At 42.5% G+C, this 886,604-nt stretch overlaps 9 protein-coding genes across 33 annotated transcripts; 5 read left to right on the forward strand and 4 right to left on the reverse strand.

Moving 5' to 3' along the window:
- Positions 1-46,937: 46,937 nt before the first annotated feature.
- Positions 46,938-93,850, reverse strand: PTEN (phosphatase and tensin homolog). Its single transcript, XM_082765255.1, has 9 exons — positions 93,166-93,850; positions 77,686-77,770; positions 74,284-74,328; positions 70,426-70,469; positions 67,327-67,565; positions 62,011-62,152; positions 59,445-59,611; positions 49,628-49,852; positions 46,938-48,618 (listed from the first exon to the last, which is right to left on the reverse strand). The coding sequence occupies exons 1-9, from the start codon at positions 93,242-93,244 to the stop codon at positions 48,433-48,435; spliced, it is 1,212 nt and encodes a 403-aa protein (XP_082621381.1). The 5' UTR covers positions 93,245-93,850; the 3' UTR covers positions 46,938-48,432.
- A 7,510-nt stretch (positions 93,851-101,360) lies between these two features.
- On the forward strand, positions 101,361-118,450 carry ATAD1 (ATPase family AAA domain containing 1). 3 transcript variants are annotated; one of them, XM_082764261.1, is made up of 10 exons: positions 101,361-101,460; positions 103,368-103,543; positions 105,217-105,315; positions 105,552-105,672; positions 107,326-107,526; positions 108,633-108,739; positions 111,368-111,457; positions 114,068-114,118; positions 116,840-116,976; positions 117,522-118,450. In XM_082764261.1, the coding sequence occupies exons 2-10, from the start codon at positions 103,382-103,384 to the stop codon at positions 117,640-117,642; spliced, it is 1,089 nt and encodes a 362-aa protein (XP_082620387.1). In that variant the 5' UTR covers positions 101,361-101,460; positions 103,368-103,381; the 3' UTR covers positions 117,643-118,450. The 3 variants fall into 3 exon arrangements, with proteins under 3 accessions (XP_082620387.1, XP_082620388.1, XP_082620386.1); XM_082764262.1 differs by lacking the exon at positions 101,361-101,460 and adding an exon at positions 101,602-101,619; XM_082764260.1 differs by lacking the exon at positions 101,361-101,460 and adding an exon at positions 101,692-101,836.
- Positions 118,451-119,132: 682 nt separating this feature from the next.
- PAPSS2 (3'-phosphoadenosine 5'-phosphosulfate synthase 2) lies at positions 119,133-151,672 on the reverse strand. 2 transcript variants are annotated; one of them, XM_082764257.1, is made up of 13 exons: positions 151,519-151,672; positions 137,792-137,897; positions 133,252-133,487; positions 132,448-132,586; positions 132,054-132,172; positions 131,822-131,935; positions 130,807-130,918; positions 129,263-129,283; positions 127,716-127,921; positions 126,276-126,411; positions 124,393-124,661; positions 123,210-123,439; positions 119,133-122,939 (listed from the first exon to the last, which is right to left on the reverse strand). In XM_082764257.1, the coding sequence occupies exons 1-13, from the start codon at positions 151,537-151,539 to the stop codon at positions 122,798-122,800; spliced, it is 1,851 nt and encodes a 616-aa protein (XP_082620383.1). In that variant the 5' UTR covers positions 151,540-151,672; the 3' UTR covers positions 119,133-122,797. The 2 variants fall into 2 exon arrangements, with proteins under 2 accessions (XP_082620383.1, XP_082620384.1); XM_082764258.1 differs by lacking the exon at positions 129,263-129,283.
- Positions 151,673-166,944: 15,272 nt separating this feature from the next.
- On the reverse strand, positions 166,945-190,289 carry MINPP1 (multiple inositol-polyphosphate phosphatase 1; the record flags this gene model as incomplete). Of its 2 annotated transcripts, XR_014317859.1 has the most annotated exons (6): positions 166,945-169,321; positions 170,195-171,274; positions 186,582-186,715; positions 188,554-188,651; positions 189,438-189,626; positions 189,752-190,289. XR_014317859.1 is itself a non-coding variant. In XM_082764259.1 (5 exons), the coding sequence occupies 5 exons, from the start codon at positions 190,287-190,289 to the stop codon at positions 170,875-170,877; spliced, it is 1,359 nt and encodes a 452-aa protein (XP_082620385.1). In that variant the 3' UTR covers positions 166,945-170,874. The 2 variants fall into 2 exon arrangements, 1 of the variants encoding a protein (XP_082620385.1); XM_082764259.1 differs by having other exon boundaries at positions 166,945-171,274.
- Positions 190,290-213,618: 23,329 nt separating this feature from the next.
- SGMS1 (sphingomyelin synthase 1) lies at positions 213,619-302,575 on the forward strand. 14 transcript variants are annotated; one of them, XM_082764964.1, is made up of 7 exons: positions 213,817-213,982; positions 236,315-236,433; positions 287,048-287,890; positions 292,986-293,103; positions 297,190-297,343; positions 298,072-298,238; positions 300,587-302,575. In XM_082764964.1, the coding sequence occupies exons 3-7, from the start codon at positions 287,268-287,270 to the stop codon at positions 300,764-300,766; spliced, it is 1,242 nt and encodes a 413-aa protein (XP_082621090.1). In that variant the 5' UTR covers positions 213,817-213,982; positions 236,315-236,433; positions 287,048-287,267; the 3' UTR covers positions 300,767-302,575. The 14 variants fall into 14 exon arrangements, with proteins under 14 accessions (XP_082621085.1, XP_082621090.1, XP_082621081.1 ...); XM_082764955.1 differs by lacking the exon at positions 236,315-236,433 and adding an exon at positions 250,908-250,974; XM_082764961.1 differs by lacking the exon at positions 213,817-213,982 and adding an exon at positions 235,835-236,235.
- Positions 302,576-311,351: 8,776 nt separating this feature from the next.
- On the forward strand, positions 311,352-334,040 carry LOC309880374 (putative neutral ceramidase C). Its single transcript, XM_082765277.1, has 21 exons — positions 311,352-311,488; positions 312,778-312,924; positions 314,865-314,974; positions 315,278-315,427; positions 315,978-316,154; positions 316,617-316,744; positions 317,335-317,412; positions 318,703-318,823; positions 320,267-320,392; positions 320,777-320,863; positions 322,472-322,576; positions 322,697-322,778; positions 323,225-323,340; positions 323,705-323,799; positions 324,489-324,528; positions 325,253-325,348; positions 326,215-326,310; positions 326,969-327,118; positions 327,981-328,040; positions 329,855-329,943; positions 333,215-334,040. The coding sequence occupies exons 2-21, from the start codon at positions 312,789-312,791 to the stop codon at positions 333,390-333,392; spliced, it is 2,220 nt and encodes a 739-aa protein (XP_082621403.1). The 5' UTR covers positions 311,352-311,488; positions 312,778-312,788; the 3' UTR covers positions 333,393-334,040.
- Positions 334,041-343,897: 9,857 nt separating this feature from the next.
- A1CF (APOBEC1 complementation factor) lies at positions 343,898-370,248 on the reverse strand. Of its 3 annotated transcripts, none has more exons than XM_082764533.1 (12): positions 370,150-370,248; positions 364,876-365,019; positions 361,824-361,958; positions 360,944-361,074; positions 359,167-359,405; positions 355,871-356,035; positions 352,675-352,772; positions 351,502-351,772; positions 350,003-350,187; positions 347,287-347,423; positions 346,500-346,633; positions 343,898-344,233 (listed from the first exon to the last, which is right to left on the reverse strand). In XM_082764533.1, the coding sequence occupies exons 2-12, from the start codon at positions 364,972-364,974 to the stop codon at positions 344,082-344,084; spliced, it is 1,746 nt and encodes a 581-aa protein (XP_082620659.1). In that variant the 5' UTR covers positions 364,975-365,019; positions 370,150-370,248; the 3' UTR covers positions 343,898-344,081. The 3 variants fall into 3 exon arrangements, with proteins under 3 accessions (XP_082620659.1, XP_082620657.1, XP_082620658.1); XM_082764531.1 differs by having other exon boundaries at positions 350,003-350,211; XM_082764532.1 differs by lacking the exon at positions 370,150-370,248 and adding an exon at positions 367,213-367,325 and having other exon boundaries at positions 350,003-350,211.
- Positions 370,249-402,158: 31,910 nt separating this feature from the next.
- On the forward strand, positions 402,159-869,409 carry PRKG1 (protein kinase cGMP-dependent 1). Of its 6 annotated transcripts, none has more exons than XM_082764357.1 (18): positions 402,159-402,432; positions 458,522-458,688; positions 563,337-563,450; positions 665,908-666,013; positions 705,281-705,344; positions 736,395-736,472; positions 741,213-741,307; positions 782,089-782,154; positions 791,923-791,997; positions 833,891-833,987; positions 847,380-847,519; positions 853,085-853,174; positions 855,651-855,792; positions 858,263-858,426; positions 859,578-859,700; positions 859,799-859,861; positions 860,897-860,963; positions 865,264-869,409. In XM_082764357.1, the coding sequence occupies exons 1-18, from the start codon at positions 402,167-402,169 to the stop codon at positions 865,360-865,362; spliced, it is 2,016 nt and encodes a 671-aa protein (XP_082620483.1). In that variant the 5' UTR covers positions 402,159-402,166; the 3' UTR covers positions 865,363-869,409. The 6 variants fall into 6 exon arrangements, with proteins under 6 accessions (XP_082620483.1, XP_082620482.1, XP_082620484.1 ...); XM_082764356.1 differs by lacking the exon at positions 402,159-402,432 and adding an exon at positions 430,434-430,746; XM_082764358.1 differs by lacking the exon at positions 402,159-402,432 and adding an exon at positions 435,920-436,001.
- Positions 869,410-870,434: 1,025 nt separating this feature from the next.
- DKK1 (dickkopf WNT signaling pathway inhibitor 1) lies at positions 870,435-871,911 on the forward strand. The gene is made up of 4 exons (XM_082765399.1): positions 870,435-870,730; positions 870,828-870,984; positions 871,080-871,190; positions 871,302-871,911. The coding sequence occupies exons 1-4, from the start codon at positions 870,545-870,547 to the stop codon at positions 871,550-871,552; spliced, it is 705 nt and encodes a 234-aa protein (XP_082621525.1). The 5' UTR covers positions 870,435-870,544; the 3' UTR covers positions 871,553-871,911.
- The last annotated feature ends 14,693 nt before the right edge of the window (positions 871,912-886,604 follow it).

An 886,604-nucleotide genomic window follows, 5' to 3' on the forward strand; every position in this document is an offset into this window, starting at 1 on the left:
AGGATTCGGTGATTTGGTGGGCAAACATTTTACTCCTTTAGGAAACTATCCATCTCCATGCAGGCTGCATAGTAGCTTTTTAATGACAGAGTTGTGGAAGGAAAAAGAACACATTCAGAGGCTTTAAAATTAATTGAATTTGGCTCTAAAATCTTTCCTTTCATAAGTGTTTTAGATATACAGACTCCCTGAGGGCTTTTTTGTTTTGTTTTGTTTTGTTTTGTTTTGTTTTTCTTCTCTCTTGTGTTAGAGTCTAGTTTCAGGAAAGGCAGCATGCTTCCACACATATATATGCAGTTCTAACAACAAATGTGCATTGAGCTTGTACTGAAAACACTCAAGATCATAAAAAAGTAGCACCACTTGGCTCTCTGTAGTTATCTCAGGACTGTAAAAGTCAGAGCTAGCTAAGTACATACGGAAAAGATGAAATAAAAGCACATTGAGGAATGCTTTTCTGTACAGTTAGAGCAAATTGAATGTAATGGTTTTCCACTGTTTTCTCCCACTGCAATGAGGACGACCTTAATGATGATGTTCCCTTGAGAGTAAGATCTCTTGGAGATGTGTTTCTAGTACTCTTGGGTTTGGCCAGAAACCAAACTCCTCTGCAGCAAAGCAATGAGAAGTTCCCAGCTGCAAGTGTTCACACCAGCCAGGCAGTTCAGGACAGGACCATCACTTTTTCCCATCTCCTACCAACAAATACATGTCCTTCTCATTTACCATACTTCTTCCTTAGGTAGAAAGTCAAGGTAGGGAGGGAAAAGCATCTGTAGACTCAAATGGGAATCATAAAATATCCTGAGTTGGAAGGGACCCACAAGGATCATCGAGTTCAACTTCTGGTTCCTCAAAGGACCACCCAAAAAAAAAAAAACAAAAAAAAATGGACCACATGTCTGAAAGCATTATCCAAATGCATCAGGGAGTTACACCTGTTAGAAGTTTGAGCAACACTGCCCTAGAGAAAATGCTTCCCTCTGGTTTGCTCTGCTGTGTCCCATTCAGGCCATGCCCCCAACACTCTGCATTAAGGTATTACGGAAAAATCTCTGTGGCTGCTGGCAAGGCTTGGGTAGTGACTAAAAGCACTGTATCATCAATAATTAAAGCCCACTTGCCTCTTCACAGTGAAGCACTGAGATTGTTTTATTGAGTCATTGTTCATATTAGCCATGAGCAAACAAATAAGTTTAAAGTAAGGACTAGTGCAAAACTGGAAGGAAACTTGAATCAAGCTGGAAAAAAAAATAGTGGCAAGGTCTCATTTTTAAGTCATCTGCTCAGAACGTCTGTGGGTTCAAAGGGGGCAAAGCTGCAACATGTTTCGTTATACAACTTCCGATTCGTTAGCATGGCTGTGAGTAATTCTGAAACCCTCACCCCTGAAGTGAAGCCAAATTGCAGCAAGTGAATCACCCAGAAGACTGAGACCCTTTTCTGCTGGCAAAACATGCTGTGAACACACTGCAAAATTGCATGCGTTTCTTTGCTTATACAGCATTTTGGTGCAAGTGACTTTTGTCTTGTCAGTATTGCTTACTGATTCAGTTCATAAATGATTGAATGTGAGATATCTTTTTTTTTTTTTTTTTCTTTACTGAGAAACCTAATAACATGAGTTTTCTGAAACGTAATGCTTCCTTATACTTCCACACAATTAATTTTTCCATCCTTCAGTCTTTGAACTCTGGGCTTCATCTTTAAATGTTTAGCTTGAATAAGGATGTAAAACAGAAATCATTCATGCACAATGCCTTGCTCATTACATCCGTCTTCACAAGGGAATGTCTCTTCGATTTCCTGTGTCAGAAGAACATGAAAATGGCTGTATTGGCTCAAATCCACTAAACCCAGGATACTGTCTTGAACTGTGGCCAAAAATATGGGGAAGAGCATAAGAATAAGAAAACCACACAGGGAATTTTCCCTGTGGAAGACCACAGGGTGCTCTCACAGCTTCTGGTACTTTGATATTCAGGGATTTTATGAAATAGGTCATCTGAAGAATGATCAGTATCATTCAGCAAATTCCTCATCCATGAACTTGTTCCTCCCAACCCCCCTCTTCTCCTCCCTCTCCCCCCCCCCCCCCCCCTCGAATTCACAAAAACTTATTTCATTCTCAAAACTGTGCATCAAGGAACCCTGCAGGGGAACCATGAGTCTGGAGAGGAAACCACTCCTCTTTTCTGGTCTGAACCTACCATCAGTTGAAGTCAGCATATATGACAAACAGAACTGGCATATGCAGTCACTCCTACAGAAACCATTCCACATCCTTCATCCTCCCTGAAGCTTTTCCAGTTCTGTTTTACCCCTTCTGAGATGGGGAAGACCAAAACCTTACCCAGCATCCAAACACATAGAGTATGGAGGAATTATGGTGCAGTGTCATATTATTTTTTCCTTTCCTGATGATTTCCTAAGCTTTGTTGGCTTTTCTGATGCTACTGGTGTTTTCACAGGACATCTATAAAAGCACTGGGATCTCATTCTGGAATGCCAATAATCTGCTAGACCCTGTCATCTCGTATGTGGCATTCAGGTTATTTTTCCTGTGTGCATCACTTTGCACCTCCTTATTGGATCTACAGTCCTTCACCTTTGTCCTACAGCATTGATATCATGCAAAACAGAGCATCAGCAGCAAACTTCTTCTCTTCCAGGTTGCTAATGACTGTGTTGAAAAGCCTAGATCCTAATAAAGAGTGATTTCTGTGTTGCAGCTTTTGCTGGTGCCTCCAGTGCTCTCGCTGTTCCCCTGGGAGCAGGATCTGGCCCCAGCATCTCCTAGACCCCTTTGAGCCAGGGACTTGTCCTTGTCCAAACCTTTTTTAATGAACATTTCTAACAATTATTCAACTGCAATGACAGTTGGAAACTTCTATCTGTTAGGTCATGCTGAGTTTGGACACTTCATGGTTCCTGGATTAAGGAGACCATGTGTTTGGTCTCCATTCCTGAGGGGGTGATAAACCTGTTAGAACTAAACTGAAGCAATATCAGCCCAGGGAGATTAGACCAGTATTTTATAGCTAGCATGTCCACCTCAATGTCCAGGTGGAGAGCAGTGACAAGTGATGTTACTCAGTGGCACAGCTGGCATGCTGGAGGGAAGGGAAGGGAAGGGAAGGGAAGGGAAGGGAAGGGAAGGGAAGGGAAGGGAAGGGAAGGGAAGGGAAGGGAAGGGAAGGGAAGGGAAGGGAAGGGAAGGGAAGGGAAGGGAAGGGAAGGGAAGGGAAGGGAAGGGAAGGGAAGGGAAGGGAAGGGAAGGGAAGGTGGAATTGGATGATCTTTATGGTCCCTTCCAATCCAAACTGTTCTGTGATTCTGTGAAGGTATGGACAGCATCAGCCTTTTGGTATGGACAGCATCAGCCTTTTGCTATGGACAGCATCAGCCTTTTGCTAATGACAAGGAGCTGCTAAATGTTTCCTTCTGTCTCCTCCTTCTGCTGGTGCCAACATTGAGGATTGTTTCTATGGGTCTGATGGGTTGGATGGAGACAAGATACAGGTTTAATAAAGTAATTCAGACACCTCAGGCCTGCTGGTGTGCTTCATGGACATGAATTCTGCACTCTCCTGTAGCAATGGAAGAACCTGCCCCGGAGCTGCTGGCTTCCCTGGGCATTTAGCCATGGGGATGTATTGGGAGGCTGACTCCAGGAGGGAAGGAGGCTTTGGGAAAGAGAGCTGCAAAGGAACCAATTGTTCTGCAAGCTGCACACTGGACTTCCTCCTCAGGACGCTTCGATTAGTATTATTTTTTCCAAATAATATTATTTATTACAATGCTTATGTTGTTTATAACTGAGTTTTATTTCAATGATGAGCACAGATTCCTACAGTGGTCACCACTATATAGAATTGTCGTGGTTTAACCCGGCCGGCAGCTAAACACCACGCAGCCGTTCGCTCACCCTTCCCCCTCCCTCTCTGGGACGGGGGAGAGAAATGGAAAGTGAAGCCCATGAGTTGAGATAAAGACAGTTTAATAAGACAGGAAAATAATAATAACAAAATAATAATAATAATAATAATAATAATAATAATAATAATAATAATAATAATAATAATAATAATAATAATAATAATAATAATAATAATACAATGGTGATAATAGGAAAATAATAATAATATGTACAAACAAGTGATGCACAATGCAATTGCTCACCACCCGCTGACCGATGCCCAGCCTAACCCTGAGCAGTCCGTCCCCCTCCCCCCGGCTAGCCACCCCTATATATTGTTTAGCATGACGTCAGATGGTATGGAATACCCCTTTGGCTAGTTTGGGTCACCTGTCCTGGGTCTGTCCCCTCCCAGCTCTTACTGCACCCCCAGCCTGCCTGTTGGCAGGACAGAGCGAAAGGCTGAGATGTCCTTGGCTTGGTATAAGCACTGCTCTGCAACAATTAAAACATCGGGGTGTTATCAGCACTCTTCTCATCCTAAGCCAAAACACAGCATTCCACCAGCTACTAGGAAGAAAATTAATTCTGTTCTAACTGAAACCAGGACAATGATTTAGAAAAAAAGTTTCTATAGAAGCACCTCCACTATGAGGAGAGGCTGGGAGATCTGGGACTGTTTAGCCTGGAGAAGACGAGGGGGATCTCATCAATGTCTATAAACACCTGAAAGGAGGGCACAAAGAGGACAGTCAGGCTCTTTTCAGTGATGCCCAGTGACATGACAAGAAGAAGAACAAGAGGTCTCTTGTGCATCAGGAAGCGCTTCTTTAACATAAAGGTTGCCCAGAGATGTTGTGGAAATCAACAAAAGTTGGAAATCTTCAAAAGTCTTCTGGATGTGGTCCTGGGCAAGCCGCTCTGCGTGGCCTTGCTTGAGCAAGGGTTGGGCCAGATGACCTCCAGAAGTCCCTTCTGACTTCAAACATTCTGTGATTCTGTAATTTGTCCAGGAAATTTCTCACCATGCTGCCTTATGTCAAATGAACTTTAATGGGAACAGCAGGATCTGAGAACCTGTAAGAAACTGATTTCTACAGAACTTTCCTGAGAACAACTGGGCTCCACCACAATTTTAAGACATGGTTTAGTGGGTGACATTTGTAGTAGGGTGGTGGTTCGACCAGATGATCTTGAAGGTCTCTTCCAACCTTAATGATTCTATGATTCTCCTTCAGACCAAGAGTTATCCTTTCACAGGAATCAGTGAATCACATGACATTTATCAATCTCACAAAAGCGAGATGAAAAAGACTGTGAGCATTGCCCAGTTGCCCAAAACTCCTCATTCTTGGATAGTCCAGCTGCTCACCAGTCATGAAGGTAAGGACACAGTAAAATCCAGTATCCACAGTAAAATCCAGTATCCAAGATAGTTACAGCCTGTTGCCTTCATCTTCAGACCCCTCCAAGCTTGCAGGCAAGTGAAATGAACATACAGCTGGTCAACAGCCAGTGACTCTGGTGGGCATATCTGATGCAGCTCTGTCACTATGAAAAGCAGACAAGAGATCTTTGACAGACATAGAGCCAGACAAAGTGGGGAGGAAAGGTCAGAGATGTTGCTTCCTTCTGTGGCATTACAGGAGATGTCAATTGTACATGGGTTGTCCAGAAAGTCAATTGAAGAACTGAGGATTTTTTCTACCCTTTATCCAAACAGACATGGAAGATGCTCCTTTTGCAGTAAGCAGATATCTACATCTCCTTGGGAAGTCCTTCAGACTTCATTCATGAGAACTCGCAATGGTGGGCAAAATCCTCTCTATCAAAGTTAGGCAACAAAAACAGGTGAAAAACCTTGAAGGCAATAAAACACTTCCCTCCCAATCTTTGGTGCCCCACCAAGGAGCCTCACCAACTGCAGGAGCACAGAGAGGGGAAGGTGATTGTCTTACTCCAACCCACTGGTGCAAACTGGGAGAGAAGTGCAGTGATAATCCTGGAGGAGGGTAGTAGAGCTGTCTCTATCATAACCCAAGCTCTCACACAGCAATCCTGTCCCAACACCTGCAGATGGTGCCACCTCCCCAGACTCCCTAGATCCTGCAGATACTGGCTTTACAGAACCCTTCAAAGCCATATGCAGCAAGTGAAGTTTTGAGATGATATTCTCCAAGGTACAGGCATGCCAGAAGTCACCAGAGAGGCTGAGGCAAAAGGCACAAGGGCACATGGTCATAATCAACTCCAGGGTAGGAGGAATCCTTCACCAGCTGCTTAAGTGTGAAAAGTCAAAAAATGAAGTGTCATGTTACATACAAAATTTGGAGAAAAGGCAGAAGTGGGACCGTCACCATCCATGAGAGCAGCACAAAGTCTTTAGGGAAGGCAGAAGAGACAGCTCAGCAGGGCAAGACCTTGCTAAACACAGAGACCAAGTGGTAGAGTATTCTGAATCATGAGAGGAGAAGACCTGCAACCATGGAGGAGAGGGGCTGACTGCAGCCATGACCCACAGAGTAAGGAAAAAGACTCCAGCCTCATGTGGCTGCACACTAGAACACCTTGGTGAGACTGGGCAAGGGACATCTCTTTGGCAAGTCTTCCCATTTAAGTGGGACAGACAGTGGCTGTTAAAATCTTTTGTAATTACAAAACCTAAACGACTTTTGAATCTTTATGCTTTTTAGTGGGGCTTTTACTCCACAACAAACTATAACAGGGCATAATACTTTACTGAGGCAAGAAAATGTAGAAAAGTTTCTGCTGCAGATGCTCAGCTGCTGTGCATTGACATCAAACTATTGGTGCTCACTGAGCAGTGCAGATTTACAAACAGCAGTGCTTATACATGCCTCCTACAATCAGCTGTTTGGTTTTCATACGTTCAACAAAATTCTTAGCACAAAATGAAAACAGAATTGGACCCACAACATTTGAATATCAATGGCAGGACTTCAGACACTACCTCCATGCAAATACACATCCTTTAATGCTTAACATCAAGAATCCCCCTGGCAAGTAGATGTTCTTTCCACTGCAGCCCAAAGAAAGTCACTCATGTAGAAATGAATATTTTTGCTTCTATCATGTGATTATTCCACCATTCTTGCATTTCATTGTCTATGGGCTCTGCATCATACCTTGGATTGCCTGCAGTGTTTTGCACATTGTGGTTTGTTTAGTTCCTGTACTAACAGGGCTGAAAAGAGCATAACCTCCTCTGTAGCTGCCTGTTTCTCTCTGTGAAAAGATTTTTTTTAACCAAACTGACAATCAAAATTGAGGTCATGACGTAGGTATGTTTGAGAACTATTTTGTATGATTAGCGGGTGAGCATAAGAAAAATCAGGGCTTGCTAGATCATCAAGCTGTGACCTTGCTTCTAAGGTCAGCAGGTCACAGAAAGAAGTAAGTTCTATCACACGATGTTGAAAAGCAGACTGCTTCATTTAGGCAAGAAAAATGACTATGTAGAACTAAAACAATGAGTAATGGAAACTAACTTTAAGCTTGTTGTATGTGTTCCCACACTTCATGCAATACACATGCAGGGTAACAGTTTGCAAGAACGAAGAAGTGCTTTCCATCACCTGCTATGTATTACAGAGGATTTGCAATACCAACTGTGGACACACATCTTAAAGTCAGCAGGTGCCTGCAGAGACTGGCTGAAGAGAGGAGAGGAGAGGAGAGGAGAGGAGAGGAGAGGAGAGGAGAGGAGAGGAGAGGAGAGGAGAGGAGAGGAGAGGAGAGGAGAGGAGAGGAGAGGAGAGGAGAGGAGAGGAGAGGAGAGGAGAGGAGAGGAGAGGAGAGGAGAGGAGAGGAGAGGAGAGGAGAGGAGAGGAGAGGAGAGGAGAGGAGAGGAGAGGAGAGGAGAGGAATCTGTTAAAAACAAACAAGCAAGCAAAAAAACATAACAAAACAAAGAAACCACAACCTTGTCCCTGGCACATTTCTATTTTGGCTAGACATAGTAAAATCCATTGCTTTCCTATAGCAGAGCATACTCAGCTCTAAAAACTGAAACCAAAAATGTCTCTAGGTGTAGATCCACCCCTCCAATAGATGTACTGCATTCAGCATCACCATATCTAGTCCGAGTGTTCCCAGAACATCTGAAGTAATCGTAAAAGCAAGATGAGCTCATGTGAAAGGGAACTGAGTGGCTCTGTAAGGAACATTAGCTCCCTGTATAAAGCGAGGTAAATGTGCCACTTCCCCATGTAACCCCTGCTCATGGGGCTCTCACCTTGGAGCTTTGCTTCCCATCTCAGCTTGTGGAGCTCCAACACATGGCCTTTTCTAGCCATGGAGACCACCTAAAAGCTGTTTGGACATCTCTGCTCCTCCTGTTGAAGTGGAATAGGGCACAGAAAAGATATGGGGGGGGGCTAAAAATGAGCCTGGCTCTGGCATCCAAAGATAAATGGATTCCCCAGAGAGATGTTGGTGTTCCAGGAAGGCTACTTGGGCTTTTTGTGGTCATGCATCTTTGAGGGAAAAGCACAAAAGGCTGCAGCTTTAACCAACACATGACTATGAGAGAATAGGCAACAAAGCCTATAGAAGCCTAATGGGCAACAAAGATGGTGAAGGGCCTAGAGGGGAAGACGTATGAGGAGTGGCTGAGGGCACTGGGCCTGTTCAGCCTGGAGAAGAGGAGGCTGAGGGGGGACCTCATAATGGTCTACAACTTCCTCGTGAGGGTGAGTGGAGAGGCAGGTGACTTATTCTCTGTAAACACCAGTGATAGGACCCGTGGGAATGGTATTAAGCTGAGGCAGGGGAAGTTTAGGCTGGACATTAGGAAGAGGTTTTCACCAAGAGGGTGGTTGCACACTGGAACAGGCTCCCCGGGGATGTAGTCACTGCACCAAGCCTGTCTGAATTTAAAAAGTAATTGGACTGTGCACTTAATCACATGGTCTAAACTTTTGGGTAGACCTGTGTGGTGCCAGTAGTTGGACTTGATGATCCTTATGGGTCCCTTCCAACTCAGGATATTCTATGATTCTGTGGTTCTATGAAAGCCAGCTCAAGGCCACTTATTGACACAAGAGTCATGCTGTTCTCTACCAAGCTAGAGGGAGACCAGAAGGAACAAATCACATCCATATCCACTAAGTTAGAGATCTTGATGTAAGTTCTTCAGAGCAGCTGTTTTCCCAGCCCATGCTGGGCATGGGGCAAAACTCTTCAATCCCACTTTTCCTGTGCCTCCCAAGACTCCACTAATTGACTTTTCTGCAAACCTGAGTGTGTTTCCATCCATCTGTCACTCTTTTCAATGACAAAGAGCTTCCCAGGAAGAAGCTGAAGAACAAAGAAATTGCTACAGCTCAAACCTGTGTATTATCACTCCTTCAGCATCTGCTGCTAACAGGTACTTACTACTAAAGAGCAGAGCAAGCCTTAAGCTATACATTTTCAGAAAATGCTGTTTCCAGCAATTTGGAGCTCAGGTCCATCACCAAATTAAAGGGGGTATCAGTATAATTTTCCATGCATACTTTTCTTCTGGGATGTATTCCCAGCAGGTCTATCTTCTGTGGTTGCATACCATCTCTCTTTGAGCCTGTGGAAACTGCTAGCACCTTTGGCATCCTGCAGCAGAGAGCACCACAGACCTACTCCAAGCACCAGCACGTCCTATATGGGTTCTGCTCACAGTATCCGGATATGACCTCCCTGGCATTGAATAGAGGAGATAACAAATTCCTCTGATCCACTCTCCAAACTGCTACCACTGCTCCCAGGATGTGATTTGCCTTTTTTGTGGTGAGAGTACAGATTGGACCACATTCAGTGCAGCACCCACTAGGTCCTTTCCAGGTCCTTTCCAGGATTTATTGTGAAATTTATTTATTGTAACCCCCAGGTCCTTTCCAGGATTGCTGCTCAGCCAGCTGAATTCCAGCCTAGACTGGTGCATAGGGTTTTCCTGCCCCCGCCCCCCTCATCCCGGGCAGGACTTTGCATATCTCACTGCTGAACTTCAGGAAGTTTCTGTTGGCCAACTCCCTGAGTTTCTTGAGGTGCCTCTGGAGTAACGCTCAGCTGTCCAGTACGTCAGCCACTCCCCTCAGTTCTGCATTGGCTGCAAAGTTGCTGAGGGTGCGTTCTGTCCAAGGGCATGCATGAGACGGACGGGGACGGGGACTGGGACAGGGATGGGGGGGGCTACGGGGAGGAAGGCACAGGGAACAAGGCAGGGCAAAGGGATATCCAACTGCAAAGTTCTATGGTAGAAAAGTGAGAAGTGCAGGCAGCATTCCCCAGAGTAGCTGAAAAGGAAGGCAGAAGCATCAGGCACTGCAAGCTGAGTAGAAAAAAAGCAGAATGATTTGCAGACAGGTCTGGAGCCCTGGAAAGACTTGTAATGAGGGCTTGGGAATCCCACTGGGCACCCTCACCAGTGGTGCACACAGGAAAGGATTCTAGCTCTGCCTGAACTCAGCAGACAGGACACATGCACAAACACAATCACCCTGGGGCAGAGGGCTGCACAACTGAATCATCTCTCCTGCTGTTTCTTAAGGGCTTCATGGGAGAAACTTTGATGCCAGTCTTTGGATCTCAGCAACTGACACCCCTGATTTTGCCAGGTGGCATGTAATGGTGCTATACTGGAGTGAAGTCTGCAGTACACTGTGTACAAGGCTGTCAGCAGCAATAATCAGACACAGTGTACTCAAGAAAAGCTTTTGAATATCATCCAAGCAGGATTTATTCCAAACTCCTTATGCACCACTTGTAATCCTTCAACATACGTTACTGTGAGGAAAAGTAACTCGCTCCTCCTGAACCAAAAATGGAAATAATTAATGCATTTTTATGCCACAAAGGAAACACAAGACCTTGGAATATGGGCAGTAGTCACCAGCTGCTTCTTGGGGGATTACATGGTACACCTTGCCCAGTTTCAAGAAGTTGTTGCAATTTAGTTTTTTTCTAGGGAACCCTATGCTAGCTGCAGACATTTTAATGGGAATCCAGGCACTCTATGAATTTCCCAAGCTCAGAGAGCTGCACAGCAATCCTACATCAGTGCTTGGTTAATGACTGCAGCAGCAGGAGAAGCAGCTCTCAAGAGAGAGTAGGCAGCTTTCTGGGTTAGCATTTTGTGAGAGAAAGGCAAAAAGGCCCTAAGAGACCAAAATACCAAGCCTGAGATATGCAGAAATGGGTTACGTTCAGGGGTACATCCCAGAACAGCTCTGAGCTTCCAGAAGGCTTTGGATCTTCACGTGAAAGAGTGTAAGTATCCTGTCAGAAAAGGTAACACTTGCGGTGTTTCTTGCTTGGGCTGGGCAGTCCACAGCTCTGAAACCCCAGGGCTGCAAGTCAACACAGCTCTCATTCAAAGCAGTGCAAGGTCCGAGTCTGTTGCCAGATGCAGCCAGATGCGGGCCGTCAGACTAAGGTGGCCCCTCTCCAAAGGGGGTTTAAAGGGCTCGTTTTCTTGCTTCTTGCTCACCTACTCCTTTCATGCCACTTTAGGACAGCAGCTCCCAAGCTGAGGCTGGGAGCCTGATCAACGTTCAGCTGCAGAAGTGACCTTTGCAGACAGAAGTGTGGTTTTGAGTCCAACAGCAAAACCAAGAATGGGGCTGGCAAGGAATATTTTCCCCTTTCCTTACCTTGCTCTCTGTCTCACAGCTTTTATTTGTTTGTTTGTTTGTTTTGTTTTAAGATCAGCTGTTTCAAAGCATAATACAGAAGAACTCTCTCCCTGTTTAGAAACCATCTATAGGCCCACCTCAACTGCAGAAAGTTAAAATTTGGCAGGAAAAGTGGGAGAAGTTTCTTGGAGTAGCTTTCTGTGAAAGATCTGGGACTTCAAAGTTACATACCAAGGATTTACAGCACATTTTGTACCTATTTGGTTTTAATATACCCATAACAAACTGCTCAGGAAGACTTCTCAGCACATATCCAGCCAAATTAACTGTGTGCTGAAGACCTAAGATGTGTGAATGCAGCACTGTTTGGGCAGAGAAAGTGGAGCTTGCCAAATCTCTTGGGAAAGCACTGTGGTTGTACACGAATCAAGGAAACTTACACCAATATTTAACGTCCCATGTTCTTAGTCATATCATCAGGAGCAGATAGAAATTGTAATTCTCAAAGCAGGAAATACTCAAAACAGAAGCTCTCGCCAATAGTCCTCAGATCATAATAGCTCAGGTGTGTTTTCAGCTATGAGGAAGAGAGGGTCTGGGGTCTTTTCTGCTGTAAGTCTGGGGTAGCTTTTCCTGTAGTTTTTGCTTGTCTGGAGATTTTGCGTCATCAAAAATAGAACTGTAAATTCATCAGCTGCTTTGTTCTGTGCAAATAATTCACTTGTCTCTATTCACAGCTCAACATCATCCTGCAGTTAAACTCACGTGCTTTGGTTTGTTATGCCAGCATAGTCCAACTCTACCGATCACAAAAATAATATTCCAAGTTTAATCACAAAAAAAGGATTACTGGGGATCAAATCCATTATTTCACAATAAATCCATTTTATGTCTCTTTTTTTTTTTCTTTTCTTTTTTTTTTTTTTCCATCAATGATCAAAGCAAGTGGATTTTGGTTCTAAAACACTGCTGCTATACAACAGAAGAGATCTTTGCCCTTGCACAGGGCTCAACATTTCCTTTATATGCATATATATATATATATATATTTGTAAGGAGACTTATTTTTTCCCTTTGCCAAAAATAGTCTGGTCCAGATTCTCTGCTGCAGCTGAGAACACTGGGAGAGAAAGTAGGTGCCATTCATTTTTGCAGTTTCTTAATCTTTAGGGCCATACCTAATGTTCTCAATCATCCATAGTCTGCCACCACTGTTTGTTTGAGAATCTGAACCAAAGCTCCAGTTTCAGCAAGGGGAGATTCAGAGAACACCAAAAGGTGTCCTCTAAACCTGAGGATAGATTCTGTTCAACTATTCCACATTTTTCCTTCACTGGTATTTCTGTAGCTCGCTTATGAAGCTAAGCACATGACACAAGAGACCATCACCTCTTCCTGCCCAGGGCTGGAGCATTGCCGATCTAATCCCTTGCATTTGTGGTTTCCATAGTGTTACTGCAGCATGGACAGAGACATGAGCCATGAGCAGTCCTAGACCTACTGGCCTTGCTGGAGGAAATGAATGGCTATGCTTACTTGGCCAAAGGCAGCAGAAGGCAGAAAGGTCTCAAACCATGGGAACTGGAGTGATCTTCAGCATAGAAACACCACCACTTGCTTCCCACATATTACAGCTTCTGGAAGACACAAAAGGAATCAAAACAGACACTGCCTTGACCATGTACTACATATAAATAGTACAAACCTACCTGGCTGAAACAGATTGTGCATCATCATTACTATGAAGTCAGGTTCTATATGGTTCCTCTGCTGACTGGACCATATTTTTGGTCCTAATCTCAATTTGTTTGAATTAGCTCTGCTAAAGTGAACAGAATGATACAGGTCAGATAAATCATTATGAAAAATTAAATTATGATAGTGCCATATGCATCACTATAAAAAGAATGCAGTTGTACGTATGGCTGACAAAAGCAACAGCAGTTAGTGACTCTCAAAAACAAGAGTCATATCCTGATGGAGGCTGCATGAAGCAACGAGAGGTTTTTATTTTTTTTTAGGAGGTGAAGTTGATCTTGTATGTTTCGTGACAATTTCCATAAAAAAAAAAAAAAAAAAAAAAAGTTGCCCAACATTTTTTAAAACAAAAGAGCTGGCTTGTGTTTCCCTGCAGAAGCTTGTGAGTACAAGGCTCTAATTCCTTATGCCTGAGTGGTCTCTTAATCATCAGCAACAGAGCACCTTGCATGGTCTTAGTCAAATGTGCAGGTTAAGCCAAATAGGCATCAGCATGTGCAGGGTTGGGACTTGAACACCTGTGCACGCAACCACAGAGAAACACTGCATGTGCTTGAGATGCATCCCTTTTCCCAGGACAGTGAGGAATTTCTCCTCATCTCAGAAGCAACACTGAAGCAAAGCCTGCTGAGTAAGCAGGTCTGGCAGGAACCAAGGAGATTCCAGGCTTCCCAGAAAAACTGACCAAATGAGGAAGGTCTTCTTGTGCCCTGGAAAAGAGCAGATCTGGCCAAGATAAAGCCACCAGCCTCCAGGCTCCCTTTGTATTGTGACCACCTAGAGCGGTGATCTCCTAAGTGTGGTACATGAGACTGGGGTGCAGGAAGAAATACTGGAACTTCAGAAGTGCATGTATGCAATAAATTCATAAATTTATAAATAAATAAACATGTATATATTGGGTGTGCACTCAAAACTTTTTCACTGATAAGGATATGTGATCAAAACAATTTGGAGCACACAGACAGCCAACATCCTCACACCCAGCAACAGTCCCAGCCCAAAAGTTTGGGAAAATCAGCTGCTTCGGCAGCACCCACAGTCATCCCTGCAAAGCCAAGGGAAGGGAAGGCAAGAGTGAGATTGACCGTCACCCATGCATGGGAGAAGAAGTGCAACTGGTCCTTATTGAAGCAGTGGAAGCAGCAATGCAGAGTGCTCTCCTGATTACAGAGGAAGCCAGACAGGGAAACAACCAACAACAAGAGAAAACACTTTTCTTCACAGTCTATTCTCTACAAATATGGTTTTGGTGCTAATCATAGCGCAAGGAGGCAAGCCTGAGAGAAATGCCATTTCCCAGGATGAAACAGGAAGGAAGCAGTGAGCACTATCATGTTAAGCATAAATCCTCTGAGATGTTCCCATCAGCCCAACACACAACACAAAACCCTCGGTGGATTCACTGGTGTTCAAAAATACATCCAAAGGGTGCTTTTCCACATAGAACAGCACTGGCACACTCCTGCACAGGCTTCCAGATGGTCCATTTTTTCAGCTCTTCCTTATGTAAAGTGGACAGCCTGAGGCACAGCAGGACCATATCACTGCTTTATTTTAGAGCAGAGAAAATAAAAGTTCTCCTAGCAAAAAGAAGTTATTTTCCTAAAAATAAAATTCAATTTTCTCAGATTTCCTTCTTATCATTCTTCCCCACACAAACTCACACTTTTTAGAGAGCACAGCTCAGCATAGATTTAAAGGAGACTCTTGATGACTGGTAGCCCTTGTACTGTAGTCACTAATGCACAGGTTCTTTTTTTTTTTAAGTCTAAATCATGCACTCCATGCTGGACAACTTCAAGTGCATCAGAATGGGATAGTCTTGGGGCCTGTACATTATAAATCTATTTCTTAAACAGTTTTCAAGGTTTTCAGAAAGGAACCTGTTAAAAAGATTTCACACTCCATTTCAGAAAATAAATAAATAAATAAATAAAATTTTGACCTGATTTGCCAGGGTCTGCTATGGAACAAATTAACTGCAGGAATAAAACCTTAAATCTTGGTAATTATATACTGCTTAAATCTGATACTAAAGCAGGTCTTAACATCAAGCCACGTATCACCACAGGTTTCAGGGCTGTGGACTGAACACACTGTTTTCCCAACTCCGTGTTCTGAATGATCAAAGAAGCACTTGCCATTTCTGCTTTCACCGTAGGAAAAAGGCCTTTGTCTCCACTGATAACACCATGCTTCTTCACAAGCTGATACAGAGAGGTAAAATCCAACATTACCACACTGGCATCACTGACTACCAGTGCAACACAACAAAGCAAGATCTATATATGAAATGTGCCCAGAAGTTGCACCTAATAAGGGTACAATAGTGCTGTCTCACCTGTACTCAACCTGAGACTGAATATTCAAGTGTGTTGTCCTTCCACTACGCAGAAAAAGAAGAATGGCATACACCTCACTTTGATAGCAGTTACTTCCAATGTGGTCTCTGGGACCTGCAGGAAATATGTGCGGGGAATAGGGGAAATGATAAAGAAGAGCATGCATGTGTGGTAGGAATCAAAATGCTTTTTACTATTTCTCTGTTTCTCTTTCAAAAAGTTTCTTCACCCACAGAAGCATCTGTAGAAGAGAGGGATGGATCTCCCAAAGATGGCCAGGATCCTCAGCCATACCCTCAGCCAGGCTCCAGATCATGGCCATGACCTCAGTGTGGTATGCTCATGTGCTGGGGCTCCAAGGTCCCATCTCCCACCAAAAATACATGGCTTAAGTAGGCACCATGCCTGTAGAAGCTGTTGGTTTAGGAACCCAGCAGCAGTCTCATTCACATCTGATCATCTCTTGTGCTTGGAATTCCTTGAGAGCTCACTGCTGGAAGACGCTAAGGGGAGCAATCTGAATCAACCTGAAATGCAACGCCACACAGGAAAAAAAAAAAAAAAAAAAAAACTACACTTGGATGTGAGTCAAACTTTTAGACTAAATTCTTCCTCAGGACATTGTCTCCAAGGGTGAAAGCTTGCCCCCACTGAGACCAACAGCAAAACTCATGCAGACCTCAGCAGGACCTGGATCCTACCCAAAGCAAACTTTTCAAGTCTCAGCCAAGCTCTTCAGCTGCAGACATTCATTTCTATTACTTTTGTAGCCTTTTTGTCTTACAAAAGGGATCCTTCCATAGTGGCCATCCAAGAGCCGTTGACAAGATGGAAGAAATATAATTTGCAATTGAAAAAAATAATCTCTAATTTTTTTCAATTAGAAACAGTAGAAGTATGTCTGTAACCTCCTCTTCAAGCATGTTGGTGTCAATCTGTTCATTGGAAGAGTTCCACATAGCTCAAACCCTTCAGGGACTGGGATTATGCTTTGTTCTATTTCTGCATAGAATCTAACCCTACAGGACCCTGCATTTGCAACAGGAGCTTTCCAGGGACCATGGTAAAAGCAATTATAAATACGCTCATTTTGATTTTAGCCTTGTTGATTTTCCTTCTGCCAGTATTGTTTGTCATTCCCAGTAGACCAAAGGCATTTTTCCTCATGGGGAAGAGCAATGTAACAATGATGTTGAAGTACTCTCCAGTTTTACATTTGGAACAACATTAATAAATAATGAACAGTCAGTTCTACAACACGTTTTGTAACTTCTGACAATTTGTTTTAAAGCCTCCGCTCCTGAAAACCAGTAGTTACATCAGTCTCAATTCTGCTTTCTGTCAGAATGAAATGTCTAGGTCATGGCTACAGGGTCTGGCTCGAAAAACCAACCCTGGCAAAACTGGTAAACAAACCGACCGTGTTTTTTGAGATCATCAGCGGACAAGCTGGGTCATCATATGCTGGCAGTGATGAACACACAGAATCACAGAATCACCATTCAGGTTGGACGAGACCTCCAAAATCACCTAGTCCAACCTCTGACCTAACACTAACAAGTCCTCCACTAAACCATATCACTAAGCTTACGTTGCATACCAGCTCCATGGCACACTGCATGAGCCCAACCACAAAAGCAGAAGTAACCACGGTTTCTGACAGAAGAAAGGTTAGAATAATTTCACCCAAGAAATTGGCTACATCAGTGCCTTTCTGGTCACAATTGGTGTCCATTCTCTTTGCTCCTTGTGGTAAAATGCCAACAAAATATGTCACAAGATTTACCCACTTGGCAGCCACAGGAATACAGTCTGGACCAGACCTGAGTTCAGATCTCAACTCTACCAATACGAAGAAATTTTCACCATATATTTGTAATCATTAAATCATTATCAGCAGCAAGAAACACAATACACTAACAAAATACACTTTAAAGGAAAGAAAATAAATGAGGCCTTCATTCTACCTTCATATACTCTCCACACTCTGCCATTTTTATGCAACTGGAACAGGAACATGCCCTTGTTTCTATACACCAATTTGGTTTGCTGCTACGATATTATAGCCCACAAATCTCTGCCTTCATCCAAGAAAGGAAGTCAGGCTGCAGCAAAAGCAAGCTGCATTGAACTTGCTCATACACGCACATTTCAAGCACTGTCTTCTCTCACAGCCCAAAGGACATTGCAACATCATCCAGATAGAGTCCTAGTGCAACATGACAAAGCAGTTGCTTACATTAAGGTTAGGTCCAAGCCACTAAAAGCAGATGTGAATTTTAATCCCAAGAAACATAGGGCTACTTCAGCCTCTGGGATCTCCTAAGCTTTTGCTCTAGGACACAGGGGAAACTTGACCTTTCATAACATTTTAATTCCCTGTATTTTTCAGATGAACACAGGGATTACCCATTGACAGTTTAGTACTGCTGACATCAGGTTAAAGTAATTCCACGAGTGTTGGCTGGAACTTGTGTCTCTTCTGCTGCAGCACCCATATGGGTACAACCATGTTTACGTGTATGGGCTGGTGACAAGTGGCAAAGGGTGAAAATTGTATTTGATACTAACTGTGCATCATTTTGCCATTTCTTGAATCCATCCACCCTTTCTAATTGCAGTATGGAATGAGAATGGGCAAGCTGCATCTCTGAAATGAGCTGGAAATAATACTAAGGACTATAAGAACACATAGCCATTTCTTCTGAAGCTCTTCTGGTTCTCCACAAGAGATACAGCCAACAGAGAACAGGGCAAGCTTGAAGGCAAAGATCCCATAGATCTAAACACATTCTTGTAGGAGCAGCTATAGGATGACCCAGATGCACCAGCTAAATTCTGGTTCTGGAAGTGTTTTCTCAGCAGTTCAGTGTGTTAGATTGCATGGTTGTTTGGTTGCATTCACACACCATTCCAGAAGTGTCTGGTTTGCTGGCTACAGAGGTCACCTTGTGCTGCTTTCAGGCATCACCCCTTACTTGGCTTTCACAAGTTTAGCAGAACTCCTAAGAATATTTCGCTGTAAAACTAGGCTTTGCCAGAGGGAGGCCAATGAGTTCTACTTTGCCATTGGCAAACCCATCCATAAAGCTATGTAAAATTTCTCGTTCCTCTATCTGTTCACCTCAGATCAACCCCTTGTAATAAGTTTTAAGTATTGTAGTCATCTGTGAGTCATTCGCAGCACCTACACCACACATGTAGCCACCTGAAGTGAGCACCACCAGAGCCAAGCTTCAGGCTGCAGGAAGAATGAGCTGTTCCCTCTGCTGCACATCTTATTCCATTGGCAGCTGCTATAAAGGTTGTTCTTTCTGCTATAGACACAAAAAGGATAGAAGATTTTAGATAGATATAGAGTTAATAGTTTATGGTTTGCATATATATAGTTAAAACCAAATAAATGTACCGAATAAATGAATTTTTGTAGAGGTGGTTATCTCAAAGCTGATTTTCCCTGGGATTGAAGTCCAACTTCTAACAACATCCAGCCACATCCATAACAAAGTCTGAAACTTCCTGTTCTTCACCTAAGAAGGAAAACAGGTAGCTCCCCCTGATTTCTAAGCAACATGCTATCTTTTTTAGCAGTTTAGGTCCTCCGTATTTAAAACACCTTTCTCAAGTTAGCGGTAGTTCAGAAGAAGTGGTGTTGCAAAATCCAGATGCCCTGACACACACTTGTAGTGTGTGTCATGGAATCATGAGAGTAGTTGAGAAATGATGACATTATGAAAAGGCTAGCTATCATCAGCAAGATCTGGGGTTTCTCCTCCTAAAACAAGTTAAAATATGAGAACTGTGAGACCACATGAGTTTTTTATGCAGCCCCCATGGTGAGGAGGACAAGAGCAGGCCATAAATCTCCACACTAACCAGGACACCAGCCTATATGTAGGAATAAGGGCTCAGAATACCTGAGCAGTCAGTACATGGCCATGGGTTAACAAACTCTCAACTAAACAAAGTCACTGAATGCTTGTAAGAAGTCCCACCATGCTGAAAATAATACATTTATATTTTCTTATAATATTTTCTAAAATTTTCTTAGCAAACCTATGATTTCAGCTACTTTTCAGGATTTTTCTCAACAAAATGTTTCTGGAAAAAACTTACATTTTTTTAAACTTCAGCTTTTCATAGAAACCTGTAAGAATCAGCAGCAGCCTGTGCTTAGAAACTGTATGGGAAAAGTACACAGAGACTTAAATTCTTGCTATAATTCAGCTTGTCCATAAGAATCTGGATTTTTCACCTTTGGTTGACTGCCTAATCTGAGATAAAACTCTCTCTTCTCTTTCCCAGCCTGAAGTTTCCTTTCTTGAGGCTTGTGGTTACATCTAGTTTATTGAGCTTGGAAGGTAACATTACCTGGTGGTTAAGACATTCCCTTTAAGAAATTTGAACATTGTGAGGGCTCTGACCACCACCACAGACCAGAGAGCAGAGGTTCCCAAACTCTTTTCACTGGTGACCCTACTTCCAGTTTCACTTCCAAGCTTGTGACCCCACTTCCACAATCCCTTGGGCTCCATTATCATTTGCAAAGTGACATTGGTCCTGTCAGGCTTACAATCCTTCTCCTGGGATTCCACAGTGAGAAGACCAAACTGTCTTCTCACTGACCATCTTGCCTTCAGAGTGCTTTTTTCACTGGGGATGGAGAAGCTTTACCTACCACCATCCTCACCTAACCCAGATGATAAATTGCAAAACACTGAGCGTCGCTTCATCCACTATGATGCGTATCTGATTCCACCTCTGAACCTTTGCATAGTTTTTCATTGTGGTATCTCTTCATCGTGCAGCAAATGTAGCATTGCAGCCTTAACGTTGCAAATCAAGGCCTGATGAGCTCTTGTTTCCACATTTTTGGCCATGGCACAAATTCTTTTTCAGAGGCTATTCTCTTTGCGGTTTCAGACAAGGTCTTCAGTATGCTACATATGAAAGCAATACTCAAGCTGCTCTCAAAGTAAAATACTCATATCAAACCATCTTTGAAATATTATCATAAATTAAGGAACACATTTTTTCATAGTTCAGTGAATAAGGATCATTCTAGAACCTCAAACACTTTTCTAAAGATGACAGCATGTGTGACTTTGTGGTAAATACAAGCCTGCTCGTTGCATTGTAGGATTTTGTTACAGCAGCTTTCCATATTGAAAAGGAAGACTCTTGGATGTCAGTTCATCTCTTCGAGGAAATATTTGTCTGTACAACTATTTAATACAAAAGCCAGTAAAGTCCATGTAGCTCTCTCATCAGTGCATGCTTCAGCACGTTGGTAGATGGCAATCTAACCCATCTCATATCTTTGTATATATCTATTCTTTTGAAATTACAATCAAATGAAAAGCAATGAAATGCATGCTCTAGATAGCAACTCAGATACATATGTTTAATCGGGAAAAATGTTGTTCTTACGTTGTGCAAGATCTGTAATTGCCTCAGATGAGTTAGGTCCACAGAATCATACAATAGCTCCAGTTGGAAGGGACCTCAGAGACCATCTGGTTCCAAGCCCCTGCCATAGGCAGGGACACAATCCACTAGATCAGGTTGCTCAGGGCCTCATCTAACCTGGCCTAAAAATCCTCCAGGGATGGGGCATCCACAACCTCTCCGGGCAACCTGTGGCAGTGCCTCACCACCCTCTGAGGGAAGAATTTCCTCCCAACCTCTAATCTAAATCTCCCCTCTTTTAGTTTAAAACCATTCCCCCTTGTCCTGTCATTATCTGCCCAAGCAAAAAGTTGCTCTCCACCTTTTTTATAAGCCTCCTTTAAGTATTGAAAAGCTGCAATGAGGTCACCCCGAAGCCTTCTGTTCTTCTGCCTGAACAGCCCCAGCTCTCTCAGCCTTTCTTTGTAGGAGAGCTGTTCCAGCCCTCTGATCATCTTTGTGGCCCTCCCTGGACCCATATCCTTCTTGTGCTGGGGGCCCCAGACCTGGACACAGCACTCCAGGTGGGGCATCATGAGGGCAGAGCAGAAGGGGACAATCACCTCCCTTATCTACTGGCCACTCCTCTATTGATGCAGCCCAGGATGCAGTTGGCCTTCTGGGCTGCAAGTGTGCACTGCTGGCTCACGTCAAGCTTTTCATACAGCAGAAGCCCCAAGTGCTTCCCTGCAGTGCTGGTCTCAATGAGTTATTCTCCTGTCTGTATTCGCATCTGGGATTGCCCCGGCCCAGGTGCAGCACTCTGCATTTAGACTTGTTGAACCTCATTATGTTCACATGTCCCCACTACTCCAGCCTGTCCAGGTCCCTTTGGATGACATCCCTTACTTCCATCTTATCAACCACACCACTCAGCTTGGTATCATCTGCAGATTTTCTGAGGGTGCACTCAAGCAGATAGACAGAAAATCTGCTCAGCTCCCTGGATTATAGAGGGCTCAGTAAGAAACCACACTGTCAGCCTTGTAGTAGATGTTGACAGCATCATTCGGGTAGTCTCTATATATGCTGCTCAAAATAATGCATCATTGAGCCTCTGTAAGAAAAACTGATGTGCTTCATGGTAGCTCTGATGCTGGAGCAGGGGTTGCTCTGCCTGGTAGCTCACTGTAGCACCCACAGTATGTTCATACTGGCCTAGACAACAGGGCATTTCTTCTTTCCCTACATCAACAGGCAAATTATACCTTCCCCTATTATTTACTAATCCCACTCTGACAGGTGGCAGCAAATTCCAGCCTGGGTACCCTGAGATGCACCTGGGCAACCTCCCCATCAGGAGGAGTTCTTGGCCCTGCCAAAGGACCAGGGCAGCTGTTGCATTTGCCAGCCAAGCAGTGAAGAGGGACAAAGACCACCTTTGCTCTTTGGATGGCCTGTCCCATGGCTGCATGGTCTGTGCCCACTGTTCCCCTTTCTCCACAGACAGCACAAGGTCTCCAGGTAAGCATCTGCTCATCAGGGTGCTGTGGTTCTCCAGCTGTTCTCCCTCTTCACCAAGAGGTGGAAGCAGAGCCCCTGTACCCTCCAGTGTACGAGGCTTGCACTTAAAAATCCTAATTTATTAGCTCAAAGTTAGGCTTTCCCCATCTATGTTCAACTGCAAGTAATGTTTGTCTTTAGTTTGAGGTTTCCCAAGTGATCCAGATGACTGTGCTAGCAGAGTGTGAATGCGTAACTTGACAATGTTGCAGAGCCTGGACTTGAGTTCTTGCAATGTGAGGAGCTGTGACAGCACAGAGCAATACTGGTACCAAGGAACGGGGGACTGAATCCGTGCTCCTGAGTGCAGGAGTTGCATATCAAAGCTCAAAACGAGCAATGCTTTTATAGGGTGCAATACACATTCCTTCTTTACGTGCACCCACCAAATGAAGAAAATCTTAATCTGAAATTTATGGGTAGATGACAAAATTATTTCATGAGTATTAATTAAAATATTCTGCTAATCCTTTTTTTTTCCTAATGGGACATGCAATAAATGATCTTGAGATGAACATTTATCTACGATATTTAGACGATGCCAAGCACTCAAACAAAACAAATGAATTCAAGAATCAAAACAGGAGAAGACCTGGCTCTTATCTGTGGCCTGGCTGCTTGTCATTGCTTCACATTTTTGCTCAGTATGCTTCATTTGCCCCATGCACACAGAAAACAGCCAATTTCCACGCTACATGCAGCTATTTTTCAGAGCTTTTATCACCTATCTGAGGAAGAGAGTGGGTCTGTTTTACTCAGCTAAGGAATTAACAGTATGCTATTACTATAGATCTGCATGTACCACGGAGACTGCAAAGCACAGTTTAGAAAAAAACAGAAGGTGAAGTTATCACTAAACATTCACGTTGCAAAAGTTTCAGTTATGCAAGTGCACATTTCCTGGGTGTGAACATCTGACACACAGCAAATAAGGTGGAGAAGGAAGTTAATAAATGAACACAACCAGCACAGTAAGGAAAGTAAGTGGATTTGAAACTTTCTAAATGAAATCAGTCATTCAAACTTGTGTGCTTTGAGTCAGTCTGCAGCATCTTGATTCTGCAGCTGTATACAAACGCTTGCAGTTACCTCTGGAAGATTATTTTTTTATTGGGTATATGAGTATAGATGTTCCCTGCATTTTGCTGAAGAGAAATGCATATTGCAACGAGGATTTCCTTATACCCATTTCAAAATACTGTGCCTGTTACCTTACAAAGAAAAACCACCATTTATGTTTTCCTTGAAAGAAAACACTAGGCTCCTTCCCACCCCTAGCTTCATGAGGCCCTGTGCTGGGCATGCTCCAGTTCACCTCTCTCCTACTGGGGGCCCCAAACTGACCCCTGGATTCAGATGTGACTTCCCCAGTGCTACATACAGAAGATTATCCCTACCCCAGACCTCTTGCTTTGGTTCTGGACGAGCTTACCAACTCCTCAGGACCCTGGGTCCCCTCTAGCATTACTTGCCTTTCTTCTGTTCCCTATCCCAGTTCTCCATTCGATATCACCCATACAGATCCCATTCCTCCCTGGCTATTCAGAGGGGTAAGATCATCACAGCATCTTTACCAAGTGGCACCAGTTTCACCTCTAAATACAAATTCTTTTTGGAAGCATTTCCAGTCAGACCCACTGGTCTCCTGAAGAGCAAGTCTAGCCTGCACTTTTGGTGGCACAGCCAAATAACAGGGCTGAGTCACTCTTGATTTTAGCAAGCAAGGAAATAATTCTGAAATCAGATCAGGATTCAGTATGAATTTTGTGCATTCTTTTCTGTATGCTTGCTGCTCTTCGTTCCTTCTTGTCCCCTATCACAACTACGTCTGGTAGGCAAGCTCCTACTTCCCCAAAATTCCTTCTATGAGAAAATTTTTCAGAAGTCTGTTGAATCAAGTAGCTAAGCACGCTGAGGTTTCAAGTGTCTCTATTTTGTCCCTGTTATCAAATCCAGGAAAGAAACCACAGATCTCCACTGTTAAAGTCACTCAAGAAAAAATGAAAACAAACCAAGTAATAGGAAATCAACTTCCAAAAATAACCATATGTCCATCATTAGTGGTTTGATTGCACTTAGGGAATCACAGTTCAACAAGGGCATAATTTATTGCTGTATGACAAGTATTTAATTTTTCAAAAAGTAGAACAGATTTAAGCAAGACTTCAAGACATAGACCACAAATTTAAATGTCGACGGTTGTGCTTACTGGTTTATTACCTGAGTGTGTTAAGTGTTGCGTGGGTCAGTGTGATATCCCTCGTGAGAGGGGTGTCCCTAGGAATGGTGGTGGATCTCCATCCTTGGGGACAGACCCAAGCAACTTAAGGAGCTGCAGCATTGTCCCTAGGACCTCTAAAGGTGTCTTCCTACCTAGGACTTCCCAGCATTAAACCTTATCCAGGCTCATGTCATGGTAGGCCCTGCATTTTCTCAGAATATATGCAGTCATGAACACTTTGCTCTACCCAGAACTGCCTGCTCGGTGTCCATTCGAAGTTGGTGCGACAGTGGGACTTTGCCCTAAAAAACTGCCTTTTGGAAGTTTTTTTGTTTGTTTGTTTGTTTGTTTTTGTTTTTGTTTGTTTGGTTGTTTTTTTTGTTTGTTTTGTTTGTTTGTTTGTTTGTTTGTTTTTGTTTTTGTTTGAATCACCCATCATCAGTGCTACAGAGCCAGAACCAACGACTCAGCACACTATGGCATTACTCTCCATTGCTCTCTCCGTTGGTGGCAGGATGCAGCCAGACACCACACTTTGTCGCTCAAAAAGTTTCTTAGAGGGCTTTTGGCAGCAAAGGGACTTCATTGTACCTGCACAGGAGAGCTGCGGCCCCCACTTCGGTCTGCACTGTACTGCAACATCAGCCTGAGGCACTGAGGCCAATAACAGATGTTGCATTCTGGCATGCCTACTTTTCATTCTTTTTACTTGAAGAATAGCATCTTGGCTTGCTCCCAAGGCTGTTACTCAGCTTCGCAGCCAGCCATGGTGGTGGCAGCAGACGAAACAGGCAGCTTCTGCAGGATTTACTCAAGTTCTGTGCTATTTGGCCTTTCTGAACTCTACCTTAATTTTATTAGTGTGAGACTGCTTATTTACAAGACAACTTCCATTGAGCATTTTTATCAGCCCTTCCAAAATAACCCTTTACTAGAGCAAGGTTAAAAAAGAAGTAATGACAATGCTATTGTTATTACAAGTATTATAGTGCAAGGACATATGAACGCACCACATGTTGGGACCAGGAGCCTGAGCAGCAGCCATGCTACAACATGGGGCTGAATGTAGCTCAGCAAGTACTGGCATTGCCACAAAATTGTATTTCTGCTGTGGGAGCATCGTCAACACCTGAAAAAGCTCGCAAGCACAGAAGATCATAAAAACATGAAAACAACAGTGACAATGAAGTGCAATGCAAATACGCACTGCCCGATACTGAAGTGCTTGAAGCTGGAAGGTGTTGGCTTGCTTCAGGATATGGTCTCATCTGATTTGGAGGCTAGATAAAGCATGACAGACACTCCAGTATCAGCAGGCCTCTTGGCCTCTTCCACCTGCAAACAGTTAGCATAGACTTTATGCTTCGTATGAGAATGTTGTTCTCCCACGTGCCTGGTGACAGGACGAGGGGGAATGGGTTTAAGTTGAGCCAGGGGAGTTTTAGGCTAGATGTTAGGAAGAACTTCTTCACTGAAAGGGTTGTGAGGCATTGGAACAGGCTGCCCAGGGAAGTGGTGGAGTCACCATCCTTGGAAGTCTTCAAAAGACGTTTAGATGTAGAGCTTAGGGATATGGTTTAGTGGAGGGCTGTTAGCGTTAGGTTGGAGGTTGGACTCGATGACCTTGAGGTCTCTTCCAACCTAGAAAATTCTGTGATTCTGTGATATTTGGATGCAAAGTAACACATGGCAAAGAATCAGTCCAGGCCAGACCCTCACTGTGGGAATCACACTCTACAATTATTTCCACTTACAGGATGTCCAGACTCACTAGACAGTTTTTAAACCTGTTAATACATTTTATGCACATTTTAGATGTTTCCCATTCAGACTGTCCTGCACGACCAAATACAATGCCTTGATAGGAATCAAATTTATTTAATCTGCACGAGATTCAATGTTTAAGTCTTGCCAGTCATGAGCAGGAAAGGCTGGACTATGGATTTTCCTGTGACTGCCCAATGAGCAGTATGAATTACGCAATCACCAGGGCTTGTTTGGGTCAACCTGCATGTTTGCAGCAGTTTGAGTTGTCTCCCTGCAGCTTCTCTGCGAGCTGCTACCACTACTATGGTGCATTTTAATAGCTCCCAGCAGCTCTCAGAGCTCCTCAGACTTCTCCAAAGCTCTCAGAAGTTGCTTATCCAAAAGCAAAAATCTTTCTTGAAGCTGTTTTTCATTTGGGCAGTGATGTAGGAGCGGGTTAGTGTCTGCCCACTCCCTCTCTCATATCAGCTCACTGGCACAAGGTCCCGAGGGAGATTTTTCTGATTTTAAGAACCTCTAACACCTTCCTGGTCAATTTATCCTGATGTAATTTACTTTCTAAGGTCTAATACCATTACTGGTCTTAAACTATTTAATCTCATTCTTCAAGAACCAGCTCTACCTACCTGAAGGCTCAGGTTTCCAGATGGTGACAAGGGAGAACTGGCAGCAGCAAAGGGGGACAGTAGTGTTTGTTCTCACTTTTTAATGCCACTGGCCAAAAATTTCTTCTCATTTCCTTTAACTTCCTTGTCAGTTTTGAACAACTTCTAATACTTAATTCACAGCCATGGTTCTCCATTTATTATTTCCATCTCTTGCAGACTGTTCTGAGGCCTGGTTTGGTTTTAAGTAGTTATCTTGCAATCTCTTCTATGTCAGTTTGGCTTTTTCGCTAGTGCAGCCTTCCTTACCAGGTTACAGGGTTCTGAGCATCTGGTAGAGTATCCTTGAGCATGATTTAATAAATTGGGACCAAGAAGCAGCTAATGCCTACTTTGATGAACAGTTTCAGTCTGTATCAAGCTGATTTTCATTAGATTTCATTTACAACAGGAAACTTTCCAAAAGTATAATTACTATCTACAACATTATGCAATTTCAAGAATATTTTATAATTCTGACAGGCTGCATCACCCTCAAGCTTGCCATGGTAAACATTTCCCTCTGTTGCAGATGGTAATTTAGGCAGTCATGGAGGTTTTGTTTGTTTTCTAGTGTGAGCCAAACACTATTATTCCCATTTTTCTCCTGGAAGGACATTAACCTGCAGAGATTCAAAGAACATTTTCTCCTCCCTCGCCCTATTTGCAGCAACTTGGTGACAGCTACCATTTGAAACAAGATGGATCGTGAAGGCCATGTGCCTTTCTAAGCAGATATTCAAGATCAGCTTCCTGATCTTGATTTCAGTAACATCATTTACAGGCAGAATCCAGCATTGTTGGTATTAGAAGTTAGCTGTTAGAAGTAGCATCCTCTCTTTCACTATACACTTCACCAGATTACTCCTTCATGCTTTCATATGCTTTGGTTTGGTTCCATATTATGATGCTATGTTAAATGGAGGTACAGCTTCTTTTAGTCATGTCCTTTGGAGATACTTTAATACAGCCACATCCTGTGTTAAACCAACCAAGTGTGTCCATTTATTTAGAGAGGAACTGATGTCCCACAAACCTATGCTCTCCCAGATACATCACTTCCTATAGGAATGGTTCGCTTCTTTGATGGGTTTGAATTCAAAGAGATGGAATGCATGGCCTCACCTATACGGTCTTCTTGTAGTGCTATGTCAGCACCTTGGTAGCATTGGCACCTAATCTCAGGGAACTATAAGCTGCTGATTGAGCTGCTGCATCCCTCCTATTCTGTCAGCCTTGCATTGGGCTCAGTCACAGATGGCAAGAAAAGCAACACTGACTGACAGCATCTCTGCTGCAGGGAGAGATAGGAGTTGACAGCTTCAAGCAGGACAAAGGGATAGACCTTGGCCAGGTGCCATGGACCTGCAGCCCTTGTGGGGAGCATGCCAGGATTCCCTGTTATCAGGACCAAGCTTTGCAGCACAAGGGCTGTCACAGAGGTAGAGACCATAACACCACATCCCACCCAGATGTTTACCCACTACAACTCCTGACAACCAGGGCAAGAGGTGGACGTGCTACAATGGAGTTGGACCACTGCACTGCAGCCTCAGCCAGTTTTGCATCACTGTTCTTCTTGGGGCTGGATAGAAAATTTAAGATAATCAGATAACCTCTAAACAAGGAACCTAAGCCAGAGAAGAGCTCATCCAGGATTGTCCAATAATTTTTCTGGAAATTGTCCCAAATACCAGAACTCGGCCAGATGGAGTGGGTATAGACTTAACAGTGAAAGGATTTGGCACTGGCTTTATGACATAGGAAATAGTTCACAGCCTGCTAATTTACAAAACATCTAAATACAATTGGTTTTCTAGAATTTTAAAGGGTCACAGATCTGGTGCATTGGATGAGAGTTTTTTGTTTGTTTGTTTGTTTAAGGGTATAAGAGATTATTTATATAAGAAAACAGTTATACTTTAACAACTTCCCTTTCTTTTCAAAAAGGCAAGTAAATATTTCATGAACTCTAAAACAGACATAAGTTTTCCACCGCAGGAGAAACAAGTGATGCTTCCTGCAAACTACAAATAGCACAATAAATAGAATTAATGCTTAGTAATAAGATTCAAAGATTACAGAAGCAGCAGTGGTAACTTTTATGAGGTGATCTACCACAAGGTATTTCATATATTTTGCCCCTTTTCCAACATACCTTGTACTGTCTTTGCTGGGACCTATTCACAGCACTTTGGCTCATGATAGGTTCCATCGACTCTTGCAAAAAAAGCACCGTTTTTCACTCCAAAATGAAGCATCAATTCTGAGAGTAGCCCTGTATTGAACAGCACACAAAGATATCACACTCCTCCCAAAAAGCTCACCTAATCATCTATTTGGTTTCTAACCAAATATATTGCTCACAAGCACTTCATCTGCAAAATGTAATTAACAGCAGCACCATGCCCTCAATTCAGTTTACTTTAAGTGCAGTATTTTTGGCCTTAGGAATAACTGAGGTCTTCATCCAGCAACCAGATGGGGAAAGCTTACAAGGGGCTTTGCAGGGCAATGAGTTGGTGTCAAGGGAGCAAATGTAGATGGTAAGAGATGTCTAGCACTACAGCTGCTGGAGTTAAACAGGAGGAATGTAAGGCAAATATGAGAACGTTGATTTAGGAGACAAAGAGTTGGCAGGGCAATAAAGTTTATACTCATGGGCTCAAAGGGTATCAGAAAAGCAATCACAACTTCAGAGTGAGCAGAAGAGCTCCTGAAACGTCTAAGAGGGCAATGAGCCTGTGTTATATATACACATCTGTGCACACACAGCCACACCACAGCTTCACAACGGCAGGCAGACTGCAATCCAATCTGGCATTCGCAAACTTTCAGGTTTGGGAAGGAAATTGCTGCTAATCAATGGCAGCAAAGGCATGGGACAGAGGCCAGGAGAGGAGTGTTGCTCTAATGGGCAAAGCAGATGTTGCCAAAGGCATTGCAGAAACCAGGCAGGCCTAGGACCACAGGTTAGCAGGAGCCGCATGGCCTAGTCTGCTGCTCAGGAGGCAGGGCCTCACAAGCAGGCACTGTGGGCCTTGGCCTCCAGCTCTGGTGCAGGACACCTTGAGGACAAACGGCTGGAGGCTGCTTGTCTTCCACAGGGCTGAATGCATATTTTGATCCTACTCTTCACAGATTTTGGAAAGCCAGACCCTCCTGCTGTTGTTAATTGGCCCAATTTGAGTCACTTCTGCAGAGTACCACATAATCACAGCCGTGGCCAACTATGTTTACAGCTTGACCCCAGACAGACTTTTTTTCCTAAAAGCTCACACAAAGTCAAAAGAGGAGGAGCAAAGGGCAATGAAAAAGCCCAGATATATCCCCCCTCAATGAGTGATTAAATGACTGATTTCTTTCAGTCCTATTGTGTGTGACCAATATAACCATTTTTTCCCCCCATTTTAGGCACAGTGATGCAGGTCGCAAGTACACAATTTGGACACACACGCACCTTTCATTTATTTTTTTACATCCATGTCTTTATTTTTCTAAAGACATAACTTGTCTCTCCACAGTCAGCAATGTATTTTTCTACAGCCAGGCATTGGCCTTGCTTAAGATCAACCCAACGCAGGCAGAATACGACCAACGGAAATGCAGGTGATGGCATTGCTTGAGCTTCAAGGCTGGAGCCTGCAAGTCTGAACTCCCACACCAGCACAAAATGCTACCTCTGAGCAATCACTGTTCTAGGAAAAGGTGCAGCCCTTTCCATTATATTTATGACAAAGCCTGTCACGCTGCCCAGAACAAGGCAGTCATAACAAGAAGCTGCACTGCAACTCAGAAGGGCTTACTCCGGCCCTAGCACCGTGTTATTCCTGCACCTTAAAACTTTCGGAGGGGAAGAAACATAATGGAGACGTGATACAATGCACATCAAACAGTATGTGTTTTCTCAATTTCTTCCTGGGTGACACAGAGATGGGCTTCAAGAACTAGGAATAGGACTTAGAGTAGGACATGATGTGTAGCATGCAGATTCTACAGCATCAGTCCTTCAATCAAAAAACTAACAAGCACAAAAATCAAGCTGCAAATAGTTTAAAAATAAGTCAACAGACAAGAAAGAAAAATAAAAGTTACAATGACAGTAAGAAAAAGCTTCAGTAGGTAGAAAAGTCTCCAAATTGTTTTCCATGACAAAGCACACTGCCCACATCCAACCATCAATTATCACAGTAAAACATGTGACTTTCTTTTTTTGTGTTTTTCTTTATGTTTTTCCTTTGAACAATGGGGTCAAATCTTTGCTTTTGGACTAAATAGATGTTCTCTACCAAGAAGAACATGCTACTCATGCCTCTTCACTGCCATGATTTCATTTAAAAATATCCAGGGAAGTCATTTAATTGCAAACAAACCATGGAAATGTTAGCCTGTTGGAGAACTTGAGTGAATGACAACTGAGAACAGAAATGAGAAATGGGGAAGTTTTAGAACAGGGCTGCAGCACCGTAGCATTCATTAAAAAAAAAAAAAAAAATCCAGAGAGGTTTGGTTAATTTATTTTCCCAAGTCCCCATGCAAGCGAGTTTGAACTCTGAGGAAAGAAAATAACCAGCCACAGCAGTGATACACAGAGACATTTTGGTAGAGGTAATACAGACTTTCATGAATATGCACTAAACCACGTTAGTTCTTACTGTTCAAGCTGCCTCTGAAGCAGCTGTTAAAACATGCTGTAAGATACCAAAGCAGCTCTAATTAACTTCCTGCTTTAGTACTACTTCAAAGTGTTTCAGGGAGATCTCAAACCAGAATTTTTGTAGAGCAGTTGCTAAAGGACAGTAGTTTCAGTCTCATTCATCTCAGACTCCAAACAGATTTAAGATTCCCCAGTAGATGTTTTTATTTCAAAAGGAGGCAAAAAAAGCTACATCCATTGTAACACTTGAAACATTTCAAGTGCATGGAGTCACCTATGACAGGAGAAGGAATGAGCAAAACGTAGAGTCATTCCAATCCTCCTGCAAACCATCACCTACAAGCAAATTAGCCAATTTGATCCTTCCTAGTAACATTATCTTTGGTATCTAACTACAGGTTTCCTGGAAAGCAGTATAAAAACACATGCAGTTTTGCATCTGCAATGTACTCACCCACCCCTAAATTTTTGACCAATCTGAACTAGTTCACACTAAAGGCAGGACATAGCCCTCTATCCAGGGCTAAAATGTGTCCGTTTTGACTCACCACTGGAGGTGCCACATCTGGGTGCTCCTTACATATATGGTCTCTAGTTCCAGAGGAATGCAAAGACCTTAGGCAAGGTCCTGTGGAGGCTGCCCAGTGGGTTAAGGCCTGGAGCAGCCAACCCATGAGGAGCTGGAATGGAACTGGGCTTGTTTGGCCCGGCCGTGGGCAGGCTGAGGGGGTGGCCTGAGATCAGCCCCTATCATGACACAGGCAGGGATGGGGGAGGAGGGTTGTCAAGCTCTTCTTGTAAGTGACAGGTGATGCAATGAGGGGCCACAGCCCCAGATCACAGGCCAGAGATTCAGTTTGGACATCAGAAAACATTTCTTCACCCAATGAACCTCACACATACAGCATGCACACAGGTAACCACAGCCAACCTGTAACTGTTGCTCTTTATGGAAGCTCACATCTTTCCACATCCCCAGAGGAGGTCACCTCTCCCATTGAAATGCCACAGGATGGGTGGGAAGGTGCAAGAAACCCCACTGCCAGCCAGGGTCTCCACCAGGAACTGGAGCCTTGAGCTGCTGGTTCAAAATGGCTTTTTGGAGGATATTTGCCATGTTGTAAGTTCTTTGCTCATCCAGGGCTTCCTGAAGCATCTCTCTCATTCTGGAGACATATGCTTCTATGTTTATTTATTCATTTATTTTGATCTTTTCTGGTCAGAGACATTTTCTCATATATCCAAGTCTGCCTCCACTCCAACACACCAGGGTCTCCAGATCATCCACTTTATGAGGCATTTTCTTAGCCTTAAATTGCAAGTGGAGCATTAACAGCTTCCTCATGTATCTGTCTGAAGCTTATTTGCTAAGTCTCACCCCATCCCCATCACACACTATGAAAACCTACACACATGAACCCTTGCCATGCTTTGTTTAATACTTTTTTTTTTTTTTTCCCCAGAAAAGTTGTCACAGCCAAAAATAGAACATTTTTCCATTCTGAAGAACAAGCAGCATTCCTGGGAATTCAGACAAATAGCATTGGTCAGAAAATTTCTAACAGATACCAGCACAGTCTGCAAGATCCCAAATCTGCTCTGATCTTCTCTGATGTGGGAAAGTGCTCAGCATCCACTATGCAGAATAAAATCAGAAGCAACACATCACTTTCTGTATCTTCCTCTGTGAGAAAGTATTGTTACTCTTTGGAGTGACTTTTTTTTTTTTTTTTTTAAGGGGAAATATCCCTCAAATAAATCTAATGCATAAGCCTTATCCTACTATCACTATACACAATAATCAACACTGATATTTTTAGCAAAGCTTACATTTTAGATTTCCTACTAGAAAGCATGCAGTATTTCATAGAATATCCTGAGTTGGCAGGGACTCACAAGGATCACTGAGCCCAACTCCTGGCTCCACCACACCATCACCCAAAACCCAAACCCTAGACCTGAGAGCATTGTCCAAACACTTGAACTCTAGCTGGCTCAGTGCCATGACCACTGCCCTGGGGATCCTGTTCCAGTGCACATTTTCTGTGACTGTATGTGATAAAGTTATATATATTAAAGAAACTATAATCACTATTATGTATAATAGCGAATAGAGTTACATACAATAGTGAAACCATGTACTACTGAAGAAAGATTTGGGAAAGTTCTGATTATTTAAAAATTTTCAGTAAGCCTAATACCTTACTAGTCACTAACTACTGCATATGAAATTCAATGGGAGATGGTCTTGGTTTAATTGAATATGTTTAGAAACATGGGTTTCGATTACATCTATGCAAACAGAGTTCCATTTTCAAAGACATCTGGAGTAATTGAGGAGCCCCCAGGCTCTTTTTCAAGAGTGAAGGGCAGGGCAAACCCCAAGTTTCTTCAACCGTCCTTCATCCATGCTCATATCCCTGATTGCCTTGAAGGAGACTTGGATGCTTAGAAATTTTACTGACAATTTCATTAAAGAAATACAGGTTACCAAACCTGAGCCAGCAGCAAATTGCACACTGACAACTAAGTGATTTGCATCTGAAGCTAAAAACTCGAGTCCTTTGACAGAGCATCATGAACAAATAACGTGTCTTTAAGAAAGCAAAAGCTTTCTTGAGACTTGCATGCAACATAACTCTCTAATCCAAGCCACACAGGGTCCATTTGAGATGTCCAGTTTTGGTCACTGTCACGTTCCCAGAGAGCAAGCAGTAATAGCAAAACAGCATCCTTTAACTCAATGCAATACCTCAAAATTGGTCAAGCAGACACGCCTGGATCAGCTCCCTTGTTGCTGCTATGTTCAACTTAACTCCAGGTTAATCTCCTACCACATCAGTTTCCAGTTCATTGGCAATGAAGAGCTTGCTCTACCTTGCACATCCTGGTCCTTGTACATGTGAACAGAGTTTGGTATTACTAGACTTCCACACAGCACGTTTTGGAAGTGAATGTGCCCTCTTAATCCAATCACACTTACGGGGGGAAAAGAATATTTTTCTATTCTATTAGACAGACTTCCAGCCAAATTTTATAGCACAGCCTGGAACCTCCTTGCTACTAAATTGACAGGTGAGAAGTCTTCGGAGCCCATGGTATTTTTGTTGTTTTTATTGGAAAACATCACCAATTTGGCAAAACTTTTCCATGGGAAAACATCCATTTGAATGGGTGATTTGCCATGCAAGCTGTGGGGCCCCCAACAGCACATGGCAGAGGAGACGAAGACACACAAGTTCCATGCTCACCCGGTGGGTTTGCATTTTGCCAGACTTCTGCACCTTTGGTGACTGTCAGGGACATGTTGGCAAAAAACATTCAGCTGTTGGATGAAGGGAAAAAAAAAAAAAAAAAAAAAAAACCCACAGTTCGGACTCCTTATTTAGTGTCTAACTTGATAAAATAATTATGTGGATTTCACATTTCAAGGGCATAGCTGGTCTATTATCTATCACACCCGAAACACCTTTCCTTCCAATTCACTTCCAAGCTTTGGTATGAATAAACAGTTGCTACATAAATGCAAAATAGAGCCCCAGATCAAAACAGTATGCTTAGCATTAAAAACACCAGCTTTGTTGTATGGAGAAAAGTTAGCACATACTTGTGAAAAAAAAAAAAAAAAAGAAAAAAAAAAAGAATCACAGCCTTCAGATTTGGACACATTACCAGGAATCCAGCTAGAAAACAGATGGATACAAGGAAAAGCTACAAGGAAGAAGATTAGAACATTGAGGGGAAACCACTGTCTGGGACCATGCAATGTACAAGGGGAGACAGGGCACCTTGCAGTACCAGCAGTTTGAAGGGGCTCCGGTATTTGACCTCTGCTGCCAAATCAACGTGGTAAATGAGTGTGTTCATGGAGGGAAGAACTGTCTGTTGGTATATACTATGAATTTACTGTTCATAATGGAAAAGTACACAGTTCACACCGACTGAGGTCCATGGGTGCTGTATACGGCCTCTTGCTTTGGTAGAGGATCCCATGATACAAGCCCATTAGATCAAAGCCAGATATCTGCCACCTCCAGGCTGGAAAGGTCCACTTACCAGCATATTTAGGACTGAAAATCCTTTAAAAGATGCTTTAGCTCAACCTGAGCTTACAGGCAGAAATTGCTCGAAATGAGGAAGCCTGAGGAGGTCAGACTAAAGGACTACAGCTAGTTTTTTGCAGCCCTAAAGAGGTAAGTCCCAATATAAAGAAAGCATGAGCAGCAGCTAAGTTAGCACATACACCACGCTGAGCACTCTACTTCTATTTATTTCTGCAAGGACAAAGGGAAAAGGGCTAAAGAAAAAGATTTTCTCAGATGGCAGCTCTGCTTCGCAGCTCTACATCCTGCACCGAGCACAGCAGGGCTACTGCACCTCACACCAGAAATCAAAGAAGGGACCACATCAGCTCGTGGTGAAAGACCACAGATAAGATAGAAATCATCTTTTGACAGCAAGTGGAACAAAAACCGAGCTGGAGCTGTGGCGAGACAGGATGCCTGCAAGAGAAGAGAGGCCATGAAACCCATGCCTTGGTTACTGAAGCCTGGCTGGGGGCAAGATCTCTGTGGGGGATTCACCCATCCCTGGGCAGGTTTCAGACCTTGGATGTCTGCACCATGCCGGAGCAGCATGCTGGTGGAAGGGCTGCAGAGCCTGATAGCCCCAAGCAGGGAATGGAGGCCTGGGTTATGTCGTGGATGTGGAGAAGAAACAGGTGAGCACCAACCGAAGCATGAGATAAAAAAGCATTACTAGGCATAAGCACTGCTAAACCACGCGATTATTCAAAATGATTATTCAAGAGCAACAGTCTCACTATTCAATGGGCTTCAAAAAAAAAAAAAAAAAGCAATCAGATGCTTGAGATAGAAACTGATGATTACACCCTTACTAGTTTAAATTCAACACGCAGTCCAAAGAAAAATAGCATTTATTTATTTTTACCAGTAACACTGCTTCCCCTGCATCGATTGGCAGCTTGGGCACAGGCCGTGGCCCACAGACCTGTGGCAGTTGCACATGCAGGATTTCTGACACATTAAGCCCCTGGGGAAAACCATCTGCACCTCACCAAGCTGTCATTATTGTGCTACTAACTACTTCCCTCCGGTCACAGAGAGGAAGACTGAAAATTAAACGATCTCTTGGGAAATGTACAGAACCAGTAGTCATAGCTGCATGTTAAATCCAAGGTGAAATGCAGTGACCACACAAATAGCTCCTAAAGGGATGCTTCTGGCATGACATTTATTTATTTTTTTCTTCATCTATTTGCCCTGGAAGTATGTTTTTTCCAAGCAAAGATCAGACTGGAAGTCTTCAGCCTGGAGATGTCTTTATCAAGAGCTACAACATCACAAGTGGTGTAGGAGGGATGAGGAGGGACTGGCCTTTCACTCTCTCTTCTAACACTAGGACTGGGAGTGATCAATTAAAACTCACAGGATGTACTTCTCTTCTTAGGACCTTTTGCACCCTTGCCCAAAGATGTAGCGGATGTGAAGAGTTTATATGTCAATTTGAGGGGAAACTGGACCTGTGCTTTGAAGATGAATGTATTAAAAGATTACTAAATAGACAAGCCACTGCAGGCTCAGAAAGTCCCAGGCCACCAACTGTTTCTGGTTACAGGCTGATTGCGTATGTGATCACCCTGTTCTTAATCATCTCTGAACAGCCACCTCCAGCCACAGAGGCACAACACCGGTTTCAGTAAGTCAGAAACCCAAACGGTTGTATGGTTACACAGACGTATGTCCAAAACAGTCATTCTTACATTTTAAGCCTTTACAGCAAGGTGCTGAGATTTAAAAAAAAAAAAAAAAAAAAAAAAAAAAAAAAAAAAAGTAAAGCAGTCAGCACTGAACTTTTTGATTCTTGTATTTTAAATTTGCACTCAGTTTTTAGGATATTTAGTATCCTTTATCTCCCTTGCTTCTCCTTGTCAACACATCTCACTTTGACTTACCACTCACCTTCCCACTCTCTGCAGCTACACTGAAGGACTCTACAGCTTTTCTCTGAAGGACTTCAACTTTTCAGAAGACAGAAATCAGAAAATATTAACCAAATATGGCTATGGCTCTCTATAAAAAGAGAGGAGTTGGATAGCACTTCACAAGCTTCGCTGTACATAAATACGCACAATTTTAAATAAATGACTGTAGCTCAACAAACAGATGTGCAAACAAGCTAAACACCAATGCCTTTGCCAAAAAGCAGTGACATGTAGCGGCAGGCCCACTCCTGCCACAAGTCACTCTTTGCTAACTTCATGGAGAGAAATTGCCCGAAGCTGCAGAGAACAGAGCATCAAAATGAAAGCACCAAAGAAGTAGCCGAGATGGTGCTTACCAATTTGTGGGTCTGAAACTATGCAAGACCAAACCAGCTCATACACAACTGCTGCAGGAAGCGGGCTGATTTATTAAAAGTTCAGCTACAGACATGCAACAGGTGAACTGGACACTGCATTTCATCTGCCAAAAGGTCATGAACCCAATTAGAAAAATGCACTCTTCAAAAGGTCAATGAGTATCAAGGCAAGAGTATGAGGTTGCTGCCACTGGTATGTCAAACACCACTTTGGGCATCTTACTGCTGACAGGTAATTTGATTTTGGCCTGCTCTGCCTGCTTCTTTACCCAGCTGGTGTGGCTGCTGTATTTCGTACCACTGCTTCAAGGATTACTGGTCAGCTCTTTTCTCTTAGTAATGACTTATGCTGCATTTTCTGTAATCACTCCTTGTTCTTCTGCTTGTCACATTGACACCTTTCAACAGATTATTCCTTCCTCCTTTTGCAGAATCTCTTACAGCCACCCCAGCACTTTCAACTACCTCCCCAAAGAGGTAGCACTTTCAACTACCTCCCCTACATAAATTAGTAATTACAAACCTTTTCCCAGCTTTCCTATCTTGCTTCCTCTTTCCATGTATAAAACAGAGCAGGCCTTTTTTTTTTTTTTTTTAAACTATTACTTACCTTGAAGACTGGGCTGGCTACATTACCATCCCTCATGGTGAAAAGAACAAAACTTTCTCTCCAGCCAAAAAGATGCAACTCATCTTAATTGAAAAACTTGATGATTAAACACTAAATTTAATGCCAGACAATTGTCAAGCTTTTCCCATTCACATGATTTTAGCTCTCAGGCAACTTCTTCCTCTCCTGATTGTGCTGTTGCACAGATTTTCTGCCCCAGCATCTAGATGAAAGTGCAATTACTGGTACAGGATACCAAACAGCCCTCATAATGATTTCTTATGCTTACTAGATCCCAAACTAATTTCCTTACCCAGGCACATTGCTTTACACTGCCCCTCTCTGGCAAACGGGAGCAGCTCTAGGGCACATCCATCTCCCTGTGCCACTTCCTCCAACTTCCTTGGCAAGACCCAGTGGTGAGTACTGAGCAAAATAAGCACTGTGGGGAACACGTCTGCACAAGACTGCATCCACCCATCCATCTCCTGTTGTTGCAAAATGCATCAAAGCCTTAAGAAAAGAGTCTCACCTCCTCAGAGAAGCCTGGAGTCATGCTCTTGCACTGCTCTGAACCTAAATAATCCAAATTTCTTACTCCAGAATTTATTAACAAAGGAAAGGATAAACATGTAACATAAGACCCTGACCATTGCGGCTTTTGCCTGGCCATGCTAAACCCTGGAGTTTTTTCTTTCTTTGCTCAAGAGCTTGGCTTTCTCAATCAAAGCTAAACCTACAACAGATGTAACAACCCAGAAGGGATTCCTCAATCCTTGAACCCAATTCCATTGCAGGTGTTTGTGAAAGACATCTGGTTTAGCAGGGAAGCCAAAACATAGACTTAATCTGATAGTAACTGCTACCCATTTCTCCATCCCAGTCACCTGCACTACAGTCAGCACACCATGGAAGGGACTAGGAACAACAGCACAGCTGTTGGACATCCAGCAGTAGGTGTTTGCTAGGTACAAGTGTCCCACGATCCTAGAAAGGGGTCAATCCTGTGCCCCTCCCAGGGGTCTATACCCATCTGACCAGAGAACTCTCCTCAGTGAAAGATCTACTCAGTATTTGGAACACAGTATTTGCTATGAGGGCAGGGGAGAAGAGAGGAAGATGAGGGGGAGGAAAAAATATCCTCAGAGGTTATCAGAACTCAGCAAAACCAAGCCTAATGCCCTGATCAAGTAAAAGGACTTTAGTCCCACTCCAAGCAGGAGGTTGAACTACAGAACACAGCAGAGCATAAGGATTTTTTCCATGTACTTTGAAAATAACATCTGCAGGATTGCTGCATTCTCCTGAGAGCACTGCACATCCCGCTTCTAGCTGTGGCCATCCTCAGTGTTTCACAAGGCAGAAAACCCTCTGAAGGCCAACAGCTTAACTAGAACCTCAACCTTGCCTCTGACAGTCAAGTTGTGCCATGCAATGCACACAACCTGAGTGAGCAGCCTCATGATCATAGGTTGGGGCTTTCAGCAAAGACACTAACTAGTGCAGGTCCTGACTGCTCGCTGTGCTACAGTCTTGCCATTGTCCACAGGAAATACAGAGGAGCCAGGCAAATTAACTGCAGAGAATCAGATCTCACTGACAGTGGCCAGCACCCCCAGGTTCAGTCCTTCCCAGCAAAGCAGCGAGGATCTGCTTCTCCTTGCTTGGCTGACACAGCGCCTTGGCACTGCAGGGCAATAGTAACAACAAACTGGCATGAAGTAGTCCATACTTCTACACCCAGCATCAAATTATCTTCCAGATATCAGTTAGGAGATACTCTGCCAAAGTAAAGATTTCTATAGGATTAAACCCTACTCACTTGATATGTTTGACAGGTCCTATATTATTGCCCTACAAGAAGACCTCCAGATCTCATCTTCCTGGATCAGAAGTTTGCCAGATGGAACTGCAGAGTTGAGAGCAAAGCTTGTTCCTTGCAGCATCTTCCTTCTTTGCTTAAACCCTCAAGGGAATTAAGGACATCTCCTGGAGTGTTGCTGCCCAGACCCAACAAGAAAAGGACTCGTGGACGTCATCCATGGGTGCCCCACATTTGCCTGCTTCAAGGAAGGAGGAGTCAGGAGTCAAGACGCTGACAACCACCGAACAGCCATCAAAGGGAACAGAGACCTCATATGGACTCAGTAGTCAGCTCACTAAATTAAAGGAAAGAAGGAGTCAGAGTGAGAGTTGAGAACACCTGGTTTCCTACAGTCTCAACATGCTGCCTCCAGCACAAGGAGCAACAGTGAAGGAGAAGCAGCAACAAGGATGGCAAAATCCCCCAATAAAACCGCTGCAGGGTGCATCATGCTCACAGGGGAGTGAGGGTGGGGAGCCAGCAGAGCCACCTTGGGGTCCAGGACCAGCACTGGTCAGGAGCTGTGCTGACTGCTAAGGACTGAATAACGAAGCAATAAAGCACTTGCACCAAACTTGCAGAAAGCAACCTGCATGGTGCCAGGTGAACAGGTACACACTACTTGCTTAATGGGAAAGGAGGGTATCATCCTGGAGAGACATTGTAAGAAGCAAATTTCCAGGTTCCTAAAGCATGGTACCAGCCATGATCTTGTTCTTGGACAAAACTTTTAATTCCTTCACACACAAGAGCAAAGCTGAGAGCCAGCAGAATGGACAACTCCCTGGAGTTTGCATAATCCCAGCCTGGCAGAACCTCCCTCCTCCCCTACTTCTTTGTATTACTGAGTATTTCTCGCTTCAGCATTTCCAATCTGTTTTCCACTCTTCCAGTGGAACTGCAGTTCATCCAGGGTGTCATTGGGCCCTCAGCCCTCTCCAGGTGTTGCAGCTCCGTTTACCCCAATTGCCCAACCATAAGTTGGATCTGAACAATAATGAACCTTCAGACAGTGAAAAATCATGGACCAGAGCTACTCTACTTGACCGGTGTATCAGGATTTATGGAAACCTTACGAAAAAGTCATGCCTATCCTAAGTGCTAATATTCAGAGAACACAAGTAATTCTCCCTTTTGCTTGTGAATGGATGCTACTAATCTATTTGCACTGCTTTGTGATCTTTACACCAGCTCTTCACTCTCCTCCCATGCAAATGACAAGGTTTACCAAAGCTGGTTGCAATCTTTCCAACAGTCTAAAGCTGCGAGCCATCCTGTTTCCACAGATCCAAGCACCTTTAGAGCAAATGACACCCAAGCCAGCCTCTCAAATTAATCTCCCTTTTAAACTCAACCCTCAGATGCCTCAGACATTTCTCATCATCTGTTTTATACCATCGTCACAAAAACTCAAATATTTCTAAATGTACCCCGTCACCCCTCTTCTTTCACAAGGTCTATGCCTCCACCCACAGGGTTTCTCTCTCCCATTAACAAATCCTGTCCTACATCAAAGACCACTTCCTTATCCTTAAAACTTGATTTCTATTGAAAACGTTCATTCATGCACGTATTTCTATTACAGAACCCTTCCCATTTTCTTCTGCCATTTTCCTTCTAATGCACAAAGGTAATGGAGGAAGGGGCACCCTGGATATCTGTCCAGATTTCCTGATCCAGTATTCCTCATGTGCTTTCATCACCTTTATCTTCCAAGCCCAACTTAATCCTGATACTATTTCCAGTTCATTGAAGGCCCCAAAAAAGCAGAGCCTATTTAAGCGAACTGAATTATACAAATGGTATTTTAAAGTACAAACTTAAGCCTCTACAGCTTCTATCAACTTAAACTATTACATGAACAGGCTCTGAAGATGGAAAAAGATTTCCTGTGAAGGCACAGTGTCACCTCTTTCAACCAGAATTAAGCTGTGCGATGCAAGACAAGTTATTAAACACAAGAAATGTCCTCAAAAAAATGAAGCGGTAAAAACCCTTTTCTACTCTGCCATAAATACAAGCCATGTGGAAACATCTGCAGCTGGAAAACATAGCCTAGCAGTTAATTAGTGATTGTGTGTGTGTGTGTGCGCAGGTTGCTTAAACCAACTCAAGTATATGTGTCCACCATTCACATTAGGTTACATAAACGCAAGTAGGTTCATATAGTGCATCAGTAGCTCACTTAGCCAAAACGTGTTTGCTGAACTTTCACAATCCTGACACTTTCGAGCTTTTTTTTTTTTTTTTAAAGGCAACCTAAAAGCATGCCTTCAGACTAAAGTTTCTTATACAAAAAATAATAGCAACAAAAAAGTAAAAAACAGGCTAAAAAGAATTAACTGTCCTATATTGCAAAGCTACCAGTAGCTAAAATTTGGATACACGGGGAAAAAAAAAAAGGCAGAAAACAAGATGACAGACATAAAAGAAAATGAAACGTAAAAAAGAGAGCAGTCAGGAAAAGTCTAAAAGGACAGGGCACAGGAGATACCAAGAAGGAGAAGAAAAAAAAGCTATGTTTTTTGTTTGTTTGTTTTTTAATAAAGGATGTTCTTGTCTGCCTAGCACCAGATACTTTCAACTGCACAAATCACAGAATCATAGAATCATCTATGTTGGAAAACAGAACCAGAGTTACCAAGAAAGGCAGAGGCGGAAAGAAGGGGTTCTCAGCAGCACCTCACCTTACAGAACCCACTTAGTTGAATACAGAAACATCATCACACTAGCATATATCATCGCCCATTTCATAACCAAAATGCAAATCAACTTAAAAAAAAAAAAAAAGTGAAAAAAGTGCTTTAAAAGAGCCTGCTACCAACGTAACTCATTCTTAAAAGTAGGCTGATTTATAACTCTGGCTATAGGTGTTTTTTGTTTTTTTGTTTTGTTTTTGTAAAAAAAAAAAAAGATCCAATTAATTATTAACAAACACTTCACAACTGTCTAAAAGATCTGCATACACTGCATTGCCATTTGCTGCTGTCACCAGAGGTAACAAAGGCTCACCAAAGCACCAGCTTTTAGCCATTGGTTAAGTATCAGCACACGCATCTTCTAGCATCAACAGGACAAGTATAAATTGAATGTTCTATCCACACCACAACAGTACTTTTTACCAGTCTTCATACTAGAATTCCTTTGCAAATACATCTATATATTTAAAGAAGCTACTGGACACATTGAACATTGTCCAGACTACTTCCTGAAAGCTTCCCATTCTTCCTTTCTATATCTTCCTACCCTATTTCCACTTTCTGGATGAAAAATAAGCTTACCCAATAAACAAATATGTATTAACATACTGGGTAACACTGCTTGCAGTTTTACTAAAACAGTGTGAAATCTTTCTGTCATTCACGGGAAAGGGCCAGATACAGCTGGCAATACCTCTACCCTGCATAAAGCACCAAAAATACTTTCCACTTCTCTCACCGCCAAAGAGCAGACAGCATCATGGCACCAAACATCTAATGGATATTTTTTGGGAGATGCTCAGCCAGGTTTAACACCGGGTGGACACTGAAACCAGCAGGAAGGAAGCAGGAATAACAAGAGATACCTAAGTTAACTCTGAGTCCTATTTCTCTCAATAGAGTCGTGCTAAACAATCCCAAGCACTTCCCAAGCGCTCACAAGGTGCTAAGCAGACTGGTTCCTCACGTTCCTCACCACCTCTCCATGACCACTGGAGACACAGAGGCTGGCCACCGAGCTATCGTTCTGCTCTTCCCAGAGGCTGACAGGGTAACCCTGACACCCATGGAAAAGGAACATGCATTTCTTAAATTTAGGGCTGAAAGCCTAGTTTGAAAATAGACGAGCAACAAGTAATATAAAAACACAAACGTACTTCATGTGCATAGAGCAGGGCTTTTCCACTATATAAAATGTATCTCATTGCCAACTTAAAGCTACTGCAGTTCTGAGATTGCCTAGGAAAACACTTACGACTTGACTCATTTCATTTTGCTGGGAACATACCAATTAACATTAAGAATAATGTAACACACATTTTATACCATTCTCTTGGAGACTAAAAATGATTTAGTTCCCCACAAAAGTTCCCTGCACCTCACCGTGACTACATGTACATCATGGTAAAGGAACAGTTTTGAGAGGTCAGTGCACGCAATCCACACTTCCAGTGTCTACACTTCTTTGAAGGTCCTGAATATAAAAGGGTTTTAAGCCACAGTTGACTTAAAACCCCTTTACACACAAGGAGCTCCTCTTAGAAGCAACCTTTTCTCTGACAATCATGCTGAAAATCATATCACTTACAAGCAAAATATTATCTGAACATTTCACACTCAAAATACTTCAATAAAACACCCACACGGTGACAAGAATGAGACTTTAATCAGTTTTAAGTGGAGTTTTAACACTAAGAGATAAAGGGTTGTTAAACACAATAACAAACGGACATCTGATTTGTATGAGGCATTATCCTGTACATGTCATACTTTGTTTTTGTGTATTCTCAGTGCATAGCATTACACACAGAGCCACTGTTGCACAGCACAATAGTATTTGAAGAGGCTGAATCAGAGTAAGGCTGCTTAACAGACTGATTTTTTTCTTTTAGTATCTATATATATATATATGCTATATGAAAACAGACTGAAAATTTGAACCGGCAGAGAAAGGCAGCTCTGCCAAACACTGCAGTTGGAGCCCCTTTTAGTGCACAGTTCCACCCCATCCATCTGCATGCATGACACTTTCTAACAGTATTTAAAAGGTAAACGAGGCACTTCGTGGCAACCACAGGCATCGTTAACATATTGCACACATTTACTATGACTAAACATGGAACTTGCACACTAGCATCCTATTTTTCTTTGAAAGCTGAAACATCTGATGCTGCATGTAAACTCCAGTTTATCATGGGTGCCACAAGAATGAATCCAGAAGCTATTCATACAACTGCCCTTTAATAGCTGTGGTAAATATTTTGAGTGGGGCTACCAATGACCAGGGACACTACAGGGCCTAACAGTAAGCTCTTACAGAAGTGATGCCTTCAAGTAGTTTCAGACATGTAAGCTGTTGCACATCCAAAAGTTTAAGCATACAGTCCAGAAACTCAAGGAGAGATTACCTACAGAATGCGTTTCAAGCTAATTATGAATACTGTCATAAATAAAGTTTTAATAAGGACTCAAAAACCTTTCAGTCATAGTAATTCTTGTCAACTTCTATGGGGGTGGTAACTGAAATAAAGTATAGGAGAGTATGTATAATATATATTTATATATATAATATATATATAATGCCATTTTTCCATTTCCAATGACTACACCATAAAATGTAAGCAAGGCTTCTCAAAACATTGAAACATTCAAAATCAAAACCCTCATTCCAACCTTCACATTCCAAAGGAAAAATAACAGTGCAAAAGCCCATCGTGTCATTATTTCCGATCCAGCCCTCAGTGTTACATATTGGAATCACACCAATCCAATTTTATTATCATGAGCTCAAGAGTGGGACAACAGAGCAGTGTCAATATCTGAGTACTTTTAAAGCATCAACAGGTCTGTTTATTAGCCAACGCAACTTTTTTCAACTGCTAAAAACAAAGTAAAACATGATTGAAAGGGTTATAATTAAGTGTCATGTCCCAAGGTAACCACCTCCTGCTCGTCAAAAACAATGAGAATAATGAGCACTGGAACCTGCAATTTTGATCCAGTAAGATACCATAGACTAATTAGACCTCTAAGTCAGAAGATACCGATCAGTTTTGTTAGAATCATGAATCTGATGAGCAAAGTTGACCAATGGATACCAAAAAAAGCACTTTATACCTTCCTTTACCCAAGAGTGAGTCCTGCCTTGTCACATTCAAAATTCTTACCATTAATGCTGCTGTACAGGGCCCTTATGGATTCCATACACAGTTGTTATCTAGGCAAGAACACAGCTAATGAACATCAGCGCAAGTAATCTAATTGAAAAGGTATAAATTTGGGGACAGCAATTCATGACATGCTTTAGAGTAAACGATTTTTGTCAGCTTCTTCACGTTTATATTACAACAGTAGTTGTACTGTTAAGTCATCTGCAGTCTGGGCATGTCAAATTTATACTGAAAGTAAATCTCAAGCCCTACTCCTGGCTACATCCCTATGAACAAATAATACAACACTGCCAGCTTAAAAATCTAATTTGTTTTGATTTGTGCTTTTTAACAGCAAACAATGTAGTTGACTTGTGGTTTTTTGTTGTTGTTGTTTTTTTTTTTTTTTTTTTTTTTTAATGACAATGTATCTGGGACAAGTTCTGCTTTTTAAAATACGTGTATTCATGTATGTGCAGTGTTGAGAATTCATGGCAACACTAGTCTCCTCTGTGATTTTTTTTTTTTTTTTTAAAAAAAACATCATAAGTACTGAGTATTCAAGTAAAATTCCCCAACAGTTCATGACATTTTTAGAAACGTGTGCAAAACTGCAAAACTCATTGTAATAGAATGTGTAAGGTCAAAGGGGTGGAACAGCTGACTGAGGTTTGATTTAATAAATGCATCATAAATCGTAAAAACAAACACTAACCTGAAGAATCTCCAATTGAAATTTCCTGTGCACCACTACAAAATATTTTATATTAATGAGAAAATAGCTTGCAAGGCAGCACATTAAGTATTCACAGCAGGAATATGATTGAAAAGCTAATAACGTAAGTGTAAGGTGTTGACTGACGTATGTACTAATAGCATCTGACTTTTAGCGCTGGCCTTGATTACACAGGAGATGGAGCAGCCATTACAATTCAGAAAAAGAACAATTAATAAATCATTGTCAAATTTTCAAACAATTTGTTTCAAGCCCATATTTTAGTTGATAGCCTCCACATTTGTATGGTTAAGTCATTGTTGCTGTGTTTCCTTTCTGTGACCCCAATAACTTTTCTCCCTTCATTTGTGGGTCTTTAGGATGTTGTAAAGGTTCATTCCTGTACCCCTATACAGAATCACTCCTTCTAGCTGCCTTTTCTAGCACCATTACACTTAAAAAATAAAATGCACAAACAACAAGCAGTGACAGCGGCGACTCTTCAATTTTCCAGGATGAATTATGGTAGCATGCTAAAGAAAGGTGCACGTAAATAGCCGGATATGGTACACAGGCCAAGCTCCAGCAGACTATATTCCTTTCTGAGCATTATTTTCCATCCCCCCATCCAAAATACATGCATTAGAATGTAGTAAAACCTTCCAGAAACATCTCTCAGCCAACTGCAGACTTTTCTGTTGCCACATAAGTGCAAAAAAAGGGGCAGGATGTGAACCTGTATAATCGTGTTTTTTCAAAACTTCGTTTGGTGACAGAACACAAAAGGAAAAATTCCTACGTATACACATTAAGTCTGTCTCCACTTTTATAAAACTGGAATAAAATGGGAAAGTGCCATCTTTATAGTTCCTAATTGAAGTTTTAATGTCCTTTTGACACAAAAAGGTATATACATATCAGAGCTACGTAACCTTTTTTATTCAACTGGACAAGTGTCAAACCCTGTAGATTTATAGGGCAAAACAAGATTGGTCAGGAAAGAATTGTTCCTATAATTGGTAATCTGACACTATGTCCTATTGCCATTTAAAAAGGTCCTTTTTTCAGTTTATTCAAGTTTGTCACTTTTTTTTTTTCTTTTTTATCTCCGATAAAAAAAATATTCAGACTTTTGTAATCTGCGTATGCTGATCTTCATCAAAAGGTTCATTCTCTGGATCAGAGTCAGTGGTGTCAGAGTATCTATAATGATCAGGTTCATTGTCACTAACATCTGGCGTTACAGAAGTTGAACTGCTAGCCTCTGGATTTGATGGCTCTTCTACTGTTTTTGTGAAAAATAGCTTCACCTGGGAAAGGAAAAAACAACAATTTAAAAAGGGAACCTGAACTTTAACAGAGCACAGGTAACAAGTGAAATTTGAAACAGCGTGGCTCGTTTCACTACACTGAATCATACAAGTGCTCCTCTCCCTAATCTGGAAACAAAGGAAGAACAATCTCTTAGAATGGTAGCCAGCCTCCCAGTACCACTCCTAACAAAATAAAGAATAACTGGCAATACAGCAGTTTTTTTTCAAGCCCAGCTGGAAGAGTTCTGCACCAACTATTTGTGTTCTTGAGTTATAGCAGCTGGCCATACTACTGCAGTGGGCCATGCCACACTAAGCTTTTTGACTGTCCTACCTTCTAGATCTTTGATAGCACAGAGATTTTAATGAGTGCACAGGAATGAATAAAATACTTTTTCAACACTATAACCAGTGACTTTTTTATGTTAAAGTCTAATCCATGCAGCATTCAGGTAACTATGATAATTACCTTCAATTAAGTACTACTTATATTTTATAAGCAAGCCAGACAACATCAGATTTCTTTAAAATGCTCTTCTCATTTTGCAACAGCATTGGTTTACATTCCTCAAAGCTGAACTCAGGTTAGGTCATAAAGTATTCTCATGAAGTGGGTGCCTCTGTAAATTGACTCAGGAATTACACATAGCTAATTGCAACGCAGCAGGTACAGGAAAGACTGCTGCCTGGGTCTCTGGGTTTCTTACTACTCATTTCTAAAAGGTTAAATAAATACTTAAAAAAAAAATAAGCATTTTCTCCCAGTTTCTCATCAGCTTTGCAAAAAAAAAAACAAAACAAACAAAAAAAAAACCTTACACCTTCTATTGACTTCCTTGGAAAGCAGATAAATTTTAATACCTAGAACTTTTGCAAAATAGTGGCAAACCCACACATTACATTTCTACAGACAACAGTTTAAAACGGTTCCTCCATAAAGCAAGACAAACAAATGAGACAACTTCATGCAGCTTTCCAGCTTTGTTTACATTAAATATATACTGACCTTGAAGTTTGGAGAGAAATATCTGTTGGCTTTGTCTTTATTTGCTTTGTCTAGATCATTTTTTGTTAATGTAAGGATTAAATATTCCTTATCATTATCTGAGCGCTCTGTACTGAAAATACCATCAAGTTCCTGATCTGCAACTAGACTTCCATTTTCTACTTTGTCTGAATTTTCATCCAGTCCTATGAAGAATGTATTTACCCAAAAGTGAAACATTTTGTCCTAGGGGAGGAAAAACAAAGAACAAGCTTGCTTTAATATTCTCCAGCAGCATATTAATTTGACTAACATCATGAACTGGTCAAAAACAAATCAGTAATATCAAATGAAACTTGTTTGAACAACAGCACATCATTGGTTACATTGCACGCAAAGACATTTTCACCAGTTCTTCTAGACAATATGCAAAACTCTGCTTTAAACTAAATTTTAACCATTTGTGCTTTTTGAAGTGACTCCTTATAAAAGGCAGTTTTAAAAACAATCATACCTACAAAAAAAAGCAGATGACAATTAAACAAGTGTTAAACCTCCAATCACAAGGCACAGAGACATTTTCTTCTCATACCTTGGCCAAGATATAGCCAAACTTAATAGTCAACCTGTGCAAACCAGCATAGGTTGACTATTCCACCACCAGCTCCCTTCATAACCATGTTTTTCTTTATTTTTATACTGAATAGTTAAGATTGAGCAAAGACACCCCACAATACAGAACTCCTACAGCGTATTCATTATTCTTTTATGGAGATGGTTTGTAACAGTCAGATGCTTGCAGCCCAGTGCTAAGAGCAGTAATACTCTGAAAGGGGCTGTTCTTTTACACAAAAGGAAATCTTTAACTAGAAGCAGAACTTGATAGATGACCATCAACAGTTATCTGGAAAGGCACGTTGTCAGATTATCCACTGTAACACTGCAACAGGTATCTATGTACATATGTACAAAGGCAAAATACAGATGTACCAGTGATTTTAAAAAGTCACTGGAGAACTAACTAGCTGATAGCAGCCAGTACATTACATCCATCGTTATGACCAGGAGGGCTGTTGTGCCTGTCTACGTATATACTACAGAACCTGCAGAAAGGAATGTTCTGCTCTGGGCTAGACAATCCCTGATAATACATCCAGGAACATCAACCTTTACACTCTCAGCTGTAGGATAGCTCTGAATGCTCTTGTGCTACTTTTGTCAGTCAAATGTAGATGTTTCCACAATCAGATACCATTAATAGGCTGGTTCTGACTAGCACACTAAGCACTTCTCTATGTGAAGCCCTGAGCTACGTTTAGTTCCTCTTTACAAATGGAACCTTCTATTTTACTCTGTTTTGAATTTTAAGGCAAAAGATCCAAAATGCAAATAGCTAGCCTTCCCACAATAGCCAAAATTTCTGCATTTCTGTTAAAGGTGGTGGGACATGAGAAGGGAAAGGAAAAAAAAGGAGATAACACATACCAGAATCTAAAATATTTTTGATGTTATACAGGAACAGAACAGGAAGCAAATCCTTCTAATCTACTTCACATGTTTAGTTTACTGGAGAGATCTAATTCTAATTTCTTATAGGAAAATTGAGGTCTTCCCTGCTAAACACCTTTGCTGGAAAGTGGATGGGCATCAGAGGTGATACAGAAGGGATTCTAGTGCACATCATATGAGCATGCTTCCCAGATGAAAGCAACTGGGCACCAGTAAATCATCACATCTTCCTGTGGCACTGGGAAGAGCTGCTGCTTTTCTTATGCTCTTCTTCCTCACAAACTAATAAAAACGTTTAAGCACGCAAACACTGGGAATTAAAAGGTGTCTGATGAAACAACTATCTGCATTCCCCACCGAAGTTCAGTAGCCCCATTTTCAGTACTCTAGGGTAAAATATACAAAAAAAAGTTGCCAGCTAGTGCTTCTAAGGCACCTATGAGGTACCCCATATCTTTAAGGAAGTGAAGGGGGAAAGGTAAAAGTTGAGTATGTCAGCCAGAAGCACTTCTTGTAGTTAAGCAATTATCCACTTTGACACACCAGTATCTAATTTATCAGACTAACATACTATGATTACAGTTGTCTTGGGAGGCTGATAGATGTTTGCCACTGACACCAAGTCCCCGGTCATGTCATCATCTATTAGGAAGTATTGTTGGAGCCCATCCATTCAATACAGCAATCAGCAGGTTCTTGACAGGCCCAGCCTGTTCAAACACTTAGCACCCTCTTCTTCACTAATGCTACCTCATATACAGTCTTAAAAACATCCACCCTGGGGTCTGGAAGTAGAAGATTAATGTCCTGGAAAAGAAGGTTTTACTCCTCATAATGCCTCATGAAGAAAAGTGGCAGTAGGCAAAATCCTCATTAAGTCTTCAGGATAACTCGGTCCATATTCCTCCTGGGTTCTGAAGATGAATCCCCCAGAAGATACATAGTCATCCAAGGAGATGACCACTCCTGCTCAAACCAAAATACCAGTTCAGGTCAAAACAGAAAGATCAAGGACATCAGCCCTCCAGCTACAGAACAGGAAGGACTGGAAGTCCAGGTTCTGTGATACAACGTAGGAGAAGGCAAGCCTGTGGCTGATGTTTCTAGCAGCTCAGTAAGCAATGGACATACCACCCGCAGCCTCATTTCTGATGGAGAGGTTGTAACTCCAGAGAAGATACAAAGAAAGTGCATTTCCATGCCCTGACCAGAGCTAAAGGAGATCCCACCTCTTGTAGGTGGGTGATGGTAGTACTGGCATCATTCTTCAAAACCACACTGCAAAAGCAGCAATGTACTTCAGTGCTGGTCCTCAGTACCACACCACCTCTCCAGCGAGGTCAGCAGAGGAGAGGATGAAGCTGATGACACTGCAACCAATGAATGGAAAAAATAGAAAATGGCTTATACCTACAGTGCTGAAGCAGCTTTGGAGGAAAACAGTGCCAAAGCAAACAAGGCCACTGGATGCAAACAAATGCTGCCAGAGGCAGAAGGAATGGTCTTGTCATGTCTTAGTTTTAAGCTTGATAAGGTGGAGCAGAACCAGAAAATAATATTTGGTATATAAAAGCCAGCCTGAACAAGCAACTGCAGGGACTCAGCCCTACTGATACAGCCTGGAGAAGACAAGACAAAAACTTCTCACCAGGTATCTTCTACTTTGTCTCCTTTGGGTAAATTTGCAGAGGTCTTCAGGTGCAGAAACGAAACAATATAACTTCCCTGAGCTGGTTATTTATCTTTTCATCTCCCTCCAGCTTTTTAAACCATCAAGTTATTCTCCTTCCGTCCCTGCTACACTAGCTAAACTAGCTTAATCAACTAAGTTCATGGGTACTAGAACATTGTATAGCCATTCAAATTGAGGGAAGACTTGATCAAGCTTTTGGGAATTACCTCTTATGGCTGATAACTTTCACTGTTTTCGCTGGAAAGCAAAACCCATTACTCAAAGTGAGGATTCTGTCAGCTTCAGCTAAAGTGGCAAGCTCCAAGATATTTAATACAAGACCATGAAAAAAATTGACATAGGATGGGCCAAAGAGAGGGATTTTAAAAAATTAAAACATGAACAGAACTTGGGCTTTATGTACCAAATGCGAGTATCAGAACAAGTGCTCACAGGAATACTAATTAAAAAAGAGGCTTCTGAAAAAGAGTATTAGCTAGGTTTTCGTTTGTTTTTTTGCATGTGTTGTATGGCTTTTTTTTTTTAATGTATTTTGCTTCACTTCTAGTTACATCACAGGAATTTGCCTTAAAAATCTCAGGTATATTTCTTCCCATAACTAAGTATGCATCATAAATTCTACAATGCAGTATCAGACACCTGGGTCAAAAGCTGATTTAATCACAATATTCTGACATACAATACTCTGACATGTAACACATATAACCCCTACCTTCCTTGGAGTTTCTTGAAGTTTCTCAGTTCTCAGGCTGAAAGAAAAATATGCCTCACTCTAGAGTTGATATTTGCCTCTAACTGCAGATTGAGATCCAAACCCCAGATCATTTAAGCCATCATCCAGGGGTTCCCATATCCTCATGGGAGTTTCATTTTGCAGAGACACCAACAGGCACTTAATCATTTTGCAGCAACAGATTAGGATGGAGATGCTATCCAGCAATCAGAAGATAAAGAACATGTTTCAAGCTGTTCCAGGCTAGCATTATGATGGAACTGATGAAACTCGTACCATTTTCGGATCAACTGTTGTCTTCTGACATTTTCAGAGAGTTCATTCTTCAGTGTTCCCTAGAAGCAATTGCCCCAAGTTTTCTTTAACCATAGAATCACAGAATGGTTTGCATTGGAAGGGACCATAAAGGTCATATAATTCCAAGCCCCTGCCATGCACAGGGACACCTCCCACCAGACCAGGCTGCCCCATCCAGCCTGGCCCTGAGCACTGCCAGGGAAGGGACAGCCGCAACTTCTCTAAGTCACCTGTTCCAGTGCATCACCACCCTCTGAGTAAAGATTTTACTAATCTAGTTATAATTAATCTAATCTAAGTCTACCCTCTTTTAGTTTAAACCCATGACCCCTTGGCCTGTCACTACACTCTGACAAAGAGTCCCTCCCCAGATTTTCTGTAGCCCCTTTTAGGTACTGGAAGGTCACTACCAGGTCTTCCCAGAGCCTTCTCTTCTCTAGGCTGAACAGCCCCAGCTCTTAGCCCGTCTTCACAATAAGGGGTGCTCCAGCTTCTTGATCATCTTCATAGCCCTCCTCTGGACTCAGTCCAACCGCTCAATCTCCTTCCTATGTTGGGGGCGAGAGCTGAATGCAGAGCTCCAGGTGGGGTCTCATGAGAGCAGAGCAGAGGGGGACAATCCCCTCCCTCACCCTGCCACCCACACTGCTGTTGGTGCAGCCCAGGGTACAGTTGGCTTTTTGGGCTGCAAGCACACATTGCTGGCCCTTGTTGAGCTTCTCATCCACCAACACCCCCAGGTCCTTCTCAGAGCTGCTCTCCATCCATTCTCTGCCCAGCCTGTGTTTGTGTTTGGGATTGCCCTGGCCCAGGTGCAGGACCTTGCACTTGGCGTTGTTGAACCTCATAAGGTTTGCACAGGCCCACTTCTTAAGCCTGTGCAAGTCCCTCTGGATAGCATCCCACCTTTCCCTCCAGCATGTCGACTGCACCACTCAGCTTGGTGCCACCAGCAAACTTGATGAGGGTGCACTCCATCCCAGTGTCCATGTCACAGACAAAGCGTCAGTCCCAATGCTCACCACTGAGGAACACCACTCGTCACTGGTCTCCACCTGGACATCAAGCTGTTAACTGCAAATCTTTCAGTGCGACCATCCAGCCAATTCCTCACCCACCGCGTGGTCTGTCCATCAGACCACAGCTCTCCAACGTAGAGACAAGGATATCACTGGGACAGTGTCAATGTTTTGCACAAGTCCAGGTAGATGATGTCAGGTGCTCTTCCCCTATTCACCAATTTTGTAACCCCACTGTAGAAGGCTACCTGATTTGCCAGGCACCATTTGCCTGTAGTGAAGCTGTCTGTCACCAGTCACCTCCTTATTTTCCATGTACCTTAGCAGAGTTTCCAGGAGGATCTGCTCCATGATCTTGCTAGGCACAGAGGTGAGACTGACTGGTCTGTAGTTCCACAGATTTTCCTTTGTTCCCTTTTTAAAAATTGAGGTTGTGTTTCCCCTCTTCCAGTCAGTGGGAACTTCAGCAGACCACCATGACTTCTCAAATGCGGACAGTGGTGTAACAACTACATCCACCAGTTCCCTCAAGAATCATGGATGCATCACATTGGTTCCATGGACCTGTGCACCTTCAGGTTCCTTAGATGGTCTCAAACCTTCTCCTACAATGGACAATTCATCATCGTTCTCCCAGTTCCTGCCTTTGCCTTCTGGGGCCTGGGCCATGTGGCTGGAGCTCTTGCCAGTGAAGACAGAGGCAAAAAAAGTCACTGAGTACCTCAGCCTCCTCTATTCCAGGTAACTAGATCTCCTGTTCTGTTCCAGAGAGGGCTCACAATTTTCCAATCATCCTTTTATCACTGATGTACCTATAGAAGCCTTTCTTGTTGTGCCTGATGTCCCTGGCCACATTTAATTCTAACAGGGCTTTGGCTTTCCTAACCTGATCCCTGGCTGCTTGTACAATGTCTCTGTATCCTTCCCAGGCTATGTCCTTGCTTCCACCTTCTGCAGGCCTCCTTTTCCTCTTTGAGTTTGGCCAGGAGCTCCTTGTTCATCCATGCAGGCCTCTCGGCATATTTGCCTGACTTCCTCTGTTGGGATGCATCACTCCTGAGCTTGGTGGAGGTGGCTCTCAAATATTAAGCAGCTTTTTTGGGCTCCTCTTCCTCCCAGGGTTTTTGTCAGGTGGCCTCTAGCAGACCCCCACTATAGTGTCCCCTGTCCTTGCCCTCCCTGTAATCCTGACCCATCAGCTCTGTCAGCTCCTCATCCATCCCCAGGCAGAGCCCAAGGCACTGCAACCACTCACACTGACAGAGGGTGATGTCCCCTCCTCGCCTCCCCTGCCTGTCTTTCCTAAAGAGTCTGTATCCTTCCATGCTAACATTCCAAGTATAGGGGCCATCCCACCACATCACCATAATGCCAGCAAAGTCACAGCCCTGCAGGCAGGGGAGGCATCTCTAACTCCTCTTGTTTATTCCCCATGCTATGTGCATTAGCATAGAGACATTTAAGTTTGGCTCCTGCATAAGTTTGGATCCTGACTTACTGGCTGGAATTCCTTTGTGCTGCTCTTCAGGTGTTCTCCTGCTGACCTATGATCCTTCTCCAAGCTCTGGGCATCTATCGCTGACTCCAGCATCAAACAGGGAGGAACAGGATGGATTGAAGTTTCCCTCCCCCAGCAACTCCAGTTTAAAGCCCTCTTCACCAACTTGGCAATCCTATGACCAAAAATGCTCTTTCCCTTCTCTGACAGGTAGACCCAGCAGACCAGGTTTCTCAAAGCAAGTCCCATGGTCTAGGCAGATGAACCCATATGTGGCACCAGTCCTGTAACCATCTGCTGATTTGCCAGATTCGACTGGCCCTTTCAATCCCCTCCCCTTTTTGATTAAAAAACTATCTGCGCTCCTGATTCCCTAACTGTGTTCCCAGGGCTCCATAATCCCTCTTGCTACTCCTCAGAGTGCTCCTGACTGCATCACCGGTGCCCACATGGAACAGCAGCAGCAGCAGATACTGTGATAACTTTCAACGTGTGCAAGAAAATTTGTTTAGCAACTACCTATAAATCTGCTAAGAAGAAACCTTGCAAGAAAAAGAACCAGTGATGGGCAGCAGACTTGTAATTACAGCTTCCATAAACATGTCTGAGTAAGCCAGAATCTTTGAAAGATACGATACTGTAATTCCTATTAAGCTACTCCTCGTAGCTTAGGTGATCACTCCAGAGGGTGGTAAGTCTGCAATAAATCCCCACACCAGAAGGCCTCCTCTTTTCGGGTTTTGAGTAAAAACAATACACAGTCAACTTATCTAGAAGAGAAAAAGGCTTCACTACCTCTCATACAGAGGGGATTTCACAGATGTGAAACATTTGTACAGAAACAAGTGTTCAAATTTGCACCAGGATAGGTTTTCAGCCACTAATATTCACCTTTGGCCTATTCTCATCTTAGTCACTTTACATAACAGTGTCAGAGGGACCATGTGGAAGGACTATCCCCGGTGCCAAAGCAAACATCAGAGATGGAATATTTCACTAATTCTCAACACCAAGAACTCAGCAGTGATTTCATAAAACAGACTAGGATGCTTACACCAGACAGATGTCCTGAATTTTTCTGCTCATTTACACTAGAGCTAGCAGAGGTGGCCTTATCAGAACTATTTAACACTGTACACCTACTTTATTTTGGCCTGAATTCTTATACAAGGTTGAGGATATTTAAACATTATGTTCAACACATTTTTGAAGCAGATTATCAAGGTGATTTCTTTACAAAAGACTTTTGTCTGGAGAAGAGACCATTCCTATCTCAGGAAAGCTTGCAGATGTAGAAAGAACAGCTTTCAAAATCTCAGCATTTCTTAGCTCCGTCTGTCCAAGAACACTGAGAAAAGGAGCACCATCACACTGTCTGTAGTCCACAGACCTAGAATAGTGAAATCACAGCTGACACAACATTCTGAAATGAAACTACAGTACAGTAACGTGCTCGCTACATTTCTGTAGACAATTCTATAAACTTTTCTACATATTCTTGAAGACTGAACTTATACTACAGAAGTCATATGTGACAATGAAGACATGTAGTTTATGCTGTCACTGGATCTCAGTGCTCTCTGTAGAGGTAAAACAAATGCAGGAATATGATCTGGGTGCTACATACCCAAGATCCAGCAGGACTATGAATTGGTGTTATGAAAGCTTACTTGGGGACTGGGAAATGCAGCACAATGCTTTTGATGAAGTCTGTTTGCAATCCACATATTACCAAAGACAGTAAAGAAACCACAATTCCCAGTTCAGATAGAACAGAGACCAGATAAGACAGGACCTTGACTCAGATGTTTGGGTTTCGTTTCATCTCCTCCTTGTATTCCTCATGTCTAGCCCACAGAACTAATCTGGGTGCTCCTTTCAAAACTTTCTCTTGTGCACTGAAGCTTTAAGCATCAATAATTTTAATGTCTAAAATGAGACATTACAATTTGCCAAATACTTTGTTTTACAGTTCTGTCTTGCACAGCTGCACTGAACAATTAAGACATCTGGTTAAACAAGCAGCAGAAGAAAATATTCCTATTAATAAACTGTTCAAACTTTTGCAGACAGCTGAAGAGGATATTTCTAGCTACTGAAAAATTATCATTATACTAGTTAACTGTACCTTGTAACTGAACAAACCCATGAACTAAATAGATGTGTAATACACATGCATGCTAATAGGTAGACCCTGCACGCACAGTTAGGAGGCTATCATCTTATCACTTATGTTTGTCTCCCAATCCACTGTAGTTTTTTCTTATTTTTTGTTTTGCCTGTACACAAGATTTGCTCAAAGAATTCTCTTAAGTTTTATAACTTAAACTGTAAACAACTATTCATAAAGATCAGATTTTTTTTTGTAGTAAATACAAAGTTAGTATTTAGATCAAGATTTCATTCCTACCCTTCTCTTAAGTAGATGCAAACTAGTTCCACAAGCACCAGAATCAATGAGACATTTATCTTTAAGAAGTCATCGATTTTGGTGCCATAGTAAGTTCAAGATTACTTTTTTCCCCACAACTGAGATACTGATAAAATTCTCTGTTCTGAGTGAATTCTCTAAATGTCTGATGTCAAGGCGTTGCAGCTGAACAAAACACTGCAGTATGAACTCAAAAGATGGCTGAATAGATTGCAGAGATTTTCACAAAGTGTGTAGGAACTCAATTATCTCGAAACTTCAACCAAATTTGACAGATGGATAGAAATCAGCCAACAGCACACAGACAAGATCTTCTGTGCCTGCTAAAACCTTAAGAAAATTTAGTGAAGAAAACAGCTGGAGTTAACTTGCTCAGTATGCAAGTCTATTTTTAGAACGAGAACGTTTCTTCCTCAATCAGATTGCTCACTACTACCCAAACTACTGCAAAACATATCCAGCATAACTTTTATCTAACCTTTGTACTTAATTTCACTGACTTAAAATATCCATCTTTCATTTTGTGGTAGATTCTCTACCTGGGAAAACTAGAAAAGAATTAAATACAGCAATTACACATCACTGAAAAATAGACAAAATCCTAGTCCTGCATCAGCATCGGTCCAACAACATTTTCCAGAAAAACAAGAAAACCAACCTTTTTCAACATCTTGTTCTGTTTGTGGAAAAACTCCACTTTGATATCACCGCATACCGGCAAAGGTTGAGGGAATTCAAAGTACATAAACTTGTCTTCACGTCTTGAGGGTCCTGAAGGGGAGGTGAATATCTTTACCTTTAGCTGGTACACCACAAACTGAGGATCTGCATGGCAAAAAAGAGTGTCACTTTGCAAGAAATGCCTTTAAGTGTAAAAACAACAACAACAAAACCAGGACCATAATAATAACCTACAGCACTTTGGAAGTTAAGTATTTGCAAGAGTCAGGGCAATAAAAAACCTTACTGGATACCACTGGAAATGACAGATTTCCATACTTTGTAGCAATATTCTCAGGCAACCATAGGATTCATGAAAAGTTGCTGTTTCTTTTTAATATATAATGACTACAGATAGTAACTACTACTTGATTTTTCCTTGCACATTCCTTCTCATCTCTATACTACATGGATATAACTGAGGGGTTTTGTTCTCTTTTGTCTCATCTTCACATTGTAGAGTGGGCAGTCATGTCAGATCAGATTTTTTTGTGTTAGATGTTTGTGTCAGAACAGATTTCTGTTCTTACACAAACAGAACTGTTACACAAACAAAAACAAGGACAAAATTTAACTTTAATACACAAACCAATCTGCACCAACAACAGACTATACAGATGCAGACCGTAAGTCTGTCCTGTAAATCACCACCACAAAACAGAGCCAGCTATAGCATAGCTTTCTCAAATAAGGTAACAGCTGAAATTGTGAGGGTTTTCTGGTGCAGCCTAAGCAAATGCAATTTGGAAGTTGCCAACGAAAACTAGTATGAAAGCCATAAATATTAAATGAAATTTATTCAACAAAATCCTTCTGCATTTACTCCTGATTTTCCATTAACAGCAGATGTAGCCTGCTCTCTAGACAACACGCACCAAACCATATCTGCCTCAGACTTCACGGCAATGCAGAAACCACCACAGTGGAGCTGTGGGAATCTCTACCAAGCATACCCACACTATCTTGCTGAACAGCCTATCCATAACACTTACTTATCTCTCTCAAATCCTCAGCACTGTGAAACCCTTTTTTTTTTTTTTTTTTTTTTTGCCCAAGAGACATGGCTCTGCTCAGTCTGAGACTTCAAAACAGAAGGAAGATGACAGAATTAAGATTGAAAGATACCATATATTGGTAAAATTAGTACTATCACAGTAGATACACCACTAAAGAGCACAACATCATTGCTTTCACATTCTGAAAAATCACTGAAATCTCCACAGAAACAAATTGTTGCAGTACACGAAGATGTTCAAGTTGGTAAGTACTGTCCACTTATATGCTTAGCAAATATTCGTCTCAGCATCCTACAGTGAAAACAGCATGCTAACAACCTGATACGGCCAAACAAGTTAATGCTCATGTAAACGATTCATACTTCATGTAACTTGATTTTACAAGTAATAGTTATCCAAAACACTGAATAAGGAGAAAATGCAGAAATCTGTGACCTCCACACCACTATTGCAGAGACAGAGGCTTTCTGGCACTGGCTCTTCCTTTCCTCCTCCTCTTCCTGTAAATACAGCTAGCCTGACAAGCTGCTAGATTGTTTCTTATGTGCATTGTGTTCAGGTACTGTCTTACAACAACATTAATAGTGCAATTTAAATCAGAGCCGCAAGAGGCACTGGAATTAATTACACATTAATCCCCATAGCAAAACCATTAGAAAAAACATTTCCACTGTAACAAAAAATGAACACGCAACGTCAGGTACTTCCTGCTCTGAAACACAACCCACAGGAAGACAGAAGTAAATATGTACTTACACTAGAAAGTTTCAAGGAATCTGCTGTTCCTTGCTAACATACTGCACACCAGCAACCCACATTATTCATTTACAGGTGTATATATAATATTTAGTAAGTCTTTAAATAAAGAAAAATTTATTTCACAGTTAATTAGATATGTACCCAGTGGAGCTGACTTTTTTTTTTGAAAACCATCATGGGAAGAATAACATCACTTGAAGCCAACTTGCCATTGAACAATGTTTTTCAGCAATTCATGTTTCCCAAGAGTTGCTATATTTTAAAAAATGGCTTTTTTAAAAAAGGAACAAATACCTAAACGTGTATATGTACGTATGTGTGTGTGTGTGTGTATATATATATACACACACACACGTACATATACACGTTTATATATATATATATATATATATATATATATATGGTATCACTATTTAGCTTTAAACAGTTACGTATTTCCCAATTTAAAAATTATAGTAAAATGGTCATACAACTCTGTCACAGACCTCAACTAACTATACCTTGGAGGATAAAAATGAATAGACCACACTAACAGCAGATTTTGGAAAGTTTGGTATTTAAATATGGTCTTGTCATCCTTTAAGATGTGCTGCCGTTCACATCACATATCAGAATGGTAACTTACAGCATAGCTGCTTGGCATCACACAAGTGACTTAAAGTCAAGTTCAAATGCTGCCTTGTTTTCTTACACGAGCTAATGGAGAATAATGTAGCACTGGGTACTTACTGCAAGTTCCACCGCTGAACATGGGAATTGTTTCAAACATCATCTTGTGAAACAGCAGTGCCACTGGTCTGTAATCCAGGTGATTCTTTAACAGGTAGCTATAATAGTACACGTAGCGTCTCTGACTGGGAATTGTTACTCCCTAAACAAAGGAAAAATATATGTCAAAAAGCATCCAGACCATTTGCTAGCAGTGACTAACAAGGCTCCTGCGTACTATCTTGGGATTTAACTAAAGATGAATAAACCACGAATGATAAGGTAAGCAAAAGTACACAGAATAAACCACCATTTTTTATGCTGAGCAAACCTTTGGCAGTTAGGCTGGAGACTAGCACAGAGTAAAATACCCTTGCTGGTAGTAACTCAAAAGCAGGGGAATGCTCCATCACAGAAACCCATCATTACAGCTTTTTAGTAGCTCCTAACAACCCACAGGGATTTCTTTCTTGCGACTAGAAAGTTAGTTGGAGCCTGGTCCAACTAACTGGCTTAAAAAACAGCAAAAACGTAACAGCCCGTGGGCACATCCCATTTTTCCCCAGTCATTTGTCCACATCTGTTTCACTTGACTGGTTCTCCAGCTACTTTTGACTGGTTCTCCAGCTACTTTTGTAGGTATCTCCTAGCATCCATCTCAAGCAGCAAGGTAAAGAATGCAACCTTTTCCAAATCTTGAACATAAAGCCCTCAAAGACTGTGTGTGACAGACTTCCAGCATCACTGTGAGGAGGCCCCTATAATTTTTAAGCACCAGTACATGGATTACTTTTCTACAGCAGTTTCAGAGGACTCTTCTTTGGTTTGCTAATATCACTGTACTCATGACTGACACTACCTTCTATTAAAGACATTTCAGAAATGCATTTTGAAAATCAAAAGTGGAAAGTTTCATTAATATGGGCCTGATGGTTCAAATTGTTAAATGAAGAACTTCTCAAATGAATTATACAACTCTGAAGCAAACCCTTACTTTGAGACCATATAACCAATAAATTTTTTTTTTAAATAAACTTTTATTACTATTTCTAAAATCTTAAACTTCAATAAATAGTTTCAAAGCTCTTATAGCTACTGTTTTCAAGAGGAAATGATAAAGATGAAAACAAATTGAATTTAGAAAACGCATAAAGTTTTGTAACAGGCCATACCATATACTTGCAACTGCGTCATTAAGTACACTTTCTTATTAAAACAATGTGAAATTGCAATAAACTGGAAATAACAGAAGGTTTCATATATGAATCTGTGAGCATTTTAGTCATGAAGTCCACAACACAGTGCATCTATAAACACTTAGTTCTAACATCTCCTTCACCTCACAACAACCATAAGGCTAAAGATAGCCAGAATACTTGGCTATCTTCCTGCCTTTATTTTTAAAATGTTGAGAGTTACACCACTTCAGCTGCTTAAAAATCACACAAAAGGCTTTTCCCGATAGGACTTGTACAACTGCCTTCTTAAGTAGCCTTCTACTTCTCGTTCAGATGTCACCTTGGTAGTTATCAGACCCGCTCCTTAAGGGAGCTTTCAAGTTTGCTTTATTGGAATCTGAGCTTCACGCTTGAGAAAATCCCAGTGTCAGAGCAAAGCATTAGTAATTTGTCGACACTGCCAACTAGAAGAAAGCCTTACAGCTGAAAAAAATGCCTCCCTTCTCTGCTCATAGCTTCTCCATGCCATAAAGGATGAGCCGTACTAAGAAAGCACAGCACACCTTACCAAGGCAACTAGGAATGGGTCCAGAATGATGGGAACAGAGCCACTTACATGGCTAAAGTGACAGGTGATCTCAAAGCAAAAACAGTTCTCAGCCAAGAAGGCAAATCTGAGATCTCTGCTCCCCAGAGACATAGCCTTTACCCTGAGATCCTCAGAATCAGCCACGGTGAAAGGGAACAGAAAATTACTCATTTTTCAAAGGTTTGCTTTCAAAAAGAATTCTTTCATAACAAGGTAATATTCTGAGAGGTATGATCAATCCCCACTTACATTTATCCAAGGAAGAATAAAGAACAGGGAAGCAGTTTAAGCACTTTCTCCTTGAGCTGCTTGTATTTCACACCAACCCCCATCAACTTTTTTTTTTTTCCTCATGGGCATCCAATAAGCTCCCCTAGTCCCTGAGACAGAGCTTCAAAGATAGTGCTGAGCTGTGTAGTTGTCACCAGAATTATAAGCTGCTGCCTCGTGGTTTTCCTCTCACTGTAGCATGGGCAGCATTATGAAGAAGAAACAGTTTTGGAAATAATATTCCCACGGTCACTTCAATAACGTGTCCTACTTCAAAAGCAATATTAAATCTGCAGCATCAGACTAAGCTTATGGCATCGGGTTTAGTAGAGCTTGTCACCTGAGCCTTCATAACTGATCAGCTATGACACATCAGACATTGGATACCTACCTGCTGAAAAAATCATTCTGAGACTTCCTCGCAGAAAGTAATTGTTTTTTATTTCCTGTTCAGTTACATTTAACTGCTGCTATCACCACTATTAGGAGTTTTTCCTCAAATACAACAATATGAAGGTCAAAGAATGCTCTTTAATGGATCATCTCCAGCCCAGGCATTTGATTAGTTGTTCCCAGCTGATAACTATTCATTAAGTAGACCATGCTTCCTTCTGAGACTATCCTCATCATAAAACCCTTCACAGAAGATGTGGGAATAAATAGAAAGTTCCAGCTGTAGGAACCTACAGTTGTCAGTCTTCATCATCACAGTAGTATTTCAGTATCCATCTTAAGGAAAAAAGAGGTGATAAGCTAACCAGTTCAAACTGTGGAAGCAGCAGCATTTTTTTAGAAGACTTATTTTGGGACTGACTTCTTCCTCAGTTCTGAAAACAGGCTGGACAACCATAATTATTTATCAAATTCCAGAGAACAGTATCTCCCTTAGTTTAAAGGGAAAGGAAACAGTGCTGTTCTACTACATTGGTGGTGACCAGACTATTTTTTTATCCAGTGCCTTGTAATCTTTCCCATTCTCTCCTTCTAAAAAAGGATCCCTCCCATGATGAGTTACAGAAGCTGAATGAGGCAGCTTATATGAAAAAAAATCACTTTTAGGTGAGAAAGAACCTTTTATACTCAAGCTCTGCCATGTCTTATTCCCCACTACCTTTCCCAGGACAAACAGTACATCAGCAGACTCTCTAGGAATTGTCAGCTTACAACTCTCACTGGATGTTGCAAATGCTTCCGCGAAGCTGCTTGTGCCATCACGCACTTGGGAAATGCTTGCTACAAAAGTACTCGGGGGTTGTCCTCTTGACCAATTAGTCATACTTCCTCTTGCAATTAGACTCACACTTCCTGCCAGCATGGACTAAACCCTCTTGAGACTCACTTTGCCATGCACATTAATGGCTACAGTGATTTTAGTTGTACTATTCTGAGTAGCTATACAAAAGGTGCATACCTTGTGCTTGCTTTAAAGAAAATATGGTACCTAATTAAAGCCAGTTTTCCTTTATCATGCATGTCTTGGCCCAGCAACAACAACAAAAAGTTTCTTGTCCCTGGGTGCAAGCAGCTCCTTTGATGTCTCAATTACTTTGAGTTCAGGAAGTCAAATATATAAAGGTGTGGTGAAGTGTCAAGTACTAGAGCAGCATTTGGCATGCAATACTGAAACACTGGCCGAAAGGGAAGACAAAGCTCCCAGAACCTACCCTAGAATACCTGCTTACACACGCTACTGTTACAATCATGAGAATCACATACTGCCCACAGTCCAAATAAAAATAACCAGGCTCAAGTGGAGCTGGGAAAAATCAACTCTTCCAGAAGAGACATTGAAACCAAAACAAAGTTCCTGGTTATAGACAGTATTTACAGGGAAGCTAAACAAGGCTCTCACTATTCCTGTTTACTAAACCCTCTGCTACCTCAAACACGCCAGAGGGACCGCTGAGGTACTAATGAACAGTTAACTGACCTTATCCTCCAAACAGTAACACACAGAAATACCACCCTCTTCATACAAAAAGGAAACTGAGGTACAGTACGCTTCACCATATATTTGTTGAGGTTTGTGATTTTCATGTCATTTTAGCTGGCTCTAGATAATTCTTATCAGTAAGAGCAGTCTACATTGTTTATTCATCACACAGCTTATTCCTATTCACTATAATGCCTTCTTACCAACTCCCATGAAGCTGTGATGGGAAACCTTTACGCTGTCTTCTTTCTAGTATCATACCACAATTATCTTCTAAAGCAGAACATGGAATAGCAGCTCCATCTCCTAAGAACAGCAAACTAGGAGTTCATTTGCTCCTTCTAATGAATCAACAGCCAAATCCTAAAATTCCTTATGTGATACTTCAGCTCTCAAGAGCCTTCAAACACAAAACTCCACTTAAAGGTCTACACACTGCAAAATTAATACTTTATGCAAATATTACAGGAACACAGAGAGCTCGGTACTTCAATAGGTTGAAATTGGCTTGCTGAGATGATTCTCCAGGTCCACTCTACCGAGATGTACAAGGAAATGATGGAAGATAAGCAGGGAAGCTTGTTGAAATGACCTTGCATCATACACGTTATTATATTTGGAGAAGGTTTCAGGAAGAAAAAAAGACTTAATTCACATTAATGAGGCATAACCAAGCCAAAAAGGTCCAACAAACAGTTACTGCTAAGTCAGTCTGCACCACTGACAAGGTCTTAACAGAAAGCTCTTGTAGCCACAAAAATCATTTCTCTGAAATGACAACCACCCACTCCTCAGAAGTAGAAGAAATTAAATGGCCGCCCCTGACAAAGCAGGTTCTGAGGCAGACAGTATCTATCCTTAACAATGCTTTTTAATGAAAAGGGAGCATCCATCAGCAGACTGGATATACTCTTCCAGTAGGGATATTCATCTGTAAAAAGCACTTTAATGTCTATGCATCTCAGAACACCACCACAGAAGTTGGGAGAACCTGAGGAACTGAATGGCTCATCCATTCAGGCAAAACAACCTAGAATAATCCTCTCATTTCAGCTGAAAATGCTAAACGAAAAGGTTCACTCATCAACCACCTATTTGATGCTACACACAGCAGAACGCTATTTAAAAGGCTATTTAAAATAAACTGTCCAGATCATCATGAACAGGAGATGGAAAAAACAGACTTTCAGTGTTGTGGCTAATTTCTTATGCTGCTTAAGAAAGCTTTTGTATTAAGAAGGACTATACCGATCCAATAACGTTAAAGACTTTAAACATTAAGCATGAAATCAGGTATTACAAGGCATTTCTTAAAGGGTTTGACTATTCAAATTGACCTCAACCAGGAAAAGTATAAAGTAACTTACCTTCTTATCTCTGGTCCTTACTTCCCCATAGAAATCTAGAGCTTCCTGAGCCTTTAAAAACTTGCCTCGATGCAACAAATATGCGCATATCATTACACCAGTTCGTCCCTTTCCAGCTTTACAGTGGATTGCTGCAACATGATTGTCATCTTCACTTAGCCATTGGTCAAGATCTTCACAAAAAGGTTTAATGAGCTCAAGTTGTGGTGGGTTATGGTCTTCAAAAGGGTACTGTGCAACTGTAACAAGAAAGAAAAACTTACCAAAATCTCAAAAGGAAACTACAGCAAGCTCGACTAGACGTGTCACCTTTGGACAAGCACACACAAAAATTAACATTCTAAATAAAAACTCTTATATAAGACTCTTATATGTATATATATAAAGCATATAGCTTTGTTTTCACTGTTGTGCAAACATATTATACACTAAACACATCACAGACATTTCTCTATTAATACATAAGCACGTATCTTAGACTATTTCACAGTGCTTCTGAAACAAGTGGCACAGACTCTATTTTACACTATTTTTCTGGAATTTAAGAGTGCACTGGCACAAAGAATAACCTTGTGAAAATCCATTGGTCAACAATTAGACTACCTGCTGAGAAAAAGCAGGGCCAAACCTCACTCACTGATCAGAGACAGGAATTTTGCAGCAAGAATTCTGAGTGGCTGGTTCTACATCATGAACAAACACTCAGAATTTGCTCCAAGCAGTTTAGAAACAAAACTAATTTCTATATTAAATAATTGTAATCAAAAAAGAAATCTCATGCAAGGCATCTGCAATACCTATGGGTTTTAAGATGGAAACCATCAAACGCAGTTGTCTTTTTTTTTTTTTTTTTTTATGTGGATGTGTGTGCATACGTATGTATTTCAAGCAAGCATGTAGGAAATAAAAAAACACTCTGAGCAAAAAATAAGCAACAGGCAGATAGTAGCACCCAAAACAAACCTATTCCTGACTCATCAAATCAGACAACAGATAATGCCACACTGGTTGGCATTACATTGAGATGTACTAGTTTGGTCAGAACAGCACTTCTCAAAGCACACCCGTTTCTTGAGCGACAGACTTGGGACCTTACAAGTCTGGTTCATTTATAAAATTTCTCAGCTAGAAACACCATTTCCTTTTCTGGTCTAAAAATGAACACATTTCATTTCTGGCATGTGTTTGTATTTGCTTCAGAAGTACTACTCTCTTGTCATACACACAAGGCTCCTTTTGATGAATCCCCAAGGACTTAAAGAGCAGAAGTGAGGTATGAAGTTATGGAACTGCTAAATCACTGTAGCACAAGTCTGAAGCCTTTTGGATGGATCTGCAAGGACAGTTTATTCTCTTGCAGTACAGATTGTCCACTTAATCTCCCAGGAGACCAAAAATGGAAGCCTGATAAAGTGAATAATCTCTCTTAAAGAAGCAGCAAAGCTTAATGAACATGAATGTACAATAAATAAATTCTTGCACTTTGAAGATGCAAAGACACCCAAAGTGACCATTGCATGCAAAGTTACACAGATGTTACTTTTTGCAGCAGATATAAGCGAAAGGAATTTATTTAGAAGCCCCTAAAATAGGAAAGTACTCAGAATCAAAGACTTGCAGCATCTCCTATGTTAACCACATCCAGTAAGGCTCCTGTGAAGGGGAGAGACAAAGAAGTCCCAAAATAACTGCCTGAAAAATCCCAAGTAGTAACAGATCATTGAAGATGCTCTCCAAGATTTGGGATCACAGGCAAACCCTGCAGGATTTTCTGCAAAGACTGAATGAGGAACTGGTGAAATGAGTGCACTGCAATGGTTCAGACAAGAAGTCAGAAAGCAACCTTAGGAAATATTAGGCTGTAGAGTCTCAAACTTTGAGGAAAGGGCAGGTACTCCATGGATAAGGTTACTAACTCTGGAAAGCACCACATGGAGAACAGCTCTGACTCCTTTCTCCAAGCTCCCAGACATTTCAAGAAAAACTCCACAGCACATAAGGGGAAAAACAAAAAAAACATGGCAAAGTAGAAGACAATTTCCAGCATGGAAGTACTTCAGAAACTACACAAGCCCTGGACAGAAAGCCAGCATCTGGCATTGAAGAGCTTTCAATGTTTGGTTTTGCATTTGATGCTAGAACATTCAAGCTGAAAACTGAATTACTATTGTTTTTCACATTTTCAGCGTAGAAAGGAGAACTTCCCTTTGAAATTAATTCACTTACAAAAATTTTAAAGGTTTTTTCTGCTGCTACTAATAAAAGTTAGTCCCGAGTCACCAATGTGGTCATCTAAGGTAACTAATTTGGCAATAACAAAAAAATAAAATATGTATCTCCCTAGAACAGCTTATGCAGAGGAGCTGTAAATGGTGCCGTCACAAACAACATTTTTGGATGGGATTTACAGTGAAGGGATCCAAGTACCTCCATAACAGAAAGCATAAACTAATGCAAGCACATGTTCTGGACATTATATTAGAAGCACATCCTTTTCAGTTATGCCTTTTCTCTTACCCAAAAAATTGCCCAAGCAGATCTTAAGATACTTTTTTTTCTGGCTTGTACATGCTTAGTAAGGTTTCAGAACACTGCTGTTCAACATAATTAGTACAAATGAGGAGAAAAGATGACTTACAAATGAAAACCTCAGTTCCTCTATATTCAGGCATTAAAGCAGCCAATTGCATTTTGGTCACGTTCTAAACACCCTCTTTAAAACTAGAAGGATGTTATAAAATAAATAATAAGAAAGTCAAGTCCTTGCTAAGGACCTAGTATTTATTACCTGGGGCATTCATACTGACAAAACAGGAACATCAGTTTCCAGTCTCCAAGAGCCTCATCAAAAGGAGCCCCTAGAAGTTTCCCCACAGGTTCTGGCAGTTCTGCAAAGTATCTAAGAACCAAATCATCTCAAAGAATCATCAAATGGGATTTTTTTTTATTATTATTATTATTTTTTAAGTTTCTTCAATAATTCAAATGCTATTTGACATCATTCCTCACTCCCAACTCTCCTAAATTATTATTCATCGATCTTCATCCATGAACTGTGAAATTTAAAGAGAATACACGTATGAGACAGTGAAAACATACCTCTGCAGTTAAATTTGGCGGTGTCATAATGTCTTTCAGCACACCTAAAAAGAAAAATAAGACAGGAGTTCAAGACAAGCTTCTGAAGCACTGTGTGTTTTAGTCAGTGTGACTCTCAGTTTAGTCAGTGTGACTCTCAATGGAGACACTCACCCAAGTAATGCAATACGCTATTGTTTTTAACACTGTAGCATTAACTATTCCAGCCACTCCAGCAGCTTTATTGCTCCCACATAAGCACATATGGACAAGATGGCTGTGACCTTTATGAACCAATTGACTGCTCTCAAACTATGTGTCAAGATACATCTGCAACAACATAGATGCCAAGGGTCATGGGACTCACAAGGACATTTTTAAGACCCTTAGCTAGTGCAACCCAAGCAAAGCATTCTTCTTTCAGTTACAGAACTGTGACACAAGCATCACAGGTAACAGAAAGCACCACTGAACATTACAATACAGATCACTTTTATCAAACAGATGGCAACACTGCTCTCCAACTTGGCATTTGTTCTTGAAATTAGGTCAACTGAAAAAAAAAGGCCAGTAAGCCAGTTTCCCCCCCCACAGACCCTGGAAACAAGCACATTTCTGAAGACTCTGGAGTTGCACCAAAGTCTATTTTACTACTCTCCACAGAAGATCCACTCTAGCTAGCTATCAATCAGCAAAGCAAACCACACAATGTTAGTCACGCAGAATGACTTGCCTAGGGATAAGCAGAACTGATCAGATATACAGAATCCAGCCAAAATGGATGGCATGTCATAAGGAAACAAGCTATATCAGGCGTTGGGGCTAAGAGGAAAGAAGATAAGAATAGGATGCCCTTCTGTAATCTTCCTTAGAGTTACTTGTTGTAGGAAAAGTGCTGTGCTCCTATGTCACACAAGAAAAATATAGTTCAGAAAGGAAAATGAGAACAACTCTTCCTCAAAACAACAGGACTCTAGGTTAAACATGATGCTGGGGATCATTTCAGTAGACAATACACATCTAGGTCTTCTGTTTTGGTTAAAACCTGGACTCCTCAGAGTGTTCAAATAACCCTGCCAGTTTCAGGATGGGTATGAACTTATCTTTCTTTCACAGGTATGCTATGACTGCCACCTTTGGAGCTGTATACGGCTTTTGACACCTTCAGACACACAGACTTTTAGGCTCTGACCTTTATGACTGTTCCACCTAACCAAAGCCTTGCAGACCCCGCATTGAGCTTTGTCCATGAGACTCATACACCAGGGACAGAAGTAAATCTGCTGGGGTTGCTGGTGCACTCAATGTTTTCATTTTTTTCTGAATTCTAGAGCTTTCCTGGCTCTACTCTTTGCTAGGGAAAAGTCTGGCAGTTTTCATGTTCACATATTCATATTTCACATTGCTGACACCTCTGGGCCAAGTGTCATGGAGTAGGTGAGTCTCAAAAGAACATTATCTGCACTTGAGCCTTCAAGAAGGTTAGACGCTGGAAGTATGCCCAAGATATAGTCACCACACCTAGAGCAGCCAACAGCCATGCTGGGCAAAGGACTGTTACAAGTTAGTCAGCATCTGAACTTTGGAAGTTGAGCCTGTTAGGAAGCAAAGTAGTTAATACAAAGCATCTTATCCAACTGCACTCTTCAAGAAAGTTTCCTTCTTCCTTCTAAAGAAACACCCAGTTCAAAGTGGTACTACGGGACAAAACTCTTCAAAACAAAAAAAAAAAAAAATCCACACATGGGCAAAAAAAAAGCTTTCAAATTGTTAAGTTTGAGATAGTAACAAGTAGAATACTATAAGGGATAGAAAATAGTCTTGTTGATACCAAGGATAGAAACTGAGCACAGAACATAGCCATGTCACTCTCTATACCCTCATATGGGAGCTGTACACAACACAGGGCAGATGCTGAACTCCAGACACAGCTGTACAAGACATCCTCCCACTCCCTTGCACGGAACACATGCGTATCAACATTAGAGATCCCACTGGCATACACTTTGGGGATGTTTCCATTGCTTAGCATTTTAAGAGCATTTGGTTTTTAGACACAGTTACACCTGTAATGCAGTCAAATCTCCTGATGAAACCTGAAGATTCTGGGGGGATTTTGGAAGGAGTCAATCATCAGGGTTTTGTAATCCTATGAGCAGAACTCTGACAGCACATTTAAAGCAACTCCAATGCAAAGTGCTGCCAAGATGGGCACCTTCCTGGTCACAGCCACGACCCTGTTGCTGACAGGACCACAGGCAACAGAAAAGACATGTCAATGGCCAACCCCACACGCACAGAGACATACAAAGTAAGCAGAGAAAATCCATGTTGCTCATTACAGTGCTTTCAAGTATCTACCTTTATTGAAGATACTTAATAGGGTGGAGAAGTGGAGATGACAATAGGCGCAAGAATAATTTGGTGGCATGTGAATATTGAAGGTGAAAGTGAACAAACATGTTAAAACAAGGAAGAACAAAGAATAAATAGCAAAGGGTTAAAGGCACAATCAAGGAAAAAAAAAAGAAACAAAATTAAATCTAATGCTCAAACATTCATTGGGAAGCTGAAAGCCATGATGTGAGCATAAGGCAAAACTCACATCATTTAAAGATCAGTTCAGAAAAATCCTTCTAAATCCTGTTAAAGGAAACTGCTCAATATACACATCACTATCATTTTCACATAACTGCTACCTTAAGGGAACTCAAATCCTGTGCCAGTACTTGCAATCCTTCTGGTTATAGCCATATAGCTCCCCTGAACTCCTACTTCCGTCTTATGAAGAGATACAACAGGCCAATTATTTACGAAGGATCAGATTAATCCAAGGAGATGCTGTTCTCTGAAATATCTGAAGGCTGTAATTTCTTCCTATTGCACAACCAAGCACTCCAGCAATTCACCCAATGGCATTTATTTAGTTAATATGTGTACAAATTTTGCACTCAAAGACATAGATAACCTGGCCTTTCTAGCCAGAAACAAAGTTTAAAAGCTATGCAGCAGGAACTTGAGTCTCCACTTCCAGATGATCCATTTTTTTCAGGATAAAGAAAACATCCTTTTAAAGTGTAATGCATTGCCTGGATACTGCTATTCTAAGCCAGTAAGACTTTGTGTTTTATTATTTTATTTTAAATCAATATGCTTCTAAGTATCTGCAAGTTTTCCACTAATAATTTCTCAACTCAGATTTTTGGAAAAAAAAAATGGGGGAGTAGGAAAACCAGGACCTTGTCAACATTTGTTGACAAGACAAAATCAATCATACAAATGAAATTAGGCTAAATTAGCATATAAAGATTATCAATAGACAAAAGAGAAAGCATTTCTGTTTTGTAACAAGAACAGCTTTTAGCATGACTGACTGTTCTGATGAAAACGTTACACTTCTAAAGCTGAGAAACCATCAGGCTACTGATTGCTGTGGTAGTTTAGTCAATATGATGAACAGGGACATTGAAGAATACATCCAGAACCTGGGTACCAATACAGTTAAGATACCTCCAAAAAATACAAACTATACAGGAAGAGTATTCATTTGGCAACTTCTTCACTGCAGACATTAATATATTAACAGAAAGCCTGCTGTGAATTACTTTTCACTTTTTAATCACACGGTACAAGCTCTAGATGGGCTGGATGCCAAGTCATTTAAAAGCATTCGAGTAATATGAATACACACCAGCATTTCATTTAACCTCACTCAGCTTCACTAAATGAAGTAACAGTGCTCTCAATCAAGCTTAATTGTTTTAAGAAATGTGCAAAACATCTCTAATTCTGCTTCAGTACAGCAGCAAGCCACTTTCACTCAGAAGCTATTTTTAGAACCCATTATTTCAGAAAATGTATCTATATGAGCATACTTACAGATTGTATATCTTGTAATGGTTTTTATGCTTTGAATCCAAAAACCTTAAATGGGGGGAGAAAAAGGCATGTATTAATATACATTTCAATAATTACGGTCTTAATTTACAGCATCATTAAAACAACATCCATCACATGCAGCTCTGCTTTCCACATTCCAGCTGGCCCTGTGGTATCTCCAAGCAGGGCAGGCAGCATGTTGCAAACCTCCCTTGTACAAACAAGCCATCAGTAGGAGTGAGGCTACTTGTGCAACTGAGGGACCAAGAGCTGACATGCAACTGAAACATTTACTGTATGCACCAATTTGCACTGACTTAGAAGATACTCACACATCAATAGATTAAAATGGGGAAGTGTTGTTCATTTAAAACAAAGTATCAACGACGTGAAGGATCTGTACACAGTTACTTCCAATACGATCATCTATGCAAAATATTTTGCTACAATGGTGTTTCCAATGAAAAAAAGCAGTCAAAGTAACTTCTGTAATCCCGTTCAAACAGCCAGAATCATTTATCTTTAAAACCTGTTTTTTTAAGATGGCCATCATTTGCCACTGAAATCTGCAGACCATGCCCAGTGACAGTCTGGGTTCAGAAAGGAGAAAGCCCATTCTAGTTTTTTTTTTTCACACTTGCGCTCACTTCATTTTCACGCTAACTTTGTAATGAAAACTTTCCCTACAAGCCTCAGAGAGCTAAACTGCAAATGTGATTCATCAAAATTGCCATAATTATATATGATGTGTCACCTGGCAATGTTCAAGAAGAAATAACATACAAATGTTTACACTTAACATCATCAACAGTGTGTATCTGCACATCAGCCAGAACGAATTTAATTAGCCATGACAGAACATGTTGTTCAAATTGAAAGAAACACTTGCTGCTAAAATCCTGGAAAGCTCAAGCAAAAACAAGCTCTGGTTATCAATCATAATATTCCAGAAGAACCTAGAAGAACTTTGTGGTTAAACTGATGCGTTAAAATGAGAACAGATGTGTATGCTCTTTGGGCAGCACTGAGTGTGGGACTCCAATTTCATCAGCACAAGTATTCAGTAACTACTGCTGGTGCCCCTGTTGGCAGACACGGGGAGATTCAGGAAGACCTGGACCGAACAGCTCATTCCAGAGGGCCCCACCGGTTTGGAACATGCTGGACAATGACAAGAGCGGACTCTGCTTCCTCCAGTTACATCCACAGGACTAAGCGTAAGCTTCCATGCAAGTGTCTAACTATTAAATTCCAGCCACAATACCTCAAAGTGTACCTCAAAGCCCGACTTCTCATACAGCATTATCATTAAATTTGTCAGGACACCAGCTGTCTAGAAAAAGCCCACTGGCATATCCCTCGTGGCTCAATACCAATTGCTCTGGAGCTCAAACACACTGAATTTCGACATAAAAACTTCTTGAAAAAAAATAATACTCCAAGCATAACACTACTTTAGCATCCAACTCCCTACAGCTACTTAATTTACATGTATCTCTCCACATCTTAATATGTTCCATCACACTTTTAGGCTGTCACTAGTCCAGTCCCTTTCATCAGAGTGTTTATGGATTAATAGTTGATAGTAACTTCCTTTCAAAAGCCTGACTTACACGTTTTATTTATACACTCAACCAATAAAATTTTCCTTTATGTAGGAACCACTGAAATCAATGCTGTGAACACAAGAGGACCTTCAAAGACTACTACCTATTGTTATTAATTTGGGTTAATGCCTATGCCATTTGTTCCTAACCCAGCTTTCGGCTCTATCCGAAACCTTCCAAAGGTGGAGCCCACAGGGGACCCCTTGTGTCACACAGCAGGTGCAGTACCCAGATCAGCTTAACAAAAAGGTGGCTCTGACAGCTAGTGAAAGAAGTTGGGTAGACAATGTGAGTTTGTGGGACTGCCCTCAACCATCCCAAAGGACAGAGAAAACTCGGTTTGCATGTAATGCGTCTGCACTAACTTGTACCTTGTATTAGACACCATGGCTTCACGCATCTCGACAATTCTAGTGGAGACGTAGGCTCTGCAGGAGTATTTACAAACTGGAACCTCACCGACATGACCCACTCTTTACTACTGCCTGACAAAATAAGGTCACTGCTGCAAGCATGGTCAAAGCCAGACTGACATTTTCAGTGCTACTCATGGATGGTGAGCTTTGCCATAACAGTTAAATATACAAAAATGAAACCCTCCCAAACTCGTCTGCGTCTAACTGCAGCCGCTCAACAAAGCTGCTGTCTCCAGATAACTTATTCTCAGCTGAGGGCCACAGTTCCTCCAAGTGTGAGAACCAAGGCACTTATTTCAGCACAAAGCTGGATGCAAACAACCACCAGTGAAATTCAAGCGTCACTAATTCTGCCTGGCAACTATCCTGAGAAACTTTGTGGCACCTCAAACCTGGACGCAGCACCTTCTTCCCCAGGTTTGGCTACTTCCAACTCCACTGCCCAACCATATTCCTTGCATCATCCCTTGTTCCCAAAATTCAAGCCTCTTGGAAAGCTACTTAAGTTACTGGCTCAAATGCCAATGTTCTCAAAAGCAGCAAGAGTGGCTTAAAAAAAAATAATCAGAATTCAGGATGCTGAGCAGACTAATATCTGGCTCTTTTGCACAGGTATTTAGCTTTTAAAGGCATTTCTAATGCTGCATTCTCCAGGTGGGATGTTAAGCAAGCACATTACTATGATGCTTCTAAATCACTAAGCACATCCTGGGGCTTTAGGCAACCTGGTCTAGAGCAAGGTTTCTCTACCCATGGCAGGGGGCTGGAACTAGATGGGCTTGAAGGTCCCTTTCAACCCAACCTGTTCTGTGCTTCTGTGATCCCCCACAGATGTATCCAGCAGCTAAGAACAGGTAATATGTTAAAAATAAAAACCTTTTTACAAAATGCACTATAAGCATCACCAGCAATCATGAATTTTAGCTAGTTTGTCTCCTCTTCTACGCAGCCACATTTAAAAAGCCTTTATCCAGAGCCACCTATAATTTACTGCTGTAAATCAAAATTTACTTATCAATCACCTCATTTATCACTTGGAGAAAGGCTATGGGCAAACACACCCTGAATTGACATCAGTTATTTGAGCAAACTCTCAGTACTGCAAACAGAGGCATGGATTCACATCTTTCTAAAATAAAATAACCTCCTTTTACATCAACACAATTTGCTGCGTTCAGCTTTTCACATGAAAAAGCAGATTTGAGATCAACCCAGAACAGCAGCCTGGACTAACATTATTGAAAAAGCTATTCTCAGCATTTATAACATTTATATGAGTCAGTTCACACATCTTTTCCTGAGCAGAACATATATGAGTGCAGAAAAGGATACTTAAGATTTACAAGAGTAACTTAAAAAGAAGAAAAATAGAACCTTACCTTACTACATCATCAATATTGTTCCGGTACACTCCTTCAAGCCTCTCTGCAGGAAAACCCATAGCAATTATGTTTGGATAAATATCTGAATATGTGAGTTAGGGAAACATTTATAAAATATGTACAATTTCTGCAATAATATTAAATGAACATCACTAAATATTTATATGCTCCTGTAACAAAATCAGAGCAATAGCTTAGACCAACTTCCATATGTGAATAATTCAACATTATATAGACAGCAATAATGGGTCTCTTTCAAAAAACAAAATTGAAAAATGGCCAGGAAAAAAAAAAAAAAAACAAACAGTATAGGAAGTTTCCTATTTTGTCCACATCCAATATAAGTCTCCTTACAATTCACATACATAACTGATTATAAGTCTTTACCATTGGATAGCTGCTGTTAACACTGAATAGAAAAGTAATCCATTAGAAAAGCAGAATCAAGTAATCGTCCTTTGTCATACATCATCTCACTAAAATTGTATACATGCTACGTACCCCTCTCTACAGTTTGAGTGGCATATTTAATCCAGTGGGAAACTATTTGAATAGTCATGTGACTAAATTGCAAGAAGTTCCAAATTAAATACTATGTTAAAGTCCCTAGTGATCTCAATAGGTATACCATTCAAAACAAACAAAAAATTGCATCTCATACACATACATGTAAACCCTGGCAACAGTACATTTTGTCACTTTCCACAATTTCTACATAATAGGCCACTTGCAGCAGCTGCTAAGGTGGCTCTGAATGCCTTAATGTGAGATACTGCAAGAGATGGGAATGTACCAAATCCCAGAAGGATTACAGATATTGTTTATTAAATAATAATAATAATTTTTAAAAAATACACTTCTGGCAAAAAAATGTAGTTTCTTATGCTGAACTACCTGTAACCCACATTCCAAAAGCAATACAACCCAAGATAAAGAGCTCAGGAAAAGTACCTTTTGGCAAGGAAAAAAAAAAACGCTATTAAATAAGGCCAAATTAAAAAAAAAGAAAAGTTTACATCCATAGCAAACATGGTAAAAAAAAAAAAAACTATATAATTTTCCAGAAAACAATTCGTATTTATTCTACTGGTGATGTAATGATATATGAATTGTTGTGTGTTCTTTTTTTAAACACAACTCAAGAAATGAAAATGCTCTTGAGTTTTAAACATCAGAAGAGATAATGCAGTGAGGAGCCTTCACTGAAAAGCAAAACAGAAATTAAACCAGCAGCTCAAAAACAGACCGTGCCCTACCACATTAACATACTCCTCCTCACACTAATTTTAGAAGGAATAAGAACAAAGAATGGTATGTTTTAAGTTGACCCTGCTTTAAACAAGGGGGTTGGAACAGGTGATTTCCAAAGGTTCATTTCAACTCGAATTATTCTACAACTGTAAAAATTATTTTTATGGTTAAAATACCAGCAATATTAACAAGCCTCCGAAGAGTAAGCAGCAGAACGGAAGACACCGTAGCTTCCACGATTATTCCAGCTACCTGTACACAAAGAAAAGCTTGAAATAGGATATAAACTGTTTTACTCTGTCCTTGCAGAACTCCCACAAGCCTTATAAAGCAGCACAGACTAAGATCTGCACAGCTTGTTAACTAGAAGACTTAATTTTGTACATGTTTTTTTGCAAGTATTTTAAGAATACACAGAAACAATGTTTTCTACTCTCAAAAAAGAATCTAGCATTTACTGTGTGGTAATCCAAGTATTAAGACATCTGTCTACTTGGACTACTCCAGATTACTTAATGCAGGCAATAATTAGAAAAAAAATCAAAGCTGCTGAGGAATCCAAATAAATATCTGTAGTAGTTTCAAATACAGACACTGAAAGGGTGTTATATGTGGTTTCCAATTTATTCTGTATTTCCCCAAACCTTAAAAAAAAAGCTTATCTTGAGGAAAAAAAAAAAAAACAAAACATTAAGTTGCTTAGCATTCAGAGCTTGTGATAACTTCAGATACTACCAAATCACATAAATCTTAAGCTTTGAACTTCACTCTGAACCTATTTTACTCTGCAAGCAGTCCACACCTCTTTGTTAAAGTAGCAAAAGGCGCTACATAATTAGCAATCTATTTGCTGTTTTATCAGTTACTACTTGCCATAAGCATAAGAAAATGGTTATAAATCATGTAAAACTGCTCCATGCCTACCCCTCAACAGCAAATTACCTGACTTTCAGCTAGCACACCCAATCACTCCCTCCTCATTCCTGATTTCAAGAGCACACATCTACCTACTGCCAACTCTGCCCTTTTTGCTCAAAAGCACCTCCATGTGCATCCTGCTCTGAGCAACAGGGGTACGTAACTTACCCTTAAAAAAAAAAAGTACTATATTAATCTGTTTTCTGCAGCACTTCCTCATAGCGGACATGCATTTATGATTGCAACAGGGTTAAAATACATTTTGACACACCCCATCAAAACCTAAAGTTCTGCATCCAAACGAAACTGTTTCAGCTATAGTATCACCCATGCCACAGGTGCCCAGGATGCCCAGAATCACCATGCAATTTGCTCAAATTCCTGTTTACAACTGTGAGTTTTACTACGTGGTTTCCTCATGCATTTCAGCCTGCGGTTTTCATTCAGTAGCTTTTCTTCTGCTGTGTGCTTTCACCTCTGAAAGACTAAGAAAGGAGATGCTTTCCAGGACTCCCAGCTGGTGCATGACAGGAAGAAGGCAGCCTGATGCCAGGCAAAAGGAACACAACATTTTTTCATCAGTACCTCCACTTCACAGGCCCCCAGGTGTCCTAGTAAAGTCTCAGACAGAGCAGAGAGAGATAAAAGCTTTTGAATAACCAGTGTGGTCTCACACTTTCAGAGCACAACCCTCTCATGGCTCTGGCATCTCACACGGCTCCTCAGGGTGCTACACACGCAGTACATGCACAGCACGTGCATGTTTCTTCTTTTAAACAGGAGTAAACCAACAGATTGAATGCTTAGGCTTAACCATGCCTCAGAACGGGGCGCATATATAAACCCAGATAGAGTATTGCAAAAGATGTTCCCAAAAATGCTAAGAGTAAAGCAAATGGAAAAAGACTTCAAAAGGAGAAGAAAAAACTGAGTTTAAATCAATTTACTGATGCCAATTCAGTAAACACGTTGTGCACTCTGAGGTTTTGGAACCTGACAACACAAAAACTGAAGTGTTATTGAAAAACAAACATACAACAGCAAGCCTGGTGGGGGTTCTGTTTTTAAGAAAACATGATTGTTTTTAAACAGGCAAGCCAATTTCTCCTCCACCTAAATATAAGCATCCTGAAGTACCTTACTTATTATCTCCAAGTATCAGACTAGAATGCAACTCACACGCCACTGCTGACTCACTCTGCTGTCTGCAGCAGATCTGACATTAAGGACAGTGGCCACAGCAAGCTAACACCATGTTTCCACGGCGCGCCTGACAGCCTGCAGGGTTCGTCTGCACTGAGCAGAAGCAAGCAGTACCTAACAAAGGCTTTCCTGACATTAGGGAAGATCCTTTCACGTCTTCTGAACGTGTGCCTTGCTTACAAGCATGCTGAAGAAGAGCACTGCTCCGAAAACCTTTTGCTGGTTCACGCAGCCAAAGAGTTGAAGTCCGCTTGGTGATGTAAGAACAGAGCGGAAGCACTGTTACTGTCTACATAGATGATCTAAGTCTATGAGCAGAAATAGCAGATTCATCACTTAATTAAAAAACTGCCATATAAACTAAGTTGTTCCACCCTTTCCTCTCCTGCAAAATCTGCACAGAGGAGATGATCCTTACTGCATCTGTACCAGCTCACTTTCTCCTGATGCTGTGCTCCTCCCCAGACACAGCCTGCAATTTACTGTCCATCAGCCAAACGTATAATGGGAGCACCACAGAGCATCATCTTCAGCCAGTTCTTCTATCGTTACCACGCTGAAAGGTTCAGGGTCACCGCTTTGCACACCCAAGAGATTTTAACACTGATCTCCAAAGCCGAAATTAAAACACTCGCTAACAAATGATATTTCTTGCAAGGGAGCTTGGAAGCTGGGCTTACATTCAAAGCAAGAATTCTGAGTCATCATGAAATCAGTAATGATACTGATAATTTTAGAAACCTGGAAGAACTGATGATTGAACACATGCAACAAGTTCATTATCAACTCCAGCCTCATTTTAAGAGACGAATGGAGATGGATAAAACCTCAGTCAGTTTTTGACACAGCTCTACAATGCTTCCAGCTAGCCTGCAAAAAACAAAGTTAACCTAACAAGATCACAAATTTGAAACAGGCTTACTATACACACACACACAAAAAATCCCTGCCATGTTTTGCCAAGGTAGCTCTTTCCTAAGAAATCCGTTCCCCAAAATAGAACCAATACATTTTAAAGCACTCATTCCTTTTGCAACCTTGCAATCCTGTAGGTTGGGATTTTAGCTAGTGATCATAATAAAAAAAAAATATGAGACAGACCACATGCAATGACACACAATACACATCAGCAAAACAATAAAATGCTGTCCCCTACTAAGTTCATACTTCTTACTAACTGCAAAACTTCAGCTTTACCCAAGGAAATGTAAAAATGGAAGCACCTAATAGCTTGCTAAGATATCAAATGCCACAAAGAAAAAGTGATGCTTTCTCAACACTTAAGACAAACCAAAGTAATCAATCTATATGCTGCTTCAAAAGCAACACAGCTACAACAGCGACACAGGGTTTGTTCTAAAGCTGTTAGCAGATTTAACAAAATACTGATCCTTAACTCCTGAAATTGTTCCCACATGCTAAAGATGACAGTCTTTCCAGTTGCTATGAGAAAAATCCTGTATCGTTATGCAAATCAGCAGTTATAATCGTTTTCAAAAATAGCTGTCTATATATTCACATTATGTGACGATCAAATTAAAGAATATGCAGTATACACTGAAAATTTCATTTTTTTTATACATATATAAGCAAATGACTTGTGTTGCTCTGTTAAGATAACTTAATTTTCTCAAATTCTTTTTTTTTCCTAATAATGGAAGCAGGCCAAAAAAAGCATACTGAAATATTTGCTAGTTCTTACACAGCCACAAGAAAAAAATTGCACAAATACAGAGCCATAGCCTTTCCTTTAATGACTAACGTTCTCGGTATCTAGAAATTTATTCATTAGCATTTCTAAGCAATTTTATGAATTCTTTTTTCAAACAAAGTAAGCATTTAAATCCTTGTCCTTGCTCTGCTCATGAAGGCAGCTCTAAGACAAAAACAGAAAGCAAATGACTTAATCTTCCCATTTTATAAGCATGCTAGAGCATGCAGTGCAGAATTTACATATAGTTTTACTTTCTAAAACAATGCTGACAGGTTTTACACCAAAGCCCCCAAAAAAAACAAAACAAAACTATTAGCCCTTTGCAATCAAAGGCTGCAGGAGGATCCACCAGTCATTAGACTTCATCTTTTGTTAAAAAGGAAATGTAAAACAAGCTGAATGTTCCTGAAGCTGTGAACGACGGGCACTGTTCAAATCTTGCTTTGGAACTAAAAACTTCTTACTGCAAAACCTGAACCTCCATATGTAAGGACAGATGGCCATTTTTGGTGACCTTCACATTTTCCACTTTCCAAGTATAAGCTTCATTTACCAAAGAACATATTTAAATTGCTGAATGAATTGCAGGCCTGAAAAAAGCTCCGCAACCTGTCAGGAATGAAAATTTTCACTTCTAGTTCAAGCAAGCAGAGCACGTACTGATGCTGACCCACTCTACATTTGCACCCCAGTTTTGCTCCACTACAACAACCTTCAGCTTCCTCCCTCAGCACCAGCCCCGTGTGCTGCAAGCCAGCCCCTACTCTCCCAGGCAGCAGCCAAGCTGTCAGCAGCTACATCCCATCGACAGCAAAACTGGTAAGTGGAGGCACAAAGGTACTTCCAAGTCTCCCAAAGTTGCTTTGTTGCCTCATTTATTTGCAGTTTTCAGGAACTTGGACTTCAGTAACGACACAGCGTGGTCCAGCGGAACATCTGTCCCTACCAGCTCTGCAAGATTAGCACACTGACCTCAACCCTTTTCACTCCAGCTTAAACAAGTCCACATAGAAACAGAGAAAAAAAAAAAAAACAAAAAAAAAAAAAAACAAAAAAAAACTGTTCTAGCTGTTCAACAGCTTGACAGCCTGAAGCTACAGAGGGAGTGTTGCAAGAAGTGTCCACACTCCATCCTCAAACAGATTTAAGTGTCCTGACAAATGGCCAAACCCTTATTAGTGCTATTTTCTTGACAGCATCCCTACCAAAAAAAAGACAGACATAGGAAAATATGCCCAACCAGATCTAAAAGTTTCCCAGTATATATGCCATTTAGCTTGTATATATACATACTTTTTTTTTTCCCCCTAAGTAGGCTGCATTTCCATTAGCCAGCATGAAACACAAAATAAGTTTACTGTTTTTCTACAAGTCTGGGTAATCAGGAAGTATAGAGGAAATGAACAGGAAGAAAGTTCTTCAGAGCAAAGGAGGATTCCTTGTAGCCAGCCAGCTGTACTTGCCAACTCTACCGTCTGTGCCTTAAAGCACAAGAAAAGAGACCAAATCAGATGTGGCTGAGAGAAACATTTTATGATTTAGAAGTGCATTTAACCCATTAATGCTCAAGATTTCAAGAGCAACCCTTTGTTTCTTTTTAACCCCCCTGCTTGTAATTTAAATGCAGCAAACTACACATGGAAGGAAAAAAAAAAAAAAAAAAAAAAAGTGGCCCCTTCATACCCAAATTCCCATAGTGGGAGGGAGTAAATCAGAAGATACTTGAAGATGGGATTGCCAGGTTGCCTCAGGACTCAGCTACATCCTAACCTCCATCCCACAGCAGGCTTTTGGACCCACATACACTCATGACACCACACTTTGGAAATTACTCCCACAGTAAGCGTCTCTCCTTTTAGCTTTGTAAGATGTATGAGATGTGTCCTGGAGCTCTCAGCCACATGGTAGCTTTCCTGAACATTTAACAGGGTCGAGAAGACTGAAAAAAAACATAGAATCTACATAATAACCAGGCACTTCCCCACCCTGACCCGTCTCAACCTCATAAAACTCACAGCGTAAATACAAAAAACAGTTAACAGAGAAGCATGTAGAAGTATGATGTTTACACTGCAGAAGAACTTGTTCTAACAAAGACCAAGTGCAGACACATTATACTTCCATTTCAACATGGTACAGAACCACAGATAAAGACAGTCATGCAGACAGTAAAGGAGTTAAGTTTGCCGTGAAGGGCTGCAAAACCCTCTAACAGAGCCGATGATATTACCAGACTGGAGCAGCTAGCCTTCCCTTTACAAAAAAGCCAACAGCAAGCAGCACTGTAAGAAACGATGCAACAGCACACCATATTGTTCACATCACATTTGCAAGAAAGAAGTCTTCAGCTGAGAAACCATGGACAGGGCCTCGACTCCTTTCTCAATGCCAGCTCCAGGTCTACAGCCCTGACAGGAGACATCCCCAGTGCCAGAGGTGGAAATCGTGTAGGGGCGCAGTTGGGAAGGTTTCCTGCTTCTGCTCACATTTTGGAAGAAGCCATGTAGAGGTTTTTTTTTTGTTTTTTTTTTTTGAAACAGCTCTACTTTTGTGTCTCAGTTTGAGATTTCCAATGTGACAAATGCACCCGGTTTTGCCTATGAACCCAAATTAGGATGAGCTCTTTGACAACAGAGCGTGGGACCTCCCCGGTGGCACTCTCAGAATGCTACGACACTTCGCAGGAGCTCCTCTGAAGAAGCACTGCTATGTACTTCAGCGGATTTTAACCTCAAACACCCACAGAAGAGTACAAGAATTTTATTCAGTAAAAGAACTCGGCACAGAGAGTCACTACGTTGATATTTACTGACAGGAAGTGAAAAATGGCTCAGACTCAACTTCTTGCAAGTCTGAAAGGACATCCAAAACTTTCAGAGACAAGGGAATTTAAAATAGCTATCAGGCTGGCGGACAAACATTGCACTAAAAAGCTTTATGAAACCTAAGCTATAAAAAATAGGATTTATATGAATTTTTCAGCATTAGAAGACTTAATTTCAGGGGGCAGTTACAAAAGAATACAAAGATAAGCAGCAAAACCAGGCATAACGCCAGCCTAATAAACCATTTCTCAATCAACCAGCCCTAAGTAGATAATATTCAGTTCTAACAAGATCCAGTGTTTTCCTCCTCTTAATGTTAGCACAAAAAATGTCTTGGAGAAGTAACACCCATTCACACAAGAAACCAAAGAAGAGAAAACACCCAACTGCTTCAATTCTAACCCAGTATATATCCATGCAAATCAAAGAATTCAGCACAGACCTCTAAAAAAATTAATCATGCAATTAAAACCTATTATACTACATCCCTACAAAGGAAGAATGAAGTTTATAAGCATTTCACTGCAAAGAACTGGATATTACACAGTTTTTATGCACTACTGCACATTGGAGCTGTGAAGCCGGGACTTCATCTTTAAAGGGAACAATGCCAGCTTTTGCAATAGTCTTCATCCCAAACGTACAGCAGTTGAGTTTAATTTTTAAGCTGCACAGCCAATTACCATTTGAATCACAGAGCCCCCTACTTTAGCTGTTTCCTAAAAATCGTTATTAAGATAACCTAGATTTATGCAGTGTGATACAGGGCCTAATTGCATGATTATTGTACTTCCATTCTACAAAGCTCTTTTATTCATGGCTCTGTACACAAGATGGTAAATGAGGCAGATGACTACAGGAGCAAAGGCGATGCTAGCCTGAATTTGGAACTGTAACAAGGATTTGTTTGCATCTGAAGTATCAGTCTGGATGAAGATACAACTAAGTGCAACCTCTGAGCACAATGCACAGTCAGCTACCCACAAAATGTCCACATTTCAGAAGAGCTCGTACTCCATGGGGCTTTGTACATACATTCCCACATTTTAAGATAAATTCCCTCCTTACAGTCAAGAAGTACCCATGCCAGTAACTCAAGGGAATCACTCGTGCAGCTGTAAGGCCCCAAACCACCGGAGAAGTACCAAAGTACAGGGACCCGTGACTACCCTAGGATTTGTGACGAGACATCAGACATATCCAGCAATCTCTGTTCAGAGCTCAACACCATAGCCAGTTTATCCCCTTGAAAAGCCATTCAGCAACAAAACAAAATCAATATCCACAGCAAATACAAATCACATACACCTTTGAGCTCCAGATTACTAGTTGGGTACTCGAGCTAGAAAGGAGGTGGGCTTTAAAATTAGGTTGGTTATGACTAATGACAGCAACTTAGGACTGCAAAGGGATTTGACAGCTCAATTGTCTCTATCCTCCTTTTTTTTTTTTTTTCTCGTTTCTTAGAACACAACTATTGTCCCTTAAATCGTTATACAAGAACAATTTTCTTGTTGAAACATGTTATAATGGAACACTCTAGGCTACAGTACCATACGTATAATTTGTCAGCTTATGTTGCATCAATATGGCTAAAATATTAGTTCATTTAAATAGATAACTTAAGAAACCATTCAGAAATTCATAACTGGCAAAAGCAACTTGGTAGACAGAAAACAAAAAAATTTGATTTCATACTTATTGCATTCCAAAGTTTAGTTTCAGTGCAGTCTTACTCTTTTTTAGCACAAGGCTTTTTAACAATGTGTTATTAAAACACATTATTGTGGTAAGATTATTACTGAATGAGTGATACCAATTGCGTCCATAACAACAAAGAGGCTTTAGGTGTCCAAATCATCCTGTAAGGAGGACAATAAAAGATACAATCACCTCTTTGGGAAAAAAAATAGAAAAATCAGTACTTCTCTGTGCAGTGTAGTAACACATCATTTAGTAAATACTAGCCTCCTCTACAGCATTTGCTGTACTTCGAAACCTTTTGGTAGTCAAAATGAGGTGTCTTACATGAGATGCAGCAAGCGATCACCAGCCTAGCAGCCATCCAGAGCCACCTTCCAGCACATATCAGACCATGGCAGTTGCTAGCCACACTCAAGGCTGTATTCTTTCCCTAAACACACCGTAAGCATTTTATGAAGTCAGTGGAAGTTACGCATAATTATCTGGAGGACAGAAGGGCCTTCCTGACTAGCACAATCTCCTAGAAAGATTCACTTTAAAAATTCATCAGCCTTCCTAGAGAGTGCAGTTTAGCCCAGCGCTGACAGGGGGCCAGCCAGTTGCCCCCAGAGCTGCACGGGGCGGGGGGGATCTTCAGCAGCACCCAACACTGGCCAAGCTGTCCTCACCAAAGCACCAAGCAGCATCGGAAAAGGCAATTTTGCAGCTGACAACTCAGTGGTGGGATGGGGACAGAAATGACAAAAATCAACTTGGATTTCTCCTTAAAATCATAATTCTCACAACCAGGAACAGCTCAAGGAAAGCTTGCACTTTATTTAGCGTTACCCTTTTAACAGTGTTTTAAGGGAAAGCCTCGGCTGTTCTGAAAATTACACACATTTAACTAAGCTTACAAACAGATTTCAATGAAAAATAACCTCAGTTGTGTTGTGTTTTTTTTCTTTTTTTTTTTTTCTTCCTTTAGAGGTCAGTTTGAGGAATTTTTACAAGGTGCTCACATTATCTGTACTCATTTATGTCCTTAACTTGAAAAGCAACATTTAGCCATCACTTAAACTGCAGAACTACATGAAGCAGAGACTTAGTTTGCAGCTTTTGTTGACTTAAAAGTGTACGCAAGCAGTTATTTTTTAACTTCTTGTTTAGCTTGTGCAAACAGTCTCCAGCAACGCTGCACACTGATTAAAAAATTTTGATGATGCAAGATCAAGTACTTCATTAGGAAGCCTGCACTCCATTTAAGTGCAAAGAGATGAGCTTTTATCTTGTCAAGCACCTTTAACTGCACCAGAAAATCTGGGCAGAAAGGGGTTGGGGCTTCTTTGCACTCATGCAGCAAGGGTTGCACAACTGAGCGCTCTGTGGAAGGGGTTTTTCTGTGCATAGGCTTCAGCTGTCAAACAACACTATCCACAAGTATGCACGTAGTACAACAAGATGTCAAAGGTTTTCTTGGTTGCGAGGAAAACTGACGGATAGACCAACAGGTACATTTTTAACCTCAGAAGAGAAAATGCATGAACTTGCACCAATCGACACCTTACTGTCTGTGGACAAGTCAAAAATCTTGACCCCTGGAAGTATATAAAGACTGATTTTCCCAGCATCAAACACATCCTACAGCAAGCAGGTAACTGAATCTAACTCTGAGGAAGCGGCTATTCAAACGAACTTTTAAGATAAATTCAAAAAAGAAAGCAAAATCAGCACTCATCTTGTCCAACACTCAAAATCATCCAGGCTCCATGCGCAAAATGAATCTGTCAGGTGCTTAACACAGCTAAGTGACCTGGTTTACTCATGAACAAAGAAATACTCTTCCCCCAGCAAAACCCTTTACCACTTCATTTCCAGTCTTCTAATCCCTTACCAGCCCGTACTGTGATTGATGGCAAGACAAACTCATTACAAATACCTAACAAACTTGAGTTTTAAAGTGAAAGCAAGTATTTTAAACAAATGGAATTTCCAGCTCTATTTTTAAACTCAGGATGTACCTTATGCCATTAGTTCATTTTTTTTCTTGGAAGCTGAGCCATTTTTACTCAAGTCACATAAATTTTTTTTATTAACAATGCAAAATGCTTTAGGACCACAAATAGCATGAGGCTGTATTATATTCTAAGCAGCTTCCACTCACAATTTTAGCATTCTCTGCCTTCCAGTACATGAGACAAACACAGGCAAGACTTGGAAATAAACTGCATCCAACAGCTGATCTTCACTGAATATTACAGCAGTTTATACAATATGTAGGTCATGAGAAACGCGTGCTGCAAATAAGCACAGGACAGGCATGCTCCATCCCATGCTAAGCCTAGTCTGCCATGCTCACGCGTAACAGAAGGCCTAGAAATACGAGGGCAGCTCAAACAATGCTATAATGCACACACAAAGCAGTTGCACTGATTTTTCACTTTGGCCTCACATGGTTAAGCCACTTTCTAAACTCAGTTATGCACAGACCTAAGACACGTGCAAGCAACGTAACGTGTAGGACTTGCATGCAACCCTTTGCAGGAAAATGCTCGACAACTGAGCCGCACAATTTCAGAAATCCCAAAGATCAGAGTGCCTCAGACAATGTAATGGTCCTTTCTTCATAAAAAAAATTGCATCCATCTTTGAAGAAATCTATCAATCCAAACTTTCCTTCTCACTCATTTGCAACAAAAGGTATCCAGCATTACAGAAAGGAGACAGAAGCCCAAATAAATCAGGAATACAGTATCTGAAATGAAGTATTAAGAAGACGATTTAGAGGCTCCAGTGTTAGAACCTTTTCCTCTTCCAATTTCAAAAATATTTTTTCACAAAATGTGCAGAAAAAGACTGTTCATGGACAAGCGTATTTGATCAGATGAAAAGTAATGTCAATATGTTTTTAAAGACACATTTCACAATTAGCATATAGGACTATTTTCATCTAGTATATGCAAATCTACTGATTTTGAGAAGTCATTATTTCCCTTTCTTAAAACCCTACTTTACCAACACATGAATCATTCTTAACCAAACCATGAGTCCCATGTACGACATACAATGTACATCCATCTGTGCTCATTTTAAAAGGATGCAATGCAGCCTGTAAGAAAAAAAGCCAGACATTCCAGCCCAGATCCATGAAGGGTACGTTAGCACTCCAGCACCTAACTCAAGCTGTGTTGTGGGGCTCAGGTGTCCCCCATGGTGCCTTGGAGAATCAGCTATGACTGAAATACACAGACGCAAATCCTTCATCCACCTGGGATACCAAGAGGTGAACCCCGCCTCAAGGATAGGCACACGAGGCAAGACAGACCTCCACATACAGTCTGCAGATCACACCTCACCTGGATTCAAGCTCCTGCCCTAGCAGGTTCACCTCAGGGCTTCATTCCGCACCTGCCCAGCCTAGGTAGCAGTGCCCAGTTGCTGGCCATTCTGGAAGCACCATTACCACCAAACTACTGTTTGAAAGAGGAATTCACGCTACGGTTTCCCTCATCCCAGCTAAATGCCCAAATCACTAGGCTTCACACCTCTCTTATGTCTTTTAGCTTGACAGAAACAGCTGCCCTGAAAAGAACCAGTACCCACAGGATGCTCCCACAGATATGGGAACGCAGGGAGGCAGAGTTCAGCAGCAGCAGAAGTGCAGATGGTCGCTTGTTTCAGTCTCAAAATTTTGTGTTCCGCCACAGGACGAGAAGTTCCTTTGAGATCTTAAATCCCAGTCCTCCTATCACACACCACACGCCTTCCCAAATACCTCATTTGAGTTTCAGGGGTGCTCATTTCTTCACTGGACATCGCACCCTCAGAGAACTGACTCCCAGTCTAGTCCTCTGTCTATGCACATAAGAAATAAGCAGGTTATTTTCCAAGTGCCAGATATGATGAGCAACAATTCCATCAAAACCCTGAAAAAAAAAAAAAAAGTCCAAGAAAACCTGCACAGTGATAAAAAAAAAAAAATAAACTTTCACTTCTGCAGCAACATCAGCCTTCAAGTGAAGTCATTATACTGTAGGCACAGCAGTCTTCGTTCATTAGTTATCCGTTCAAATGTGCAGCTACGAAAAGAGTGTAAGCTCCTTCCAAAGATGTCTTTGCAATGGTTAAAAAAAAAAAAAAAAAGTTAAAAAAAAAAAAAAGCTTTTTCCACTAATTCCATTAATTCCATTACAGAATTACAGCCAACTGCTGCTTTTGGAAAAAACCAGCCCAAATCCAGTCTTCAGTGGCCTACCTCTAATCCAAAATCTAAGAATATAGTGATACAATTAAGAAAAAAAAGCTAAAAACTACATTTGGCATATCCTTAGCAACCCTGAGTAAGAAAATCCAGGTTCAAAATTCAACAATTTTCTTGCCAAGAGCAGATTACTAGTTAAAAGGGTCTGTTTGCATCAAAAACTATGCCAACTAATGGTATATTTGGACAAAGATACCTGCAACACCAAATTCTACATCAATGAAGCCAAAAGCTAGCCATTTTGCCACCACTTAACTCTTTCCATAGTCCACAAGTTCCCAGCGAACGCATTACTCAGAGAATCAGAGATCTCACTCAGACTTTCTGTCTTTAAGTCAGCACCGTGTGCTGCTCTGGCCTGTGTCAGCTGGCCTACGATTAGGGCAAAAAAATGACCAAGCGCAAACATTGCAAAGGCAAGTCTAAAACTACGTTTTATCAACACCACAAACAGAATGAAAGAATTATGTAGCAGAGAGGGTGCTTCCTAACTAAAAGCTCGGCAGTAGCCTGCTGAAGTCAAGAACCTTTCAGGCCCCTTTTGAAGCCACCAACACGTTAGGCCAAGCATCAACATAACAGCTTGAGCTCTGTGCTAGTGACTGGTGCTGATCCTGCCCAGGAACCAGGCTGTATTTGTAGCATCTGCTGCGAGTTCTGAAAAACAGTAATTTTCACCCTGACCTTGCTGTCGAGCAGCAAGCTCGCTTTCTAGAGTGCTTGTCAGAATCACAGAAAGGCTAGAAGGAATCCACAAGGACTGCTGGGCCTAACTCCCAGCTCCACACACGGCCACCCAAAAATCAAACTCTAAGTCCAGGTCTGCATACTACTATAATTTTTCCCAGGATGGCTCTAACTTTTAAGCACAGTTCCTATTCTTACATCAAAACCTCTCAAATACAATAATGAACTGTCTACACCATGAAGACTGCTACAGCCACAGCATGGCCCCTACACACCATTAACTCTGCATGGCGTTTGGAGTTCAACATCTGCCTGCTGTTGCTACTGCACATCTGTTCCAAAAGCCACCAAGGCAATACACTAGCAAGGCTTCTCCACAGTTTGGCTCATTAGTCATAACTGCACACTAGGAACATGTTCCAGAATCACACTCCTTGCAATCCTCTTCAACAACTCAGTGCGTTCTCATTTAAAATACATCCTGGTGCTTACTGCAGCCGAGATCATGCCAAAGCACGGTTTACATGTCACGGTAGGAAAGTAAGTTTTTCTCTTTTTTTTTTTTTTTTTTTCTTTTTAACTTTAATTTAAGCCCATTGCTTGCGATTGAGACCTCTGCTGCATCTGACTGAGACCAAGGGCTCGCTCCGCCTGGCCGAGGGCGCAGCACCCGGGCTTCGCCCCTCCTGCCACACGGCCGGCAGCGACCCGAGCGGGGCCCAAGGCCCCCACCGCCCGGCGAGAAACGGCGCCGTGCCCCGGCGGGCCGCAGCTCCTGTGGGGCCGCCCGGCGCCGACAAAAGGCGGCCGAGGCGCAGCGGGTAGGGCGCATCGGCCGCGGGCAGCGCGTTAGGTAACCGCGGCGCGGGTCTGATGCAATAGCTCGCCGCGCACCGCTCGCTGCTCGTCGGGCTCCGGCGGCACCGGGAGGATACAGGTCAGGTCCAGGTCGAAGCCATCCTCCTGGTAGCGCCTTTTGTTCCTGCTGACGATCTCTTTGATGATGGCGGTCATGTCTGGCAGCCGGGGGCCGCTCCGGGACAGCGCGCAGAGGCCGAGCGGCGGCGGGGCGCGGGGCTGGGCGGCGGCGGAGGGCCGGCGGCCGCCGGGCAGCCCCGGGCGCGGGGCCTGTGGCTCAGCCCCGGCTGGGCCCGCCTCCCCCCGCGGCGGCGGCGGCGGCTCCCGGCAGCGGCGGCGGCTGCCCACCCCCCCTCCTTCTCCTCCTCCTTCTCCTCCTCCTCCTGCCGGGGCGGGAGCGGCGGCGGCGGCCGAGCAGGGAGGCTTCGGGGCCGGGCCGAGTCCCTGAGGGAGCCGCCGCCGCCGCCGCCGTCTTTGAGGCGAGCGCGGCGGAGGCGGAGAGAGCAGCTCTCCGGCGCTCCGGGCCCCAGCAATGGTGACAGCGGCGCGGAGCGCCCCCCCGGCCCGGCCCCGCTCCGCCCCGCTCCGCTCCCCGCCCGGGGCGGCGGCGGCAGCGGCGGCGGCGGGGGGCCCGGAGCCGCGCGGTGGGGCCGGGCGGGCGGGCGGGCGTTCGGCGGGGCGGCGGCGACTCCTCAGGGCGTGCGGGCCGGCGGCGCGGCCTGTCTCATCCCCCGCGCCCAGCAGCGCCGCGCCAGCGCTAGGCTCCCATCATGGCTGCAGCTTCCGAGAGGGGACGCGCCGCCGCCCCGCCTCCGCCCCCGCCCCCTCCGCCGCCGCAGCCGCCCGGGAAAAGTAGTCCCGCCGCCCCGCCGCCGCATCGCCGCCCAGCCGCCCGCGCCCAGTCCCAGCTGCACCGTGCCGCTCCCCCGCCCCCCTCCCCTCTCTCTCCGCCCTACCGCCGCCGCCGCCCCGCGGGGGGCGAACCCACGGCGGGCGGAGGAATACGGGCGGCGCGGAGTACTGCGATCCGTCACGTGGGCGGTCCGCTGCGCTCACCGCGGCCCCTCCCCCTCCCGCGGCCGGAAGTGGCCGGGCCGGGCCCGGGGCCGCTCCTCGCTGCTGTAGGGGCTCGGCCTGGGGCAGCCTCCGCGCTCCGCACGGGCTCTGCAGGGCGCTGCCCCCCTCCCCCGGCTCGGCCCGGCCATCCGGGCCTGCTCCGAGTCGCCCCCCGCTTGCCTCCTGCAGCCTTCCCGGGCCCGGGCCCGGGGCAGCGGGGGGCAGCTGGCACCGGTGTGCTGCCTGCGCTGGTCCTGTCCGCCTCCGGCTCCTGCAGCAGCAGCGAGCTCCAGAAGCTCGCTCCCCGTTGCGCAAAACTTCCACAAATAGACGGAATTATACAAAGCTCTTCGCCCTCCGATCTGAAAGCTGCTTTAAGTCTTTAGGAGTCGCCCGTGGTAATGACTTGCAGGAAAGGGGCCGTTAGGCAGCTAGTCGCAGCCTGAACTGTGTGTGAGACCTGGCTGGGGTCTCAGCTGGCAGTTCCTGACTTCATCATTCAGTGTGGTGTGTGTTTGGTTTTGTGTTTTTGGTGGTTTGTTCTTCTGTGTGTGCAGATAGGTGAAATACTAGCCTAGTAAAGTAATTCAAAACAAAACACTTTTAAGACAACTCGGAACGTATAGCTTCTGTAAAGCCTTGGGAATGGAATACGCTGGAAATCTGCATCTGTCCCAGCTACTGAGAGATCAGCAGAGAGCCTGCCAAACAGACCATCCATTTGAAGAAACAGAGTTTCTAGGCAGGTAAATTTGCTTTCCTTAAAAACTCTGTCTTTGCAGTGTTCTCATGTTGGACAGTAAGGGATATCCCGTGGAGGTCAAAGATAACACACCTCTGAAGGAAGTCTGTTCCTATTTAAAAGGAAGGTGAAGATAGTTCTTTTATTAAGGGATGATGAATACCTTCAACAATCTGCAAGGAACATAAATGAAAGGGGAGTGAAACCCTGTTGAGTGGGAAAAAAAAAAAACAACAACACATTTCCTATACAATTGTAAGAGAGACGTGATGGGAAGGAGCAGCCTGATGGTAGGAGGAAAACCTGAGCATCCCTTTCCCTTTTCTCTGTGAAAAGCAGATGATGTAAACCAGACAGGCAGGAATCACCCTAAAGAACAGATCCCAGTACTAATTGATACACTCACCTCAAATGTGTCTGAGGCTGGTGGGGAAATACACCTTGACTAAGAAACTTTGTGTTTTTCCTAGACCCGTCAGACCACAGGGAGGATGGTCCTCACAGGAACACCAGCAGGATGTCTCTGCCTGGTTTGCTTAATAGTTGCATTACCCGCAGAATGGCTCTTGCTTTTGTTTGAGCAGGACAGCTTGGTTAATGCTCGCTTGCATATTGGTTGGAGACTAGGGGAATTTTGTTGATAAGCAGTACTCTGGCAAGTAGGAAAGGTTAAATAAAATATAGTAGGTATAAAAATATAATGTCGATTTTTGTAATATATGTAAGGCAATCCTTTACAAAACTTTTCTAAGGAACAGCAAGAAGGAATTCAAAAGCATGAGATAAGATTGAACAAGACACTGAATTTAAAATGTGTCTTACGAGAGATGCTGAAGTCCACTTGCAGATGGTTGGAACAGGAAGAGGAATGGAAGAGTGAAATGCTATGTTTTGCCTTTAAGGACTCAAAATAAACTGGAACATAAGGTGGACGGATTTCCTGGGTTTCTGCAGCCTTCAGCCTTTGCAAATGCTGTATTATATAATTCTTTCATAAACGTATCAAGCTTCATCTTAAGATCTTTTGCCACCATTATTCCCGCTGGGAAGCTGTTCCCAGAACCTTCTTCTGATTTTCATGCTAAATATATTTGTAACTGGTTTATATCCGCTTGTTCTTGTGCCAGTGTTGGCCTTAAATAGCTCCTACGCCACAGTATTTACCCTTTCTACCCTTTGTGCATTTGCAGACATAGAAGTCGTCTCTCTTAGCCTTCATCTCACTAGTCTCCATAGTGACTTTCTGCTCCAGTTTCAGTAATACTTCTTTTCAATATACATGACCAGAATGGTGCATGGTGTTCTCAATAGTATCTTGCCAGAGCCAAGGACAATGGTATTAATCCCTTCCAAGCTCTGCTAGGAGCGTTGCTCCCAAGACTTCTTAGGGCCTTGTTTTCCCGATCGCATTGGCAGCTCGTAGTTATTTTGGGGTCAGCTAGTGTATGGAGTAAGATCATACTGTTCCTTTCCCAAACTTCAAATGTATTAAATGAAACCACAAAACCTACTTTTAGGTCCTGGACTTGGAGGTTATCTGTAGACAAATAGTGTTGTGGCTAGCAAATCAAAAACATCTTTAAAAACATTTCTGAAAGTCCTCTAAGTATAAAGACTGCCCCCTCTCTTCCTGATGTCCAGCTACATACATAGGACAGATTTTCATCAAACCATGCAGTGATGATCTTTGTAACAAAAAACACCACTGAAATCTCACGGTCCAACTTCACGACTATGCCAGGAATTAGTAGGATAGGGAAAGAGAATATAGCTATGCCACTGCTAATATCCATGTTATGCCTCCATCTTAAATTCTGTGTAGAGCTGAGGTCCAATCTTAAAAAGTTATGTGGAGGTTATCTTTAACTAAAATCTTCAGTTACTGAAAAAGTTTGACACGGTCTGTTTTCTTTGCCATTACTTCAGTATAATAATGTAGGGACTCCAGAAGAAACTAGCTGGAGACGGGTTCAAAACAACAAAGAGAAGTATTTAGTGTCACAGCATAGAATCATAGAACAACAGAATGGTTTGGGTTGGAAGAGACCTTAAATACCATCCAGTTCTGATGTCTCCCACCAGCCTTGGATGCCTCCAGCCCCACCCAACCTGGTTTTGAGCACTGCCAGGGATGGGGCATCCACAGCTTCTCTGAGCAGCCTGTTCAAGTGCCTCACTACTCACCGAGGAAATCTGAGCCTACTCTTCTAGTTTAAAGCCAATATCCCTTGTCCTATCGCAACACTGCCTGACAAAGAGTCCCTCCCCAGCTTTCTTGTAGGTACAGGAAGGCTGCAATGAGGTCTCCCTGGAGCCTTCTCTTCTCCAGGCTGAAAAACCCTAGCTCACTCAGCCTCTCTTCACAGGAGTGGTGCTCCAGCCGTCTGAACAGTTTCATCCACCCTCCTCTGGACCTGCTCTAACAGTTCCACTAAGTTAAATTGTGTGACTTTGCTACAAAATACCATAGATGCAAAACGATTACGTGGGTTTAAGGAGAAAGTGGCCAAAATCATGAAAGAATTGGCTACAAAATACAATACAACCTCTAACTTGGAAGTCTTTGATCTGCAAGTTGGCAAAACCCAGAAGAGTCCACTAAACCATATCAGTAAGCTCTACATCTAAACGCTTTTTAAAGACCTCCAGGGATGGTGACTCAACCACATTTCATAGCAAAGCACTCAATGGTCAAAATTGAACCAGCACGCTGTGTGGCCTTCATCTTAACTCCTGTAGTGTGTCTTCAAACTACGATAGGTCCCTGTGGAGACCTTCTAGTTCTGTATTCCAGCCAGGTCATCCATTCTTTGGATTTGAAATTTTACAATTTTGGGGGAAATTTGCAATCTCCTTTTTTTTTGATGTTAATAAAAAAAAAAAAAAAAAAAGTTATTTATATTTTCCCACAGCTGCAAAAGCCAAATTGAAAAAGTGTGCTGAAAGAGTTGCAACTTAGGTTGCCAATTTCTAGACGAGTCCTTGAGTTGGAAGCATGCTGTGTGATCTGAAGTAGCCAAGGGACGCCAAATGCTTGGGCAACTGCAGCTGCCACACTTTTTTTTTTTTTCCCCCAGTATAAACCCATGATTTCCAGTTCATTTTTCTTTCAGACATACTTTTACAGGAAGATATCAATTGAAAACTAAGGCCCAGCTCTCATTAACACTGGAAAGACACACAGTCAGCGGTAGGCTGATAGTGTCTCATGGCTCTGCACTAAGCAGCTCCACATCAGCTTGGTGCGTGGAAACGCCTCGCCAAGGTCAGATCTCTGCAAACAGGGAGAGCTCCAGTTACACTAAAGGTATGGGGGCATTAGTAGGATCAGGTTTGAGAGTAAGTCCTAATGTTGAGATGAAGGCTGAAAACATAAAGGTTTTGAAACTGTTTAGTAAAGCAGGATGAATTTGGTATTTCCCACCATTTTAAAGAAATACTTGTTCAAGGAATAATAGTCTCTCAGTATTGTGAGAAAAAAAACAGAGCCCAATGCAACATATGGATTCCACAGAGTATCAGTGAGACATCAACCTCACCTTCAACCTGACCCTGCTTGACTTCTGAAAAATTGTATCACTCATTAAAAATTTTTTACATGTAATTCATCAGAGGATTTCTTTCAAAGGTTCATGCTAGAGCTGTCAAATAGCAGTGAGAAAATGTAGGTTTTATTACTTTAGTGTGTGTTTGCATTTATCCTTAATTGCAACAAAACAGATGTCATTTTTTAAGAGTGGGAGAATAAACAGAAGGGTCCTAAATATTTTCCTACAATATCGGTGATTCAAACACAATAGTATTTGCCTAGTGCACGAAATGCTTGCAGTGAAATGATTGATTATCCTTTTCCTATTCAAGAGGGACAATTATAAGAACTAGTGTAAGCCTCAAATAAATAATAAAGCTGTCAGCATCACTGATTATATCTACTTCACTATTAAATCATCAAGGGGAAACTGTTCACCTGTTCTACACAGACTTAAAAAATAGATACTGTCTATAAGATAATCATCCATTAAAGGTTGGAGAAGCAGCAGAAAAAGGAAGTCCTTCTGTAAATCAATTTAGACATTGATACATTTATTTTCTGATAAAATACATTTCTTATTTGGGAGAGCTATAGCACACAGAACAATAAAAGAGAAACCTCCAGTACTGCTGAAGAAGCTAAAGTTGTTTCAAAACCTTTTTTGTTATTGTTGTTGTTAATGTAGGTTATATTGATCTAATAAGTAGAAACAAACTGAAATTTCTCATGCAACTACTCTGGTAAAATCACAATCATTTTGAGAACTTGAGTATTTTTTTCGTGTATTGATTTAATGATGAAAACACCACTGATGTAATGTCAGATGGTTTCGACGGGGCAGATCACATCCCACTTGGGTCACTGCAGAGAATGCCTGGGTATTCAGTACAGACAGATCAGCTGTGACATACTTTACCTGAGGTGACACTGCATGGAACAGGTGTGGTGAAGAAGAAATTAAAGACCAGAAGCAGCAGATCTGTTCCACAGGCTGTTATACCCAGTAGGCACACAGTTGACTTGTCTGTAGGTGAAGTAGTTCCTGCATTTGTGTACAAGGGATGACAGTTAAAAATGCTTCATAAGAAAATACTGTTGTATAAAAAGCTCTTGAAAAACAGAATTCCAAGTGAGCTAGCTGAATTTTGTTATCAAGTCCTTGAACAATGTATGAATTACAGGTAAGAATAAAACATAGTCATAAGGCTGTATCACACACACACAAAAAAAAAAAAAAAAAAAAAAAAGAGCAGAAGGGTAGAAGACAACAAAATACAATTTGCCAAAACATCTGAGTAATCACATTCACTAGAAAGATCTCCTTGTTTTAACCTGTTTCTCAACATTTTCCTGATACATTGTTTGAAGTTACTATTTTCATTTGCAATGCAAATTGGAATTTTTTGAAAGTCTTTTACCTCAGTACTTCTAAATAAACTGCTCATTAATTATTAAATGTAGATGATCTTAATTCTGATGTATCCCAGTAGCATCTGAAATCAGCCAACTGATGTTAACTTGCAAGCTTTGGGTTGTTCTGTTTGCATACACCTTCTAAGTGAAAGTATAGATATGGTTGAATTATACATTCCCTAATTTTACCCTGGACAAGGGACCTCCTGAGGTCCAATCCAAACAACATTTCTTCAAGACAAAGACACATCTTTGCTATGAAAGTTTTACAAGTTCAGTGATAAATAAATGGCTTCCTTTTAAAAACAGATGCTGCTCCGAGGGCTTGGGGTTATTCTGCTATTATGGGAGGAGCTTAAACTGATCCTTCAGAAAGCAAACCTGAAAGCAGCAGGAAGAAAAAGCAAGTACTGGAAAAAAACCTTAGGTTATAAACCAGGAAAAGTGAGAATAGCCAAATGCAACAGGATGTAGAATAACGTTTAAAGAAAAGTTAGAACAAAAAAACAGGCCACGTAATGGGAAAACAACAAAAAAGGATGTATAAAGTAATTAACATGGAATCGACATGAAAGACATCACTGGGAATATAAAGGAAGAATTACCACCATAGCTTCTTAATGGATGGAGGACATTTCAACCTCTGGAAGTACTGGGTTCCTCTGCAGGCACTTGGCTGGACTCCCATCCTGATGCAGGTTTTCTTGCATATCCGTCCCAGCTTGATTCCAGCTCCCTCAATTGGCTCAATCCTGCAGGAAAACACTGCCCTGGTGCTGGGAAGCTGCAGCACATACCTACTATTTAACCGACCAATCAATAGCTCTTCCTAATCAGTTTTATTTTAGGTAGATATTTTGTACTTCCTGGTTAGGCTGCTTATTTACTTCTTTACCGGTCAGTTCAGAACTGAGATAGTGTGGAATTTTTTATTTCTTGAATGATACCAAGATTACTATTTCCTACACATTTTTAAGATTTATTTTTTTTCTGTAAACGTGTGTATCTTGAAATTCAGGTGGCCCATCTACACTGATAGCTCTAGGAGTGAGGAGAGTTCAGAAACTGATCCATTTGTTAAACATACATTTTTTTTTTTGTCATTCTATATGTTTTTATATATCCGTATCTGTATATACTGGACAATTGTGCCATTTTATCATTGCACGATGGCCATGACCTCCTGTGCCGCACTGCCTTGGTTACTGGCCACCTGTGGTGTTCTGTGGCGTGGGACGTTGAATTGCGGCAAAAACTCGAAATGTGAGAGGACAGGGGCCTGGAAGGCGCGTGAAGAAAGCTGAATTTTCGTGAACTGTCCACGTTCAGCACGACCATGCGGTACCCAAGCGAGGAGCCGAGGGCCGCTCCCAGCCGGGGCCGCCGGCCGTTAGCGGCGCTGCCCGGCGGGCGGAACCTTTGTGCGGGGCGGCGGCAGCCGGCCGGAGCGGGGAACCTCGGGGCCGCGCCGCCACCTCCCCCTCCTCCTCCCCCCTCCCCCCTCCCCCCTCCCCCCTCCTCCTCCTCCTCCTCCTCCTCCTCCTCCTCCTCCTCCTCCGCCTCCGCCTGGACGGCCGCCGCCGCGCTGGGAGCCGCGCGTCGCAGACACCGGCCCGGAGGGGCGGGCAGGTGGGTGAGCGAGCGGGTCCGCGGCCGCCTCGGCGACACCCGCCCGGCGGCGGCAAGGTCGCGGCAGCCGGCCCGGCACGGCCCTCCCGCTGCCCTCGGCGCGTCCTCGGCGGGCCCGGGCCCGGGCCCGGTGCCGCGTTCCGGCCGAGAAGCTTCTCGGTGCGAGCACGGGGGGCGCGGGGGAGGAAGGAGGCGTTGTCCCCCGCTGAGGGTGGGGATGTGCCGGTAGCCGTGCGGGGCTGCAGAGAGCTGCCCGACCGCTGCCCTCGCCTTCCCCGTGCCGCAGCCGCCGCTGAGGAGAGGACACGCCGGGAAAGTTGAGGCGAGGGTTTTGAGCGTACCCTTTCCCTTAAAATGGCTGTTCGGCAAGGTTTGGGTGAGAGACGTGGTGTTGGTTGGGCTGTTTGCTGGCCTTATTGGTTGTTTTGGATGTTTTTAGGGGTGTTGGGGCCCAGTTTTCTTGTTCAGTGAATATATAGCCTTTTTGTTTTAATAAATCAAGCTTAATAGAATGTGTTGAATCTACTGGCTTCCATGACTTGCTTAGATGCTAAACAGGCGAATTTTATTTGATTTCCAAGTAGATACGTGCAGAAACGATCTTAATTTTTTTAATTCCTAGAATTTAGGGGGTGAAGGGTGTTAAAAAAAAAAAAAAAAAAAAAAACAACAAAAAAAACCAACTGAATTGTTTTGGTGGTCGCCGCTGGAATATAGCAGTGAGCTTTTGACTGACTTGGGTGAATGTGTCAGGATGCTTCTACTGATTCCAGCATTGGAATTTGTATTTGCAATTTTTTGCAAAGAAAGTCCATGGTATGGCACTGTTGTTGCCATTATTTTAATACAGGGTCAACATAATGTGACTACTAGCCAAGAGCAGGGGAATTCAAGGATATTTGGGTAGTCCAGCCTTCCCCTGGCTGACAGCTCTGTTTGGAGGTTAGCCAAGGAATGGATAAAGCTGCCAAAAGGAATTGCCCTTGCAGCAGGAAAATCAGGCAGTGAATGAGTAGGACTATAGGCATTCTTGTATGGAAACCCACAAATTCAGTGGAAAGTAGATTAAGGGAAGAGGACCCCAATTTTTAAGGCGTTTTTGTATGGTTTAGGAAGAATTTTCCTCTCTGCAGCACACTACTGTAATGTGAAGGTGTTATACTTTCTGGATGGTGCAGCAGCCAGCCTTGTCCCTTGATAACTCTGTGCCACATCCAGCTTTTTCAGTTTTCCAGGGTTATTATTAACACAGAATAATACATTCTGCTAGGTGCAGGCTCCAGCTCTTAACCTCATTATATCTGAATAGAAATTGTCAATCTTCATTGGATGTGACAATTCAGTGCCTTTCCTTAAAGCTTCCTCTTAGGGAAAAAAATAAAACACAACAGTTAGTTTAAGTAATGTATTTATCTTTGTCTCCATGACAAAGGAGGCCAATTTTCTTAGGCCAATATTCTTAGGCCAATAACAGTCAGATAACTTCAGTTTTAATGGGAATGCAAGCTTGACGCTGAAATAAAGTGATCTTTCTTAGCAAAGTATTATGGAGCTGAAAGGAATGCTGATTTCTTAACGGAAGACTGAGATGGAGACCATTTTGTATGTAATCAGTCAAGAAATTAGGCCTCAGATTGCTGTTGTCCTTTGCCCTCTGCTTCCTGGAAGTGGAAGTGAAACCATGTCATCGTTATACTTAGCGCTTCATGTTTTAACCTTACCCAGTTTTATGTATTGGCACTGTGCTGTTGTTCAGGTACTTCATGATAACTACGTGGTAAACTTCATGCTCTCTGTCTGCCTGGAAATATATTTAAACACCATTTTATGAAAACTAAGGTAGACATCTTCTCAGTTTTACTTTTTTTTTTTTCTTTCTCTCTCTCCATTGCTTTTTTTTCATTTAGTGTTAAAAGGCAAAATGGTACATGCTGAAACCTTCTCACGCCCCCTGAGCCGGAATGAAGTGGTCGGATTAATTTTTCGTTTAACGATATTTGGTGCTGTAACGTACTTTACCATTAAATGGATGGTTGATGCCATTGATCCAACCAGAAAGCAAAAAGTAGAAGCTCAGAAACAGGTAGGATTTTATTCGTAAGTACTTTTGTGAAATACTGTTTCATTTATTACTGCTCAGACAGAGAAATCTGCTAACTGTAAACTGGACTGGGAATAACCACTGAAGTAATCAACAAAACCAGATGTGTATTTTATTTTAGTAAATCTCAGGATCCAAGCTATTAGTGTTTTCAGTATTTACATTTTACAACAAGTTTAAGGGTTTAGCTTTTAGTTTTAGAAAAACTGCTGAACTGCAGTTTGATGTTGCCTCTCTAATTATGTGCAAGTGTGTGGTCTCAATACCTCTTCTGCTTCTGACAGCTTTGCTAAGCAGCAGTTGCATTAAATAATGCTCTCAGTTGCTTTTTAAAACCTTGACCAGAAATAACTTAATTACTCGTGACAATGAGGGACACTGCTGTACAAATGCCTTTTTAGGAATGGTTTGCACCTTTTCTCTCCACCCAGCAGCAGTCAAAATGCCTTGCAAATGGGAGAAGAAAAGTGACAAGCCTCATTCCTTATGCTGTACTTGAATGAGATGCTCATGGGAGTTAATGCTCTCAGAGAAGATTTAGGTGCATTTCTGAACCAAACGCCGAAGGTTTCCTTTGGAAAGTATTGAAGCAAATGTCGCTTCAACTTTTTTTGCTTCTGTCTGACACAAATTTCAAAAATCCAAACTGCAGTTTTGAGCAACTTAAGTGTTGTGGGTTTTTTTGTTTGTTTGTTTGTTTTTAATGAAGTCTTCAGTAAAAAAAAAAAGAAAAAGCCTCATTTTAAAAATCAGCTTTCACAATCTGTGCTACTGCCAGCTATTATATAAGGCTGCAATATCCCAAAATCATGTCAGACCTAACCACAAGTTTGAGTGTAAAGAGAAACTGAATTGCGAAAGTGTGTTGACACAATAAATGACTTTTCCTTTTAAATTGGGGGAAAAAAAAAAAAAAAACAACATTGAATACATAGAAAGAATGACTGGCCTCTGTACAGTATCTTTTTTTGTTTCCTTGAAAATACATCATTCTCTGTCAATGATACAGTGGTGTTGGGGACAGAAGGTTGGGTGTTTGCTTTTTACAATGACACAAATGATATTTTCCATTAAAGTGTATGTGTGTTATTTGTAGGGATATGAAGATAATATAAGCATGTGAAGGAACTATAGAGTTCTCTTTAATAACAAGTTTCAGGCAGTTTGTCTGAATCCTATACAAAGTTTCTAAAGAATTAAGGACTCCTTGGCTTTTTTTTTTTTTTTTTTTTTTTTTTTTTTAAGTGTAACATGTCTCTATCAGCTTTGGAAACTCACATATTATGGAAGTGTACTGAGGTTACCTGTGTGCTAGCCCTGTTCTGATCAGCAAAGTCAGTGTGTTAATGTTTGTTTTGGTAGCTTTTCAGGTTATAATAAATGACTTGTAGGTCTGGGGCAGTGGGAGGGTTGGTGTGACACTTACCTGATGGGAACTGAGACGTGATTTAGTTTTGCTCAGGTGACAGCAAGACATTTGGAAATAGCAGAGCTTTCCTCTTCACAAAGATCTAGTTTCTTGTCAAATGTGACTTACTGAGAAGCTTATAGTTCTTATTTCTAACCTTCAGACTCCAAGTAGCAGTTCTTTAAAAATATTTTTGAATTGTTATGTATTTGTTCCTCTGATTTTCTTGGTGTTTTATTTCCCTTAGGCTGAAAAGCTAATGAAGCAAATCGGAGTGAAAAATGTCAAGCTTACTGAATATGAAATGAGTATCGCTGCACATCTTGTAGACCCACTAAGCATGCACGTAAGAAATTGTTTTCCATTTTATTCCTATAAAAGCACTTTGGACATGGAAGATACTATTTTGTTGTTGTTGTTATTTGGATGATATTTGGCATATATACGTATCCATAAAAATACACAGAAAATATTTCTGTAGTTTGAAACTAAGGTAGCATCATGAAGAATAAAGCTTTCTTTCAACTTTCTTTTAATTTCTTATCCCCCTCAATAATTTCTAATACTGTGTTTCCATATCAGGTAACCTGGAATGATATAGCAGGCCTAGATGATGTTATTACAGATTTGAAAGACACTGTCATCTTGCCCATCAAGAAGAAATACTTGTTTGAGAATTCCAGGCTCTTACAACCACCAAAAGGTAGGAAGGAAATGTTATGAATTCATATGCTGGTATTTAAAAAATAATAATAATAAAAAGAGAAAGGTTAGAATTACCTAGAAAAGAAAGAGGAAGTGGGTTGACAGTTATCCAAATTGTAACAATTAGGTCTGAACCTAAGGGTTTTTCCTCTTCTACTGCCATGAATTCAAATTTTAGTGAATGTTTTATCTTAACTACGAAGTGATAATTGATTTTAGTTGCATTTTGATGAATTAATCTATGTAATCTGCATTTTTAATTGCCTAAATTGTGGATTATTTTTATACCTCATTTTGCCTTTTGACCAAGGTGAGCTATAACTCTACTGTACAACTTTGTACACTTATTAATATTTTTATGGTATCATGGAAATGTAAGTTATAAACACGAAAACTTGTTTTAAGCTAATGTTTTACAAAGCTCTCTAGTCTTTAAAATGTTGGTCTTTGTTCTAGTTATGGAAATTCCAGTCATTCAGAGACAGACATACCATTTTCATTTTGGAGATCCATTGATTTTTTTTTTTTGTTGGAGTTGAATTGGACAGTATTGAGGCAGTAAGGAAACTGTTGGGTGACAAATTAAATTTCCAACAGTAAAACGGAAATTGGACCATCTGCACTAGAAAGCTTCTGGCCATATTTGTTGCATGTTACAGAAAACAAAGAATTTAAATCTAAAATGTTGCACACAATAAGAAAGTTTATTTTTAACGTTCTGATCCCTGGAATTTTCTGAAAACAATTAATTACTGTCTGTATTAATTGCATATCTGTAACCGTCTCTTCCTTGTTTTGTGAACAAAAAGATGAAAAACGAAACAGTTCTATAACTAGTTTAGCTTTTTCCAGGCTCCTATCTGTTTAAGTCACAAACTGAAACTGTTTGGAAAATTATTTTAGTGTCATGATCTAATAAGTGAAAGGGAAATTTATTTTGTATTTATTTATATTTTAAAGCATACTTTCCATATAGGACAAGCTCTCCTGTTTTCATAGTCACTTGCATCATATGTTAATAGGAAATCATTTTTTCAGATTAGTTATTCTTGTGGTCATCAATTGCATAAGCAGAAAAAAAAGGTAATTTTTTTTTTTCAGAATTGACCTTTTTTTTTTTACATTGTTTTCTTTACAACTATGTTAGAAAAATATTACTGTGAATTCTTTCAATATGACAAGTTTCTTTCAATATGAAAAGTTTTAAAAATAACATGAGATGTCATGCTTTTATTGTGTGTGATTTGTTTAAAATGTTTGTGGGCTCTATTTTTGTTTAACCCCTTTGTGCTAAACTTTCTCAGCAAAATTGAAATGAACTGTAAATAAGGCTTATCAAATGCTTATAAAAAATGTTTTTAATATTACATTACATTTACAGTCCCTGTAATAAAACAGTCATCTCTCAGACAAGTTTCCTCTAAATTTCACCATATTCATCCACTTTTGGACAGTCTTAGCTTTAATCTTAAAATAAGGCTCTCTGAAATAACTAAAATGTCTGTGTTTGATTTGATGGAGCACTGTATAACTTGATGTCTTGTCTTTTAAAACTTGGACAAAATACAAGCCTGGACCCTCTCATGTCTGTTGTGCCAAAACATGTTTTCTGTACTGCAACCAGAGAACATTAACACTGTGACTTTTTCAGGAGTACTTCTCTATGGCCCTCCTGGTTGTGGCAAAACATTGATCGCCAAGGCTACAGCAAAGGAAGCAGGCTGTCGATTTATTAATCTCCAGCCTTCAACGCTGACTGACAAATGGTATGGAGAGTCTCAAAAACTGGCTGCTGCTGTCTTCTCCCTTGCTATAAAGCTCCAACCATCCATCATTTTTATTGATGAAATAGGTAAAAATCTGTGTTTTTTAAGTAACTGTAGCAGAGTGGCATTAGGCTGTAGGTTTGAGTTGATGGTTATATTGAGCCGTTGTCACCTGTTTCTTAAAAGACTGATAATGGAACAAAGTTTAGTAATAAAAGTAGTATTGAAAAGTAATGGTGACATAGTAGGAAAAACAATGTACTTCGTTTATTTCTCTTTTTTTTTTTTATTTGCTAGTGGAGGAAATTACAAGTAGAACAAGTTGCTGCTTATTTTTGGTTAGGCTAAGATTCGTGTGGAAAGCCTTTCTTTATAAAGGGAAAGCTATCACCAGATACATTTCAACACTGAATAACTTTTTTCCATGAGGGCACATAATGGGAAATAAAATATGGGATTAGAAGAGCTCAGGAATAATAATCTAATTAGACAGGCTACGGAAGTAGGAGGGGAACTTCGGCTAGGAAGGCAGCGAAGTTGCCAGTTGTTCAGTGCATTAGAGCTTGTCACATTAGTATTTAAGTTGCTGTAAGCAGTCTAGTTAAAATTGTTCATTTATTCATATCATTGGCATTTAACAGTGTGTTTTGCAGTTTGCGGAAAGGGAGCATCAAAGAGGCTACTTTCATAGGATGCTTTTTTTCCTTCCTATAGGTATGAAAAATGTGCTTTTCCATAGCTGCTGGAAATTCTTAAGGCAACCTGTAGCAAAGCTAGAGCTCTGCATAGCGAAGTATATAGCCTACTTCATATCAGTCCTGCAATTTGCTGTTCTTGTGTGCTTTGGTGATTTCTAACTTGCCAGACTCTGAATGCTTCCATCTCTGCATAAGAAATTGAGGTGAAAGTTAAGTTTCCATTCAGGAAAATGAAAATTTGGATCACAAGATTTGGGACAGTCCCATGTGATAGTTACATACGTATGTGATATAACTTAAAAGATGTGCTTAAAAATGTGGTAAAATTCCACTATCCTATTCGTTGTAATAAATACTTTCCCTTTCTTGACAGCATTCATTTTAAAAGTACTTGTAAGACAGAGAGTAGAATCAGTCTGCACATAAGAAACCAAACAGCATAGTTTCAGTGGCAGGATTGAAAGTCAGCTGTTTCACTGATTCCTTTAATACAGATTCCTTCTTACGAAGTCGTTCGAGTTCTGACCATGAAGCTACAGCTATGATGAAAGCTCAGTTCATGAGTCTGTGGGATGGACTGGACACTGATTATAACTGCCAGGTAAGTGAAGAGGATGGCAAGAAAAGCAGTGTGATTCTGTTATCTCATCTTTTGTGCGTTGAATCATTTGGGAAGAGTAGCAGATCATGTGTAGTAATTGCTGAAAGAGTTTCTTTACCTATTAGTGATTACCCATGAATTATGGGGATGAGATGGATTAATAGATTGTGTTTCTTCTTGAGAAGACTGTTTCTGTAAGTGTTTTGTTTTAAATTAAGAGCTGTTATTTTCTGAAGTGTCTTAAGTCTCAAAAATATAGCTGTAAAGTTTGAGCTGCCAAAATTGGGAATTTTAAACTGCTTTGAAAAACACCTTGTGAACAATAAAAGACAAAAAAAGAAAAAAAAAAAAAAAAAACTCCCACCCAGGAAACATGACTTGCATGCTGCATAGAAGAGAGCCTGCTCCATGTTTTTGAAGTGTTACCTGGAGCAATCTTTTTCAGGCCTTTAAAAAGGATGGTTATTCTCCAAATACTTAATTTTCAAGTTTTTAAATCTGTTCTGAGTTTTTAATCTGTGAATGAGTTCTGATCCTCTGAACCCCATCATTTTTTTCTTTATAAAAATTATTCTTCTTGCTCTCTCAAGCATATAGTAAAGACTGTTTTTCAGGGGATTTTTCTTTAAATGGTTAGAAGACACTGAATAGATGTGCATAGAAGCTTTAAAGCAGAGTGTTTGCTTACTGCTAGTGGGAGGCTAGTGGTATGAATATTTTAGTGGAAGCTAAGATGATCTTGCAAGCATACATTCCTTCCAATGTTTGAATGTCTCTTGAAATACCTCTTTTCCAATAAGTGACCACTTGGGTTCAGCATGCTGAGCTTGAACAAGTTATTGCTGTCCCTTACATGTATGCCTCTGCATGGTAGGAAGTTGCTGCAGTAAAATGCCGTGCAACAATTGAGTGAAGATGCTGTGGCTGACTGAGGTTTCTGGGGAGTTTTTCAGTGGGAGTGTTTTGTTTCAATACCATGTTTCAGGCTCCTCCCTTGGATGTCATTGCTATTCAGGAAGTGTTCTTTCAGCAGTGGTTTTGACATTTGTGCTGTCTGATTTCTGACAGCCAGCTCACTGGACTCTCGTGTTCATTACAAATGTTTACTTGGGAGATTTGGGTTGCCTGTCTGATTCTCACCAAACAGATTTCCTTTGAATAAGGACTAGATTTGGCTTTTGTTACTGTAACAAAAATTCCAACTGTTATGAGAAAATTGTAAAGTGCTATAATTAGCGTTACTTGTTCCTGTGTTGATTGCACCTGAAGAGTGTGTTAAGCTATGATGGGCTCAACCTGCTGAGGAAGTAGTCTTGAGTCCATATGGAACTTCAGGCACAGTGCCTGGAAAACAGGGTTGCACTGCTCGAGGCTGCACGCAGGGGAGCTCCGTACAGCTGTGTTCACACCTGGGGGAGCTCATGTTTGCAGACCCTGCAGGCACAGACCGTTCTGGGAAGGCTCCTCAGCTCTGTATGAGGGAAAAACACTTAAGGTGCAATACTGGGCACTAGCACAGGCCCTTGGGAAGCACAGCATGGGTACAGCAGTGCCTCTTTGCAAGAGACAGCTTGGGCTCAGGAAGTGCTCAACGTGCGTACATGACCACAGAACTTGCATGCATTACCCTTACTAGACAGCTGTGATTAAGACCGCTGGAGCCCCACCTAAAAATGAGCCTTTTGGCTTTTTCACTGTAGCGATTTGCCACCGTATAAATAAGCCTCTAGGTGGCAGGGTGACTCTGATGCAGAAAACACAAGCTGGTCTGGCCAGGAGCTGTTGGCTGCGGAAGAGTGACCCCAGACAAAGGAGCAGAAGGGTGTCAGGAAGCTGTTTTGATAAGAGATTTATTTCCCTGGCATTTTTCACTTTTGTGACTGAGTATTTACAGTGTACATAACTTAAAATAACAAATGAGAAAACAAGGTTGATGTGAATGGGAAGTAAATTTGTACTTAAACTAACAACTGGAATCCACTCAAATGAGGTAAATAACTCTCCTTGTATTGAACTTGGCTTATACAGGTCTAGTGTACTGCTCTTTCAGTATACCAGTGCATGTAGGTTCTTCTTGATTTCTAATGGTTTTTTTTGTTTGTTTGTTGTTTTGTTTCGTTTGTTTTTACATTTAAAAACAAACAAAAAACAACAACAACAATATTTTAGTGCTTGCAAAAGTTGCCAGCTTGGTCATTCTGGAGAACTGATTGCCCTTCTTTTTTTCAACATAACACAAGAATTAAACATTTTCTCATATCTTACCAAAATGTCTCTTTTCAAGTTCCTTCCAGACCACGAGGAACTAAATAAACATCCCCAGCAGCTGTAAGCAAAAGCTCTGGGTTACTGCTTAGTGTTTGAACTTCTAGATTGAGATCAGAAGGCTTCAGACTCATGTAAAAATGTCCTCTGAGATGGTACTGTGTGGTACCAATGCTTTCTTGAGCTGCATGTTTAAATCCAGTTACTGAAATCAGTACCAAGAAGCCTTATGTAACTTCTTTAAATGCTGATGTTCTTGATAAAGTGTGGAAGAGTCACATGTTTGATTTTGAAACTGTAACATGGTGATGTTTTTAAAATCAGGCTTCAGGCTAACTAGTCATCTTCTGTTGATGTATGCAGGTAATAGTGATGGGAGCTACCAACCGTCCTCAGGATCTTGACTCTGCTATCATGAGAAGAATGCCAACCCGGTTTCACATCAACCAACCTGTAAGTCATGTTATCTTTGCTTAAGCAGTGGGTCTGGTATCAGAGCAACAGGCAGGTATTTTATCAGCCACAAAATGGCTTTATCAGCACAAAATTCCATCTGGGATTTTTTTTTTTCCCCAGAGAAATAAAGATGGGGTATTATGTTGATCAGTTTTTAGTCTCATGGAAGTACACAGAACTTTGCTTTTCGAGGTGGGGTTTCCCATAGAAACTTGATTCCTTGATTCTTTTATCTGAAATAACTTTAAGTGTCCTGAGCACTTCCAACCCATTTTTCTGTCTACAAAAGTCAAGCGGCTTAGATGCCGCACTCTGAAACAGACATCAGTCCATCTTCCCTTGCTGAGAGATAAATAAGTATGAAATAAACTATTCTTGTAAGTTTTTGTGTAGCTAAAGGAAGTCCTTGGCATAGGACTAGGGTGTGTCCTTTGTCAGCACACAGCAGTTAGTACTCAATACTCTCTCTGGGTGCTAGCAGTACTATGTAGTTTTCCAGTGCAGCTTTGCTATTGAAGTTTTGTCTTTCAGAATGCACCAGATGTCTCCATTAGCTGTCTTCTTTGTAGTGCAAGGAAACCCAGGTAGCTGAATTCCATGAGGGAGTATTGGGCAGATACAGGAAGGGTACAAACCAAAAGGTGCATTGTCTGCTTAAGGAGCAATTCTGGAGAAGCATCTTAGAAAATAGCATATTAAACAGAGAACTTTAACATTTGTGGCACTGAGATGAAGGGCAGCTCACTTCATGGGCTGCGTGGCTATTTTAGTGCTTTGCAGTTCCCCTTCCCCACCAGTACAAGCTACTTGCCTCCAAGGTAGAGTGACAGCCAGGTCGGAGGGCGCCAAGAAACAGGTACATTTTGACTACTGTTTATAATTTCTGCGTATGAGATGCTTAGTTTTCAAGAAGAAGAGAAGCAAGCAGGAAATCTGCATACCAAAAGCTCCATTCTGCTTAAGCCTTTCCACAGCTGGATATAGCAAGCAATCTGGAAAACTCTTTTTATTCCCCTTACAATTTATGACAAATGGGCAGTAAGGCAGGCCTGTATCACTTATGCCAGCTGTCACAATCTTACCCTTACTATTTTTTGCTATTGCCATCATTTTCAAGGTATTGGAGTAGCCTTTGAACACGTAATGATACCACAAGACATTTTTGTATCAATACTGGAAAAAGATGGATTGTGGTTGTCAGTATACCCTTCTGGCTACAGAAATACCCTTAATTATTATTTTTTTGCAGAAACCTAGAGACTGTACTGAAGGATTTAAACTCTTATTGATTGTGCAAGAGAGTAGTCATGTTCCCAGACCTGTCTTGTTTGCACAGGCTTTCACTCCTTGTGGGTGGATACTTCTTGAAACAAAGCATTTGTAGCACACTAACTACCTTTATTGTGATGTCTGTTCATAGGGTTTCAGACACCTTACTCATCTTCAGCTTTTCCTTGAATTAGTAAGAGGCATGGATGTGCATTTTAGTATTTTGCCACATCTTTTTATCAAGAATCATTAGAAGGATGAATTTTCTGCAGGTAACTGTGCCTCAGAATATTACCTTGGAGGCCGGTTTCCTCTCCGAGGTCTAGAATTAAAGTCGGAAGCGTCGTTTAGGGCACAGGTATGGAACTTTCCTTACCCTGCTACAACCAGCTCATGCACTTACTGCTCACCTCTTGTTCTTGTCTGTGGTACTTTGTGATATGGCCAAGATTGGTTACAACTCTTTTATCAAGGACCAAGATAATTTATGTGCTGTGGATTGACAGTGTGCACAGGTAGTATTATTATGGAGTACCTAACACCTTATAGATAATATGTTGCAGTTTAACCAGGTTTGGGATGAAAATGCCCCAAATTGCCCATAAAGAATTATCTGCAAGGCAGAGGGAAATAGAAGAAATATTTTTGAGATGGAATGTCATCTGGTCAGATGCAGACTGTCTATGGAATTAGTTTATTGATTTTGTTTGTGTTTTAACAATGAAAGTGAATTTTGGACAAGTTTGTTTTTAGGAGATGCAAGAAAGTTTATTCGCTGCCTTTTGTTTTTGCTTGTTAGTAAGGCTATGCTTAGCCATTTCTTTCAAGATCATTATGGTATGTGATTTATATTGCTTAAACTTCCCAAGCATGATCTGTAGAATTAAATTTATTATTGTGTTTTTGCTTTTTTAAGTATAGGAGTTTATCCTCTTGATCTGATTTAGCAAAGTATGTATTGAAAGCATCCTCTAGATCTAGAGAGTCTGCCCTTTGTTAAAGATTATGGGAAATCCTCAGAGACAGATGCTTTTATTTAAGGCAAAATCAGACTAAATATATCACTGCGTTTTCTCTTTCCCTATAGTTACTGTAAATGTATATGCTCAAATGTTTAATTGTACGTGCTCCCAGAGTGAGAGTACCCTAGATCTGTTTTTGCCTCGTGGTGTGCCTAATTACTGTCACGTAGGTTTACTTAGTTGTATCGTGTCTCCCATTTGAAGGAATGGTTTTTGTCACGGAAATTTAACTGAAAGCACACTCGGAACAAATTTGGTATTGATCCTACTTATGTTTATTTTTGTTCTCTGGTAAGTTTTGTCTCTTTTGTTTAAGGCTCTGAAACAACGAGAAGCAATCTTGAAGCTAATTTTGAAAAATGAAAATGTAAGTAGACTTCTTTTAATGGTTAATTTGCTGAATTACTGTTCTCATGAGTGCAGGCTCTGGAGTTGTTTTATAATTGGCTGTTCTGTAGTAAGGTATAGATGACCTACGAGAGTATTTCTGATTATAACTTAAGAATCTTCTGTGGTTTAGGCGTGGTGTAAGATTAAAGCAATAGAGTTGTCTACTGGTTTAAGTATGAGCTTCATTCAGAGCAGTAGTCTCGGATTTCTTGGTGAATCACCATCTCTGAGGAAAATTATGTAATTTCTCTGTCTCCATTTTCTTGTCATATAACAAGATAATATATTCATCTCCCTGAAGGTGAATCATGTTCGAAAATTGCTTCGATCAATAAAAGGAATATCATGAAGTATTCACCCAGGAAGATACTGAATTTCTTGAGCTGTAGTCTGTTTGCTCTAATTAAGAAAGGAGGAGTTACTTTTTTTTTTTTTTTTTTTTTGAAGTGCTGCTTTTTCCACTTTGAGCCATGGCTCATACTTTCTTTAGAGGAAAACTACTATGGATGTTTTAACAAATAATATATGGTGTTCATATCACCATGTGGGTTACAAAATGAGGAGAACAGTAGCTGTGAGTGCATCGGAAGTGTCTGCTGGCAGGATACAGGACCTGTACTATCAGAGGTTCCTGCCACTGAAGTCTTACAGAATGTAGTCTGCAGCACTAATTCTCATTAGGTTAATTTTGAAAGGTGTCTGTTGATTGAGGTCTATCCTAATAGATACCATTCATTAGTAAATACCATTCATTAGTAAAAACAAGTGGTTGTTTTTTTTTTTTTTTTTTTTCAGAGGTTTAAAAATCATACCTCATCATTGTGAATGGCAGATACTGAGGATTTTTTTTTTTCAAGTGGTCATTTTGGATTGTTTATATAGCATTGGAATATTTGCTTCTTGCAAAATACTATACACATATGAAAACAGAACACATGCTGAATGCCAAAGAAGTTGTGGAGGAAAAGATGACGTATTTGCAGAAAGCTTCAAACAAATTAAAACTGCTATTGGAAATTGTGGTTCCAAATCGTTACTTGTTTTCAAGAGTTGTTAGGAAAGGTGTGCGAAATAACAGACCTTTATGTGGGTTCCTGAAATAACTGCAGCCAGCCATTGCATGTGAGTAAAGTGTGTTGTTCCGTTGCTTTGTCAATGAAACACCTTGGCCTTATGGCCATGAAGAGAAACCTAAATCATCTTCTGAACATGGGCTTGAAATAATGTAAAGTGTACCAGTCATCTGGCAGTGAATCACAGCTACACAAGTAACAGTTGCTGGGGCTGCATGGAATCAGACTTCAGTGGTTATCCCATAGGAAGGGGAATTAGGTCTCTCAAGCCCAGTTTATTTCCAGCCAGGGTAGCAAACTTCCTGGAAGCCCTTGAAAAAAGGGCTTGAAAAAAAACAGTGGGCATGGTGGGTGTAGTCATGCCCACTGTTTTTTCTGCCTGTCTTGAAGTCTTGTTTCTTCTCCATGAGTTGAAGGGAAATCCTTGTTAATGCCTGCCACACAATGTGCAGGTTTTCTGGTTGTTCTTAACCAGGTACACTGCTGCATCCCTTTCTTGATGGCTGTCAGCCCCAGGCTGGGCAGCTCTGTAGCTGACCATTGATGGCTTCTCAGTGTTTGTGTGCAGGATGATGCTTTAGAGCAAAGCACTGAGACAGCCAAGCTGTAGTGATTGTAGGAGGCACCTTGGTGTAAACCAGCTGCTGCTTCTGCCTTCATTTCCACATTTGGGGAGGCAGATGGCTGGCTCCAGACACAAACCTGAGTTGTAAGTCAGGGAGCAGGGACTTCAGTATGAGCTCGGGGTTGAGCAAGTAGGACAGAATCACTGTGATCTTTGTCCTTCAAGAAAAGCGGGAGGGATGGTGGGGTTTGGAAGAGCGCTTAGTGGGTGTCAGCACATTCTTGCATTATCCCGCAGAGCCCACAGGTTGGACTGGTAACGGGAAAATAACAATAGTTATGCCTGGGGCTTTGCCTTTATCACCAGTTAGCCAATTGCATGGAAGAGTTTCCCTCTTAGAAGTTGCGCCTTAATTTCAGCCTTTTGGTTAGACTGTGTTGGCTTTAACTTCTTGAAAAGGAAATGTGGGGCACTGAAAAATATGCTGGAAGGAGCTTGTGTAAACTGGATAAATAAGTAAAAGGTCCTGACTGTAACAAGTTCAGTCCAATGCAGTGCATGGAATTAGATGTGTTATTTTGCCTCAAGGTTCCATATTTCATGGTTGTATAAAACAGGAGCAGTTGTTCAGTAACACACACAGACACACACACAAAAAAAAAAAGCAGAGCTGTTGTAGGAAACTTGTGTGAGCATTTGGGAAACTGGGTCATTATCCCTGTCATCCTGTTTTGTCATCTAACAGGCTTCCAAAGCTGCGCGGGAACTTCATCAGTAATAGAATATACCAATGTGATGGTTTGCTTTCAATTACCTGTTCACTTTTATACGTTAGGGTTTTATTAGATGAAACATTAGTTTCATTTAATGATATGAACTACTTGGAGGATTCAAGGCATAACTTAATCAAATAAATTTCTTTTTAGTTCCCAAAAAGCAAGATTGGGGAAGAAAACCCTTAGGACAAGTAAAAATACTTAGAGGTGATTATATCTTGTGCTTGTAGAACGAAGTATATGACTTTGGAGTTTTCAAGCTGTTACCTTTTGATTTTGGACAGGTGGACAGGCATGTAGATCTCCTGGAAGTTGCTAAAGAGACTGATGGCTTCTCAGGAAGTGATCTGAAAGAAATGTGCCGGGATGCAGCACTCCTCTGTGTCAGGGAATACGTTAATTCTGCATGTGAAGAAGACAAGTATGTGCCTTTCTTCTCTAATACAATAGCTGAATAGCAATTGTGAAGACTTCTAGTGCTACACGCTGTTCAAATATTAGAATTTGTTTCCTAATTTGAATTGCAAATTTAGAGGGTTTTTTTAAACCTTGCAATGATTCACAGAAAGCACGAGGTACTCTCTTGACAAACTGCCACTGTACAACAGAAAGATCAACAAATAAGTTACCTTTATTCGCTTTGACTATGAAAATAAGACTATTTGTTCCAAGGGGTTAAGCTTGAGGTTGCATGAACCAACAAGAATTAATATCATTGCATTATATTACCAGCCTTAAATGATGATAACACTCTTGCATGCATGTTAACTTTACTTGCTGTGATCTTTCTTTGATTATCTCCCATACTTGCAGGTAGACTATATGCACAGATAGAAGCATGTTTCCAGTGTCATGTTGGATCTGTGTCAAATTACTATTTTCAAGAACTAAAGTTGTCATTGTAGGAATAGATGTCACACATCACCTAAACCGTTGTTTTGCTTTTTTTCTTTCATTCTTCTGAAGCCATGATGAAGACGAAATCCGGCCTGTGCAGCAGCAGGATCTCCATAGAGCGATAGAGAAGATGAGAAAATCAAAGGATGCCACACTTCAGAATGTTTTCATGCATGTTAGTTTAGATTAAGACTAAAGAGTGCGTTTGCAGTTTCTGATGTGATTTAGTTTATATTCTGTAATCAACAAAAAACAATGTAAGGGGGTGGGAGTGGGGTTGTTCCCTGAAAAAGGGAGTTCTCTTTCTGGAATTGTTTTTATACAACAAATTCTAAGTTATTGCAATGTTGTCATGCACAACTGAAAACGTAATAATAGATCATGAAGTGGAACAATTATAGCTCAGACCAAGAGCAGCTGCCTGTGTCTTGTCCCATAATCGATACACTGTGTAGCTTTAAAGCAGGTTCTGATATGGTGCATGGGTTCACTGGGTTACCTGTGTGGAGGGAAGATGATTTGTTACCAGTAGGTGTATATACGTATGAGTGTGTGTGTATGTATTAAATGTATATATCCACACATTTTTTTATATGTAGACATAACCTGTAGATAACGAGTATGGAAAATCTTTTCTACTTCCTGAGTCGAACCAAATCAGAAGATGTATAGATTAAAAATTCATCGATGCTCAATTCACATTTACTTCTTCCTTGTAGCAGCAAATAATGAAGGTAGAAATTTTGCTTCTAGGCAAAATTTGAAATGTTACTATTTTTTTCTCACGTTACCACTTGAAATCTGGTGCCATTTACTAAAGATGGTAAACTACTGTACAGATAGATGTTTGAATACTTGTAATTTGGTATGATCCTGCTTTTTGAGGCATTTTAATGCTCTTTTTATTTTTTTATTTTTCCCTCTGATGTGAGTAGAGTAGAATCTTCTTAACTGGTCTCTCATTAAGTCCCACATATTATAAACTTTATGAAATTGTGCTTTTTGGTTTGTTATTCATTGTAATGAGGGTTTGCTGCTATTTAATTTTCTCTGGAAGACCCACTGCTGCACGGTGGCATTGTACCATGAAGATTTGTACACATACTTTGACTAGGGAGAGGGGAGATGTTTTCTGATGTTTTGCTCTGTCAACGTATGTGCTCTGATGTGCAAAACTGAAGGCAATGAAGAATGGATTTCAGGTTTATAAATGTGATTTAGAAATGTTCTGCTGTACTTGCTGGTAACAGTTTAGTAAATTCATATAACATTATGTAGTGATAAAGGCAAAGCGTTAAAAAAGAAGTGGCAAAGTGTTTTGGTAAAGTTATTGTCAGTAGGTTTTAAATAATTTAATTTTCTCCTTATAATGTTGTGCTCAAATTTAATGCAAATATGTAATCATGATTGTTCAACCCAAGGGGAAGGTACACTGTGTCACAGCTCTGCTAGCTACAGAGGAAAGGTAAGCCCTGAAAGCAAGATAGTGATGTAAAATGAAACAATCTGCAAAGTAAAATAAAGACTTGGAGCCAGCTGGCATACGGTATCAGGTGCTGATGGCAGTTTCCATTAAGCTTAAAGCTGCAGCAGCCCTACCCAACTGAGTGCCTTTGCTTAACGTACTGGTTGTGTAATGCTCCAGATGCAGTAGGTTTCGTTTGACCTGATTTAATCTCCTTGTCTTTTTTTTTTTTTTAATGATTTACTTTGTTTTTTGATGTGGCAGGGGAAATACGGGAAATGCATAGTGGTGTAAAACAAGACATAGGAAATTAGGCACAGCAGAACATAGTGGAATATGGATATCAAAAAGTGGGGTATGGAATGCTGATCCCCCAAGTTGTTCTGGTTTCAGGGGTTCTGGTTTCAGGGCTGGAATGAGTGCTGTAAGCACCACGGCAGGTGCTAACCTGCACTTCTTCACCAGGGAAGGGGGGAGGTGGTTTATTCTGCAGGGAAACTGCTTTAAAAGTAGCAAGAACATGGAAGCTCCAAGAGGCCAAGAGCCACAATCAGCAAAGGCCACTTGCAGTGGGGAAGGGTGAAGGTGCAGCAGTACTTGTAGTCAGCTCCTTCCAGGACACATTTCCCCATTGCACTGGCTGTGAATGAGAGGAAATTGCTGCTGCTGCTCCTCTTGCCTCTGTATTAAATGATGCGCCTTAAGGCTACCTCTTCAGTGCTAGCTGGGGAACACTGAGTTCAAGGACTAGCTTTAAGCCAAACACCCAAGTAGTGCAGCTTAATGGAATTTGCTTTCTCAGCAGGTTTAAATTAGGCACTCACCAGATGTGGTGCTCTGCCTATAGTGCAGTTCAGCAGTGGCTGTTTTTCCTGTGCCCATTGTGACTTGCAGGTTGTTGCAGGCAGATGAGATAATGCAGCTCCTAAGCTGCCTCTCTGTCCTTTTTCAGGGTGATTGCTGCTTGGTACAGTACATCCTAGTATTTTTTAGATTAGTTGTAAAATGCAAGGTTAAATGTCAATTTAGTTTGCATGGGAAGAAGAAGAAAAGCATGTCTGCAGGTGGCAAGGGCATCTGGTACCCAGCTCAGCTCTGCTTTCCTTCTGTGTTTCTACAAGAATCTGCTTGTTTGCATGCCAGCTGCGGCTTGCTTTTACCTCCTGCCTATAATTGCTGCCTGCTTATGAGGCAGGGTGCAAGAGACACACAGGGCAATTTGCAGTGGGCCCTGAGGACAGCTGCAGCTGGAGTGTAGTTTTTTCACTTTTTGAAGGACTTCCATCCTTGCAACAGCCTTGTCAAACCAAGACCTTCCCAGCAGCTTGCTGGAAGAGTCTGAGGAAGCTGCAAGAGCTTAGCCACCACCTCCTTCAGCTTTGCATCTCCAACTGCCTCTGGTGCACCCAAACCCTGCACTTTGCAGCACAGGCTGGGGGGGACTGAACCAGCACCACACTCTGAGTTGGAACAGTTTGGTGTTCTTGCAGCTTCCTCAACACCAAACTGTTGGAACAGTTTGGTGTGAAGGGGGCCCTTCCTGGGGAGCAGCGGCTGGATCCTGTGGCTGGAAGCGGCACAGCCATTCCCAGCAGGCAAATCATTTATTTAGACCTGCTCAGTCACTGGTAGACAGGAAGTGCAGCACAGACAGTGTCCTCTGCCTGTAAAGAGGCTGATCTTGACAGTCCGACACTACTTAGAGAGTAAAGAGAAACCTTTGGAGCAGTCTTAAATATTTGGTAAATAAATGCACTCTTTGCACTTGGGTTTTGTTGCTCTGGTTCTGTAACCTTTGCGTGTACGTCTACATTTCAAGGCTGTAAATACAGCCTTTTTTATTTTTTTTTTTTTTTAAAAAAAAAAAAAAAAGTACCTGGTTTGGACATGGGAAACCTCTGGAAGCTGCTGTGGGGCTGCAGTACAGTGCTGCTCCAGCATGGCTCCAGGTGTGGGTGTAGCAGCAGATAGTGCATGCCTTATGTGTGTTAAATTTGCCTTGTTTGACACACTAAGCCAGACAGGAATAAAAAAATAAAAAAGATAAGGCTTATGAAAGAAAATAAGCTATGTGGTCAGCCTTGTGGCTGCTGGTGATGGTTCAGTGAGGCGCTGACTATGCAAAGGTGGTGTGTATGGTGCCCCCACACTGCTACGGACCTGTAACCAGCCATGGGTGAACCACGTGGTTGTGGTTTCCCCTCCCCCCTCAAAAAATAATTACAAGGCAAGCATTACTTACATGTATAAATATTTATTTGTACTAAAAGTGAGTGTTTCCTAGTAGAGTATGAAGTTCAGAATATATTAAATCATAAGATGCATCAGTTGAGGTACAAATTCCAGTCTCATGTCTTTAATAAATACACTATAAAAAAACTAGTCTGCATACTCTATTTTAATCAGAGGTAATCAGTATACTAAGCTATTTTAAAAGAATAATACAGCATTTGTGTTTTGCTATAACCATTTGGATTTACTGCATTTTTTTTTGGAACTGATTATTTTAGAATGTTTTAGAAGGAGGCAACAGCACTATTTCACTACTTAAAAAATGGCAAATATTGCAATTATAAATTGGAGTATTGCTTTTGTCTTCCAGGTCCCTGCCAGAGGGCCTGAGTAGAAAAGGCACTGGTGCTAGCATGCTGAAAGGCTACTAACATGGTTGGTGCAGCATTTTTCTGAGGTATAATATGGCTTTGTGTTCTTCCCTTTGAATACTTAAAAAAAAAAAAAAAATCCTCTTACAAAAACATTCCCAATTGCATATGTAGTCTTAGACACTGCATCATGGCCACAGCAAAACACGTTTGAGCTGGAGGTGCCACTTGCTATACTAAGTTACAAGCAGAAGCAGGATTGTTTTTACTGAGCATAGATACATTTGTAATTAAAACAAGCACAAGGAGAGGAGAACATTATTTCCATTTCATTTGAAACACACGCTGACTGGTGCTGGGACATCTACTGAAAAGTACAAAAGTCATGAAATCTGGTGGCTGTGATAACTAACAAGTGCAGTGGCCCCTGACTTGCACCTCCACACCATTCCCCTGTGTTCCAGAGCTTTCTCAAAGATCTCTTGCGCTCCACAACATCCCCCTAGGATAGCTTCCCCTGGCTGCCAGCCCACCAGACCCTGAGCCCAGGCAGCACCCTCTGCAGCCACGCTGGGGCTGGGCATGCTGCAGACTCATGGGACAGTGAGCTCAGAGCAGCAACAAAGACCAGTCCAGGTTTATTTGTTTTTTTCTGACTGAATGGGTCAAGCAGGAGGAAGAAAGGAAGAACAGCAAGCAAGTGACTTGTCTAGGCTATTTAAAAAGATCCAGTTAAAAAAGGCATTAAAAAAGTCCTTCTCTTAGCAAAAATTGTCTAAGGCTCAATCTGGATCCAAGCAACTGGATCCAAGCACCAAGTGCCAGCAGCAACCACTTCTCGCCCCAGCAGCTGCTCCTGCACTGGGCGAGGGGTAAAGGAAAAACACTTCATCATTCCTACTTCATCATTCCTGCTTCATGCAGGAGCACATTTTTATCCTGGTGCCAAGGTCCTGGCTCTGCAGCAGGGACCAGAGTGCAGTGCCAGCAGCACCGAGAGACCCAGCTGGTGTCGCACTGGGCTTCCCAGAGCTGCACTGTGCTGGGAGCAAAGGGCTGGCTGCCCGCTCCTTCCAGCTCCATCATCAGGGTGCTCCTGGCAGCTTCAAGGGGAGAAGGCCCCAACTCAAACTATTTCCGATTAGTAAAAAAACTGTCTGACCCAGGCAGGAAAGTCCTATGAATCAGAATATTGAAAATATCAAGTAGCTGATCGGTATCATAGGGAATCAATCAATCATTGCTCACTCTTAATACAAGTATTTTTAGAAGTAGTGTTAATTCTTTTTTTCTAGTGACCGGTAGTACTCGGTTAGGACTTTCCAAGCTTTGGGGGCCATGAAGCCATCTGGTGGGTTTTCACCTTCACGAGCAAGCTTTCTCATGCGTGTTCCTGAGATGAAGTCAAAATCGTCGTGCCTACAGCAAAACAGAGACAGAGGTGAGATCAGCACAACAGCTGAGTTGTCCCAGCGTTAATCTTCTGCTATGCCAAAGGCACAGTCAGAAAGTTCCCGGCACCATTTCCTCACCAACTGCAGGCACCAGCAACTTCCCACATGGAGTTTATGATTGGCAGCAATGGTGTTCTCTAAGGGAGCTCTTCCTAGAGGAGCTAGAGTCATAGGTAAAATGCTTCCCTAGCAGCTGTGTAGGCTAAAAAAAAAGAGACACTGGTGCCTGCATTACCTTTTGGGGTCATAAAAATCCATAGCCCTCTTCACTTTGTTGTAAGCAGCCACTCGGAAGGGGATGATTTCTACTGAGGTCAGGCCTGGTGCCATGCTGAGGACCTTCCCTCCTTGTGTAGGTTCGTAGAGGTCCTTCTTGGTCTCAGGGTGAGGCATGCCTGCAGGATCACGCCCTACAATGTAGAAGTTGGCCCCAGCAATCATGCGAGCCCGGCAGTGCCACTGTACCTGTGAAGGAGAGACATGAGGAGCTCTGAGCACTGAGCAGCAACTGCCCTGAACTGCGGAAAAGATCCTGGTGAGCTGGATCCCATACGTGGCAGAGAAGGAAGGATGGACACGTATCAGTAGCCTCTCTGCAGTTAATCACTGGCCATCAGGCTCATCTTCCCCTGCTTGGACCTGGTATATCACAGCTCTTCTAAGGAGAGGTGTTTCACAAGAAAAAAAACAGGGATGACAACTGATCTTGTTCCAGTGAATGAAGGAGGTGCTTTGCTGTTTGAATGTGCAAAACCCTTGAGTCAGCCCTTGAGCCCCACGTGGGCAGAGGCTGTCCATATATCCCACTGGTTCCACGAAAAGGCTTGCCTACAAGGTTTCTGCTTGCACCACTGCCTCTGCTCAGCTCGACTCCCCGCGTTTCTTTCCTGCTTGCTTTGTGGTGGGACAAAAGCAATGCTAGACTCTCCAAGGCACCGAACGCACAGCTACCTGCAACACCCACAGAGCCACTGCTGAAGTGTTCTGGCTGCACCTTGGCCCAGGAGCAGCTGATGCTGAATGGAGGCAATGCTTTGGTTCAGGTTTTGGTTGTTGGTGAAACCAATAGGTAACGGGTGTTTGGGCTGTTTGCAGGGTGGTTTGGTGTCTACTGCTTTCCTTCCACAGATTTAGGGACAGAAGAGAAACAACTGGGAAAAAACAAATGAGCACTGCTGCCCAGCACAGCTCAGCTCCGAGCTCTCAGCACAACTCGCAGAAGTGCAGCAGCCTGCACAGCCAAACACTGCTGCGAGGTGGCAGCTGCAGCAAGCAGAGAGTGAAGCAGGGAGGGAACTGACAGCAAAGCAACTGTGACTAACCTTTGCCCTGCGGCTTTCTGGATCTGCACTAGGAAGTCAGCAGCAAGTTTGCCCGCAGGCTAAACTTATACCATGGTTAGCGTGCAGCAACTATACCTCTGTGGGGCCAGCGTAGAGCATGGGAGAGGGGAAGATGGCAACGATGGTTGATTTTGGGTCTAGAACATGCTCCTCGAGCACTGCTGCATGCTGCTTCATTCGCCATTCCAGTGGGACATCGTCGTCTTTGGTCCATCCACCCAGGGGGTGCAGGAGAAGCACAGGGTTTTTGTAGCCCCTCTGCAAGAGCTGGCTCCGCGTATCCTGCATGAGCAGGGCATGCCCATTGTGCACGGGGTTGCGCAGCTGAAACGCAAAGACAGCATCTGAAATGGAAAGATTCAGAGCGTCACAGGCCTGCACTGAGCTTCAGACTCTGCACTGCTTCATTTATCCACTCTGTACATTTTGACACAGCCATAAGATATGCAAGGGTCTGCTGTCCTATCTTCACGTCAAAGAGACCTTAAATACCTTAGATGAGTATTTAACACAGGTACAGTGACCCTGCCAAGTTTATTTTCATTGCACATCCTTCCTTTGGGACCAATTTCAGTTTGATCAGCTCTCCTGTCATGTTTTGAGATGCCTCTGGGGAAAAATGTAAACCTCTGCTGAGTTCCCTGGCTTTGAAAGCTATTTGTCACCTCCCCAACCTCTATGGCACCTTCATGAAGGCCAGCACTATCTCCCTCTTTAAACACCAAAAGGAAATAAGTGTGCAAGGACTGGCATCTCCACTGCTGATGGTCACTGCTGCTGATGGTCCCCTCTGCTGCTGGGATGCTGTAGCACTGCACAGCATGGCAGGTAAGGGTTGGAAGGGTTACTTCACACTTACTGTGCAAAACTTAATTAGTCCTAATGTTTTGATCTTGCAGGAACACTACAAAGGCCTTGTCTCTGGTGGCAGAGGTGAGAAGTGAGCCAGGCAGAGATGCCAGGTGTAACAGGAGATTTATGGGGTCAAATTACATAGACTGACTTACAGACTGAGCTCTTCAGATTGGGCTGCTCCCTTTGAAACCTTGTTTTGCAGAAGTGCCCCTTAGCCCATACTAGGGCTGCTTCCACAGACACCTCTGGTGCACAGAAACAGGAGTTCATGAGAACACAATTGACTGATGGGTGTAAACTACTTATGGGTATAAACAACCTCTCATTCTGCTCCCTAAGGACTTGCCAAACAGACTGAAGGCAAGTCCTGCTTAGAAACCCTTCTCTGGAAATACTGAGACAATACAGCATCGGGTGGCCATCGAATGCCCCACAGACTGCCAAGACAGCCCCCGGGGTTGAGCACTACCTGCAAGTAACCAGAACTCTTTGTGCCTGAAGGCCAAGCACTCAGCACAGGACTTTACATGCTCTGGGTGTGGAAGAAGAGGGCCTGGCCTGCCAGGGAGGACAGAGGAGTCGTGAGCAGCACGCTCAACACTCTCCAGTCCTGTGTCTGGAAAAGCCCACTGGGGAAGCTGCCTGACACAAGTACTGCTCCTACCCTTGGAGTAACTCTGTGCAGTGTAAACCCTACACTGTTTTTGTGCTGTGGCCTGCTTTGCACTTACTGCTCTCCTCACTGTTCCATCCCAGTCTCAGAAGCATATGAAAGCAATCTGGCAGGTGCTGAAAGGCCAGAAGCGAGCAATCACAGACCACAAGCATCTCCTAGTGTCAGGAAAGATGGGGGGAGGGCACACACTTGAGAGGCTCATGAATTAGTGAGCCAGCTGGAAAGCTAGTAGGGCAAGCTCCCCGGTCCACCTGACAAGTCTGTAGTGTATCACAGGGATCTAATGATACAGCATGAATTAGCCAGTTACCTATTAACCAGTTAACCCATTAACCAATTAACCTCATGCAAAATAATGGCACTAATGATAAGATTTCTTGGTAAGAAGAGCAGAGTCATTGGTGCTAGCCCAAGACACTCAACTCACCAGCATTCATTTCTCTGAACTTCTGCTTGAGATCGAGTGGTGTCAGCCGGTACTGGTCCAGTCCGTCATTCCATTTGATTTTCTCCAGCACAAGGAGCTCTCCACCAACCAGCCAGTCTCCACTCTCCATCACCATCTGTGAATTACACACAGGTTACATCAGGACGGAAAAAAATCTCTCATTTCCCAGCCTCCTTTGAAAAGCACTAGGTATGATTCTGCTTGTGGAGTGATCTTTCTTTCTTTTCAACCTTTCAGGTTGAAAACATTACCAAAGTGGCAATGTGATCTGAATGTCATGAGCAGTGCAGTGACATAAACCAAGGCATCTGCTGCAAAGACCATACCACTGCACCCAGCTAGGTGCCAGACTTCTCTCTGCAGCCTGGAGGTCAAGAAGTTAGGGCACTAGACCTTCCTCCATCTGAGCTTTTGCTCTTGCAAAGTCTTTCCACAGAACAAACAGTGCTCTGGTGGTGGCAACACCACTGTGTTGCCCACCTTTTGTTCCCTCCTATGCTGGAAATGTTATTATCCTCCTGGGGCGCTGCCTGGGGAGTATGCAGCCCCACGATTTGTTGAATCCTCCTCTGGCTGTAATAATGAGGCTTCCAACCCCATTCAAAACAACCTAGTGCCATTAGCCTGCATTGACCAGCTCAGGATCTCAAGTCTTTATATGAAATCCCTACATTGGCATTACTGTACTGTCACAGCTGTTTTCTTCACTGTCAATGGTATCATTAAACTTTCATAACTAAGATTGCTCTGTCAAGAGAGCAACTGCTACTAAATAATTGAGAGAAGTATTTTAAGGTAAGGGAAAAGAATTAGTATGGCTTTGGCCTTTTTAGTTCAAGCTGCTTGGCATAGCTTGCAGCTCTCCCTTACTAAGAGATGATATTCTTTGTATGGCCAGCAAAGAGAAGGAAAAAGATAAGGCGTAAAAATACAACCCCTTTGTTGGCTGCCTGCATGAAAGCTACATTGAGGAGTAAAGCATAGCTAAAAAGGAGCATGAGCCAGGGATTTGCAGCGTCAATGTTTGGCAGAATCACTGACATCATCATGCCCTCAAGAGCAGGAAAACCTTTGGATCTAAGTTGCTGAGCATGTTAAAAACATTTGGATGTTGGTACACTCATGAAAATAAATGAATGAGAGGAGCAGTACGCTTGTTTTCCCTTTCTACCATTTGTTATCTGACCGATGCTCTTGCTAAGCAGCAAGTGCAGGGTTAACAGTTGCTTGTAAGCCTGAAAATTCAGCCCTCCTGCATGCTTGAGAAGTGATGGTTCTCAATGAGGAGTGGGGCTTGGAGAGCTGACAGGACACCCAACACCATGGAAACCTCAGAGGAGTTTGGTTCTCCAGCCCCCTGTGGCACATTGCTAATCCTGGCCACGTTTTTGACAATAGGAGGGACAGGGACAAACCTACTTTGACGTGTGGGTGCTTGGCACAGGTGGTGCCCCAGATGCGGGCACAGCGCTCCTCCTTCCTGTGCTCAAAGTACTCAGGGTTCTTCAGGATCGCCACCTTGCGCCCCTTGTAGCTGAGCGCCAGTGCTCCGCAGCCCTCCAGCCGCTGCTTGTCCTCCGTGGAAACTGGCAGCACAATGGGGATGGTCAGGTTGATAACGCCGTCTGGCAAGAGAAGGGTGGATGTTAGCATCCTCTGAAGACCTAGAGCACCAGCACTGCTCAAAGTGTCCCCACACTACTTCAGATGGACTATGGGAGGGTGATGGGAGAGGCTGGAGGGGGCACTGAGTAAACAGAGGTTTTCAGAGGCTGAAAGCAGGAGGCCAGGTTTTCCACGATTAGTTCACCATCATGTGAATTTATTCACTATCCAATTTTTGTTTTGTGCTCCTAATAAATACCAATGTTAGTGGACTAAAAAAGCTCCTTATCTTAGTGCTAGTGATGTCTCAAAGACACCTGGAATACTTATTTATTTTCTGGACTCTTTCCCAGGAAGATATTTCTTTTTCAATTGGCTTGTTTTGAAGTCTCTTTGAAAAATTTAAACATACATGATACATACAGTCTGGCTATAACCCGTCTCCTCTTCCAGGACAAAATCTCCATTAAGGCCACTCCAGCGTGGTTTTGCCTGGTGGCATCTCTCACAACCATGAAAAATCACTGCACTGCCCTATTTGCACGTCTCTTGAATCAACTCTTCCAACAGGGAAAACATCATGTTTTCTTTTTTTTTTTTTCCTTGTTGTCTCTGTACTGTTACCCCTCTTAGTTTATCTTTGCAGTCCATTTTTGATCTATTCTTTGTATATACAGTGAATCTATGTTTGCATGTGTGGTTTCTAATCTCTGTGTTATCTCTAAATGCCTTGAAGTTGATTTTATCCCCCCCCTCTTCTCACTTCCCCACTAAGGTCTTCCCACTCAGATATTAGTACATAAGAAGCAGTCTGTCCCATGGACTGCCATTCATAAACAAGAGCAAACAAATCACTGATTCACTTTGTTCTGATCTGACTAAAATCATTTTGGACCCTTGAGAGTCTTAATTTGAGGATTTTGCCTATGATGTAGATTTTGTTTAATCTTTATTAAAATTTTCCATTTAATTCATGACTTGGTATCATCTGCCAGACAGAAATTTTCAAGCAACTGCATGAACAATCAGATACCTGTAACCAGTCATATGTGAATCAATCAGTATCAACTTTATATATTTAAGAAATATTAACCAGTGATCAGTCAATAAAGTCAATGTGGAAAGTCAGCATGGCATTTTCAAACGCAAGACACTAATAAAAAATCACTCCAGTGAAAATTACTAGGATTTTTGTGCAGAGTGGTCAATAGGACATGGGGTATACATGCCATTTTGTAAACAGCGGAATCATAAATGGGATGTGGGTGTGTTAGTGTTAATAATTTAAATAGCAAAAAAATCAGAGCAAAAAATCTAATTGTAGTGATTTCCATATAACCTGAGGACAGTTAAATACATACCAGCTACAGAGTGATTCTTTCCTGGGAGAATACAAACACAATTAAGATAATTAACACTCACAGGCACCAGTTATGGTTTCCAGAATCAAAGCAGCTTGGTTGAAACCTCCAGCAAACACTGTGTGTCAGCGGGCAGGGCAGGGCGCTCCCTCACAAACATGGTCTTTGCCAGCCAGCCCAACAGTGGTCATCCAGCCGCACACACTCAAAGGGATGCGCAGCATCGGTGCTGTCTCTCAATCTATTTTTAACAGTGCTCTTGTTCTATCAGTATGCCAATGTGGGATTTACTCCTCAGTGCGTGAAAAATGCCTGGTTGTCAACCACAAGAGAGGAGGACAGACTCATGCTGATGCTGGGCCACTGAACCAGATCACAGATGTCCCGTGCACAGCTTGCTCCTGCTGGGCTGCCTAAAACATCACCTACACCCCCTGGGTAAGAAAAACCGGGCCACAAACTTTAGAAAGACCATCATGGAAGCTCTTGGGCAAGGCACGCCCAATCCCACCACCCACAGCCTCTGAGTAGCAGAGTTCTGGGGCAACACATTCATTTTGGGGCACCTCTGGGACCTTGTCAGGTGTGCAAGGGGCAGCTTGAAGACCACAGCTCCAGGTCTGACAATAAGGAAATGTACTTTTGAATGCTGTTTACACAGCGTTTAGGCTACTGCATGCCTGAAAGTTGAAGAACACTACAGACGCCCACATGCAGACCCTGCTCCAGTCCAACATGGCAGTCCTGAACTGTTTGCATTTGGGGTGCAGTGCCTGAATCCCAGTGCCAGCAGTAAATTACTGCCCTGCATGACCAAGGCAGGACCAGGGTCCTCTAGAAGGAGAACAAGACTCCCTACAATGAGTCCTTCACCAAGATCCCAAGCCCTGAGGCCAGAGAGCCATACTGGATCTACAGAACCCAACGCATGCACCCATTCACTGTGTGCATGGCAATGGCATCTCCATCTGAGACATGGGATGCACATATCAACTACCCCAAACTCTGTAATAGTCACTGCCTGAGCATTATTTGCCTCTTCCAGGGATGAAAAAACTCTTATTAAGCTGCTAATCAGTAGCTAAATCTGATTTATTTCAAGCTACAGTAATGGGGAAGGGGGAAAACAGGAAAAATGAAAGAGAAATCAGCCCCTGGCCCTGTTTCCAAGGATCAGCTACCCTCTCCTCTCATCTGAAATTCAGCCTGGCAGTCTTCCCTGGCAGAACCATGCAGGGTTAAGAGGTTTTATGTATATATATATATATAATGGCAGCCAAGACCTTTGAACAGCATGATGTCGGATTTCTAGCATGTGACACGGGGCCCTGGCTACAGCACTGTGAACTTTGTCACCTTTTGTACTCTTTGGCGCATTTCAGAGCACAGCTTCCCAGCTCCCGCACTCCTTTACGAGGGCTTGCATGTAGCACTTCAGAGGAAAGGGGGCTTAAAAGACAGCTGAGCATCAAGCTGTTCCACATGAGTGCCTGCTAAAGCACCACAGTGTGAGTGTCAGGTCTCCCAAAGCGTAGGATTCGTACCGTTCAGCAGGGTGCCGAAATGGATCACTTGCAGGTACTCTGCCTCGCGCATGAAGCCCTTCAGTGGCGTGGCCCAGCCTTCACTCAGCACTTGCACCCACTGCAGATCCAGCTGCAAAACAAACCCAGAGGGCACTCCCGTCACCAGCTCTCACTGCTCTTCCTTTCCTTCTGCTGCAAGAGCAGTCTCACCATTTAGTGTAAAATGGAGAACATTCATAAAGGGGAAAAAAGTGGTGTTGGGGGTCAGTGTGATGATTGTTTTGTTTTGTTTTTTAAAGCTAGATCTGTATTCTTCCATAGCACAACCATGTGTGGGGCTGTCCTAATACAGCCAATGAATTTGATGGCCCTGGCATGCTACAGGACAGAGCAGAGAGACACAACAGGATGAAGTGTCTGAGGATGAGAACTACACTTCATTTCGTCATAACACATAGCCATGAAAGGACACAGCAATCAAAGGAATCACAAAATCAACACAAAAGTGATTAGAGGACTGGAACTCATCTCCTGTGAAGACAGGCTGAGGGAGCTGGTGTTGTTCAGCCTGGAGAAGATAAGGCTCCGGGGTGACCATACAGCGGCCTTCTAGTACCTAGAGGAGGCTACAGGAAAGCAGGGAAGGACTCTTTGTCACGGGATGTGGTGATGGGACAAGAGGGAATGGCTTTAAGCTAAAAGAGGGTAGGTTTAAATTATATATAAGGAAGAAATTCTTCATTATGTAGGTGGTGAGACACTGGCACAGGCTGCCCAGAGAAGCTGTGGCTGCCCCATCCCTGGAGGTGTTCAAGACCAGGTTGGATGGGGCTTTGAGCAACCTGGTCTGGTGGGATGTGTCCCTGTGCATGACAGGGTGTTGGAACTGGATGGGCTTTAACGTCCCTTCCAACCCAAACCAGCCTGCAATTCTATGAACAGAGCACCATTTAGCCACATCCCTGTCTATGCTTCTGCCCTTCAAAAAACAAACCAATGACTGAGTCAGTGCAGCATTCAAATGAGATTTTACCTTCGTGATCTCTATGGATGGTAGCATGTCTGCTTCAGCTCGGACACTATCAAGTTTATTTTCAGGTACAAACAGCTCAAGAACATCCTTAATCGATGCGCGGGGCACAATGTTCTGAAAGAGAGAGAGAGACAGCACTCCTAACACTGCTTTTCAAATGCACACCAGTAAGTCAGTACATGAAGTCAGATTTATGAGCTGCCGGTGGTAGTGGTAAAAAAAAATGACCTACTTGTGTCTGCAGGAGCTCCACAACCTGCTGAATGCATTCAGACACTGATGCAACATTTGTTTTCAACACTAGTTCAGGAGATTCAGGCTTCTCATAGTCTGAGTCAATCCCTGTGAATCCTATGGACAATTAAACCCAAACCAAATTTATTTAATGTAATACTCCATGCTCTAGAGTTAACACCACTATACAAACAACTAGCAAGCATTCAAGCTGTACTGAGTACTAGAAGTGATGCTTGTTGTAGTAAGATTAGGAAAATACGATACCCCTGTGTACTACAAAGAGCCTTTACTAACCCACCTCCAGAGATCTTCTACATGCAAAGCTGCAAAGATAAGCTATCTGACACTTTGTTAAGCAAAAGGCAAATTAAGAGCTCATTCTTGCATACCTTTGATCTCTCCAGCTCTTGCCTTTTTGTACAGTCCCTTTACATCTCTGCTTTCACAAATATTAAGAGGAGCATCTACAAAGATTTCGAAGAAAGGAAGCCCAGCTGCCTCATGAATTTTCCGTGCATTTTGACGATCCTGTTTCAAGAAAGTTGGGAAACCGTATGTGTCTGCATTGCAACAAATACCTTCCTACTAAATGACATTCCCTGGAATTTTACACAGGTAAATTCATCTTTGGTACGGATTTATTAAATTTAAACCAATTCTAATTAAAGGTTTATATCTCTTTTCCCCCTTTTTCTTTAAAGATACGTTAGAAGACCTCTTCATTAAGTGGGATAGCAGAACCTGATGATGTGAATCAGTCCTGTGTTTTTAAAAAAAAAAAGGCAACTATTCAACAATTTAAATTAGCTTGATACTGGCAGATATTTGGCATTCTCAGGAAGGATAAAAACACAATCAAGCTTCTTCAAATAAAGTACTGATACCACTAAGACAGGCTATTTTTTATGCCTCTTTTCTGCCTCCTAACAAGTTAAGAGTAGGAGCTTTTATAATAAGATTTCAAACATCACTTAACTTTTAACCAATTCTGAAAGCAAAAATGATATGTCCAGCAGCACTCCAGAAACTTCTACTGATCATTTATAGCTCTGTATGCTGGTGGCATTGCACAAAAGACTGGACAAGAAGCTAAAGGAACATCTGATGGCATATACATAAACGTCTCTTTCCTAGGAACATTCATGAGATCAAGGCCATCCAGAAGAGAGCAGCATATGATGCAGAGAGTTTACCTTTGAAAAAGGAGAAATGAAACTCGTTATGCAGACGAGCCCAGCATCAGCAAACAACCTGGCCACCTCTGCAATGCGGCGGATGTTCTCCTCACGGTCTCCGGCTGAGAAACCCAGGTTTTTATTCAAGCCATGCCGAACATTATCACCATCCAGGGAATAGCAGGGGATGCCATGAGAGACCAAGTACTCTTCCAGAGCAAAGCCGATGGTTGTCTTACCAGCTCCAGAAAGGCCTGTTGGAGACAGAAAAGTGAGGTTCAAGTTTGAGTTCATAAGAATGAAAATGACTCCACAACCTAATTCTTCCTGAGATGCTGGCAACATCCTCCTGTCTGGACTTGCTTTAGCAAAAATGAGGTAGGGAGGTTGGAGTAACTTTTTCAGTGTATTGTTACTGCCACAGCACCCTGGTCAAACCTTCTTACTCCAGGGGTGGTATTAATGCTATGCAAAATGCTGTTAGACCCTCCCATCTGGACGGGTTCAGCCCAGCTGTGTTGCAGAAGTACATCCTGCTGGGCCATGGTGGAACAAGCAGGTGTCAGGAAGTGGAGGAAGCTTTAAAGGATGCTGTTGCCTCTATGTCTTTCAATATCTTCCTCCTCCTCTTCCCCCTCTGGACAGCCAACCGCTCTCCTGGAGTGGTCCAAGGAGAGATTCTTGCCGCAAGTGCATGCAGTGGGATGGGCTCCAACAGCAGCAACAGCCCCTGCGCATCCACAGACACCTCCACTTACACAAGAACAGAAGCCACAGATCTGTAACAGCAGAACAGGATGGCTCTGTGTCTCCTGGAGTCAGGTCAGCAACCAGAAAGTCACCAATCCTAAGTGAGGTGGCTGCTTCCCACCCCATCTCAATACACTCACACAGCAAGCACTTGCTACTGCCTGTGTAGCAGAGCAGCAAGAGGACCTGGGGCACCAAAACCGCTCCTTTCACTTGGGTGGAGATGCATGTGTTGAAAGCTCCTTGAGATGGAAGAGGATCTCAGCTTAGGAAAGAGAACACCTCCAAACACAATGCCTGCCTCAGGAAACCCTTCACCTTGGAAAATATCCTGAGAAGACAGCACCACCTGCCTGCCTGTTTATTTATATACCCCAAATGAGATCCAGGAGAGGTGGACTTTCAGTATGATGCAGAATGGTCATGCTTGTGCTAGAGAGGAAATGTGGCTGGGTGTGCTGCTGCCTGTGCCTTTGGTTTGTGTAGTACAACAGCCTGAGGGCCTTCCTCAGCAATGCAGGACACTCAGGTGTCCTTCTGTTTCATCTTCATAGTCCATGTAACATCCTTTCATATGGTCTCTTAAAAGTCAGTTGTTGGGAAGTTAGGAGGCCACTGCATATGTCATAGTCATAGAATGGCTCAGGTTGGAAGGGACCTCAAAGACCATCTGGTTCCAAGCCCCTGCCATATGCAGGGACGCCACCCACTAGATCAGGTTGCTCAAGGCCTCATCTAACCTGGCCTAAAACACCTCCAGGGATGGGGCATCCACAACCTCTCCGGGCAACCTGTGGCAGTGCCTCATCACCCTCTGAGGGAAGAATTTCCTCCCAACCTCTAATCTAAATCTCCCCTCTTTTAGTTTAAAACCATTCCCCCCTGTCCTGTCATTATCTGCCCAAGCAAAAAGTTGCTCTCCACCTTTTTTATAAGCCTCCTTTAAGTATTGAAAAGCTGCAATGAGGTCACCCCGAAGCCTTCTGATCTTTTGCCTGAACAGCCCCAGCTCTCTCAGCCTTTCTTTGTAGGAGAGCTGTTCCAGCCCTCTGATCATCTTCATGGCCCTCCTCTGGACCCACCTCCTTCTTGTGCTGGGGGCCCCAAATGTGAATGCAGGACTCCAGGTGGGGCATCATGAGGGCAGAGCAGAGGGGGACAATCACCTCCCTTATCTACTGGCCACTCCTCTGGTGTATGCTGGGATACAGCCCAGGATGCAGTTGGCCTTTGGGCCGCAAGCATGCACTGCTGGCTCATGTCAAGCTTTTTGTCCTCTAAAATTCCCAACTCTTCCTCTACAGGGCTGCTCTCAATTAGTTCTTCTCCCGGTCTGTCCTCCTGTCCAGGATTGCCCCGACCCAGGTGCAGCACCTTGCACTTGGACTTGTTGAACCTCATTCAGTTCACATGGGCCCACTTCTCAAGCTTGTTCAGGTCCCTTTGAATGGCATCCCTTCCTTCTTTTGTATCAACTGCACCACTCAGCTGGGTGTCATCTGCAAACTTGCTGAGGGTGCACTTGATTCCATCATCTATATCATTGATACAAATGTTAAACAGCACAGGACAGACCCCTGGGAGTCACCACTTGTCACAGGCCTCCACCTGGACACAGAGCCATTGACTACCACTCTCTGGGTGTGACCTTCAAGCCAACTCCTTATCCACTGAATGGTCCACCCATCATATCCATCTCTCTCCAATTTGGAGATCACGATGTCATGTGGGACCATGTCAAAAGCCTTACAGAAGGCCAGGTAGATGACATCAGTCGGTCTTCCCTTGTCAACTGATGCAGTCACTCCTGATGCAGGCACAATTTGCCCTTGGTGAAGCCATGCTGGCTGTCTTGGATCACCTCTTTGTCTTACATGTGCCTTGACATTGCTTCCAGGCAGATCTTTTCCATGATCTTCCCAGGCACAGAGGTGAGGATCACCAGTCTGTAGTTCCCTGGGTCTTCCTTTCTACGCTTTTTTAAAATGGGAGTGATGTTTCTCTTTTTTCATTTACCAGGGATTTCACCTGACTACCAGGATTTTCAAGCATGATGGAGAGAGGCTTGGCAGCTCCATCGGGCAATTCCTTCATGGCCTTGGGATGCATGGCATAAGGCCCCATAGACTGTTTGTACTTGTTTAGTTTCATCAGGTGGTCTTGAACTTGCTCTTCACTTACAGTGGGGTGGACTTTGCTCCCCCAGCTCCCATCTACAGGTTCAGGGAAATGAGAGACTTGGGAAGCCTGACTGACAGTGAAGACTGAGGTGAAGAAATTGCTGAGTACCTCAGCCTTCTCAGTGTCTGTCACTACCAATCCTCACTCTCCTTGGCCTTTCTCTTTTGAGCAATGTACCTACAGAATCCCTTCCTGTTAGTCTTTGCATCCCTTGCCAAGCTCAGTTCCATCTGTGCCTTGGCTTTCCTGATACCATCCCTGCACATCTGGGAGGCACCCCTGTACTATTCCCAGGCCACGTGTCCCTGCTTCCACTGCCTGTGTGTTTCCTTCTTCAGCTTCAATTTGACCAGCAGGTCCTTGCTCAGCCATCCTGGTTGTCTGCCCTCCCTGCCTGCTTTCTTACCTAGGAAGATGGCGAGTTCTTATGCTCAAAGAGTCTCCAGCTCTGTTCAGCTCCTTTGTCCCTGAGGACAGTGTTCCAGGGGATCTCATACCCCAGGTCTTTAAATAGCTTGAAGTTTGCTCTTTGGAAGTTCAGGGTCCTGACTTTGCTCTTCGTCAGGCCCATATTCCCTAAGATCACAAAAGAGTAGTCATCAGCCAAAGAAGTTCAAAGCTTTTGTATGCAGGAGCTTGGAGTGACACTTGAAAGAAGGAAATTGCCTTGGATAATTATTTTTGGCTTCAGAAATGTTAAAACAGATAAGATGCTGGCCTTCTTGAGATTAAAGAGGAAAACAAAATAGAGATGTGTTTTAATCCAACATCTAACACATAAATTGATAATGAAGGCAAATCAGAATGGCTTTACAAACCCTTCCACTCATGTCTTGCATCATTGTCTGGCAGCCAAAGAAAATGTAAGTATTTAACAAGCAAAGAAAAAAATGGAAAGTAGCAAAAAAAATTGTCATGTAATTATCAGCAGAGCACAATAAATGCTGTTGCCATTTTTAGCAGTCCCTAGTCCTCAAATACTGAGTTGGTTTTTCAAAGCAGAAGAGAAAGGCAACACACCAGAAGGTACACAGAATGAGAAATAACATGAAAACTGCGATGGCAGCACAAGAAATTACTTTCAGCACAACTCACTGTCTGGGTGTATTTCCTTTCCAGACAAGGAGACCACCTTGTTTTGCTGCTCACAAGGTCATTTTAAGCACAGTAAACCTGAGTGCCCCCACAAACTTCCCATTGACCCAGAATGGAAATCTGTGTGTGCCGTTCCGGACGATCCTGGGTGTGTTTCACTGCCAGGGGCTGCCTGGGTTTGAGCCAAGACTTCTTCAGCCACACGCTTTGGGACAACAAGTGTGACTCACAGGGCTTTTTATGTGTTCAATCAAGGGAGCCGGGAAATGGAGGCCCCAGTAACAGCTGTGAAATTTATAACAACGTTAGTTAGGGGCAGCAGCTGCCAGGGAGAACATCTTGCATTACAAACACCACACGGCAGTGTTTCCTTGCTTCCTACTCAAAATTGTTTTGCAACTCCCAGCTCACAAGGAACACTGGTGTTTCCCACAGATCCCAAAACCCCACCTCCAAGCTGTCCTCCTTATCCCCTTCATTCATGCAAGCAGCTGTCACATGAAGCGAGACATTCGCGCCCAGATGAAAATACCTGTTAGCCAAACCGTGCAGCCTCGGAATCCACCCCTGGTACCGACAACTTGTCCTCTCTTACTCCTGCTGACATGGTGCGCTTGGTAAACCACATTGGTTGATCCCTAATGGAAACAGAGCAGAACAGAGCTTTCGTTACCGTGCTGCACTCCGTATGTGAGAAAATTTCAGCCAGGACCCAAAAGAGATGCAAGTTCATTCAAAAATCTACACAAGCCATCGTGGCGAACACTGGCAATTTCATTGTACGGGAAAACACTACAACCAAAATAGGAAATCAGGAAGAAAACAAGGGAAACCAGTGAGCTTTTAAGCCACTGGCGTAAGTTATGTCTGTCCAAGTCCAGGTGTGGGCTGTGGCCAGGATGAGTGACATGGCAGGGCTGAACTGGGCGAGCCTGTCCCCTCCAGCAGGGCTTTGCTCCTCCTCACCGCTGCCACGGTGCGGTCGGGTCTCACAAAACCAAGCGCACTGCCTGCAGAGCCTCAGGCAGCCGTGATAATTGTGAAGGTTACGTTTCCAGCTGCGCCAGCAAAAGGGAAAGTCCCAGCAGAAGCTGGCATGGAAACATTCTCTCCTCAGCCGCAATCTGCATCTGAACTGCAGGTTCATCCCTTCCATACTGTCAGTGCAGCAAGGGACCCAGGCTTTCTCATAACGTACATCATCCCATGGAAATATTTCTATGTCTGAAGTCACAGCAGGGAAGCCATCACATCTTATATGCCTGAGATTTTCTTCAACAAGCAAAAAGGAATGGAGGAATGAGAGAGAAAAACTTCTACAATTGTCTGCAAAAGAGCCTTTTGTTTTCCTGTGTTTTCTGGGCCATTAATTAATATGATGCAGCAAAGGTGTGAGCGTTCATTGGAGGCTTGGTATTTTGTATGCACCAGAGGGCTGTGCCTGCACAGAAATCTGGGTGACAATTACTCTGTAACAAAAGAGAAAGAGCACCCTCCTTGCATCTTCTCTCTTCAGTATTATCCCTTTCAGAGAGGCCAGCATCCTAGCAGAGGTCAAGCTCCCACCACAGAGATGTATCATATATACTCAGAATGTCATGCTCAATTTCAATTCCAGTTTAGCTAAAAACTCCAAAAATAGCCTCTTTTTATGCCTGCAAACAAGAGGTGAAATTTTCCAGTTGCAATCGCTTGTGGGCATGCTGAACAGATACCCAGGTCCAAAACAGCTTAATATAACAGGTCCCCTTTTCATTGCTGCTCTCAGCAGAGTAGGTCCCTGATGCTGCTTCCCCCTCCCACGGCCATTTCAGTGGATAAAAATAAATTATTTGGGTGTTTCCTGAGTTGATCCTCTGCAGGTTGAAGTCCTACTCCTTTTTCCTTCTTTGCAAGCAGCTCATCCAAGCTCACGGGATGAAGGACACTGCTGGCATCTCCCTTGACAAGAACACCCGTGTGCTCCTGCAGTGACGTACCCATGCCAAATCATGTCCTGCTGCAACAAGCCTCCGTCCTCCACCAGCAGGGTGCTCTTACCAGCATCACCTCACCTCTTGCCATGCGAGTACAGGGCAAAGAAAGAGCCTGCTATGGACCTAGGCAGGTGAGATGCTGTCTGAAACACAGACGCCAGTGCACATCAGCAGCACCCTTCAAGTCTTGCAGCCCTTCTGCAAGCATCGCAACGTGCCACCCCTTCCTCAAAACCATACTGCTGTGCCAGCAACCCCAAACAAAACCTCTCTGGGTCCCACTGGGAAAGCATAACTGAGCTGAACACAGCCTCATGACTCCTAAAACAGAAGGCAAAGATAAATAGTTCGATGTTTGGTTTCAGGGTGTTGTTATTTTTTTTTTTGTTTGTTTGTTTGATTTGCAGGGGGGATGTCAAAAGTCTTTTTGAGCATGTGGAACTTGCAAATACGAGATGGCACCACTGTGGTTTCATTTTTTCTTGTTCCTAGGGGTTCAGACTTCTGAAGCAGGATTAAACGAGCACATGTGGAAGGCAACAGACACCAAAACAGCCCCTGGGCCCAAGACACCATGGTGCTTTCCTGCTGCTTTACCTTTGGCTAAGGCCTGGCACCGGTCTGGCGCTGTGTGTGGGTGCCCAAACTCACTCCTCTCAACAGTGCACCGTGACTCAGTGCTGCAGCGAAGCCATCCCAGACACAGCACGAAGCCTGAGTGGCAATCACACAGCCCTCCAGTGCCCCAGCACATGGAGCAGGTATTTTGCAGTTTGCAAACCCCAGCAGAAGAGGCAGATATTTCTGTGTGGAGAAATGAAACCTGCAAGTTCCAAAGCTCTTTCCTACACCCTTCTGCCCCCTGCATCAGCAGGAACTCCCACAGCATGCTTATTTCCTCACAAAGTGGCTTTGCAGAGCATTAATCTGCTGGGTCTACTCTGCATGACCAGGAATACGATAATGTCTGTGCCTCAGGAAGATGCAGGTGTTTACACATTCCTACATGGCTGACATAATGAGATTATTATGTTAAAAGTACACACTGCTGTAAATTTGCACAGTGCATGCATCTTGGAGCCGGTTTTTTTGTTCACACCAGCATCTTTTGGAGCTTGGCAAAGCATCATCGATTGCATTTTTGCAACCCAGCAGCACTTCCAGATCTCTCATACCTGCTGGTTCCAGATCCTTCCAGTTTTGCTCCTACACCCTTAGAAATCTCACTGCTAAAGAGGCAGATTTTCCCAGAGTCATGTGTCTGAACAGTGGGACTCACACTGACTCCGACCCTTGTTACCAGCTGCACAGAAAATAAGAGGAACAGGGCAGTGGGAGGCTTCGCTGGTGGCTGGGAAGCTTCGCTGGGGGCTGCTCAGCAAAACCCCCACATCGTCATCCAGCAGCTCAGGAAGTCAGATCTGAAAGCAAGCAGAGAGAAGCCACAGCAGCACCAGAAATAAGCATTGACAGGCTGAGAGCAAGTGTCAGAGAGATTTCATCTAGAAGGAACGTACATGGTAAGGCTGTTAGCAGGCAGAGATAAGGTTTCGTAAGACCAGGTTTGGTCTGCTAATTTTCTTCTCGTGTTATTAATCTCGTCATCGTAAATCAAACAGACCAAGCCTGTGTACAAAGACCTTAAAATACATCTAAAAGAGATCAGGGCTTCTGATCAGCCCTGCAGCACACCTGAACGCTGGGCCCCATGGGGGCAGGAACAATTCAGAGACACTGGCAAGCATTTCTTGCAGAAATTCTGAGTCTGGCCACGTCTACACTAGCTTAGTGCCCAGACCACCCACTCTGGCTCACCTCATCCAGGACAGGGGACAATTTAATATGTGATTCCAGACCTTCTGCCAAGGCTGCAGTGGGCTCTGCTTTTCACCTTCTGCCCTACTGAACCTTTCCATGAGGTTGACAAACTGGGAAGCACCAAGATTGCAGCATCATAGCATCACAGAATGGTTTGGGTTGGGAGTGACCTTAAAGACCATCCCATTCCAACCTTCCACTTCCAGGGACACCTCCTACCAGCCTAGGCTGTCCCAAACCCCATCTAGCCAGGGCTTGAGCACTTCCAGGGGTGGGGCATCCACAGCTTCTCTGGGCAGCCTGGGCCAGTGTAAGATCATAGGTATCTTTCAGATCAGATCTCTCTGATCACAGGAGTCTTTCAGATCATGTCTCTCCTGACCTGGCTTCCAAAAGAAATGAGGTTTCTTGGCCCTAGCAGGACATGATGCTCCCCTGGTTGGTGAAAGCAGGTTGTAGGTGGAACAACCTGCCTTGGTTCTCCTCTGAAATAAAGAGATGTGGCTCGAGACCAGAGAGCCCACCACAGCACAGACCTGACAGAAGTCAGGAGCCATCAGTGTCCCCTGCTCTGAGAGGTGCCACTTCTCAACTCGTAGCATCTAGAAAAGTCACCTCAGCTCTCCTCAAGTGTTGGCTGTGAAAGGGAGCAGTGGCACGTGCCCAGATAAACCAAAGGATGCATGTGACTGCCCACATGAGGTGTTATCAGGCAGCATCTTCTCTTACCCAACAGTGCTGTGCTGAATGCACCATATCTGGGGGCCTCTCCCAACCTTGTCTGACATCTGTTAGAAGCAGAAAAACTGCACGATTAATAGAAAATGTACTAGACGAACAATAAATGGGAACTACACAGACGATTTGCCATCCGTCTTTCATTAGCCATTCAAATAGGTACCAACTCTGGACCTTAGGACGCGCCTCTGGCCCCAGCTGCCCATTTCTTTGGCCAGCATCCCTGCAGCTGCTGGGGGGACTCCGGGGAGCAGCTCCCTCCAACATACCGCACACCAGCCCAAGGACCGCACTGATGGAGGAACAGCATCATGGACTGGCCTCACATGGAGGCGGGTGACGTCTGGCAGCACCTCCGGGGGCTCCCCCAGCATCATTTCTACTTACAGGACTCACATCATTAGGATGATGATTCACTTCTCCAGTTAAGTGTTTAATACATGCCCTATTTTGGTACTTCAGCCTGGAAAACTCTCCAAAAGGAAAAAAAAAACAAAAAACAAAAAACAACAAAAAACAGCAACAACAAGGATAGGCTTCCAAAAACATTTTGAGCCAATCATATTGAAAAATGATACAACTGACTTCTGAAGTGATAAAATGATCAAGCCAGCTTTCATGTTTGAAGTCAAATGCTTGTTTAAACCTACAGAGACTGATCTTGTTGTATAAAATTACTTCTCAAATCCTGCCACTGCATTAAAAAAAAAAATCTTTTTTTCTCATTAGTTGGTAAAAATTAAGTTATGGAACTTTTTCTTAAAAAAAAAATAAAAATAAAAATTCTTCTGTGAGGGCAATTCCTGCTGCTGCTCTTGCAAAAGGGCATCATTGAGGAGAGAAAGCATCCATCACCACCATCAGAGAAAAACCATCCATAACAGAGTGAGAACTGGGGGTTTTGCTTGGGGAAGGCTGGCTCATATACTCATAATCAAGCACAACGGAGAAACCTCGGGAGTCTCTGAAGTCATGATGTAGCTCTTGTAACACTACCTACAGACTTTTCCCAAACATCATCGTAGTTCACTGAAAAGGGCTAAGGTGGTAAGGGTTTCAAAATCAGCTCTCTCCTTTCCCAGGGAAAAACCCCAGAGGGCTGGAGTTACTATGGAAATTTCCGTCTGTTTCAGGCCACAGGATCCCATCACCACAGAGTGGAGCAGGGCCAGCAGGTGCAGGGAAGGAGGGCTGGAGCTTCTCAAGCACCCAACGCATCTCCATGCCACCCATCTTCCTGTCCCCCCACTGTCTCCCTCTTCCCTGCACATTTGGGCCACCTAACACAGCACCACCTGAAGAGCTAGGGGACATGTAGGATGGCTCACTCGCTTCAGGCAATGATAAAATAAAAATGTTAAAAATAGCGCATATATATATATATATATACACACATATATATACATATATATACATATATATATATATATAACTTTTTTTTTGAGATTTAGTTGAATAATGCAGCAAAGGGGTGCTAAATATCCCGCTGGGCTTGCCAGCATTTGTTCACACCAGGTAGGCTGCTGAGCTGGGCTCCCTTCTGCATTCAGCTCACTCATAAACCAAAGCAGACCACACGCGGTCCTCGGCACAGTCAGCTACTGCCGCTTGTTCCTTTTGGCACCACTACATCAGCCCATTTTCCCTGCCAGGAGCATAACACAGAAGGTCTTAAGGAGACTAGCAGACATCCTAGCTACCTGAAACAAGCAGGCTTTCAGCTTGCAGACAGAGGGTTTGAAACGCCAAATACTGCTAACACATTTGTCAAGGTGGCGTTAGCCAAAGTGCTTTCTCCTTAACCCACAGGAATTTTTGAGCTCTTAGCAAGACCCTGATTTTGAGTGCTGCTAAAATAGTTTTCGTTTGGTATAAATGTGAGTGTTTGGGGTTGCCACAATCAAGTTTTATACAACCCCGAGGGGAAAAAAATAAGGCTCAACATACAAGCTCACGTTCCTGTCACCTTGCAAATCAAATACTGATTTCAAGACATTCTGACTGGAAAGCAGCAGATTGGGCATTAAAAGTCATCTTTCCGAAGTCACCCAAATCAGGGGTTTACTTTCCTTTTTTTTTTATTATTATTATTTTTTTTATTATTATTATTATTTTTTTTTAATTATTTCTCGACAGATGATGTCACTACTCTAATTTCCTCAACCCAGAAAAATTACTGAATTGTCCTGTGCTCATATATTGCCAGGAAAAATTTGCAAGGCCAGGACAGATGTGATAAAAAAAAAAATCCTGTCTCCTTTCCAAAAATTACAAGGGACATCCAGACAGGAAGCAAATATTTGACAACAGAAGCATCTTGTCTGCTGCTGACAAAAGTAACAAGAAGAAATTCTCCTATGGTTCCTTCCTCCCCCCCCTCCACCACCCTTTTCTTTTTTTTTGTTAGTATTCAGAGCAGTTCTGCTAAATTACATCCCCTAAATGAACTCATTTCAACAGTTTGGCTCACACTGACTTTGCAAATACTAGGTTTTACATTGCAGAATGAGAAATGCTTTGCCTTCATGCCCAGGTGTGTTACAAGGCTGCTTTGTGCAATGTGAAGACAGGAACAGTCCTGTGGGATCACGGACAACAAAAAACGTGGTTCTCCAGCAGATCAAGGGAACCCAAATCATATTCTCACTGTAGTTTTCTGATTGGACGCCCACAAAGATCCATCAAGGCTGTCCATTCAATGGCTGAGAAAACTGTGGAGAATGGAATTATGCAGCCAGCAGGTAGGTGATGAGCTGTGAAGGTGCGGAGGGGGCAGCCAGCTGGGCTGCTCCACGTGCCCTGATGGCATCAGCGGGGAAATGATGCCCCAGCAGCACTGAGCAGCGGTGCCCGGCCAGGAAAAGTGACAGAGAGCAGGACAAGCTTCCGCGGCAGCTTCCACAGGAAAGTGGCAAATCATGGAAATGGGAGACGGGACAGCAGTCCCTCAAGGAAAGTACAATAATGGTACATATTTAGATTACACACTAAATTTGATATATAAAAATTTCCAGAGAATTATTATAAATTTTTCCCTCCCGAATATGAGATTCAGGAATTTAACAGGTTGTGGCTTTTTACAGTAAAGCCACTGCATACATCCTACCTCTTACCATGGCAAGGCAGCCACCCCTATCCCTAAAAACAAGCAAGATAGGCAGCTAGGATTCCTGCATCAAATACCACACAAAGCATAACCAGCAATACAGCCTCAGGAGATCAGCAGCTGACCTAACATTCTGCTACAAGACACACAATCAAAAATAGGAGCTCTGCTGTTCAGAACTGACACTGGTCACTGGCTCACTGAGCGAGCACTGTGAGTCAACGCGGCAGAGCAACACGTCGCTTCATCAAGCTCATTTCTCCTGAGAGCTCAAGACATTAGTTCGACAAATCCAGACCACCAGTACGTATGTTGGCTGTAAAAAAAGTCATCAGATGCGTTCATGGCAGGAATAAAGGACTATTAGGCCCATCAAGGACTGGTAGGTCCTTGAGCGAGCTGAATGCAACCAAGTATAGCACAGGTCTTAGTCACTGCACACCACTCAGCTGGCTGATGGACAGTCACACATCCTCCTTGGGGACCACTATCACCTGGCACCTCAGAAAACTTCTTGGAAACTCCCAGCATCTCTCTGATTCACAGTTTTACAGCAAAAGAACACACAAACAGTAGACGAAGCCTCAAGCTCCCACAATATAAAAATGGTACACATTTGAAGAGCAGCAGCCCTGGACTCCAGGCTGCACCTCCAAGAGCTCGATGTGTCTTCCACCCATCCCAGAGGCCTCAGACCAGCCTCAGGCGGAGGCAGATGCAGTCAGCTGCCCTGGCCATGGCTGATATGACTTGTCCAGCATCACACCCTAGGTTCCTGGTGTGCAACCCCATTCCCACCGCCACACTCACTTCCCTTAAATGAGGTTTGCATCTCTTCCAACCCCCTCGGGCTCACAAGATGATGATCTTCCCATCAAAAGGGCTGGGCAGGCCTGAAAAATGGCCTCCCACCCAAAACTCTTTTTTTGTGCCACAATGCAAAGATGAAAATTGTTTTGCTGTCGAATAAAACATTTTGTTATGCCAGAGACTCTGTGAAAATCTCGAGGTCAGAAAGTCTGGGAAATGTAAGCACAAATGGTCATTTTCCAAAGATGAACAGTCTAGCAAGTGTGTGGCAAAAAAATCTCAACTCCAAAGCACTGCATCTAAAAAAGAGCCACAAAAAACAAACAAACAAAAAACTACTCAAATTGTCTTCTTTGTCAAGCTCTGTTCTCCAACCAGGCCAACACATTTTGGCACCCACTCAGCAGATAAAACTCTTAACACGAACAGCTGTAACTCAGCCAAGCTGTAAGCAAACACACAAGGACCGCTCCATGAGGAGATGAGAGGCAGTGCTACCAGCCCTCCAAGCAAATCCTAATTTTCCAGCATCCTAATTTTGTGACACACATCTACACTGAATGCTTTGACCAGCCTTTTTTTTTTTTTTTTTGCATCCCTCCTTTTGTTAATGATACACTCCGAGTAAATTTTCATTTAGAAATGACTAAGCTGTGAGGCAATTAAGGAACTATTTCTCACTTCCCACAGCTGTGATTCAGAGCTAAATCTGAAGTAATCATTAGTCACCATACTCACAGTAACAGTAAAGTAACATAATGACCTGAATTACATGCCATTTCTCTTAAAGAACTTTAAAGTACCAAAGCACATGAGCACTGTGATCAAAGTACAAGTTCAAGGCAGAGCAAGAAGTATTAACATGGGCCCTAAACACTCCTTATCTTTTGTGGGCATGTACAGCTGCATGTTTATCCAAAATACCTAATTTCAGATAGAAAAGGTCTTTCCTTTTTGAAAAGCTATTTTAAAGACACCCTCCAGGATCAACATCAGCCCAGTAATAAATGCAAGTATGCCAGTACTTCTGAAAACCCTCAAGAAAAACAAAATCATTGTGGCCTAAATCTAACTTGCATCTGCAGTGCACATGTCTGGATAGCTTGGGGTCTTCAAAATCGTTCACTGTATTGCCTAAAATCCCTTGCAGGAGCTGCACAAGAAGCATACAGATGGAAATACGTGTGCAAGATAAAGGTTTTAGCAGGCAACCTCTCCGAGACTTAACCGGTGCCACCCGAGGAACAGAAAAGGCCAGATGCCATTGATCCACAGCAGGAGAGGAAACACTGTGCTGATTCACAGTGCTTTGACCATCTCTTTTCCAGCTAGGAGATGGATTTAGGTGCTGATCCTGGGGCTTAGCCACTGTCCCAGGTCACACCTGCAGCTCTGCTAACCCCACCAGCAAGCAATGCTCAGCTGCACTGATCCTAACACCCCCAGCCCCTGTGAGATGGACAGAAGTCCCAAAGAGCCTGAAGCCCCACTGGGAACACAAAAGACTGACTTCAGAGCATGCCAGCAGGGATCAGCTCTGGCCCCAGGGATGTAATGGCTGAACACACATGCCCTGGCCACTTGTCCCTGTGAGCTCCTGAAAAACATAGCCCACTGCTCCTGTGGCCATGGCACCATCAGGGACATAAGACAAGGCTTCCCAAAACCGAAGATCCCGGCACACAGCTCCTGGAGCTGGACCACACTGACTATTTTGTTCCCCATCCCCTGGGTGACTCAACCTCCCCAAACCACTGAAAGAAAGAGCTGTTCATACTTAGGAGACTGCAACTTTTTCTGTCCTTTCCTCCATGAAATTCCCCAAAACGAACAACCCTGCTTTCACAAGACCTAGTGCAGTTCATAAACAAGCAGCTGGTATGCTGGCAGCCCTGAAAAACAGCACAAGTTAATGAAACAGCAAGGCAAGGGGAACAGACCAGAAAGGTAACTTTTTAATAGCAAAGGACTTCAAAAGAAAGAGGGAGAAAAACAGTAAGAGCTACTGGAAACAACAGAAATTGATAAAGAGCATATTGAGACAGTTCATCTAATGACCTCTCCTTGATCTTCAAAGAAAAGAGAGAAAGAGATAAAGCAAAAAGTGACAGAAAATAATACAAGGAGTATCAGAAAAACTAAGCATGTGATGAGCAATTAGAGAACAATCACTGTTTACTATCACAGTGCAATGAGTAAGGGACTGTGTTTCAGAAAACACATCACACCTGTAAACCAAATCATCTGGTGAAACACTAGAAACACAGTCTTGACAGACACAACCAAGACTAAGCCATGTCAATTCACTAAAATCAGCATTTTGCTGCCTACTGCCTGTTCAAGCGCCACTGTGATGAGCAATCCAGCACTGTTTTGAACATCAGCATCCTTAAAGATGTTTCAAGATGTTTCAGTCTTTTTCTTTATATTCAAGGCAATAGTAAAAAAAAAAAAAAAAAAAAAAAAAGCATGCAAGCAGATGAATCTAGGATTTATTGTTTTTTTTATAAACTCCTCCTACTTTTTGTTTTACATTCGTTCACAATCAAAATGATAAGACTGTACAAACATTACAGCATGGCTTCCGATATCACACTTCATCTGAACTCTGCCCTGTGGCTGCAGGTTTTTCAACGTGACAATAGTTTCTAGGCAAAGAAACTAACCTTCATATTTCTTCATATTTCCTCAGTGGTGTCATTTCATATTTCTTCATATTTCCTCAGTGGTGTCACCTAATGGTGTTTTTTTTCCTTCTTTCTTTTTTTTTTAAATAATAAAAATCTTTTTATATGTTAATTTACCTTTAAATAAGGATCTGTAACTTGTGATCACGCACATGCAAGCCCTGCACGAGCAAAACCAAACCTCGGGAAGTTACAGCTTTGGGACCTACCCAAAGCTACTGAAAAGAGCATCCTCTGTGAAACAGAGGGATGCCACATGCTGCATTGCTCTGCTTCCTGGAGACAGCATCATGGATCCAACAGGTGACAAAGCTGCAACACTTACCCTAGGAAGGCAGTTTCACTACCAGGGTCCATTCTCCCCTAAGGTTCTGTGAGAACATCCAAGGAGAGAAACTCGCCACAGTCAGCAGGGAGGATGTCCGTCTTCCTCCCAGCTCTCCCACCTCCCGGACAAGCTGGAATGAGTTCAGCTGGGTCTCTCTCAAGCTAAACAAACACCTCAGTTTTGCGAGGTATTCTGAGTGGCATCTTCCACACACCCATGCTTTGTTACAGGAGCAAGGGCATAGATGCAAGCCGTGCAGCTGGTCACCCTGGCAAGGGGACAGTCCTTTAGGGACACTGCCAAGTCGACGGGCTTGGTCTGCCTCTCCATGGCACACTGCACTGTCTGTATCCTTCTGGTTGTTGTAAAAACACTGCTCGGTGCAGAGAGGCAGCAAATGGAAAAAATACCAGCAGCACCACAGGTGTACAGAGAACAAGCTGCTCTTTCGATGGGACTGAAAGAACTACTCAGCCATGAATGCTTCACTGTGCAACAGCCCTCATAATAAACAAGGGCAGTCCCACAGCTTCATGTTACTCACTGCAATTACTTTAAGGTGTACTTACTCCTGAGAGTAAGATTTCACCATACAGGCACACAGGAGGCTTATGTAAGGAGCATTAAAGTCATCATTAAAGACCATTCTTCTCCCAAAAAGTCAGTTCTGAAAGTGGTCAGAAGTAACTACTTTCTGCTGTCAATAAGGTCTTTGAACTGAAGGAGAACGCCAGGCACAGAGAGGACTTCATGCCTCTTGTAATGTCACAGGCAGAAACCAAGGGAGCATTTCAGTGTTTATCAGAACAGAAGATTCCCACATATAAACTCCCAGGTCTTAATCTGAATTAGGGGGCCTTGCTGATTTTTAAGGGCACCGCACACCGAGGTCAAAAATTTTAAGTTTCTTTGCACCTTTTCTTTGCACCTTACCGTAAGCTTGCATTAATAAATGAGCGTTAGGTGAAAATATCCTCAAACTATCCTCAAACTCCAGGCAGCACACAGGGTGAAGCTGGGTTTTAAATCTTAGGTTTATGAATACTCAGCGTGCAAAATCAGAAGTACAGCCAAATAACAGTTAGCTCACCTTGTAACAGCTAGTACTACTGCACCTTTTGAAAGTGGGCAACTAATCAGTGTCACCTACAAAATCAATTTTTGACATATTCTCAGGTAGTGAATAATGCTGGAAACATCCATTCTCCTCCACAAGTACATCTGAAAAGTCTCACAAAACGTTGCCTGCAGAAGGAAGATTACTGCATCACCCACACCATAAAGAAGTGGTAGAAACTAGGATTTTATTAGGAAAAAGGATTCATGTTGCTGGAGGAAAGAAAAAAAGGGGATTAAGGAAGGTGCAGAAAAAGGACCAGCTGCTGTACTGAAAGGGATCTTGGAAGAGTGAATTAGTGTTTGCTTCTCACCTTCCTTTTCCAATCAGACCTGTCTTGTCTGTCCTGCTTACAAAAGTTGTCATGAAAAATTCACTACTACGCTCAAACTCCTCTGAGCTACAATAGCGAGGCGACTAGCTGCAGGTGCACATAATGCTCTTGCCTGCTCTTTTTTTTTTAGGCAAAATCTCTAATAAACCACAGATGCCTGCTCTTTTTTTTAGGCAAAATCTCTGATAAACCACAGATGCGTCAACCTTCCTGCCCCATACCATGTAAATTTCACCGAGACTGAGTCCAAGATGCCTCATGCACATGCAAATAACCGCACGCTAGCACAGCTCTTTCCCTCGCTCTCACACGGACGACAGGAGCCTTATCAAAGGCAGTGCCTTGTCCTGTGCCTCCAAGTAACTTGAGATGGCTGAAAGCAAGGGGATGACAAGTCCACATGGGGAGCAAGATCTGCAGCCTTGCTTTGCACAGCACCACACTGTCCTGGCCACAGACCACGATCACTAATGGGATAATACCTTGGTTTCGTTGTAACAACTGAAAACTCTTATAATTAGCGAGATCTTACTCTGCTGCATAGCTTGGCAGACAAGCACATGAAAATACCCTTTCAGCTGTCAACAGCTAGCATCTGTTTTGACAGCTAGGGTACAAAGATCAGCCACAATCTTGCTTATAAAGGTCATTTTTCCACCCAGGGTGGAGGTAGTGCAGAGGGATTATTCTGGAAGTTCAGCAATACCTCTCTCCTGTCACAAGAACGAAAAAAAATCCTCCAGTGCAGAGCCCAGACGTCACACCTCCCCAGCGCAACCCCTACAGCACAGCTTTTCAGGATGCTACAGGGGTGCGCTTCGTGAAGCGCCGCTTGGGTTGCACGCCCGTGCGGACACGCTCTGAGCGCACTAAACCACCTGAAAACCTTGCAGCAAGGCAAAAAGAGATAATCCACCAAAAAAGCCCCAGGCTTGCGGCCGGGATGCCCGCACTGCTGCTAGCAGCCAGCGGGACCGGCACCTCGCGTCCCGAAACGGCGGGTGAGAGCGACGCTGCCCGCAATTCCCATTTCTGACTGAGCGCTGCCCTGCCTGTCAGAATTTGTAAACTTTTCTTCTTCTTTTTCTTCTTCTCACCCCCACCCCGTCCCCGGACAACTGACAGCGCCGAAAGCCGGCGGCTGCCTCAGTAGCTTCGGGAGGCCGGCGGCATCCGAAGCACCGGAGCGGGACGGCGGCCCTGCCTCCTCCTCCTCCTCCTTCTCCCCCCTCCCCCCCCTTCTTCTTCTTCTTGTTCTTCCTCTTCCTCCTCCTCCTCGCCTGGCCTCGCCGGGGCCCCGCCGCCTCCCTGGCCCGTCCTCCGCCCCGTCAGAGCGCGGCCCTACCGTCTGCTGGCTGCTCGACATGGTGGCGGGCGGGCGGGCAGGCAGAGCCGGCCCGGCGGCAGCGCGCTATAAGGGCTCCCGCGACACGTAGCACGGCCCCAGGCCGGCCCCTCTCCCCCTCAGACCTCCTCCGTCTCCTCCTCCTCCTCCTCCTCCCGCCGCAGCCACCGACGTGGCGGGGAGCGGAGGAGGAGCGGGCTCGGAAGGGCGCCGCGGCGCTACCTCCCGGCCGCCCGCCCCCGGGCACGGCCGCGGTGGAACGGGGAGCGGCTCCACGGCCCTTGGCTAGCCAATCCTGCATTCAGACGAGGGTCCCGCACACCATCGGGCTTCTCTCTGGCTTGTCACAGTGGCACAGTCAGGACAAAAAGGGCCCCGTCTCATTGAGGTCGCTGCTGCTGAAACAGGTGTGTGGCTCGGCTGTGCCTCTTGAGCGAAATTCATCTTTCCTCACCACCATCCCCATGATGGTGATGACGGCAATGTGTGCATTCAGGGAGAGGCAGGCCCAAAGGGAAGGAACGGGGCGCCAAGTGACACAAGCCTGCAGCCAAAACATCGCCTCAGAAGAGTAACAGTACTACCAAAAAAAAGAGCATCTCTGTGTTCAGAACCCTGACCCTTGGGCCAGGTTGCTCTGCAGATGCCAAGAAGGTTGGAAAGAAACACACAGGAGTGCACCAGCACATAAAATCAATCAGAAACCACTCCTGATAGCTTTTCAGGAAATACACAACAGACCCCTGGAACTTTCCACTGTTATAAAAGCCTAGATCTCAGGACTTTGCTGAACTGGGGGACAGACAACATCCCAGTGGAGTAAACCACACAGCATCCTTGGGATGACACACGAGGGAAGAAACACTCCCAGACAGTGTGTAATTTTGCCCATGGCTGGGCTTCTTTCATGTAGCCTAAGAATGCACAGCCCCATCCAGCATTGCACTTGTCCTCTCGCCACTCCCATTCCCCAATCCCTACCAATCCTCCAGGGCTGTGAGGACAGCAATGCAAACAGTCCTGTTTCTCCCCCAGGAGGAGATAATTCCTAATCCTGTCCAGAAGAACAAGCACTCTCTCTAGGTCAAACAAGGAACATTTGGGCATGGGAGTTGTGGGCATCTCCTGGTACCTATTCCTCATGCAACCACCAGCAGCCATTCACATCCTTCACCATAAAAATACTGCTGGTTCATTTCTGCTCTTTCCAGGAGAGTTTAAGATGCTGGTGCCATAAAAGAAGCGCCTAGAGGGAAAAGGATGGTGGGCTTTTGCAAAGCTCCTGAAATAAGTGGGAGGACACATAAAACAGAAAATGGGAAACTCCAAGGGAAGGATAAAAGGAAAGACAATGGAATAAAAGGAATTCCTCAAATGAAGAAGGAACGGGGCCCAGTGTGGGGACAGAGGAGCAAGGATGACCTGCAGGTGAAAGAATTGGACTGGAAAGATGGAAGGAGGGAAGTAGCACCTGTTAAACCAACTCCTGAAGCCATGTAGCTAATACAGTGCGATCAAATTAACTAATCCACATGTAACTCAAGTTAAACCCACATTACGTGTTGGACCAACTTGACTAAATAATACGCAGCTCACATTTTAGCCTCTCTCATTTCATGCCTTTTCTCAGACTGCTTTTTTTTTTTTTTTTTTTGATTGTCCAGCTGCAGATTAAGCTCCTGCCATAAAAACAATACAGCATGGTTGGAAGAACAAACAAGCATGAACATGTTATCCATTGGAAAAGCATATCCTGGTACAAGGGCACTGTTAAAGGAACCCTCCCGCAATCATTACCCAGTCAGGAAACAGGCTCTGCCCCATCCTGTGGAGGACATCTGGAAAAGGATGTGCTAAATGACACAGCCTGGGAGTGCACAGTGAATGGAAGGTGTTGGTAAGCTTTCTCTCAAGCATGGTGGCATCCAAACATTGACTAAAGCTGCTTGGTCTGTTTAGCTGATGCTCAGAAGCAACTTTATGCCATGCCCAAACTAGGGAACCCACAGCCAGCATCTCATCTTTTATTTACATGTGGATTCAAGTAAATTTGTTAACATGAGAGCTTCAGAAGTGATCAAATCAATTTTGACCTGGCAGGCAAGCATGTAAAATCTTGGGGAAAACACAGGTGATTACAGATTAACCACAGTTGTCATTGCATTTGTGGCTCTGCTCTACAAGAACACAGCAGAACACGTTATTAACTCTGGTGAGTTAATTACACATATTAATTTCCTATTATTTTTCAGTGATTTATTTTTTTGTTTAGTTGGATAAAAACATACAATATTCTCCTTCTAAACAGGATAAATTTTAAATTCACATCTTTACACACACACACACCCCACATTAACTTTCTTTTGTGCAGCGTCAGTAAAGAAAAACAGTTAGAAGTGCCTGACAGACCACCACAAGTGGGGAAATACATCTAATGAAGAAAGAGGAACAATAAGAAGGGGCCTGTAAAAGAAAAGACAGAAAGAGAGACTTCTGTACTGATAGACCACTATAAAAACTTTCTGGCCTGTTCAGGGCTGAGGCTGGCAGGGACCTCTGGGTCCATCTGGTCCAATCCTTGCTCAAGCTGGGCCACCTTGAGCCACCTGTCCAGGACCACAACTTCTCTGGGCAACCTGTGACAGTCCTCAGTCACTCACACAGTACAAAACAAAACAAAACAAAACAAAACAAAACAAAACAAAACAAAACAAAACAGTTTTCTGATGTTCAGATAAAACTTCCTGTGTTCCAGTTTGTGCTTGTTGCCTCTTGAGTGGGCATGACTGAAAAGTGCCTGGCTCCATCCTCTCTGTGCCCTCCCTTCAGGTGTTTATAGACATTGGTGAGATTCCCCCAAGAATACCCCATGATCCAGACTATTAATGAAGATGTCTCCAGAGGTACAGGACTGAAACCAGTACTGAACCCTGGGGTACACCACTAGCCATTGGCCACCTACTGGGCTTTGTGCCCCTGATTACTACCCTCCAGACCCAGCCTGAAGTACAGCTAGATGTAGTACAGACATATTTTGAAGGAAAAATAAGTTCTATCTCATTAAAAATGAACAATGGAAAGATAAGTGGAAAAGACAGAAAAGTCATACTTCTACATAACAGAAAAAATGACACTAAGTGCGCTTAACACCTCCATGTCTCTCACAGATATCTATCAGTGAGACAGGAAACAAATCAATGTTATCTGCATTTGTTGCATCATTCTTCATTTCATACTTTATCAAAGATATCTCCTTTCTAGGAATTAAATTGACTGTTCATAACTTGCCTGAGAATTTAGCAAGTAAGAAATATTTTGCATTAAAAAGATATTTTTTTCTTCCTCCATTTCCCCAGCATGACGCAGAAAATGGTGTGAACTCCTTTAAGATTAAACTTCAAATAATTAAAAGTATATGGCTATTGCCTCAAGATTTAACTTGTGTGAGCTTTTCAAATAATAGATTATATAGAATCAGAAATTAAGCAGGAAAAAAAAATCTAGTTGCTTACCTCAAGAGACATTTGAATTAGTGACACTCATTTAATTTTCATTACAGAACCTCTCAGGCTATTTAACGAGCTGTAGGAGCCCCAGCCTACCACAGTTGGTGAAAAAAGCAGCATCACAGCAAGGCAGATGGGGTTAAAAATCTCTCCAGACAGAAAATAAGGGCTCTTGAACCAGCCTCCCTACTCGGTAAAAAACAGCTTTGTGAACGACTGGGCAACTTTTGGGCCCTATTATATACCCTACAGCATTAAAGAGAATATTTTTATTTGTGGGTGTTCTCATTCTGCTTACAGGATCCGAGACTTTTGTTTCTCTCCTTACTGGGAGGGACAGAAGCAAGTTATTCACTGGGTATCTGCCCTAATGCACACAGAATGGGGATTATTCAGCACTCCCTTGGAAAGTTTATAATACCCTGACACTCTGATCTCAGAGAAGCAATAAATCTCTAGACAAACAGCTCTCTGAAGAGCCCATTGTGCAACCTACTGTTCCACTAACAGGACCCACAGAGAGGAAAATCTATATATAACTCCACCAAACAAGCCCTGCGAGCAACTGTCTGCAAAGTGTTTGCTACAGATAGCTTCCCACTCAATCAAAAATACCATCCTAGCATAACCCAAGAAATTACCCAAAAGTGTCAATACTCACTCGAATGCCTGTGTGCCCAGCATGACCACTGGTTTCCTCGACACCCACCTCATCACGCCTAGCATAACAGATTTAACAGCAACAAAGTATTTTGTCACTCAGTCCTTGCCCATCTGCAGGGTCACAGAGGTGGAAATTAAAACAGGTCACATCCTTGCTTGTAGGATGGTACCAACCTTAAAAGTACTGCAGCCTTCAGTCAAGTGTTGTGGAAGAAGGGTGTTCCCTGTAAGTACACTCCCACATGGAAGATATCAAGGGGGGTCACCACCCCTGATTTTGGATGACTATATAGCCTGACATCCTTGCACAACCTCCCTCACCTTGCTGATATCTAGCAGCAGAAGCTTTGCCCAAACTGACACTGCATCCTCAGGAGAACGAGTGCAAAGATCAGTCGCAGCATTACTAGTGATGCCATTCCTTCAGCTGCTACCCCCTGCTCTGTGCTGTACGTTTGGGAAAGCAGAAGCCAAAGGTAGAGGAAGCAGGAAGGATGGCCAGGCTCAAACTTGAGTGCCATGGAAGCCGAGCTCTCCTGCGTATCAGGCTATATGAGCCCTAAAATTCTCAAACTACTCCACTATCACACTCTGTTTTCTGTTTCATTTGCTTTCATAACATTAGGGAACCTGCAGACAAAGACTTCAACTTCAGTGGCTTGCTTCAACTTGAGCAGCTTGCTCAGTTTCACAGGTGATGAAGGCAAAGTTGTATGCCCCATTTCATGGCTTCTCCAGGTTTGGTCAGATGACAACCAGCCTGAGGCAGAGCAGTGTAAGAACAGCCTTGGCAGTGTGGTTTGGGGTTTGCTGCTCGTCTGCAAACAGTGAGGGAGAGGTTGCATGGAAGACAAACATTGTAAGGACAACTCTCAGGAGGGAGCCCACAGGGGAAATCAGTGCAGAAACACCTAAGAACAGCAGACCCGGGTTCACCAGCTTTTGATCCAAGAACAAATACAGACAACAGAGCCTCCAGGGAGGCTGTCACCCCAGCTACCGGAGTGTCGCTCAGCCACTGGGATTCTAACAAATTATGCTCATCAAAATTTTCAAAATTCAACCTTCCACAAATTAATTCTCATAATACCTTTGGCATCAGCCCCATGATCTGTCTTACCCACAAAGATACCAGTTCTGATACAGAACTGCCCCAACAAGCAGTTCCTGCTTATCTACCTCACCTTTCACGCATGATTTTTCATAAGCAATTTTTTTAAAATCCTGTGTATAACTCAAGACTGAATCTGCAGCACTAAAATGTCACTCATGAGATGTTAAATGAGAAACTATCAAAGCAAAGCACAGCACCGTGTGTTGGTAGCTTGACCATCCATGCAGACTGGAAGGGCACTGGCTGCTGGCATAAGCAATTAGGCCTTTTAATAAGAGCAGGAAATGTTTTTCCTCTTGTTCTATAATTCAAAAACAGGATCATCCCCAGCTTTTGGGAGAGAAACAAAAGATCCAGAAGTTATAACAAACCTGCCACAGAAACTTCCAGCCTTAGCAACACCCACTACTGTTGGGGATGGTTACAGATAGCCAGAAATCCTATGTTCAGAAGCAGTTTGCCAAAGATTTCACAATGGGAGTAAGGAGCCCAAACCAGAAAAAAGTTTTGCACCAGCACAGGACTTTGCATCTTTAGAACACCATAAAACAGTCAAAAAAAAAAAAAAAAAAAAAAAAAAAAAAGAAAGCAAAAAGTCAAGGCTCTCATTTTGAAGGAAGAAAGGAGAGAGTTGGAGGGGAAAAAAGTTTATCATAGCAATTGATGTCTTCCTATTATCCAGGCAGCAGATGTATTAAACTTTAGCTTAAGCTGTCAAACATCTTTGCATCCTTCTGTACCACACCACCACATCACAGAACAAGGGTGAAGAGAGCTTTTAACATGGGACCATCTTTACACCTCTCCTCCTCTAGTGAGAATTTCACAGCCACCTTGGTGCTCTGTGCAGCTCCCATTGACTGGCATGCATGCTGCCCCTTCTCCATCTACACACCTCTCATGGCGCTTCAGAACTCATGCAAAACAACCTGGATCTGTGATTTCCAGGACGTTTTTTTAGAAACTGCTCCTTGGTGCCACAACTGCTAATGCTCATCATCATGGTCTCATTTTCTTACATGCTCTCCAGTCTACAACTGACAGCTCTGAAGGTTCACAGTTGGTCCAGCCATTGGGATGATGTCCTCACACAATAAGCCAACATGCAACAAATCCCATAATCATTAGGGAAAGGGTGAACATTCTGCAATTACACATCAGCTTCTTCTGCCCTCCTTTTTTGAGCAAATACAAACATTAGTCACATCCTTCCAGCACCACTCAATGCCCAGTTCTCTAAACTACATTCTGACCGGGCTCCTTGATTTTTCTCACTGGCTTCTTTATTTCTACTTTTCTTTTTTTCCTTTGCCTGTCTTCAAAATCCAACAATGCTTTAGAGATTTCTCTACCAGCCCTGCAGAGGCAAGAGCAGCTCTCAGCTGCATTTTTCAGGCTGACCGCATGCTCTCTTTGCATTTGTATGGCATGGCTACATGGCTACAACAGCAATGTGTGAAGCAATCAAGAAAGCAGTTCAGATGGAAGATTTCGCTTCAAGGAGCTGGCAACTCAAAACACACTGAAAACCCAAAGCATCATCCGGCAGGGTGGGTGTGTGGGCCCAAACCACAGTCTGAACAGCTCCATATCTCAGTGTGGATGTCAGGCCATGTGTGCAGCATCACCTCATGAGATAGCATGGAGATGTCCAAGCAAAGGTGACTTGCACAGCAGGGGAGCCAGTGTTCATCACAGCCTGGGAGCCTGACACTCTAAAAAAGAAGGGGTATTTGTCAGCATAATGACATCAGGAATAGCCAGCAATTTCTGTCCCACCAATTTTCCACAGTTGGTTGGGGCAGTTTGTAGATCCAATCACTGAAGAATTCAGCTAAGGCAAATCTTTGACACTGCAGTTTGTTCTGCTTGTAAAAGTGCACTGTTTTCCTTGCACTCACCTTGAATAATGATATAGTAACAATTGACTTTACAAAACAAATTGACTTATCGAAGCGAAAGGTAAGGGTCTTTATCATTTTTGTGATATGTCATATTGCAGTAAAGATATTTATTTATTGTGTGTAATTTTCTGCTATAGACCCATCGCCTTTGCCCTGTGTGATTTCTTGTCCCTATCACAGACTTTGCCCATATCCCTATGTTGTTGCCTTTACAATACTGGAATAAAGATCTCAATTCCCAAAATGACACCAAAGGCCCATTTGCAAAGACTCCTTTTTCATACAGACTGCTGTAATCTGTGCACCCAGGTGAGGAGATTTAAATCCACAGATGTCTTCTTCCAAAAGCAGGTTAGCACAGAAAAAGGTGTAAGATAGCCAGCCTGGTATCTTCATGGATAAAACTGTCAATAATGCAGTCACAACAGAAGGAGAGTCAGACAGAGATTAAGGACAAGCCAAAGAAATGCAACCTTTGTAGGGCCAGGTAATGTTACACATGGACAAGCACGGGCAAGTAGCAAAGTCAACTCCTATCACAACATTTTGAGGTCTAAGTTCATCCTAATCCTCTTGCAGAGGAAGCAGCATTGCAAGATAGCAGCTCTGACCCATCACTCCTCTCCTTCTCCAAACTCTACTTAGGAAGACAAGCTCTACAGCTCCAAACACTTTTTCAAGCAGCCCAAGATAAATACACAGTGAGCAACCCCATGATCTTCGCTGGCTTCATTGTTCACCCATTTTTGTTCATCTTCACTCTTGTGTGGGGACAGATGGTTTAGGATTTGCAACGCACCACTGGATTTTAACTTTTCGTCATGCTTTTACTCCATTACATTTTCTAGTGTAGTTTGCCACAATGAGCACACCGTTGCCCATTAGCTCACCAGAGCAGTTCAGTGGTTCGCATCAGCACAATTCCCTAAAAAGTGTACTGGGTTGGTGGAAGGCTACTGTATTTGTCCTGTCCAGGATGGCACTACACTGAGCAAATACCTCCTCAAGGTGTGCTCCAGCGATCCACTCTCCTGTGCTCACAGATAGCAAGGCACTAAGCAAAAATGATGAGGCATGTTCTGCTTGCTGAAGAGACTGAGAGACAAGGCTTCAGCAGAGCACCTTGCCTGGAGTCACACTGCTGAAACAGCCACTCGTTCCCTATTGTCAGTATAAAGTAGGTAGATGGAGAAAGAAGAGAGCTTTGTGTATTTGTTTGCTCTGCTTTGTTGAGATAACATGACCTCTGCTGCATCCTGAATCTTTCCACCTTGATTTCAGCAGGCTCCTGCGCAGCCATTGGTTCAAGCCTCAGCCCTTCTCCATCCAAGGCAAAGGGAAGCAATGCAGACCAGTGGACACTTCCATTCTCCCCTGCACAAAGGTAGCTCAGCATTCATGAAGCACCTACACCCAAGTAACCACTCTACCACTGTGCTTCCCAGCCCTGAAGGAAAACTTTTACCTCAGGTCCTATGATGAAATCTGGTTTGAATGAGCAGATGCAACACCTTTGGGAAAAACAAAACAAAACAAAACAAAACAAAAACAAAACAACAAAAAGCAAGCAAACAAAAACAACAAAAATAGAAAAACAAAGAACCACAACCTAACACAGGGAGAAGGGACTTTAACTTACCTAGATTTACCACCTCTTCCCTGACTGACCAGGCACATGGGATCAGGACAGTCATGTTACACTGTTAGTTCATTACCGATATTCCATTCATTACCAATTTTCATTACTTCTTTTTTCTTTTTTTTTTTAACATTCACTACCAATTTTCCATGGAGAGGTTTCACAAGCAGAAAGCACACACACTAGCCAGAGATGGAGAAAGGGGAAAGTAGAGATCTGCTGCAGGGTGACATGTGAGCATCCATCTCACCTGACTTCAGCTCCAGGAACATGGCGAAGGGGGAAAGGGGACACCTGCTGATATTAGCTCTTTGGGAGCTAGATAATCCCTGGAGAGCTTCCAGGCTGGGGGATCCACATCATAGCCTGCTCTGGCTCCAGAGGAAAGACTTGTCACTCTGCACCACACCAAGACCTCCAAGGGCTGGAGAAGAGCCCTGTACTTCTGGGTTATGTGAAGAGAAATCTGAACCCCAAAGGCATTCTTGTGAAGCCAGTCCTCAGCAGGACTTTGCATATGCTTCATGCTTGAGAGGCCTGGAGGCACATGGCCCCAGGCACTGGGTTTTATACAGCAGCACTGGATCATCAGAGCAGTGGCTCTGCAGGTAGAGATGTTTCCAGGCACACAGAACATAGGCAGTAATTCTACATATTATAAACAAATCTGTTATACACAAACCCATGCACAAGAAGTGATCTGTCACACCTGTCAAGAGTGTTCTCCAGCACCAGATGGGAGCCAATGCACAAAACCTCTGCAGAAAACAGCCCTCAACTACACCAGTAAATAAAAAAAAAATCAATTGCATAATGATTAACCTTCCCAAGAGGGAAACGAAGGGAAATCACATTGCAAGACCTCATCTAGAAAACACAGTACAATTGTGATCATTCATGTTCTAAACAGCTGAGGTGAAACGAGAGCCTATACATAGAAGAAATAAGTCAGGTGAGAAGGAGAGTCAGGGGGAGATTAGGAGAGACATCTTAACAGATCTGGCAAAGCAAACACTGGAATGAGATGCAGGCACCGTCTCTAAAGATACCAAGCAGGTGTATGAGTATATGTTGGAAGACAGAATTAGGACACAAAAGCCACATATATAGTTAGGCTGGAAATCAAGAGAAAAGGAATTACAAATCTGTCTTTTGGCAGTTATACCAGGAAGCAACAGCCTAGGTATTTTTTGAAAATTATAGGTGGATAGGGTTGTGAAAGACATGCTGTAAAAATGGTAGCTGTGGAGGACACGTGTCAGCCTATGATATTTCCTCCTCTGCGCTGTCAGGGGAGTCGTGGGGTGTCCCTGAGAACAGCACACTATCCCCCTGACCTGAGCCACTACACATTTCTGTACGCTGAGCAGTAGTGCTTCATATGCATTAAATAAACCGCACCTAATTAAAAGCAGTACAATAAAAGAGCACAGCTGACTGGTTGGAGAGGATTAAGAACCAGTCATTTATCTGTGCTTCGGCCAAAGGTATCTAGCATTAGAGGAGACATGAATTACAGATACGGCTGCTGGACTTTAAATTGCCAGAAAAATATCAGAATAATCGATTAAACTCTTGGTAAGCATGATGGAGCCAACACTCAGATGAGTTAACAGCTTGCAGCTGCTGCCCAACACAAATCACAGTGCAAACAAACTGTACGGCAGAGATGAAACCTGTGGATGCAATATGATAAAGGCTAGAAAAGCCTTGTGATGCTCTCAGAAAGCATGGTGAGTGATGCCTACACCAAGGCAAAGAAACCATAGATACAGAACTTGTTGGAAAAGCAGACTTAGAGGGCAGTTCACTCTCTGACTGGAAAAAGGTATCCAACAGAGCCCTACCAGGGTCAGATCTGAGCCTAGTACGGCTCAGTCCCTTCCTCAGACACATAGAATCACAGAATTTCTAGGTTGGAAGAGACCTCAAGATCATCGAGTCCAACCTCTGACCTAACACTAGCAGTCCCCACTAAACCATATCCCTAAGCTCTACATCTAAACGTCTTTTAAAGACTTCCAGGGATGGTGACTCCACCACTTCCCTGGGCAGCCTGTTCCAATGCCTCACAACCCTTTCGGTAAAGAAGTTCTTCCTAACATCTAACCTAAAACTCCCCTGGCTCAACTTAAGCCCATTCCCCCTCATCCTGTCACCAGGCACGTGGGAGAACAGACCAACCCCCACCTCCCTACAGCCTCCCTTGAGGTACCTATAGAGAGCGATAAGGTCGCCCCTGAGCCTCCTCTTCTCCAGGCTGAACAAGCCCAGCTCCCTCAGCCGCTCCTCGTAGGACTTGTTCTCCAGGCCCCTCACCAGCTTCGTCGCCCTTCTCTGGACCCGCTCAAGCACCTCGATGTCCTTCTTGTAGCGAGGGGAAGTGCTTACTGCATTGGCAGCTGGCACTGCTTAACAGATGTGCTGAGGAGTCGATGAGAGTACCAAACGCCCTGGAGAAACTGTCAACAAGGTAGAAGATGCAATTCAAGAGGGCAGGGGGATGGAGGAGAGGACCTCTTAAAATGCCTTTCTGCCTTATTTTCCTATCATGATGTGCTTTGAAGCCATGGAACTGATTGTTTCAGAATATTCCCTCTGCCATTCACCTCTCATAAATTTACTCTAATAAACCGATTATTCATGAAAAAAATATCATGACTAAAAATACAGGTTAATGAAACTTCACAAATGTTAAATATGAAACTTTTTCATTTTTTACAGGTATTTTTACATAGCCAAAGAGTGAGCAGTAAATTGCCTCGAATAGCAGGAAGGAATACATTATACAGAGGATACTGTTTTCTTTGAGAAACAACCATAGAACATTGATTAACAATACTTTTAAACACTGTTAGGACTAACCCAGTAGGAAATACTTTTGACACTTTCAAAGGTGGAAAAAAAAAATCAGTTCAGCTCTTCCTGTTGGTTAAAGCCAAGCACAGGGTATTCCCTGGGTTAATGTCATTAAACCCTTTAAAACCTGAGCTGTTCCTTGCCATTTGGGCTTGATTGCTAGTGAATGGCCATCACACAGAGGGACTCACTCCTACCAAAAGGCACTGGAGGTATCAGTCCTCAGCTGTCCTACCCCAGTGTAAAGGGGAATACAAGGGCTTTTCCCTCTTCATGCATGGATGTGAGTGCCATGATCTGCTCAGACCCCCAGCATCATGCCAATTTCTCAACTGAGTCAGGAAGAATTTGCTTTCCTTCCATCAGGTTACTTTGAGAGAAGCTTGTCTTGTTTATTTAAAGCTATAGACTGAGAAAAAGTCAACAGGCATGTGGATCCAGCCAGTATGGACTACTGGCTTTCCAAAGGCTTTCAACAAGTTCCTTACTAAAGTCTGCCAGGGAAACTGAGTATCTACATGTTGGGATAGAAGGTTCTGGTGAGGCTGAATGATGAGTTAAGAGGGAGCAAGCAGAGGGCCGAAGTGGTTGGTTTGTGAAATGTAGTCCTGCGGGATCTAATTTGCAGGATTTCATGGTTGGACTTGATGATCTTGGAGGTCTTTTTCAACCTAAGTGATTATTTTCTGGGAACTACAGGCCAGTCAGTCTCATCTCTGTGCCTGGCAAGATCATGGAGCAGATCCTCCTGGAAACTCTGCTCATGGAAAATAAGGAGGTGACTGGTGACAGCTAGCATGGCTTCACTACAGGCAAATAGTGCCCAACAAATCTGGTGGCTTTCTACAGCGGGGTTACAGCATTGTCCCCCTGTGCTCTGCTCTCATGAGACCCCACCTGGGGCCCTGCACCCAGCCCTGGGGCCCCGAAGAAGGACATGGAAATACTAGAACAAATCCAGAGGAGGACCACAAAGATAATCAAGGAGCTGAAGCACCTCTCCTACAAAGACAGGCTGAAAGAGCTGGGGGTTGTTCAGCGTGGAGAAGATGGGGCTGGGGGCGGCCTTAGCTGGTGCTAAATGTAACCTATGCCTATGGCCGGGAATTGGAAGGAGATGGGCTTTAAGGTCCCTTCCAACCCAAACCATTGTATGATCCCTGCTGGGCCTTCTGGGTCCATAAACAGCCTAGAAAAAGGAAAATTGGACAAAACTTACTGATGATTCAAAGTCATTCCAGAAGAGAAGAAACTGCAAAAGCACCTAAAAAGACACATAGCAAGGAAGTATTGAAACTTAGAACAAGACTTGATTTGTTCCTGGGAACAGAAGACTGAAGTATGGCAGGTGGTGGAAACCACCATGAAACACTCTGAGCTGATAGTCACAACCCAGGAGTGACATGGAAGTAACAGGCAAGATCTCCACACACACTGACCCACTGCTGAAAGAAACAAAGCACTTTTGGCAGGGGGAAGCCTAGAAAGCTAACAGGAATCATTAGTTTGCTCCTCTTGAAGTCCATGGTGCACCTTCACCTTGAATGCTGACAGGAAGTCTGGTACAGTAAGCTTATGAAGGCACAGGATAAAAAGAAGCCAGAAGTACAAATAGCAATGAAAATGATGAGAAGAACAGAATGATTTCAGCACAAGGACCAACTAAGCATGATGAGCCTCTGCACTGTAAAAGCAGAAGTCTGAAGTATGCTATAGTAGCCTGTAGTCCATGGGCGGAACATGAAGAGATCAAGTGTTTTAACTTCTTTCCCAATACAGATGCTCCAAGGACTCTGACGAACTGCTGGTATTCAGGACAACACAATACTGAAACAAGATCTGTATCACACAGAACAATTTAACAACTGCAAGAATACATGCCAAGCACTGATGCTTGCATAATTTCTGACATACTCAATTAACATCGTTAACTTTGTTAATTGAGCATGTCTTCTGAGCCTTTACCTTTTTCAATCAAGGTTGCTGCAGACTGAATTTCCAGTTTAGCAAGTGCCATGTTCAAATGCAATGATAGGAGCTGGCCCTTCACAAAGCCACAGCACCCAACACTTCCCATTGCAAGGCCATCTAAGACTTTGGGTTCAGAAAGCAATAGGAGAACTTTGTAGAAGAAAAAATAATTAAAAGCTATAAAAAAGCTAATGCAAAAAATCCTAGCCCTTCAATAATAATCCCTTGCTTGAAGACCAATTACTTGATTTTATTAAATAGCCATATAGTAAGAGCTGTGCACAAACTGTTCAGCAGTATCTCAGAAAAATAACACTTGCTGCAAACCCTTTCTGAAAAGAACTTTGTTAAGAAAAAAATCCCCCACTGTAAAGACCACATGCCATCAGCTCAAACCTCCTTTTTCCCTCTGTCTCCCAGTACAAACCTCCTTACTGAACTAACTTGAAAAAAAAAAACTAAATGCAAGCTAATCTCTGTACAAATCTTCCTTTTCCAGTTACGGAAGCAAACAAGAGGGAAGGGGAGGGGGGGGAAGCCATACGCCTTTACAAACATCCGCTGCTATCAGATCTGGAAGCAGAACTCAGCTCTGACCTGGCAGGTATTCCAGACAATAAAAACGCCTCTTCAAAAACTATCAGAATATACACAAATCAGAAATCAATTTTTCTGCATACTAGACCACAAAGTCAGGCAGAACATGTGTGCTACCGGTGCATGGGGGGACCACATCTCCCTTTTTTTCTTGCTGCAGTACAAAGGGGTTCCAGTTCCCATTTGTCAAGGGAACATAAAAACCAGACAGGACTTTTACAGTGAAACCCACTTCTACAACATGCAAGAAAAGCGTGGCCTCACCAGCACATGGTGACACAGGTAACAAAAGCTTGGCTGGCCTCAATATGACAAATTCACAAGAAGAAGAAGGGTGGGAGGAAAAAAAATCTCCCTAAAATCATGAAGTTATGATCTCTCACTGGACAGTTACTGTCACCATACGCTTTACCAGTACACACTGTTTGCATTTGTACATGTATATAGTTCCTTTTTTTTTTGTCCATACCTGACTACCCTTTGCTGAGGCAAGAAGAAAAGAGAGACCCTCACTCCAGTCCACTAGGGTCAGGCTGGTCCCATTTCAAGACTGAGCATCAGGAGGCATAACCTGTAACTTCAAGCCCAAGAAAGCAAGTATTCAACAACTGGCAGGAAAACTATTCTTTCTGTCATACCAGGAACTACAAACTAGCAGTAGATTATACTAACTCTTTGAAAAGTTAGGCAATTAACAAAATGAATGTTTAGTGCATAATAAATCTTTTTTTTTTTTTTTTAATAAAAGACAGTCTGTAGGGGGGTGTTTCTGATTTTCTTTTCTGAAAAGCAAGTCAGACATGTTTAGAGTCACTTTATATCTGTTCCTATGACTATACAGGTATTTTAAACAAAACAGCGTCAATTGTTTTCTATTTCAAACTGTCTTACATGCTAATACTTCTGAGAAATGAAGAAAGAGTCCTTGGTCAAAGATTATGCCAGTCCAGTCACAGCACGTTTATGAAACCGTTGCATCCTCAGTACATGAGCACTGCAGGCAAAGCTTCATTTTTATGTACAGCTAATCAGAGAATTAACAAATTAAGTAACTAATGGATACTCAATAATAAGGATCTGTTGCTAAATACCTACAAGAAAGGACAGGCTAGAAAGTACCGCATGATGTATGTTTGCAATTCTTTATCAAATCAACAGCTTCGATTTCTTATCGAGTGGGTCATAATGTCTAGAAAAATAGTACTGCAGCAGATTCTGGACAGCACAAAAATGTGTGTAATGTTCACTGTACTTCAAAACACAAGACATTTCTACACATTTTGCACGGTACAGTAATATATATGAAAAGCTTGTCAGGAAGCTATCGCATTTTTTTTTTAAATCAGGACTCCAGGAAACGAGAGCTAGTTTTTACTCACCTCAAAATGAGGAAGTAAAAAGCCAATGAAGATATTTTAATAGTAATCACTCAACAATGTGAAGATTCAAAATAACCAGAGACACCAGTGCAAGTAATAGTGACTTACCAAATGTATTTGAAGCACAACACAGCCACGATGATACAGATTGCGTTATTATTATTGCTGATAAAACAGATGAAGAAAGTGTGCAGTTTTATTTCACATCACTAAAAATCCAAACCGAGTTCTCAAAACGCATCCAGTTAGTCCCACATTATCACAAATTCATGTCACGTACAGCGATTAGGCAGCTCCATGCTTTCCAGAATTACAGTAACGGTACTTTAAAAAAAGGAAAAATGAGTTTGCCAGAAACATTAGTAAAGCTTTAGACATAGCAAAATTAAATATATTTCAAATGTATTCAATGCCAGTGTCCAAGAGCACTGTCAGTATTTCTCATACATGAAAGGTTCCAGTTTGACTAAAGTTACAAACGGAGTCTTCACTGGAGGACTGAGATGAGGTGTTCTGTCAGAGATGCATGAGGGAAGAGAAAGCATCATTTTCCATGCAGGGCTTTTTCAGGATGTGGTCACTTGCAGTGCCATTGGATGTGGTAGCCTCTTCACACCCTGCTCACTGAACTAGTGCCAACTTTAGGGAAATACTTTGATCTGTTTTAGTTTTCCTTTTTAGGAGGAAATACACACGTATTTTTGGTTGTTTTACTGTGTGTGTGTGTGTTTTGCTTTTTTTTTTCTTTTCTTTAATAACAAGGTCATCCTGAAGTGAGAACATCCCTAGCAGTGAGAATTAGTCACATGGACAAGTGCCTAGCACATATACACAGGTCCAAACACTCCTGTTGCTACGATTGTGCCAAGTTTCCACATCCAGCCTCTAGTTATGCCAGATGAGTGAGTCAGTGCAGCCTGTAAATACAGACCCATACAAACCAAATGGCACATTTCTCCTCAATTAATTGGTGATAGCCACTGAAGATACATCATCAGCAAGAGATACAGTGGACCTGTACTCCTAGGCAAAATAGGGAACAGCCTCTGAAGAGCCATCCATGAAGTCCCTTTGCCCAATATTTATTTATCATACTATCAACTTTTATGCAGAAGCAAATGATGTTTCACTACAGAAGGGATTATTTGGTTCTTCCACCTTGTCTGGCACATGATAAAAAAAAAAAGACGGTAATGTATTCTTCCTCTGCAAAGAAGGCAGCCTTATCTTTTAACAAATACGATGGGTAAAATCAATCCAACACGAAACAGACAAAGGTAAATCTTCCATTCATCTCCAGCAGTCAGGCTTTCAACCCTTCTGTTCTTATCATGACTCATCATAGAATAGGATGACTCACCCACAAAAAATTGTTCAAAGGTGAATTTTCCCAATCTTGCATCTGCTATTTACCAAACTTTACTGCCTTTAAACAAGGTTTATTCTTTGTCACTTGCCTCAAACATTGTCTCACAATAAAGTTTAAAATTACTGTGGCAGATGCCTCTTATGATCAATTGACTCAGTCTCAAAGCAGGATCATGCTAAAAAGGAGACACATAAAGCTGATATAAAACAGCAGTAAAACCTTTATGCTGCTGCCGACAATTATCCTGACCTATATTCCTACTTGTGTTTAAGTACTGATTTCCTCCCTAGCCATTCACCTATTTCAGAAACAGATCCACAGAGCTAAAATACAAAAGTATTTTACCATTTATTTATGCTAAAGTATTCACCATTTTTTGTGAGTATCTTCAGTGAGCAGAACCACGGTCTCCATAGAAGTCAGTGCACTAATGAAACAGGTTTCTTTGTCACACTGTAAGGAGAGCCCCTAACTTATGACAGCAAAAACAGATGAAAAAAGTCATCACAATCATTTCACTGGTAAAAATGATACTCTAAAAAACAGGTTTTCAATTGTTCCATAACTTACAGATACGTAAACTCCGATTTTTTTTTTTTGTTTAATACAGCTACATAAAAAAGTGTCAGAAGCCTAGAAATTACAAACAAACAAACAAACAAACAAACAAACAAAAAAACACTGCAGACTTAGTTTAAATTCTAAATTGTGAACCACTCCAGGTTTCTTCCTCTCTCTCTCTCTTTCTCTTTTTTTTCTTTTTTTCAGCAGTTAAGTTTTCAGTTCTGCAGGTGAGGCTACCCTGAAGTAAATGAGGGTATAAATGTTTATATTGCATACAATACCCTGTTGTAACTGCTTATGCCACCCACCCCTTTACTCCCCTTCCCAGTGAACAAAGCAAACTACCCCTCACTTTACGGACTGAGCTCTGGAGCACTCGTTATAGGGTGCAAGTGGTCACTTCAGGAGCTGCCAGCACCATAAAACCACACCCTCATTTGTTTTGGGACAGCTTGTTCACCCAGCTGTTCCCTTAGAGACAATGAAGGGATTTTAACGACTTGCGTTTTTTATTTCAGGCATTTCTAGACAATTATCTTCATCATTCCTTTTTCTGCTGTACTGTAGTACTCTAAAATACCCTCAATTTTTCAGCAGCAAGTAAGCCTGCTTTAAGTGTAGACACTCTCAGAGATCACCAGTATCTTTATGCAATTAATTTCCTTAAAACCAGTTTTATTTCAAGAACAAGCTGGCATATCAAATATAGAAGGCCTACGTAAGTGATACCAGGTTCAGTGTTTTACTGCTAGCAGAAGTCAAGTTTCAGACAGATACCTTTCAAAGTCAGAAGCTTGCCCACATTTGGGGTTAACAATAATCCTGTTTCAAGCAGGATGGACTGGAGTCCTCCAGAGGTCCCTTCCAACCAGAGGCTCTAAGAAAACTGTCAGTATCTGAGGAGGACCGAGATGTTCAACCCCCTAACAGAGCCTACCCTGAATGCCCCAGCCCAAACATTTAACACAAGGAATTGATGGTGTCAAGTAAAAGGAAACAGAAGACAGCTGAGAGAACAACTGCTGCATATCCCAGAGCACTTCAAAGGAAAAGTGACTATTTCCCACTCCCTCTCTCTTCCCCAGCTCCTTCTTGTTGAGAACTTACTTACCCTGCTGGCTAACTTGCTATGCTGGATGGGTTGATGAGGACTTTAAGAACTGTAAATCATTCGCCTTTTTCAGGCAGATAATGCACACAGGAACACAGCAAGTCTTCCTGCTTTCAGTCCCCAAGTGAGATGTTCACGTGGTGCTGTCCAGGGAGAAGTTGGTCGGCTGTGGAGGAGTTAGTACCCTCTCCCTCCTAGAGGCTCAGGAAAGGGAACAAAAAAGCTCACAGATTTGGATTATTTCATGCCTGGCATAGGAGAACAATAGCAAGAAACAAAGCAATGCAAAGCAATACTGAATCAGTTCAAGCACTTTCAGCTCTGACAAAATAAAAAATTGTCTCAGCTCTTAAATCTATCTACAGCACATTCATAAGAGGAATGACCTAGGAAATTACTTATTCGTACACATAAACATACAGGTACGCTTCATCTTGCATCACATTTGTTACAAATACTCAGTGACATTCCTGTTACAGAATTTGCTTTTGTACTTTTGCTTATGTAATAAACAAACAGTGCATTCAGCTGACCAAGACAACCCAGGGAAGTAACAGCTATCAAATCTGCAAGCTTAGAAAGTCCACACAGCAGCAGCAAATCATAAAAAGTGCTTGTTCACAACCTCTGTTGAAGAGAACTGAGAGCGATTTCCAAAACATCCACTCCATTTCATTCCCTCAAAGTTCGTCAATGGCAGTAATATTAACCTTTGGCAACTCACACACTTCTTTGAAGTGACAGTTTTGAAGGATGTCCTTGTAATAGTCCTTGAAGTCTGCATAAGTAGAGATGGTTTCATTTGAGTGATGAAACAGCATCAGCTTTTCATTCAACAACATCTGCACTTGATACTCCTCTTTAGAGATTTTCACTTGATCACAATGGTAAAGCACAAACACCAGGTTGGCTGCATAAGGCACAATCTGGCCAGTGCGAAATTTCCGATGTGCTTGCCTGATGTAATTGTTTGCCCTGAGAGGCTCGTCATCTTTGAAGAAACCCATAAGAGCAAGCAGTGGTTGAAGGGTCTCTGCATGACCAACTTGTACAATCAAAGGTGAAGAAATGGGTTTTGAACTAATAAAAGAAAAAAACAAAAAGAGCAAAGGATCAGCAAGAGCCTGCGCTTCAAAACAAATACACCAACACCACAACTGTCAGCAGCAAAGGCTTAAAGAAGCAGACTTTGAACTTGTTTTACTCCAATGCACGATAAGAACCTGTTCGAGAATTTCAGTACACTACAGGCTTTTTAATAAAAAGTACCTGAGCTCTCTAACCTATGTTTTAACCCACATTAAGCTATTGGATCTTACACAGAATGTAGGAATTTGCAATAAATGCAATTAGGATATAGTTAGAGTGCAATACAAATATGGGAAACAAAAGCAAAAGCCAGATTAATGGTGTGCACTCATATACTCAGGATATTACTCTGAGTTCCTGTGTGAAACCAGTTACTTGTGCTCTTCTTGGGTGTGGAAAGATCCTTTGAGCACAATACAGCTGATAGACTGGTTTGTGATGAAATACGTTTTTCAATAGCACTGCCTCTTCCCACCAGGGATTTTAGAGAAGGGCAGTGAATCTGGAAGGCTTTGTTAACACGCAAAACAAACCTAGCCCTTCATCTGATGTGACTGGAATGTCTGTCTACTGTCAGCACATAGGAAGACTCGAAGACATCCCGTTACTCAAAATTTCCTTAGCACAGATCCATTATGAACACGTGTAACCATTCTCCCATCACAGGCTGCTTGCAAAAACTGCCTGAGATTTTACTTTATTTTAACCAAATACGCACAAGTTTAAAAGATTTGCTTTAATACAAATCCCTGACTAAAATCTGACATCTTTTCCTAGGATGCTGAGGTGTGTTTAATAGGAATAATTAGTCAATAGGGTTTTTTTGTTATTCCCTGGCAAACGAGATGTAAAAAGTAACCAAATGACAAAACATAATGAACTATGAAGACAGCTCATCCACAAAGACAAATGATTTATTATTGAAACACGGTATTTTTCTTTAACTGTTCTAAAGTGATTACATTTTTTTTTAAAGTCTTTTTAATAAGCTTCTTCCTAAATCAGTCCTAGTTGTGGTGAAGAGAAGCCCATGGATTATCATCATTTCAGACCTGGAAAGTTTCAAGGGTTTTAGAATTAATTTTGCTAGATTTGAGGAGTAAAAGCTTTTCCAATTGCTGTCATAAAGTGTAAGTGACAATTCAGTTTCAAGCTGAAAATTACACCTAAGCACAAACTTATCTGCAGATTAATTACAGTAAACCCCCACTTCCCTTTGACGTAACCACAACCTGCTGATTGCCTGCATGGCAAACAAATGCCTTAACACACAAACTGCTTTTCTCCCTGGTGCACCAACACTGGCACAGGACTTGAAACAGAGTTTTTCTTGCCTGTCTCGATGACCACCAATGCATATCGTGCTAAAACAAGAATCATGCTTTAACAACATGCTGCCAATTGTTTTTCCCTGTAATACAGTTCAACTCCTTGGAAGGTATCTCAGTTTACAGGTGGCTAGCATACTACCTGTTGGAAGGCAAAAAAAAATTCCCTCCACAATTTACTAGTGCCATTTATAAGCAAGTCTACTGCTATTGCTGATTCTTGGGAATACTTGCTCACCAAAAGGATTCCACTCCCTTAGGACAAAGGCCAGCAAGTTAAGGCGATGATTCAAACCACTAACACAGGCTAACAAAAAGGCAGTTTGTTAGACAAGATGTTCCACGTTGTTCAACTGCAGGACAGGTAAGAGCTGGCTTGCAGCACGAGGAAGCATCAGCCAAGATGAACATCTGCCCTGTGCTGCAGAGAAGGATGATGGCTTTTTGGAGCCATCTCCAAGCGGCCCTGGGAAGCCCAGGTCGCTGGCTCTAGCATGTATAAATACTCATTTAGCTTTTGTGAGACAAAAGGTGACATTTGGCAGCACTCCTGCTCACCAGCTGCCAGTGAAGTCCACCCACAGATGAGGCACATCTTGATTGGCCTGGAAAAGAGGTGTTTCCTCTGCTCCGAGCCAAAGCCTGAAGCAACTGAAAAATGTTTAACCGGGGGGGGGGGGGCTTACCTGCAGAGAAGAACTCTGACCACACTGGCAGGACTTCAGGATGGGCTCCGTGTGACCTGCTCAGTAGAGCCATAGTGTTTGTGCGGTGTGAAACACACTTTTGCACAACCCTGCTCCCTGGCCACCCTTCTGCCTATCCTCCTTAAGACATGCACATATGTCTATGCGCATACTCATCCCTTAGGCACAGCCTCTCAAAAAAAAAAAAAAAAAAAAAAAAAGGAAGAAAATACAGAAGCCTGCCTGTTTCCCATTCAAAAGAAGCGTTACAACCACAGAAGGTTTTTCACCCCATCTCTTTGCTACATGAAAAAGCATCCATTCACCAGAGCCCCTCTTCCAGCTCCTCCAGAACCAGAGGTCCTGCCTGCATTTTTCCCCTTTTTATTAATGACTCTCCCCTCTGACTACTTCATTTTCAACTTATAAAGCTTTTGTATCCTTCAATACCTTTCTTCTTCCTTCTTCCTCCTTTCTTTGTTCTCTCCTTTTGCTCATTTGACCAGTCCACTTATATCCCCCCACTTCACACACATCTCTAGGGAAGTCTTACTAGTTTTTAGGACGCATTCACATCCCTCCTGTCAGTCAGTGAATGAGAACAGCCACCAAAAATGCAGGTGTAGAGAAGACAGAAGGATATTTATCTGGCCTCCTACAATTTCCAGGTCAGAAGACTGGGCCAGATCTGCAATTTTCAAGTCCAGTGGGTCTGATAAGATCCTCCTACAATTCTCCCTAGTGAGAACAATTTGCCTTGTTTTTATCTTGAATAAATGTGCTGCATTTGCAATGCCACTTAACTTCTCACCTCTTTTTCCCAGTAATTTACAACATGCTGAGCGGCCCAGATATCCTTGCAGATATATCTCCACCAGTGACCTGCCGCTCCCAGTAAAATCAATCATCTATCCCTACCCTCCATTTCTTGCATTTTTATTCTTCTTTTGTACCCATGTAAAGACCTTCTCCCTTAGTTCCAGGCTGCTTGATTTCTTTAGGTAAGGGAACCACTGAAATATTTTTTGGAAATCTAGACTGTACCTCCCAGGTCACCCTGTTGGTATGCTTGCTGATCCTTCCCCAGAGCTCCAGAAGATGTTTTCTTTTCAAAGAACCATACTGACACTACTCCAGTACATCACAGTGCCTGTTCATGCTAGCCTCAGGTGTTATTTCCATTAGATTGGCCTATGATTCTGATTCTCTCCTGGAAATGCTTCTTCATTTACCCTTTATTTATTGGTTTTTAAATCATTACACCTACCAGTCCCCAGAAGCTTCTTGGTTGAAACCACTGCACACTGGCTGTCATTTCAGCCACTTTGTCCCACTTCTCTTAGCACTCTTGGGTGAATACCACACGGCTCTGGCAACTTGGTATGGCTGCATTGTGTCCCAGCAGCACACCCTTAGGCATGTGCCTGTTTCTAAGTGTGGTGGTTCCTATCTCAGAGTTTACTAAGCAGGGAAACTAATAATGTACATATGCTGATGAAGCCTCCAAAACAAGTGTTACTACTATGCAGGCATTGCTGACTCCACCAAGACTGGATTTCACACATACACATCCCCAAATATCAGACATGCTAAGAAAAATGCATTTCATGCTGTGGCCAGCCATGCTGGCTTTACAGCAAGATTTGGCTTTACTTTCCAGTTGACGCTGTCAGGAACTCTAGAATGAGAGTAAATCACAAAAACGTGGGTAGCTTCTTGTTTCATTTCATATTTTTTTTAAACCAAAACAGTAAAACATACACTTCCGAAACAGTAAAACAAGTTATAACATTCATACTTGCACATCGTTGCACACATCAGAGTGAAGTTTTAAAGAACAAGGAAAGAAAAACTCACGAAGACAAAACATGGAACAAACAAGGCAGTCATGCTCACTGTGACTCAAGATTTTATTTCAGCTCTTCACCTTCTGAAATCCTCATGCTAAAAGGTCACAGCACTTGGGAGGTGAAACAAACTTCTCCCATTGACAGCCATCCCAGCATACTATTTTTTTATAAGGATTGAAGCTATTTCCTTATATTATACAATCCTTATATTATACTATCCTGTGATTTCAAGAGCCTCTTCAACACAGCGTACTTGACAACCTCTTTGGTTTCTCACCAGCACTGGATATTTGATTTCTGTCTAAGACTACTCAAGCACTCCATGTTCAATCTCTGTGGTCGTGACTCCAGTTCAGACTGAGGTTTCGTACTATCTAATGATAACGATAAAAATCACCATCAAGGTTAAAACACAAACAGTAATATTTTTAATTACAGTGAAATCAATAAAGATTGACTCTTTGGAACATGTGCAAAGGTTGTTATTGCCCAGACATTTCTGATAAAGTCCAAACAGGAGCACACAACGCAATCAGTGCAACACTGATAAATTCAAACAGTAGCACAAGCTAATAAAATTCTGAACCGAAGGCCTGAGATCTCCACACTCAATATTCTTTATGAACAATTAATTACTCAATATTAACAGTGGCAGACAAAGTTCTTGACATCATACTCAAGTAACTGCTAATGATACTCCATGCCACTTTTTCCCCCCCTTACTGCAGTAGTCAATGACTTGGGAAAGCACACTGACCAGTAGAAAAAAAAATGTCCGAAGTTTCCAACTTTCAATTGGAAAGTTGTTTTTTTAACATAAAACTTTGCAATAAAATATTTAGAGGTTATCTCAAGGTAATTGCTGGAGATAGGTTTCATATTCATTTTACAAGGAACTTCCAGCAGAGCACAAGTAGCTCTCACTGGGCAGAACAGGAGCAGAGGTCATTCAAGAGATGTGGGGACTTCAGCTACTGAACTGTCCTTGCTGTAATCTTTGAAGTCTGACCACAGCTGAAAATGAAGCAGTTACTGAACGCTCATCAGTACGATCCTGAAAACTAAGTCTAGTCATGGAAAAAAAAAGAGCCCTGTAGAGAAGCATGGATATAGGATTTATCATTCAGGCAACTTCCAGTTCTGCTTCTTCATGGCAGACTTGGGTTTAACCCTGAATCTTCTGCCTCAGCACACCCATCCTCAACACTAGATTGTTCCTACTCCTCCAGGACTACTCAAGGACCTTAGATATGGAAGAAATGACCTTTCTTTTAAGCGAAGTTCCTTTCCTAAACACTTTTGGCTAAGTGACTTTTGGCTAGAGACAACCCAAACCCCAAGAGATAGTGGGATAAGAAGAAACATTTCCTGCAGCAACACTTACCTGGCCAACCTTCAAACCTCATGTAAAAATTCTCCCAGTAACTTCAAAGAAGAGTTTTAACAACCGTTAAAGAAGAAATCTTAGACCACATTCTGCCCTCACCTCCACCCCAACACAAAAGTGAGGATGAAGGACTCAAACCCCTGTATTTTCAGCTACGGGATGAATTCTCCACCCTTCCCACCTTCCTCAGTGATTTATTTCTGGAAAAAACAGCAGGAGGAACCCCAAATCTGCAAGTGAACAGAAGAGACCAGGGAATGCTGGGGCAGTGGTGAGACTCAGAAGCAGCAGAAATACTCAGAGGTGTTGCTCTTAGTGGTATTACCAGTTGGGAGAAGAAGAAAAATCTGTTAAATGGTATTACATCCTCCTATGTCAAAACTTCACCTTAAACAGTAGAACAGACTGCTGTGCTCCTTCATTTTCTGAATGAGTACCAACACAATAGGCCCTCACAAACACTGACATGATGAACATTTTCTTCTTGTCCAGCAAGAACATACATGAGCTCCTTCATAGCAAAGGCAAGCTTGAGAAGCTCACAAGAATACTCAAAACTCATTTAAAATCCTCATTAAATAGCAACAGCCCATATCTAGTTCCACAAGAGCTAATCACCCCAAACTACCTAAGCTTCACTGTGTTTAACATCACAGCTTCTGCAGTTTCAAATGCTCCTTTCCAAATGAACTCACCTCTCACCTTCTTAAGGACCCCTGAGATTAAATGCATTATGGTAGCAGCAGCATACCAATGCTAAATAGTTTTATGTTAGTTGCCAAGGAGGTGTTTTTTTTTTTTTTTTTCTTGTTTTTGAATTCCTTAGATAAAAGGCTATGACTATAAAAATGCTGAGCTATCTTTTTAGAGCAATTCTGAGTATGCAAATATTAGGCAATTAATCTGAGATTAGTATTTGAAAAGCATAAGCAATACTTTAGATACCTAGGTCCAGGCAGATGGATGAAGAGATGCTTTCCCAGGGGAAGTCCTCTGAACTACCCCAGGATCTGGGAGAAGTCAGCAACCACTCACATGCTTCAGAAATCCTGGCACAGGGATGCTGTAAGCACACTGCACGCACCTACAGAGACTTTCGCATCTCCACCTGCTTTCCTCAAAAGCACCCCTTAAGCATGTCATAAGTAATGCCTTTGAAAGACAAAGCAATAAAAAACAAACATGCAATATGGTATGAAGTGCCAATGCCAAGCTATTAGAGACATTCTTGTTTTATTAGTGAATGTTATCCCATTTCTTTGGTTTTCTGAAAATGAAAGACCTGAGTATTTTTCAGGTCCCCTAACGTAAGCTGTACAGTCTATCCACCTGCAGAGCTGCCATGCTGTTGTGTGAAGAGAACATTTTATTTGAGCAACGCAGTCACCCAGCACATACGCGTGTTCTCAAGTCAAGCAACTCTGTTTTAGTAAGGTACGTGTTCACTGACTCCTCTGAGCTGGCTCTGCAAGGGCCACCTTGCACCCGACAGCTGCCCCAGCTCATGCTGCAGGACATCCTGAACCTGCTGATGTAGCCAGAGAGCAGAGAGCCTGCACTGCAGAAATGCACAGCGCCAAACAAGAGTCTTACTGAAAGAAGTCACTGAACAATTTGGATCCAAGCAACGTTTGTTATTTTTGTTGTTGTTGTTGTTTTTTTAAATGCAGATATAGTTTCTACTGAATACATGGAAACTTTTTGTTCTGTTCCTCTTATTCATACTATAAAAAAAAAAAAACAGTTTTGAACAGATAATGGTTTTCAGATCACATACTGAATTGGTTTATACTCAATCATAATTCTGAAAGGAGCAATTAAGGCACAGTATTTACCACTAGATGACTACAGAAAAGTTATCATTTCTGTAGTGAACTGACCTCCAGAGAGGGAGGGAAATAACAGAGAATAATAAAAGCTATCAATAAATTGCTAAATTAATCTGTTTACATTATGGCTCAGCCTGGTATAACTACAAAGACCACCTTCAATTTTGAACTAAGTTCAAACAGATATATATATATATATATATACACACACACACACATACACACACATTTAAATACCTAGAAACTGGGTAGTCTTGGAGGAAACCACCAAATATTTTGCAATGTGTGCAAAAGGTTAGTATTTTGAAGCATTAGCCACATACTGTAAACACTGAGATGGCTCCAGAAAGTGTACCCCCCAGTTTAAAGAGACTTCTAGAAATCCATTTGGAGAGTACAGATAGTAACAGGTATTTTAGGTTCTCTTTTGGAGCAAGAAAGGCATACATTTAATATCTGAAGCTAGAAGAAAAAGTGTAAAACAGCTTTAGTGAACAGCTGATGATCTGGTAATAAAACTTAATAAAACCAGGAAACACAAATGACCTAGCTAATGCATTCTAATGCTGCTGCAAATGTTAGACTGTTGGTTACTTTACCCTTGAATGATTAAGTTAAGCTTTTCTTTGCGGAAGTGTGGTGAAAATGTACTTCATCTAACCTCTTAGTAGCTCTTCTATTATGTCTGCAGATCTCTGCCCAAAAAGGACTAGCTTTGTTAAATTATTTTTTTGGATGGATATGCCGTAACCCCCATATAACTAAACTAGAAATGAAAGTCTTTTCCTTTGTCCAACAGCTGTTTAGCCCTTAGCCTGAGACAGAGTACTAAGGAAGTCCAGTTATGGTAGCTGTTGCTATTACAGAAATTGTTCCTTAACTCCTGGTAACTACCCAGCAGCTACCTAGTTCTGGCCCAGGAGTGGTTACATTAGGTGCTAGTGAACCGCTGCTCTTGCTGTTCCTGTAGCCGGCTGGTGGATGCAGTGCCATGCCCTGGGTTATGGTGCAGCTTGGGAAAACACCACGTGCAGAGCTGTCAAAGAGGCATGTGAGCATGGCACAGCAGAACCCATTTAGAAGAGTGAGGAACTGCCAGAGCAGAATTGGTGAGCCTGTGGTTGTCTGTAGAAAATGAAGAAAGAAGTAGATGCCCAGCCTATCCCTGAGCTGGCGGTACCCCTCCCGTCCCCAGCCAGCCACCCCACATTAATTGTCCAGCATGGTATGGAATGCCCCTTTGGCCAGCAGGGGTCAGCTGTCCTGCTTCTGTCCCCTCCCAGCTCCTGCTGCACCCCCAGCCTCCTCGCTGGCAGGGCAGTGTGAGAAGCTGGAAAGTCCTTGACTCAGCGTAAGCACTGCTCTGCAACAATTAAAACAAGTAGGAGACATTTCTTCTCAGGAAGAGCAGTCAGGCATCGGAATGGGTTGCCCAGGGAAATGGTAGCATCACTGTCCCTGGGGAAGTTCAAGGAAAGGTTGGACCTCGTGCATAGGGACGTGGTTTAGTGGGTGACACTGGTAGCAGGGTGGTGGTTGGACCAGATGATCTTGAAGGTCTTTTCCAACCTTAATGATTCTATGTTACACTGATGAGACGCTAGAGCCTGAGCTGGAAAACATCATGTGGAATGTGTGGAACCAGGTAGATGAGGCTGCAATTTGCTCGGTCCTGCATTTTGGCCACCATCGCAGACAAGCCCCCTACTTGTTGCTCAGGCTCCATCGCAAGCATTAGCTTGGAGCCACCAAACACCACAGACATCCCACAGGCTTGCCTGCAAGATGTCCCGGCAATAAACAGCTCTTTCCGATTCTCAGGGGTTGTGTGAGTGCTTCATTCTTTTCAGGGGGGGGGGGGGGAGGGGGAGAGGGGGGAAGCGTGGTGGGGGGCAATGGGCTGAAGTTGCACCAGGGGAGGTTTAGGTTGGATGTTAGGAAGAACTTCTTTTCCGAAAGGTTTGCTAGGCATTAGAATGGGCTGCCCAGGGAAGTGGTTGAGTCACCATCCCTGGAGGTCTTGAAAAGACATTTAGATGTAGAGCTTAGGGATATGGTTTAGTGGAAGATTTGTTAGTGTTAGGTCAGAGGTTGGGCTAGGTGATCTTGGAGATCTCTTCCAACCTGGGTGATTCTTTGATATGCAAAGTATACCACAACCAACTTTTCAAACCCACCCTTGCTCAATTGTGTAACTATTGTGGTTGCTACATTTGTCTAAGATTAGCAGCTTCATATTGCAGCAAGTACCAAAACACTGATATCTCACCAACATGCACTGGTCCTATTGGCGGAGCAGTACTCACACCTTCACTGCTGTGAAGTACTCACACTTCACTACCGTGAAGCTTGGCTAACAGATTGAAAAGTTGCTGGGGCAATCAACAGGTATAGAAGAGATTCAGGGTACAGTTATTCCTAGCATCAGCACCATGCTAGGAGGGAAAATCTTAACAAGTTTTGGCCTTTAACTATCCAGAACTTGCAGAACTGATGCTGAAGTGAGAACGTATCAAACACTTAAGGAATGCTCCAAAGCAACAGCAACAAAATGCTTCTCTCCTAATTACTATTTTGACGTTCTGCACATATCCTAAAGGGTGTGGGTCTCCAGATGCTGCTCTTCACTGATTGGAGACATGCTGGGGCCCATAGATGTGCCACAAGGAACTCAAAGCTTCTTCCAAGGCAAAGAGCTACTCACTGATTGCTCTTCTTTATACCATTGACAAAGGCTGTCCCAGAACCAGATCTCTGGCAAACTGAACAAATAACTTCAAAAAAACACTGTCTGGTTTAGAGCAGCCTTGCACAGATTCTTACTCTGCAGCACAACAGCAAGTGGGCATGAACATATGCATTGCTACCTGGCAGTTTTGCAGGTACAACACCTTCTACTTATAATGAGGAGTAGGGACACTTTCAATAAGGCTCCAGAAGTGGGGAGAAAACAACAGGTTAGGGAAGAATATTATCCCATGGGCTTCTTTGCCACATAGTTGCGTAGCCTGATTTATTTTTTTTTTTTTTATCTGTAACAGGCAGGCTTGGGAAGAATTCAGCTATTCTCTCTTCACAAAAATGAAGTGCTTTATGGACTTGGACAACTGCTCAACTATGCCATTTCAGTACAACTCACCTGGTTTAAAGTTACAGTCAACTCCTATGATACTTTTTTCTTTTTTAATTAAGATGATTTTTAAGGAATAGAGCCCCTGACCTCACCCTAGAAACGTGACTACTACATTTCCTTACAGACAGGCAAAGAGGCATGGAGGAATGTCATCCTGGAAGACCCTATTACAATGTTGGTAAGGTCTCGAGGAAAACATGTTTTCTACCAAAGAATTAACCTTTATTGGATATTTACATTTTATTGCTACTGAGGATGCAGAAGAATAGGGTCCCTGCATGAGTGTGCTGACAGTAGGTGATCACTAGTACAACTATCAGTAAACACAGTGTCAGGCCCCAGCTCCTAAGCTCCAACAGGTGCTGCAGTATCTTTCCAGTGGCACGCCGGATGGGGACAGTTGACAAGAGTAAGTCTACAGTGAAAATCCCTTTCACAGCCTTCATAGCCACCTTGCTGCACAGCACGACCTACACAGTGGAGACTACTGGTGGTTTAAAACAACTATTCTCTTGGAATATATATGATATTAAAGATCCTCAAATGTCCAAAACTTTTTCACTGCAAATTGATGGTGGGACTTATTAACCACAGATATTTATTAGTACTGCAGATACCTTCACATAAAAAGTATCCCTAAAAGGCTGGCAAGTAGGATAAAAGTCAGATAACCCTATGCATCTGAAATGACACTAGACATTCAAGTCCAAGACACTGAAGTTGTAACTCAGGTGGCTCAGCAAATGCCAACCCTCTGATGGTCTTATAGTCAAAATCTTGAAAATTGGAGAGATTTTCATCATTTTCTTAAGGGTAGACTAATCACCAGCAGATGTTTTCTCCAGAAGAAAGAAGAGTGAGCTTTAACAATGTGACAAATTAGGCAAATAACTTGAAGGCTGGTGAACAATCAGATTGCAAGGTCAAGAAAAGCTTCACAGAAGAAACAGTGGAAACTCTTTAATTCAGCTGTAACTAGGAATGAAAACAGGACAAAACTACTAAAAATACATGTAAGTATTTGAAGTATGCAATAAAATGCGGAGCTGCCAGCACCATTCTCCACTGACAAAACTAGAGCAGACTGGCAAGTTCAGATGCTCTAACTTTTTGCTGGAACAGAAATGCTTCCCCTTCTGCTTCTGGATAGCCCAAATTAAACTTTTCAGAAAGACGGGAGAAGCTGGAGCAAAGACAAGGTTCTGGAAGTCAAATTATCCTTACAGTTGCAGAACAAAACAGAGCTAAAATCGGTGTTTGACACAGCTAAATGAGACAACATTTCATCACCACACAGGTTCTTTTTCTGAGTAATAAACTGCTGCAGATGTATTTAACCTGTTGTGCTGCACCGCTAAAAATAAAAAGCAACCAGCACAACCAAGTATTTTCTACTGTTAAAAATACAGGCATATTTTTCATTTGTGTTGTTTCTTGTTCTCAGCTGTACTCTCAAATTGCTGCAGGATCCTGGATAAGTCTCTTTCCTTAGGTGAAAAAGCATTAATTGCACCTCTACTCTTAGACCACGAGAGATACAAGCTGTTCTCCATTGGCCGTGGCAGAGAACATAATTATAATTTTAAGTGCACAGGCTATCCAATTCAGATCAAGTCTTCAGTGCTTTAAGACTGCCACCTAATGTCGTGGGATGGGGCTACACGCTCCTTCTGTATAAGGCACTGTGGAAGTTTTCAGTTACCACTTTGGAAGGGATGCAGTAAACAGACTGCTCACCAAGCTTTGGATTTTGCAAGATTTTTAGGGTTCCTATTCATTACACACATATGAACTCTCTACCTTCTTCCCTCTGGGGCAGAAACACAACAAAGAGACTGACATGCTGTAATGGAGCTTGTGCAGCCAAAGTTGAAAGGCAGGAGGAAACTATCTCTGTCCTTTAGTACGCTGCCTGCTCTTCCCCCAGGTTCTGCTCTTGTAACTTAGGGACTGCTAATCTACTGCTCAATAAATCACAAGTGCAGATTTGAATTTTGTCAACTACAACTTTTTTTTTAAATATTAATATTATTAACCTAACAGATATCACATACACAGTTAAAACGCACACGGCTACTTTCTAAATAGCCACTGTAATTTAAGGATTGAAGTCTGTCAGTGTTCAAGGAGTAAATACACTAAAAGCAAACAAAACTTATTGTTCTCCTCACATGAGTCAAGCTATGTTAAGAAGTTATTTTTCACTTTTCAGAAAGGCGGAAGGGTCTTGAGGGTTTTGCTTGTCTGCTTTTCTTTTAACCTGCACTTCATCTTCTTATTCCCAGTTCTTATTTTCTGTCTTCATAGAGGCATAGACACAGCATACAACAGAGGCAATCACAGCAGCGTGCCTGTCAATCTGTTCACAGTTGGATGCTAATGACCTGCGGCCTAATGCATTTTTTATTTATCTCCCTAGTAGGCTGAAAAAAGGATGCAGGGAAGGTTTATTTAAAGGGCAATCTAAAATAACCACGGCTTTGACTCTACCACTATCAAAACAAGAGGGATCACTGACTCTGACAGCCTTGGATTTCCAAATGCCAGCACAATCATTTGACAGCACAATGTCTTAAGCCAGCTTGGCTGCAGGGGGATTGCCATCCCCAGCCACTTCCTGCTGCCCACCTTTCCCCCACAGCAACTAGTCCCCAAAACCAACCTTATTTCATGCTTTCAACTGCCACATTTTAACCCGTTCATGGCAAAATGAACAGGGTTGTCTCCTTTGTGCTGGCTGGTGTGCAGCACAGCACTGATTCAGAAAGGTAGAGGGCTATGTGCTGCCCTCCTCAGCCCTCACTTCTAGCCGTGGACAGCCCCTTCCTGGTGCTCATTAGAGCAGGATCAAGGAACCAACATGGATGCTAGCACTGAAAACGCCTGCATGTAGATCTCAAAAGGCACATTTTTAATTCCCGCTTTACTAAGCTGATGCTCTGTTAAAAAGGACACCTCAGTCGGATTTTCCACCTGAATACCAGAAAGTAATTAAGATAGATAGTATCTGGTTTGTTTTTCTGAGAGAGAACTCCGCTTTAGATCAAAGAAACCATGCTGTGTATAAAGCATGACTTCCACATTCCTGCAACTCCACACTCTGGTGATGAACATAGTGCATCTCTCTGTATCCAGCATGGAAGCACAGCAAAAAAGCCAAGCATGAGTTTGAGAATTACACTTCAGCTGACTTAATACATGGTTCTTCTATCACTGCTTACATCTAACTTGGATCCTCAGTTGGCAAACATCTGAAGGAACACAACTTTGCAGTCCTCTCTGCTGTGAAATGATCAGCATCACAGAAAACCCAGAGCAGCTTGCCCAGGACTGTGCCACGGTGGCCTTTGAGGACCTCCAAGGAGGGAGAATCCATAACTGTATGGATCATTCCTCTACTCCAAAATGTCAATGCTACTTGTAATTTCAATCTGACAACTGAAAGGAAAGAAAGTGCTTTCTAAAGTGTTATCAAGCAAAAAAATACATACATTCATCCTCAAACATCAGTGACTCATGCTTTGCTTTCTGAAATATATATTAAAAAATAGTATTTTTCTCCTGGGTATTATGTAGATCTACTTTAATATACTAAATTTAGAAGTAAAGTCCCAAGGATGCTAGGAATGCAAGAACTTCTGCTGCGTATAACTAATATTTGCAATTCAAAGCTGAATTTGCTTATTTTAAGTTACAGTTACTCATACATTGATTCCTACAAACTATTTAAAGGTACAATATTTATACAATCTTGATATCATGTGCTCAATTTTACGTACCTTGGTAAACATTTCCACAGTTACCTACTGAGGTACTAATTCACGTGGTTGATCACTAAGCTATGAATTTGTAATTCCTTTGTTTGAATCACAAGCATTCACACAGGTTGTAAATTAATTCTCATATGAATGCACTGTATTTAAACCTAAAGCAGACCTCAAAAAATGTATTACTGGCATGTGAAAGCAAATACAGGTAATTCTGTGACATAAACATCTCAAACTGTAATTGAAGCCTTTCTTTTCTATGCTGTTTTCTCCATGCCACATCAGATCGCTACTGCTGACTGATACCAGCTGATAGGACTAAACAATATACAAAAACAGCACAGGCATCACATCTTTAATTCCTAAGGAAGCGTACAAGCAGTTACACCCATGGCACTAGAAAGGCTTTTTCGAGGGCTGCACAACTTAGAGGAAGGAGTACCACTGCTATTCATCCTCCACTGACACAGGATGACTGTTGCCAAATCATGTAACTACATGAATACAAACCACTTTGTCAGACCACCATCCTTTGAAGACACTTGTTTGTGGTATCTTTAAGGCATTTACAACAACTTCAGGACTGAAGAGTCCTTCTCCTGTTTCTACAAGGCACTGAGTATACCACCTGAAGTTTGCCCTTCTGTAGTTACAAAGAAGTAGGCATGACAAAGGCTGGTTTGCTGTTATAGATCAAGACTTGTGGATTCTGCAACCAGTGGTTCTGCTCTAGAGTCACCAAGTGTTTGGACTGCTTTGGTCTAATTATTTATTTTTAATCTGAACAGAAAGCTTTAATAGTGCAAGAGACTCAAATCAAACACACGTAGAAAGAAAGAAAGATTTTCACGCCAAAGAGCTTAAATAACAAGAAAACAGGATATATCATGGGGACTTTTTCCAACTCAGTGTCCTCCCATTTGCACCACAAATGGGTTTTAATGAAGATTTTTTGAACAGAAAGTTCATTGTTTTAACTCAATGGCCTCTCCTCAAACTGTGCACAACACAAAGAATATGTTGTCAGACACAGTAATTGGCTGTCCCTTGGAGGCCTGTTCAGATCAATAGGTTAAAATATTGAAATAAATCTGTTGTGCACAAGAACATCAGTGGAAGAAAAAATATATATACCCTTTACAGTAATACTGCTCTATTAAGCATTTTATTTCCTCTATTACAAATTCTCATAAACCAAACTCTCCTAACGTCATTACGTTTGGAAATGTTTTACTTCTATTTGCATTAAATTCAACTCAGGGTTGATCACAGAAAGCTTGCAGTTAACACAAAAGGCCTTTTATTTTTTTTAATTTACCTTCTGCTCTCTTCCACCGCTTTGTCCAACTGCTGGAAGATATCTTGGAATAAAATGCAGCTGGAGCGACTATTGATGTCATAGCCATATCCTCTCTTCCAGTATTGCTTCAGGTCATTCAAGTATTCCAGTACCTGAAGTTACACAGTTCACAAATTTTTACTATTGCACAAAGTAGAAAAAAACACAGCATAGAACAATGACGCTACTGCACACTACATGAAATAAACAATTCTTTGAAAAATAAAAAAAAAAATAAAAAACGAGGTTCCAGCTCAAAGTGTTTCTGCATGAAACCTGACACAAAGAGCCACCAGATTCAGCATCTTGTATACAACCCTACTCAGAATCATGGCTAGGGAAAATGGTACACACGTTTCCCCACACTGCAGTAATTTTTAGCCCAGGACTTTCTAGAAATTTAATAGACTTCAGTAGATTCTCCCCCACAGCAGCACAATTTCCCTTTTCAACATATCAAGTTTTAGCCTTAACAGTATCCTGCAGATTGGCTTCTAAATGTGGAAAAAAAAAAAAAAAAAAGTTTAATTGGAACCTTTGGAACCTCCTGCTACTAGCTTTGTTTGTTACCTTTTAGTTACTGTACATGACAAGACAATCCCTTTCCACCACTGTAGCATTTCTGATTTGCAGTTGAAAATTTTATGAAGGTCAAAGATCCTCAGCTTAGTTAATCATTCTTCAAATGGAAACAACTCCATTGCTTAAGTAGTTTGTGATATTCTGTCCTTTTTGAGATGTGGGAGACCAAAACCATATACATCTCAAGACAGAACTGCATCTTAGATTTACGTAAGAGCACATGAAGCTCTCCTTGTTTTTCTCTATTCCCTTTCTTATAAGCACTAAAATTCTTTTTAATTTTTATTCATTAACTCCATTGTAGCTGACCTACCATTTTCATGTATTTAGCAGATTTTCAGCACCAAAATTTCACTTCTAAGTGGCAAAAACTTAATCTGAGTACCTGCCACCTAAACAAAACTTTATCTTCTTATCCCATTCATCATTTTACACTGAACACCATCTGTCACTGTACTGCTGGGCAATTCAACCTTGCAGGGTCCATCTGCAAAGCTTTTCAAACACCCCATATTCTTAATAACCCAAGTAACTCTCTTTAATCAGCAAATTTTCCCACCTCTCTCCTAATTTACTTATAGAAATAGTGAATGGGACAGGTCTCAGCACAAGTCCATGCTAACACACCTCCTTTTTGAGAGGTGGCCACTTAATTCCTGACTCTGTTGCCCACCCTTACGTCTACCTCACATCTCTCTATGCAGAGGTCCTCCCTCTTCTCCAGGGCTGCTAAGCTTACTTTAGAGCCTCTGCAGGGACTTTACCACATGTTCTGGAGTGCTAAATAAACATCATCGCCCTTAATCCCCATCTCTCTTGACCCAAAGAACTCTAGAAAGTAACTGGATACTTTTTTTTCAAAAAGGGGAATCCAAAGCAATTCATATTTATCCAAGTTCTACAAGCTTTATTGACAGGCATTAGGTTTAGAGATCTGATGGTCACCAAAACCAACTAAAAAGAAGTCTTAGAGGATCTCTAAGACCTCATTTGCTGTCCTCTAGAATCGAGGCGTTTTATCATATGAAAGTATTATATGCAAAACACAGTTGTCCACAGCATTTCAGGTGTTACGGGAAAAAAGGCATTATATGAATTAAGTGCAATGGGAAAAACAAAACAAAACAAAACATTTTAATCAGGATGAATCAAAGCTGCACCAGTATTTAAGTCGGAATGAAGAAGGGTATTTCAGTCCTACTGTTAGATTGATCAAGAGTTCTTTGTAGACCAAAGAAGCTCTTCAATAGGTTGAAGAACAAGAGGCACAGAACTTACAACTTCTGACTTTGCAAAGGATCATATCTGAACATTAAGACATCTTTTGAAGGCTTCTCAAATCTTTCTCCCCTCTACATTCAGCACCTACCTTGGCATCCTCTTCACTGAAGAGCGAACACCATGGGGAGGTCACATTTTTTATGGCCAACTCATATGAGCAGGTGAGAAAAGCCACTTGAACAAGATCTGCAATAAATCCAAGAAACCCACAAAACATAAACCACCACTACAGAACTAGCAACTTCAAAGAACTAACAAATTCAAGCTGCAAGTCTTCATGTCACATTTGGCAGAAGGGGGGAACAAACAGAGCACATTCCAAACCTAGCGCTGCACGCCTGCCGATGTACATGCTATAGGTGTTGATTGCTGGTGTGTCCTTATCACCACAAAAAATGCAAGAGTGGGTGGAAAGTGTCTGCTTAATGCAGAGCAGTCTTTGGCTACCACTACTCAATGTTGGCATTAGTAGCTGAGTTTACATAGCAGAGTGCTGCAGAGCTTTGGGATTGAGTCTTTAGGGGGAAGTTGGAAAGGAGAGCAGTGTGCCTACTTCTGAGGGCTCCCCCAACATTTAACCTGAGGGAAACCTGGCACTTCTTTTCCAGACAAGCGAAGGTGCTATGTGGATGTACAGGTCCACCTGTCCCATGGGTTATTTGTGTGTTTGAATTGTAATATGTTTTACAAAAGAAGCTAAAAACATAGCATTATATCCCTTAAGACAAAGGTAAAGATGGTATCACCTGTACCATAGTAATACACATATTTTGAAAGGTGTTTTGACTGTTGGCTAACAAGCTTTCCCTGTTGCAAGACTGACATATATTTTGTACACCTCATGCATTTCATTCCTCATGACTGCATCTAGACTAGTTTAGCGCCTATTTAAAGTTACCTACTCTGCATAACTACAAAGCACGTTGGAATTTGGACTTAGCCTTGTATTTACATGAAACAGGCACTCGTTACCTGCGTTTAACTCCTCCACTGGCAAACACAAGGCACTTGCTACCTTTTCCAAAACCTTCCTCATCTCAGGCCCCTCTTTGAAGGCATTCACTTGGTGCATTGCCGTATCGTTCTCCTCCACCAAGGCGATGAACTTGTCGCAGTGATCGAAAAACCTCATCAAGGCATCGTTCACCTCGATCTCCGACTCTGAAAGCAAAAACCCGTGCTCAGTGCCGCGCTCCTTCCCCCGGCAAGCAACCAGGGAAGGGTAGGCCGCGCTGGAGCAGCGGGGGGCCGCTGCCCCCTCGGGGGCCGGGGTCCCCTCGGCTCACCGTCGCCGCCTAGGCTGAGGGACGGCCCGAGGCCGCGGCGGAAGGCGGCGCCGCTCTGCAGGCAGCGGTGCTTGGAGCTGCTGGCCAGCGCCAGGCGGCGGCGGGCGGCGAAGAGCGCGGGGAAGCGGGCGGCCAGACGGCGGGCCAGGTGCTCCATGTCGCGGCGGCCCTGCGGCGCTAGCCGCCCGTCGAGGCTCTCCTCGTACCACATCTGCCAGGCGGCCAGGGCGGCGGCGGCGGGGCAAGCGGCGGCCGGGCGGCGGCGGAGGCGGCCGTGCAGCTCGGCCAGGCGGCGGATCTGCCCGGCCGTCGGGTAGCGGGTGCCGTGGCGGAGCAGGGCGCGCAGCTGCAGCGGGGCGCAGGCGGCGGGCAGCCGCGCCCCGGCGGCGACGGGCCCCAGGGACAGCGGGTCCTCTGCCAGGTGCGGGTTCACCTCCTCGTAGCGGGACTTGGTGCCGAAGTAGCCGCCCAGCCCCGCGCTCGCCGCCGCGGCCACCAGCAGCGGCAGGAGGCAGGCGGCAGCGCGGCGCGGCGCCATGGCGGCGGCTGCAGGAAGAGGAGGAGCAGGCGGGCGGGCGGCTGCCGCCTCTCGCCTTCCCCTCGCCCTCCGGTCTTGAGATGGGCAAAAATATCTGAAGTCTCAGTCCAAGACAGAAAAGTATTGTTTTGGGCCCAGAGCATGGCCTGGGGAGACGTGTGCTTCATACACACAAAGCACTGTCTCTTTGCTTTTCCCTCCCTGCCTACACAGTCAGAATGTTGCTTATCACAGTTGAGAATTTTCACTGAATAAATTGATTTTCATGGGGCATTCATTCAGCTAGGGAATTTTCTTTGTCATCTGACCTGTCTCCCGCTACATCAATAACCAAAACAAAATGTTAGTGCAATCATATACAAAGACTCACACAGTGTAGGCAATGCCTTTATAGCTGATAGAGTGTAGGGGTAAGGTATTTTAAAGCTAGGTATATATATAGGAGTAGGTATTTTAAAGCTTTGGGGGCAAGTTACAGGCTATCTGTTAAACCAGCTCTGACAGCTGTTGCACAGTGATACTGTGCAGGGCTACTTAACAGGGTTCTGGGTGGCCTTGGGAAAAGAAACAGTATTGCGAAGTAAATGTGACACCCATCTACAAGAAGGGCCGGAGGGCAGACCCGGGAAACTACAGGCCTGTCAGTTTGACCTCAGTGCCAGGGAAGCTCATGGAGCAGATCCTCCTGAGAGTCATCACGCAGCACTTGCAGAGCAAGCAGGCGATCAGGCCCAGTCAGCATGGGTTTATGAAAGGCAGATCCTGCTTGACGAACCTGATCTCCTTCTATGACAAAGTGACGCGCTGGGTGGATGAGGGAAAGGCTGTGGATGTGGTCTACCTTGACTTCAGCAAGGCTTTTGACACCGTCTCCCACAGCATTCTCCTCAAGAAACTGGCTGCCCTAGGCTTGGACTGGCGCACGCTTCGTTGGGTTAGAAACTGGCTGGATAGCCGGGCCCAAAGAGTCATGGTGAATGGAGTCAAGTCCAGTTGGAGGCCAGTCACTAGTGGCGTTCCCCAGGGCTCGGTGCTGGGGCCGGTCCTCTTTAATATCTTCATCGATGATCTGGACGAGGGCATTGAGTGCACCCTCAGTAAGTTTGCAGATGACACCAAGTTAGGTGCGTGTGTCGATCTGCTTGAGGGTAGGAAAGCTCTGCAGGAGGATCTGGATAGGCTGCACCGATGGGCTGAGGTCAGCTGCATGAAGTTCAACAAGGCCAAGTGCCGGGTCCTGCACCTGGGGCGCAATAACCCCAAGCAGAGCTACAGGCTGGGAGAGAAATGGTTGGAGAGCTGCCAGGCAGAGAAGGACCTGGGAGTGATGGTGGATAGTCGGCTGAATATGAGCCAGCAGTGTGCTCAGGTGGCCAAGAAGGCCAACGACATCCTGGCTTGTATCAGAAACAGTGTGACCAGCAGGTCTAGGGAGGTGATCGTCCCCCTGCACTCGGCTCTGGTGAGGCCGCACCTCGAGTACTGTGTTCAGTTTTGGGCCCCTCCAGAAGGACATGGAGGTGCTTGAGCGGGTGCAGAGAAGGGCGACGAAGCTGGTGAGGGGCCTGGAGAACAAGTCCTACGAGGAGCGGCTGAGGGAGCTGGGCTTGTTCAGCCTGGAGAAGAGGAGGCTCAGAGGCGACCTTATTGCTCTCTATAGGTACCTCAAGGGAGGCTGTAGCGAGGTGGGGGTTGGTCTGTTCTCCCACGTGCCTGGTGACAGGACGAGGGGGAATGGGCTTAAGTTGCGCCAGGGGAGTTTTAGGTTAGATGTTAGGAAGAACTTCTTTACCAAAAGGGTTGTTAGGCATTGGAACAGGCTGCCCAGGGAAGTGGTGGAGTCACCATCCCTGGAAGTCTTCAAAAAGCGTTTAGATGTAGAGCTTAGGGATATGGTTTAGTGGGGACTGTTAGCGTTAGGTCAGAGGTTGGACTCGATGATCTTGAGGTCTCTTCCAACCTAGAAATTCTGTGATTCTGTGATTCTGTGAAATCATCTTGTTGAAGTCTTTGGCTTGAGCCTCCTGAGTGTGAAAGGTTACTTCTCGCCAAGCTGAAATGGAGACCTCTAGGGTATATAGTAAAAATTGTTGACAGCAAGGATTCTGTTCTGTGTGTTTCACAGAGACGTATCTAAAAAGGGATCAGTTTTGTGATCTCTAAAAACCTAGCAGCGAGCATGTCAACTGTCAGCAATTAATCTTACTTGAGAAGTAATGCACCCAGTTATTCTGGTTGGGCTTCTGTTTCAGCTGTGTCTCGGTCACAGTGCACAGCACTTGGCTGTTTCTGTTGCTGGTCATATTCTGTTCTTCCAAGCCTTGCACAGATTGACGCAGCTACTGGGATCCCTAGCCAGTTTTAGTAAAGTACCAAGTAAGCACAGTGCTGACAGGCAGCAAGGTTTGGCATTCGTGAGCCAAGTTAAATTTCTGTCTTCTTTTCAGAGATCAGGAATATTCAAAACAATGCCAACTTCAGAACAGAGGAGCTGAGTCTGATTATCAGAACACACAAGATAGTTTTGAACAAACGCTTACCAACCTAACAATATGTTTGCAGTTCCACACACAATATGGTCAGTTCCTAGAGTTTTATGTCATTTAAAAATATTCTCAGGAGTGTTTTCATGCCCAAAGTTAATTTACACCAGTGTTCTTCATACCGGTTTCTATCATTACGTATATCAGCAAGACGCTCCTGCTGTTTTGAAGCAACACTAAGGATACTAAAAAGGGCAAACAATCTCACAGTGATTCAGAAGATGATCTCCCCAGTAAGGTAGAACACCCGCTGTGCCCTGTTTTAATTGCTAGTACATTCAACAGATAAACAAACTTAATGATTTCACAGGCATTTCACTGGTCACAGAGATGTGTTGCAAAGGGCTCAGATTAAACATGGAAAATGTAACTTTGTGTGAGAAGGTGATGCTAATAACTAGTTATTAAAAAAATGCCTACTGTATAACACAGTGGTAATCAAAATCGGTGGGACAAATAAAAGTGTTTTGATGATTTGTCTAGTATAGCTCTTTTCATAGATTCATAAAATCACAGAATGGTTTGGGTTGGAAGGGACTTTAAAGATCATCTAATTCCAACCCCCTAGTATGGGCAGGGACACCTCCCACTAGATCAGGTTGCCCAAAGCCCCACTCAGCCTGGCCTTGAGCACTTCTAGGGGTGGGGGCATCCCTAGAAGCTTCTCTCAGCAACCTGTTCCAGTGAGGAACATCACTTATGTTTTTAGATCTCTTAGATGTTTGAAAATACAGAGTGTTAATTTCAAGTGTGATTAAATAAAAACTAATCTGTGGTGGTAGTTTCCATTCTGGAAAGGGAACTCTATGACTTAAATTCATAGTGAAGACAGTTACCCCTGACCATGATCTCTAACATGCTCCTATCACTCCTATTCCTCTGGAAATATCTACTTGAATTTATTGCTTGTGCATTTTGGATGTCTTTCAAAGGATTTTTTTTTTCTATGTGTCTGTTCGGGAAAATCTTATCAATACCATTTTGTTCTATGAGAAACCATGTCTAGCTATTTCCCCTTCTGAAAGGGTGCTGAAAATATTGCTTTTCTTCCTTCAAAGCTTTTTATCACATCTCTCCTGAAAACAGCTCCAGTTCATACCCCAAAACTCTGGATAAAGCATTTCCATAGCAGCCAAGTTACCATTTTCATCCTCCATAAGTATTGTGATATCCCTTTTTGATCCTTCTTTGTCTTTTGTATGTTTAAATAATAAGAAAAAATATATAATTATGCCTGCTCCAAATGCTTTTATGACTGTATCAAATTGTTATCTCCTTTATTCTTTATCTTTCTCACATTGTTTCTTTACAGGTTCAAGTATGATGATGCTGTGGGTGGTTAATTCATAAGTCACATTTCCATTCCCTGGCATTTTTTTGTTATTTTGTAGTGCAGTCAAGTCAGTTTCAAAGAACTGACCTGCATTATTTCCTTATTTCTGCTTTGGATTTTCCTTACAGGCACATCAGTTTCCAAACCAAGCTGTATTCAAAATGCAACTGGGTAAGTTAATGCATTAACCTTTTCTGAAAACACTTTGTTCCTTATAAAGCCTTGTTCCTCAGTGCTTTGATGGCCTGTAATTACCGTTAATGCCAATATATTTCTTAAGCAGCCAAAGACTGGGGAAAGCATATTTTAATACATCCCCATTTAACTGTATGTTATTAGCTGCTCTTTTTAGGAGCAAAGGAACTGTTCCCATTACCAGTCTGAACATTCAGATAATTCAAATACTACAGAATTCACTGCCAGTGACTGTAGAAGTGGGGGTTGGTTCTCCATTTCAGCTTTCTTTATAGCACTTTTAAAACTGATACTATTAATTACACAGTCCAGTGGGGAAAATATGTTGGCCTCTTATTTTTGTGTTCTTCTTTCTTTCTTGTACAACCTGTCCTTTCGTCTTCATTAATTTTGAGGGATTGATCTCAAAGAAAGAATCTCTTCCTGCTGGCTGCCAGCCATGGCTTTTAGGAGAAGAAGAAAAGCTGTTGTCAACTTTCAAGCTTCACAGTCCTGGAAGCGGTGCTGTTTGGGCACTCTGCCCTCACCATTGGGTGTCATCTTCAGAATAAGGTTTGCATAGGCTTCAGCAGAGATAGCTCAGAGCAGAAAGATACCCACTATTCATTTCTGTGTCTATTTGTTTATTCTCTGTAAGTAATGGAATCAATTCCACCTCTGAAGGCAGAAAGCAAATTCAACAAGATCGAAGCACACTGCATACTCCAAACAACCCAATTCTATCTTATTCAACCAGATGAACCCTGGGAATGTGCTGTGCTCTCGTTGACAGTGGAGGGGCTGCTGGCCAGGGCTAGGCTCAGATGCCAAGGCACAGGCAGTAGCCCAGGTATTTACGGGAGGTATGTTACCATTCTGGCTCTTGGTCAGAACAGGAGACGTGACCAGGGGTAGAGATGAGGGTAGAGATGAGATGAGATGAGATGAGATGAGATGAGATGAGATGAGATGAGATGAGATGAGATGAGATGAGATGAGATGAGATGAGATGAGATGAGATGAGATGAGATGAGATGAGATGAGATGAGATGAGGGTAGAGTAGAGATGAGATGACAGCGAGTTTGATCTGGCATAAAATGGGTCAGAAAGATGAGGTGATGGGGTGAAGACTCAGAGCAGGCAGGGTGCTGGCTTGGAGCAGCTCAGCCTGCATTTGGGTCATGGCTTCACACTCAGAGACGGGGCACTGACACATTACCTTTGTCAGCTTCTTGTGCACTCCATTAATGTCAGTGATAACTGAGATACTTTTATTTCTCCAGTGAGGTGGGTGACCCTCTTTCTTGTGATCTTTGCTGGCTCACATGCAGCTGCTTGTGTTTGTACTCAGCAAGCAAAGCTGAGTTTCTGCTGCTGCTGGGTGAGATGGCAGCATCTAGAAACCCAAGCTGCTGATCCTGTTAGGTGGATCATGTCCCTGCTCTAATGCAAAGTTGTGTCAGCAGAGTGGTGATCAATATGGACTCATGTGTTTGTATCCTAAGTGCAAAATCGCTTTAATCTGGTGGCGCCAACAGATCCTCTTTGCTTCTTTTGAGAGTGTGGGCTTTTCAGAGGCAATTTCTCTTCTCAGGGAGTCCTTTGTCTTCCATGCATGTGAAGACAAAGTACATATGGAAAGGGATGGGATATTCCCTCTGAATTGTGTGCCATTCTGGTGTGGGACTTGCAGCACCGCAACATGTCAGCAGTGGTCAGCAGGAGGTCTACAACCATGCTGCTTGTTCTGGAGATCATCTTCCCACTCCCTCACTCTCATTGTGAAGGACGGCTGCTTTAGAGCTGCTCACAGTATGATCTCCTTGAAGCTGGGATCAGAATCTTTTCCCAGAGCTCCCTGAGGCCTGCTTTTCCATCTGGCTGCTTCATTTAATGGCATATAATTAGGGTGGAGCCACAGTCTGCTTGCTGATGGGCAAGGACAGTTTTGACCTCAATTAACCTGAAGTCAGCCTACGTCTCTATCACTGTGCTTACATCTCTGTTCTCGTGGCCTTTTGCCACTTTGCTTTTTCAGTTATGCCCAGCAATCAGGATATCAGTCTGGTTTGGTCACATACAGGAGCACAGTGCTCTCTGAACCCCAGAGTGTTATGACATGCGTGGGATCATGGCTCAGGTCTCTTTCTTCTGGCATTACATTACTTAAAGAGCTTGATTGTACAGCTGTGTCGCGATGGGACTGTACATCACATGGCTTGTTCTCCCAGAAAATATAGAAACCTCTGGGATCATAAGTGGTTTGACCTTGTTTCAAGCAGACTTTCTGGTCTTGCAATGTGGCTTCACCCTCTGTGGGCAACTAGATCGGCATGGCAAACCCATAATTATGTGGCTTGTCCTCCGGGAGCATGTCAAGCTCTTCCAGTTCTTGATCAGTGTGATCCCATATAGCAAACACACTCAGGCCATGGAATGGCTCAGAGTTTGAAAAAGGCAGAGATAAATTCAGAAACACTTAAAACCCAGCCAAGTTGGGTTTTTCAAAAGAGTCAAAATAAAAGTTTCTTTTTACACATAAGCAAGAGGAGAAATTTCACAATGTAGATGTACACTTGATATAAAATGTATGAAAGATAAAAGGTATATTTCTGGGTTGTATTTTCACCAAGTAGAAGGCAGAAAAAAACATCAAAGATATTATTCACTTAAGGCAAGGGACTAGTTAGAATAGTGAATACTGGAAGAATTGGCAAGTGTAATAAGTAATCCAGTGGGAACATTTTTTAGTAATTTCTCAGACTGGATTTGGCCTTGGATGCCTGAGGAATCAGAAAAAGTATATTTCAAGCAAAAGTCAACACAGCTTTAGGGGATGAGATCTTCTGTCCTCTGTAGACTATTTTTCAATAAATGTTGAAGGAAAGAATAATTAAGATATATTCAAAATGGAGTAACATGAAAAAATATTTTATTGGCTTTATAGTTTTCGTATGGTATCATATAGGGTAGTTATTAAGGAAGAGAAAATGCAGATGGGTACAGGTGGCAGGCCAAGAGCATTACTGTTAAAACTATGCTACTAGCCCAAAGGAATGATACCAGTGGGCTTCTCAAAGACTGGTGTTAGCCCTGGTCACGTGTAATACTTCCAGTGATCCATCAGTTTCAAAACAGAAGATGACTGTAATAATGAAGTTTGCTAGCAGCACAAAGGTTGGCAGTGACCCATGTGCAGAGAACAACCAGCTGGAGGTGGGCTGAAGTTCAGCTGTGAAAGATTGCACTCTTGTAGCAAACAATGGGGATTTCTTCCATATGCTCATTAGCTCAAAATAAGAATTTTATTATTAAAATTATAATGTTTTATTATATTATTATATTTTTATCCATATTTATTATATTATATTATTATTAAAATTAAAAATAATAAGGGGGAGAAAAGCTTGAACAGACCAGCTGATCTCCAGGCAGCTGTGAACCATCCTTGCGGCGTGGCCACATAATGGCAAATGTGAGCTTGAGTTAGGTCAGAAGAAACGTTAGCAATAGAGATAGGGAAAGGTTAATGCTACCCACAGCAGGGACTGCTGTGATTGCATCTGGAAAACTGTATAGGAATGTTGGCCATCCACAGTCACATTGCTGCACATCTGGGATGTTGCCCATCTCAGGAGAGGCTGGGCTGGGGGATGTAAGCTGGACACAAGTAAAAGTGGGCTGAATGTTAGGAGGTTTCTCATTGGGAAGGGGCAAAGTTGCACAAGTAAATGTAAATGACCCGGCTGACCTCAGGATAAATTTAGCAAGCTTGGTGAGAGGAAGGAGGTACTTTGCCTTCCTTTTATGGCAGATACTGAGCAACCTGAGACAGGATGCTTTGGTCCTGTGCCCTGTTCTCCAGCTCCTAACCAGAGAAGGCAGGTAAGAAGCACACAGCACACTTTTACAACCAAGCTTCTTGGACAAGAGAGCAGGGGTGTTACAGTGAGTGCCGATAGCGTGACTTTCCCTACCCAGTGCCATTCATCCCTGCATGAAAAGAGGGACAGAAGAGCTTTGAAAGAGCTTTAGAATAGTTAGCATCAGGAATCAGTGCAAAACAAATCCAACTGTACTACACTGCGTTTGGAGCCACATCTTGTTAAAGCAGCCCGGATGAACAGGAGACAGGGGCAGTTTGCCAATGTATTCAGCAGATCTACAGTCATGGCTGGTCAGCAGCTTTCTAAAATTACAACAGTCATCTAAGACAGATTTTCTTCATGACCAAACCACCTTTTTAATAGGTTCAGTAAATAAAATGTACTCTGGTAGCATTTTTTCTCAATCATAAGGCAGTAAATTGCCCTTATGATACTATTTTTAAATTCCTTCTGCATTTTCCATTGCTTCTCCTAAATAGTATTATCTTCAAAAAAAGCAATGATCACCTACATTATCAAAAGGAAAAACTATGCCACTTTAACTTTTACCTGCCAGTGGATGTAAGGAGGCCATTATACAGATATTTCTCATGGCCTTCAAGAGGTTACAAGGTAATTTAAGTTCCATTCAAAATCTCTTTCCAGCCTGGACTAGTTAACTCAGCCTCTATTTTATTTTTTTTTCCTCCCCATGGGAAATAATAACTCACTGCTGGCTCACTGTTATTTTTACTGCCTTATTTTGTGAAGTTTAGCTTTCTTCTCATCTACATTTGAGAGATGATGAGGCTTTAGGAAACCCGAGGGATTATTATACTTGCCAATGCCCTCACACAAGAGGAGAAGCAAATTCATTCTTAGATCTCTTCAGAGCTAATACGAAGACAGATACTTGTTCTGTCCTCCCAAAGTCTGCAGCATAGTAAAAAGTACATCAGGATTACAGTAACAAGGGCAGTCTGTATCTGTATGACTGTTGATAAATCTGGTGGAGGGGCTGCAAGGAGAGGCTGTGGGAGCTGGGTGCACAGAGCTGCCATCCTTCAGAGTACAGGGCACCTCTCCAAAACACTTCAGGGGGGCCACTATGAATCAAGCTCACTGGGAAAGTGTGCAAATTTGGTGGGTCTCATATTTGAATCAAGAACTGAACTTTCCCTAAAATGAAGGCAAGATCCAAGCATGTTTTCCCAGCTCACACTCAAACTGCAAATCTGTTTTCCACATTCACAGTTTGTTTAGTTCTAGTACTTGTGTATTTAGCTGTTGTGATGTTTTCCAGGCAGCGTGGGTTGCAAATGAACCATATAATCCATGTGCATTTTTGGAAATGTTCTGCTCTATCCAAAACCAGGCTGAGGCTGATGGCAAATAGAGTTTTGCTGAGGAAAGACGCTGATTTGCTTTGCAGCTTTGCCCAGAGCTCAGCTGATGCTGACTGCATTTCAGAGTGTTGATTTCAATTATGTGAATGAGCTGGCACATTGGTCATAGGGGCCTTTCTTTTAGCACCATTAGCAGTTGCAACACAAAAGGAAAATGAACAGAAAGACACATTCAGCTGGGGTTAGCTGAGTCTTAGTCTTTTGTCTAGAAAATCCTTAACTTCCCCATTGAAGTCTATTGTAACAAATTAAAAACTTTTCTCTGTTTTTCCCTCAAAATCAGTTCATGTCAATAATGCTTTTAGCTTGGATAAAGGAGAAGGAAGTTGAAGGTTGGATTTACTATTCATTAAGGTAAATTCATATGCTGTTCTTTATGCAGTGTTGAAAAGTGCTGCACAATACAATAAAGGTGCTCAGGGCATGGGGCTAAAGAGAAGAAGGGTAGAGAAATAGTGCTAACGTATCAGGAGTGCCTTCTGAGTTGTGTGCTGAAAGCTAAAAGCAACAAAAGTCATCCTATTTTGTTTATACATTTATAAAGAATCCACTCAAATGCAAAAGGAAAAAAAAAAAAAAAAAAAAAAAAGAATTACTCAAGAACACCCTGGGGACATGTCACCTTTTTCAGGCTCCTGTTGCATTACAGAGGTCAGAGCCAAGCTCTTCTTGGCCATGACAGGTGATCGCAGCTTCAGGGGGCTCGGGCTGGATTTGGGGAAACCTTGTCCCAAAGTGGGGAGCAGCCCTGGGGCAGGTCCCCAGTGAGGTGGGGGAGCTTCATCTCTCTCTGCCTGCTCCTGGGACAAACAGTGCTGTTGGGCATTACCCCAGAGGCTAGTGAAACACCAGTGGCCTTAACAATTTATGCTTTTTCAAGATAAATATATATATAAAAAAGTGAAAAACAAAAAGGTATTTCCTTTGGTAATTACTCAGAATGCATACAAGGCAAAAATAATGTTCTGGGAAAGTTTTCCTTTGATGATACCGATATGGTCAAGGAAAGAAATCTCTGTGGATGCTCCTGTACATATACAATCTGTACATGGTGAAAAGATGCTTGATAACATAGTCAAAATCATTTTTCTTCTTGGTTTCTTTCAGGGATTGTGAACGTGATTGTGTTTTAGTTGAAGTCTGTCATCTTTGGCTGGTCGATTCAGTAGGCTACAGTGTCACAAACAGCAAGGTGTTGCTTTAAGTCATTGCTTTTATGACTGAGGAAATGATATTGTGCGGAACAGTAGTTCCTACTTCTTTTGCCTTTCTTCACGTTTATCCTGATTGAACATCTGTTTCCTTCACTCATGTCAGAGTAGAATCTATTCTTTATGGCAGATTTCCCTCACTGGAATTCATTTTCACATTTGATATGTCAACAGCTCATGGCTGCATATTGATTTTGTGAAAACTTTTATTTAAAACGCCAGGATAATGATTTACTTTGCTTAAATATTTGTTACTGGATCCCCTTTTACTAAGACACTGACTGCACATTTTCATACACAAACATGAAATAAGGCTATTGAAATGCAGCTAGATCTGATTCTTAGCATTAGTTATACAAAATATTAGTACTGAAAACCATAATTTGGCAAGTTTCAACATTTTTACTATATGATATGATGTCACACAGTTTCACTCCATTCACATTTACACCTTGAGACTGTTCTTCAATAGATCCACGACCTGTGGCTATAGAATAAATTAATTTGAAAACTGATTTAGTATTAAAAGGGAGTCTGATAATCATTTATAATAGTAAAAGCAATTCCTTAATCTATATGAAAAACAGCCACCTACAATTATTCTTCAGCAATTTAAAATGCTAGTTGAGGCCCTTTCTGACACAGAAAATATATGTCTATATGCATGGTGAAGATATTTAATGATCACATGTTGCATTAACTGGATAGGAAAAATAATTCCGTCCAATGTAAAAGTATGAGTTTCATTAGCTGAATCAAGATGAATGTGACATTCCTAGTGGGTGAGTCTATTTTGGGGAAATCATGAGGCTGGAATAAGATTAAAATAACAAATGTGGCAGTTGGATCGTGTTGCTAACTGTAAAATATTCCCCCTGAAAAGGTTGCAACTTGTTCCTTTTATAACAACTCTGTTTTAGCTCCCCTATAATTTTGGACTGAAAAATTCCAGCTCAACTTTGAGGTCAAAGGAGAATGTCTTACTACAGAGTTCTGTCTGTTTATGCAGAACAAATTTACTAAACAACCTTGTTGGAATGGTGACTTCTGCCTTCCTTACCTCACCTGAACTCCCAAATTATCTTTAAACTTTTCCTAATGTAAAATTCCATTGCAACATTGTGCTCGGGTTATATTTGAAAAATAAGTCAGCTGTACTCAGGCAAAGCATTTGGTTGTCTCATGGACAATTTAAAGTCAAGCTGCTCCCTCTGATGTAATTGTGCTTTCACTCTGATTAGTAAACACGGAAGAGAACACTTGCATACTGCATGAGTAAAGATCCTGTTGGGGCTTTTCTGGTCACACCAAAGCTGGCAGCCTCAGTATGCTTTTGTAGCTTCTGTAGCCATCACAAATCTTCCTGCTAATGCACAAGTATTTTCTTACTAGTTCATTTAATGTGGAGAAATTATTTTTGAATTTGAAACTATCACATTACTATAATAGTGATTTTAAGCCCCCACATATTCTGTGTAAGAAAAACACACTTTGCAAAAGCTTTGATTATGTCAGCTGGTGTAAAAGACTTCCTCTTGTATAGCTTTGCAGCGCTGATAGGCTTTATTTCCCAGATGAAAGCAGTCTGCCCTGCAGCATTTGACTCCTGTGTGGATACTGCCACTTGGCTCCTGAAGCTGCTGTGAGCAAGGCAGGTAGAGTCAAGGAGCCCATTAAGGTACGTGTGGTCTGAACAAGGGCTAATTCATTACCAAGAATAACTTTGAACTGACACGAAAAGTCAGCACTTCTTGGCATGGGAAAGCTGCTTAATTCTTCCAGGACCTTAGAGTGTGTTATTTTTAGATGAAAATAATCATGGGCTGTTAAGCACAAAGGGAACCTGAGACATAGAGAAGCCCTGTGGCACTGTGCGTGGTGCTGGGAAAGTCTCACTGCAGCAGTTTTACGCTGGCGTAGATGTATGAGACTTCACGTCTGGCGCTGTATGGCCATTCCTCCACAAACTAGACACACTTGTGTCACCCAGGAATGACAAATTGCCATTTCCAATTTCCAATTACCCGTTCTCAATTGATTTGGAAACAAAAATGTGAGCTATTTCTGGAGACAGAAAGGAGACATTAGGAGTAAGCAGAATTGCTTCAGTTTGTTCTTTGTTCTCCATGGAAATGACTGTCTTACCCATATACAGTTCTGTTTTCGAAGGGGAGGAGAAAGGGATCTGTCCTAAGCCATTTTCTAGAAATAGCTGTAGATCTCTGATGACAGAGCTGGTACTGAAGTCCTTGTACTTGGACTGAAGGCATCAGCAAAGCAGACCAACACTGAAAAATACTTTGTCATTGCCAGAAGTATTACAATTCTGAGCCACAGTTTCAGAGGAGACGAATTGGGTGAGTCAGCTGCAAGAGAGCACTGTGGCATGGCGACCTCACAGGAGTGCCAGGCCAGAACCCGCCAAACTTCCCAAAGGAGAACTTCAGGACAGATGACAGTTCAATACAGAGATTTATCTTGAGACCTCCTTGATCCCAATGGTAAGGAGTGGTGCTGGGGCACGCCATCGCAGTGGGAGCTGCATCCTCAGATGTGGATGAGCACTGGGTCTGAGGTCTGAGTGCCGGGCAGAAGAAGACCCAGAGACCAGCTCAGACAGTATCCAAGAAAGGCTTCCAAAGGCATCAAAAAAAAAACAACAAAACAACACATTGAGCTCCTACTGAGACTTCCTGTCCAGGGCAAGGAAAAGATGTGCTTTTATTGGTACATAGTTTGGAAGGAAATTTTTGCAACGGTGAACTTGGCTCTCTGAATTCCAGCACTTAGCTGTTCTCCGTCACACTTCTTGCAGGAACAGCCCTCAGGCATGGCGATAATAAAGCTGTTGATATCTCAGGATCAGTAGGTTTTAAAATAAGCCAGAGAAGTGCCTTTGTAAGGGAAAAAAAAACAAGTTCACCATATATAAGGGGAAAGTTGCAACATTTTCCAACAGAAATTGATGTGTCCTGGGCTTTGCTGATGCCAAGCAGGTCAGAACTGGAGCTAACTCTTGTGAGCAGGATGTGGAGTAGAGACCCCATGAGGTCCAGCACTTTGGTGACACTGTGATTCTGTAAAAGAGACTGTTCCATGCATGATCCTGGTCCAAATCTTAAATAATAATCTAGAATGAACTGTTTGATCCCCGGACATTTTGCAGAGATATAAGCAATACTGTCCAGACTGCAGCATGTGGCCTGTAGCAATGTATCTTTACAAAGGATAAACGTTAATGATGCTTTTTGCAAATGCGCCTATCAAAAATACTCTGTGGTAACTCCTCAAGCAGAACTTGTTGCAAATTTAAGCTTTTGACATTGTGGATTTGAAAGGAGGACGCTTGGAGGGACAGCACTGGTCTCAGTTTTACAGCCCTGTGCCTGCTCCATCCCTTGCCCTTGCAGCTGGTTGCTGCCCTGCTAGGTGTCACTATTTCTACAGCTCAGTAAGGAAGAAACATGTGAGATGCCCTGGGGACTAAGTGCATCCCTTTAAGAGCAGGGCCGAGCCTTTCTGTTTCTTGCACCTGGGGTTTTGTCACATTATCAGGAAGAGATGTGCATTTTCACCCACGGTTTTAGCCTCTGTCCTCCTAGCTCCAAAGGTAATGAAAAGGAGTTTAAATAATCATGGTTTTTTTCACTTTATATGTAATACAGCAAAGACTGAATTTGGGCTTACACCACAAGTGATATGTTCCTACGGAACACAGGTCTGTGCAGTGGGGATGCTCTGTGCTCTGCTCCTGCAAATGGTAGAGCCATATCTAAAAAACAAAACAAACAAACAAACAAACAAACAAACAAAAACCACAAAACAGAAAGCTGACTTTTTTAAAGCTTCTTATCTAGGTGCTTATTTCACTGCTGCAATGATTGCCAGTTCTCTTGCATGAGGTGTTTTTACACACATAAAAGCTTGGTCTTGCAAACTGACCCTCTGTGAAAGGATGCTTGCATGCTGCTACTGACAGGCCCAGGAAACCAAGTGAGTGCGAAGGGCAGCCTGTGTACTCCTCACTCTGCTGGACAGGGCCAGCCTGACAGAAAGCAAAAACACCTTTTCTCTCCTTTACTCAGCAAGGTGAAGGGTTCAACAAATCAGAGGCTAGGTTTGGCCCACTGGTGCTGTTGCATATAGGATTTAGAAACGCTTACATGGAGAAAAATGTTCTTTAATCAGCATCTTTTACTTTATTGCAATTAACTCTGATATGCTAATACTGTCTTACTGATTACAGATCATCAGCTTTGCTCTGATAGTCCTGAATTACCCTAGGATAATGAGATTTCCATTTCTAAACGTCCTGTGTGTTCCATCCAAATTACATCTGTATTCATGTACGTACCAAATATGAATTATTCTCACAAAATTTACATCAAACATCCTTCCTGTTTCAAAAATGCCATGTCACACTCAGTTAAAAACAGCTTTCCTGTGTTTTAGCACTCACCTAAAATACTGTTATTATTAGCCCTGTGTTATTATTGCTGTGTATTTAAGCCCAACCCAGCCACAAGCCCTGCCTTCACTTTTTGTGGATGTCTCTGGGGACAGACAGCAACCATGCCACCTGGCAGTCATCCATTGCCTTCACAAAGACCTGTTGAAGGAACAGGACAACCCCTCATGGCCTTTAAAAAGGAAAGAAACTTGTAGAAGGAATCCTCTTTCATGCACAGCGTGAATCTCCTGTATATCAAGAATAGCAGTGTCTATGCTGTAAGGTGAGAGCAGAAAACTTGATTTGGCATTTTACAGTGAAAGGGGGAGAGAAAGAGGGAGAGAGAGAGAAAGAAAAAAAAACTGTATTATGATTTGTAATGCCTTACACATCACTCTTGCACCAAGGAAGTACATTCAGTAGTGATATCATGGCAGGTGAAGCTCTGAAATCAAATTACTGATGCAGAAATACTCTTAGCCCATGACTGGAATGTGCCATGACAGCAGCATCGCACCAAAGCAAGTGCAGCAAAGAAAACAATTGCCAGGAGGTCTGACAGTGAAGTCGCTGCACTTGCAGTGGAGCTTGGTAAAGCCATGTGAAGTCCCCTGCTCCCCATCTGTTTCCCAGGCAGCAGTGTGGGACTGGCGCGCACAGCCCGAGCAACAAGAGGCATTGAAGCTACTCACAGCTTATTTTAGGATGGGGCTGATCTGTTGACCTTAGCTTTAGGTGACCTCTCATGATGCCATCTCTGTGATCTACATTTTTATCCGAAACCTCTTGCCTTGCTGGCTGACATGTTACCTGGTATCACAGTGCCTGTCAGGAGCAAGCCTGTGCTTTGACCAAATCAAGGGTCTTCAGATTTATTTTTTTCCCTCCGTCTAATTCTGAACAAAGAGGAAAAAAGTTTTGCTTGCATTATATCAAATGTTAAAAAAGAAGGTAGCCATTATTAATGAAACTAAAGCCTTTCCTAGCTGTAAGTTACCATAAAATCGTATCTGAGGTAATGTAATCTCAGGGAAATGTAATATGCTGCAACCTCAGATTCCAGCAAGAGGCCAGACATGATACATACCCCCTTTCATGGTCTTCACATTAGCCCAATTTGCAGAACAAACATATTCAACCTTCAGCCCTAGTGCTGTGACCCGTGAATAATGCTTTTAATAGGATTGACACATCTGACCAGCACTCTGGGACAAAACTCCCCTTGAATTCAGTGCAAACTGCTCTGGTTCCTGTGTTTTTCCAGCAAAACATCTGCCTACCAACTCCTCCGAGAAGGACTTGCTGCCCAAGTAAAGGAAGGTCAGAGCCACAATAATATTGGGATGACCTGTAGGACAAATGTGATTTGTAGCCCCCTTTTCTTTCTTTAGCAGAGACATTAACAACCTTTTTTTTTGCAGCGATAAATTTTCTAGGCACCTGGCAGAGGTTAGGCTCTCTCCCATGCTTGGCAATGGTGAGGGGGTTCTATGATTTTGACCTTTATATAGTTTACACAATGATTCTATTGAAGTAATGTATGTTAGATCCACTTGGATTTTGGTTGTAGATCTTTAAGTTACTAAAACTCACCATAAAAATGAGAACCTAGGCGTCAGCTTTTCCCCTTGCATGCTTGCTTCTCCCTTGCTGAAGGGAGATTAGATTATTGTATCTGGAGGCTGCTACAGTGCAAACTGTGTTAACACTGAACCCATAATAAAGTTTGATGCTCGTCCTCACTTGGAGAACCTGGTGCCCTGAAGATTTCTTTTATTTTATGTATTTATCAAGTTGGTAAAAGGACCTTAGGCTGTTTTATGAGAGAATTCCGCGTGTCCCCAAAAGGTACGGGGAGATCTGAGCAGAGGATTATTCTGTTAAAATGTGTCATTAATTTCCCAGGCAGTGCTGCCCACGGCACGACAGCAATGACAACAGTGGTGCTGGGAAGGGATCTTTGGAGGTCTCCAATCCAGACCAAGGCTATTGCCCATAATAGATCATGACAATAATATCTTTATTATTATTATATTTATTACTAGAGTAAAAGGAGGTTTGACTTAGAGACCTTGTTGTAATACAAGTAATACAGCTTATGTGACGACACAGGACACAAATCACTCCTCAGATTTAGGCAGCATGTTAAACATTAAAAAGAAAAGATAACTATTAAACCCACTTTGTTCAGGTTCGTGCTGAAATCGTTCTTGCTATTCAAGCTATTCAAGAAACAGGAGTTCATTTTTTTTTTTTAAATACGGATATTTTTCTTCCTTTAGACTCACTTGAAAAGCAAGTGCTGCCCCTACTGGGAAAATTGAGAAAACCCAGTTTGAGGAAGAAAATTGTGCTGTCCCTGGTTGCCAGCATCACAGTAGAACAAAATCCACAAAACATTTTGAAATGGAAATTCCAAAAATCACGTGAGGTGAAGAATAAATAGTTGGGTGCAATCACAGAAGCCTCCAGGATGAGATCCTGAAACTAAGCAGGAAGGAGAGCTTTGCTCCAGACAGGTATTTTGGTCTCCAGCTGAGGTGACTTGAAGATGACCTGGAGACATTATCCTCTTTTTCAGTGTGATTTGGGGTAGACAGCATGTTGAGGGATGGGAGCGTTCCCCTCTGCTTGGCACTTGGGTGATGACACCAAGATATTGGGGCTGGTTTGGGGCTCACAGGGATTGCCAGACAGGAATGAGCCCAGGGAGGCCTCGGAGAGGTGGAGGCCAGGGTGTGCAAGGCGAGGCTTCAGGAGGGGGGCTTGCTCAGCTGCAGGCAAGGAGGCACTGGGGAATTCCCTGCAGGTATTTCCCTCAGCCCAAAAGGGTCCCAGAGATGCTGGGACCAGATGCTGCTCCCAGGGGCACAGGCACAAGCTGCAGCATGGGACGGCCCCAAGGAAACAGCCCTTCTTGTGCAAGCGGGGCATTCCTGGAACTGAATCAGAATTTGTCTTCCTTTACTGTAACTGCTTTTGTGAGAAACACTCCGTAGCCAATAACTTAGGCTCAGGCGAGGATCTCAGTGAAGTAGTAATTTATTCGCGATTGCAATGGTGGGCGCCCCACAAGCAGGAGAGAGCACATCTACTAGTTCCAAAACACAGTTTATATACCTTTTGATGGCAGGACCCTCCCCTGTTTCCCCACTGAGTGGGTAATCCAGATTCACAATCTATCTGATGCTTCACAAACAATGCATGGCCTTCAGTCGCCGGCCTGTTAAATTTCAAATTTCTTTTGACATTTTTACTGCTTGAAGTGGTAATGTTTCTTCACTTATCTGACTTGACTTGACACCGTGATTTTCACCTAATTGTCCTAAGGAGTCTGATTGTCTGCATTTTACAAGGTCGCCTGCTAAACTTTCTTATCACTGTAAGCATATCTCAGTACCACATTCCCTCCTTCTAAACAATGTAACTCTGCAAAAACAACATTTCTATTCCCACACTTTGACCCAATAAATCTGCTTTTTTATGGCCTCTGCCACGTTGCAAAGTCAGCCCTGAGCACTGCAAAGCCACTTCTTCCTGCTCTCCCATGATTTTTTCACACAGCTCTGGGAACAAACCTGCTGGCAAGAAGCATAAGAAGAGCATTCTTTGTGTTATTTCCTCCACTGTTGAAAGCTGGGAGCTGACTGGGGAGAAATTGTGAAGCCTCCCCTCGTGGCTCCCTGAGTCACTGCAAAGCCATAGCTGTGTGACTTCTGCTGTGAAATCCCATCCGATCACTGCTGATTTTGTAGAGTACGGTTTTCTTCTTCTTCTTCCAGCTCCTGCCCACAGTCCAGCTGAGATAATTTAGTTTTAACCATTCTGTAATTAATGACTCTTAGGCTCCTTACAGAGCCCTGTGCTGCAGGACCTGCCCAAGCGTGCTGGCATGGTCTGCAGGGAGGAAGATGCGGCAGAATGCTGGTGGTGCCAGCTCCAGTTCAGACTCAGCTGATCTGTGCTAAGCTGTGTGTGTATGGAAAAATACAATTTACCTCTTTTGGGAAGCACAGGATTTTAGAAGGAAACAGAGGAGAATGTCTTAAACTGGGCTTGCCCTGAGCCACGCAACACAGCAGTGTTTGAAATCCACTTTTACATCTATTTTATTACAGTTAATGTTGCTGCTGTACATCTCCTGTACCTGCCGCTACCCTCCTACATGGAGACGGTCACAAAGTGCCCTCTGTCAGCCGCAGTCCTCCTTTTCAACTCCATGGCAGTGAGACACCATAAAGCACATGCCACCACTGGTGTTAAAATGCTCCCTCCAATTAGAAAGCACAGCTGAACAAATTTGCTCCATGAACTGGCATCAGGGGCTCAGCTCAGATGAGCTGCAGTGCTGTTCTGATGAGAAGTGGAGTATGGCATGGGAATGCATGGTGGGTTTCAACAAGCCTCACCATGAGCGCACACACTCTCCTTGAAAGATGAAGTAATGCAGAACATTGGAACTGAAGGACAGAAGAGGGTAAGGGACACAAAAAGTCTGGGAGCCTCTGTTCTCAGGAAACGTGCGCTGGGGAGAGCAGTGGCTGCAAGTCCTGAGCAGCTGGGACTCCCTGCTCAAACATGGGATGCTCTGGGCAAGTCAACTGCAGCCCCGCACAGTCTGCTGCTAGTCTCTTAAAACTCTGCACATCCTCATTGTTTGCCTGTTGTCCCCATCTGATTCTTTTTTTATTTCCTTCTTTTACTGTCTTTCATGTTCCTTTTTAAATTTTCCTTCTTCTTCTTTCTCTTTAAATGGGGAAATGGTTACTACTGTCCTCTTACTCATTTCTCATTTTATTTCAAAATTTGAAGCCTTTTCCCCTAAAGAAACATGCTGTTTTAATCAGCAGCAATCACCCATTAAAACCAGATTAATTAATTTAAGAAATTACATTATATATTTTTCTAATGATCTGAAACAAACAGGAGGAAAACTCTGCAGTCTCCGATTTGTAATGCTGTTTGCCTGCAACACATTGCTAATACCACTGCTGATCTGAGAAGATGACATCATTTCACCATTAATCTTTTGCTACAATAATAAAATAGCTGGATTGGAATTTACTATATCCTTTGGAAATAGGTATTTTGGTCTCTTTCATGCAGCGGTAAAAACCCACAACCTTATTCTACAGTTTCTTAAAACCATCGCATATGAATGCAGTATGTCCTTTGTTTGACTCTGTTATCAGTGTATTTATTTTTTTTTCTCTACTGCTAATATCTTTCCCATTAACACTGTTTGCCACCAACAGGGGAAAGGGATAAAGCCCATGACACTGTACGATGAACTCGGAGCAATGTCCACTCCTGCCAGGCTTTAAAAAATGTCTCAGTATGTGCAATCCCACCTAACTTCAGGGGTAGCTTAAAATTACTGAATAAATGAGGTGTTTTGATAGTAAAATGTAGGCACAGAGTTAATGTCTTTGAATGTTAAGCGATGTAATGGATAAAGCCACTAAACAAATGATGCAACCTAAGTAAATGACGCAGACTGATCCCAAGTGATGTTAGAAGTACCGTCAGTGAGTAAATGATGCCATATGGTAATGAAGTGTCATCATAAATGATGACAGGGTGAATGGTCGTTGTATTACCAAAAGATGTACCTGTGGTTAGTGTGGTGGGGTGAAGAAACTGCTGTCCTTGGGCCCTCTGTATGAGTGAAGCTTAGAAATTGGCAAATTGAAACTGTTGTTGATGGAACTGATGTTCTCCTGGAACAGCAGTGTCACCGAGGAGGTGGGAAATAACTGCAGCAAATATGTGAGCATGGTCCTCCCCCTGTGAACAATAGGTGTGTTCTGGGTTGCTTTCCATGCTGTGTGATAGCAAAAAGGGAGGGCAGTTTATTAGTCCCTAACTCAGGGCCTCTGTCCCAGGGTCCAATTGGTCTGGCTGCAAACTTTTGCTGGAAAACATTAGTTTGGGTTGTAAATGTAAATGGAGGCAGAAAGTAATCTGATTTCAGAATTAGCTTGAAGAAATAGCACTTGGATGCTATTATCATTATTTTAGTATTATAGAAACATTAATTTACTTTAGTATTATTTCATTAATAAAGTATTAATGCACTATTCCATATTAAAATATCTCTTAGAATTGAATTTCTTAGTAATTGATCAGTGATTCATTTATTAATGATAGTGATCTACTAGCATGTTAGTGTTGATTCATTAATATGTACATTGATTTCGATTAATTGGTTAAATTGCTATTCATGCTTATAAAGTTATAAACTTATTGCTACCATGCAGGGTGCTTCATCTAACTAAAAACATGATTTAGATTTTCATATGAATGAACTCCTTCGGGACTGGTAATCTCCTTAGCATCCTAAAGGTCTCTTCTTGAGGGATATGATAAACTCGGGTCACCACTAGAAAGAGCAAAAATTAAGAGAGAATGCCTCCAACATTTTATTATGATTTAAATAGCTTCAGTTCTTCGCTCTTATTGTTAAATGAGGCAACACCTATCTCGGCAGAACCGAAGGGGAAGTCAGAGCTATCACACATCATCCCATTCCCCTCTGGCGCTCAGGTAAGGAGAGACAGCCAGCCAGCGTGGCTTCCAAGTGCCTGGAGGAGAAATGCCGGCTAAGTGGAGCTGTCGGTCATCCCCTCCCACTCCTGAAAGGGCATCTCCTGTCCCCAGGGGTCCCCACAATGATGTCAATGATGTTATCTGGCATCCATGCAGTCTCTTGGCATCCCCCCACTCCTGGTACCTCAGGAGTGGCGATAGCATTGCAGGAGAGGTAGCTTTCAGGATCCCAAGTGGATCAGAAGGATTAAGCCCAGGCAGCAGCCTGGGACAGCTGTTTGTAAGCCTCTCGGACAGCCCTTTGTAGTTCCCAACAGGGAGGTCAGGCTTCCCAGGAATCAATTTGCACTGCCTCTGGGTTCATATTATTTGCCAGAAAATGACCATGCTGGGGGAACAACCCTGGAAAAGGGGAGTTTATTATGATTACCCTGGGGAAAGTGGCAGCTACAATGTTAATCCTATTATAGCATCAGTGGGATGGGGTTGCAAGAAGTGATTGTCAGTGAGAAAACAGCACCCTGCCAAAAAGCAGAAACTCCTGTTAGGAACATACCTGCCTTGATAGCATTGCAAAAGGGAAGCAAATAAAAAGATATAAAACATTCCCTAGCCTAGCATTGCTTCCAGCTACTCTATTCAGACTCCTTTTCCTATTCTGATGAAAAACATGGCTTTATATTTATCCCACGAGTGCTGAGCACAGATAACCAGTTAAAAGCAGGGTTGTAAATAATTTGCCTGAGAGGAAAGTCAAGTAAAATCTCATGCTGGACTTCCCCATTTTAAGAAACTGTAGTATTTGGTATTTCGTTATGGAGGAGCAGGACACCGAGTAGAGAGAAGCTGAAGGTGAGAAACAATTATCAAGACGAAAATAACAGAAACAAGTTGTTTCACCTTCCCCGGTGCATATATTACTATTTATCCAAGCTTACTGTTTATTTCGTTTGGGTAATGTCTGCAATCACTCACTGATTGCAATAAGTCATAAGGCTTTTATTGTTGTTATTATGTGCACATTTATGTGCTCAGATCAGCAAAAACTCTCTTATTGGATGCCAATATAACATGCCAGCACATCCAGTCCTCCCTTGTGTGTTTTCATTCACCCACTGCCTGGGCGAGGGGTAGCTGGATGCAGTGCTGCTCTGCTGTCTCTGTTACCTGCTGCCTAATTAATTGGACAGGTAACAAATGCCTGAAGTGCAGGAAAAGTTTCAGTCAGACCTCGCAGATCTTCCCACACCAAGGAACAAAATCCTCAGGAAGCTGGACTCAGCTCTCATGGCTAATGCACTCTAAAATGGCTTTGAGTTGCATTTTGGGTAGGAAAAATGTATTTTGCTGTTCTTTAACAAGAGGCAGATTTTGAACTGAAAGGTTTGAAATAGGATGTGTTACTAGCGTTCATGAAACTTAAGTTTAATCACCTACCTGTTTTGGACTAGACAACATACAGAGGCCCTCCCTTGCTGTGTTGTTCTGTGAATTTAAGTAAGATTGTTTAAAAACAGCTGACTTCTTCCAAGATCTTGGCGCTGGGACAACTCAGGTGAGCAGACGCCAAATAGACTGGGGAGTCAAAGGCAGACTCCAGAGGCTGCTCCAACACCAGGTGGTGCCAGGAGCAGGAAAGGTGTGCCATGCCGCGTTCACACCGGCCCTGGGGTGCCTTTCCCCTGCCAAAAGGTGCAGTTTCCCTGCAATTTCCCCTCCTCGCAGATGAAGGCGCAGGCAGCAGCCGGCTGGCCTCACGCGTCCCAGGATGGGGATTTCCTGCACGCTCAGCTGCTCGGAACAAGCCGCGTCGGGTACCTGACTTTTATTTTTACAGCTACACGTTCTCGGGAAGCTCTGAGGCGGCTTATTTTGAGAAAAGCAGCGATTTTCCGTGCTAAAGGCAGACACAGCCCCCAGCGGGACCGAGCAAGAGGCTCCCAGCCTCGGAGCTCCCCCCACCCCACCCCCGGCCCGCACAAGATGGCGGCGGGGAGGTGACAGGGCTCTTACGTGAGGCCCTGCCCCGCCCGCTCTGCCCACCGCCGCCGCCCGGGACACGGAGCCGCCGCCGCCGCCCAAAGGACCCGCCCGGCAGGCGGCCGAGCTGCGCCGAGCCGAGCCCAGCTGAGCCCAGCGCCGGAGGCACGGCGCCGTCCGGTGAGCAGCGAGCCGCGGGGCCGGGAGCAGGCCCGGGGGCGGCGGCGGCGGCGGCGGCGGCGGCGGCGGCGGCGGCGGCGGGGACGGGAGCGCGGCCGAGTGGCGCAGCGGGGCTGGGCCCTCAATCCGTAGGGAGCCGAGCCCCTCCCCCCCCCAGCCCCGTGAGGTGCTGGTGAAAAGCAGCTGCCCCCCCCTCCCCGGAAGGCTCAGAGGGCAGCCGGGGCTAGGTGTGGGGCTGAGGGGAGCCCGGTGTCCCTGCGCCCGGTGGTGTGAGGTGGCTGAGCGGGGTGGGGGCCCCAGGCAGCGAGCCCGAGGTGCGGGTAGTGCTGCCCGGGGGGCTTCGGCGAGGCAGAGCAGGAGAGGCCTCGCCTTCCTCCGTGCCTTGACAGGTGAACGCAGCATAGCTGGTTTGCTGGAGAAATTGCTCACCGATGTGGTTTTTTTGGCCTGTGATGTGTGTGGCTGTCTTTACGCGTTGCTGCTGCGTGCCTGCTGGAGGCCCGGTTGTGATCGGGGTTTCTAATTTGTGCTGTTTTGTGCGTAACCTCATTAAAGCAGGCCTTGTCGCCTTCAGGGTCTCTCGCTGTAAATACGCAAGGTGAGGGTGGGAGGGGAGAGAGAAGAGTGCTGTTTGTGCAGACGGAGCTCTGCCTTGCAGAAGAGAATGGTTTGTGCCAGCTTTCTTGCTGGTTTGTGAGCCGGTGTGAATGATGGCCTTGGCGGTTCGAGTCACTGGAAGGTCTGCTGTTGATGTCAGTGGGTTTGGGCTTGGCTGCGTTTGTTTGCTTTAGGAATGGGTTTTTGGATTGAAGTAATGCACGTTGCTGTTTCGTTTCAGATCATAGTTGGGTGGGGGTTGAAATTGCTTCAGCTTTGTGAAGGTGTTTAGAGTTTGGAAAGAGAATGCAGTTGGCCCTCATTGGTGGCAGATGAAAGATAAATGCTAGTTTTAAAATAATAAGAAAATCACTCTACATCCAGAGAGGTTGCCTTGATTTTTCTGGGTTTGTGTATGTAGAGCAGTATTAAATTTAGCTCAGAAGTCTTCAAACTGTGATTTGTGTAACTGTGATTCCCAAATCATTTGTCACGCTTCTTTTGGCTTCCGTGTATCAGCCTAGAGACAATATGTCTCCCTGGGTATAATTAGTTTTTAATGAGAGCTTGCGACAATTATCTGAGTGCTTCAGTTTATTAAATTTACAATTTTTAGGACTGGCAGGTATTTGTGAATACTGTTTGACTACTCGGTGTTAACGGTACCCTTAAAAGGTACAGACTTCTTAATAATACCTTCTATATGCCAGTTCTCCATGCGTGTCATTGCTTCTCTAAATGCTCCTCACACTTCAACAGGTGTTGCTTTTAATTACATAATTACTGAGTTCTCTTTAACTGGACATGGTGAGAAGGAATACATATCTAATCGCTGCCAGTGACTTAAAAGTTCTTACTCTGTTCTGGTCATTGCTGCTCTGTGTTGTTCAACACCGGGTGATTGGCATGTGCAATGTACGTGTGGTGTGGGACTTGCTTGGATTTGACAGCAATTTTAGTCTGGCTATAAGGAATAGTTGCCCCAACTACAAAGCCTTTAATTCAGCAACTGCATATCCTGTAAAATGCTCAGACAGAAGTGATCCAGAAGCTGCTTCTCCCATGTGTCAGGTGGAGCCTGTTTGGAGTAAGGGGAAAAAAAAATCCAAACACACAAAAACCAGCAAACAACAGTGGCCCACACTGGGCAGGGAGGATTTTTAAGGCTTCACACTGAGGTAAGTTCAAGCTGCTCTGCTTGAGATGGAGCAGAGCGCCTGAATGCTATTTCAGTTGTAATTCATGTGCAGCGTATCAGAACCAACCACAGGTAAGAAAAAGTGCTCTGAAGTAGAGGTGAGAACAAACGAGCTCAAAGCCCCGAGTTGTGAGGATTTTTTGAGACTCGACCTCATGACCTGAGCTCCCATGTACTGGCAGAGTTTTCCAAAGGATTTTGGTGTCCTTGGAAGTATTTTGCATCCAGGAAAGCAGAATGCGGATAGGGGCAGGCAGCCCTCCAAAGGCTGCTGTTCTGCATGGCTTCTGTGCTGTGGATTAGAGACTCTCTCTTTTAATACAGCTTTCATTCCCAAAGTGAGCAGGTTCATTAAACTTAATGATTAGAGTCTTTCCCCCTTACTCTCCCCCTGCCCTCCCCTGAAAGGCTGGGGGAGATGCAGAAAACACTGAGGAAAGCGTGAAATCTTCTGTTGTATGTTTTTTTTGTGATGCTTTCATCCTAGATATGTTTTTGAGAATAAGTGTTTAGCAGAGGCAATAATGGGTGCAATAATTATGCTTTATTTTTGTTGTTAAAAATAATACCCATCCTAATGAGCTACCAGGTGTAACTAGTTTCCCTGTGCTGCATATAGTTCATTATAACGTAAGTGAATAAATACCTGAAAAGCATCTTCACTAACCATAGGTTTTATTTGTGCAAATATCCATGGTTTTAAACAACAACAAAAATCATCCTCTTAACCATGCCTCCAAAGCTGTTCTCTTCTGTCTGCTTCATTCTGAGGCTCTCGGAAGGTAGCTTGCTTTGTTTACATAAAGTTCAACACAAAGCATGTTAAGCATGTTGCTGCTTGGGAAAAAAAAAAAAAAGGAATCCTGATGTCTTATGGCTTGCTGTTTTTCTTGTTTGTTTTTAAGAATGGCTGTGTGAAAACTAGCAGCTTTCTGCTCAACCTGGTGAGATGCAGGTGTGCTCCGGGAAAGCCAGTCAGCAGTGTTCCTTGGGAGCGCTCATCGGACTGGCTTCATCCGGCACAACGCACGGCGCTGCATCCTTGCTGTGCAGCCCTGAAACGTTGCATCCCGGGAGCATCGGTCTGCGGAACCAGCAGCAATGGCAGGAGAGGTTGCAATCCCCTCTGAAGAACTGAAGCAGCATTAACTTAGGTGTGCTGCAGCGACAGCCCAGCACGGCTTGGAAGGAGGTCTTGCTGAATAAAGCAGCTGCTTTTCCTTGTTGCTCTTGGGTCGTATGGAGATGATGCCGGGCAGTGCGTCTGGAGAGAAGAGCTTTGGCAGCCATGGTTTAAGAAGAATTTTTTAAGCTCTCTTCCTGCCTTACGCAGCCTACACCCCTAATTTCCTTGTGAGAAAAAGGAGCATCGTGTTTTGGAGTCGTACAGTTTTCCTTACTGGCCCATTAGTGTGTTAGCTTAGCTTTGCATGTGTTGAATGCCGTTAAATGTCACTTGCAAATTTAACGTTGGGAGTGCTGAGATTTGTGCTAATTGAATTGACAGCCTTATACTTGGATTTGTTAAAGTGGCAGGTTGAGGCAATTGAAATGCTTTAATGGGAAAGTATGTAAGTGTTTGCAAATCTGCTATTGTGAGTGAGTCTACCACGGCGTTTGGCTAGATCAAAGGGAGACCCTGAACAGACATCAGGTTTTGAGGGGGCTTTACTCTCATTCTCTCTTTTTTTAATGTTGATGTGGTGACAGCTGGCAAAATCCGGTATGATGAGTCTTCATGCTTGGTATCTTTTCAGGGTCACTGTTGTGACCTAAGTTAACCTTAAATACTTATGCAAAAATGTTAGCAAATATCAGGCCTTCTTCACTTAAAATTACGTTTCACCATCTCCTGCAGCCGTCGTTCTGGGTACTAATGGAGAATGGTTGTTATGAGGGCTGTTGGTCTTCACACTCTATTGTGCTTTTTAAAATTGTTTTATGGTATTTTTTTAATGCAGGAGCAGGTTTTCTCTCAGTGTTACATCTGAAGGCTTTTTTTTTTTTTTTTTTTTGTAGAGGGCAGTCTGCACAGAAGCTCTGGGCTTTAACTTTTTTTTTTTTTTTTTAATTCTTGACCTTAGCAAAATAACCAAGGATTAAATAGATGTAGAAAGAGCTCTCACTGCCTACAGAAGACTCTTCATTTTTTGTAAGGTAAGGTGTTAAAATTATTACCTTTGATTGAAAAGGAGTCATAAAAATTGTTTACTAGCTTTTCCTAGTAGCATAAATCTGTGCCTCCCTAGATAGCACAGTGCTTTTAAGAAGTTTGTCTTGGAACGATTCCATAAAATCTCTTGATACCATACTTTGACCTCCTGCCACTGAGCTGGCATTTCATATGGTCTGGCATGAGTTCTGCCACTTTCAAGTAAAAATTTACCATGCATTGAAAAGCTCGACTCTGCAGCCAAGCACTGTGCTAAGCTATAAAAACTCTGTTTGTATGCAGAATAGATTTTTGCTTGCTGGGAAGGCGTGGGTAACACTTCAGTAGCTGCACAGGAATGGCTTTGCATCTACATGCAAGTGCAGTAGCTCCATCCAAGCTGAGCTGTAGCTTCTCTTCTGCTCCGACGTCTGTGGTTTGTCTTCATTGTGTCACTGCTGCTTTGCATAGAGTTTTTTTGTAGTCAAATAATATTGCTCTGGAAGGAAAACTTTGTTAGGAAAGTTAATGAAAAGTATTTGAAAGATTTTAAATCCTTCCATTTGGACGATGAAAAAGACCTTGAGAGTGCATTGAGCATGATCGCTGCAAAGATACATGCATGGGTAAGTGAGTGGCGTGCAGCTCCCAGCACATGCCTGGCTGGTGGTGCTTCAAAGTGCCTGGGCTTTGGCTGGGCTCAGAGACTTAAAAAAATAAACAGGGTCCAGAGCACATTTATCACATGTAGATTATTTGCATTCTGATACTTAGTTCAGAATTTGGTTGGAAACGCTTGCAGGAGTGTCTGTGCTGAGAAGGCACAGACCTGTGTAGTCCCATGTCTTGTCTCCAAGCATATATCGTGTTCTTGAGAGGGGATGCCAGGGTGTAGCAGCACTGAAGTGTAAGTGGCTACGATGGTACGCAAGAAGAAGACAATGACTGGAGGGTTTAGGCTGGGGGGAGACTTCTGGGAGTCCCTCGGCTGACCTCCTGCTCAGAGCAAGATGATCTTCAGAGGTACATCAGGTTTTCAAGGCCCTTGTCCAGCTGGGTTTTGAAGTGTCCAAGGATGGAGATCCGTCAACATAAGAACCGAAGGTGGGACCTGGGGAGAGGGCAAGCTCCATGCCCCATGGAGACTGTTCACCCTGCTGGCCTCACTTGGTGTTTCTCAGCACCTACGTGGGGTGGGAGTGGAGGAGAGGGAAGGACCGAAGCTACGGCTGATGGTCAGGGTGCAGACGTGCCGGTTTTATGCAGCGGAAGCTGTGGTTGCCTGTTTTGCTCTCTGTGCCTGTTGGACTGAGCTGATGCTTTCAATGAGCTTCCTGTTACTCCTTAAGGATCTTCTGAGTGGTGCTGGTTAACTCCATTCATTGCACAAGCGAATCGACTGGCATCATTTTATAACTGCCTGTGAGGAGCTTCCTTTGCCATTTTGTTGAGTGGCTGCCAATCTTTAAAATCCTTCTGTGATTCTTCCCATTAGACCTTCTTCTTTGCTAATATCGCACAAAGTACTCACGATGTTAAATGTAGATTGGTTGTGTTAACTTTGTAATCCCTCGTACAGTAGTAATACTGCTTTATACTCTGCATTTGTAGCTGGACATGAACAAATGTTCAAAACACTTGTCTGCAGAACTGTCTATCAGCTTCCTAGTTTTGGATTTTATTTGTTAACAATCTGGGAATCTTGAGTCCATGTCCACAACCATTTTTCATCTTATCATGGTTATAGCCTGAAAGCAGAATATGTACTAAAAAAATTGTAAGAAATCGCTGTTTCTTCAAGCAATTCCACCGTAATAGCTACATGTTGGCATTCAGCCTGTAAAATGTGATGCCATGCTCCTAAATTCATTATCTCTGTTTATTTGCAGATTGGATAATAACCCAGTCAGTTTTAGGCCCTTCTGACAGGAACTGTGCAAAAACTGCGGCAGGGACAATGCTTTGCCTGCCTTCACTGAGCAGTGATCTCGGGGTGGCTGGGTATGTGGATGTGTGGTCCCACAAATACACCTTGCTCCTTTCTGAATGTCAGAAAAGGCAGCCATGTCTTGTAGTTCTGGTTACTGGTGTAGTTGGTGCACACGGTTCAGTCCCATCCTCTGCATGAGCTTGTGTGCAAATGTTATTGTTGAGACTTTGCCTAATTGTGTAGCATCTGTTGCGCACACCAGTGCTAATAAGAACTTTCAGAAGGATCCTAGTTCATTTACTGCAAATTCTCATTTAAGAATCCATGAAAATCTTTCTGGTGTTAGTGACATGTGAACCAACTACATATGCAGGCGAACTGCTTGAATTTCCTAGAGCCGCAAGCGCAAGGGAGGCTGTTTTTCACTCTGATCCTTATCAGTTTTCTGACCCTTGCCAGTGAACCTGCTTTTAGGTTTGGAGCCTGCAGATTCAACTCCCAGAAAGCAGCAGCTAGCGTATGTACATCTGTTCAAAGTGGGCTTTCTGTTACAATTTCCCTCATGGCTATAGTAGAGCCAATCCAATTTTCCTTCTATTCCTCTCCCCAGTTTATGATGTTAAAGGGTGTCCCAGGAGTTTTTGGAGAAAAGATGAGATCAGAGCCCCTCTGCCAGAGCTGCAGGAACCGTGAAGTCCCTGGGAAGGGGCCTGGTGCTGGGGTAGAAGCAGAGGAGCAGCGCACAGAGGGCAGAGCACAGAAGTGCTTCTGCAGGCAAAATGACGCTGGAAGTTTGTGGTCCTGGTTCTAGAACTGTGCAATTGAAATATTACCACCACTGCACTGGTGCCATAGCAGTCTTGGCTGGCCCAGCTTCTAGGAGTGGGGTTCAGCACCTGTAAAGCTTAGCAGTTTTGGTAAAGAGTGTGTCTGAATGTATGCTTGCTTGCCTTTGTGCATCCTCAACGCCCAGTTATGCAATCAGTCAATGATTTAGGGTCAGCGCTTGCAGGCACAAGGGGTTCAGGTGTGCAGCTGCCTATAATGCTTGCACCCCATTGTCTTTGTTCCTAATGTTAGTAATAGGAAAAGATGCAAAACAAACTACAGCTATAGTGAAGGAAAAGGCCAGTTATCTCCAAAGGCGCTACAGAGTGAAACAGTTCAAAGTGAGAAACTTGATATTTTATTTCTGTGATTTACATTTGCAGGGTGAAGGCAGCACTGTTTCTCCCATGGTAGTCTGAAGTGAGACGTCTACTTAGACAAGTGCTTAAGTTAACTCTGCAGGGAAAAGGAAAGCTGGTTCCTTAGCTGGAGACTGACTTGGGTGCTTGCAGGGCTGTGAACTTGATTTATTTTTTTCCAATTTAACTACTGATATGAAATATGCATGCAGTAATTCAGCATGTCTTTAAGCATGGCATTTAGTAGAATTATTTTCAGTGTGACGTTGTAAGTGTTCCCGTATTAAACCTGCTGGTTATGGTGCTGCTTGTTATCAAAGTCGGTGTTACTTGGTGCAAGCCTCCAAAATGAGGCTCAAGTGTAAGCTTCCTCACTGCTGGGGACCCAGTGTGTTATTTGGGGCTTCTGATCAGGTGAGAAGGGAAGGGGCAACGTATTTAAACAGCTGCCTTTGCTCTTTGATCAGCCTGCTGCCACCAGGTCTTTATGAATTGTGTACGTGCTCAGAATATAGGAATATTATTCTGGCAAGTGTTGTCAAACTTGGATTCTCTTTTCACAGTGATACGCAATTTATTTCCTAGAAATTTCAGTGGGAGCATTAAAATGTGTCTGTAGATTGTTTGTGCTAACTGGTAATATTTGCAGTTGATCTAAGTGTAAACTGGGGACTGGTTTTTGAATGCCTCAATGCAGAGGAGAAAGCCTGTCTTGGTAAGGTCAGTATCAGAAATGCAGGTTCTTTTTTCACGGTGTAATTTATATCCAGTTATGTTGAGAACAAGTCACTTTGTTTCTCATTTTCCCTAATTAAGCTGCGCTTGCAACGTGTCAATTCGTAACCATAGGTACAAAGATCCAGAGCTACATCTGATTAGAGCAGAATCTGCTCAGGCTTTTAGGACTTCTTGCAAGCAGCAGCACAGCAGCTAAGCCTATTACAGTAACCCCTTTGGTTGTGCCGTGCAAGTTGTTTCTCAGCCTTCTCCCTGTTGGGTTGCTCGGCAAACAGGTTAGGAGGGCCATGAGCACTTGATGGGGTTTTCTGGCTTCCAGGGGATGCAGGAGGATGTTCGTCTGCAGCTGCTGCACCTCTAGCAGGCAAAATACGTCAGCATGAAGAGCTACAAGCGAGAGAGGATCCTCTTCCTGCTTGGAAGAGCAGGAGAGCATCCTGTCCCTCCCAAGGAGGTGGTCCAGCAAGTGAGGAGCATTAGCAGTTCCTTGGCAGGCGTGCAGGCTTGCAGATGGTTTTCCAGAGGGGTGGAACACATTCCTGCTCCTGACCCTGAGGTGTCTAGTTTGGGGCCTGTAGCTAGGGGATGGTGAATCTGAAAACCATGCTTTTGCCAGATCCAAGATTGTTGCACAATCTGTGGTAAAGGTGGCTTCTGCAGAAAAGTTGTGTTACTACTGATATTTCTAAGGACCCAGTTCCTGCTGTCATGTGAATTTATTTCTTATGCTAGTGACTGAAGACGGACAACTCCAAAAACACATCCTGTAACATGGAGTGATGGGTTTAAATTCACTGGACTTCTAAACAGAAATGGGCAGAAACAGACATTTTCAAAGGTGTTATGATGTGGTTCTGATGTATAAAGTGCATGTGGTTCTGATGTATAAAGTGCACGTGAGCACTTTTTGGCATTAGGATACTGTTATCCCTTTTGAACAAGGTGTTGTGAAGAGACTTTGGGAGGGTCTCCAGTCCATGTGGGGGAAGGTCTTTTCTACTGGTGTGACCCCTTGCTCCAAATGATAAGGCTTCCCTGAGGTCCCAGCAGCGCTTGATCCCTTAGTGGGAGATGTAGCTTGAGTTTCCTGCTCTTTTGTTTACGTTTATAAGGGAATAAAAATATATGCTCTGCTCAAATTTGCAAATACATTGCTGGAGCTCTTTTTATTTATTTTTTTCCCCTGCCAATCTATCAATTTGCAACTTTCCTAAATCATTTTTGAAAATAATTCCTAAATCATTAAGACTGGAAGAGGCTGTTTGGTGTTAACGGAAAAGTTGAGCAATGGACGTATTACAGAATAGTGGTGTAAATGCCAAAGCAATGTTTTCACTGTTGACAAACTTGTTTGGAAAATATTAATTCCTCACCTCTGTGTTGAAGTAGCTTTTAGTCTCACAGCTCTTGGTATTTGTAACAGGAGCAGACCACAGCAGGTAATTCCCTCTTCTTCCTCAGCCTAGTGCTTCGGTTTCTGCAGGGAACTGTTACCTGTCACAAACCACAGCCTGGTAACTGGATGCAACATCAAACTTCACCATAGCAACTGTCAGAAGGAAAAAGGAACACAGGCTTCATTGAAATACTAAAAGCATGGTGAAACTCTCCAAAACAAAGTGCAAAACCATTGCGGTTGCAGAGGGGATAGCAGGGAATAACAGATGAGACACCAGGGAGAGGGAATTGCTCATGCAGTTCAAAGCTAGGCTGATCATACTTCTGGCTTTGTGGCCTGAGGCTTTTAAAATACCTCTCATGTTGGCTTGTTGGCTTCAGGTTTTGCATGGGGAAGACTTTCAGATCTCTTCTTTGGTCAAATTAAACCAGCACCTTAACCTCATATTTTGAAGTTATACCTTTTCTAGTAGGAATTTCTAAATGAATAAAGATTATTGTTTCTCTCCAGTCTGCAAGGTAACCACCTCTTACCATTGATTTAATTGCAAGAGGAGTGGTGAGCAAATCCTTTCCAATGCTAGAAGAAACAAGGCTAAAAAGCAATTGATGTAACCTGGTGGGGGTGTGGTACAGATTATTATTTTTTTTTTCCCCCAAGTTGATACCTTTTAGGTCAAGGCAGAGGATTGATAACTTCAGGTTACTGAAACAAGTTGGTGCTGCACACTATGAGAATCAGTGAAAGCAGATATAACTTTTCTGCCTAGAAGTCTTGAATCCTTTTATTTATTGCTTTGTTAGAGCTAAACTGTGCTTAGTTTGTTGCAGATGAATTTGAGTTGCCTGATTTGTGGAGAAGATGTTGTGCTACCCTCCAGAAGTGATAATCCCTACTATTCCTCCCACCCCCCAACAGTTCGCCTATCCCTTGTTAAAGCCCGTGTTAAGCCCGGTTAAGAAGCACTTTTACCGAGGTTTAGGTACCACTTGCATCAGACAATGGATGTATATTGATTTTAAACGCAGAATAATTGTTGCCCATCAGCCACCCATAAAGCTGCTCTGTGGACTAATTGAAGTATGAGTGTGCTCAGCACTAGGTCATTCTATCAAGCATCCTGTTGTAACTTTGCCTTTTGCTTGCAGTGAATCATTGACTGGGGATTTGCTGCCCTCAGTGCACAAGGTGCCTTCTGTCAGGAGGATTGCTGCTGCACTGCTGTGTTGTACAGGCGCAAGGGAATAACCCCCTCTCAGCACTCTGTACCCCAGCACCCACAGAACAGCACGGTTTGTGAAAGCTGGGAGCAGGCTGTGCCTCAGCCTGATTGCTGAGCCCCTGTGCAGGCCCCACTGAGGAACTCCTTGCACTCAGAGAAAAAGGATGTATTGAATTACTGTGTCATTACCTGCATCATGCTGCTCTGACGAACTAATCCATCTTCCATTTTCCTCCTACCTCCCATCAATACCTATGGCACCAAAATAATTAGCCAAAAGCAACATGAAAGACCATTTTAGTGTAATACCAGATATGCTGTCTCACTTCAGCTCCTTCAACACCACAGCTTTCAGTACGTAAGAGAGACTTGAGAAGTGCTTGGTAAGCTTTTTTTTTTTTTTTTTTCTTTTTTTTAAAGAGCCCTGTGAAAGAGGGGAGGAAGGGACTGCAGATGGCTCTGCATGTCCTGGGTCTGCAGCCCTTCTTCACCAGTTGTCTGAGCTGGAAGTTAGCTCTCTGTCAAGAGAAGCTGCTTCAGGAAAGCACGTGCTTGATACTGGCCAATTCTTTTTTCCTCAGCTTTACATTTCTTCCTTAGGCAGGCCTTGCTGTCCAAGTCTCACTGTATAGCTCTGGTGCTTTGATACATAGCTGGGGTGTACACTCGCAGTGACAGGTGAAGAAAGCCCCTTAGGTGTAGGGAGCATGGTGTGTAAGAGGAGACCAGGCCAGTCCTGGGGAGTGGCTTTGCCCACATGTCTATACACACACACTTAAAACAGAGGTTGGGGCTGTATTATGTGCTCCCCCCCTTTCTTTGACTCTTGGATTCTTCCCAGAGCTGTGTCTCGTTACTGACTGTGCAATTTCTAGTTATAAAAGGGCTTTGCTTACTTCCAAATTCTTATACCGTGGGCTTCCTTGCTCAGAAGTCACTTGCCCAAGCTCCCTCCCTTCTTTTCCATCCCCAGCCCAGCCTGTTTAATAATTACTGTGTTCAGCAAGAGGCAGAAAAGTAGCATTTGATCTAGTTTGTGAGGGTGGTGTCAGGCTCTTTTTAAGCACTGTGTGACTGCAAGGAAGCTATGTGTGAAAGTGACATCGATGTGACAGTATAAATCTTGTGGCTGTGACTCCAAAATTGCTGAATATGATTTGAAGGTGTAGCTAATGCAGCTACATGTGAAATGAAAGCATCTCATTGGGATTTTTGAATATGCTGTCAGCTGCTGTGCCTATGCCCATCCTTTCTTTACCTCCTGCTTCAGGTGTTATAACCTGAAAATAAAATGTGTTGTACAGAGGAGCGGGAAACAGGGTAGCAAGCCAGATTTCAGTGTCCGTACCCTCGTATCAGCATTTGCATGGTGCGGAGAGATTCCTTCTGGTCAGTGAAATGTGCTTGGTCAGAGTGGTGCAGACAGTTCATCACACTGCAGAGACTGAGCTCTTCCATGCTTTGCCCTATAATTAATTCAGATGCCAAATTTAAAACAAAAATAAAGGGGGGGGGGAGTGATTTGGAGAAAATGTAAGGTTCGCACAGTTTCTCTGAGGGGAGTATAACCTTTGTAAATCTCTGGAAATTAAGGGAATAAATTTATTTTCCATTCCTTATTCTGCAGCGATGTGAAAAGGTCTCTTGTGAGGTGCTGATGTACTCCTGTGCCACTGACTGAAATCCAGTCCTGACAGGTCCATGGCAACAGGAAGTTTGTCTGTTAGACAGGAGACTTCGTCAGACCAACCAGAGATACCTGTCTTCTGGTGGATACCATGCCATTTTACAGTCTTTGGAGGCTACGTGGAAAAATTTAAGTGGAAAGGGAAACTGACGGTTGCTTCTATGTTCCAGGTTCTTTGTTCACATTAATTCTGACATGCAAATCCAACAGTACGAGGTACCCTGTTGTGTTGCTCTTTATACTGACTCACAGTGAAGGCTGAAACCTCTGTTTTTACTTTGTCATGCTTAAGAGGGTTGCTGATGCACGGGCGGTTTGCATGTCTACCTAGATTTGTTTCAGCATTAGGCTTTCTCTCCCATTGGAGTGTAAAGTATGTCTCCGGAGAAAGAAAAAGCAGGGCTCTCTTATTTTTGAAGATTGCAGGGGTCTGGTGAACCCTGGAGGTGCTGTGTGGTCCTTTTGGTATGGGAGAGCCTGCCTGTCTAACCCTCCCAACCACTGTAGGTTGTAGGTGGAGTACAGATTTTGCACAATTTACTGATTTATTTATTTTTTGTGCACCTTGGGAAATACTGCAGATGTTTTTGCCTGTTGCACTTAAGCAAACCATCTGATTTGGTACTTAATATGCCTTGTCTTTAACCATTTTTTCCCCTGGTGTAAGAAAAAGACAGTGCAGTCTGCTTTTACTGTTATGTGGTGATTGTGATTGCTCTTGGTCTTGTGATGTGTTAAATCTGAAAGCAATAATGTATTCGGGCTTTTTACAGCAAGACTAAAATTACTCCTTAAGTTTTGACCGAAGCTGAGTTTTCATGTAAAAGCTGTGGTTATTTCTGCTTGTTAGGGCCAGGGGTCTCACCAGGGACCCACAATTGACTTGCAAGGTTTTGATTAAGCTCTCGAGCATAGTCTAGTATTCTCATACTTAAGTGTTGCAAAGGCCAGTCCTGAAAAAGTATCCTTTGTATTTGTTGGGCTGAAGTTAATCTTGTGGAGGGAAAGCACCAGCTGACCAAAGTTTATCGCAACCTTTTTTCTTGTTTGCTGCCTTTTTTTTTTTTTTTTTTTTTTTTGTATACTTCATTGTCTTGGTTTCACTTCTTGCACTTCCTAGTTGCCTGAGGTCTCTGACCACACGGGGCAAACCCTAGTTTTAAGGCGGTTTGAGCAAGGTCTTAGCTGTGAAGGTTAAGGCGTTATTTGGTAACCTGCAAGGAACTGGTGTACTAAACTGTATGGCTTGTTTTTCCGCACATTCATTTGTGGTAATGTCAATCTGCTGTTTTACTGTTGTAGTGCTGCATGGGATCTGCTAGCATTTTTTATCTTAATTATGTACAAGTCTGTAGTATAATCTTGCTGTAAACCTGAGTATGGTGAAGTTAGCAGAAGAGCAGAAACGTTTCAGTACCTGCCAGATCACTTTCTTAAGAGTTAACTTTTTTTTTTTTTCTGTTTATATATGGTGGATTCTACATTTGTAACATAGTTTAAGATAAGTCTGTTGATTAACGAGGCTGCTGAAGGAAGTGATGAACTGGTGCAGACCCAGCCTGTGGCTGGGAATTCCTTGGCAGAGGCAAACAGCAAAACCACAGCCCAAGTAAAGCTCAGTAATGATTTGATACAGAAGAATGCATGGGCCATCTGCCTGCTGCAGGGCCAGTGGGGTTGCTGCAGGTAAAACTTTGTCCTTTTTTTTTTCTTTCATTTTTTTCCTTTAAACTTGGTATCTTGGTCTTAGCATGAGGGTACAGCACATCTGACTTATCCTTTGCTCCTATCCTAAAACAGGGATTGAGAATCAAGTGTATGAAGGGCATCTCTTTAAGTGAGAAGAGCTTTGAGCTGAAAACAGATGTTTTCTTGCTGCTTTTGACCTATAATAGTTTTAATGTTCCTGTCTTCTGGTTTTGGAACCTGGGGATAATTAAATGGAGTCATGTGGTATTGTGTGTTGTGTTTGAAAGTCTGACCTGTCAACTGTCATGCTTTTGTCTCTGGTGATGGATGTGCTTAATTCCTCGTCTTAAATTACCACCCAAATAGGATGCTTGGGGAGAGTTTTATTTTTAAGGTTGGTATGAACACTGTCAGACTTCATTGCTGGTAGATGATCTGCTGGCTATCTAGATTTCACTGCTGCAAATTAAACTTGGGACCAAGCTGCGGGGAAACTCCTTATACTTTATACTTCATATTATTCTGGTTTTCCAGAGCCACTTACTGGCGAAGATGCCATAATTACTGGCTTAATCTGCAGTACCATAAAGGTTTTCCTTCTGATTGTTATGTTGATCTGCTCCAAACAAAGTGAGCAAGAGTGCAACGGCATCCTTGCTTTGACTTTTGCTTCTCTCTTCTTGGTGTAGCATTTTTTTTTTTCCATCCTCCTTTGTTATTAAGTGTTACACTTTGCTTTTGGTTTGTTGTAATTTTATTTTTGCAAAATAGATTTTCGCAGCTAGAAAGCCTCAAGGAAAAAAGTTCCTGGTAATATCTGTAGGAGTTGTATCTCTTTCCTGTGCAAATACTGAAATCTAAATCTCGCTTTAATATCTCTTGGAGCTAAAATATTTTTGGATAAACAAAGCATTTCACATACTGAATAAACCGCTTACAGGCAGCCTTTGCCCTCAGACTGGAATGCAGCCACCGTGAATGTTGCAGCACGAACAAGGGACTCTGGCATAGTTGCGGGCCAGGAGTGGGATGCAGTGTGAGATACAAATGTGAATTTTGATCAGAGTATCACAATCCAAGCCATTTTTATTTGAAAAACTACTGGCATCCATAACCAGATTCGTATTTTATGAAATGTTTCACATTTTTTCTTCCAAAATTGTTACTGAATATTGCTATGTATTAACTAGGAGCAGTTAGACTATGAAATGTGTTTATAAAGTGTATCTTAGGAGTGCTGTGCCTGCTCAGGTTCCACTATGGACAAAACAGGCCAGAAGCGATAGCAGACACGGTTGGTAAGTGGATCTGGTGTGTACAGTTCAGCACCAAACTGGAGATAGCAGCTGTGCATTCATGAAAATCAGTTCTGCCACTGCTAGCCCTTCAGAATCCTAGTACGGCATCTTAGGAATGGCAGAGGAGGCTGTTCAGATGAAGTCTGTTTCTGTTTAATTGTTCTTCTGGAGGAAGTTCACGTTCCTGCTCTCTGCTGTTTTGTGGGAAGAAAGGTTTTCTCAAACATCTCCTGTGTGTTGTTACAGAGGGGAAGAGTGTCCTCAACGTGTGGGTTGTAACCTGGTTTCTGCTTACCAGAGAACCCAGGGAGGTAAACTGACACCTTGTGACAACTTAAAGATTAGGTAGTGGTGTGAACTTACCTGCTTGTGTCTGTAAGTAGACAGGAAGCCAGAAATGGGGATTTCTTCCCACCCTATCCATGTGGGAGTTAGGAAGTGGCAGTAACTGGAGTCCTGGGCAGCGAGCGATGGCACGTAGGCTCCCCATCGATGCAGCGACAGATGTGTCAGAGCCCGTGCCAGGTAATGTTGTGGGCAGAGTTTAAATGGGATCAAGGGGAGGCTGAACAAATATTTGGATGAAACCCCTGAGGGTTGCTAAATGCAGGCTTGGGAAACTCCCGGAGCTGAAAATAGTCAAAGGCTCAGCCTTGTCTGAGACAGGGAGCGCTGTTTAGTTGCCTTGGTTGAACAGGTACAGCAGAACAGCTGTGAGGTTTTGTTGCACAGGGACATCATGAGAGTAAAAGCACTGAAGCTTGGGTGACTGGATTCAAGGGTAGTGATAGAGGAGGTAAATGCCAAACATGGTATTCTCCTGGAGAAGCTGGCAGCCTGTGGCTTGGATAGGTTTGCTGTTAAACGCTGGCTGGACAGCTGGGCCCAAAGAGTGGTGGTGGATGGAGTAAAATCCAGCTGGATGCCGGTCACCAGTGGTGTTCCCCAGGGGTCGGTGTCGGGGACCTTCCTCTTTAATATCTTTACTGATAACTTGGGTGAGGGAATTGAGTGCACTCTCAGTAAGTTTGCAGATGACACCAAGTTGGGGGGGATGTGTTGAGAGGGTAGGGAGGCCATGCAGGGGGACCTGGACAGGATGGGTCAATGGGCAGAGGCCAAGGGGATGACGTTCAACATGGCTAAATGCTGGGTCCTGCACTTTGGTCACAACAACCCCATGCAGTGCTACAGGCTTGGGGCAGGGTGGCTGGAAAGCTGTGCAGAGGAAAAGGACCTGGGGGTGTTGGTCGACGCTTGCCTGAACGTGTGCCAGCAATGTGCCCAGGTGACCAAGAAGGCCAACGGCATCCTGGCGTGTGTCAGGAATAGTGCAGCCAGCAGGACCAGGGAGGTGATTGTCCTCCTGTACTCTGCTCTGGTGAGGCCACACCTCGAGTACCGTGTTCAGCTTTGGGCCCCTCACTACAAGGACACTGAGGCCCTGGAGTGCGTCCAGAGAACTATGAAGCTGGTGAAGGGCCTGGCCCACAAGTCCTGTGAGGAGCGGCTGAGGGCACTGGGGGTGTTTGGTCTGGAGAAGAGGAGGCTCAGGGGAGACCTCATTGCTCTCTCCAGGTACCTGAAAGAGAGGTGTGGGGAGCTGTGGGTCGGCCTCTTCTCACAGGTAACTAGTGATAGGACTGGAGGGAATGGCCTCAAGTTGCACCAGGGGAGGTTCAGGTTGGGAATTACAAGACATTTCTTAGAGAGAGGCATTAGGCATTGGAATGGGTTGCCAAGGGAGGTGGTGGAGTCACCGTCCCTGGGGGTGTTTAAGGTTGGACCTGGTGCTTGGGGACATGGTTTAGTGGCTGACATCGGTGGTAGAGGGATGGTTGGACCAGATGATTTTGGAGGTCTTTTCCCACATTAATGATTCTATGATTTTATAAAATTCCTTGGTGCTTGATGCAGCATCAAAGGGAGTCTCTGCAGAAAGCAGTCCCAGAGGTCAGATACACAGGCTTCAGCCTGCAGGGGCTGTGAGAATGATACTTCGGTGATTTTTTCCAAGCTGGAGATCTCTCAGATGGGAACAACTCAGGAGGAAGAGTCCACTGATCTACCCCAGCTGTCCTGCTACATACCCCTATGTCTTTCTGCCTGGGAAAACCATTGGTACCCACTGATACTTCTGGAATTTACTGCGCTTTGCACAAGCGCACCGTGTCCTCAGAGGAGCAGCAAGCTCTGTGATGCCGAGCAGCTGACAAAGTGCACATTCAGTTATCAGCAGAGGATCATGTTCCAGAAAGCAAATCTGAACTAGCACTTTTAACCCTGCTGGAGCTGAAAACCCATGCAACAGATCTGTTTTTGTGCTACAGTTGTTTCCCTTAACCTCTCCAGGTTGCACAGTCTGTAACTGAGCTCATCTCTTTGCTCATGATCTGTGCGTAACCATAATGACAAAGTTTCCCCTTGTGTCCGTGCTGTCATTGCCACTACTCTGCAGGAACCACTTTGTCCAACTTCACTAAGTCTTACACTTGCAGTAATTGTTATCAGATTAAAACCTGAAAAATGTAGGTGTGAGAAACACAATTTCTCAGCTCTCCAGTGAGTGAATGGTGCAGCTCCTTTTGCCAAACCAGTTATTCTGATTTCTATCTTTATTAAAAACAGAATAAAACACCCCAAGTATTAAACAGTAGGTGTTGTCACAAAGTCCAAAGAAACATTGAGGTCTTCTGTTCTTTGGAGAGAAAACTGATGCCCTGTTTTTAATGCTCTCCATTTTTAAATACGCTAGCAAGGTTGACACCTGTTCACCTGTTGTTTCAAAGAACCTGTGAATTGAAGAGCTAAGTTTGAAGTGGCATGGTTTGTTTCTGAGTCAACAGATAACTTGATAGGAAGGCTTTTGGGTGTGAAGTTGTGTGTTTAGATACAGTGTAATTTCTGATGCATGAAGTTGCTTTCAGGTGGAGGTGAACCATTTGTCTCCATCCCCTTTGCAGAAGCATGTAAGCCATGCTTGTTGTGGGGTCTTCATCTTGCAACCCATTCTCCTCCAGCTCCTAGAATGGAAAGTGATCCAAATGAGATGCCAAACACTGGCTCAGTGGGTAAAAATAAGCAATATGATTCAAAGTAGTGGTCACCAGCGACAGAAGATGGGGAAGTTCCAGTCCTGTTATTGTCTCTTCCAAGAGCAGCAGCAAGGTCTGTAGCTCCGGTCATGCCCTGCGTGCCTTATTGCTGGAACGTTTGCCTGGTGACCTCTCAAGGTATGTTACACAACAGGTTGTGGAATGAAGTGAATGTTTGTGATTTCCTAGGAGTTGTGGGAGAAGAGGCATGTGACCTTTTTTTGAGTACGTTTACTGATCTCAAGTTGAGGGAACCCTTGAGGAATTTGCCAGTTTTCAAAGAGCATGAGTTTTGGAAGCTGATGTTGCAGCAGACAGTATGGCATTCAAAAAGCTGTTATAACAGCGTCCCTTACAATACTTATCAAAGGTGAGACTTTCAAGAAAATCCTTCTAATATATCTCTGTGTATATGAGTGTGTGCACGTGTATCTATACACATATGCATGAGTTAATAGTGGAAATGGTCTTCCAAATACTGATCCAGGAAATGCCGTCTAACTAAATAATTAGACCTTGGATTTTTATAACCTGAGGTCATTATCTAGACAGATCCAATCTGAATAAACCACTGACTATTCTGAAGGTTACCTGACTATGAGTTAGTTGCTTCTTTTTCTTAGTGTTTTTCAACTTAGTAATAACTTGCTGTATTAGCACTAATTTTAGTTTTGTCATTTCCAAGTATTTTCAGGTTAATCTAGGAAACTTGGAGCATCCCACCCTGGGGGGTCTGTTGAAAATGCCAGTATGTACCAAGGTGCTTCTCATTGTTTCCTGCTGGTGTGGAATTTCCATGTGTTCCTGGGGCTGCTAGTACCCTAAATGATGAAGAGGCTCCAGAAACGTCAGGGATTGATTTGTGGAGCAGTGTGTCCTGTAAGGTGCTGTTTGGAAGGTAGAGCAAGAAACTGGGGAGGTGGCCTGAGGGGGGAGTGTTGTTTCTGGGAACAGTGGAAGAGACCATGTCACCTGAACAGGGTAGATACTTGTTGCATATTCGTCATTTAGATCTTGTCTGATGTGACCTAAAAGTAAATCTAGCCAACAGGTAAGTGGGACTTTGGGTCTGGTTGTTTTTTGCTGGAGGTTGGCTTCCTCCCTTATGACAGCTACTGTGTCTGGTGTAGCTATTCAGGAAAGGACTTGAGCATTTTGACTTTGTAACTTGTGCTCATGCAGTCCTTTTGGACATTCTTAAAAATTGTGCTTTGCCTTTTTTGCAACATAAACTGGAAAGGAAGGCTTGGTGTGTTATGTTGGCTGGTTTTATTCAGGTTAGTGAGGTTGGTGCACAGCTGCATTAGATGTGAAGATGGGCACAGTTATGTACTTCCATAAAAGTACAGAATGATTTAATAGTGAAGGAAGCGCTTGCTGCAAGCAGTATCTTTCATGTTGTCAGTGAAGTCTTTTGAGCTTCCTCCCTTCAGTTTTGCTCACAGCAGTCTGCTAGGGGGCTCAGGCCCTGGAAGAACTAAAAGGTAATCCTGTGGCTAAATCATGCTGCTTTGCATAACTGTCACCCTTGGTCATAATACCAACAGTGTTCTTGGGGCTGTGGGACGCCAGGGCTGACTTCTTTCTGTGCATTGGCATGCTGTAGGGGATGTTTTGGGGGTTCCTCCCTTAATGCTTCACCAGTCACCAACCAACAATGCAGTGTGTGGCAGTGGGAAATTGCCTCTAAATCTTCTGAATGGAAATGAGAGCCAAAATATTTTGCCTTTTACAAACAGAGACAGAAGAGTAAAGTGGATGTTAGCCTAAAATACAGCAGCAAAAGCTGAAGGAGGGAGGAAAAAATCAGTGTTTGGACAAGGGTTCCTGCACTGCAGGTCTGTGTACTTCAACTGCTTTAAGATCACTTCTTATGTACCCTTTCACTGGGGAGTGAATGCTAGGTTAGGATTACCCATATGATTTTATTGTCCCTGCGGAAAGGGTGTAGAGGCGAACTACTGTAAGTTAAGAGCCCTTTGCAAAACAGTTCAATTATTAACATGCCTTCAGAGGTGTGTTATGTGAGCATCACAAATTTTATTGGCTTCCTGTGTTCAAAGAACTAACTGTGAGCAGGATTACAGTGATATCTTAGATGCTGGTTAAAACGTTCTCTCAAAACCCCTGACATTGTCTTCTAATCAATTTAACGTTTTAATCAACAAGCATACACAGTGGTGAACTTGGCACAAGTGACCTATTCAGGCAGGACTTCTCCCGGTGTATTTTAAGGAGTACTTCAGCATGTCTGAGAAATGAGAAGCAAACACACCAGGGAAATGTGGAAATAGGCCTGTACTCCTGTGCTAGGGTGTAAAAGGAAAATGCTGCTGTAATCACCAAGGTGCCTTTTCTGAGGAACAGTTGGTAGCCAGTTAATCCTGCTTTTGCAGCCATGCCTGATTCTTACTGTTTATGTCGGATAAGAAGGCAAGAGGACAGCCCACTCCTGCTCTCTTTGCAGCGCCTCTGCTTGCGTATGCATGTTAAGTGGGAGGGAGACAAGGAGAATCCCCACCTCCAAAACTTTGTGTGTGCTTTGAGAGAGACGTTTCTACTTCTTTGACTTGGAAAGTGGCCCTCGGTGCTTAGATTTGGACACACATTCACCAAAATCCTAGTGACAGTCAATGCCCTTACAGTTCTGCATGGGTGATTAAGATGGTAGCATTCATTTGAGAACACATTTGAGCATCAGTGAAAGAAATGACAGGCTCTTTCTGGAAATCCTGTGGGTTCTGCAAGCTGTAGTCTGTTTAAATGCATTTGTTACAGGTGCAGCTTCAACTCAGCCTGTCCTCAGCTTGGGGTGGGTGGATGTGCATGCATGCACATGCAGGTTATGATGGATTGGGTCAGAGGATTGGAAATGCTGCACGATACACCATGAATAAGCTAGAGCTGCTCTGCGGGGTGTTGCAGAGGGCTCTGGACAGGTACTTCTTGCCCATCCTGTGATGTGGAGAACACGACTGGCTGGCATCTTCAGGAACCGATAGCATCAAAACCATCAGAAATGCTTTTTAGCTGATGCTTCTGTGTCAAAGAAACGTTCAAGGTATTAAAAACAAGTGGTATCACAGAGTTGAATGCTGTCATCTTGTGTGCTAAAACAGAAGCGTGCTTCTCTTGTGCCATGATGCCTTGCTACTGCTGAACAGCTCCAGGAATGGAGCTCCTTGGTAGATCCTTTGGGCTCTGCCTTGCTGGGTGTGTTGGTGTCTGCGCACCAGCCTGCACCCCATTGCCTCTTGGATCTTGGTATGGAGTCCAGGAGCTTCCAGCAGGGACACAGGCAGTGTTGTGGCAGCTGATGGGCGGCTTTGGGGCATTGGCAGGGATGAGTGCCTGAGAGCACTCTGACGTGTTTGGGAGGGTGGCTGTTGTCAGGAGATAAGAGTGCGGTTACTCACCAGAACAGGGCCTTCCCCCTTTATCTCCCTTACTGGAGACTGGTGGGTGTTTGTGGGGTGGGTGGCAAGCATAAGCTGTGGCCTGAGCAGTCCTGCCTGCTGCTGCTGGCCCTAGCATGTGGCTGTGCACGAGGCTGGTGTCTGCAGAGCAGTTGGAGGGGATGGAGAGAAGCCTGTCACCATCGTGCCGCCCCTGGTGGATTTTGTTTAAGTGCATTTCAATTTTATGTTTTATCTTCGCTTCTGTGTGACTGCTTTCTCTATTGTAAAGCTATCTTGAAGACCCGGAGAAAAGGCTTTTGTCCCTCCCCCTGCATCAACTTGCTTGTTATCTCTTTTGATGCCTGGATCAGAGCCTGGGTGACTTTACCATCTCCTGCCAGAGAGAGTTTTGGGAAGGCTGCCGCGCACAGTAGCGGAGCTGCTCTCCGTGTGATGCCACAAAGTAGGAGCAGAAGCACTCCAGCCCCCCTCCAGATCCAACAAATGCTGCTATAGGCCTCGTATGGACACAGGGTTCATCTGTGTTTCTGTGACTTTTGGGAAACGCTGTCTTTGAAGTGCAGCTGCCTAGGTTAGCACAGTGCTTTACAACATATTCCAACTACTGGTAGATCTTGAGGCAATCTTCACGTTATAGTCACGGTAATGCTTTTAATAGGAGGCTATGTGATAGCACTGCTTTCTTAACACATAATAATAATTATATATATATTTTTTATAGTGACTCTTATGACTACGTGAGCAGCAGCCAGCAGCAGGTCTTCTGGGCTTTGACTCTCATAGTCACAGTGAGCTTCTAACCCAATGAACCAAGTTCTCTGGGTAGGAAGGCAATTTCAAGTAAGTAAGTGAATTTTGTGTTGTTAAGGACTTGTGTTTTGGAGCAGTGCGCTTCTTAATAAGTTATTTATTGTAAGCTGATGTTATATGCGACCTGAATTTGGATTAATTCTTGTTTTGGATTTGCACTGGCAGGTATCCATTTCTGCTTTGGTTTAATCATTTTTCGTGTGTGTGCCAACGGCAGCCTTCAGCACTGGCAGTCTGTGGTCCTCGCTTGTGTATTTGTAACGTCTGATTTAATGTCCTCCAGCTGCATGGCAGTGTTTCATTTGGCACCTGTGCTGCCTGGTTGCTTTAAGGGAGGCTTTCATTCAATGACATAGCTTACTAGCAAATATATAATGATTCACTACATTTTATGTTAGCTTAGACACTAAGTGCTAGCCTGGTGCTTTCTCTCCATTCAAGAAAACAGTCCAACTCCAGCACTAAACTGTACAATCTTAGAGAGTCAGCTGAAGGATGTGTTAGATTGGTTCTTTTTTCCTTCCAGTTCAGAATAACTGAGAACAAAACTTCAGAGGATACAGTTGTGTATAAATACTACAAAAAGACTACATATAAGGAAATTTTTGCCCTTCTGGCTGTTAAAGCCTGTGATATACAGGGTAGACGGCCAGACTGGTGGTTGGAATGCCTGGTTTCTGTTCCCAGTTTTGGCTTTGACGTAGATGAATGACCTGCAAAGGAAAAATAAATTGGGCGTGTGCCCTTTTTTTGTTGCTTGTAGTTGTGTTTTGTTTTGTTTTTCTTTCAGTAATCCTTTGAAGCTGTGCAAGGATTTGCTGAGAGGTATCATTTAAGATTCTTTCATGGTTTTGTTGGGTTTGATCTCTGTAGAAAGGCCCGTGACTAATGTAAGAGCTACAGAGGGAGGTATCGTAAGAACTGGAAAATAAAAGCAGGAACTATTGAGCATAGACATTTTTGAGGAAAAAAAAGATGTATTTTAAACAGTCATTTGTTTGTGTGCAACCCTAGTGACTAGCATATTGAATGAAACAAGTTTTTGGTGCCCTCAGCTCTTAGTTGGAAAAGCTGCTTCCTTTTTCTCTAGATGCTCTTGAAAATCGGTGAGACTAAACTGGCTGGTCCTGCATGGCCTCAGTGACAGAGCAGAAGAGCAACTCTTGTGGTTCTGCCTAATCCGGTTGTAATTCTTCCTGTGGGTGCCCCAAGCAAACTTGTTTTTAGAAAAATTGGTTTTAGCACCTTTCCTGCAGAGGTCCCAGTGCTGTGCACCTCTAAATCTCAAGTGTCGTGCACTAAAGTATTAAATAGTGCTTCCACAGATAGTGTAGGAAATAGTGTCAGTGAACAGAAATAATGAGAAAAATACTGTGACTAAAAATCAGCAATGCTAAAATTGAGAAACTTTATTTATTTTTTTGCTGCATGTAATACTAATTACTTTGGGCACAGGTTAGTTTTGGAGTTGCTGCTTTCTGAAAGCTGACATCTATTTGACAGTTGTTCTAGACCAGAAATTTGAGACCGTTTTCATCAGAGTCCTGAAACCTTTCCGTTTCCCCAAACGTATAAATACTGAGAGTGGAAGACACCTTTACCCCAGGCAGCAGAAGCTCCCCTCACTGTATTGATTCACCTTTTATTTCCTCTGGGTTCAATGCACAGATGCTATGAATAATGTAGTCATCTACTTCTTGAGTTAAATGCAGATTAAATAGGGGTTGAATATTATTACTGCACATACAGTGCAAGAGATGTGAGGTTGATTTGTTCCTGCTAAAAGAGAAAGGTTCAAACCAGGCACTGTTGGGCACGTGGCACAACTTTGTGATTTATGTTGAGAAATTACTCGCAGATGCATTGGTATCTTTGACTTCTGTGTGATTTGTGTACTTGTCTCAGTATATGACAGTGGATGCTCCAAACTCAGAGGGTCACAAAGTACCTGTTGCTGAAATCTAGGGGTCTAATATGGCAGAATAACAAGATTCTGCTGGCTCTTCAATGATGTTTATTTTGTGAATCGGTCATAAAAACAACCCTGTCCTCAACTGTTAGCTTTGCAGAACTTGAGCCTTAAAATAATCCAGGAAGCCTTTTGTTACATAAACATAACTCATCCTTCAGCTTGGTGCTATACTTGCTTGCTGCATATGCTTTAAAATTTAAACTGTGGCGTCTTGGAAGCAGAAACCCTCCCAAATTTTTATGTAGCACTTCATGTTCTGACCGTAGCAGCCCTCTCCACGTGGAGAGCAAAGCAAATGATTGCTGCATCATCAGTGTAACAGTGACTGTTGAAAGCAGATATTGTGCCGTGTAAAGCACTTTTGTGGCTGGAACTGAACTTCTCTTGATGATTCTTGTTTAAACTTACTGCTAACAGGTATGCTTATACCTACCGTATTTAATTCCACAGGAGTAGACCTTCCAGGTATGTGGTATCTTTCTGTAAATATTGCTTCTACCAAGCAACTTGGGCAAAAAAAGAAAAAAAAAAAAAAAAGGAAGTGTATGAATATGGCGAGGGATTGGAATAGTTAAAATTAAATTCCAGTGCAGACTACATGGTGGTTTAACAGCCATGGGATTTTCAGCCATTAGATTTCCCAATTAAATGAGCAACAGTTGGCTAGAACAGGTGCTCTAAAAGAAAAAAAAAAAAAAGTGAAATGTCAAATGCATGGGAGATAATCTCCATTAAAAGTGCTGTCTGTGGTTTCTGGGTGTTGTCTTGCACACGTAAGAGCACCTTGGGGAAAACTATTAATCACGTAACTGACTGCAAATTTAGGGGTTTTGTGGCATTGACTTCTTAAGTGATTACTTTGCTGCCAGGGATGACTGAGCTTGAAGCTGCCGATGAGTCTGGAGGTGATCCAAAATGAAAGGTTTAACTGAGCTTTGGAGCAGGTATTTTGTGCCCTTCACCTGGTTTGTTCGAGTTGATCCGATTTGACTCTGGTATCTTCCCTAGCCTTTGCTACTTATTTAATATGTCTGGTTCTCAGCAAGTGGGTACCACAAAGCAGGTTGCTGTCAATAGTTCGTGTTGTTTCCCCATTTGTTTTCCCTTAAACACAGAGCTTGGGAAAGGCAAAAGGTGCAACAGCAGGAAGTGACTGCTGCTTATGGAAACAGGCTGTACCTGCCCAGGGTACTCCTTAATCCAGAGAATGAATCGTCCTTCTTGAGATTGTTTGTCAACTGCGTTAGTTGTTTGACAACTGCGTTGTCAACTTTGTCCTGGGGCATTGCTCTGAGGTTGATTCACAGCTTATAGAAAAGAGAAAATGAGCTTTACGTTATGCTGTGGATCTTCTGCTGGTGCTCCTCCTGGCTTTGGCTGAACCATTGCTACTGATCAGTTCCCACGTATATACCTGAGCCTTTGGTTGGGCTTGGCCACTGCCTGGCTCCTTCCAAGTGCCTGAGCATCTACCTGGCACACCTGGGGGTGGGGCAGGACTCTAGGCAAGCACTGAAGCTCCTCATAGCCCCAGCCGTGCTCTGCTTGAGGAGCAAATGTCTGTACATGCAGGCTCTGTCTGAAGGGCATTTAGTGCAATGAAGTACAGCACAGCTTTTTTGCAACTTTTTTCACTTCCTTTGGAGGCTGAGCATACGCTCAGGGCTGCTCCCTGTGGCTCTTCCTCCATCTCTTAGCATGCAGATGAAATTCCAACTATTATGTTACTAACAGCCTAGTGCAAATGTTATTTTGTGCTGAAGCTGTTCTGGAAATGGTTCAAAATGTGTTGTTTACATCTTGCCGGTCTCTAATTGTGCTTTGCTCCCTGGCTGCGAGTTAGAAATGTAAAGACTAAGCACGTTTGGCTTGCAGTTTGGAGTGATACTCTGCATTTATATCTGGTCTCTTTGATTTCAGAAAACTTGCATTCAAAGCATTTGAAGCATAATCAGGCCATCCTTGTAGTCTGCAACCCAGGCAGACTACAGCCTGGTGATACTTGTAGGCTCTTTTGTCTTTTTGGAAGCTGTATTATTAATCTGTTGTTTTCCCCCAACTTCAATCATGTGAGGTATCCAGCACGCTGTATTCCCATGTTGAATTAGACCCTACTAAATAGCTTTCTTATCAGAGACTCTTATGGCCTCATTTTGCACATTATTTTAGCAATGGACATGGCTGTTCTAAACTAGTCTGTGGCTTTGCAGTTTTATTATTCCACAGATCATATGGTTATCAGGATTCTTACACAAGATGCTTTCTTTCAGTTCATTTAATTGTTTTTCTGTGTTCACATGGATCTGTGTTTGCAGGATGCCTTAAAACAAGAAGTTTTTTTTCTGTCCTTTGCTTCTTCCCCCTTCCTCTGCTGTCCCCATTTCCATTGAAGAGTTGAAAGACTGTTAACAGCTGTTTTGACAGGAGATTTGCATGTACTTCTTAGGAAGCTAATATGTTGTAGCTGATGTATTTTGCTCCATGGTGATAGATATGTAGAAAAGGATGGGTAGAGTATTGGGTTTTAAAACGTTGAAGGATTTTACAGTCCCTACTGAGGATGTCTGCTCTGTTACCAAAGTCCTCTGTGGCTGTCCTAGTTCAAATCGTGTGTGCATCCAAGCTACATTAAATTTTTGCTAGGCAAATCTAAATATCATCTTCTTTAGAGCACTCTCCTGCCTTGAGGCTACTCCCTGCCATTTTCTGGGTTGTGGAGCTCTTCATTTCAGCTGTCTCCTGACACCGATGAATTGTTAAATTCCCCAAGCTTTACTAATAGTTTCTTGGAATGCTCATGTAAATATAGCCCTGGGAGCACCCTTACCTGTACAGCACGTCATGAAGGGTGAGTGGCAGCAGAGGTGAGAAACACGCTTTGCACAAACGCTGTTTTTAGTGTTCGGATATGCTAACTCTGCTTGCAGAGTTGCTTTAGGTGTTTGGTAGAAGCTGTCAGCAACCCAAATTAGGCCAATGCCCTCCTCAGCCCAATGCAGCTACTTGCCTGCCCCCTGCCAAAGATTTGGATGGTCTGCATCTGCCAGCACAACCGCCCTTTCATTGTGCTGGTTTGTCCGACTCTGTCTGCTCCAAAAATAATAATCCTGCATGAGAAACATTTAAATGAAGCCAGCAGCAGATGTGAAATGGAGTACTGTAGACAAGGCAGAGGTAGGATAACAGGTCTGGGCATAGCAGGAACAGGGAAAGCATGTGTCTCAGCTGAAATCAATTACAACACCTAGCCTGCTCTTCCGCTTCATATATTTGTCTTCTGTGTTTCAGTCTTCTGTGAAGTTTCTGTGGGCAGGCAGCTGAAAAACAAGAATGTAGAGACACTGACTCTGATTTTTGCATTGCTGTACAGTTTTTGCTGATTCTCTTCCTGTCTTCAGACAGTTTATCTGGCAAACCTACTGCTAAATGGATGATCTAATTCCCAGTGAATTCTGTGATCTTAAATATTACCCTGCATCACAGAAATTATTTGAAAAGTGGTGTGTATTCTTCAAGCTGTCGGTTGTCTTTCAGCATCCTCTCGGTGTTCTTTCATCTGTTGCTCGTTCTGAAGCTGAGATGAACTTACCTGTCAGCAGTTACAAGGCCGTCTCTTCTTGTCTCCTGCTCCTTAATCACAGCTGTACCTCGCAGTTTAAATGTTGTTTACAGAGGAGATATGGCAAGTAGCTGTGTTGTAGCTGCTCCTTCTCTAAACGTTTTTTTTCATACTCCAGTAATATTCAGCACAAGGTTGTGTTTGTGCTCTGTAAGGATGTCAGCTTGCTTTTGGTTTGCAAAGCCAACACGTGGTCTCTCTTTGTCACTGCTAAGGACTAATTAATGCCATGGGCAAGTCTATCAAAACTAAAGGACATCTCTGTCCATAAGTCACTGCTAGCTTTGAAGTATCAGTTAGGTTTGGGGTTTGCTGGCAAGGTGGTAACAGCCTCGAGCCACATATGGGTTCTTCTAAGTGATCTGTTTTTAGAGCAATAGTCGTGATAGTTTAAGATACTTGATCACAAATATCATAACCACAAAATTGCAACTTGTGTACAAAAATACACCAATTTTTGCCAGATTTCATCAAAGAATTCTGTTGAGATACAGGTTGTGTAATGAATAGACAGCACCCTCATTGGATTTTAATGTTACCTGATATGCTATGAATGCCATGCTAAAATTATGAAATGCAGGAGCATACCACAAGGATAAAGAGCTTAACACTTTTGTGACTGTTACTTGGCCACATTCTGTAGGATTCAGACTTACAGACTGCATCAGGCCGTGCTTTAGCTCCTGTTTGCTGAGCTGAAGCAGCTGGTATGCAAGGGAGCTCATTCTGTGTGGAGGGGAAAGTACATTGGGTACTTGGCTTCATGGCTTGAATTCATCACTGCTCGCACACACAACCGCCTAGCAGAAAGGTGAGGGGGTAACAACAGATAAGATGTTTGCATTTCTTCACTGTCAAGAAGTGGCTTAGTTAGGAGGCTTTAGTTGGAGCCTTGAATGCAGCCTTGATACTTGCAGTCTTTAAATACATACAGCTCACTTTAAATCAGCATAGCTTGTGCATGGTGTATCGGTCTGGCATGTGGCATTCTTGTCCTAAAGCAACATTTGATGAGAAGTACCTCGTCCTCCCTCCCAGCACAGTGTGAAGTGCCACTTCTGGTCTGGCCAGAACTGTAAGGAGGGCTTAAGGTAAGGCAAGGGAAGGCAGCTGCTTTTTGGCAATTTCTGGCATAACAACATTCATCTTCATCTGTGTTTGATCAAAGATGGAAGGCACAGTAACCCTGTGTGTGCCCTGCTCGTGCTTTGCTTCTTGCTGTTCAGAGATGGGATTCTGGGGGCGGAGGGTTTAATTTAGCTGTTCATAAGGAGGGTGTGCAAGACAGCATACACTGAAACAAGAGACACTGATGTTAGCTGGAGTGCTTTCTGGTGGCTGTTGAATTGTTACAAACCCAAGAAGTAGCCAGAAAATCTCTTTTCACAGGCTTCTTCTCTTATGGAGTTCTGTGTCATCTGCTTTCCTTATCTTGATGGAGTGACTGGGAGGGAGAGGTGAGGCCAACTTCCTGCAAATTTCTCTCCCACTGTAGGGAACAACCAAGTGCAGAAGAACTGCTGGATTCTCAGTCATCTTTTTGAGTCTGCAGTGGCAGCAGGGAGGCACAGAGGCTGCGATGAAAATGGGAGTCGAGTTGTGAAGCTTGCACAGAAAGAGTACAGAGTAATTCAGGATACGGGAGAGTCTTGAGGAGGAGTGCAGAGCTTGGCAAACTATCTCATTGCTCCTTCCCTGTCCTTTACCCTTGCTTGAGCTGCTTGGACCCCAATGAAAAGGGCGCACTGGAAGCAGTCAGTATGGCTAGCCACTGAAAGCCATGCATCTGCCAAATAGGAATCTTGGTCCTGTCTCTCACAGTGATGTCCCCAAGTATTTTAGTTTTGTGTTTTCGAAGTCCCGCCATGCATCTCAACTCTGTTACATTCATTTGTAGATAAATTGTTTCATGTCTTCCACGTTTTTGGCTGTTGAGCTGTTCAGGAGTACATCCAGTGTCAGTAGCCGGCAGTCCCTGTACATTGTGAATGTGGGATGGAGAAGGGAAGGGAGCATCCAACAGCCAGATTGAGGGAGAGGAGGTAAGAGCTGGTGAGACTCTCCTGAGGGGTAGCCTTAGGCCAGGCAGTGCCTTTTCCAAGGCCTCATTCCCATAATTTTAATTTTACAAGGGAGGACTTGTGGAAACCTGAAATTCAAGACCAGGATGTGGAGTCCCAAGAGCAAGTTCCTGGACCTGTTGATGTAATCTCTCATTCTTTCCTAAAGTGAGGCATTTGATGCTCACTTATGAGTGAAAGTCTTGTTATCACTGCAACCAGATCAATCCTGTCTATTCCAAACACTGTCACAAACAGTGCAGCAGGAGTGCCAGACAGACTGGCCTAAGAAAGAGCTTTATTTTCACTCCACAGCCTTGCAAGGTATATGAGAAGCCTAAGAATTTTTTTCTTAAGTGAACTTGCATCAACACTCATGCAGATTGTTGTCTGCATCCTGCTACTGCTTGCTTGTGCAAGGTTCATTGTTGCTGCACAAGTCACACTACAGCTGAAGTTCTTCCTCTAGCCACTGCTTGTTGGAGAAATGTCCACTTAAGTTGTGTTTTTTTTTTTTTTTTTAACGTTTCTGTGCTGATTGCTGAGTTTTAGCAGGAAAATATTTCTATTCGGCCAGTGGTGATTTGGGGTTGACTGAAAATAAGTGCTTCAAAGCAGATCTGTACTGACACTTTGTGTTGGGAGGAATTTGCAGTTTCAGGTACTGAACCCTGGGGAAAAAAAAAATACTTCCTGGCAGGAATTTTGGGATACAGCCCTGCCCCTTGGCAAGCTGTGCCTAACATGGCACAAAATATAGTGGGTGTGCTGCTCCCACGTGAAGAGAGGAAGCAAGCATGTGTCCAGCCTAGAGGAGGTGAAGAATCTGGTATACGGTGAGAGGTTAGTGACGCTGCAAAGTAGCTAAGGGTAACTAAAAACAAACAAACAACAAGAACAACAACACAAAAAAACAAGAGGTTTTTCCTGTGCGCATCAATACAGGTCATTTTGCTGATACTATATCAGGAAATAATAAATACAAGGAGGGAGGAAGGCTTTAATTTTATTCTTATTTAATTTGGAGAGCTGCACAACAGCCAGAAAGGCAAAGAAGGTAATGAATGTTCTTGAGAACAAAACAACAAGCTACTGCTAAATATATATACATTTTAAATATATTTTATAAATGTATTTGTATATCCATGATTCCCTGCGTCCTCAATGCCAGCTGCTCTACCATCTCAAAAAAAAAAAAAAAAAAAAGGAAAGTGTGGCAAAGGATGATGAAGGTAATCAAAGGCACACAGCAGCTTTTGTATAAGAGGAGCTGTATAAACTTTGGCTCTACATCTTGGAGAAGAAATGGTTGTGAGTGGAGGAAGTGAGAAGAGGAATGTTATGAAAAGCATGAGTAGAGCATGACTCTGCTCAGGCCCTCACCATTCAAAAAAAAAGCAGCCTCAAATAAAATGAGGAAGCAACAAGCTTATAACAAGGGAAAGTTTTTTTTCTTTGAGTAATGCTTTGTTTTCAGTGGTGTGCAGTTAAGTGTGGGTATTCCCTGCTGCAGGTGCTGGAAGAGCAGAGGTTGAAAGGAGATAGGATAAAATCTAGCTGTGTCTATTAAAGATGGCATCTCCTGGCTCAGAGAGAGAGGCTACTGAAGCAATGTTTTAGAGGAAGGTAGTGTCTTCTTTGCTAAACTCGCTACAGAAGCATGAAATTTAATTTTATATGTATGTAATTAACTATGTTTTCAAATGCCGTGTCATATCTATTTGTGCTAACACTGGGGCTGCAAGTTGGAGGAGCAGATTAGATGTGGGAACTCTTGGCTTCTTCATGATTTGAATTTCTTGGAAGCTAATGAGAAACAGGCATGTAGAGGCAAATGATTCAGGTGATCAGAAGTTGGCATTTAGCTTCAGGTTATAGCTGAAGGGATTGCACTGCTGAAGTCACCTGGGCAGTGAGGAGGGGAAAGGTTTCCTGCACAGCACACTGCTTGGAACTACTGGGTATGTTTTACTCAGCTACTGTGTAAAACCACCAAATTTCTCAGATTCTGGGGCTTGGCAGTGTGTGGGTGTTGGAGGCTCTAGTAGAAGGAGAATAGAGATGGAAGAAAGTCCTTCGGAGGGGATTTGATGTGCTAGAAAGAAATTAGCAGCTATAAACTGTGAACCACTTACCATTTTGTGTAGAGAGGAAAGACTGAGGAGGAGATGTTTAAAAATTTATGCTGGACTGGCTGGGGTGAAAACCCAAGTGCGGGTAAGGATGGAGCTTACAGGCACACAAACAGCAGCTTTGCAGCGACATAGAGCTGAATAGCGATGCCCTGAAGCTGGAGAAGGCAGTGGCAGCATGCTGGATGAGTCTCAGTTCACAACAGGCTTCATCCTAAGGCATGGATTCAGTGACCTGCTTGGCAACCTCACGAGCAGATATGTAGTGATTTATCCCTCGTCTGATCCCTTCTCTGTCTCTGGTGCTCTCTGATTGCTCTTGTCTATTGCAATGAAGGGGCCTCAGCTGTCTTTTCGAGTGAGGTACAAAGCTGTTGACCTGCTTCGCTTCCTGTAAAAAGCAAGTGGTAGTTCTTAAGACAGTAAGAACAGGATTTCTGAATGTGCTTGGACTGAATTTGCTATGAGGAACTGAAAAAGTGTAAAAGGTGAGTGACAGGAAAGCGTGTATTTATTGCACAGTGACAGTAGATCCATAGCTTAATTTATAAATATTATTTATATATATAGCTATAAGCAGTTAGGAAATCGGATTTAAAAGCCTAAACTTTGCTATAATCTAAAGATCTTTCTACTTTTTTTTTTTTTTTTCTATCCCATCTGCTGAGTTCTTCACTCAGGGCTGAGACGTCACATGGCAGCAAGAGAGCCATGAGAAGTGACGCATCTTGGTATCCCATGGTAACTCTCTCTTCCTTCATTTTTAGCTCGTTTGCTTTGCTACCGAACAGAATAACCTGACTGTGGGATAAGATTTGCTTTGCTCAAAAAAGGTGAGGGTTAAGATGTGATGTTTTTACTTACCAAAATGATTTGCCTGTGGTAATCCCAACTGGCCTTTACAAAATAAAACAAACCCAGAAAACCCAGAAAACTAGGTGCTCACCAGCCTAATTTCTCAACCTGCACGAAGCTTTGGGGGGGGCTTTTGCTGTGCGTTTGCCATTCAGGATGTTGAAGCTTGTGTGAGAAACTTGCAAACCACAAGTATATCTCCTACAAGCATCTGTTGGGCTCAGAGGTAAAACATGCAGCAAAGCTATATTTGCAGTTTGAGTCTTACAGTTAGCAGGTTTTGCTGCTGGAAACTTGTTAGGTGATTTTTTTTCTTTTAAACTCCATCATCTTTTTAGCTGTTTTATATAGTTACTGACTTGATCTTTAATTAGCAACATTTAACATATCTTAGAAGAAAAGCTCTTGGTTTTGCATTCGGATGTGTTGATATTATTTAGGATTCTGCTTTTGTTTTTTAAAATGTATTGCTTACACCCGTTTTCTGTTCTACACCTAAATATTTACTGCTACCTATATTGTATCCAAAGAGCAGCAGTACCATCTGTCAGCCAATGCTGCAAAAGCAGTAGCTCCTCGCCTAATTGAAAAGTGTCTGGTGTTTGAAGTGCATGGGAGACTTTGAACCCATTGTGTGTCCTGCTTCCGAGCTCTGCTGGACTCTTTGTAACTGCTTCCTTAGTACAAGCCCCTCTAAAACCTAATAAACCTGGCCGAACTTTTCCCTGTAAAATCAAATTTTTTTGCTTTGGGGGATGGAATAGTTGTCAGAGCAAAGAATTAAGCAGGGCTCTGACAAAAGGGCTCTTGCTGCTAGGTGGCTTGCACAGACTGGAGGAGCTGTGGCAGAGCTTTGCTGCCTGGCAGGGATGTGTTTGCTGTGGCTGCAGTTAGGAGCAGGTTGATGTCGTTTCGGTTCCTGTGGCAGAGAGGCAAAGCAGAAGTTCTGGGAGCAAAGGCACCACCAGCGCATAGCAATGACTCATTTTGGGGCTCCTTTTCTTTGCTGCACTTGACAGGGCGAGTACAGCCAGGACAGTTCTGTGCAAGGAGGCTTGGAGAAGTAGCTTTGACCAAGTTTCGGCTTCCTGGATGTGGCGGGTGGTTGAACTGCGTGATGCTTGCTCTCAGCAGGCTGCTGAGCTGTCCTCTGGCACACAACATACATAGAGGCACACGCACAGCTGGAAGCATTACACAGCCCCTCTGGTCTGCATGGGCTCTTTGTAGCGGTGCCAGTGCAGGGGAGGGAGGCTCAGCCCAGGTATTTGGTGCTGGGTCGCATGCGCTGGCTTTGCAGCTCCGTGCGGCCTTGCGCTCGCTGGAGCTGGGCACTCGTAGCAGGAGTGCAATGTGCTTCCTTCCGAACGACGGGCGGCTTGTGGCACCCAAAAACAGCAGGGAAAGAATCACTCCTCTAACTGCAGGAGAAAAGCAAGTCTGTTTACAGCAGGAATCAGAGAGAGTTTATTAAATTGCACTTGACTTTTTCCCCTGCATTTTCTGCATAGAATATTAGAATATGATGATTGAACCATGAATTGCTTAGGCAGCCGAAGTGCTTGGCCTTTCTTTTAGCTGTTAATTGAAGTAGCTCTGACTTAGTGTAAAAAAAAAAAAAAAAAAAAAAAAAGGCAAAAGAAAAAAAACTATACCTTTCCAAGGGTGAAAGCATGTGCTTCTTATTTTGAGAGCAGATTTCTGCAAGTCTGTGAGCATGTTTACCAAGCTGACTCTTACATCTGCAAAAACATCTAGCAAAACAAAAGCATCTCATACATCTGCTTTTTTTTTGTTGTTGTTCCGTCACTTGGATTATAGCATTGAATTGCCAATACTCATTGGAAATTGAGAGAGCTCAGGAGTCCTTCCCAGACTGGCCTGTCCTTCCTGGCAGCAGGGGAGAAGGAAATGAACTAAAGAAAAAGAACTGAGTTTCCAGTGCAATGAAGTAATAAAGAGCAGTATAGCACAAGTATGATGTGGAAAGTGATGTAATGTGAATAATATTAAGAGTATGCAACCATTGACTGTGCTGGAAACAAAAGTAAGTGTCAGGAGAAAGACAGGGAGTTTAAAGTCCATGGCTAAAGATTTCTAACACAAACAATAGGAAGTTTGCTTCTCAGGACAGAAAATCATATGTATGTTCAAAGGCAAGAGGAATAACATCCTTTGAAGATGAGCAGTTTGTGTGGATATGGGTTCAGTGTCTGAGGACTGCTACCTTGTAATCAGAAGTTTATAATTTAAATGTTTAAGTAAATGTAGAATATTTAATAGGTAGAGAAGGTATCTTCATCTAGATAAGATTAAAAACTGTATCAGCTACCTTGCAGTCCAGTTTGTCATTCTTTTTCCCACCAAAAGCCTGTGCTTTCACCTCCAGTATTTCCTGCTGCTCACATATATCAGCCAGGCTTTGGAAGCTGCCTGCAGTGATTGCTTGTACCTGCTGAACTGCTGATGCTTGGTCTGTCTTGAAATGGTTAACAATATGCTGTTTACTCACTATCATCTGATGCAAAATACTACTATGCCACTGTTTGAGGAATGCAGCACTGAAATTAGCTTCCCACTTGAGGAAACTGGAGATTGCAGCTGCAGTTTGAGAAGTTGGAGCTGGAGGAAGGAGGACTGTGTGGTGTATAGCAAAGAGAATTGATATGGGGATCTTACATTTATGTGGGGAGCTGCATCTGAAATGGTGTGAGCAGGCTGCAATGTTTGTTGTTTTTTTTTCCAACAAACGTCTGTAACTTTTATCTGGTATTGTCTCATGGCCTAGGCTCCTTTAAATATTTTATTATTGCATTTCGTTGGTACTGCTGAGGTTTTGAGTTACTGTGTGGGAAAGTGCTGTTACACTGATGATATACTTAAATTTTTGCTGTGCTGTGAAGGTCCTTGTGGTAGCTTTTGCATTTTTATTTTTAGAGCTATGGTTATGTCGGTTTATGGCTTAAAAGAAACAAGCAGGGGTGAGGAGGAACCCTCCAAACAAGCCAAACTGTCAGCAGCAGCAAAGCTACAGTGCTTTGGCATAGTGGGAGGGCAAGACCTTGTAGCAGCACAGATAGGAAATGGCTAAGGAAATGAGGTCCCTAGCTGCTCTGCTTGGGCTGTGCTAATGTCCTCTCACCACGGAGAATTGCTGTGGTCTCCTCCCTCGCTTAGAAAATAGCATAACAGAGGGAAACCCTGGAGCAGAGGGGTCAGCTCTGGAGATGGCCAGGGAGGGAATGGTGCAGAACATCTGGGTCGGAAGGGCAGAGGCCTGCCCTGCACCTTGGGAGTAGTGAGATGACGAGAGAACTCTGTGGGACCCAGACAGGCAGAGAAGATTCCCCCTGGGATCATCGCCCTTTTGGGCTGTAGGTCAGGGGGAAGATGAGCCCCTGCACAGACATCACCTGCTGTTGCTTTGTCTCCATGCATATTCTGCAGATTTGTAACAGGGGAATTCAGCTTTTATATTGCAAGGAATGCCTGTTTGTGTAGCAGGTAGAACAAAACAAGGAGCAGCTATTGTAATAAGGTGAGTATCTGGCTCCTGTGAAGGGTTGACTACAGAAAGTACAGAGAGGTGTATTATCCGTCTTATGGGACTCCATCAGAATTGCTGGGGAAAGCCTTTTGGCAACAGCACAGTGCTGTCTGCAAGTGAGGCTTAGCCTTGCAGGCAGCTGGGTCACTGAGGGACAGGCCGGTTCTTCATCGGTGGTGGTTTTTTGTTTTACCATTGGCCTCAAAACACACCGTCACGTGTCTGAGTTGCACCTAGGGAATTACCTCTGTAGGAATTAAAATTAAGAACAAATCAGTTGTCCAGTAGATCTGCAGCTTTCTTTTCTTTGTGCTTCCAGCCAGAGATCCTGAACTTATTCTAGTCCACGAGAAGACTTCTTATACTGCTGTGATCAACATCTGCAGGTAATAACAGCTGCATGAAGAGGTGTAGCACTGGGAGGAATGTCCACAGGTAATGCCAGTGGTGCAGAAGGTCTGTCCTTGAGCTGATACCACTTAAGTTGGCTGGTCTGGTCTGCACAAGGGAGGACTTGAGCTGTTCCCTCTAACATTTTTATGGTCTGTCGCTGGAAACTGCGGAGCTGGGCAGGAAACTTGCTGAACCTTGACAGCGTAGCTGGCTTTGATGCGTGAAGATGAAAGGAGAAGGCTTGAGGAGAAGCTCAAAAGCATCCCAAAGGATGCTTCTGGAGAGTTTGGGTGGATGAAATGGCTCTGCAGGGACTGACAGAGCCCGTATGAGCCCAGATATAATTATTCGAAAAAGCCTATGGCAGAGTTGTACTGGAGTGGGGAACTCTACTGTATTTTGACATGGAAAGTCAAGGAAATGGGGTTTTTGTTCCCCACTATGTGTTATAATAGTGGTGGAGGATTTCTGTTGGAATCTCTTATTTCCTGTGGGAATCTGTGTCTCCTTCCTTTCTGCTGGGCTTGATTTCCTGCACAGTCTGGTCAACACTGTGGTGTAATTTACTGCTTCCAGTAACAAGAAGTTAAACAGTGATTTAAAATAAAAATAAAAGTCCCTGTAGCTCTGAATGACTTTCTGAAATAGTACAAGCAGGAGAGAATCCGTATGTGGATTATTTGGTCTCTGGGGTTTTAGACTTTATTTATTGGTCCTAAAAATGTCCAGAGGCTAAAATTAGAATGGCAGTCTGTAATAAACCTTTACCAGTGAACCTTGGCGGTCATCTGTCATTTAGCACTGAGAGCCCTGGAAGGCCGTGGACCATTTTTGGATGCTGAAGTGAAACTGTGAGCACAGCTGCTCAGCCTAGCATCAGGGAGTGAAAGAGATCTTGTTAACTTTTTGCTCTCTTTCCCTCCCCCCCCCCCCCCCCCCCCCACAACCTGTTTGTTTGAGATGCATAATGCCTGCAGAAACTCGAGGTTTTTTACTTAGTAGGGTAGCAAGTAGATTCTTCAGCTGCGTTAACAAATAGTCGTGCTTTTAGCAGCAAGAGACACTAAGCAGTGCAGTGACTTACAGAGGGTTTTGGTGAATATCTTGGTATTGCAAGCAATTCATAAATAATGTAAGTCTCTTCTGCTGAAGTCATCTTGAGCTTATAAAATCATTGATTGTGGATAGTCCTGTAGCCTTTCTTACCCAAGAGAAAGAGCTACCATGTCAGTCTTAGTCATGCCATTCTGTCGCAAGCTGTACTGAAGAAAGTAATGTGGTTATTTTTGTCATTAGGGTGAGATTCCTGTTGTGTGAGCCTGTAATGAAAAAGCTGCTGTTTCTGACCTTGATCCACTGAGAAAATACATGTAGGGGACAGGCTGCAGCTGCCTCGGCTGGAGCCCGGTTGTCAGAGATACCTGCTGCTTTGGGACAGGAGAGAGTCTCTCTTGTCTGATACGTATTTTTCCCTTGAGCTTTCTGATAACATATACCTGTATGTGTGTGTCTGTATGCATCTGGTCTTGCTTTTTTCTGTAGTACTTATGATACCCCGTGACTTAACCAAAATGCTGGTTATTCTGCTAGCAGCAACAGCACAAGCTGTCCTGAGTGGATCCAGCAAAACAATGACAGTGTCCCTGTGTGTTTTGTGGAGCAGTGGCTGTGTCTGAACATCTACTGGCATCTCATGGCTCAGATGCCCCTCTCACAGTGGAGCTGCTCTATTACTGGGGAAGGGCATTGGTTTTACAAGCAGGTTAGTGTGTATAAAACCACAAAACCTTTCTGGTCTGACACAAGTGTCTGCTTTAATCATTAAGTAGAGCTGAAAACCACTGCACAGGACTCCTAAGAAATAATATTAGCTACTGTTTACCTAGAGAGTGTCAAAAAGGTGAAACACGAATGCAGAGGCTCAGTGTTAACCAGCCTGCAGGCAGTAAAGTATGCTGCTGTTTGAAAGCAGCTCATGGCAGTATTACATATAAATAGTAGTTCCTCTCTGACACTTCTTCCCCTTGCCTGAACCTAAATTGGGCAGCTTCCTAGTGGTGGCGACTGCTAATGGTGACATTCAGCAGCGCATTAATTGACCAAGAGTACCTGAGAGCAGTTTGGTTGTGGAGGACAACCTGTGTTCAGATCTTTGCAGTAGAGCTGGAGCCAGTCAGGAGGTACAGGTAAGAGGCATCCAGCAGGCTGGTGCCTGAAGCTGCTCCCCTCGTCTCAAGGGTGCTATCAGGCCAGCTTCATGAGAACCCAACCCCCCGATTTAAACACCAGTGACAATGCACGTTATAGAGTCTTCATTGGTGATGCTCTTAGGGCAGTGAGGAGATGAGTTGGGCTGTAATTAATACCTTCTCTTTCTTCTTGAAAGTCTGGAGAGAATTCTGTAGTTGTCTTTGTGTTCAGTTGGTTCTGCTTTATTGGTTTTAATTCAGTATGAAATGGTGGCTTATACTGCCCAAGAGAAAAGTACCATGTAAATGGGGTTTCTTGTGTGCAGGGAGAGTGCTGCAATTGTAAAGAAACCAACTCCTTGGCCTCAGTAGGATGAATTGCTTTGATGTTTCAATATGCTGGTCTCATTTTCATGTTTACAGCTGTGGGATTTCTGAACACAGAACTTTGTGGTGAGCTGAGAATCTGAGCCCTTGTTAACACCTAGAAATCAGTGTAATGAATTTATATAGGTTCAGGGCTGTCTCTGTGTTCATCTGATGCATTATATTAAAATCTAGCTTGGCAGATACAAATGCATAGTCTCTAAAAAAACATTCCCTAGCTCCATTGTGAAATGTGGTATTGCTCACTGATAAACCCTACCACAAAATTTACCTTTCATCTGGTTTCAGAGCCAGCCTCAGCTCGGAGCAGGGGTTGGACTTGCCAGCACCCCTTCTACCCCCTTCCCAAGCCCCTTACAGCCTGGGCCTCTGTACATTTCAGGTTTGAAAATGTGGCAAGAAACCTGGACTGCGAATGGCCTTTAAATACCTGTGAACAAACATATACAGCCAGTGTAAAAATGTTGCTAAGGTTTGTTTTGTTTTGTTTTTCTGCTGGGAGGGAAAGACCAGAAGTGTCCTGGCTGCAAATATGCCAGCTGTCCTGGTAGAGCTCATTGCTCTCTCCTGCTCAGCCCCCAGCCTACTCTCTATTCGCAAAGAGAGGAAAAGGAGGAGGAGGTGTGCTAAACTGAGAACCAGTAAAGACAAACGCGCTAATGTTTGGGTAGTAACATGTTTTATCTTGAGCTTTTGTATAAAATTCTGAATTCCATGTTTCTGAGCTTCCCTTTAGGGTGAAATCTTAGTGGATAGGATCAGCTTTGTACTCCTCACTGATCTTTCTTTGGCAGATCACTTCCAGTTGTGAAAACAGGGAATATTGGGGATTTAAAGAAATTACATTTTTAATTTAACATTTGGCTTTAAAAACAAAATATTTAGCACTTCTGTTATGTTATACCAGCAGGAAGTAAATGTCTGTCAAGTCAATGAAGGTTTTAGCTAGTCAATCTAGAGGGTATCCGTGTCTGATTCTTCTTGCTTCCTCATGAAAGAAACGAATCATCTTTCATCTTGTAGAGGCAATGCAGAGCACTTGTAAGGTTGAGGGGTTTTTAAACCATGGGTGAGGAAGGGCATTCACCAAAAGGTGACGTTCAAAAAGAACAGAACCACAAAAAACCCACAGCCAACAATCCAAACCAAACACTACTACCACCCCAAAAACCAAACAAATGATAAACAACAAAGCCAGGCAAAGCTTGAGGGAGATGGAGGCTCTAAGAGAGAAAAGATGTGTTGAGAAAGCAGAGTTTGAGCCAAACAGTTCTAAAGGTGAGCCACTGCGAAAGCTGAATTTCAACCTCAAGGATGCAATGCAGCTTGTTTGTTTTCTCCTGTCTCTCCCTGAGTCTTCTGCAGGCTGAACAGTCCCAGCTTTCTCAGCCTCCCCCCATAGCAGAGAGAGCCCAGTCCTTTAGTCATCGTTACAGCCACTTGCTGGGCATGCTCTGGTAATTCTGTGCAGTCCATCGACCCCAGCATGTACTGGTGCATGGAGTTACCCTTCCCCAGGTGAAAGACATTTTCATTCATTTGAACTTCATTAGGTTCCTCCCTGTCCTTTGCTGCAGACTGTCAAGGTACATCCAAATAGCACTATCTGGTGTTTTGGCCACTCATCCCTGTTTTGTCATCTGCAAACTTGCTGGGGATAAAGTTTGCCCATCTTCCAGGTCATTGCTGAAGAGGTAAACAGTATTAGTTCTCGTGTCAATCTCGTGTCAATCCCTGGGTAGACCACTAGTGACTGGTATCCCCTGGGTACAAGTCCCACAAAGTACCCCCTAGGATACTTTGAAGCAGATTCCTGAAGATGCTGAAGTCTGTTCTCCTGAAAGCAAGCATGAGGTCCCACAGAGCACCTCTCCTTGTTGGCTCCCTGATCTACCTGTGTTAGGAATTTGTCACCAGTGCACACAGAAACCTCCTCAATTGCTTGTGCTCTGCTGTGTTGTTCCTCCAGTAGATACTGTGGTGGTGGAAGTCCCCTCAAGAGCTTGTCTTTCTCTTCCTAAACAACCTCTATGCATCCAGATGTTCATCCAGTCATGGTAACTACCCCACCATGTCTCCATGGTCTCAGAAATTGGATTTATGGAAGTGCTGGCTGACCTCCCCATGCTGTATGCAGTAGTGTTTGGGTGCTTCAGAGCAGTACCCAGGTGTGCTGAGCTTCCAGGAACAGTGTGAGAGCTCTCCCTGTAATGCCCTGCAGATGCTTCCTTATCTGCTCACACACCTTCAGGTGTCTCAGGTGAGGTTGGCTTTCCTGAAGTTTGATTTGGACATGCGAAAATGTTTGTAAACTACCAAGGTGGCAGTTTGTCCCAAGCAGCAATAGCACGTCTTCGTGCAACAGTCAGGAATATGACATGATTGGATAGATGCAATATTTATCTTGGAGCATTCAGCCTGGCTTGTGTTTAAGTCAGCACCGTGCATGTAGCTGTAGAAAAATAAGGACTTTCTGTCTTGTATTCTCCCCTCCTTACGTCCTTGCTAACATAACTGAACATCTACATGAGGGCTATATTTCTTCTCCTCTGGTGGGTATGTGCACGTGCACACGTTTATATATGCGCCCTGTGATGTTGCAGTGTTTTCTTTGGAAGAAATCTCTGCATCTGAGCCAAACCAAAACCAAACATGCAAGACAGTGTTCCTTTTTCTGCTCTTAACAAGAATGCAGCACCCGACAAGTGGCAAATTATCACCACCTTGGAAGGACAGTAAGCTTGTGAAGGTAAAGGGCCTTTTGCAGGTTAGCTAATCTGGTAACAAATGCCCTACAGAACCCTTAACTTCAATCATGTGTGCTTCTGTTTTTTTTTTGTTTTTTTTTTTTTGTTTTTTTTTGGGGGGTAGGCTATCATTAAACACGATCACGCTGTTTTAGAAAGGATCTGTGATTCAAAGTTGATTAAAGCCTTTTGGCTTGGGGACGGGGATGCTTTGACAATCCAGCAGAATTTGCTCATATCACGATTGGATGTAGTCGTCATTGCTCAGGGATTGCCTGTCCTATCTCCCGTATATGTGAGGGCTGCAGCAGCAAACTAAACTTGCTGTAATTTGTATGGGGGGCAGGGAGGAGGTTTTTTGTTTTCCCCCTCCAAAAAACATTAGGGAAGTGATTTCATTACTGTAAAACTGAATTTTAACTCCTTGTTGGTATTCTAGGCACTGCAGAACTTCCCAGGACTGTTCCATTTTTATGAAAACTCTCTATAGACTGAATAGTCTCTACTTCCGCTCCTAAGGATAGTTTGCAAAATCCCACAGCTTGCTTTTGGTTTAGGTGTGTGTTTACTGGTGTTTTAAATGGCGTTTGCTACCTTTTGGTACTTGTGAGCTGTAGAAGACAGTAATAGGGTATGGGGTTGGGTATGTCTAAGCATTGCAGTTTTGTGGAAAAGCAGACCACACAGCAACTGTACTACTGCTACACAAATAAACAAGACAAGAAAGTAAGCCCACCTCTTCAGAAAGCTCAGATATGTACCTTTACCCTTCTGAATTAGATATTTTCAACTCATTATAGAATTGCTTTTTGTGAGCTGTAGTTGTAGGGGTGAAACCTTTGACTGGGATTTTTATGAAACACAGTGTTTAACTGTCAGTAGAAGGTCTGCGGAAATATTGTTTTGGATTAGGCCTCTCTAGTGTGGATGGGGAAAAAATAATCTCCTTTTACTCTAGGAAATCATAGCATGCAGCATTGAAGTAGTGTCATCCTTTGGGAGGAGTTATGAACTTTAAAAATAAATGGGCATTTCCTGTAAATTGAGTTTCCAAGAGCATGGGAAGGGTGGTGGGGTTCAGTTTATTTACATCTACCTCACCCAGTTGGGCAGGATCAGCTTGATCCAATTATCCAGTTTTTTGGATTTCACTGGGAAATACTTGAGAGACCGCAGGGTGTCAAGAAGAATGATTCTCCTTGTCTCCATTTTGATCACACAGGGACTTGCAGGATTAATAGTGAGTTCAGAATGGCATGATGGTTTGTTGTGTGGCATAGAAGAGATCTGGTAAATGTTTGAAAAATGTGAGTGTGGTCTTTCCATTCTAATTGGTGTTAAAAAAAAAAAAAAAAAAGGCACAAATGCCATCCAGAATGTACTTCGTGCATGCAAGGGGAAAGGTATGTTAGCATGGCTTGATTTAGCATTAGCTACTCTGTGCATATAGCGTAGTATATTTATGGGTTTTGTGTGTTTTTTTTAAGATTGATAAAATGATAGTAGTTTGTCAAGTAAGGCTGTATACAGGCTGTAGAGCTATTCTTGGCCATTATAGCTAACAGTACTAATAGAAAGCAAGATGAAACAAAATCTGCTACATGCGAATCAAACCTATGCACATTCATCATGCTCAAATACCTAGCTCCCTGAGATTTAGAAATCGATGCTGCACTTAAGCAGAACTCAAAGTAGCAAGCAGCAGTCAAGGCTATAAAAGCAAGATATAGCAGGCCAGTGTGCAAGAATAGGAACTGGGAACACCTTTATCTCACTCTGGCCATTGGCAGAGATGTAAGTACAGCTGGGTTTTGAGTTATGCCAGAAACAGCCTGTGTTGTGCCTATGGCAGCACTGCTGAATTTGCCCTTTCTGGGGAGGAGCATAAAGGGCCAGAAACACACCTCTCTAATAAGCTCTTTCAACCTTCTGTGATTAATGAATCAGGCTTGCTGAGCATTGTATTTTCGTCTTCATTCATCTGCATTCATCTGATCATCCCTTGAACCCAGGTAAGCTTTTGGCACTTGCAGCATGCTGGGGAGAAGCTGTGTGAAGAGGCCATGCATAGGGTGATGGCATCACACAGCTTGCCCATCTGTGAAGCTCTGCTAATGGCTGCTCCACAACACAGAATACTGGGTATATAACAGTGTGCCATGTTACAGCTCCTTATGGCTTCTGTTGTGTTATTCCCTTTGCCCTTGGGATGGAGGAAGTGGATAACTGAAGTCCTGCTTTGCAGTATTAATCCACCTCATTTTTATTAATAAGTCATTGGATAGACGGGTATGTCTGAGTCAGTGCAGTTTAACTTGTGAATGTTTAGTTTTGGTTATGCTGGAGGAAAAAAAAAAAAGAGCTGGAGGCATCTGGCTATGTCATCTTCAGAGTCTTTAAGTGGGGTGTGTGGCCTCCACATTCTGCTGCCTGGGCATGAGAGAGAAGATGCTTGCTGCATGAACAGCAGGTCCAGGTTGTATGTTTGGGAGAGTTTAATCACCCCAGTGACGTGCCTCAGAAATACATCGCAGGGCAAGGAGTTGGATTTCTCTCTGGTTTGTGTCCAGTGCGGCTCTTAATGGTATGCAAACAATACTCGGGATGTGAGACTGAGCTGGTTTATCATTGACAGGAAAAAAACCCTTTCCACACCCAGAAGCCCTGTCATTGACCTCTGGCACAAAATGCAGTCACCCATTAACTCTTGCCTTTTTTGTTTTGTTTTAAGATGCAAATTTCACTGGTACGGGAAAGTCCATTTGGGTTTTCTAGGTTAATAAGAAACTCCTCTGAATGGCAAGAGATAGCATCTGCAGAGTGTGAAGTTGGTATTTGTGGAAGGGTGAAGTTCTGCTGCTGAAGAACAGAAGAAATGGGAAGAAATGAAATATTCCTCTCTCACTTCTCTGCTCCTTCTTTGTGTGGAGATCAGCATTAGTACTGTTTCAAATCTCACTGCTACAAAAAAAAAAAAGGGATTGCTGGGCGGCAGGCTGACAATCTGGCGGTTCTGTGCATTAATGAAATGTGCTTTCAGTATGAACTCCTTTATTTTCTGAAAGGAAAATCATTTGCCTTGCAACGCTCTGCATAAGCCCAAGTATGGACACATTGTCTCTGTTTATGCATAATAAATTAGTGACTTGCTATATTCAGCCAGCCTTGCTTTAGATCAGTGAGGGTGTTTTTCTGAAAGGCTCGTTATTTCTCCCTTGGATGGCAGCAGCAGCTGACATTCATTGTTATATGCCATGTTTCAAAGCAGGCAAGCAGTATATACTTGCTCTGTCCAAGGCTTTAAAGAAGTCAGAGCACAGGTCTGACTACATCTGTCAGACTACAGGTGTACAAAAGCAGCACTGTTGTAGCAAGATGTAGGGTAAATAACAAAAGAATGAACTCTTTGTGGAAAGATCTGTCCGTGTCCTGTAATGGTATTTGGTGAAGAAATGCTCTTTTGGTTTAGGCACACAAAATTTGGCGTGCCTATAAGCATAGGCCCTTGGGTTGAAATTTTGGTTTTAGAAGAACTACAACCAACTTAATGTTCTTAGGTGATGACTTCCTTAGCCAAAGGATTTGGACACACCTGGATAATGATACTTCTGAGAAGAAAAGAGTACGTGGATAGGGAAAAGGAGTGGCACTCCATAGGCAGGGAACACTGCAGCTGGATGTGGGACAGAGCCACGTGTGGAAAACTGCCTGCCACGTGAAAAATGCTGGTTGCAGTGGGGAGTTTGAAAAGAGCAGCTTGTCCTGTGTCACTTTACTGAAAGCTTCACTCTCCTGGGTTGCAACACAACAGCGTTGGTATTGAACGCTTGCGTTGAGCCAGGTGCCTCTTCATGCACCTCTGATGTGAAGGCGAATGGCAGGAACACGGTGTGCCACCTTGGCTTGCTTGGATCGCCTTCCAAAGCGGCTCTGGGAGTTGCACTCCACCACACCGTTCCAGTGCCTAATGGCAGAGCCACCTCAGAAAATAAAGGTGTTTCACTGACAGTCTAACATGTGACCGTGGTGTTTCACATGGGATGAACATGTCCGCAAAGATACTTCCAGTTAGATGAGGCTTGAGCGAGATCCAGGCTGTTTGCACAGCTGGGACGATGTACTGGCTTCATCTGCAGTGAAAAGTCTCATCTCCTGGAGGACCTCCTCTGGTATCATGCAGATCCTGTTGGTGTTTCTGCAAACCTTTTTACAGCTGGCAGGCACAGGGAGCACACAGGGTGCTGGGGCACTTGTGATTTCCCAGAGCTGTCGCAATTCATTGGAGTCCCGTGACTGTGTGCAGGGCTGGGTGCAGGGGGTGAGCCGGGAGCTGCCTGGAACAGATCGGCCAGCTGCAGCATCAGGAGGTTGCAAAACTGGCATAGGGTCAAAGTACAATCACGTGTTAAAATACAAAAGCGTGACAGATTTCCTAATGGACTTCTGAAAGAGGAGCAGCAGGGGAGGCTTTCAGCTGAGTTTTCAGATGACTCTGGTTTGCTGGCAGGCTGTGTGTAATCGTCGTTTTTGCTAGTGATTTTAAAATAAACCTTTGCTCTTCCACACGTATTCAAGGAGGCTGAAATTGGCTCCTTTGGAGGAAAGATTTCTTGTTTGGGTATCATGGTTTGGCCTAAAAACAGGTAGTGGCTTTTTTTAAAAATAAATAAATAATAAAAACCCCTAAACAGAAATGTGTTTTCGTCCGGACGTTGGTCTGTGAGTCACACGAATGACACAGTGTTCCTCTCTGGAAACTCAGTTGCTGGAGCTGATGAGGGTTTCACAGAATTCCAGGAACACCCTTGGTGTCTGATACGCCTAAATACTTAACCCAGCATTTCTGGAAGTTAGTTTAAAAGGTTGACTTAATAGAATTTTAAGTATTTATTAATGCTTCTAGTGTATATCAGAACCCCATTAAGGTAAATTTAATGAGATTTCTTCGGTTTCAAAAGCAAATGTCCACCCAGCTGCTTTGCACACAGAAGATGTAATGGCTGTTAATGCCTTAATACAGAAGAAATAGTCTTGGGTTTTCCTCTATATCATATTTACTACTGAGTTTAGTGTGTTTTTTTTTTTTTGTCCACTACACTTTTTTTTTTGCTACAGACCTGTTTAAGATCACATTATATCAAACAGAAATACACACATCCACTGGTTGAAAACCCTCAGAAGGGTGGAAAACTGATGGCCAGAACAGATTGCTTCTAGAGATGAGGATTTGACCTTATTAATAAAACATGCTTCATTTCTGGGTCATAAAGCAAATGTGCTGAAAGATCATCCGTTAAAGCTGTTAAAAACTTACCCACATCCTCAACTCTGTATTTTCTTTACAAAGGCATTTCAGTGTAGGAAAAGTGGTTTAAAAAACAGCTCGGAGCTAGAAGAAGTAATAAGGTTGAGGACACAAGACTTGTTGCATTCACAGCAATTCTGGAGAGATCTGTGTTATGGATTGCACAGTGAGTTTACTATAAACTAGGTCACTTCATTTGAAGGTGAAAGTGTTGAAGTGGAGTAGTAAACACCAATTTTAAAGTGGTGTAGGTTGTTCAGCATATCGTGATACTAAATGCTGAATGAAGGAGGGGATTTAGTTCTCATAGCAAACAGTAATTCAGTGCAGTAGTTGGTACTTCATTTCAAATAAGCACCTAGTCACACAGTAGTTAAAAGCAAAAAGGTTTGTCTTGAAGTGAATGGGCTTTATGTTCCAAATCATTAAAACAGTGCATTCAACAATAACGTGAGGACTCACTTTTAAGTGTTTTGAAGCAAACAGAGCTGTTTGGTTGGTTGTTTTCTTTTAATGGTCGTATGGCATGTTTTTGCTGATATGTTGCATCAGTGACCAGAATCGGATTACTCAAGGGGGGAAAGAGTGCTTAAAAGGTTTTTGGGATACTTTCTCTGTGGAGTATGTGTGGTGAATGTAGGGATTTATATTGTTTAAGTGTAGTGATCTGAATGTGACCTTTAGTAGGTGTTGATCCTAGAAATAAGGGATCAGGCTTTGAACTCACACCAGCTTTTGCATTGTGCTGGTATCAGCCATCGGCAGCCAGCAAGAAATGTGCCATCATGCTGGGCCATGTAAAACGCTTCCTGAAAAGGCAAGAGTGTAGCTCCTTCATTAAAGCTCTGCTTTGGAAGGAGTGCTGTTTAGCAATTTAAGGGGAGAGGAATGCTTTGCTTTAAAAACTGTTGCCTGTTCTATGACTTACCTTCCTTCAGAGGTGTGAGAAGGTAAAGCTACTTCATTTTTTTCAGTTGCTTTTTTTAGGTTTTGTTTTTGTTTCTCTTCTTATCTCTGGGTTAGGCTACTCAGTCTTCCTTTCCTGTTTTTGCACAAAAGCATTGTTACAGCTCTGCTTTTTGTTCCCTTCAGCTCAGCTGGAGGTAGCTCCGTGATGATGAATGTCACACCTCTGTAAGCTTGCAGATTCCTTGTATTTCAAGTGGTGTGGTGGTCATCAGCATGCTCATCCCACATCAATATAATCTTACTCTGACTTTTTGCTTTTAAGACTTGGGCAGATATAACCTTTTGGGCCAAGGAAGGGCTTTCCTTGTCAAAGCTTCTGAAAGGATGCTCTCTAGCCAGTGCACGTACTAATTGTATTATGAAGAAACATCAGTGCTGAAACTTGGTAGTAATTATTTCTTTGAAGTGTCAGCAATCAACCTCAAATCAAGTGTTCTGTAACACATGTTGCGTGCTGATTAGAAAAGAAGCAAGTAGCCCCATACTCTGTGGCTGTCTATCTTCAGGCATTTTTATAGTGATCATTGTCCTCGTCTTGAAGCACAGTGTGGGAAGGTAGAGGTAAAGCAGAGCAACAGCCGCTTTAACTGAAAACATTACTCACAGATGTGTAGTCCTATAGAAGGAAAATGGTGTAACCACTTCAGGCTGTCCTCTGTTTTAGTCCTTTGCCTAAATATGTCCTGGCCAAAGTATATAGGAGAGGGGAAAAGAAAATTTTTTTTTTTTAAAAAAAAAACAACACCCCCCACCTCCCTTTGCAAGTACTTTGGAAAAGTTCATTAAGTGTATTTCTTTTTATTTGTTTAGGGCTGCACATGGTATTAAGCTGTATCTGCCTGGACACATACACTATTTAAATGTGTAAGGATTAAACATGTATAAAAGGTGTTCCCAAAGCTCACTTTTAATTACTTGCAATACTTGCCAAACTGTCCTCTCTTTTCCCTCTGGCCCAACCTCATTCATGGGAAAACAGGGCTGGCTTTGCTATGTGCCCTCAGGTCTCTGAACCTGTACAGCTGTGGGCTGCCAGGAAAATTAAACATGCACAGATAGGATCTACAGGAGTAATAAAGAGCATTTTTGTCAAATATGAGCGCATTTTTTGTCAGAAGTGATTTATTACGTTGGCCTCTGTCCCATTAGGTGTGTGTTGGCCCAAGGTAGACGTGGGTGTCACTTAGACAACGTGGCCTGGACTGTGTCTTCTAATTAGTCCTTGGATTCGTCTCATGTATGCTCAGTGGGAGAAATTTACAGAACTGGTGCTGATAGGATTTAATCTAAGAAGCCTGCAGGTAATTCCACTCAGAATCCCTCTAAGGAAGTGGGATGAGGTTGGGCAGATGGATCTGTGGAGTGCTTTGGTACTAAATTACTAAAGGACTGCTGGAAGCAAGGCATCCTGACGCCTTTTTGAAAATGTAGGTTGATGTTCAGAGTCCTTCACCAGAACCTTCTCGCAGTCCCTTTCCTCACTGGAGTCTGAAGATTAGTGACAAACCTGTGGGCTGCTTTGGGCTTTATAGGAGCTGATGGTGAAGGCATTGTAGCATTTGTTAGGGAAAAGAACTGATGGGCTGTGGGTTTCTGGTTGCTTTGCTTTAACAAAGTAGTAGGAGCTTTTTTTTTTTTTTTTTTTTTTTTAAGGGTAGGGCTTAATATCTGGTATATATTGGGAAAGGAATCCTTCCTCCCAGCGCTGACTCCTTTGAGTTGGCAGAGGAATTTCTTGGGTCTTTAGCAAAATGACTTGGAGGCGAGGCGGTGCGGGGCTCCCCATGCCTGGCAGCCCAGATGCCTGTGGTGCTCCTGCTGCTGGGTAGCCGTGAGTGGAGCATGGTGGCAGCATGGAGGAGGGCAGGTTTCGTGCTACCTGTCAGCCAGCAGTCCATAAGCTGTGTCTTAAATGGATACCGAGCCTTTCTGCGGTGGATGATCCTATTCATGTTTTTGACACAACCGCCCCTTCTCATCTCAAACCTCTTTTGGATGGAGAGGTTTAATCGGTAAGCTTTCTAATAGGTTTATAGTGATGAATTGAACGTTTTTCTTTGAACTTGGCTTTTGAGAAAGAAACTAAAACACTGTGCCTGGAGTAGTTCGTCTGTGTGTGTATAAATGTGTTTACACACTGAACAGGTACTCCAGGCATTGATTTTTTTTTTTAGTGTGCATATATACACACACACACACACACACATACAGACATATACACTGTACCTTTAAACTAGGATGGAATAAGCAAGTTCTGAGGCACTCTTTTCTGGTAAAAACCTCAAGTGATGCTGTGCCTGCTTCATTTGTGGGGTTGATTTGGTTGTGCAGACTGAGGCAGGAAGGCAGGCGATGACAAAACATGGTCTTACCAAATACCAGCTTAAAGCACTGTCAAGTGAATCATTAACAAAAGGTCCCAGTAAATGCTGCTGAAGAGGTTTCTGATCCCTAAAATTCCCTTATTCCAGGAGGTAAGCGAAGTTATTTGCAGTTCTTTATTTAGCTTGTGGGTTGCTTGCTGGCACGTCTTCTGTACTGGTGCTGTGGAGTTAAGTATGGGAGAGAAACCTCCTCCCCTCTGCATGCAGAATCCAGCCCTTGCCTGTGGGAGCATCTCAAGCTGATACCAGGAGAGGGAGACGGGGTGGGGGGTGGAACCACAGCATTCCAGGCTTCTCAGCCAGATTAGTTCATCCATTGCAGTTGTGCTGTGAGAGCCATAGGTGGGCAATGCTTTTAAGGCCCCTGAGCAAGAAATTAGCGCTCTATAGGTTTGGGTGTAGAGAGAAGTCAGTGTTTCACTCCCTGTTTGTTGAAATAGCTTGAGGCCATGAAGAGTTTTGCAGCAAACGGTATCAAAGATGCGTGGTTATCCACAAACAGCCAAGTGCTCTGTGCCTGTTGCTGTTGTGGATAGTGGGGAACAGGTTCTTGAACCCACTGGCCTGGAAGTGGGCTGCTGTGCTCATGGCAGGGTTTCTCCCCTCTGGCAAGAGCAGCTCCACGGCAGCTGATGAATCCAATCAGCTTCTGCCGCAGTGGCATTACTCAGCTGCCCGTAAGTACTGTAACTCATTAATGAAGTTTAATTTTAAATGGGCTAATGGCTGATCAGCTGATTTGATGAGTGGCTTTGTTTCCTGGAAACCCGGTGGACTGTGATTTGAATGTATTACTTTGCGCTGTGAAGATGCTGTGCCTTGCCATGCTTAACTCCACACCAGAGTCTTGTCTGACTTCTGTTTTGCAGGCATTTAAGAAAGATTTCTTCAACGCATTTGTTACTACTTATCTATTATGTTTTGTCTGCATTTGCTTTAAATCCGGTTGATCACATTTCCAGTAAGCTTATTTTGATCAAATAACTTGAAGTATGGGCAGTATGTAACATATGAAAACACATTATGTGGAGGAGAGTAAAAGTAGCCTCCTTTGTGATGTTTGCAGCTGCTAGAACGAAAGAAAGAGGGTTTAGTTCAGGAAGGACTTAATCTGCTCTCGTTGCCTGCATTCAAAAGCAGGACTGCAAGCTCACAACTAAGCTCTGAAGCTCCCTGCATTGACATGGTAGTTTTTCCTCACACTCCCAAGCTGTGTCCCTTCCAGGTGTTGAACTCACAACCCAGCTTTCTCACGCCAAGGATCAGTCTGGTTGTACAAGGAGATTTCCACTTTTCTCCACCTGGCCCTAATAAGACTTCTCAAAGACCAGCTCAGAAACCTGGGCCTCACTTAAAAACAACCCAAAGCAAAAAGCCTGCTCCATGCTGTTCCACATGGCTAAAAGCTTTGCACAGCCTGTGCTCTGTATCCCGGCTTGCCTTCAGCTGCAAAGGTTCAAAACTGCTCTTGCTGCACAGGAAAGTGCCTTTTTGCTTGGCTAACTTTATGGGGTGGCTGCACGCTGTCCTTCTAAAGCAGGTCTTTTTAAAGCTGTCCCACCACATGAGGGGAGAATGCAGGGGTCACTGTTTGTGTGTGTTGGATGTAATACCAGCTGCTTGGAGGAGGAGATAAATTCAAACCTAGGGTTACCTCCTTGCTGGGACTGTGGCTGCCTTAGGAGCTGCTTCACAAAGGAGAAAAGTCCCTTGCTCTCCTCTTTGCCACGTGTTCACATGTCCCCCCGCCAAGCGAGTCTCCAGCACCTCTGAATTAATACACGCACCTTTCTCCTTTGACTTATAAGGACAAGAGGCGCCCATTGGGATTTCATCTGGTTTATGTGAGCTGCAGCAGGAGGCCAGGAGAGTGCTTCAATAAGTCCTTTGGATAAGCAGGTAGCCACACTCAATAACACTCAGTTACTCAGTGTTACTCAGTCACACTGTTACTGTGTTCAGTAACAGCTGTCTTGGACAGGGGACCTGGAAGACAGGGGAAGGGAAGAAAGCCCGGTTTCTGCTATCTTGAGCTGTGTGTTCTGAGGCAGCACTTGAGAGCATATCCACTGCCCCTTGTGTGCTTGCTGCAGGGCCATAGTAAAAGTTTGCCAGGAAAACTGGCCTGATGGAGTGCTCAGTTGTCTCCAGATGCTCTCTGCAGCTGCCTGCATGGCGGAGAGGCTTGGCGAAATGACTCCAGTTAAAAATAGAAAGGAAGGTTAGGAAACTTGAGCTATGGTTTCAACATATGTAATGCAGAGCCGAGCTGCTCCAACAACTCACTGCTGCCACCGAAAGGGCTTGCTTCTGCTTGTGTGACTGTGCAGTGAGCCTGCTGAGCTGCCTCGCCCAGCAGCAAACTGAGCCAGGAAAAAAGGAGTTTTCCACCATGCAATCACACAAGCACAACGTGGGGGGGGGGGAGATCTGGTTGCCTGCAAGAGGAGGATTGTTTAGCTCTGCTGGAACAGGTAACCTGAGTTCAGGTGAGCAGCTCGAATGCTTTGCATTGGTAAGGTCAGCTTGGTGTAAAATCAGAGCTACAGGGTGCATGCTGCTGCTTTGAGCTGGGGCCCAGCTCATTCAGAATAGTTGATGCAAGTTAAGAGCAAAGTCTTAAAGAGATTTACTTTGCTGTTTGAAGTCTTCGTGTTCCAATAGTTCACGGAGGGGGGGGTTGGTTTATCTGAGTAGCTTTTAAAACACATGAAAAGTGCTGGGGCTTTAATATCGTTTACTAAATGTGCTTTGCTTGGTATCATACTTTTAAGAGCCTTTATTTTGCATTAGTTATGTGAAGTGTTGGGTGGAAGCTAATCAGCAGACTATCCCATAGTAAGTATATTGTGTGTTGTAGATTGCATACTTCTTAAGCATTGCTTTTTAGGAAGCAGCCATTACGTCGGCAGCTCTTCACTCTTTGTTTATTACTCGTCCTTGCAGTTATCTCTGGTTCTCATAACTTTGTCTGGATATATTTTGCACTGCCTTCCCTGAACTGGGGGCAAAAGCCAGTCTAACAGTTTTCTTTGCTAGAAAGTTTGTTTTCTGATGCTTTCTTTTGGTGTGTGTTTTTGTTGTTGTTAGTTGCTTCTTTGTTTTAGTCTGTGTTGGTCTTGAGAATAGTGTGGTTTCTCAAGCTGCTCTTTGGTTCAGCAGAGTTCCTGCTGTTGTAGCACTCCCAGCCAGGTCTTAATAACCCATGAAATGCCCTGTGATGTGCCAAATTAAGGAGATATTCAGGGGCAATTCAGGTGCTTGGTTCAGCAAGTGTGCTGCATCAAGTGCTCCCTGCACGTGACATGGGCAGAAAACAGCATTTATTTCAACATAACTAGGTAATACTTAGCTATGTAATATTTAGACAAGAAAACCTGTAGCATAGCACTTTGCCTGGGCAAATGACTTGAAGAAAAATAGCACTTACTCTTTTCAGGAGGCCTTTTACATATGGCAGTAGACAAAAGCCTTTCTCTGGAGCATAATGAAATTCTGTATCGAGTCAAATTGCAGTTCTGTGTTCAAAAGTGAATTCTAAGAACTGAAGTTACTCTTTAAGCCTCTAGGTGAGTTCTAGAGACAAGTGTTTAGTTATCAGTTAAACTTCAAAATGATTAAGGATGCTTTTTCCCTTGATAGTGGGCAGCTTCTCATAACCAGCAGTAAAAATTACTTGGTTCTAGCAATACATACAATTTTTTTTTTCTTGTAAATTGGAAGGATCCCTTTAGCAGGCAAACAATTTTTTTTATCGGTAATGATGTTGATATTGTTATAGTTAGTTACTTTTTAAAAACTGGGAAGTTTAACTCAGTTAAACCCAGTTTATTTATAGCAAGAAAGCTTTGAGATTAGTGGTATTAAGCAGTCCAGATGAGGAGGATTTACTAGGAAGATCACACCAGCTACTTAGTTTTGGTGCCTCTTTGATTTCAATTTCTTAATCTTTTTTTTTTTTTTAATAATTTCTAACTCCTGTGTTTTCAATTGTGTTTTTTTTTCTTTTCTTTTCTTTTAATTCCAGACATGTGCTTTTCTTTGGGGACATTGGCTTGTCTGTTCAAAACTAGTCACACCCTGCCTAAATCCTTAGCAAAATCATGGCATTGTTCAGCCCTCTGCATGTGTTTGTACAGTATTTAGGTTAGAATAGCAAAGATCTGACTTGGGCAAGCCTCAAGAAACTTCTCCCTCTGCAACTGTTCTAACACAGGAACGGGGGGCTGCTTCAGATGATGCGGGTATCTCTGGTCCTGGTAAGCACTGAAGAGGAAATAATCTTGCAAATTCAAAACAAGAACTCAAAGCAACTTTCAGCTGCATTAGAGTTTCTTTGTTTTCATGGTTCTTCTTGCACAGCTTATGCTTTTTGAAGCTCCGACTGTTTGCAAGGGAATGGATTTTAGTTAAATGAAAAAGCTTTTCCAGGGAGGCTAGAGTAATTCCTCACAGCACAGGAGAACACTTTGCCCCTGTTCTGCTTTCTGAGCTACTAAGCTTACATAAACAACCCTCTCCCAAACCATAAATATATTTAATTGAAAAAAATATAGCTCCCTGTATAATAAAAGTCTGTCCCTTTAGCAAAGGGACTATTTGCAAACACTTTCTGGGTATGCAGTAGCCTGCTTTTTTTCTACTGGTGAGGGAAAGGTGGGAAAAGAACTGATCCAATAATTCCAGGTTACTTGAAACTAAATCCACTCAGAATTAGATTTATATGTGAAAAAAAGTAACGCAGGCTTAGACTTTTGTTGATGTTTAATGTTCTGTAACGGTCTTCGTGGGCATAATTAAACCATCAGTGCAGGAGTGATGTCAGAGGAGTTTATGCTGAGTGATTACAGAGCCTGCTGTGGCTTTCACTTCAATGCAGTCTGAGCTAATTGATGAACAGGGACATAATTTATTTACAGTGCTCAAGATGCTTTCAGGTTGGTTCTCCTTCTTTTGAAAACCCTTGAACGGTGGGAAGGAGGAGGTGGCTGGTGGTGTTGGCTGAGAATTGCGAGGCTGGGCTGTTTTTACTGTTGGTCACAAAGTTGTCTAAAATATTCTGCCTCTTCTCTTAGGTGATGGTTCTGCGTTGCCCTAGTTTTATCTTATTTCTCACAAGCCTATTGACCTTTAATCTGGAGCGTGGGCTGCTCACTTGGGGAGGTAATGACACCTAGATCTGAAACAAGCTGCAGAGGAAGGGGAAAGAAGGGAAGAATGAGTGGATGCTACTGTTGATTCAAAGAAAAATTAGGAAAAATCTACAGTGGGCATGAGCACACACTTTGTTTAGGGCTCAGTTTAGGATGGATACTGTCTTCCTGATTTTGTTAGATTCCACTGTAATGCAGTACAGTTTGCTCTTCTGATGAACCATGGGTCTGTACCAAAAAATCTGACTCTATGTAAAGCTTTGAAGCATGTTTTGAAATAGGAGGAGTTCCTGTTTAGAAGTCCCTTTCAAAGTAGGTAAGCAAAAGTTGGGGTTTTCTTTTTTTTCTTTTCTTTTTTTTTTTTTTTTGGCACTCCATATGAAAACACATACTCAGAAATCTCTTAGGGTATGAAGATGACTTTCAGTTCTGTTGAGCCTGTGAATAATGAGGGAGGAGACAGCCACAGGCTGATTGTGTGGCTTGGGGTTTTCCCCATGCTTTGGGCAGGCCTGCTATTTCTGGAGCTGCAGCAGGGCCCTGCTGTTCTTTATAGCCCTGTATGGAGGGAAAGAGTAGCATGGGGTCCCTTAAAGACTTGCACGCTGATGGCTTGGATCTTTGTACATTGTGTCCTGTCCCAGACAAGCTGCTCGTACAGCTTAGCATTGTCTTCGTCCTGAACTCCTTTGTCTGGCTGCCAGTTAAAAGCCACCTCAAAGTCTGCTTTGCAAATACGGAGTGGTAAAAAGAAGATCTGAAAACACTGTTAGCCCATGTTTTAACTTTGAAGGTGAAAGGCTGTTTCTAAGTAGAGATGCAGTTAGTTTTCATGAGAGATCTGGGAGATGCCAACCACCCGTAGTTTTAAAGCTGCTGTGCCTCTGAATAGTATCTGAAGCAGGGAGATTTCTGCAATTTCTTGTGTATCTCTTTCAGTGTGGATCATGAAGGTGAATCCAAATGCAACAGTTGTTAGTATAAAACTCCCTTACCTGCTAACTGACCCCGAGGTTTGTGCCCTCTGTTAGGGGACATAAGTCCCGTTGTCATCAATGATCTGCGCAGCATCTACAATAACAGTGCCTACTACTTATGTAAGTGTAGCCATTTATATTTTACATCTTTGCCTGCTCTTCATAACTTACTTAACTAAGAGCGCAAGGAAGTTGGTTACTTGGTAAAAACAGACTTTTATTGAAGCAGTGAAATACAAGTTTCCTGATCTTGTCCTGACACTGTGCTCTATTCGATGGTGCTCTCCTCCATGCTAGTCATGCCACATTTTCCCAGGATCTTCTGACGCTTTCTAAACATTATCCTTCCTCATTACTCATCCAGAAAACGAGGAGAGCCTTTAGTGCTGCTCTTCACAACCCATCTCCTGTACATCTCGTTGTGCCCTCTAGGCAGGGCAAGAAATCCATCTCAGACAGAGTGCTATATCCTCGTGGTCTGCTGTAGCTGCTGGCTTTCATGGCCAGGGATCAGTGATTGCCCTTAACTCTTGACTTGCATGGTGCTGTGCACGGCACATCTTACATGTGAGACAAGATCAGTTGCGTGCCCGTGCTGCGAATTAACTGGTGTGGTTCATGTGCCGTCTGTTATGTTTGCTGTTCGCCTGTACTCAGTGGAAGATGGTGTTTTATTCTTGGGCCATTGCTGTGAGCGACTGTGCACCGATGCGTTGAACGGTGAGCCCAGAGGTGCCATCTTGCTTTTGTTGGTGTTACCCTTTACTCTGACTCTGAGATGCTGCCAGGATTTTGTAATTTGGCTGCCAAGGAATGATTCAGATTGGCACTGTTTTTTCTCAGAATCAAATCAAGTACCTTCATTGTTTCACTGGTGATGTGAAATAAAACCTGTAATAAGACTTTTTTTTTCTTTTTTTTCAATGCTGTTGTGGTACAACTTGGGTTGGTATGCATATTTCATCAGGATTTATGCTGTGATACTTTCATCCTCTTGCCCACATTAAGTGTTTGTGAATGTAGGTATTTTTGGAGCCAGTGGAGGTTTTGGAGTGCCTAAGGATAGATAATATACTTGCTTTTAAAAGCAAATTTTGTATGCATTTATGTTCTGTGCAATCTTCGCAAGTGCAGCTCCACCCTCACCCCCATAAAAACCACCCAAACCAAAAAAAAAAACCACCACCAAGCCTTGAACAAACCCCAGATGCAAATTACTGTGACGGTTTAATATCTCTTGGTATGAAGACTTTACAGTACCTGATCTTATCACTTCCAAAGCAGTATATTTTTTTTTCATTAGTAGCCTGATCAGCTTTTGAAAGGTCTGTACAAGCCGTACATGAGAAGCACTGGCAGTGCCAGAGGACTGCTCGTGAATTTTCATCACCTTTCTGCATGGGAGATTATTTTTTTTAATGACCTCTTTTTAAAATGCCATTGGATGCTGTTGGACATCTCTACTGAGTGCATCCTCCGATTGTTCACCTGAGTGAGGGGCTTATTCCACTCAGCCTTTTGCATCTTGCTGCTGAAGAAGGAGTGTTGCTCTTTCCAACACGGCTAATGCTTTATCTCTTCTGCTATTGATCTTTGTTGCTGAGGCTGTTTCCAACTGTACCCCTCTTTACTTGTCATCTTCCTTCCTTTCCCACAAGTCAGTGGAGCTGCAGCTTTGCAGTAGGCACCGACCTGCCTGGGAATGGGGAGCATCCCCTCATTCTTCTGTTTTCGGGCTGCACCTTGCTGGTGTTACAGCCTTGCTTTCGTTAATACCTTTCTAATCTGAGCCTCATCTGTCTGCCTGCAGAAAGCTATGGCATCTGTGTGACTACAAATTCTTCCTCCTCTCCCTTCCTTTCGTCTCTTTCACTGTCAGGTATTTGGGTTCATCTTCCTGGGTTTCTGCTGTTCTTTTGCTGCTGTAGTTTTGCAGGTCTTGTTCTCCTTATGTGCTTCCTGCTAATTTGTAATAGAGGGTCTCTTCTGGGCTGTGAAATCCAGGCTTGTTTTTTGCAGGCAAGCACTGTTTCTGCAATGATCCTCTCAGAGTGACAGGCATCCCTTAATTGATTACATGGTTAATTCATGTCTACTTCCGCACAGCCAGCAAGGAATGCTGATTTTGTTCTTTTCAAGGGCGGATGCAGCTTTTCAGTTTCTAAACCAACTGAAATTGTCCAAGCGATTGGATTTGTTCACTGCAAGCAGTGCACAGGTGGAGAGCACTGGACAGCAAATCTCGGGGAGCTACAGCTGCCAGCTTGGTAAAGCATGTACGCTGTGATGTAGTCCGGAGGCACTTAGGTGGCAGCGGTTCATGAAAGTGACATTATGTCTAGTGCTGTGCTGTGAGATGTTAACTCTTCCCTCCGAATGCACAATTTAATGAAAGGAGGCAGGTTGTTGAGGCCTATTTTATCATAGGCCTGTTGAAGCCTATTTTATCATAGGCCTGTTGAAGCCTATTTTATCATAGGCTTGATAGCAAGCAGCTCAGTTTGCCTTCTTTTGGCTCAATTTAAAACATTTAGCCTAGTTAGCAAAATCCTTTAGTGGGTGCACCCTCATGCTAGTGGCTGATCACAGCAGTCTGGACCTGATCCCTCCATCCTTTCTGTGGCAGGAGGAAGGTATTGTATGACTGACCATCTCGAGAATGATCTGCCTTGGGTATTTTTAATCAGTTCTCTTTGTGAAGCGTGAACCAACTGTAGAAGAAGCTTGGCTCTCTGTTTCAAGCTGCTTTGGAGCAGTTTGGCTGCTGTTGGTGCTGATCTGTTTGGGTGGGGTGAGCAAGTCTGAGCTTAAATACTGCTCTCATTAAATGCTGTTTTGTAATGTATGATTCCCATGAAATTAATACCAGCTGCTAGTATTTAGCCACTACTCAGAGTATAGGTTCTCTTCCCTTGTCTGGCTGCAATTCCAGATGACTTTTAGAACTGATGTTACTGAAGCATTCAAAGCTTCCCAGGTCAGCGTGTGAATCTGCTAGGCAGCCATCACTGTAGAAGTGCAAAGCCCATCTCAATGTCTGGTGTGGCAGGGAGCAGAGTCGCTGCCTGCAGAAAGGTGCTGAGGACCACCCTGCCTGAGGCACTCCTTGGGGTCACAACTGTAATTGCTGGGTAGCTAATGGACATCTCTGTGAAGATATTAGGAAAACGTGATGCAGCCGTGTTTCCTATACCCCTAGTGTGGTGCTGCGACGGGGAAAGAGAGAGGTAATTCAGTGTCTGCAGGAGGAACTTACTTCTGAGGCTTTCAGTCTGTTGAAATATGATTTCCAGAACAGTTAGATAATAAGATGCAAATTTCTTATTTTTCTTCTCTCTGTGTTCCTTTTTGGTGACTGGAGTTGCTTGTAACTTTGACAATATGCTGAAAAGTTCATTTGAAAAAAATATGCGTGTTTTGTGGACCTTGAACCTCCTTCAGTACTTTCAAGCTGGTTGTCTTGGCAATTGTTTGACTGATACCTTGTAGCACACACGCATGCTGCCAGTGCTGATAAAAGTGTCTTTAAGCATTGTTTTGTGTTCTTAAAATATGTGACAATTAAAGTTGTTAGGAACGCTTAGCATTTTAGGGAGAAAGGTTGCATGTTTTGTTTTTTTGGGTTCGATGCTGAATTGTAAAGAAGACATAAGTAAGGTCATCCCAGTGCCCTGGTGTGGCAGGATAAGCTATCTGACTTACTGGGAGCAACTGATAATGGACAGTTGATGGCCTTAAGATCTGGAGCCCAGTGCAGAGAGAAGACCACTTGGCAGCGATGGGGGAGGAATATCTCTGGCTTGTGAAGTCTCAGGTATCTGTTGCATAGCACGTCACACTTGGTAGCAGCAGCAGTCCTGAAATACCAAACAAGAATCCTGCATTTAACTGCATTTTACTTAATAAAGACAGGGACGCTTAACTCAGGGAACACAGCTGGTGTGAGCTGCTCTCCCTTCCTGGCACTCCTCCTTGCTTTTGAGGGAAGAGAGGGTGCACGGCCCAGCTTGGGCGGGGAGAGGACGCATCTCTCCAGATGCACTGGAGTTTGCTGAATGAACATGAATGTGGTTTTGCCATCAAGCTGAATGCAGATAGTGGCTGATCAGGAGATTTGGCATTGATGTGACTGGCAGCAAAGACAGTAAGAAATGTGGCTGAAATTTGGCAAGTGAGCTATGAGATACTTTCCTTGCTTGTAGCATTAACTGCAAAAGGAAGATGCCAGGGCAGTTTTTCTGAATTTACAATAGGTCTGGCTCTAGCAAGACAAGTTCCCATCGTTAAGATTTGATTGCCATCAAGTTACTGGTATAAAAATGCCTCTTTTTTCCTAGCCTTTCCCAGGTTTCTGGTTGTTCTTGGCCAGCTGAGAAAGAACAGTCTTTCTCTCCTTCTGCCTACAGAGATGTCTTCCATATTTAAGCATCTGCTGTGGGTGCAACCCTGAACAGATTATTACTGGATAGAGAAGGAACATGTGTCCAAACATCAGGCTAGGAAATGCTAGAAATGATGTTGAATATATTTTTTTTTTCTTTCAGACTAGGGATTAATATGTGTTATCTGAAATTAAATTAATAAAGACAAGCCCAAGAATTGTTTTGCAAAGGTAACAGCATTGGAAATAAATTATGTTGATGGTGTACCTTTTGGGTGGGCTTGTGAATAGTAACAGCTGAAACACAGAGAACAGCACCTTGCATGAAGATGCACTATTTTTATTTTGGCTCTTGGGGCTTAGAGTCTTTTTGATCTGGTTTTGTTCTGCTGGACTTCAGAAGTATTATATTTAAAATAAAATATTTATATTTCTAATGGAATATGAAAACATTATTCTAGGCTTGGTTTCTAAGCACAGAAACTCAGTTTTCTTTGTGTTAGTGGCAAGTCAGGGGAAGGCAGTTTGGAGAAAGCAACTGTTGTGGTCTGGAATGCCATCTAGTACATGTCCAATAACAAACCCAAATGTTAATAGATATGACAGTTGATTTAAGCCTTCAGTGCACTGAGGCTATATTTTTGCTGTACTCTCTGCTGGTTTTCATTTTACAAAAGATGCTGTAGTATGCATTTTAGAGGCACGTTGTCATCAGTCACAAGACTGTTCTGAGTTTCCCTAGGCAAAACTTCCCTTTCTCCCTTTCTGATGTATGGTGTGCTTTTTTAAAATTTTATTTTTATTTTTATTTTATTTTCTTGCAACTACTTGAATTCCCAGAGGCTCACCACAACACTGGCTCTCTAACAATAAATTACTTTTAGGTATTCAAAGTAGGCAAAAAAAAAAAAAAAAAGCCAACCAAAACCACCTCAACTTGGTTAATCAAATCAAAATGCAGAACACATCACAAGTATTTTTTCTTCCTTCTTACCTTCTTATTTCCATCCTTCTGCCCTGTTCCATGCTCTGCTCATTTCTATACCTTGTGGGGAAATTATGCTTTTTCTGCCTTCTGTAAACAGTGTTTTATCTGTTTTCCCTCCAAGGTCTGCTGTTGCCCCTATATAAACAAAAAGGGGTTTGGATAATGGCAAGAGGAAGGCAAGTATCGTTTTGTGTGTTTTAGCAATGGAGTTAGCTCAGAGGTTGCATGAGGATATGGGGCTCTATTTCTAGCTCTGCCCTATCTCTGCCTGACCCAGATCCCACACTGTAACATGGATGTGTGCTTAGCTGCTATGGAGATGAGGGCCAGAGCCTGCTGCTGCCTCAGTGTGGATCCAGCAATACTTAGGGTTGCTTCTGTCCTGCACATATGCCAGGTTTGAGTCCAGTGCATGGCATGGGATCCGTCGGGGCTTTGCTCTTCTGTAGCATAGAAGTGACTGGTGTAGTACGTGACTTGAGTACTGCTATAGAAGGCTTTGCTGAAGAATTAAGGATCACAGTGTTTTTGTGATTTTGTGAAAGCTAGGCTTACTTACCTACGTGTGAGTGTCAGTGACAACCTGCTGGTATTTTCATGTACCCCTTTGCAGGTAGAGGGTTGAATAGTACAATACCACTTTTTCTCAAGAACAGAGTTGCAAAATTGAATTCTTAGATGTTGAATATAATTTGTTTTGTTTTTCCTGTGCAAAGTCACTATTTGGGGAGGCTGCTCTTTGCCTTTTCCTTGCATAGAACTACAAGCATGCAGGGTGGGGGGGTGTCGTGGTTCCGCTCGAGTGGGCAGCCGAGCTCCACCACAGCCGCTCTCTCACTCCCCCTCCTCAAAGAGGAATGGGGAGAAAATATGTGAAAAGGGCTCAAGGATTGAGATAAGGACGAGAAAATCACGCAGTAATTATTGTAACGGGCAAAACAGACTCGGCATGAGGAGATAGTAAGATTTATTGCCTACAACTAACAAGCGAGAGAAGTGAGAAAACAAAGGAAAAAAAAAACAAAAGCACCTTCCCCCCCCATCCACCCTTTTCCACCTCCTCCCCCCGAGCGGCGCAGGGGAACGGGGAATGGGGGTTATGGTCAGTCTACAGCACTTCTTCTCTGCCGCTCCTTCTCGGTCACTCTCGTCCCCTGTGCTGTGGGGTCCCACCCACGGGATGCAGTCCTTGATGAACTGATCCGGCATGGGCTTCCCACAGGCAGCAGCTCTTCCAGAACTGCTCCAGATATGGGTCCGTACCACGGGGTCCATCCCTCAGGAGAAAACTGCTCCAACCTGGCTCCCCTACGGGCAGCAGCTCCTGCCAGATCACCTGCTCCTGCGTGGTCTCCTCTCCACGGGCTACAGGTCCGGCTCGGAATCTGCTCCAGCAGGGGTCTTCCACAGGCGGCAGCCTCCGTCGGTGCAGGGCCACCTGCTCCACCGTGGTCTCCTCCACGGGCTGCAGCGTGGAACCCTGCTCCACCGTGGTACTCCATGGGCTGCAGGGGGACATCCTGCTTCACCATGGTCCTCACCACAGGCCGCAGGGGACTTCTGCTCCGGCGCCTGGAGCACCTCTCCCCCTCCTTCTACACTGACCTTGGTGCAAGGCTGTTCTCCCACTCCCTTGACTCTCCCGGCTGCTGTGTGGCGCAGCGTTTTTTCCCTGTCTTAAATATGCTCTCACAGAGGCGCAAAACAACATCGCTTATTGGCTCGGATCTGGAAAACAATGGGGCCCTTCCCAAACATGGGGCAGCTTCTAGATCTTTCTCACAGAAACCACCCCTATGGCTCCCTGCTACCAAAACCTTGCCACGTAAACCCACTACATTCCACCCCTCGCCTCTGTTAAAAGCATATTTAAGACTACTCACAACATACTCTTACTTTACAATTATCACAACAACCTTCACGAAATTCACTTAAATCAAAACGAAAAAGAATTCACCACACCAAAATAAACATAACATCATCACAGCACCGACAAGGTGGACATTTTACACACACACCACCCCTCGTCCCTTCACCACACTAACATATCACAGTTACTGCTTTCTTAATTCTTCACAACTTGTACATTCCTAACAATCATCCTGCACATATTTTTGCCCGTTACTTCTACTAACTATCATCTTATCTCAAATTCCTTGAGCCCCACGTTGGGCGCCAAAAAAGACTGTCGTGGTTCCGCTCGAGTGGGCAGCCGAGCTCCACCACAGCCGCTCTCTCACTCCCCCTCCTCAAAGAGGAATGGGGAGAAAATATGTGAAAAGGGCTCAAGGATTGAGATAAGGACGAGAAAATCACGCAGTAATTATTGTAACGGGCAAAACAGACTCGGCATGAGGAGATAGTAAGATTTATTGCCTACAACTAACAAGCGAGAGAAGTGAGAAAACAAAGGAAAAAAAAAAACAAAAGCACCTTCCCCCCCCATCCACCCTTTTCCACCTCCTCCCCCCGAGCGGCGCAGGGGAACGGGGAATGGGGGTTATGGTCAGTCTACAGCACTTCTTCTCTGCCGCTCCTTCTCGGTCACTCTCGTCCCCTGTGCTGTGGGGTCCCACCCACGGGATGCAGTCCTTGATGAACTGATCCGGCATGGGCTTCCCACAGGCAGCAGCTCTTCCAGAACTGCTCCAGATATGGGTCCGTACCACGGGGTCCATCCCTCAGGAGAAAACTGCTCCAACCTGGCTCCCCTACGGGCAGCAGCTCCTGCCAGATCACCTGCTCCTGCGTGGTCTCCTCTCCACGGGCTACAGGTCCGGCCCGGAATCTGCTCCAGCAGGGGTCTTCCACAGGCGGCAGCCTCCGTCGGTGCAGGGCCACCTGCTCCACCGTGGTCTCCTCCACGGGCTGCAGCGTGGAACCCTGCTCCACCGTGGTACTCCATGGGCTGCAGGGGGACATCCTGCTTCACCATGGTCCTCACCACAGGCCGCAGGGGACTTCTGCTCCGGCGCCTGGAGCACCTCTCCCCCTCCTTCTACACTGACCTTGGTGCAAGGCTGTTCTCCCACTCCCTTGACTCTCCCGGCTGCTGTGTGGCGCAGCGTTTTTTCCCTGTCTTAAATATGCTCTCACAGAGGCGCAAAACAACATCGCTTATTGGCTCGGATCTGGAAAACAATGGGGCCCTTCCCAAACATGGGGCAGCTTCTAGATCTTTCTCACAGAAACCACCCCTATGGCTCCCTGCTACCAAAACCTTGCCACGTAAACCCACTACAGGGGGCAGGGCTGGAAGGGAGTAGGTTTCCTTTTACAGCTGTTCAAAAAAAGTTAATACCACTTCTACTGTAGGTGTGGCTTTACTTCAGAATTCAGACATCAGGACTGTGGCATGTTAGCATGAAATGACAGCTACGTTTGAATCAGCTTGAAAGCCGCTAGCTCTTCCTGCAGGTACCAGCTGGCATTCTGGTCCTGTTGCCTGACTCATTTCTGTAAGGAGACTTTTTGGTCTGAAATAATTCTTCAAAACTTAAACCAAAGCCAGGACCTACCCCCTCCCCACCCCCCTCCTTTCCACCCCTGCATCACTCAAAACAGGATTTCCGTAGTACCAAAACAAAAGCCCTGCTTAGTAACTGCTCAGATAATGAAATCGCTGGTCAGGTGAAACCCTCTCGTGAGTGTTTGCTGGTTTCCATAACTACTTCACAGCAGAAGGAAGAAGAAGGAGGAGGAATAAAGTTGAGCGAGGAGATCTAGGGCTATGAAGAAGCACAGAGCAAGGCTTCCCTGTTCATCAGGTTTGGAGGAAAAAATGTCTCTGATGGAGCAGTGTGTGTGTATGTATGTTTGTATATTCCTATATATGGGCACCATATAGGTGATGTGTTTTTGTAAGACTTGAAGATGCTCACCAGCAGTGTTTCTTACCTGAAGATAAGTTGTTTGGTTATTGGGATTCAGCATCAATACTTTCGTTTTGAGATCCTTGCTGCTGAGCTTTGGGGTTAAGTTTGGAGCTGTTATGCTGAGATTCCTGCCTGTAAGTGAATTTTTATTGCTCTGCTTTTTTAAATTATGCTGGGAAATATATATGTAAGGTTTTTTGTTTGTTTGTTTTTTCTTCCTGTAGAGTAATTTAAGAAAAATGGGCTACTTGAGGATTTATGTAGTATGCAGGCAATTCCCTCTCTCTGAAGCTGTGTAAGTAGGTAGTCAGGGTATGTGGGAGTAGCTTCGTAGCTTGATCTCACCCTTCTTTTCATAATAGTAATTTGCTTGGTCTGGCGCTGTGTCCAGGGACAGTGTTTTCCATCTGGGACTGACCTTGGAAACCTCAGAGCTCTGTGAAGCTCATGTACCCTTCTGTGCCTTCATTTTATATTTACAGGTATCTTCTATCAGCAAATATTTGTATTTAAAGCACAAAGCCAATTTTATTGTAACATTCTAAAATGCCAAAAGTCTCTTGCTTGTCGGTATTGTAGCTTCATGCAGGGAGCACGCTCTGGTTTGGAGGCAAGGACATCTCAGAAAGAGGGAGACATTCAGCGCATTGTTTGAGAGCTCTTCTTAGTGATATCCAGCGCATAATTTGTGGCAGACATAAATTTTTCTTTGCAGATCGGCATTCAGAGGCACTTAGCAGGTACAGGACATCCAATTATGGAGGTGTGGGAGCGCTGTTGTCAGTGGTGACAAAATTCCTGTAGAGAGGTGACTGCAGACGTGACTCACATCCTACTGTTACGAACAGTTTGTGTTGTGCTGTGAAGCTGCAGGATGAGAGCTCCCAACTTTCATCTGGATTATTTGGTGTCTGTGTAACTTCTGCTTGCTGGTGTTTTTTTTGGAATTCACCTATGTATTGCTTTCTAAAGCATTAAAACTTCAGTCATTACAGCACTTTATTTTCTCCTGCTTGCTTGCGTGCATACATCATCAATGTGTATCTCAGTATTATTTTTCAACAGAGAACATTTCATTATTTTGTCTTCACATAGTGCTTGTTTATCCCCAGACATAGCTTGTTTTAACAATGTTTTTTTGCTAAAGGCTTTATCATTTCAACTTTTCAGAGATGCTTAGGGATGATATACAGTTTTGCAACTAAAATGCACCTACTGCATGTGAAATGATTTGAAAATCTTGGCTCCTTGGAGCTAGCTGCAGTTTCTGAAATGGCTTGTTATTTCACTGATTTCTATAGTGACTGTTGCCTTGGCAGCAAAGGTCCTCACTTAGAGAATAAAAGCACTGTGCAAACATGAGGAAGGCGTGATTTCATTTGGGAAGACTGATCTAGCTTCACCTTTTCCAACACCATCCATCCCTCCCTTCCTGTAAATACTGCTATTTCCTTTTCCCTACCTACTTTTACCCAGAGCTTTCTTCATTTGGGTTTCAGAGGACTTCAGAGAACAACTGTTGGTCTTTTTCTGCTGTTTTCATCTCATCAGTGTTAACGATGAGAAATATTTTTTTTTTTTTTTTGTGCTGCCAATTTAGAGGTAATAGAGAGCAAGCCAGCTTTGGGAAGGAGATGACTGCTCTCTGGACCGTGCAGCCATCCCCCACAAAGTCTGCCTTCCCAGGGATGTCCGTCACTCACTCAGCAGTCAACTGGCAGGCTTTGAAACTAAAATTGAAATTGTGACACCCAACGTGAGTGCTTAGTTATTCTCCAACCAGACCTAGAGGCAGAAAATTGCAGGTTCTTCTGCACCTTAGCCACCAGGTCAAGTATAGAGGTATAGTCAGCTGCTGATTCAGTTGCAGGAAGACCCTGTTCTTTAATCAAAGAGATGGGTGCTTACCAGTTCAACTGCAGAGGTGGGTGCTTACCAGTTGAACTTCCAGTTCAATTCTAATGCTCAACTGTATCTCCTAAAAACCATGCAAAAGATAAGGGATCTTATTCTGTGAGGTTTCCCAGGCCTCTCTCAAATACTTGTACAACCTGGCATAGCCACGGCTATGGTATTGCAACCTCTGTGTAGCCAGGTTGAAGTGGTGGGGGGAGATACTTCACTTGCAGTGCTGCCAGTTGTGAAATTGGAAAAGGATCTGAAGGTTTTGAGTTAGGACTTCAGTATTCACTGGGAATATGGAGAAAAAGTTGTGTAAACATGAGAAGGTGGGGACTAGAGACCTTGCTCAAGTTACTTCATCTTGCTCAGCCTTGTGATGAGTGTTTTGAGGAGACTGGTTTTGTTCCGTGTCATTATTATTACAATAATTTATTTATAATTTGCTATCAGGTACAGGCTCCTTATCGAAGCAGATCTGCTCCAGATGCAAGGAGCATTTTAGTTGCGTGGCCTGAGCTCACGGCCCATGTCAGAGCTGGGAAGGCGTGGGTGTGTGCCGGTCATCTTGCATGCCTGAGCCCTTTGACGTGGCCCTGCAGGGCCGATGCCCATCTGCACCTTCTGTGGACAGGAAAAACATTATGTGGAAGCAGTGGGGATAGCAAGGGCTGTTAGTCTCCTGAACTGCTTCTGCAAACATCATCTGATCGAGCTTTCAGAAATGCATGATTGAAATAGGGAGGTATTTTTGATGTGACAAGCTGGGAATTGTTGTTAAAGAAGCTTTTTTTCTTCCTCCTCCTCTGTTAGACAAGCTATGAAATGAAGGCTTGAATAATAAACATTGATTAGAACTTTTAGCTGTTCTTCCTTGTTTTAACTTTCAAAACAAGTCAGGGTCTGCGTCCTCAGCACAGTATTTTCTTTCCTCTCAGCCTTTCTCCCATGAGTATCAATTACTCCAACTTCACGGAAGGTGCTCAGTAGTGATTTACTCACCCATGATGTGACAGCAGCAGGCTGGGATCGCACCCAGTGGGTGCTGAACTTGTGCTCCCAGAACTGTCATCTGTGAGGTCTGATGATTTCTGCTCCTTCACTCCTTGTGCAGCCCGATGCTGTCAGTGTCTGTCTGCAGAGGGTGAGACCCGGATTTCTAACAGGGATGAAAGTGTATGTCTGTGTGTATATGAGATAGGATCCTTCATTTTTACAGCCAGTGAAGTCTCTTAGGAAAAATGCTTTTACACTCTATGACACAAATAAAGGATTTGAGCAATCTTTATTCTTCTGCATGGTATCTTAAAGGCTCACTGATGGTGAGCTTAAAGAATGAAGTATATACAGGTTTCTGAATTAATTGTATGGTGGTTTTTTTTTTTTGTTTTTTTTTTTTTGTTTTTTAAATAAAAAGAAAATATTGCAAAGTCCCATAGTTTTACTGCAAGGCTCACACATTTACACATTTTCCTATTTCTCATAAAGCTGCCAGGCCAGGTATCATAGGAGCATATTATGTTTTTTCTTCTAGTATCAGGGCAGCATTTGCAGCTGGCAACAGATTTTAATTTGTAGACTCCATGTAGAAATCATCTTAAAATCTACTGGTTCTGCCCAGGTGAGAAGAGATGAACGTATAATAAGTAATGAGATGTAATTTGAAGGTTGGCTGCATTTTCTTGAGCAATGATAAATACAGTTCTTTTGCATTGTAATCATCATGTGAGGGATCCTTTAGCAAGCAGGAGGCTTGCAATGTGTTGACAAGGGCTGGACAGAAAGGCCATGTGTAAGGATGATAATAGTTCAAGACGCTCTTTCCTTCTTTGCAGCTTTCTGAGTGTTTGGGAAACTAGATTGCAGTCCTGCCAGCTTTCAAAATTAATAAGCCTTAATAATTGCCCCACCTTGTGGTGTGTGCAGTGTGCTTCAACAACCCCAAATCCATGCTGAATTTGTAAAGCAAAACTTGCAGAGGCAGTTGATGTAGCTGTTCGGTGGCACAGGGAAATGACATCCTGCTGCAGAACAGAGTCAAAGTGTTATAACTGGATTCAAACACGAGTAACTTAGGCTCTTACTGCCATGTCAAGAGTGTCACATAAATGATGCACCCATCAAAAACAGCAAGCACCTGGACTGCTATAGAAAAGTGTGTCAGTATGAGCTGTGAGTTTGATGCTAAACATTTTCTGGTGCTGCATTCATGGATTTCAGCCAGGTTATCAGCCCCAGGACACATGTAAAAGCATACATGCATTTTATGAAAGTGACATGCTCTCTGTACAGACACAGATTTCCTGTGAATTACTGGTACATCACCTGAGACAGAAATATCATGGACATCAAAAAGGTAATAGTGGCAGGGAGTAAGGGTATGGGTTCATGCTTGAGCTTTGTGCTGCAGCTGATACTGGATCCAGGGTTTTGTGTGCCCCGCAATAATGTGAGTACATCGAGTACATCGCAGACTGGTGCAATGGAGAGCTGAGCTACTCCTTTGGTGAAAGCCTTGTCAGAGTTGGTAATGTGGGTTAACATGCATAGTTCAATCAATCCTGGTTTTCCATGTTCAGAGCTCTGTAACTAAACACCTATTTGCTAAACACAACTTGAATAATAAAGTGATCTGTGTCTAAAGGCCTTTCTCAGTACCATCCCACTGTAAAATGAAAGAAGGAAAATAGAGCTGTATCCTTTCTTCCTGTGTTTTAAAATAACATGGTATTCACAATGGAGAATATTTATCTTCATCCCTGTTTGCTTCATGTATTTCATGTGCATGCCTGGCATGAGCACTAAGTTAGAGGTGGTGTACCCAAAGTGTTATGAGCCCTTTGTCCAAAGCTTTTTCTTCTATTAATCACCAGACCTAGGTGATTCCACAGAGAAGGTTAAAAAATATATACATGTATGTTATGTTTCTTGCTCAATTTAGACGAGTAGGTCAAAAAAAATGTTTACATGCTGCATAGTCAAGTTTTGCAAAGGAACATAGGTCTGTATCTGTTTTGCACCTTTTATATTCAAATCTTGCCAGTATTATAGATTATTTTGTTTTCCCTGAGTGGAAGCACTGTTCCATGTGACAAAACACAAACATACTTCGGTAGTTTATAAGAAGCTAAAAATACTCTTCAAGCTGATAAAGGCATGATATGACTTCTGGAAACACAAAGCAGCTTTTTCCTGTGCCGTTACTTTCTTTAGGTCACTTGGTGTTTATGATACCATGGTCTTCTGCAGGAGAGACTCCGATAAAATGGGAGTAAAATCAAATAGTTGGGAAGGAAGCCTGGCAGGCTTGTCAGTGGGATGGCAAGCTGGTGATAGGAGTACTCAATGTTTTTTTCTCTGCTCTGGAGGGGACTGTGTTTTGTATAAGTATTTCACTTCTGGGTATTTGTTGTTGGTATACCCTGCTGCGTCATTGTTGCATCGTGCTGAAGATTTTGCTGCCCATGTCGTAGAAATGCAGTAAGAGATTCTAGCAAGTAACATCTATTTTACTGTAAATTTTGTAATTGAACAGCTTTTCCAAGCTTCTTCTAATTTTTCCTAATTAACTGGATGCAGAAGGTTTTTACAGTTCCTTTTTTTCTAACACCTCCTCCTCCCCCCCTCCTGCAGTTTCACTTTCATTTCTCATAGAGTCGTAGAGCTCGGGATGGGAGGAATCTCAGAGACCTCTGGTTCCAAGCCCCTGCCATAGACAGAAACACCACCAACTAGATCAGGTTGCTAAGGGCCTTGTTCAACCTGGCCTTAAACACCTCCAGGGATGGGGCATCCACAACCTCTCCGGGCAACCTGTGGCAATGCCTCACCACCCTCTGAGTGAAGAATTTCCTCCTAGCATCTAATCTAAATCTCCCCTCCCACAGGTGCCCCTCTGGGCTGCAAACATGCACTGCTGGCTAATGTCGAGCTTTTTGTCCACTAAATCTCCCAACTCTTTCTCTACAGGGCTGCTCTCAGTGAGTTCTTCTCCCAGTCTGTAGTCGTGTCAGGGATTGCCCCAACCCAGGTGCAGCACCCTGCACTTGTTGAACCTCATTCAGTTCACATGGGCCTACTTGTCAAGCTTTTCATCCACTTTTTTCTATTATTTAATTTGTAGCTTACTGCAGACATCTGACTTCTAGCAGTGTACCATGGAAACCATAACATTTACCTTGAAGAGCTGCTAAACATCTGCTCTGCAAACTTAAATGCTTCGGTTTATTTTCAGCACAGCCTGTTTGGGCATTGATTTTCCTTCTGATACTTTTTCAGACCATATAGCTTTGTTTTATATACATTATTTTTTGTTGCTGACTTGTAGTAAAGCATTTGGTGTGGTATGCTAGACTTTTTTTTTCCTTGCAGAACAGAAGCCAGGCATATCATTCAGTAACTAGGCGCAGTGTGTTTGATAAGATACCACTGGGTGGTGGGGGAAAAGAACATTTGTGACATGACCATTTGGTCTGTAAATCCTTAAATCTGTTAGTATTACAATTTTAAGAGAGGGTTGGGTACTGGTTATGGACCAGAACTGAACAGTAATAGAAAACTTCACAAATATGGAAAAAAAAGGAGTCCTTCCCACAGTGGCAAAGCAGTGTTTTTAATAAAAAATTGGTAATGCTCTTGAGTAGCCTGTAGCAAGCTCAGAAGGGACAGGGTGTATACAAGTGGTAGCACTCAATTTGATTAATCTTTTCCAGGCCTGAGTCTGGTTATTTTGCAGAAATTTTGTCTTTGAACATGAAATGCAAACTTTTGTCAAATACTCTCTTATTTGCATTTTTCCCCCTTCCTCCCCAGGAAGAAGAATGCCAACACGAATATGAAGTGAACCATTTCCTGCACTTTTCATGGTGCCTGGGTGCTCATATCAGATGGTTAGAGACAGAGACTTGTCTCTTGCCAAACTGCTTCCTCAGACACGATGAAGCCAAGGAAGAGCTTTCTGATGTACTGGAGTCACAGTGACTGCTGCCCAATTTAAAATCAATGTGAGACTGCGCTCCAGCTGCCTGACGAGATGAAAGAAGTGCTGTTGTGGTCGCCCGAAGAGGTGACAAATTGGCTAACAGAAAATGCTGTGCCGGAGTATTGTGAGCCGTTGAAGAGCTTCACTGGGCAGGATTTGATCAACCTGACAGAGGAGGATTTCAAGAAGACACCTCTCTCCCGGGTGTCTTCCGACAGTGGACAGCGGCTATTGCACATGATTGAGACCTTAAAAATGGCTCATCACATCGAGGCTCACAAAAATGGGCACATCAATGGGCACATCCATGTCAGCATGAGCAACACCACACATGAAAACGGCTTTAGTAGTAAAATGAAGCTGAACGGGGTGCCAAATGGGTATAAGAAGGAGATGATAAAGATCCCCATGCCAGAGCCAGAGCGCTCACAGTATCCCATGGAATGGGGGAAGACTTTCCTGGCTTTTATTTATGCACTTTTTTGTTTCATCTTTACCACAGTGACTATCTCAGTTGTTCATGAAAGAGTGCCTCCCAAGGAGGTGCAGCCTCCCTTACCAGATGCATTTTTTGATCGTTTTGATCGGGTGCAATGGGCCTTTTCTATTTGTGAAATTAACGGCATGATCCTTGTAGGACTGTGGTTTGTTCAGTGGCTACTGTTAAAATACAAGTAAGTAAAACCTTCAGAAACGAAGTGCTTGTGTACATACTCGTGACAGCTTTTGGAGGTCTGACACTGGTTTACATCCGAGTAAAATGAAGTTTTTTGTGATATTGCTGACTTTGGTATTCCAGACTGAAATAGATGCCATGCCTTGGGCTCTGCAGTTTGTATGGGCTTATTGTACTAAACTGGGGAGTTCAGTCCAACTGCCACATCAGAAACGAAGGAACAGCACTGGTCTTGCTTGCCTGCAGAGTTAACTTGAGCCCTTTTCACATGTGCGAAACCTTAAATTGTATATAATGATGTTCTTAACTCAGTTAACTGTTCTGCTTAAATAAGAATGAGGACAACTCATGCTGACATAACTCATCGGCTGTGAACTGATTGAGGATGGATTTAGTCTTACTGTAGTTTGCCTGATGTGAAGATCCTACCCTAAGTTTACAGTACTCTTGGACAAAAACAGCAGGCAGTGGTTTAATCTGTACGCCTAAGCAGTGTTGCGTAAAAAGTTTTGAAGTACATTTTCTGCTTGACATTAGGTGGGACAGGTAACATCAAGAACAGAGTATGCTGAAAGCTAATCATAAAGTACACAAAAGTGTAGATACACAATGAATTTACGAGGTTATCTGGGTGCATGCTCATACCTGGTCAGAATTGCAATGGTAAATTTGCCTGCCAATGCAAGGCACTTACCTTTTTATTCTCTACAGAGTGGATGTGCATGCTGCTGCTTAATTTGGTATTTTTAAAGTGCCGTAAATCCGCACCTTGGGCTGCCTTACCATGAGTGGTCTGGTATAAATCCTTGTGCTGCTATGACTGTGAAGTGTTCAAAGTCAAGTGGCTTGAAGCAGTATGAAGTGGCAAGCCACTTCTGCTTTCAAAAACAAGACACACGCATGCCCCAGTGCCTTAACCCAAAGGTCTCTTTTCTCCTCTGCTAATGCAGGATCTCTTTCTTTACCTGTTCCCTGACTGTTTAATGTGGCTCCTATATTTGAAAAAACAATAATTGAAAGGCATATAACTTGGGCATCACCATGTTCAGTACAAGATCCTTTGGTTTACAGGACTTTGTAATGACCGTAGAATTTTAGATTGCCCTTTTTCAAAAAAGTAAAGCCAGATGCTACTACTCACTCTTGTAATGGAGAAAAACTTTAAAACTTAAATGTGATCAGGTTGTTTACCAGCTTGCTAAGGTTACAGTCTGAAAGGAGAGAATTGCTAAGCTAGGGCAGATACCTTTATCCAATATAGTTGCAGGTTTCCATAGCTAAATGCTTAAGTAATCCATGAGACACTGTGAACTTCTCATTCTGGTGAGCTAATCCAGATACTGTTGAGACACAGCTTTTGCTTTGTGTCTTTTCACTGATGCACTGTGTATGAGCATTTCCTATCAAAAAAAAAAAAAAAGCCTTACTTTATGAAATACAAAGGTCATTAATATATGGAGCAAGCAATGGAAATATAAATTGTGTTTTTCTTTCCCTATCTGTTGCTTTATGCTAGTTAATGTATTTTCTCAGCTGAAATTTCAAAACTTTTTTTTTTTTTTTTTTTACAGATGTGGTATTCCTTAAAGGAAAGTTTCTAAAATGGTTATTTTAGTCCATTTATTTTTTATTATAGAAACTGTGAAAACTGTGAAACTGCTTTTTTTTTTTTTTTTTTTTTTTTTTTTTTTTTTTTTACATGCACACATTTATAGGAGGAAGACTCTACCCTGGTGTGTTCTCTTGTTCTGTTTATGGCTTTATCAGCTTCTGTATCAGATCCTACGTCAGTAGCTGCAGTGCTGAGCTCTCCTTCATGCTCTGGTCCAGTTGCCTGCGATGAAAAGGGGAGCCGTAGACTTGGCGTCCCTGAGCATAAAGTGTTCAAAACCAAGGGGAGTATCCAGAGAAGGCCGTGGGGAAGTGCTCTCAAAAATGGAGTGTCAGGTTAATCAGGCGGTACAAGGGATCAAACACACAATGATGAATTAAGAACAGCAGAATCCATAAGGTCCTTGGAGATTTCAAAGCAATGGGGGATGGGTTGACTTGATAACAAAGTATTATGGCATCATTGATAGGCATGGAGGGTTTTCCCTCCATTTGCTTTGATGTATTCACTCATTCTTCCTCTAGTGTAAAGGGAAGTTGGAGTCACAGAGCTTTCCATTTTCATTATCAGTCCTGGACTGTGCCAGTCAGTATGTCTTCTGGTCACACATTGCTTTGGGGGCCTTTCTTCTTGTAAAGGAGTGGAGCTATTCAGGTCTGCGATCTGTCAGTAAGCAGCAGAAGGAAAAAACAGGAGAGGTGCTCATGGGAACAGGACAGTGACACAGCTTTCTCCTGAGGACCTTGCTCTTGTGTCTTTGGTTGGCAAACCACAAAATGCTCTAAAAGAGCTGAATCACTTTTGTGGCGTGGGTTGTCACCTTCCCTTGGAACTTAATTCAAGAACAAAGGGAGGACATTAAGCCAGATGGACCTTCTTCGATTTTCTGGCCTCCAGTGGTGTCAGGGAGGGCGGTTGCCACAACCCGTTCGAGATCTGAAGATGAGATGTGAAGCCAGGTGGTTGCTCAGATGAGAGCACTACCATTTGCGGCCCTCTGTGAGGGAAAGTTCAGAATTGCTGATGAACCAGAAGCATTATTGTCCATGAGCTGAATTGCAGCCAGGGGCTGGGTTGGACCTTTAACCAAAGGAGGTGGTTTCCTTGTTGCAGGCTTTTCCTGAAACACTTGTCTTTGTCAAGCAGTGAAACTCCTATTGCTTGTCATATTGCACCCATATGTGATGCAAGGATCCATGCAGAGCACTGTCCATGGCCTTTATGGCAGGGGTATTTGGCTGGTTTCACCAGAAATCAGGAGCAGGCTGGATGCTTGGCTGGGGACCCCGGGCTGCCTGAGCCTTTTTCCATGGACACAGCAGGGAGCATGAGGAGCCCAGGCAAGTTGCCTGTCTGCAAGCACTGCCAAGGTCCTAACTTCTCTGGGAAGCATTCCCAGATAGTTCAGGAGAAGCACAGCGATGGTGTTTGGCAGTGTTTGACATCTGATTCATACTGCATGCTCACAGCATTGAAAAAGCTGCATACTCGCTACCCACATGAGGGAGGTGGAGTCTGGCCAGGAGGAACTTTATTACAACTATCCAGTAATAAGCCTAGAGAGTGCACTTGTTAGCTGGCCCACACACGAGCAAAATCGTGTTGAGAAGGAAAAACATGAGCTCTTTTAGATTTTATTTTATTTTTTTAAATTACAATACAAAGCACTTTGATGCAGACTTTCCTAAGCTAAAGTACATGATTCAACTTTAAACCAAGTACTTTCATGGGTAATGTTAATTAAAAGCATTAATTACTCAGTAAAACTCTGCTGCTTCTTTGGTCTCTTGAATGCAGTGCTGCTCAATCTTTACTCCCCAACCTCTCCTTTTGTCTTCATAGGGGGGTATAAAGAAAAGCAAGCTCCTGTATTGCTACAGAAGCCAGGCACCCATGTGAGGTCTTTAATAGATCACCCTTCCAAGAGAAAAACTGTGCACCTAAACCACAAGGGAAAACCACTGCCCCAGGGGCCATGGTGCCTTCAACTCAAGGTCTTTTCCAACGTAGATAATTCTGGGATTTTGTGATTCAGTCCATAGAGCTACACTAATAAAGTATAATTTTTAACTCCTAGTTTTGTCCCTGTTTGCACTGGGGGAGGAGGACACTTGAAATGTTCTGTCTCAATAGCAGTGAGCACTCAAGTGCAAAATGCACTTGTACTGTTATATCTGAAGCTTTTCTGATAAATTAAGGCTTTCATGTTGTTATTGATCTGGCACTGCAAAGTTGTACTCCTCTGAGAGTAGAGCACTACAGTTTAATAGCTCTGTCAAAAACTATTACAAATAAAAAACAGACAATTTCAGCTTTGAAAGAGCTCAGCTCAGTAAAAATGGTTTGTTTGTTTGTTTTTAATAGCAAAAGCTTTAAAATAGCAACAAATGAATGTCAGGACTTGCAGCTTGTATTACAAGCCTTGTAGTACCCAAATTATCCTAAGTATAAATAACAATGATTTAAAATCAACCCAGACAAAAAGGGCCTGTGCCAGCAGGACACAGCAGTGATTAAATTCATGAACTGCTGTAATTGGATATGCCCTCCGTTTCATAAAGGCTTTGGTGATTTCTCTTTGCTGACAGCTATGCAAGATACACAGTTTGCTTTCTGTCCTGATGGGTGTGCTGGAAGGGGTTTAGTTGCCATGGTTCTTTCCTGGTGACATTTTACTTGGTAGGTAGCAGTGAAACTCAGTAAGTGTGTTTTGGGGCTGGCAGTCACTTCCAAGTTGAACTTGCAGCCCTTTACAGTGGGTGCTCTCGCTGTTTTTGCAGAACTGCCCTACGGTACCCCAGAATTCAGCAACTTACTGGCAGCCATCCCTGAGTGAATCTCATGCAGCTACAGCTGCTTGCCTGGAGGGTGGTTTCTTATGGAAACACCCTATCCTGTGGCCAATGCAGCTCTAAATTTATATTTGGGATGTTTTATTGCTGATGTGAATTGCTTCCTCTCTTAATGCTGCTCAAGAAAGATATGTTCTCCTTCATTTGGGTCATACAAGCTAATTCTTCTAAAGTAATCCTTTGTAATTACTAAAGGGTATGTGTCAGCAGAAATTAACTTACAATATTTTCTTTATAAGATGAAAGGCAGTAACTTTATCCCCTGCTTTGAATAGAAAATTAGTGACCAATTTAAGTTAATGGAGGGGTGTGGGGCATTAAATCCCTTTTAATGTCTTCAGCACCAAATCTGAGCAGGCTTTTGTATTCTAATCCTTAAATTTCCTGTAATCAACTTCATGGGTAATGTTAGTTGAGTTGTTTGTGTACTTCTGACCTGTAAAGTGTGGGAATATTTGTAAAGGAATTCAGTATCCACAGGTGCAAGTTGGTATAGACGAGTAAGTCATGAGTTTCAAAAGCATGGAGAAGAGAAAAGTATCTAGCTTTTGTGTCTTATTTACCTTTTCATGTTGTATTTGCATTGAGTAACCTCCTTTTTCTTTTTCCTTTTTTTTTTTTTCTTCTAGGTCTATAATTAGCAGAAGATTTTTCTGTATAGTTGGCACACTATACTTGTATCGGTGTATTACAATGTATGTAACGACACTCCCAGTACCTGGCATGCATTTCAAGTGTTCTCCAAAGGTAAACTACTTCTTGCTACCTTTCTTTATTTTAATCTTCATGTTTTCCCCTTGTCCCACTATTACCAAAACTGTGAGCAGCTCTTTCGCAGTGATTGCTACTAATTTGAAGCACCGACTTGGCATCACAGGGGGACTTCTATCTGCAGATCATCAGGTTCCCTTGCTAAGGTGCTGACAATTTGCTTTTGGGCAGGGCAAGCGTTTTCATCCTTCAAAAAGAGCAAACCTATGTAATTTCTCTATCAGTTGGAACTGATTTGTATGTTCAGCATTTTTCTGTCTCCATTGAAGTGGTCAAAGGTTGCTACCTGGAGAAGTTCCATATGCGACACATTTCTAAACACTTCAGTGTGTCAAATCTGATTACAATTTGTACTTGAAATTGACCCAAAGAGACTTTTTAAGGACAGTTTCACATGAAAAACACTTCCCTTTGCTTCTGTTTGCATATTTTGCAATTATGCATATATTGTAATTGTGTTAGTGCAAACACTTGCCCCCCTCCTCCTTGAACTAGCTCTGTTTGTTGTCCCAAAAAATTAAACAGTCTTAAGAAAGCCATGACTGAAACCAAGTTATTGAGTTGGAGTTGTTTAGAAAGTCTCTCTTAGTCAGTGTTGAAGGGTAATTAATTCATGAAACAAGGAGTGTTGTTGTCTCCTCAGTAAATTTGCAGATGACACCAAGTTAGGTGGGACTGTTGATCTGCTTGAGGGTAGGAGGACTCTGCAGAGGAATCTGGATAGGCCAGACTGAGGACAACTGTACAAGGTTCAGCAAGGCCAAGTGCCGGCTCCTGCACTTCAGTCACAACAACCCCATGCAGCGCTACAGGCTTGGGGCAGGGTGGCTGGAAAGCTGTGCAGAGGAAAAGGACCTGGGGGTGTTGGTCGATGCTCACTTGAACGTGTGCCAGCAATGTGCCCGTGTGGCCAAGAAGGCCAACGGCATCCTGGCTTGTGTCAGGAATAGTGCAGCCAGCAGGACCAGGGAGGTGATTGTCCTCCTGTACTCTGCTCTGGTGAGGCCACACCTCGAGTACCGTGTTCAGCTTTGGGCCCCTCACTACAAGAATGACATCAAGGTGCTCGAGCATGCCCAGAGAAGAACTATGAAGCTGGTGAAGGGCCTGGTCCACAAGTCCTGTGAGGACTGGCTGAGGGAACTGGGGTTGTTTAGTTGGGAGAAGAGGAGGCTCGGGCGAGGAGACCTCATTGACCTTATTATAGTTGCTTTAAAGGAGGTTGTAGTGAGGTGGGGATCAGGCTCTTGTCCCAAGCAGCAAGTGATGAGATGAGGGAAAATGGCCTCCAATTGCGCCAGGGGCGGTTTAGTTTGGGTGTTAGGATTTTTTCAGTCTTTACTGGGAGAGTTGTGCGGCATTGGAACAGGCTGCCCAGGGAAGTGGCTGAGTCACTACCCTTGGAGGTCTTCAAGAAATATGTAGCTATAGAACTCAGTAGCATGGTTTAGTGGTGGACTTGTCGGTACCATGTTAAGGATTGGACTAGACGATCTTAGATGTCTTTTCCAACCTGAATGATTCCATGATCTATCTCTCCCACAAGCACAGGAAACAAGATTTGTGTATTAGACACGTGTTTTTTTGCCATAGCAGTTCGTTTCCTTGCCCCTTCTACTTAAGCTATAGCACAGACAGGAGAAAGGGGGGGGACGGGGACTAATTTCTGTGAAACATCTAAACATCTTCAGCATGCACAGTTCAGCAGGTTTGTGTGCACAACCATGAATTAGATGACAGGTAGCAAAGTCATAAATCAAGATTGTGATTTGGCTTGATACACGTGCTCTCACAACTTTGATGAAGATTGCTGGTACATACAAGCCTGTAGGACAAACAAAGCTGAAATACTTGGGTTCCTCAGGGAAGTTAAAGCCAACTTTACAAAATGCTGTATTGTTTGTTTGATGATTTGCCAAGCCACATGTGGCTTCTTGAGGGACCTAAGTATTTTGTAAAGAAAAGTGGAGGAGAGGAGTCAACATTGTATTTGATCAGTCAGCTATTGTGAAACTTAAAAAAAAAAAAACACACAGGGAGCAAAGTGAATAAATCTGCCATTTTTGTAAATTTACAGCATTGGCAAGTTGTTCTCATTACTCATGTAAAGACAAGCCAATGTTGTGCCCTTCTATTGCCCTGCTTGAAAAGATCAGCTGGGCTTTTTTGAAAGCTATAAATACATGGGTGGGAAAAAAACTTTTCAACACTTTACTGAGCTGCAGGGGATTGTGAAGAGCAGTTTTTGGGAGCATTTTTAAGATTTGTAAGGAACTGCAAGCAGGAAATACTTAAATGCTACAAAAGCTTTGTGTATACCTGTCCAAAATGTACAATTTTCCCATTCTTAAAGCAAGAAAGAGCTTTAAAACAAAGGAGGAAGATACCTGCAATGGTTAGTCGGGAGTTCTGTGTTTTCATCTGGCTGTTAAATGGTTACTGTGGATGATAAAATGAGGTAAGGATCCAGCATGCTGAGTGCAATGATCCATTTGGCTGCCTCCTTTGAGCTTAGTTGGTTCCTGCTTCCTTCTGGGTCCCAGAGGTGCTCAGCACATCCTGGTCGGGCCTTTCCCACAGCACATGTTTTTGTGGATTTGTTTAATAGTTGGTCTGGTGTTAGAGCTGGAGGCAGCAAAAGCAAGGTCTGGGGATGCTGCCTACTGCCTGTAGGGCACTTGGTAGGAAGGAAAGGGGCAAGAAGGTCTTGGTTTGGAGGTCGTTCAAAGCATATCCTTCAGGTGTGAGGAATGTCCCTGTTGCTTGTGTGGATTGTGTGAATGGAAGCCCTTGCAGAATTGGCACCGTCTGCTGACAAACACCATTACTGGTTCTTCTGCAATGTGAGGTGGGAAGAAAGGACTTCGAAGGCTTTTCAAGGCAGGGCAGGGGATGCCATAGATTTTGAAGTGAGATGCTCTATTTTGTGTGTTAAATGTGGCGTTAGGCAGCTGGATGTACAGGTTAGGGCAGTTCATTTTATTTTCTGTTGGATTATCATCTGTAGGGCTTGTGTTGTTATGAACAAGATCAGTTAAATAAAGTTTGATTTATTTGAAGTGCTTTGCCTCTTGAACAGAACGGAAAACAGATGTTTAAAGAACATGACAAATTTCTAACTATAGCTGGGAATACTTTTAACCCCCGTTCTCTTTGTGAAACAGAATTTTTGAGACTGCATTACAGAATTCCTAGGTTTTCCAATAGTCTTTATTTTGATACTGATAATCTTTATTTTTGATAATCTTCATTTTGATACTGCACATATGTGTCATCTCCCAAGAATATAATGAATGAAAAGTCTGAACCTATTACCTCTGCTTGAAGATTCCTGCTAAAATATTTTCCCACCCAGCCATGAATATTAGCAAAGGCTGCCGGCAAGACCTCAGGTAAAGATTATGCCATGGTAGCAGGAATAAGTATTTATGAATAACAGAAAACAATTTTTGCTCACCTGCCTGTTTTACCATAAGCATGGCACTCTTGAGTGTAGGCACTTACAGGAGTTTAATGCTTCTTGGACCGTTCTTCTGATTTGGTATTGTACTGAAAAATGCCATGTTTTTCATTGCAACCAAAAGTGACCAGGTAAAGGAATTTTTTTTTCACTTGTGCATACTTTCATAAATCTATATGCATAAATAATACTTCCTTCTTCATTCCATTCTGTGAGTGCAGGAGAAGACAGTAATCCTTCAGGTGATTATATTTATAGGGAATTGTAATAATTTCTTTGATTCCCTATCTTGGGAATACTTCTAATAAGATAATACTCAAAACAAATGAATGGAGGTGTGTGCAGCCTGTACTCACATTAAGACTTGCTATAATGCATGCAAAGGATCGTTAAAAAAAAAAAGTCTCATTTCCAGTCTTTTTTTCTTTTCCTCTAGAAATATATTGCTGGCTTTTGGGAAAGGTGGTAGGATTTACTGAATAAAAAGCAACACAAAAAGAGAGAATAAGAGAGAGACAAAGTTGCTGGCTAATGCCATGCTTTAAATTTAGGAAGTTACTGCTGATAGGTTACCACACGTTTGTGTTTCACTCTTTCACCAGCTTTTTGGAGACTGGGAATCTCATCTGCGAAGGATAATGAAACTGATTGCTGGTGGAGGATTGTCCATCACAGGATCCCACAACATGTGCGGCGACTATCTGTACAGCGGTCACACCGTCATATTAACTCTTACATACTTATTTATCAAAGAGTGTAAGTTTGTCACTGTTCCTGGTGAATTTCCTCTTGTATCAATTAGCTGTTTATTAACACATTATTGTGATTAGTAAATACAATTAAAGTAAAAATGCACTCCTTTCAATGAAAGAAAAGTAACACTACTGCAAGGACATAGGCCTTACTGAAAAAGAAAACTTTGGAGACAAAGTTAAACACTTTACTATGTAGATGACTGAATTACGCATTTTATTTCAAAACTATTTTCTTTAAAATATAGCTTATACTTTCACTGCATCCTGCCTGATGAATGGTACTTTAACTATGTATCTCCTTGTTTAGAGAGAGATAGGTGCCATACTAAGTGCAAGGTTGCTCATTTTGCAAGAATTGATGCATACATTTATCTCCTATGAAAGGCAGGAGGAATGGATTGTCAGCTATATAGAGTCAATATTGAAGTACAAGAAATTTGATGTTACAGACCAGAATACATTAGATTTTTATGCGTCAGGCCTCGTTCTCAAAGATTTCATAACCTTTCTATTTTCCAAGTATCTTATTAAATTGTACTCGTGGGTAGAGTCACACCCTAAAAGAATGAGACTTCTTTTGTGATCTCAGCATTCCTGCTCTTAATCTTAATGCTGGCATTACACTATCCATTCAGGATTGCAGGCTGTGTACTCTGCTAATTACAGCAGTAGTCCTGAGCACCGATAACATTACACTTTGAAATAATCATTGCTTGTGCTTCTTTACAGATTCCCCACGGCGACTCTGGTGGTATCACTGGCTTTGCTGGACACTCAGCATGGTTGGAATGTTCTGCATCCTCCTTGCTCATGACCACTACACTGTGGACGTGGTGGTGGCTTACTACATCACTACAAGACTTTTCTGGTGGTATCACACGATGGCCAACCAGCAAGTGAGTTTCTCACAGTCTCTGGATCCCCATGGCCCTGCTTGCTGTAGCGTGGCAGTGGGTGAATATCCATGCTTTGCCTTGAGCCTCTCTGCAGAAGTAGGAATGGACAAGCACTCATCTCTTGTGAAGCACCCTACTCTTCCCCCTTCACTTTGGGCTTGCAGGAAAGAAGAGGCGTCATTGGTTGGGTTCATCTTGTGCCTCGACCGCGAAAAATATCTGAAGGTGTGACTGCAGGCAGGCAAGCAGGCCTACCTCCTTTGGCTGTGTAACCTCATTTTTTTGAAGTCTCTCTGAATTTGGGCTGAAGAGCAGGTTTTGTTGTATTAGAACAAACAATTTAGAAGTTAAGCTACCTGGGTACCAGAATACCTTGTGTTGTGCTTGCCCTTTATTTGAGTGATAGGTCTCTTGAAGAACAGTATGAGGCTTCACAAAAAAAAGAACCAGTTTTTCATAGTGTTTCCAAGTGGGTAAGTTTGCTCCCCTAACCAAGTGAAATGTTTTCCTTTTGGAGAATGGCGGGTGAGAGCCCAGGCTGCTCCTGTCCTAAGGTCTGTGCCTGAGAAGACATGAAAAATGGGGTGATGGGGGAAATACTGAGAGCAAAGGAGCTGCTTAGGAGGAGATGTGTCACATGATGGGAGATAACAAAGTATGTTTTTTACAACACCGAAATACTTGATCAGAGAGCAGTGGTAGGTGGTACAAAGGTCTAAATGAGGTCTCGTGCCATTTTCTTTGTTCTTACTTTCCTGCCAGTGAACTGGATGAGCTAGTGAAAAGATGAGCTTACCATTGCCTAAGAATGTGAGCAAAAATGCATAATTATGTTATCTATGGAGAGGACACGTAGTGAGATAAGAGAAACTTAAGATAACTTCTGTTAGGTTTGTAAAAACAAATCAGTGTCCAAGTATTTTTTTTTCTATGCAACATGGAGAAGATATTTTGCTTGCCTATTGCATATGAGTCCAGTTTATTATGCTTGATAAAAGCCTTCTGTGATGGTAGGAAGTTAGTTAATATTATGGCAGTGCTGATTTTTAGTTCATACCAGGGTTGTCTAGCTACCATGTCATATATTATTCCTGTGGCTTTGCTTCTGCCTGAACCAGTACCCCACAGTCAAGCCTTGTTGTAGATTTCTCCCTCCAAATGCCTGATTGCAAAGAATGAAGCTTAATGTTCAGCCAGTTCAGGACCTGCTGCGTTTGACAGCAGTCTGTGTTTAAACTTTGTTGTCATACAGCACTGGACTGAGTTCCATGCCTCAGATCTGCTCCTGTGCTGTCAGAATGGCAGTGCTGAGTGGCCATGTTTCCAAGCTGGAAGCTACTGAAGCCAGTTACCCTGAGTGCTAATGAGGACTTGCTTCAGAAAAACTCTTGGCCTTCTTGTATAGAAACATACCTGTTTTGCTGCATGGTGTGACTCACAGAAGATGGCTCAGCATTGCTTCCCTAATCTGCTGCGATGTTGGGAAATGCCAATCCTTGGCTCCTTACCTGGGCGTGCCGTGCCTTTTTGTCCTAGTGCCTCTTCCTGGTGCTGCTCCACATGCAGAGTCCTGTGGCTTGTGACTGACCTTAAAATTGAAAGCACAAGTAACCCCAGCTTTAAAGAGTTTTTTTTTTGTTTTTTTTTTTTGTTTTTTTTTTTTTTTACATGTGACATTATAACATGGAGAGAAAGCTTGGTATACAAGTCCTGTGTTTACACTTTCCAGTGGGCTGATACAGCTCTTCCCTGTTCTGTCATAACAAATGTGCAGCAAGGTAGTTGCATGACTTCCTCACCTACTCCTTTTGTCTCAGCTGTGGCTTGCATTTACTAGGAGAAGGAAATGGATGGGTGGATGTGGTTTGAGAGCATATGGAGGCTGGGGCAGGGTTTGCTCCCTCCTCTGGATGGGTTGAGTGCACACAAGTGGGCTTGCAAAGGATTCTGGAGCTACAGATAATTTCAAATATAGTTATGGAAACAGCAGTGCTTTGGGGTGAGTCTTTTCCATTCCCAACAGAGAGGTGAGATTAACCTTTCTTGCCTATCACTTTTTTCCAATGGGGCTGTTGAGCAGCTAAGGACTTGGATATGATGGTGAGCCTCGCTTAGGAGCAACTGGTCATGTGTGCAGGAAGGCTGTGGAAAAGTATCTTCGCTCCTCTTGATCTTTGTCCATGTAGATTTGTTTGGCAGGTATCTACGCATACCAAGAGATTTTTGGAAACATCTGTAAGCAGAATGCTACTGATGTATGGTAGGAATCAACATGCAGTGAAGTCATGCAAGTGGTGTGCTTTCTTGTAATTCTTTTTTTTTTTTTTTTTTTAATTATCTTTCTACAGGTGCTAAAAGAAGCTTCCCAAACCAACCTCCTTGCAAGGGTCTGGTGGTACAAGCCCTTCCAGTACTTTGAAAAGAATGTCCAAGGAATTGTACCTCGCTCCTACCACTGGCCCTTCCCTTGGCCGGTGCTGTATCGAGGCAGGCAGGTGAAATACAGCCGACTGGTGAATGACACATAGCAGTGTGTTGATGGACAAAATGGGGAGGGAAAGGACCTGTCCCAAGTGCTAAGAACTCCATACAAGAAGATGCCATAAAAAAAAAAATCAACCCCTCCCTAACCCTTTCTCTTAACAGTTACCTTGACTTAATCTATTCAGTTACCTGGTAAGCACTGTGATCTTTTTTTTCTCTCCAAAGGATCTGCGTTGGACAACAATAAAGAAAATTTAACTTATCATGCACTGTTATACATTTCTTGTTAATAGATTTGGGATTTTCATTACCCATCACCATGTTCCTTTGTATATGATGCGAGAGCATAAACGAAATCTTTTCTATCATAAGTTCTGGTCTTTCCAGTCACATCTGGGAATAGTGCATATTATTTTCTTGGGAAAACATACTTTTCATATCTCTTGCCCCAAAGATTGGGCTGTAAGCCATTTTCTAGCAAATGAATATATGAAGGTTTCTGAATACCTGCCTTGGGGTAAAATCAAGAAATCTTTCTACCTGTTGCACCGTGATACAAATAAGATGATAGACACAGGGAGGTGTGGTAATCTTGATTTTGTAGAATCTGCAGTGACTGTGTCAAAAAGTGTGCAAAAAAAAAAAAAAAAGATTGTAAAGTGATTTTCTAAGTATTTCCTAACTTTATTTTTCAAAATGTGTATGAAAATTAAATTTAAAAAGATTTTTACATGTCAGAGAATAGAGGGTTAAAAATTAAAGAAAATGCTTCTTGGGAGAGAGAGATTTGTCTATGTTTCTAGTGCCTTTCTTGTCTTGATTGTATGGTTAGTAGGCAGTCTTAAATGTTTTTATTTAAAATAAAATATTCCATGAAAGCAGAATTATATATACTGTATAATTACTAATTTTTGCATTTATAGCTAAATTAAACTGGAAATTTGCTTATAATGTTGAAATTGCCATGTCTAGGGAAAAACCAAATAAAAAGGGTCAGATCTTGTTCACACATTGTGGGCAGATCATACTAAATATATCAGTTTATTGTCTACTTGGTAGCTGTATTTTAAAAAGAAAACAGCCATGAATTCCTGTTTTTTAAGAATTTTACAAATGATCACTGAGTGAACTAGGAGTGGTTTCTCCATCCCGTATTGAGATGTTGTTGAAAAACAACAAAGATATTCTATTTCTTTAAAATATTTGTGCAGAAACTGCATGTAATTATAAGTTTCACTCCTACCATACATACTGTATGTCTGGGGAAGTATTCTATCCTAATCTTGCCAATGTGCAGAACAAAATAGTTTTTTTTAAGAATGATGAAGAGAAAATATATATATAAATATATATATATCCATTCTGTATTTTACGTGAAGCAGAGTTATCTTCTGTAGGGTTTTTGTGTATTCACAAGGTGATATTTGTATTGTAAAACAACAATGGTGAAGGAAAATAAAAAGGCTTTTGAAAAATGTAGTTTCCTTTATCTTCTTAATATTAATTTTAAAGTTGGGCTTATTCTTCTTAACTCTGCCTTTAATTTTACATGTTATTGCACTGTAGGCCATCAAATTTGGACTGTATGGAAACTGCATTGATTTTGAATTGCTGTTCACCTTTGGCAAATCAGTGCCTTATCTGAAGTAAATGCTATGCAATAGATTCTGATCGTTTGGGAGCTGGGAGCAGATCTGAGAAGCCTTCCTTGGAACCATCACCAGGGCTTGAAAAATCTACCCTAAAACTGCTGGGATGGAGCAAATTGCAGGGTAAACACCCATAACCCCAGGAGCTACCAATCTTGTTGCTTAAACTAAAAAAAAAAAAAAAAAAAAAAAAAAAAAATCAAATTTCTGTGAGTACATTATGGTGAAATTGGTAAAAGTGTCATTTTTTTTTATTTTATCCTTTGATGATTTCTCTCTACTTCTCTGCCCTGTATCTCAGCCTCAGCCTAAGACTGCCGTGAAGAATCAATTCCATGTTCTGCTGCTTTGCCTTGCTGTTGCTTGGGATGTTAGACAAGACTAACCCATTTCTTACCACGTTGCCCTGGGAGGGATTTCCTCATGTCCCAGTTTTCTTTGCAAAACCCTTTGCAACAGTATTTGCAGAGCTGTCTGCGAATTTCAGGGATTAGCTCTGTATGCTTTGCCTTGAGTTGAGAGTTGTTATCTTTGCAACTATGTGGTTGAAAGCTGAGTTTAAAAAAGCCAACCCATCCAAAGATGATTGCTTGAGAGACTTCACGCTCCCAGACATAAAAGAATGAGTAGATTTTTCAAGACCTGGCGTCACGCACATCAAAACCATTGACATAAGTAAATGTATGGATATATGCACATGACATTAAATGGAATCTGCTGAATTCTGCATTGTAGTGTCTGACTTACTGCATGGATCCGGCTAAACATGGTTTCATTTTTTCACAGAAGAGCTGTGCTGTAAAAAAGCATGCTGTCTTGAGAATCACTGGGCAGGTGGTGACATTAAGCTCAGCGATACGGCATAGCTCTTGTCACTGCCAAGTCTGGAGGAGGGGACCGAGGGAATAGATAGAGGACAAAATTCTGCATCAGTGCTAACTGCAGGCTGCGGTGCTCGTGCTGCCTTGTTCCTCTCCTTCTTGTCAGTAGCAGTGAATATCTGCTTGGCAGCGCCAGCTGTTTAAGGTGGGCAATGGCTTGCTATGGTGCTAACATTGCGGGTGGTGGAGCGCAGCTGCTTGTTGTTCAGCATTTCAGTAATGGTAGGGGATCTCACATTTCCCACCGTCAGAATACCAGCTGTGTTTCCCCCATGTTACTCAGGTATGATGCTTGTACCCTGGTGCTGCTGCCTTCAGTCCCTGAAGGAGCGTAGCCAAGAGGTGCTGCTGCTGTTCTGGAGGCTTCTAACACCCTCTGGAGCAGGGTATTTCTGGGGTGAGCTTCTTGGGCAACTTCCAGGAGCAATCCTGTCCCCATTCTGAGGCTGAACCAGCACTTGCTCATCCCCTTGCTCTGGGGTGCCCCATCCCAGTTTAGTTTTCAGCCCTTTCAGGTGGGGAAAGTTTTGAGACCTGTAAAATACAGAGAGGGAAGGTTCTCGAGGAGCACAGGCCAAGCAAGGGAAACAACCACTCGTCCTTTTTGCAAAGAGCAATTATTGCCCATCAAACTCAGCCCTCCTGCTTTGACCTGGAGGTGGCTGCACCCCTTGCCCTTTGCTTGTCCTTGTTCTGGTGGCAGGGTATTGGAGTGCTCCCCAAGGATGAGCCACCACGAGTTACTGCTCCAGCAGCTTTCCTAGTTTGATCCAGCAGCTGTTGGAGCAAACATTCATGTATGTATTTACAAGAAGGATTTGTGGCTTCCTATTGACTGTTTCCTAGGGACTACTTCCAGGCCCCACCTACCAGCTGAGATGAACCCTCCATGTGGTGCAGCACGGTGTTCCCATGCGTCTCAAGAATACACGTTGCAAAAAATCAACACTGATTTTCTTACACGGGCCCAGCATTTGGAAGTCCAGCTAGTTTTGGCAGCAGGCAGGAATCCACCAACTTGGTTGCAGGTGGTTTTCAGCAGCAGCTCTGGACCTGGTAGTTCAGAGACCCTATCTTCTGCCCAATATTTTCACAGAGACAGCTGGAGTTAGCTTGGGAAGGATCTGTCCCATTCTGCCATGTCATTTTATCTGTCCCCAGGCTCGGGGAGCAAGAAGAGTTTCCCAGAAAGGCTTTCCCAATTTGGGGCTGCAGCTCTTTTGCTTTGCACGGCACATGCTGCTTGGCTTGTCCTCCGAGTGGCTCCTGCCTGGTGCTCTCCTGCATCCCAGGTAAGGGCCATGCCTGCGTGGCTGCTGCTCTGCAGCTTTGAGCAAAACAGCCCGGGGCAAGGGAACGACTGATAAATGCTGGTTTGGGTGCAAATGCAGATGTTTGTTGACTTTTGTTGTCACCAAAGTGTTTGTTTTCTAACAGATGCTTCCAAATGTGACCAGACACCATGTGAATTTGTTGCAGGTTGGTGAAGGGCTTGAGGGAAGTGGGGGCTAGGAGGGGGGAGAATGTGCTTTATCCATGAGAGCACAGGCTGAAGCCAAAATTAGCTGCTTCCTGGTTCATTCCAGTATCTCCTCCACTCCTAAGCACCAAGAAGGCTGCCAGCTCTCCTGGCTTCCTCCACCCAGGAGCTACCATGGGCTCCAATGAACCCCAGGCTGCTCCCAGCCCCATCAGCCTGATGGGGGCAGCTTCTGAAAGAGCTTTCCCACCGTCTGCCTTCACCCCTGTTAGAAACAAAGCCCTTTGTTCCAAGTTTTCCCCGTGTAATGATTCCATGCATCTGCCTCCCCAGACTTTGCAAAGCAGCTGCTGAGCTGAGGGGTCTCTCCCTTGGATCCAGTAGTGATACTCGTGACTTTTGGGAATTGCTTCTGCTCAGGCTTTGATACTGGTTCCTTGCAGCAGCAGTCACTGGTCACTGTGGCACAATCTTGTGGTTCATCACAGCGGCCTCAAAGCAGTAAATGGTTGTTCTGCAGTTTGTTAAAGGAATGAGAAATAGGTTTGGTGTCTTTAGCTCAGAGCATGCAGCACAAGGTAACCTCCACAAGCCCGCCAGATGGTGTTTCAAAGCTTTGTCTGCATTACCATAATTCCACATTTCCTTTTTCCCTGGAAGTAATACATGCTAGCAAACAAGTCACTTGAACAACAATTGGTTTTCGTTATTTTTAGCTCATCTTGGCTTCTTGTGTGTGGAACATGTCAAGCAGCTGTGAGTCTGAGTGCAGGAAAGAGATTAGCATGCACTTGCCCATGAAGTTGTAGTGGTGGTGGGTGGATGAGCCTCTGGTAGTGCTTATTTTTACTCTCCCACTTAATATTTTATAGTCTTAAAGGACAACAGAGGGGGGAAGGAGCTCAGTTAGCTGTTTCTCTGTCCTGATCTCTCCCCATTGGCTAGAAGATGCAGCTCCATATAGTCAAGAAGTGAGAAGTGCTGTGATTTTATTTTTCAGCCTTGCCACGTATTTCCATGCATTGCCTGCATTTTGGTGGAGCGATTGAAATGCACCTCCCGATTTCATTTTGCAACTAGATTAACTTTGAGGGTTGGGAGGCATTAAATCCAGGATTTCTGGTGAAACACATGAATTACTATGTTGGCCCCTGGAGGCAGAAGATGCTCCAGAAAGAAATCATTGCATGTCCAAGGCATTGGACAACCAGCCAGGGAGCTTGTGGAGGATCTCTTGCTAACACCTAGTGCTTTCTGCGTCAGTCCAGAGTTGCCTGCTACCATATGCCAGCCTGATGGGGGGGCTGTACTCAAGCATGGCCCTGATTTCCAAGACTTCACCCCAAACCTCAGCCCTTCACCCAATGGAGCTACCAGCTACTGCCCAGAGCAGGTGTGTGAATGTTTTCACTGGGAAAGACAGGAAGGAAAATCCACGTGGTGCTGCCTGAATCACAGAATTGAAGGGGTTGGAAAGGACCTCAAGAGATCATCAGGTTCAACCCCCCTGCCAAAGCAGATTCCTTAGAGCAGGCTGCCCAGGTAGGCGTCCAGATGGGCCTCAAATATCTCCAGAGAAGGAGACTCCACAGCCTCCCTGGGCAGCCTATCCCAGCGCTCCATCACCCTCACTGTGAAGAAGTTATTTCGCGTGTTGGTGCGGAACTTCCTGTGCTCTATCTTGTGGCTGTTGCCCCTTGTCCTGCCCCCACAAACCCCTGAAAAGAGGTTGGCCAAATCCCTCTGTCTCCCACACCTCAGGTATTTATACACATTGATGAGATCCCCTCTCAGTCTTCTCTTCTCCAGGCTGAACAGACCCAGGTCTCTCAGCCTTTCCTCATAGGGAAGATTCTCCAGGCCCCGTATCATCTTTGTGGCCCTCCGCTGGACTCTTTCCAGGAGATCCCTGTCTTTCTTGTATCGCAGAGCCCAGAACTGAACATAGTACTCCAGGTGAGGCCTAACCAGGGCAGAGTAGAGGGGGAGGATCACCTCCCTTGACCTGCTGGCCACGCTCCTTTTAATGCACGCCAGGATCCCGTTGTCCCTCTTGGCCACAAGGGCACAGTGCTGGCTCATGGTCAACCTGTCGTCCACCAGGACCCCCAGGTCCTTCTCCTCAGAGCTCCTCTCCAGCAGATTGTCCCCCAGCCTGTACTGATACGTGCGGTTGTTCCTTCCCATGTGCAGGACTCTGCACTTGCTCTTGTTAAACCTCATTTGGTTTCTTCCTGCCCATCTCTCCAGCTGGTCCAGGTCTCGCTGAATGGCAGCATAGCCTTCTGGCGTGTCAGCCACTCCTCCCAGCTTTGTGCCATTGGCGTACTTGCTGAGGGCAGACAAGGCAGACAAGCCCCGGCGTGTCCTTGTCAAAGCCCCGAACGCTTTTTGCTGATGTCTCTGTGCGGAAATGTTATCTCCTGCCATCTGGATCCTCCCACATCCTTATCAAAAGGACTTTGGCCATTCCTTATTAAGTAAACATAATCATGTAAAAGGCTTCATAATTGCTTTCCCCTCTTTGCAGCCAGGATCCCAGGCTGTGGTGAACATCTTGGGTCCATATGAATAGCACATCCAGTCTGGGAGCTGGTGCTCATTTCATTTCTCTGCTACAGAAACCTGCCAGGGTTTAGCAAACAGGCTTGAAGGGAAGTTTTCATTCTCCAAATGCCAAGGCGTATGATGTGCCCGGCCTTATTGGAGAATTGCCCACAACTGTGGGGTATCTTCTGTGGCTTCCCAGATACCAGGATTGGCCCCCAGAATAATGCAGTATTGAAGCAGCCAGATTCAGTGGCTGCAGAAACCCAGACAGGCTTTCTGGCTTCAGGGACAGTGGCACAAAATGTTCCAGCTTAATGAAGAAAAGCTTGGGCAACACAGCGCATTGTTTTGGAAAAAGAAAATGTCAGCCTATTCATTACCCATCCGCCCTTCTGATGGTGGCAGAGGCAAACAAAATTTCAGCCCCGTTCTGCAGCACATCTCTCCTCTTCCTGGTTGTGTGCATGTGGTGAGTTAGGCCAGCTTTTGTGTCTCTTCTGGGCTCTTTTTTTTTTTTTTTTTTTTTTTTTTTTTTTTTTTTTTTAATGTGTTAGTTAATAGAAAGGCAGCAAAGCCAGTGTAAAGCTCCAGGACAACCTTTTGAAGATGCTCAAAACCCCACACCTCATCCAGCAGGCGGGGAGTCACTAGGCAGCTGCATTTTACAGGCACAAAGCACCAGGTGCTTCACCCCAGGTGTGAGGCTAGAGCTTTTGGTACAAAATGAAGTTTTAATTGCAATGCAAATGAGCATGTGCTTTGGCTTTGGGCCATTCGTGCTGAGATGTCTCTGGTCTCTCAACAAAAACTCTGTCATGCATGCAGAAGTGGAGTGGCCAGGTTGCTGTCCTGGTGGTAATGAACTACCTCATAAAAGCAGAGGTCCTACAGATGGGTTTCTTTCTCCTTCCTTGGTGAAGGTGGGCATTGTTTTAATCCTCAGCACTATCCTCATGTTTAATCCTCACGTTAGCTTATAGTGAGAATTTTAACCTGGATTTCTAACAAACTGAGCTTTTTCAGCTTATTTGGCTTAGGAGTGACATGGCAAAGACAGCCCTATTTGTGGTGGGGACAAAGTGCATCCTGGCTGGCTGCCGGGCACCACACACCTATGGGTTAGCCAAAGTTGGCTTTGGTGAAGGGATTTGGAGGGATATCTATTGCATGCTGATGAGCTGAGTCTGGGCCTCTCAGAGGAGAGCAAGTGTTAAAGCTGTTCTCAACTGTGCCATACCACCACGTGGTGGTGTAAGAGGATGAGGGGGGAGGCAGGGAGAAACACACGGGAGCTAAGCAGATGTGCCAGACAGGTTTTGTTCCAATTTTCCTCCATCAGAATCCTGGCTCTTCAGCCTTCCACCTTTCACTGTAATTACGCCTGCCCAAAATGTACAGATAAAGCTTCTGACTGCAAAAATGCAGCTATCCCATATGTGTGGTCAGAAACTGCACAGTCACAAGGCAGTCCCATTGCATCATCCTGCATTTTTGGACTGGTTTTGGAGAAAAATGTCATGTTGGCATCTCTAAGGCATGCTGGCTCTTTTGTTTTTGCTCTGCTGTGGTTTTTAGGCCATTCCCTTGGAGAGAAGCAGGCAATAGTGAGGCACCAGAGATGGAGCTTTATGTCCTTCCCCCCCTCCCCCAAGGTCCATGGAAAAGCCTGTGATATAATTCAGGGTGAAAATGAGGATTAAAGAAAAAGGAAGGAAAGCAAAGGGGCAGAATGGACAAATAAGCACTCTAGTTAGTCTCTTTTTAAACCTGCTTGGATTGGAGTTTTCCATGGGAAGAGCATCTGGAAGGCTAAAGATGGGTGGGAAGTCCCTGGTGTCCTGAATCCTTCCCTCTGTCTCCCCTGTGATTTTATTTCTTCATCACCTTTCCTGCATGTGCCAACACTGGAAGATCAGGATGGAAGGATCCATTTTCAGATGGTTTGTGGAAAAGATTGCAGACTCCTATGAATTTATTTAAGGGAAGTGTTTGGTTTGATTTGGTACCAGCCCTTGATGACTTGCAGGAGACCAGGAAACACTGTTTCTATGCAACCTGGTTTCCAGCCACAGCTACCATTGCTTCTTAAGAAACACTTTCCTGGCTGTTGTCTTGCAAATCCACCTTTTCTGGAGGTGCTGGGTTGTTTTTTCACAGGCAGGAAGGAGCTCAGAGGGATTTAACCAAGCTCTTAGCACTTCAGCTGAGGGTTTTGCAGTCCAGACAGTCCCTTTTCTGTGCCAAAAAACTTGCTTTGTTCTGCACTTCTGATCCAGGGTGGGTGGGCATAGTCAGGCCATGTAGGGTAGATAGGGACCTGTGGGTCCCCATAGCCTCATTGAGCAGTCTTTTTAAAAGGAAAAAGTTTAAGATATTCCCCCAAACCTGTTTTGAGGTACTATCAAACTTCCTTTTCCTCCTTAATGTCCAACAACAACTGAGTTGCCCTTCCTGGAGCCACAGAGCCACAGTGAAGTCTTTTTCTTGACTCTTTGGCTTCCCTGAGGTGAGATGACAGGGCAAATCATCACTTTCCAAACCTTGAAAACTCAATTTCTTCACATTTCATGATGATCTAGCAAATACATCACCTTCAGGAAGAGTTCTTGTTCTTCCTGCTAATTCACAGCCTACTCCTGTGGTGTACCAGCTAGTTTCTGTCCTTGGACTTAATAAATGTGGCTCCCCCAGGGCTGGTGCACAGCTTGGAGCAACCTTGCAAAACCCTTGGGCACTGTGTTTGCAGAGCATCACAGCTGGGTATGCCGGAACACTGCACCAGGGTGGACTGGCCCAAGCTATGTAACAGCTGTGTGTCCAGAAGAAAGAACACAAATTAAGATAAAGGATCATTAAAGGAAGGAAAAACAGGATCATTAGCTCATGTGACTCATTTCCCACCCTGATTAGGTGCTTGGTGCACCTCTGCCTGAGGACACGGCTGTCAGGTCTGGAACTGCTCTGAGGTGGTGACAGTCAGGATTTGGGCACCATGCTTGGAGGCCAGGGGGCCGTGGGGTGGATTTAGTGGACCATGGTGTCTTGGTGGTGGCCCAGAGCAGAACCAGTGGGGTGTCTCTCTCCCAGGCACCCACATCCAGGACTTTGGCACGGAGCTCACCAGGAATATCTGTCAGCCTATACAGAGATGAAGCACGCTGTTTTCTGCCAACAGCAAGGGCAGAGTGTTCCTTTGGTATCGCAGTGAGGAGATAACATATCAGAAAATCTTTCTTCTCCCCACAAGCCAGTCCAAAAATTGCTGAATCAAAGGGAGATACTGAATGTGACCTTGAAGTGATTACTCAGGCTGCCTGTTCTCAGTACTAGCTGGAATATTAACCCCTGCAATTAGGAGGCATGGAAGAAATGGTGGCGGAAGAAGAAAACAACATCTCCTGCGATGTTTGCCTGCTGGAAGCTGAGTAGAATGGAAAATGTCACATGTGGTCCTATCCTTAAATTCCCTCAAAAACTCATGGGAGTTGGGGAAAGCAAAGGTGTATTTCTCAGGAGGATTTTAAATTCTCTGCAAGCAAGAGCAAGCTGCTACTATCTCAGGGATATGATGGCTCCTGAAGACACAACTCTTTGAAGAAAGCATGTTTTAGCAGCTGGTGGATTAATGCATGATGCAACCAAGCTGGGGCTCAGAAGGAAAACAGACAGAAAAAGCAAACATTTAAAAGCTGAGAGTATGTCCACATATTTAAGTTCTTCTTCTAGTGAAGTTGGGAAGCCCTTGAGACTGATATCCCATGAGAATTCAGATTCACAGCAGGATGTGGAGCAGCAACCATCCTGCAGCCTGGTTAAGCTGTGATGAAAAAACAAAGAGGGAAAATCCTTGTTCCCGTAATCCTCATGCACCACAGCTGATCTGTGTAATCTCGGAAAGGTTATTTTGAAGATACAGGCACTGTTAATAACTTATTAAAAAAAAAAAAAGGCATGGAAAAAAACCACCTGTTTTGCGATAAATGTTATTGATCTGTTCCTTATCTTACACAGAGCCTGACTCATGGGATTGTAACAGCAATACTTTTCAAGCTGGACCTTTCAACTTGAAGCAGATTTCAAGCAAGGAGATGTTTCTCTAACCCCTGGGACTGGCAAGGGACCTCAGGTACAAGCAGATTTGGATGTACTGAAGCCTCACGGCATCCAGAATATAGACAGAGAACCCCTAATAAGCTGCATAGCAAGGTAAGTTTGCATGAGATGTTGTTGTGATTTCATAGTACAAATGTTTACTTCTTTTGATATTCAGCTGTGTAATCACTTGGAAAAACAAACAGAATTTCGTATCATGTAGTCATGTTTTGGGATGGCGCTGCAACATCCATCATCTGGGCAGGTTGTGATGAGTTGCATCTAGCTGGCGATTCCAGTTTACAGAATAAAATGCAAAGTCAAAAAAGGGAGGAAGGAAACCTGTAATACTAGATTTCTTGCCACTAGAAGATTAGCTGGGTGAAATCCAGCAGTAAGCACAGCTGATTTATCTTACCATGGCAAAATAAGTTGATAGAAAGGTCACCTATTGCAAGTCTAGGTGACCAGTTGGCTTGCTGGTGGTGATATTTCTTGCTGCCGTGCTTCCAAGACCATAAATGCTCTTTTCAGTGGTTCTGCAGCAAGATGATCTACTAACACACCCAAGGATGCATGAAAATGAGCAAAACTATTTTAAAGGCTTAATTTAAGCTAATTTAAAGACTTTATTTTAAAAGCCTTGTATGGATGTTTCCAAGAATGGCAAAAGGCACATCTTTGGTACAACTGCCCGATGGAAGCTCTTGATGCAAATCTCAGATATCAGAACAGGGCAAACTGAAAGTCACCTTTTTACATAGGAGAAAATAGTACATTTTCCCATAACCGTATTTTGAATATTTTTTCTTGTTAATCTTTAAACTGAGGTGGGGTAAAAATATACACAAAGGAAATCCAAAGATCTCAGCTCTGGAAAGCTGTCACAACCACCACTTTTCATATCCTGGAGAAAACTGCCTTTGCCCATGCAATGGGGGTATTTGCTTTGCCCTGGGTTTCCTAAATTAACCATTATTATTATGAATATATTGTACACACTAAGCACGAGCAGCAAAAATGTGGTGAGGCTTCAGGCTGCAGCACCTCTCTTGGTGAATATAGGATCTGATGAAAGATTTAGGGTTTTATTTGAAAGAATTTTTCAAAAGAGCGAGCAAGGTGTCCCGGTAAATGCGGATGCGGTAATAGAGCAGCATGCCCTGTCCTACCGGGCCTCATGACAGGGAGCAATTGCTGCACATAGCAGATATGATTTTGCTGTCTTAAGCAGAATGGGTAAAAAAATAAAGATATCTGTCACCACTTCCCATCCTTATCACTGCCTGCTCTGCCCCACCTGGGGGACACACGGGGTGGGGGATGCAAACCATGGCCAGCTCGTGGATCACCTTGGGGCTGACCCCTCTGCCTCTCTCATGGGCTCCCCTCTGCTTTCGCAGGGCCCCCTGACATGTGTGGAAAGAGGCACAAGCACTCCTTCTCCCGCCTGGAGGTGGTCCTCATCGTTTTCCTGGTGCTGATGATAGCGGTGACCGTGGCACTCCTCGTTCTCCACTTTCTCACCCAAGAGAACAGCTCCAGCAATGGCAAGTTAAGCTACTTTGATACTGCCCACCACAGCTCTCTGCCATCCGGAGGGCTTGCTGGGATTGAGGGAGGATACAGGAGGAGGGAGAGGAGATGCAAAAGCGTCTGATTTCATCTTGTGGCAGCAGGGGTCAGGAACCTTTTTCAGGGCCGCTGGCCAGTGACAATCATCCCAAAATGAAACAATAGCATGGTGGTGTCTCATTCCTCATTCCCAAATCATTTGCAGACTCAAGTTGTTACAAATGTGCTTTCCCCCCCCCACCCCCCCCTTTTTTTTTTTTTTTTTTTTTTTTTTTTTTTTTGCAGAGGGCACCAATTTTTGCATAAACCTGGATATTATCCCGGTTTTTGCCTGCTCCCACAATGAGGCGATGTGCATGGCATGTCCCAGGGCCACATGTTCAGGTCAAATTAATCCATTCCCACCTGAAGCAGTTTGCTCTTTTTGGAAAGTTGAGAAATATGTTATTAAAAAAAAAAAAAAGTCAAAATGAGCTATGAAGCTTCTTTCTAAACCCAGAGAATGAGAAACTGAGGAGCTCGACAGCGCTTGCAGTCCCACCACAGCTGACTTATTCCCTCCAACCCTATCACCAGGCATGGGGCAGCTGGGTGGCATGAGCTGCCCCAAAAAACCCTCTTCTAATATACCCCACACTTGTTTTCTGGAGAGAGAAAATATCATGGGGGTACAAAACAAAAGCAAAAAAAAACAAAACACAGCAAACCAATCCAAATAAAAAGAAAAAAAAAAAACAACAACACCCAAGCATTTTCAAGCTTTAGGTGTTTCCATGTGGTAGGAGCCCTTTCCCAGAGCATTGCCTGATTAGTCAGCGATGAGGACTTCCACTTCCTTGATTTTGTTATTGAGTTACATGGAGTTCATGCTTTCCTCTAGTTTTTAGGTTGTAACGTGAGAATTTTGCACAAGTCCCTTTCCTCCACATTACATCTCTCTGAGAAGGAGGTGGAGCAGCAGTAATTTTAATGGGAACCTCCCCCCTTCATTCACGCTGCTTTGTCTCTCTGCTGCTCCTGTGCTTGGTCTGTGGCCGATGCGAGTGTTTTGTTTCTCCCCTGTTTTAAGTAACAGTCTAGGAAAGGCTGTGGTGGGAAGAGCAAGCGTCCCCTTTTCCCTCTGCCCAGCCTCTGGTTGCCCCATCTGGCCAGGGAAGACTTTGAGCACAGATTAACTGCACAAAAATATTTTTCCCACGGTGTTATCTCAGCCTCCAGTGATTTGTGGCTGTGGGATTTCCTGAGGCGCAGAGAATTTATTTATTTATTTAATAACCTTCAATGGCTTTTCTTCTGTGACTTTGTCCAGATGCTCTGTGCATCCCATGGAAGCCTTTTCGATGGCTGGGATGAGGCTCAGCCTCCTTTGAGGGGCCTTTTCCTTGTCGTTTGGTCCAGGGTCATTGCCCACAACTGCTTGCTCTGGCGCTGCTGTGCTCCCCCACCCCCCACTTTTTTTTTTGAGACCAGGACACCAGCATAGGACATGGACTTTGTTTTTGGTGAAAACACCCTTATACCCTGGCTTCTGTTTTCTGCATGACAATGGTGAATTTGGAGAGATGATTTGGAGTCAAGGAAGCTAAGCTTGTTTTCCCCCCTGCTGTGAATCACTGCACATTTTACACAGCTCAGTGACACCATGTTGTGAGCTCTGCAGTTCTTCACACCTGGCCTGTTATTTTCCACCCTTAATACATTAACAGCATCAGCAAATGCTGGCCATGTTGGCCAACAGCCGGAAACCCAAGCAGACAGTATCAGCCAGATCCCTTTGTTCACAAACTTCTAAGTCCTCCAGGGATGTGCAGCAGGTTCCAGGCATGCACACCCTTTGAAAAAGCTGTGTTGACTCTTCCTTCCCTAGTTCTGCTTGTTTGTGTGGCCCTTAATCTACTATTTATTCTTATTATAGATTATGATGACCCACTACCAACCCAGAAACCATCAAATGGTGTCTCAGGAGGCTACTTATTGGGTGCAGGTCGAGCAGATTGTACAGGGCCAGTAGCAGAAATTCCTCTGGTATGTATGGGGAATTGAGCATGGATTCAATGAAATACTGTTCTTTTTTCACCATCTCTGAGTATTATTTTTTTTTTTTTTCAGAACATTTGGCCTAGAGGCCTTGCCTTGACAAATGGTTGTCTTAAATCATTAAATGAGTGATAGCAGGGCAAGATAGTTGCAACTCTGAGTTTTTATCTTGAAAGATTTTTTTTTTTTGGGATCTTCTGGAAATTGACTTAGGAAAATACATGTACGTGCAAATGAATCCATCTCTCAGTATTTTGTCTGTGTGGGCCTGACAGAGCTCTTTCCTTCCAGATGGGTTACGCCAATCCTGACCAGGTGGGCAGTGGGCTCCTCACACGCCTCTACAGCCGAGCCTTCATCGTGGCAGAGCCCGACAGCTCCAAGCAAGTAGTGTTTGTCAGCATCGACATAGGGATGGTGTCTCAGAGACTGAGGCTGGAGGTACGTGGCTAGAAGTGAATTATCTGCACGGTGTGAGCTATCGCTGGTATTAATGCTAAGGTTGTAGTCATTGCCAGACAGTACAGAATGAAGCAGCACCTTGGCCATTTGCTTTGGGATTTCCTTGCAAAAGGACTTTGAGAAGTGTGGTGTCTCTGATGAAGAAGATTTCTCAGCAAATGATGCTGTACTAGGACCATGCTTTTTGTAGTGAAAAAGTTACCAAAAATACACATGGTGCTTGGTGCCTATGTATTGCACCACAGAGGAAGACGGGAGATCGTTGAGAATTAGGTGCTCCCTGGATGACATGGGGTGGGCTGCAAGTTGGCTACAGAGGTCTTCCTTTACAGGATTTTATTATTTTAAGGCCGTTGTCAAATCATCAGCTGTAGCCTACTTCATTTGGTCACTGGCTATAGAGTATCAGATGGAAAGAAAAGAGCTGAGAGGCAGGTGAGAGATGATTTTACTTTATTTTTTTTTTCAAGTTGATACAAATCTCCACAGGTATAAGAAAGGGTTTTTAGGACCACTTCTTTCCTCTTAGGTGCTCAAGGAACTGAAGAGCAAGTATGGTGAGCTGTACCGACAGGACAACGTCATCCTCAGCGGCACCCACACGCACTCGGGTCCTGGTGGCTACTTCCAGTACACACTTTTCTGGATGACTAGCAAAGGACTGATCAAACCATCCCTTGATGCTATTGTGAAGGGCATTGTAAAGGTAGGCATCAGCTGGACTGTTGACACATGGGCCTGTAAACACAGAAAAGTTAAGGGGAGGTACAGTTTATGCAATGTTTATGGTAGCACCTGAAAATGCTGCAACCTTAAAATACACTCAGAGGTGTTTTTATGCTTGTTGGTGAGATCAGGTCAGATAATAAAAGCCTTCAAGTTTTTATTTAGAAAGAGATGGTTTTGTCTGATTTTGAAATATTACTTTTCATTATCGTAACTTTCTAGAATTTTGGTCTATTAAACAAACAAACAAAAAACAACCAAACCAAACCAAACAAAAACAAACAAACAAAAACAAAACACAAAACAAACAAACAAACAAAAAACATGAAAAGCCTCTAGATTCCCAAGAAAGTGTTGGGGCCAGGCGGGGAGGGAGTTTTTCCAAATAAACTCATATGGCTTACATTCATGCACTAATATTCCCTGCCTTTTTGTTTTTCAGAGCATTGATATAGCACATCAGAACCTGAAAAGAGGAAGGCTTTTTATAAACAGAGGCACTGTAGAAAACAGTCAGATCAACCGAAGCCCGTACTCATATCTCCAGAATCCGGCATCTGAGCAAAGCAGGTAGAGGCTCCGAAAATGGGAGAGAAACAGATCCCTGAAGAGAACCCTTTGGTTGGAACCATGACCCAGAGGTCTTGCATACAGTGTTTCTGGTCATTTGTAGGACAGTTCAAATGTGGAACCAAGTCCATGGCAGAATGACAGTCACCATCATGGGTCCTTGGGTACCTGCTTCCCCCAAAATGAATTGTACAAGTGGACTTGGAAGCTGTTGATGCCCCCTCCAATGTGAGACATGCCCTCTCCTAATGTGAGACATTAGTTAAGGATGTGACCTCGTGTTTTGTTAACAGCAGTGAAAGAACGTCCTTAGTGGATGCTAGCATGTGAGTCAGATGGCATTAAAGTACATAAGGTATTGTGTTTAGAGGGATCTCTTCTTTCCACCACCCAGGCCTGAGGTCATCAATGACTGTGCCTCTTCCCTTAGGTTCACAACAGCATTAGGATGGTCCTGTAAGGTCACCATGTCCTAGCAAAAAATCTCCGATATCCTCCCCATTTTCTTTCTAAGCCCAGTGGAGTTTTAACAACACAGAATGTGACTGTTGCTCTGGTGATAACAGGATTTCCCTGCTCTGTTGTCCCAGGTATTCATCCAACACGGATAAAGAAATGGTGATGCTGAAGATGGTAGATGAGAATGGACATGACCTGGGCCTCATCAGGTACTGATTGTTGATGTTTTCTTCCAAATCCTCATAAAGAAAAGCTCCCCAGTGCTGTGGTTCTAGGCTTAGTTCTGTAGTTCCTTCCTGCACAAGCATGCTGACTTTCAGGTCTATGGCACTTTCTCATAGACCATTCTTCTCAGGTAGTCACCAGAGGGCCTCTGAGGCAAGAGTAAGTTATGCTGAGAGTCACTGAGTGCATAAACCAGGTCAGCGTCTCTCATCTGCTCTGGGACCTTCAGCAGCCTTAGCCCACCTCCAGCTCTCTGTGTTGGGCATGTCTCCTGCCACGACCCCTGTGCTGCTGCTTGCAGAGGAGGCTGGGGAAGATGACCATGGCTGGCCTTCTTGCAGAGGTGCAGGTGAAAACCCTATGCCATTGCAAATCAGTCTTTTAAGGCTTGTCTTGCACAACAGGGGAAGAAGGTTGCGCAGGTATACCAGGCTTTGTCTGGAAGAACCTCTTACAGGAGCTGCACTCCAGGCTGCATGGGACCATGTCCCAGAGAACTGGGGCCGCCCCCGAGGACAGAGACCCCCAGCTCACACAAGAAGGGCTGTTTCCTTGGGGCCGTGTCCCATGCTGCATCTTGTACTAGTGCCTCCTGTGCTTTCACTGTGCCTCTGGGAGCAGGGTCTGGCCCCAGAATCTCTGGGACCACTTTGGGATCCTGTTCTTTTGGTTATTTCCTTTAACACCACATTATTTCATGCAAAATGTGCCATTCCCAGTGCTGGGTGTCAGGTGCTGTGTTTATGACACCCATCTTATCACCACATCTTTGTGGCAGTGCTCGGCTGCTCGAAGGTCAGAGCTCAGGGCCGGGGAAATGAAGTAAGAGGTAGTCCTGAAACCAACAACATGACTTCTCCATTTAGAAATCACAAGTGAGAATCTGACTCTGAGTAAGAGGAACAGGAGGGTTTTCCTCTCAATTTTTTTCTCTCCTTGTGTCACAGATGATGGTGCAAGGAAAAACCAGGGATTTTCCTCTAAATCTTTCCACAAATATAACTCTTGGGAGTCAGAAGAGAGTCAGTCCAGGGCTGAACTAGCTCTTGGTGGCCCTGTTAATTACAGTGCCAAACTATTGTCACCTCAGGACCCGGGTCACCAAAGTTATGAGCCTTCCAGGTCATGATGGGTGAGGATGTGGGCACTGCCCGTCTTAATCCAGCCCTGGGCACTAATGATCTGGGGTTTTGCTTCCCCAGAGGAAATTTCTATAAGCCAATTGCAAATATTTATTTCAAATAATGCATTTCCTACACATATCGTCTCTCTAGCTGGTTTGCCGTGCACCCAGTCAGCATGAACAACACAAACCATCTTGTAAACAGTGACAACGTGGGATATGCGTCTCTCTTGTTTGAGCAGGAGAAGAACAAGGGCATGCTTCCTGGAGAGGTAAGAGAGCTTTCAGAATATTGAGAATAACGGGGAAGAAAGTTCAACACAGAGGGTATGGTCAATGCTTTTTATGGGCCATAGCAGGTTCCGTCAAACACTGAGATAGGACAGCAGGGTAAAAATATCAAAAGGAGGCCAAAGATGCACTTTCTGATTTATTTATTCTTTCTTCCTCTGGTGAAGAGAAATTACAAAGTGTAATTGTGACTTTTCAAGATAATAACTCCCGTTTTACTCCATTTACTCCCATTTTAAGAACAAATCAAATTTGTTATGATTCAACTATTGGACACACTGGAAATCACTAGAAAGGCAAGTGGGGGATATTAGATCCTGTACATTGCATCTGCAGTATGGGATCAAGCCTGTGGTTATCCTCACTTGTTTTCCGTGGCTTCCAGCCAGTTCTGTCTCATAGTCTTAATTTGTCCAAGAGATTTGCCATCCCCCAGGTCCAAACAGATCTCTTTATTCCCCTGAATTATTTCCCCTTAAATGTGAATATGGACAGGAACCAGTCTCACAGTCACTTTGAGTCATGCGTTGGTTATGACGGTGTCCTGTGTGCATCTTCAGCATGTACCTTGAAACATTGCTCAATTTATATTTTAATATTCTGGGCAGGGCAACATGTGCGGTTCATACCAAGGATAAAAACTGAAGAAATTTTAGACATGTTCTGCTTGCAAACATTTCTTTTTATAGTGGGTTATCTAAAAGCTTTTAAGAAGACTTGTCTCTAGTGCATAGTTATGGCTGCAAGTCAATGCAAGATGATATGAACACAGACTAAGTATGTGTGGAAGTGTTTGCAGGATCCAATATTCAGTTGTGCGTTTTGCCGGACACATTTTGTCTAGCAGTCTTACAAGAGAATGGCTGAAGAACTGAGAAGATATTAAAATAGCTGGTGTGGACATATGCTGCTTCTAGAAGGGGTAGAAATGAGAGGATCCATTGTGAGAGCTTTGTTCAGATGATGCTCAGTGCACACCCAGCCTTGCTTCTCAAGTACTGCTTGGCATGAACTCCTGCGGTCAGATCCACTGGCTCTCACTCCATAAATCTGTCATGTTGATAACCTGGCAGAGTTAAAATCCAGCTCAAGGTGTCACAATGAACCATTAGCATGTGATCAGGAATGCGAGAACAGGGGAGGTGGGGGAAGAGCTGCTGCTGAGATGGAAGGTGGCAGTTACATACCCCGTGACCTTTTCTCCTTTACTCTTCCTGTCCCTAGCTTGTGGCACACTCCTGAATCCCTATGCCAGTACTCCCAGTCACCTCAGAAACATTTACCAGCTTGCATGCCAATCAGCTGGCTTTAATACCTCTCTTGAGGTTGTGCTGCATGTTTGCAGCCCAAAGGGAAAGCCACAGAGGATGTCTGCAATCACTGCAAGTCACTGAAATCTGTCTGACCATGTCTCTATTTTGCAGGGATCTTTTGTTGCTGCCTTTGCATCTTCCAACCTGGGAGATGTGTCACCCAACACCAAAGGCCCATTCTGCGTAAACACAGGGGAATCGTGTGACAACCCACAGAGCACCTGTCCCATGGGGGGGGTACGTATGGATTACTCGATCTACAGTAAATTATGATGGAGGAGAAAAACTAAGGCTAGAGCTGCAAATACAGAGCCTTGTGATGGACCATTCTGCATGAAAAAGACCTCTTCTGGACTATTCTGGATGCCCTTTTCAGAAACCTACCATGTCTTATCTTCATACCATTTTCTGATCATTCAGCCTAAATCCATATTTGTCTCACTGCAAAGCTTAGTGTTGCAATCTGGTGCCCAAATTTTAGATGGCTAGCAAGAAGCTATTAGCTTCCACATGATGAAAACCACTCATGCACTCATCCACTTTGCAGTGCCACGGTTATCCATATGAACAGATCGCTAGTATTGAAACAGATCACTATTATTGAACCGAATTTCTTAACAGGCAGCGATGTGCATGGCCATGGGTCCTGGTACTGATATGTTCGACAGTACAAGAATTATAGGGCAAAATATCTACTCAAAAGCAAAGGTAAGTGATGTTTCATTTTACAAATGCATGTGAACACTGTTATTACAAAAACAACCACATATTCATTTGAGCAAATTTCTTGCACCTGTTTTTTATGAATGTTTGTAGGTTTAAATTACTTTAAAATTAATGTTTATACACTTAAGGAAAATTTCGTGATTATTCAGAAAACATACACTTTTTTTTAGATATGTGATTATAGGACTCAGAATTTGAAAACGTTGATTTTGAAGTTTTGATCTCTCTCTTCCTGACTGCTATGTAATCTGGATGTTGCTCCCTTATAATTGCCCATCCCCAAGAATGCACCTCATGATGGGTCATGATGGGAAAAAACACTGGTGGCGAAGCCTCTCAGGACAGCTCAGCAACACCATCACATTCCACTTATTAGCTGACTTGGCATTGCACTCACAAATTAATGCAAATGTGAATTAAAATCAGCTAGCTTAAAAACCCAGGAAAGATACTCATCTTGCCATGCTTGACTTTGCATTTACTCATTGTGGTCCACCCTCTTGGCTTCGTTATGTAGCCTATGTTCTTGGGCCCCAAATTCACTTAAATTAACTGTTTTCCATTCTATGGATTCGAGTAATTTGCGAGTTGTCAATGGGCAGATCTTTTTTGGCACCATTTCAGGGACAGCAGCTTGTAGGAACTGGAACAGGTCCAGTGAGAGCAGAAGGCTTGATGGTGGCTATTTCCTATTTAATTGCCATTTCGGATGCTTGCCCTGAAGTCACTCCAGGCTGATCGTGACTTGTAAGCGAAAGCTTGTCCCAGTCAAGGTGCCTGGCATAGGTATCAAGCGGAGAGGGAAAACATTGCTGTCACTTTTAACACTGCAGACTCAGGGTTGTGAAGGGCTGTGTCCTCTGCTCTTTCCTGCAGTTACAGGAGCAATGGTGTGTACCAGCTTGAGGCATGTGTGTCAGAAAAATCATCTGCTGAAGAGCTGAATGATGGAGATGTCACCCATATAATAAATGCGTAGTCAAGTCCATGAGTTTTGAAGAAATTAATGCATTCGACTGCATCTTTGTCATAGAAAACATTTGTTTTGGTTGGTCTTAGGCACGAAAACTGCAGATACTCTAACAGCTCCTGTAGTCAACAGTTGCTTTGCCTTCTCTTTGAGCTATGAGTAATATGGGTGAGGAGGAAGGAAGGAAGGAAAGAAAGAAGAAAGGAAGGAAGGGAGGGAGGAAGAGAGGGAGGGAGGGAAGAAGGGAGGGAGGGAGGGAGCCATTCAGGCGGAATAGTTGCTTGCTTTAACTGTGAAAATCAAGGTGCACACAGAACTGCTGACCAGTGTCCCCCCCATGTTGCTTGGGACAGGAAAGCTTGCAGGACTCGGGGGACGTGGGATTTAGACACAGGATGATAGAAACAACAGAGCTTTGGAAATATGCTCCTGCAAGAGGCCACTGCAAGACATCAACTGAGTGTAGAAATAATTCATATTGCTGAAGCTCAGAAGACTGGGGTGCCTGATTTCTTCTTCCTCAAGGATTTCCACACACTCTGGAGACTTTCTGCTTTGACAGGAGGCCTTCCCTTGTTTTTTTTGCCTTGGCTGCTGATTGCTGTCTGTGTGTCCCTTAGGAGCTGTATGCCAATGCTTCCCAGGAGATCACAGGACCTCTCAGCTCAGCTCACCAGTGGGTGAACATGAGTGACGTCCAGGTGGAGCTCAATGCCACGCACACGGTAAGAGTGGGAGGTACTGGGGTACAAGGAAGGAAAAACAGCTATGTTCTCATAGCAGGATCTGGCAAACTGGAGGAAACTGGTTTTAAAATCTCTCATTTTTTTCCCTTTTTGGTTAAGGTCAAAACATGCAAACCAGCCTTGGGATACAGCTTTGCTGCAGGGACTATTGATGGAGTGGGGGCTTTCAACTTCACACAAGGTAATTTGGAGAGTGGATGTCAACATGGCTTTGTGCAAATGAGAAGGACACAGGGCACACCCCAGGTGAATTCAAACCCTCAGACCTTTTCAGAGAATATCAACACGTGGTTAAATCTCCAAAGGGATGCTTTTAGGAAGGTGTGATCGAGTTTGTGTCCATTGCAAAGCTTCTGGAGGAAGGATATGCGGGGAGGAGAGTGGGGAGGAGAAAGAGCAGACTTCAGGGCAGTCTTTCCCATTTGTTCTCATTACCCTAATGCTGATGAAATGGGGCTCAGCTGGGCTAAAGCCTGGCAGAAACCACACCAGAAAAGGGAGATAGTTGGAATCCACTAAGAAATAGCCTATCTGACAAAAGGAGGGAGTGGGCAATATATGATATTTCTGCCTGATAGTTGCTGGGGAAGTTGAAGGAACAGTGTTTAAAAGATGTTTTCCTTCAAGGCTCGGTAGAAGGGGACCCATTTTGGGATCAAATCCGTGACCAGCTCCTGGGAAAGCCATCCAATGAAACAAAAGCTTGCCATGAACCCAAGCCGGTTCTCTTTAGCACTGGAGAGGTAAGGGCAGAGCTGGGTGTGCACTCTGGTAAGTGCTGGAGTGCCCTACTGAAACCCAGTCCCTATCAGCACTGTGCTAGCCTGCACGGTGAAGGACAAGGACTGAGAGAGAGCTGTGGGGATGCTGAGGGCATGGTGGAGTGGCACTGGGCTCAGGTGGGCACACCATGGGCTGGAGGCCTCTGCTCTGACCCTGCTTGTGGCAGGACCAATGCTCCTAGCTGGCCCAGGGCTGTCCCTGGGGATGGAGGCCACCTGCCACCAGTCCTGTGCCCCCAGGGACAACCCACTCCCCAGGAAAGGCTATTTCCTCAGGGCCCACAGAGATGGAGCCCCACCATGCTTTTTTTTTTTTTCATCTCAGATGACATGGCCTCATCCATGGCACCCTGATATTGTGGATGTTCAGATCGCTACCATCGGATCGTTGGCAATTGTTGCAGTTCCTGGAGAGTTTACGTATGTATTCTTTGGTCTTATTCTACATATTGCACCTGAGAGCATTTCATTCAAACTACCTGCAGTACTCCTGTGTGTGGGTACATAATCTAATGCATAAAAAGGGGGGACAGGACAAAAATTGTCCTCGATACAAGACAGCAGTGCGAACACTACATACATATGTCCACTGCACTTAGATTCTTGCATGTGTTCTTCTCTGGTTGCTTTGGAACTCTCATTTTCTTCTGTATTTCTACTAGCCATAGAAATGAATGAGATGCGATCAAGCTTCCAAGATAATTTTAGCTGTTCATAGCAAAATACAGCTTCACTGAAATGAAAGGAGTGTGTTAACTTTGTTTTTTCACACCATCAATGCTGGAACAACAAATTGCACTGATCGCTGATGGTACAATGGTGATAATCTGAATAGAACAGTGATTTATTTCTATCGTTTTTCTTCTATCTCACCCCACCGTGGGGTGCTTCCAACCTCAACTTGGCTGTGATGATATATGTGAAATGTTTTGAGGTGTTTTGATTGGGTTTCTTGAGAGGAGCCCTGAGGGTGCTTTAGCAAACCCCAGAGAACCACTGCATGTGCTGAATGAATTTCTGGTGGCCTCCCCTCTGTTCTGGTGTGCCGCATGTCAAGCAAGCGATCCCTGCATTTCTGGGTATTGATGCCATTCCCTTAATGTCCCTAGGACCATGTCTGGACGCAGATTACGGGAAGCTGTTAAACTTGTAAGTTGCTGAGGAGGAAGTTTCTTGAGAAGGCTGTGGATCTGGAACTTCACATTTCTTGACCCTTCTGTTTTTTCCCTTGTCCCCTTCCCAGCTGGGGTCCTAGGGCTCATTTCTTATGGAACGCTTCTTCTCACAGTTGCTTAACACTCATTTTGCATGTACTTACTGACATGCAACAGAAATTCATATCCTCCCCAAAAGAAGCAAATTGGTTGGGTTTCAATCCATTAAGTCAACAGAAGTTAATTCTGTATTAGAGTGGTATATCTCCTTAATCTCTACCAGAATTCTGCAGCATGAAAACTGTTGGAAAAAATGGCAAATGTATTTTTTCCATTTTCTTGATGGATATGTCTTATTCTTAGCTTTGGTCTGAATACTTAATCTTGCCTGCTGCCCCCAAAGCTCACTGAGACTTCCTCACATAGTTTTATTGCCAAGGTTTTTTTCCAAGAACACAGACATCAGACTTCAAAAAAAAAAAAAAAATCCTTAAATTTATTGCATTCACTGGAGCATGAGGTCATTTATCCTTTTTCACGTGGGAAGCAAAAACGAGATATTACTATATGCAAATAACACTGGTGGAGTTGCTTTCATGAACATCCAGCCCCCTACCCACTGTAACTTCCTATTCTGCCCTGGTAAATAACAATAATATAATAATACAATTGTGCATAAAGAGGTTGATACAAGGTGAGTGATTTATCTCCTTTTTTAGGAATTTGATTCTCATGGTACTGCAGGAATGGATGTCGTAATTGCAGGGCTGTGCAATGTCTACACCCATTACATTACCACCTATGAGGAATACCAGGTAGTTGAGTTCAATTTTTACTATATGGGATGATAATTCACGTGAAATTGTGCAATTTTTCCCTTGCCATGAAAAGCTGAAGAATCTGTGATACAAATCCTAAAATGGCCTTCTTTATTTTGGACTAGATGAAATGTTGCAAGTGCCAAAACAGTTTCCTGACCATAGCTGGAAAATACTTATGTGGCTTTAATGTGGAAATAGTCAGAGGTACTGAAGGAAGCTCCTCTGAGCTTGGTCTGTATTAGTTTTTCTCCTCATGACCTGGATGAAATTATCTTCACAGGCTGGTGAACTGCGATAAGAAAGTTTTGGAGCTGCAGGGTCATGATAAGAGCATGAACTGCAGAATCAGATTGCTGTGGAAAAGACTTACAAGAGAGCTTACAAGACCCTTGAAGCAGTTTTAAGGGTCCCTCCAAGGCAGGGTAGATGCCATGCTTTAAGGAAGATGTGGGTAGTTGGAAAGGTTTAGAAACACTTACCTGGGAGGAAAGGTGGGAAGAAGTGGGGTTGTCCAAGCTAAAAAGTGGGAGAAAAAAAGCCTTCAGAAGAGCAAAAGAGCCCTAAGAGATGGAAGAGTGACAACGGGGCCTCCCTGCCTGTGATGGATGGGAGAAGAATAACCTGAAGTTGCAGCAGAAATACCTAAGTGAGCTGAGTTTTGTTGTCCTGTAGCAGTAAGGGGATTGAGGTTCTTCTGGAAAACAACCCCTTAAATAAGGATAATAAATTAATTATTAATCATTAAATAAACCCTTGCAGGTACACTACAGTGCTAATCTTGTCCTAGTGCAGATGGATGAGCTGCATGATCTGCTCTAGAGCCCTTCAAACCCTCCTTTTCCAACTTTGTCCTTTCCTAGGTTCAGCGATATGAGGCAGCATCGACTATTTATGGGCCACATACCCTTTCTGCCTACCTTCAGCTGTACAGAGGACTTGCAAGGGCTATTGCTACGGTAATCAAAATTTTCTGTATGTCTTATGTTGTTAGAGGCATTTAAATCCTGTAAATGGTATTGGCTATATTTGTTTCACAGTGAGGTGGCTCGATTGCTACACTTCTTTCTCATAAGAAACCCATTTGAGAAATTCTTTTATGCTATAAAAATATTTCCTATAATGGGAGTCTCATACAACTTTAGAATTTCTAGGGTTTTTTTTTTTGGTTTTTTTTTTTTTGATTCAAAGTTTAAAAAAATACCTACCTCCTCCAACCTTTCTGTATGGTCTGAAGTTGCTGTTTTCCTACCACGGTATAAAAAACAGCTTTATTTTTACTGTATGTGACAATGTCACATTCCCTCTGAGGACCATGCGGATAGAGCAGAACCTGCAGGTGGGAGCTGCCTTTTGAGGGCATGGGATGGATATTCTGCCTGATGGGGTTGGGGAACATCAGCAACAGGGCAACAGGTGTCTTGTGGGTATTGGTCCTGCATGTGGAGCACAGACGAAGGGCCTCTTGCTTGCTTTTACATTCACTGTATTGTTTCTGCTGTTAAAATCTGCTTGAACCAACTTAATTAGATGAAGAGCCACAGCATGGGTGTGCCTCAGGGTGGAGGTCATGTTTATCTGTATTTGAGTATAATGTGCACCTCTTCCCTCCCACAGAACACAGTTCAGGATTTGCCAAGTGGCCCAGAGCCCCCATTTTTCAATATAACTAGCTTCACCTTGGTGCCTGCTGTCACTTCCGACAGGACACCGGTGAATAAGACATTTGGGGACGTGCTTCAAGAAGTGAGACAACACTATCGAGTGGTGAGAGCTTCATCTGCTAAAAACTTTTTAGAAAATCATCCTTAAATACTTACTTATCTTGCTAAAAAGTCTGAATTTTCTAGAGTGTTGTAGTGGATGTCAGAGAGCCTCTTGAATTTTAAAAACCATTTCAAAATGCTTCCCAGGTTACTTACCTTTTAGCAATGAAGCAAACTTAAGCCTTGAACATGAAGCTTGTAGGTGATCAAGTTTTATTTCTATGAAACAAACGCATTAGTGATTTTATGAAGCAGCAGTACTCTTCAGATCAAAGCAGCAGAAAGGAGGCAGTTTTCATGCCAATGTCATTGTACTGAATGTGGGGTTAAAATGTGTGAATGAAGGGAAAATAAGTCACCATAGTATTCAACATGAAGAATATTTCCCCTTCTGTTTCTACATAAAATATAATTCGATGATGAAATGGGCAAATGTTGTACAGTGATGTCTTTACAAGCAGAAATCAGGTAACCTCTGATGTCTCTGGTATGGCATGTAAATGAAATTAAAATAATGTTAGAAAGGATTCAGTTTTCAGTCTGTAAAATTTAGATAAGTTGTTCAGAGCAAGGACTTTCATCTCATTGCTGTCTCCAGCATTAAGGTAGGAAGAAGGCAGGAAACTATTCTTAAACATTTACTCATTTCCCTCCCTCTTTTGCATAGAAATTTTATGTGCTATGGTGTTCATCCAACAAGCAGGAACAGGGATTCACAATATAAATTGTCCATTGCTGCTGCAACAATCGAAATTATTTAAAGACAAAGAGCAAATAAAACACTTTTAAGGTGTCTTCAAAGGCTGTTTTTAATGTGCAATGTGCTGCTTAGCCTTTAATATAAATTTCAATTTCCTCCTCAGGGAGAAGTTGCTGAAGTAACTTTTGTAAGTGCCAACCCTAGGAATTCTGCAGAGAACATGGTAAATATAACAGAATCACAGAATTATCTAGGTTGGAAGAGACCTCAAGATCATCGAGTCCAACCTCTGACCTAACACTGGCAAGTCCTCACTAAACCATGTTGCTAAGTTCGACATCTAAACATCTTTTAAAGACCTCCAGGGATGGTGACTCCACCACTATCCTGGGCAGCCCATTCCAATGCCTCACAACCCTCTCAGTAAAGAAGTTCTTCCTAATATCCAACCTAAAACACCCCTGCTGCAACTTTAGCCCGTTCCCCTTCGTCCTGTCACCAGGCACGTGGGAGAATAGACCAACCCCCACCTCACTACAGCCTCCTTTAATGTACTTATAAAGAGCGATAAGGTCTGCCCTGAGCCTCCTTTTCTCCAGGCTGAACAAACTCAGCTCCCTCAGCTGCTCCTTGTAGGACTTGTTCTTCAGACCCCTCGCCAGCTTCATTGCCTCTTCTCTGGACTCTTTCGAGCACCTCGATGTCCTTCTTGTAGTGAGGGGCCCAAAACTGAACACAGTACTCGAGGTGCGGCCTCACCAGAGCTGAGTACAGGGGGACAATCACTTCCCTAGCCCTGCTGGCCACACTGCAAGCCAGGATGCTGTTGGCCTTCTTGGCCACCTGAGCACACTGCTGGCTCATATTCAGCCAACTATCAACCAATACTCCCAGGTCCTTCTCCGTCTGGCAGCTTTCCAACCACTCATCTCCCAGCCTGTAGCTCTTCTTGGGGTTATTGCGCCCTAGGTACAGGACCCACACTTGGCCTTGTTGAACTTCATACAGTTGACCTCAGCCCATCGGTCCAGCCTATCCAGATCCTCCTGCAGAGCCTTCCTACCCTCAAGCAGATCGACACACGCACCTAACATGGTGACATCTGTGAACTTACTGAGGGTGAACTCGATCCCCTCATCCAGATCATCGATAAAGATGTTAAAGAGGACTGGCCCCAGTACTGAGCCCTGGGGAACGCCACTAGTGACTGGCCTCCAGCTGGATTTGACTCCATTCACCACAATTCTTTGGGTCTGGCTATCCAGCCAGTTTTTAACCCAACGAAGTGTACGCCAGTCCAAGCCATGAGCAGACAGTGTCTTGAGGAGAATGATGCTGGAAAGGGTGATGTTAAGGATTAGTTAATATTTAGCTACTGCCTCTGCCTTATGCATTTTACTCTTCGATGTTCAGGTTTCAAAAGGAGTAATTTCATGTAATTTGGAGCTTTTTTTATAGCTGGGAGTTCATGTGCTTTTGGAACTCACACCACCAGAATACTTTTGCAGCAAAGTCCTTGTCTGGTTGTGAGAGACCATGTTGGTTTGTATTTGATATACAAAATGTGAAATCCACACTCACGGTCAGACCATCAGTCACCACAGACCATCCATGGTGTCTTCACATTATTGAGGTTAAAGGCACTCTAGTCCACATACTTTTCTCAGTATCTAATACCTTTTCAGTCTGAACAACGATGTTCTCTAGTCTCCATCTTACCAGCCCAGTGCATTGTTTTAATAAAACAAAGTAAAGTAGAAAATACATAGTTCATCCCATCACTCATCAATCCCATCATCTTAGATAGAAGCTGATTGCTAATTACTTGCCTGTTCATTCTTGTTTTAATGATCAATTTCTCTGCTTCATTTTTAAGTTTAAGTTTTGCCAGTGAAATATAAGCACTTTTGCTAGTAATTACTGGATTTGCCAGTAAAACACACAGAAGCATAGCCCTGTCTCCAGTTGAAATGACACAAAAGAGTAGGGACATGCCTGTTCATTCAGCATCTTGTTCATTCTCTTGTTTTTACACAGACCGAACACAACTTCCTGACGGTGGAGACATATGTCAATGGTTCAGGAAAATGGCAGGTGGTACGGAACGATGCCTCCTGGGACACCAGGTGAGTGACCCTAACAGATTTCACTGTTTCACAATCTCAAGAAAGTACTTTGAGTTTAATCCAACCTGCTCAATTTCAGAGCTCCCAGACCTAGGTTGGTCTTGTCCCTTCAGATGATGCTCTCTGACAATGGACAGGTCTACATTCATCTGGTTAACATGTCCAGAGCACAACACTTAGCCTTCCCCTTGATATAACTTCTACAGTGAAGGCTTGTAAGTTTGGAAAAGGTAGACTGAAGAGCAAGAATTAGAGAAGAATCACTCAATTTGTTCATAGCCTACATCCTTCCATCTCCTGTATGCTGCTGATGGCTAAGATACCAATGAGAGGTTCAGCCAGCAGTAGGGTTTTTATGGGAATAGGCTGGCTAGTTTTGCTAAACATCATAAAGTAGAAACAGTCAATAATTTAAAACGTTTATAAGAAAATAAAATCAAGGCTAGAGATATCAGTCATAAGGAAGAATATCCATTAAGCAGCAAAGATGATGGCATCTTTCAGAGCTACACCAGAAGCCCATATATGAAATAGGAATACCAAAGGAATCTTTTGCCAATTTTTTCATTCTGAAGTTGCTCTCTGAACCAAGAGGTGATGTACTGCTCCTGTGCTCTGTATGGATTCCTGGCCTACCTCAGTGTGGGAGATTTAATCTACCAGCAGCTGGAGCTTGGCATTTCTAAGTGTTTAGCCTCTATTTAACACTAACACTATGTTATGTTGTCCTTCTCATTTGTTTCCTCTTTCCATTCACCCTACTTACATAAAGGCAGCACAGGCATTTTATCACTGGTATGCACATGGCATAGATGATATGTAGCTCTGCCTAGAAAGACATCTGAAAAGATGTCTTCTCCTGCCCCTAAACCAACAAGGTTACTAAAATCTCAGCTGTGAACATGGGAAAAGGTTAATAAAATGTCTCTCAAAAGGATGAAAAACATAAAAAGGACAAAACTTTAAGAATGTGCTGCCATGATGCTGAAAAGAGAAATCTAGGCTTATTGTTTTAATTCCTGAGAAAGGTCAGACTTTGGATCTTGCTTGCTCTGAATTATGCTTAAATATTTCTGCTGATAAGGATGAGGAGTTGTTTGGCCTAAAGGAGCTGAACAGAAGGCAAAGCAATGCAGATAGTAATGTCTCCTTTCCTGGTGCCCCAGGAAAGTATAAAAGAACATGAGAAAGGGGAAATGGTTTTGTTAACAACAAAAACAAGGCAGTCTTTACAGTACCAGTACATTCAACTTGAAATGTCAGTAATCAAGGTGATAGGAACAGGAAACATCAAGCATTTTTACTAGATGTTAATGAAGTCAGACTTTTTTTCAGTACTGGGGAAATTAATGTACGATACTGTGGAACTCGATGGCATTGCAACAGGAAGGTAACACAAGGGAATGCATTATTATTCATTATCTCCGTGTTGCAAAGTGTTAAATAGTTTATAAATACATCTGTAAACCTTATGTAAATCTTATTTTCAGGTAACCAACAGATATGAAGTTTTATTTATAGGAGGAGCAGCTTTTGGTGAAGGAGATAGCTGTTATCTCCCCTTTGTTTTGCACTCCCCATTGCATCAGGGACAAACTCAATGCAGACTTGACTTTTGCTGGGTGCTATCTTGGTGTTTACAATAGAGAAGTGTTTGGCCAGATCCCACATCTGCAGCAGGGGCAGTGACCACTTTCATAGGGTAGTTCAGAGGATGGGCTGAGCTAGAGACAGCAATCTGCCTGGTCCTGCCTTTAACAAACAGTCAGCAGAGATACGATGTGGTTGAGCTCATCTGCCTGAAGCTCTTTGCAGGTGGGATCTGATATGAATTGTGGTCCTGGTTCAATGAGCCTGGAGGGTGGGATGGGGGGAGGAAGGGTGATGACACAGGTCAATCACAGTAGCATTTGTAGGTCCCATCATTACATACAGACAGGATCAGACTGGAAGAGGTGTGGAGGGTAGAGAGCAGAGACCTTGGAGTGGAGGTCTCTGCTCTGAGCCAGCTAATAATGGGGCCAATGTTGCTGCTACAGCAGGTTGCTCAGGGCCACGGCCAGAAAAGTCGGGGCAGACCCTGAGGATGAAGATCCACCACTGCTCAGGGCCTTGCTGTCATCTCCTAACACAACATTGCACTCTGCAGTGATAAAGCCAGTGCAATCCACAGCCAAAACCTCAGACAAAAGCAACCAGGTTGATACACAAACCACGTGTCAGCCTGCAGTCTCCACTCACAACTAATGAAGCCAAATTTTCCCCATTAATCACTGTTTTCCACAAAGTAATGTCTGTAAATACTTATTTCAATATTCTCACTAAGACTGCTGTAGTGAAACTCTGTTTCTCAACATTGACAAAGAATTAATGTATTTTGATCATCTGCTTCCTTTGGTTAAAGCCTTGAAATGGGGGTGTTATTGCAGTAGAACTTGAAAACTCTCATTAAGATTTCTCGGTCCGTTCCTTTTTATTTAGAAAGACTAAGAGCTAGTAAGAATGCTTTATAATGTTATTGTTTCCCATTTCCCACCATGAGGTGTGAACTTACTGAATCATTTCTGCTGTGAGCCAGAAATGTGTAAAGTTACAGAGCACCCACTGAATGTCTGGCCCAGGTACAACTTGGGGATACCCGATGCTGACAGTATCAGAAAAAGAGAGGGTTAAACTTATTCATCTCCCCAAGAGGTGCTGCATCATGGCTGGCTGAATAGTCCCCACCACCAGACATGGGGATCTTTTGTGTGGCTGTCTGTAGTATTAAGTTTTTGCACAACAAGTCTGCAAAGGAAAGGAGTTTGATATGGAAACAGATGTCGGAAGCCTTGAGCTCCACTTTGATGGATTTTACCTGTCACCTTCAGTAAATCCTCAGCCTCTTGGCTCACAGTTTCCCCAGTGCAGCAAAGACTGAACTTGTTTATATTGCTCATGAAGGTGGTGTTGTATGGGGTTATGGTATGGATTTGGAGATGTAGGAAAACTTTGGTAGAAATATTTTTTTTTTGTCTGCAGAAATGACCTTTGACTTGTGGCCATATTTCCAGACACTTTTCAGCCCTACTGGGTTTTGGATTGACTTGCTAGTTGCTGCTCTGGTGTAACCTCAACATATAAGCAAAGGTTAAAAGAAACTCTTAAAATATACTTTGCTGTAGTGCATTCATTTCCTTCTGCTTCGTTTAGCCAGTGTGAGCTCTTCCGATATTAAAACAAATGCAAAGTGTATTTTCTTGCTGACTGCAGCTTTTGGTTTGCCTGATAGGTTTTACTGGACCAAGGGATCATTTGGTCTGAGCAATGCGACGATTGAATGGCACATCCCTAATGGCACAGAGCCTGGCATCTACAGGATACGGTACTTTGGGCACTACAAGAAAATACTCATGCCCATTAATCCATTTGAAGGCATATCCTCAACGTTTGAAATCACAAGTCTGTAGGTGATCTTGTTCATTAAAGGAATTGTTTCCTTTGAACAGTAGATTTGATATCTGTGATGTTCCAATGCACACTGGGGAGTTTTCTTGTGGAATATGTGACTCTATACATCATTGCTGTCCCTCATGTGTTGTGCTGCTCGTTGTCCTTTGCTGTGCAAAGCTTAGCTTCTGCAAAATTTTGACTTTTACCTGTAACTCAACCTTACCAGTTCGATATATATTCATTCAAGCTTTTCCAGTCCTGGCTGGATCTCATTATAGTTGATTCTTATAATAAAAAGTTAACTGTTTTTCTTTAGTCATTGATCAGAAGCTTATTGATTATGAATAGGCTTTCAGAGGGAATTATTGCATGACAGGAGCTAATCCAGACCATAAAATAGTCCATAAAATTGAGCCCAGTCCATAAAGCTGGGAAGAGCTGCTGAATTCACAAGATATCAAAAGAAAAGCCTCCTCAATTGTGCTCAAAGTGATTGACAAAGCTGGCTTACTAGGACGGAAAGTGAAAAAATCGATAGATACTTATCAGAAGGGTTTGAATATTATTTCATTTAATCATTCTGTTTCAGGACATTTTGGTGATTCACTCTCTGATTTAAAAAACAACATATGGGGCAACAGAATGGTTTTCCACAAATCGGTTATCTTGGCTTCACAGGCTGTTTAGGGCCCTACCACAGCGTTCTGGTGTAAGGTTAGCCATGTTACAGAGGTCAGCCATTTGCAAAATAAAATATTGAAGCAGTCTGCAGATATTTCCTGCTAAACTGTGTTCTTCACTTTCACTAATGTTACTTTTGAACTGACTGTTGTGCCATGTGGACTCAGTGCTGTCCACCACACATTGGTTTATGCAAAGGCAAGTTTTTTTGGAAGATAAGTCCTCTGAATGTTCTCAAATAACTGCCAATGGCCCAAGCAACCACAGATGGGTTGGAGGTTAAGCCATTGGAAGAGTTATACATGTTTGCTGTGGTTGTGGTCCAGAATCAGGATGCTGAGTGAGACTGACCTCAGGGCTGACTGGCCTCTCCTGCATCCTTGTGTTATGCTCCCTCCAACCACAGTGAAGGGCAGCCAATGGCATTTTACCCCCATCATATATCAGCTTGGAACACCTCAAAAAGATAAAGACTAAGGATGCTTACATGTACCAAAGGTGATTTCAATGGGAGGGTGCTATGGGAGAACGCTGGGGCCATATGTCGGATGAAATTTTTGTGGAGGAGCTCTTGGTGAAGGGGATCCTGCAGGTGGTAGTGGGATGTGACTGATGTCCAGCCAGAGTGGGGCTGGATTTCATTGCAATAAGTTTATATTGCAGATGATTCAAATGGAAAACAGCAAGAACCAAACTTAAGAATTAAAGCTGTGGGTAAGGCAGCTCTGACTAGATCTCAGCCCATTTCATTTTATCACTTGGAAGGACTCTAGGTGGGCAAGCCCTGACTGGATGAAGGTCTGCCCAGGGCTTGTAGCTGAAGCCTGGAGAGGGCTGTGATCACCTACAGGTGGGCCACCAGAAGGGCTCGTAGTGCCCTCCAACATATTGGAAATAGAAACAGAGGGTTCATCAAACCAAAGAAAGAAAGTACTACTGAAAGAAGAGAAGAATCGTCCCAAAAGCCATCAGCTGTAACTTTTAAGACAGGAAGGTCTCCAGGAAGGCGGAGGACCTTCTCACCTACAGGTTTCAAGATCTGGTTGGATGAATCCATGACCACCTTGGCCCAGTGCTGGTGGTAGTTCCCCCTGAGGTCCCTCCCATCAGCGCTGCCATGAGGTGAAGTAAGCAGGAATCACACCCCTGTTCCTGAGTCCCTTCCAAATTCTGGAAATAATACATTTGGGGCCGTGAGAAGAAAAAAGTATCGTTTACAGATCCGGATTTAGGATTCTTGTAGTGTCTTATGGGTAAACGGTTGTAAATATTTAATAAGCTCCAACAATGTGTATTAATTATGTGATCTCTTTAATTCTTCAGAGAATCATCAGTCAGATAATTTTGCCTCTCTTTAAAATCAGTAGGAGAGAATGAATTATTCATTTTAAACCATCTGCAATCAGTCTCAGAGATTCCCATCCAGAGGAGCTCAAAGCAATTGCAATATTGAGCCAGGAAAGAGAGAGCTTTGGAAGAACAACACTGGGAATTAAATCCCCAAAGATGCTGTTAATGTCCTTTTCAAATAACTTGCCCAGCTGGTCCATCAGCCCTGCTCCTGTCTGCAAAATCCCTCTGCTGGCAATGTTAGCATCCCTGAGATGGGGGCAGTGACACAGGACCCTAATCCAGGGCTGTGCCATGCCACAGGGCACTCAGTGCTGTGATGCTCAAGTTGCAAAATGATCAGAATATTTCTTGCAAACCTTTTCCCCACTTCACTCTGCTCACATTTTCTTCCAGGATCACACACAGTAAAACGCATTGCAACACCTTAAAACAGGACAGGATCATGTAATCTTTTTTTTTTTTTTTTTTTTTTTTTTTCTTTTTCTTTTTTCCTTAGTCCAGGCAGCACTAAGATATTTTATTTGATTGTTTAAGATAAATTTGTTTGCACTATTGTATTACACTAACTGTTAAATTTTTTAGTAGTACTTCTACAAAGCATGTTTATCCAAGCAAAATTATATAGTGTGGTTAAAATTCTCACGGGTGAGGTTTACCCTCTAAAATTTCAGTATTTCACCTCAAAGAAAGTTTTTTGAAAGCCGGTGTTTCTCATGGGAAAAGTGTCAAGAGCCAGAAGTGGGGTATCTGGAGAGTCCCACTTGTGTCCCAGAGCAGGTGTTAACCCTTCCTTGTGGTAAATTTATTTATTTATATGCCACCAGAGGACACTTTTTTTTTTTTTTTTTTTTTTTTTCCCATAAACGTCAGCAGTGCTGAATACTGCAGTGTGAGAAATGCTGTCCTTTGCACTGTCCTTTGCATTGTTTGCTCTTTAACAGTTTCGTGGCTGTCATCTGCTGTTCACATACAGCAAAATTGGCCCTTCCCGACGATCTTCACACCGCTCAGGAGGGTGCTGTGATTGAATTCAGCAGCCGCTAGGTGCCAGTGCCGTTTTACATGAGAACTAGTTTTCCACTGAACACAGCCAAAGCATATAACATTTTTCAAGAATTTAGGCAGCTTGCCAGTTGTTAAATTTAGCATTACTCATCACAGTTGCTCTTCCCTCGATAGAGCTGTTCTCCTTCGATGTCTAGCCATTTGTGCCTTGTGTACGTGCTCAAAAGGCAAGCAAAGTCTCCACCTTTTTTATCATGGGATATAAATTAATATGAACTTCAGAAACCTATCCAGGAGATGCATGCATCTGCAGGCTGATCCTGGCTCTGCTGAGCTGCTTTGCAGGGCTGCATTGCAAAACTTGACCGTACTGCAACTGTCCTCCTGCACAGCATCTTGTCCCTCAAAAAATACTGACACTATTTGGTGCTGCAGAAGAGATACTAAATTAAGATCTGAATTAAGGCACTGAGAAGAAAGGGGAGAATCTCTCTGCTATTTCTGGGATTTCATGGAGGCTTTTGGACTGTCTGATCCTATGGTTGCCTGGTGTTTGCACGTTCCATGTAAGATTTCTGTCTGCAAGGAGCTGGGACAAGGCTCTGAGTGTGTAGAGGTGTTTAAGGAAGCAGAGTATCTCCAGGGGAACAGCAATATGCCCCAAACACCCCCAGAGGAGAGGGTCCATAGATGGGGGTTGTCTAAGCCCCCACAGGCAGTTCACAAGGGGCAGCTGAGAGCTGCCAAGGAATGATGGCAATAACAACTTCTACACCTTGAGGGAAAGGAATATCCCACAAGGCACCTTTGCTTTGCGCCACATGCAGCACCAGAGCCAAGCTGACTCCCTGACAGTTAGTCCCTGGCCTGACATCACTTCAGAGTGTTTTTCCCAAAAAGGGTAAATCCAGGTAGGTATGTGGAGCTCAGATGGGATGGTCTATGAGAGTTTTAGCAGGACTAGCGGGAAAAGGGAGTCATACAGACTCAAATACCCTTGAAAGTCCCTGGAGACTCTAACCCACAGGCTTCTGGAAGGGACGTGAGAGAGACCTTCCAGATGGGATGTTTCAGGGTCTATCGAGCTCCAATGGTGCAGTCATCTGATGCCCAGAGACATTCAGGTCTCACATTGCACCTCAGATCACAGAATCACAGAATCACCTAGGTTGGAAGAGACCTAGTCCAACCTCCGACCTCCACTAAACCATATCACTAAGCTCTACATCTAAACATCTTTTCAAGACCTCCAGAGATGGTGACTCAACCACTTCCCTGGGCAGCCCATTCTAATGCCTAACAACCCTTTTGGTAAAGAAGTTCTTCCTAACATCCAACCTAAACCTCTCCTGGTGCAACTTTAGCCCATTCCCCCCCCCCAAAAAAAAAGAAGCACTCACACAACCCCTGAGAATTGGCAAGAGCTGTTTATTGCTGTGACATCTTGCAGGCTGTAGTGGGTTTACGTGGCAAGGTTTTGGTAGCAGGGAGCCATAGGGGTGGTTTCTGTGAGAAAGATCTAGAAGCTGCCCCATGTTTGGGAAGGGCCCCATTGTTTTCCAGAGCTGAGCCAATAAGCGATGTTGTTTTGCGCCTCTGTGAGAGCATATTTAAGACAGGGAAAAAAACGCTGCGCCACACAGCAGCTGGGAGGGAGAGAGCAGTGAGGAACAGCCTTGCAGGTGCCAAGGTCAGTGTAGAAGGAGGGGGAGAGGTGCTCCAGGAGCCGGAGCAGAAGTCCCCTGCGGCCTGTGGTGAGGACCATGGTGAAGCAGGATGTCCCCCTGCAGCCCATGGAGTACCACGGTGGAGCAGGGTTCCACGCTGCAGCCTGTGGAGGAGGCCACGGTGGAGCAGGTGGCCCTGCACCGACGGAGGCTGCCGCCTGTGGAAGACCCCTGCCAGAGCAGATTCCGGGCAGGACCTGTAGCCTGTAGAGAGGAGACCACGCAGGAGCAGGTGACCTGGCAGGAGCTGCTGCCCGTAGGGGAGCCAGGATGGAGCAGTTTTCTCCTGAGGGATGGACCCCGTGGTACGGACCCATATCTGGAGCAGTTCTGGAAGAGCTGCTGGCTGTGGGAAGCCCACGCTGGATCAGTTCATCAAGGACTGCATCCCATGGGTGGGACACCACAGCACAGGGGACGAGAGTGACTGAGAAGGAGCGGCAGAGAAGAAGTGCTGTAGACTGACCATAACCCCCATTCCCCCATTCCCCTGCGCCGCTCGGGGGGAGGAGGTGGAAGAGGGTGGATGGGGGGGGGAAGGTGCTTTTGGTTTCTTTCCTTTGTTTCTCACTTCTCTAGCTTGTTAGTAATGAGCAATAAATCTTACTATCTTCTTATGCTGAGTCTGTTTTGCCCATTACAATAATTATTGCATGATTTTCTCGTCCTTATCTCAACCCTTGAGCCCTTTTCACGTATTTTCTCCCCATTCCTCTTTGAGGAGGGGGAGTGAGAGAGCGGCTGTGGTGGAGCTCAGCTGCCCACTCTAGCGGAACCACAACACAGGCAAGCCTGCGGGATGTCCGTGGTGTTTGGTGGCTCCAAGCTAATGCTTGCGATGGAGCCTGAGCAATAAGTAGGGGTCTCTCTGGGCACTCCTGCGATGCTGTTGGTGCTCTCAGATGGCAGAGCACAAAGACATGCCGCAGTAGTCCCAGGCCTGTCCTGGCAGAGGTGGATCCACTTCCATCCATTCCTCCGCACCTGGTGGATCCAGCTCCTTGGGCTCCACGGTGCTGGGCAGAAGGCTAAGCCAGTCCTTGCCCGGGACTGCCCAAATGGGATGCCTTCCATCCGGGATGTTCTCAGGCCAGGGTGCTGAACCAGGGGGTTGTCCAGTTCCATGCCAAGGCCCCATGCCACTGTCAGCTTGATTGTTACATGTGGGTCTGACACTGCCCTCTGGTTTACAGCCATTGCTGGGTCCTGCACTGTGCTCCGGGCTAGGGGTACACCTCTGCTCCCCACAGCTGTCTGCCTGATGCTCCCGCCTTCGCTCCACGTCACCGTTGCTCCTAGGGTAAGGCCCAGGCCCCCTGTCGCTGACTGTGTGAGGGGCTGACCTGTTCCCCGCATTGTTGCGGTGCCAATTGTACTGCCTGTGTGTGTCTGTGGGCTGGGCACCAGAGGTCCCTCGGGCACTGGTGTCTGTGCCACCGGCGCTCTCCCTCCGCCCACGACACATCTCCTTCTGCTCAGGTGCATTCCTTCTTGGTGCTTCACTGCACTGCATGGCTGTCCTCGCACACAAGGAGGCCTGCTCCTTGCCTTGCTCTTCTAGTCTCCTTCCTGCCACATGAGCTGGCAGTCAGAGGGCTGAGATGCTCAGCGAGTGCTGGGCCAGCTGCAGGGGGCCTGTTTTATAGGGCCCACAGCAAAGTGGTGGCCACGGTGGCCTCAGCAAGCCTCTGTGATGGAGTGGCCCATGTGTGGCCAAAGGCGGCTGTGCTGGGAGCGGCCTGGAAGATGCCCTCCCATGGACAAGGAGGAGGGTTGTGGGGCTGAGGGCCCCTTTTCTGGGGCTGGCTCCCCCACGCCATTTGGCTTGCCAGAGGGAAAGGCTGCCCCTCAGCCACAGGGACTGCCCTGCACCTCCCATCCTGTGCCCTGGGTTTATTTTTAACACTGCTTTTTAGGCAATTTCATTCTATTCTTTATGGAGAAGAACGGAAGCAAGGTGCATCTTCAGCCCTAGAGTTGTTGTCTCTATAGACAAATTTGCAATACACTGATGTCTGAGCTAATATCTGTAAGGGTTCTAGGTATAATACTATGTACATTTACTTCTCCATGTCTTCAAAATCAACCCAAACTTCAGAATCAGATTCATTTTTCCTCCACCATCAACTCTACCATGGTATATACTGTCTTTACAGAGCCTCCAGCACACACACTGATCTCCAATAACTTCCATTCCCTGACTATATATACGCCATATATACTGACTATATATACGCCATCTATACTTCCCTTTTTGCTGACTTATTTGCTAATAACTAGTCTTATTACATTTTCTTCCTTCTTATTGCCTTAAAAGCATGTGCCAAAACTTCCTATTTGCTGCCCTAAGTTTACTGACGCTCATCATTTGTTGGCTTCTTATGTCTAGCCAAAATGATATCAACAGACTGAGCTAAAATACTCACTTAACAAAATTACCTCCCACGTTCACATTTCCTTTATGCCACACCATACTAATTTCAGAAAATACAATGTAGAATCTATATAAAATAGTTCACTGGTATCTAGTTTAAAATAACAAATTTCTAGTTCAGATTTGACCCTGTATCTTCATTGTTGGCTTCAGATCATTGCTAAAGGACAAGTTCCTAAAGGTTCAGCTCACAGGTTGTTCAAGAGCAATTTATATTCACTCAAACGGGAGTGAAATGCAGCATAATCTGACATAAAGCAAAGTCAGATGAAACTTCTGCCAGAGCTTGGTTGGAACTGGATGATCAGCTTCATCTCACCTCCTGTGTGGTGGAGACTGCTGATGAAGTAAGAGAGCATTAAGGACCTGTGCCGTAGAGACTTCCAGGCCAAGGCTGCGTAGAAGAAGGGAAAAGGAACAGGCAGTTTTTATGTCTCCTGTCCTGAAAGAGGACTAATGTATGGCTATCTGCTGATTTCTCACCATTCTTTTCATTACTTATGGCTCAATCATGTCTTTGACTTATTTTTGGAGGACAGATACAGTTTTTTTTTTTTTTTGCTTTATTTTTATTTGTTTATTTATTTATTTATTTTTCTATCCACTCAGAACCTACATCTTTACAAATTTTTAACTTGGGTTGTGGATTTTTGATTTCTTGAAAATCATTCTTGCTCTCCAAAATTGATCAGCCAACTAAGGAGGAAAGAGGGACTCTCAGTTCTCCAAGAAGCAGGAGCAGAAATGTTAGAAACATAAAAGTGAATTCTGTCATTGCCCTGATTTCAAAGAAAATAAAAGCATGGCATCAGGGAAAATCTAATGAGGTGAAATAATAGAGCTGGAAGATCTGTAGTTCTTGCTAAGGCCCAGTTTATGGCCAACCTCTTGTAAGTCTGTAAAAAAAAGTCAGACTATTTTGAGGAAAACTTCTTTTGGCTTGGTAGGAATGTCTTTTTTCATGCCATGTGCTGTCAGTAGCAAGGTATCAGATTTTCACCCATCTCTTGGGATCAGGATCCTTATGGAGAAAGATCTCAAAGGTGCAAAAACAGAGCTGAGGGCTTACCCCCTTAGTATTTGGTGTGGATGCAGGATCCTTGATTTTTGATGTAAACATGCAGAAGCATAACCCTAATTTCTGCTGCATGCAAATGCCAAGTGTCATCAAAGTGCATGTTGAAAACACTCTCGGCATTGCCAAGCAGTATGTGACCTTGTCTGTATGACCTCAGATCGATTCTTACAGAGCAAAGTGTCCTCTTATTTACCATGAATGGAATGACCCTTTTAGATAAAACTTCGGGTAGGAAAGACTGAGGCATTCAGGTTGGTTTAAAAAAATTTAATGATATTTCAAAGTCCAGTTAAAGCCCTTTGATTATTCTAGAATTACAGACTCACTTCACAGAATTTAAATCAGGTTATAACTTAATTGCAATGGATGATTTAGATGCCATTTTCACTTTATTCTCTTTAAACATAAACGATTGTCCTCCAGTAAATGGATGGTGTGATTTTTGCTACACTTTATAGTGTTAAAACTCTATACAAATATTGTACTAAGTGTACAAAAATAAGTGCTTCATGCACATGCTTTTTAATACTGTTTCTTGCCCTTTTCTTTGACATCTTTCTGAACTTCATATAAATAGCTGAAAAAGAAGACTAAAGTTACTGAACATGGAAAGTGAGAAATGTCTTCTGCCAATGGTAGTAATGTTTTCTTAGAGAGACGTATTATTCATTGGCAGTTTTCTCAAACACAAAACACATAGACAGAAAAGAAAATACATGTAAAGCCACAATAACACTCTTGGTTATTTTGACCTCTGTGAATAGGGTTGTCATTTTCTGCAAATCAGAGTGTGCTGAACAGCAATCACAGAGGACCATAATACCTTTTGGATCACTCTAATGAACTACTTTATAAATAGAAATAGTCTAATAGTACCACAAACTATACAGCTTATATATGTTTGTTCCATTCCTAAGCAAAATCAAGTCAGCTGAAGTATGAGAATCCAAAACACTTGGCTCCTGCTTGTCAACACCTTGTCACAGACCATCGTAGTTGGTACAGCTATAGGGATACAGGAAAAAGTTCCACTTGAAACAGCAGAATGGCTCGCACAGTGCCACATTACATCATCTAGACCAGATGACAAATTTGGGGTCATATTTGTTGGAATTGATGGGCATCACCAACCCAGCCTGGATGAGTTCTGTACCCTGGTGGGGAGGTTGCTCCCCTGATTTCAAGGAAGAAGCTTGTTACAGGTTGTAAATTCTCCTGGTTAACCTCCAAAATGGGCTTTCGTGACCTAGGCTGAGCTGATTCAAGTCATCTTAGCCTGTGTAGTCTATAGGACTAAAACATACACTATAGTTATATAAGACCAGCTTTCTCCTGTATCTCTAGAGCATCGTTACTCCTTCCTCAGTCTGATGGCTAAAATAAAGGGATACTTCCCTCCTGCTGTAAACCAAGGGGCACTCTCAGCATCCTCAGAGCACATGCACACACTGGCCATCAGCAGCCGGTGCTCTCCAGAACGAGAGTTACGTGTACCATGTACTACTGATATACATGAATTACCCCAGCGAACGCTACTGATAAATTAACTTTCGCAAGAGTCATAGCAGCCAGCACCCTCACTTGCTGTGTAAAGCAGCATTATTAGCCAGGCAGGGCTCTTTCCATCCTGCTGAAAAGTTTACTTCTATATCATTTTGTTCCTGTAGAGGTGTCCATTGTTACTAGGTAATAACTGAACTCTTGTGGTCTAATTAAGAAAAGAATTGGCCTGAATATATAGGGCTTTTCTGATCAGCCTTAACAGTCCAAGAGGTTTTGGACTATTGCACCGAGTACGCCATTAGATGGGAGGTGTTAAAAAAGACATTGTTTGTGGTTTTGTGACTTGTAGGTATGGCTGAGAAGTAGCAAAGTGAGAGGCAAGACTTTGCTGAATACTAACGTCCTGCTTTAAAATACAATCAGCACTAAAAAGCATGTAGACTAGCTTAGTAGGTTGGGCAGACACATTTTTGATCAATAGCTTTTTTCATTGGCTGTTCTCTGCTTGTCTGGAGAAATTCTGGGGTCTGCCTGGCTAAAAACTTGGGGTGAATGGAAGAGAGCTCCTGCTGTTTTCAGCATGGGCTGTTGCTTGTAAACACAAACACAATGGTGTGTGTATGTATGTATGTATGTATACATATCTATATGTAAATATAGATAAATACATATACACACACCTTAGAACCACTCATTTTTGAGGATGAGATTTTGCTTTCTAGTGTGAAAATCTGATTTATTTTTTTCATTTCTCCTTTCTCCCTAATGTCCTGATATGAAACTAAAGAACTAAAAGAATGAAATGCCAACTAAAATCTAACTTTAGGCAACAGATTATTTTAAAATCATGAGGGTGTAAGAATTACCAGACAGATAATTTTTCTACCTGTGCTTGATTTAAGGAAACTATTTAATAAAGACAGAATTAGAATGCTCCATAACCATCACTGCGTGCAGCTACTGCAAAGGCAGGGTAGGCTTCATATGTGGCATATGTTGTCAAATCTTGTCCCATTGTCACCGCTTGTTTGAGGTGAGTGGCTGTGACTGTTGCAGCAGCGTTAGCAATGGTGTATCCTGCAGGGGAAAAGAGATAAGAGATGGAGATTAAAGGGAAGACGTTCAAAAGCTACCATTGCCTGACATTTTTTGATGGGAAGACTTCATTGTCAATGGCAATCATGTCGTTTGTCAATGGGAAGACTGGAACAATCTGATTAAATAAATCATTCCTGGCATGTTTTTCCTCCTCATTAAAGGTACAAACTTGACCACTGTGGCTGGAAAATTAATGCATTTTCTCACCTATTATTTGTTAAACACATTGCCTAAAAAAATCCCCTCTTTGTTGAATATTTTTCCTTAAGCTTCAAATATCTCTGAGATGAGACGCTGGTAACAGTGCTCTTTACATGGACTCCCACACATGACAAAGGAGGGAAAGAAAATGAAGTACTGCATAGAAAATCTGGGCATATTTTGTTTCATAGAGAAGACATTTGTACAGCTGGGAGAAAACATGGGTGTGACATCCTTTATGGTCAAAATGCATGCAACTCAGGACAAACATGTTAGAGAGGAGGGGAATTCCCTCTATGCAATATTGGGAAAAATATTTAGCAGACTGGATTTTTTTTCCCCATCAGATTCTAATGGGATATGTGGTTTCAACACTTCAAAATTTTCCATGGGAAAATGTTAGCTTTGCTGATTTAAAATGAATCACTGGGAAAACAAACATCATTTGGGGCTGGTTTGTCTGAAAGGAGAGTGTAGCATCTTGTCAAACAGACCATAGTATGCTGTTGTTATGAAAGGATCAAGAATTAAGACGAAGCCCAAATGTGGGAAGAGTAGACAAGATGCCCATCGGCTCTACTGAACCTGTTGCTGCTTCCAAACTACATCTCCCAGGATTCAAACTCTCCAACCAACCAGCTGGCAGTGGGATTGGCTCAAGGTCAGTCAGATCCAAATCCCATTGGGGCAGGGCCTGGAGATATTTCAGGTTGGAAGTTAGGAGAAATGCCTTCTCAGAAAAAGTGGTTGGTCAGGCATTGGAATGGATTGCCTAGGGAGGTGGTGGAGTCACTGTCCCTGGAGGTGTTCAAGGGAAGGTTGGACGTGCCTGGGGACATGGTTTAGTGGGTGACACTGGTGGTAGGGGGATGGTTGGAACAGATGACCTTGGAGGTCTTTTTCCACTTTAATGATTCTGTGATTCTATTATTCTATGATACTGGGCATCACCAAGACTATGTTTCCTCAGGGAAGGTGTTAGCTTGGGAGTAAACATGAGAAATTCATGGGAACATGAATGTTGTGGTCGCTGAAAGTGTCTTTCTTGCATCAGCAAAGCGAGGTGCAAGATTTCAATTAGGAATTGAGAAATTTGTCACTTAAACCATGTTCAGCATCATCATAAGAGAAATAAGCTGCTACCTGGGCATGGCCTGGGCTGTGCTGGACTTCAATGAGTGTGGACTGAGCACCGGTGTGTGCTGCTGGCAGAAATTTTAATGTATGTCTATTTGTTGCATTTCCAAGATAAATAAATAAGGGTGGATGAAAGAAAAAGGAGAGATTATAATTAAGCAGTAAGTGGAGACTGGATTCAATAAAGAGCCCATTTGGTTTCCACACTGCGGAAGCCTGCATAAACCCAGACAAATTGATTTTTCTGTGGCTTTTGCGGACTCCTGTGGCAGGAAGCCAGATAGATTTTTATTATTATCTTTTTTAATCCATCCTTGAGACACTCCAAACAATTCAGTAGTACTGACTAATGCATTCCTCATGTGCAGTTTGGCATAAGTTGCTCCCACTACATCAGAATCACCATCATGCACAGTAAATGTAATGCCTGCAAGCTGGATTCCAGCTCCTGGCTTATGTTTTCCATGATTTCCCAAGCTCTTTTGGTAGTTACAAGAGCTGTTGGGAATGAACTCAAGAACTGGAAACATTAGTCTTCCAGCAGGGGTGGGAGAGAGCTGGGATTGGATCCTGGCTGTCACATTCATATTATTCCTTTGGCAGATGAAATCCAAGGGGTTGGCTCAAGAGGAGGGATCCTTGCAGTAAGGAGGACCGAACCCATCCGGTGTGGCACTGGCCAGGGCGCAGCAGGAAGGGGACCCATTCCAGCTCTGGCTCTGGGGAGACCACATCTGGGTCTGGGTCCTACTGGGGGCTCCCAGTTGAAGGGAGGCATCCATGAACTGGAGCACAGTCAGGTCTATCCTCAGTGACCACGAACAGGTTAGTTCTGGACTAACCCATGAGGAAGCATGTTGGAAAAATAATACTGCAGGAGGCCTTTGCTGTACAGACCTTCACATACCTGGAAAAGCTGGCGCAGCAGGAGGCACCTCTGTTCCCTCGGTGGGAACCCCCAGTGTCTGCAGGGTGTATTCTGCTGCATAGGTTTTGGCTTCATCAATAAAGGCGCTGAGCTTGGGAGGTGTGAAGGGATGTCTGTGAACACAGCAACATAATAGCTTTTTGTTTTGTTTTGTTTTCCTCTCTAGGCCTTTCCTGCAAAACCTTCTAATCTAGCCATAGTTGGCATGATCCCATACATCAAATAGAAACATCATTTTACTGTGCTGATGCATCAACAGTAATACTTTTAGCTGTCTAGTTTCTTTGCTGAGATTATCGGCCCTGGGTCACATTTCAGTTACTACATGTTTTCAGAGCATGTTGTCCATTTTCAGTCCAAAAGAAAGCCTGCTTCAGTCTTTCTCATTAAAAAACACCACAAAAATATTTCAGATCAGAAGTGTTTAGGATCATATCTGGAGCCTAATTAGCAGCATGTTCCTACAAGCTGCTTTTCTTTTTCCTACATGAAATATTGTGTATTTTATTTTCTTACTAAAAAGCACCCCTTTGCCTACTTATTTCTGGCTTTCTGCAGTTTTTACACCACTGAACACAGAGTGCCAAGCACAGCAGACATCACTGTTGGTCTTTTTTTTTTTTTATAATTTATTTATGGATGATTTTCTCTCTAATGTCTCAACAACCTGTAAATAGAGACCTGTGTTGTATTTTGAAGAGAGATGCTAGACAAAATCCACTTAAAAAAAATCCTAAAACCCAGAGAAACTTGAATAGTTACATACATGGTGGGGTTCTGGCTGGCGAGGGCGGGGATGGTGATTTTGTATAGGAAGAGCTGTCTTTGGTCTTGGCCAATTGCAGAGTGGAGCTGGTAAACAGGCTGTCCCCAGTTGTTTTTCTGGCAGATTTCTTCTAAGATCTAGGAGGGAAGAAGGGATTTGCTCAGGTTAATTGTTGCATGTAGCTTTCTTCCCCAGCTCCAGCCCCTGCACTGCTCTGCTTCCTCCCCTCCAAAGAATTTTCAGAAGTGTAGTGGCAGCTTCCTCAAGCCTTCGTGAGAAAATAAATGGCAGACAGGGTAGTAAAGCTCACCTTGAAATATAAGATTCATCTAAATGTTATATACCTTAAAAGTGCATTTAATTCCTGAAACTAATTATCACCTCATTAAATGGGATGTCTTTGTTTTGCTGATTAGCTGTTTTATTTCATTATCGGCATGGCCTTCTCTGAATTCTCCACAGAAACTCTACCTGTGCGCATCTTTTTAACCCCCTTAAAGCATTATGGTTCCATTCATCTTCACAGCTCTGGTGCCTCCCTCCCTTGGTGGGATACAGTACATAAAAAGTCCAGTCTTAAAAAAAAAAAAAAAAAAAAAAAAAAAAAGAGGAAGGATAAAGGAAAAGAGGCTGTTTCTCTGTCCAATTAATTATTCAAGCTTCAATAGGCAATTTCTGCTCCTAGTTTGAAAGAGAAATACTGGACCACATTGCCCTTGGCCTTAGCACAGATTATTCCACAGTAATTGGGAATCACTGTCTGGAAATGCTCTTGCTTTTTCTTTTTCTTTCTTTTCTAAACCCAGGGGCTATCTGCTGTCCCAGATGGGTTTGATACAGTGTGTTGCTCCTGTGCATCCCCACCAGTAGTGCTTGGACCATTTATTTTTTCTAAATAACTCCATCAGGTTTGACGCTCAACTTAGAAATTGTTGGGGCTTGGGGTTTTTCCTATTGAGCAGCAGTTGCGGTCTCCCCAGGTATTTTTCAGTGCCATAACAATTTGCATTTCAGTGACACAGTAAGGCAATTTGGCATCCTGAAGCTGAATACAAGACAAAAATGTTCTGTTTGGAATGACCCCAACCGACTTACTGTAGGTGTGACATTGGTCTTGCCAGGTTGGAGCCGAGACCCCTGGGTACCCACAGTCTGAGGCTTTCTGCAGTACACCTTAAAATTATTTTATTTCACTGCTGCCTTTCATTTGATAACTACAGATCTAAAGTTTACTACTCCGTAGTGCTCACACCCTAGTTCATCAGATTTCTTGACCATGGTGACACCTGTCCCCTGCTGTTCCAAAGGCTGCATAAGGACGGTGCTTTTGAGATGTAACATCACCATTTAAATACTTGATGAGCAACATCTATTCATGAAAACCAAGTATCCCAGCTAGGCAGCAGGAAGGAAGTTAGGAGGGTCCATCCTTCACAGGTGCTATTGCAGTGTGCAGTGGGCAGAAGAGGCTGACTGATTTGGCAAAGGTATTAACGAGACCTTCCTGAAGCAAGCCTTGGCTGTGTAAGAAGCATTATTATGAGACAGCGGCAGTGAGGGAATTAGGCAACTCAGCTGAGGGGAAGATGTGCTCCAAAAATTATTGCTGCATGGCCTGCCACACATTGACCCTGCCATGGGGGTTCATCACAAAGATGTCAGGAGAGCAAAAACCCTGAACTGCACCTGCCCTAAGTCAGCCTGGACCACTTCACCCCTCTTGTGTGCTGGTAACATGGAGACAGAGAAACTTTGCAGGGGGAGAAAAAACACTCCGGGTTTCTGGGGAGAAAAGGATGCTTTGGGAGACATTTAGCAAATGGAATGCTGTGGCAATTTTTTTACTAGACAGAGGTGTGTTTCTGAAATCTGAGTGAAATTAACTTCTAACATTACTTTGGATGATTCAAGAGGAAAGGAGTTGCTGTAGGAGAATGACCTCTGAAACTCGAGGAATTTATTCTGCTCTGTCCCCAGCCAGCTGTCTGGATCCCAGTCCCGCATGCACAAGCACGTCAAAGCTTCCTTGTGCAACCAGAGCTGTTGCATTTGTCTGGGCTGTGCAGTCCATCAACTCCTCTTTTCCCATTCCATTTAGGTTGTACATCGGTGGTTCAGGATTTCGGTTCTCAGCATCACGCAAACCCTGATCTCCTGCCAGGACTGTGTCATATGTCAGCATCAGGGGAGACAGCACAAGCTGCCACACATGGGTCCACCCAGATAATGTGCTCCACATTGTTTTCCTTTTTTTACTGCATTGGAGCAATCACATCGAGGCAGCAAAGCTCTGTGCAATGCCATGACCCTTTTGCAACACAGACGATTCTTTTTCCTTTTTTTTTTTTTTTTTTTTTTCTGGCAAAGCTGCTGTTTTTCTATTTATGTGAAATAGTTCCTTGGGTGAAAATTTCTTAATTTCTTTACTCCTCAGTGCTTTTGTGGAGGGGTAGTCCTAGCTGGATTTCATCTTCCACTCATGGAAGTTTATGAAAATTCTCCCTTGAAGGAGAATGAGTGCTGTTCTCCAGCGAGGTGGACGGCACTGCAGGATGCAACTAACAAGTGTTTTCTTGTTTAAATGTATTCCAAGAGTTATGAATAGATGTAGCTATCAATCACCAGTTTAAATTCAAGCAAAGGCTGTTTTTCTGAAAGCATTTTGAGCAAAGGCAAACCCTGGCCAACACATTGACCATACTTCGCACACACCTACCTGAGGAGCAAGTTTGATCCCTTGGGGCTTTAGTGTGACGTGATTCATCGGTGTGAGCTCCATTCCTGGCAAGAGGTCGTAGAGTTTATCCTCTCCCCTCTTGTCTCCTTTGAGCTGGTATCCGCGCCCCAGGCCCGTGTACGCCAGGTAGCCGCGACCTCCCAGTCCTCTAACTCCCGCAGCCCCTACAGGTACATTCATGTAAATTTCTAGGAATGTAAGAAGGCATTAAACTGAATCAAATCACCGGAAAAATTACCCTGATTGTCCCTGAAATGGAAAAGTTAGCCCCACTGACTGAGTTTGGGAAGGAGGTAGGCAGGAGCCCCCCATAGCCTGTTGCTGGGCTTGCACACTTGGCGGTGCAAAGTTATAGGGGTACCCCTGCTTCTGTCTGACCCAGTTTCCATCTCCTCTGCTCTGTGCTGACAGGTGAGGTGTAACTTTCCATTGAGCTCATAGACAAGCCAGTTTTGATTTTATAACACCTTTCTAACCAGATTTGTAGTCAGAAGTTGGAGAAGGGACAGTTGATGTCACTTGCCACCCACCAGCATAATAACAGTTTCATGAGGAACTGTTTATATGTTTATACAGCCCCTCCCTTATATGAACCAAAGTGAAATTTTCGGCCTCTATTACATTTTCATTTTTGTTCAAGGAGCCCAATGAGCACATGCATTTATTTTTCTGGTAGTCCCCAAACTTACTTCTGCAGGTACCAAATGCTGTCTGCAATTATATTTAATTGGGGGGGGGGGGGTACCTGAATGCAGGGATTTGATTCAGTACCAGCTGCAGACACCTGGGGTCAAAGGCAGAACCTCAGCAACCATCAGAAATACTCTCTATTTTCATAGGTTACTTATTATTAGATTATCATTAAACAAAAACAAAAACAAAACAAACAAACAAACAAAAAAACAAACAAAAAAAAAAAACAACAAAAAACAACAACAACAACAACAAAAACAGACGAGTCCACCTCCCAAAGCACAAAATTAACGTCTTTCTTGGTTTCAGTTCTGGTTCCCCACTCGGCTTTAGCACAATGTGACCTCCCTGGGAAATGCTGTGCCTTTGGGTCAGAAGACATCAGAACTGGCAAAACTTTCCTTGTGGGTTTCAAAGGAAAGGGGAAAAACAGCACAGAGTTGTGCTGGTGGTTGTATGAGAGTTGGCTCTGGAGGGAGGTAGGGAGGGAACGAAAATGGTTTTATTTTGTTTTCCCTGCTGGGGCAAAACCAGGAGGATTCATGGTTTATTTACCCTGGAAGGAGGGTGATCTGGAAGCTGTCTAAAGCTTGCTCCAGGAAAATGGTTATTTTTTAGTACCCTGCTTAGCCTGCTGGAATATCACTGTGTCTTTGGGAAGGGCAGAGCCTAAAAACTGTTTTCTGTCCCTTCCTGAAAGGGACATCCTCAGCATGAGGATGCAGCCACCCAAGCATGGGAGGAATCATTTTGTTAGAGCAGAGAATTGGCATGACTGCAGTTACCTCGGACGGATGGGGGCCGGATGATGCTCCTGTTGCTGAGCCCCTTGGCAGCTGGAAAGTGGAGGTTGGGGATAGCAGCGTAGGCATGGGGTGCGTAGAAAACCGGGGCACCCAGGTAGGCGGTGGCAGGGTCGTACATGTGTCCAAAGGCGTAGGTGTACTCTCCCTGCAGCATCGTGCCTCTGCCACCTGTGCCTCGGGTATATCTGACGTAGCTGTCCTTGTCGACAGGCTTGGCTAACGTCACCTCTATGGGGGACCCATCCAGCACCTTCATACCGCAGGAAGAGTGCGGGAGAAGCACAAGTGTAAGGCAGTCTCTGAGATACATGGGGATTATCCTGTCTAAGAAGGCAGCTTCCCCGCATGGTTTACTAACAGACTGGGAAAACGGAGAAAACCACCCAAATCAGCCAAAATCTCCCTCTCACAGGTGGAAGGAGGCACTTGCTGGGTGAAGGTTCAACGTGTAGAGAGCATCCAGAGCTGACACCAGCCAGCAGAGGCTAATTAACTGAATTAGCAGAGTTGTGAAGCCCTTGAAAAGGCCTCACTTCCCTGCAAAGCAGCACCTAAGTCAGCCCGATTATAGGTACTCCTATGGAGAACAGCAGTAGCACTAAAAATAGGAACGGGGTTAACACCTCTTTGGGAAAAGCTCTTACATTACAGCAGTGTGAATTACATTGCAGCGCAAGAAGAACTAAATACAGCAACCTCCTTGCAAATCTGCTTCTGAATTTGGAGCAGATGTTCTGGGTTGACCTTGTTTGTCCCTGTTTACTATTTACATGCTTCCCTTCCAGTGTTTTTGTTGGCAGACATGAAACACTTATGTGAGTGCAAGCCAAGGGAACCCATAACCCCTCATTTTCTGGTCCTCATTTCAGTATTGCTCCAACTTTTTTCAGAGAGGTGAACTACAGTCTGATCTGGGCAAACATTTATTATGAATGCAAAAGGAAAGAAGCCAAAAAGAACAGTTTGTGAACATCAGGGTTAAAAAAAAAAAAAAAAAAAGAAGAATTCAGGAGCATAAAAGCAGCCTGAGAAGTGAAAAAAGGACTTGCACCCTCAGGGTGTCTTTGCAGCTAATAAGCCCGGCAGCTTTGTTTCAGCTGCATATAATATACTGCATGGAAGTCACAAAATAAACACTCAGAGCAGCTTTACCTTCCCATTCAAGGCTTTCATAGCTTCAACCGCATCTTCTCTTTTATTAAAGTGCACAAAGGCATAGTCTCTAATTTTCTTTACTCTTTCTACTGCACCTGTGGAAAACATTAGAATATTAGTTGGAAATAGGTATTAGCTAGAAAATATGTATCAGAATGAGCAATTGTGTTGGTTTGTGAGCCCTTCAAGAGCAAAAACTGGCCAAGGGTAGAGAGAAAGTCAATGGTGTCTTCTTACCTCTTAGGATGCATATACCATGAGAAACTAAAGAAAATGTCTGTGTTATTTCAAGCAAAACTAGAAATATTTGAAGGCAAGCACCTGTATGGTTCCCATTAAACTAGAGTGGTTTGCTCCTGTCCAAAATGCTCTGTCTGAGGTTGTCTTTGGTTTTGTGTTTCACTTCTGTGACAGATCTCCAGGAGCTGGATGGCTGAGCAGGACACTTGGTGTTCTCACACTCAGTGTTGTTCTCTTCTGTGTCTGTCCTCTACAGCCTTCCCGTTCCCTTGTCAGATGCTCTGCTGCTGGGAACTTTGCAGCACCCAAATATTCTGGCTCTGAAATAACCACACTGGCACCTGCTCCCTGCAGGCTCAAGCTTTAGGTATCTACCTTTTCTCCTCTAGTTGTTCGTGTTTGCCAGTCCTGTCAGTTATCAACCAGCCTAGCCAGTGAGGCTATAACACACCTAAAAGTATCCTTTGGAAATGTGGCTAATGGATGCAGGATGACTTTTCTGTTGTTTTCTTTCCTTTTAAAGCTGAACAGGTGTACAGGGAAATATCCAATTGCCGCAAAAACAAAAAACAACCAAACAACAACAACAACAACAACAACAACAAACACTTACTTAAATAACTGCAGAAGGAAAAATATTTCTTTGGAGTTTAAGGGGTGGCATTAGGAGCTTCAGTGGGTTATAAATAGCATGTTTCAGCCTATAACCCAAGCAGCCTGCATGTCTTCAAACTGACACTGAAATGGCAAGTGGCTGTTTGTGTCCTTCTGGGATTGGAGGACGATTTTCTAAGCCAAAAATTAAGGTCATTATATGCTGTTGTCTCGGTTATGAGTTGAGGCTTTAATGAACTCTCTGTGTTTTGAAAATCCCCCTTCTGCCTCCTGAAAATTGCTCTGTGTTATTGATCCTCACTCAAGCCAAAACCTTGCTCTTTCCTATTTATGGGACTAGGTGGCGTGCTCCCACCCTAGCAGGACGAGCAGCTGCGTGACACCGCAAGGAGAATATCATCCCAGTTAGCACCTTTGGAGAGCGTGGCCTTCCTGCTGCCAGGGCAGAGCGCCTTGCTGTGGGAAGGTACAGACCTGCCCCTCCTTGCTGCTCTATTTCAGCATCACCCCACTTCAGCTGCGAAGTCTGGAGCCCATTTAACCAAATGAAAACTTTGCCAGGGCTCAGGATATTTGCCAAGATCTCTAGGGAGTGAGGGCAGGGCTTCTTGTTGATGAAGTGATGCATATTTCTACAGAAGCCATCTGGCACTGAATTTGGCACAGATTTAAAAGGGGTGATACTTGTGTTGTGTTACAACTTGGGATGCATATGTAGCATTCCTGGTAGTGTCTGTGGAGCTCGTGGTGATGTGGTAATTGCTCTGTAATGGGGACCTCTGCCTCGTAATTCCTCTCATTTGGGTACTTTTTTATTGGATGGCTTGTTATTGTCAAAACAGCTTCTAAATTCTCCAGATCAAATGTACACTTCAGACAAGTGATATTGAAATGTGACCCAACAAACATAGCAGATAACCAAAGTGGGAGGTGAATCATTTCAGCTCCTTGCTGAGTTGCTTGATTGTAATCTCACTATGACTTAAACTGCATTTATTTTCCTCAAAACTCAGGTTTTGCTTTTTCTAGGCATGTTTTTTTTGAAAGTATGGCACCACTTTAAAAAGGGCATTCTTGGTTTCATTCACAATAATTAAGGCTTTCCTTAAAAAAATTAAAAATAAAAATTCCAGCATGAGAAGCAAAATGAGAAACTGTTGAAAAGACAAACTAAAGAAGATTCAAGTCTTCTGTTGTACTAGAAAACTTTCCTTAGGAGCAGAGCAGATGACTGTTACTGAAGTGTCAAATGGATATAAATGTGTTTCTGGGGAGTGTGAGCAGTTCAGTGATCAGGAACAAAACTGAATAAATAAAGGAGGAAACAGTTAAGAGAGTGGGATGATACATATTTAGCTTGGGGTTAAAATGGGATTTCTAACAGCTTGATGGTTACTTAAAGTATTAGCTGGTAACATTAGAAGGACAGAAAAGACTTGTTAAGAGATCTCTTGAAGATCTTTGCATTGCAGCCTATTAAAAAAAAAAAGGATGCAGCAGAAATGAAAAGTTGGTGAAGGAAAAATGAAGCTCTGTAGTGTATTTTTAAAAATTAGTAGAAGGAAGTTAATAGGAACGATATGAATGGCAATTTCACATTGCCAAGCATAAGTTACTAATGCCTAATGGAATATGCAGCTTGGAGAGCTGCACAAATGGGTTATTTTTACTCTGTTGTTTTTGGGTGGAATTTTCTAAAACTGGAGCAGCTCAGAAGTAAAATCTCATTTGAAAGCCAGCAGGATTTTTATTCCCCACAAACATATTTGCTTTTTTAAAATCTCACCCTAAGACCATGCAATATATGCCATGAAAATGCCATCATATCCCGCATAAAATGATAAGCACTGGTTATTCATAAATTTATGGAAGATCATTTTTTGGTATGAAAAAGAAAGAATTCAGCATTTAGATAGCTTAGATAAAAAGCAGTTGAATTAAACCACCCTATTTCTGTCATCATCCCTTTCTGTAGATGAAGAAAGCAGAAATCACCCAGCTGTTTTAACAACTCTCTTTTTCAAGAAGAGTCAAATGACTCAAAGTTGTTTTTATGATATAGGCATCCTCATGCAGTATTTTGGATCTCTTCCAGTTGCCAATCACCTTAAAAAGGTTAGTAGTGTTAGCTGTAAATTAATCAGCCTGTAGCAGAATGACATGTTATGCATGTTGGATGGGAGCCTTCAGCATAATAGCAATTTTGCGGCATTACACATGAAGATTTCACCATGGAAAAACTGCTACTTTGTGTCTTCCTTTGGCATTCTATGAATGAAGAAATACTTCCATTTGCAGTAGCGGCACTTACTTAAGGGCTGTGTCAGTGGGATCCTACCTTGTTTGATGCTGTTGAACTCCTTTTCTATAGTCTCTTCGGTGGTCGAGAGCATGAGGTTCCTCACATAGAGGATTTTTACCGATGACATAGTGTCTTCATCCACCTCCACTTCTGGTTCTGCCCAGTCAACAGCAATAGGGTGTCCCCACAACTGGATCCTTCCTATAAAGGGATTGGCATCATCAGTGTCAGAGAGGCTTAGGTTCCTCTCACTTCTGTTCAGAGTTTATTTCATATGCAGTATAAACAATAGAATAGGCCAATTATACAAAGAGGGCCAAAATAAGCCTTTTTTGCTCAAAGTGCCTTTTGCACCACAAAAAAGCCTTTTGTGCTGCCTTTTAGTGAACTCATTTCCAAAAGCAGATGGTCATGCTTTCACAGGTTCCCACTAGCATCTTAGATGCCTGCAGAAATGTAGCATCCAGAATTTAAAAAGCAAATTTGTGGCACTATTCACTAACATCTGCATTCCCTGGAATGCTCTCTGAAGGGAAATATTGTAATGGGTATACTTCTCTTATAAAGATCCCTGTTGGCTGCAAATATTTAATTCCCTAGGAAATTGGAAAGGGATCCAGAAGTCCCAGGGGATGAAATGAAATAGTAAAAATCAGGATGTCTCCATGTGCAAGTATTTGAAGCATGGTCCACACAGGGTGAAGATGCAACAGAAGCAGTAGAAAGAAGGGAAACAAAAAGTAATGAGGCATAAAATAGGGTATGGATAAGAAGCATATGGCTTCTGTATAGAGTGGATCAAGATGCCAAGGGGCAAAGAAAAAAAACAGCAAATAAAGAGGTAGTTAAAAGTTATGTTTTTTCCATGTGATCATGCTGAGCTCTGTAATCATTTGCATTGAGTTACTTAATCTATTAAGTAATTGATTAACCAATTCATGATACTTAATGTGTAACGAAAACTGATGGCCACAGCCTTGCCTCCGATCAGTGTGAATTGCTGTGATAAGTATTTCTCCCCAGTTCTTTCAGCACATCTTTCAGGAAGAAATCCTTCCCCCTTCTCTTCAAGAGTGGCTGGTATCTGGCCACTCACCAATATCCAGAGCCCTAAATTCCACGTGCTTGGTCTGTCACCCGTTTTTTCTCTGGCAATTTTAATCAGCCTAGCAGACAGTGCTTTGGATACACAATAGGGACCATTTTCTGGCTTAGCAGCATGGTTAGTGCTGGGTATTTCCTCCAAAATAATGAAATAAAATGTCTGCCTCTTCTGCAAGTTTCCCTCAAAATAGTCCTGTCTGTGCTATTCTTATTACTTCTCTGATCTTTATGATATGATCTTTATGATTCTCTAAGGCCAGGTGTATGCTAAAACCTGGAAGATACCTATGTTGGTAGAAGGAAAATGAGACAAAACACTCTGGGAGGCATCCCGTCTTGCATCTCCACTTGGATAATCTAAGATAGGATAGGAGGTCCAAAATAGAGGAAAATTAGAGGGAAGGGGTAGAAGTTGGAGACCTGTTTTTCTGTAACAGGAGTTAAAAGATGAAAAACAAACAAACAAACAAACAACACTAAAATGTAAAGGGGCTGCTCCCTGCTAGGAAGTCCTGTGAATGAGCAAGGAATTGTGGAGCTGGGACTGCAGTTGATGTTCAGCTTTCAGCCCTGACCAGTCTGATGAACAGAAATAGCAGCTAATGGCAGCCAGCTAAAATGAAAGGCCATGCTCTATTTTCTAAGTTGCCATGTTCGGTTCAATAGTGGAAATAACAACCTGGCTGATTCATAGCAAGGAGCTAAGTTTGGTTTCTGCTCTACCAGCTTGCTAAAACCCAGTCTTCCTCCACCTCTCTATTTAACCAGGAGACAAGACAAAGCTTTCATAAAAAGCATCTTAATTTTGAGCTTTTCTGCCTCTTCTACAAAGCTTCCTCAAAGAGCAGTGAGGTTCAGAGTCAAGGAAGCAACTTGATAATGATATTCAATTTCACATTCATCCAATGCATCAGCTGGAGACACATTCATTCCTGGCTTGAAACCTTTTTCAAGTTCCTCCCGTAATCTTGGAACATCAGAAGACTCTCACTCCTGCTCAGGTCTCTGAAATTCCCAAATTCCTAACCTGTTTACCAAGATGTCCCTAAATTGGAAATCACTAGCACATTGCACAAGGCTGTTCAAGACTATGTTCTCATTCCCATCTGTCTCACTGTCTTTGCTCAGGATTTCAAGTGCTTTGCTCTCTCAAGGCTGCCATCAGTGGTGGTGCCTGTGCCTGCTCCTTCCATCCTTCTCAATACAGAAACCATGAGAAAGTTATGCTGAAGCACAGACTAACAGAAAGTGCTTCTATAATTAGGGAGCTGCTGAACTGATGCAGAAAATACAGAATAAAAAGAAAAATAATCTGCGTGAGATACCCCACAATAGCAGGCATACTCAGGTATATATTACCTCTTGCAATCAAACTAATTTCTGACAGTAAGAGAAAAGGTTTTAAAATGACAAGATTTTTCATGGGCTATCATGTAGAAAGAAAGAAAATTGGTGGGCATGATGTGTGAGGATCAAGTGTCAGAACAGAAGGTTTATTGGAGTCTTTCATCAGCAAGTGCTCTGGCTTTGACAAAGCAGTGCAGGAGCTGCTGCTGGGCATATGAAAGCATGAGAAAAACAGTGAAATCACTGCAAAGGCAATTAATGTTGTGTCTTTTTTGCATATCACCTATCAATCTTCTCTTTGCTTCACTATGTTCCCCAGCTCTAAATTACATAGACTTATTCTCTATATAATTTTTAAATTCTAATGAAATTCCTCATCTGAGGTTTTCTTCCCACATGGAAAATAATTTTCAGGAACATCCTCAGTACAATGTCAAGTCTGAATATGGTCATATTTCCCTAAGTGATGCTCCACAGGAGGTCATAAATGAGGCCATATTTTACATACAACTCAAGATAACCATGGGATAATATATATCCCACAACAGAGCTGAATGGATAAAACAGCTAGATCCATCTAGCTATATTTTAATAACTTCAAGCTCTTAAATGAAGCACCTGGCTAATGAGAATGGTGGTAAATCAGACTTTTCAGTGAATCACCCACCCCACACCCCAGAGTCAGGGCATGTCTGGCAGCATGATGGGCATAATGGGGTCCCTCTTTGCTTGAAGTGAATCGTTGGCAGCCAAAATGAGAAAAATCAGAAGTGTTCCTTCCCTTGGGTATATGTTTCCTCTGGAGACTTCTGTGCTGTTATGCATACACAGGCATCTGCTAAATTGAAGCTGCCCCTACCACCCTCACCATCTGTACTAACCTGGGAGCAATTTTCGCCTGGCCATGGCTGCTGCCCGGTGGCTTTCATATTCCACAAAAGCAAAACCCCGGTTTTTGGTTTTATCAGCTGCACTTGGGTAGACAATGACATCCACAACTCCATCCGTGACTTTCTTCATCTCTGCTAAAATTTCCTCTCGCTTTTTTGTTTTGGGGATCCCCCCTACGAACAGGCGGCAGTTGTCCACGCTGGCACAGACTCCCAGGAGACGCCCATTCCTGCAGAAAAATGATATTGTTGGTTTGTCAGGACCCAAGATCACTTCTCAGAGAAAGGGGAAAAAAATCCCCCTTCTTGTCCCAAAACACAAGGCCAAATGCAAGGTCTCCCCCTTCTGTGGCACGTGTCGTTTGGGATGTTCCAGTGGTCTCACTCAACACAAGGGGCTAGTTCCAAAGGCTGATAATCTGCTAAATTTGACATCAAAGTAAAGCAGCATATTTGAAACAAGGTACTTGAGATCAAGAGAAACCAAAGCCAAATTTTGCTTTTGACTCTTGAGAGTCTCTCTTTTGCTATTTCCAAAAACGATTGCTACCAGGCAACTGTGCTGAGCAGCTGGGACACCACTGTGATTCTTGCATTGCGGTCAGCATAAGCCAGGTTTCATTGTGTTCACCAGTGGCTTGCAGCTTCCCGATCACCAGAGAGCCTCACAGTTGAGGTCTGGAGAAAGAAAATCCCTTGTTATGGGGAGACAACATTTCAGGCTTTATTGATGCCAATTGCTGTGCAGACCCCCAAAGCAAAAATGTCTTTACATTCACTTTACTCACACCTTTGTGGTCCAACTACCCCTTGCAGGTCTGGAGAAGTCATAAATTGCTTTAGAGGCATCTTTGGGACAAGACAAGTAGGCAGAGGAGGTGGAGGTAGCTGAAGTCTGACCTTTAAGATGCTCCAGCATCTGATATAAGTCATGTTTCCAAACCCTCCCCATGTGCCTTGTGACCTGCTCATCCCTAATGTTGCTAGTAAAGCAATTCACAATCAATATTTTTCTTTAAAATAATAAAAAATAAAAAAATAAAAAAGGAAGAAAGAAAAAGAAATAACAAAAAGAAAGCCTTAAAATTTCCAGAACGGTTGATCTCAAAATGCTTTTTTAGCAATTGCATCTATTCATCCCATTTTGAACAGGAAAAAAAAATTAAATGGGGTTGAAATCAAAACAAACCATATTGATGGACCCATATGTTGTTGATTTCTAGGTGTTTTGTTCCCAATTTTTAGTCACAAACATGAGGGATTTTTCTGTTCCTATTTATTAGGAAATGTCACTGTTTTGCCAATTAGTTTTCATCCCATTTCACCATTTTTGTAATTGTGTCTCCCAGAACATATCTGCAGTATAGCTCATGTGAGACACAGTGGATAGGAATACATCAACAAAAAGCAGCCCAGAAGGGAACATGAAATAAACAATGGTTAGACATCATTGGTTTCGATCAATGGTTTTGATCCAAAGCAAAATATTTTTTCCAATGTTCTCATAGAATTTTTTATTTTTATTATTATTATTTTTCTTTAAGGAAGACTTTCCTGCAAAAGATTTTGTCTCTGAGTGCTATGTACTGCCTTTGTGCTAGAGCATAAAGCAACAAATTCACAGGCAGAAAAGAAATGACTGCCTACTAAAGTTTAGGTATCTAAAGAAGCTTCCTCTGGGCTGTAGGGAAAAATATGCTGTCCACAACAATCCAGATTAATACATTATATGATTTAAAGTTGATGTGAAGGTGTATGCCATTCTCACCTAATTTCATAATTATTGAGTTGCTTTATTGCATTCTTTGCCTCCTGTTTATTTGAGAAGGTCACAAAGGCGTAGCCCCTATTGTTGCCATTGAAGTCCATCATCATTCTCATTTCATAGATTTTGCCAATCTGCAAATAGAAAGCAAAGTTATTCGTAAAGAACTGTTTGCCAGGTGAGGTGTTTAAACAAGACTGGGTGCTTTCATGTCAGAACTCTTCAGATATCTTCATCTACAGGATAATCATCCAGAGCCTGTTCTGCTTTCACACAACTTTCTGACCCATAATAGAAGTCATAAACACAGGCAGCAAGTGCTTAGGTGACAAGGGAGGAGGGCAAAGTTAGCTCTTCAGCAAGGTGAGCAAGATTTTGGCCACTGACCTCAGCAGCCCCAGGGTTGTGGTTCTCACCTGCTTATGAGGTTTATGTTCCAGTTTTGAGGCTAATGCATCACACAGTAGAGAAATCAAAAAAAAAAAAAAAAAAAAAAAAGACTAAAAAACAGGAGGGATGAGGTGCAGCAATGGAATTGCATGGCCATTGGTGTCGGAATGGTATCACTTGCTCAGGCTTGTACATGAGTGATTGGGTGGCTGTGCTCATTTCCTAGGTGGAGGACAGTGTGTTTTATATGACTGAAGTCTAATTTACGGAGGGAGGCATAGCTGGATGTTTCAGTACAACCTTCTACACTAAGCAGGGCCAGCTCCAGTGTTAGATCAGCCCTGGTCATGGTGAGAAAACACCACAGAAGGAGCTGGAGGGGCTGCCACCAAACAAAGGGTAATCTGGTCCAAATCACCTCCAGTTCAACACGGAAATGTAGAGCTGATCTTCTGTAATCTCTGCAAAATATCTACCTCTCATAAAGTCTTACTTTTTCACACAGTGGTATAAGTTCATCTTCAAAGAGGTCCCGTGGCAGTTTCCCAATGAAGATCTCGCAGCCTCTCTCTGGCGGAGGGCCATCCCAACCCGGGGGTGGGCCACCGTATTTCCTTTGCCCATTTTCCTGCCATGGAGGAAAATAAAACGATGATGTAGTGGATAAAATCAGTCCCTTTGTGAGGAATGACACTTTGGGCACACCCTGTTAGTGCAGTGCCAGAGGCAAACACCCTCCTTTCTTGTAAAGAGCATCTCTTTGCAGGCTCAAGGGAGAGGGGGCAGTGTGCGCTGGCTGCCCCACTGCTGTATTGGTACCGAAAGGCTTTAGCATCCGAGCTAGTATGCTGGTGATGTACTGCAGAAGGCTCTGGTTTACAGCTGGTTGAGTTCTGCTGAGGAACATGCATCAGCACGTTGAAGGGGAGGCCATTTCCACAGCTCAGCTGTCCAAGATTCAGACAGTCTTGGAAAACGTAGGGGAAAGATGACGCCCATCCCTCTACCACTTTCTTTCTTTCTCTCTCTCTTTCTTTTCTTTCTTTCTTTCTTTCTTTCTTTCTTTCTTTCTTTCTTTCTTTCTTTCTTTCTTTCTTTCTTTCTTTCTTTCTTTCTTTCTTTCTTTCTCTCTTTCTCTCTTTCTCTCTTTCTCTCTTTCTCTCTTTCTCTCTTTCTCTCTTTCTCTCTTTCTCTCTTTCTCTCTTTCTCTCTTTCTCTCTTTCTCTCTTTCTCTCTTTCTCTCTTTCTCTCTTTCTTTCTCTCTTTCTTTCTCTCTTTCTTTCTCTCTTTCTTTCTCTCTTTCTTTCTTTCTTTCTTTCTTTCTTTCTTTCTTTCTTTCTTTCTTTCTTTCTTTTTCTTTCTTTCTTTCTTTTCTTTCTTTCTTTCTTTCTTTCTTTCTTTCTTTCTTTCTTTCTTTCTTTCTTTCTTTCTTTCTTTCTTTCTTTCTTTCTTTCTTTCTTTCTTTCTTTCTTTCTTTCTTTCTTTCTTTTTCTTTCCCCTCCCTTCTTCCACCTTCTCTCTTTTGCTCCTTTCCTCTCCCTCTCCCTCTCCCTCTCCCTCTCCCTCTCCCTCTCCCTCTCCCTCTCCCTCTCCCTCTCCCTCTCCCTCTCCCTCTTCAGCTCTCCTTGTCCTGCAGTGATGCCCTGTGCCTGGAGGGGCTGGGACTCTGGTCATTTTTCTGTTTTTGCCTCCTGACATTTCTGTAGCCATTTCTCCCTCTGGGATTATTCTAGGCAATGGCTGATTTACAAAGAAGGCCTGAAGGACCTAAGCCTGCAGCAAACAGGGATCCTGGTAGGAATATAAGAGTATAGCACAAGCAATTTCAGTTTTCCTAAGCCTATAACCAGCCCTGAATTATCCATGCCCAATCCCGTTTTGAAAATGTTTTCAGCATAATGATGAAGCTGTTTGAATTTATGAATGCATTTTCACAGCAGATCTAATGAGAAGATCATGATGTTTCAGGCTGCTTTTCTGCCCCCAGTTTGGTTGAACTGAGCACATCTCTAGCATGGGATTTTTTATCTCTTGAGCCATTTGTTAGAGTGATGATTGTATGTTGTGTTGCTGTGGTCATCTGTGATCTTCACTGGCATGTCAGCTGGAAGAAGGCCTTGGTGACCTGCAGAAATGTTACTTTCATCAATAACGGTCTGCAAAAAGCCAGCAGATTTTTACCTTCCTACTTTAAGCCAAGTGAGAGACAATCAGATTTTTTTCTCATTTTGTCAACATATGTGGGAGTGTCTCCTAGTGTGCTAGGAGACATGGCAAAAAATAAAATCTACTCTCAGTCTACAGTGGCTTCATTTGTGCCCTGAAGGCTGAATCTCAATGAACTTATCTTGGCAATGTCTCTGTGGGGAAGGAGAGCTTCATTGTCCCCTTTGAGAAGATATGTGAGCCTGGCAGCTGTTGAAGAAGAAGGTGATGGTTAGGTTGGAAAAAAAAAAAAAAAAAGCCCAAAGAGAAAAGCCCAAAGAGATGTGGAAAAGAAAATAATGAGGGAAAAATAATAATAATAGTAAGAGAAAATGGTAAGGTTGAAGGAAAGGGAAAAATTAGGAATAAGAAGATTCTGGGTGGGCAGCAAAGCAGGAATCTGTGGTTTAGGAATGAACTATTGCCAGATGTGACAGTATGAAAAACTAAAGGTCAGGGTAAAGAAAGTCACAGCAAATAAAACACACAAAGAAGCTATTTATCTTCTCCTGGGTCAAGTACATCAGGAAGGCTCCTCAAGTGCAACAAACCCAATGTTGTTCTGGTCCTGGGGCACACACAACATTAAGGACCATAGGAAAATGCTTTTTCCCAGGAGTCCCCTTTTTGCTTTGGTCTGTTGTGCCCTCTAGTGCTACGCAAAGCAAGCCAAAGTTCACAGCAACCACCTGCCTGAAATTCAGTTTTCAGTTACTTTTTCCAGGATGCAAGGTAAGCCATATTTCTAGCAAACACTTTTGAAAAATTCATTTGTTTTGGTCATGCTAACTAGGGAAGACTTCCTGAGATATTTTTGAAGGACTTGTCTGTTCCCCACCTGCACTAACCTACCCTGCCCTTGGGCCTTGGAGACCAGACTGAGAGCAAACCTGTGGCTTTTGGTCAGGTAAGACACTTGTACTTTTTTTTGCACTCAAAGATCTTTAAAAAGAGTAAATCTGGTGGTCACTTATGGGACTTTCTATGGACAAATCTGTGCTCAAGCTCTTCTGAAACCTTGTTTAGTGGGTTTTCTTTGCTACAACAGCACTGCAGCCATGGCTTTCAGACAGCTATCCCAACTATTCCTGGAATATATCTGTGCTCAGGTTTTATTTCACCCTTCTCATATTGACAGGGGGAATACTCTGCCACCTCATAAAAGACAGCCCCTACTACACGAAGTTTTGTGCAGGATGCAAACTGAAGAGCAGCAGAGAGGGAGGAACAAACAACCAGCACTTGCCACGTGCAGATTTGCTGCACAAGCTCCTGGTGCAGCACTGCTTCAAGATGAAACCAGACACCGTGTGCAGAAGGACGTGACTGTGAGTTCCTACCTGGATCAAATTATATCCTGTTCGCTGAATTAATGCACGGAGGGCGGCTTCTTTCTGTGTGCCGGTCAATCCATCCCCGGATTTGTGATTTGATTCCATTGTGAGTGATTATCAGCAAAAAATCAGGTTAATTAGGGGTGCTCACTGCAATCAAATTTAAGATAAATTAAATAAATTAATACAGCTAGGAGGAGAAAGTCCACCCTCCTGAGAAAACTAACAGGATCATTCTTCCTAAATGAGTCATTCATTCTTCCTAAATCAGTTGTTTTGAGATAAAATAAATAAATAAATGATACCACAGACAAAAAAAAAAGCAAAAATATCCCCCTTTTCCCTGTTGAATGACAGCAAACCCACGATCAGATCTTGTCCAGTGCTCCAGCAACATGCAGGGGATATTGCAGCATACCTGTGCAGGTGTGTTAGGAGGGAATCGCATGCAAGGTGCCTAATCTGCCTTAAAGTAGGAGGCAACTTGTCCTTCGTGGCATGGCATCCCGTTGATACTGGGAAGGCAATCTGGCACTCTGCCCAGCACTCTGTAAGAGGCGTGAGACATAGCTCCATATGTGGCCTGTTTTTAAAACTCAGGAACATGGGAGAACTTCAGATCTGTATCTAGGTTCAGGGCTGCGACAACCTTGGGTTCAGATGTTTTGATTCAGTGCTGTAGTTTTAGGTTGTATTTAATTAAATATTATAATATTTTTTTTAAGTTTACTTTTTGGGTTGAAAACACCATAAAGCTGAAATCTGAATCTGAATTGGGCCACACATGCTGGCAAAGGACTATTTTTAAGACAGACTCCTCCCTGCCTATAATTTCAACCTGCCCATTATTTACCAAATGGGGAGCTTCAAGCCTATGCAAACATCATATGCATGGGCACGTGTAGAAATGGGTGTGCAAATGCAACGCTGAGCTTGAGGACTCACAATGTCATCACGGATGCTGTCATAGCAGGAGATTGCCAGTGAAGTCTTCTGAAGGGAAGACTTAAGCAGATAATTAAATTTAAATAGGTGGATTATCTTCAGTGCCAAAAATGGGGCGTGAGCCCATGTTTTTGCAGGGTCTGAGCCTTGTGTCACTTGGGCTCTGCCACACTGAGCTCTGCAGGCTTGGAAATAGAGACATTTGTGTAACAGCAGATTTTGGAGCTATTTATTGTGCAGGCTTGTGGGATGTTTTGGATGTCTTTTTGTTGTGTTCCCAGGCTCTCCTGTGTTTCAATTGCTGCCGATGTGCGGGGGCTGGGAGATGGACTGAGCCATGCAATAGCTCTCTCCCATCTCTAATTGCAAAATGAATGTTTTCCGCAGCAACTGGAGTCTGATTATTGTTTTGGTTTATATTTTATAGAATCAAGTCTATATTTAAGCATTTGTGTGTGTGTGTGTGTGTGTGTGTATCCTTCAGATCAGAGGGATTTCTTTAATGCCTGGAAAGCATGGAGTGAACTCAGGCTTTGCAGGGGAGGCGTGGAGGTTGGTGGGTACCCGATGCATGACCCAATCACGCCTTTGCCCCTGCCGAGGGCAGCAGCAAAGCCCCATTGATGCTCATGGTTTCTCCTGCAGAGCTGGGTTTTGGCATGGCACAGGGCAAAGTTTCCAGGCTGCTTAAGAAAGTAAAAAAAAGGTCTGACAGTGCATATTGTATGCACTTGTTCCATGATCGGTGGTCACTCAAAGCAAACAGTTAAAATCCACATTGGTTCTGCAGCCTCCCTTGCACAGGCAGAGGCATGCTCTATATGCCTTATGGAGGAAAGTGCTGGTGTATTGCTAATTTAGCCCCTTGTATTTCGCTGTGTCCTGATTTCACCAAGGGCTTGAGTGATCAAACTGCAGTACTGGGATCAGTGCGAATTTGCACCAAGTTTCACTGGTTGGGATTTCATCATGTGTAAGAGCCGCAGTAGGCCATGCAAAGGTGTGAACCACACCAGCGCTGAGAGGCTACATCTCATCCCCACCTCAAGGGCCACGCAAAAGGCTTTGTCCCTCTCCGTGGGACACATCAGTGCTGCAGAGGCAGGTGCAAGGGCTGCAGCAAACTGCTCAGTAACACTGAAGGTGGCGGGCTGCTGGTGCTGCAGCCACACAGGGAGCTGCCTGCACATCTCCATTCCTTGCCGGGATGTGAAGCAGCTGGACTGCAGCCAGCCGAGCCTGGTGGGTTTCCATAGCAGCTGAGGTTCCCAGTCCCATCCCCAGCGGCGACCTAGATAGACAGCAGTGCAAGAGCATTTCCCCCTCCCCCCCCCCGTCTCCTGACAAGCTGGCTGACTGCTTCAAACGTATTTGCATGGGGTGCCTTAGATGCCATACATCTCCATGCCTCTCATCTGAAGAGGAGTACCCCACACACATCCCAAACCCAGGCATAGCTTCCAGTAATGTTTCCATCCAGGCAGCAGCTTCTTTCTGAGCAGATAAAGTGAGCCATGGGGAGGGCGGAAGGACGGGAATAGCACATCTCTCAGCTGATGCATTTACAGCAGAAGCAATATCCCTCTTGGGCTTCCGCCTGAGTTGATAAGGCCAGACAAACTCTTCTCATAAGGCATCCTGCAAATTTTAGCCTCTTTTAGACCAGCATGTCTAGACAGTTGCTTATTCCAGCAGAGAGGATAAGTTAAGCAATCCTGATTTAAGGTTCGGGACCATGGCTGGACAGCACTGTGCCTGCAGGGCTTGTGCACCACCTGCATACTGTTGTGATAGTGCTGCTCTTAGAAATGAGGGCCCTCCCACTAATTAGTGCTCCAAATTCATTCATAGCTAATGTATCAGCCTTGTTAGAGAGCTTTCCTCCATCGGGTGGATTTCCCTGGGATGGAGACAGAAATGATACCTCTTTTCGTTACGAGGAAGAAATCCCTACAAAACAACTCCCAATACCCTAGCACAGTTAAGCAGCCTTTCCAGCCCCCAGTTTTCCAAGTACCTCCACTCTCCCTACTTCTCTTCCTCCTCCTGAGAACACCTAAAAATCTTTTTGCAGGGGGTACTTTCCCACCTCCACCACCCAAGAGTCTGTTCCCATTTCCAGCACACAGACCCCAAACCATGGTGTCACATTTAATTTCCTAAACCTGTGGGATTTCAGCCCTTTCCCTTATTCCAGGTGTCAGCGCCAGTAAGTGCAAAGGAGGAGAGCTGCTGTCATGGGACCAGGGAAACATGATTACTTTCTTTCTTTCTTTGTTCCCAGGGTGATCAATCAATTAGCAAATCTTCCCTGACAGGAGGAAAACTCCCATTTCAATGGCTGCTCTCAGGAATTGTGAATGCCTACAGCAAATTAAGGCAGTATTTTTAATATTATTTAACCAAAGAAAAAAAAAAGTTAATGGAAGTAATTGTTATGGAATTCAATCATTTTCAGGGGATTGACCCACAGATTTCTTGCTGCTAATAATGGCTATTATGTTAAATGGTATTACAAGGTGGGGGGGGGAGGGAGGGGAGGTTGCATTTTATTCAACAGGTGTATCTCCTATTTCTTGCTCATTTCTGGCCAAATTGTTAACAATACTGCCTTGTTATCATGGGCACAGAATCCAGAACCCCGGGTCAATAGGAAGAGAAGACAATAATTTAAAATCAGTATTGTTTCATTTGATTTTTCCCTCTCTGCAGCAAAAGCTATCGTTCATTTTAGGTTTCTCTTAAAACTCTAAAACGCCAAGACAATGAAAGGCACTTTTGACATAGCAAACCCTGTACCGATGAGAAATAAGCTTGTTACAGCACCGCTTAACCTCCCCATGACCACTTCTGTGCACCATTTTCTTGTCATTTTCTGAAGCATGCAGACCTTGCCAGCCTGCCCACTGGTCCCAGGGCTTGCCCCAAAGCAGAAGCAAGGTCAAATCCTGCTCTTCCCAACTGCTTTTGTGCCTGGAGCCTGCCAGCTTACAGCCCTTCGGAGAAACCTGGTTACCGTTTCCATGAATGAGATAACAAACCCCTGTTTATCCTGTGTGGATCAATGCACCTTCTTGTTTGAATGTATCAAGCCATGCAGGCACATCCAGTGCAGACTGTTCTGCACCCATGCAGCCACAACATGCAAAGAGTTACAGCTCCCATATATATCCATATAACATGACGTATTCTTTGTATTCTTCCTAAAATCAGGCTCTTTACGTTTCTTGAGCTGCTGTGAGACACACCAGCTCTTAGCCTGGGTGAGACACACTGCAGGACAGAGTCCAATTGAGCAATGAGGGTGTAATCCCTTAACTTTCCAGAGAGGAGTTTTTTTCCAGGTTGTCCCACAGAAAGTGGTTACTTTTAGGTATTTAAAAGCAAATGGTATAGCTTCCCTAGGTACAATGTGCCTTGGAGGTATGGAAAAGTGCTGCCCGCATGCAGCATTTGCAGCACGTGAGCCTTGAGAAAATACTTCACTTTTAATATTTCACTTTTCTTAGAAAGTGGCTGCTCTCCTGGAAACAGCTGCATTACCAAATGCATGCAGCCCTAGAAACTCCTTCCAAGGATGAGAGACACCTGATGCTGAACCCAGCCTCCTTCCTCACCCTGTTTTATTTGCAACATCATGATGTGTCAGATGCTTTGAAGCCAACCTTGCACTCACTCCTGCCTAAGCCTCCTGTTTCGCTGAGGGAATATAGCTTAAGGAAAGCATTAAAGGACTGGGCAGGAAACTATTAGGAAACAGATTAGGGAAATTTGAGATTTTTAGGAGCAGTAATTGCATTTGAAACAGACTGACCTTTTGCAAAGAAAAAAAAGTAGGAATATGAAGTCAGCTAGGCCAAGTGAAGTGGTCCCTAATGATTAGCCCTGGAAAGTTGCACTTTAACAAATCAAGACTGAATTATCGCAGGGAAAATCCCTCCTCCCCCCAGCCTTGTCTGTCTTCAGTTTTCAGCAACCGTGGGTGATCAGCATGGGGAAAGTGCTTAAAAAAACTCCCTGCTGCCGCTGCCCAGGCAGGGATGATGCCGAATGCCCTTGTCTGCTCACCTTGCTTATCAAAATGTCAAGGCGAGTCTTGCGGGGCCAAGCCATGGGGTGCTTGGGGCACCCCCCAGTTCCACCCCAGCATTTCTGGGCAGTGCCCGAGGCATGCATCTGATGGTGGGTCCTCGGCAGGGGAAGGCGTGTGGCTGAGCCTCCCCTTCCCCATGCCAACTGTGCAGAGCTGACCAAAAGCCCCACTTCACGGGGGGCCATCTGAGCCCCCCACACCCCAGGCCTCATGGTGGAACGAGCCCGAGGGCGGCAGCATACCTGAGCGATTTGGGAGATCACTGCACGGGAAGAGGTCTCCTTGATTATGGGGAGTTTGCGACGTGTCACTCCAGTTATTCCCCAATCGTCATATCAAACTCCAAAGGTTCAGCGGCCCCGGGCTGGTTTACAGTCCCTGCAGGTTAAACGTTAACCCGCCCTATCTCCTGGCTCCCTGCAGGCCTTTGACCAGATAGCTGGGTCACCGCTGCTCAGACAGCACCTACGCAGGCTGATATTTGCAAATAAATACACAGGGCCCGAGTCAGACCGCAGCTCAGAGGCAGGTGTGGAGGACAGCCCACTGCTACCATTTATTCGCTCCATGCTCTCCCAGCCAATCCGTCTCCATTGCTGTTGCTCCCAGCAGAAATCCTGGGAGAAGGGACACAGCCCTGACTGCCACGGGTGTTTTTGGCTTCTTGGAGGCAGTCCAATTGGCCTCACCATTGGCCTACACATAGAGACCCTGCAAACTGCAAATGGCATGGAGACTGTGGCCTCTTCTGCCAACCAGGAGACTCTGAGGCTCTCCGAAATGGGTACTTTCCAGGCGTCCAGATATTGCAGTCCCCAAACATTTGTCTCTGCTAAAACCCTTCTAGACCCTAACAGTAATGAAATGGGCACCGTGGAGTGCCTTTTTCTACGGACACTGAACTACACTTGAAATGGGCTCAGGCTGAATTCCGGGGCGTTTTAAATGAAGCGTTTACAACCAGGTGCTGCTGACACTTGGAAAAGTGCTGTGTTGCTGTTTGTCCAGCTTTAAAAGCATTAGGTCTTTCCACATGGTGAGGAGACAGCAGTGCCCTGCTCAACTCAATGGCATGTGTAACTTAACTGCTCTGTCATTGAGGCACTGGTGTGGTGACCCATTTCATGACCCCAAAATGAGGTTCCTCCCAAGCCAAGGCCTGCCCTCTGTTACCCACCTTTTTGCTGAATTCAGGGGTTCAAATGTAGATTTTGGAGCTTATTTTTAGAAGGAAAACAAACAAACAAACAACACCCAATCAGTTGTGACCACTACTACTAAGTACAGAATCCAGAGAGGGTTTAAGGGCTGCTGCTTCTTCTGGTATCCTGGGCAGAGCTTGGGAGTAATGAGCAGGTAAAGCATAATTTTTTCCCCTATTGAAAGGATTTGTGTCTCTTTGGTGTGCCATCCTACCTCACCTGCCACAAGAAACCTGTAAGATTTGACCACCGATGACATCAGATTTCAGGTGTGACACCAGCTTGCAGTCCAGTGTGCTACCAAGCATGTCAGGATCTACAGGGAAATGATTTGAAATTATTCAGTGAAAATGCCACAGCCCTAAGTTGTGATGGTGAGAGAAGCACCAAATCATCTCTGAAAAATAAATAAATAAATAAATGCCATGCATCTTCTTGTGACCATCAATAAAATGGTGTCATGAAAATGTCTCTGGGGGAGAGGCAGAGAGATAACAACAGAAGATGCTACCTGTGAGCAGCTGCGGGTGAGTCTGATGATACATGAACAAGACTGGAAAATGCAACATATGCAGTTGTGTCTGAAAGCATGGCAGAAGTCTGACGTCTAGCCAAGGCAAACAGACGTTTTACAGATTTGGGATTGCTGCTCTGGGAACAGTTTTGTCTCCGTGTGCTCTCCCAATGACTGGGTTGTCCAAGGCAAGAAATCTCATGCAGCCATATATAGCTGCAATGGCATTGCTGGGGAGGAAAAGCCATCTGCTCATTAGATGAAATGCAAACAACAAGTGGTGTTATATGTGTAAATAAATGGATGAATTTGGGATTAAAAGCTGGCCACTGAGTCCCATTTTCAGCTAAAAGGCATCTGTGCTTCCACTGGTTTGACCCACAGGGGTGGGGGAAATGTGATAACACACATATGGGTGCAGGGAGACCACACAAAGCCAGCCACTCAGATGAGAAAGGAGGTGGGATTTAAGCTTAATTTTCTTGAAGGCCCTCAGGTTGCTATGATGCTTTTCCCCTGTGTCTTCCTCTCCCTGGGGCAGACTTTGCTCAGAAGAGGAGACATGATCTGTGTTTATTCTTCCTGGAAAGCCTCTCGAGAGGCACAGTGGAGAAGCCCCAAGAGCAGTAAGATATAATTGCTTCCTTTTCCGTAATCATGCCAGCAGTGGGTTGCCTGTTTGAGGGTTTCTCTTAGCTTGCCAGGTGGAATATAAGTAAAATCACTTCCAGCTCAAGAAAAGCAACACTTGAGCAGACATTGCCCCTTTGTGTTAGTTACTTCCTGCCACAAAATTCCTAACGTGAACCCAGACCCCAGCTTCCCCTGGAAATGCTTCAAGATACCTCCTGGGCTGCCCAGCAAGGGATTAATAGCAAATCTTCAATTATCACTGTCCTGCTGGCTGTGATGGGGAACAGAAGCTGCCCATTAACATCATAATGAAGCCATCAAAAATATTTTTGATTTCAGGAAATGCAGGGTGCACTGCCCAGGACCTCTCGGGGATTCATTCCTCAGCCTCCACTTAATCAAGTTTTGAAGTAGGGAAGATATTAATTTATCATTGGGATTTCCTTGAGCACTCCTGGGGAGGCTCAGGGAAGAAGTGGGTAGGAATTCAGGAGAACATGGTTTTGGAAAGTAATGATGCCAAGATATTGTCCACATCCATCAGAACTGTAAGGCTTGACTTTCTCCAGAAGGCAGATGTTCCCAGGCTCCACAACAAGCACAGCCACATGGGTTTTGGTGGCTTACTTGCCTTGGCTCAGGAGGCTTACACATAGTGCAGAAAGAGGCTTTGCAAGAAGGATGGACACATTTTAAAAGTTATAAAGTAGAAGTTTAGATTTAATACATGTAGTTAGATGAGATTTGAAATAGAATAGAATAGCATAGAATATATAGAATAGAATGTCCTGAGTTGGAAGGGACCCATAAGGATCATCAAGCCCAACTCCTGCCACCGCACAGGTCTACCCAGAAGTTTAGACCATGTGACTAAGTGCACAGCCCAATCACTTCTTAAATTCGGAGAAGCTTGGTGCAGTGACTATGTCCCTGGGGAGCCTGTTCCAGTGTGCAATCACCCTCTTGGTGAAGAACCTTTTCCTGATGTCCAGCCTAAACTTCCCCTGCCTCAGTTTAACACTGTTTCTGTGGGTCCTATCACTGGTGTTTATGGAGAATATGTTGGCGCTTGCCTCTCCACTCCCCATCATGAAAAAGCTGTAGACTGTGATGACGTCCCCTCTTGGCCTCCTCTTCTCCAGGCTGAACAGGCCCAGTGCCCTCAGCCACTCCTCATATGTCTTCCTCTCTAGGCCTTTCACCATCTTCGTCACCCTCCTCTGGACATTCTCCAACAGTTTAATGTCCTTCTTGTACTGTGGTGCCCAGAACTGCACACAGTACTCAAGGTGAGGCCGCACCAGCGCAGAGTAGAGTGGGACAATCACCTCCCTTGACCAACTAGCAATGCCATGCTTGATGCACCCCAGGATACGGTTGGCCCTTCTGGCTGCCAGGGCACACTGCTGGCTCATATTCAACTTGCTGTCAACCACAACTCCCCTCCCTGCAGGGCTGCTCTCCAGCGTCTCGTTGCCCAGTCTGTATGTATAACCAGGGCTGCCCCATCCCAGGTGCAGGAACCGGCACTTGCTCTTGTTAAACTTCGTGTTGTTGGTGATTGCCCAGCTCTCCAATCTGTCCAGATCTCTCTGCAAGGCCTTTCTACCCTCATCCGAGTCCAGAACTCCTACAAGTTTGGAGTCATTAGCAAATTTGCTCAAAACACCTTCTAGTCCTACATCCAAATCATTTATAAAAACATTGAAGAGGACTGGTCCTAAAATGGAGCCTTGAGGGACCCCACTAGTGACCATCCACCAGCCAGATGTGGCACCATTTACCACAACCCTTTGAGCCCTGCCTGTCAGCCAATTGCTCACCCATCGTATGATGTTTTTGTCCAGTAGGATCCTATGGGAAACCATGTCAAAAGCCTTGCTGAAGTCCAAAAAGATCACATCAACTGGTTTCCCTTGATCGACTAGATGGGTGATCTTATCATAAAAGGAAATCAAATTTATAAGGCAGGACCTACCCCTCATGAACCCATGTTGGCTGAGACCAATGACTGCATTGTCCCCCCAGGTGCGCTTCAGCATTGAAGACAGAGGTGAAGGAGGCATTAAACGCCTCTGCTTTGCCTATATCATTGTCTGTGAAGAGACATTCCCCATCAAGTAGCTGACCTATGTTTTCTTTGGTTCTCCTTTTTCTGTTCACATATCTAAAAAACTTTTTTATTGTCTCCCACAGACATGGCCAGCTTCAACTCTAGTTGGGCTTTGGCCACATGAATTTTCTCCCTACAAACATGAACAGCATCCCTGTATTCCTTCCTCATCGCCTGACCCTCCTTCCAGCAACCATATACTTTCTTTTTTTGCCTAAGCTCCAGTAGAAGATCCCTGGTCAGCCAGGCTGGCCTGCTGCCCCCCCTGCCTGACTTACGATATTTTGGAATTGCCTGATCTTGTGCTTTTAGGAGGCAGTGCTTAAAGACTGACCAGCACTGATGGATGCCAATGCCTTCAAAAGCAGTTTCCCAGGGGACCTTGCTGACTAGTTCCCTGAGCAGCCTGAAGTCTGCTTTCCCCATATCCAGGGCTGAAGTTTTGGTGGCAGTTTTCCTTCTGTCACCATAAATTCTAAACTCAACCACTTCATGGTCACTATGACCTAGATGGCTGCCAATTGCTACATCTCCCACAAGACCCTCTCTGTTCTCCAGCAACAGATCTAGGAGGGCACCTTTCCTAATTGGCTCCCTTAGCACCTGCACCAAGAAGTTATCATCTAGGTGCTTTATGAACCTCCTGGACTTGCTTGTGTCAGCTGTGTAGTGATCTCAGTTGATGTCTGGCAAGTTGAAATCCCCTGTAAGGACAAGGGGAGTTGATCTTGAGGCATCTCTTAGTTCTGCAAAGAATAATTCATCAGCGTTGTCATCCAGGCCAGGTGGTCTGTAATAGACTCCCACAACGACATCCCCTTTATTTGTTCCTTAATCCTTACCCAGAGGCTCTCAACTTTACCATTTCCAACTTGAAGTTCCACACAGTCCATCCCATGCTTCACATATATCTCCACCCTGCCACCTCACCTACCCTGCCTGTCCCTCCTGAAGAGCCTGTAACCATGTATTGCAGCACACCAGCCACAGGACTCATCCCACCAGGTTTTGCTTATGCCAATGATGTTGTAGCTGTGGGACTGGACCAGGACTTCTAGCTCGTCCATTTTATTCCTCATACTCCGTGTGTTTGTGTAGAAGTACTTCAAATGAGCCTCCCTACACGCAGCACCTTGTGGACCAGAGCGGAGGACCTCACTAGCACACAGTCCCTCTGATTCTAGTGCACCATCCCTTAGCTCATCACCGGTGTGCCTGGTTTTATCCCCTCCCCCCTTTGACTCTAGTTTAAAGCCCTTGTTAATACATGTTAGCTGAGACTTGGAAGCTTCTTGGCTAAGTATTAAGGTGCTTAGCCCCCAGAAGACACCTGAGGATGATTTGCTGGCTGGTCATTGACCAGATGGGGAAGGTTCACCTCTATCCCTCCTGGGAGGGGGACCTCAGTGATGTTTCCAGTGCCTTGATTTTCCCTTAACTTTCCACAATGGGGTTTTTCCTCTGAATCCTTGAGCTGTGAGTGGGCACATCTCAACTGCATTCCCTCTTTCATCTTTAGCCCATGCAAAACATGTCAGTTTTCACAGGGGTTTGAACCAAGGCTATGCTGCTGGGCTGGATTGGTGGGTGGTGGGTGTGGCCTGTGGGTTAAAGAGCTCTGCCCTCTCAAGCCTCAGAGGCTGGTGCTGAAGGCTGCCACATAGCCACATGTACCCACAAAAGCAGTGTGCCCCTTGAAGTCCTGGAAGAGCTTAGAGGGCAATATATGTTGTATATTATGTACAAATTGCACGTACATATACATCATCATGTTATACAAATGGTGATGAGTATCATTGCTCAGCAATAATGTAGACAAGTCTGTGATAGCAGCACCCCTCCCTTGCTTGGCAATCCTGAAAACGCCTCCTGGGTCCTTGGTGTGGTCCCCTTGGTGGGCACAGCCTGGCTAGCCTGACCATGTGTAGTGGGTTTACGTGGCAAGGTTTTGGTAGCAGGGGGCCATAGGGGTGGTTTCTGTGAGAAGGATCTAGAAGCTGCCCCATGTTTGGGAAGGGCCCCATTGTTTTCCAGAGCTGAGCCAATAAGCAATGTTGTTTTGCGCCTCTGTGAGAGCATATTTAAGACAGGGAAAAAAACGCTGCGCCACACAGCAGCTGGGAGGGAGAGAGCAGTGAGGAACGGCCTTGCAGGTGCCAAGGTCAGTGTAGAAGGAGGGGGAGAGGTGCTCCAGGAGCCGGAGCAGAAGTCCCCTGCGGCCTGTGGTGAGGACCATGGTGAAGCAGGATGTCCCCCTGCAGCCCATGGAGTACCACGGTGGAGCAGGGTTCCACGCTGCAGCCCGTGGAGGAGGCCACGGTGGAGCAGGTGGCCCTGCACCGACGGAGGCTGCCGCCTGTGGAAGACCCCTGCCAGAGCAGATTCCGGGCAGGACCTGTAGCCTGTAGAGAGGAGACCACGCAGGAGCAGGTGACCTGGCAGGAGCTGCTGCCCGTAGGGGAGCCAGGTTGGAGCAGTTTTCTCCTGAGGGATGGACCCCGTGGTACGGACCCATATCTGGAGCAGTTCTGGAAGAGCTGCTGGCTGTGGGAAGCCCACGCTGGATCAGTTCATCAAGGACTGCATCCCATGGGTGGGACACCACAGCACAGGGGACGAGAGTGACTGAGAAGGAGCGGCAGAGAAGAAGTGCTGTAGACTGACCATAACCCCCATTCCCCCATTCCCCTGCGCCGCTCGGGGGGAGGAGGTGGAAGAGGGTGGATGGGGGGGGGAAGGTGCTTTTGGTTTCTTTCCTTTGTTTCTCACTTCTCTAGCTTGTTAGTAATGAGCAATAAATCTTACTATCTTCTTATGCTGAGTCTGTTTTGCCCGTTACAATAATTATTGCATGATTTTCTCGTCCTTATCTCAACCCTTGAGCCCTTTTCACGTATTTTCTCCCCATTCCTCTTTGAGGAGGGGGAGTGAGAGAGCGGCTGTGGTGGAGCTTGGCTGCCCACTTGAGCAGAACCACGACACCATGCTGGGCTCCAGGTGTGGGGACACCTGCACTCGGTGGTCCTATGGTCTGTGGCATGCCCACTGCCAGGAGATGGTCTGCTGGAAATGGAAGATGGAAGGAGTTGTGGCTACAAGGAGTTTGAATTTTCCCAAGTGGGATGCGGTAGGTTATTCCCTTGTATTAGGAAAGGTTGCATGCATTTGCCAAAGGCTGTGAGTTACAGGCTATGTTAAACACCATTACCACTCATTGAAGCTATACAAACATTGTTGTGCTCTTTTTCCCCAGCATGAATCTGTATAGTGTAATGCTACCACGGTCTGTAATTATGAACAGTTAAATTTAAGCCTAAATGATTTCAAAAACAGATCCTATATTTCATCAGCCTACAGCATACCCCACTGAAGTATTGTTCTAGGCTACCAAGGAGTTTGTATTGGATATACACGTGTTATACGTATAAAACACGTGGCTCCGGGGCTGGTGCCAACGCAGAAATCTTGGGTTTTTTGATCATGGGGCACTTTACTCAGCACCTGGCCTGATGGCCGCAGACGGGTCCCTATCTTTTAGGGGAAAAAGGATCCTGGGCCAGGAGCTGGCAGGGCTCATTGAGAGGGCTTTAAACTAGGTAGGAAGGGGGATGGGGCTGAAGCTAGGATTGTTGGGGCTGTGCCAGGGGGAACGATGGCAAGGCTGGAGGATAAGGCAATGGCACAGCTGAAGTGCATCTACACCAATGCACACAGCATGGGTAACAAACAGGAGGAGCTGGAAGCCATCGTGCGGCAGGCAGGCTACGACTTGGTTGCCATCACGGAGATGTGGTGGGACCAGTCTCATGACTGGAGTGCTGCAATGCCTGGCTATAAGCTCTTTAGAAGGGACAGGCAGCACAGAAGGGGTGGTGGTGTGGCTCTCTATATTAGAGAGTCTTTCGAGGTTGTAGAACTCGAGGCTGGGAATGACAAGGTCGAGTCTCTTTGGGTTAGGATCGGCAGGGACAACAAGGCTAGTGTCCTGGTCGGGGTCTGCTATAGACCGCTGAACCAGGATGAGGAGACGGATGAGGAACTCTACAGGCAGCTGACAGAAGTTGCAAAATCGTCAGCTCTTGTTCTCGTGGGGGACTTCAACTTCCCTGACATATCCTGGAAGCACAACACAGCCCTGAGAAAGCAGTCTAGGAGGTTTCTGGAGAGCGTGGAAGATAGCTTCCTGACGCAGCTGGTTAGTGAACCTACCAGGGGTGGTGCCCCGCTAGACCTTCTCTTCACAAACAGAGAAGGACTGGTGGAGGATGTGATTGATGGGAACTGTCTTGGGCAGAGTGACCACGAAATGGTGGAGTTCACTATTCTTGGCGAGGGCAGGAAGGGGACCAGTAAAACCGCTGTATTGGACTTTCGGAGGGCTGACTTTGAGCTGCTCAGGACACTAGTTGGTGGAGTCCCTTGGGAGGCGGTTCTGAAGGGCAGAGAGGTCCAGGAAGGCTGGGCGCTCTTCAAGAGGGAAATCTTAATGGCTCAGGAACGGTCTGTCCCCACGTGCCCAAAGACGAGCTGGCGGGGAAGAAGACCAGCCTGGCTCAACAGAGAATTGTGGCTTGATCTTAGGAGAAAAAAGAGGGTTTTTAATCTTTGGAAAAGTGGGCAGGCCACTAGGGAGGACTTTAAGAATGTAGCGAGGCTGTGCAGGGACAAAATTAGGAAGGCCAAAGCTCATCTGGAGCTCAATCTGGCTACTGCCGTTAAAGATAACAAAAAATGTTTCTATAAATACATCAACACAAAAAGGAGGACTAAGGAGAATCTCCATCCTTTACTGGATGCAGGGGGAAACTTAGTTACAAGAGATGAGGAAAAGGCGGAGGTGCTCAATGCCTTCTTTGCCTCAGTCTTTAGCGGCAATACCGGTTGTTCTCTAGATACTCAGTACCCTGAGCTGGTGGAAGGGGATGGGGAGCAGGATGTGGCCCTCACTATCCATGAAGAACTGGTTGGTGACCTGCTACGGCACTTGGATGTGCACAAGTTGATGGGGCCGGATGGGATCCACCCAAGGGTACTGAGAGAACTGGCAGAGGAGCTGGCCAAGCCACTGTCCATCATTTATCAGCAGTCCTGGCGATCAGGAGCAGATCCTCCTGAGAGTCATCACGCAGCACTTGCAGGGCAAGCAGGCGATCAGGCCCAGTCAGCATGGGTTTATGAAAGGCAGGTCCTGCTTGACGAACCTGATCTCCTTCTATGACAAAGTGACGTGCTGGGTGGCTGTGGATGTGGTCTACCTTGACTTCAGCAAGGCTTTTGACACCGTCTCCCACAGCATTCTCCTCAAGAAACTGGCTGCCCTAGGCTTGGACTGGCGCATGCTTCGTTGGGTTAGAAACTGGCTGGATATCCGGGCCCAAAGAGTCGTGGTGAATGGATCCAAGTCCAGTTGGAGGCCAGTCACTAGTGGCGTCCCCCAGGGCTCGGTGCTGGGGCCGGTCCTCTTTAATATCTTCATCGATGATCTGGACGAGGGCATTGAGTGCACCCTCAGTAAGTTTGCAGATGACACCAAGCTATGCGCATGTGTCGATCTGCTTGAGGGTAGGAAAGCTCTGCAGGAGGATCTGGATAGGCTGCACCGATGGGCTGAGGTCAACTGCATGAAGTTCAACAAGGCCAAGTGCCGGGTCCTGCACCTGGGGTGCAATAACCCCAAGCAGAGCTACAGGCTGGGAGAGGAATGGTTGGAGAGCTGCCAGGAAGAGAAGGACCTGGGAGTGATGGTGGATAGTCGGCTGAATATGAGCCAGCAGTGTGCTCAGGTGGCCAAGAAGGCCAACGGCATCCTGGCTTGTATCAGGAACAGTGTGACCAGCAGGGCTAGGGAGGTGATCGTCCCCCTGTACTCAGCTCTGGTGAAGCCGCACCTCGAGTACTGTGTTCAGTTTTGGGCCCCTCACTACAAGAAGGACGTCGAAGTGCTTGAGCGGGTGCAGAGAAGGGCAACGAAGCTGGTGAGGGGCCTGGAGAACAAGTCCTACGAGGAGCGGCTGAGGAGCTGGGCTTGTTCAGCCTGGAGAAGAGGAGGCTCAGGGGCGACCTTATCGCTCTCTATAGGTACCTCAAGGGAGGCTGTAGCGAGGTGGGGGTTGGTTTGTTCTCCCACGTGCCTGGTGGCAGGACGAGGGGGAATGGCCTTAAGTTGCGCCAGGGGAGTTTTAGGTTGGATGTTAGGAAGAACTTCTTTACCAAAAGGGTTGTGAGGCATTGGAACAGGCTGCCCAGGGAAGTGGTGGAGTCACCATCCCTGGAAGTCTTCAAAAGATGTTTAGATGTAGAGCTTAGGGATATGGTTTAGTGGGGACTGCTAGCGTTAGGTCAGAGGTTGGACTCGATGATCTTGAGGTCTCTTCCAACCTAGAAATTCTGTGATTCTGTGATTCTGTGAAAACTTGGCCTTAGCTCCAAAGCTGACATCAGGTGAAAACCAAACTCTTAAAAATTGGCTCTATTGGGTTACTGCACCCCCCCCCCCCTTCCTCTGGCTGGGGGATCTCCATTTTCTCATCCTGTTGCTTTCCCTTTGTCCTGCCTGAGATGTTTTGGGTTTGATTGTGCCACGGGGGTGCAGCAGTGATTTGCCAGCAGTGTGTGTGGTGCGTTGGATCATGCCGCTGCCAAAGAAAATAGAATAAATTATAAAAGTTGTGTGCAGCTGTGACTTCAAGATAAAGCTGTGGTCATGAGTACTCTTTTGGTTTATGATATTTTGATATGAACTGTGTTTGTGCAAGGCTAATATTTGGATATTGATTAAATATTGACACTATGCTGGTCCATAAATGTTCTACTATTCCTCTGCTCCCAAGTCCAATGTCTCATAATGCAGTGTGTGAGCCGGCTGCCATTACAACTTCTTCATTCCAGTGGGTGTTGTGTGAATGCTACTAATGGGATCACAAGACAAAAGCATTGATAATACTTTTGTAGTTACCTCCTTGTTCCATGGTGTAAAGACAGCGTGAATTATCATAAAGCAGTAGCAGAATCCTACCTGTGACTGCAGATGAAATACTGTTGAACAGATGAAATGCACTCATTCCTAATTTGCCTGCTCAATATTTGTTTCTTAACTCTGTGTCTAAAAGTAAATGCAAAAAAGAGAGATTTTTGAAACAGGAGCTGATGGCAACACTGGTTGTGAAGATGTTTTCATCTCTCTCTCTCCCTCTCTCTCCCTTTTTTTTTCTTAAAAAATAAATAATAATAAAAAAAAAAGAATATTTTCTTCTGCACCTGCTGTCATGTTTTTCCTTTTAGCAAACAATATCACTATATCAAAATTCTTGGAAATTTAATTGAAAGTTACTTTCAGCTATTTTTAGTTATACTAAAAATTTCCCAACTTGCTTTCTGACTCATTTTCCTTCCATTCCTGCAGTCTCTTGACACTATTAGGATGACCTCTGCTTGGTGTTGGAAAAAGATGTGTTTATCATATATGTAATATACCAAAGAAGTTATAAAAACTGACAATTTTTAAAATAAAACAAGGTCCTCCACCTATATAGGAAGATAAGGAAGCAAACCTTTAAAGGCTTATGTTTTATGGTTTATGCTATATTTGCAAAATTTAACAGAAAATTTGTCCTTCATACTAAAACAAAGAAGTTGTCTAGTTGATTTTTAAAGGTAATAAATCTCAGGAAAATGGAAGAAAATCTTTATTAGAGTAGAGAGCTCCTGAATACGTGTTTCACAGGCAAAGTAGAAGAGCTCAGAGAATGAAAATGAAGACCCGAGTGAATATTTCCATATCATGGGGGAGTAGGTACAATTCAAATCTGACTTACTTCTCAGTTATTTTTCCATATCCCCTCTGGAGTAAGGCGATGATAAAATTATTTGGTATGAAAATGTTTTTTTTTTTTTTTTTTTTTTTTTCTAACCTTTAATTTCCCAACCAGCTCTTCTTTCATCTTTAAGTTCAGTATGAAGTAATAAGATGTTCTAATAGTAAAAGTTTACATAAAACATAAATTAAAAGTAGTAAATGAATTTGCTGTACAGATCTCAATCAGTAAGTACTATGATGTTGTTAGGTCTTGTTTAAATATTCCATATGCCAAAATTATTAAGGTTAACTGTTTACATTTCAGTCTTTAGAATACATGTCTTAAGCTGAAACTGTAGATCATGAAAAAAATAATTAAACCCAAAGGCTAGACACAGCTATTTGGAGCACCTTTTTGTGGCTTATGTGTGTGCAGGAGAAAGGTTTCCTTTTCTGTTTCAGGACAAATTAGAACTGACATGAAAAGGACAGGATTTGCACTGTTTTTTGTCTATTTATTTTGGAAAGACACCCTGCAAAAGGCCTAAACTCCATTTGCCACAGCTACATGTGCACCTACAGTGTATAACTTATTTTTGGTAGAGGAGGGGGATTTTTTGCAGTTCTAGAGAGATCCTGAAACACGTTGGTTGAAATAAAGCTGTTCAATAGCACACAGACCTTAGTGCCTGGGCTCTAATACAGGTGCAACTTCAGCATCCTGGTCACTTCCTCAGGGTCTTGTGTTATGGCAAAGGTTCAGATGAGGGGAAACCACTCCTGTGGCACAACAGCTTGAAATGGCCACTGACAGATGTTACCAACCAGAGTGAAGAAATATGGCTTGTTGGGGTGTCACATGGAAGTTAATGGAAAGCGTGTGGCTATGAACCCTCCTAAGGAAAAACAAAAACAAAAACAAAACACACACAAAAAAAAAAAAAAAAAACAAAAAAAAAACAACCTACACTTCTAGGGACAAATAATATGCAGTTGAATGAAGGCTTGGCACTGCAACAGTGTCCTGCTTGTTGGAGCAGGAGACTTTTGTCACCAAATATTGGAGCTGTCTCCCAGTTCTTCTGTAAGTCTACATGATGGAATATGTCCCCTTCAGGTACAAAGCAGCAAGAATTACCTGGGCACTGAGAAACTGGCTGTATTAACATCCATCCTAAATCCCACCTGATGAGGAAAATCTGGTAGTGAAGGAATTTCCCATGTGGTTAGGTGCAGGTGGAAGGAAGATGGGGTCAATGACACTTATTTTTTGGAGAGAAGAAATGGTGAATTATGTAAGATTATATGTGAAACAAAGAGGAGGTAGGAAGTGGTATTGATCTTGGCATACAGGGACATTGATAAGAGAGATGCTGACATTTTGCATAAAATACTAGGCAAGTCTGAGTATGAAAAAATGGAAGAAATGAGGTTTGGTGGAATTTTAATATACATATATATTTATATATTGGAAAAAAAATATTTTTAGTCAGCAAAAAATAAAATAAAAATAAAAAATAAATTTATTTATTTATTTTTATTTTTATAAAATAAAAATAAAATAAAATATTTTTAGCAAGCAGGCAGTGTTCCAGAGGAGTAGTTTTCCTGGTGGCACCAGCAATATAGGGCAATAGTTTTCCTGGTGGCTGTTGTGATGGTGTTTTGGGGATGGGCTGACTGAAATTTTGCAAGAGCCCAACGTCATTCTTTCATTTTGTTTTTTCCTCTCTAGGACTACCTGAGAAGCTGCATCATGTGCCTTGTGCACAAGAAAAAACAGCTGGCAAACAGCTGGCAAAACTATCTATTTCTACTTCTTTGCTGACAAATCTGTTACTGGGTTCCTGAGGTGCACTTGTGATCTGTCTTAATGGGACAGACATTATTCCTTGCACAAGCATCCTGTTGCCACCTTTTCACTGCCCGTAACAAGCTTTCTTCATGGCAGGAAAAAATTAATTAAGGTTGAATTTGGCTGTTCTTGCTCAAGGAAAGGAGTCACAGGAGTAAACCAGGACTGAGTGGTCTGTCCCTTGCTGTACTTCAACAGCCAGTACTGAATCCCCTTGGGAACTAAGGAGGGAAAGGTTATGAAAAGAGCTGCAGAATGAAGTAAAAGGAAGTCCTGTGGCCTGAAGGGCAACTGACTTAAGTAAGGGCTGAGTGATACTGCCAGGAAAGCATAGAGCTGTGCAATGGGTGATTAACTTCTCAAGCTCTGTGTACAGGAAAAATTACTCTCATAAATCAGAGAGGTCCCCATTCCTCCTTCCAGAGGAGTTATAAGCAATATAACTTATAACTCCTCCTTCCAGAGGAGTTATAAGCAATATATTCCTCCTTCCAGGAAGAGTTATAAGCAACACTGTGACCCCATTGCCCCCCAATATACAGACATTTCAATGGTGGAGACTTAGATGTCTACACCTGGATTAGCAGCTTTTGAGTGCCAAGAGCCAGAATTAGTGCTGGCGTTTTTCCTTTAATATTTCTCAGCTTCGTTCTCCTTCAGTTTTTCTTTCTTTTCTTTCCCCCAGTGTTTTTTCAGGCTGTCTCTTGTCCAGTTGGTTGGCTTTGATGCTGTGTATTCTTGAGCCTGAAGGTTGGCTCATTGGGTATGAGACCTCATTTGAGCCCAGGTCGGAAGCAGGATGGTTTGTTTCTTCCCTGGGATGCTGCAAAAAGCAGGTCAGGTCCAAACTGAGAGGCTTGGACCTTCCACCTGGTCTAAATGTGAACTTCCCTGTGGACTGGGGTTTGGATCCAGCCAACAAAATCACTGCAGAGGTGGGCTGCACCCAAGCTCAGGTGGGTGGCTGGGCCAAATCCGCACACAGCAGGGTCTGTGTTGCAAGGTGGTGGTGTTTATTTTTGGATGTGTGACTACTAACCACTAACAGAGTAAATATTTAATATAATAGAATGGAAAAATAGAGTAATCTGTGGAGTTTAGGCAGAACTGTGTCACTTCAGCATAGGGGTAAGGTGTGTGATTTTTCCTTTGAAGCATTTATTATTTTTTTTTTTCTCTAAATGAATCTGAGGCCTTGTTAGCTTTAGGGGTGTCACAGTTTGCTTTGCTATTTAAAATGAACTCCACCAGCTGATAGTCTGCCAGCACCCTCCCTGAAGCTCTCCTGCTAGATGATGTATGGGAAACACATTCATTCTAAAGTGGTGTTTTTAAACAAACTCTTTTCAGCTGTGGCCAAGTTTAAATATTCAAATATTTCCTTGCCTAGAAAAATGGTTTTGCTTTTAAATAGATAAAAACTGGTAACACTGCTCCAGAATCTATTCCTATGACTTCCAAGCTGTGACCAGGAAATGGCAATTGAGGCTAGATGTGACTCTGGTTAGCTGTAAACATAAAACAACACTTTTACTGCTAACAGCTGCATTTGGCAAGCGGGGCAAAGCCCTAGGGATTTAAGCTGTTTTTGTTGTTGTTGTTTTTGTTGTTTTTTGTTTTTGTTTTTGGTTTGGTTTGGTTTGTTTGTTTTCTGTGTGGGTATCTGAGGTTGGTGAATTTGTTAAGGTCTAATAGGTGTATGTGAATCCATAGACCCAATGTACTTGTTAATCCGAGTCTTGACTACTCCCTAGCAGAAAGGGTTTCTTGAGCTCTGTTTTTCCTAAAACTCCTCTGGCCTTGATACCTCCTCCTGCCCACTGCAGCATCCAGCTGGTAAGAGGTTGAAGTGACAGGGTGCAAAGCAGCTACAGAAACACTTGCATAAAGCAGTGTTAGAGACCTATTCACCCCTTTGCACTGGTTTTGGGTGGCACATGTTGCTTTTTCCATGACAGCACTTGCCATCATTTCAGATTCCTGTTGTGGATGGCATTGTCAGGCACTCCAGGTCGACATGGTCTTGCTAGAAAATAAACATGCGTTTTTTAAAAAGATGCTCACATTACAAACTTTGCTGGCCAATTCACTTCTGTTGTGAGCAAAAACACTGTCTTGGTCCAGAAGAACATCTCCTCTGAAGTTGTGACATTACTTTTAGACAATTCCAGCTGTGGCAAGATGACATTTTCCCAATGGGGAGGCAGCTCCAGACTGGTTTTCCACTGGAGCTGTTATGAAAAACATCCCTTCTGTGTAGCTGAAGGACTGCAGTGATGCTCACAGATGAGTGGTGTCCTCCCGGGTTTGCAAGTCATGAAATTTCTTGTTTTCTACCTACTTCTGCCTATTGCAAGTGTAACCACTGTGGAGTAGAAGTTGAGTACACAGAAGGAGATGTTACTCTTTCTTGAATACACGGAAAGGAGATGGTACTCTTTAACCTTCATTTGCTCTCTGATTTCTGCTACCAAAATACCAACCTCGCTATTAACATTTATGTAATGTGCTGCTTTCTATTTTTGTCCTTTTGAAAGTGGACAAACTTGTCACAAAACTTTTCAAAGCTGGAAACTGCTGAAGTCTTTCCAGTGCTCAGTAACAAATTACAGTTTTGAGATAATACAAAGCCCTGGGTATTGCTGAGAAATGGCATGTTCTGGATATTTTAATTACTAATTTTTGTATCTGGGGAAAAAATGTTCAGATGCCATGCAACCAAGCAATGCATGTGTATTCTGAATCGTAAACAAATATTCTCCCTGGGACTATAATGTTTTGGCAGATTATATATAAATTAAAATAAATAAATAAATAAATAAGATTAAATGGGGATTCATTCAGCTGCTCTATATAGTGACCAAAATATCTTGGATGTCACAAGGGTGTGGATTTAGTCACTTGCTTTTCCCAGCAATATACTATTATTGCTACTACTTGTTTGGTACAGCCCCTTACTAAGCGAGGAGTAATGCAATGTTCTCCATGCATTCTGAAACCCTGTAAGTGGTCTGTTTTAGGCTTTTCTTTATTTTGGGGCAGCAGCAGAACATGATCAGAGCGGGAGTCAAAGACCAGTCAGGAAGGCTGGGCCAGTGGTGAGGCTGGGGTTGGATGGGGCACCACTGGCTTTCCACCCCAAACCAGGCAGACCTCTCCTCTTGCAGGAGGACAATGCACTTTTGGAGTTGAAAAGTGATAGCCTCCAAAGGGACCTCTGGAGGTGGCAGGAGCTGACTGCTGAAGCAGCTCAAGGTTTTCACCCATTCTTTGTCTGTATGAATCAATCCTGCAGCGAAACAATCACAAATGGATTAAAACCATGTTTTTGTAGGTGGCTTAGTTTCTTCTCTAGTCTTGCCAAAGATTTTCTACTGCTGAAACATCATGTCTTTGAACAGGGGTGACGTGCTAGGAAGGATGAAGTTGGTGGTTGGTACCATGTTAGCTATGGGATTGCATGAGTAACTCTTTGAACAGATTGTGGGTAGAAATTGAACACGCATGTGGTGATGCTCTGTTACAGCAGTATATTTTTTATCATAAAAACAGTAATTGTCATCTAGTCATACAGATGAACATTAGCTTGAAGGCTAGGTGCACGTGTTTGTAATAGCTGTTCCACAGAAGAAACCATTCTATGAAACTGAAGAAAAATAAAGACTGGGGGGACAAAAGGATTTCTTTCTAGAAGAAGAGGAAGGATAGACCGAGACTTCAAAGCAGTCACCGAAGAATGCCAAACAGGGTCTTGAGCACTTACATGCTATGGCCCCCTGCCATGATAAGTGAAATAACTTTATGTTTAAAGTGTGGTTGTGGCCAGATCTGCTGACTTCATCCCAAAGCGTGCTAGGCTTTGCCACTGCTCCAGGTGACGCACATACGTTTTTATAAGGTGCTAGTTCAGAGCCTAGACAGCCAGCAGCATGCTAGCCACTCTTCTGCTTTACTCATAATCAAAAGAATTCAGCTCAGTTCCACTTGCAAAGCCTTGCCCTCAGGGCAACGACTTGAAGATAGTCCTGTGGAAAGCTCTGTTTTTTGGTTTGCTGGTTTAACCAAAAAATATGTACTTTTGGTCAACTGGAATAATCATGTCTGTTAGGTTTGTTCTGCCCTTGTGGAATTGAAGAAACCTGAAATTCCTTTGGGCTGACTCAACTGTTGAGACTATTTGAAGACGAAACATTGCATTATTTTTGAAAATATTTTGAAAAAAGGCTGATCAATTTTAGTCAATACTGGTTGATTGTATTTTATTTCTCCCCCTTTTTCCCTCCTTCCCCTTTTTGGTTGTCAAGAAGGTCTACATGGCATGTTGTGTTGTCTGAACTTAATTTATTTAATGTGCATTTCCTGCACATCAAGCAGGAAACCCTGTTTCTGGTGTGTGGAGAAACCCTATTTTTTTGACAAGTGAATGGTGTACCTGCACTATAACCAATTCAGGAAGAACCTCAGCCTGGCCTCTGGTCTGGAAGCAGGCAATCAAGTCCAAGCTGAAAATGGCTGTGAAGTCAGAGCTGAAGTGCTGTGGTCTCATTTTAATCATGTTCTCAAGACTGAAATGTGATTTCTGTCCTCAGGCATTTGGTTTAAAAATGGAGTTATATATTGACCTTTGAGTTATGTTTTCATTGATTGGGTCTGACTTTTTTTTTTTTTTTTTTTTTTTTTTTTTTAACATCACTGTTACCTCTTACAGGTGAGAAATGTCACAAATTACACCTTAAAGGGGTAAATATCTTTGTTTGTTGTTTTTCTTGTAGTATGTTAGTGGCCTGACCTGGATTTCTGCTATGTTGTTAAATTCAGCTGCATTTTCCTATGAAATAACCTCTTGGCAGTAAGAGTGAGCTTGTCTGCATGTTATTGCTGGGTGCTGATAGGCAGGGATAGGCTGCACACTTTCCATCCCTACAAGAACTGAATATTTTCTCTGCTGATTTGCTACTCTACTCTGTTTTATCATTATTTTTTCACAGAACCACAGAATTTCTAGGTTGGAAGAGACCTCAAGATCATTGAGTCCAACCTCTGACCTAACGCTAACAGTCCCCACTAAACCAAAAACTTCTCTGTTTGTGAAGAGAAGGTCTAGCGGGGCACCACCCCTGGTAGGTTCACTAACCAGCTGCGTCAGGAAGCTATCTTCCACGCTCTCCAGAAACCTCCTAGACTGCTTTCTCAGGGCTGTGTTGTGCTTCCAGGATATGTCAGGGAAGTTGAAGTCCCCCACGAGAACAAGAGCTGACGATTTTGCAACTTCTGTCAGCTGCCTGTAGAGTTCCTCATCCGTCTCCTCATCCTGGTTCGGCGGTCTATAGCAGACCCCGACCAGGACACTAGCCTTGTTGTCCCTGCCGATCCTAACCCAAAGAGACTCGACCTTGTCATTCCCAGCCTCGAGTTCTACAACCTCGAAAGACTCTCTAATATAGAGAGCCACACCACCACCCCTTCTGTGCTGCCTGTCCCTTCTAAAGAGCTTATAGCCAGGCATTGCAGCACTCCAGTCATGAGACTGGTCCCACCACATCTCCGTGATGGCAACCAAGTCGTAGCCTGCCTGCCGCACGATGGCTTCCAGCTCCTCCTGTTTGTTACCCATGCTGTGTGCATTGGTGTAGATGCACTTCAGCTGTGCCATTGCCTTATCCTCCGGCCTTGCCATCGTTCCCCCTGGCACAGCCCCAACAATCCTAGCTTCAGCCCCATCCCCCTTCCTACCTAGTTTAAAGCCCTCTCAATGAGCCCTGCCAGCTCCTGGCCCAGGATCCTTTTTCCCCTAAAAGATAGGGACCCGTCTGCGGCCATCAGGCCAGGTGCTGAGTAAAGTGCCCCATGATCGAAAAAAACAAGATTTCTGCGTTGGCACCAGCCCCGGAGCCACGTGTTTAATAGGTGGGCTTTCCGTGTCCTCTCTGTACCCCTCCCTGCCACCGTAGGGATGGACGAAAACACCACCTGCACTCCCGCTCCATCCACTAACCGACCTAGCCCCCTAAAGTCTCTTTTGATAGCCTTCAGGCTTCTCTCTTCAATGTTGTCACTGCCCGCCAAGGTAGTGACAACAGTCACTAGTGACAACCAAGTCAAGGTAGACCACATCCACAGCCTTTCCCTCATCCACCCAGCGAATTTTGTTATAGGCTGTAAAGTAACATTATTTTAGAGGAAGATGCTGACATAAAAATTGTACTGAAATATTCAAAATTACTACTACTATAACATTATATTTAATGTTTACAGCTAGTTGGGGAAAAAAAATTGACCATTTAGGAAGCTAGTAATTTTAACAATCTTAGTCAAGGATAATATCTTCTTCACATCATGAGTGTCAAGTTTTGAAGATCTTTCCAGTTTCAAAGGAAGAGTAGCATGTATACTTATTGTGGTCTACTGGGATCTGTGGGTCCAAGTTCAGCTTTCAAATGGTACCAATGTCATAAGGATTTAGTGGGGTCCCTAAGACATGTCTCCTTGCAAGTCGTGAAAAACTTTGGTTATCCAGGGTGCTGTACAGACAAAGGTTAGATCTCCCCCCCACCACTCCCATACCTTACTTTCCTGCTTTGCAGAGCCAACATCCCTTGCAAAGCAAATATATTTCCCCTTGCGTCTGGCTCTTCATTCCTTTCACTCAACAAACTTTTCCTTTTTTATTACCTCTTCTGAAAGCAACAAGTAATTTAATTCTATAAATAACACTTTTTTTTTTCTTTTTTCTTTTCTTTTCTTTTCTTTTCTTTTCTTTTCTTTTCTTTTCTTTTCTTTTCTTTTCTTTTCTTTTCTTTTCTTTTCTTTTCTTTTCTTTTCTTTAATAAAGAAACAGGTTCTGATATAAACAGTTTATATCAGATGAAACTTTTTTATGCTGTTAACTATGTAGGGTTTGTATAAAACAGCACAAAAATCAATGTGTTTATCTTGAAATTGCAGAAGGTCCCTAGGGTTTCTAAAAGTGATCCTGCAGGAATGTCCCAAGTCATAAAACAGGAAAAATATTCAAGGTATTCAGTAACTTTACCTACTATTTATCAACACTTAAACTCTGTTTCAGTACTTATCCCTGACTGAACTGTTGGGCCATACTGCATTTAATACTGGGCTGGTCCTCTCAGGTCTTACAGTGATGAAACCAGACTTTAATCCTGAAAAAAATCACTATTTTGACTACAAAAATAGAAAAGACAGCAAAGTATCACCAATTATGAGGATAATACTGGGCTGTACTAGGTAAAACTACTTTCTATTAAAATGACCCACTTTTAGCTACCTGTACAGATGCCAGACTTAGGCTGGATATTTTCCACTTAGCCTTAGGCTGTTGTTTTCTTGAAGGATTTAACTTGAGAGTTGGGGGTGGAAATTTAGGGAGCAGCAATCTTGTCCACCATCAGCTGTGCACACTTCATCCAGGCACTGTGTATCATGTCCTGGCTTTGGAATGTCTGTACCACCAGATATCCTGGGATCCTGTGATTTGACTACCTTCTTGTCCAATATCCAGCAATTTATACATCATGCCTTCTTGTCCCTGAACTCCTCTCCCAAGTTCTTAAAGTATTGCTGGTGCAGAGGAATGAGAGACACCCAGTGGTGTACTACTGGGTGGCGATGAACAAGCTGGATTTCAGGTACCACTATAGAGAGTGGGAGAATATGGCTTGTCTGGAAAGAAAAACTTGGATGTTTCTTGTTTGCTGGGAAACTGGGAAGGCAGAAAAGCTTTTGAGCAATACACAGGGGAGATTTCTGAGTGAAGGAAATAGTTTGGAGGTCTTCTCAGCTTTAGTCATCAATCCAAGAAGAGATGGTGAGGAGATCATTGTTTAAATATGAAAGAAGCTTTGGAAATTTGACAATTTGAAGGACTCAGTGAGACTAGTTCAGCCTATTGTTTTCATCAAAACTTGCAATTCCATTTGTTGAGCAGATCTGGGAAAAAAATACCCCTGGTAACTTGCAGAGGCTGAGAAAAGCAGAGCAAAAGGGACTGGCGGCATGATGCAGAGGCATATTTGCAGGAGGCAGCACCAGTCACATCAGCTGGGGGAAAGCCTGGGTTGAAGCAGTGTCTCATTTCTGCTGGAGCTGCTGCGTTTGTAAGAAGCTAAATCCAAAGGGCACGTGTAGGATGTTGTATTCCTATAAAGAAGAAAAACCTATATATTTTTCTACTCCATGCAGAATATAGCCTGCCATGGAGACAATATTTAGCAACAGTTTCTATTGATATTTGCTCCAGGGCAGCCAGATGGATGATGAATTGTACCTCACTGCTTGGACATGGGATGCTGACGAGCAAGTTAATCTCAAATCAGGAGTCATGGTAGAGGGTTTAGAGACAGAGTCCATGGGTGCATGCAGCTGAGTGGGGCTTAAGTCATTCAGTGCAAGTCAGCCGTAGTACATCGCCCTGCAAAGATGCTGGTTTGCTTCCTGATATGCAGCACACCTGAGAACACGTTGGACAGTAAGTCTCACTAAAATGTGAGTGCGAAGGTGCTGGCAAGACTGATTGCATTAATTGTTCATCCCTATGTGAATGCCTTTTGATTTTTAACTAGAGCAAGAGGCTTTTACACTTCAGAAGAATTTTATGTTTGTGTAAGCTACTTCTGAAAAGCACAAGACATCGAAGCTGCAGTACTTCAGGTGACTTGGATCTGGAACTTCTAGAGAAAGATACTACAGGCATCAGCTCAAAAATCCTGACTGGGCTGAGGACTTCACAGACTTCTTTAGTACAAGTACCATGTAGTAACATATCCCTTCCCTGTCTGACCACAGTACAAACAGAATTAGTGTAGTGGACATCTTGCATGTAGGTGACAAGTCCCTTCTGCCAAACATTTATCTCTATGGCTAGTGGAAAACTTCAGTGGGAGAAGGAATTTCATAGTGTCTTTTTTAACTGCTACTCAGCATATGCATCTTCATGTGTAGGATCACCCAGATTATAGTGTCTTACACTTCAAACTGATATGTGATAAAATTTATGATGTAAATATATATATATATATTTAAGTGGGGAGAGTCCAGTCATAAATAGAGATATCTGGCAAAGAAGTGAAGTCAGTTTGGAGACAGCTCTGTCAGTCTGAGGTTGTGCTTAATAGGTGCTGATCTTGGTGAAGAGGGGGATGGAAAGGTTTCATCACCGTGGGTTCCACCACCTCAGTTTTTTAAAAAATATATGTGAAAACACATTGATCTAGATGGTAAACATTGACTCTGAATAGCAATTCTCCACTGTCCTTTTGCTTTGAAAAAACAACATTATCTCTTAGCTGATGAATAAGGTGATTCATAGGAGAAAAGTGTGCTTATCTAGCTGTTTTCAGGCTCTAGCATGGGAAGCTGGTGATGCATAAAATGCTCAAATGAAGAACAAATTTACCAAAGGAAAAATATTAATTTGTATTAAATGCATCTGGTTTTGTTGGTTTTGCTCACTGCACTGAGCTGGTCCTACAGATGCTCCTATGGTGCTAGGTGTTTCTTGCTGAATTCATGTTTACATTTTTAATAGAAAGTAAAAGAAAAAAGAGATTGTAAATACATCTTTGGGCTTGAGGTGAAAACTAAACTACATTGGTTTGTGACAACTACATCCTTGCAAGACACTTCTGTAGTGATCCATAGCATCAGTAATTGTCCTCATTTTTCATTGTAAATATCTGCTAGATTTACAAAAAATAAAAAATAAATAAATAAATTCCCCAACCGTAATGTACTCCTGATCTACTTCTACCTAATGAACTAAAACTTCATTAATTTGACCTGCTCTACCTAAAGTACTTTAGACTTTTGTTACTGAAGTCAGCATTGATGGAACTGGATTGTAAACTTCATAGCGCCTTTGCAAATGGTTTTGGTTTGTTTCAGATTATTCTCCCCCCTCACACACACACTTTATGAATATGTGCCGAGCAGTGAATGGTGTTATTTCTCAGTCAGAAAGTGTTTGATCATAAAAAAAGTCTGTTTCTAAAGAAGATTTGACGAAAACTTGTGTTAGAAAAGTTCGCAGGCATTAAGGATATTCTTCAAACTGTTTGATCAGTAGCTTCTAAAAGCAAGATGTATATATGTAAGCAAGCTGAACATACAGCTGTTTGGGGTTTTAAAAGCGAAACATTTAGACAGCCCAGAGCTTTTAAAGGCAAACATGTTAAGCTGCAGAAGGACAAAACTGAAGTGAAAAGGAGAATTGATATTCAGCGTACTAATTTCTCACAGGCTGAGATTGACATTGACAGCTCTGCTGGGAAGTTGCATTGTTATTAAAAATTATGTGGAAATCCAAACTGAGGATAGGAAATTATGGGATGCTCTCTGAGAGTACAAATTTTGCTGAATGAAAATAAACAGCTAATCTCAAACACCTAAATATCATATAAAGACATACAGGCTTTTTAAAATGCCATGTGACAGGGATGTCATGAGGCAGTAGCCAGTCTCGTAATGTCAAATATTATTGGCATGTTCTACAGAGCAGCTGAAATTCATATGATGTCATAGAAAAGCAGGTTGAGAGCTGAGTAATAAAAGAATAGAACTGATGACAAGATTGTCCAAAAGGTGGTCTGTGGTAGCAAAGTGAGGGATGGGGGCTGTTTCAGGATTCTGGAAATAATCTCACTGGTAGATGGGTCCCTTGGAAGAGCATCCCTAGGATGGGGGGGAGGTGGCCCGGAGTGGGATTGGGCTGGAGAGTCCTGCCCCAGGGGGCATCCAGCCAGGGCCTGGGGGATTGCTGGGTGACATGGGAGGTGCCAAACTGCCGTGACTGTGCCTGTTGCCACCTCAAAAGAGGAACTCATGATGTGTCTTTGGAGTCGGAATAATTCAAGGTAAGAGTCATTTTTGGGATGGTAACCTGGAGTGCAAAGCTGCATTCAGAAGTCCTTGCTGCCCATGCAGCCTTTGCCTTTGAGATCTCTGTGCAGCCCCATTTATTGGCATGGGACCAGTTTTTTGTTGGTGTTACTGCCACTGAACGTTCCCATTTTAGCAAAATAGGCAATGGTCATTTTCAAACAGCTCTGTCACCTTCCTAATTTAAAGAGCCATTTCTGACATCTTGAGTGAGTTTCTTTTTGCTCTTTATGCCTGAGTTGTCATCTCTAGTGCTAGTTCAAAGGCGACAGATTAGCAGGCCTCAGAAAGGGTAAGATGGATGACACCTCAAAGTAGATTTCCACAAATACTCCCAGCAATAACACAGACAGCTTTCAGAGCTGTTTGAATATAAACTCAGAGCAGTGCTCAGGAAGAGCAGCTCTTTCCAGTCAGGCCTGGTGTCACTTTCCTAAGATAACCGTCAGTTGTCACGCTAAGCACACTGGTTTTATTTTGGCACTCGAACATGGTTGTAAGGAGCAGAAAGCTTTTTAGATTTGTCACAGATGAGAGGCTGAGCATTTTACAGAAACATTTTGGTCTCCAAATAGATCTTCAGTGGCTTAATACATTTGTGGCTGGCCAGGTGGCTGTCAGCTGGAAGTTGCCATCAGAGCCCAGCATTACTGGGTGCCAGATGACATGCTGAGCAGAAAGGAGGAAGAAGCTTTGTTCTGAGATTGCCCATGATCTACAGCACGTTGGGAGATGCCAGACCTGGACTTGGCACTGTGGAAAATGAAGCTGTTCTCTTCGGGGCTGTGCTGTGCCTTGTCTGCACCCAGTGAGTATTTGGAGGAGATAACTTGGGAGCAGCATTCTGCTCGGAGTCCTGTGGGCTGGGGAAAACAAAGCATCTCTGGTTCTGCAGCCCTTAGCGTGGTCACTTCAGCTTGTGTGGCATGGAAAACCCTTGCTGTTTGTCAAACAGCAGCATCACCATTGCCATTTGGTAGTGGCAGATTTGGTCAGCTAAGGTCACGTCCTCTCCCATATTGCTAGCCCATGACCCCAGCCGAAGTTGTTCCTTGGGGGAAGTCAAGAGACCAGGACCTATCTGATGTGAGAGTAAATACAATTTCTATTTATTTATTTATTTTATTCTGTCCACCTCTCTTCCCTTCACAAAAAATGCTTGCAGAGTTTGTGGGCTCTGCATCCTTAGGGGTGGCCCTGACCCTCTAGGACATGGCCCTGTTGAAATACCACAGGTGTTGCTCCCATTGAGAACAGCCTTGGGTCCAAGCCTGGTGAGATTACATAGTTAGATAACTCTACCAGCTTCCCTGAAAAGACCCTAAAGCCTTCAGGGCGTCTATGTTTCTCACATGATATACTAGTGGGAGTGACAAAATGTTGGACCCTCAGGCAATCTTTGGTCATCTGCATGGTGGCAAGTGAGGAAGTATCTGACTGATGTCACAACCTGCTATTTCCTTGACTAGAGAGGTTTTGCTTTGAGGAGTCCCAAAAGTACTGAACTTGAATATAGTTCTAGTTTGTATTAACAGGGTTTCAGAAAGGAGCCAAAGATTAGTGAGAGTTAATGTTTTGATGCAAAGTGTTGGAAAATGAAGGGCTCTTTAATTCAAAGTAATTTCGAGTATTTTGATGGTCTTAAGAGCACCACATTGCAACAAAAAGAGAAGGAAATATGTAAGATCTCGAACTGCATTTTTGTGTGAAAGCTGTGAGGGAGGTTTGTGTTTGTAGCTGCTTGTTAGCTTATTATAAACCAATGTACCTGGTCCTTTTGTGAACCTGCCACTGCTCTGAAGCTCATGTCTAAGGTGGGAGTACCTCTCCTGTGGGAAGAGCCTTCCCTGGGAAGCAAAGAACCCTTCCCAGAAAACATTAATGTATGGGAAATGTCTCAGAGTGCTCATCTGGGAACCCCCTGGATAGTTGAAGAGAAATGAAGGACATTGTAAGTGCTCGATGTGGTAAAATATTACAGGAAGTCGGAAGAATCAGGTCGGTTGTGTCATTTCCCATCATGAACCTTGATGCTGTTGTTTTATCAAGAACTTAATTCTTCTTAATATGATTTTGTCTCTAAAGAAGGAGCCGTCGGGATTTTACTGCCTGACATCTGTAACTATTAGCAGTCTGAAACATTTTCTATGATTTTCCCCATGTCAGAACCCCACCTCACAGCAGTAGAGCCATTGGCAGGCCATGCTGGGCCTTTGGTAGGCTCATGCTGGGGAAATGTAACGTAACCCCATCAAGTACAGCAGCTCATTTTTGGCGAGGATCCTTCATTTCATCCTAAAAAAAAAAAATAATAATAAAAAATCACAATCTCATTCCTGTGTTTCTGCAAAAATGAGAAAGTGCTCTGAGGGGTCTCATGGTAGGAAAATGTGTGTTCTTGGGCTTGAAATCCTATAGACCTGACGTCGTTCCCCTTCACTCCACATGTGGTGACTCCCCCTGCATGTGCTGACTCTGGCTTCACCACGACGTGCCAGCAAGCAGCATTAGGGCTGTGCTCTTGTGCACATGTCCTGGACACTACTTCTCAGCAGGCTTTGCTCTTGTTACCGCAAATGCTTCCCTGAAATGTGCCAATCCAGTTTCTTCCTTCTGCCTTTGAAGAAACCAGGGGATGTTTCAGATGTATCTGCCACCAGGCCAGGTGAGGTTTGTAGAAGAGCTGAAATGCTCTGGAGGATGTTTCCTCAAAAGGCAAAGGGATTTTTATTATACAATTTATAATTATTCTTTTTTATTGTTATGCTCTTTAAAAAGTCTTTGTAGAAAAAGGTGCTGAGCTCAGAAAAGCTTGTGCCTAAATTTGTAGTAAGATCAAATGACTGAAGATCAAGGAAGTTATATGGCAATCTTTTGTTTAAAAAACAAAGGGAGAAATCCACTAGAAAGTGATTTAAATATATATATATATATATATATGTTAAATTCAGTTACAACCAAGCTCTTCATTCTTTTGCATATCCAAAATTTTGCAAAAGCTAGTGTGCAGCACAGGAGTGGTGACACAACCACAATTGTAGGGAGGTAAACTCATCTGGGTAGTACCAGACAAACAGCAGAAATTTGTGTGTAAGGGTTCAACATGTCTAAATTTGAATGATAGATTTCTGTAGCCCCAACAAGTTTTGCTTGTGTGGTTTAATATTTATTTTGTTTTACCTTCTCAATATTAAAAATAGAAGTGCTCTTTGCTGCTGCTGGGCATTTTGTTCTGTTCATCTCTGTGATGCTGTTGAACAAGCACAGCAAGAGTTTGGCGATACAAACGTGTAGCAGAAACGGTCATGCCGAGGTATTTGAATAGATGTTTTTGGCTTCCTATTTGTCCTAACATGGAAAATGACATCCTGCTCATCACATTCTGATGGGTGCTTTAGTTGATGTTCATACAAGAAGAAATTAAACCCATGGAGCCATAAACAACAGTGAGAAAACCTACCAAAAAGCAGGAGGAGTGGAATACAAGGAAATGTTTCCAGCTTATCCTGTCAGGAAAAATGTTTAATGAAGAAGCAGGACAACCCTGTAACTTCATGAGCTAATGAAACCTTAGATCCTAGATCTTGGATGCTGAAGAAATGAATAGCTTCCTCTAGCCTGTGGCTGCTTCCTTGCCTGCAACATCATTTTTCTGTAAATTTTTATAGGTTGGCTTTAGCAGGGGAGGAAAAATCAATCCAGCCCTGTGGAAATGTTTGGGTGGCATCAGTGGAGGCTTCATGGGAGCCACTCATGTTCTTGGGCAGCTGGGCAGCATACAAAGCAAACACCACAGCGCTTTGGAAGGTGTTGGGCAGCAAGATGGGCTGTGAGAAGTAGCAGCATCAAGTGCTGGGGAATTTTGGGAAGACAACTTTTTAATAAAAGCATATTTTTTGCATTTCTCCATGTGAAGGAAGCTGGATGCTTTTGGCTTCTCATTTGAGGAGTTACTGCATGGTGAAGAAACCTCACAGCTGGTAGTAAATTAGACACTGGGGAGGTGACACAATTTATTAGATTACCCAGAAAACTAGGGATGAAAACCACATTTGGTCTTTGATCTCTAGGCAGCAACAGAAATACCAAAGATTGAAACAGGAAAAAATTAATCCCTCCTTCTTTTAACCTTAAAACACCCTCCCGTAACAAGTTGTCTTGTATGTGATAAGGAAATGGTTATGAAGAAAAACCCAGGTGAAGGCAAGCAGTCTGGGCTGCATCCGAACTTAATTAACTCTTGATTTGGTACCATCCAGCTTTTGGCACAGCACCTGTTTCCAGGAGGTGGTTTACAAAATAAGGCTGGAAGATGAGGGGAGAGCAGGGCTGAGTGAGCAAAGCAGGGCAAAGAAATAGCTGCTGCCCTCTAAAATAAGAACTTATTTGGATCCTCTATCTCCTTTCTTTGTATATGTTTTCCCTCTATAAACATAAGTTGCTCTATGTGTCTGGAGGACATACTTTGTGTCATCTGAACAGTTGCATCCCTTAGGAAGTTGTTGCAAAGGTTTAGCTGATGTTAGGAGTGGAGGGAGAGGTAATATGTGTTTAAATAGATCATAAACAGCAATTTCTGTTGTTACATGTATTTTATTTTTGCATGGGGGAAATGCTTCAGTGCATGTTGCTGCAGGGCTCGTTGGTAGCAAAAGTGAATTTACCAGAGAGTGGAGGCAGTGCAGGGGGTGGAGGATGTGAAATAAAAGCCAGGCTATTGATCTTATAAAATCCTGCGTCACCTCTGATACCCTGTTAAAGTTGTGCTAAGGGGTTACTGGCACAGCCTGCAGTGGGGAAATTACAGCCGCAGTCTGATTAATGTCTGCGTGTTTCACTCTTGCAAAGTGATCTCCCTCTGTTAGAAGGAGTTTGAATGAAAAATGAAGGCGCTGCTCCTTCCTGGTTCAATACCTGGTGTATTTTGCATGCTTACTTTCTGTAAACCCTCTTCCACAGCATTGTGTAGCAGAAGCAGTGATGCTGGGAAGACCTGGGAGGGCCAAAGCTGATTTAGATGTCTGGCCATGCTCAGCGCTTCGTTTCCAGCTGCGGCTCAGACGCAGGGCCACGGACAAGGCATCCAAATCTGGGTGGGATATTAATACTGATCACATGCTGCGCCATTTGAACACTTGAAACTGAGGTCATGTGGGTGAGAAGGCAGGCTGGGACCTGCTTTTTCTGTCCTGCCCTCTGCTCCAGAGGGTTTCTTCCATCTAAACAAGACTCTATAAGGAGACACAGTCATAAGCAATGTCTGTATTCAGGTCTGGTAATATAGAGGTGAAGACCGGAGAGCCTGTCAAAGTGGGGTGGTGGTGACAAGATTCTCCTAATCCACAATAAATATCTAATTGCACTTAATTTATTGCATTCTTGACATTTTCTCTTTGCCCTGCTGGTTCCCAGGGCTGAAAAATAGCTTAAACCTCAAAGTGCTCTTACTGGGTTTGAAACAGAATTGCACAATTTCCAGTAAGAACCAGAGGGAAAGTTCTTCTGATGCATTAGGGTTGCTGTAGGGCAGAAATGCAAGATTGCTCTTGGGAGTGGCCTTCTTTGGTGGAGGTCTCTACATACCTACTTCTACCTCAAACTGAAAGTCTTAGGACTGTAGACAGCCGTGGTATGAAGCACCAGTGCTTTGTCTGGTTATCATTGGGTATCATTTTTATCATTGGGTGTCTTTGCTTGGTTATCATCTCTACATTGTGGTCGTTTCAGCATTTATCCAGGTTCCTGTTTCTGCGTGGAGACCAAGGCTTATAGGCTGTCCTTGAATGCGAATAACAAACAGTACATTAAAAACAACCCTGAAAAGCACTGATTGACAGTGGTGAGATCTGACTGCCTAATTACTGTGTGTTTTGGGGAAAGTATGCACTTTCTGGTTTCTTTCCCTAGTGACTTGCCAGAAAATGCTTTTGCCAAGCCTTAGAGGAGCGCAGGAACAGCGCTCCTATTTCTCTAAATGAAGGCTTTTTTTTTTTTTTAATATGAAACGGGATTTTAACGGGGAAATGTCTGGGGGGCGACGAGCGTGGGCGGGCTCCCCCCTACCCTTCTGTCCCCCCTTCTCTTCTGGAGCAGCAAGCGGAGAGTCCGGTCCGTCCGTGTGAAATCTTTTCCCTGCGTTGCGCGGTGGTTTCCTACACGAGATGGCGCTCTTTGCCTTCCAATAAAGCCACATGCAATTTATTTTTTTATAACTCCCCCCCCCCCCCCCCCCGTCCATTCCAGGGATGCTGCTGGGATGCGGACGGGACCTGGGAGCAGCTCTGCCTCTGGGGGGCTCCAGCCGCGTGCGAGAGGCAGCGGGAACGGGCCCAAGTGTGGTAAAACATCCCACTGCCTCCACCCCATTAAAAGAGAGGCGCTAATTGCTTTCCCCGTGCACCCAGGACTTTTCTGATACAACACCGTCCTCCGTGCACGGCTCAGATGCCCCCCGGGAGGGAAGGAGCGAGAGGCTCCTGCCCTCCCTCTGATTTGGAAGGGCAACGCGACGCAGGAGCCGCTGCTTCCCTTTGCCAGCCCGCATTAAAACATTAATGTCCGTGATGGGCTCTTCCAAATAAGTCCGGGAAGGGCGAATTCCGGCCTCCCCGGAGGCTGCTGCCGAGCTCCCAGGCCCGGCGCGGGGGCTGCGTGTGCTGGGACAGGGGGCACCCGGCCGGGGGGGAAGGGGGGCGGCTCTGGGTGCCCCTGGGGGTGTGTGGGGGGACGCAGGTGCCTGAGGGGGCTTGGGGCAGTAGGGAGGGACTGGATAGGCTGAGGGGAGCGGCGTGGGGTGAGCCGGGGAAAGGATGGGGGTACCCCACGGGGTGGGGTGAGCAGCAGGGGTCGGCGGTGGGATATGGAGGGACCTGGGGGTGGAATGGGGAGGACCAGGGGCGGATGCCGAGTGCCCGGGAGGGACGTGAGGGGGTGCCGGGGAGGCGGGGGCCAGGCGGGGCCGCGGCGGCTCCACGTGGCTCATTAGCGGGCGGCGATTCAATATTTATGAAGTGCTCTCGTTCGAGTCCCAAGTCTTCGGCTCCAGTTACAAGGAGCTGCGTCACCCTCCGATCACATGGTAATTGTTGCTATTTCCAGGCTCCCAGCCTCGCGGAGCAGCACGGAAGCTCTTTCCCCTTTCCTTGGCTTTTTTTTTTTTTTTTTTCTTCCCTTCCCCTCTCTCCCCCCTCCCTTTCCCCGCTTGGCGGCTCCATGCGAGCGGCCCGGCGCTAGCGCGGGGCAGCGCCGCTGCCCAGGATGAGCGAGCTGGAGGGGGATTTCGCCGCGCTGCTGCTGCTCAAGGAGGAGCGCATCAGGGAGCTGGAGCGGCGCCTGGGCGAGAAGGACGACGAGATCCAGGAGCTGCGCCGGCGGCTGCACAAGTGCCAGTCGGTGCTGCCCGCGCCCAGCCCGCACATCGGGCCCCGCACCACCCGGGCGCAGGGCATCTCGGCCGAGCCGCAGACCTACCGCTCCTTCCACGACCTCCGCCAGGCGTTCCGCAAGTTCACCAAGGCCGAGAGGTGGGCGCGGGGGCGCCGGGGTTGCTGGGGGGACGAATCGGCCGGGGCCGCGGTTGCCTTAACGAGACCAACTCTCGTTTAGACACACACGAGGGGCACTTTTGGCTTTCCTTTTTTTTTTCTTTTTTTTTTTTTTTTCCTTTTCCCTAACCACACGCTCAGCCTGTCTGTTCCCCCCTTCCTGGATCAGAGCATCCCTTTGCGCACCCAGCCCAAGGCAGAGCAGAAACCCTCTCTTTCCTTTTACTTTGCCAGTGCTTTTCCAAAGTCCCGACCCGCAGCCTTCCCAGGGGCCGTGAATGCCACATGCGTGCTTCAGTCTCTGCCCCCACCCTCTGGGCTCCCTCAGCTCCCCACGACCTCCCCGAGGTCCCTGTCTTCTCCCTGTCACCCAGAGCCACTGGAGAAAGCAGGTTGGGACCTCCCAGCACGTCCTATGACCCCCATGTGCCTGCAGGGCTGTGCTGACAGCACACGTCCCCCTGCTGCTCCCATGCCCCAGCATCCTGCTCAGTAACTCAGCTGGTTTGGGGGTGCTCCTGGTTTTCATTTAAGGTCCACTCAATTCCTCCCCATCTCATTACCATGACATGCTGCTGCACCCTGTACCCCTGAGCCTCATCACACCCCAACCCACCCGGTCCTCCTGCACCTCTCCCCCTAGGCTGATACCCGCCAGTGGGCTCGGTGTCAGTGCGGGCACCATCCCCTCCCCCTTCCATCGACCCTTTTCCAGGGGGCTGCAAGGCTGTCGTGGGCACAGGGCACTGCTGCAGTCCAGCCCTACCAAGGGAGCAGCGGTGCTTTCCAGTCCCCGATGCTGACCTGAAGAATAAATGGGCCGGCCTGGTGCCAGGGCTCTCTAATGGCTCTGTGGGCATCTCTGACTTAAAAACTGCTGATGGTATTTTGGCTACTGTAGGAAGGGGGGGGAACTTGCCCTCTGGACAGTCTCAAGCCTGTGTTTTAGCCGCAGCAGCTGGTAATGCTGTCTAACTGCTCAACCCGCGAGGTCCGTGAGAGGTTCGAGAGGCGTGCGATGCGCCTCTCTTCTAAAACCTGGAGACACCTTCCATAGCACCATCCCCTGATCCAATATTTAGACCAGTCTCCTTTCTCCTGCATATTGATTTCTAACCAGTACCCACAGAAACCTCTTCATCTGGGCCTGGGATCAGCCTTGAAATGCTTCTTAATCTCTGAACATAAATAAACATCGATCTGTGGTGTAATTGTTTCTATTTATGGCTAGATTGTATGTAATATACACTGATGTTTAAAACTTCCAAGAAGTTGAAAACAGGATGCTAGAAACTCCCAGAAGTAGTGAAATCCCAACTGGAAGGAAAAAATCGAGTGTCTCTATCTGGCAATATGCTTTGTGTCTCGTAACCCGTCTGTGATGTGTAGCAGGGCCAAAGTCAGAAAGACTTGCAAAGATCTGAAGAAAGGGCTGTGAAAATAGAAAGGTTCCAAAAGATAGATTTTGTCCGTAAGTATGTTTTTATGCTGTTTTTCCTCCCAAGAACACAATTGTATGGATTGTAATGGAAGAAAGGAAAGTGCTTCTGTGTGGATGATTGCGTGTACGGAGCTATTCTGATGTAAACCAGGGTTTATCAAAATATTTGGGACACTGCAACCATAAAGTGCTGATCATCTATGTTTTCTGGAATATACTTTTTCCCTGTAGTTTTCTTGATGTGTTACTACTGCTTGAAGAGATGTGTGGTGAGGAAAGAGACATATATATGAATGATTTACTAATGTATATTTGTTCAGTGATATTTATTATTATTATTATTCCTGTGTACCTAAGCACGCTAAGTGCTTTGTGTTGTTCCAGACTGTAATGATAGCTGATGCTGCACCTGGTAGATGCATGCAGAAGCCCGAGGAGGGTCAATGTGCCATTGTTTTTCCTGGTGCGGCAGCAGCTGGCCGCGGCATGATGAGCTGGTGCAGTGACCCAGGCACTTCGCTAATGCCTTGGAGAGTGCTTCCTGAGAAGTGGTGCCTAGTTGCTAAGCAAAGTCTTTGCCATGGTGCGAGGCACTGTAAATGGTAAACAATGCAAAAAGTAAATGACGAGGTGTACCTAAGGTGATTGGCTAGGTTGAGTGTCCACATAGGTATGTGGGGATGTTCAAAACCATCTGATTCCTGCAGCAAGGTGCTTTCTAAACCCGAAGGCGTTCTCATCTGCATTTTTTCAGCATCTGAAGATGTTTCGTGCTGTACAAATGATCAACATGAGCCATAATCCCTATATTTTGTGGAATTTACTGAGGGGATGACTTGAAATGCATTCTCAAATTCAGAGGTGCGATATCTAATTCCAGCTTAATCCTGCCTGTTGGAGTCAACAAGCCGTATTCGTACCAACGCAATGCTGCACTGCTTCAGAAACTGTTAAGTGTCTTGAAACAGCAAACAAATCTCTGTGTGCAGGTATGGGTGGGTGTGCCAGAGCCACAACCAAAACGAGGCAATGGCTATGTGAGCCCTGTACCCATCTGGGCAGCCCTGTCTGTCTGTTCTTCCACGCTGGTCTGCACCCAGAGCAGCAGTTTCAGGGCCAGCATTGCTTTAGGGATGGGATCCATTTCCCCACCCTCTTCCCAACAGCTCAGCTGGCCATGCTCACCACACCAGCAAACTTCGCTCTCAACTTTTTGACAGGTTCCCCCCTGTCGTAGCTGTTTTTGGGACGTGTTTGCCACAAGATGGCAGTGGGGGCCAACATTTCGCACGAGGTGCTGGGGCCTGTTGTGGTCTCAGCCAAGCAGCCCTCACCCTGCTGAGGTCTTTTCGGGATGGGATCCTGGCAGGAACCTTTCGTTTTCATCCCCTCTGCCTCTTCTGAGGCACTGGGGAATGCACTGCTGCAAGCGCGTGTTTATCCATGATGCTCGACCCCAGCATTAAGGGCTTTACCCTTTGGACAGAGGGTTAGAGCAGGTGCTTCTGGCTCTGTATGGCACCTAGCTGCCACCACCTGGGGTTTGGTGGTGGCTGTGGCAGGATCAGCCCATCTCATGGCTGGTAAAGCCAGGTTCGGTTAATTTAGATGTGATCTCATCGTCTGCCAAGGGAACATCAATCCTGCCTCAGCCCACGCCTGAAAGACAATGCGACTGGAGCCATGTCCCTCGGGACACATAGGGGGAGCGTGCTGCAGCTGGCAAAAACACAGGCCTGCTGTGTTACGGAGGTGCCCGAGGGTGGAGAGGGACGGTCTGGGATCCGCAGCTCATCCAATATCAGGTGGGCAGCTCTGGGTTAAACAGGCAGCTCTACTTCTGTGGAGCAGTGTCTCCAAAAATCCAAAATTCAGAGGTGGGGTGTCAGGGACAGCAGTGCTTTTGACATTAATTATTAATGCCCTTCGTTTGCCTCTGGTGGGGAGATCATGCTTGCGTGTACAAATCCATCTCTATCTCCTAAACCTGCTGAGACTGAGGCTGGCACAGACCTTAAAATGGGGAGGCAGGGGGAAAAATCCCTTGTACCTGTGCAGCAGCACCCCAGCAGAGATGAGGAGCCCACACATGTGCTTAGCCTTTAAATCACCCTAAGAAATGCCTCTTTTTCCCTCATTTATCCATCACCAATCAGCTCCCATCCAGCGTGTGCTGGGGCAGCGCGTTCTTCGGGTATTTCAGCCCTGGGTGGTTGACAGGAAAGGATTAATCTAATAAAATCTGATTGACCTGAAATAATTGTATTAGATTCAATGATATCAGTGTGTATAGTAAGTATTAACGGTTAAGGTGCTCCTGTTGCTTTCAGTGACCTTAATGCATCGCTGGCCCAAAGTGAGGAAAACAAGAAGGAGGAAAGTTTGTCTGAGGGTTATTTAATTTGCAAACAGCCAGAAAACACTGCAAAGAGAGCGCCTTGAGTCAGAGCCTGTTTTTTGACCAGCCTTCTCTCCAATGACCCAAGTGGAGCAGCTCAGTCTGTGCACAAAATGGTGAGATGTGCAGGAGAGTCGGGAGATGAGCAGGTTATCAGGTGCCACAAAGTGAGGTGTGGCATAGGTGACTTTAATTTTTAATGGGAGAAGTGGCTGGACAGGGCTGTGCCTCCTTTCCCCTGCAAAATTAGCGGGATCTTCTAACTAGAGTGTGCTTCGGGATGTTCTCTTGGTGCCATGAGCTGAGGAAAGCCCACGGAGCCTCGACACCAGGCTCTAGCACCCTCGCCGGTGGCTGCCGCATGTTCCTGTGGGCAGGATGTGGCCCGGAGGGGCAGGGAGGCTGCGGCTGCCCGTCCCCTGCTGACGCAGGGCTGCTCCCAGCGGCCCCCTCGCAATGCATTCTTCCCTCTGCCTATTTTTACTTGCCTCCAGCCACAGGCTGTTGGTGCTTCCTCAGAGACCAAGCTGCACTCGGGTGGATTTTCCTGCAGCTGAGGGGTGACTATCCGGCACACCTTCCCCTATGGAGTGTGTTCCTGATTTGATTACAAATCCCCCAAAATGTGGTTGCATGTGAGCTTTAAAACCATAGCTGTGCTCCCAGGCAAGGTTAGGGCAAGCTGCATCTCTCTCAGATCTCTGATGTGAACTCATTTTAAAGATATAGAAGGGAAAAGGGCTCTAGCAAATGTGCCATGTTGCTTCTGCGCGGTGGCTGGAGGGGACCCCAAAAGCGTGGAGGGGAAAAGGGTCCTGTGTTTCATTCACCTTCCTCAAAGCAGTGCCTAGATGTGGGCACAGGTGGTACCATAAACTACTTGGACACAGTAGCTCTTTATTTGGCTCCTTTTTAGTCACAACGTCAGTTTTTGTCAGTACTTTATGCCACATTACAGGGAAGGTAATTCTCCAGCAAAAATCCCACAGGTGGAGAAGTGCATCAAAGTGAAATGAGTTTGAAAAGCACTAAAATAACACTACATGTCCCTCTTTGCAGCTCTACTGATGAGAAGCTTGGGAAAAAAGCCTTCCCGAGATGTGCACTCAGTTGCCTGCGGAGCTGATGCAGTTCCTGGAAAATATCTAGCAGAGCTTGGCAAAGGGCTTCTTCGAGAGCTTTCCCCTGTGCCATGACCTCCCAGATGGAAAGGATGAAGACTGCTTCAGCCTTATCTTTTTTTTTTTTTTCCCTTTTTTTTTTTCCCCCTACATTTTGCTCATAGATATCCCTTGAGCATATTTGTTGCATTAGTAATACAGCCCTGTAGTTGCAAAGGAAGCGCGTGCATGTGGAGGAGACATTGAAATAGCTGGAGGAAGGGAGCTGAGCTCAGGACTGCATGTGGTGTAGCAGGAACTGGGGCACTGCAAGCCTGCCCAGTGGGACTTCCAAGCAGCAATGATTATATTCTGGCTCAAATTCACATGTTGGGCAAAGCCGAGGCTTTGTACAGAATTGCGCAAGGGAGGCTGGGGAATACCTGGGCACAGCCTCCTGGGACAGGCTGCAGGACCACTCCAGCAGGGCTGGGGCTGTTGTAGCACCGTGACCTCCTCCAGCTTCAGTCCCGATCACTGGTTAATAAGTGATTGCCTTAGTTATGGATTGGCTTCCTCGCTACCAAGGAAGAGGTGTGAAGAAATCACCAAAAAGTGGTGTCCAGGGAAAACGTTTCACCATAGTGCAAGCAAACTGATTTAAATAGAGTAGTGCTAAATAAAAATGTCCATCTGAATCCATGGCTTCTCTCCTGTTCAGCCTAGCTGCGTGGTAAAAATCATATTTGGGGGACTTTTTGCAATGCACTCTGATGTATTCGCTTCCAGTGTAATGGAGTAGGTATAACTCTGCAGTTGTTTTAAACATCAGAACAGGAAATGACATGTTACAGGGTAATATATGGTGAGCTTTATCAGAGGTATGCTATTGATTGCATATACTGGCAGAGCAGCAGGTGAACACAAAATCAAAGCATTCTTGACATGTAGTGATGTACAATTTGGGATAGAGAGGGTAGCAAAGTAGAAGCTGAAGATGTAAGTAAGCTTTATTGTATGTTTTTGACATATGGTTTGTGGTAATGAAGTACAAGGCTGTGACTGGTTCTAGCAAATGCAACCCGATGGCAATTTTGAGTTATTTTCCTTTGCATTTTGCTCTTTTTTGGAAATTCCTATAAAATTATCCAAGATAAAATCACTGCTGGTATTTTAAATGGCCAATAAATGTATAATTTTTGTTTACGAACAACAGCAAAGCAGATAGTTTTTTAATAAGGGATCTGGTTCTGAAGCTTGTAATTCTGTTTTCCATTTATGTGTCTGCCTGTAATATTGTCACTGTTTGATTTTTTCAAACTCCTTAATGTTTCACACGCAGAGAAGTGCCCCCAGATGAGTATTTGCTCATCCCTGCTCAGTATTATATATCCTGCAGTCTATGACATTGGGAATTGTAACTAGAGGTAATTTCTTGAGCAGGTAATGTGCTGAGATCCCAAAGAAATACAGCCAAACCCTCTAAATGACTTCATGTGTATGCTGAAGTTTGCGTGTGTGGTTGATGTCTTTGTAGCTGTAAGCCAAAATGCAGCTTCAGTAGCTGGAATCAGTGGGTGTAGCTGGAAGGTAAAATTTAAGAAACTTGAAAAAAGTCATCCTGAAGGGTGTTTTCCAACTGGGCTGTTTGTAGTACTTTGAAGGAGTTTTGGAGGTGACTGTGGTACAGAGAGAGATTTTGTGCTGCTTTTAGTAAGGCCAGGAGGGGAGTTTGTGGATTACCAAAGAATTTGCCTATCAAAAAAAAGCCAGAAGGAGTAAGTATGTCACTTCTTCCCTCTTGCTGAAGTCCACGGCTTTGGGAGATGCTTTGGGGCAGTTGTAGAAATGCACACTGATGTTTTTGAGGCGTACTGATCACTAGCACAGGCACTTCTGGAATCCTGAAGAAAATAAATCTGTTTGCTGGGGGGAATATTGTGGGAATATGGTGAGCGTGAGGTGCAGAAGGCTTACATCTGGTGCAGTTTGGAAAGGTGGTGCCAAGAAAAGGCATGAAGGAGCAAGCAGGGTGGCTAACTCTGTTTTACAAAGCAGCTCTGCAGCTATTAGATGGCAGCTTTGTCCCATGGCCCTGAAGTGCTGGTCATGCTCCCACAGATGCAATATGCAATCCCTTTATGGCTGGGGTGTAAAACACCCTCCCTTTTTTTTAGATTTTTCTCTCTCTTTTTTTTTTTTCTTTTTTTTCAGCTCTGTGGGAAGCAGATCCCAGCTGTGTGGGGGTTGTTTTTGCAGTCACAACCGGGATGCAGCACAGGCTGTGGCATGGGGGGAGGATCTTTGGTGAAGTAGCTGGGAAGCTGCTTTATTTTGGCAGACACAGGAAGTGTTGGCAGCAACAAGGCTGTGTCTCCAAGGGTACACCAAGGCTTTTTTGCTTTTCATCTCCTAGCACTTATCACTGGAGGGCAGTGGTGTCTGAGAAGATGACTGGAGGAAGAAAGCCACAGATAAATAATATGGCATAGCTCCTGGAAGATGAATGCAGCACATGCTCAAGGCACTGAGCATGGCATTGAGGATTAGAGCAAGGATTTTAAGATTTAAGGTGTTTTGTTGTCTTGCATTACATTAAAGCCATGTCTTGCCCTTCAGAGACAAGCCTGTGAATGCCTCCTTTCTGCTCGTGACATCCCTGTGGTGGGGGAAGAAAACAGAACGTGGAAATCCCTTTCTGCACAACCCTGGCCCATTTTCTGCTGCTGCCCCATGCAACGATTTGCCCCCTTCTTTCTGCAAATCCTTTTCAGTTCTGCTCACATGGAGGTGGTCCCTAAAGAGCAATGGGATGGTCACCGGGTGTTTAAATTAAGGGCAGCTCCACCAATGCCATAGAGAAGGACTGAGAGGGTGCATTCTGCACAGTATTCATGTGCTACTGCTTATTTTTAGCGAGCATCGGAGGGCAGCAAGAAGTGGCATCTCCACAGTCTACAGAAGCCTTTAAAATCTAATTCATCATCAGAATGCCTTCAGCGAGCATGCAGACTGGATGCACCATGTCACTAATGCCACGGGTGTCGATGATGATCATTGCCCTTGTGGCTTCCTGCTGCCGTTCAGTCCCCTGGCAATGGGAGTGATGTGCTCCTTCACCCACGGTGCCAGCTTCCTTTTTGTTTGGAGACCTTTGCAGTAAGAGAAACCAAACTGGGACCGAGGTGAGCGAGACAGCTGCACATGCTGAGCTCCGTATGCCTTATGCAGGTGTTTTGTGAGTGCTGTGTGCTGGCAGTCTTTCGGTCTCTGGTCAGAAAAGTAACGAACTAGCTCTGTGGATCAGAGCTGAAATTGGTCTCCTTTTTGGCTCTCGAGAGCCTCGCTCTGGTGATTCAAGTGAAATCCAGGGGAAGCTGGGAAACAACCAAATGACAGAGTATTTTATTCTGGCAGACACCTCCCCCCCTTTTCCTGTTTTCTTTTGTTAAGAAAGTAGCAGTCATCCTATAATTATTCAAAGACGATTCTTAATTTTTCCTTTAAAAGAGAATATTTTCCTATTCCTCAAATAACAGATCACCTTGGCAGGCCAAGAAAATATCTTATACTTTAAAAAAAAAAAAACAAACAAGCAAAAAACAAACAGTAGACTTCTATTCCCATGTAACAGGGCAAGGTTTAGCTAGAGAAGTGCATCTTGTAGGCACAGGCAGTTTTCTAGCACAGGTCCCAGCTCTAGTTCCTTTCAAGACCATGACATGGAGTTCAGTAATGGTATGAGAGCTTTACTTCACTAACGTGCATTGGTTTGTTTGCTGATTTGATCACTGATAGAATGGAAATAACACTGTTTAGAAGAGGACAATGGGATATTTATCTGCTCAAGATTACCATCTCGTTTCAAGTGTCTAATCTGGGTCTGAATATTTATCTGGTGGAAATGCATTCATGGCATTCACCTACCAGCAAGGAGCTGCAGCTGTGCTCGCAGCAGGACAGTGCTTCCGTGCAATGTGACATTTCATCCCACCTACCATAGCCTACAGCTGTGGGGTTTTATTCCCAGCTCTGTACTGGAGCTCCCAAGAAAGGCCAGCAGGAACCACCAGATTTCTGCTGTTTGACTTGCCTGCCTACCCAACCCTTACTCCAATATGTGTGGCTCTTGTGTTATGAAATTAATTTTTCCAGCACAGGGGGGTGGTTCTCCACACAGGCTGTGCATTTCCTGTGCAATTGAGGCGATGTGGTGGAAAAGGGGTTTTGTTGGTTTGCTTTTAAGGCTGTAAAACAGATTTAGTATTTTGACGTTCAATGTCGGAATCGGTGGCAATGAACGTTTTGTCCCATTGGAGACAAGGGGCAACCCTCGGGCACCTAAAGAGACACAAAGCCTGAGCACAGCAGACAGCAGCATGTCAGAATTTGTTTTGGTGTAGAAAAGAAGAAACAATGAATAATCAGGCTCAGTGAAAGTGGGGAAGAAAACACATTTTATGACTCTGAGGTACGTTATGTTTGCTTAACCATATCTGATTTATGTGAATGTTTCCACTGCGCTGAGTGGCAGGATGGGAGATGACCTGGAGAAATTGCCTGCAAAAGTAGCCACAGTTTCAGATTCCTTTTTGCTGCCTCTGCTTTCAGACCATTCAAGTTATCATTGCAAACAACGAAAACTCAGGTACCTGCAAGAGCCTTTTTGAAGAAAAAACACTGGGTCAGATAAAAAAAACAAAGGCATATTTGTGCTTTTGAGTTGATAGCTTTCTATGTGAGGCTTTTATTTTACTTAAATGCATATATGTGTTATTCCTAGCACTGATAAGTGTTTAGCTTGCATTGGCAGATCTAGCACTGCCATGCACGGGTTGTTCAAAAGAGGGAAAAAAAAAAAAAAAAAGAATGCATTGAGAATAGAGAGAATAGAGTTGTTTTTATTGTATAATAGACTGGACAGCAAAACTACTCTGCATTGGTTGTTTTTGTACAGTTACTCCCAAATACATATGTTGCTCATTTCCTTGGCATCTAAGGTTTGAAAAACATTTAGATCTCCACTTTGGGGCTCAAAATCAATCCCAAATGTGGCCACAGGTTTTCCTATGGGACCAAACCACTACCAGGTTGTGGTGGGGCTCCAGATCCACCAAAAGGAGCCACCAGCATGATGGGGTGAAGACAGCCGCAGAGCTCATTTGAAGGGAAAGTAGCATCAGTAATGGTATTCGCATGGGGCAGTGACTAGTGGAAGACATGTTCCTCTTAGGAAGTGGTAAAGTATTATTAAAAAAAAAAAAGAAAAAGAAAAAGTATCAGCAAAGGAGTTGAAAGGGTGAGGTGCAGATTATAAGGGCTAATGAAGGCTGTTTGTTGATGCAGCAAGACACAGTTTCTCTTTCAGATGAAATCTGCCATTTTACTTGCGGATATGAAGAGCTGGGAACGTGACACAGGATGCAAACTGGAGGCTGGTATGTGGCTGGGGACATGGTGAGGTTTAGGTTTGCCCTTTTCACGAAGTCCTTCTGACAGCTCTGGCAGCATTTTGCCCTCAATGAGGAAAAAATCCCAGGATCAGCTTTTATAGGAAAAATTTTTGTAGTCCCTTAGAGAAAAACACAACAGGCACTGCAGGATATTTTTAGCTGTAGGTTTGAAGGTGTTTTCCTTTGGAAGTGAGTCTCTTTGCACCCATTGTGCAGATGCAAAGATGAATCACTTGCTCATGATGGGTGTGTTGGTAGATGGTAGGGTCAAGAAGGAAGACCTAAGGTGTCTGATCCAAGCCTCATGCTCAGCCAGTTAATGGACACTGCTCCAAAATGGAGAGTTCTCTAAAGCCAAGGAAACTATATCTGCACTGTTTGTTTCCTTTTCTTACATTACCTTTGCCAGCTTCTCGTGGTGACAGTATAGAGTAGGATTGCAGGGTAACTTACAATTCATAATTGCCCCTTTTTGTTGTCCTGTTCTCCTTGTTTTTGGGCACCCACTTAAAACCTGCGAGGCTACCTCTATTCACATATGAGCCCAGAAGCAAGCCTCCAGCTTGCTCTTTGGGCTCTGCAGAGATGAGATGCAGAGTACACATTGGTGCCTGGCTGGCTGTAAATGTTTTGTGCTGGGCTGAGGACTGCGTGCATCTCTCTCTTTTATATTATCAATACTTAAAGGCTTTTGGCAAGGTAAAGTCAAGCTCTGCCACAGCTTGATCTCTGGCACAATAAGGAGTTGCTTCTTCAATGCACAAGGTGTGTGAATGCCCGGGTAGATGCTACACTATCCACCTTCTTGGTGGTATTGTGTCTGACTTCAGTCCTTCAGAAAAGGACTACTAAATACTAAAAAATTAATATCAAAGCAACATAAAAGGTTCCTTTCCTCCCCCCCCCCTCCCCCTGATTGATTTTTTTCATGCTCCATTAAGAAATCTGTCTCAAGGTAAAGGGCAAAGTCTGTACGTCCCCTTTCATTGCATAATGTGTTGCTGGGGCATTATCATTAGGGTTTTGGCAGTTGGGCTCTCCATGCCTTATTCTGATCTGCAGTTTTTATTATCAGATGCCCAGTTCTGGGAAAGATTAGGCTGCCTCTTGGAAATGTGGACCAGGGTAATTGGTCTCCCTTGCAGAAACCCTGATGTTTTGCATGTTCTGCCAGGCTTGCTTTTCTGTCTAGCAGCCTTGGTAAAACAGAGAGGGTTGAACTTTGCAATTTGTCCCTTCCCTCCACGGCATTAGAATAATTATTTTTAAAAAATATATGCCAAAGTGGATGTTTTGTCTTCTGGAGCGGGATTGACTGTGGCAGCTCCAGGCAGAAGCTCATTCCTCTGTCTTGCTGGAAAGGTGGCCCAAGCTGATGTGGGTATTATGGATATGAAATGAGGATTTCTGCTGGAGCAGCTTCTTGCTCCATAAAATTATGTGCTTGGGGGTAGAAGAGGAAAAATGTGTGGGAAAGGGAAGTGGAAATGGTGTTAGGGTCAACTGGAGGACAGTCTTACAGAAATTTTGGTGCCTGGTTAATCTCTTCTATGTGCGGTGAAATCTATCCCAGTGAATATAATCAGCTCACTGCAGAGACTATTTGCATCCAGGAGATGTTGAATCACTTGTGTGTTTGCTGCCCAGCTCCTTCTGCAGCTCATTATTAGCTCTTATACCTTATTAACTGGGTTTACCCATTATCTGCTATCGTTACTCCAGTACAATGGTGTTGGCAAAACTGATTTCTACCTTTAATGTTAGGTTGGTTGACTGCAGAACATCGGAGTCTTTTGGGGTAAATGTTTTTTCTCCTTCTCCTTCAGCCTGTTTCTAAATATAAATCTGATAAAAATCAACTCTTAAAAGATTTTAAATAGTCTAAATAAAATGTTAAAATAGGGGGAGAAAAATCACATGAATGTATTGGTTAGTTGTCTGCTTAAGTTATGTCACTAATCTCCCCAGCTAGTGTTTCTGCAATCATTTTTGCCCAGGCAAGCATGTGAAATGGTCCATTTGAGCTGTTTTTTCCCACCATGAATATTCTTCTGACCCCATCCTGGGCCTGTGATTCATTAGGAACTGGAAGCAGCAGTTATTTGCGTGGGTGTTGAATTTACTCATCATGCAATCATTTTCACATTGTGAGGCATAATACAGAGCTGATAAAGTCCATACATCTGTATTCTGTCTGGCTTTCCGGGCTGAGAAGTCTGCAGGATGCTGGACTGACAGCATTTGTAAATTCAGCGCGTAACCCTGATTTATAGAAAGAGGCTCTACTGTTACATTTATATTCACTTTTGAACCCTTTTACTGTGTGCCCAAGAGATGTTGAATGGCAGCAGAATGAATGAAAATTACCAGTTTTCACAAGTGGTTATGTTATAAGGTCAGTGAGGCTGGCTGTGATCATCTAGCCTGATTTGCAGTAGATGGGCCATTAGCCTTTTTGGAGGTTTTGTTCTGTCTAGTGCATTTTTGTCTTTTAAAAAAAATAATAATAATAACAAAAAAAAAATCCTCTGTATGTGGTTAAAAAGCTTGCTAGTGGCTGAGAAAGCACCATGATCCCTTGCAGCTTGTTGGAAAGATGAATTGCTCTAATTGCTCTGCCTTAAACATTTGTTCCATGTTTTAAGCCTCGATTTGTCTAACTTCATGGTGCTGCTGTTAAATCCTGACACTGCTGCTTGCTGGACAAGCTGCCTGTTCTCACGCTTGCTGGACGGTGGCTTATTGCTTTTAACTCTCCTCTGCTGGGATACAAGCCACTGGCAGCTAAGACATGCTCAAGAAGTTTGTGTTTGTAAGTCTGTTTACGTCTGTCTTAATTATGTTACATTGCTGTGAATGCTTTTTCAACCCAATTTGCAGGCAGTTTAACAAAACCCTCTAGTTGGCTTCATAAGATCTATTTTCCATACAGCCATATACATTATATCACTTTCATTTCTTCCTCAATTAAATGAAGAATCGCATATCCTGAAGGGTGTCCAGGATCAATGTCAAGCCGAAACAATTATCTGTGCTGTTCTATTTGTCTTCCAGAAATATTTGTGGAGTGCTTGCTTTCCTCCAGCCATCCCGAGTGTTTCTTGGTGTTTCAAAACTTGCTGAAGGTCATCAGTAGAGAAGACCTCAAGGTCTGCCTCCCTGCCCACCCGCCCACCCCCCCCAAAAAAAAATAAAATTGAAATCCCAGCATATTAAAACCTGATCCACTCCATTTTGCAGTAATCTGACTGTCCACAGACTATGTCCCACTCTGTGTTTTGTCTGTTAAAACACTGACCCGTAGGATCATTTTGTTTTCCAGGGATTTTCCAGGGACTTGCCAAATAACGGTATTTTGCCTTCTTAAGGAAGCCATGACCGCAGGGATTAACATCCTGACTTTTTCTGCCCCCCTTCAATTGTGGGAATTAAATGGAATTTATGCAATTCCAGTTTTACAACCAGGCTGTGCTTAGGTGGGCAGGAGACTGTTCTCTCTGGCCCATGGTGTCTTGGCAAAGCCACACTAACCTTTCAATTTTGTTCTGCAAAAGCTCTCCTCTCTCTCTCATTTTATTTTAACAATTTTCTTCCTTGTCTTAGGTGCCATAGGCAGAGGTGGTCTTCCATGTGGAGACCATCAGGATTGGCACAGCTCTCTTGCAGTAGGTGGACTTTTTGTTCTAGAGATGGGTCTACAGGCAGTACATATATATATATATATATATATATGCATATATATGTGTGTATATATATGTGTATATATATATATATATATATATATATTCTATATATGTCAGCACATAGATGTGTCTCTGGCCTATGCAGCTCTTTAGGTTATGCTGTTTGCAGTTGCCATGCTAAGAACACGAAGGCAGCTTTGGCCTTGTGGGATGTCTTCTGGTCCTCTCTTCTCCTGCGGTCACATTACAACCCTTCCTCTCTCTGCTTGCACTGGAAAAAGGCAGCTCTGAGCACTGGGTGTGGGGGAACAGTCAAGTCATGGTTTCAGCCTGTTTTGGCTGCTTAAGCGTCTGTTTGCCTCAGAAGCTGCCTGAGCCTAATATTCCACTAATGAAACCACAGAGGTAATGATTTCCCAGTGTGTAGGAAACATTTTCCGGACATTATCTTGGAGCAGCCTGCAGACCCACACAATGCTAATGGGATAATTATGACCCAATTTCACCTGCTTAGGCACTGCTTTCACTACAGTCAAGTGTTCCTGAAGAAGTGAAATGTCATCCTATTCTCAGCTGATCTTTAAAACCTTTAGGTGGTCTCTCATTTTTTGCCTGTACAGGTACAGCTTTCACTTGTATATGTTTAAAGATATATTCAGCAGATAGTAATTACTGTGTTCATCAGTTCATAAAGTAGGTCCTGGCACGCTGAAGTAAAGGATAGTTTATTGATCTTTAGCCAATATAGGAGGTTAAACACAGATTTTTCTTTCTCAGTATACTTCTCATTTAAGAGCACCACATGAAAATGCAGGCTGGAACTGATATGTGGTGCAGGTGGGTTTGGGACTCACATTGCCAGAACCTCCTAAATAAGACGAATCACTGGCAGAGGTTGTTCCACAGGCTCCAGTGGAGCTGGCTTTGTTTGAGCAGCAGGACAAGAAGGTGACAGCTGAGACCGAAAAAGAGCTGGGAGGTCATGGCAAAGAGGTTTAGATCTGTTGTAGCTGTGTTCAGCAGCTCTGAATTAAACAAGCTCTTTCTCCTTGCCAGTGCCAGCACATTGTGCTGACAGGTAGAAGTATCCCTGTTTTTGAGCAGGTAACTGGATGGCATGTGTTCACATGGACGTTGTTCATGGGCTGGGAGGTCTGCAGTTGATAGCCTCAAGAGACTGTAGATCCGAAAAAAAATAAAATAATAATAATCCCAGTGACCATAAGCAATGTGTGGCAAAGGGACAGTGTTTGGGACTTTGAAGCACTTCAAAGCATAAATCTAGTTCTAAGAATGCCATTGTCTGAGCTGAAAACAGTGGCTAAAGCAGGAACTTGTGCCTTCAAACAGCAGTGTGCCCTTGTTTAAGGACCTGGCTTTGCAGCCAAAGAAAAGCTGAAGGTTTCGCTCTGGCATTGCTCAGTGACAGCAGCCAGACAGATAGCATCTGACAGGGGCAGAGGGAAGAAAATGCCTACAGAGCATTTCTCTGTATTGATGCTTCCCTGGGGCTGTTGGAAGCACCTTGAAACAGGGGCTGAGCTCTGAAAACCCAAATCACTCCTGGCCCCACAGTGAAAGATCTGGAAAGCAGTGACAGTTTTGCCTTCTCATGCTGCCATTGGTCCTAAATTTCTATTGCTCAGATGAACTTGGTGGAGAAATTGGTAGCTCAGGGAAGAAAGGCTTGGTCCCATGGTGCGGGAGGACAGGGGGCAGGGCACCGAAGAAGCCAGGCGTGAGGCTGAGGATGGTGAGGATGAGCTCTGCCATCTCTTCTCCGTCCACAAGATGTTACAGGAAGGAATGGAGCTGTGGGAGAACAGGGCAGATGGAAGTGCAGGGACACGGTGATGTTCGCGTGCGTTCATAGGGGAGAAGTGGTGTTATCCACAATGTGCTGAGGATGAGCATCACGTACATTAGGGGCTGCCAGGTTGGGTTATGCTCTTGGTGCTGGCTGAATGCTGCTGAACAGGCCCAGTGAAGAGCCAGGGTCAGCTCTGGAATGCAGGCAGAGGTGGCTGAGCAGTCCTTCGCTCCCGGAGGTTAACCACAGGTGGATTGTTTTGGTGCCATCTGCCATATGATGCAGCCTGTGTTATGGTTAAGGCCATGACAGGCTCATGCCTGGACTTCAGGTTACCCCTCAAGGCAACCTCAGTACCCTCCAGGTCATCCCTCGGGGTCCTGGTGAAGGCGGTGCTGTGCAGAGGATGACTCTTAGCTTAATGCTGGGAAGTGGTTAAAAGTGATCAAAAATACAACACTTCTGTTGCCGGCAAGCAGAGGGAGGTCGTTGCTGAGGGAAAAGCTTGAGGGCTGCTCAGACCCCGAGCCTTCCTGGGAATAAGAAGTGCTTTCAGCCCTGCATCCCCATCCTCTGCTTTCATAAAAGGGCTCATAGACCAGAAACCTTTAAGCAGATGGTTTGAATAAGGTAAAGTACATAGCCAGCGTTGCCCTCAGGTACGTCTTGGTAACCACATCGACCTCCGAGGAGCTTCACAGATGCAAGCAGAGGTTGCACTGGCCCGGGGGGGCCAGGCAAGATTGAAAGGCTGCACTGTTCAGACACTGGTATTTTTATCAGTTAAACCCTGGGGAAGGATTCCTGGGCCAAAGCTGCCAACCCCCCAGGAGCAGCCGTAGGAATGTTTTCTGCGGTGGCGGGAGGAGCACGGCCATGAATGGAGGAGCCATGGGATGGCAGCAATGTTCCCTGTGCCAGCAAGACCCCAAGACAAGAGCGAGAGGGAAGATTCATGAGTTAATATGTTTGGGCAATAAAAAGATGGCTGGTTTGGGGCTTTTAAAACTTAAATCTGCTCAGCGGGGGGAGCGTGGGGCCTCTTTTATATTTGAATTTGCCTGTCTTTCAGTTCTGGACTTTTGGCCCTTGTAATGCCTTTACCTGGCACACCAAAAAATGCCCTTCAATGCTGACACTCCCTCCAAATTGTGGTGTCCCTGTGATGTAGTGCATTGCTTCACTGTGCCATGGTCCCTGCCCCAGCACTAGGAGGTGGAGAGGCAGCAGCAGGAGATGTGTTAAGGGATGCAGAGGCAAGACTTGGGTCCTGTAGCCCCTGTGGAGAGTCACAAGTCTGCACGTCGTCCCTGACTGCCCGACTGTACGTTTACACCAAAAAGTGGGGATAAAGCTGTGGGCATGCCCTGTTAACACAGCTCCCTTTCCTGGGTGCTCTGGAGACTGTTTCATGGCTGTGTGGTCTTCCCCCAGGGGAAGCACTTTGAGTGCCAGGTACTGCTTTCTGCAAGAGAAGGTGGTTACGTGTTAGGGGGGAGGTGATGTTTGCTGGTTTGCGACCTTGTCCCTTAAAATTAATTGTACTGACTAGATAAAAGAAGAAGAGAGGGGGGGGGGGGGGGGGGGGAAAGGCACTTGGCAGGGAGATGCAATTTTTCCAGTTCCTTTGAACTGCCTGGCATCACCTATAAATCAAGTGCTTGATGTAGGGAGATTTAATGCACAACCCTTTTTGGTGGCTAAGTGCAACCTTTCCACTTCCCTCCTGTAAGCCCTGGGCTGGGGCCGGGACAAGGCGGTGCTGCACTTGGCCCTGCTGCCTGGTGTGGGCTCCCAGCAGCTTCTTTGAAGGGGCTGTGAGGTATAAATAATTATAATTATTTATAAATTATTCATACTGGAAATACAGTACATGAATTTAGCAAGCTGACCAGGATAAGAATGAGTAATTATGTTAAATAACCCATAAAGTGTGCAGCTATCATGAGCTGCAATTTGTTCACGTTTTAGGCTGCTTTACATTTTTAGGAACAGAAATGAGCCACACTGCTATAAACTACAGTTACAGTTAAAAAAAAATAAATATGGGTTAAATGATGTGGTTTGAGTGATCAACAGACAAGGTGTACTCTAATGTTTGATAGGATTTGTGTTCACATGGTCAGCTGGCCATTTTTCCTTTGTGGGGTGGAAACAGGTACTTTCTCTTTTTAAGCTTTAATCACTGCTCTCTGCAAGAACTTGCAGCCATTTCCAAGTATTGGTAGCACAGTGCAAGAAATTGTCCACCAGATGCCCTGTCCCAACCTCTGCACACTTTACTGTTTTTTCCTATGCATCACTGAACAGGTAGACAGGTAGGGGGAAAAAAAAGTATTAATTAAAGCATTATTTTATATTAGGACTTATTTTATTTTATATTAGGACTTAGCATCATGGGCAAAATCCTAATAATGATGTACGAATTGAAGATTTAGTTTTGCAAGCACGTATAAGTTAACTGCATGCTGCTCAGTAGGCAGCAAAACCCAAATATACAGTAAGACTTTTCCAGTAAAGAGAAGACATCATTTAGTAGTTTAAAAGGGAACTGCATTAATGCAAAACTCTGGGTTCAACAAATTAGTGTTGAGATTTTAGAACTGGAAACAGTCAGGAATTGGAAGAATGCTGCAAAAATGGGCCAGTGAGAGAAAAATGGAAGAAATCCTTTCTGTTTCCCAAGACAAATTGGAAAGGCTTGGCACTTACTCTGCTCTGGGTTTTCCCTCTCGTCAAGGTGATGAGATCTCTACTGAGAACCTTAAAACCCGCTATAGCTCTAAAAGTGTTGGTGCAACTTTTCAATAAGATGCATCAGCATGCAGATATTATTAGCATATCTGGGGTAATTGCAAGTAATGCCTCTTAATAAAAGTAAGAGGAGAAGCAGCAGGTGAGGTGCAAAATGAGTTCTTCTCCATTCATGACTGCATTTGAGCTGAGTTGTGTTGTGAAGAGATGACTGGTGCAGTTTCTGCTCCCTCTTTGTATGTGGGTTCATGGAGATGCTGTGGAGATATTTCGAATCCAGCTCAGGGTATAGGAATTGAGGAGCAAAATCTGTTTGTGGTCTGACAACGGCTGTTTGTTTCTTTGAGAGAGCACAGGTTGCAGAATTGTGCTCGGTCATGGGCTGTGTGTCAGATGTAGGCTGCACATATCCAACTTCATCTCCTGGTAGAAGTCTTATGGCTTATTTTGTAAAGATATTTTGTAGCTTAGCCTCAATATCATGCCTCTTTTTTTCAGCATCATTAGCTGGACTAGTAAAATGTATTGCCTTGGTCTACAACCTGAGCTGGGACATGTTGTTACTTTTGGCTGTAATCTGGGCTGAACTCGCTTGGCCAACCAAAGAATTGGGTTCTGCACCATTCTGGCCTGAGGATAAATTTATTTCCCTGAATCTCCTAATCTGATTGGTTTTGATCTGCCTCTTAAAAATATTATTTACCCTGTATCCTGAGTGTCCCCTACAAAATAGATAAAAGCTTGAGGGGAAAAAACATCTGTTTAAATCTTCCATTCTAGTTGGGCTCCTGTATTGATTCTTTCCCCATAATTTAGTCCTCTCTGCTCAGCATTTGCTTTTCTGCTGCCCAGTCAATACCAATTCCGTCTGGAAATTACATTAATGTTTTTTTAAATAAGATTTCCTTGCAAAGTTTAACTTTCTCTTTACATCTGAGGAGTTTGGGAAGGAAGGTGGTTTGTTTCTTTTTTTGTTTGTTTGTTTTTGAGGTGATGGATTAATAGCAATTTCAGGGGTATGTGTGTATGTGTAGTGGTATTAGCATGAGGTGTTTTATTTTAGTTGAGTTTTCTGAATGTTTACTAGGAAATATAAAGGGAAAATGAAAAGATTCAAACTTCTGAAAAATGAATCATTAAAAAATCTTAAGAAATGAGGCTAGATACAAAATAGTGATATACATCAAAAAAGAAATGTCTTCCTTTTCCAAATCGGTCATGTTTTGCCGTTACATTCCTCTGCTAATGCTAAAAGATGGAGATGTTTAGGTTTATGCACACTGAATTTTCAGCACGTGCCCAGAGTTGTTGCATGTTATTTTAGTGGTGATATGTATCGGGTTTTGAGCTGACAGGCAGGAATTGGTGCAAATCGATGAGCTCCTAAAGGCTCACATAAAAGGCCTATTAGTGAATCAAATCATTGATCCAAACTTCCAACAAATCAATCTGCACCTCTTTAAGGGGAATGCATACTGGAGTGGTAAATCAAATCCACCTAAAATGTGAGGTATGGTTTGCAGGGCTCTCAGACAGCTCCCATGCCTCTGAAAGAGTTTTGGATTTGCCGTTCAGGTAAACTGAATATTCAGGTGAGAGAAGGCTAGGAGTTTGACTCCTGTAAGTGACATATAGAGAGACTGTGCTACAGTTCATGTTAGAGTCCTCTTTTATATAAATAAGCCCCTTAATATACCATATGGTCATTTATTTACAGTTGTAGTTGCAAACTAGTTAAAAACTTGTAGTGTGAATCCTATCTTCTTGCTGAGAAATGCAATGTATTAACATATCAATGGGAATTGAACGCTATGTTTGAACAACACTTCTGTGTCAGTCACCCTCCTCATTTTTAAAATCCAGGCATATTTTTGCTCCAACAGTATATTTGGTTGACTTTTTTTGTTTGGTGATGATTCCCCAGGTATCTGGTGTGAGCATAGCTGTACCCCTGGAGCCGGGAGTAGGGCAGCAGAGGGCGGCATTACTCCTTGTGTGCTGGGCTCTCTCGTCCTAAAAGAAATGAGATTTAAAAAGCGGGGGGTGGGGAGGGGTGGAGGGGTGGAAAGAGGAATATGGAGAATGCTGTGCCTAGCAGATCTGCAGGCCATGTAAGGGAACAGAGCAGGGCCAAACACCCACCGAGCAGGGCGAGGGCACACGGTGCTTCCCACTACGTCATGCCCAAATCATGAACTGAAAACTGCATTTTTACTAACAGTCCTGTCTTTTACGTGAGAAAGAGGGGGAAAAAAAAAAAAAAAAAAAGGAAAACAACAAAACAACACACACGTGTATATTTACCTGTAAAGGAGCAGGGGGATTTTCCAACTGTTTCTGAATTTGCACTCTCGTTGCAGAGAGCAGAAGCACGGGACATATAGGGGCTGGAAGCCCTGGGTTTGCCTAGCCCTGGGTTTGCCCAGAGCAAGTGCAGGAGCTGTGGTTTCTGCACGGTGGTGTCCAGGCAGTGACAGCAAGGCTGGAGCCCCGCACCTTGCCCAGGGCTTGAGGTGTGATCTGAAGCGGGCACTGCGCGGGTGAGAAGAAAAGCGCTGCCTTGTGATGCACAGTCAGTCGAGAGATGTTGGCAGTGCAGAGGAAATCAGGCGTTGGTGGCCTCTAATGCTCTGATGAGTAGAGCAATCAGTTTGAGCAGACTGTGACAAAGCTGTGAGCATAAACATTTTTACACACTCAGGGAGCCCAACCTGGTGAAGTTTTCCCAAGCATAAATAAGAAATAGCCATGGAAGTCAGTGGAGCGCTGTAAAACCTTTGTGAAACCCAATGTGATCCCTTCTTTGCAGATTCTGCCTGGATGATTCATGGGTGTTTCCTTCGTATGTTAATGAGATGGTCCTCTGTGGAATATGGCCATTGATTCGGAGCCTTAAATGACCAGGGTATCAACGTGGAGTACAAACCCTTTTTGGAAATGTATTCTGCAAGCTAAGAATTGTGGACAGAAACAGATATTTGAATAAAAGTGGTATTTCAGTAAAATATGCCCAGGATGAGCTGTTCTTAGAAAAAGACTTCAGAGTAAATTCTAGCATGAATCTGTTTCTAAACAAAATCAAGTTGCCTGCCTACCTTTAAGAAACACCAGTCTGTCCAGCTGCATAAAATGCAGATTTAAAATGTTTCTTGCTTATTGTTATAAATACCTGAAACATCCACATAATACTTTCTAATAAGCAGAGGAATTAATTTGATTGTATAGACAGTGCACTTGTTCACAATGCGTTCACCATAAGATAATGATAACAATGCACTGGTTATTTTCATACTGGCGGTAGAGTAATCCATGATTATTTATAATCCAATTTCAGATATAAATGAATTGTTTTGAAGGTAGGATAAATCAGCTCAAAGAACCAGAGCAATTATGGTAGGCAAGTGGCACATTATGGTGAAAAGAGATAAGAAATGCCCTGGGTCCAAATGGGCAATGAGAGGGAGCACCTGGATTGCCAGCGCCTGGGGCAGGCAAGGAGTTTGCCCCGGGAAGTTAAGAATAGTGTCAAGCAGCTTCAAAATCAGGCCATAGAAATGAGCTGCTGTAGTTTAATTTTTTTATTTTTTTTTTTTGGGGGGGGGGGGGAGGGGGAAGCAAGTGTCTTGCTGTTCATGCCTTTGCAAGTAAGTACTCTGCTCTTGTCCTCTTGCAGCCAGAGAACTGTGACAGAGAAGTCAGTGAGAAGGCAAAGGAGGTCTGTGGCAGTGGAAGATGTGGCTAGATACTGAAAGGTGATGCCTCTAGCTGAGTTTTTGCGGAGGGGTTTTACAAGTAAACCAGGCATTGCAGGCTGACTTACAAGACAAGTATCACTGCTGATCAACCCAGCACACCACTGAATGCCAGTTCAAAAATCCGACTCCCAAATGTGCCATGAGAAGCTGTTGTTGCCAGTCAGAGCCCAATACGGTCTATACGAAGAGAAAAAAAAAATATGATCTCGCACTGAAAAGGTCAGTAGGAGCAGAAGAATGAATGCAAGAAGACAGGATCTGACCCCAGATGTGTGATGCCCCACTGAGCAGCACCTGGTTGCTTGGATCAGTCAGATTTGTATTCTGCCTAAGTGCCCTTCTGAAGCAACTTAACGTGAAGGTGGCACGGGCCTTATGTTGTGCAGCTGTAGGGTTTCTGGCTGGGTCAGTGGCTCTGTAAAGGTCTTGCCTCTGAAAAGTGAAGCTTGAGAAACTTTTGGTAGCCTCCACATTGACTGTTTCATGACCGAGTGATGTGTAGGGCTTCAGGATGCTGTCCCTGCTGTGTGATCCAACAGAGTTATTTCTGTCCTTTGGTGGTGACCCCGCGCTGCTTGGTGCATGGGCTGGGTGAGGGATGAGTCACCGAGCACTCCTGCCCCTGTGCTGTGACAGCGAGATGGCACGTGGGGGAAAGGCAAAGATAGAATGGCCACTGAGCGTGGGCTGTCCCAAATCAGTGGCATCAGATCTGGTGCTCTGTTCCCACCTTCCTTCAAAGGCTGCAGCTTCCCCCGGTCTCACAGATGCGTGTGTGAAAACAGAATCAGTCTGTTTTTCCAACTATGTCAATTGAGTTGATGTTTTCTACATACTTCACCTCCTTTATATCATGTATATCGTGGCTCCAAGACTAGATCTGCTTCTTCACATTTAGTTTAATTGGTCCCTGGGTTCATTTGCTGGTAGCTTAAGGCTGCAAGCAAAAAAACCCTGCATTTCCATGACTCTCCTTGCCTAAATGCTCCTTTTGCTCTACATAGTCAGTGCACTGGGACTGCTGAGAAAAGCAGGGGCATAGTCAGTGTCTAATTGTGGTAACTGCAAAACAGCACTAAGTATTTACTTTGGCAGTTTTTGGAACAAGTTGCTGCTTAAGGCAAGCATGAAGAGACTTCTTAAGGCAGCTGAATCATTCTGAGGCTGCTCCTGGCTGGATCCAGCCCATGGGGCGTTGTGCTGGCTTCGCCAGGCTGTGCAGCCCTTCCTGGCGGGGGCGAAAAGCTGGCCTGAAGGGACCAGTGCTCCTCACCCACTACTGCTTGTGGCTCCTGCCTTGGGCACATGGAAAATGTCTGCTCTGTCCTGGAGAGAGCCCAGCCCCACAGGCTTCACATAAGACGGAGCCCCTGGTGGCCCTTGCTATCCTGCAAGGACTTGCAGGTGGCACCAAACACCCCCTGCCACCACTGTGGTCATCTGATGGGGCAGGCCATTGAAAATCCAGCTTTCTGTCCGTCGTGGCTCAGAAAGACACCTTACAGCCAAAGCATGTTGGATGTTTTCTGCAGGGCAGGGGGTCTGGGGTTCCTGCAGACACAGAGGCCGGCAGGTGTGGACAGGGGACTTAGCTGAGGGAAGGAAGCCAAAAGAACCTCTTGTGGTTGCTCCAATGGAAGGAAAAAGCAAGATTCTGGCATACATGTTTGCGTGCAAGGGGAGGAAGAGCTGAAACTGTGCTGTTATACACTCATCATGGCTCATCCTTTTGCCTTGCATGACACAAGCATTCATTTTTGTGTTATTAAGTATGTCCCTAATGTGATATAAAAAGCTAAACATATTACCAATTACAGTGCAGCGTGCTATTATTTTTTGTGTCTCTGCAGTGTGCACTTTTTGTGTCGTTAATAGACCTTTTTTTTTTCTGTTCTGCACTTTATCTGCTCCAAATGTTCTTTATACTGGGAGGACTTCCTAGAGAAGGCTGGAGTGGTTGCATGCTCTTCACAAGAGCTACTTCTCAGTGCTTCTTGCTGATAGTGGAAAAAATCTACATACTAAAAGAAAAACCTTGAGATAATCTGGTTGAGATGTTGATGCACTTCCAGCACTTAGTACACAATGGGGTTTAAGAGACAGTGCTCACTGCAAGAGTGCTGGCTCTGGGTTTCTCCATTGCTGCAGTGGAGAGGAACACAAGGGCTCCTTGTTTTTGGTGAGGCTGCTTTGAGGCAATAGGTCCAGCCTCATCCTCATTGTTCAGGGCTGAATTATTGTCCAGCCCTCCCTTGCAAACCTCCAGGGCACCACAGCCCCAGAAGGAGGTGCTGAAGACACTCTCTCTGGGGCAAAAGGCAAAAAGAATGGCCAACTGTGCCCTGGTGAGGAGGGAAGGCAAAAAAGAAGTGTGCTCACAAATGTGAGTGGCAAGGAGCCGTATCCAGAGCCCTTGGACACCCTTGGTCTTGCCATCTCTCTCCTCACCCTCCACTACAGACATGTGAGACAATATTTTGGGAAAGGAGTAAGGAATGGATTGGAGTGGATTAGGCAGGAGAAAACAAAAACGCTGTGAGGAGGAGGAAAATGTTTATGCACGTACTCAGTGATGCATCTCCAGCTTCTCCTTGCGTGCTGCCCAAGCTGGCAGCAGCAAGGTGACATTTGCCTGTCAGTGATCCCGCTCGGTACCTGAGCTTTGATTGGCGAGCCCTGGGAGGTGTTTGCAGAATTGAGAGCTTTCAAATATGTTTTTAGTTTGGAAGATGGCAGCTGAGTGGGTGCATTTGGTGACAGATGATCCTTGAAAGGTTTAGAAGCAAAGCTATTAAAACCTGTGAGCTGTGCAGAGAGGTAGTGTTGTGAGCACATCAGAGCCCATTTGAGGAGGGGCACAGAAGACGTGGCCATGTTTTGCACATTTTGCATGTGATTCCCACTGGCGGGCCTGGTGCGGTGTTTTAGGATGGGGAGAACACTGCCTGCAGATGCTGTTTTTTGGCTTCTTGCATTCATGTGCAAGGCGAGGCATGGCATTGCAACAGCCAGGTTAGGAGCAGGCTTTGGGATGGTGGTTGCCACAGGCTCCCTTAACAAACTGCAAGCAGCCTCACCCCATCCTCCCGAAACTGAGCCAGTTGGTGCATTCCTGCCATTCTTCTCCTCAGAGCCATTTCTTTCCATTCATGGGATCAAGAAGACAAAGCAGCTGCTTTGAGAGTCTGAGATTATTTTTTTTTTTTTTGGGGGGGGGAACATTAAATTGAGAGGAGCAGGATGGGAGGATTTATTTTTATTGGAGCAGGGCGGTAGCACTTACCTGATGGGTTCCCTGGGAGAGCAGCACGCAGCGGAAAGTAGGCAGCTGGGTGCTGCCTTCAGGTGGCACACCTCGGCTGGCAGCTTGCAAAACCCTTTGGGCTGCTTTGGCCTCATCTGTCAGCTGGGGAAGACTGGCCACAAATTTACGGCTGCTGGTTATAGTCACAGACCTAAAGTCAAGCCATATAATCTCTCCTGTAGGTCTTCTGAAAACCTACCTTCCACCTGTAAATAAATATTCCCTTTACATATACTTGATAAATTCCTTGCCAATTTTATTCCCCATAATTTCTCATGTTTTTCTCCAGATCTTTTCTTATCTCTGTAATGCTGTCTCAGTCACAGGCTGTGCACCTCTAATAGGAACTGAGTAATGTGGTTTTACTGCTTGTCATCGAGAAATTATGCACAAATTTCCCCCAGGGATGCTATTCTCTTGAATCTTGGTGGGCTTCAGCTAACTGTATTGCATCTCCCTCGTCCACCAGTCTGCATTGCTTCTGTAGGGAGGAAAACAATAAAAGCATGTTGGCTCAATGCTATATGTGTTTTTATCATTGATTTCTAGTTTGTAGGCAGCACATGTGCATCCATTTAACACCGTCCATCTTTGAAATGGAAATGTTCAGAAGGTATTTGGTATTTTTGCTCCCAGTGAATTATGGAAGGTTGAAATGGAAGAGCTACACACACACACGCAAAAACACGTTGTCTGAACTTAAAGCGTGGCGGCAACTCATGAAAACAATCAGGGAACCTTGCTTTTGTGTCTTGTGCATATATGGCAAGTAGAATGAGAGCTGAAGCATTTTACATAACCCTATTTTTTTCCACACACGCATCTTGAAAAATGCAGAAGGTATCAAGTACGTCAACGAACCTGCAGAGCCTCACACCAGATTTATGAGCAGAATCCAGGCCCTTTCAAACAGCAGTGTTGAACAGGTAGTAGTTGTAATTCCTTGTCCGTTCTTTTTTCTTTTTGTTTAATTCTATAAAGACCATCTGCAGGATGAGAGCTTGGCCTTTGGACTCAGCCAAGCACCAGCATGCAGCACCAAAATAAACCAACCCCATAAGCACTGTCTGGATCTCTCTTATTCCTCTCCCATGCCCTGCTGGGAGGCCTGGACACTGCCAGCAGCAGATACAAACATGTAGTAGGTAGCACCCACCTCAAAAACCCATCCACCGTTGCATCCCCCAGCTCTCCTCCCCAGCCCAAACTCCAGGAGGAGCTGAAGCAGCTGCAGGTGCTGCCCTGAAAACATCCATGCTGGTGGCTCAGTGCTCACACCTACCTGGGCTGGTTTTTTTTTTTTTTTTACCCCTGACTCTTCATGACCCTTCAGTCATTGCGGGAAACCCCAAACTGTCCATTTGCTTGCCCACAGCTTCCCCCTTCTAAGGTGCTATGGCACAGTTCTTTCTGTGCTTGGGGTGCGCAAGACAAGAGAAAACAGAGCCATTTGGCACGGAGGGTTTGGCCGATGTGGCTCGTTTATTTTATTTTGTTATTTTTGTGCCGCAGCCCCATGAACTGCATGGCAGAGGTAGAACCAGTGTGCAATGGTGCCTTGACAGGCAGAAAGCCCTCGTGCACCGGCTACCCCCACATGGGTTCGGTGTGGTAGCACCTGGATTTTGTGGGGCTGTGCAGAGAGCCCTGTTCCCATATTTTAACTGCGTGCATGTTTTTTGAAGTGCTCTGAGACCCCCATGCCTTGCCTCCGGGCTCTGACAGCGCGGCCCAACACCGGCGTGAAATTCCGGGCTTTCAGAGCTGGCCGAGCCCGAGGCCAGCTGGTGCTCCCCTCGGAGCAGCCACCGAAACCTGCCCGCTCCCTCACACCCCCAGCCCCACGAAGCGCCCGCAGCCGAGCCCGGCAGGCACCGGCAGACACGGGGCTGGGCCCGCCGGGAGCGGCCTCCCCTCGGCGGGGGCGTCCAGGAGGGGCCCCCCGCGGCCCCGGGCGCTGCCCCCGGCCCGGCAGGCGGCGGGAGCTCCGCGGCGGGCTCGGCCCCGGCCGCCCGCCCCCTCCTGCCCGCCGCGTGTGTGCGGGCGTGTGCGAGCCTCCCGCCCGTCCTCCTGCCTCGCCTGGCGCCGGTGGAGCGGGAGCGCCCCTCGCGCAGCCGGCTCCGGGGCCGCGGGGGCCGGCGGCGGCGGCGGCGGGGCCCCGGGGGCCGGAGCGGGGCCAGGGTGGGGTGGGGGGGAGCCGGGCCGGGGGCGGGGAGGCGGCGGGCGGCCCTGGGGGAAAGTTGCCGGGCGGCAGGCGAGGGGCGAGCGCGGCGGCGGCGGGAGCATGGGCACTTTGCGGGATTTACAGTACGCGCTGCAGGAGAAGATCGAGGAGCTGCGGCAGCGGGATGCGCTCATCGACGAGCTGGAGCTGGAGTTGGACCAGAAGGACGAACTGATCCAGAAGCTGCAAAACGAGCTGGACAAGTACCGCTCGGTGATCCGGCCCGCCACGCAGCAGGCGCAGCAGCAGAGCGCCGGCACCTTGCAGGGCGAGCAGCGGACCAAGCGGCAGGCGATCTCGGCCGAGCCCACCGCCTTCGACATCCAGGACCTGAGCCACGTCACCCTCCCCTTCTACCCCAAGAGCCCGCAGTAAGCACGGCTGAGCGGTCGCCTGCAGCTCCGGGAAAGTTGCGAGCTCCGGGCACCGGCGGAGTTTCCGCGCCCGGCCGCTGGGAGCGTGGCCGGCCGGGGGCTGTGGGCGGCGAGGGGGCGAAGCTTCCGCGGAAGGGGGGGAGCTGGTGACGGGGCTGCGGGCAGGGAGAGCGGCAGGGACGGGGATGGGGCGGGTGTCGCCGTCCTGCCTCGCTGCAGGCTGCGCGGACCGCGGCGGCTTCGTGGGGGGAGCGGAGCCCCCCGGTCCCTGAGCCGCGGCGCTCCCGAGGGGAGAGGAGGACGGGGGGCATCGGGGCTGCAGGCGCCCGGCCGGCGGCTGACATCTTCCCGCGGAACCGAGAGGGCACGGGAGCGCCGGGTCGCGGCCAGAACGTCCCCCTAGTTGTTTTTTTTCCATCATTATTATTTTTTTTTCTTTTCTTTCTCTCCTCCCCCCCCTCCCCCCCAGCTTCGGGACGCAGGTCGCCGCCGCACGTGGCCGCGGCGCTGACCCGGCTGGCAGCCGCATCCCTCCTGCAAAAAGGCAGCGGAGCCTTCCACCAAAATAATAATAATAATAATAATAATAATAATAATAATAATAATAATAAATAATTATTAATAATAATACGTATAAAACCCACCCAGAAAGCGCCCCGCACCCGCGCAGGTGCCGTGGGCGAGGCGCCCAGGTGCTCCCCATCGCCCTCGCCGAGGCTGCCGCTCGCTGCCCGCGGTGCAGAGCGAGAGCGGGGCCGGAGCCGGGCCGTCTGGGCCCTGCCCTGCCCTGCTCGCCGCCATGGCGGGGCCCCGCCGTCTCCCGGCAACCGCCCCAGGAGGCGGCTGCCATGGCCGGGACCCTCGGCCGGGCCCGGGCCCGAGGAGCCGCCGTGTGGCGGGGGCAGGCTCCCCCTTCCCCGCCCTCCATCCCTCCCCGCTGCCGGTTGTCCACAGATATTTTGCCCTTTTAAGGCAAACGGCTGCGGATCGGGATCCGTCCCAGCGGCGGGGCGATGCTGTGGTGGTCGCAGAAAGCGTCCCCCTGCCCCGGTGCCCGGCCGCCTGGCAGCCCGAGCTCTTAGCTAGCATAGCTAGCGTAAGGCAGCTGAGGAGCGGTGAGGGACCGAGGGCTGGTGCTCTCTGGCACCGCGAGCACACCTGTGGTACCTTCAGTTAGCATACAGCACACCCAAACAGCAAACAATGAGTCTGCCGTGAGGGACTGGGCTATAATTTCCACTGTACGCCAGCCTGTCGCTGACAGAAACACTTATTTTTCTCTCACGAGTGTATGCGTGCTCACCCCTTGATGTCCGAGCACAAAATGGTGGTGGGGAGCTGAGGGCAGTGGCGGGTCAAGGTTTCGCTCCCAGAGGGTTTGGTATGGAGAAACCCGCGCTGCTGCACATCAGATGTGGTGGTTCTTGCGTTTTAACTGATAGAGCTGTATGCTGAATCGCCCAGAGCTTGTGAAAGAGCTCCAACTTTAAGCAGAGCAAACCTTCAGTCTCTGAGCCATGCAGTGAAATACATAGGAAGCCTGTCAAAGCTTTGAATTAACATTTTCTGGTTTGAATTTTAGTTTCTCATTCCATAAATGCCTTCCTGTAGCCTCACTTGGAGCGTAGTGCATGCTACCTGCCTGAAGCTGTATTTAATATTGACCTTCCACGGTCAATACTCCGATGCCATTTAGGATACTCCAGGCTGAGTTACTGCTTCACACCTTAATTGCTGAGGTGGGAAAGATCACTGTTCACAGCTTCAGGACCATGCTCTGCTCTAGTATTCACAGTTCTGCCTGAACAGTCGTGTTTTGTGGTCAGCTCTCAAAGCCTTACAACAGAGGATTGATGCCTGCTGAGGCAATGCGGTGTCCTGGAGATTGGTGGTCATTTCAGGCACTTTCTAAATCCATAAGGTATGACACTGTTGAGCATTTTTAATTTGAACATTTCAGTGGAAAGGAAGATATCCCTATGTAAAAGAAAGCAGAAGCAAGAGCCGTGTGTTCTGCTTTGCCTGGAGTTCTTACCATTAAAATCCCGATAAGCTGTTCTCATCGTGGTGTCTATGTCTGGGAAACTGGGTGAGGAAGCACAACTACTTTAATTTATTGGTATCGTTAATACTTAAATTGTGATTTTTCTTACACTTTTCTACATGTGACTTGCACAGTCTGCTCACGTGTGGTTGAGAAGTCCTTGTCTTGATTAAACAAACAGAACACAATCTTTACGATACTTTGATGTTCAGAACAATGGTTTATGGTGGTACTGGAGGTTAGGGTAGAAAGGAGCTAGAAGCCAACCACAATTAAAACATAAAAGGCAGGGTTGACTTTTTTTCCCAATTGCTGAACTTGAAGAATTCTTGAGGTGATGGGATCCAGCCTTTGGTATCTGCCCGTTTTTCAGCATTATGCAAAGTAGGAGCGCCAAGAGGACAAAGGAAAGAATCCATTGTTTGCTTGCCTGTATTTGCAGCTTTTTTCCTTTTTTTTTTTTTTCCTTCCCTTTTCAGCTGAGTGGCGAAGTGGTGCTGGGTATGACCTCCTGATCTGGTGGAGCACCTAAGGCACCTGGATGTTATATGGGCCAGCAAAAGCCCATTGGAAATGATTGCTGATCATGAAAGCATGATAGCTTGTGTTACTTGTCTGTCTGTCTGTGGTAAAACATCTGTGGAAGCTGTTTTGATGCCACATGAAAGATTCTTGGTTATAAAATAATTAAACTCTGAATGTCTTTTAAGTGTGAAAATAAATTTAATTGCCTCTTAGGGAAAAATAGCATGAAAATTCCTGCAAGGCCTTACCTTGCATGCAGAAAAATCGCTGGTTAAGATACACATAGTTTTTTTTTTTTTTTAAATCTGTTTCAGAGCGTTCAGTTTCAGTCCCTGTTGCAATATTGTGCTTATTTTGGCTTTATTATTATTATTTTTTAATCCTACTAACGTGAAATGGGAGTTCATGTGAGGAGTATATAGCTAAAATATGCAGAGGGACACATCCTGCCAGTTTCTTCTCAGTTATGAGACCAATGAGATAAGTCATACATTTGCATCTTTATCAGTCTTTGTATTGAAGTTACTAGATTAAGGTTGTCTAAAGTGTTTTGTTTTGTTTTGTTTTTCTTCACCCCAAAGGTTTCAAGAAGTGACTGGAGTTTGTTGGTAAAGACTGTTGAGAATGCTGGATGCTTTTCCCTGGCTGCAAAATGCCATGACATATCCTTATCTCCTCTTCATCTCCTAGAATTGCTGCTCTGTTTGTTTTTCCACACCTTTGACCTCTTGCAGGATATATTCTGACTGCTAACAGCTTGTCAGCTTTAAAAGAGTACTGTGAGACCAAGTTTGTACCAACAGTTATTTCAATTAACATTTTACAAAGCTGCAGACTGAAGAACAAGCTTTTTCAGTTAGGAAGCTGTAGCATTTGTTTCTTTGCTTTCCTTATTTTGCACTTACAGTGGGAAAACACCCAGGACTCTTACTTTAAAATGATGTTTCCTTTTGTGATCGGCCCCTGCTGTATGGTTTCTTTTTGATGGAAGATTGTGTAATCAGCATATTTTGTTTTCCAGAAGGAAAAAAATTGTACGAGTGGAATGGAAACCAAAGCGGAGAGCTAATGAGCATGAAGGATTTATAGGGCCCGGTCTTCTCTTGTCAGAGGTGGCGTGTGCTCTGTCATTGCCTTCATTGAGATGAGGCAAAGTGCTGTGTCATTTATAGAAACTGTTGAGTAAGATGGAAAAAGACTTGTTTTTATGAGTTAACAAACTTAGGAATGCTTTGAATGTAAAATTGGGAAATCTGCCAAAATCTTATATTCATTTTGGAGGGGAGGAGCAGCCTGTGTGTGGTGTTAAAGAGTTCTGGGTCTTAAAAAAACAAAACCCATATTTGGTTGCATAGCCTTAGGGAAAGTACAACGTACATACAAGAGATTTAACAAAATCCCTTCAACAGCTAAAGCGATGCTTTGAAGGCAAATGTGCATATCTTGTATGGGCCAGGGGCATATTTTTAAGCGATCATAATAGTAATAACAAAGAAACAGAAATATTTGAAAAGCACTTCATATTTAGAGTGTTTGCATAAAGTTATCTGCTGATATTTATAAATGATGTCTATGCTGAAGTACCTAGGAGCCGTCCATTAATAACAACTCTTAAACTAGTTCCAAATATAACAACAGCCCCTTTTTTAAAAAAATGCACACATTCCTGTTTCTACAATAATTTAGAGGATGGTTGCAACATAATTTAACCACTCAAAACAGAGGTTAGTGAGGGGCCTGTGATCAGGAGCTGAGACAACCTTCCTGGAGTGATTGCTTCCTGAAAAGTAACGCAGGAGCTATGAAACCAGGCAAGGAGTGGTGGCCTCTACAGTCGTGCTGCGTTCAGGTTTTGGTGTCACACAGCACAGAATGTCAAAAGCAGTCAGCAGCAATGGATGTAAACAGGCAACAGTGATGCAACCTTATATTTTTTTTCCCTAGTATCAAAATATAATTCCATGTGATGGGACCAGTTGGAATTAATTTATGATCTGAGTGTAATTAACTGCTGGGGTTGCTATGTGACGTAACGTTGATTCAGTCTGAGTGTCAGTGTTGTCCTAAAGAAGAATTTACATGCCTGGAAATTCCTGCTAATTCCTGATTGAGCTCTGGCATCCACCGAAGTCAGTGGGTGTTTGTGATTCAGGGGACTTTGGGACCTTAGGGTTAGGACTTCACTGGTATGGGGGACTTAGAGGTTTTGAGGCAATGGGGCAACACCTCTCCACAGGTAGGAGATCTATGGAAGGGACGAGGTGCCCGCTGTTCCCCTACTTGTGTGGTCAGCCGAGGCAGCTTGCAGAGACTCCCAGGCACCCAGCGTGCTCACACAGCAGGTCCGAGAGCTCAGAAACCCGTATCTCTTGCTTTGCAGGGATGGGTTTCCATTGTGAAAGGTTATATGCTCCTTGACAGGAGCTTTGCGTGCAGCATGGCGAAGATAGTGGAGAATGCAAGTCAGTCAAATGTTATTTTGCTCTGTTTTGACAGGTCTGGTTTGGCAGTAGCAAAGTACTGTGGTGCTGGTGGATGGGGCTTTCCTCTGCACAGGAGCACGCACGTGACTCATGCTTCGAAGTCTGTGCCACTCAATGTGTTGTGAAGTGGCAGTTTGAGATTGCTGATAGGTTTGCTCTTCATATGATTCAGCCTTCTGAGACTCAGGTTACTAGCAGTGGTAAGGAATAACTGTATTGTATCTAATTATGCAGGGGACAAAGATTTTTCTATATCCAAGTAGTGTCTGGGTCATCTCTGAAGTACACTTGTTTACGCAGGTAATTTTTATGCCAACTGTAAACTGTAATGACCAGACATGTTTTTATTCAAAGGAAGGTCAAAAGTAATTTGTTGGACAAAGGTATTAAAACCATCTGTTTTGTCATTTTGTGTCTGATTCTTGCTTTGAGTAGTGGTGGCAAGAGTAAACTTCAGTGCAATTTCAATTATTTTTAGTTTTGCTTAGTAGCAGCAAGCAACACAAAGCTCTCTGAATCTCTGCAGCTTTTGGATATTTATTTTAGCAGCATAGTGTAAAACACAACGTTTTTAAGCAAAACAACTTTTGTTTAGAAACTATATTGATTTTTTTGGTGACTGCAAAACAAAGCTATTCAGCAAGTACAGTAGTTTTAAGCAAGCTAATAGCTCTTAACAAAGGGCTGTCATTAACATATTTTTAATTTCTAATAAGTCTCCATAAATTCACTTTCTAGAGATTTTTTTCCCCCTCTTTGTATTATTGGATGGATGCTGTTGATGGGTAGTTTTAAAGTACATCAGCAGAAACTAAGATCCCTGGCCTTGGGCATGAATGCCATCTCTTCAGACATGCTGTGAAAGTTGTCCTGAGCTTTTGCATCCTGTGTTGCTAAATACAATATGCATTCTACGTATCAGAAATGAGTCAGAAAACTCACCAGATCAGTGTGCTGATAGTGGGCAAAAATGTATGTGGGCAAGGCTTTAGGCTACTCGTCCTCCAGCAGCGACCTGTCCTGCAGACTTGCTGGAAGGGGAAAGGACTTCATGCCTGTACTGAACACCCTCTCACTGAGGACCTGATGCAGAGTGTGAGTCAAGGGGGAAGATGCTCCGCTGCAGAGTTTAAAAAACAAACACAAAACAAAACAAAAACAAAACAACAACAACAACAAAACAACAAATCCTACAGCAGCTTGATATGTAATGGTTTCATTGCTTATGCTGCTTGGAATAGATACTGTGGTATGCTAAAATTTCAGAAGTCAAAGAACGTGAACCTTCTCTTAAGGTAATGGTCCTGGGAGACTGCTTTGATTACTGTCTTAAATGACACCCCTAGCTGCCTGTGCTGCTGATATTTCTTGTCTTCTGGCTTTTTGTGGTGCCAAAATGCATTTGTAGCTGGCTAAAGGATAAATACCTCTGCAGATGTTTTTCAGTTGCTGTTTTGACATTTCCAGAGGGTATGTGCAGGCAGAGAAGTCCATGCCATTCACATTTTGTACAGCTTATTTTTGTTTCGAAGATCTAATAGAGCAGGAAAAAAAAAAGTATTTGTTACACTGGAGCCTAAAACAACTCCTTTATCGAATAATTCCTTTCTTGTTTTCTGTGTGTCTATAGAAAGTGTCTTGGTTGCATGTATTAGCATTGTTTCGGTATGTCCTGTGTACACTGACATCCGAAAGTCTGAAATTGTATAAAGGTCTCTTTGAAACACTGGTAGAGTACCTACCTGGGAGGGTTTGTGTCACGGAGATATCTACAGCGTACTTGTGGAACAGTGAGCACAGGACTTGCATTTTGCAATGTTCATGCAGTCCCTGGTTTCCTTGGAAACTAGTGCCTGAGCACATACAGCCAAACTTGAACACTGGTGTGTGGTTTTGAAGTAGAAAATGGGCTCCTAGACCCTGACGTTGCAAAGTGGAGTTAGGGTTATTTGGACTCTATTTAGTGCTTGTTTGTTGGTGGCAGTTTATATCACTGAAATAAAGCCATATCATGTTCTGTGAGGTGGTGGGTAGTTGGGATGAACAGGAGAAATCATAACGTAGCTGTCTGGCTCAGCTGGAAAGGAGCTGTACTCTTATACATGCCTGAGCGTTACTATCTTTGCTTCCAAGAAATGGACATAATGACAGTTGTGTGTGCATGTATATGCATACTGTATGTATAGGTGTAGTACATTAGCACAAGATGAACTTTTATTAGAATATAAAACCATTTAATCTTGATAATGGTGGTGTATATGGATTTTTTTACAAATATCACCAGTGCTTCGGAAATGTATTAGCGCTGTTGGCTTCTGCAGCGGAATGGCTATAGAGTGTAATTCAGACTCAGGAGCAAAAGAGTAAATATGTGGTGACATGGAGCCACGGCTTTAGATTTTCATCACATCCCTGCCCCCAGTGTAAGTTGGTCCCTGGGATCTGGATCTGTCAGTGCTTATTACTATTTAAACTGCCTACTGGATGCAAGTTTCTCAAAAGTCCACTGGGTGAGGGGAATTCATGTTCTTGTAATCCACAGGCAAACGAATCCAAATGAAGACAATAACTTCCCTGGTGTGTGATGTTTCTAATGAGTAGAAGAAATCAATCACTTTATGACTGAAACAGCACATTGAGGTGACAATAGGCAAGCAGATAATGAAGGTGTAGTTAAACCAAAAGTGATGCAAATAACGCCATGCAGCTGGAAGTTTGTACTTGTTCAAAACAATACCAGTTGTTTTAGTTGCTATTGATAGGCCTTGAAAATCATGTCTCTTAGAAGCCTGAGAAATTTCTTTAGTTAAAATGGGAGATTGTCCTTTCTGAGTTGGAAATACATGCATAAATGCATACAGATGTTTGCCTTGAAGTTTTGGTATGGTTTAAATTGGTAAAATCCTGCAATGGGTTATGAGCAAAGTTGGCAAAGTTAGCTGAATCTGATCACATACAGGAGACGTGCGTTTTTTGGCAACTACTATGTTTGTCGTTCGATTTTATTTTTATTTTTTTATTTTTTTAATGAATGTGTGAAGTAAATACTTCTGACACAGGATAAGTGACACATGATCTTGAGCAGTGCTGTTCAATGCAGCTGTCACAGAGACCGGTCCTGTGATGACGGCAGCTTGCCAGACAGTTTGATACCTGCCTGGGAGGCTGCAGAGGTGCGGGGTAGGCAGCAGCAAAGACTTGCTGAACAGGCAGACAAGGCAGTAGGGTTTCTTTTCTCTCTTCCTGCCATAAGAAGGGCGGATGGAGAAACTGGGCCTTCAGGAGTTGTAAAGGGGGCTGAGGAGGGTAAAGGAAACGGTACATCCTTCCAGTTTCCAGGAGTGACCTGTGGTGGGATTGCAAACTGCGGTCTGTGGGCTGAATTTGTTGCATGTGTTCCCTCCATCTCTGCTTCCAAGTTTCTGCTGAGGTTCCCGCATGCGCTGGATGTCCTCCCTGTCCCTTTCACAGCACATACTCTGGCTCTGTGCTCCTGAGCCCTCACAGGTCTGGCCTTCCTGCCTGCCGTGGCAGAGCAGACTGCTCCTCTCAGGAAAGGGTCTCCCTTCCCTTTTCTTCTTGGCCCTTAGTTACTTCCCTGGACTGTTTGTTCCTGTTCCTGCTCCTCCATTTCCCCAGGGTTTTTCTCTCTTCCTACAGATGGTTGCTCATCTTCTCCCTCAGCCACAAAGCTGTCCCATCTGTTACGGTCAAGACTTTACATCTCCCAAAGAAACCTCCCTCATTCCTTCTATACATCAGGAGGCAGCAAGCTTCCAGTGGCTGCAGCATGAGATGGTGCAGGAAGCTTGATTTTCCTGACAGTCCAGCTTTTCTAGCAGGCCAGTTTGTGCAGGATCCATTGACTTGTGACGGATCAAATGTGATGTCCCAAGGCCTCCCGTTAGGGGAAACAGCAGTTCTGTCAGGTGGGTTGCCTGGCCCTCGCTCGGCTCAGACGAAAGCCAGATAACGCTTCCCCTGGCCAAAGGAACTAACACTGAAAGGGACCCACAGCGAGAGCTGCACTTTGCTTCATGTCAGGGCTGTCAGTCAGCAGTAATGGCCTTGAGGTGCCATTGCCAAAACATCGCAGCACTGTGAGGCGGTAGCAGAATCATATGCTGGTCATCGATCCTGCAGTCATGCCCATGGGCTGAATCCTTGGCTCTCGCTGCTGGGGGGTGTACAGATGGCCTAGTTAGTGGCCAAATCTCAGCTGGGAGCGGGATGGGCCTGCCTTCATGCCATACCTACCTCAGGGCCCAGCGCCCTGATGGTGTGGCTAAAACATGCTGGGTGTTTGAGAACGTGCTGAGCTGGGGTGTGTGTGTGTACATGCGCTTTTTTCTTACACATCTTTGCACTTCTAGATCCTGTTAACAGAGCAATTGCACGAAGGGGAGGTAACATCTCCTGCTCATCAAATACATGATTGCTTTCTGTTTTTCTAGTAGAAGTGCAGATCTGCAAGGCACACAAGAGAAATGAAGGATGGAGAGATGATGGCTTTTCTCTATTAGCTGTATACCCAGACACAAATGTGCTCAGATACTATGATAATGAGGACATAGGGAGAGCTTAAATAATGCAGATACTCTATGCTTACTTGAAGATATCTTGCTTCAGAGCATTCCTTGCAGTTCTTGAAAGGAAGACCCAGCCTTTGAGTTGCCATTTGAAGTTAGACTTGTTGCTGCAGGAAGATAATTGAACTTTCAGAGCACTTCTGCTTGGAGAAGGGCACAGGTGGTGCAGCTCTCTTATTTTGTTGCTTAACTGACTCTGACAGGGTGTATCAGAGCTGCAGCTTGCGTTGGCAGGAAGAGCTCATGTGGCCTTTTTTTTGGCAGCAGCACAGTGATCTGTTGTGTGATGGATATTGTGTTGCGACCCAGCGGTCTTTCATTAGAGGGGTCCCAAGGGAACGCTAACTATCGGTCTTATTTCTCTCCATTTATTTGCTATGTTTATTAATGCACCTGCAGGAGGGCGTGCACTGTCAAGAAGTGTTTTCTGCAGATGCAGTGAGCCTGAATACCAGTGTGCCTTACCCAGTACCTTCGAACAAGGGATTGTTGTGTGCTGCTGCTGGTGGCTGGGTGTTAGGCACTGCTGAGAGTGATGCTGGGCTCTGTGTGCTTGCAGACGTGGCCTCTACTCCCATTGTGCCTGAAGCAGCTGCTCTGCCTTCTGCGTTGTGGGTGCTAGTTCCTCAGCCGCTGTGGTAGGTACTTCACCAGCATGTGTTGTCCATGACTAGGAACTAATTATCATTTCCCTCTTAAATCCCCAACTGATTTTCCTTCAGACATTGTACAACTGTTGCTGTTATTTAGGGAGGCAAAGCAAGCCCAAAAGGGACAGCATAAACAAACTGTAGCTTTTGGATTTCATGCCCTTAGTCCATTAGTTTTGCATAAACACAGCAGGTAATTGGTAATTTTTTTTTTTTTGAAAGCCAGAAGGAGCTCAGATAGGTCGCCAGTAGCCTAATGCTCAGAGCCTCACTCGGGATGCATAAACCTGTCTCGAGGCATAGTTGCGGTATGCGCAGGTACAAATGGAAAAGCTTCCACAGGGTGTGAGTCTGTCCCAACAACATAGTGAGGATGGACGCTTACAGGGCTTTTTTGAAATTGGGCAGGGTGAGGCACGTGAGCCCACATCACTCAAATTTCAGGTGGGGACCTAACCTCTGGAGCATGGTGGTTCTTTTCGCTGTCATTGGTTTTGAGCTACAGGGACTCCTTCTGATGCAGGTTTAAAGTGAAACTGTATCTGCTTTTTTCTTTTGCAGTGGATATTTTTTTTTTTTAAATCTTGATGCAGTCTGTGATGTGTATGTGTTATAATTGGGAATCCAATGATATGATTAAACTCACTGGACTTAGTGGCATGTGAGCCAAAATTCTGTCTGTAGGACCACACAGACGAGGGAAGCTATTTAACCATGAGCAGGTTTAATCATAAGCATCATGAACTGCTACTCTGTTTGTGTAGGGCCTGAAAGGGTAGGGCCTCCAGGTCCACCACAGGGAGATGGACAGCGTGGTCAGTCCTGCTCGCGCTGCTGGGCAAGCCTTCTTCTCTGCACTGACATCATCTGCTTGGTTAAAACCTTTCTCGTGCTTTGCACGTTTCTGGAAGACCTGAAAGTCTGTTTTTTATCTGCTCATGTTGGCGATCCTGGGATTGCTCAGACATGGCCATTGAATTCCCTGATACCATTTTCTCTAGATTGCTTTGTAGACTCAAGTGCACTTTTCTACAGTACATATACTGAGAATAAAGGACAGCTGTCTCAGCAAATTAGCGTGAAAGCATTGGAGAAAAATTGTAGATTTTTTTTTTTTTGAGTAAAAAGCTATCCTTTGTTGCCTATTGCCTATGCTTTACAAAAAGTACCCGCGAGTGTTTCTGAGAAGTGAAATCAGTTGTCTGTTTGTGCCTTTCGTACTCATCTAAAGAGATAAATCAGATGCTGCACTGGCAGAGATTTGTCCATACGATAAACCCTCAACAGGCAAGATTTAAGCGATTAGGGAAAAAAATCATTCTGTGTAGCCCTAGCCCTAATGTACAATAACTTTAATTGCAAAAAAGGTTTGCCTCCTCATACTGCAGGTGCGCAGGTATGTGATCCTATTAAAGAAAAATATCTGGAGGGCTATAATGCTTTTTAAACAAGCATCTCAAAACACTGAAACCTACTTTTGTTTACCATCTAAAAAGGCTTTTCTTAGAAGCAGTTTCTATTCTGAATGCAGCCTGTTGAAACCTGTCTTTTACTGGCACCCATATCTTGAATGAAATACCTAATCAATGTGTGGCTCATCTCGAATAGTAGGTTTGTGATGTGTCCATTTTGATTATTAGAGGCTTGGTTCACAGCCAGGTGTATCTGAGCAGAGCCCCTTCATGTAAGGCTGAGGTTAAGAGCCCATCCTACTGCTGGGGCTTCAGCTGAAAACTGACTTTTTATACCCAAGACTCAGGTGAGTGGTCATGGTTGCTTACAGCGGAGATTTGTTCTGGGGAACAAAAGTGAATTCCCCATCGGAGAATGTAATAAAATGGTGATGCTACAGCTGGTTCCTTACAGCCTCTAAATATAGACAAAATAGCATGTAGTTGAGAAAAAATGTTTGCTGAATTAACTGGGCTATATTTAGGTGCCAAATAAACAGATTTCTGCCTTTGACCCTCCCCCTCACACCCCCAAAACCGCTTTTTATACTGTCTGCAAATGTCTTGGCTGTTCATGGCTTCTGTTCGCTGCAAAAAGAGTAATTCTGAGTGGTACGGAGAGGACATCTGTTACAGCTGAAAATGAAAAAGGCAGGCTTTTGGGTGTACAGCCCCTGTGTCCAGGCTTGTGCTCTCTCTCATCCACAGGCTCTTCTAGTTACAGTACAGTTAATGTTTAAAAAAAAAAACCAACAACAACCAAGCCCCCAAAACTCTACTCTGTGACCAAAACCTTATTGATCCATAATAAGCAGCATATGGCTAAAGAAAAATAAATAAATTAATTAAGCATTTTCACTTATAGTTGATGTTTTTGATGCCACCTGTAACTTCTTCCCCTGCAGTGGGCTCTTCTTCTGGCACTGCTGTTCGTAGTGATTGTGTGCTTAGCCCTTTATTTCTCTATGGGTGTTACTTTATTCAAGGAAGCAAATATTGTAGTCTTCTTGCCAGAGCAGATGAGGAGAGGGAGTTTTCAGACTGTTGTTTCAGTATTAGAAGAGAAGGATTTCATATGCCTACAAGAAATGCTTCTTGCAACCTCAAAGGTGGCCTGACTACAGCATGAAGTTAGTTTATTACTTTATTTTTTGTTTTTCCTTCTCAGATGTACTTATTTTGTAGGCTTTGGTCTGTCTGGCTATCCTTGCTGATTAACCATCATTTGCAAAGTCTTATTTTTTTTATCACAGATAATGTTAACTCTGATTCCTTCATAAGCATGAACAATTGGTGATTAGCAGTTAGGTTTCATAGCTAATTAAATAGCAAACTACAAGGCAAAGTTTTTAGCAAAAATAGGTCACTTAAAATTCCGGTGCTCTCATTTAATAGGCATTTATTGTCACAGGAGGAGAAACTTTCCCCAAGTTTCCACCTAAATAACAAAACAATACAGATGTAGGTTAATGAGTGATTTATTTAGGGTTTTCTTTTGGCATTCACCTGAGAATACATTACACAGAAATCTGTAAAATACGGCTTATTGCTACTAGGAATATCCCAGGGATCTGAACACCTGGCAGGTCTGAGTAGTTAAAATTCAGGCTAGACTCTTTGGATTTTTTTTCCCCTAGTCTAAAAGCTATGTAGAGCCCAGCTTAATTCTTGGAAGGTACAGCTGCTCACTTGGGATTTCTGCTGCTTAACTTCCAGCTGGGTGTACTGGGCATACCTGTCCAAGCCATGAAATTAGAGTACCTGCAAGTCGTAATTCTGTCTGTCACTTCTCGTTCGCCTTGACCTCTCTTGGCTCTGTAGATTTCTCTGAACTGCTTGGGGGAGAAAGATGACAGCTGTAGAACTGAAACTTGTGGAGATATCTTCTTCCTCAGCTGCGTGTTTGGTTGCACTCGTGTTCTTCGATGTTGGTTTGATAGCATGGCACAGTCCTCAGCATTTGCTGGGCCTTGGAGGCCATGGTAGCAGAACATTAAAGACGAAATGTCATCAGAAATTCAAAAACCAGGGTCAGGTGAGGAATTTTATATGTTTTCTGGGTTCACAGCAAGTTTCAGCGTTTAGCTGTAAATGCTGTTATAGAGATTGGTTTAGATAGATAGGATTTCATTGTTTGATCATTCATTTGCTGCCTTTCTTGGAGTCCGGAAGGGCTGTTTGCAGTCCTTGCATATCCGTGGGTGCTATTAGCTATGCAATTAAAGTGGTCGTGTGTGCAGGCCTCTGCATTTTACTGCACCACAATCATCAACATGATTGTAAGTACTGTTTAATTTGAGATCTTGATTTAAGGATTAGAAAACCTTTGCTGCTTCTAACAAAGTTGAGGAAGATTTAAGGAAAATAGTGTTGGCTTTGTGTGTTGTTTAGTCATCGTATGACCTCCTCGACAATTTGTGTGAAAGTGTGGGCATCATTCCTTTCCTGGAGGATGGCTGAAGGCAACTATTTTGTTCTGGGTACCCAGATTAAGTGTATTAAGCACTGTTTAACCCCGTCCTTGCTCCCATCCGCTCCCCCCGCCCCCTTTGCCATCTGGGCAGTTTATTTTCTTGCCCACAAGGTAATGCAGAGCTTTTTCCTTGCTTGACAACTGAGCAGGATTTATAGCTGTGGCTTATTCAAACAACCTGTTAAAATGTTATAGAGTGTTTCAAAAATAACAGTTGTCGTAATTCAAATGAAGAACAAATAAACATTCATTGTCATGTACACAGTGTACACAAAATTGTATGCATACCTCAACTGAGATCGGAGGGACAAAAATATTATTGAGATTTGTTTTTGTCTCTGAAAGGGGCTGTCTAAATATTCTGTTTTAATAATACAGAGATATGAGAGCTCTGCAGACTGCATCCAGTTTACTTGACCTTTATAAATAGAACAGCATTGTGTCCCTATTGCAATAAAAGCCCAGAAAGTAGCATGCAGATTTATTATTCACCATATATAGGAATCGCTGGATTTTATTCCTTGACCTGAAAGGCAGATTGTCCAAATAGGATTTGGACGGAAAAGCACAGTATATATCATCTCTCTCAGATCACTGCCAAGAAACTGTGGAGGCATACACGTAAAAATGGCAGATGAAAACTGACTGTTGTGTTCCTAAGGTCTCTACCTTTGATTTTTAGTAAAAATATTGATGAGTTGCAGCACGGGAGGAAGGAAATGTCGTGATTTGAAATGTTACTGCCACAACTGCTAAAATCATGTGCTGTAGCGAAGGAAAAATGTGGTAAGCCAAGTCTTCAATGATGAGTTTAGCATCACCTTAGGAACATTACACCTAATGTTTTAGAGAGCTTTTGTTTTAAGGAACACCAGGATTAAAGATGAGTAAATAACTGGTAACTTTATTATTGTAATAGGGGGTGAAAATTGAGACAAGCAGGCAAAACTGATCGGTTACCTCAATTGCAAGAAGTGGATCTCTGTTCTCAGTGTTTCATAATGGAGAAATGCCAAGAGTTTTCATTTCTGGAGTGAATCTGCCTTGTAGAGACACAGGTAAAATTAAAGTGCATTTCCAAAGAGCTGTCTGTGTACCACAGCTAGTTAGAAAAAAATGGTTTTGTTAGATGACCAGAGCAATTTCGTTTAGAATAGGTGAATCTTGCATGACCAGTGGGTGACCTGCACAGTGTATGGTTTAGGGCAAATAAGCTGAAATCAATTAAAAACAACAACAACAACAACAACAACAACAACAACAAAAAAAAAAAAAAAACCAGTTTCAAACCTGCTGTAAAGGCAGGCCTAGAAGTGTGGGTCTCCAGGCAAGCAAACAATGAGGTGTGCAGAGACAGGCTGCTGTGCCTCGCTGGTGTCATGGAGCTGTCTTTCAGCTCTGGCTGCTGTTGCTGTTTGCTGGCAGAGAGGAGATAGTAGACTGAATTTAGATTGTAGAAAACAACAACAAAAACACCCAACAATTGAAAGTTCTGCTATTTGCTCACTCACTTCAAAGGTTTGGGTGCTTTTCTTCCATAAACTTGCTACAGGGGAGTGTTTTTTTTTTTTCCAAGAGTCTCAGTGTCAGTTACTTTCATGGCTCTTTGCTTTAACATACTCTTGGGCTCACCTTCCTAGCCCCGTTCTGCTCTTGAATTTGTGTTGTATTAACATGTATGCCAAGAGCTTGTATCTGCTTTTGACTTTGGGGCAAAGAACTGTCTGGATGTCTTTAAAATGCACTTAAATGTCATTTAATTAACATTCTTCAGGCCTGTCAGGGTTAAATGGGATTTTAAATTGTTTCAGCTCTCTGCAGTTCCTGTTTCCTACACCAAAATAACTCAGCTCTTTGGCATGCATATCTTCTCCATCTCGTTAGCTCTCTCTGTGTATCCCTTCATGTAAATATTTCCAAAACGCAGCCTGTGGACTGAAGAACACACTGAGAATGTGGGATAATTGTAGAGGTGCTTTTCAGAGCGAACAAAACTGCATCTTTAACCCTATCAGATATTTGGGACAGAGGAAACCGGCTGGTTCCCTAGAGAACCGCGCGTGAGGTGTAGGGAGGACTGCCGTTCCCATCTCAGTGACACACCGATTTACTCTCCCACATTTTTTGTGCATTTTCCACCTTTTCCCTCCAAATCTAATGCGAGTACCTCAGTTGCTTCCTCCATGATTTTCCAGGTGAAAGCCTTGGGGCCCCTGTCTCCATTCAGTTCTGTTTCCAGGCTGGCTGTGTCTTCCTTCAGACCTTTGCCTCCCGGCCTGAGGCTCAGCTGCCTGCTTGTCTCCTGTTGCAGTCTGCAGTTTCGTCAAATCTGAGTGGTAGGGGAAAATAGGAAAGGAAACCATGGTGTGATGCCCTAGGAATGTCAAGTAAGGTACTTAAAGGAAGAAGAAAGATGATCCGAAGCTGTCATGTTTGAAGCAGGCATTTCTGATTTTGAAGGTGGTGTGGGAAGGTGATAAGACATAAGGGTGGGAAAGTGGAAAGTAAATACAGGATAGTAACGCAAGGAAAAGAAAATAAACATGGAGTACGTTAGGTCTGTGAGCAAACTTACTTTGCTGTTCATACGCTGCAGATAAGTGTAACTTAGTTCTGTGCTCTGTTGTGGCTTATGTGCTTTCTGTCTGTTCTCAGCCTTCAGGGCTGTTTCTCCCCTTGAGGAGCCCTGTTTACAGCCTTCCAGGTAGCCATCTCTGAAGGACCTGGGCAGCAGTCTGGTGGCACCACTTCATCCCAGATTACGGGGAGCAGGGACGTTGATAACTGCCCACAGCTGTATCATATGCTGCAGTGGTGCTCTGAAGTTGGTACACAACAAACCCATCCATCTTCTGTATGCGACGTTACAAGCATTTTGGGAGAAACATACATGACTGAGTTACTACTAGCATTCTTGCAGCAGTGCTGAAGCGTGGGATGCCGATAGCCAAGTGATGTCTTCCTTTGGATTTCACCTGGTTTATCAAATCTCAGAGCCAGGGCATCATTTGTAGGGGTGGGTTGGTGTTTCAGGCCCTGTCACTTGGGAGTGCATAAGAGGACCATCCCAGAGGCTTGAAGATCAAAGATACAATCCTTCTTAAAGCTTTGAAACTCTTATTTTCCTCTCAGTGATGTTCAGGTAAACCCTTGGTATTTTCTCTAACACGATTGTTTGCACTTTCAAATCCTCGTTGCTGTATGCATTTATGGATTTACCTACCACCAGCTCAGTATCTGTTGTCTCTTCCGTTGCACTTGTATTGCCATCATCTCATCTCGTGTTTGCTCAGTCCTTTTGCAGTGCTTGACATGGAATTCCCCCATCCCCTGATGTGACAGCAATAAGCTGCAGTTGCGTGTCATGCACCCTGCCTTTGAGAACTGAGCCTTGTTTGCTGTCTGCAGAGCCCGTCCTGTGATGGCAAATATATATGTCTCCCATCACTCACATCTCAGCAGAATGAATCTTGAGCTTTCCTGCCTTATTAAAGGAATTGCTTTCTTGGCTTGCCAAAGGAGGTAGAATGGCAATGTGCTTAATGTATGCTGCAGTCTATACTCAACAAACAAGTGGTGCTCTCGTTTCTGGTTGAAATAACCCTGCTTGTAGAGAGCAGAGCTTTCTCTTGGGAATACCTCAGTGTTTCTTGTGCTGGGATTATGGCTTGCTTTACTGTTAGGCTGGAACACCAATAGGTTGCAAATGCTTGCAGGGGTAATCCCAAAACTTGCTCTGAGGGATGATTTCCCAGATGAGCATGCTGTTCCTCAGCTCTACCTTGGCAGTACGCATTTATGGTGCTGCATCCTCCTTTTATTTTTATAGAGGTCCATTCCTGTTAGTGTTCCCTGAAGGCAAGCGATGCCATAAAATGTGAGGATACTACTGCACTGCTTGTGCAAAAATATCGTCCTTTTTGCAAGAAATAGGATGTTTCTCCTGATGGTGTACTTTCAGACTGAAATTCCTGGAAACATTCAAAGCCCCTGGAGGGCAGTTATTTTGATCAAAGAAGGGCCATTTCCTAGAGTCTTTAAAATCGCTTAATCTTTTCCTTGCCTTCCGCTTGAACTCGGTATCCTTCCGATGTCATATTTCCCACTGTTACTCTTCAAAGCATTAATTTTAACTTTTCTGACTTGCGTTTACACTTGGCTGGATGGGGCAGAGTAGCTTGCAGGTATCTCTGGAGTTTGTCTTGATACAGTATACGTGGGAATTGGGCAATTTCTCTGAATTTCTGCCATGAGCCCCAGCCTCACTGGTTTTCCGTGGACACTGAGTTTCCTGCTGCTGTTCTTCCTCCATTTAAACGTTACAAAGTTGTTGACCGGGTTCCATGGAGTTCATGCTGTCTGCCAAAAGGTGCTTGCCCAGCTGTAATCGGGTTTCTTAGGAGGCTAGACGGAGCCTGCACGATAGTGCTTCCACAGCTCCCACGATTGCTGTATCCCCAGGTGACCTCTCTGGAAGCAGATCCATCGGCAGTGCTCGCCTGTTCGTCCCTGCAGCCTGCTCCTCGGCGCTCAACTGGGGCGAGAGTGCTGTGCAGATAATCCCATACATCTTCCAAATATTTACACCCCAAAGCACGGCTGCTAATGTCAGTCCTTTTGCTGACCCTTAAAGAGAGAAGAAGTGCTTCTCCCTAAAATCCCGGACATTATTTATTTAAGGACTGAGACTCCAAATGCTTGTCTGGGTTCTGCTGTTGAGCACCTATAGCATTTAAACCGTGGACTTTGCCAGGCAGCAGAAAAGCAGATGGGCTGAAGGAACTTTCCTAGTGACAGTAGCATCCATCAGAAGTGTTAGGTGAATCAGTGACTGACGTTAAATCTCCATCACTTTTTTCAATAAATCACATTCCCTGTGAAGCCCCTACTAAGCTTACATTGGAAGCAGCTATGTATTTACACTGTTGTGATAGCTTTCCCTGTTGTTCTTCTGCTGAGGAGGAGCAAAGTGCTTCTGCAGAGCACATTTAGAAAGGCTTGCAACATGTTTGTAGCCTCTAATCCAAGAGACGAGAATGAGCTGTCTCTGCTCAGAGGATCTCTAATTGGATTTCTGCATCTATTTAAATTAGGTTATCATCCACTTGGCAGGTTTCCTGCTTACTCCACCAGGGTGAAGTCCATCTCTGTAGCAGCTATCAGTGACTTTCTTCTCCAGGGCATCTAAATGCAGTTCTCTGTCTACATGTTCATCTATCACTATGAAGCCATGCAGACCTCCAAATATGCTAATAAACTTTGGGGAACTGTTTTAGTTGCCATTTAGCTAGACTCCTGATACCTGCCTCCAGCCAGAGCTCGCTGCTTGGAGGTGCCACCAGTGGAAGTGTACATGTGTAATTGCTTGATGGATGGAGAAACTCTTGCTCTAAAAGTAAGTAGGTGGTTCTTTTCAAGACACACTGTTGCAACCTTCAAGATGTGTTGTCTGGATCTCCACAGCTCAGTCTTGCCACCTGAAGCCTCCCGGAGGAGTTTGGGTTTTTGCTTCATCCCTTGGCATTGTGACATATGGCTACATATGTTTCCTCTACTATTTCTGTTGGTGTGAAAAGTCTCCGGCACAGTCATGCTGGATGTGAGCACCAAAAATGAGAGATGTGTGAGAATAACACCCCTCAAAAGACCACTATTTTCTGGCCAGGCATACGACCATCTGAGAGATGCCCTATTTCTCTTCACCATGCCCTTGCTACATGTTTCCATGTTTTTCCAGGCTAGCTGCCCACAGCTCACACCGTTCCCTTCACCTAAGGAAGTAGCCACTCAGTCCTGTTTGTAGGTACTGGTAATGGTTTCTCAAAGTGAAGCTCGTGTGGGAGTTTCTGAGAAGTGTCAGCCATTTCAGAAGTAGGCAAATTGTGGTTGGTGAGAGATGACTTTCCCTTACTGAGAGTGCCATTTTCCAGTATCTAAAGCTGTTCTTTTGTAGGATGCAAAATACTAGCCTAGAAAAGGGTGGTAAATTAAGATATGTGTGGTGAGATGTTAAAATACTGCAGTTAATCCCCCCCCAAAAAACCCAAACCATATCACTTGCCTACCATATTTTTATCCAAACAACACTTTTCAGTGTAGGTGAAAGGAGAGTTTCGCATTCTTTTCCTTAAATTATTTTGCTTCTTAAATATCAAATGCCAAAATAAGATATAATAAGCAACAGTGTACATGATCTGCATGTTTTACTGATATATTTAGAAATCCTAACTGGAGCTGTCTGATCGACACGTTCCTGACAGAGCTCCTCTATTCTGCAACTATAAGTCGTATTTAAATACAAGCACACTGTAAATGTGGGGTTTATTTTCCTTTTTTTAAAGATTTAGATCAGGGCACAGTTGCTTTCCCTGTTGCTAGTCTCTTTAATCAAAATGTCAGTTAATTTTTTTTTAGTGTATTCCTCTGAAGAACATATTTTTACATCCAACTGTGCAGTAGCGGTCTCAGCCGAAAATGTTTAAGATCCCGCTCAGAATTTTTTTCTTGCGACTTGAAGCCATGCTGGAGGCTGTATGTTGTGGGAAAGGCAAGTGCTATGAAAAAATCAGGAGTATAGTAAAACGTTTCCATGTTCTTCAGTCCTGGGCTTGAGTCCTACTCTATTTCCAGTTAGTTAGTCAAAAATAGCTCTCTGGAGTTATATTTAAATTTCCCTTTAAGAAACATTTAAAGTGGTCTTTATCCATAGCCAAAACAAATAGCTAATTTAGAGTTACTAGTTACTAATGGCATTACAGTACAAGCAAGACTGAGATTTTTACCAAAAGGTCTTTTCTGTAGTGCTCTTCTAATATGGAACGTGTGCGAGTCTTAAAAGAGGATCCATTTATTCATTTGCAGGCTTTATTGTTTAAAGACATTATCCAGTATTATGTACTCCAGAAAGCTGGTGTTTCTAGTGCCTTGGTGTCATGCAAAAAGTGTATGCTGCCTTATCCTACAAGTGTTTGTTACTGTGCTGCCAGGCTTTAATGCAAAATCTCCCAGGGCAGTTGCTGAGGGAGGCCTCTACCTTTCTGTAATTGACTTGTCAAAAGTAATTTTTATTACAACATAAATGCTTTTGTTTCAAAACTACCTTGCGGCAGAGTTGAAGTTGGTGGTTGAGGGATCAAATAATAATCTGAGTTCTACTTTCTGTCTCTTTCTTCTGCAGGAACTGAGGGGATACCTACAATAAATAACAGTGCAAGGAAGAGATTTTAATTGCTGTCTTTGTTGACAGTCATTTTGTTATCACTGAAGCCTTTATGATTTTTAGGCTGATATTTTTAGACCTCTGTTCGTATAACTGGCCACGTGACTGTATTCATAACCAGAAGCAAGGCGATAAAGATTCCAGATAAGTACGTGGCTGTGCAGGAAATACAGGCCGCTTGGTGGATTGAACGATCATATAGCAAGCAGCAGCAGTTTTATGGCAGGGCTTTTGTGTCTGTATATTACTGGTTTTTGGAAGGTATGGGCTTTTTTGTGCTGAAAGGAGCATCTCTGAAGAGAACTTTTAAAATATCTCATGCAAATGACTTAACTTGGCTGTTCTGAAGTTGCTGTCCTTGGGGATTAACCATACATCCTTCTGTCGGAGGTTGTGTTCTGTTGGTGGTTAAGGAGAGGATATTGAGGTCTTCTTCCAGAGCAGTGCATGAGCGTATGTGCTTTCCTTACATACACAAGGGCTTAGAATCAGTTAAATAAATGCACTGTGAATGTGGGCTTTGAGCAAAGAGCTTTCCGAAATCTGTGAGAAGTTTGTGGTCTTTGCTTCTCGTGTCAATTAGAATGGATCCCCCTGTATGGAATGGAGGTATGTCCAGGCATAAGCAGGAGAAAAATTCCTAAGAATTTTATTGAACACTTTTTGCTGTGTATTTGTATCCCACTGAATAGCTTCTGGAAAGCTGGAGCAGGCCTAATGCTTGCCTGTGTTTTCTCTTTTTGGAAAGAAGTGTTTTTTTTCCATAGCCACATTTTGTAGAAGTAAACACTTTCAAACATTTCATGGTGTGGATTTTAAACAGACGATTGTTGTAGGAATCGCTTGGGCTCTTGTGTTGCCTATTATATTCTGGTTGAGAGGCAGTCAGTGTTTTCCATGTTTCATACCTATTGAAATGAGCTGAACTCAGTGGGAAGGTATTGATAGGGAAGTTCCCAAAAGTAGAGACTGGGCATAAATACCTACAGATAGACTTAATATATTTTAATTGTTGGTTAGTTATAAACAATGTTCATCTGTTCTGTTTCTTTAGCACATGTTGTTACAGCAATGAAGGAACAGACCAAGAAAGATACTATTGATCCTAGTAGTGCTGAGCAAGCTTTACCCTATCAGTGTAAATACCAAGGCATCATCTTGTAGGGAGCTGCACTTCTGCTTTAACGTTCAGCCCTGCAGGTGAGCTGCCTCTGGTCAAATGCCTATAGTTGTTTCTCTCCTAAATATGGTGCTTTGGGTCATTTTTAGTAGTTTGCAGACTCTTGATGGGGGAGGCTCTACAAAAACAGTTATCCCCACATCAGTATCGCCATAAAAGTTCCTAACGAAAATTTTTCTTTAAAGTTCAGAGGGAGGAACAGCTAAGGAAAGCTTCTTAAAAGAAAAGCAAAACAAAACAAAGCAAAACAAACAAACAAACAAACAAAAACAAAAACAAAACTCTAGAGTGGTAAGTCAGTACAAAATGTAGGATTTGTTGGTTTTTTTTTTTTTTTTTCTTTTTTCTTTTTTCTTTGGAGACCTCTTCCAGCCTGTTTGCCTACTACATTGCTCTTCATTTTTCTTCTTTGCATCAGCCTGATGGTTTAAAATGGTTTTGGTCCATAGCTGTGCTGTTATGAACACAGTAACATTCAGATCTGCTTCCAGATCTTCTTTGTTAGTGTTGTTTAACTGAACTCTTGATTTCTTGTTTTTCTTGATGCTCCTCTGTTCTCCATTTGAGCCTGAGGTTCATCCTGACTCTGTTGCAGACTGATGCTGTCTGTATCCATGCAGTACATGTCAAAGAAGGCTTTGAATTTCTGTAAGCTTCCCTGGGTGTGTATTGCAGTAGCCTTCCCATCTGCCCTTAAATTCATCCTTTCCCTACACTCAGTGAGCAGTTTTTTCCAATGTTGAAATAAGACCTTTTGGGACAAAGTTTAACTTTTTGTTCTAATATTTATTTTACATGCTTGAAAGTACAAATCAAGCCTAGAGAATGTGTATTTTTGCTGTGTGTTAAGAGACTGAGATGACTATTAATTTTGCTCTTTGTAAAATGTAAATTACTGACAGAGTAACAAGGGGCTGTAATACAGGGTTTGGTGTATTGCTGTGTATGCTGCAAGTTACTGTAGCATTAACTTTGCTTCTTACCTAGGTCTGTGTAACATTTCAGATTTTGTTGCATCTGCTACAAAGCAAAGTTTTTATCTTCTGCCTGCATGTTAGCTTGTGTAGCTGACAGGTGAGCAGCAGGGTCTTGAGCAAAATGCTGGGCCAGATTCTGCATCTGACGGCCACTGCAATAAAGTCCCAGCCCATCTGCTCGGACAGAAACCGTGGATGCATGTTTTGCAGGCATTTTGCTGCTCCTGAGCTGCTAGTCTGCCTTGCTGGGGGAGCTGGTAGTGTTGCTGAGGTCAGGGGACTAGGGTAGTCTGGTAGGGGGACTGGTAGGGGCTGACAGCATGCAAATCGTGCAACTTTATGTGCTTTTCTTCTGAGGGGTGTTCCCAACCAGGCAGGCCACTTGGTGGCCTTAGTATGTTTTTAGCAAATTTCTTAAGGTGCTTTTTGTATGACTTCTGCAATTAGGATGCAATTAGCTTGTTCCTACTGTTGGCTTAAACTCATTTGGGAAAGGATGTGCCTCAGAGGATTGTGCCCTTTTATTTTATTTATTTTTTTAAACTGTTCATCTAGTTCCCGTTAGTTCAAAAGCTAGTTCTAGCTTTTGGTCATTATTTTTTCATAAAAATAGTAATTGTGTAGTGCCAGATTCCCACCTCTGGAGGGTAAAAGATGACAGCTACTACTGCCTGCTCTGAATGACCCTCTCTCTACATTAGGAGCCATTCAATTCAACACCAAGTGAATATTCATGAAAATGTCCCGTTCCTAAAGCAGGGTCACTTGGAAAATGTCTATTCCATTATAAATATTGTAGACTTTTTTGTTTGCTGCTTCTTTCTCTTAGAAATTTTAATCAGAAAATGCAGACTAAATGCTCTTCAAAAGGAAAGATAATGAAACCGCTGCATCTTATTTAAACCACTTACTTGAAGTAGTGTACTTTTGGCCATTTTTAATATCTTTTTGTGTACCAATAGGTAGTCTTGGGTATTAACACGTCTGTGATAGATGCAGTCTTCAAATACTATCAATTATGAATAAGGAATGATGCGGTTCAGAAAATTTTTAGTTACGGATCCATTGTGAACTGTAAGCTAATTTATATGCTTTTAGTTTCATTTCATATAAAAACAAAAATAAATCTATTTACCTGAAATTTCATTTGGAAATTACATTGAAAGAAAACTGTGTGATAAAATAATATGTAAGTTGCTGAAGGCCTGGCGTGTGCGAGTATGTGGAATGGTAATCTACATTGCATGAATAACTTTTTAAATTATTAGACTGACGAATATTCTCTTGCAGGGAACTATAGAGTAAATCTTATTGTAGCTATGACAATGTATTTTTAGTATCAACTAATTTTCAAATATGTCAAGCTAAGCTTTGCTTTTTTGGGGGGATGGATGGAATATTTGCAGATGAAAAGGTTTGTGACTTACAAACTACGAAACATAGTTTGGTTTGATGTGAATGCGCTGGAAAACCTGGAGTTTGGTTCATGAGGTGCCTGCTCCTTCAACAAGCACCTCCTGATGTGTTTTTCTCCCATATTAGGTTGCCTGTATTGGAAGCCTCATTTTAACTAATCATCCTTAAATAATAATACGTGTTTCGGTTGTACTCACGTGTGACTGAGTATGTATACAGTCTGCTCTATGGAGATATTGAATTCTAAGATGCTGAGGTATGGCAGGGATGAAACTGCTGCTAATGTGGCCGGTGTGTTTTTCCTTCTAATGCCTGTGTATTTTTGTTGTTAAGAGCATTTGAATGACTTGGTGGGCCTCTGAACTTTAATTTCTCCATTATTTCTCTGTTGAAGGGTAGAAGCTTTTGAAGCCATGTAGATGTTGGTTCAGATGTACCCCTAGGGTTTAATCAGAATATTGTTGGGCTCACAAAATCCCCAAGCTGGTTCATCTCATGTATGTTCCGCTGCTTCTCCCCAGAATGGACTTGCAGTCGATTTTCTTAGACTCTGTGGTGCTCCTTTGCTGTCATTTAGACCAAGTGTCCCAGATCCTTTCAAATCATTTGCAGTGCTCGATTCCTGTAAGAAAAACATCGCTTTCTTGCTGCAGGCCCCCAAACTACAGGGGTGGTCTGACACTCACCATGCCTCAATTCCTTATGGTCTCTCGTGGACATTCTCACAAACATTCCGCTTGAAAGGCTGGTTTTATTTTATCAGGCAGAAAGCCTCATTTTGAGCATTGGAATGAAAGAAATGGCTGAAATTGTAATGCTGGTTGATATGACTAATGTGAAAGCTTTTATTATGCTTTCTTCTTCAGCATGCTGTTTGAGTAATGCTAATAATTAGTGGCTTTGTTATGAGGGTTTCGGGGCCCTGTGGGGGTGGCTAAGACCAGAAGAGCAGTACTTAGTCAAGGCACAGCACAGAAAGCGTAGCCGTGCCATAGCACAGAAGGAGTGAGTGAGGAAAGCGGGTATCTGTCATCTAGGCAGCCTTACGGATTGCTGGCTTCTTTGTTGCTGAAAGCAAAAACAGCACAGACGTAGCTGTTCTTTTTGTGGTTTTGATTGGCCTGCACAAAGAATTAGAGTGATGCTGTGTGAAGTTAAACTAAATTTCTGGAGAGAGTCAGGTTTCTGCAGCAGTCTGAGCCTGTGCCTTCCTGCAGACAGTACTTGAAGGCCAGCCTGCTTCACATCCCGTGTGGCAGGGGGTCAGTGCTGGTGGCCTTTGATGCCTAGTTGTACCTTTTGTTGAAATAACTCCAAAGCTATTGAACGCATAGAAAACATTTTAAATGTTGAAGGATTAAACCTGTGCTCTATATAACCTTGAGGCTTACTTGAAAAGCACCATGACAGGGGCAGAATGTCTGCAAGGCCTACGGACTGGTTTGTGCTTCTGACAGCCCAGTACGGTTCTTTTCCAGGAAGCCGTGATCCACTAATGGATCCTGTCCTTGAAAGACTTGTATCATACTTGTAGTTCAAAACCACAAAACTCATCGTAATGCATAAGCTCTGCAGGCAGCTGGGCTATGTCTGTGTTAGCAAACAGTTCAGAAATGAAGCACTGAGGAGCCGGTGTCCACCCATAGGTGCTTTGAGAGGCTCTAGTTTTGTCTGGATGTAGGTTTAGCATCCTCACTTGCTCATTTGCACAAGCTGCTGTAGGGGCCTACAGCATACGAAATGCCATAGTGCGATAGTTACAGCCTGAAGGGAGGCTTGGAGGTTCCACTTGGGTGTGACTGATGGTGTGGCAAACAGTGTAGTTGTTGAGACTGAATCTCAGGAAAATCAGGGAAAACACTTCAGTGGTTTTGTTGCTCATTTCCTGTCATAGCATTACACTTACATTACGCTGCCCTTCAGCAGCCTCGGCTGGCGGGAGGTGTCCCTGCCCGTGGCAGGGCTGGAATTTAGTGATTGTTAAGGTCCCTTCTGACCCAAACCCTTCTGTGACTGAAGAGAATGTAGGTTCTACTATGTACGCATCTGGACAGTCTCCCACAGAGATTTAGATGATGAAATTTGTGTTTTCGTAAGAACCTGTGTCCGTATAAGTTTGTCATGGTTTAGAACTTTGGACTCTTAACCCCATTGCATGCCAAGTCAGAACTGCATGTATAGTTTTGGGCATGCTAATATAACTTTTAAATTTCCCAGTTAGTCTTCCAAGAAATGAATTGGTGATGTTATTCCTGTAATAGTGGTGCTTCCTCTGTTGCATGTGATTGTCTTTGTTATTTGATTAATACTTAGGGGATCACTGCAGTATCACACTCTTGTATTCTCCAGTTTGTGTCATTTAATAGAAATATAATAAACTACGTAATAAATCCTTGAACTTCTTGTTTGTACAGCCTTTCAGTTTTGTATATGGAAGATATTTCAAGTAGCTCTGTTATTCTTTGTGTTATTGATGTAGCTAAACTCAAAGCTAAAAGGGGATCTTGCAATTGCATGAGATCTATTTTCATTTCAAAACTATTTAAAATTATTTACAAAACTAGTTACAATATTTTTTTTAAACTTCTCTACAAATGGATTTCATCAGATTTCAAGGAAAAAGTTTGGATTTTTTTTCCAACAAAATGGTCATTAGGGCGGGATGTGGTTGTGCTAAACTTCATGTGGTATTATTGAGCTTAGTGGGTGGACAAATGGATAAATCTTGCCTTTTCTTTCTTTTTTTTTTTTTTTTTTCCTTGCAGGTCCAAGGAGCTAATCAAGGAAGCAATCCTTGACAATGACTTCATGAAGAATTTGGAACTGTCACAGATCCAGGAGATTGTGGATTGTATGTATCCTGTGGAGTATGGCAAAGACAGCTGCATCATCAAGGAGGGAGATGTGGGTTCCCTGGTGTATGTCATGGAAGGTATGGTTTAAAATGCTAACAGTTCTTTTCCTTTTATGCAACATATGCAGATGAAAGCTGTATTTCATGGGAAAAATCATTTGAAGAAAGAGGTTAAAAATGTTGTCCAAATATGGCTGTTGAAGAATTGTGTGGACTACTTTTGCCTGGAAAATTCCATACCAGAAATGTGTGCTTCCCTATATAAAGAAAGAGGGTTAAAGCTCTTAACCCAGCACTGAGATCTGTTGGAATAAGCCTCCATTAAATACAGTTCTTTGGCTTTGAGGCAATATCAGTTCTTTGCTGTATAAATTAGGGATGTAACAGAAATAATGGTGGTATGAAAATGGGGAATCATGGTAAAACAAGTAGAATCTGGTAATAGCTTGCTACCTTATAGGGTATTGAGAGAACGAGCTTTTAAATAGTGTCAAAGCATGTGGGATCTCTGCAGAAGCAATGTGTTTCATGATAGAAGTAGTATTTTTCTGCCTTGCGCACAAAATAAGTGTATCATCTGCAGTTTAGCATGTCTGATTTGTCACAGTACGTGTCGTGGCAGGGTTCTGTCTTCCTGGTGGAACATGAGAGCAGCAGTGGTGTTCTGTTGTTCCTGGGAGCCATCAGGTTTCTGAAAATCTTTTAGCTGGATGGGTATTGACAGCATTCTGCTTTTCCAAAACGTCAGCTATTAGCATTCTGTCTTATTCTTTCCAAGTTCTCTAAATTTGTATGCTGAATTGGGCATATTTTATGTATATTTTCACAGGAATTCTGTGTTCATCTTTAGGAGTTACTGAGCTTGATCAAGCCTCATGTCCATCTACTGTTGCATCCCTATTCTAGCATCTGATAGTGTTGTGAAGCAAACATTGCTGTTTTAATTCAACTAACACAACAAATAAGTTGTTGGTTTGATTTGGTACAATACGCATGAATAGATGCTTACAAAATCTCTTTGTGCTGCTGACACACTTGAAAGCACTTTGACCAGATAATACACAAGTGGAACAGAGGTTTCCTGCTTGCCTTTTGAGTGAATATGAGAAAACTCCAGATTATGTATAATTTGTGTGTTTATATATATTTCTACATGCACAAATAAATTACTTAAATTTTTCTTTTAAACAGAAATATTTTCAAGACAGTAAGCCATTCTTTTAACATGGTTTCCTGCCAACGACTTAATGTTGTATAGTTGCAAATGGTCTTTAGTAGTTTCAGAAAACAGCTTTAAGGTTCTGCCCTTTTAAGGTTAAATTCTTTCTCAGGGCACAGCTTTAATTTCATTAGCTTTTAATATTTATACATTCTGCACAGTCAAATGGTATTTTGCATTAGGAAATAGTTAGTGGGAGATTCCAGAGCAAACAATATGTTCCCACCCTAGCATTATATGAAAAGATGCAGGTTTTTCGGTCCTACTCCATTTGAATACAGAAACTATTTTGATGAAGTGCAAGATCTGTCCTCCCAGTAAGAACATACTGTTTTAAAACAATACCTGAATATTATTTTTTTTTCTATAGTGAAGTGTTTTTGTAGTGCAGTTTCTTATCAGACAGTTCTGTGTTTGTTTGCCAAAACGCCATCATGTCAGAGGCATGCTTATAGTGTTTCTGCTGCATGACTGCTTTTGGATGTTATGTTCAGCATTGTCCCTTGGATAAGCCCTATAACAACAGAGCGCCTTCACAATGAGCGCATACTCATCTTCTGTTGTGTCCTTGCATCCTTTGGAGAGTATTTTTGGGGCTTTGTGAGCAGACCTCTTTCCACCATGGCTTGGAGTGTTGAATATAGCTGGGTACTCGGATTACTGTTATTTGATGTATGTGATGGTGTGCTACTGCTTTGACTTCCCTGAATTTAAGAAATGTTTCTAACTGTTACTTCAAACTCTGTCCCCTGATTCTTGTCTTCTAAAACAACTGTATGTGGAAGACAACATCGTGTCATTTGGGCTCTTTAGCTTACCCTTGCTCGTCGGGCAGCTCCCTGTGTATGAGGGCATGACTTGGCTCTCCCCCAGTATTTGTTCAGTCTTGTAATTTAATTTAAGATTATTTAGATAGCTATGTAAATATGCATAATGCTTTACAAACAAAATTATGAAGAGTTTATAGTCTTTGGTTAGACATAATGCAATGAGTGATGATGAAGTAATGGAAATGGGAGATGATGTTGTCAAATGGGATGGGTTATGGTTATGACAGCAGGCTCATTTGCTCATTTTGGCTTATCACTCTATCTCTTCAATTATTAAACAGACAAAAAACTACAACCAACTACAACTTTATAGAGTTCTGCTGGAAAAACCTGTCTTTATGAAATTAGTGAGACATATTTTATTTTCTCAAAAATTGCATAAACACTGCGAATGTTTCTTCCATGTATTCCTCTTTCCTTCCTTGCTTGGGGTTATAAGTGTGATGAATATGAATTAAAATTACTCATGAAGATAATTTGATAACCAGTACTATTAGGCAAGATGCTAATTTATGATTTAACAGTTAGATACAGCCTCTTACCAGAAGTCTGAGATACATTGGTGATGTTTCCTTAGACTAATTCTAAATCATAATTTAAGTAAGACGGATTTGAAAACATCCATCACTTTCACTGTTACTTTCTGCATTCTCTTTTATTCTCTTGGTAAAGCAGCCATAGTCTCCATTTTACGTTTCTGCTTATCCTTGTAAGGCTTATTATGATCCTTGAGTGTTTTGGTTCTTTAACCTGGATGTTAGAATACTTACCTCTGTGACACTTGCTGAGCTCAGGGAATCTTAAAAGCCTGAATAATGATTAGTGTTAAAACCCAAACTCTTCTTTCTTTACTGCAGCTTGATTACGATTTCTGAAAGTAAGTCCAGACTTGCTATATTTTTTGGGTGGAAATGGCTGTAGTGCTGTACCTCAGCAAAGTGTCAGGAGAAGTCTTGACTCTACTTTCCCATGTTCTCTTTGGTTCTATCAGAAAGGTAATTCGCTGCTGTCTGATACCAGGTTTGCACGAACAGTCACTTTCAGTCATGCATTTGCCCAGCAGTACCCGTGATAGCAGGTTTGACTCCTTGTGTTCTTTGTCCTATTATTTTTACCTTGCGTCTGGTGTCCTGCCCTCCTGGTATTTCTTTTTATGATCAGGAGCCAGAGCAGCGCTGGTATGAACTGCTCAGACCCTACAAATGACGAGATGGCCAATACTGTGAAATTTGATAGGGGTTACTGAGGTGAAATACTATCAGAGGGAAAGCAGCATAAGGTTGAAAGGGAAAATGTGCTCTCCATCTCCAGCATGCTGTTGTCCAGTGTGAAGAGGGTAGGAGCATGGCTCTCGTGTGTATCATGCTTCAGCTGGATGACCTTTTATTCTTCAGGCCCAACAGGAGGGAAACATCCACCAGATTGAGGAGCTCTTAATCTAAACACCCTCAAGCCTAAATGTTCACTGATCAGGAGCTGGCTTTAGAGGGTGTTTGTATAGAATAGCTCTTCAGTTGGGCACGGCTAAGCTAGATGAGCAGTTAGTTACCATGTTGAGAGGATGAGACTAGTAATACTCTCAATCATGTCTGTAAAAGTAGGTCTAGTAGACTTCCCTCTTCTGGCTACGTGTCTGGACTTTTGGACTGTCTCTATGTTTCTTCATTCAGAAAAGTTTTTTGTAAAGGCTTTTGTTTGTTGTTGTTGTTGTTAAAAAAGTTATTGAAATACAGGCAGGATTTAAGTGGAAGATTACCTGGTTTTCTGGGGGACTTCTTCACTGGCTTTCATGAGGTACAGCCGTTAGAAGCTACCAAGCAAGAGCTGTGCTGTGCTTGTTGGAGAGCCCTCCTGGGTCACTCTCTAGGACAACCCTACTGCACAGTGCCACATGGCATCCTGAGCACGAAAGCCTGAGGATCACTGCTTCTCATGCAACAGCCAAAAACTTTTCTTATAACTGTGCTTTGAAGGTGAAAATTAGTTGTGGTATAAGTAAGTATTTATTATGGGCATAAACTGATGGAAAAAAAAATACCACGCATGCTCTGACCACCTACAGCAGAGGCATGCCTTCAGGGTGTTTGAAGCTGATATTGAAGAGACGAACGAGTGATGTTGTAGCTTATGCATCTGAACTAGTCTATGCTGGCACTCTGACTGCAAGTAAAGCAATTTTGAGGATAAAATAAGCTAACCAGAAATACTGCCTTTCTTGTTAGTAAGTATGCTGCTCATACATACTAGTATGAGCAGATGTTGAACAGACTTTTGTCTTATTATTTTTTTGGTCTGAAAGAAACCTCAATTTTATCTCTGCTGGTCAGTCATATTCTGTCTCTAGAACTGGCCATTATCTCCAGTTTTCTTTAAGGGGAAAAGGAAAAAGTGTTATCCAGGTTCATGTTTTGCAGGTTTGGATTGGTTGTCCTGAAGCCTTTTTTGGGTATTGCATTTCTGAAACTTTCTGAAAGCACTTAAAAATGTGAAAACCTGGAAAGGTCTCTTTCTGAGAGATGCATCTAGATCTGTACTGTGTTGACAGCCTTGAGTTATGTGTGGGTGTTACCTCACACTAATGAGGATAAATGTGATATCCCACATCTGAAACCAAATGTTTCCTCTTGCGCTACCTCTCTGTCTGAACCTGTCAACTGCAGGATGTCATGTTTGATGGCTGCATTATGAAAGGAAAATATATTGGCAGAGCTGTAGATGAACCAGGTGACAACGTAGAAGTTTTAGGCTCTCATGTGGATAACAGTCATGCCACTATAAACAGTTATAATTTTTTGTTCTGATTTTTTTTAGAAACTATATTAATAGGTTTACAGAGCCCTTCTTTCATGCTTGTTGCTATTCCGATGAAATATTGGAAGAAGTAACAGAGTGAGTTGCATGGAGAGGATTTAAATTACTTGAATGAACTGTTTTGTGGCTTATCCTTTTGTGTTGGCAGTGGAGGCTGTAACATCCTCCCTGACTGCTTGTCCTGCAAGTTGGTACTGAGGTTGCAGCCCTGCCAACACTCATTGGGCTCCTGGTGCTGTGGGGATGAGAAGGGAGGAAGCAGTTTTCTGAGAGACCATGCTGGGAAGCAGCCTATGCTTTCCCCATCCCATCTTTTAGAGTGACATTTGAGAGGAAAACCCACTAAATTTCATTTTACTTTAATCTTCAGTCAAGGAGATTCTCCTTCGGGAGACTTGGTTTTGCGCTTTGTTCTTCATAGCTTCTCCAAAGCAATGAAACATCTAATTGTGCTTTCGCATGGGGATGTGGGGTTTGGGGAGTGGGAGACATCGTGGGAAGGAGCACGTTCCTAGAAAGTGCAGGATTCTCAAGCAAGTCAAGCTCAGGGAACACAGAGGAAGATAAATACAGTCTCTGCAGCCATTTGACAACAGAGAGAAATGCAAAAGGCCCTAGAAGATCTGCCATCAGAGGCAGCAGAGCTGTCTGGTCTCAGATGAGATTCTTGGGATCTTAAAGCAACTCCTCAGTCTGTTGGAATTTTTGTTGCTGAATCAAAAACCAGAGTAGGCATGTAGATACTATCTGTCTTCCTCAAGACAACTTGCTGCCGCCTGCGGGTTATCACAGCTTTTGCCCAAGTTTTCTGGTACCATAAGGCTTACCATTAATCCGTTGGTCAGCATGCTTATCCTTGTTCTCATTTCTGAAGGTGTGCTGGATGGAGTACGTCACCCCTCTCTCCTGTTTGCTTTTGGCAATTATGCAGTTACGTGTTTTTTGTTTTGTTTTTAATGGGAGAGTGATCACTGCAGACTCTTGGCTACTAAATGTGATCATGCACAAATACTGAATTCAGTCTGTCTTCGTGTCACCTCTCTCTGACCCCTCTGTTGTCTCTTTTGGACTAGTCTCAATAAGAATCTGATTTAATAGGACATAATTGCTCTTCTAGCCCTAGGGTCTTCTGAGTCAGTTCCTTCTCAGAAAGCATTTGGTAGGGCTGTTTTTTTCTAAACCAGAGATGTAGAACAGAGGCCCATGCTGGATTTAAGTGGACTAAATGCCTTTGCTCCCAATTTTTTTTGGGCTGGGGCATCTCGTGCCAGTGCTGCGCGCCGCAGTGATGTGTGGAGAGGCTGAGCTGAGTCCGGGCAGGTGGGGACCTGCCTGGCTGCCGTGTGTACCCAGTGTCCTCACTAGACTTTCTCAGGGTTGGTGGCCCTTCATATCATTTGTGGAACCACGAAGTTGCAGCTTTTGTTGTTGGAGGACCCAGACAGTTTTCAGTGCTTTTTCCAGATGTACTCCTTGTAACATAGCTGGGTATTCCAACCTGCATTACCACCTTTCAGCATCTCCTGAAGATGCTTGGGAAGGTGATACTGGGTGCATCCACTCTAATCGGGGTTTTTCCTAACACAGTTGAGGCAGTTCTACTTTAAAAACTTACACTGCCTTTCAGTGTGAGTGTTTTGTGCTCTACCTGAGCCTCTAAACCTCTTTTCAAGAGGGTTGGATCTGCCTTCCCAAGCAAACATCAAAAAATAGCATCTCAAGGCACAGATGTTAGGTGGCTCTTGAGACTGGAGAGCATTTATTCAGTGTCCATAAGGGGCTCTGCGTAGGAAGGAGTCAATTAGACATTTGTGGCAAAATGGGGTTTTCTGCACAGCATGCCAACAAATCAGTAGCCTCTGAAGAAGCTGTCTTTCACTGTACTTCCCACTGGTTTTGTAAAAATATACTGTGGCATTAGTTTCTTCTTCACTCATCTGTTTAATGTCTTCTGTTATTTTTTTTTTCTTTTTCTTTTTTTCATCATGCTGGAGTTGGGCACATTTTTCCTGCAGTCTGAGATACCGTTCCTTACTGGAGGCCTGCAGCCTTCATGGGTTTCCCATTCATGTCTTTGTTTTTCCATGGAAGTAAGTGGTTTCATGGCTGTTTCCTCTGAAAATTTTCTTTCCATCGTTACTCATTCCTCCGTACATCCCCATGTCCAGCACTGAGACCACTAGATATCAGGGCAGGACCTTTTTGTAAGGCATACTGAGCTTAAGAGGTTCTCTAGGACTGATGCCTTTGCTCTTGAGGTTCCCTTATTGCAGAGCAAGCTTTGTTAGGACTTGTTGGAGGCAGAAATACCATGTGTCATTCTACCTGTGTAAGACATCTCAGTAGCTTCCAGTTGGAAACTGGCCTTTCGTGGTGCCAGCATGTTTATAAGAGTTGAAGACCATCCCTTGGGCAATGTAGATGTGCTAAAAGATTATTCCTAGAGCTCCCAACAATAGGACTTTACATAAGGGCCCAAGGAGCAAGGGAGGTTGCCAGCTGCGTTCCTCAAACTTGCTGTCATTCATTATGTGTGCTCACATCTGGTGCTGCAACCCCTCTAACTCAGAGTCCAGGAGAAGAGTCTGTAGGACATAGGAGTGAAGAGTGAGATCCTAAAATGCTTCTGGTTGCTTCACTTTCACCTTTTGGTGGGTATTTCACTTGAGGATTTCCATGGAGCTTATCCCACCTCTTTGGTGGTGAGTTTTTTTTTTTTTCCTACCAGTCATTTGATGCTTTTCAGACTGTTTTGTGGCCTGCCTGAGTACTTGCAAAAAACTTGGTAATGTTACGTTGAGCCCTGCTCAACAAGAACAATTTTGCTGTTTTTGGCACTCTCCAGTAGCTGTACTTGTATCACTTGCCATCACAATACCATCATGCCTCTGTCTGAGGCGTGAGGTCCCAAAAGACAGCTCGATGTGTGTGCTAGTGTCAGCTGTGTCCTGCTTGGGAGTACTCAGAGCATTTCGCTGTCATCTCTTCAGTGGCGTTAATACCCCACTAGAGTATTTAGGAACTTGCAGCTTTCGAATAATAAGAAGGTTGCCATGTGACTTTGCTTCCTTTTTGTGGATGCGGTGTGAAAACGTAGAGCACTCGAGAAGTCTCCATAAGGTATACATCGAATAGAAAAGTGCTTGCATGTTTGCCGCAGCAGTCTGCAACTCCAGCTAAATCTGCTTCAGCACTTCAGAGGGGGCTTCACGTGTCTTCATAGGTTCCTGTGAATTATAAGTGTCCATCAATGTGAAGGTGGAACAGAAACCTGTTTGTTATTTTTCCAGGATTTCTTAAACTATTGCTTTCAGAAATTGAGCATTGTTCCAACTGCTTCCATTTGGAGTTACTACAATTCAGGATAAAATTTGATCATTTTTTTTCCTTCCCCTCTACACCCCAAAGTAAAAACTGTGGTTATTTACTGGTTAAAAAATCCACAAGTAGGATTTCTCACCAAAGTCTTTTGCCATAAACAGACGAAGTGTGCACTTTGTGTGGCTGTTACATTGAGATGGCTTGGTTTTGCTCTCTTGAGGCCCAGCCTACAAGAGCACCATTACGGATGCTTGTTGCTCTATTTTTTCAAATCTATTTATCAACTTAAACCTTGTTTCTAGCAGTCTTCTGAGATAGGATATATGAATGTTCAGCTGCTGTGTTCATTTACTGTGTGGTGTTTGAGAGCCTTCTGTATTGCCTGTCTCTGAGAGAAATGGGGTGTTTGTGCTCTGTTGTTTTCATATGTAGTACAATATAAATGCAAGTGTTCCAGCTTTATCATCTCGTCACTTTAATTCTACAGTGTCTTAGTAATTAACTCACCTAAATGTAGCTATTTACTCATATTAGACAGGGAAAAGTAAATATTTCTTGCACTTATATCATGAAATGTTCATGAGATCAACTACGATATGAAATTGTGATTGTCACAGTGGCAGTGTTTTATAGGCGGTGATTGTGTTCATGATTAGATGTAGTTTGATATTTGTTGAGTATAAAGTAATTATATTTAAAGCTACAGAACTAACTCTTTGCACTTAAATGACTGCACAATAAGAACAATAGGGGTCTATAAACATAGTACTGGAATATTGCTCCAGTGGGTCACTGGAGATACTCTCATTTACCCTTTCTCCAGAAAAGAACTCCAACAAAACAGCAAATTGTTGTGTGTGTATGTATATTTGTGTGTGTGTGTGTATATATATATATATATATATTTTTATATATATATATATTTCAGGAACTCATATGAAACTAATAGACTGGCTGAATCAAAGAAAAACAGGGTTTATAGAAGGAAAGATTATAATGTGTTTGTTATTAGGGCAGTGGGAACATTCATTGTCACCTGAACCAGGATTTAGGAAAGAAGGTCTGAATAAATCTCACAGGTATTAGCATACGAGCTTGCAAAACAGAAATACAGTTTAGGGAGGAGTAGCACAGTGCTGTCTGTGACCACCGTCCTGCAGCACTGCTCAGCTAAGGCGCTTCATGAGGTGAGCAAATAAATCAACACAGACGAGCTACAGGTTATGTACTGACCTCTGTATAAAGAGCAAAGAAACAAACAAAACCCTAAACCCTATATAATGTATGTTAAGTAATTGCACAGTGTTGCACTTAAATTCTAAGGGTATTATTTGATTAAATAATTCCTTTTCAGTCATCAGAACCTAGCCTGTGGTTCATTTAAGCCAGTATTTGGTACCAGGGGAGGAGAAAATGCAATCAAAGCTGGGAGCTAGTGACTTCAGACCTATCAAATGCTTCCTTTGTAGCTATCTATGTGATAATATTAATAGTAAAACCACTTCAGGCTTCTCAAGGTATTGCAAAATTCTGATCAGTGGAAAAGAGGGAAGTGTACAGTAATTAAAGTCTTTATGTGAATGCTGTCAAGCACCTGAACAGCTAAATCTCAGATCTCTGTCCTCATTCAAGTCATGCTGTTGGTGTGAGCTTACCCGTTACATTCAGTGGAGAGAACTGCCTGGCAGGTTCTTAAGCAATACTTTAATAATTATAGTGTCAAGATGACCTGAAAATATTTTCATTTTAAAAATCAAAGTCCAGCTTTCTTTGGGATCCACTTGTATTCACATTTACGGCTCTTGTTCTCAGTCTCTTTGCGGTGTATTATTGAACAAGGCTGGAGCAAATTCAGCAGAAGCTGCAGTCTTCATTGCTAAGGAGGAGTATTTGGAGTTTATCAAATAGATATATTGTCCTGTAAATGCATTCAAACAGCCTGGTTTGTCTGTAGGCAATTAAACATTCATTTTCCCCATTTCAGGGAACAAAATGCATAGGTATAACCGCTTAAAAAATTTCTCTCAGTGTAGAGGAAACATAATTGAATGCATGTTCTCATGTAAGATCATAGTTGTTGATGGGCTATTTAGTTTTCTATTTCTCAGCAGTTATGCAAAGACTGCTTTTGTCCTGAAGGAGGGTTTTATTTACCAAATAAATTGGTTAGATAAAGTCTCATTCATTTTATTAATAGCAGCTGAAAAGGGAGGCACAAATGGCTTTGTCTCCCCCACTGTTCCATGATTCCCTTTTACTGAAACTACCACAACTGCAGTGTAAAACAAAAGGACTTTTCATCATAATAGTATACATGAAAGTGCTTGGATTTTGACCTGTGTTTCTGCCCATTAAAATCTATGGCTATACAATTTAGACTATGTATGCAGATAGAAAGACTCCAGTGTTAGCAATCCAAACTATTATTAAAGGAACATTAGAGGCAAAATGTTCTCTTTTGTTAGGCTTGATTTAGGCTTGATTTGTTTTGGATTGCTTGTTTGCTTTGAAAGCTGATCTACAAAAAACAAGAACTGGTAGAGCCCCCTGCCCTTTCCTAATGCTCTAGGTTCTACAAAGAAAGCTCAAAATAAACAATCTGGGGAAGAGAGAGAGGCTTCCTGCTTCTTGCTTAAACTGGAAATTCAGGTCATCTCTGTTGTAAGATTATTATTATTTTTTAAAGTAATCTGAAGTGGAAAATGAGAGAATAAAAACAGGACAATGGGGAAAGAAGGGGGTTTCTGGTCTGTAGAAATCCAGTGTCTCTCATACTTGAGTTATACAGCGTGCTGTTATGGATCGGTCGAAATGGAGGGGATGAAGGTGCTTGCACTATCCTGGTGGGTGAGGCCTGCGCCATGCGGGTTCTGGGTGTGATTCAAGTGGTAGCTTGGTTGTGGCTGTCCCATGCAGGGTGAAATGGGGAAACCCAGCAGCGGTCCTGAGTCACAGAGGCAAGATTTCAAAATGCATACGTGCTCCTTGAGTGCTTTGCCCTGGCTGAACACACAGGGGAAATGCAGGTGAAACTTCATCTCCCTCCTCTTCGCAGTGGGAACATCTCCCATGGCTCTGTTTAGCCAAGTTTCTCTGCAGACCAGAAGTCTGAGATGGCAACATCAGAGAAAGAGTGGAATAAATGGGAATAAGGTCAGGGAAGTGGGGAGATTTTGATGTCCTTCAGCAAAGTTTTCGTATTTTTCTTTCTGTTTAATACATTGGTCCTGGTCTCAAAATTCTGTGTAGCACTTGCATATGAGTCCTGGCGAAAATGGAGGATTTTGCTCATGGGAAACAGATCCGATGTCTCTGTATCTAAAAGATTTATGTTTGCAGTGTATTCTTCCAAAATAATGGAAATTACAATGTATCCCAGCAGCTGCTATTCATAGCACATCCAGGCTAATTAAATGCAATCTGAATACATAGGAATTTAAGATTGAAAAAATAATAAAAACAAGATGTTTTGCTATCCTTTTGCTGAATATTTTTATAACCTCTCAGTTTTGACTGAAAACAGCTATTTCGTGAAGCAACGAGAACATGAAATAACTCCGGGTAGGCTTTCTCATATTAAAAATAAAAGCAGAATGAGGTTTGAGATGATGTGGATCTTGAAAAGCAATAATCCTGTTGTAGTTATGCAGTCGCATCCTTTCTGTAGAGATTCACAAGGGACTGTTTATCACTGCTGAATTGATACAAACTCTTATCTTGAAGTGGGAGGAAACTTTAAGTTCTTTTCTGCTAATGATGTATAGCGTTACAGGTTTCTTCAAGGTAATCATACGTTGTGGTGCTTCTTGCTCTTTATCAGCCTTTGCCTCCTTTCTGGTTTTGTCATTGTCCTTGAGAGGATGGAGAGGGATAGGAGCTTCTGAGAGGACTTCGTGCACAGCTGGGTGAAACCTTATATAAATGAACCTTTGCAGGGTTTTGAGCTCAAAACATTGTGTTCTTGCCCAGGTCCTCTTGTGGCAGTTGCTGCCATTGGAAAAATAAAGCCAAATTCTAATACTGATAAAAGAGCTTCAGTGGGAAATAACAGCCCATGGCAAAACTCTGCTAACTTTGCTACTGCAAAGTGCTGTAAAACTTGTGAATTCTGGTGCAGACATCCCTGGAAAAATATTCTTATGGACCGTGGGCTGGTTTCTGTCCCTAAGCCTGGTGGTTTTCCAGTTTGTAGTAATCGATAGGGGAGACACAACCCAGAGGCTGTAAAACTCTTAGGTTTGAGCATAGACCTTTGTTACAGCTGGGTGGTCAATGTGCCCTAAAATGACAACAATTTCCAGAGATCTCCTTCTAAACACTGGTTTCCTGTGTTGAAATTTGGACTGAACTAAATCAGTGGAAGATCTTTTTTCACCAAGGAATGTGTTTATTCCCAGTCAGTACAAGATAAGAGAGGAAGGTGGTGTTCTTGGTAATGTTCATCTGGAGGGAACAACTGGACCTCAAGAGCTGCATGATGAATGAAAAGAGAGGAAGTTTATTTTCTGCTTTTCTTCAGCAGCTCCTGCTTGTTATCAGTTGTCAGCTATCTGCAGTACATTGTTTTCCTTCTTGGAAAAAACAAGCCTTTTTCAAGACCCTACTTAGTTGGAAATATTTAACACTGCAGGACTAACCTTGCTCATAACTGCTGCTCAGAGGGTAATTTATTTCTTAGTCTTGTGCTCTGTTATTGAACAGATCGTGACTGTTGGGGAATTCAAGCATTTTTGTTTCCTTATCTGCTTTTGGTGATGGCTGGGAAAGCTGGAGAGGGCCGAGATGTCCCAGCAGGTTCTCTTGCTGCTTTGTCTTTTGAATTTTATTGGTAACCTCAATTTTCCATCTTTCTTTTGCAAAATAAATGTCTTATTTAACTGTTTGAACAAGCAAGGCGGATGTTTCTTACTGTAAACCTGTTGGGAAGGAGGCCACGGAATCAAACAGCCAAATACAGAGTCCCAGCATAGTCCCAGAGTTGTTTTTTTTTTGTTTTTTTTTCCTCCTCACAATTCTGGAGAACTCAGGGCCTCAGAGTACACCTCAGCAGCCCCTATTCCTGCTATGGGGGAAAGCGTAGTGCCCCTATTCCTGGTCTGTGAGTCAGAGCCCCATGGATTGCAGCAGGATGGCCAGGACCATGACCTCCACCATAGCAGGAGACATGTTGTCCCGTTGGCTTGCTTTCTTCCACAGCTGGCCATCCTTGTCACCAGAGGGGTTTTTGCTAGATCTTGCAAGATACCTGCTCATTTTCTGAGCTGGAAGTTTGCCACCAATCTTGAACGTTTATGTCAAAGGACAAAAATAAAAAATAATGCTCACAGTAAGCAAAAGCTAATGGGAATAAATGTACAGTAGAACAGTGTGTTTATGTGGGGACATTCCAAGATGATTTTTTAAACACTAGTCAGGCTGAGTCGATAAGAGAAGGGAGGGCTTTACTAAGATAAACAGTGAGATAAATAGCCTAGGTGACAAACGTCTGAACAGTTAATGGGCTAAAAATTCTTGCTGGACTTTTATTAGACCTGAGGAAGTGACAAGGATGATGTGTCCTAAAAATATAGTTTCAATTTTCCAATACCTATGACTTAAAATCGGCATTCAAGAGGCCTTTTCCATAAATCTTGCATTGTATCGCATCATGTGGAAAAGAGATGTACTGAAGGCTTGTTTCACTGTCTTGAGATTTGTTATGTGCTGTATTCACAATATTATGCAGATCAGCTGTCAAACTGTGGAATATCTGTGTTAAGAATTGTTCTGATCTGAAAACAGAAATCAGTTAAGTATTCACTCTAATATTACAAATTAGTGATTTTGAAGAGCTCCATACTCCTTAGTAGAAAGAATCCTTGTATGTAAAAGTTTGCCACAGATGTCTGTATTCTGTTTCAGCAACGTGGTCGTTACAGCATCAGTGTTAGCTTTTCTTACAGTCCTGCCAGAGACTTGGTTAGGTCGGGCTCTGGTTGTTTAGGATGTTATTCCCCGTAACGTCATTTTACAGAGCTGTTAGTGAGAGGGAGCTCACTGCTGACCTTGCAAGCGTGCTTTTCAGTAAATGCAACATGCCTTAGCCTTGAGACTCTCCCATAAACCCTGCATATTTTCCTAAACCTGAAGAAATCTACCTTTAGGGTAAGTAGAAAAGTAAGCAGAGAAGAGCATCTTGTTTCCATCCCTGTGTGGGAGACTTCGGCTTGCTGACCTGTTTAGATGGCCCCTTGTGGAGTAACTGGGATTTTCAAAATGCCATAAGGAAGTGCAGGAAGTCTTTCCCAAGAATAACATCCTGAAGCTATTAATAAAGGTTGGGAGATGGTTATTCAGAAAGCAGAAAACTCTGAATGTGCCATTGTAAGTCCACCAAAACAATCTCATTAATACAAAAGGCTTTTAAGAAGAAGAAAAAAATACGCAGTATTTACATTTCTCATATGAAGTCACCTCTAGAAAAAAAAATGCAAATTCAATCTGGCAGCCTGAGAACAGAACTTTTCCAAGGTGCGCTGCAGTGAATTGGTTACTTGATTGGCAAACAACTATTTCTAAATTACCCGTCTTTCCCCCTCAGAAGCAGCAGCATCTACAGCGACAAATGTCAGCGTATGGAGAAGTGTTACTTTGTCTGAATGGCAGAGAAAGAATGAAGCCTGTTTGCTTGTGCCGCCTCCTTATTTCGTAGTTTCTTCTCAGATAAGCTTGTGGGGGGGTACTTGCGGTTGGGTTTCAGTTGTGGGGTCGCCATCCTTCTATTTTTGCTGTTACGGAGCGTTAAATGGAGCATATTCAGTTCTGCTGTCAATTAATGAGCAGCTTTGTAGATTAATATTAATGTTTTCTCAACAGAAACCCCTCACTTCTGCAAATAAAATCAAGAAGGAAAAAAAAAATCAGCTATTCAAAGCTATGGTAGTGATTTAAAAATGATCACAGGAGGAAAAATTTCATTACATAAACTAGGGCAGGCTAAAAAAGGCACAACTGTAGCTCGCTTGACACTTCTGAAATTCATAACTAATACATGCGAATGCTGAAAGTGTTGACTCCTGACATCCTGTGCTTGTGGAGGAGTTATGTGCTCTGGCTAATAGCAGTGAGCTCTGGGATAAAGCTTTACCTTACCTTTTTATAGGTCACCCACTTGCTTCATGGCCATGGGCCGGCTTGGCTTCTCTGATCCCTTAAGTGCTGTGAGCGGAGAGCAAGCTCTGCTCCACCCTGGCTTCTGCAGCCTCTGAGCCTCCTTTTTTATTTTTGTAAGAGCCCAGATTGAGTTTTGCTTAATTTGGCAGTTAAGAAAATAGTTTTGGGGTGTGTAAACTGAGCGCATTTACTAGATACGAGCTCTCAAGGCTAGACCTGGGAAGCCCACACTTCTTGGTACAACACTTGATGAGTGTTGAGGCTGAGGTAGAATGGGATGTTTGCTTTCCTGAGCACCCCTTTGTGTAAATTAGGTGTTTATACGTATGAGGAGTGTCATACACAGAGTGCATGGCATGATTGGGCGATGGAAATGGGGAAGCTTGATGCTGATGCAAAGAAACAGCTCTAATGGGTGCACATGGTGGCAGGATTTAAGTTGGCTGTTGCTTGGTCTAGCAAAAAAAAAAAAAAGGGGGGGGGGGGGCAAGTAGCATGTTTGGTTTAACTGAGAAAGGAGTTGAGAGTAAACCAGAAAGCATCGCTCTAGCATGGTGTAGGGTCTTAGTTTGTCCCCACATTAAGTACTCTTTTCAGTGCTGATTGTGTCTCAGGAGGGTACAGTAAAGGTTCAAAGTGTTGTGTAGAGGAAGGGAAATGTGTGTACTGGCTGCTGGGCAGGTTCAGGGAGAGATGTGCAAGCTTGCTGAGAAGCTTGACAGTTCTAGGGGGTTTGCACTTGAGAAAATCTCGGTCAGACTCCACACACAGATTTCACATAGGTTATGTCTTATGAAATGGAGAAACACTTTTCCATTTAGAATAGGCATGTGTTGTGGAAAATTGCTGTTTTATTAATGTGGCCTAATTATTTCCTTTTCTAATGTTTGTTTTACCATCTTTCCTATGTGCATGGTATTTAGAATATACTGCTGATGTCGTTTGAGTCCGGATTGCTGCTCATCTATGGATGTCCTTCCTGGGCTCTTGAAAATTTTCATGTGTAGCCTTCTGAAAAAGGCAATGTTACAGAGCCAGGAGTCTTAATTCATTTTACAATACCAAAAGGGTGATCTGCTCTTGGCATGGATTAATAGCTGTTATATTTCTTTTGAAAGAAGTGTTTTACCAACATTTTTCCCCCATTTTCCCCTTCATCACCCTTATTCAACCTAATGATTACAAAATAGACTTGACCAGAACAGGCTGGGAACAGGTACAAACTGAACTGTTCAATATCTAAGCTTAATAGCAGAGTGTGATGAGGAAAAAAAGTTATCAATCTGATAGCAGATGATTGCTAATGTGCTAAAATATTACTGCTGGCTGTCTCCATACTGCTTTGATTTCTGACATCATTCTGTCACACAGTGAGGGCTGAAAACTATGAAAACGCCCTGGTTTTCTTGGCAATGTTGAAGTTCTCTATGTCCTGAAGTCAAACAGACTAGAATGAGGACAAGAGGACTGAGCTGACTTTCTAAAATTGTTCCTTGCCAACGTGTGTTGCTTTCAGTAGTTTAATTGGCAGTTATCTCACCCTAGTGAAGGGAATGTTGCTTGCCAGAAGACCATGACTCTTATCTGCCTAACCGGTCAAGCAAAATTAAATTGCTGTTTTTTGAATGCCTGACACATGCCTGTGAGTTGGCACCCTTGGTCTTGTGCTTGGTGCTGCCTGCAGGAGTGGACAACCCAGCTGCCCTCCAGTACTTCCCATCATGAAAAGACTGTTTTCCCCTTTCTTCTTTACTGGTAGGGAGTAAGCAAGGCTTAAACTTACTGCCTTGTTAAGAATGTAAAAACGTTGATTCTTGGGTTGTTAACAAAAGAGCATAATTGTTTAAGTGACATACTTCAACTTTCTCATTGCTTGTTCTGCTGTGGAGAAGGACCTCCAGGAGGAGCACTTGTCTGTGAAAGCCTTAAGTCATCTGAACAGAGGAGGAAAGAGCTTTTTCCTCCAGTACATACTAGAGAAGGCTAAACCCTTTAGCATGGAGCCTGGAGACCTAATTCTACTGATAGTGTTCTCACATTGCATCAAGAGCATTTCCGCCCCTTGGTTGCCACGTCTCCATGGATGACTAATGATGCAATAAAACAAAAAGAGGAAAGAGCTGAGAAATGAGGGACCGTCCCTTTATAGAAATGCGTCAAAACACAGACTGCATCAAGCCAAGGGAGCACTTAGTGGCCGCTCGTGCCCTGAGCAAGGCTGGTCCTTGAAAGATAGCTCCCTTGCCATACGTTTGGGCTTTCTGTGTGCACACCAGAGATCTGGGAGGCGTCAGCTAAGTGTGGTATACTCCAGCTTGCTGTGCCTGTGGAGTGTGCACACCAACTGCACTCGCTCCTCCCTTGCCTCTCTGAGAGAAAAAAAGTGGATTGAGGCAAGCTGCAACCATCGGTTCTCCCCAGAGCACGCTGCTCAGGCTGGCTTTGCAGTTGGCCATGGGAAGTGATGAACCCCATGGATCATCCCATTGGCAATCCTACCACAGTTCCTACAGCACTTGTTTGTTTGAACAAATTCTAAGGAAGAGTATCAGGATTATTTTGAGAGCTAAAATGGTACTAGAAACACAAATCTCCCTGAGACAATGTTGGCGTCCTGACTTAAGAAACTCCCTGTGCAAGTGGTGGCTATTTCCAGACCAGTCACTTCAGTGGAATTGCTGTGCAATAGTGTGCCTTGTAGGTGCTGCACAATGGTGAGAGATCAGAAGAGATTTAGGAATGCTCTTCAGTGCAAACGGGAATCTAAAGGTTTATCTAAATAAATAAGTAGTATGGGATTTAGTTGGGATTGAAACTTTGCCTTTTCAAATTTAAGGGCCATGTTAAGGGCAGAAAGTGCTCACATATTGTCTTACACACCATCCCCAGGAAACAGATTTACTCTGAGAAGTTCAGCTGGAGGGACTCTCCAGATGACAGTCCTTCATAATGGAATCATTATGAAGGCCACACAAGTGCATGAGGATTTTCATTTGACTTGCACAGTACTTGTGAAGTGCGCCAACCTGCTGTTGCGAAGCCCCTTGCTGTCCTTGGGATGGAGAGGCATTGCTGTATGGATAGTAATGCTGTGCTGCTTTTTGGTGCGGTTAGATCAGTGCAGTTTAGAGCTTCCTTGCAATTCATCCATCTTTTCATCATAAAAAAAAAAGCCCAACTCCAGATTACTTCAGCCACGTTTGTTATGTTGGAGCAGTATCAACACTTTTTACTTTGCTACCTAGCCTCTGTCTTTGAGGATATCCCTATCTTTTTCCCTTTTTTTTGGCTTTCCTGCATGATTCCCTGACAATAGTTACCTGTAAGTTTGCCATGCAATCCTTACTGCATGATTTTTCTTGATTTCATGTTGGACTCCAACCATCCTGGTGTGATGGAAACTTTCAGTATGACATTGTAAAGGACTTTTGTTATACAGCAACCGAAGTATCGAATGTAGAATTTAACTTTTTGTTCTTTTTAGCTGATCTAATCGGTTATTTTGTGAAAGATGCTGATTTATGTACAGAGCAGTATCAGTGCTCAACTTGACCTTGGATTTGGTGCTTTCTTAGGATCCTTCATGTTAGTGCATTTGTTGATGGAGCCTCTTGGCTCCTGCTGCCAGTGCATGTGGTGGAGGCAGGGTACCCTGCTTATGAGTTTTACCTGCCGTGCTACTGATACAGTTGCTTAGTTTTCCTCACCCCAGAAGAGGTGGGTATTACTAGACCTTTGCAGTAAACTTTGGAGCACAGTTTTCAAATGTGAGTGCCAGAATTGAGATGCTTGAATATCTGCATATGTGTTGCAGGGTTCCTGGTGCACCTTTTCCACCCTTACCCCCCACCACTAGCTCTGCTCTCAGCGAGGATGCCTTGCATTGCCTTGTCTTGTAACCCTGGCAATACATCTCCTCTGTACCCAGAGCCTCAAAAAATTCAATGTCCTCAACTACTGTCATTTTGAATCCAGCTGGAGAGAGATGAAAAGGACTTGAGGATCCACGACACTGCACTGAAACAGCATCTTCCGCTGTCACGCCCTTCCCAGCTTTCCTGCCTTTGCCCAGTGGTATTTACCAAAGTAAAGCATAATTTGTACAGCAGAGAACAGCCAGATAACGTTGTTAACAAGTTTTAACAAAAAACTTATGGGTGATTTTTTTTTAACTTATTCCTATTTTCTGCCTTCTGTAATTGTAATGGTTCTTCCTTTAGCTGTTGTTGCTAAGCTGCATTAAGAATTTGCATTTCAAGGCAATCTGAAACTGTCTTAATTTAGAGAACAACCTCAGTAAAAGGAACCTGGTAACCTAAAACGGGAGCAGAGCTGAAACAATTGCAGGTATGCTCAGTGTATTAATCATGCCAGTGGATAACTATTTATACTGCTATGTGAACCAGAGGAATTCATTTTATAAGACGTGCAAAATTCTCCCATCAGCTCTCCAGCGCAGGTTAATAACCTCGAAAATGATTTTGATTCACAGCCAATATGGCTGAGGCTTAGAGGGAGAGGGGGGAAGATAATACGTGTTTCAGAAAAAGGTAGTGTAAGTTTGTCTTTCAAAACATATCATTTCATGCTCTGCAGGAGCCTGGAGAAAGGGTATAATCCTATGTGGGACACGTCCCCCAAATGAACGGGAAAAAACAAGATGCGTAAACAGGTAAAACAATTGGGAAAAATAGGGAAGACAGGCAGAAGGGTCTTATTGAATACTGTAACTGAATGACAGAATGGTTTTGGTAATAAAGTCGCTGTACCTGTTTTAGTCAAAAAAGTGGGCAAGGCTTGTAGGAAGAGAAATTTGTTGTTAGATTGGCTGATGTAGATTGAAGAAGGAGAGAACCTTGGGGAAGGGTGTTCTGTCTGGATCGTTCAGATGCCCAGTGTTAGCATCAGCTTCAGGATGAATAGGAAATTGAAAAACCATGCCCCAAAAGACGCAGGTGAGTACGCAGCAAGCATGATAAAGGAGTGGATCTCAGTGTCAGTGCCTTGGCAGAGGCGTCAGAACTGTGTGTCCAGGGCTGAGAACGAGGTGATGCAGTGGGATGGTGACGTGCTACGATCCCACGGCTTCATGTGTTCCAGCTCCAGGCCCTGACCTACGTGCCCAGAATGTACAGCACTTTTCTGGAGATCCCAGGGAACTGTATTTAATCATAAAAGGAACAAAACAAAACCCACTTATCTTGGTTGGGAAAAGGCATTTATTTATTTTTAGAAGCAAGCTGGCCTCATGCACACAGCTGAATTAATATGCTCAGGTTATAAGTATTCAAAGCATCAGTTCTGAGTGGTCTGCAGACTAGTCAATGGCATCCTTTGTGAAGAATCCGGAGCGAATGCGCAGTAGGCAATTTCAAAATTTTTCATCAGTAATGCAGGTGAAAATCATCCAATTTGTTTGGGTATGCATTATTAACCAAACCCTATGGAAGCACCAAGTGGCTGAATATTTTATTGTACTTTAACTTCCCTTTGCTCAGTGAGAAATAATATTTTCTCCTGTGGACTTGCACTCCATTATCCTGGCTTCCTTTTATGTGTGATAAACCTTGTGCCAAGCCTTGTTTGTAGTACATTTGGGTGCTGGTACACCCATCTGACAGCAGAGATCGGCTTTGCTCCAGCACAGGTGCTGCAGGGACTGACCACCCTGAAATAGCGAGGTCTGCCCACGGCAGGACTCATGTGGATGTCATGCAGAACACACCTCAGGCTCGCCATTCACTTCCAGTCATCTTGTTTCAGTACTTAGCCTCATTTGCTCTGGTTGCAGGGCTGCCATAGCACTCTTGGTGCTTGATTTGCAGGTGAATGGGGCCAAGGACTGGGCGGTGGGCAAGACCTGGTGGGACTGGGCAGCCTTTCTATGTCCCTTTGCAGGAAATCTCCTTCCCTTGCTGGCGGGCAGTTAGCCTGAGATGTGGGCAGGTGCTCCTTCCTCAGTGACCCTCTCATCCCTCCCGTGGCTGTGGTGGGCCACCTTGGGTTGAGGGGTCCTCGAGGGCACCTCCTGTGCCTCCGTAACTTGGAGACATGGGTCAAAGGTGGTAGGAAGCAGTGTACTCCCTTCATCAGTGTAAAGGACAGCGTGTACTTGTCTGCAAGCAGCCAAGGTGCCAGCCCTGTTTAACACACTTCTCCTCCTTCCCTCCTTCCCAATCAATTTGCTCCTGCCTCACAGAGCGTGGGTTTCCATCTGATGGGTCTCCACGGGGTGTAGCTGCCCGGGAGATGCAGATCCTCCTGGTCTATGGCAAGTGAGTAGCTGACTACATCTGTCTCATGTTTGGAATATATCTCCGTAGAATCATTAAGGTTGGAAATGGCCTCCAAGATCATCAGGTCCAACCATCCCCCAGCTGCCAATATTAATTATATGTGTACCTATATATTCTAATTGCCGTTTCAAGAAGTGAGGTGACCAAGCAGCCTGTTACTTCTGACCCAGTTTTCCATCCCCACATCAGATGAATGATGTCTGCCCCTTGGGTCCCTATTTCTTAGTCTGACAGCACTTTTCTTTCTGTCATTCACTATCCACTTCGTACTTCTGAATGTGTCAGGAAGCAACCACGTTAGAGAAAGGAGAGTCAGGTGCAGAAAGGCATCTGCCTCCAGCTATTTGAAAGTGATACAGGAGATCAACTTTCTTTAATCGGAAGGATTAAAAATGTCTCTGTCTTTCATGTGTGAGGAAAAAAACCTGTCTGACCTTTTCTGTAACTTCCGTTTACTCTTTTGGAGGGTCCTTAAAGAAAAAGCAACAAGGATTTAAGAGGAATTTTCTACTTAATGGGAAGATAAAGTAACTGATGAGGTGAGAATGTTGCTTTCTTGGCCAAAACTAAATCACACTTGCGCATGATCCTTGGACCTGAGAAGCTTTCAAAAGAAGCTACCAAAAAATACGTATTGGTGAGTGACTGTTCCCCAACATCTGATAACATCACCTAGTCATGACTGCATCTTTTCAACCACAACAGCAACGTCATGCTGTGATTCATCCCACATTCTCTAACGTTTCTGGCTAGCATTTGACTGTTTTTCTTCAGACATCAAGGTAATTTGTAGAGGTGTTTAATAGCTGATTCAGATTTGAGTTGGCAGCAATTTCATCATTTCAGAAGATGCTCAAAACTGCTCGGCTTGTGCCCTTTCAAGAAAACAATCTTGTGGCAAGGTGTAAACATAAGTTTATGAGTTCATGTTTTTAAGTGTTTTTTTTATACTGCATATGATCTAGCAGGAAATTTGTGCTTTGCTTGTGTGTGGTGGGGATAAAGTACACAGGCATTATTAGTCTGTTTATTATGTTTCTTTTTTGTCTTTTGAAGATGCTCACATCCTTTTTATTTTTTTTTCCCTCCGAAAATATGGGCTTTTGTCATGCATATTAACTGAAATATATTGGATTTTCCTGCAAGGAGGGAGGATGCTGAGCTGTCTGCAGCTCTGGGGCTTTGTGCTGGCGAATGGCTGTGTGGCGTTTTGGAGATCCCTTTCATTTGTGGTTTCCTAGGTAGAGATGGAGGAAACTGAGTGTATGTTTGCATAATGAAGTAGTTATCTTCTTTCTTCTGTGTCACTCTTAAATAGCCAAGGATTTCAAAACATTGTTTTTAACAGCAGAGGAGATATATTGGGTTGGTAGGTCAGTCAGCTAAAAAATGTTTGCTTCACCACGAGTAAAACTTAGGTTTGTGTGCAGGAGTGAAGCAAGGAGCTCTGCTGTCTCCTGGATTACACCACCTTGTATTTTAACCTTCCTGCAACTTCTCTGGGTTATCAGAGGTCTTGATGGAGGAAGGAAATACTTTGTCACCTGGAGTCATTCGGGGATGTTGGTGCCAAGTGTTTCTGACAAACTGAAGGACAAATGAGAATTTTGGACGACCTTCACAGTACTGTGTGTAACACCTCCTTCATGAAGTCATTTTATATCTCACACAATAGTTGTGAAACCTCCAAGTTTCCAAGCTTTTGAGGATGAAGCAGTCCAGGAGTCCTTCTTGCTTCCCATCTCCATGGCTCTCTCGGACACAAACGGGCACAGTCTCTTGAAGCAGCGAGCCACCGTCTCATGTTAGCATGCAAGTGCAGCAGCGGTGGCTGGAAATTGATGCCTTCTTCACTTCTCGGAGCACTCAAGACAAAGACCTCATCAGGCTCCAGGGGGATGAACGAGGCACTGTGAAGAGAGACAGAGCCGCTAGTCCAAAATTGCATGAAAACTATAAAGGAAGTCTGGCAATGGCAGTGATAACCCCTAAGCAGGGGAGAGCAGAAAACTGACCAGATGGAGAGCTCCTGCAATGCAGAGGCATTATTCTGATGTAAATCTCACCAATTCAGACTTATTTTGTTTGAGAAAAATGACATCTTGCCTCGCTAAATGTCTAAAGTGTTCCTGGTGAGAGAGTTTGTGTAGAGGTGCATGGAAGATCTCTGTAGAGGTGCACAGGCAGAGTTTTCTAACTTAGACAAGCTCCAGAGAGAGAGAGAGAGAGATTGCATGGCATGAGCTTCACCTCCATGCCACTCATCACCTCCACGCCAGGCATCTGATGAAGTTTTATTTTCAGTATTTAGTTCCCGATTATATTATAAAGCAAATGCAAGTTTCTGACATAATGTTCTGAGCCAGGTTGCCTAGTTATTTGTCTACTCTGACACCTCTGTTAAGCGTTTTTTGTTTTAATTCGGTGTCCATGTGTTGAATTTCATTGTCTTTGCGTGGAGCTGCTGCTATTTGCATTTGAATTGCTTTCCTAGTTCTGACCAAACTTTAATTTTCAGTTCTTTTGCAGTTAGAGATGGTCAAATGAATAAAAGATGAAAACTTGATGGCTGTTTTTGCCCATATGAATGCTGCATTTCTGAAAACTTTTAGAAGAGAAGGTTAGCTGCACTTGTGCACTTTCATTTGTACTCTTCAAATAACTTGAGAGTCCTGGAATGACAGTACAAGGCAGAAGGTAATGGCTAATCCTGAGGACAGCTGGGAGGACATAAGATAGATTACAAATTTCAGGGCAAAAATCACTTTTCTGTCTGCATATTTGCCTGCTGTGCTGACGCCAGGGTGCTGCGTTGTATAAAGGTCCGAGTCAAACAGCCTCTGTTCCTCCGGGATGTTTTAGAGGCTCTGAGTGACACAAACCTTTTTTTCCAATAATGATGTTATCGGACCTGGAGGAGGAGGGCAAAGGAAAGATTTTGTAGTGCTGAGCACAAGCATGCGTTATGGACCACTGCAGTCCTTCAGAGCTGTGGTCAGGAGGTGACAGTGTGCATTTATTTCAGAAACCTACCTGAGGTGTGTGCTTAACTAGGGAGGGCAAAGGAAAGATTTTGTAGTGCTGAGCACAAGCATGCGTTATGGACCACTGCAGTCCTTCAGAGCTGTGGTCAGGAGGTGACAGTGTGCATTTATTTCAGAAACCTACCTGAGGTGTGTGCTTAACTAGGGAGTGAGGTGCCGGGCATTGGTACTGTGAGAAACACTCCGTAGCCAATAACTTAGGCTCAGGCGAGGATCTCAGTGAAGTAGTAATTTATTCGCGATTGCAATGGCGGGCGCCCCACAAGCAGGAGAGAGCGCATCTACTAGTTCCAAAACACAGTTTATATACCTTTTGATGGCAGGACCCTCCCCTGTTTCCCCACTGAGTGGGTAATCCAGGTTCACAATCTATCTGATGCTTCACAAACAATGCATGGCCTTCAGTCGCCGGCCTGTTAAATTTCAAATTTCTTTTGACATTTTTACTGCTTGAAGTGGTAATGTTTCTTCACTTATCTGACTTGACTTGACACCGTGATTTTCACCTAATTGTCCTAAGGAGTCTGATTGTCTGCATTTTACAAGGTCGCCTGCTAAACTTTCTTATCACTGTAAGCATATCTCAGTACCACATTCCCTCCTTCTAAACAATGTAACTCTGCAAAAACAACATTTCTATTCCCACAGTACTGAACAATGAACAGGCCACAGGGACAAACCAGGCTCCTGTTGTTGCAAAAATGCCGTGCTTGTGCCCAGGCTTTGCCAGTTGTGTACTTCTGTGGATTTACAGGAAGGTAGTGCAGTGCTCCAGGAACAACTCGGTGCAGCAGCCGGCGGTTTGGGCTGGTCAAGTGGCAGTAATGTGGTCTCAAATGACCAGAGTAGCTTTATTGGTATGTCTCCTTAAATGCTCCCATTACTTCTTGGATTGTTTTCCCGTATTCAGAACAACTTGCTGGTCTTCGACATCCTTAAGTAGCTGCGGTTACTGATTAAATAACCTCCCAGGTGAGTCCATCTTCTGTGGAAGCTGGAGGATTTATTGATGTGTTATATCATCTTTTTTTTTTTAAGTTTAGGTCTTCAGAGGCTGTGTCTTCTTCCTCCCTTTGGTTCTGCTGAGGCAGCACTTAGTAGTAATGCACAGCAGCACCTGCTAATTACCAGGGCAGTGTGATTGTTTCTTTAAAATTAATTTCACATCAGAACTTTTTTTTTTGTTGTTGTTGCTTCCCAAAAGAAAGGATGAGCTTTTTACAGGCTCCGAACTATTTGAAAGGCACACTTGCATGCAGTGTGGATGGAGCATGTGCTGTCCCAGCTGTGTTCATCCAGTATCACCCTGGGACCCTGCTGGGACGAGGGACAACTTCCCAGCCTGCGTGGGGGCTGAGTGGAAGGACAGATTTCCCCCTGTTTTTCCCTCTGTATTCACCTCGTTGTTGAGAATTTAAGGGAACCTTGATCCACAACCAATGGCAGTTGCCTTCTTGTTCATCTTCAGGATATTTTTTCCCCCCAGGAGTGAAGTGAATGCCCTTTGCCCTGAGAACAGTTTTCTGTCTGAAATGAATGAACGTTTGTTTTCTGCGGGACCTAAAATCATTTCCCAGATCTTCTAATTAAGCACTGTTTGCACTTGAAATCAGGACTGTTTATACAAAATTTGTGTTTTCAAATGTGAAGAAAAAGTAAAGAGTTGGACGTAATCTCTGCAAACTAATGCAAAAGAATAAAGTGGAATGGTTTAAACCAGCTTTGTTTACACTCCAGAGTTACTTTGTATGCATATTCACTTTTTTAAATCTAATTGCTCTTTTTCTGCTGAAAAAGCTGATAATCTGATTTGCATGTGCAGTTTAAAGAAACAAAATATATTAAAAAAAAAAAAAAAGCTCACCCCAACCCTAACTGTTCCTTTACGTCCTTCCAACTTTTAGCTGGGGTCAGGAAACAACAGAGTGACGGTTGTGTTTGTAGTAAGTTTGCTGCAAACCTGCTGAGTGATAGTGGTACCATCTCTGTTTTAAGGAGAGATGAACTATTCCCACTTGTACTGAAATGCAGCCAACTCCATGTCTTTGGCCTGAGAGAAGCCAAAGAGCAATAGTTGTCCACAGGAGTTAATTTAAGGAGACCTTGCAAAAACCTGCGCTAAACTGCTTAATCTTTTTTTTTTTTTTTTTTTTTTTTTTTTTTTTTCCCTGGAACAGAAAGAGCTCCAGTTGGGACTCCTGGAGGAGAAAATCCAGAGACAGAGGGATCTCCTGCAGCTTGTTTTTGTTTGGCTGGGGTGGCACAGAGAGGGGGGTTCACAGCCTTCCAGTGTTTGCTGCATTCCTCTTCGCTCTCACTTCTGAGCTGAGAAAAGCCTTTCACAGATTGCCATCAGAATCTCATGCCCAAACCTGCAGAGAGGGGCTTGAGGTCCTTTGTTGGGGTGGGAAAGGCAGTCAGATGGATGGCTGTGTGATATCTGGGGTGAGATACTGAGGCTCGTGCTTACACTTGGATTGGTACCTTGGATTTATTTGTTAGCATGTGGCATGCTTTTCTCTTGGCAATAAGGGTGGGTACTCCTAGAGGAGTCAAGGACAATCAGTGTGCTGGTACATGAACTGCCTGAGAGATGCTGGTTGCACCAGGGTTTTCTTGCAGAGAGTTCATTTTTATGGCAGCCTTGCACCTGATGCTTTTATTGAAAGGAGCAGAGCAGCCAGTAGTGGAGGATATGGTTGCAGCGATAATATGAAGAGGATGAAGTTTGGGGGGAGTTGGCAGATGCTTCTGTTTTCTTTTTGAATTGAATAAAACAGAGGAGGCCCCTGCAAGATGTTGCAGGATCCCTAGCAGTTATTACAGTAACAGTGACCATGCGGGAGCCATAATGTTTTAGAACAATAAATTATTAACTATTCCAAATTAACTCAAATGTTCATTCATCAGAGCAACAAGGGAACGGAAACATTATCCAATAGCCCTGGAAGTAATTATTTTAGCATCCTCCTTGCATGGGTACTTTCTGTTTTTCCTTTTTTCCCTTTCCCTTTCCCTTTTTCAGTTTTCTTATGACCCTGTGGCTTCCTATGGTATTTTTGATCCATTTTTGTCTGTTGTTTGCCCCCACAGTTCTCTTGCCTCGTTCTTTTCTTGAGTGTTGGCCAAGGTAACATCCAGATGTAGTTTGTGTGGGTAGAAGCCTCAAATTGCAGGTGATCGAAAGAGAAGCTAAGAAGAAAGCAAACCTTTAGGCAGCCGCTTTCTTCAGCAGTTCTGCAAGACTGGTGATACGGACTGCAGCAAAGGAGCAAAAGGCAAGATGGGGTCAGGGGCAAAGAAGTCTTGAGAGAAGAATGTGCAGGAAAGACTGCTGTTAGCCATGAAGGAGATGGGGAGATGTCTTTCAAGCAGAAAGGCTGGGCAGGCAACGCCTGTCTCCTGGACCAAGCAGGCAAGGAGCCTGCCGTGCTGGTACTCATCAGTGCCCTGGGACCTGTCAGAGCAGGCAGGAAGGATTTGCTGTTGGATGCATCTGAGGAGGGGGGCACCTGGGGCCAGGCTTCTGTTCCCTCCAATAGTCCTTATAATAAACTGCTCACTGGTAAAATAATCATAGAAAAATGAGCTAGCCCTTCTATTAAAAGATCCTGGGGTTTGATCTACTTACTGCTTGAAAAAATCACTGGAGGAATTTGAAATACACTAAATAATTGTGGCATTTAAGGTTCTGATTGTAGCTGGACTGCTCCAAATGGAGGTTTCTATTTTATTTACTTTCCGCTTACCTCTGAGTATTAAATTGCATGAGAATTATGAGGTTTGCAGGTGGTGCTTTGCTTTGGAATTTCCTTCATATTTCTGGTGTCTTGGAGTTGTGTTAATCTTCTTCTGTGTGGGCAAAGCTTTGAATGCAAGGCCTGGAAATTGCGTGTGCTTTCTAACCCGGGAGCAAAGCAGCCGTACAGAAGAGGATGTCAGCATTGTATTGTGGTAGTGTTTTTTTTTTTTTTTCCTTGCGCAAGGAACATTATGTTTTGCTGCCAGAAAAATGATCACCTCTGTAGTTGGAAGAGTTGATTGCTTTTGGCTCATGCAGCATTTCTAGGAATAAATATTAAAATCCTGATTTTTTCCCTACTGCTGTACACTAGGAAATCCATGAAATGCATGTTTCTGAGTGTCATCTTCTAGAGTAAACTAAACTGTAGTCATGATATAATAAAAAGCTGCCAAGATGTTATTTTGGGGGGAAAAACAGATTCTGCCCCAGGCTTCAAGCTTACTTCTTCCTTTGTGACAGTGCTTTTTGCAGCTGCATATATTTGTAGCCTGTGTTAATATGAGTGATTACAAAAGGCACTTATGAGTCTATTTAATGTCTGTAATAATCTTGAAGAGAGCGTTACATTAAAAAAAAATAAGTTATTTTTTTCTGCTGTATAATAGGAGGCCAAGAAGAAGAAGGAATCATGGCATTTTTATTTGGTGCTGTGAGAAGACTTCTCCTGTTACAGAGCCGACCATCTCTTACAAACATGCCACTCACAGTGTCTCCAATATTACATAGGCCTCACAGTATTTCAGTTTTGTCCTGTGATGTGGCTGCAGTGCGGAAGGTAGTGGCTCCATGGTAAGAGCTGTGCCTTGCTCTGGGTGTCCAGAACACACCTTTGCATCAGCGATGGCAAATCTGGGCTCTTCTGGGTGAAAACGGTGCAGCTTGATGTCAGGTGGTGATGTTGTCAGGTTGGGGTGTTTTCAGCATGCCTCAGTGTCACTGGAGTGCTGCTTTCAAAAACTTGACTTTCAACTTGTATTGAAAAAAAGTCAGTGCTTTGATTTTTTTTTTAAATTATTATTTTTAAGTGATCCATTTCAGGAAGAACTTTGCAGCTGGGCTAAAATACCCAGCTGATCATTTTGTTTTGTTTTGTTTTTTTTAACAAAAATCTGGAGAACAAGTCCTAGGAGGAGTGGCTGAGGAAGCTGGGCTTGCTCAGCCTGGAGAAAAGGAGGCTCAGGGGTGACCTTATTGCTCTTTACAGGTACCTCAAAGGAGGCTGTAGCGAGGTGGGGGTTGGTCTGTTCTCCCACGTGCCTGGTGACAGGACGAGGGGGAATGGGCTTAAGTTGCACCAGGGGAGTTTTAGGTTGGATCTTAGGAAGAACTTCTTTACCGAAAGGGTTGTTAGACATTGGAACAGGCTGCCCAGGGAAGTGGTGGAGTCACCATCCCTGGAAGTCTTTAAAAGACGTTTAGATGTAGAGCTTAGGGATATGGTTTAGTGGGGACTGTTAGCGTTAGGTCAGAGGTTGGACTCGATGATCTTGAGGTCTCTTCCAACCTAGAAATTCTGTGATTCTGTGATTAACTGCAAAGAATTACCTTTAAATCCCAAAACTGATAAAGTGTATGACCTCTGCAAATTGAAAAGCTCTGGCACTTGCTTTCTCTACAAAATGTATACAAACCTGCTGCTTTGCAGCCCTCGTGTGAATGGTATATTCACAGTGTGTCTACTTTGGATCATCCCAGACTGTTTGAAGAATTTCAGAAAAACTTTTCTTAGTTGCGTGTTGCTGAACTTTGTGTTTTCAATGATAACAAACCGCTGTTAAAAACGATAACAGTAATAACGAAAAACTCTTAAACGTTATAGTGAAACCTAAGCAGAAGAAAGCTTAGGTCAGGACTAATGCATGCATCTTGGTGATGTTATCAGTTTTAGCATTAAGTGATGTTAAAAATGACTTTCTGAGCCCAGTGAAATTAGGAATAGTATTTAATAGAAGGTAAGAGCAGTGCTTATTAAACATGATGAGCTCTGGTGCTGTGATGCTGTACTGCACATAATGCTCAATTATAACAGGGTCAAAGAAAATTTCAAGACCAAAATTCTCATTTCTCTCCTCTTTTCTAAAGAAAATGTACTGTGAATACAATAAGCTGAAACACACAGCCAATTTTAATTGTGGTGTCCTTGTTTTGGTCTAATTTCCAGCTAAATATGTTTATCCAAAGACATTTAAGTATTCCCCAAGTGACTCTCGTCCTTAAAATACTCTTAAGTAAAGGTCAGCTTGGCCCCTCACTGCACCATTTTAAAGGATAACATGACCATGCATTTTTCAGCTTCTCTTCTAAAATAATTTTGGAAGCTTCTCCAAGCACATCATCGGCTTAACATGTGAAAATATGTCCCAGGGTTCCCTGAGGATTTTGACTAATGCATTTTCACTGAAATGGAGAGAAATTTTTGGCTAGAGCAACAGCTGATATAAATCAGCATAACTTCACTGGCTCCAGCCGAGCCTCTCAAATTTATACTAGTTGAGGATCCAGGCTGCATGGAGAAAATTATTTCACTGAATTGAATACTGTGTCAAAAAGATTAACCTGAAACGTTTCTACCATTTCAGAGTGAATTTATGTTCATGGCAATGAATAGGTTTTCATTCAGCAGGACATGATTAATGAGGTTTGGCAGCTTGTGACAAAAATCAATATATTTTTGCTGCAGATCTGATACAGTTTTAAGTTTTGCCGAGATATGCCGCACATGCTTTTGTAGTTGAAGACACTTGGAGTAACTAATTCCTTCAGTCGTACACTTCGTTTCTGCATTTGTGATCAGGGAGATTTAGCATGAGCATTTTTCTTTATAGCACTGCAGAGTAATGAAAACAAGGCCATATATTTAAAAAGAAGTGGACCTACAAAAATATGTGAGGAAGCACTGTGGATATGAGCAGCCCAGTGATGTTGCAGCAGTGTTTGCACAGGTACATAGAGCAGATGTAGTTGCCCTTTTAAAATGCTCTGTTTTAATTAAGTGACATGCCGAACACTAACACGAGTGCTGTTGTGCCGTCTCCCGGAAGATGCATCTCCCCGAGTCTGAAAGTCTTGGAACCAAAGGCACTGTTGGGATGTCCATGTAAAACAGTATATGAGAAGAGAAGACAATGTAAATATCACTGAAATAATAATAATAATAATAAAGTATGGTAAAAAATACATAATTAGAATTAAATGAGCAAATACCTCATCATTTTTCTTTCCACTCTTTCAGGACCAACCTTTCTCTGTGATGTTTAATGTTTGTGTGGTTTCCATTCAGTGGTGAGTTGGGGAAAAATGGATTTCACCTTTGTTTATGTGGCAGTGGTTGCTTGCTCATATGATAATTTCACTTTCTGGCTTAATATATGTGCTGATGGAGGTCAACACATAGAGTACTGGTTTAGGTGTATGAGAAAGCTTTTAAGAAGTCTCAGCTATGGGTCAGCTTATATAAAGGAGTCATTTGAATTTTACCTTGGACGTACAGTTTAGAGTTGTGTATTTTCTGTCTGTAATTGAACTCCTCTTGGTCTGTCTCCATGTACTAGCTGAAACAGAGCGTTTTTATTTCAGCTAACATGCGTCAGTCTGGGCTGGATGCTGTCTTTGTCAAAGCAGTAAGTGGGAGGGTAATGGAGACACAGTTTGTGAAATGTCACCCTCATGTAAACACATTGTTCTGATCCTTACGCAGAAGAACAGCAGACGTACGTGTTTTCTTCAGGCAGAGGGGAGGCTGTGCTACGCTTCTACTACTCCAAGCTATTTGAGGAGAGCAGTATTTTCAGTCCAGAGAAGTGCAACACGCGTGGCAGGGTTTTCTCTGAATTGTAAAGAGGTCTGCATCATCTTGAATGCTTGGCCACAAATTGTCCTGTGTGCGCTTACAAATGCGAAGCTGTTGACTTCTGACCCTTTGCTGAGTGCTTAATATGCAGTTGCTTCTTAGATCTTGACCCATTTTACTTCCTTCCTTACTTCTGGTTAAAACTTTTGAGATTTCTGGGCCACGTCTGTGCAGTTGCAGGCTCAGAGCACGCCCATGCATTCAACGAGTCTGCTCTAGTGTGTGTGTGAAGATAAGTTACAAAGGGAACAGCTTCTGGATATTTATTTCACCTGTGGGCAACAAAGCGCAGGTGAAATGCTGAGCAGTCTCAGCCCCTGCTGAGAGCTGTAAAACTTGCAGCATTTTACAAGCAAAGGCCATAACTGAGAAGTGGAGCTGAACTGGTTTCACTGCACAATGAAATTGGAAAACACGAGGAATGAGGCATCGGGAGTTTCAGATTCATGTTCCAAAAAGGACCCTAAACAAATGTCTCAAGTTTTGATTGTATGAGGGAATTGTCCCTGCTTTAGACATTTAATATTCCTCTCAATATCATGTTAATTAAACTGGTAAATTGCCTGTTTCAAGGCTACTTTTCTTCAGAAGGTCTAAACAAAAGTCACCATCTGCTACTAAATTATTGCAGAAAAACAAGCTTCTCTCTGCTCTTGATTTCTCTCTGAGCCTTGAGGTCATTCTGGTAATTGCTGACATTGCCTTAGCTCATGTGTAAATTTTACATGACCTTAATTTCAGCTAAAATTGTCCAAGCCTCCTTACCATTAGAAATTTGGGAAGGTGGTTGAGGGAACTGCTTGAGCTTCATCTTCCAGTGTACTTAGCAGTGGGGTCATAGAGTCCTTTTGTGTAATAAATTCGTCTTTAAAGCAGATGACTGCACTGCTAATTTGGGAACAGGATGTGGCAGGCAGCAGCATGGCTGGGACACTGCCTGCACCCAGGCATTAGGGATGGCATTCTGGTTTGAGTTCTGGTGATGTGAGTGAATCTGCTTCGCCTCTGCTGTGCTTGTGAGTACGGACAGTCCAGCACATTGAAGCTCATCTTGGCTTACTATTTACATTTTTTTTTTTTTTCTGGTGATTTGGTCAGGGCCACTTAGGATGAAAAGTCAATCATCTCCCTCTCTGCAATAAAATTAAATGGTTGTTTGCCTTAACTGGCATGAGCTCAGGGCTGGCACTAAAATACTGTCCCGACTCTCTTACCCTTTGTGTGAATACATGTATTATTTTTGCTGCTCCTGTGCTGGAAAGCAACTGTGTAGCTGTCATCTAGTTATACTCCTACGTGCTTATGTGAACTGCTGTGCCAGCTGCCAAACCCTGACAAGTAATTTTGATTCAGTACTATTTATTTGGCATTCAAATTGATACAGAAACAGGGCGACAACTGAAGTCTCAAAAGCATGGGAAAGCTTTCCAAGGAGAGCGTGTAGCAACCAGATGTGTGAAAGAAAAGCTGTGCCCAGTCTTCAGAAGGTAAAACAACAGGGTTTTCACCCAAAATATTTCTTAGAGTATATCTTTAAACTTTTTTATGGGCAAAGCCCAGTTCCTGTGTCCATAAGTATTCAGAGGTGCACATTTGTAGGTAACGCAGCAGAGCAGCTGATGGGAGAAGGCTTCTGTTTTCGGAGAGAATGAGAAGTAATTGCATATGAGACAGCCGTAACAACGTGCCTGATGCCGCTGTCTGCAGCAGTGAAGGATGAGTGCGGGAGGTGAGCGTGACGCACGGTTTGTTTGCTCTTTCAGCGTGAAGGAGGATGGATGGGTAGAGGCAATCCGCGCAAATCCCAGTGCTGCTGCTCCGCAGGGCATAGGAGTGGGGGTAAACAGTGGCTTTGGGTGGCAATAAAGGGCATGTAGAGCTTGGCTCACAAAAGTCCATACTAATACAGAGATTAAAAAATAAATAAATAAATTAGATCCTGCATCCATATTTCCTGGTACGAGTTTTCTTTTTTATGTCACTTGACAGAATTAAGAGCTGTGTGTAATACCTGGTGAGTTTAGACTGGTCTGAGCTGTAGATAGATGATGAGAACCAATGGATTTCTCCTGCATGCTTGCTAGGAAATGTCCGTTGTGCAAAACTGAGGTAGCCTCAGTGGAGGCTGGGACTTCTGACGCTGCCAGGGTCAGCGATCTGCCAATTCTGTACAGGAGAAAAAAAAAAAAAAGTTATTTCCCCCATCCATTGCTAGTGCTTATCCAGTCACTAAATTTTTGAGGATTAGCCAAGTAGGAGCGAAATAAGCTGCATAAGCTGCTGCACCTTGCTTCCAACCCCTGCTCCCTGGGCTCTTGCTGCAGGTATAGCTAAAGCGCTGGTTGCTGGGCCGGCTGCGGGCTCTCCGTCCTAGCAGCTCCCCAGGCTCAGAGCCGCAGCCTCTGTGGCTCTCCCTCCTCCTGAAGCAAGGCAGGAGCAGGCAGCAGGTGAGGTCCACCAGCACGGTACTGGCTGTGTGACTGGGCGTTGCTGTAGGGCCTTCAGAACCAGAGTCTTGTGGACTGTAAAAAGCCTTGCGGTGAGACTTCTTCCCTTTTTGAGTGTGTGGTCCATCAATAAACCCATGTTCCTATACTTTCTTTATAGCTTTTTGTCCTCAACAGCTTTAAAAATGATTATGTGTTATTTTGTATTTCTTCCCTGAAATTGAAGGAAACTATAGATTTGGCTGAGAGAGCTATCTTTTTTGGGTAATTCTTAGGAAATGGTCTTACAAAGAAATGGTCGCTACCAAATTATCCTGAGAGCTGCTCTTTATGTTTTTTCCCCAGGGACCCACCAACCAGCCATTGATTTTTTATTTTTTTTTTAGTGTCAGTTCAGATTCAGGATGTGGTTGGTGTTCCTCCTGCGCAGTGACGGCCTAGTGATCCCATTCCAGGCTGTCTTGGAATGGGAGGGACAGGGAAACGTCTGGCTTCCAAAAGCACTATTTTTATAGAACCAGCAGTACACTGAAGCTGTTCCCAAGAGAAGGAGATCTTCATCCTTGAGAAGAGCAAGCCCTTGTCAACCATCACCTCATGCAAAAGTTTTGGACAAGTGAACAGTTTTCCCCATGAGACAAACATGGAGGGAGGTGGGCAAAATCCCTGGGCTAGATCTACTGTCCTGGAAAAATTCTTGGCAGGTGAAGGTCTGCATTCTCTGCTTCCTGCCCCAGATATGCAGCTTGTAAAGCATCACTTGAAAAGCAACATGTTGGGGAGCAATATGGATACTGGGTAACAGGATGAAAAGTATATGTGGACGTTTTAGATTTCAAGTTTTCTTGGGAACGTGTTCATGTGATGCAGGAAAAAATTACTTTTAGCAGGGGTAAAGTTCTTTCCATGTCTCGTCTGGTGACATTTCTTGTGACGTTTGAGTACTGCTAGTATCGGCCGTTTCCTATGGGAAAAATCGAAACAAAACATGCCTATTACGTAAGAAAGAAAAATAAAGCACCCTTCAGAATGACATCCTTTATTTTTTACTTGCCATCCATGACAGTGATTAGTAAGGGAGTGCAAATCTCCAGAAAATTACATTCTGAAGCCTTGAAAATATAACTTACTGCAGAACAATATTCTAATTCAACACAGTAGTTTTCATGCCAGAAATCAAATATTCTCCAGGAGTTTTGTCCCTGGACTGGATTTACTGAGAACAATGCATTAAAAAGCTCCAGTCCAAGCATTATCTCAGCCTCAGAGAAAAAAGCCATCTATTCTGACTCCATGCCTCCAAGGACCCCTTACTTTAGTTCATTTTTAAGGTCACTGATACTATTTCATTTGCATTCACAGTCTGAAATGCCATAAACTATTTGATCAAGACTTTTTCTTCTTTTTCAGTCTTTGCACCCATTTTATATAATCTCAATTTGGTATTTTTGGAAAGCATGCCCTGTCTGCTGTGTTCTGCACTAAAATTGTCTTGCCTACAGTCTCAAAAACCTGCACAAACATGCATCCAGTGCCCCCCTGGGAAACGATTATTCTTTTGTATGGTATGTCCCCATTTACCCAAAGGTTACAAATTTTAGTGCTAATTTTTTGTTGGTCTTTGGGAAAAGTGTTTATGAACGTTTCTTGCTGATCTTCCTGTAAACATTCGTTTTACAGAAAAAAAAAGATGGTTTTGTGCAAACCTCTGAGAATAGGATTTAAAAAATAATAAATTCTTTTGCTGAATACTGCCAGAAATATTGAAAAAAACACAACACAAACAACAAGAATCTTCTTAAAGATGTGCAGTTAAACATAATTGCTAATAGAAAAGATCCCTTTTCTTCAAGTTTTGTAGCCAGAAAGCCTCATTCTGAGACAAAACCAATCATTGGAACTCCAGTCTAGAAAACAATAAAATGCAATTTTAGAGAAAGAAAAAAGCAGGAGAGCCACATGGCACAGCACTGCTGCCAAAAAAAAAAACAGAGAATAATGGAAATTCTGCAGCAAGAATTGATCCCGTCCTCTCCAGAAAGGTACCATGAGCAGCAATAGGTGCTGGACTTTGTGGTTTTCCTGCTTATGCAAAAAAAGTAAGGTGCTAGAGCAGGGTGGTGAACCCCATAGGCTGTGATGTATTCAGGTGCTTCTGGTGGTGGTTTTCTCCTTGTATATTTGAAAAGAACATCTTTCGCACTGTGATCAAAAAGCTGTTTAATTTTTTTTTTTTTATCATTAGTGACTTTTCGCTCCAGGGACTGAACGTGGGCATTACTTTTCCCCTGACATCTCTCCCCAGTTGTCGTATTTTCTATCTGTTGTTATTCCTGGTAGAGAAACATATATCTTAGTGGCCTTTGTACTGCTAATAAATGCATGTCTACATCTTCAGAAGTGATGGATGCAGAAAAGATCTGCTCCTAAAATTTGCACCCCATTTTAGTATAATTAAAGCGAACTAAAGCCAGCCTCAGGTGAAAGGAGTGCAGTGCTTAGAGCAGTGATCTCTGGAAGCACACAAACTTCTACATGCCGGACACGGGGCTTGTTTTACGGCTTGCAAGCAGACCTGGCTAACCGAGGCCGTCCTTCCACTGGCTGTTGTTGTAGCAAATACAGCTAATCTATATGTATTGCTAGAACTTAAATACCTTCATTTTCTAGGTTAAAGTCTAATGACAGCATTAATTAACACTAAGGACAGTGATCCTCAGGTATCCTTCCCTCTGTGGATTTTACATGGAGGCCTTTCCTGGCTTGTCCGGAGGAGAGCAGTCTGTCTGCAGAGTGAATCAAGAAGAGCTGTGGACGATGTCTCCATTTCAAACTCAGCTCTAGCTGGAGTATTTGAGCATAAAGCTATTTAAAGTGATAGAGTAGGTTGAATAAAACACCTTTGTATTGCCAGGCATAAGATTTCTGCACTTAAAAAAAATGCAGCTTCTGCAAGCAGTTTTTTAGACAATATTTTATTATTGATTTCACTTTGTTTTTCTGGTTTTTGGAAGAAAGGCTAGAATTTATTGCACTCATGCCTTTACATTTATCTTCTCAAATTCTTCTGTTCTTTTCATTTCGTAAAGCTGGTTGGTAGGATGTGTATTTCTGAATGTTGCCTTCTTTCTTCTATTACATATGGACAAAGTCTTGGTTTAGGAGGACTGTATATGGAATCTACTTACCGAAAAGAAAATAAACGCAAACTGAAAATCCTTGTATCCCATTTGGCTCCAGACCATACTTTTAAACCATGTTAGAATATTTTAAGGTCTGGATCCAAGTTAAACACAGCAGTTACTCTATGAAATGACTGCTATGCTGTGAATAATATACACACCCTGGGGTCACCTGGAGGACTAGCTGTTGGTCTGCTGCTACAGAGCAGTATTAATGATGGGCAGATGTTTCACCCAGAGTACTTTTATATCTGGTTCAAAAGTTAAATTTACGTTGTTGCTCCTACTTCCTTAAACCAACAGAAATATGTTTTATATCGATGCCAAAACTGGTTTCAAAGGCGCCAGTCAGCTCAACTCATGGAAATAAGATCACATATTGTTCATTGCCTTTGGCAATGACCTACAGCCTTGCAATAATATTTTTGATTATGATGAAAAGGTTTTCAATATTTTTGGTGTAATCCACTCATAAGCTCCCCTTTGTGGATGTATGAAGTGGTATTTTTTAAATAAATGTGCTCAGTGGTTTTTTTTTTGCTCTCCAGGCGCACAGATGACATTGTCAGGTTTTGTCTAACTTGATCAAGGGGTATGAAGAGGGAGAGTGTGGTTCAAGTCCCTATGTCTTACGCTGTAGAAACAAACACAAGAAATCATAGAATCATAGAATCATAGAATATCCTGAGTTGGAAGGGACCCTTAAGGATCATCAAGTCCAACTCTCGACACCGCACGGGTCTACCCAAAAGTTCAGACCATGTGCCTAAGTTCACAGTCCAATCTCTTCTTAAATTCAGACAGGCTCGGTGCAGTGACCACTTCCCTGGGGAGCCTGTTCCAGTGTGCAACCACCCTCTCTGTGAAGAACCCCCTCCTGACGTCCAGCCTAAATTTCCCCTGCCTCAGCTTAACCCCGTTCCCGCGGGTCCTGTCACTAGTGTTAATGGAGAAAAGGTCTCCTGCCTCTTGACAACCCCTTACGAGGAAGTTGTAGACTGCGATGAGGTCTCCCCTCAGCCTCCTCTTCTCCAGGCTGAACAGGCCCAGTGACCTCAGCCGTTCCTCGTACGTCTTCCCCTCAAGGCCTTTCACCATCTTCGTAGCCCTCCTCTGGACACTTTCCAACAGTTTCATGTCCTTTCTATACTGTGGTGCCCAGAACTGCACACAGTACTCGAGGTGAGGCCGCACCAGCGCAGAGTAGAGCGGGACAATCACCTCCCTTGACCTACTAGCGATGCCGTTCTTGATGCACCCCAGGATACGATTGGCCCTCCTGGCTGCCAGGGCACACTGCTGGCTCATATTCAACTTGCTGTCTATCACGACCCCCAGATCCCTCTCTTCTAGGCTGCTCTCCAGCGTCTCATCGCCCAGTCTGTACATGCAGCCAGGGTTTCCCCGTCCCAGGTGCAGGACCCGGCACTTGCTCTTATTGAACTTCATGCGGTTGGTGATCGCCCAGCTCTCCAACCTGTCCAGATCCCTCTGCAAGGCCTTTACGCCCTCATTTGAGTCCACAACTCCTCCAAGTTTGGTGTCATCAGCAAACTTGCTCAAAATACCCTCTATTCCTACATCCAGATCATTTATAAAAATATTGAAAAGTACCGGTCCTAAAATGGAGCCTTGAGGGACCCCACTGGTGACCGCCCGCCAGCCTGACGCAGCTCCATTTACCATAACCCTTTGGGCCCTGCCCGTTAGCCAATTGCTCACCCATCGTATGATGTTTTTATTTAGCTGTATGGTGGACATTTTGTCCAGTAGGATCCTATGGGAAACCGTGTCAAAAGCCTTGGTGAAGTCCAAAAAAAATCACATCAGCTGGTTTCCCTTGGTCCACCATACGGGTGATCTTATCATAAAAGGAAATCAGGTTAGTTAGGCAGGACCTACCCTTCACAAACCCATGCTGGCTGGGACCAATGACTGCTTTGTCCCCCAGGTGCGCCTCAATGAGTCCGAGAACCAACTTCTCCATGATTTTACCAGGCACTGACGTGAGACTGACAGGCCTGTAATTGCTAGGGTCTTCTTTCTGACCCTTCTTGAAAATTGGCACAACATTTGCCAGCTTCCAGTCTACAGGGACCTCTCCAAATTCCCAGGATCGTTGAAAAATAATTGATAGAGGTTCCGCGATGACATCCGCCAGCTCTTTCAGCACCCGGGGATGAATCCCATCCGGACCCATGGACTTGTAGGGATCCAGGTGGAGTAGCAAATCCCGCACACGTTCAGGGTCAGTTGGGAGTTTGTCATCCCCACCGTCCCGGTCCTCCAGCTCAGGGCACCCTGGGTCCCGAAGCCCATCATCGGCATTGAAGACAGAGGCAAAGAAGGCGTTAAGCGTCTCTGCTTTGCCTACGTCATCGTCTGTGAGGAGACCTTCCCTATCAAGGAGCGGCCCTATGTTTTCTTTAGTTCTCCTTTTTCCATTTACATATCTAAAAAAACCCTTTTTATTTTCTCTCACAGACACAGCCAGCTTCAACTCTAGCTGTGCTTTGGCCACTCGAACTTTCTCCCTACAAACACGAACAGCATCCCTGTATTCTTTCCATGACGCCTGGCCCTCCTTCCAGTAGCGAAACACTCTCTGTTTCCGCCTAATCTCCATTAGAATGTTCCTGGTCAGCCACGCCGGCCTCCTGCCCCGCCTGCCTGACTTGCGATATTTTGGAATTGCCTTATCTTGTGCTTCTAGGAGGCATCGCTTAAAGAGTGACCAGCACTGGTGGACATCGAGGCCTTCAAGAGCAGTTTCCCAGGGGACCTTACTGACTAGTTCCCTGAGCAGCCTGAAGTCCGCTTTCCCCATATCTAGGGATGAGGTTTTGGTGGCACTTTTCCTTCTGTCACCATAAATTTTGAACTCAACCACTTCATGGTCGCTATGACCGAGGCGGCCACCAATCACCACATCTCCCACCAGACCCTCTCTGTTTTCTAGCAACAGGTCTAGGAGGGCACCTTTCCTAGTTGGCTCCGTTAGCACCTGTACCAAGAAGTTATCATCTAGGTGCTTCATGAACCTCCTGGACTTGCTCGTGTCAGCCGTGTGGCACTCCCAGTTAACGTCCGGCAAGTTGAAGTCCCCCATAAGGACAAGGGGAGTTAATCTCGAGGCCTCTCTTAGTTCTGTAAAGAATAATTTATCGGCGCTATCATCCTGGCCAGGCGGTCTGTAATAGACTCCCACAACTACATCCCCTTTATTCGTTCGTCAATGCAGTGACTAATTGAAATTCAGCACCTAGGTAGCGATGGAAAGTCTTCCACCAGGAATTAACTTGTTGGGAAAGGGTACAAGAGGGATAAGCTAGCTGTTTTGTAATGATATTTTTGAGGCTGCAAATGCAATCTTAAAACTTCAGTGTAAAATTAATTATGAAAAAGAAACAGTCCCCAAGCAAGCAAAATATTGTTACTTTAAATCTGTTTCACTATATGTCAGTTGCCCAAAATCTGTCATTATTTAATTCCTGGTACCCTGTTTGGGTGAATATGGAGAAATCCAGGAAGATTCTTCCTGCTTAATCTCTCTTTTCCTGTTGACAAGCTGAAATTTTCTCAATTAAATCAAACACCATATTTACTGCTACAAACAAGTACATGTTTTTTTTCAATTGAGTACCATTGTATGTTACAGCATCTTGCCTCGTTTCGTTAAATAACCTAAGCGCCATCAGACCTTTATGCATCTTCCCCTACACTGTCAGCCAGACCACGATCTCATTTGCAAACACTACTGGATTTGGGGTTTTCATAAATGCCTATTGATTTTTTAGATGTCTGGAAAGGGAACTGGTTATCTAAGGTGCAGTAGCGATCCTTGATGTGGTCAAGAAGTCTCCTCTTGGGCATTTTCGTCGTGCTGGATGCCTGGGCTAGGTGCTGGCAGAAGCAGAGCCTCGCTAACCCAGGCTGGTGGGATAGCAGAGTGCCCACGGAGCTGAGCATTTGTTTCTGATGCTTGGTGGTTTCGAAGGGGCTTTTTTTACTCCAAATTCTAATACAATCACTCTCTTCTAGCTTACTCCTTCCAATTTCATGCCATACTGAAATGTCTTGTTGGTTTAATAAATTGCCTAGGCACAAAAGAAAGCCCTGTTTGGATATTTATGTTATCATTTCTCTCTGCTTGAGCAAACACTTGCTTCAGTCCGAAAATATGTGGTAATTGGCAAATATTTCAAGAAATGTTATAGAAAAACAGTGTGTGTTTATTTGTGATAGATGTGAATGTTTTCTGCAGCTTGCTGGTTCCTCATCATATGCTTATGTTGGTAGGAAATTATATCCTCTCATCACATTAAAATAATTAAATACAGTTTGCAAAAGGGACTGCTGAGTGAGTTTATACCTGTTGATGTTCTTAATGTCTGAAGATGTGAAGACATACCTTGATGGCTGTAAGAATGTTGCACTGAAAACAGGTAGAAATGTCATCTCTTCAGTCAATGTCTTTTGCATTACAAGCCAGTAATTTAAAGAGTTTGAAAACTGTTTTTCATTAGAACAAAAATAAATTCTGATTTATTGAATTGTTTTCATTTGCCAGTTATGAAATAGCTTATTTGTTCAATCAAATACCAAGAGGCATCTGCAGTTCTGATAACCCAAAATGTTAACTCTGCTCAGATATTATTTTTGCTTACAGCCAGGAGACTAGAAGTTTGACAGGGAAATAATGTGCTTTAATGAAGTATTCATCGCTTCTCCCCATTTTTCATCATTAAAACATCCATTTCAATTTAGAAATGGACCTGAAAAGCCGTGAAATCTACCATGCAGAACAGATGGTTTTCACTGCAGATGGAAAAAATTCAAGCTGCTCCTGAACAGCAGTCTATGTATTTTAAGCAATTAGCTGCTTTTCTGGACATTTAGTGGGTCAATTCCTTAATTTTGTAGATGGAAGAGGTTATTGTCCATAGTGATTAACTTCAAATTTTGTTTTTAAAGCAGCTAAATGAAATTCATATTTATGATACTGTGTTTGATTAAATACAAGGAAGGCATAGTTAAAGAAACTGTCTGATCATTTCTGTGGTTTTATCTGGGTACTTTCTGAATAAAGGACAGAAAGACCTGTGTGGTTCTTTTTTTTTTTTTTTTTCCTTCTCTTCTCCATTATTATTATTAGTTTTTAGAAGTTTTTTTTCTCGCAAGGCCAGCAGCTGGGTTTCTGTTGGATTAGCAGTCTGTAATGCTGCTGTCTGCCATCAGCTGTCTGTGTTGAGCTGTTGGCAAGGCAAACGCAGGATGGTTTCAGCCTGTGGTGAGGGTTTTCAGCCTTTCTCCACCTTTATTTGGATGTCATTTTGCTGTTTTTTTCTTTCCATGAGGCTTTCTCCAAATTACTCTGGATCCTCCTCTCTGACTGATGGTGCTACTGACAGCTGCCGAGTGGGTCTCGTGCTTTAAAAATTTGTGTGTTTGCAATGTCCCTGTTGGCACAGTGCTGGGAGCACGGGCCACCTGCTTGAAGTCCATTTTTTATTCAGTTGTAGCTTTTTGCTGAAAGCATAACTGGTGCCAGGTCTCTGCTTTGTAGTGGGTCAGGGATTTTGGACATGCAGGTTCCCCTATATGCTCATGTGCCTCCTGTAGTATGCAGGAGAGTGCATGGTGGGGAAGGACTTTGCTTTGCGATGTTATTCTCTAAGATACTTCTTTCTGTCTGCAGAGGAGTGTTTTCCACACTTTTCTGTGAGGCTTTAGAGCTTCCTAACAACCTTCCTGGGAGCAGTTGAGGAATTTCTGTTGCCCTGTATGTAGGTGAGAACTGGGGACGTACTCGTGTGCTGCAGCCATTTGGCACCTCAAGTTAGCCTGATGTGTCAGTGCTGATTTTCCTTAGCCTGCATTGCCACAATTGAGGCGGGATTTGGCCCAAGATGGTTTTATGCAAGAGAAAATCCTCTCTCTTTTGTGAGAGGTACAGATCAGCTTTTAGCTTAGAAAGATTTAAACAGTGGATGTTGTGGCCAGAGTGATTTAAAATGCTCCAACTCTGCTTATTTTTGAATTGAAAACCTACAGAGGCGCTTTATATTCCATGTTCATCAGCTCCCAGAAGATTAAATATGTTTTTGTAGTATTGCAGACACTGTGACCCCACTGGATTGTAAAATCCTGATGGGCTGCAATATTTAACACAGCGATGCCCTCGTTGCGGGCCAAGCACATTTTTCAGTTTATAAATACTGGTGTTTTGTTCTCCCTTCATTTCTGCAGTATCAGCCATGCTCCAGCCACGTTTAGGGAGCAGACGTGTAGCGGTAGCTAATAAAGAAAGTTGACTTGACATCTAACTCCTTCAATAGAGTTGATGCAGCTCTCTGTGAAATTTGGAGACGTGTTTCATTTGCATTGTTAGGCAAGGCTGGCATCTGTTTAACCTATTAAAGCCAACTTTTCGAACTGTTTATTAGGCTTCTCTTTTTTTTCCAGCAGCACTCCTGTCTGTCAGGGTCCAAATGCGAGACTTCAAAGGATTTTTGCACAGCCTCCTGCAGCATTGCCTGCGTGGCATGGCTTTGCTTGTGACAGCCCTTGGGCAGGGTGAGGAGCTCTGGCTTTGATGGGAGCCACCATGCGGCCTTTCTGGTTGCTTGAGACCCAAATCGCTTCCACTGCTGCTTGTAGGCTGCAGGTTGTAGGGGCAGAAGGGGGGGTTTGATAGTGTTGATTTGGAAGGGACATGCTGTGCTGAGTTGAAACAAAAGGCCTGTTTGATATGCGCCTTACACTTGACACCAATCTACACTTGGATTTAGGAAAGCACAGGTGGAGAAAAGGGAGATCGGGGCAGCCATACTCCAGGCAGGGTGAGCCAGTGCCTCCACTGTGGCCTTCTGCCCTCACCACATGTTTGCCGAGACAGGAGAAGTTAATCTGGTCTTGAAAGGCAAAGTGATTTTTTGTCAAGCATTGAGCTTTTTCCTTCAGAACATGACATTTAATACTAACAGAGATCCTGCTTAGTGTGGAAGAATAAGGAGTTTACTTTAATGGATTAGCAAGTCACCCTTGTCTAGACGAGCAGATGAGATGGGTTCTCGGGCCTGTTTCTGAGCTGTGTGTACTGAACTAAGGATAAAAACAGTAAGGTGCTCTAACCACAACAGAACCGGTATCCCATTCTCCAGTTTACCTGTTGTTTTGACTGTTTGGGGGGATTTGTTGGGAAAGAAACATTTGCTGGGAATATGTTTTGTTGTGAGCATTTTGCTATGTTTCTGGACTGCAAACTCCATTTTGTACAAGAAGCTGCCATCAGCCCTGACTTGAAAATACACCCCTCTCGCTTAGGGACAAAGAAATACCCTCCGTACGTACTGCTGGAAATCTTTGGGCCTTCTCTTTTTTCTCCTTCCCGTTTTCAGGAGGTCTGTGCCAGTGTGAATGTATATAGGCCATAAAGAGACAGGGATCTCACATCACTGCTAGACTTTTCCCATGGTGTACATAAGTCAGTGGCCCTCGTAACTGAAATTTTATAATGATATGTCAAATGTTTCATTTTCAAGCCAATGAAACAAAAGACATCTGCCCCTCTTGACAGTTGTAACCTTGCAAGTTTTCATGAGTAGATGTAAAGTGATTGCCAGCAAAGAAAGTGCAAGCACTAAACCTTATCATCTTACTGTATTTGCTCAAAATATATACTAGTTATATAACAGTATTTAAATAAGTGAACCATCTGGGCATATTTATTCTCCTTGCAGCTTCTTTGCAGTTGTTTGCAATATTTCTACCTGTAAACCTACAGTTTCCACATTTTTCTTAAAAACTTGGCCAAGCCAAACCAAGCCTACAAAAATAGCCAGGAATTTAAAAATCCCTGGACTTGCAAAAAACAGTTAAGCTTTGAGTAAGTGCATATTTTGAGTGTAGGGCCCCTATTTAACACAAAGGCATCGTGCCTTGCTTGAGGCAGAGCAGCTATCCATCTCTTCTCCCCAGGCTTCTGGGTTGTGGATGTTCTCCAGGGACTGCGTTTTGCAGTGCGTCTCTTTGCCCCAAGACCTCAGTCCCAAACATCATCATCCAGAGATTGGACACAGGAGTTAAATCCCAAGACATGAAAAAGCCCTCCTTTGTACAAAGGGAAATGCAGAACTGTTTATTTTGATGATTTGTCTCACTGATGGTGGTGGAGGACATGAATCCTCAGGTGGGAGAAGATCTGTCCTGTCTGGTTTTGTGGGCCCCACCGATGAGTTTTGTACGGGTTCTGTGTGCTCCTGGAGATTATTGCTGTAGCTCTCTGCTCATTTATAGTTAAACTATTTGCCTTTGCAAGAAGATTTCTAGGCTTATTGAACTGCTTCAAGTCTAAGGGAGTTTGGGACAACAGAAGCTTTCATCTGTGAGTAAGGAGATTTGCAATAAGAGCTTGAATTGTAGGGAGGTAGATAGCACTCTTATTAAATCACTGACTTTTTGAGGGAACGGGGTTCATACATCTCAATGAAATCACTTTTTCTCCTAAAAAATCCTTCAGAATTTGGGGTCTCCAGGTGATCTCTAAAATGCTCAATTCCCAAAGCTGTTTGTAACCCTTTTAATAGAGGGGCTTCCAGATGAAGCTGTTGGGGAAACACTTCCATTGATTCAGCTGTGCCATAATGCTGTGTGTTCCCTGAACAGCGACATACTTGTAGGCTTCTGCTGCAATTTGCAACAGCAGATAAACGAGGGCATCATTGATTTCGTAGGACCGAACATTCACAGAGAGACGGCTGCTTCGTGAGTGACATGGAGGCAAGCATTTTGGTTTGGAGGAAGTCATGACGAAGGCTGTAATTGTTTTCTCCTTGTGTTTCCTCGAATCATGCATTGCTAATTGTTTAACATGTTGAGTGAACTTTGCTGGGTGGCACCGCAGCAAAAGGCCCTTTACTTGAGATGTAAATGCCTTCCTAACCATACTGTAAATGCCTTCCTAACCAAGCAGGAACCGTAGCCCCGGGATGCCTAAAAGAAGGGCAGTGCTCTCTCTTTTTACTGCGGAAAAGCAGCAGGGACAAATATTTTCCTGGGAAACGTCAGAGAAGAGGTTTGGGTACCTAGTGCGCCTCTTGATGAGGGCTGGAGGACACCCAGTAGCCCCGCCAGCTGGGTCTGCTCCTGTATCCCATGCAGTAAGTATGGACGTGTGACTACAGGACATTTTTTAGAAAGAAAACCTATATATATCCGAAACCAGACTTTCTCTTTGTGTTGTCACAATGGACTCCTCCAGGATGCCACATAGCCTTGGAGAGTTGTTTTCTGTCAGCATTAGGTTTGTGTTTCCTCACTCGCGATATATCAGATGGCTACTGAGTCTTCTGAGTGCAAATGAAAGAGGAAAGCGGGTCCTGAGCCCCACACCTTCCATTGCCCTTGCTTGTTCAGGAAAAAAAAAAAAAAAAAGGGTGCTTGAGGCACCGGGGCTGTGCCTGAGCACATCAGTAAGGCGGTGCGCAAGTGCGGCTGGTGCCTGATGCCTCCAGCCATCCAGAGATGCTCATTGCTCATACGGAGCTCATCCTCCTGTCTGCAGAGATAACTAGATTGCCTTCTGTCACCCTTCTTCCCACATTAAAAAAAAACACTGCCAACAAAACCCCAGAACTACAGGTACAATATTGCAGGCAGTCCCACAACTCAAAACATATTTCTGGCCTTCTGGAAAGACCATAGATGGCATTAGTGAAACATGGCCTGGTGTTTGGATCCTCTTTCTTCCCTTTAACTATATTTCAGAGGCTTGGTGGCTGCAACAAGGAGAACTAGTGGGTCCTTTCGTGCTGTTGCTCGTTTGTGGGAGCGCTTCATTAAGGGAGTGCGCATTGGGATCGGGTAATAGGAGCCTGGCGGTGCTACTTGAGCTTCAAGGTGATCTTCAGAGATTTCTCTCATTTTCAGACTTTTTCTGCAAGGTACAGGAAAGGAGAGCAACACACAAAATCTTGGCTTTAACCAGCTCTGGCAGTGACGAAGCAGTGCAGGCTTCAGGTGAGCATCCATGTTTAAAGGACCTGAGGGTACATCAGGCTTGATGTGCAACATTTAATTACTGCTCCACTTCCATCCACAGATGTGTGCTTCTGCAAGAGCAGGGCCCTTTGCTTGGGCTGAGAAAATAACTGCGCTGTCAGATCCTGTATCGTGTGAGGCTAAATACTGTTCTTTGCCAGCTTCTTCTGAAAGATGGAGCATTCTAATGCAGTCAATAGCCACATTGTTTAATGCCCACAAAGTCACATTTTTAATAAGCCAATGCCTGTTTTTAACTCCCAAGATGCTCATGCAAGCCTTGGTCCCCCCGGGAGATTTTTCTCTGTACGGGGTATGTGCAAGCTGATCTCTTCATTGAATTGTTTCCTCTAAATTGTCCGTGTCTCTCATTCGCAGCTAAGCTGGAAGCAAAAACACTGAACTGCTGTGAAAAGGGAATAAGATATTTCTACCTTGGCAAAAATGTAGGAATACAGGAAATCTTGCAAGAGTGCTTTTTCTCCTGGGATTTCCAGTCTGTTTTGTAGATCAAAGAAGCCTTGATACATACTTGAACTCTTGGATGCTTATCTGTACAGAACTGAACCTCTAAACCTGTTGAGATTTTCCAAGCACTAGTTCACAGGAAATAGTTATTGTTATAAGGGGAAAAAAAATCCCCTAGAGTTTACGTGTAAGTGACTATCTTCCAAAAGAAATACTCCTCAGCTGAGAAAGCAGGGCATGAAAATGACTTTCACACTAATGCTTGACTTTCTGTTTTTCCCCATCTTATTTTTAACCCCGCAGAGACCTCATAAGCCAATTACATGCATATTTCCCTTCCTCTAAAAGCTTTGTTAAAACCCAGGATGAAAAAGAGCTGGGTAAGAGAATCTCACTCCAGAGCTGGCTTCAGATGGTGAAATTGTGGCCACTTTGTCTTCTTATCTTTAAAAATACAATGAGAGCAGCAAATACTAAGTTCACTCTTTGCCCTGCTTTATTCTTCTTAAGTACAAGATGGTCAAAGATACTACCATGTGCTGGCTGACATTACAGTTATGGGGCACCGCATCTTTCCCGTATTTCTATGCTTTAGTTTGTGGATGGATGCTCTTAGGAGCATCACAAACATAGGTGTTAATTGGAAGAGCAGAGCAGATGTAGCACGGCTTTCATCCCACACTGATGTCCTTTGCTCTTTGGTCCCAGAATAACCGTGGATTGATGACTCCAGTCTTGGGTTTTTTCTTTTTTGGTGTCCTGAACCAACATGTGCTGTTAAGTTGGGTTCATCTTGCGAGATATGAAAGCACTTGTTGGGTGAGCCTTGCTTTTGACAGGAGCAGGAGGTCTCCCCAAAATTTTGTCTGCAGAGCTTGGTGGGTTTTATGCTTGTTGGTTTTTGTTCTTTAAAAGCTGTGTCTGGTTACACCAAGCAGAGAACTAGTGTAGGTTTTTTAAGTTGAGTAATAGGATTTTTTACTGTTTGCTTGTATGGGTGCGTGTGTTGTTTCTTGAAGGAAGAAGCTTTAGATTGACCTTCACAGATCCATCACTGATTTGCTCCTGGAGGAAAACCAGAGAGGTTTTCACGTAAACATATAGAAGAAATATCCAAATGCTGCACGAAAGGTGCAAATGAAAACAGAGCAGGTAGCTGCTGAGAAAAAAGGAGCTTTTCTTGTCTGTCTTGTCTGTTTTGTTTGTTTGTTTGTTTATTTTTTTGGTGTGTGTGTGTGTCAGATTGCACAATGGCTTCCCATTTTGCCACATGCCAGCACTTCTGCAGCTCATTAAAGCAATTCTCTTAAGGCTTTGTGTCCACGCTTGCAAACCTTAGCACAAGGCCAGAGAGCGGCGTGGTGGTACTACTGGTGTCAACACCTGAGCAGGCATGGGGGCTTGCAGGCTTCCTCAAAACGTTCATTGGCTTTGGCTTCAGTGCTTTTTTAACAAATGCAGAGCTGAATGTGTACTGGCCACCAGTCCTTGGCAGAGCTGTCATGAAGCAGAGCATGTGTCTTCCTCTGGCGCGTGACTGCACAGGTTGATGGCATCATGCTGGCTATTTGCATCTGAAAAAGAGCAGTCTGTGTGGACAGAAGTTTCAGTTCGTTGCGTGTCGACGCGTTGTTTTCCAGTTTGAAACAGTGGGATGACCATTACTTTTGTAGCTGTTACACACGTCTGAAGACGCCAGGTCTCCAGCAGCACCAAGCATCAGGTTGGAACATGATGCCCACTGACTGGTGCCGCTGTTGGGTGGAGCACAATAAGCTCCTGCAGTACAACGCATACTATGCAGAGCAGACGACCACAGGAATAGTTAGTTGTGCCAACATTAGCATCTCTATGGGAATACAGAGCACACGTAGGCTCTGCATTGGCAATAGCAGCGAATCGTGGTCCATGTCTCTCAGAGCTGCTCGCATCCTCTGCAGGAAACAGTTTATTGCGATGCAGTTGCCTTTCAATTGATTCTCAGCCAAACTAATTTTAACAAAAGGGAATTTTGTTACTTGAACAGTCTCTGATACATGTCTGGCATGCATCAAGGTTCAGAACTTAAGAAGAACCTACCAAAACTGACACCAGATACTAGAAGCGGAGACCAGAGCTCCGTGGATAACATATGCACCTTCTAACCTACCATGCATTAAAAGTGCAAGTCCTGATGCCTTTCATTAAGGAGTTATTTATGTGCATTTGTGATGATTACCAGTAGTTGGACTACAATTAAATTAGTTTTCTGTTAAGATGTTTTAATTATTAAGAAACACTAATTGGTAAGCTTTTAATCATGTGCAAGAATGTGTAACAGCATCTCTTTTGGTATAAGGGCCTGTATTGTTAAGGATGCACGGTTTACAATATCTTATGTTGTTATAATTAGCATGTAATCCAGTTTTAAGATTTATTAAACTATTCATTTAGGGAAAAAAAAAAAAAGCAAAAACAACAACAAACAACACACAAACATTTATTGCAATTAAAACAATATTATTGCCAGAGATTGAGGCATTTGTGTCTGGTATTTCAGAAAAACAATTTATTAAAAAAATATCTGTGGCCTGCTTGACTGCTAGCAATTGTTTATTTTTACCCTGTATTTCCATCTCAGATAACCTATCAAGATGCTTTGCTTTTACTACAAGAAGTTGGAGTGTGCCAAAACCCATCCTTAAATCTCTGCTGCTGTTACGGGCAGGAATAAGCAAAGCCAAAAACACTTTGGCGGGTGAAACAAAGCATCTCTCTCTTGTTGCCAGCTGAGAAAAACAGGATAAGTCAAGATGTTATGCAGCCTTTCCTTAGGATGCATTTCCCTTGCCCAGGAGTGTTTGTGAAGATACCTTGACCCTGAGGCAGTGCAAAGAAGGGGGCTGCCAGACGTGAGCAGTATTGAGGGTAATGGCTGAAATAGAGCTAGTGTTTAGCAAAGTGAACTCCCTGGGCATGTTCCTCATATCACACCTGCTAAAGCTTATCTGCAGAGTGAGGCTCACTGTTTTTAGTGTTTTGAATGTTTCTTTGAGTGTGTTTTGGCTGCTGGCAAGACCATGCCTAATTCAGTGCATCTTGTGAGCGCTGCGGGACTGTTACAGAATCACAGAATCACAGAATCACAGAATTTCCTAGGTTGGAAGAGACCTCAAGGTCATCGAGTCCAACCTCCAACCTAACGCTAACAGCCCTCCACTAAACCATATCCCTAAGCTCTACATCTAAACGTCTTTTGAAGACTTCCAGGGATGGTGACTCCACCACTTCCCTGGGCAGCCTGTTCCAGTGCCTAACAACCCTTTCAGTGAAGAAGTTCTTCCTAACATCTAACCTAAAACTCCCCTGGCTCAACTTAAACCCATTCCCCCTCATCCTGTCACCAGGCACGTGGGAGAACAGGCCAACCCCCACCTCGCTACAGCCTCCCTTGAGGTACCTAAAAAGAGCGATAAGGTCACCCCTGAGCCTCCTCTTCTCCAGGCTGAACAAGCCCAGCTCCCTCAGCCGCTCCTCATAGGACTTGTTCTCCAGGCCCCTCACCAGCTTCGTCGCCCTTCTCTGGACTCGCTCAAGCACCTCGATGTCCTTCTTGTAGCGAGGGGCCCAAAACTGAACACAGTACTCGAGGTGCGGCCTCACCAGAGCTGAGTACAGGGGGACGATCACCTCCCTAGCCCTGCTGGTCACGCTGTTCCTAATACAAGCCAGGATGCCGTTGGCCTTCTTGGCCACCTGAGCACACTGCTGGCTCATATTCAGCCGACTATCAACCATCACTCCCAGGTCCTTCTCTGCCTGGCAGCTTTCCAACCATTCCTCTCCCAGTCTGTAGCTCTGCTTGGGGTTATTGCGCCCCAGGTGGAGGACCCGGCACTTGGCCTTGTTAAACTTCATGCAGTTGACCTCAGCCCATCGGTGCAGCCTATCCAGATCCTCCTGCAGAGCTTTCCTACCCTCAAGCAGATCGACACACGCACCTAACTTGGTGTCATCTGCGAACTTACTGAGGGTGCACTCGATGCCCTCGTCCAGATCATCGATGAAGATGATCATCAGGGAAGGCTGTTGCGCAGCCTTCCCTGAAATACTACTGGCCTTGCAAGCACAGGGCTGTGGAAGCTGTGTGTGAAAATGCCTGTGCATTGCAAAGCACAGATGTACAGGCTTGCACTGGGGTGCTGTCCTTGCTTCCATCAAACTGGTAGAATTTCACAGATGGGTCAGATACACCAATGCCGCAGCATGGTGGCATTTGAGAGCAACCCCAAGGTGCATTTTCAGGGATATATTGTCCTGCTCTTGTTCTTTCTCATCCTCTTTCTGCTCTTACTCTTTTTCCCTTCTAATTGGTATTCTTTTCTGTTATTCAGTACTGAATTCAGAGAGTTTGGCAGTGACTCGGCCAATTCTAAAGTTTTACTCTCTCAATGGGGCAGTTTGCTCTGTGTTTTTAGAGTAAAGGTGATTTTTGAAGCTATTAGGAGATTTAAGCATCCGACCACAAGGAATTTAAGAGAGGAGATACATGCAAAGTTCACCTGAACCTGCAGTTGTTTAGAAGTAGAAATGCAAACAGAAACACTCAAAGCTGAGCCTGTGCTGATAACTCTGGGGCTCTCCATGAGGGAAGCAGTGGCACCATTGTGACTTCTGAGATCATTAGAGCCATGGGTTTGGCAGGGCACGGCACTGCCATGGAATAACTCAGCTCGGTGGGGGAGACACCTCAGGAACCCTCAAGTCCAGAGACCGCTGCTCATGGCTGGGCTGACATCCACCGGAGTTCAGCTTGTGCCTGACCCTGTTGTGTTTCGAGCATCCCCAAGGCTTGGACTACCTGCGGTCTCTGGGGTCCAGTGTGCCCACAGGGGCCCTGCTTGACAGTGGTCATCAGTGATAGAAAGAAAGCTGAGGGGTGGGCAGGGGGCAAAGCTTGGTCCTGTTGAGTAATGAACATGGGATCCTTTGCAAAGAGCTCAGCCACTTAATTTGGTGTCATTCAGCACAAAATAACAAAAACGGGCAGACCTAACCATTGACCCACAATGGTAGGCTCTAAGTTAGCTTTTGCCCCAAAGCAAAGGAGTTCCGACATTCCTGCAGGTAACTTTGCAGATGACCTTCACTTCAGTGTGTTCTTTCCATTACATTGAAGCTGGAAAAGAGTGGGGCAGGAGGAGGCACCTCGCCAGCTGCTTCAGTGCCCGCCAAAGCCACAGAAATGTGATTTACAGCAGCTTTGCCCAAGCACCAGGGCTTTGAGTGCCAGGACAGGGAGCCTCGTGAGCACAATCGTGAGCATACATTCAGCATGTAAAGGGATGGCTTTTCTCAGGCACTGTGCTCTGGCTTCAGTCCTTCTGCATTTAATAAGAAGCAGCAAGATTTATACCTGATTAATGATGCTTTTGCAATGGATTTCTGCATTGGTTCTGTTTTGCTGAAACCTACTGTTTTATGTACCAGTGCCTTAATAACATTTTAAATGTGCAGAAGACTAATGCAAAACAAGTTGTTTTCTTAGGATCTCAGTGCATTGCATGAGTTTTATGTGCTATAGCAAAGCTGTACCCTATCACCCAAATCAGCAACTGTTTTGGAATTTCCTCTTTAAAAAACATATGCTTTGCATGACCTAAAGTGTCAGCGTGTCCTTTTTTCTCTGATGCTATAGCTCTGTAGGCTGCTGATTGTTCATATGCAAGCTCTAAAATGCATGTAGGATAGATGCAAGGGAGTGTGATTTGGTTTTGGTATTTTTTTGGACTTGAAATGCGTTGCTTGCAGTTTTGAGGCACAGGGCTTTGTAGCACAGGTTGTGCCTGCTGGTCTTCTGCACATATGGGAGGAGTTGGTGATGCTCAGCGCTTGGCCTTGGTTCCCAAGTTTGGTAATCAAGACAGTTGCTGCAACAGTTTCGTTCATTAAATTAAATCCATTTTGCTACTGCTGGCTCAGGTCCTGTATTTCCACAGGCTGCACTGCAGGAATCCAGCCCTGCACACATTAATTACTGGGGACAGTGGCGAGCACAGTCATCGTACAACTGCTCTAAGAAAACATCTGACTTGGCTACTCGCAGCTTAAAGGCTCCTTGCAGGCTCCTGTACCCTGCAGGCAAATACTGAATGTGGCTATTTAGAGCCAGGTGGACACTTAAAACTACAAACAAGGCAGCTTCTACTTTTGCAAATGTGTGCAAAACTTTCTTCTTTCAGAAGAAAGAAGTTTTGGCTACCATATAACACTGGTTCTGCTTTGCCTGCCCTGCCGCACAGGTATTAAAGCTGTAAGAAGTGCTTGCTAGTATTTAACATGCTCACAATGTTAAAAAAGAGGCAGAAGAAAAGACTCTTGTGATCTGTAGAGTTCTGTTCTTAGATACTGTTTCAAGTCATCGTATTGTATCTGAAAGAAGATACACGGTACAACAGTCATTAACATATTGCAGAGCTATGTAGAAGCCTTTTTACATTCAGGTAGTTTTTCTTTTTTTTTAATTTATTTAAAAAAAAAAGGATATTGCTAAGAAAATGTCAGGTTAATTGCCATACATAATTGCATTATAGTACGGAAAAGAATCGTAACAAGAATGAAAGCTAACCGTTTAGCAGGAGGAAGATCTGATTTCTATGATTTGTTGAATTAATTTAATTTAGTGGAAAATTTCATTCAGCTTGTAAGAGCACTCATATTCAGAAAACTTTCTTTGGTGGTGAATCTCAGAAAGACTGAGCTATTGCCAGCTTAAACAATGGAGACTGATTTGTGTGCTGTTCAAGGAGAGCAGCTCCACTGCTTTTTAGTTGCAGAAAAAGTAGATAAGATCCAGCTGGTACAGCTAATAATGTTTGTGGGATCTTTTGTTTAATTTTTCTTTTTTTTTTTTAAGGAAGTCAGCCCTGTCTCTGTCTCACTAATGATCTGTGCTGCTTAACTACAGTGAGGAAGTGAGAAAAAGGCCACAGATCTTCTTGGGATGCCCCTCAGGCATAACATAAGAGCCAAGCATACCCTCACAAAGCCAGAAGGTATGCCAAGATTTATGTCCTCCCCATGCTGCTGTTCCTGGCCATGCTGCCGTGGTGTGACTGATGCCTCCGATCCCTCCATCTCAGGGGGTTTCCTCAGGTACCAATGATGGATGAATTCTTGAAAGTCTTAGCTGTCGATGGAATCTGTTCATTTGGCACCCCAAATCTTTGCGTTCCTCATGGTCTCTTAAAGCCAAGTGGCTGGCAATGAAGTTGCAGTTGTGTTGACAATCCTCAGTCTTGTCCACCTTACATTTGGATGCCGTCATGTTTTGGAAACGTAGTGGCTGCTCCATCTCTTCGTGGTTTCCCCATCTCTCCGTGCTGCTGAGCTTTTAGATTTGGGGGACAGAGTGTGGCGGAGGAGGAGGGGAGCCGAGCCTCCTTGCCCTGCTGCAGAGGGGCTCAGCTCAGCTGATGAGCCCCTCTTCTCTCTCTGCAGCACTGTACCACCAGCCCAGCTGGAGCCATCACAGCTCTGCTGTCTGTTTGTGCCAGGGTGAGATTTATGCCCCATGCACACTTCTTCCGACCACGCTAAAACTAAACAGCAGTGAGGGGAATCAGCTCTGTTTCATACCAGCGATTGTGATGGAGTGGTGTTGTGTTGTGTGGAGATTTCATAAATACCTCTGCTTGAAATTGTTGCCCTCCTGTGCCTTATGCTTTTCCCCTCTCAAATAGATTTGGTGCGTTTGCATTTTATGTGCTCTTGAATATGTTAGAGTAATCCAAGCATCACTCACATCCCGATCTTCTTCATTCTGTGGCCCTGTGCAATGAAGAAGAAAATGTTTTATATTCCAAGTAATGTTTACTCCCTGTTGCTGAATTCATGGCAGTATCTTGAAAGGACCTGTCATTTTCACTCACTGCTTTTTCCTGTTTCAGTCCTTCCTGTGCATTACACCTTTCTCCCTTTTCTGATGTCCCACAAAAGAGTCATGTCTCTCCTCTAATTAATTACTGTCTTTGTTTAAAAGGCAACAAAATCTCCTTTCAGCTTTTTTTTTTCTTTCTTTTATTATTACTTCTCCTCTGCTTTTCTTTCTCATCTAATCTACACTCCTCCCTACTTCTTTCCCCTTTGTTCTCAACACTGTTTTTTTATTTCCATTCAGTCATCCTGTTTGTGCTTGAAGGTGGTCAGTAGCTCTTGGACTCCTAATGAAATATTTTGGGGCAGCAAACCAATGGCTCAGTGGTCAGGAAACTTGATTGTCCTCACCCTGCCAGAGCCGGGGTGTGCTTGTGTCAAGCTGCCTGGCTCCTCTGGGTCATAAAGCTGTAGTGCAACCTGCTGCCCCTTTGCTGCCTGTCCCCCACCCCACAGTGACACCTCTCACCTTGCTGAATGTGAGCGTGTGAATTAAACGGTAGTGTTCACCTCACTGATGTGACATGGAGAATTTCTCTGCCATTGGTTGGGAACCTCCCATGTAGTCTCACTTCCAAGTGTTTTTGGCTGCAAGTGTCTCAGCTACACATAAAGTCTCAGTGTCCTTGTCCTTCCTTACACTTCATTTCTAATGTGGAACATTTTGCTTTTAGGCACCGGCTTGGATGTTTGAAGGTCACCAAGCTGCGGTGACCTACATTTTTGTGCTGGAATACATGATGAGGATACTTTGACATCTGGGCAAATTACATTGGGATTTTGGTTCTGCAGTGCAGTTTATGCACTTAGTGATCAGTGTAGGCTATTTAATGTTTTTTTCATAATGAAAATAATGGAGCAGTTCTGCTAGTCTGGGACCAGAGCACGGGGGAGAAACTTAAGTCTATTGGTGTTTTGGCCTTGACTGTGGAGAAGTTTGGCCAAAGAACATTGCACTGTTGAAAATTATATCATACTCTTCTGGGCTTGAATGCTAATAAGGAAACAGTAAATGGCAGGATGATAAAAGATAATGTTACTGCCTAGTAACAGTAATTTGCTTCAGCGAAAGCGAAAAACAGTGGCATAGAAAATTGCACGCTTTCTTTCAGTGCTGAAGGTTGCATGTGTTGAGAATTTTTCATGCAATGTGCTTGACGCATGCTGAACACTTATTTTAGGGGTGTTACAGAATCACAGAATCACAGAATTTCTAGGTTGGAAGAGACCTCAAGATCATCGAGTCCAACCTCTGACCTAACGCTAACAGTCCCCACTAAACCATATCCCTAAGCTCTTTCGGTAAAGAAGTTCTTCCTAAGATCCAACCTAAATCTCCCCTGGCTCAACTTAAGCCCATTCCCCCTCGTCCTGTCACCAGGCACGTGGGAGAACAGGCCAACCCCCACCTCGCTACAGCCTCCTTTGAGGTACCTGCAGAGAGCAATAAGGTCACCCCTGAGCCTCCTTTTCTCCAGGCTGAACAAGCCCAGCTCCCTCAGCCGCTCCTCGTAGGACTTGTTCTCCAGGCCCCTCACCAGCTTCGTCGCCCTTCTCTGCACCCGCTCAAGCACCTCGATGTCCTTCTTGTAGCGAGGGGCCCAAAACTGAACACAGTACTCGAGGTGCGGCCTCACCAGAGCCGAGTACAGGGGGACGATCACCTCCCTAGCCCTGCTGGTCACACTGTTCCTGATACAAGCCAGGATGCCGTTGGCCTTCTTGGCCACCTGAGCACACTGCTGGCTCATATTCAGCCGACTATCCACCATCACTCCCAGGTCCTTCTGTGCCTGGCAGCTCTCCAACCACTCATCTCCCAGCCTGTAGCTCTGCTTGGGGTTATTGCACCCCAGGTGGAGGACCTGGCACTTGGCCTTATTAAACTTCATGCAGTTGACCTCAGCCCATCGGTGCAGCCAATCCAGATCCTCCTGCAGAGCTTTCCTACCCTCAAGCAGATCGACACATGCGCATAGCTTGGTGTCATCTGCAAACTTACTGAGGGTGCACTCAATGCCCTCGTCCAGATCATCGACGAAGATATTAAAGAGGACCGGCCCCAGCACCGAGCCCTGGGGGACGCCACTAGTGACTGGCCTCCAACTGGACTTGACTCCATTCACCACGACTCTTTGGGCCCAGCTATCCAGCCAGTTTCTAACCCAACGAAGCGTGCGCCAGTCCAAGCCAAGAGCAGCCAGTTTCTTGAGGAGAATGCTGTGGGAGACGGTGTCAAAAGCCTTGCTGAAGTCAAGGTAGACCACATCCACAGCCTTTCCCTCATCCACCCAGCGCGTCACTTTGTCATAGAAGGAGAAATGCCTTTAGCTTCAGTTACATGCCTTTAGCTTCAGTTCAGCTCTACCTACAAACCTGATTTTAGAAATAACCATTTAAGGGTATTTTTCCCTGTTGGTTTGTTTTTCAGAAGGACCTAACTACTTTCGTCATGTTAAGCAAAATAGTAACAATAGTAATCCTGAAACAAGATCATGCAGTGAAGGCCTAGCAGAAAACCACAGGGATGTGGAGCAGAACCAGTCCCTTTTTCCAGTGTTAATAGCCAGGTTTCCCCCATTAAGTGAGATTTTATAAATAGGGATACCTGTACCTTGGAGCACATCTTTTGGGTTTGCTTCATTGAAGGCTCAACAAATGAGTCAGAGTAAGATTTACCAGCATGGTGTTATGTTATCCCCTCCTCTGTCTTAGCTTTCATTGCCTAAAGGCCTGTGCGAGTCACGGTGTTGTGTTTTGTAGGAGACATTGCGGTTTTGTACTCTGCTTCATTGCGAACCAGAACGATATCAAAAATTTGCAAGGAAGTTTATTTTTTAGGGAAAAAAATGGAGTTCAGCAATTTTTGAGGCACTGTAGACTGTAAAATCGTGTACGTATTTTATGAAATTTTCCCAAACTGTTGAAAAGGGATTGGAGTGTTCTTTTCCAAAACAAGCTAAAATGAAATGCATTGGCCAGAGTTTTAAAATGCAAGATCTCCACCTTCCTGTAGAAACTCTGGGTTTGGATGAAATCCAGCAGAAAGACCTGCTGCACTGCTGCTTCTCACCATGGCCAATCGCTGTGCTTGTTATTTGGCAAGCCCAAGGAATTACCCCTAGAGGTGACGTGGGGTTCAGATGTGTATTTTTGGATGTGCTTTCTGGGAGCTAGTGGGTTTAAAGGGTTTAAATCCCCAAGATCAGTGTACTTCTGCAGTGTGATAAGAGCATGCTAGAAAAGAGCTCTTTTGCATCACTGAGCTGCTCTTTTTTGCCCTTCCACTTGCATTGTATTTGGTCTGGAGCCCTGCTGGGAGCTGTAGCACAGAGAGCTGCGACAGCGACAGATGAGCTTTACGGCACCTCGGCCACAAACCTTGCTGATGCTTACAGCCAGTTGTAGCATAAAGCTCATCTGACAGCTCAGCTTGAACAGAAGCACAGGGGTTAGCAAGGTCTGATCCTCATTCCTCCTCCAGCATTGGAGGAGATGGGTTGCAAAGCCAGGTGTGCTGCTCTCCCAGTGCATCGATGTACATGTATACACACACACATATATATACATGTGCCCGAAAGAAGTTCTTCAGTGCTCTTATTTGAGCAGAAACATTCTTTCTTCCTGCTTTGCTGGGGGAGTGGAAACAGCTCTCCTGTGTTGTCACAGAAAGTCTGTGTCTATCCAGTGACGGGGAGAAGGAAACCCTTGTCTAAAAGACTTGGTTTTTCTCTTGTCCATGAATTGTCTTATTAATTTTTGTGAGCCTGTGTGCGGGCTGATGCATGAGGAAGAAATATCCATTGGACAATAATTAGTGGCTGATACTTATAGAACATTTATTTTGACTTTTTGCTTTGCGTGGCCTCATCTTCAAAGAGGAGCAAGCTGTTATTCCTCCTCTTGTCCTGTTGTCATTGTGTGATGCTATTGCTTTCTCGCCCTTCCAGACAGTGCTGCTGCCCATCTGTGCTTCAGATGCTGCATGTAAGAGCTCAGGCACTTGAGCACTGGGAAGACTCACTTCTGGGAAGCCAGCAGTCAGGTGCGAGGTGCTAACACAGTAACTGCAAGCAGCAGAAAGGCTTTGCTTGTGCCCAGGAAGCACTGAGCGCCTTTTAGCTACCTGGTGGGACTGTCATTTGTCACCTTCTGGCACATCCCACCCACCCACCTGCCTCCACGCAGACAGGGTGGGGATGTCAGACCTCATTTCTAGTGCTTCTCTCACTTTTCCCAAAAATACACATTTCTTACTTTGGCCTCTGCATGGTGCAGAGATGCATCTTTGCTGGTGGCTGATTTATAGGCATACGCAAGCTGCACACCACAGTGTTGGTGTGCACAGGTACACTAATTCAGCTTAAAATCGTCAGTTCCTTTCTTGCTGAAACTCTCGTGTTGCTGATGTGTTTTGTTCACTGACAGAATTTGGTGTAGTGCTTTGGGCTGTGATATGTGGGAAGTGAGCATTCTCCCCCTCCCCCCAATCCTTAAATCCCGCTGAACCTAGGATTTCTGCAGAAAGTCCCATCTTTCTGGAGAACATACACTCTTTTCCAGTGTCATGTCACCATGTGAAAATTTGGGACGTTTCCAGGAAAACAAGGTTTCCAAGGCTTGGAAGTGAGGACAGAGCTACTTCAGTATGTGTTAGGAAGCTGAGGTTTGTGTGCATGCTCTCAGACACCTGGTCTTGGCAGAAACTTGATGGGGGCTCTCTGGAGAAACCCAGTGGCGATTCCTCAGCTCTTGCCAACCTTCTGCATCCCGGCGGTGCTGCCTCTCTCCAGCCCTGTGTGCTGGGAGCACCCGCTGGGCAGGCTCTGGTGTGCAGTGTGACACGGCATGCATTTTCATCAGCTGTGCCGCTGCGGAGCTGCTTCAAATGGCTTTAGGGAAACAAAGAAGCTGTGTAAAACATGCTCCATGTTCCAGGTAGCGCTGTCTGCTTGAAACGTTCCCACTTTGGGAGACTGCCTGCCTAATTTTGGGGTGAGCAAATGGGTTTTCTTTAAGTTTGTTTTTGCTCATGCTTTCCAATTGATTTTCCAGCAGAGCCCTCACCCCCACCCCTGTCCCCTTCTCCCAGAGGAAGTCTGTGGGCGAACAGCCCCCAGGCATGTGTATCCAGAGCTGGCAGATGAGCAGGAGGGCTTGATTTTAGGGATGTTTACTTCCACCTGCATTGAATACATTTGTTCACCAAGGAAATCAAATAAACCAAAGAAGCCATAGAACAGCATCTAAATATAGAGTGCATCCGCAGAGAGAAAGAAATCAAATCCCCTACCCGTACAGTAATCAAGTATTTGCACAGAAATATATCACAGCAATTCTGTTTGTCTGCACTGTGCCAAGCACCATCACAGTTCTGTATGTTTGAGGCAGATTAAAAAACAGAAAAATTAAGCTCCTTATATGAACTAGGTGAAGTGTTTATTCTTGGGAAATCCAGAGAAAGCCTTCAGAAATGTTGATCTTATTCTGCCACCAATTCTTTTGGCTTAGAGTAGAAACAATAGTTTTGTGGTTACTCAGAAATAAACAACCAAACAAAAAAACCTCCAGGAAAAGGTTGGTCTTTATAATAAGAACTAGTAATCATTTTTGCAGCTTGGCATACAGTGTCATGTGATGCTTTTAAAAGAAATTTTTTTAAAAAGGAGTATCTTCATGTCTTTGGTGGCCTTGCAAGCAAAGAGCCTTCTGTGCCTTATGAACAGTAAGTGGAGGTTGTGTTCACACCAGCTCTGTGTGGAAGGGCAGAGTTTGCCTTCCTTGTTACAGTATTCCTTTTGTCCATTTGAACAACTGACAAAATACTGTGAGAAACATGACTTTTTGAAAAGCAGGTGGAGATGGGAGCTTGCGAACTAGTTTTCTCAAGGTCTGGGTGCTCAGGGGTTTCTGGCCGTAGCTGGTGTCTTGTGCACATCTCAGAGGTCCTAGAAGCCTTCTTCCCACCAGGGTTTTTGAAACCATCTGGATTTCTAGTTCAGGATGGGTTTGCAGCTGAAGGCATCACAGCTCTTAGGGTGCCTAAGGAAGGGGAACCTACGAGGGACTAGACATGGAGGTCAAATATAAATCTGTATTAATTTTTCCCAGGTTATGAAGAAAGCCTGTTTTTCTTCCCTTTTCACCCTAGGGGAGAGCAGAAACCAAAGTACATCATGCAGGAGCAGGTTGCTTTTCTTGGTGGAAGGAGAAGGGTCTGGGTGAAGGGGGAGCGTTCTCTTTCCTCTGAGCTGTTGGGGTGAGGCTGTAGCAAGACCGCGCTCTCCTCCTGTCCAGGGCTCACCTGCTTTTCTTTTCTGTAGTATTTACTGTCTGCCCTCTGACTTCCCCCCTCCATTTGCCATCCCCTTCTGGACCTGCCTGCTCGTTCCTTTAAATCCAAGGGAATCCAGAGCAAGCATTGCTCTGTCCTCACTGACAAAAATAAAGGCTATTGCAGATGTTACCTCAAGATGTGTAATCTGCACAAATGTACCTATGTTTCTTTCATCTCTGCTTCAGTTTTAGTAGTATCTTAGTGCTGTTGTGCCTATGCTGAAGGAAGCTGCTGTCATCTCCGTGTGTCTGTCCTGCCTCTGTTGATAATGCTCCTGCCAGCCTGCGTGCAGGAGTTGTTTGCAGTCATTCTGGTCCTTGAACATAAGGCAATGAGACAGCTGAAACGACACACTTCATTAGCGGCTGGTATTTGTTGATTCCTCAGAAGCTGTTCTCTGAAGAGTTTTGCACTGTTTTATTTGTGTCAGCAAAAAAGCTTGTGGAGAAAAACTTTTTACTCTGCTGGTTTCCACTGGTTTGTCTCCATTTGGGTTAATTAGCTGGCTGAATGGGCAGGTTTTGGAAAATCACCTTTTAAGTAGAACACAGCTTGGTTTTGTCCACTGTGAACCCCTGAGAAAGTGTACCATCTCTCTGAGACGGGGTTTGCATCAGATCTGCAAGAGTCTTCCAGATGGTTTGGACATCCCCGTTACTTACGAGGATATCACATGTTCCTCATGCCTGGGGATATAACCTGGTGGCCGTAAACCTCTCTTTTGGCGCCTACCTTTTATGACATTTCCCTGTTCCCTAAGAAGTTGGTGTCATTTCAAAGGCTGGCCAGAATGTCCCATCTCCTTCCCTCCTGCCTTTCACCATCCCCTGTGGTTACAGGGATAGACCGAGGTTGCATGCTTTTGGGAACAGGAATTTAATATAAAACAAGCTATAAAAAATAAATTTCTGTTGTGTGTTGTGTAAAGCGCATTTTCTGTAACAAAAGTCACAGCTTTTACCCTGTCTTCCTTTTTCATGAGCATGTGGGTAGCAAGAGTGGCAGAAATCTGTCATTATGTCACTCTTTCTGACCTCCTAGATCCAGCACTGACAAATATTTTTTCCATTTCTGCTGCTTTGCTCCTGTTTTTAAGTATATTAAGCAGGAATATTACATCCTTAGCTTCTGTCTGAAGGTTAAGAAAAATAAACCCTAAGAGGAGCATGAGGAGAATTCACTTCTCCTGCTGCAAAATAGTTTTGTAGTTCTGCCATTGCCTTTCTGAAAACAGAAGAGGTGACATGTCTGGGGCCAGCAATGGCAATTCAGACCCAGCCTACGGCCGGAGCAGCAGGAAACATCACTTTTGTCCAGGGCACACAGAGCAGATGTCTGCTGAAGGTGTGCAAGATCAGTCATTTGCCACGGGCCCCTGAAATCCAAGGAATTGTCCTCATTCAATTGGGTGAGGATTGTGCTGATACCACTGCGACCTGCTTCTTGAGTGTTGCTTTTCTACTTGTCTAAGATTGATGTTTAGCAAAGCAAAGCAAATGGAGTGAAAAGCAGGAGAGCCGACCCCTCAAATGAAGTGGTTTTGATGTTAAGGTCTGTGGGCTCTTTTTCTTGCCGCCTCTATTCACGTTTCATTTGATAGATTATTTCTATTCTCAATGTTGAAATTTCTTTATTTAAAGTATGTTCTTGTAAACTTCAAATATATGTGCCAGACAGGCGTTGGAATGTATTTTTACAAGAAGTAGGCTAAAAATGAATTCAGATATGGTAGTCATAAAAAGAAATGACAGGTTGGATTACAAATGAATCAGGAATATATAATTTATTAACGGGCTGAATCAGCAGCGTCTGTGTGCAGTATATTCTTCAGCAGCATTTTGGCTATATACTTGTATAAAATCATATATACATCCATACTATAGCCACGTAAGTGCAGGTGCAGCTTTTTAAGTTAACTGCTATACAAAATTATTGTAGTTATTTATACATTAACTACCTAATACAACCATATAGTTATTTGATCCTCTTGACAAAGGAAAATGCTCTTTGTGTAATCATCTGGAGATGGTAGCATATGGCACTTTCTGTTCCTTTCAGATAAATGGATCATCCCCTTATTCCTGCAGGAGCTTTTGTCATAGGTGCTGTGTAGCCTGGAAAAAACAAACCCAGTCAGCTCAGATCCTTTTATTTTACAGAGCTGATTTCCTGAAGTGTCGGTGCAAAGATTTTTCTTCTTTTCATCTGTTCTCTTGAAAAACTATGGTAGCTAAACCTTTGTCTTATTTTCTTTTTGCCTGCAAATCAGTAATGCTTTTTTTTTTTTTTTTTTTTGCTTTTTTTTTTTTTTTTTTTGCTTTTTTTTTTTTTTTTAACTGTCTGGATTTCTTTCCTTGCACTTGTAGACAAAGAACCAAGAAGAAAACAGATCTTGGTAAGAATTCAATCCAAAATTTAGCTACAGTACATCAATTGTTGCAAGATAAATCCTCTCCATACCTATTAAAAACAACCAGCAAACAAAAAGATATGTTACTATAGGGTCCTTTTGTATCTTTAGGGATGTTCCCGGCAAGTTTTCTGATATAGAGAATTGTCTTTTATGTCATAGTTTCAAATTAGGAAATACATTTTACTTTTGTCTTAGCAAATTCAGTGTCAAAATGGTACAAAAATGTGAAGAGAACTGCACGTGATCGCAGCTTTGGATGCATTGTAGGTTTTAATTCAGGGTAGTGCATGCTTTTGATTCAACAGATACCCAATGAAAGCTGTAAAAAGCTTTTCTGGTAAATGTTTTGCAACAAATACTTGAAGATCAGAAATACCCATCTTACTTCTGTGTAATTGTAACCTTACTAGGCAAAGTTGAGAAATTTGATGCGTTTCCAATATTGTCTCTCTAATTAAATCAATGGAATGAACCGTCTTTCTTTTTCTTGTGAGTATAAGCTGGACAAAACAGTAACAGTTAATCAGAAGGCCAGAAATACTAATTAGATACTGTGGGGCAAGCTGATCCAACTCATGTCCAGAGCAAAGAAGACACCAACAGGGTCTGTGGGTGGTTATCAGTAGCTTCTTGTGGCCGTATTTCTCCTGCTGGCCTGATGTTTTGTATGCGCTCTCGTGGAGGCCACCGTGATGATTCAGTGACATGTTTGTATTGAAAAGCAGTGTCAGTTTACTACTTTTTGACAGGTTTGATCGCTTTTTTTTCCTTTCAGTACCAAGTGACTACCACGAAGCAGTAGGATTCGTGGTGGGCACCCCCTAGTCTTGCAGAAACCTTGTGCCTGCTCGGCCCATGTGCAGCTGTGCTTTCTCCATCACCAGTAGCTTGCACATCATGCTCCCAAAACGCATTTAGATATTTTAAAAGCATCCTAAGTCAACTTCTGATGGGTCAGATGGTTTTTTAACTCGAGCAGTTAAAGCTGCTGATGAGGCGTTTTTCTCCTCTGATGCAGCAAGGAGGGGCTGCTTGCTGTACCAAGCAAAGATGTAATGGGATCAGCAAATGCAACCTCTGGAAAACTCTGGTTTTGGGGGCAATTTTGTTGTTTGTTCACTTTGTTCCCCCTCTGTTTTCAACCAGAATAATTTGAAAACATCACTAAGAAACACTCTGGCACTTGTGATTAAAGCAGAGTATAAATTTGTAGTAGATTGTTGTGGCCCTTTGAAAATTCCTCAGTGATTTGTTTTTAAATCATTACAGATCTATGAGTTAAAAAAGAGGTAAAATCCAAACATGGTAGTAAGGTTAATATGATGCTAACAGAAAGGATAGATTTTTGGTGAGATCGCATTTTCCAAACTCTCTCTGAGCAGTTAATTTCTTCCTGCCATCACAGGGAGAAGGGAGTATTGGTTTCGGCTGCACTCCAAGTGTAGTTCCTGGGACAACTTTTCTTTTCCTCTAACAGGGTGCAGTATTGCCTGCTGTGTTTTGGTAAATGAGTCAAAACTGCTCTCATTAGCAATATAATCTGCTGTCAGTATCTGATGGGTTTTGCATGTAATCCCTGCTGCCATTGGCCGTAGGTGTTGGTGTGAGCAAGTCCCAGTCAAAGTCACTTAGTGCTTCCATGGTGGGACACACAGCATTTCTGGGCTATAAAAACCGTCATGTTTTTCCCTGTGCAACTCATCAGGCGCAGATGGAAAGTTTTCTTCTTACATGAAGCTTGATAAAGCTGTTGTTGCAGTTATTTAAAGGGCATCAACCTGACATACAATAAATAATTTGGACTAGTCAGTACAGTTTTCACAAGAAGATGGTGAGATTGCACACTTAATTATAATTGCAGCACGAGAAGTCCAAGTGATGTAAAGTAAGAGATTGTATTGTTTTGTTACTGTTGAAATGTTCTCTTTATAGAAGGTAGAGAACATCACATTTTGCATTCTTTGCTTTGAGTCACTTTGCTTCCATAGCATAGTATATCCAGAAACAAACCTCAAACATTTGTTATAATTTTAGTAGGCTATTAAGCATTCTGTATTTAAAATAGCATGAATGGAAATTATTGAATTAAAGCACTTTTTCATACTGACCTTATCATTAAAATAAAGGCTTCTACTTCTTTTTCCTGATGAAAATTAAAACTTTCACTTTTTTTCTTTTGATCTGGAATTCAATTTCTCCTAGATTATTTTTCAGCAAATTACATTTTTTTCCCCACTCAACTCTGTATGAAGACTTGGGTCTGCCTTTCTAGAACATTAAAATACTGTCCTGGGGGAGAAATCTTGAATTTGGGGGATTTAGCCAGTACTTGGCTATTGCTTAAAACATCTAAGTGTGTTTCAGGTAAGGGAGGTGTGATGTTGCATGAAGATTTTGATTTTTAATTATATGATGTCAAGGTGAAGCTGAGCTGGCTGTACGCCAGTTGTTGTTGTTGTTTTGGGGGGGATTGTGTACTTTGCAAGTGTCAGGGATGGGGTACAATATTTTGAATATCCCTTCTCAGATTAACAAGGAATTAAACATTTAATGGCAATGATATGTCTCAGTAGAAGTCACAGAATAATTAAGTCTAATCATTACATCCACACACCACTTGGAACCCAAGGAGTCCCATTCCCTTACCAGATGCTTTCTACACTGTTTTTGTTAACAGCATTCATTAAGCTCTCTGTTTGCAGAAGTGGCAGAGTGGTGTGCATTGACTGGGGTCTGAATGTTCCTTTAAGCGGTGCCCTCCGGAAAAAGCTGGCTTGTGGATCCCCAAGTTGAAGCGTGGGAGCTGGAATTTGATAGGAACTGTTTGGTCGAGCTTTTCGTGGTGTGTTTTAGGATGTAATATAAAAGTTTCCAAATGAAACTAATCACAACTTCCTGATGAACCCTGACAGTGTGAATAAGCGATGCAGCCGGCTTCTCAGGAAGAAAATGAGAGCATTACTTTGGAGCAATGGATGCACATGACCGTGAAAGAGCACGTGTTCCTTTCCAGTTGTGTAAATAACAGGTACCAAAGCCCCCCTTCCTTTTGTTTTTCGTGGCTGGAGCTTGACAACTGAATCTTCCTAGGGGCTTTGTGACTGGACCCTATGAGGACCAACATATCTGAATACTCTGAGAAGAGAGAGGCAGGAGTGAATTCATGACGGCTCCTTGTGGCCGATACTGTAGGTTTCATCTCCGTTGAGCATCCTCTTCTGGCTAATTTGCTGCCATTACACATCTCATTGCAGCGTGGTGCCCTCAGGCTGCTGTTTGCATTTAGCTGGTGATCTGGGTGGTAGAGGAGAAATGGGCTGTGTCCTGTCTGGAGGGGATTGCCGTGTCCCCCTAAGGGCTCCAGGAAAACAAAAAGTCAGTGTTCTCTTGCCTCCCAGCACAGCTGGGCAGGGTGCAGTTTCAGAGTAGTGCTGAATCCAACAAGTGTCAGACCTGGGGCGAAGAAGAGCTCTCTGAATTGTAACAGCAGCGTGTTTTCTTAATAAAGCATAGCAGCGGAGCAGGAAGCCCAAATATTCTTGTTCTAATATTTCTTTTTAAACAACACTGTTCTTCATCTCCATGCCGTTCAAAGCTGGTGTTTGGTGGAGCATTACAGGACAGTGTCTGTTGCCAGTTTAATGTTGCCATCTGCAAAAAATTGAAAACAAAACAAAACAAAAACATGAATTTGCGCCTCTGCAAATCTTGTGTTGAAATCTTGTGCTGAAATCTTGGGCAAGCAACAGATTCTGCAGAGTTTCACTTGTTCTTTTTTTTAAGAATTAATTGGAAGTCACAATCTCTGCTGAGAGCTGAAACATGATTTGGTTCTAATTATGATTTCCCCCCTTCATTTTGCTGTTTAACAGCCTTCGCTGTTTTTACCCATTACTGTTAAGTGGCTTTGAAACACGTCTTTCCCACCTTCATTTACAAAGATCATTTTGCTCAACTAGTAAGGTGTCTATGATTTATTTTTAACAGCCCGAATCTGATTCTTAGCTATCGTTTTGAAGCATTTTGTGTTTTGCTGTGCTTTCCCAAACTCATGCAAGCACTTGACAAAAAAAAAAAAAAAAAAAAAAAAAAAAAAGATCATAGCTTTGTAGGTAGTAACACATAGCAACTGTTTCCAGATTGTTTGATACGACCAAAGCACTGCTGTTAATTTTAGTCCAAGTATGTTCCTTGTTAACTACTTTCTTTCTTCTGCTAGGGAACATAGAAAGTGTTAGCTTATTGCAAAATAGTAATTTTAAATTACCTCTCAAAGGTAAAGCTACTGAAGACAGTCTGGTGCTGGTGCTACACCTGTTTGGAGCCCACCGGTCATGGCATTGCTCAGTTACACTGCTGTGCTTGAGGTTAGGGTCCAACGCTGGCTTACGCTCAGGGAGCACAACTGAAAATTAGATGTCGGCTCCTACCATGGCTTGTCTTCAGCTGGTCAAATACAGAGAGGCATTTTTCACCCCACTGGGTTGTAAAAATACACTAAAACATGTAGCTTTAGCATCTTCATAGCATCTTCATGGAGCACCGGAGCACATAAGAGTTTAACTGTTGTGCCTTGGAAATGTCTCTTGTTGCGCACCAAACGCTGTGATGTTACTCTCATTGCGGCTAAAAGTCTGTCCACAGCGAGCCAGGAGGTTTTGCTTTTCAGACAGGAGAGATCAGTGAAGGTTCTTCATGGTACAGCTTGGTGAGCTCAGCTCTCCAAGGTGAGCATCTCATTAACATCCATGTGCTCATCTCATTGGCTGGCCACAGCTTTGCCTTGTCCATACAAGAGTACTGAAGGCTTTTGCTGCTGGTTCCTACTGATGTGTTTCCATCTCAATACACATAAGGAAAAGAAATCGGATAGTTTTCTCTTCCTACATATTTGGCAGTTGTTGATACAAACTGTTTATCCAGTTCTGCAGACAGGAATTGCTGGAGCAACTTTTTACTTCCTTGGCCGTGAGAAAACTAAGAAACTTTTCCCAAAGAGGACTGGGGTGTTTTGGGTTTGTGCCACAGGGACATCTACCTGCAGAAGTTCCTGCTGATTTTTGTTGTAGGGGATTGCTGCAGCACCTGGGGACATGGAAGGGGTTTGGCTGCAATGTCCTGCAGCAGCTGTGGTGTTGAGATGTGTTTCTGGCTGCTGGCCCCCACCTTTGCTCATGAAGGCTTTTGGCAGCCTCTTGGAGAACCTGAGAAAAACCTGACCAAGATATTGCAAAATAAACAAAGCAAATTTCAGAATTGCCCTTTAGTCCTATTTGTTTTTATTATCAAGCTCATTTAGGGATATACATAACAAAGCAACAAAGCTTATACAAGCCAGATTCTAAAAAAAAACAACAACCCACACCTCCTGGAAAGCTTACACAGTTATGTGAGTGTTTCAGTGTAGGTGGAAGAAGGTCTGGACTTAAATATGTAATTAGTTAAAGAAGAAAAATGATTATTTCTGGCAAGAGGTACACAGTGGGCTTATTTCAAGGTATCTTTACTTGAGAACTAACAATGCTATTTTTAGTTGCTTTTAAAGTGAATGCAATGATCAGTTTAATTGGAAATGGATTTTTTCCATCTGCTCTTCAAAAGGAGCAAGTGTGGTCTGGGGCAGGAAAATGGCAGTGTTGGCAGTGGGTTGGTTTGTATACAGCCTCTGCAGCGTTGTCCTGGGTTTGACATGGAGCATGAATTGTATAAGTGGGGACATTGTGTTTGTGCTTCTTTGCTTTATTCCCCATCCATGAGAGGCCGCCTGATGCTAGAAAACACTTTGTGTTTACATGAAGAAGACTCGTGGTTTCTGAACGTGGCAGGGTCTCCCCAGCAAAGGCGAGGAAGCTGTGCTGCTGCTGAGAGTGAGGTTTGAGCATCTCTGTCCCAACAGCGTCAGCTGTGCTGATAGCTTTACGGTACAATAGCTGATATTGGATGTGACTGGTAACCTAATGTGACGCAACGTTGCAAGAATTATACCGTACGTGGGTGCTGTGGAGGTAAGTCATGCAAAGCTCTCTGAAAGGAGCACATATGAAAAACTCTTGTGCCTTCTTTACCAAAAGGGTTGTTAGACATTGGAACAGGCTGCCCAGGGAAGTGGTGGAGTCACCATCCCTGGAAGTCTTTAAAAGATGTTTAGATGTAGAGCTTAGGGATATGGTTTAGTGGGGACTGTTAGCGTTAGGTCAGAGGTTGGACTTGATGATCTTGAGGTCTCTTCCAACCTAGAAATTCTGTGATTCTGTGATTCTGTGATTCTCAGCTGCACCAAGCAGTCGCTGCAGAGCTTTGCCACTGCCACAGCTCCCGCTCTAGCTCTGTCTTGCATGTGCACTTCAGCACCACGGGCTTCATATCCACACGTAAATCCATCCAAGGCATGCAGCACTCCCTGCTCCTCATGGCCCTTCCCTGGCTTCAGGTGGCTGGCCCCAAGCGATTAAATCCAGGGGTCTGTTCCCAAGCACTCAGTGCAAACCAGGCAGCAGTAATGGAGTAAATATGCTCGGGACTCCTGAGCTATAAATGCTGGGGAGTGAGTTGAGAAGTGCCTGGGAGATGCATGGACAGAAGTTTGTGATCCCAGAGTGGCCTCTGTAAAAGCCACAGACATTGAAGGGGGGTTGGTTTATTTGTTTTATAAGCTGTCGTAAGTTAAGACGCAGGAGAATAGCAGAAGACATATAAAGACATCTCAAGGCAATGGTTTAGATGGAATTGTTGCAGGCAGTCTTTAAGTTGCTTCACGGCCTGAAATACGATGTCCCAGCAAGACAAAATAGTATTTTTAGAGTTTTCCAAATGTTCAGTACCAGGAAAATAACCTTTTTTTTGTGTGTGTGTGTGTGTCTATGAGAACAGAAATAATAGCAGCATGTGAAAAGCATTTAATGTGAAATTCTAGCTTGAATCACAGCAGAGTCCTGCTCAAGAAAGCAGGCATTTTTAACTGTTTTGCTTCATTTGTTTAAAAAGCCTTCAGACAGTGAAGCTTCCCTTTGGGAAATATTTTCCCTTCTTTCTCTTCTATTCTTCTTAACAAACACATCACTTTGGGTTGGTTTGCCCTGTGGTACTCATGGTCAATGTCTTGGCAGCAATGAAAGGCTTTTGGTGCAGTGTGGTGTTTAGAAGAGGAGCAGGAGTTTGGTGGAGAAGGTTTTATTTAACAAAAACATGCTCATCTGAAATGTAATAGGGAACACCTGGTGATACAGCTATTACCCTCTAAAATGGCATCATGGTCTGTAATGGAGCTGCTCTGGCAGGTCCATTGTTAAGATGACTGAGTAATTAGGTCTTTAAAATATGTCTAGCTCTTCTGGATCTTCTTTCCAAAGCTGTGTTTTTGGGTAACTCAGTTGTTCCAGCCTTTCTGGCCACAGGGAAGTGCATTATGCCTGTGCGTGGATGTCTGGGAGACACGGTGAGTGTCTGTAGTCTGCAACTTCAGTTACGTGGGTTTTAATTAACAGTGCTGCTTGGGGAAGGCTTTTTTTCCTGCACATATCTTCAGGAGGAAACAGGGTGAGTTTTAATGTGTGTGGAAGACTTTCTTACACTTTCTTGGGCACCTGTGGCTGATGAGGACATTTCTACAGACGGTGTCCACTGCTGGTGACCGTATTTAGTCCCTAAAAGCACAAATGGAGTAGGAAATGCTGAACAGCTTTAGCAATTACCAGTTCTGAACCAGCCAAGAAATGCAAGTTAACACCATCTATATTTCAAAAACTGGCAGGGGACCTTTAGTGAGGCTCTCCTCTAATCCTGCGAGCAGCTCTTCCCAGCAGTGCTGCTGGTGCCCAGCTGCTGCAGGGCCAAACTTGAAGGGACAAAAGCAGTTTGCTGATTTACAAATGGCACGCCCTGCAGAGCATGGGGTGCTGGGACAGCGCCATCTCCTTCGCTCATGTGAGGAGTTGTGCCTCCTGGGTTTGCTGCGTAGTGGCTGGCGTACATGCGAGTTGTACCAATGGTGGGAAATGCCAGTGCTCCCTGCTATAAAACATCCTACTGGGCCACCCGGGTTATTTGTCACATTAGCAAAACACATCATAGCAAACTGATTTCAGCAGAAAAAGCTAGGGCTTAAGTTATGTGAGGCTCAGCAGCACCAGGGAATCTGGCTTTGCTTCTCCACCTCTCCTCCTTTTGAGCAGCAAAAGGCAGGTTGTTGCAGACATTGATGTTAGCTGGATTTTTTTTTTTTTTTATGGTAATGTCCAGGCTTTGCACTATTTATCTAAAATATAGTCTAAAAGCAAGGAGGAGAGACTGCCTATTTCTTATCAAGAGGGTGGGTTTGGGTATCTTAATTTCCCAAACCTTCAGCATGGCTGATTTAATGCCTTGCCAGCACTGCTGGAGGATGTCAGGAGATATATAAGGGGAAAAAATGATTTTTTAGCGGCACTTAGGCTCTGGGAGATGCATTGCAAGTGTCATTGTTCTTTTCTTCTTTTCTGTCACTCTTTGCCTCCATAAGAATCCCATTTTTTGTGGATGGGGCAGGACAGATGAGTTGTTATTCCCCTCAGGCCCGCACTGATGGGACTGTCTCAAACCAAATGCAGTCCTTGGTGCAGGTGGCATGTGCCGTGCACTGTGAGCATCACAGAGGAGCTCCAAGGTCTCACATTTTTGTTCTTTTAGAAGTTGTGTTATCAAAGAGAATCATTTTCTGTTGTTTGTATGATATCTATCACTTGATCTCTTTGTTTCCTAAGGAAGGTGTCTTGTCACTGCGTGCAGGGAACATCAAAGCTCAGGACTGACACTTGCCAGCCAAACCCAGTGGTATTGTAGTCAAGTTTTTCCCCCAATGTGACTTTTCTTTTCCCTCTTCAAAGAGCAAATGGATGTCCTCCATCACAATTAATTTCATTTTAGATCACAACTAAGAAAGAGTAATTACAACACCTTTTGATGAAGCCTGGAGTGTTTGCTTCCTCTGGCTGGCTAAGAGTCATTGCAATGAAACAGTGGCTGGAGACAGGTGAAAACTCCCCAGTGCAATCGAAAAAATCTGATAGGCCTTCATTTCACCTTCTGTAGCATATGTGTCTAGCAAGTCAAAGTCCTTTGCACTTGGAGTCACTTCCAACAGCGATACAGAGATTTTGGAAGAAGCCTGGCACATCACAAGTGTCTGTACGGAACTGTATGCAGCACTGCAGTACTGTTCTCATGGGATTCTCACTGGTTAAATGCCTGGCCCCTACAGTTACGGGAGTGCCCTGTAAATTGTATGGCTTGTGTGACTTGGTCTCTGATTTCATTGACCTAAGGTGATGAGGCTGCAGCTGGAGCTGGCAGCCACAGGCAGACTGGAGTGTCTGAGGCGTGGTGGGAAGAAGAGCAGGGGACTGCTGCCTGTGGTGTCAGCACAGCAAAGCAGGAGGCTCCTTTCAGCACTTTTTTTTTCCAACGGATTGTTGGAAGCTCCTTCGTGAGCCCCTTGGGAGAGCAATGGGTGAAATGCTAGGTAAGGGTTGTAGAAGTTATTGCATACCTTTCAAGGAGGAAGAAAGGTGTTTCTTTATGTGCTGGGTAATCTACAGAAGGCTTGTGAAGGCCCTATATATCCCCAGGGAAACAAAAAGACAGGTACAGCTGTCCAATGAGCTGATGGAATAAATTAAAAGGAGTGTCCTAGGAGAGATCTGAAAAGGGAAGAGGTGGCTTGGGTGATGCTGAGCTTGGGTGATGCTGAGCTTTTATGTGAGCATAAAAAAAATCTGGAGGATTGAAAAAGTAGGTATCTAACACTCAGAATAAGTAATTCTATGAAGTGCTGTCTTTCAACACACTTGATGACAGTTTTCTCTTTCATTTAACTTCTGAAATGCTTTTCTGTGGCAGTTATCTGTACAGAGGGACAGTCAGCTGGTAACTCCCGTTGTGATGTACTGCTTTAGCCCATGTTTAAATTAATAGCAGCCCGTTCCTACACCTTAATTACATTTTAAACCATTATTAACATCCACCAATGAGAAACATCTCTTCAGCATTGAAGTTGCCTTAAATTGCTGCTGGACAGCTGTCTGGTTGCTAGAGGAGGGATCCTTTCTGAATCGAGACATGGTTTTGATATACTTTAAAATGTGACAATACACAGGCATGAAAATTTGATGTTTCATTTTGTTTTTCTTGCATATAGAACATTAACTTATAGTGAGTGTTTTGGTTGCTCTGGTTCTAGCAGTCAAGCAATTTTTGACACAACCTGCTGGGACGCTACTTTTTGTGCCAATTTCAACCACTACAATTCCTTCTGTAAACAGTTTGTAACCAGCGTGTGATAAATCAGATAAGGAAGAACCTGCCAGGTTTTAGTATCTTCTCCCATTTTCTGCTCAGAGGTGACTGATACCCTTTCCTTTCCTTATTTTTCCCCTTTACTCTGCTGTCCCTCGGTAAATTACTATAACCCAATTTGGGGCTTTATTGAATCACAGCCTTTTAAGGAACTGGGTAAGCCAGGTGTTAAGACATATACTTTGGGTTGCATTGTAAAGCTTATAGATGTCTGGGGAAAAAGAGAGCTGAGCTGTGGTGAATAATGTTTTTCTTTGCTTTAGCAGCTAGTAAAACTGCATGGAAAATGATTTGGCAAAAGGGCACAGGGGAGGGCAAGGTTCCTAGCAAAAAAGTCTTTCTTGAGTTCTTCCTCACCTGTTTTGATGCTAATATGAAATAGGATTCCTCCGTCCTCAGGAGATGTCCCAAACTTGCCTACTCTCTGGAGTATAACAGCTCCAGTAAATGAGTCTCAGAAATTTCATTGCTGGTGCAGTGTGTTCTTCACCTTTGGGCTTCAGCGTCTGCCATCCGTCACTACATTTTGCTCCGATTAGAGCTTCTCATAAAAAAGAGGGGGAAAATGCACTAATGAAAAAAAAAAACCAAAAACTTTTATTGCTATTAATCAAGTATATTAAGTCAGAAACAATTCAGAAGATGCTGTATTGTTTACACAGGGGCAGCCTGACACAGAGCACCTTGCAGCAAGACATCAGCCAGGTGAGAGAACAACTACAGAACCTGATTGCTCATTAAGCCTAGCCCTAAAATGTTTTATCACTGCCAGCCAGCCCTGAAGTACAGGGGCAGAGAAGTGCCGATGGAGCAGCATGTGGGGCCAGCCCCGCTCCAGCAGCAAAGGTAGCATTGTCCATCTCATGCGTGCATGCACACGTGTGTGCAATTGTCTTCTGGTGCCCGGGTGCCTTTTTTCCCTATAGCAAATTCCGGCCAGCGCTCCAGAGCCAATGCAGTTCCTTCCTTCAGCTGTTTCCCAGGCAACTGACACACAAACCAGCGAGAAACTGCAAAATGCCCCTCTGCAGAAGGCTGGAAGGAGCTCAGTGACTGGGATGCAAGTGAGGATGCTGATATAAGTGGTTGCGCAGGCAGGGCTCTGCTGACGCACCCACATCCCTTTGGAAATCCCCTCTGGCCAGAGCGAGGGGCGGTGAGTCTGCACCTGCTCCTGTCCTGCCAGACGAGTTTGCGAACTGCAGAGCTGGTTTCACTTGGCATGGGGAACATGCATGTGTGTGAGTCTGTTTAAGGTACAGGAAAAAACAGTTCTGACCACTAGAAGCTGGAGGTGCAACATCTGGCAGTTGCCTCTCTGGAGCATGGCTCTTGTAAAGTGGCTAACGCAAACCTCTGTCAGCTTATGGTGAGAGCAGTCTCATGAAGGAGCACAGCCGCCATGCCCACAGTTTGGCAGGAGACGTTTCTCCTTTCTCCCTTAGCCTTCTGCTGTAACTGCAGCAAGGTGGCCGTGTGAGTTTGGGATGTCAGCCATGGCCCCAGTGATGCCATGGTAGGCAAATCAGGATCTGTAAAACCACCAAACTTTTTGCATCCAGTCAAAAATTTGCAGGGGCAACTCAACTTTGGGGATTTGGGCTTGAATCTGAACACTCTCATACTCTGCGCCTTGCAAAAAATAAAAGGTTTTAGATGAGAGAATTTGGTTCAAGCTCAATTTAAGTTCAAAGCAGTAAGTGGGAGTTGCACATGCAATAAAATTTTGTGAATATCAGATGCATACATTTAACAAGGAATCCTTTAATAACTTATTCCATATGTCCTAAAGGAAATACACCTATTTCTCCGTAAGTTTTTTTGTTTGTTTGTTTGTTTTTTCCTGCTTAAGTTGTAAGTAGATTGAATGCAGCACCTGTAGTATATTTAACACTAAGTAAAAGTGTTGTACCAGATCAGACAAACAGATGTGATGGATAGAAATGGCTTATTGATGTGGGTGCTTCCAACTGCATGTCAAAACGGTGGGAACCCTTCTAAGGTGATCTCGGCTCAAGCTTGGGATATTGAAGAGAAGACAGTTGCATCTTCATTGCTGTTGCTGCCTTTCTCTAGGTTAATCTCTCTGCTGTAGCTGGCTCATTCTTGGCCATTGGCTCAACATAACTCCGTGTACAGCATCCGTTTTACTAGGCTCTGGTGAAGAAAACATCTTTTCCCTTCTGAATTCGTAGTCTCTCTGTGGTCCATGACCTTATTCTCTGTGTGAAGCCCATCTGCAGATTGAGTAAAACTGGTCTTTCTAATGTACTCTAGACGAAGACAAAAGGTCATTAAAACATACTGAGTGTCACTTAAAACATTTCATTTGATATAGTCAAGTTAAGATGTTTGATATATTGCCAGCCATAGCTGTACAGGAAAGAAGCTGAAAGCTGTTGCTTTTTTCAGCTATAGTTGAATCTGTTGGTTTTAAGTCTTGTGGTTTTGAAGACGCCTGGGTTACAAGAATCTCTGTGTAATGGCAGCATCTGAAGAAGCCTGTGTTCGTACTGCAGTAATAAAAGCAGACGGTGAGGCTGACTTCTGTCTGAAAGAATGAGTAATTTTCAGTTAATTTGAAGACTTCTGTATTTTCTGTTTCCTTTGTTATGTTTTGAGGTTGGAGTCCTTTTTTTGTGAGGCTCTAGGCATTGCTGACAGCTTTTAGGTGGAATGTCAGGCTGCCACTGTCCCCTCTTAGACACAGGAGCAACACAGTGATGGACACATTTATCAGCAGCAAAAGAATAGCTGCTTTTACCTTACTGGGTCTTCCTTTGCTTTCTAAGGCACGTGTCTCCGTGGGAGCTGCAGTGTTAACAATGGTTTTAAGTGCAGCACGGCAGGTTAGTACTTGGTCTTCAAAGAGACAGATTTCAAACTTAAACACCTATGAAAGCATCATCTTGTCACGGGAACAGCGTGTGTCCTGAAGCACGAAGTGGCTGTATGAGCTCATTATTGTGGAGTCCCCCGTTAGACTGTTTGAAGTTCAAGGTGGTGGCTGTGGCTTTGAAGCACACAGGTGAAGGACTGCGTGAGCGAAGCCTGAGGTCAGCAGATATGGCTGTGCAAACCATCAAGCTGCTGCGTTCACAGCTTATGTTAAGTCAGTGCAGTTGGGTTCGTGCTGTCTCTAGCAGGGAGGTTTTGTCTGTGGTTTGCAGACCACATCCAGCTGCCTTTTTGGGGACAGCATTGTCACATGTATTTATTCTTCTGCTTAGGTTGCTTTAATTTTAGTAAAAGATTACCTCCTTATATCTTCTGTTTGGATGTTCTAGAAAAATACTGGTCATCACTGTGATCATACGAACGTTTGTTGAAGCTGAAGAGAAATAAATAAAAATCAGGGAATTGTTAATGATGTGCTGAGCTAAAGTGACTTGTATTAGAAAAAACAACAACTTATTCTGTTTGATCAACACATCAATATATTCATCAAGTGAAACCAATTTGGAAGTTTAGCATTTCTATTTTCCACTTCTCTTCAAAGAGCAAAGAAAGGAGGAAGAGTTACTCTGAATGATCTGGTTGTCCCTCACAAGTCGGCTTTATTGCTAATTTCTATAGGGACATACCTAGAAATGAAGCCCTTGATCTCCCTTTTGGCTTCTGGGGCAGATTCTCCTCCCAGTGTAAACCAGGCTCCCCCTCTGATCCATTTAGTCTCGCAGGAGAAGAAGGGCACCCACCAAGCCTACTCCTTGTCATCCTGGGTTATTCCAGTTTGCTGTGACCTGCGCTTCCTTACTCCATAAAATAAACCATGTTCTGCATGACTGTTTTCCGAGAGCAAACCCAGTCTAGACCGGGGTGAGTATGTTTTCTTTATCTTCTCCTCTCTTCATTTCGGTCCCTTAATTAGCATTTTATTCCATACCTTTGTATGCGGGGGCTTGGCTTCAGCCTGTGTGTCTCCTCTGTAGTGCTCTAAAAATGCCTCGCCTGTACTACCAGGAAAAAAAAAAGAAATGGGCTCCTTCCCGCTAGGGTCATAACCAGTCTTATTTTGTGAGTCCTGTCCAAATATTGAGCAAGCTGTTGTGGCTGAGGTTGAGGCCGAGGCGGTTACTTTGAGTGACACCTCCTCCATCCCCAGACTCCGCTGCCCTTCTGTTGGAATCCTGTGCAAGGAGCAGCAAATACAAGTTTTCTGACAGTAAATCTCACTGGTTTTGGCAGGCCCATGCAGCACAGACACGGAGCAAGGCTCTCAGCAGTTGTGGCTTTCAACTTTTGTGATTTGCAGGCACCTAAGATTTTCTCTAAGAGCTTTTACTACGACCTTCGCCTGCCAACAGCAGGCTTGCTTCTCTTGGTCCCCTTCCATGGACTGATTCCCTGAGGAGCCATGGTCCATGGAGCTACAAAATGGTATTCATTTCTGGTAGTGTTTTACTGTCAGAGTAAACTTTTAGCTGTCCCTTTATTTATGGCACCTGCCTCATACACTGAGCTTTCTCTCTTTACAAGTCTCATCAATCTCTGAAAGTGCCATCACCCAATTTATCTATGAGGACATACCCTCCACTGTTTCTTTGCTTTTTGCTTTAAATTTCTTTTAAAGATGTGTTTACAAGATGTAGGGCATTAGTATGTGCACAAGATGCACATTTAGATGCATTTAGATGTGCACAAGTCAATGGGGCCGGATGGGATCCACCCAAGGGTACTGAGAGAACTGGCAGAGGAGCTGTCCAAGCCACTGTCCATCATTTATCAGCAGTCCTGGCTATCGGGGGAGGTCCCAGTTGACTGGCGGCTAGCAAATGTGACACCCATCTACAAGAAGGGCTGGAGGGCAGACCCGGGAAACTACAGGCCTGTCAGTTTGACCTCAGTGCCAGGGAAGCTCATGGAGCAGATCCTCCTGAGAGTCATCACGCAGCACTTGCAGGGCAAGCAGGCGATCAGGCCCAGTCAGCATGGGTTTATGAAAGGCAGGTCCTGCTTGACGAACCTGATCTCCTTCTATGACAAAGTGACGCGCTGGGTGGACGAGGGAAAGGCTGTGGATGTGGTCTACCTTGACTTCAGCAAGGCTTTTGACACCGTCTCCCACAGCATTCTCCTCAAGAAACTGGCTGCTCTTGGCTTGGACTGGTGCACGCTTCGTTGGGTTAGAAACTGGCTGGATAGCCGGGCCCAAAGAGTCGTGGTGAATGGAGCCAAGTCCAGTTGGAGGCCAGTCACTAGTGGTGTCCCCCAGGGCTCGGTGCTGGGGCCGGTCCTCTTTAATATCTTTGTCGATTGTCTGGACGAGGGCATTGAGTGCACCCTTAGTAAGTTTGCAGATGACACCAAGTTAGGTGCGTGTGTCGATCTGCTTGAGGGTAGGAAAGCTCTGCAGGAGGATCTGGATAGGCTGCACCGATGGGCTGAGGTCAGCTGCATGAAGTTCAACAAGGCCAAGTGCCGGGTCCTCCACCTGGGGCGCAATAACCCCAAGCAGAGCTACAGGCTGGGAGAGGAATGGTTGGAGAGCTGCCAGGCAGAGAAGGACCTGGGAGTGATGGTGGATAGTCAGCTGAATATGAGCCAGCAGTGTGCTCAGGTGGCCAAGAAGGCCAACGGCATCCTGGCTTGTATCAGAAACAGTGTGACCAGCAGGGCTAGGGAAGTGATTGTCCCCCTGTACTCGGCTCTGGTGAGGCCGCACCTCGAGTACTGTGTTCAGTTTTGGGCCCCTCGCTACAAGAAGGACATCGAGGTGCTTGAGCGGGTGCAGAGAAGGGCGACGAAGCTGGTGAGGGGCCTGGAGAACAAGTCCTGTGAGGAGCGGCTGAGGGAGCTGGGCTTGTTCAGCCTGGAGAAGAGGAGGCTCAGGGGCGACCTTATCGCTCTCTACAGGTACCTCAAGGGAGGCTGTAGCGAGGTGGGGGTTGGTTTGTTCTCCCACGTGCCTGGTGACAGGACGAGGGGGAATGGGCTTAAGTTGCGCCAGGGGCGTTTTAGGTTAGATGTTAGGAAGAACTTCTTTACCGAAAGGGTTGTGAGGCATTGGAACAGGCTGCCCAGGGAAGTGGTGGAGTCACCATCCCTGGAAGTCTTCAAAAGACGCTTAGATGTAGAGCTTAGGGATATGGTTTAGTGGGGACTGCTAGCGTTAGGTCAGAGGTTGGACTCGATGATCTTGAGGTCTCTTCCAACCTAGAAATTCTGTGATTCTGTGATTCTGTGAGTAGGCTTTAAACACAGGCGAGCGCCCTTGTCTGCCACCTGCTCCTGCAGGATCCACCAAAGCTGTTTGATGTGGGTGGTTGGACTGGGACCAGTAAAAAAACATCTCGGTGGCAGTATGGAAACAACACACTGTGGAGAGAAACTGGAAGGCGTAAGTGCAGCAATGACAGCAGTAGTTTGTAGGAAAACCTGGTTGAACAAGACAAGCTTTTCCCACCTGTGAGCCCATCCCAGTGGCCGGCGCAGAGTCTCCATCCCATCTGTTGTTTCCCTCTGGCTTGCCAGCCCTGGAAAAGTTCAAACAAGAAGAGGAGAATCACCAACCTTGGACAAGTTTTCCAGACTTCCTACGTGGTAGATGTGTCCTTTGTCATGCTGTGCTTCTAGCACCCAGCTGGCTCGTGGGAGCGCTGTGTCCACCTGCTCCATCGCAGAAACCATCAAAAGATAAGGAGACCCAGTTTTAAATACCTCTTAAAAGGAAAACTCTTAGGCCAATATAAGAGGGGCAAACCAACATCTCAGGCTCTCAGGTTTTCACCTGCAATTGCTCTGTGTTGATAGTGGTATATGCTGGGATCAGTTGAATGAGCAGTTCCAATCAAATAACTTGAGCTTGCTAATAAATTTATTGAATGCACTAAGAGTGAGAAATAACTTTATGAAAAAGAAAAGCTGGCTAGATTTTCCTGACAGATACTGCCTCTTTTTTTTTTTTCTTTTTTTTTTTCTGGGGCTCTTTGTCACTAGCCAAAAGAAGGAATGTCAGGACTTGATTTGAGGGTGCATCCCTACCTGAATTCCCATTGGTTTCATTAGCACAGAAATGCAAGGAGGCATGTGAAAATACTCTTGCAAGGTGCAGTGATCATCTCAGTAGGCTTAGCTGGCCCGAGGCAGTTACAATGCTCACACATTTCTTCAGGAAGATGAAAGATGTATTCTTTCCTTAGTGCTCACGTCCAGACTCCTGGTTTTGGGTCTGAGCAACAGGAATGTGGACATTTGCTGCTGGTCTCTCAGCTGCATGCTGCACGAATCGATTTTGAAATCCAGCAAACACGATCCGTGCCCACTCTGTTCTTGTCCTTTGAAGAGAAAAACAAAATGATGAACTGGAGGGTGCAAATGGAGAAAATTGTGAGTGTGGCTTTGCTGGAGTCCTACATATTCTCTGAAATTCCAGCTCCCGATGTGGCTGTTAATGAAATCTGGGGGTTCCCTTTAGTAGGTGGCTTTCATGCTAGTGCTGCCTGCTCTTCAGTAGGTAACCTTGCTTTATTTTATCACAAGTTTTTAAAAAAGAGTGATGAGAACTTCCATGTGAAACCAAAGCTGTCACGAGATTGATGTGTGTGCTACAATGGAGAGGACAGAAGAATCTGAAGGCCTTGGATCTGTTCTCCCTTGCACTGTGTTTTGTTGTGGGATAGCTTTTCTGGCTCACACAGCATGGCTTCAGGCATCGGGAGGGCTGTGCCATGGTGTTTGGTGCAGGCATCAAGGTGCTGGGCACGATGGTAGGGCTCTCTAGTGGGATTGCAAGCGATCGAAACACAGTGGTACCAAAACAAGAACAACGTTGTTCCAGCATTTTATTTTCAACTTGAGAACTTGCCTCTCCGTGATACACCAAACAGCGTACCAAGGTTTTGTCCAGATCTATTCCTATATTTTTCCTGGTCATGCTCGTACAGGAATCAGCTTCTGGAGCACCTCCGAAGTGCAGCTGCCCTGGGGCCAGTGGTGTCCTTGTGGGAGGAAGTACGAGGCCTCACTGGAAAGCAGGAGACGTCTCAGACACTGAATTAAGGCTCAAATTCAAAGTGGGCACACAACAGATCACCTTCCATTCCATTTCTCACAAACGCCTATCATGGTTTTATGGTGGAGAACCAAGGTAAGGGCGATTCGCCTAGGCAAGGAATTTAGTTAAATAGAGGTAGGGCAACCTGGGCCACCTGCTTTGCTTGCGCGGTTTTACTGTGAGCTTTCTGCACATCAGGTTCCTCTACGAGCTGCTTCTGGAGGTTTGGCCAAGGTTTATGTTTGCTGTTGTGTTCAGTTCCCTGCTCCTTTGGGTCAGATACCTGTGCCAAAGTTTTCAGAGTATTTAAACCACAATTTTAAATGTGGCAGTGACTCTTTGTGTCTTACGGAAGACAGTCCTGCTATGTAGGGCAATTCATCGGGGAGTTGGCATGTGTATGATACCACTGCCTGGTCTGCTCTACAAAAATAAACACAAATGGGAATACTGAGGTTTGATTATCAGAACTTACTCACTGTAGTTTGTGAGAATCTTGGTCAAAATAGCCATGCTTAGAGAGGAAACCAGCTGTGGTGCTATGCAGTGGTGTCTGTACCTTTCAGCACTCTGTGGTGGCACCAAAAACTTTCCACCATTACAGACGACTGCAGGCAGTTTGACACTACAGTAGATGAAATACCACTTTAGGCAGCAAAATAGCTAAGTAGCTGTTGATGTCAGTTCTTCTTTAATGTATACTTTTATTTGTATCTATTATAACATATGTTCTGAACACCAAATATTTACCTAACAGTTTCTCCAAATTGATCTTTGGAAAGTTCTCCAAATGAGAAGACAACAGAAATGAAAAATATCTTTTAGCTTGCATGTTGACAAAAATACACTTGATTGGCAAGCAGAAATAGTATTTGCCAGGGAAAAACATCTCTAGCTACAAAGTTTATTGCTTTCTGCCAGCATAAGTGCTCTTTTTGTAGAGCGCAGTGTTATTTAACAACAACATGAACTTCTCAGGAGGAAAACCTCTCAGCTTGCAGAATTGTTTTCAGTTGATCTCGCCAAGCAATGGGACACTTGTTGCCACGTCACCTCTGACACCCGTACACCCGAGTGATTCCATGTGCCACTTGGGCTCCCAGTTATTCTTCCAGGCTAACTGTGAAGTGATAACGGTCAGTAGTTACTCTGCTTCACGCTCACATATCCAGCATAATTTGATAATTTCAAATCAAAATATAAGCCAAAATACCTTAAAAAAAATCAAGGCTTGAATTTCTTGTTTCATATGTAATGATGCAAGACCGACTCCATGCTTTCATGCCGCACAGCTTCTGTTGTGTGTTAAGAAGCTGCATTGGAAAATTGGAAAAGATGGGCTCTTAATTGGTGTTTAATCTGACATTTAGACATTGAGTGATGGTATATTTTGACATTTTTTATGTGTTTGTTTGTTTGCTGTCAGCAAGAGCAATTACGTAGAATTAGTGATTGGTCAAAATGCAACTACCTGCTGCTCTCTGTAAATCAAAGCAGCAAAATATGAGCATGAGTCACCATCAGATGAAGTGGGCATATCTCCCAGTATTCTGGCATTCATTCTGTGTAACACAACTGTTTCTGGCTTGGATTGCTCCTCATATTTCCATAGGATTTCACTCTCAACTTTAAGAAAACTGTTGTAGAAAATGTTTATTGTGGCTGACTTTTCTTGCTATGTCTAGAATTTTGCAGACCTAAAATCTGTAGCAGGTTATTTCCAAAAACCCAGTTCTCATCCTGTGGCATCGTCCCTCTGTTGCATTCATAGAGGTTTCAGGCCTGTTACGGACACAACATTTTCATCCTTGCATTTCAGTACTAAGAGTTGTGTCTCCAGAAATTTTGGTTCTTTCTCACTAAAGCAGAGGAAGAGTTCCGCAGCTGGAAGGCTTTGTAGAGCTGCAGCTTCAAGCCACTTCCTCATGGAAAAAGAGTACCTGAAATTTTCCATAGCTATACATGAGCAGTGGTGGAAGGTAAAGGCAAACAAGAGTAAACATTAGGCAGCTGAATTACCACATCAGCCTCTAAGCCTTGTCCGTGGGTAGGGTTCAGAGAGATGGCAGGAGGGTCTGAGCCATGCCGAGATTCAGTGCTACAGCAATTTCAGCTGCCCTGCTGATGCTTTGTGTCTCCCAGTGCCACTTGTGTTAGCCACAGCGGTGATACCACCTCCTCAGACATTGAACCTGCTTCTGAAGGCCTTAATTAGGAACATTTGAAGGTCAGCTAAGCCGCATCAAATTGGGCAATAGCACTAATGATTACATTACACCACTGCTAATAAGATGCTACCTCAGAGCAGGCTTTACTAAAGCGCTACATTAACCTGCTGTCCTGTATGTGATTTTGTCATCTGGGAAAGCAGGTACCCATGGAGCCATGTGCTCTTCCCTGCTTTCCTTAATTCTCCTCTACCTCCAACTGGTTTTAGGATAACAGAGGAGATAGAGAGCCTGGCTTTGGATGGGAGTTTGAAAGAGTCTGGCATTATTAACCTTAAAAAATAAGATTTGATGTGATTGCTGTTATGTGAAGGCTAAGAAAAAATAAGCGCTATATAAGTCAAAGACTGACCATCAGTTTGAAGTGGATGCTCAAACAGATCATCATCCAGAGCAGGGCAGTTCAGGAAGAGATGCCAGAAAGATGGAAAAGTTCAGTCTCAAGATAGCGCTTATTGAGGGCTTGAAGAGGATGAGATGTGACGTGATAGAGGTTGTGACTTGGTGAGAGTTGTGACCCCATTCCAGGACTGGGATGCCAGAGAACATCGCTATTGACCCCAGAGCTATAGAAGGGATCTAGAGCTCCAAAACTGTGCTGCTGGGTATGTTTCTTCACAGATTTGGCTTCAGTAGAAAGCTGGTAGCTAGCTGCTCCTTGTGACTGAATGGACAGAGTTGATCCTGGAGAGGGAAATTGGTCTTGTTTTTTGCTGTTGCATGTTCAAGGTGTGGTACTGATGATACATCTGGAGATAGTTTGAAACATAATGAGAATTTGGGATGAGCCAAAGATTTTGCTCACAGAACTGCATAGTATGAGAAGGTACAGCTGTGTAAGAGGCTGTGTGGAGCCAGTCTGTGTTCTCTTGCACATCTTCAAGCAAGGAAACTCCTTGTAATGTTGTCTGGAGGGTAGAATAAAAGTGTCTTATTTGCAGTTGTTCCTGGTAAACCATGGTTTTAATTTGCTGAGCAGTTCTATGATCAAGAACTAAGCTTCCAAGAGAAGTAAAACAAACAGACTTCAACCCGTGATTACTAATCTGAAAATATTGCAGTTTTTCACCATGAACGGGGTACATGTTTTTGATGCTGATCGTGAGTTCGTAGCTCTCCTTTTGTAATATAGTTTTAATTATGTTCCGAGTGGGAGTGCAGCCCTTTTTTGTAAGCATGCGGAAGGAAGATAAGATTCAATGAAGTAAGAGCAGTAAATCTTCCATGACTTCCTTTGACTACAAAATTGTTCTAAAAAAGAGCAAATGGGAGGAGAATTTGTATCAAAATCATCCAGTGTTTGGTACACAACAGCTTTCAAATTTTAATACAAACTTAATTTTGCTACTAAGTCTTTTGGACAACTTGCATTGTCTTTTGCTCTTGTAGCTTTTGGCTATTCTTCCTTAAAATTGAATTGAATATAAATGTGTGTCACTGTTAATGGATGTAATTGTACAGAATAAATGGGAACTGATGGTGGGAGCAATGCAGCCTGTCCCACTGGAATCCTTTTAACAGTGCAACGAGGAGAGGCTTTTCCTCTTTCCCCTGTATGAGAAATAGGGTATGAAGCTGGAGCATGAATCTAAAGCACATACTGTATGCCTCTATTTTTTCAGGTTCCTATTGCGGATAAACACAATTGACCAAGTAAAGAAAAATAATAACAACAATGAAATTAATGTAAGCTTGCAATGAATGTGTAAAGGGTTTGCCTTTTATTAGCATCTTTTAAACCTCTGAGGGAAAACCTGAAATTTGGTATATGGAGTAAACATATGGTTTTCAAATAAAAAGAGATACTTGTAGTGTGAAGTAATTATAGTTGTTCAAAGTTACTTACCTGCAAAGCTGTGCAATTTATCGTTAGAGTATGTATCAGATTCAGAGGCAGTTTTCAAATTCTGTGTTTCCTAAGACTTGCTGTATTTTGCTGCGTACCCCAGTTTTTTTCCAGTTTCACCTCTCCAATGCTTTAGGCACATCAAACACTTAAAATGCAAAATGGAGAAGAGAGCAAATTAAATACAGAGCCTCAGATCTCCCGAGGGGAGGAAGAGGATCCATCAGTTTACAGTGAAATTGCTCCTATCATTTCTGCCTCCCAAATTGTGCTTCTGGAGAGTGGGAAGGGAAGGATAGAGACAGACAGATGCATTTTGTTGTGACCCAGAGGTAACCAAATGAGGACGATATAAAGGAATCTTTATCCTATTTTTTCCCCTCTGAACTGCACGAACCCATTCATCATCCTATTTGTGCTCCCTGGACCTGTGAGCTGGTGTTTGCGTTGTATTTCTGATAACTGTCCCATCTATCACAGCTTGCTGGGAGCCGGGGCTCACTGGACACTGGCTCTGAGGGTGGCTGCAGTCATGCATACTGTCCCTTGGCTTGACAAACGAACATGGGATTTGATGACTCCCTTTCTGTCACCCTGAAGTTTCCAAAATAAACAAGTTGCTTCTGTGGGAGGAGGCACAGAGTCCCGCGTTCTGTGGGGAAGTTCATAACCAGACTGATATCTTGTGTGATGAAATACAGGCGTGCCATTTCCACTGGTCACGTTTGCTCTGTTCTCCGCCCTAGGGCACCTCTGTCAGTTAAATGAACACGGACGGATAGGAACATACAACATGGCTAGCAAAGTGCTGGCAGAAGGAAGGCCCAGTGGCCATGAAGAAGAAAAGATGGGGACGTCAGGCAGGGAATGTGAGCAAATCGTTTGCCTTCTGGACTGGCTAAGGTTTGGGCCAAAGTCTTTGAAAGTTAGTCCCAGACCTTGGGTGGATTCATGGGGCATTATTTCTCCATAGCCACAGCCATCATCAACTGATCCTCAGACTTTGGCATAAGGGAAGAGGACGGGAAACCTACAGCTTTCTGTCTGGGGCCAATGTCATTAGGAGTGTTTTCCTTGCCGCACAGGTCTGGGAGGGATGACGAAGGAATCTGCACCTTGTGAGGGTGTTCTACAGGTGGCCCTTCCATTAATCCTAATCACAAAGATGGATTACACACTGAGGAACAATTAAGCAGACAGCTCCTTTAGCCTGGGTGGCATTACAGCTTCTTCAGCAGGAGGCAGGCAGCCAGAGTCCTCCAAGGAAGCATTTGAGGCTCAGGTAGCTGGCGGACCTTCAGGTTGCTCCCAGCACAGCTAAATGCAGCAGCCTGAAGGTGAGGTTAAATAGCTTTAAAAGGTGTCAATCCCTCCTAAACATCCGGGCCGCTTGCCCTGCAGATTTCCTGGCCACGGCTGTTGCTGTTGGCAGCGGGGAAGGCAGGAGGGAGGAGACAGAGGGGAGCTCTTTAGGAGTAGCTGAAAGTGGTTCTGCTTTTGTCAGTCAGCTTTCTCCTTATTAATGGCTCAGCATGACACCACTCATTCGGTCTCAGACCCCGTGTTTCAGCTGGCAGTGCAATGAACTACCTCCCTGCAATTTGCTTGGCCTCAATCCATCCTTATTTACAGCCAGCCAGCATGATTAGGGGCTGTTTAGGCTTGTAGCCTGCATGGACGCAGAGCCATTGCAGTGGTTTCCCCTTGGAAAACATCAGACACCTGCCTGGGGCAGCAGTAGTCTGCAGTGCGGGGCCATGGCTGTGGCTGCAGGAGGAGGCCATGGCCTGGCCTGGCTGCCATCTCAGCCTGCCCTTCCAGGTCACCTTGTTTAAAGTGCCGTGCTGTAGAGGTGGAGGTACGTCTAGCATCCCAGGTTTTTGACTTTGGTGACTTTTTTCCCTTCTATGCTCAACATGAGGGCTCCTCAGCTGTGGAGGGAGGCGTCTGCGTGTGGTCTCACGGTCATCACTGAGCTGTGTTTTCAGCTTGGTGCTGCCATTTGCTTTTGCTCTGCTCTTCATGCGTGGAGGATACTGAATCAAACAGTCCTGTGTCAAGCAGTACCCATTTCTCCTAGGTGCAGGGCATGGAGGGCTCCCTTGGCTGTGGGAGGCAGGGGCAACTGCATGAGGCACGAGGCCTTGCTGGTCTGTGTTGCAGGAGGGGAGCAGGGTGCCTAGCTGCTATTCACCGTAAGCCATTTTACCCAGCAGAAGATCTCAACCAGAGTTGCTGAGAGGCAGTTTTATAAGGCATTTTTTTCTTTTAAATTTTATTTTTAACACAACCTAATTTGCAAAGACTGAAGCTCAAGGATGGGTCAACCATTTAAGGACTGTGGAATCATTTTGTCTTTCAAAAGGGGAAATTATGTTAGAGGAGGAGGCATTCATTCATGACATCATAAGGTGAAGAGGGCTTACACATCCAGAGCGTATCAAATTGAATAGTGACTTTAGGGAGCACAGCTTCATCTCACAGGTGAGTTTGGAGTACTCCCACTGTGCTTCTCTATGAGATAGTTTACACCATATTGATGACAAATACAACATGCTAGAGAAACCCGTAATCATCCTCTGTATTCATGGCTCTGGAGTGTTGTGCAAGATACAGTTTTCCATCCACTAGTGTTCAATATAACTTGATACACTCATTATTAAAAACCTGGAGAAGTGTCAGGGCAATTATGGGTTGTAGGAGGAAGGCAGTCACTTAAAGAAGTTGTAGAAAAAACCTTTATTCAAGCCGCTCAATGGAAGGGAAATTAATATATCCTCTTGGTTTCCCAATGGGAGTTAGTCCTTGAAAATACAATAGTGTTCCTATTAATAGGAGTAAATAACCTCCCTCAGAGTGAAATCTGTGTCAAAGTCCAGTGATGGGACCCTCTTTGGCTTTTTCTCCTCCTCCTCTCATCTCCCTCTGCACACACAGAGCAAAAGCAGGAAGAAAATGAGATTTGTGGGCGGTTCTGTGTTTCTTCTACTTCTTTTCAGAACCCCTTGTCCATAACCTTTCCAGCTTTTTCATGCATCCTCTTCCTTAAATAATGCTGCCTTTTGCAAGTTTTGCAATCCTCAGTCTGGTGTGAGCTTCTCTGATTTATGCTGTCCCGTATATTCACCCAGAGCTCTCAGCACTTGTGTGCATTATGCATGAATTAGGGCTCGACTCTCCCCAGTGGTCTGAATCTGCTGCCCAAAGCATGCTCTGGGCTCTGCACATCACATCCTTTCTGGGATGCGTGCAGACCCTGTGTCATGAGGGGGTGAAGCACTCTCTGGCCCTGGCAAACCCATGGGGCAGAGCCGATGTGCTGCCATGTGCCAGAAACTGGGCAAATAAAAGCTGCTGCTTTGCTTGCTAGGGAGGGTAGAAAGCATTTCTGAAGAAACCTATGCACCACTCTCTGAAGGAGGATTGCTTCTTTAAAGTGCCATTTCAAACGGCTGCATGGGAAGAGTGCTCTGTTTCGTGTGATGCCTTCCATCAAATGCATTTAGTGAGGTTCGTGAGAAGTTTCAAGTGGGAGAAAGGAATTAAAGCCTAGGGGTGAGTGTTTGCATCCATGCTGGGGAGAACAGCCTGCAGCCTTTTCGTCCCCACCGATGGGAGCAGATGGATTTGCTGCTGGCAGAGCTGCTGGGTTTCTCTCCAGGACCCCAACGAAGGAGCTTCTCCGTGCCCCTGCTCCCACCCCAGAAGTCTGCATAGGGAAAGGAGAGGGGCATTATTTTGCATTTTGGTGAAACAGAGGACGACTCCTGGTGACATTACTGCAGTGAGCTGTGAAATACTCCAGCTAAACCTGTGGCTTCTCATTGTGACAGAGGGGAAGCACTTAAGGCAGGTACCTCGGAACCAGGAAGCTTTTAGGCAGGAACAAGTGTAAGCAGTAAAACAGGATTATAGCTGCCACCCTTGTGGCAGTAGAGAAAGAGCAGTGAACTGCCAGAGCTTAGCATCAAGCTTTGGGCTGCAGCCTAATTACATGTAAATATACATCAGCATCAGCAGGGTGTTCCTCTGGGGAGTGGGCATGAAAACAAGCGTTTGCCGTGTGGAAGTGTTTTCAAACTTGTCAAGCCTCCCAAATCAAAGTTGTCCATCTGATCTTGTTGGCCCATGCGTTAGTACTAGATCTGTTTAGCTTCAATGTTAGTCCATTATGCTCACCTTGTGTGGCCTTTATCGTTCGGATAGGAATTCCTGACCTTTCTTCTGGCTTGCTGAGGAAAACTTGTTTCATTGCCCTGTGTAGCATGAAGCTGCTGACCACGAGCTAAAAAATTGTTTGTAGGCAGATCATCAGATGCTCTGCTCTGGTTTGTGAAACTGCATGCCCAAGAAAGCAGTATCAGATATGCGTATTTTTTTCTTCCACAGTCAAGAGACTGGCAACAGAACACAAGCAAAATCGTATTTGCCAGTCTATATCACCTCATGAGTTAATGTTGGTGCAGTGATTCTTGCTTCTCTCTGATGTCTGCAGGCAGTAATAAATCACATCTCACCGAGCTGAGTCAACGTGCTGATTTGCAAACCAGAAGTAACATCTAATAAAAGTCTAAACTTCAGATTTTTAAAGACTAGCTGTTGGATTAACCTGGACTAGTGCAGATTGTGGCTGTAGTAAGTGAACTTGCTACTTGAAAGTTCAGTGTATACTTTATGTATGCAAAACTAATTAAAACTCAATTTGCTCCTGTTTCCAGAAGAGACTTCAAATACATTTGACTGAGAAATCATGTCTCTCTATACTACAAGGTGTTTCTCATCTTGTAATTTTCCCATTTGTCACCTTTGATTTTAAACAAGAGCTCGTACCACAAAGCAATCTTTTTCTCTAGCAGTGATCACCCAGCAAGCCTCATGAATATAAATCATTATTCTCACCTTGACATTTCAAGGAGGCGGTATCCACTATTTATGAAATGTCTCTGGCATCCTCGTGGCCCTTTCTGGCCGGCTGTCTGTAGAGGAGAAGGAATGTTATCGCCATGTTTGCACCACATGAGCAGCCCTGCTTAGTCTGATCTATGTCGTGCAGGATATCTTTTCCCAGAAATGCTGCTACCCCGTGTCCTAAGATTATTTTTGAAAAATGTGGTGTAGTTGTTTTTTTTTTTTTTTTTTTTTTTTTTTTAAATATGCATGCTTCTTCCCATTTTGTGGTGCAGTTCAGAAATCCTCAGCCACCTCATGAACAGAGCTACATCTGTGGGGAGCGCAGAAGTGTGGGGAGCACCTTTGATGCTTATCTGGTGGGGGTTTTGCAGTCCTGGATTCTTCTAGACCAAAAGGAGGGTGAAGAAAAATGCTGGTAAAAGAAAGACTGAAAGAAGGGTTTTCAAGCACTTATATCTGGCCTGCTGAAAGAGGGTCAGTCTGTTGGGCTTTCCCAAGAAATCAGACAAGCCCTTCTTGTATTAAAAGTCTGTCTTATCTAATTTCAGACTTATTTGAAAAACAAGTGGCTAGGTATTGCTTCAGAGGTGCCACTTGACAAACACCTTTGCTGCTGTATGAGCAAATTGTATGTATTGTGAACATACAGCTGCATGTGAGAAGGGGAGAAAGAATGAGACTTCTCATTTAGATGCAGCCTGGGTTGTTTGCCTCAGGCATGCCACCTCGATTCTCCAATGATACATGCGATTTGGTAAAGATCCTGGGTGATAAATTCACCTTTCTTCATCTTAGGCTACTGACTGTTTTTTCTATATTCAGTGTCTCTTACTTTCCGCCTGCATTTTATTCCTGAAGCCAAACATCCTGCCCCAGCTCACAGCCCTGTATTTTTTCTGAATTGCTGACTGCTCAGGGTCCTCCAGAAGAGCCCCTTGGTCCCAGTGGAGGTGCCAGGCACTGCCTGGGGCCAGGCATTGGTGTGTGGCCTTCAGGGAAATGCGGCTCCGGCTTCAAGCTGGTTCTCCAGGAGTTGGGAGGATGGAGCTGGTCGCGTCAGCTGAAGAGCTCTGGAGAGCTATCAGGCATTACGTTTGTTTGTGGTATGAAGGGAAATTGAATTTTGGATGTGGTGCTGGGCAAAGAGGAGAGCAAAAGCTGTTAAACGAATGGAAGTTGTTAGTACACGTCCTGCACAAGTTTGTTTTGACATCTGAATCCTCTGGATGGGGGACAGTCTCTGAGGAGTCGGAGATCTGGTTGCTTCTGACACTCTTTCTGTATTTTTGGTTCTCTTCTTGATTGTTTCGGATGGTTTTTGACACACTTGACATTTTTCGTAAGATTTGTGCTGAGCCAGTGATGCTATTTTCCCCTCTCTCTCAAGCAGAAAAAGTCACAAACTCTCCTTCCTTCACACACACGATGCTTTTAAGGTCTCAAATCAGAGTTAGGAGCCTTTTCAGGACAAAGTAGGCTAAATAACAGGCTAAAAAGTGGTGTTCACCTCCCTGTCTGGCTGCAGTGTGGATACTGGAAGGGAAGCTTCCTCCTCCTGCTAATCTTGCTGCGGTTAGAGGATCAGCTGCCTTTGTTTTCAGCAGATGTTCCTGCCTTACAGGAGTGGAAAGTCACAGAATCACAGAATTTCTAGGTTGGAAGAGACCTCAAGATCATCGAGTCCAACCTCTGACCTAACACTAATAGTCCCCACTAAACCATATCCCTAAGCTCTACATCTATGTGTCTTTTGAAGACTTCCAGGGATGGTGACTCCACCACTTCCCTGGGCAGCCTGTTCCAATGCCTAACAACCCTTTTAGTAAAGAAGTTCTTCCTAACATCCAAGTCATCTTACTCCTCCCTGCAAAGCGATCTCATACCAACCTGAGGTGTAGCAGGGATGAGGCGGGATGAACCCGCTGCCTCATTAACTTCTGCAAAGCAAAACCTTGCTTTTCCAAGGCTGGGCATGTGTCTGGCCACTGGGAAGGGCTGGGGGCTGGCTCCAAAAAAAACTGAACCAGGAGTGCTGCTTGTCTGGTTTTCCAGCTTGGAAGCTTCAGGTAACTGGTTAAGGTTCTTCAGTCTGTGCTGGAGGTGCTTGGGAATCTAGCAGAACCTCACTTGGTGGAGAAGTATTTTGGGTAAATGGAGAATGATTTGTTTTCCATAAATAAATAAATAAATAAATAATCGTTCACTTTTTGAGGATATGGCCAGCCTCTTTGGGCCAGAAGAGCTTCTCAGCCAGGATTTCCCTCAAGTAATTTTTATTTGGCAAAGAGTGCTTTCCATTTAGAGCTATATGTGTTTGGCAGTCAACTGCATTATATGTTCCAAACCATATTCACAGTGCATTTATATGTGGGTAGACACATATATGATAGTGTAAAATACTATTGGTGTGTAAATCTTTATAAATTTTAACCTTTTCTTTTCTTTTTTTTTTTTTCTGGATTTCCAACTTCTGTATGAAGAGCCTCTCTCATTTTTTTTAATGCATCTGTTCTTTTATCATTGCGTTTCAAGCACATGGTTATCATAGGTAGAAAGGGAGTGATGCTTTTGCTGCTCAAAAGGATCTCTGCCTTTGGTTTTGTTCTGTTGTGTTTAATGAGAGATTGCAGTGATTTCTTGTCCCACTATCACTTATCACAGCACATACCAAATGGGGTTTTCATTTTAATTAAAAAAATGAATTAAAATTGACTGGTCAGTTCCAATGTTTTATGGGTTTATAGCTTTAACCTTTTTATTTTTTTTATTTTTGGATAGCATTTTGAAATGCTTCCAAAATATTTTGTAAAGCCAGGAAATGAAAGCCAGCGCTCTGAAGAGCAAGGGAGGAGTGTTGTAACTTGAAAATGAACTTGGATAGCATAATCCAACAGTAGGTGAACAAAATAAGCCTTTTCTCAGTGTATTCAACAGAAAACATTTCAGTGTTTTAAGACAGATGAAGTTAAGTGAGTGTCTTAGAAGGCTTGGAAGAAAGAAGCCAGGATTTCTCAGCATTAAAATACGTCAGTAACAAAAGTGTTGTTATGGAAACCCTGAAGATGAGCGCCAAGTGCCTTGGCTGCGGCTCTGTTGTTTTTTTTGTACCATCAGGAGAGTAGCACTGGCTGTGGGGCCATCCCTCACCCCATTCTCCCAGTGTTCCCTGAAAAGTATTCAATGGTTTATCTGATGATAAATACAAACTCTTCCATTCTCTTTGCCAATCGCCTTATCCCACAGGTAGCTTCCAGAAGTAGCCCTGTGACTGAGGACGAAGCCCTAGATGACCCATGTGCATCTCCATGCCTTCCCTGCTTGGGTTCCCCAAAAATCAGAAGTCTAAGCATGGAGCAGCCCATGGCCATGGGAGTTTGAGGAAAGGTTGGACGTGGTGCCCAGGGATGTGGCCTAGTGGGTGATATTGGTGATAGGGGGATGGTTGGACCAGATAATCTTGGAGGTCTTTGTCAACCTTAATGATTCTATGATCGGTCACTTGCTAATTTTTCAGTAGGCCCTCCAGCTGAGGGGGGAAACTAGAATCGGAGCAGTGTAGACAAGAAACTCATTCCTGCCTTCAGCAGAGCTGTCACGGACAGAAAGTGCCTGCTAATGATGTGGGTTCAGATGATGAGGCTCGAGTCCTCAGAAGGCACCTGTGTGGCTCCGGTGTGCACTTCCTTGGTACTTCTCTGCAGTTACCATTACAAATCCATCCCCAGTAAACCTTTCCCAGCTGTACTTCTTGATTCTTCTTTGCCTTTTTTCCCCTTTTCTTTTTTAAACACCTGAACAATACTGTACAGAATGTTGCACAGAGGATAAAATTTGATTTGACTTTATAACTTTATTTTTTACTTTTTCTGCCCAGCAGCTAAATTTCTCCTCAAATCCTTGTTATCCCTTTCAGCCAACTCACACCCTATTCTGAGAGAAGCTTCCCTAGCAGTTTTATTTCACTTTCCTCTAGAGTTTAAGTCTTAACAGCCTCATTGCAAACAAAATCACTATACAGTGCTTGCCTATGCAAGTTGCAAAATTGTACATGTGCACCTTTAGACTAAAACTGTCAGAAGTAATTTATGGAGTCACAGAACAGCTGAGGTCAGAAGGGACTTCTGGAAGCGACCTATCCATCCATCCAAATGTATGTATTCCACTAGTAGGGATCTTGGAATTTAAACTTGATAAGAGAAGATGTATATCTACATAGGTATATATTTTTAACTGTTTTGTATGGTATTTGAGGATGTACATCTCCACTTGGGACTGGGGCCTCTGCCATTAACGTGTTCTGTCATGGTTATAATTAAAATGATACTAACAGGAAAACAAACTCCTGAAGAAAAAAACCCATGTTGTAGGTCCTTCCAGACACAAGCTGCACGGCTAGAAGTGGCAGATACCCATTCAGGCTGCTTTGGCTTCACAGTTTACTTTGGAAGGTCACAAAGGAAATGGTTGAGAATCCCATCTTGCACAGGGGGAACATTTCTTCTGGGAAGATCCATGAGCAGCCAGGCGATGCTGACCCTCAGGGCAGCTTGGCTGTTCCACTCCCAAGCATTCATCAACCCCATCTGCATTTATTTGGCTTATTTTCCCTCTGCCCTGCCATGCTTTAACATCTCTCCTTGCTCTGCGTACCTGTTCCCCGCTCTGCTGGGGATGCTGTGTGCTCTTCGTGCTTGGCTTCACTTTTCTGTCTTCCTCTCATCTAGGTTTTAATTCCTGCCTGCAGCCCAGAGGAGTTTTTTTTTTTTTTTTTCTTTTTTTTTTTTTCCAGATGCTCACAATCCTCCAAGCTCCTCTGTGCCCTTAGGCCACTGTTCACAGATTTTGGTGATCACCTCCTTTATTTCCATTCCCCATTTCTCAAAACCATTTTTGCAGTCAGGGTGGAAACCGGGATGCAGATCTGCTCTTATCTCCAGTAATCCTTTCTCTAGAGTAAGCCTGGAGTTAAATCCAAGGTGGGCTGCTGCTACTTGCTGCTCCGGGCCTCTGAGGTTGCACCCAGTGAAGGAAGCTCTCCTGGCTGAAAAAGCTGACTGAAGACACGCTTTGACTGCTGGCACCAGGTCAGGGAGTCTAAATCATGTCTTGCTTCATTTGCATTCTCCCTGTTAGATTTTATCTCCCTGTTAGATCTTATCCATCAAACAGAAGGAGATAGGGCTTGTCGTAAGGGTGTTGCAGACCAGAATCTGCAGGGCTGTTAGGCTCAATGCCGGCTGGGTGCTGAGCATTTCCATCACTTTCCATCGTCTGCAAAACTTGAAGAAGCTGAGCTTCAAACTGCTGCTGCAGATGGCAGTTCAAAATGAAATCGTCCTGAGGAATGTCATCAGAAATCGTTTAGTGTTTTCCAGGGAGCCATCTAAGGAAAAATTACGTTTTTCTCTGTATTTCAAACAGTCTTGCTGCAGTTTGCAATGTTGCCATTGCACGTTGCATTGCGTTGAACATGACTCCAAGTCAGCAGAGCTGAGCTTTGAATATATGAAGTGGGTGGTGGTAAGTATTGTTAGAATAAATTAAATTAAATTCTAAATTGAGTCTTGCCTGTTGGGCTCTCCAGAGTGGCAAATGTTGCTCTGTAATGGGATTGCCTCATCTCAGACTCGGTTTCTGAAATATTTTCACTGTTGTTCAGGAAAATATACAGATCCACGGTGATAATTCCTAAAGAAAAGTAACCAGAAATAATTACTATTCTGCCTTCAGAGCAGAGCTTGAACAGCATCCAATAAATAAAGCTGTGTGGAACAGCATGGATGAAGCAAAATACTGTACAGTGATTCAGGAATTCTGCATTGAATCAAGTGTGACCCCTGCACCCCCACTTTTTGACTTGTCTGACAAAATCTGTACCATAATGCGTTATGTACCTGCTGGTGAACTCGTACTGGAGTCTGTGTTGTTATTTTCCTGATTTCTGCAGTCCAATATGTTCTTATTTTTAAATTTGCATGTAACTATGGGGGAAAAATAGGGTCCTCCCAGGAGGATTTGCCTCTTTTTTTTTTTTTTTTTTTTTAGGGTCTAGGTTCTAAAAAGAGACCAATAAATTAAAAACCAATAGAACTGATAACTCTTATCGATGTCTTAAAGGCATTGCTAAGATAGGCAATTGAAAATAAAGCAAAGCATTAGATCTTCCAAACAGCAACTCTTATACCCAGGAGGAGAAATAGAGGAATGCAGAGACAGAGGCAGGGAGAGCCAATAACATATAGCACGAGAAATTTGCCCGTTAGATAAATTACACGCAGGGTGACAAATTCCTCAAGTCAGCCTAATTGGTTTTCCTCTGCACCCGGAAAGAGAAAATGACCATTTAATTATTGGGAGAAAAAATTATCTTACTAATTGAGGGAGTCACATTAGTGCAATTTGGTTTATAGTTCAATCTATTTGAGGAACGTGGATGCAGTTGAGCCAAAGATGTTATTTAGTGTTTAATTGGATGGACCCAATGCGACAAAGAACCAAATGTCCTCATCTAAACAAAACCAGCCTGTGGGCCCTGCTCGTTGTTGCGTGGGGAACGTGTGGGGCGTTGGCACCTTCGGTCCAAATTGAGCCTACTTTTCCTATCTGCTGCATCCGTCTGTGTTTTACTTTTCCATGCTTTCAAAGACCACCGTGTCGCTTCATGTCCTGGGGACGTGATGAGCATTTTCCATATGCTGCCTATTTCTGAGGAAATATTTGCAGCATTTGCTTAGAGGCAGTCCAGAGGTGCAAGCTGTGCACAAGGGGACCCGTGCCTTTCATTCTGTGGGGCAGTGATGTTGGGGAGCTGGGGAGCAGGGCTTTAAGAAAAAAGTAATGGATTTATATTAAGTATGGTTAGTGTTTGTCACTGGGAAATGCAGTGCTCTACAACCACCACAGTTAAGACATGCAGCGGTGTTGGCACAACCCCCCCGAATAACGAAGACCATTTTTGGTCTGTGTTTTGAAACAAACAAAAACATTAACAAATCTTCATCAGCCTGCATCTGATGTAAACTAACCACTTAGCAATTAGAGTTTTAATTGCTCCGCAATTAAATTTGCGATTACAATGCAATTAGGACTCCGAGTTTAATTTACGAAAGCACTGCTCTGGCCCGGAGTCAGAGGGGGCCAGGGGAGCGAGGGCAGCAGTGCCCACAGCTTTGGTTGCTTCTCCTTCGGGGGCCATGACTTCTTGATGTCCTAATTCTGTAGGAAGTGGCAGGAATATTCTAGGAGACAGAATGGGATCATTTAGCTGCACCCGTCCAAATAATCCTCTGCTGCCCCAGCTGCTTCACAAGCTGCTAAGAGAAGTTGTGTTTTCTGGATGACAAGTGACAAAATGGGAGGAAGGTGGGCAAAGTGTTGGGCAGTGTGAACATTTCACACCCAGGTAGAAGGTGTTCACATAAAAAATTGTGCAAAGGAGTAAGGGTAAGGCCTTGGTTCTAATCATCCTAGAGTATCTCTGGGAAAAAATAGAGGATCAAAGAGAAAGGCTGCTGGTCTTCAAATCCAAGGAATGAGGGTACAAAATTAGAGGCATAAAAATTGGTTCTGTCAAAGGTGGGACAAGACTGAAATATAAGAGCCTGGAGAAGAAGAAGCAAAGGAGCCTCCTGTGTAACTCCGACTTCTGAGCATCTGCCAAAAGCAAAATATTTTGAATTATTCACTGTTAATGTGATTTCTGGCAGTTCTTTTTGTTGGGAGCAGGCTGCTGGCTTCTAGAGCTCTTGTTGGGTTGTGTGTCCTCATGCTGCCCACCTTCTCACATTTTTTGTGAGATACCCAAATTGATGGCACCCGTTGGGGGTCCATATTTTGACCATATGGGAGTGGAAAGGAATAGGGATTTGGGGAGAACCCAGGATATAGTCACCAAAATCCAGCTGCCATCCTTTACTCATGTTAAGTCTTTAATGAAAGCTAAGACAGAGGTTTTAATTTTATTTTAGGCTCTGTCCACATGGAAAATACTTGCGTTGTCCTCCACCGATCCAGAATAGCTTCTTATGGTTGACAGAAAAATGTGTAGTTCAGATGCCAACTCTCTGCAAAATCAGCTCAGTTGTAAATTAAATATTGTCATTCAATAGTGCTCAATGCTTGGCAGAAATGCATTGTTTTCCAGTGTTTTCTTCTTGCGTCAAATAAAGCATCACCTGCATTATTTAGTATTTGCTTTACAGAGATGTCAGAGGAAGCTGTGCATTTATTTTTATCTCCATTAACCAATCACTATTGCATTGCATTTCTTTTGGCTTCTCTATCTGGCTGATACGTCAAAGCAAGCAATTTATTTCCTACATCAAAAGCACCCTGCATAGGCTACCAGCGAGGACAAGCAAAAGGGTGAAATTCCTTCTCTTTATAGCTGTGTCAGACGCTTTATTTCCATGGGAGGTGAATTTGGCTCATGGTCTGGTGAGTTTATTGTTAGGTGCTTAATGTTCCAGATTGCTTAATTACACAGCAGGAGAACAGGATACTTTCTCCAATGCAATGAATTGTTATTAAACAGCAGGTTTGTTCCTACAGCAGACGGAAGGAGAAGCAGCCACGTTCGCTTGCAGCTGTGTCAAAGATCAAATACCTTCGCTTTTCAATTCCAACCTTACGTGGGCTGCTGTCCTCCTCAATCTTTCTCTAATGCATTTTGAAAAGAACCATACACACATATGTGTGCATATTTTGTTTCTGCAGGGCTTCTTGCCCGTGCCCTCCTGGGAGCGGCATTTGGCCATGGCTTGTGGCTCAGACGTTGGGCACAGCTCTAAGCACAGCCTCACATCACCAACGTTACATTTAAGTTCACAAATAAGAAGCAGGTGCTGAAATCAAAATGGCATTTAATTAGCAGAGCTGGTAGCAAAAGCTTTGAAACGACTGCAGAAATTTGTATTTATACAGCAAGCTTTAATTTTGCTTTGAAAAACGAGACCTCTGTATTACATCATGTCGTACTTCAGGAGGAACCAGGCTTTGTATGGGAAAATGCACCCCATGGTGTTGTGTATCCTCTCTGCAATCTTTGCTTTAAATACTCTTATGATGAATAAAACTAGTCTAAATGCAAATTTTAAACGAGCATCTAAATCTTTGTTTCTTAAGACAAACCAACAAACGCTTTTGGGGGTTTATTGAATGCTTCTGAAGATGAGTAATTCTCATGTAGAAATCTGTATTGAATTCATCAAAAGAAATGCTGGTCACCTTTTTTTTGACTGCTTTCCAAACCCAACATCACCTTAGGTCATGGGAAATTTGAACTATCATCTTTTGCTTAGTGCCAGTAGCTTTTGGGGGTTGCCATTGGACCAAAACCACCCTGAATTTGAGCATTTCCTCCCAGGGGTTTCAAGAAGCTTCTGTTTTTCTGCTCAGCTCGACTTGTAATCGTGCACCAATGTGAGTGAACCATGCAGTTCTTGTTTTTAAGTCTTTATAGGAAAATAAATGGTCTGTGGGAATTTTGTCCAAAGATGGCTCATCAGCACAGCTTGCTCTGGGGAGCAACAGGTGACACCTTGAGCAGTGAGACAGATCTTAAAATGCTTTCGAGTAATGTAATTACTTCTGCTTTACTGCTCAGATTTGCCCATCTTTTCTATGAAAATGACTCCATGAGCTAAAAGTGAGGGAAACCCCTTCCATTTGCAGGCATTTGTAGTGGAGCTTTTGGCAGAAAAATCCCCATTTCAGCTCTGCAGAAGCTCAGGTCTGTTAAAAAATTTAATTCTCCAAAATCATTTAGGAGTGTGTGAGGCACCACTAAAGGTTGCCTTTGTTCATTCTAGAGTTAAATATCTGTTTTTGTGCTTCATCTTAGATTGATGCTTACTATGAACAAAAAAATCTTAACATTTGTAATGAATTATAATAAATAGTAAATGACTTTTAAAAGGAAGTTAGAGAATACTAGGAAGGGAATATGAGTCTATTTGAAACTAAAAATAAATCAATAGCCACAAAATGTAATTCCTAGGTTTTTTTATTAACCACTAGGTATTCTACTACACATTGTCATGTTTCTCTGATCACTTCTATTCTGCAAATATTGGTGAGTGTGCTCTTTGTGAAGCTTTTTAAGTACAAGTCGTGTGTTATCAGTGTCCAGTGTTAATACTCAATGTGATGGGTCTTTGTGTTCTTTTACCATTGCCAGCTTTTGGATTGTGTAAGCTTTTCTGTCTTGGCTACAATGTGGGGTTAGAATTTCTCCTTACAGCCTGATTCTGGATCCTCCAGATGTCTCGGATGTTATGTCATTTTGGTGAATTTTGTCCTCAAGCGTTAGCTACATGGAATGGTTAATAGTTGTCTCCAGTGTAAAGCAGTCTGTGTTTCTCTCATTTTAATGTCATCTTTACAAATCCTCTGGAGTGTAGGACTGATGTATGGGATGTGTTTTGTTTATGCAGTTAGTTTTCTCACGGCTGATTCTTTTTTTTTCTGGATTGCTATGCATTTAACTTGAAATGTTTAATGTGCTAAAAATAGTGCAACTGGATATGTTCCAGCAGTTTCTGCAGTGGTTTGAAGACTGAAATTTGGGTGTAAAAATACATATGTATACGGTATTGTGTATATGTGCATATATACATGTATACATATATATATGTGTACATGTTTATATTAATATAGATATACTCATACACAGACCTGGGGGGCAGCAGGATCCGGGTGGCCTCAAAACACGCATGGATGCATTTGACCTGCCCAAAGTTTTCCTAAATCTGTTTTCTTAGGTTCTGGCCGTGAGTCATTTTGAAATGATGACAGTTTAATAAATTCAAGGTATTTTTTTTCTATTATTTTAATCAGCAAAGCCACAGGATCTATGGCATCAGACAATATAAGACCCCACCCCTCCAAAAATGCCTCCTCCACTCACATTCATATTACATTACCAACTTTCTTTATTCTGCTATGGAAAAGTATGAGGTTTTCTGTTCAATTTGAGTTTCCTTTTTCTGTGGTTAGTAGGGTTATTGTGTATAAACTTATTTTACAAGTCCCCCGGGTTTGCTTTTTCTCCTTGGCACATTGTTTTGGCCAAGCAGCATGGCTCTGCTGGAATCGCTATGCTGACTTCAAGGGGCACCAAGAGCATGGGGTCATAGATTTACAAACAGGTATAAGGGCTGCCAGGATTGTGTTTTAGAGCATATAAACTATATAGAAGTTGTTGCTTTTCTGTGATGAGTACCTCCAGATTCCTTCGGCTGGAGACAGAGCCACGCAGCCCCATAGCAAACGGGAGCAATATATTTTTGCAGGTTTTCCTGGCCACCTTTGGTCTCTACCATACAAATACAGGTGCTCCATTGGACCCAGAGGGCTCTGAGCTCCCCACTTGCTGAGTACAGACCCCTTGCATGCCGCTCAGTGATGTGCTAGGGGCTGCAGTGGCAGTGAGAACTGGCAGGATCCCTAAACGACCTTCTTCCCAGTTTGGGGAGAGGTGAGGCTTTGTACAGGAATTCTCATTTTTCTGTCTTGCACTGTTTTGTTACAGCCTAGATGGTGCTCATAGGTGTGATAACCCATGCGGGTGCTCCGCTTGCTCGTTGTCCCATTGCCCGTGCATGCCCAAAGACGATGGCAGGACTGTTTTCATGGAGTTCCGTTCTCCTGGCTCTTCTTCCTCAGATGTCCTTTGAAAACCACAAATTGGCCCTGAGCTGCTTTCTTCCCATTCAACCTCTGCTTTTAAACCCCCCTCGCACGTCTCCCGTCTGTGTGGTATTGGTGAGCAGATAAAACAGACTTGTTCTTCTGAGGTGAAATGTTCAAAAAGAAAAGGTTCAGTAGGATGTGAATTAAATAATGGCCATGGGTCATAGTAATTTTCCTTTTGATAATAGCTGTGTTATTCATGGATGAGTGTTCTTGGGGATTAGTTTCTTGGTGAAAATGAGCAAAATTGCTCCATGGTTTTTGTGTGTGGTGTTACAGACCTAAATTATTTCCTTTTTCAATATAAGAAATGGAGAAAAATTCACCTGAAAGTGTAATATATGAAGCAAAGGTCACAATGAGCTTAGTATACTGCAAAGTATTGTCTGACAGACACTCCACTAAGAAAACTCATGTGTTGAAAGCTTATATATGCAAGGTTTTTTACATCTTTTGTGAGTTTGTATGTGAGTTTAATTTGTTTTCAAGTCATATGAGTCTTGTATTTGTTTTCACGGCATAATTGAATAAATTTTAAAACAAGTCTGAAGGAAATTTCCTATTTAAAATGGTCTTCTCATTTGTCTCCTTGCAGATGGGAAGGTTGAAGTGACAAAAGAAGGCGTGAAGCTGTGCACCATGGGACCTGGCAAGGTATTTGGGGAGTTAGCCATTCTCTACAATTGCACCCGGACAGCAACTGTCAAAAGTAAGATCATTTTTGAACTTTGATGTTGAATGTCTTGGTATTTCTTTGGCTTCTCATCTTCCCTTTGGAGTTGCAGCCACTTTTCAGTGTTCAGCTTTCTTAATTAATTAAGCTCTCTGTGGCATGGATTACAGCATTGCATTTAGCCACTGTGAGCGGGAAGAAGATAGAAAAGAAATGCTTCACTGGGTTCTTTCACTGAGGTTTGTTCCTGTAGGGCACCTCCTGTGTTAATGCAGTGGTTGATGCTGCCGTAGGCAGAGGAGTCTACAGCTAATACCCCCACTGTCCATATAGCAGTGATGCCTACAGTGAGGATCAGGACAAGGTATGGGATAGGAGCTGTCCTACCACATGGTCACAGATCTTGGAAACTTGTATGAGTTTCTAAGAGGGCAGAAGCATGACTGAGTTTTTTCGGTCCTGCTGCTGCACTCCTGTCCTCCTACGCGTACAATCTTATTTCAGACCCTGTGGATGGACAGAAACAGGCTATGGGTAAAAGGTTTCCCTGCACTGTGATAGTGTATGGTGCAGAGTAGGATGCAGCCCAAACTCAGGATATGACTGTTGCTTTTAAGAGCATTTCTTACCCCTGTAAGTGTAGGTATTCAATGAAAACTGGAAGTAAAGTTTATGTATTTTTTCAGGGCAAGTCATTGTTTTCCCCCTAAACTGATTAAGCAGACAGAATTGGAAAAAAAAAAAAAAAGAAAAAAGCCTGGGTGGCACTGATCCCTTGCTCTAAGTCTTTGGCTCTTCTCCTGTAATCTGGTTTCTTTTATGAGTGTTCTGGGCAAAGCTTAGGTTGCACAATAAGTAGAGGAAAATCGCATTACTATGTATGCCATAAATATGTTTTCATTTATTGTAGTTGAGAATTTTTGATCTTGGGGATAAGAGCTCAAGATGAAATCTTAAGCAGTGGGGTTTTATGAGAGATGGAATACTATTCTGTAGGGGAAGAGTTAGGATACAGGTGGGATAGATCATGAGAGTAATACAGAGACAAAAAAGAAAAGAAGGTATGAAAATGAGGCACGTGAGTTCCTGTTCAGAATAGAGTCTTTCAAAAATGTGTAATTTTTACTTCAAAAGGAGAAAGAAGAAAGAGGAGCAATGGACAGAAGAGTCAAAACAAGAAAAGATAACAGGATGTTATCCTTAATCCTTAAGAATCTGTCTGACCTACTCTTGGTTTTGCCTGTGTAAGCCTTGCCTTTTTACAAGTACTGTTTATTGCAGGTAGATGCTTGGCTAACCTGTAGTGAGTTCACTGGCAGCACAGTTTATGCCTTGCAGTAATCCATAATCACAAATGATGGAGCAAATGTGCTTAATACACAGGTTGTGCCGAGTCCCAGACCCCGGAGACCTTGGGAATAATTCAGGCTGTGTGCTGGGCTGCTCCCTGATGCGTTGCTTGGTCTCCTGCCATGTACTGTGGGTGTGCATGGGAAGCAGGTGTTGATCCACCCTATTTCCCCATGCCTCCTGCCCCGTCAGTGTGTTCTCCATGTAGTCGTATAGGCTGTATTGCTGTCCGAGTTAAGGTTTGGAGTGTTGGTGATTACGATGAATTCAGCTGAGCTGCAGGTTTTTGTGGTTATGCAGGAAGTTGGAAAGAGCAGAGAGAAACAGGGGAGATGATCGATCCCTAGGAAGGGACAGGAGTGGATCCTCGTTTATTTCCCTGTACAAGAACAGAACTGAAAGTGACTGGATCCTCTGGTACCACAAGCACTACACCGTTGTGCAGTCACACCATTTTGTGTGCATGCCCCTTCTCAACGTGTTCATACAAGTCAGTCTAATAGGATATAATACTGGAGACTGTTTTTACTGCCAGCTTTACTGTTACTGGCTCTGTAATGTTCTGCATGTCCCTCTCTTGAGCAGACTTCCAGATTGCCTTTTGGTGCTTACTTTTACTAAATCCCTCTTTTTTTCATTGTTCAACTGGGGGCAGTAGTAAGGCTGCTACTATAACCACCCTTGGAGAGATCTTCCATCGAGAAGGAGGTGCCTGCATTTGTTGTTTTACTCTGCTCCTTTTCCATTAGCATCATAAAATTATGTTAATTATGCATCTTATTCCACCAGCAGCTGGCAGCCATTTGTAATCTCCTTTCTGATGCCAGCAAGTGGTTTTTAGGTGGTTTCTCGTTATTGCACAAGTAGGTAGCAGTCGTGGTTGTAATCAGCTTTGTCCTTTCAAGTACAGTGGCATGCAAGGTCACAGCTCGGCTTTTGGGAACTGTTTCGGCTAGACCTAACTGAACAGAGCCACGTCTTTGAGGTGTGTGGATCAGTTTAGGGTGCATTATTGACTTAAATTGTTGCTGATGCTGCTAATAAACGGCTTCAAACATCTGTTTGTTCTTTTGGCTAAAAGATAAATAAATGTCATAAGCCTCAACAAAGGCGAATGCTAGCAAATATTCCATTAAGTCTGATGATAACTTTGATCATTACAAGGATTATTTCAGGAGAAATGAACAATTGATGATTGTAATGAAAACAGACACCCAGTCAACAGTGATGCTGGTGATGGGGAAGATTTGTCAAGGGGCATCATACAACTTTCATTTACAGAAATACTTTAAATCAGGGCTTCCCAATTTTCAGCAGATAGATTTCCATTACCTCTGGTGTCAGAAGAGCTTTTTGATGTGCCTGCCAGTACTTCATTATGAGGGCATTAAGTATTTCTTCTTAAAAGATGAAGTTGCAGCAAAGACTTGAATGAGGGATGCGTTATGGGGGTGTGAAGCTCAGCAGTGCCTTTGGGCCGTAATGATGCGTCAGCTATGCTGACATCTTGTGCTGCAACTCATTTGTGTGTGTGCTTGTGCTTGGGCTTGGTAAATAATAAAGTTTTTAGTGTCATTACTCACTGCAGTAGTCTGCACGGGCTCCTCAGCTGCTGCTCGCCCTGTAGGAGCTTGCAGCCTTAAAGGGATAAATCCCTACAGGAAGTCCTTCGCCTTCTGAAAACACTTCAGAAGACGTTAAGTTATAATTATTCTGATCTGACTCCTTCTGGTTCATTATGACCTCTTTAATGAGATAACCCGGGTCTTTTGAAAGGCTGCCCTAAGATAATTCTGACAGTATTTTCTCAGTTGTTACTACAGTCTTAGGTAAAAGCAGGTTGGGGTCTAAGAGCACCACGGCCTTTGGACAATGTGCTTCAGAGCACATTTTCTCAGTTGTTCTGAAGCTTTTGGTTTTCATTTCTAGATATTAGAGAAAGATTATTATTTTTTATTATTTTTTTCTGGAGACTGTTCAGGCTGATGCTCCAAGTGTGTCATTGTCATGGCTTTCCAGAGTGCTGCTGTTCACAAATCTGCTTCCCTCACGTACACAGTGAAATCCAAATCAGCAGTTACATTTCTCCTAAGTGTTCATTTCCATTGTCTACATGCAAAACTCGAGGCTACTTGCAATTTAAAGCAGAATCAGACTTTTCTTCCCTAATGCCAACAAGTAATTTTATGCAGTCCATTAGAATAAGAGAAAGGAAATCCCACTCATTATTAAGGCTGGCATGCTAAAATGATGTATCTAGTCCCCTGGGAGAGTAGCATCCTCCAAGTGTGCCTGTTTAGCTATATATCTCAAATTGCTATCATCAACTCTTTGAGGAAGCAAATAGCAGAGGTGTCACCAAGTTTTCAGTGGTGTGACAGGACAGGACAGGATGGGGGGAAGCTCTGGTGACCATACACCTTGTCTGTCCTGCAGCCACCCTGCTCAATTGCAATTCCCTTTAATTAGGAGTCTTTCCTATTTGCTAAGAGACCTAAGAAAAGAAGGATTTTATCTTGCTTGCTGCCAAGCAAACTGCATCTCCAAGCATGTTATCACATGAGTATGAAAGAAGCAAAAAGCTTTATTAGAATTTAAATTCGATTTTGTTCATTAGTAACGTGGATGGTAGAAGGGGCTTTCTGATAAGTCAGAAAGAAACAAAAAGGCAGAAAATCCAACCCAACAGGTGGGGCTGTATGCAAAACTTGTTAATTCCTCATTGGATTACACAAAAGATCTGCGTAGTAAGTGGAGATTCTTCTGAGATAATAAACCTCTGCAGTTGTTTTCACTCTGAATTATCTGATGAATAGAACTGCACACCATTTTGGCAGGCAGGTTGGGGGAACCCTGATTTTGTGAAAGGAGTGGATTCCTGCACCTAAGGGCATGATATATATTTGGGAGGTGGCTTTAGCATCTTCATTCCAGTTCTTCCCCTGAGAAAATATCATAATGAACCCCTCACAAAGCCAGCTGGCTGCGGGACGGCCGGCTTCAGAGGAGTTGTATGCAGCTTGGCACTAGCCTATATTTTTAGGGAAACAACTTGGGCAAAAAAAGAAAGCACAAGCTAGAGTTGATAAACTGTAAATTAAGTAAATAATTTTTTGTGTGTGTCTGGTAACACCAGCAGTGTGTCCTCAAACAAGAGTTGCTCGAGCCTTTTCTGCTTATCAGCAGTGCTAATTGTGCAAAGCTCACTGCCGTGCAGTGTGATTGCTGAAGGAGTTTGTAAATTTTGTTGCCAAGCTTGGATGAGTTTGAGTTCTCCACCACTGTGTTTTTAATGGAGTCCTGTGGAAATGCTGGCTTGCTTGCTAGCTGCAGCCCCAGAAAATACTCTGAATTAAAAGGAGCTTGGTAATGGTGATAATTTGCAAGGAAAATTCAGGCAACAGCGTGCCAGTTGCCAATTATAACTGCGGAGACTCGTTAAAAACCTTCGAGAAGGATGTTCAGATATTCTCCTCCAACAATCAGAGAAGCTTGTGTAAAGTTTGTTCTGATCTTCTCAAAACAAGGATGTTGGCAAGCAAAGGTTAATTTTAGATATTTAGCTGCTTGGTTAAAAGCTGTCTGGTCTCTCTCAGGTTGTGCAAACCGGAGATGATGGGGCCACGGAGCAGCCTGCTTTTAGAAGAGCTCATGAGCTTGCAGAACTGGGTTGCGTGTACTTTGTTTCTTCCATTTCTGCATGTGGTCTTTTCTTTCTGCCCACAACTATGTAAATAGTGGCTTTTGATGATTATTTCAGGATTTTTGGCAGGAAGTTTTGATACTTATCACTTCAGGAGTTTGAACAGCAGTATCCATTGAGACATCTTTTTGACTCAGGCTTTTACCATTGAAATGTCTTTGGTATAGAAAGCTAACAACCCCGTCTGGGAAACAGATGCTTTCTGCCATACCTTACAGTTTCCAACCCTTCTAATAACATAAGGGAAGTTAGTTTCTTCTTCTGACTTTAAACACCGTGACCCAACATTTGAAATGTTTAATTCTTTGTTCTTGTTTCCCCATTTCAGTGTTTCTGCCCTACAAGGTCTGAAGGAAAGCAAAGCCCCATTTATCCAGTTCCTAAGAATCAGGAGACTGAAATTAAAAAATGACTGATTTGTAAGGAAAGTGCAAGCTCTGACAATATTTTATTTCACTCTAAAGAAATGCTTTCTCCTTCGCGTTTTACTGGATCCAAGTATTGATGCCCAGGATACTGTGCTTCAGTGCCTGCACGTGGAGCAGCTGCAGCCATAGCAAAGGTGGATGAGATGGGTGCTGCTGCAACGTGGCTTAGCTGCCTTGTAGGGCACTGTCACAGCCTCTGGCAGTTTACACTGCAGACCTTCCCTCCTTCGCTTTCAGCTGCTGCTATAAATAAGTCCCTAGTGCTTGCTCGCTTCTTGCTCTTCTTCTGGGGTGTGTGTGTGCTGCCTTTGTACTTGAGAAAAATCTGTATTTTCTGTTTGAGTTTTTTAATTAGTGCCTTTATCAACATTTATCATCATTTATCAACAGTCCTGGCTATCGGGGGAGGTCCCAGTTGACTGGCGGCTAGCAAACGTGACGCCCATCTACAAGAAGGGCCGGAGGACTGACCCGGGAAACTACAGGCTGACCTGGGAAACTACAGGTCTGTCAGTTTGACCCCAGTGCCAGGGAAGCTCACGGAGCAGATCCTCCTGAGAGTCATCACGCAGCACTTGCAGGGCAAGCAGGCGATCAGGCCCAGTCAGCATGGGTTTATGAAAGGCAGGTCCTGCTTGACGAACCTGATCTCCTTCTATGACAAAGTGACGTGCTGGGTGGCTGTGGATGTGGTCTACCTTGACTTCAGCAAGGCTTTTGACACCGTCTCCCACAGCATTCTCCTCAAGAAACTGGCTGCTCTTGGCTTGGACTGGCGCACGCTTCGTTGGGTTAGAAACTGGCTGGATAGCTGGGCCCAAAGAGTCGTGGTGAATGGAGCCAAGTCCAGTTGGAGGCCAGTCACTAGTGGTGTTCCCCAGGGCTCGGTGCTGGGGCCGGTCCTCTTTAATATCTTCATCAGTGATCTGGACGAGGGCATTGAGTGCACCCTCAGTAAGTTTGCAGATGACACCAAGCTATGTGCGTGTGTCGATCTGCTTGAGGGTAGGAAAGCTCTGCGGGAGGATCTGGATAGGCTGCACCAATGGGCTGAGGTCAACTGCATGAAGTTTAATAAGGCCAAGTGCCGGGTTCTCCACCTGGGGTGCAATAACCCCAAGCAGAGCTACAGGCTGGGAGATGAGTGGTTGGAGAGCTGCCAGGCACAGAAGGACCTGGGAGTGATGGTGGATAGTCGGCTGAATATGAGCCAGCAGTGTGCTCAGGTGGCCAAGAAGGCCAACAGCATCCTGGCTTGTATCAGAAACAGTGTGACCAGCAGGGCTAGGGAGGTGATCGTCCCCCTGTACTCGGCTCTGGTGAGGCCGCACCTCGAGTACTGTGTTCAGTTTTGGGCCCCTCGCTACAAGAAGGACATCGAGGTGCTTGAGCGGGTGCAGAGAAGGGCGACGAAGCTGGTGAGGGGCCTGGAGAACAAGTCCTGTGAGGAGCGGCTGAGGGAGCTGGGCTTGTTCAGCCTGGAGAAAAGGAGGCTCAGGGGTGACCTTATCGCTCTCTACAGGTACCTCAAAGGAGGCTGTAGCGAGGTGGGAGTTGGTCTGTTCTCCCACATGCCTGGTGACAGGACGAGGGGGAATGGGCTTAAGTTGAGCCAGGGGAGTTTTAGGTTAGATGTTAGGAAGAACTTCTTTACTGAAAGGGTTGTTAGACATTGGAACAGGCTGCCCAGGGAAGTGGTGGAGTCACCATCCCTGGAAGTCTTTAAAAGACGTTTAGATGTAGAGCTTAGGGATATGGTTTAGTGGGGACTGCTCGCATTAGGTCAGAGGTTGGACTCGATGATCTTGAGGTCTCTTCCAACCTAGAAATTCTGTGATTCTCTGATTTAATTAGAAGAAACTTTGTTGTTGTTATTAACGTTATGGTTTCTTTAGTTTGCCTGCTGTTGGCATCTTTGGCATTTTCCAAGTCTTTTCGGGATGGAAAATTATGCACAGTAGATTTTTCTTTTCCTTACGTCCTTTCCCGTGGCTCATTTGGCTGGAATTGTTCATTTGTCAGTTTTGTTGTTGCTGTTCATTGTCTCTTCCTCTCTCTGTCTCTCTCTCTCTCTCTCTCTCTCTCTCTCTCTTTTAAACTGAATTGTTTATTTACTTTTTTTTTTCTTTTTTTTTTTTTCTTTTTTCTCCCCATTAAACTTATTATGTATTAGCTTTATCACAGTGCTTGCCCAGTACCCAGCTTTTTCCCTGTGGTCCTTTTTCTAGCTTTAATTCTGCCATTACCTTTATTAGATCACCTGCAGGTACTTGGGAGGAGAGATGCTGATGTGAGTCGTTGTCTGCTCGCAGAGCTCATTAGATCAGAGAGAGCGAAGCAGTGAGGACTTTTTAGCCACTTTAGGGGTTCTGCTAAGTGAAGACATTACAATCTGTCTTGGAGGCAGGAATGGAAGAGGGTGCTGAAGCATGGTTGATTGCTTGTATAGGCAGCGTATGAAACAAAATTTCTGCAGCCTTCTTCGGTACAGAGTTTCAGGGTATGTACAGGGCACTGTCCTGCAAAGAGCGCAGGAAACAAGTGCAGCAGCATCCTAAGTACCTGAATGAATCTCTCTGTTTTCTTATTTTGGTAATTTCGTAGTCAACTTTAGAATAGACTGAAGGTTTTAGTTTCAGTTCAGTCTTCAGCACCTACTTGTAGGCTTTAGGAAAGCTATATAAAGCAGTGCCTGGAAAGCTCGCAGGCAGTTTAACTTAGGAGACACCTTGAGGAATGGGACTTGCAAACTCGTTGTGGCTAGGTTTGCACAATGGAGCATGGAGAAAATTGAATGCTGGCTTTATTGAGTAGCTGGAGAACTAAAGGCTTATAAAGCTGTTCTCACCAGGAACATTCTTGAAGTGCTTTCACCAAAAGTGCTGCTGAGAGCAGCTCCTGCAGCATGTTGAGACTTAGAAACTTGGTGCAGTTTGAAAGCTACATGGCAGAGCTCATGTACAGCGAGCTGGGGCTGAGGGAGGTGTTCAGGGGTGCATGGGCAGGTGTCCTGCTGCCCTACAGAAGCCACCATTCCCCTCGAGATCCTCAGCCATGCCGCTCATCCCTGGGCGATGCCTTGGGAGGACTGTGGATGCTCAAAAGGTGCTGACCAACTGCATCCTGGTGCCCCAACTTAGTCTTACAGTCTGGCATCGTATCCTGTGCCTGATATGTTGCAGAGAATCACTTTCCTCTCCATCAGATGTATAAAACTATGTAAAATTCAATAGCATGAAATCATCTTATTACAGGAAAAAGATTCACTATAAGTTCAGGTTTAAAAACTATGTAGTAGTAGTTGCCAGTGCTCTTGAAAAAACAATATTTGTTGTGCCTGATGTGGAAGGATGATCATCATTCAGGGGAAAAGAAGCACTTGAGTTGTTTTTAAATACTCCTGAAAATTATTTTGTTGGTATTTTTCATGTTGTTTTAATTACAGAGTTGGATAATCTGAGAAACAAACACAGTTAAACACATCTATAAGTAGATTATGACTTTCTCTATGCAATCCTTGAAGAAGTAGCTAGCAGCAGCTGTAAAATAATTACTTCACAAGAGCTTCCTTTCCCCATCCCCTTTTATTCATATCTCCGAAAACATTACTGATGCATGAAATCAGGCTAGAGCAGTCCTGATAAATGGGATGACTGAAATTCTCTAATGATAGTAAGCTTTTGCTTTGAGCAGAGTTTGATAAACAAGGGAATGCAATAATAGTATTTGCAGTTTATACTAATTTATGAGCTCAACAATACATGGTCTTTTCTCAGACTGAAACACAACAGACTGCACAGAGTCTGGTTTTGACGCACCAATATACAAAAGTTTCTTATTCCAGACTGTTTTCTGGCACTAATTGTAGAAGAATGAGCTGCTTGGTGCTAAGACAGACACAGAAATGAACAATTTGTGTTTCAGAGCCAAAGCAAGTCCTCCCTTTTGTTCTCTAAAACCACTTTAGGAGATGCTCGATAAGAGGAAATTACTCTGTGCTACCTTTCTTGATATCTGTGAAAACATAGTTTTAAAGATACTTTCAGCCTCCATAATTTAGTGATTCTTTCTGATTTACAGTGGATTAATTTTAAAGATTTCAGTACACCTTTCTGTAGTGGAGGATTTGTGCTTCCCTCCATTAAAAGTCCATCACTTTCAATAAAACTGTTTCCATTGTTCACTGTAAGTGAATTGGAAGGATATTTTTAATTTTTCCAGTATTGAAAGACCTTTTTTTGCTCTGACAAATGTGAGATCAACAATGAGTATTTGTATCTGCTATGTTTGGATATCTTTTAAATTTGAACTCTTTCTCCCTTACTTAGTCTTCTGTATTTGCACCTGAAGAACTTATGGTAAATTCGTTAGCTTCTGTAAGGTTTCTGACATTAAAATAAAATAATTACAGAAGAATCTATAGCTTCCACATGTTGTCCATGTGAACAGCTGAGGAGATACTCAAGCAACAGACTACCTCAGTGTGGGCTGTTAGCATAATTTACATGAGAAAAGTTGCAAATAAAAACATGGAAGCTGTCCTTCTTCATTTTTAATTAATTTAGATTAATAAACTGTAGGTAGAATATGCAAGTGCTTCTAGGACTGGCATAAGGCAGTGATACCCTCATCTTCTGGCTATGAACACTCCACTTCTCTTTGTGTGTCTGCAGGCAAGCGGTTTGACTCTGTAAACAATTATCTTGAAATGAGCTTGAAGCCTTCTTTCATGCCTCTCTGGAAAGCTGTTTAGCAGGAAGAAGTTTGTCTTCCCTCCCATCAACCTGCTCTCTCACCAGATGTGCTTCTGGATCTTGAGCCGTGGTGCTCCATCCCTGCGCTAAGCACAGTCCCCTGCCCGGGCAGGGCAGGATTAGCATGCCACGCGACAGGAGCAGTATGCTCCTTCTCCATGCAGTTAAAGGTCACTGATAGACCTCTACAGGCATTTAAACAGCACATAAGGATGCGTTTGTTGACAGATTGGCACTGCTCATTGTCTTGTATGGTTTCACAATGTGTGGCTTGTCCAGTTCAGCCTAGAGACAGTGAGCAGCACTCCTGCTTGGCACCTGTCCAAAGCCAAAGTTTAGACCCTGCAATGAAAAAATGCGTGCAAACACTGAAACTGCAAGTATTCTTCTCTTACATGCTCCCAAACATAATGCCAGCTATTTTTCCTTATTTTTGCATTCCTTTTTAGCTGTTGTGTAGCACAGAGTAAGGCAGGGCTCCCCGTAACAGCACGGTGCTGGAGGAAGGCACCTTCCTGTCCAGGGACACACAGGACAGGAGCAGACAGCCCATGAGGGGATGGAAAGTGGCTCCCGTGGGAAAGCAGGAGGGATTGTGGAGTTTGTTGTGACTGACAAAGCTGCCGAAAGTTGCTGGTGGGAAGTAGGTGGCTCTTTCTGGAAGTGGTCTGCGCTCTCGTCTTCATTGCCTGGGTGTTTTCAGAGTAGGAGGTGTTGGCGTAGCAGATGGCTATGCCATGTGCTGTATTACATAGTGTTTGAGGTTGTAGTTAATACATGGAAAAACAAAATAGAGACGGAAGGAAACATGTCTATCTACTACACTGATGGCTTTGCTTGTAGATTTTTGTTGCAATTCACCATCTGTGATTGCTAATTTACCTTCAGGAATTGTGAATTCTTGGAGCTGGGTTGGTGTCCTTCTATACAATAGGATGCTCATTTTGGGGGCTGACATTACAGCCCAACTTCTCAGCATTTCCCAAAATAATTGATTGACCCAGCAGCATACAAATTGTTTGCAACCTTCTATTCAGGGTACATGGGCCACACCAAACAGAATTCTTGAAACAGCACTAAGGAACATGTAGGAACAGCTGAAAATCTTTTTTCTTTTCTTCTTCCTTTTAAGCTTTGCTAAATTATCAGCTGGCTGATGGTAGTGAAGCACTAGTTTATCGAATCAAGAGAACCAGGAGAAAAGCTTTCTTCCTCCCTGCAGTGGATGTAAGGTAGAAGGTATTTATGGAGACAGCACCTGATGGTGCATTGAATAAATGACATGTGTGGGTTATCTCTGCTGGAATCTTGTGATCAACTCCATCAGGGATCTGACTGCCAGGGTCTGGGCTTCAGGCTAGCACCTTGCTATGAAGGCTGTATTCTCTGCATCCTTTTAATGGCAGCGCATGAACGTTCAACTTGTCTTGGTTTAAAATGCTGTTCAGCCTGATGAGACTGATGCGGCTGTTTATTATTGTGGGGCCCATTGCCAGGAAGCTGTCTCTAAAGCAAATACATAGCCAGCACTGAGGCTGTTTTTTTGGGCAGACCTTTATCTGATGGCCCTGGTGACATCTTTTATGGGCATGAAGGTCCTGGAAAGGTTTTCAGGGCATGGATGAGACTTGATGTGTGAGGGCTCTGTCTCCCTCATCTGCTATCTGGGATGAATGCAAGTCAAAGGGAGCAAGCAGCAGCCCTCTAGCTGGGGATGTTTGCAGACAATGTCTGTATTAATACAAAAATACGTAAATTACTTAATGTCCAGCACCGCTTGATACATTTGTGTTGCTGTGACTGCCTTTGCACTTGTACAGTTGTTCTGTTGCTCTGTTTCATGGATGCTGTTTGAAGTGGGATTTTTTTGGACCATGTGTTGGGAAGATGTTTAAAGTTGAGAAAAAGCTGTTAAGGGCAACCAGAATTATATGTTAGTAAGCCTTCATCTACCATAGCTATGTACACATGCAGTGATATGTCAATTTAAAATAGCGATTAATATGACATTAGTTATAGTTCCTGAAGAAAAATAAATCTCCATAGGACCTGAAAACTGCTGCTGCATTTTTCAGCTCTGCATATTGTCTCGTCAAACTTGCTGTCCTTTCTCATCTGCAGATACTCTGACAAAACAACCGAAATTGTCTCTATTACATAAATCTTCTAACCATAAATCCATTTACTAGTGGCAACTGGGCTAAGCTGGGGGGAAAAAATCGTAAGCTTCCTGTGTGCTGTGATACCTTAGATGCAGTTTTAGTGACCAATATTTACTCCAGTTTATCATGCTATAAAGAAGGCTGTAATTTACTTGCACTTATCCGCTCTAAAGGTTGCTGGCAAGGATGGATTTAGTATTATTTAAGTGCTAGTGTTTAAAAGCAGTTGAATACTCAGTAGATCAACAAAATGTCAGATAAACTTTTTAATTAAGGAAGCAACCAAATTCTCAGTATTGCAGGACTGAAAAATTCATTACGTTTCATGAACTGCATCTTCTCTCTGAGTGTAATCGGACCAGGAACATTTAATTTCCTTTAGACTGCAATAAAAAACATCCAGACAACAGACCCTTACAAGTGTATTTACTCCTCCTAAGGTATTTGCAAAACCCTGCCTTTCTGAGTTCAAAAGTAATGAGTGTTTGATAGGTGTCTGGTGAAGGTCTGCTCTCCTCAGCGTCTGCCCAGTGCATAGGAGAGGAAAATGAGATGTGAATAGTATATTATTTTAGTTATCAGTAGGAAAAAGGAATGTGTGAGGAAGATGAATCGTGTTTTGGTAGTTCTCTAGTAGTTCAAGTGCCACAATAAAGTCATGTCTTTTATTTTCATATAACAAAGAATGGACACCCTGAATTGTTGTTTTTATGGGAACTGAGTTGAACTCGGAGCCATCTGAAGCCATCTGAGCAGCCCAGATGGCACTGAAGACTAAATGCAGCCATCTAAACACAGAGAAATCCTTGCCATCTTTGAGAAAGGAATTGTCTCCATTTCTGTGTTTTTGTTTTTGTTTTTTTTTTCTTCTTTTTTTCTTTTTTCTCTCAGCTCTTGTGTCACTCTGCCTGCTTCCTCTGTAGCTGCAGTAGAAGGTGGGAGTCATGGATTGTTCAATTTGCCCAACACCCAGCTCAGCACCCGGCCTTTTAAACTTGTGTTTTCTTCCCTGGGCCCTAGCTGAGAGCATTGTCCTTGGGCAGCAAACCTCCTCAGGGTGGGCACATTGTGCCACTGGCCCGCAGCAGCTTTTGCTGGGGACCCTCCCAGGTCCTGCAGCCAGAAAAGGGCTGGAAGGGGAACTCCTCACCCTGAGGTAACGCTCGTCTGTTCCCCAGCTTGCTGTTCAATTAGCTATATGGATAGCTGTGCTGAACTTCCTTCAGTGCTTCAGGCCAGGGAGGAGTCTCGTTCTGCCTTTCACTGCCTCTCCCGATGGTAATCCAAAGTCAGGGAGCGTTGCTCTGCTCGCAGCTATCCCTCTGTGCCCGCTCAGGCACTTTCAAGCCTCACTGGCTTTGCTCAGCTCTTGAAGTAGGGAGTACATTTTGCCTAATGTCTGCTGATCTCATGCTGTATGTGTGTGTTACTTCTCACGGATGAGCACACCAACCAGTATATGTATATAGGACATAGATGCACACAGGCAGCCACAGGCTCAGGAAATGCCACCAGCTGCGGAAACGCATCAACAGCCTAGCCAGATCCATAGCCAGGGCGAGTCATGGGCACCCAGAAAAGGGCCTGGTGTGAAAACACTGGATAACAAATTGGGACTTGAAGGTGTTTTGAAAGGATAAGGGTGCTCAAGTGATCGATCTAAAAAAGTTTTCTCTAATCCCTTGTTCTAAGCGGCTTGCACAGCAGCAATTTATGGCCCCGTTTTCACTGCGTCTTAAATGCTCGCTTTGAGGAGGCATCATCTCATCATTACAAACCATTAGCTTGGCTTCTAGGTGATCGTAAAGGGAACTTCATTTTTTTTCCCCTTTTCCTGATGACGCAGGCACTTGTCGATTCGGGCTGCAGCCGCTATCATTTCTGACACTGCCTGTGGCATGCTCCAAAGTCAATGCTCCTGTATTAAAAATTGTGTTGGCTAAAATAGAAAGCATTCTCATGGGGATGTTGTGTGTTTTGTGCCCTCTGTGACGGGCAGTCCTGACTTTCCAATTGTACACGTGCCATGCTGGTTAAACTTAACAGAAGAGATGACAGAGCATTATCCATTCCCAGAAGCAGGGAGGAGTTTGCTGCTGTGCCAGATGCCGAGATGTGCTGCAGATGCTGCGTGCTCCTGGGGTGGAGGCCACACATTGTTTACACTGCAGATAATGGTTTCCCCACATGAGACAGTGCAAAGGAGCATCTGGAAGGGGAATTGAGGAAAATTTAGCTGAATGAGTGAAGCAGGTGAAGGCTGCCGTGCTTTGGATGTGAAGGCTCTTTTGGAGAACCTAAAGCAGTTCCATGATGTGCAGACACCTTGGTTTATGATGTGCTCAAGTTGGTTGGACCTCAGCGGCTTGAAATGGTTGTGAAACCCCAAAGGATGGGGATCTCCCCGGTGCCCTGTCCCAGAGCCCCACCACCTCCCGAGGAAGAAGCTTTTCGATCAAACCAACCAGAATCTCCCCAAATCCACAGCTGTCAGCTCTTGGTGCCTCCTGGTGCTCAGGTGCACACCTCTGGCCAGTGGGACAGGAACAGCACTGGGAAGTAATCTGGGTTGAATGTTAACTCCCTCCATACATCCAAAAGAAACCCCCCAAAAGAGCTTTGGGTTATTTTTAACCTAAATGTCCACTTTTCAGTGCAGCTGCATAAACAGTTTTACTGGCAGGAGCTGGGGGCAGTGCCTGGGAATGGGAAGCAGGGGAGAGGAGGAATGCAGTCAGCACTGCTCCGGGTAGCAGTGGAAAAACGTTAAAAGTGCATAAATCCTCTTTATTCTGCACTGCAGTGGTGGAGTAGGACTTAATGGGTTTTTGTGCAGGGAGAAGGTGGGCAGCAGAGGAACACCGTGCCCCTACGCGGTTGCACATTTCCCATCATAATTTAGTTACTGGCAAATCCTTCATTGGCTGGTGTCATCTCGGAGATGACAAGAGAAAGGTGTTTTCATCTGCCACTGAAGGTTGCTTTTTTTAATCTGCCCATTGAAGGGCTTTTAATCTGTCATTAACGTCTCCTGGAAGCTGTCAATACTGAGGCATTAGCCAATTTTGCTAGTAGTAATGTGTAATCCAGTCACGTTGTGATTGGGCAGTTACACCTGTCCGATAGTGTTTGCACGTCCATTTATTCATTAGAGGGAAATGTGTACAGTCTGTTGAATGGAGTCTTCTAAAAGACAAATTAAAAATGAAGTATTTTGAACTGAATATTGCAGGGCAGTCAAATAGTATTATTCTTCAAGCTTGATCTGGAATTTTTCTGCCATTCTTCACTGTGCAAATATTTGCTTCAAATTAATCACAAAGGATTTTTGATGTTTATTTAAGCATTGTCCCATTTTTAATTTTTACTTGGCAAACACTGCAATGCCTAGAAAGATGTACTAACACCTATGTGCTACGAAAGGGTGGTAAATACACTGACCTGCTGGGTTTGGCTGCTGCTACAGTCAGCACTCCCGTGGTTTGAAAGAAATCCTTCTCCCTTCCCTTTGAAATAGACGATGATGATGAAGGGTGCATTCAAGAGCTGTTGTTCAACTCCTGCTTCCTTGTTACTGTGATCTCCCCTCCATTCTGGCAAATAAAAGGCTACATCAGTGCATCAACTGCAACAGGCTGTGTTATCAAGGTCAGGGAGACTCTGGGCATCACTCTGCAGTTGCTTCTTTCTGGCTTTTGAATGGAAAGACATGGGTGAACACGTGTGTTTCTCTAGCTGCCCCTGTGTGGAGGTGTTTGCTTGCAGGATCCCAGTCAGTGCTCGTCCAGAACAAACTGCTGGACCTTGCAGGAGACGACTTGGGCTCACCTCTGGCGGGGCTGGAGAAAAGCGTGGGTCTCTGTGACTGGGATGCCTGCTAAATACTTACAAAACCAAGTGTCATAGCAATAAAACCCATGGCTGCATTGCCCCTTGATGTTGTTTATATGCATGCTTTAAAGACTTGACATCAGAAAATATTTATCTCGTCCTCCCTCTGTTGGTGCTGAGTGTTACTGAGCCCATTCCACCTTTCCACCCTGCTGACCCCAGGCACCCTGATGTCTGTACATCATGTTAACATGTACATCATGTTAACATGTACATCACAGTGCTGCACTGTGCTTTAAGTGCTTTTGAGACCACAGAAAATGGCTGTGGCTTATTCTTTATGTTTTGAAGTCTGTGAAACAGCTGAAGGGTTTTTTGAGTTGCTGTATAGATGCACAATTCGGAGGCAGGAAAGAGAGTCCTGAATTTAAGGGTAAATCTGGTGAATCTGGTTCAGCACTGGGCTGTGCCACCAGAGTGGATAGAGCCTGAGAGCACAGCCTGCTCCCCATTCACTGAGATTTTTTTGGAGGGTGAGAGGTTTGGACGAAAGGCTCTTATTTTTCCAGCTTATTTTGGAAATTTAATCTTTTCTCTGTGTGTACATGCTAGGTTCTGAAAGATGAATAATAATGTTATGAAACCATGTTTAAAAATAGTCCTTGCTTGCTTTTAGTCTGATAAAGTGTTACCAACTTTCACTAATCTCAATTTATCCTTGAATGGCATAAGAGCAGAAATCAGTTGGGAAATAATTCCTCATGGAAAGAAATACTCCTTTTCCATATCGCTTCTCTTCTCTATGCTGTAGTTAATTCACCGCGACACATTTGTACGGGCGATTAATGCACAGATTCTGAACTCAGCATGTTTAGAAGTGGAGCAATGTAAACGTCATTTAATTGCTATTGTAATTCTTATTGTAATGCTATAGCTCTCCAGGGTTCGAAGATCTGACACATGGAGTTATTTGAGGAGGTGCGCCTTGCTACAGCCTTCTGCAAACTGTGTTGTCTGGCTTTGACTGATGCGAGTCGAATAAAACCAGGCAGCTGTTACTTTTCCTTAGGAAATAAGGGATGCAAATACTGCAGATCCGTACACCGTTCCTTTTCCTAGCATCCATCTCTAGCAAGACATCCAACCCCAACAGTTCTGTGATTCTGTGATTCTGTGATTCTGTGATCTGGGGGAGCAACCAGCAGAATAGAGAAGGTCTCTGCATTTTCATGGGGCTGCTCGGAAGTCAACCTTTAGGCACAGTGTCTTTCTTTCTCTAACCTGTCTCTGTGTACAGATCTGGTCCATCCAGAACTGAGCTGTTTATGAGTGAGTACTTGCCTGGCTCAACATTTCCTAAAATTTCAGATATTATATCCAGGACGTAAAGTGATGAAGAGTCAGCCTCTCTGAACCCTCCTGAGGAAAACCTTTGGTAGACAATTTTGTTTTAGTGGGGAGTTATTTCTCAGCTTCTACAACTTCTTTTCCACCAAGTCTTTATCCAGATCCATGTAATATTTCTCCAACATCAGGGACATTAACCTTTATTAACCACTGCAGAGATTGTTACTACTTAAAGGCTAACATGATAATTAGGACTGCATCTTGGGCTAAGTTCACTCCCGCTCTAAGTGCATTAATTTTATGACAATGATAAGTTAAAGTAAGGTAGTAATTAGTTTTTCCCTCTGTGTGTAGAAACATTATGTGAAACACTGCTATAAATTCAGACTTCTGAGTCCAGGGGGCTGTTAAGACATTTGTACTCACAAATTATATCACAGTTAGTTTAGCAAAAGCTCCGTAGTCTGACTACAGCTTGCTACAAACACCAGTACTTTCATATTCTAAGACACACCTGTTTAATGGAAAAGCAAAGATACCCCAAGCTGGGAAAAGAAGCACGTCTGCACTTTCTGACTGCCTGTAGCCATACCTGTGCTACAATTCTCAATTGCAGCGCCGAGCAAAATGGCAATGGATGGCTTCGTCTTTCCTTACATTTGGATGCTAACAGATTTAGTCCTGGCTGCTTTCTGAATGTTTATGCCATGGAGAACAAAGGCATGATTTCCAGCTAAAGCCACAGACAGAGATCCATTGGGAAAGGTGTGTTTAGAGTCTGCCAGCTCTCTTGAAACCTGTTCTGAGTGGCATTAAAAGCCGATCATAATGTGCATGCAATTAATCATTTTAAAACCAATGTGTAATTGGTGAATACGTTTTGTTGAGGAATTTTTTGAAACAGCAAAGATCCCATGGCTTGCTGCAGCTGAGCAAACCAAGCTACCAGGGCAACTATGAGAAGTTCCCATGACAGTGTTCCCACATCGCCCAATTGAGGAATTTAGAAAAATATTGTTACCAGCAGCTGGCTTCAAGGACAAGGTCTACGTGACTGCGAATCACAAGGGGGTTGTTTTCTTGCAGGTGGGGTTCTTTTCTTGTAGTTGTTTGTCTGAGTGCTTTTGACCAATAATCTTGTGTGAGACACTATCCGCCCCTGTTAAGTTCACTATAAAAGTTAGGCTATTTGGGCAATAAAATGGAGCATGATCTGACCATACTGGTGTCTGTCGTGCTTTTGGCCGTTCTTCCTGCAACAACATTTTAGTTTTGCATCTAGTCTTAAATAACGTTCCTTGTGATTTTTTTCTTACTACAGCTTCTAAACCTACATAAAGTTTACATTGTGAACAGGAGGGATGCATTTAGGGGGAAAAAACATTTTTAAATATCTGGTGAGCTTGCCTGTGCGGGCAGGCCGTGGAAGAGATCTAAAGCATACCACAGGCTCTTGCACACACCAGCATGTGCTTTTGGCCTGTAATGTGTTGGATGGAGCTGGTTGCATCCTGCTCTGATCTGTGCATCCTGCTGGCGCATGAATATTTCCTCTCCTCTGCTTCCAAAGTGCCATCAGGTTGGGGAGAGATGCTGGGGATGGCCAGCAGCTGTCTTGTTCCCTCCCACTTCTCTGCCACACACCAGAGATTTCTGGCACCAACTCACTAAGGGTTAATTGGATTCATTTGCACGCTGTTGCCTAACGTGGCATGCTCTAATATGGGAAAATGCAGGTCAGATCTTATAGATCCTGTATTTTGCCAAATGATGAGCTAACAATTGCATTTAAAACCTCAAGCATTTATTTCACTGCGCAGAGTCTGCTTTCTAAATTGACACTGTAATTTCCCACAGAAATATTTTCTTCTTGCCTTTAAACTTTTATTTTTTAATACTATTTTCACATAAAATCATGCTTAATTTATCTTCAGTATGAATGACCTGGTGCTCAGGGACATGGTTTAGTGGGTGACATTGGCAGTAGGCTGATGGTTGGACAAGATGATCTTGGAGGTCTTTTCCAACCTTACTGATTCTATGATTCTATGATTTGCACATGCTCATCTGTAAATGTTTCGATTAAGAAATGCACTAAAACATTGAGAAAGGAACTTGTAAACTCTAAAAGGTTTGCACAAAATAGCATAGTGAAGATTTTACAATGTGTTTGGTTAAAGCCATGTTAAGTTTTGTTACTAAAAGCTGTTTTCACTGATTTCTGTAATTGTTTTGAATAGCTGCTTGAAACAGCTCCACAAAAACAATTTTGTTTTCATAATTCAAAACATAACACAGCCAATTATTGTGTCTCATGAATCATGAATGCAGTATATTTAAAATATTCAAATAATCAGAATATAGACCAGGATTAGTTTAGATGACTACACATACTAATTGATTCACAATTTTCATAGGGTTTTTTTATTGGTACACCAAGTTCCTATGCTGCAACAGCATTTACTGGTGATTACTACACAAGTTCAAAATGAGTAATATATGAGTTGCTATATTAATATATGAGTTGCTATAATTTATTTTGAATTAAATGTTAGCACTTAATAACAATTTATCAAGGAGATGTGCTCAAGTACCATACGTTGAATTTCTATAATTAAATTTCCCAGTAAAAGTTATTTTGATACAGGACCTACATGTGCAGGGAGCAGAGTAACGCCTGATAAAAGCCTGAAATGAAGAGTTAGAAATGGCAAGTGACACGATCTGATCCCAAAACTGATAAGGTCAAGGAGGAACACAGAGGAGCAGAAGCAGCAGGGAAAGCAAATAAAGCCATGCAGAAGGAAGGTTTCAGTGGTGAAGTGCCACAGGGTGCTGCCACGAGAGCTGTCTGTATGTGCTCAGCAGTAATTGCAGGATAAGGTTTTCCAGGGTGCTGAGGTCTCTATCCTACCCATGCAGGCACAGGCGCATGCAGAGAAGTCCCTGATGTCTCTCTGGAGCCAGTACCCTTCTGCCACAGTGTGTTGGGCTCAGGGGGTGATGTGTTTTGGCCCGAGGGCATTGGGTGAGAAAACAGGACAGAATGTTTGGCTTTATGGGGCTATCCTTTACTGTCATGTTTTTTTTTGATGGTGACTTTCCTGTGTGTTTATGATTAAGAATAGTGCTGAGCTTGGGCTCAGAAAGGTGATGGGCTCCCTGTCCCTAGAGATACTAAAACTGAGTGACACTGACTTGCTCTGATGGGCCTTGGACCAGAGACCAATGGAGTTCCCTTCCAGCCTAAGTTATTCTATTTAAACGATTCCATTCCATAAAACAAAATGAATGAAAACATCCTTTAGTTTAATTGCAGTGTGCGAATGCATTGGGTAACTTGCTTTCTCTTTCTAGAATGTATCTTAACAATCCAAAAGAAAATGTATTAAAGTGCTGGCACAAATGGTTGCCATTTTGCAAACCTCCCTTTACCATATATTTACAGAAATTTAAATGATGTATTGTGAGAAAACAGGCTGAGAGAATGAGGATGCGAGAGCATAGGCAGGAACAGGGATGATCATGTGCATGATTCCATTAACGGGAGAATTAATTTTCTCCATGCTTTCAGTATGCTATGGTTGGAAACCTGCCTTCTAAACTGGTCAGCTTTCTGTGTGTACATGCAGATCTGTGTGCTGATTTTGATGGCTTGTACAAGTTTTCAGAGTTTTGTTTAGTGTCTTTTGAAACTATTGGGGTGGCTCATTTTGGGATGGCAAGCTAGGTATTTTTAGCAACTTCTGCTCTGTGCAGAATAGGCTGCTGACAGTGATGCATAAAGGAGCAAGAACCCAGACTGACTTTTAGACCCCAGAGTGATTTTGATGATTTTATGTTGCTAACATATAGCTGTAAAATGCAACCAATGAGATATGGCTAACTTGGAAGCTCATGACACTGTTGCAACAGATATTGTTGACTATGAGAGATGGCTTGTCTTTATTTACTTATGTATCTTACAGTTCATTTTAGCGGCTTCTTTATTTGCTGGAGGATCTGAAGGCTGGTGGTTGATTTTCCACATGGTGGGAAGTTCAGTTCATGCAGCTGGCTGGTGTGCCTGGGTGCTGTGGCAAGCTGCAGCTGTGTATGAGACTGCAGTAAGGTGGGAAATACTTTAATCTACTGTGATTATGTCAGCAAGGAAATGGCATAAAGCAAGTGCTTGTGAAGGTGACTTGATGTGGTGGGGATTCCATCCTTTTAAGAAGAATAGGCACTTTAAAAGACGAGAAGGTTTATGTTACCAAGTTTTGTTCAGATTTCAAAGCTACAAAGGAAATATATGTGGAAGCATGGTTATTTTCTTGACTCTCATTGTTAATTTTACCTTAGTCTTCCTGCTAGGGGTACATGTTTGCGAAGGCAGGAATAGTAACTGGGTTGCCGGGACCTGTGGTCACATAGCACGACTGCTTCCCAAGAGACCAAGGAGCTAAGGAGTAAGCACTGTATGCCTTCTTGGCACATAGCAGACAAGAAACTCAAATCCTGGCTAGGAGTGTGACCCGAAAACTCTTCAGAGATCAACGTCCTCCCACTGAATTCTTGCAGTGAGAGGGATGGACTCAGGGTCGGCCCCTGCTTGCGCGATTCCCAGTGCATTTACTGGCACATGTTGAAATGCCAGTTATCAGCCACGGATGAATATCTCCAGTGGGACACTGCAGTAACATTAACATCAACAGGGATGATAGAGAGCAGAATTCTTCTGCAATTAGTGTTGGTTTTGTGTCCCAGATGGGTGTTGCAGCTCTTCAGTGCCTGGCCACCCATTGGGACCAAAGGGACACTGCAGGCCTGGTGGTGGAGAATCAGCCACTGGGCCTGATCCTGATCATGCCCTGTTGAGGCCCATGTGCTTCAACAGACCATGGAATAGACCTGGAGACCATGAAATAGCTGACAGATCTGTGCTTTGCCTGTGGCAAAAGCCCAGCGTGCTTCGCTCACCTACATGTGATCACTTCAGGCCATGAATACAAAGCCACTGTGAAAATAGGAAAAAGTTTATACTCTTATTTAGTACCTTCCAATGTCCTTAGCTCACCTGACTTCTCCCTTTTCATGGATGTTGTCATTCTGGACTTCAGTGTTCTTAATCCTGCTCATTAAGCAGTTCATTAGTTGTGCTGATCCCTCAGTTAATCTGTACTACTCAGAAAAAGGTAATTGAATTTAACTTAACTTCTCAACCCACCTATAGACAGATAAAATGTCATGTTAGTGTCTTCTTTTGCTCATATTGCTTTTTAATTAGTTTTTATAATTAGACTGAGAATGTTCTTCAGTTGACATGAGTTTTAAAATATTACTCACCCAAGGGAACTGTTTCTAAATAGCTCAAATAAATGTGGTTATAAAAAGCAGAATACTTTTAAAATATGATGTTTTTGTTTTGGTTTGGTGCCTGTAGGCAGGTTGGGAAGATAAAGCAGATATGGAATGTTTTTGATGTCCCATCCCTACTTAGAGCTGTTTAGAGCTTGGAAGGTGTATGCAGTATCTCTGAAACAACAGAAAAAAAGTACAGAAAGTTTCCTTTGGGGAAAAAAAAAAAGAAAATTTTCGTATTACTAATAAAATTTTGCAACTTCTAAAATTCTGTACACTCTTCTTGTTTCATATTTAATGAAAATGAAACCCAGACAGATTCATTACAGCAACCATCACTGTCTTATACTACAGTATATAATCTACAGCCAAGGGAGACAAAAATAAACTCAATATAATGAGGAGAAAAAAAAAATTGTTTCCAGCTATAACAGGCTTTAGATGGGCAACAAGCCTCTGGTCAGGAGATTTTGCATTGCCGAAAGCATTTCCATTGCAGACAGGCAGCACTGGCTACACAGCTTTCTTGTGTGTTCTGTGCTCAAGAAGAAGAGGATTAAGGAGCAGATGTGCTCTTAGCTCATGGCCAGCTCTGACCGTGCTTGTCCCGAGGCAGGCAGCCTTCTCGCTGGGGGAAGGAAGCCAGACGGGGAGGAGAGCTTGCTGCCTTTGGGGCACCGTGACTTTTGTTGTGTTGGTTTGGTTGTGTTGCACAAGGTGGTTTCACCAAGAATGGTTACTAAAGTCACTCAAGCTAAATATTCAGAAATAAATTCAGCTTCAATACTGCCTGGCTATCCACATCCATTATCTTCACAAACCTTATTTATTATATGAAGTATGTTATCATGCAAAATCATCCTGGAGTTTTGCGTAACAAAAAAGGAAACCTTGTATAATCCCTTCTGATGATTACCAAAAACTAATCCGCAGGAAGGCCTAAAGCAGTTGCAATGCAGGCACATGCATTTCTTTTTATATCTTACATATCACATAGCAAAAGTAATCTGTGGTTCATGTCGTAGAGAAGATGAACGAGCGAGTGGAAAGTCAAATAATCCTTGTTTTAGTTAATACCAATTGAAAAAAACACTCCAACTTTGCTCTGCCCTTTCATCCTTCAGGGTACAGGTGTGACCTCCTGGGACAGGCATTCTCGTCCAAGTGGTTACGTGCAATGCTCAGGGAATGGAAATCTACAACTTCCTCGTAAGGGGGTGTCGAGAGGCAGGAGACCTTTTCTCCATTAACACCAGTGACAGGACCCGCGGGAACGGGGTTAAGCTGAGGCAGGGGAAATTTAGGCTTGACATCAGGAGGGGGTTCTTCACAGAGAGGGTGGTTGCACACTGGAACAGGCTCCCTAGGGAAGTGGTCACTGCACCGAGCCTGTCTGAATTTAAGAAGAGATTGGACTGTGCACTTAGTCACATGGTCTGAACTTTTGGGTAGACCTGTGCAGTGTCAAGATTTGGACTTGATGATCCTTAAGGGTCCCTTCCAACTCAGGATATTCTGTGATTCTATGATTCTATGATCTCTCGTGATCCTGAAGCTAAAGGTTCTGCTCCATCTGCCTCTAAGGGGAGATGTGCTGCTGTAGAAAAAACACAGTATGGGGATTTCCCAGCTTCTCAGAATTTTACTTTGTAAGTTGGCTGTTCAGTCATGGTGCTTTTTTTTGGAAAACAAAAATGACCATGGATCTTGGTGGAAGGTGGTGATGGGGATGGATCTTTGCTTTCTTACTTATTTTCCATGAAGTAGATGAGTAAGATATTTCCTATACATAGAATATGATCATTTTTTAAATTAAAGAAGTGCACTAAGAAAACCTATTACGTGTATTTTGGGCCAAGTATCTTCTTGATGCCATTCACTAAAGTGCCAGGGACAAGCATGGATGAGTCAGTGTCATAGGTTTTTGCTTTGAAACAGAAAGGCAGCTTTGCTATGGGAATACATGTATTACTCTCAAAGAAAACTTCACTTTTTTTTTTTTTCCCCCCTGTAAGTGTGGTTTAATTAAAAAAAAATCTAATTATTCCAAGAGAAAAACTGCATAACGTGTTGAGCAAACTAAATACACCACTGTTTTACTACCTCTGTGACATTCTGATAGTTATGTTGAAGAGTAATACTAAGCAAGTTTTGAAGCACAGAGCTTAGATTATGTTTTCATTTGCAGCCATGAGCTTCTGTAAGAGAAATGGTATTTGAGAAGACAATGAATTCTATCATTGAACTTGCAGATGAAATTTATTAAAGAAATGCTTTCATTTGTTTGATTTTTGTAGCGTGAATGCGTAAAGTGAAAGAGTGAAGCCCTGTTCTTAGTCAACCCAGTCTTGTAACTTGTCGCAGCAGAGGGACCTTCAGCTCAGCCCCCCTTCCAAAGACGCTTTGCTCCAAACAGGGTACACATACACATGAGCATCTGGAAAACAGCATCAGTACTGCAGAGGAGCCCATTGGGTTCAGTTAAAAAGTTCTCATTAACCTGCCCACAGGGGCCTCAAGGGGTGCAGGCTTTTACCTGCCATGCGGTTTTGTACTCATTTTACAATGACACTATTACAACCACAATGTTAAAGGAAAAAAAGAAATACGGAAACTGTGGGATGGACGAATCTCATGAGAAAGGCCCCGTGCCTTTTCTTTTTGTTGGGAAGACTTTTTCAATGCTGCGTGCATGGAAGTGACTCCTTTCCCTGACACTCACTGCTTACAATAAATGCAATTTTGTGCGTTTCCAAATTAAAATTAGCATAATTCGAAGGTAGGGGGCTGGAGAATATTTTATTAGAAAGCATTTGATTAGGGTAGTGGGAGCAGGAGGACATCTCTATTTATATTACTCGCTATTCTCTTTGATCATTAAATGCTTTGTAACTCCATCTCCAAACTTCTCAACGGGCATAAGAAAATTAATTGGTTGCCTCTCTGAAAAAAGAAAGTGCTCATACATCATGTGTTTGACAGGTATGATCACAAATTCAAAATGAATGCAAAAGCAATTTTGCTTTATATCACCAAGCAGGCTCTGAAAGCGTGAGATAGACAACGGATGTCAGAAATATCAGTGGTACCTGACTGCTATCAGGTTGCATTTTTCTAAATATAACTGGCAGTAGCAACTTCTGCAGTGACACACGTGGGGTCTTAACATCAGCCTTTTCCATTGCGAGCTGATGGCTGCTGTGGAGTGAAATCCTCAGCTAGCTGACATGCCATTTTCCTTTAGCCCACAAAACATTCCTACAGAGAGCAGATCATGGCACAGCAGCCCCACATCCTCTCTCCGTTCTGCAGCTGATAGTTTGCGATAAATGGGGAAGAGAGCATTGCTCAAATATCCTCACCTTTCCTGATATGTTTCTGTACCTGAAATCCCCGCGAGTTTCACTTTTCCATGTATACGTAAAGAGTAGTGGGGGTGGTGAGTATTTTGCTCCTTATTGTAAAGACTTCTTTCTCATCTACAGCCTGTAAGCCATAGCTGTTTCACCTTTGACTTGATTTAATTAGCTCTTGGGTTGTTTTCAGTGTGATTTTGTTGAGTAGTCAAAGCTGTAATACAAAACATCTCAGAAATGCGGTGAAGCAACCCTGTCAATGAGAAGCAACCCTGCTAATGTATGCTTTTGCACCCTTAGGTTGGCTTATCAAGGAGGGGAAATACTGGGCAGTTGGTGCTTTGTGCCTAATCCAAATCCCAGTGTAGAGCTGGAAGTGATTGCTGAAGGAAAAGAGAAGTGACGATACTGTCTGTGTGCAAAGCGGTATTGCAAAAATAGTGATTTTTCCCCCGTTAGTGCTGAAATAGCATTCATTATGGAAAATGTCCAGCGTGTCTGTGCAGAAGGAAAGCTCTACAGTTGGATATTCCCTTTCTGATGACAGATTGCCTTGATTAGGTGGTCTGAATGGCAGTGAATATGGTACCAGCCTTCTTGGTGTCAAAGTTGTACTGTATTTTAGATAGCCCAAGAACTATGAAAAAAAAAAGGATTAGGATAGCTCTTAACTAACTTCATGCTTTTCGTGTGTTTCTAATACAGAAGACAAGACATGAGTGCTTGGAGAGGGAAAATTAATGGTAAGTGGTATGTTTGGGCTGTGAAAAGGAGAAATCAAAAACTGCTGAGATTATTTCCATGAAGTTAATGTCAGTTTGTCTGTTCTCAGGAAAAGCTTGCAGTAACTAATTGTACTGAATGCTGTGGCACACAAGAGATGATTCATGGCATGGCTTCTGGGAAAAGGCTGTTCAGAGCAAAACAGCCGTGGGCACAGTCCATCACAAGCAAGCCAGTGACCAGCAGGCTGGTGGCCAAGACCCCAAGGTCCTTCAGGACGGTGCCTCGTTGCTTAAAGCAGCTCAGCTATGAGTCACACAGCTCTGTGGTGACAGCGAGATGTCCCAGCAGCAGGACATCCCCCCAGTGAGCGAAACATTGCGCTTTAGCCCTCCAAAATCTCTTCTGCTTGGTTTTCAAAGTGCTTCCAAGCAAAATGTATGTGACTTCCAGTTTGTCATAGAGCTCAGGTCTGTTTGGCAGTGCTGGGGAAGCATCCAGCCTGCCTTTTTTCACCAGAGCTTGCTGTGGTGCTTACATTTGCTGCAGCCCTGCTCCCACCTCCTCTGCAGACCCATCTGGAGCATTTCAGTGTGCCTCCTTGGTCTTGCCTTCCTGGGCAACAATGTCAGAAGTTCATAATTGCCAAAAATGTCTTTTTTGGAGGTGCTTAAGCACTGGCGGAATTGTAGGTGATTTTATGAGTAACATAACCTGCAGATGATGAGGTCTGGTAATGGGCAAATGAGAGGGAAAGGGGCTTAAATAGACAGTGGAAAGGAGTCAGACAAAAAGAAGGAAAGTAAAGTAGACAGCCATGGCTGTAGATGTTTTTCTCCAATAATAAATGCCTTTCCTTCCAAGGGCCGTGATTCATAAGGATTTCATGCTGCATTTTTAAAAAGAATACAGCCTTGATCTTAAAATGCAATTTCCAGAGGTTAATACCTAGGAAATTGTTTGCTGGATGGTTCTTAAGTCAAATGATTGCGTTATTATTAAATCAAACCACTTAATTAACTGATCAGATGTAATGTGTAGCTCTTTCAGTAGGGTGGTGGCCGGTGTGCTATCAGAGTAGGAGGAAAGCCATCTTCCCGAGTGTTGGTTTGGGTTTATTTTCTTAAAAAAATCTCTTGTTACTTATGGCAGTGCTTCTTATTTTCTAGGGCTGATGCCTCTTGTGCTTACATTAACAAATTAATTGGAAAGGAGAAGTGTAAGACCCAGTGATGCAGCTTGTCGTAATTAGGCTGAGGAGCTTAAAACACACAAAACTCCCCAAATTAATTGCGAAGCCATTTCATATATGAGTAGCCAGAATTAATCGCTAACCTAATAATTCCCTTTCCTACATTATTTCTTTGTTAAAAATGAGTAATTTTAATTGGATAATGAGGTGCCAGTATGACTCATGAATTGTACATTACCCAAGCTAATGGAAAGACAGGAGCTTATGCAAGTAGCATTACAGATGCTGTTACAAATGCCTCCACAGTGAACATTTTATTCTGATAAATTCTTAATTTATTTCCAGATGGCTTTTGAATTTCTAGAACATTTACTGTCTGCTATCATTTCCCCACACACTCTTTGGGTTATCTAGTTCTTGGCTGTATGGATGAGGCACAGCCCTTTGGGCAAGGTCTGTTTCCTGGATCCAGGGTTTTGTCCCTTCTCTGGCAGCAAAAAATCTGAGCAATGGGTGCATGAAAAATTGCTGTTTTAGCAGATTAGCACCAAATTCTGAGGTTGAAAGAGGCTGGAAATAATTTCATCTTTCTGGAAGAAAGGAGGGCTCTAGTTTCAAAAGCCTAGAAAACTTTATTGGTGGAATAGTCTGAAAAAAAAAAAAAAAAAGAGAGATGTTTCTTGAAATACAGTTGTCAGATTCCTCATTTTTAAAGAACCCACTTTTCCCATAGAATGAATGTTTCTTTTTTTATTATTTTTATTTTTATTATTTTTTAAAGAAAGGGTGGTAATTCAAAAAAATGCTGAGCATGGTATTTCCTCCCCTGTTCCTGCTCCAGTTGTTGCTCTTTCTCCTACACAGCCATTCTGGTCTACCTGTCCTGGCCTTGCCTCCTCTCCTAACTCCTGGTTACAGTAATTGCACTCTTTGAAGCTAATTAGAAATGAGTAAGCTAAGTGGATAATTATTTCCCTGTATCAAGGTGCATGTAGGTTAAATGAGTGAGAGTGCTCTGCAAGGAAATGCCTTGCGTATCTGATAATTGAAGAAGGATGTCAACTCTCCTAATACATTTCCAAATGGCTTTGTCTGATTTTTTTCCCCAATATTAGTTCATTTTATAAAACAATTGTCAAAATCCTTGGGATGCCAGAGCTGTTGTGAGACTTAGAAGCAGGGATCTCATGGGACTTTATTAGAGGCTGAAGGGTTAAAGGCATTCATACAGCTTTAAAAAGAAGCTAACAGTATGCTCTTGTACTTGATATTTATTTGCTCTGGTTTGGATATCTTCAGGAAGCATTTTAAATAGGTATTTTTATAATTGCAGCACACTCTCTTTGTTTTGCGTTTGAAGGAGGGGAGGAATATAGCGAGAAAGCTCAGCTGGCCTTCATGTTCTTACAGAGTTAGTGAAATCAGGTTTTAATAGAAGCATCTAGATCGCTAAAATGTTTGTCGGGTTGGCAGTTCAAAACTTTTGATGAGTAATCTGAAAATTGACTTTTTTTTTTTTTTTAAGTTAAAAGAGAGGTTTTCCAGGCTGCTTTTGGATTTCTAGGAGTTGATGGCCACAGGAACTATTCATAGTGCTATCAAATGGCACACAAATGCTATGTGCATGCTTTTGATGCATTATAAGATTAGGTTTTCTTCCTGTGCATTTTTTTTTTTTTGCACCTTTGGTGATTCGGCTCTCATCCTGTTTTTGAGAGCCTCCTGCCTGCTTTAGGCATTATTCTCTGTGACATGGGGGTCAGGCATGTGGCACAGTGATGGTCACTAGGTATGTGACATCGCATGCTGCATCCCTTCAGCGCTCAGCAGAAATCTGCAAAATGATGTCATTTAATGCGTATTTATTTGTGCAAGATAGATCCAACTAATGTGTAACCCATTTTGTTGGTTTGTTTGCTTAATACTACATGATATCATAGCAGATACAAAACCAAACAGCCTTTATCTGCTGCAAGTTATCACTTTGTCTTAAGAAAACAGAGCTACAAGAATATACATACATCTGTGTGAGTCCTTGTGTCACTTGTTGGAAGATGGTTTGTATCACACAAAACTGTGGACTCCTGCCTAGAACAAGCAACATTTCCTGGAAATTTGGATGTCCTGGAGAACCACTCCCCAGCTGTAGGGTTATCTCGTAGCGCTTGGTGCCACCAGTTTTGAGGCTAACCACATCTGCAAGCACAGCATACCTTGCACGAAATCACCCCCCTCAAGGTAAAGCTAAATTAATTATATATTTGTAACTGCTTAAATAGCAGTAGCAGTTGTGAGGGCTATAGGGGCTGATGAAGTGGAGGGAGGGCCTGCACCCCAAGAGGCAGCACTGACAAACTGCTTGCTGACGTTGCATGGGGGTCTCCCCCAGTGTCAGGATTATTGATCAAGCCACTTCTTTAACAGGATCTTTGGTGACTTTTCTCTTGGACTATTGACTGCCTGCACATTATCTCCAAACCTAATCAGGAAAAGTGTTAATTAAATATATCCTCTATGTCTCCAGCATTTAATTAAATATTTGTCCAGTGCCCCTGAGCAAATCTGCTAGGAGATAACACACTTTCTCTCACCCTGTAAGGCAGCATTTGTATCTCAACAGTGAATAGTATTTGGAACCTTATGTTTAATATGTGCATGGAAATGCTCTGTATTTTGCACAGACGAAGTCAGTACATGCAGACCCATGCTACCATTTGGCTGGGATCAGGCAATTATGCTGCATGGAAACCAGATAGTTTTTGACAGGATGGGAGCCTGCATCCTTTTTGTTGGTGATAGGCACAATGGCAATATCCCTCTGTGAATTCTCACTCTGAGAGTATTATTAGTTGTTTTTGATATGAAGATTAATAGATAAAGGAGGAGAAGCCTGCTATTGATTCAGTGTCTTTGTCTTCACTCAGGGGTACCGGGCAATGCCCTCCTGTGTTGCTACACTGCAGTTATCAGGAGCTTCGGCTCTTTGAGGTCTGCAGGGCTTAACAGGGTGATGCTTACCAAAAACCCCAGCCCCTACACATTTACTGCTTCAAAGCCTTAAGTGTTTACTGCTTACATGTCGTGCAGCTTGGCTTTTCTGTTTGTTTTTGTTTTTCTTTGTGCGTGTGTCTTAATAAGATTATTGAATTATAACCGCTTCCCGCACTTGAGTAATAATGCCAGATTGCTTATTTTTTGATTAATTTCAGTAATTTTGCTTTTAGTGCTCCTCACTGCCCTATTGGTACTGTATATTGCTTTTCTGTTCTTATTAGTTTTGCAGAAAGAACAGTGGGGAGTAAATCAACATCTTAGGAAGCCTAAATAAACCAAAGGAACAATAAAAGTAAAAATTTTATTTATGAGCATATATGGGAAAAGGCTGTAGTTAAGTCCCCTTTTATTTTGCATCGAATTTAACATCTGATGATGTAAATGGGATGTCCTGGTAGGTGCTGAAGGGCAGTAGGTCTGGAGGGAGAGTCTGCTGTGTACATGGGTGTCTGCTCCCAACCCAGATCTGAGCAGGTGTTGTTGGAGCGTAGGAGGAAGATTCCTGGATGTATTCTGATAGGGAATTTTGTATTTTGCACTTACCACCTCCTTTCTAATTCTTAGTGGCAGTAGAATGCATAAGGGTCCTTCATAGCATTACTGGTGATTGAAATACTTGGAAAAGATGTTCGAGATGTAAAAACCATGGCATTGCCCATTATTGCCTGGCTCAGCCTACCTGTTTGCCATCAGTCTGGACATTGGTTTTGAAGTCTCTGGATAACAGAACCAGAAAGGCGGAGAGATTGATTGATCCCAACAGGGTGAAAGTCTTCCAAGCTTTGGGAAGGCAGGTTTGTGGGGAGAAGACTGGGATCCCCTCAGCACCACGTCAGAGAGGTCATGGGCATTGTCCTGTATTAGACACTTGAGAATCCACATGCAGCATTGATAGAAACAACCCATAGGTTAAGAAAAGCTTTGGGGGGCATCATTCTCATTCCTACACATCAGAGATTTCATGGCATCAGGCTTTCTGTGGTTGGAAAGGCAGCCTCAGTGCTGCTCAGGTAAGCAGCCCATCAGTCACGGGGAGATGGGTGGGAAGCCAGCCTTCAGTTTTATGAAGCCAAACTTTGTTTTGCTTTTAAGGTTCATGCTTTTACGCTTTCCACTATAACTCAGAGCATGTGGAATAGAGTAGGAATGTTTTTGTTTTTTCTTTTTTTCTTCCAAAACAGAGCATGATAACCCTACTCCAACACCACTTTAAGGGAAAAACAAAACAAAACAAAACAAACAAACAAAAACCAAACAGCAAATCTGTTAAATGGAAATGCACCAGGGTAGCAATCTTACTATCTGCATTGCATGATGGGCTGAGCTATCTCACATCGTAGGTAAGATCTATGATGAATATACTGTATGAGTGAAAGAGCCTTTGCTTGTACAGGGTAAATTTTCTAACAAGACATGGAGACCAACCCTGTTCTGCATCCCTACATAATTCATAACCATTACTGCTTTTTCTGTCAAATCTTAACTGGTTATAACTTCCTTATGAAAAAATGCCCCATTTCTGAGCACTTCCAAACAGTTCCGAGGCTAAGTAACATCAAGCAGTTGCTTGCAGTCTTGATAAAGATCAAAATAGGCGAGAAAATAAAGAACCAACTCTAGAAAAATTGACTTTAGAGTCAATTTAGAGACTTCAGAAGAACATTTGAAAAAGAATGGAGGGAACCTGGGTAAAAATGTCTAAGCAATTTGATTTTAATTATGCAATTTCCTACTTGAGTTTTCTTAAAAAAGGCTAAAAATCCCAAAGTGGATAGAAGGTATCAAATAATTTTGTGATGAGAAAGACATAGTCCTGATCTGTGTGAAATGTAAGAAGTAGGTAATTTGTTAAAGCTCACCTACTGAATCTGTAGCAGAGGCAGGGAGGGGTAAAAAAAATTAATGGTTTCTTTATGAAAAGTGTAATCAGCATTTTTGTTTCCCAGATCTAATAAAACATTGACAAAACCCAGAGTACATCCTGTCAATTAGAAATTAATGTTCAATTAATGTTTGCCTTTTAGAACAGGACACTGGAACCTTTTCTGTTTGCAAGGCAAGTTCGTTACACAAAACAAATTGTCCACAATAGAAAGTACATTATCTTAAAAAAATAATAAAAATCCATAGTAATCAGTTACTGGTTTAATGTCTTTTGGTGCTGTTCATTTTTCATAAAGATGCCTGCAGAGCACATGGAAGATTCCCTTCTACTGCTGAGGTGAAGACCCAATTTTGCTTACCATATTTTAAGAAAGGTGTAAGCCAGTTCTGGAGATTTCAGAGGTTTAGTGTGGAAAGTATGAGAGATACAGAGAGAGGCATGAAAATGCTCTTCAAATACATAAAGTGGAAGGGGTGTTAACGCATAGTGTCCTGCATCCATACTGTGCGATGATTTTGATGGAATTCTTAAGCTCTGTTTTTCCTACCAAATTTCCCAAGCCACAGAACTAAAGTTAGGAAGAGTTGTACATTTGCAAATGGAAATGCATTTGAAGACCCCCGTAGGGCTGTAGCTGCTTTTGAGGCAATATGAAGCAGAACAAAATCATCTTTGGAGAGCTGGGTGTTGCTCAGTTGCAGCAATTAACTAATTTCTTCAGGTGTGAAATCATGTTTTTTTTTCCTTTTACTCCATATGGTTTTCAGTTTCCATGGATTATTTTGCCATCTTTGTCTTAGCAGGCCAAGTGAGATTCTAAGCTGTTGGCATCAGCTTCTGCTTCCATAAATGCTGGTTGTAGTTAGAGTAGGATCACACTTCGTAGCATTAGTTTTACTGAAGGGATCATGACTTGGTGCCACAGACTTAGGTTAAATCCTGATGTCCTTTTACTTTGCACTGTACTAAGAGCTATTTTTGACATCTTCAGAATCTTGCATAGGGGATTCTTCATTGCTAAAAGGAACAAACACATTCCATTGTAGCCACCACACTACCTTTTAGTGTAGCTTTCCATATTACAGAAATATTTTATCTCTGACAGCAATTAAGCAATGCAGAGTAATTGTAGATGAGGTAGGGGATATCATGCAACTTCAGCATCTCTCTGCAGCTGCTGGAGAGGTGGAGACAGCTAGCAGTGCTGTAAATCATCTCCTGGAGAAGCCACCTCTCTCATTTGGGATGTGTGTTCCCAATTAGGCATCGTCAGTGCCTGTGGTCCAGCAGTGAATACCTCTGATTGTGCTCCAGCCACTGAGCAGCTTCAGAGATTGGTGTGAAAACATACATTGCTATAACTTGAAACCAAAATGGTGCAGTGCAGACTCCTTCCTAGACCTGTGTCCACCCTGTGCGTGTGGTGGGGATAAGCATCGCTCACACCCATCAGCGCAAAGGCATCTCTCTCTTGACAGCTTCTGTGGCTCCAGATGTGAGTTCATCTTCCAAGTCTTTGGCTTTGAGAAATTCAGAATATCAAGCTACGACTGAATCAATACTGCTTTATTCTCTATCAGTTTTGGTGCCAAACTGTAGACCTGGACATATTCTTACTGAACACTGTGCAGGATGTAGCCAGATGTGTAGTAGCCTTCAGCAAATCTCTTAATTTACATGTATGTATTCAAGGTCCCAAGCCTTGTAAAGACATCTGTCAGCTGGCAAGAAAATTTTGCGTGGTTTTATTTTGGTTGTGAACAGCTTTCAAAAGGATGATTTCTTACAGAGTGGTAAAGGAAAGGCAGGATGATCTTTTGGACTGAATGTAAGACTCTAAGCTCTTTTCCTGGCTCTGTGCGGTGTGGTCAAAGCCCCTCCTTTGTGTGTTGTTTGGTTTTGATAAATATGAGTTAATTTGTTAATGTTTGCGCAGTACTTTGGTGACTTTAATTTCCATGTTTCCTAGCTTTAGTAAAATGTGGGCTTATATTAATAGCATTAAAGTAAATTTGTCTCGGTAAGCCCTGCCAACCTCTTGTTTTCCAAAAAGCGATGCTGGACCCTGCAGCTAATCTAATTACTGATAAAGGAGAACAATTGCATCTGAAGGGATACTTACTACCATTTTCTTCATGGTTTCTAGAAGAAATACTTCAACCTTTATCCTCCTCATAATACCCTTTGAGTTTTTATTTGTTTTGGTGTGTCTTGAAAATACCTTTCACCTGGGCACACACAGGGTGTGTGGGTGTTATAACAGCCACAGACAAGTCTCCTGGGCTGGAGTCATTAGTAAGTCTGTGAATACATCACATTTCCTTGGGGCAAAAAAGACGGTTTTTAATAAAGAGAATAAATGCAATTCCTATTGAAAATAAAATGAAGTACGATAATTTGTTTCCTGCATTCTGGATCCTGTACTGCTTCTTCATGTTGACGTTGATGCCTGGATTGCATCTTCCTTACCTTTTCTGCTTGTTGGGCCATACTCAGAGACACAGGAGCATGCTCATCCTCTAGTCATTGCATTAAGGCAAATATGCAATATCCCGATTGTCAAGTGGCTAACAAAAACACTGTATTACAGATAAAAATTTGGGGTACAAATATGCAATTTGAATCGGAAAACAGAGACCTCAGAAGTTAGAGAACACCCATTTTTGTGAATTTGGCTACTGGCTTGGGACATAGGACTTAAATTACCTGTGCTGGTTTTGTTCGGGCCTCTGGAATAAGGCAGGATACATGAGAGAAAAGTAATTTGCAGTCATGTAATTAAATATAGTATCATGATGCATATTCACCAAGGAATTAATGATGCATTTACATTTTCCCTTAAAATGGGACTCTGACTTCGCAGCACTTTGCATCTTAATGTAGGTTTTCTGTCATTACACAAGTTTCATAAAACATCAAACCAAAATCAGAGCAGAAATGCCATCATATGGCATCAAATTAGCTTCATTAGCAGGTGATCTGTCAGGCTTCTGAATGGATGGTTGCTGACATACTGTGTTGTTGCAAATAGCAGGAAGAGAAGACGCATTTACAGGGAGTCTTTAAAGCTTCCTGAGGGCAAAGAAACAAGAGACTTAGAAACCTGTTTGACTTTTTGTATGTAGGCTCTGGCATGTATGGGTAAGCCTGTTCCACAGGTAACAGCCACTCCTGGTCCACTCTGCACATTTCCCAGCTGTATTTGTTATGGGAAATCTTTATTCGAGTCAGTGCAGGACAAATTGTCTCATTTTTCAGATGTCAAACCTCTAAGCCTGCACAGGAGCACATCCCTGGTTTTCAAAGCTTACTGCTGTAATTTGGTCAGACTTTTGGAGGGAGAGGTCAGGGAATATCTGAGAAAGGAAGCCCACGTCTTGAAGGTGTCAAGTCATTGCGATGAAGTGTGAGTGAACCAAAGCATTTACGATATTTCATTTCTAGAGTATGGGATGACAAAGGTGTTTTGTTTTTTTTTTTTTTTTTAAATTGTTATTAACTTATGGGAGTCCCGTTGGCTAAAATCTTCCTAACAAAAGTAGAGGCAGTGACCTGCTATGATGGAGAGCACAGCATTTTTAACACAGGGAAAAGCTGTGAAGTCTGCTCTTCTTATTTTCTGTCATCTTGGTATATTCACTCTAACCACCCCAAAAATACTTAAAGGGGAATAGTGTTGTCTTTGTATAAAACAAATTCATCCAGCTTCTGTCAGGCAAGGTCATGAGCCATGTGGCGGAGGCTCTGTTGCTCCCGGCGTTGATGTGGGCCACACCACAACCATTAGGCAAGTCTGTAGCTGCTTCTCTGAAAAATCCATTTTTCATCTTCATTCTCTGTTGCTGGTGGCAGGATGATGGCTCTGAAGCACAGGTTGCAAGGGGAGCAAATGGGGCAGGCACCTTTCTGTGAGATTGTCTTTAGTTCATGTTGAAGGTGAAGTTTCCTATTGACCTCCACAAGTCCTGGATCAGTCCCAGGAGTCACTATTGAGACGCGCATTGCTGGAAGACCTCCTCCATGAAGTGGCGATGAGGTTGTGAAAGAGAATAAAAATGTTTCTAGTAACTGGAGAGAGGCAGAGAGTCGAGTCTTCCAGGGAGGCCACAGCCTCTGTGTGTACAGGGTGTGCCAGCTCCTGGACAATGGTCCCAGCCCCTTCCTCCCTACTGCATATGAGGCAGTGTACCAAAATGGTGCTGGTCAACCATAATAAAGCATTTTCCAGTACCATTCACTTATAATTTTCCATCAGACATGGGAAAGAGGCTGGAAAATCAACCTGGGTTGTTAAGGGCTGTTCCTGAAAGGTGCAGAATTTGTGGAGCTCCATTTTGACATACGCATCAGGCAGTAACTTGTAGCTATTTGATTCAATCCAGTGGGAAAAAGGTAGTTTTCTGTAAATGGGGCAAAGTATGCCTTTGACTTTTTGTTTTGTTTTGTTTTGTTTGAATCTTTTAAGTGTTTTTTTAGGATTGGAGCCCACATGCTATTAGAATTATTTTTGAAGCACTCGTTTTGTTCCCTGATTACTACTGCTTTGAAATGCATGTGGCCATACAGAAATGGCTTGTGAGGATAATAAAAGGGATTACCTGTAAGAATAGTGGGTATTGTAAGTATTAATAATTCTGCTGTCATCACTGCCTTTTCACATTTGAGCAAACATTAAAATAAGAAAAGGTGTATGCACAAAGCTAGTTAGTTCTCCGGTCATGTTCTGTATTTGTTGTTATTCCAGTAACAGCAGGTATCTCAGCCTTCATCTCTGGTTCTTCTGTTGCTGCAATCTACAATAAAGTTATAATCTTGTGACTCTGCTGCCAAAGCCTGCCATTAAGGATAGGATGGTGTTGCGAACTCTTTGCTTGCTTTTCTGTGCAAGACTCAGAGATGTAAAGTTATGAATTGATGAGCTGGGGAGCATCGTAAATCACTCCCATCTGTGCTTGTGCACAAAAAGGAGGACGCAGGCATTTCTGCATGGTGTGTGGAGAATATCAGAAGTCTGATCTGTCGAGTTTGGTGTTCAGAGGCATAGTTAAAGTATGTGGACTTTTTAGAACTTCCTTTGTTTGGACAGAAGAGTGTCAAGCAGATTGGGCAGTAAACTGAAACAAGATGTGTAGGTGTGATACCTGCTGTATCACAAATTCCCTATTTAATAAGCTTTTTTATTGGGCAGATTTATATAGTCTGATCACAGTTGCCCATATAATTACTTATTGCAAAGACAGAATGGAGGATTGAGATAATTTTCATTACCCAGGGACCCTGCTAAGTGCCTTGATGCTTCATTGTAGCATAAAAATTTGTAGTTGTCACCATCTTCAGCGTTGTGATACATGCTGGTATAATGACAATATGATTTGTACTTCCGCCTAAATGGAAGTAGCAATTTATTCTTTATGATAAGGGGAAAAAACAAACAAACCACCAACAAAATAGCAGAGGAAAGGCTGAAAACATCCTCTATTATGAGTACCAGCTTTAAGTAGACGTGCTTATCATAACCAGGTGTAATGCTTCAGGCAGCTTTGTCCTGCAACTTTATCAGTTGGGATTTCTGTTGATTCAGTGCCTGAATCCAAGCTGGAAAGCTTTTCAAAGGGACAACAAAAGAAGAAAAATAGCTTAGCACAATTGCCTTTGGAATAATCCACAAAATTAATCATTCAAAAACATGTTTTAATGTCCAACCATATGTTTAGATTTAAAAGGTAGAATTAACCTTACTGTACATTCCAAGCAACAAGACAACCCTCCCTTTATCTTCATCCCAATGTCCCTCTATGAATGTTGTTTTTTTGTTTTGTTTTGTTTTGTTTTGTTTTCTTTCTTTTGATGCCACCCCTAGCAATAGTAAATTACCAGCAGATGCAGGGGTATTTTTGCTGCTTTCATTTGAAACCCATGCTAAATAGTAGGTTTGGGGAATGTATGATTAGGTTTGCCTGTGCGTGAGTCTCTCCCAACAGCAATAGCTGTTGTAAAAGAGAAGGCCAAAAATTAAAATCCTGGTGATACCTTAGTGGTGGCACTTCATTAATTTCCTGCGTTTCACAGACCCAAACCCAGACACTTCAGAAATCCCAGAACGGGAGTATCAGTTGTTGTTTCTGGGCATTGATGTTGATGGTCAAGATACTGCATGCCAATATGTTGCAATTCTTGTCATTGCTATTTATTGTCCATCTTCTCAATCAGACAAGGATGTAGCTGTCATCTGAATACGGAAAAGGAGAAAAAAATTCCTGCCAAAAGATGTTATACACAACATCAGGTGAAGTTCTATCACTATTATTTCCACCTAATACCAGGATTTTATCTATTTCTTATTCACATGGTAAATCTTAATACAAGACAAAATATTTCTCTTAGGAACTGTAGCCAGCTATGGCTGATTCCTCAGAGTTAATTATATAACAGATTTGGTTACCATTCTGTTACCAAAAAAAATACACAACAACATTGTGTGAGTATATTTTTAGCAGTTTCCAAAATCTGTAAATAATAGGATTTTGTTGAAGAAATTATGTTTGTAAACATGCTATGTCTATAGGAGTAAATTTTTAACCCATACATTTGCTATAACCCTTAGCAGCCCCTTTTTTTCTGTATGGTGCAAGTAGGTGGTTTTGTACTGATAGGGAAAACTGTGTTGGTGTGACCATTCATCAGTGGTGCAATCCATGTAAAATGGCTTCCCAGTTTCCCTAAGTCCAAAACCTCTCTGTTCTCTAGTTATATCGACAAAATCCCACATATCCTTAGGAGCCAGCATTACAACCCCCCATCTTTGTAGCTCCGACAAGCTCATCTGAGTCTCTTCCCCTTCTGACGGTGAAGTCAGTCCATGAGATTTTCCACCAAGGAGACCTGGAGGCATCGGATGAGCTGTCCAACAGGAGGGATGCAGGAAAACCGTCTGCCATGCTCATTTATCCCTGCTGAGCAGGCTGGGATGTCCATATGCCTGGTAGAGCTGTGTCTGGCCATGAGCACTCAGAAAGCTTCCTTGCAAAGCAGAGATGCTGAAAATGCTGATGTACCAGCAAACACTCACCATGTTTATCTTGACTGAGCAATAATCTCTTCACAGTCATGCCTTCTGAAAAATAAGAATACTAGAAGCCTGGCAGGCATTTAGCTTATAATGATTTTCTACAAATGTTTATTTTGGAATTTTTGAACTTAGCTCTTGTCTGTAAAGGTTGACTTCCTCAAAGTATTGAAGCAGCAGTTTGATGTTAAATATTGGTAAATCTCTGATTTCCTGTATTTATGGGGTTTTGTTGTTCAGTTTTTAAGTAATTTTAAAAGTCAATTCAACATTCCTGCCTTGGCAAAAGGAGGGAGAGAAGGTTATATGTGGGGGCACTCACTTCAGACAGGGCCCCCTTGCAAAATCCCAAGGCAAATTTTTAACCTATCAAACCTAACGAGTCTCCTGATGTATCTGCTCAAGAGCTCCGTGTTTTGCTGGAATCTTGCATGTGATCTTCAGTTCTCACAGTTCACCTTTGTCAGCTGTGTCCTCCAAGCAAGTCGTACCAGAACGTGTGCCCTTCAGATTTGTCCAGCAAACACCAATGTGGACGGACATTGGCTATGGGACACCTGTCAACAGATGGCTTGATTGCTGCTATCAGAACCTCTCAGCAACTGTGCTGTTGCATTTAGGCCTATACGACTTTATCCTTAAAGTGTCTTTGTGGTAGTATATGAGCAATATTAATTTGTATTTACATAAAGCTTTAAAAAGGGGCAACACTACATTGGGACATCACTTATACTTGCTTCTTCAGGGCAGTAAGACTCCCAAATCACTTGAGAAAGACTATTTTTGTAAGCATTGGCTAGAATACATCTAGTGTCTTTAGAAAACCGTCTCAAATTGTCATCAGCACCAAATCTTTATTGGTTATTTCTGAAAAAGAAAACCAAACATTCATTAATGTGATGATTTTCTAAGCAAATGAAGGATTTCCTTCCTTTTTTCTGTGAATTCAAGGTGCCCACTGGTTGTTAAGTCTGTGCCGTGGGCTAACCCCATTTTAGAATCTCACCCTGCTTTGATGTGTGTGTTAATATTTAGCAGAAGAAAAGAGGGACAGACAACAGGCATGAAAATTAATTTCTGGAATGGAAATGAGGTGGTGTGAGGTGAAGTCAGGTCTGATAACGTTATCCAGCACATAGTTAGTGATCTGTCAGTGTCTCCCCACCAATTCCTAATGTTAGTGAATGAACTTGTTTGCAGAATTCAGACTGCCTTCAGATAAAAGAAGCTGTTTGAAATTAAGATGAATGTGGAATAAATATGCAAACATGTTGCAACAGCTTGTGAGACCTTTGTGGGGACAGTTTAATGATGCTAAAAAGTTCTTCTGCATTTGGAAGAAGAGACTTGGCAGAATGTCTTGTTTAACTCTTTGGAAAGTCTGCAGCTCTGAAACAGGGTGTTTTGGATTTATTATTCTGCTTAACCTAGAATGAAGAATAATGTCTGTTTGACAGAGCATAGTAAATTAACAAAAGGATTTTGGAATAATAAATAAATATTGACCCCAGCTGAGTACTACATCCAAATGGGGACTGTAGAAAGAGCTTTAAATTTGATCCGTGATAGATAATTTGTTAAATTCCTACATGCAGAGCATTCCCCTGGCTTATGAAGGTCCCACCTTGGAAGTTTAACAATCAGATTTTGTTAAAGCTCAGCTTTCTCCCAGGCTATCATGTAGCACTAATCCTGCTAACAAGATGCTGAGTTTAACTACGTAGCCAAAGAAAAAATGCTATTTGTGAAGTCGCCAAAACTTGTTGTATCACCTAAGCCTCCAAAGACCTTCCATCTCTGAATTAATTCATCTGTTCCTGATTAGCCGTGAGCTATGGAAGCATTAGAAAATAAGATGAAAAATTCTTCTAGCTTATAAATGGATGCTCTGTCAAGTCATTAACACTGTTTCAACATATTATTTCCTGGAAAACAGTATTTCACATTTAACCTCTGCCTTAGAGGCTGGTAGCCTTCAGGAAAAAGCTTGTAAATCCATTTAAAAATAGGTATTGTTAAAGTCCCAGTGCCTGTTGTGGCCTCTCCTGTGAGTGGCTTACCTGTTAATGGAGGAGAAGGGTGGGCACCCTTCCTTCGTGTTTTACTGCTGACTTTCCAGGAAAGCTGTAGCAAGGCAGCTAATTAGCAGGTCTTGGAAGGCTTTAATTTCAGAAGATTGCTTGATAAATTATTTATGCTTTCTGATTACCAATGATACCAAGTGAGGATTAACTTATTATTTAGATTAGTCAACAGTAGGACTGTATTCACTCAGAAATACCAAGGATTATTTACCATTTATAGGAAAAAGCAGCCTGTATGTGCCAGTGGGACTTTTAATTTTCCTGTGGTATTACCAAAATTCATCTCTTCTTTACTGCTTTAGGATCCCCGTGGGATTAGTAAAATATACCATTTCTGAGAACTCAGTGCAGTTTTTAATTGAGAGCCATGTGAAATGTACTGATTTCTTTATTAAAGCAGTATTATGTGTGTGAATGCATATTTGAAAATTCATGATCCTTTTGTTGATGGAGTTACAAATAATATGGCTCAACTTTGAAGTTTTATGAAGTTTTTTTTTTTTGAAGTTTTTCAACTCAGTTTTATGATACAATAATGGCTATTAGTTGTAAATGTCAGCATTTGAGGAACAAAACTGCTGCTAGTTTCACTGGAAAAAAAAAAAAAGAATGTTTTGGAGGTGGAAGAAACAGAACGTTTTGAAGGGTTTGCCCGCTCATTTTCTTTTATGCCAGGAAGCAGTACAAAGGCCAGCAGCTGATGTCAGAATTCCCATTCCCTGTCCTAAATCTTGTTGTTCCAAGTGTTTTAACAAGCAGTGGAGCAAATGATCCGTGCAATACCATTACTTCTTTATTTGTTGTGTGGATCTGGAACAACAGGATATATAATTGTGATGGAGTTTTACCGAATGAGTGGTTCCTACCCCTGTAAAGTGACACCATGGAAAAGTGCCATAACACTGTGAGGAGCTGCAGGTGCCCAGCATTTGCAGTTACATGATATATAGAACATCTTCAGCTGATTTATTGGTAATACTTCTTAATTAACTAATAGCATAGTGTGGTATAAAAATAATTTGAGATAAATGCTGAATTGCAAATAGAAGTTTATAATAATATTGCTGGATACATTAGACTATCATTCTTTTCTCCCTGTAACCCAGATTTCCTATTACTCTTTTCTTTCTCTTTTTGGCAAGCACAAGTTTTTAACCTTGTGGGTTTTGGATATAAAACTTGGAGTGCCTTATCAGGCCATACCATCCCTGCTTTTTAGAGATGAGTCCAGCTGCTCTAAATCCTCTGTTGTAATCTGCACTATACATGAGGTCAGTATTTTTATTTTTCAGAGAAGAAAGCAAGGATTAGGCGAAAAGGAAGCCTGTGAATCCTTTTACCCATGGGAAAATGCATCCTTTTAGGGCAAGAGTGAAATAAGCGAGAAACAAGTTTCCCTGTTATCCCCAGGACAGCCTGCAGCTAAGCAGTAGAATCGTTTCTGATGGCAGTGACGGCAAAAAAATCGCTGAATAATGACGTTGTATATTCTCACACAGTATATGAATGAGCAGAGAAATTCAGCCTTGAAAAATTGAGACAATTTTGATAAAGAAGAGGTAACTACTTGCATAAAGTTAAATTTATAGCAGACTAAAAAGACATAGCGAATTCATTATGTTGATCTCATTTGGCAAAAGATGCATTGATAGTAACATTTGCAACAGCTCAAATACGAAATACCACACCCATGAATGTGGCCTCAGGTCCCAGGCAGAGGGAAGGGGATGTATTGAATTCCTCAGAAGCGGCTGTGGATGGCATGGCGATTGATGGGTGAGCACTGCCGTGGCTGGGCTCGTGCTGCAGCCCATAGCCTGCTGTGAAAAATGCGAGGTGGGAAGAAATTTTGGATTTCCCTGCTTAAGGTGATAGGTAGAATTCTCCACTCACCTCTTTCTGAGAGCGCTGATGGGGATGGAGATGGGTGTTGTACAGAATGGCTGCTGTTACTCGAGGAGCCGACCTGTTTGGCACTGACCAGGTATCAGTGGCATCAGGTTGGCTGACACCCCATGCACCAAAACTGGGGCTGAAATGGCAGAATGTGCTTTCTTGCAGTATTTCCTTTATATTTTAACAGTTCTAGAAGTGATTTCAGAACAGTTGCAGTAATATGGAGCTTTAAATAGTTTGGAGCATGAGGAAAATTTGACAGTTTTTTTTTTTTTTTTTAAATGTTTGATTCTAACAAGTTTTCCTAACAGTGCATTAATAATGTTTTTCATTTGCATGATGCTTTTCTGCTTCATCAAGTGCATTACTACCACTGGTAATGCCTGCAGCGCTCCTATGTGTTTAAGATGTGTTAATATTTTTGTTTTAATCAAAGTAATGAAGAGAGAAAACAAAAGGACTTCTAGGACACAGATCAGACAGCAGCAAAACTTTCTATATTCAATAGATGCCCAAGGCGCAGACCACTGCCGTGCTGAAAGGTTTGGGACCACCTGAATATGCTGTAGGCCCATATATATGTGTTGACCTGGAGGTCCCTGTGACTTTTTAGAGCTCATCTGTCCCCAAATAGTACACGAACATAATTATATAGATGTCCTGCTCATCTCAAGTTCATCGTGAAGCCAGCAATAAGCCAGAATAATGTTGTGATGCTTGGTAACCATTAGGTTAAATAGCTGATCCTGTGATGTGTAGAAAAAAAATTCAGCATGCAGTTTCCCAGAAGAAAATTTGCCAGTAAAATAAATTCTAGAAAAATACTTTTCCTTGCCTGCATAAAATGTGACAAGTCTTACATCTGCAGGTAACCCACAGCCATGGATGGGTGCCTGTTTGCCCTGTAACTCAGGTGGGTGCTTTCTGCAGGTCCTGTGTAAGCTCTCCTGCAACCTTCCCCTCAAATATATCTTTATTTTATCAGCTTATTGCAATACTTTTAGAGAAATAACAGGAATGCCTCATTTGCACCTTCGCAAACCGCTAAAAGGCCATGTTGTTGGGAGGCCAGGATGGGCTGAAGTGTGGAGCTGAATGCCAGGGCAGTTGCTGCCTTCCTCTCCATCCATCTCAATGTCCAGCCAGTAAAACCCAAGTTTCTCCTTGTAGCTTGTCAGCTGCTCAGTTAAAAATAACAAGTTGGGATGTGGTGGCGTACAATCACCACGCTGACTCAAGCATTTCTTTGGGCTTGCACAATAGCTGCTTTGTGCAGTGGATGCTATCTATAGAAAAATCCTCTTGTGGAATCAAAAGTTCAGGGGAAAAATGGATTTTGAAATAGCAATCGGAATGCAAAATTTACTTTTTGGCTTGCAGATAATGCAGGGGAAAACATTTTGCTAAATAATCCCTAGCCAGCTCTATGGCATCCTCGGAGGCTGCAATGTCTTCTGCTTTGGAAATAATAGGTTGAATTTGGCTTTGACATCCGTTTGTTCACCAAGGTGGGGCAATGTGGGAGGTCCCACAGATTGCAGGGAGATGAACAGAAACGTGTGTGCTGTCTGTGTGAAGGTTTGGAAAATCCTTCAGTTTTCAAAAATCTTAACTGGTCTTTAAGCATTAGAATAACAAAGAGAAAGGAAACTTTTTTTTTTCTTTCTTTCTTTTTCTCACTTTCCACCAACTAAATTCTGAGCTTGGCAAGGTCTAAGGAATGTTTTTTTCTTCCTTTGCCTATATCTAATGTTCACTTCAGGTTCTGCTCTGTGGTTGGAATACAACCAGAATGTAGACTAAAAAGAGTCTGGGAATCCATTATCTATGGGCAATATTTTCCTTAAAAAGCAAAGTAGTTTTCCAAATGATTGAGGTTTTCTTCAGATTTCTGGATAAAACATGACAACGGAGGGCGAACAAAAGTTTTCTCTGAACATCTTCTGAAGCCACAGCATTCTTAACTGCAACCTGCTACCCTGCTATTTTTATTTGCATAGCTCAAAGAGTCTTTATTGAAGCCTCCTGATTTTACTTAGCTCCTTACTGTGGCAACTCTGCTTCTTGTCCTTTCATTTCAAAACAGCCACCTGCATCAGAATTGTCTCTCTCTAATGTGTTCTGCTGTTGTGCTTTATTCCTTTTTCATCCAGAATTGGTAAAGACATGGTAAATATACTTGTTGGTTATCTAGCTCTGGTGCCCGTTTACATTCACAGTAAAAAAGTCATAAATCATAAAGTTTTTTGATCATAAACCAAAAATCATAAAGTTTTCTAATGAACTTTAATGCTGTTCAGGGTCATATTGTAAAATGTGGCAAAATTTTCATAATTGCATCACATATCCATGTGCCTTCCTTGGAGCACTTTGGAGATTTATTTAGGAGCTCAGGTACCAGGTTTTGATGGGCAAAAGAAGCCCACTTCATGGCAGGCCAGTGAATTGCTGCTTGTGCCGTCTTCTCATTTTCTTTGGATTTTCAGGCTGCAAAGTCTGTATTACTGGTAAAATTATTGTTGTTATAAACTCTCAGTATCATTAGAGCACTACTGCAGCTTTTCTCTATATCAAGGGCACGCAGAACCCTCAACTGGGAAACAGCCAAGGTCTGCAACAAGATGCTTCCTAAACATGATTACTGTTCTGATTACTGTTCTTAAACAATAGAGGCAGCCTGGGGAAAAAAAAAAAGAAAAAAAAATATTTACAGCAATTTCTATATGATAGTTGGAAGGAAAGGTTTTCTCCAAGGGTCAAAGATTGTCTCTATACCAGCCTGGTGGCTGAGACACAGGATGCAACCTCTTGTGACTTCTTTTCGTAATTGTACAAATAAATATACACACTCCTTAATAAGTTTTCACAAAACTTCTCAAGTCATATCATTTGCTAGAAGGATTTAGAATTTTCTTCCAGTTTATTTAACAGCATAATGTTTACTTCTGTAGTTGCTCATTTTACTGTGTACAGGCGTAATGCCTGTGACAACTTAATATCTATAATACCAAATTCAGTGAAGGCGAAGGCAGTCTTTTAATGACTCAGCATCGTACAAAGAAATTAGAAGAATTGTTATTAATCACTATTTTAAATCAACATTGAAGCATATTCCCTTACAGAGCAACAGCTTGCAAAGCACACTCTACAGTATAAATGGATGCCATCACTGTTAATGATAGGTGGCGTTTGCTGCTTCCATGTAATTAAAAATAGCATCGGCTATGATAATATGTAGTCGCATGAATGTTTGCATCGTTGTTGTTCAGCCTTGAATGGCTGAGCAGCCAATTAGTCATCGAAGAGACTTGCAGCAAAACAGAAAATAATCATGGCCAACAGCCTGACATTGCATCGATTAACTTGTCACTGTAACTCAAAGCAGCAATAAAAATATTGCAGAACAATGTCAAGACAATGATTATTTTGTGCTTCTCTGCCATAACGGTTGACATCCAGTTTTCTTTCTTTCTCCAAACTCATACTTTTCATACCATTCCCTGGGAGGAATGGAGGAATAGGAACCTCTCCATCTTTGTGACCGTTCTTTGTGGCACATTTCAGTCACTTCTTATCTGCTGTAAAGGCAGCGCTTGTGATTAGCAGGCTGGATTACAGCATGTGCTTCTGTAACGATTAACATTGTAGGTTCAATGTGTAGCCAGGCAGAGTCACCGAGGACAAGGTGGGATTCAGGTACCTGCTGATCTCATTTAGATTTCTTGAAATAGCAGAAAATTAAGGCTGCCACAATCATATTTCTTCTGATATTCCAAAAAAAAGAGACTTGTTCAGGGGATAGGAAGAGATCAAGTGACGGACAAGTTCAGTAACGGTTTTGCCTTTGAACAAGGACAGTGTCTGTTTTTGAAATGTAAACCAGTGTAAGTATAGTGTGGGCTGTATTCTGATGCAATGTAACTTTACTTAACAAAAGAATAGTGATTTTTTAGACCTTGATAAATGCTAAAGCCTGTGCCATTCTTGCTTCCCCAAAAGCTGTGTAGCCAGCAGTGACAAAAGGAGGACAGAGATATTTTTTTTTCTTTGATGGTACCAAAACCATGAATGAGTTTAGTATCTGTGAGGTATTAGCCAACACCAAACCACGACCTTTTCAAGATGAGGGGTGGTTGAGTGTGGGGGTTGTCTTGGTTTTTAATGTAGTTTGATAAAGAAGGGGGAAACGTGTAGCAGTTCCCATCAAATGATCATTTCAAATGACCGTGAAACCAACGGGGTGCCCATGTGGAGCCTTCACGCTGCAGTTTTAATGCCAGAGTTTTCTTCCTTGGGTAATGGGTGCTGCCTGGTTTATTGTTTAGAGGAGGCCGTGCATTTCAACACGTGTCAATATGCTCCACAGTCTCAAAACTTTTCTATTTAAGACTAAACTTTTAATACAGATTCATCTTCAGCTGGTGAATTTGTGGGAAGGAGAAAGGGATGTTGCAAAGATCATCTTCTACATCAGCTCAGCTGAACAAAATGTATTTGCTGCCCTAATTTTACCGTAAATACTGGTGGTATATTCCCTGTCTCTACAATGTTATTGCTGTGTGTTGGAATACGGTTTTCTTTTGCCAGTATTAAATTATGTTTGTGTAGTTATACTACATCAAGATTTATGTGTGATGTTGTAGTCCTGTTGTACTACATCAGCATTTATAACTCAACAAATGGATCGAATACCTAGCAAAGATATGTTCCTTGATCCATTACACCTGGCTATTAAAAATATTTCTTATTTACTTAGTTTCTGATTCTCAAAAACTGTCAAAGCCTACTGTTTCTGACCGCTGAGTGCACATGAATGGTATTATACAAAATCTGCAGTGCCTCTTGGATTAAGGCTGCATTTTGTAAAGCACAATACTTGTTAGAACCATGTTCTTCATCAAAAAGGTTGTTCCCAGCATTGAACTTTTTACACAGTTTTTTTCTGTATGAAGTTTAGTTCCAACTCGTGCAGCAGTAGTTTGAAGTTGGCACAAGGAGCATTGCCTTCCCTTGTGAGGCACGGTCGTAGTCTGCAAACGAACACCAAAAATATTTGCTTCATTAAATCGCGACAAATCGTCGCTTGTTTGGCGAAAGGCAAAATACTCTGTCCTTTTGATGAGAGCGTATTATTGTATTGTGGTGTGTTTAGAAATACGAAGGAGAAGCAAGAAATCTTTAAAAGCAGTGGCTTTGAACATTTTTTGTTGCCATAACAACGAGATGCAGCTCTTGATAAGCTATCGCTCCCTTAATGTTTTTAAAAAGTTTAGTTGCCGTAACAACAGCATGCATCTTTATTTTGAGCAACTGGTACTTCTGCTTTTTAGCCTATACTTGTAGAAGCAACCTGCATTTTTTGGTGTGTGCAATACTCAAAGGATGTAAGTCCGCGACAGGACATGGTTAGCACTGAGCTGCTGTGCTGGGGTCTGTAGGAACAAACCCGTTCATCTCCCTGTCCTCCTTTGTGTGTTCAATATGACTTTTAGTAACTACCAAGAACAAGAAAACTTCCTTAGGGTCTTGGATGAGAAAGAACTTTGTTCGTAGAGGTGTTCGGTGCCATTTGATTGGATTCCAATCCACAAATACAAATTTGTGAGTATTTTATCTAGTTCTGTCTCTAAGCCAGTAAAACACCAGGTTGGTAAATACTGCATTTTAGAGACACAGGTTTTCCTGTGGAGAATTGTTTGTGTCTAGGTGAGGTGGCTGTATGGGTTGTCTCTACTTTAAAAAGTGGAGAAGTTCAGAGCTCGGGCTGCAGTGGTTCTGGAGAGTGCCCACCGGGCTGGCACCTGGCATTGGGGCCAGGTGGCGTCTCCTCTAGGTGGCTTGTGTGGGTGGCATGGCTTATTTGGGGGTTTCGGCTGCTTCTTGAAACCTTCTCATATTGCATATAAAACCAGCAGATAAAATGAATTACTGCAGAAATGAAATTCACAGAACACGGAGCTATTCCATAATGTCCTTTATATCTGTATAAAAAGAAATGCATAGAACTGTATATATATGAATAGCCTTGTTGTGACAGATGAGGCCAGCAAAAAAAAATAAAAAATGCTGCACTCGTTAGTTGGTGCTTCTTACCCAAACTTAATTGCATCAGCCTCCTCCCCCTTTTTGTCCTTTTCCACGTTATTTTCCAGTATATTGTTATTTTTTATTGAAGCCGTGATTGGAGCTGATGGAGAGCTGACACAGTGTGAGAATTGCCTAAAAACAAACAAAAATTTGTCCCAAAAATAAATTTCTGAAGTCAAGCCCTGCCATTGCCCGATACCCCTGCTGCCTCTCGTGCTCCATCAAGCAAGGAGCAGTGAGGTGTGCAAACCAGCACTTTCCTATCTCCTCTCCCTCTCTGATGCTGACTTTCAGATAACATTTTCTGCTATAAATTATACATGAAAATAGCAGAGCTCACTGTATTTGCAGCTGGATGTATTACAAGCTCAGATTTTTTTTTTTTTTTTTTTTTTTTTCTGTTGGCTCCATAAAGTTATCTTTAGCTGTATTGCAGTTATGTTGCGGAGCCCGTTTCAGAGATTTACTGCATAGTGCAAATTATTTTAGGCTTTCTGTTTTTAGTTTTTCTTCTCCAGCCAACCATGGGAGCAGTTTACAACAAATTACATGATGCACAGGCTTTCCCATGTAAATACCGCTACATTTTTTGATGTAAAACTGATATTTTACCAACACACAAGTGTTTTTTGTTAAACTGCAGTCCGGCTGGTTCCCAGGCTGTTTAAAGAATATTTCCATGGGGGGAGTCATGAGTTCATTCTAATAACTTTTCACTACGATTTGTCCTATTTGTGCTTACACCCACCTCTAACATCTTCTGTAAGGATGGAGCCACACAAGGTAGTCATGCGTGTGTTTATAGGACTTTTGATAGCATTTTTAATGGGCATATGTTAAAAATCCAGAATAAATGGTTTGTGTATATAATTAAACCCCCCAAGAGGCGTGGGTTTGCAAAGAAAAGCCAGCCCAGCACAGCTTCCTTGCCCGCTGCAGAGTCTGGGGAACGGCAGAGCATTTTGGATGAGGATGTGCTGTTGTGCTGTACAGGATGCTTTACGACTCCATCAAAGCTGCACTCTGAGCTGAAGCCTTATTTCTCATCTTCCATCTATTTTAAAACAAACAAACTGCACTTAACATGACTGTGTAGGCACGTATGTAAACAAGGGCCAAGCAAAACCCGTGTGGTTCTCCTTTCTGGCAGTGGAGCTTTTCTGTTCCCCACCCCAGTACAGAACTGCCCACATTGCCTCTGCAGCTGGAGGAGGCAGCGGGAAGACAGTAGGGGGGTAAAACTCGTGCCCAGCCTGTGGAGTGAAAAACAGCTTAGGCCATGTGCAATTCATGTCAGTTGAGATAGAAAATATGTACATAACACTTATTTCCTCCCATCCAGAGCAGAGATCACATTCGTATTGACCAGAAAGAGATAATGCAAATAGTACCAATGAAATTTTAAGACAGTTGTGGCTTTAATTTTGCTTTTCATTGTAATACTTTTAAAACAAATAATATAAAAAATAAATTCAGCTGGAAGTCCTGGATTGTGTAGTGAATATATTCAATATATTCTGTAATGTGATATTTTGAAGTTTATCATAATGCGCCACTTTCTGGTAACCTCAGGGCGTGCAGGTGATGCTGGCTTCTCACAGCTGGCACCCGACAGTGAGGTGAGCACCGGGACTGAGATGCAAAGCAATGTTTTACAGGGTTCCCAAAAACTGAATGTCTCAGGTCTCAGAGCTTGGGTAAGGCAGGATCCATCCAGAATCTTTTGCCAAATAAATGTATATTTTACAAAGAATACTGTTCCCTCTTTCAAGGACACTAGCTGGTGCTGGGAAAGCAGGGACCAGACTGTATTAATGGTGTCATTACAAAGAATGCAATGAAATACTTCATTTCCAAGAAAAACATTTCCTCCTATGCTGTAGGAGACAGTGAGCTGCAGAGAGGTGGGCCTAGGGGCAGCGACACGTTCATTTATTTTCCAGTTTAAGGATCAGTAATACTGAATGGCACTCTGAGAAATACTTACTGAAGTTCTACCTGGATATAGGCTTTTTTTTCCAATTTATTACTGGGAAACACATTTTTTTCTAGTGGGAAAGAAAAAGACTTTGCTAATGGAGACAGGATATATATCTCCAGGTCCACCCAGAAGCAAAACTAACTTTATATGTGTGTGTATATGTATATATACACACTGTATATATTCTGCTGTATATATTCTGTTACTGGGGTGGCTTAGTGAGAAGGAAATTCAGCATAGGCAAGGAAATCATTCTGCTGTCTGGGAAATTACTGGTCAGAGGCCTCCTGAGTACTGAACACAACAAATGCGGGGTTTATTCTTTGCAGCAGAATAAAATAATGCAGCAAAAATAGCAATAAGAATGCCACTGAGCTAAGAAAAGGGGCAATGTGAATTTCCTGGTGGATGTAAATGCAAATCAGCCTGCTTTGCATTAGCTGCTGGCATGTTAGTTGTGGTAAAAACATGATTTCGTAGTTTGCACATAATTAAAGATCAGCAAATTCATTGTCAATGTCAAGAGCTATGCAGCAAAAACAGGAGCTGTCAAAAATTTAGCTTGGTTACCCCTTCCAAAGGAAATTGCTGGAAATAGAATAAAGTAGATAGGATAGGATAGGATAGAACAGAACCAAACCAAACCAAACAAAACAATTATTTCAATGCACTCGTATGAGACGGGATGCCTCTAGTGTAGTTTTGGAGAACTGATACGTGAAATTTTAAGTACTTCTACATCTATTTCTATCAAAGATGGCACCCTGTAATCAAAGAATAGCAAATGTAGTACCTTTAGTTAAGAGTGGTTTATAGAGAAAGGATGCAGACAAATAGATACTTCCTCATGCTGTTAAGTCTGAGATTAAAAGCGTGCAAAGCTTTAGAAGAAATTTCATTGGAAATGCTGATTAAAGACATGCGTTAAATGCAGCTGCGTAATGTGGCAGCATCCTTTGAGAGGGTTGCCCATCCCTGTTATAGGGAGGTGTGGAATCTCACCTGCCCCAGTCTGGAAGGTCAGGATTAGTTCATGCTGTGAATTTGCTAGAAAGATTCAGGTCCTTCCAGGGCTAATGGAAAAAGATGCTTGTCAACATCTAGTTTCTGGTAGCAGGGTTTCAGCAGATGTTCATTTTTTTTTCACAATGATTTATTTGAATAGAAATCATACAAACCTCAAATGTAAAGTATTGCAAGGTGTCATTAATTATTTACAATAATTTCAGATGTCAGATTTCCCAGTTACAGTAAGTTGCAACTCCCTGGTGATTCTGGAGTCATAATGCTTGAAAAATAACCCATATTACATTTAATAATTCAGTACCATCTACTTTGGTGCTTTTATATGAACTGTTAGAGTGACATTTAATGCTCATTAGAAGGTTGTTGCTTTTTAAAAAATATTATATTATGCCAACACTGCTATACAGGGATATGTTGATTTTAATTACATTTTGTTTTGGTTAAAGAAAAAAAAAGTCACCAGGAAAGGGTCAAAATACTCCATTTGTCCTCAAGCTGTTTATCTTTTAGCAATAGATATTTCATTAGAAAATCGCTTTGTGTATTATATTAATTATAAAATAAAAATAATGAAAGTTTAAAACGAAGGCAAATTTGAACGGCTTTTAATGGGTACAAAATATTTCCTGAGCAAGGTTCAAAATTCAACTTTCTGACTTTAATTTTTTCAGTATCAGAATTTACTGTGAAAAAAAAAAAAAAATGTCTCGCCCATCTCTAAGCACTGATGTTACTGTGATACTGTACAGTCCTCAAACGAAACTCTTGTGAAGGAACTTTCCTTCACTATTCTAGAAACTGTGATAACACCCCATATTTCTGATCTAATATTAATATATTTTTTTCCTTCAGTAACATAAGAACAAAAAAGGAGGCAAAAAGGTAACAAATTCCATCTTGTATATATGGAAAATAATTGCTTTCGTCTTCTTTATGACTGTCTTTCCTTCCCTTTCTCCCCCGCCCTCCCAAATAAATTGGATTTGGCCACATTGTTCCCATGCTAATCAATCTCCTGGCCTCCAAGAGAGTCTCCAAAGCCTGTTGACAACTGCTCCTGAATTATAAAAGCTGCGAGCCTGCCCTGATGCACTTTAGGGTTGAGAGACTAAAAGTGAAATGCTTCCTCTGTAGCTTTTCGATATGTCAGAGCATTACTTTAACCCCAAGGAAAGCTTCATTAGTCCAAGCTCTTAGCCAGCCCTATTAGCTTTTTCCACCTTGATCAATTGAATCCAGTTCTGTCAACCGTATCATCTTACAAATACAAAAATGTTCAGAGTGAGAGTTTTTCATGAGATCTTCTAAAGGAGCGAGCTGCTCCCAGATACTTGATGTTACGGATGTGTATAGCAAATACTACAAGTTCTGAGAGGATATACAGGGGTTGTGCACAGTCCAGACTTAAGCTGCTTTACAATGTTTTTGCCTTAAATTGACTTTCCTTACAATCCCTTTGTTAGTTAGGGACTCTGTAATGTGTAGTTTTTTATTTTTTATTTTTTTTCTTTTTCTTTTTTTTTCTTTTCTTTTTTTCTTCTTTTTCTTTCATCTTTTTAATTTGAGCTAGAACCTCAAGTATTATATGTATTTGGTGAAAAGTGAGGATTTCCTGGGGAGGACGTAAAGGGGCCCCATTATGACCAAGCAGGTTACATTTCCCCACTTTGTGAAGTCCTCTTTTTGCCCTGGTAGCTTGTGGTGAAGATTCAGACCACAGTTAAATCAAGAGGCTGTGGATAAGTGGATAAGAATTTTGGTACCAATTATTTCCTAGCTTCACTATTAGGGGCATTGCTGCAGTGTTTACTTTTCCATCACCAATTGACCATCTATCTCAGTGTTTGGAAGTGGACAGCAAAGGGATGCAAAGGTCTTTCCCAAGCACAGTAAAAACCATCATAGAAATCTTTCAGTAGTTATCAAAAAGCCTAGAAGAGTGTCCTTTCCTGACATACCTGTGAAGAAGAAGGTGCAGATAAGCCACTTGTGGCTGTGCTGAATCCCAAATACAAGCTGCTTCTTCCATCTGTATCCTGGAGCTTTTGCTGTCCTTTAAAAAATCCTCTCTCCTAATGCATCCTTTCCCCTGCAAAGGTGCCCCTTCAAATCAGTCCCCAGGCTTTCCTGAGCCCAGCCTGACCATGCTGACTGCAGGACTAAATTGGCTTGATGGATGGATGAAGAGATCCCAACTGTCACTGGGCTGGAATTTAAATGAAATTTTGCTGGGAAGAGTAGCCCTGATAGGTTTATTGCAGCGGAAAGGGTTTGTTGGACACAATCGGTTTAATGTGGTGCAGAAGAAGAAGTGAGTATCTGCTTGCATGTTTCTCACGGAGTCTTGCTGTTGGCCTCCACATCATGGCATTTCCCCCAAATACAAGGCAAAAATGCTGTAAGAGCTCCAAGCACATTAATATCCAATAGTGTATCCCAACATTTTATATCTCAGTACATGAATGGGGTTAGGATGCAGATGAGCAATGTCAAAACATGCATTATTCTATATTTTATCTCCAGCAGAACACTTTCTGCTTTGGAATATGTTGTATTAAATGTTTTCCTTCAGACTTTTCAGCTGAAAAATCAGAGCTTTTCATGAGCATATATCTAGGTAGCAAATACCAGCATCAGAGGAGTGGTAACTGGGAAATCCTCTTCAAATTGGGACCACTGAACCTTCTACAATTCAGTCCTTGAGCAAAGTGATATCCCAAATGGCTTTGTGATCTGGTGGCTGTCGGGAACCTGTCTCACACAAGCAAGGTTGTTAAACAACAGTGTGGGCTTCAATGATTCAGGTGACAAAAAAAACAATAAGGGGAGAATTTTTTTTTTTTTGAAGGTAGAATGAATTAATGCTGTCCAAAGGGCATAAGGGTAATACGAAAGTATACTTTTAAGTACCTGTCACACTTGCTCACTCCTGGAGTGGTATAAATGATGGATCCCCTTGCACCCTTTCTTCTAGCACCCCTGAACTTGAGCTGCACCATGGCCCAGGATATCATCTGCTTTCTGCCCACAGCCACAGGGCTCTGTGGACCTCTTGGAGCTGCCAAAAAGCCATCAAAGATGAAGCTGTAGTGCCTGTAAAAACACCCAGGAACGCTGTAGATATGCTGGGCAACACTGACTTTTCTTAAAGCAGGATGAAAATGCCAGTAAATACAGCTTGTGTTGTATGATAGTCAAGATTTTGATTTATTTATGATTTTAGATACGTTGTTAGTAAGCAGGCAGATCGTTGCTGCAAAAATCATGAAGACAAAATGACTTTTTTTTTTCCCCGTAGGAGAGATTGTGTGTACTTCTGTATGCTATTATATGCATATTGTTTTGGGATTTTAATGAGTGATTCATTCCATGTCATCTTGAAGTACCAGATTAATTCAAGTGCTTTTCAATAGGAAGATACATATCTGATTGAGAACTGAAAATTAGGAATGAAGATAACAGAGTGAACATTTGAAAGCACCATTAGCTCAAACACAGCAAATTTTACTTTTAGTAAAATTTGTATATTTACCTTTAGTCTTTTCCAGGCTCTATATATTTGTACACTTTATAAGAAAACTTGTGACTAATCCTTGATCTTTAGAAATTAGTTATTTTCAGTGTGGAATTTTGATGAAACAAGTTAGGTTATTGCAGAAAGTTTCTAAACTCTTACTAACTACAGTCTTGCCAAGCAATTACTAATTGTCTTTAATTTTGATGCCTTTCACTGTTTTTGTGTTTTATTTAACTCACAAACCATGGTGTCTCAGACCCATGGCCATCCACCCCACCTCCTACCTGCCTGGTACTGCAGTGTCCTGGAGGATGCTGCTCTGCAGAGCCTGTGCAGGGACACAAAAGCCATGACAGGGATTTCAGTCCATGCTGGAGTTTGCATGCAGCATGCATATGGTTGTATTAGCATAATCACTGCAATGTCTTTTACCTCCACAGCTAACTAATTATTAGTAACATGGCATCTCTGCTTCCATGCCTCTCTCACTTCTTTGCAAGCTGATCAGCAGTGTTGTCTTTGAGAGGGTTTTAACAGAGCTCTTTAGATGTCAAATAGAAGTCATGTGGGCAGATACTATCTTAGAGTTGCATATACAAATGTGCAGAATGAAAATCTGCTGATTCTCACTATTGTGGATTTACTCTTCAGTAGCACATGTATTTACATTCATTTGATGTGTCAGAATGATAAAATAAGCCTGGACTATATTTTCTTATCTTGGTTATTATGCACATCTTTGTCTATCTGTATGTAAATATTTTAAAAAATCCGAGTGTATAATTTATTTATTTATTTATTCATTTTTCATCAGTAGCTATATCCAGGCCTTTTGGGAGTCATTTTTGCTCAGAAATAATAGGTTAAATACCTATTTTCTTGTATTTCATCTTTTCAGAAATTGAAACCTGAGAGTTCTTATGTCTTCTTAGCACTGTCATCATCACATAAGGAAAGAAAATCTCCAAACACACTTTTATAATAAAAGTGGATTAATGCATATTTGTCTAAAACAATCAACGTTGTAATGAAATAATTTGCCAGATAAAGCCTCAGCCAAGTAATTACTTGTAAATTAGCACTGTAAAATGGAATTTCAGCAAAATTTTCTGACAAAAACCATAAACTATGTAGGTTTGAAAATAAAAGTGGTTGGGATTATTCCCAGGCAATTTCCCTTTAGCAAGTATACCTTCAAGGCATGTTGACACCAGCAGCACGGTTTTGTCTAGGAAGGGTCACTATGGCAGCCTAAAATTAGCATGTTCAATTCTGCAGGACCAGCTGCTTTTACAGTGAAAGATGGAGCAGAATATCTCAGTGCAGCTATAAGAAATCAAACCTCTGAGGCAGGGGATCCAGTAATTTCAGTGGCCGCATGTCTAACTTGTTTTTGTAAGATAGAAAATCCTTCAGGCTATTGTTGAATATAAAAATATTATCATTCACTGAAATAGCTTCATGTAAAAAACAGTGCAACAGTGACTTTTTTTTCCAGATATTCTCTCTGTTAATTAGTTTGTTACATTGGTATGGTATAAAACCGTTCAAACAGTATGTTATAGATTTTCCTACTGATTTTTATAAACCAGAAAATCCCAGGAACTCCAGCTTTTGAGCATTCCACTGATTTTAGTCTTCTTGACACTAAATGCTCTCTGTTGAGGAGCAGAAGCTTTGTGTGGACTGTGAGATGTTCTTTTAGTATACAAGTTGGAGAACCACATGTTTTAGTTATTTCTTTCTACATTTCTTAATGGATTTGCTTAGTTTCCTGGAGACCTTTGTTGATCTTTGTTAATAACAGAATTCATTAAATAGCAATATATGCTGGAATCATCCTTTAGGACAGCTTATCTGAAAACAGGAACAATAAAAGGCATCTTGAGGAGAAGGGGAAACTTAACAAGTATCACTTACACAGTACTCTTCTCTGGTAATTCACTTCGCAGTAATTTTTCTTACGAGAAGCTATGTGAACCTGCGGAACAGATTATATTTGATGTTGCTTAATAAGGTGATGATCGGAGTTGCTGTGTCAAGAAGGATTACACCGAGTCCTCAGCTGCTGCCCTTTCCTAATGGGTCTAGGACCTTTATGTTAAAGTGCTGATCTTATGGGGAAAGGTGCCAAATAGCACTCAAAGGCATCAGGATGTATCCTGAAACAGATAACATTTCCTGCCAACACACAGGATTTTGGTTTACCCTGTTAAGACTTATTTCAATCAACACTGTCTTTTAATTTAAATTGAAAATAAAACAAAACAAACAAGCTTCTGACTAATTCTAAATTCAAAACCTAAATTTCAAATTCTGCTTCCAGATAATGTTGACCTTTTTCTCAAAAGACCTGAGGTTTGTGGATTCAGTGTCTGTGGCTGTGTTTGGGCTTGGGACATCCCATTGTTTTCCAGGGTTCCCCTTGGCTGAGCTTATCCATAAAAAGGTGTGCAATTTTATTCATCATAAGACGAGGGAGATAAAATCCACATTTTTTTAAAAAAGGAGTAATGATACACCTGAAGAGCAGGATTTTTTTATATAAAACTAATATGCATGATCAAAAGATCACTAAAGTCCAGATACGACTCTCGAGCTTCGTGCAACCATGAATAGAGTCTTGCTGCTGTGGATTTGGTGGTGGGTTGTCATGTTCCCATGGCTCGTTTGTGCCTTCTTTGGGAAAAGTCCACAGAAGTGCCAATGCAGAATGGACCTTCCTCTAATGAATTTTCAGAAGTGCCCTGAAGACAAGGTTTTGAATTCCTTTGTGCTCTCCACGAGCTGGGGAGCAGGGAAATAGTGTTAAGTGAATGGCAGAACTGAGCCATAAGTGAGACCAATCCTCTGCATTGGCTCAGGGTGAGGAAACATCATGGTTCATTTTCATGCCCTAAAAATTGTGTCCTTCTCAACTCACTGAGGTGAACCTCATGGAATTGCATAACAGCCAAGGTTGGAACGGATCCCAGAAGGTCACCGGGTCCAGTCTTTCATCGGAAGAGGAAGCATAGATGACCCATCAACATCTCCAATTCTATCTTCAAAACGTCCAGTGATGGGGACTCCATCATGTCCTTGGGGAGGTTGTTCAAGGTATCAATTGTTCTCACTGTAAAATATTAATTTCTTATACCAAGATGAAACTTCCAATGCAGCTTGTACCCCTTGTCTCTTGTCATCTCCATGTGTCTCCTTGCATAGAGAGAGCTGCCATCCTCTTTGTAGCCACCCTTTCAGTGGTCTGTTTGCTTGATGTTTTATGTTAGGAGGAGACAGGGATTGGGTGGGTCAAACCACATCCAACTTCTATCATAAGAACCCAGGGGAAGTTTGAACCTGACTCAGTACCTGCTGTTTGCACAACTATGAAATACTTTGGGAACTGCCAACTCAAAAAACAGGCAGAGAAAGATCAGTGGGTGAGATGCTAATCTCAGAAAACTAAGCCAAAGCCTTAAAAATTGAATTGTTGACCTGGAAAACAGGCTCAGATTAAGAAATGTCAAGTTTGTTTGATGTCCTAAAAGCAGAAGGATAAGAAAATGGGGGTATTTAGTGGTAGCACAGACAGATGGGAAGTGGATTAGTTTGGACTACTTTTGACATGTGCTGTCGGTGCAATATCACAAGACATGGGATGGACATTGCTTCAATGAGACCAGATTTACTGTGGAATGTAAGGCAGATTTTTTTTATGTTTACATATGACCTGGGAATCAATATGCAAAGCTCTCTTAATTAATTATTTATACAAGTCACACAGAGTGATGGTGATGGCCAAAGTCTGTATCTTGAGTCAGAAAAATGTGAATCGTGACCATTTTGCACGGATGAATTTTGAAGTTATTCTTACAGGATTATGAAGTTCAGTATGACCTACTGTTTTGCATTAGGCTGAGTCAGACATAAAGTATTGGAGTGAATAGGTCATCCGAAAAGAATGAGGGAAACAACTTTGCATACTCTGAATACATTCATTAAAAAAAAATCTTAAATAAACAGAATTGAAGGGGATTGTCCCACTCTGCTCAGGCTGCTGCGGCCTCACCTCAAGCACTGCGTGCGGGTTGGGGTGCCGCAGTACCAGAGGGGCGTAAACCCATTAGAGAGCCCCCAGAGGAGGCTGAGAGGATGGTGAAGGGCCCAGAGGGCAAGGCATGTGAGGAGCGGCTGAGGGCCCTCTGTCTGCTCAGCCCAGAGCAGAGGAGATGAGGGGAGGCCTCATGGTGGCCTGCAGTTCCATCACGAGGAGCGGAGGGGCAGGCGCTGAGCTCTGCTCTCTGGGGACAGTGACAGGACCTGAGGGCACGGCATGGAGCTGGGACAGGGAGGGTCAGGCTGGGGGTTAGGGAAGGGTTCTGCACCCAGAGGTGGTCGGGCACTGGGACAGGCTGCCCAGGGACTGGGCACACAGCACCTAGCTACTGCAGGTCAAGGAGCATCTGGACAATGCTCTCAGACATTTGGTCTGATTTTGGGCGATGCTGTGTGGCGCCAGGACTTGGTGATCCTTGTGGGTGTCTTCCAATTCAGGATAGTCTATGTCATGATAAGAAATAAGATTTGAATTACGCACTGTACGTATTGCCTTCAGAAGTTGTCTCTCCGAGAGTTCGTAGTCAAGGGTGTGGTACATTACAGACCAATTTCAGAAGCAAGGTGCAAAATTTGCTAGTTGTAGATTTTTTTTTTTTCTTCACCTTTTTTTTTCTCTTATTTTCTGTAATTACTGTTAATGTAGCTTTGGTCCCAGAGATTAAAGGTGCTTTGTTATGTCCAAAAAGTCATTTTCTACCATCTAGAGATGATATCATGGCTGCTTTCACTTAAACTCCAGAGCATGAGGCTGGACCCTCTCTTACTCTATAATTTCTTAGAAGTCATGAAGCAATGATGTGACAGAATCCATATTTGTTTCAATCCTTGTGATTGTCTTTAGCTTGGAGAATACACCAGGATGGGGCAGGCAGCTTCTGAGGTTTGAAAGGGCTGACCGGAGCGCATAGGTGCAGCACGAGCAGGCAGAACATGTGGGCTGGTTTAAAGGACTCTGTACCATTCCCATTTAAGCTAATAAAATAGGGAAAATTCAAAATTAAAGCATTTATTCACTCTTTAACCCAGTGAGCTGTATGTAATGTGTGTGCACACATGACTGTGCAACATTCATTGCAGGCCAAGGAGAGTGTCAAATCCTGCCATTCCTTCCAAAGTAGAGACCCATGTTTTTCTTTCTTTTTTCCTTTTTCATTTTTCCATTTTCCAGTTTTCCCTTTCCTTTTCCTTTTCCTTTTCCTTTTCCTTTTTTTTTTTTTTTTTCATTTCTTTCTTTTTTTTTAGTTTGTTTTTATTTTTGTTGGTTTTGCTCTGTTACTGGTCTTAGAAGAGGCAGCTAAATTGCTGAACTTTGTAGGTTTGCCTTAGCAGAAAAACTACAAGTCATAGAACAAGGATGTTGTTTTCATGGATATAAGCCTTGAACTGCTTTCCTTTAGGACGTTTGTCAAAATGCCAATATTTCACCATTTTAAATATAAAATATATATTTAATTCCATGAGTGATGCTTATGGAAACCTTGGTTCTGCCAGTTTAATAGCTGAGCTTGGGTACAGCAGTCCTTGGTACTGCAAACAATGCCACATAGTTGAGTAAGATGAATCCCTCAGCTGGATTTAGTCCTTGTTACAAAGCATCCTTCCAGTAAAACTGTCCCTCAGACATGCATCAATTTATCTCACCTATTGGCATCAAAGGGATTTTCTATTTTTTTCCCAAAATAGGGATTTTTCTAACAGAATCTACCCTCTAACTTCTGCAAGTGTTAATTGAGAATAACTCGACTACAAATGAGTTTATGAACTGTAAGAAATCATAAACCAGTGAAATTAAGAAGTCAGATGAGCTGCTTTGGAAATATATCATTTAATTCTATTTCTATACATGTGAAATGAGAATTTATTTAGAAGTGAGTGGAGAGAAAATGTAGTGTGCCAATTATTAGTAAAGCTCATTATAACATGTGTATTCTAAGACTGAAAAGTAAGTGGTTGTGTAGATACCAGAGGAGAATGCGTAGTAAGAAAGAAGTATTTTTGTTGTCATGCTGATTACCAAGTTAAACTTGTATCTTCTTCTGTATGTCATCTACTTTGCATAGTCTTACATGCTTTTAACAGTGTTAGCCATTCTCCAGCCTATGATCTAGCAAGATGATTTCTGCCAGTTGGTTGCTTTTTGTAGAAGTAATATCATCACTTTGGTCTTGTGTCATGGAAGATGGAGATGCCTGAATTCAAAATCCTCTTTGTGTTACTAGTCCTTATAGCCAGCCACCTCTCCTCCTCTCTTTCCCCAGTGCCAAATCTTTATTCAAACAATCAGACAAACAAACAAACAAAAACAACACAAAAGACCAGTATAATCAAGCATGGTGTCACTATTGGAATACCATACAGTTTTGAACTCAGATCTGAGAACCATGCTTGTCTCTAATGCCAGCCATTCAAGAATATAAAATTGCTCTGGTTTAAATGGAGGTGAACCTTTATCCAGTATTCTGGAGGTCCTTTACTTCATAGATGTAGGTGGGTGGTTTTGTTTTCCTTTTGCCATCCTAAGATTCATCAGGTACATTGGATATATGCTGCATATATACTATATATGCTATATATGCTGCATCTTTGCTGCTGTTGGTATTGTCCTGACCTCACTCCTCTGTGGAAATATACTCAAGCAGGAAAAGAATTGGATCTGTAGTTCAAAAAGCTGGCCACAAATCACCTTTAATAATTGCTAAATCAAGTCTAATGATACTTGAAGTCATCATTTCTTAGGTGTGGGAATCTTTCAGTTGAGGTTCAAAGTGTCAGGTATCTATTCCCATGATTAAAATTGGTGCGTGTTAGATACCAGGCACCAGTAATATAATTGGAAAACATACTGTGTGCATTACCAGCATGAGGCCTTCCATCCAGCAGGAAAAAAGATTATTTACTTTCTGTTTGTTTAATGTTTCTGACTTAATCCAGTGCCCTACCAACCAATTTCTTAGCTCTTACGAAACAATTTTAATAGAAGCCAATTTAAACTCTCTAAAACAAAGCAACATAGTGTCTTGATGCACAAGCATTGCTAATTACTTTTCAATAAATAAGAACAAAATCATAATCTCTGGTACAGATAGAATTTTAGCCAGAGTACGTCAATGTCATCTTTTATACCCCATTAAAATTGGCAGCGAGAACTTTTGCAATGGCTCTTGTGCTTGGGCAGTGACAGAGCATCAGCCTGCAACCAGCTGTGTGTAAATCCCATGGCCAGGTGTGCAGGATTGCTTATTATATTACCGGCAGCAAAGGCCTTTTCCATGGTGTGAGATGTATTTGGACACAAAACTGTTTTGAGACCAGAAAGCACTGCACCATGTAGAGTCTGTACAATAAATTTCTTAAGACTGGGACCTACTGGCTGTTAAGCTAGCTCTGGGTTTCCGATTGTGCTTTGTACAACAGCACCGATTTTGGTTTGTAATTTCTTCAAACTTCTCTGAGTAGATTTTGTTTTTAAATTAATTTTGTGCTTATTACCTCACTGCAATGTGAGAACAAGTATATGTTTTTGGAAGGAGAGATGAGCTCCCAAAGGCTGAATGATACTGTAAATGGTACACTGTGCTCAGCAAACGCAGAATTTTTTAGAAGACTTTAATTTGTTTGTTAATTATTGCCTAATTCCAATCAGTTAAATATTTGCTGAAATTAGTTCCCATTTTAAATCTCTGTATCTCATGGGTTTCTTTATCTGAAATTATATAAAGCTGAAAATCAGCTCTGGTATCTAATGAGAAGCTTAGGGTTCCCTCATGAGAGCTGTAACTTTTTCATTCAGAAGAGAACTGAGCATTAGCATTTTTAATCACAAAATGAATCCTGTACACATACCCAATAAATAATATTTATGCTATTAACTATTCATGGTACAATATACTGAAACCTTCCATGTTTCTTTGAAAAATTACTTTATTTTTGCTCCTGATAACATTTCTGTCATAGAAAAGTCTGTGACACTGTTGGGTATGAGGTAAATCTTGCCAGTCTGGGAAGGTTTGTGATTTATGTGTGTGTATGTATATATAAATATATATAAAAATATATACATATATATTATGTACACATATATATAGTCATATATATAAACACACTGACATAGTAAGACTTATGTAATAACTTATCCTAACATAAAGAACTCCAGGCTGACAGTGGCTGAGTTCATTGCAGGGGTGAAATGAGGAAGGCCAAGGCCTGGTTAGAATTAAATTTAGCAAGAGACATATGAGACAACAAGAAGGGCTTCTTCAAATACATCAGCAGCAAAAGGAAGACTAAGGGAAATGTGGGTGCACTGCAGAGGTACACCAGTACAGGCTGGGGGCTGACCTGCTGGAGAGCAGTTCTGCAGAAAGGGACTTGGAGGTATCAACCTCTATGAATACCTGAGGGGACAATATGAAGAGAATAGGGCCAAACTCTTCTCAGTGATGACCAGTAATAGGACAAGGGGTAATGGATATAAATTGAACCACAAAAGGTTTCATCGCCATATGAGGAAGAACTTCTTTACAGTTTGGGTGACAGATCACTGGAACAGGCTGCCCAGAGAGGTTGTGGAGTCTCCTTCTTTGGAGATATTCAGAACCCTCCTGGATGCAATCCTGTGTAACGTGCTCTAGGTGACCCTGCTTGAGCAGGGGGATTGGACCAGACAATCTCTGGAGGTCCCTTCCAACCTCAACCATTCTGTGATTCTGTGATTAGGGTTGAAGCTGAGCATCCTCTACCTCGATGGACTTCAGAAAGCATTAGAGATGTTTAAAATATCATAGGATTGTACTGTTGCTATGATGACTTTTTCCAAAGTTTTCCATTTGAGTTATCAGAGAAAGATTCTGAGTGTCTAAAAAAACCCTCTAAAATCTTTTTTTTTTTTTTCCTTTACAAGCATATTATAGTAAAATACAGGAAATTGCTTTTTAGACTGTCAGCATAAAACTTCTGCTGCAGGTAAGACTACTACGTGATAAGCTTGTTTTTGATGAATAGAGAAGTTTGGATTGCTTTATAATGGTAGTGAGTGTTTTCTGCATATGTGCACACTGATGTATTTCTTTTTCAGTTTAAAACTGTTTCAGTTTTTGAGAGAGATGTGCTTTTTATTTTGCAAAAAAATAAGAAAAACCTCAAAAAGTTGCTAGTGAATGAGTGTCTTGGATATCTGTATGCCGATAACAAGATGCTGGAAGACTGTGTGTAATCAACAGTTTGACTTAATTAGCACTACTGAGTCTGGAAGTAAGAACTTGTATTCCTTGAAAGCTGGTGGAGGGGGATGCTGGTTATCCAGGAGAGGTGAGCTGAGGAGGTAAGGAGACACAGACTTTCAGACTTTCAGAATATACCTGTGAGCGATATGTGTATCAGCAACATTTGGGTAATAATAAATGGAGGGTGTTAAACAGATGCTGGCCACCCAGAAAACAAAGTGAAGGAATGTCTTACTGATGATTGTGAAACACCAGCACGAGCCGCTTGGGATAAATGGTAATATGAAGATGACTGATGGTGTCCTGGCCTATTTGAAAATGAAACCTACGTCAAAATCCATGTTAATTGGTCCAACTAGAGCTGAGTTGTCTCTACAAAGCATTGTCATGTCCTGTGGTTGTTTCCCTGTGGTTTCAGTGATTTGTAACTTCTTTTCCATTGTTGAGAAAGGGAAAGTAATATGGTAATGCAGTCTGTACTATGCATAGATGCTTAAAAATGGGGAATCAGCTAAAGTGCTCAGCTCCCATTTCAGAAGCACCAGACATCTAGGAACCAAAGCACCATTTAAAAAATCAATGGGACCTTGGCTTCTTCCTTTGTAATGAGCATTGCAAAATGGGACTTAGGTGCCTAAGTCAATTAGATGGCTTTTAACGTCTTGTTACAGGCTTTCCTATTTACTCAGCCACGTCTTGGAAGTTGATTTGAAGGCTTGGACAAACTTTACCAGTTTGATGATTGCTTGTGCACATAATAGATGTAATTCAGTAGATAGGAAGCCTTGCAGATGAAGTGCTGGTGTGTGACAAACCATTGGGATTTCTTTCCTGTTCTGGTGTCATGTATGGTAGGCTTTTCAGATTTCAGAGTAGACTACAACTGACAGAGTCTGATGTAAGTCCAAAAATAGACTTCATTCCTGGTGAAGAATAAGAAATTTGAGTTCCTTCAGTAACAGAGTGATTTTGATTGACTCCCAGATCAGGTTGTCGTATACGACCCTAAATAAAAGCAGTGATATGGCCTTAGACTCCACATCTTATGTACTTCTAATAGGATTTGCATATTTGAATTCAAATCAGTTTAATAAAAAATAAGTCAATTCAAATGCTGAGCAGAGAGCCTACAGGTGAATTTGTATGAGTGTTTTTTTTTCATTTTAGATAGTTGCACTTGTAGCGTCTTCACAACCAGCAGTCTATATATATATATTTAATTTTCCTTCCTCACACACTGACAACCTAAAGGGAGATGAGACATGCTGCTGCCTGACAACCCTTCAGTCTGAGGGCAGTTGTTATTCTTACGTGACTTTGTGACGTTGGCTATCAAAATCTCTTTCCTCATCTGTCCATCAGCACTGGGTCTTGCTTTGATTCACTCATGGAAATGTTGACATTGTTGCTCAGCTCCATGAATACTAATCCAGAAAACAGAGCCGCTAGCCTTATGGACACAAATAATACAGTCTTAGCAGCTAATGAGCTACATTAAATAGATATACATCATATCCATAGATATCTATATCTATAGATATAGATATCCATAGATATCCATAGATATCTATATCTATATCACTACATGTAGATATCTATATCTATATCACTACATGTAGATATATATATCTGTATACAGAGAGTATTTGTTTTGATACGTGGTAAGTCTCTATATTGATTTATCTGTATCTGAAGCAGTGCATGGCCATTTGTCTTTTTTGTCCAGATTTAATGTAGGATTTAATAGATTTAGATATTTCTAGTCTCCACGGGGAAATAATACTTGGAGAACCATAAATGTTTCAATTTCAAATTTCAACATTGTGTTACAGGTTTTCCCTGCAATATTTCAAGGGAATGGAATGAAGCCATCACTTATATGTGGTACTTAAATCGGAAAAAAAAAAAAGTGCAATGAAGTTTTTATCTGTTTTAGTATGCCACTGAAATACATAAAAAGCCTTTATATTTTTTAAAGCTTGAGTTCAATTTTTTGGGGGTCTAGATTATTGTTAAACAAGAACCAGCCCTCACTTTGATTATCCTTTTATAAATTCAAAGAAAAGAAATACAAAACATTTTGAGTAGCTCTCAGGAAAAACAAACAAACAAACAAACAAAAAACAGCAACAACAAAAAAAAAGGCAAGATAAAGCACTAGAGAAGTGCTTTCCCTAAGAAGCAGGCTGTTTCCTTCCCAGATATGGTCAGTGTTTAATACTGCAGGCAAAAATCTGATTCTGGCTAAGGCTCATTTTACATTTATACTTGATAGCAACCAGCCAAAAGAAAACCAGCAAAGGAGCAAAGCCCAGCCCCACAAACCCACAAAAAAGCAATGCCCTAAAAAAGTAATAATTCTGAAATGACTTTCACTGACCGCAGCATTGAGGGCTTTCTAGCCGGGGAGCATTGGGTCCCAAGCCAGTTTTCAGGTGGATGTAGATGGCATGAGGGAAGGGTTTGATGATGAGCAGCATGCAGCTGGGTTGGGACTGGAGACCTCCCCACACCTGCACGGACGCCCCACAGCCCCTTTCCATCCCAAGCCTGTGCTCGGCTGTGGTTATTCTGCATTTTACCAGTGAGGTCAGGCTGGCTTTTCAGCCCCTCTCTGATGAGATGAATGGCCAAGGTTCAGAGTTAATGCCTTTTTTCCCTTTTATTTTTCTTATCATATGAACTGCAGTTTCTTTATTGTTGCTCTGGACTTGTCATAAGCATTCACAGAATAATTTTCCAACCCTCAGGCATTCAGCTCGCTCAGGCATTGGAAGAAGTCAGCTGAGCAGCCTGGGTTTGATAGCCGTATCCCATCCACACCAATTACCAGCTCAGAGAGGACAAAAACAGATACAGAAAACATGTACAATAGCCAGTACCACTGTATTTTGTGTCTTGGGCAGATCCTGGTGTGCTGTATGCCACCTGCGCTATGGAAACCATACAGAAAAACTGCCTCACCGCTTGGCCCCATAAAATGCTGTCAGCTGTTTTGATGACATTCATTTAGATTTACCACTTTTGACCATTTTTCCAATAATTTAGAAATGTATATATATTTTTTGCCCTACCTGTGCCATAGGAAACATATGCCATATCTATGTAACAACTGCAAGGAAGCCATGGAGCAGGAAGATGCATTGCTGCAAGGGCGCTCGGGCTTGATGTGACAAACTGAGTACACTAGCTTTCACATCCCATTCACCAGCATAAAGCCTTTGTTTCACAAAAACCTCTGCTAAGGTTAGGGGTAAGATATGCACATGCATTATCGTCACCATGGGCTGGCAAAGCAATTTTCCCCACATCTCATACTTCCTCTCCAATATCACATGCATCCTGAGACAGAAACAACCGTCAGTGTACCCTGTATTTAGTGCTGGATTAGACATTATTAAATTAGACTGCCAATTTGTAACCTGGCAGTTTTATTCCTAAAACCATTGCTAATGAGAGCTCTAGGTTTCTATTGTATGCCGTCCATAGTCAAAGATTTTAGTGGTGGCAGGGCAATTTCTTCTGAGATGCTTCTTGTAAATGTGCCCTCAAACAGTGAATGTGAGAGCTGAGAGTGCAAAATAGGGAGTTGTACTGGGGATTTATAGGAATTCCAAGTATTATTTCTGGCAAGCAGAAAGCTGTCGTTACCTGTATTTTAGGAAAGAAAATGGTGGAATGACTCTTTTCTGTTATAGGTAAACTGCAGTGAGTCAAGCTCTCTAACGATGATACGTTTGTGTCACCATCTCTTGACAAAATGGCTTGTTTTCAAGGAAGGACTCCTTGCCTTCAGTACAAGAATTGCAGGTTAAAAATATGAATGCATTTCACTGTCATCGATGAATTTCTCCACTTGACAGTGTCATTGCCATTCTGGCCTCAGCTGAATATAATTGAACTTAGGTAATAATTATGTTAATTTACTGCTCTTGTGACAGGGTGGGATATGATAACCACTAAATTTTTTTTTCTTTCATAAAATACTTTTGCTTAACATTCATAACATCTTACACTGTAATACAAAGTGAGGACAGCTTGACAGGATAAACAGAGGCCTTAAAATCTTACTCCAAGAGAAGAAGCAGCAAATGCAGCAGGCCCCTATTTGCAGAAAGTTAGATCCCTTTCATACTTCCTCTGGCTTTCTTTTTTTTCCCAAAGATACTTAAAGATTGGCTAAAAATTGGAAATGTGAGGATTGCAGAAGAGTGAGACCAGTAATGCCAGGTAGAATTGACACATGTCATTTTCTTTATAGGAAGAAGAAGCTGCAAGGATTTTGGATAAAACAGTTGCATTTATTTTCAGTTCTGTCCTAAAATTGAATTTTAGCGAGTAGGGTTGGCATAGCACAGCATGAACACTCTTAGGAAGCTATCCACAGCCCTGTGCATGGGTTTGGTGTTGGGTAATTGTTTTCTGCACAACACCTCAGGCATCCCAGCAGGGCTGTGCCTCCAGCACATGGTGCTTCTGAGCTGCTCTGAAAGATCAAGAAATCAGGAATATTTAACTGCATGCAAATTTTGTTACTCCTAGCTTGAATTTTGAACTTGCAGAGGCTCTAAGGACAACATGTATTGTATCCAGCATGCCTAAACTTTGTTCAGTGTCTCCTGTGTGCATAGCCTGGCTAAGGAACTGGGGGACGGGGAGTAAATATAAGAACTGAGTTTTTTAAGGCATAAATAAAGTTGATGAATATAATACTAAAGGCAGTGTCCTGCAGGCAGCTTACAGGCAAAAATGCCATTGTGACCACTGTACAGTTTTATATGACTGACTTTGAACATTTAGGACTAAAGACAGTATATGAAGAAGCAAATTGCTGTCTTCTTAAGGTATAATTCTCCAGAAGACTGCTAGGCACTGTTAAACATATAGTCTTTAATTAATTAATTTTTGTTGTTAACTGTATGAAGTCTAAAGACTTCATAGTTAAAAGCTATCTTCCTGCACATATCTTAAACCATACTTGCAGCGATAATCAGAAAGCAAACCAATCCCTGTGCATTTCAGAGGATAATTTTAGCCGTCAGGATGTGTTTTAAAAGTCCAGCTATCTTAACCTGCTTAACATGAGCTAATGCCCTGTGTGCTGTTTTCATGGCCAAAATCAGTGATTTTCTCATCAGCAGAATTGCCTATCCATAATTGTTTTTGTTTGTTTGTTTGTTTTTGTTAAAGCTACTCTCCCTGTCTATTTTTAAAATATTTGAGTAAGTTCTGCAGATCCTTGAGGAGCTATCTGAATGTGAGCAGCCTCACTGTCTGTCTGAGCAAGAGAGTTATCCTTGTAGGCATTGCCACGGTTTGTCTGCAGACAGCAACATCCTTTGGCAACTGTCGTGTATTTGGAAGGCATTTGCTGCTTCGGTGGCAAGTGGGAGAAACTATTTCTGGTTGAAGAAAGAGGATGGTTCCAGTGCAATACAGAGTGCACTTTCCAGGCTAAAATAGCCAGAAAGAAGATATGATACTTTTTTTTTTTTTTTTTTTTTCGTTTTGTGTAAAAATCTTCCCTGGTTAGAGGGTTTGTGGGGTGTGAAAGCTCTGCATGTCCTGTCTGGCGCGAGCTCCTAGTGAGTTCGCCTGAAGATGCTGAAAAGTGTTGAGATTTTCTTCTGTTTTATTGCCAGTTTATTATAAGAGGTTTCCTGAAAATTTTAAGTACTTGAAATGGGATGCTTTTAGAGCTTGGCTTAAGTCTGAACTAGGAGCAGTGGTGCTGGCCTTACCTAGATATGCTTATTTAACATGAGTACTAAGGGAAGCTTTTCTGAAGTACTTTACATGTATTTATTAATTCTCAGATTTGTTTTTGAATATATGTGAAGTGAGGAATTTAATCGGTTCAGCTTCAAGCAAGCATTTGTCTGCCTTTTCAAAGAAAAACACCAGCCCATGCACTTCTGTGCAGGGAACCAGCGGAACAGCAGTTTCCAGCTTGGTTCTGTTTTTTGCAACTCAAAATGGGAGATTTAAGGTTTTTCTTGCTTGGATTTTTAGCAGTGGAGGTTCGTAATACAAGAATTTATTTCAACAAGACTTGAGAGGAAGCAAACTGATGCATACATAGAAATGATCAGTGTATAATAAGATTAAGGCATGACAGTATTCATGAAATGATATTGATAAAAGCTTTGGCATCCCATAGTGGTATAGGTGGCATTTTTAATGGTATTTGTTTCAACATACAACAACTTAATGCTTAATATTCCTTATGCATCGCTTGAAGGTGTTTCTTTTTTCTTTTCAGGCTAAATTACTTCACTTGGGTAGAGTTTGTTCACAGCCTGCATACTCCATCAAAAATGTTGCTCAGCTAGTTTGTAATATAAAATATTGCCATTACTGATATTCAGAATAGCGTAGAATGATTTAAAAATTCTTGAGATGGAAAGGATGTAGCTCTTCAGCGCAGTTAGGTGCAGTACTGAGCTATGCAATGAGTTAGGCAAAGCGGTGGAGGAAACATGAGGCGAGTACAAATGCTGTGACAGTGTTTGAGGTTCCTCTAATTGCACTCTAGCATGAAGGTTTTCCTTTTATTTGTAATTTCTTGTTTGGTTGTTTTTTAAACATCTCTGCTGTCACTGAAGGAGCTGAATTGGGAAGAGCTGATGCTTGGAGACTAAAACCTTTTCTCCATAAGACAAATGCTTTGCCCTTAGCCACAAAGCACATATAGATCTACCTATCTCAGCACTTCTACCTGGGCAGCCAGGCACCACCCATTCAAAAACTTTGTAACTTGCCACCAAGCCTCCATGGGAGCAGGGCTTCCGATTTCCTGTCTGTACAAAATAACTCAGCATTAGCCAGTAGTAATTGTGGGTTGGGAGCCTCTGATGGTGGTGATAAAATACACAGACTGGCAGTCAGAAGTACAAAACTGTGTAAATATATCTCCTTAATTCAGATTTTTTCTTTAAACTTTTCTCCCATTTCTGCTGGTTATCGTGGAATTAAGTTCCAGCCCTCAAAGGGACCATTGCTTTGCTCAGTGGCAGAAAATATGATGAAAGCGTAAAAATATTTATTTTTAAGAAGTGAAATCACCCAGTTATAAGTTTGTTTGTCTGTTTGTTTGTTTGTTGGTTTTCTATCAATAGTTAAGATGTTATTTGTGTGTTGAAAGGCAATCATTGTAAGATACCTTGCACTGTTTTGCCATATCACTGCAGCTGCGTAAGAGCAGCCGAAGCTATTCTCTGTAGTATGTAGCTAAGCTGGACAAAACAGGCATATAAAGCTCCTTAAATTGGAAATACATTTTCTAGCACTTCTGTGTTTTTAAATTTAGATGTGTTCTTTTGTTTGTTGCTTGTTTCTTTATGAACCAGTCCAGCCTGTGAAACCACACAATGTGTTAAGGGTAATTTAGTATATTTTGTTTCATTCCTCAGATAACTTGGTATGTTTTGCTAAAAATAGAACCTAGAAAAATAAGAATTTAATTTTTTCTGTTGTCTGGATGTGCTGTGGCTTCCAAGGAGACTGAAATCCAAGCGTGTAGTCTGTCGCTATCCAGGAGGTTGATGTGCCTGTCTGATAATTGTTATTTTATGGGTGGATCATAAAGTACTGCCAATTTAGGAACACGGTTTCTTCAGTTTATGGTTTTGAGTATTTCCCCATGGATTCCCGGAGAAAGGGTGTGTGAATTTAGTTTAAGAAAAGTTAAAGTTCAGGCAAGAGCTTCAGCAGTTTGCAGGTGCACGCAACACTTGCTCTTTGAGCTGAAGATGAAAACAGACTATGAAAACAGACTAAAGGCATTCCTCCGGAGAGCATTTGGTGCCTTGATGAGTAATTTTCTCAGCAATCTGACAGGTAGCAACTCGGGTTGATTCACACTGTTTACTGCAAGCACACGGGCTGCCCAGGGGCATTGCGTTACGGGAGGGATTTTATTGCCCTTCTCAAATTTTGAGCATGAATATGTGAGCGCTTGAATTTCCAGCACTTGTTTTGACAGTGGATGACCACTGAGAATAATAAAAGTGCATGCTAAGTTGAGATGAACCTGCACACAAAGTTTCACGGTGATGATGTTCAGCCCTGTATATTGGTGAGTGACACAGCAGTGACTGCGGAAAGCTGCCTAAGGCAGTTTATCCTCTGAAGATAACTGCAGTGGAGAGAAGTAGCCTTCTGTCATGAATTATACATGTAGCTAGAAGCTGTCCCAGTGTCAAGCCTGGCCTCCAGTTACCAGGTCGTATTATCCATGGTGGAGCAGCAGCTGGGGGTACTTCCACCATCTCGATACCATGCACACTAGGGATGCAGCACGTTCTTGTCTGAAAGATGCAGAAGACCATCACAGACCAACCTCTTTTATAAAAAACAGTTAATTAAAAACCACACCAAGCCCTGTGAGATACGGGAAGGCTATTCTTGGTTATTCAGGGTGGATCAAGCGGGCTGAACTCATGTGAAGTAGACCAGTATTCAAGCTTTTAAAACCATGATGTGTGTTGTCATTGTAACTCCAGGACATCTGCTTTTCTCATGCTCTGATTACAATCTTATATTCTACACTTGGCAGCTTCTGTTTTTACAGTTTTGCAAGAATTTACCGGTTCTCTTAGCAGGTTTTTCCTTTCAATAACTGTATTTTATCCTGTTGACAAGCTGTGTAGTGCTATCAGAGACCAAAGTTATTCCTGAGTTTCAGCAAAGCAGAAAGGCAGCAGCAATACCTGGTAAATCACAGAAGGAGATGCCCATCTTCCCTTCCATGTTTCATTCGGCATCATCCAGGGCACTTGCTCTTTCTCCCAAAGCACTGCATGAGCTTTAAGACAAGAGAAATGACACCAGAGTTTCCCCATTTTCAGATGTAATCAAGAAACAGCATTTTGTGTTCAGCAATGTGTTCTTGTTGTTGATCCTTGTGAGTTCTGTGCAGCTCAGCTCATAAATAAAAGTAACGCAGAACAGCAAACAGGCAGACATCCACCAACTGTCAACAGATACATCTACCACGGCATGATTTATCTAATGCACTAGGTAGAAATCCTGCCTAAAATTCTTACATTCTGTAACAGACAATAAAAAAGTAGCGAAGCTCTGTGATATAATACAACAGCAAACTCGGGGAACCTTTCTGCAGCATGTCTAAAGATGTTAACGTTTCTACAGAGATGGGATGTAAGAAAGGCTGTAGACATAGAAAAGCTTCTTTGCTTTGAGAAGAGGTGAATTGTAATAAAATACAGTAAAAACCAAATAGCTGCTCAATTATGTAGTAAAGTATAAAACCTATAATTAAATATTAATGTGGGGTTAATATAAAATCATCAGTAGCTATTTATTTTTTATGACAAAACGTTTGAGTAGCAATTATCCCATTATAAAATACATGGCAGGCACATCAAATACGTGTCCTTCACCATGCTCCTTTTGTCCTTTTTTTTTCTATTCCCCAAATGTAATAGTCTGAGCATATCGATGGTGTGGGAATTATTTAAAATGGCAACTTATCGCAGAACATTATCTAAATTTATGCTGTGTTTTTATGTTATGTAGTAGAAGAAAAAAAGTCTTTCTCTAGGATGACAAACGCCTAGAAACAAATCTCAGATATCATGAGAAATAGCATTTCACTCAACACTCACACATTGTCCTGGTCTCATATGTGCCTCTGCTCTTGGAAAGAAGAGGGTATTTTTAGACTAGTATTTTGGCTCTGTGCTGCAGGTGGTGGTCTCACTGCGAAATGCAGAGCCAATTCTGTGTCTCTTCATCTTTAAGCTAACACAGCTGATCAGTAGCACAAAAACTGCTGAGGATTATTATAGCTAAAGAAACCAACAAACCTCGGCTGGCAGTAGCTTAGCATATACACTGAGCATTTTAACAATACAACCATCCAAAAAAAAACCTGCTGGCAGACCACTGGAGTAAGTGCGTTAACAGGAATATGCTCCAGCGAAAGCTTGGCAGCTTCAGATGGAAGTGCCCCATCAAAAGAGGTTACCCGTTGCCTTCAGTATTCAGGGGGATGCAACAATACGCTGTAGTTTTTCGCCACTGGCACACTGGCTCATAATCTCGTATGTGATCACAGCATTCAGCCGATCCATGGCTAAATAAACAGCAAGAAACAGTGACTAAAATAATAGCAACAGATTTGGGGTTTGACCGAGGTTTGTAATGCCCAAAATATCTTTGCAGTCGTTTGGAGCATCTGGGCAGCATGCAGAGAAATTCCCTGCCTTCCTCATCCTCTGCAGATCTGCTGGTTCTGTGGATAATCCAGACTGCTTGGACCATTTTAAAATCAAAATGTAGTGTTTTGGTTGTGAGGAATGTTGGGGGCATCTTACGAAAACGTATGATGGTGTTAAAAAGGACATTGAGTGCAGATAAATGGAAAGCTGCACAGCAAGAGTAGTAGGCCTGTTTCTCTGTGCATGCTGATGGCCTCTGGGCTGCGGTTTATAATTTAGGAACGAGGCCTTGTGCTGTTCTTTGAAAATGTCAGCCTAGCAGTCTCTCTTTCTCAATAATAATAATAATAATAATAATAATAATAATAATAATAATAATAATAATAATAATAATAAAAGAGCCAAACTAAGCTCTAGGAGGGTGACAAAAAAAAGAAATGAGAGAGAGGGAAAGTCTGTCCAACCTCATGTAAACTCATGGCTTGCCTTCATGTTGAATACTGCATAGGCTTTTGGCTGCCCTGTCTCAAAGAATCTCTCGTCAAACCAGGGAAGGTTGAAAGAAGATTGAAAAGGGTAATGAAGGCATCTAAAACATGAAATATCCAATGGCTTACCATGCTTTCATCCATAAAAGAGACAACAGAGCAGATATAAGAGAGGTCTGGATGATGACGAGCCACATGAAGACCCCAAGGACAGAGGAGTTGTCCACTTCTTCCTCTGCTACAGGAATTCGAGGGGTGTGAATGAAGTAGCTAGTGGGGTCAGGCTCAAAAAACCACCCACAGCTGACAAGATGGACCTTTGGCATAACCCCTGCTGCCCATGGTTGTGCTCCTGGGTTTTCCCTGCATGCAGCAAGGGAAGATGCTCTCCGTGACGTTCCTGCCTTCATCGCTAGGGTAAGGGCTTCAACAGTGGTCTCCATCTGCCAAGATTGCCATCCATAACTCTGGTTCAACTTGTCTCTGCATTGATTTCAGAGGCCAAGGCTGCAGACTCCAGACTACAGCTTTCCTAGGGAAATAGAAAGATTCTTTTTTGTTTGTTACTAGATGTCAGAAACCAATCTAAAGGAAATCAGCTCTTGAAAGTCTCCCAAACATATGAGCCTTCTTCCGCACGGCTTTGGACCGGGCTACGTGAACAAGATTGAAATGTCTGCTGTGGTTAATTTGATGAAACCTGCATTTTCTGTTTAGACCTGGTTGAATGCTTTCAGTGCTTTGCTACAACTGCAGGATTGAGCAGCTGCATCCTATAGGAGCCAAAACACAGTTTTCAATGTCCTCTCCTTATCTGCATAGATGCTGGGGTTGTAACAGCTTGCTAAATGCAAGCCCTGGTGTTTCCAGCCCCATTTTTTTCTTTTCTGGAAAGAATCAGCTTTAGTGCAGCAAGTGGCATAGGCTAGAGCTTAGCTGATGGTTTATGGGTGTTGGTACAGCTGGGAATAATGAAATACACATTAATTGGTATAATACCTAACAGCTGGCAGGTGTGTGTGTATGTAATGAGCAGCCACCGTTGTAACCAGCAGAAGTGAAGTTGTGTTTCAAAGGATATGATAATTGCTTTGCTGTCCTGAACTGTGAGGGGCCAGGAGTCATCTCTGGGATACAAATGTAAGTTCTGCTTTATTATGGGTATGTACTTTTAAAAAAAAAAATTAAGCGTTAGAGTACATAATGTCTCATATATGTTTAATGAACCAGGTGTAACTAAAAAAAAAATTAAAGTTAAGTAAATGCAGAAGTGGAGGAAACGAAGCGTAAAGAAAAGTGCTATAAGTCTTAATGTGAAGTTATTTGAATCAAAAATGTGAGTGTATTTGCAATGAAAAAGTGTGAGTTGTTTCTTTCAAAGAGATTAGAGTGCTGTGTTAATGGTTGGAGCTGTGCTTCCACTTCTTGGTGCATATCGTGAGTCTTCTTTTAGTATTATATTCTGATGATTATGCAGTTTAGGCATATATATGCTATATATTACATGGATAACTTTTTGACTTCCCAAGTATAATCCTAGGAGAGGATTAATTGTGATTAGGTAAGAGTAACCCCCTGAGAACAGGTCTTGGATGTCCATGTGATCCATGGTTTCAGCAATTCTCCAAAAGGATTCCTATAAATTCCTCTTAAATTCCTCTTAAATGAAGTTATTGGCAGCTGTAGAACACAGAGCCATAAATTGCTTGATGCCAAACTCATCTGAACGTGGGTATGATGGCCTGGGAGTGGCACCCCTGCCAACAGTCACAGGGCTTGTGTATTTGCAGCTGGAAGTACTGCAAAAGTGATGTTAGTGCTGAAATCCAAAAGCTTTGCTTGGGCTTGAAGAGACTTCCAAGATATTCATGAGAATAGTATTGGCAGTAAGGGAGCAGTTTCATGCTATGCGTGGGTCAGTTGCTAAAAAGCAGCTCTACGCCTCCTATAGCTGTGTATACCTCCATATAGGTCTGTATGCCCCTTTGCAGGAGGTCTTTGCCTGTAAAGAGGTTATCACTACTACTACCAAAAAAAGCTGCAAATTTTGGAAGAAAAATGTGATTCTGGCAGATACCTTGCTCTAATCTCAGAAATAGCCCATCATCTAAATATTTTCCAAACAGGCACAACCAGCACCTTAACCTTTTTTTAAATCTCACTGCTGGACTTTCTCTACGGGAATCTGGAGAAGTTACTGAGAATTTAATGTCCAAACCTGCCTGCTGGGTATGAAAATCTGTGAGGCCGACGTGCTGCCAGCAGTCCTGGTGCTGGGTTTAACCCCCAGTGCTCATGTGGAATTAATGTTGCAATTCTGCACCAATATAGGCTGACTATGGTCTAAAGCATCTATAAATGGGCAAATCTGCAATGTCACTGGTACTGATGCAGGGTGAAATAATGGGAACATTTCTGCAAGATCCAGCTGATGAAGGATTAAAGGCTGGGCATATTTGCAATGACAATCAGTATGTATTTATGTAAAACTGGCCAGACGTGCCTGATTTCTTCCTCTGGGAAGATTGATGCCTGTTGCAGATCGAGTGTGCTGAGGCTGTTTGGTTTGGTGCTGCTCATCATTTTGATTTCCAGCACACAGCACAAGGCAGAACTAGTAACACGTGGAAACCTAAGAAGCCTTTCCTGATGAGAGAGCATAGTCAAGCTGAGGTGATGGGCATGGGTCAACAGCACGTACTGCAGTGATCCAAAACCACATAGTAAATGTGCTGGTGGTTGCTTTTTCTGAGCTTTGGTATTAGTGTAATTTAAGGCACAATGACAGAGACCCCAGTAACTCAATCTCAATGCTGTATCTGATCCTACAAGTGAAAATCAGTTTCCAAAGGATGTTTTTCAGTTGCAACTACCAGGGGAGTGGGGAAAGGCAGGCTGTGTCTTTGTACTTATATATATTTAGAAAAGGCAGTTCCAATACATTTGCATGCAGTTTATCCTTGTGCAGCTTGCAGAAAATGACTGAAGTTGTGTGTGGGTTCTTATCTGATCCTTTATCAGGGTCTTCTCTAGTTTAGGCATTTAACTGTGTAAAACCTTTGACGCTTCCCCTTTTGTGAGTTGAGTGCAGGCTGTTTGAACTGCTGTCACATATTTATTTTCAGTTTGTACTTACATTTTATTTTTTTTGCATTTTTTACTGGAGGATGTTGGTGGTCAATTGGTAAGGGCAGCTTTCCCCTCATGCATTATATGACATCCCGCAGCACTGCATGCAATCCCAGTTTTGTGTCTGGGTTATGGTCTCCCTGACCACACCAGCTTTTTTTTTTTTTTTTTTTTTTTTTTTTTTTTTTTTTTTTTTTTTTTTTTTTTTTTGACCAGGAAGCTGTTGCACAGTCCTCAAACTTTATCCCATTTCCTTCATTCTCCCCTGCCCTTCTTTATCAGATCACAGCGTGAGTCCAACGCAGGTCCCTGCAGGCTTGGCCCATGCTCTGTGCCTTGTAGCCCTCGTGCAGGAGAGAGTATTCCCTTTTACCCTGCAACAGCTGAGCTTCTGTTAGAGCCTTTGCTAAGAGGCCACTTGCACAACTTACCTGTTCGTATCGACTCCGTGTTAAATTTGTACCGACTCAACTGGTACCAGAAATCAGACTCAGTGGTGTGCAATTTGCTTGAAGCCCCCAGGAGTCCCTTAAAAAGCTGCAGCACATTTGCCACCCTGGTTTTCCTTTATTGCAAAATCTGACCTAAACCATGGACTGTGTGCTAAAATGATTAGGTTGGCAATCTGAACAACTTGTGTTCACGTATGTTAAAGGCAGCGTGAGTTGATCTAGACAATTTATTACCCTTCACTGGATCTATTTGCTGTAAATCTTTTGTGCTGATGCTTTAATTTGAGAAAGCTTCTCTTACGTCTCCCACTTGTAGTCAGCCAGCTGGGGAACTCCTGTAGCTCCTCACTGCTGAGTGCTCCCGACCCAGCCTCTCTGCTCTTAACTTGGTCTGCCTCAAGTGCTCATTTCAAAACTTGGGTCTCCATGGCCCTCAGGTGCTCCGGGAAGCTCCCTGCCTGCAGAAGGCTTTATGGACAGACTTTGGCCAGGTGCTTCTCAGCCTCTGTTGGGTACTGTGCCATGGTTTGGCACTGTTCTTGTTGGACCTTGTGCTCTTCTTTTTTCCCCTCATTCAGGTGCAATCACCGTTTTCCAAGGTTATCTTTTTTTTTTTTTTTTTTTTTTAATTATTTACTTCTTTATTTCAAGTCATTTTGGGGACAGCTGATAAGTACTTCTTCCAACTCTCATAGGCACAGAGACACAATTCTTATGCCACCTTGAATGTTTCTTTTTCCCTTTTGGCTGCCCTCTTCCACTTCCTTTTAACAGGTTTCCTCATTTCTATGCAACTTTTCTCTTTTGGGTTTAAACATGCTGTAGTAGTAGTTCTGATTTTTCACTTTCACAGGAATGCTGAATTTGAGGATCTTGTGACATTGCAGCAGAAACTTTAGAAAGCAGACCTTTTGCACTGGCCCAAGAACTGTTTTTCAGCCAAGTCAAGGGTCTTCTTTAAGGAGGAGACTTTCAGTGTGTACCAAAACTGTTTCAATAACATCAAAAGAATGGCTTTCCACTGGTGTAAGCTTTCCTTGTTCTTTGTTCTGGAAAACTTTCCAATTAAATCTTATTTTGAGCATCAGAAACTGCTGGCCACTGTTTCTGATATCCAGGAAGCAGATCTGCTGGTTGGAAGGTCACAGAGGAAGATGCCTGGAATGGGAACACAAATGCAATCTCTCTTCTCGAGAGTTATTTTTTATAGCTTTAGAACAGTAAAAATTCAGAAATTTGGCACACTGCAAGGCTTGGGGAGAAGAATATTTGTCTTTTTTTTCTTAGCATAGGAATTACTGAGGGTGCATTGGGTGCTTGTTGTAGTTAAATAATGCCTTGAAACATTCCCCCCCCCCCCCCCCCAAGGATCATGAAAGCAAAACTGGGGGAGGAAAAATCAAGATAGAAAAGAGTTAAAGGCATTTACAGCTATTTACTGAGATCTGAGAGCTTTAAGTAGTTGTTTTTAATTTCTATTAGTGCTCTGCTCAAATAAGCCTGTTCTGATTCCACATTTGAATACACGCAGTACAACCATGTTTAATACGCTGCAGGTTCATCTCAGAAGAACACAAAAATATGTACTTTGTAAAATTTCAAATAGATGGAACTAAATGTTAAGGATTACATTCCCCCTGGCCAAAATGACAGAGGCTAATGAGGCACATACCTTGTTCAGCCGGCTAAGGCATGCCAAGGAAGAACTGGAGGATTCAGGCAGTATTAAAGTTGCTGCTGTAGTCCTTGCTGTCTCATCTCTGATTTCTGTCTTCATTGTAGAGCTTCTATACTTACAGAAAACAATTTCTTTCTGGTTGAAGGGGCCTAATTCAGTCAGTTTGCAGTAATTTCAGTGGTGGATTAGACCAAGCTAATTGAATAAATGGAATGGCAGCAAGCTGCAAGCACATAAATCATCCTGTGGAGGGCAGGAGATCCAGCTACTCATTCTCTTAATGTTTATCTGCACTTACATGCTTCTCTGGATCATCTACAGAGCACCCAGAATTTCACAGAATCAAAATCCTGGGCAGCAAATACATCACAATTCCCTGAATCGGGAAAAAAATACAGGCTGTGAAGGTACATCAAACACAGCTACTGCAGGCAGCTGAACATGTAGCAGTAGGAACCATGTAATGTTAGCACAGAAAAATGTATGGTAACAAAGATGTTGGGGGTACAGCCAGGAACTGCCCTGAGTTTGCCTTCAGGTGTCCAGAGGTGGATCCATGCCTGGTTTCTGCTTAGTGGCCATCTTCTCTCCTGCCCTTGCTCCTTCGCACATCACAGTACCAGCTGCAGGTAACCTGCACTGCCTCCTGTGCTCCCTGGCCTGCTATCTTGTGTCTTCTTCTCTTAATAGCTGTGCTTGTTAGTGGCTCCCAAAACTAAGAAAAAACAACAACCAACACTTGAAATTCTGAACACAGCAGCAATGACATGTGGTTAGCTCCAAAGCAGATGAGCAAACTTTACTCTGTAAAGGAGGCAGCCTTCAGTGCTTTTTAACCTCAATTACTGCTTGCCTTTGGGAGGCAACGTCAAATGATACGTGAGTTATTAAAAACTGCTGCTGGCTGGGGACTGGAGAAATTGTAAAATAATTAATAAATGTCTTTATAAGAAGATAAAAAGCTCCTCAATATTCAGTCTTTAAACATAATTTCTGATAGCTGAAGTGCTTTGGTACAGCCGAGATGCCTGCTACAACTGCTGGTTTTAAGTTAGCAGTGCTTTTCATCAAAGTTAAAGCGATCTGTAATGATGGAATGATGCTTCTGCAAATCAGCAAGAGATTTTATTTGATGTATGTATTAATCAACAGCTATTTTAGATGTATGCCCCCTACAGACTTCAACAAACATATTGGATTCTTTCTTTTTCCAGACTGTCCCTTGCAGTATGTATTGAAACCCCACAAGCTTATCCAGTGAAATGCACAGCCTTATTTTCTCTTCATATATGTATTTAATGGCTTAGAAGATAGATTCTCATGAATCATGTTAAGTCCACTGTCATCAAAGAAAGTAAATGTCTACCTCTGACTGTGCAGAATATTCTTGCTGCCTAGATCAGATGCTTGGAGGACCAAGATTTGAAGGTTCAGGGCAAACACTAATAATTTGTCCGTATGCTGATGCAAAGAATTTGAGCAAGGAGTTGGGGTCCTCTCCTCCTGGCAGGCTGCTGAAGGGTTCCCCATAGCTCAGGGATGGCAAAGGACTGTGTGGGGAGACCCGTCTGCATGGGGATGCTTGAGACCCTGTCAAAGCCCAGGCAGATCCCATGTTCAGCCAGCGGGTAGCCCTGTGGTGTGCTGCAGACTAAGTCTGCAAGGAGAGGATTTCCCTCCCGTAAGGGAGGGGAGATCAGGTAGATTTCACCTGGGCGGGTGGAGAAGGTGTTGCTTCTGGTGTGGGGTGAAACGCTGTGGAGAGACCACACATTGCTGTCTGTGCTTAGGAAAATAACAGGATGGCAATATTTTTGGAAGTTCCTGTGTTTTTTTGTTTGTTTGCTTTAAGACAATGTCATACCATCTTCCTCCTGCCTTCTTGCTGAATGAATAACAAAACCTGTTTTTCAAAAGGCATAATGCTTAGTCCTTCTGTTTCATAAGTGATCTTTTAAGATTGCCCTTTTCCATTTCCCTGCCTGTGCTTTTTGTATTGGGTGGTACTGCTGTTTGACTGCTGGTTTATTCAGGCTATAGTTGCCTGCTCTTTTCCAACGGCAGAAACAACAAAAGTCCCTTCTCGGAGATCAGAGACTGAAAAAGCAAAGCAAATGGGCTAAATCATGACCAGACGCCAAATCTTCTGCTTCTATGTAGCTAGAACAGAGTGGACCTCTTATTAAATTGTGTGATGCCTGCATAGCAAAAAGTCTTGCCCTTCCCCAGAAAGATCACTTGTTCATGCAGGCTAATGATTTAATCTTTTTTTTTTTTTTTTTTTTTTTTTTTTTTTTTGATGTGTTCAGCACATTGCTGAAATGAAACACTGTAGGGGAAGTAGGTTGCTAATTGCTTGCAGTGTTATCTTCACACAGCTGGACTGAAGCTACCATCTCGTTTCACTAGAGCCAGCAAGCAGCCAGCATATGGTGCTCTTCTTTGATCCCTTTTGACCTGTTTGGATTTCAAACCGCACACCAGCAGGATGAGGCTCGTCAGCCTGCATTGAATTTCCCTGCCTCGGGTTGCACTCCAAATGCCACTTTGCTGAGGAGGAGGAAGAAGAAGAGGTGCTAGAGATTTCTCCCTATCACCTCTGAACAGCTGGATGTGCTGGGGACTGGACTGCAAGGGGAATGTGTGACCCGCTGGTTATGCTGCTATGTCAAAGCAGAGAGTAGTCTTGGGGTGAATAAACCCAAAACATCATTAAACCAAGTAGGAGCAGCAATAGGATGTGATGAGTTCTCTGCCCAGTCACTTGTAAGTCAGAATATTGGGAAGAAATAATCCCCTGGAAAGACGTTTAAAATCTGATTAAGAAGCATCAGATGCTATGGTCTCGTTCTAATGTTGGATACTTCGGCGAATAAAAGTGTGGAGGCTCAGGGCTTGACTATAATTCCACAAAACATTTTCCTTTCAAGGAAGGGTGAGTTTGTGACCCCTGCCATGACTTCGGCTGGAATTACATGTGTTTGTCAAGGAGGCAATGATTTGTTTAAGAACTATATCCCAAAATATTAACTCTGGCACTGAATAAAATGTAACAGAGACTCCTGAACACGAGTGCTTGTTAAAACTTATTAAAGTAAATGCATCATCAAAACAGGCAAATGCTGAAGCAGGTCAAGCAAGGGAATTTTTTTGCTAGGACAGCAATGCATGTCAGCAGCTGTATCTGGCTTGCAACAGGAATGTCCCCTCCATCTTAGTTTAGACTTCTTTAAATGGCTGCTTGTATGTGTCACTTCTGCTGGATTTTCTGCTCCTTAAAGGTAAAGCTGGTCAGGAGCTGGGACCGGCTAACCAGAAATAAGACTTTCTCTTTGTCTTTCCAACAGGGCTGAACCTGCACTCATGTTTTTCATTCTATGGGCATTGCAACAGCAAGTGCCAGCATTTGCTGATGAATTAACGGAGCTACTAAAAGCTTAGTATTTCAGGCTATGCAATGAGGTTTGAGAGGAAAAAAGAAAAAACGAAAAAGCTGTAGCACTCCATTATTTTCTCCCTTGTTTAGCTGATCACAGCTCTTACTGCTGGTGCCTTTCCACTGGCGTGACAGGGGAAGTAATCATCTATTAATTAGAATCATAGAACTGCCCAAGTTGGAAGGGACCTGTAAGGATCATCTAGTCCCAACTCCTGGCACCACACAGGTCTACCCAAACTTTTTTAGACCATATGACTAAGTGCACAGTCCAAAAGCTTCTTAAATTCAGACAGGCTTGGTGCAGTGACTACGTCCCTGGGGAGCCTGTTCCAGTGTGTGACCACCCTCTTGGTGAAGAACCTCTTCCTGATGTCTAGCCTAAACCTTCCCTACCTCAGCTTAACACCATTCCTGTAGGTCCTATCACTGGTGATTAAGGAGAATAGGTCAGCGCCTGCCCCTCCGCTTCCTTTTGTGAGGAAGTTGTAGACCACGATGAGGTCTCCCCTCAGCCTCCTCTTCTCCAGGCTGAACAGGTCCAGTGCCCTCAGCTGCTCCTCATACGTCTTCCCCTCTAGGCCCTTCACCATCTGCGTCGCTCTCCTCTGGACACTTTCCAACGGTTTTACATCTTTTTTGTACTGTGGTGCCTAGAACTGCACACTACTCGAGGTGAGGCCGCACCAGCACAGAGTAGAGAGGGACAATCACAATTAAGATTTGGGAAAGAAACTTAAGAGACAGGCTAAATTATCTGCCTTATATGTGTGTCTCTCAAAACACAGTCCCTTTTCTTGGGAAGCAGGAAGGTTCTCACGCAACTCTGACTGTTTTATTGGTCTATGGGTATTATCCATGGTTTGCGTTAGCTTGTAGTGTTGATGTTTCTTCTTTTTCTTCTTTTTTTTTTTTTTCCCCAGCCAAACACTGTAGTTAGTGTGCTCTTTTCATGGCTCAGCACTCAACAGCTTGAACGTGTCAGAATTAATGAGGGGGAGAACGACACTGTAGCGACTAGAAGTGCAGAAAAGAAGATGTAAAGAAAGAGGAGATGAGCATCTGAGTCACAGCTTAAATTTCAGATGAAGAATTAAAGCGCTATTATCTTGTCAAATAGTTCAGTGCCTTTTAAACAACATGACCCAGTGCTCGTCATTACCCTTTTGTATCTGTCGGTGTCATATCACACCATGAGTGCCTGTCTTTGTGTCTTCTGCCCTTTTCCGTGGAGGTACCTCAGATATATCCTGCCATCTCAGATACCTACCTCTTGTTTGGACAGGGTCTTGCTTGAGTTTTGAGATTGTTTGATGGATGTAGTCCCCCAAAATGCAGCTTTTCTTGAGGGCAGAGACATGCAGCACTGGGCAGTGGATGTGGTGCACAGAGGTGTTAATCTAGCCCATGCTCTGCAGTCTACTCTTTGCTCTTTAAGAATGACTAAAGCATTAGGAGCTGTCACTCTGAACTCCCAATGAGGGAGTGACAGATCTATAATGCACTCGTTATATGTGGCTTACATTCTCCGTAAGCAGCAGTAAGGGGGGGGAAAAGTCACTGGCGTAACGAAATACGGCATTTTTTCCAGGCACCATCTGCACGTCCATGGGAGGTGGCTTCCCCAAACTAGGAAAGCTACTACAGGATCTTGCATGGAAATAGAAAAAAATATGGCTGGGGTTGCATTTTCAGACAAGGAGCAGTGGAGAGCAGCAAGAAGGGAAGGTTTTAAGCTTCTTATTGCTAATTTCATGGCATCCACAAGACACCTTGTAAAAAACATGCAAAGCAAATAGATCTACATGACAGCTGATGGACAAGGTTCTAAAAAATGCGCTTGCTGGAAATACAAATACCCAATGCCAGGGAGAGAAACACATTGAACCTTCGCGCTGTGAGGTTGGTGTGAGACCTACGAGGTCCCATATTTTGATGCAGCAAAGCAAAAGCGTTTAACCCCTTTTATCTGAGATGGCAGGGGATGGCCAGGGGTGGGTTATTTTGACATTCTGATGGAAATGGGGCTGTTGGGAAATAACTCCACATTTTTTTAAATACTTCCTTATTATAACATTCATTTAGCAAACCATCTCTTTTTTGATTACTGAGGAGTTGTTTCCATCTCGCCAAGGTTTCCAGTTGCTTGATATCCCCGGTGTGCTGCCAAAGGTGCAGTTCAACTTCCCTGGGTTTCTCAAAACACTGTTCCTCAAACTCATATCTCAAAGTCTAGCAGTACTTGCAAACAACACTGATTTGTACTATATTATGTTCCAGAATTATACGCAGCATTTTGCTGAAAATACATAGGTGAAAACAGTGTGAGGCAACAAAAAACTTCCTTCCTGATGCTATTGTACTTGCGCAAGTTGCTGGTCATTTGTGCTGCCTGAAGTTCGTGTGTCTGATGGTTGAATTTTAATTCAAATGGGGGAAAAAAAAAAAAAAAAGGCTTGTGCCATGGCTTTGCCTTTCTGTTAGTCAGAAATGTACCAGGATCTGCGCTGTGAATATTTCCATTTGAGAGTGGCCTACCACAGCCATTGCTGCCTAGTGAATTACAGGGCTCAGCTGTCATCGATTTTACACTATTCACAGAATAATGTCTTCCATTGCTTTGCTTAGTATTACGCAACTCTTCTACATGCAACAACCCAAAATTCATCTTTGTTTGTGTGTGTCCTTTTGCTTAGCAGAAGATTGCTGTCAGTTTAATTTGTTCTACTAATAACATCAACTAAAGGATAAATTCTTTATATTCCTTTGCTTTCATATGGAAAGCTGCATTTGTGCTTTTGCTTTGTATTTATAATTTTTGTGTAGTTATTTCAGAGTAAATTTTAAGTTGTATCAAAAGCTCCAGTGAGCAGTTATGATTTTTAGCAAAAATGTAAATCCTAGACGCAAGCTTAAACAGTCCTGTGTATAGAAACGTAAAAACTTACAACAAAGCCCCTTCTGTGAAGCACGCAGTGATGAAGCAGCTCTAAAAACCTGCATTGTCATCCTCCTTTTGGAAACTGCAGCCAAACATTGGGCAGGCACAGCTCTTCAGGAGTGGCTGAATTACAAGGGGAGAGATTGGTAACTTGAAGGAGACCCTGGGGATCCCGTTAGTTCCTGCAGCAAACTCTATATGCTGGAGCTGTAAAGAGATTTTATGAACAGCAGGGCTGAGAAAGGTAGCACAGGGATATTTTGCTACTCATTACCGAAGAGAAAAAAACCTCTAATCTATCCTATACTCTAATTTCATAAACTTCTGCTGCTTTAAGTAGGCATTTCAATCAATAGAAACATCTCCCCTGAAAGGTATCCCCAGTCAATTAGTTATATGTAGTGAAGTCATATATGTCACTTCTCTCATTCCTGTTGGTTTTATTCATGAACTAAAGTGTTCCACGGTGCAGAATTGTAAGTGCAAGCATCTGGCTGCGTAAATGGATTTCCACATGGCTTCGTGCTGATCTTTATGAGAAGTTGGCTGTACAAGCTACCTTTTGGAGCTAAATAGCCAAATAGCACCTAGAGCTGAACAACAACAACAAAAAAAAAGGCAGTAAGATAATGGTTTGATACTTTTTAGAAAGCATCATTAATTTTCCTATATGTGAACAGCTCTTTTAAAAAAAAAAAAAAAAAGCTTTCCTTTAAAAAAATAAAAATTGAAAGAGTGGAAGATGTATTCCCTAGAGCTGTACATAGTTTCCTTTAGAAAAACAAACAAACATCAATAAAGCTGTAACTCCTGCTCATTTTCAGTCACTCAGTATTGAGGTCTGTGTGTGTTGCAGTGCTCAGAGAGTGTGGATGGAAGAAAGGACCTTGTTGCTTTGCAGCTTGCTGGGACATTACAAATTAAAACCATCCCTTTCCTCTTTTTCCATGACTCTGCTTGAAGTCCAGTGATTACTCTGAGGGAGAAAGGAAGAAGGAAACTGCACCTGGCTTTTGTGTTAGCTCTACTGTGGGTAATAATGAAGCAACAAAAGAGCTAATGCATATTCTTGTGATGAAAAGATGGGTATGTGTTTCTTAAAGTGAATTCAGGAGACCTGAAGTCCCAGCAAAGCATCCGGCCAGCAGCAGCAGAGATGCTTTCCTCTTTTCTTTTCCAGAGATATCAGTAGATAATGCTTTATAGGTTTTATACATGTAAATGCTGTGAGGCATAATCAATACTTACGAAGTGCTTCAGCTTTCTTTTTTGAAAAGGCATTGCATATGCACTTCTTTTTGTTACTTTAACAAGCAACTCCTTTCTGGTAGCCACATATCTTTAAAGCAGCATTTTCTGCCTTGTATGCACCCTCTTTAGGATATGGAATGTTGTTTTTAATTGTGTATTTGATGTCTTACCCCCAGTGAATAATCAAACTAGCTCAAAACTTTTGCAGGTCATCTCAAAAATTAACCCCAAGTTCTGTCCTACCGGTTCTCATTTTCATGCCTGCTCCTTTTGTTTATATTTTTACCAACTAGCCAAGCCATTTCCCAAGACGATTTTTCATGCTGAACACCAAAATATGTCTATTTTTCAACTATTTTGTATCTAAAAAACACTCTCAGCAGAAGTACCGTCGAAGGCATATTTGTCCAGACTTGAATTTCTTAAGAAATGGAACAACTTAAACTGCAGGACATATTTATATGGTCATTATAAATTTGTCCCTAAGGTCGATGTTCTCGATGAAGAGGTCCCAGGAACCACAGATATTGCAGCCTGAGATTTCCTTTTTCTCTCAGGACTCCCTTCTTTGCTTATAACACAAAGCCACATACAGGTCTTCTACCCCATTCTGTTCGCTAGAAGCAGAGCAATTCCGTATCTGCAGTGCAGAACTTTGAGGGACTTGGTTTATTTTCTCCTTTTCACAAATAATTGGAGACACTTTGTTTCAAACCCTCTTCAAGAGTTCACGTGCAATATGCAGTTATCAGTATTTGTTGCATAGAATTAGATGTTTGGGCAACTGAACGTTAAGCTTCTAACCCTGTTGGTTTTCCATTAACTCATCCAACAGATACCAATTACCATCAAACTTAAAATAGTACTTGAAGTGATTTTTGTGTCTTTCAAATTGTTCTGAATACATTCTTTATAAACTACTTTAAGGAACTCTTTCAGCTTTCGTCTTGTATATGGATGTTCAATAGTATAATACGATTTATTAAGTAGTTCGTGAGCTCTTTGTCAAGGAAAGTGAGTTTAATTAAAAGCCTTGAAAAATGTCCATATCATAGAAATGTAAGAAGAGTAGAACTATATTTATACAGCAGGGATGAATAAAATGACATAGTAGAGGTTATGTAAAATAGCGGTTAGCTTAAAGACAGCAAGTGACATCTAATTACCATTTTTTGTAATACAAATTATGTGGACATGCTTTGAAATTCAAAGGAAAAAAACCCTGACACAATTAAAGACTTTCATAATGCTTAATTAATGTTTGTCATGTTAAGGCCAGGAAGTTATGAATCTCCAAAAGAGGTCGTCAGATATTTGGGGAAGTAATAGGAGGCCTTGGAATTAGGTTAGAGAAAATCCAACATTATATATATACACACACCCTCAGGTGTATACCCTTAGGCAAACACCATGGGTATTCAGGAGTTGGACTTGATGATCCTGGTGGTTCCCTTCCAACTCAGGATATTCTATGATTCAGTGCATGGAAACACCTTAGATGGTGTTTCCTGAGTAACTTGGGAGATTTCAAGCAGTTCCCTTTGAAAAATGGGGTAAAGAAGGTAGTGCAGAAGGTTGGGTTACACTCTTATGGGTAATGGATAAACTCAAAGGCAAGAAGGAAGTCTATGAAATGTGAAAAAAGACAAGAAGGAAGTCTATGAAATGTGAAAAAAGACCTGGCCACTTGGGAGGAATACAGGTATTCTATCAGGACCTGCAGGGATGTGATGAGGAAGGCTAAAACCTATTTGGAAGTAAATCTGGCAAAGTAGGTCAAGGATAACAAGAAAAGCTTTTTTTAAAGTATGTCAGTAGTATAAGGAAGACTTGGAAAAATGTGGGTCTACTACTGAAAGACGTGGGTGCCCTTGTAATGGGACAATGAGAAAGTAGAGATACAGAACACCTTCTTTGCTTCAGTCTTTACTTGTTAAGACTGCTGTTCAAGAATCCCAGACCCTGAAGGTAAGAGAGAGAGTCTGGGGAAAGGAAGACTTCGCTTTCGTTGAGGAAGATATGATCAGAGAGTGTCTAGCCAAAATCAACACACGTCGGCCCCGATGGAACGCACCCATGTGCTGAGAGAGCTGGCAGATGTGATTACTGAACCACTCTATTATCTTTGAAAGCTCTTAGAGAATGAGAGAGGTGCCAGATGACTGGAGGATAGCCAATGGCACACCAGTCTTCAGAAAGGTGAAGGAGGAGGATTTGGGCAACTACAGGCCAGTCAGCCTCACCTCCATTCCTGGAAAGGTGATAGAACAACTTCTTCTGGAAGCCATCTGCAAGCAATTGGAAGAGAAGAAGTTTATCAGGAGTAGTCAACATGGGTTCACCAAGGGTACATTGTGCTTGACCAACCTGGTAGCCTTCTGTGATGTCATCACTGGCTGGCTAGATGAGGTGAGAGCAGTGGGTGCTGTGTACCTTGACTTCAGCAAGGCTTTTGACGCTGTCTCCCACAACATCCTTGTAACAAAGCTTAGAAGGTGTGTGGGAGATGAGTGGACAGTGAGATGGATTGAGAACTGGCTGACTGGCAGGGCTCAAAGAGTTGCGATCAGCAGTGTTGAGTCTTGTTGGAGGCCTGTCACCGTAGGGAACCTGCTTTTAGCAGGGGAGTTGGACTCAATGATTTCCAGAGGTCCCTTCCAACCCCCTACAATTCTGTGATTCAGGCAAGAAAAGTTCCCCGGGTCCTACACAGTACGGGGTGTGGGTTATTGGGTCTAGTGCTGGCTGACAGGGTGTTGTCAGATCCCCCCACATAAGGGTTGTGCAGGCTGTAAGCCGTAGGACAGAGTACAGGGGTGAAATCCTCTCACTGAAGTTAACGTGTGGCTCAAGCCTTACAAGGGCTTGAATCATTCAGGTTGGAAAAGACCTTTAGGATTGTCTGCTCCAACCTTTATCCCATTCCTGCCAAGTCTACTGTTAAACCATTCCCTTGAGCTCTACATCTGCATATGCTGTGAAGACCTCCAGGGACAGTGGAGTTGGTCATGCTCAGGCTGCCATCTCATTATCCATAATCCCTGGTGCAACGAGGCAGGATTCATGCAGGTGGGCTCAACCCACTGCTGGGGCTAAGGTGCGACCCACCTGGGGTGGGCACCACGGCAGCTGGGGCAAGACGAGCGCTTCCCTTGAGCCTGGATGTCTTCACAGCTCATGTTATGATCCATGATGTTTGACTTGCTTACTTTTTGATAGTGCAAATGACCTTATTCTGTTGAAAAAGAGAAAAACTAGAAAGCAGGCAGCAAGAAACAGGAAGAGTTAGACACCAGGTGACAGTCTACCAGAAAGCAGCTCTGGGTGTTATTTAATATAGTTCAGTAGGATTTTCTGAAAGTGTGCTACTAGGAGCCTTCGTATGTTCTGTGTGTTCTTTCTGTTTGCATGATACGTTTTCTTTAGAGCCTACTGAATTACTGAATCCTCTCCTTTAGACTTGGAGAAGTCCCAGGAGGGATTGGTTGTGGAGGGACGGAGTTGTGCCTTTTTTTTTTTTTTTTTTTTTTTTTTTTTGTTAGTAACCATTTCCATTGGTTTCTTTTCTTAGTCATACCTGATCTTAACTAGGCATTCCTGTGTAAAATATCCAGTGCTTTTTTCTATGTGAGAGATATAAAGTTCTTGGGATATCCTGGGTCTTCACAGTTTATTGTAGTGAGAGCAAAACTCTCTGGAAAACTTATACTGAATCACGTCCTTCCTGCTTTGTTTCTTCCTCATGTAATCTGAACACATTATTAGTCTCCACTGAGACAGGTGCTTATACAGTGGCCAAACCTAACTATAAAAAAGATCCACGGTATACGTGCAAGAACATCCCTTGCTTTAAGAGTGAAGTTGTGTTGAAAATTTCTGTACCTTCCTTCCTCAGCGTGATGCTCTGAGAAGGGGTCTGGTGCTGAGGAAGAAAGGTGGGGGTTGGTAGGGCATGGAGAAAAATGGGAGAAACCTCTGGATTTCACATCCCAGCCAGCATGAGTGAGAGAATGATGTCCAGTATTTGCATCTCTCTGCTGTAACACATTTTATAGTAATTAGTGCTTTTCCTTGTGCCTCAGTTGCTGTCACCCTGCAATCGTCCTTCATTTAAAAAGAAACAGAAGAGAGGTTTTTACTCTTCTGATTGCAAGACAGGCTGGAAACGCGGAGGAGGAGCACTTACTTGCAAAGGCTGCAAAACCAGAAGGCTGCTGCCTAGAGCTCAGTGGTTGTTATGCACTGAAAGCAAGATTGCCCCTGTACCGGTGCCCTGGCCCTGCAGTGGGACCCTAGAAAACGAGCACCATGCAACCATCGCTGCCTGCATCTGACTCCAAATCAGGGTGTCCTTCACGTGGCAAAGAATAGGCTCTATTTAGCAAAACAGCACGCAAATCCAAATAAGAAGTTAATTCTATCTGTGTCCTGAAAAGAGCTGAAGTACTGAAGCACTTCACTTGTTTCCTGTGAACAGCACTTGCCCCCAATTCTCCACATGAGCAGTATAGCCCAGGAGTTGCAGTGCGCCATGGTTTTGTGATACATGCAATGTATGCACTTCTAACATTGAAATTCAAGTTAGTCAAGCTCAGAGAGGCAAACAGCAGAAAAAAATGTGAAGCATCAAAGTGAAGATGAAATCTGTCTTTACCTACTCCAGCTCACAGGAATATGCCAGTAATTTCAGGCACTCATAAAAGTGCATATTTATGCATACTCTGCTTTAAAGGCTATTCCCAAATGGGCAGTTCACAAAGACGTGGATGGAGAAGATGCAAACTTTACTGCACATGAACACTGCAATGCTGGATTTCCACCGTGCATGCAAAGAAAACCCTGTTTACAGCCCAGCTCCTCAAGGAGGATGCTGCAGGGGTATCCTACTGCCAGCCTGAGAACAACCCCCAAAAATTCAGTGCATGGCATAAAGTGCTGCTGAAACACAGGCACCAAGCATCCCTCTGTTCATTTTAATGCTTTGTTTTGGATGTCAGGGCATCCAAAATCATCCTGTGTGCCACGGTTAGGATTGATTTTAGGCTCATGGGATATTTATTGTCTTTTTCTTCACATTCTTCTTAATACCTGTCCTGTTCTATGTGCCAGGAAAAGCCATGGCTCTCACCAGAGGATGCAAAAATAAATAAAAAAAAAAAAAAAAAAAAAAAAAGCATTGACTGCTGCTTCTGTGGATGTGCTTTTATTTTTTATTATTAAACACTGATATTTGACTCTCCTCTCCTCTCCTCTCCTCTCCTCTCCTCTCCTCTCCTCTCCTCTCCTCTCCTCTCCTCTCCTCTCCTCTCCTCTCCTCTCCTCTCCTCTCCTCTCCTCTCCTCTCCTCTCCTCTCCTCTCCTCTCCTCTCCTCTCCTCTCCTCTCCTCTCCTCTCCTCTCCTCTCCTCTCCTCTCCTCTCCTCTCCTCTCCTCTCCTCTCCTCTCCTCTCCTCTCCTCTCCTCTCCTCTCCTCTCCTCTCCTCTCCTCTCCTCTCCTCTCCTCTCCTCTCCTCTCCTCTCCTCTCCTCTCCTCTCCTCTCCTCTCCTCTCCTCTCCTCTCCTCTCCTCTCCTCTCCTCTCCTCTCCTCTCCTCTCCTCTCCTCTCCTCTCCTCTCCTCTCCTCTCCTCTCCTCTCCTCTCCTCTCCTCTCCTCTCCTCTCCTCTCCTCTCCTCTCCTCTCCTCTCCTCTCCTCTCCTCTCCTCTCCTCTCCTCTCCTCTCCTCTCCTCTCCTCTCCTCTCCTCTCCTCTCCTCTCCTCTCCTCTCCTCTCCTCTCCTCTCCTCTCCTCTCCTCTCCTCTCCTCTCCTCTCCTCTCCTCTCCTCTCCTCTCCTCTCCTCTCCTCTCCTCTCCTCTCCTCTCCTCTCCTCTCCTCTCCTCTCCTCTCCTCTCCTCTCCTCTCCTCTCCTCTCCTCTCCTCTCCTCTCCTCTCCTCTCCTCTCCTCTCCTCTCCTCTCCTCTCCTCTCCTCTCCTCTCCTCTCCTCTCCTCTCCTCTCCTCTCCTCTCCTCTCCTCTCCTCTCCTCTCCTCTCCTCTCCTCTCCTCTCCTCTCCTCTCCTCTCCTCTCCTCTCCTCTCCTCTCCTCTCCTCTCCTCTCCTCTCCTCTCCTCTCCTCTCCTCTCCTCTCCTCTCCTCTCCTCTCCTCTCCTCTCCTCTCCTCGATATAAACTGTGCAAGGAGAAAAAGCATTAAAATATTTATCTTTGCCTGAATGCTGCATCTTTCATTGTCCAAATATAAAATTACTCTGTTTGCGCAGTACGGGGTGGCAAAATATCACTGTGGAGTTCAGTGAAGGGACCTGTTGAGAAAGCAGACGGGATTGGGATGAACTCATCATTGTACCGGTGCCATCACTGTTAGAAACTTGAAGCACAAATGTCTGAGAGTAGAGAAATTTGTTATTGCTCCAGCTGTTAAATACATCCCCTCTGCGTTGCTCTGAGCAATATCTCGAAATGGAGTCTGCTGGGGCTTCATTCATGATTCATGATGTGTCTGGAGGGGTAGAATAATTCAATATGCTCCTTCTGTTTAGTTAAATGTACATGTGCTTTTCATCATTATTTTATAAGATGCATGCTACAAAATACAAGGAACTGGAAATGACTGTTCTTGCTGAAGCTTAATTTTTACAATAATCCCGCAAAACTGAACATAAGTAAGAGGATGGTTATGTTAAGAAATTCTACTTATCGTTGCTGGCAGAAAGACCCTGTTTCTTTGCCTGAGGCTTTCTTGGGAAAAGAAACAGTGATTTGAATAAAACATCCTAAAAGCAAACGTGAGGTGATAAATTCTGCCTATGGTGACAGGCAATAAAATGTCCGCGGTACCATTATGCAGTCAGCACGTGCTTTAGCGAAGGACAATTTGCTCAGTGATCCTGAAAACTTTGGAAAGCTTCAAGAGAGCATGTAAAAATTTGGGAAAATGCTAAAATATTGCAGGGCTTTGAGTATCTCACTCCATTTTGAACTAATGCACCCATCTGTGCAGTGTACTTGATGTAGTTGTGATTTTAAGGTTTTAAAACATATTTAAATGTCATATGCATAAAGGTTTGCTCCACTGGCCACAGTTTAATGGGCAGGGTGTGATGGACCTTGCTTTTCAGAAAAACAGACCATTTAAAGTCTCTGGTGGGAAGATTGTTTTCCAACAGCGCTCCCCAAAAGGTTGATTTATGTTCTGGTGCATCTTAGCAGCTGCACCAGAAGTACTTCCCACATGTATTAACATATGATATAAATAATCATATAGCATGTATAACATCAAGAATACTTATGTTACTGTTTTGTAAATATTTTTTCAATTAAACTTTCCTGTCACCTCCTTCTCCATTTCATTGCCTTTGCACATGATGCAGTGAGAAAAGGAGTAGCTCATGTCTGAGCCTGAAGTTCATGATTTTCACTCGCTGGGTCCACAAGAATAAAATAATGGGGAAGCAAAACTCTTTCCTTCTGCAGGCTGGGGAAACAAGCAGCGTAAGGAACACCATGTAAAGCAAGAAAATGATGCCACAGAAGGGATCAGTAATGCATTATCCCCATTTGTTAGTACTTTAGGTAAAGAAAGTCTGAATTTAGTCTGAATTGTTTCTTTAATGTTTATGGAGATAGGTATTCTACCCGTTCTGATGCCACAATAATATCATGTAACTACTACCAGTATGTAGATTGAAGACCAGACAGACAAAAGTTGCCATGTAAAGCAAGGTGCTACAGTTTTGGAAGGAGAAGTACCAGTATCAAACATCTATGAGTGCATCTCTCTGCTGGCACTGCCTACGGTGTCATGGTGGCGAAATCACATCGGGCAGTGGGAAGCTCTATAGGGTCAGCTCAGTGCTGGCTACAGGCTAGAAGTTGGCTTTGGTTTGTCCTCCGTGGCTGCCGGTAACATCTGGGCTCCTCTGGGTTCTAGCGTGCTACCTCTTTGCAATGAATTTCATGTCTTAAAATACCATATTGCACAAAAATGTCCTAACGAGGTGCCTCGCTCTGAAACCTTTCCCTGCCTTGCTGGAGGGAGACAATCCAAGAGCATCACAAGCTGCTGAATCCTTCAGGCATGGTAATGAAGTATATGTACTTCTGGAGGCACGGTGAGTAACTCAGAAAACAACACACTTTCCAAGCAGAGAAAATGGCATTATGTTGCCTTGCTTTCTGCTCCGGCCTGCTGCAGAGACCTCCCAGTCAAAGAGCCAGCTAGCGAACCCAACACAGCCAGCCAGGAGGTGCCCCAGCTCTTAGTTTTGCTGGGGAGTCTCAATTGAAATAACAAGTACTCACCATGTTGACTGCTTTAAATGTAAACTTGAGTATTGATTTTTTTTCCTTGTCCTGTTTTGACCTGCAAAATTTCAAAAAAATTTGCTGTGGCACTCACTGTTCATTCCTGTTTATCCAAGAGCATTTTGCAACAGTACAAACCTGGGCTTGGTTTCACTCCTTGCAATGCAATGCCTTCACCTGGAGTTTCAGATTCAACACGAGCTGTTTCTTAAAGGAAATCTTGACAGAAAGCTTAAGAAGTTGTGCCTTTCATAGAATCATAGAATATCCCAAGTTGGAAGGGACCCATAAGGATCATCAAGTCCAACTCCTTTGCTGAGGTTAATTTAAGAATTCTGTTCTTGTACTGCATTTTTCTAAGTATCTAGAGCCTTTGTTAGGAGCTTGCACTGAATTGTCCTTTTGATGGGATTGCTCATCTCTAACATGCAATTAAAATATTCAGAAATTACTGCAGACTTCTAGGCATCATCTCATACCCTCATTTATAGAACTGTGGCTCCTAAAAATGCAGTGATAATACCATGTAATCAATAATTTAGAGGTCCCAGCAATACTTATGTCAGCACTCCTGATCAACGATATGGAAAACAAATACTGGTTTCCTCACATTTTAAGTGTGCTCTGGGAATCAAAGAACTCATCTCCTTGTTCTGGGCATCCCTGTTTTCATCCTTGCCTCTTCGCATTTGTCACAATATTTATTTTACAATATACTCAAGGTTGTGAACATGCATATTGCAGTTTTGCTACTTTTTTGGTGCCAGCTGAAATTTTAGCGGCCTCTAGGATGATCAGTGATTGTATTATGTGCTGTTATAAAGATAAAACTAAACCCCAGCTATAACATTTTAGTATGAAAAAATATGAAAGAACCAATAAACTTTAATTGTGATGTAACTCCATTTAGCTCCTTTGATTGCAGTATAATATTTTATATTATTGAGTAGGCTTATGAAGCCCCTGTTACAGATAAACATACACACATCTGTTTTCAGTGTGTTATTTATCACATTCCCTTATGTTTTTTATTTTTACAGTCAGAGAATAAGGTACTCTCCTGAAATCACTCTTCGCAAAAAATTCTATTGCCAGTGTACAAAACATGCTCTTTGCAGAGGGAGGGACCCCAAAATCCCTGCATCACCTCTCAGTATCTTTTCTAACTTGGTTACTCATTTTGGAATTGACTTCATGGTATACATGCCATGTACATAGCTTTCATCATGGGGCATTCCTAAATCTCTCTCTCTGAAGTTGTTAATATCCACAAATCTTACAGAACTCATACTGCTCATGCAGTAACCCTCTAACACATTCACAGAGGATTTTAAGCATAACAGGAGATGATGCTCACACCTGATTATAAGGGTCTTATTGACATTTGAAGCTCTACTGTGATTAGCCATTATTAACACATCTGTTTATCATCAGGCACGAGAAATGTGAATATAAAGCACCAGCAATTATTATAATTAGTGGCACAAAAGTGCATTGTCTGCACTTACCTTTACCTGAGCTGCATGGCCTTTGTTAGGGAGCTAGTACGCACCTGTATATGTAGTAACAGGTTATATAAAAGTATGTGTGTGTGTAAGTATGCATAGTTATATGTATACAGTTATATACATACAAATATATATGTATATTTAAGTTGAGTGTATGAGGGACGTGACTTTTTCTAGACTCATTAAATAAACCTCTGGTCCTGTGTTCTCATGAACCCTGCCAGCTGCAGAGATTTGTCTTACAGAGCAATTTCTAACAGAAATAAATGGGTCCTTGTTTTGCTTGAGAGGTACTAAATTACATTTGCCATTTACCTAACTGCATTAAAAGACCGAGTACGAGCATGCACAGCATGTGCTGCGCAGCAGTGACTTTGTGGTCTTTGGGGATTGATATCAAAAAAGATGTAGTGCTTCATAAAGTGCCTGTGGATCAGAGGGGGATAAGTGAGCGTTGGCTGCTTATCTGTCTCATTGGTACCAGTGTGGGCCTCAGAGATAGGTGGTATCTTTGCAGCTACATCTGAATCCATTGTGGGGAGGAAAATACACCATGTGTGTTCATCATTCTTGAAATGCCTGAAATAGAAAGAAGAGTTAGCTGATAACCATCAGTCACAGATTTAAGGCAGTAATACTGTACCTCCTATAAATGTGTTTGACCAGCTGATCTCTGCCAAGGAGGGGAAGCTCTGCCTTTTGGAGGCTTTGCAGGTGGTACTTGCTCTGGAATTGTGTGATGGATACCAACAGGAACTTGCTTCCAGGTGCCAATCGAATGCATCCGTTACAGACCAGCTGGTCAGAATTAGTACTGCAATGAAAATCCCATTTTTCAGTGTTATTTGTTTGCATAATATGATAAATATGTTAACATGAATATGTTGTGAAGCAGCAGAGTTATTTGTAGGAAGGATACAAATTCAGAATTACAGGAGTCAATAGAAAGAAATTAAAATTCTGGTATTTGCTGTCTTCTGAGCTTACTCAACTAGTGGTGTCAGCTTAACAGTTATGCCTTTGCTATGAAAATTGTATGAAAACAATATAGGCAAAGTGTCTAATTTCTCACTAAAGAATGTCAGCACATGAAGAAATACCTATTTCTGATGAACTACTAAGATATGTTTATAGTATTTGTTCACGCTAGGGCTCTGTGTTGTCCTGCTGTTGGACATTTTAGTCCAAAGTATTTCATTCATTTTTGTCACAATCACTAATCTATTCCTTTAAATAGTCAGTTATCAGTGTTTTTACCATTCACAACCAATCAAGTTGCCTTTCTGCTTTTTGTGACAATCATGCATCATACTGAATAAAAACAAAACAAAATAAAACAAAACAACAACAACAACAACAAAAAATGAAACGGCCAGGCTAGTTACACTTCTTCACATCTGACAGAAAGCACCTACTTTACAAGTTCATATTTTCCTGCTCTCAGTGAATTTACTGAGATTGGCAGAGTTTTTAATGACTTGATGTCAGGCCCCATCATCACCAGCAAATACAGTGGGAGCCTGTCCTTTTCAGTATCCCCTGCCACTCTGTTGAATAACATTTTTTTTTTCTTCTAGAACAGAGCTCATCTAAAAACAGTTTAAATGCCAATTTTGTACAAGAGAGGGAAAAAAAAAAAAAAAAAACACTGAAAAAATGAGATCCCATTCATATTGCTTGGCTTTTCCATTCTGAAGAAAGACTATATATATATATATAATTAACAGAAATAACTCATACTACAGCTACAGATCATTCTTTCCAATTAATGTAATTGTAAAATTAAAATCATTTCTCAGAAAGGAACCTCTGTCTTAAAAATTAGACTTGAAAAGCAGGTTTCCAGTGTTCTAATACATTCACTTGGTTCTGTGATGTAATTTGAGAAGAAAAATTGAAATTTACATTTTTAAGGTTTTACTTCCTATTAATGTTGTTATGGAGAAAAACTCATTAACTAGAGTATTTATGAACTAAAGGAATAACAAATAAAAACAAAGTAGTTTATTGGATTTTATTCATAAGAATATTTTTAAATATTTTGTTGAAATGCTTTTTGCTAATTTCTTTTCCCTGTAGTGAAATGGGATATGAGGATGAAATTTATTGCAATTACTCTTTGAAAAAAATACAAGTGCAGAGGTCTTCAGAGTAGGTTTGTTTACTTGAACTGTTTCTCTGAGGAGTAACTCTATCAGAAATACTGTGTATTAAAACATTTATAGTTAGCATAAATGTCTAAACTGCTTCCAAGAAGAAAATTTGAACTATTTTGTGTTCTGTACATCCAATTCGCATTATACTGTTTTCCTTGAACGTATTGCAATGTTAATGCCATGCTAATTTTAATATTTGGTTTTACAAGGGGACTCTTGCTTCTGAAATATATAGTGTAGTATATCACACGTGACATTGAAGTCTTGGAACTTATCAGAGATGTGACTACCAAAGTTGGAAAAAAAATATTCACACCTCCAAAATCACTACACATTCAATTATTAGGATATAACAGGATTCTCATGAAAACCTCTCAAGGTCAATGAGAAATTTGTCATGTACAATGGGGGGTAGGATGAAACATAATGAATTTTTCTGCCTCTGAAACGTGATTATACGCTACAAATTTCCCCAAATCACTCGTTGTTAGCCATGCATAGAAAATGATATGTCCCACATAATGATGAATCCAGACCCTTATTTCTTGCCTGCTTTCAGCCTGCACTGACTTCTCCCCATTTCAATGATACTATTGGTTTTAGGCAACCTTTCCAAAACCCATGTGCTGTACAGATAAAAATGAGGATTAAGTTAGATACATATATTGCATCATTTCAGTGCATGCTTAATCCATTGTCTAGCGGATGAGTTTTATGTTACTGATTTGAAGTGTGTACCCATTTTCATGCTTTCTCATGAATTAATTTGTCTCCTCTGCAGTTCACAATAGGTTTTCAAATTTTGAAATTTTGCTAATCATGTTTTTCCCCTTGTCTTGTTTTTTTTTTTTTTTTTTTCCAGCTCTCGTAAATGTGAAACTTTGGGCTATTGATCGGCAATGTTTTCAAACAATAATGATGAGGACAGGCCTCATCAAGCATACTGAGTATATGGAATTTTTAAAAAGGTATGACACTTGTTTGCTTTATAAGAAATACAGTGAAATTGCCATCCTCATCTTTGACTTTTTGTGAATGCAGTATTTGATTTGTGTGCTTTTCATCTCTTTTTATTTGCTGTTTAACCATCTGTAAGCAGTATCCTTCAGCCAAAGGCAGGGCAATCACCAAGAGGAATTGTGCTGCTCTTTAGTTTCATTCCCATTGCAAGTTATTCATTTGCAGAGTCACGCAGCCTTCTTGTAAAAGAAAAAGCTTTGCTATGACTCATTCAAAGCTTACGTTATTACAGAAAATACCCATCAAAATAAAAACCTCCCCAGGGAAACATCTGGTTTGCAAAGTGTTGTAGAAGCAAGTCCATTCAAAGTGTATTTTTGTACTTCCAGAGGCAAAAAGCAAGTTTCTAGTGAAGCAAAAGCCACAGGTTTCTGTAAAACACGGTTTAGATGAGTAGCAAGAAAGGCATAAAGCCAAGTCTTTCACTCCTTAAATTTGGCCTCAGTCTCACAAGTGCCATTCAGTTAGTGCCGCTATCCCAAACTATGACAAATCCTCCTTACCAAAGCAATGGCTAATATCCCAATAATTCAGCTCTGCCATAGCAGTGAAGAACTGGCTATGCTTCATGTCAGCAAAGTAATAGCAAATAGGAGCATAACATCACTGAATCCTAGAGAAAAAAATTGCCCAAGTCAGTGATGTTGAAAGTAATCCCATCATAATCCCATCGTTACCAAGTCATTCCTGCAATGGGTTTGTCCCAGATCAAAACGTTCCTGGCTGAAAAATTTCCCTCCCGAGCTGAGGACCTCTCTGTGCAAAAGTAATGAGGAGTAACATACCAGAGAGGTGATTTCTTTTGCTGGTGGACGGGGAAAGGAACAAAACCCTTCAGATTTGGGCTCCTTTTCCTCTACCTCTCTCCAGCAGTAGGCTGTGCTTGATTTCTCTCTTTTCTATTTTGGATTCAGCTAATTTTCAACACAGGGAAACGTTTTAAAACTGATTGTGTAATTTCCAAAATAAGTTGCTTAATTTTTCCCAAACAGAGGTTTTCAGAGAAATTTACTCTTATAAGACCTAGAAGATTTTACAGTTTGCAAACTGAGTAATGACGCACCACCTGTAAAGGAATGTTTTTAACACTAATTCCATGCAGCTATGTCAAATGACAGATAACAAGTCTACCTAGCATGGGATCACTTGATTTTTACCTTTATTTACTTCTGTTTCTGAACTTTTAATGTATTTTCAAACATAAGACTTATAAAAATAGAAGAACATGCACAGTACAATCACTCAGGCTTTCATAAACTCTAGGAGCAGCCTGTATTCATTCAACCTAAAATTAGTTTTTCTTCAGTTACCACTGGAGGAAAAGGGAGTTAGTAAAAATAACATATCAATACTAAAGAAACCCTCATGACACTCCTAGCTGGGAGTCACATAATTGGGTTGTCCTGCAGGGGCCCAGGAGGGTGACCACAGTCACAGACCAGAGATCTGCAGGTAAGGCTTCAGAGATGATTTAAAAATATTAAAAGGTTAGTAGTAATAACAATGAAATAGTAGAACTAAAATAATTGGCCAGGCATCATGGCCTCTGATGAGGACAAGATGTTGCCCTAGGGTGGACCTGGAGCTCCATGGAGATGTTCTGCTGCTCAGAGATTACATGCAAGTGCAGTGATCAAAGTCTAGCTTTTTCCAGGAGTCTGTTTGTGGTTATTCACAAGCAAGCTCATGAGAGGAAACAAAACCTGTTGCTGTGTTGAAAGCATTTAAAAAATCATGAATTAAAATGTTAACAAGCATTGGCCTTTTTTGTGTGCTGGTGAATGAAACCAAAAAATGTATATAAGATCAGTTCTGGGGGTTAGAGTCCCTGGCTCTCTTCCAAAGCAGAAGCTATGCACATATTAAGCTCTTAAGCTTTGAGCTTTAATAGAGATTTTCTAGAAGATTGTCAAGATTAATTTGGATGCAGGTTGCACAGAGCCTGCCCAGCTTTAATTTTAAAGCAAACAGTGTGAGTAAGAAACACAAGAGTTTTCTCACTGTATCAGAGCTTCTTAGTCACAGCCTATTACAGTGTGTTGAGAGCATATTAATGCTCATTAAAAAGGCTAAAAGCAAGTATTTTTTCTTTAAATCTTGCTGTTTCAGTTTTGGAAAATATTTTTCATGTGCAGCAAGTGCAGCATGGGGCTATTTGTCTAAAATGTCTATTTGCATGGAGGTCATTATCAAATGATATTGTCTAGTTTTGCTCTGTGCATCAACAGCTATCTCAATCTCAACATAAATCCAATTTTTTATTTCAATGAGGTATTAACTGCTCATTTTTAAGAATGCTCACGTTCTCAGTGTTAAAGGAAAAAAAAAAAAAAACACAACACTAAATCTTGAAAACAAGGAGTATGTCAATTGTTGACCTTACATGTATTTGTTATTTTTTCCTTTCCAATAATAGTAAGTGAATGAAAATGCTCATTAAGAACTTTAACAGAACAGAAACAAAGATGTAAATGAAACCTGTTCACAAAAATGTCAGTGAGGTTAGAAAGCATTATTTTTTGCTCTCAATGCTCTAAAAAAGTTGCCCTTTATAATCTTTTCTTAGTCAGTAATGTAACAGTCATTCTCTTTAATAGAATGTTTTCGCCTATGAACAGTAGAAATGCAGCTTTTGGGGTGAAATAAGAGCATTCATATCTTCTCATTCATCTTGCTGACAACAGGTGCAGTTTGAGCCCAGGTGTCACCAGGGCTCCATATAGTCGTTGTACAAAATATTGGCTTGTTGGTCAGTATTTGTGGTCTTGCTGGTCTTGCTATGTTTTTCCTGAGGAGGAGCATACCGCTGAAATGGGTCAGCTATTATGTTCCTAATGTCACCCTTTTATCTCCAGAGAATGTGTACTAGTCCTTTCTTCTAAATGCTGTAGGAAGCCCATAAAAAGTACATTTCCTAGTCAAAAAATACCAGTAAAGATACTGTGCCAGAAGGCTGTCTTCTTGTTTGCTCCAAGGAGTAGTAGTACATAGTTCTTGTAGTCTTATAAAAGTCAGGATGACTCTTTTGATTTATATAAATCAACTGCAATACACTGAAGCTAGTAGCAACTGAACATCTCAGTGTTCGTGGTATTTGTGAGGAACCAGTCTCTGTTTTCCTTTCTGTTGCTTGTAAAGTCAACGGATGATCCTTGAAAGTGATCAGAAGACGGCCAAATTCCATAGCAGCACCTGCTTCAAATAAGGAATGGAAAATCCAGGCTATTTTTTGATCCCTGTGTATATGCTGAATACCAAATCGTAGCACTGATACCCTTTGAAGCACAGCTATGGCTCATTATGGAGCTAAATCAATGCTAGATTCAGCTAGTTCAAAGTGTAGCTAATGTGCAGGTACTGGTCAAGAGTTAAAATATTAATATATTCTAAAAACGTTCTGTAGAGTTAGTAACTCCTTATGGATGGAAATGCTGAACATTTAATCTTTAATCTTTACCCAACTTAGTGCTTACTGTATGTTATTGAATATACCTGCCCTATACAAGCAAGAAAAAGCATTGCCCTGCAATGCAGATTACAGCTATGCTAAATCAACCGTACATCTCACTGCAATGTTCATTCTTGCAAGGTTACAATGATTTTCTTCTCAAGCCTGTAACAAAAATAATTCCATTTAAGCAAGATAAGCATATTTCAGTTACGGAAACAATGATTTATAAAATAAATTTGTTCAGGAAATAAGATGTGGAAAAGATTTTCACTGTAACAGGTGTAATCATTTCCTGCTAAATCATGGAAGTTTTAAGGAGGGGCACAAATATCCACTCTTCAAAAAGGCCAGAATGCCTTGGAAGAGCAAATTATGTATTTTTTTACGACTTCCTAAATTTTCCATTAAAAAGTGCCTCATGTTCTGTTCCACCATGTAAACTCTGATTCATCCAAGACCCCGGAACGGATCAGGAGAACAAGTGATGAATACTCTGTGTAGCCTCAGAGGAAGGATCTAACTTTAGAAGCGGAAACTTAAAGGAAGTTAAATGCATACAGACACACAACCTTGAATCTTATAAATAAAAATTCAGTACTGAGAAGAGAAAATCAAAGTATCTTGTTAGCCCAAGCCTTAAATTTTAACTTTACTGTAGTCCTGATGAAAAAAATTCTCACTCTTCAGCTTTTAATATTTTGTTTTAGTGTTTTGTCTTGATCTGAAGTGTCTTTTACAGTTATATCCAGGGCCAAATTGTAGGAAGTAGGAAGTTTTGATCTGGCCACACATGGCAGAACAGAGCAGATTACGTCTAAGAAAGGGGACCTTTCTAATTTTATTGTCCTCATGGCTTATCTGCATGGAGTATTAGGCTGGTAAATTTCATGTGTATAAACGTAGTTAATAGTTGCAACATACTGAAATGCCGAAATTGGTCAGTGTGTGTAGAATGATGATTTGAGAAAAGGTTTTGCATTTCATGCAAGTCATTTATCACTGAGAGGAAAGCAAATAAGAAAACATGTGAAGCTTTATTAAACGACTGTGTCTTCGACAGATTGCCTGCAGTTTCATGCAAAATGTTTCCCAAAGTGCATCTTAGGGTGAAATTATTCTGGATAGAAGTGAGAGTGAAATTAAAAGAGACAGGAAAACAGAAGAGAAGCTTTTAAAAAAGAGAGTTGGAAATCAGTGGTGAGTTGGTGAAATATGTACATTGAGATAGTTCCAGATCTGAAAAATAGGCATTGGCCTAACAAAGACAGCTTTTGTGGAGGTCTGGAACATAGATGAAGTGAACAGAGGGGATAGCAGAGAAAGAGGAAAAGGGAAGTTATTTCTAGAAGGTAAATTAATGAATGTATTCCTAATACAAATGTTTGTGGAAGAACAGATGTAACTCTTCAAACCAGAAGGCCACCTAAGACCAGCATCCTTTCCATCCCAAGATGGTGTTCAAGGCCAAAATGGAGAGGCCCAACCCCTGGGATGGGTGTGCAGCTCAGGACTTTGAAGACCAAGCATGTCACTTCAAGTGGTGCTCACCTCCATAAGGTCTGCTAGGGTGCCCACATTTTCCAAGACAGTCCAAGGAGTATTCCTTGGAGGAACGAGCTGCACCGTTATGTCATGGCCAGGTTCCCTCTGACCTCAGAGGCAGCCCAGAAAGCAGAGTTATCCCACCTGGTGGTGCCCTATTGCTGTCCAAGCTGACTGACACCGGCTCAGTCCTGTATTCATAAACCGTGCTGTCGAACAAGTGACAAGTGACTGGTCACAAAAAGGCTTATGTCCAAGTTGGGATCTCCTGTATGGAGCCAGGAAGGCTGGAAACATACAAACAGCACCTCCTGAGAGCTGTCAAGTCCTGATAGGACTTGAATATCTGCTCACCTTTCTCTTCCTCTTCAGTGCCCCAAACTGACCATAGTAAGATGCTCAGGAAAGAGTAAAAACAGGGTGAGGTAATTCGGACGTAATTTGGCTGGTTTGCATCTGAGCTGGCTTTCTGACTCCTCTCTGTGGAAAGCTCTGAATCTTTTCTCGCTTCTGAGGTCTTCATGTGACATTTTTAGACCTCTCTTGCCTGTTAGCATAACTCAAGCAAAGTGAATCGCATGCCACCCACAATTTTACTCTGATTTGCAGAGCTGTCAAGTAGTATCTTCTTTTCTTTCTTAAGATGCACTGTTTCTTGTATTGCCTTATGCTGCCTAAAACCCACAGGTCTGCTAAGAGAGGTAAGATCGAGTGGCTGATCTCCAGGAGAGCACAGTGGTGATTTTAGCTGGAAAATGTAAGCAGCCAGATTCTTTCTGCATCACGGAAGCAAGGGTCTGGCCTTGAAGAGAGCACCTGGAAGTGATGGGTGCTCTTTCAGAGCAGACATTCACCTAATACGCTGTTGGCTGAGCTCTACAGCCACTCTGAGAATGCAGTGAGGGTTTAAATTGCCTTTTCATAAGTGTTCAATGCGAGCAAAATGATAGGCAAGAGGGACTATTCATGCAAGCAGAAAAACAATTCAAGGTTGAGTTTGTTTAGTGCAGAAGTTTTAGTGGAGTTATAGGATTCCTCAGTGAACATCAAAATGAAGAACGAATTCAGCCTTGTTTACAACAAATTAAAGAATATTCCGATATAATATGCCTTTCAGTGGTGTGTATATATATATATACATGTATTTTTATTTTTTTTTAAAGTGAGATGGAAATACAGTTTAGCCAGTGAAGGTTGTGTTTAATTCATGATGCCATGAGGAGCTACACTTAGTTATACCTCAGGTTTTCATGGGAAAGACTAAGGTGACTTAAGAAAGTTTTCAAGACTGAAACCTCAGTCTTCTGCATTTTGTTTAGGTAAGTCATATGTTACAGCCAGCATTGGTGCAAGGACATTTTAGAAAGCCAGACTAGCTTTGCATTTTAGCTCGGACTTCTTACTAAAAGTAAGAGAGTACAAAAAGAGCTGCATCCGAGGTTGGAATTCATAGGTTGCTGTGGATCAGTGCAGGATCCTGCTCCTGGGCTGTGGGGTTTGCTGAGCCCCCCCCTGCAAAAGCCAGAGGGAGCACTGGTGGGAGACGGGATGGGATGGGTGCTGCAGAGCAGAGCATTAAACGAGCACTGCAGCCAGGGAGGACCGAGGCACCCTCCGGGATGGGAAGTGGAGAATAAATAAGATGTCGGGAAGGAAGGCAGGGAGGGCCTGAAGGTAAAAAGAAGGAAAAGACTGTTGTATTTCCTTGGGGTAGGCACAGGAAGGGTTCAGGACTGTTTTTATGTGAGAGGCTCAGAGCAAGGGTGAGATGTTCTGTGCCCACAGGAGCTCTCAGGGAGTCCTGCACACCTCCTAGGCTCATGAAGACAGTCCACAGACAGACTCCCTATGGGTTGCGTGGAATTTCAGGAGCCTCATGTGAAAAAAAGCTGTGTTTTGGATCTGGAAATCACACAAAATCTTGTCTATCTGGTCTGTTTGCTTTCACCTCGTTGCTTTAAATTTGGTTTCGGCTCAGGGCACTTGAGGATATCTTGAGGGAAGTTAATGTTTGCAAGTGGCTGAGCGCAAGGGGTTGGTTTTCACTGCTCCACGGCATGCAGGCAGGTGCTGGCTGAAGCAGAACTGAAACGATGTGCTGCAGTATCAAGCTGTCGATTTTCAACATGAAAAATATTCTTTCTGATCTTTCAGTGGTGAGAGAGGCAGGTTAGGAGTTTTTGAAATAGTTTTGTAATGACTGCTTTTGACCTAGCCTCTGTATCCCCATGTAAATGCTATTAATGCACGTGAAGTGTCAGCGGCAGACACTTTATTAAGTAATGCAAGGTGAGTATTGACTAAGTATGTTTTTAATCTAAGGAAAATCTCTACTGGAGGCCAATGCACCACAAGAACAAGGGAGGAGAACTGGGTAGAAGGCAGAAGTATAATGCTCCTGTTGATTCAAAGCATGAAGAAGGTGGATGAATAATTGCTGTTTTACTGATTTATATCAATCCATTCAGCTGCAATAACCTGACCAAATACATTAAGAAGACTGAAGACAGCAGACCCCAGACCACCCTAAAGACAACATTGGCCTTGGTGTCCAGGGTATTTTAAATGTGGATTAGTCTTTAAAAGACGTTTAGATGTAGAGTTTAGGGATATGGTTTAGTGGGGACTGTTAGCGTTAGGTCAGAGGTTGGACTTGATGATCTTGAGGTCTCTTCCAACCTAGAAATTCTGTGATTCTGTGTAATACAAATGAGAATAAATCTATATCTCATTTCAATGTCCTAATACTTTGCACATCGAAGGGGGAACCAGGTATCAATGGTTTGTGCTGATTGCCCTCTTGCTTCTGCTGCTGATTGACAAAACCAGAGTGTTTGTACACCAACATATCTGTGTGTTTACTCCAGCGCCTGATTGTGGATTCAGCATCTGCTGCTAGGAATGCCATTAGCATGGATTGATTAGCTCCTGTGCTGTTTTGCATGTTTACCTTCAGTCAGAGCATTCATGCTTCAGGCTTGCTTTTTTTTTTTTTCTTCCCTATTTCCGCAGGTGCTTGTTACAGCTTAGCTAGAGTGTAATGATGGAAAAGGGCTTTTCCCCATTACACCTGCTTCCAGCAGTGGCAGTCTTAAGGTTTGATCTGCAATTCAGCAGTAAATAATTTACTGAAAGCAGGTGACAGGCAGTTACTTTGCTCCTGGTGTCCATCTGTGGGGTAACTTAGGGCTTTGCTGAAATGATGGATAGATTTCTCTTGTGGGAAACAGCCTGTGACCTGGACCAGGGTGTGCAGAGCGGGCAACCACAGATGGTGAGGATTTTGAAGTGCTTGACTTTGCTGGTTCTTCATTCATTCAACTTGGGGTTTTCTAGGGGAGATAAAATCTAATTTGCTTGTAGGCTTGTTGTGCTATATGACACACTGTCTTTATATTTCAAAGGAAAACATACCAAGATCCTGTCTCTGTTCTACCACATGCACACTTTTTTTCCCTGTAGAAGTGACTGTATCAGTAGACAAAAAAAAACAACTTCAAAGATGTGGTTATGGTCTCAATAGACACCAGATCATATTTTGTATTTTGTTTTAAATCTCTGCCTTCTTATGTTAGCCTTTTAAAAGAATGGCACTGCTTTCTTTTTTATTTCCTCTTTTTTTTTTTTTTTTTCTTTTCAGTGAATGCTGTCTTTCATTCTTTCTTTTGTCATCAGTTACTTTTTATTCCCATGATGAGAATCATGTTTTACCTTCCAGTGCATGCAGAGTCTGATCTTGGGTGCAGATCAGTCAGACAGAGGTAATTTACTGGCAAACCAGGTATTAGTCTGGTTTCCTGTTGATACAAGTATGACCAGAATCTGGTCCTGTATTGTTGCAGTGGTGCTTCAGAGCCATCACAGTTGGTTACATCTGACATCCTGACTGGAGAAAGAAAACTCCTGTCAGTAATTTTTTGTCAGGTCAAAAACAATTCTGTTTTGCTGTCTAACTATTTGCTGCTGTCAGGATTCGAAGGACAGAGCTCCAGAACAAACTGGGCTGAGAAATGACTTAAATATTTGTGTTTTCTGCAGCAACTAAGATATCCAGCTCTTCACAGCTTAATACAGAACATTCAATGTAACTGGAGATTCATCAAGGTGTTAGAATTTGTTTGATGTAATTCATCCTTTCCAAATCAACATTTTGCATTGCAATATTGTTTGTGGCTCTGTATACCAGGATTGTTTTCCATCGCTATCTAAAATGTAGTAAAGAGTAGACATCTTGAGATTTGGGATTCTGCAAATATTAAAGTAGATGAAATTACTGTACTTAATGTTATTTTATTCTGAACACATAAAGTCACTTAAAATGAGACTCTGCAAAGGTAGCATGATCTCCAAAACATGATCTGCAGCACGGCCACAGGCTGGATAGCATTGGGTGGCTTCACTGAAGTGTCCTTTACATGTGAAAAGATGAGGAGGCAGTCTAGAATTACCAAGCAAGATGTGACGGGTTATTGTCTTGCAAATGCTATATGGTGATAATCTTTGCATCTTTGATCTGTTAGCTGTTTAAAATGTCCAGGTTAGTCATTCACACCCTAGTTGTGGCAGCAGAGGGCAGAACAGTGATGCTTAGCTTTAAAGATGGATGAATTGTGACGAATTGCAAAAGATACTACATGTTGGAGATTCTTCAGAGTATAGTTTATGCTTCACATTTATGCCTTGTTTAAAAATGAACAGTACAAACAGTAGTTATGACATGTAGTGAATGGATTAAATGGTGAGGTTTCACATAGCCATAGAGAATAGGCTGTCTCTGACTGTGAAAACTAACAGACATCCCTGATACTTGGCCAGTTTGGTTGCATGCATCAACAAATTTTTTGAATTACTTGATGGGAACTTTTGCTCGTTAACACTGATTTTAATGAATCTCACAACAGCTCAGAGGTTCTAGAAGTGGAAGACAAGTTTATGTTTGGCCAGTGTTGATTGAATGTGGTGATGGTCATCTTGGACAAAATACTTAACAACTGAAATGGGATTCAGGTCATAAAAGAGGATGATAGGACTGTGAGAAATGGTGGCCTTGTGGGAAGTTAGCGTTGGGAATATTTTTGAGGTCTTTTACTGTGGAAACAAGTCTGGATGATAAATATAGAAGCATTGATGTAATGTCATCATATGCCTGTGAGGAATTTGACCTGGTATGAAACAACTGAAAACTAATGTAGAACATGTTTGGAGGGTCTGGACCAGCATCAGTGGCTGGAAACAAACTTAATGCAATGTTGGGCCAGAAAAAGTTGGAAATCCGTGTACCAGTAGTCAAAAAACAGGGCAATTACATGAGCCTGCGTATGGTGTGCTCTCTGCAGCTGTAAGAATTTGCCCAACTCAGATGTCCATAATTCAGGATAAGTTGAGAAGAGTCATGGGAATAATTATGGGGATGGAAAATTTGCTTTATACTGAGGGACACAAGAAGATGAAGACATCTAGTCTAACTGAGAGAAGACAACGTAGTAAAATGTTCATGTTATGTAGGAATCCATGCAGGGGACCTTAATAAAAGGCTCATACAGAAGGCAAAAAAAAGAGGACAGAGGTTGAGATAGGGTAACAATAAGCCTTGTGTTATAACAAAGGTAATTCTTAGATATTGAAACAAGGTGAAAGAGATTATGATGGATTTTATTATTTATTTTGAAATCAAGTTTTTATGTTTCTCTAAAAATTGCATTCTGTTTTAAAGCAGTTAGTTCAAAAAAGTTCTATGTCCTGTGCTGTACCAGAAATCAGAGTACATGGTTTATTATCTGGCTTTCACGGTTTACTAATCAATTTGTAATTCACTGATACTCACTTAGAATGACTCATGCTCACTTAGAATGACTCATTGATATCAGTTTTAAAATTTAGGATTAATCCCAGAAAACCCAGTGCAAATGACCATTGCATTTTGCCAGGATAAAGGCCTTAGTCCTTAATTTGTAAAACTACTTCTATAGCTTACTGACAGTGTAGGAAATAGCAATGGGAGACACCCTTGTGCATTGATCTCTCTTTTATGGCCACAGATATTCCTTGTTTGTCATTCTGACTGTGTGCCCACAGAACACATCTCACCAGTGGTTTGACCTGGATGGATAAATTGCCTAAGTATCGAGAACTACTCTCCAAAGGGGTCAAAACCCTTCAGCTCCAAAGTGATCAGTGTCAAATTATTAATAAATCAATAGGTTGGAAATCAAAGCGAAAGCAGCAACACTGCAGACTAGGGAGGTCTTTTTGTGTCTGACTGCTGTAAAGGGCTCAGAAAGATATATTCACTTTGCTGCATGACAACAAACTTCACTTACTTTTGCCCCTCTCATAATCAGATATTAATAGGTATCAGGGCCTATGTGAAAGGATTATTATTATATATATATTACTATTATTGTTACTGTTTCGAATGAATGAGTAACCTGAGCAATTCTTGACAGGAACACACAGGCAGAAGTTTAGCTTCTCTATCTACTTTTCTGCTCTTCTAAGAAGAAATTTCACCACAATGTATTTGACCACCTGTGGAAGCTCTCAGCTCATTGTCTTGTTAGAAGACATGACTAAATACAATTTTCAAATACCGTAGATTGTTTTACAGATTTTTGATTACATTGATAATTGTGATAAAAAAAATACAATTTTACTTTGGGGGCGGGGATGTTGGAATAATATTTTGCTCTCATTTGCAATGAGAGGCAATGTGTCTTTAGAGATACATGCTTGTATGGGCCTGAACAGTCTTACAACTTGCAGCCTGAAACAATGGTCTGTAACACCCTAGGTTTTCTTTGATTAGCTATTCTGTATGCAATGCGGCTTCCAGAAATCAGTGTCAATTCTTCATTATTTTTTATTTTGTGGTTCAAAGGGACAGTTTAATAGGCAGTGGATCTGTCACCTTAAATAAGTCTTAGTGTTCTTCACTGATGGTTTTTTATTAACCATGCAAGTCCATGGCAGAGAAATGCTCTTACCAGTGCTTGTATGTGACTGTTGTGTCTGTCCAGGGACAATCATGCCTTTGGGTTACATTTGTCTGGAAATCATTTTGCCACTGAATTCTAGTATGTAGTATTCAAGTACACTCCAAATAACATTTTTGGCTTCCACTTACTTTCTGTTCTCTCTATTTGGGACTGCACAGCAAGTCATTAAAAGGACTATCCACAAAATGGCTTCTAGTGCTGCAGAAATAACTAATCACCAAGGGAAATTACTGGTCACTTGCTGGATGCTGAACAGTTGTAAAATCAACTTCTACCTTTCTTATCCCAATAAAAAGGATAAGAGTGCACTGGAGCACTCTCCATTTCTATGCATATCTTCATCCACCAGCCCTTCACAAAGCCTCTGTTCTGGTATGTGCCAGAACAGTAATTTTTCTCCTTGCAAAATTGTTAATCGCCTTGGGTTGGTAATTGGAAAACCAATTGAGGTCTCCAATGAAAAAAAAACCTGCTAGAGGATTACTAACAGGCTCCAAAGAAATCATGCTTGTATTCCTACAAACTGAAATGTTTAAAATATGTTGAATGTTTGGGAGAGAAGGTAGTTAAAGAAGTGTCTTTTTTCCACACTTGGTGGGAAGTTTTGCATGCCAACTAATTTTTAGAAGGGTATCTCAGACTTTGTGTTTGAAAACTGTATATCCAAACTCTCTTTTGATCCTAAAGAAAAATGCGAGTTTGTCTGCAAATGCACAATGACAAACAGAACATTTTGGCTAACCATTTATTTGATGAACAATGCGGCTTTAGGGCTGCATAATTTGTTGACAGATTATTTCAGAAATAATGAAAGAAACTTCAGCGCTCTCAGTGATCGATGAAATAAGTGGCTACAACGATGACAGGAGAGTGGTGGATGTAATTCATTTTGAGTTTAGAAAGGCTTTGGGCACCATTGCATGCAGTATTGTCACTTGAAAGCTGAGGACATATGGGCTAGATGCACGATGGGTTGAAATTTGACAAGGCTGTCAGGCTCAAAGAGAGGTAATCAATGACTTTGGTGTTCAGTTGGTGTTGGTGAAAAGCAAAGTTCATTAGAGGATGATAGTGGGGCAAGTACTCCACGTCTCCACTGGCAACCCAGATGATTGGATGGTCATCTTCAGCAGATGTCCATCAAAGGACATGAATTAGGGGATAGGGGCTGTTTGTGCCGAGCCAAAAAAATGGACCTTCATTTGAGGGAGACCTTGAGAAATTTGTCTATTGTGTCAAAATCGAAAGGTTTGTCCAGTGCTTAGGAAAGTTGTGTGTTTGAGGATACTCCGTGTAAAGATTTCAGGAGGAACCTCATAGGTCAGGTCTGGATTTAACAGGGAGTTGGTTATGCCAAAGAAGTTAACAACCTGATCTTTTCATCTAAAGGTTAGATACTCACAGAGAAAAAATACCAGTGCAAGAGGTAGTATTTCAAAAATACCAGTGCAAGAGGTAGTATTTCACATGATGACCACCGTGTTTAAGAAAATAGGTCAGGCAGGATCAGCTTCATTACCATGGCAACTTCTTAATTGCTAGTGGAGAAGGCTATGCTAGGTGCTAAACAGACTTATTTTTACAATGTACCTGGAGGGCATTGAAGTCACAATAAACAGCAATTACTTTTCTAATACTCTGAGTGTACTCTGAGATCATATCTTTTCTATATTTCTATGCACTCAAGGTTGTGTTTTATGTATGAGTGAGTGCTCAGCTGAAGGGTTTATGGGGATTTTCTCATTGCAGCAGTGGTGACACTGCTGCAGTTAATGGAAATGTCAAACTGGAGCTACTTCCAACCATTCTGACTTAGGAGTGTAAGGTTGCTGGGTGTCTTCCTATTCTGAGATCCAGCTCCAATGTAAAAAATGCACGACACAATAGGAAATGTCAGTGTCTAACTCATGCACTGAAGGAGGTCACAATGGCAACAGAGCTTCCATATACTTCATTTTTATCCTTTTATTTATATTGTCTAAATTGGATGGCCATGATAAAACTCTTGAAACTGTAGCAGTTTGTGCAAGAAAGTGGTTCGAGGCTTCAAACTCTATATTTAGCTACCACAGGAAGATTCTTTCATCTATTCCCAGAATTTGCAGAGTGTTTTCAATGAATGTACAGGGAGGACCTTGGTGTGCAACTTCCAAAAACACATTTTGCATGAGAGAAATGCATGACAATTTTATTATGAGACTTGTTACATTGCTTTGACAAATGTGAGTTGCCACTAACAGAGACTGGTACGGCATCGAGTCGTAAGCGTCAAGATACAGCCAGGAATAGTTGAGAAGCTGGGAGAGAAATGAATACATGAGTATTCAGTAAAATTCATACTTCACAGAGCAAATAGTAAATATTTAACGTTTGATCACTGTCTCTCACTCTGGGTTCCTTACAGCTGTTTTCTGAATTCAGGTCCATGCTTAAATCATTCCCAAACCTTGAAAATTGTGCATCGGGCTTGAGGGAAGATACTTCTGAAGGTATTGTAATTTGGTTAGAAAGGTTCAGGTAGGAATTTTGAGGTCTGTAAGTAGTTAGCAGTTCATTAACTTGGAGTCTGCTTTCTTCAAAGTATTCTTCGAAGTTTAAATTTGCTGTGAAGTTGCTCAGTATTTAGCAACTGTCTTTGCAGTGCAAACACCCAGTGTTTTGCAGGAGGCTGTGTACTTAATGAGAACAGCCTTTCTCCTCACTGCTCTCTCCTGGCACTGCTCATAGTAGTACTTAATAACGTGGTAGTGGTTAAAAACCTGCTTTGGACTCCGTTATTAAAGATGCTTTAGAAACAGATTTAGAACAGATTGCCTGGTCTGAAAGATTCACAGCCTGGCTCAAAGCATTGGAAGTTAACATGTCATGGCTGCAGAATGCAGGAAAAATTGGGATAATGCTTAGGTGTTGACAGTTCTTCCTTTAAGAAATAAATGGTCATGAGATAGAAGTGACACCTTTGTCTACCAGCCACAATTGAGAAAGCAAGCTTCTTCTAATGGGGTGAGTAAAAAAACCACCATGGCAGAAGTTGAAGAAAGGTGTTATTTCTTGACATTATCTAATTGACATTTATTTTCTGTAAGTCAGAAAGATTCAATACAGATTCACAAGTGGAGGCATTTTGGTAACTGTTAGTTAAATAACAGATCATGAAGAAGTGCTTTTTCTCTCTGCTGGAAAGGGCTGGCTGATACTTTTGAAGAGAGCCACGGTGCAAAAAAAACGCATATGGTTTAGTAAGCAAACTTGCATATCAAATGATTTAGCTTTCATTTAATCTTTCCTTATGGATGGCTGACAATTATCACATTGCCCAGCTAGCCCAGCTGTGGATGAGAAACAGACTAATATAAAAGTGGATATTGATGTGCCACTTGTCACTGAAATATTTTTTTTTTTTCTCCTGGGCCATTTGGTAAACCTTTGCTAAAAGTGTATTTCAACAAGAACAGAGATTTCTTCAAGAGTCTGATTAGCTGTAACTTCAGTTAACTCTTAAACATAAACCCCTTAAGATGTACTCATTTGAAATATCACATAATCATGTTTTGCTGATTATAAATCCTTTGGGGATTAATATGTGTCGGAAGTACATGTTTGTTCAAGCAAAAATGAAATAGCATTCACTGGCTCTTTGGAGCTTTGAAATACAGTGAAGTATTACTTCCTCTGCAAATTGGAACCATACATATGGGAAAATAAAGTGCATGAATTGGAATACATCCTTCTGAAGGGGCAATTTTAGTCTTTGTTAATAATCTGGGTGAGACAGTTGCTGACTGCAAATAAAGCATGTTGCTGAATACAAAATAAACAGTATTGACATTAAAAATATGGACAAGGGTCTTTGAATTCATCTTGTCGCAATGCATAACTCAGGAGCATGTAATATACACTGAACTGTATTAGAGTTTAAAGGCCAAATTAAGTAAAGAACTGGGCATGCTTCCAAAAGAATAGCTCATTAAACTTCATCCCTCTGTTGGTTCTTAGGAAGCATGCAGGAAGGCCACCCTTTGATAGTCTTTGGCAAGGAATATCACATCTAATTTTGGATTTGACATTAGAAAAAGATGTTGTAGCTTCTGCTAGAGACATGAAAGCATGCTGTGCTGGAGTTGAAGCCTCAGCATAGAAAAAGCTGCTGGTTTGGTATTTGGGTGCAATTAAAGGTGTGAGTGAAATATTGTGATAATAATGCATTATATTAATGGGAAACTAACAGTGATTCATAAGGAAAATAGATCCTTTCTTTATTTAGATTGTATCTCTCTAAAGCATTCAGTATGAAGGATGCTTTTTATGTTCTACTAATGCAACCTGTTTGTATTTATCAACTTTTATGTCCTATATGTTGCGATATGGTAGCTATTTCTCTTGTTCATGAGTTACGCCTACAGCTTGGCAAACTTGTTTGGCAGGTAAAAGAAGAAAATTTACTTCAACAAATATCTGACATACATCTTAAGTCAGGAAGAGGGCTTAGGGAGCTTTTACCCTTTCTTTTGTTTTGCTGGTTCTGCTCCTTCTTTTGATACCCAGACAAACTCCCTCAGAACCACCAACGACCACTGATGGATCTAGGAGCAAAGGGAGTATGCCAGGTTTTTCTTGAATTAAATATTTCTATTTTTGAGTTTAACCGTGTTGTTCCAGACTGCCTTAGTTTTTCTTCTTCCTGATCATGTTAAAACACTAACATGGGTATAGCATTTAGCTATTTTTCTGAGTATATTCTTATGCTGTTTTGATACTCACAGGTAATATTGCTTTTAGAAATACCAGTCTGATGAGCAATAGGATATCTGGCCTGTGCTGTAATTCTGTGAGTTTCACCCAAAGAGCTGAGTGAAAGCAGTATAAGGTGAGCAGCATGTTCTGGACACAGGTGGCAGAGTATGATAAAAGGCGGTGACTCATAAAGCTTGCCCTGCTACCTGGCCAGCCACCAGGGATATTTGCTGTATCTCTTTATGACTTCCATGCTTCCAAACATTGCATCTGACCTCAGTGTGCTTTTCAGCTCTCTCTCCCGTAACTTAGAACAACATGAGATTTTCATTCTTCTGTTTAAAAAACCTGTTGTATGACTTTGGACATTTATCTTCAAAAGAAAAAAAAAAAAGTTTGTGATGTTAGGGACATAAATCAATAGCCTTTGCAGGGTAGGAACTCACCCAAAGGGAATGCTGAGAAGGTGGTACTCATGCCTCTGCTATTGTTTTAGCCTGAGCCCACACTATTCTGAGTATGTGAGGTATTTTTAGCTTATGATCATAGAATATTGCTTGTTTGGAAGGACAGTGCAGCATGCAGGTGTGCAGTGTCTGCGGTCTTGGATGTAGACTATCCACCGTTGTACAAAAACAGTTGAAGGAGTATCAGTTCAGAAATCAAGTAGATGAAAAAGCAGTGGGTGCTGAAGTGCTGCTGCCTTGGAGGACAAAAGTGTAATGCCATAACTATTCATAGTTGCAAGAGAAACACTGTTGATGCATGTTTGAGTATTGGTGGTTAAAGAAATCATCCGAGATAGTCTGTTGTGATGGAGGCAGTATGTTGTGATAATGTGAAAATAGAAAAGTTATTTCTGGATTCAAATGTGAAGATGCTTTTCCAGGAAGGAAAACCCATTGGAGAGGTTAAGTTATTGTCTTTATTGTGGTGTGCTTGAAGGCTAACAAAGGCAGTGTGTTTGCAGCTCTCAAAGTACATCTTTATTCAAGTCTCTGAGTACAGTACATATTTTTTACCTGGTAATTGTTGTGTTTTGTATTTGCAAAGTACAAGAAAGATTAAGTACAAAACCTTTAATGTGATTAGAAAAAGCTGTTTAGATGTGTATCTTGTTATTACAAATAATAATTTGTAATCGTTGAGAGACTTGGCAATCTGCCTTATACATACGAATAGTAGTTTCCCTTCAGAATCATTTAGCAAGCTGAAGTATGAAGATATAGAAAGTATTGATCTACAGATAGGCAAGTATAATTACCAGAAAATAATTTGTTATAGAAAGTAGCCATTGGCATTTATAAGTGCAGATCTCATTCAGAAGCTTTTGTTTCATGTGATATCCTGCTGAGTAAAGCTAATTTTTTGATCACTGAATCCCATAGATTACAGGTTTAGTAAATTGATTATTTTGCCTTCCTTGTCCCTAGTTTATGATGTCTCTTTTGTGCCTCACAATATGTATGAAAATATTCCCTAAGTGATGCAACAACTTTTCTAATGACTTTGCTCTTATTATTTACATGTTTAAGACCAGGAATACCTGGGTAGAGAGTTTTTGTTTGTTTGTTTGTTTTGTTTGTTTTAGTTTTTTGTTTGTTTTCTTTTCAGAAAAAAAAAAAAAAAGGCTTTTAATGAACTATATTTTCCCCATTGTTGATCTGTAACCGTTAAGTTCTTGTTGATTTGAACAAAACAAAGAATGTGGTTCCTATCTGGGAGCTTCCAGTGAAAGTGAAACAAGGGATAAATGTAGGAGTTTCAGAGTAACGTGGAGTTCTACTCTTCAGACTTCTGCCAAAAAGTATTGATTTGTATCTGAGAGATCAAGATGAGGTTCTTTTCTCATTCTTGGGCTGACCTAAACCTGGTTCTCACGATAATGTCATAACCATGGTGGTATCAGATACTTGGGGTGGCCCATTCTTAATCTCCCCTGGTGAAGAGATACACCAGGAAAAAAAAAACAAAAAACAACAACAACAACAACAAAAACACAAAAACAGTGCAAATGTTTACTGATGCTTAGTCTGGATTTCAGGAATCTCTCACTTCCATGAGTTGTTTTTTTGGCTGTCAATTAAGATGTTTTTCCATCCACACAGAGCAGTTTCCTCAGTAAAGGCTGAGAACAGCCTACTCATCTGAGGTCTTCCAATCAAAACTACATGGTGAAGTGTGGAAACCATTCTTAAAACTTTAAGAATGGTTTTTTGAATGGCCAAAATTTCATCACTATGTTTTAATACGTATTTCTTGTGGAGGAGCAAGTACTTGGCTTTCCTGAGCAATTGTTGATGAGTTTTAATCAAAATGATCGTTTGGTTTTGGTTTTGAAATTGCGGCTTTTGTTTGATGTGTGTACTTTTTCTGAGGATCTGGTGAGAAGGCTTCTGCTCCTGGGGGTGGTTTTCTTCCCAGTTTAAAAGGTGTCAGCTTCATCTTGATGATGATATTTAAAGATAAAATCCCCCACTAGCATGAATTTGGTCAGAAAATAATTACTCAGAATTAGGGTGAGAAGAAGAAGGTGCAAAGTGATGTCAGGCTGGGGATGCAAACCACCTCTGGCAAACCTGCCTGCTGCTGGAGCGTGAACTAAAATAATTCTGCTAGGTTAAATTATTTCCAACTCTGTGTGTTTAAATAACTCTACAAAGTATCTTAGGAATAACAAGCTATCAGCACCACAACAACATGGAGCATATAACATTCTCAATACCGAACAGTGTCTGTATTTCTGGAGGCGTTTCCATTTGCATTAGGGAAGCAAAGGGGGAAAACTCATCAGCTCATACATACTTTCCTGGTGCTGCTGATCAGTGTCTCTCGGCCAGGCTCTGAAATAAAACAGAATGGAACAACTGGGGCTTGACCTCCTGGTTGCAATAACCAATACTAGTCAACTCTGGCACTGGAAGGCAGTGTGTTGGAATTCTGACCACATGTAATATTTCATTCTTACAAAAAAAACAATCCAAAGATGTATTTTAATTTCTGTTCCTCATTTTAGGAAGCATCCCAGGAATCTGGAGTGGAGTTAATGACTTGCGATGCACTTAATTGCCTGTTAATGTTACTTTGTGCTGAGCAGGCAAAAAGTGCGAGCTGAGCAGGCTACCCTGAGAGGCTTATTGCTTCTTTATCTAAAGACAGATAAAAATTAAGAGAGAAAACAAATTATTGTGATACAAGACACAGTAGCATGAGATTATGCACCAAAGAGTGCTCAAGTCAACAAATATATATATTTTTTTTCTGAATGTTATTTCTATTAACTAGCTTGAATCTTTTGATCTTAATATAAATTCAGTTGTGAAGAAAAAGCTAAACAGAGATATGAAACAGAAAGGAAAAGAGTAGAAGGTGTATATGGACATCATTTTAGAAGATAAATATATATATAGCAGCTCAGGGATGAGTTGCTGAAACTTATATATATGTTGAGGTTCTGTTCTGAGTGGGAATAGGTTTAAAATGCTAATAGTCTCTCCCCTTTGTGTCTAAATTTACGAGAAAATAGTCAACATAAATAATTTGACTTGTCTAGATATGATTATCTAACAACAATTTATCTTTTTTGGTTTTTATTTCAGGGAACTAATTCTAATTTTATGTAGGTTCTGCATTCTTACTAATATTGGTAGGAACTACATTTTTGAAATAAAGTAAATTGGACTTAGTCAAGTTTCTAATGGAACATATTTTCCTTGGTGATTTTAGAAAAGTTCAGTAAATATTGCCATTTGAGTGTTAAATGTTTTTATGTCCAGCCTGAGACTGGTCTCATTTTCCTGTATCCTTTGCACATTAGCAAATTGTAATAATCATTTTATGCATTTGTCCTCTACTTTCATGGGATATATTTTTAATGTGCAGACAGAAGGTGACGGTTTTATTGCTTTTATGAACATCAGGAATACGTTCTAAATTCGATTATATACTGTCTCTGGAAATATCACACAAGCGACTTGCCAATAAACACAACTCATAGATTACCTACCTCCTTAGTTTTTTATAATTACCAGAGTGATTTAAACTGTGGGATTTGAGTATATTATTGCTTGTGACTTCAAAAAATAAAGGTAATGTATATTGGGCAGAATAATTTAAACTTTTTACAGACAATGATAAACCTGTATAGTTATTTCTGGAAAATGATGAAAGAGTTTCTACAGCTCAAGAGAAGAGAAACTTGCAGTGTGTCCCAGCAGTTCACAGTGTGATTAGAAAAATGTATTTTGAAGTGTAGAGAAAACAAGGAATTATATACAATGAAAATGACCTCATGGAACATGCCTATAGGAATTACGTTGTTGAATTGAACTTTAGATAAAGAAAAATAAAGCTTAGGTTAAAATGCCCTCAAAGGGGCAGTAAAAATCCTTAAGTATTTAGAACTTAACTTCTTAAATATTTAGAAAATTACATCTGACATTCAGTGAATTAACATTCTGTTAAGCTGCTAGCGAGGAAGCCAAGCAGGACCAGCTGGCCAACACACAGTACAAATCATTAAGATACCATTTTTAACAAGAAAACCCAAACTGCAAAGCTTTGATAGCTTTCAAAGCAAATTGCAATATGTGTGTGCACAAACACATAGTTTTTTTAATGTTTTATGCAAGGATGGGAAAATAGAAGATATCAGTTGAAAAAAAAAAGGTGGTATTCAAAACAGCTAAATAACGTGTATACCCTTATCAGGAATAAGTAAATACAAAACAAAAAAAATTATTTTCGGAGCATAGATTAATAAAACAGTTTGTATTAGAAGAGCCCCCCTGAGGTCATCTGGTCCAAATCCCTCTTCAGAATAGTAGGTTATTTTTTCTTTCCCTTTGCATTTGCTGAATTTGCAGTTTCAGCAGGCACCGAGATTCAGAAAGCAAGTGGCTCCCAAAAACTCCCTGCCCGATGGATTAAAAGGCTGTGTCACACTGTTTTGAGGCAGTCTTCACAGGGTTTTGGATGCCAGAGGGACAGCAAAAAAGCAAGAGTCTCCTTAGCAAATAAGATAAATTACAACCTCCACAGACAGATGTATGCCACCAAATTTTTCTTAGACAAAGGAAAAAGGAAGTCTTTATTTAAAAAAATACATAACTTGAACCTTGTTTTATAGCCTCCCAAATGAAGACAACACTATCCTAAATAATGCTGCTCTGATTTGTAATTCTACTGGATCTTGCTTTTCTTCATCTGCAAGATCCCATAAATCTTACAGAATCACAGAATGGTTTGGGTTGGGAGGTACCTTAAAGATCATCTAATTCCAACCCCACTGCCATGCACAGGGACCACTCCCATGAACCAAGGCTGTCCAAAGCCCTATCCAGCCCGGCCTTGGGCATACACAGGTTCTTTGGGCAGCCTTTTCCAGTGTCTCACCACCCTTACAGTGAAGGGTTTCTTCTTAATGTCTTATCTTAATCTACCTTCTTTTAGTTTAAAGCCATTTCCCCCTTGTCGTATTCCTACACCCCCGACAAAGTGTTGCTTCACAGCTTTCCTGTAGCACCCTGTAGGTACTGGAAGGTCGCTTGTCGGGTCTCCCTGGAGCCTTCTCCATGCTGAACAACCCCATCTTTCTCAGCCCATCTTTGTAGGAGAGGTGCTCCAGCTCCTTGATTATCTTTGTCGTCCTCCTCTGGACTCATTCTAGTATTTCCATGTCCTTCTTTGGGGCCCCAGAGCTGGGTGCAGGGCTCCAGGTGGGGTCTCATGAGAGCAGAGCAGAGGGGGACAATCCCCTCCCTCACCTTGCCGCCCACACTGCTGTTGGTGCAGCTCAGGATGCGGTTGGTTTTCTGGGCTGCATGTGCACATTGCTGGCTCTTGTTTAGCTTCCTATCAACCAACACCCCCAGGTCCTTCTCCTCAGAGCTGCTTTCCATCCATTCTCTGCCCAGCCTGTGTTTATGCTTGAGATTGCCCTGACTCAGGTGCAGGACCTTGCATTTGGCCTTGTTGAATCTTATGGTGTTTGCAGAGGCCCAAGTCCCCCCAGATGGCATCCCGTCCCTTCCCTTCAACATGTTGACCACACCACTCAGCTTGGTGCCATCAGCAAACTTGATGAGGTTGCACTCCATCCCAGTGTCCATGTCACAGACAAAGATGTTAAACAGCGTCAGTCCCAATGCTCACCCCTAAGGAACACCACTCGTCACTGGTCTCCACCTGGACATTGAGCTGTCGACTGCAAATCTTTGAGTGCAACCATCCAGCCAATTCCTTTCCAACCACATGGTCCATCAATCAGATCCATGACTCTCTCATTTAGAGACAAGGATATCATGTGGGACAGTGTTAAATGTTTCACATGAGTCCAGGTAGATGGTGTCAGTTGCTCTTCCCCTATTCACCAATTCTGTAACCCCGTTGTAGAAGGCCACCAAATTTGTTGGGCATGATCTGCTCATAGTGAAGCTATGCTGGCTGTCACCAGTCACCTCCTTATTCTCCACGTGCCTTAGCAGAGTTTCCAGGAGGATCTGCTCCATAATCTTACAACAGAGGTGAGAATGACTGCCCTGTAGTTTCCCAGGTCTTCCTTCTATCCCTTTTTAAAAATGGGGCTGATGTTTCCCCTCTTCCAGTCAGTGGAAACTCAATGGACTACTTCTCAAATATGATGGAGAGAGGCTTAGTAACTACATCCACCAGTTCCCTCAGGAACCATGGATGCATAACATCAGGTCCCATGGACCTGTGCACCTTCAGGATCCTTAGATGGTCTCAAAGCTGGTCTTTTCCTACAGTGGGTGGTTCTTCATTCTTCCAGTTCCTGACTTCTGGGGCCTGGGCCATGTGGCTGGAGCTCTCACCTGTGGGAAAAAAAAAAGACATTGAGTACCTCAGCCTTTTCCATATCCCAGGAAACCAGGTCTCCTGTTTCCTTCTGGGGAGGGCCTGCAATTTTCCTAGTCTTCCTTTTATCATCGATAATATCTTTATCAACCTATAGAAGCCTTTCTTGTTGCCCTTGATGTCCCTGGCCAAATGTAATTCTAACAGGGCTTTCTTTGGCTTTCCTAAGTGTCTGTTTTCAATGTTTTATCTACTCCCATGTAAAAAATGACTCTGAATCCATATGCAGTGATAAAGTTCCCCATCTCCCCAGTGCTTTGGCTAATTACTGTAATCTCCTTTGAACTCTTCCCAGTATTTTACCCTGTTTTGCTATATGGGAACAGGACACAGTGTTTCTGGACTGCTCCAACTTGCATATAGTTTCAAGATTATCACTCTTTGGTCAGGTACTATTACTTCAACCAATGATAACAGAACTTTTTTTTTTTTGGAGGAGGAAGTTATTTAGGAGGAGCTGGCTATCTTGTTTTAACTCAATGCCTATGTGCTTTCTCTGATGCTGTGGCTGTGATCTGCATGCCTGTTTCCAAAATGAGTTACTGAATACTTAGGCTATTAATGGATTCTTTGGTAGATGTTAATCACCTGAGGGAAGTAAATCGCCTCATCTGCAAACTTGAGAAATGATCATCAATAAAATAGAAATGACAGTGAATAGGAAATGGATTTGTGGGAATTGCTTTCAACAGCTATTGCTCACTTATTTTAACCACATTTTGATACCTGTCAGTGAGTCAGATTTTAATTAAAGTGTTTCCTTCTAAAAATATATAATGCTACTTTTAATCAAGATGCCACATAGCCTTGAATAAATCAAAGTATAGTAAATCAGTAAATTTGCCTTTTTCAGCCAGAGCCATAACATTATCATGATAACCAAAAAAAATCATGACCAAAACCAAACAAACAAAAACAACCAAAAAGCTGACTGGCATAAATGATATTTTAAAAATATTTTTGATAGAGTCCTAGATTCACTGGTTCGTTAGGACAGGCTCTGCTCATAACCAGGCTCACTGGATGCTGCCATGAGCAAAAAGGGGCAGCACAGCACATCCTGTGTTACAGGGTTTCAACACTAAAAATGAGTATGCCAACTTCTTACCTTTTAGGTCTGTCTCCTCTGGTTCACTAACATAACTCGGGCTATTTTCAGCATCATGTTTCCATTCTGACTTGTTTCTGTCTACAACAGAAGTCATGTCCCACCTTTCCCATGTATTAGATCTCTATCTAATAATCACGTTATCTGAAGGAATACCCACTAAAAGATCCCCAAAACTCTAGTTTCAGTACTGTTTTTATCACTCTTTCAAAACATGCAAATGGAAAAGTTTTAAATGTTTGACCATAGTCAAAAGATCATTGCTTATCAATGATCTCAGTCCCTATCAACTCAGAAAGATTGAAATAGAATCATAAAATCATCTAGGTTGGAAAATACTTTCAAAGTCATCAAGTCCAACCATCAACCTGTCTTACTGAGTCCTGTCACTAAACAATGTCCCTTAGTGCCATGTCCACACATCTCATAAATATCTCCAGAGATGGCAACTTCACCTCTTCCCTGGGCAACCCATTTATTTCAATTCTTGGTAACCCACTCAGTGAAGAAAGTCTTCCAAATATCAAATATAAACCTCCTCTGGCACAACTTGGCCATTTCCTCACATTCTATTGTTTATTACTTGAGATAAGAGATCAGCATGCTACAATCTCCTTTGAGATAGTTGTAGAGAATGATGAGGTCTCCCCTGAGCCTCCTCTTTTCCAGACTGAACAACCCCAGTTCCCTCAGACGCTCTTTTTAAGTCTTGTTTTCTAGTCCCTTCACCAGCTTTGTTGGTCTTCTCTGCACACACTCAAGCAACTCTGAGCACAGCACTCAAGGTACAGACTGACCAGTGACATGTACAAGGGACAATCACTTCCCCAGTCCTGCTAGCCATGCTATTTCTGATACAAGCCAGGGTGCCACTGGCCTTCTTGGCCACCTGGGCACACTGCTTGCTCATGTACAGCCCTTGTGGACCAACACCCTCAGGCCCATTTCCTCTGGGCAGCTTTCCAGCCTCTCTTCTTCAGACCTGTAGCCCATTGTGGGGTTGTTAGGACCCAAGCACAGCACCTGGCACTTAGCCTTGTTGAATGCCATACAACTGGATGCAGCCATCAGTCCAGCATATCCAGATCCCTCTGCAGAGTCTTCCTAGCCTCAAGCAGATCAACACCCTCACAGAACTTAGTGTCATCTGCAAATTTACTGAGTGTGCACTTGATCACCTCATCCAGATGGTTAATAAAAATATTACACAAAACTGGCCGCAATATGAAGACCTGGGGAACACCACTTGCGACTGACCACCAACCAGATTTAAGCCCATTCATGACAATCCTTTGGGCCCAGCCATCCAGCCAGTTCTTCATCCAGTGAATTGCACATTTGTGCACGCCCTAAGCAGCCAGTTTTTCCAGGAGAATACTGTGGGAAACCATGTGAAATGCTTTATTAAAATCCAAGGAATTCACAGCCTTTCCCTCATCTATTAAGCTGTTCGTCTTACCGTAGGAGGAGATCAGGTTAGTATAGTAGTGTTCTCACTGACATTCATATTGGGGATAAAGAGGCATTTATGTAGCATGTTGATGTTTTGTAATATGTTGAATAGCAATTATTTCAACAAGCTGATAGAAGTTAGTGAAGCTTTCATGTTGCAGTGGAAAAAAATGGAAATATAAGATGTACTGGATAGAGCAAAGTTACACATCTGTTGTCATTTAAGTGGAGAAAGATAAATGGAGCTTTCAGAAAGCTACAGTGCAGCTGAACATATCCAACATGTATTGGCTCAATAACGTCCATTAAATTTCCCAAGAATTTGCCCACCAGTACGAATGGCCATTACAAGGGTCAACTGAACCATGGTCAGTCCGTGTCACTGCCTACCAAGAAGTTTCTCCCATTCTCCAAACAAGTTTGTAACTGGAGTGCATTGTAGATACACCCACGTGTCTAGATCTGTGCTCACCCTGCTTTTCATCCAACCCAAGATGTCTTTTGACTCCAGTTTGAGTCAGCTTGACATTGTGCTCCCAACAGACACTTTCAGGCACCTGGTCTTAACAGAGGTATCTTACAATAAAAAATTGGGAGCCAGTTTTAGGGTTACAGCCCCTACAGCTGGTCTTAGAGCAAATACAGAGGAAGGAATAAGTAACGACTGTTTGGCAGCAGCTGAGTAGGGTTCTACTTAACAGTTTAAATAATCTTCCTGTCATTTTTGTTTGTTTGTTTGTTTTTTTTTTTTGTTTTGTTTTGTTTTGTTTCCCATTATATTGCTTGCCTGTTTGCAATATTCCCAAGATTGTTGGGAAACAATTGAATTTTCAGACCTTATTTTGAATCTGTCAATCTTATTTGATCATTTCTTCAATACAATCCCAGCAACTTGAAAATGCTCAACATTTAATTTATTTTCAGCTGCGTTCCATTTTCAGAGAGAAAAAAAAAAAAAGTATTGAGGTTTGTTGTACATAGCAAATTTTTGACTCCCAAGATGCAAGGATTTTACTGATGGGAGAAAAAAAATCAACGACATCATAAACTCAAAGATTAAATTATTCTTCTGTTTTCTTTAATTCAATAAAAGGACTGAAACTTATACTAGAGAAAAGGAGGTATATCACTTACAGCTTTAGAGCCATTTCAGAGGTATTTGGTGTACTGGGCCTCCTAAAACCTGTGGTAGTATTATACATTTCAAACTCTACTCAGTCAAAGGTCTCTGCAACATTTATAAAGGCATTCAAAGATAACAGAGGAGTTCAACAAAAAGATGAAGAGCAACAGCAGCAGCTGTTCCACAAGTATGAATAAAAGCCATTAGAAATAAAGAATTAAGACAACCCATCTGTTAGCCTTCAAAAGTTCACAAAGGATAAATGTCCCAAATTACACCCCCAAATCAATAATGTGTGTGCCATTCTTACTGCTGTGACCAGCAAATGAGCACACTGCTGAGAGAATGACTTTTCTTAAAATAGGAAGGGATATGCTGGCAGTATATTTTTGCCTTGGGCAAATCTTGAAGTCAGTGTTCCTCTTCTGTCTCCGACTGAGTAGTAATTATTCAATGCTGCTCTGTGGTTGTGCAGGTTAGAAATTAGGAAGTGGGCTTTTTGCCCTTTGATGTGTTTAGAGACTGGCTTAGGCTGGCTAGTATATCCTGGATGTCTTGAAGTAGTTGCTGATAACACCTGGGGCTTGCACCAACACTGCTTGTCTGTAAGAATGTCTGAAATGCCTCCATCAAGCAGTCTGAGATGAATTGACATGATGCTATTCTCATATTTTCATGCAAATCTGGTTGCTTGAGATCTGTACCATGAAGAGGAATGAGCTCTTTCTGGATTCTGATTCCTTTTTCATAGTTTATTTCTCTGTGGAGGAATTAAATAAGTCAATTCCTGGAAGACTATTCTCAGTGATGATCTACTAATCAAAAGTGCTTTTGTTTGGACTTGTCTGTGTGTGAATCATCCAGAGCGCATTGATCTGGGCAGAGAAGTTCAAGATTACCCCTGAATTCTGCTGTTTTTTACTGAATCTAGCAATTGATGACACTGCCAAACACAGGGTGAGCTTATGTGGCAAGGTTTTGTTAGCAGGGGCTGCAGGAGTGGCCTCTGTGAGCAGAGCCCAGCAGCTGCCCCATATTAGAGAAGAACTAGCTCCAGCTGGCTGCAAAAGAGAACTGCTGCCAGCCAGAGCTGAGCTGTGGGCAATGCTGGTTGTGCCTCTGGGAGAACACATTGAAGAAAGGAAAAAAATGCTGTGCAACAGCAGATATGAGACAGGAGTGATAAAGTGTGAGAGAAACGTGATTGCAGATGCTAAGGTCAGTGAAGGAGGGGAGGAGATGCTCCAAGTGCTAGGGCAGAAGTTCCACTGCAGTAGTTCTTGAAGAGCAGCTGCCTGTGGAAAGCCCACTCAGGATCAGTTCGGGAAGGATGGTAGCCCATGGGAGGGACCCCATGCTGGATTAGGGGCAGGGAGTGACCATGAAGAATTGGCAGAGACACAGTGTCATGGACTGACCGCACCCCCCATTCCCTGGTCCCCTGGACTTCTGGGGAGGAAGATGTAGAAGAGGTTGGATGAGGGGTAGGTGTTTTTAGTTTGCTTTTAGTTCTCACTGTTCTAATGTGTTAGTAATAGTCAATAAATTATATTAATCTCCCTATCTTGAGTCTGTTTTAGCCCATGACAATAATTGGTGAATGATGCTGCCCTTACCTCAACCCTTGAGCCCTTTTTCATTGCATTTTTCTCTTCCTGTTCCTTTGCGGATGGGGAGTGAGGCAATGGTCTGGTGGAATTCAGCTGCTCATCAGGATGAAACCACACCACAGGGTCACCCATAGGATTGTGCTGGGCAGGATTTTCTTTTTTTTTTTTTTTTTTTTAAATCACATATAATAGATTATCTGTAGTACAAAAACTCTTCTGACGTTTCATGTAGTAATCAATAATCAATAAAAATAATAATCAATAATCAATAAAAAAAAAAAAAGAGAAGGTGTTCAGGTATTCTAATGCTTACTTTGTGAATCATGCAGGTTCAGTCAATGGCTGCATTAGGGAGTAACTTTTCCTCAGTGTTGGGTCTGTAACAGTGAACTTCAGGTCCCTTTGGTTTGATGGACACTGAAAGAAGTTGCTTGGGAGAATGAAAAATGCTTGTGATTCTGATGATCTTAAACACATTTACAGTTGTTTTTTTTTTTTTTTTTTTTTTTTTTTAATATATATATATTTATGTAATTTTGAAGGCAGAAAACTAAATCTTTTTATATGTCCTTCTAATACTGCTAGTTAAAAGGCGGTAGGCAGGAAACAGCATTAGAACAGCATAACAGCAGCAAACATTGCAAAACAGAGTCTGTGCTTTGAAAACAGTATTGTCAGTGTCTTCTTGAAAGAGATATTGTTATGACAATTTGCTGTCAAGTGCAGTAGACATCTGTTAGACACAAAATGCCTGGCTTAAATTGTTTTTGAAGATGTTGTAAATATCCAATTTGGAGAAATGTGACAAAATGGACTATGGATGCAAATATGACTTTTCACTCCTTCAAACTCTACACTGCAATGTTGTCTTCAAAATATTACTCGGTGTTTAAGGATCTATTTGAGATAGTGCAAGAGTGAGTCGAAAACATCTTTCATTTTCAAGTATTTGCATCTTGTATGAGATCATGTTTTTTGTGATGCCATTTGACTTTATTCCGTTGTCACAGTGATGAATTTGTTGTTTCAGTTGAAATTCATAATAAATCAGGCTAGACACACCAATTCAGGATTTTCCATGGAGGCTGAAGTATGAGGGTTCATTTCCCACAATATCTCCAACAGCAAGGGAAAAAAGCTGGAGAAAAACTCATTGGCAGTGAACTGTTCTGAATAGGTAATAATTCCTAGGCATTGCTAGCCATGGAGAACTTAATTTTTCCTATATTGCAAATGCAGGATCGTAGAAATAAAGAACTCGATGTATGAGAGTGTAAGGCGTATTGTGGTGGGTATTAATTTTTAATAGCCTATCTAGTAATTTCAGAGAAGATAAGTGAGTTGGAAGATATAGAATCTTTCCTTTAGGACCACAGGTATAATTTGATTTGGAAATATGAGGAAATACCAACACAACAGCAGAAGAGGAAAAAAAAAAAAAAAGCATTCTCAAAAGGTAATAGCATAGAATGGCTTGGGTTGGAAGGGACCTTAAAGGTCATGTAGTTCTAGCCCCTCTGCTATGGGCAGGGACACCTCCCACTGGATCAGGTTGCTCAAAGTCCCAATCAACCTGCCCTTGAACACTTCCAGGGATGGGGCATCCACAGCTTCTCTGTATAATCTGTTCTAGTGCCTCACCACCCTCATAGGAAAGAATTTCTTCCTAATACCTAATCTAAATCTACCCTCTTCCAGTTTAAAGCTATTAATCCTTGTCCTATCACTATACTCCCTAACAAAGAATCCCTCTCCAGCTTTCCTTTAGGCCCCCTTTATGTATTGAATGGCCTCTGCCAGGTCTCCCTGGAACCCTTTCTTCTCCAGGCTGAACAACCCCAACTCCCTCAGCTTGCCTTTGTAGGAGAGGTGCTCCAGCCTCGATCATTTTTGTGGCCTTCCTATGGACTTATTCTAAGGTGAGGTATTAGTTTTCCTCCAGCAAGGGCTGGCATGGCAGTAGCACTACTGACAATGTGAATCCTGTCTTTAATTGGGTGACCAATTGTGCATGCTTAGAATTACCAATATTATCAAAGTTGTTGTTACTGTTGAGCATTTGCTCTTTCTGAGCAACTGTCCTTTGCAAAATTAATAATCTTGAGTAAATGTATCTAAAATGGGTGAATGGGTTTATATACCTGCTAATTTTGCTCCTTTTCTCTCATCATGACAGAAACATTTTTTTTTTTTTTCTTTCACTTGTGCAATTTCCCCAGTGACTGTAAAATGAAGTAGGAGGGCTGTCTCTGATCATGAAGCCCTGTCAGGGAGAGACAGGGATTGACAGAAGCATGGAGAAAAAAAAATGGGTTCAACAAACATCAGTAATACAGTGAAATGCAGTGAAAATACTTATGGATTACAAATTTGTCTAATATATTTATGGTAGGTCATATTTATCAAGACTATACTTACAGTAGGCTATGCTTATCAGTACTATACTTATGACAGACTATGTACATATATACATATTCATAAAATGATCGATACCAAATGTATCAAACTGATCTCAAAAGAAGGGTCTAGGTGATACTGACCTCAAACAGGTTTAATTAAGAAATCGATCTCAGAAAGGACCAAACGTGAAAGGGTCTTAGAAACTCACCTGAGACATAGACCACCTTAGGAATGGACCTAGAAAGGGTAGCAAAGTGACAGATGGAAACTCACCTGGAAGTTGAAGCATGTTGCAGAGTTTAGGATTTGATACACAGCATCACAAAGTCAACGTGACATTCCATAGAAGCCTATCTGAAAACGAAAAAAAATAGTAGAGAATAAAGAACACATGCTGAACAAGAAGTTTCTCAGACAGACAAGCTCCATATTGGGTAAAAATCTGGCCCATATTATATTATTGAGACATACGAGAGCGTAGAACAGTGTCACTTCAGATAACCAATAGGTGAGAAATCCAGTACAGGATAGTGTTTCTTATTTTCCTTCATTTTCTTGAAAAACAACAACAACAAAAGTTTCCTACCTCAATTCCCACTTCCTCGGGTGCTAAGTTGTTTCTCGGTTTCTTGCTTTGTCTTGATTGGCAGTATCTTCGGGACATCTCTGGTTCTCAGGTGTCCAGCTGCACGCCAAGGATGCCCCTGCTTCCCAGGCCTGCATTTCCCAGGCTAGCTGCCATTTTCTCCTGCCAGGGCTGAGCAGCCATTTTGTGTTGCTGCTTTCCCCTTACAGTCCCATTACCCCTGTCACTGCTCCCATCACCAAGTAATTCTCTGAGAGAAAATGCTTACTACAAATGCCCTTAAGGAGTTTATTTACCAGAATAAGCTCTATGTTATGAGTGGCAGGGCTTTAAAACTGTAGCGACAATATTTTCATTTAGAGATGAACAATCGTAAATGATTTTAATGCCTTTGTAGCTTGAGCACAGCAGATAAGTCATCTGTAGCAATTGTAGAACAAATGTATTTAGTCTTTCTAAAAGTTGTGTTATTTGCACCAATTTCAAGGCCAGACATAAGTGTAATTAATGCAAGTGTGAGTGAATGTCGTTCTTCATTTCTCTTTCTTTTTTCCCCTCTAATATTCTTTAAGCTAAGCAAAAAGTGCAGGAAATTGCTTCAGGAAAGCTACCCTTGACTTACCAATTACATTTAAAATAGGAAAATACTGAGTTTCTAGAGAAGTGAACACACTTTCTGAACTTATTTTCTGTCTCTTCTTTTCCATTCCATGTGATGGGTATTACGTGTAAAGAAATAGGTTATCCTCCAAATAGTAATTCTTTTCTGATGGGAAAGAGAAATTGTATCTGGATGCAACAGTTTGCAGATACATAATGAATATGCTACTGTTTCACTTGGTGCCTTGGCCTGTATCACAAAAGCATTTCACAGCTGTGTGGGGTTCAGGCACATGCTAACAGTTCTTCTCACTTGTCAAAGGAGACTTCCTTTACTACCACCTCCTCCAAAGCATTGTATTTTCTCCAAAAGGCTGATACACCATCCGGTCACCAGGTAATCTCAGTGCTTGGACATTGCCAGGCACTTCTGACACCCAGTAATCCACATGGCATTCTCGAGTGCCGCAGGGAGATGGTTTTGTTCGTGATCTGAAACCCGGCTTGCAACTTGGTTACCAGGATGGAAATAGATTTTTAAAGTACTGGAAGAAGAAAAGCACCTTGCAAAACATAAAGCCAAGCCTTTCTTTGTACTTCTGTTCTCTGTCTTCCTAGCTCAGGTTAGGATTTATTCCGTTATCAGCCATTTTTTTTGGTTTGTTGTTCCATATGTTTTGTTCCATATTGTTTTTTTTGTTGTTGTTCCATATGGATGTACTGGCACGTGTGAAAGGGACAGAATCTGTCCCATAAGATATGTGTGGTATGGGAGCAATATAGTTTTTGCAAAAGCAGTGTCAGCATTCACTCATTCTCTCTCTCTCTCTCTCTAGATATAGATATAGATATATCTCTCTATATATATTATATATATATTCATTCTGAAATTGTCTTCTATAAGATCCCCTTTGAAACAGTAGCAGCCAGATCTCTCAGGACAGATGTCAAAATGGGGAAGGTAATTTCCCCTTTGTGCCGTGGGGCTATATAGGGTTGTCTGATGCAATATGTCCCAGTCTAAGAAGGCAAAGAAAAGACAACATAATGATGTCACAGTGAATTTTTGGAAGTATTCATGAATAAGGCTGGAAACTTGTTTCTTAGTTCTTTTGGTAAGACCAGATCCTGGCAGAACTAGTGTTCATATCTGACACAATGACACAATGGGTGGCTGCCTGTTACAGAGCATTCTCAGGCTGAGTTGATCAAAACATAGTTTATGTGAGCATCATAAATCAAGAGACAGCATCTGCCAGGTAAGTTTTATCCTTGGTTCTTTCAGAGAGGAGAGACTGTGCTCTAGGGGCATTCCAAATCTGGTAAAGCAAGAGCAAAAGTTTTAGCATTTTTCAACCTTCATTCCACTCGGCTGTAAAAAAAAAAAAAAAAAAATCAGCGAAAACAGACTTCATTTCCTGTTACTGATATATTTTTGACTTTTAAACTGTGCTTACCCTAACTGGCCCAAGGAAGAAAACATTGACAACAGGACAACAATTGCATTTATTACCGTGCCAACCAATAATAAAAGATAAAGGTTTTGTTTCTTGGTTAACCCTCATGGACTGTCTGTTCCTGTCTGCAAAGCTAGATGAACACTTTTAATGAACACCCTTTAAAAGTTAAGGAAACGCATCTTGAAGTGTATTTAGAAAGTGAATAGCTGCTTTTGTGTTGGGCTGAATACAGAAGACATCTAAGGACTCTGCATTGTTTTCATGCATGTCAGAAGACAGATGTGCTGTCTGCAAGCTGGCATCTGTGCTGCTAAGTGTTTTTTAAGGTAAAATCAGCCCCTTGGGTTATAGCCAGGAATATTTGGAAGCCCTTGCTGGTTTTATACAGGGGTAGTCCCATGGGATGAATCAAAAGTTAATGCAGTCACCTACATCACGCGCTTTCCTGCAGATCATGGTTGTTACCAATGGGATGTTGCTTCCATCTAAAAGTCAATGACTGCAGATCACTATGAATCAAAACCTCACCTTTCACACCTCCTTCTGCTCCCTTCCGATCAGGCACATCTTTGCTTTTTTATTTGGATGGAGATTCTACATGGACACTTTTGCACAGCTGTTTTTGCCAATTTTGGCATCCTTTCTTTAACATTTGAGCTCCCTGTGAAAGCGTTAGCTTCTAGAGCCAACAGGAAAAGCTGTTCTGCAGTTCCTACTGACAGCAAGCAATTCCCCACAATGCCCTCACAAGGTGTATGGATTGTCATCAAGTACACAGTAGTAAACATAGTACAATAGCAAAAATAGTACAAAATAGTTCCATAGCTGAATGGCATGGAATATAGCTAACAAAAAGCCACCTCTTCTTGCCAGCCTGACCAGCTCCACAGGTGCAGCTAGTTCAGTTCTGTGTTTCGTGGTCAAAGGAAAAATCTAACAAGGTTTGGGACAGAAAATGATAGTGTTGTGGTGTTTGTGGGTTAATGTAAAAACATGACGTTTATTGCTGTTTGCTGTAAAATTCAATTTTCTTATGCAGACTTGAACCATGAAGCCACTAACCAGGCAGAAAACACTGGTTAGGGATCTGTTTTTCCTTTCCTCATCGTGTGCTCTTAAGCAGCTTTGTAGGATGGCCTGGTGGTCACTCTTCAGGTGGGTTTTGGACTGTACTTTTGCAGACAGGTCATATAAAACAGGCATAAATAACAGAAATATTGTTGAGCACCCGTATCACAATAGAAAACTTAGAGGAGCAGGGGGAGACTACAGGTGAGCAGAATTTCAGTTGTGAAAGCCTCTCTGTTCCATATAGAGCCTTATCTTATGTCATTAATTACAGTCCACAGGTGGGGTTTCTGTGCGTTTGTTTTTTGTTTTTGTTTTTTTTTTAACTGATCAGTGTTACAGGCATTAAGTGTTGCAGTGTTGTTCACAAGTCAGCTGTTTGTTTCACAGGGGAATTTGTAGTAGAGTTGGAGCTGCTTCTGCAATTAATCACCATTTTTTTCACAAAATAGATTTAAAGGATTAGGCAGCAGAGAAAACCCTGGTCACCCTCTCTCTGTCCTAGGAATGAGCAATCAAGATATTCACCCACGATGAACAAGAGGTGTGTTCGTTCACACTTCTGCCTGGGTGGGTCTGAATGCAGATCTTTCCCCTTCCAGTCAGCTGCACAATAAATTATTCAGTGTAGGTAGAGAAATTGCTGCTCAATGTTTGGAATAAGAGACAGCTGGAGGGAGCCCCCAGGACTGGATCATCAGACTTGTGGGAAACACCACTTAGAAGGAAAGGCTAAATAAGTTGTTAGTGTTAGTCTACAAAAGGTGATGTTCCTTGTCTGTGTGCGTGGTGGTTATGGAGGGAAGTAGAATAAACTCCTTCACGTGGATTGCGGGTAAGATGAAGTGCCCTGTGCTGAGAGATATGAGCATTAGATACCAAAATGTTTTTCTAGCTGTAGCAATTGTTATCTAGAATGGATTACATTGATGTTTTAAAGCCTTCGTTACTGAAGGTTTTTAAGGACTGGGGAGAAAAGAACTTGTCAGAGAAAGTCTGCATTTATGTAGTCCTGTTTTTTTTGTTTTGTTTTGTTTTTGTTTTTTTTTTGTTTTTTTTTAGACTTGTGCACAGCGTAAATGATTTCATGATGAGATAGAGCCTTGTTTGCTGTGACTTCTTCCATCATAAATAATGAATACATCTGAATTGAAATGCTAAATTATCTGGTTTGCGTGTTTTCAGATTTCAGTTTCACAAAATAGTAGAAAACAGAATCTAACTGTTCTTACCTGTAGGGCTGCAAAATCTTCAAAGATTTCTTTATTTGGTGCCTTCTGCTCCTGTTTGTCTTCCCAGTGTATGTTTTCCAACGTGCAGCAATTTGCTGCTCAGATGCTTTCCACAAAGCTCTCCCTTTAGAGTCGAGGCTCCATTTTCATGTGAATGCAGTTACCTGCGTGAAATAGTCTCCAAAATATTGATCTTCATATGCAAATCTTCATAGAGCAGGCAAGTAAGGATCTATTTTAAGACTGTTTAATCTTGTTATGGAGTGTGTGTGCGTGTGTTTACATATATTTGATCTGGAGAATTAAACCAAGTATTCAGTACTGTTGCACACTAGAGTGTGTTTTCAAATCTTGTTTTTATCATTGCTATCATCAATTCTGTTCACAGAAATTTATAACACTTTTTTTAACAGGTCGATGAATGTTTTCCCTCTGCTTTTTCAAAAGACATTTGTTCAGTACAGGTGGTCTTTCTGTTTTTACTTATTTGTTTTGGGGTAAGCAGCTCTATTTATTTATCTTTTTTTTTTTTTTTTTTTTTTTTTGGTATTGAAGTGATGAGCAGTCTTGAGTCTTGTAAGACTTCTTAACTTCTTATGATGAAACCCCAGTACAATTTGGCTGTACTGCTACCTCTAGCTGTTGAGAAGGATACTACATCTGTGATGTGCCTTAGTTGGAGCTTGTTGTGTCAACAAGCTGACTTTCTCTATTGCTGTTTTTAAGTTATAAGCATTTCTCCTAGGCAATTTTCTTTGTTTATTTAATATCACAGGTTTTTGATAATAAAATTAACAATTCATTCAGAGGTTACCTGCTATTCCCATGCTTCTCCTGTGCTTGGCCTATAATGAATGTGTTCTGCTACCCTCATGTGGGTTGCACAGACTCACAGGACATAATTAGCAAAATATATAAATGAAAATACTGCAGTGAATTGTCCCCCCTTTCAGGAGTGTTGTGGTGCAGCCACAGCAGAACTTGTCTAGATGTCTGGGAGTGTTACCTTCTTCCACTAGTTAATTCTTCGTGTCGGAACATAAGTGTTGGTGTCGTGAGCTTTCATCTTATGCTCAGACCCAGACACCGTATAACTCCTTTTTGTTTGTTTTGTGTTCACGTTGCATTGTGGAGCCAGGTATTGTCATTGAAAAGGAGTGCTTCCTAAGCAGAAAAAAGCTGAGAGCCAGAACAATCACAGTTTTTTGCACATAGCTGGCTGGTTCTGTCCTGTTACTAAATTACATGTTCAGTTAAAGTTACATTTATTTATTTATTTATTTATTTAAAGAGAAATAGAATATTTAGAAGTCCTTCTTAATTCCATTACAGAGTAGAATATGTTTAAGTTAATAAAAGCAAATTCTGCTTTAACTGTGCTCACAAATTAAGTTCACTGGGCACTTCATGAAACAGGAAAGCTTGGCCTCAGGCACAATACTACTTGCTAGCATGTTCTCTGTGAGATCTTCAGTCCTCCCTTTGTTTTTTTGTGGCTGGGTTTTCTCCGGGTGCACTACCAGTCATCAAATTCTGTATTCAGAAACTGTTCCAGGCTCCTGAAACCTAAGCAGTCTAATTGCCCCACAGTCAAATGACAGGCGACTTGTTCTCCAGCAGGTTCTGGGTTGCAAAAACCTAGTGGGTTTGGGGCTTTAGCTCTACAAATCATGGCAAATAACTTGTACGTGATCAAAAATAACATGTGAAAACTCACGTGAAAGGTAAAATCTGATTTATTTAGGGTTATATTTGCCTCTCTGTAAGAAACTCCCCCCAGCAGTTGGCTCCCTCCTAGCTTTGCACCTGATCATCAGTGTTCCTGAAACTGAAGCAACACACGGGGGATCTAAATTTAATATCAGCAGCATAAGATTATGTTTATGCCTTGTAATGGAGCATGATAAAGCAAATCCTGAGCAAGCTGTTCTTGGAAATAGGCTCAAAAGAGCTGTATCAGCTCAGTGCTATGTTTGAGCTAATAGTTCATGTTGCATTGCTGATTAGACTGCCGAAGACAAGCATTTTTAATTAAAGCAGGTACAGCACTGCCTTCCTGCCTCTGAAACAAACATTGTGCCCATGTGTTTTGTTTGGTGTCACATGGGAATGCTGGTGAACATTGAGCTTCTATGGAAAATGGCAAATGAGAGAGCAAGGGGTCGCAGTGTGGCTGGGACCTCTGGGTCAAGACTGTAAGATCATGGAGATGCACCCTGACCTCAGATAAGGTCGGGGTACTTGCAGGAGATTTGAAGACAGCTTCATATCCCTCATCCTCCCCCAGACAGAATTAAAATTCTGTGGACTATGGGTGCACCGCTCCCATCTTGACCAGCAAGTCCATGCAGGTGTGGGAGACCTTTGGCAAGGGAAATACTACCAAAAAAAAAGTGGAAAAGTTGGTGTTTTGGCAAAAGAAAACAAACAAACCTTGGATGTAAAGCTCTACCATGAGGTACTCAATAATTATAACAGCTGTTTGATTCAGGTTTGTTACAGTTCCCTTACCCTTATTCTGTGTTTATGTCTGTATGTAGTTTCACTCAGTCTTTTATGTATCGTTGGTTAGAAATGATCTCTTTTGTTTTTGTTGTTTGTTTGTTTGTTTGTATTTCTGGTGTAATGGAGCTCAAGCAGGAAACTTTAGTACAGTCGTGTATGTGACTGAACAGGTTTGCCGCACAGATTCATTCCAGTAAATCCGTAATTTATTCATAGTTGATTACTAGATTTACAAGTGGTTCTCCAGATGTTTACTGCAAGTAGTCTCCCATTGTAGCAAGTGAACACTTAAAAATACCTCTTGGCTGGAAGGCAAAGATTGGTTTCCCATTATATATACTGATCTTCTGGTGAACACTTGTTCAGCCCCAAATGATGAGGGCTAAATATGTGTGAATGTTATGTAAGAACTACAGCTGGGTTTAAGAAATACACAGCAGTATCCATTAATCGAAGTTTCTCTTGTATTGCAGTGTTCCCACATTCCAGAGCCTTCCTGAGGAGATACTTAGTAAGCTTGCAGATGTCCTTGAAGAGGTAAGTGCTTTTAATTTTGAGAGCTAATGAGTTCAGAGTTCGTGAGCCTTCTGGGAGCAATATCGAGGCTCTTTTCCGAAAGAACAGCTTCACAATTTTGCTCCCAATTACGGTTGACTGCTCCAGCATGTCAAGACGATGAGAAGAGTTATGTGAAAAATGAATCCATTTCTGAACAGGGCTTACATGTCTTTAATTGGATTTCTGTCCAACTGGGGATTGAAGAAGTAGTTCCTGTGTTGTGCAGAGGGGAAACCTTCTGTCCTGGGTCAGTGGTGGAGAAGGGGGTACGTGGAAATGGCAGTTCCTTTCAAATGTAATGGGGAACTTATGGTAGAGGGCCAAATCATGCCTTAAAGTAAATATTACGGGAAAATCTGCTCTCAGGGTAATTACAGAAGAGATGGGTAAATATAAAATATGTCAAGATATCTGATTGTCCACAGTTGTGTCTTGCCTACCTGGCTTTAACTGTTATTTCATTATTTTCAGGCTTTTAATTAAAAAAAAAAAAAAAAAAAGCCAAACAAAAAACCTTGCCCTGTAAGCAAGTATGTAAAATGGGTGCAAAATAAAATGGGTGCAAAATATGAGTTGCATTGCAAGCAGTTTGTCCGTGTAGTTTATTTACATAGTGTTATATTCTGCACCTGAAGAATTGCGTGTTATTAAATACTACAGAAACTGTTAAAACCTTTCAAAATGTAGCCTTTCGTGATTTAACTGCAGGAAAATTGTGTACAGAAGTATTTTATTTCATTCCTTGTTAGTTGTTGGGTTTTTTTTCTGTTTTGTTTGTTTGTTTGTTTTTCTTATTAAAAATAAGAGGTCAAGATACAGTCCTAATAACTGTTTATAAGAAAATGTTTCTCTGTAGTAAGTACCACCTCTGCCACTGATTTTAAGCAATGAAGCTGCTGACATTTCAGTTGATTTTCAGAGCATTGATATGACATTGTTATTTCCTTGACTACTTCATATACAAATAAATTCACATGTCTGTCATGCAGAGTAATTGCATATTCATAGATAAGCTTTATTTCCTTTACTGCCAGAGAAGTCTTCAGATTTAGAGAGCTGTATTAACTCAATATGCTATGAATTAAATTTGCCTCTCCAAACCACATGCCTAACCAGAAACAGGTATTTTAATTTGCTTGCATCACATAACCAATGTTAAGTTCCTTGTCAAGAGTTAAGAAAAAGCTTCAAGGGAGAGTGGGTGCGGGGGAGGCCAATCAGAACAAATATCAATGAAGAAATTAGGCATGAAAGCAATAATTATCTGTAGGTTGTCTTAACACTGCGCTTGTGGATTTTAAACTTGCAATGCTACCAAGGTAATTGTCTGCAATCTTCTTTTCCTTGTTTTTTTGAGAGAACTAGTATCAAAAAGAAGCTAAAGCCCAGAAGTGACTGGAAAAATGGAGAGGAGGCAAGCTGTATAGTGATAAAATCATGCTACTACAATGCTATGAGAGCATTGCTGCTTTTGTAGGTTTTTTGTTTTTCTGTTTTTGTTTTTTTTTTTCTTACCAGGAGCTGCATGAGGACAACTAAGCTTAGGGTGGCTGCTCCAACTACATTATGAAGATCATTCGCACTCTGTACTGGGTGACTGCTGGATATGACTCCCAAAACAAATTAATTCCAGTTTCTGACTTGGATTTGTCCTTGTTACTCTGTTTTTTCTTTGACTTAACATCATATTTTAACTATAAAATCCCCGTACTGTCATAATGTGCATCTTGTTTAACAGTACCCAACATATTGAAACTAGGCAGCAATAACTTTTTTTTATCCTTTCTGTTGCTGTAACAAGTGTTGAATAAAAGTGACTCATTTGGCACAGTTTGAGGCAGGGAAAAATCTCTTTCTTAATGTCAAGATTTCATGCAGTTTTTCTTTGATACACTTCTGTGAATAATACAACACTTCTGTCCTACATTCTTTAAATAATTTCTAAAAAGTGTTAACTAAAACCCAGAAGCAAAAAAAAAAAAAAAGCTGTTTTAATTGGCCATTATCAAAATCAAACCAGAGAGTGGTGTTAAAAAGATGGTAGGAAAGAAGGTCAATATTTGATAACATAATTTCATTTCTGGAATTGATGGAAATACCAAAACAAGTTTCTTCACAAAGATAACTTGAATGAGAATTAACAGAACACGAGGGAATTTCCTTTTCTCTTGCAGTGGGTTCTAACTTGGGTATGATCACTCACATCACTGTGATTGCTCGTGATTTATACATGTGTGAGATTCAAAGCATGATTACGGAGTTCAACTTTAGCAAATCCTAACCTGAGCAACCCGTGTTTTTTTTTTTTTGTGTGTGTTTTTTTTGTTTTGTTTTGTTTTTCTGTTGTTCATGTGAAATAGGTTTCTAAGGCCATAATTGACCCCACTTCCAGACCTTGTTCTGGGGCTGTCAGTTTCTCTGGATCCAGATGGCCACAGTCAGCACCTGTCTGACCGTGGCTTTAGGTTACACCTACAGCCCCGGGGAGGATCTGGGCATCACAACAAAACCCTGGCACACTGCTGCAAGTGCCCAAAGCCTGCCTCTGTCTCCTTCTTTTCCACTCTTCATTATATTAATATCCCTTCACATGACACTGCTGCTTGTTAATGGTCAGCTATACGTTACCTAATTAACAAGTCTCAAAATGTCCAGTAACCCCTGCAGCATGTTTCATTGTGGAAAGCTGAGCAGCTCTTTCAGTGCAGAGGTTGATTTAGTTTGGTTTTAATGCCATCTCTGTTGGAACAGCTCTGCCTGGCCTATGATTTTATTGCGTTGTTTATCCTTGTGCTTGCCAACATAATGCACGAGTCAACGACTAATATGTTTTTGCAGCTCAAAACTGGATGCTTATTTTATTTGGTCTGTGGTAGTCTTAAGGAGGTGTTTAGGCAATCACTCTGTCTTTTGCCTGTAGGACAGTCCCCTTGAATCACTTGTAATTGCTTGCCTGAAACAAGTTTGCATGGGAGGAAGCATCAGTGATGCAAAGTTCCTAGGAGATTGATACAAATTACTGGGTAGGTAGAGAAGAAAGATTTAAATTACTGGGGTGTTGAGTCAACACAAGTGCGCTTGTTTGGGGTCAGTTCAGCCTCTAACCGAATTACTGGCAGGGGAAGCTGTTTGGGAGAAGTGAGAAAGCAAGGGTTAATAGTGTTCATACTGTGCAGGGGATGAAGGACACAAATTTGTCAGTAATTCTGCAGAACAACTTTTTTGGAAGGGCTTAACTGTCTTTGCTGGTTACCAGGATATGAGAGGTAACATGTAGCCCTAGTGTCCAGGAAAAGTTTAATATTGATGCTTTTAGTATTATCCCCTATGTTTTCCTTACGTTTCTTCGTTAGTGCCTCCTTTTTCATATTTTAGTTCTGTTGGAAAAAAAACAGTTTTTGACCTCTCTCCAGTGCCTTAAACATCATTCCCTGGGTTGCTTCTTCGTATTAAAATAAAAAAAATCTGTTGCTCCATAACATTTGTCTCTGGTACTGCATATTCACAGCCCTGCTACTTAACAGTGTTGAGCTGATGGCAAGTTTCATTGTTCATTTTGTAAGGAAAACCGTCATGTTTGTTTAAATATTGATGTATTAATGTAGTTAGAAAAGAACAGTTGCTCGGATGCAGCTTTTTCATTACCCATGATTGCTGTGTTTCTCAGGTGTATAAATACCTGAATCAGTTGCATAAATATCCTTGCCCTGGTTGAACACGTCACCTTTGGAATACAGTTTTTAAAACTGTAATGTGTCTTCTTGCACATTATTCAGAGTTTTCATGAATAAAAACTACAGTTGTATTGGATGGTAGAGGGAAACTTATTTGCAAATTAAAATATTTATGGTAGGTGATTAAATCTGTTATAAACCCAAAATCTCTTTGAATAGGTAAAAGCCTCGTCTTTCTTTTCTCACTTTTTGAAGGCTTTGAAACAATTTATGTTTCTTTTCTAAATAGAGACACAGTGATTCTTCTCAGATAACAGTGCCTGATGAAATACTTTAATATTTATCAGTTATATATTGGGGAGAAAATGAACATATCGTTGTTAGTAAACAGTTCCTTCCTAAGGATATGTTTTCTTAGCGCTCTGCAGGCAGCCTATAACAGAAAGGAGTGAGTTACCAGTTGTAGGAAACTAAAATGTGTTCAAACACCCATAGAATGAACTTAATGCAAGTGAGGTTCTGTGTTGGGTCCTGTCCTGTCCCCCAGCCTCCGAACTCCAAGGCGCTGTGGAGATGTAGGTGCCTGGGTGTGTTTTGTGGGAAATGTGGGAGGAGAGGGAAGAGCTCCTTCCCCAACTTCAGGTCTCATATCTCTCACCTCTTTTTCTCGTGGGAGCAGCAAAACTCTAATTGTAAGGAAAAGGTGTTTGAAAAAGCCCTGTGCGTCACGGCAATGATAATATTACGTGGGCAGTATGCATCCAGTGCTGTACCCAGCGATTATTTGGAAGGTACCAAAGTTGCTCTTATATTTATTTACAGATTAGCTCCATTCATTAAATAAAATTCTTAAGAATGGAAGACAGTGATTCTTTAAGAAATGGATCAGATTGCCAGGAACTATTGCACTATCAGCACGAGAGAGAAAAGTTGATTTATGATTTTAGAGAAGAGGGGGAAAGAAGAAAGCACTGAATCCTAGAATATCCACATTCTGGTATAATCTAGTGGTACGTTATTCCTCACGTAAATGTATAGGCTCTCTGCAAAGCGGACAGAGATTGGATACTGAGAAAAGGGAACTTGCAGGCAGGGAGAAGGACAGCTGACCTAGAGAGGTGTCTGTGGCATGTCGGGCTGGGGGAAGAAAAGTTGGTCCAGTGTCTTTGTTCTCATTAGGCCAAGGATAAGGATGAACTCGAAGTGGGCGTGGACATTCAGAAAATCTGGGCTCTGCCATCTGCCTTGGGGCAAAAAAAAATGTGAACCAACCTCAAGATGGAAATGAAATCTTTCTTGTAGCCTGTTTCCTCTTTCAAGTATATCCTCTGTGTCATTCAAATGTAAAGCTTATATCCTTGGAAGACTTGTATCTAAAATCAGGATTACAGCTAACAATACTTATAATTAAGGTTGCTTGACCTTGTCTCTTCTGAAGCCATTTCCAGTAGCTTATGATTTTGATGACTTATCCATTTGATCTAAAATTATTCATTGCAGCTGCTAGCCTACAGGTGATTTTTCTAATTTTTTTCCTAAGTTAAAACACTAATCCTATTTCAAAGAGTGAGATTGCTTTGCCTGTATGTCAAGGATGGCCTTGTTATCTGCCTGAATATCTGTACTGGCTCTGAGTCACATATTGCTTTCAAGGTAGGGGAAAGGGCCAAGAGTGCATAGAGCCTGGAGAAATTATTTTATGACTTCAAAGTTTGTAGTTAGAAACGCACAGAAAGGGGCTGAAATAAGGTTTCACTGGTGTTTCTGACTGGAGCTTTCTTAATCCTGTGTTCTTGATGCTCCGTTGCTCTTTCAGGTTTAGCGTGCTAATCCCCCTCAGATGATTGGTATGAATCTGAGCAGCCTGATCAACAGAGAGCAGCAAGTGCCATTCTCATTTGGTTACCAAACTACTGTGTTATTTTGGGTGTAATGTCAAACGTAAACTACGTAAAACGTTTTTTTCCTATGTATTATGTATCTAGAGCAATAGAAAGCTCTGCCATAGGTACAGTATTGCAGTAGTATGTGCTCTGAAATATACCCAGCTTCCCCCAAGTCAAGAATGCCAACACTCCATTCACAAGGCCCGGGTTTTCTGTGTTGTCGCTGCCTGGTTTGGCTTAGGAGTGTGTTATGCCCCTGGGACTGCAGTTCCCCATGTCTCCCAGTATGAGTTGTGGAAACTTCCACTAGAAATGTTGGTATTTCAGAAGCTTAATTTGATGTGCTATGGACTCCCAAGTGCCAGTAATATGCTTTCTCTAAACCCAGGAGGCTGTGATTTGGCTTCTTGTTGATCCCGAAGCATGTATGGTCATGGACAAAAGGAGCTGCTGAACTATTTGAGCATTAGAAGCATAGAGAAATGTGTTAAATACTGCAGGCTGATTATGCTGAGCCTGAGCTCTGTGTTCCTGCAGCTCGTTGATCGTCTACAGAACATGTTTTGGGAGGGTGATCTCAAAGTGCTGAAAGCATGGATTGCAGCGACTGTCTTCAGCCATTTAATTAATGCTACTGCAAATGTATTTGATGAAAATTCCTTGCCACTCTTTTTTTTTTTTTTTTTTTTTCCCAATTAAAAGAATGAATGAACTGAGTAAAGCATGAATGATAAAAGGAAAATAAAATTCATTTCTGTTGCTAGTGGTGCTGGCTGCTTTCACTGCAGGGCCTGAAGAAAAGCGGTGATGTTGGAGAAAGTTTCAATGCCTAGTTCAGCTTCAAAAGCTGGCTTGCTCAGACTTGCTGTGTTTTGGTGGTCTCTGTACTAAGATGCCAACCATCCTTCTTTCTGCACTTTGTGAAATTAATGCAGATCAGAAATTCTTATGATGCCTCCATTTAATTAATGGAGTCTGTGTGCACTTCTCCTTTTATGCAGAATCACTTGGCAACAGTGAATAGAACAGGAGAAATATACAAAATGAATCAGTTTTCAATACAACTAGTACTTCTTACAGATAGGACTGAGAATTGTCCTCAGGTCAGTGTAATCCTCATCCATCCTGCAGGAGCCAGCAGTTTTCCAAATGGAGGGCATGACAGTCGGTTATGCCTAGGTGATCGGCAGCAGATGAATAGTGCTCTAATTTAAAGACACAAACTAGATTTAAGGGGAATTAGAAATAAACAAGGAAGAGTAAAAAGTTTCTGTTAGGAAAAATTTCTTTATCTTTTCTGATTAAAGCTTGCACTCCATTGAAGTACATTTACCAAAAGAGTTATGGGATACAGTTGAAGCCCTGCTTGTGAGGGAAACAAAACAGATTCAATCATGATTGACTCAAATTTCAGTTTCTGATACTAGATTTCTATTTCTGTTTACTTTCCAAATGAGATTCAAGAACACGTAGCTTTGTTTGCACAACTGCTCCAGAAAACAAGCATTTTGAGTCTACTGAAAAAAAAAATTTAGAAAATAAAATGTATTTTGCAAAAATTATGTGCAGGAGTACAACAGAGTAGTCAGTTGCAACGTCTAGAGCAGTGGAGTTGAATAGCATCTTTCTTTTATGTACGTGACAAATTTTTTCTGGCCTTTCAGCCTGTGGAATATTTGCTCCTGAATAGGGCCTTTGACTGACGCTTACGGAGCTGATGCCTAGCAGCATGTTTTGATCAGCAAAATGTGTGTATATTTAGTGTATGTACACTGTACCTTCATCTGCAAATTGTGGCTGTTTAAAGAACTAGAAACATTTTCTTTCAGCATTTAAAAAAAAATAAGAAGAGTGCTAGTTAACTGGAAAATAGATCATCTTTATTATCGGAGTACAAAATGCAGATGAATTACCTAAATATAATTTTTAAAGATATTAGGGAGAAACAAAAAAAAATCATGTTTTTCTCTATGTAATGACATGGCTGTACAGTGAAGCTTACTTTAAAAATTGTTAGAATACTTGCATTGAAATAAAGGTTTCATTTTGATTAAAAAGCTTAAGCTTTTTGTTTTGTTTTGTTTTCTGAAGTCTGTTGTGGGCACTGACCATTTAAAGGCAATTATAAATAAGCTCATGCTTAGTTATCACAGTGGAGGGAAGGAATTGTTTAAATATTCCTGTCCCCACAGATATGCTGGGAACCTCATCATCCATGTGGATGTTATGATTACCATCCTGATTGCTGTGTTGTTCTGCAGTGGTAGAAATGAAGGTGGCGTTCCTTCATGCAGCAGTTAAGAGATATGCAAAACCTAGGCTGATGCAGGTGAAGAAAAGTTCTGTGGGTTGAAGAAGAGACCTGGAGACTGCCAACTGGAGACCCTCTGTGCATAAGCAGTTAGGTGCTGAGACCATATGGAAGAAGTTCCTTAAATATTTGGCCTGCTTTTACTCTTCTCAAAGCACAGACTTGTGGTTGCTGCTGGGGAGAGGATAGTGGGCAAGGAAAATCCTCGAACTGATGCCATCTGGCCCCTTCCTGTGTTTCCCAAACACAATTCAGAGAAACATCTCCGAAGGTCTGAGGGTGAGGCAGAGTAGCTTTATGACCGTGCCCTTTCCACCCAACCCAGTAAAACCCTGAAAGTGGTCTCAGGTCAAGACTGATGAGGGCGAGTAACAAATGAGTTCTTAAAAACACTCAAAGCTGTATCAGCTGAATGGCTCAGTCTAACTAGAGCATAAGCTTTTATTTGTATTTAAGACTGCTCTTCCATGTGAAAGCAAATTGAAGCCATATAGAACAAGTTGTCTGTTAAAATAAAATTTTACAAACAAACTGAATAAGCTATTAATCTATCCTGATTAAAAAAAAAAAAATGCATGTGACTTATTTTGACGGTTTCCATGGCCACTCTATCCTAGTGGAAATTAAACCCAGAAGGACTAAATGAGGTGACACTGATACAGAGCACTATTTTTTTTCTCTCCTTGTGCCAGATCTACTACCTCAGGCACACCCCACTGCATTTCTTTTGTTTGGTGGGAATTGAATGGAAAGCTACCTTTGGGCTAGACAGTGCTGATCCTCTGTTAACAAATATCAACCAAATAGTGTCGTGCATGAATAACGGGGATGGAAAATCAGTGGGGAGGGAGCAGCATGTCTCATGAAATGGAAACTCATGTGAATACCCAAGATAAACAGGACTAAATATTTATCTGGTTCATATGACTGTGGTTGAGGAAAATAGAGTACTGCTGGTTAAAATAAAGGTGCTGGGAAATTGTAATTGAGTCCTTGACTGACTGGCTCCTTTTTCTCAACTGTATTGCATTTCTAGAAGAGTGTGTAACACTGTCAGCACCAGGAAACACTGGAGGTATCGATACCAACAGAACACATGGACTTCTTTAGAAAATAGTTTGTAACTGGGAAAAACTTTCTGTGGTTATCTATGTAGGCTTTAGTATAAAGATAGGCTTATTAATAAACCCATGAGGAGATACTAGCATCTCTGTCCTTTGCAAAATTTACATGTTGTAATCATAATGAACATAAAAATCCTGCATCCATAGGGCCAAGACTTTGAATGAATTGTGTATTATATACCTTGAAAATAAACAAAACATATCACCTATGCAAGAGCTTCTTAGCTTGGCACCCTGCAGACCTCAGCTTAGACTTGTCTGGACTTATCAGGCAAAAGCCTGAGACTTTGATACAAACGGGAGGTTAAGTGCAGAGAAGCCCCTCCGAATGCCAGTTTTTCCAATTCATCTTGTGCTAGTTGTGCTGTGATGTGACCCCTTACCATCAGCGAGAACTAGTGTTTCAAGTGTCACAGGCAAGCAGAGGACGGGATGGGACCTCCCTCTCCTTTCAGCTTCAGCAGGCTGAAGTGGGTGGTGTGGTAGATTAATGGCTTATTCAATTTGTTTGTAAAATTTTATTTTAACAGACAACTTGTTCTGTATGGCTTGAATTTGCTTTCACACGGCCTCTGCTCAATGTGAAGTTCAGGGACTAAATGACACCGGTGGAACAATTAAAATCACAGTATGTGAGGAAACACCTTAGTTCCTGGGAGTGAATATTTCCTTGTACAACTAGGGTGATTCTTTAGTTCTGAAAGTAAGTAACTTCTCTCTGTATCTCCAAAACACATCACACTTGTTTACTGTAGGAATGTTTTCTTTAGAAATAGCTTCGTGTTTCCACCTTGGCAAGCCTTGGCAAAACGTGGTAAGGGTGATTTTTAAAATTCTCTACAGCTTGTACATCTCCTCCTATTCACTGCTGAGGACTCTCAGGTCCGTGCAGGTGGCAAGGCTGCCTGCAGGGCGGCGATCTCTCATGAGCATAAGCTCACCACCAGACACAGACGTGTTTAGGGCTCTGCCTCCAGCTTAGCGTGAGTACTCTCTTGTCCCTGAGGCACTCTGTTCCCTACCACGGTCTCAGCTAAATCCATCCCTAGCTATTAAAAAGTTAGCCGCTGCCCTTGCAATTTTGCCAACCCTCATCCTTTCTGTGGTTTCTGCTGCTGACCGTGTGGGTCAGCATGGTGGTGGTCGCCTTGCTCTTTCTCTGCGAACTGGTAACTACCATTAAAGCCCTGTTTTCACCAATAAAACCCCTGTAGTGAACATGTGTGAGGCTACTTCACCACTTTGGAAATGACTTCTGGACTGAAAATGCTCAGGACAAGCATCTTTGTTTGCAGGCAGCCCTGCCTTGCATCTGCTCTGCATGTCTAACAGCTTCAGTTCTTCTCACGATGGGACCTCCTGTACTCTGCTCTGGTGAGGCCACACCTCAAGTGCTGTGTTCAGCTTTAGTCCCCTCACTACAAGGACATTGAGGCCATGGAGTGCGTCCAGAGAAGGGCTACGAAGCTGGTGAAGGGCCTGGCCCACAAGTCCTGTGAGGAGCAGCTGAGGGCACTGGGGATGTTTGGTTTGGAGAAGAGGAGGCTCAGGGGAGACCTCATTGCTCTCTGCAGCTACCTGAAAGGGAGGTGTGGGAAGCTGGGGGTCGGCCTCTTCTCACAGATAACTAGTGATAGGACTAGAGGGAATGGCCTCAAGTTGCACCAGGGGAGGTTCAGGTCGGAAATGAGGAGACATTTCTGCTCAGAAAGAGCAGTCGGGCATTGGGACGGGTTGCCCCTGGAGGTGTTTAAGGAAAGGTTGGATGTGGTGCTTGGGGACATGGTTTAGTGGGTGACATTGGTGGTAGGGGGATGGTTGGACCAGATGATTTTGGAGGTCTTTTCCAACCTTAATGATTCTGTAACCTGCTGAGTATTTGCAGTGGATACAGTCAGTGAGCAATGCAAACCTTGCAGCCATAGAGGGCTTCTGCCAAACCTTCTTTACAATTGAGGAAATACACTATCTCTTTAAACTGTTTTTTATGAAATTAATTTTAAAATCTCTCAAGAAGCAGCTTGCGTTTACACTGAAAATCCCAGCTGCTTGGGAGGAATCTTTTCTGGAGGCTTTCCATGGGGAGCTGGATTGCTCCACAGACAGCAGGGATTTATTATTTCTTAATTTGCTGTCAGAAGTACTGCTGCACTTTTCTCTGGGCTTATTTCATAAGCCACAAACACAGGATCTGTTTTGTGTTGTTGTTATATATATTTTTAGTTATTATTTATTTTTTATTTCCCCCTGGTGAAAATTGTAAAATGCGCTGAAGTCAGGTTAAAGTTTCTGAGGTGCCCTGGCTGGAGAACTGCATCTCCTATGGCCCATCACCACGTGTGGATACATGCATATGGAAAGCGACTGTAAATCTATGCAAGAATCCTAAAAGACATTCAGGAGGGCAGGATTTTTAGAAGAGATTTCATCAACTGTTCATACAGCACAGTGGCTTGCTGGGCTGTTGCAGAGCAGTTTCTGCAGTAGTGTTACTGCCTTTGCAGGGAGTTGAGTATTTAAACAGATCAAGAACAGCAAATAGCAGAACTGCTGGGATGTGCCTCCCACCTAGAGAAGCTATAGATCACTCATTAGCATCAAATGTTAACTCTCTTGGCTATTGAACAGCATCCAGCAGTGAAGGCAGAAAAGCCAGTGCTGGAGGTCTCCAGAGAGAAGGTGGAGAGGTCTGGCTGGGAGGTGGGGTATAATGGCAGAAAGCGGCAATGGAAACATGGTTTCCCCAAAACAGCACCAGATTGGAGCCATTCACATATTTCTTTCCTTCCGTAGAAACAATAACCCATGGTTGGGCTGCTTCTCCTCCTGAGGGCGCAGCTCTGGCAGAGGCACCCGAAGCACAGCCTTAAAAATCTCTAAATGTCTTACTCCTTGAATGCCTGCAGAGGTCAACAGAGATGATAGAGCTGTGAAATAGCATCATAGGAATGGCAAGAACCTGAAAACAAATGGGGACTCCCATTTTCAGTCTGAATTTTCAAGTGACGTGTTTTTATTGCTTTTTTTTTTTTTTTTTTTTTGTGTGTGTGTGCCTTCCTTGTTCAAAGGAGTTTCAGCATTGTTTCCAGCTGCCCCTGGAGAAGTGTCATCCTTTCCTGTTTTTTACACTCTCCCCCTGCATTAAGCATCCCTCTCTCATCGATAAATCCATCTCACCTAGGTCAGTGGGTAGAAAAAAGCCACTTGGCTGGGATGTGGTTGCCATCAGGGCACACGGCAATGGTAGTGTCATGGAACAGTTTCCTGGAGATCAGAAAATAAATCAGTGAAATGCTGCTTCAGACTTCAGGTGGTGTGGGTTTTTTTTGGTAACAATGGACTGAGCGGAAATTAAATCCTCTTTGTGATAATTCCCTGATAAGTTGCTTGTTTATAAAGCTGCTGCACTTGGCATCACCACACCAGCACTATGCAGCTTCATGGGCATACATGGTTGCTCTTTGACAGGTTGGATTAAAACTGGCTCTGGCCTATCTGGAATATATTTTTGTATTATCTGTAAATGGATTCTTCAGCCTGTCCATCACAGCCATAAAAGAAAAAGAATCAATGTTAATATTAGATGACTTCCATCATTTCATAGGTATGAAAAACAGATGTAAGTGAACCTTATCATTTGCATAAGCAGATTTGCAGACTTCAGGCATGCCAATGGATTTGAATTTTTCATAGCATGTGGGACAACAGGGAGGTCACAATGAAACTCATAAGATCAAGTATATGTTTCCTCTGTGATCCAGCCATGTGCTTCATTTTCCTGTATCTATTAGGTTGCTGCCATTTGTAAGAAGCATTGCAGCATGCCTGGCTATCGAAATGCACAGTGGATTTGTTTGTGTGAAGAGATTGGAAAGAATGGATAAATATTATCTGTCATGAAGTAACCTTGAAAGAAAGGAGAAAATTCTAGCTACCTGCCATAGTCATTGTAAGCCTGATAGGGTTATGCACTGGAGAGCAGACACTATCCTGCCAATGTCTTTAGACTGTGAGTGCTTTGCATCAGCCAAAAAGTCAGAAACTGTATTTTTGGTGGAAAGGAGCACTTAAAAAAACAGAACTACAACAGCAGGGTTGATTTTTAGCATTTTGTTTCATATAGGCAGAGGCATATGGACTCCATTTTTCTAGGCATTTTGTATTTTGCTTTTTACCTGTAAATGGGTCAGGGCCAATGGGTTGGTGCCTGTCCTTCACTTCTCGTGCCTAGCAGCTTCATTCAGTTTCCTTACACTCCTGCACTTTGTGTTTTCTTTCCAGTTGCTAAACAGGCATTTGATGAATAGTACTCTTCTGAAAGTGAGCTGGTTCACAGTGATGTTATGATCAGCAGCAAGGTATCGCATCGTCTTGCTCCAATTTGACAGGCAGAGTACAGCTTCATACAGCACATTCTCCCCTTTTAATGAAATAATGCTTTCACCACTGATTCTCTTAATGCTATATATAGAGCTTTGATGAATTACACAAGCATTACCTTCAGCTTTGATGTATTACACCATACATCTTAATGAATAACATGAAGAAAAAAAAAAAAAAAAAAGCACACAAACACCTGTAGCAGTCTTGGTTGCCTCCTGCATATCGGATTCTAGTAGCAGCTGCTCTAACAGCCCGAGCGTTCTCAGCCACCTGAAGATGTACGTAGTAGTCTCCATGCTGGTGAGGTGCTTGCTCAGTGCTGTGTCTTTGTGCAGGTGCAGGGAGAAGCAGGCTGCGGGGCTTTAGCTTGCTGTGATGGGAAGCCTGCAGGGAGAGTGCAAGTCCCCATTTCTGGTCTGGTGAAATGACCTTCTGTGAGTTTATCCTAATAGCGGTTTCCAGAAGTCCCTACTTCACCCTTCATATCACTAGTTACATACATATATACACACGTAGGCACATTTTGGTGGCAAGGAGCTTGCTAGACTTGCTTCATTTTTGTTTTCAGGAACCAAAGAAACAAAATCCAACCGTATGCTGATTTGCAAATGTTACATGATTTCCAATCTCCACCCTCAAATGGCACGAAGCAGAAAAAGTGAGTTGTTTCTAATAAAGTTCCTGTTATCTGTAGAAAGTGCATTGTATGCACTTTATCTATAATAGCAGAAAAAATATAATTAGCAACTATATTAAACTTTAATTAACTTGGGTGTTTTCCCCTTGATTCAAACATTTCCCTCCGGCTTCTATACTATTGCCCACAGTGACACCTACTGGCATTTTGAACAAGGCTGGCTTGCAGGCTGTAGTTTTGATCAAGTCATGCCAGGCATTAACTAGGAAAATCCAGAGGAGAGTAAACGTGGCCATGGAGACATCTACGACCACCCAAGGCATGGTTCTGGGCTGGACTTTGAACCATGACTCCCTGCTCTGCGCTGGAACGTTGAACTGGGACCAGCTGCAGAGCCTCCAGCCACGGAACTGTTCGTCGGATCGCCACTTTGTGCTAAGCAAAAGAGCAAATGTCACCATGGGGACATTCCTCCTTTCCACAGGCTGTAGTGGCTTCTCAAAGTGCACCCCAGCTGGCAGGTGTTTCTTATTTCAGGGAGTTTATTTTCCCTGGGAAGTGGTACTTTTTTGTGTAGAATTCATTTTTGTGCCTGTATGTTATCAAATATTCAATTAAGGTCTCAGGGTTATATTTGAGCTAACTTCTTATTTCCCGCTATTGGTGCGGTATTTGCAGTATCTCACAGTTGTAATAATAGTAATTGAAAAGTGTCTTTATGATAGCAGAAATCCATTTCATCCTTAATCCATGAAATAGTAGGCATCGGATATCTTAATAGATAGCCACAAGAGTACGCTGCTGGAGGAAGGGAGAAAGACATTAGAAATGGAGTTACTGATGTGGTAAAATTGAAATGACCTTATTTCCATACTGTGCAGAACGCAGCAAAACAGCATTTGAGATGTATTAAAATGTAAATAATAAAACTTGTTTCTGTCCTTCTTAATGGAGAATTTATAGCAAAGCTGCCCGAAGTGGCACTCCCCACCTCTGCAGGGGTCAGATTCTGTCCCCCAGCTGGGGCTTGCAAGGGGAGGCAATGCCACAGCCAGTGCTGGGTGCCACAGGGCTGCCTGCTGATTGAATCATCCTTGCTCTGCTCTCCACCAAAGCCATCTCCTAAGCTCTGCACGCCAGCCCTTGCTCACCAAAGCCCTCTCTCACTCTCCAGTGTAGGGGGCAGGAGTGCTGGAGTAGCCAGGAGGAAAACTGAAATGCTTGTAGTGGTCAGCACTCCCTGAGCAACCCCTTTGGGCACCACAGCAACCCTCGGGTGCATCTTCATCTGCTTGCAACAGCAGTCCTGGTACAGCAAACTCAGAGTCTTCCCTGAGTTAGAAAAGCTGTTCAGCTCACCCCAAACTGTTACTGGATGGCCTGTTCCTCTAGCAAATTCCTAGCAAGTACATAACCTGGATGTTGAAGTAAGCAAACATCAATAAAACAGATTTTCCTCTTAACAGTGAGCTTATCAGCCACTGGAACAGATGCTCGGTAATGGCTAAATCATCCTCCCATGCAGCCTTTCAATGGAAATGGGATGTCCTTCTGCTGGAGGAGAAGTTTTTTGGTTCAGTAATGGGTTGTTTGGTTAGATGAAAAGGGGTTTGATTTTGGTTTTGTGTGTTTCCGAGGATGAGCTGATGTGAATGGCTCATACTGACCCTGAAAAGGTCTGAAACTCAAAAAATGTGTTCCTAATCCTTAAAGCTTTCAGGGAGTTGAGCACTGCTGATAGTTTTAACTTTTCATTTGCAATCTTTGGGGATTATGGAAATAGGAACACAGGACTGTACTGCAGTGTCACACACAAGTTTTGGGGTATATTAGTTTGGATCCTGTAACAGTAGAACAGGAATGAGACTCGTCATCTTAAAGCATTGCCACAAGAGACTACCAGAAATTGTGAAATTTAAGCCTCAGGCTGGTCCCCATAAGAGATGTGCTCTCATTGTTGGTTGCGTGATGTTTCCACTTACGGTATTTCATTTGATCGTAACCGTGGAAAAGGGTCAGGGTTCGGGTACTCTGGTACAATTGTAAGCAACCTAAACCTTAGGCGGCCTGAATTGCTTGTGTGGCCACATCCAAAGGGTGATGTGTCTGAAGGCATTGTGTCTGGCTTAATTCAGTCCTGTGCTGCCCTCTCCTCAGTTGCTTTTTCTCCCTTGCTGCTGACGGGTTTGGAAAGGTACAGGCAAAGCCTGGTCTCTCCACAGACGTACACCAAGAGCACTGGGTGGCATTTACAGGTTTTCCTTGTGCCATCAAATGTGAGTGAGGGTGTTCCTACATTGCTTTCTGTCAAGAGGAAATCCTACAAATACTTGGACCTGACTTGCCAGTGTGGCAGGAAGATGAGGTTGGCTGTCTTTCTGAAAATTACTTTTACAGTAGAGTACTTGTATTCAGACCTCAGGAACACACTGAGGACAGTAAGGAAAGCCACCTTCGCAGAGTGTAAGCGCTCGTCATCCTCAGGATTACACACCAGATGGGAGGTGGTGGGTCAGAGCACGCTGGGTCAGGTTAGCATCTCCCCAAAGGCTCCTGCTGTATGCACTAAAGAGCACTTTGATCCCCTTGTTCAAGTCATTTGACTCTTCAGCTGTAGCGTGCAGCTTTGATAACAAATGCCTAGTATTAGAAATGAAATATTAGCGACTGCCATGACTCCGTATGCTTGGGGGCAGTAACACAGACGGGCTGCTTCAGCTTTTCTACTTGGATTTCCCACAGTTGGGTCCAAATGGACAGCTGCAGTTTCGGGTGGTCGCCTGATCCCAGCACAGCTCTCCCCCTGTCTGGGCATCCCCCAAAAGGGGGGAAGTCCCTGTAAAAAGCCAGGTGTGCATTGGGAAGGCACAGATACAAATGGGAAAGGCTGAAAGTCAATTCCTTGCTAAGCTGCGGACTCCTTGAGAATGGCCGTTTAGTCTGCCTTTGGTTCATCATCTGAAGGGCATGGAAAAAATGCATGAAGGGAACTTTTACTGGAGACCTGTGTCCTTCAGACACCTTTCCTCCAATCACTGTTAACAGTTCGTGCTGAAAAATAAGAGTCCTGAGTATCTCAAAAATATATTAAAAAAAAATAAAAATAAAAAATAACTCACTGTATTGGTAATTCAGAGGGAAGATGAGTGCAAAAATAGCTCATTGCTGGGAAAATTTATGGTAGTGCTGCAGAGGAAAATGCTGATGTCCTAAATCGGGGTGTCGGTGGAACAGCTGTACTCTGCTCTTCCTGTCCCTGCCTGCTGTGTGGGACTGGGAAACATGAACAATGAGCCTGGTTTTACTAGCACTCAGTCTTAGGCTGTGATCTTGGACTGGGGTGGAGGTTTTCCTTGGCTGTGGAGGAGTGGGGTTTATTAAGCATCATGGTGGCCAATCCTGGCTCTGTTGCGATAGTCCCAAGTCGTAATTTTCCAAATTCCTGGCAGGGGAAGCCACAAAAGATAACAATTTGTCATGCTTTGGAGTTCAAAATCTAGTGAAGCAGTCTCTGGATCAGCATGCTGTCCCTGCCTGGTGAGGAAATAGTCAGTTGTCCACTAGCAGTGCTGTGTTTTGTGCCAGAAATCTGACCTAGATTATATTTCCCAGTGCTGTTCTGCTTTTCTTTTTAGGACTATTAGTAAGATACACTCCAAAAAATGATTTAAAGCACACAATAGATGTATTCAGTCAAATAAGAATATGACTAGTCAGTACATGAGACCCAGATGAAGATGTTGGTGGTGTAGGGTTAATTCTTTGTATGCTTTATCTTTTGGTAATCTAAAGTTTTTATCGTGTTCTGAATTATTAATGTGACTTTAGTTTCATGTTTCATTACTAGTTGGACAAATGTCTGGAATAAATCATAGGCAGTGGAAAGGTCTGGTAAAACTTTCTGTATAACAGCTTTGTAGCAAAATTCAGATTGACCTGGTTAGAATAATCTAAGCCTTCCTTGTCTAAGCCTAAGCCTTGTCACTATTGGAAGTATTTATATTGTTCTCTTTCCATTGATAAAAGTTGTTTTTTCCTATATAAAATAACAGAGCATTCTGTTTTTCATATTTCAGTGCACATTCAGAGTAAAAGTTTACCCATCATTGCTGTAATGAGTATATTTTAGGTGCTTTATTTTGCTTACACCAATGTAATTCACTTCTAAAATTCAGTGTAATCCAGAGCAGTTGTTGGCAAATTGGGAGTGGAGCCTGAAATTTGTATGTGTGCAAGCTGATAAAACTTCAGTTTTCTCTTTGTACAGTTAATGAGAGAAATCTAGGTAAGGGGATAATATTTTCTATCAATAGACAAAATCCACAGAGGTAAAGAAGGGAGCAAAATCTGCACTAGGTAACATTTAATTTGATGCTGTAGTGCTCACACATTAAGTCAAAGCTGATTGTCACATACCAAAAACCCTAAAGAATCTGCCAAACTAGGCAGAACTGGTGAACTCAATGGGCAAAATTACCCGTTTCAGTAAAAATCATATGCTTTTCATGATTTTTCTGTCAATAAATTCAGTTCCCAAGGACAATTTAAAGAAGAACATTTGGATATGGAAAGTCGACTCTCTTCTTTGCTTCAGATTACAAAAAGAAAATGTGCTTCATTGGAGGTTACTTCAAAAGTGGCTGAGTATATTCAATTGCTATGCTATTTTATTCCTCATGACAGATTAGAAAATTAGTTTTGATCCTCATGACAATACAAATAACTTTTATGAATAAGCATTAAAAATTGTTGCAAATGAAAAGAAAAAAAAAGAATCATGTTGACTTGCATAGTTTACTTCCAATTTCATTTTTGCGAGGAATTAATTGCTGTTTTAATGGTTGTGGAACTGATTTGGAGATTTGTGGAGGAAAATTATGGTTCCATAGGCATTCTTTCATTCTTTCATCTCATAGATATTTTGAGAGGACAGAAACAGAGCTGTTCATGAAAGGAGGAGGAGAAGAGGGGCTATTTTTCTTGCATTTCATTTAAATTTAATTAAACCCCCATATCTTTATAAAAAGTTGCTTGCGATTTTGGCGAAACATTGAGGTGCAGTGACACAGCATTGTAAGAGCAGTTGGTTGCTGGCTGCATTTCCTCAAAACAAAGCTGTCAGGGTCAACATGCTGTTATAGGGATGATGGGGACCTTTGGGTTTTGGTGTTTAACAGCAGAGCAAAGCTCCAGTCCTTGCCACCAGGGAAGCAGAGGGCGCTGCCATCTCAGCGCTGAGAAGCAGCCTGGGCTGCGGCAAAAGGTTTGTGATGCAAATTGTCATTGGACATGAGTTGTTCAAATAGAGATTTGAATTCTACAAAAGAGGAATAACAAAATTAAATGTGTGTGACCTGTCATAGGCATTGACATACTCTTTTTGTCATGTTAAAGCTTACGATTTCCAATGGGCAGCTTAATTTTTTTATTCCCTCTGGAGTCGGCATCAACCCATGCAATTGACTTGATATATAATATTTTTAACTTAAATTTGACTTGATTTAACTGTTCACTGATTTTTAGTCAGAGTAACTGATTAATTCCACTCTGTTGCCTAGGTATCCTTTCTCTGATTGCTTCTCACGCAGTTAATTCCCTGCATTTCCCGTTCATTATCTGCGAATTGGTTGTTACAGCCAACAGGTGAAGTATTGTTTTTTTTATTGCAGTTCAGTGGTGGATTTGTGGCCTAACATCACCACCAACTTTCACACAGCTAGTTTGCTGTCTTTCGTTATCGCCATCATTTCTCCTGGGAATAAATCTTGTCTGTATCAGCTCCTCTCATGTTTTCTGGAGCAAGCCTCTTTTATAAGGCTCCTCTTCCAGTTGCCTTCACCTGTCCCCACACACTGCTCTTGCCCACATGCACCACCTGTGTGTTCTCTTAATCCCTGAGCTACCTTGCCCAGAGTTGTCTCCTTCGACATTTTTCTTGACCTTTTTCCCTCTTCATCCCCATCTGCATCTCTTTGAACTCTCCAGCCTATTTGGCATCCTCTCTGTCCTCCATTTCTCCTCCTTCTGATATTTCTCTTTCTTCTCAGAAGATTGTCCTGACTGTTAATCTACTTTTATTTCTCTTTTCCTGTTTCTCTGCACTTGAGGAAATGAAGCTGTCCCCCACTGGCAGCACTTCTGCAGTTGATCTCTTCTGGAGGCCTCCTGCGGTACCAAATACCCGTGTGGTGGCAGGGCTGAGCTTCCTTCTCTGATCCCTCGTCCTTCCTTTCTCATCCTTTGAGCCTCTTTACATGTGGTCTTTCTCCAAGAGCACCACAGTTTTCAATCCTCTTTTTGGCCCACTGCCACCTACTTCGTCTCCTCTTTTCTCGTCTTATATTTCCACATCAGTCCTTGCTATGTATGTAGGCAGGTAGATGCTATACCTCCAGAAAGGAGCATTTCTGGGCTTCTACTAGAGATGTCCTCTATAAAAAGGTGTTGGGCTGCAGGCAGCAGCTTGGGCATCTCTTGACTCGGTGCACTGTCTGCTCCTACTTGTGGAGGCGACCTCAGGGGGCAGCAGGGACAAGGTCAGGCTCCAGGGTCAGGACTGTGGTGGCTCCTGCACCAGCAGGTGACATCAGTTCGTGCCTTAATGTGTTTTCTGGTCAGAAACTCAGAAACAGATGTTTGCCTCAGGAGCCGAGAGGCAGTTGCCTCCTAGGCTTAGGAAACCTGATGGCTCTCCAACATGGATTGTCAGACTGCATTACAGTGACAACGTGGATGGAACAAGAATGAAAATGTGGTTTCTAATGCTTTGTGTCTACTTTTAGAGCAAATTAAGGCAGGAAATTTATTTAGCGATAATTCGTTTAACTAAATAATGCATTTTTGAGATGCTCTTTCCTCCACTTTTTCCCTTAAAAATGCACAGTGAATTTAGGAATCAAAACTCTGTCTCAGGGCATCGATACAAACCCTAATGGACTCCCAGAGCCCACATCATCCCAGCTTGCCATCTGATAGCTGATACTCTGTGACATCCTTTAGCCTTAGAGGTAACTGTGCATGACCTTTGAAGCTCAACAAATCTTCATCTGCTCAAGACTGCATCTGCTGTTCAGCCAATGTGACAGGCATTAAAAGTGTCCCTAAACACTCTCCGGGTTGCTAAAGACCATTTGTTTGATGGTAGTCTGGGAAAGAAACCTGACAGTGACAGCAGGACTTGCCTTCATCCGAGAAATGTTTATAGCCAAGGCAGAGCAGAAGGCTGCAGTACGCAGAGTTGAGCAAATCTTACAGTTACAGGGGAGAGGACAGAGGAACCTCCTTTCACCAGAGGATTCTGCTGATGTGAAGGAGCAGGAAAGAGGGAGCCTAAGAAGATGATACCACTGAAGTTTAAACCTTCCTCATACCCATTTCCTCAGTATTGCTTCATTTAGGAGACTTTTTCAATGAGGCACATTTGTTTTCAGTGAGAGACCAAATAAATCTCAAGTATGTATGGCACACAAATTACAAGTGGTTCTCTTTATCTGTTATTCATTACCATGAAGACAGCTGTTAAGGCTGGCTGTTCTGGTGTTGTAAGTCTAACTCCTGTTGTGTAAATGGAAACAGAATTGATCAGCTGTGCACCCTGGGTCCTAGAAAGAGCAAGGACTTCTTCCTTTCATGTGAGAAGCTTAGCAAGATCCTAAATGACCACAACTGTAAAACCATATTTACAGGGCAATTAAAAAGTTTTGAATTCATGGTAAAAACTCAACCTGTGTTTCAGGGCTGGCAGTTTCAGCCAACAAAGTCAGCACTCTGGTCGGAGTTCAAAATTGTAGTTTGGAAATTATCTTTTGCTCTAAACCAAGTATGTTGAGTTGCCTGAGTTTCTGTCTAGCCCGTGCAATTTACATTTTTATTGCCTTATTTCTCCTTGCCTCGCCCTCAGCAGTGTTGGTGGGTACTGCCTGGCAGGTAGTATGGGAAAGGCTGGCTCCAGCTCAGTTCCTTGCATGTCTATGGGACACTGGCAGGGGGAATTCTGGAGAAAAGGAAGCAAAGGAGGATACCAGCCCCAGCTCCATCCCTGTGTGGCATGCTCCCCTCCTTGCTAGCTCTCCATGTAACATGGTGAAATTCAAATTTACAGAATAGTAGTGCCAAACTCCAAAAGAAACAGGAAATTAAAGCAATCTTTTAACCAAAGAACTTCAAATTAGGAACATGTATCACATCTTTACGTTTCAGGAGCAGCAGAGGACTGTTGTAGGACTGATGTTTTATTCATTGTGTTTTGTACCCAGTGGAATTGTCATAGGCTGTACTTGTTTGCTTTAACAAAACAATTGATGAGTGTGCCTCTTGGACTGCTGCTGTACTCCATGCTATATTCCTTTCATGTGGAGAAATTGGTACGTTGTTCTCAAATCATGAATTTATATCTTGGTATTAGGAGGTGAGCCACCAACCTATTTCTCAGTCTAAGGAAAAGGTTTCTCTTGGCATATCAGCTGCTACATGTTTTGGATCGCAGCTCGTTATTTTGCAGCATTTGCCTTTTGCCTTTTTCTGGAAATGAAATGAGTTGTTACCAGGTTCTTACCTCCTATCTCAGGAGGATGCTGAGGCAACTGCAGCAGAGGACAGACAAACCAACCGTGTGCAGCAATTTGTATTATTCCAGTATGCTGGACCCAAATGCCCACACAGCAATAGTCCTGTTCAGTGCACTACACCTGGTGTTGATCAGGGGGTTGATGGTGCAGGAATCAGAAGCAAAATGTAAGCTGCAGGAGACACCACTACTGGTAAAGATGCCCAGGCTGTGCAAAATGTGCTGAGGAGCACGTTTTGTCATCACTGACAGAGTCCATTACAAAGCTACAGCGAATCAGTGCAGCAAAAATAAAAAGCCTACCACAAGGCTTTTACCAAGGTGACAGTCTCCAGTGATTATTACAACTCAGTTTCAACTTGCATACAAGCGCACAGAGATTTCTGATTTGAATTCAAGAGGCTAGTTTGATTTTTTTCAGAAGGAAAAGTAACTTTGTAGTCCTTTTCTGAGAGAGAGGAACATTTCATGGAGGGTAGTGCAGCTCAGTTAGAGCCAGCTGAATCAGTACGGGAGACTGCAAACCCAGGCTGCCGCAGTTTCATCTGCAGGTTTCCTGCTTAAGTTCACAACCATTTGGGAAGGCAGAAGAATGCTAATAACATCCTAATCACTGCTGAGATGTGCCACTGCAGGTCAGGCTGCGCCCCTTGTCCCTGACAGGTGACGGCAGGAGGAGTTGGCATGAGCAAGCAGCACCCTCTGGGGTGTTTGCCTCCCTCATCTGCTTTTCCAGCCCTGTGCTCTGCAATGAAGTTGAATTAAAAGGCATGAAGTAACAACCCTTGATTCCCATCAGTCATATGCCCTTCCCAAATTTCAATTCCCTATTTGTTAGAGGTAATATTGTGCTAAGCTGTTGTTTGCAGGGAGTGTCAAAAACCAGGCCCACTGGCTGCACCTGGATTCTCAGGCTCAGCAAGCAGGGGACTACAGAAGGACAATTTTGCCCTTCCGCTCCCTCAGAGAGCAGCATTTTTAGATGTTTCGTGAGAGTACTCATACTAAAGGCAGAAAAAAATAAGTTTTATGATTCCTAAAGAATTCAGTACATTACACCAATATTACCCTGAAATGGGTTTTGCCACATTTTCTAGCAAATAAACTTTTAAAAATTTTATTTTGCTAGTGTTGCTGTGGTCATTTTAGACTTGGAAAAAAAAAAATAGAGCAGAAAGTCCAGAACAGAAACAAAAGTATTCTGAAAGCTTCGTATGTTTGGAGTTTTGCTGAGATTCTGTGAATATTTTTTGAACAGCCAGCAAAATAATGTACTTAGAAGTATTTAAAAAATACACCTTGTGGGAGATGGATTGTACATTCAGAACTGTCATCAAGCCCATGTTATCCTCACTGGTTTATGTGGTGCAAACCTGAGGCTTGTTAACAGAGCCTTTTGCTGCAGAGGGTGAAGCTCCTCGTCTCAAAGCTACCTTTGTATTTCTGTTCCCCTTACATGACCTTTCAGAGGATTTTGGCCTCTCTGCGCCACAGCCGACGTGGGTTACGTAGCACTCCAAACATTAAATCTATTTTCCACCTCTTTCAAATGGTCTCAGTGCAAACACAGAAGTCAAAGGCATCCAGTTGGAGGAAAATGAGGTTTTCTGAAGCTTAACCATCGAGTTGGTCTCTAGTGTCAAGGTTTCTCCTCACAGCCTGTGTCAACACTTGGCAGGCTTTAAAAGCTCCGTAGGTTTTGGTGGTGGTCAGGAACAGAAGCCTTGAATGAAGCTGGTGGATGCCAAAATAAGGCTGGTGGACCAAAGCCTTCCCCCAGCTGTCTGAAGTTGCAAAGCCCAGGCTTTCTCTGCGCTGAGGGTGGAAAGATCTGGGAAGTAAGAAAGGTGATTTTTTTCCTCCGATTAGTGCAGCATTTTGAGTTTATGAGCTGTGAGTCGATCCCATGCACAATGCAGCACTGTGATAGAAACCCCTCTGGAAAGGACAAGGCGCAGAAATTCAGATTTCAGACTTTCTCCTCTTGTTCCAGCCATGATGTTATATTAGAAAGAAGGACAAAGATGAGGAGAAAGAAATGCAGTGTGTGATGCTACATTTGCTTAGCAGCTAGCAAAGGAAATTAAGTGCACAAATAACTTTTCTGAGAGGGGTGGCATCGGGTGATTGCTGAGAGCTTTTTGCAGCTGCTCAGACAAGCTCTTCTTTCCCTTGGGTCTTGTTTCAGCTGAGGTTTTGCTCAGTGAGGACTTGTGGTTTCACACACAGAGCTCAGTGACACTAGGAGAACACAAAAAGTTATGGGACTAATACCTTGCTGTTCCTAGTTCTGTTGGTGTTCAAGGCTGGTCTCAGAAAAATCCATTTGCTTCTCAAGAGAGGTTTAATTACAGGGGTGTTTCCCCAGTCAGAGCTGGGCTGCAGGTGTTCTGCAAGGGATGGAGGGCTTCATGAGGTTGGGAAAAAGTTTCCTTTTTCCCAGCACGGCCTGCCTCGACTGCAGGCTGTTCCGCTCACGTAAAAGTTCTGTGGCGTACATAGAGGACACTGGAGGGGCTGACCAGTGTCTCACCTGATGAATCCCACTAATTAAATATTTTTCCCCTTGGTGCTGGGATTTCTGCTAGGCTTTAAGTCAAACTGACAACAACAACAACAACAAAAGTAAAAAAAAAATTATATATATAAAAGCTGTGATTACCAGGCAAACTGGGGATCTGCTTTGCTGGTTGGCCACGCAGAGGAAGACTTTAAAGAAAAGGATGGCTTCCAGAACTTGTGTTAATTTAGGTTGGGAAAGATATCTTACAAAATGTTCAAGCTTCTTTGTATGTTGAGGTTGATTTTAACCTAACTGGGCATGAAGGCCATTTAGACACAGAGTACTGCGTGACATGGATTAAGGTCTGGCTCTGATATGTAGTGTTGTTGCATAGAAACTGGCCTTGTTTATGGATTTATTTATTTATTTAATATCATTTATTTACATCTTCTCTCTTTTATTTGGAGAAATGGCAGTTTGGAATTACTGCAAGAGTTGAAGTGAAACTCTGACTGTTTGATGTTGATCCAACTCTTGATGTTGATGTTGACTCCAACAACTCTTGATGTTGACTCTTGATGTTGACTCCAACTCTTTGACTGATACCTAGACTTCAACGTGTTCAGTGTACAGGAGGTATTCACCGTATCTGCATCTCACTTGGAGGCACCAAGTAGCTTTCATGTATGTTTGAGGAACAATTTTCTGAGAGATCTGATGTGTGTGGTTGCATCCTGGTAGTGTAAATTTAGTATCCCAGATGTGCTGAGGATTTTGCTGTAAATATTAATTCCGGGAGTAGTGGGAGTGCTGGTAGCATTGATGGTAATGGAGAGCTTTGGTGTTCACTAGATTGGTGTTCACTACTCAATCCTGAGTCAGATGATAAAATTATTGCTGTTCCTAATATCAAGATAAATACAAGTAAGCTGCTCTGTCTGCGCTGTCTGAATTGCTTGTAATCCACCTTAAATGTTCAGTCAGCCTAGATGCTAGCTGAAGCCTACCACTTATAGGTGTAAGTAGAGCCAACTCTGTTTATTGAGCTGTGTCCTTCTAGTTAAACCTCCTCAGAGTGAAACTGCAGTTACCGATGCATGGGCTGGCCCAGAATCCTTTTAAAACTGCTCTTTCATTTGGCTCAGAAGCCACAAACAGGGTGCCTAATGCAGGAAAAGTGCTGTTTAAACCTCTGCTTTCCAGCCTGCCTAGCATGATCTGGTACTCTGTGACACGAGAGCATGAAGATAAAGGGTTGCCCAGACAGGCTATGGCTCCTGCAGGTGAGATCTTTCCCTTTCTGGATATTATTTAGATGAATCCAATGATCCCTTTGAACTATTAGAGGAGAAAAATTTGTGTTAGTTTTTGGTGAGGAAACAAAAGTACAAAGACAAACAGATGATTGCACAGGTCTCCTTGTTACAAAGGTTTTCTGTGTTAGTTATATTTTTATAACTATAATTGTTATATAATTGTTTTTTAACAATTAAACAAGAAAAAAACCTATCAGTTTAGCTTCTTAAGGTCTAAAAAATATCTCTTTTATTAATCATAGATTTTTTATGAATTCCCAGTTTTGTTGTTGTTGGTTTTTGTTTTTAAAAAGGGATGAGGTGACATCATGTTCCTGATCCTGAAAGCTTTTGATACTATACAAGAGAAGAGAAGCTGACCATTGTCTGAGCAAGGATTCAGGAATTAACAATTTGGTATTATGCAGAACTGCCAAGGAAAAAGAGGGGTAATAAAGGCTGAAAGGTTCAAAAGTGGGCTGCTCTGAAATGCTGGCAGGGCTCTGCTGCCACAGCGCTGGCTGAGAGCAGTCGAGAAATGCTCCAGTGCCTTTGAAACGCTCATTGGGCTGGCTCTCTCAGCCTGTTTGCTCTTTGCCCAGCACCTGCCAGGCCTGCCTAGGTACACATGAAGTAAATTCAGTGGACAAATGAGTGTATGTAGTAAGTACATGACTATTTCTCTCGCTTATGGGTAATTCGGGTTTGTTTCCTATTAAAATGTTTTTGTTTAGGACCAGTTCTTTGTTCCCTGAGAAAGCTAGTGAGGGCTTTCTCTTTTTTTAGCTTAACTTTTTCCTTTCCTCACACATCATTTCTGTAAATATAATCCAGTGGCTTTGAGCTCCGAGTTCTGCTTCATGGGATAGACTCAGGAGCCCTGAAAACATGGAAGCCCTGTGTCCATAGCTCCTCTCTCATCACTGAAGAGCAAGAGTATTTAAATGTTCACAGGAATTACATGAAGTATGGGACAGAAAGCAAAACCAAAGCTATAAGCATTAACAAAGAATCTGAGCTTTCTGTTTTCTTACAGAAACTTTCAATCTTGAAGTATGGATGTGTTGCACTTCCAAGAAAGCAGAAACCCCAGGACCCAAAGGTTTTATCACTTCTTTTGTGAGGAAGAAGCTGTCTGTTAGAGCACGGAACTGGTTCCTGATGCAGACACGAGTGCTTGGGCCATTTGTTTGGCTGGCACTCTGCACAGCAGGCTCCCCACGGACCTCCGTGCTTTGTGGAGGAGAACATTGTCCCCCCTTACTGGTGTAGACTGGGAAAGGTTGGATTATATAGAAAATGAAGACTGAGACAGGCTGGAGGCTTCTTCATGTGAGTGGAGCAGATCCGTCTCCCCTGGAGAGAAATTCAATGCTGGCATCTCCATGTCCGTCCCAGCATTCGATGTTTGCTGCAGGCACCTCCACACCATGTGGGGATTAGCTTCAGCTCCATTCCTTCACCTGGCACCATGGTATTCCCTCAGTGCAGAAGCTTTACAGCAGGATTAGCCATGTTTCAGGGCTTTCTGCATTGAGGGGTTTGATCAGGTTGTTACTACCTGTTCAAGAGGCATAAAGCAGCTCTTGCCCTGTTGTGAAATACCACAAGGGCCTGATGTTATTTTGTAAAACAACAGCCTGGTTAGCATGATGAATGTTCCAGGTCTTGCAGCATTTATAATTCATTGAAGTGAGTATTTATCCCCATTCACCAGAGCTTATAAAGTACACGTTAGTGGCTTGCTGGTAGGCAACTGTTCCCAACAGTAATTTCTCTGCTTTATCCTTGCTGTTTCTCGAGTGCCGACTCGTGCAGATTTTGATGCCAAGCTGGGACCTCAATGACTTAGAACCCTTTTATTCCCCTACACACAAGACCTTGAAACTATTTGCTTTTCTACCTGGTTGTCTTGGCTTTGTCAAGCTGTGTTTCTGCAGCCTGCCTGCTTCTCTTTGGGCTTTCTGCACTCCATCTACATGCTGGACCTTCAGCTCTGTTTCTCTGCTGAAAAGAAAAAAAACACAAGAATAGAGCAGCTTCTGTGTCTTTAGAAGTATACTCAAAAACCTATGTGACACTTAGGTTTCACTGAAAAAGACACTAAGTTAGCTTTCATCACTGTGCTGTTTATTGCCTTTGAAAATACAGTATTCAGGTAAGAGCTCTTGGCTCAGTCCAGGGTCTCTTCTCCTGGAGGAAAAGTCAATCAAAAAAAATGAGTTCTAAACTAAAATACGGGGTGTTTCACTATGTGCATTTCTATTTACCTATCTGCTGATTGCAAAGGTGGTTAGAAATATTCATTGCCTATTTTAAAAGCAATTTAGAAACTCTTTAACCAGTTGTATACAGGATATTGGAGCTAGAGTTCAAGATGTTGACTGATGGTTATCTCCATCAGAAGGATCCCCTTCAGTAGAGCCTGGCTTTTAGCAGCTTACTGGATCTCAGCCATTACATTTAATCTTGCAGAGGCAGGTCCAGAAATAGTGATGGGGTCAGTCTAAGGCTAGTGAAGACTCATTTATTGACTTTCCTTTTTGTGGTTTTAACTTAAATGTTATTACTTTGTATGTGCCACCACACCAGTGTCAAGCTGTCAGAATTCCTGCTGTTCTCCCACTGTTCTTGAACTGGTTTTCTCTATGTGAATTGGAGTTTGTGTTCCTAAAACATGAATCAGCTATGCCATGAATTTGTATACCTTATATACACCTGTATACCTATATTTTGGCATACCTGCCAAAATGCTTTCTTCAGAGGATGTGTAGTGGTACCATATGTACCAGAGACCATGCTGGTACCTTTAATGTGTCTGGCTAAAAGCAAGAGGCTTGGAATTACTCCTGTTTGCATGTATCATGAGTGAGCACTAATGTGCTTTGCTTACTTCACACAGTGCTTTCAAGTGTAAACGCACAGAAATAATTTGGTTAGAATGGGCAAAGCACGTTGATGAATTGATTTGTGTTAGAGAAGGAGGATTTCAGAGGGCAAGTCAGAGCATTGTTGGAGACTGGATGATTCGAGCAAAAACAGCATGCTGGATTTAGCCATGAGAGAGATGGGCTTTGAATATGTAAAGATGAAGACATGAACCAGAGGAAGGGCATGGGAGGGTCAAGCGAATGGAAAGCGTTGCCTGACTGGGAACTGATCAAAGGGCCGGAGGAATATGATCTGAATTGTGGGGAGAAGGGCTTGCAGTATTTATTTTGAATAAGTCTACAGACTAGGGGAAAAAAATTATATATACATATATATACATATATATATATATATCATATATATATGATATATGTATATATATATGTATGTATCATATATATATATATATATATATATATATATATATATATGGCAGGCAAGAGATGCTAAAGCCAGAGACAGCTTTGGATCCTTCCAGGCTCTAACTTTATTCTTCTTCCATTCCCTTTGTGGAAGCCTGAATGGGAGGGTTGGGAGGACTCATGTGAGGATCCAGAGACGGCTGCAGGACTGTGGCTCTCGGCGCTAAGCAGCTGGTGCAGTTCATCCTGCTGATTGAGGCCAAGACATCAGGCTGGCCTGGGGAAGAGGGCTTTGTCATGTCGGTGTGTTACATGGCCAGAAGCTGAGAGTAAAGCTCTCAGATCTAAAGCTTTAACCAAATCCTTGCTTGCTGTTGTTTATACATACTTTAGGATTAAAAGATCCGGTGGTCTTTTCTGGAGCTCTGTGCTCATTGTAGCTTCCAAACAGCATCCGCACCAGGGCTCAGTGTGTGTGGCATTTTGGGGCAGGCTTTGTCACAAATCAGTGCTGGGACATGGAAGACCTGACACCTGCAGCCACGTCTGCATTCTCTTCAGAGGCTTGACTAAAACAACAGCTTTCATTTTAGCAGTAGGAGATTTGGGGAGGATGCTTGGTCTTTTGCTCACCTCTGCTTGCTGTTGAACGGATGTTTGTTGAATTCACAGGGTGCAGAGCACTTCAGAAGAATCTGCTAGTTTGGGGGTGGGAGGGTTAAATATTTGTGTGGAGCCTTTATTTAGAACATATTGGCTTATTTTTTGGTGAAGTATAAATGCATATTGATTTTGATGGGGATTAAGCTATCCTATTAAGTTTAGATGCAAGCTCTGGCAAGATATGACAGAAATTCAGCAATAAATATTCCATAAAATAAGACAAAAAAGACAGATTAAACTACTATAGTAACAGGGGGAGAGCAAAAATTATTTATTCAATAAAACCCTTGCTGGCAGTGCTGAAAAAATACCAGGCTTTCAGGCGGTTTAGGTAGAGAACTATATTTACAACAAATATATTATTGCAGTTCAGTTCATGTACTGTATTCTCTGTCAAAAATGCCTGTGTCAGGTTTACTTAGTATAAGTGGATTTAGGCTGTGAGGATAATTCATCTGGGCAAAAGCTGGCACTAGCACAGTAATAAGAAAAATGGGCAAGCCAGAAATGGTTTCTTTTTAATTATTATATTCCTTGACATAGGACAATTCTTAAATCACAAACAGTGCCAGACTTGGATAAAATTGGACCAGGGTTATGTTTCCCTAAGCACTATCTTGCAAAACTGCCAAATTATCAACTGAATAACATTATCTGATTATGTTTGGTCATATTTTATTTTTTTTTTTTGCAGACACACTATGAAAGCGGAGAGTATATTATCCGACAAGGTGCTCGAGGGGACACTTTCTTTATAATCAGCAAAGGAAAGGTAAGTTGACACTCTTCTAAGGAAATGTGAAGGTGGCAATGGTGATGATATGCACTTGAAATTCAGTGCCAGCCAGTGCTTTCTCTCTCCCCTCCCCAGGGCACAAATGTTGCAACACTTGACATTTAATTAAACTTCTTGGCATTGTATCAGTAGGGAAGAGTGGCGAGTGACCTGAAGGGGAAAAAAAAAAAAAAAAGTAGATCTTATGCTGTTTTACATGTGTGCTCACAGTGAACATTTTGGGGCTTGAAGACAGTTAAGTCTCTTGGTACATGACCAAACGAGCTTGGTCCTTTCTTCTTTGATGGGTTATCTGCATTAGGTAGTCCTGTGCCATCCCAAAGTGTTCCTGCATGCTGCATGCATCTCCCTGCTTTTTCCTTCTTACTAAATCACAGTTTTCTAAGCTGGGTCAGAGCTTTCTTTTTATTTTTGCTTTTTTATTTAATTGCAGACACCTACTCTGAGTCCCTGCATGCTTCTTTACCCCAGCATTCTTGTAGCCAAATTTTTTTATAGGGTACTCTGCAATGCTACACTAGTCTTTACCAAGTATCCCTCTTACAAGGCTGACTTCCAGACTTCATTCCCATGACTATCACTTTGTAGCTTTTCCAAATTAAATAATAGGAACTCAGAGAAGTCTCAGATTTCTCTTAGGGGAAGAAAAATGGTCTAAGTTTCTGCTTTACTACTCACAGGGGAAAATATGCTTTTTGACCTCTTTTCCTGTAAAATCCTGGTGGGATTTTATGGATCCATTTTTTTTTTCGTTCCACTTGACTTTTTTTTTTTTCTTTTTTAGTTTGTTTTAGCTGGCCTAATATTATTACACTTGAGAAACATTTGGCTTCTTTCCTTGTAGCAGGATATTGACATTCAAGGGAATACATGCTGGTTTACCACTGCAGATCAGATGTGATCCGTGAAAAGTAAACACAAATAGTTAAATATGCTTGAAATTAAGCCAACCCAAGCCTCCTGGTTCATGGATTTGATATTTGCACCAAGGCAGATAATGTAGTCCGTGCATAATTAAAGTTAGCAAAAAAAACCAAACATGGCATCTGCACAGGAGGAATGTGGGTGTTGTACACAGCTGGGTTGAATCCTGAGCTGTCAGCTCTCGGATACTCAAACTAGATTTTCACCATCATCTTCCACTCTCTATTGCTGGGAGGCAGTCTTTATGAGAAGAAAAAGGTGTCTTTTTCAGATGAAGAAGATAATCATGGACAGGTTTCTGAAATGAAGCCAATCATTGACAGTAGAGGTAGGAATTTGATGGTATTCCCCTGTGCTTTTTTGATTCGCTCCATTGAGAAGTAGGATTTCATCTTTTTCCAGAACACAGACAACCATGATGTACACTTCAAATCCTTTCTATTCAGACCATTTTCATGGGAGGATGCACCTCCCTTCCTCACCAAGTTTTAAAAGCCCACTTGCCACGTTGACCAGCCTGTTGGTGAGGGTGCTTTTGACCCACTCGGTCTTGTGGCTCCATACCTTCCTAGCACTCCACAGTCATCAGAGTCCCATGGTTGTAGAAACCAAATCCCTGCTGTTGGCAGCCACTGGACAAACAGTTGTTGACCTGTGTGGTTCATCCACTCCTCAAGCCAACAGGATGGAGGAGAGAACCACCTGCCCCTCATGTCCTTGACCAATGCTCCAGAGCTCTGTAATCCCTCTTGAGAAGCTCCTTGGTTTTATCTCCATGGCTTTTGCAGCTTTATCTTACTGTGGCAGCTGATGGCCAGAAAAAGGGAGTTCAAACAAAACAATGCACATGGGCTTGTTGAGGAATTCCCAGATCCTCAGCTGGATCTTGGTGGCTTGACAGGAATTTTCACCAGGACGATTAAATTCTGCCCAGTTTTCTCTTGCAACCTCACTGAGTTACAGAAGAGATGAGATATCTGTGACTGATGAAGGATGGAGTGGGAGGGTGTTTAATTTTAATGCCTGTGTTGGGACATAGCTACACAGTGATATCAGAACTACCCCATGCTAAGGATATGTCCCAGGCTAGCAGAAATAGAGCCTTAGCAGTGAAACATGGAATAAATAGCAATGAGATACAGAATAAACGTATCAGTGTATGCTACTGCTTGGCAGTTTCTGAAGCAGGGGCACATAATGTCCCATGCCCCATGCTGAAACCTCACCCAGGTGGCTTAGTAAAACAGAAGAAATTCTGCTTCCAGCTCATGTACCTAGAACCTCACGTGTACTTTCTGCAGTCAGCAGCATTGTGTATTAGCAGTGAAAGCTACTTTTAAAAACTCTATCCTGCCTTTTGTCAGAGCTTCTGCAGCGACAGTCAAGAGAAGCGAGATTTTTAAATTTCTGAGTTCAGCACTTTTTTCAGAAATACTTCAAAAGATTTTTTTTTTCTTTCACTCTGTGCTTTGATAGTTCTCTTAGTGGCAAATCCCTTTTCCCCTTTTTCTCCCTCCTGATTTCATATGCTACTCAATCCAGATCCTCTTAGTTGGATTTTAGTCACTTAATTGTTTGGGAGCATGTGGCTACCAATTTACCCCATATACGTTCCCTTATCTGAGACTGCCTGTGGTCAACAGACAGCTCCTTGCAGAATTGGGACAGTGAATGCAGCAGCAGCAAAGGTGCTTTTAATGCTGCAAAAATGGTGAACGTGGCCTTACAATTCAGTGCTATTTGTTAGCGTACTTCCTCAATTCCAGGTGAATAGAAATCAAAACCTGTTCAAAACAACCTGTGAGCAGAAATCTGTTGACTAACACATCAGACGGGAACAGTTTGATCCCTTTTGGTCGTGACTTGCTGCTGCTCTGTGCCGATTCAGTGTCCTCCCTTTACCAAGACACTGCATGTGTCATGCTGTGCCATTGTGCACCATTTTCCCCTTAAAAACAATGGTGTGGCACCAATTTAATACCATAACATGCAGGTTCTTCACTGGCGCTGGGCTGTTCAGATGTGTCATTGCTCTGAGCTGTGTTGAAATTACTCCCGTAGTCCCTTAGCATTCATTTCTGAGGATCAGTGAAGGTCATGGAGAAAGAGCTTAAATATGTGTTAAAGTTCCCTTTGTTTGTCCAGGTTTGTTTTTCATCAGCTATAAACCTTCCTGGCTTGTCTGTTACACTTTTCCTACCCTCATCTGATGCTTGATGAGTCAGTGCAGATGTTTAACATAGTGTGTTGGAGACACAGTGCTCACTAATGACTCAAACCCACTGTTTTACCATCCGTGCAAGAAACCAGAGAAAGTGCAGGGCAGAACTGTAAATGTAATGGTATAATTAAACTGAAATGTCTCTAAATCAGAAAGGAAGTGTCTGTTGTCCTAAATTTGGGCTTTGTGAATTTGCATGTGCAAAAGCTCTGATTATAGCAAACAGCCTGAAATGCTGCAAAGAGACAAGGGATTTTCCCTTGTAAACCCTCCAGAGGGTTGTTCATTACACTTAAATTTTGGACAGCTCTGGCTTTGGAAATTCCTGTCGCTTTCCACTGGCAATGGATGGAGCCTGGACAACTAGATTGATAGATGGTTAATGTTAAGAGAGATGGTCCCCACCATTCTCTGATTGCAGGGGCAGTATTTCACGGCTTTTGCATGCCGTAAGAAGTATGAGTTGCCTCTGATACGGGCTAGCTGAAAAGCAGAAAATATTTCTCACAGAGGGCCATTACATCAATAGTACTCACCTTTCGTAAGATCTTGATAATGAGCAGACTATGTCATGCTGTCCTCAGCCCCCAGCAATGTGTTCCAGGGTTTTGTCATGCAGCTGTTGGGATTTGTATTCCATACTGGCTTGGGGAACCAGAGCCACTTACAAAGATAATACAAAGTAGAAGTGTGTTCAGATGATCAATTACTATTTTTCTTCTGAAATCTTTTCAGAAAATAAAAAGAATCCCAGAGATGGGACATCATCACTCGGAGATGTGTAGTCATCTACCTGTTGTTGCAGTGTTTCCATCTTAAACTTGGGCTTACACTAGGTTACACCTCCTATTGTTTTACATTCCATGTAAAACTCTCCATTCCATCAGCAGTAATTGCTTTTCTCTTTTACTGCAAAAATCAAAATACCATCTTGGTTTTATTTTTTCTTTATACTGGGATGAAAATACCTTATTTTTGCTCTGGCTAGAATTACCTCCTCAACGAATTCAGGACATGATGAAAATGAAAGGAGCCATCCTTCAGCCTATAATGATCCAAACTGTTTCATTTAAATTATGACTAAAGGTAGATTTTCTTTTTTTGCTCTCCCTTACGTGAACTTAGCAATGCAAGAAATCATGTGGAACAAAGCTAACAGAAGCCTATGCCATGTGTCTGTCTTATACACATGAAATATTTGGAACCCATTTGAGCTGTTGACTCCATATGGGCAATGACTGTGCTTGTGCAGCCAACTCCATGTTTAGAGCCTTCGAAAAACACAAGTATTGTATTTTTCCAAGAGTAGTAGGCTTGTTGGTGGGAAATAACTCATTTGTATATAATGAATAATTCCTTTTCTTGGATGGCTTGAGATTAGTTTATGGAGAAATAGTAACTGGTTGCTGATAGCTGAGGGAAAAGTTCAGTACTGGTGACTTATATGGTTTGAATATGAACTGGAACCCTTCTTGAGAGATCTGGGAGATGACTAATCCCTTTCTGAACAAATGGGCCGTATTCATTAATTAAAGGTTTTCTAAATGCTGGGGGTTTTGGCTTTTCAACAGGTGAATGTTACTCGTGAAGACTCCCCCAGTGAAGATCCAGTCTTTCTCCGTACTTTAGGGAAAGGAGATTGGTTTGGAGAAAAAGCACTTCAAGGGTAAGTGCTCCTTATGATGTAGCTTTTATGCTGCGATAATTTTTCAAGGACTTATGTGATCCTCAGAGGGCTCTTACAATTTAGAAATAGGCAAGAATTACATTGGAAGTGGTTTTATGTTTTTGGAGTTGTGCTTTGTCACTTAGTGTTGCATGTTGCAATGTGTCTGTTCCTTAATGGGGAAATATAACTTGTTCTGCAATGGAGTGGCCAAATGTAGATTTTCCCTTGTTTGTAGACATAAGAAGATACTTTGACACTGTCATATATATTATAATATATATATATATTATATCATGGCACTGTCATATATTTGAAGATCTGAAATGTTTGATATTTTGCAACTCAGCCATATTTCTCAGGTATGGCAAAAGGAGATCATCATGGTCTTCTGTATGGGATAGACAGCTGAAGTCAGGGCAGTAGTGCTGTTTTTTAAATTGTCTTATTGTGTATATATGATGTTGGTGGAGGTGGTAATTGTATGAGAGTGACCTCTTTTATATAAGCAATATCCTTTGGGAATGACTTGGGGGGCAACTAAAGGAATAGCAACTAAAAATCCAGATTCAATGGATTATAAAAATACACTTTATTTCTGTAGGGAACAATAAGAATGGGAATAGGAAAACATGCTTTATGCAGGAATGTGGGGCACCCGTTAATCTTAATGAAAAAACACTTCATCTCACTCTGAGTACTTAGCTCTGCATGTAAGCTATTGGTCTTCTCATTGATGCTGTGAGAATGTATTGTGTGTTTGCTCCGTCATAAATTTCTCTTCTTCCAAAGGGAAGCCAGAATGTTTGATGCCCAATTTTTCTGTTCCTTCTGGCAGCCAGGAATACCTGTCCCATACAAAACTTGTCATACCTCTGAAAATCTATACATTAATTTTTAAATAATATGCTTATCAAATAAACGTCCTTATTTTGGTTACTTTCTTAATGCTAAGGTGGAGATGAACTATATTTTTTAAATTTCACCCACAAATATATAAGCTAGAAACACTTATTTTCTTTTGTCAAGAGTCTCACAGAAACTTGACTCTCAGTGCTGGTATGTTAAAAGAAGAACCAAATATCTTGAGACAGCCAATCCAGTAGTGAGAACAGGCAATAGTGTGCCAAACAAACCATCTTTTGAAGACCAGATATGGCAAATAAAAGGATTTTCATAGCTTGCCTCCCTGAATATTTCTAGTAACATGCAACTCAACTGTGAGAATTTCTCAGCTTTTCAAATTAAATTTTTTGGCTGACTGGCAGAGTCTGAAATTAGATAATTTACAAGGAATACTTGTCTGCATGTATTTAAATATTCAATACATAATAAGTTTATCTTCTGAAACTAAACTGAAACTTAATAATTGATACTATATTCTCAGTTTGGAAGGAAAACTTGATTTTGTTATATGTTTTGATATGGAGACAGCATATTTCAAGTACTGTACATCCAGTTTGCTAGTAAGTTCAATAATTCTGTAGCTCTATTTAAAATGAATGGTATGGAAACATTGTGATGTAGAGCACCCAGCAACTCAATAAATTACTTGTAAATTAGTAACTTTCAGGACTGTGTAGCCATCGCTGTTCAGCAATTACGTAAGCCTTCTGCTGCATGTGTAAAATACAGTTAAGATTGAGAGTTCAGGATAAACTCAAGAAACTTAAGTGTATTTTCTTCACTTGTTCTTTGGTTCATTTTTCAAAATTTTGCTGGAATCTGTTCAGTAACAGCTTCATTACTTGCTATTTGGTCATGTGTTATGATTTCATACGTGTAGGATATGGTTACAACTTCAAGGCATTTCTTTCTGGCCAGTAGAAAGTAATAGCTGCAGTGTTGATTCTGCTTATCACTGCACTGTAGGAGGATGGATAACAAATATCTTCTAGTCTCTGATAGAAATGTTAATACTGACATATAAATCCACTGATGATATACATTATTCTGTTTTTCTCACTTGCACCAGATGGCAGACTTTACTCCACAGTATCCAATTCCACACCAGCAGGAACAAAACAAGTCACAAAATTATCAGCCCCATCATCTTACAGTAATACTCATGGTTCCCAATTATTACACTGCTCTCTTACCTTCCTGGCTAATTGCTAATTGAATCTGAGATTGCAGATGTATAATTTACAGTATAACAACACATCATTTATGTATACTTGCAATCAGTTACTTTTTGGGACGTTTTCTTAATTGGAAAAAAAACAAACATAGTGCTATTTACGATAATTATTTATATCAACAGGGAAATAACAGAACTCATTCAAATAGGCAATGGAGAAAAACTCAATCCTACTTTGTGGCTAATATATGTTTTACTAAAACTGGCTAATAATTGTGCTGCTTTGATGATGTCACAGCTGAATTCTTGAGCAAGAGCATGCCATGCTGCATCGAGGGAAAACGTGTTAGTCTACAGGGGACAGTCGTAGGGAGAATGATGGAAGCAGAGAAGAGGAAAGAAAAGCAAATCTGGAGGATCATATGAAAAGGCTCTTTCTCCTTCAGAAATGGTTTCCCATTGGCCAACCCGAAAAAGGAGCAGTTTGAGCCATTGCTTCTGTACTATTACATTACATAGTATATTTGAATAGAGCTGTGATTTGGGCTGCTGGGGGTTTCACCTCGTTTGGGTATCCAGGAGGAACTGCAGACCAGAGGACAAAATGGTGATGGCATGTGACAGAGGGTTGATGTTTTGGAGAGGCAGCGTGGGAGCCCACCTTGGTGAACAGAAGAAGGATTTTGAAAGAAATACAAATACTTTGGTTCATAACATTTTGAGTAGTGCTAGAGTACATCCAACTCTGAGGTCCAGTAGCTGGGGGTTTTCTGGTGAGCGCTTTGGCTTTTGTAGGAGGGAACCTCAAAAGACTGTGGCCTGAAGTCTCTGGTGGCAAGAACAGAAGAATTTGGGTGAGTGTGCCTGGTTGAAGCTGACATGGGGCTCACCATATATATAAACATATACTTACATTGACATTAATAAAAATGCTGGAATTACATAGTACTGAAAAAAGTACCGGGAGGACAGAGGTCATGCTTAGATTTTAAACTTGCACAAATATATTAAATACTTCTATCAGAGATGTTTTTCAAATTCTGAGATGAAAATGGCAGCTTCTTTCAGTACTTTTCTGCTGTATTGCTAGTCTGTTGTCTTTGAAAGGTTTGTTTTTAATGTGGTTACCACAATAGGTAGCTAGCTCAGTGTGGCTGAGACAGATGCTTGTGAGGTAAAAGAGGTTTATTAAAACCAAGCTGAATTTTGAAAGCAGCTTAGTTTGCTCTTTGTCCTTGTGAGGTATCTTTGAAAGTAATGAAATGATTTGTTTTTCACATAGAGTTTATCATCTTCAATCATGTGGATTTATAAAGCCCATTGAATGTGCATTTGCCTTGTAGAGAGGTTTTTGTGACTTCAGTTAAGCCAAAGTGAACCACTTGACCACAAGCACCTCTGTAGCAGGGTGACAGCCTGTTGGAAGAGATGAGAGTGCCTTGGCAACTGGTTTTAATTATGTGAAGGCATACCATATTGGAAAGCAAATTAGGAAAGTCTTCCTGCCTCTGGCAGCCGCTGGAGGTTGTGAATGAGACCTGGAGAAAAAGCTCCCAGCTGAGACAGCCCCAGCCAAAGGGTGTCCTCTCTTCTTCCTTGTTTGTAAAGAATAAAGTGTAGATTTTTATTATTTTAATTTTTTTAAATTTTATTATTTTAATACTGGTGGTGCACAGGGTGAAGAAGGAATGCTGGTCTTCAGGTCATGGACAAGGTGCTCTGCCATGGTGACAAATTGTAGTGATATTTGAGCTCCTTCGCTGTAATGGATATAGAAATTTTTTGTTACCTTGATGATGGTTGGAAAATGAGTACAGAAATGCCAGTCTCTCAGGACATAACAGCACATCTTCCTTTCAAGAGAATTTGTGCTGTTTCCCATTTGTGTCTCTAGGTCTTGAAGGTTCCTGTTTAGTTACAGTCCTACTGTTAGAAACCACTGTCCCCAAAATCTCTACGGTATGTTTTGTGTGCTGGCAATTCACATGATACGTAAAACAATATATGATCTGTGTGTATAGTAGTGTAAAAAGAAAATTTCCTTGCTGACCACCGAAAAACTTTATACCATATTTCCCATTAAAATCTGTCACAGCAGCTTGCACTAGTTAAATTTTGTTGTGGTTTAACCCGGCCGGCAGCTAAACACCACACAGCCATTCGCTCACCCTCCCCCCCCCCTCCCTCTCTGGGACGAGGGAGAGAAACGGAAAGTGAAGCCTGTGAGTTGAGATAAAAACAGTTTAATAAGACAGGAAATAATAATAACAATAATAATAATAATAATAATAATAATAATAATAATAATAATAATAATAATAATAATAATAATAATAACAATGATGATAATAGTACTACTAATAATAATGTGTACAAACAAGTGATGCACAATGCAATTGCTCACCCCCCGCTGACTGATGCTCAGCCTAAGCCCGAGCAGTCCAGCCCCCCTCCCCCGGCTAGCCACCCCTATATATTGTTTAGCATGACGTCAGATGGTATGGAATACCCCTTTGGCTAGTGTGGGTCACCTGTCCTGGGTCTGTCCCCTCCCAGCTCTTGCTGCACCCCCAGCATGCCTGTTGGCAGGACAGAGCAAGAAGCTGAGACGTCCTTGGCTTAGTATAAGCACTGCTCTGCAACAATTAAAACATCGGGGTGTTATCAGCACTCTTCTCATCCTAAGCCAAAACACAGCATTCCACCAGCTACTAGGAAGAAAATTAACTCTGTTCTAACTGAAACCAGGACAAATTTTTATGTGCGTGTGGAGGAAACTGTGACAGGAAGAATCAAGATGGTGTGAGGGACAAAGAAGTAGTGGACATGGAGATATTAATGAATCTTTAAATCTTGGACCTTTACTTTTCCCTAAATTAATATAGGAACTAAATAGAATCCCAAAAACTTGTTGAAAGGTCTAGTAGCTGGCAGCTAAGAAGAGAATGAGACATTAGTAGGGCATTAGAGTATTGACAGTGCAACTAATTCATTTATTTTTTTGAAAATATTGCTGTTTTCTCTTGCTGTGACCGGGTTTACAAGTAAGCCTACAAATAAATCATTTTTTATTAAATCTGTATAAACTGCAAGGGGTGCTGGGGTTCCACAAATATTCCCGGTCTTCTCCCTGCACTAACGCTATGTTTTTCCTGTGTAATTATACCATTGCTACTGCTCAGCTGACCTTTACTCTAATCCTTTTCCAGATAAGAACATAACAATTTGGTTTTAATCAACAACTTAAATGCCAAAGCCTGGAAGCCTATTTAAGTGACTACCTTGCCATCCTGCTTCCTTCTTTCTTCACTTTCTGTCTTCTTTCCTGTTTCTTTTCTGTTTTTCCAGAAATACTTTTCCCCTGTTGCTCATGAATAGCTTTTAAAGGACTACAAGGATTTATTTACTTGGTTCAAGTGATAAGGGAATAAGACTGTTTCTCAGCAGTTAGAAAATAGCTAATTTGGAGGGTAAAACAGATTTGTATGCTGTCTACTTCAAATACTCTTTTCTGTATTACAAGACCCCACACGCTCAGTGCCCCATGCAATTCACAGCAACCTTGGCAGTCTTCTATGGCCAGAGCCCATCAGGAAATAACTACGGGGACTTACACAAAATTGTGGCACGTGTAAGTAACTACAGGCAAGGCAAGGTCCTGAGTAGAGCCTGGTAATTTTTTGTCGTTGTTAGCTTGCAAGGCTGATTTGCCTGCTGCTCCTCACAAACTGTGGTTAGTGCAAAATTGTTGCTATGAGGAAAAAGGGGATCCATATCCTAAAGACAACATCCATTCCCTCACAGCTGGTTCCCATCTCAGAAGGGAAAGCAGTACTCATCATCCTTGTGCCTTCATGGCAGCAGCAGACTGTGAGTGCAGGTACAGACATAGCGCCTCTTCAACCTACCTGTGACCTTCTGTGCAAGTTTGTGCACCAAGGCTCGGTGAGGTCCTAAATCCTGAGTTTTCTGTGGCAGAAAGATGGACCCCACCTGTGTCTGGGCAGGCACCGAGGCTGGGGGCTGAGCCACTGCTCACTCGTGAGCCCTGCTCCTTTGCTGATGCAGGCACTGTGCACAGTGATGTTTAAAAGTAGCATATGGTCAGAATTAGCAGCTGCAATTTACACAACCCCAATACTTGATTGCTTGTCAAGGATTCCCTCCAGTGGGCATTCCTTGCTCAATTTGTTCAAAGAGACAGAGCCAGTCTTTGCCTGAAAAGTATAGACTGGAGTGTCTTTTATATCTTTATTATTATTATTATTATTATTAGTTTTAGTTTTGTTACATTTTATAATTGTTATGTATTTACTTATTTATGGTAAAATGGATGCTCCTGTTCAAAAACCGATCCTCACTCTCACAGTAAAATAGTATATTTCATAATCCTTTGCTGTCGAATGTTTCTTATTTTACCCCTTCATTTGACATGCACAAACTTCTCCGTATTACAAATCACCTGTTGGGATGGACATATCTAAAAAGTTCTAATTTACTAAATGCCCTGTCATTGCTCTCAGCCCTCGCTGTGCCTGAGCAGTTGTGTTTAGAAAAAACGTTTCAACGTCCTTGACTGAACTTCCCAGTGGAACACAAGAGTCATGTTTCATCTTGGTTGGACACGTTGCTCACATTTGCTTCTACTAAAATCTTGCCATCTGCTGACCTCATGGCCTCATGGCCTTGAATTTTCTCAGAAAAGGAGCAGGGAATGGAGACTGGAAATGTCTGTGGCATTCCTCGGCGACCGCACAAGTTTGTAGGTGGCAAAGAGAAGTCTCATTGTAGGTTGGTGTCAGAGGACAACATTTTAATTTCTGTTTCTCCAAGGGGAAATACCAATCCTTTTGTTTGTTGTTTGTTTTTTTGTTGTTTGTTTGTGTTTTTTTTTTTTTTTCCTGAAGCATTTGATGTGCTATGTACCAGCTCTGTGCTGTCCTGCTTTCTGAGTTCTTGGTTTTTAGTGTTTACAGCTAAATCAGTTTTCTTTACCACTCTCCATATGATGGATATAAGCTCCCAGAGGTGGCTGCTTGCATAAAAGGAGGTTGTGTGTGTTGTAGGGCAGCAGAACTGAAACTTCTTAAACTTATCAGAAGTAGCAAGTTGGGAAGCACAGTTTATCACCTTTGTTGATAAATAATGTCTCACTATTTATCAATATTTTATTAATATTAAAATATTAATTAATATTAATTAATATTAAGCATTTCACAGCCCCTCTCACGTCCAGCCCTTGCAATGCTGTATGCATAGTTCACTGATTGTGGATCCGACACAGAGTCTCTGAGGACCAGCAGGAAGTTATTTCATCCATTACATCAGCTGCTTTTTACATTCATTACAAGCGTTAGGCAATCTTAAAACGTATTTCAGCCATTATGGCCTTATTTCCTGTCGTCTTCCCCTAATAAGATAGATCCGTGCCCATAATGTCATGGGAGGCCTGGGAGCAGATAGAAGGGAGCGATGACTGATGGGTTTTGATGACAGAGGAAATTGGGGGTGTTGAATAAAGCACTCAGATAATGGCTTGAAAACAATCAGAGGGGAGTCCTGTTTCAGGCAGTATGGCACTAAGCAGTTTAACCCATCACCTTGCAGCACAGGGAATGCCAGAAGCTTTTAAAGGATTCAGAAAGCTGCTGGCCAAGCCCTGAAATGAAACCCCACTGGAGGCTTTCGAGGGCAACAGCTTGAAAGCCCAGACAGCTGGAAGTGAGGAGGCAAAGGGACACCTCAAAAACATCACCATATGCTTCCCTGCGGGGCTCACGTTCGTCCTGCAGGCATCTGGCCTCTGCTCGTCTGGAGAGGTGGCTGGGTGGTCTGATTGATCTCCTAAGTGCACACCACGACGTTAATTAAACGCTATTAAAATGTCGCCATGCCATTTCCAGGCTGGCTGCTTGTGTTCGGGTGTCCTGGTTCCATGGTCCTCAGACAGGGAATTGGTCTGGCACAGATAAAGTTATTTCTTTGATTGATACCCAAAAAGATAACTGCTGTTGCAAAGTAAATTATGAAATCTTCATCAGGGCCTCTGCAATCTGTTTAATTACTTTATTGCAAGCAAGTATTGGTTGCTGATGTAGTCTCTCTGCTTTCTATAGATACAGATGCTTCACACTTTGTATTCTTCATAAAATGCCAGCCAGTATTATGTTGGCTTGCACAGAAGTGTGCTGCCAGTTGCTTCAGCTGGTTGCCAGGAGCTTGTAATGCTTGGGGAAGGTCCGGCAGGGACAAGGCTCCCAGTTAAGAGATTCATCCAAAGCCTTTAAAAGGAGCAGGCAGGTTTGTGCCAGTTGTTGTTACACGGGCTTGAACGCGCGGCTACAAAAACATAACCTTGCTTTGTCACCAGGAAAAAATAAGTGTGCTCCTTTTAAATCCACATCATCTTTGACAAGTAGCATATTGAGAAATGAAGGGGTAAAGGGAAACAGGGACAAGATGTATTGGCTTTAACGGCACTCTGCCTGCGAGCAGTGTGTTGTGACTACAGAGATGAAGGCTGCATTACGCTTTTCAAACAGCAATGAATTGATATTACTGACTTTTGCTGTCTTAAATAGGAATATAGTGTTGATAACACCAGGGTGAAACCAAAGGTCCATCTAGCCCTATCTGTAAAAGTAGCCAAAACCTGCAAGAATGTTCTGAACCAGAGCTGGTAGCTTTAATCTATAGTCCTTGATGGATTTTCAATTTACTTTCAAACTCATGCAAGTATTTTTAAAATCCACGGCCTTCTGTGGCAACTAGATCCACAGTTTAAGTATGCAAGATGAGAAGAAATGCCTTAGTCAAGCAGGTAACGGTGGCCTTTCGTATTTCTGCCTGAAAGCTGTGCAGCTTTTTAGATTTGCTTCCAGTAGCTAGGTGTCCAAGAGTTACTCTCCCAGGCTTGCATAGACAAAGGCTTTCTTTAGGACCAAAGCAATACAGCAAGGAGAGGAATTACAAAATCATCTAATTCATGTGAGTTAGAAAAAGGAGAGTAGTAGATACAATTTTTGGTACCCCATTTTGTACTCTTCGGTTTTAAGATGACTTCTTACATGTTATCTAAATGTGTCTCTTACCTGACTTCCTATGCCAGATACTTTTCCCAAACAAAACTGTCTCAAGAGCAATGATGGTCTGCCTATGTCTTCTCCTAGCTGTACCAGAGAAGATGTTTTGAAGTACATAGCTACGTGTTGTCCAGATTTCAAACAGCTCCTTCCTGGTTGTGTGATATTTGCTAAAGTTGTACATGGCAGCAAGAGATGTTCAGCAGACCACTCCTTGTGCTCATACACCCACACTTTCAAGCAGAAAAAGCAAAGTAATTAGCTAAAAATCATACCTGTACTGGCTTTTCAATGTCTGTGCTTAGATGATCACTTAAAAAGCTTGAGTAGGGTTGGATTTAAGCGATGAGATTATGAATCGGGGGGTTTCAGCTGCTTGATTTTCCATTGTCAAATATCTTGCTTTCACATTTCTAGAATTTCAGGGTAATTGACTTGGAAATCAGATGCAGCTTTATTTTGTAATATTGCTGAACAAAAACCATTTCAGTTGAATGACAGTAAACAGTGCATTAAGAAGGAAAAACAAATGATTATATACTTAAGCAAGATCAGTGAGCATCAGAATTGGAGTCTTTTGTGCCTTATCAATTGCCTGCCTTGTGCTGCGTTTTGAATAGCTACTTTGCATTGTAGAAACCTGTTTACATAAAATACATAATCATGAAAATACATCCGTAACTGAAGGAATAAAGACAATCATATCATCAGAAGGCCTGTACATAAAATTTGTTGTTGTTTTTTTTTTTTTTGCATTGTCTGAGAGAAAGAAAACAAATACCTGACTTTTTATTTAGTCTATCAAACAGGAATATTCTTTTGGAAAAAATAGCTATTACGAGATAATTGGCAATAAATTCAAAATGCCTGTTTTACTACTCTTCTTTTAACATAAAATATATAAATAAAGTTGCTTCAATTTCTACAAGGGAAGTCATACTCAGAGCCAGAGTCATGACTCAGATCAAGTTAATAATCAGGTTGTTCTGAGGCTTAAAGATAACAGTCATTAGTTTATAAGAGCACAGATTATTTATAGTTCTGGCTTTTTTACAGCTGAATCATACCCTGGGAACTGAAACCGTGTATTTGTTTTCCTTCGAGAATACAGTCATACACAGCAAATACACTCTTCTTCCCGCTGAGTTTAAAATATATATAACACTGGGCAGCAAGATTTTGCCAGATGGAGGAAAGCAGAATTACGAGGGTTTTATTGTTATGAATGTATTTGCTTACACTTATTGCAGTGCTTGTCTCTGAATTTTCTTCTGATGCCTCTATAACTGAACATTATTTCAGAGTATGAGAAAAAACCCTGTTGCTGAAATAGGTAATGCACAGGAAATACCACAGAGGTATTGTATTGTTGCTTTTTGTTAGGTATCTAAGCTGCTAGAGCACCATTCATATATGAAATACACGTTCTTATTAAAGTTCTAAACCAGCACAGTTTGGGGGTGTATCCTCTTGAAGAGTGATACCAGTTAGTGATAGAAATGATTGCAGGGATCAGATCTGGTGAGTCTTGCTTATTAAAAGAGTGTGAACCTGAGACTGCAATTTACTTTTCTTGCTTAGAGAATGCAAAGTAGCCTGAAGGACAGAAGGCTTCTTCTAGTGCTGACAGTCCTCCAAGCTTTTTCCCTTGGCCAATGGCACTAGTGGTTTTTTTTTGCGAACAATACCTGCGCAAAAGACAGAAAAAACACTAATTTCTGTCCCACAACAAATTGTAGTATTTTTTTTTATTATTGTTTTTAACAATGTTGGTATTTGATGTCAGAACATTTTATCCTAAAATTTCAAAACGGTCATGCATTTGTCAAAATGCTGAAATGCTAGTTTACGACAGATGTTTCTAGTTGGGGGAAAAAATCCATAATTGCAAACAAACGTGTTAATAGGGAGGGAATTAAAAATGCCTGTAGAAGACCTCCAGAGGAAATCACGTTTTGTTGGGAAAATATTTCCATCAAATTACTCCTGCTAGCTCTGTTCAGGTTTATAAGCACTAAGTGAAACTGAACAATGCAGCACAGCTTTATAATTCTTTCCCAAGTCCCTTAAAATAAATAGATACATCCCTGCTGGGGATGCAGAAGCACAAGTCTGAGTAACTGCAGGGTGAGCTGTGCATGAACTCTCAGCCTGTTGACTGCTCTGTGCATCTGCCAGTGGTGCAGACAAGTTAATTCACATTAGCCAGCCCTCAGGGCAGCTTTACCACAATATGTAATCACAGGGAAAAAAAGAGCAAAGCTTTCTTGCTGCATATTTTGTCTTTGTTCAGCTCCTGAATCATTTAAGCAGCCATGCACATACTTAAACATACATCTTTGAGCATCAGCGGGCCCAATGGCATTCACAAAACAATGCCTGTTTCTATCTCTTCCTGCAATGGCTGCTTTCCAGTGAAAGGGGCTTAATTTATGGACAAGCTCAGGTACAGCACAACGTGATGTGGTTCTTCTCTTCTCTTTGTAATGGGGACAGATTTGGCCTTTTGTGTCAGGCTTGTAACTCCCTTTAAAATAACTGTCATTTATAAAATGGTCATGCATACAAAATTGGGTGTCTTTCTGCAAGGATGCATAGTAGCCTGATATTGGGATGCCGTGTCTAGTCATTTTGTGATCATTATAAGGCATCATCAGGTGTGATATTTAATATTTAAGCCTTGTGATGCAAAATAATAGCATGTTCCTTGTTGTGGCATATTAAAATAATTCTATCTCTAAACTGTAGCGTAATGTATTTTCATGACTTTCATTCTGAATGTCAAATAATTCAAATACTGGCCATTTAAATTGGTGATTCTAACATGATCCTGATTTAGACATATAGTAAATATGGCTAAATATACTATACTATACATATATAGTACAATAATTTTAAGCCCCCACCCATGTAAGAGCAAGTTGGTGCAAGTTTGTATGTAGTGCATATAATTATTTTCTTGATCTTATTTGCGTATTTGAGATTATGAACAACAATCACTTTTCAGTGTAACTTATGTTACCCAGGTTACTCAGCATTGTGGGGAAAGCAAATCTATGCCATTACAGACTTGCTATTTTTAAAATGACTTTTCTGTAGTGCATGTGTCATCCTTGAACAACCAGTTCCCTTTCTGAACTCTCTGGCAGGTCAGGATCACAGCCCTGACATTTTTCAGCATCGGACACTGGCTACAGGTTATCTCCTACGTACAACGAAGTAGGAATCCAAATGACCTTGGGTTTTCTAACAGCAAAACACTTGGCTGTGAGTTAAGAAGAGAAATAAAATGTAGCAACACTAAAACTAGATTAGCACTTAAGGTAAGTCAGATGGATTGCATAGCCCTGCAACACCATGAAATAATCTGTGTCCATTTCAATTTATAGATGTTTTCAAAGTACTGCACATTCCACCAACATTTTGCTTAGGGGTCAATAGTCAGTAGACGTTCCTATAATTTACAGGGATGCAGTGGCCCTTCCAATGAGGGATTAATCCTGTGCCAGACCTCGTCTGTGGTCTGTCCCCTCCGGAGCTGCTGTCTATCAATGACATGCAGACAGCTGGGCCAGACAGGGTCCCCCCACTTTCAGCAGCCTAATGAAGGTCAGCTTTATTTCCTTTGGGATTAAAAATAAATAAACAAATAAAAATAAAATAAAAAGTCTGTGAGTGGCTGCATGTAAGTACTACCAGTAGGAAGCCTAGTGATGAACATCTATTTTCCAGATTTCATGTTACGTCCATCCAACCGTTAAGTAACGTAGTTAACTGCCATGGACACGCTCAAAATTAAGAATGAAATATTTATGAGACTGGAGCTGGCTATTTGTCTGCATGAATGCCTATTTAATTCTATTTTGTTAGGAACTCTACTGTATTAAAAGACCATTTTAAGATCACCCTTTTCAAGTAATGCTCATTGAAATTGATAATAAGACATCAAAAGAGCAATGCCCTCTTTCATGGCATGCAGTTTAAGAATCTGCTTGAGCCTGGAGTATGTAATTGTGGATTTTTTGAGTTTGTTTACTTGTTTTGTCTGAGGTGATGAGCTAAAACCTCTCTCCGGCAGAGCTATAGAGATATAGCATCATTTGTTCCCCAAAGACTTGACAGTTGTATTGCTGAAGTCTAGACAAGAGAATCAAATGCCCTCACACAGTTACAGCTCATCCCATGAGCAGTTGCCTGAGCATTTCTGCAAATAATTGAACTTGTCACAACCCAGTCCCTTTGCTTCCTTTTCTTGGATGAGAGCACAGAGCAAGGTTTGGGGCCACATGCCCTCCAGCAGGGATGATCTCCCGTTTGCCCTGGGAGCAGGGGAATTTAATCTCTGTCCAGACCTGAGCTTGCCCTAGCACTTCTCATGTAAAACTTAATGAAGCAAACAAAGCTGTTTCCTCCTGCTGTTTAGCTATATTTATATCCTTCTGCATCCCCACCCATGGCCCTGCTATTATTCCTCAGGCTACTGAACCTGTTTATTTTTCAGCAACTGCCTGCCAGCCGGTGCCACCACTAATGCATCCCCAAAGGGACCCAGGCTGCAAAGGCGCTAGGCAGACACAGATGCCTATGGCACGGGAAGCAACTGCAAGCAAGCAGGAGAGCTGGCTAACTCGGAAAGCACAAACACAAACCAAATCTTCCCAAGAAATGGGGACCAAAGCAAATATTTCAGTGGGCTCTGAAGGCTTACTCAATCTGCTGTAATACAGATATATTTATCAAGCCATGCAATAAGAAATCCTCTTCCATTTGTAGCTTGTCTTTGAAAGAATCAGCTCCTTTTCCCAGACTGCGTTAGGCATTTACAGTTTTATGTGCTGGAGATATTTGTTGTTGAAGAGAGTGCCTAGCGTGGCTCATTGTAGGGAAGGGTGGCGGGTAAACAGCTGAACACAGCTGTGGAAAACCCAGTGTGGAATTACATAGGTATTGTGTTTTGCGGCAGAAAAAACATTCAGACCATGTGGACCCATCTAGCTAATAAACTGAAGAAAGAATCATTTCTGCGGATGCATTTAATGATTTCTGAGTAGGCTAATTACCTTTTTAGCTCACGGTACGTCACCCTGAAAAGCATATCTGCCTTGGCATTGGCAAAGAATTGCTGAACATGTAATATGAGCTTGATAGCAACATGGGGATGAGCCTCTGTTCATTACATCCACCTTTTTCAGTTAAAAGCTGGCTTTTAGCTTTTCACAGCTGTGTTATGGAGAGGAGAGCTTTTCAGTCTGAGTGGGTCTAACCACTGGAGACAGCCCACAAGTGCTGGCTCTACTAGTAATGGGAAGTGTGTCCCGTAAACCAGTGATTTCAAATTAATTCCTAATGCAGGCGTGAGCCCATCACAGGAAATGTTACTGGGCTGGCAGTTTTAGAATCTCTCCAAAGGGGCCAGGAGGTGAGTTGTGGTGGCCACCATCTCTGAAAATAGCTTTATTGTCAGAGCTGATGCATGTTGAGGTTGGGTGATGACTGCAAGACTGCTGGACCTGGTTTCTTAAGGTTTGCTTTTCTCCTTTTGCATGTACAAGGAGTTTTGTAGACTGTATGCTATTCTTAGACCATATATATTTCTATTTCCTGACAGCTATCTGTCTACCAGATCACTGCTTTGAAATTAATTCCTGTCACTAGCACTGATTGGAATAGATCTTTTCCCCGTTTCAAGACTGCAGTGGGACTGTTCACGTTGGTGATGCAAAATTGAGCTCTACCAGCTCTGTTTTCAGTTGTAGCCTCTGAACATGAAGCAAGTGTCCTTGGCTGTTACTGTGAGTTATACAGTTAAGCTTTGAAGTATTCATCACATTAAAGCAAAGACATTGGTTTTGGCTTGTCCCGGTTCAGTGCCAGGCTCCACAAGGGAATCTGGAATCAGTATAGCTAGTGGGATCATGGACACCAACTGCAGATATCATCCTTAACATTTAAAAATAAACAGATTGTGTTAGCCCTGAACAAAGTCAGGTTTTATTTTGGGCAAACATGAAATCTGAGCATAGCTTTTGAAAGATGCTGTGGTGCTCCTATTACAGCATTGGGACTTCATATGCAAAGCTCGTGTTACCTTTATGTTTGGCTTTCGTTATAAATGGTAGAAAGTGGGTTTTTAGAAATGTTTTTCCTATTAGGAGTTTATTATTTATATACAACCTTGATGTAAATATCTGCATAAGGTATCTGGCTACTTAACACAAAAGATTCAGGTTATCTGCAGCATTATGTAGAAATGTTCCTTATTGTAGGTCATCAATGACCTACTAATATTTTAATAGGATGAACCAATGACCCTTAGAAACTTCACCTAGGGTTTGGGGTTTCCATTTTAAAGTTGAATTTAACCCAGGAATGAACTGTAAGTGTGCCAGTTGCGTGGGACAGTGCATGAACGGGTCTGGCTCCATGGCGGGAATGGGAGCTGTGCTGCCAAGCTCTCCTCTAACCTTCATAGCTAGGATGCTGCAAAGCCTTGCAAACAGGACTTAAAGGATGTTTTATTATTGTGGCACTCCATAGTGGCCTGATAAATGATGTTTTTTATCTTACCTTTTTTTTGTTGTTGTTCCCAAGGGGTATCTACCCAGATGGGGAAAAATACCCTATGCACTGAAGGCTGCCTTAATGCGTGCTCCGATGAAGTGTGAAGAAGGAAAATGATATAACTCCTGAAAATTGAGAGTGGCAAAGCAATTGCTTTTTTGTGATATACAAAGTAGTTGAAGTACAAAAGAAGTTAAAATTCCAACCTATCTTCAGCTTACGCATACCTTTTGACATGCCGGTTATGTTGTTTTGGTTGAAGTAAGATTTTAGGAATTATGTTCTTAGTTAATGACTTTTAAGGAAATATTTGATGACAGTAAAGGAAGTTTAAGGGGATAATGTGCACTTCTCTGGACCTTCAACCTGTACACATATATTAGAAATGTTAATGCTTGTCTCAGGAATAATTCTTCTGTGCTATGCCAAATACTTTAACAAGTGGAAACAAGTGATCTGTTCAAATAAAGTAGACCTGGTTTTGTTTCTAAAGAGAGAACTTCAGTGGCTATGGAAGCCTTAGGTTTCTTCAATGTGTCAGGTTGCCCAGTCAATAAAGGTGAAAAAGCAGCCCAGCCTCAGCATTGAGATTAGCCCTTTGTTTCTGGATCTTTACATGACAGACTGGACCATGTTGCCTTTTCCAGTACTGAGTTGTTTGCCCTGTTAAAGCGTTATTATTGGATCAGCTCTGTTAGTAGTCTTCTGGCTGGTTGTGAGCTTGTCCACCTCAATTTATGATCACCAGGACTTCTCCTTTCTTACCCACAGCTGTGGCCCCTCAGCCCCGCAGCAGCTGATGCTCTTCAGGCTCCAAGACTCCTTTCTCTATCTGCCCTCTAAGCACAAGGTCTTTATCTGCAAATCCATTTGCTCTTGTGCTGCCAAACTACCCTTGCTTAAATCCTGCAGCCAGGCTGATTTCCTTAATTATGATTGTCTTCCCTGTTCTGCCATCTCTCTAAGTAAACACCAGTCCTACAGCTGTCTTCTCATTCCTTGACAGTCGTTTGTCAAGCTTGCGTCTCCTTTCTCTGCCCAGTATCTCACTGCTTTTCTCTTTTCTAAAAGAAATTGGAAAAGATGCAATTCTCCTTGCTTGCTGTCCAACCTCCCACCACAGCTCTGCACTACTCTTTTGCTGTTGCGAATGCAAAAATTCTCACCTGGTCTCTTCTAACCCATCAAGACACCTTCATGATTCCTGTTCCTATACAAAATTGCTACAAAAAACAGTGAAAGAGAAGAGGGGAATAAAACTGGTCCTTGAAGCGTCGTAGAGAGCTAGGGAGGTAGACAAGAGCTTCCTGCTGTTCAGCTCTACTGGCTGGGTGGGGATGCGGCCGTCCCCAGTATTCTGCCCTCACCTCGACTCTCCTCCACATCAATGAGGTGCTGAGGCTGTGGTCAACATTTGTTTCATTTTTTTGTCTAGGTTTGTTCAGGCTGAAGCAAATGTTAAACCTTTATATGGCAGAACTTCCCTAATGAAGCAATTCCCTGTGGCAGCTAAAGGGGCTGGCAAAGATTTAAATTCATATAATTTTTATATTACTATAAAATTCTTTTTTTTTTTTTTTCCTCAGCCTCTGGGCTTTTTCAAATCTAATTCTTGATTTCTTAAGTCTAAAGCTATAAAATGCCTATCTTTAAGGCACTTGCTAAATTTCATTATTTCCTCAATCATGTTACAATTAAGTGGAAAAAATGTTTTCAATTATAGAACTGGGTAGAAGTTGGAACACTTTCAAATATTTTTTGCCATGATATTATGAAGATGATAATGACTATTAAAAGAGGTTAATCATCATTTATCCTAGGTGCTATTTTATTTTCCCATTCTATAGTGTAATTTAATGTAAAAAAGGATTGGGAACTTCACAAAGAATTTGTCTGGAACTGTGCGATAACGTTAGGTCTGACTTTTTTTTTTGCTTTCAAACAGAGACCGTAAGCCACTGATAAGGATATGAACTTGGCAAGAGGGGCTAAGTGTTAAATACAGAAAGAGGGATGATGAGGATTAGTATTTCTTCCAAATTAAGTTATCTATTCTCTTAGGTAACTTCAGTGTTGTCACCGGCCCATGTCAACTCTGAGTGAAGAATCAGTACCATTAGCAAGAGCCCAATAATAATCTACCTAAAATTCAGCAAAAGGCACTGCTGTGAGGATACCCATATTTTTAACTCTTGAATATTTCTTCTGCAGTGCCTGAATGACTTTTGCAACACGCTGCGATATGAATAGTTTTGTCAGGTATGGAGATGAGCTTCTTTTGGTCCTCCATAGTAATTTTGAAAATTATTTTCATCTTCCACACTTGACTAGATAGGGTCACATGTGACACAGGTTAAAAAACAACTGAAATTAAGTCAGAAAGAAGTAAACATAAAGAATTCTTTGCCAAGCAGCTGACAGACTGAAGACATACAGCTCCTAGAGCCACCTCCTCTACACACTTGATTGCAGAAGTGGTCAAGAGCATCTTCTCTCTGCACTGAAAAGACAGTAATTAAGCAAGACAAAACTTGATGGATGTATTTGGAGGTTAAAAGGAGTATAGTCTGTGCATCAGTCCATAAATAGCCAAGAAAGATTTTGCAGAAAGTATGCACAAGCTTTTATGCAAAAGCTGTGGAATAGATCTTCGTTCCATCACCTGCGGGTCACTGGGAGGTAATATGCTTTATCTGCTGGTGAAGGCTTCACTGTGATTTTAATAGCTTGACCCTTGGACATTTTGAAATTTCCTCTGGTAATGGCTAGGACTTTTCAAAAAGAAATGGAATGGATTTGAAACTCAATATTACTTTATTTTGAAGCTGAGTATTTCCAATATCTTATATTACCATAGGTTAATGTAGTACTTTTAAAGTAAAGATGACTCTGGCTGTGATATTCTTTCCTATCTTGCATCTACAGTCCTCATCTAAAATTCTCTTAGTACTGTCTTCAAGATTTGTCTGAATATAAAAGCCTTAAGGAAAACCAGGAGGCTGGCATAAAAAGGTATCTGGTTCCTGTTGTTTAGGTAACTTGGAGTTTGCACCATGAGTTTTGAAAGTTCTTAGTGCCAAAGTGAAAGTTCATTTTAATCCAGAGAGTAACCATTGTATTACTTGGCTCTTAATTAGTTGAATTTACTGTGGAAAGGAAGAAGTCACATAAAGGAACTGGTACCTAGAGATAGACTAAAAACAACCAACTAAACAAACAACCAAACCAAACAAACAAACATACGAAATTTGGCTGAAAGGAAGGTCTCTGATCTGGCTGCCTGCTTCAGGTGGGGCTGTTACAAGTGCTAGATCAAATTTGTCATTGCCTTTTTGAGCCTGATCTTGAAAATCCCCAAGGATGGAGAGAGAGTCAGTTACCAGCTAATCTATTGCAGAACTGTACAACTCTCCAAATGAAGTTTTTCTGAAATTCTTCAGCAAGTCCAATCTGAAGTTTCTAAATGGCAACTTGTAGTTTCTGCCTTCAAAAAACTGCCTGGGAAAGAATACCAACAGATGTAATTTAAACAAACAGGCTGGCATTTAACAGGGATTATTGTAACTATTTGCTTCAAAAAGCTACTGAGCCCAGTCTTTTATTGTAATGAAAATGGGAATATATCTAATCGGCATGGGTTTCAGGGGAGCCCACACAAGCCAAGGAGTTGATCAATATGCATCACATTATATGTTCAAATCTTAAATGTTGCATACAGTGGCCTTTCTAGGTAGGATATGTAGACTCTGAGAGAGATGTAAATGACTTGGCATTTTTTGAGAGATCCCTCTACCTAAGGGAATGAAACTATTTTGATCACTGGGAAAGTGTGAGGCTTTTGTGCTATTGGTTTATTGCTCTGATGCTACAAAAAATATTACAAAAATATTTAGGATTCAGAATAACCCCAGAATGTGTCCTTGAGCAAATCTCTTTTTACAGATAAAGATATTGCCTTTCTAAGCCAGGGCATCTAAGAGGAATGCAAGCTAATTTATAAAACGTTTTATGCTTTTAAAATTGAAGGTGTTGGGATAGGACAAGGTGGTATGGCTTTAAACTAGAAGAGGGTAGGACTAGATGAGATAGGAGAAAGAAATTCTTCCCTCTGAGGGCAGTAAGGCCCTGACCCAGACTGCCCCGAGGAGCTGTGGGTGCCCCATCCCTGGCAGTGCCCAAGGCCAGGCTGGGTGGGGCTGGGGGCAGCGGGCCCTGCCCATGGCAGGGGTTGAAATTAGATGATCTTTATGGTCTATTCCAACGCAACCCACTCTGTGATATTATCAGTACCCAAGGGAGATGAGTCAACCACGGAAAGCAGACTTTAGTTCAGACCCCTAGACCCAGCTATTTTCCCATGTTCTGTTGCTGACACCCCCTTTTATTCAGCAGCTAAAGAAGCTCTCAGTTCGTGTGTGAAGTTCCAGTGATTTTGGTGACACTGCTGTTGGCAGTATTTGTATACTCAAAAGTCTATAACATTTCAAATTATGTGCACTTTAATGCCATGCTGTCCAATATCAGTTTTTGTCCTTCACTTTTCTAACCAAAAAGAATATTTGAATATATATGATTAAGTTCCCCCTCGTTTCTAAATCACGAGGGGAAAGCAGTCATGTTTATTTGAAAAACATTGCTCTTCTAAAAAGAGAAAATCACCATGTTCAGGGAGTTAGTCAACGTATGTGCTAGCAGCTGGATGGGAATCCAGGGGGCTGGATTTGTGTCCTTAAGAGCCCTGGGTCAGCAGAGTGAAACTTTATGGTCCCCTGACTCATTTAGGATGTTCAAAGTCAGCTGGGTTTTCTGCACAGTACTGGTATGACACATAGGCAAACCTGTACGTTTCAGATTTAGCAAGAATAAAAAAGCACTTGTTTCTTGGAGGTTATTTTTCACAAACAGCAGATCTAACTTCATAGTGTGAGGTGTTAAAACTATCCAAGCAGATGGTAAGTATTCATCTCCATAGGCATGGTTTATTGGATTATTTTACACAGGAAGTCATGTTTATGGCCTTTATATGACACCGTCTGCAGTGGTTCAGGACCTTTCAGGCAATAACACTTTGCAGGTCAGGTCATCTCTTCCAAAATTGGTCCCCTCACTCACTGTCTGGAGGCTGTAGGGACTAACACAAGGTAGCTCATGGACATAGGTTTCTTACCTTCCAAAATAATGTGAGCCTGCACGTGGGCTTCACTCCGAACGTATGCATGGCGCATACATGCACAGACTGAAGGATCTGAATTTTCTCCAAGTCTGAGGAAATGCTGCTTATCCAATTTGGTTGTCCCTTACTACCTCCATGTTTTCCTTGTCTTCGTTTCTCTATGCAGTGCTAGGTTTTAAGCCTTCATGATAGCTTTGTCCAATTTTGAAAGGAAAAAATAAATTACAATTAGATTCCTACACTCATTCCTAGAACAAAATACACACAGATTCATTGGAAATGAGATTTCATTACATATGCGGATCACAAAGCAACGTGTTTTCTTCCCAGGTCCAGGAGAACATACAGAGACGGTCACTGATGCTTTCGGTTTTGATCTGTAGAGGTATTGTGCTGCTTGTCTGTACGTTGCAGTCCAAGTGACTGTCCCAGTCATCTCTTGGTTGAGGAGAATAAGAGAAGTAGCTTTTGCATTGCTTTTCCAATTTTAATTTGAAAAATTGAAAGCTATTTTTTGCATGTCCTACTGGTGCTGAAGCCAGAACGAGAGAGGTGCAGGACTTCTGCCTCTTTTCTGCTTCAGCGGGTCCTGTATTTTTAAGCAGTTGGTCTGTTCTGGTGACAGTTTGGTCTGAATAAGCTGTAAAGAAACAGACATGGAACAAATTCTTCTAATTTTATTCAAACAAAATATTTCACTAGACTTCCTTGAGTTATATAGCTTAAGCTAAAACTAAACAGAACCCCCAACTTCTTAATCTGATTGTTTAATTCAGTACAAGTTAATCAGAAGAGCATCTGTTTTCATTAGCTAGACTTTGATCTCAGATTTTATTCATGCTATTTAACTGGATGAAATTTTGCTTATTAATATGTTTTGAAAATTAATTGGTTCACTAATAACAAGACTTTGTTCCAACCAGAATCTTTGATTTTTTAACAAGGTTAAGATATCACCATATCCCAACGTGAGGTAATTATTTTTTAAAGAGTGTGTTGTTGTTTTTTTCTGTTCCCTGTTTGCATTTATCTCTTGTGACTTATTAAATAATATGCTGAAGTGCAGCTGTAGAGTGCTTCATGAAGAAAATGGGTCACACACCATCTCATGTGGCTCTGTATGCCAAAGTCTGTTGCTGCTATTCTGCAAATTACTTTTCCTCAAGCAACCTTTTCAAAATTTTGTGGTTTGCTACTTTTTATTTCCCTTTAAAAATACTTCTGAAGAGCATTTTTTTCAAATTTAAAATGTTAGAAAAATTAGAAAAGCAACAATAATGTGCATGTGCAGATATGTAGAAAGTCTTCTTAGCTGATATCGTTATATACTTATACAGCTTATACTGTTCAACTTATGTAACTCAGTACTTATAAATCAACAGCTTATACTTATGCAGCTTATATTCTTCAAAACTTACTAATATTTGTTACCTGCTCTGTTCAACTGCAACACACATATGTTGAGGAAACGTGTATGCAGGTAACTGGTTTCCTCTTTATACGAGCAAGTTTCTTCATCTTTTGACTTTGTCTAGATTTACCTTATGTGATCAATGTTTGTAGAACTCCTCTGATTTGTCCCAAATATAATTGTCCTTGAATGTGATAATTAGCATTTAATATACCTTAAAAACACTCTCGGCTGTTTAGAATAGCAGCGTAATGCATGTGGTAGCTGAAGGGCAGCTTTTCTTTCAAAGCAAACTCCTGAGTTGTTTCACATGGGCACCATTATTAATGACTTGCTAGTGAGACACTGCTTCATGACTGATTTGGAGTAAATTACAGGAATTACTGGTTTAAGTCATTAAGTAGATTTGGCAACCTGCTTATTAACTACCAAGATGCGTTTGATTTGTGGGACTGCATCTTTGCCTTACTCTCTGCCAGCAGCAAGGCTGACCAGTGTTGTATGAGGAATATGGATGACACAAGAAAAAACGGCTCAGCCCCAAACACACACATAAATCCGAGCCTGGCTCCCCTGTAATACCCTACATGTCCCTTGTGTTTTGGCTGCCAGTGCTGTGAGTGCAATGGGTGAGCACTGTGGCCGCTGTCCTGCTTGCTTTGCAATGGAAGAAATTGATAATCACAGAATGTTGGGGACTGGAAGGGACCTTGAAAGGTCATCCTAGTTCAGTCCCCCTGCTGGAGCAGAAGGATTTGGGGGTCTGGGAGATAACTGCAAGAAGTTGTGCTTTCCCCGCAGCGGCTCTATGCAGTAGCAGAAGTGCAGAGAAAAACTGCAATGAAATGGAAGTAAAGCCAATGAAGATTGAAAAGGGGATTAAAAAAAAAAAAAAAAAAAGTTAAGAAAAATAAATAAATAAATGAATAAATAAACAATGCAAGCCCAAATGGGAGAATTCTTTATAACTGCTGCAATACAGCAGCAGAGTAAGGGACTCTTCAATCATGCCTGCACACATAAAACACGCTACAAGTGTCATTTGCAGGACTTTTAAGACTTGGTAATTGTAAATGTGCAAGTAAACTTTGTTGCAGAAGCTGTGCTGAATGCAGCACAGACTGGTGCAGTCCGGATAAAGGAAGTCTAAAAATTCAAGCAGTTGATACAACTCCTGAAGACAGAGAATAGGAAAGGAGGCTAGAGAAGGAATGAACCAACTTAATGCCCAAGCACCGTTGCCAGAGAAATGATATCTCCATCTTCGGCTACAACTGAATTACCGTAGCTTCATCCCGAAAGCTATGATTGCAAAAAGACCAGAGCTGGAAAGGAAGTTTTGTCACGTGCCTTCATGTGGTCCTCAGGTAGGCTTTTAAGACTGCTCAAATGATTTGGTTGGACGTCCTGAAGAGGACATGCTATAGTCGCTTGGCCACCTTCACCTCCTCACACACTGTGCTCGATTTACACTTTAGATTGAATTAGCAAAGTGATCATCACTGGCATGTACTGTGGGATGTTTGGCGAGATGTCAGCGAATCCAGCCATGATGAGATCAGTACAATTACAATGTTTTAAGCCACATAATGTTCCACACGCGAGTCAGTAGCACAGGATAACAGAGATATTTATCTCTTTTTCCTCTTCACCCTTAAAAGACTGTATAATGAATGATTTCAGCTGACTATCTGTAGTGTAACTCCTAAATGCATTCTCGCAGCTGTTCTGCCTTTATTGGATTTCCCTTCCTAACCAGATGGATTCCCCAAGGGACAGCAGAAAGCAGAGGCTCTGTACGAGTTTCTCTGCTAAAAAGGCAGAGCAGAGACTGCGTCAGATAATAGCCTACAAGTGCTTGACTCTCAAGTATTCTGTACGCCCCAATGCTGCCCATAATCCCTCTGTTTCCCTGAAGCAATAAGAAAAGCTGATTAAAATTAATAAAGAGAGTGTTTTTTTTCAAAATATCTCAGCCTGCCTGCATGCTCCCATGGTTTAGTAATTGATGTTTTGTGCTTTCAAGTGTTAACACCTGGGTGAACAGCTGATGAGAGGATAGCACTTCTTATGGGTTTATAGGCAGGCTTCCCAAGTTTACCTGCTACGCTCTCTCATGCTACCTGCTTTTTGAAAAATAAGACTTCAGTTTCTGCCTTGCGACTGACTTGTATCTAATTGACCAGGCCAGATGCAGTCATTAGAAAGGGCAAAGGAAATTTTGTTTGCGTGGCTTTTGTTAGCTGTTATTTGTGAGTCTTGATAAGTGCTGTTTATCAGAAAATGTGGTACATTGTCTTTCATCTTTAGCAGAATGCTAATAATACTTAGCTTTCCTATGCGTTTCACCAACACGTGGCTTTAACAAGGGTGTTAAAAAGAATACCAAGGGATTCAGATCAGGTTTGCAAGGAATGTATCAGAATTTCACATCTTCAGAAAACTAATTGAGCAGAAATTCTATTCCCATGGAGACTGATGTCTTGAGAACACCTAGTGGTACTAGTACTGCCAAGCAAAATCCATATTGAATATTAATATATTAGTGCATATTAATACAGTAGTAAGAATATGTGTAAATAAATGTAACTCTGGGCTTCCAGATTACTTCTGCAGGCCCTTAATGGGTCTTAGACTACTGTATTCAAAAGTACTCTCTATAATTTCACCATTGGCTTCACTTTTATAAGTTAGGTTTCTAGACTTGCCACGGCTCTCATTGTTGCAGGTAAAATGAAAGTTGGAGGTAGATTTAAAAATTAAAAATAAAAGAATAAAAATGATTTTGTGTAGGGTTTACATGTATAGGTTATAGGAGACGACATAGGCTTCAATGTAGTAAAAAAGTACAATGTAATCCTTGTCCTAGTTGTTTTATAAAGTTCTATGAGAGTTAGGAAAAATGATACCCATAAATTACAAGTGTAGCCTATTTAAAATTCTGTTCTGCTCAGCAGTGGTTTACTGGCATTTGAGCTAAATAATGATTGTAGTGAAGAAAGCCTAGGTAATCCTTCTGTTACTGAATACTTATAGAAAAGATTTCTTTTTCTTGTTCTGTAGCTGCTATTACTGAAACAGTGGAATTTATGCAACTAGATACGACAACAAACCATAAGCAACCCCCCTGCAGTTTGCCTCAGATAGAATTTGGGCATAAAACCTGATACTTCTTGAACTTTATCCCTTTCCAGCTCTGGATAGATACAGTTTTCTTCACATATATTGAAGTAAAATGCAGGTTAGTGTTAAAAGAATTTAAAATGGTTAGATCCTTACCTGCTTTGCTTAATCATTTTATTTAAGCTTAGACTCGTGTTTCTTCTTCATCTAACCCTATTTTTAAAACTTTGCATTTGTAATCAAATTTAAATAAGAGGTGTCCCATTTTAGCACTAGAGATGGTTTAACACTGATCCATAGAGGCATTTTACCCCATCAGAGGAGGAGCTTGGACTCTCCTTGGTTACATCCTTGCACAAGTCCCTCAGCTCTCCAGGTCTTATGGCTTCATTTCAGACCCATCTGTCCTTTCAGGTTCAGATTTGAATTACAAATGCTTTATATACTGGGGCAAGTCTGCCTCACCTGAAGGGGGAAGTCTTCACTTGGTTTATTTAAAGCCATGTAATGCATTAGGGCTGTTCCATGGGACAGTGGCATACAGAGGATTTTGCCCTAAATGCAGGTAGTGACCATCCAAGAAACAGTCTGTGGACTGAGGGGCTGAGAAGCTGCAGTCCTGCAAGGCAATGCCTCTATGTGCTGGAGGTGGGAAGGAAGGGGAGCATAAATTTGCACCTGCTCATACTCACTGATGCAAGTAGTTCTAATATTTCCCATATTAAATGTCCTAGTCTTCAGATGTGATGTTGGAATTCATCACAATTTGCTTTTAAATACCTGCATGGCCGATCTAAATTAGAAAAAAAAAAGGAAAAGTATCTTGAAAGAGTATAATAGTTTTAAACTATGGCTGTAAGACATAAGGTAATTGCTTAGATTTTTATTGTGCATTCCCTGGCACTCGCTGCTGAATCTTCCACCTTGATATTCAGGTGTTCATCAGTGTATGTCATATAAAACTAGCCCTTGAAGCAATAAAATCCATCTTATCAGAGTGGTACATGTTCATCCAGAACAAGAGCAGCTCCGCAGTTTGCCCCACCACCATGTTGAGAAGAGCTGGTATAACAAAGTGCTGTCAAGGCATGAGACTGTCACCACGATAAAGTGCCTAAGCTGTCAGATGTATTTTATGCAAGTTGTCAGAGTCCCTCAACCTGTTTTGGTGGAAAATGTCAGAAAAAAAGGCATGGAGGGAGCCACTGCAGGGTGCTGCCTCCGTGTCGGGGTATGGAGGGAAGGAGCTCCAGCTGCTTTCGTTGCCCATTAAAGCAATAGCAATATTCATCACCAAGATGTCGTCTAGCACAGGAGGCCAGGAATGAGGATCCATCACTTTCCTCCTGGGAATATGATAGGTGACAACCCTAATTGCTCTCTTAACACTTTTATCTTACTTCCAGCAACATAATTTCCTGTAGGTCAAATAAATGGCACCCCCACTGGGGCCAGAAACTAATTTGTTTCTTTTCATGTCAGTTTAGTTCCTTAGGTAGGATTTTCACAATGACAGAGAAGAGCTGTTCACAGACACTATTTGTAACTCTCTTAGAGGTATCAGTTGTAAAACTTAATTTAAATTTGTTTTTGTTTTTAAAAAGGCATTTTTATCAGCATAGTATACTTCTAGTGGTTGTAATACTCTCAAATAATAAATATGGATGATTAATCCTTTTATAAGAATGTATTACAATTTATTTTGATATTATTTTTACAGCTGGTATATAGAGCAGGCTCATGGAGAATCAAAAGTATTTGAGATGCTTGCCATCTGACTCCTTGTTTTTATTGAGATTTACTAAGGAAATAGATTATTGAAAATGAGATTCACATAATCTTGTGGTAGGGCTGTGTCAAGACCTATGTGCACGACATTGCTTAAGAGCAATAATCTTCATTGGTTGAAGATTAGTTTTAGTTTTTTGTTTGTTTGGTTGGTAGGTTGGGTTTTTTTGTTGTTGCTTTGTTTGTTTTTCAAGATTAGACTTTATTTTCAACAGTGCTACTGATGGAATTCAATTAATTATTAGAAATTTTATTTTTTCTGATCAAATGAAACTATAAACCAGAAGTTTGATGTAATACTTAAGTCAATGTTTTCCAAAATACTGTACATGTATGTTTTACTTTTACCACAGGAGCATAGAACAGCTCAGATCTGGAGTTAAACTGGTCCAATCTGTTCCTCAAAGCAAAGCCAACTTTTTTCTTCATGAAACAATCTTGTGACTGAAGTGGAATTGGACCTATTAACTATGAAGTTTTGGTTTGTTTTTGTCAATTTGTAATTTATTTATTTATTTACTATTATTTTACTAAATTTAGAGTAGACAGTAGACATGAGGTGGTTGTCACAGCTGACCCAGCTGTGCCTGCAGGCCAAGGTGAAAGTGTAGGACAAGGGAACCACAGCAGATATAATCTATCTGGGTGTGAATACAAGGTTTTATTGGCAGCAGATGCAGAAATGAAACAGCATGAGGCAGAGACTAGCGAAAGAACAGTAGAATAAGTATGAACCAGGTAGTATGAAGAGTTCTCACTATGCTGGAGTAGAATCCAGTAGAGATCCTTAAGCAAGGTCTTACAACTAATTCTGCTTAATTACCATCATTTAACAATGTCGGTATTAGGCTGATACCATTAATTCAGGAGGCACTGTTCACAGGCAGCAAAGATCAAGGGTGTCGTACTGAAGGAACTGGGTCACGTATGTCTGAAGAGTCAATGTGCTTAAAGGCTAGCATACACGAGTTTGACTACAACTCAAGTTGGGCATGGAGAAAGGGATTGAATCCCAGTCTCGACTGCAAAAATTGCGTGTGAGCCACCAGTTTGATGAAGCAGTGAAATGGCAAGTACTGTTCTAGGTGACATCAAAAGAGGTTTATTCAGGGAGGAAAGGATGATGTTGTACTGTTGTACAAAACCCCAGTGAGATGTAACTTAGAGTATTCCAAATCACTGAGGACACACAAGCTCATGGAAAATGAACTCACGCTGGTATAGGTACAGAAAAGGACCAGAGACTAAGAGAGCCTAAGACAAAACCATAGGACACCTAGATTCATTTATGTCAGCAAAATAAAATCTGAGAAACTTTTTGGGCTTTCTAGGTGAATATATAAAAAAATATATTTTTTTTCCTTGCAAACTGTATTTTGGTCCAGGAACAATTATATTTAAGCTTGCTCTGAGTAAATTTAGACTCAGAAACAGAAAAAAGCACCTGACCATGAGAGAAATGAGTTCTGAATGCATCTTCAATGGCTATACTGGTAAAAATGATTTTGATTTAAATTTGGAAGTTTGTGAATGGTACTATATGGCATTTCTGAAATGGCAGGAATGTTGACTTTGCTGTCCATTAAAATAACTGAGCTTCCATGACATTCAGGAAATTCCTGAATGATCCAGGGGATGTCCCAGAGCCAAAAGTGAGGGTCCCCAGGAGATGGTACTATTGTATTCCAGCTTCAGAATTCAGAGAAATCAGCTCTGGTGGAAGTCTCTGTTCAGTCCCACCTCCACAGACCCAAAAATCAAAAGCAACTGAGTCTCAGTTTGAGATCCAGTTCTATATACTAATGGAGTCAATAAAAATGCATATGTCTACTTTTCTTGACAGTAAAGAACCATTGCATTACCATGCCTTAATACAGTGAAGAGAGAGAAAGTAAACTCAGTGTTCAATTAAATGTTTTATCCTAGAAAATCATGGAACATTTCTGCTAGAAGACTGTAAGATACAAAAAGAAATAAATCATGATATGCTATACAAAACCTTTTACATGAAAATGAATGATAAAATAATTGAAGGCAGTGGTCCAATTTCTCCCACTTTAACTAAGCAACTATGAAAACTAGAATGTAAGTTAACTTATGGTGTAATGTTGTTACAATACAGCTTTCTACACATGTAAAAAGAATAAAACAACACAGCTGGAGACAGGATATCTCCTGAATGCAGAGGCAGCCACACCTGGACTAATATAAGCTGTAAGAAATCCAAAACCATTATTCTTAATACAAGATGTAAGAAAGACAAAACCATTATTCTTTATGGGCATTGGTGAGTGCCTAGTTGTCATGTCCTCTGGTTTTAGAGTATTTGAGCCTGAATGCACTCAGACAAGTGGAGACAGTCGTTACCAGCTACAAAGCACCATGTGTACTTCTAGTGCAATTCAGCTTTCAGACATGGCTAATCATTTCCTACTGAAATAGATTTAGAAAAATAAATACATCCACCACCGCAGTAATTAGCATTAACTACATAAATGTAAAATGTCATGCAAATGAAGATAGGTGCTGTACAGCTGCCTTGCTTCGAAGAGCAATGAAATACTCTGTATCACCATGCAAGGAGACAGCACATCTTTCCACTAACTAAACTCTGGAGAGACTTTTAATCTGTGAAGAAGTCATCAGATCAGATGGGACTGCATAATGTATCAGTAACTTAGGAGTTATATTTGTTTTAAGTTGTGATGTATTCCTCTGTTGTCATTGTTACTGAAAGAAAACTGTAAATACTGCCTTGAAACAAATTTCCCTCTGCTCACCAAGGCTGGGTGTAGGTGGAGCATAAAATCTCATTTGGCTTGCTCGAAGTTTTTGGTTTCTTTTCAGGCTGCAGCAAATCGATTTTTCAGATTTTTCACTTTATTTTCTAAGGCTCCACTATGTTGCCCTCCAGACATTACGTAACTGGCTTTGGTTTTTTGATGTTTGTTTTGTGTTTTAATAAGTATATTAATGGATTTTTAATAAGTATAATGGAGTTTTAATAAGAATATTAATGGCATATTCAAGCTTTCATGAGCAACGCTTTTCAAAGCATACCATCTCTTCCTTTTTGGTACTAGTAGAATTGTTTGTTCAATGAATGCTTTCTAACAGGTAAAAAATAAGAAATTTTATTTTGTGACAATGAAATGTGTTAGAAATGCAGCCTTTGCAAAGCTTGGCAGGTTTTGCAATTCGTCAGTGGTTGCTTAAAAGATGAAATCAGGAGGGAGCATCTAAGAGAAGGGTGGATTTCCAGTTCCAACTTGACAGCTTTGAAAGACAAGATGGGGCTGAAAGCTCGGCTGCGTGTAGGCCAGCGCAGGTGGTTTTGGATGAGGCTATGCGGTCACCTGAAGTGAGTACAATGCCGTCTTGGTGCCAAAGCGGCTAACCCTGAGCTTCCCTGTTCCTTCCTGGCCACTGCTCCCCTCCTCTAGCACTAGTGGCTATTGGGCAAGTCACACTGACCTAAGTGAAAACCAAGCCTCCAAAACGTTTGATTTATCATAGATCTCTTTAAAGTGATCAGAGAGCTGCACTCTTGGGCAAACTGTAATATCTGCTCTATCACTGTGTGCACCCAAGTGAGGAAATAAGACTGGAAGAAATGAACGGCTTCGTGTCTTTACTGATGATAAATTTTGCCCATAATTTTCCCTCCTATTCTATTACCATCATAAAATAACAACAGAACAAGGAATTGAGTAGGCAGACCAAACCACAGCCCCACCTGCTTGTCAGTGCTGCAGCCCAGGATGCAGCAGGGGATGCTTGGTCTGATTCTGCGGGAGTTACGCTGCCACAGGGGAGCAGAGCCTGGCAGTGTGCAGCACCGTGGACTGACAGAGTCCTTCCAACTCTGCAGGCTGACAGAGTCCCTGCAACTCCTCTGCGTGCAGCCAGCACCTGCTGCAGCCTGCTGAAGGTTGGTTCAGGTCTCCCTGTGTTGCAACGCTGAGCAGAGCTCACATGAAAGCGCAAGCTGCATGGGAAGCGCAGACTGGTAGGGTCTCAAAAGAGCTAATTGCATCAGTGGGAAGCTTTGAGAAGTTTTTGGAGGATACTGATTTCTCGCTGGAGCCCTGCTAGCTAGTCTGGAAGCTATCTGTGAAACATTGCTTAATGAGACGTGAAAAGGCTGCTGAAGAAAAAGCAGCAGCGAGTGTCTCCGAGCTCCCTTCCTGCTTGGCCACATCTGATGTATTCACATCAGCAGGCGCCAGTGTGGTTCTTCGCATCATTAACCGTTGGTATTCGGGATATTAATTTTCTTGTTCTAGTTCAAGATGAGGTGTTTGGACCCTTTCTGCTATTGCCTGTGCTGCTTTTGTTCCCCTTACTGGTGTGACACTCCATGCAGCAAACAGGAGAAAGGGTTTGCTGTAATTAGCCAAGCTCCTTCGGAGTGGAACCAAATGCTGAGCTGGGTGCTGGCATCCGGGTGCTCCCACACTCCCAGGCACAGGGAGGAGATGTCCAAGGTCCAGGGTCCACCCAGGTTGCTGCCAGCAGGAGCAGAAGAGACAGAGGCAGGGCTGCAAACAAGGTTACAGAATCAGGCATGGAGAGGTGGGGCTGGACACAAGCTATCTACATTGTAAATCCAAGGTCCAGCCTAGAAATAGTGCCAGAGATGAGGCGAGCCAGCTGTACCTACAGCTGAGGGTCCCAGGCTGAGCTGCAATGGGGCTCCTGGACCATGGAGGGAAGTTGTGGGGTGGAGGTTCCGGGTGAGGCTGCTCAGGGCCATTAAAAGCCCATTGGTGTATGCAGGGCAATGGCAAACTGTACTTTGTGAATATAAATTTGACATCAATTAGAACAGCTGGGTACTGTAGAAGAAAGTCAAAGGATCTGTGGGGTGACAGTGGATGCAGTGAATTTGGCCTGCAGAAGTGAAGAAGAGGTGGGTGGACCTGTAGTAGCATGGGGATGAAGGCAAAATTGGCATGGTCACCGGGGCAGAGGTACCCAGATCCTCTGGTATGGTTCCACCGGTATCTACTGGTATAGTCTGTTTAAAAAAAAAAAAAAAAAAAGTGAATTCACAATAAATCCTTTAAAATATATTCTCAACTGAAGGAAGCCCTTATTTACTGAAGACAGGCCAGGTATCCTTGCTCTGAGACATGGTTTCGATATACAAATAGCATCACTTATTACACCAGCATGACAAAGAACATTTATCCCAGTACTCTGAATGTACAAAGAAGCTGAGCAAGAAAAGGAACATAACAGTCATAGGAGGGAGAAGTCACTGAAGGGAGAAAAAGAAAAAGAATAAAAACAGCTATTTAAAGACCTCCACCTGTAAGGAGGAGTTTAGATGCACTTTTTCCCCAGTAATTTTATTGAAGAATATTCTGTGTTAACATGGGGCTTGAGCTAGAAGGATGGCAAATAGTGATGCTGGCCCATTGTCCAAGTGGCACAGTTAAGGATAATATGATCCTTGCCTCTGCAGCAATGACAAGCCCGTGGCTTTATGAACATGCCAACCCTGTAAGTACGTTAGGCCAAAGTAATGCAGCATGGTCAATTCTTGAAGAGAAGCCAGCTGCCAGTTTTGTTACTGCAGAGGCTAATTGCTGGCTCCATAATCTAATGCACCTCGTTTAGGCTGTGCTTCATTAGTTTACCCACTTATGAAATACGCTTGCAAATATTATCATATACCTTAGCTGTTCCTGAGGTTTAATTGTGATCATGCAAAGCTCTTACATGTTTTTAAATGACATTATGTAAGCTCAGAGTCGATTTTGTTAATGTGTAATAGATACAACTCAGTGCTTTAACTCTCAGATCACAGTTTGATTTAGTTTTAATGTAACTGTTTTCAGCAATAATGACAAAATAGTAACTTACTGCTCAGGAAAAGCGCACATATGTTAAATTAGTCATGTCAGAGGTCATAGATTATTTCCTGAGTACTTAGCCATTATCAATTATAGATTAAATACAGTGAGAATATACTGAAAATGATAACATCATTAATGCTGTGACCCATGTGATTCCTAACTTTTTCATATTGTTGCAGCGAAGATTACTATGCAGAGAGAAGTTAGTAGAAGAACCTGATTATGCCTCTCAGCAAGGGGAAAAGGCTCATGCTGACTGTCAAAATAGTTGGTACTGCTAGATATATGCCAGCTTCTTGGTAATCAAATGGTAGTGAGAACTTTTTTTTCTGCTTTCAGAACACGAGGCACGCATACCCTTCTCTTCTCAGAATAGTTTGCAGCTGACAAAATCCCTTCTTGGTTTCCTGAATCGTTGGCAGCTTTAAATAGTGTATATAAATGCAAAGGTGGCTAGCAGGGGCCAATTTCAAACCAACTTTTAAAAATGCTGCAGAAGATCTCTGTGTTGTTAATACTTGCCCTCTGCATTTTCTCATTTGTTTTCCAAGCGGCAGGAATAGCTTCCTTGGGGCTGAAGAAGCTCAGCAATGCAAGGTCCACATCAGCTCTGTTTCAGAGCCCTAAGATCGCAGGGCTCACTGATGGGAGTCAGTTAGGTACAGCATGGTATTGATGAGCTTCCTAGGAACTAGCTTGAACTAATTGCAACTATTGAACTACCTTGTGCAAATTATACATGTATTGCAGAGGATGCAGGAAGTAATTGCAGTTTAAGGCAGGTGGTGATGATTAGAAGACGCCTACCAGCTTTCCCTCCCAAGGTAATCAGGCAGGCTGGAAAGGAAGGTGTTTCACATGGATGGTGCCTTTCATAGTGCCTCTGCTTTAATTAATGCTATTTTGGGCTATATTTATCTGCATTGTAGCTCTTCATATGGGCAAAGGTAATGATAATGTAACGCTTGCTAATTTAGCAGATTTAGTATACCAGATGTGTAATTGAAGTAAGAGCAGCCATGTCTCCAGAAGTTTTTTCTGCCTGTAGAACCAAATGTTCACAAAACAAATTAATTTTTCTCATTTTCATATAGTAATCAGGTGTAGGGTAGTGAAATGGCTTGCTCAGGGCTGGAGTTTAGGTATTGGCAGGGCAGGCAGGGGAACAGTTCAGTCCAGTGCAGTTTTTGTACAGTAGCTGCTTCTCAAAACAAATGTGATTACAAAAATCAGATTCTCTCTTATAATGAGAACATTTGCTTTAATACCAAATTAGATGGCATTTTATGTAAGCTGGACTTGATTTCTGTATCATTCATGAAGGTAAAAAGAACGACAAGCCCTTCAAGCATTTTAATTCTCATGAAATAACATCCACCATTAATATGAGCCAGAAAATAACTGTCAGACCTTGCACACCATCCTGAAATTATTCCAGCACATTGTTAGTTGTTTTGAGTTACAATTTGGTATAATTGTAGCAGCCATTATGAGGAGTTCTATGTGCTTTTGGAAGTGTCGGTGCAGTAAAGACAGAACAGATTTTTTGGGGCCAGCAGAGTCTTGAGTAACCTGTTCACCGTCACTGAGTCCTCAAATTTATAAATATTAGAATAAGTTACCAGAAAGGACTCTCTCTTTTCTGTGGGAGTCACTGGAAGAATAAATAGATTTTAGAAACAGGAATCCAAGGAAAGTTAACAAAACAAATTATTAAAAAGGGCTGGTACGTTCTCTAGCCTAGTTGGGGAGCTTTTATTCAATAACTTCTATGAAATAAAAGACCCGTAAATAGTATTTTTAAACTACATTGACTGAACCAAGATGTTGATCTGTAAGAAGTGCTTTCTTTTCTCAGTAGATATATAACCTAAATTACACAAAAATGTGTATTGTATGTATGGTGCCGTGCATATGTCTTGATAAGTGCCTTCAAATTTTGGTACCTTGAAGCAAATCCTCTTGGCTATTATATTTCATTCCTTTTATAAAAGGTGAGGCTTTAATGCCTTTTCTTGCTGCAAAAATGGGGATTTTCATAGCATAACTCTTTTCAAGGGAAGCTTTTTAAGTTTGTATGTTTTACTAGGCTTTGTAGTGGAGTTTCTTTATTTGGCTACTATCTGATTTATGCTTGTAAATGTAAGGCAAGTGTTTTGTATAGACATAGCCATTTAAGAGGAAAAATCATGCCAAGGTTTTCTTACAAGAAACTGCTTTCTTCTGTAGACATTTGTGGAAATACCTGACACTACAAGTTTTAGATGTTTAATAGGTCACATTACATTTATTGTTTCCAGTAAAATATTTTTATTGTCCAAACCAATGGCAAATGTCTACCACGTCCTCAGAAAGCCGAAGTGTTAGGAAACCAAACCCCAGTCTACAAGGGGCCTTTTTCTGATTTGGGATCAATTCCTAAATCCGTGTAACTAATAAAGACCATGGCTTATACTCTTAATTGTGCTGCGCCATATTACAGTTCTGTAGAGCTACACTGACTTTGTTTCAGAGGTGGCTACCAAGAAAAAATAGGAAAGAGTGTGCAGAGCGACATAAACTGTAACAACGGAGGGTACCGCAAAATCAACCTGTCTTTTTGCTGCTAATCTGTGTAAAGTTATCACCTCGTTCCCAAGGTTAGCCCTAATTCTTTAGATGGAACCACCTACAGGTGACATTGCTCTTGCTCAGGCTGTATCTCCCAGGAAGAACCATGGACTGTCGATCTAAATGGGCTCGTAGACTGCCGAAAAGCTATTGGCTATAGCAATGTGTGTAAATGTAATTATTTTTAATTTTTCTCTGAAACTGACAGCAGCATCCCATTTTTCTTCGGCAAGTAACTGAAGGACCTTAGCTGCCCACCGAGCATTGATGGCTCAGCACCTGGCCCTGCATGGTTCCCTTGAGAAGCTGCCTCTGATTGGGAGAGGTCTGTGGTAGGGACCTCAAGTCCTGCGGGACTTTTGGAAATGAGTCTTCAGATCGTTGAAATGAGGTTCAAAGTGGTGTTAAAGAGGGCTTTCAAAGAAAAGATGAAAGAAAAAATTAGGTCTTCCCTGGTGGTTTTAAAAAATTTGCTACAGGGAAACTATTCGCAGGTCCCCAGTTTGCTGATATTCAAGCTCTTAAATGTTCTTTGCCGCTTCCAACCACAGCACGCTTGACCTTGTTATGGTATTTTTAATAAGCTTGATTTAAGGTTTTAGGACATGTCTGAAGTAGGTGAAAGGAAAAAATATTATGACTGAAACTGATTAACAACTTGAATTTAAGACTAATAAACTCATAAACCATCATCTCTAATGTCCCTGTATTATTTTGTTGGGTATTTTCTGATTACACCCTAACTTTAACATTGCAGGTAAAAACTGCCCTCACTGAATATTCTGAGAAGTACACGAATTTGGTGATCCTCTGAAAAGCAAGCCCTGGCTCTGTCCTTTAAGGAGACAGCTTTGCCTACCCACACACCTTAAAATGTCTCTCCTCTGTTTTACCTTGAAATTAATATTGAATGACAAAGTGCCAGTCAGGGGAAGAGCAGAAGAGGCTCAGCTGTAAACTTGATACTTCCAGTGTCAGCGTGCTCATGCCTCCTAACAAACCCTCTTCTGTGTGGGGTGGCTGCGTCTGGGGGGGGTTGGTCCCAAAGCTGGGTAGGCAGGGGGGCTCTGCTTGCAGTATCATGACCAACTTCTGGAAATAGCGAAGTGCAGGGATTCCTAAGCTTGGAACTGAAAGGTTCAAGCCAACGTAATAACATACTGCTGAATTAAACCTTCTAAATTGTAGTTTCCATTCATTTCAAGGATTGTATTGCCTTTCTTGAGTGGTGGTGTGTGGCAGGAGGTATGAGAGTTGGGACAGGACTCTGATGGAAGTAGGAAGCAATCACCTCAAAGATTTTAAAATCTAAGTTCAATTTTTATGATCAAAGTAGGTAGAACCAGATAACGGAGGCTGTCATAGGGCCCCATATGTAGTCTCTTATCAAAGCTCCCTTGTTTTCCATATTTGTATTTTCCAACACAGCTTTATAAATGCAGTGTATCAACACAGTTTTATCAGAAGGCTTTCCTGGAAACAACATCATAGCTCTTAAGTTGCTGACGGCATATCAGAATCAAAGCTGTTGAATCTTCTGGAGATACACATGGTGACAAATTATAACCAGGGAATACGTGTACATATTTCTTCTTCTAAATAATGCATGTATATTTTTTCCTCCTTTTACAATTTCAGAAGGCAGGAGGGAGGATTCCTTTGATCTTTGGGGGTAAAAAGATTTTTGATTTTTAGGAAACTGGTTAGCCTCAACAAAAATAAGCACAAGATTTGCTGTGTTGCATGATCTGCTGTGGTGCAGGATGTGCTCGATTACCACCTAATTCCACTGTGGGGTTAACGAGTGCCTACTGAAGCGGGGTGGTACAGAGTATCCTGCCAGGGCTTTTGGTAGTGCTGTTGGGATCTGTGCCTGCCTGTGTGCTGCCTGCACCTCTTTGTGGCTGCTCCCAAATACGCTCGGCTTGAATTTCCCAACAATGCACACTAGAAGTCCCCTGAGCAGCCGCGACCTTTTTCCAAGTCAAGAAGCTTGAAGCTGGAGGGGCTGTAAAATACCGGAGCTCGCCCAGAGGATAAAATATAGTAACTGGCTGGAAGAAAGCAGGCATTTTTCTGGGAGAAAATGGTGAAGGCAAACATCAGCAATGGATTATTCAGAGAGTGAAGGCACTTGCTCTGATGAAGATTGCTTTTTCTCTGGGAGCAGTGATGAGTACTCCTGTGATGAAGCCAAGAAAATATCTGAGTCAGTGCTCGCAAGCAATGCTTTCTAATAATTGCTTATTGCATTTAATGCCATTCACTTCAAATAATTACTTGTTGCATTTAATGTCATCTGCTGCAGCTGGCAGTCACCTTTTGCAATATAACCTTTAAATGTGTTCTGATCATTTGTTTTGCTGCAAAGGTCGTTGAGGTTACTTCCCAGGGGCATTGCAAGGCTCTAGGAATGCTTGTAATTTGTAAGGGTACAGTGAGAGTAGGCAGTGCTTAAAACTGTCTTGTATTTCATGGCTGATGCATGTAAAAGATTAATGTTCATGTAGAGTTGAAAATATGTTGACTTTCCTTCTGCTTCATCCTTCTGTTTCTAAGAACATGATTAGATTTTTAATCCTGCATGATGGGTAAACCTAATATGGGAGCTCACAAGGTTTATAAAACCACATAAAATCGATTTAGACTGGGGAAACATAAGGTTGTTCAGCAAAGCAGAAAATCATGGGACCCGGCACTTTCCTGACCCACCTCGGTCTTGTGAAATCAATTTTCTCCAGAGCAGGTGACAAGAGGGAGCCTGCACTATGGCAGTGACATATAGCCATGGCCACGAGCGGTACTAGACCCCCAGAAATCCAAGCTGGCTGGTGGCAGTCAGTCTGTTGGTCCTTTTGCTCAGTTTGGTGTTGTGCAGCAGGCACCTCTGCCTTTCCACTGGGACAGATGTGCCCCAGTGGTAGGAGCAGAAAGCTTCTGTGTGCAGGACAGGGGTCCTTCAGTGGTGGCAGCGTTGGGTTTGGTAGCCAGCTCCCAAGTGACTGCACAGAGGGTACACCTCAGAGCATCCCCTTTGGATTAATGCTTTCTCCCCATGTTTCTTTGTTACAGTTTCATTTTCTCCATGAGAAGTGCTGTGAAGGTGGGCATTTTAGGGCTGTTATGGGCATGCAAACTTATGGGGAGGTGGTTTTGCACCACGTAATTCATAAAAAAAATGTATTTTCCCTGACTTATCAGTTAATTCTGTGTGTGCTGAACATAAGGAAGCCTCAGAATCACATGACTTTCTGCATTATAGAAACCCTTACCATCCCTGTGACTCATGTTTGAGCTAAATAAAGCATCTTTTGGGAAAGAGCCTTCCTTCTACACTAATTTCATGCTGCTTAGACACATGTATTAAGTACAAGATAGCGGAAACCCTAACAGTTATTCGTGTATTTTAATCTGTAACATTAAAGTTTATTTAAAACATTTGAACTGAAGCAATAACACCTGTATTTTACTTGTCTATAATCTGAAAATAATTCTATAATGGTGGACTCTTTGTGACAGAAAGGCATCCTGCATAGTAAGACATGTTAAGTTTTAACTGGAATTAATGACAACCAAAAACCTTGCATACTTTTTAAATAAATTAATAATATATGAGCAAAAGTTGACTACATCAACTTAATGGAATATTAATTGTTATAATTTCTTATCCTTTCTATATTTACCAAATTTTTAGAAGTTAATAGAAATATTTGTATCACACTGTTAGGCTACTTTTTTCTACTTGTTTTAAATTACCATAATTTTGTTTATTGGCATGGATAAATTAGCATTAATGTACTCTAATTGAAAATAAGCTCAAAGAAAGTATTTGGATGTAGGATTGAGCATTAATGTTTACTTCAATTGTATTTCTGCTTGCTATGCTTTAAAGATAGTTTAAGGATAGTAAATTAAAGATAGCTTGAAAGTACTTAAAGTAAATTTAATTAACAATTAAAGAGAGAGTGCCTTTTCCTGTATGAGTGTTCATGTACTAAACTTCTTTTCACCATATTACTGCTTTAATACCTCCAGTCTTTAAACAGAGGAACAACTATTTCCAACAGCATTTTTAAATCTCATTTTCTACTTCAGTGGAAAGGAGCAGTGGTTTTCCAGTCTAAATTAATTAGATGTGTTTAAAAGAAGTGGATCTATTTTGCCTGTAATCCATTTACAGTTCATAGATGGTAAAATTTTGAGTGGTTTTGAATAAAGCAATGACCCTGTGTCTTGTGGATTTGGTTTGCCAACACAAAAAAATGCAATGACATTTAAACCACGATGAAGCACTAAACCAGTGTGATTAAAATGAAATAACCTCATATTTTTTTAGTTGGGGCTGACCATGACCAAGCTGTGTGTGGCAGGAGGAGGGAAAATACAAAATAATTGATAACAAAGATGCAGGTGCACAGAACCGATTTCTAAGCACGATGTTTCTGAGAAGCTGGTGAAAAGTAGCGGCACCATGGCAGTGCCTTTAAATGGCTTTGCTGAGCTAGTGCTGAAGCTACCTGGAAAATGGTTGAGAGAGGAGATTTATGCTGAGACCTTTCAACACCCTGCTCCTAATCTGACGCCCTTTGATAAGTTTAGTTCCAACCTGTGTGCTCAGAGAGCAAATGCCTGGTGCGTCCTGTAGCCTGCTCTAATGTCCTACTTGACTGCATGCTTCGCATTTCAGTGCTGACATGTTTCCCTCTGGACCGTGGCCCAGGTAGATAAAATGTAGACTTTGAGGAAGAAGGATGTAGCAGAAGTCTAAATGTTTGCAAATAAATCTATGCAAATGGATGATATTTTGATATATTTTGATAATAAGCATTTACATACACCATAAGATAAAAGATTTTGCCTAAGAAAAAAGCATGGGCTTATACATGGTTTGATGTCCTATTTACAAGGGGAACCTATTTCTGATTTTCTTCTCATGTGCGGTTTTTAGCTCTCACACACTTGAGGCCTGTACAGATGATGAACATCTGTCCAAATCAATATATGAAAAAAGTTGTGAAACCCAGAATTTTATTCTTGAAGTGCTTTAAGAATGAAATATATTTGTAAATATACTGTGTTTTTCTTTCAGGGAGGATGTCAGAACTGCCAACGTCATTGCAGCTGAAGCAGTAACTTGTCTCGTCATAGACAGAGAGTAAGTACATAGTTTTCCTGTCTTGTGGTGTTGTGTATCTTCAGTTTACACCATTTACATTTTTTTTTAACTAGAGCCCTAGAAAAAATTCTGTAGAGTTGTCATTTAATTTTGAGAAATACATTCACAATGTATTACATGTGTCCTTGATGAAGTAGAGAGAACATCCACCTAAATCAGTAAGACAAAATTCAATGATGACAAATGCAGAAAATTAAGATGTGCAGAAACACAAAATAGAAATAAATGGGGAAAGAGCATTACTGTGGAAACAGATCCAGGCGTTATGGTGGGACACAGATTGAGTTCGCATCAGCAAAATGTCATGAAAGAAATAAATCCTCTGGCAAATGTTAGGGAAACATGTTGTTATTCTTTTCCATGTGGGGTTGGATGGTCACTGTCCAAAGGACCCAGCTCTGCTTGAATCTTTGATGCTTCAGAGGTGGTAGATCAGAAGAGCAAAATAATGTCTTTCCTACTTTACATGGAAAAGTTGGAAGAATTTGTGATTTTAATCTTGACAAAAAATGCCTGCAGTCCAGTGAACAGTGATGCAAAGTTGACAGCTTCCTATGACTGCTGGGAGAGGGATAAAAAATAAAATAAAATAGCATTACCTTGAAAATCTAGTGTGACTCCTGGGATGGTTTTCCAGTTATGAGGGTTGTGAGGCACAGAAATGGACATCACAAGATACAGAGATGCCTCACACTAGAAAGCGAGCGTTAGCTGTGTGTCTTGTTACTGCATAGGGAAGACTGATTTTGTAATGGACAGTGCCACAAAAAAAGATCAGCTCGGAGTTCAGCTGTGACCTAAGTAAAATAAAACAAAAATCTGTTGTTAGGAATCCTTAAGAAAAAAAAAAAATACATCTATGATTTGCCTGGACTTTGCATGCTGCATGTTGTTCTTGCTACCTTCAAAATGGTATGTTAGACCCAAAAATTGTTTGGAGGAGGGTAAAAAGTATAATTAAAGGAGGGAATGGCTTCTGTTAGCAAGTAGGTTAAGACTTCATTGGGGAAAGAAGTGATAAAAGAGAATGTAGTACAGATCTGTGAATCAGGAGAGAGATTTTTAGGATGAATGGGATTGATTTTTCACTGCCTCCTCCAGAGCAAGAATCCAAAGATACCTACAGGAGGGAGGTAAAGGCCAAAAGGAGATGGCTCTTCATACAGGGATGGCTCATGGAGCTCCTTGCCATAGGAAAACAAGACGTTTGCAAGTGTTCAGAAAGAAAATAAATGTATTGGATTTATTAAATATGTAGGATCTACCGTTGGCTCTAGGGAGTCTCAGTTGTATCGATGTAAATATAAACGCTTGATCTGTTCTTGAACTCCTTCTCAGGTATATAGAATCTACACAAGACACACTCAAAGTTTGGCTGCTGGGTCAGGAGTGACCTCTGATTCATTCTTGTAGTCTGATGACATTAATAGGAGATGTCTCGTGTAGGGGTGATCTAAATACACTCAGTCCTGGTTTAATACAGGAGTTTCGTGTTCAGTTATCTTTTGAGACTTCCTCCAAACCTTTGTTTCCAAAAATCTAGTATTCTGTAGTGGCAGAACTGAGGAAGAATACTTCAAAAATCCTAGGTATCTTTAATGTAAGTTAATTTATGATCAATTAACAAAATAATGGTGTTCCTGTCAAAAACAGCTGGTGAACTTCAGGACTGTCAGTTGAGTAGCTTTCTTTTGCATATGCATGCAAGGTAGTCTGGCAGATAAATACATAATAACCCTTATCATTCTGTGGGGCAAGAAGAATCAACACAATTAAATATTTTAGTAAGCATTAATTCAGAGAAATATAAAACAAAGAGTCATTTCTGCATTTTTTTTCTGAACACTTCTGTGAGGGACATTTTTGGTTTGTACCATAAGATTTTAAAAATAAATAAATAACAAGCAATTCCTTCCAGATCATTTTTCAGACTGTTTGTTTGCTTGTCTAATGGGCCTTTTTCTCTGAACATAATGCCCTTGAAATAGTAAGGAAGCACAAGTTATATTTAACTGATGAAGCTGTAGTTAATCTATACCAGAGATTCTAGTAATGCTCGGCAATTAGTAGCAGAGTAACGCTATTTATAAGAATCCTATATATAGAGCAAGAAAAGTAATGCTATTTATAGCACTATTTATAGTTCAAGGATGACTGTCCTCTTTTCTGACCAGATCTGACTTTCTTGTCATAGCTTCTCTCTTAGATTATTGTTTTATGGGTATGTGGATAACTGTAGAAGCTAATTTTCAAATGGAGAAATTTTAATAAGACTTCTGTAAATTTGGAAAATTGTGTAGACACTGTTCGGTTAATGAGGAGAATAGCATATCTGTATATCTGGATACACTGAGTTATGAAAACGCTTGGTTTGCCACGGTGGTCAACATAAAGGTTAGCACTGAGCTATATGCTAGGCAGCAATGGAAACAGAAGGCAGCTGTGCTGACAGTTGAAAGTTGTGCTGAGCAGAATGAGGAGTGACGCTTGTCACTAAGGTTTTTTAATATTTTCTATTACAAGACAAGCTCTTGCTTAATCAGATATAACTACTGAAGCAGCAATTTTCATGCTCTGTGTATCAATCCAAATATGAAACATTTTGGCAGAATTGATTTGGCAATTCCCAAGAACAAGTTATGCAATAATATCGTTTCCTTAATGGTCAAATGGATCAGGTGAGCTTCACTGTAATAAGGCTGTCATGCTCCCATCTAGTGAACAGTTAAAATTTTGAGATTTACATGTACACCTTGCTATCACACCAAGTTATTCCCAAGAGATGGAAGTCTGATCTCTGCATTTGGCAGTATTACAAGTAATTGTAGGGCAATTCTAGTTGCTGGAGGATTTTGAGGGTAATAAGGTAGGAAACTTACTTCATAGGAAGGAGCCACGCTACCAGCAAGTTCTGGGAGAGTTGGCTGTGAGACTGGATATTGCTTAAGCTCAAAAAAGATGAAATGGTTGCCTAAAATCATTTCTGAAATTAGAAAAAATATGTATTAAAATGCTACAGGAGTGTAGCTCTGGGGATTGAAAAGACCATGAGGAAAGCCAAATGGCTTTCTAACCATATGACAGGACTTCAGTTACCAAACTCTCACTATGTCAGTGCTGCCTTTCTTTTTAATTTCCTTGTGAAACAATAAGGCCATTGTGGTTACAAATACACCCCCAAACCACCCAAAAAGTAGTATAGCTATTTCTTGCATATTTGTGTAGAAATGTTTTTAATCAATGAATTTTCAGCATCCTTTTCTGATGTAGAAATGAGCAGTCATGATCTAACAAATAAGAAGATGCTGCAGTGTAGCAAACGTTTGATGTGTCGCACAGATTTTAAGCCATTCCTACCCATCCTTGCGCTGAAACTATATTCATTCCTGCAGATTTGCTTCTGTGAAGGAAATTTTATTTTGACAGACGATACAGACATTCTGTCTGTTTTGCAATTACATTTTTCAGTTCCTTCCTTTACCAGAATAATGACTTTGACCAGGATTTGGTCCTTGGTGTTCTCTGGCTTCATCAGCAGTCTCCACCACACAGGAGATGAGGTGAAGCTGATCATCCAGTTCCAACCAAGCTCTGGCAGAAGTTTCAGCTGACTTTGCTTTATGTCAGATTATGCTACATTTCACTCCCGTGTGAGTGAATGCAAATTGCTCATGAACAACCTGTGAGCTGAACCTTTAGGAACTTGTCCTTTAGCAATGATCTGAAGCCAACAATGAAGATATAGGATCAAAGCTGAACTTGAAATTTGTTATTTTAAACTAGATACCAGTGAACTATTTCACATAGATTCTACATTGTATTTTCTGAAAATAGCACGTGTGGCATAAAGGAAATGTGAATGTGGGAGATAATTTTGTTAAGTGAGTATTTTAGCTCAATCTGTTGATATAATTTTGGCCTACACATAAGAAGCCAACAAATGATGAGAGTCAGTAAACTTAGGGCAGCAAGTAGGAAGTTTTGGCACGTGCTTTTAAGGCGATAAGAAGGAAGAAAATGTAATAACATTAGTTATTAGCAAATAAGTTAGCAAAAAGGGAAGTATAGATGGAGTATATATATTCAGGGAATAGAAGTTATTGGAGATCAGTGTGTGTGCTGGAGGCTCTGTAAGGACAGTATATACCATGGTAGAGTTGATGGTGGAGGAAAAATGAAAGGGATGGGAGGTGCAGGGCAGTCCCTGTGGCTGAGGAGCAGCCTTTCTCTCTGGCAAGCCAAATGGCCCCAGGGAGCCAGCCCCAGAAAAGGGGCCCTCAGCCCCCCAACCCTCCTCCTTGTCCACGGGAGGGCATCTTCCAGGCTGCTCCCAGCACCGCCGCCTTTGGCCACGCATAGGCCACTCCATCGCAGAGGCTTGCTGAGGCCACCGTGGCCACCACTTTGCTGCGGGCCCTATAAAACAGGCCCCCTGCAGCTGGCCCAGCATTCGCTGAGCATCTGGGCCCTCTGACTGCCAGCTGGTGCGGCAGGAAGAAGACTAGAAGAGCAAGGCGAGCAGCAGGCCTCCTTGTGTGCAAGGACAGCCATGCAGTGCGATGAAGCCCCATACTCATTGCTCAAGTTCCATCGCAAGCATTAGCTTGGAGCCACCAAACACCATGGACATCCCGCAGGCTTGCCTGCAAGATGTCCTGGCAATAAACAACTCTTGCCGATTCTCAGGGGTTGTGTCACCATCCCTGGAGGTCTTGAAAAGATGTTTAGATGTCGAGCTTAGTGACATGGCTTAGAGGAGGTTAGTGTTAGGTCAGAAGTTGGTCTAGGTGATCTTGGAGGTCTCTTCAAAGTTAGCTGATTCTGTGATCATGAAGAGAGGGAAAGCATGACCTACAAGAGGGGAAAAAAAGCAGAAAAGAAGCCAAGACCTGCAATCTGTGAAGAAATCCAGGCTGTGACTGTACAAAGAAGGGAGGCTTTGCAGCCATCATGGGAAATTCTGCATGGAATCTGTTGCAAAACAAGGAATTGTGCAAGGAACAAGAGAAGGAAAACTGTTGCCTCCTGAGCAGAGGGAATCGTGGTCTTATCTCAAAAACAGAAAGGTATGTGTTGTGTGTCATGTCCAAAATTTGCACAGAGATGACAGAAACGTGATAGTAGAAAAACAACATGAAGCACAGCTGGAGAAATATTAATAAAGGGGACGCATTTCTTGGGGATTCAATAGACTGGAACCTTGTAGGGAAGAGGTGACCAGTATGGCTATCTGGTTTGGGTCAAAATCAGTTTGAAGAAGACGTTAAAGTACTAGTAGTGAAGGGAGTCCTGGATGTGTTTGGAAATGGATGTGGTCAGATCTGTATAGCATAAATGTGAAAACATTTTGTGGACTTGTATCAATAGAAATGGCTGTAAATTTTCAGAGAAAAGGGAAAAATAATGACTATTAATACTGGAAGGTCATCTATTAAGCTTAAAGAGAAAGTTAAAAAAGTTGGTTCATTACTGTGGTTCTCTGCTAAAAATGGAACAGTGAGAAATGAAAGGGGCTCTTTGGGTAAATGAACTGGACAAGGACACCTAAGGTTTCTTCCATCTAGCAGGCATCAGTTCTTAGAAATTTTCATCATAGGAAGGTGACACATTTAGGAAATGATTTATAGGGAATCAATTTATAATCTGGGAGTTTGTTTTGGGGAATGTCTGAAGAGAATTGGCTAGTTGGTTTGCAATCCATATTCTACCAATATTTAGAAAATCCATAGCAAATGAAGTGAGCTTCAAAGATGGGATTCCCAGGTGAGGTGATGGCATTAGTACAAGCTCTGTACTGGCTGCTCTGAGAGCTCTATTAATTTTGTCCACCCTAGTTTGTTTCCAAGAAAGAGGAATATGAAAGCAAATCCATGATTTGCTAATTTGCTATAAAGTTGAGTTGTCCTCTTGCCGTACAAAAGAAAAGGGGGGGAGGAGGGGAAGTGCTACATGTTCAGGTGTATTTCATAGAAACGAGCTTTATAATAGGTAGGAAAACTTTCCAAGTTTCAACACGTCCATGCACTCTGTCATGGAGGAAGAGGTTCCATGGTTCCATTAACCCAACAGGGGAAACAGATTAGAAGGTGACAAGGCTAACCAGAAGGGGATGACAGCCTTGCTAAGGGACCTCCGTGGTGGGCAGGCTGCATAGTTCTCCGTGCTGAGGCTAAGCAGTAAGCCTGCGTGATTTAGACAGCCTATATGGAGTGACAGAGGTGCTTTTCCTGCCCTCAGTGAAGCGTAGACCCAACTAGGGGGATAGGGAAATTCGCTTTAAAACTTCCAAATTAACATGTAATTCATGGTAGTTGTCAAACTATGCAGCAAATCATCTGACCATTTGTAGAACCTCTCTCTGCTTGGGGAACTAGGAAGCTTTTTGCAGAAGTAGCTTTCTTCTGATGGAATATATGATCTAGGTAAATGTATTAATATTTTACAATGTTTTTTCATTGTCAGATATCTTTACTGGTTTTTATTTCCAAGAACGCTTCTGTGTTTATGACTTGCTAAAAACCTATGTAAAATAAAACAAACAGTTGCTAGTTAAGTATTTCCCGTTGTACTGCAGTAATTCATCCTCTAGGAAGAAAGTAACAGTGGAAGATGTACAATGTGGCTGACCCCAAGGTATTTCAAGCTTGGCCCTAGCCCTGTCATTGTGAATTTTCACACTCCCTGGAAGTGTTATTAGATCTGGTGTGGAAGTAGGTTGTACTGTTTGGGGAAAAGTTAATAATTCCAATGAATTGAATTTGATGGACCGATCCGCTCAGAAATTTTGCCTAAGACATCTTCTGCTAAAAACTGTGTAGGCACAAGTGGGAGAACCTTCAGTGTCTGTTTTGGAAATTAATTTGAATAATCACATACAGACACACTTTACTTGCAGCTACTTTGTATGGAGATAAAAAAGGAAGAAAATTTTCAAAACGTGTTCATAAAATTTTTATCGTTGTTGGCACCCTGAGAGAAGTTTGTGCAGTTTTTTAAACTTTTTTTTTCATATATACCTGTTGAACCTAGAAAAGCATTTAAAAGAGTTTGTGTTCTTCTGAACTGTAAGAATATTTACACTGCAGTTGATGGTTCAGATTCATCTTTTATTTATATGTGATTTTTTCCTCCACATAATTTGTTTATGTTGATAACAATATTTTCCCGTAGCACTGAGATTTACCAGGTGTAAATCTTGTAGGTGCTGGGAGTACAAATTGCCTGATGCAAATATTAGAGACAAGCTGAGCCACTAAAACTCAAGGCACAGCTGCTCCTGATGGAGGCTAGTAGTGCTTCAAAATTGCCTGCTATTTGCAGATATTGAGTGCTAAATGTTGTTTTTCTGTTTGTCTTCTTCAGTTGCACATACCTATTTCTGGGTAGTTGCTGTGTTGTTGTTTTTTTGTTTGTTTAAGACAGCATTTTAAGTATTTGGGGGATTTTCCAATTTTCATCTTGTCTTACTTTTTTGTCCTTATTTGAAAGCCTTTTTTTGGTTTGTGATGGGATAGCTAGCTATAAGTTGTCTTGAAAGGTTGCTGTAACAACCCTCTTGGCAATGGAAATCAGAGAAAAATAACATAAAAAGTTTATCCTAGCACGACTGACCCCGTACAAGCTGAGCTGAATCTCCTTTCATTTGAGATTTTCATTTCTTCTTCTTTACTATTTTTCCCAGTTGGGGTGAGATTTATCCATGGAGAAAATTGGTTATGAGGAGAGAATGAAAAAAATGAAAAGAGAGGGCTATGCAGAGAAAAACTGAGCAGTTCTCTGATGAAATTCTGGGGGAAGTTATGACCAAGGTGATAGACAAACAGCTCTGAGATAGACAATAGAAGAGTGACTCCAGTGAACTTAAAAATCCTGCCCAGTCCTAAATCTGGCTTAAGATAATAAAAAAAAATTAAGCAACTTAGACAAACTGTTGTTGCTCCTTTCTGTGACTTTTTCTTGTTTGTCTATGTAATGTTTCACTATACAAAGATTTATTCACATTGCCAAAATAGAAAAAAGAATGTTTAACCCTACTACATTTTCCTAACCACATTAAAGCAACCCTAGCTACTTAAAATTGTATTTTAAGCCTTACCTCATGTCTTGTAGCATGCCAGGAGGATTACAGTATTACACTGTCTTGCTCAATTGTGTAAATACCTGTTTGTGGTGCACTAATATATACATCTCTGCTTTCACTGCCATCTTTCAAGGGTTTGGTTTCATCCCGTAGCACATACTCATTGCTGGGAAGACAAACCTTGATGTGTCAAACCGTGGAACTAAATTTTTAATGTTTTCACTGCTGAGGGAAAAATTTTGCATTGAAAAGATCCTCTGGTTATTAACACATCTTAATAATGAAGCTTACAGCCTGCTGAGCCCCTGCCTTGTTAAAAAGTTCCTAACACAGTTTCCATGGAAGAGCAAAGGGGTCTTTACCTTCTTTTCTTTATTAATGAGTTCCTGTTGCTTCCCCATGCTGCATAAATGATTTCCTAGGTTGTATAATTTAAAATATTACAAATTAAACAAAGTGGAAAAATGAGGGAATTGTGTGGGCAGAGGATATTTCCAGAGTGGTCTATTTTTTTCAACTTTTTGATTTAATAGCCATTCTGTTCTTCATCTCTGTTCAGTGCCTCAAAAGGGTCATGACCATATAGAAGAGGGAGGAACTGCAGTGCTCTTATATTTGAAGCTGTGACCTTAGGGCTGAGATCAGTCAAGAGACTGTCATTCACAGCAGTTCATCCTTTCAAATTAATCTAGCTCTATCCTCATTTTGAAAGAGGCTTTTTCTTTCTTAAAAGAACAAAAAACAACCCTATGTGTGACAGACTTCCTGGGAATAATAGAAATGTGTAGGAAGTATACTTTTCATCTGTAATATTTTAAGGTGTTAATAACTGAAATTAATTATTACAAATATTATTTAAATATTATTTTTTTTTTACTTATTTGGTTTCTGATACTGTTTAGTATCACTAATGCGGGCATAATAGTCACAATTTTAATGCTTTTCTCGCTGGAGTGATACTTGTTAGTTGATTATATGGTTATTAGGTCCATTTGTTTGAGTCACTCATGATACAAAAAGATTTTCTTTTTCCAATCTGTTTATGCCCTTTGCATCTCCCCTGAGACAGAGAATGGTGTTAGGGGACTTCTCAAGCTACTCTGGGCTTGTACAGAAGACAGCTCAACTCTGATTGTATCGGGCACTCCTAACATTTCACCATCTTATTCAGTGTTTAACCCAATTCAGGCCAAATATCCTCTTAAATGTCATTAAACAATTTGGCTTATGATAATTTGCTTGTCTTTCTGCCATCAGTTTCTTTTCCTTGTCTGTTTTTTTATCCCTTCTTTTTATTTCTCCTTACTGTGTTCTTGGTTGCTATTTCTTTTGCAGTGAGAAAGCTGAGATACAGAAATAAAGATTATCCTTCACTTTGAAAACTGAGGGATTTTAGGGGGTTCTGGTTGGAAGACAGGGACATGGTGGTGGCACCTCACCATTATGGGACTTACCAGTCAAATTGACAGTGCCAGATTTACTGTGAAACTTGTTAGAGGTTGGGTTCAGTCTCTAAAAGCAGGACAAATAAATTTTGGATCTTCCTGGATATTATCCAGGAGCATTAAAGGACATCCCCAGGTTGCTGCTGAACAGCCACGTCGGCTTGCTTGGCTCCCTCACAGTTGGACCCTTTTTCTCTTAAAAATGCACCTTTGTTATTACAGCTCCTTCAAACATCTGATTGGCGGCCTAGATGATGTTTCCAACAAAGCCTATGAAGATGCAGAAGCAAAAGCAAAGTAAGTGCCAGCTCCTTGTATTCAGCATCTTAACCTCATTTTTCTTGCTGCAATGGTTTTATTGATAGTGAAGCATGGTAATTTAAAAAAAAAAACAAACACAAACAAACAAACAAAAAACAGCATTTTCTCAACATAATAGTGTAAAACAGATTAAAAAGTAGAGAATTAGGTGCTTACTCTGGATTTTCCTGGTGCTCTCCATGAGTATGGGAGGGCCAGAAGGAGATGGCTCTCCTCAGGTTGGTGCCCAGAGCCAGGTCTTAATCATGTCTTAATCATGGTACTGGAGTCCAAAGAAGTCTGAGACCTTAAGAAAATAAAGAAAAACATAATATTAATAAATATAATTATTAATAATTATAATTATTGGTATTATAAATATATTAATGTGTCATTGATAAATATGATGATAATAATTATTGATATTATGATTAATTCATCGATGGTGATAATAATAAATATTATTATATATTATTATTATTATTAATAATAATAACAACAACAACAACAACAATAATAATAATAATAATAATAATATCATCGTGCAATAGTTTGAAGTAAGAAATTACAGGTCTTGAAAAGCAACGTTTAACATGATTTGTTTCTTTAGAGAGCTCTGATCTTTCTGAAATGTTTTCCCAGAGTCAAATCCTGTTCGGAGACAAAGAGTGGGAAATCAAGGTTGTCATTTTTGAATGAATATTACAGCTATTTTGATGTGAAGCAATATATTTGTCTAAAGTTCTAGCTATATTCATTTGTTTCAGAAATGAGCTTTAGTGTATTGTGATTTTAAAGTATTTCAAAAAATCCCAACTGATAATTCACTCTTGATACACAATTTTTTTTAGTAGAAAGACTGGTATGTCGATACTTTATTCTATACCAACAGTAAAGCTTATTAAGAAGAACATTTTTTGATAAAAATAATAGTGAATATAAACCAATATTATTCCAAAGCAAAGGTAGTCTAAAAAAAAAATGAAGTTGCTGTATAAAAATCACTTAATTTTTTTTTATTCTTCTTTTTTTTTTTTCTTTTTTTTTTAACCACATTAACAAAGGGGTTGGGTGTTTACTCCAAGTCAAACACTCAGAAAGTGTGCCTGTTAATCAGTGGTCTGCAGAACTATAAATTTAAGCTTGCTCTTAAGTTACACATAGAAACTTCTCTTCAAACCAGAGAGGCTTAAAATAGTGTGTAATAAGGGTATTTGGCACTTCACTGGAGAGAAAATGAGACAACCTAAATAGTTATTCAATTAAAAATGTTTGTTTCAAAAAATGAATATGCATCCCAAGAAATTTACTAATATTGCAAAGTATGTGCAAATTAAGATTTATTTTTTTTTCTTTTATTACCGTCTTTGAGTGATACTTGAAATACATTTTTAATTATGTTTTAATTTGTCTTAAGGTACTAGAAGGCACCCTAGAGTTGCATTTTTGTTTTGAGTAATATTTCCCTGCCCCTAATTAACCATGTACTTTTTTTTTTTCCAGTGCTCAAGTTCCCTAAAATTCTTCCCTTAATTAAGACAGGAAGTTATCAGCCTTTTTTACCTTCCCAGAAACTAGGTAATTAGAACACAGAATACAAAGTCAAATGGGACAGTATGTTATAATAGTCAATAAATAGCTATTGGGTATTACAGATAAATATAGTGTCCATTATTATATAAATTATCTATTAGTACCAGCTAAAAACATGACATTTTAATGCCAGCAACAGCTTATACAAAGCATTTTACAAAGCGGTGAAAAAGTAACCTCAGCAGCTTCAGATAGTTGGTCCCAAGTATCCCAGGCATGTGATTTTATATTTTTAGATTTTATTGTTAGTGCTACTATATGGAATATTTTGATTTCCATCTGACCAAAAAGGAAGAAAACATTGGTAATGAAACTGTGGATTTTTTTATTTTATTTTTTTTTAGTATTAAGATGATGTTTTTATCACAGGAACTTATATTAAGGTTATACCAGAATCCATTAGCACCAAACAAAATTTTCAGATAGAACTTGTCATTTCCCATTTCATCATTTGTCTTCTCACATTTACAATTTTAAGCTGTATTATTAATAGAGAATATCACATAGCAATTTATTATCGCAGGCAATGTTTGGGTATGCAGATTGTATTGTAGAGTTTTTCAGTATGGCTTAGTGACTTTTAGGGGAAGGCTTTCAGGATCTGTTGTGCACTTTACAACATGTTTTCAGGAGGACTGATTTTGGACCTATTTTGAGTAAAGTCTTAATTTTTGGTAACCAGTGGGCCTGTGTTGACCTTAGCATTTTTGAACTTTTATCTTCTTGATGCTTGTTCTTTTCCAATGCTATTTCATCCAAATGGAAGGGCAAAACAAAGGAGTGCTGGTGATAGAAGAATTGTCTCCCAAAAGGAAGAACTGATGATAGCAACTTTTGAAAGCAGCTTTTCCTGCCATCTTAGAAGCCAGTGCTTGAATCCGGTGACTTGAGACTGTAGGTGACAATGACATTATTGACCTTCACATATTGACATTTTGTCTTTGAAAAAGTGGAAGGGATCAGTGCTGTCTGTCTTGAGAAACATTTTAAAAGGAATATGCTTTCAAAATATATGGCATTTATTAGTTGAATGCCATATTCACGTTTGCTTGGAAAGCAAGAGCATTCCTGCAAAGAGATGAACAAGAATAGGAAACAAATGACAAAGTTACTTCGAGAGTGAAGCGAGATGTATTGTAAGCTGCTTCAGAAAATTTTATCACTCAAGAGTTATTGTTTCTATATCTTGCAAGATAAAACTCCTCTGGGAGAAGAGTCTACTTGGCAGAAATTTTAACCTGGATTACTTTTCAAGCTGTGTTAATTAGCTTCAGCTAATTGTCCTTCAAGGACTTATCTTTTCCGAAGAGAAGTTTGCAAAATGGAAGAGCTCAGGACATAAAGTGCATTCAGGTACTCAAATCACATAAAAGAAAGTCCTACTTTTGCATCTTTATAGCTAGCATCTCATTTTCAGAGTTTGCATGGCAGGTGACAAAAGGCCGTTGGATGAAGAGGAATTTTCTGTGTGCCCTTATCTCACCATGTGTCAGGTGGACCAAGATGATCCATGCAGGGGTCAGACATTCATCAGGCATGGTCATGCAAGTAAATGCAGAGGACGTCATTCTAAGACTGCATTACAGTGTGTCAAAGCCTGCTTTTCCTTGGAGTAATAAACACATTCAGGGCTGAAATGCAAACAGTAATATTTTATTTATTCCTGTTGATTAACAAATATGAAAAATGTCTACAAAATATGCTACAGAATGGCAGCAAATACGTATTTTCTTAAACACCTATCCGTATCAAGATGATTATTAAATTCCTATTGATTTAGAGGCTCAGCAGAAGCACAGTTTTAGGCCACATGCATTAGAGGGTTCATGTTCCTAAAGCAGGACTTGGGCCATAGGCAGGTGTTCATTGCAGAAATAGTACAAAATTGGTGGCACTACTTTTTTTTTTTTTTTTTTTTTTTTGTCCCAGTGCATCTGAGAGATGGTTAGGCAGAAGTTGCAGGGCAGAAAATCTTTCCATGCATCCAAAAATCTTCCAGCTCTGAAAGGACTGAACAAGATTTTGTTGAGTTTATCTCTTGGCAACCTGGTGTTTTCCCAGTTAAGACCTGAGATATGGCTAAGTTGCTCCTAGGACGTGGGAAAATGTTCTAGCAATCAAACTGCTGTGGACGATGGAGGTACCACTTCTTGCCCATGGGCACAATTTAAAGTATCTGCTAGGTTCTTGAAGGAAAAGAAAATGCATAGCACCGTTAAAAAATACTTCAGCTGAGCAGAGGGGCTCCCTGCATCAATAAACAAGGGGTCATAGTGGGGATTTAAGGCTTTTCTCTGTTCTCAACCCCTGCTTTTAGGCATCCGCATAGTGTCAATGACAGCTGTAGGTGTCTCCTTGTTCTGCGTGGACACCTTTGGATTGTGTCCTGAATGCCTGGCTCTTGGCCAGCACAGGCAGCCAGGATGCCCCATATGAGGCTGTCCCAGTGCTCCAGTGGGAAGGTGCCCAGCAGTTCCTGCCAAGCAGACCTTGGAGACAGTTGTTTTCTTCAAGGGTTTCGACCTTCCTGTCTAGGAAAGCCAGTCTGCACCTGAGCTGCTGAAGGCAGTGGAATTCAGTTGCTAATGTACTCGAGTTGAGTTATTTTTGATACCATTTTGTGAGTTTTCTTAAATTCTGGTGAGTATAAAAATTCCAGTCTTCATCTAAATGGAAGAACCCATTTTTTATCCTCACAATTACAGAGATCATCTTTATAACATAAGCTTACTCCAACACTAGATTTGATTTACTTGTTTACAAGTAATATCTTCCTGCTTTTATATTTTGGAGAGATGTTTTCCTGTTTATTGCAAGCTTGGAAGTGGCATTACTCCTTAAGTGCATTCTTTGTGCTCAGTCTCTCGATTAGGTCAGAAATCATCAGTGAAACTACATAATTAATATTCTACTCCTCGGGTGTATTCAGGTACGTTAATAAATTCATCAGCTAATGAATGTTAGTTACATTCCTGCCAGCGTGAAGGTGAAGGAAAGAAGCAAACTTTTAACTTGGTTCATGTTATGAGAAAGCAGGACTTTCAAAAGAGCAGCACTCGTGTCCCAGCGTCAGGCTTGGGTCCAGCACACTCTGCCTGTGGTGTTGGTGTTTGGGGCATGACGAAGACACCTAAATAAGACCCATCTAAGTGTAGATTCATTCCAGATAGAGCCACTATTGCAACTCTCATAAATCCAAGGGGAAGCAGGTGGTTTCTACTGCAGTTATTGGTGCCAAGTGAGGTGAGGGTTCAACAAACACTACTCGCTCCAGGCACAGAAATCCCATCCCTTCTGCTGGTCTTCCCTATCCAAAAAACTCTTGAGGTTTATCACTGCACGCTTCTTCAACCACTAACAAGGTCATCAGATAAGGTCCCCACTAGCTTGCTCCCACCTTTCTGTGATAAGACTGTAGGAAGGCAGCGCCCTAGCCCATGGCACAGAGATGGCAGCAACAAGGTGTCCCTCACCACCACACTGGGAAAGCTAGCAGCATCCTGGCTTCACCCTGCCAAGCAGAGCGTATCCGCTCTGATGACCAGGGTCTCCCCGCGCTCCTTTTCTCCTGTCACATCCAGAATTATCTGCTGATGTTTATCTCCTGTGGCAGCGGGGCTTGAAATGAATACCCTATTGAAGTCCAGACACTGGTGCCTTCCATGATATTGCTCCAGGCTCTCTGCAGACATGGGCTATTTTGATTGCACTTTTTGCTTTCTTTCATTCTAGTTGTGTTGCAGCCCTGGAGGTATACATCTTGATACTCACAGCCAAAATTGTCTCCTTTTCATGGGACTTGAGGAGGCAGGGACCTTTGTGTAGGTATACAATTCTGTTTCCTTTCTTAGCAGCTCTGACCCCAAACACCCTTCATTTTAACTTGTTCTGTTTTTTAATAAGGAGCTCCATCCAAACCTTTTATTCTACTGGCTGGGGTCATCCGTTTTGTCATTTTACCCCTCGTCTTTCACTACATATATTCATAACAAGGCATCCTAACACTTTATTGACTTAGTTTCGATGCAGAGGGTTGTTTTCAATATTTTTCCAATTTTGTATTCATACTTTCTAGATATTATTCCCGTTTTATCCTGGCCTGAAAAGTAAAATTGTCTTTATTCTAATGAGAAGGACACAGATAGTTTTACAGTTTGAGCAAACAAAGCAGGGTGATGCCCTGTCTCATTTCCTTGCACTTGCAGCTGCCAAAATGGCAATATGTATAGCAATACATTTTCGCACTAGTATTTTCTACAATGCCAGTTTAGGAAAACTTCTTGGCTCAGCAGGTGCTTGTGTTCCTGGCTGGAGGGCAGCCTGCTCCTGGTGTCTCGCAGTGCCTAGTAGCTGGAGTCCAGGTGCCCTCTGCTGTTCAGGGTTTTCCCCGTGCTGTGTCCAAGTACTGTACTGGACTCGTATCCCCTGGTCTGTCTCATTTCTCTCTTGCCAACATGTTAAAAGGCGAAAGTATTTTCAAGTATCCTGTGTTCCTCCTCAATGGTATTTCTTGGAGGGCCACTGCTGGCTCTCTATGTGTCTCCTTCCTATGCAGCCTTTTCTTTTGCTTTATGAGGTTTTCTTTGGGAGCTGTTCTTAGAGTTGAAATTGTCTCTGGGAGCTGGGTGCTTACTGTGCTAGGTCTGTATTAGTAAATAGTACAGATTAATAGGAGTGGATTTGTAGAGAAAAAAATGTTGGTGGCAAGGGCCTGCTGTATAAACTGTATGCATTTCAGTGGCATTTTCCTTTGGAGTACTTCCAGTCTGGTTCCTTTGGACTCACCTTAAAGGAGCCCACTTCTCATATTCTTGATGTTAGAGGGAACAGTAAGCTTCAGTTGCACTAACAGTTGCATGCTCTTCATCTGGGGCAAAATACATTTTAACGCACCTTGGGCATAAAGACTGTTGTTCTTCATTGCTTTTGCCATCACAGTGCTTGTCTGAAGGTGGTGGCAGAGATCTGGTCACACATGCTGGTGCTCCTGTAGTGTAGGCATTGGCCCTTTGGGGGTCTATGGGTTCCAGGATACAAGTTGTGGCCAACCTCTGCATGCCCATAGTGAGGCTGGAGTTGGCCCTAATGGTACCCAGCTCCAAAAATAGTGCCATGGCAGAACCCTGCTTGCAGCTTCCTGTTCTGGTAAGATGGGAAAGCTGTGCATGCAGATGCTGGTCTGCAAGCTCCTTGGTACAGGGTATTACTGACAGTAGAGCCAGTCTGTGGGTTTTGTAAGTGATAAACAACACTGTGTGTTAGGACAGGATTTTTTTTTATTTCTTTATCTTCTCTTTTTTTTAGAAAGATAAGCCAAGAAGGTTTTTTAACCCCTGCCAAAAGTGAAATTTCAGTTAGAAGTTCCAAATCGGGAGACACCAATTAAAGAGAATGATTTAATTAAGACCCAACTTTCTGTTGGGCCACAGCTTTTGAAAACTTCTCCTGAAATAATTCACTGACCCCCGGTGTCAGTGAGCTATTGTATGATTAGATTAGTTGTTCTTCTTCAAGAGAAAATATTTTCTGGCTTACAGCATAACAAAAGTTGGACAGCATGAGGGCTATAATAATTGGCTCTGTCTCCCTTTGTGTCAATTGTTTTCTGAATTACTGACCATATGGAAACTAGCTTTTTCCTTGTCTATCTGCAGTGCCAGAGTGGTAGTGGGGGAAGCTTTTAGGGCATGCAAAATGGGAGAAAAAGATCACTAATTCTATGTAAAGCAGAGCTCACAGTCATTTCTTTTAGGCTGTGTAAACTATTAAAATAACTCTTGCTATTTTGAGAAAAGGAAAAGAAAAAAAAATAATAAAAACAACACCAAGAATGTAACTGACTTAAAATAGCATTATTTGGACTCTGAGACTTTTTTCTTTCTGATGGAGAATTTTGTGTATAACAGAGTTTGTCCTTAAATAATTTGTAATTTCATACTGAAGCCAATGTTAGTTTGTATCCAAGTCTAGCTATCAGATATTCCCAATTGCTGTAACAAATAGGTGTTTACTTAGAAAATAAGCTCTCAGAAATTATTTTAAAAGGTAAGAGCACATCAAGATAACATCCAAGGTGATAGTCCTAAGTAAAAATAGTAGAGACTGCTAAATTGTTGCTTTATTTTTTTTGATGGTGAGTTGACATTTACTTGCAGTCTTGCATTACTCATGCAGAGATCTGTGCTGGGTAGACTTAATGGCTGCTTTCGTCTTGAGAAAATGCACTGGGTAATGCACTGTGTCACTCACAAGGGATATATTAGATTAGCTTTTAAAAACAGGTCATTTTTATTTAGGTAATAATCTATACGCTTTTCTCTTGCTAACTTGACCTTTCGATATGATAATGGGCTGTGTCAGATGGCAGATAGCAGAAAAAAGTGCTTTTGAAATAGGCTGCTATGATAATATTTTGCTGCATTTGTTTTATAAATTAGAGCCCAATACTAGCTGAGAGATGATTAAATAAAAATGCAGCAGAAAGCTTTCTGAAGATTATGAGTCTCATTCCAGAGGAAACAGAAAAATAGTGCTGTGAATGCATCTATGTGCTCAGCAACTTGAGTTGTACCTGGTAACGCTTGATGGAAAAGGAGGTCTGCGTATTAGAAATATTAGCCTTTCTTCTGGCATTTGTCTGAACACTTTATTCTGGAACTGTTCAGAATATGTTCCTAACCCTAACACTGCCATTTGTATAGTGCAGTCTTGGTAGCTTTAAGCAGAAACTTTGGTAAGCTTTGGTATCTGAGAGGAACGGAGGGGCAACAGTAACATGAAAGCCTTTGTGCACAGTTTCTGTCCATCTGGTGCCCAGTATGTTTGCCCAGTGTGAGCTGTCCCCAACATTACCTACATAGCGCTGTATTACAGCACTGACAGACGTGCTATTTCTGCTCCACTTTCATTAGAGGGATGTAAATAACAAGCGTGCTTCAACAGAGTCAAATATATTGTAAATGAAACTCACTTATGCTTATTCCATAGAGACCTACTGATTTTCAGAACTGTTAGGAATAGTTGTGGGATTATTTGTGGCTTTTCCAGCACCTGCTAGAGCAGTTGTCCTTGGCTGTGCCTGACCAACTCTTATGAGGTCCACCAAGAGTTGGTCTGACCTCACTTTTAGGGGCAAATGTTGGTAAAGGAGAGAAAAGAGGGAAATGTAGTGCCAGTGAGAGCTGAAAGGCAAGGCTGGTGCTGGCACCCAGGGGAACTCTAGGAGGAAGAGATTTGGGCTCCAGGGAGGGCAGCACCAGGGGAGAGGTGGAGGAGCACCATCTCCCCTCTGCTGACTTTCCTTGGCAGAGCAGATCAAGGTGTTGCCAGATGAAGTTCATGCTGTGTACCTGAGAAACTTTTCAGGCAGAGATATGCAGGGAATGGCTATAAAGGTTTGAAAATTTGCTTTATGCAGTTATTTTAAAAGCAGGGAGAGGGGAAAGAGCAGAGGGTGGAGGTCTATATTTCAAAGATGAGTGAATGTGAATTGTTTTCCCTGAGAAAGTTAGTGTGTTACCCAAAAACTGCATAGCAAATTCAATTGACCCCTGAACAGTAATTGTGTCAAATTCAGAGATGAAATTCAATCGCTGAACTATGAAATGGAAGAAATTTAATCCTCCTGTAGTGAAAAAAGCAGTACAGGCTTAACTCCAAAGTTACTGCTGACGCCTCCACTCCACCAGCAGCTGAGACATCAAAACAAACCTTTTTTCTTCTTTTTACTCTCCTTTCCCCTGCAAAGTATACATAATCGGTTTTCCTGAAAGTTCAAATTAATTTCCAGAGATAGCTTACAGTGTAAATGTAGTCCACATTAAACTCAGTATTTTTACTCATATCTCATCATCTCATGATTATGAGCAATATTGGACCGTGGCAATACTGGCAATGTGGTGCCTATGTTGCGGGCTGCCAAAACTCAACTGCAAGACTCTCTTATTTTGATGTCCCTTAATTTAGCCAAATGCTAAGCACTTCAACCAAAGGCAGGCCAAGAGGCTTTGTAGAGGAAGAGCAATTTATTCTGCCGAGATGAGTCCCTGTATTCATCGCTGCCGGTAGACAGCTGCGGGACCCACACGACTCCACACTCCCTCCTTTTGGTGCAAGGGGAAGGTGGCAACCTGCTACTACAGTAACTTAATCTGTAACACCAAGTAAAGGAGGCTTACTTACAAACAAACAAACAAAAAAGACGCTTCCAGCAATGCTGATGGCTTTTTCTAGTTTTCTTTCCATTTGCTTGCTTCCAGCACTTTGGCCATCCCAAGTCATATAGCTGGGCAGTACACTTACTTATCCTGACTATGCCACACTCGACTTATATTGATTTGCCCTGTGTTGCATTTGCTATATTTTCTCAGTGCCTGACTCCATTAAGTGATTTGGGAAGTGCTGAGCTCTAAGTCTATAATAAATCAGCTCCTCAAGAAAATAAAAGAAAAAAAAGGAAAAACTGTTCTTAAGATTTAAATGATCCCACAGCTTTGTCATATGTATAGCAAGGTAAAACATAAAAAATGTAGATAAAATGAAGTTTTAGAATATGTGAGAAAGCTGAGTCCCTGTAAACCCTGAGAGAGACGATAAAAGTCTGATCTTCCCCATTGTTTTGGACATGAATGTAAAACTACCTGGAAGTTTATAATAGGACTGTTGTGATTAAATTTCTGATATAACTTACAAGAACACAGCTGTATTTAAAATTCATTTCAGTAATGGGAATTAAGCGTTCCTATCTCTACCTGCTCAATGTACTATCACACGCAAGCATTTTTACACTCTGTTTTTAATATTTTATAGGCTTTGTTATTTCATTTTCAGGTGTGATTTCAGGTTGCTCTACTGAACACATCAAACAACATAATTTGTTGATAGCAAAACAAAGGATTAGTCTGATACAATCTTGACAAATTGTGCTCAAAAAGCATTTGTGGAATTGCAATCACAGCTCTGCTCCCAAGCAAGGGAGATTTGCTAGGTTGTTGATTATCTCTTACAAATGGCTGTGCTTTACCTTCACCCACAGCCATCAGAACTGCAGGTGCACTTCCAGCTCCTTGTACCAACCGTAGTCTCAAATCATGAGATTTGCTGCACTTGGTGCATTGCCTAATCCTTCATCCTGTAAGAAGATGCTTTCTAATAAAGGTGTATTTCTCACACTTTGAAGTTTTAATGGATAGCTACTCCTTATTTCACTTAGAGACTTTCTGTGCCAAAAGGATATCATTCATCTTTGATGGCAAAATGTATTCTTATAACTCAAAATTCTTTTAGGAGCTGGTAGTAAGAAATGTGCTGGCAATAAGCCAGTAACTGGCTGTTACTCTTTTAACATGTAGGAAAATTGCCAGTCAGTCCCAACAGATGCTGGTTTTGCAGAAAAGCTAAATACTTGAATGCTTTGAAAAATGAGCCATCTCTTTAAATTTCTCCAGTTTCTTAGCTTGCTTTCTGATTGCATACACTTAGGGAAATGAAAGTCTTGAGTTTATCTTTTCAAAATTTCAGAGATGTTTTATGATCCTATTATCAACCTGTCTGCTTACAAATAAGCCATTTTAATACGTATGCAAAAACTGAATTGTTACATTTTGTATTTGGGTCAGGTTTGGACATAAAAATGTTTGTTAAGCATTGAGCATGTGCTTAGTAAAGGCATTACCTCCTGCTTGCAAAAGGTAGTTGAAACAAGAGTTTCAAAACTCCAGAGCTCCGAAGTTCAAATCTCAGGAAAGAAAGTCCTGCATGAAATTACTGCTGTTTCAAAAACACCCTTGCTAAATATTGAAGCTGACATTAAAAAACAACAACAACAACAAACAAACAAGCAAACAAACAAACAAAAACAGGCATTACTTTTGTATTTTATTGTTCCAGCCTTTGCGAGGGTAAAATCCTCCAAGACTGAGTGCCAGGAACAGCCTTCCGTGGTCCTGGACTGTGCTCAGCACTTCACAAAAAGTTAAATATCATCAAATACTTTTCTTCAAATCAGCTAAAATAAAACTCTAGTTACCAAAAACGTACTTAACTTACTTTAGGTGAACTTTTTAAATGCAGAAGCAAAAGTATGAGTATCTTCTCTAGTTTCTCTATGTGTTTTGTTCTGGTTTCCTTTAAAGCTGGCAGGTTTTTATCATTGCCTTGTTGTCCAGAACAGCTACTGTCTATTGCTCCTGGAAATGGGGAAAATATTCAGACTTTTCAGGATAGAAGGTGTAAAGGTTGGAAGCAAGCAGTCCTGTACCTTCACTTTCCTAATGTTGAAGGTTGGTGATGGTTTCAGATGAGGGCATGTACAAGGGTGTCCCTTGAGTGCAAGGGCCCTTTATAGCGAGTCTCATTGAATGGCTTCAAGCATTTTGCAGTATTGCTTTGAACATGGGTGGGAGAAAAAAATCTCAAATGTTTGTTTGAGCAGCAGCATCTCCTGCACCATTTAACTGAGGAAACTAACATAAGAAAGCCGAGCTCTAGGTATGCCAGAGACCATATCATTCAAGAAGCCAACAGGAGCTACAAATAGTGAGCTCACCTTTCAACTTCATGATTGCTGGATGTCACATTTTGGATTGAAAAAAAAATTATAGCCACCTGAGCTAAGTTTTCTTAGTTTCCCACAAGTTCTTAGTATATGAAGTGCTTAGAAGATGAACTTTTCTAGAAGAAGGCATCATTACTTCTAGAGCTGGTGCTCAGCACAGGCTGAGCATTGCCCTTTAGGAGACAGCAAGAGGAGGGTGCTCAGGAACAAGGCAGAGACGTTCCTCGAGGGAAACTTCCAGCTACCATGGAGGCATTTTGAGATGAAAGGCCCTTCCAGTCTGTAAGTGAAGGCTATAATAAAAAAATAACTTAAGTTCCCCTGTAATCTAAGCTTAGCATTGGAGGAATCTGAATGCTGACCTCCTTTGGCTGTCAGTCAGAAAGAAACTTGGTTACCTGGGCATTTATGCCATTGAAGTAAACTTTTATCCGAGGTATTTATCCGAGGTATTTGGTTGAAGGAGAGAAATGCTAATGGGATACTTGTATACAGGTGCAATTTTTATGTTTTTGCTGGAAATCATATTTAGAAAAATACTTACACTCAGTTACAGATTTATCACTGAGTTTTAAAATTTATTCAAAGCTTGAACTGATTTATAATATTGTCTCTCACTTTCAAATATCTTGTTTATGACATGAAAAATCCTGATATCATACTGGCATTTCACAGGGACAACCAAATTGCTAATTTTCCTGAAGTCCTGCATCTTTAGTAAGCCCCATTATCTAGATTTTTGAAGCTAGTTCTGTTCAAATAAAAATCTAGGAATGCATTCAAAATACATTCATTTCTTCAAAACCATGAAGAAAGCATCTGGACTGTTCTGTGTTCAGAAAGCCATTTTTACAATGGGTTTGGGACCAGGGGCTGGAACTGGTTCTCCAGACATCATTGCCAAAGACATTAATATTTTCTATAAGTGTAAATGCAGCCGGGATGGCAGCATGCAGGAGGCTTTACTGGCTGGACTCGGACTGATGGCTGCAGCTGTGTCCTGCTTAAGCTGCCTCTCACATGTATCTATCAGGACTGGAGGAGCAGGACTCAGCTGCAGCTCAGCTTACATGAGCATTTGCAAGCTAGGAGGTCGCCGCTGGGTGTTAGTGAGGTTTTTGTCTATGCTTTGTGCTACATGTTCCATCAGTATCACCCAATGATCAGCATGTATTGGAGTTTCCTTTGGCTGCACATCGTTTTTGAGCCAGTTCTGCAAAACCTGTTCCTGCACACCCTGTGAAGCATCCATGTCCCAGAAACATATCCCTGCACTGTGCTCTGTCTGCAGCCCCTGCAAGGCCAGCAGGAGTGGTTTTAGCATCTTCTCTTGTGCAGAAGCCCAAATCAGTGCTTTGGCTTTTAAATCCTGGATGAATTTTTGCAGGACTCTTGGAGTTTCGTATAAAAAAGGAGCAAATATATATCAGATAATTAAAACACAATGCACAATCAGAAGCAGTTTTTCAGGAACTTGAATCAATACACTGGTAATAATTTAAAATGATAAAATCCACCTTACAAGGTCATAAACATGCATAAAATTAGTGCTTGCTGCCCTGTTCCCACAACTCAAAGCTCCAGTTTAAATGTAGGAAACTCAGTTATGATTTGGAGCACCCAGAGAACTCAGGACCAAGCCCACCATTGAGGAGAAGGTATTTTGCTTGTTCTCAAAGTGAATGCTGTGAATGCGCTTCAGGGCCACGATGGTCTGCTCTAGAAGACGATTTGATTTCAGAAAGCAGTTATCAGCCTGTTAATAGTCAGCACTCAGTGACTCCAGTCTTTAAAATTTATATTCCCTCTATTTATATGATATGCTGAGCATTATCTGGCTTTTCTGTTGCAACAGCACTCGTACTCAGTGCCTGTTTTTCATATTTATATGTCTAATAAAACGTAACAGTGCCAGCTTAGACCTGTTCATTTGTATTTTATACTTTCACTCTTTACTCTCAGTTTCTATGGGAACCTGAGCTGGTGCAACAACAGAGAATAAAGAGATGAAGAGAGGTCTTCAAAACCATAGCTCCTTTTCTGTGCAGAATTGCCAGCATTATACACCAAGCACAAACAAGCAGAGAACCAAATAAACTTGGAAAGGAAAATTGGGGCAAGTTAAATGCAAGAAAGTTGATGGTAATTGAGTTTCTTCATGGAAGTAGAGTAGAGAGAAGGTTCTCCTTCCTGAAATATTTTGTTTGGGTGGTTTTATGCTTTTATGGTTTGAAAATTTAGTGTCCAGTGCCTAAAAGTTAGGTTTACATTTTCTGATGGGGAGCTAACAATTTCTATTACCTTCTTTTATGGCTATTTCAGTTTAGTCTTCCACTGTTTAAAAAAAAATAATAATAATTCTAAAACAAAACTAAAACAAAACAAAAACAAACAAACAAACAAAAACTATCCACTTGATATAATGATTTATAGCTCATGCGTTGGAAACCTGACATAAAGTACAATGTATGGAAAGGAAATGTATGCAAAGGAAAATACACTGTAGTTCATATATCATGATATTCTTTAGCATCCACTGCTTCGGAATCTGCCAGTGAATCAAGGTAATAGATTAGCTGAGATAATTAGCTGAAGTAATTAGTAGGAAATCATTAGGAAAACCTCCGAAGGACATTCCTTGCAGCAGCACAGTGTGTATATAAATTCTTTAGGAGATGCTTGTGTTTCAAACTGACTTGGAAGCATATGAATGTAATACTTTGAATACAGATTGCATAAGGCTATGATTTAAAATAAATAAATAAAATTGCATCTTTTGACTGGTCTGGATTTAAAATACAGTGGATTTGCCAAAATTTGCACATATACAGACTATACACACATATACCCACAGAAAAGGTCTTTGAAACAGTGGGTTTGGTAGGGCTAATGCTAAGACTTATAAGCATTTCCTGAAACATGTCATTTGTTTGGTTTAATGTTCGTATGCATTGAGGTGGATGTTCACAGCTGTGTTCCTGAATATCTAGAACTGGCTATCAACAGATAATGAGATATTCCTCACAGAATCAGCTGAAGCCAGGACACCCTTTGGGATACTTAGTGTTATCATCACTATACTATTGGTTTTTTACAAATGCTTATTTCTGAGGTTGAGCAGGCCTGTTTGAGATCATCTGCTCTTATAGGCTCTTTCCAGAACCTGAATTTCTGTGTGGACTGATGTGGCAATCACATTGACATAACCCTTCTCTTGATAGATACCTTTTCTTCTCACTGCTACCTTCTTTGAAGTCAGTTTGGGTTGGTATTGCTGATTTAGGGTAGGTTGTATTAGATGAACTTGCTTGCCTTCCCTTGCTGCCACTGTTTGGTTCTGTTGGTTCAGAAGCAATAGAGTAGCTAAAAACCTTGAAGTTTTCAGCACTGCTGAACAGCACCATGAACAACCCTGGACAATTTGCTTTTCTATGTCCCTTGGTTTAAGGATCAGAAGAACAACTTAAGATCTACTAAAACAGTTTAAGATCTACTAAAAGAAAGGAACTACATTGTTGATGTCAACTAGAAGTTGACATCATTGCATTATCTCCATCATCCCATGTTACAGCTTCCAGGGGTATCTCAACATCTTTTTTTGGAGCTCCTTGAAATGTTTTTCCCTAAGTTTCATGCTTGCTTTGTTTTTGAAGTAAAGTGATTTCAAAATTATCTTTCTATGTAGTGTTCAGAAGGGAAGTGGTAAGCATTTCACCTCATAACACAGCATCTATAACTAGTTTTTTGTCCATGCCAGGAAGTTCATCTTTCTTTTCAGTCATCTCTTTACACTCAGTGTTACTCCTGAATTTATATAGGCTATCTGTTGGGCAAGAAATTCTTTTGCAGTTCCAAACTTTTTTTTTTTTCTTTTTTCTTTTCTCTTTTTTCAATGAGAGAACTTCATTATCCCTTTCTTACTTTTTTTTGTCCTCATTATTGTGGTGCTCCGCCCTCTGAAATATCTAAATGTCTCTCACTTGTTCCAACAGAAGAGAATAAATAAAATAGCACAAGATTCCCTTTATTTCTGCTCCAGAGGTAGTTTCGGAGATTTATGTTTTGTAGACATTCATCAAGGTAAGCAATGATGTAGCAGCCTTGTGTCTCTGGTCCTTCCACATCCCTGTGGTGGAAGAATACTGAGACTCATGGCAGAACCCAGTGCTCTCCAGAAGGTGGTCTCTTCCACCTCCACTGAAAGACTTTGGACTTCTCCAGTGGTTCTCCAGGTTCAAATGGCTTTGACCACTTCATAAAGGTTTCCTAAGGATGTAGTCCATTCATTTAAAAAACAGGGTTGGCTCTGGAATGTAAGTTGACCCTTCTCAAAATTGCCAGGGCAACAAGTGAACTTAACAGGACCAGAGGGGTCTTTTGACTTGTGATGAGATTTTCGGGCTCAAGAAGTTGGGGAAGGGTATCTTGGTGGTATCTGCCATGGGATACGATATTCCTGGGGATCTTGGAGGGTCTCCACTGCTATGTGTAGAAGACTTTCAGCTGGCAAGACTGGTAAACCTGACCTAGCACTGTGCTACTTCTAGTGTCATAACTCAGCTTTGTGAGCAGCAAAGAACAGATAATCATGCAATGAGGTTGTCTGTGTAGAAGACTTTGAGAAACCAGGCATCAGATTTAGGCTCATCCTTGTGAGAATTCCTGAAATGGGAGCAGGACTAGTGGCAGGCAGCCTCTTTGAGGTCAGCCCCCCGTAATAACCACAGGATCACTGCTCCAGCCCCTGCAGGAAGAGCCGAAGGAGGAATTCTGCAATGGTCTCAAACCTCTGACCTTGAATTCACAGTCATCTCCTGCATGCTACATGGTCATTTGAGCTATTGGACACTCAACCTTTTGGTTTACAGGGGAAATGTGATCCCTTCAGTTCATTGCTAATGCCTCCTACACGCATCTGAGTGTGGGTCACCAGAGCCCAGGGATTCCTCGCTAATTCCCAAACCTGGGCACAGGCAGAGAGAGCTGCATCTCTTCTGGTGTGGTCCTTAACCTTTTTGGTTCCCACCATGTAACATATCTGGAGTTGTCCTAACTAGATGCCTATGTCAATTACTGCTCCTAGGAAGTATCCAAAACATCAGGATCGGACAAAAACAAGCTGAAGGAAGCCACTTCAAATTGTGTAGCCTCCCCAAGAAGGCAAGCATTTTTGACAAATCTCATACCCCTCAATTCAACTGTAGCAAAGAACTGCTTTAAAAACTAAGGATTAAATTAAAAATGTCATAGAAAGGACAAGTTGAAGCTGCTGTAGCCCAGTGGTATCAGCATTGATAAAGAATGATGCTAACAGGACAAAGGAATGATTAATTTGGGAATGATTAATTTGGGAATCATATCTGTTCAAGAATGTGTGACTACCTCCACTTCCTTTGCCTCCAAGACTGAAAAAAAAATGAGTGGTGCATAGACCTAACGTTAGAAAAGCAATATTTTTAGGTCCTAAATGTCTGTTATCAGAAAGGAGTATCCCTGGCTTACATTTTGCTGCTTTTGGAGAAGGCAGGCTGCATAGCGCTGCAGATTAATGGAAAAACAGAAGGTCCTGCTGCACTGTGGGTAGAGAAATCAAGAGAAAAATGGGAGTAAGGTAGAGTATCAGAACAGCTAAGCACGAAACAAATAGCAGGGAAGGAAAATATGCAGCAGAGTCAGAGGGCAGCATATTTCAGTGTAGCTGCTTGTCACAGGGCAACACTCCTGCAGCCACTTGCTTAGCACCAGTGGATTCCTGTCAGGGTGAAAACAAGGGGATAAAAACCTTTTTTCACAACTTTTTAGCTAAATAGGCTTGTTCTTCTCTCTGTGAACCCAGAGGAGTGGTTTTGCCAGTTTGAAGCCCCAGAAGCTCTGGAAATACCACAGCTGTTGTGAAGAGGGCGCTTGCAGGTCTTGGCTACAAAGGATTGAAACCCACTCTACTAGAAAAATAAATAAATAAAAGGAAAACCCACATGTATTTTTGTGGCATAGTAAGTAAGATGAGACAGTGCTATCTATTTAAGAAGCTTCTCTTATTTTGGTCCCCCTGCTGGATGCATACATCCCTAATTCCCTTGTAGCACTTAGAAAGGCTTCTGACTTTCCCTGGGTTGCCCATTATTAATCAGGAGTTCGTGGCATTTGACGCTGAAGTGCCATACAGTAAAATCTCACAATTACACTTCTTTGGCATGTAGCTGAGTTCAGCCCTTTTCTAATTCATTATCAATTCTGTGTCATGGCAAGGGAAGCTAATTCAAAACCACCACTGCTAATTCTAGGAAAAGAAGAAGGCATTAAGTCTCTTTGGGGAGTTTCAAGTGACAGCATAGCCATTAGTGGAGTGGAAATGCAGGAAGACGGTCTTTATCAGAAACCAAGTGTTTGGCTGTATAATTCTTCCCCGGGAATCAGTATTTACCTTTTAGCTAAGTATTATTTTTACTACATTAAAAAATAAGTGTTATTGGGCATCTCCATCTTCTTAGTGAATAGCAGTTAGAACTTTGCTGATTATTAAAGATACTGAAAGAGGGAGAAAAAAAAATCATTTTAAAAAAAAAGTGCATGATTCTCTTTGAGAGAAGAAACAAATGCACCTTTGGAAAGATTTTGTGTATAGAGTGACAAGGGGGTGATATTGGAGAAGTGTTTGCAATGCAAAAAATCCTTGCTTTGATCTAGGCTTTGTATCAGATCATGGAATAAAGAGGATCATTCCTTTGCAACTGCTTAGGTTTCTGTTGGAAGAAGCATCTCTGTACCACAAAGATACTTAAGAGTTTAATGAAAAATCTTGGATTTATTACAAAAATATAAATGGTGGAACAATCCTCTTCTTACTGGGGCCAGGGAATGCTAAGCTATATTTCCTGCTCCTGAAGCCCTTGTTATGGAGCTTATAATGAGGATGATGACTACAAGGATCATCTTGCTGTCAAAACTCTGCTATTTCTTCATGTAACACATTTACAGTAGCTCCTGTGAAACTGTGGAGCCTCAGCTGAGGCTGTGAGAGTATTCATGGAACTAGCACTATGTGCTTGCCCTGCTTGTGAGAGCTGGGCAACATTTAAACAGCACTTCTTCCAAGCTCAGGATCAGTGCATCCCTAAGAGTAGGAAATTGGGGAAGGGGGGCAGGAAACCTGCATGGCTGAGCAAGGAGTTCATCTACAAGATCAAAAGGAAGAGGAAGGTCTATGAAATGTGGAAAAAGGGCCTGTCCTCTTGGGAGGAGTATAGAAGGGTTGTCAGGGCCTGCAGGGACGCAACGAGGAAGGCTAAAGCCCACCTAGAGATAAGGCTTACAAAAGACATAAAGGATAATAAGAAGGGTTTTTTAAGTATGTAAACAGGAAAAGGAAGACTAGAGATAATGTGGGTCCCTTGCTGAATGAGGGGGGTATTTCTCCCTGGTAATGGGAGACTCCAAGAAGATGGAGATACTGAATGCTTTCTTTGCTTCAGTCTTTGCTTCAAGGACTCGCCCCCCCCCCGGGACTCCTTGACCCTGGAGGGAGAAGAAAGGGTCTGGGAAATGGAGGGCTCCTGCCTCTTTGATGAGAGAATGATTCGGGAGCGTCTGAGTGGGATCAAAGCACACGAATCCATGGGCCCTGACAGGATGCATCCACATGTGCTAAGGGAGTTGTCAGAGGTGATTGCCGAACCACTCTCTATCATCTTTGAAAGGTCCTGGAGAACAGAGGAGGTGTTCTAAAGACTGGAGGATAGCCAGTGTCACTCTGGTCTTCAAGAAGGGCAAGAAGGAGGATCCAGGAAACTATAGGCCAGTCAGCCTCACCTCTTTCCCTGGAAAGGTGTTGGAACAGCTTTTTCTGGATGCCATCTCCAAGCAATTGGAAGAGAAGAAGGTTATGAGGAGCAGTCAACATGGATTCACCAAGGGGAAGTCGTGCTCAACCAACCTTGTTGCCTTTTATGATGGCATCACCAGCTGGGTAGATGGGGGGAGAGCAGTGGATGTCATCTACCTTGACTTTAGCAAGGCTTTTGATACTGTCTCCCACAACATCCTGCTAGCAAAGCTGAGAAAGTGTGTGATAGAGGAGTGGACAGTAAGGTGGGTTGAGAACTAGCTGACTGGTTGAACTCAGAGGGTGGTGATCAGCAGCACAGAGTCTGACTGGAGACCTGTGACTAGCGGTGCTCCCCAGGGGTCGGTGCTGAGTCCGGTCTTGTTCAACATCTTCATCGACGACCTTGATGAGGGAATAGTGTATGCCCTCAGCAAGTACGCCGATGACACAAAGCTGGGAGGAGTGGCTGACACGCCAGAAGGCTGTGCTGCCATTCAGCGAGACCTGGGCAGGCTGGAGAGATGGGCAGGAAGAAACCAAATGAGGTTTACCAAGAGCAAGTGCAGAGTCCTGCACCTGGGAAGGAACAACCACACGCATCAGTACAGGCTGGGGGACGACCTGCTGGAGAGGAGCTCTGAGGAGAAGGACCTGAGGGTCCTGGTGGACAACAGGTTGAGCCAGCAGTGTGCCCTGGTGGCCTAGAGGGCCAATGCATTAAAAGGAGCGTGGCCAGCAGATCAAGGGATCCTCCCCCTCTACTCTGCCCTGGTCGGGCCTCACCTAGAGTACTATGTCCAGTTTTGGGCTCCCCGGTACAAGAAAGACAGGGATCTCCTGGAAAGAGTCCAGCGGAGGGCCACAAAGATGATACGGGGCCTGGAGCATCTTCCTTATGAGGAAAGGCTGAGAGACCTGGGTCTGTTCAGACTGGAGAAAAGACTGAGAGGGGATCTCATCAATGTGTATAAATACCTGAGGTGTGGGAGACAGAGGGATTTGGCCAACCTCTATTCGGTGGTTTGTGGGACAGGACAAGGGGTTTTGGCCACAAAATCGAGCACAGGAAGTTCTGCACCAACATGCGCAAGAACTTCTTCACAGTGAGGGTAACGGAGCACTGGACCAGGCTGCCCAGGGAGGTTGTGGAGTCTCCTTCTTTGGAGATATTCAAGGCCCATCCGGATGCCCACCTGGGCAGTCTGCTCTAAGGAACCTGCTTTGGCAGGGGGGCTGGACCCGATGATCTTTCAAGGTCCCTTTTAACCCCTACAATTCTGTGATTCTCCCTGGGCATCCTTACACCTGTTCTCCAGAGTACGTAATGTGCAAAATGGGCTTTTGATCTGATCCCAGACATCCCACAGATGATCTCTTCGTAAATAAGTCTTTCAGTGGGCCTTCATTTACAAATAAGGAAACAGATATGGAAAGATTAAGCAAATTAACCAGCAATCAAAAAAGAAAAGCCAAGGCAGAGATGGAGCTGGCACCGTCCTGCTCTCTCACATCTTCCATCCACAGATTGAAATGTAATTAGCAGAGAAAGAGTGGAAAAAGTTTAACCTGCAGAATTACTTCTTGTTTAATGTGCTAACATAGGGTCATTGTAGCAAACAGCAAGAAAATGTTGACATTTCTATTTCCAATTGTGAAAGAATTAGTCTGTAAAACTTGGAAACTTTAATTTGGAGAAAAGTTCCTTACAGCAGACCATTCTCAGCATTACCCAGATACAGCTCAGATATTAATGCCCAGATATTAAGCATTTAGATGCTTGCATATGCTAAGTAAATCTTGCTGCTGTATCTGTACCAGGGTGGAACAGAAGGGCATGGAAGTACCAGGTGCTGTATGTTTGCATAAAGACATGCTGTTCTGTGCTCCTTTCCTAGTAATCCCTGACATTCAGTTTGTCTTTTTGACCATCCCTGACCACTGAACCATTGCTTTCATAGGACTGGACAGTCATCTCGGAGCCCATCTTATCACGTGTATAGTTTGGGCTATTTTTTCTGTGTATATAAGTTCATCTCTGTTTCATTTCATCTGACGTTTTATTGGCAAGTCACTGAATATCCTAAGGTCCTTCTGCAGCTATTCATGGTTCACCCTGTTTTTTCTGCTACTCTGGGTAGCTTAATGTCAACAGAAAACCACATCACTCCACTATTGAACCTTTATCCAGTTCAATTTTAAATCCATCAAATGACACAGGTTCCAACGCAGTGCCCTGAAGGACCACAGGTGACTGACTGACCTCCATGCTCTGAAGCAGCTACTGCTCCATGAGAAGACGTTTCCTTGTATCTCCTGGCAGCTTAGTGTCTTTAATTGCCTTTGCCTGGGGAACCTTCTCAGATGTTTTTTGGAAACCAAATAAACGCTATCAAGGAGATCAGCCTTATCCATAATCCTGTCAGTAACACTAATGTGTCCCTTTTTCCTTTGTGGAAGAGAGCATATCAAATTTGTTCCTGTGTCTGCTAATTCTGCTCTTGATTATAGTTTTCACTAATTTAGATACAGATGCTACAAGCTGTAGCTCTCCAGATCAGCAAGACTTGTAAAATATTTTTGCTGAGTCCAGAGGAAGCAGTAAGGATGTTAACCTGCCATTCAGCACGTGTACTTCCAATATATTTGTTACCTATGGGAAAGGTGTTTGGGGAGCTTAGGGGACATTGGAGTGTTGCACATAATGCAAGCAGAGGGGCTCTGGGTGATATTGCTGAGCTACATGAGACAAGAGCGTAAAATGGGAATATTGTAGTTATCGTGTTTGTTGGTTTGTTTGTTTGTTGGTTGGTGTTTTTTTTTGGAAATAACGTCATTTTGAAAAAAAAAAAAAAAGCTGCTCATAAACATAGAATAGAAGACAAGTTGAAGTCTGTAAGTATAAAAGAAAGTCTCCTGAAGACAAGGCCTTGCTAGAGTTTTTTTAAGCATTTGGGTCTGTGGCAATAAGCTGAAAGGTTGTCTGTAGAAACATGGGATATTTCTGCCCTCCAGTGGAAGCACGGGAAAGTGCCTTTCAAAAGTTGTCAAGGCTTGAATATGGATGGGAGCCCATATGAGTGTTAAGAAGCTACCAGGAAACTCACTGCTTTTGATTCTTTGTCCCCTGAATTATCATCAGCATTTCTCAACAACAACCACTTGGTCTTCTTTAGGTCTCCTGCCCATGTGTGCAGATACACACATCATTACTTCTATTGAATTGAATTTTCCAGTTTTGGGGCACTGAACCTAGTAGATGATGTGCAACCGGTGACATTTCAGTGTTGTAGTATGTGATTCTGGCTTGGAAGTGTGTTTTGGGAAGCACTCAGCAATTAATGCAAGTCATGCTCAACTCCTGGCATGTCTTATGCCCCTCTCTAAAATGAGTTGAGTACTTGGGAATTGTGTGCAACACTCCAATGTCCCCTAAGCTCCCCAAACACCTTTCCCATAGGTAACAAATATACTGGAAGTACATGTGCTGAATGGCAGGTTAACATCCTTACTGCTTCCTCTGGACTCAGCAAAAATATTTTACAAGTCTTGCTGATCTGGAGAGCTACAGCTTGTATTAATTGTATTAGGAAATATTTCCCCAATTGAAAAAAAAAAAAAGTCAAATGAGATGTTGAGCTTCCGTGAGTTGAGGAGTTTAGGAGTTCCTTCCATCTTCCTGATATTCACAAAATGAGATAGCTTGCATCATTTTTCAAGCCAAAGAATAATCTGCATTAGAAAAACGTGGTGTTTGGGGTGGTTTGTTTGGTTTGGATTTCTTTTCTTTTCTCTAATTAGTACATGATAATATTGAAATGTTGACGAAGCACTTGGCAGAGTTCTCATGTGGTGAATTTAGGATTTGCATCAGTGAATAAAAGAAAACTATGTTTTTTCCTCATGTGAGCCACCATATGTTAAATACTTTCTGATAAAAACTTCCTTTTATCTAGTCAAGACAAGTTGTAAGATTGAACAGCTCATCTCTCCCCTTGTAGAACAAAAACAGACTTCCAGATCAGGTGCCAGGCACTGTGGAACACAACTCTTTTTTTTTTTTTTTTTTTTTTTTTCAGTGCTTATATATTGCAAGAAGGGGCTAAATTTCTCAATTTATTTCCATCCATTTACATACAGATACATTGGAAGTGCTGATATACAAATGGCCTCACTGGATCAGACAAAAGATGGTGCTAACTCTGTATCCTGTCTCTGACTGTGCCCAACACTAGGCATCAAGGAAAAAGAGTCAAGGAGATGCTTGGGATATTAATGGTAATCCACCAGTCTCCAATGCTTTGGGACTAAGGAACTTCCTGCATGTGGGTGCTATCTATATATTTAGTAGCTCTCAATGATTTGTCCACCTTGATTCTGCTTAGCCACTTTATATATGCCATGCAAGTTCTAGAGCTTTCTCATCTCCTGAGTTGTCTTATTCCTGCAACAGAAATCAATCCTGTGATCTGCAGTGTTACACCTCTTGGTACTTTTTTCTAGTTGTACTCTGTAGTTTTTGAAATGGGAGAGGGGATAAAGATGGCCAAATCAGCCCACTGTTGCATGTGCAAGATTAGGAATTTTTTTTCTTGACATTCATCACTGCGTTTCTTCAGAATTTCAAGAGAATAAATTACTTTGTCCCTTGGTATCTTTAAGTCCTTCTGCATTTTTTCACCTTGTGCTTTTCTTTCTATCTTTAGTGATCCAATATCCTCAACCAATGTTGTCGTTTTACTTATTCCTCCCTTTTACAGATAGTCTATAAAATGTTGAACAGGAGAGATTTGAAGAACTCTTGGCCTCCTTCCATTAGGAAAACCAGCCACTTATTACTATCTGCTGTTTCCTATTTTTAACCTTTTTTAAATCAATTCAAAGACCTTTCCTCTTATCTCATGGCAGCTTAATTTTTCTAACAGTCTTTCAAACCTTGTCAAATGCCTTCTGGAAATCCAAGCCAACTATATCAACCAGATCTCTCCTGCCCATGTGCATGTCTACTTCTTCAAAGAACTCCAGTAGACTTGTGAAGCAAGTTGGCTCTTCCCCAAAGAAGTCAGATTTATCCATGTGTCAACTAATTCTGTTAGTACAGATGTTGGGCTTAGTTGTGTACAGCACTCTGGATCACATCAAAAAGCCACTTCCATCCCTCAGTGAGCAGAGCTAGTTACAAACCACAGTTAGTAGTTCACCTTGAGTTCATTCAGAAGTGCTGAGTGAACACCATCTGGGGCTGGAGATGTGTTAATATTCATTTAGTTGACTCAGGTCCCCTACTGACACTTCAATTGATGGTGATTCCCCTGGGAAGGAAGATTGCGGTAGCAGGATCTCCCCAAGATCTTCCATGCTGAACCGAGGGGTAAAAAGTGCACTGAGTGTTTCCTCACATGGCTTTGTTCTTCTCAGTGTGCTCTTTCTAGAGCATGATCCTCTGGAGACCCTACAGCCTACCGTCAGGCTTCTTGCTGTTGCTGCGATTGAGAAGGATTTATTATTTGTTTTTAAGCCTTTTGAAGTTGTTACTTCATATATGTATATATATATATATGTATAATGCCCTTCTTTGTGGTGTTTTTCCTTTTAACCGGACAGGGTTTGATTCTTTCTTTTTTTATTCTTTTTTCTTTTCTTATACGAAACCTCTTCATATTTGAAGGATGCTTTATTGCTTTTAGTATACTATCTTATCCTGCTGTTAAGCCACACCAGCTTCCTTCCGACCTTTCCTAGGTCCATCGTTGATGTATGTTTGCTATATGCTTCCAGCCAGTTACATTCTTCTGCTAAGATTTAATTCTCCCAACAAAGTTTTAACTGCTCTTTGAATTACTTGAATTACTCTTTTTTTTTTTTTAAGTGCAAGAGTTGTGCTTTTATTTTAAACCTCTTTTCAGACCTTCAGCCATGTGAAATCTCAGTACATCATGGTTCCCCCTATAGGGAGGCTCTTCAGTGTTAGTACTTTGAACTGGACCTTGCATATTGTTCATCATCAAATCACAAGTTTGAGGAAGTTCCTCTTTCCTAGGAGGAAGTTATTATTATACTCTTCTGTTGTTCACTTCAATCTGTGCTACAGAGTCTGGCTCCACACTTTTCTTTAGGACAGTTCTCATCAATAGCATCATCATAGCAGCATTTTTCCATTGCAAGTTACCTCCCCAGCAGTCTGTTGTTGCTGCGCGTCAGTAGTCTGGCAGATGTGCTCAGGAGACCTGAGCATTTTCTTCCTCCTCTCCTTTCCCGTGTTGGACTTCTGTGTCCCTATGGTGCAACTGGAGCATTGTCTGACTGATGGCTAGTTGTTCAGTTCACCCTCTGCCACCTCCCAGTTCACACCAACCCCAGGGGTCCTGTTGACAAGTCCTTCTTCTGCTAGGAGGCTGATCCTTTTTTGTCTGGCAGAGTTGCAGAGCTAATAGTGAGAAGAAGCAGTTTGCAGAGGTGGCTGCTTTGGGACCAAGCAGAAAAGGAAATGGCTTTTAGACTTGTGCAAGCTGAGCGCCTGCATTCACAAGTTCAACCTGTGTCTGGTGGCAGCTCTTTTACTTTTCTTCAAACCTAGGGTTTCTCCCTGGCTTCTCACTATCTTCCTGTCTAAAGTGGTGTTGGAGTTTCATTTCAACAGGGAGATCAATCTTCCAATAAGAGGAGTCTCACATAAATCCATACTTCATTGTAAGTTTTGGAGTGTGGTGACAGTGAACATATGACAGCATGTCCTATTGCAGTCACTCAGTGGTAGGACATACATATGCCACTTCTTGAAGAAAGCAGGTACTTGTGTCCTTCAGGATGAGCAGACCTCTTACAGATGGAGTTGTGTGTTGAGAGGGATTGAACTGGCAGCAAGTGCAATCCCATTTCTGTGCCATGGACCATCTTGGAAGAGGAGAGAGGCTCAAGGATACACTCCTTGTGATGTTGCAGGGTGTTTTCCAGATTCACAGGGCACAATGCATACAAGTGACCTGCCCTGAAGGACCCCAGTGCCTGCCTATGTATCTGGCAGGGCCCAAGACATGGATTTTGCTTTTGAAAGTGATACAATAAGGATGAAAAGTCCTAGCAAATAAGTCAAATTAAAAGAAGTTAAGCACAGGGTAGTATCAGGACAGAGCTGGTTAAGTGGGACCCAGTTTCACTGATCTCTTCCCACAGTTTCATCTGTCTGCCAGAAAAAACAAGCAGCGTGAAAATTTCGCTTTGTGTGCACACGTACTTGCTTTGTAAGGAAAAATCTGCTTCCTGCCTGCTCCCACTTTTTCAGTAGGATCCTATGTAATATTTCCCTCCTCCCCGCCTTCTCCTTATATGTCACCTTTTTTTCAAAGTAAGTTAGGATGAAACATTCCGGATGCAACAACTTCAGCAGTGCCAGCATTTGACATTTGCCAAATGATGGTTTCATAGTAACACTTCTGGAGGTCTGGTCTGGTGACCCCAGTGCAATGAACAGCTCTTCTTTGGTGATCTGTGGGCACACTGGGGGAGCCACTGAACTCTGCCAAGAAAAACAGAGTTCACCCATCTGCTGAAGCAGCGTCTCCAGGTCCTGTCACACATGGGTCTGCTTGACAACTTGGAAGAGGTTATATAGGAAACATTGCAAAAATGGCTCTGGGCAGCCCTTGAGAAGACACAAGTTTGCTCAAAGTAATGATGACTTCTGAGCAGTCATCAACCTGGAAACCATTTAGGAAGCTATTTTTTCCTAGAAAGTTAGGGCCATTTAAAAACAAGAAGCAAGTTCATACAGGTCGCTGGGCAAAACATAGAGTTCACTGTTTGAAACCCATGGGACTTTAACAAATGTGCAATAAATAGCAAACATGGTGAGCTGGATATATAAAAATGTCTAGCATCAGTATATTGATTTGTTCTCCACATTAAAAAAAATAATCTAGGGGAAGAATAGAGCAATCGAGTCTTTTTAATGAGTATTGCTATTGCCATGGTGAGCATTTACTTATGCAAGCAACATGGTCCTACATTAAGAATGGAGGCAAAAGGGCCATTAAGTGTTTACATGGTTAGATGAGCAGATTTGGGATCCATGGGAACTAATTCAGCCTAGAAGAGAGGGATCTGGGGGTCGTGATAGACAGCAAGTTGAATATGAGCCAGCAGTGTGCCCTGGCAGCCAGGAGGGCCAATCGTATCCTGGGGTGCATCAAGAACGGCATCGCTAGTAGGTCAAGGGAGGTGATTGTCCCACTCTACTCTGCGCTGGTGCGGCCTCACCTCGAGTACTGTGTGCAGTTCTGGGCACCACAGTATAAAAAGGACATGAAACTGTTGGAAAGTGTCCAGAGGAGGGCTACGAAGATGGTGAAAGGCCTTGAGGGGAAGACGTACGAGGAACGGCTGAGGTCACTGGGCCTGTTCAGCCTGGAGAAGAGGAGGCTGAGGGGAGACCTCATCGCAGTCTACAACTTCCTCGTAAGGGGTTGTCAAGAGGCAGGAGACCTTTTCTCCATTAACACTAGTGACAGGACCCGCGGGAACGGGGTTAAGCTGAGGCAGGGGAAATTTAGGCTGGACGTCAGGAGGGGGTTCTTCACAGAGAGGGTGGTTGCACACTGGAACAGGCTCCCCAGGGAAGTGGTCACTGAACCGAGCCTGTCTGAATTTAAGAAGAGATTGGACTGTGAACTTAGGCACATGGTCTGAACTTTTGGGTAGACCCGTGCGGTGTCGAGAGTTGGACTTGATGATCCTTAAGGGTCCCTTCCAACTCAGGATATTCTATGATTCTATGATTCTAATTAGCAGTTTGCAATACACTTATCAGATCATGAGATTTTGTAAAGCAGAAGAGCAACAAGCAGAATTAACTGTGATTTGAGCAACATGAAACTGTAATTAGACTGAATTTTCCTTGAGATCACATCTCGCTTACCTAGGAAGTGCTTTCTAACATTGTAAGTTGGCCATGGCTCTTCCACATTGACTCTGACAAGTTGCCTTAAAATAGCTTTGGTCCTTTGCTCTTTTTGGCCTTTGGCCAGTTTGGGTCAGCTGTCCTGCTTCTGTCCCCTCCCAGCTCCTGCTGCACCTCCAGCATCCTTGCTGGCAGGGCAGTGTGAGAAGCTGGAAAGTCCTTGACTCAGTAAGCACTGCTCTGCGACAATTAAAACAAGTAGGAGACATTTCTTCTCAGAAAGAGCAGTCAGGCACTGGAATGGTTTGTCCAGGGAAGTGGTGACATCACTGTCCCTGGGGGTGTTCAAGGAAAGGCTAGACCTGGTGCATAGGAACATGCTTTAGAGGGTGATATTGGTAGCAGGGTGATGGTTGGACCAGATGATCTTGAAGGTCTTTTCCAACTTTAATGATTCTGTGTTACACTGGTGAGAGGCTAGAGCCTAAGCTGGAAAACATCATGTGAAATGTGTGGAACAAGGTAGATAAGGCTGCAATTTCCTAGGTCCTGCTGTTTTGCCACCTAACCTTACCCATAAAAATGGCCCAGAAGAAAGCTGGAGAGGGACTCTATCAGGGAGTGTAGCCATGGATCCAGGAACAATGGCTTTGAACAAACGGAGGGGAGATTTAGATGAGATGTGACATGAGGAAGAAATTCTTCACTTGGAGCACAAAGCGCACATGGGAATTAGGGCTGAAGATGCACCTTGCTTCTGTTCTTCTCCGTAAAGAATAGAATGAAATTGCCTAAAACGCAGTGTTAAAAATAAACCCAGGGCACAGGATGGGAGATGCAGGGCAGTCCCTGTGGCTGAGGAGCAGCCTTTCTCTCTGGCAAGCCAAATGGGGTGGGGGACCCAGCCCCAGAAAAGGGGCCCTCAGCCCCCAACCCTTCTCCTTGTCCACGGGAGGGCATCTTCCAGGCCGCTCCCAGCACCGCCGCCTTTGGCCACGCATAGGCCACTCCATCGCAGAGGCTTGCTGAGGCCATCGTGACTACCACTTTGCTGCAGGCCCTATAAAACAGGCCCCCTGCAGCTGGCCCAGCATTCGCTGAGCATCTGGGCCCTCTGACTGCCAGCTCATGCTGCAGGAAGGAGATCAGAAGAGCAAGGCAAGAAGCAGGCCTCCTTGTGTGCGAGGACAGCCATGCAGTGCGGTGAAGCACCAAGAAGGAATGCACCTGAGCAGAAGGAGATGTGTCGTGGGCGGAGGGAGAGCGCCAGTGGCACAAGAGACACCAGTGCCTGAGGGACCTCTGGTGCCCAGCCCACGGACACACACAGGCGGTACCATTGGCACCGCAACAATGTGGGGAACAGGCTGGCCCCTCACACAGCCAGCGACAGGGGGCCTGGGCCTTACCCTAGGAGCAACGGTGACGTGGAGCAAAGGCGGGAGCATCAAGCAGACAGTCGCAGGGAGCAGAGGCGTGCCCATAGCCCGGAGCCCAGTGCAGGACCCAGCAATGGCCATAAACCAGAGGGCAGTGCCGGACCCACGCGTGAAAATCAAGCTGACGGTGGCATGGGTCTGAGGCGTGGGACTGGACGACCCCCTGGTTTGGCACCCTGGCCTGAGAACATCCCGGATGGAAGGCATCCCATTTGGGCAGTCCCAGGCAAGGACTGGCTTAGCCTTCTGCCCAGCACCGTGGAGCCCATGGAGCTGGATCCACCAGGTGTGGAGGAACGGGTGGAAGTGGATCCACCTCTGCCGGGACAGGCCTGGGACTGCTGCGGCATGTCTTCGTGATCCTGTGATGCTGTGATATGCAAAGTATTTTCTCAAAAGTAAATAAGAAGAGTGGAAAAAAAAAAGCAACTTCATTCCACCTTCTGTCTACAGATCCAAACACCTAAATTCAGAACTCATTAAGAGATTAGAGGGAAGTTAGTGACTTGTCTCTTTCCTTACTGTAATACTTCCTGTTCTTCTGTATTTGATGGGCAGTTATCATTAGGGACAAGCAAGCACACAGTCACAGGAGGTTTGTTTTGCACTGAGCTTGTATTACTGTAAAAACTAGGGTTTGAGTGCTAAAATATAATTCACTACCACGCATTACACCCAAGCTGTAGCTGAATTAGTTGGTGAATTTGAAGATTTCAGTCTGAATTTTATCTCAGTACTAAACCATGATTTAGAAAGAATAAACTCAGAATTAATATGTTATAGGTGAAAAGTCCCTGGCAGTTCCTCGGTGAACTGCATTTGACTGAAGCTGTGTCAGTCTGCAGAGGGATGTTAGATGTTGTGCTTCAACCCAGCAACATGAATCTAATACTTTATTCAAAAAGGTTGGTTATTTGTACTAGCATTAGCATGTGAGAAAAGAAATGTGCCAAGAAGGCCATTAAGGCATAATACTGCAGGGTGCTGCAATAGCAAAAAAAAAAGAAAGCCAACTGAAGTGCATTGTGCTCTCAGTATATTCTCATCAGCCAGACAGAAGAGCTTTCTCTTTGCAATGTATGTGTCTTCGAGCACAATAAACGTTTCTTTGCAATCTGATCCTAACCCAACTCTTCTGCTGTAATGAGCACAGCTGTGGAAAAAAGCCAAGAACAGCTTTCTTGGGAGTTGGAATGGGGTGTCTGGGAAGTGAAACTCAGTGCAGTGCAGTGCAGTGCAATGAGCTAAAGCATATAATAGCTACCTTTTGTTGTCCAGTGGGTGTAATATTTCACTTGAAGATCTTTTCAACACAGTAAAACTGAGGAAAACAAAACAAAACAAAACAAACAACCAAAGTAAAACAAAAAAACCCTGTACCACATATCCACTGCATGGAAATGTGATGACAATGGGGCATATGTAGATAGTAAACCAGTATTTCTCCCACCCAGGAACTGTGACGATGCCCATTGAACAAGGAAAACTGGTGGGGATTTTTCTTAATTAAAGTGTTGAATTGTCAGCAAGGAAATGCTGTACAGATATTCATGATTTCAGCAAGAGTTCATTTGGGAAAAAAAAAAAGATCTGGATGGATAACATTCTTAAAAGATATTTCAATCTGTATTGATTTGATTTCATTCAAATGAAATTGAGATGCCAATTTCATTTGGCATGTCAGAGTGCAGTGTTTGAGGCGCAATGAAAAATGATTTGCTTTCCCTTGGAATTTTGTTTTCCATTAAATTCCAGATGTTGTTGTTGCTGCCTGGGGTAGCAGCATCTTGGAGCTGGAAAAGGTCACATTTCACTTTTCCACTGTCAGCAATGAGTTTTCCACCCAACGTTAATCCAGCCTACTGTAGACAATAGCGCTGTCGGCAACTGTTTTGGGTTCAGTCCCCCACTGCCAAGCCAAGACAGAGATGCACTGGCAACAAGACTGTTTCTTTGGTCTCCAGCTAGCACCCACATGATAGCAAGTCCAATTTTGATTGAAATCATTTGAAGGTTCTAACATTTGCATCTCTTCAATCAGCTTTCACCATCCAGTGTTAAGAAAAAAAAAAAAGGTCCCCCTCCTTGCGCAATATCTTTTAATACTGTACAGAGCAGGAAACACCACCAGAGGAAGGAATATTCCACATCCTCCCTCCACCCCTTTTAATTAAAATTGAGTAAAGTCTTGTTTTTGTAAGTAAGTCTATACTGTCATGTATCATGTTTGAACTATTTCAGGATATTCTCAGCATTAGGCATATTTCAAAAGTGGAAATATTATTTTAACCAGAGCTGAAAGTGGGATTTTCCGAAGTGGGACGCCAAATGAGAGCCTTATTGGAAGCATTGGGCTGTTTCATTAGAGAAAAAAGGAGGAACATGTGGATCTAGAAAATAAAACACACATTTTAGTGATGTGTCAGTAGAACTACATATTTAATACAGTCATGAAATAGGGCCCAGGCTGATGTAGTATTGCAAGGACCAGGACCACTCAGGTTCAGCAGAGCGTTTGCAGAGCAGTCCAGGTAAGTTGGGTGGGTGCAGTTTGGGCACTGCAATGCTGCTTATTGCTGCTCTGCTTGTCATTGCACAAATGTTAGGTGTTCAAAGGCAGGCAGGCAGGAAGGCTGGTAGTGATGTGGGCATATTGGTTACTTCACTTGCAAAACTCAGATTCCCAAATTTATTTTTTTTTTTTTGTTTTCACCTTCCTCTCAGTTTCAGTGAAAAACAAGGACCCAATTCCCTAAAAAACAACCTGATAATCTTGTGCTTGATTGAAAGAACTCTACTTCACACCTGTACAGGATTATCACCTCCCTTTCAGCCAGTGGTTTGTATCCCAGCTAAAAATGAAGGATTTATTCTGCTGAAAACACACTGTGAGTTTTCTCGCTGATCTGCAGCCCCCAGACAGACTCAGAGAGCATTCAGATTTCTCATGGCCATGATCCAGGCAGTGAGGAAAGAATCTGGGGAGAACCACTAGCTGTATGCAACCACTTTAATTCATGGCTTTGTACTGCAATCAGTGATTTGCCATGAATTTTTATTAACAGGTATTTCACAGTAAGAAATATCCAGTTAGCCTTGTTTGTCTGCTTAACAGAAAAAAAAAATCATGAAAATCAATGATACAGAAACTCTGCTCATGCAAACTGTTTCATCAAAACAAGAAGGGAAAAAATCATGTTCAGTTCATACACAAAAATTTGTACTTACTTCTGGCATATGAGTGACTAGTATTGTGAAGTAGTATAGTAACAGAATAAAGGCAATCAAAATACACTCATGTTCATACAAGATTCTTGCATCTGCTTAAATCAGAGAGGTGTGGATTTTTCTGATCAAGTTGATTGTGAGCATAGACAGGGGAGCAGTCATGCATTTTGAAGGGAGTGATGCATTTCCCCAAGCTACAAGAGGACAAGTTCCTACAGCAAACATAAGGAAAACTGTGAAATTTGGGTTTGGGGGCTTTTTTTCTTCCTTGCATGTCCTATGTTCAGATAAGGTCCCACTGCAGTGCTCTTACTTGTGCAAGACAGAACCTAATAGGCATAATTTGTTTAATAAGGTATTACCAACCTTTTGTCACATTTAGGAATTCAACAGTATTAGACTTTTTAAGAGCCTGGATGATGAGAAAGTCTTTATGAACTGTTTTAACTGACTGTACTTTAATGCATTCAATTACATGAATGAAATTGGTCTCCATGCAATAGAAAGTCTGCAAAGCCCCATAATTCAAACAAATCTCTTATTTGCTTAACTGTTGAAACAACTCACAATGAGCACAGCTTAATATAACAGCATAATACCATGATCACATTGTGGAGTTCTAATTGAAAAGTAATGTACTTTTAAATAGGGAAGATCATTTCTTTGTTAGTTTTTTAACTTTATGTTTTTAATTTCAGATCTCCTTCCCTTTCCAGAGGAAGTTAGAGATGCCATAGCTTTAATGTCTGTTTTAGCTGCAACTTAAATGTTCACTTTCTGTAAGAAAATCTAAACCAGGAGGTATGCTATTTCTCCTGATTTGAAGGTCATTAAAGGCAAGTACACTGTAAGTTCAAGTGCTAGTAGGTCAAAGAGAAATTCACAGCCCTGACAGCATGAACTTGAAAAGAAAGACAACCCTTTCTTTTCAATGCAATTGTCCATGCAGCTGCAGCTTTCAATTGCATAGTCTCCCTGAGCACATTGCTTTTTAAAAATCCAGATGAAATCTCCCTGATTTGGATTTTCAGTTGAAGGTATAAGACATAGAAGGAAGTGGTAGCAGCTAAGTCAGGAATTAAAGCTACTGCACTGCTGACCTCAGACAGATGGTCTGGAAGAAGGAGACCTGAAATAAGGAGAAGCTATATTATCATTTATCATACTTTCTCCTTATATCTATTTACAGATGACTTGCTGACAAGTATTTGCTGCCCTCCAATGAGGAAGAGCAAGAAGGAAATCATCATATTGATCTTCAGTCTTCCAGTCTTCCATGTTTTCTAATTGCAAACAACACTGAAAAAGTAAAAGGTGTGTATCCGTCTATCTACATACATCAGTAGGCAGATACACCTCTACATGTATCTGTAGGTAGATTGATATACACTTTTTAGTTTTTCAGTGTTGTTCACAATTAGAAAAAATGGAGAAGTACAAAATCAATGTGATGTTTTCCTCCTTGTTCTTCCTCCGCAGAGGGCAGCAAATCCTCATCTGCAAGAAAATCCTTACTCTAACAAGTCAAGATCTGTGGATAAAACCCATCCCTCCCAGGAGCGAGCTAACATTAGGTTAGCAAATACCATGCAGAAAATATTTATGGACATACTAATCTGCCTCAACCCTGTGTCTCTGTTAAAGGGCAAAAAATCCCTTTTGGATTTAGGGCAATGGCATGTCAGTGCCCCTGGCTAATACAGCTCTGGGCTGGGTGGACAACTTTACTGCCAATGGGACAAATCACAGTCTTCTTGTGCCGGTACTTTTATCCAACAGCTTGGTGTCTTTGATCAGCATCTTCCTGCTTTCACTATCCATGGAGATGTCCTGGTATGATTTTGTAATTCCATATTTGTGAACAAGCTAAATAAATTGCAGTAATGTGATGGAGCTTGAAATGAATTCTGTAATGTTACGTGATTGACAGTAAAATAGGTAAAGAGCTGGTCTTTTTCTTGATATTTGTGTTCTTACTGATCATAGCATGTATCTGAAAGGGATGTTTGAAAGTAAAAAATGTGCATTTGTGTGTCATGAGAGACACAGACATTTGATACCTGGAGGAAGAAACACAAAACATGGGCATTGCCACACAAAGGGACAGTACTTAGAAAATACATATTCTCTGCTCTTGTTGCCTGACTGCAGTTTTGGGGTGAACATTTTCCTTTTGGCCAGTGTTAGCTTGTGGAGAGCTGACTGGGCTCTGAGAGCATATTGCTGTCTTCACAACAGGGTTTTGGGTTTGTACAGATATTTTCTGGGTTTGGCTTCCAGTAATAGTTTGTCAAGGGACATTGCCCCACCCAAATTATGCACTGACTCCAATGGATGAGTATCTTAAGCAGAAGCTAGAATAGAAGTGCTTTGCACAGGGGTGGGACCTCTGAGAGGATGAGTGGCAGTACACCAAGAAAAAATACAGATTTGCTCTCAATGCCTCTCAAGAATTTGCTTTCAGGCATTTCCAGGCTCTGGATCTTGCTGGTTGTGTAAAATACAGTCTCGCTGTACCATGCTTCTGTCTGTGGCCTGAATGTGGCTAACTCTTCTGAGCCCCACACAAACAGGGCGTAGTTGAAGGTAAGGATCTCATGGAAATGACGCAAGGCGCTTTTTATTTCGCTTTCACTCATATAACCATTCATAGATCTCCTGTTCTCCAAAATCACTCAGAAATACCCAAATCTGAGCTTTTTGGAGTAATCATAACAGGAGGGCAAGAGAGCTGGCCAGCGTGGAAGGGAAGGCATGGAAGCTGCAGCAGCATTTGCCACATCTGCTCTCCCTCACATCGCTTTCAGATTTGAAGCCTCCTTGTTACATGAATCTGATCATTATCTTCTGCCACTCTTCATTCATGGTTGGTATTGGATCTCTCTTACTAGCATTAATCCATCCAGAAGTTTCTCTGTGACTTCAGGTACCAGTCAGCCAAACAGCAGTTGGGTACCACAAGTAGTTCCAGGTCGGTCATTTTGCCAGGGCTAAAATATGTATATTCAAATGTATTGAAAAAAACAATGACAACAGCGAAGATTTGAGGTAATTTTGTCTTTCATTTATCACAAACTCATTTTTCAAGAGTAGCATTAGCTGAAGCAGAATGCTAGAAAGACATTAGCTTTATTGTAAGAATCATAGGGAGATATAATGAGGTAAAACTAATTTAGTAAGCACGAAAATAAGGTTTGCTTTTGTGATATTTTTCCCCACCCCATTTGTGGGTCTTAGGCTCATTGGACATGTTTTCTTGCAGACAGGATCTGGTCATCACCATCCAACTATTGCAACTCAGGTTATTCTAGTCTTTGCAGACATTCATTATTTTTGCTTGCAGAAGTGCATTGCCTTTACGATGGGTGCTATAGTGACTGGGACAGCCAACAAAACTGAATATAAGGCCACCAAAATAGCTGTTAAATGAGCAAGTGCCTGTCACTGAGGAAGGCTCCAAAATCTTGTGTTTTATCCAACCCAAATTGTTCCATCCGCTCTTATCAGGGAGCTGATGGTTGGTTCCCATTTGGTTACAATTTACATCTAGTTGGCAGCGTGCAGCTGGAGAGAAGCCAAGTTTTGTATCACGATGACTGTTTGGTAACAGATGTCTAATGTTTCCCAACACATTTAGCTCATGTGATAGGAATCATGAGCTAGTTTAGTAAAGCTGAGCAGTTGGGTAATTACAAACCTTTGCTCCCATCATTTTCTCATATATTCTTTTTAGCTGCCTAGTTAAGATTATTCTGAATTTTTGTATTTATAGTTTGGGGAAAAAAAGCTTGAAACGTGTTTTGGAGTAATAGTTGTCCTATGAAGCAGTTGCTTATTTAAATTGTTGGAAATTTCCAGCAGTGCAGAAAGCCACATGTTTTCCTCTCCTGTTCTGCATAACAGGCATTGCCCAAATGCTTTGGCTGTGGCCCCAGCACTGCTTTTTCAAAGTAACAGGACATGTGGACGATGGTATTTATTCATGATCCCCCTGAGAACTCTGTTTTCTTGCATGTGACACCTGTCCATGCTGAAGATGATACAAAACCAAGTCCTTTAATAGTGACACTTTAAGAGTATTTATTTTATTTGGAGGGAGAGAAGGAAACGGTGATCCCACACCCCAACTCTTCCATAGGAGGATACCGATACTCATATGACCAATACAGACAGTCGTTTGAATGAGATTTCAGTAGGTATCTCCGTCATTCAGATTTTCAACAAACCTTGGAGGAGAGATTGGGAGATTCTGCAGCATGCTCATGTTTGACCTATATGTGAACATTTCCTCCTCTGTACTGTTTTCTAAAGTCCCAAGTGGAGAAGCTACTTCTCCTGTTAGTTACAGGAGTGAACTGTGAGCTCTGGTTGAGCTGGTTTTATAGGACAAGTTACAAAACCCAGTTTATATTAAACAAAAAGCCTCATTAGTGCACTGGGAGTTGCTACCTTGCCTTCTCCAAGCTCCTCTGAAAATCTCAGCCTTCGTTTTAAAAGTTCTTTATCAAAGAAGCAGAATAGGCATTTAGCAAGGACACTATGAAACACGGACTTTTTGTTGTTCCTTGCTATTTGGATTTGTTATGTTTTGACAAATTTTCTGTATCTGTTATTTTTGTGCATTTCCAGCTGTGACTTGCTGGGCATTCAGGCCTTTGATAGCTGGTTTAAAAAGAACCAGTACCAAAATACCCCATGAAGGGCTCTTTCCGAATAACGTCTATTCCAATTAGGGTCAGAAAATCCCAGAAATCTCAGTATAGAAAGGTTGAGCCTGGCATCTGCATAGCTCCAGAACATTGCTGAATGCAGATGTGATGCTGATCAGTGTTCACATCTCAGAGCTTGCCCAAGACGTCTTCCTAAAACACCTCTTGTCTATTAAATTATGAACTTAAAATACAAATATTTTCAATCACCAACTGTTGCAAAGGTCAAAAAGTCATATTTTTCTTTGTCAAATTTCAGAGCACAACTATATGGCTGCATATTTAGAATATAACTGCCTTTCTCATTAGACTCCTGATTATCAGATGGGAAGAGGCTGTGGCATCTGCGAAGTGGTACCCAGAATAAATATGCCCTGACCTGACACACAGATATCTTTCCCACAGAGTTATTACTGAGTTATTTTCACATTAGCTTGCACAAGTGTCGTCAAACCATCTCTCCCATTCATCCTATCTCTGTTATATTCCCAAAGAATATCCCAAGCATCCTCCACAGTATCTCAGATTTCTTAGACCTGGTCCAGAGCTGAACATATTCCAATTGATACACCACGATTTTTAAACTACTTCTGTATTTCTTTGCACTATGTTCCCCTATCAAAAGGCTCCCCTTTGTTTTGGAGGTGATAAAATTAAGACATCCCATGTGCTTGTCCCTAGAACTTCTTAGGGCACAGACTGCAGAACCCTAATAGTTTTTGTTTAGAGAGTTTAGACATGCTCAAATTAACAAAGTTAAAAGACGAAAGCTGAATTCATATTCTTAATTTTAGGGTGAGGATTACACCCTGATTTCTGATTTATGAGATGCCTTGGAAATATCTGCACTTGGGTATTTTTATTTAAAAGACTGATGAGATTTATTCTTAACTTTGCAGGGCTGAAGTGAATAACTCCTGTTTCTCAGCATGTAGGAATTTGATTTGAAGGTGGACTTTGACCTTTGTAGCTGTGAATAAAACAGAATTCAGATGTGCCTGTTGTTAGTAAGCATGTGAAGGGCTTGCATGCTTGATTTTACAAACATTTTAGTTTTACTATATATTTTTTAAATTTCTTTTCTTTCTAGGATGCCTAGAAAGCTGCATCTAGTTTGTTTCATAGGCTTCATTGCTCTTGTATGTACTAACTGCATATAAACAGTCTTATCTGTCAGAAAGAATCAACTGAGGGATTTCAAAAAACAATAAAAATAACACTATAAGTACATTTTTTTAAACAAAATAATAAATTATCACATCTTTTTTACTTGAAAGGCCATCAGCAGAGCTTTCAGCTTCTACAACTCAGTACACAAAATGTTGAAGAAGTTGTGTCTGGAGCAGAATATCCCTGTTCCCATCAAACCAAGGCATTTTCAGGAGAATTGGTGGATCTTCCAGGGGCTGGGACTAACATCCTGCTTTCCTTGCCAGCGCAGGGGCATCTTTGACTTAGTTTTGTCCTCCTATGTCACATGATGTGAACTGTGCATCATTTTGGTAGGACTTCACCATTATTCAGGATAATTTCCTCTAACTTTGTTGTATGTCTTTGGAGACCCTACTCCTCCTGAGACACTCTTGTTTGGCATCTCCTGTCCCCTCCTCGCTCAGCATTGAGAAATACCTTGCCCAGCGGAGGCAGGGTAGCTATTTCCCTGCCTCTCTGAGAGCAAGTGATCCTTCTGGCTGGCATCTTCTTTCCTGCCTCCTTCCACCAAGGGAGACTCCCAAGCCTTGGGCAAATTTAATGCAGGGCTTTTTGACTAGCAGTTTTGCCTCAGTAGTTTCACTGCTGAAAGGAAATTTTCTCATGCTGGGATTTCATCTTTCTAGCAATTATAAATCATTAGAGGTATTTAACTGGTCAGGAAAACAGAAGATAACTCATATGCTGTCTATACATTTATCATGAAAATTAGACGCATCTCATTGCACTGTCACCCCTAAAATGATGTGTCTTTGGTGATTTAGAAGGGAACATACAAATATGGCTTTCTCTTACCAGAGCTCCTTTCAGCTCCAGGTTTAGTATGCACCTCATGATTAGTATAAAATGATCAATAAGCAGCTGTGTCACACAAGGTTATCCCAAGTTCAAAGCAGGCTCGGTGCTGATTAGTTTCCAAAATCAGATGCAGTCAGGCTGCTCTGGTCACAGGAGCAAGGTCACTGAGAGGATCTGGTGACAGTATAAATAATAAAGCAGAGCTTATCTGATTTGTTGACAGTATCCCCAAGATAAAATTGCACTTTATTGCATTGTATTTGGGGGTTTGTGATGTGACCTTTCACCTTTTGTGACACCTCTCAGTTTTTCTCTTTCACCACAATTTTTTTTTCCTCCAATGTCATTTCAGTTTTAAATAGAATGAATAAGTTATTTTGAGGGGAGTAAGTCAGTAAATCAATGTTATCCCATTACTGAATTAGATTAGAAACAGGCATGACAGATAAGATACATTAGAAGGATAGGCAGATATGTACATATGATTGTAGCTCAGATATGTACATATGATTGTAGCTAACACTATGTTATTTTATCTTTACTCTGGCGTTATCATGCTCAAATGAAGAACTGGGGTGAAATAGCAGATTATGGTCTATCTGCAAGATAATATGGCTGAAGTTAAATATCAAAAACTGTGTTTCCAAGCCAGTTCCCCCTTCCCACCTTCCATGCCTCTCTTCATGATCCGTCAATGCTCTTTTCCCATACAAGTCTGTGTCACCAACAGCCAAAGGTTGCTCATGCACAGGGCCTTCTCCGGCAGCTGAATGTCAAACTTTATTGAGTGGGTGGATCCTGTTCATCCATTTCCCTTCCGAGCCTTTCTAAAAATACCATAAACCTTGACAAGGAGCTATTTTAGAGGAATCATATTCATGAGGATAGTCATGGGAAGCTTATTTTGGCAGGCTTGCATGTGTTGGATTTGCATGCATCCCTAGTTAAGGGCTTTGTGAACTTCTGTTACAAGCTAGTTGCACATGGGCTAAAGAGGGAGCATCTGGATTTTGGGACCTCCTGTGCTGGAATTTCTACTCCAAGTTGAGTTTATAGAAGGAAAAGAACTGAAGATATCCTTATAGGAATGCTAATATGTGACTGAAGTCATTCATTTCAGGCATTTGCACACCAGCCCTCAGCTTATTGGATCTGATTTCATAAAACCTGGCTGTGATTTCTCTCCAGGGACCTTAATGATCTTGCCACTTTCAATAAACATTTATAGAAACTACTGCCAGCCTGTGGATTAGAGAAACTTGTATGAGAGACTTTATCTTCCAAAAATACTTAAAGACCAAAAAAAAACCACCCTCTCTTCACAAGAAGATCAATAGAAAATGTCAAAATGTAGCGTTTGTTGGGTAGCTGGAGCTGAATTACAGTACCAGACATTTGCATTGTAGGCATGCAGTAGGTATGTTTGCTTTTCTCACTTCGAAAACTGTGCAAATTGGAGCTATGCTACAATTGGGAACTGTGAAACAATGAGTGTGAATAAAAGCAAACTCTAAGAGATAAGATGGAAATTAAGCAGGTAAATGCTGTTCCACACTCATGCCATGCGGGTACAGTATTGCGCAGTACTCATGTTTGCACCTCTAAGAAATTTCCATTTTTTCGCATAAAAAAATCCAGATATGAAGCCGAAGCTGCCTTCTTCGCTAACCTGAAACTGTCTGATTTCAACATCATTGACACCCTTGGAGTTGGAGGTTTTGGACGAGTTGAACTGGTAGGTAACCTTTTCTTCTTTGAACTTTGTGTGATGTCCGGGAACCACTACAGTGTTATGAGTCTTTTTATTTTTGTTCAGTATTACAACAGAATTCCCAGAAGAGAAGTATGTGATAGGATCATGTATTTTCTAATGGTGGAAGAAAGCTGCATGACATTTCTGGGTAAATAAAAACAAATGAATAAATAATTTGCAGTAACTGAAAAATATATACTAGGTTGAGGAGAGAGGAGCACGTGTTGTTTCTCTCTACATGGTCATACATTGAAGCAATGCTGTTTATAACATTGATTGTCTTTTAGCAAGAACCTGAATCATTGTGCAGCTGTTGGTTAAGTGATAAGATTGAAAGAGCAAAAAAATCTTAAAATGTTACTTAGTCAAAACTGGAATAACGGTGCGATGTCTCCTCTAAGCAGTTTCTAATTCAGATCTAGAGGCAGATCTACTTGATTATCACGGAAACTGTAGATTCAATTATAATAAAATTTCACAGAAAAATACTATTTCACTAAAGATTCTGTGAATTCTAGTGAAAAAGCAAAAACAGCTTTTTGCTCTGCTTAGATTTAGTACTGTGTAGTCCTTATTAAAACAAAACCTGAGCAGGAGGAGCATGGATCAGCAGCTGTTTTGTGACCATGTGTAATATCATGTAAATACAAAAACTTCTAATAGAAAGAAGCAGCTTAGTTTACATCAACATGCTGACCAAGGAGGAGTTTCTGATACTGAACACCAGTACAGTATGTTAGGTACTCCTTTAAGTTAGGAGCAGAACAGTCAACCTTTACTGCTGACAACACAAAATCTATGGGAAATCCTTACTCTGTAACCATATGAGAGCCCCAAATGACTTTTTTTATATTATTTGTTTATTGCTGGGAACTGGAAAACTGGCAAAATAAGTAGTTTGGTAATTATTTGTGATATAATGGATAAAATCAGTGTTAAAAGTGGAAGTCATTCTTCCATATGATTTGTTCCTAACTCTTCTTATTTTGATTTATGTAAAACTGTGAAAAACAGAGGACATCAATGAGAACTTTGATCTCTTCCTCGGTTTTTGTTTTTATTTATTTAATATTAGCAGCAGTTGTTTTGGAAGATAGTCACTGGAGCTCACGCACAGCCTGGAAAGGATGTCCTTTCCCCATTCCTTCTACAGTCATGTTCTGCAGAGGAGACTTTAGAGCAGGAGTTTAATTCAGGTGGTGCTCAACTTCACATATGAAGGTGTTTCACCATTATAAAGGTCAGGGGATTTGCTTCCTAAGTTGATAACACCACTGGGTATCAGCCTGAGGTAACCTGTAGTGAGGGACCTACCATTTGGGGGCTTGTTTTGAATCTTGGAAGGAGCTTGCTAGGCTTATTTTCATTTCTAAGATGTTTTTTTTGGTTGATTGGTTGAGTGGGTGTAGTTGTTGAGTTTTTGGGGGGTATATTTTCAAGCTTTGAACACCTCATGTTGTTCCTGGGAAGGTGGATGAGTTTGTCTTCATGGGGGGTTGCTTCAGGTACCCTAAAAATGCACAGATGTGAAAAAAAATTGTACTGTGTTATGAGTGATGGTCATGAGTCCTCTACCTCTAGCTGCATTCAAAGTTAATTTGGAAGCTATAAGATGTTGAGAAAAACTAAATATTATGTACGCATGACATCTGGTCAGGTGTGAAGAAGAGCAGGAATGAACGTGCTGTTACTTTAACATATCAAATCAGTATCAGGTAGAAATATTTAAATCTTTGCAGAGTTCCAAAACTCAGAAGCCTTCGAGAATCCCTGGTTCCACCTACAAAGCCTACAAAAGGCTACTAATGGGAGAAATATTTCAATCCCTGGTTCCACCTACAAAGCCTACAAAAGGCTACTAATGGGAGAAATATTTCAATCACCTTTTAGGGTTTTTTTTTTTCAAGGATGAGTTTAACTCCCCGTGACCTTGCTGTCCTAAGCAGGTTGTTTTCTGGGTAAATTATAAATACTCTGGTGAATAATCTGGTGAAAATGAAGAAGAAAGAGTCTTCTTCTTTCTCACCAGCTTAAACCACTTCCCATATTAATTTCCTGTTGTCAGTTTGTTGGAGACACAGAAGTTGCTTGTATGGTGTGATTACAGTTATTCCCTGCATTGTGCCTGCTACATGAAGGAGGAGGGGACAAGACTAGAGAAGCATTTTCCTTTGGGAAAGGTGTTTCAGTAATTAAGAGAAGTGAGATGGGGAAGAGAGGAAAAATGCAAGAAAATGTGAAGGTATAACATACCAAAGGACTTCTTCAGGTACTGTTCCTAAAGTGAGCCTGATAACAATTTGCATTTAGCTCTTCAGACTCTCCAGCAGAGCTAAGTGTCTCAAGAAAGCCTTATATTTCAGATTTACATTCCTAAGATTTTTAGTTAAGGAGGAAATAAAGATGTATTACATCACTAAGTAGTCGTATATTTCTGCTAAATAGACTGTAGCAGTTCTTAACTAATACTGAATTCCACAAAGAAGGATAAAAATATTTAAAAGTTTAGCTTAGCACTCATGATTTAATTATTTTTCTTTATCACCAAGGCAAACTATGTTAATATTCTGTCAGCTTTAAAAAACTAAGTACCTTTATGAATTGCCATTTCATTGCTGAATACTGGAAAATGAGGTCATTATGTTATTCAAACAAGAGAATATTTTCATCAAAGCTGAGCCGAGAATTGCTACCTCTTGTTTCTGTCTTTGGTACAAAAAACATGTTTTATGATTTACGGCCAGAAATGAACTAATGCAAAATGTATCGGAGGACTTGACTCTTTTATTCCTTGCATGTACTACTGCATCTTGCTAATGCCCAGCAGTTCTGGAATTTGTTCCCGAAAAACACTGCAATTTTTACACTTTCCAAGGAAGAGGATTTTTATAGATTAACCCCAGCTGCTGTGGGCAAGTCCCCCAGGACATCTGTATACCCTTCCAGAGGGCCACTGGTGGTGTCTGGTTGGAAACTGGAATGTCTGGGTCTGAGTTTGGGTCTTGCTGGCCAAAGGCAAATAACGTTCCCATTTGCATACATTTTTTAACGTTCTGGTGTGGCTTGTGTAAATACACTTTGGTGTTCCAGGCACCTCCGTGAATGCCGGCTGTTTTCAGCATTCATCCCATCAATGAATTCATATGGTAGTACATTTCCTTCAGGCCAGACAGCCTGTTATTTAAGTAATTTTCAATTCTATGGAGATAACACGTGGAAATATCTTTTTGTCTTGGTTTTGTTCCTGTAATAGAAAGCTTATCTCCTGTGGTGAGAAGTCCTGGTTAGCACATGTGGGACCTTTTCTAAGTAGTTTTATTTTCCATATGTCAAGAGAAATTTCCAACAGATTTGCGTTGCTGTTGTACGTAGTTGGCCCAGATTTTTAATGGCTACTTAATGCCTCTTACAACGTGTCTTGTCCTTATGGCCGCTGTTCTGCTCCTTTATCCCCAGCTGGACTTTGTCTGCAGTCAGCTTTTATCCAGGCTACTGTCAGGGGGGCAGAGCAGCTGAGCTGTCCCGTGCTGCTTGCCCTGGGGACCAGTTCTGCCACTGAACAGGAGCAGCATTTCACGTCAGGCAGAAACTGCATCGCGTCCTTGCATGTCAGTCAAAACACGGTTTGAAAGTAGGCAATAAGGAGTTTTTCCATGTGCTATCCATGGAAAAGAATCATTGTAGGGCTGCTTCTAAACACTGGCAGTGAAGTTTCGATAGCAGGATCATCAAAACAAGCGACCCTATGATGGAGCAAACAGAGGCATTTGTGTGCGTACAGCAGGAGCTGTGTGACGCTCACTGTTTAAAAAAAAAACAAACAGGTGGGTTCGAGAGCCCATAGTCTGCCCAGGGCCGGCTGGTGCCACATTCCTAGGGCAACCCTTCTGCATTTTGGAGAGTTGCCAAGGTAGTGCAAGCAGCTCTGGGACATCTCTTCCTGTGCCTCTCATCCAGCTCATGGACACGTCCCTTAGCGTGGGAGAAGGGAAATAATAGGACTGGACTTCTTGTGTTTAATAGCATAGATTAAAAGATGCATCCACTATTTTTTGCTGCTTAGCTTGTCAGGACTGTGTCAGCTGAGCCTCTTCTGTGTTGGGATCTGGGTGCCTAAGTAACACATTACAACAGTGAATGAATCTATCGTCTTGGGTTTGTGTCCTACAAAGCACTACTTTGCAAAGAACAGACATGTAGGTCAGGTGTTCTCAGCCTTCATAAATCATCTCTCCTGAATTTATTGCTTTTGTCTTTGTTCTTTAATTTCCTTTTAATTTAAGTCATATGTTTCTAATCGTCTGCCCCAGGTCACGTGTTCCAGATTTAAATCAAGATTATTTTAGACAGCTCTGAAATAAATGTATCAGAGTATCTGAACATACAAGGTTAGAGTCATTATTGCTATGAATCAGTTCATGTAGATGATGGCTGAGTACAGGTAGACTAAAAATCAGGTCCAGGCCTGAATGCATGCCTTGGTTATACTGACGTGCAGTTATCACTTCGAACAATCACTCAGAGAAGGGAGAAGGAGATTTTAAATCTCTCCTGTTATAGTAAAATTGCAAAAATAACATGTTTCCCCCACACACCATCCACCCCACACCATTGAGGCTTGGTTTCAGCTACATATTTCTCGCTTCTCAGGGCAAATATGCTGACAAAACCTACAGACTTATACTACCTCTGCACGTAGGCGAGCTTGGAGGGAGCTGTGCCTTCTGTGCTGCTTTGGTAACACATGGTTTGGGGATCCTGAGAGCAACAGTATGAACAGGCAGATTAAGGACAGGCCCAACTTTTAGCCCTGACTTGACAAAATATTTAATCATATGTTTCAATGTTTGGCAGCTTTGCGGAAGTCAGTGGCACTTAAAGCACATATTTCAACCATATGTTCATTATATCTTGGGCTGGAAGGGACCTAAAGAGATGGAACACCATTGCCCCACAGCAGAATCAAATACACCTAACCACTTCTGACCACTTTTCCCTGATTTGTCATTGAAAGTCTGCAGGACAGAAGGCTCCCGAGGCACTTTATTCCAGTGCCTACCGTTCCTCGCTGCAAGAAAAGTTTTCCTGATATATAACACCTCTTAGCCTGTCATTTGTTTTTCTCGTTTCAAGTGGACTTGGGGGCACTTTCTTCCCTTCTCATGCAGTAGAGTTGTATATATTTGAAGACCATTATCACATAAACCTGAAATACTCCCCATTAGAAAAAACAAATATTCTTCTTTAGAGCTTGACATGCAATTCATGCTTTCTGTGTCAGTGGTCATTATGTTTTCTCAGTTCCCAGTTGGTTCTCCCCTCTTTTAGCAGTGTCCCATACTAGGTACGTTAGTCCAACCTGTACCTTCCCATGGTCAGGTAGAGCAGGACAAGTGCAGCTATGTGCCTTTGCCATCACTGAATTGTGTCCCTTTTATTTCAAGCCATTACTTCAATTTGTAAAAATCAAATTTAATTCCCTTGCTCTTCTCAAAAGCATTCATAGCCCTTTCTATCTCAATTTTAGTATGTGCAAAGTTAATAATATTCTTCCTGTTTCATTATCCAAACCATTAATAAAAGTATATAATGGTGATATATACTAGACAGACCCCCTTGAAGTCCTCCTTGTAACCTCCTTTCGGCTTGATGATGGCCACTAAAAACTAAACTCCTTTAGAATATGGAGATTAATCAGGACATACACATAAAAACTGAGTTTCTGCCATATTTTACTGGGACTATACAAGACCTTTTAAAATGGGTAGTATGGCATTTTTCATTTTTATTTATGTTTTAAGAAAAATCTGGCCACAGATGATGAAGTGCAATCAAATTTGTTATAGCCTTTTTTTTGTAAATAAAAACATTAGTGAAGTAGTTAGATGGCAAGGCAAAAAATCCTGTAATTGTCTTCCAATAGAGTGACAGATGCATAACTCAGACATTTATCAGTGGAAATTTCCAATTGCATAGCTATCATTTTATTCCAGCTATTATGAAGCTTTTCAAGATCAGTCTTCTCTTAAAAATCTTTGAAATGTTTCTTTCTTATTTTTAATTGTTAAGAATCCTTTCGTCTTCATCTTTCTGAAAGATAGTGTACTTTGGGTACAGTCAACACAAGAAAATTGGTTTTAGTGAAGGATTGGAAGATCAGGTAGGTACCTGAGTAAATCCCACATTCAGACAATAATGAAACTACAGCTGTGGAGCTGAGCAAAATACTATTTATGAAGGTTTGGTCTGTGTTTTGTTTTGTTTTGTTTTGTTTTGTTTTGTTTTGTGTGTGTGTGGTTTTTGTTTGTTTGTTTTTGTTTGTTTTCTTCTGCCCTTCTTGACTATATGCAGGATGCTTAATTTGAAACATTTGAGTGATACTGTCAGATAGGGCGTTTTTCTTTATTTTTCCTTTGATTTTTAATTCTCGATGGAATTGAATACATCTTTGGCAGGTGTTACTTTGTAGATTGAGATATATTCTTGGGACTTGCCTGCTAATGGAAAGGATGTTGTCATGGTTTGGAAAGATGAGACACCATTTGTAGCACATCAAATATTGTTAGAGTCCTGATCAGGATATGAGCTGTCAAGCTGGAGGCTTGGGCTCATGTTGGAGGTAGGAGTAAGATGTAAAAATAGGTGCTGTATTATGAACAAAGACAAACTCAGGAGTGGGGCTGGGGTTGGAGGTTTGAGACTTTATGTCCATCTTATATTTTCAGGAAACCACAGTAGTGAGTTTTTCCATTTGGTTTAACATATTTTAACTATATAACCCTTCTTCTGGTATTTACTTTTTATTGGAATGATTTTATGCATGAAACAGTTTACATTCCTCACTGGTTTTTAGCCTTTTCCTTCTAGACATTTTTGAAAAAAATATTTACCTCTGAGGTTTAGAGAAAAGCGTGAATTTTAATGCATTTCCCAATGTCCTTGCTTATAAAAAACTTACTTGTTCATGCTGTCAAGCATTGAATAGCAATTTTCAGTACAGGGATCAAAACGTAGAATTATGTATTTTTTGCAAAAGTCAGAATTTGATTAAGTAACTTAAATTATTAAATATCTGAGGTTTTCTCAGGAACTTGAATTTTTACTACATATTTATGTGTACTCATAGAGTGTAATTCTGCAATGTATTTTCCAACGGAGTCCCATAGCACTCTGATTGTGCTGTGTGATAGGATATGATATTTGGTGCTTCCCCAACCAGATGAATCTAGACTTTTTTCAAAGAAAATGAGGACAGCACAGACAGTTTCCACTCTAATGCCCATTTATTGTATGCCCATTCTTGGATTCAGCCTTCACAATTTCAGCCTACAGTATATCCCAGAAACATATTTATTATTATTATTTTTTTATTTCATCTTAAGATCTTTTTTTTTAGTCTCGACCCAGTCTCATCCAGCCTGATCGCTACCCCTATTCACACGTGGGCCCCATAAGCTGCATTCCTCCTCTTCTCCCAACAGCCTTGAGCAAAAACTTGTTCGTGTGATGTTGAACATGAGGTGGAAAGGATAGAGTAAGAACCACTGGGTAGTTTGCTTGTTATGATTTGGAGATGCAAGCTACAATTTCTCTCTAAGTCTTAGGTGAGGAGAGCAGCTGAATCTGGCCTTAAGGAGATGAGCAAAGTATCTTTAAAACCTTAATGGAGACATCTGAAATACTTTGAGGAATAAATATGAGCAAGATATCTCCCCCCTTGCCTAATAGAAACAAATGCTGGCAAAAAAAAAGCAAGTTGTAAGGCAACAAATATCATTCTGGGGAAGTCTGTTTCATCCTGGGAGAACAGAAGTATATTTAGTACTAAAAACATGCTGTACTCTTTTGCTGGGGGGAAATGCCGCTGCTTTGTTCGTGCAGCAGTTCAGCTGTTGGGATTAGGAGATCTCAACTTGCCTTCTCGTTAGCCTGCCTGCAGCCCAAGTGCTGCGCTCAGCAACAGCTGCTGCTATTTTTGTTGCTTCAAATGCATCTAGTTGGGAAGCCGTGGAAAATAAAGGACCCTGTGCATACCCGGCAAGCAAAAGCATTTGCACTTCAGTTCCCAAGCACTGCATTGAGTCAGTTGTTATTTAACATGATACAAAGATATTCATGTTTCATGATAGCCCTGATTTCTCCATTATTTCCAAATAAAGCACACATAAGTCAGCTAGCAGAAGCCCTTTAGGAAGGTGTTTAAACTACCATCGTTGTTGTTATATAGGTATCACCAGGCCCACAGTGGGTGATCAGCAGGAGACATTAGCAACAAGAAACCTGTCTGTCAGCAGTGTATACAAGATTTCAAGAAAAGGTTCTGGCCAGCTCCTAAAGGATCACTATTGCAGAGCATTTAGGAAAAAGCCACATCTCCAGAGTAAAATAAATGTTTTTTACTTGCACAAACTCTGTTCACTGTGTGTTCTCATTTAGTTAGGAGCGAGGCCAGCTACCCTGAGGATTAGTAGAAAACTCTGAAGCTTATGAGCAAATTTTTGTGAGTATAGTGTCCAGAAGCTGCAAGAATTCATGTTCAAATATGCTTGTTCCATCAGAAGAAATCTGGGCATTTTTCAGTGGCAAATGCCATTCAAATTGTAATCTCTATTTTAGCTGCCAAAATGTAGGAAGGATAAACTATAAATACGAAATGTGTTCAGGCCATGCCTGTGGGTCTGTTGCTCTTTCATGTCTTTCATGGCTTTAAGGGTCTGCACAGAGTATCACAGAGGAACATATTATCTGGGGCAGCTTTTTAGAGAAAATGCACAATCACAATTGCACAACAAATGCACAATTTTGTCTTATAAATATCCATCCCCCCCCCAAAAAAAAATAAATAAATAAATAAAAATGAAAAAGCACTAAGGTAAAAAACATTTTTATTTGTATGTGAATGATAGCTGTGTTAACAGAGCAGACTTTGAACGCACTGTGTGTTTTGGAAGTTGCAGGAGTTTGTACATCATAAAGCAAAGCAACATTTTTGAAGTGGTTGCAACATTTTTCTATAAGCACAGAGAGTGCAGGAGAAGCCAGCTAAGGTCTAAGGAAACAAGGACTCAGAATAGGAAGAGAGAAGGGACTTCTCTTGTCCTTGTCATTCCTCTCGCTCTCTATCTCCTTCTCCACTACTTTTACTGTCCTCTTCTCCCCTGTGGTTGCATCTTGTCCTAATCTTGTAGCATTCCTCTTCTACTGAACTCACCACCAAGGCATCTTTACCCACCTCATAATGGATTTTTTAAAGTTTCTTTACTGAAGCAGCATTATTTTCTGAATGCTGAGAAGTTAAATGTAGTCCTGTGAATGTAAATTATTAACAGCAAAATTAAGCCTGTCTTCCTGACTGTTCCTCATGTCCTCTTACAGGACTTTGGTTGAATGTATTTGCAAATAGCGACCTGTTTGGGTTCACTCAGGGGTGGCTTTGTCTTGATGACACAGGCTGCCAAAAAAGTACATGCTACCTGGGTATGGGGCATCATGCTGAAGCACAGACAAAAAGGAGAGGATGAGGTGATGACTCTGTGTGGATGTGCTCCCCGGGTGGCACGTGGCTGCCACCGTTAACCTCACGTAGTTATAAACAAGGTTTCTGCTGTTATTTTTGTCACTGGGATGCAGCTCATTTCCTGGGTAACAATCCTGCAGAATGACCTGATGTAAAGCAAACTACCATGAAGTTAACATTAAAAGTTACTGTTTATAGGAATAGTAGAAATGATCTGGAGACGGACAGCTTTACATCATAAAAAAATAGTCATCACAGTCCATCATTTGGCAGTTACAGCAGAAACTCCAAACCAACTAAGGCATGTTGGAGAAGGAGAAGTTTTCAGGATTCATCATCCAGGTGGACAACCAGCTCAGAGAAAAACATAGGAAAGAAAGTGATCCAAAATTTAAGCCTTAGATTTTGTACCTCAGCAATATGTTTCAGTGCATCAGCACATTGAATGCAAGTTAATCCCCCCATGTTCTCAACTTCTTGCAAATCTTCTGCATTACTAAGCACATTAGGAAAGGGAATGGAAAATGTATATAAATTCTCCTGTGGCATAATGTCAAAGTCTTGCATTAGCTAATTGTAGCTACTTGTTTGTTCCATATTTAAACATTTGTGGCAGTGATAACATTATCAAACACCAAACGAAAATGCTGCCTTTTTCTTCCTTATAGTAATTTCTTTTCCTGTACTTCTTTTGAAGGTGTACAGGTAAATATAGGAAAGCAGATTACTTCCTCAAAACCCAGGCATCCATGAAAAAATTATAATTAAAAAAAAAAAAAAAAAAAGGAGAAAGAAAGAGAAATAACTTTTCTAATGAAAGACACAAAAATTTGACAAGTAGGACAAGTAGTCAGAATACCCCTTATCAAAATGTTATACCATAAGTGGACAAATTGGGATTTATACATATTTCACTTTATCCTATAATTTTGGAATTCAGTGATCTGAGACTCCACCCAGATGTCATGTTTATTTTTAACACTGACATCTAGTAAAGATTAACGTTAGAAAGAGAAACACAGATTTGTGTTTCAACTAAGTTTAGAAGTGTTAAATATCATTTTATTGAACATGTGTCTTGTTCAAACTGACCGACTAGTTTTTAGGTTTGGTAGGAGATCTACTTTCTTGGCTCTCTTGTTCATTTATTTTTTGTTTCTGGACAATCTAACAATAAAACATACTAAAAGAAAACAAATGATCTGTAACATGTGATATGGCTTTGCAAAGACTTTTGAAATAATTTGCATGGCAGCTGATTACACTGCACTGGATGGGTGAGGCTCATGAGAGGTTCAGCAATCTGGTTTGCCATCCATAGGAGGAGGGACAAATTCTCCAGAATTACATTCTTAATCATACTAAAACTTACTTTTTGTTGTTGTTGTTGTTGTTTTCGAGATTTAGTAAATTTTGCTCACCCTAGGTTTTTCCTTACCTTCATCATTGCTTCATCCCCTGTGTCACCCCCTTAATCTCCCTTTTCCCCTGAAACACACTGGTTTGATTTAGATTGAATAATGTCAAATAATTTAGTTCAAACAGTTGAATTAAAGTCCATATGCCGTTTATTTACTCAAAATGAAATAAAGTAAAAAAAATAAAATAAAAAAAAAAAGCTCTAACCCCAAACCAAACTCACTTTTATCACTTTCAGTCTGGAGTAAATACAGAATTTTGTTCTGCTTTGAGCTGTGGTCAAAACATGTAGCAGAGCAGCATTGTGCAGCTCCAGTTCAATAAATAACTTGGGAGCTCAATAAATAACCTCAGAGATGAGGAAAAATGTTTTTCTTTGTTTTATGTGGATTGTTTAGGTCTTTGTACCCTGTCTCCATGAAGATTAAATGGCGAGCACAGGCTTCATGCAAAGATAATAATTATGAGTCTCAGTGTGAGATGCAGAATAGTGCCTTTGGAAAAAGAAGTTTTATGTGAGATTGGAAATGCTTGTGGCTGCGGGGAAAACGAAAAGCCACCAATATGACGACAGAAACCCCAAGTGGTTTTAAAACAGGCAGATAAATACATGCATACATATGTACGTGCATGCATATATGTCAGTATATGTACTTGAGCACACCAATATTGCACCAAGCAGTGATTGCAAACCTAGAATCAGATCGTGGAACAGGAAGGTACTTCTATGAAAGCAACAGCAAAATGATGGCAAAATTGAGATATCCACAGGTGTTTTGAGAAACATAAGAGCAATGAGGAAGTTCATTCCATCTTCAAATTTTCCTGGCTTTATTAAGTTCATTAGTCCTAAACCACGTTATAGAAATTACATATCACAAAGATCTACAGCTTCTGTTCTCTGGCAGGCAGAGACAAGATTTATGTTGGTGATGTGAGCTATTATGTCTGCATTTTGCGCCATTGTAGATGAAACCACTGAAACAGCATTAATAAAGAATTTATAATGAAAATATTAGGCCATAGAAGGTGGATTCTCCTTTATTAGTGTATATTTCTTAATCACTTCTACTTGTGTTGCGAATCTGTTTGATATGTCTCTTTGCCATCTGAGAATCAGCTTTTTGGATCTGATCTCCTTAAGCTGTAGGCGCCTTGGTGTACACCTGGGAACCAGTCTGATTTCTGACAAAGACTGGATGCTGTAGATGCCATCCCTCCTTGTATTTTCCCTGTAACCTGAACCGTTACCACACAAATACAGAGGAAACTGTTCAATGCTATGGTTGTAGGGACAGCCTGGGAGAACTTTTGAAGATGTCACATCTCATATTTCTGTTATTAAAAAATATAAGGATAGATATTATATTAAATAAAATGCCATTGCATGAATGTTGTCTCCTAACTTAAAAGGCAAGCTGAATTCCTGATGGAGCTCATGACAAACAAGATGTTGTCTGCTGGCTGAGGCCAAATTCCTGCAAGAAAACCAAAATAGAAGTCACCAAGTGGCACCTCTTACTGTAAGCGTAATGTTTTTCCCAATCACTTAACTGGCAATATTATTGTGAACAGCTAATGGAGGAATTTAGCAAACTAAGAGGCCTGGTAGGCCAGCGATGAGGCTGCTTTCTCATTTGGTGGTGACTAATAGGGGATGAGCAAGATGGAAAGGATAGTTCAGTTGTAGTTTTCTTTGGGATTTGTACCTGTTGCTTAGAGCTAGCTGGGAATGGTTCAGGGTTCAGAAGTTACCATGGTAACATTGGCAAGCAAGCAAACAACTCCCTTCAATCTCATCTCGGGAAATCAGGCTAAAAATAGGTTGCTGAGGCTTAAGGTTAAAAGTAAAGACGTGACAAAGCAGTGGTGTTAAAAAGCCAGCTCTTCTCATCCCTTAAAAACATCCAAGGATTGCATTTCCCTGCCAGAGGCGGTACATGTATTACTAGTTGTAGAAGGCTTTATGAATGTTGTACATTAGCTAGCAACATCTTCTGACTTGAAACTAATGCTGACAGTTGGGTTTTCCCTTCAACAATGAGTTTTGGAAATGGCTTTTCAATTTAATGGCATACCCTCATAGCAAACAGCAGTACCTGGTGTAGCCATGGGTTAAAATCTGCTTCATATTCTTATGAAGCTGATGGCTGAAGAGGTAAGAAGAGAACATAGATTTGGGGCAAAAGAAGAGTTTCCATTGGTGAAATGTTGGATTGTGCAGGAGGTGACCTGTGTGTGACTGCAGAAAGCATGTGGCGGGAATGCTCAGGTTCTACAACCAAGCTCTTGTTCAAGTGCATTGTGCTTTTCATGACGGAAACTTGTTTTTCAACTTTTCCGAAGGATAGGTGGTGAGCCCATGCAGTTAGGCTTTCACAGCTTAGTGAGGGGACACGCCTTGCTTCTAACCAGTGCATTTGTCTACTTTACCCAAGGTCCAGTTGAAAAGTGAAGAGTCAAAAACTTTTGCGATGAAAATCCTGAAGAAACGTCACATAGTGGACACGAGACAGCAGGAGCACATCCGCTCAGAGAAGCAGATCATGCAGAGCGCTCACTCGGACTTCATCGTGAGGTAATGTCCCTCTGTCCCACACACTGTCGTGATAGAGCAAAGGACAGCCAGTCTCAGCATTTGATAAAACCATATAGGTTTTATCCATGCATCACTAAAAAACCACTTCAGCTATATCTTCCCTGCAAGTGACTGCAAATACAGAATATAGAATAAGGTTTTTTTGTTTTGTTTTGTTTGTTTTTGTTTGTTTTCCCAGGAAAATATGAAATTATTCTGCCCATAGGGAATCGGGGAGTTCTTCCCAAGCCTGAACTAAATCCATGTCTTGACTGATTTGCTTGGTCCCTGCGCCATGCTAACACGGCTTTGTGGCTCCTGGAGCAAACACATTGCCATCCCAGATCATGGGCAGATTTGCTGATGCCAGCGCGTGATGCTCCACATAGACATACACACCATGACTTAGTGTTGCCCCTACTCAATAGGAATTTTCCTCTTTCTTCTGAATTTTCCATCTCACAAAAGGAAGTTAAAAGGCAGGGTTTCATCTTTGGAGATCACGTGCTGTTATGTGAATGACCGGTTGTATCCATTGCATATTTAAGGTATATTTTGTAGACTTGATTCATTGTCCCTTGACTCATCTTGAGCAAATGCACTGAAATTGTATGCTTCCTGAAACTTAAGCAGATGCAGTTCTTCAGGGAACAAAACCAGGTGTTAATCATTTTTGTTTTGACCCTAATATTGAAGTTTTCTGATGCTTCAAGTTTATGAGTATCTGTCTGCAGGAAGGAGAAACAGTCCTTTTATATGTTTTAGGTCAGGATCAGAGTGCAGGACCTCTGACAGGGTAATGCATTTCCCCAGTCTGGAGCTATCTAAAAGACAGCCCTCATGTCTAAGCCAAGGATGCTTCATCCCACCCCCAAAGAGATGGGCTGAAGCCCTTGGCTTTTGCTGGAAGAGATCAACCCCTCTCCCAAAAAGTGCTGGAGAGAGGTGTGCTAACTCAGGAGAGAAACCAAACCACTGTGACAAAATATAAGGGCAAGTGCATGGCGGGGATGGCAACCCATCATCTGCTAAGGGGGTATTTCCTTCACAGGCAGAACCACTGCGAGTGTTGGCCAAAAGCCTGGCTGATCCCTGGGATTCCCCAGGAGCCCAGGCTTCACCTGTGATTCATTGGTGACAACTGCACGCTGACATTGTACCCAGCTGCAGTTTCCTTCACACTGTAATACTTGATTCACAAACATGCCCCCATTACCTAGGCTAGAGCCAAATATACCTTGCAGGCTATTTTAGCCTATAGATCTATTTTCTGAAGCCTGAGCTGGCTTAGTATGTTGGTGTAAAGAAAGGTGAAACACAGAGCCAGCTGACCAGAGGGACATCTTAACACCATTTCCAGAATACCCACTCCTAAATAAAAAACCTGAGCCTACAGACATTTGCTTATGGAGCCACTGATATTCATAGCTAATAAAAGAAATACACTGCAGTTCCTTATTTCTAAGTTTTTTGTTCTTTCAATAGGCAAGTGGGAAAAAAAAAGATGCAGTGGTCATAGGTCTAGGGCAGAATCACACAGAATTGTAGGGGTTGGAAGGGACCTTGAGAGATTGGGTCCGGCCCCTTTGCCAAAGCAGGTGCTTTGAATGCTGAGAAACAGTGATAAGATGAACTTTGAAGTGATCCCAGTCTTCTTCTTGTTCCAAAGTGAGCCCAAAATGGAAAAGGTGACAAGAAGACAGGATGAAGGAAGAACTTTTTCCAGTTCTTTATGGCCTGGCAGTTTCCATCAAAACTCAATTTTTGATTCAGTGCAGACTTCCCAGCACGCCAGTGTAGAGGACTTCAGTCAGGCTGAGTTATTTGCTGCTGTTATGTCTCGTTATATGTTCTTGTTTTTCTGTGTCTGTCCCTAGCTATAACATCACTATATATATTTATATGGTATTATATAATTATGTTACACTATTACTTGCATACACATGTAAAATGATCTGTACACTATTGACAAAGCAGGCAGCTCAGATGTAGGGCCAAACTGAATCCCTTTTTTTCTTTCCATATCATGCAATATTTCCTGTCCTTTAGAGTAACAAGCCTTCCCTAAACACTTTTCATACCCCTTAGACATCCTGCACAGGAGAGGGACTTTCTAAGCCACAAAGCCCAACCTTTTCTTATTGCAGCTGCTGGAAACTAGAAAATGTTCACTGGCTTATCAAAGCCCATGCCCACTTTTCCCTCTCACTTCTCCTTTTGCATCTCCATGGGGATTTTGAGTTTTCTTCTACTTTCTGTCCTAAATTTATTCATAGCGTGTTTGTACCCTTTTTTGGGCCAGGCCTGTAGCTGAGATATTTTTCTTCTGGGTACTACAGGCAGAGATGTTACCATTTTGGTAGACAAATTGTGTTTTGAGCCTTTAGGTTAAAGGTAGGTTTAAAATGATCTTGAACCAAGGACAACCTCTGGGATAACAGAATGGGAAAGACAAAATTCCTGAAGAATAGAATTGTTTTCCTAATTCTTCATGAAACTGTTTGTGAAAAATCTTGGAAAAGTATTTCAGTTAGGTTTTCAAAATGCATTAAGCCAAGCAAAGGAAAAAAAAAAAAAAAGAAGCCAAATATCACTCAATAAAATTTACTCATAGATAAACTGACAACTTTACAGAACAAAATGCTATGTGTGGATTTGGTAAAGGAACAAGCAAGTGTTGAGCCACGGATGTTCTGCAGCAGATCTGTAAATATTTAGATGAGTAAGAAAATGAATAAAGGAATGAATTCCAATATTGTGACATTTCAGACTTATAACTGCTTGATCTACTGAAATACTGTGGTTTCATACTTCATGCTATACATCTCATGTATAAACTTTGCAATTCTGTTAAAGTTGATAAATAATATTTGATTGGCCAGATTTGATGCCCTTAAGATGTTCTGGAAAGTAAGCTTTCAGCAGGGCTGCCTTAACAAGAGAAAGTAGTGCTTTATTTCAGCAGCATTTAAATTAACAGGCAATCAAAAATATTTAATTATTCATATTTGGGGTTCTTTAAGATGTAGGTTTTCTGTAATCTTTAATGTAGATGAAATTATAGTATTGTAGTATAAATTTTATTTTGTCCAACTAGCAAGAAATATGGTTTTTTTTTTTTTTGTAAATCCATAAATTTTAAACATATGAAATGGCCAATTAGTTTGTTCCAACTTTTCTGAGATGCATAACTGAGGTTTTAAATGTCAACATAGGTAATATTATAGTAAGGGAAGCTCTAAAGCACAAGTCTGTTTTTTTCCATTAAATTTCATTGTGGCCACATATAGTACATTTTAGCTACAGAATATTTCACAGGTAGATAAGCACTGAGCTTTTTTTTCTGTGATTTTTTTTTTTTGTAATCTTATGACCTCTAATGCATGTGAAAGCAAGGAAAAGTAAGATTGATTCAGACAGCAGTAACAGACCCTGTCCTAGCTTCAGCAGGACAATCAGCAAGTACCCAATGTCCTGCCTGCATCACAGCTGCAGTTGCTGGAATTTTTTCTGTTAAACATGCTAAAAATGTATCAGGTAGCTGCTGCTAAACTGTGTGCTGTGCTATGCAAACACACACAGGAAACAAATTCTGTCTAGCATCATAGTGTGAAGGCATACCAAACCCACGTTTTGCCCTGTACCTTAATATTAACAAAATGCCTGCAAAATGAACCAAATCCTGCCTTTTTAATTATTTTTTTAACCCCATGATCTATCACACGGCCTAGTCTTAAGGTGCCTGATGGGTTTCCTTTCCCTGACAAGCAAATCCCTTCCCCACCCTTCTTCTCCTGTCTTCCTGCAAGAGATACTGCTGCCCACCTCAGAGCTTTGGGGGGAAAAATTGGTTCAATATTAAAATCAAATAAAGTAGCTGACACTGAATTCCCTATGTTTATGTCTATAGTTTTATAATTGCACTTGTTTAATATATCACTCTGAGAAGGAATATGGGTTCATAAATCCTGGCCCATCTATCTCTTTAGACAAATTTTCCTCCACATTCAGCCCCTATGATGAAGAGGAAGGGTGCTTTTAGATACCTAAATGTCAGCAGGTTCTCTTTAAACTTGACTAAATCAGTAGTTTTAAATTCTGAAATTAATCACAAATTGGGCAGCACTTCCTTGAAATGGAAGAAGAAATACAGCAGATCTACAGCTGTATCTGTAGCACGAAGAATAAGATGATACAGACATTGTTAAAATTGTAGGAAAACTTCTTTTTTTTTCAAGCAAATCTGGAAAGCCAAGTGTCAGGTTATGCCATTAGAAGTGTCAGACTTTATATTTAATACTCAGAGCTATTGTAATTGCTTCTGTTGCTCTGATACACTTCATTAATTGAGTGAAATCCAGATGGCAACTGGTCACAAGCAGTGTTCACCAGGGATCAGCATTGGGCCCATCCTCTTTAATATCTTTACTGATGACTTGGATGCGGGAATTGAGTGCACCCTCAATAAGTTGGCAGATGACACCAAGTTGGGAGGAAGTGTCGATCTGCCACAAGGTAGGGAGGCCCTGCAGAGGGACGTGGACAGGATGGGTTGATGGGCAGAGGCCAATGGGATGATGTTCAACATGGCTCAGTGCTGGTTCCTGCACTTTGGCCACAACAACCCCATGCAGTGCTAAAGGCTTGGGGCAGGGTGGTTGGAAAGCTGTGCAGAGGAAAAGGACCTGGGAGTGTTGGTCGATGCTCGCCTGAACATGAGCCAGTAGTGTGCCCAGGTGGCCAAGAAGGCCAACGGCATCCTGGCTTGTACCAGGAATAGTGCAGCCAGCAGGACCAGGGAGGTGATCATCTTCCTGTACTCTGCTCTGGTGAGGCCACACCTCAAGTGCTGTGTTCAGCTTTGGGCCCCTCACTGCAAGGACATCGAGGCCCTGGAGCATGTCCAGAGAAGGGCTGTGAGCTGGTGAAAGGCCTGGCCCACAAATCCTGTGAGGAGCAGCTGAGGGAACTGTCAGTGTTTGGTCTGGAGAAGAGGAGACTCAGGAGAGACCTCATTGCTCTCTGCAGCTACCTGCAAGGGAGGTGTGGGGAGCTGGGTGTCAGCTTCTTCTCACAGGTAACTCATGATAGGACTAGAAGGAATGGCCTCAAGTTGTACCAGGGGAGGCTCAAGTTGGAAATGAGGAGAGACATTCCTTCTCAGAGAGAGTGATTAGGCATTGGGATGGGTTGCCCAGGAAGGTGGTGGAGTCACTGTCCCTTGGGGTGTTTAAGGAAAGGTTGGACATGGTGCTTAGGGATATGGTTTAGTGGCTGACATTGGTGGTAGGGGGATGGTTGGAGCAGATGATCTTGGAGGTATTTTCCAACCTTCATGATTCTGTGATTCTACAACTCAAATTCCCATCTTTTTCTGCTGAATTATTTCCCATGAGATACAAAGGACTGATGAGAGATTGAAATGATCTCCATAAATTCAGCACTAGCTCTGTAAGATCCTCCCAGTCTTGTGGGATGAAGCACATGGTCTATGAGAAGTGGGAACAATTGGCACCTTGACTTTTACTGTCAATGTTATATTATTTTCTTGTTTTCCGATGCTAGGCTCTACAGGACATTCAAGGACAGCAAGTACCTGTACATGCTGATGGAAGCTTGTCTAGGTGGAGAGCTGTGGACAATTCTCAGGGACAGGTGAGTATTAAAAAGTTATTGTCATAAAAAGTTGAATATTTTTTAATGTGCCTTCAGATAACCAAGGGTCTTTATCTTTCATTTGCAAAACCTGTCTTACTGTGTTATGTTTAATTTAAGATCCCCAGAAGATAAGGAAATAATACAATATTTCTGTTCCCATGCAGTTGACTAGAGACAAAGGGAATCCAATTATAACCGAGAATACCCTTAGGACTGATTTAGGTTATCTCCAACATGTACAAAGCTTTATATAAATGGAGACTTAGCTCAGGCTACCTTCTCATGACATCTCTACAAACCTGGAAAAGATACAGAAAGTAGTGGTGGTAATGATGATAATCATGTGATAAACTGTATTCATGATAAGTGTCTTCATCTCTGAAGCGTACTGTGTTCATACCAGAAGTACTCCATACCCCTGAATAGTTGATGGTACATTTTAATGTCAGCCTTTTCTGATCACAGAGATGGCAGCTACATCCTAGGTGCCCATGCTACTGATCCTCATGTTTGGGAGCCTGTCTGGAAGTTCAGGCCCTTGACAGGAAAATGGGGGATTGTCGTAAGGGTGTCAGAGACTTTGGGCACCATGTATGAAGGCCAACAGTGACCCTGCAGGGTGCAACCAGGGGTTGCAGTAGGTGCAGTGGTGATTTCACTCTCACTGTAGTCTTGCAAGAAATGGTTGAGAGATACAGTCCTTCCAGCACAGCACCTTTATGCATTACTGACATGGCCTTAACTTTGGACTTTAAAAAAATAATGGCATTAATCAGATATCACATTTGTGAATAAAATCAATGGGAAAGTGCAATTTAGAAATAAAAAATGCAAAGTCCGTCAAAGCCTTTTGAAAAATCAGTATTTCCCATCCTGTCAAAAGACCTGCATTTTTCATTTCAGTGTATGAAATTCTGCCCCCCCGACTATGAATAGCAGCCTCCACATCTGTCACAGAGACATTGCAATAAGTCATAAACCATAATGAACCATATCTATTAACATTTCTTAATGCTTACGAAGAAGTCAGGTATAATAGCAATGAAGACCAGAGGAAATCTCAGGAGGAAACCAGTAATTCTGTGCGGGGGTTGGGTCAAGCTTTATTAAGGGCCATTCATCAACGTGGGACACAGGATCGTGCATTGAATCCATAGCTTAGCATTATGTGATTGGGGCACAGAAGTGCCATGGAAAAAACAGTCTGAAAGCATGTAATTAAATACCGCATCGTAATGCACAGGCAAATGTGGTCCTGGTATTTCCTGTCTTTGGAGGATTTGACCTTGCAGTGTTTTGTTTTTGTTTTTTGTGTGTAAGCAGGAGGCAGGTGGAATGTGGGTTGTGTGGGTGTACATGGTACATACACATAACACAATGGCGGGGCAGGGAAGTGTGCGAGCAATCGCATATAAATACGCAATAGAATCATAATTGAAACATGATTTAATTAAATTTGGAAAGTGAAAGAAATGCATTGGAAAGATTGATCAAAAAACATGTATAAAATTACTTTTAATTAATTATCCATACTGAATTTTTATAATTCTTCCTTCTCCTAAAACCATGCCTTCTCTGTACCATTAAAAGGAGAAGAGTAGCAAAGTTAGCAGGTGCTAGAAGGTATCCTTCATCTTTGTCAGAGCCTGATAATTCCATCTTCAATTCTCTCAGCTTTAAATTGTGGTTCTGCTGCCACCTAGCTTAGATGCGCTTCTGAGCTCTACTCCAGCCACAAGCTCAAGGCGGGCAGCGGAATATACTTTGCTTCTGAAAACTGCTTGCAAACTTGTACTCAAATGAGGATCAAAAAGCACACAACGCTGAATTTACGATTAACACTTCAAGTCCCAGCAAATGCATTTTTTCTGTCTTTTGTCGCATATGAACATGAGTATGGGAGTTCTTAATCTTCACAGTTCAAAATTCTTTCAGCACCTAAAAGTCAAAGATTATAATAAAGAAATCAACTTTTACATAGAAGGCACTTACTTATAAATTTAAATTCTACAATATGTAAATACAAAATAAAAATTACAGTATTTTAGATTCAAATGTTTGATATGAATGTCAATTGAAGGCCAAGAAGCTAACTTAAAAAATATAAATATATGTAAATTTATGTAAAAAGGTCAGTTCAGCAGCAGTCATTTTCCAGGCATTGGGTGATTCTACTGGACCGTATGGATATTGATATATTGGATATCTTATATGGATATAAGATGAAGTCCAGAAAGGGAAGAGATTGTATTGGCCTACAATACGGTTTTAGGCTGTTAAGAAAAAGAAATTGTAAATATAAAGAATTGCTCTAGGTAAAATAAATATAGGTTAACTACAGCAAGAATAGCTCACCTCTTGCAAAAATCAAGCCCTTACTTTATATCAATGATGGTGATAATGACCTGTAGAAACAGCTCAGTCCTGTACCCAGAAATCACTTTATCATATTTCTCTTTCTTGTTTTACACAGAGGTTCATTTGAGGATTCAACAACCAGGTTTTATACGGCATGCGTAGTCGAAGCTTTTGCATATTTGCATTCCAAAGGAATAATTTATAGGGACCTCAAGCCAGAAAACCTCATTCTGGATCATCGAGGTTATGCCAAACTGGTAAGTGCCTGCCATGTCTGGTTTTGCCAAATAAATAAATAAATAATTAAAAGACACCATTCCTGTCTTCTAGTACTGGACAACTAGTGTTATGGGTAGAGAAGATGGAATTAACCATAGAGGGTCAGAAAAAAAGTCCACCCAACCCAAGGTCCAGTCTCTGATGGTGGCCATCAGTAAATATTGAGATACGATCAGGGCCAGAATATCGTCACTCATCACTGGGATGTTTTCCCAACCTCCAGCAGAGTGAGGCTGTAGCTGAGCTGGAAAACGCTAATTCTGCTACTGAAAGACAAAAAGATACCGTTAGGAGACAGAGAGGACTTACATTGTGAGCTTTATAGGTGTCAGGTGGCATTTTTTTGCAGACTATTGTTTCTGAATAAGTTCCTTTGTATAAGCAAAAAAAAACCACATTATTCTTAATGGAAATGTTAACCATGACCTTGTCATGGCACAAGATTATTATTTTTAATTGCTCTGGATCATCAGACTGTTGCTGAACTGTAGCTGACTCAGCTTCTTGCTTTAGAAAGGGGATTGAAATTTGGTTTGTCTTTACTTTTGATAGCATTATAATGTCTGCAGGCTATAACTTTTCATGGAAGAGGTTACATTTGTTCATTGGAGCAACGCACATATTGCATCATTAGCACCATTTCTGTAGGAGTCCCTGCATGCTCTTTGTCCTTCAGCTTTGCATTCTTTTCAGTATCTATCAGGCAAAATGTGCATAATCAAATTGTATCCATGTCCTGTGTACTGCTGTTCTGGGTAGACGCAGACACGTTTAAGGCCACTTGCACTTTAGCACTGATGACAAACCTGACTGATATGTGCCAGCTCCTCTAAAGTGACTCTTGAAGGCTCTCCCTGAACCTGCTCTTCCCAGAGTGTTGTGGTACTTCTCAGCGCTGTACTTCTACAACATCCACCTCCTCAAACCAGGATGGGAGCACCTGTGTTAGATCTCCACTCCTCACATTAAAGTGTCGCTGATGGATTCCACTGTATTGAACTGTTCATGTATATTGTTTTTTTTTGCATCAATAATCAGTGTAGAGGTGTGCTGCAAATAAAGTACACTCAGAAAGTCTGAAGGCTGAAAAAGTCTCTGTGAACCCATGGAGAGGGGAGAAGAAAAGAAAGACTGTCCTTGGCAGGAGGTGCTGTCCCACCCCTTTTGGGGAACCCCTCTTTCTAACTAATGAGGATCTTGGCACCTGGGAAACCACCAGTGAAGGATGGGACGACACAACCCTAAAAGAGTTGTGTCCAAGAGGGGCTCATTCCATTCATAAGGCTCACAATGGGGCAACATCTCTAACTGGAGGTGGGACTCTTCCCTGCCTTTGAGAAGGGAAACCTGGGAGTCAGTCAGTCAGGGAGAAGATGTCAGTCTTTGGGAATGGTAAGTCAGACCATCACTATCATGGGCCTTTACAGCCTTGCAGCAGCCATCATGTATCACCATAATACTAAGTTTAACGAATAACAGAAGAATAAATCCTCTACAGCATTTCACTGAAGCTGAGGGTTCCAGCAAGGTGTCAGATGATGGAGGTGGATTAGATGTCAGACTGTCCTTCTCTCCACCCGAGTAGGATCTGGACCAGGGTCTGCTGTTCCCATCACCAGCCCCTAGCTCCTTAGGCATTTTGATCTCCTTGGATCCATCTATGGTAGCACAGGAAGTATCCCAGATCCCACAACGTGACTGATCCTTCTTGTGGGTTTGTGATCATTCAGGTTGACAATACTGATGTGTTGTCCCTGACTAGTGCAGGAAGGCATAGGAGCATTTCACAGCTATCAAGGGACAGCAGAGTGTGCTGCAGACCACACCTCTGGGCAAATACAGCACCAAGGCAGGGGAGGGCAGAGCTAAAAATACACTAAACCTACTAACCTGAGCTCTGCTCAGGCCCCAAAGAACAGCTTTGGTTCCGTGTAGTGTCATTTTCCACAACTGCCTGTAGCATGCTCTCGTGTGCTGCAGGGTATAAGGGTACATTGAGGCTAGTGATCCCACCAGCATGTTGCATCATTTTCAAATAAATTGTTACTACAAAGCTCTTTGGATTGGAATAGAAATCTGAACTTCTCAGCAGATGCTGCCATGGTCTGTATTTAGCCTGAATAGCTCTTGCTCAGGTAAAAGCTGGGACTTTAACAACAACAACAAAACAACTTGATCTGCAATGATGTGAAGTTACATGTTCCAAGAAATGTTCGGTGTTGGCATTTATTCTTCTCTCACAAGAATCTTCTTTTTGTATTATGACGGGTAAATCAGCAAAAAGATCGCTGCAGTTGTCTGGTTCTTGAACAACCCATGATGTTTTAGTTGCAATAATATTCCCGTAAGGAAATCTTCTTTCTGCATTGCTTCACTTCAAGAGGAATGAGTGCATGGCTGAAATTCCCTCTCTTGCTCTGCCCTGATGCTATTCTTCTCCTTTTACAGGTTGATTTTGGCTTCGCAAAGAAAATAGGATTTGGAAAGAAAACATGGACTTTTTGTGGAACTCCAGAGTACGTAGCCCCTGAGATCATCCTGAACAAAGGTCACGACATTTCAGCAGACTACTGGTCACTGGGAATCCTAATGTATGAACTCCTGACTGGCAGGTATGGGCATCGGAGCTGGCGCAGCTGCTGAAAAAAGATCCAAATATTTCTGCCATTGTCACCCTGATTAGATGACAGGAAAGATTCAGAGCAGGCATGTGCTGTAATGGCACAGTGAAGCCTCAACACTGTGCTGCTGAACCTAATAATTAGTTTTCCATTTTAAATCACAGTTTCCATGAAGATCTCTCAAACGGCAAGATATGAACAGGCTTTTTAGGAAATGCTGTGACATGTCATCAGAACTCCACCCTCATTTTTGTCCCCAGGCTCCTGTAAACTGAGAACGAGCTGAACATGTCAGTGAAAGGGTTTGTAATTCAACCAAGGAGGTGCAGTAGTGGGATGCTGCACATCTGAAAAGGAGGAGGTAGAGTTGACACTATGAGAGCTTGAGACCCCATATCCACCCTTTCCTTTATTTAGTTTAGTTGCAAAAGTTGAATGCATACATTACTGCATATTTTGACAGTTTTGGATTTCTTGAACTTCCTTACCTCATCCACCAAAGATACAGGAGCTTGAAAAGGATCCATCATCTAAGCTGTGTAGCAGCTCTGGGAATGGACCCAGGACAGTGGAAGCCTGTTTTGTGTTTGGGACCTCACGTCTTGCCACCTTGCAGGAGCACATGCCTCGTTGTTCAGCCCAAAGCAAGCAAATTGTAGCATCTGCCTTTAGGGACTCTTTGTTCACATACTGCTGTTCTTCAGTGAACTTGTCCCTGTTCTGTTAAACCAATGGAAGCGTTAATCCCCACTGAAAGCAGGTCACAACATCAAATTGAGAATAAGCCAGTGAGCAAATCTAGGACCCTTGTTCCCCAGGCTGCTGGGACGTGGGTCTTCATGGAAACAAGATTTGTCATGTGCTGCTCCAGAAAACATTACTTTACTCTTTGGTACTTCCTTCCAGCCAGCATCACTTAAATTCTGACACTATTAAAGCACCTTGGCTGAGAAATGGTTAAGATGATACAAAGCAAACCATTCCTATTTGTCACCTACCTTTCCTCATTTCACAGTAGAGTACTCTGTTTTTCTTGGTTGTTGTTGTTATTGTTTTTTTTTTGTTGTTTGTTTGTTTTTAATCAATCTTTAATGCTATTTTAAAGACAAACTTTTAACATTTTTTTTCTCTCCTCTCTGAAGTCCCCCTTTCTCAGGCCCAGACCCCATGAAGACCTATAATATCATATTAAGAGGAATTGACATGATTGAATTTCCAAAGAAGATTGCCAAAAATGCTGCTAATTTAATTAAAAAACTATGCAGGTAAATGCATAAAATATAATCACTTTTCTCTTATTTGTAAAGAAATGAGTTGTTCAGAAGGATTAAGAAAGTAACCTAAATTGTTATTCATTTTATAGGGACAATCCATCAGAAAGATTAGGGAACTTGAAAAATGGAGTGAAAGATATACAAAAGCACAAGTAAGTGTATTCCCCAGCCATCCATCATTTGAACCCACAGAAACATACATTTCAAACACTTCCATTTTCTGCCAGACTCACTTTCCTCAAACTCCTTTGGCCTTTCCTATCTAGTATGCTTTAAATTGTAATTGAGTTTGCGTTGGATGTTTTTTTTCCTGTGTTTTGATATTGTTTCTAGCCTTGCCTATGACCAAAATACATTGCACGTTGACCATTACACTTTAATTACTTGAATGCAGAAGAGCATTTGGAAACAATCCAACTAAGCCACTGCCTGCTTGGATTTCTCTGGTTTGCAGAATCATTTTCCAAGGTTTTCCTCTATTTCTCTCCCCTCCGTCCCCAGCAAACTTTCTCTCTACCCATAATGTTAATTCATCAAACCTTTTGGTTTGATGGGAGAGAGTTCTTAAGTGATGTTACATAAGCTCTGTTTTGCTACAGAAATTTAATGAAGAGTTTTTACACTTCTTGAAAGGAAAAAAAACAACAAGTTAGGGACCACTGCAGAGGCAGGTTACCTCTTCCATCTGTGCTTGTCCTACTCTGCTCCCATCCCCAAAGCAATACAAATGCATTGGATAGACATTTTGAGGGTGAGCTCAGCTCAGGGCTCACCCTTAACCCAAGAAAACCTGAGGTGCCCAAACCAGGAAGAGAGCATCCCTGTGCAGGCTGGAGCATCCAATCTCATACAAAGAAAGGACGTTAGGGGTCTCATATGGCACAGACTGGCTATATAGGAAGGAAAGAGCAAATGCCAGGACACCCTCAGTGAGGAACAGTTTTCTTCTGAGCATTTGTAATTTGTACTTGCCATGGTATCACCACTGGGTTGCAACACAGAATCCATTTTCAGCCGAGAAAGCGAATATAAACATGACAGGAAAAATAACTAAGGCTAATCTGACCATTTGAAGAACATCTCTGCAGGAGTTAAAACCCACTGTTTAAGCAATTTAAATTTCATTATGTGATATTTTAGCCATATGTCTAACTTCCTGACATGCTTTATTATTCTCTCCTTTCTAGGTGGTTTGAAGGCTTTAACTGGGAAGGGTTACGAAAAGGGACACTGACACCTCCTATAATACCAAGTGTAAGTTTTACTACTTCATTTCTCTTTCCCAAGCAATTTGTTTCTTTAACACGAATTTTGTGAGTTTCAGGCACTAATACACTATAGTTAGCATGTGCTTTATTTCATCTGAATATGCTGGTCAGAGAACAAAATTGAGCAAAACCCTATATAAAAAAGTCCATTTAGGGACATTTTCACCTATACTTTGTCTCCTGCCATTCTCTTCCAGTGGAAGTCATTTAGGGCATGACTGTGATGAAATGCTCTTAGCTGCCCGGGCAGAATCACTCACTATTATGTTTTCTTCTCTTTTTCACCTGCTGCATTTTTTTCCTCATTTACTTTTCACATTCCAGCAGAGAGCTGCTACTTTCACCCCTTTTTTCAGATGTGTCCTCTTTCTTTCTACTTTATTCCTGTTTTTGATGGGCAAGTGGGATTTGTATGCCATCTCCCTTTCTTTTGCATTAATCTTTCCTTCTGCCTTTTCTTTTGTGCTTTTTACCCTTTTTTCCTGCATCCGTGTCCTACATGAAAAGCCCTGTTACCGACTAGTTTATGTTTAACTGGGAGCAGACTCGGAGGGACAGCTCTACTCATTTTCCTTTGCAGCAAAGCTCTTCCTTTGATGTCTTTGTGAGCCCTTTACCCACAAAGCCTGCTGCAAAGAGAAACCAAACAGGATTAGCTGATAGAAATTACCTTGGCCCCTTCTGTTCGGCAGCCTCCCCTCCTTGTTTCAATTTAATCCCTTTCTCTCCACGCCTCTCCCAATGGATCAGTGAGAGAATGACATTAGCAATTGTATTTAATTGCACCCCTTTGCTCAGTCTGTCCGTGGTCCTGTACCTCTTGCAGCAACAGCAGGCACAGCTCCGGGGCTGAATTTGCCATCCCAAGGCTTTCTTAATAGCTATGAAAGAACAAGGAGGTTTTGTGTACCCCTTTTGCCCTATGGACTACAGAAGTCAGTGACAGGCAGCAGGAGAAATCAGGACTTTGTAAATGTTTGCCTAAAGCAGGATCACCAAACAGCTTGTAAATATTTTATAAATCAAAATTGTGGTTGTTTATTTTTTTATTTTTTTTTATTTTTTTCTGTTAAGCTGATTTTAATAGCTATTAACTTTTCAATAACTGTTAACTTGTTCACCATATTTCAAGTCAGTGAAATCAAGTTTACTCCTTTATGTCCAGTTTCAATTCCTGGTTTGCCTGTGCTCTGTGCAGAACGCCAATGTAGATGAAAATGCCCAAATATTTTTTTCTATTTTTTTTAGTGGATTTTTTAGTTAGCAAGAGCATTTGAAACACTGCTTTTACCTAATATATGTATCAGCCCTGCATGTCTAACCCTCAAATAGAACAACCCACAGCAGTGACTTCAATAATATCTACTCTCTACGGGCATGAATTTCTCCCATGACATTGCTCCACCACCAGAAATTGTCTCTACTCTTTTTGGCATTGCCCAGAGGCCATTCTCTAGCCTGTTTTGCACAAGTCACACTTCTTCAGCTTTTTCACATAGGTCCAACACGGTATCAGGAAAGGGTTTTTCTTGGCATCATTGGTATGTATATTCCTAGGTCTGGTGCCATCCTACCAGGGACATGTCTGCAATGGTCCCAAAAGTGATCTGCTGCCAGCACACCACCATCCTTTTGGCCAGTACGCCAGCGTCAGGGCTGTCCAAAATAAGACAGGAGCATCCCTCCCTCTTCAGAAGACTCAACCATTCTTCCAGGGCAACTTATCAATGCTGACAGCCATACACTGCCCCATTCCCAAAGCAACACAACTCTTCTTTCCTAGAGTTCTTAGGACGAATATTTTTTCCGGACATACTCTTGATATCCTCTATAAAATGTGCCTCCATTACCTAGCGAACCTCACTGACAGTTTTTCAACCCCGAAGCTGTCTGTCCTGCTCAGTCTTGTTTTCCTCAAGGAGCTCAGTTGCTTTGGCAGAAGACCCAACTCTCAGTAATGGCCATATCTGCAAAGTGACCAAAACTGTGTAGTTTTTCCTTCACTCATTGCACCTCTCCTCCCTAGCTGGAAAGGAGCCAGAAGGGCTAAACATAGAGACTAGCTTTTGTTTTGTTTTCAGAAATAGGCCTTTCACAGTTTCTTTAACTCTCATTAGCAGTTGTGTACTACCACTGAGACAATCAAAACCTACTCCTTAGCCCTCACTCCACAGGATTTTAGGATAAATCTGCTGCTAGAATGTTGCTTCGAGGAGCAGCTGAGCTTTGATACCACAAATTAAAAATCTGTGATGGAAGCTGACCTGAAAAGCTACTCCTACTTCTTGACTCTTCCAAAGATTTGCTGTCTTGCATCATGGCTCTTGTTTTTGAGAAAGACATGCAGATCTCTTCACCATAATTCATCACAAGCTCTTAATGCTGGCAAGTGACCGGGCAGATGATACCAATGTTTGCACTTTACCCTCTAGGATGGACAAGAGATATATCTGGAGTATCCCTTCTTGGCTGGAGAGGGCATTGAGAAAGACTTTTGTTCCCATTTCTCTGATCATGAAGGACCACAGGCCACATACGGGTGACACAGAGCTGTGGAGAGTCATGCCCAACAGCATTAGCAACACATAATGTCAGTTAGCAGAGTGACAACTCACACAGCCTTTCTCTCTAGATCATATTTATTCTAAGAAAAAGAAAAAGAAAAAAAAAAAAAAAAAAAAAAACAGAAACACTCTATAATTGTCTTGGATATACTCTGCCTTTTTTATTTTGTCAGATGAAGGCAAAATAGACCCCATCTCCCAAAACAGGACTTACTTCCCATAAAGTTTCACCTAGTTCAAATGACTGTGCCAGCTCTGCCAGATGCTCTTAGTGTAGACATCTGCAGAGGAACCCAGGGGAGCTCCACAGATGCTTTCACCCCATGCAGTCCACTTATGCACACTGCATCACTGCTGAGGGGTTTTTGCAAGAAGCTACAGGTTGTGCGCGTAAGTTGTGAATGGCCACACCAGCTGCATCTCTTCTGCTTTGGTAGCTGTTATCTTGTGCATACATCCCTCAGTTCTTCTCCCAAAGAGAAAACTCGCATAGGGGTGGGCTGAGAGAAAAAGAGAGACAGGGTCCAGCACAAGGGCCATGAAGGAAAGCAAACTCAGAGCCCACCAAGGATGAGGACCCTAAAGATGAAGGTTCTCCAACTCAACAAAGTAAGCAGACCCAGATAACTAAAAATAAATAAATAAATAAATAAATACCAAATCCAGTATACAGTGGTGTTTTTTTTTCACAGTGAGTTGAGTATGCAAGGAGTTTGACATTATCTTCCACAGGTAAATTCTGATGCAGCTGAGCAGTTATCCAGCATCAAATATGTCTCCTGGACTGTAGGTTGGGAAAAAAATATGGCAAGCATTTCCTACACGGCACTGCTACAGCAAGTGCTGTCCTCTCCAGTCTGCACTGGCTACTTTACAGCTCAACATACTCCTTCAGTCTGACCCTGATTATTTTGGCCTGTAAGGAACTTCTGGTCTCTTTTTGTATTGTTTCATTTATTTCAATTGCATTGGATGTGTCAGGGTCTCATTATAATAAAGTTTCGATTATCTTCATGAAGCAAAAAATAAAAATAGAAACCATCTAGCTACAGTAGATTTTAAATGACATTATTTCCTAGAAAGTAATTCTGCTTGGCCTTCATAAACCTTATCTGAGACTCAGGCTCTCTGCTTCCTTGTTCTAGTGGTCATGGTTGGTTGCACTGTAGCTTAGAACAAAGTCATTTGTGTCAAAATTGATAATTGGAAATTCAGAAACATCCTAGGAATATTAGTTTGTCTGGTTGGCTCTATAGGCAGAGGAATACTTGTCAGGAAGCTAGAAGGCACCGGAGGCCCAGCTGACAACCTCAGATTCAGGATCCTGAAGCCATAAATTGGAAATCTTGGGCTTTGGGGAAGAAAGGTGCTCCTGGAACACAGGGGCTTTTTCAAGTCTTTTCTGCCAACTTTATTCCAATGGGTGGAAAAATTCCCCTTGAGGCAGAGCCCTAGAGGGCCTGGGTCATTAGAGACAGTAGGAAACCAGTGGGGATTTTGTGGAAAGTCCTCCTGGGATTCAGCAAAAAGTTGTTGAATGCAAAACTTCTCTACTGCCACACCTTGCTTATCCTTGCTTAGCTGTATCCTTGGGACTAGAGTAAATAAAAAGAACCACTGAATGCTTTGGCATGATCATCACTGTGAGGTCGAGAGGTCTGTAGAGGTCCAAAAACCAGCTCTGATGATGGTCCCCATCTTGTCACTCTGTCCTTTCCACAGGTTGCATCTCCAACAGACACAAGCAATTTTGACAGCTTCCCTGAGGACAATGACGAACCACCCCCTGACGACAACTCAGGATGGGACATAGATTTTTAATGTATTTCTCTTACCTGCTTCTGCCTTGCTGAAGACAGCTTCCTGGGACATGGCTGCCAGCGAAACTGAAAGAACTGGGGAGGATTCGTGCTCGGGGTCACCATGATGCCTTGATTGATGCTGCTACAGTAACTACAGTGGCATTAGGACTTATTGCTTAGATGACAATAGTGCTCTTCATGTTTTATGTTCAAACTTAATATAGCAGTTGACATGGTGGTCCTGATGCAAAGCCTTTCACCAGTAAAGAAACATGTTTTCTATCACTGCAATGATCTTGCTACGCTCTAATTACAAAAGTCGAAAGATACATAGTGTAAGACACACTTCATTCTAGCTGCAAGGTACTGGCTTTATCAGTAGGATCAAAAGAAATTTATTAAGTGCTGTAGGTAAATACGGTACAGGATTTGGGCTTCTCCCACACTCCAAACTAGGTAGGTCTTCGGCTGTTGGCCAGTGTAGGAACAAAGGAGGACAGCAACGGTACTGGTCAAAGAGTTCATGTCAAAGCAGTGGTAAAATTTGTCCGTTTTCTTTCCAAGCAGTGTTCATGACAAGAATGAATGTTACTTTTCCTCTATCTTTCGGAGAATTTTTATTTAATCTGGTAAAACAAAAGCACAACTGCTCTAGATCCTGTTAAGGCAGATATGGGTCGCTTCTCTCGTACAGCTGAGAACATAACGTAACATGACATTTGCATTTTTTCCTTTCCTTTGGTACAAAAACATAAATGCATGGAAAGAAATCATAAAATTACCCATTTTACCTATAAAATAATAATATAATGGTCCTATAATAAAGCAACAGCAGCCAACTGGTCTTTTGGTTAGCTATTAACTGGTTATTGATTAGCTATTAGGCATAAAACTAAGCTTCACTTTTACCTTTTTAGAACCCAAAGGGAAAATATAAGACCTGTAATGTACTTTATAGGTGCTACGTACATCCTTCATCTGTGAATATACCTATTCAGTCAACCACCATTTCAGAAATATGTAGCAAGAGGCATCGTTCTCCATCATGCTCTTAGAACAGATGAGTTTACGTCTCCATGTCTGCATCTCTTCCATGTTTATTACAAAGCTAATTAAAACAATATAAAATGTGGTGGAGGGACAGTTTGCTGGCTCTGTTTTTAGTATTGCCCATAAAAATGTAATCCTAACGTCTCACCAAACTAAATCAGAAGGAGCTCCACAGAAAAGTCAGTGGAATTTAGTGGAAATCTGATATTTCATGTGGGTTTGTTTTGTAAAAGTTACCGATCTACCTTATCATCACTGTACTAAGACCCCAGTGACCACATTTAAGGCACAGGGATGGCCAGAGCTGGATCAGTTTGTGTGAAAAATAAGCCAGGGAGAAGGATGTTGGTGCATGTATGCTTTCCTTCCCCTGACTTCCACTGCTTTTCCTTTGCTCTAGTGAAGTCTCTTCTGGTTTATACAGATGTAAGAAGGCAATACTGTCCTGTATGCCTACTCGTTGCATTGTACACGGATCTAAAAGTTTATCCCATTGTACCAACAAGAAACATCAGCTTTCTAACAGACCCTGCTCCCAAAGTAGCAAATGCTGCCCCATTTCATCTCAGAGTTGTCAAGAGCAGTTACATATCCTGGAAGTCAAAAGATCAACTTTTGCTGGCCATTTTTGCATAGTGTGCAGAAAACATACGTTTTAATGGTAAAAAATTATTTCTCCAATGCTAAATCTTTTCTGTGTTCCTAATGGAAGTGACTTCCATAGTCTTAATAGAACATATGAAAAAGATGTTTCCTCCACTTCCTTGACAGCATCTACAATGTCTGCTGCTTGACAGCAACCTAAAGAGCTTGGTCACCACAGACCCCTTCAAACCCAGTCCATTCTGCTGAATTTTCTCCATAGTTATGCAGAAGGGCAAGGCAACGTCATCCGCACAATAACATCAGGTTATTTTTTCCGGTGCTCATCTGTCCCATACAGCATCATATCAAAATTTGTTTGCCTTGAAAATGGTAGGGAAAAGACAGTAATTACGCCTACCAGGAATCACTCGTGTAGAACAAATACTTAGTTTTCAATCCAAAGGACTGAAAGCAAACGCTGAACACTAGGGCTAAAACAGTCACCAGTCATCCGAGCAAACAGGCAGTCGCGCCTGCTGCATGAAAGCTGAGCTTGTTATTCACGTCCCCCCATTTTTTCACTCAATGCTGTGGCTACTATGGAGGACAAAACTCATTGCATTTGTTGGCTTTCTACAGAAGTACATACAGAGGAGTTTGTCTCAATACAGTCACAGTGAGTAGCGAGATTCAGCTGTCTGTCGAGCAAAGGGTTGCCAGGAGCATCACGACCCCTTGGGGGCAACCCAGAAATGTTATGGGAAGAATGTTTTAAAATGGGCTGATGAGTTATTTCCTTTCTTCCTATCCGTTTTTCCTTGTGCCATGCACCGCAAGACCTGCATCATGTGGCATGCACTGTACTGAATATAAATTTGTTTTGGTATCAAACACCTCACTCGACTTCCATCACTTTTACTAAGCATCTTTTAAATGACATACTTAGCATATGTATATTATAGACGCCTTCATTTATAAGTAATATATTTGAGTTGCATAATATATATATATATATATTCACAACAACTGATTGCCTCTGCGTTTCCACTTACTGTCTTTTCTTTGTCTCCTTTTTTAATATATGGGACAACGGTGTATTTATGCAAGGGGAAATCAGCTGCCGTATTTAAAACAAGCATATTAGGATTGGTGTCATAAGGTACAGAAGATCTGTAGCTTCTTACAGTGCTGCATTATCCATAGCAAACTCTTATTTAACAACAGGACCACAAGCAAATATTTATGTAAATAGGTATTTTCGTGTTGATATTTTGTGGTACACATATATCTTTTTATTTAGAGTTCCATGGCATTATTACTTCATTTTCTTATTTGTAATGTAATGTTTTTAGATTGAAGTAGACTTGAATTAATGTCATAATTGTCAGTATTATTAAACTTTATGTCGACTGTACTGTTACTCATCTGTCCCATAGGTTTAGAACATGACTAGCTATCTGGCATTGTTGCAAGTGCCTTAAATCCATGGCATCCTATAAAAAATACAAATTTGGTGTTATGCTGCATGACAAAGACAAACACACCTCAAAATGTTGTCCTTTCTTAGCTTGCTGCTTTTTACAGTTCTTTCTGCTAACAATTTATAAGCTTTTATTATATAATATTGATGAATTACAGAAATGATGAAGTCGTTCTCTTATTTCTGTTAAATGTACCAGAGCTGTGTATCTGTTAATGAGATACAGAGTCATTTCTGTGAAATGTATAAATGTATGTGCGGGTCAAATTAATATATGACATCCTATCAGTCTGTATACAGGTATTCCTGTTTCGCTAAGCTGTGCAGATTCAGCCCATAGTGCAGTCCGGCTCCAACGTACCATATTTTATAAAACCCACAACAAATGTTCTGCCCTGAAAAGCGATGACCAGCTAAAGGTGAATTGCCATTGTGTGCTACTCGCGTCTCTGAGGCAAGACCGGGTACCCCCCAAGAAACGCCACAGTAGCTCGTTTGAGCCCCTTGACCAAGCAGCATCCGTGCTTTCCACCAGCCCCCCATGCAGCCCATCGTGGAGGCAAGGCCCCAGCGCTGCCCCACAGCCAGCCTGGGAGCAATGCCATTTCTCCAAGCTGCCGGGCATCACACTGGGACTCAGCCAGCCTCAGGCTCTACGGGCAAAAGGGAAATTTTGTGTGGAGTTGCCTGTCATCCTGAGTCCGATTTATGCTGTTTTTACACTGGTCCTTTATTTTTTGTAATCTGATTTCTCTGGTTTTCTTCTTACAATGGATTCTACATAAAAGAGTTTTCTTGTTCATCAGAAAATTGTCTGTCATCCGATGGTCGTCGACCAGTTGCACTCTTTTGAGGTAGATTTAAGAACTTTTTTTCATGAACTTAACTGCTTTTGTTTTGCTCTGTATTTTCCCTGCAGCTGTAATTGCCGAGTGCCTGTTGTATACTTTATAGAGTTGAAATAAAAATAATTACTTTTGAGCAGCGCGTTGCTCTTTTTCTTCAGCTGGGAGAGTTCTCCTGCTCAGTCGGACTTTTTGCTTAGTTTTACGGTGACACGCAGGAGGGGAGAGCCAAACAAAACGTTGCACGACCTCGTATCCCCCTCCGGGTGTTCTGCCGAGGAGCCGAGCCGAGATGCGACGGCAAATGGGGGCGGGGCGGGGGGGGGGGAACATACGCTTGTGGGGCTTTGGGGCCGTACCTAAGGCAGGTACCGGCCCGATCCGACAAGCCAATTAAAGCCTCTCCAATTAACCCCGACCTCCACGCAGAAGCGCTGGAGGCGCCGCCAGGGGGCGCGGCGGTGCGGGGCGCCTCGACGGGTGGGTGCGAGGGAGCGGGGGGGGGGTCGGGGGTCCTCTTTGGGCTCCCCCCTTTGATCTCCACGCATCAAAGGGAGCCCAGAGACGACTCCCCCAACCCCCCCGGTCCGGTTCTCCGGGCTGGGGTCAGGCGAGTGCACGGGGGGGGGCCCGACGGGGCGGGCTCCTCTCCCCCCCATCCCGGCTCTCTGCAGCTTCCTGCAGAGCTGCGCTGGCGCCAGGAAGGGAGCTGGGACGGGGAGGGGGGGGACGACGACAGACGCGGGGCTGGGAGACCAAAGGAGCGGGGTGAGGGGGCTGAGGGGGGGGTGGGTTCGCTCCCCACGGCGGCTCCCAGGCACGGGGATGGGGACGGGACGGGGCGGGACGGGGGGGGTGGTGCTGCAGACAGCGGAGCCGCAGCCGCATCTGGCGGTGGGGCCTGGGGGGAGGAACTGAGGGGGGTGCTGGGGGGGGGGCCGCGGAGCTGCCCCCGTCGTTGCGAAATCCCCCTCCCGGGCCGGCGGCCAATGACGGAGCCCTCGGGGCGGCGGGGCGTTGTGGGGGGGCATCGGCACAGCCCCCCGGGGCCCTTTGAAATCCCATCCGCGGCCGCCGCGGCCGCCTCCCCGAGGGGCGGGAGCAGGAGGCAGCCCCCGGGGTATAAAGGCGGCGGCGGGGCGGGCAGGTAGCGCTGCTCGGGGGCCGCGGGAGCCGCAGCACCGACGGCAGGGCACGGAGCGGCACGGCACGGCACCGACGGGACGGGACGGGACGGGACGATGCGGGCGCTGGTGGCGCTGCTGGCGGCGCTGAGCTGCACGGCCCCGGCGGGGCGGGCGGCGGCGCCCGGCGGCGCCCTCAGCTCCAACGCCATCAAGGGGGGAGCGGCCGCCAGCGCCGCCCCCGCCGCTGCCGCCGCGCCCTTCGACGGCAGCAATAAACCTCCGCCGGCTGCCACCCGGCAGGTAGGAGCCGGGACGGGGATGGGGAGGGTCGGGGGGGGGACCCCGCACCGGCGGCGGCCCCGCTCTTACCGGGGGGTCCCCGCTGTGCCGCCCGTAGCCCTTCCCGTGCACCGAGGACGAGGACTGCGGCCCCGACGAGTTCTGCGGGGGGGCGGCCCGCGGTGGGGGCGCCCCGCTCTGCCTCGCCTGCCGGAGACGTCGCAAGCGCTGCCTGCGCGACGCCATGTGCTGCCCGGGCACGGCCTGCAGCAACGGTGAGGGGCGGCGGGGTTCGGGGGGTGTCGGGCAGGAGGGGAAGGGGAGGGAGGGGAGCGGCGAACCCCGCGGCTGACCGCGCTGCCTCCTACAGGGCTCTGCACGCCCCCCGAGTCCCCTCCCGGCGCCGCCGAGCTGGACGAGACCGGCGCCGAGGCGCTGCCCCGACGGACGCCCGCGCCCGCCTGGCTGCCCGCCCGCAAAGGTAAGAGGAAAGGGGGAGCCCCGGGGGGGCGGAGGTGGTGGGCGCGCGTCCCGAGGGGCCCCGGAGCCCCCCGACGGCGCTCAGCGCCCTGATCCCCACTCTGGCCCGCAGGTGAGGAGGGGGACTTCTGCCTGCGTTCGTCGGACTGCGCGGCCGGGCTGTGCTGCGCCCGCCACTTCTGGTCCAAGATCTGCAAGCCGGTGCTGCGGGAGGGGCAGGTGTGCACCAGGCACCGTCGGAAAGGCACCCACGGGCTGGAGATCTTCCAGCGCTGCCAATGCGCTGAGGGGCTGGCGTGCCGCCTGCAGCGAGACCACGGCCCCCCCGACACCTCCCGCCTGCACACCTGCCAGCGACACTGAGCGTCCCCCCCACGATGGGACGGACAGATGGGATGGATGGACAGATGGGACAGACGGATGGGACGGACGGGACAGACTCCGGCCCCGCTCGCGGGGGGCTTCCCTCCTGCACCGCAGCCGGAGCGGAAGGTTGTTTCTCTAGGGAACTACTTTTAAGCGACTAATTGCAGTACGTTACTGTGTTGTGAATACTCAAGGTGGCACTTAGCTGTACATATGCCGGGACTTTTAATGATTATTCCGAGGGTGCTGCCTTGTGCTCTTCAAGCCGTGACTGTGACTTTGTACACACTGGGTCTTAAATTGAGTTCGACGGATGCGACCGCCTGTTTGCGAGCCAATAAATGAGTTCTTCAAAGCCTGCCTGAGCTGCCTGCGGGAGGGGAGAGGTGGCCCCATGCCGAGCACGGGGCGAGAAACCCTGAGCGAGAGGGGGGAGTGGGGCGGACGCCTCCTGCCTGGTTTTCACATGGGGTGAGGAGGGAGTGAAGGAGGCATCAGCTGGCACCAACCGGGGCCATGTGCCCCAACCACAGCGAGCTGAGCGGGAGCTCAGCATTTCCATCTGTGCACCAAGCCGTGTGGTCTCTCTGCTCCAGGCACAATAAAAACTGTTTGTTTTTTTTTTTTTTTTTGCTTCACCTCAAAGCCTGTGGCTATGAGTTTTCTTCCTTTGGGAATGGTTTGGTGGGAGGGAAAGCTGCAAGTTTTCTCACGTGAATTTTTGCCACCCCCTCTAGTCCTTAATGCCATCCTCCTGTTGATGGTGGCAACCAAGGGAGGTGCTGAGATGCTCAGCCGTGCCCGAGTCTCCCCTGCACAGCCCCAACACGTGGCGTTACTTTTTCCCCAGGCCTGGACTGGGTGGCAAAGTGGTGCCCAAGACGGAGTGCAAGAGGGGCTTCAGGGGCACTGCACCCTGTGTGCAGGCAAGCTCCAAGCCAGCTGCATCCCTTTGGTCTGTTACGTGCAGCCTGAGCAGCAATGCTAGCGCCTGGAGCATTAATGCTGCCGATTTGGGGACCTCTGGGACTGTGCTGGTGCATGGGATTGCGGAACATGAACCAAACTGCAGTTCTCTCACCCCTTACCGATGCTCTTTAAACCACAACAACGTGCTGGCGCCCCTCGATTTGCAGCCATCAAGGACGGACACTGTCCCCAGAGTGGCTGAGGCCAGAGCAATGGCTGCCCTAAGCCAAATCCCAGCCCACAGGAGGACACTTTAGGGTGTGATGGCCCCATGTCCTGCAGGAGAGTTTGCAGAGGACATGTGTTGAGCTGACAGCGTGCAGGGGCTGCAGTCAGGACATGATTTTCCCAGCACTGCAGCCACAGCTTGAAGCATCCTGATAAATGGGGCTGTAATTCAAAGGCTTTATCTTAGGGCTTTAATCACCATGTCAGGCTTTAAAAATAAATAGAGTACTTTTTTTTTTTTTTTTAAATAGTCACTATTAAAAACAAAAAACACTGCTCTAGAATGGACTTCCTATTACTAATTACAATTATGCCCAGTAACAGTCAGTGGCACTGGAGCAATGACAGCACCTGCCTCTGAATAGACATGTGGGTGACTGTTCCGATGAGTCCAGCTCTGACACTGGAGGTGGCACATTTTATCCCTAGTAAACATGTTAAATAGTACTAGGTTTAATGTTTTTTCTCCCTACAGATACAACACTTTCTCTCCCAGGCAGCCCGATACGGCTTTGACACACTGGGAGGCAGTAATAAATGTGCTCACGATGCATTAAATACAGAGCACACAGCTTTTTGGTTCAGAATCACAGTATATCAAATCCTTCCCACTACTTTATTTATTTTTCACATCCTCTTCACTAGCATTATTTAGACCAGCTTTGGCTGTCTTTTCAGCTGTATTTTGGGGAGATCACACCCTGCCTACAGCACATGCAGCTGGACCTGGAGCTCAGCATCGCCAGCCCTAGCTCACTGCTGCTTCATTTTCAGCTTCCCCTGTTGGGTGGGAGAGCAGCTCAGGTGCGTGCCTGGTGCTAAACACTAGGCTCTTGTGGCTCACATCCATTGCCAGCAGGAAGGATGCTAACATTTTCAGTTACATTTCCAGTATGGGACAATGAGGAACAAATGGGTAGCATTGACACAGTCCCTCCTGTATTCAGCCACCCACCAGCAGATGCTCCATATTTCAGAAATGCCTGAATTAACACATGCTACCTCAAAAAATAATAATAAAAAATAAAAATAAAAAATTGTATAAGAAGTTCAACATAGATTAATCAACCTTGGCAAAGAGAAGCTGCATCCATCCCTTAACCTTGAGTTTGCTGTTGTGCCCAGATTTGGAGGTCAAGCTCATCCCGGCAAGACAAGATGTGGCAGCACACAGTATTTCAGCACATCCTGCACAGTTCTCTTGCATCTGCTGCATGAGGCATCTCATGGATGTGCTTCCCCCAGCCCTCTCCTCAATAATGAAATTACTCACTGTGGAAAATTACAATAAAGAAAAAGGATATTCTAAGGGTAGAACTAATAAAGTAAGAAGGTTTTGGTACAGGAGGAGGTTTAGCATCCTAGTGGTCTCACCACTCACCTCCTGCCTCCTGCAGAGGGGCAGACGAGGACAGGGTCAGACCTGAAGTCTTCTGCACCCTCCCAGCTCAGACCCCATCTACATGGCCACCTCCCAGCAACAAGTACAGGGGCTCTGTAGGTGTTAAATTCCACCCTGTGCTCAGAAAGTGTTCTGCTTTGTTTCCCAGAGCACCTGAAGTGCATCTAATACACATTTCCCATTTTTCTGACATGCACATTAGTGCTAAAACACTCCGTGTGTGTGTTTTAATGCACAAGGCTTTTTAAGAGCCTAACAAATGCCCAGTTCAGCCCCGTGGTCCATGTAGCTACAGCAGCAGTGTGAGGTTGTACTGAAGGAGCCTGCACAGGCTGGAGTTTATTTAGAGCCCTTCCCAACTCCTAATGAAACTAAGAACTGGACTCTAAGCCTTTCACAAGAATCCTTCAGCAGGACTAAGGCAGGGGATTGACATCTGTGCTGGAAAGCTCAGTCCCTTCCCCAGAATTTTATAAAGGCTTTTTTAAACAAGGGAAATTTCGTAAGTGCCAACATCAAGGAGGTGAATGGAGAACTGAATCACTCTTCCAACTTTTCCTGTTATGGATTCACTGAGATCAGTTCTCTGTGCCATCAATACAGATTTCAAGGCGATACTGTCACAGAGGGCATCATCAGAAAGTCCCTCTCTGCTGCACCTGGTGGCAATAATGGCAAATGGCCTCAATCTTGCGTAAGAAGGAGTGGAGTGGAGAGGATGGGATGCAGCACAACTTTGCTGTGATTTGTCATGAAATGAGTCCTCTGGTGGACAAATACCTTTAAAAAAATAAATTGCCCATGTTCTGAAAAGAAACTTACTACACCTTAGAAGAAATATCCTTTTTCATCAAAGTGTTAAAATACAAGCCCATGTTCCTCTTACTCCCATCAATCTTAACACCCATGCAACAAAATGCACTCAGTGTGAGTTTCTTACTGAACACACACCCCCCATATTCAGTGGAAGAAAGGGTTGCAAAAATCCATAAATCCACTCACTGGCATCACAGTGAGACCTTGAAACCTGCCCACTTTTTTCCAAAAACATGACAGCCCTGAATGGACCGAGTGGGCAGAAGACTTTATGAATGTAAGGCAATACAGAATCTGGATCCCTGCTAGTCCAAAATGATGTATATTACTATTTTTTAACAAGTACTATTTTGTATAGGGTTCCTCCCCTCCCCCTCAGTGCCTGATTTTTGTCCCTAATTAACACATGACAAGGGGGACAGCTGAGATCCTTCAGGAGGACACTTCTGGGCAGAGCTACTAACCCAGTGAGGGAGGAGGCCATAGGTCATAAATAACAGGGGGAGGAGATAATTATTGCTTGTGGTGCAAGGAGATGATAGATGGCATCCTCACATCCTGGTGCTTGGGTTTTTTGGGTCTGCTTGCATTTCCAGTGGTAAGTCTGTAGGTGATACAGAGTCAGGTTAAGTAAATCTGGGGAAAAACTTCCCTGTAGCAGACTGGGAAATGTTACAGGATGCTATGGCAATACCAAAGGACTCCAGAAGTATGTCACACAGCAGAATTGTGAAAAATATCAGACAAGGAGAAGAGAGCATGCTCCCATCCAGTGAAAGGCTTGGCAACTTTTCAGCTTGACAAAGGGAAAGCAGGGGAGGGCTGCAGAGCTGTCAACGAGTCACAAGGCTGTGACTCGGTGCTTAGTTTTGTTCCCTACAATGCAGGAATGAGATGGTCTGACCACCCAGTAGGTTTAAAACAAGCCCCGCACACAGCCATGTTGCGCAGCTCATGGCCACAACATGGAAACTCATAAATTAGATCACCTGGGGTCAAGGCACATCCGTAGAAGTTGAAGCTTCAGGTGTGATTACCACCTGAGGTAAATGCTCTCTAAATACTGATTATTGGCAGTGGAGAGGATGATACTAGGATGATACCATAGGTGTCTTTTTTGTTGTTATTGTTGTTTTTTAACTATTTTTTTTTTTTTTTTTTAAATCCAAAGGGCCTTGATGTTGGCTCTTTGAGAAAGCGTTCAGGGGGTATGTATGTGGGTGTCAGAGATAGGGAAGTGTTGGTCTATCCATTTAATTTATTAAAAAAAAAAAAAAAAAAACTAAACCTCCTTTAGAAAAAATGTAATTTGGTCAAGATGCTGATTTTGAGAAGAATAAGTGATTGTGTAAGAGCTCCATCACTGGAGGCACGTCCCTAGCAAGCCAGCAGTGCCTCTGAGCCCATTGCATCCTCAGCCCTGTGTCTGTTGTGCCCAGTGAAGGACTTCTAGCTGAGCAGTTTGTCTGGCAGCTTTTACCATGAGGTGGATGATCTTTTTTTTTTTAAAAAAAAAAAAAAAAAAAGGAAATATTTAATGTCACTGTGCCCACCTTAATATCCCTGGGTCAGGGTTTGTATGACAACAAGTGGCATTGGCATATTTTGAGTCCATCAGTGAATGAAAGGCCAAAATGTAGCAGAATATGTTCAAAAATTGGTTCGTTTCTTTCTTTTTTTTTCACCCTGAGGACCACTGTGCCACAGATGTGAGTGTTTTGGTGTTGTTTTGAGCTTGCGTCTTAATATTAATTCCCCATTTTCTGCTGTTTCCTCGTGCTGTTCTGCAGCCTTACAGATGGCCTCATGATGTACAGGAGGCACTTCATGACCTGGACCTGATGCTTCCCTTACAGAAAAACTTAGATTTACACAAGAGGAAGGAAATCAAAACTGGAACTCATTTTAAAAGCTTGAAGGAGCATCTCACCACTGATTAGGTAGCAGACTGAGAAGGGAGGCTACAGAAGGCCCTATTGCTGTCTATTTGTTAGAAGTGTGGAGAGCCTCGCTTGACTCCCCTCCTCCCCTCCCTGTCTAATGAAAAGCTTTTTTTTTTTTTTTTTCTTCTCTTCCTCAGCTTTTGAGAGAGCAGGCTGTGTGAGTTGGGAGGTGGAAAAGCAACAAGCTGATGGAGCTGTTTTCCATCACAAATGTCTGTCCTCCCATGGGCTGGCCTGGGCTGATCTTCCCCTATTGTGGTGGCTTTGCTGTCCCAGACATCTCACGTTAGCAAGGTTTAGCTGCCTCTATCAGAAAGCATGCCTGACCATAAATGATTATCCCAGAAACATAACTTCTTTTGGCTGCAGCCCAGCCTGTGCTGGGGGATGAGTAATGGCCACGATAGCGAGTGGTCCTGGATCTTTTCCCCTACTTGGAATCCTGCAGCTCACCCGTGAGGCCACACGGGCTGCATTCAGACAAGGGTGAGGGAAGAGCCCAAAGCTGCTTTAGAGCAGACTTGGTGCCACCCCCATCCAGAGGGACCACTTAATCTCATGGGCTCACGAATTTATATCCCATATCCTTTGTGCAGAAATCTGCTTCTAGGTGCAGCTTTTTAATTCTTAACACTCACGGTTCTGGGGCATACACTACTTTTGTTCAGGCATCTTTGCTAAGGAAACAGAGAAAACAGCTACAAAAGCATTTGTATTTTGCACCTCTGTAGGAGTCTGGGTGGAAACTGTAGCCAGCCCCAGGGATGCCTGCATACCCCAACTAGCTGGGGCCAGCACCTCCATTCAGTGCTCCTACCCAGATTCAGCATTGCTCCAGATTATGTATGTGAATTTTTGAGGAAGGCTAATACATGTTAGATGTTGTCTTGGCTCTCTCTCATCAAGACAAGGCATCATTATGAGCAGTATTAAAATGCTGTTCTCATCATGGGCTGGGAGCTCTGTTACTCAGAGAGAAGTCTTTTGGGGGCAGACAGGGACTTCTCTGCTTCTAACCTGTGAAACTTGGCCTCATGCTGGTGGCCTGCTCTACTTCCAGCAGAGTGATAAAGAGCTGACCCTGTTCCTGAGCTAGGTGCCCTTTGCCCAAGCTGTCTGATATTCCACCAGAAAGCCAGCAGCATTGGTTTGTAGCAGCTTGATTGACTGATAACCAAGAAAGGCGGCCTGTGTGACCCAAATTACATATGTTTTAATTCTTGGTTTAGGATTTTGTATTCTCCCAGGATCTGATAACATCTTGCGTTCATTGTTGGTGAAGGGCAGCAGCAGCTGCAGAAGTCCTGCTGCACTACATGGAGGCACTGACCAGTGAGGGGGAGGAAAACCCTTCCTGCTATTCATGACACTGAAGCACTGGTTCCATGCATTGAAAATTTTGTCATATGAGTGTTTTTCTAGAGCTGCAAATAGCTTATCATACATTCTTTGATATCCCGTTCTTGCACACCACTGTTCAATTGTTGGACTGTTGGGAAAAGAGACCTTCAGCCTTCATCTGACCCGTAAATAGTCTTTGATCCCTTTTTAAGCCCATCAAGAGTTTTTTGGACACCTTGGGATAAGGAATTGGCATGGCACATAATTCTGGCAGGTTCCTTATTTTCCAGCAACATCTCCTCTTTCTGTCTCTGTGAATTTACTTGTCTCATGTGGATTAATAATACTTGTTCCCACAGGAGTCATCTTTGTAAGACAGCATTTTATAAATGCCAGAGCTGCCAGCAAACAGCTGGACAGAAGAATATTAGTTTTTCTCTCTTGCAGGTCTTCCAGATTTTATTGCTTTTAAGAAGTTCACTGACACATTGAATATTGAGTTGCACACTACCCTCTAGGTTTCAATTTGACCTTTTGTTATTGAAGTTCACAAAAGAAACATTGGGAAACCAGTGGAGAGTACTGTTAATGCCTGAAAGCTGTCTAGCGCCTGATCTTGCTGTTGAGCAAACCCAGGTATTAGCTGCAGCCTGCATGTCTGTTTTTTTTTTTTTTTTTTTTCCTCCTGTACCCATCCACTGTTCAACATATCAAAGTTATTAAACTTTGGTTTGGCATCTGGGAAAAGCCCCTGTTCTGCCCCAGGAATTTTCCGGCATCGCACAGGGTCCTTCTGTCATGTCCTACAGGTGGTGGCATGTCCTACAGGCTCATGATGTTCCCCATCTACTGCATTGTTGTGAATATGGCTGTTCAACCCAAGCACAGCACTTAGAGGAGGGGAAGCAGGTTCAGTAAGTCTTTAAAAAGTCTTTCAACCTGCCCTGGAGATAGGGATGGTCCCAAGGCAGTGTTCCTGATGGCCTTTTTCAGCTTTTGTGCTTAGGCAATTCTTCACTGTGCCAGAAGTGCAACAGCCTAGGGAGCCACACTCTTATTAATTAGGTATCTTGATCCTTATTTAGATCAGAGTCTGTCTTAAGCTGTGGGAAAACATTACCTGTGGATTTAAATAATGTTGTTTAAATAATGTAAACGGTAAAGCAAGATGCTTTCAAAGCCAGAGTTTCCATTGTTGTCACAACTTCTTACTACTGCTTAGTTTATTATTGTTAAATTCCTTCACTGTCATTAAAAATGGAATGCCACCTTCCCATCACAGAGCCAAGTGTGTTCTGTAGGAACAATTGGGTAACTCAATGACCACAATTTCTTATTTTATGTTTTAAATATTGCTGAGTATCAAAACATTGGCAATTCAGTTTTATTTCCTCCTTGCAAACATCATTCTGATAACTTTTGAATCAACTCCATCTGAAGATTTAACATCAAATATTGTGAAAAAGATAAGGAGCAAGGGCACGTGCTTCATGGTTTAGGATGAAGTGCTGGGGTGTATGTTTCCAGATGGGTGGTATTTAAGATGGGTGCTGCTGGGTTTTGTTTAGCACTGTTATTTTGCAGAGCCGTTGAGATGGGAGAAATCAATGTGGGAATTTCTTGAATAAAATCTATGGCTTTTTCAGTGAGACAAACTCAATCCCCTTTGTGGTGAGAGAGGAATGTATGCAAAATTCCTGAAAAGGGGCACTCTTCCTCACAGTGTGTGGGATGTGACATGCACATGTGCTATTCAACAGACATACATAAGATAGAGGTGAATAATAAAATCAGATGCTTCTAAGAAAGAGAATCATACTGGATTTTCCTGGGTTCTCATTTTTGTTTACTTCCTCAGGCTGTTTTAAGGAAACAAGCTGATGAGGTTATGATGGGGAGTCACAGTACAGGCAGGCTAGAGAAATAATTGCCTCAACCCAGTCTCAGACCTCTTTAAGGCACACATCAGTTTCCCTATCTCCCTTCTTATCATTCCTAAAGCTAAGATGACTGATGTGGTGTTTTGGCGGAACCAGAGCTCCAGTTGCAACCCCTGGCTAAAAAAAAAAAAAATTTAAAGCTCTTAAGCTCTCCCTCCCTCATCATTCAGGCTGAGCGTCACCTTACAAATCTGCTCATCTCTGCTCTGGTGCCCTACACAGGTCCAGAGTGGCTGTCTCATTATCCCCTGCTCTTCTCCTCCTCCTATAGCTCAGACCTGGTGGTCTCATTTGCAACCCAACATCATGTTGCATGACTAGCCCCTCCCCTCCCCCCCCTCCCGTGATTTATTTCTGACTTGTCTCAGGCCTCTTATGTCCACTTGACAAGTTGCTGAAAAGATCTTTACCTTTTTCTTTCCCTGTTTTTGATGGGATTTGGTTCCCTTGTCCTTCTGCTTCCTCCCCAAGCCACCCTCTGTGGTCCCTTGCTCACCATCTCAAGTGCAGACAAAATTGTCTTCATTTCCAAGACATCCAGTTTATTGCTGAGGTTGTCCCATCCCAGTCCTACCAGTCCTGTGACCTTTTAGAGCCCAGATATTGAAAACCTCCAGCAAATAACCATTTCCTATGCCTCCCCTTGCTGGAAGCCTCACAGAAACACACACAGATGTTTTGCTGTCATCCTTCAAATTGTTCCTTAAACACCTGACAGCTTACTCAAAATAACCCCAAAATCCCCCTTGGGAAGGGGAAGATGCTCAGGACTGACTGGTGGTATCTCCTTCAGCTTTTTGTCTTCTAAGTGATAAGTGTATCAGCCCACCTATCTGTTCCAGCACAACCAGGGTCTCTTGTTACTGCCCCAATGTACCTGGAAGAGAATTTGGAAATGCTGATAGTAGACGACAATAAAAGGCAATAAAAGAATGTGGAAGGTGTGCTTTGCATTAAGGCATTTATGCACACATGTTGCAGGCATAGTCTGGAAGCAAAAAGGATACATGCCCAATGTGAGATAGCGTACAAGGGAGAAAGAGCAGTCTAGACCTGAATTGTACCACCCACCCATATATATTTGGTAAAAAACAGCTCTGCCTGCTGGATTTTATTTTTCTCACTGAGGTACATGTTGCTCTTAAATAAACATGATTATACCCTACGTGGAGCTGCAGCTTGGCCCAAACACTAAAAATAGCAGGCAGAAAGTAGAGACTTCAATTAGATGCATACTGCTCAACAATTTAACTTCTAATTGGCTTGTGGTTATTCCCCAACTAGGAACCAACCCTGTTGTGCTTAAAGGATTGACAGTCTAGCAAAACAGGTACCCGAAACAAATTATTTTTTAAAGTGAAATGACCAAAAAAATAGTCCCATGTGTTGCATGTTGAGGAACTCATATGCTTGTGTGTCACTTTCAGCTTGGATGCATCTATTCTCACCGTCCTAGGTTTGACAGTTAGGTTCAGCACTTTAACCTTTCCTCAACTCCGTTTCTGTGGTTCCATGAAGCTTTTTTAACATTATTAGACTTAAGTTTGCTTCAGGATTCATCTCATGGTGCAGTACTGCAGGATGGTGGTGGGAGGTATCCCAAGAGCATCTTATTTTCTGCCCTCTGCTGCTGCAGTTCAAAATCTATTTTTCTTTTCAGTTGGCAACAGCAGAAAACTCTATCATCTTCTATCCCTTAATCTTAATTTGTGTTGAAATTTTCTTTTTGACTCAGCCTGGGCTGGGAGAAGCAGTAAAGCTGAGTGTGTGGCTTGCCATGGCATCAAGAAATGAGAGGGCTTGTGCCCAGCAAAACTCATGCCATGTTTCACCTGATGGTGCACATGAACACAAAGTGACCCTCCACATCATAGGAGTCATTTGTCAGGTACTGTAAGGACCTGATATTCCTCAAAGCAGATTAATCATGGTGCAGAATAAGAGGAGGATGACAGGGTTCAATTTTTGGCAGAACAGCAAAACCACACCACTGCCCACATCCCAGCCTGGCATAGTGTTGAGCCCAGTTCAGCCCTGGTGTATGGTGGCTTCAGCAAAGCTCTTCCCAGGATAGAGTGGCAGATATCAAGGGTACATGAGCAAAAGTCTCTAGAGCTGCCCATGTAGAGCTGCACAACAAGAAAACAGGTATATTCACATCTGCTTACAAGCAGGACATCAGTCCTTTTATCCCCAGGACATGGGGTATTCCTTTCTTGTCCTTATTTCCAAACCACCTTTTCCAACAACTCAACACCTGAAGAAAATCTGTCTGCTATGGTACCATGCTCACCAAGTAGCACGTGCATTGTCATGTATACTATACAGGTGGTTAAAAGGTAAATTCTGGGCATTGTTCCCCAGTGATGCACCCCAGGGGATGTCTAAGAAAGCATTTACACTCTTGTACTGGGGAAGAGCACACACAAATAGCACCGTGTTTGGGCTGGCTAGGATGAAATTAAATCCAGTTCTTCTTGCCCAAAACCATGTCCCAGCAGCCAACCCTTCCTCATGTGAGTAGGTTTCACTCAAGCAAGAAGCATCCTAGAAACCACGATGGCCTGAATGGTTTCAATTTTGCATTATTCAGTGGAGTTCAGCCCTATAATTTTCTGACTCCTCGCCAGCAATGTCCACTTACATGACACTCACACATGGGGTGGGATAACAGTGGCAATTATATTTTTTTTGGCCATGTTCCTACACTGAAAGTGATACTATCCTGTGTGTCACAGTGGTTGATAAAAAAACAAGTGTCTCACTGCCCTAGAATTGTTCACTAATTAAGTAGTAATGAAGCTACCATAAGATGAAAAGTGCAGCTTCAGGAGACTAAGCATGTTTAATATAGCTAACACTAAAGGGCAGCATAAAGAGCAGAGCCTAGTGAAGGCATTCGAGCCAGCATTTGGTCCCTGTAAAAAAAATAAATTTATTTTTCTAACACAGGACTTAGCTCTTTCACTTAGAATATTTTTCCTTTAAAAATAAATTAAAAATTATAGTAAAACATCTGATGCAGCAGATTAAGAGATATCAAGTCTCTATCTCCAAGTTTATAATTTTTTTATTTTATATTTTTGGTGAAGTAGTACAGTGAAAGAAAGCAGTAAAAAGAAAGTATTATGCTCTGCAAGCAGTGAACTGAGTTAAAGCTCGGAACTGAAATGATGATTAGATTAAGTATGGCTTGATGATTAGCCAAGGGATGCTTTTTGTTGCAAAAGGCGAGAGTGGAGTCTCATCCTGTAGCAGTGACACTCCTGCTGTGTGGCCGACACCCTGGGAGGCTCCCATTTTAAATCTCTTTCCTGCCAATTGTTGCACGTGGGCTGGTTAGCCTTTCTTTAACTCTGGAGCTTTCAAAAAGAAAGCTGACTGAGAGAAAAACTGCACGAAATTCCATTCTATGAGAAAGTTCATCTTCTGCATGAGCTGGAGCTGCTTCTGAAGTCAGACATTACTCAATCAGTCATACTTGGCCACCATGCAACCCTATTAATAGCTGTTCTTTGGTGCTGCAGCAAGGCAGCATCCAGAAGATTCAACTTCTCCTGCAGTCTCATTGCCAAAATTCATCCCTGTGTCACCATGTTTGTTAGCAAGTATCTTCAGGGAAAAAAAAAAAAAAAAAAAAAGGCAAATTATTTTATTTTACACAGTGGGACCAAGATTAATGTGCAGAGCTTTAGGTGAACACATATATTCTTTGAAGGACAAAATCTTGGAAAATGAAGTTTTGGCCACCCCTATTATGCATCATTTGCCAGAGTGCCTGCAGATTTCGCACATCCAGATCTATCAAGTGAAGCTGGAGAGCCAACATCCCACTCCTGGCCACCACCACAAGCCCATCTTTGAGTTTTGAGCAGTAGGGCTGGTTGCCACAGTTCATGGAGCGGAAGGCCATCGTCCTGCTCTCTTATAGACTTTTCAGCCTATACAGAAGAGATATGTGCTGCTAAAAGACTACTGCATTAACTCTGACAAATGTAAAAGTAGCTAAATAACAGGAACAGGAAATAACTACCCAAGGTTTGCCAGCTGCCAGCCAAATTCTAACCTGCTCAAATAATTTTCAAGCCCAATTTACTAAAAACTGTGATCTGGAGTTAAACATAGCAAGATGCAAATAACACAGGGCAAGAGCTGGCTTGGGTTGAATCCTTGCTTTGGTTTGCAGACCTTGGAATAACTCTCCCTGTTTATTTGGGGCCTGGTACTGCAAAGTGCTGAGGGACTTCTGGGAGCGCCTGCAGCTCCCTGGGAGCTGCACCTCCCAGGAATTGCTCCACATTTCACAGTATCAGGCCCTTGATAGTAGGTTACCAGTTCCCCAGGATGCACACAGTATATTTAGGGATGCGTTGAAATGAGAGACTACAGATGAACGGATTTTGCCTGGGATCCTTTCATTAAAGCCTGGATGGAGGCACACACAAACTGAAGCCCATTAGCCATGGAGCATGAGCTGGCTCTTTCCAAACCCTGTTGTTGGGGATACCGGTATGGAAAGACCTGGAGAGCAAACACCATCACCATTTCAGGCCAGTCCCAATGTCCTTTGGTCATGGCCAGTAACATGGAGCAACTGAAAACTGGCCCTGTGTTGATTCCTTGATAAAAGGTTGGGGTTTAGACCATAAAATTCTCTGGATTTAGTCCCGTTGACTGTTCTTTCTTTCCAAATATGAAGAGAACAAGCTCCCTCTTGCCTCACTAGCACCCAGAGGTAATCTCAAGGTGAAGGGACCTCTCCTCTTGGCTTCATGAGATTTGACCATATAACCATGGGCACTTCCAAGTGCTCCACTATGTGGCACCACTCAATTTTATTCAAATGAGACCATGCAAGCTTAGTTCAGTCTGGGGCCCATGTTGATGAGGAATGCTCATGGACCTGTGGGCTTCATGGCTAGTGTCCTGGTCGGGGTCTGCTATAGACCGCCGAACCAGGATGAGGAGACGGATGAGGAGTTCTACAGGCAGCTGACAGAAGTTGCGAAATCTTCAGCGCTTGTTCTCGTGGGGGACTTCAACTTCCCTGACATATCCTGGAAGCACAACACAGCCCTGAGAAAGCAGTCTAGGAGGTTTCTGGAGAGCGTGGAAGATAGCTTCCTGATGCAGCTGGTTAGTGAACCTACCAGGGGTGGTGCCCCGCTAGACCTTCTCTTCACAAACAGAGAAGGACTGGTGGAGGATGTGATTGTCGGGAGCTGTCTTGGGCAGAGTGACCACGAAATGGTGGAGTTCACTATTCTTGGCGAGGCCAGGAAGGGGACCAGTAAAACCGCTGTATTGGACTTTTGGAGGGCTGACTTTGAGCTGCTCAGGACACTAGTTGGTAGAGTCCCTTGGGAGGCGGTTCTGAAGGGCAGAGGGGTCCAGGAAGGCTGGGCGCTCTTCAAGAGGGAAATCTTAATGGCGCAGGAACGGTCTGTCCCCATGTGCCCAAAGACGAGGTGGCGGGGAAGAAGACCAGCCTGGCTCAACAGAGAATTGTGGCTTGATCTTAGGAGAAAAAAGAGGGTTTATAATCTTTGGAAAAGTGGGCAGGCCACTAGGGAGGACTTTAAGGATGTAGCGAGGCTGTGCAGGGACAAAATTAGGAAGGCCAAAGCTCATCTGGAGCTCAATCTGGCTACTGCCGTTAAAGATAACAAAAAACGTTTCTATAAATACATCAACACAAAAAGGAGGACTAAGGAGAATCTCCATCCTTTACTGGATGCGGGGTAAACTTAGTTACAAGAGATGAGGAAAAGGCAGAGGTGCTCAATGCCTTCTTTGCCTCAGTCTTTAGCGGCAATACCGGTTGTTCTCTGGATACTCAGTACCCTGAGCTGGTGGAAGGGGATGGGGAGCAGGAAGTGGCCCACACTATCCATGAAGAACTGGTTGGTGACCTGCTATGGCACTTGGATGTGCACAAGTCGATGGGGCCGGATGGGATCCACCCAAGGGTACTGAGAGAACTGGCAGAGGAGCTGGCCAAGCCACTGTCCATCATTTATCAGCAGTCCTGGCGATCGGGGGAGGTCCCAGTTGACTGGCAGCTAGCAAATGTGACGCCCATCTACAAGAAGGGCCGGAGGGCAGACCTGGGAAACTACAGGCCTGTCAGTTTGACCTCAGTACCAGGGAAGCTCATGGAGCAGATCCTCCTGAGAGTCATCATGCAGCACTTGCAGAGCAAGCAGGCGATCAGGCCCAGTCAGCATGGGTTTATGAAAGGCAGATCCTGCTTGACGAGCCTGATCTCCTTCTATGACAAAGTGACGCGCTGGGTGGACGAGGGAAAGGCTGTGGATGTGGTCTACCTTGACTTCAGCAAGGTTTTTGACACCGTCTCCCACAGCATTCTCCTCAAGAAACTGGCTGCTCTTGGCTTGGGCTGGCACACG

The sequence above is a fragment of the Aythya marila genome (genome assembly GCF_965140915.1).
Source record: "Aythya marila genome assembly, chromosome: 7".
NCBI lineage: Eukaryota > Metazoa > Chordata > Aves > Anseriformes > Anatidae > Aythya > Aythya marila.

Bases quoted from the DNA above. Each gene is read 5' to 3' on its own strand.
- PTEN (XM_082765255.1), bottom strand. From the start codon at position 93,244: ATGACCGCCATCATCAAAGAGATCGTCAGCAGGAACAAAAGGCGCTAC. The intron at 67,566-70,425 runs GTATGTTTTCAC...TTCTTGTTACAG, and splicing joins CGCCAAATTTAACTGCAGAG to TTGCACAGTACCCTTTTGAA. The intron at 48,619-49,627 runs GTCAGTATATAT...TTCCTTTCCCAG, and splicing joins ATTTCTCTCCAAACTTCAAG to GTGAAGCTATTTTTCACAAA.
- ATAD1 (XM_082764260.1), top strand. From the start codon at position 101,815: ATGGCTGTTCGGCAAGGTTTGG. The intron at 105,673-107,325 runs GTAGGAAGGAAA...TGACTTTTTCAG, and splicing joins GCTCTTACAACCACCAAAAG to GAGTACTTCTCTATGGCCCT. The intron at 107,527-108,632 runs GTAAAAATCTGT...CCTTTAATACAG, and splicing joins CATTTTTATTGATGAAATAG to ATTCCTTCTTACGAAGTCGT.
- PAPSS2 (XM_082764257.1), bottom strand. From the start codon at position 151,539: ATGTCGAGCAGCCAGCAGACG. The intron at 137,898-151,518 runs GTAGGGCCGCGC...TGTTTCCATTAG, and splicing joins TGTCGAGCAGCCAGCAGACG to GGATCAACCAATGTGGTTTA. The intron at 130,919-131,821 runs GTAAAATCTCAT...TTTGTTTTGCAG, and splicing joins CATCCATAGAGATCACGAAG to CTGGATCTGCAGTGGGTGCA.
- SGMS1 (XM_082764959.1), top strand. From the start codon at position 287,268: ATGAAAGAAGTGCTGTTGTGGTCGCCCGAAGAGGTGACAAATTGGCTA. The intron at 287,891-292,985 runs GTAAGTAAAACC...TTTTTCTTCTAG, and splicing joins TGGCTACTGTTAAAATACAA to GTCTATAATTAGCAGAAGAT. The intron at 298,239-300,586 runs GTGAGTTTCTCA...ATCTTTCTACAG, and splicing joins ACACGATGGCCAACCAGCAA to GTGCTAAAAGAAGCTTCCCA.
- LOC309880374 (XM_082765277.1), top strand. From the start codon at position 312,789: ATGTGTGGAAAGAGGCACAAGCACTCCTTCTCCCGCCTGGAGGTGGTC. The intron at 314,975-315,277 runs GTATGTATGGGG...CTTTCCTTCCAG, and splicing joins CAGTAGCAGAAATTCCTCTG to ATGGGTTACGCCAATCCTGA. The intron at 329,944-333,214 runs GTGAGTGACCCT...TTTGCCTGATAG, and splicing joins GATGCCTCCTGGGACACCAG to GTTTTACTGGACCAAGGGAT.
- A1CF (XM_082764531.1), bottom strand. From the start codon at position 364,974: ATGGAATCAAATCACAAATCCGGGGATGGATTGACCGGCACACAGAAA. The intron at 347,424-350,002 runs GTAGGTGTGTGC...CTTCCCTCCTAG, and splicing joins GGATCAAACTTGCTCCTCAG to ATCTTAGAAGAAATCTGCCA. The intron at 344,234-346,499 runs GTATGTGAAGGT...TTTCCCCTGCAG, and splicing joins TGCTGCGCCAGCTTTTCCAG to GATACACCATTGCTAACGCT.
- PRKG1 (XM_082764356.1), top strand. From the start codon at position 430,436: ATGGGCACTTTGCGGGATTTACAGTACGCGCTGCAGGAGAAGATCGAG. The intron at 705,345-736,394 runs GTAAGTGCTTTT...TTTTTTTTGCAG, and splicing joins TTGCAGATGTCCTTGAAGAG to ACACACTATGAAAGCGGAGA. The intron at 741,308-782,088 runs GTAAGTGCTCCT...TTTTTCTTTCAG, and splicing joins GGAGAAAAAGCACTTCAAGG to GGAGGATGTCAGAACTGCCA.
- DKK1 (XM_082765399.1), top strand. From the start codon at position 870,545: ATGCGGGCGCTGGTGGCGCTGCTGGCGGCGCTGAGCTGCACGGCCCCG. The intron at 870,985-871,079 runs GTGAGGGGCGGC...TGCCTCCTACAG, and splicing joins GGGCACGGCCTGCAGCAACG to GGCTCTGCACGCCCCCCGAG. The intron at 871,191-871,301 runs GTAAGAGGAAAG...TCTGGCCCGCAG, and splicing joins CTGGCTGCCCGCCCGCAAAG to GTGAGGAGGGGGACTTCTGC.